The 1,153,433-nt window shown below is 36.0% G+C and overlaps 2 protein-coding genes and 2 pseudogenes across 7 annotated transcripts in view; 1 reads left to right on the top strand and 3 right to left on the bottom strand.

Moving 5' to 3' along the window:
• Positions 1-81,201, bottom strand: part of NAALADL2 (N-acetylated alpha-linked acidic dipeptidase like 2) — a 1,359,315-nt gene extending 1,278,114 nt beyond the window's left edge. The window contains exon 1 of the mRNA XM_080802354.1: positions 81,070-81,201. The gene's annotated coding sequence lies outside the window, so the exon portion shown is untranslated. The remainder of the gene's footprint in view (positions 1-81,069) is intronic.
• Positions 81,202-128,795: 47,594 nt separating this feature from the next.
• Positions 128,796-130,259, bottom strand: LOC308352228 (nucleosome assembly protein 1-like 1; annotated as a pseudogene). Its single transcript has 2 exons — positions 129,300-130,259; positions 128,796-129,099 (listed from the first exon to the last, which is right to left on the bottom strand). The product of its transcript is annotated as a nucleosome assembly protein 1-like 1 (transcript).
• Positions 130,260-238,293: 108,034 nt separating this feature from the next.
• On the bottom strand, positions 238,294-899,681 carry NLGN1 (neuroligin 1; the record flags this gene model as incomplete). Of its 4 annotated transcripts, none has more annotated exons than XM_080810649.1 (6): positions 238,294-239,116; positions 239,952-240,741; positions 244,170-244,382; positions 692,418-692,570; positions 898,686-898,745; positions 899,189-899,681. In XM_080810649.1, the coding sequence occupies 6 exons, from the start codon at positions 899,679-899,681 to the stop codon at positions 238,294-238,296; spliced, it is 2,532 nt and encodes an 843-aa protein (XP_080666775.1). The 4 variants fall into 4 exon arrangements, with proteins under 4 accessions (XP_080666775.1, XP_080666774.1, XP_080666776.1 ...); XM_080810648.1 differs by lacking the exon at positions 898,686-898,745 and adding an exon at positions 699,466-699,525; XM_080810650.1 differs by lacking the exon at positions 898,686-898,745.
• A 48,537-nt stretch (positions 899,682-948,218) lies between these two features.
• On the top strand, positions 948,219-948,700 carry LOC308343176 (large ribosomal subunit protein uL15-like; annotated as a pseudogene). Its single transcript has one exon. The product of its transcript is annotated as a large ribosomal subunit protein uL15-like (transcript).
• Positions 948,701-1,153,433: the final 204,733 nt, after the last annotated feature.

Here is a 1,153,433-nt window from a genome sequence, read left to right as displayed (position 1 = left end):
ATTGTACCTCAGTAAAAAAAAGAAACTGCATTAAAATATGGAAAGAATTAGAAAAAAATCACAGATATTTCAATGAAGATGTAAGGAAGGTAAGAAGAGAATGCCAGTTACTTAGTTTTCCAGATCTTGAACAACATTCCCTAAGAGCACATCATGGAATGCCTAAAACTCCTCAGAAGACAGTGATAAACATGCGTTATGACAACTGAGGCATTCCAAATCAATAGGGAAGGCTGGGCTATTCATGAAGTGGTATTATGTCAATAGCTTAGCTATTTGGGAATAAAATAAGCAAGACTCTTGTCTCAAATCATACTTAAGATCAAATTCCTTATGGATTAAACATTAAACATAAAAAAGTAACAGGAAAATTTTAAGTAATTAGTCATATAGCTTCATCTACGACAAGCTTTTGTAAGCATGGCTCTACAGACAGAAGATACTGGAGGAAATACAAATAAAATTAGAATTGACAATATAGAAAAAATTTTAAATAGTTGAGATAAGACTAATATCCTTTAAAAATATATTTATTATTAAACAGTCATAAGAAAAAGATTATACTAATGGGGGAAAAGGCAAGAAATGAACAAGAAATTCACAAAAAGTGCAATGGCTACTAATATTTAAAAATACACTCATCACTAATAAACATACAAAAACAATACTGAGATATCAAAGTTCACCTACCCAACTAAAGAATACCCTTGTAACAATGTAGTGCTACTGGAAGGACATACTTCCATTTTTCTAGAGAGCATTTTGCAGTAAGCATCGTATGTCTACATCGTCATCATTTCAGTTTTAAATCAGATCAATCTTTTTTATTTTTTAATTTAATTTTATTTGTGTGTGTGTGTTCCAAAATTCATTGTTTATGCACGACACCCAGTACTCCATGCAATACGTGCCCTCCTTAATACCCACCACCAGGCTCACACAATCCCCTCACCTCCCACCCCTCCAAACCCTCAGTTTGTTTCTCAGAGTCCACAGTCTCTCATGGTTTGTCTCTGATTTAACAAATCAGATTATTTCATAATCTAATATATATAAGAAGTTGTATTTATTTCAGAATTATTTATGTGGTAGAAAGCTATTCTAAATGTCTATCAATATCAGATGATACAAACACAATCTGAAGCCATCAAAAATAAAAAGATAACCAGTAATTATTGACATAGAAAGATACCCATGGTGAGGTGCTAGGTAAAATATGAGTATGGCTTCTTTGTGAGCTCATTTAAAACAAAAAAATATCTATCTTCTAGGACACACGTGTGGCTCAGTTGGTTAAGCGTCTGCCTTTGGCTCAGGTCCTTGCTCAGCAAGAAGCCTGCTTCTCCCTCTACCTGCCGCTCCCCCTGCTTGTGCGCTCTCTCTGTCTCACATACAAATAAATAAAATCTTTAAAAAAAAAACCCTATCTTCCTACTCATCTGTCTCTCTCCTTACCTACATATATACAGACGTACACACAGAGATATACAGGTCTGGAAAGTTACGCTAAAAATCAATAAAAGTTATCGGTGATTAGCAAAATTAAAGGAAAGCTTTCTTTTTTATATTTGTCTATCATATCTGAATTATTTATGTGTAAAAAAATAAGACTTTAAATCATTATTTATAATGTAACTTCAAATTTCAAAATGAGCAAGAAAAAGTAATGGAAATTTTCTGCAAATTTCTAGACATGTAAATCAATGTTTACACAAAATACAATCTACAGTAGGTTGTTTTTTTAAGCATTAGACTAAAAATCCTAGGAAAATATCTTGAGGATTACTTTGCCACATGAAATGCTACCTAAGGATCTACTAAATAGTGTCCTTCTGCTATCCTTACCCCTCGAGTTTTACATTGTGACTTTATATCTCCAATAAAAGATCTTACAGGCTTTAAGGTTTTCTTTGAAAATTATTTTCTACTAGGTCTTAAGAAAATAAAGTGGAACTGTGGTTTGCATCTTATTTGAGAAAGATAGATAACCTTGAGTCTTAAACCTTCTCTGGCATTTTCTTGGTCTTCACTAACCATGACCAAGGTAGAATGGTCTCATCTGCAAATTACTAAAAATAATCAGCTCTGGGAAGTGACCTTGGATGAAGCAATGTTAAATTGGCCAGGAAATTTTTTTGAGGCATCACTGTTATTAACTCGCAATTTTTTCATTTCAGTCTGCCACTGATGCTTGGCAGGTTATAATTTTTCATTTTCGCACTTGGATGAAACTCAGTGAAGTAGAGATTATGGAGATAGTAGTGGAGAATTTTTACAAAGGGATTTCCCCCCTCACTCCATAATATTAGGTTACAAAATGGATCTCAATTGGAGACAACTTATCAGCTGAAGATACGTAGACTGTTTGGATCACAGTAATGACCTATACTATATTTTAAAATTTTTTTAAGTGCTGCCTTCTGTATATAGAGTTGATGTTATGACCAATTTATATACTTGGAAACATTTCCTGAGTGGAGATGGTTTGGGCTGATTCTTCTTTGACAACTTCATGCCTTTATGAGACTGTTTGCTGGGATTAAAGAAAATGTTTATGAGAACAGAAAACACTTCTTTATACAGAGATGTCCAGTGACACAGGTTGGAAATAAACTTGTACTACCATTAATGAATTAAGAGCTAATCTTAGGTAGATGGCAACTATTTTTGGTGCATCCTTCCTCCTTCTTTACCTCCATAAAACCAATGCCAATAGTCTGATGATGACCACTTCTATCCATATTCTTTCTGAATCTCTTTTCAGCATGTTATTCACTAACCAGCTTATCATGGGCACTAAATAGGTAAGCTGTTATTCCCTCAAGTAAAAGAGGAAAGAAAATTCATTTTAAAAGTAAAGAATATTCTATATGGAATATAGCAAATCACAGAACAAATCTGAGTTTGGAAATATTCCTTAAATCAGAAGACAATGTTTAAATGGTTAGCTGGAATGGGGACTTAAGAGACAAGTCAACTCTAATCTGAAAAAAACTAAGAAATGCCTACTTGAATCACCAATTCCCTTAACTTATTTTGATTAGGTCATTAGTACCTAGTTGTATCTAGGGTAGTATCAAGCTGGAATACCAAACTAGGGCAACTATTTGCTAGGATAACCATTAAGTTCTTCTCTAAATTCTTTATGTTGTCATTAACATATTATTTAAAAGGAAAATTAAATTGCTCTTCTCCCCCAGAACATCTGAATTTGGGGTCTTGTAAAATCGTGTAATAAAATATTTTGTTCCCCTAAACAAAACTGAGTTATACACTATTTCACCATAGAACATTATAATTACCTCACAATATAATTTTGATATAAATGAGACTGTTTACTGATTTTTTTGGTCTAGCCACTGGCAAAACATGCAAACTGACTGAAGAGCTGCATAGCAAAGAGCTTCCTTTAACTGACTACAGTATCCTAGTGTTAAGTGTCTCAAGGTGATCCCAGGTCCTGGGATGGAGACCTGAACAGTCTCCCTCTCCCTCCACTGCCCCACTTGTGCTTGCTCTCACTCTCTAGTGCTATCTCTCAAATAAATAAGTAAAATCTTTAAAAAAAAAAAAAAAGGTAAAGTTTCTAATCTAAACTTTTTTAAGAAAGAGGACTGGTAAAATGATAATATCAAATATCTATCTTTATTAATCTGTGCAATATATAGTATAGGCTTTAGTTTTAAGAAACTTGATTAAGATAAAATAAGTTATTTTAATACAAATAATAAAGGCAAAATAACAAAGATGGTAAAATTATTTTAAATATAATGAATTAATTAATGAATTTTTAGATGTTTTAATAAACACATTTAATAAGGGGTACCTTAATAAATGTCCACCTCTTGATTTCATCTCAGGTCATGATCTCAGGGTCATGAAATCAAACCCTGCGTCAGGCTCTGTGCTGGGTGGAGAGACTGCTTAAGATTCTCTCTCCCCAGGCGCCTGGGTGGCTCAGTGGGTTGGAGCCTCTGCCTTCGGCTCAGGTCATGATTCCAGGGTCCTGGGATCGAGTCCCGTATCAGGCTCTCTGCTCAGCAGGGAGCCTGATCCCTCCTCTCTCTCTGCCTGCCTCTTTGCCTACTTGTGATCTCTGTCAAATAAATAAATAAATATTCTCTCTCCCCTTCTCCCTTGAGTCCTTCCCGCACCCCTCACACATGTCCATGCAAGTACACTCACGCGTGCTCTCTCAAAAAATTAAATAGATACATGTTTAAAAATGTTTAATAAAATGTTTTTCTGTTATAAATACTAATAGCGAAAAGACTATCAAATAGCAAATAATTGATAAGAAGAACATTGTTTTTTTCTACCAGCTACTGAAGTGGGAATAAAAAGGGGAAAAAAAAGAAAAGTAGGAGGAAATGGGAAAAGAGGAAGAGACTTCTCCTTTCCTTTCTTTATTTCTTTAAAGCTCTAGAGACATAAATAACAAGGTACCAAAGATTAAAAGTAGGTCTACTCTTGTCCTACCAGGCAGGCTACTCTTGTCCTACCAGGCAGGTGAAACAGTCTGGCTTGCTCCTCTATAAAAGCCAGTAACACTGAAAAAGAAAGCCCAGATTTGCTACGCATTAAGGTAACAGCTTTTGGTGCAGAAGTTACAGAGAAACCTATCTCTAAAATTTCCTATCTTTGAAAAATAACATCAAGATTCAGTATTTATATTTTGAAAATTGCTGATTTGACTCTTCCAAAGAAAATAACTGAAAATTGAAAGACAAAATAGCATACAATCATTCATCCCAGCAGTAAGTAATAGGAAACATAGATGGCATACACTTTATTAGAAGACCTACTACAAGAGGAGTACTTTATATTCTAATAATAAAAGGAAAATGCTGAGTCAAAACGTGGAAATCTTTTTATTCCTGTAAAATTATTAAATTTTTAAAGGCAATTCATTTTGTTGTTCTTGTATTACAAGACAATCCATAATGTTCATCAATTCAAGATAGTTTCGTTTGTTCAAAACTGCATTCTTTTTAAAATAGCATTTCTAGTATTAAGGGAAATAAGCATAAATCTTGGGGGTTTTTTGTTTTAAGTAGTCTAATTATTAAATTAAAATTCCAAAAAGGCATTTTTGAAGCAAAAGTAATTTGGAAAATTACATTTCTTATCAATAAGGTAAACGGAACCAAATCAAAAATTAATATTACCTATCCCTTAGGATAAATATTGGTTTTGGTAACTAATTTTTGTTTATTTTTATCATTGACTGAGGTAAGGGAAAGGAAAATATAAATAGTTAAGTTACGGTTAGATTTCCTTAAGAAAAACATATCAAGGACTATTCACAACATCTGAAAAGTCCTTATGTAGACAGAATACAGCAGACCTCCTTGGTACTGCTATAGTACGGAGGCACACCACCTGAGGGGTCAGAGTCAATGCCTCATGCCCTACATGTCCTCAGTGCCCTACAACTCTTATCGTCAATTTTCAGAAATCGGACGGATTAGGCGTGCTAAATACTTCCTTATTCCCTTGTACTCCACCTTTTTCTTTTTTTTAAGAAAAGCATCTAGGTGCTTTGTTTTATTCATGAGACTATGCCAGAAATCATTAGCAGAAATAAAGTTAGGAAATCTCACCCAAGGCCAAAGATTTCTCTGGACTTCAGTCTTCCCTCTTGAGTGTAGCTCTATCATGTAACCCTCACTTTATAATGCAGACAAGCTCAATGCTAAAATGACTATATTAATGGAAACTAAGTCACAGCACTCTGCCTCTGAATGTAACAATGGCAATGAAGATTTGTGAAATGGACAAGATTGCTTACATTTAAGTAGCACCAGAATTAAACAGCACAGAAAGAGGTGATAAAGCTCAAGAAATTTCCCTGTCACAGCTGCTTTGGCATTCATTTTCCCTTAATTTCCCTTGCTTTTTAATCGACCATACCACCCCTCATGCACTGTCAAAGTTTTCTGAACATATGAAAAATACCAAAATTATTTTTTATTTATACTAAGTCTGTTGAGTGCCTCAGACTTGTGTACAACACTTAGAAAAGCGTAACATGTCACTGAGACTTTGGAAAAATTGTTATTCTCCCCAATTAACAGGTTCCCTTATTCAAAACAATAAAATATACTATATATACATAGCAATAGCTAGTAATAGGCATGAAAATTATTTACTAATGAAAAATGGAGCTAAGAAAAAAGATTTGGGATATGACCAAATGACCATAAATAATGTATATCAAAAATGCTATTTAAGTTATCATAATACATTTACTAAATGTATACAACGGCATTTCAAGAAGAAGTACTTCAGGTAGTCAGGGTAGCAGGAGAAAATTTGAGCAGTTAAAAATAAAAAAGATTTTTGTCTTTGAACAAGTCACAAGTGAAGCTGTTGTTGCTGTATGAATTACACTTTAGGAATCACTAACTTGGGGATTCCTTATTGTTCAGCATAGATGAGGTGGACACTCATGCTGCAGAAGACCTGAGGCAGAAGAATATGTGAAAATAGAGATTTTAGAGATTTTATGCCAAAGGTACACGGCATAAATGAATCATGACCAAATGCAACCTAGCCTCTTTCCAGGTGTCACATGTGTGAGAAGACGGGTGTGGAAGGAGTCCTCGTGTTCATGAAACTTAGAAGCATAAGGACCTGAAGGAAGTAACCATAAAGACCTGGCCACTGATTTTGCTGTGGCTCTCATCCACTCAACTTAAGACCTGAGTAGAACAAAGAAGATCAGCCTCCCAGATCAAGAAGAAATTCAGCAGACTGCCTTCAGGTTTTATCTGCAGCATTAGCTCTCCTGGGCTTCAAGCCTGCTGGCCCAGATTGGGACTTGCCAAGCTCCATAATCACACCCACCCATCCTCAGTTGTCTGTCCTTAGCCACATTCCTTTATCTCTGCCTTTGACATGTGAGTGATTCTGCATGAATTTCTGAATATGAACATCTTTCAGAGATCCCTTGCCATAAACTGGAATTTAAAAAAAAAATCAGCAAGGGTGCCTAGGTGGCTCAGTTGGTTAAGTGTCTGACTCTTGATTTCAGCTCATGTCATGATCTCAGGGTTGTGAAATCAAGCCCTATACCGGGCTCCACACTGGGCACAGAGCCTGCTTGTCTCTCTCCCTCTCTTAAAAAAAAAAAAAAATGAGCAAAGGGAAAGGAGCAAAGTATAATTTATCCATATTTTGTTTAATTCCATTATGTTTTTGTTTTTTTTTTAAAAAGCTCTAATCAAATACCTGCTTGGTTCTTAGGCCAAAGCATAGTCTATAGCATGTTTTTTATCTTGGTTTGGCTATAACACATTTTTGGATAGGCCTATTTCTAGTAAGGAGACTGACTCAATAATCAAAAACCTCCAATGAACAAAAGCCCAGGACCAGAAGGTTTCACCGGTGAATGCCACCGAAGATTCAAAGAAGAATTAACACCTGTCCTTCTCAAACTCTTCCAAAACACTGGAGAGGAGAAAATGCTTCTAAACTCATTTTATAAGGCCAGCATTACCCTAATATCAAAACCAGACAAGGATACAAAAAAAAAGTAAGAAGGGAAGGGGAGATGAGAGGAGGGGCGGGATGGGAAAGAGGGGAGAGACCAGTATCTTTGATGAACGTAGATGCAAAAATCTTCAACAAAATATTAGCAGAACAAGTTCAACAATACATTAAAAGAATCATACACCATGATCAAGTGGCATTTTTGGATTTATTTGTCTCACCTACTGAGAACAACCCTACTGAGAACAACCATGGACATTTCTGCATAGCAACATTGCTGATTAAATAATACTTAACAGGGCAAAGTTAAAACAGATATTCACCAATGTAATCCCACCAACACTTTTGCTGAGTTGTGGGAAGAAACAAACCCCCATGGATCTGGATAAATAAAAAATTCATTTAAAAAGTAATTTTAGTTTCTTAAGTTACAGCTCTAAATATTTGTAAGACGTCTCAACTCTGAGCGTCTTATCTTCAGCAGCCTGAACATTTGATCATCTTCAGCCAGTCCATTCCCAGGGTCACAGCCTGGCCACCATCACCTGAAACAGCTTAAATTCCCAATGACGAGGGCTGATTACAGCCCTCGTCATTCCAAAAATCTCACTCCATTTCTCCTGATAATTTGATCTTGAAACTCGCTGAAGTTTCTGATGCTCTGACCATCTCTTACTTTCTTGCAGGTCATCACCCCCACTTGCACCCCCCAGCCCTGACATGTTCCTGTCAAAATTCCTTCTGATCTAATCTAGACTTTATGGTACATCATTTCAACAAAATTCTTGTCAGAATCCATCCCCTCTGCTCCAGCCCTGCTAACTGAAATCCTTTCTCAGAACTTTATTTGCCCCCTATGCTCATGTGCCCAGATTCCTAAAGATTAATGTAGAACATCATGCTAAAAATACACTGCCTCTCACCTGAGCTAAGCTCCCACGGCCACTGAGCTACCCTTTGATTAGGCTACCTTTTCTACTGCCTTTAGTGACTCTCCCTAATGTCCATTATACTCTCCAGGCATCATATCCTATCCCTAACCTCTTCTCTTTCAGCAGATAGTTCCTCACAGTTCTATCAGGGAGAATCTCTCTCACCCCCTGTTTCCCCGGAGATATATTTATCTATAATTGTGCCATCTTTTCCTCATGCCCTAAAGGAAAAAAACTTCTACCTTAGGCTGGTCCCCCATCTGTTCTTTAAATACCATTTGCTCTCAATCACTCAAGGTCTTTATATTCTCAATGATCTTTTCTTTCCTGCCTCATCAACTTCCTCTCAACTGGATCCTTCCTACAGCATCACACAAATATGTTCACATTTCTCCCATCGTCATAAAAATCCTACCTTTAACTTATGCTTACTTCTTCCCTTCCTAAGTACCCCTCCTATAAGAGTTGTTCATGCTTCCTGTCTCCACATTCCCTTTTGTATCCTGGGACCTTTTACAATTTGCTGCTCCTTCAACTACACTATTGAAATTACTCTTGCTAAGATCATTTAAATGACTTCTAAGTTTCTAAATTTAAAGTCCCGGTTTTCATTGTCTTACTTGCCCTCCTACAGTATTTAATGCTCCTGGTCAATCCCACCTCTTCAATGGCTCTCTCCTGGTTTTAGAATAACTTATTCTCTTTCTCCTCTTACCTCTCTAACCAGTTTTTCCCAGTCTGTTTCCTAGACTCTTCTACCTATACATATTCAAAAAAAAAAAAAAAATGTTTACAAACAAACTGACTGGTACCCTAGTGGAATTTCTGGGCTGAGCCACACATAGCAAGGCTCTGTCATGACAATATCATAAGGGTTGTGACTGCCAGCGCTCACAGGCCTTAGAGTTTTAACAGCCTATCCACCATAATAATGAAGTTTGGTGGCAATGTTACTTTAGACCAAGTCACATATGGTGCTATTAGCTGTCCTGAGAAAGAGAAAGGGGGCCTCACTGCTATGCCAGAGAACAACTAGATTTGGGAAAGTATATACTTTCATACACCTAAGGAAATAAGTATTCCCTCAATAGGTGAATGGCCTGTACTTTTCCTTCACTCATAAAGCATTGTGCACTTGGACCTGAAGCTGACAAACATTTCGATCAATGAGCAAGATGACTACAGAAATGCTTACTGGTTGCTTCCAGAAGCTGGAAGATCTGCTGTGTTTCGAGACTCCTTACCATCTACACAGCACATACATCCACCCAACCCCAGAGTTCCTGAGAAACCATAATGCCCGGAGCTGACATCTATTCTTTTGTTATCACTGTCCAGCAAATGGCTACCAAAGAAGTAGGTGCCTTACTCAGGGAAGCATCAGTATATGCTATACAATGTAGTGGCTTATAATCTTCATCCACCTCGTTCAGCAGCTGTCCTTACTGACTCTATCTTTGGGAAAAGACAAGATCAGCTGTTACTGCTAAGTGCAGAACTTTTGGTTGACTTTGACTGAATTTGGCTAATTTTCAACCAATTGTATTAAGGTAAGTTTTTGTCTTGGTTTCTACTTGTTTTTAAAGAGAATATTTTTTTAAAAAAATGCAGGACAGGTTTTTAGAAAACAATCTTATTAAAAACTCAAAAAAAGGAAGAAAAAAGAATTGCCAGACTATAAATTTGACATCAATTGTAAGTATTAAATTTTTATAACAAAAATAATAAATAATAATTTAGAACAACGCTCTTTCGGCATGATAAACTTGAAACTAATGCATATATACTTTGCAAATCAGACAGTGCTTCCGTTACAGATGTCTACTTTCAAGATGGCATGGAAAATGAATGGAGAGGAAAACACTGATCTTCAGCATGCATTAAAGTCTTCCACACTGCTCCAGAGGAGAAACAAGCAACCTTCTCTTAAGCTTTTCTAATGTTCTTCTTAAGCTGTTATATGAAACTAAACCAAATTAATTAAACTCAGCATGATCACAAAATATCTGTCCTATAAGAGTAACCTTTAATTTAAAAATGTAATAACTCCTTCAAAAAAGAAAAAGAAGTTAAAACTAAATTAAGTAAAAGAAATGAAAGAATACAGTAGAAATCAATGAAGCAGAAAATAACAGAATTCAACGAAATCATAAACTGATTCTTTGAAAAAATCAAGAAAAAAAAAGACTGGGGGAAAAAGAAGACCAAATTCACCACCAGGAATCAGAGACACAGCAAACTCCAAATGTTACAGTTATTAATTAAGAGAATATCATGAAAAACTTATGGCAATAAATTCTACAACTTAGATAAACCAGAAAAAAATAATTTCAAACTGTAAAAATTCACTCAAGAAATAGCCATTTAGGGGCCACTGGGTGGCTCAGTTGATTAAGCATTTGACTTTTGATTTTAGCTCAGGTCATGGTCTCAGGATTGTAAAATCGAGCCCCATGTCAGGCTCCACACTGAGCATGGAGCCTGCTTAAGATTCTCTCTCTCCCTCTGCCAACCCCCAACCCCATCTTGCCCTCCCTTAAAGAACAAGAAGAAATAGAAGGAGGAGGAAGAGGAGGGAGGGAGGGGGGAGGGGGAGGGGAAGGAGGAGGAAGGACGGAGGAGGTGAAGGAGGAGGAGGAGAAATAGCCATTTAAATTAACTTTTAGAGAAATTGAATTTGTAGCTAACACCTACCCACAAGTAAAAATCCAGATCCAGATGGCTTCATTAGAAAAGTCCCCTAAATACTTAAGGAAGAAATAATCTCAACACCAAACAAAACCTTACAGAAAAGTGAGGAGAAGGAATATTGCCCAGCTCATTCTATTTTTTTTTTAAAGATTTTATTTATTTATTTGACAGACAGAGATCACAGGTAGGCAGAGAGGCAGGCAGAGAGAGGGAGGGGGAAGCAGGCTCCCTACTGAGCAGAGAGCCCCATACGGGGCTTGATCTCAGGACCCTGAGATCATGACCTGAGCCAAAGGCAGAGGCTTAACCCACTGAGCCACCCAGGCGCCCTTTTCCCAGCTCATTCTATAAGGCTATCATTACTCTACTATTTTTATGCTGCAAGAAAAAGGTAACTGAGGCCAATATGCCTCAAGGTAAATAAATGCAAAAATTCAAAACAAAATTTAGGCCAACAGAATACAACAATATATGACGATCAAGTGGGGTTCATTCATTTATCCCAGAAATACACTGCTGGCTTAACATTTAAACAGTAATTAATATAATTCATAATATTTTAGACTGGAAAAAGAAACAGATGATCATTTCAATGGACACAAAAAAATCACATGACAAAATCCCTTATCCACTCATGCTAAAAATTCTTAGCACACTGGGAATAGAAGAGGACTGTTGGCATTTATCAAAAACATTTAACAGTATACTTAGTGGTGAAAGCATGAACATTTTCTTCCTAAGATCAGGAAAAGCATAAAGATGTTTGTCACCACTTATATACAACATTACTCTAGAGATTTTAGCAAGAGTAGGTGTGTGTGTGTGTGTGTGTGTGTGTGTGTGTGTGTAGTGTGTGGAGAGGGATGAGGAGTTTAAAATAAATAAAAGCCATCAGATTAGAAAGGAAGAATTAAAACTGCCTTTGCAAATAATCTTACAGGATATGAAAATCTATATAGATAATCCAATGAGATCTACAACAAAAAACTAGAAATAATGAGTTTATTAGCAATGTTATAAGATCCGAGACCAACATACAATATATAAAAATAAATTATATTTCTATAAACTAGCAATGAATCATCAGAAATACAAATTTACAAAATAATGCCTTAAAACACATAAAAATATGAAATATTTAGAAAATTAATGACAAAAAGTGTAAGACTTATGAAATAAAAACTTATAATATTGCATAAATTAAAGAAGATATCTGTAAACAGAGAGGCATACCTTTTTCATACGTCAGAAAACACAATTTGTGTTAAGATGTCAATTTTCCCCAAACTGATATAATTCAATATATCCCAAACAAGATTGTAGCCAGATTTTTGTATTAAATTGAAAGCTGATTCTAAAACTCATGTAGAAATGCAAAGGGCCTAGTTTAAGCAAAACAATTTTGAAAAAGAACAAAGTTGTAGGGCTGGCTCAGACAGAGATAGGCAAATAGATCAATGGAACAAAATAGATATTCCAAAAAGAGGCACACACATATATGGACAATTGATTTTTTATAAGGAAAAAAGATAATTCCGTTTTTAACAATTGGTGCCAGATTGTTGTGATGAGCACTGGGTGTTGTATGTAAGGGATAAATCGCTAAATTCTGAACATGAAACCAATTTATCATATACATTAACGAACTTGAATTTAAATAAAACCTTGAAATTAAAAAAAATTGATTCTGGAACAATTGAAAATCAATATACAAACAAACAAAAGACAGTTGATCCATGCTTTAATCCACATATAAAAATTACTCATAATGGATCATAGACCTAAATTCTAAAAAATTAAAACTTTTAAAATAATGCATAAAAGAAAACTTCTGTGAGCTTGGTGTAAACAAAGCCTTCTTAGTATGATACTGATAAAGCATAATCCATAAAAGAACAAAATGACAAATTATAATTTCATCAAAATTTAAAACTTCTATTAAAAAGACCCTGTTAAAAAGAATGAAAAGACAAGCCACAGACCAGGAAAATATATCTGCAAGTCACCTATATGATAAAAAATTTGTATCTAGAACATGTGATGAACTCTCACAGCTCAACAAAAAAAAACCTGAAAATTTGGCAAAAGATTAAGACAAGCACATCATTAATAAATATATATATGGACAGCAGTAAGCAAAAGATACTAAACATCATTAGTCATAAAAGAAATGCACATTAAAACCACAAAGATATGCCATTATATTTCTGTCAGAATGGGTAAAATGAAAAAAGCCTACCCACAGAAAGCGGGAGACCTGAAAATCTCATGTACTTCTGATTGAAATGTAAATGATACAACCACTTTGGAAAACAGTTTGGCAGTTTCTTAAAAAGTTATACATATACCCCCCATATAGTCCAGGCGTTCCATGCCTAGATATTCCCCAAAAGAAATCAAGGCATAAGTCCAGATATAATCTTGTATATGAATGTTCATAGCAGCTTTATTTATAAGAGCCAAAAATGGATCTCAAATGTTTATCAATAGGGAAGTAAATTGTAGCACATTCATATAATGGAATGTTCTTCGACAAAGAAGAAAATGAACTATTAATACACACAATACAAATGAATCCCTAAACTATGCTTAAAGAAGCAAAGATAGCACATACCATATGACCTATTTACATAAAATTATAGAAAATTAAAACCAATATATAATAACAGAAAGGAGATCAATGCTTTCCCAGAAAATGAAGGCAGGGGTAGGGGCAGGGGCAGGAAGGAGGTATTATAAACAAGCACAAGGAAACTTTTGGGCCTAATGGATATGTTCCCTGTAATGTAGTGATGATTCCACTGGTATATTTACATGTCAAAATGTTACAAACTTATATCAAGCATACTTAATATATATATACACCTTATTGTAAGTCAATTATGCCTCAATAAAGTTCTAAAAGATAAAAAAGAAAAAAGGCCTCTAAAATGTTAGTATTCAGTGATTTTTCACTTGAACCAACTAAACACATGTACATTGAAAATGTTCATTTTCGGGCACCTGGGAGGCTCAGTCTGCTAGATGGCCAACTCTTGATTTGGCTCAGGTCATGATCTTGGGGTCCTGGGACTGAGCCCCAAGTCAGGCTCTGCGCTAAACTGGGAGTCTGCTTGAGGATTTTTTCCACCCCTCCCCCTGCTCGCATACTCTCTCTCTTAAATAAATAAATCTTTTTTTAAAAATGTTCATTTTCATTCCAAAGATACTATTTGCCAAGCTCATCTTTCAGTTTTTGACATAAAAGACTCTAGCACTGAAAAATGTTAGAATCCAATAAATTGTCATTTATTTTAACTGAAGTCCTCTAGTTTTCATAATCATCACAAGCAATCAGCAAGGAATGGAACTATTATTTATTCATTCGAAAAATACTTATTGAGTGTTACAGTCTGTGCCAGGTACTAAGATAACAAGATAAATAAAAATGAGTCACCAACTTCAAGGACATCATGGTCTTGTGGGGAAGACAGGCATTTTTGAAGCTGACGTTCAAAAGATGTGGCAGGTACAATAATAAAGATATGCAGAGGTGTGTTCAAGGTATACTGTGACCAAGGAGGAGGCATACCTAATGAGTTGCGGGTAAGGAACAATGCAGGGTAAGGGAAGAACAGCTTTCCAAAGGAAGAAACTTCTAAACTACATGTAAATAGTAACATTAAGAAAACAAGATAGGGATGCCTCCGTGGCTCAGCTGGTTAAGCATCTGCCTCCAGCTCAGGTCATGATCCCAGGGTCCTGGAATGGAGACCCACAACAGGCTCCCTGTACAGTGGGGAGCCTGCTCCTCCCTCTCCCTGTGCCTGCAGCTCCTTTCGCTTGTGCTCTCGCTCTGTCAAATAAATGAAATCTTAAGAATTAAGAAAAATAAATAAACATGATAAAAATAAAATAAAATGATAATTCAGTTACAAAGAAAAATCTTCTCCTTTTAGGACCTACTGACAAACGTTCCAGGACTGGACAGACGTCAATATAAATATAAGGTGAATATATAGTAATGATATGCCCCTTCAAAAGTAAAGAGAAGGAATGATTCTGAAAGGTATTACCTGTGTGCATATCATCTACACTTCCAAAATATTAAAATACTTTGGCAAAATGATAAAATGTTAAGAAAAGATTCTAGAAAAGAATATGAAAGTATAGGTTTTTATAAATAGCTTTAATAAATAATTCACTTTTTTATTCATGAGAAAGTAACAGAATAGGTAAATAATGGGGCTAGGACAGAGAATGCATCTGTATGCTGGTCTCACTATTTTGATTACTTAGGATAATTAATTCATTAAAGAACATATTCAGTCTAAATTTTACTACCAATAGACTCATACTTAACTTTTTACAATTATTATAGCCCTTGAGGAGTTCCACAAGAATTGGAACTTTATGAAGGTAAAGAAGAATAGTAATGGAAGTATTCTAACACAATTTGGATTGCATGTAATTTAATTATTCTATTATTACGGTATCCATCAAAATAACAGAACTGTAGCTGATCTCATCAAGGTCAACCACAGGAATAAGCTGAGATGAAAACTAGAATTCAACACTGTTTTAACAGAGGACATTTAAAAGATTAATAATTCCAACCTTGAATATTGAAGAGATCCCATCTAAATATACAGATAGCCAAATAATCCTTTCCTTTATCCAATTTTAAGATGTACCTGTGTTGATATATATATATACATATATATAATATATATAATAAATATACACACATACATACATACACACACTTATACACACAAATGCACACACAATATAAGCTGGCATCAATGAATATGTACATGTGTTGGGGTATATGTTTATATATGTATATATTTATATTTATATATGTATATATAATATACATAATCAGCTGGCATCAATGAATACATACCTTTAACATGAAGAGAGAAATCTCTGTCCCATAATCAAAGCAAAGGAAAAATAAATCTTTACAGTTTGATGATCATGCAAATAGCCAAGAAATGAGTCAAATATCAACATCTAATGTCAATATGGAGAAAGCCAAATTGCTAATGGAAGTTACATTTTCTTCTTGGCATTTTTAGTGCTTCAAGAGTGTTCAATATTTTTATACTATATCAAATGAGAAAATTTCAGGTAGTAGAGACAGTAGGCATAGACACTAAGCTGAGAAACACTGAGAGATTATCTAATGAGGTTACGGAACAAATCAACACAGCTTGCCTGCTGACTATTCATTAGCCACCTTAAAAGAGCCAGAGGGGCCACCTCTTCCTGCCAACAGCTGCTGAACCAAAAGAAAGTATCACTGAAGTTCAAGAACACAAACATCATACAATCAGAAAATGTCAGAGCTGGAAAGGCCCGAAGAGGTCACACAGTAACTATGCTCACAAATCTGTAGACCGTGGTTACACTTCAGTGATTCTATGAACTTCTTGAAATTGTAAGCAGAGTTTTGTGCATATGTAGAGAAGAACCACTTATCATCTAGTTCAATCACTTCATTTAATGGATGGGGAAACAGTTCCATTGAAACTGAATCACAGCTCACAAGTACTAAATTGGAGACGGGATCTCTTGAGTCCCAGCTATTTGTTTTTGCTATCACACCAAGTTGTCTCTTATTAAGTATTAAAAAATCTTAACTGCAGCAGTAAAAGACAGACAGCTGCAATCCCTAATCCCAGATTTTCTAAAATATTCAATATCCCCTGTGTAACCACTCAATAAACTCCCCGTCAGTCCATTTATACTGCCCTTCCTGTCAAAGTGCCAAACTCAACCTGTGTGATATCTGCGTGCTGGCAGCCCTTGCAAGTGGATCGATATCTGACACCAGTAGCTCATGCCCTACTGGCATCTCAGAAACTGAACACAGTCTGCCAGAACACTCAAGAAAGAAATTAGAAGATACAAAAGCTTTTGAGAATGTAAGTATTTCAAGGACAAAGCTATGCAGTAACTTATACTGTCTTGTGTATACTTGATGCTCAGCAAATGTTTGTTGAACTGAACTGATGTATAGAACTATCTAACAAATGGCCACCCTGACCATTCCCAAACGAGGAAAAATTCATACTTAAGAATCGCCTCTCTTGTGAATATACTAAGGCTATTTTTTTAAGCTAGCTTTCCTTGAGAAACTCCATATATACTGATCAATCTTCCAGTTATTCCAAAACAGCTCTGAATTTAAAAGTAGATGTCAGGGTTTTACAAGTTCAATAAATTAATAAGACTTTCTCTCAGTGTTGCTGCCATATATATACAGATAGATAGACATATAGATATATAAACATAGATATAGATGTCATTTAACTATATAAGATATTTTGGCTAACTAATAAGAATCTCTCAAATTAATAACACTATTACATTAACTTTTAGCTGTTTTAAATGGTTTAACAGTAGTCTTTGGGGTCTAATAACATACTGCTGACTCAGGCAAGCTGCCACTGGAGTGAATGTGAGTTTGTACAAAGTAAATTCTCCATCTCAAATCTAAATAAAGTGTTTTCCCTGCAAAACCTGCTTCTTTCCCTATATTAACTATTGGGATTAGAAGCAAGATAATTTATCTAGTCCCCAATCCAGAAAGTTTACTAAACTTTCCTCTCCCTTACCTAAAACCATCTACTGAGTAAGGATACCCAAATATATCTCATAAACATCTCAAATTTACATTATCCTTATTCCTACTGTCATTACCTTCTTACAGGCCCTCATCAGTTTGAGCCAGAACTCACAGCTCTCCCTACCTTCCCATTCTAGTTTTTCCTTCACATGACATCAAAATTAGTTTTCTAAAAAGTAAATCTAATCATTTCTCACTCTTGCTTGAAACCTATTAGTGGCTTCCTACATTCAAGTAAACTCAGATTTTTACCTTAAAATATAAGGTTTTTGGTAATTAAAACTTGGTGTCCTTTCCATTCTCATGTGCAGCAACCCATTACATCTCCTACAGGCTCTTTTAAACCCCCTGCTTAGAGACCTTGTCAAGTTCTCCATATCAGCCTGCTTTTTTTTTTTTTTTAATTCTCTAAAATTTTAGCATATACTGTACCCATACTCCATAAAACACTCTCTCTGACACATTTTCCATTTGGAATAGAAGCTATTCCTCCTTCATGGCTTAGGCAAAAGCTGCAAAAAAAAAGCTTACTTGTCTCCCCTCCCCCAATTATTTGCTTTCCAATTAAGTACATTTTGTCCATATTTCTAGCAATACATTTAAAACAATATTTTATGAAACATACAGACTGAAGCTAAACATATTACCTGAATGTAACAAGAATGATTTAAAAATAAGTACCAAAAAGACATCTAGAATCCCCAAAATATGCACACTTCTAACCTCCCCATGGCTCAATGGAGGAATAACAGGGAAATTAGGAAACATGCTGCATTGAAAGATTATAAATACATGTTACACGAAATTCATGAAATGGTGTGACATCAGTGAAAATCAGAGTGAGAACATCTAAAAACTCTCTCTTACATAAAACCAACAAGAGAGCTGGCAAAATTGTTAGAATCAACTTTTTCAAAACTCAGAAAACCAAAGGTTGGCAGCATTCTGAGGAGTGTTTATTCAAGAAAAATAACTGATTTCAGTAAAAAATTCAGATTCCTTGTGGAATCTGAATTTTCCCTACTCCTTTCTCCCATTAGTTGAAAACTAAGAGCCCACATTTGTGGTGAATACCAGAAGACAGGCCACTTCTAAAAAAAGCAGCATGGGTCTGGAGCATCTTCAAACTCATTCCCAGGGCAATGCCATGATATGACCTATTTTGTGGTTCCTAGAAGACCCACTTCAAGCTTCTCTGTATTTGACCTAAATCAGATCTCACCCAGTGGGAAAAGCCTTTTTCCCAAAGGCATTTGTTGAAAACAATTACAAAAATTTTAACTTTACAGTTGTCTAAAGCCTCTCTCCTTGGCTTACAGATGGCTATCTTCTCTGCCTTGACATGGTCTTTCTTCTTTGTCCAAATTTATAAGGATGTCAGTCATATTGGATTAGGGCCCACTCTAATGACCGCCTTTTTAATCTAACCACCTCTGTGGAGATGCTATACCAAATAAGGACATGCTCTATGGTACTGGGGTTATACCTTCAACAGAATCTTTTTTTTTTTTTTTTTTTTTTTTTGCGGGGGCAGGGCACACACAATTCAGCCCATAACATCTATCTTCACACATAAAAAGTTGTGTTCCAGTTATGTTTTTCAGCCTTTTGTTTCTAAATAATGAGCCATATTTTTTCAGAGTAGTTTCTATTACCTTTAAAACATTTTATTAAGAAAAAATCCCTAAGGTGTCTAACTATGCTTTTGAAACTCAATTGTTACAGCAAAGTCGAAAGAACAAATGGACTGATTTTAGTCCTGGCTCAGCCATTAACCATTGAATTTGCCCTGTACTTAGTACTTAAATAATGCATACTTCAATTCTTCACCTGGGAAAGGAAGTGGTTGGATTCAATCCCTCTGCAACTCCACAAGCCCAAAGACTCTGATTCTACCTTGTCTTATTTTGCTGCAATTGGCGCTGTCAAAGGTGGCCTAGAAATAACACAAGAACATTTATTTAAATGAAGAGATTAATGTAAATTCAGATGAGTTTGGAAATGTTTGCACAGCTGAAAACCATGAACCTTCCAGACTTCTTAGACAAATTTCACCCATTCTCTGAAGACAGACTGCTTTTGGATTTGTGAATGCACATGAATGTTGCTTTCAGCACACAAAAATACCTACGGTAGGTATCCCTCATGCCCTTTGCTACTCCAAAATTATTTTCAGCAATGCTGAATATTCCAGCAGTCTTCATTTTCTTGAAAATTAGTTCTAGAAAATTAGAACTTACCAAAACAGGTTATAGGACTTATATGTTAATTTATGAAAATTGCCTTGGATACAGATTCTATGATAAAACTCAAAACATGTAATTGTTCATTTACTAAATGGTGTCCAGGTATTCTGAACTAGTAAATTTAAAAAAGTATACATCATTATATCTGTATTTTAAATACACCAAGTGACAACAGACTCAAGACAATTAAATGGTCTTTGGAGAAACATGCATTTGAAAAAGAGTTCTTTGGGCTGCCTAGGTGGCACAGTCAGTTAAGCACCTCACTCCTGGTTTCATCTCAGGTCCTGATCTCAGGGTGGTGAGATCAAGCTGATGGGCTCCATGCTCAGCATGGAGTCTGCCTGAGATCCTCTCTCCCTCTCCCCCATTCCCTGCATGTGTGCTCTCTCTCTCAAATGAATAAGCCTTTAAATATATTTATATATATGAATATATACTAATATGTATAAATATATTAATATATATTCATATATATAAAAAGAAAAAAGTACATTTCTTCTGATAAAAGTGCTTTTATAAATTTGATACAGAGTTTAATGATCAAAAGTTTTGGGAAAACATGATGAAAGACAATGACTCATATAAACATTCCCTTTGAGAAATAATCATAGAATATTATAACACAAGACTATAGGATGACTCATATAAATATTCCCTTTGAGAAATAATCATGGAATATTATAACACAAGACTATAGGATATGGTAGGACAATATGAAGGACAAAAAGAATCATTTAGAAGGGACGTCTATGTAAAATTACCAGCTGAGACTAATTCTTGAGGATATCGGCTATACATTAAACTGACATTAATTTATTTAAATATAGTATATATGTTGAAGAAAAACAAAAGAGGTGACATCAAAAAACAACTGTCAATATGCAACAGTTTACAATTATCATGATAAATTATTTAAAGAGTACCATCAATATGAAATATTTAAGAGTATAAAGTACACATTTGGGTTTTTTTTAAATAACTATGTTAATGAACAGCTTAAGTCTAAGAGTGTGCTTTAACTACTGGAAGCTTCTAAGATTTACAACTTTTGCTCAGACTGCTACTGTTGCATAGTCAAAAGGTACTGGAGAGCATACTAGAGCATGGGGCGGATGGCTATATAATCATGGACAACAGATACAAGATTCAATAATTGATATAATGGTGAAAAATGATACAGAGTTGAAAAAAAGAGCAACAGCAGTATTAACACAGGTTATGGTGATCAGAGGTTCATAATATGCTTTCTGAGAGTATACCAATCACACAAAATTGATAAAAATAATTCTTCCATTTAAGCAAAACCCCATTCTACAAGTAATTTCTTACAAGACAGTGTCTCAATGTTCTTATATGTTGATTCATTTTTTATGGCTAAGTGGTCCTAGAGAATGGTTTACTTATTCTGGCTGACAATAGCCCTGGAAAATATAAATATCTTATATACCTATAAGATACGTTTAAAGTACATAACTGTCCTTTTCCTTTCATAATGCAAAACCCATTTCAAATTTTAATTAAGTCTGGAGGTGGGAAAAAAAGATGAGAGGTTGAACTATTTTATAAGCATAAGTGTAAAATATGAAGAGATTAACTGGCCAGTTAATAAATAAACTGGCCAGCTTATTTTTACTAATAATGAAATAAAAACCCAGCTTCCACTTTACTCACTGAGAAACTCAAAAAAGGATTCTCAAAGGTGTTTTCTCTGAACAGAAAGGCTCTCCACCCATGGGATAGGAGCTAACATTCCCCCCTTACTTATTTACTTCATTCAATTATTTTCAATTTGTCTAAGCTTTCCTCCTCTATACTCTCCACATTATTGAAAATTATAGACCGCCCCTTTCCTCCAAACTTGAAACCAAGGATTCTTGACTTTTTTTTTAAGATCATCAAGATATAATTCACATAAAATAAAATTATCCACTTGAAGTATATGATTCAATGGATTTTAGGAAATTCACAGAATTATACAACAATCATAACAGTCATTTGAGAACATTCCCATCCTTCCCAAAAGAACTCATACTCCTTTTCTTCCCATTCTCCCCCACTCCCAGCCCTAGTAAACCAATAATCTGTTTTCTGTCTCTATAGAGAATTACCAATTCTGAACATTTCATATAAATGAAATCACACAGTATGTGTTCTTCTGTGACTGACTGGCTTCTTTGACTTACTATAACATTTTCAAGGTTCATCCATGTAGTAGAATAGATCATATACTTTATTCACTTTTTAATGCCAAATAGTATTACAATGTATACACAGGATTTTATTTACCCATTCATCAGCTGATAAACAAGTGGATTGTTTCTACTTTTAGGCTATTACAAATAATACTGCTATGAACATTCTTATACAAGTCTGTGTGCAGATGGACATGTTTTCATTTCTCTTAAATATACAGTTAGCATGTGAATTTCCAGGTCATATGGAAAGATAATATTGAATAACTGAAGGAAATGTCAAACTGTTTTCCAAAATAGCTGCACCCGTTTGTATTCCCCTCATCAACCTCTGAGGGTTCCAATTTCTCTACAACCTCAACACATTTTGTTTATCTGACTTTTTAATTAGTCATTCTAGTGGGTATAAAGTAGTATGTTACTTGATTTTGAATTGCATTTTCCTAATGTGTAATGATGTTGAACATCTTTTCATATGCTTACTGGCCACTTGTACATCTTTTCTGGTGAACTGTTTATTCAGACTTTTTGTCCATTTTTAGTTGTCTTTTTTAGTACTGAGTTATAGGAATTATTTATATATTCTAGATATAAGTCCCATTTTGAATATATAATTTGAAAACATATTCTCCCATAACATGGACCATTTTTTTTTTCAGTATTTTAATGGTATAATTGCTAGCCAAAAGTTTTAAATGTTGGGGCACCTGAATGGTCCAGTCAGGTAAGCAACTGCCTTTGGCTCAGGTAATGATCTCAGGGTCCTGGGATCAAGTCCCTTGTCAGCCTCCCAGCTCAACTGGGAGTCTGCTTCTCTCTCCCCAGTCCTGTTTCTCCCTCTCCCTCTGCCACTCCCCTGCATATGCTCTCTCTGTCAAATAAATAAATAAAATCTTTTATGATTTTATTTATTTGAGAGAGAGAGAGCATGAGAGGAGAGAGGTCAGCGGGAGAAGCAGACTCCCTGCCGAGCAGGGAGCCCGATGTGGGACTCGATCCCAGGACTCCAGGATCATGACCTGAGCCAAAGGCAGTCGCTTAACCAACTGAGCCACCCAGGCGCCCCAATAAATAAAATCTTTTAAAAAAATTCAAATGTTGATATAATCTATCTATTCTTTTTTGTTGTTTGTGCTTTCAGTGTCATATCTCAAAAAATACTGCAGATCTCAAAATTATGATTTTTATGTGTTTTTTCTAAGAGTTCTATAGTTTTAGCTCTTATATTTAGGTATCTAATCCATTTTAAATTAAGTTTTGTATATGGTATGAGGTAGGGCTATCCAAATCACCTGAAAATTTTTTTTAAAGATTTTATTTATTTATTTGACACAGAGAGAGAGAGAGAGAGAGAGATCACAAGTAGGCAGAGAGGCAGGCAGAGAGAGAGGAGGAAGCAGGCTCCCCGCTGAGCAGAGAACCCGATGTGGGGCTCGATCCCAGGACCCTGGGATCATGACCCGAGCTGAAGGCAGAGGCTTTAACCCAGTGAGCCACCCAGGTGCCCCTCACCTGAAATTTTTTAAGTAAATAATATGAGATTTAGCCAGTAACCATCAATGAAGTGGAGAAATGGCTGGTCAACATCTGGATGACAGATACAGTGTATCAATGAAACATTGACCCTATTTATATCAATATCAATAACAAAGGTGATAATGGACTAGGAGAGGAAAAAGCTGAAATCTCACAGGTAGACAATGATATCAAGTGTTTGTAAACCATAATAATGACCAAAGTCAAGTAAGTTAGCTATGGAAGGATTTTATATAATCAATCTAGTTTGAAGATGTATGAAAAGCAGCCTCAAAGGATGAGATGGAGTGTCTGTGAATGTCAATGACAGTTAAGTAAACAGAGAAACCAGCTGCCTACCCTGATTCAGAATAGGGTTTAGAGACAGTGCAGAATATGAATCAAGATACAAAGGTGGAAACCAAGTTATACAGACAAGGCAAAAGTGACAGAAGTTTGAGGACTGCCATGACACTGTAAAAAAAAAAAAAAAAAAAGTAGGCCAGAAATGTACTCCAGATACCCTAGATAAGAAATTGAGAATACTTGGGGTGCCTGGGTGGCTCAGTGGGTGGCTCAAAGTCTCTGCCTTTGGCTCAGATCATGGTCTCGGGGTCCCAGGACTGAACCCCACATTGGGCTCTCTGCTCAGGGAGCCTGCTTCCCCCTCTCTCTCTGCCTGCCTTTCTGCCTACTTGTGATCTCTCTCTCTCTGTGTCAAATAGATAAATAAAATCTTAAAAAAAAAAAAAAGAAAGAAATTGAGAATAGTTTCCACTTTTTGTTTAGAAAGAGGCTTTTCACACACTGCATCTTTATTAAGGAGTGACTTATGGATTTGTAAAGACTTAGCAGCACATCAGTGCCTATGGCAAAGTGTTTACTGAATCCTTCTATAACCTAGGCACTCTCTCAGTTGATTCACATGTATTCCCTTGCCTAATTTTCATGAGTACCATAACAGGTTAACCCTATTATATTCATATTACAGGTAACAAAATTGAGATTTTTAAAAAGTTAAATATCTAAGTCTCACAGCTATAAAATAGCAGTCTAGACTTAAAACCAAATCTAGCCGACTCCAAATTATTTGGTCTTGTGATTATACAAGTGAAGATAAAGAGAAACTGCATCAGGATCTAAAAGCTTAGTTCTTTACTTAAAGTAATATATAAGTGGTATGTGGCTTGAGTACTAAAGCTTAGAAGTTGACAGGGTTTCTAATCTTCATTGGCTATTAGTTTTACCACCAAACTAATTACCTGTATCAGAAACTTCCGAGCTCTGGGTGTCTGGGTGGCTCAGTCATTAAGCGTCTGCCTTTGGCCTCAGGTCATGATCCCAGGGTCCTATAATTGAGCCCCCCAATGGACTCCCTGCTCAGTGGGAAGCCTGTTTCTCCCTCTCCCTTTCCCCTTCCCACTCTCCCTGCTTGTGTTCCTGCTCTCGCTATCTCTCTCTCTCTGTGTCAAATAAATAAATATTTTTTTAAAAAAGAAACTTCTGAGGTTTCTTTGATTTCTTCTTCACCCAACATATCATTTCTACCTGACATCCATCTCATGTCCATTCTACTTTCACAGATATATTGCAGATCATCATCACTCCTAAGATTGATAATTATAGTATCCACCAAACTAATTTCCTATATGATGGCTCTCCTTACATAAATCCAGGTGATTCACTATTGCAAAACTGATTGTGAAATGCAGCTCTGATAATGGCGTATGTACACTCAAAACTATTCAATACTCTCTCCCCCGTGTCCATCAAATCAAATATAGCAAATCGACCTTCATATCCCAGGCCTCTACAATATAGCCATGTCTTCCCCATCCAGCCTAGACATCTTAGCTGCCTACAGCCAAACTGTATCATTTATTATCACTGAAAAATATTCCTTACTTCCAAAGTTAATGCATTTATTCATTCTTTCCTCTGGGCATGAAATGCCTCCTCCATGTCTGCCAACAGAAATCCATTCCACCTCAAATGCCACTTGTTGTACAAGAAACCAATCCCTGAAAACCAACTCCCTCAACATAATGATTGCTTCCTCTTTTAATTATATTTTTCTTGTATGGTTCATATGACTCTAAATTATTCTAACTTTGTGGATTTTCCTAATCTCCCTTTCTAGACTTCGACGAAAGAAAAGCCTATGTATTATTCTTCTCTGGATTCCACAAACGCTTAGATTATTTGAAATTATGGGCATTAAAGATAATTGTTAAACTATTATTAAAGTTGAAAAAATATAGTGATGTACTAATCAGAAATATCTTGGCTGCAAATGACAGGTGTTCCATCTAGCTGAGACCAAAGGGGGAACTGTTTTTGGTTCAGATGAACTATGGAAAATAAATGATGGAGCTGGCTTCCAAATGACACAGATACTGACAGGACTGTGTACTATGCCACTGTGTTTCTCCTTTGGGTTGGCTCTGTTCCCACCTCTTATAAACTGACCTTGCCTACCTTCTCAGAGACATGGGCACCAGCAGCTTCCTAGTTTCCATTCTCTAAGCTTCAGGGACAGAAAGAAAAGGAATATTCTACCACATTCACCCCTATCCCTGAAACTGTATTAAAAATGCCAGATAAGGGGCACCTAAGTGGCTCAGTCAGTTAAGCGTCTGCCTTAAGCTCAGGTTATGATCCCGGCATCCTGAGATCTAGCCCCATATCAGGCTCCCTGTTCAGCAGGGAGTCTGCTTCTACCTCCCCCTGGTCTTATGCTCTCTCTCTTTCTCCTTCTCAAATAAATATATACAATCTTTAAAAAAATTAATAAAATAAAATATACCAGAAAAAAAGTTCTCTTACTGGCCCAGCCTGAATCAGTGAATTAATGACTATGGCCAAAAGTTAAGCCTAAGAGGTATAAACTACTGTTCAGGCCTCATGGATAAAGTGAAGTATTCATTTGTGTGTACGTTTTTTGGAAAGCTGACTTTCTCAGAAAATGAGGGAAGATGTATTACATGGAAAAAATATTTGATGCCCACTTCATGTAAGCTATTTTTATATAAGCTAAAAGTTTCAGTGGTAATAAATGATGAACTGCTACAGATTTGAGTTTAAAAAAAAAAAAAAGAATGAAAGGAAAATGTTAGCTATCAGTCTATACACAACATTTTGGAACACTTAATGAAAAAGAAAAAGATATACATCGCATCATTTGCTTTCCCATTCCTCCTGTTATTGTTCTTTCTCCAACATTCTTATGAGGGCAGGTTCAGATTTTGGACATAGTTTTATAGTTAAGGCTGTGCACAACTGTTCATAAATATGGAAAAGGAAATGGCTGCTTAGCATAACTATTTGGGAATGTAGTATTCTGCAATGGCTAAACAATGTTACTAAAAGGTTTTTAGCCTTTCTTACATAGTTTATCATTTTCTTCCTTGCATGACATTTATCTTCTCTAATATTATTGTTGGAAATACCCATCATGTATCTCTCTGAGTATCATACACACAGAACATCAAGGATCACAGTCTCAAATGGCTATGATGGCCAGCAAAACAACATAAATGAGTAAGAAATACAGTGATCTAAGAAGTGCCTACTCAAAGTGGGCAGCTGCTATGCTGCTCCAGCCAACTGTTCCATTGAAAGAAGGCAAACTAGTGTGGTAAAATCATATGGTTATTTTTATTTAAAAATTCCAGAAAGTCAGTGTTAAATATGAAATCACCTGAACTTTAAATGTGAGCCACCAACTCAAATATTTTTTCAAGTGCTGTACAGGCCAAAGAGACCAAATCTGCAGATTGAATTTGACCTCCAATTCATATCCTATGTAGATATATTCAAAAGTTACTCACTGAATGAATGCTAATGTACAAAACTAATGATTTGCAAATCAAATCATAGTTTTCTATTAATTACATTCTAATTGTAGAGATTACTTTCTCTAGAAGAAAATGTTGGCCTTAGCCCATTAAAACACTATTTAAAATTTTAACATTTACTTTAGGAACTATTTTTCTTTTGTTAATGGGAAGTGTTAGGTAAATGTAACTCTAAAAATGATCTCTGAAGAAGTTAGTCAAATGGATAATCAATTCATTCTTATAGATGCTCTCTCATATAATATTAAAAGTTATCACACAGGCAGCATTTATTGTCATTCTTATTTATTCCTTATTACTTAAATGTTTAATCTGCTCAATTTAATCCCCCTTATGAAGGCATTTAAAACTACTAGCCATACTGAAACCTTTCTGAATTTCTACAGTCCTCATTTGTTGTTATTTAATCATATGTTTCCAGGCTTCAAGGAGCTCTGTAACTCATCAGTGGAAAAATGGAAAAAAGAATAATAAACTTGTTATTAGAGGAGATCCAGTTGGAATCAAACTTATTAGTTATTAGAGCCTGGGGAAAGGGAATAAATGGTCTGCCATGTACTACAGCAATAACTCTATAGCACTACTCAACTGAGTTAGGAACAAAACAGAAGGAAATCATGCATTTAGTTGTCCAGGTAACTGTCAACTGTCAATTTCTGTCAAAAAAAAGGAGATATGAGAATCAGAAGGGTAGTACTGATAGAAACAACTATGAATAGATGTTAGGAGAAAAGAAAGAGAATAAAAATGGATGACAAGATATGTGGGTAAAAGATACTTTATCATTTAATAATCTACTTAAAATATAATTGAGATCTAAAGCAAACAAGTAACGTAACATGGGTTCTATACAATATAGAAATAAGATCTATGAAAAAAAGCCCAAATGAGATGATGAGGGAAATAGAAATACATTTTATATTAAAAAATAAAAGGAAAGAAACCTCACCTTAAGCATTAAGAAGAAAAACAGAAGATATTAAAAACAAACAAATCATACTATAAAGATGAATAGTATAATGCCTGAAAAGTACACATCAGTTTATCAGCAGATTACATAAATTTAAAAAAAAAAAAACCAAAACTGGTGAATTTGAAAACAAAGTAATGCTAACTATGCAAAAGGAAACTGACAAGAAGAGAACCAAAAAGAGAAGACAAGTTAAGGAAAGGGAAGGGAAGGGGTGGGAAGCAAAGGAGAAAGAGAAAAGAAGAAGGTATTGTGGATAATATAATGTATATAAGTAAAATATATGACAACAACAGCATAAAGAATTGGAGGAGAAAAATAACAGAATACTGAAAAGTTCTTATACTACATATGCAGTGATATAATATCATTTGAAGGTAGACTCTGACAAGTTGAAAAAAGTATGCTATAAATTCTAAAGTAACTATAAAGATAAAAAAATGAAGAATTACAGTTGATGATAATAACCCAACAATTTAGATAGTATAAAATAATTTTTTAAGAAATACTCAATCCAAAAGAAAGATAAAGGAAAGAAGGATATCAAAATAAGGATGGAAAGAATAGGAAACAAACAGTAAGGTGATAAATTTAAACCCCTCCTCATATCAACAATTACACAATATCAAAACTATTTATAAACAAACAAACAAACAAAAGACAGTAGTACAATGTAATGGCATCGTTAAGTGAAATGGAAAAACCTCCCAAGAAGAGCAACTCCTAGAGCTCCTTCAAGAAAAATAGAAAACCCTGCAGAGACTTTTATCTATTAAAGGGATTATGTATTTAAAAAGCTTCTCACAAAGAAGATAAGATCAGGGGTCCTGGGTGGCTCAGTGGGTTAAAGCCTCTACCTTGGCTCTGGTCGTGGTCCCCAAGTCCTGGGATTCAGCCCCACGTCAGGCTCTCTGCTCAGCGGGGAGCCCGCTTCCTCTCTCTTTCTGTCTGCCTCTCTACCTACTTGTGATCTCTGTCTGTCAAATAAATAAATAAAATATTAAAAAAAAAACAAAGAAGATAAGATCAAAGATCTAAGTAAGTGGAAAGATATTTCATGTTCATGGATAGGAAGACTCAATGTTATCAACATGTTAGTTCTTCCCTACTTAATCTATAGACTCAACTTAATCCCAATCAAAATCCCAAAAAGTTATTTTGTGGATACCACCAAACTGATTCTAAAATTTATATGGAGAGGTAAAAGACCCAGAATAGCCAACACAATATTGAAGGACAGGAACAAAATTGGAGGAGTAAGATGGTATACTACCCAACTTCAAGGCTTACTATAAAGCTACAGTAGTTAACAACTGTGTGGTACTGGCAAAAGAATAGACAAATATATCAATGGAACAAAGTAGAGAACCCATAAATAGATGCAGACAAATAAAATCAACTCATCTTTGATAAAGATGAAAGGCAATACAATGGAGCAAAGAGAGTCTTTTCAACAACTTGTGCTGGAACAACTGGTCATCCACATGCCCCCCCCCCAAAAAAAAAAATTCTAGTCACAGACTTTAAACACTTCACACAAATTGAATGAAAATGGATCATAGATGTAACCCTAAAAGTAAAACTATTATATCTGTAGAAGAAAACAAAAGAAAGAAAATGCCCAGCCCTGACGGCTTAACTAGCAAATTCTACCACATATTTAAAGTAGAAATAAAATCAAAATCAATTATACACAAACCTATCTAAAAAGGTGAAAAAAGGGAATATATTCCAACAGAGTCTATGAGGCCAACATTACACTGATCTCAAAATCAGACAAAGCCTTACAATAAAACTATAGACCAATAGTCCTTAGGAGCACAGGTAAACAAAATTTTAGTGATTGTAATCATATTTAACAATTTTTAAATTAATATTTTATTTATATTTTAAATAAAACTACTTAATAAGTATTATTAAACTATAGTTTTAATTAACAATCATTTATTAAGTTAATATTATCATATTTAAAATATTAATATTTTTATTTATCCATGAGAATTCTAAACAAAATTTTAGAAATCCAACATCTTTTCTCCTTTCTAATAAAAATTTTCACAAACTAGTAATAGAAATTAATTTCTTCAATCTGATAAGGCATATCTACAAAATAATCTACATTTAACATCATATTTAACAGTACAAGTCTACATGAAAGTCTGAATGATCACCAACAAAAGAAGACTATCCACTCTCATCATTTCTATTCAACAAGTTCCAGCCACTGAAATAAGACAAGAAAAATAAATAAAAGACATTTAGATTAGATGACACAGTAACAATATCTTTGTTTACTAAAAACATGATCATCTATTTTGAAAAACTGCTAGAATCTATAAAAAAGCCACTAGCACCAAAAAATGAGTTTAGATTTCAGGATACAATTTAATATTTAAAAATATACTTTGTTTATATGCACTAGAAATAAATAACAGAAATTGAAATAAAACAGAATAGCATTTACAATCACATCAAAAATATAAATATTTAGGGAAAAATCTAATAAAATATGGGCAAGACCTGTACACTGAAAACTTTGTTTATTAAAGAAGACCTAACTATGTAAAGAGATAAAATTTGTTCATGGGTTAAAAGACTCAATAGCTTTAAGATATCAATTCTTATTCATGGGTCAAAAGACTCAACAGTGGAAAGATATCAGTTCTCCCCAATTAATGTGTATATTCAATATAATCCTAACCAAAATTCCAACAGGCTTTCTAATAGAAATTGAAAAACTGATTCTAAAATTCATGTGGAAACTCGGAGAACTCAGAATAGCCAAAACAATTTCAACAAAAACAATAAGGTTAAGTCACTCCTTCCTGATTTCCTATATTGTCAGAAAGCTACATTAAAATAGTATAGTATAGGCACAAAAATAAGCAAATCAATCAAATAGTTTAGATTATAAAAATAATATATGGACAAAATATTTTTGACAAATTTGCAAAAGTAATTGATTCAGTAAAGAATAGATTTTAAAGCATATGGTGCTACAAAATTTGTAAATTCATATGCAAAAAAAAAAAAAAGGTTCTAATCTATACTCTGTAACATATACAAAAATTTGCTCTAAGTATATCATATCCCTAAGCAAAAACTCTGGGACTAAAATCTTTGAAAAAGTGGAGGGGAGAGGAGAAAATCTCTGTGACCTTAGATTAGGTTAGATACAACACTAAAGCCAAAACTCAAAAAGAACAAAATAATAAACTGGGCATCATCAAAATTAGTATCTTCTATTATTCAAAAGACACAAAAATAAAAAGACAAACCACAGACTAGGAGAAAAAATTTCCAAATCATATATCTGACGAAGGACTCGTATACAGAACACATAAAGATTTCTAAAACTTTTTAATAAGAAACTCTTAAGCTATTTAATAAGAAAACACACAACCCAATAAATGTGGCAAAGATGTGAACAGACACTTCACCAAGGAAGATAGGTGGATGGAAAATAAGCAAATGAAGACATGCTAAATATGATTAGACATTAGAAAAATACACATTAAAATCACAATGACAGGGCACCTGGGTGGCTCAGTGGGTTAAAGCCTCTGCCTTCGGCTCAGGTCATGATCCCAGGATCCTGGGATCGAGCCCTGCATCGGGCTCTCTGCTCAGCAGGGAGCCTGCTTCCCCCTCTCTCTCTGTCTGCCTCTCTGCCTACTTGTGATCTCTGTCTGTCAAATAAATAAATTAAAAAAAAATCACAATGACACCACCACTATAAACCAGTTAGAATGATTAAAGTTTAAAAGACTAATCACAGGAATGCTGAAAAAGAAAACCAAACTGGTGGCATCACAATTCCGGACTTCAAGCTCTATTACAAAGCTGTAATTATCAAGACACTATGGTACTAGCACAAAAACAGACACATAAATCAATGGAAAAGAATAGAAAACCAAGAAACAGACCCTCAACTCTATGGTCAACTAATCTTCGACAAAGCAGGAAAGAATATCCAATGGAAAAAAGACAGTCTCTTCAACAAGTGGTGTTGGGAAAACTGGACAGCCACATGCCGAAGAATGAAACTGGACCATTTCCTTACACCATACACAAAAAATAGACTCAAAATGGATGAAAGTCCTAAATGTGGTATAGAAATCCTAGAGGAGAACACAGGCAGCAACCTTTTCCACCTCAGCCACAGCAACTTCTTGCTAGACACATCTCCAAAGGCAAGGGAAACAAAGGCAAAAATGAAACACTGAGACTTCATCAAGATTAAAAGCTTTTGCAAAGGAAACAGTCAGCAAAACCAAAAGACAACTGAGAGAATGGGAGAAGGTACTTGCAAATGCCTTATCAGATAAAGGGCTGGTATCCAAAATCTATCAAGAACTTACCAAACTCAACACCCAAAGAACAAATAACCCAATCAAGAAATGGGCAGAAGACATGAACAGAATTTCTTCACAGAAGACATCCAGGGTGTCTGGGTGGCTCAGTAGGTTACACCTCTGCATTCGGCTCAGGTCATAGTCTCAGAGCCCTGGGATCGAGGCCCACATCGGGCTCTCTGCTCAGCAGGGAGACTGCTTCCCCCCTCTCTCTGCCTGCCTCTCTGTCTACTTATGATCTCTCTCTCTCTCTCTGTCTCTCTCTGTCAAATAAATAAATAAAATCTTAAAAAAAAAAAAAAAAAGAAGACATCCAAATGGCCAACAGACACATGAAAAACTGTTCAAAATCACTCGGCATCAGTGAAATACAAATCAAAACCTCAATGAGATACCACTTCACACCATTCAGAATGGCTGGAATTCACAAGTCAGGAAACAACAGATGTTGGCAAGGATGTAGAGAAAGGAGAACCTGCTTAAACTATCAGTGGGAATGCAAGCAGGGGCAGCCACCCTGGAAAACGTATGGAGGTTCCTCAAAAAGTTGAAAATAGAGCTACTCTATGACCCAGCAATTGCACTACTGGGTATTTACTCTAAAGATACAAATGTAGTGACCTGAAGGGGCACATGCACCTGAATGTTTATGGCAGCAATGTCCACAATAGCCAAACTATGGAAAGAACCTAGATGTCCATCAACAGATGAATGGATAAAGACAACGTAGTATATACATACAATGATTATGCAATGATCAAAGAAAAGAAAGAAAGAAATCTTGCCATTTGCAAGGACATGGATGAACCTAGACGATATTATGCTAAGCAAAATAAATCAATCAGAGAAAGACAATTATCATGTGATCTCACTGATGTGAGGAATTTGAGAAACAAGAGGATCATAGGGGAAGAGAGGGAAAAATGAAACAAGACAAACCAGAGACGGAGACAAACCATAAGAGACTCAATCTCAGGAAACAAACTGAGGGTTGCTGGAGAGGAGGTGGGTGGGAGGGACGGGGTAGCTGGGTAACAGACATTGGGGAGGGTATGTGCTATGGTGAGCACTGTGAATTGCGTAAGACCGATGAATCACAGACCTGTACCCCTGAAAGAAATAACGTATTATATGTTAATAATAAAATAAAAATAAAAATAAATAAAAAATAAAGAGGGCATGTGATGTAATGAGCCCTGGGTGTTATATAAGACTGATGAATCACAGGCCTGTATCTCTGAAACCAATAATACATTATATGTTAATTAAATGAATTTAAATAAAAAAATTTTAAAGACGGAAAAAAACAAGAGATTAGTCTCTTGGTTTTTTTCCTGCTGGCAAGAATGTGGTGGGACTGGAACTCTCGCATACACTGCTATTTGGAATGTGAAATGGTCAATCACTTTGAAAACCAGTCTGGCAGGTTCTTAAAAAGTAAAGTAGAGGGGCGCCTGGGTGGCTCAGCGGGTTAAGCCACTGCCTTCAGCTCAGGTCATGATCTCAGGGTCCTGGGATCCAGCCCTGCATCGGGCTCTCTGCTCAGCGGGGAGCCTGCTTCCTTCTCTCTCTCTGCCTGCCTCTCTGCTTACTCGTGATCTCTGTCTCTCAAATAAATAAATAAATTCTTTAGAAAAAAAAAAAAAGTGAAGTATATACCTACAATAACATTCAGCCATTTTAATCCTAGGTATTTACCACCCCCCTCAAAAAAAATCATGTAACAATATAAAGATCTGTACACAAACATTCATAGAGTATTATTTAGGATAACAACAACAACAAAAAACTAGTAATAACTATAAGACCAAACATGAATGAAATTGTTACTGTTGTTGCAAATTACAACATGGATGAATTTCAAAAGAGTGCATACAATAAGATTCCATCTACATAAAACTATAGAAAATACAAACATATATATATATGTACATATATATATATATAGGGACAGAAGGCAGAGCAGTAGTCATTTGATGATGTGAAGAAAAGGGTCAAGAGAAGTGAGGGCGGGGGACTAATAAGAGGCATGGGGAAATGTCTGGAGAGGATGGGTATGTTTACTATCCTGATTGTTGTGATGTTTGACAATGTATAAACAAATCCAAACCTTTCAAAATACATTTTAAGTAGGTGTTGTATATTGTATATTATATGCAATTATATCTGAATAAACTCTTAAGAGAGATATGTCAATCCATGAACATGTGATAGAGAATTTTTGAAAGAGATTTCTCTCTTGATTACCTTAACCAAAAGTAAATGCCAAATCTAAAACAAAGCAACCACCTGCAATTCTCCAAGTCATCCATCCTTCACCAAATTCCCCAATGCAAACAGCAGAAAAACAACATTTAAAATGTTAAATAAGTCTGAACATCCCGAGACTCATGATAATGGATAAACTTTCTCATGAAATCTCTTCAATACTGAATAATAAAAATAAAACTAGTTCTCCATCTGAAATGATATGTTTCTGAAACATTCTTAAGTTTTTGATCATGTTGTCTTCCCAGCCAAGAATTCTTGCCAGACTGCTTCTACTCCATCCAAATGCCTTTCATTCCTTCATAACATACCCCATCACCTCTATTAAAGTGGTCTTTGATGAACATAATCTTTATTTCAGTGGGCGAACTACAGTCCTGCCAGCTACCTGTTTATATAAATAAAGTTTTACTAGAACACAGCCATACCCATCCATTTAGGTGTTGTCTATGTTTCTATGTGACACCAATACAGAGTTGAGTAATTATGACACAGTCTATTTGGTCCAAAAAACCACAAATTTACTATCTGGCCCTTTACAGATGAAATTGTCCAATCTCGGGAAATTATTAAAAAGGCAATTATTCCTTTTAATCCCTAAACTTCATATCTCTCTTAAGCATCATTCATTTTATTACTCATCTTTTAAACTTACATTTTACAATCCTTAAGGGCAAGGACCCAACTTTATAAGCACTACACAGCGCTTTATTCTTCGGTACTCGATAAACATCTATTTAATAAGATTAAGCACAATTTATGAATGCAAAAGAGTTCAATCAATAGCAAACACTAATTATGGTAAGCTCTATAATTGCTGAATAGTAAGAGTACACTGATTTCATCAAGTTGACTATGATACTACAATAACCTTTGCCTGCAGCTCAAGGATTATTAGTGCTAGAACAGACTTTAGAGGTCATTAGATCCAATATATTCATCTGTAGATAAAAATTGAGGGTCAGAGAGTTTAAGTGATTAGCAAAAGATAAAATAAATAGTATCAGAACAAATACTTAAAGTCATGCACGCTAGAAAGAACAGAACCAGATCAGTCAATGGGCAAGCTTCAAGACATATGCTAACTCCCACAAATTGTATACCATGCAAAATTATGTGTATGTACATGTGGACATCCTCTTGGGAAGAGTTTTATATTCTCACCATAATCAAAAAGGAGTTCATAATCCCAAAATGATTAAGGGGAAAAAAAAAAACTGTGTAAAGATACTATTGAAGAATCACTGATTGTACCATCTAGTAAGTAGCAAAGCCATGACTAATCCACAGGTCTAATTATCTGTGTTCTTCATTATGTCCAAGGCAGAAGTGTCAATACATATTCTGCCAATGGAAAGAACCACTGTGAACAGCCCTTCAAGCAATGCAGGCACCCCTCTTTATTTTCTCGTAAGGATCCTTTAGTGTATAAATATTTCTGCAGCACTAATCACACCAAGATTATGGAGGGAGAGGCGAGAGTGGTTAATGTGAAGGGAAAAATATGTGTATTTCCTATTTTAAGTAATATTCCAAGAAGGTTATGGGCTATGGGTGAAGAAAAATAATCAGATGTCAAATAATTTATTTTTGATACTTTCATTCTATTTTTTTAATCTACACATAAAAAATCTTCCAATAAAATGATACAATGAGATTGATAAGGAATTACAAGTACATATGTTACTGATCTCAAACTTGCCTGTGCACCTGAGCAGCAAGCCAATGTCTCAGACACAGGGTTTGAGGCAAAAGAGGCTCTGTCAGAAGGACAGCCCAATCAGAAGGCAGAGGACTGTTCCCAAAGCTGCCTTGCCCTGTTGAGCCTAAGGACAACTTACATATGTTTGGGGAATGAGGTGAATACAAGAGAAGTGATGGGTCTCTTCAAACCTTTTGGTGGGGGGAGACTTGAAACAATCTGGAGGTACACATTCTTCTGGACAATCATGCATCATTTGGGATGTCGTATGATTAGATATTTCAGATAATTTCACGCTAATGTTACCATTTGAGGTTTCTACAATTAGTAGGTAAACAGGGAGCAAGGGTGAAAAAGGTGAAGTTAATGACTGATCATACATGAGGTTAAGAGGTGCATAAAATATAACTAGGTAGGGAACAAAACATAATGTGGAACTAAGTTAATAATATAACTAATACAACTATAATTTTGCCTATGCTTGCAAAATCGGTACAGTAACCAAGTGTCCCACCTCAAATGCTCTTTGTGAATTAAAGCTTCTATTCTGAATAATGGGTGATTCCGTCAAGTAGTATAAATCCTAATGTGCACTGCCTCCAAACGGTAGCATTACTATTGCCAAACTTATCAGACCACACATAAAATGGAACAAGAAAACCTGTGAAAGACACACTACTTAAAAAAAAAAAAAAAATTAGGGGTGCCTGGCTGGTTCAGTGGGTTAAAGCCTCTGCCTTCAGCTCAAGTCATGATCTCAGGGTCCTGCGATCAAGCCCCGCATCAGGCTCTCTGCTCAGCAAGGAGCCTGCTTCCCTTCCTCTCTCTCTCTGCCTGCCTCTCTGCCTACTCGTGATCTCTGTCTGTCAAATAAATAAAATCTTTAAAAAAAAAGAAAAGAAAAAAAAATTTAAGTAAAGAAAAAAACCACTTAATTGAAAGTTCTAGTGAAAGGAAATTACCAGAATAAAAATTAGTTAAGAAGGCTGAAAACAGTATAAAAATTTAAAAATTTCACTTGTAGTACTCAAAATAAATAAATAAATAAGTAAATAAATAAATAAATAAATAAAATAAACTTAGGACTAATTTCAGTAAGAATGATCATAGGACCTTTATAGGAAAAACACTAAAATCTTATTAGAGGATATAAAGACATTTCCAAAAAGGAACAGTTATTTAATGCTTTTGAATAAGACTTCCTAGTATTAAAAAATTTGCTTCTCAACATTACTATGTATATTTTTAAAAAATCCAAATTAGAATCCCAATTTTTGTCCCTAAGTAGATAAAATTTTCTTAAATTTGTATTGTAGATGCCCAAAATTTGAAGGAAAAAAATGTGAGAAGGTACATGCATGTACATATCAAAATTTACTGAAAAAAGCCTCTATTATCAAATCATGGAACTAACATAAAAAGACAAAGAGCAGAAGATAATATAATTATTATCAGATAGGTAATCTCACTAACAGATAAGTAAGGAGAAAAGAGTACATAGCTTAATAAAAGGTACTGGCAAAACTAAATATATATACATACATATATATCTATATATATAGATATCTACATATATAAAACTAAATATATTGATATATATTTATTATTTATATATTTGGAATATATATAAATAATATATATAGTAGAGATATATATGGAAGAAAATATAATTAGATGATAATTTTATACCATATCTTTAAAAATTTAGGATTAAAAACTTAAATAGAAAAGAATAAAACAACAAAAATCCTGTTAAAAATATTGGGCACCTGGGTGGCTCAGTAGGTTAAAGCCTCTGCCTTTGGCTCAGGTCATGATCTCAGGGTCCTGGGATCGAGCCCTACGTCGGGCTCTCTGCTCAGCAGGGAACCTGCTTCCTTTCCTCTCTCTCTGCCTGCCTCTCTGCCTACTTGTGATCTCTGTCTGTCAAATGAATAAATAAAATCTTTAAAAAAAAATACAGCATATTGTATGCATAACATAGAGTTTTAGAAGACTTTCATAATCAAAAATGACTATATTATAAAATTATAAAATATAGGGACACCTGGGTGGTTCAGTTGGTTAAGCAGCTGCCTTCGGCTCAGGTCATGATCCAGCGTCCTGGGATCGAGTCCCACACTGGGCTCCTTGCTCGGCAGGGAGCCTGCTTCTACCTCTGCCTCCCACTCTGTCTTCCTGTGCTCGCTCTCTTGCTCTGTCTCTCTCTGACAAATAAATAAAATCTAAAAAAAAAATTATAAAATATATTCAACTATACAAAACTTTAAAACTTGTATATGGCAAAAGACATTATGAACAAAATCAGCAAATTATATATTTTGGAAAACCATTAAAGAGCACAATTAAACTCTATGGTATAAGAGTCCTTAAAACTTGATAAGGTAGATATAAACAACTCAACAGAAAAACAGGCAATCAAGTAGAAATTTACAAGAGGGAAAATTCAAATTTGGGGAAAAACATTAAACAGAAGCTCAAACTCAGAGATTTGTACATTAAAATAACAATGAGTTATCCCTTCATACCTATAAGACTGGCAAACACTTAAAAAGACAGATCACTGCTATTTTTAGCACAGGTGAGCCAAAAAGTGTATTCTCATACATTGCTGGGATAAATGGTATAAAAGATTATATGTAAGACAAAAATTGGCAATTTTGTAAAAAAAAGATATATCTGTGGTAAAAATACATGTATTAGTAAATACCCAAGAATGCTGCCACTGAATATCTTCTCAATTGATATCTAATACATATTTGTTAATATATTTTAATGAGGTTACAGATGAGTACTATATTTTTTGTGGAATTAGAGGGGAAAATGATACCCCAAATTACATCTGATTTCTAAAACTGACTCATTTTTTACCACAGTTTGAATAAATGATATGGTAGACATTATTTTTTCCATATCTACTATGGATAGTTCAATTAGTGATCTGCATAGACTCTAGGTATTTGTGTAACTTCACAGTACATAAGATAATACTGCTTTTCTAATGCTTAGATCCTCAGAAACACTGTTAGAGATTGTCACTAGGGGGAAGTCTTGTTTTCCAGAGTCTAAATTTAATTGCCATAAATCTTACAACTGCAGCGCATGTCTATATATAAAAATAAATCAGAAGACACAGCCCAAAACATGAGACCATATTTCCCCTTTTAAATTAGTCACAAGCTTCTGAAAACAAAACCAATCAATATTTGTAAAACAGATTGTTAAAAGCAATTTTAGGTTTTACATCATAAATAGATCACAAAATTGTCACAGGTAAAATGGAAAATAATAAATTATATTTTACTTTAAACAATCAATAATTGAAGTAAGTGGGCATTTTTCTTTTCAGCTAAATGTAGTATACACTCCTCGTTACACTCTTCCTGCATAGATTATAGCTAATGACTTTTCTCCATTAATCTATGAAACCCCTTTTCCTTCTTACCACCTTCACACTACAGTTGTTCCTTATCAGTTCCCATAGAGATACTCATGGATAACAGTGAAAGAGTAATACTTGTATACCTCCTTAGAACAATTATTCTCTTACTCTATGATGTTTATAAACCAAGAATGCTAAATCTCTTCTGCTCACTGAGTTTCCAGATTAATCCTTCCCCAGAGGAAATCTACGTGTGGATAATTTTTGCTCTAGGGCACTTGCAGACTGGTTCCTGATAATAAGAACTGAACAGCTAAACTACAGCATGCAAATCCCTGCTCTGGAAGCATGTTTTTAATGCTGTAACTGCTATTATTTCAAAAACAAATTAAACAAGGGAGTTCTGTAGAAAGCCAATTAACCAATTTAGGCAGCAACTTAATGCAAATCACTGCCCCTTACTTACACCCAACATGATGTTTTGTGATTCTAAGATGTCAATCTCTAAATGTACATCTACAGCAAGTGACTGTTGAAAAGTGACTCAAGGTGCCTATACAAGCATTCCAATAGGATGTGCATGTTAAGTATGAGTTTTGATTTTTTTCACTTCCCACCTCTGCCATGTGGTTTTATTCCTCCAGTGTTCTCTATTATAAACAAAACTGGAAAAATATGTAGGAAGAGCACAGAGCTATGAACCATCAGAATGAGATTCTAACCCAAGCTCTATATCGAGAAAACCATATTTGGTCCAAACACTGGATACATGACAGAATGGCCATAAGGAAGATTTCATAAATTCAAGACTTTATGCACATTTTGTAACAAAGTTACATGTGAGTAATTTTGCTCTTTCATTTTCATAGAACTTTAGTCCTGATTATAAGCCATTAGGGGTCAATTTCCACAAGAAGTATTTAGAGAGACCTACCTCAAAAAGACATCTGGTCCCTGAGGCTTCCATTCCTTCCTAGACTAATACTTCAGTAACACCTTCTCAGTAATTCCCATTTAAAAATATTTAAGCTAGGGGGGTGCGTGGGTGGCTCAGTGGGTTAAGCCTCTGCTTTCGGCTCAGGTCATGATCTCAGGGTCCTGGGATCGAGCCCCACATCGGGCTCTCTGCTCAGCAGGGAGCCTGCTTCCCCCCCTCTCTCTGCCTGCCTCTCTGCCTACTTGTGATCTCTCTCTCTGTCAAATAAATAAATAAAATCTTAAAAAAAAAAAAAAAAAAAGAAATGCTCTTAAAAAAAAAAAATTTAAGCTAGGGATGCCTGGGTGGCTCAGTGGGTTAAGCCACTGCCTTCGGCTTGGTTCATGATCTTAGGGTCCTGGGATCGAGTCCCATATCGGGTTCCTTGCTCAGCGGGGAGCCTGCTTCTCTCTCCGCCTCTGCCTGTCTCTCTGCCTACTTGTGCGCACACTCTCACTCTCTCTCTCTGACAAATAAAATCTTTAAAAAAAATAAAATAAAATAAAAATATTTAAGCTAGTTAATACAAAATTCAATTGGGTAAAATTCATGAAATCCCCTCAGTCAATACAAGTAATGGATTATACAAATTAACCAATTATTGGGGGACCTGGGTGGCTTAGCTGGTTAAGCAGCTGCCTTTGGCTCAGGTCATGATCCTGGAGTTCCGTGATCGAGTCCCACATCAGACTCCCTGCTCAGTAGGGAGTCTGCTTCTCCCCCTGATCTCTCTCCTCTCAATCTCTCTCTCTCATTCTCTCTCTCTCTCAAATAAATTAAAAAAAAAAAAAATCTTTTTAAAAAAGTTAACCGATTTTGAGCATTTATTTTAAATATATTTTTATTAAATATATATGTTAAATATATTATTCAAATATTTAATTATTAAAAACTAACCTTAGTATTTCTCTGACATGCAACAGAGTTTATTTCAAAATTTATATAGCGTACAAATATGTTTTAAGAATCATATTCATTTATGAGTACTTACATATGTAGGGGAAAAATATTTTTAAAGATTGTATTTATTTATTTGAAAGACACACTGCCACAGCGAGAGAGGGAACACAAAGAGGGGGAGTGGGAGAGGGAGAAGGAGGCTTCCTGCCCAGCAGAGAGCTGGACATGGGGCTTGATCCTAGGATCATGACCTGAGCTGAAGGCAGATGCTTAATGACTGAGTTACCCAGGCCCCCACAGGAAAAAATTTTTAAAGTGTAAAGTGAATGGACCACTTGAATAAACTTTGAGAAAAATTAGGATATTATAATCAAAACACTGGAGCAGTGATCAAATTAACTACAAGACAGAAACAACACCAAAGGAGAAAGAAGAAAACTAAAACTTGGAAGAGCAAAATACCACAGGTTAGTAAAAAATATCACATGAAAATAGGCCTTCATAGGAAAAATACATCATAACTGATCTCTATAAAGTTCTCGGATATTGTGCTCCTCTCCTGCTGCACACACTTCATTCTATCAGTAATAATTGTATCATGTCAAAAAGAAGACTGTTTCTCTATTTTTAGCCTTTGAATAACAATTAACAAATCACAAGGATAGATATTTGGCAAAACCTGCTTATACCTTAATAAACTCATATAGGGTCTTTGACAAGTAATGATGTTCTCACAAGGATTTGATTATTTCATTCATTATGTATTATATTTGGAAAGAATAATATATTTTAATTATGTTAAAAGTACAGAATCTGAATAAATAAAATGTATTAATATTTTGGTGTTCACTTGTAAGATATGCCAACACAGTGTAAGTGTTCCCCTCAAGAGAGAGAGATTTCTATTCTTTGGAACGCTGTCTATCTCTGGCACTGTTTCCTCTGCCCATCTCCTTGACTAAACTCCTTAATGACAGAGTCCCACTTTTTATTTTAATATCCCTGCACCTACCATAAGGTCCTATACCTTCCAGAAATTCATTAGCCATTTTTTTTATGGACAGGTGAGTGGCTGGGTTGATGGACTAGCCTTACCAACTGAAGAGAAGAAAGGGGGTAAAGAAGTGTTCTATCCCTAGGCTATGAATTCCTTGATAAAGAGCTCTTTATTATTCATATTTATCATTTAAGCAGTTAGTGCAGTATCTGACACATTAAATCTTCAAATAATGTTTGCAGAATGAATGAGTTTCTGATTTATGCTGAAATTTCATTGAGTATATGATTCTTACAACAGTTTGTATCATTAATTAGAAATTTAGTCAATCCTTTCATAAATTACTCTTTTATTCTAACTTTAGCATCTGTAACTAGTTTTCTATGAGACTAAAAGAAACTAATTTCACAAATATAGAAAGTATATTTATTTTTATGATCATCCTTTATATATCTTACTCATTCCAGAAATTAATATTTTCTCTAAATGTATTTTATATTTACTGTAACATCAGTATTGCCCACTTTGTTTTCTACAGTTTTTCTTTTAATAATTTTATGTAAAATGTTAATTTAATCAAACCAGTCCATCTTCTCCTTAATGTCATATTTCTTTGCTTTCAGATTTTGAAATTCCTTCCCCCCCAATATTTAATATTCAATTTTACTTCTAATTCATGAGAGGCTTTTTTTTTTTAATTTTACTACTATCCAGTTAGAATTTATTTTGCAATGAACTTTTAGGTGACAATCTAATCATTTCTCTAATCCCTATGAAAAAGTCCAAACCATGTATTAAATATTTCTCTCTTCATAAATTTGAGCTGTCTCTTTGATAATATATTTATACGTATAACCAATTCTTATTCTAAGAGCAATGTCTATATCAGATTGTGATAACTAACAGGGAGCAACTAGCACCTATGTAACACCCTGTGTGTGCATAAATGCTTTCCCTCTTTTTTTTTTTTTTTAAGATTTTATTTATTTATTTGTCAAAGAGAGATACAGGGAGAGAGGAACACAAGCAGGGGAAGTGGGAGAGGGAGAAGCACACTTCTCGCTGATCAGGAAGCCCAATGCAGGGCTCCATCCTGGACCCTGGGATCACAACCTGAGCTGGGATCATGACCTGAGCAAAGGCAGATGCTTAACAACTGAGCCACTCAGGCACCCACAAATAAATACTATTAACAAAATTCTCAGGTATTTTGCCACTCTGAGATCGAAATATAATAATAAAAATGCATATGTCGTTCTCCCACAGAGTACTAAAAGACCCTTTAAAGCAAAACACCCGTCTCACTCATTTTCAGATCCCACATGTTTAGCATAGTGCCTGACAAAGAGACTCAACAAGCATTTGCTGAAGTGAACCCAATTATGGCAAAACTAACAAAGAGTCTCATGAGAAGAAAGATGGTTTAAAACCAATGCAAGAAGATGGGAGATTTTTTCCAAGTAAACGGAAGAAATTAAGCAATAGCAAAATTTTATAAGAAACACAAAACTACAAAGTACAGATTTTACCAACTCACTATTCACACCAATTACTATGCAAATATTACTGATTTTCAAATAACTCCCTTTATAGGTTAGATTGTTGGTTCGCACTTTCTGTAATGACAAAAGTCATTCTGGCAAAACACACTTTAATTCTCATTCCTTATTAACTACTACATATTAATTCTTCAATCAAAAATCTCATTTCTAATACGACTTGAGAATGTTCCATTTATAAATGGAAACCTGTGACCCTAATTTTCAAAGTCTGAAACCTCATGACTACATTCAGTGTTTTTATAGGAATCTTAATTTCAACTTTGTTAATTAAAATTTGTGAATCAATGGCCTGAGGAAATTTTCACTAGAAATACGCTAAATTCAGTGAGGCATTATTTAGAGAACATATGTAATTTCCATTAAGCTGAGTTGTGAAAGGATGAGATACTATATTACACTAGCCTCAAAATATGAATTTATCAGAAAAAACATTCTTCAAATAACATCTAGTGGTGAATTCCAAAACAAACGGAAATATTTTATCTTTCTTAGTCCAAAGTTGTTATTATCATATCACTCCTCTCCACCCCATCCCACCCCACAAAAACTTCTGCCAACTTTTATATCATTCTCATGAGGTAAGGCAATCTCTTAATTATGAATCTAATGTATAATGACTCTTAAATATGTCTAGGCACATTATTACCTTTTCAGTAAAAACAACAGGTTGGCAAGTAAACAGAGTAATCATAAAAGGGAAAGGATCCAAGTCTCCCACTTTGAAACTGAATTCCACTGAAACAGAAAATAATTTCTTCCTAATTCCTAGGAAGAAATAAAGTTTCATTAAGATTAGAGGATTCATGGGCGCCTGGGTGGCTCAGTTGGTTGAGCGACTGCCTCCAGCTCAGGTCATGATCCTGGAGTCCTGGGACTGAGTCCCGCGTCGGGCTCCCAGCTCCATGGGAAGCCTGCATCTCCCTCTGACCTTCTCCCCTCTCATGCTCTCTCTCTCTCTTCCTCTCTCTCTCTCCCTCTCAAAAAATAATTAATAAGTTAATTAAAAAAAAAAGATTAGAGGACTCCTGTTATTAGCCACTGGAGGAAGAAACATGTGGTAGTGGCTGGCACACCGAAAAGTGAGTCTAGAGATGAATGATCCCCTGTAGTTTTGACTTAGTTAAGCAAAAAATGGTATTTTCTTGAGTCAAATCATCTCAGATTGCTAGAGAGGCTTTCAAAACATAATAAGCCTATTGCTTCTTGGCATTCTGGCTGAGATCACAAGTAGTAGCAACCCTCAATCACTAACCAGATCTACTGTTTCAAGCTGACAGGCATGGCAGAGTAGGGTGAAGAGTAGGAGATAGATAACTAACATTCATCAAGATAAATATTATTAGCCCCATCCCACATATTTGTAAATTTAGCTTTGAAATTTATAAGAAACACAGAGGAAAATCACAATGTTAACTGGAGGGGGTATCAGGGTTTGAACACAAGTTTCTCTGATTCCAAACATGATGCTCTTTCCACTGTACCACATTCACAAGATTCTGTCAGGAGAACTCTATAAAGTCCTAAATAGAAAGTTACAGGACATTGAAATCTAGGTATTTTCATCTCTCTGAAAGTAGTAATATTGGAAAATAAACACAAATATGGAAAAGGAATAGCTGCTTGTATAAATGGCTTTATAAGAGCAACATCTGGTTCTGAACAATATTTGGGATTCATTCCACTATGAGTTGCAACGTATGCCTAGTGGAATAGACCAAGAAAACATGGTTGGCAAAGAACAATAATTCTGTCCTCAAGTTTAATGAAATGATGAATACAACAAAGCACAGAAAGAGAGGTCCTGAAATTTTAAAACAGAGAAATATCATAAATGGAATTTTGTGATCCTTCCTTCTTCCCCTGATGCTTACTGATTCTCCCCTATACACACTCATAGATACACACACTCATCACACTCACACACACACACCCCCACACTGGTACCCTCTGAGGATAAGTCTTATATCCAGGGCCTTGATTCTCAAGCACCAGGAGCAATCCTATGTACTCAACTGCTCAATAAATACTTGCCAAATGAATGGAAACAAATGATAGAGAAAGTGAAACTATTTGATTCCTATTTAGTTCTATTAAGGAGAATGATCTTCACACTGGAAAAGGTATAATAAACATGGTTAACAGCTAACTGAAGGCTGATAAATGGAGAGACAGAGTACCTGGCTGTCTTAAATGAATGATTTTAACTCTTCAGTCCCAAATAAATTCTAATTCAAAATTTTCTCATAAAGTACAGATATGATCACTGAGTGTGCCAGAAAATTAAGACTATAAAATAAATTCTGATTCTCAAAGAGCATAGGATAGCAATTACACAGAATGGAGACTATTGTACAATCCTTAGCAAACTTTTAGAATACACATTTTAAAGATTTATTTATTTATTTATTTGAGAGAGCGAGCAGGGGAGAGAGGCAGAGGAAGACAGAATGAGAGAATCTCAAACAGACTCCCCATTGAGCAAGGAGCCTGATGAGGGGCTCAATCTCACAACCCTGAGATCATGACCTGGGCTAAAATTAAGAGTCAGATGCTTAACCGACTAAGCCACCCAGGAACCCCCAAAATAACATCTTTTAAAAATAATTATTTAATAGATGATTTGTGAGCTCTTATAAAATGAAGCACTTGATCAAGAGTTATCATGAGTTCATTAAGAGGTCATGCCAGATATAAATAATTTTCTATTAGGATTACTAACCTGGAAAATTAAAGACACGTTAAAGTTATTAACAGTGATATCAACACTCATTGAACTTAATTTTTTAATTCAGTATTATCTCATTTGACCCTTATAATAACCCTATGAGTAAAAACATTATTACCACCATTCTAAGAATGAGGAAACTGAGTCATAAACTGATAAAGCAAAGACCCAAAAACATGGAGTTAGTCGATTGTGGGCACAGGATTCAACCCTGGAATACTCTTCTACTAGGGGCTTTGTTCTTACAACCACTGTGTATGTTAGTTACCTCATATAAGATCTATAGGAAAAAAAAAAAAAAACTGATGCAGTCTCTCATGGAATTCTTGTGGAAATGAAAGAAAACAGTGGGCTGGACGATCTTTCAATTAGGTAGTTTCAAAGTTGGTTGAACATCTGCCAAAATGGATGGTGAGAAAGAATGAAATGAAAAAGAAAGAAAAGAAGGAAAGGGGGAAAAAAGGACAGTTTATCCACTGATAAACTTTTTTTTTCCAATGTGATCAATTCCAACAAATATCTTGTATATCTTGGTCCATTGCACAGATGCATATATAAAAGTACCTAATTAAAATATTTTTATGGAACAGTATTTAGTTTTTCTCTGTAAATGCTATATAATATTTTCCATTTTATATGATTCTATTTCTTTTTTCAAATGCTAATTGTAACTCACTAAATTGACTTCATAGCTGACTACTGGGTAGCATCCTAGAGTTTAAAAAACACTATTCTAGGGGCGCCTGGGTGGCTCAGTGGGTTAAGGACTCTGCCTTCAGCTCAGGTCATGATCCCAGAATCCTGGGATCGAGCCCCACATCGGGCTCTCTGCTCAGCAGGGAGCCTGATTTCCCCCCACCCCCTCTCTCTGCCTGCCTCTCTGCCTACTTGTGATCTGTCAAATAAATAAATAAAATCTTTAAAAAAAAACACTATTCTAGAAAATCCCTGCAAGGATAGCCAATTCTGTATTAATAGAGGCTATAATGAGTACAACTTGGAACTTTCTTCTTGCTTTTCTAAATTTTTAAAAGAATTTTTCTATGATGAACAAATGAGAATTATAAGAATAGTTTATATAAAAAATAAGAAGTATTGAAGAGACAGTAACTGTACAGGCAATAATTAATAGCAATTCATATGAAAAATATCTGGTATTCCAATGGACCTCAAACTCAAAATAAGACAACAATGTGCCCTAGGGTGCCAAAAGAACTAATAAACTCTTGGTCAGCATTAAAATAAACACATACACACATCTAAAACAAGGCATATCCTTTGTACATTGACATCCTATCTAGAAACTTATGTCCACTTCTGCAACATTTCCACTGAGGAATGTCCACAGGAGAAACAGGATAATAAAATCTGGAAATTATATAATAGTCAAATGAACAAAGGATCTTTAATGTCTCTTTTCAAATATCTGAAAGGCTTTTATTTAAATAATAGTCACAGAAAAGAGTTAAGATCCAATAAATGTAAGTCATGCAAGAGGTAAATCTGGGTAGATTTTAGCCTCACATAAAAAAGAATTCTAACACTATTTAGCAAGAGAATTCACTGTCTCAAATACGAACAGACACTCCTACAATAAGATGCTTTACAACAATCTGATCCCTTATTTCAAGAAATGAATTTGAATTTTTCAGTAACTTCAGATTAGTAATATCCAGTTCCCAGATCTCTGTCCTACCCCAGACAGATCTTTTCTCACTATAGCTAAATAAACAGAACTTGCTACCTTAGAAAGTTAATAGAGTCCTATCAATGGCAGTATTCAGACACATGAGGGATAACCAATTAGCAGAGATACTATAGAAGAGAACTGCTGCATCAGAGAGAGTTGAACTAGCCAATCAGTACTGTATTTTTCTAAAATGAACACTTCAATTTTTATCTTAATGAAGAAAAATCCCCTTCACTGTGTCAAAATAGATATGATTTCATTAGAATAAAATTAGGATTCCTAAGAGGGTGTTTATGGTGTAATTCTTAAAATTTATATATATCGGTTCTACCATACACAATTTTAATTCTGGAAGATATTTTATGTGCTTACAAACATATTTGAGTATGTATCATTTTATTCCTTTCTTTACACACAAGAGTCTTATCACACATACTGCTCTACACTGTTACACTGTGTTTTTTTTTTTCTTTCCATATAATAAATCTTGGGAGAGTTTTTCATTTCAGTAAGTAAGCTGCTTCAACATTTTATGTAGCTACATAGTATTCCATTTTATAAAAGTACATGTTTTTTTTAACTAGTCTCTAACTGACAAGGACTCAGAATACTTCCTATCTTTGCTGTTACAATGTTGTAACAAATAACCCTATAAATATATCATGCCACATGTGTAAAGTGTATCTGTAGAAACAGAACTGCTATATTAAAGGGGATATGTCTTAGGAATTTTCATAAATATTAACAAATAGCTCTCCAAAGGACTGATATTTTAGACTCCCACCAGCAATATATGAGGGTCCTTGAATTCTCTCAGCTTTGATGATGCAGCATATTCCAATGTTTTAATGTGAAAAGTTTTACATCTGAAGGTAGAACTACAAACCATAAAAAAAAAAAAAATGTTCTGATAGGTCTCACACTCCTTAAAACTAAGAGAATGGACAATATATGAAAAGCACCATTGGGAATTATGACTTCACCGAAGTGCTGTGGAAAAAAAAAAAAAAGAAGGAAATTATAACAGTAACATTAACATAAAGAAGCAGTATATTTAACGATGGACACCCAGATGTCCTGTGTATGAAACTGAATTTCCCTTAATAAAAACCCTCAAACCCAAATTATGCTAAGGTTGATACTGAAGGGAAAGTCCTTACATGAGGTCATTCAGGCCTTAAGCACATCTAAGATTTAATTTTCTCACTGGAAGACCTAATTATGCTTAACATAAAATGCTTCTAGGTCACTGTCGACACATTGCAAAAAACCAGAAATACTCTCTTTTTCCTTGATCTTTTCCTTAAAAGCATAAATGAAACAGGACTACCAACCAACAGGATACAATTTAAATGCATGGTGGCAACTTACAGTGGTCACTAAGTCCATTTTTCCTTTGCTTTATAGTAACAGAGTTTTAACTGAATGAGTGCCCCCCCACCCACCCAATGGAGAGACTGAACTTTCCAGCTTTCCAGTGTAGCCATGAGACAATTTGACATGGAATGTGAAAATTTTGGATTACTTTCTTAAAGGATATCGTTTGCCTTCTGCTCTTCTGCTTCAGCTCTTTCCCTCTTTTCTTTAACTAGAATACAGATACGGCAATGACCCAGATTTAACCTTGCAAACAAGAACAATGCCCTATAAGTCTGCAGAACAATAAAATGTAATGCATTGGTGACTGGTAACTTTGTGAAGCTAACCACGTTGACAAGCCTAGATTACCCTACCACCATCATGTGAAGGAGAAATAAGCTTCCATCTTACTTAAGCCAATGTGAACATTGGGTCAAAAGTAAATATTTGTTATAGTATCTTATCACTACAAATATACACATAGACACACACACAAACATGTGCCTATATACACTCTTAAGACTGGACTGTGAAGGTATTAAAGTAAAAACCTGAAGTAAAATTAAAAGGAAATAGTATGTTTTGTTTTTAGGAATCAGGTATAAGAATACAATTAAGAAATAAAAATACAGCAAAATTAAACAGTAATATCAGAGAACTGACCAAAACAGAAGACTGATGTCAGAAACACCTTTTCTATAATCAGAAAATTGATTAAAAAAAATTGCAAAAGCATTTTTGAAGAAAGAAAAATACATTATTGTTCATGATGTAGAAAATGTTGGGGTTCAGAGCCAATAGCGAAGAAAGTATTCTTGAGACATCCTGGGCACAAAAAGTTGGTTTTATTACACACAGGGATTGGACTAGTGGGCAGAAAGAGCTGCACTGGCATTGTAATTTTATATTGTATACATTATATACTTTCAATTTGGGAGGGGTTAGGGACACCACAAGCCTTCAGGGTGTTTTGGAAACAAGGCTTCCAGGAGCTTGAGAGGTCTATCTACTGTTAGGAAAAGGTCATTCATTACTGTTTAGTAAAAACTTATTCAAGAGACCCTTCAGATGTTTATCAGTGGGCCATATGCTTGCAGGATGATTGCTAACATTATATTGGGGGTGGGGGAAGGTGGGCAGAGATAAAATTTCCAAAAGAATTTTTAGATGTTGAAGTAGACTCACAGAATCCTAAGGAGTCAGGCGAAGACTGCCTTTTGCCCTTAGCAAAGTGTCAACACAGAGGCAGCTGAGCTCCCAGAGGAAGGTCACTCTGACTGTTTCAAGGACTTGTCAATGGGCTTTAGACAGTAAGGAAATTTAATTTTTCTCTTTTGCCTTTGTTTTCCACATCAGTTCAGACACCTTGTTGTTCTACTCAAAAGATTACTCCTCACAGCAGAAATGCATGTTAATTCAAATACAATTAACCAAGTGGATTTAGAAACATTTAAATTCATTGAAACTTTCAGTGGATTATATAACAAATGTGGTATCTCAGCTTGGTGAAAAATAAGACTTCATGAGAAAAGATACTGAAACGCATTCAGTAAACACTACTGAATATGTACTCTATACTAGATGACACAGTCCTGAATGTAGGGATCTCAAAGTAAATAAAACAAAGTTTCTGTTTTGGAAAAGATCACTAGAAATTTTCATTAATTACATTGATATATAAAGATAAAACTTCTTCAGTACAACTGTGTCAAAATTACTTTTCAATATCAATTACTTGAAGAGTTGTTTTTTTAAAAGTACACCTACACAGAGAATTATATACATATATACCCAATCTATAATACAAGGACCATTCAAAAAAAAGTCTTCATCGTGCATAAAATAAGTTTTAAAATAAAAAAAATTTTGAACTATAATGAAAATTTATATTACACATAATTTAAAATCATCAATAGCTTTTCATCATTTAAGCATTACTCCTGAAGTAAGATATCAAAGATTCAGAGGAGTCAAGATGGCGGAGAAGTAGCAGGCTGAGACGACATCAGGTAGCAGGAGATCAGCTAGATAGCTTATCGAACCATTGCAAACACCTACAAATCCAACAGGAGATCAAAGAGAAGAAGAACAGCAATTCTAGAAACAGAAAATCGACCACTTTCTGAAAGGTAGGACCGGTGGAGAAGTGAATCCATAGCAACGGGAAGATAGACCGCGCGGGGAGGGGCCGGCTGCCGGCAAGCGGCAGAGCAATGGAACACAAAATCAGGACTTTTAAAAGTCTGCTCCATGGAGGGACATCCCTCCAGAGGCTAAACCAGGGTGAAGCCCATGCGGGGACAGTGTGGCCCTAGGTCCCGCAGGGTCACATTAAGATCAGGGGGGTCTGAGTGTTGCAGAGCTCGCAGGTATTAGACTGGGGAAGCCAGATACAGAGGCAGAGCCGAGGAGTGAGCTCTCAGCTCGGGGTTACCTTGAACAGGTCACAGACTGGGTGAGCTCAGAGCACGCCCGGAGGCCAGGGAGACAGGAGTGACTGGGCTCTTTTCTCTGAGGGCGCATTGAGGAGTGGGGCCCCAAGCTCTCGGCTCCTCCGGGCCAGAGACTGGGAGGCCACCATTTTCGCTGCCGTCCTCCGGAAATCTACGGAAAGCGTTCAGGGGACAAAAGCTCCCGAAAGCGAACCCGAGCAGATTACTTAGCCCAGCCCCTGGTAAGGGCGGTGCAGCTCCGCATGGGGCAAAGACACTTGAGAATCACTACAACAGGCCCCTCCCCCAGAAGATCAACAAGAAATCCAGCCAAGACCAAGTTTAGCTAACACGGACAGCAGCAGAATTCCAGAGGAGGAGAAAGCAAAGCATGGAACCCATGGCTTTCTCCCCATGATTCTTTAGTCTTGTGGTTAATTAAATTTTTTTTAATTTAATTTCATTTTTTTCTTCTGCTAAATTTTTTTTAACTTATACCCTTTTCTTTTTTAACGTTTTTTAACTAGTTTATCTAATATACATATATTTTTCTTTTTTATATTTTTCTTTATTTGTTTTCTTTTTTTAATTTTTTTTTTCCTGAACTTCTTTTTATCCCCTTTCTCCCCCCCACGATTTGGGGTCTCTTCTGATTTGATTAAAGTGCATTTTCCTGGGGTCTTTGCCACCCTTTTAGTATTACATTTATTCCTTCATGTACTCTTATCTGGACAAAATGACAAGGCAGGAAAACTCACCACAAAAAAAAGAACAAGAGGCAATACCAAAGGCTAGGGACCTAATCAATACAGACATTGGTAATATGTCAGATCTAGAGTTCAAAATGACGATTCTCAAGGTGCTAGCTGGGCTTGAAAAACGCATGGAAGAGAACAGAGAAACCCTCTCTGGAGAGATAAAAGCCCTTTCTGGAGAAATAAAAGAACTAAAATCTAACAAAGTTGAAATCAAAGAAGCTATTAATGAGGTGCAATAAAAAATGGAGGCTATTACTGCTAGGATAAATAAGGCAGAAGAAAGAATTAGTGACATAGAAGACCAAATGACAGAGAATAAAGAAGCTGAGCAAAAGAGTGACAAACAGCTACTGGACCACGAGGGGAGAATTCGAGAGATAAGTGACACCATAAGATGAAACAATGTTAGAATAATTGGGATTCCAGAAGAAGAAGAAAGAGAGAGGGGAGCAGAAGGTATATTGGAGACAATTATTGGAGAGAATTTCCCTAATATGGCAAAGGGAACAAGCATCAAAATCCAGGAGGTGCACAGAACCCCCCTCAAAATCAACAAGAATAGGTCCAAACCCCATCACCTAATAGTAAAATTTACAAGTCTTAGCAACAAAGAGAAAATCCTGAAAGCAGCCCGGGAAAAGAAGTCTGTAACATACAATGGTAAAAATATTAGATTGGCAGCAGACTTATCCACAGAGACCTGGCAGGCCAGAAAGAACTGGCATGATATATTCAGAGCACTAAACAAGAAAAACATGCAGCCATGAATACTATATCAGCTAGGCTATCATTGAAAATAGAAGGAGAGATAAAAAGCTTCCAGGACAAACATAAACTGAAAGAATTTGCAAACACCAAACCAGCTCTACAGGAAATATTGAAAGGGGTCCTCTGCAAAGAGAGAGCCCAAAAGTAGTAGATCAGAAAGGAACAGAGACAATATACAGTAACAGTCACCTTTCAGGCAATACAGTGGCACTAAATTCATATCTCTCAATAGTTACCCTGAATGTTAATGGGCTAAATGCCCCAATCAAAAGACACAGGGTATCAGAATGGATAAAAAAACAAAACCCATCCATATGCTGCCTACAAGAAACTCATTTTAGACCCGAAGACACCTCCAGATTTAAAAAGTGAGGGGGGGTGGAAAACAATTTACCATGCTAATGGACAACAGAAGAAAGCTGGGGTGGCAATCCTTATATCAGATCAATTAGATTTTAAGCCAAAGACTATAATAAGAGATGAGGGAGGACACTATATCATACCCAAAGGGTCTGTCCAACAAGAAGATCTAAAAATTTAAAATATCTATGCCCCTAACATGGGAGCAGCCAACTATATAAACCAATTAATAACAAAATCAAAGAAACACATCAACAATAATACAATAATAGTAGGGGACTTTAACACTCCCCTCACTGAAATGGGCAGATCATCCAAGCAAAAGATCAACAAGGAAATAAAGGCCTTAAATGACACACTGGATCAGATGGACATCACAGATATATTCAGAACATTTCATTCCAAAGCAACAGAATACACATTCTTCTCTAGTGCACATGGAACATTCTCCAGAATAGATCACATCCTGGGTCACAAATCAGGTCTCAACTGGTATCAAAAGATTGGGATCATTCCCTGCATATTTTCAGACCACAATGCTCTGAAGCTAGAACTCAATCACAAGAGGAAATTTGGAAAGAACACAAATACATGGAGACTAAACAGCATCCTTCTAAAGAATGAATGGGTCAACCAGGAAATTAAAGAATTGAATAAATTCATGAAAACAAATGATAATGAAAACACAACAGTTCAAAATCTGTGGGACACAGCAAAGGCAGTCCTGAGAGGAAAACAGATAGCAGTACAAGCCTTTCTCAAGAAACAAGAAAGGTCTCAAATACACAACCTAACCGTACACTTAAAGGAGCTGGAGAGAGAACAACAAAGAAAGCCTAAACCCAGCAGGAGAAGAGAAATCATAAAGATCAGAGCAGAAATCAATGAAATAGAAACCAAAAAAAAAAAAAAAAAAAAAAAACAATAGAACAAATCAGCAAAACTAGGAGCTGGTTCATTGAAAGAATTAATAAGATTGATAAACCCCTGGCCAGACTTATCAAAAAGAAAAGAGAAAGGACCCAAATAAATAAAATCCTGAATGAAAGAGGAGAGATCACAACTAACACCAAAGAAATACAAACAATTATAAGAACATACTACAAGCAACTCTATGCCAACAAATTTAACAATCTGGAAGAAATGGATGCATTCCTAGAGACATATAAACTACCACAACTGGACCAGGAAGAAATAGAAAGCCTGAACAGACCCATAGCCAGTAAGGAGATTGAAACAGTCATCAAAAATCTCCAAACAAACAAAAGCCGAGGGCCAGACGGCTTCCCAGGAGAATTCTACCAAACATTTAAAGAAGAACTAATTCCTATTCTCCTGAAACTGTTCCAAAAAATACAAATGGAAGGAAAACTTCCAAACTCATTCTATGAGGCCAGCATCACCTTGATCCAAAAACCAGACAAGGATCCCACCAAAAAAGAGAATTACAGACCAATATCCTTAATGAACACAGATGCAAAAATTCTCACCAAAATACTAGCCAATAGGATTCAACAGTACATTAAAAGGATTATTCACCACAACCAAGTGGGATTTATTCCAGGGCTGCAAAGTTGGTTCAACATCCGCAAATCAATCAGTGTGATACAACACATTAATAAAAGAAAGAGTAAGAACCATATGATACTCTCAATAGATGCTGAAAAAGCATTTGACAAAGTACAGCATCCCTTCCTGATTAAAACTCTTTAAAGTGTAGGGATAGAGGACACATACCTCAATATTATCAAAGGCATCTATGAAAAACCCACCACAAATATCATTCTCAATGGAGAAAAACTGAAAGCTTTTCTGCTAAGGTCAGGAACACGGCAGGGATGTCCATTATCACCACTGCTGTTCAACATAGTACTAGAAGTCTTAGCCTCAGCAATCAGACAACAAAAAGAAATTAAAGGCAAAGAAGAAGTCAAAGTATCACTCTTCACATATGATATGATACTATATGTGGAAAACCCAAAAGACTCCACTCCAAAACTGCTAGAACTTGTACAGTAATTTAGTAAAGTGTCAGGATATAAAATCAATGCACAGAAATCAGTTGCATTTCTCTACACCAACAACAAGACAGAAGAAAGAGAAATTAAGGAGTCAATCCCATTTACAATTGCACCCAAAACTATAAGATACCTAGGAATAAACCTAACCAAAGAAGCCAAGAATCCATACTCAGAAAACTATAAAGTACTCATGAAAGAAACTGAGGAAGACACAAAGAAATGGAGTAATGTTCCATGCTCCTGGATTGGAAGAACAAATATTGTGAAAATATCTATGCTACCTAAAGCAATCTACACATTAAATGCAATCACCAAAATCCCACCCATTTTTTTCAAAGAAATGGAGCAAATAATCCTAAAATTTATATGGAACCAGAAAAGACCTCGAATAGCCAAAGGAATATTGAAAAAGAAAGCCAAAGTCGGTGGCATCACAATTCCAGACTTCAAGCTCTATTACAAAGCTATCATAATCAAGACAGTATGGTACTGGCACAAAAACAGACACATAGATCAATGGAACAGAATAGAGAGCCCAGAAATAGACCCTCAACTCTATGGTCAACTAATCTTCGACAAAGCAGGAAGGAATGTCCAATGGAAAAAAAGACAGCCTCTTCAACAAATGGTGCTGGGAAAATTGGACAGCCACATGCAGAAAAATGAAATTGGACTCTCTCCTTACACCACACATGAAAATAGACTCAAAATGGATGAAGGAGCTCAATGTGAGAAAGGAATCCATCAAAATCCTTGAGGAGAATGCAGGCAGCAACCTCTTTGACCTCAACCGCAGCAACTTCTTCCTAGGAACATTGCCAAAGGCAACAGAAGCAAGGGCAAAAATGAACTATTGGGATTTCATCAAGATCAAAAGCTTTTGCACAGCAAAGGAAACAGTTAACAAAACCAAAAGACAACTGACAGAATGGGAGAAGATATTTGCAAACGACATATCAGATAAAGGGCTAGTGTCCAAAATCTATAAAGAACTTAACAAACTCAACACCCAAAGAACAAATAATCCAATTAAGAAATGGGCAGAAAATATGAACAGACATTTCTGCAAAGAAGACATCCAGATGGCCAACCGACACATGAAAAAGTGCTCCACATCACTCGGCATCAGGGAAATACAAATCAAAACCACAATGAGATATCACCTCACACCAGTCAGAATGGCTAAAATTAACAAGTCAGGAAATGACAGATGCTGGCGAGGATGCAGAGAAAGGGGAACACTCCTCCACTGTTGGTGGGAATGCAAGCTGGTGCAACCACTCTGGAAAACAGCATGGAGGTTCCTCAAAAAGTTGAAAATAGAACTACCCTATGACCCAGCAATTGCACTACTGGCTATTTACCCTAAAGATACAAATGTAGTGATCCGAAGGGGCATGTGCACCCGAATGTTTATAGCAGCAATGTCTACAATAGCCAAACTATGGAAAGAACCCAGATGTCCATCAACAGATGAATGGATAAAGAAGATGTGGTATACACACAATGGAATACTATGCAGCCATCAAAAGAAATGAAATCTTGCCATTTGCAATGACGTGGATGGAACTAGAGGGTATCATGCTTAGTGAAATTAAGTCACTCGGAGAAAAACAACTATCATATGATCTCCCTGATATGAGGAAGTGGAGATGCAACATGGGGGGCTAGGGGGGTAGGAAAAGAATAAATGAAACAAGATGGGATCGGGAGGGAGACAAACCATAAGGGACTCTTAATCTCACAAAACAAACTGAGGGTTGTTGGGGAGAGGGGGGGAGGGAGAGGGGGGTGGGGTTATGGACATCGGGGAGGGTATGTGCTATGGTGAGTGCTGTGAAGTGTGTAAACCTGGCAATTCACAGACCTGTACCCCTGGGGATAAAAATACATTATATGTTTATAAAAAAATTTAAAAATTAAAAAAAAAATACCAAAGATTCTTAGTCCTTTTTATATAAACCAACTGCTCAGTAAAAACTGTAAAATGCTTAAAAGCAACAGCATGGTCACTAACTTCTTCCTTTCTAGTCTACCTTATTTATTCTAATTACTAGAGGAAGAAAAATATAGGCAAACACTTTGAAATTTAAAATTTTCATCTGAAAAATGAATCATAATGGGATATCTTAAAGAGTTATCTACTTAAAAATGACAAATGTTTAGTTCAATTAAAAGTAACATATATTGGGGCACCTGGGTGGCTCAGTGGGTTAAAGCCTCTGCCTTCGGCTCAGGTCATGGTCTCAGGGTCCTGGGATCGAGCCCCGCATCGGGCTCTCTGCTCAGCAGGGAACCTGCTTCCTCCTCTCTCTCTGCCTGCCTCTCTGTCTACTTGTGATCTCTGTCGGTCAAATAAATAATAAAATATTTAAAAAAAAAAAAAAAGTAACATATATTAATCTAATTTAACGTTCATTTGGAATTTGTCAAAATCAATCATTTCATTTGTTCTCACTTTAATGCATTAAAATCCTGGAGCAACTATTATTTTAGACAAATCTGTTACATGAAAACATAACTGCAACAATTTTATTCATTTTTATAAAAATTGGGAGCACCTGGTGCCTCAGTTGGTTAAACATCTTCCTTTGACTCAGGTCATGATCCTGGGGTCTTGGGATCGATCCCCACACTGGGCTCCTTATTCAGTAGAGAGCCTGCTTCTCCCTCTCCCTTTGCCTCCAGTGCCCCCTGCTTGTGCTCTCTCTCTCTCTCTCTGTCAAATAAATAAGTAAAATCTTTAATAAATAAATAAATAAAATTGTTTGAAGCTTACAAACTACCCTACCACTGTTGTATGAAGCAGAAATAAGCTTTTAAGACAATATAAATGGTTTATTGAATAAGATGGCATCCTCCCTCTTGAAAAGTGCCAGAAATTACAGTAAGTAAATATAAGAAACTAGGATAAAATTACACACAAAAAAATGAATCTAACAACCACCTTTAAAATGATTATTTTACAGCTCAACTTAAAAAGGTTTTCTACTATAAAACCTATTACTGTTTAACTTATTTCTTAAAATAAAAGACCTTATGCAGAATCATATTAGTTGGGGCACCTGGGTGGCTCAGTCGTTAAGCGTCTGCCTTCGGCTCAGGTCACGATCCCAGGGTCCTGGGATCGAGCCCCGCATCGGGCTCACAGCTCGGCAGGAAGCTTGCTTCTCTCTCTCCCACGCCCCTACTTGTGTTCCCTCTCTCGCTGCGTCTCTCTCTGTCAAATAAATAAATAAAATCTTAAAAAAAAAAAAAAAAGAATCATATTAGCTTATGTAACCACCCTTCAACCTGACTCCCAGTATTCTTGTCAAGCTTGACTATAAAGGTTCTTCTCATGTAGTTGGTATTTTTCATCTTTTTTTTTTTTTAATCCTTTTCTCTCAGTGTTAAGACACTCTTACTGTTTCCAGCAAATGGGAAGCTTTTTACATAGTAGGACAAAAGTATATACAGCAGAGATAGTTGAGAACCGTAAGCAGTCCTGCTGGTTCTTCCCCACAGGAGATAATGTGCAGTAATGCAGATTTTGCTTGACTCTCTGCAGGATCTCACAAAATTTGCAAATCCCTCCCAGCACACCCAGCAACAAAACTATATTTTCCTATCTCCTCTATACAATGGTTTGTTTTATGTAGCATTCTTTTAAAGGTGATTCACTGTGTGCAAGTTATCAGAGGCTGAGCAATTACTTTTACTTTTAAACTCTGCATGTTCCCATGCCTAATTAAAGCCCAGAGATATATAGACTTTTCCCAAGTATCTTTGTAATGATATGAGAGAACACTGACAATGAAGCAAATAGGATTACTGAATTGCCATTTTTTTAAAACTACACTGTACTAGCACCTCTAACATTATAAACCAATCGATCAGTTAAAAAGAAAACAAACAAACCCTTAATTTTGTAACACCCTTCCCTATTTTAACTCTGAAATATTAACTGGCTTATTTTAGCTAACTTCATTGCATGTTAACACTGGTTCTAAACAGGCCTTTTGCTTTTTCTTTCACTTCAAAAATATACTGTGGGGGGGTGGGGACGCCTGGGTGGCTCAATTGTTAAGCGTCTGCCTTCCGCTCAGGTCATGATCTCAGGGTCCTGGGATAGAGCCCCACATCGGGCTCCCTGCCGGGCGGGAAGCCTGCTTCTCCCTCTCCCACTCCTCCTGCTTGTGTTTTCTCTCTCTCGCTGTCTCTCTCTGTCAAATAAATAAATAAAATCTTAACACACACACACACACACACACACACACACAACACACACACAGTGGGTTGGGGTGCCTGGATGGCTCAGACAGTTAAGTGCCCAACTCTTCATTTCAGCTTGGGTCATGATTTCATGGTTGTGAGACTGAGCCCCACATCAGACTCCCACTGGGCATGTAGCCTGCTTAAGATTCTCTCTCTCCCTCTCCTTCTGCCCCACCTCCCCACCTCTCCCTCTCTAAAACAAACAAACAAACAAAGCAGCGAGGAAATTTTACTTCTGATTTCAATAGACTTGTGAAAAAAAGGTTATATATTCCGATTTGATTTCCATTTAGAAAGATAGTGGCTGCATCATTTTATCTAATTATTCATTAAAGCTGTCTTTGTGCTGAGTTCAGAAGGATTTTGCAACATACAAGGACAAATGCTCTAATAATAACCTATCCTTTGTGGAAATAAGGAATAAAATTCAAGAAGAAATATTTAAGGAGAAAATATCAGGGTTCTTTGTGTGCAAACTAATATTTTTCTCATGACTTCTAAGTAAAACAATGGTATTAAATAGAGTATTAAAAATCAGAGATATTTTTGCAATAAAAACCTGAGAAATAAGAAATCATATTTCATCCTGTGATAAACTCCTAAAATAATCTAAGTGAAATGCAATCATATAACATACAATTTATTATTATCATCTTAACTAAAATGATCTAAGTGAAATGCAATCATAAAACATATAATTTATTATTACCACCTTAAATTATTCTTTCAATGAGATGTGAAATTCATAGTATATAATGCCAGATGAGCTATTTATTCTTTAAAATAATCTAAACATAAATATAAGAATAATAAACTCACACACATACACATACACACACACACACATAAACACACATACAGAGTGCTGTGTCAAATAAAAATGCAGACCTTGGTTTTTATTACATTTTGTGACTATTTTCAGAAATAATGTCAACAATTAATTAAATTTAACTTCACAAGCTGATTTTTTAAATAAATTTGAATCAAGTTAAAGAAAAGGAATGTTGACAAAATTTCCCCAGAAACATACATTATTTTGACTAGAAATGTACTTTTGCATAGAGTGGTAGTATTTTTTTCCAATATGAATAAAAAGATCTTAAACCAGGGAAAAATTCACATAGCCTTATCAAGGAATCTAAAGACCAAGCATTTTGTTCAATAATCTCGTCCATAACACATCTTTTCCTACGAAATGACAAACTTTATTGAAAAGAATATAATTATTCAATTCAGATATGCCCCTTACAGCCAATAGAATGTTTATAATACAGTACTGACAAACTGTTGCTGCACTCCTGAGATCAATGAAAAGTAAATTATACATAAAAAATCAATACTTAATTCATGCAACCATCAGTATTAATATTGGTATAAAATACTTCATTTTATATACAACTAAGGTAAACATTTTATACTAGAAAAAAATTTAAACTGTACAGTAAATAAGTAATACTTCATTCCTTATATTCTATTTAACATCTTTGTATATATTCTCTCCAAGTATACTTATAGCTCTCAAGCTGCATAAGGACCTCCTGTTGAGGTTCATGGTATCTTCAAGAAAGGAGCCATATATACTTTACCTATGTACAATCATAATACATCAATCACAGCTTAACTGAAGTTATCATACCAGTAGCAGAAAACATGGAGTTTTTCAGATTACAAGGAACAGGGAGGAAAAAGCCCAGGAATTAGCTAGTATGTAATTGAAGGAATGAAAGGAGGAAAGGAAAATCTAATTCTAAGAAGAGTTTTATCAATTAAGTTACTCAATTGAGTAACCAAACTTGCATTAATTTAAAGATTTAAGGGGCGCCTGGGTGGCTCAGTGGTTTAAGCCGCTGCCTTCGGCTCAGGTCATGATCTCGGGGTCCTGGGATTGAGTCCTACATCAGGCTGTCTGCTCAGCAGGGAGCCTGCTTCCCTCTCTCACTCTCTCTGCCTGCCTCTCTGCCTACTTGTGATATCTCTCTCTCTGTCAAATAAATAAATAAAATCTAAAAAAAAAAAAATTAATATTTAGGGGCGCCTGGGTGGCTCAGTGGGTTAAGCCCTCTGCCTTCGGCTCGGATCATGATACCAGGGTCCTGGGATTGAGCCCCACATCGGGCTCTCTGCTCGGCGGTGAGCCTGCTTTCTCCTCTCTCTCTGCCTGCTTGTGATCTCTGTCTGTCAAATAAATAAATAAAATCTTTAAAAAAAAAAAAGATTTAATATTTATATAAAGAATGTAACTGTCCAACAACAGAGAAACAGATTTATTGTGTCCAAGCCAGATAATGCATCATGTAGTAATCAATAATTATGTTTACAATGTTTAAAATAATATCTAAAATGCTCTCTATATATAATATATATACTTCATATATTCTATATATATTGTAATATACTCTCCATATATAATATATATTATGTTGAAAAAGCAGGATGTTAAAATTTTTGGTCTGATCTCAAAAATGTAAAGAAAAAAACAAAAGAGAAAAAAAAATCAGAAGAAAAAAATGCCGAGATTTTAGGAGCATATCTTTGGGTAGTTACTAATAGGTGATTTTTTTTCTATTTCTTTATATATTTCCAGGCTTTCTGAATGTTCTGCAATGATTCTGTATTATTTTGATCAGAAAAAAAATTTATAAACATAAAATATTTTTCAAAGGAAATAATCTCTGAAAGTCAATTTGAAATTAATATAATAAATCAGAGTGACACTCTGTTTTTAAATAGTTTCATAGTTGACTCTTGAACATGAGGAAGTTAAGTGTACTGACCCTCACATGGTTGAAAATCTCAAAAATCTACATACAACTTTTAGTTCCCCAAAAACTTAACTACCAATAAGAAGCTTATACAATGAACAGTTGGTTAACACACACTTCGTATATTATACATATTATATACTGTATTCTTACAATAAAGTTAGCTAAAAAAAGAAAATGACATTAAGAAAATCGTTAAAATACATTTACCACACTGTACTATTAAAAAAAAAAAATCTATGCATAAGTGGACCCAGGCAGTTCAAACCCATGTTATTAGGGTCAACTGCACTTTGCTTTCAGAAAATTACACAATAAGTAAAGAAGTCTTAAATACATGATTGATCTTTCTATTCTTTTCTATTCAAACTTTAAGCAGGAATAAAAGTTAAATGTTTCCATTTTTCTCACACATGTTTTTATACACGAACATAAAAGCTAACCAAATATAAAATTGATCTTTGAATTCCTTCTATTCCTGATCCAAGAGGAAAACACATTTAGAGCTTATATGATATGAAGAAAAAAATCAGAAACAATTCTTAGTATGCTTCATTCCATATGTTGATTCCAGATGACATGACTTTCAATGTACCCTAGTATATCACCTTTTGGTTGGGGATTATTTATAGGTGATATCGGTAGAGGAGAAGGAGGATCATTTTGGTGTTCTTTGTGGGTTTTTTTTTTGCTTTTTCATTTTGCTTTAGCAGCATGCGCTTATGTCCTATAAAGTCAGAGCTCTGTAAAGCAGTTTGCATTTTTAATCTTAGTAATGTTGCCAGTGTTCCATTAACATGTTAAGGCAACTTTCCAAAAAATAATTTTTTCACATCACTTCATAATTACAGAGCACGTACAATATAACATGCAGGTGGGTTTTGAAAACATGAACAAAAGACAAAACTGCTGTCACTAGGAACTCTAATAGTACTTTGTAAAGCTTCACTTGAATCCCATTTCAAAGACTATCTAAGTGAAGAAACTATCTTTCAAGCTTGCGGTGGTACACTTTATTTGAAGATCCTAAAGTGCTTTAAAAATCAGCATTTTTAGTTCCCATTTTGAGGGTGAAACACTCAGTAATTCTATAATTAGGTTAAGATTATGGAATGAATCCAACACAGGCACCAAGGAATTCCAAATAAGCATGCTTTCAATTCACTGTCCACTACATGTTCTTCATATACAAACTTCATTTAACACTGACATTGAGAGCCAACTAAATAAATAGCCTTCATTTTCAATTTCCCCACCACCCCACTATCCTCAAATTTGACATACTGTTCATTTTAAAGATTTATTTATTGGAAAGAGAGGGAGACTGTGTGTGCCAGAGAAGGGAAGGAGGGGTAGAGGGAAAGGAAGAGAGAGAATCCCAAGCAGACTATCCACTGAGCATTGAGCCCAACTCAGGGCTCAATTTCCCAACCCAGAGATCACAACCTGAACTGAAACCAAAAGTCAGACCCTTGACCCACCAAGCCACCCAGGCACCCCGGTCATCTATTTTAAAATGCACTGGTCTCTCAGCTTCTTTCTCACCATAGGCATCCAGTCCCTCATATCATCCAGTTTCTACCCAGACCTCTTCTCCCCAAACAGCACTGCAGATTCTGGATGAGTGTCTCCCACACTTTTTGGGCTACATGGACTCAAAGTTTTTTTTAAAAACAAACAAACAAAAAAACCAAATAGAGCATTAGTATAGTTATCAACTTTTTATTTTGTCATCACTACATAATTCTTATTTTCTCATTTTGTCAAAGAATAGTGGGAATTCCCTAAAAAACTTGGGAACCATTCCTCTGGACCATCCCTCTTCCTTCCAAACCCTGCCCTACTCTATTGACCATTCCCTGAGGTTTCCCTCTGCCCTGGAAGAGTGCTGGCCTGCTACTCTGATCTCTAGAGCCCCAAAAAACATAAGAGAGACTTGAAAAAATATATTGCTAAATTAGGAAGGAATCCCGAGTGCCTCAGTAGCTCCAGAAGAATAATGCAGAATACTGACAGTACATATGAGTCCACCTGCCATCTTAATGAAAAAAACAGGAAGACCATTACTTATAACAAAGTCTTTTCTTTAACATCAATACATGGATAGCAGCAGAGACCTGTATTATGGGCCAGAACACCAAATTCTAGTCCCACCTTGGTCTCATTTGAGTCAAACCTTTGTGAGTCTGAGCAGGTCATTTAATGTGTCTTTATAAAATGAAAAGGGATAAACTAGATGATCACTTAAGGTAAATTATACTTTAAGAATATAATGTTCTCTAGAGAATAAAATATAAAAATACTGATTTTTATATCCCAACATTTGTATTTATAAGTTTTATATAATTACAACCTTCAAAGAAGAATGTAATGTGGCTTCAATGAAGAACACATAAAATAAGGCTGTTATATCAAAAAGCTGATGTTCTAAAAAATAATACATTTTTCAAGTTTGCCAACCTCATTTTTCACACTCACATGTTCAATATCAACAGAAGAAAAAAAGAGCAATCTGAAATCAGAATAAGCACAATAAACTTTTGAAAAAGTAAATCCTAAAAATATGTTATAAGGTACTACTATCAAATAATATCAGCATCAAATAAATCATCTCTCCAATCTATGCCATAAAATCAGTGTTTTAGATAAAACCATAGCTTTTTGAATTTTAAGAAAATAGCAAAACAAAACACTATTTTACCTTTTGGTAATTATTTTCTTACTCCTCCAATTACAACACAAGCTCTGTGAAGGGCAAATCAGAATATTCTGTTTTTCTCGGTCAAGAATAACTCTTAGTGTTTACTGAAGTTAACTGAACTGAATCCTAGGCCCAAATGGTCTGCACTTATCTATTATCACCATAAAAAACCCAGATTTCAGAGCCCCTGGGTGGCTCAGTTCTTAGGTGTCTGCCTTCGGCTCGAACCCTGCATTGGGCTCCCTGCTCCACAGGAGGCCTGCTTCTCTCTCTCCTGCTCCCCTTGTTTGTGTTACCTCTCTCACTGTGTCTCTGTCAAGTAAAGAAAATCTTTTAAAAAAGAAAAAAAAAAACATTTCCTAGATCTGTCCACAAACTATATTTCAGGCCATAATCCCAAAATTCATTTTTGGGGAAAAACATGGCCAAACTGATTTAGTCTTTCTGTACCTCTACTTTTCCCCATGCCTCCCTACTGTGTAATGTAACTTGGGGACAGTAAATATCCCCAAAGATGAACATGGGCCCAGTAGCTGGCATTCCTGAGACCTACATGTGACCCACTTATAATTTCAACTCCAACTCTATTATTGACCCTCATGCATTCCGTTCTGTTAGCTCTACCTTAAACATCTTTTATACTCTCAAGCTTCCTGATTCTTGCTCACAAAGTTATTCTTAACTACTTATTTCAAGTACCTCTGAGAACTACTTAGAAACAGACTTCCCCTGTATGACCCTAGGATTCATTATCTTTGTCGTTCTGCTCCACTTTCCCACCCACCTATCTATTCCACAGCCCCCCGCCCCCCGCCAACACACATGGTGTGCTATCCTCCTTCATAAGCTTGCAAATGGGCAAAACCTGGCGCTACTGGATATTCTCAGACACTTTTGGACAAGCTGTTTCTATCTATAAATCTATGTTTTCCTATTTTCTATCTATAATTTCCCTACCTATAAATCTATCTCCTTTCAGTACACCAAATTTGCTTAAGCAGCAAAAAGCAGTGGAATGACATAATAAAGTTATATTTTCACCCACCAACCCTATCAGTCTATTAGCCTAGGCATATTCTGTGTGGCTGACAAGGTTTGGTATAGAGTACACTTACGAGATTATAATCTACTTGTGGAAGTACATCTTCACATAGGGAGTGGGGTGGAATTTAGGAGTAGTTCTGGTTTGGCCTGCTATGTGTGTTACAGCACATTACAGAGCACTTAGCTTTTGTCATGAAGATAAAGTCATTTAAAAAGCTTAGCAAGTATGCTCTAGGAATGTAATGATAAACAAGTAAGGAGGCAAAGGTGAAAAGACACTGTCTCAACTCATGTGGCAAATAGAACATGATGATAAGAGGAAGATACACGAAAATTGTGCTAATAAAGCCAGCCATATATACAAGAGAACACAGGACCACAGTGGAGGGAGTGTGACCAGCTCTGGAGATGGGGTTGTAGCCATTTACAAAAAGATACTTTAACTGGCTACTGCTGGGTATGTAATTTATCTATCTTTTACAGAAAGGAAAAAAGCATTCCTGGCAGAGTATCCACAAAAAACACAAGTGGGCATGAAAGAGTGCCAACATATCCCCCAAGTATATTGGACACACTTCTCCCTTCACCATCTTCAGGCCAGAGTGCCCTGTTCTCCATACACACATGTAAGCATGGGGTGGGGGTGGAGGAATTATAATCAAAAACTATGTTTCAGATAAGGGACAGGGAATAAAGGTGGAATCTATAATGGAGGCCAGATTACAATGGGTCTTGTTCAGGGGGCTAAGTTTAGTTTCATTCAAAGGCAGTGAGATGTCAGAGACTTTTAAGCAGAGAAGTGACAGTATCAGAGAAGATATCAGACAACTATTGGTAGATGGTGACTTATAAAATCTCCCCAGTCTTTCATCCACAAGGAAACCCCCTCACTAACTTCAAAAAAGACTTTCCTTTGGGAAAGGAAAGCCCCTTCTTTGGGGCTTGGCAAGGAACACAGAAAACGTTTTCACCTACCCCATATCTGATCTCACCAGATAACCTTCCCCAAAACTGTTGGAGAATGAGAAAATGGAGAAAAGGGAAGGAAGAAAAAAAAAAAGAGAAATAACATTTATTAAGTACTAGGTACCAGGCAATGTACTAGGTGCTTCACATACATTATTATCAGATCTAACTTCAAAACAACCTTCTGAGTAGAAAAAATAATTCCCATTTTAAAGAAGCAAACATTATTATCAGATCTAACTTCAAAACAACCTTCTGAGTAGAAAAAATAATTCCCATTTTAAAGAAGCAAACCAAGTTGTCAGGTATCACAAAGTAGCAGAACACTGAGGTGGAAAATGGATTTAAACCCAGACTTGACTAACTCCAAAGATATTCATGTATGTAAGGATGAAGTAGTTTCCCCACATACCATCTTAATTTATTCTTACAATAATCTTTGTACAGTGGATGATTATTAGTATCATAATACTAAATAATGAAATTAATAAAGAAATTAAAATTCCAAAAGTTGGTCATTCATATCATAAATGAGTGAAGGAGGAAATGATGTAAGGAGAAATAAATAAAGAATTTAGATAAATAAAGAATTTATTTAACCTGGACCTAATATGTAAATAAAGAAATTAAAATTCCAAAAGTTGGTCATTCATATCATAAATGAGTCAAGGAGGAAACGACATAAGGCAGGTACCCTAGAAGGGTGCAGTAATTGCATAAAAAAGTAGCTACTGAAATATAGACACCAAACGACAAAGTCCTTCCTTAATCCTTCCACTAGACTTAGCATAGCACTGCATTAATAAACAATGTTTTATTGGTTTCAGTGTTTTGGGTTTTGCTTTTGATTTTTATTTTTAAGATGTATTAGAGCACGTGGGCACATACAAGCAGGGGGAGGGGCAGAGGGAGAGAATCTCAAGCAGGCTCCCCTCTGAGCCCAGAGCCAGACCTCAGGACCCTGATGTCATGACCTGAGCTGAAATCAAAGAGTCCCATGCTTAACCATCTGAGCTACCCAGGCACCCTGCTATTCCTGTTTTTATATCAAAGTGAAGGAATAGTGATACAGACAAAATATGTTGTAAAAAAATGAGTGATTTCTTTCCCACCACCCCCAAAAATATGTAAACCAAAAAGAAGACATGAGAAACAGCAATTCCTTAATCAGAAATGGAAACTAGTAAAATGGCAGTCCTTCTTTATCAAACATTAATTTATAGGTTTTATATCGACTTTGTCCTGAACACATTGTGATTTTTTTATCATAAAAATGCTTAGAGGAGTTCAAATTGGATAAATACTAAGAAAATGTCTACATTATAATACAAACACATCAAGCTTCTATTATGTAGTTTTCTGCTTGCTTTAGAATTGAGTTCAATGACATGAAAAATCACAAAATTAGATTTTTATATTTTATACTGAACAAATAAGAGAATAGCTGTTTTTTTATAGATATATACCAGGCAGCAATGAAGTAAAGAGCAACTTCAAGGGAAGAACTGGTAATTATGAATCACTTGAATCTCACCAATGTCACTATCTATAATATTGACAATAAAGTACGCCCTCAGTACTAGCAGAATCCACATCAACATTCCCAAATTAGGGTTGATACAGAAGTTAGAGACAGATGGCAACATACCATGTCATCCTTGGTAAATGCAGAAACAAAGCCACCTTTTCTTTCTATACATACACAGTATCAGTTTTTACTAACTTAAAAAAGTGTTCCACATTTAATAACCATTAAAATGTGTTTTTTTCATTCTAATCTTTAATTAGATTTGGGGGAAAATTACATCATTTCAACTGGTAGAAAAGAAGAAAATACATTTGACAAGATGAACATGCTCATTCTCTTCCTTGTCCTTTCTATGCCCCCAACTCAAAATTAATAAAGCAAGTGGGAAAAAAAAAAAGGTTTTAACCTTGGAAAATTGATAAGGAACATAATGAAGATGACAGTAACCTGGACCTAATATGTAAATATCACTGCAATAACAAAATTATGACATACATTCAGATAACAAGGCAAAAACTGAGAAAAGAGATAGGAATTCTTTGCCTTATTCTGATAACCTAAAAAGAATGGTTTATGATAGCATAAAATTTCAACAGTATCACCAAAACTCCGAAAAGACTTTAATTTAGTGCATTACAGCTGAAAACCAGACAGAAGATAGCTATTTTGAAAATTCAAAATAAATTTTCAAAAAAATAAAGCTAAAAATATCTTTAAAGCTATTAAAATAAGATATATGACAACTATACTTTAACAATATATTTACACTATTCATACGACAATATGTGACACTAAAATCCCAGATCATGATTTCCTGGAAATACTTCTAAGAAAATCTATCAAGAAGAATTTCTGAGGCCCTAGTAATAGAATAATTATCCTAATAGAATGTGGTTAAACAAATAAGTAAGCAACTTCATGTAGTTGTTGTAGACATTCGTACCTATAAAAAATCAAATGGGGCAGAATGTCATTTAAGAGTGTTTTTTGATAATGGTAAAAAGTTCTTTTCCTTCAACTCTGGTTCCACAGGAAAATAGAAGGCTGGTTAAGTTGGGTACTTAAGACTTTCAAAAAGGACCCCTCTTTTGATGTGTTTCCTCCTTTTCTGTTTTAAGTTTCACCTGTTCAATTCCAGAACACAAAAAAGGATTAGTCATAGAGACAGAAAGAGATCATAGTCCCTATCTTCAGGCATATGAATGTCTAATGTCTAACCTTCCAAAACACAAGTTTTGGAAAACAAAATTTAGATTAAGCCTTCAAAATCTTTCACAAATGACTCTATCTATATCTTTATTTATGACTATTTTAACTATTTAAAGCTCTCCTGAAGTATCTTTTTCTTACACGGCCCCGAAGTCAAAATAACCTAACATGTACATAAAAATACCTCAAAAATTAGAAAAAAGAAAGTGAATAACTCTTTAAGTTAAATATCTCTGAGTCTTTTAGTATCTCTTTTGCAGGATGCTCTAAGGGTGATCTTGTGGTAATGGAATACTTCTATACCTTGACTGTGGTGATAAACTGCATAAATCTACACTTAAGATAAAATGACACAATATCATTATAAAATGATAAAATTTTACACACGTGTTATACCAAAGTCTATTTCCTAGTTTTAATACTATACTATAGGGAAACCATAAAGAGAACACAGGACCTTTCTGTTCTATTTGTTCATGTTCCTATATACCTACAGTTCAAAATAAAAAGTGAAAAAAAAGGGAGGGAAGCCTATCAGAAATCATAATATCTCAATGCCAGGAACATGGGAAAAAATAGAAGAGTAAGAAAGAACATTATTTCGGGGCACCTGGGTGGCTCAGTGGGTTAAAGCCTCTGCCTTCAGCTCAGGTCATGATCTCAGGGTCCTGGGATCGAGCCCCACATCGGGTTCTCTGCTCAGCAGGGAGCCTGCTTCCCCCTCTCTCTGCCTGCCGCTCTGCCTACTTGTGATCTCTCTCTCTCTGTCAAATAAATAAATAAAATCTTTAAAAAAAAAAAAAAAAAAAAGAAAGAACATTATTTCCACAAATCTAAGATATCAGTGTGGGCAAATACCAGGAAAGCAAGTAAACCAAAGCAGGCAGACAATGGCAAATAATCTGAATATTTGATAGTATATAATAAGCTTAATGAGATTAAACATGATGTGAACATGACAACCAAACTATCTATCTGTATGTCAACCTATATCCTTTACTGAGGTCTGAAAATGTATTTGAGAGACCTATATAAGCAAGATTATTTCAATGTCTGAATTTTTTTAAAAGATCACGTATTTTACACTGATGTCATAGTCACATTCATTTGTTTTTAAACATTTAATTTGTCAGTTAATTTACTTAACCACTGTGATAATTAATAAAGGGTCACTCATTTAAAATGGAGTCAGGGAGCCCCGAAGGGATAGCGCTCATGCACAAACTTGCCATCAAAGATAACTTTACATTCCTGAGCAGAAAGTAGTTCACTTTACAACCCCAGCAAGAAGGAAGATTTCCTCTTTGCCCAGCAACAGCCTAGCCGATGATAAATTGCCACAATTCAGCCAATGAGAAACCACACTATCCTGAACTCTTTCTTCCAAAAGATTTTTGTTCAAAGCAGTCCCTCCCAACTGCCTCCATTTTTTCTATAAAATAACAGTTACTCTACCTATGTCCTCCAGACCTGCCTATGGTTTGCCATCGCTTATGTGTCCCAATTTGTAATTCCTCTGCTATTCCCAAATAAATTCATTTTGCTGGTAAAATAAGTGGCCATTTTATTTTATTTTTTATTAACATATAATGTATTATTTTCCCCAGGGGTACAGGTCTGTGAATCACCAAGCTTACACATTTCATAGCACTCACCACACCACCTATCCTCCCCAATGTCCATAACCCAGCCACCCTATCCCTAACCCTCCTACCCCCAAACAACCCTAAGTTTGTTTCATGAGATTAAGAGTCTCTTACGGTTTGTCTCCCTCCCGATCCCATCTTGTTTCATTTTTCCCCCTCTACCCCCAAGACCCCCTGCCCTACGTCTCAAATTCCTCATATAAGAGAGATTATATGATAATTGTCTTTCTCTGATTGACTTATTTTGCTTAGCATAATACCCTCTAGCTCCATTCATGTCATCGCAAATGACGGCCATTTTATTTTTAAGATTAACGCTTTTTCCCAAAAAAAAACTTTTTTAGTATATCTAACATTCATAGAAGATAAGCATATTTATCTGTAGCTTGAAACCCTCCAACACAACTCAGAGCATAACTGGAGAATCATCATTTTACTTTTCAGTTACAAGGTGGTGATTTACAAATCATTTTGTCTGGCCAATACTGAAACAGCCATTAGACATTTGTTGACTAAGTTATCTTCAGGAAAATTCTTAGAAGAGGAGTAACTGCTAGGGATCTATCATTTCAGCTACAAATTCCTAAAAACAGGCTTACCCTTGGAACCATGCACCCCTGTAAACAGAGCTTCGCCAAGGAAACATCATTCACACACTCTCATTTTAACAAGCAGTAAAGCCTTGAGGCATTTTTCACAAACATACATACATAAGGCTTCCTGCATAATTAGCTTAAAAATACCTAGATCTTATTTTTAAAGTTTTCTGGGAATGTAGCAAAATTAAATCTAGGAAAAGGGTCCAAGACTGTGAGCCTCCTTTAGTCATTCCCAATCAGATTCACATCACTTGAGAAGGCTGGATAAAGGAAGCTTTTATCACTTAAATGTAATTAAAAATCTCAAACTGACTTCTACAACCAGCTTTTCAAAAAAAAGTATTACAGTGCACCAGAAGGTTTGAACACACTCTAAGAGTTCTGAAGCCTAGTAGAAAATATGTTTCAGGTTTGGTTAAAAAAAAAAAAAAAAAAAACACCTGAATGGTCCCCTCTGGGAACTAAGCTGTAAGTGCTTCTTAAAACCAGGAGATGCCCAAAAAATTGTCAAATCATTGACTAATGGGTTAAATTGACAATTAAAACAAAACAAAGTAAGAAAAAAAAACCACAATTACTTGGAGAGTATGATTTGTTTAAAAGTGTTTCTACTTTGTTTTCTCATTTCTAAGTGTAAAAAGATAAACAAATTCAAAGTACATTTAAGAATGCACTATTTGGGGGACACCTGGGTGGCTCAGTGGGTTAAGCCTCTGCCTTCAGCTCAGGTCATGATCCCAGGGTCCTGGGATCAAGCCCCACATCGGCTCTCTGCTCAGCAGGGAGCCTGCTTCTCCCTCTCTCTCTGCCTGCCTCTGCTTATTTCCGCCTACTTGTGATTTCTCTGTCGATTAAATAAATCAAATAAATAAATAAAAATCTTAAAAAAAAAAAAAAAAAAGAATGCATTATTTGGGGGCACCTGGGTGGCTCAGAGGGTTGGGCCACTGCATTTGGCTCAGGTCATGATCTCAGGGTCCTGGGATTGAGCCCCACATCAGGCTCTCTGCTCAGCAAGGAGCCTGCTTCCCCCTCTCTCTCTGCCTGCCTCTCTGCCTACTCATGATCTCTCTCTCTCTGTGTCAAATAAATAAATAAAATCTTAAAAAAAAAAAAAAGAATGCATTACTTGAGGTTATATTTTATTACCAATGATAACTGGACTCAATGCACAAGAATAAAACAGCACGACTCATGCAGAGTTACAAATTTACCAATAAATGAGGCTGGAGCAATATAATAAATAAAGTCCTAAAACTGAAGAAGTTAATGAATACTTATATGCCAAGGTTGTAAAAAAGCAAAATGCCATCTCTAATATAGAAAATATTCATAGGTGGTATTACATACAATGAAAAAAGTCAAAAGTATAAAATTTTCATTATCTGTTTTTAAAGGATTCATCCTCTTCTAAAGTTTTTCATGACTAAACATCTAAAAATATCTGTAATACATCCTAAACAAACCATATTTTGGTAATTAATATTGACAGCATAAATTCCCATTATGATTAAAACTTTTTTTAAACACTGAAACCACACTTACAGACAAGTAGGGAAAATCATGCTGAGCTCAAAATACTAGGTTTCTATGCAAGACAAATTACCTTTCTTATCTGAACTGCTCAGATCAAAATGTCAAAACAATTAAATTACAATTTTGTCTGACATCAATATCCTATGCAACAGTGCAAAACAGACAAGCCTGATTTCAAGCACACCATTTGCTTTTAAATAGCAAACAAACTGAGCAATGAATCAAATTTTGCAAAAGAAAACATGAGACAATATGCCAGATCATAGAGGTCAAAGGATTCATCAAGACTCACTTTCTATGTAACTGTATGTTTTTGGCTCAGGGGAAAAAATTATCCATTCCTTCATATAAAAACAAAAACAGACAAACATAAGGACAGATATTTAACTGCCTACACACCAAATATGACTATAAATCACATATTTTTAAAAATCATATTGATTTTATAGCCATATGTAACTGCTTATATTTATGTGTATACATATCTATATATGTTTGTGTGTGTGTAGTAAGGAAAAAGGAGAACTAAAATTTTTATCTTAACAAACCTCATTCTTCCATGTTGCTATCATATTTCTTTGAATGTACCATGTAAAAAGTTATATAATCATATTTTTTGAGCTGTAAGAGGCACTAAAATGATCCTGAGCTACCTCTTCATTTTTCAGTTTAAAAAAAAAAAAAAAAAACAACTGAAGGTGAAAGAAGACATGGGCATAAAAGCTATCCAAGAACAGAATTGGGACTAGAATTCTTGGCCCCTTAACTTCTAATTTTTTGCACCAAACAATCATGTCATATACTAAAGGTATAAACTCCTAAAAACTGATATTATCAGAAGAAACAATAATAGATTCCTGTTGTTATATTTTATATTTACTTAATTTTTAAAGTAAAGTATTCTTTCAAAGATAAGGACTCATGAGAAAATGATGACAAACTAGAATTTTCTATCAAGGCATATTTAAGATTTCATACCTCTTCAACTGTAATATACATTGAGGATTAATCAGAATCTTACAGACTTTATACATATAATCACAGCATAGGACTTTAACTGCAAAGCATTGATTTATGAATTATTGTACTCTCATTGGCTAAAATTCTTTTCATATATATTTTTCCTATGTATCTAAAAAGAATGTAGAATTATAGTTAAGGATATGGATGCTGTAATATGACTGCCTGGTGCACTACTTATTACTATATATCCATGGGCAAGTTACTTACCCATTTGTGGCTTTCATTTTTGAAATATTACCTGATAGGGTTTTCTGAAAATTAAATGTGTTAGTACATACAAACCAAAACAACAATGTTAGCTCTTAGTAAATGCTCAAAAAATATTAGCTATTATTGCTAATTTTGGGTGCACTAATAGATTAACTAACACTTTGCAGCTAATCAATCACAGAGATCACATAGAATAGGGTTTGGCAAACATTTTGTAGAAGACCAGAGAATAAATATTTGAGCCTTCTCCAGCCATAGCATCTCTGTCTCAATGACTCAATGCTATGGTCTATGACAAAAGCAGACACAGATAATAAACTGATAGATGTAGTTCTGATCCAGAAAACCTGATTTACAGAAACAGGTGGCAAGCTGGGTTTGGCCTGAGGGCTACAGTTTGCAGCCCCTTGATATAGAATAACACCACACTCTACCAAGAAAATGAATAGATCAAACGAGTAACAGAAATTGGCCCAGCAATTGGCAGGTACAGAATTAGAACCAACTACCATGCAGTTCAACTATCTTTTTACCTATCCATATAGGAGAGGCTCTATAAAATCTTCATATTCTGACCTACAAACAGAAACAATCTCTGCATTTTCTACTCTCCCACAACATACAAGATCAACAGAGAACTGAGAGATTTTACAGGATGATGAATACACTGGGATTCATTATACTATTCTACTTTGGAGTTGTCTGATAATTTCCATAATAAAATTTTTTTAAAACATCTCAAGGCATTTACCAATTTTCTCAGAATATTTGTGTAACATTCTTTTGGTTTTGTTCTCTACTAGATATGGTAATTTAAAGGCAGGGCTTATGTCATTTGCATCTTGGTATCACCATCTATACTGCCAAGACCTCAGACAGAACCCTGTTTTATAATTAGAATCAATAAACAAATGATCCCTAAATAAATGACAGAAATTCATCTCGAACAGGTCCTATTTCCAATGTCAACAATTCTCTTCATCTTGTCAAACTGCTCAATATCCTTTAGTAATGTTGTCAAAAGGCTGTCTTTCCCTATACCCAATTTGTTGCCAATCCAGTCTCATTATATCATTTTCAAAATCCAACCTGAAATCTATTTCTAGCTAACGTCTCTTTCCAGATCTAATACGATCTATCCCTAAGTAGTTTTCACCACTCTCCATTAGATCACACTTGGTACTTAAAAATTAAGGCATCTGTTTGATATGATGATAATACCCTTAGAACTTTACTGTAGTTATCTGACAGCATTAGAGAAATTCGATGTTTTTACCTTGTTCATAACAGCCTTCCCAAATTTCATGATATGATTTTGCTTACCTTATTTCTTCCTTCACCTATAGCTCACTTTTATTCTATAATCTCAACTTTCTTTCCGAGACTCCTCCCAAGCAGAACCCAAGGCTGAAATTCCCTTTCTTCTTTCCTCAACAAACACTTACTTCTTTGCTTCAGGAAATTTTCAGAATCTCAAGGTATATGCTCACCAAATATATTCACTAACCAAATGAGAAGAAAAGATATTTCCCACAGATTTCTAATGTATCACAACTGTCTGTCACTTATCACAATGAGAAAAGTGAAGTGATCCAAAAAGAACATCCACACACATCCCCACCTGCATCTGTGTCCACTGTTTTCCTTCTCTCTTATCACTACCAATAAGCAGCCCATCCTAGTAATAGATAACCTCTCCTGTTGCATCCTCTCTAACATGAAAACAATCCCTCCTTCTCCTGCATCATTAACTTCCCAGGTCTACGGGCTCTTTGTCATTAGCATAACAGCATACCATTGTTTCACACATCTTTAAAACTCTCTATCATTTAGCCTTCCAACAAATCCTCCATTTCTCTATATTTTCCATATAAATCTTCAAAGGACATACCCCATTACCCTCTTCAATTTTCTCTTCTATTTTTCAAACATTCCAAACAAGCTTTCATCACCCATCACTGCATGGAAACTGCTATCAAATCATCAATGCTTTCCTTTGCTGAGTCAATTCTCAATCTTCATCTTTAGAACAGTGGGTGAGTCTCCTACTTCTTCAAATGCTTCCTTTATTTGGCTTCCAGGATCCTACACTCTCCAAGTCTTTTTATTACCAAGCATGCAGCTCATTTTTAGAATCCTTTGATTGTTCTCTCTCATCTCATAATGTAGGAGTGCCCCAAGGCTCAATCCTTGGTCTTCTTCAGTTTTCTAACCCTACACATTTTTTTTTTAAGAATTTATCCAATCTCTTCACTTTTAAAATCAGTTAATTTTTGAAAAATCCCAAATGTGTATCATTAGCCTGGCTTTCAGACTGCCTGCTTGACATCCCTACTTGGATATTTAAAATGCATCTAACCTTTAACATGTTCAAATCCAAATTCTTAATCCTTGCCGTATCTTTCTCCTGCTATCTTCCCATCTCAGTATAAGTTCTCCCAAGCTTCTTTTGCTTTCATACTCCATACGCAATCTGTTAGCAAATCCTGCGGATTGTACCATCAAAATACATCCAGAATCTGAACTTTCCACCATCTCCACTGTTACCATCCTGGTCTAACCTAACATCATCTATCACATGGATTATTATTAAAGCCTATCTGGCACCCCTGCTTCTACCCTTGCCTTCTTCCTTCAATCTGTTCTTAACATAGCAGCCAGAGTGAGGGTGTTAAATAGTTGTCAGTTCTGATGAAAACACTCCAAAGTCTTCTATATCACTTCAAGAAAAATCTAGAGTCATTACAATAGCTTACTAGACCAGTAATACAATCTAGCCTCTACTTCATTTAAGACCACATATCCTACATCCCTCCTTCCTCCACATTACTCCACCCACAGTGGCTTCTTGGCTGTTATCTGAACACACCCGTATATGCGGTCTATGCATTTTCTGTTCTGTGCACCTAGAAAGCTCTTGGCCCAATTATCACATGGCTGACTCCTTCACCTGCTCAAAGTTTACTGAAAGGTCACCTTCTCTGAAGGCCTTCCCTTAAAATCCTATTTTAAACCACTAAACACAAACACCACACACACCATTTCTCCATAGCACTTACTACATATTTTTCTATCTCTTCTATATATATATATATATATATGTATATATATATATATATACATATATATATATATATATATACTGTTTCCCTCCACTAGCCTGTATATTCCAAGAAGGCAGTGCTTTATTCCAGTGCCAAAAACAATGCTTGGCACCCATCAAGCATTTGATAAGTTTGGTGACTAAACAAATAAATATTAAGGTCTCTGTGAATCTGTTAGTGCTTTTATAATTAATAAATTTATCACTTCATTCTTGTTGGTCCTAAAATAAAAGTCTATAATATTCTTTGTATGGTACCAGGAATACATTGGATCACTCTTGTGAACTGAAGTTACTTTCATATTTCCCAGAAGTCCTGAGATCAGAAATTACTGCCAGTTATAGGGGAGAAAAAGCTCTGAGTAGTTTCAGGTGAAAGTACTGTTGAATGATATTCTCTTCCTATTAAGAACTGTTAGGAGAGTTTAAAGAAATGGGGCAAATACTATTCAAACATCAAAGCCCAGTTTAAAACCCAACCCTTTCCTTATTCTTCTTCCCCCCATACACCTAGAGCACTTTGTACTACTAGTGCAGTACTCATTATGGTCCCTTCTCCTGGATACAGAGTCTCCGTAGGACAAGAACTGAATTTCGTTTCTCTCTTAACCTGTCATGGTTAGTCACTATCCATGACTGGCATTCAAAGAACTGTTACTGGATTCTACTAAATGGAGTGAATACCACAGGAATCCATGACATAGCTGCTTATGTTTGTCAAGATGTAGTCCATCAACAAGCAATACCATTTATCTAGGTTCCTAAGGTCAGTTTTTAACCAACCCAAGTCTTCTATTCCGCATAGCTAAATGAAGTAGTAGGACATACATGTACAGGTCCAGGATCTATCACTCTGCTCCTGATACACAAGCACACAAGCAACAGGAAGGAAAGGGACGACAGAAAAGTAAACGATACTGTACGTGTACTTGTTACTCTAACAGTGAAGAACAAAAGAACACAGACACCAGAAGATGAGATACCAAATAAAGGAGGTAAAGGGGGTGGGGGGGGGGGATGTAAAGAACGTGTTAAACAAAGGGGTCAGGGGGCTAGAGGTGGGCGCTACGGAAGAATGAGACCACAGGGCAAATGTGTACTAAGGCAGACACTAAGAAGCCAGCGCAGACGCTAATCATAGGCTGCTCTTTCAACACTTCTCATAAACTTCCTTGAGAAAGCCATCCTGCGCGTCCTCTGTAGCGGCATTCCACACGCGGGGCGTCACTCTGGGCGAGCCATCCCCCAAACACCGGTCCGCAGCGCCGCTTGTCTTTACCTGCGTCCCGCTAGGGTGCCGCGTCCGGCAGCCCAGCTGGCGTGCGTGCATGTGTGAACGTGTCAGAAAAGGGCACTCGGGAGATCCTGGGCTCCGCTCTTAGGACAATCGGATTCGGGAGGTTGGCGGGGGACTCCAGGAGAGGATGGGGGCTCCTTCGGCCCGCGAGTGCCGGAGTTGAGTGGGGGCAGCCGGAGCCAGGTGCCCCGCGCACCGCCCCTCGAGGTTGCCCCCGCCCCGCCGCCGCCGGAGCGCCCCTCCGCCCGGGTCCCGACGCTGGGTTGGCGTCCCGGGACCCACGCAGGGGTGCGGCCACCGCCGCAGCCGCGCCAGTCTGGGCGAGAGGGAGGGCCGGACGGCTCAGCCCGGACCGCGCCGCCTCAGAGCGCCGAGCTCCTTTTGACAAAACTTTGAAAACAGAAGGACTCCGATTACCTGAGCGGCGCGGGCGCGGGCGCGGGCTCGTCTGCGGTACGGCTGCCGGGCGCGGGCCGGGTTTTCAGCAGCCGTAAAGCGGGAGGAGAGCGCGCGAGCCGCGGCGCGAGCCCTCGCCCCCGAGCGGCGGCCCCGGCGCCTCCGCCGCGAGCGTCAGCCGCTTGGCAAAGAGCGGGCTGGGCTGAGTCATAATAAAAGACACGTTTGCCGAGCTAAGTGGGATGAGGGGCCTCGAGGAGCCGTGTTAAATGGCAAGAGGCTCAAAAATAGGAAACGGATTTTTTTTAAGTGGCCTAAACTTAAAAACTTGTCTCATGGTGGGACAGATACGAGGTTTTTTTTTTTTTTTTTTAATTTGCACATAGTTGACAAATACTCTCTGTGTCTAATAAAACTTTTTAAAGATTTTTTTTTTTTTCTATGCGTGCATTACCTCTGGAGCCAATGGCTAGGTATAATGCTCAGCTTCAGTTTCAGTCATCGGACCTCATGCCAGTTACTTGGATTCCTTGCCTTTGTTTCTCATCTGTCGAACAGGATAATACAGGTGCCTTTCTCCGGAGAAAATGCTGGGAGGGTACTTGGCATAGTGCCTGCGCTAAACATTAATAATTACGATATTTTAAAAAAGTGGGGAAAAATACAGAGGAGCTTATAGATGAACAGCTTTACAAGGAAAATGTAAAAATAAAACAAGAACTTTTGCAAGTGGTGTAAATTAGACAAATGTTTCAATGGAGAAAAATAAATTGGAGCCTCTAAAAAATAAACTAAGCTAAGAGATGTAGCTGAGGTACAAAAACGGAAGAAAAAGAAAAAGAAAAACTGGGCGCAGTGACCAAAAATCTGAAGTTTCATGGGGGAAAGAAGGCAGAGTATGTTTACTTGCTGTTTAGAAAGTCATGACAAACTCCCTCTGCTGAGAGAGATTAAAAAAAAAATTTTTTTTTTAACAGATAAACAACTGTCTAAAAATGAGCCCCAAATGAGGATCCTTCACTCCAATGAATGAGAGTTGGCAGTTCTGCAAAATGAGGAAATTCTTCCTTGTGCTGCATCTTAGGGGGTTGAGTCATCAAACCCATAGCAAAACTTAGTGGGCTGGATTCCTGAAAGGCATGCCAGATGGATGTATTCTGCTTAGTTTTAATAACTGTATGATGTTCCCTCTGTCCTGTCAATTTTGGAAGAAAGGAATCTGAATAAAGATTTAAGAAGTGAACTTGAAAATAAAAGCCGAACTAGTTACTTAATACATGAGTATCCACCCACAACGAGCATGCAGTTAAAGATTACAAAGTAACCATTTCTTCTACCTCACTCTCCCTCCCCTTTGTTTCTGCTTTCACTGTATTTCTTTTTATCTACTTTTATTTTATCATTTTTATACAATGGAACTGCCTAGAGGAAACATGGTTTTAATTAATACCAAGGCATGGAAAGAATTTTTGCTAGGCCTCTCTAAGTAGGGTCAAACTTTTTGAAAGAAAGGTTTTTCAGTCGAAGTTTTAATGAGAACAAGGGTAAATTGGCAGATGTGAAAACAGAAGTTGTTCTAGATGAGCAGGAAAATAGACTAAAGAGAAAGAAAGAAAAAGAAATCAGAAACAGTTCTACTCCCTAATTACTATAAGCACCAAAGACTAGAGGAAGCTTTTTCTCCATCAGATAAAAAAAAAGGGGGGGGGGGGGGGTACTTTGCTTTACTGCCCAGCCTTTCAAATAGAAACAAAAGAAAGAAAAGAGAGAGAAGTTAAAAAACAAACAAACAAACAAACAACCTCTTATCAGATTCTTGAAATGATTTCTTAGGAGGTCTCCTGCAGGGTAAAAGATTTGGAGGTGCCTCTTTCAGGGAGAAACACCAGCAAAATATTAAAGGGGATTAATTTTTGTAGAATTGGGGAAAACCCTAAATAAGATAAAAATCCCACTCTCTTTCAGTTTTCCTAAGCCTTTAGGCTGAAGCAAACAGATTATCATTAAACCTTTATTAATGTAAAACAAAGAGATAGACTCTTAAATGATGTGAAGGTCATAAACAAAAAGAAGCAAAACAAAAAACAAGACCAAGGGCCAAAAAATAGAGAAAGATAGAAAGAGATTAGAAAGCTTTTCTAACGGGAACCTTTGAACTTTTGGCTGAAATATGAATGCTTGTGACTTGCTTTAGACAAATAGTAGATACAAACTGAAGCTGGGAACCAAAAAGATAGGTTCAGTTCAGGCAAGCTTATCTTGCCTGAAATGTTTGGGTCTGAGAGATAATTACATTTATTTTTCATAGAGACAAAAACTCACCACCTGATTATGTATGCCCATTAACAATACCTCAATCACCAGAATGTACTTGAATGCACTTTTTAGTAGAACTCTTGGCTCTTTGTGAACTAAACCTTGGCTCATGGGTTTTTGAGCATGAATTTATCCAAAGAAGAATTTTGACTAAAAGTGTTTGATTTTAAAATTCTTAAAACCATCATTAATTAATGTTAATAATGTAAAGCACAGAAAGATCTGCTTTTTAAGGTATTTTGTAGATAGAATATAACAATCATATCAATTGATAACATTACAAGTTCCTTTTACACAACTGAATTTAACCTTGCTGTGCTAATATGATTTTCATTTAAGATTTCACATAAGATTATATTGGAAAGGATTGTTTGGATTACAAAGACAATATTGTTCTTACTTAAAACTTCAGTGTAGTAAAGATTTCATGCCACATTCCAAACACTGTTTCGACATTACCTGTTGCTAAATCACTACAGAACAGAAGCAATAGTTAAATAGCCTCAACAAGTTTAATTTTGAAAACTAATTTCAGAAATGCTACTAAAGACCATATCAAAGCTGAAGTGATATTCTCCAACCAAAATTAAGCGTTAGCAGAGAACCTTGTATTACAAGATGGCTAGCTAATCCAGCTCAATAAGAGAGGAAGATCTTAAAAATACAGATCCTGGTCCTCCTCCAACAACAACAACATATAGGTACTTATGAAATCTATTGTAGATAGTTTAGAAGAGGTCTACTTAAAGTTATTCAAATCTTAGCACTCTGATCTTTTTCAGGCATTTGAGGTGGGTTGAAGAATGATTACTTATCGTTTTGGTTTTGGAAAATGTCACAAGTACAGATTCTCAGGTAAGTAAAATTTTCATTGGAAAAATAACCAATTGTAGGAAATAAGCATTCTCATACATTTCTTATTGGAGTTAAAATTATTACAACCCCCTACAGAGAATAATTTAATAACAAAATTAAAACAAAATTATATTCTCCTGGAACCCTCAAATTACTTTTGAGAATTGATTCTACAGAAATAATACATGTAAAACATTATAAGGTCCATCTGTGGGAGAGTAGTTAAATTTGCTATAGAACATTCATCCAATAGAATGTACTACATGCAACTGTAGTTGGTCAGGGAAGAAAAATAGAATGAACTTTTCTGTAAACAGTTTCGGGAAATACAAGATATATAAAGTGGGGAAAAAAACAAAATACAAAACAATGTGTAAAATAACTTTTGTCTATACAAAGAGGAGATATGTTTATGTTTATGCGTACATGCATGAATTCTTTAGGGGAATAGAAGAAACTAACAGCAATAGTTACTCTTGTAAATGGGTGGTCAGATGTATTGATTGGACTGAGGAACAGGTGCAAAGGAGACTTCATAGCATATTTTTTTGTTTGTTTTCCTTTGGAGGGCCATTTGAATATATTACCCGTTCAAAAATTAATTTGATTTTTATTAATTTTTAAAGTAATCTCTATACACAACATGGGGCTCAAACTCATGACCCCAAGATCGAGTCACATGCTTTTCTGACTGAGCCAGCCAAGCACCCCTGAAAATTAATTGTTACAAAAGAAAACAAATGCCAAATAGTACCCACTAGGTGCAAAAAGTTAAAGTTGGAAAACTTATTCTGAAGTTGAATAATCTCCTTGTCATAACTCCAAAAGTACTGAAGTTTACTATTAAGAATTCCTGCTGTCAATACAGGAAACAATGTGTGTTGGAGAGGATGTGGAGAAAGGGGAACCCTCTTACACTGTTGGTGGGAATGCAAGTTGGTGCAGCCACTTTGGAGAACAGTGTGGAGATTCCTTAAGAAATTAAAAATAGAGCTTCCCTATGACTGTGCAATTGCACTACTGGGTACTTACCCCAAAGATACAGATATAGTGAAAAAAAGGGCCATCTGTACCCCAAGATTCATAGCAGCAATGGCCACAGTCACCAAACTGTGGAAAAGAACCAAGATGCCCTTCAACGGATGAATGGATAAGGAAGATGTGGTCCATATACACTATGGAGTATTATGCCTCCATCAGAAAGGATGAATACCCAACTTTTGTATCAACATGGACAGGACTGGAAGAGATTATGCTGAGTGAAATAAGTCAAGCAGAGAGAGTCAATTATCATATGGTTTCACTTATTTGTGGAGCATAACAAATAACATGGAGGACATGGGGAGACGGAGAGGAGAAGGGAGTGGAGGGAAATTAGAAGGGGAGATGAACCATGAGAGACTATGGACTCTGAAAAACAAACTGAGGGTTTTGAAGGGGTGGGGGGTGGGAGGTTGGGGGAGCCAGGTGGTGGGTATTAAGGAGGGCATGTATTGCATGGAGCACTGGGTGTGGTGCATAAACAATGAATTCTGTTATGCTGAAAAGAAATAAAAAAATAAAATAGAATAAAATCTTAAAAAAAAAAAAAAGAATTCCTGCTATCCAAACTATGAATTCTGTCTATATCTGTTTTGACTATAAAGATCCACAGTATTTGAAAATAGCAGATAAACCGCCACACACACAGATGAAATTCATTAACATTTCTCTCTAAGGACTTTAAAGTCCCCAATAGTAGAGAAAGTGATACATAAGGTACAATGTATTTATGCCAATAAATTGTCCAGAATTTCTACAATTCACTATTCTTTTGCTGAAAATACTGTATAGTAGCAACTACTAATATTTTAATTCTATAACAACTTAAGATCTTTCTTATATAAATACCTTTGAATCACAGATTTTCTTTAACTGTTACCTGTATAAAGTTCCAGCTATTTCCAATGCCTTAGGGAAATTAATAGCCTCAATATGAGAAACTTAATGAAAATAAAGGAAAAAAAATAGAATCATTCTGCTTACAGAGTGTTTTGATTTTCTGCAGAAATTTGTGTAGAAAAAGTTACTTAGCCAAGAAAGTGGTATCCAGGAGGTGTTGACAATGTGTGTATGACTTCTTGAAAATTAAGCAGCATGACAGAAACTGCTAATCTCATTAATATCTGTGCACTCTGTACATTTCTCAGCCTCTCTCACAGTTATATTTGTCACATGACTGGGTTCTGACCAATGGAATGTGGACAAAAGTATGGCATGCTCTCTTCCCTTGTTGAGCTGAGTGGTTGGAGAAATTCTGGCAGAGGACTCTAAGAACTGTATCCCTTAGTATTGAGTCAGGAAAAATAAACCACATTATTCAAAGATAGGAGATTTAATATTAAGGCAATGATTGTACAGTGTGTAAACTGTGAAACCAAAGAAGCAGAAAGAAAACATTTAGGTAACTCAGAAAAAGTTGTAGGCAACTACTACCACCTGTAGGACTGGATGTTATAGAGAGTTTATAAAATGGCCTGTATAGGGCGCCTGGGTGGCTCAGTTGGTTGCACGACTGCCTTCGGCTCAGGTCATGATCCCGGATTTTCAGGATCAAGTCCCGCATCTGTCTCCCAGCTCCTTGGGGAGTCTGCTTCTCCCTCTGACCTTCTCCTCTCTCATGCTCTCTCTCACTCATTCTCTCTCAAATAAATGAGTAAAATCTTAAAAAAAAAAAAAATGGCCTGTATAACGTCCACTGCCTGGTATTCATGCCCTGTACAATAACTTCCCTTTGAAAATGGGCTAGACTTAGTGATATTTACAATGAACAGAATAAATAAAAAATAATGAAATGTCACTTCCAAGTTGAGGGTATAAAAACACTATGGTTTTGCTCTTGGCATGCTTTCATCCATTCTTTCTTGGATTACTCACCTGGGAAACGCCAGCTGCCAAGTCATGAGATGGTCTTTTGGAGAGAAATGTTCAGGTGACGAGGATACAAAATCTGTGAAACCATATAGGAGATCTTGGAAGTTGATTTCTCCTCCTCCCAGTCAAGCCTTCAGATGAGACCACAGTGCCTGCCAACAGTTTGAATGCAACCTCATGAAAGACTTTGATGCAGAGGCATCCAGTTATTTGTGTCCACATTGCTAGTCCTCAGAAACTGTGATATAGTAGGTGTTTGCTGTAAGGCACTAGTTTTGGGTGATTTGTAATGTAGTAATAATGACAAATATAGTAGGGAAACCAAAGGGAAAAGATGAGTTACCAAAACCTAGGAGCCCAGAGTGACCATATGTAATTTGGTTGTTAGTCCTCTGAGGGGGGAATATATTTATGGTCACTTCTTAAAGGTGGGATGAACTCCCTCCCAATTATAGGTAAGATAAAGAAGCTGGTGACACTCCACACAAGAGAATTTGAGAAAAAGTATATTACCAACACAAGGACTGCTGGGGAAAGAACGGCATGCACATGTAAGTCTGTGCTGACTTGAGTGAGGCAGATAGAATGGGTTGGGCATTTATACTGGCTCCCCTATTGGGACTGGGAAAAATTCCTGTGCATGAGATGGAGATTGGCAAGGTTTAAATTTCTCACTGGTGCCAAAGGAGGAGGCATACTAAGACCTTCTTTTTAGCTTGTTCAAATGTGGGACCAAATGGGAAAGTGAGGGCAAGGCTTAAAAAAAAAGTCAGAAATCAAATATCAAAAAATTAAATCAGACTTTATTACAACACATCTCCCAGCTACTGATTGTATCTGAGGAGCTCAGAGGAAGGATTTCAGGAGATGGTACTCTGACCTCTTAATAAGGTGTACACTGATACCCCTGAGAGAGCACAAGTCCAGCTTTGAGGGTGACAAAACATATTTGAAAAGGTGTCTGAATGGGGCACCTGGGTGGCTACCTTTGGCTCTGGTCATGATCCCAGGGTTCTGGGATTGAGCCCCACATCAGGCTCCCTGCTCAGAAGAGAGCCCACTTCTTCCTCTCCCTCTGTCTGTCACTCTGCCTACTTGTGTCCTCTCTCTCTCTCTCTCTCTCACTTTCTGTCAAATAAATAAATAAATAAATGGTGTCTGACTGCTGCTGTTCAAACCATGCTGACAGAAAGAAAGAAAGTCTCTTCTCTCCTTTTCCACTTTCCAAAGCCCCTTTGTGCCATCTACTAGCAGAAATGAATTGGTTTCTCAGACATATAACCTATCCTAGCCCCAGCATTACAGAAGACATTATAGAAGAGTGGATTTGGAGCAGAGTCAATAATATCAGAATACTCCTTACCTTTGTCATCTCAGCATCTGTGCACATCCTTCCTCACATTTTTTAACCTCTATAGCAGTAACTTCATGCTTCTGCATTTATTCCAATGAAAATACTCTAACCTTCTCCCACAAAAGAGAAAACACATGCAAGAATGTCAGTATCACCCTACTGATTTATTGGTGAGGTTAGTTCCTCTACTGGTCCAATTATAACCCTACCTTGTTTATCTATACCTAGCACAAAAGTAAAAGCACTAACCATCATTACCCGTCTTTATTTATTATAAGAACATAAGGAAGAAAGACGGAAAGTATTGTATGCAACAGTTATTACTAGAGTCATTGTTTCTGTAACTAATCAGAAGAAAGTTTGTAATTATAATTTCTTCCATTACCTGCTGCATGTTCTTCTGACCTGAGCCAGTATTTCTGCTCGTTATGGGTGTTAAGCTGATAGAGTGAATCCAATCCTTATTCCTGGAGAATCTAATGCCTCAGTTATTCTATCTTCATTGCATTTCTGTAGTTTTTCATTAATATTTACTATTAAAGATGTATGGGCTAAAAGGTTATCCAGAGAATCCACTTAGTTCCAAATATAGTCCTCTCTGTGCCCAGTGTATAGCAGCAGGCTAATTTCTTCTTGATAGTCAGGATCAATAAAATATTCTCCTCCTTTACAATTAATTTAGTGATATGAGAAGTTCAAAACGGCCAGATGGCGGTCTCAATTTACAATTCAATGGAACAGCGGTCATGTAACTTGATGGAAACATTCCTTAGTTCCTTGAAAACTGAGATCACTAAATCAGAAAAGTTACAAGTTTCAAAGATGGGAAGCAAACTTTTGCAAATGAATAATTAGGTGTAATAGTGAGAGGAGCAATTCATATTTCTCCCTCTTGATTCTTGGAGCCATAGATTCTGACCTTGGGAGAAACAGTATCATATGTGTTCAAAACATACACTCTATGCTGTAGGTGAATATCCCAGTCAAGGACATATATGGAAAGACCAGTGAATGCCATTCTGCCACACTTCTGTTGCCATAAAACAGTGATGTGTAAGATTTCAAGATGGTGAATTTAACTGTTCTGTAAGTCCATGAATAGTGCTTCCGGCCAAAGTATTGCTGGCAGGTAAATCAAGTCCATACCCAGAACAAATGTGCATTCCTATGAGGTCAAATCTCTGTCACCACCATGGAGCATCCACTAGATGAAAAAAGCCTGGATCCTTGACTTTCTTCTTAAAGGAGAGCCACTAACCCAGAATATCTGCTTTAGACTTTGTGTGTGAAAAATAAACTTTACTGCATTAAACCACTGAGATTTGGGTGTTGTTTGCCATCGCTTTTACTCTATTTTTACTATTTCAAACAGGAAATTTTCCTTCAACAAAAAATAAAAGAATTATGAATATCCATGAAAGAATTAAAGACCAAAACAGATATTACACCCAAAAACTATTCTTCTAAGATTAACACTACATTTCTATTTTTTATCTATGCATTGAGTTTTCTATCTTCATTCAGGATTGTATCCTATGTTTGAAATAATGAAGATAATATTTTTTAAATGTTTATTGCTCCTATTACTGTTTATTATCACTATTACTATTACTATTGATTTATTTTCTTTCAAAATATCAATATTTCAAGTATTTCAAAGAGTTTCTTTCTCTCTATCTAAAAGACATACTTCATTAAAAAATCAGAGGACTATACATGAAATCAAAATTTAATTATGCAGAAAATTAAAGTCAGGTTTTCTTTACCTCTATTTATCTTTTCCTCTTATGCACAGTGTAATTTGTTTCTTTCTTTATTATATTTCTGTTATTCCCAAATGACTTATTAACTAAAAGAATAATAACTATACCATTGCCAATTTTTTACCATATTACAAACCCATTAAAATGTGATCACATCTTGAAATTCCACTTTTTATTGATACAGGGCTAGACCATAAGGTGGAAAAAAGACTTGAGAATTTTTCTTTCCTGCTCTGTAAATACACCAAATGAACCAAAAAAAAAAAAAAAAAAAAAAGTGTTAAATGGCAAATGCAGCCAAGCTCTGTTTATTGGATGGATGATTTAGCATGAATAACTGTGAGTTAACTTGTAAACAACTTCCCTACCAAAGGGTATCTTAAATAACTATAACAAACAGTCATAAATATGATGTAGAGTCCTCTTTAATATAGAAATAAAATGATTCTCTAATGACTAAGGGGAAAAAAAGACTACGAGAATACAGATTGATTTCAATGACTTTTAAGTCTTATATAGACAGACAAAATAACCACCCAAATATTACATAACATTTTTCCTCCAACTTTCTTCATATAGAATATAAATTTTGATGTTTCCTTAATTCACCACTTTCATGTTTTGTTTTATTTTTCTCCCATGACACATATGATTTTATCTATTCATGTAACTTTCAATATCTTCCATCCTGGCATTCTAGTCTGTGCAATGGACATGTAAATTTTTCCCCCTGCCATATGCCCTGGCTTTTGGGGAAGTGGTTTTCTCCATCCATATGAAAATGATAGGACTACCTAGGAAAGGGCCTTGCCTCCATCACCAGAAGCAAATTCATGATCCAAAAGTACCAATTATAATTCTTAAGGGGGAGAAAGTTGTAAAGCTCCACAAGCTCTAAGCCTAGAGAAGCTGAGGACCAGCTTCCTCATTTCATGAAGAGTCTCTAAAGGAAAGCAAAGCTGAGACAGAAAGTGCTCTGATAACACTGCAGAAGCCTTGGGCTCTCTCCACACTCATACACCTCTCAGGTATGTGAGCCACATATATCCTATTTTCCCTTAGCTGGTTTCCAGTCCAATTTCTATCATTTACAAACAAGAGTCCAGAAATTAAAGCTTTCACTTGCCACCCTTTCACTGCTTATTTCCTCATGCCTTCTAACTTCTATTTTAGAATATTTAGAAATGCAATGGAGAAATGCAGGTTAAGATGGCAGGATAGTAGAAGGACCTTATGCTTCCCTCATCCTGCAAACACAGTTAGATAAATAACAAATCATTCTGAACACCCAGGAAATCGACCTGAGGACTAAGAAAACAAACTGAACAACTAGAGGGAGAAAGGAGGCCACATTGAGAAACATAGGAGATATGGAGATGTGATTTGAGGGAGAAAAGAATGACCAGTGCTATAGAGGGGAGAGAGCCCTGATCAGGGAGAGAGGAGAGAGAGAGAGAGAGAATAGAGCATAGGACATTGCATAAGAAAAACACTTCCCCAAAACTACTGATGGAGAAAACCAGAGGGGCTGATTTATTGCAAGTTTCCACAAGCAGTGGAGCTCAAAGACTAAAGTTTTAGAAGTCTGCGCCATTGTCCGGTGGAGCCTGGCAGGCATAGAGGTCCTCCTGTGGAGAAGGGGGACAGAAACCTGGGAGTGGGCAGCATGGTCTGAGGATCCCTTGGGTCGCACTGGGAGAGACAGTTCCCCTTCTTGGAGTGCATTTGGGAGAGGTGGTACTGCCTCTCCAGGGGCACAAGAGCCAATGGGCACCATTGATTCATTAGTATATCAGCAGAGACCCCTCCTGAGGGCAGATGACCCAGATGCTAGCTTTTTGCTGAGCTTTATCATAAACCCCAAACCCCTGTGCATTCTTACAACTGCCCTTCTGGGGCAAACTGGTACCAGTCACAGTGCTGCAAGACCCTCCACCAGAGGATCAGTGCAGGCCCATGCCCAACTGGTCCCATAAAATTTGGAGTTTTGAAACCCAGCCAGCATGCCTAAGATAAAACATAGGAGTATTGCACTTGGCAGGCAGGTAGATGGTTCAGACACAGAAAAGCTGAAGACAGGGATCTGAAGGATGCCTGGGACAAATGAGGGGAAATTGTTTGTTCTTCAGTGAGGGTTTCCTGAACAGCAGCATGCTCAAACTCCCCTCTCCCAGGAAGAAAGCAGGCTGATGTCATACCCCCTCCCGCTGCCACACATTAGCATGGATGGACTTCAACAAGCACCCAGTGCCCCATAGTGGAGGCTTGAGCCACTTACACCAAATCCTGCCCCACTGTGCTCTGTAGGTGCTTCTGAACTAGGACAAGTGTGCTTGAGAGTCACAGCAGAAACAGTCCACTACTGCAGAAGAAACTCCTTGCACATACCAAGTCTACTGACCATAGAGTGCTGCAAAACTTAAGCTGTAGGGGAAAAAAAGGACCTAGCCTCTTTTAACAAGCAGACCAAAATACACTTAGTTAAAACTCACCACACACTGGACAATGACCAAACACTCCCCACTATAAGCAAGGAGAAACTCTCCAGAGGACCAACCTGAGGAAAAAGTAGGCAAAACACAAGAGCAGAGTGCACAAAGCATACACCCAGAAACACTTCTTGAAGGACTGTGCCCTGAACAATAAAGGACCTCTTCATTATATTGCCATTTCTCTCAAAAGCAGGGAAACATAGCAGGCTTTACTAACACATAGAAGATAGAAACCTAGACAAAATGGCAAGATGGAAGAATTCACCCCAAAAGAAAGGGCAAGAAGTCATGGTCAGGGATCAAATCAAAACAGGTATAGGTAAAAATGCCTGAAATGGAATCTTTTTTAAAGATTTTATTTATTTATTTGACAGATAGAGATCACAAGTAGGCAGAGAGGCAGGCAGAGAGAGAGGAGGAAGCAGGCTCCCCGCTGAGCAGAGAGCCCAATGTGGGGCTCGATCCCAGAACCCTGGGACCATGACCTGAGCCGAAGGCAGAGGCTTTAACCCACTGAGCCACCCAGGTGCCCCCTGAAATGGAATTTAAAACAACAATCATAAGGATACTAGCTGGGCTTGAGAAAAGCATAGAAAACATCAAGGAGTTCCTTACCACAGAGATAAAAGACCTAAAACCAGTGAGACCAAAATAAAAAATGCTAAAACTGAGATACAAAACTGACTGGATGTAATGGCCACAAGAATTGAAAAAGCAGAGGAACAAATAAGTGATATGGAAGATAAAATTATGGAAAATAATGAAGCTTAAAGAAGAGGAAAAGAAAAATATTGGATCATGAATGTAGACTTAGGAAACTCAGTGACCCCATAAAGTGTAATAACATTCATATCATAGAAGTCCCAGAAGGAGAAGAGAGATGAAAGGGGACAGAAGGTTTATTGAAAATTATACATGAAAACTTTCCTAATCTGGGGAAGGAAATCCAAATCTAGGAGACACAGAGAAACCCCACCAAAATCAACAAAAACAGGTCAACACCAAAACATAGTGTAGTAAAATTTGCAAAATAGAGAGATAAGAATCCTGAAAACAAAAGGGAAAAGAAATTCCTAACCTGCAAAGGAAGACAAATTAAGTAGCAGCATATCTGTCCACAGAAACTTGCAGGGCTGAAAAGAGAGGCATGATATAATCAATGTGCTGAATGGGAAAAGTATGCATCCACTAATTCTTTATCCAGTAAGGCCATCATTCAGAATAGAAGGAGAGATAAAGAGTTACCCAGACAAACAATAGCTAAAGGAGTTTGTTACCACTAATCCAGCCCTGCAAGAAATTATGAAGGGACTCTTTGAGTAGGAAAGAAAGACCAAAAGCAACAAAGACTGAAAGAAACAGAGAAAATCTCCAGAAATACCACTTTACTGGTAACATAGTTGTACTAAATTCATATCTATCAATTACCACTCTGAATGAAAATGGACTAAATGCTCCAACCAAAAGAAATAGGGTATCAGAATGGAAAAACAAGACCCATCTATACGCTGTTTATAAGAGACTCATTTTAGACCTAAGGACACCTGAAATTGAAAGGGAGAGGGTGGAGAACCATTTATCATGCTAATGGACATCAAAGAGTAGCCATACTTTATTCAGACAAACTAGATTTTAAACCAGACTGTAACAAGAAATAGAGAAGGATACTATATCATAGTAAAGAGGTCTATCCAACAAGAAGATCTAAAATTTGTAAATATTTATGCCCCCGACTTGGGGCACCCAAATATATAAATCAATTAATAATAAACACAAAGAAATTCATCAATAACAATATAATAACAGTAGGGGACTTTAATACCCCAATTCAGCAATGGACAGATCATCTAAGCAACAAATCAACAAGGAAACAATGGCTTTAAATGACATACTGGATCAGATGGACTTAACAGATATGTTCAGAACATTTCACCTTAAAACACCAGAATACACATTCTTTTTGAGTGCACATGGAACATTCTCCAGAATAGATCACATACTGTGTCACAAATCAAACCTCAACAAGTACAAAAAGATTGAGATCCTACCAAGCATATTTTCAGACCACAGTGTTATGAAACACCTGAAGTCAACCACAAGAAAAAAGTTAGAAAGATGACTAATATATGGAGGTTGAAGAACATCCTACCAAAGAATGAATGGGTTAACCAGGAATTTAAAGAAGAAATAAAAAATACATGGAAGCAAATGAAATGAAAACAAAATAGTCCAAAACCTCTGGAATGCTGTAAAAGTGGTCATAAGAGGGAAGTATAGCAATACAAAGTTACATCAAGAAGCTAAAAAATTCTCAAATACACAACCTAATCTTACATCTAAAGGAGCTAGAAAAGCAATAGCAAAAAAAGCCTAAAGCCAGCTGAAGAAGGGAAATAATAAAGATTAGAACAGAAATAAGTGATTCAGAAACAATAACAACAACAACAAAACAGTAGAACAGATCAATGAAACTAGGACCTGGTTCTTTGAAAGAATTAATAAATTGATAAACACCTAGTCAGACTTATCAAAAGAAAAGCAAAGCACCCAAATAAATAAAATCATGAATGAAAGAGGAGAGATCACAATCAACAGTAAAGAAATATGAACAATTAAAAAGAAATATTATGAAAAATGATATACCAATAAATTGGGCAATCTGGAAGGAAGGGAAGAATTCCTAGAAACATATAAACTACCAAAACTGGCACAGGAAGAAATAGAAAATCAGAACAGCCCCATAATCTGTAAAGACTTTGAATCAATAATCAAAAATCTCCCAACAAATAAAGCCCAGCGTCAGATGGTTTCCTAGAGGAATTCTACCAGACATTTAAAGAAGAGTTAATACCTAGTCTTCTCAAACTGTCCTAAAAAATATAAATGGAAGGAAAACTTCCAAATTCATTCCATCAGGCCAGAATTGCCTTAACTGCAAAACCAGATAAAGACCCCATGAAAAAGGAGAACTACAGGCAAATATCCCTGATGAACATGGGTCCAAAATTCTCAACATGATACTTACAAATTGAATCCAACAGTATATTAAAAGAATTACTCACAAAATCAAGTAGGACTTATTTCTGGGCTGCAGGGGTGGTTCAATATTCACGAATCAATCAATATGATATACCACATTAATGATAAAATGGATAAGAACCGTAAGATCCTCTCAAAAGATGCAGAAAAAGCATTTGATAAAGTACAGCATTCATTTTTTATAAAAACCTTCAACAAAGTAGGAGTAGTAGGAACATACCTCAACATCATAAAGGCTGTATATGAAAAAACCACAGCTAATCATCTACAATGGGGAAAACAGAGCTTTTCTCCAAAGGTCAGGAACATGACAGGGATGTCCACTCTCACCACTGTTATTCAGCGTAGTACTAGAAGTCCTAGCCTCAGTAATCAGACAACAAAAAGAAATAAAAGGCATCCAAACTGGCAAAGAAAAAGTCAAACTTTTACTCTTCGTAGACAACATGATAATCTATGTAGAAAACCTGAAGAATCCACTAAAAATTTCTGAACTGACACACAAATTCAGCAGTCACAGGATACAAAAATCAACCCAGAGAAATCTGTTGCATTTCTATATCCCAACAATGAAGAGCTTATCAAACTCATACCCCCAAAATAATCCAGTTAAGAAATGGGCAGAAGACATGAATAGACATTTTTCCAAAGAAGACATCCAGATAGCTAACAGGCACATGAAAAATGCCCAACCTCACTCATTCATCAGGGAAATACAAATCAAAACCAGGATAATAAATCACCTGTCAGAATGGCTAAAATTAACAACTCAGGAAAAATATGTTGGTGAGGATGTGAAGAAAGGGGAACCCTCTTACACTGTTGCTGGGAATGCAAACTGATGCAGCCATTCTGGAAAACAGTATGGAGATTCCTCAAAAATTTAAAAATAGAACTACCCTATGACCCAGCAATTGCACTATTAGGTATTTACCCAAAAGATACAAAAATAAAGATTCAAAGGGCTGCATTCACCCCAATGTTTATAGCAGCATTATCAACAATAGCCAAATTATGGAAAGAGCCCAAATGTCCATTAACTGATGAATGGATATTGAAAAAGTGGCATATATATATATATATATATGTATATATATATATGATGGCATATTACTCAGCCACTGAAGAGTTCTTGCCATTTGCAATGACATGGATGGAGTTAGACTGTATTATGCTAAGCGAAATAAGTCTGCCAAAGACAAATACCATAAGATTTCACTCCTAAGTGGAATTTAAGAAACAAAATAGATAGGGTACCTGGGTGGCTCAGTGGGTTAAGCCTCTGTGTTCAGCTCGGGTCATGATCTCAGGGTCCTGGGATCGAGCCCCACATCGGGCTCCCTGCTCAGCAAGGAGCCTGCTTCCCCCTCTCTCTCAGTCTGCCACTCTGCCTACTTGTGATCTCTGTCTCTCTCTGTGTCAAATAAGTAAATAAAATTAAAAAAAAAAAAAGATGAACATTGGAGAATGGTTGGGGGTTGGTGAGAGGGAAGCAAAGCATAAGAAACTCTTAACTATAGAGAACAAATGAGGTTTGTTGCTGGGGTGGTGGGCAGGGAATGGGCTAAAATGGTGAAGGGTATCTCTCTTTTGTTAAGGAGAAAATTTGGGAAGTTGGGAAGATTTTCACGATGGTTACTCTTTCTCTTTCCCTGGCAATTTCAAGTAGGCGCTTTCTTGGATTTCTCCTGTGAAAGCCTCGCAGGGCTCCTAATGAAAACCCTGCAAGTGTGTGGGATCTTCCTATGACTATAATTTTTGGAAGCCTTTCACTCTCATGCTAGCGTGCACTAAGCCTCCAGCAATTTCTCAAAGATACTGTTGAAATGTTCTTACCAGCTTATGGACTACATTGACTTCTACTCCAGCAAAACAAATCTTTGCTAATTTATCTTTCTGGATGTATCTGACTACAATTTACATGGTGGAATGAAAGTAATGGTGGATGAAGTAATACGTGAAAAGTATTCTGAAGGTTTCCATACAGGGAATTCTATATATTATAGCTATTTTGTATCAATAGTATTAGTAGTATTGATATTATAGTAAGTTGAATTATGGTTCCTAGATATTCATTTTCACATCTTTGTAAGAAGACTGTATAGTCCTACAATTGCTACAATTATAGTTATGAGCTGTGGAGTGCCTCCATGGCATGGTATACATAGCTACCCCATTCATGCTATGCTTGATCATGTGACATGTGATATGTACCACATCCAAGCAGAAGCTTTGAGAACCATATGAAAACAGCATATTCTAAATAGGGACTCGGACTCACATCCGACTCACAATGATCCACAGCTGACATGAAATCCAAGTGACTAGTAAACCTCTGTTGTTTGATTTAAGCTATGGAAATTGAGGGATCATCTCTCACCCTAAGGCAAAGCTGAAAAATATGAATGTTCTGGAGTTCTAGAATGTATAGGGAAGGGTGAGGTAGAAATAGTGTAGAATAACATAGGGAGTAGAGAAACAGTGTAGAATACGAAGAGAAGAGCACCAAAGATCATGAATATGTAAGGAATGCAGAAAGATAATGAATACTGCAAAGGAGACAGAGAATGAAAGGGCTGAAACATAGAAGGACAATCAGAATGTACACCAAAACACTTTTCCTAGGAGCTGACTAGTCAGCCTCTTGTCACAATGACATAACCACCTCTGATTATTACAATAAGGGAAAGATTTGTTAGGAGGACTTTGGTGCATACAAAACTATTCAAAGTGATAGAGTCAGAGAAGGCCTCCCACCTCAAGGAAGCAGGAAGTTTTCACTGCTGCTTGGGTTGGAACTGTCCAGAATTGCTGCTAATAATCACAGCTATCTACATGTTTGCAGAAGCCTTTTCATTTACCCACTGATTTCACAGGAAGAATCATTGAATTTGCTTCTTTTCTGTATTCCAAATCTTGAGCAAATTCTCTTTATCAGAATGTAAATTACTTCAGAACTCTGGTGGAAAGGGAATTTGGGAAACACAAGTCCTGGAGTTTCTAGTTGCAGCACTAGAAGGAAAAGAATAAAAAGGAGAGGTGATGAATATTTGTTGACAAAATCTGAAAACAACAAAATAAAACAATTTCTAGCACAAAAACCAACGGATAACGGGACTTGAGAAAAAGAAAAGTGCCACTGTAGCCAAATAATCTGAAGAAATGAAATATGGCATGAAATGGAGGTGGCCATTAGAATTATGAACTTGGCAAGGAAGTAATTGAAATTTTTTCCGAAATAATTGTAATGAGAAGTTACACATAGAAATCTTATTTCAGGGGCGCCTGGGTGGCTCAGTGGGTTAAGCCGCTGCCTTCGGCTCAGGTCATGATCTCAGGGTCCTGGGATCGAGTCCCGCATCGGGCTCTCTGCTCAGCAGGGAGCCTGCTTCTCCCTCCACTTCTCTCTGCCTGCCTCTCTGCCTGCCTCTCTGCCTACTTGTGATCTCTCTCTGTCAAATAAATAAATGGAATCTTTAAAAAAAAAAAAAAAAAAAAGAAATCTTATTTCAGTGATTAAATTATACTTTTTTAAAAAACTCTGGATAAGGCAGAAAAAAGGAGGTGGCAAGTTCCAGGTAATGCAGATCAAGAAAAAATAATTTTAAGATGATAGAGACTCACTCATATTTCAGGCATAAAGGAAATAATAACCAAAGAAGGAAGAATTGAAGTTACCAGTGAGAGAGCAAAACTAATATAGCAAGTTTCAGAAGAAAATGTATGGGCATAGGAATCAGATCATAAGTAGTAAGTTAATGTGGAAGGGAAGGAGGGATGCCAACAACTTCTAAAGCTTAAGGGGAGGAGATAAAGGAAGGTATAATTATAGATAGCCTTAAAGCTAAGAAAAAGAGAGTTTAAGGAATTTATGCACAACAGATGTCTCTTTTCTCCATAAAAAGGAGGATATGGCTATATGCCTATCAAGTGAACAAAGTTGAAAAATGGGTAATTCACAGTGCCAGTGAGGTCATTTAAAAACTGGAATCTTAACACATTATTGGGAGAGGAATGTAAATAATATATTTTCCCAGTAATAATATGGCAATTTGGATCAAGATCCTTATATAACTTGGCCTCTTTGTCAATCTCAGCTCTTACCCTGAATCTACACTGAGGCCCATCTAGCAGTCTTCTTACAAAACCAAAAGAGTCAACAAACTAATTCTAAAAGCACTAACTTAAAAAAAAATGGGATGTACTGATGAAGACTGCATCACATTCACACTGAAAAAATTCTGCCAAATTTTCTGTCTTGGGAAAGGCCAAGGGAGTTCTTAGACTCATTGTTTAATGCCTCTTAGATTTATCACAAGTCTTGCAGATTTATAAATATAAAGGAAAGGAAAGTCACACAGTGTTGACTGCTACTTCTCCTTACCATGCTGGAGTCCTCCATTGTCTCAAATTCAAGAGACAGTATTTCATTCTCAGATGTCTAAGACAACATCTTCTCTCTGTATTAAGAAGTAGATTGTCCATCAGTTATGAGCTCTAGAACTTGATGGGAAGCACTACTTGTGGATGCAGATTGATTTGAGAATTTTTCCCTTATCATGGGACAAGTTCATAGCTCTGTTTCAAGGGCTGTGTGGGACAGAATTTTAAAACACAACAATCATAACACAGTGCTTACTCTGTCAGAAACTATCCCAACCACTTTACATGTGTTTAACTCAGGCATTTCTCAAAATAACCCATTGGAATATTTATTACTATGACATGCATTCTATAGATGAGGAAATTGCTCCACAGAAATGTTAAGTAACCTCCCTAAAACTGTACAGATAGGAAATGCTGGAGACTGACTTAAAAAGAAAATAAGAAAACTTTCATTATTGAAATTTGAAATAACATTAAAAAAAAAAACATAGTGAACCCCTACGCACCATTCACTTTACTTCAAGAATTGCAAAATTTCGACTGCTCTTGTTCTATTTATCCTTACCATTAGCCTCCCCCTTCCCTCCCCTCTGTCTCCCCTCTGTCTCCACCCCCTTCCCTTCCCTTTAGTTCCCTTCCCTTCCCTTCCCTTCTCTTCCCTTCCCTTCCTCTCCGTCCTTTATCTCCCTCCCTCTTTTTATCCCTCCTTCATCTTTTCCTTCCTTCTTTTTCTTTACTGGAGTGTTGTAAAGCCAATCTTAGATATCACTTATTTTCCCTATTGGACTTCCATACAGATAACTTCATTAGCTGGTGCACCCATCTTAGGTTCTGTCAGTGTTGGCTAATAACTTACAGCCTCTTCCCTTTACTGGAGAATTGCATTGACAAAATGGGAGTTAACCTTTCCAAGGAAATTGTGCCTCCCATCATCACGTACCCTCTCTGCCCATTCACCACACACACACCCAAGTAAGGGAAAAACCTTGGCTGACCCAACAACTGACTGGCACATGGGTTCAAAAAGTTCTCCAGAAGTACCTTGGGCATCAGATGGAAGCTAGTCTCCAGCTAAGACCACATTCTTACTTAGCTGTCTTTCACTGATCTAGACTCTTCCCTCATTCTCCTGTAGGTACTCTTCCTTTTTTTGAAAAATCACTTGAACATAAACCACTCTTCTAGGCTCTGCTTCTAATTGGAACTAAAATAGTTAATACCAGGAGTTGTGCTGGGAAACAGACTCTAAGTCTGGGATCTGGGGTTGGCTCACTCACAGATAGGTGGCAAAGAGGACCCGAAGATGGATGGGAGGTAGATTACTCTATAGCAATGTGATCGCTAACACTTTTACTTATGGTTAACCAGGAGGTTGGAAGGAGATGCATTAGCTGTTATTCTGTCTCAGGAATTTTAGAGGTATGGGATAAATGGCAGCTCTAGACACTGTGGAATTGGTTGCTATTGCTAAATACCATTGACATACTGAAAAAAGATAGATGTTGATGAATTGAAAAGGAAAGTGTCAAGATCAGATCTATTAATCAACAACTTAAAACTAATTGTGAGAATCAAGGGGCCTTCTTGAAAGCATATGAAGAAACCACTCATCTGCAGCTAGACACAGACAAAGCTGAAAATCAAGTATAAGACTTTATTTTTAAATCTTCAGAAAAGCTGAATTCACAATATATGAGTCTCCTATGCCCAGGTAAGGGTTTTGATAAAGAAGTGGAACTCTGATACTTGTGACAGGAATGTCTGGATAGATATGATTGAAAATTTTGAATGCTCAGATCCCTTGAAACCTCTCAGTTTGCTGAATTGGCCCATTATCTCTATTGGATGATAGAGACTCCCATTCCCAGCTTCAAATGAAGCAGAATGAGACTGGTACCTTCTACAACTACTTATCCTCAGCTGAGGATAATTGGTCAATGCTTAGCATAACCCAATTGGGGAAGTGCTGGACCTGCTCAGGTAGAAAGGAATTGTACACCGAAATAGTTGTGAGATGTGGCTAACATGTATGGACAAGTGTGGGGAGAATATGCCTGGATGTGGTTCCCAGGTTCCCAGGAATGATAAATGGTGTGGGAGTCAGGGGCCAGGAGGTGGGGGTGGGGTGATGGGTAGCAGAATATAAAACTGGGCAAGTGAGATTTTGTTCATATTAAGGGACATCCCCATGTTGCAGGATCTAATATTCTGGTAAGATTCCCTATGAAGGTTCTAGTTCCCTGATGGGATACCTTTTCCAAAGCTTGGAAAAATCAGTGTTCCAAAGAATCTGAAGTCTTAAGAAGTGGGCATGTTAGAGCATATCCACTATATAAAGCTAAAAATTATCTACCAGTTGACCATGTACCTCAGGAGGGCCTGGAAGACACTGTGCATCAAGTGGAAAAAAGAATGCATGCATGAAGGGTCACTGGCAATACTAAGTAGGAGACATGGGGCTTTCTAGTAGCAATGGGAAGGGATAGGTATTGGATAGCTATCAAAAGCAAAGTAGATGTAACTATTTTAATGAGCAGCAAAGTCAGAATATTATAATTTTAGCTAGTGGGTCTGATCTAAAGGACTTTATGAAAATGGTTCAGGAAACACGGTTCCTAAGGGCAATATTGATAGGCAACCAATATAAAGTTACAGCTTAATATATATAATCAATATATAAATATATAATCAAAGAGATCAAGAAAGAATGAGCAAAAGGCCAAGATTAGCTGATCTGACAGAAAGTGCTAATTTCATTTCCAGTTTTCAGACCCACAATTCACTTACCTAATAAGAGGCCTCTTCTGAGGAATAACTCAACAATATCACCACAAATGTATGCAGTCATAATTCTTCAATCATTATCCAAAGTGACCTATGGCTTTTTACTCACATAAACATACACCAGGAAAAGAGGAATGCCTATATGTTTTAGGGACTTGTGGCTTCAGGACCTGAATTTATGCTGGACCCTGAGCCCCATCCTGGCCCCCAATTAGAACAGAAGATCTGGTTAAGGTCCATCTTGTAGCTGATTCAAGAACCCAAATGGTGGTAATTCCCCTAATCCTAAAAATAAAATTAGATCAGTTGTACTCAACAATTTGAAGATCCCACACATTGGTTCACTGAACTTAAACAAAAAGCTATTGTAATAAATTCTCGTCATACCCTTGTTTAATTTACCAGGTTGCCTGCTGCAAAAACTGGATGGGTCATGGTGAATGGCAGTGAACCACTTCAAATTTAGTCTGGTGGTAGTCCTAATTGCATCTGCTGCACCCACTGTGGTATCTTCCTAGGGTGGATTAACAGAGCCTCTAGCACATGGAATGAGTTCTCTATTCCCATCAGGAAGAAGGGTCACATGCAATATGCATTCATTGAACGGACAACAGTATACATTGGTGGTCTTGCTTCAAGCCCATGCTAATTCACATGCCCCTGTCATGTATAGTCAAGCGGCCTGGATCTTGTGAACATATCACAAAACAAAACATCGGTACACTACATTTATGATGTCACAATGCTGGGGCATCTCTTCCAAAGTAAAGAGCAAGTTATTGCACCCCCTACCAACAAGAAATAAGTATAATGCATGGTAAATTCATTTGTATTTTAGAAGCAGTATATTCCTCACCTGCAATATTATCCCAAACCATTTATTGGATGACATGGAAGCCTACTAGCTTTGAAACACAGACTCAGAACAACAAATGTCCTTAGAGCATATTCTGGCTGTGGTATAAGTAGATCTACTTGGACCAGATAACCCCACATATCCAAGGGTATTAGAGTGATCTCTGGCAGAGAAAGATGCTCTGTGGAACCTCTGGTAAGTATGAAAAGCAGAGTCAACATGTAGACTCCTACATTCTGGATAATGGTCTTATTATCTTGATTGTCAGTCTATTTACTCTCAGTTCGAAATTCATACATCTGCCTGCTCTGTTAAAATAGAGCTGAGTCCTTTAAATAAGTCCTTTAAATGAGTCTTTTGTTTTGGAAGCTGGCACTGAAGCCTTGTCAGTTGAGGGCACTGAAGAGACACTGTAAAGACAAAAGGAGTACGCTCCCCATGTCCATCATCCCTGGTAGGCGGGCTCTCCGCAGTGCACGTAGTGTCCCAGGGCTCTAGCATCAGGTTCCTGCAACAGTTGCAGCTTCTCCGGTGCCTGCCTCCTTCAATGCACACTTTCTATCATCACCCAGCGGCCAGCATCTTCCCCCAGTATCCCTCTTTGGGGATTGAGAGCGGGGGCTTGTGGTAAATTGCCTCCAATCAGGAATTTTCCTATTCTGTGCTTTGAGTAATGAAGTCCTATGTCTTCACTGCAGAATCTGGTGTTTTTCTCCAGTGTCTACAAATTTGTGACAGGCTAATCTCTCAGCCTGCAAGGAAAGAATATTAAACCTTTCTCAGTTCTTGACGTAGGGCTGGGATCTCGTCTCTGGGGTGGAGTGGTGAGACTCCTCACTAGGTTCTTGATCTCAGTCCCAGGCTATACTGGATACTCCCTATATTTGCTATTATTATGTTCTGTTAAGTTTTCCTACTTCTTACTAACTAATTCCTCATTCTTCTAATCCTTATAGTTGATAATTCTTTGTATTAAACTGTTCCTGTTCCAATTATGCGGTCATTTCTCTCTTTTAATGAGACTAAATAGATACGCACTTTGCAAAAGAAAGCTATGCGATGCTTAAGAACATTTCCTGGCATACTACTGGACTCAGAACCTGAGCTTCTGACCCAAGGACATCAAACGACCGTGTAGTAAGAATGATCTATCTTGAGTCAGACCCATCAGGTCATAACATTGCGCAAGCCTGACAGCAATCTGTTGTAAGACGGAAGTGGTATATGGAGGTTTAGGCCCAAATTGGTCCAGAGAGCCCAAATAACCTGCAGACACAGATGGCTCAGCCCCCCATGCCAGCTGCAATGGTTGCATTAACAACTGTTTTTCAGCCTTGTGGGAGGGGTTCTCCATTGCCAGCTGTTGGAGGAAGAAAATTTAAACTTGATTCATGAATGGATTGTCTTTGTATATGGTTGCAAGTTGAAAATAAATTTTTTAAGACTATCCCCTACTCAGGCATGGCCCTGAAAGACAGTGGTAAAGGGATATCCTCTCAACAGGCAGAACCTTGGCAGTTCATCTGGTCATTCACTTTGTGTAGAGACAGAAGTGGTCCACGGTAAAGGTATACCTGGAACCTGAAGCAGTGGTGAGGGGTTCAGCTCTTTGGTCAGAAGTCTGGAGGGAACATGTTTGGAAGACTGGAGTCCAGGAGGTTGGGAGCCCGGGAATGAGGCATGTGTTTAGGCCTCTGAGAGGGGGTGTGCAGTATGGTCACCTCTGTACTGCATGCTGACCACTATCTCACCCTCTTTCATGCCATTTGTCATTAAAGCTACCATACTATGTGACACTTCAGAATTTCTCACATTGTTCACTGGACTGATTATATCAGTGGGGTATTAATTAACATGATTCTCCACACCCATGTTTTGCAGTAATCTGGCAACGGATCCAGACTTCATGAGATCAGCTTTGCTTTTCTCTTCTCCCTCTCTCTCTCGCTCTCTCTTTCATCAATATGAACCCACAGAGAGGTGACATGGTGTGTAATTCCTATTGCATCTCATCCAGACCATGATATAATTGTTCCACTTTTACTTAGGTTAAGACAGCTCGAATGTCGTCCATCCATTTAAAAAAGGCCCATAAATCTTAGAAAGCTATTCTTAAATAGGTTTGACATTTATTTTTTTTATAAGTTGCAAAATGATGGTGTTCCACTTCTAATATTCTCCTGGATATACTGGTTATTATTCTTCTGTAAAGAAGAACTTCCATCATTTTTTTTGGGGGGGGGGATATTCTTAAATAGAAAAGACAGAATAAATAAATGTTTGTTTTTTTTTTTAATAAAATTTTTTATTTATTTTCAGCATAACAGTATTCATTGTTTTTTCACCACACCCAGTGCTCCATGCAATCTGTGCCCTCCCTAATACCCACCACCTGGTTCCCCTACCCTCCCACCCCACCCCTTCAAAACCCTCAGGTTGTTTTTCAGAGTCCATAGTCTCTCATGGTTCACCTCCCCTTCCAATTTCCCTCAACTCCCTTCTCCTCTCCATCTACCCTTGTCCTCTATATTATTTGTTATGCTCCACCAATAAGTGAAACCATATGATACTTGACTTTCTCTGTTTGACTTATTTCACTCAGCATAATCTCTTCCAGTCCTGTCCATGTTGCTACAAAAGTTGGGTATTCGTCCTTTCTGATGGAGGCATAATACTCCATAGTGTATATGGACCACATCTTCCTTATCCATTCATCCGTTGAAGGGCATCTTGGTTCTTTCCACAGTTTGGCGACCGTGGCCATTGCTGCTATAAACATTGGGGTACAGATGGCCCTTCTTTTCACTACATCTGTATCTTTGGGGTAAATACCCAGCAGTGCAATTGCAGGGTCATAGGGAAGATCTATTTTTAATTTCCTGAGGAATCTCCACACTGTTCTCCAAAGTGGCTACACCAGTTTGCATTCCCACCAACAGTGTAAGAGGGTTCCCCTTTCTCCACATCCTCTCCAACACACGTTGTTTCCTGTCTTGCTAATTTTGGCCATTCTAACTGGTGTAAGGTGGTATCTCAATGTGGTTTTGATTTGAATCTCCCTGATGGCTAGTGATGATGAACATTTTTTCATGTGTCTGGTAGCCATTTGTATGTCTTCATTGGAGAAGTGTCTGTTCATATCTTCTGCCCATTTTTTAATATGATTATCTGTTTTGTGTGTGTTGAGTTTGAGGAGTTCTTTATAGATCCTGGATATCAACCTTTTATCTGTACTGTCATTTGCAAATATCTTCTCCCATTCCGTGGGTTGCCTCTTTGTTTTGATGACTGTTTCTTTTGCTATGCAGAAGCTTTTTATCTTGATGAAGTCCCAGAAGTTCATCTTTGCCTTTGTTTCCTTCGCCTTTGGAGACATATCTTGAAAGAAGTTGCTGTGGCTGATATCAAAGACGTTACTCCCTATGTTCTCCTCGAGGATTCTGATGGATTCCTGTCTCACGTTGAGGTCTTTTATCCATTTCGAGTTTATCTTTGTGTACGGTGTAAGAGAATGGTCAAGTTTCATTCTTCTACATATAGCTGTCCAGTTTTCCCAGCACCATTTATTGAAGAGACTGTCTTTTTTCCACTGGATATTTTTTCCTGTTTTGTCAAAGATTATTTGACCATAGAGTTGAGGGTCCATATCTGGGCTCTCTACTCTGTTCCACTGGTCCATGTGTCTGTTTTTATGCCAGTACCATGCTGTCTTGGTGATCACAGCTTTGTAGTAAAGCTTGAAATCAGGTAACGTGATGCCACCAGTTTTATTTTTGTTTTTCAACATTTCCTTAGCAATTCGGGGTCTCTTCTGATTCCATACAAATTTTAGTATTATTTGCTCCAGCTCTTTGAAAAATACTGGTGGAATTTTGATTGGAATGGCATTAAAAGTATAGATTGCTCTGGGCAGTATAGACATTTTAACGATGTTTATTCTTCCGATCCAAAAGCATGGAATGGTCTTCCATCTTTTTGTGTCTTCTTCAATTTCTTTTAGGAGTGTTCTGTAGTTCCTCGAGTACAGATCTTTAACCTCTTTGGTTAGGTTTATTCCGAGGTATCTTATGGTTTTTGGTGCTATAGTAAATGGAATCGATTCTCTAATTTGCCTTTCTGTATTTTCATTGTTAGTGTATAAGAAAGCCACTGATTTCTGGACATTGACTTTGTATCCTGCTACATTACTGAATTGCTGTATGAGTTCTAGTAGTTTGGGGGTGGAGTCTTTCGGGTTTTCCATATAAAGAATCATGTCATCTGCGAAGAGAGAGAGTTTGACTTCTTCCTTGCCAATTTGGATACCTTTTATTTCTCTTTGTTGTCTGATTGCTGTTGCTAGGACTTCTAATACTATGTTGAACAAGAGTGGTGAGAGTGGGCACCCTTGTCGTGTTCCTGATCTCAATGGGAAGGCTGCAAACTTTTTCCCATTGAGGATGATATTTGCTGTGGGTTTTTCATAGATAGATTTGATGAAGTTCAGGAATGTTCCCTCTATCCCTATACTTTGAAGCGTTTTAATCAGGAATGGATGCTGGATTTTGTCAAAAGCTTTTTCTGCATCAATGGAGAGGATCATGTGGTTCTTCTCTCTTCTCTTATTGATTTGTTCTATCACATTGATTGATTTGCGAATGTTGAACCATCCTTGTAACCCAGGGATGAATCCCACCTGGTCATGGTGGATAATCTTTTTAATGTGCTGTTGGATCCTGTTTGCTAGGATCTTGTTGAGAATCTTAGCATCCATATTCATCAGTGATATCGGTCTGAAATTCTCCCTTTTGGTAGGGTCTTTGCCTGGTTTGGGGATCAGGGTAATGCTGGCTTCATAAAAAGAGTCTGGAAGTTTTCCTTCTGCTTCAATTTTTTGAAACAGCTTCAGGAGAATAGGTATTATTTCTTCTTTGAAAGTTTGATAGAATTCCCCAGGGAATCCGTCAGGTCCTGGGCTCTTGTTTTTTGGGAGGTTTTTGATCACTGCTTCAATCTCGTTACTGGATATTGGTCTATTCAGTGTGTCAATTTCTTCCTGGTTCAATTTTGGGAGTTTATAGTTTTCCAGGAATGCATCCATTTCATCTAGGTTGCTTAGCTTATTGGCATATAACTGTTGATAATAGCTTCTGATGATTGTTTCTACTTCCTTGGTGTTAGTTGTGATCTCTCCCTTTTCATTCATAATTTTATTAATTTGGGCTTTCTCTCTTTTCTTTTGGATTAGTGTGGCCAATGGTTTATCGATCTTATTGATTCTTTCAAAAAACCAGCTTCTAGTTTCGTTGATACGTTCTACTGTATCTCTGGTTTCTACCTCGTTGATCTCTGCTCTAATCTTGATTATTTCCCTTCTTACGTGTGGAGTTGGTTTGATTTGTTGTTGATTCTCCAGTTCTTTAAGGTGTAGAGACAGCTGGTGTATTCTGGATTTTTCAATTTTTTTGAGGGAGGCTTGGATGGCTATGAATTTCCCCCTTAGGACCGCCTTTGCTGTATCCCATAGGTTTTGGAGTGAAGTGTCTTCGTTCTCATTGGTTTGCATAAATTGTTTAAGTTCTTCTTTGATCTCCTGGTTGATCCAAGCATTCTTAAGCAAGGTGGTCTTTAGCTTCCAGGTATTTGAGTTCCTTCTGAACTTTTCCTTGTGATTGAGCTCCAGTTTCAAAGCATTGTGATCTGAGAATATGCAGGGAATAATCTCAGTCTTTTGGTATCGGTTGAGCCCTGATTTGTGACCCAGTATGTGGTCTATTCTGGAGAAGGTTCCATGTGCACTTGAGAAGAATGAGTATTCTGTTGTTTTAGGGTGGAATGTTCTGTATATATCTATGAGGTCCATCTGGTCCAATGTGTCATTCAATGCTCTTATTTCTTTATTGATTTTCTGCTTCGATGATCTGTCTATTTCTGAGAGAGGCGTGTTAAGATCTCCTACTATTAATGTATTCATATCAATATGACTCTTTATCTTGATTAATAGTTTTCTTATGTAATTGGCTGATCCCATATTGGGGGCATAGATATTTACAATTGTTAGATCATCTTGGTGGATAGTCCCTTTAAGAATGATGTAGTGTCCTTCTGTATCTCTGACTACCGTCTTTAGTTTAAAATCTAATTTATCTGATATGAGAATCGCTACCCCGGCCTTCTTTTGAGGCCCATTGGTGTGAAAGATGCTTCTCCATCCCTTCACTTTCAGTCTGGGTGTATCTTTAGGTTCAAAATGGGTCTCTTGTAGACAACATATGGATGGGTCCTGTCGTTTTATCCAATCTGCAACCCTGTGTCGTTTTATGGGTGCATTTAGGCCATTCACATTGAGAGTGATTATTGAGAGATACGTTTTTATTGACATTGTGTTATCTTTGAAGTCTTTCTTTCTGTCGATTGTCTCTATATTTCTGTTCAATGCTATTCTTAGGATTTTTCCTCTTTTATAGAACCCCCCTTAATATTTCCTGCAGTGTCGGCTTGGTGGTTGCATAGTCTTTCAAGCCTTGCCGGTCTTGGAAACTCTTTATCTCTCCATCCATTTTGAATGTCAGTCTTGCTGGATAGAGTATTCTTGGCTGCATGTTCTTCTCATTTAGTGCCCTGAATATATCTTGCCAGCCCTTTCTGGCTTGCCAGGTCTCTGTGGACAGGTCTGACGTTATTCTGATGGGCTTTCCTCTGTAAGTAAGGAGCTTCTTTGTCCTAGCGGCTTTCAAGAGATTGTATCTACAATTATGATTCCTCAATTTTACTATGAGGTGCCTGGATGTTTTTTTTGAATTTATAATCTTGGGGGGGGACCTTTCTACTTCTAGTACATGAACACTTGTTCCATTCGCAAGATTGGGAAAATTTTCATGAAAAATTTGTTCCACTATATCTTCTAGACTTCTTTCTTTCTCCTCCCCTTCAGGGAGTCCAATAATTCTGACGTTGGAACGTTTCATGGCATCATTTATTTCCCTGATTCTGTTTTCGTGGCTTCTAAGCTGTTTGTTCCAGGCTTCCTCCTGATCCTTTCTCTCTATTTGTTTGTCCTCCAGATCACTAATTCTATCTTCTGTCTCAGTTACCCTAGCTTTTAGAGAATTTAGATTAGATTGGAACTCATTGAGAGCGTTGTGAACCTCATCCCTGGTGGCCTTCAGCTCTGCCCTAACATTATGAACCTCCTCTCTGGTCGCTTTCAATTCTGCCCTAATCAATTCCGTTTGGTCATCCATGGCTTTCTCCAACCTAGCTATTGCCTGGATAATTGTTAGCCTGAATTCTCTTTCTGACATATTGTCTATGTTGATAGCCGTTAGCTCTGTTGCAGAAGGCCCATCCTCTGTATTTTTCTTCTGTTGGGGATTCCTCCTCCTAGTCATTTTGGTGAGAGATGACTGGACAGATGTAGCTGGATGTATTGACCGTGGTGCAGTCAAGGTGCACCCTGGAACGCTTCTGAGCACTCAGGATTCCCCACCCAAATGAGAGAAAAAAGAAAAGAAAAAGAAAAAAGAGGGAGAGAGAGAGACAGGAAAAAAAGGGAAGATAAAAGAGAAGGTTCAGCCCAAATGGGCCCCAGGGTAAGATTTATGACGTATACAAACAAAAACAGACAAACAAAAAGACTGATAAAAGTATATGACGAGAGAAAAAAAATATATATATATATAAGCAAAAAAAAGGAGGAGCCTCGTCAAGAAGAACCCCAAGTATAAGATTTATATACTATCAGGACAAACATAAATACACAGAGACACTGGCAGAAGAAAAAGATGGGAGCATGGTTATAGATTCTCGGTGTGGGCGAGGAAGGTTATTTTGATTCTTCCTGGATGTATCTTGATATCTTTGTTAAAGGACTCAACTTTCCTAAGAAAAAGGGGGATTAAAAATTGGTTCACCTATAGGGGTAGCATTGCTTGGAGAAAGGGGGTTACCTTGAAGTTTAACTCTATATGAATATTAGAAAATAAAAATAAAAAAGGAATAAACTGGACTAAACTAAATTAAAAATTTTTTTAAAAATTAAGAAAATGGAAAAGCAAAAGAAAAACACATGTGTATGTATCAAAAAATTCAGGTTAGAAGTTTATCATGGAATTTGATGTACTGGACATCTCACTGTGATGGTAAATAGGTTAAAAAATTATCTATATAAAAAAAGAAAAAAAATGAACCAGAATAGTGGGAAAGAATTAAAAATAAAAGTTGTATCTATGAAGTAGTGGTGGTTGTTCTCTTGTAGTCTTTTTTTTTTTTTTTTCTTTCCTGATTTGTTTTCTGGGGGAGGGGGCTGCCACGTGGGTTTTCAGTCAATGATGTTCCCTGAGTTAAGTCCTCCCGACCCCCTCAAGGGGGTGGGCTCTGAGAAAAACAGTTTTTTCAGGTTTTTGTTCTCTGGAGGTTTTTATGCTTGTTCACTTCTTTTCTTTCGCCTTGACAGCTTTTGATGGTTTTTGGAGGTTTAGAGGAAAGAAAACTGTACCCCAACCTCCCTCTCAGAGAGAAGCCTCAGTCTGCTCTCCTGCAGGTGCTGCAGCCGCTGGGCCGCTGGCAGAGCAGGTTCTGAGTCGCGGTCCCTGGGGACGCAGGATCTCTTGCTTGTAAGCAAAACCAAGGCAGCTGTGGCTGTCTGGGCAGCTCCAGAGCGCCAGAGCGGTTCCAAGCAGCGATTGCACACTGAGATTTTCCCGCTGGCTGGGGCTAAGAGCGCCGGGCTTGCGCACACCTCTCCCAGGGGAGGGTTTGGGGCGCGGCGCCTCCAGCTCTATCGGCTCTATCGCTGCATGGGTCTATCGCCGCGTGGGTCCTAGAACACCAGGCTGGGCGTTCGTGCACCTCTCTCATGGGAGGGTGAGGCACGCGCCCATCTTCAGTAAGGTGCGCGTTCTGCCGTCTGGTGTGGCTCCCAGCCCCTCACGGGAGCCGGACTCCACCTGTTCTCGGGCGCATTGGCGGCTCCGGGACAAAGACCAGGTTTCTCCGCCGCACCGCCGCACTCTCTGGCTCAGCACCAGGGGAGGCTGCCCTGGGTCTGGGGACTTAAGCCCCTATCCCTAGCCTCCCCGATTCCCACAATTTCCCCACGCGATCGTTTGCTCTTTTGAGTGCTTTCAACAAGACTCCAAGTTAATGCTGGTCCCCAGATGCAGGGCACTCTCGTATTGGGGTATTATATTCCAATCGGTCGCCTCTGGTGGCTCCCTCCCCCTTTGGTTTATCTTCCGATATCAGTCCAACGTTCCCACTCCACTTTACCTGCCCACTGGCGTCTTCTGGCCCCCGTAGAGATCCAGACGTGTATAATTCTGATCTCAGGCTGATTTCATGGGTGATCGGAGTTCTTTGGTAGGTAATCAGCTCACTTTAGGGTACAGGTTGAAAAGGCGCCTCCTCCTACTCCCCGCCATCTTGTCTCCCCGCTGTTTTTTTCTTTTTTTGAATTCCTGTCTTAGCAACCATCAAAGCTGCCAATGAATTTCTTTTTTAATATAATTATGAAGTTAGGGATTTATATATATAAATAATACATATAATAATATATAAATATATATACATCAGAGACATTTTTTGATCTAGTGCAGCCATTATCATTTTATTGCTGGTTTTGTTCCATCTTTTGTAAATGGTGCTGGGAAATAAATATTTTTAAAAAAATAAATAGAGCATAAGTTTATTGTTTATTATACAAACATATTTAATTTTATATCTGTATCTCTTTTCTGCTGCTTTGAAAAGCCTTGTTTCTTAATTATATAAATATAATTACTCATTTGCTTTACTGTTATGTGTATATTATATACATAGGTTTTAAAATAGTAATTCCAGTATGCCAAATATCAAAATAATGATACCAACATACTAAAAAGAACACTGAAAACAATTTCAGTGTTTTTTTGTTTTGTTTTGTTTTGTTTGTTTGTTTTCCTTAGGATATATCTAGTAGTAATGCAGAGGCAAAATATTGTTTTAAAGTTATTTGGGGGTCACCTGGGTGACTCAGTCAGTTGAGTGTCTCCCTTTGGCTCAGGTCATGGTCTCGGGGTCCTGGGATTAAGCCCCGGGTCGTGCTCCCTCGTTGGTGGGGAGTCTGCTTCTTCTCCCTCTGCTTGCTGCTCCCCTTTTTCTCTCACTCTGACAAATAAATAAATAAAATCTTAAAAAAAATAATAAAATTATTTGGAATAATTCTTGTTCATAGTTATAGTATCTACCAGGTATACACTTAGGTTGATTTGTTTCAATTTGTTTTTGAATGTTGGGCATGGATTTTTCGGCCATCCTTTGATTTATTATTTTTTCAAAAAATATGTATGACATTTACATGATTCTGAATTTAAAACTAGCTTCTCTCCTAGGCAGTCTCTCTCCTGTTCTCTTTTTCTTTGTTTTGGTAAACTTTTAAATTTACTTTTGTCCTTTCCTTGTTTTGGATTTTGGGTTTGAACCCAAGTAATCTGGTTCTTCAGTCCCTGATTTTAAACAAAATACTAGATTGAAACTGCCCCATCAGAAATTATCGAATCCCTTTTTAATGGGGATGGGGGTGAGGAGTGGGTAGCCATGCAATTGAAAATTGCATATGTTTGCAGCTAGTTCTTAAAATGTAAAGTTAGGGAATATCATTCCAGGGCTCTCCATAAGTCCCACTCCCACCTGCACCTCCCAGTTCAAAACCACCAGGCAGCAGCTAAAAGCCTCTTTTATGGCTTTTTGTGTTCTAGAAGCTTACAGCCTTAACCCAGATACCTACTTTATAGATTCATACCATGCAAGCTTTGCAGATATTCTTTTGAAGTTTGCATTTACAAGCCTTTGTGTATCAGGCTCTGTAAATTTCCATGTGACCTGCCTGAACTTCTTGAAGACAGAGTGTGAACAAACATTACAAGCTTTTTGTGAAAGAGAATGTAGGCTCCATATAAAAAGATTTTTCCTAAATCCCATTATATCTCCTTTAACCATCCCTGTTCATTCTCACAAAGTTTCACTACTCTTGGTTACTCCCACATCTTTCTCTTCTACTTTTTCTTCACTCTTCCCCTGGTCTCCAAAACTCTGAGTTTCTCAAAAACTCCATTCAAGTTCACCAAGCACACTCAGCATAATAAAAGGCTGCTAGCTGGTGGAATAGCTTTAGACAACAAAAGCCTCAAAGGCAGGGTTGTTAGCCACTTTCTTTGTTCTTTATGAATGCCCCTAGGGAGTCCTCAGTTTATCCTGTTACCCTTCAAATTATTTCATGACCTTCATGACCTTTGGCATAGAAGCTCCTCTTCTGGGAATCAAGCCCAATGAAGTAATTCAAACGGATACAAAGATGTTCATTGCAAAAATTATATAATAATTAAAGTTTATTACTATTTAAGTTTCCAACAATAGGTGGATGATTAAATGACAGCACTTATTTATACTAGGCTATTAAAGATTTGTCATATTATACTATAAAGACAGACAACCTTAATAACATAAAAGCTCTTAAGATGTACTGTTAAATGATTAAGTATAAACAAAGTAATATCCATAATAATCTGAAGAAAATATGACAAACTATTAACAATGTTTAAAAAACATTAACAATGATAAACAGAATTAATTTCTGTATCTCCCAAATTTTCACAAATGGGGATATATTACTTTTTTTAATAATTCACAAACACAGATACACAGACTAACCACAAGAGTGTAAGCCTGTGAGCTGATTGCTCAAGCTTTTTATGTCTATAAGAGAAAAGATGGGGCTTATAGGGTGCTATAGTTTGAACATGTGAACTTCAAAGGAGGACAGTTTCCAGATGAAGTCGAACAAAGTCAAGATCTGGAAAACATAATGAGAGAATGCAACTGACATCTCCTGGCCTTGTGGTAGCTGGGATGTAAGAGAAAGCACAGCACACAATGGAGAAAGTGACACTGAAATTGAAGTTTTTAATGGAAAATGAAGGTAGCACTTCTTAAACTGCAGTCATCTGGGATTTTTGCCATTTCTTACTTTCTATATAAACTATTGTTTTTTCAGTATTTTTCTTTAAATCAACTTACCGTCTCCTTTTTTTTTTTTAATCAAAAGTCTTCCTTTAATTTTGACCTCAGTAATAACATGTGTGCAAAGAGGACTCTGATATATATTTTTTCTAATACAAAATAAAAAAGTATAATTACTATAATTGAAATATTTAAACAATAAACAGCCTGAAATCATCTTTGAGGCACTACTTTAGAGCAAGGAGATGAGGAGAACTTTCTTTCTCTGAATAGACTGAATATGTAGAAAAAAATAGTTGACAATGAAATAAGACTCCAGAGAGCAAAGTGAAAGGTTTTGGATGATAATCAACAAGAAGAAAGTGGGAAAGAGGTTGGGATGGGTAGTATAAATCTTCAGGTGAGAGAACAGAGTAATACACCAGAAGAATCTACATTCTGAATGGGTCTTGAGTATTAAGATGAGAAGCAAGAGTGACATTATCTGATCTATAAGCATTCACCTTTGGCTAAAATTTTAAAAAAAGATGGAGGGAGACATGGAAAGAAAGGAAAATTTGACCTCAAGCAATAGGACCAAATAGGGGTACCAACAGTGGACCAATGTAGTAGTGCAGGATACATTTATAAACAGGGAGTATGTTGGCCAACATAGGCAACACTAGGACCTGCAGAGTTGGTTGCCACACAGAGGGGTGACAAGCAGAGAAAGAGCTTATGAGCACTGAATCCAGAGTAACTTTGGGGGAGAAGACTTTTAGTTACCAAGAAAAGTGCCACTGCTCAGATGCAAGATGGTGAAGAAAAACCTGATCCTACACATGGGCAAAGTAAAAAAAAATATGTCCAGTCTCAGATATCTGGGTCTATTTAAATAATTATTGAAATGAATATTAACTTCATTACATCTGGGAATCAAATAGATATAGCAATGAAATAATTATGATAACAGATGCTTTATTAAACATTGGCAAGCACTATTCTGTTTTTTCTTTCATTTCACTGCATATGATTTTATTAATTTCCATGAGATTAGGGAATTCTTATGTTTTGTTTCCTGCCATATCTTCAATGCCTAAAAAAGGAACTGACACAGAATATAGGCTCAATAAGTAAACATTTCTTATATGACAGACTGATGGAATGAAGGAAGGAAGGAATGAGGGACAAGTATTTCAAGGACTTGTCTTGAGCCTTGGTGGGGCAGGGGGAAGGTGGAGTAAAACAGAGATATCAGAAATGAGAGGAAAGTATTCAAGATTCATAATGGGATGTATGAATCACAAAGATTCAGAATTCATGATAGAGAATCCTCAGGCAAATCTCTAATAACAGGGTTGATATTTTCCATATCTCCCAGGGATTTATTGGTGAGAAGAGGTAAAGGAGAAGCTTGATTTTTAGTTCAGTGAACATGTTCAGCTCTCTCCTTTCTGAGTGTCTTTTGACATGCTGTTCTCTCTGATTACAATGCTGTTCCTTTGCCCCACGTTATAAACATCATGAACTACTCCCTGACTTTCAGGTCTTTGATTGAGGGAAATTCCTTGACTACCACCATCATCATCTCTTCCTATACCCAGTCTGCTTCATACCACTATCACCATTTGAAATTGTAGACTTATTTGTTTATTGGGTTATCATCTCTCTCCCACTAGATTTAAGATCCTTAAGGCAGTTTCTCTCTTTTTTGTTCCTTTCATTTTTTAAAAAATTTAATTTAATTTTATTTTATTTTCAGTGTTCCAAAATTCATTGTTTATGCACCACACTCAGTGCTCCATGCAATACGTGCCCTCCATAATACCCACCACCAGGTTCACCCAACCCTCCACCCCTCTACCCTCCAAAACCCTCAGTTTGTTTCTCAGAGTCCACATGTCTCATGGTTTGTCTCTACAGTGCTTAGCAAGGTGCCAGGTGCTCTGCAGATGTTCCATAACTTTGTTGACGGTGGCAAAATGAGACACGATGAGTAGTTCTAGCTATTGCATTCACATGAGTTCATACTACATCTATCCATTTTTCTTAAATCAAGGGGAGAAAAGACTAGTTTTGCAATTTATTCTAATACACTATCATCAAAGTTAAGAAAATAGACAAGTTACACAAGGAAGAATAGGGTGACAGATGGGATTTGGGAAGTTCTTTGTGAAACTGCAGTTGAGCAGATATAAAAGGCAATGTTTTCCCCCACACAAAATATAATCATTGAGCTTTTATAGCTTTTGTAGGGACAGGGCCTAAGCTTAAAGAAAAATAAAGTAATAGTGAAATAGCTGAAAAGTTAATATAATTGTACAGAAAGAAATCTTTAAGAATTTTACTTTGTGTAAACTTGAGTATCTGGTAGAATGTCTAATGTAACAGTGTTTTCATATTTTTATACACATATACATTGGTATAATAATTATTACTCATTGATTTTTCCTTGATATTTTAAATGCAAAATGGGGATGAGGAGGCAGGTAGTAGATGAGGATAAAAGAAAAAAATTAAGCCACAGAGAGAAAATTTGCTAAGCTTTTGTGTTCTCAGCCTTTATAACTCTTAGAATACTTTGTACTCTTCACTTTTATGAACAAATACAAGTTGATTTTGTTCAACAAATCAACAGTTGATTATCTAGTGACAAGTAGATTTATCAGAGGCGGTATTAATGGGTCCTAAATGTCCTCATTTTTTCCCCTTAATTTATCAAATTCCTGATAATTATAACATACAAGATATTGCCCAAAATTCCCAACTGAGATTGTTAGAGAACAAGAGAGAAAATTTTCAACACATGGGTCATATTTAGAGAGAGGCTTCTTTTCATTTTGTGTTCTCTAGGGGGGAACAAAAGACTGAAGAGTAGCTGTAGTTCAGGTCACATCGGTAACAGCTCCCTATGATTCATATTGTACAATGGGAACTCTGTAGACATGACCCTGAAAGGGTAGAGAGGTAAAGCACTCTGAGTTTGTGTTCAGATGTCAAGGATAAATACCTCTGTCCTTTGCTGAACAATGTGAAATTTTCCTGGAAACTGTCATGCAAAAATTCTTAAAGTAAACCAGTTTTCCATTAGTTTAAATGGGAAATTTTGTGGTGTGTTCTATTTCATTCCAAGGTCACCAGAGAATGTTCATAAATAGGAAACACTTCAATTAAACAATAAAACAAGCCAATAGAAGTAATAATAAAACACTGAAAGTAAATATTAGTGTTTAAAATGTACCTATGGTTTATTTCAGCTGCTGATAAAGGGAGGGAAGAGTTGATAAAGGATGGTGAAGAGGAGAGTGAGAAGGAAGCGGTACAAGGGAATCATTCTTTGGCAAGTGTATTCTTTTTATTCCATTTTAAACTTTTTTTTTTTTTTTAGTCCTTCTGAGGCTTATGGTTATTTTATATAAAATCCACTTAAATTATAGCTCAAACAACTTTAGGACAAAATAGAGCCAAAATGTTGAGTGCTATAAAACATATAGTAATAGCCCACTTTCACAATAGAGTGAAAAAATCAAAGAAGATTCTACCTCTTCATTCCTTTTGAGTATATGCAGACATAGTGCACAATTCAAATTTGTTCATATGATATTCTTTCAATAGAAAATATTGTGATAAATAAGTTGGTGTGTCTTTGCCTGAAACCATAGCATCAAGATTATCCTTTCATGTAGAAAATTTATTTAAAATAGTTTTGGATTTTAAAAAAAAGGTGGTAATACTGAGAAAAAGTAGTTGTCTGAAAGCAGTATAAGTTTTCAAAAATCTTAATGATGGAAGTAGTTAACTGAATAGTCACCCTGTGTGGTTTAGGCTGTAGCTTCCTACTAAACTCCTTTCTGGATTCCCATCTGGAGATGAAAGAGAAAAATACTTTCTGAAGCCATTCCCAGGGCTACTGAAGCTCCTCTGCTCAGATTCTTTGCATCTGGAAATGGATGCTTATACTATGAGACATCCTTTCATCCTGGCAGTTAAACAGAAATTCTGCAAAGAAAAAAAAAAATCAACAAGCAAAAACAGAAACTGGATTTGAAAATGCCAAGGACATCTTATGCTCCCATTTAACAGTAGACTTTGCCACATTTGATGCTGACCTGTAATTTAGGTAGTCTCATTCTACCCACGTTTATTGTTTGTGTTAGATGTCTACGTGATGTTGATTTTCATAGTAAGAATTTCCCTAGACATAAACAGGACACTGGGAATTCACATTCCCAACGCTCTTTCATGGAAAAAAAAAATATTTCTGTGATTCTGCACAAGATACCTAACTTCTCAGTGTCTAAATTTCCTCATCTGTAAAATGAATATGATCATTTGTATTTCCCTCATAACAGGGATCAACTAAGGGAATACATCGAAGTTTTAGACCTGTGCCTTGAACTGATAATTATTGTCACACAACTACCACCATTAAGAACAATTTTATTTTACCTATTTATCCATGGCAAACTTGTCTCCTTTTCTTAGTAGTTGGATAGTTTAAATACCTAAGTTAGACTGAGTTGAGTCTCTATAAAAGCATGATTTTGGGTGGTAGGAAAGACACACAGCAAGAGATAAAAATGATTCGGATTATTGCAAATATTTCTTTAGGACACAGCTCAGGCACTGGACAGGCCAATATAATTAGGGGTACTGAAGAAACTAAGCTTTGTAATGAGAATTTATGAGTAAGAAAGTCTCTGCTAAGCCCTCTGGCCATCATTATGGAATATTTGTGAAACTAGAAGATAGCAGTGGTCAGCCAGGGAGCACTACTGGGCCTTCACCAAGCAGAAAGTGGTTGCTCTATAAATTATACCAATGGTTCTCAACTTATATCCAATGGGTGCTTTTTGAAATAAATATTTTGTTAATACTCTCTTTATCATACAAAAGTTAAATTTATAGTTAATATAACCTAGCTATACAATAATAAAAATCAATATATTTAATGTAATATAAAGGAGAAATGAAAGGAATTCACAAACTAGTATGTACTTCAATATGTAAATGTCCCATCACTTTAATTACTAGAATAGATAATAAAGTATACAGATATTTTCACCTGTGTGTATCAGTGTGAATGCTGTAACTACAAATATGGACTGATGAAACACGTTTTAATACCAAATCAAGGGTTATACCTAGTAATATCATTGTGAATTTCTGCAATGGTTAACACTCTTACCAAAGTCTTCCCTCAATGTAATTGCTTTGTTGGAAAATTCAGTGTTTGTTAAACTTGCAAGAAGTATATTTTTCAATATATAAAATGAAGTCTGGTTTCAGGTTAGATTGTTATAAAGAGATTTTCTATCTATGGAAACATTTGGTAGGATCTTATAGAGTTTAATGGAATGTGGGACATTTTGTTTTACAAAACATCTAACAGCCCTTTCCACTCAATGAATACCAGTATCATCTACTGATCAATGTTGCAAACAACACTAATTCTCCCCCTTCCCCACATATTTCCAAAACATCCCTTAGAGGGTAGTACTATCTTCATGGAAAACCACTAATTTTTTTTTTCTTTTTTTCTTATTATGTTCAATTAGCCAGCATATACTACATCATTAGGTTTCGGTGTAGTGTTCAACAATTCATTAGTTGCATATAATACCCAGTGTTCATCACCACACGTGCCCTCCTTAATACCCATCATCCTGTTACCCACTGATTTATATCCTGCAGATTTCAACGACAAATGTTGTTAGAAGAGTAGTAATCACAGACAAGAAATATTCTCAGAAAAAGAGATAGTGCCAAAATAACACAAGTACATTAAAGGGATTAAAGGAGCTCCATTTATCCTCACTGCCAAGAAGAAACAATAAGGAACTCCTTATTCCGTACCTAGATGTCATCTTGGAGTGGTTTCTGGAATAGCAATAGATATCTGAGAAACCAGGACTTTTTAGCTAAAGAAAATGAGGCCTAAGAATGTAGCTTAACTTACTACATAAGGCTAAAAATTCTTCTCTATTTCCTATTAGGTGAGAACTTTGAAGTTCCAGACAGCTTAGTTCTACCCAAGAAATAATTATCAGTAATGTGAAATGCCTTAGAGGATAACACAAAGGCTAATTACTCACAATATCAAGAATTCTTGTGAACATAGGGAGAACAATTTTCATGAAGTTATGTGTTGCCATAAGAGATATGCTTAGGAGATGCAGATACGAAGCCAAGAAAGCCTAGAAAAAGGGGAAAAAAGGTCTTTTCTCTTGTTAATCTTTTGTCAGTTTAAATAATTTGCAGCCCCTAATACTGAATGTAAAAGGGTAGAGAATAAGTATTTTTCTACTCTGACAGTAGGTATACTAGCTATAGGAAGCTAAGAAGCAAGAGGATTTTTTTGTTTGTTTGCTTGTTTTTGAAGATGGAAGAAATGTAAACAGGTGTACATGCTAAAGGAAAAGGGTCAATATAAAGGAAATTGTTGAGATAATGAAGAATGGAGCTGATTAATAAGGGTGCATTCCTTGGATACACAGCAGGATGAAATAGGAATCCATGGTAAAGGAATTTCTCTTGAATTACAGGAGGAAGCTGCCATGGGAGTAGAACCAAAGTGTTTAGGGATTTGAAATCAACTGAAAGGAAAAGCTTGGGAATTCTTAAGTTTTACCTAAAATATGTAATAATTAAATTTGAATTGTGTTCTGAATAGGTCTTCAGGGGGTTATAACTTATTAACTAGTTTCAATTAATTCTTTATACTTGAGTATTTTATTGCACTTTGAAATGAAGTTTAAAACATATAAATAAAATCATATGAATCATAAAATTGTAGCTCAAAAAATTATCACAAACTGAGTAAACCCCTATGACCACCATCCAAGTCAGGAGGCAGACTGTTACCAGCACCCCAGAAACTATCCCTTTTCCTTTTGCAGTCATAATTTTCCTCAAGGGTAACTGCTAATCTGACTTCTAAATCATAGATTAGTTTTGAATGTTTTTAAACTTAATAAAATATATAGACTCTTACAGTATAGACTTTTTTTTTATCTGACTCCTCCTGCTAAATGTATTTTTGAGATTTGTTGCGTGTGGTTGTAGTTTTTTATTCTCATGGCTGTATAGTATTCCATTGTGTGTGTGTGTGTGTGTGTGTGTGTGTGTGTGTACTCCCAGTGCATTTATCCATTCCACTCTTGATTGACATTTGGGTAGTTTCTTGTTTGAAATGTTAATAATGCCACTATGAACATTTGTGGTCTTATTTTTTGGTTTATACACTTACATATTTCTGTTGGTATATACTTAAGAATAGAAATCTAAAGTAAGTTGGGTATTTTTAACTGCCAAAATTTGTTGGTCCATTTTACTAGCATGGAGAAACAGTGACATCTGGTGCATGAAATAATGAATTTAGGTCTTAGTGTCTATTTGGAATTTTTAAAAGACTCTGTTCTTAAGGGTAGTATAAAGTCTTATAAGAATTCATATGTACTGTGAGCCTATAGTTCTTGTTTCTAATATTAAAATTAATCTAAAATATATTTACTTTGGGGGCACCTGGGTGGCTCAGTGGGTTGAGCCTCTGCCTTCGGCTCAGGTCATGGTCTCGGGGTCCTGGGATCGAGCCCCACATCGGGCTCTCTGCTCAGCGGGGAGCCTGCTTCCTCCTCTCTATGTCTGCCTCTCTGCCTACTTGTGATCTCTGTCTGTCAAATAAATAAATAAAATCTTTAAAAAATATATATTTACTTTGAGCACTTAAAGAATTTGAGAATAAATTCTTAAACTTTTTTAAAAAATCAGTAAAACAAAGTAATTAAAACTTCTAAATAGATTTTAGAAGAAATGTTATTTTGACATGTACTAATGACAGTATTTTTAAATGCAAATTACTTCCCTTAAAGTTGCCACACAGTGAAAGATTTTTATGGTTTGCAAAGTACAAAATTTCTTTTCTAATCTAAACCAGTGAAACCTGAAAAAAAAAATCACACAGATAATACGTTTATAAGGTATTAAGAAAGAAAACTAATCTATATATTGGAATTCTTTAAAATTCAAATAAGGGATCTCGCTCCCCTTTTTTTTTCTCTGCCGAAAAAGCTGTTTTTTTTTTAAAATTACATTATGTGATTAAGAAACATACACATGCATACCATTTTATTTTTAGTTTGTGATTTTGCTATCACACAAAATAGGTAGGGGGTTTGATATGTCATTTAAGGTATTATTTTGATTGATCTCTATAGTTCTAGAAGGATAGTACAGTTTTCTTTCTTGACACTGTAAAGCTCATGAGCAGTTTTATCACAGTGAAACCTAATGCTTTTCAACACTTATTCTACAAGTGTTTATCACAGCCTTTTATATGCTAAGCATATTAGCTATTGGAGTCCTGGATGAAGTTCTCTTTCTCCCTCTCCCTTTTGAAGTCCTTCCTTTTCTTCTTTTCTTCCTTCCCTCCTTCTTTCCCCTATCTCTTTCTAATATGAGAGAAACCTGAGTAAATTTAAATTCTGACAAAATTCTTGATCATTGGAGGTATAGAAGATAGAGGAGAGAGTTGGCATGATTAATGGAGCAGAGAAAGTACAAAGGCAGGATGGAGGTCATAAACTTTAGTTAGGAGAAAGAATCACTTTCTAATTGTGTCAGGGAAGAAGGAAAAAAAGAAACGGGAGTATAAAATAAAAATGGAGCGGCAGGAAGTGGAGAAAGATCTGGCTGCTGTTTTCTATGAGGTAATTTTTATTGAGCCTATGTTCTAAAAATAGCATTAGAAGAGGTATTTTGGTAGTTGAAGAAAGTGAAGAAAGGTTATGGTAGTAATTGTTGACAACTGGAGGAAGTGGATGTAATTAGAGGAAATATACAGGACTCCTTAGGAACTCTGAAGGTCCAGCTAAGGAAATCTTGAATTTGTAATGGTGTCAATAATCAGTAGTGTTCATGAAGGAAAACTTAGAGAGAAGGAGGATAGGTGAATTGAACTGGGTCGAGTGTTTTAAAGAAAATATACAATAGAAGACAAATGGGCCAAAGAGATGGAGTCTACAGGAGAATTATGGAAATACTTCATGGAGTTGATGCAGATCTGAAGATAAGGGGTGTTTTATGGATAGATTACAGATAGATTTTGATGGACAGAAAGAATGTTGATGATTCCTAAGTACTTAGAAATTAGATGAGGACAGAGTATTATGGTGATAATGAAGAAGGAAAGTTGAAAGGATGAGAGAGGTTAAGATTAGAAAAAATTGTGAATTTATGACTTTAAGAAGCATTTGCAATAATAAGTGAGTCAGGAGAGTATGGCAAATGTGAAGTGGGGATGGAAGTCATTGGAAGTAAGAAAGTTGATAAAATGAGAGACAAAGATATTAGATAGATGTTGATAGATAAACCAGAATAATTGCAGAACTTAAGAAAGCTTGAGCAATTTTACGAAGCCTTTATTAAGTGAGAGACAAAAAAAAATGAGGGAAAGTGATCAGGATGTTCGTAGGTTATATGTAGTAGATATACTAGTATTAAAATAACTGAAAGATTAATAATTTTCAATAGAAGAAAATTAACTAATTAATAAACCTATGAAATTAACAGAGATTTACAAAATTATTGTCAAGGTTGTAATGGAACAGATAATTTAAAAATATGAGTGCAAACTATTAAAAATATAGAAAATAATTTAGCAATATTTACTAAGTAGATATCAATAAGTTTTGACCAAGTACTTCCATTTCTGGGAAATTACTATAAACAAAGAGTGCAAAATCATTACAGTGTTATTTAAAATAAACAAAATTGAAAAACATCTGTGTATTTAACAAGGGAGAAAATGCTTTTCATATAATGTTAGTGGAAAAGTATCTTACAATGTTTTATACACAGTATGATCAAATTGTTTAAAACCAAAACCTGTGCATATGAAAAAAGATTGGAAGAAAATGTCCTAAGAAGAAAGAAAATGAATGCTTTATCCCTTCATTTAAAAACATTTTCTTCTGTGTTTTTCAAAATTTCCCTAGTGTTTTATTTATTTATACTGGACACATAAGACCATGTTCATTAATAGTAGAACTAACCACGAATGGCACCACCAACAAGAAAAATTCTAATGGGCTAAAAATAGAGAAAACTAAGATGAATGTAAAATACACAAATAAAATGAGGAAATAATTTAAATTTACATTCTAATGGCATTTAACGTAGAACTTGATAAGTTGATTCTCAAGTTATTTTTGAGGAGTAAATGAAACAGGAAAATGTATATTGTAAAGTTTAATTTGGTAAAGTCTATTTTAAAAATTTTAAATGTTTAGGCCTTTTGACACAGGAATTCTACTTCTGACTCTTTAACCTATAAAATTTTTAGAACAAGTGCAAATGATACATTTGTAAGTCTATTCATTGTAATATTCTTTTTTTTTTTTTTAAAGATTTTATTTATTTATTTGACAGAGAACACAAGTAGGCAGAGAGTCAGGCAGAGAGACAGAGGGAAGCAGGCTCCCTGCCGAGCAGAGAGCCCGATGTGGGGCTCGATACCAGGACCCTGGGACCATGACCGGAGCCAAAGGCAGAGGTCTCAACCCACTGAGCCACCCAGGCGCCACATTGTAATATTATTTCTAATAGCAAACTCCGATAGTTACTTAATTGTCTTTCTATGAAGAATAGTTAAATAAATTGTGCTACGTTTGTGTTATGGAATGCTAGCAGGCCCTAAAATAAATGAGATGTGATATGGGACATTGATGAAAAAAGATCTCTAAGACATATTATAGGTAAAAAACAAAACCATTAGAGTTCTGGATTCTATTAACAAAGGAATATCAGACCCATTCTCTTGCTGATAATAATTATAAATCTGGGGAAAACATTTAAAATGAGATTTTTCAAAGACAACCAAAATCATAGAATCTGGAGGGAGTTTGAACCTCGGAGAAGGGGACCCAAGTAGATTGACAAATATTTCTCTGTGAAACTTTTTGTTTTGAAAATTCTAGCTGCATTGGTCTCCATTCTGTCTCCTCAATTCATTAAGAATATTGTACCCTCTAGGGGTTTGCTTTCCCTGTGCCAAAATCTAGCAAGAACTTCCAGCCAGATAGCCAAAGCAACGATAGGACTCATTTGTTTTCCTTTTCTTAGGGGTCATAGTCCTGTACTACCAATTGCCCACTATCTGAAAATACTTGTTTTCCATAATTTTTCCATTTTCTAATTGACAGCAAGAGGTAATCTGGGCCATCATGGCTGTAAGTGGAAGTTTCACCTAGAATTTTAGATCCAGCAAAAATATCTTTTGAAAATGAAAGAAAAAAATCATATACTTTCAGAGAAGTGGAGGCTGAGAGAACCTGTTGCCAGCAGAATATGCCATTGTACAAGAGATGCTAAAGGGATGTCTTCAGGCCAAGACAATTGATACCCGAGGGGAATTCAGATATACAAGAAGCAGTAAGAAAGCTGGAAATATAATATACCTAGGTAAATATAAAATACTTTCTCTTATTCATTTTCTTAAATTCTTTAAGTCATAAACCACTTAAAAGTAAAAAACTACACTGTGAAGTTTATAACACATGTAGAAGTAAATATAAGACACAATATTGGAAAAGACAGGAGCAGTACATATTAAATTTTACCACTGTTTCTTACATAATCTTTGAAGTGACATAATAACTCAAGAAGACTTTGATCAATTAAGGATGAATATTGTAGCCTATAGAGGAAACATGACAGAAACCCAAAACCAAAATAAACAACAACAACAAAAAAGACCTTCCACAAAGCTATGTTAGCTAAATAGCTGATAGAAAAGATAATATGGTATATAAAAATTTTATTAACACAAAGACAGAAAGGAAGAACAAAGAAACAAGAGCAGATAGAGAGTAAATACCATGATGGAGACAGTCTCAGTTATATCAATAATTTGAATTCAGAGTTTATCAGACTGCATAAAAAAGAGAACCCAAATATTTGCTGGCAACAAGAAATCCACAGTACACACAAAAGACAGAATACAAAAGATGGAAAAGATACACCACACAAACACTTAACATACGAAAGCTGGTATGCTATATTAATACCAGACAACACTGACCTCAAGACAAGGAGCATCATCAGACATCAAAGGGTCATTTTATAATCATGAAAGAGTCAATTCATTGAGAAGAGACATAACAATCTTAAAGTGAATACACTTAATAATAATATTTTAAAATACAGCAAGCAAGGGGCACCTGGCTTGCTCAGTTGGTAGAGGATATCACTCTCGATCTAAGGGTTGTGAGTTCAAGCCCCACACTGAGTGTGGAGATTACTTAAAAATAAAGTCCTTAAAAATATATATATATACCAAGCAAAAATAGGTAGAATTAAAGGAAGAAACAGTTAAATCCCCAAAGTTGGAGAATTCAATACTTCTCTGAGTAATGATACAGTAAGTAGATCAAATATCATTATAGATCACCATGGAAGATTTGAATAAGGCTATCAATCAACTTGATGCAAGTTACATTTATAAAACACTATATCCAGAAACTACAGAATGTACTTTTCTCTAAAGAGCACATGGCACATACATTAAGATAAATCAAGTTGAGTCATAAAACAAATCTTAACAACTTTCAAAATCTTGAAATCATGTTCCCTGTCCACAACCAAATTAAATTTTAAAAAGTAGAACAATATGAACAGTATAATCCGATTTATGTTAAGCAATATTGATCACACAAATCAATATACTGTAAATCTACAAAATACGCATGTGCATGTATTAAAAACAAAACAAAACAAAACAAAACCCTGTCAGAATATAGATCAAAGACTACTTCTTAGGAGTATGAGAATGGAAAGGAATTTGAAGGGGAACATTGAATCTTTATTGATATGTATTTCTTAGATTACTTTCATTCATATGTCACTTGTGTATTTAGGTTTGATAAAATAAGTCTTATAAAGGATAAATATGTGTGAATAACAGGTCAAAGTTTTTTATTTATATTTGATATTTTTATTTAGGTTGCAAAAACAAAAACAAGCCAACAAACAATAACAACAAAAAACTTGAAATAGGCTTGTCAAATGATGTAAATTCATCCTTTCCAGGGAAGCCGAAGGCAGACCAGTGCAGGTTATCCTCAAGGCCACATACATCCTGCTTCACTGCTGCTTACATTCTGCTGGGTTTTGATCCTTCTTTGAGTCATGGTCTGGATCATTTTCCTCATCTCCTTCTTCCCCTTCCTCATCTGCTTCTTCACCTTCTTCATCATAATCATCATCATCATCTTTGATAGCTTCTCCAGTAAAGTATAAAACTGATCTTGGGATTATATGTGCATGTAAAGAGTGACCAATTTGGGGGCACCTGGGTGGCTCAGTGGGTTAAGCCTCTGCCTTTGGCTCGGGTCATGATCCCAGGGTCCTGGGATCCAGCCCCGCATCGGGCTCTCTGCTCAGCAGGGAGCCTCCTTCCCCCTTCTCTCTCTGCCTACTTGTGATCTTTGTCTCTCTAAAAAATAAAAAATTAAAAAAAATTAAAAAAAAAAGTGAAAAATTTCAAAGTCTGGAGCAAGGATAGGTTCAGCATCATCATCCAGATCTACACCCTCAGGAGCTCCAGGAGGGGCAAAAAAATTAAAGAGTCATTGAAAACTTTTGGTCACAGTATGAACTGTCCCACATCCCTTGTGTTTCTGTTTCTTCTTAATGGTTTTTAAAGTGATATTCTTTCCTTTTTTCCAATCTATCTGGCACCCTGTACAACCCATAATTTCTGGTCCATCAAAAGAAAAGGGATCAGAATCATCTGGTCTGATCTCATCCTATGTGTCCTGTCAACACTTCATTTGTGAAATATTCATTGGGTTCAAAGTGAAATTCTAAGACAAAACTCGGGCTGGCCAACATCTGAGAACTTCACTTTAATATCTTTCAAGTGCTTCAAAATAGGTTCATCATGTTCCTGAACCATATCACTGAGCAAGTCAACGCTCTTAAAAACAGTTAACTAGAATCCAGGAATGCCCTTGGGGTCTTCTTTTTCTTCATCCTTTTTCTCGTCTTCAATCTTGCCTTTTTCTTTCAGCTCCAAAATTTTATCCTCCTCATCTGGTTTCCAGTCACATTCTTCTTCCGTAGGTTCATAATTTGCATTAATGATCTCAAATCGCTTATCAAATAGAGGCTGATGGAGTACAGCATACTTTCTCTCACGATCATGAACCTCCTCATAGAATTTGGCTTCTGTCTGTGCACACTTAACTTGAAGATTTTTGAGAGCGTTCACTTGTCTTTTAACTACCTAGGCAAGCTTTCAATGTATCTTGTTGGTGTTTCTACCAGATCATCAAGTCTTTCTCGAAGGGCTGCAAGAATCTGAGGATTTTGCATCATCTGAACAGTCAGCTGACACGCTTTGATTTTTATTTCTTTGCCAGTTTGTTCTTCTTCTACTTCTTCAACATCATCCAAATCTGATCAAGTTCAGACTGTTCTTTGTTGTCAATGTCTGCCATGTTGTTAAGAACTCCAAATATTGGTGGCTAACACGGGGAGCCAGGCGGTCAGAGCTGGCAGGCAGTGACTCAGGGCGGCAGTGGGAGGCAGGTAAAGGTTTTGAAGTAGAAGTAGAAGAATAGTGATGAGGAACCTGCCCTACCACTATTAAAAGGTTTTGAATAGCTATGGTACTTGAGGTACAGTAACAGGAAGCAAAAAGGAGCTAAATGGAATAGAGTCCAGTAACAGAATTATTACATATGAGAATTTAGTAGATAATAAAGGTAGCATGTAAATTTGCTGGGCAAAGGATGTAATCTTTAATAAATGGTGTCAGAAAAATTGGCTAAATGCTAGGGGGAAAATTAGGCCCTGTTATAGCCATTAGTACTGTCCTTCACATACTTTAAGCTCTCTATTTTTGGGCACATTATAAGGCTGTATTTCATCACCATCTTTGAAGTTAGATGTGGCCTTGTGACTTGTTTTGACCAAAGAGAAGTAAACATAAGTAGCAGGTGTAATTTCCAGGTGGTAGTAATGTGTGTCTTTCCTAGGCAGTAGACATGCAATTCACCATTTCCTTTCCTGCTTTTGCAGTGATAACTGAAGTGCATCTTGAGATAACAGTCTTTAAGACCCACTCTCTGAGTGACATATGAGCAGAACTCCCCCTACTTGCCTGCCTTGGACAGGATGCAGGAGGGAAAAGTAAAGTTGTATTGTGTTAAGTCACTACATTTTTTGGTGAGTTTGCCACCACAACATAAACTGATTAATGTAAAAAATTATTATCTAGAATTTTGGAGATACTTTAATAAAACTCCCAAATTCCTTGCGTTGGCATGGAGGCCAGGAAGCAGGTGGGAAGAAAATTATTACTGGAGTTGGAATATTTCTTTGTGCTCTGCAGTAGCAAAACTTCTCATAAAACTGTTGCTCGCAAGGATGTGGATGACTAATTATATATCTAATGAACTTTTTGTCCTGGGGGAAAAGATTAGAAAACAGAATGATAGTAGCAAGCTTTGGTTGACATAACCTGAGTCTGGCAAGATCTTATGAGAAAGTACAGTTAGAAATTGCCACTTTGCAAGCAGAAATAAAGGAGACTATAATAGAATCTATGGATGCATAGATTTGTAGGGATGGAAGAGGGGATTGCTTCTCAATCTCAAATAGCTGAATATAAAAATGACAAATTCTTTGAACAACAAGAACAGCTTAAAACTCAACCTTGGTTATTTATAATTGCCCCAAACTGGAAATAAGTCAAATCCCTTCCAACTGTAGAATGGAGAACACACACAACTGGAGAATACACTGAGTGTATTGATTCAGTGGAATAAACTTAAGAGACACAGATGACTGATACGTGCTGCTATGTGGATGGACCTCAAATGTATTATGTTCAATGAAAGAAGTTAGGTTATATGACATATGTGTAAAGGCAAAACTATTGGAACAGAAAACAGATCAGTGGTTGCCCTTATCTGAGGGTGAGGGGAGGACACAGAGGATGTTGGAGGGTAATTGAACTTAATTTTTATTACGATGGTGGTTTCATGACCGTATACATTTGTCAAAACTCAAAGTCATACACTAAAGAAGGTACATTTAAACATGTTTGTAAGCCCAAGAGGAACCCTGCTTTAGTCATTAAAAAGCCCAGCAAGAGTAGGGGACATTTAAAGATGGAAGAAATTAGACTTGCCATGGAGGAAAGACACTTTGGAATAACCATTTATTGAATAGACATGATGTGCCAACTAGAGCCAATCTACTAAGCACACTTATATAGAGAAATATACTGTATCTCCAATCCTGACAGCATCCCGAGGAGAAATATTGTTATTACCATTTCAAGGAAACTGAGGATCCGAGATTAAATAACTTGCACAAGGTTGCTTAGCTAGTAAGGAATAGACCCAAGCAGAGCCCTCTGTTAAGCTCTAGCAGCTTCCTTTATAATGTAGAAAATAAAATGAGTGATGATAGAAATTTTCAGGGAGGAAAAAGGGAGGAAGCTGAGGAAATTACAATCTGGAAATGTTATTACAGCAACATTATAAAATGGGGCCATCTGTTGGCAGTGAGGGGATTAATGGGGATAAAGTAAAGTTGAAGCCTTGAGTATTACAGTGGGGAAAACTGAAGGAGGTTGTGATGATTTTGACATTGTTCCTTGTACTCTTTGTCCTTGTACCATAGGGATGAGATACCATCCCATTCTTAGTTACATTAGCAGAAGAAATCCTGCTGCAGGATGCTAGAGACCCACAATGGTATTCATTGAGTGCAGATTATCATAAGAATGTGCAACTTGAGAGCCTCTTATTTTGCAAAGACCAATTCTTATCCATTCCCCAAATCCCATTCATTTCTGTATTCTGTTTATAAAGAATATGTCATTGAAATTATATTGTATTCCTGAGGGTGGGAAAGGAACTTTGAAACATAAAAAAGAATCATAACTTATAGAGGACTGTCATACTAATCTCTGATGGATTGATTAACCTTGATTTCTCCCATATTCTTTAGGATCTCAAAAAAGAACTGGAAGACATAAAGTGTGAGATCCTAACTGCAAACCCACATCTATACCATTAATGAAACCTAGGCTAGTTTCAGAGAGATCCTTACAAGAAATTGTAAAGTTCATGTTAGTTTCCTTTTCTAAAGGTACATATCATGAAGTTCTGGGCATTTTCGTGCTGAATATGATGGATGACATTTAGTGTTGAAAGCATTAGGAAAACTTTCATAAAATAAAAGTAAATTGATTTAAATAGTGTTAAAATGGGAAAGAGTCTTAGAAATCATCTAGTTCAATATCTTCATTTTGCTTGTGGGTAAATTGTCTGGATTAATCAATTTTCTTTAAGCTCACAAGAATTTGTTAGCCAATCACAGAATACCTTTTTAAAAATTTTTGTTACATTTATATGTTCCTTTTCCAACCTCTTCTTATACTGTTCCCACAAGGTGATAGAACTCAGGATATAAATATTAAAAGACAAAATCATTCTGAACAGTAATGGATGAAGGTATTTTAAAATATTATTGCATGTGTAGAGGAGGTAAAATAAATTTCTCTCTACCCTTCTAGGTTCTTGGCTGAGGATTCTCCCTTCCCTCCCTTCCTCCCTGTCCCCCATTCCCCAAGCCCTAGCACTGTATAAAAAGATAAAGTAGCAGGAGAAAAACAAACAGAACTTTAATAACATGAACACCTACTGAATGCACAAGTGATCCCAGGAAAACTGAGTAACACCCTGAAATGGCCCACACCACCACCTTAAATACCATCTCCAACTAAAGACAAAAGAAAGATGTTGGGTTGGGAGGTGGGGAGTCCATTATTGGAGGTTACTAGGAAAAGCACAGTAAACAAGTTTAAGGTTGTTATGCAGATTGAAATTGTTGTCTTCCCCATGGCTAAGAGTTTCAGATTTGGTCATCCTTTTCTTCCTAGCTAGCACATAGAGGGAGACATTTTTAATAAACAGATATTTCCCTTATCACTGTAATGTCTCCTACAAAAGGTTAACTTCTACTAGGTTTTCAGAGCTTCTCCTGTGTTTGCAGTTTCTTAGAAATAATCAGCTCAAGATAATCCTTATGCCAAAGAGACTTCTTGAGTTGGTGGGGGGCAAATTCTGCCTTTCCTCATATGCGTTATATTTTTTGTCCACTTTTAAGGTGACATAATATAGTGAAAAGAATGTTGGCTTAACAGTCAGAAGACAGAGTTCTAATTCTGCTCACTCTCTTCAGGACTCAGTTTACTCATTTTATGTCCCAGATTACTCTAGAAAATAAAAATCCTACAGGTCTTTATATATATATATATATATATATATATATATATATATACACACACATACATACATACACACACACACACACATATACACATATATATGTGTGTGTGTGTGTGTGTATATATATATATAAATGAGATTTTAGATAGGTAAAAAGAAGCCCTTCTTATAAGTTGGGTGATTTAAAGAACTTAAAAATGATGGAATATCTGTCCTGGAATATGTTTATGAAGAAAACAAACAACCATCTGTCCTGAATGGTATTGAGATATTTGGAGAGAAATGGATAAACCTAAGAGTCTCTAGAGGTTTCTTCTAGATCCATAGTCTTATGATTATGTCCCCAGTGTAGTAGGTGAAATATAGCTTAACAAATGAATTCTCATCATTGTAGAGTTTATTATCTATAGGTTCATGAAATTTTACCACATTGCTACTGGTTCACACATGTGCCATAGCATCCCAGTGCTGGTATCAAGGCTGTAAATAGACGATCTTTCAACTTTTGTAAGAAAATAATTTAAGTAGAGCATCATTGAGTAGCTGAAGTTGAGTATTTACTGTATTAGACCTGGTGTATTGGTTAGAAGCAGAGTCCTAAAATCATATTTAAAAGTTTTCAAACAGAGACACCTTATCAAATGAAACACACACACACACACACACACACACCTTTAGAAGTAAAAGATTTTTCCTTTACACAGGAATGATAATGACAACACCACTGCTCTTTTATAGTCTCTCTGGGAGTTTTCCTCACCACAGCAGTTACAGAAGAATGAAAGCTTCGTGCCTTGGGAAGGCTGTGTTTTTATGTCTGGAGCGCTTCCATTAGGTCACCCTGTTAAAGGCACAGTTCTTTCCTAAGGGAGACCTTCCCTGCTTCATAGCAGCCGCATTTATTCTGCCTACAGCTGCTCTGTTCCCTTGTACTCCATGCAGACCAGCCTTATTAAAACAGGGTGGAAATGATTCTTCTGGAAAGTGCATCACTGTTGGCTTAACCAGCTATTATAAATATAAAAAAATATATAGCTTGAGTTTTGGAAAAAAAAAAAAAGAAAGAAAATATCTTACAAGTTGTATTGGGACATCTCCAAGAATGAAGAGGTATAAAAACAAAGTGAGACTACTCGATTTTGCATAGCATGTATTTTGGCTCTCTCTTTTATGGTACAAAGGAAAGGTATAAAAAGATGATGCCACACTTCCTAGATGATATGGAGGGGAAAACCCAATGTACAAACTTCATTCTCATTTACCTATATGGCCATTGATGTCAGGATCCCCCTCACCCCACTCCGCCAAATAAAGAGTGATTAGAGAATACGGTGATTCTGCACTCTTTTCAATTTTCAATTACCTACATTTTTCTTATTTTCGTTTTTAGTTCCTCAGGAGCCCACGGTATAAAATACCATCTTGACTTTCTTCAGTGGAATGTCAGAGGGAGTCTCCTTTAACAGAATGCTAGCTCTTTCTCCTTGAAGCTCCGTGATGTAATTTCATCTGATTTTCCCCTTCTTTCTGCTTAACATCTGGGCTCTTTATAAAAGGCTAGATCAGACTCACAAATATTAAACTTTAAAAATATGTATATATTCCTTACTATCATGAAAACAACTTCCTGGCTTAAAGAAATATAGTGGAGTCCTATTTTTTTTTTTTTAAGATTTCATTTATTTATTTGAGAGAGAGAGACACAGTGAGAGAGAGCATGAGAGGGGAGGTCAGAGGGAGAAGCAGACTCTCCATGGAGCTGGGAGCCTAATGGGGACTCGACTCCGGGGTTATGACCTGAGCCGAAGACAGTCGCTAAACCGACTGAGCCACCCAGGTGTCCTGAGTCCTTTTTATATATATATGAAGATGGCAACTTGAACATGTGCCCCAAATCCAAATCAGTAGGATAAATCTTTCCTGAGGCAAACAGCTGTTGAACCAATGGACTGGGGGCCTGCAGAGTATGAGCCAGGTCTTAGCTCTTCCAGAACTGAAGAAAAAGGAATGGAAGAACTTTTGACTCTTCTGGTTTTATGATGCGTGTGGAGACCAATGATGTAGAGAGGTATGAAATGCTAATCAAAATTATTTGAATTCTGGAGAGAGTTTGTTCTGTAGAGGCCCACAAATCCCCAGGAGGATTTCCCTGGGGGGAAAGATGAATATTCCTGGGAAAAACAGTTGGTGTCCTATATCCCGCAAGGAAGTCAAGCAGATGGTATGGGTCTTTGCTAACACTGAAGCCTGCAAAACACTGGCTTTTGCACAGAAGGGGGCTGTAAGAAGAAAAGTTTTCTTGTGATATTTCCATTTGGGACTGACAGACAGCTGGCTGGTATGTGCTAGTCTCTTGCTGTGTATACTGTGGTCCTTGAACCCCAGCAACAATGGCATCACCTGGTTGCTTAATAATAATGCAGAATCTCAGCCCCAACCCAGATCTACTGAATCAGAACAAGGATTTTAACATTCCCAGATGACCTATAGACACATTAAAGTTTGAGAAGTCTGCAGATTCAGAGACAACCATATCTCCCCTCACTTGTGGTATCATCACCACTAAGTTATATTAGCAACTATACCCACATCTAACTGAGAAAATTAAAACCCCACCAATTATGGTTCTTAGCTAAGTAGTGCTGGCGGGGGCAAGGCTGATGAGTACTTGAGGAGATATATAATGTGCTTTCTCTCTCTCTATCTCTCTCCATCTATCTCTATATACAAATATGAGAGAAACTTTATATTTGAACTAAAAAGTGAATAGATAATTTGAAAGAGAAAATGGTCACTGTTAAGACTCAAATGAGTGGTCTTGAAGATGAAGTGAAAAAAAGTCTCAAAACAAAATAAATCAAAACAAAAATTCAGGTTAAAAAATGTAAATAATGAGAAAATCATAAAAGATAAAAATCTAAGAATCCTAAAATTAAAATAATATGGGATCTATAAGAACAAAAAACAATAGATAAAGGAGAAATTGTGTAATTACACAAGCAGTAGAAGAAAATGTCCCATTCTGAAGCTAGATTGAAGGGGTTTAGCAAATTCCACACCAGTCTGAGGGGGAAAGAAAGATCAGGCAATTCATGCTAAAATTCATGGATCCTAAGAATAAGGAGAGCATTTTCCAAAGTATAGATGAAAAGAAAATAGTTGCTTACCAAAATTAAAAAAAATCAGATTGACATTAAACTCTTCACATCAGCAGGAAACTGGTGAAATTACCACCATAGATGTCTGAAAGTAGAGCACGCAATCCAGCCTAGAATGCTGGCTTGCCAACAGTACCCAAACCATCTCAGTAAAAAGTGGGGATTGGCTGGCTAGGGATGTGTTGTGGGAAGTAAAGGCATGCTAAGTTCTCATTTTACAGGATGGGAGGAAGAAGTAGTTGGGGAATATGGCATCTTTGTTGAGGGGAATAATTGGTATCCAGTTTTCATATTTTGGGGGAGATATATGATTATGGATGTCATTAAAAACTGACAGTAGTTGTTATATAACTATAGATAAATGAAATAAAACTTTAAATTAGGGGAAAAAACAAGAAAGAAAAAAACAGTAGCTTAAAAAACAAAAAAAAAATAAGTAGAAAGATGGGGAAAAAGAGAAAATAGGACTGTGGACTCTGAGAAACAAACTGAGGGTTTTGGAGGGGAGGGGGTGGGGGTTAGGTGAGCCGGTAATGGGTATTAAGGAGAGCACATATTGCATGGAGCACAGGGTATGGTGAATAAACAATGAATCTTGGAACATGAAAAAATAAAATTAAATTAAAAAGAAAAGAAAATAGGAAAGTAGACAGGAAACAAGGTAAGATGAAAGGAGTATATCAATTATATAAATTATTACTTAAATATAATGCATTTAATTTTCTCTTTTAAAGATAAAAATGACACTAAGAGATATAAGTTGCAGTTAAAAATCCCACAAAACTAGGTACATGTTGTTTATAAGCAACAATGATAAAAAAAAAGGTGAAATGTGATAAAGAAAAGGTTAGTTGAAGAGAAATCAGGCAAACAAACAAACAAACCCCACAACCCTAAAAACAAGCAAGAGGTATGATAATAATATCAATCTGGAACTTAAAAGGATAAAGAAAGGCATATTTTAGTGAATGATTGTACAGTATATCTCTGTATCAAATAATGTAGCAGCAAAATAAATGAAGTAAAATACTAAAAAATGTAATGAAGGCCCAACAAAAACAATTAGAGTGGACAACTTTTGATTTCTTAAAAATTTATTTATTTGAGAGAGAGAGCATGAAAAAGAGATAGCACAAGCAGGGGAAGGAGCAGAGGGAGAAGGAGTAGGAGACTCCTTGCTGAGCAGAGCAGGGGTCCTGATGTGGGGCTCAATCCCAGGACTCCGGGATCATGACCTGAGCTGAAGGCAGATGCTTAACTGAGCCACCCAGGTGCCCCACAGTGGAAAATTTTAATATATATTTTTTCAGAAGTTTAACTAAAAAGAAAATGCATGGCCATAGAAAAAGCAGATAAGCAACAAACTTGATTATAAATACATATATGCATATACACATATGTAAACTTTAGATCCTTTGTAAGAAAAAGTTTCATAAGTCCAAACAAATTGCAAAAACAAATCCCTCCTTGACCACAAAGGGAACTTGAACACACTTTTATGCATAGAGAGATTTTTACCACACATACTATAATTATAATCCAATAAAATTAGAAATAAATAATAAAAGTTTACCTTGAAGCCCTAATTGCTTAAAAATGAAGGAATATATCTTAAATAACTTTTAGCTCAAGGATAAAATAAAAGCTTAATTATAAACTATTCAAAAATAAATTAAAGCTTTCAAAACCTATAGAACACTGCAAAAATACTCAAGAGAATGTATTTAGACTTTAATGTTCCCATAATTAAAAATATTGATAAAAGAACTTAGAATCCATCTCAAGGCATTTTTAAAAACAGCCACAAAATCAAAAGAAAATAGGTGAAGGGAATGCTTAAAGCTAAAAGTTGAGCTAATGAAATGGAAAAAGAAACACCCCAATTATAAATAGGATAAATAAATCTAAAACCTGATTCTTAAAAGATTCCATAAAACAAGTAAATCCTTTAGAAGCTTGATTAATACATTCCTGATAGAATAGTTATTTTTTTTTATTTTAAAGATTAAATAATACAGGACACCTGGGTGGCTCAGTCAGTGTTTAACTGTCTGCTTTTATGTAAGTAAAACTGAGCCTTCAGCTCAGGTCATGATTCCAGGGTCTTGGGATTGAGCCCTGTATGAGACTCCCTGCTCAGTGGGGAGTCTGCTTCTTCTTCTCCCTCAGTCCCTCCCCTGATTGTATGTGCATGCTCTTTTTCTTAAATAAATAAATAAAATCTTTTAAAAAAAAGGATGAAATAATAGAAATTTGGAAGAAAAGTTTGAGGCCTATATGTATAACAGGCTTTGGAGAGAATTTTTTTGGCAAGATGGGAAACCCAAAGTATATTAAGGGAAAGATAGATATATTTAGCTACATATACATTAAGATATATTGCCCAGAAAAACATACCATCAACAAAGTTTATAGGCAAATTATAGATAATAAAACATATTTGAAACACACATGATAAATAAAAAGTTGTCTATTGCACGAAGAACTCATAAATTGGTAACAAGAAAACAAATACCCCTATAGAAAAGTCATAAGAATATTAAAATGTAATTCACAAAGGAGTACATTTAAGTAACAGTTAATCATTAAAAATGTGCTGAACATCCCTAGTTGTAAGGAAAATGCAAATTAAAAAACAATGAGCTATGTTACTTTATACCTGTCAGATGGTAAACTTTAAAAGTAGTGTTAACCTCAAATGTTAGTAAGCATGACAGGATAAAGCTATATACCTTGCTGATGAAAATGTAAAAAGGTATAATCTTTTTAAGAAGAAATATGGCAATAGATTTTAAATTTAAAAAATGTATATACATCTCTGATCTAGCAATCCTACTCTTTGAAATCTATTCTGTAGAACTAAAAGAAAGCATTAGTATGTAACACTGTATATATACATATATATATGCAAGTATATTACACATACTACTTAATGTTAACAACCAGAAGCAAGTAAATATCCCTTGATATAAGTATGTTTGAATATATTTTTAAAGAGAAAACCTCTTATTATGGAAAATTTGAACTTACATAAAAGCAGACAGTATAATAATATAATGAATCCCTACAAATTCATCAAATCATATTAAAAATTATCAACTTTTTTCCCCAATTTTATTTTATTTATCCCTTTACTTTTTTCTTCCTGGAATATGAAAACATACCCAATATTATATAATTTCACCCATAATTATTCCAAACGAGAATTCTTTTTAAAAAGTAACTATTACAACATCACTATATCTAGGAAAATTTATAGTAATTATTTAATATCTAATATCCACTTGGTGTTCAAATCTCCTCTTTGATTCAAAAAAGCTTTTTTACAATTGATTTATTTGAATCAGAATCCAAACAAGATCTACACATTGCATTTAGTTGGTGTATTTCTCAAAGTTCTTTTACTCTTCAAGGGTTCCCCTCCCTCTTGTTTCTTCATGCAATATATTTGTTGAAGAAACTTGGTTATGTCATAGCATTTTCTACATTCTTGACTTAGCTCTTTGTTTCCTTGTTTTATTTAACATACTGTTTGATTCTTCCCTTTTTAAAACCACTCAGTCTAATTAGATATTGAGGGTCTACAGGTTTTAGTTAAATTGTTTGGATAGAAATATGTCATAGATGGTGCTAAATACTTCCTTTGCATCACATTTGCAGGCATATAATATCTAGTTATCCCACTTTTCAATTTTAACATTGATTGATGCATTCAGTTAGTGTCTGATGCCCAACCTACTTTTTTTTTTTTTTAAGATTTTATTTATTTATTTGATAAACAGAGATTCCAACTAGTCAGAGAGGCAGGCAGGGAGAGAGAGGGGGAAGCAGACTCCCTGCTGAGCAGAGAGCCTAACGTGGGGCTCGATCCCAGGACCCTGGGATCATGACCTGAGCCGAAGGCAGAGGCTTTAACTCCCTGAGCCACCCAGGCGCCCCCCCAACCTACTCTTTATCAAAAGTATCAGCATCCCCTGATAATCATTGACTAGATCCATTATTTCATTAGAAGTTTTCTGATTGAATACATTTTGGTACATCTATGCCATGAAGTAAAATTTTGCAACTACTGCAAATAATAGTAGCTAAGGCTTTTATAAAATTTACTAATGTAGTGTTCTAAGTACTCTGTATATATTTATTATACCTAATAACAATCCAATGAATTAGATACTATAAATATCTCCATTTTACAGGCAAGAACTCAGCAATGGAATGATTTGCCTAAAGCCACAGCTACTAAGTGACTGGGTTGGGATTCAAGAGAATAAATGAGCTCTATACCTGTAGCAAAGAGAAAGATGCAAAAGAGTTGTACATAAGATGATGAACTTTTTGTAAAATAAACAAAGGTAAGCTAATGTACCTGCTTTTATGAGAAAGCTAAATATTACATTATGGTTACATGGTGGAGTAGAGATGTAGTACCAGGGATGCAGAGATAGAATGGGGAAGTAGAAGGGAAGAAGAGAGACAAGCAAAAAAAAAGCCCCACAAAGGTAGCTTTATGAAAAGTTGAAGATAAAACAACATATATGATGGTATATCTTTTATATAAAATGTTGTATGTATGTATACAAACATATACAACACTACATATACATATACATATGGGTTTATATTCATAAAGAAATGCAAAAATACACAGTTGCTAAATGACTAACAGCTCTACCTTAGGCTGGGCATTTTAGGTGATGCTTAATAATTTTTTATTTAGCCTTTTATATACTACTCAACTATTTTACAATGATCATGTATTTATATAACAACAAAAAACCAATAAATCTATTTTCACTGTGGAATAACATTTTAGGAGAGTTGGGAATGAATGTTACCTTTTAAGCTACTAATATATCAGTTATATAAAGCACAAATTCACACCCTTTGAAATTATAATTATTAAATACTTAAGATAATAAATAGTTAACACAGAATTTAGGTCAATAGTAAAACTTCACTAATTAATGTCATTTGTTAAGATTTATCCAAATTAGGGGTGCTTGGGTGGCTCAGTGGGTTAAACCTTTGCCTTTGGCTCGGGTCATGGTCTCGGGGTCCTGGGATCGAGCCCCACGTCGGGCTCTCTGCTTGGCAGGTAGCCTGCTTTCTCCTCTCTGTCTCTGCCTGCCTCTCTACATACTTGTGATCTCTATCTGTCAGGTGAATAAATAAAATCTTTAAAAAAAAAAGATTTATCCAAATTAATAAAAGCTCTGAATTATAGAGTGACAAAGAAAAGAAGTGTCATTTTATTAGCTCCAAACTATTTACAATAGAGATAGCATCAGTCCAAGTAGAACAGTCACATTTATCATTCACTAGAGTTTGCTAAAGGAGAATGAGACTTACCTTTATGCGTGTCTCTCAAAATGCACACTTTTGCATGTTACCTAAGACTTTATCAGCTGGACAAACTTTTTAGGAGATTCTTATGTTAATAAAAGTTTGAGAGTTACTGTTTTTTGTTGTTGTTTGCTTTTTACATTTTTTAAGATTGGTAGCACCTGTATTTTAATTGTTGTAGTCGTAGTAATCTATTCTGAAGAGAGATATGACTGGTTTGTATCATCAATTAAGAGATACTATACTTTTTTATTTGTAATTAGATTTTTCACATTGGTAGTCCAAAAGACTAAACATTCAGAGATAATGTTTCTGAGGGTCTGAAAAGGTTTCTTCAAATAGTAAGTACTTATGCAATACCGGGCGCTATTTAACCATGCTTAATGCATTTTTTTTTTTTTTTTTTCTGAGAGAGAGAGAGAGAAAAAAAAAACACAGGCACAACTGGGAGACGGGCAGACCTGCTGCTGAGGGAAAGAGAGAATCCCAAGCAGGCTCCAGGAGGAGAGCAGAGCCTTACGTGGGTCTCCATCTCTCAACCCCAGCTCATGACCTGAGTCTAAATCTAGAGTCGGTCACTTAACCAATTGAGCCACAGGTGCCCTTAACGCATTATCTCTTACAATGCACATGATGCAATGTTAAGATATTCTTTCCTCCACTTAACAGAGGAGAAAATGGAGCTTTATAGTGGTTAAGTAACTGTTAGAGGAGGTTATAGAGAGGATGTGAGTGATGTGACCACCAGTTGACCTGGGGGCTGAATCCTGGCAGGCAGTCGGAGGCTCCTCACAGCGCCTGTTCTTCGACTGCTGTTCCCACAGCCTGAGTGGTTTTCAAGGGTGCCACTTTGAGAGAGCAATGTGTTGCTGAAACCACCTGCATGGTATTGGTGACTGAACCCAGCTAAGGCCTTAGTAAACTAAGATTCTGGCTGGCAGGCACAGAGACTGACTCGACTTATGGCCACTCGAGACAAGCCTGTATCTAAGTTCCCTTGTTTTGCTTATGAAATCTGCCACCTACTAATCTGTAGTGGTGATCTCTTTGATCTCTTTCTTTGAGATCTTCCTGCCCTCTGTGCACTTACAGAGGCCAATTTCAAATTCGGGGGCCAATTTCAGATTTCATCCAGGGACTCCCAAAGTTTCAAATCAAGTTTCAAGGTAGAGAATGGCTCATACTTCTTCATCATTTGCCAGAAAAGGGACCTTAGATTCTACCTGTCTGTAGGAAAATGCTCCTGATGCACTGTGTCTAGGCCCTCACCTACACTGGGCAGTATTTTTAATGATTGTTTGAATCTTATAGATTGAAATGGTTGGCTTACTCTGGTTTGCATCTAATTTCTGTAATCTTGGTATTGTGTGTGTGTGGTGTGTGTGTGCATGAATGTGTGTGTGTGTGTGTGTGTGTGTGTGTGTGTGTTCCCCCTCTCCAGCTTGTTTCTGATTCTTGACTCCCTGCTCAAGGGAATTACCTGCTCCCTGATTCTTCCACTTAATCAGTCTTGCCTCCCCAAACTTTTTATTGAGTTGGTTACTAATTACATATTCTTGGAGCCAGTGATGGTAAGTCTTGTAGTTTGAAACTACTCGACTGGGGAGAAACTGTGCAATTCAGAACCTGGCAACCCTGGTTAGTGTGTGTAGTAGCAGTGTCCTATAAACTGGGATATTCGAACTGTGGACCCAGCACTGGTCATAGGTCTTAACAAAGCCAATAGTCTTATCAGAAACTTCCTTAGGTAAAAAGGCAGGAGGGGAGGCTTATGCTCTTTCTCCTCTGGATGAGTGTTATCTTCTTTTTTAAAGTAGTTTATGATTAGCAACCTCAAAGAACTTGGCCTTTGAATTACTTCATATGTTCACAAAAGCGGAGGGGTTACAACCATTGGCTCTGGAGCAAGACAAACCTTGGTTTGAATCTGGGTTCTAGCACGGACTAGCTGGATATTGAAAACCACTGTGCCTTTTTTCATCTGTAGAATGAAACCTCATTGTTCCTGCGTAACAAATTTCTTATAGGCTTAAAAAATAATGATGCCACAAGGATCTGAATAGCCAAAGCAATTCTGAAAAAAAAAAAAAAAAAGAAAAGCTGGAGGCATCACAATTCAGGACTTTAAGCTCTATTACAAAGCTGTACTCATCAAGATAGTACAGTATTGGCACAAAAACAGACACATAGATCAGTGGAACAGAATAGGAAAGCCAGAAATGGACCCACAACTCTATGGTCAACTGATCATTGACAAAGCAGGAAAAAATATCCAGTGGGGAAAAGACGTCTCTTCAACAAAGGGTGTTGGGAAAACTGGACAGCCACACACATAAACATGAAACTGGACCACTTTCTTATAACCACCCACAAAAATAAATCCAAAATGGATGAAAGACCTAAATGTGGACTTGAAACCATAAAAATCCTTGAGAAGAACACAGGTGGCAAACTCTCTGACTTCAGCCATAGCAATTTCTTATTAGATGCCTCACCAGAGGCAAGGGGAACAAAAGCAAAAATGAACTATTGGGACTTTATCAAGATAAAAAGCTTCTGCACAGCAAAGGAAACAATCAACAAAACTAAAAGGCAACTGATGGAATCGGAGAAGATATTTGCAAATGACATATCTGATAAAGGGTTAGTATCCAAATCTATAAAGAGCTTATCAAACTCCTCCCCCCAATAATCCAGTTAAGAAATGGGCAGAAGACATGAATAGACATTTTTCCAAAGAAGACATCTAGATAATTAATGGACATATGAAAAGATGCTCAACATCACTCATCATCAGGGAAATACAAATCAAAACCATGATAAGATACTACCTCACACCTGTCAAAATGGCTAAAATTAACAACACATGAAACAACAGATGTTGGTTAGGATGTGGAGGGAAATGGGTAGGGGATGGGTTAAACGGGCGATGGGTATTAAGGAGTACACTTGTTATGATGAGCACTGGGTTATATGTAAGTGATGCATCAGTACATTCTACTTCTGAAACCAATATTATACTAAGTGTTAACTTACTAAAAGTTAAATAAAAATTTGGGGAAAAAAACGAAATAACAATGCATGTATTGTATAAAGCAAAAATCCTAGAATATGTTTAGAACTCAGTTCATGACAGTTATTATTAAAATTAAGATTATTATTTCAGGCTTCTCACTGCCCCTGTCATATATAAGTAAGTCATTGTATTTTCTCATAATTTCAATAATCTTAACCATAAAAAATTTTTATGTCAGATGGCAGAATTTTTTTTTTTTGAGATGGCAGAGATTTTTATTTTCCTCTTCTGTTTTTAACCTATAGGGAGTCCCATGTGAAAAATGGAAATACTTCCAGATTTTCTTCTTGAGATAGGATGAGTTATAACTGAGAGAAGATGGACAAATATTAAAATACACACAAATTATTCATTTTGAAGAAAGATTCCTGGTAAGTACACAGAAAAAGAAGACCCAGGAAAAAATGGTTTCAATGCTTCAGTGACGTTCTCGTGAAGTCATTGTGAATATTAGTGCCTTTCCATGTTATATTAGACTTTTCATTTATAACTAGAAAGAATCATTTATTATTAATACTTTAAAATATTAGAAAAGTATTAGTAGTATTATTTATTAGTATATAATACTGTTAACATATGTTAACATGCATTTATTAATTATAGACATAATACCTGGTAGTGACAGGAGTTTTGAGAAGATAATATATAACTAAGAAAATAAATATCACTATATTCTAACCACCCAAAGATGATAGAATACATATTAATATTTTAAAATATTCATTTGTATGCCAGATACAAATGTATTTGGGAAACTATATGCTTAGCTTTTGAGAATAACTTAGACTCTTCATAATATATCTTGGTGAACTTTCTAAGTTAATACATATGGGTAAACTTTATTTTAGTAGCTACACAGCATTTCATCACATGGGTATAATTTATCTATTTCTGTGTTACAGAAAATTAAGACTGTTTTCACAGTTTTACATATTTTAAATAAGGCAAGAATGTAATATCGATGAGGGCAGATACTTTATCTATTCTGCAAGCCAGCTAAAAATAACACTTGAAGCTTACTTAGTAGGCAAAAAAGAATTTGTTTAATGAATGTTGAATGAGTAATGTCTTACTGAATATCTTTCTATAAAACTCAATCTGTATTTCTGTTTATTTCCTTAAATTATTTCCTGAAAGTAGAACTTTTGACCAAATAGTAGGGGGTTTGTATCCATTCCTCGCTATGCACTTCCCAGTCTCTATGACTTTTAAAACATTTATTTGGGAAAAAAAAAAAAAAGTAATGATTCACATGGTAAAAATGTACAGAACAAGGGGTGCCTGAATGGCCAGGACCCTGAGATCATGACCTGAGCTGAAGGCAGAGGCTTTAACCCACTGAGCCACCCAGGTGCCCTAAATATAACCATTTAAGATTCCTGTTCATACATGAAACTTTAAAAAGTTACATACAGAAAAGTATTATAAGAAAAGAGGTGGAAAATACCAAAAAACAGAAAGTAAGAGAATGAGAATTAAAAATTCAAGTATGAGTCCAGGAAGGGCAAGACCCTACTAACAGACACACTAGAAAGAGAAAACGTAGAACATATTAATGGGCTAACATAAACAAAGTTCCCAAATCTGAAGACCGTTATGATCCCTAGTACACTTTAAGGCTATTTGTTCCAGTAGTAAATAGCATTTCCTCCTTTAAAGTTTGTACTATATTCTGTTCATCCCTATGTCAGTGCGTAGGGTTGTATCTTAATAACCTGCCTAATAACACCCGAGAGTCCTTCCCCTTTCACTTTTTTTTCTCCCATTCCTGTGCCCTCTGAAAACTGTGTTTTCCATCTCCCAGTTTCAGCCACTCTTCACCTTAATTGGAGACTGATAAGCAGATTCAACTCAAGGGTGAGTTGAATTCGTTATTCTTCAGGATTTTGTCAACTGGAAGACATCTTCTCCCAATGCTACCCAAAAAAACATTTCAGAGACCTTACAATGGTTTTTTGCCCCATTCCAAGGATGTCTGCTTTGATCTACAGCCATAGTTTCTGATTATTTTATCTTCTTTACCTAACGGTTGCTATCCCTGGTTTCTAGAATATATATATACACTGAAGACCTAGCCGAAGCAGAAGTCAGGATTGACCAACAGAGCATACAATTTAACTGATGGTTCCCAAATTTATATCTCTGGCTTGAACTCTTTACTCAAACCCCAAACTCAAATATTTAGCTGCCAACTGTCTATTAGGTATCTTGAACTTCACAGGTTCAGAAATTGCAAACAAAATTGTAGACATCTCTTTATCCTTTGGTCTCTTTTTTTTTTTTTTTTAACCATTCTCTCTCTCTCTCTCTCTTTTTTTTTTTCCTTTACCATTCTCTTCCTGATTCATCACATTCCTGCCACACTGCCTTTTACTTATTTCTAGAAAACACCAATTTTGTGTCAAACTCAGGAGCTTTCCACATCTATTCTCTCTGTCCTGAAGACTCTTCCTTTAGACCTGTTTCCCTCTGGCTTTTTCACATATCATTCAGGTCTCTGCTATAATGTCATGTTCTCAGAGGACTCTTCCCTAAGTTAAATAAGGCAGCCCCTTCTTATTTTTCTCATTTTTCTCTATCCCACTATGATTCAATTTATTCATAGCACTTTCACTACTTGAATTTTTATCTTATTTGTTAACTGTCTGTCCCCCTCCATTATTTATATGCTCTGTTAGAGTAGGGACATGATATGTCTTCTTCACCATGTATCTCTAGGCAACAGGAAAATACAGTGTGGTGCATAGTAGCTGAACAGTAAGAATCATTTGTTTAGGTAAATGATTGAATGATACAATTTTTCAATAAGCCAAATATAACTTTTTTTTTAGTAGACTTATATTGCTATTTCTTGGTTTGAACATTAAAGGAAGTAGTTGGTTAGTTTAAAGGCCACATTGCACAGATAGTATGTATCTTTAATCTAAATTGAGGGTGATAAAATGTGGCACAGGGGATCTGAGACCTACAAAGGAAAAAAGCAGATTCATATCTTCTGTTTCACTCTCACTCTATGGCTTTTCCAATTATAGCTTTAGCCTCACTTTAGTCTGTCCTCTCTACAGATAAGATTTATTGAGATACCCAATTACAGAATTATCCCTTCTTTCTGACAGCATGCAATTCACAGAAATGCCCTACTTCCTTGGACCCTGTCCAAAATCACTCAACCAAAATCCAAATCCTTTAATAATTCCTTTCTGGCACCCTCTTACTGAGACACCCCAGGATTCCTCATGATGTGTGTTCTCTCTTCAGGCAACCAATAATAAACCCAACTTGTTCAATTATTTATGTTCTTGAGTCTTTGGCCAGAGGGCATTGTTACACCTGACAGCTTGTTACACCTGCTGGCAACTGGTAAAATCTCATCTATACCTAGGTAATTCCTTATAAAGGGAAATTCTAGGACTCCTTTTTGGGTTACTTGATGTAGTGGTAATACACTATACAACTAAGCAGAGACCTACAGCTGCTAAGATCTGCTGATGGAAATACTGTTCCCTCTTTCTTAAAAGACCACAATCCTGAGTCCAAAGACAGTGACAAACTATGTTAATATGAATCATCTGGAGATCTTGTTACAAAAAATGTCGGTCCGGTTGGGATCTGACATTTTGTTTTTGTAGCAAGGTCCAGAGTAATACTGAAGACTAAATGTTGAGTAGCAAGTTTTTAAAGAACCAGAGGCTATAGACTTGAGTTCCTATTCCCCATTTCCCTCAGTTAGGATGCTCAGATGACCAGATAGGTAAGATGTGAGTTGTGTCCTGAAATTATAGATTTCTCCTGAACTTCCTTCCTATTTTCGGCTAAGGGGTAGAAAAAGATGGAAGTCTTTGTGTTAAATTAGAAATATATATATATATATATATATATATATATATATATTTTCCAAATATTTAGGTACAACTGAGATCAAAAAGATTTTGAGATTGGTTTGTTACCTAAGTGTCTTTGTTTAGATTCCCCCAGCAGCAAACACTGAGACAAAGATTCGAGATCCAATGGGAAGGTAGTCCCAGGAAACATGAGGAAGGGAGTGGAGAAGTGAGGCAGGAAAGAGGAGGCCACCAGAGAGTAAATTATCAACCAAATTATAACTTTTGGCAACTGGAGCTTAATTTCATTGGGAAACTATGTGTAAAGCATACCTCAGAATTATCTCAAGAAAGGGATGAGTATTCTTTATTGGAAAATTTCTAAGGAAATTAATTCTTTATCACTTTTGTCCTGCCTGGGTAGCTGGCCTATTGTGCTACTCAGCCAGGAGGGGTGGGGGGAAGCAGCTCTCCAGTAAGGAGTTGTACTTATTGATAGTAAGCAGCCTTCAGCTTAGAGGTGAACACTGAGCAGATATATAGGTGAGACATGGACAACAACCATTCCCTGAGTTGGAGACTTTGCTAATACAAGGTGAGAAGTAATTCACCTCTTACCCTCAAGAAACATAGATGTTTCTGATGAAGGGAAGAACATGCCTGAAGCTAGTTCTTGTCACTAACAACCTTTTCCATGAAGGGTTGACAGCAGGGCCTCCTGAGAGACCTTGAGGCATCACTGAGATGGATGAAACCTTTCTCTGCTGATAAAAGCTCTCCTCTCTTTATCCTCATCAGCTGGAATTGCTATCAGGTGATACCCACTCTGCAAATCTAACAAGGTGAACTCTAGGTGTTCTTTCCAAGTAATCTATTGATCACTCTTAGCTCAGCTATTAACGGTATGATAATTCACACACTCAGTTTTTTCCAGACTCCTTTCTCACTACCAAAATTGGAGAGGCATATGGGCTATGATTCAGTAATGATCCTGTTAGCCAACAGTCCTTTAACATGATCCCTCAGGTAATTAATCTTTCACAAAGCAATCTTCCCAGATTGTTCCGGAAATGCCCTTGAGTCATTTAACATGATGGTGTGCTGCTCCCCTTGGGCATATCCCACAACTAGGCTTGCAGGGGCTGACTTCAATTTTTACCTTAACCTATCCTTATGCTCAGATACTGGATACCACAAAGTGCAGAAAGACTGGGCTCAGGTCTCAGGTGTTTCTAGGACCATGCTAAGGAGGAAGGAGCAAGGGATTGTTTTCTGGTCCACATGCAATTAAGGCATTGTACATTAGACATTTTAGTGTGGTTAAGTATCTCCTAGGACTTGGGGCTGGCCATGTGTTCTACAAGCTCTCTTATAGTTATCCCTCAACAGATCCTCTATTATCAAACTTGGTGAAGCAGGAAACATCACAGAGCTACTTATTACTTCTTTAATAGTCTCTTCAGGAAGAAGAGACTTTCTTACATTATACAGCTGGCTCATTCTGTTCCCTTTACTTGGGAAATTTGCCTAACCAATCTGCATCAGTTAAGACCCATTGCCGTGGGGCACCTGGGTGGCTCAGTGGGTTAAAGCCTCTGCCTTTGGCTCAGGTCATGATCCCAGGGTCGTGGGATCTAGCCCCCTGGGGCTTCAGGCTCTCTGCTCAGCAGGGAGCCTGCTTCCTCCTCTCTCTCTCTCTGCCTACTTGTGATCTCTGTCAAACGAATGGATAAAATCTTAAAAAAAAAAAAAAAAAGAAGAAGAAGCTCTAAAAAAAAAAAGACCCATTGCTGTGTCTTTAAGAACATCTATATTTCAATCATATCTTCCTTTATTCTTTGTAATATACACCAATTCATGTCCTTCTGTGACTTAAGATATTGAAACTTAAGATAGAACTAGTAGGAAAAATGTTAACAGACATTTAATGCAACCTATGCTTTCGTAGATGAGGCTACTGAAGCCCGGAAAAGTTGTGAGTAAGCAAACAGCCAACGACTAGTTAGTGGCTGTGCTAGGACCCGAATTCAGCATACCAGAGTTGCATCAAATGTTCTTTCCTCAAAAATAGAAACCCAGTAGGTTGTAAGCACCTGACTCTTTGTCAGCATATGACACTTTTCATATCCTGCCAGTTACTTATCATTATTTGCTTTGTTATCCTATATCACTGATGAGATTAAGAACTTTTTACAGGTGGAGGTTGTGTCTCACTCATCTCTGGATTTCCTTTATTATTAAGCACAGTGCTTTGTCCTGGGAAACAGCCAGTACTCACTAACTGCTTAACCAGTAAACAATGCATGAACAAATGAGTGAATGCTCTTTTGCTAACAGTTATAAGGCAATACAATTTAATTGGAAGAAGTAATGGGTGGTTTGGAATGCCAGTTGTTTTGCACCATGTTACTTAGACAGCTGGTTAATTCAAAAGTAATAGGAGTCAAACCAATGTTTTGTCAACACAGAGACAGAAATGGGCTCATTAACTGGATTGTTCACTTTCCAGTTTTTTGCTATTAGTTCATGTAGATAGAAATTCATAGTGTTTTGTCTTTTTCCTAGATAAAGCAATGTTTAAATGGGCAATCTTGACCAAGTAAATTAAAATCTCTCTGGGTTTTCTCTTTCTCCATCTGCTTAGTAGTATAGTCAACTCTGCCTGATCATTGCCTCATAAGGACATTGTCATGCTGACATTTTTATAAAAGAGGATTTTATAGAGAGAAAAAGAAGACCAAATGGCTTAGTTCTTATCTCTTCCCAAGGAAGATTTTGTAAATGACTACTTGAATTCATCAGTCCAGTTTTGTGTTAAAATTATGGCTATCTGTGAGCCATGAACTCCTTGGTTCATCATTATTTTCACATCCTCATTCTTTGGGTTGATTCACTAAGTAAAGTGATTACAAATAAAGACACTTGATGCATATTCTTGGGTTCTTTGATTTGTACGGTTTCTTGGACTATATCACACACACACAGAGAACGAGAAGGAAAGAGAGATTTGCTTTGAATATCTTTAAGCTCTCTGGTTATTGAATTTTATTTTATTTTTTGGACAGCAAAAAAAAAGGAAAAGTAAAAAAAACAATTATTGATTTAAACTGACACATAATCATTTCTTGTCCATTTTCTTTTCTTTTTTTTTTTTTTTTAAGATTTTATTTATTTATTTGACAGAGAGCCTGATGGGGGGCTTGATCCTAGGACCCTGAGATCATGACCTGAGCCAAAGGTGGAGGCTTAACCCACTGAGCCACCCAGGCGCCCTTCTTGTACATTTTCGAAAGGTTAAGTTTTAAGTTTGAATTCTAAAGGAGACCAACTTATGATCTAAAAACCTGACATATTGGGACACATGGGTGGCTCAGTTGGTTAAGTGTCTGCCTTCAGCTCATGTCATGATCTCAGGATTCTGGGATTGAGTCCCACATTCTCCCTCTCCCTCTACCTGCCACTCCCCCTGCTTGTGCTCTCTATCTGTGAAACAAATAAATACAATCTTAAAAAAAAAACCTGACATATTCATACTTGATGTACATTGGTCCTTTCTCTTCATGTCTTGTATCAAACCTGCTAAGTCTTTGTCTTCTTAAGGTTTCTCTGCCTCTATTTTCTCCCTCCTCCAAATTTGAGTATACATTCTTACCAAATCTTTCTTCAAAAAACACATTTTTGATCAGATCCTCCTCAAGCACCTTTAATCACTTACACAATTTGACTATAGCAGGAGTTGGAAAATAATGGCGTGAGGACATAATCCAACTTACTGCCTGTTTTCATAAATGGAAATTACTGTAACACAGACATGCTTATTCATTTACATATCACCTATGGCTGCTTTTCTGCTGTAGTAGCTAAGTACTCACCATAGAGATGGTATGCCCCACAAAGCCTAAAAAATCCATTATCTTGCCCCTTACAGAAAAAAAGTTAGCTGACCTCTGGACTACAGCTTAAAAGCTCTACAGTCTGGCATTTATGGCCTTTCATAAATAGTAGTTGGTACATAGCAGGTGATCAATAAAAGCATAATCTAGGTAAAAATTTACGCTAGAAATACACCCTGCACTATTAATTTCTAGCACAGTCTCTTAGGTCTAGCAATCTCCTGTCCTATTGGGAGACATTGTGCAGCAAATTGTCAGGATGTATGCACAACTTCTGCTGTCAGACATGCCCGGGTTCAAGTTGCAACTTGTGCATTTACTAGTTGCATGATTTGAGCAAGTTAGTCTTCTGACTCTTGGTTTTCTCATCTGGAAAATGATTTCACGGGGTTCTAAGAATAAAATGAAGTACATTTAAAGTCCCTAATACAGTGTCTGAGATATAATAGTTCATACTCAAGAAAGGCTATTATGTTTTTTCTTGTCTAGTTTAAAGATTAAGAATCAGTCAGCTTGGACTGCCATTACAAAGTACTCAGACTGGGTGGCTTCCATAACAGAAATTTATTTTCTCACAGTCCTGGAGGCTGGGAAGTATGAGCTCAAGGCGCTGGACAATTTAGTTTCTGGTGAAGGCTGTCTTCCTGGATTGTGGATGGCCACTTTCTCACTGTGACCTCATATAGTGGAGAGAGAGAGCAAGCTCCCTGGTGTCTCTTCTTATAAAGACACTAATTCTATGGAGTTGGGAGCTTACCCTTATGACTTCATTTAACCTAATTATCTCCTTGTAGGTCCTTTCTGCAAACACAGTCACATTGAGGTTAAGACGTTAATGTGTGAGGTTTTTTTTGCATGTTGGGGGGCACAATTCAATTTATAGTACATGGCATACAGAGGGTGGTTACTCCATGTATCCGTACTTGGTGGATTGGTCATTATATTTCTTCTTTAAGTGAGCATTTGGTTTTCAAATTTTAAAACTGTGTCATCTTATTGGCATAATGTTATTAAGCTGCAAAAATGTATTATAGGACTATGTATATAGTATGAGTACATTTTTGTTTATAAAAATACACAGGAAAGAGACTAATAGTAAATATGGCCAAGAAGTAACTGAAGTTATTGCTAAGTGGTAAAATAATGGACAATTAAAAAGGTTTATCTTTTTTATTTCCTGCTTTTTATATAATGAATGTAAATTGCATATATAAAAAATATGAATAGGCGATCATAAAACAAACTTAAAAACTACATTAAAAACCCCACATATTTTGACAGTGTCCATAACTTTTTAGTTATTTAGTTTAGTTTTTATTTAGGTAAAATTCTCATAACCTAAAGTTAACCATTTAAAAGTGTACAATTCAGTGGCATTTAGTACATTCAAATGCTGTGCAGCCATCACCTCTATCTAGTTCCTGTCCACAACTTTTAAAAACAACTTTATTGAGGTACAATTTGTATATCATAAAACTTCTTCATTTAAAATGCACCATTCAAGGAGTTCCTTATACTTATACAGTTATACAACCATTACCATCATCCAGTTTCAGAACATTTCCATCACCCCAATAAGATTCGTTGTGTCCATTTAGATTTTACTTCCACTCTCACTTCTAGTTCCAGGCAAATACTAATCCACTTTTTGTCTCCTTATATTTGCCTTTTCTGGACATTTCACATATATGGAATCATGTGATATGTTATCTTTTGTTTTTATCTTCTTCCATTTTGCATAATATTTTTGAGGTTCATCCATGTTCTCTCATGTGTCAGTATTTCTTTTTTTTTAATTTTTTTCTGAATAGATTTCATTGTGGGATAAACCACATTTTGTTAATCCATCCACTCATGGACACTTGAGTTGTTTCAACATTTTGCCTATTATGAATAATTCTGGTCTGAACATTCACATGTCGGTCTCTGGACATGTGATTTCATTTCCATTGGGTAAGATCTAAAAAGTGGAATTCCTAGTTTGTATGGTAAACTTAAATTTAACTTTTTATAAACTGCCACATTGTTTTCTTCATAACTTAGTTTTTCAATTATATAAACATTAACAACAGCTGTATCTTTAGTTCCATAAATTGTGTAGCCTGAGTACGTTTCTTATGACTTCTTCTGTTTCCTCATCTATAAAATGGAGATACAAGGGCACCTGGGTGGCTCAGTGGGTTAAGCCTCTGCCTTCAGCTCAGGTTATGATTTCAGGGTCTTGGGATCAAGTACCGAATCGAGCTCTCTGCTCAGCAGGAAGCCTGCTTCCCCTCTCTTTCTGCCTATCTCTCAGCCTACTTGTGATCGCTCTCATTCTGTCAAATAAATAAATAAAATCTTTTAAAAAAATGGAGATACAGGGCTCTGCGTGGGTTAAAGCCTCTGCCTTCGGCTTGGGTCATGATCCCAGGGTCCTGGGATCGAGCCCCACATCGGGCTCTCTGCTTGGTGGGGAGCCTGCTTCTCTCTCACTCTCTCTGCCTGCCTCTCTGCCTACTTGTGATCTCTGTCTGTCAAATAAATAAATAAAATTAAAAAAAAATGGAGATACAAATGGAACTTATATCATAGAGTTTTTGTAAGACAAAGTTAATGTACAAAACACTTAGAACTGTGCTTAATATGTGTGAGTCTTAATTAAGTGCTGGCTGTCATTTATAGACTATGTTCGGATATTGGGATTTCAAGTTGAATTTCTTACATAGACATAATATAAAGCCTTTGCAAAGAAGTAATTTTATTTTATTTTTATTTGAGATTTTATTTATTTATATTTTATATAAATATTTTATATATATTTTATTTATATATATTTTAAAAGATTTTATTTATTTATTTGACAGGCAGAGATCACAAGTAGGCAGAGAGGCAGGCAGAGAGAGTGAGAGAGAAGCAGGCTCCCCACCGAGCAGAGAGCCCGATGCGGGACTCGATCCCAGGACCCTGGGATCATGACCTGAGCTGAAGGCAGAGGCTTTACCCCACTGAGCCACCCAGGTGCCCCTCAAAGAAGTAATTTTAAAGACATAAAATAAATAATATAAATAATTAATTACTTTCTATGTGCTATAGTTTTTATCAGTAAAATAGACTTGAAAACTCTTCCTACATTTTGGGGATTTTTTTTTTTTTTTTGGCCAAATCTTTCCATTCCATAGCTCACTCCTTATTTAATGATCTTAATTTAGTTCTTCCCAAAGTATTCAACTTAGTATTTATGTAAATGAATCTTCATAGAGACATACTCTTATATCATATTCATACTTCATTTTTTTTGCAGTTATATGCCTCAACGGTTAGAGCTGTGTAGCTTACTAGACATGAAGGTTCATATGCTGTGAATATTAGTAAGTTTTACAAAGTGAATGAATATTCGTAATAAATCTGGTAACTGATTGACTAGAACTTGGTAAAGATCTTCTGCTTTCTATGGCAGTGTGTGTAGGAATTTCTACCAGTTGCAAAGTTAAAGAAGAGGAAATAGTAATACACGCTTGGTTCCACATCCTGCAAAACATGAAGCAGAACTTGGCATAGCCATTACGTAAGGTAGAATGCAGCAATATTTGCGGGTGATTTTTTAAAACATGGGGAAATATTATAACAAGATTAAAAAGTTGAATACAAATAAGTCTTGAGGAAACTGGCTTTAAGTAACAGAATTATGGGTTAATTTCCCTCCTGGATCTCTATACTTTTCTCCGTTAAAACATACAAAATGAATAGCTTTGATAAATGGATAAAAAGTAAATGGAACTTAAGGTTTCAGTCCCAACATTTAAAGAGCTTGGGAATTTGCCCTCTTATCCTTATTTGAAAAAGCTAAAGAAATCGAAAAGCAACCACTTTTCTTGAACCCATAACAGGGCAAGCTGCCACCTGGAAGCTCTGTAGAGATGGGTAAATCCAGACAGTCACAACCGAGGTCTGCTCATCTAAAGCAGAAGCAACTGGAGCCATAAACGGGTAGAAACACTAAAATGGGGGGCGCCTGGGTGACTCAGTGGGTTAAAGCCTCTGCCTTCAGCTCGGGTCATGGTCCCAGGGTCCTGGGATCGAGCCCCACATCGGCCTCTCTGCTCTGCAAGGAGCCTGCTACCTCCTCTCTCTCTCTGCCTGCCTGTCTGCCTACTCGTGATTTCTGTCTGTCAAATAAATAAATAAAATCTAAAAAAAAAAAAAAAAGAAACACTTAAATGGGAATGTTAATGAATTGCTGGAAGTTAAGTATAGACACATAAAACCTACACATGGATATTTATAGTAGCTTTATTCATAATCACCAAAACTAGAAAAAATAATAGATGATAAGAAAACAAGGATGAAGGGATAAAAAGTGGGTGGTACATCCATGTAATGGAATATTAGTCAGCCAGAAATAGAAGGACAGGAATCATCAAGCCACAAAAAAGACTGTAAGAGTGGGTTAGCATAAGAATGGCCATCTTGAAGGCCTGGAAGCCATTTTACTGAGCGTCCCTAACCAGCCCACAGGGCATACTGGACTTGAGATAAGAGAAACTAGCTAAAACCTAAAAAACACCTTACTCATATACCACCAGGGTGGTTAGGCGTTGGTCCCACTGGGACCAGATGTTAAAGAAAAACAAATAGTTAACTTGCAGAGATCACAATCCTGCAAGACTGGAGTCTCCTTTGGTTTGCAAATGTCCTGGTGATTTACAACAAAAAGGCTATCTTTTCAATGGCCCAATTTCCAAAGACAAGTGGCTCAGTTCCTCAAGACCTAGGGTCGCCCTCCCCACCATAAAACTGAAGGCGGCTGAGGCAGAAGGAAATGTAAATCAAGTTAAATTTCTTCTAAACCTAAATCTCACTTAACCGCCAGGGTGACGCCAGGGTGGCAAAAAGTTAAACAAAGTTAAACTGTCAAAGTGGGGAAAAAATTGCCTTGAAAATGCTATATAAACCCTTGGCTTTGAGTGCTCGGGGTCCTTGTCGAAACCCGCTGTGCCGGGCAGGTACTTGGACCCCAGCTAGCTGGAAATAAACCTCACTGTGTGACTTGCATTGTCGAGAGTGTTCTCTGTCTAATTGAGGGGTGGTCGACTCCGTACCCTAATAAGGCATGGGTGAATCTTTTTTTTTTTTTTTTTTTTTTTTTTTTTTTTAATTTTTTTTTAATTTATTTATTTGTTAGAGAGAGAGAGCAAGCACAGGCAGACAGAGTGGTAGGCAGAGGCAGAGGGAGAAGCAGGCTCCCCGCCGAGCAAGGAGCCCGATGTGGGACTCGATCCCAGGACGCTGGGATCATGACCTGAGCCGAAGGCAGCCGCTTAACCAACTGAGCCACCCAGGCGTCCCGGCATGGGTGAATCTTAACTGCATATTGCTCAGTTAAAGAAGTCCACGTGAAAAAGCTACATTCTGTAGGAATCTGATTAAATGCATTTGGAAAGAGTAAAACTGAAGTGACAGTAAAATATCAGTGGTTTTCTGGGGTTCAGTGGCAGAAGGAAAAAGGTGAATCACAGAGGATACATTTATGGTGGTGAAATTATTTGGCATAAAACTGTAATGGTAGATATATGACACAATGTACCTGTCAAACCCATACACAGAACTTTATAGCATAAAAAAGTGAAACTTAGTGTATATAAATTTAATTTTAAAAATTTTAGGAGGTTATAGTTTCCCAGGAAGGATTGCACACTGTGACAAGACTTTAACCATATTACAAACGTATGAAATAACCTCACTGAGGGGCGTGGGAGGGAAAGGCACCAACCTAAGTACTTTTGGAAATGAGTGGAGTCTGTATGACTAACAGCAAAAGGAAATGCACATAGCACTGTACTCTGATAAATTTTTTTCCCCAAAAGAGGATGGGTTGGTAACTCTGAAATTTCTGTATGTGTATACTGGAATTGAACAAATAAGTAAATGAACAGTGGGTAGAGGGAGCCAGATGTCTCACTATCAGAGTATGAATGTACAGATAAGCAAGTGATGGAAGCTAGAATGACCCACAGTAGTAACTGATTAGAGATATAAGTATAAACCTTATTTAGTTAAAAGAGATAGAGATGATTACACATAGAAATATGTGTGCATGTATAGATTCATATACACACATATAGTTCCTTGCTCTGTCAGCTGCGAGGACCTAGAAGAAATTACCTACTAAGTGCCCAGATCCTGTTTTTAATATCATTCTCCAGTAAAAGGATCCAGGGCTGCTTGGAGAAGTGGCTGATTCTAGTACCAGAGCTGGAAATATATGAGACAATCCTGGAAAATCCAGTAGTGACAAAACTTTTTTTTTAAAGGGTTTAAAAACAAAAATCAAAATCTACAATAATAAGGGTATGTCAGTGGAACACAGGAGCCCATTGAGAGAGCTCTCAAGGGTCAAAACCGAGAAAATTTGAGCATCAAAATAAGCAACGTAGTACTGGATTATAACCCACAGTATAAAATAAATATCCATAAGAATATACTGGTATAAATGTTAAAAAGATGAAGAATTTGGAAGGAAAGTATAGATAAAGCTACAGTAAAATTAGTACAAAAGTTTCCTACTATTCTCTCATGCGCTCTCATGCAGGTGGACTGTATATTTCTTCTGAGTTTCCTAGCAGTCAAAGCAGAGAATGAAGCAAGTTCTAAGACTTCTAGTATAAATAAGCATATATATAAAAAGCAAATTACTTGTTCAGGAGAACACCAGCTTCTCTTGCCCATGAGATTCAAGAGGATTTTCTTTCTTGGGTTTTCACAACATCCTTACGATAACTGAGGAATTTTAATAGTATCAGTATAGACAAGTTAATAGGAAATTTGTTTAATTAATTTCTTAAGGCACATGTATGATAATGTTTAAAGATATTGTAATCTATACCTCCATAACATCTAAAATCATCACTTTTCCTAAAAGAGGAGGTTTTAATTTATTTGAATTCTTGAAGTCATAGATGAGAGAAACAGGCAAAAATTAAAATAATTAAACATGACTTCAAATTTTATTTTTATGATTTTGACTTTTTCCTGATAATTAAGAAATTGACTTGTTAAAATACTTATTTCCAGTTTTAATCCTGGGTTTTATGTACCTGTATTTACGAAGTAAGACCCCCCCACACCCCGCTACTGACATTAATCCTTCCTTTTAATTTTATTACATCTATTGTGATCGCAAACCTCTGCCTAGCTCCTGTTACTGCCATTGCTTCATCTAAAAACCAGAATGGTTCCAGGTTTATTTAGGTTGTTTATGGATTGAAAGGCAGGTGTTTTCATCAACTCTGAACTTTTTTTTTAAGACTGGTTTGACTTTCTAATCTACTAGAGTTGCCAACAAAGCTGTGAGATTGCACTCGAAGTGGTCAGTTGGTGTCCTGCTGTGCTTGCTTCCCCAAGAAAAGCTAGGAGCCACTGGTGGGGTGACTTAGGCAACATTAGGTCTAAAGCAAAACAAAACGAACAAAAACAAACAAACAAGCAAAAAACAATCTATACTCATCCCCATTGAGGATTGAAACTGGGAGGCCTAATGTGTTCCCAGTGGGGAAGAAACACTGTAGACTCCTGGCTCTAGGCTCTGTGGGTTCTTATCATTTAACTAACTCATCATGGGGTATCCCACAGAGGCTCACCTGGCATTGTTTTGGAAGGAGACTACAAAGACAGATGTTTGTGATGGTACTCTGTATAATGGTTTCCATCATATGTCATATTTAAATTATGTTATATTTTAATAGTCATTCAAATATTATTTCTGTAAACAGCCGCTGCTTAATTTGCAACACTTTTATTACTTGTAACATTTTATCCAACATGGGAGTCTACATCTAAGTAAATGATTGGCAAGTTGACTGAGACTACTCTTCCTTGTGTTAAAAGACCAAGACCTATACACTCTTCACTGTGTAATTTAGCAGCTTATGATTTTAATTATTGTCTTTGATCCAATCATTTTGTCAGGTATCAAACTGCAGTAAAACCCAACATTATCCTCTTGGTATTTGTCAGTAGGATATTACTTAATTTAAGATAGTTTTAGCCATCTTTCAAAGCTTCAGCAGATACTTTAACTGAGAAATGAATTCTTCAAAGTATGTCCTTCCCTTCATCAAATCTCTGTTATGGTGTGTTTTATTTCCATGGGAATACATTTCTTCTAATATAATTGTGCTTTTTAAAGTGCATTATCACTCGGGGACATATTTTCTTATTTATTTCCTGGGAATCTGAAGAGAACAAGATAAAAATACCAGCTTAATCAGCAGAATACTTATATAAAACCTAATTATTTATATTTAAAGCAGATCCTTTTAAAATATTTATTGAGGTATAATCAGCAGTATGATAGACTAGCACACTAAATTGGTAAAGAGCATTCTACTTAGGTATGGACTAGGCAAAACAGAACATCGAATACAGAAGGGATCATTAAGGAACTAGAATGGAAGGAAAACAACAGTTGTATCACTTTGAATAGATAACTGGGGGAAAAAAAGTCTCCTGTATTGTGAGGACTTAACTTACATCACAACTGAATTGCAGATTTCATTCTCTCTTTCCACTTGAGCAAGTTTGCCTCCCCTCATTCTTACATCTTCTACATCTTCCTCTGTGCTAGTTACTTCTATAACTTTCCTAAATAATGTTAATTCAAAAAACAACTTCTTGTGAACCTTTCCCTTTTTTTTTTTTTTGAAGATTTTATTTATTTATTTGACAGACAGAGGTCACAGGTAGGCAGAGAGAGGCAGGCAGGGAGAGAGGAAGGGAAGCAGGCTCCCTGCCGAGCAGAGAGCCCGATGAGGGACTCGATTCCAGGACCCTGGGATCAAGACCTGAGCCGAAGGCAGAGGCTTTAACCCACTGAGTCACCAAGGCGCCCTCTTTCCCTTATTATTGCATTTGTAATTCTTTTTTCATTCACCTCTAGATGTGGTGAAGCTTTATTTATCTACTATGCATGTTCAAACCCTTTGCAATCTGCTGTTTGCAACTGTTTCTGATTCATTATTATTTTCATATTGTCAGATCTCTTTATTTTAAATTTTTTTTAAATAATCCTTTTTATGGAACACCTGGGTGGCTCAGTTGGTTAAGTGTCTCACTTTGGTTCAGGTCATGGTCTTAGGCTCCTGGGATTGAGCCCCATGTCAGGATCCCGGCCCAGTGGGGAACCTGCTTCTCCCTCTCCTCCCTGCTCCTGCTCTTTCTCGCTATCTCTGTCTGCCTCTCTCAAATAAATAAATAAAATCTTTAAAATAATCTCTTCATTTTTTTTTAAGTCTACTCTCGATGTGGGGCTCAAACTCACACCCCCAAGATCAAGAGTCGCATGTTCTACTGACTGAACCAGCCATGTGCCCTGTCAGCTTTGTTTAAATTATCTTTTGACATGAACTCTTATTATCTGTACATACCCATCCCCGCTGCCCACATGAAATATCTCCTCTTTCTTGGCTTCCTGGTTAATGCTCTATTTTTTTTTCCTTACTAAACTGTCTTTGTTTTGTTTTTATTCTTAATAATGACTCTTGATCTCTTCAGTGTGTTCTCTGTCGCCTGTTGGTTTACTCTCCCTAGCCTTCTCAATCTGTGCTCATACACAGTGATCCCATGAATTAGCAGGGCTGCAGCCCCCATTCATGGGCTGATGAATCCAAAATCTAAATGGATCAGACAAAGAAAAGTTGGATTATTTTGAGAAGAAAAAGTATACATTCTGAGTAATTAAAAGTGGAAAGGTAATTTTATATTATGAAAGAACATTCCACACATTCTATTACAAAGTAGGTTTACAAGCTCTAGCTATTAAAGAAAAATACATTAACTGAAGGCATTAAATTCAGAGGCTATACAAGATAATAGGATTACTAAAATTAAGAACAAAAAGTCCTCATGGTATTTGAGAACTCAAAGATGATGATGCTTCTTCTCTGGATAGAGCAGGAACTCTTGTCCTCTAACCTTCAGGTAGCTTATACTAAATAACAGGGAATGTCATGTTATAGAATTTTCTTACTAAGGTTACTTGTGGAGTAGAGAGAGGAACTAGCAAACCATAACACACAATAACGAACATTAGGATTTCTGAATATCTATAAAGTATGCTTTAACTACATCTCAGAATGGCAGAATGAGTTGAGTAGGCAGATGAGTTAAGATATTAAGGCAAAAATGTCAAGACTTCATTGCTGATTCACTGGGAGATAGATCAGCTACAGTGTTGAAAACAAAGCCTGAAAAAAAAACTTCTAAGTCAGAAGTGGGTTTTGTGGGGTAGCAGTAACCTGTGGGACATGCATTGCAGTATAAGGAAATAGTCAATGTTGCATGAGGGGAGGCATACAGAATATAGTAATTCATATTTAAAAAAAAATAAAGGAGGGGCACTTGGATGGCTCAGTCAGTTAAGCCTCTGTCTTCGGCTCAGGTCATGATTCCAGGGTCCTGGGATGGAGCCCTGCATCGGGCTCCTTGCTCAGCAGGGAGTCTGCTTCTCCCTCTCCCTCTGCCTGCTGCTCCTCCTTGTGCACTCGCATGCTCTCTTTCTCTCTCTCTTCCAAATAAATACATACAATATTAAAAAAAAAGAAAAAGAAAAAGGAGAACTTCATTGATTCAGTAAAGTCACAGCAAGGGTTTGCTAACAGACATAGTATTGGAATTCAGACTTCTGTCTTGTGAGCCATTGTAATTGTCAGCCTCTAAAAAATGAAGGGGGCTTAGAGAAATTTAAGGAAATTCTTTGTTTGAAAACCGCTTTAACAATGCTTTGCCCCAACCAAGTAAACATCAACATTTATTAAACAAAATGTCTTAATTCACAGGGAAAATGGTAAGTTATCAAAGGGTGCCTGATGACTATTTCATTGCTCCTTCTACTGTTCTGCTCCCTGGAGCCTGCCCAGCATTGTTGGTTGCAGGGACAATTTACTCCTTTCAAAGTTCTCTAAATTTAGAGAGAAAATTGTTCATTACATATAAATAAACAGCCTTACTGCGATTTCCAAAACATTGAAAATCTTGGAAAAGAACAGGAACAACAAAGTTTCTGCAGTGTCTTTGCTGTGTGGACCTCACCAGTTCAAGAGACTACTTTGTTTCTGTTTTATTTTTTCTTATTTCATTTTTAAAAAATATTTTTACTTATTTATTTGGGAGTGAGAGAGATCATAGTGGGGGTGGGGGTGGGTAGAGGGAGGAGCAGTCTCCCTGCCAAGCAGGGAGCCAGATGCAGGACTTGATCCCAGGACCCTGAGACCATGACCTGAGCTGAAGGCAGAAGCCCAACCGACCCAGGTGCCCTTGGCTTCTGTTTTAGATAACTCATAGCTCATAGCTTTTAATAAATCAAGTACATTTTTTTCTGTGACATTATCTTTTTGCAAACTTTTCTTTCTCATTTTGCTTGATGATTAGCAATTTAGAAACATTTACAAATGTTGCAAATGATCCAATTTAATTAAAAATATAATATAGATGAGAGGTATATAGTAAATGAGATTTTGTAATAAAGGAAGTCAATCTTTTTTTTTTTTTTTTCCATAAAGGAAGTCAATCTTCAAGTGAGAAAGGCCCACTTCATACCTTCATACACAGCCTCTGCATACATTCACTGCTATATCTGCTGCTCCCCCTTCCCAGCACAGGAAATCACGGCCTGGGTGCTGTACGCAGACTTAGAGCTTTAAGGGATAGGCTGTGTCGATTGGGTTCTGGTAGTTGCTTTTTATTTCATTTTGTTATATGACCTGAAATTCCTATAATTAGAATATTTGGACTAAAAAAATACTCCAATAAAATGGCAAACATTTCTGGGAATGGTAAACAGCTTTTAGGCATTGACATGTAAATAAGAATTCATTTATCAAGTTACTTTCTTCCTGAACTCAGTGGACCCTTAGCAGTATGAGTGTTTGGAGAAAGGAAAGCAAATCATTTGAAAATAGAACACTTGGGTTGTTGCAGACCAAACCTGCATGGACAACATTGTGGGACAGGAAACATACTAAAGATAGATGTGGTTAATTACAAGAATAGAGATTTTTTTTTTTTTAAAGCATCATCTATTTTCTGTGCACACACAGACAGACAGGCACACCACACACACACACACACACACACACACACACACACACACACACAGGCTGTTTTCGAGATCTCTGTTTTGCCAGGAAATAGAACTCAGGAAATGCCAAAAACCGTAAGGATTAGCTATACTGTGGTTTACGCAGCTTTTATGGACTGGCCTGGATAGAACATTTTTCTGAATTTCAAATTATAGATAAAAATAATAAGCATTTGTAATATATAATATACATATAATATACAAATATAATAAATGTGTACATATAAGTGGCTTATAAATTTTGGAATTAATAGTTAAATTTTGGCATAAATAAGAGGAGAGTCTCCTGGGTAATATTTAATATAATAAAATTGTTTTTAGAGTTTAGTACCCCATAAGAACTTCTCTCTGTTGAAGAACTAGGAAGTTTTCTTTAATTAGATAATAAGAATTTTGTCCCTCTTTTGTTCTGGTCGCTAATAAATTCAAATGCAAGGTCTAATCATATTACAAACCTGGCTCTTCCGTTGATTTATTCGCCACTCACTTTTTTTTGGTTGTTATTTTGATTTTCATTTTCTCACTAAGCAACCTGATTATAAGTGGCCTTCAGTCTTTTTCATTTTAATATGGTAACCAAGAAAAAAAGAAAAAGAAACAGAACTTTATTATGAACGCTATATTACATGTTATATAGGTATTACCTCACTAGTCCTCCCAACAGCCTGTGACCTAGGTCTTCTTATCCCATTTTTATAAATGAAGCTGTGTTCAAACAGATCTGGTGACAGGGCTGAGATTCAGAATTCTCTGTATACAACCACTTTATAGAAACAACAATATTCTGACAGGTCATAACCAGGGTACGGCTTGTTTTTTTCTTCCATGTTTGCATTTGAAAAATGTTTTTTTCTGTCTCCCCATTACTTGACTAGGGGATCACACAGCTTTTAAGTCACTTTCATCCTAAGGATACTCTCGATTTTTAGGTGTTCTCCAGTCAAATCCTTCCTAAAACCAAGCTCTAAACATCCACCTAATTCAGAACTTTTCCCCTGCCTCCCCTAAGGCCTGAGATGGGCACAAGAGATTGGAAGTGATAAAGTTGCCGTAGACTTTTCCATTCCTTCTCCCCGCTTTCTCTGTAGTTGGCTTCTCTAGAGTTTAGGTGTGGGGGTGGAGGACTGAGAAGAGGGGTCTGGAGAGGGATGGGGTAGAAGGAAAAAGCAATGTCTCTCTCACAGTAGGCTTTAGCAATTCATCCTCCCTTCCTGTGTTCTCTTTTGGTGGCAAACTTCCAAATGCTGGCTGACATAGGGGATTCACTTTCTGGCTGACTTCTTGAAACTTCACTTCCCCTACAGCAAGGCACATTTCCAGCTTCCTCCTGTGGGATGCCCTTTTGGCTGGGGTCCATCAATATGTTTTAAACCCAGCCTTCTGAGATATCCGTTTGGTATGAGGAAACTCAAAACAACTTGTTTCACAGAACAATATAAATGCAGTTTTCTTCCCACGGCTGCCCTCTCTACTTGCCTTGCCATTCAAGTCCATTTTACCATCTTCCCACCTTTAGCACTGCCTCGGGGAGAGGCAAGGGCCAGTCTCTATGTTTGTACAGACCCTAGGGAATATATATCAGGTTCTCCCAGTAGCCAGCTGGGGAGTGAGATTTCTAGTGTTCGCTTTGAGACACTCCTGATATTTATGCCGATTCTCTTATTCATTCTGACTAGTCTTGATGTGTGTGAAGGGGAATACTTCAACAAGGCTGATAACTCTTTACCTTGATTAACCTCTTTAATAAACTTCATTGATAGTGCTCTTATATATAGTTAGGAAGTAGAGGTCAAATGCTGCCCTGAGGTTGCTACCTTAAGTCGGTCCCTCATAGATAGATGTAGCTAACACCTTTCTTTAAAATATGAGGAGTTTTTCTTTTTTAACATTCCTTTGGCTATTCGAGGTCTTTTCTTGTTCCGTATAAATTTTGGGATTATTTTTTCCAGCTCTGTGAAAAATGATGGTAGTTTGATAGGGATTGCATTGAATGTATAGATCGCTCTAGGCAGCATAGACATGTTAGCAATATTTATTTTTCCAATCCATGAGCGTGGCACACTTTTCCATTTCTTTGTGTCTCCCTCAGTTTCTTTCCTGAGTGTTCTATAGTTTTCTGAGTACAGATCCTTTGCCTCTTTGGTTAGGTTTATTCCTAGGTATCTTATGGTTTGAGGTACAATTGTAAATGAGATGGACTCCTTAATTTCTCTTTCTTCTGTTTCATTATTAGTGTGTAGAAATGCAACTGGTTTCTGTGCATTGATTTTATATCCTGCCACTCTGCTGAACCCTTGTATGAGTTCTAGGAATTTTGGGGTGGTCTTTTATGTTTTCCACTTAGAGTATCATGTCATCTGCGAAGAGTGAGAGTTTGACTTCTTCTTTGCTGACTCAGATGCCTTTTATTTCTTTTTATTGTCTGATTGCTGAGGCTAGGACTTCTAGTACTATGTTGAATAGCAGTGGTGACAGTGGATATCCCTGTCATGTTGCTGACATGTGTTAAGTGGTTTTGTCCTATTGCCTCTGAATTTCAGCTGAAGCCCCAAGAAGGAGAATAATGTGTTTTTCTGCATTGAGAATGATATTCATTATGGGCTTTTCGTATATGGCTTTTATGATATTGAGCTATGTTCCCTCTATCCTTATATTGTGGAGAGTTTTAATCAGGAAAGGATGCTGTATTTTGTCAAATGCATTTTCTGCATCTATTGAAAACCAAAGCTGGCGACATCACAATTCCAGACTTCAAGCTCTATTACAAAGTTGTAATTATAAAGGTAGTATGTACTGGAACAAAAATAGACACATAGATCAATGAAACAGAATAGAGAACCCAGAAACAGACTCTCAACTCTATGGTCAACTAATATTCAACAAAGCAACAAAGAATATCTGATGGAAAAAAAGACAGCATCTTCAACAAATGGTGTTGGGAAAACTGGACAGCCACATGCAAAGGAATGAAACTGGACCATTTTCTTACACCATTCACACAAAAAAAACCCTGAAAATGGATGAAAGGCCTACATATGAGACAGGAATCCATCAAAATCCTAGAGGAGAACACAGGCAGCAACCTCTTCAACCTCAGCCGCAGCAACTTCTTCCTAGAAACATTGCAAAGGCAAGGGAAGCAAGGGCAAAAATGAACTATTGGAACGTCATCAAGATAAAAAGCTTTTGCACAACAAAGGAAACAGTCAACAAAACCAAAAGACAACCAACCGACTGGGAGAAGATATTTGGAAATGACATATCAGATAAAGGGCTAGTATCTTATCAAACTCAACACCCGAAGAACAAATAATCCAATCAAGAAATGGGCAGAAGACAGGAACAGATGTTTCTGCAAAGAAGACATCCAAATGGCCAGCAGACACATGACAAAGGGCTCCACATCACTCGGCATCAGGGAAATACAAATCAAAACCACAATGAGATACCACCTCACATCAGTCAGAATGGCTAAAATTAACAAGTCAGGAAATGACAGATGTTGGCAAAGATGTGGAGAAAGGGAACCCTCTTACACTGTTGGTGGGAATGCAAGCCGGTGCAGCCACTCTGGAAAATGGTATAGAAGTACCTTAAGACATTAAAAATAGAGCTACCATATGACCCAGCAATGATACTCCTGGGTATTTACCCCAAAGATACAGATGTAGTGAAAAGAAGGGGCACAGGTACTCCAATGTTTATAACAGCAAACTCCACAATAGCTAAACTATGGAAAAAGTCTAGTTGTCCATCAACAGATGAATAGATAATGAAGATGTGGTATGTATGTACAATGGAATATTGGTCAGCCATCAAAAAAATTATGCTAAGCAAAATAGATCAATCAGAGAAATACAATTATCATATGATCTCACTCATATATGGAATTTACAAAACAGAGGAGTATGGGGGAAGGGAGAAAAAAATAAAACAAGATGAAATCAGAGAGGGGGACAAACCAGAAAAGACTCTTAATCATAGGAAACAAACTGAGGGTTGTTGGAAGGGAGGGGGTGGGTGGATGGGGTAATTCGTTGACAGGCATTAAGGAGGGCACATGATATAATGAGCACTGAATGTTATATACAATTGATGAATCACTGAACTCTACCTCTGAAACTAATAATACACTATATGTGAATTAATTTAATTTAAATTAGATTAAATTTTAAAAAACATGAGGACTACCTGTCACCCATTATTCTCTTTCTTGGGGCTTCAGCTGAAATTCAGAGGCAATAGGACAAAAGCACTTAACACCCTGTTATATTATTTTTAGAGTTCCTAGTCCTTTCACTATAATATGCTATTTCCCAAAATTCACCTTACGTAGATCTACTCACATTCTTTAAATGTCCCCTTTTAATCTATAAGTTCAATATAACAATAAATATGTACATAATGAAAAGTAAACAGTCCTTATTTTGTGAAACTCTTTTCTATCTCTGTTGTCTTTTATGAACATGAGGTATGTGTTTTCTGCTGCAAATATAATATTGAATTGCGACTATAGATTGTCAGAATGTCAGTATTTGCTAAACTCAACAATATTTCTATGGAAACAGTTACAGGCAAGCATTAAGGAATTTACTACCTTATTCTGGTTTCTTTCCAACACAGCCACTAGTTGGCTGGTCAAGTGTTCTGCAAAGAACTGCTAATTGAAAAAAGATATAGATCTTGTTTTTGGCCTTAGTACTGCATAGCTGTATGAGCCTGGCAAATATGTTAACCTCTCTTCCACTCAGGGTTCCTATAATTAAAGACTCTTACTAAGGAATCTTTATAGCCACAAAAGGTTAACCATGCCCATAGTGTTTCCATGAACCATTTCAAGGAAGCACTGAAATCCTTCTAAATAAAGCTAGAGCCATTGAAGCTGCTGACTAGAAAATCACCCCTGACTGATAATATGTCTGGACAAGCCATTATCCAGGATGGGTTGCTTTGATTTCAGGAAAGTGAAGTGCTAATCTAAGCAGTTAGTTCTTCAGAGGTCCCAAAGACTAAAGAGGGCACATATCAACAAAACAAGCACACTGACAGAGCATGTTATTTCTGAAACTGACAATGTATAGAGTGTGTGTGTATCCACAAGTATATCGATAAGTAATATAAGTATCTTGTGGATACTTATGGATAAGTATAAGTATAATATAATATAATATAATATAAGTATCTTGTGGATACTTGTGGATAAGTATCCACAAGTGTATCGATAAGTAATATTCTTACAACACTTTCACAAGGAATAAACTAATCTTTATAAACAGGTATGTTTCAAAATATGAAGGTGTATCCTTCGGTTCCATGCCAACCCTGTGGCATGAGTTATTAGGACTTCCATGACCTGGCCTCTACTGATCCCTTTAGTCTTGACTCTTGGCCTTGCCCTGACTTGTATTCTGTCCTTTGGCCAGATTCAGCTTCTTGTTCTTGCTTGGAAACACCAGGATGTTTTAAGCCTCCGTAGTTTTTCACAGGTTGCTCCCATCGTCTATTGTTCCAGTTACCTATGGCTGTGTTATAAATTATGCCAATACTTAGTGGTGGTCCTGGGAGTTGGCAGGGCACAGCTAGGCGGTTGCTGCTTAGTGAGGTCTCTCGTGTAGGTGCCGTCAGACGGCTGGAACTGGAATTGTCTGAGACTTGCTAACTCACATGTCTTATTGCTGGGCTTGAAGGACTTGAACAGCTGGTATCTGGAATACCTGGATTCTTGAGACTCTCTCTATGTGGTTTCTTGAAATGTCTCTTCATCATGGAAGCTTCGGGGAGTCAGACTTACTTACTTACTTACTTACTTACGTGCTGGCTTGGGCCTTCAAAATACAGGTCTCAGTAGGTGGAGAGAGTCTGGTAATAGCTGTATCATCTTTTATATGAGCCTGGAAAGTCAGACACTATTACTTCTGCTGCATTCTGTTCATTAGAGCTGAGTTGCTGAGGACAGCTCATGTTCAAGAAAAGGAGAATTAGACTCCCATCTCTTGATGGAAGGAGTGTAAAAGAATGTAGACATGTTTTTAGACCACCAACAGATAAATATCTGTTATCTTTCAAGATGCCTCTTGACAGTCATCTTCACTATGAAGCCTTTGGACCATGACCGTGCCCACCTGACTCCTTTTCCTTTCTCAAATTGACCATGTGCTCCACTGTACCTCTACTCTTCCTTGTACCTGTTGTTATTACTACAGGTATGATAACTTTTCTTGTATCCATATTCATTTACGTTCACCTGGACTTTCTCTCTTTCTCTTTCTCTCTCTCTCTCTTTCTCTCTCTCTCTCTCTTTCTTCTTCTTCTTATTTATTGGCATTCCAGTTAGTTCACATACAGTGTAATATTAGTTTCAGGTATACAATATTGTGATTCAATGCTTCTATATTATCTGGCCTATTAAAATACACATTTCTTAAGGGCAGAAATTATTTCTATGAGCTCAATTATTTAGCCCAGAGCCTGAAAAAAAGGGGGGGGAGAGGATCCTTAATTGAATAACTAATGAATTGAATAAAAAATTGAATAAGAAATATGAGAATATATGTGATGCTTATAAATATAAATTTATTTATTCCAAAACAGATTTACTTTAAAAAAATAATATTAAACCATTTCTTCCAATGTTAAAAGCATTTGGTTTGGGGCATTATGAAAAATTACAATTGGCTTACTGTTTTGTCTACACTGAGTAACAGGTGACTGAAGATACTAAACTTAATTCTTCCTTGCTAGAATTATGGTCAGTGAAAGCAAGGTGTCATAACAGATTAAGAGCTCATGCTTTTAGTTGTGAGGCATTGAAAAAAATTAAAGTATAATGTAAAACACATTCATCTTCTTCTTCTCAGAACTTTAGTCTACGTTAATCTTGTAGATCCCCCTGTGCTGATTACTGTGAGAGCCATCAAAGATCCATAAAAGCCCAATACAATAATGGAAGAAGGAACTTTTCCAAGATGAATTTAAGATGTGATGGAATTGATAATGTAATGGTTAACTTCCTGGCAATTGTGTAATGAATGATAAGCAGAAATTAAGCAATGCACTTCTATTTGCTTTAGATTTATATGTTTGCCTTTTGGATTCATGCTGGCCATTGAAATTGACAGCATTAATCTTTGGCATCTTCATTTCATTTCCTATATAAAAGCGAGTTTAAAAAGATGTTGTGACTCTCACCCAAATTAGTGAAAGCAAGGTTATTTATATTTAATTTTCCCAAGAGCCATACTTTTTACGTCTTATGTATTTCTATATCAATATTAGCATTTTGTATGTTGAGAAATTTTAAAAATTGAATAGTTTACTGGCATGTTTTGGCAACTCAACATCTCTGCTGCCCGCAATTGCAATTGCATGGGGAATGGGTAATTATTCTTTAATAGTAGAAGAATAGTAGGGGTCACATTTGGCTCAGAGTCATGGGTAGCGTTTTCATTAAATATCACCCTGTAATCATTACTCACTGTACACTTTAGCAAGACAGCTGATGAGGAAGGACGATAGAACAGGGACATTGCCATCAAAACGCAGAGCACGCACAGGCTCAAGAGTATAATTTGGTTCGACTAGTACTTGGAGACACTTACTGTCACATTATGCCACCCTACAACTAAAAAGAGTTTAGGGAACAAAAACTGTTGTTTAGGGAAAATGTGTGGTTGTCTGATGGCACACATTTCAAACTCTGCTCAAATAAAAACTAAGGCAAGTGAGAGATTCCACTCATCTTATTGTGACTTCAGTGAAATTTAGGACACTGAATCCCACAATTTTATGATGTGTCCTCAGGTAGTATATGCAATAGTGTCCTTCAAGCAAGTCAGATAATACGAAGTGAGAGATATTGCACAATCATGTTTGATATCAATCAAAGCTTGAATATAGAGAGAGGTAAAAGAGGGCTTTTTTAATTGATTTCTCTGTGCCTTTAAATATAATATAAAGAAAATTTTACACTGATTCCTTCATTGTCATTTTATTCATTTTTAGTTTCCCCAGTTTAGAAATATCCAGGACTGTAATCATTCAGACTTCTTTTCAGATAATTTAATTCTAAATTCTTTGTGTATTTTGGTGCGTTTGTAACATGAAAAACAAAACCAGAAATCCCAACAATCCAGGCACACATGGTGTTCAGTGTCAGCACACATGGATGGTTTGAGATGATGTATCCCTTTCACAGTCTCTATTGGCCACGTTCCTTTCCTTAAGCTTTTCCCCTAAAACACACACTCCGATGAAACAGTGAGCACATATGTCCAATATATCTCTCAGATTAGTCTCTGAGCCTCTCATTCCAGCCAAATTACTTTTCCCAAGTCCTTTCTATATAGAAATTCTCAAGTTACTACTAGTTATATTTTCATTGGTACACCTAGTTCTCATAAAAACTTTCTACTTCTTCAAAGATACTTCCAGAGGATGAGAAAAATAATAAGCCTGGATATTTATTATTTGTAGTAGTCTATGATTTAAATTATTACAAAAGGATAAAGTCAGAATTCTGTGAGATCCCTAAGAGGTCTGGAATAAAAACTACTGAAAGAGAATAAAAGGATGGGTAAGGTCATTTGTATGCAATAATACTCACTAAAAGCAATTTTAGAGGGTTTTATAAACTTGGGGGGGGATATTTTCTCTTTTGCTCCTTTTTACTAATTTCTTGCTGTAGGTTCAGTTAGAGTGATCAGTGTTTGTGTAATGTTTCTGTCCATTGGTGGCTTTTTTTCATTCTAGATGGGAAAGAGGAATAGGAATCAAGGCAAAAGACTCATTTCAAAAGAGTGGTCTTGATTTGGAAAGTGAGAGACAACAAACACTGTGCCTGCCTTAGCTATGATTGCCTTATCTGTGATTGTCCATATACTTCTCTTGTTCCTACCTATTGTTTGTTTTTAATTTAATTTAATTTTTTTTAAAGATTATTTATTTATTTGTCAGAGAGAGAGGGAGAACACAAACAGGCAGAGTGGCAGGCTCTCCGTTGAACAAGGGACTTGATGTGGGACTCGATCCCAGGACCCTGGGATCATGACCTGAGCCGAAGGCAGAGGCTTAACCCACTGAGCCACCCAGGCGTCCCGTTTCTTTTTAATTTTACTTCTCCCTTTCAGATGATCTTAGTGGCCCTATATAATCTCTTTTATTTTCCTTTTATTTTTAAAGTTGTGAGATATCTTACATAATGCATAAAATGTACTGTTGCTTAAAATGTACTGTACACTCTATCACCATTCACACCCAGTGTTGAATCACATATAGCTCCATTCTTCAATAAATTTACAGTTTTAGTGGAAAAGTGGAAACAGTAAGTGACTAAATATAATAAAGTGTTATAGATACTCTTAAGGACCCATGCCTGAATATAAAGAATGGATGCCAAAAACAAGGTATGGTTAATTGTATTCATTGAGGAAGGAAAGGACAGGGATGGCTTTCTGGATAAAATTAGAGATGAGTCTTAATAGATCAATGGACAATTGCCAAGTGAACAATCAGGTAGTCCAGAATTCTAGGCAGAGAAGCTACAAACCACCGATGTGTGAAAAATCTTGGTGTATTTTGAAATCACAAGTGGGATTGTGGGACGTAGGGCAGGGAGAGGGCCTTAATATCTTAAATTTTTTTCTGGAATACCAATTCCAAAGTTTGAGTGGGACAAGCTGGAGACAGAGTGACCCAATAGAGGATATTTGGGTCATCCAGGGAAAGACTAAGGTAGAGATTAGGAACATGAAAACACTATGCAAATTTGAGGACTTTTAAAGAAGGATAATTAAAAGAAGTATAATTTTAAAGAAGTATAATTTCCAAGAACTGGGTGTAGAGAAAAATGAGAAGAGGACAAAAGAATCAGCCCCAGGTTTTTATTTTAAGTGGTACTATTTAGGTTGATGGTGGTACAATTAAGTAAGATAGAGAATTCAGTAAAATTGCTCAGTAATGCAAATTTGGATATAATGGAACTTATGACTGGTTCTAATTTTCCTCCCAGCCTTAGTTCTCAAATGGGGAAAGATGAGGGCAAAAAAATCAGGGGGTAGGAATGCAGAACAAGTGGTAATTGGGAAGTGAGTGGTATGCGCTTCTTTGAGACATTTTCAGTGTGTGGTCATCTATATTCCATACATGTTTCACTATCTTTACTTTTGTTCCTATTACAATTTTACAGCATGACTTTTTAATTAACCTTGCAATAATATGACCTTAAATTTTAGCTGACACAATTTTTGGACCCTACATTTGGCATTTTGGTGGGGGTTCTACTATATAGGAGGGGGATAGCACCAAATATGTCAAGATGAATTTTAATACTGAGTCTGTGATGCTTATCATGCATAAAAATGGAACCCATTAAATAGGTATATGAACACATATATTTCAATATCAAAACTTTAGTGGCTATCAGTATGTATTTGGTACTTGAAATCATTATCTATCTATCAAATGAGTGCAGAGTCATGGAAACTTAAAAAAAAAAATAGGGAGTTGTTTCTAGAAGAAAGAAATGACTAGAAATTTCCCCTGATTTTGATAATTAGCCAACAATCTGTGGTCTTGGTTAGACCCCTTCGGTAGAATTCTGGGGGTGGAGAACCGATTACAATGAGTTAGGAAATGAATGACGCTACCTAAGTGAGACCAAACATAGTCTTTCAAAATGTTTCAATGAGAAGGGGAGGATAGGATTTGTACTTATTCAAGTACATAGGGTCAGGTGGTTTTAAGATGGAAAAAATTTGAGCCTATTTGCGGTGCTAGTACATAGAGAAAGGTCTGAGCCTGGGGAAAGAGAGAAGATAGACCATAGGACAAATCTCTTAGATACTGACAAGAATTAGATCAAGTGCCAGGATAGCAATCTTGGCCTTGAAAAGGAGAAGAAACATCTTTTTCTCAAAGGTTAATAGAGAGGAAATTAGATAAATTTGTAGATCAGAAGGAATCTGAAGTAAAAAGTTAGACTTTGGCTGATGGCCTCTATTCTTTCAGAAGGGAAGGGTTAATGACAAACTGTCAAAAGTAGCTCTTGAATATAAGCTACCAAAGATTCAAGGCTGGTTGATGTGTGTCACTGAGAAAGCTACCAAAATGTACCAAAGTGCTTTGTTTTCTTAAGCATTGTTGTAAATACACCCTGTTGTCCTGATCAGTAGAAAGAAGTGATGAGAAAAGGCTTGCCATTAAAACAACACTGGGGAAGGGCTTCTGATTACAGCCTTGCCATACTTCCCGCTCCATTATGCTAGACAAGCCAATTTAACAGGTTTCTCATCCAAAAGCGAGACTTGACCTAAATGACCTCCAATTGTCCTTCCTAATACAAACCTAACTTTATTGGTTTTAATTTCCATAGAGGCAACTAAAAAGCCTGGAGAAATGTTCAAGCCACTGTATTTAACATGTGTGCCCATGCCAGACTGTGGACCCCTGGTAGTAGGAAACTTAAATTAGAGCTTCAGGTTTGGGGTAGAATTTTTAATTTATCTCAAACATATTTATGGCATTTCTACTTTGAGTCAAACACTATGCTAGGTATAGTATGAATAAAAAGATGTATTAGATGGGTTTGGGTCCTCAAGGGAGCTTACAAACTAGGAAAAGAATGGAATATATATCTTTCAAATGTTGAAACTATAAAATTGAAGACATGAAGAGACAATAAACATTCTAGGACTGAGCATAACAACAACATAGATAGTCTTTGTTCCCAGGCTGTTTGTTAATTGCCACAGACATTTGCTGTTAATTGGCCAGGACATTTTCCAGTTCAGTGCATGTGATATGCTGCTAGATCCCTCTTGTCTACTAAATCTGTTGCTGCCATAGCCTGGAGAGATTCTAAAAGTATCATAGAAGACTACAGAAATGTTACCTCCCTGCAGAGGGAATTGGTTTGGGCATGAACCCATGAGCCATTTAATGTCATTCAGCTTATGTCGTGTGTTATCCTTAAGCTAACTAAACTCTGCCATCAGAACCAGGGTTGCTGCTTGGGGGCCGAGGATTGGGGGTTTGAAGGGATAGTATTCTATTAAACTTGGCATTAACTCCTTCTCTGCATATCTGCAAGCCAAATGAATTTTCAACACTCCCTCTCTCTCCCTCCCTCCCTTCTTCTCTCTCTTCTTTTCTGCCTCTCTTTCTTGTTGGTTTGCTCATGTAGTTTATAAATTTTTATCCCAATTTTACTCAGCCCTGTGCTAGATGATATGGGTGAAAAGAGAAAACATACAGTTTCTTTTCTCATAGAACTCATAGTCAGGAGAATAATCTACAAATCCACAGTAAGAAGCTGCCCTGATAACTGTTGGGAGAGTATTGTGCAGTAAATACCAGAGAGGAGAGAGGGAAGGGGTAATGGTCAAAAAGACATTCTGAGATGCATCTTGAAGTAGAGCTGTGTGCAATAATTATGTGCATATGTATTTGCTTTCTTGGGAGAAGTTATTGCATCTGCAGAAATCCTGAGGCAAGATGCCACCTGTGGAAGAGTTTGATAGAACCCTGAGCTTTCTGTCCGTGCTCTAAACTGTAAATGAGAAATGGAACCTCAATCCTACTTCTGCCACTCACCTGCCAAACTAGAGTTTATCCCTCCTTCTCTCCTATCCTGTCATATCTTCTCTACTCTTCCGAACTGATGAGGGAGAAGAAAGCTAGCTAAGGAAAAAGCACAAGCTGACACCCTGCAAACTCCCCTCAACCCACTCGTGAGGAAGCTCCATGAAGCTCCCAACTATCTTAACAGTCAATGCCTTGCTAGAGGGAAAAGCAACCTTAATTTGACAAGGGCAAGGCCTCTGGTATCTTGTAGGTACTCTTTAGCATATGAAAGTTCTTTTGGAAACCTCCCATTTTCCTTACCTCCCTCAACCCCAAAGTATAATCAATTGCTCCTCACAACCCCACTGCAGCTCTTTCTGCCCACATGTACTGTCCCTGTGCTTTAATAAACTACCTTTTTGCACCAAAGACAACTCAAGAGTTTCCTCTTGGTCATCGGCTCTGGACCTCACTCCACCGAACCTGACCTATATTCCAAAACAACATCTAAATGACATTTCATCAAGAGACTGTTTCTACATACACTCATAGGTCACAGAACCTTGTCTCAATCTATTTGTACTGCTCAAAGGAAAAAGAAGAAAAGTAACTCTTTCTTTCTTTCTTTCTTTCTTTCTTTCTTTCTTTCTCTCTTGTGTTGAGTAAGCATCTATTTGCTGTCACCCACTTTTACTATTTAGGCTGCCAATGAAGACAGGATGATCATTAGAGGATGCACCAGTAATTTGGAGGGGCTATAAGGTACAAACAAGAGAAGAGTGGAAAGTATAAGATGGGAAAGGTAGACAGGGGACAGATCTTCATTGCCCGATGTGCCATTCTAAAGAGAATAGATCTTACGCTGAAGATGGTAAATGCCAGTGAATATTCAAGGAGGGGAAAGACAGTTTTAAAGAATATGATTAATCATATTCCGTAGAATGTAGCTAAGAATATGGCATTGCCCAGGGAGAGGCCTGGCTTTTGCCCTCAGCTTGAGAGTTAGTTATTCAAACTTGAGAGAATTATCTTACTTCAGGGTGGGGGATGACCAGACCACAGCTTAGGGTGGAGCCAGTCACAACTGATAATCTTAGGGCCGGGGGTGGGGGTGGGGGGTCCTTAGAGTTATGTCAAAGAGACTAATCATATGGAGTCATGAAGTATCAGTCATCTCCAAGGCTGAGATCCACTACATGGATGATCAATCAATCCTATGTAATGAAACTCCAATAAAAACTGTGAATTCTGATGCCTAAGTGAGCTTCCTAGGGTTGGAAATCTTCATGATTATTACCACATGTTGGTGCTGGGAGACAAATGCATCCTGACTCCATGGGGAGGGAACCAAGGAAGTTAACATCTGTAATTTTCCTGGTCTCTGCCCTATGCGTCTCCTCCTTTGTCTGATTTTAATCTCTATACTTTCCCTCTATTTAATTATAGCCATGAGTATAATAAATTTCAGTGAGTTTTATGAGTTGTTTTAGTGAAACCAAGGGTGGCTTTGGGAACCCCCTGAAACTTGTAATTGGTGTCAAAATTGAGGACAGTCTTGGGGACTGTGCCCTCTAACTTTAAAGTTGGCTGAAACTTCTTGCACATGGTAATTAAAAACAGGCTTTGGAGTCAGACCTGGATATAAATCCTAGCTTGGTTACTTTGCAGTCTCTCCAGAAGCTTTCTTTATGAGAAGCAGAGGACTTCAGTTCTTTGTGTCACCTCCCCTTGGCTTACCTTGGATTTAGCTGCAGCTGTGCTTAACAGTTCCACGTGAGCTCAGGCTCACCTTGCTCTGGTGATCATCCAGCTCAAACGTGTACTGTGTATCTTTTCTCTTTTTGTCCCTGGGCTGTCGGAGCCTCTCAATCAATGCAAAAATGGCCCAGGGTCAGTCCTCTAATAAGGGGGAAGTCATCTATAGTAAATGTTCCAAACTTTGTTATTAGGAGTGGCCATTCCTTGGAGGCATTCTGTTTGTTCCTCAGATAGTGCAGCTTGTGTTGTTTATAGCCGCCATCATGATAATGAACCTTCTATTGGCTTTTCCTTCCCATTCTCTCACCTCTGCTTTAGAAGCTAAACTAAGACACTATCATACTCTTTTTATGAAGCTTGAGATATTTACTTAAAAGGGTTTTAGTGATTAGTATATAAAGTCTGCTCTTAGAAGAGGACATAAATCAAGGCAGTAAGGACAAAAAGAAGGAGGTTCAATTTGAGGGATTTGGGGCATCAATCTGAGGGATTTTTTAAGACACTTGATGGGTATAACAGAGGAGACATGTGCTAAGGGATAGTGAGGAATCTGAGACGGCTCTCAGAATTCTGACTTTACCATTCTTTGAGAAAAGAAACTATGAGAGAGAGGCAGATAAATGGTGGGAAGTGCTGAAATTCATATTTGACACATGAAGCTTGATATTCTTGTGGGAAGACAAATGTAACTGTCCATTATGATCTCCTTTTGCACATCTAAAGCTAAAGAGGCAAGTGGTCTAAAGGGCAAATTACCGCTGATCGTAAGTAACCCTTGACATCATCAGAGAAATGTATATAGAATGGAGGTTACAAACCAGATCCCACAGGCCAGATATGTTAATGGCTTTTGTTTGGTCTGAATACTATTTCCCCACATATTGGTATTTTTGTTGTTGTTGTTGTTTGTTTTCATTTCTTTGGGATCATTTTCTAACTTATTTTATATAAAAATCCAACACCAAGCTTGCATTTCTGAATGACAACACTCAGATGAGTCTGAATAGCATGTCCCCTTTAGAATAGAACAAGTTCACTCCAATCAAACACAGGCCGCACCACCTGTTCCCCCTGTGGACCGAGGGTCAGTTGCTATTTATCATGAAGGTATTCATTAGTTTTCCTGATAACAGAACCATGTCACTCATTTTTGTTATATATTTGCTTCCTCGTAGGTATTTGTGATTGAAATCTGTACAGAATAAGGTAGTAGGGGATGAGGGAAACCCTGGGGAAGCATATTTTAAGGGGAGGTTGGAAGAAGATCTAAGAAAGAAGCCTGTGCTAGGTTAAACAGTGTCCCCTTGAAATTCATGTTTTCACCTGGAACTTGTGAATGTGATATAATCAAGATAAGAGGAGGTTATACCGGGTTAGAATAGACCCTAATTTGAGAACTACTGGTGTCTGTTTAAAAAGAGCGAACAAACACAGACACACACAAAACATGTGACAACAGAAGCAGAGGTTGGAGTGGTGCATCCACAAACCAAAGAACGCCAAGGATTGCCAGCAACTACTGGAAGCTAGAGAGAGGCAAGGAAACATTTTCTCTTAGAGTCTGCAGAGGAAACACCGCCCTGCTGACACCTTGATTTCAGACTTCGAACCTCTAGAACTGTAAGGAGATAAATTTCTTTTTTTTTTTTTAATTTCTTTTGTTTTAAGCCACCTATTTTGTGGTACTTTGTGAAGGTAGCCCTAGGAAACTAATAAGGATAAGATGAAGAAGAGAGGGGATCAATAGGAAAGTCTCTTCAAGAAAAAGAGTGTTATTATTATGATCAAATGCTGAAAAGTGGTCCAATAAAATAGAGACTGAGGTTGCTGGAAGGGACAAGCAGGAATTTAGTGCAAACCTTGGGCAGAGCCCTTTCAGATGAGTGCTGGGAGTGCAATCCAGATGGAAGTGAACAGAGGAAAGAAGATGAAATCAAGAGGTGGTGACACAGAGTAGATTCAAGAAGTTTCTCTAAGAAGGAGATGAGAATAAAAGACAATGGAGGCACATGGGATTCATGGTGTTCAGATAACTTTTTTCAAAGATAAAGACTGCCTTTCTGTGGTGACTAATTGCTGGGTGTCCCCACAAATGCTCTCAGTACACTTCTCTGCCTGTTCTTTCAGGAAGTTAGCGTGTATGAACTGCATCAATAGGCTCTCTTGGCCTCTACTTCTGATTAGGTTTGCACAATGGGTGGCAGCAGCAGAAGATGAAAGGTTGTCCAAAAGTGGGGTCAAGGTCTTTATTGTTCCACTTTCCTCTCTGTTGGGGTCATGGGTTAGCAGGACGAAGTTCTCCATAGCTTTTGTCTGGTGGTACATTTCTCCAGCAATCGTTCTCTTCCTGCCTTCTGGTAATTGTCCCCTCTTCTTTCTTCTTCAGGCCTATGGGTGGAAAATAGAAAGCATCACCTTCTTTTAATGGTTTCCTTTTACCCTTCACATTTTCTCATATGTAACCCTCAGTTAAATGTTTTTCAGTTACTCCATTTGAATGTATTACCTATTGGGAAGAAGCCCATGAAGAAGGCAACCCATAAGGATTGAGATCATGATTAGTATAGGGAGAGAAGTCCTAAGAAGTTGAGAAAACATGATTTTGGAGTTTCTTTCTGCTTACAATTGATCCTTCACACAGGCACCAGAATGATTCCTTTAATAACGTGAGTCAGATCATATAGATTCTCTGCTCCAAGCTCTCTGAGGATGTTCCATGTTACTGGGAAATGAATCTACAGCTTCTCTCATGGCATCCAGGCCAATATCACCCAGTCCTCAGTTAATTCCCTGATCTCATTTTCTTCTACTCTCCCTCTTTCTCTCTAAGCTGGCTTCCCTGCTCTTCCTGGAGCAAGACAGCATACATACTCCGCATGACCTTTGCATTTACTCTTCCCCCTGTCTAGAATGCTCCCTCACAGATACCAACGTGGCTTACCTCCTCACTTGATTCAAGCCACTGTCTGATATCACCTATCAGAGACAACTCTCTGTCACCTATCAGATGATGGCTTTCTCTAAAATAGTGATATCTATCTATCTATCTACCTGTCTATCTACCTATCTATCTCCAGATATCCCAGAGTCCAGATGATGATTTACATTGTTAAAAAAATCCCCAGACTCTCTTACCCCCAAAATGAATCTCATCTCGTTTTTATGCAAAATGGAAAGTTCAGGACATGTAAGGTGTTGTGGCCATGAAAATGCCTCACTTAGGTCTCTAACTAGGGAAGAATATAATTCATGTATGACCCCCCCCCACTGCTGCACTCTCAGATACATAACATTTATGACAGTGCCACATTCTGGGGGCTGCTCCAGGCCCTTGACTGAGTGCAGCAGGAATACTAAAGCAGGCTCAATCCTGAGCAATGGGAGATTTGCCTGATGGACAACTTTTGCTTGAGGACTCCCCATTGACATTATTATTAATGTGTTTAGAAATGCACCCTAACGTAAGCTTCTTCTACTTGACCTTCATTCTTCCCCTGTCTCTTTTACAGGAGTCAGACTTATATTGCAGTCTTTCAGCTCTTCCAAGTTCCTCTAGCCTCTTCCTCACTTTCTCTCACAGACATTCCCTCTTGTAAATATTTTCCACATTTACTTTCATCTTGTTGTCTGCTTCTTGAAGAACCTGGACAAACACACAAAGGAATCTTTTCCCCAAGGCCCATGACGTTGTCTCTTGCTCAGGTCTTTGCTTTTCTAGAAAACATTTTGATGACAAATCCTAAGGTGTTTAGAAATTCACTATCCAAATCAATGAGTTCCAAAGAGGAATTTCCTCCCATATTTTCAGTTAGTGCCATTATTTTATTTTCTGACCTTTCCTCACACTTCTCAAATTTCCCTCTTTCCCATTCTAGTTCTCCCCACTGACAGAGAAAGCAAACAACTCCACCGTAGTTTTAAGCCATGGACTGTGTCTTGCATGACTCATTTGAGGGAAATACAACACATCACCAACAGATGATGGTGAACTATGTACATAGAACCAAAGCTCCTTATTTAAAGTGTTCGTGTGTGTGTGTGTGTGTGTCTGTATGTTTGTTGGCATTCTAGAAGGCAGCAACAAAGAGCAGTTTGATTTAATGTGCTTGAAGTGTCAGGTTCTTGGCTCCACTCCATGCTCTGCTGAAAACAGCATATGACCCCTGACAATTCCTAATTTAGTTTTTCTTCCTTTCTCCTACATTCTGGGTTTCTTTCTCTTGTCCTCCTCAGGGGTCTCACTTTGAAATCCTTCCCTCCCTCTCACATACTGCATCTGCTGCCTCTCAAAGGGTCCTTCTCTAAATCCTATAAGCCTGCTTAATTGTCTCCCATCCTAACAAACAAACAGATAAACAAGCAAAACTCAAAAGACCATGCCTACACTACCCACCTCACAGGAACGTTATGGGTGGGCATAAGTTGGCTTGGCTATCAACTCTGTGAAAGCAGGATTATGTCTACTTTAATCTGTGTTGCAGCCCCTGACCCTTGCCTTCTACCTCGATCATGACAGGAAAAAAAGAAACAAATAAACAATTATTGAACAAATGAGTGAAATGGGATAATACATGTGCTTTTTGAAAAACAACACTTGTGCTTTGAAAGTGGTGTTCAATACAAATATAAAGGCTTATATGATAATTAACTTTTATCTTCTTTTTGAGCAGACTTTTACTGAACTATAAAACTTGTGCAGAAAAGCACACACATCATAGCAGAGTTCAATGGCTTTTCGAAATGTATTCATACTTGTATAGCCAGGACTCAGATCAAGGAAAAGAGTACTATTGGCACCCAGTACTTCAAAGTTCCCCTTATTGTTCTTTTTTCTTTAAAAAAAAAAAAAAGATTTAATTTATTTATTTGAAAGAGAGAGAAAGAGTGAGAGAGGGAGCACAAGCAGGGGGAGGAGCAAGGGGAGAGGCAGACCCCCTCCTGAGCAGGGAGCCTGATGTGGGGCCCTATCCCAGGACACTGAGATCATGACCTGCGTGGAAATCAAAAGTCAGACACTTAACTAACTGAGACACCGAGGCACCACTGTTCTTTTTTAATTACTGTAGACCTTTCACACACCAACCTGTCTTGGGCCTAGCTTCACTAACTCAACACTGTTTTGGAATTTCATCCATATTGTTTTCTGTGATTAACTCAGTCTCATGGCTTTGTAATATTCTGTTATAGGAATATACTCAAATCTATGTACCAGTTCTACTGTTGATAGATAATGGGGTTTTATCTCCAGTTTTTCACTACTGTGACTAGTGGTTCTCTGAACATTTTTGAACATGTCTTATGGTAGATTATATCCAGGTTTGTTAAGGCTACGTATTAAAATGCCTTAGGGGCACCTGGGTGGCTCAGTCAGCTAAGCATCTGTCTTAGCTCAGGTCATGATCCCGGGGTCCTGGGGTTGAACCCGCCATTGAACTCCCTGATCAGCAGGGAGCCTGCTTCTTACTCTGCCCCTCACCCCACTTGTGTTCTCTCTCACTCTGTCTCTCAAATAAATAAATAAAATCTTAATAAAATAGAATATAATGCCTCCTGTAAACACTCCTGAAATCCTAAAACATTTCATAAGGAATAGCAACTCACTCAATTCCACTCAAATAAGAAAGGTTTTATTGAAAAGTACACAAATTCCACAGAATTCAAAAAATGGGAAACTATCAAAAGCAGCCATATTAATTCATAAAGCACAGCACTCGGGTTTAAATAATTTGACATATTTTAATAGATCCAGAAGCATTATCTTACATAGAATATACATATAATGAAGTAGAAGGGCTTTCACTAAAATGTGTCAATTAAATATGTATATAGTGCATATAATATGTGCCACATAAATTTTATCTCCATGTACCTACATTATTAAAAGTTCTATTTTAATACAATTAAAATAACACAATTCCTCACAGGTGATGAATTTGTGCTATAATCTTTATTCTGATTTCCACAGCGATATCCTACCTACACCATTGGGTAAGTAATTACTGTTTTCTCTAGGTGCTTACTTAGGTGACCTCGTGCTTTGTTATTCAACCTTCACTGAAATGTGTCATGAAGTGCAAGACAGAACAGGACTATTATATTATTAGATAAGCATACCTGTCCCCTGGCTAGTTCAAAAGGACATTGTAAGAATTAATGAGATTATATCATTGAAGTACCTTTAAATACTGGAAAAATTCAAACTATGTAAATGGTTATGACTTTAAAATGGTCACCAAAGGTATATTTCAGGAGTGTGATTGTATTCCATTCAAAAATTATTAAGTCAATAAATTAGCTTTATAATGTCATTTTTACTAAATTCAAAGGGTAGAGTCTTGAATTAATTTAACTTTTGTGAAAGAGACCTTTTCTATAAGGCAGGATTCTTTTAGTTGCAACTCTGAAAACCCAGCCCAAAGGAGCTTAACTATTAAAGGGAATTGATTGGCTCAAGTAATTGAAAAGGCTGGGGGCGGTAGACCTTCAGGCATGGCTAGGTGGAGAGTTTCAAAGGATAGAATATACTGAAATGACTACTCTCTCTTCTCAGGTCTGCTTTCTCAGAGGTTATTATCATTGTTGGGCAGATTCTCCTCTGTTAAGAGCAAATTTGGTCAATAGAGGCTTCAGAGGTTTCTCAGCCTACATACAAACCCCAGGGGAAAAGGACAGCTTATCTTTCCCAACAGTTTTATGAAAATCCCCAGACAATATTGGCCCACAATGGCAATGAATTTCCCACTGTGGTCCATGAAATGCAGCCTCAGTTAGCCAGGACAGGTCACAGGTGTATCCTAGAATCAGAGGTTTCAAAATTGTCTGATCCAGACCAGAGGAGGAAGATGGGGATGGGCTGCCTGCCCAAAGGAGGAACTGGTGCTACCATAGGAGGACAAGGCTAAAGGCAAAACCAGCAAAGGACCAAGTATCCTTTATGCCAGTGTGTAACGTATAAGTCAGAAAGTCCAAAAAAGAGAAATGTTTCCGCTAAACCCAGTTTTGTTTTTAACATTTCTTGAAGATTGATGAAACATTCGACAGTTTTCATCTAAATGTTCCGCCATTGTGGGGCGCCTGGGTGGCTCAGTGGGTTAAGCCGCTGCCTTCGGCTCAGGTCATGATCTCAGGGTCCTGGGATCGAGTCCCGCATCGGGCTCTCTGCTCAGCAGGGAGCCTGCTTCCGCCTCTCTCTCTGCCTGCCTCTCTGCCTACTTGTGATCTCTCTCTGTCAAATAAATAAATAAAATCTTTAAAAAAAATAAAATAAAATAAATGTTCCGCCATTGTAATTACCTCCTGGGTTTAGCAAAACTACTTGCCAAAATCTTATTGACCAAAACTACTTGCCAAAATCTATGTTGCAGAGATTCACTGCTCCGTTTCTCCTCAGCAAAAGCACAACTGTACAGATGTTAGTCAGGATATCTGGGACCCTTAAGTGAATATTCAGTGACTACGTAAAGCAAACCAGATGACCCTGTCGTGTTTGCAGACATATTAGCTAGGGACTCTGCGAGGTTTGAGAGAGCAAGTGACAGGTTAAAACTCCAGGAGAGTTAAACTAGAAGATGAATTAACCTGATTTTATTTGTAGAAGAGACTCTCTACAAATAAATAATTAAAAAGGAATTTAGAGCCTCAAGGGGGAAAATTAAAGGTCTTATAGAATGGTAGAAAAATGTAACAAGGGCAAAGAAAGTCAAAGTACAACAGATGTACTTGTTGGTGGGTCAATTGAATTTTGCTGGCGGGGCAACCCCAGCAGGAGGGGTATTTTCACATACTTTAGCAGAGGCCACAGCAGGGGTAAGGAGTTCTAATCACTTTATTAGACTCACAAAGTCATTAAAGGAGGCATGGGCATGTGGGAACTATTTATGGAAATAGTCAATGAAATGCTCATTTGACCACAAGAAATAATGGAAAGTAGATGTTGCTTATGGACAAATTAAGAGAAAAAAATTGATTTATTTTGGCTGAATAGATGAAGTCATGAGCTTCTCTTTGGTGAGGAAAAGAATTGTTCTGAGAATGAGGCATGGTGCTGGCAGCTTTAGTGCCCAATCTTGGACCATCGACTCCAATTAAGCTCTTATGCCTCTTTGGTAAGAGCGATTAAAATATTAATTTACCTTACAATATTGGTTATAGTATGTAAACTTTTCAGAGTTCTTAAAAATCACTTCTGACGGGGAGAATTTCAAAATTTGGGGGATTCTGCTCTTCTCACAAGGATTTCTTAATAAAAAAATTTTTTTTTAACCTAGACACAGCAGATTTTGGTGATTCTATAAGCCTAACTCCAGTATGTAATATCTGCTGGTTCATAACCCCAATCTCACTCGTATGCATGGTTCAGGGAAGTAAAAGTGTGCATAAGAGTGGCTGTGTTCAGATCACACCTATTGTCACCAGCAAGGCCCCAAGACCTGACCTTTACTGCTCATCTGCTTATACCCATGACCTTAGTCCCACATTTTCTTTAAACTTTTCTTTCCAGTTTATCTCTTAACAAGAGACCCTACAGGCATAACATATTGTGATGGAACTGAAACTATCCTTCAAGCAGTAATAACTGCCCAGAGAAGAGCTCTGGTGACCCAGACTACCCAGGCCAGTTTGAGCTAAACCCCCAACTCCCATCTGCACACATGGGCCTGGAATGACTTCTGGAATGACTGACAATGACCTTTATCTCATTAAAATACTAAAATCTCTGCCCCAGGAGGAGCACAAGCCTCACTTACATAACATGCAATGTATGTATAGCGTGTTTCCTTAAGGCGCACGCTTGACCTCATACGTATTTCTAAATACAAGTCTGCAGGGCTGACAGATTGTGCAGACCTGGCCAAGATTAAGTCTCCAGACCTTTGTCAAGAAGGAGGAGGAGCTGCTTAAGCAACCGGAAGACCCAAAGTTGGAGCTGTCCCAGCTGTGCACCACCAAAGTGGCAGGTGGTGTGGCTTCCGCGCTCTCCAAAATCAAACTTGTTTGCCAATCTGTCACCTGTGTTCTCACCATCATCAACCAGACTCAGAAAGTGCACCGCAGGAAACTCTTCAAGGGTAAGAAGTTTAAGCCAAGAAGATCTGTGGTCCAAGAAGACACATGCCATGTGCTGCTGGCTGAACAAGCACAAGGAAAACTTGAAGACCAAGAAACAACAGCAGAAGGAGGGGCTATACTCGCCATTGAAGTACAAGGTGAAGGCCTGAGCACTGGCATCAAGAAAACACAAACTGAGGAAAAAAAAAAAAAAAGACTTCCTATCTCAACATTCATCCTAATCCTAAGTAAAAAGGACCCATTCACCCTTCCTTGGGGAGTCACAGCTTTGAAAGTTACCCCACCACCCATCTTATTTGCTGCAAATACAGTTAAAACTAGCAACAACTCAGCTGGTGTGGTTTCTCTCTGTGACTCATCAAGGAGTGAGCTCATGTTGGTTGGGTTATACTATCACCACAGGCCAGAATCACTTTTTGGGCTAAGTGAGTACATATCTGTGTATTAAAATATTAAAGTAATATTTTAATTCTGTTGCTGTGAAACAGATCACCATAAGTGTAGCAACTTAAAATAACACCCGTTTGTTAGACCACAGTTTTGTAGGTCAGAAATTCAAGGAGAAATGGTTGAATACTCCACTCAGGACCTTGCGAAGCTGAAACCAAATTCTTGGCCTGCTTTATTTTCATTTGGGGGTCGTGAGAGAAAATTTGTTTCCATGTTCACTGAGGTTGTTGACTAAATTGGGTGCCCTGTGTTATTAAGACGAAAGTCCTGTTTCTTTGTGGGCTGTCATCTGGGGGCTGCTGTCTACTCCTATCCTGAAGACTGCCAGCATACCTTGCCACATGGCCCATGGTTTATTTGCCAACCCAGCAATGGGGAATCTTGTTGAATTTCTGACTTCAGGAAGAGCCCAGTCCCTTTTAAGGAGTCACCAAATTTCACCTAGGATGAACCTTCTTTCTTAAAAGCAACTGTCCCATATAATAGAACCTTAATAATGGGAGTAAAATTCATCATATTCACAGTCCCAGGGGTTATGCAGGCTATATGCAGTGGATATCTCGGAAGGGATCATCTTAAAATTATGCCTAGCACAGGTAGGACAGTATCTCTCTTTCATTTAAATGTAGATAGTTGAGTCTACAATGGTCTACATTTCAAGCAAAGAAATCCTCACTCAGTGTTCAACCTGTTTCTACATTATCTATCACTGTCCTCCCTTCCCAATGACTGTGAAAATTGCCAGACTATGGCACAACATGAGGCAGTGGTTTCCAAACTTAAGGGCGATGAGTCTTCTGGGAAAAAATGTTAAATTTGTAGCTTGCTGGCTACCATTCCTAAGAAATTCTGGCTCAATAGCTCTCAGAGAGAGTTCAGGAAAATACAGGTTTTTTTTGTTTATTTATTATTATTATTATTATTTTTTTTTTTTTAGGAAAATGCAGTGATTCTTATGTATGCAATCAGAACACAGTTCAAGAAACACTATGGTTTCAAATCTGTGTAGTGATCCTTATAGTCTGGTATGGCGCCTATGCTGCTCATGGGCTGCTGTACAAAGCATTTTTTAAACTTGCAAACTGTAAGATTTCTGAAAATATTTGAGAACTAAATTTGAAGTCCACTTTATCTAGTTCTTGCAGATTATTTTAATGTAAAGCAACTTTGGATGTGAAACAAAGCAGTGAAAAAACTCCACAAACCATCAAATATCATTAGAGAAATTGCTTTAAAAAAAGTTTTAATGTTGTTTGAGTGTCATCATTAAAAATGTCATTTTTTAAAATCTGTGCTACAATTTTGTTAGGTTTATAGTACACATTCTTCATTGAGATGAAGCATCATGAATATTGACTGCATTTTGCTTTCATTCATACATAATAACGATCATGGAGCAAAACATGAGAAAACATAGTAGACTATGCACTCATGCTGAAATAGACATTGTATTTTTGGGATCATCAGTTAAAGTCTAAATACAGATTTAGAGTCTTGATTTATGAAGAGAAATGAGAAATGAAAAATGAAAAATAGCACCATCATAAGCAACACAGTCCAAAAACTGCTTTTCTTAGACAATTTTTTTAGAATTACTCTGAACAGAAGATTGTTTCATTTTTTTCTTAATTACAGTGACTTCAGTTTATTCATATTTTATTTTCACAGGTCTTTCATCCCATCATTAAATTAAACCCTGTTTGTCTCTGGAAAGTATTAAACACTTCAAAGAAGAAATTTGTGCATTTCGGCTAACAATTGCAATCAGGCATGCAGTAAATTTCCTTCATGATTTTGCCACTCTTTGAAAAACAATGTAGTAGATACAAATTTAAATACTCTCTTTAGGAGTTGTAATCTATATAAAATGTTCACCTTGTCTTACCTGGTGAAATGCAAATAAATCTTTTCAATTACCATTAGCAGCAATGATTGTGGTAATAAATGAACATAGATAACCAGCGTCACTTTTATTTACCCATTCACACAAACCAGTATAACAAATATTTATCACATTTTTGTGCCTGCTAATTCTACTATTAGATAAAAATCTTGGCTGTTTAAAACCAGAGTTCCATTTGACATGTAAATATTTTTTGATTTTATTACTGAATTTATTAATTTCAAAATATATGTGATGATAATATTTGAAGATTACCAAAGCAAGTGAATTCTAGAATATATTAATTCAGCTAGTCTGGTTGAAAATGTAGCATATATATCAATGTGTTTATTTATTTATTTTTTTTGGTACTGTCTTTTCATATAACTTTTTTCCAGGAAAATAATTTCCTTTCTCCCTTTCTTTCCTTCTTTCCTTTTCTTTCTTTCTTTCCTTTCCCTTCCTTCCTACCTTTCCTCCCTCCCTCCCTTCCTCCTTCCCTTCCTTCCTTCCTCACCCCTCTTTCTTTCTTTCATCATTATTATTTTAATTACATGTTCTAAAGCGATTCCTCAATGGATTGAAAGGCAGATTGTTTCCCTAAAGTTCAGATCTTCCTTCAATATCTCCCTTGACACATGTCCTTTCTTTTCTATTTCCTCCCTTCTTTTCCTTCTTTGTTTAAATTCCTGGGGTCTTGAATTTCACTAAGGTATTGTAAGATAAAGGAGGTACTTTATAAAATTTCCGTAATTTTCATTACCTTTCTCATCACCCTTTTCATCTGAAGACATGAAATATGAACTTCCTCCTATTCTATTGAGTAAAATCTAAGCTCTCATACATAAACACCCTCTGGTTTTTTTCTCTGTAACCCAAAGTATATTTATATAGCATTCTCTGCTTGCCTGACAGAAGGAATATATTAATGCATTACTGTATTAATGCTAATCCCTTTGACTCTGGTCCAGATTCCAAATGATAATGTCTTTTTTGAGAACTATTCTATCACCACCTGCTTTTGGATCTTCAGTCTAACCACTAACTTCTTCTCTTTAGCTTTGTAGGAGAGGAAAAATAATTCTCCCTCTACTTTTCTAGGGTTCTTGGCTGAGATACACCGTAAGAAGAACAGATTAACAATAGAAAGAAAATTAATTATGTATGTAACATAGGAAAGCCCCACAAGTATATGAGACTCAGAAGGCAGGTAGACAATTGGGGCTTATACACCATCCTAAGCTAAAGGAAGGCATGAGGGTCTGGGTCTTGAAGCCATGTGTGTAGGGGGGCGGGGTACAAGGAAGTAATTTTTGGGAAAGTGAGAAGAGGAAATGTTCCGTATACAAAGGTTGCTCTGCCATGCAGATAAGTCTTTCAGTCCAAAACAAAGAAACAAAAAAAGTGACCTTTGATAATAACTCCCTTCCTTGTACAGGCCCTATTTCTAATGTAAATTTCCTCTACAAAAGGGGAAGTTTTACTATTTTCAGAGCTTCTCTTGTGCATGCAGTTTCTCAAAATAGTTAGTTCCAGATAATCCTTATGCCAAAGAGGCATATTTTGGGTTGGCACAATCTGCTACCCTTCAGTTTATAATCACACTCAAACATCTCTTAATTCTCTCACAAAGAACCAAGATTACCTCAACCTGCTGACTATTCATCCTGCTACCAAGTTTCCTGAAAATGGTAATCCACATGAACTTTCCCCATTTCTAATCTTGAACTAACAACCTCTTGTATTCTGGCTTTTTTGCCTTAAACTCATGCTTTTCTTCTGAAACATTTCTCTTTTTGGTCTTTGTCTATTTGACCTCTACTCATTTTGAGACTGATGACCCCATCCATTTGGAAACTCTTTTATATAGATCAGTATCATTTTGATGATATTCTAGCATTTTTCTTTTCCTATTATTTTATATCCATCTCTATCACTATTCTAACTTAGTCGTCTTTGTTTACTTTTACAGTGTATATTTATAAATGTCAGTGTTACAGTTTCTGTTTCTAGATGTTGTCTCTTATTCTATTCTCTTTCTCTTGGTAATTTTGTATATGATAATAACTGGAAAATTACTTCCTCATCAGAGTTTTCTTGGCCTAATTTCTCTCTTGAATTTCAAAATCACCTTTTCAGTTGTTTTGTTGAATATTGCACAAGGATGTCCTGTCTGAATCAAAATTTCAACTTGTCCAGGATTGCCAACATCATTGTACTGGTCACTTTTTCAGAATGTTCTTGGCACTGGGAAAAATTCAACACACACTGATTAAGTTACTCCTTCTCAATCAATGGCCTTTCTATTTTATTTGTTACTTAGGTTTAAGCCCATTTTCTTGGAATTCTTCCTTTTCTCAACCATCAATACAAAGAGGGTTCTGTCAACTCAATCTTTGCAACATCTCTTGTTGTCAGTCCTCTTTCCTATTGTTTTTGTCTTCAATTGTTCTTTTGTGAGTCACAAGGAGGCAGGGAAGTTATATTACTTTGTTCACAATTTTAGCCTAGGCATCAAGAAGAATACTTGGTATATGATCCGTGCTCAATAAACACTTGTTGAATTTAATTGAGTCAAGGATTCTTTTTTTTTTTTTTTTTTTGCATGGATAATTATAATAGATTTGGACTCTCTGCATCCAGTCATTTCTCTAATCCACCCTACACATCACTAGTAATCCAAAACTACTACTCCTCTGTCTTAGTATAAAAATTCTCACTTCTCTGAAATATATTGCCCAATTTATTCTGCCTCAGAGCTATCACTGACGAAATTCCTGTTCAACATCCATCGGAGCTTTGGATCACAAAATACATTTTTCTTTTCCATTTCAAATTCTTCCATTACTGTGAATACTTTAGTATCTATGTGCATGATCCTTCTACATCAAAGATCACAATTTCTAGTTCACTGTATCAACTTTCCAGAAATTCTTTAGTATCTTTCAGTTTGTTGAAAGTATGCAGTCTAAGCCTTTGCTGAGGTATTTCTGTATCTTTTAGCTTGTTCAATGTATTTTTAAAAGTTTTCACCTAATATCAGAAAATAGCTTTGATAACTTAAATGAGCTTTTGTAATACTTTGGTTCCATGAAAATAAATAGAATACCCATAAGACTGTGTCTCTATCTTTCTGATGTGGAAAAGAGTGTGATGAGATCAAGAAGCTCATTTTTAATCAAATTACAAATTACTATCTTAGAATATTGAGAAGATAATATTCCATAAATGATATTGCCAGACATTGTAGAGGACTCTGTTCTTATGAATAGCTCTCCTGGGAAAAATAAATCATTTTCTGTGTCTGTTGCCAACCCATTTGTGTTACACTTTGATCAAATTAGTAAGACTTTATTTCTCATTTTACTCTTTGCATTATACCTAAATATAATATTATTGTAAAATATTGTATTTTGATTTTCTTTATAACTATGATACATATTGGTCTTACTAAATGCTCTATATCTGTTTTGAAATGGATATATATAAAATGGGTGCCATGATTTAGAGTCATGTTTGTGTTTATCTCTATTTCATTTCATTCTCATGGAACAGGATTCCTTTGACAATAAGCAGAGTATGTTCCTTGAACTCTCCATATTTCAACTATAATTTGCATGATTTTTGGTATCCCACAAGTTATAAAACAACCCAGAAATAATTTTCTTTTCACATTGAGTTATTTTCACTCATTATAATTGAATAGTTTAAGGTATCACCTTGCCATTACTTGCATTCTTTTGCAGAAAGTTTGGATTAAAAATGGTATCAGTGGATGCTTTGGAAATGGAGCTCATATAACATTAAAAGCCATTTCTTGTATTGCCACAGATACAATAGTATGCATGTTTTAACTCTGATTTGATAGATTAACTACTAAGGTGAGTTATTTAACAACTCTAGATAAGAAAAAATTAACAAATTAAAATTAAGAAAGACCACAAAAAGGATAAAAGTTTTAATAAGTTGGAAAACTTTAATTAAATGGATAGTTTCCTGACAAAGTATAAATTGCCAAATTTGAATCCAGAATAATTTAAAAAATATAATTGGTATAATATAAGGAAACGGATAATATTATAAAATAATTATTTCCTGCTTATCACTGGAGTAAGATAGTTTGTTAGCCAATTATTCAAAACTCCAAAAGACATATAATGCTTATACTACATAATATGTTACATAACATAACAAAAGGGAGAAAACTATCCAAGTTGATTTTATAAACTAGAAAACCTTGATAGTTTTGGGTTTGACAGAAAACAAAGCAAACTCTTGGCCAATATCATTTAGAAATATATATGTATAAATTATAAATAAAATACTGGCATGTCAAATTCAACTCTACATTAAAAAAAAATCATCTATCATGACCAAGTACAATTTATTCCGGTAAAGTATGGATGATTCAAGCTTAGGAAATCTATTAATATAATTCATCGCTTCAAACTGTCAAGGAAGAGAAGTCTTATGATCATCCCAATTGAGTCCAAATACGTTATTTGCTGAGAATATCTCTAAGAAAACTCAGAAAGAAAAATGCTTACTTAAAATCATAAACAATATCTACTTTGACCAATAGCTCATGTCACACTTAATGGTGAAACATTTAGAAGACTGCCTTTAGAAATCATGAACAAGATAAGGATGGCTTCTGGCTGTCATTTCTAAAGAAAATATAGCCAGGATTCTGGAGTCTTCTAATCTCTTCCAATCAGCAGTTGCTGATATAGTTGATACTGCCCATCCTAGTTTTACATGTGAAATATGACTGCCAAATGGACACCTTTTCTTGTATGCTATGGCTTCAATCATGCTATCGGGGAAGACCTGTGAATCTAAAGGATTAAACTTAGCCTGTTGTATGGTTTACTTTACCTACTACTGAGAAGGGAGTGAGAAGTCCCATCAGTCTCAATGGCATGAAACTGTTCACATTAGATAAGGAAGAGAAGAAAGATGTACAGAGGGCAGAGAAAGAAAGAGAATTTGAAATGATTGGCTCCTTTCAATTCATTTCTACTTATTTAACCTGTCAGTCAGTATAGTCTTTGTTTTGCTGTGCTAAATATATTAGAAGCTTAAATGATACATTTATTTCTCGTTCATGCTACATGTTTAATGAGAATTAATGTGGGGTATTGTTTCATGTAGTTACTTATAATTTATCTCCTTTAGAGATAGATCTTCTAAGTGTTAGGAAGTTTACTTGTGATAGTTTCTGAAGAAATGGCACCAAATGGCCCACACCAGGTGGAATTCAGACCTTGGAGCTTTCCTCTCCCCTGTTTAGTGATATGTGTGCTCCCCTAATTCACCTAATCACTAATTCTCTAATTTAGTATTCAGAATGGGAGACTCAGTGAGATAAGCAGCTAACTCTTGATTTTGGCTCAGGTCATGATCTCAGGGACCTGGGATGGATCCCTATGTCAGATTCTGTGCTCAGCAGGGACCCTGCTTCTCATCCTCTCCCTCTGCCCTTACCCCTGCTCCCACTTACTCTCTCTCTCTCTAAAATAAATAAATAAATCTTAAGGAAAAAAAAATGATGATTCTCAGATCGAAAGGGAACATAAATTTCAAGTAGGGTATGTTTTTTTTTTTTTTAATTTTTAAAACTTTTTTCCCCAACCCCTTTATATGTTGTTACATATCCTAAGAAGTATTTTCCTTTGTTTACCATTTGCTCATTTCCATACCCTCAAAACACTGTTGTAACAAGCCACCTTACCAATGGCAGTAGATACTATCTTTTGCATGTGTTGATATTGAAAAATTGTTTGATAATAACTGGCCTCGAAATTAAGAAATGTATTGGAATCTGTTACTCAACTTTTGAATGGGAAATACTATTATAAAGAGAAATACTGTGTAGATTAATAGCTGTTACAAGTCATTACTTTCATTCTGGGACTGATTGGGTTTTTGAAAGTTTGTGGGTGTGGTGCTAACATATTCTTATGTGATTGACTCTGGAAAACATAAGATTGATAACAGAGTCTTGGAGCTGAAGTCATATAATTTTGGAGATTGTGGAAGAGTATTATAGCTGTAGCTGCTGATTAAGAAGTCCAGACTCTAGCCAGTGACCCTCAGAGTAGGATTCAAAAGAAGAAAGCTAGGAATGTAGTGGTCATTTACGTACAGTTAGGTAATTAAAAAATATACACATTAGGTGATTTCACTAGTTTGAACATCAGATAGGGTTTGAAGCTTTAAATTTTATGGAATGAAGTGCCAGACAATTGTATATTGCTTTATCTGGATTGAAATGTTACCACTTTTGGGGGCATAGATAGAGTAGAGGGAAAACTATCTCTTTGGAGTCAGACTGCATGGATTCTAATCCCCTCGATTAGTGGATAAATTAACTAGAGGTAGTTACTTAACCTATGTGTTTTCTAATCTATAAAATGAGAATGGTACTAGCTTTTACTAAATAGGGTTATGGGAGGGTCAAATGGATTAATGTCTGCCAAAGTACTTGGCATAGTGCCTGACACATAGTAATTAATTAATGTTAACTATAAATAAGGTTCAAGTGTAGTTGGACAATGGAACAAATAACATTTTGAGGATTGGTAATAGTCTATGTGTGACTGCTAGACTTAGTGTATAAGCTGGGATAAGGTCATTTGAAATATTTCACTGACTTCTGAGTAATATCAAACAGCATTTATGAATGACTTTGGGGCTGGAAGGAAAAACTGGAAATAATTCTCATAAAAATGCAGACCATTTTCAGGAATAATCCTTAAGAGACAAAAACAACAGCCAGAGAAGACCATACACTTACAAAGACATTGGTTTAGCTCAAGGAAGAAAACATGTTTGGGAGTGTGGGTTACAAGATTTAACCTCTAAGAGGAATTGAAATACTTCCACCCCTACTGCCACTTTAGTTCTCAGGAAGGGTAATTTAAATGAGATACAAATAGGAAATGGAAACTTCAATCACATTATCTTAGGCCAATGGCTTGGGGCTTGATTTTCTGTAGGAGATATATTCATATCACAAGTAAAATTGAATCTACCTTGAATATTTTCTGAAACAGGTTGGGTAGGAAACAAACAGATAAATTTCTCAAATCTAGAAACAAATTAAGTGGATTCATTTGATCATTCTCTTACACCCCTCTTTGGGCCCTCTCTTAAATCTTTCTTACACTGTGTTCTTTGATTTCTTTCACTGACATTTGTGACATGTGATAGGATTGACCTGAGAGAACGTGAGAAATCATGCAAGAGCCTGGGGAAAGAGTAGTGAGGGTCACACTTGCCTGTCTTTGCTCTAAGCCTTGTGCATAAAGCATGGATGCTCATACCTGGTCCAGTTGTCTTCATCAGACACCTGATGAAGATTCAGATCCAAGCAACACCTGGAAGTAAAGGGCATGTGTAGCTTTGGGTATACATCTGTACTAACTGTGGAATTAGTTAATAATTTGTATGATATCTTTCTTTCACCTTACAAATACTCACGATTACTAGTATTTACATTGTTCTCAAATTTCTCCTGAATGTGTAGAGATGGTACAAATTGGCCCCTGAAAATCCATTTCTAATATCCCTCCAGTATAGACATTGGAGGGTAAATAGTGATGGCAGGACTAATGTGTAACTCAGTGATGTGTAGGCAACAGACCCATGGAGGACTTCCTTTCATAATGGAAAACAAAATGTCACAAGAGAAACTCCTTCACTCCTTCCCTTTTAATCCTTTCCCTGGGAAGAATGCAGAAGTACCACCTTGAATGGTCACGCCGTAAAGGCAACAAACCTAATAAAAGCAGGAAGAATGCACAGCAGCTAGGCAGGACTGCCTTCTTTTCCTTTTCTTTCGATGAACTTTTAGTTGAAGTATAACAGAGGTAGAACTCTTGTTATACATCATGAGTGTAGAAGTCACGAGTACAGCACACATTTGTGTGACCACTACTTGAATCAAGAAAGAGAATATTATTAACACCTCTCATGAGATTTACCTGTCATTAACTCTCTCCCCAAAAGGCAATCACTATTTTGGCATTTATCACCATGGAATAGTTTTTCCTGTTTTGAAACTTTACATAAATGAAATCACACAGTATATACTGGTTTTTGAAAAAAAAAATTAAATAGTGATGTGACTTTTCTAGACACACTGGGAATATATTTTAGCAGAAATAAACCTTGGGGTGCCTGGGTGGCTCAGTGGGTTAAAGCCTTTGCCTTCGGCTCAGGTCATGATCCCAGGGTCCTGGGATCAAGCCCCGCATCAGGCTCTCTGCTCAGCGGGGAGCCTGCTTCCCTTCCTCTCTCTCTGCCTGCCTCTCTGCCTACTTGTGATCTCTGTCTGTCAAATAAATAAATAAATAAAATCTTAAAAATAAAAAAGAAAGAAACATAAAATAAATAAGATATATGTTAGATGGTGATAATTATCATGGAGAAGAATTGTAGAGAGATAGAGAATGTTGCAGGGTTGAGAGGGCATGGAAAGATTATAATTTCAAATCAAGTGGTCAAGTGAGAAGGAGGCAAAGGCCTGGGGGCAGGCAGGGAAACCTAGCCTGGGTGTTTGCCAGACTCCTCTGTTAGAAACCACATTTCCATGCACACTTAAAAAAAAAGATTTTATTTGTTTATTTGATAGAGAGAGAGCATGAGCAGGGTGGGGGTGGGGGTAGTGGGAGGGTCAGAGGGAGAGGGAGAAGCAGACTTCCCACTGAGCTGGGAGATATGAGGGGGCAACCCCAGGATCCTGAGATCATGACCTGAGTCCAAGGCAGATGTTTAACCGACCAAGCCACCCAGGCGCCCCTTCATGAACACTTTTATGAACACATGATAGTACTGTGTTTTCTGTAGGTCATGGGAATACACAACAGTTTCCCCTTCTTGCTGAGAGTGTCTTCATTGGTCATTTGGACTTTTAATCTTCAAGAACAAGTGATAGAGTTCCATTTAATTAACACAAGGTGGAAAACAACAACAGCAACAACCCTAAAAGGTCAAAATTCACAACACGAAAAGGAATGGCAGAAAAGATTATTACAAATGGAATAGTGGCATGTAGCATTGAGCTCTTTGCCTTCTATCTGTACTTAAAGCTGACCACATGCTATGGATTGTTGAGTGTTTCTTCCCAGCCATAAATGGAGACACGCCTACTCCAACCCAGCCCCAATTTCACCTCCAATCCAGATTTATTCAATTCTTCCTTATTTCAATTTTTCCTTTACAGTGCTGTCAGAGGGTCCTTTCTAAACTCTCAATGTGATGCACTTCTCTCCTGAAACTTGTTCAAATGGAAAACTCATTATGACTTATAAGGCTGTGCAAGGTTAACCTGTACCTACTTTTCAAGTCTCCTATCTCACGCTTCTGCCACATCCCTGCCGTATTTTAGCTAGATGTCTTACCCCTTTGCCTTTCTGCACATTGTTCTATTTTCTTAGATGTCCTCTTCTTAGTCTCCCTCAGCCATGGAAGAGAATGGCGCTGCCACGGTGCTCTGGCAGCCTTGCACACCCCTACATAGCTTGTGCTGGCAAAGGCTTGAACCACAGTTGAGCTGAAGCTTAGAAAAATGCCTTGTGATCTTTCCAGGATGTGAGAGGGTGGGAGGTTTGTGAGGAGTTTCTATGAGGTCATCTCTCACTCACCTCCCTAGTTTCATCACCTTCCACGTACTGATGAGGTATGGGGCTTTCTGTCATGTCTCCTTCAGACTCTAGGTGCAGACCATAACACCATTTAGCAGCAGTCTGGGAGTGGATCCTTGGCAATGGGGTATCCCACAACTCCCATTGCAGCCCACAGCTTTCGTTTTCACGTCATCCTTTCTTGGTGTGTAGCACAGATTCAGGGAGTTGGCCCTTTCAGCCATTCTTCCTTTCACTGCCAATGCAAGTAATATCTTTGGCTCTAACAGTGGCTCATTATATCTTCACTGACTGGGTCTCTCGGCTCTCTTGGTGTTTTGAGCTCAACGGATAATTCCTGAGATTCCTTCAAGTCTCAACTCAGTCTTCTCATTCTGAGGGCTTTCCTGTCCAACAGGCTGCCTTAAATACCCTTTTCTCTCCACTCTTATTATATCCTGTACATACCTAGATTATAAAGAGATTGTAGATATAAACAGATTATGTTCTAATTGTCCTAACAGGTTTTAGGTGTACAGAAAAATATCCCAGAAGATACAGAGACTTTTTCAGAATACCTCTGCCCTCAATGTTCCTCATTATAAATATCTTGCATTAGTTTGGTACACTTGTTACAAGTAATGAGTAAAAATTGATACATTATTATTAACTAAAGTCCTTAGTTTACATTAGGATTCATTCTTTGTGTTGTATTTTCTAAGAGCTTTTACAAATGAATAACGTCAACTGTCCATCATTAGAGTATCATGCAAAATAGTTTGTCTGCCAGAAAAATCCCATGTTCCACCTACTTATCTCTCTCTTTGAATCCCTGGGAACCACTGATTTTTTACTGTTTGGTTTTGCCTTTTTAGGATGTTATATATTTGGCATCGCACAATATGTAGCCTCTTCAGACCGCCTTCTTCACTAAGCAATATACATGTAAGTCTCCTCTGTGTCTTTTATGGTTTGATCACTTCTTTCTAACTTCATCCTATTGTGGTTGGAGAAGATATTTTGTGTGATATATATTATCTTTTAAAAATCTCTTGACCTGGGGCGCCTGGGTGGCTCAGTGGGTTAAAGCCTCTGCCTTCAGCTCAGGTCATGATCTCAGGGTCCTGGGATCGAGTCCCGCATCAGTCTCTCTGCTCAGTAGGGAGCCTGCTTCCCCCCTCTCCCTGCCTGACTCTCTGCCTATTTGTGATCTCTCTCTCTGTCAAATAAATAAATAAAATCTTTAAAAAAAAAAAATCTCTTGACCTAATCCGTGGCCTAACATATGGTCTTTCTTGGAAAGAAGAATGTACATGTTCTTATTGAGAAGAGTGTTCCATATGTGGGCTAGATCCATTGGTTTCTTGCATTGTTTTAACTCCTCTGTTCTTTGCTTATCTTCTCTCTGGTTGTTCTATCTGTTATCGAGAGCAAGGGATTGAAGTCTCCAACTATTTTTGTAGAATTGTCTATTTCTTCTTTTAGTTCTGCCAGTTTTTGCTTCATAGATTTGATGGTCTGTCATGTTTATGATTGTTTTAACTTCTGGCTGTTTTGAACCTTTTACTTATTAAAATATATAACTTTATTTAATATATAATGTCCTTCTTTGTCTCTCAAAAATGCTTTTGATTTAAAGGCTATTTTGCCTGATATTAGCATAGGCACCTCTGCTCTCTTTCTGTTACTATTTGCATAGAGTATCTTTTTTCTCCTTTCCATTTTCAATCTATTTGCGTCTTTAGATCTAAAGAGAGTCTCTTGTAGGCAGCATGTAGTTGGATTGTGTGTTTTTATGCATTCTACCAATCTCTGTCTTTTCCATTTAACTCAAAGCAGAAAATATGATTGGAAGTGTTCCCATTCCTTCTGCACTTTAGTCCTCAGGAAGAGAAACCGAGATATGAGACAAATACTATATTAAATCTTCCAATTCGTGAACATAGAGCATCTTCCCCTTTGTGTCTTGCTTAATTTCTTTTGTCTGTGTTCTATCATTTTCAGTGTACGAGTCTTTCACTTCCTTAGTTAAGCTTACTCTCTAGTATTTTATTCTCTTTGGTGTTATTGGAAATGGGGTTGTTTTCCTAATATCCATTTCAGGTAGTTCATCATTAGTATATTAGAAATGCAATTGATTTTGTATCCTGTAACTTTACTCAATTTATTTTTTAGTTCTAACATTTCTTTAATAGAATCTTTAGAATTTTCTTTATATAAGATCATGCCATCTGCAAACAAAGATAATTTTGTTTCTTCCTTTTTGATTTAGATGATTTTTATTTATTTATTTATTTTTTCTTGCCTAATGCTCTGGCTAGAGCTTCCAGTACTATGCTGCATAAAAGTGGTAAGAAGGAGTATCCTTGCCTTATTCCCATTTTAGAGGAAAAGTTTTTAGTTTTTCTCCATTAAGTAGGGTGTTAACTGTGGGCTTTTTTGTGTAATGCCTTTGTTATATTGGGACACTTTCCATCAATTTCTAATCTTTTGAGAGTTTTTATTATGACTGGATATTGAATTTTGACACTTTTTCTCGATCTATGGAGATGACCATGTACTTTTTAACCATTATTCTGTTGTGGTGTAATTCATTAATTGATTTGCATATGTTGAACCATCCTTGAATCCCAGGGATAATTCATTTAACATACTGTTGAAATCAATTTGCTAATATTTTGTTGAGGGTTTTTGCATTTATACTCATCAAGGATATTGGCCAATAGTTTTCTTTTCTTGTAGTGTTCCTATCTGCCTTTGCTATTAGGATAATTCTGGCCTTATAAAATATGACTTTGAAAGTGTTTCCTCCTCTTCATGTTTTGGAAAATTTGACAAGGATAGGCATTAATCTTTCTTTGAATGTTTGGTAGAATTAACTAGTGTGGCAATCAGGTCCTAGAATTTTTTTTCTTGAGATGTTTTGATTACTGATTCAGTCTTCAAACTGTTATAGATCTATTCAGACTTTTTATGTCTTCATGATTCAGTCTTGGTATAGTGTATATTCTGGGGAATTTATTCATTTCTTCTAGATTATCTAACTTACTGACGTATACTTGTTTATAATGGTCTCTTAAGATCCTTTCTATTTTCGATGCATCAGTTGTAATGTCTTCTCTTTTATTTCTGACTTTGAGTCTTTTTTTTCCCTTAGTAAGTGTATTTGTCAATTTTATTTATCTTTTTGAAAAAAAATCAACTCGGTTTTATTGATTTGTTGTATTGTTTCCTATTCTCTATTTCATTTATTTGTGCTCTAATCTTTATTATTTCCTTCCTTTTGTTAACAGGGGCTTAATTTGTTCTTATTTATCTGGTTTCTTGAGGTATAAAGTTAGGTTCTTTATTTGAGATCTTTCATCTCTTTTTATGCAGGTGCTTACTGCTATAAAATTCTCACTCAATGCCACTTTTGCTGGGTTCCTTAAGTTTTAGTACATTGTATTTTCATTTTTACTTGTCTCAAGATATCTTCTAATTTCTTTTTTGATTTTTCTTAATCCATTGGTTGTTCAAGAATATGCTGTTTAATTTCCACATATTTGTGATGGGCCTTTAAATGAATGTTTTGGCATGTATATGTCTTTTATGATAATTGTTTTTACTTTGTATGCCTGTGAGACATTAAGCAATTCTTTTCTTCCCTGTACCCTTCTCAATTGTTATCCATGTCATATTTCATTCTAATAGTTGCTTACACAATTGTACACAGCATCCTGGGTTGTGACTACATTGAAAGTACCGTCTTATCTAGTCTTTAGAGTGCCTAGCTCAGTGTCCGATGGTTTATGGGCAGCAGTAAATGTTTCTTGGATCAGTGAACGAATTAATGGATTTAAATATTTGTGTGTCAGGCATATTTTAATATCCCCCAATCAATAAGAATATGTGCCAGACATAATTGTATGTTTTAAATGTTGAGTTCAAAAATCCATCACAATTTTAAGAAGCATGAGGTTTCGAAAGGAGAGAGTGACATCCATGTCTTAACCCCAGGAGGCACAACAAGGAATCCCACGTTTGAAGACATGAATAACAATTCATTACAAAAGTCAATTTCCTACCATATCCCTAGAGCAACTAACACAGAAATTGCCGGTTTTCAACCTATTTGCAACTGCTACATTTTATTTTTCTCTTCAAGGGCAATATGGATTTTAGTAATTTTAGTGTTCTAGAGAAGCATCACATTTTGAGCACAAGCCTCTGTTCTAATAAAGCAAGTAGCTGACCCTTTAATTCTCAGAATGTGATATTGTTGTTTTGGTGTTTCCCTTAGTGAAATAAAAGACTTTAGAAAATTTTTAGAAAAAGTTTAGGAGTAGACATCAGGCCAGAGGAAAAAAGAAAAGGAGAAAGTCTAGAAAATTGATACATATCAATCATTTACTTATACCATTCAGCCCATAGCAATCAAAGCATGTTTAAATTTGTAAAATCAATGTGTAATATTGTATTTTTATTTGATTCAAACAGATTTCAAAGACAATTTGCTTTCATATTAATTTTTAAGTGTTTGCACATTTCATCTAATATTTGTATGCTGAAATCATCTTAAATTTATTTATTCTGGTTTGTTGCCATAAAAGGCATTTGCTTATACCTGTTTATTTTTTGCCTTATATTTAAGTTTAACATATCTAATTGGGCAAAGCTTTATTCCTACTAATCACAAATAGAGATTCCCAACTATATCCAAGGAATTTAAATATGTGTAACACTGATATAATCGACACAGGCCTTTTTGATGACAAACCATACTGATAATTCTCTCTTGAACCTGACCAGAATAATAGCATATTTAATAATATAAGAGACATTCATGGGGAGAGAACAATGGTTTCATATAGTATCAAAATAATGGCTTTTTTTTTTCAGCTCCTTACAAAAATTTTGCCCTACTAGTTGCAAAATCCTTTCATGTGAGTCTTTTTTCACACATGTTATTTTGTCTTCAACTCTTATTATTATTTTCATCATAAGCGGTTCAGAGGGTCAGAGAAGTTAAGCAACTTCCCAGCATCACTCAGCTCAAGTGTATAGCAGAGGGGTTCATTGAACTCAGGTCACACCAGGGAGCATTTTACAGAAAACCTATTAGGAACTTATCTGTTGACCGTGTGTTTTATGAAGCTTCTCATTCAGCCATGAAAAGAAAAGCAAATGTATCCTATTTCCTGGAACAAACTAACCAATCCCTAACAATCAATTAACATATCCATGCATAACCAAAGTTTATTGCCAGCATTGAAGCAACTGGCACTTCAGTTTCCTTGAAGTCTTTTAAGGCTTGTAACAATAGTATTAAAATATTTCAAATGATAAAATACGGAGCCTACTTGCAGTAGAATTCTGTAATGGCATAAAATCAATTATTTCTTTTAGGACTCCTTGTTAATCACTTTCAAAGGGTCAGCTATTTATCACAATATCACTTCTGAAAGGTAGTTTTCAAAAAATATATATTTTAGAGTTCTCATATATGTTAGATTTTGTTCAGAATATAAATAGCTTAAATCCCTATTATCTGGAGCAGTAGTTCCCCACCATATACCACCAAGGGCCCTTTTCTGTAATTTGTCTCTACTGATGGTTCAGACAAATATTTTGTCTTCCAAGCAAACTGTTTACAACAGTTTACCATGGTCTCATTTTGGGAGAATAGGATTTTTCTCTAAGGACTTTAAAAATATTAAATTTATTTGAGATTTGTGTGGCCACGTTCTCAGTGCCTGGGTTGCAAGAATTCTAGGCTGTCTTGTGCCAGGATTCAACTCCTTGGTCAATCCACACCCACAGAGTGGGCAGCACCTCCATAAGGAGACTGGGTTGGTAACCATCCACTCCTTTCCTGGGCACACTCCCTACCCTAAAATCCCCACATTTTTCCTATTTCCTTGGGTGAATTGAATCCAGGCTCCAGATGGGTCTTATTTTTTAGTCCAGAAGTAGCTTTAAATGAAAAAGTGTTGAGAGTTAAAGAATTAAAAAAAAAAAAAAGGTCCTGAGCAAAGAATTGGGGAAAACAGAGAGAAGCTGACTCCATGAGAAGGATAGGATGTGGGAAGTTAGAGTCAGGAGGCTGTGGGAAGCTTGGAGGCAACTTGGGAACAGGGACCGAGTCAGATGCTTAGGAGATGTTGTTAAGGCGGTGAGTAGTAACTAAGTGGTAACTTGTGTCACTAAGCTTAGTCCAGCCCTATGCTAACACAACACATCTTCTCTTTGATTTTAGTAGCCTCCCACTGCAATTACAAATACAGCATTCTTTAGAACACAGTATTTTTCTCTCTCTCTCCTGCTTTCATCTTTTTAAATATCTTATTTGGTGTGATATTGGTGGAATAAGATTTCCCTGATAGTGTCTGGGTTCAAGTTTAAGAATGTTAACAGTTCTTATTCTATTGAACTGATATGGATATTGATTCTTAGAAAAGGTCAAAGCCCAGAATTAAATGAATTATGTGACTATTCAAATAAGATTTATTTGAAGTTATGATATGATATCAGTCCTACTTTTGGCCTCAAAAAACACATTTCTAGTTTTGTAGTCATGTATAAGTCACTTACACTATTTGAGCTTTAGTTTATGTTCTACTTTAGCCCAGACTGGGGAGTGCCTGGGAAGACTTCTAGAAGTCACATTATCCCATGTTTAGTGATAGAACACCAGATGGCCTTTGTAATTTGGTTAGAGAGCATGTAAAGACAGACTAGAGAAGATGGCTAGGAAATATAAGGTCCCAATATGAAAAATATAAAGCTGAAAAAAGATTTAGATTCTAATGGTACTCAAACCAAAAGATTTAGTCTGAAATATTAGCTGAAAGTAGGATCCTCTAGATTTCACCAGATGCCAGAAATGTTGCTTCCAGTACATCCTAACTGAAGAAATATAACAATGTACAAAAATGTGTGTGTATATGCATATATGCATTAATATAAATATATAATATATCTTTCTATATATTATTTTTAATGGGGAAATTCCTGTTGGAAATTCTGGTTTGGTTACTGTTCTAGACTAGTCAGAACCATGGTGAGCAAATCAGTTGTATAAATTATTGCCCCTTGAGTAACTGTTTCCTTTAAACATTTTTTTTAATTGTAAAATATACCATATATTAAAAAGGCCAAAAAACATAAATATATAGTTTCATGAATTATTGTAAATGCAAACACTTGTGTAGCACCTTTCAGTTCCAGAAAGAGAATGTTGTTAGTGCCCCTAAAACCCTCTGTGCACTCCTCAATTATAACTGTCTCCCTCTGAGAAGGAACCACCAATCCAGCTTCTATGGTAATCACGTCTTTGTTTTGCTTTATAATTTTAACACCACAGGCCACATTGCTAAACAAGAGAATTTAGTTTTGCTTGTTTACGAGGGCAATATATTTTATATTGTTTACGAGGGCAATATATTTTTAGCTAGAAATGATATAGCGTATGTGGAAGCCCAGTTCATCACCTCTCAGTACTGATCAAGTCAGTATGATCCAATGACAGTACAAGAGGCAAGCCATGTTCCCTCAAACCAACCTAGCTTTGCCTTTATTAATAGGAAGTTAATTGATATTCAAACAATATTTTCTTTCATTTAGGCTCTTTTTCTCTTGATTCCTCCTTTTAATCTCTCTGCTCCTTTAAAAATGTCACTGGATATAAATGTGAAAACATAGTTTCATAATGATGGGGTTTTTTTTGTTATGTTTTGTTTTTACATCTTGAGCTATTTCTACATTCATGACTGTAGACTGTTCCAACCTTGACTTTGATTAAGCTAATTAATTGCCATTTGTCTACACAATAGTGTAATTCAAAAAAGCTGCAGATATTGTTTAATTCAATCTTGCTGATGCGTAGAAAGATTGTTGAGCCATTTGAAAGAAAGTTGTGGCTTGGACAGGTCTTAGTACCATTCTGCCATCTCCCGTGTAGACCAGACTATTGATCTCATAAAACTTATGGATGTACTTCAAATTGTTTTACTTGTACAAACCAATCTAAGAAGAGTTTAGTACTTTAAAAAGCAGCTGCTGGGCATAGAGAGGCTAAGAGTTCAATGCCTCAGAGTATTTGGGGCTAGTAGAAAAAAATGAAGTTATTTTTCTTCAGATCAAAAAAGACTAAAGGGACAAAGACTCCAACACATTAATAAATGAGACATGACCCTTTCCACTGATCCCAGATATTAAAGTTGCTTTTCCAAAGTAAGAGTTTTATTTTTCAAGAGAGACAAGGTCATGTGGGAAAGAATAAGATCAGAAAATGAAAGGTGATGTCACAACAGAGTAGTTATAATTAATAAGTGCTACTGGAAACACTGTAAGAAATGTCAAGAAGGTAAAAAACATAATTTTAAATGACTATTATAACTTAGAATGTTGTTTTCAAAAGAAAAAATACTTTCAAATACAAATTGATGTGTACTTAATTGGATCAAGCTCAGTTACAACTAGATTAAATACCAGATGAACACTGAATGATTTCAGGGCACATAGAATTAATCTTTCTTAGTTCATCAGGTGAAAAAGATAAGTCACCCTATGGCCAATGTCTCTTCCTCATTTTGGGAATCATAGGTAACAAGTTTAAAGACCTTGTAGTATTGGAAATTAAAATATATGTATAAAAGTAGAATAATAATGGCTCCATATTTCTATCACCCACCTTCAAAATGAGCAACTCAGGATAGTTAATGCCTTACCTGGATACCATGTCCTTTCTTTTGAACTAGGTATCAGTACTTATCTCCAACTATATGGATGTTTATTGTTATTTTTATAGTTATCTTTGATGTTTTATGATTGTAAAATCCTTCCTCTCAAATAATTACTGCATTTTTTTCTCTTGCATAATAGGTCTCAAACCTTAGTACAGGTGAGAATCATTAGGAAAGCATCTAAGATAGAGCTCAAGAATGTGCATTTTAAACACACGTACTGAAAATTTTGAGGCTATTGATCTGTGGAGCCCATTCTAAAAGGCATGACTGTAGAAATTCATACTAGAGTTTCAAAGTATTTCAGTGAAGTTAAAAGGAAAATGTTTCATGTGAAGGCCACTTTTAAGGTTTTTTCCCCCCCTCTGTGTTCATTGTAAGTATTTAGAACTCATCAATGTAACACCATTTGCCATTTCCCTTCATGATGATTCTACATTCGTTCTTAGTTTAAATGATTTTTAAGTTTGATGTAAGTAAAACCTAGACATTATATTCTTATATAAATTAAGGTTTTATTACCTTTTTAAGGAGATGTTTGCTTTAGCAAGGCATTGTTTCTGTTCCTGTCTACATTTGCTATGGTAATTATTATTTAAGTTTATTAATTGTATAGCTGTAGTACTCTTTGGGAGGGAAAAGATAAATTTGGGTTTCTCAGAAAGAAGTAAACAGCAGCTAAATATAAAAAGGCATTCCTCTCTTTGGTTGAGGAAAATTTAGAAAATTATTCTTATGGTGGAGAAAGGCTAGGGTGCTCTAGTTCCACTTTTGACTCTGTTCAAGAAGAAAGAAGGAGAAAGATGAAAGATGAGTGGGGAGATTTAAAAATCAAGCTAACTTTTGGCCAAAATTCTTGGAGTAGAATGATCATCGTGAGGAAAAGCTAATGATGTCGTCTTCATAAGTTGTAAGGAGGGAGGGGTTCTCACTAGAGAGGTGAAAGCTTTTCCTGTTCAAGAAAGTCTAAACAGTACAATTGCAGGGTCATGAGGTAGCTCTATTTTTACTTTCTTAAGGAGTCTCCACACTGTTTTCCAAAGTGGCTGCACCAACTTGCATTCCCACCAACAGTGTAAGAGGGTTCCCCTTTCTGCACATCCTCTCCAACACTTGTTGTTTACTGTCTTGTTGATTTAGGCCATTCTAACTGGTGTAAGGTGGTATTTCAATGTGGTTTTGATTTGAATCTCCCTGATGACTAATGATGATGAACATTTTTTCATGTGTCTATTAACCATTTGTATGTTTTCTTTGGAGAAGTGTCTGTTCATATTTTCTGCCCGTTTTTTGATGTGACTGTGTTTTGTGTGTGTTGAGTTTGAGGAGTTCTTTATAGATCTTGGATATCAGCCCTTTGTCTGTAGTGTCAAGCAGAGAGAGCCAACTGTCATATGGTTTCACTTCCTTGTGGAGCATAAGGAATAACATGGAGAACATTGGGAGATGGAGAAGTGAGTTGGGGGAAATTGGAGGGGGAGACAAACCATGAGAGACTGTGGACTCTGAGAAACAAACTGAGGGTTTTGGAGGGGAGAGGGATGGGGGGTTAGGTGAGCCTGGTGGTGGGTATTATGGAGGGGACGTATTGCATGGAGCACTGGGTGTGGGGCATAAACAATGAATTTTGGGACACTGAAAATAAAATAAAACAAAACAAAATTTAAAAAAAAAAGAAGAAAGTCTAAACAGACATTGAAAAACACTCTCAGCAGGCCCCATTTTAAATGATTTGGATCTCTATTGACCACAAATGTAACTCTGACTGACTGAGATGTGTGGTTACCAAACATTCCAAAAGGAAAATGAAAACCGAAGATGAACTTTTCTGCCTGTAAAACACCCTTAAGGATTTGCTCTTATCTGGGCTGTCCATGCTGGGCTCCAAATGAAAAGCCTTCACATTGGAGACTTAAATTTTCAACTTACTTTCCTAAATATCCCAACTGCACATCCTACCTACTCTTGTCATCTCTGGTCTCAGACCAGATCCAGATAAGCCCTTGCTTCTTGCTTTTGTTAAGGCTGTATTTCGGACTCTTGGGATCATGATTCTGTTGGCCCCCTCCCTTGCCCTGATTGCTGAGTATGTAGAGGAAGGTTGGTTCAGGAGGTACCTGGACCTCTGCCCTATGAAGGAGAGCTCTGGGTTCCTATGCTAGCTCATATGCCACTTATCCTTTCCCAGATACAACAGAAATCAGATTTCTTTGTGGCATGATTTAGTCCTCTGATGGGGTGTTCCAAATTGTGGAAGGAGAAGGACTTTTACTCCTGGTCCTCTAGGAATAACAGGTTGTACCATTAGAGAGAGCACCATTTCTGGTTAACGCAGTAGTTTCTCATCTTGTATCATTCAGTGGGGGCTCTGGAGCCTCGGGATAAGCACATTTATGAACACTGGTATGGATAAGCCTGTGGAGAAAGATAAATAGAATTATTAAGATAGAGGTTTCTATCATCTTTAGTCCTTTCTGCTTAAGTGTGGATATGCAGGAAGACCCAAAGAGTGTCTCATACCATGCTAATGTAATTCTTACACAATTGCAGGTATATTTGAGATCCTCCTAGGTCATTGGTTGTACAAATCATTTAGAGGTTATTAGTAGATGTAAAAGGCAGATGTGGCACTGAAGATTGAAGGAAAACAATGGAAAAGGAAGTTATAACCTCTGTGGAAACTAATATTATGGGTAAATGAATGAAAGGAACCGTATTCAAATTCTATGGTGTCAAGGTAGTTGTGCTAGGAATGTGCTAGTAGGCAGGAGAGGAATACAGATCAAGGGATATGCTCCACTAGGCCATCAGTTTAATTTCTAAGTAGGGGATTTGTTAATATAGTCTGTGAGTTCCCTAAACAATGTTAACTAAAGCCAGGGACATCGGAGAAGAATACTCTAATTTTGAAGGGTGTGTGCCTAAGTATTTGTAGTGTCATAATATGTGCAACTTATATCCAAATAGTTTAGTCAAAAGAGAAGGAAGGAAGCAATGTGGCAAAATGTTAACAATTTTTGCCACAATTTTGGGGAATATCTATGAAAGGTGCCATTCTTTCAATGTTTCTATGGCTTTGAAAATTCTGAAAATAAAAATTGGAGAGTAAAAGAAATAATATAAATATATTTATAAATATGAAGGTAAACACTGCATAAAGGAATCAAAAGAGTTAAATTGATTATCTCTAGAGAGAATATCTGATAATAGTGGCTGGCTGTTATTTTTCTTTATATGACTTCTAGTACTTTTTAGTTTTTAAACCCTCTGAATATGTTACTTTGACAAAAACTAAACAATAACTTTAAAAGGAAAACAATCAAATAGGCAAACTGGGAGATCAGGTTGCTAGATTCTTCATGGAACTGGAAAACCCAATGATAAATTTGCTGGAAAGGTTTTATTTACATGTATAAGGGAAAAAAATGCATGACGTCAGTGAAGAATGCAATCACCCCAGACATATGAGGGAGTAATTCAGAGATTAAAAAAAAACAGAAGGAATCTGAGTGTCAGGAGAGGGGACAACATTCTCTATGGCCACTCAATTCAATCTTTCTTAAGAAGTAATACAAGATTATTTATGCATGAAAAATTACATGACTTTTGCCATTTCATAAATTAAATGAAATCAGTAGTTGTATTTTCCGACTTACTGTGTCTTTTTTTTTTAAGATTTTATTTAGTTATTTCACATAGAGAGAGCAGCAGCAGCAGCAGCAGCAGAGGGAGAGGGAGAGGCAAATTCCCTACTGAGCAAGGAACCCAATGTGGGTTCCAAGACCCTGGGATCATAGCCTGAGCTGAAGGCAAACACTAAGCCTACTGAGCCACCCAGATATCCCCTGATTTACTGTGTCCTAAAGGTTATTGTCTCTATATACCTTAGTTTCATGGATAGGCTGTAGATATCCTAAAAATCTAATATACTAACTACTGGTTCTTGTTCAAGAGACCAAAGACCATTATGGGAAGAGGAATGTGGGGAGATCCTTCACATTCTATTATTGTAATGGGGAAATTGCTACCTATTCTCATGTTTATGTTTGATTTTGTTGTTTGTTCAACAAAAATACAAGGTCCCCTGAGGGAGAGGGAATCCTGATGATACTTCTTTGGGTTCCAAAGGTTATATACATTTAAAGGGCTTCATCCTTGATTTCTAAAAAAACAAACAAACAAACAAAAATAAAAGCATAGTCTGGTGATAGCCAAAGCAGACACTGGACTTTTAAGTAGCTTGGGCAGTTGGTGGGTGATATGGCCAAGTGGTTGAAATGCTCTCTACATCTAAATCAATGGGAGTTACTATCAATTTCAACATGAAATTAGCCTTACATGACCAAGGTTTGGACTATTATGCTGTGGGATGTTTCTGAATCTTGGCACCAGCGAATATGGGCTGCAAGTCCTCTTTCTCTGCTCTGTTATTCTATTCTTGCCCTTGGTTGAGGTACGAGAATTGCATAGCTTTGTTTGTCATTGATATTGCCTCATGTCAAAGCTGGTAAATGTCCTTAGTGGCCATCTCATCCTAGATTGTCACAAGCTGCAATTTAGGGCTGAGCTGCCTTGGAGGCCATGTGATCCAAATGACTTTGCTTCAAGATGGGGGAGAGATCCTGACCCAAATGAGTCTTTGTGCAAAAGAGAAATAAATCTTTATTATGTTAGGCTACCACTGAGGCTGAGAATTTGATTTATCTTTATTACGACAGCTAGAAATGATTATCCTCACTAAATGCAGTATGATTGGGAGAAAGAACTGGAAGATCTTCAGGTCCACAGTGAACTACTGCGATGGCATTAGGGACTTCAGAGGCACTTGTGGGATGAGGGTTCTGAGTTTTAAAGTGAGAGAGTAGGTTCCACATCAGTGATTAGATCATGGTTCCTGGCTGACAGAATTAGGAGAGAGCTTTCAGCAGCTGCCACAAGTTAAGCTCTGCAGTAAATCTCAGTTGTTCAGAGATAAATTAGTCACTTAAGGTTACAGAGAGACTCATGAAAGATATTACTCCAGGATATTCTTGTATGTGGATCCCAGATGTCATCCTGAAGACCCCTGGAGAGAAGGGGTGTAAAATAACTGCCTGATTTCCAGTTCTAGGTGAAAAACAGATTAGGACAGCCATTCAGTGTTTGGTCTTACATCCATTTCCAGCCTTCTTTTGCTCTGCTTTGTATCACAAAGGTTTGACCCTGCTGGCTTCCATTTGGTTTGGCCAATGGAGAAAATTGGCAGGAAGTTGGAAGGCAGAGAAGTCAAGTAGCCAGAATTTTATTCCCTTGTACTCTGACTTGGGAGAGATTTACGGTACTGGCCATGCCTTTTTTTGTGGTACTAGCTTACCACTCAGTTTTTCCTCTGTGGTCTTATTTTCTATTGGCATCCCTGGCTCCTGGGTTCTAATAATTCCATATTCTTCTTTTTTTCTTTTTAAATCTCTGCAGCCCAAGGGGTGTTGATAGCTGCTATTGCTAACCTAAAGGTTCTTTTATCACCTCTTTTCATTTTGCATCTCTTCCAACATCTTTGTAACTGATCCCTAGACTTTAAGTATATATATACTTAAGTCCCCTTTGAACTACCAGTCAAAGGCTCTATTTTCTTGATTGACCCTGGCTGACTTGAGCTATGACCTTGCTGAGGTTCCAGGAGCCCGGGTTGGATGAAGTAATGCATGAAAATGGACATCTAGACACAGGGGTAAAGATAGAGGGTGTTGCCATGGGTTTGTGGAGAGATACGGAGAAGATTCTTGGCAGAATGGGTCATTGGGTGGGGGGAGAGCTATCTTTTATGGAGACCCCACATTTGAGCTGTCAGTGAGGGGTGTGCATATTCTGTATCTGCATATTTTGCATCATCCATGTTTTAGTCTCTCAGTTTTGACTAGGTGTACTTGGGAAATCCTTGGAGTATCTAATTTTTCTCCTACCAGCTCATTGGCAGGCCCCGAATCTGGGTTTCTCTTCTAATGAACTATACTCACTATCCCACCTGGTGTTTAGAGGAAGAAGTAGACCTCAGTAATAGAAAAGTTGTCTTTAGGTTAGTTAAGCTGGTTTTCTTAGATCAATTTCATTTTCCATCCAGATGGTCTGCCTTTTGCAGATGTTACAACCCATATGCAGATTCTCTCCCACTTGCTAGTAAAGGGATTGGACTATGCCAATGCTTAAAGACCTTGGACTCAGGTTTACAAATGCAATTACTGAAGTGAAAAATAGAGACTAAAAAATAATTAAACAATGAAATTGTCATTTTTTTTCTGAACAGCGAAGTATTATTTAAAAGTTGAATGTAATTAGCACTGCCTGTTGGGGTGCCTAGGTGGCTCAGTTGATTAAGCATCCAATTTTGGATTAAATGCTCAGGTCATGATCTCAGGGTTGTGGGATTGAGCCCCACATCAGGCTCTGAGCTCAGCGTGAAGTCTGCTTGTCCTTCTCTGTTTACTCCTTCCCCAACTTGCACTAACGTGCTCTCTCTCTCTCTCAACTAAATAAATAAAGTCTTAAAAACAAACTGCCTATTAATATAGCAAAGACTTATTTATCAACTTAATTATTGATCAAACATGAAAATACCCTATTGTTGGAACACAGCCTGGATCCTTGCCAATGTGACTGGGGTCGTGTCGAATCCTGTGAGAAAACTCCAGGAGATGGAGGGCAAGAGTCTTCCTGGGCCGATGCCCAGATTAAACATGGGAGGATCTCTGGAGTATTTTCATGTCCTTCTTTAGATAGATCTGATAAGTGTGGAGAATCCTTAACTTGCTCTTGTCATTTAAAGCTAAGAGACATTGTCATTTAAAGCTAAGAGAGAATCGTTGTTGTTCACTTATCTCACTTGATTGCCAGCCTGTAAAACACATCTCACATGTAGCCCACACCCTGGCATAAATCTATATCCTGTTTGTAACCGGATCTTATGGAAGGTATAAAAGAAGTGATTGTAAGAAATAAAGACATCTACTGATCATCAGTCAATAGTCCCCCCATCATTTCAGCTCTGGTCACCAGGATCCCCACCTCACAAAGGTGACACCCTCTGTTTTACCAATAGTTCTTAATATAGGCTTAACTAATGTTCATTTATTTTTCAAATCATTTAGTTATTGTTCCAGTATTATCCTTAAACAGTCACTTAGGAACTAGTTTAATTGGTTTCATTATATTTCTACTTAATTCTTCTAATACTATATATTATTTTTTCTTGAATTAAGTGCATGCATGTGTTTGTAAAGAACTAATGATGCCATAACAATATCCTTAAAATTCAGAATAAGTTCTCAGATTTTCTACCCTTAAGTTCACTATTCACACTGAAATATTAGAGAAAAGAAAAGAAAAAGGTGAACATATATGGTATGAACCTAAATTTGTTCTAAGCTTTTGGAGAGAAGGTATAAATAGCTACGGAGGAACATTAAAGACCAAACTGAGAAACACTCTATTTCATTGTAGCATGGTTCATTTCATGCGTTTTTAAACTTAACCAGGGTGCTACGTACTCATGATGGCAGAGATGTTCAGGATTGTTTGCACAATTCCACTCAGGCATACTGGGTCAGGCAAGGAAGCATGATTGAAATGACAAACAATTCAAGTTCTTTTCAATTCTTTCTTTTATCTAGTCGTCTCTAACCTGTCATTTAAGGCCAACTCAAGAAATAGATATTGAGCCATAAAACATTCCACTCATCTCAACACATACTTCCTGGTAGCTGCACTTCCTCTTCTTTCCTTATTAAGATTTGTACAAATTAAATTGGACAAAAGGAAATGTGGCATGCGTATAGTCAAGCTAGAAGTGTGTATAATGAAAAAAATTAACTCTCCCATAAACCACTATGTTCTAGTACAACGAGTCAGAAAACCCTTTACATAATTGGCTATTTATATGTTCTCATGGAAACTGATCAGAAGAAATAAAAGAAATGGGAAACTTAGAAGGGTTGGCATTCCTGTAATGTCATAAAAATGTTTGCTGGGAGGACTTTAGGAAATACAATGAAAAGCAATTTCTGAAATGTATGTGCTTTAGATCAGAGCGTCTCAAGTTTATAACATGTAAATGAATTACTTGGGGAATCTTGTGAAAATGCAGATTCTCATTCAGTAGGTCCCTGGGAGTTCTCCAGGTTTTCCTTCCCTAACAAGCACCCATGTGTGCTGATATCGCTGGTCCAAGGACCATTCTTTGAGCAGTAAAGCTTTAGATTATGTTGACCATTTCTGGGTTGCTGAAACACTGACATCCCCTAAATAATTACTAATATTTGCATTTTGAAAAAAAATGTATTTTCAGCAATAAACATGTCCAAACATGGTGGTATTGTCTGGATTAATGATGGTGGAGAGCCAAATAATGAGTCAAAAATGAACTTTTTGGGTGAGTTTGAGTCACAGTTAAAACAGCTTCAGAATCTTTTTTAATTTTTATGAAGACAGGTCTACACTGTTTCTCATGTCTGTAAGTCTTGAATTATTCATTTGAATGCTTCAGAGCAGCTTTCTATAAATCAAATGAAGAGAAATGAATTGGGAATTGTAATGGTGAGAAATTCAGAGCTCCTAACCGGATTTACCTGGGCACTCTCTCAGTTATCTTTCTCTTGTTCTGACCAAATCATTCCCAGTGATTTAACAGCACCTAAATTTAGCCCCAGGGACTCTTTCATTATAGTATGTGATTTTTAAGCTCTGTGATTTTAAAGCCTTGTCTGATGGATATTAGAGTCAATATTGAAATCTCAAAGTGCGGTGTGAGAGACCTTCCAGAGAAGGTTTGTCATGGTTCATCTAAATGTTTTTCTGCAACAATGTTGGATTAATATGGCTGTATCATAACAATGGTTAATTGTGATGAAAGTACTTGATCCAACTGGTTTTATAGGAACATCTTATTATTCTAATAATAAAACAATGTTGTCCCTTCTTCCCTTCAAGATGATTAGGCATATGTAAGGATAGAAATACTTTGTATGGATGAATTTAATTTATTTCTGTTGGTTTCCTATTGATAGATGGTTCCTGAATATTAGAGGCTAGAAATTTGACCAAAACCCTTAATACACTGTTTTAACGTGGTAAGAAATGAAGAACATTGCAAATTATATGTAAAGCTTTAAAAGTAGATTAAAATGATTGTCAATATAATACAAATGATTTATGATGATATAAAAACAGTTAGATTTTAATAATGCTTTGCCTCACAAGATTGCTATGAGGATCAAATAAGACATGTCTTCAGAAGTAATCTGTAAGTATAAATGGTATTTCTGTCTTAAGTCTCACTTCCTACCAATCTTTTTTACATAAGTTCTCCAGATTAATCTTCTTAAGACATCACTTTGATTATATCATTTCCCAGCTCAAATCCCTTCAATGCCCATCCCAACCTCCTTCTGACAAATTAGGTTTGGTTTTCCTTGGCATTTAAGAAATATTATGCTGCTTTTCTAGGCTTATCTCTAGCTATTTTCCTATTTTTCTTATATCCCCAGGCTGTTTGGTTAAATCACATGTCCTGAGTTCCTGGACCACATTTTCCAGTGTCTCCTGAACAGCTCCATCTAGTTATTCCATAGTGACCCTAATATCAAACATATCCAAAACTAACAATATAAACTTTCTCTATATATTTCTTATTGTCTACTAAGTTTCCTAAGCCAGGAAATGGGGGATTTTTATTTTTGTTTTGTTTTGTTTTGTTTTGTTTTGTTTTTTACCTATACCTCTCTCTTAAGCCCACCTTTAGTTAGTAATGGGGAATTTTTCCTTTACCTGCCTTTCTTCCTCAAGCCCACCATCAACTGCTACCAACATCCATTAATTCTCTGTTATTTTTTAGGCCAAATATCCTGTGGTTCTTTTTTTTTTTTTTTCTTTTTATTATTTATTTATGACAGAGAGAGAGAGATCACAAGAAGGCAGAAAGGCAGGCAGAGAGGGGTGGGGAGTCAGGCTTCCTGCTGAGCAGAGAGCCTGATGCAGGACTTGAGATCATGACCTGAGCAGAAAGCAGAGGCATAACCCACTGAGCCACCCAGGCGCCCCCCTGTGGTTCTTTTAATGAACAAATATTTATTAATCACTTGCCATGTGTTGCCTGTTGTATCAGTTTCATATTATTGCTGTAATACGTTTCAACATACCGTGGCTTTAAACAGTACCTTTATTATTTTATACTTCTGGATACTGGAAGTCTAAATAGATCTTACTAGGCTAAAATCAAGATGTAGGCAAAACCACGTTCCTTCTGGAGGCTCTGAGTGGGGAGGTGGGGGCTCCATTTTCTTGACTTTTCCAGTTTCTAGAGGCCACCTGAATTCCTTGATTTGTATCCTTCTTCTACCCTCAAAGCTATCAATTCCATTGCTCCAACTTGTCCTCTATTGTCTTATCTTCTCTTACTAACTCTCTTGCCGCTCTCTTTCATTTATAAAGACCCTTGTGATTACATTTAGGTCCCACCTGGAGAATCCTGGATAGTGTCTTCATTTTGAATTTCTCAACTTAGGCACATCTGTAAAGTCACCTTTGGCACATTAGGTAACATATGTATGGCTTCTGGGGATTAGGACTTGGCCACCTTTGAGAGAGTCATTATTCTGTGTAGCTATCTTCCTAAGCAGTGTGAACACAAAAGTCAGTATGATGATACAGTCCCTGCCTTCAAGAACATCAAAGACAAAGCAGTTAAACGAGTGGGCAGGTAAAATATACTATAATTGCTGTTATGGAATTATAATGAAAGCTATAGTAAACCCTTGGGGATCAGGAAAGACATTGGAAAGAAATGCTATCCAGGACGTGATTAAAATTCTATTTGAGACTCTTGTTACATTTTAGGAGGGAGAATAATGACCCTAAATGTTTGGTATTACATTTTAGGACACAATAAAATCAATCTGATTTACTTCTACAGTGGTGAGCAGATAGGCTTCATATAGATATTAGTTATACTCCAAAGTTATAAATATGGGTATTATATAAACATATTATATTCATATACATACTCTTTATGTATATGTCATATGCCATTCGACAGATAATACAAGCAATAAGACAAACAAGTATATGCAAGACACTTTTCCATGGGCAAAAGGGAATAACAAAATCAAGTACAAATTCTGCTTTCTGGAAACTCACACTTTAGAAAGGATATAAGACATGGACATAAATATTCACAAAAAGTTGAGGCAGAAAGAAATGACTATCATAAGAGAGATATATAGTATTGTGTGTATACAGGGCTGGAAGGAAATAGTTTGAGCTTAGGGAAAGCAAGAAAAACTTCACAAATGATCTCTGATTTGAGCTGGAGTGTCTAACGATGGGTAGTTGGGCTTTTGCCATGTTGGTGATGAGAGAAAACATAAAAAGGACACATACTGCACCACGCTCTTATATAGAGGAGAAAAAAGTTCCTGTTGGAGATCTTCTGGTTTGAAACATCAGTCAAAGATATGTGAATTCTAATTTAATTTCACTTCTACTGAACAGAATTATTTACGCACCTCTATTGCTCTCACCAGGTCTTTAGAAGGATTTCTGCTGCAGTCTGGTAGGGAAAATATATAGAAATAAATCACATACTTCCTTGTTAGAATGGGAAAGAGTAAGAAATTTAGAGGGGGGAAAGTATTATTACTGAATATTTTCTGGAGAAAACACAAGGAAGTTTGTAGCTTTGGGTAATTATTTCATAATAATTCATTCAGTATGTATTAAGAATGACTGCAAAACCCTATGATAGATGATATAGGGAATTCAAATATTTTAAGACGTGGTCCCTATTTTTAATCCATCTATTTTGGGAGAAAAAAACACATATTGAAATATTACAAAGCAATGTGTGATTCATACTACATAGGTAGAATATAGATCAGATCAATTTTAGTCATTCTGATTAAGGTAATGCTAATGCAGGAGAAAACACCTAAATCTGACCTGGAGGAATAAGCAGGCTTACAATAGACAAAGGCATGTACATAGGGCTGGAGGGATGGTAAATTGGTAGGGATGAAATTCAGACCAAAAAAACCAGCATGTGAAAAATCATGGAGGTAGAAAAATCAAGACTTTTTCAGGGACTGTACATTGCTATTTTTATCCCCAAACCAGAACTGAGCAGTAAGCACAGAGAACACAACTGCAAATAAGACAGTCCCTGACTTCAAGGAGTTTACAGCCTTAGGAAGGGAACAGAGAAGCAGACAATTACAGTAAAGAGTGATTTATGTTGTGGCAGAGATGAAACACAATCCAGTTTTCACCTAGCCTAGAAGTCATAAGGACCAGAGAGAGCTACCCAGAGGAGGTACCTTCTAAGCTAAGTCCAGAGGGATGATTTTGAGTTGGCCATGTAAAGAGAGGGAAGATGGGGGAGTCTGTGCAGAGAGACAAAAAGCAGAGAGGCCAAGAGCTCAAGGCATTTGAGGAAGAAGAAAGTTTCTTTATGGTGAGAGTCCAGGATTTACGGGAAGAGAATGAAGAAGTCTATTGATGTAAACAGCATCTGGGTCACACAGGATTTCAGAGACTAGGTAAGCAGCTATTTTAACATCCAGATCAGAATGGTTGAGGGTCAAAACTATGAAATGGCAATGAGGATTAATAAGAGAATACATATGTGATAGATAGGTAAGAACTATGTGAAAGAAGAATCCCTACAAACCTGGTTTATTATGGAGGGGTTTTACCACAAGGGGTCTCTATGAATGTATTGTTATAGAGAACTGATGAACAATTACTTAGGAATAAAGCCAAGGTGAGAAAGAAAAGGTGGTGTATCCAAAGAGAAAGGATAAAACAAGTAGAAAAATGAAGGTTGCAAATAGAAAAATAAAGGTTGAGAGAGGAACTTAGGAAACTCAGGGTTTGCAGTATGTTCTTTATAATAGAGGCAAGTATAGACAAATGTAGGTAGAAGGTAGCCTTTGCAATGAAGTCACCTTAGCTGGTAAATGCAACTTGATGAGTCTTTCTGCCTAATGTACAGAAGAGTGGTTCAATGATTTGGGCAAGATAGTTAAGGCTGAATCCTCATAAGAAAGAAACAATCTCATGAGTCTCAAATCACCTCTCTACTTTTCTGTTTTTTTTGGTCTACATAGCAAAGATAGGGTATCATATTTCCTAATAGGTGAGCATAGTTCCCTTCATGTCAAATGTATATAAAAGTACAGTTTGATATTTCTTGGTTTTGGGTGAAAAGGATTTTCTAATTTAGGAGAGGGAAAGGAAATGTAGTTTTAACACTGGATTTTTTTTTTCTTTTTTTCTACGATTTTATTTATTTGACAGAGGGTGAAAGAACACAAGCAGGGGAAGCACCAGCGGGAGAAGAAGCAGCAGGCTCCCTGCTGAGACATGGGGCTTGATCCCAGGACTCTGGGATTCTGTCCTGAGCCTAAGGCAGATGCTTAACTGACTGAGACACTCAGGCACCCTTAACACTGGAAAATTAATTTAACTGTGGAAAATCCAAGGAGAAATTGACAAGGTTAACTCTTACTGATGACTATTATCTTGATGATTGCTTCTTCCCTCTTAAGATTTTTCTATGTAAATAATGATTCCTTCAGCTTTAGCTCTGGTTATCAGAGCTCTCAATCTTTCTCCATGTTTCCCCATGTAGTTTTTATAGCCCCTGAAATAAATGTATCAGCTTATTATTCAAAGAATTTTTGGTAGAAAGAATAAAAAGATACGGTTCTCCCTCCTTAATACATGTGTTCACATCTGCTGGACAGAACAATTCTTTTTTCCTTCCCTTCCCGAAAACATTTTATTGGAAACTATGCACACGTTGCTAAGCTTTTTAATTTTGTCTCTACATTTGTGTAGACTTTGTGCAGAATGGCAACCTGATGTAGACATAAGATAGACGGATGTGAAGTGTATTTGGACCATCAACTAAAGGATTTCTCTATATACAATCTTGCTCACATGGTACTCAATTAACCTTTTATCACTTTTTAAAACATACGCAGTTTTATAGCATGAACTCATTCATCTTTGCTAAAAGCCTTCATGGAAATTTGAACAAAAGTAGTTTCTATTAAATTTTCTTCAGCTCTAATGTGCAGCCTTTTATTACCTCCTTTTAGATTCAGGTTCTTCTTCTTCTCCTTCTTTTTCTTCTTCTTCTTCTTCTTTTAATTTTTATTAATAGCTGTTCTTAGGCTCTTTAAGGTTTAGAGTGAAAAAGTATAGAAATAAGTCATGTAGCAAAGTGTGGGCCTTGAGCCTCAACCTAAGGGAAAAAGGAAATGATGGCCAGAGAATCCGAGGTACAATAGATGCCCTGGGCAATGGATGAGGAAATGAGGCAGAGTGAAATTAGATCTCTTTCAATAAGAGAGAAAAAGGACTCAGGAGACTGTCTACTATTGTTTTACAATAGAGTAGGGAAGAAACCTAAGACCACCAAGAAAATGCTTAAAAGATGCCAAGACAGCCACTGTTGTCTTTAAGATACTGTACTTGGTAGAAATCCCTGACAGGACTCTGGCGGCATTTACCACGCACTTGGTTTAGGTCTGTAAGTCTAGGGTCAGGTGTTGGTGTACTTTTGCTGTTGTTGCTCTTCCCTGACTCCAGTCTCCACCAAAACACTCTCCCATTATAGTTCTTTTCTTGTTGCTGATTTTCTGATTATGGGGCTCAGCCAACTTGCTACTTAAAGCTATTTTTACATTGAGTGGCAGTTAGAAAATAAGGTCATTAGATATGAATATATTTTATAACCCAAAGCCCCATGGAGCACACATGAGCAGACTGGGATCATAAACCGGAGGACTTCCCCTTCATTGGCTGGGTAATTTTAAATTTTTGGCAGTTTCCTATTTGGAAATAAGATGCCACAAACTAAGAGGGCAGGCAGGTTTCAGTCATAGGCTTGTAAGAAGACAGGCAGAGGTAGTAATACTCTGCTGGTGGTTTAGTTAACATCTCGCTCTTCTACAGTCTTGTAGACTTCAATGGCTGAAAAGAAAAAGTCCTTATCTTTACAATAAAATACATCCATTTTACTCAGGTCTGAAACGTGTTAAAATCCTGACTTATTCGGGACAAAATAAAGCTAACTTTCTTCTTACCTGTTATGACAACATAAATTTCAGATTTAACTATAAACAATGAGGCTGCTGATACAGAAGAAAATATGATTAGATTTAAGACTTTGGAATAGGGACCATCTTTCCAAGCAAGACACCAAATCCAGAAAACGTGAAAGAAACACTGATACATTTAAATGATAAAACGTAAGCATTTCTGCCCTGCACAAAATAACAAAAGATCCAAAGGAAAATTGAGCAAAATTATTTGCAACACACATGACAAAAAGTACTGATTTTATTTATCTATAGAGAGCTCTTATAATTCCATAAGAGATTAAAAAACAAATAGAAAAAATATACAAAGTAAAGGAAGACATTTAATATAAAAAGAAATACAATGGCTTATAAGCATAAGAAAAGATGCTTTACCTAAATTTAAAAATGCAAATTAATACAGTAATGACATTCCATTTATATTAAAATGGAAAGATAAAAAAGTGATAATTACAATTTTGACCAGAGTGTAGGGAAACAGGCACTCAAATACAATATTGGTGGGAGAGTAAATTTGTATAACATCTTGGAAAATAAATCAGGAAATAGTCAAGAAAAAGAGGAAACACCTTTTGTTACAACCTTTCTATTTGTAAGAATTACTCCTTAAACATACTTCCATTCATGTGCACAAATACATATTCAAGGATAACATTCCATTGTTCATAGTAATTTTTGGTTTTCCCCGATTAACAATGATCTTTTTGTTTGTGGCTTAGTTTTTTTCATCCGTCCCCAATTCAGCAAGAGTTGTAACACCCATACGAATCACATTTTTTTCACGTGATGGAACATGTCAGATACTCTGCCCCTTTCCATTTTGTTCTAGAGCCATGTCCACCTGGTCCCCAGCATTATACTCTGAAGCTGGACTGATTGTTCTCTGGCTGCCTGATCAGACATTCTGGGTGTTCCCCTGAATTCTTCTCCGGGATCCATGCCTCCTTGGACTAATAACATTGCACTCATATTTTATTTAGATATAAAAATTCTAGATAGATCATAATTTTCCCTAAAATATGTGAAGACCTTTATTCAAGACATCTATTCTCAGAGCTTTCAGGGCTGGTTTTGAGAACCCATTTTCTTCCTCTCTGGGAGATGTGGGAACTTTTCTTCTGATGTCCTGACATTTCGTGATGGTAGGCCTTGATAGGGTGCTTTTTACATCCATTCTAGTAGGCAGTTGGAAGGCCCTTCCAATTAATAAACTCATTATCTTTTAAGTCCAAACATTTTTATGGATTATCTCTTATATAACAATCCTCTTTATTTTATTGTAAAATATAACACTGGTACAGAAAAACCTTATGAATAAACGTTTGGTTTTTAAAACATCATCATAAGAGAAATACTCTGGAGAAAAAACACCCAGATTAAGAAATAGAACTTGGCAAATCATCCCAAAGTCTTCCATAGGCACCATCTCAATCACATCTTTCCTCTCCTATAAAAATAATCACCATCTTGGGGCGCCTGGGTGGCTCAGTGGGTTAAGCCTCTGCCTTCGGCTCAGGTCATGATCTCAGGGTCCTGGGATCGAGTCCCGTATCGGGCTCTCTGCTCAACAGGGAACCTGCTTCCTCCTCTCTCTCTCTCTGCCTGCCTCTCTGCCTACTTGTGATCTCTCTCTGTCAAATACATAAATAAAATCTTAAAAAAAAAAATCACCATCTTGTGGGCTTGTTACCCACCTTGCTTTTCTTTATAATTTTATCACCCAAAGGTATTTCCCTAGGCTATATTTTTTTAAAGTTTTTATAAGTTTCTTTAAATCTATAAGTTATTCCACCATATTTTTCTTTTAATTTATTTGTTGAAGAAACCAAGATATTTAATTGATAAAATTTCCTGTAGAATGAATTTTGTTGATTTCATCCCCAAGGTATATTTTAACATGCTCTTTTGTCCTATGTATTTCCTGATATTTGGACCTACAAACTTCATCACATACAGATTCATGTTGGGGTACAAGGCCTCTTCTGAGGTAGTGTTATATATTTCCATTCAGGAAGGATATATTAACTGGTTGTTTTTTATCATGATACAGCCATTGATGCTCAATAGTTAACATCTATTAATTCATTAGGAATAGGGTAAAATTCTAATAAAATGATTCCTTCTTTTATTAGTTGAAATAATTCTACGAGGAGTAAATTCCCTTTATCTACTATTTGACTATTTAGTTATATAGTTCATAGAGGAATAGTAGGATGAATTCTTCGGTGCTTACTTTTATTTTTCAGTTTTCAAAACAATGAGTTGAATTCCAGTTATCCTCAGTAAATGACAGAAGAATATTCTTTTTAACAATTATTAAGTTATTAATTTTAATTTGATTTCTTTCAATTACTGGACATTATCCTTAATGATGCTCAAACTGCCCCTTCTTCAGATAGTGAGCTCTGCAAGTTGACCTCTGAGTCTTTTTTATATATCCAAAGAAGTCTTTGACAAGATGTTCCAAGTTCATCTTGTAGAGTTTGTTCCTCATTTTTCTCTCTCTCTCTCTCTTTCTCTCACTCTGTTTGTGTGTGTGTGTGTGTGTGTGTGTGTGTTTGCACACAGGCATAGGGAATGCAATTTTAAGACCACAGTCTGAGCCCTGGAGGTGCTCTTTGTTACTGGCTTGGCTATTGTTTGCATAATATTTTTTAGTGTTTTATTCTGATACCTCCATTTTAAAATCCAAGCCATGGAGTTTTAACTTAACGTCTTCTATCTTGCATCAGAATATCCTTTCTTCCACATTAAAAATGCCGGTTCTCAAGACAGTGGAAATAACAGAATTAGCATATCATAATATCCCTCATCTTCTGTAATCCTTGTTACACAGGTAACAGTCTCAGAGTAGCAATAACACTATTACTAAAACCAGTATGACTGGAGGGAATTACAGTTTTTGCATACGATTTCCCTATTCTCCTCACATTTTTAAAATAGCTGTGCTGTGTCTACATTGTTTAAGCATATAGCCATTGTATAATGTACTGTCCACCTTACAACCCTCATTTAGTCATAGTACTTTGAGCAAATATGTTTTAAATGTCCATCACCAGTCTTTACATCAGTGTCACCTTTCTGCTAGTCTGAAGTCACTGTCTGCTAAATTTCTCTGGAAGTGTTCATAGGAACAGTATTACTTGAGTTCTTGAATGTTGCTAACAGTTTGTTGGGGCCTTTATATTTGTATTCTAAGTAAAGTTAATTTATGGCTGAATATTAAAAAATCATTGGCTCATATTCTCTTTTCTTAAGCATTTTGCACATGCTACTCAATTTTCTTCTGGCAGAAAGTATTGTTTTCAAAGAGGTCTGATGATAACCTAATTATATAATGAGAGTCTCTGTTATAAGAGACTTGGTTTTTTACCTGGATGTGAATGCCCAAATAATTTTTTCTTTGATGTTCAGTAAACTTCCTAGAATGTGTCTTAATGGTAGTCATATTAAATGTTTTCTCAGATACTGAAGGCACACTTTTGAAATGTAATTTTAAATCTTTTTCTATTACATTAAGAAAGTTTTCTTGAATTGTAGTTTTTATTGTATTCTCTTCGTCCCATTTTGGTTTTCTCCATATATACATATGTTGAGTCTTTTTTGTCTATCTTTTTATTAGTCATGTATTCTTGAATTCTTTTTCTTCTACTTTCTTTTTTCTTTTTTGACATTTTCTCTTCCTTACCTTCTATTTCACTTTAGATATTTTTTAAGTCTCTTAAGGCATTCTTTGGTCTTGTGTTCCTTTCAATTTAATCTTCGCTTTTGAAATCATTCTTTCTTTCATTTGCAATTCTTTAATTTTATTAAAGCATCTCTTAACTTTTCTAATTCTGATTTATGTTATTATTTATAGGTTATTTCCTATATTTCCTTAGTATCTTTTAGTTTATTTAATTTTTATCTTCTAAAAACATTTCAGAACTCCTTAGCTGTTATCTCATCTTCTATTCTTGTTCTGATAGACTTAGGTATTTTTTTCATCCCTTGTATATTTTTGTGAGGATTAGGGAGAGGAAAGAAACAAAGACATGTTTTCAATCCACAATATTTAATCAGCCTCATTTTTCTTATGGATTGTATTTTCTTACTGATTTGTAGAAATTTTCTATCCAACTCATGTTAATTTTTCATGGCTTACACATATTATAAATATTTACTTTTAGTATGTACTTGTCATTTAAAAAAACTTATTATTTAATTTATCGAGATTTTCATTTCAATTCTTATTCTTGCCTTTATGGTTTATGTGATTTTGTGTCTTGTTTAATAAATTCTTTCTTATTTCAAGGACATGGCAATATTTTCCTATGTGCTCTTCTAAAACATTTAAAATTTGCTTTTCAAGTTTATAGCTGTAATTTATGTAGGATTAATTTTTATGTGTAGTTTGACACAGAGAGCATTTTCCCCATGGAGATAACTGAAGAATTTATCCTTTCCTCTTGATTTGTAATGTTTAGTATACATTAAATTTCTCCTTTTTCATAGGCCTGTTTATGAGTTTACCTTTATTCTTCATTTATTTCTCTTTGAATTGATACTTCACAGTTTAAACTCTTGAAATATTATAGGTGAAGTAGTTGCTCCTTATTCTTTTGCTTCAAAATGATTTTGGCCATTCTTGCCCTTTACCCATCTAAAGTCTAAACAAAAACACACAAACATAGTCTGGGGCAATTTTGGTTAGGACAACTTTGGATTTATGGATAAATCTGAGACTTATTTTTATTTACTTCAATTTTCTCATACAGCAGACATAAAGTGTGCTTTCATGGAACATGTCCACATGAACTTCATAAAGAATATATATATGTAATGATGCCCAAATATATATGTAGACAGTACACATTTGCACATCTTATGGAATATTTGTAGAAATAGATATACAAATAAACAACTGTCAATGTCTTTGGGGAATGGAACTAAGAAATTGAGATCTAATGTGAGAAGGATGTTTACTTTTCACTGTAAAATATTTTATCGTATTTGGCTTTTTTTTAACCTTATGCATGTGTTACTTTTTCTTTTAAGTAATCCCATTTGATGACTGCACTTGACTGGCTTACATCAGTGTCTTAATTACGACAGGTGATTGATGTGAGAATTGGGGGAAATATCATAGTGGCAGAACCACATTCTTTTTCCATAATTTCTTTCATTTAATAAGCACCCATAACTCAGAAACCTCTAAATAGAAGGCCTAAAGTAATTATCCCAATTTTCTTACTTAGGATGACTAATACATCATTAAAATATTTCAAATGGAAGAAAACATATTCTTCAAATTTATCTGATAATGTCTCTTGTGCTATGTGTATAGACAAAATGAAGAATTAATCAGTTGCTTGTTAGTAATAAAAGAACAGAAACTTTCACTTTTCTATCATTGGTAGCTCAGAGACTCACATATAATAAAAGGCCCATAATAAGTGCATCTGAAAGTATTGATAAAATTCTGAAGGTGGTATGTAGTGATTTACTGTGGGGTATGATACAAATCTAGGATATAGTAAGTGCTCAGTAAATGTCAGCATTTTATTTTCTCAGTATTATACATACTATTTCCATTGTCCTTAGTCCCAAACTTTGTCCTCAACCTGATTCTGCATAGTTTCTTTTGTAAATTATCTGGGTGATGACAAAAAAGTATGTCTATCACTTTATCAGATTTCATTACTCTGGGATGGATAGAAAAATTTCATAGGCTGGAAAAATGTGATGAGTCTAATGAAGGTGGAATTTAATAGTGTCCAATATCCTGAAGATGAAATAACACTCAAATGATCAAGGGCAGGATGAAGGCATTAGTTTGCTTACCAGCAGTACGTGTAGTACGTGTAGAAATTTCAAGGAGTTTGAATAGGAAGTAGGTCTCAATCTGAATTACTGGTGTGCTATGGCCACCAAAGAAGACAACATTACCAAAGTCATATTAAAATAATACAGTTTTGGGATGCCTGGGTGGCTCAGTTGATTAAGCGGCTGCCTTCGGCTCAGGTCATGATCCCAGCGTCCTGGGATTGAGTCCCACATTGGGCTCCTTGCTCCGCAGGGAGCCTGCTTCTCCCTCTGCCACTCTGTCTGCCTGTGCTCACTCTCTCTCTCTCTCTCTCTCTCTCTGACAAATAAATAAATAAAATCTTTAAAACAAAAGAATACAGTTTCTACAATGAAGAAGTTGTTAGTAGTGTTCTACTAGGTAGGGATCAGCATATACCTGAAGCATTTATTATATACAGTCCTAGACATCACATATCTTAAGAAATATAGGCTTGAGAGACTATTAAAAAAAACAAACAAACAGTGATCTTAGTAGTGAGGACTGAGCTATTTTGTATTAAAAATGGGAATTTTTCTTTGAGAAGAAAATGACTCAGGGAAGATATGATAGTTATCTTCAAATATTTGAAAAGTCAGGAGATGGAGACTTTATGACTTTCAAAAGAAAAGATGGAACAACAGGTGGATATAAGGAAGAAATTCCAGATGATCTCAAAAGTAGCCACCTGTTGTAGAATCCCAGACCAGTGCTGTGCAGTAGTAAGTTTCACAGCCATATATTGGGACTGTGGTAGAGGATTAAGGAATCAGTTCAGTGGCTGGATCTGATGAAATTGAAGCTGGATATTTCATGTTTGATTTATTTTGGCATGGTACAGTGAGGCTTCAGATATGGCTATATCTATTACTGGAAAGGATTGCCACACACATGCGTTTTTGGTGGACTGGTCAATAGAATTGAACTAATATTGCTGTGAACTCAGCAAGTACTGTTTTAGGTTTACTATTTTGACACATATAAAATACATTTGAAATAAAGTATTGTGTAATGATTTGGTACACCGGATAAGACGGAAGGAAATCTGAATAGTTTAAGTCTTTAAGCCTATTCCAAGCGTGGCAGTAGTTGTATTTTATTGGTGTCTAATGTTCACCCCATTGGCTCATGGTGAACACGACTCATTGAACAAATGAATGACTAATTCTCCTCATTGCGCCAGTGATGTACGCTAGCTACTAACCTGCCTGAGGAACAGAGGGAGCCAATTCCTAAAAAGCACCACTTATTTAGATTACCTGGACACATTCCCCACAAATTCCACCTTCTTAGAGAAGAAGGCATAAAGAGCAATGGGAGAGGGCATGCAAAGAGAAGCTGCAGGAGGCAGTAGAAAGTTCTCCTTCGGTGCAGGTGAAGTCAACTCCAAGAATGAGGCTGAATATTTTCAGGGGAGAGAGAGAAATGCTTTAAGGGGATATTCAAGGAAACTTTCCAAATTGGGGCAATAGGAAGTACTTCAAATTATGGCACTTCATCGGAAAATGCTATTTTCATATAAACATTTATAGAATATATTTGGGACTGGTTTCTTTTTTGAACTCAGAAATAACATTCAGTAACCTATAAGGAAATGTAAAAATGTAGTTAAAAAAATGTAATCATGTAAAACAACATCAAACCCTATAAAACATCTAAGCCCTTTTGTGGAATGTGAAACTCTTTGAATGTTCTTTTAAACTGTTAATGTGGTACTGATGGCTGTGTGTGGCCACAGAGACCTGCAAAAACAATGACAGTTCTTTTATTTAGCAATTTGGGAATAGTGACCTTTAGGCTGTATTTTGGGAAATTCTATGATATCTTATTTGTTTAACCGTATTCTTACCTAGGGCTATGTACAGATGAGCAATGCCCATGGTTCATTTGGTCCTCCCTACTGAGCTCAGTATTGATTAAATAGAACAAGACTAGAAATCTATCACTCTAGATTTTATTTTTCTTTGTTTCCAGTGACACAATTTGAGCGAGGCCTGGATCAAGGATTAAATTCATTGTCTCATCCTAAATACTATTAATCTTATTCTCTAAGGACAATGGATTATGGGTTAAAGAGATTTATTTAAATCTCTGCTCTCTTTTTTTTATAAGCTGCCATACATCTCTATGAAAGAACTATTTGGAGGCAAAAAGTCACTGATTTAAAATTGAGACGTTTTTCTTCCTTTTTTTCCCTCTTTCACTTCCTCACTCCTTCCTTTTTTCTCCTCCCTCTTTCCTCTCTTTTATGACAAGCTGTGCAATGAGTGTGCCCGAGTTCCTGAAATTTACTCTCCAGATTCTTTCCCTGCATTCACCAGAGGTGAACAGACCAGAAACTGTCATTGTTTGCGTCAAATTGGAACTGTCAGCACATGTGTGGGCAATATATAGAAGTTGGAAAGGAACATTTGTCTTGGAAATGTTTTTGTGTGTCACACAGAGAAGAAATTATTTCTGAGTTTAAAAATAGTCAACACAACTTGGAAAACATGGTAATATTTATTCATGATAATAAACGTGTTTTAATGAAAGCCATGGATGTCCAAACACAAACTGAATCATGACACCCAATGGCCTTTTTTTTTTTTTTTTACAAAAACCATGACATATGTCCCATTAATTTGCTAAATGATATGAGTGCAGAAAAGATGAATCAAAAACACTAAAATTCTTTTAAACATACCCTCTAATAATAGACATCAACCCTAGACATGGCATTCAAAAATAGTCCCTTTACTTTAACTTTATCTGCTGAGTTTTTGCTACTAGACCTTTACAGATTTCTTTAAAGCTTTAATTGTTATCATTCATTTCAACACAAAACTGCTAGCACTTTGGCTTGACCTTCTACAGAAGATTAAACTCTATGACATTAGTACATACGCAGTAAGGTATACAAAGTCATTTGTAAATATGTGAGTCTGAAAGGGCCATCACAGACATCCAATAAACCACATATCAAATATATACCATGTGGTATATATAATGGTTGACTAGAAAAAATGATATACTTTCTAATTTATGTTTGTCCCTAACAACCTCAGACTCCTTTTAAATTAAACTTACCTATTTAGAAAAAAGTCAAAGTTTGTTAGAGATTTAAGTTGCTACCCTTAAATACTATTAAATCTGATGCCTAAATAATTATTTGTTGTTTTCAAAAAATTCACCTTACTCTTTTCTAGGAATAGTTTGGACCCATTTGCTGTCATACAAAAAATCAAGTTAAATGCAAGAAAAGACCTTTCTAAATAAAATTTTCTTACTGGAAATTTGTAACATGGTCATCCTATTGTATCTTTTCAATTGAATTATCAGGATCTGCAGATTTAAAAAAGACAATAAGGTTTATAAATAAAATCCCAGGAAGAAAGGCACTTATACCCTGCACACAGTTATTCTAGTCTGTATACACTGTAACCTTTATCAAATGGAATTGATTTCTGGCCTGTGTACAAATACATCAAAATGCCAGAATAAATTCAAATCAGAATGCTTTTGAAAGAGAATCAAGTTGGCTACCAAACGCTTCATATCGGTAGGATATTTCTTTAGAGGCTTCGGATGGAAATTTGAAGTGTATGTTATCATATCAAGTGCAGGAGAGGTATAAGGCTGTTGGAGAAATTCCCTCTGTTTATTGACTAAAAAGCCAAAACAATTGTCTTTAAGAGTAAAGCTTGACAAGATAATTAAATGAATGATAACAAAATCTCAGCAGGGAAATGCCCATTAGTTGAATTTATTTGGGAGCATGTTTTCACAAGTATAACCAAATTGTCTAATTTTCACTCACATTAAAAACTGATAGTCTATAACAACTAATTATTAGAAATGAAGTAAAAGGCCCGTACTTTGAACCAACAACACAGAAGGAAACAAACATCAAAGGATCGCCATGATATTCGACAGCTTCCTAAAACTTCCATTCATCATTTTGCCCTGTGAAAATCTTTCAGTGAAACTCGCCAAAGGAAAAAAATCCCAGTAATTTCTATGTAGTAGTGTTTTTAGAGCTGAAACAGGTTTGCCACATTCTTTGTGTTTTCATGATACTAATATGTGTGTCGGTATGGTATGTCAACAGGCAAAATAACTTGAGAAGAATATGTTACAGATATAACAATTGAGTTTTGGCATTTCTTTTCTGTAAGAAAATTAGTGTCTTGTTTTCCTCTTTCATATCACTTATGGTTAGTTATTTTTAAAAATTTGGTTGCTGTGCTCATGTTGTACATACAAAAAAATTTGAATTAAAGCATCATTATGGTCAACTTTTAAATTTGAAATGAGGGATGAAATAAATTATACTTTACTCAGATTTTCTTCTTTGAGCTGTGAGCATGATCTCTCCAAATTCAAATTGGATAGTTTTAATGCTTTAGCAAATGACTTTCCAATTTCCATAAAGCTAATGATGAGCCTTATGATACATCTGTAGTATTCAACCAGATTTTGTTCATAGTCAACATATTCAATAGAAATGTAAATCTACGAAATCTGTTACATTCATATTTCTAACCCCATACTCTACATACATACAACACCTGGTAATAATTTTATATAATAGCAAAACAATGAAATAATGTCCATTTTTGGCTTAATGTTTATATAAATTCTAAGCACCCTTGGCTATTTCCTCCTGAGGGAGGAAAATCTGAATTGCCAAAAATGCCAAAATATGCCAAAAATGTCATTTTAATTTTGTGACTTACTTTTTTCTAAAGAAAATTGTCTAAATAAATACATCTTAAAGATATTGGTTAAAATGTAACAATATTCAAAATATTTTTTGCATTTAAAAATTATGTTTCAGCTTTAAAAACACTTCTTAATGTTCTGTTTGTTGTGGGAAACCATTTTACACTCAGAAAACTAGCTGCTGTAATTATAAAACTAACAACTAACACTCATTCACAATGACTTTATCACAAATTGAAAATAGTAATAAAACCTAGAACTGCCTTTTATCTTCCACAAAGTTGATACTACATTAATTTAGAAAAAAGACTAGGACTATGTTTGTTTTCCTAAATCATTTCCCTAAATTAATATAACACAGATGTCAGTTATGGCATATATAGGTAGGTTGGTAGATTAATTTAGAGCAACAGGTATGCAGATAGATATAAATATGGCCATCATTAAGATAGAAGAGAATGCTTGAGTTTGCCAAGTGAAGTAATGCATATGAAAGATTTCACTCATATCTTATTTGTTGCCATTTCTGTTTCTTTTTATCTTTTAATTGGTGTAATAAAAGACAGTTTTGTGATTAGCAGTATTTCAGATGTTAAGCAATTCTTTTTCTTGGTTTACATTGGCAGTTCACAGTCTAAAAGCATAACCATATTAAGCAAAAACTGCATGTAGACCGCTCTGGGTTTTGAAGACTTTTTGCCTCAACAGAGATTTTTACTTGAAGTTATAGAGTACTATCTACATTTAATTGATAGTTAATAACTGGGAGGGGGAATTACAAGCAAAGAAATTTCTTGATACAGAAGTTTTTATCTTTTAGTGTCAGCTTAATGTCTTGCTCAGCATTTTTTAGTTCTCTTAGGAGGATAACTTTCTATCCATTACTTTATGATAGTTTAATCACCCTTATATTATGAACCTAGCAATTCTTGTTCCATGAAATATTGCACATTTATTTCCAATAGGCCTTTTCCTTGACGATGAAAATCAGAACCTGTGTTTCTAACTGAAAAGAATTGGCACATTTTATTTCTACAACACTTTCACATAAGAGGTATTTAAAAATACAAAGCTAATATTTTTCATGAGTTCCCGGGCTTATAAATTCATAATGTTAAAGTTTCATCGGTTTCATCTTAGATGAGACTTGCCTTTAAATACACGTGTGTTTTCTATAGAAGTTATCTATATGTCTTCAAAAACCCAACTGGTCTAGAAAAATGACTCTCTGAGACAGTCATGTTTCTTTTGTTATTAAAAAAAAAAAGACAAAACAGCAATAAACATTTTAGCTCTTTAATGAGCAAAGATCATGTCTCTTAGCATTGGACTAATAGTCATTATCCAGATTATCTTTATTTCACGCAATGACCAGTGACATGGCCAAGATGTACAAAGTTGTTTCCATCAAGTAGTATACAATTTTTTTTTGTATAATAAGCTTTCATTCTTGAAAAAGAGTAACTGAAAAGAAAGGTTTCTGTTACTGCAGTTAGTTTGTCAGAGAAAGTTCTTTGCATTATCTTACAAACTATCAAAATTGCTAGTCATCTGAAAAAATGTAAAAAAAAATCACATAACTTTAGTCTAATAGAAATATAGTACAGGTAAGAGAGAAAGTATTTATCAGGATGTGCTCTTTAAGTCCATCTCAATTTTTTTTAATATAAATGTACATCTGATTACATATACAAACATTTGGAAAGGTCTGTGATATACTGTTACTGGTAAACAACAGGGGGATGAAGAGTTTCCTGTGGTCTTAAAGTATTCATTTAAAATCACACATACGTGTAAGACTAAAATCCTCCAGGTGTTGACTCTCCTTCTAGGTTCTGTATCTATGTTGTACTCTACTGAGATTGGGTGAGTAAATTCCAGTGAATGAGCCTCAGTGAGAAAGATAAGTGATATGAGGAGGGATATAACTGTATATTGAATTCTTATTAGTAAACATTTTGTCATGCAACATGAGTAAATCAATTAACTGAGAACTGTAATCAGAGTGGTAATTTGGGGCATCCTCATATCATAGAAGACTGTTGCAAATAACTCTTTGGACACACTTCACCTTACCAAAAGGAACAAAATACAGAATAACAAAAACCACAGCAAATTATAGATCCTGTAACACATGTCCAATTAGGGTTGTATTTCTATAAATTATTTAGATTGGGATGAAAAGAACATTAAAAACACAGGAATTTCTTTTTTCCTGGGATTCGTATCAGCGAGTATTCACCACTATGCCTATAGTTTCTTCAAATACCTTTAATAACTAATTCCTCCTATTATCAAAACTACTGTGAATTATTTACTTCTAATTACTTTTGCCCCTTAAAATCTTCTTTAGGTTCTGCCAATTGATAGAGGAAGCTTCTATTAAAGACTCCAATGGGATGAGAAGAATTTTAATTACGGCTTAATCAGCAGCACAGCCACCAAGCATATAAATTATCATGCACATCGTGCTAAAAATATCCAGTTTCCTTTATCCCCACAACTTTATACTGACAGCACTTATGTGATAATGTTGTACCTGCCAGTCTTTAAACTTCTTTGTTTTACTGGCAAATTTCAGCATGAGCCTCCGCTAAGGCCATTAACAGCATTGGTGCTTTGTGTACTTATCCAAATATGTAAATATGGTCTACACAATAAAACGCCTCCAAATAAAAACTGGTGAAAATTATCTGACATTCCATTGGTGTGTCCCTTGTGCATATTCATGGTTGTTTTTTTATTTTTATGTTTTATATTTCAGACATAGTTCTTTCCTGTTTGGTGTTCCACATGCCTAATTCCATTATGTAACATAAATCTTCAAAAAATTAATTCTTGAATGTGAATGAAAAAGTATCATTCAGAACAATTGCTTCAAGCAATTGAAATTCATTTTTAAAGTTGATTTGTGTATATATGTACAATTTATTTTTTTTCAAAACCCCCAAAGTTCTTGATATGTATATTCACATAATATTCCTCCTTATTTAAATAGTAAGAGTCTTGTAGGTTGAAAGCCAAGGAATCTTCAGTAATCTTTTACTGCAATCCATCAAAAAAATAGAGTTTGTTTCTCTTATCTGGCTATACCCTGGTTGTTGAATGTGAATGGGGGTGGGGATGGGGATGGGGCAGAGTATTGTTCTGTCCTCCGGTAAATGTATTGAATGTGTGTAAGGGTTGAATCCCTGGTATAGTGTTGGGAATCATTGTAATGGTGTTGGGTGTCATTAAGGGAACATCATCAGGTGACCTCCTCATAGCTAGTGTGTAATCTGGGGGGCAGGCGGTCCGAAGAACCACCTCATGTGGATGGATGGACTCACATTCATGATCCAAATCAGTGTGCTTCATTTGGAGGGACATGATCTCCTCTTCTTGTGCGTGGGTCAGATCGTTGGTAGTAGTGCGCTGAGGGCTGCATCTCCTGTGAACATCATGTCTCCTCTTATCCTTTTTGTAGTACAGGGCTGCAAAGGCAAGGATGTTCAGAAACAGCAGTGATGCTCCAACCGCAATAGTGACGCTCAGCTCTGTGGAGTAGTCCCTTTGATCCACTGAAAATGGACTTGGTTGTTGTTTGGGATCGTCCTGCTTGGCAGTGGGAAATGCTGATGTGACAGGTACAGAATTCTTTCTCGTAGGTCTGAAAGTGATGTCGGTTGATGGCACTTTAGTTGTTGTCGAGGTATACTGAGAAATGTCATTGAGATTATGCAGATGAGGTACCAGCTCCAACCAGAGGTTCACCTTATTGGCTCTGTAATGTTCTTTAACTCTTGGTTTTAATCCAATATGGAGATAAAGTTGATCTTTCTGGGAATATCTGGTCCATGCTACTTCTTCGAAGCGGTTGGGTTTGGTATGGATGAATTTCGTGTCTTGAGGGACTGGTTGATTTGGGTCACTAGGAAAGAAAAAAGCACTATGAGAACAAAATTGTTTTATTCTTTTTCTTAGCCAAAAGAGTACTAGTTTAACATCGAATTGGAGAGGTAAATTAGCAGGTTAGCAAGGCCTTAGACTGTGTTTTAATAACAACTGGGTCAACTTAGAAACACAGATCCTGTTGCAGACAGCTTAGATGGATGATAATGTAATGAGAGTAAGCCTCACATTCTCATTCTCTTTGCCCATTTAAAGATGGGCTACTATCTACCCAAAGATATAAAAATTCATATACATATGCATTGTCTCCTAGGCAAACTAACAAGGACAGCATGGGATTGAGGTAAAGACTTGAGTTTTGGAATTGGCTTATGAGGTTTTAAGTCCTAATAGTGCAACATACAAGACATATGAATATCTATTTGAGGCTAGCCTCTTATCACCTCAGTCCCTTATTTGCAAAATTGATTAGCAATACTCGACCTGTCCATCTAACAAAGAAGGTAGAAGGATCAGAGGGCAAACAATACTATAAATTGGAAAGCACTATAAAATATTCATCACTACTAAATAATAATAACAAGTCTTGTGTAATAAAAAGCACAAAATAAGTTTAATTACTGAGTAATGCAACAGGTATCAAGGCTTTCTTAGTAAACTTCTAAAAAGTAAGAACTAATAAAACAATGATTTCTGAAATAGCACTATATAGAATTTTGAATAAAGAAACCTAATACTTTATTGACATAAATTTATTAAATGAAATCATTTGGACACAAAATGTGTATTATTTTTAAATGCTTACAAGGATATTTTTATTAAATTATAGAAAACTTTATTCCTTAGGTACATACCCAGTTTTGGCAAAATTTGTCCAGTATGTCATTACAACTGCGCTCAGCATCACATCATTTTTGGAGAAATTGCAAGGAAATAACTCTGTAGGTCCAATCATGGGGATTCCTAGTACGTAGGGAACCTCATCTCCATGAGCTGCATCAGCCCAAGCTGGAACTTGATCTGTTTGGCAATGATGGTAAAAGGCATAGAAATATGTAGGCGAACCAAAGTTTGAGTGAAGATCTGCTGTAGCTACAGCTGGTGCCACCCACTGATGGTCTGTAAACAAAGCCAATAATGTCTTCCTTCTGGTTTCAGGGTTATGACGGTCAGCCCAGTCAGTATACATGAATTTAATGGTTTCTCTTAAAACATCTTTGCCTTCAGGATATCCATATAAATTATCAACAAAATTGGAAACAGCAAAGTCAAAATCACTAGCTGATATACCATCATCACTGTCTACTATATTTTCAACAAATTTCAACCCTTCCCCTTGGTTAACTCCTAACATTATATCATAGTTGAGAAACTCTCCTTGCTCCATCAATATCTGAGGGTCATCTGGTATTACATCACCATCAATCACAGGTCCAAAGGCTATGTGGTATCGTGCTGGTTGAATATCTTGGTCAACAAGTTCTTTGTAAGGCTTCTTCTGTAGGCATTCCACTAACTCTACTGTATCTGAAACATTGCAACCAACTTTTGTGGCCAACATTCTAGCGTATTTTGCAGGTTGGAAACTAACAGCCCAGCTGGAAAGGGCTGTTCCACTTTGAGCTATGGCTCGTTGGAAAAGTCCTATGGGAAAAACAACAAAGAATTGGAGATGACTTTTGAATAACGTTGTGGCAAAACAGTAACATCTGATATTTTAGATGTGTATATAAAAACCCATATACAACTCAAGAAACAGGAAGATAGAGACATTTTTGCTTAAGAGAAGGTACATAAAGTCATCCCCAGGGTATAAGGAGTCAGAGAGGTAGACTAAGTCTTGTGCTGTGAGTGGCAACTGCTCTAGGGATCAAGAGGTCTAAATTGTTTGGTATCTCAGAGAGGCAATAAGCAAGGAGAGAGGGAGAATGTCTAAATATTAGTGGTAAGAAGTCCCAAATGTTTTTTTCAATCCACATGTAAACACTCATGTTATTATAAAAGTCAACCAGATGGGCTCTCTCCCCCTTAACTCCTCATTAGACTTTGTATTGTTTTTTGAGAATACTTCTTCCAACTTGGCTGTACACATCTTCCTTCAAAATGGCTCTGTATGTTTGTTTTATTCAGATTTATTTTAAAAAAGGATTGTTGGGAGCTTACACAACTACTGGGGCTGGGGATTTGCTAATACCCTGGGGATGGCCCTGAAGGCACACAAAACAGAATATCACTTTAGACATACTCTTTCCAGCTCTTCATGTCAGACATAGTATGCTGAATATTCATCTTTCGGAAGAAGATATAACATTTGAAGTGTTTTCACTAGGTTAAAGAAAAAACCATCAGCAGAAAGATTCAGTGGGGGGTGATTTAACTTTTTCCACTGTTGAATGTGCACTGCTATATTTTATCATAAAAGATGAAAAATACATGGTCCACTGCTTTTAACTTAATTGTATTTAAGAATTATAAATCATGGTCCCATATGCAGTTTGATAAGAGCTGCATGCCATTCAAATTTACAAATGTACTTTATCTACCCATTAAGGTATTTTCAAGTAAAATTCTTGTTTTAAAAACATAATTTATCTATTTTCTTTAAAAAATTATATTTATTATCAATTTCCAAATATAGCTTTGTAGTTCAGTTATTTAAACACATGCTCAATTATTCATATGTGTTAATGAGATAAGAATTCTTTTCACAAAGGTGCTAAAGCAGTGTCTGAACTAGAAGCAAAGTTTTAGATTTTTCTCCAAACATATATATTTATTCAAAATGTCTATAATATGCTCCTAGATAATTCTAAAAATATTCAAAAAGTCAAACAGTACCAATTTAAATTTGTTTTAGTTTCTGACATCTTTATGAACGTATTTTTAGTTTGCCAGAGCAAAGTATGCTAGAGTGAATGATATAAATATAGACAATTTCTAAAAATTACATAGGCTATGTGTTTGTTAACATTTGCTCAGAGAAATATTTTACTAATTCAAAACTTTTCAACTAAGGTAAACCTGGTGATTATTTCCCAATTTAGGGGCTCAATGATATTAACTAAATATACCAAAAAAATTTGGGAAAAATATACATCATATTAAATATAGTCTGAAATGTGCCATCTAGATAGTATTGGAAAAATCATATATTTTATCATTTGTGAAAATGCTTATTATGTATACATAATCCATGGTGGACTCCTGGTATAAACAGTGCTAAGCATTGCTGCAGCGTTGGGGTTTTATAGACTTTAAATCTATGTCTGCACCGGAGACAGAATTAGCCTGATGATTTTAAGATGTCTCCGGGCATCTCCTGGTAGAAAAACAAAATCAAGCAGCCTTTTTGTGGAGATAGGCTTAAGACTAAGCCAAATGTAAGTCCATTTCTCTGGCCCCACAAGGACAGTTTTCCTTGAAGAGTGTGATGGAATATTATATTTTCAAATGTTGGCATAGCCACTGGCCGCTGTTTACCAAATCATCAATTGATGAATAGCAGTGCTAGCCAATGAACTAATTAGCTTATCTCTTTATCAGTTGCTAGTTTTAGATTAGTTGACTGGCTTTGGTGCCCATTTTTGCTCTCTATCTAGAAAAACTTTTAGACTAAATAGGAAGAAATAACATTTGAGATCAAATGACCCTATGAAGTCTGAACAGATTGTCTAATGTTAACTATATAAAGACTGGCATTAGAACAGTCCTCAGCTAGAACAATCTAATCTCTTCAATGAAAAAAACCTAAACAACAAATTTTGTTATTTCAAAATAAGCCACTTAATTACAGACCAACATCTCTATACAATTGGAAATGTTCTCATATATTTCATTTTGTCATCTCAAATCAGAGCTCTACTAACATAAATGAGATGTTATATAAACTATATCTATAAATTAAGCCTATGATAATATATGATTCTCCAAATATATATACTCATTTAATGATAGGCTGTTCTTCGGAAATAACACATCAGTGTATCTTTGATACTGAAAACAAATATTCTATGTCTGATGCTCACATCATAAAACTCAGTCTTACAAATCACGATGCTTCATGAATTACACTTGACAGCATATACTTCCTTCATATATATAAAATGACAATAAAAAAGCAGAAAACACAAAATGGTCTATGTTAATGTGTATTCTTCATCTTCCTATCTGTTATGTATAATGGAGAGAAAGTATTTGCTTTTACAGATTTTTCCAACAAAACACTTCTGTTCTGGTGGATACTTCCAGTTAATAATGGGATTAGAATGAGTGACTTAAACTCATGGTAAAATGGGAATCCATTAAAAAACCAACGTGATGAGCCTTGGACAGGCACTTTGGAAAAAAGGTGTCAAGGCCAGAAAATGGAGACAAAAAAAAAAAAAATTTCATGGGTTTATGCAGCCTTAGTCCTCCATGCTGCTTTAAAGCCAAGCTTTGGGTGGGTGGGGGGTGGAATAAACACTTTTGAAGTTGAAAACAGAAAAAGCACAGATTCAAACCTAATTTTCCTTTTAAGGAAAAGCTCTACTAGTGACCTTGATGCTTTGACAATTTTGGATCATGCATGCAAAATAATCAAACATCCATTCTGTACTTAGATAACAAGTGAAAATCTTGTTTCCAGACAAGATTCCTTATCTTCTTCCTTATCTTCTTACCAGTAAAGGGTTTTATATCTATTGTTTTGAAAATAGATTATAAACAATCTTTGCATTTAAAAAGAACCTGTCTTTGATTTTTGATTACTGAATAAACAGAGATGACAACTGTGAACATCTTTGATTTTCCCCAAAATTACCCTTTGAGAGGAAAGAAAAGTAACTGTAATGCTAACTGTTCTGAAGTGTGCTTGAAAGGGCATCCTTACCAAGCTCCACGGGAGACAAAGAAAAGGGTTTGACAAAAATTGAAACATGCATAGAAAAGCTGAAGAAACAAAATTTTAAACAGTTATTGAGCTCAACCTAACACTCAGTTTGAACAGAGAGATATATACAGAGCATCACATACTACTGATGGTGGTGGCATGCAGACACCAAAATTGTCAAAATTTGCAACCTGCATAATACCTTTGGTTGAATTGCTCCAACGGTTACCTTCAGAATAATGGGATAAAGTCAGGAGATTGACACATGAACCCCCAGCGCCAGATCCAAAAACAGTGATTCTTAAGGGGTCACCACCAAAGAATCCAATGTTCTCACTAGTCCATCTTAAAGCCTGTATGAGATCAAGGAGTCCATAGTTTCCTTTTGCAGCCTGATCCCCTGTGCTCAAGAAACCTGAAAGATCAAAATGAAAAGATACCTTAGAACACCTTTGTGAGTTGACATGAATCAAATAGGCATTCAATTTAAATACAGTTGAAGCCTATGTTCATCAAGGTGAGTAGAGTCCAAGTTCTTTAGTAAAAACTTATTTCCCACCAGAACAAAAGAACATACTTTAGGAAGAAGAGTAGACACTGAAGTCTGAAAAATGACATTTACCTTCCCCAGGTTACCCAGGTAACAGGTAACAGGTAACAGGGGGCAGATAAAGAGAATAAAAACATTCTGAAAAACCTCATTCTACCATTCTACCAGCCAGATTACTTAGAGACATTTGGGATAGTACCATGAGGCATATGAGAATGTGCTTTTGCATAAAACACTGTCAGTCCACCAGTTGCTCATGGTCTAACATGGTTGGAATTTAAGGAATGTGTTGCAAAGTGGCAGGGTGTGAGGGTGAAGAGCAGGAGTATTTTTCTAACATTTGTGCTTAAAATTATATGCAACTCTTTGCATGTAGATGTGTATGTGCATTTTTATCAAAGATGGCCCATGCTTAAGAAAGAGTCACTGTGTTTGAGGTAATTTGGGGCCACATTTTGGAATACCTTAAATGCTAAACTAAGCGTATTGGTTTAATTAGAAAACAACATAGAATAATTAGAGATTTTTGAAAGATTCAGACTCATATATCTAGAATGTTTAAAGCTGTGCTTTACAGTAAATCTGAAAATCAGGAGGCATATATGCTGCATAAGAAAAAGAAAGGAAGTAGAGGAAAGGTTACAAGGATCTGATCTGACAGAGTGGCAAAGAGAAAAAAGGAAAAAAAATAAAATCCTTTAGAACTGAGTGAATTTCTTATACATAGAATTTGTTTTAGAGAGGAGTCAGAGATATTACTTTAATAATACTTTAAACATATTCATTCATTTAACTGACTTAATAGCTTTTATAATGTTCATTATAACTTATAAAACAAATATCTACTCTAATATGTTTCCACATTTGGTATAAATGCGAAAGTATAAAGTAATTCATAAAAGATTTCATTTTATTGACTATTCACATATTGTGTAGAAAATATTTAGAGATATACTACATATGAAGTGATTATATTCAGGGATATAATTTCCAATCCACCAAGTTTATAGAACTAATTTTTTTTTGAAGATTTTATTTATTTATTTGACAGAGTTCACAAGTAGTCAGAGAGGCAGGCAGAGAGAGGAGGATGCAGGCTCCCTGCCGAGCAGAGACCCCGATGCGGGGCTCGATCCCACGACCCTGGGATCACGATCTGAGCTGAAGGCAGAGGCTTTAACCCACTGAGCCACCCAGGCTCCCCAGAACTAATTTTTTTTTTTTTTAATTAGAGATATTCTCTTATTGCAGACCCATTGTAGAAACTCAATATAAAAAAAGTAAAAATTATTTTGTTCAGTTTGAAATATACTTTTATTTATTGAATAAAGTTATTTTATAACTAAACCAAGAAGTGAGTTATATTTGTGATAATAGTACCTACCAGCTGAATAAATCAATCTATACCCAAAATGAATATAGGGGCAAGAAATTCTTTAGAGGGCACCTGGGTGGCTCAGTTGGGTAAGCGACTGCCTTTGGCTCAAGTCATGATCCTGGAGTCCCGAGATCGAGTCCTACATTGGGCTCCCTGCTCAGCAGAGAGTCTGTTTCTCCCTCTGACCCTCCCTGCTCTCATGTTCTCTCTGTCTCATTCTCTCGCTCTCAAATAAATGAATAATATCTTAAAAAAAAAAAGAGAAATTCTTTAGGGTCATTGTAGGAAGCAACAGATGAAGATGAATCATGAATAATTTTGCAAAAAAAAATAAAATGAAGATGATTAGTCATTCTTTTCTACAAGACGAAAAATTCTATGAAACAAAACCACAATCTCTAGTCCAGTGTGTGTGTGTGTGTGTGTGTGTGTGTGTGTGTGACACTAGAAATAAATCATCCTTGAGACAGAGGTTAACTTTTAACACACAGTATCCAAATAAATACATCTTTCTGGTCATACTCATTGCTTTTATCTTTCTTTATTAATCTACATAACAATTTAAGGAAATCTTCGTGGTATCTTCTTACAAAGAAGCACTTTCAGGAGCAACTAGGGTGGCTTTGTCAGTTAAGCAGCTGATTTTTTTATTTTGGCTCAGGTCATGATCTCAGGGTTCTGAGAGCAAACCCCTTGTCAGGCTTCTCACTGAATGTGGAGTCTGCTTGAGATTCTCTCTCCCCCTCCTTTTCTGACCCTTCCCCTCTCCCTGTTCATGTTCCCATTCTCTTTCAGAGAAAAAAAGAAGCACTTTCAAACACTCAATAGTCATATAAATGAGAGCCTATTAAAATCCAAAACAAAAACATGGCAAAGTATTCTTTTAACTTTATTTGTTGTTAAGTGAATTTTGGTATAAGACAGAACCATTGGTTTAAATTCTTGGAGGGATCCATTATAAATGTTTTGATCTATAAACATAGACTGATAACATGAACCTTGAAAACAACATTATGGGAGAATTACCGTATGTTAGATAGAAAGGACTCTTGAAGGATAAAGGAGGTATAAGCGTGTGTGTGTGAGACAGAGAGAGAAGGAGAGAGAGAGATTGAATGTGAGAATGAGAGCACACTCCAGTTTATTATCTAGATTTCTTTTTTTTTTTTTAAGATTTTATTTATTTATTTGACAGACAGAGATCACAAGTAGGCAGAGAGGCAGGCGGGGGTGGGGTAGAAGGCTCCCCGCTGAGCAGAGAGCCCAATGCAGGGCTTGATCCCAGGACCCTGGGATCATGACCCAAGCGGAAGGCAGAGGCTTAACCCACTGAGCCTACCCAGGCGCCCCTATTATCTAGATTTCTATATCGTAAATACATTCAGATGAAATTTGATTTCTGAATATAGCTAATGCTACTCAGTGCAAACTCCAGGATTTGTATTTAATTCCTCTTGAAATAATATTGACTAATTCCAGTAATATTAAATGCATCTCTATATTCATACAAAATTGACTTATCAATAAAATAATCATAATTCAATATGTAGCATGTGGAGAACCATGGTCATAAGATGATTATCTCTACATTAACTAAAAAAATATCCCCTCTGTAATTCCAGTTTTAGTAGCATCATTTAAAACACTCTGGTAGGGTGGTCAAATAATTTTGTGTTTATATAACAAACTTGTAAAAGCATGTCAATTGCCTGAAAGGCAACATCCACTTTTTATATAATTTAAAGAAATTTTGTAGCATCTTCAAGAAAAAAAAAATTTGAACAAAATTAATTCAATTCAAAATTGCACTATTAAGTCATAGCATGAAAAACGGAGTAAATCATCAGGTAAAAGATTATGTCCTAAGTAGACTTGGAGTGTTCAAGTTACTTGTCAAACTTCATTTTTACCTTTCATTCCTGAATTTCCTTCACTATTGATTTTTATTTCATGTGTATGCCGTAGCTTATCTATCTATATCATCTATCTACCTCTCTAGCTATTACCTATCTATGTGTGTTCCAACTAAAAGCAAGTGATCATTAGCATGAGTACAGAGAGCCACTATGGGTTTTCGATTAGAAAAAAATCACAGGTATTTGCTGTCTTTATTAAGGTCAGCCAACCAATCAAATCTACCTTTTAAGACCCGAGAAAGTAATACTACATGCTTGTACGAATTCTTTGATTTCTGATGCTATATTCAAACAAAACTTTGTGGTTCAGCCAAGGGTGAAAAATGAATGTTGAGTAAATCACTGCCTCAAAAGACACAGTTTACTAATTACCCAAGGGATGTGCATTGGCTGCGTTCGTTATACTTTGCTCCCCAGTGAAGTGTCATTTAAAGTTCTCTTTAAACTTGACGTAGCAGCTGTGTCCTTAACAATAGAATTATTTCAGACCACTCTAGCTGGAACTTACATTGGACTGTCCAGCTGCAGTCCAGGCATGGCAGAACCGAATTTTACAAAGATCCTAAAGTGTTGCTTACCATCATGATTAGTTTGGAGACGATTTTTCCCTTAATATCACTTAAATCATTCCCTATGGTCATTCATTTATCTGCCTCTCCCAGCCTTCAGTTGTAAGCTCCTAGGATGTATGACTAATTGATGTCCTGACACAATGACACATTATTTTTGTAAGACAGAATAATAATGATTACATGATCTTCTCTTTTGGGGGGAGATAGCAACAGAATTTTCCAGAAAATAATATTCAACTGTCTAATTTACTTGACTCACGAGTATAACACCTTGAAAAAAATATTACTCTGGAACTCAAGGTAAACTTTCAAAATTCATAATTACAAGTATGCCAAGAATTATTTCAAGTGGCTCATGTATACACTACAATTCTCATCTGACTGTGTGTTCAAATAGAATTTATTTAATATCGTTCTTCCCACCTAAAAATTTGTCCACTAAAAAACATCTCCAAACATTGTTTTTCCTACATGGACTACTAGTTCTACTGATCTAATTAAATTTACTGAGCAGGTTTGGCATCAATGTGATGTTTACCTCATCTGGCAAGTAGGATTACTTTCAGGTGTTAGTGAGAAACCAAGCAACTGAACATGGGTCCACAAGCCCTTGGAATGGAAAAATCAGATCAGGCATACAATAAATGGGAAAGGGGAAAATAAATAAAAACAGATAATCACTGTAACCAGGTACTGGGTTGGGCTGCTGATGTCCACCAAATTCAGATGGGCAGACCTGAAGGAATATAAGAGAAGCTAAGTTAAGTTGTCCAGCGGCAACCCAGCAGCTGATGGGTTGACCCAATCTATATTCAGGTCTCTTATAGAATAACCACATAGGCAACATATTTAGAATGTAAAAACAAAAGGAAAGCAAGGTGCTTCTTGGTCGAAAAAAAGATTGAAACATATTCAAGGGGGAAACTGAGACTAGGAAAAATGCAGACTGTTTACATTCGAGATGACATCTAGATTATCAGAAATTGAAGATGTCAGTGACTCTACACTGTAGGTCTGCTTCCTTTTAAGGTGGAGGAGGGAAAATTTGAATGTCTATGCTTATAGTGTTTAATATCTGAAGGTGTTCATTTATATGTGTGTGTATGTGTATGTATATATAGAATAAAATATATATAAAATCAAAATATATAAACATATAGCTATATATTTGTGTGTGTGTGTGTGTGTGTGTGTATATATATATATATATATATTTTTTTTTTAAGAGTCCTCGGTATGTGTTCGCGCTATAAAGAAGTAGAAAAGAAATCTGTGTTTATCAATGCTGTTGCCTGGATACAGATGGATGTGGTTGGTCTTTGAGTCAAACTGATAAGAACTTCAAAACAGAGCCTGTAGTGAGCATCAAAGAGCCAGCCTTGCTGACCTGAGACTTTGAATGATAGTGAGAAATCCTCCTAGGGACCGGGGACTATAGATCAGAAAAATAACTCATTAAGGATTTTGCATCTCAAACATAAACAAACCAAAAAAGCCAACATGGGATCAATGTCTCAAATCCTCCCAACTAAAAATCCAATTGACAATCCCATGTGCTAACTCACTCTATCTTCTTAGCTGCCGAATCTTTGCTCTGTTTCTATTTCCTGCCTTACACTGACTTATTGTAGGTCTTCCTCTTTTCTTCTTAGACTCATGAAATCCTTCTAATTAGTCGCTCAACCTCCAAACTTCTAGCAAACAAGCCTACCTTCTATTCTGTCACCACAATCACTTTTGAAAGATATTGTGTTGTAAGGTGGACACTTATATCAAAATAACACCCCTATGTTAACATATATTGGACAGTTTCCCTTCATTTCCCTTTGAGTCAAGATTGTTTAAAATACAGTGGTTTAAAATTTCTCGAATTAGACAATCTAGAGTCTGTGTAGGGAAAAGGAATACACATAATATCATTTAATTACTAATCACCTCAAGCTAACTTCCTTGCTAATATGTTCTCTTGAGAGCTATTGTCTAATTCTTCTTAGAAACAACAAAGGATAAAGTCAAAATAATTTCCTTTTTGTATGTATTGTCTGGGGAAAAAACTTGCACCGAAATGGTTGATATCTTAATATCATGTAACTTGGCAGTATTTCCAAAATTTTATATTTTCACATATTTATCTATTGATAATCTATCTATCATCTATCTCTCTATTTATTTATTGTGAGATAATTTGCTTTTTAATGGCTCATTTCTGGGAAAAGTAAACTGAATTACTGGCCAAGTCTCCTGATTGCTGACAGCCGGACACCGGGAAGGTAAAGGTGACTGCTAACAGATGCCTGGAAAGAAGACACCTGTAGATGTCTCTATTTGTCAATCCCCAAATGTCCCATATTTTTGCCATCTCCAAGGTAAACAGGTGAGACTGATCCTTCTGTATCATAGCCAATGCTGACATTTGTGATTCCATCCCCCACAGATAGTAATGGAGGAAAAAGGCCCTGGTTTGCTTAGCTCTGAATTGTGCACACTATTCCAATTTCAAGAATGGCCCAGGATACCTAGGAAAAAATAACACCCAGCCCCAGATCCCACACCATTACCTCTATTCTTCCAACCTGAGGCTGTTAATGTACACAGCCCTTGGTCTACACGTCAAGAAATGTTTATGCAACGTTCCCTGAATTCGGCTGTTGTGTACTTCCTGTCTATTTGAATCTGGACAACAGACCTGGTATCAAAACTGATAAAATTCCTGCACTTTCTGAATAACTGCTCTCACAGAGAAATGAAAAAGGAGACTTCTCCCTTCTAAAAGAGCTACTGAGAGGAAAGAAATCACATTGTTAATTTGTCATTGTTCTGATTATGCAGGAATATGTCTAATGATTTAAAGAATAATTTGCTTCAAAGCATGACATTCATGGAGCCACAATGGCTATGTATAAGATCATCTTCAGCAACTATACAGTTCAGAACTACATAGCTTCAGGAGCAGTAAGGACTATAAAAATATCGCAAATATCTGTCTAATGCATATTTCAGTCTCTCTTATGTGCTCCTGTTTTAATGTGTGTATATGTATTTTGTAATTTATCATTTGTATTTATGATGTGCTCCTTTTCTTTATTTTCTCTGGACTCCACCTGCTCCCAAATGGCCATTCTGGACGTGTTTTCTGAATGAAAGCAGGCACTAACACATTACAATTCTTTTACGACACGGAGATCAACAATTAAACTTTCCGAATGAAAGAGGTCTATGTCTTTCTTTGATGACAGCAGTTAGGTAGGAATTTAAGACCCTCTCAGCAGCCGATCTGTTTGGAAAATGCTTTTGGGTAGTAGCAGACTTAAAGAGAGAAAATAGGGCTATACTGGGTAGGGCCCTCCCAAAGGAAGGAGAGGACACACTGACAAGCAAACTGGCCCACAATATTGGCCCAGATTATTGGCTTAAGGACACAAAGTTTGAGAGCCATTTGAGAGTCTCTCAATAGTGTTATGAAAAGAAAACCAAAGTTGGTAGGACAACTTGGTGTACAAGCAAGTTACTGTGTGAGCACTTCAGGTTCCTAACAGACAATATTAATAGTAGCATCTACCCTACAGAGTTATCATTATTAAAAGATAATGTCTTGGGACACCTGGGTGGTTCAGTCAGTTAAGCATCTGCCTTCGGGTCAGGTGATGATCTCAGGGTCTTGGGATCAAGTCCCGCATTGGACTCTCTGCTCAGCGGGGAGTCTGCTTCCCCTTCTGCTTGCTGCCCCTCCTGCTTGTGCTCTCTCTCTCTGACAAATAATAATAATAAAAAAAAAGATAATGTCTTCGTACACAGGAGGGCTTAATATATGTTAGGTTAAACTGCTTTGGTTTTAATCAACTGAATTTGACATTTTCCTTATCATCACTTATTTTGTGAAAAAAATTCTTCCATCTTTCTTGAAAAAATATGAATGCCAAAAGAATTTAAAAAAATTTCAATTACAAAGAAGTTAAATGTATACATATAGGCAATAAGGTCAAATTTACCACAGAGGTTTTAATTTTATTTTTATTTATTTTTATTTCATTAACTGTTTATTACAATTAAATTTTTTTTTATTTTTTTAACATTTATTTATTTGAGAGAGAGAGAACAGGGGAGGGGTCAGAGAGAGAGAAAGGGAGAGAGTCTTAAGCAGACCCCATGCTGAGCACATTGATCATCGGGCACAGAGCACCACATGGGACTCATCTCAAGACCCTGAGACCACAACCAACCTGAGCTGAAACCAAGAGTTGGATATCTGATTGTGCCACCCAGGAGCCCCTTATTTTTATTTGTTATTATTTTTTATTATTTTGAGAGAGACAGAGCGAGTTGGGGGAGAGGGACAAAGAGAAAGGGAGAGAGAGAATTTTAAGCAGGCTCCATGTCCAGTGTGGAGCCCAATTCGGGCCTAGACCTCACAACCGTAAGTCCTGAGCCAAAATCAAGTCCCAATTTTATTTTTTATTTTACTGAAGTATAATTGACATAAAATATGATATTAGTTTCAGGTGTACAATATAGTGATTCAACTTTCGTATACATTATAAAATGATCACTTCAGTAAATCTAGTTATCACTCATCACTATGTAAAGTTAATACAATATTATTGTCTATATTTCCCATGCTATACATTACACTCATGTATAACTTACTTATCTCATAACTGCAAGTTTGTACTTGATCCCCTTCACCCATTTTGTCCAACCAGTCTGTTCTCTGTCACAGAGGTTTTGAAATTGTTGAGCAGGCTATAGTTTGCAAGACAATTGAAAATATGTATGTTTCCCTCTAAACTTTAATCAGGTAGTGAGGATATTTGTTATGAAATAAACACATTTAGTGAATCCTATTAAGTGTAGAAAGCATATTTGTATTCATTGTACATAGTTCCTTAGAATTCAACTCAAACATTTAATTGGGTTGTATTGTAATGAGAATAGTTTTATAAGCCAAAATACTGTGACGATGATTAAATAGAAGACATTGTGTCTTGATTTGCTGATCATTCACTATTTTAGAATAGTTAGCAAAATTGCTTAAACATATTAGTAGTACATTTTTTAAGATGCAAAAAAAAAATAGCAGAAAAAAAGATGAGTGATATATGAATAATTTTGACTGCACAAAGCTGAGAACTGGGTGGGAAGAAGGGATGTTGGGATGTTGTGTTCCCAATCCCACACTAGCTGCCCCTGAGAATGACACAGTTTAAAAAAAAAAAAAAAGTGCAAGGGTGGGAGATAAAGTCTGGTTAATGAATAAACTTAACTAATTAACTTAAGACAACTAATTTCACATGAATATTGACAAAACAAGATTGTTTTATGTATTTTATTTCAATCATAGTAGGATTTTTTGAGAAGATAAATATTGTCTTAAGGTATGACTAGAAAAAATTGATAGTCATTAAATGCTACTTTCATTATATTCTTCTCTATTAAAAGCTAACCTGCCCGATTCAGTGATTTTAAAACTTTGTTTTTGAAAACTTTCAAAATTACCAAAACATTTCAAAAATAGTACAAATATTTACCAGGTACTTGTCACCCAGATTTCCCACATACTAACATCTTCCTTTCTTTTTCTCCCTTCCTTCTCACTCCCTTTCTTTCTCCATTCCTCCCTTCATCCTTCCCTCCCTCCCTTTCCTCCTTCCCATTCCCTTCCTTCCTCCGTCCCTCCCTTCCTTCCTACCTTCCTTCTCACTCTCTTCTTCCCTTCTTTCCTTCCTTCCTTCCTTCCTTCCTTCCTTCTTCTGGCTTTCACTCCCCTCCCCCCATCAAATCTGGAATCACATGTTGAATTTAGTTTCCTATTTAAACTCCTTAATTTTGAACAGTTCATTGGTCTTTCTTTGTTTTTCTTGACCTTGATATTTTTCAAAGAATACAATTCAGTTATTATGTAGTATGTCCCCCAATTAAGATTTGTCTGATGTTTCTTCATGATTGCATTTCCTCAGACTATGAATTTTTGACAGAAGGACCATAGAAGTAATGTGTTTATCTTAGTTCATCAAAACAACAGGCACACAATGTTGATTTGTCTCATGACCACTTGGTTAAGGTGGTAATTTTCCACATTTCCCCACTATTAAGTTACTATTTTTTCCCTTTGCAATTAAAAAATATAAGATAGGGAGATTATGTTGATTCTATATAAATATCCTGTTTCCTGTCACACGGTCATTGCTAATTCTGGCATCTGTTTATGATTCTTATCTTTTTTTTTTTTTTAAGATTTTATCTATTTATTTGACAGAGAGAGAGAGATCACAAGTAGGCAGGGAGGCAGGCAGAGAGAGGAGGAAGCAGGCTCTCCGCGGAGCAGAGAGCCCGATGCGGGGCTCGATCCCAGGACCCTGGGATCATGACCTGAGCCGAAGGCAGAGGCTTTAACCCACTGAGCCACCCAGGCGCCCCTGATTCTTATCTTAAACAAATATTAATTTCATCATTTATCTTATTATTAGTTGGAATTGGCGGTAAGAAAAAGATTTCCCTTCTCCCCAGTTTGTATTCATTCATTTATTCGTATCATCATAGACTCAGGATTTTAAAATTTTATTCTAGGGGTTATAATCTCTTCCTTTCATTTATTTTGATGCTTATATTGTCCCTTATTTGGCCAGTTGGGTTCTCTCCAAGCTGGCCTTTATGTCATCTTGACATGTCTCTATCATCTTTGAGCACATCCTTACTTCTCCTTGGCACAATAAAAATAGTATTTTTGCAAGAAACTCTTGCGGTCTTAGTCTTCCCTTTGGTTAAAATTTTTGAGTAGTCTTTTCATATGTAAATTAATTAATTTTTTCTTAGTAAATTATAAGATTAAATTTTAAAAGTAATTTAGTGAAAGTAAATTAAGATTATGACAATTACTAAAATTATGAAAAAATTTAGTAATTACAAAAAACAGAAATGGAAACTTATTCTTGAATTTTGGGGTATAGGGATATCTCATTTGTGAAAAAGGGTCATATAATGAGGTTAAAACCACTAATCTGGAACAACACTAAATAATGTCACCAACACCACATATGAAGTACCGACATACCACTGTACGACACAAACACACATCTACATACCAAGCAAAAATGATGGTGGTAACAAATCTATGATTCACCTTAGTTAAAAATATTTTAATGCCTCAAAGTATATAGATTATGGGAAGAGCATAGTAATATGAGATACCTATAGTGAAAATCTACAATATAAAGTAGCGAAAGCTACAATATAAAGAAAAGTACACCTAAACTACTTCCTAATAGACCTTTGATAATGAATGATAATCCAAATTTCTCACTCTCAAATTTTAAGTTACAAAGTTTGTTTGTTTTTTTTTTTTAAACCAACTTTTCCTAGGAAGTTTCAATTAGTGATTCTTAAAAGTTTGTGAACCTTACCTACATTAGAGCCATATGGTATACCTTTTAGAGCAGCTGCTAAGTATACATAAAGGCACTAGAATTGACCCAAGATATCCTGAGGCAAACCACTTCCGGAGACTGATGTGGTAGCACCAGCAGCTAGCCTCAGGTAATCTCATTTACTAATGCCAAGGAGATATGTCATAGGTCTTACTTAGATGTTAACAATAAATCCACCTAATATCGAAAATTGGAATAACTTTTTGGGTTGTACTTAAGCCTAAATAACACGGGGATAATGGCCCCTGCAATCCATTGGAAGTAGTGTCTGGAGACCCAAATCTATTGCTGTGTTAATGTGTGAAAGCTCACCAAGGAGAGTATCACTCATGTAACTTGGCCTTCAGTTGGAGAAATTTTTCAAAAAGCTTTCCTAGACCAGCAATTCCTACAGTAGCTAATATGGATCTCCAGCTCAGAGGGTCAGGGAATGCTATTGAATAGGGAAGGAAATATTGAAACAAGTAGAAGGTCAATTTAGAAGAAGCAGTGATCTGAATCTCCCCCAGGGTGCCCTCACATTAAGCTTGGATATGTAATTGAAAATAAATCTTTCATGTCTGGGTGACACGTCTGAGGTCCTGTTCTGGGTGCAGTTTTCACTAAGCATTATATTTTCCAGTTTGAAGTCACTGTCCTTTTCAGCTGATTTGACCTGCAATGCCACAGTAGGATGTTGGCTGCCAAGTGATTAGCTATTCAAGAAAAAAGTGAAACTAATCTCTGTATTAATATACATGAGGTGAAATGAGAAAGAATCTGAGACTCGAAGGCACGGAGACTGATGTTACAAGCTGTGCAGTGAGGCATACTCCCCCAGATCCAGTGCAGAATCAAACCCCACAGAGGAAGGGTGACATTTGGCAGAGGTGGTGCAAGAGACAGCTGCTGTGGGTTGAAGTGACAGCTTGATTTTCTAGCACTTTAATGGAAAGACTTAGTCCTTTTTCAGAATAAAAAGAGCATCCTGTCATTATGGCACTTAGTAAAAGGCATACAAGTGCAGAATTCAATTTTTTCCTTTACATTGAGGACTGGAGGGGTGCTATATTGAAGAGAAGGCATGATTTTTTTTTTTTTTTTAATTTGCTGATCTACAAAGCACTTCTCATCACTTTGTGCTTCCCGAGGAACGTGTATATAGACAATGACCCCCCTGTTAGAAATAACCCTTCTTTCTCTTAGGGAATCAAATAATCATGAAGACCAATTAATATCACAAATATGAACCTTTTAATGAAAAATGATTCATTAAATCCACATTCGGAGGGTACCTACTCTTTCCAGGCATTCTGCTAATTATTCAATATATAAGACTAATAAGATGTGTCCTCTGTTCTTCAGAAAGTTAGTTTTTGTTTGGATGTTTCTAGAACGTATTCTGTGGTCTTCCTGCAATCTCATCATGGAAAGAGTGTACGAAAAAGATTCCTTGAACTCTACCTGTTTAACCAGAGTCTTGGGGTGCAATATGCAAATTCCAAGGTGATTTTGATGCAACTAAAATTTGAAAACTCTGATGTCTTAAAGGTAAAAAATGCAGGAAATTCTGACCAAAAATATTAGGGCTGGAAGGAACTTCACTGAACTAGTGCAATCGCGTATTTTACAGATGAGAACACTGAAGATCAGAGAGAATATAAACTGCCTGGTGGCACACAGCTGGCTAGGACCCCAGTTTTCTGGTCGCTACGCCCAATGCTTCTAAAGTAAGAAATTGGTTTAAAAGAAATTGGCTCTCGTCAGCACCTGGGTGGCTCAGTTGGTTAAGCAACTGCCTTCGGCTCAGGTCATGGTCCCAGAGTCCTAGGATTGAGTTGCACATCAGGCTCCCCAGCTCCATGGGGAGTCTGCTTCTCCCTCTGACCTCCCCTCTCATGCTCTCTCTCACTCTGTCTCTCTCTTTCTCAAAATAAATAAATAAAAATCTTTAAAAAAAAAAAAAAGAAAGAAATTGGCTCTTTAGTCAAACGATTCATTGCATTGTATATATTCTTTTTTTTTTTTTTGTTTGGGTTTCTTTATTCAAGCGATTCATTACATTGTATATATTCTTTCTTGGTTTTTTTGTTTTGTTTTGTTTTGTTTTGTTTTGCTTTACTAATCAACTCTTCCCATATAATTTTGTGTTTCAGGACTATGATGACAAAAGTTTGGTATATGAAACTCTCTACTTTCTTGACCAGTCTTCTCCAGACTACCTTTCATCCACCCTTACCTGTCTAGACAAGCAAGAGTGTTTTCCCATGCAAAAATTAGATCTCCCACAACAAAAAATGATTATGTGAGGCCTATTCTGTACACCTTTATTAATTTCTCCTGTAGTTAAAACTGCTAATTTTTATTTACCAACAATCCTTATATTTCCAAAGGGAAAGGAAAAACTGGACTTTAAAATATGAGGCAATAAAATCTTTAATCCTACTTTTAAGGTTCTAACTACTTTGGGGAGGAAAAAAAAATCTTCTCTTATAAACTAATTCTATTATTCTCTTTGCTAGGAAATTCTTTTCAGAGCCAAAGTATCTATGTAGCTTAAGCCAGTTTCCTTTCTTCTGTGCTCAGAGAAGATGGAAAACATCTGGCAGGTTCTTCTGGCAGGATATTCAAGGAAAATCTTTACTCTTCAGGCAAAACAATCCAATTCCTTTTTGTCTACATTGTATGGAACTACTCTCCAGCTCTTATATAAATGGATAAATTGCATAATGGAGATGGATATTTGTTGATCGGAGCCAAGTTATAGTCATTTAATTTGTAATTTCTTTGAATAAAGTTAATTATAACAAAAGCAATGTTAATAAATTCTACAGAAAATAATTTGCTCTTTAGGTTTTTCATCTGTTATCCATGCCAAAAGAAATATGATTATGCAGCATACTAAGAATTCTTTTTTTCTTTTAGCTATCTAAGAGGAAACGCTGACTGGTAGACATCGGACCAGCTTTTATACCGGGTGCCACGGGGTTTCCATAAGGAACTTCGTGGTGAGAAAATCATCATGGCACAAGGGAGGCAGCCTGCAGGGGGCGACTTTTTCTAATTTACACAAAGGTAAAGAGTTATTAGAGTTACGCAAAGGTAGAGTTAGTGGTAGCCGGCCCAAAAGGTCCACAACAAGTTTCTGCCAGGTGTTCGGCACTGGATTTGCTTGTCAACAGGCTTAGCCTCTTCTAGACGTTGAGACCCACCATTCTCTTACAAAGAAAAAACACAAGTAATATATTGTATCCTACAAATTGGTCCAACATTAAACGGCCATCATTTGAAAAATTTTCATTTCTTAGTAACCATTTCCGTGACTATTTTGGAGTCACAAAATTGGCAGCTTTCTATTTTGTACATAGTTTTTTTGTTTTTGTTTTTAAATTGGAGTTGGTGCATAGTGCTATCATCTAAGATGAAAAATTCTACAAAAGCACACTTGGTAGGCTGACTCTAAGTTTGGTGATGGAGCAAAGCTTGATTTCCTACTAAGCTGAGCTAGTATAACAAGACAGTACTCAATGGAAAAAACAAAAAAAAAAAAAACAAAAAAACAAAAACCCCAAAATCCCTTTCTTTATTAAAACAGCATGTCAGATTCTGTCCAGAGAAACTTTGCTCCCAGAAACAAGTAAGGCTCCGAGGGTGGAAAGGGTGATGCATATTTGATTATCTATATATCCTAGGTCACAGCTGCTCCTTTCCCTGAGCTGGGCCATAGCTCTTAAATTATTTAAGATCAGAAGTAAGGAATGTTAACTTCTCAAACTCAGCTTGGAGGCCTAGGATGAAATCTGCTCCCCTAATATGCCCTCCTTTTCCTTCTCTTTCTTTCAGCCTCTCTGATTCAGCCAGGGTGGACTTTTTCATCCTTTCCCTTCCAGAGTCTCCCTTTAGGCTTTCAGTTACGCTTTCTACTTGTGTTTACTTTACCATTTTAAAGTTTCCCTGCATCAGATTCTCATTCCTCAAGCAATCATTTTTTTCTTTACAATCTTTTTCCGTGAATACAAATAAACCCCTTATTTCAAGCCAAACAATAAAAAAATAAAATTCAAATAAAAAACTACATGTGTACATGTATATAGTATTTCCAGAATATGGAATAATTGAATGATTTGAGTAATGCCTATTTCATTAATGAAACAATTATTAATAATAGTGATTAGTCCTATGTAATATGACTGGAATTTACTGAGAGCCTCACACTACACTAGGCACTTGGTTAAGCACTTGAAGTACCACATTTCATTTAACCCATATAATAACCCTAAATAGTAGATACGAGTCTGAGGTCATCTGGTGAGTTAATGACAGAGTAAGGCCTAAAGGCTTTGCTCTGAAAAAAATGTAGGCACTTAATATTTTGATAATGAAGTGTGTCTTTATTGTATGATTTTTTTTTTTTTTAGGCAAAATATTCATCTGCTGTAGCAACATAAAAGATAGACCTTTCCTAGGCTTTTAAGCATCTCTTTTCAGGACACTTAACATTTTCCCCCTTAACAGATCATCCAGCCTACATAACTTCCTTCTATTCCTTGATAATATAATCTTCTCCTTTCCATAGGTCACACACTGGAACAAATGTATGATCCATTTGTGACAATGAAACACAGCAGCCTCCTTCTTATAATACAAAGGCACAATCAGAGAAGAGAAAAATAACTAAGCAAAAAAAGGAAAGTGAGAGAAAACGACTCGTTTTAAACATAACTCAATAGAAAATTTGTCTTTCATCAAAAGTATTTCCAGGCTAATGACTTGTGGTTTCTTCAGTCTTCATTTAAGTAGAATAGGACTCACTTTTCATAAAGTAGGTAAGTGGATAAAGTACTCATTCAATTCTACATTAATTTTAAAGGGAATGTGAACAAGCTCCACTTGATCTGAGCACTCATCTCAAAGAAAGCGGGCTGTCAGAGTTCCTGGGGACAGAACTGTCTGGTTTTATTTCAAGAAAGGGCCATGTTCCCTGGTCATGAAACTTAAAGAGATGGGCATTGGCTCTTTGCCCTGAGTGCTCTGTTCTTCATAACTTCGGACCATATGGTTCTAAGGGGGCAGGGGCCGGGTGTCCTGATGATATTCAGAACATATAGTTTCGTTCAACGAAGATCAGTGGAAGCATATGACAGGCACAGTACTAGACACTGAGTTTGGAGAGGCATAGAACAATCATATTTTAATGAAAATGAAGGCAGAAATGCTGTTCTTACTTATTGCTATCCATAATGGAGCAGTGACATAATATAAAAGATGTGGGAAGAGCAGTATTACAATAGGTATTTTTTGGTAACATCTAGAGAATAGGACTTCGGGTGTGCATTTTCTTATTAAGAGTCAAGGCTGTAACATGAAGAGACAGACATGTGGGCCATAACGCAACTGTTCTATTTCCTTTAGGGTTTCTTACGACTCTTATCTGAAACGTTCAGTTGTATGTAGGGGCATTACAAGTCACGTGGACATGGAAGTAGGGGCAGAGGAGAAAGGGTGGGGAAAATAACAGTGCAGAAATAATATAAAGAACTCCAATATGAACATTGTACATTGAATTATAGAGCCTACTTTTAATTCTAACCTTCCACACTATGATCTGAGATACAATCTTTATATTAGAATTCTTTATGATATAATACAATAAGTGTCCCTAGTACACTTCCTAACAAATAGCAAGTACTTGCTGAATCGGTGATTATACATGTATTTATTGGGAATAATCTTTATAAGTAATTATGTGCATCACTCTTTTCCACATTAGACTATAAACATTTGGAGGAGATTGAGGGGAGAGGAAAAGAATTCATCTTTGTATCCCCTGCCGGTCTATAGCACACAGTAGGTCCTATTTTATAGAATGGCAGAATATATCACTGAATTTGGGTATCATTTCTCCTAACCTCAAATGGAGTCTTGGCTCTGCTATCCCCTCACTTGCTAATGATCTAGTTGAGCTCCACTTGCAAATCTGAAGGAGGAGCTAGAAGTCTGGCGCCGACCAGTTTGGAAGCTGAACTGATTGTGCGGTGATCCACATCACTCGCTAACACAGCCGATATGAATGAATGAGTCATGCCTGGTCTGCTTATTTCTTGTGTACAGACACAGGCTAAAAATATGTCCTGTGGATGATTTTTTTTTTCAAGAATCCATAATTTACATACATCACACATCTGCAGGTTTTCAGGCAGCTTTACAGACACTCTCGGCCCTTATTCAGATGAGGTTAGACGTGGGAGCAAAGCGGAGCAGTGGCCATTCCTGTGGAGCCTGAACGGGCTGGTCTTTCACAGCCGGGGAGGCTTCCCACGGAGATGGCTGTCGGTGACTTACTGAGATAGCGGTAATGGACCGTTGGCTTAGGCTCTCTATCTCATCTCAGAGCTGCGCTGCTTGATTGGTGAATGATGAATGCAAGTGGGTCTTGCTGACAGCTGTCTACTGCTGAGGGGCGATAGATAACTGTAAGTAAAGTTAAAGGATGGCAGAGGCTTCTCAGCTGCCCTGATAAAATCATTGAGATGGGAAGTCTGAGTAAGAGGTGGAGTCAGGAGATCGCCAGGACAAGAAAGACCCGTCACCAGGCGCTCCATACAGGTTTGGAGAGACAGACTCTTAACAGAGAAATGAAGCTTGGGTTTTTCTCTCAGACATTGAATATACCCTCTGACAGATAAGGAGAACTCACGTTAAGAAGAAGCTCGCTGAGTCGTGAGCCCCTTGAGGTCAAGGATTATTTTTACAGTTTTCAGGTGCTGTGTACTGTCAAGACAGGAGCATCACCTTCGACATTGATCTCTAATGCCAAAGAAACAATGACAACTCATACATTTTGTTGACATTATAAAGAGACATATGCAGGGGTGCCTGGGTGACTCAGTCCGTTAACTGTCTGTCTTCAGCTCAAGTCATGACCCCAGAGTTCCCAGGACTGAGCCCTGGCAGGCTCTTTGCTCAGCGGGGAGTCTGCTTCTCCCTCTGCCCCTCACTCCACTTGTGCTTTCTCTCACTCTCTCTCTCTCAAATAAATAAATCAATCAAAAAAGAGAGAGAGAGACATATGTGATCTTCCCTACTGCATGATTCACAATAAGTTAGAGAATGCTTAAGAAGGATCAGTGTTGAGATTTGGAAACACTCCAGTTAAATAGGCTCTTGTGTTATTGCTTCTTAAGAATTATTTTATTCTATATGTCCATCGGACACATAACATAACAAGGTTAAGAATCAATGGGCATTTAAGTTGGATTAGCTCAATTTACTAGTCACTTTCTTTCAACAGTACTCCCTTTGGTTCCTACCGATCCCATCCATCAGTGTGAACATCTGAGCCATTTTTATCCCCACTGCAAGGGACTTAACCACCCATTCGCTCATGAGTGTATTTTCTCTAGGGTCCAGAAAAGAGTCTTGTTAAAAACGAATATGGGGGGGCACCTGCGTGGCTCAGTGGGTTAACGCCTCTGCCTTCAGCTCAGGTCATGATCTCAGGGTCCTGGGATCGAGCCCCACATCGGGCTCTCTGTGCTGCGGGGAGCCTGCTTCCTCCTCTCTCTCCACCTGCCTCTCTGCCTACTTGTGATCTCTCTCTGTCAAATAAATAAATAAAATCTTTAAAAACAAAACAAAATAAAACAAAAAAACCGAATATAGGGTCATCTTAGTGAGATTTTTCTAAAGCATACTCTTGCTCACTTTTCCTGCAAAATTTTGTCTGTGTGTAGAAAGCTGGTTTTGCAAAGATCACCAGATGGATTTGAAGATAAGATCATATGTAGAGCAACCAACACACGGAAAGATCAATGACTTCATTTTCATTAAACTTAGGTAAAACAAATAAGCAAGAGTGTGGTGGGAATGTTGACATCTCTGCCTTTCTTTTAGATCTGCCTGCTTTCTTCTAGCCTCAACAGGTATCCAGTGCTATCCAGGGCCAGCACTATCATTCTCATTCCTAAAATATTTGTTTTGGGACTATGTAAATAATCCTACGCATGACTACTGAATGTGTAAGAGTCACTTAATGTATAGCCCTAGGGCTTGCCGCATAAGGGCACCAAATAAGTATACACTCCATTAAACTAAAAATTGGCACAATTTTGTCAAGGCTAGAGAATCAACTCCGATGTTAGTCTCCAAGTAATGCCAGTTAGGTTCTATATCAGGCATCATATTAGGTGACCATATCAGGTAAAATTTTCATGTAACAGGAGACTCTTGGAGACAACATTCAGATCTGGTTATTTGTTTAAGAATGTGAAAAGTAACTGGGTAGAGTTTTTAATCAAAAACATAAGTTGATCAATTTGTTCTTATAAAGAACTTATAACACTAATTTTAGAAAAACACCTGGAGGTATAATCCTTGATATCAATATCATTTACTAATAATGGGGAAAACTAGGGGTCAGTTTCATCATCCCTTGATAATTTTCATGGAGTTAATTGTATCTCTATCTCTTTAGTTACCATTGTGTTTGGAGACCAGATTTATTGCCTTCATGGTTTTTAATTCCAGGAAAAAATGAATAAACCAGGAATATTTTTCCAAGTGATACTGGTTAAGAGAAAACAGAAGAACATAGTTTTAAATCAGTCACCTATTAATATTCATCAGCTATTGGCAATATGCTCTTCCAGCAGTTTTTAGAATTGGTAGAGTGGAATGCCTAGTATCGAGTTCACTCATGTTGCCCTTCCCCACCATCTAGACAGAAAGCGTAACATGTTTTATATATTAAACAACAGCAGGTATGTAGGAGAATTAGTTTAAAAAATAATCGAGGTAGTTGCCTTTTGAATAAAAAAATCACAGAGACTGTAAATGCCACTTTGAAAAAAAAAAAAATGAGTACCATTAATCCACCCTTCCCAAATGGAACCTGGGGAGACAGAGCTACTGCTGGCTGCACATCTGTTACACAGAACAGCTGCATCAGAGGGTACAGATTAAAATAGAAATAGATTGTGTAGATGCTCTTTTGGCTCCAGAACATCCTTATAAAACACCTAGTCACACACAGTTTCCCTCTAATTTTCTAGCAACAATTTAAATAAATACAAGATGTCAGACAATAGTCCCAGTTCAGGGAAAAAAGGGCTTCAATTCCACCCAAGTTAATTGAGGCTAGAATCATTCCTGCAACATCTATGGCAATTTCACATTGGTGCACTTCAATTAAGGAATAATAAGAGTGCAAAGTAATTTATACTCATAGATTAGATGTCGTCTGTGAAAAATTACCGATTAACTCAAAGGCGGCCTCTGGAGTGCTCACCAAGCATTTTAATGGGTGTCTTTCTGTCACCTCTTGTCCTAATATCTGGTCAGAAACTAGCAACACTCGAAATTTGCCTTTTAAAAGACTCAATATACCAGTTTTACACATCTATGACTTCCCTGTTTCAAAATCCCTAAACCACAACTGTTTTGTGCTAATAATCAGTTTTAATCATCTCCTATGTTTTCTATTATTTTGCCTACACGTTTTTGTTTTATTTCAGTTCTTCTGGTTTTACTTAGCATTAAAGGACATTTTCTTCAGCAAAGTAAAAACAAAAAGACATTTTTTTGGATAACATTGTTATTCAAATGTTCTATATTGTATTTTCACCTCAATGAACATACATAACTAACTTTCAACAATGAGAAAATGTGGTGTTTGCAGTAAAGAGAAACCAGATTCTTAATTACTGTTTTCCTCACACTACAATTTTAAGTCTTAGTAGATGATGATCATCATGAAGAAAAAATTTTGTGCATAATATGTTAAGCTCTCCTCAAATTAAGCAGAAGGATTACCACTTGATTATCTGTTCTCAAATCAGTACGTTCTTAAGTGTCTGGAGACATGGCTAAGAAACAGTAAATTAAAGAAAAGAACTAAAAATACCTTTGTTGAAACCATCCCTTTCTATTCTCCAGTTATTATTTGAAGAAAAACAAACTGAAACATAAAGCAACTCACATTTATTTTATTAGGAAAGAAAATGGTCTACTTAGTAATTTCCTCTTAGAGACAAAAGAGTAAAATTAAACACAACTGAAGCAAGTTGACTTTTTCCCTTTCCCTGTGACGATGGAAGTGTCAAAGAACGTGGACCTAATAAAAAGTCAGAAAATCTGTGTTCTAAGGTGAGCTCTACCACTTACTCGTTGTGTGAGTTTTGGCTGAACATTTTGACTTCAGGGTTCTCTGAAGAAGGGGACAATACCTCAGTAGGTTGTTGTGAGGGTGAAATGTATTAGCATTTGCAGACCTTGTCGTAAAGGCAGTAGTTATTTTTGGAGGGTACATTTTCAAATAGTACCTCAGAATAATTTCTCAGTTTCTGAGATATATCTATCTGTTTCTCTCTGAACAAGATTCCATGGTCCTTTTTCTAAGAGAAAGGAATCACATATTTTGTAATTAGTGAGCACCTGCGATACCACCAACCTAATAGGACTTTTAGAGAACATATTAGGCAAGTTTAAAAAGAAGTTGGGATAGAAAAAGCATTACAGAGTTTGACTTTAAAGAGATTTTGAGAAAGAAAAGACCCAGGTAATTTAATATTAGGTGAAAATTTCTGCACTTACAGTCATTAAAATGTGGTTCTGTGTTTGGTTTAGAAGTCTTGCTTTGTGGCAGCAGCTTATTTATACTGCTGACACTATTTATTTAAACCTGTCATTGCCATAGTGACTAAGTCTCCAGCCTGCCCACCCATGAGCCTGAAAGCCATGTTAAGTTATTCTGCAAGCCCTGGATCTGGGAAGATAGACACATTTGAAAGGAGAAATTTAAATATGATCTCTGGATTTCTTGAAGCAGAGGGTTATCAAAGCGAGAGGCAAAATGCATCATTTTTTTTTTTTTTGAGAAATTAGGAATGTTTGTGAGTGAATATTTAAATACACCAGTGGCTTGGGCCTGTTTGGATAATTCCATTTAGCTTTGCAAGATTTGTGATGAAAAATGGAATGTGATTAAAACCCAAAATACACTCTCTCAACTTCCCCTGGAATAATAAAAAACACTTAGAGAGATAAAAAGCTTGAAATGACAATGAAGTCAAGGCTGGGAGTCATACTATAATAAGCATCTTGGAGGACTTGGAACTGATGGTGAAGTTGATCCAGCTGGATTCTATTTCTTTAACATCTATAGAACCCATGCAGTGTACCAAGCAATCTAAGCAACTTACAAATGTTGACTCATTCAAACCCGATTAATCCTATCAGGTCAGTATTATTGTGATTAACATCAGCTCACACAACTTGTTCAGTCGTAGAGCTTGGATTTGAACCCAGATACTCTGACTCCAAAGTCCTCTCAAAACCCCTCTATTCTGCCGCTGTGAGAAACTAGATGAAGGATTACTTTGGGGAACAGAGATGCTGTGCTGTGTTAGCACACACCCAAATCGGCAAGGATGTGTGCAGATAGGTTTATTGTTTTAATACCTGTCTCCCCTAAGGACACAAGATCCTTGTGGACAACGGCTATGCTGATTTTGTTCTCTTCTGTATGTTAAATACCAGGAAGGTGTTCAAAGAATTTTTTTCAGTGGATAAGTGTACGCCTGGACGATGGCTAGAAAATTTTTTCCAAGGATTCCTGGCTCAAAAGTCCAAAATCAACACCTGGTTGGGCATCTTTCTACTGCATGAGAACTGCTTTTTAAAATTTTAATTGTTTATTGTTTTCTTAATCATAAAATCAGTAAACAAAAGAAAATCTGAAAACTGAAAAGGAAAACAACAAAAATAAAAATATAAAATAGAGAAAAAGTAAATTAGTTCATACTAGAAAAACAATAACTTAAGTTATAAAATAAGAATCTTAAAAAGATACAGAGAGATATGGTCGAATTTCCTAGTAATTAAAATGATTAAAGGGGCCCCTGGGTGGCTCAGTCAGTAAAGCTCCCTACTCTTGGTTTCAGCTCAGGTCATGATGTCATGGGTGGTGAGATCGAGCCCTGCGTGGGGCTCAGTGCTTAGGGGAGAGTCTGCCTGAGATTCTCTTCCTTGTCCCTCCTCCCATTGTGCTTGTGCTCTCTCTATATACAAAATAAATAAATCTTAAAAAAAACTTTACAGTTATTAAAATCAAACTTTATTCACCTCAGCTTTTCCAGGAAGGAAACTGGAGGATTAAAAAAAATGTTTAGTCTTCAAAATGGCATGTGGCTCTCAAAACTAAGTTGTGTTGCTATTAGCGAGTATTAGACTAGGATAGCTCCTGTTATTTTAAGTGGTCACCAAATAAGTCAAGAGGCCATTTGAGTTGTCAAGTGGAAGACGTGGCACAAAAACACCTTTTGGAAATTGATGGGAGTGTGGAGGTAGAAGAGAAAGAGCTGAGGAAAAAGTTAGAACTCCGTTATCTCCCCAGGGTTGCAGAATTCCCTTGACAAGGCATAATCAATCTGGATTCCTGAGTTGGGACCAAACAAAGGTATGAAAAGAGCCATAAATCTTCATATAAATCCATATGTATATATGTGTGTGTGTGTGTGTGTGTGTGTGTGTATACCTTGTGCTTGAATCCTTAACTTTTGTTTCAAGATGAATGTAGGTGTGGCATATATTCTGAGCCTTTAAATATCTGAGAATATAAATTTTGCTGTGAATAATATCCTCAGGTCACAATGTTTTTGCCTGAAACTCTATGGATACTGACTGCTCTGTCATCTTCTGGAATGATGTTCCAGAGAGGGCTGGGGCTAGTGAATTTTTTTTTTCCTTTCTAGGTAGACTATTATGTGTTAGTTTAGTTGTTTTCTTTATGGATTTATTTTGGGGGGGGGAGCTGGAAAAATGAGATTGTGTATTTTTCATTCTTTGTAACTAAAAATGTTGTAAGATTTACCTAAATGTGGGTATCTTCTTTGGTTTGTTTTGTTTAAGTAAGTCATTGCTTATAATGAAAGCTCTTTCAGTTTGGATACTTGAGGCATTTTTTCAGCTCAAGAAAATTCTTCCATAATACATTTCATTATACTTCCATTCCAATTTTTATATCTTTCTTAAAAAACTCTTCTAAGGTTAGTTTTCCATATTTTTATTTTTTTTTAAAGATTTTATTTATTTATTTGTCAGAGAGAGAGAGAGAGCACAAGCAGGCAGAGTGACAGGCAGAGGCAGAGAGAGAAAGAGGCTCCCCACTGAGCAAGGAGCCTGATACGGGTCTTGATCCCAGGACTCTGGGATCATGACCTGAGCCCAAGGCAGCCACTTAACCGACTGAGCCACCCAGGCATCCCTATATTTTTAATATCTTACATATTATTTTTCCCTCATTTCAACACTCTTTTCCTTTGTTTTTCTATATCCTGAGTAAGGTTTTAAAGTATGACCTCCACATCAGTGAATTGACATCAATCATTTTGGATTTAAAATCTGCCATTATTATTTAATTCTCTTGATAGCCTTCCTTATCTCACCACCCATTTTTTAATATCATCCTGCAGTCTTCTATTTCAATCTGTGTTCTCCAAGTTGATTTATACCTCTGTTTCAAAGGTAATGTATTATATATTCTAAGAAAATGTCAAATTTCTAAAATTATACTCTGGTTTCTATATCATTTTCAGAAGTCTGTTTTTCTTTTTGTATGATGATAACTTCTCTTGCTCAACAATATTTTAAAATAGGAAATTATTTTCTTAATATTTTGATGTTTTCCTTTCTCCCCCCCCCCCCCCCGAACACGGTGTTTGGACCCGGAGTTTGTTAAATTATGTGTTTTGACTTTCCAACTGGCAAAATCCTCTTAGATCTAAGACTGGTTAACTGATTGATGTACACTCCCCTTAACCCTGTTTTTAGTCTACAATTTTATGAGCTCTCTTTCTGCTATGCTAAAATGCATAGAAAAGTATTAACTATTGCATTAGCTAGGATTTTTTTATAAAAGGGGAAAAATTAAAATGAATCAAGCAAAAAGGAGGAACATTACAATAAAAGGCATTTATTGGAATATATGATAAACTAAAAAGTTACTGGCATCAGGCGTGGATGAATCCAAGGGTTTAACCCCTAGCATCAGGACCCTCTCTTGCATAAATTCTAGATACAAGGGGCCAATAAAAGATAAGTACAGTACAAACATACTAAATGCAAAGATGTAAATACTTAGATTTAGGCAGCACACCATTCTGCCTTTTAGCTCTAAGTATGAAATAGGTATCTTACTAGCTCCCAGGTAGATAGTCAATGATCAGAGCCAAAATATTCTACTCACACTATTGAGTAGCATTTACACAGTCAGTGTAGATGGTATTTCATTTGAGGATAAGTAAAGAAAATTAAAGAGAAATTGAGAGAGAGAGAGAGAGAATTATCTGCATGACTGAGAATGAGTTTTTATCTCTAAAATTATTTACTACAGGGATTGGAAAACAAATATAGACAACACTATTTTGCATTCTCTGTAGGGTACAAAAATATATAGTTTATGAAATTGGATTGAAAGTCATAAGAATAAAATAAAGCCTGCATTGAAAATGGAATCTGTAAGGAGAAAGGAAAACTTAGGAAGCCTCTATAATAGATAATAAAAGGACAAAGATACAAAAACAAGGAAAGAGCAGAAATTAGATATTGAGAAAATGGCTTTGTAACCTTAGCATTATAGCTATACATTCCAGAAGAAGACAATCAGGGCAGTTACAAAGTATGCAATTAGGAGGTACAAATTACCAAAACAAAACAAAACAAAAAAAAACAAGTACAGGGATACTTGTACTTGATTTAAAAACAAAACAAAACAATACGACTGAGTGTTCCAATGGTCTAACATGGAAAGATACAAATATATGGACACCTAGTGAACAAAATTTTATATTCACAAGGATAACTAATACATCGTACTCAACTATACAGGTAAAAAAGCTGTCTATGAAGGAATAAAAGTCTGACTAGAAATTGACTCCTTTGAGACACAAAACATCTGGAGACAATAGAAAAGGTGCTACAGAGTTTTCAGGGCAGTATATCAACTTATGACTTAAAATTTTTATTCTAACATAAAAACAATGGAATGATAACTTCAGATAAGCTTGACTCAGCAAATAATGCCCATTTTGCAAATATTATTTAAGGATGCATTTCACCTGACTAGTGAATTAAAACTCAGAGTTTAAAAATAGGGAAATTGTATCTCTAAAGGACTAGGGTGAGGTAAAATTGTTAAGCACAATTAATATTCTAATAATTGTAGATTTGGGTAGGCAAATGAATAAAATATAACACATTACTGAAACAAAGCTGTATAAGCTATAAATAAAAATTAATGTAAGAGTTAGGTCTAAACACATATCTCGAGTGCCTACAACAATTTCTGCACATAGTAGGTGCTTAATAAAAATGGGTTGAATGAATTAATGAACTTATTACTCTCAGAGTTAGAAGCACAGTATGTATATGTATGCATTTACTTTTATAGATTTGAAAACAGTTGTACTCACCGGGAGTAAAAGTGAACTCATAGAGTCCATATAATAAAAATAAAGAAAATTAAGATAGCACCCAGAAATTACATCCAAGATAAAACAACGACAACAATAACAACAACAACAACAACAAAGCAACTAAAGTTAAAATGAGGAAGACCAAGAAGAGTAACAAAGATAATAAATACAAATGGGAAAAATTCTTCTTTTAAAAGATAAAGAGTTTCTGACTGGATAGGAAGCAAAATCAAATAAATACTGATTGCAAGCACACATTTAAAAAATGTAAAATTCAATGGATGAACAAGCTTTGCAAAGTGAATGCAAACCAAAAGCAATCACTGAGGGCAGTATTAAATTTGGACGGACTAAAAGTCAGGAAAGAAAATATTTAACAACTTGATTTTTTTTTCCTAAAGAGGGAAATGTTCAGATCAGAGTTATAACCTGCAATGAAAATAGTTGTCATGAATCTTTACATGACGAAGAGAATAACATTAAAATATGTAAAACAAGGCTCCTAGAAATACAATTTAAAGAAATTAATAATAGAAACATTGATAGAAGCACAATTATTTTAGAGACAGTTATGTAAATCTGGGCATTTGACATGTATATGGGCACAGAGTATTTGAATTACAAGACTTGAATTCCCTGTTGTTTAGATTACAGGTTGAATTAACATACCCTGTATGGAACCACGATCACCTTATAGAGATTACAAGTTCTTTTCAAGCACCTCTCTCATATTTACCAAAATTGATTATACAACAGGCTCAAACTTTTATAGATTTCAAAAAGCAGATTAAAAATATTCATTCAGGGCGCCTGGGTGGCTCAGTGGGTTAAGTCTCTGCCTTCGGCTCAGGTCATGATCTCAGGCTCCTGGAATCCAGCCCAGCATCGGTCTCTGCTCAGCAGGGAGCCTGCTTCTCCCTCTCTCTCTGCCTGCCTCTCTGCCTACTTGTGATCTCTCTCTCTCTTTCTCTGTCAAATAAATAAATAAAATTTTTAAAAAATATATGCATTCAGTTATTTATTACTACTTATTGAAGGCCAGTACTCGACTCTTGCGAACCAGCATTCTTCCAAGCATTGGAAATGCATTAGTGCACAACACAGACCACTCCCTGACTTTTTGGATTTTAAGTTTAGGTGGGGGAAAGACATGAATAAACAAGCCAAGAAATATATTGTATGTCAGATGGTGGAAAGTGGGTATAGAAATAAATAAAGGGGCACCTGGGTGGCTCTGGTCATGATCCAATCATAAGTTGGATGCTGGGATCCAGCCCTTCATTGGGCTCCCTGATCAGCGGGAAGCCTGCTTCTCCCTCTCCCACTCCCCCTGCTTGTGTTCCCTCTCTCGCTGTGTCTCTCTCTAATAAATAAGTTTTTTAAAAAAGAAAGAAAGGTAAGGGGAACTAGGGATGAAGATTTTGGAAGATTTTACTTTATTTCTTGCTTTTTTAGGGGTCATTTTTTTTTTCAAACTTATGGGGAATTTGAGCTATTCTTAGTTCTGCTCTTTAAGAAAATGCTATTCTGTTTAGAATTAAGCCTTTTATAATTTTACACAAGCTATCTGACCATAATATGAAAGTTAACAAATCCACACTTTTTTTTTTAAGATTTTATTTATTTATTTATTTGACAGACAGAGATCATAAGTAGGCAGAGAGGCAGGCAGGAGAGAGAGGAGGAAGCAGGCTCTCTGCTGAGCAGAGAGCCTGATGTGGGGCTTGATCCCAGGACCCTGGGATCATGACCTGAGCCGAAGGCAGAGGCTTTAATCCACTGAGCCACCCAGGCACCCCAACAAATCCACACTTTTAATATGCAAGAAGCAACCATAAATCCTATTTGTAGCCATAAAGAACTTAAATCAATAAAATATCAAGCCTATTAAGGAGGATTTTCCATTTTTAATTAAAACAAATTCCCTATTTCATTTTCTCTGGGTCTTTGGAATCTGACCTTACGATGCATTTGACCAGGATATTATAAAAGAAGAACTGGGTGACATGTACTTGAAAAGGTTTGTTAAACCACTGAGCTAGACTCATTATCTCGCACAGATATAGAGGAGTACTGGAGTGTGAATGAGTAACTGTAATAAGAAGTGTGTGCTCTCCGTTATTCACGTTTCCTCACACCAGAGTCACTGAAGCTAATTATAACCACTCCCAAGACTGAGGTCTTAGCTAAGAGGGAAAGTTCAAGGGAAGGGCAGTAGAAGGACTAAGAGTTACATACTTTGCATATTCCAAAGAGAGGAAAGGAGGTGACAGTTCTTATTCAATTCCTGTTTTCCTGGGCTAAATGTTCTCCTGAGTAGATTTCTAAATGTATTTGGTGATGATATCCTTAAAACTTCAGGACATACAAAATTTTGGTGTCAAGGTTGGGAAAATTTAGGTCTAATGCTTTACAGGTTGGTTTCATTTTATGTTTGTACTAAAATAAAACAAAACAACAAAACAAACAAAAGAACCAGCCATCATTAGAACAGTGAGAGCAATAATTTCTTCTTCTTTTTTTTTAAACAAAGCCCAAAAGGATAGGATATAAAAACATTCACCAAAGAGAAGTAATGTGAAGAGAAATTATTTTAAAATTCAAGATATAAGATAATTTTGGGAAGAGAAGATTTTTCTTATATATTTTTAAATTGAGGTTATAAACTGCACAATTTTATTTTACATTAATTTGGTGCTAAAAGCATAACTGAGTGATTTAGTGTGGAATGACTAAATTTCATATTCTTTTTATTCATATGGAACTTAAAGTAGGTTACTGAAAAGAACTATAGAAAATTAAAGTTTAAATGCCCACATAAAGAATTAAAGGAAAAAGAAACTATATGTCAGTATGTCATAGGCATAGGCATGTCATAGGCATAACCAAATGTAAGAAGTTAGCATACAATATTGAATGTAATAAACACTGACTTTGCATTATTACTAAAGAATTAAATGATGAGAGTGGTAATGGTGACCACTTCTCAGAGGTTTGGTATTCATTAAATACCATCTTCAGGGCAGCACTCTCTCTGTGGAAATCCCTCCAATTTGCAAATCATTCCTTTGGCTCCAGAGGACACTCATCTAAATATTCCACTATCATTATGCCATAAAATCAAGGAATGTGAGACTTCGTGGTTTTATAGAGGACTAATCCAGACAGAAAGGCAATGCCATTTCTCCATGTGGCCACCAGAAAGAACAGCCTTGCAAGATGAGAAGAGAGTCAGGTGCGGAGCATGTCAGCATCTGCCATGAAAGCAGCATCCTTGTTGGGCATTCTGGGGTGAAAGAAAGGCAAGAGAGCCCCAAATATTAGTAATCAGGAGTCCAGAGGCACCTGGACTGGGGAGAGTGCTACCGCGCAGAAAAACAGGGAATTACCAAAGGCAAGTCCACCTGTTTTTCTGTTCCTTCAATACCAGCCCTATTGGTGGCCTGTAATCTTCAACACTGAGGAACACTGGTTTGGAAAACCATGGAAAAGTCTGTTGTCTAGACTGCTTAAGCTCCCTCATTCCTACCATCAGCACTTGCTGCTTGTCATGAGCTAGTTCTCCATATCTTAGACTCTTAGGACCCTAATTTTCTCCACCTCGCCTTACGAATCATTCCTCAGCATGTGGATCTCCATATATAGGCAATAAATGGCAAACAGTTTCCTTGGAAGGGCTCTGACAAATACCAATCAAAAATGAAACTCCGTCTGACTAAGTATATGTCTTTGAGGACCTATTCCTAGGCACTCTGGGAATATAGAGACAAAGGAGGTCCAGTCTTTGTAGGTCAGTAAAGAGCATAGACATGTAATAAAATACAGTATGAAAAGTTTAACAACAGAAAAATCTAGAAAGCAGAGAAGTAGCACCAAACACACACACATACGCACACACACACACACACACACGCACACACACACAAACACACAAACCTAGGAAGACTTCCTGGAGGAAATGATATAGCTAGCTCTTATTTTTTTAAATTTTTTTTGATTTTTTTTATTTGAGAGAGAGTGCATGAGAGAAAGAGCACAAGCAGGGAGAGAGGCAGAGGGGGAGGGAGTAGCAGGCTCCCAGCGCTCAATCCCAGGACCCTGGGATCATGACCTAAGCTGAGGGCAGACACTTAACTGACTGAGCCACCCAGGTGCCCCAAGATAGCTAGCTCTTGTGGGGTAATAATAGTAAAAGCTGGCATTTATTGAGCAGTTTCTATATTGTTGGTGGAAGCCAGATTATGAAGGATCATACAAGCAATGCTGAAAGCTGATCTTCTAATCTTACATCAGAGTTCAAGGCGGGGCTTTCACACACAAGGGAAACAGGAGGTTGCATGAATCTTCCACAGTTTGACAGCAACATGGAAAGTATATCAGGGAAGTACAAGCCTAGAGGGAGAAAATTCTATTTTAAAGATTATTGGATTATTCTTAGTGAGGAGTGATGTCAACTAAACCTAAAGCCCTAAGAATAAGAAGGGAAAATACTAGATGGTTCTTTGCACATAACAAGAGTTGAGTCTGTTACTCTTTGAGGTTTATTTGTGTAATATCAGGGATTACACCTTCACCAAATCTGCACGTTTTCGAGAGTGAAAGGGGACATTATTAACAATTATATCTAGAAAGGTGGTGTAAATAAACCAAGAGTATTCCAGGTAAACTACTTATTTATTTATTTATTTATTTATTTATTTGACGGACAGAGATCACAAGTAGACAGAGAGGCAGGCAGAGAGAGAAGGGGGGAAGCAGGTTCCCCGCTGAGCAGGGAGCCTGATGTGGGGCTCGATCCCAGGACCCTGGGATCATGACCCGAGCTGAAGGCAGAGGCTTAACCCACTGAGTCACCCAGGCGCCCCTCCAGGTAGCCTTTTAAATTTAGTTTTAAGAAACTGGTGGTAGCCTCACAGAGAAGTCATTTGTAGGTAGAAAGGAGAAACATCTCATAATGTCCAAAGTGTCAACTTTTAAGAACTGCCCTGCTGAATCCTAACTCAACCTATTTTTTGGAAAACAGAGGGCAGATACGCAAAATTGTCCAGCCATGACTATCAAACATAAAACTACCCGGCATAGCGAGGCTTCCAGACTTACTGTGACAACGGACTTTCCACCGAGGTGATTTCTCAATGTCCTGCACCTTCCTGTGGCTCTAGTTTGCTCCCCCTTTGGACGTTTCCTGATCCTCTCAGTTCCTAGAGGGACAGAGCCAAAGGGGCAGGACAGTCCATCCACCTAGCTGTGCTGTGATTGGGCTGGCAGAGGCGTTCACAAGCTCTCCTTAGAGCTTGAGCCCTATAGACTTTAGCAATGGGTCAGACGTGCTTTTGGGTGTTACTGCCAGACAGCAGATTGAAACGAAAGCAGAGGGATAAATGTCTTTTCCTTGGAATTCATTAGAAAAGTTCCAGCCGTGTGGATTAGGGCTCAAATAAATTTTCATAAACCAACCATAGGCTAATATTTAAAGTGTTTTGCTATGTTTTATATCCTTTTTAAATTTCTGTGGTTTTAAAAGGCATTTAGTGACTAATAGCTGTGCATGCCATTGTTGAAGAATTAGAAAAAAGAAAAGGTAAAAAAGTGAAAATAATTATCACCCATAATTACTTCACCTGAATATCTACTGTTAAACAAGAGAATTCCTTATGTTTATGTATACAATGTGTACAACCTTCATGTGGCTTTTTCACTTAAAGTTGTATCAGAAATAATTCCCTATACCACGAAAGTCACTTCAAACAATAACATATAATAACAGGATACCACTTTGTCTTATAAATACACTATAATTTATGAATAATTTCTCTATATTAGGACATTTAGATGGATGCCAATATTTCACTAAAACAACTAATGCCGAGGTGAATGCTGCTGTGCGTACATCATTTTTTTCTCTATTCTGATTATCTTTAGGTTTTTAGGAGTAATGCAAGTACTGGGAGAACTCTACTCATATTTTAAGGTAGATATATACTGTGAAATTCCTTTCAAGAAAGTTTATATCACTCACACATGAATACTATTGAATGTTGGATCCATATCATTATATTACCCTTAGCACTAGGTATTATAAGTTTTGTAATCATCTCTGATAATTTCATGGGGGAAAATGGCAGCTCATTTTCTTTTAATTTGTATTTCTTTGATTTTTTTAAATGAGGCTGCAAATTTCCTCATGTTCACAAATACATTTAAGCTTCCTTGATTGAAATTTTCCCAGGAAGACACTTTTCTCAATTCTCAGTCATCTTTTGAAGTTGAACATAGTGTTTTTTCAATTTTATACTTACTTTCTAATGATAGGGTCTCATAAGGCACCTAGGAAGGTGCTGTGCACACAGTAGGTGTCCAGTACATATAAGGGTGAGAGCCTTATTTGCATTTCACTATATTGCCGTGAATGAACATGTAAGGGTTTCATTTGTAGGAAATTCCTCTAGAAAAATGTATCTCAAGATGATAGTGAAAAGGGAAAAAATGTCTTCATGAGAAGGAATTTAAGGAGTTTTCTGAACTTCCTTTAATTTATCAATTTGGGATGAGCGTGTTTCTTGTGAAATTAGTATCACACAAGAATTGGAGGCTCTCGTGTATTCTGTTCAGACAGGTATATGTAGGCAAATCTCCAAATGCAGACCAAGGAACGGTAATGGTAACAGGTTTATGTAAGCCACACCTAAGAAATCCTTTTAAAAGTGATATCGCATAATCACAATTAACAATAAAATAGAAATTAATATATTCTTTTGATTTCTTCTAATTGAACACTGCCTTAAATTAATTCACCAAAATTCCAATAATATTTTAAACAGCTTTAGCAAATCCTACAAATATGTATATCTGTTTGGGTTTTTTTCTTTCTAAAGCATTCATTAGCAGAGAACTTTTACTTAAGAAAAAGACCTGAAAGAAATATAGAATGTGGGACGCCTGGGTGGCTCAGTTGTTAAGCGGCTGCCTCTCACTCAGGTCAAGATCCCAGAGTCCTGCATTGGGCTCCCTGCTCAGCAGAAAGCCTGCTTCTCCCTCTCCCACATCCCCTGCTTGTGTTCCATCTCTCGCTGAGTCTCTCTGTCAAAAAGAAAAAAAAAAAAATCTTAAAAAAAAAAAAAAAAAGAGATATAGTATGCTTCAAATCAAGCCAGGAAAATAAACTTACCATTTGAATTTTATTAATTTTGGCATTACATGATCTGATTTTGTTGCATTTGTAAACAGAGCTTGAAGAAAAGGGCAAGGGAATAGGGTGTGTGTGTATTATGAGCCAGGCTTGATGGATATCTCAGTCTCATTTTTAAATGAGGAAGCTGAGACCCACATTTTAGAAAACTTGCACAAGATCTCACAGTTAATAAATGGCAGACTCAGAATTAAAACCTACTTCTGCCTGGCACCGAAGCCCATGTTCTTTCTAGTTCACTTTTTGTCTCTTGTTAGTCTTAGATTTAGTAGCTTATTTAATTTTCCTAATACTTCTATATGATGGGAACTATAATGACCTATTTTACTCTAGGGAAATTAAAACACAGAGAGGTAAAGAATTTGTTCAAGGTCACACAGCTAGTAAGCTGCAGAGCTAGGAAACAAATTCAGGTAGTCTGAGACTAGAGTTTGTACGCTGAATCCTAACACCGCCCTACCACTTGCCGTGCTAGGGGGATAGATGGAATCAATGAACTTCAGTGGAAATAGGACATTACAGCCTAATTTCTACTATGTGACACCATTCGGGAAATGATCAATGTCTGCTTTACAATCGATATAATGTAATAGTCTATTTACATGATGAATATTTGTACTATTTCTTGGTCCCCACAGAAACCTGATAGACTAGAAACACCATGTTATTATTTCGTCAATAGTTTTATACAAAAATGCTTATCTGGGGGCAGGCCATACTCAATAGAAGAGCTGTGAAAAGAAAGGGCATGTTTCGTGCTATAGTTTGAAATGAAATTTTTTTCACCTAATGTAGATAAAGAACAAATGGACTTTTATTTGCAGGAGCATATTATCACTGGAATTAAAATGCAACTATATAGTTACCCTGTGCTGAATAGCATCTATGCCACACTTATTTTCTAAAAGACATTTTAGAAATATCCCTTTTCCCCTTATATCCACAGTGAAGAAAAAATACTGGCGTTTCTAGTTCTGTTTCCTTGGCCCCTATCACATAGTAGTATCCTGCAAACGCATGCCTTTGGGGATTAAGGTAAATGATTTATGCTAATAGAACCATGATTAGACTCATAATTGAGCCAAATTCTGTTATGTGGAACCGCATGCCATTTGATTTGCAAAAGTTGTTCCATCTGACTTTACAGGAAGATACACTGATGATCTATCATTTTAATTTCTTTCATGAGCACTCACTGGAAAAAAGTAGCAAATGACGAGGTTGTTTATTTGTTAGAGTAGTGCTCCTCCAAAATCAAATGAACAAAGGTAATCTTAATTTCATGAATCAATTATCTTAATAAATATCTACATAATTAACTGAGGAATCCTCTTTGGAAAAGCCAATTGAGAAATGATTTCAATGTAAGGAAGTAGAAAGAGACAAACCGCAATAGTTCTAAGCTAATAATAGACTATTCCCCACCATCATATATGGTATAGAAACTTTCCTAAGTATACGTATAAATATACATCAAATATCACTTAAGCATTTATAATGTGCAAATTATGTCATGTTTGATTCTGTTATTTTGGGGTCATACAATGGCCAAATTTACAGGCAACTAGCCAAATTAAAATTTTAATACGCTTGATATATCTGAATAAGACTAATACATATTAGATTATGATGACATTAATTTCTTCCTCCATCTCTGTACTTGGAATATAATTCCACTTGGATTAATTTAATAATGCTATTTAATACATATTTTTGAAAGATTGTTGAAATCTGGGTCCCAATACAGACACATTTTCCACCAGACATCTATTAATCTTTAAGACATTTTCTTTGCCTTTTTAGGTCACAGTTTTCTCATCTGTGAAATAAATAGGTTGAACTAGATGAATTCTGTTCATCTAGAACAGAAGAATACTCAATGAATGTGACTGCACTGATAAATTATGAAATGATTAAAAGTAAAAATAAAACAATTATATTAAGTGGTAAGACTACTGTGTGCTTAGAAAAATCAAGAAGAGATTAAGGAATAGAAGAGAATTGTGTTTGAATGCCTGTTGTAACTCTGATGAGCTTTGTCACCTTCTATTAATTTTTTTTTAGCTTTTGATTCCTCATCTGTAAAATGGAGATGGTAGTAAAAAATTTAATTTTTTCCCCCCAGGAGGTAGGAAAAGTGAGTATTACCTCAGGTAGCTGTGTTTTAGTCTTACAATTTCACAAGAATTTGGTTAATATAATGAATCCATAGTTTTTAAAATTACCTAAGTGTTCAGTTAGCTACTTGTACAGGTAATAAACATTGATTTTTGTATTTCATGTGAAGTCTATGTGAACCTGGCAGGTAGTACAAGGATTGCTCATTCCCATTTAAAAATTTAAGAAAAGCCTTTGAAATTAATCCTCATTACTTTTAATGACTTGCCTATTTAAACCTTACTAAACCAGGCATAGGATTATTTTTAATATTCAAAAACACTAAAAATCAAGGATCCTATCTCTACTTGCTTTCATTTCTTGTATACCAGTAATAAATGATGAGGTCTTTAAGATATAACTTCATTAAACCACATGTGCTCCTTTGCAGCCGGGACAAATGGAAAAAGTCATCACCTCCAGAAGTGAATAATTCCCTGAACTGCCAATTTAGATAGAATGGCCGTAATCAGGCAGCCCAAGAAATAGGGGAAGTATTCACAAAAGAATATTTCAGCAAGTCACTTCTTCATTTTAGTGTTGTTTTAAATTTTAGTGGATGGTATATAGCCCTTTTTGATTGAGTAACAGACATACTGCACCTAGTTCTTATGTCATACAATACTTAAAAATTAGAGGAAGTAACAATAAAATTCAGTGCATCATGAGTCTAGTAAAAGTTAAGTTCAATAAAAACTAGCCTAAAAAGTGTCTTATACGTAGATTCTCTTTAATAGTGCCCCAATGTTACAGCAATATGGAAGTCTCCCACAAACTGTAATTAAAATTACCACTTCATTGTCATGCTAATTGAACTGGGATGGGGGGGGGGGAATGAAAACAAAACAAAACAAAACAAAAACAAAAAAAAACCAAAAAACAAAAAAGCCTCTAGAGAAAATCCCTCTTAAATCATGACCTGTTTAGTTCTTCATACTGAGTTCTTGCATTGTATGAGAGATGAATGGTCACAGATAACACCTAGATAACCTGAGGGGAGCAGCTAATGGTCCATCTCTTCTCTCTATGATGCAGTATGTGCCTTTAATTAGAAACCATATACTTTCTTGGCATCCACAGTTATTTCCTAGCTGTACTCATAAAGAACTTCCATGTTTTCTTCATAGCTGAGACAATTCCAACCATCTGGATCTTAATCATCTTTTTATCTTAATCATCTTCAAAAAGATGATCTTTAATCATCTTTTTGAACATATTTTGAACATATTTCGATGATCCAGGGGATAATTAAGTCTTGGCGGCCATTAGCGAGTTTTAATTTTGTTTCATATAGGAAACATGGCATTCAGTATAAAGGAGAAAACTATGTAGAAATTTGTGACCATGTCTGTACAAATTTTAATAAAAAAGATCCTTCTGCTCTTTTGCTATATTTCACATTGCTATTTCTGTTCTAGAAATCTTTTCCTTGACTTGTTTAATATGCTTTGCTACCCTAGAGCTTAATTGTAATGATACAAAACAAAAACAACCCCAACTACCCAAAAAAGTGAAGACACTTCATAGTCCTAATTATAAACCTTGTTTTTCTCTATCCCTATATTTCTGATTGGCAAGAATAATCTAATAGCACAGGGATAAACATATAGTACAAGATATGCTGTATCACTTTGGTTATCTGTGTTATAAGTTGGGTTGGGCCAGATGCTGGTTGTTGAATTTTCTCCTCCCCTTGCCTACCACACAAAATGAATGTCCATTAATCCTAAGGGTAGGGATCCCTGAAAAGGTTTACCGGGATCTGAAAATCGTTAAATTCCAGACATATTTTTTGTCTGTAGAAAAAGATCATATATTTTTTTTAAATATTTTATTTATTTATTTGACAGAGAGAGACACAGCGAGAGAGGGAACAGAAACAGGGGGAGTGAGAGAAGGAGAAGCAGATTTCCCGCTGAGCAGGGAGTCCGATGTGGGGCTTGATCCCAGGACCTTGGGAACATGACCTGAGCTGAAGGCAGACACTTAACCACTGAGCCACCCGGGTGCCCCAAAAGATCATATTTTTCATTAAAATTTCAAACAAGATCCCAAACTCTTGTTTTGGGATTATTTAAGAATATTATTTTATAACTAACACCTCAGGTTGCACAGATAGCTCTTCCTAACCCAGGTATGGAATTAATGAGATAAATAGGAAAGTTGTCTCTTTATGTGCTGGGAGAGAGGAAAAGGGCAGGAAGGAGAGTGGATAGACTGTATTGAACCCAAAATAAAAACATGGGCTATTACTCAGAAGGCTTGAATTTTCCTTTTGATTTAACCCATGAGAAGCTCTTCAAATTTATACTTATCAATCTTGATGTCAGATTCCTTGTCTCTAAACAGAGTGAGTTGGGTTACATTAGTGATGTTCAAAGCATGTTCCTTGATGTCCTAAGGGGACTGGAGAAATCTGGAAAAGTATTTCAGTGACCCTCCCAAGATGAAAGACCAGTGAAAAAAAGCTCGGTAAGGTTCACGCACTTCCTAAAGGGAAAGGTGGAGGTGGTAGATGCCAAGTGAGTATACAAATTTACATCTTCAAGGTAGCGACTGTAAGTTACGTTAAGTGGTTCCTTTGGATGCTCACATCATTCTTCTTTGGAGATGTTGAAACGGCTCAAACTTCTAGAAGAACATTTTATATATGGTATAGTAATTATTATTTACAATTCTATTTCCTCCACTGGATTGTCAGTAACTCAACAGAGGCCTTATTTCTTGCCCATCTCTGGAACCTGGGAAGTAGTTGTTATACGGAAGGAGAAAGATAAATGGAAGTTAAAGGAAAATAATGGGTGCAGCAGTATGGACGATGGATTGAATGTTCATGAAACAAATAAGAGACAATCAGAATGTCAGGACTGTCATGCACTGATTACACAGTGGGATGGAGAGATGGGATTAAACTTGAGAGATAGTCAAGAGATAGAATGCTTCTGATTTCATGGCCAACTTGGCAGGAAAGATGGGGGAGGAGGGTCCAAACTAACTTTCAAATTTCTTGTATCGAGTTCTCATCAACCAGCAGAGAAAATACAGAAGGAGGAGCAATTTGGGAGGTAATGATTTGTTACATTATGGTCATGTTTCTGGGGGCACCAAGTCATGTGGCCCTTTTGTGTCTTTGGGTACTCTTTGTGATTTAAGATGCCAAATTTGTTTATGTTTGTGGACGGTGGTTAACAAAGTTTGAAAAACATTTCTTAAAGAAGTACTCATGAGATACTCAGTTGACAACAAAGTACTTGTTCTCAACTTAGGACACATATTTAGAAGTCAGCAAAAGACATCTGGCTGTTCACAATAATTTGAGAGTTGCCAGTGGGCGGGTTAGTTGAAGGAAGATGAGTGGGTGACATTAAGTAAAGGAAAGAGAGAAGGAAGAAACCCTGGAGCATACCAACAGTAAGGGAAAGACAGAGGAAAAGGAGACAGGAAAAGAAACTAGAAAAGTGTCCTGCAAGCTAAGAGAGAAGACCGAGCTTGTTAGGAAGCTAATTGTGATACTTAGGATTTATGCCAAGAAAATGACATAGATTTGAATAAAGTTCCCTGTAGGAACTTAGCATGAAGTACCAAAATGACACTGGCCAGACTAACAATAAATATAAAAAGCAGAATAGGCACACTAACTTGGCACAAAGGGAGAGGAAGATAGATAAAGCACATATTTGGTTAGGACGGCAAGCGTCGGAGGAGATGTGGGAGGTGGTGCGAGGGATAAGAACAATGTGAGGTTGTCAGCTCTCCTCTGATCAATGTGAGAACCCTGTTAGCAGAAGGGAAAGTATTTTCAGTGATTTACTGAAAAGACATATAGAGCCCCTGAAGGAGTTCTGATCAGCTACTCTCTTCTCTGGTGGCACAAAACATGCAAGAATCTAGACAAGTAAATCAGATGAAATGTGAGAATTGATTTTGAAAATGTGAAAAAATTAGCGGCACACTTCAAAAAGTAAAGTACAAGCTTAGAATAGAAAAAGTATAAGGAATAAAAAGATGTGTTTTCAAATAAACACTTCCATTTATATCAATTCAATAACTCCATATGGTAAAATAGATACAAACAGCAGCTAGGATGGTCTAATCAACACCTGGGAAGAAATGGATGAAGGAAATGAGCCAGTGGTGTGCAAAGGGAGATTACATTTACATGTGTCTTGTGAACCTGAAAAATGGAAGAGAATTGCAAACTCAGAGAAAAGAAAACTTTGCTTGCCCAAACAGGAATCTTATTTGGCCAGATATATTGACTGAGCTGAATCTAATGATTTCTTGTGCCGATGCAAAATGGACCCCAAACCTGACCTAGGAACCTTTCATTCTAAAAATGATTAAGTGAGAGAGAACCACGTTGATCGTGAAATAGTAAGTTATTTGCTTTGCAAGCCACGTATTACCTCTGCTCACTGTATGAAATAATGTGTGCATTGATTTGGGCTGAGAAGAATGTTCTGCTTTATAAGTTTTCTAAACTTTAAATTAGATTAACTTTTGTCTACTGAATCTTTGCATAGAGGAAAAGAATGAACTCTTAGCCCTAGAAGTCTTTAGTTGAAGTAGTCACAAAATAAAGTATGAGAAAGAATTATACAATCTGCTTCTATTATAGCTATGTAAGAGGTTTAAAATAAAAAAAAAATGCTTGCTGCATAAGTTAACATACCATAAAATCAAGAAGACTGTGTCTGTGTATAATATGTATATGCAATAACCCATTAATGAAAGACTTAGGATTTAAATTATTTGAATACTCGTGTCTAGTCATCTCAAAATATTGAAATATCTAGGGCCATAAATTTAATTCTATTACTGAAGGGGGTTGAATAGAATCTCCTCAAAATTTATGTCCTCTTGGACCTCAGAATATGAGTTTACTTAGAAATATGATCTTTGCAGGTATAATTAGTTAAGATAAGGTCATACTGGATTAGGGTGGGCCTGAAATCCAATGATTAGTGTCTTTATAAAAGAGAGGGACATTCAGACATGAACATGCAGGGGAGAAGCTATGTGACTGATGGGGCCAGAGATTGGCATGATGTAGCTGTAAGCTAAGGAACATGAAAGATTGCTGGGAGCCACCAGAAGAGACAAAGAAGAACCTTAGCAGAGTGCATGGTCTTGCCAACAACTTGACTTTGGATTTCCAGCCTCCAGAACTTAGAGTAAATTTCTGTAGTTTAAGACCACCCAGTTTGTGGTAATTTATTATGGGGGCCCAAGGAAAGTAAAATACCCACTATTTTAGAAAACAAAGTGTTTAGGTATATTCACATAAGTACTGCTTACTCAGAAAGCTTCAATAAACTTCAAGAATTGTTCAAGACACCAAGAAGTTGAGTGACTTGCCTAAGGTCATTTGGTACATGCATCTTTGTTGTCATTGGAACCCAAGACCACCAGTTCTTGGAAGTCTTCGCAATAGTCACAGTCTCTTGCTGCCTCTGACTTTACAAGGATAATTCTATAGAAAAATGGCTCTTGTAAATTCTGCTGTCAGTCAGTAGGAGCGGGCAAAGTGCTCGTGCTGATGGCTTTTGTGATTAGAATGCAGGGCAAACAGCCCCACACTCTGGCTTATAAAACAAGCTAAAGTGTCGCCTGCTTCCTCACCTCATCATTTCTAAGAATGGTACTTATCTTTCAAGCCACAAAACAGTGCTGATGCCAAGGCCATAAAAAGTATTATAGGGTTCTGCCTGCCATCTTTTCAAGGTGGGCTGGCAAAGCAGAGGACCACAGATAGAGAAATGGAGTAATAAAGTTTAAATGGTAGGCAATAATATTAATCTGCAGTGCCGATTAAGAGATTGAACCAACTCCCTGCAGTTCTAATTGGGTTTTCCTGTGTTTCCTACAACCCTTAGGGCTCTACTCTGATAAATCCTATGTTTGCTTGCCATTTATTCCCCATGAATGACTCTACATAATGGACTTATCTGTAAAAACACACAAATGCCTGTATTGCCATAGACTATTCTGTGATTTTCTTCGTAGACTGTTGGCATGTGACTTTCCAAAGAGCAAGTAATTAATACACTGAGTTGCTGGGCTAATTGTTGTCTAGATATTTCATATGCATAATAAGATAGAAGGCTACAGCTCAGATACTGAGAAAGCAGAGTCGTATATATCATGATGTCCTAGAAAACTGTATTATGTTGACACTAGGAAAATAGATCCATACTTCATTGTGGATAATATCTGAGGTAATCAAATGTAAAATGAAAGAGGAATAAAACTTTATGTATACACATGTCAGGGATATTTCTCAAATCCGCAAAATCATTTTTACATGGTCGATTCACTATTATTTTTCTTTTAAGATTTTATTTATTTATTTGTCAGAGAGAGAGAGAGAGAGAGAGAACAAGCAGGAGGAGCAGCTGGCAGAGGGGGAAGCAGGCTCCCTGCCTGATGCGGAATTCGATCCCAGGACCTTGGGATCATGATCTGAGCTGAAGGCAAGATGGTGAACCGACTGTCACCCAGGTGTCCCGATTCACTATTATTTTGAAATAATGCTATCTTTGTCTGAATTTGTCTTCAAGTGTGTGTCTATGTAACCAAAGAATTACTTGTGTCAGAATATCCTCATCACTGCTCAGTTGTGATTCCAATAACAAACATTTAGCTCCAGTTATAGAACATGAATTATGTATTCGTAGGTCTAGATCAGAGAAGGAGAGTGTGTGAAGCAGGGTCTCAGTGTGGGCGTCTCTTTAGGAGATCTCCATACTGACTTACATCCAAAATTTTCATTGAGTAGGTCTGCTCAGTTTGTCTGATTTTATCATACGGCATGCTTTTAGTTTTGGTTTATTCGGATACCCTGAAACTACATACTTCTGGGGAGGTGTTCCCCAGAATCTCCACACAAATTCTCAAACTCAGTAAGTTGCCCAAATTTTCTGCTTCGGGCTCCGTGGACAACATCTGTGCTCTCCAGCTTGTGGTGTTTTGCCCATCAGACTCTGTGGACACCTTAGTCCTGTCAGTTACTGTCATCTCTCTGTCTGTTCTCTTCCTGCTACAGTGCCCATTCTGTCTTCTAACGTCTTCTTTACACTACCTTCCAGGTGACTCCTACTTGTCTGATCCCTGGCAGCTGACATTCTGACCTAAAGCTGCTATCTGGGAAAACTGAACTGCAGTCAGCAGTTATTTTCTGCTTATTTTCTGATGGTGTGTCTTGCTTTTATGCTGTTTCCCCTGAACCAAACTTCCCCTGACCCTCCCGGTTTTCACTTCCAGGTCCAACCTGTGATTTCTAACTATCCATAACAACAAATATTTACTAAAGCAGGTATCATTGTGCCAAGGCACTGGACTACTCGGGATTCGAAAGTGAACAGACCCTGTCCCCATTTTCAAGGAGACAATGGCCTGTTGAGGATAAATCTGTTTTGTTGTACTCCTACTAAGCAGTAGGAGGTTTACCCTTAAATCTCACAGCTGTGGGTTCTCTAGGCTTGGCAGACTTGTTGGTCTTCTGGGATGTTTTCTAAAATGTCAAAGATCTGTACTGCATTCTAGATTTTTAAAATCAGAATCTTCACGAATGGGGTCAAGGAATCTGTTGAAGCAAACAACACCTATGACTATGTGATTATGTAGCAGATCATCTGAGGGACCTACCTTGAGACTTATTTTCATAGCAACTCTATGGAGTGGGTTACATAATCCCCATTTTACAGATGAAGATACTGGAGAAGAGTGGAAAGTTATGTAGCTTTCCCAACCGAAGAGTGGAAGAGGCATGAACCAAACCCAATCTATATGGCTTAAAAACCACTGTCACTCCACTCTACTCCTTCACAGAGTCTCTTACCTGTGATTCCCCTTCCCGAGTGGCCTCCCAGACAATCTGTATACTAATAGTTGTAGCTGGTACTATTGACAGCTGTGATGGTTAATTTTAGATGTCAACTTGACTGGGCCATGGGATGCCCAGACATCTGGTCAAATACTATTTTGGAAGTGTCTGGGAAGGTATTTCTGGATGAGATTAATTTGAATCATACACTGAGTATAGCAGATTGCCCTCCACAGTGTGGGTTGGGCTTCATCCAATCAACTAAAGACCTGACTAGGATAAAAAAGCCAAGCAAGAAGGCTTGACTGTTGAGCTGGGAAGTTGGTCTCTCCTGGTCTGAAACATTTGTATTGGACTGAAACATTGATTCTTTTTGGATCTTGAACCTGCTGGCTTTTGGATGGTAACTACATGTCAGCTTTTCTGGGTCTCCAACTTGAAGCTTGCAGATTTGGGGGTTTCTCAGCCTCCGTAACTACATGAGCCTATATATATAGTAGTCATGTAGTTATGTATGTGTATATACATACATGCATATACTTACATATACATGTAATCTCTCCTATTATTTTTGTTTCTCTGGGGGACCCTCACTAATATAACAGCACTTCCCAGCATTTTAGAAAATAGAGAACCATTTTTTGGATATCTTGACAAGTTGCCTGAAATAAACTTGGACATTTCATACTTATTTTAAAGAGTATGAACTGAGTATGAACAAATATGGCAGAAAATGATCTAGGTCAGAATGAGTCACCAGCTGAACATAAACCAGGATAGTTCTGTCAGAACTAGAGCATCATCCCAGTCTTGACAAATGGCAATAACAGCCCAGAGGCAATCCTTGCACTTTAGGGAACTGATGAAATGCTTTCAAACAATAGAAAATGGGCTACTGTCAGCCAGATCCCTGAACAGAGTGGGAAACTTGGAGAATGCCAAGACCAAGAAACCACAATTACAATGAAGCCCAAGAGGGGAAAAAAAAGCTCGAGAAATGTAGGTTACTTATCTGATACAGACTCATCGTACAATGCCTCACTTACGCTGTTCTGAGACACTGCTCTTCGGAGTGGTCTTATTTTAAAGGGTCATGTTAGCCCCCAACCAAAAGTGTTCCAAAGATGAGGATGTCCTGTTTTGAAGGAGGTCCACAGCATGACCTTGGCTGTGATACTATCACAGAGTAAGGTTCTCAAGGACATAAGTGCTGTTTATTGAAAAAGCTACTCCCTTTTCTTTGCGGCAAGGCAAAGAAATGGAGGAAAGATTTTGGTTAAACTAAGAAAAATTTAGAAGACTTAGTGAAGTAACGCAACATTGTACTTAAACCATTTCTGATCATCTCCTTCCTATTCCTTAATCTCCCTCGAGGAAAGATGATGCAGCAATACTGCAAAAACCTATACTGGGAACATTTTTATTATCTGTCTTAAATCCTCCCTAATGCAATTTTACCTTATTACTCTTGGGAAGGTAAGGGGTGGTCAATGAATGGCATTAGTCATAGTTTTTCTTGGTAAGCTATATTCCCCTGGTGGCAGATTCTATTATCATGAATATTCTCATTTTAACCTTGCTTGATTATTTAAAGGGAACTTAAGTGGTATGGATTCAACTCGTCTAAAGCATTAATTTTTCCCAGGAAAAAATGGTGTAAGCCATAAAAGAGCTGTGAAAGGGCCAAAGACAATTTTCTGGGGAAATTATTCATTGACTTAATTTACTTTAAATTGCAAAACTCTGCTTCTAAAGTTCATTTATCTTCTGGCCCAGGCAAACTTATGAAGTAGGTCAAGTTTGTCTTCCTCAGCCTTCCTCACTCCTTTAGCTGGCATAATCTTTTGGTACCCCCCTTTCCCCCCCTTCCTTTGATGCCTCACATATTTATATATGTGGATTCTGGACTGCTGTCACTACACCTCCTTTGGGCCCGGCATCCTTCGCGCTGCTGTTCAACCCTCTCACCGTCCACCTTCACTTCATAAAAACTTATCTGTGCTGTTTATAATTTTTTAAGGGTTCTTCCTTCCTGCTACATGAGGTCTAACTAATCTGATAAACAACTTAATACGTTAGTGGAAATTGTTATGGTTTGAATTACGTCCCTCCAAAAGATATGTTGAAATCCTAACCCCATTGTTTTAGCATATGACCCTATTTGGAAGTAGGGTTTTTGCAGGTGTTACTAGTTAACATAAGGTCATCCTGGATTAGCATGGGCCCTAAATTCAATATGACTGAAATCCTCCTAAGAAGCAGGCACATGAAATGAAAACACCATGAGGTGTCAGAGGCGGGGCATGGAGGTATGTCGCCACAAGCTAAGGAATGCCCAAGGCTACCAGAGGCTGGAAAAGACATGTAAGTGTCCTCATCCAGAGGCCTTGGAAAGAACATGACCTTGCCAACACCTTGTGTTCAAACTTCTAACCTTTAGAACTGTGAGAGGGTGAATTTTTGTTGTTTTAAACAGCAGAGTTTATGGCAGCCCTAGGACACTAATACAGAGTCTAACTTGTTCAAATGCTATTTCTTAGTAACTTACATATGTCTGTTATAATAAGGCCTTCAGTAGACAATGACATAGCAGAAGCAATGCTACTAACCACCTGACAGGTCAATGGCAGAGGTATTTTGATATGGAAAGGGATGCGTGGCATCCACCAGTTACACGTGACAGATTCTGATTTCTGACCCAGCATCACAACCTAACATTTCAACTATCCTGTGGGACTTCATTTCCTAAATGTTGCAGATGCAGAGAGGGACACGGCAAGGGAGATAGTTCTCATTGGTAGAGAGTCTAAAGTATCAGGTACTTCAGTACATCTTTGCCCTCCTCCCGCAGGGGCTCCTCATACAGTTTCAGGAAGGGGCACTTACATCTACGCTGTTGTTCAAGGGCAACATAACTGGAAGGTGGGAGAACAGAGACTTTTTTCTTCCCTTCAATTCCCCAGCACCTCGCATAATGCACGGTACAAAGTATGTGCTCAAAACTACTTGAAAGAATGAATGAAATAATCTGTCCAGAAAGCCTGAACTTGCTTATCCTCGTGACAGGGGGTCACCATTTTTTGTGTTTTCATGGGTGCTCTGCTGGGGGACCCCATGATCCTTTGTTTATCTTTCTCACTGGTTCCATGAAGCTTTCTTAAAGATTTTATTTATTTATTTGACAGAGAGAGAGATCACAAGTAGACAGAGAGGCAGACAGAGAGAGAGGGAGAAGCAGGCTCCCTGCTGAGCAGAGAGCCTGATGGGGGCTCGATCCCAGGACCCTGGGATCATGACCTGAGCTGAAGGCAGAGACTTAACCCACCGAGCCACCCAGGCACCCCATCATGAAGCTTTTTTAAAAGAAAATCTTAGAACACAGATTTGCTGGTGACAGCATGTATAGAAGGAGGTATTAGGGAGGCAGTGGGAGAAGTCGGGATTCTGGCCTCAGCTCAGCTACTAACCAGACCCAAACCTGGACAGGACACAATTTAACAGGAATTATTAAAGAACACAGTAATGCAATTGAAAGTGGATTGGAAATCCAGTAAAATTGGATTTCTAATCTCTGTACTGCCAAAAACTCACCCCGTGGGGTTGTCATGAATCTCCTCTGGGTCAGATTTTTCTCCACGGAATATTAAGGAGATTAGACTATTTAAGAGGAAGCAAGCACAAAGCCATTTGGTTCTGTGGGGTGAGGGGGTTTGGAAGAGTGAAAGGAACGGAGGGAGGAAGGTTGTCACGCTGGGAGGCTGCAGTAGAAAAGATAAAAACACCATTTTATTTGGAGCCAGTGATGAGTGTAGAAATAGTTTTCTTTTACCGTCCTCAAGTATATTCATTGGCAACACACTGCCCTTCTGTTAGATTTCCATGGTCTTGTGTGACCTACATTGGCTGTGATGTTTTACTGACTGCTTCATTTGAATTAGCTGCTTTTTTTTTCCATGCCTCCAAATGCCATTGTGAATCACTGAAGCTCAAGACCATCTATCACAGTTACAAGGCATATAAAAGATGACAATCATCAGTCAAATATCATCACTCCGCCTGAAACAAAATTTTCTCAGTACAAAATAAATACTTTCCCTCCTGCTGGATTAGCTAAGATTTATACTCCTTATATGCAAATGACCCTCAAAGTTTCAGATGAAGGAAAGCATTCAGTGTCTTGGCTCAATCCTAGGCAGAAGATATGCTTTTACAAAATAGGTATCTCTGCTTTGAGGCTTATCCACAGCTTCTGGAAGTGTCACCTTTTTATTAGTGGGATAACACGTGGCACTCTGCGCACTTAAATATTTCTCCAAAAAGTTCTTAGCTGATGTCTTGAGCATACCATAAGCCTACATTAGATAATAGCTAAATCCAACCCTAATTTTGTTTCTTAGACCACTAAAGAGATGTTACATTAATAGGAAAATAGGAATTGCAATATATTATAAAATTATTCAATTTGGGGACTGGAAGACACCCAAGTTACGTTCACTGTTAAGTCAGTTGATGATTTTAGGTTCAAAGTTTTGATGGAAAGCTACTAATAAATAATACTTGGACCTGAAATTCAGAAGTCTTAACTTTGATTTGAGCTCTGTCAATGCCATCAGATTCTAATAGTTTAAATAATTAAGCATGACAGAAACAGCTCGTTGCTACTGAATATTCATTTTTCTCTTTTTCTGATTTTGTTCTCAGCATCAATGCATTCAACCAAAAAATTACATTTTCCAGGTAAGTTTTTGGACATTTAAGTGTAAGAGTTTGGGGCATTTTCTAAGAAGTTGCCATCTTGGACTATTAGATGACTTTCAAGGAACCCAGGGTAGGATTACAGAATCGTGGGTCCCTAGTAAACATAGATCCACCCTACTTATCAATCTGTGAACTTCTTTTACTTGAGAAACAATCACCTATCTTATAAGCCACTATTATTTTGTGTTTTCTAGACCATATAGATTTAAAACTAATTCTAACTGTATACTGTGTTATTGCTATACTTAAAACAAAAGCAGTAAGCTTTCTAAAAACTCAATAACTGGAAGTTTTGGAATTTGCCATCTTGGATTAGCAAAAGAGGCACCTAGGTTTATCTCAGAAGATAACACTATAATGTGTGGCCATAAATATGTTAAGTAGTTATTAATACTTTTAACAGGGACCACTGTGCTTGCATGGCAAAGAAAGCTAAGAATTCACTAAAAGCAGTCTGTTGTTATAAGATAATTTCACAGCAATTTATTAAGCATTTTAGAATAGCTAATGCAAACCCAAGTAAATAATCGCATAATTCAGAAATTCAATATATGGCAAATATAATGATTCTTAGGAAACAATGAAGATCATGGGAATGCTTAAATTCTGGGGACAGAACAGGCATTGCAAAATTTCATTTCCGGTAAACTGGATTCTGATTTGTGTCTGTAAAAACAAATCGCAAATATTCTAAAAGATACAAAACTATAGCTAACAAGCTAGAGTAACATAAAAAAAAAAAAACCTCCAAAGTAAGTCAAAATCCTCTAAGTAACATTATCATAAATGATTTATTGTTAAAGGGTTAAGATGTTTTAAATACATTAACTTTCTAATCCTTAAAAGAAAAAGTCCTTTAAGATAAATAATTGTAAATTAGCTTTGGTAAAATAGCACCACAAAGCTGATGCTTCATCCTTAAATTTAAATCTAAGGGAGAAAAATAATCAGTCTAATTATCTATCTATCTATCTATCTACCTACCTACCCACCTAAGAGACACAGACACCATGAATTGTCACCAGCAAATGCAATAGTTTTCAAAAGTAAATTGTAGCTTTGAAATTATGCATAACTTTTAATTCAATAGTCCCTTTAGAATTTTATTCTAAAATGTTAAAAAAGATGATCCAACATTTAGAAGTAAAACAGAATGAGTGTAGTTCTTTTCAGTGTCTTTGTTTTAACATGCACACCTGAGGATTAAAAAATTATCTAAAAGAATGCACCTAGAAGTTCAATGACAGAGTTGATACTGTGAATTGACATCTTAGCATTTAAATTTAAGAAATTTAAGAAAGAAACAGAGGACTGTTGTCATCACAGGCAAGGATGAAGAAAGGATTTAACAAATCATCAAAATAAAAGTAGCAGCAACTCAGTTAAAAACCTAGAATTACCACCCGCCTATATCACTAGGCTAAGACACACATTGTTCCCTGTTGGAAATATACTAATTACCATCACAAATGCAGAAAAAGAAAGAAGGGTCAGTATTCAGTTCTTTAAGGTCTGACGCTGATTTCCTTTGGGCCTTTGCTGATTGAATTGAGGTTCTAGGCATTGTGGTTATTTTCGTGGCTCTCATCATTGATAAATTATCATTGTTTTTTTTTCCCTATAATGTCATTATCTTGCAGTAATGGTACACCTTTGAAGGCAACATATGGATAGGCTGTCAAATTTATAAATGCAAGCTACTTAAGGCTGGCTCTATGCCAGCAATATTAGAGAGGGTTAGGGGACTTTCCATGAGGTTCTAGACTATCTGATCCCAGACTTAGCTCTCTGAAGTAATGGTGACTAGATATAAATCAGGTGTTTGAAATGGGGGTCATGTTAGCTGTACTAATGGTGAACCATCTACCTTGGCATACCATTTGTTTCCTCCTCTTGTGTGAATAAACTCACTGGTAAACTGTGGCAGCAAATCAGATGCCTCCCCCAACTCCCATTTCTGCTCTTTGCTTCCCAGGTTTGGTACAAATTTTGCTAAGAGAAATAAAGCTTAACCTAACTGCATTCAGCTGTGTCTCCCCATCTTCCACAGACTACTCTCCTTCTGAAATGAGAATACAAAGTCAGGCTGTTGCTTTCCTTTGGGTGGTCATGCAGGAAGCACAGAATTGGAAATGAATGATATTTTCATGATCTGGAAATAATGGGGAGTGGATGCCCTTTTTATATCACTCATTCATGTCCCCAAAAGGCATTCTTAAGAAGTCTCTGCTAAAATAAATTGATTTGCCTTTTGCTAAAGCTTTGTTTTATAGTGTGTCAAGGGGCTTGAAAAATATAGGCAGTATTCAAGAAAGAAAGGCAAACACATGCAGTGTTTGCATTATTTACCAATTAGAATTTGGCAAGCAGCTCTAGTTTGCATATATTTGAATTAAGAAAAAATCATTTGTACATCTCTAACAAGAATATTAATTCAACTTTCACTGAAGGCCTAGAATGTGCAAATTTCTATGCTTGGCACAATGAGAGGTTCCGAGAGGAGAAAGATCATGGTTTGGTGAGGCAGCAAGACATACAGAGAATTATTAATAGTTATGAAAAGTTACAGGCATATGTCTTTGGGAATGGTTATTCTTGAATGTCTTACTCAAAAGAATACAATGAGAAAAGGATCTTGGAATGGAAAATAGCCTTATAGTGGAAATTTCTCATAGCCTCTGGCATCCACGAATAGGAACCATATACATTTGGATTATAATAAAATCCATTCAGTTCACACACTTAGCTTGGCAGGAGAGTATGAATCCATTTCTTTATAATAGAAGAATATAATCATTTTATGTCTAATTGAGCTGAGAACAGAACTGCATTCTATCTGGATCTTTGTGTATTTGCTGGGAGGGTATGTATTGAGTGCTTACTACCTGTCAGGCCCTGAGCCTACAGCTGAAGAACCTGTTGTAGTATCACCTTATGTAGGGCTTGGGTAGAGCCCTTACACCAGGAGATACAACAGTGGGGTGCTCTGGCCAAGTATTTTGTCTTTATTCATTGTTAGCACCTTTTGTTCCCAGATCTTGCCATCTTCATCACACAACAGTGTGGAGTCCTCATGAACCCCCAGATCTCTCAAGGTTACACTAACCTACTAGGCCAGGTATTTATTATTTACTGTTCTTTCTGCTCTTTTCAGACCCCACCAAACCCTCAAAACATAAGTACCATTCAGTTTTAAAATCTCACTCTGGAAGAAGGGAAAAGAGAAAAAGCATTTTTAATATCCTTTTACTTTTCTCACAAAAGTAAACTGGCAGCCCTTGGGGCTGGGCAGGGTTTTCTTAGCCCTGGTTGAGTCTTTGATGTGTATGTGTTTCCATAAGGCAAGTGTGCAGGAGATCATACTTCACACTCCCAACCAGAAATAGGCTCTCTTGGATAAGCTAGGAGGCTTATGACAGTGCCAGTTGGGGATCTTTCCTTTCCTTTATTTTTTTCTTTTCTTTTCTTTCTTCCTTTCTTTCTTTCTTTCTTTCTTTCTTCTTTTTTTTTTTTTTTTTCTATTTCTTTTCCCCCAGACCCTGCGTTAAGTCTCTCTGGGTAAATACAGGTACATGTCTGCCTTCTGAAGCCTGTCATGTTCACAAGGATAGGAACATATGGTGCTGCCTGGGTTCTAAATCTCCTTTTCCATTCCACACAGGTCTTCAGATTGCCAGTTATGATGGAGAAGTCCACCAAGGAATTCACAGCAAAGAAGATCTTTACCTGCATTATTTACTAGGAGATGCAAGGAAAGCCTGAGAAACTCCATGAAGTTACTCCCACAGAGCACTGACAGGTTTCCAGAGCAGTCTGAAATGTGAGCAGTGAAGGGGATGAATCTACACACAGGGTACTTCTTCCTTATCAGGGGGTGGGGACCCAATGGACAGCAGTGATGAGATCTCTTGAGAAAATCAAAGGCTTGGGGGGAAACCTATGAGTCACAAGAAGTGGTGTGAGGTGAAAGAGGGGGTCTCTCCAGAAAGATGGAAAGTTGTTCTGGCTAAAAAATAATTTATGATTTTGCCAAGGACTGACGCTGCTTCTGTGGTGCCTGATAATGCCTCCTTGACCTACACCTGCCTTCTTGATGGTGGTAGCTGAAAGCTGATGTGATCTTTGAGCCACCATCTGATTTCTCTCCTCTTGCCATAGACAGAGAATTACAAAGAGATTACATGAAGAAATGAACATGATACCTCTTTAAGGTCTTCGGAAGTCCCTACTCAGGGGATGATCCGTGACTATTTATTTGATTTGAAATCAAATCATGTGTTCTCATTTTTTGGCTTGAAACAAACATGGTCATCATACCTGGAGGGTTTCAGTAGACTCATATGGACTTTAACAATTGAGATGTTTGCTCAGTTGCTCCATTTGTTTTTTGGGTCCTAGAATGACCAAAGGAACCACATGATTTTCATATCCCCTCCATCTATATTGATTAAAATATTTGATAAAAATAATCATGACTGGGGCACCTGGGTGGCTCAGTGGGTTAAAGCCCCTGCCTTCGGCTCAGGTCATGATCTCAGGGTCCTGAGATCAAGCCCCGCATCAGGTTCTCTGTTCAGCAGGGAGCCTGCTTCCTCCTCTCTCTCTGCCTGCCTCTCTGCCTACTTGCGATCTCTGTCTGTCAAGTAAATAAATAAAATCTTTAAAAAAAAAAAAATCATGACTGAAGTTTCTTGGGCACTAGGTATCAGGCACTGCACTGAGACATTTGCATGGAGTTACCTCAGGAATCCTCACAAGAACCTTCTAAGGTTGAACTTAGAAGTTCTGGGACACAGTCTTTAAAACTGTAGAATTTTTCTCTAGAATATATTGTGGAAACATTAAAATTAAAAGAGCACACATTTTCTAATCAGAATTTAAGTGCTACTGTATTTCTTAAAAATATATACAACTTACAGTCACTTATCTCAGTATTTTTTAAAATGCAAAATCACAGAAATCAGAGAGAAGGACATATCTTCTAATTTATATCTTTTGGTTGATTTAGTTATCATTTTGCTATTGTAAAACTTAACTTCCAATTGACTTTGTTAACACAATTTTAAAAGAAATGCAAAAGAACTGCACATACAAGGATACCATATAAGTGGAGACTAAAAGTTCTGAAGAATTGAGAACTTTAAAAATGACTGCCATAATAAGCATTGAAATATTATTTTCAGTAACAAAAATCCAGCTACTTTGACTTTTTAATGTTAAGTGAAGTTAAAATTTTCATTTGGTATTAAATCTGGAGAGTTGTAATTTGAAAGAAGTGCTGAAGTAATAGTGAGCAATGGAATTTAAACATCTCCCCTGTCTTTGTGAAAATTGAAATGCTATAATATTTAGTTTTAACCTCAGGCTAATTGTATTCTGAAAAGGGAATATGACAGAATCAATGTTAAATCTTCAAGTGCTTTGTTTTGAATATCTTAGTTTTCTAAAGAGGGAAATTTAGTGGATTCCTAAGGGTAAAATTACCACAATTATATTTTCATGTCACTTGAGATATTTGTTGAACATGTAAAAATGGCTTTTATTTGGAGTCATATTGAAATTAATAAAAGTGCCACAATAATTTGCTTACTACTTGTGTTAAGCACAGTTACATAAATTCCAGATCCAGAGTCTTTGCAGCCACACGATCACGTGATTAGTTTTCTGCGTTCCATTTCTGCCAACTCATTGCTGGCTATCACATTTAAATCCTTCCTTAATAAGCCACAGCAGGCTAAAATATGATATCTGGAGGTGGGTAATCCAGAAGGATTTACAGGTGGCGTCTTAAAAAAAAAAAACCTGTTTGAAGTTTAGTTAATATGCATTTTTATGTCTTTCCTGCCTACGGATCCAAAAGTTGAAAAGTTGTGGTAGATGACATACTAAGCTGTCTTAGAGATAAAGGAGGGTCCACATTAACAACCAAAGTCTTCATCTCTCAAGCTTTTCTGGGTATTAGTCACGGAAACACCACGATCTTCTATAATTTACCAGGCATGGATACAAAATCCGGCTAATCAGATTACATTTTTGCTTCTTCGTGAGTTTATACTGTCTCAGGACTTCCACCCTAAACTTCGTAATTGGGGGGGGGGGGGGAAGAAGAGGAAAAAACCCGTATGCTTAGTAGAGCAAATACCAGCAGAATCTGATGCACTCCACTGAGACCACATGGAATTCAGTTACCATTCATGTTAATGTTTCTCTTATGAACTAAGCCAGTGATTGATCAGCTGGAACATTCAATAAAGAGTTCTTTACATCAGCAGAAACACAATTAATCTATGCTTTTGCGTAATCAAATTTTAAGTCAAAAAAATTTTTTTTGCTATGCAAGGATATGTCTCCTTTTGGAAACACATCAAGTGTATTGTGGAATGTGAAAATACACTGATTCATTGTCCTTGAAGAACAACAAAACTACTCTGGCATTAGAGGTTATTAAAGATTTGAGCTAAAGATATGGTAATTTTATAAACTTTTTTTAAAAAAGCAGAACAAAACCCCTACTGCTGTGAAAAAATTAGAGTTTTAGAGAAATAACTCATATTTAATTAATAATTACTATCTGATTTAATTTTACTTATGTAGCTACCAGTCTGTTGTCTCTTATGTTTAATAGATATAAAAATGTATTCCTTTATAAAAATGAGTTCCTTTCCCTAAAAATGTTAATATTAATGCTTTGAGAAAAACATCTGTATAATCACTATTATTTTAAAATGCCTCTAAGGGGCGCCTGGGTGGCTCAGTGGGTTAAAGCCTCTGCCTTCAGCTAGGGTCATGATCCCAGGGTCCTGGGATCGAGCCCCACATCGGGCTCTCTGCTCAGCAGGGAGCCTGCTTCCCTTCCTCTCTCTCTGCCTGCCTCTCTGCCTACTTGTGATCTCTGTCTGTCAAATAAATAAATAAAAATCTTTAAAAAAATAAAATAAAATGCCTCTAATAGAAGTTCTATATTATCTGAATCAAATTATAATATCTATTTAGGAAATCTATTTTGTGTCTGTGTTGCTATGGAATTTTTTAAATAAACAATGACTGGATTAAGTCTCTAATAATAATAGAATAGCTACAACTCTATCATTTGATTGTAGAAATTCTGTAGAAATAGAGTTTAAAAAATCTGCCTCTTTTAAGATCCTGCTTCATTAACAACAAATGATAGTCTATATGGCATTTTATGTTTATAATGCTGGAGAAGAGGTGATGGGAGGGCACTTTCTGGTCTTTCATCCATTTCCTTCATACATCTGGGTACCCTGGATGTATCAGATCTACATCTGCCTTCTGCAGCTGAAGCAGCATGGTTGATGATGGAATAACTGTGCCCTGGGCAAGAGAAGAAAGTCCTGAGACAAAACACTACAGGAGAGCGTGTTTACGATGGCTTCCTTTTCTCCCAAGATCCATCAGCCTCCAGCTGTCCAAGAACAAATGTGCAACCAACTAATCTGTAGGGGTGAATGCCTACACCTCCCCCCCCCCTTCTGCCCACTCCAGGACCTTCCAACGAGAATTCTAGACATCTCTCAGTGAAAGAAATCCTTAGTAACAACTGCAATAGTAACCTTTACCAGACTGCACAGGGGCAGAAAATTCCTCCTCTTGCCTAGGTCACTGCAGCATGAGGAAGCTTCTACAAGTCAGGGATATGAGATGGTGGGTAGACATGGCCAAGAACTTCAATATCATAGGAAAAGAGATCTGAAGTGTATGCTTCAGTAAGAAAGCCCTTCATACAGACATATCTGTTCAGTGACACGTTCAAATCTGTCCCCCCAAGCCCCCATAAAACTTGTAAAGGAAGTGCTTCCCCTTTTATAAGAAATAAAATCCAGAACTTATAACAGAAGCTAAGGGCAATTTACTTGACTGACATGTTTCAGCACTCACTGAGGGCTATGAATCCTGCCCTCGACCACTCATGTGCAACTCATTGACTCCTGTGAGTGCTGACCTCTATTATTACTGCTGCAGATATTTATTCTTGAATAACAGATTTTTGGATGAGTCACACCCAAGTTCTCTTCTACTTCTTCCCCGCAGTAACACCAGAATTCTTCATTTGCATCTCTGTTGCCATGGAAAAATGAACATTTTGAAAAGCAGGCAGGATTATGAGTTTAAGGCAAACTCTAATAGTAGGGGACAGAGAGAATGTAGGTTGAAAACACACCACAGCTAATATTACAGAAAAATGCCAACTTCAGTAATGAGCAAAAGAAAACAGAATTCTGTTGAATCTCTGATAAATAATCTTTTAGATAAAATACTTTGTTTCAGAACTCTTTTTCAGGTTTTGTTTGTTTGTTTTTTAGTAGAAAAACATCCTCGTGCTTAGGAACAAAGTAAGCATGCTATTTTCACCACCTGGTGCACAGGCGGGCAGACACAAAGGCTATCGTGCACCGAACAGCAGGTAATTGGATTCCATCTACACTGCGAACCCGCTAGATCATTAGCCATCTTTTCATTTGGAAATAGAAATGGCTATTTAAGAGGAGCAGGAAACAAAAACGATATGCCAAACTCACTGTGTTTACTTTATTGGACAAGAGGGTTTGTATTTAGACCCAGGTCATCTTATCTCAAATTCTTCAGGTACTATGGGTATTGTGTAAAGAAGACATGTTTCAATGGGAAGAGATTTTTTAAGAAAGCAGAGAGACATCAAGAGATAGGGACATGTCAAGATAGTGAAATGAGAAGAAAGGACTGGATTGGCAGTATTAAGAAGAGAAAGGAAGAAATACAGAGAGAGAACCGGGAAGTAAAAGAAGCACCAGAGAGAGGGAGACAGAGAGAATGATCAAAGAATTAGAAGTAGGTAGAGAAAAATGATTGAAAAGAAATTTGGGGGGAAAAAAAAGTGAGCCTGGTGGGCATTAAGGAGGGCTCGTATTGCATGGAGCACTGGGTGTGATGCATAAACAATGAATCTTGGAACACTGAAAAAATAAAGTTTAAATTAAAAAAAAAAAAAAAGAGAGAACACAAAGAGAAAATTCCTGCCTTAAATAAGAAACTTCACCCAAAAGGTCTGGGAACATTTGGTAAAGTGGGAGAGACGCAGGTGCAGTGGCAAGTTACCATCATCCTAGACTCAGTATCTTGTCCATCTGAATGACGCTTCTATCCCTGACGCCCTCGCACCCACAGCCCAAGTTTTAGTTGGAAGCAGTTGGCAATCCTAGTGGGAGACTTTCCTGAATGAAAAACCTCTTTCAATGTTGTCCTCTCCTTTTACATGTAAGCTCTGAGAAGCCCTTGAGGATTTTCTGACATCTTGATCCTTACTTCTGCTTAGACCACATCCAATCAAATGTGTGGTTCCTGCATCGCCAGCCTGTAGTTTTCAACCCATCTACCCTTGGGTGAGCAGGCTGTCGGCGACCTGCCATCGCAGAGGGGAGGTGATGTGGCGCAGTGAAGAGAAGGCGGAACCGACAGGCAGGAGACGTGCCATCAATCTCAGCGGTGCCACTAACAAAAGGAGACTTTAGGAGAGGCAAGAACGAACCGGAGCCAATTTCTACCCTTGGAAAATACACACGTGTTGATTCTGAGGATGTTATTTCTCCAGGGTGAGAAGAAAGGGTTATCAGTGCTTCGTACCCCATGTGATCGGAATATGCCTGCCTGATGGCTAAGGAGAGTGAGTGGTGTGAAAAGGGCTAAGTGGTCTGTTTAGGATCGAGTAAGCTAAAGTTGCTCAATTTGACAGCTGAGAGGGAGACTGGAGTGAGGTTTTAGTCCCAGATAAAAGCCCATATAAAAGGAAAGGGTTGTTAATATTACTACCTTGTGACTTGTATTAGTTGAAATTAATCTTTCCTCAACATTTATAGGGCTTTCTCTGAAATCTATCCCATTGAAGCATTTAGCCCTTTCTACTATGTACACCAGTTGTTGATGTTCACACCCCATCTTGTCTGCTAGACTGTAAGGACTTTCAAGGCAGAATCTGTCTGGTTAATTTGAATGCCTTCCACAGCACCTAGATAGAATTTGGTGCTGCACATTAAGCATTCAGCTTATGTTTGGTATATAAATCATAGAAGCAGTGAAGGAGGTCTGTTTCTAGGACAGGATATATAAAGACTTCAGCTTTAAGTTTATCTCTTATTGCTAATTTTGAGGAAATTGAGTTGAGAACACAGTATTCAAGCCTCAGAAGTTGAATGACCAGTGTTTCAGTAATTATTAATAATAACTATGAATTGCTATTATGTGCTAGGATCTTTAAAGCAGTTACCTTTTTTCCTTGAATTAATATTCCAAGCTAGCTATTATTCTCTCCATTTTGCAGATGAGGAAACAGGGAAGTAAGCAATTTGCGCAAGGTGCCACAATGAGCAAAGGGCATAGACAGAGGGGCTGAATTCAAATGCAGGGCAGTTAGTTCATTAATATTGAACTCAAGGTCCCGCCTGCTGGTCAGACGAGTAATTACAAAAGTTCCTTTGTTAAATCTGGACTAGCCGGAGGGCTCTCCATGCCTAGATGACTACAAGAAGCCACTAGCAAGGACATAAATGCCAGACTAACTTGGCTATAACTGTGGGCTTGGGCTGTATTAAACTCCTATGGCATTTTCTCTCTTCTCTGCAAATAATACTACTCTGTAAATAACACTACTTCCTTCATGGCTTTTGAGTATATTTTTGTGTTAAGCTAAAATGAGATCCTTGAAAAACTCCTAGAACAGTGTGTAGGCACATGGTAGAGAGCTCCGTGAATGCCATCTGAATCTGAATTTCTGCAGGAGAAGTGAAACGGTGGGATTTGTGGGACGACAATGATAATGTGGAAATCTTTCCTCAATGTTTATAACACTTTCTCCAAAATCTGTCTTATTGAAGCATTTACCACTTTCCACTCTGTGTACCAATTATTGTTGTTCACACCTCAATATGTATGTATGGTTCAGAGCACATATTCAGCACTCCTCCATCTCCAGCTCTAACTGCAAGCCAAAACTCACCTAATGTCATACTCATTCATTGACACAGGTATCTGCCCAGCAAGAGGACACTCCTGAGAAGAGCTCTTCTACATTTTGAGCTCTATCACAACAGTCCTACCCTGACCAGACTTGCTTCTCTTTGTGAGTTAGTTCTGATCAACCAGAATTAGAAAATACTGTTTTTAAGAAAAGATCACCTTGACCACACATCCACCTTCACTTTCATACTATGACAGCTACTACTACTGAAAGTAGCTTACACTTGTGAACACTTAGAGTAAGTCACACATTGTCTTAAGCCCTTTCTGTCTTATTTCATTTAATCCTCAAGCAAACCTATGAGATACGCGCAATTCTTATCATCATTTTACAGATGAGGAATCTAAGGTTTATATCCCTTGTCACAGCATTACATACTTTCAGTGTAGCAAGGTTAAATTGACTCCCACAAAGCTGTTCCATAAAATCAGCATAACAGTATGCAATCCAGCATATGATCACATCGGAAGAGATTCCATGCACATTACCTTTGTCATTAAATAAACCCCAGGGGAAGGAAGTGTGGGCACAAGACAACTATGATTCAGTGAATGTCGCTTAATTACAATAAAGATAAAAATAATTAATGGATATATATAGTCAGTCTCACTATTAATAAAAAGTGCAATTAAAAGATCTCATATTTTTAAAATTCTCAAATGTGAAAATTTAGATAATAATTTTCAGTGTTGGTAATAGTGTTATGAAATGAACATTCTCGCATTCTGCCAGGAGGAGTAAAAATTATTGCTAGAGGAAAAATATATCAAGAGCTTTGTACATTTTCATATTCTTTGATTCAATGATTCCCCATCTAGGGATTTATCTCAAGGAAGTTAACCATACAAAATACTGATATGTAAAGATATGTATCATAATATATTTAATAATAACACAAAGTTACAGGTAGCAACTAAGAACACAGGCTCAAAAGAGCAACTGGGTTCAAATCCCAATCTATAGTCCCGCGCTCTTTGACCTTTGGGACGTTTATCTCCCTAAGCTTTAGTTTCTACTTCTATAAAATGGGACTGTATGTAAAGCCCTCCACAGAATGTCTGACACACAATATGTGCTTAACGTATGTTTGCCATTTTATTTTTATTTCTCTATTATCATTATTACCTTTTAACCTAAATGCATAGCAATGTGGTATGGTTGTATCATAGATAATCATCTATTTAATGAAATCATGTTTTCTAAAATTAATGATGTATAGAAGTGATAACAATCAACTAAGTGACAAATGTATAGCACAAAATTGTATAGTTCATAGATACATGTGTGCATGTATATCTATATGTAGAAAAAAAAAAAGGAAACATCAGAATGTTAATACTAGATAGTTCTAGGGACCATAGGGGACTTTTTGAGTATTTCCCAAATTTTCTACAGTAGATATGTGCTACTTTTATAATCAGAAAAAAATTGGGCTAAATATGATTTTTATAAGATTTATTTATTTTACACAGAGAGAGAGAGCATGCATGTGAGTGGGAGGAGGGGCAAATGGAGAGAGAGAAACAGAACCCCAAGTAGAAACAGAATCCCCCAATGGGTGGTGAGCCCAAAGGGCTCGATCCCATGACCCTGAGATCATGACCTGAGCTGAAACCAAGGGTCAGACACTTAGCTGACTCAACCACCAGGCACCCTGGACTAAATATGATTTTAAAGCAGTTTTTGCAACAGGCTGTTTTAAACCACACCCTCCCCAACAAGAACAACACACACACACACACACACACACACACACACTAAGATGATGGCAATTGTTTTGAAGGTTGCAATTATGGATATGTGTGGAATTTTGACTACACATATCTATTCCATATCCTAACAGCAAGCTCATTGTCTTTAGGAAAGGCATATTGTCCTCACTGAACACACTCTAACAGGATTGTGTTCCAGTCTCCTTCTTCTCTGAGCCAAGGAAGAGTCATGTTATCGAAGCCAGATTAATTGGGTCCTCCTTTATTAGAATTTCAATCCAGAACTTGAGTAGAGCTGCAAACGGATTGAAAATATTTGGAATTCATTCATCCTGGTATGATTCCCTTGACCACTCTGTTCCTGATGTAAACTGAGCATGTAATTCTGCTTTCCTTCCTCACCAAGATTACGTGGTCCTGCTGGTTTCCAAGCTTGGTCCTCTAGCCTTCCTGTGATTCCATGGCCTCCCACTATTGTTTCAATACATTTCCTTCTGCTTAGGGTAGCCTGAGTTTTCTTCTGGTGTTTGCAACCAGAGATCACTTCATTTGTATTTAATCTACAGTCTTGAAGAAATGGCTAAATTAAAAACTCATTAACTTATTAGTTCATAACACTAAGAAATTAGTTTCAAGACATACAAAGAATTTTGGCTTGTCATTAGAACACAACAAACACATTATGTTGTTGAAATTTTTCCTTGCCTTTTCAATTCTATTCATTAAAACTGGGTATCTTGGGGTGCCTTGGTGGCTCAGTGGGTTAAAGCCTCTGCCTTCGGCTCAGGTCATGATCCCAGGGTCCTGGGATCGAGCCCTGCATCAGGCTGTTGCTCAGCAGGGAGCCTGCTTCCTCCTCTCTCTACCTGCCTCTCTGCCTACTTGTAATCTCTGTCTGTGAAATAAATAAATAAAATCTTAAAAACAAAAACAAAAACAAAACAAAACTGGGTACCTAAAACTTTCCCACATTCTGTGGGCCTGGACCACCCAATATTTCAGATGAAAGTCACGGCTAAATAGGAGAGTGATTTTTTTTTTCCCTGCCATTCATGCATCCTTAGTAGCAAGAAATGTTACAAAAAACTGTTCTAAATAGACAGAACTAAATATTCATTAAAACCACAGCCTCTGGGACTTGACCACCTGGGATTAATTTCTACTTCTCCACTTGCAATCTGGATGACCTTGAGAAAGCCACTTAACCTTCAGTTTTCTTCATCTGTGAAATTGTAGTGACAGTTCCTTATACTTATCCTTATACTTATAGGGTTGTTGTAAAGACCAACAAAGTCAACATATTTAATGTACTTAGGGTAGAAGCCGTCATATGCAAAGTTTATGGACAAAGGGGCATAGAACTTTTTAAAGCAGGAACTTAGAAATAGCAAAGGCCTAGGTATGTGGAAATGCCTGTCAGTCTGGGGAATAGGGAACAGTTCCATGGGTAAGGGGAAGAGACTAGCAGGAAATGAATGAAGGAAAGCAGGTCATAACACATCCTTCTCATTGGCAAATAAAAAAACCAAGAATGTATTAATTGAGTTCTTTGTGGGAAGCCCGTTGGGGAACGTAGAAGACTATATAGCCTTCTCCAAGAGCTTATTGGCCAGTGACAAAGACAAGACAAGAACACACAGGAACTAAGCAACAATATCATGCCAGGAGCTACTTTGTCTGCATTATGCATGTGTCTTTCTGGGAGCCTAGTTCAGTGCCAAGCTCAGAGCAGACACTTAAAGAATGGACACAGAATACAATACATAAATATATTTGCTTTATTAACTTGTTGAGAACAACATTTCTGAGCCGTAACAATTGCACAGTGTCACTGATTTCTGTAAGAATTTAATCTTCTCTTAATTGTATCTTCAATAGGATATCAAACCAACTAGTAGAAAAGGCAATGTTACCTGAATTATTAGTCAACAAGTGGGCAAAACACCTCATGTACTTGATTGAATTCATTTTTCAGAAACTAAATTTAGTGTAAACAGGTTTTCTCTTTAAGATTTTGAATTTTTTAAGATAACATTCTCTAATCTGTTTCAAAAATCCTATTATAGCACATTTTATGTTTTGTTTTGTTTTTTCAAATAAAGCATTTTTTTTTCACCCTCTGACACTGTCAAAAACAAAACATATATGTCTGTTCTGGGTATCCTGCTATACGGTCAATGCACAATAGTGTTTTTGGGGTTTGGGCTCAATATAAATGAAGTATCAGTATTATTGGCTTTGAATAAGCCACAGTCATTTTTGTTAGTTCTAATAAACTTCTGTCAAAGAGCACGGACAAGAAATTCTAATGGAATTCACTTGCAGAATTGAGTATGAAACCCATTTAAAGTAAACTTTATAGATAAGCAAAATGCTCCAGCTCAGATTATTATATTTAACGATAGGCCTTTGAAAATGGAAAAAAAAAATCTGAAAGTATATGTTCAAGCCCTAGAGCGTGGGATATAGCCTTTAAGTAATCTTCATGATTCTACTTCCTGATGCTTTGTTGCAATTATAATTTTGCTAAGCAGACAACACCTGTCAGCACTCTTTTTTCATAGCTTGAACAAGGTGGCCTGTTCCAACAAGTATATGAACACTATCAAACGACAAGTGATTTGTAGTTTCATTTTTGGCAAGAGACACACTTTTCACATAATGACAGGTCATCGAGTTGCAAGCCAGCCTCACTCTTTGATCTCTGTCAAGAGCAAAATCGGAGAACAAAAATAGCTTTGCTCATTTGTCTTTTGCTTATTAGCTGTATGATTTGACTAAGAGCTTAAAAAGGAAGCATTGCTATAGCACTCCACTGTGTTCTAATAAACAGCCACACACTTTACTTTGATTACTTCATTTCATGTGTATAACAGAGCAGTGGTTGTGATGCCAAATGCTACTTTTTAACAGTAGGTGGAATTTTGATAGAGCAACTATATGTCAGGGAGATACTATATAGGTCTGCTTCTTTGCATAGGGAAACCTCCTTACAATAAACTTGTGGAGACCAGAAGAGGGATTTCTAATGAAGACTAGATCCATGGATGGGCCAAACAATCCTGGCAACTCTGGATTCCTTTCACAATGTAGGCCATATTTCCTATATGCCAAGGCTTCTGTTAAGTGGAAGAACAAATGTACATGTTGGGTACATGCAAGAAAATAAAAGATGCATATTTGTTACTTAAACATAAATATAAAATATGCAAATATAGTGATATATAAATAATATATATTTTATGAGTAATATATTAATTAGTATAGAGTTTTAAATGTATATATTCACACATATGCATATATGTTTATATAGATATTAACAGAAAAGGGAGAGAATACAATAAAATCTCAGATATCAGAAATTCCTGCCCCCATTCAAACCTATCTGCCTTTGGAAAGATAGATTTCTGGAAAATTAGTTGCTTTGGCTACATGAAGTGTCAAATATGACACTTCCTGATGACTGTGTGTAAACAGAGCCTGTTTTGACACAAGGGAAGGGATTCTGATGTGCGTGGATGACAATGAAGTGACGAATTCCTCAGATGGGAACTTACTTAGGTAATAGATACATACAGCTAACTAATAGATGTGTACACATGTGCAAATGGAGACTCATGTGTAACCAGAAGGAAATTTCTTAAGTGTGTATATATGCTTACGTGAATATCTTCATGGTTGGAATAAAATGATCTTGGTGAACATAATCTACATCAAACATGCCTGATGTTTTTATAATTAAAATATTTTATTGGTAATTTTAAGCTAATTTCATAGATATATCATAAAAAACAAATGCATTTCTCTGAGTACCTTAAAAAGTTACCTGTTTTCATTTTTTTCTAAAACTAAATTTTAACCATTTGATGACCTTTCCGAATGCTGTGAGTTTCACAATAAGGTGAGGGGCAGCTAATCAGCAGGTTCATTTTCTTTGCTTTTTAAATTGTGCAAAATTTTGGTAGGTGCTATTTCTGCACCGGAGATTTTCTTTCTTTTAAAAAAGTATGGAGAAAAATATTGCATTTGAAATCATAAACAAAAGGGTCTAAACTCTTTACTCGCCATGCTACTTAAATACAACTCAACACAGTAGGAAATGTGCCTTCAAAAGTCACTGTTAAAAACTGAGTTGTAGCACAGTGCTCAAGTGTTGTACCTTTCTACTCTTAACTCTCAAGTGGCATCATGTTCTCATTTATTGAATGCCCCTGATATTCAAGTCACCTCGCTGTAAATTGGCTTCCCTCCCAACCTAATAACTTGGAGACTTTTTTGTAAAACAATTGTAATATTAAAATTCAGACAAGTGACCCAAAAATGGCCCTAGAGGGCAGGCCTGCAATTTCCTGATTTGCACTTTCCTTATTCCCTCATTTGTTAAGTTTCGCGACATCAATTTTTATACTGTTGCTATTTTATCCTGGCCAAATGGTTGTTGAATTTTAATGAACTGTCTCCCTTTGACAAATGAGTTATTGTTTGATATATTACATTAGGGATATAGAGAATAAACTACTTATGGATACTAGATATTTGGATAAAATACATTTACATAATACTAGACTATTAGTGTAATGAGTTCTATTAGTTGTAAAAAAAAGACAATACACAGCAGATTTTGAAACATGCTGAAGAATGATGGACACATACATAATTTAAATCCCAGTACCTCAAATGAAATGGAAGTATTTTCACATTATATAACTTAATTTTTTCCCCCTTTCTTATGATGTAGAGAAAATTTTTCTTTCATGAAATAGATCTGAAGGATGGGGAAACTTCTTCTGATTATTGGCAATTACTCAAATCGGGTAGTAGTTCAATTCACTATTAATGAAATGAAATAGATGTTGAAGAGTAATTTAAAAGGTTGAAAACACTACAGCTATGTTCTCTTTCCCCTTTAATGCTTCCATCCCACTAGGGAAGAGTGCTATTTTTTTTTCTCTCATGTTAGGGTGTAGGGCTTGGATTAAAAATTTGGGGACACTGAAAAAAAAGAAAAAGAAAATTAAAGAAAAAAAGATTCAGGATTAAAAAAAGTACTCTTTGTTCTGTGTTTTCCATTCAGACTTAATTTCAAAATAATTTACCCAGACACTGTTACAGTAAAGGAAAATGTTTCAAGCAAACTCCCACATATTCAGAAGCTAAATGGTCCAAAGTTTCAAATACCCACACTTTAAAAATACTATTATATGCTAATTATGTGCATGATGATGAGGCACTTCAAGATTCTGAAGTACCTTTCTAATCATTGGACGAAGAGGAAATTATATTTGGTATGACTTTAATGTTAAGTATATGTACATTATTTTATTCTAGCTATAGTAAAAACTCACATAATCTAAATATAATAATTTTCTCCTAAACAGAATATTTAATTACCATTAGTATAAGGTGGTGATGAAGAACCCTGCTGACCCTTTGAAGTGAACTTGAGTGCATTCTCCATTCTATCACTGACTAGCTTTGTAAACATGGGAGACCAGCCCAGATTCTATAAGCCTCAGTTTTCTCATTTGGAAAATGGGATAGCCAAACCTACAACTTCCTATTTTTGTTCTGTGGATACGGAATATAATGGAGATCCAATACATAAGACATAGGATGAGTTTATAAATACTATTGTTGTTCTTCTTGTTATTTAGGACTGGGCAGTCAGTCCAGTGGTGTGATTAAGCATATGGAATTTGGGGGCAGACAGACTGTGCTCCAATCCTGGTCTTGCTATTTCCTCATTGCATGATCTTTGACATTCTTTTAAGATTTCTAATTCTGAGTTTCACCCACTGAAAGCTTAGGGGAGCTTGCATAGTTCCTATTTCATAGAATTGTTGTGACAATTAAGATGACACATGAAAAGTACTTACTGTATTGGCTGAAACATAGCACCTGCTCAATGAATTGTAGCTCATATTTTTGGCGTTCTTATTGTTACCATTTTTACTGTTATTGGCTACGATTTTATACCTTTTCCTTTCTCCAAACATTCTGGGCGAACAGATACTTATTTTATACAAATTCAAATATACCATAATTCATAAATATACAAAATACAAAACTAAAAGCCAGAAAAGATATCCAAAAGAACTTTAGAAAAGCATAAAGTATACAAATGTGACGATGTTACCACGGAATGTTCCTTTCATTATTAAGATCATTTAGCAGTTGTTAGTGTTGGCTTCAAAACCGTATTCTCTTTGATAAACGTCATTTGAGTGTACACATTATAGAACTCAGGTAGCTATCGAGAAAACATTTTACAGAATATACTAATTCAATTCTATGTTGACTGACTCATTCATTCAATAAATACGGAATGATCACCTACCATGCAGTCAGAGTTGCACTTAGTATGGTAACTGAAGCACAGCCCCAGGCATGTAACAACCAACTGTCCCAGCAAACCTGCAATTATTACTTCTCCCAATGAGAAAACCCTGGTGGAAGTTAGAGATAGGGAGTAATTCTCCTAGGAGCCCATCAGGTCAAGTGGGACTCAGAATAGTTGATATCATTCCTGACTTCGAAGAAACTCATCAGTTAGAGGCTCTGTCCTAAACTCTACGGCACTGGTTGGCCAATATACACCAGACTCTCATCGATCAGAAATGATAAATTGGAAGTGCTCGTCGACATGCTATGTCTGGAGAAGAAGCATCAGGCAAAACGTGTGCATTTGTTCTGATTTGTCTTTGATGACATTTTTCCTTGCATACTGTTAACTTCCTACCATAAGAAAGTAAAAGAGACTCCACACCACTCTCTTAAGGTCAGGACATAGTAAAAGAAAATAGTGGAAGAGCCAAAGTGGTTGAAATTAAGTGTAAAACTAAAGCAATGGGACTGTCCAGAACAACAGAGAGCGGACAGAGGGGAAAAAAGCAATTGTGATTTTGTTTCAGGAAGAAAATTTTTAAAGTAACATTTACAGACTTCTCAAGCTCAAGACATAAATGCATGTATAAAGTAGATGTTGCAGAATGTTTTATTGATCATAGTTACTTAGGGCCTTTGCAATAATGCTCTTTTCTTTCTAAACATCAACTCTGCTAGTTTTATTAAAATTGTTTTCTGTTTCATCATTCATTTGACGATACACATTTATTGAGTGCTTAATATGTTCTAGACTTTATATTAGGAACTGGAGATACAGTAGAGATTTGAAATCCCTGTTCTCCAGGAGGTCACAGTCCACTGTGGGAAGACCTAGACACAATGAAGAGAGTACAATATAGGGGGATAAATGCAGTATGAAGCATAAACATAGAAATAATATAGAGCATCAGAATTTCAGCAGATTTTTTAGTTAGTTTTTGTTCTAGACCACCATTACCAGTATTTTCTCTCTCTCTCTCTCTCTCTCTCTCTTCTCTCTCTCTCTCTCTTTCGCTCCTTTCCTTCCTTCATTCCTAAGCTCCACACCCTGCATGGAGCCTGACAAGGGGCTTGAACTTGTGACCCTGAGATCAAGACCTGAGTCAAGATCAAGAGTCAGATGCTTAACTGACTGAGTCACCCACACCCCTTTACCTACCAATATTTTCTTAAATGTAAACTCGGTTCATGTCACATTACTTTTTACCCTTTTTCCTTTCAGTAACTATTTTTAAATGCCCTTAAAATTTGTAACTTTTCATGCAGTCTAACATTTATTTATATTCACTGCTTTGTCAAATACACAATGGGATCTGCTCAGTTTTGATAATTCATTTATTTAATAAAACTTTATTGAATATGGGCACTTGGGTGGCCCAGTTGCTTAAGCATTTGCATTCAGCTCAGGTCATGATCCCGGGGTCTTGGGATTGAGCCCTACATTGGGCTCCCAGCTCAGAGGGGAGTCTGCTTTTCCCTCTGTCCCTCACCCAGCTCAATCTCTCTCTCTCTCACTTGCTCTCTCAAATAAAAACATAAAACTAAAAAAAAATTTATTGAACACATACCACAGTTGAATATGCTGAGGCATATAGATGATAATACTTGATAATTCTTTCCCCCAAGAAGCTGGAACTGCACTGTCTGTTATGCAGTAGCCGCTAACTGCATATGGTGAGTTAAATTTTGATTTAAATCTACTGAAATTCCATAAAACAAAAAATTCAGCTCCTTTGAAATGTTGGCCACATTTCAAGTGCTCAGTAACCAGTGTGGCTAGAGGCTCCTGTGTTGGACATCGTAGATGTATTTTCATCATCACATAGAGTTTTATTGGACAGTGTGGGTTTAGAATATGTGTGCGGGGAGTGGTAGTGAAGTTGGTCATACAAGATATAATTATGGCCTATGAAAAGAATTGTTAATAGATGGACAGAGTATGATGGAAGTTTGAGGATCTGGAAAGGCTTCCCAGAGGCCATAATGTTTGGTAATGTTTGGGTCTCAAGGGATGGAATCGAGTGAGTTCAAAGAGGCTTGACACAGCACATTGGCACAGCACATGTTGAGAGAGTTGTACAGCAGGACCTGTGAATACAGTTGGCGGGTTGTACATGGCACAACTCAGGGGTCCCACTGGTATCTTCGTTGTACTTCAGGTGCCGTGCTGTGGACCACACTCATTCCTGCTTCTGGATCTGTGATGATGCCTTTTCCTGACTCTGGAGAACTTTACAGCTCCTGGTATCTCTTCACTCTCAACTTCATGCCTGGTTCCTCCTGACATTGTTTTAATCTTTCCACCCCCAACCCATAAGACCATGTCTGAACTGTAGAACTTCGCAACACTAAATCCCAAAAGCAATTTCTTTCTGAGCCACATGAGAGAGATTATATACCGGTTTCCACAGTTCCTCAGTGTTCCCACTTCTGACTACACTTTACTGCCCAAGAAAGTAGACAGAGCCCATGTCATGTCCTCTGTTTCTTCTCTTTTCCTCAGGGCATATAGGTAGATGATCTGATTGGTTTATATAGTAACTAATTATAAATCATTTTTATTCAACTTCAGTACATACAGAATTTACAACCTGGTAGGTGTGCTAAGATAGTGGGGATTAAAAAAAAGGTAAAAGTCAAAGATGATATAAAAAAGTTCTATAATAATTTAGAGGGGGGATTAAATTACATTCATTTAAAGAAGAAATTCTTTATAGAATTCTTCTATAGAAGAATGATGTGAAGTAATTCTGAGGGTAATCCTTATGTAATGTGACACTATTCTTTAGAATATGACCAACCAATCATCCATTCATGTTTCCTATGCATATTTATTTTGGTTTTAGTGGTTTTTGTTTGGGGTGAGATACAATGAATTTTTTTAAATTTTTAATTTATTTTTAATTTTTTTAAAGATTTTATTTATTTATTGGAGAGAGAGAGAGAGAGAGCATGAGCAGAGAGAGGGAGAATCAGACTCCCCACTGAGCAAGGAGCCTGATGTGGGGCCCCATCCCAGGACCCTGGGATCATGACCTGAGCCAAAGGCAGACCCTTAGCTGACTGAGCCACCCAGGCATGCCATGAATATTTTAAATCATTTTATTCATTTCCAAATTCCTTTTATTTACATAATGATGCAACATTTCTGAGTAACAATAATTCTTATAATATAATTAATTCAGGGTAAATGACAGGTAATCTTTTAAACTTTCCATCTGTTTGGCCGCTTATTACTTTGCCTAGCGTTTTCTGACTTTCATATTTTTATACTGAGCATTGGTCTAGAAAAGATGTTAAGATATCCTTCCTCTTTACAAATATGCCATTTATGTGGCTTTCTCATGAGTTGCTATGGGGCACGATTTATTTTCATTCAGGATCATCTTTGAATTGCTCCCTGACATTCAAGGTTGAGCTTTGCCTTCAACTAAAAAATAATAGCTCACATACGTTGCCCATATGCACAGACACGCCATCTGTAAATGGGAAGAACACACCTGCTCTCACCACGAGGCCTTTCATTTCAGTTCAGTCCAATATTGAAGACACAATTCACAGGACCAGGCAAATAATGAAGTAACTTGAAAAGAAGTAACACTCTTCTGTGTTTTCTGCTGATTTCTGGAGAGGGGCTAACGTTTGTTAAGATTTTTTAGGGCAGCGTAAATTATGAATGTGTGTGTGTGTACAGAGGAGCGATGACTTAACATGTGCATTATAAATGTTTCTCCATCCTTGTTGCAGTGTTTCTTAGCATTTTTCTCCTCTATTCTCCCTTTCTACTGCCTTTTCGCCCAACCTTTTCTTCCTCAGTAAGGAACTCATTCATTTTTTAAGCAATAGTTATTGAAACACCTTCTGTATTTTGAACATAACCTGATAGGAGGAAGATATAAAGAAAGATGAGATTCAGATCCTTCCAAATACAGGTTCATATGTAAATGGTGGCATCAGTGGAAATAAACAGATGTCACGTGCTATGGGACTAAAAAGAATACTGAAATGCCGAACTCTGCCAGGCCCAGTCAAGGCAGGCCTCAGGAAGAGGGAAGTTACCTTGAAGGTAAGGAAGTTACCTTGGCCTACTAGACAATGGGGACAGAGCTTACCAGGCAAAGGCAGCAGCCTGTGAAAAGCAGAGGTGGGAAAGCATGTGGTGAAGCCCACAGGAGTACAGGTTATGTGTGCTAGCAGCGGCTGCGGGGAGATGACAGACCTGGGCAGGGCATGTGTGGCAAGGGCCTTCAAGTCTGGCGTGTATAGAGCAGGTGTTGGAGGGACGCTAATGCGCTTTCTGCCCAGGAGTAGCCGAGTCAGATTCGTACTTTAGAAAGATCCTTCTGAGTGTCCTTTAGAGGATGGGCATTAAGGGGGTTAGAAAGGGGAGCAGCAGTGTGATTGTGCCAGGAAGTCTTTGGGGAGGAGATGAGGAAGTGAGTCAAGCCTTATAGGATGAGGAAGTGGATGTCCGTCTTCTCAGCTTACATTTTCCCCTCAACATGGGCAGATTTTCATTGTATCTCCTGCTGCCGCCCTGAAGCCTGCCCGCCCTTCAAATCTTCACTATGAAGTCACTCTAGGCACTTCATGAGTTTTAGTATCTTTGTATTCAAAAGATCGTTCATGGGCTGGCAGCACCTGCATCACTTAGGAACTTGTTAGAAATGCAAAATCTCAGGCTTCTGAATCGATATTTTAGTGAGATTCCTAGGGGATTTGTATGCTTGATGCATGTGAGAGGCATGTTCTCTGGTTCTCTATGGCCACACTGTAATTTTTTTGGTGGGGGGAGAGAGGGTGTAGAGTGGTAGTTTCTATGCTCTGTGTCTTTTGACTCCCCTAAAGCACATGATTGTGCATCTTGTAGGTGGGCAGCAGGTACTTCCTCGCTGATTTATTTTCAAAATAAAAGTGTTACTCTAAATGATTCAACCGTTTCAATTTAATAGACATTTATTGCAACTGGGAGACCAGTTAAGAGATTATTGCAATATTGTCTAGGTGACAAATGAAGTCCTGCATTAAGGCAATGATAGTAGAGATAAAAAAGAAGTGGCAATGGAAAAGAAATATTTAGGAGGAAAGATTGGTGGGTTTGATAATTACAGATATAAAAAGTGAAGGTGAGAGAAGTATAGGGTAAGTGGGTGGGGTAAGGACATCACCTACCGATTTTACTGGCCAACTGAAGATTGGATGTGATTCTAATTTTATTCAGACATTTTTTCCTACGGTTTTCTATTTTTGTCCTCAGTCAACAAATATTTACTGAGTTGGTGCCTTCTAATAGGGCAGGCTCTGTTCCACATGTCGTAGGTAAAAAGGCTCATCTGATCATGGAAGAGTAGAAAAACGAACTGGGACCTGGAAGGGAATGAAGAAGTGCTGGGATAAAGGGAAGAACAAAGGGCAACATGGCCTTGATGAGGAGTATTAACCTCAATTTGGGATGGATGTTTTCAGAAGATGCTTCTCAGAAGAAGGGACTCCCACAATCACCCCTCAATCCTAACAAATAGCCAGGTATAGATGCATATATTCAGCGGATAAAAAGAGAGGGAGGGGTGGACTTTCACGCACAAAGGAAACCATGGAGGGAAGGCTGGGGAGAGAGAGAACATGGTGGGTTTATTCAGTAAATTTATGTTGTTCCATGGGGTAGCAGTGTGCAGTGCCATCCGGAGGTTTGCTATATTGAAAAATATAGGTAAATAATGTTATAAAGCGTCACTGATCTGGTTATTGCAGATCAAAGTACACAATAATTTCTTGCAAACCATGTCTCACACAAGGAAAACACAGCAACTTAGTGTTATCCTTGTTCCTTGTCTGCAATGAAGTAAATCTAATTTACATGTTTACTCTGCACTCCAATCACTTCTTAGAATCCCGCTGATCTTTCAAAATCCATTTAAATATCTTTTTGTTTTGTTTTGTTTTTTAAAGAAGCTAACCTATATTCTTGCTCCCTTTTCTATAGTTCCAAAGTTTTTCACCCTCATTATTCACAGACTGCACTTTTCCTATCTTAAAATCTGAGGATTCTACCTGCTTATGATCTCTAGGAAGTAAAGAATATTATCTTATGCGTCTTTATAAATATCTCAGCTATTGACATCATGCTTGGTAGAGAGGAGGAACCCAAAGGGTGGATTTATTATCTCAAATTAACTGGATTTATAATTACTAGCCTAGGTAGGTAACTGGGGATAAAGGTGAGAGTTACCATCCTGTTAAGAATAAAATCAGGGGTGCCTGGGTGGCTCAGTGGTTTAAGCCGCTGCCTTCGGCTCAGGTCATGATCTCAGGGTCCTGGGATGGAGTCCCACATCGGGTTCTCTGCTCGGCAGGGAGCCTGCTTCCCTCTCACTGTCTCTGCTTGCCTCTCTGCCTACTTGTGGTCTCTCTCTGTCAAATAAATAAATAAAATCTTAAAAAAAAAAAAGAATAAAATCAAAAGTGAGCCTTTTCCCCAAATTTGCTTCAGACGTATAAACATTAGTGACTTAATACTGAGCTTTGATGGGGAGAACGGGAAGATTGACAACCTTTGACCTCTTGTGAAAATCATTTGTACTCTGTAAAATATTTCCATTTCTGCTTTTGCTATAATTGCATGACATTTCTCTATAACCAGCTCAAAAATAAATTTGCGCTTGTTAATTTTCTTTGTTAGCTAGATGCGATCATTCAGCTAGGTCCGTTTCACATTAAAATTGGACAACACACTGTGGCCTACAGGAAAGAAAGACGGAATGGTAAAGCTACAAACTCTCTCTCTGTCCCCGGCACTCTTTTTTGTGAGGGAAGGGTTGGTTGGCAGCAACACCCATGTCTTCGCTGTTTTACTCTTCTTTCCCTAATGTGTGCTAACAGGTACTCTCATTTTTGTACTGTGTTTAATTTTTCTCTAATCTCTAGCTCTTCTGTGACTCTTTCACCTCCATATTAAATCGAAGGAAGGGGCTGCGTTCTTTTCCTATAGAAATGGCAGCAGGGAGCATAAATAGTGTTTGACAGCTCTTTTATTTTATTTTATTAAAGAAAAATAGATGGTCTCACTGAATCAGCTTGGGATTATATTGCTATAATTCTGTCACTGTTTTGGAAGGAACGTCCCTCCCAGTCCAGGGGACCACAAATGATTAAGTAGGAGCACAGATCAAAAGCTGTCATTATGTAGGTTCTATGGAAGGTCACAAGTTAAAACAATGTATTAGAGAGTGACTTTGTGGACATTGCTCCTTAGAAATGGATTTCCAAATTAAAACTCTATTCTTAAACTACTGAAAGTCTGTGAGAAAACAGAGATCACCTTTGGACAGCAGTTTTAGGGTAATAACCTCCAGAAATATTCAATTTCTCTAAAGTTCAAATATACTCATTTGTCTAAAGCGGTGTATACCATTCTGGCTTTGCAAAGGAATACGAATTGTCCCCCTGCCTCTCCAGGGTGGACATGGTAGTCTTTAAAAATAAATGAAATAAAAGTTGTAAGCTAAAAATACATCTATTCCATACTAAACTTTCATCCTACCAACATCTAACATATAATATTAAGGTAGCATCATCTCAGTCAGAGACACTAAAAATATCCACTTGATATTTGACCCTGGCTATGTATGCATCAGAAACTGAACTCGGATGTTTTTCATTCATCTACTGCAACATTACAATATATTTCTTTCCTGCTGCACCTATCATTTTCTCACATATACACATTCAATTTTACCTATTTTTTCCTGCAAATTCTCATTCTTCTAAATATTCTTGCAGGTACACATAGACCTTGGAATCTCATTTTGCCTACATAATTAAAAAAATCCCACCAAGGTAGCCCTCTACTAACCAAGAACTCAATTTAATCCTACCTAGGCTTTAACTAATGTTTAAAATGCCTCTGTTGAGGCAAACAATTCATTTAAAAATAAATATGGTGTTTCTTTTGGCATAATCTTGTCCCAGCAATTGGATATTTGAGGACTCTAACGGGAACCTTTGGTTTATCACTCTGATTATCATAACCTCCACTGGCGTTAATAACCTACTGACTTAAAAAATAATCTGAAAAACAATGATGCGGTAGTTAAGATGAGTTTGAATTACATATTCTTTATATTCTTCCCAGATATATCACAGAATGATTTTATAACCTTGGGAAAGTCACTGAACCTCTCTATACTTCTATTCTCATCTCTTTAAAATAAAGATAATGACTTCACCTTATTACCTAGTTCAGTGATGAAGGTGTGAAGACTAATAACCATAAAAAGCACATCAGGCTTTCTGCAAGCCAGACTCAGTATATATATAAAGTATTTATGAAAGAGAGCACACAAAGAGCTTGTAAATGCAAAGATAAAGTTTTTATAAAGTGTCTTGGAAAAAGAAAATGCAGAGAGCGAATAAATCCTATCTCAATATTCATTTTTTGAGGTCCTCCCGTATCCAGCATGTCCCCGGCATTGTTAGTCAAAATGAAAGACCAGAGGGAATTTTTATGTCCTCGCCTTTAGCATTCAGCTATGGCTTCCCATTGCTCGGCAGTGAAATACTCATCTTCTACTTTAAGCACCAGATTTACTGCTCCTAATGGGAGATTTGCATTTGTTCTAAGATTACAAATAACAATTATGCCAAAGCAATTACTCTTAACCTCAATTTGTAGCTCTTGCTTGCAGCAGGGCACTTTCATCTGTTCCATTTATTTTCATTCTCATTTTGGCCTGGAGGTATTTCTAAATAAATCAATCACAGGAGATGTTGGAACAGGTCTATTGAATAACACCTAGGCTGACTACACACACAGTGTGGAGAATGGAGAAAATTATAACTATAATTCAAGCATACTTCAGGGGTCAGTTATCTGAATAAATCAAGGGAAAAAGCTTTTGCCCTAGATTAGCTAGATAGTTTGCTCTACTTTACACTTATTCTTGGGAGTACAGAGACGGCCTTTTATGTGGCAAACATAAAAACAGATAATGCACTCCTGTTTAGAAATAATTCATAAAGAAGTCACAGGGTCTGAGTGAGTTTCCTTTATCAACAACTATAATTGGTAGAAATCACTGATTATAACTATAATAGTTGTTCATCTTGATTGTGAACTCCCTATCGTGTCAGGCGCTCTTAAGCAGTTTACTGTTCGCCCCCCATTTTTCAGATGAGAACACTGAGGCAAAGGGAGATTAAATTCATAAAGCTAGTGAGTGGTGGAATGAACAGTCCATCCTGGGCCCGACTCTGGAGTCTTTGCTTTCGCGGCCTCACTCTTCTCTGCTCCCGTGGTGAGCCAGGTGCATCCCGGAGCAATACCGCTGTGTGGGCTGTGCGCACATCATGGTTAAAGACCGATTCCAGCAGGAAGGATAAATCAGTAGTTTATTAATTGTGAGTTTGCTTTTATGTCTATTCTCAAGACTACTTCTATTTCTTGAGAATATAGCACAACGAAAGGTCATGAGTAAATGATTATATTTTGACTGTAGGCAAGTATAATTGAATTTAAAAACCTTACATTTTTGTTTGTATTGAGACTTGATAATCAAGGAACAACCTTTTCTTTGCATCCAAATGATTATTCCTCCTAAAAATGAAAAGAACCCTGTTCATAAACTTCAGTAATGTTCTGCCTTGCTGAAGACACTGACTTTAATTAGTTATTTCCTCCTATTTATCATATATGTTATATATGTAAAACCAATAATGGAGGTTGTAAACAAAAGAATCAAACAGAATTAATCACCAATCATATGGTCATAACTTCTAATCGGAATACTAATTAGTGTTAAGTTTTTCAGTAAATATTAAAATTTTGCACTCTGCTTAATGATTTCCTAAAGTAGCTTTTTTTAAACAAAGAACTATAAAATATAGAGTTAATGTAGGAAACTTGCGAGAAAGGAAATGCGAAAAAGAAGGTGAAAAATCACAATAATACCCTCAGTTGGAGGAAAATAATGGGTTGGTTTATTTCCTTTTAAAAATTTTTAATGAATATTTTAATAAGGAATTGTTTGTTATGGAAGCAAAGTGTTCACACAGTCAGAAATTCTGAAATAGTTTCCAAATTTTTAGTGTCTTACATAGATAGGGACCCAATTAAATTATAACAGCATATTTTCTAAATTAACTCTATGTTCTAAATAGCATCATTTTAAGTTAAAGATTTATAGCTCGGCAGATTATAAAACATCTCTTAGTCTAGGCCTTGACCAGGTAACGATTTGATGTGTTCCATAAAATTTAGGACCTCAAAATTAGTAGCATGTCTGGATTAATTCTCAGAGTTATCAAAACTAAGGCAACTTTCAGCTGAGGCAAGTCACATAATATGAGGAACTCTCTTTTCTGTCCGAACATAATATGTCTAAATTATGGCCAAATTATATTAACTATAGTATATGAATGACTGTATGTTTGCATGTACACACTTGTATTTAGAAATAACATGCTTTTGATCTTTAGCTCTAATTGAAATGATCTTACTGGCCTCTGTTCTCTTTGGACAGCAATCTGTATCACAAAGTCATTCACCGTTTCTTCACTGTCCTACACTTGAACACACGGAACAATTTATAATCCTTCTCAAGAAAAAAAAAAAGTTCAGAGTACTAAGCTGTAATGGTTCTCTCCTTTCCAAGGAGGCAGACTACTCAGTAGAACAAACGAAACTTATATCTGATACCCGCAGAAAAGCTACTCACAGTAAATGCACATTTTTGTTGTTCTACACATTATGGGAGGAACTTTTAAAATGCCACTGGTGACTTATTTCATTTATATCTACACAAGCTAGAGGTAACAAAAGACAATAAACTTTTAAACATTTCTTGAAGATTTTTATTGTAAAAATCCTGAATGTTTGTGTAGGTAACAGAATGAGGGAGAATCTTAGGTGATTCTGCCTGTTTTTAATTGATAGAAATACTATAAATACTATATGCAGGCTAACTGAACATTAAAAAAGAAATATATTTAATAAGGCTCCACTGGAAACTCTGAGGTAAAAAGAGACTATTTTGTGCTAAAAAATATACAATTGCATGTTACCATTTCCCAACATGACTTGTAAACTACATAGTAAAATACATGATTCAACAAACCTGATATCAGAGCTGGAAATCTGACAGGGCAACAACTCGCGGATGTGTGGTAAGTACTAAAATCCTCCTGATAATGTATTCTTTGAACTGCCAGCGGATGTGGATTTAATATGGAAAACATTTGCTCAGTGGATGAAAGGAAAGAACAACTCTAATATTTTCACCATGGGTGGGAGAAGAGAAATAATCCCAAATGATGTCAGCAGCAATCCCACGGGGCAGGGGCGTGGCGGAGTTGAAGGCTCTGTGATCTCTCTAGCACATAGCCACAGGGCTTGGTGTGGCTGTTTACCAGGATTACCCCGGGGTAAATATTTACCCCTCTTCGAGTCTTGTTTTCCTCACCCTGAAAATGATGAACCATATCTGTGGAACCTCACAAATCTTTTAAAATAATTAAATACTGGGACGCTTGATAAATACTAAAGCTTTCTGCACATGCGAGGTGGAGGGGTTAATAGATGATACAGGGTTCTGGGAGTGAAAATTTAATAACTTTCCATGCAAAGTCCATGCCATTAAAGTAGGGAGTGGATATTTTAAAGATCAGGAGAACATCATAGGGGATAGTTAGGATGATAGAGAAGGCTTTGGGAAAAACTCTTGGGATCCAAAGATCCAAAGATCTGAGTTTAAATCCTATCTAAAGATTACATTGGAACTTGGGGCTTAGCAAGTGAGTTGGGGAAAAGGTTATTATATTAACCAGGATGATGAGTTTGGCAGAAAAATTAAAACTTGAAAGAATAAAAAGACTAAGTGACAGGTGAAACATGAGCTTTTCAAGGTCAAATCTCAGAACCAAAGGTGGGTCAATCAGTGACAAGTAGAGAGGCCTAGGACTGTTATTTAAGTTAACTGATGTAACTAAATGTTTCACAATCTGAGAGTAAAGTAATACCTAAAAATTCAAAGTCCCAAAGTATGATATGATTTGTGGTGCCAGTATTATGAGAGCTCCATGAAAATGCTTATGAACTCATTTTACACAATTTTATTAGTGGCCTCACAAGGAAATTAAAGACTTTAATATTTAATTTTTCAACATAAAAGATCTCTCTAAAGCACTGAATGAGTTATTAGAAAAGGGCGGAAATAAGTTTAAAAGCTCATATTCTAGATCAGGGTTCTCTTTGCCCATAGTGTAGGGTGCCCCTATTTGTTTTTGAAAAGCAAATCCTACCATTGAAAAATAAGACAGAGGGGGCATATTCAGGATAATAGATATAGCAGGTTTTATCCTCAAATTCATTTCTTTCATGATGCTTTTTAATTCAGTAGCAAAAAAGAACAGAGGCAAAATTAAAATACACATTAAGTCTTTCAAAGCCCATGTTTTCCGCACAACTTTCTAATCGTTACCAAGAGTGACACCTGATTTTAAATTGTTTTTCAGAGTCGTATAAGATATTCATTTAATTTATTTGCAAATATATTGACGTATTACTCTCAGAAACATGGCGTTGCTATACATTTCAAACTGAACTTTTTATTTTTTAAAAGAGAGAAGTACACTTAGAGGTTTAATCATGTATTTGTCTATTTTTTTAACAAACTTATTAAAACCCTAGTAAATGTCAAATACTGAGTAAATGGATAACAGGGTTCATGACTCGTCTTCCGTTTCACATTTTTCATGTATGTAAATATGTAAACAAATATGTAAATAGGTACATACAAGTTCAGAGATAATTCTGTCATCTAATAAGGGTACAAAACGTACCACGTAATTAATTAAACATTTGAGTTAATAGAGCAATAAGACTACATTACTGAAGAACGAAAATACACATATTTTAAAACTTACACTGGTACTATTTAAATCTTTTCTTTAATTCAGCTGATCTATCCAAAGTCCCTTTAGGACGTTGCCAAACACTGCGGTCACCGTTACGCACATTAACTGATATCATACTTCTAAAAATGAAAAGAAAATTCTATCTTGTGAACCAAGAAAATTTGGTGCCTGCTCTCTCATGTATATAATTCAATATACAGCTGAAAGGTATAGTGAGTTTTCCTACTCATCCATACCCTTTCAAACCTTTTTTCCTTTCATTAGGACTAAAACAATCTATGAAAGAGGTCTGTCTGAAGTACTTTCTTTCCTGTCAGCCCTTGGGCTGGTGATGTAATACAGTAATCCATCATGGAGCCTGGGAGCCCTGCTGATGGATTACAGCACTGGATCTTCCATGTGTCACCGTGCTCTGTAATACACCATTACTGGGGCACAAAAGCAGAGTAGCTTTGGAAGAACTAAAATTTCCAACTAAAGCTCTCTCTATATATATATACTTTCTCCATTGTATTTTGTTTAATCTTGTTTATTTATTTCACAGAGAGAGCACACAAGCAGGTGGAGTAGTGGGCGGAGGGAGAGGGAGAAGTAGGCTCCCCATTGAGCAGGGAGCCTGCCATGGGGCTCAATCCCAGGACCCTGGGATCATGACCTGAGCCGAAGGCAGAGGCTTAACCCACTGAGCCACCCAGGAGCCCCACTGTCTCTGTTTTAAGAGATGGTATCAAAGGTTGGAGGAGATGAGAAATGTTGATGGACTAATTGAATAAATTTTAAGGTGTCATAGAAGAAAAAACAAAACATTTTCTAAGTTCAGATCCAAATGGAAATTTACTTTGCCTATTTTAAAGAAATAGCACAAATTTGATTAAGAGATTGGGTTTAAAAATGTCCATTGGTAGTGAATGATGGTTTCGTAAAAGGAGAAAAACAGAAAAAAAAAAACTTTCTAACCTGCAGAAGGTTCATGTTTTCTTCCCAGTCCTACCTAGAAAATATTTTAGTCCACCAGCTAGAGATGCCCTGTAGTTACTGATAACCTTAATATGGATAGCAGTTATTAATGAGAATTCTCTTTGTAAAGTTTAATCTCATCTGCTCTCCACTTCAAGATGAAGTTTCATGGCTGGTAGCGCATGGCTGGTAACACGTGGCTGGTAACACATGGCTAGCAAATGGTGAATAAAAGATGTTAGTCTAAGTCTCTGGGCTTTAAATCCAGTTTGGCAGAGTACAAAGAAATAGATCTCTAAATATCTACCTCTTAGTGTCAATAAAAACTGAATTCCTATGCTTAATCCTGTGACAGAGAGAAAACACAGACTTAAAGTATCTTTTTTCTTTCCCTTCCCTCATCTTGATTTAATTATATGCCTCTTCCTTGAATTATAGGCTGTGATAATATCCTCGATGTGAAGTCATAGGGAGCTTGCATATTCATAAGATGGCAGAATAGCCAGACGGATGCTTTAGATTTGTCCTATTTCTTAGTGCAAATGCATAGTCAGTATCCATACCCATTCTCTCACTGAGGGCAATCTAATTATTTCTTTAGAAAAGGATAAACTAAAATTTACAAAAGCAAATAAAAAATCCTGAATAAATTCGAGAAATCAATTGTACAATATGGAATTGGATATAATTCAGTCGATAGAGTTGACCTTCAAAAGCGGAACAAAAAATAATAGTTTTATCGGTCACTTTTTCTTTTTTTGAAACTACAATAATTTTATAATCCCATTGACCAGGGAAGAGATACTGTTAGAAATATTTTCTAGCTTGGGTAAAAATGTGGTCTTGTCAACCTTCCTCCTATGGTAGTAAACTCAGTATCTTCACCCTGGCCCTCCCTTGTTCCTGACCCTTTGGGAGGTTCAGTTACTGAGACTAAAGGGGTCATCCTGTCAATCACTTTCTTTTTTTTTTTTTTTTAAAGATTTTATTTATTCATTTGACAGACAAAGATCACAAGTAGACAGAGAGGCAGGCAGAGAGAGAGGGGGAAGCAGGCTCCCCGCTGAGCAGAGAGCCCGATGTGGGGCTTGATCCCAGGACCCTGAGATCATGACCTGAGCCGAAGGCAGAGGCTTAACCCACTGAGCCACCCAGGCGCCCCCTGTCAATCACTTTCTTAATGAGTGAAAAACTGTGAGGCAACTGCTTTAGGGGAACGGCAACGGTTTTTAAGTCCCATCAAACCCAATCCATACCTGGATTACTTGGTGCGTCTCTGGATGTTTCCTTTCGACAAACTAAAGAACGATGTTAGAGTCTGGACACCATATCATGTTAGTAAGACACAGAAAAATTGACTAAAGTAGAGTCACTGGAAGGGGGACAAAAAGAACCTATGAAGAACACGAGCGTTCTTGTTTCTATTTGTGGGTGAGGGGAACAATGTAGTCTATATTGCTCAAAAAGTCATAGAACCAAGTTGTCCCTCAATTTAGACACTAAAATGTCTAGAGGAGGTTTGTCTGCTTTTTTATATGACTTCTGAGGGGCCAACTGATAAATTAAATGATGGAAGTTTCCTGTACTGGTTGGAGATTTGGACCAGCCATCTCAGGCCCTCCCAACCCCGGAATTCTTGATTTTGTGGGAGCAGATGGAAACTGGGGCTCACAATGATGAAAATCTTGAATCACACTGAAACAACTTTTTACACAAGCACATACAAGCACACATATTTATTGAATACATAGTAGGTACTCAATAAATATTTTTCCTTTGTTGATTCCTCCAGAAGTTTCAATGTAGATACTAAGTGTATGTGAAGTCCACATAAAATATTCTTTTCCTTCCTGAGTAAATACTGTGCTTTCTGACATGTGAAACTCTGACAGTGAGTTATGGTTTTCAGGTGAATTATTTTGGTTGTTATTGCGTTTCTAAGCTATGATCCATTGCCTGAAAATTATTCATATAGTTTTCCATCTCAGATTCAGAGTTGATTTCACAATGTTTTCCTCAACTGGGTAGAAAAAGGGAAAGATAAAGAAAACACAAATCTACATTATCAGGTTGTTTAAAAATGGGTCACTATTTTCTTCATGAAAATGGAAGTGGCTATAAATATAATACATAATACACACATACATTATATATATGCATGTATCAAAAGTGTTACAATTGATGTTTAGTTAACCCCTTAAGGACACAGTAGTTTTCAGTGTTGTCACGTTGGTTCCAGAATGGAATTTTATAGGTAAAATAAATAGAATAATAAATAGAATAAGTAGAGTATGATAAATACAATAAATAGAATATTTTCCTAACAACTGATTAAAAACCAGAGATGTTAAAGTTAAAATGTAACATGACAATAACATTCCACAGAGAACTTTATATACTTTACAAAGTACATTTAGAAATATTCTCATTTAATGGATAGATTATAAGAGAAATAGATTACAGTCAGCTGGAGTATTGGGGTAGGAAGGGACTGAGGTAAAATGCCTTGTTTCCAAGCAGTGTTTACAGGAGATAACCTGGAAATGTAGTATAGAAAGACTAAATGGGGGAGACATGATATGATGAGGCCCGGCCCAGGCAGGTAGTGGTAATGACAGGAACAAATGCAATTACAAAAGCAAAAATAATTAGACGCATTTGGCCAGGGGTAGGAGTAGGAATGAGGTGGCAGGGGACTGGGAGGAAAGTTGATTATCACTCTAAGAAACTGAATCTATGTAGCTAAGAATATGATATAACCATGGAGAGTAGTAGGAGAATAACAGAAGGAAAGATGGTTTTGAAGATTTTTCTGATATAAAAATAAAAATAGTAGCTCTTATACAATGCTTAGCACCAAACATTGTTCTAAAATGCCTTACACCAATTAACACATTTAATCTCCACAAAAACCTAACATGGTAGATATCCACATTGCTATGACGTCAATGAAGTTAGAAATGCAAAGATTGTTGTTCTAGAATTTTACATTGGCAGAAGAAAATAAGCCATTTTTAGTTCTTCAAGACACCGTTGTTAAAATGCATAGTATATTATACTAGTACGATTGAAAGTGATTTAGCATTGAAGTATTTGGAGGGTCAAGCCTGCAATTTAGGGAGGAGGTGGAAATAAGTATTTAGAGGGAAAGCCAAGAGTTTCCTGAAAGTTTCATGCTTTGCAGCCATCTCCTCCAAAATACTTCACAAAAGTATAAGAATGAATATGAAGAAATGAGATGTCAGCAACTGAAATAAAAATGCTCTTGTGGAAAGAAATATACAAAATAAAGATGTTTTTTAACCCCTGATTTTATTGTAAATAAGACATTTAGCAGTGTAGGATGCCAAATAATTTTAATAGCAGAAGGAGCCTTTAGATAACTGATTACTGTGGTTGAGTGTAAAAGAATTTCTTTTCTTTTTTGAGGGAGGGAAGGAGGGAAAATCTGGATAGGAGAAAGGGAAATCAGGACGTTTGGGTCTCCAACTTTCTCACAAGTGGCTCAGGAAAAAATTAAGAGAGAAAAAATGCAAATGTGGTAAAATATTAACATTTGAAAAATCTCAGTGAAGTTTTTTGTATAATTCTTATAACTCCTCTGTAAATTTGAAATTATTTTAAAATACAAGTTAAAAAAGAAAAAAAATGTAATGGTTACTGTTTGCAGAGCCGTGTGTTTGTGTGTGTGTGTGTGTGTGTCTATTTGAAGATTCTGGAGCTGGGTGAAAGGAAAAGATCCATGTTAAAAATAAGGGAACAAAATGAAGATGTGTTTTGCATGAAAAAGAAGATCCCATAAGAAATTGATTTCATCTGGCCCATTCCAAGTACTTATGAAATGATATTGCTGTGGTTGTAATGCTGCATCTAAGAATAAGATCAATCCCCCATGGAGGCTGTCAAGGCATCTTGTTAAATGCCTACTGAAGGTTAAGCATATGAATAGTAGTGGCTAGTGGATAATTGCCGAAAAGCTCATTGGAATTTCAAAGGATGGGGAGAACAGGTGATAACTGACTTTGATGACTATCCTACAAATAAACTGCAGAATCAGACCAGCAGCCTAACTTAATTAACACATCAACCCCATAGCCTAGGGAACTCATCTCTTGCTGCCTCCAAGTTTTTTCTCTTCTGTGTGATCTTCTCTTTGTAAATTTTCTTGTCTCTCCACCTCTTTTAGAAAATCTCATTCCTTCCTGGGCTTGCTTTTTCTTTTCCGTCTCCTGACTTTTCACTAGATCCTGCTTGTCTCTCTCTTATCCATTCCTGTCTTTATAATCAGAACAAACAGAACAGAAATTGAGTTGTTGCATTGGTGACTACAACGTGAGCCTTACTATTTTATATTTAGAGCTGAAGTTTTTAAAATGTTTCTTGTAATTAAACGGCTCCCAAATCGCTATTGCCTTGGATTTGGCCCTTTATTGATTTTTGTTGTTGTTGTTGCTTTTTAGTCGGTTGGTGGTTGAGTGACACTTAGTTTAAAAAAAATGGATCAAAAATTAAAAGCAGTACGTAGGGATAGATACCAAGAGTAAAAATCTCTCAAATATCTTATTTCACATTGCCTCAGAGCACCATGAGTTCAGAGAACTTGTGGATAAAGAGTAAGTCTTACTTCTGTGGTAGTGCCAGTCCCTAGGGAGCTAGTCAAGCTATTTTACAGCAGATACAGTGGTACCCAGTGCCTACTGAAGGCAGATCAGCCTGGCTATTCCTGAGTCAACCCAGGGGTTATTCAGTAAAGAATTCTTTACCCTGCAGGGAAAAAAAAAAAAAAATTACATCTTTCACATACATCGTGAAGACTTCAGAAGCAAGATTTTAGAAACGGAGACTAAAAAAAGATGAGGACACCCAGTATTTGTGAACATCTGTTACGATGGCCTGGATTAACACAGAGGTGATGGGAAAGGGCTGGAGAGTGAAGGAGGTTGGTTTAAGTGGTGTTCAGGAGCATAGATTCAGTGAGCCCGATGTCTGTACTAAGGAATCCTTGATAGTTTGGTTAACGGCTTTTTCATACTACAGTAATGTGTCCTGTCCTGGCTCTCCTCATCCCCCTTCCGCCTCCCCAGTCCCTTACCTTGCAAAACACATACCCACCCACATAAGAAAAATACTGTTCTATGTAAGTGTTCCTTAAACAATGATGTGCATACAAATCATCTGGGAGATTTTGCAAAAATGGCAAATTCTGACTCAGTAGATCTGGGACAGAGTCTGAGATTTTGCATTTGTAATAAGCATCTAAGAGTGTCTAGGGCTAACAGTGGGTAGACCACAATTTGAGTAGCAAGGCTCTATATCATAATGACTTTCTGGTTATTTTGTAGTTTATACTGTCTCTAATGTTTATATGATTATAAATGTTACCTCCTTCCCCCTCCTCAAATGTATAAACTATTTGGGATTTGGTTTCTACTTACATTTTATCAGCACATAATATACATTGTGAAAACAAATAAGGGAAACTTCATTAAAAATAGAGTTGGGAAGCCCTGAAGGGAGAGCCTCTCACATGCCATCACTCAGACCCGAATAGGAAAAAGCTTACTTTACATACCCTAGAAGGAGGAAGAAAGAATTTCTCCTTTAACAGTCCAGCCAATGAGAAACTGCCACACTTAGCCCATGAGCAGCCATCACCACCTTGAACTCTTTGAAACAACCCCTCCCAGATTCCTCCTTTCCTCCATAAAAGCAAGCCCCTCTCTCCTAACTTGCCTATGGTTCACGCTACTTTACTTGTTTTGAATTGCAATTCTCTGCTATTCGCAAATAAATTCAGTTTGCTGACAAATAGCTCGGTCTTTTTTTCTTTTCTTTTCTTTTTTTTAAGGTCAATAACCTAGAGTTCCAGATGCATAGTAGGCATTCAATGAACACATGCTCAAATAAGTTCCACTTTAAATTGTATCACTTTACACAATCTTTGAATAAAAATTTTCTTCTTTGCACAAGAGAAACTCCTGTGTGAAATTTTGTTGGGCCGTACCTTAAAGTAAGAGCGGAATAATCCTTGTTATTATTTGAGGAGAAAAAAAAACACTTAACCAAGTCAGTAAAGACAAAACACAGAGCTGTTCTTTGTCTAATCTTAATGCCATTCAGACATAGCATTTTATTCATCACAGATATTCTCTCCCACTTATAATCCTCCAGAAGCCCCACAATAGATGGTCTGGGGCCCTGGAAAATGTGCATTGTACTTAGGGCAATGGCAAAGAAGCTATTTTAATGAGCAGTATTATAATCTTAGATTGTTGATTAAGGCTAAAGAGCTGTGAGGAAAAATTATGTAGACATGAATAAGACTGTTGTAAGGGGAAGACAAGGAAAAAAAAAACCCAATGTGATCTAAAAAGATATCTAGTAACATTTATGACATTTCTTCAAAAACATTTATTTCTTCCCTGCTCCCATTCTGTTTTTAATCTCCTTTCAGAACTCTGTGTTTGCTTCCTCCCTGTGCTTGAAGAGATGGCTGGAAATCATGACTGCGGCAATCTATTTCCATGAAGTGGAGGGATTTGGGCTGGAAGTAAAGGTTCTCAGGATCACTTAGAGGTAAGAAACATTTACATTATCTAGTCCAAACACGGAAGTAGAAATATATATAAATGTGCAAGTAATATTTGTGCACGCACACACACACATATATGTATATCTATCTATATATAGATGCATGTCATGCAATTTTTTAAAAAGCTTGCTCTACTTTCACAATGACTATTTAACATTTATTGAGTATCACCCATTTGTCTCTTTTTATTTACTTTTTTGTGCGGGGGGGAGGGGGTTATATCGACTGTGGGGGAATTCAAACCATATATTTTTTAAAGTATGTCTGAGGAGCTCCTGGGTGGCTCAGTGGGTTAAAGCCTCTGCCTTCGGCTCGGTCATGATCTCAGGATCCTGGGATGAGCCCCGCATGGACTCTCTGCTCAGCGGGGATCCTGCTTCCCTCTCTTTCTCTGCCTGCCTCTCTCCCTACTTGTGATCTCTCTGCCAAATAAATAAATAAAATCTTGAAAAAAAAGTATATCTGAATTATCTAAATCTCTTAGTGATAGGAGAGAAATTTTTAAAGAACTTTCATTAATCATATTCAATAATATTACTTGTAATGCTTTTTAATAAGCAAAAGCATACATATTATACAAATATGTACTACACTATTTTTCTAAATATGCTAATGCACAACAATGTGAAAGAGAAAAGAAAAAGTGTTTTAAAATTACCAGTTATGCTCCTCATTGTGTTTATGTTATCAATTAAATAAACATCTTGTTAAGAAGCATCTTTGAATATAAGTGACCTAAAAATCATCTTCACAGCACTTTGGTCAAATTGACTTTGGAGTAAAACATCCATTTTCTCTCCAATGCATCTCCAGGTATACCTCTCGCCAAGTGTTTTTTAAGTTCCTGTGTTAATGTAATGTGAAATTAAAATACAGGGCATTTCCATTTCATTGAAAGAACATAGAGTTTAATTTTTAAAATCATATGTTTAAAATGAATGTTTGAACATAATAGTGAGATATTTCTATTTCCTCTCTCAAGTGGTATTCTAGTGTAGAAATAGAGTAGTAATACATAGTTTATAGTTCACTTGGTCAGCTAGCTTTGCAATTATTTTATTTTTGATGGTTTTGTTTTAAATTTAGGCATTAATTACTTGTGTATTTTGTAGGAAACTTAGACTTTGTTAATATTGATATCACACTTTTTCAAATTTGCTTATTGCAAACAGTATTTACTTCTTAAATATGAGGATTCCTTGAGTGAGATATACCGCCTCATGTTTTATATTTAGCCTGTCCAAATTAACATCATTCTTAAGACAATTACCTTTGATACATAGGTATCAAAACTATGCAATCCCTAACATAACTTTATAGGAAAACCTCAGTCTGTTGACAGAGGAGTAGTTATAAACAGTCATTGAATGAAAGGAGTTTCTAATTTTTAGTATATGTGCAGCTGAAGTAAGCACTGAAAGGGGTTTCTGAATATTCCATTCAAATTCGATCATCTTATTTTATTCAGAAAACTAGGAGCATTAAAAGAACAAAACAACAGAATAGGTCTAAAAGAAAACCCCAGGTGCTCTGGACTAGACTACATCATTTCTTCAAATTCAGTGTGATGGTATTTGGAGATAGCACCTTTGGGAGATTATTAAGTTGAGGTCATCAGGATAGGGCCCTCATAATGGGATTAATGTGTGTGTTTTTTTAAAGATTTTATTTATTTATTTGACAGACAGAGATGACAAGCAGGCAGGGAGAGGCAGGGGAAGCAGGCTCCCCGCTGAGCAGAGAGCCCAATGTGGGGCTTGATCCCAGGACCCTGGGATCATGATCTGAGCTGAAGGCAGAGGCTTTAACCCACTGAGCCACCCAGGCGCCCCTGGGATTAATGTTAAGGAGAGACACCAGACAGCTCTTTTCTTCCTCCCTCCCTCACTCCCTTTCCCTCTCCCTTCCCCATTCCCCACTCCAGCCACTTGTGGACAGATGAGAGGGTGGCCAGCTGCAAGCCAGTGAGAGAACCTCATCAGATAACTAAATTGGCTGTGAACTTGATCTTGGACTTCCCTGCCTCCAGAACTGTAAGAAATAAATGTCTATTGTTTAGCCCACCCAGTTTGTGATTATTTGGTTATGGCAGTCTGAGCTGACTAAGATATCAGGCCCCAGGGACGAATATATTTCTGGGAGCCCAAAGACCCTGATTGAAATATCTCCTAGACAGATTTCCTGGAGAAATGAACTGTTCTGGGAATAGTTGTTAAAAAGGTTTACTATGGCATTAAGGCAGCTGACTGGCTTAAAAGAAATTCCTAAAGTCATGGCCAGCAAACAATGAGTTTCAGCTGCCATAATGACATATAGACCCTAGCACAGGAAAAAAAAAAAAAGCAGAACATGATGTTTATTATTAAAGAAAAATAGCTTTTTTCACCAAAGTGTCTACCACTGCTCTCTATGCCTTGGCTGGTTAAAGCTGGTAAATTTTCTTCTTATGGTCAGTGCACCATGCTACTTAAAATAATCAACATGTGCCTGAAATTTGGCCTCCTGCCAGTTTACTTTATCATGGAAAGGTGTTTCAAAGTATTGTAGCTAGATTATAAATGAAGACAGAAACACTTGTAAGGGAAAAAAAATTAAAGGTATAATTTCCTGTACGGCTTATAAAAGGGATTTCTCTAAGATCTACCTTGCTCTCTGGAAACCCTGCAAGGTTTCTTTTACATTACCAAAAAAAAAAAAAAAAAAAAAAAAGTGAACACATACACACTCCAGTTCTTGCCATCCTTATTTCTTTATTTGTTTTGATACTTCCTTATATTCACTGTACGCTCTTGCTTATTTTCATTGCAATTTATGATATGTACAACTTCTATAATATAAAGCAACTCTAGCTAGGGAGACATTGCTTTTGTCTGAAAATGAGAACTAAATGGAAAAAAAAATCCATTACACCCTTAGTAGCTATGTTATTTGACATATCATTGAAACCTGAAAAACATACCAGTAAGATTTTCCTATATTGTTTAATGAAAAGTTTGCAAGCATATTTTCACTATATATTGTTCACAAATGCTTCGTTGTCCCCTGATAAATGGTCTGTAGCAAATCTCTAAAATCTTTTTTGAAGTACTACAGCTTAAAAGATTCATACCATCAAACACTGCACCTCAAAGGCTAATGTCTACTCTCCAAATTTCAAATACCATAGCCTAATAAAAATTTAAAGAGTCCGAGCTCCTCTCTAGGGAGCAGCTGTCAAGCTTCTCTTGAAAGAAAGAAACATAAACAGCCTCCACCTAGAGTACCAATGTCTTGTCTTTGAGAAAAGACATAGTAAGGGCAAGTTTTTTTAATAAAAAAAAATCGAAATTATGCTGTTTGATGTTAAAATGACAGACTTTTGATCTCTCAATAGCTGAGGAGCAAAAATGTTCCTAATATATCAGATGTATTTAGGAAGGGAAAATGAAAAAAAATTATATATATATATGTAATATATGTATATATATAACATATATATGTACACACACACAAACACATACACACAAACATATACAATACACACAAACAGATACACGCAAATATATTCTATTTTGGGGACATTACAGTTTCTTTTTAACTGCTTTCATCGTCCACTTTCTGCGCAAAGTTTGATTTATTGTGTTCATAGCTGTATTTCATTAAGTCATGGGTGCCCTGGAGACAAAACAAAGTTCATTTTAGTTCAGCAAGCATTTCCCATTTTGCTCTCCTCTCAACACATTTCATCAATTATCCTTCATTTACACTTTCTGCTTCAGTAAAATTCCTTGTAGTAATATTCCTTCATAAAAGCTTGATCTGAAAAACCCTGTGTAGAAAGGATCAAGCCACTTACTTTATGTCATCTATAGAACAATTTATTTGAGGATAGAAAGCCCTAGATTGGACTGGAAAGACTGCTACTTGCTTCCACAGAAATGCAATCTCATTTTTCCTTTATAGCATATTAAAGTTTTTTTTTATTAGCTTCCTAATAAAGAAATTTATTTAAAATCAGTTCATTATTGAAGATCTTTATAAAATGAAGCACAAACTATCTCTTTGGTAATCCATTATCTGTCCGAGATGCCTTCTGCTGACTCCTGCTTTGAGAAGAAAAAAATGCCCATCTTAAAAAAAAGGTACTTCTAGACTCCTTCTTGATTCTCTAATAACCTAATATAATTCGGTGAAAAGGGGTTACCTTCAAAATTTTCCATGGGCCATTAACCACCTAGGGATATGAATCACAGTTACATGTTATATTACACTGTGGTTCATACTTTCGTAAATGTCAAAGACAATAGAAAACACCTATAGAAAAAAGCCATAGGCAGCCATTTTGAATTGCCTGGCATTTGGAAAAATAATGACTGCTTTAAGGGAGAAAAATTCACTCAAATCATCCACAGTTATAAAACTTAGTAGTTAAATTATATTCATCCATGGTTTTTTACTCAAATTATTTTGATAATTTGATTATATCCAGACATTTCAAGCCATTATAATCTAGTACTGTTTTTAAAAAAGCTTTAAAGAGGGACCTGGGTGGCTCAGTCAGTTAAGCATCTGCCTTTGGCTCAGGTCATGATCCCACAGTCCTGGGATCCAGCCCGGCATCTGGCTCCCTGCTCAGCGGGGAGTGGGCTTCTCCTTCTCTCTCTCCCTCTGCTGTGATCCCTGCTCATGCTCTCTCTCTCACTCTCTTTCTTTCTCTCAAATAAATAAATAAATAAAATCTTTTTTAAAAAATTAAGAAATTTTAAAATGACATTTGGTAACTGAAATTTGGTAACTGAAATGCAACAATAAAAAATATAAGGCAATGTTTAAGTAAAATTTTAAAATCCCAGAGGTTCAAAATGTAGCTGATTTAAAAAAATATATAGTACAACATATTATGGCATTATGCTGTGATGACATGCCAACTTTAACTCAATTTAAATTTAATAGAAGCATAAGCATTTCCAAGATTTTTTTAAATCATAAGAAGTTAAGCATAAATATGAATGTGATGATTGAATTGTAAAGTTGACATTAAAGATCAAGAAAAAGAGGTAAGACCTCTAGCCAAATCGTATGCCATTTTCAGTACTATTTGCTGACTGGTACTACCTATATCTATACCTATGGGTATTTTAAATGTGTGTGGGAAAGGGAATATCACCATGTTTACTTTCCCATTTCTTTTTCAAATCTGAGGGAAATAGCAGTTAAAATTGTCCATGAAGTGTAACCTTGCTTACATTAAGTATACTCATCACACTGACCCTTGTTCTACAAAATGCACCTGTCACAAGTGTCAAAATTATACACTGTGGTAAGTTCAATGAAGGGCTGAGGAAGACTAATACATTAGTGACATATTAAGGTAAACCTCTTCAAGGAAGTGCCATTCAAATGAAGACTTGACGATGGGAAGGTCAGCTAACAGAAGAGAGCAGATGCCCATGTAGAGGACTGAAGCTTGTCTTTTAAGGCTGCTTGGAGGGAGATGAGAGACATGAGGTAAAGCTGGAAATGTAGGCGAGGGCTAGATCATACAGCACTTAGCAGAGACTGAAACAGAATTTGTGTTTCATTCTGAATGCTCTTGTAGTCTTAAAGGCAAAAGAATAAAATAATTTGATAAACTTTAAGAGATGATCATACAGGCTTATTCATGGATAATGGAGGGTGCTGGCATGTGATACACAGCAGAAGTAAATGGTTTAGGATATTACTTATATTCATTACCTGGATTTCTTAGTTGAATGTGAAATAAAAAACAGCTTTCCCGTAATATAGTAGAACTCCCTGGATGCAAGGAATACTGTGTGCAGGCCTAAATGGTATATCCCTTAAAGCTAATATAGTTGATAAGAAAAGTACCATTCATCTTTAAATTATTTTTCTTTATTGAAATTGAGAACATCCATTCTCTCCTTCTGGTGAAGAATCCTAAATATGTTATGATTCTGACGGTATATTTATACATATCGGCAGACAAGCAGGTAGACATGTACATTTTATATGTAAATTTTGCTATGTGAATAGTATGTGGTACACTTGGGACAAATATAGATGAAATGTTAACTTCTGCTTTCTTTAAACACTTCAGAGTTTTAGTTAATAATATTTATTTCCTACCATTGTATTTTGCAATTAAGAAAAACACAAAAATCATATTCTGGTTGGCTGCTTTTGCATGTGATTTGTGATTAAAGCCTTTTCACAATGTTTTGACATGAGAACTGATATACAGAGGAGTTCGGGGACTTGTATTCTCTCCCTCATAGCCATTTTCATTTCTATTCACATTATGAGGTCCAAAAAATTGCTAATAAGCGTTCATGAGATATTCTTCCTCAGCTGACTTTTAACTTGGAAATGGATTTTTGAAATAAATCTTTTGTTCCGTCCGTAACGTGGGAATCAGTTAAAAAGCTGAAGAGGAACTCCTGACAGTTCAAATACTTTAGGGATATCTGGATCTCACTTAATACACAAATGGTTCACACAACATATTTGGTCTAAATCAGTCAATCAGTTCTTAATGCCAAAACCTTTTTAGAACCAGGTTTCACAAAGGAAATCCATCAACATAACAATGATGTGAATAAATCTGTAGCATGCTGTGCTTGTTTTCTGAAGGCCATGTAAAGGTTTACAAAGAACAAATATGTTAGAGATTCATGGAAATGTAATCTGTCTGGGATAAGTTCTTATGAGAAATTTATTTGGGAACATAAATATGTTCTAACTTGGAGGCCTGAGAACAATTCAACTTTCCAGAGAAACGTAAACAAACACATCCTCTGACAGAGATGTCAGAGGAATTTTTTAAAGTGCAGTGCACGTGACTATCTTGTTTAATATGACAGCAATGATTTCAACCTGCAAAGGTTGTCAGGAGGTAATAAAGGTTGAAAGTAAAATTTTAAATTAGTAACAAGTATAGATTGATCGATCAACCAACAGATAGTAATCTTTCTATTTAATAACCTCCGTGTTTAATAAACACCTTTTTCCAAGTTATGACACAAAACAGCTTTTGAAAACCTTGACTAAATGAGAGTGAGGAAATTAACATCTTTTATATAACTCAGTGTTTCAAAATGAAGATTGTTTTCATTGTTTTCTATGTGTAAAGGCCATCACTTGTCAGTTTATGACACTGCAGCTCTGTTAGATATACACACTAAGTTAAGAAAGAAAGAGGGAATGATGTGAGCAACAGAGATGTTTCCAGACTTGGTGAAAAACATGTCTATGGACCAAGGAATTTGAGGGCAGAGAATACTTGCAATGGGGAAAATGCTACCAGAGGCAAAATAACTTGCCAGATCAAGTCCTGCTAGTTTCAGAGGACTATGTTAAGAGGCAAAACTGATGTGATAAGAGGGTAGCATACAACAGAATTAATTTTTTTTTAACAGAATTAATTTTTGTTCAGAATTTCTTTAGCAAGAACTTAATCACTGACTATTTAATCCTTTCTTATGCCATGGCATTCCCTGATGTTAGAACTTTCTAATCTCTTTCCATCTCTAAGATTTCAGCTCCAAACAGAGCTAGTGATCTGCCCTCTCTTCCTGGATATGCCATCACAACCTCGGTAGATCCTGGCCATATCCTTTAACTAGAGCTTCAGTAGCAATTATATAAGGGGACTTAGGAGTCACATAGTTTCGTATTATGCTCTGTTGTGTGACTTTCCTAGATCTGGCTTACCTGCAGCCCACACTCCCAACGTAACGTAACCCTGGGAACACAGGGTTGGCTCAGAACAGTGGTTCTTAACCAGGAGTGATTTTATCCTATAGGAGACAATTGACAAGATCTAGAAACATTTTCAGTTGTCACAACGGAGAGGCTCAGAAGTCAGGAATGTCATTAAACATCCTGAAATGTGCAAAAACAGCCCCCCACAACAAATAATTAAGTTGGCACAAGGTGTCAATAATACTGAGACTGAGAAGAAACTCTGCTCTAGGGGCATTCGTTTTGCAATCAATTTTGCCAAAACACATGACTCTCAGTATGAAAAAGAAGGAGGAGGAGAATTTATTTTTGTAGGTGTTAGTAGATATCTATGCTTAAAATATTAACAATACATGGCCTGATTTCTGTATTTTAGAGGAGTAACTAAGTTTCTATTAATGGATTGTCCATTCTACATATAACCCAAGTTACTAGCTGTGTTCCTTTTTTTACATTGTTAATTACATTATGACCATTTTCTTCCTCTTCAGTTATAGAGTATAAGAAGATGGGGGAAAATGCTTCTAAGTTTTCCTGGAAAAAGAGTATAGATTGTTCATCAATAAGGATTGAAAGCTAACCATGTATTGAATAGCCATGTCTTGAATTCATTTACAAGAAAAGACGAGGTTATAAGTCACATTTGACAGTATGCAACATCTGTGTAATTCAGCATGGTTTCCTTTTCCTGCCTAGCTGTTCAAACTCTCTTAAATATATTTATTACCCATCCGTAGTGGTCTGCTTATCCAGGTTCCTTGTAGTACCCAATTTTGTTTTCTTTAGTCTCTATTTCATTTACCACTATCACATATTGTTCTAGTTGTGACTTGTGTAAGTCAACTTCAAATAGTTTTTGAGACCTATGGGTTAAATTTTTTGAATTTTATTCAGTTTATCAAATATTTGTTCAGTGCCTATATCATTTTAAGAAAGCAATAAAAGGTTCGAAGGTCATAAAAAATCAGAACCTAAATGCCCTCACATTGAAGGATGCTTACAATTTGATAAGCAAATGAAGAGAAGCATGCTAATAACTATTAAACAAAGCAGAAAAGCTAGAGAGGAAGATAGGGACAGATTAAACATTCAAAACAAAGGAGCCACTCCTCTTTGGGAAGGAGGATGAATGAGGTTTCAGGGTAAAGTCAGCTACTGAAATGCAGACTCTTCACAGGTCAAGATGTCAGTGGAAGAAGATATTTCAAAGGAATAGGATGAGAGAACATGAAGATTTAAGAGAAAAATGGTTACATTTGGGTGACAATAACTGTAGACACTACTGGTGGATTTCTCAATGATTTTGGCTGGAGCATGACTGTGATCTTGTTCTGACCAATGGAATCTTGGGGGACATCTGGGGTGGGTTTAAGGTTACTCTGAAAGTTTACCTTGTTGTTAAATATAAAAGTGTAAGAGCTAGATGAGGAGGTCATGACTGCCGGATGAAGTCATACTTTTAGAGCTTTCTTGTTCCCTAGGTCCTTGGAAATAAAAGGATTCAAACTGATAATATGATCAGATGGGATCCGGTCATTAGTACATTTAGATGAAAAGTAGGGAATCTTGTCAGAAAGACATTATGTACTATTGTAACAGGTTTTGAATGGTATACTTTGGCGACTTGTACTTCATTTGGTAGATCTGTACAGGGTCTATAATAACAAAATAATATAACTGTGGAAATGTGTAATGCAAGTAATAAATGCTTTACTGATGTATTGTCTACCTCATACTAGGGTCAGGCACATAGTAGGTGCTGAGTAAACATTTGATGAATAAACGAAAGGATGAAACCACACAAATAGTTATTACAGAGTCTGCAGCTGTTCTCCATAGCTTATTATCTTTTACTCCTATTTAATAATCTTACTTGAATTATAACATGTAAAATTTCTTAGAATACAGGTATACTTGTAAATGGCATCTGTATCAGACAGATCTATATACTTCAGTGGGAGGACACCACTGAATACTAGTATCATCCATCATGCTGTTGGGTATTAATTCTGTTACTGAAAATGGATTCAAAGAAATATAGGCAAGAGAGTGGGAAGGAAAGGGAAGAAATGTAAATGCAGCTATAAGCTTGTGGCAATTTGGCATGCATTTCTATGTTAGCAAGGTGAAAAGAGTTGCTTATTTAGATTTATTTATTTATGCACCTGGAGAAGTACCTACCATTTGGGAATAATTAGTTATACCCTACTGCTTCCACAGGTAACGTATGGCTTCTGTAAGAATGTATTATCCAGGACATATTATGTCACTTTTGAATGTAATCTAAACTAGTGAAACTGAACAGGAAACCAACATATTTATAAGTGACACATTTTTATAAGTTCTTCTTTTTTTTTAATCAGAAAAAGGATGCAACATCTACAAGTGGGAAAACACCAATACTCCTTAATCAAATTGTAGAATAGCTGATGTTTGTCACTGACAAAAATTAAAAATTCATTGTTCAGTTTAGAAGCTGGAAACCCTGTTATATCACATTCTTCACTGAATGACACACATTCTCTTGTAGAAGTGTTCTGCTAAAAGCACACCAGAATGTTGGCAATTGGGGCATGCAAATTTGTTCTGCAACTAAGAACAAGAGGAGGATTTAGAAGCTATTTTAATTTATGTGATGGTACATTTATGTTTAAAGTACAATAATATTCATGTCATTATCATGTATTATTCATATGCAGTGTTTGAAGTAGAGGTCTTTCCAAATATATTAAGAAACTCTTATTCACAATAATCTAATTAATGCCCACACCTCCCTTCCTCTGGTTTCAGCAAGTGTGAATCTTTAGGCGGAATTATATCACAAGCTATAAACTGGCACCTCATGGGCCAGATCAAGCCAGCAATATGTTTTGCTCATGCAGTGTTTAATTTTTTAAAAAATTATTTGCCAGGATCTAAAAATAGAAAGCTATTCCACAAAATTCAGATTTTCAGCTCCTTTTGTAACAATTTGCTTGTGCTAGCTCAGGAGGCCTCTGGGTAGGGCCTCTGTCGTCTGATTTCATGACTTGTCTTCTCTCGGCCAACAGAGGGCGTCTCCAGACACCAGGAACGTATATGGATGCTATTCCTGATGTTCTTACACACAGCCCAGTTCATTTGGATTGTCTATGGCTTTAGCTGTAGTTTGGCATGAATAAAAAATACTGGTGACAACTAGAATACTGTTTCTGTAGCTGGGAATGAATGGTAATGCTGATCTCAACTATGGGGGTGGGAGTTCATTGGTTAGCGATATCCATAAGCTATCATGAAGAAACAAGGTTTCAGTTCTGTTTAAAAAGGTGTTTCTCACTCTTATTAAAAGGCAGTTTCTATGACATGAATTTTCTGTTCTCATAAACCGGTTTTATATAAACCCTACTAAGGAAAAGGGTGGTACTATACATTACAGATTACTTTGTTAAAGATCCAGATTGTAATTCAGATTCGCATCAGCTCTTTTATATAAAATTTTATTTGAATCATCCTTAAACATCCAAAAGTATTTGCTTTTGATTTAAAATTAAAATTACTAACGCTTTTGCTGATGTCTAACATTTATTGAGTAATTACAATTGGTTATAAAATTGTGCTGATTGCTTTACATGCATTATTTCACTTAATCTCACAAAAGCACATGAAGTATGTGCTATTATTATCCCAATTTTATAAGTAGAAATTAAATAACTTCCCTAAGGTCTCAAAGTAGTGAAATCAAGTCTTGAGGCCAGTTTTGTTTGATTTCAGAGTCATGTTCTTAACCGCTGCAGCAGCGTGAGAGAAAGATAGAAAAAATGAAGGAAGAAAAAAGGGGGGAAGAAAGGACAGAGCAGAGGACAGTAGAATAGAATAGATTAATAGAATTGGTTATATCTAGGTCATGCATATATTAATAGTAAATTTTGATTCTGAAACTTCCTATGCACTTATAAGGTTTGTGCATGTGTGAGTGTGTGTGTGCATTATGTGTGTGGACACTCTAGGATTGATGTCTTTTTCCTTGCTGTGAAATTTGATCAAAAAAGTTCAAAGCCACCGCACTATTGCCTACTGTCTTCTCCTATTAAAGCTTATAATATTTAATGAAATTAGATTCTTATTTCAGGTAGGTGTGAAGTTTAGATTTAAACATCTTTTTAGACACATTAAGTTCCTTTAGCATTACAGGGCAAAAACTTACTAAAATGTATTGTAACCTTACAAACTAAGAATAATGATCATACCTTAGACTTTTAGGGCACTAACTAGTCTTACAAAAAGGAGAACGTTACTGGAATAGAATCATTATGTTACAGAATGCAAGTAGCAATGTCGGAGATTTAGGACTGACGGCTCAAAAAAAAGTGCAATATAGGTTTTGTCAGTGTCTTTTTGTTTAACCATGTTGTTCTGCTGTTTTATTTTCAACACCTTATTTCTTCTGTGGCTCCAAGGTATGCTCATTAATCAGGTGACATTGCTTTATTTGGCTCTGTAGATGTTATTAATCAGTAATTAATTTCTGTTGTGAAAAGTTTGTTAACAAATACTGAACTCGGGATGCCTGGGGGGCTCGGTTGGTTGAGCATCTGCCTTTGGCTCTGGTCATGATCCCAGGGTCCTGAGATTGAGTCCCACGTCAGGCTCCCTGCTCAGCGGGAGTCTGCTTTTCTCTCTGCCTGCTTCTCCCTCTGCTTGTTCTCTCTCTTTGACAAATAAATAAATAAAACCTCTAAGAAAAAAAAAAAAATCCTGAACTCACTTCTGATGGAGAAAATAAACACCTTGGAGCCTGAGATAACTGACCAGAGTTTCATACGTAAGCTGTTTCTTTGGGATTGTGCCAAGGGGTGTGTTGTGCAGAGACACTTCAGACCTCAGTCATCTCTATTAGCACCTCACAGTCAACCCTGAATAAAGAAAAGTAAGTTTTAATCTAATATCAGTCTCTTCCACTGGCTGCTTCATGGCCAGGCTACACAATCATGGAGTCCATTTGGAACAGAGAGATTATGAGAGGGGACATCTTGAGGGAGATCGATTGCATCATATGTTGGAGGAATAATTATTGTAAAGTTATGGCCAAACACCAATCAGAGTGCCTCTGCTTTCTGTGGTTTTCTTCCCTTTGGTTTCATAACTTGAACCTATTTTATAAAACACAAACTTCTCAGCAGGTAATGGTGGCTACAGATTTCTCCCCTGCTCTGTGTAGTCTGTAGCAACTTGTAAATTACACATGTATGCAATATTTTATTATTTTATAAATTATGAATTACCCTACATCAATATATTACATAAATATGTGTTATACATTATATACTATATTGTTATACATTAATAGATCATCAGTATATATTATTGATTAAAATAAATGTATATATATTTGAAGTTTACCAACAATTTGGTGTAGGGTATAAAATCATGTGCTCCTCACCCTGATCACTACTTCAAATGCCCTATAGGACCCCCTCTGATCTGGCCCTTTGCTAACTGTTAGTCCTCTTGCTGTGTTTTGGCTTCTTGGCCCTTCGTTCGCTTCTTAGAACAGTAAGTTCACCCAGCATTAGGGTCTTCGCTTGTATTCTCTTTGTGTGGAATATTCTGCATCCAGAGAATCCCATTTCCAGTGTGCCTACGTACCACTACTTGAAAAAACAGAAAATGTATCTAGGAAATTTGAATACTAACATACCCTGTGGCTCAGAAATCCACATCTAGACACATTATCCATAAAGAAACACATATGTATCAGATTAAAAGTATCATTAAAAAATGATCAGTGCTATATTTGCTGTAATAGCAAACAAACAGAAAACAAACAACCCGGAACCAAACCAAATGCCAATAAAGAGCAGAATGGATAAATACTCTGTAATGAACTCACACACTGAAATTTAACACATAGCATTGAAAATAAATGAATGGGCACTGACATGGGTGAATATCAGAATAAAATGTAGACTCAAAAAAGCCAGCTACAATTTAAAAGAATAGCTCTGGTTTCATTTTTATAATATTTTACTTTTTTTCATTTTTATAATATTTAAATACAGAAAACAAAACAATATATTTTCAGGTACATATGTATGTGGTAAAATCATTAGGGAAACTAAACAAATGACAAGTATGAATTTTAAAGATTTTATTTATTTATTTGTCAGAGAGAGAGAGAGAGAGAGAGAGAGCACAGGCAGACAGAGTGTCAGAGGGAGAAGCAGGCTCCCTGCGGAGCAAGGAGCCCGATGTGGGACTCGATCCCAGGACGCTGGGATCATGACCTGAGCCGAAGGCAGCTGCTTAACCAACTGAGCCATCCAGGCATCCCAACAAGTATGAATTTTAAATGGTGCCAAATTCTGGAGTAAGAGTAAGGGAGAAGTTGAGATCAGAAGGGTACGTAGAGGTTTCAAATGTTTTATTTCTGAATCCAGATTTTAAGAACCCATGTGTTTTAGTTTTACATATGTGGTAAATACATGCACTAAATAATTTAAGAGTATTAAATAATGACATTTTATGTGTTTAATATTTTAAATTAAAACAATAGGACATCAGTGCTTTTATAGTCATCTTGTTTTATTTTCTTTTTTAAAGCTTTTTTTTTTTTTTAAGATTTCATTAATTTGAGAGAGAGCAGAAGCAGTGGGGAGAGGCAGAGGGAGAGGGAGAAGCAGACTCCCCACTAAGCAGGGAGTCCAATGTGGGGTTCTATCCTAGGACCCTGGGAACATGACCTGAGCTGAAGGCAGATGCTCAACCGACTGAGCCACCCAGGCAGCCCTGTTTTATTTTCTTATAACTTATCACTATCTGAAATTACTATACTCAGTTATTGACAACCTGCTTATTGTCTATCTCTCTCCCTTTCCCTAGCAGACTGCGGCCTTCACAAAAGCTGACAGTTGGTCTCTTTGGTTCAATGTTCAAGAGAGGAGAGTGCCTCATACTTGGTAGGCATTACATACACTTGTTTGTTATTTCCAGCAGATATGTTTTACAAATAAACTAAATGCAGAGTATTGGTTGAGGGGGGGCATTTTTAGGTATATATGTATCATGCTCTTCAAGGCCTCACATTTTCATTGGATTTGTTCAACATCACGTATCTTTAGTGAACCAAACCATTTTCTCTTATCAAACTGACTTTCCTGTACACGTACCCATTGCTCTTCCTTGTACAGCTGCCTTTCGACATGTGTGACTTTATTTTCTTCCCCAGATGCATTTGCATTTTGGCCTTTAACGAATCCTAATGTGACAAGATGAAAGATTAGGAAGTGCTTCAGCAACCCTCCTTTCATCTATCCCGTCACTGGGTAGGAAAATTACTTGTAAATTTCCTAGAGAACGTAATACTATTCCTGTTAACTGCCTGAAAAATAATTTACTTATATTAAAGGAATGTCTTTTTTTTGTTAATTTCTTAATGAAAAACAGTGTAGAAACTATTACTTAAATGGCATGGAAAAGCCTGAAGTACTTAATTACCAAAGAAAGACTGAAAAAAATGTTAAGCGAAGTGTAACAACAATTACAAAATGAGCTACAAAGCTATTAAACAACATTTAACGTATGTATCTTAAAATTTTGCCTTTACTCAAATGGTACTATTTGGTGGTGTACTTATTTTAGAAATAATAAATGATAATACTTTAATGTAGAAATTAAAAACAAGTTCTTAACATCGTTCTCAAGAATTGAGTCATTAGCTAATACAATTTTTTTCCCAATCACCAAGTTACAAAAAAATCACCAAACTTCCGGCTATACAATTTATGAGCACTTATGGAAAAAAATGTATTTATTTTTAATTGGGGTGGTATCTTCCTCCTTAGATCTTTCCTCAAAATTTAATCTCTGTAAAAAAGAAAAAAAAAACAGATTTTTTTTCTCTGTTTTCCTTCTTAAAAAAGAATAATCTACATGATAGAAAATGGAAGGAGATACTACTAGCCAAAAGCAATCATTAATTTTAATGTTCCAAAGAGGAAAAACATGACCTACAGTAATGAAATGTAATGGATAAGTCCAGGTTGCTAGACTATATTGCTTCAGCTTGAATACTATTTCCACCTGTGCACAAGTTATATAACCTTCAGAAAGTTACTTTCTCTTTGCCTTGTTTCCTTATCCATAAAATGGGGACAATAATAATAGTTCCTGTCTTAAAGGATTTTGATGGTTGAATGAAATAACGCATATAAAATATTTGCAACACCTCCAGCATATAGTATACATTTTACTACTACCTATGTAAAATATGAAACTTTAAGTGTAAAGATTAATTTTTTTAATGCTTAAGTTCTGTGTGAAAGAAATGATGGGTACCCTACAAAATATTTATTAAAGCTAACTCTAGTCAATGAGCAGTCTAAAATAAACTTGGAAAATGTGTTAGAAATAGTCAATTTAACATACAAATTCATCTTGCAAAAAACTACGGATCACTTTGATGTGTAAAGTCTTATAATAAATCTTGCTTGTCCAAAATCAAATCTCTTTAAAGTTGGATAAAACAAAATAATATATGACAAATCACCTTATAGATATAGTTAATATTTCTACAGAAGAAAAATATCTGGTCAATAGAAGAAGAAGACAAGCCACAGACTAGGAGAAAATATTTACAGAAGACATATCTGATAAAGGATGGTTATCCAAAGTATAAAAACGAACACTTAAAACCCAACAATTAGAGGGGTGCCTGGGTGGCTCAGTGGGTTAGGCCTCTGCCTTTCGCTTGGCTCCTGATTTCAGGGTCCTGGGATCGAGCCCCACATCGGGCTCTCTGCTCGGTGGGAAGCCTGCTTCCCTTCCTCTCTCTCTGCCTGCTTGTGATCTCTGTCTGTCAGGTAAACAAATAAAATCTTAAAAAAAAAACAAAACAAAAACACCCCAACAATTAGAAAAGAAACACCACAATTAAAAAACGGACAAAAGTCCTGAACAGCTACCTCATTAAAGAAGATCTGTAGATGACAAGAAAGCATATGAAAAGATCAGGAATTTGTGATTTACAACAATAATGAGATATCATTACACACTAATTAAATAGCCAAAATCTAAAACACTGACAACACCCCATGCTCGAAATGATGTGGATCAACATCACTCACTGCTGGATGATGCAAGATGGTAAGCCACTTTGGAGCTCAGTTTGACAGTTCCTTACAAAACTAAAGCACTCTTCTCATAAATTCATTAATTATGCTCCTTGATATTTACCAAAATCAACTGAAAACTTATGTCCACAAAAATACTTGCAGACATGGGGCACTTGAGTGGCTCAGTGGGTTAACGCCTCTGCCTTTGGCTCAGGTCATGATCCCAGGGTCCTGGGATCGAGCCCCACATCAGGCTCTCTGCTCAGCAGGGAGCGTGCTTCCCCCTCTCTCTGTCTCTGCTTGCCTCTGCCTACTTGTGATCTGTCTGTCAAATAAATGAATAAAAATATTAAAAAAAAAATACTTGCAGACAGGTATTTATAGCAGCATTGTTCATAATTGCTGAAACTTGGGAGCAACCAAGATGTCCTTCAGAGGTGAATGGACAAATAAACTGGGATAAATCCAGATTATGGAATATTATACAACGCTAAAAATAAATGATCTTTCAAGCCATGAAAATACATGGAAGGAACGTAAATGCATATTACTAAGTGAAAGAAGCCAATCTGAAAAAGCTATATATCTTTATGATTCTGAAGGGGAGTAGAATAGCCACCCCAAATACGCCACTTTGGCATATTAATTATTTTAAGCAAAAGTTATTTGGGAAACAGCTGGTGTTCTACTTCCTTTGTCTTCCCTGAAGTAGAAAATAAATCTCCCACGTGAAGGTATCTTTAATATACCAGGAGAGTAGCAGGCATCCTTATTGCCAGAGATCGGGAATTCAAGGCCGAGAAGGCTGAAGAGACAAACCTTGTTACTTCCTCACTAATGTACCACCATAAGCCCAAACTTCATTGTCTTGTCAGTTCTTCACAAAAGTATTGTTTCTTTGCCTAAAAGATATAAAAGCTGCCTACACTGGTCACTTTTTGGAGCCTCGTTTCTTTGAGGTTCCCATAGGTATGAAATTTATTTTTTTCTACTGTTAATTGATATTATGTCAATTTAATTATGACCAGCCAAAGAATCTAGAAGGGAAAAAAAGAAAAGCTTTCCACCCCTATAATTCCAGCCATGTGACCGTCTGAAAAAAACAAAATTATGGACACAGTAAAAACAGTGGTTGCCAGGGATTAGGGAGGCAGAGCACAGTGTAGTTTGGGGGCAATGAAATTATTGTGTAGGATGCTACAGGGGTAGACCCATGTCATCATATAGTTGACCAAACCCATAGAATGCATGACACCAAGAGTGACCTTTCATGTAAACTATGGACTTAGGGAATTAATGTATATTCCTCAGTTGTAGCAAATGCACCCCTCTGGAGCAGGATGTTGATAGTGGGGGGAGGTGCACATGAGTGGAGACAGGGGAACCTTCTGTACTTTCTGTTGAATTTTGTTATGAACCTAAAACCATTCTAAAACATGAAGTCTACTAATTTAAAAAAAAAAGCATCTCACATGTACATATTGACTAAGTAATATATGGTAATGTTAGTGGAATACAGAATCTAGTTGGTCTTACAAGAATTTGAAACTAGGCATCAAAAGTGTATTTGGCCTACATATTCTTTAGCATGGTTATAAAACAACTAGAGAATCAAATTCAAATAAATGAACAAAAATGTTTCAAATTTATTGCCTGGGACTAATTGGTAAGCTAGATAATTTATTTATTTATTTTTTTACCTTTAGCACCAAACAGCCTAACCTAAGGAAATAAACATTGATAATTGAAGCAATATACTCTTTATCTTATAAAAACATTTAGAATTACATACAGAATGAAATATGTCTCTTTTTTTAAAGATTTTATTTATTTATTTATTTATTTATTTATTTATTTATTTGACAGAGAGAGAGAGAGATCACAAGTAGGCAGAGAGAGAGGATGAAGCAGCCTCCCTGCTGAGCAGAGAGCCCAATGTGGGATATTATACCATTCATTTTAAATTACAACTTAGAGTTAAACCTTGAGAAGATAAAATCTTTTCTAGTAACTTGAATCTAATTAACAAGAGGCCCTAAATGCTTTGGACACTATAATGTACAAATAAAGCCCATTATTATCTTTCTAGAAACCAGGAGCTGGTATTGCCCCTTTCTCCCCAAGAAGACTAGAGGGAATAATTTAATTTTCAGTATTTAAGTTTCCCCACATGTAAAACAGCTGAAATAATTCAGAAGTATGTATATTTTTTACCCAGAGAAATGTCAAAATTAACATGTCTATACCCATTCATTATGCATCTTTACAGTGTTCTGGTAGCCCAGGGCATTAACTGACACATAGTATTTTTGGTGGAGCATAATAATAGTCCTTCCATGTAAGAGTTTCTAAAGTTGTTTCATATTCATGACCTCACTTGAGATTTCCAATGATCCAGCAAGGTTGCCAAAATAGATAGTATTCCTATAGAATAGATGAAACTGAGGTTCAGAGTTGATACTGCTTTTCCAAGTTCATATGGTTTTAAGTAAGACAGAGTCAAGATTAAGACCTAGACTCCTAAACCAATCCTCTGAACTACAAAATGATGTTTTCATTCTTAATGTTAAAGTGTAATGTTTAAGCAGCCTTGGGAAACTGTGTCGTTCATATTTATTTATAATTATTTTTGCTTTGCTTGCTGGTGTTTATCATTTTCTTTTAGATTACATAAAAGCATATTCCAGGAGATAGTATTCAAAGAAATATAATTTATAGCAGTGTTTTCCAAACTGTGTTCAATGGAACACATGTGTTCTGTGAAACTAAAGTTAGTAAGCATTCTAGAAAAATAAGATTCTATAGTTAAATTAGTTTGGGAAATCTAGCACATTAGCACCCTTTGAACAATGTACTAAGCCCTGCTGTAAAGCAACGTATTTAATTTTGTTACATGTCCTTTGTATACTTATACTATAACCTAAGTTGATTTCATCATTAGCTCCTTTTCTCATGGAATAAATTAATGTATAATCTACTTTGGAACAGTTTCTGAAATACTGCTTTAATAAAAATGGAATGAAAAATAAATTACTATAGTTTTTTCTTTAACTTTACTTTTTCTAGTTAAAGCCTTGACTCTTCTCTAGGGTTAATGATAAAATTTTCATCATTTTAAGCACTCAGAAGGCAGGGACTATATGCTACACATCCTCTTACCTCTTACTAATAAGAGCTGGACACAAAGTGGTAAGTTTTACATAAATACAATGACCAGACATTTATTGAGTTGCTATGAATAAAATGCTATCACATAAAGAGTAAAAATAAACTTATAACCAATTTGTAGTAGTTTTCCTAGTATTGAGTAAACAAATGAAAAAAAAAAAAAAGATTAGAGCTTTAGCCTTGAGATCTTTCTCCTCTTTTCAGATGAGACTACAAATGCATCCTATTCTGACAGGGAACAAAAGAATAGCCAACAATCACATTTCTCAGGTGAATTCCCAGGTTGAACAGGAGAAAACTGGTTCCACTGTTGACAAGGTAAACTAGAACTGCTCACACAGACACACACACACACACACACACACACGCACACACACACACTCACCTTTTAAGTAAGATAAATCCAAAGGATACATATAGGTCTGGGGGCAGTATACTGGTTGAAGAGTACTTTCATGGTAGAAGCCAGGGGATCTTCAAACACTGAGTATAATGTTCCTCAATCAACACAGAATATTACGACTAACCTCTAACCTTCATGAGGCAGAGACTGGATTTCCTTTACCACACAGTACCTGGAACTTGACTGAGAGCTAGCACAGGTAGACATTTGTGGACTGAATAAATGAGTGTACAATTGATCCTGCCCTTTCCAGTATAATTTAACCGTTTTTTCATTAGACCAGAGAGTGAATAGTATCTTCAGGTGAAAACTCCTACAGTCTTCTCACAGTTTGTTTGCACTGAATAAGTTTGCAAGTAGATACCCTCTCACTCAAAGTCGAAAAGCAGTGCCTTAATACACAATCTAATCCAATTTAATCCTCAGGAATTCAGTTGCACAGTAAGATAATTGCAGGGATAGATCATTGAAAGTCATGCTAGTGGTTAAGTCTGAGCCAGGGCCAAAATGGCCATTTGGTGCTACTGCAATTACAAATGATTGGCCCTATTTGGTAGTTTCTGGCTCTAGAGATAGTTAAGGATCCTAAAGAGCTCAGCCTAACACAGGACCCCAACTCCCTGCCCTGAAGTCTCATGCGGACCTGTCTGGACCAGACATATTTTCAAATGGAAGAGAGCTAGTTTATTCATAGTAAACTGAATTGTTTCCCCTGAACCTAATGAAAAATGTCAAGGAAACAGTATTTCTCCTCTGTCTTTAGTAGAACTCCTCCTCAGCTTCCTCTTAATCAGATGGTCTGTATGAGGTATGCTTTTCCTAAAACATTACATTTGGGTAATTTTCACTGCAGAACAATGTTGCTTTGTCCACCCAAAAGAGTGCAAAATTCTCCTTGGATTTTATCCAGCTTTGTGACCTCACAATTCGAAGACCAAATCTGATAATACCAGGACATGGAACTAGAGGGTATTATGCTGAGCGAAATAAGTCAATCAGAGAAAGACAATTATCATATGATCTCCCTGATATGAGGAAGTTGAGCGGCAACGTGGGGGGTATGGGGGGTAGGAAAGGAATAAATGAAACAAAATGGGATTGGGAGGGAGACAAACCGTAAGATACTCTTAATCTCACAAAACAAACTTAGGGTTGCGGGGGCGGGGTAGGGAGAGGGTGGTTGAGTTATGGACATTGGGGAAAGTATGTGCTATGGTGAGTGTTGGGAAGTGTGTAAACCTGGCGATTCACAGATCTGTACCCCTGGGGCTAATAATACATTATATGTTAATTAAAAAAAAACAAACAGGTTCATAAAGACAGGCTTCAGTATTCATTTCACTTGGTACCTTCCTATACTATCTAAAAAGTAGAGGTAACAAATGCCAATAATAAATAAAAGATAACATAACATAACATAGCACGCATGGCTATGTGCCTTTGTTTTCCTGTTCTGAAAATTAATGCGAACATCTTGCCAATACATCAGAAATGCTTTTGTAGCTTACAGACATCTGCTATATCCCATGAGTAGCAAAATGTTGAGTAACTGAAGACTATCCCAGTCTTGTACTTTTTGGAATTCTTTCAAGATTGAGCAAAGGTCAAAGCCATCTCTCCATGTGTGTGTATAGCTTTAAACCTATTGGAACAGAAACTAAGCTGTGCTCGGTGAGAAAACAGAAGGGTAGAATTTTAAAAGTTAAAAACAATGGTCTGTAAATGATAGTCTTTTTTCACTTTATTGAATTTTAATTTTCAATGATATACTAACAGTAGTTTATTTCTTTATTTCACCAGCTTTGATCTGGGTCTGAATCTTAGAAATGACTTTTTCAGAAGCTACTGTTTTAAAATAATCAAGAATGACTTAGTCAAGGTAGTTCATGTTCTATAGTTCTTTTGCTACATACTGAACAATAGATAAAGCTTAATTTTTATTCTAAATGGAGCTATCCTAGCCACTGACCACAGTGATGATTCCAGCATTGGCTGGAATCCTACAGGCTGTATTTTGAAACCCATTCTGTTCCAGAGAAGATCTGGAAGTGACAGAATATGCTTTTAAAGTCAACACTGTTAGAACTTTAAACCCATGTACCTAGAACTAGAGTGAATAATGAAATATAATTGGGTTATTAATAGACATCATTAAAACCCTCTGAGAGTTAGAAAAATATTTGCTTTAAACCAAATATTGTCTAGGCAACTACCACCGTTCTCCAACTCATTTAACACTGTTTACCTTGAAACACCTTACACACCTTCCTGTCATCTGCTTATCATTAGGATGTAACAGAAAACAATCCTACTGCATGTTCTAGCTAACTGCTCGCCATTTTATTTGTCAAAAAAATAATAATAATAGAAGTTTTACCTCATTCGCTCAGTATTTTCAGACATTTATTTAATAAATGATTTAAAATAAAGATTCTGAGAAATAAAATCTGTATGAAATTGCCTCAAAAATGGTTAACTTAGGAAATGAAATGTCTGATTAAGATGCATTAGAAATCTTAAGAAACAATAATGTTACATGTGGGATGATCAGAATGATAGCTATTATAATAAAGACATTAGGGAAATGGTTTTAATAATCTCAGAACTTTGGCAGAACGTTAAATTGCCTTTTTCTGTATCAGAAGTAGCTGCAATTGCTTCTAAAAAGAAAGAAGAGATAGCAGGCTCTTACAGGGAAGGTACCAGGCACTCCAGGGAAACCGCGGAAGGGCACAGCCCTGGATCTGTCTTGGCTACCCTTTGGAGAATTTGCCGGATATGTGGGAAGGCAGGATCAGAGAGACCCTGGCTTTTGCCTTCATCTGAGCACCCAGCTGTATCAGGACTGGTCAGGTAGCATTTCACTGTGTATGATAAATTGATACAGTGCTCGCTCCCCGTTGGCCTGAGTGTTTCCTCAGAATTGCTAGGGCCCACAGGACAGAGCGTGAAGTCATTTACTTAGAAGCTGCAGGCTCCTTTGGGGCCGTGTAGAAATATCAGGATAATCAGGCTTCTCTTACTATTTCACATGCCTCAGCCTCTTTATGTAATGTCATGTTGGGCACCCACCATAGGGCTGGTCTCTCAGCTTCCTAGTACAAGGACAGGAAGGGGACAGTATCTCCCATTCAGGTTCTCAAAGGAATATAGGCTTTTTATCCTCAAAGCCTTAAATGCAGATATAATTTAAATTATAAAGATTCCCTAAATGATTCGTTTAATCTTTTGGTTAAGCTAATTGCTTTATGCACGTGAAAGGATTGAACTGATAACCAGACATAGGGGTCATGCAGCCTTCCCATGTTTTTTAGCTTTACTCTTAGATCTTGTAAAAGTGCTATTGGTTTTGGGGCACTGGGTGGTTTAGTCAGTTATGCGTTTGACTTTGGCTTAGGTCATGATCTGAGGGGCCTGGAATTGAGCCCCGCTTGGGGCTCCCTACACAGCAGTGGGGAGTAAGGGCAGGTCTGCTCTAACCTCTCCCCCTGACCCTCCTCCTGCTCATGTGCTCTCTCAAATAAATAAATAAAACCTTAAAAAAAAAAAAAAAAAGCATTGTTGGTTTTGACCTCACCAATTCCTCATGTTCTATTCACTCCTTAATATTTTGCAGACTGGCTTTTTTCTAAAATGGTCTTTTTGATTCTCTTCTGAGTCTATTGACTGCTTAGTCTGTTACTCTCCAATTTCTGTCTTTTAACAACAACCGTTCCTTCTTGGTCTCATGATTATAATAAAATATAATTTGTCCTCTTTCTTCAAGACCAGAACTGAGGAGGAGGAAGGCCTTGACTAAGAATTTATTGTCTAAGACTTAAGACTAAGACTATTAATACTGGCTTCAAAGCTTTGTCCAGGTATAGGAAGAAACAAGAGAGTCACCTAGGTCTGTTTCCAGTTCTTAAAAAGTCTCAAATAAAAGGGGTGTGTGTGTGTGTAGATGCGCGTGCACGCACTCTCCTGGGGGGGGCTGGGTATGGTGAGGCAGAGATTTAAAATATCACTGTTTTGTGTGATAACGAGATAGATTCACTCCACTGTAAGAAAGATGGCCTTGCTAATTAAAAAGGCAGGCAGGGAAAGATTTTCTCTCTTGGGATTTGACAATCTGCCTCCAAAAAGTTACTGTTTATCTTTGGGAAGTACGTGAATTCGATCTCACAGTCAGAATGGTGATTAAGAATGTGTTCAGCTCACACTGGCGGGAAAAGTTTCAGGGGGACTAGACTGGGAGAGCTTGCTCACCAAAGACTATTTTGCCTAATTGGGAGTACCAAGGCTTCTTCCCCCATCCTCCATCTCCTTGATACCTGTAATTTTGTGATTTATGAGAAATACATATTTTGTCATTCAGATGGCCAAAATATATTTCTCATATGTATTTGGTCTTTGTCCAGGGCTCCTGGCTCACAGCTCCTAAAACACATGGAACTTCCTATTGTTGGGTCCCCCAATAATGGGTCCGTGGTCAAAGGAGCAAGAGTGATACAAAGCGAAGGTCAAGCAAAGCTTTATTTCGCACCAAGCATCAAGAATCAAACTGACCGTCAAACAGACCAGTCGGGGCCGCCCCTTACAGAGAGGGTGACCCCTCCCTGCCTCACAGACTAACTTTTATAGAGCAAAGGCCATGTGGTTGGGCCTGGCCACACACAGGTGGTGAATGAGATTGTAACACACAGAGAAAGCTGCACAGTCATGCTAGGTCACACACGGGTGGCCAATTGAATTACAATTCACCCCATAGTAGCTATTTGAACTAGCCTATCACCTTGGTCAGAATTGGCGCCCAAAAGGCGGGGCCCACACTCCTTGGTAGCTAGGGAGACAGTATGCGAGCTTTACTGATAGGATGTCTCTACCTGACCCGACTCATCCCTGCATTCGGGCTGTTATCTCCACTTGACCTGACCTACCCTTGTATTTGGGCTTTGTTACCTGGGACGGGTTTCCTGGACTTGCTTTAAGTAAGTTCCCCTGGGGTGGGGGAGCAGGGTCAATTTAAGTTTTACTGCATAAACAACAAAATGGCTGTTCAACCGAGGTGGGACCCTTCTGGCTAAATAGGCCCTTACACTATGATAAGAACAATAAAGTTTTCTTCTTTCTTTATTTTTAATTAATTCATTCACTTAATAAAGGTGCCTTCTATTGTGCTAATGATGTGAGTTTTGTAAATCTCTTGCATAACCTTAGAATAAGAGGCTGGTTGCTGGGAGAACCAATCATGTGATCAAAGGGTTAGAACTTTCAGTCCCATACCCTGACCTTTGATTAAGGGAAGAGGGGTTAGAGTCTCAGTAACCAAAGGCCAATGAGTTAATCAATCATGCCTATGTAATGAAGCCTCCACAAATACCTGAAAGGGCTGGGTTTGGAGAGCTTCCGGGTTGGTGAGCATGTGGTGATACAGGGGGATGGCTGTGCCTAGAGAGGGCATGGAAGCTCTGTGCCCTTATGATGACATACCTTGTCCTTGCATTCTTTCCATCTGGCTTTCCCTGAGTTACATCCTTTCATAATAAACTGGTGATCTAGTACATAAATGTTTCTCTGAGTTCTGTCAGCTCCTCTAGCAATAATCAAACCTGAGGAGGATTCCTGAGAACCTCTGATTTACAGCCAATCTGTCAGAGGCATAGAAACAGCCTGGGGTTGCCACTGGAGTCTGAAGTGGAGAGTGGGGAGGGCAGTCTTGTAGGACTGAACCCTTAACCTGTGGAATCTGATGCCTGCTGGTGTTGCATGTAGGAGAACATTCTCCTCCACTTTTGGGCCCAGGATCCCTAGAAGAACACTCTCCCCTCCCCATGTCTCCCATCAAAAGTCAAAATTGTGCTTGATTCAAAGGGCAAAAGCCTTCTAAAAATTGACTGGGAGGTGACCCAGGCATTAATTCACACTGAACTTCTCAGATTTGGGGACTTTTACTGTAGGGAAAAAGGGGATGGGTCCTAAAGGAGAGATTAAATGGATGGAGTTTCCTGAAAGGTCATTAGAAATTTAGATGTTAAAGGTTAGAAAGACATTTTCCAAGAAAGACTCGACTTGAAGTTCCTAAGGATATAGGATAGAATCTGGAATTTTTTATAACCTGGGAAGATTTTAACTTCTTGGCCACATATGACCCCTTCCTGCATATATTAATGTTACTGTTGGAGTAGGCAATTACTTGGCTTTAACAGAATGTCAGGAGTCCAGCAAGAGAAGAGTCATGGCGAGCTATTGGGAAAGTTAGAGACCTGTCCTGGCAGCACTCCAAAAGCAAAGTCACCAGAAGCCTGAACAAACCAGACAGGCCCCAGACAGAGAAAGCCAGAGACCTTGACCAAGTAAAGAAGAAAAGGCATGAAACCCTGCTTTCAAAGAAATTCCCTCCCCGAGTAATAAATATTCTCCCTTCTAGTTAACAACTATCAGTAAAAGATTGAGACCCAGACCCTGGGCACACAGCTCTCCCTTGAGCTCACTCACTCTTACACCTTGAGAGTGTACTCTCACTTTAATAAACTTTCCTACTTGTACCACTCTACTGTTGTGTCTGGTCTGTTCTTGAATTTTTCTTGCGAGGGGACCAAGAACCTTTGGTAACATCCTGGGGATGGGAGGGATGGAGGCCTCTGGCCCATGGATCTCCGCAGTCCACCTGAATTCTAACAAATATATAAGATCCTTGTTTTCATATGAAAATCAAGGAGTGGGATTGAACTGACATGAATAGAACAAGAACTGAATTAATTCACCACCAGGGGAGCAAAGTCTGAGTGGACCATGGCAATCTGTGGCACCCAGGAATTTACAACAACCTTGGGGAGGCCATGCACTTTCCACAAATGAGGGAGTAAAGATTGAGCCTTATTTATCTGTGGCCGAAGGACAAGTAATCCTAGCAGATTTTTGAATCCCAATGACTCTCTCAACCTCCATGACCTAAATTTAAGCAATCTCATCCACACCCCTGCCAGAGAGCACTGAGTCTTCTCCTGGGACATATGCAGTCATTTGTTAGATTGAATTTCCCAGTTGAGATCACTTAAAATAATCTCGTTACCAGATAAAGAACAGGATCATTTTGCTGACACCTGAGGCAGTGACTAAGTCTACTCCGAACACTATTAAGCCCACTGTGACTAGTAGAGTGCCTTGATCTCTGGGAAGTGCTTAGTAAATGTTTATTGATGATTAATCCAAAAGGTTCCAGAAGCTTTACAGGAGGTTATAAACAGACAGAAAAAAATCCATAAATCCCTCGAGACAGGGACAGCCTTACAAGAGTATTCAAACTGTTTTCTCTGAAGCAGTTTTAGAAGAAAAGAACCATGAAAGGAAAATTCTACATATTCTAACTTCATGATATGGGTTTGCGAATGGATTCAGAATGCCAAGTATTCATATAAAGGGCTTATCTTTTTTTTTGTTTGTTTGTTTCAACCTTCCCTTATCCCCCATTTTGTTTTGAAATTTTTCAAACAGGAAGTTGAAATAATAGTAAAATGAGTGCTCACATGTTTACCATGTAAATTCAACGATTATTAATATTTTGCTGTGTTTGCTTGCTCTCCCTCTTGCTCTCTTCTCTCTCGTTTTGAGAGGAACATGTCTTCCCCACAACTAAATCAGTATTCATCTTCTAAGAATAAGCGTATTTTCCTTTGTAGCCACGTCATGATCACACTTAAAAATTTAACCATTCTGCAATGTCATTCAACACTCAATTCACATTCAAATATCTTCGATTGTCCCCAAAATGTCTATGATAGCTATTTTTTTTTCAAACCAAGATCCAATAAATCTTCCCATTTTGCATTTGTTTGTTGTCTAGAGCAACCTCCCACTTTTTCCCCCTCATTACAATGACTTTTTGAAGAGACCAGGGCAATTGCTTTGTAGAATGGCCTAGAATCTGCTTTTCTTGTATTGTTTCTTCCTGATGTTAAGTAACCTGTTACTCTGTCCTCTGTATTACCCGTGAGAAGTGAAAGTTTTATCTAAAGGCTTGGTTAGATTTAAATGAAACAGTCTTGACAAGAATACTCTATAGGCAGTACTTTGTACCTTTGTACTTCCCATTCAGAAGGCACATAATACCAGCTCCTCCCACTGTTAATGAAGTTAAGTTTGATCTTCTGGTTAAGGTGGTTTCCACCAAATTTTTCCACAGTAAAGCTTAAGTTTTCCCTTTTGCAATTGACAAGTAATCTGTAGGGTAATATTTTGAAACCTTACAATTATTCTGTTAACCACCATAACTTTCACTTAATGGTTTCAGCATCCATTGGTAATCCACTAGTGAATCAATTGTTTCATTGGGGATTACTCAGCACTTTTTACTATTACCATAAACACAGTTAAGTGATATCCTAGAGGAAGTACAAGAGGAATTCAAACCATTAATAGAAATGTTTTAGTCTTGAACTCATTTGAGAGCCTCCAGATCAGCATAAAAATAAATAGATAGCAGATGGGATGTGTTGAGCACTTAGCAGAACATATTTGTTTCTATGCAAAGATACTTGAAAATTAGTTCAAAGATTTAAGAAAGTTTGAAGAGGATAACCTTCATTGTTTGTCACATACACTGTGGCCGTCTTCATCCATTGTTGGTTACTTATTTTATTTTATTTATTTATTTTTTTAAAGACTTTATTTATTTATTTGACAGACAGAGATCACAAGCAGGCAGAGAGGCAGGCAGAGATAGAGGAAGGGAAGCAGGCTCCCTGCTGAGCTCAATCCCAGGCCCCTGGGATCATGACCTGAGCCCAAGGCAGAGGCTTAACCCACTGAGCCACCCAGGCGCCCCTGGTTACTTATTTAAAAAAATCTGAAACAATTTGATAATAAGCATATTAGAATCACCTAACAAACAAGAAACAAAGGTGTGGGCGGCGGGGGGGGGGGGAACATGAACAGTAAATACCTTTGAAGTCTGAATAGTGAGATGGTAAAAGTAACTTAATTAGAAAGACCAACTGATATCTTCAAAAATGGAAAGAATTTCTTAATTTCTCTACTGCAGATCATTTCAACACTAACAACACGATCAGTATTTCAACATCTAGCACAGATCATTTCAACACTAAATCAAGTATTGAATGAATACAAAGGACTGGAAGATTCTTAAATCATTAAGAAGCACAACTCATCTGCAAACCTGAGTTTGTGAGTGAGAATCACCCAAGTGGCTTCATCAGCCTGACTTTACAAGCTTATTTTCCAGCACTATGATTTGAGACAGAAATACAAAGTTTTCCTTTATTATTTTTTACTGAGTATATATATTGATTATATCATTAGCAAAACATGCAAAATTATAAAAAAGAATAATAAAGATATCCCTTAATTACATCTTCCAGATATATTCTTTTCCAATTATTTTAGTGTACATCATCCAAGACTTTTTCTATTCATACATATTTTAAGAAATATACAATGATGTTGTTTCACTGTTTTTGTAATCTGCTTTTTCATCTAATATATATTATGGACATCTTTCTGTGTCAATAATACAGTTTCATACTATTATTGTAATGATGGAAATTATTACATTGTACAGATGTACTATAGTTTACTAAATAATAATTTGTTGAAAGTAACAGGGCATTACCATTTTTCATTGTTGTGAACAATGTAACAGTGATCATTCCTGTATTTCAATTTTTATATACTGTCATATGATTTTTCTCATATAAAAATTCTAGAAGTAGAATTGCTAAATCAGACAATACACATTAAGAACAACTACTTACAATACATATTAATTTATTTATTGCTACATATTTAGCTCTCTGCTTAATTTGTTTTGTCCAAACCTGACTATTTAATTTTATTTTGCCTAAATGTAGTTTTTAGAATATTTTCTTATCATAAATTGCTTTTTAGTTTCTATGATTATACCAGAAAGCTAGATGTGATTCACCATCAATTGTCTAGTTGTTTTGTAAATATCTTTAGCCTAGGGGCACCTGGGTGGCTCAGTGTGTTAAGCCTCTTCCTTTGGCCCAGGTCATGATCTCAGGGTCCTGGGATCGAGCCCCGCATCGGGGTCTCTGCTCAGCGGGGAGCCTGCTTCCCCCTCTCTCTCTGCCTGCCTCTCTGCCTACTTGTCATCTCTCTCAAATAAATAAATAAAATTTTAAAAAAAAAAATATCTTTAGCCTACTAATCTAAGACAAGTGGAGTTCTATAGATCTCCAGGCTGCCAGGTGGTTTATTGCAATGATAGCAAATCATTTTTACAAGAATTAATTGGCAAGCAGACACAAACATTGTATCTTGTAAGTTCAAGGGGAGCCCTTTCTCTATGTCCCAAGAAACTTTAGAAAAAACTGTGAATAAAAAAATCCTTTTTTTTTTTTACATTCTAGGCTTCTGTAGCAAAGGAAGGACCAGCCAATTTTTGCACTGTGTCAGGCAATAAAATACACCATATGAAATGGGAATGACATATGCTACATGGAAGTTCGGATCTGAAACACATTTTTGAAAGTTATTGAGCTGCTGGGCTTTTTGTATTCTAATACTTGTTTAGGAAAGGGCAGTGATGTCCTTATCGTTTTTCCAGGCAACGGTGAACTTTAAATACCTGTCATTTCACTATACAGATTTCTAACATCCTTCATCCTGACTGGTAAACTTTCTGGTGTGGTTTCATCAGTAATATTTGAAATGCTTACCTGGGGATATGGATTCCTGATTAAGGCCTTTCAGAGGCTAGGAACAGTTTACATTTTATTTAAACAGTCACACATATACATACATTACACGACTTAACCAGAATTTTGTGGGTTTTTTGTTTTTTTGTTTTTTTTTAGGTTCTATGCATTTATTTATTTATTTTTAAAGATCTATTTATGTATTTATTTATATTATGTTCAGCTAGCCAGCATATAGTACATCATTAGTTTTTGATGTAGTGTTCAACAATTCATTAGCTGTGTATAACACCCAGTGCTCATCACAACACTTGCCCTCCTTAAGCAGAGTTTCTAAAAAGCAAATTATCTTCAGGAAGCATAACAGGTGCTATTATTTATTATTACTTCTATTAATGTTATTATTATTGCCATTTTGCAGATGAGAGAATTGAAGCTCAGAGTTTAAGTAATTTGTTTCAAATCATACAACTAATATGGAAAAAAACTTTATGTCTGTGTAAATCAAAACAGCTCTGGGCTTTCATCATCCACAATAAAGAAGTAAAGACTGGGTTATGTAGCTTTCATGGCCAATAGAAGAAACTGCAGAACAAACAGGAAAATGTGTGAAAACATAGAAATCATTTTGGACAATGTAATAGACAATACACTTATTTTTAATAGTTTGAACAATGCAGAGATGTTCCCATGTCTGATTATTTCCTATATTAGCCTTGGAGAAAGGTCAGGGTATCGTGATACCTACAGGAGGAATTAAAATGAATGATGATGCTAAAGAGCTTCTTGGTGACCTGGCTTCATATAGAGATGGAGTTTGACAAATGAATGATTAATACATTCATTATACTATTTTTTCCTTCTTAGGAATAAGAATCACATGAAGATCTTTCTCAATATATGCCTGCCTCCCCATGACAATTGTTAAAATATTATTTCAGAAAGCATTTGGCAGGAACTGAATGCCAGACATTATAAAAACACAATTACTAGCAAGTAGTTTCAGAATAGCTATTCTCTGCTATTGACTGAGGGATAGTCCATACGCTCTAAACTTTCAGGGTAAAAATCAAATTGTTGAACTCAGTTTTATTGTCTTTTCTCATTTCTCTGCTCCTTATATCCCATTTGCCTGTCTCCATGAATGACCACAACTCTGCTAACATATCGTCCTATCCCTTTACCTTTGTTCTTGTTGGCTGCTCCATCTGGCACACTTTTGCCATGTTGTGTCCTACCCACCATTTCCCAGCTTTTTCTTTTATCTTTGTGTTTCATGCATACCACAGTACCTGATGTATCACAGGTTCTCCAGACTGTGGAATGAATAAAGGCATGAATGCATATATTCATTTTTCTTTATTATATTTGATGTGATCCTTTTGGATTCCCCAGGCTTTATACTGCCAAAAAAGGAACAGATTTTCATTTGGACACTGGAAAAGGCTGTAGGGGCACGTGATGGGTCTGCCACACAGAGATTTAACCTCAGAAAAGTGTCGTCTGCCCTTTCCCCTGATGTTCTATCTCCTTCCTGGTGTGCACTGCAGCTGCATTCTGCAAACTAGTAACGGACAGGCTCCAGTAGACACTGATGGTTACCAGACAAGTGTGGATTTGATGATTAACATAGTAAGATCAGTAGTAAATCTAGAGACATTATTTACTTGAAAATTACATGACTTTTTTTTTTCATTTTGAAAAATTTTTTATTTAAATTCAATTTAGTTTCATGGGTAGAATTTAGTGATTCGTCAGTTGCACATAGCCACTCTGGAAAAGACTATGAAAATTACACATGATTTCTGAGTGGCAAACGTGTTGGACCAGACATTGAAAAATTATACGTAGGACAATTTAACTTATATTTAGGTACCTTATTTTGGGAAGCACATTGGCTACTTTATTTTTTCATGCTTCTAAACAATTTAAATACAAATGTTTCTTTACATACATAGTGGTATAGACTGACATAGTTGCCAGTCCTAGGCTTAAAGATAAAGTTACACTATTTTATTGGCTAGGGTCCCCCACTTAGCCAGGGGCACAATTCATGTCTAGCCAGCATAAATTATAAATTCTTTTTTTTTTTTTTAAGATTTTATTCATTTGCCAGAGAGAGAGAGAGAGAGAGTACACACAAGCAGGCAGAGAGGCAGGCAGAGGCAGCGAGAGAAGCAGGCTCCCCGCTGAGCAAGGAACCCGATGCGGGACTCCATCCCAGGACCCTGGGATCATGACCTGAGCCAAAGGCAGCGGCTCAACCAACTGAGCCGCCCAGGTGTCCCTAGCCAGCATAAATTATAAAAATGTCAAAGTCCTCAAAGAACCTAAAGGACCATCTTAATCCAAGTGTCCTGTGCACCTTGATTGCTAAATTTACCTTTGTGAATTTAGGAAAATCCTCATTTCCTAAGAATATATGCATTTTCAGCTCCACTTAATACTTTTTATTAGTTAAATACAGTGGAATTAATGAATGTGTGCATTTGTGTGTGCATGTGTTTGTGTGTTGTGTACCTGGTAGGGGGAATAGGAGAAACAGGTGATGTGTTGAAACACATTTATTCATCCATTCCATACCAACTGTCTGGGATTCCTACCTCTTTAAACCAAAAAATTGATTGTTTGGGCCCCACTACTTCAAGTCTTGAAGGTACAGGATAGATAATTTCCCCAGCCTAAGACATCCACGACCACTTGAAGGCTTAATAAGGAGTGGAAAGTCATTCACTTTTACAGGATATTTGTCTGTTTGTATTAGGTGTCTCATCTCCAGATTTGACAGCAGGCTAACTATACATACTTGGACATGTTTGAATTGAAGATTGTTACCTATAATGTCTAGGTAATGACCTCAAACAGATGCAGCATTCTTTTGCTCTTCACAGGACAAGGACACACTCTGAAAATAAAGTTGTCTCTAATTTCTTTTGTTTCCTATTTCTATTTTGATTTCCTGAGCCTGCTGTATTTGGCAGGCAGACACATCTTCCAGATGAGGCCGCGAGGAAGGCAACAATCAGGACATGCTTTATGATGTTCTTTTCAGGTTGCTGGATGCAGCACCATATCTAACAAACCCAGCCTTCCTGAATGTCCAGGCAGGTGGCTCCTTTGTGAAGCCCACTGAAATAGCTCATCCCAAAATGGACAAGTTACAAGCTACCAACTGAGCAGGTAAAAGCTCTGCACTTTGAGTTCTCTGAGGTCAGTCAGTTTGACTAAATGTACAAAGACGAGAACTACACGGACTTTGGGGCTGCTTTTAAAATGGGTCAATAAATAATCACCATTCAATCAGAACAGCAGTGGAAAGACTGGGTGTATTCAACAGCAGTAAAATGGAGTTGAAAGCTACTTTCTCTCCATTTAACTGAGCTGTTGTAAGGATCAAGTGCAAATCCAAATAAAAACGTTTCAGAAAATGTTAAATGCATTTCCTCCCTATCCTACATATTATCTTTTCTCTTATTATTTTAGTATTATTTAGTATTATTTTAGCATTGCAGCTGGAGGGAAGCTAGAAGTAATATTTGAGTTATTGCCCTTTCTAAAATTATTAGAATTAAAAAACAAATATAGGATGGGTAGCAAATTACTGGCTCTCGGGTCAAGCTTGTGGATATATTTGGTCAGAAAAGACTTCATTTTAATGGAGTCATCACCAAAATTAAACATTCAGAATGCTTCCAACAAAAATGTTGGATTTCTCTTCTTTATTGAGAAATTGGGAGATTTGGAAGCATTGGTTTCTCTTTTAGCATTAATTCAGTCACTCATTCAACAATATTTATTGAGGTTCTACTATGTGCCAGGCACATTTCTAGGCATTAAGAAAAATGAGAGAACAAAATCTGGCAAAAATCAGCTAAAAATATCAGCGGATACTTCTGTATATAAGTACATTATTTTATCTGTTTTATCACTGCACCTGCCCCTGCCCACATTCTGAATACCAGGCCTCCCGTGTTCATCCACCTTAACTTCCTGATCCCTGTAAACATTCGTTTTTGTGATGCTTGCAATACACGCAGCTTACACAAACACACCTATTCTCTAGAAAGAGATATTTGATGGACCAAATTTATTCATTCCAAATAATAGTACGTGAAGGGTTAATTTAGGAAGAAAATTGCCATTATTAAACTCAACTCAAGCCTCTATGGAGCGGCTGCTACCCTCTCTGAGAGGGTAGTCTTGGACTTGAGCCTTGAAAGAAGTGGAATTTCCACAAGAGAATGTGTGTGTATGTTGGACGGGAGGAGGTGGGTTATAGGTAAGTGACATGTCTGGAGAAGGTGGCAGAACTGGACTGTTCAAAAGTGTTGATGAGACCAGCTTGGCAGAAGCATGGGACGAAGGAAGGAGTAGCACTATTTCATAACACGACACACAGTCAGAAGGTGCTACTGTCCCTCTGTGCACAGAATTAGCTATTACAGGTCAACAAATACTCCAGAAAATAACAGAAGGATAACATAGAATCAAGTGGTTTTAAAATATTATGTTCTTGTAATGCCTAAATAATAGAAAATGAGCACACATTTGGATTATGTGGTTGTTACTATACTTGTACAGCTTTAAAAAGAGGGAAACAGACGATTGAGAAGTTTTTAAATGTCTACAGTATTTAGTCCCACATAAATTCCCACATGCTTGGTTGGGCATGACCGAACCATTTAAATAAGATTTCTCACACAGTGCTCCAACATATTAAGCTTGATGAGTCATCATGATGAAAATATTTATTAAGCCCTGGCTTTAGTCTAGGAAATATTTTTGGCTTGTTCATGTGTCAAGCATAACCTCTGAAGTCATATAATTCCCATGACATTTTTGGAAAGGATGGTAAGATACACCGTATTGTTTATGCACAGAAACTATATATAACAATATTACAAATAGAGTTTAGAGCAGCAGTGAAGGAGTTAGAATGCCATGCTAGCACATGGCATTTTGTAGTTCAGGAGAGAAAACTTCTAATGTCTTCAGAGGCCAAGAAATCTCCTCTTCATCAACATCCAATTTATTTACTTTATTTTAGGAAGTACTGTGTAAATACCATGTGCCTGGTGCTAGATTAAGTACAATGGAAATGGCAGCTTAGAGAAATCACAGAACTTGTCCTTGAGGAGCTCATGATTTTCAGAGGCCTCGTTTTCCAATGTGGCATTTGCACAGGGTTAACGGAAAGCAGAGTATCTCATTTACTATTCTCTTCTCCATCCCAGAGTAAGGCAAGTTCTCCTTACCAGGAACTGATTGACTCCTAAATGATATTAGCAATTACGATGGGTACAATTAACTGATGAAGAATTTATTATCACTCAACAATATCTCAAGAATCAAATCTGATATTTATTTAAACTTATTCTACACAGGACAGTGGGCAGAAAGGGATACAAAGAAATCGTAAAAATCACATCCGTTCAACACTTGGCTCATCTGTACCTGTCACTCCACGAGACACTTCATGGACATTATAATTTTTAAACTCTGACCCAGGTCTGTCAGGTTGCAAAGTCTATTTTCTTTCCCCCCTACACTATGCTCTGGTGCTTGCCCTTAGCGAACTCATAAATCTAGTGGGAGAGGCAAGGCTACTGCATACATATAAAACAATAAAAAAATGAACAGACCCTGGTTCTGTGCCCTTGATTTTAATGCCCAAACAAACAAACAGCAACAACAGAAACAACGCAACTGGTTCAGTAAAGGGCTTGAGTGACAAAGAAGGAATACAGGGCTCCATCTCTCCATCATAGACCTGAGTTTGAACCTTAGATTTTCACCACCACTTTTTTTTTTTTAAGATTTATTTATTTATTTAACAAGCAGAGATCACAAGTAGGCAGAGAGGCAGCCAGAGAGAGAGCTGGGGAAGCAGGCTCCCCGCTGAGCAGAGAGCCTGATGCGGGGCTCGATCCCAGGACCCTGAGATCATGACCTGAGCCGAAGGCAGAGGCTTTAACCCACTGAGTCACCCAGGTGCCCTTCACCACCACTTCTTAATGTGTGCCCTTGAACACTGGGTCTGTTTCCTCATCCGCCCCGGGACAACACCACCACGGCACCCTGAGAATTTCAGTTAGATGTAAAACACTTTTGCATGCTGTCTGCCCCAAAACAAAACCCCTATGTTATTCATTTCAAAGGGCACTTTTTTTCCCTGCCTCACATTCTTGGACCGCAGTAGTTGTGGTCAAGGTAACAGGTGACAACTCTCTTGAAACAACCTCATTCCTTCTGGCCTAATATTCCAGGCTTGAAGTTTTTCTTCTATCTCTTTGGATACTCTGATTTTTTTCATGGCTCAGTGCTAGGCCTTTGTTTGTTTCGTTTATCATGGTATACTTTCTCTCTGTTCAATCTCATGTACAACCAACAGGGAACATAGGCATACATATTCCAACAACTCCGTAGGAGACATTTCAGACTTTGACCTCTCCGTTGAGTCTCAAACCGGATTATGCAACGGCCTGTTTAAAACCTCCACTGGACCTTCCACTTGACCAGTGTCCCAATGGGAATATGCCCACACCTTGAACTCCCTGTGTCACACTGACTCCCTGACTCAACCCTCTCGTCCTCTGCTTTCCTTTTGTTAGTAAATGGCACCACAAACCTCCTACGTGTTCAAGCCAGACAGCCCGGTGCCATCTTTTGGAGTCCTCATTTCCTTGTCCCCATATCAAACTGACTGTCAAGTTTCTCACAATATGCTTTAAATATACTTTAAATCAAAACTTCGACTTTTTATCCTCCCTCACTGCACTCTTGTGCAAGCCAACTTTGCCTCCAGACTGAACTATAGAATTTTATATACTTTTTCTTTTTTGATCCAAGTCATCCTACACATAGTCATTAAAAAGTTCTTTTAAAACCGAAAATCTACTCATATCATACCTCTACTTTAAACCCTTTAATGGATTTCCATTGCTTTTAAAATTAAGGCAAAAATCTTAATCCTTGCCTACAATGTAATCCACCACTTAAATATGTCTCCAGCTTCCTCTCATACCATTTATTCTCTGTCACCTTCAATAATCTTCAGCTAGACCATCCTTGAGAAATCCATATTTCTTCAAAAGCCCCATGTCCCTCCCTGGGTCAGGCTTTTTGTACCTACTGTCCCTTCTACATCTTTACCTGGTAAATTCCTAGTCAAACTGCAAATTTTAGTTTAAACTTTCTCAGAGAAAACTCCGGGAACCTCTAGACTAAGCTTGGTCTTTTTTTTTTTTTTTAAGATTTTATTTATTTATTTGTCAGAGAGAGAGGGAACAGAAGCAGAGGGAGTGAGAGAGGGAGAAGCAGGCCTCCCGCCGAGCAGAGAGCCCGAGGCCACCTGGCACCCTGGGATCATGACCTGAGTCGAAGGCAGACGCCCAATGATGATTTTGCCACCCAGGTGCCCCCCCCCTTTTTTTTTAATATGCTTTCACAGAACTCTATGTTTCTACTTCTTAGCACTTTGCATATTCATAATATATTCATAATATAGCATGTACTATATATGTATAATATATAATGTATAGTATATTTGTTTCTTTTCCATTTTCCCCTGAAGATTGCTCCATAGAACAGAAACTATGGTGGTTTTACTCACCAGTGCCAGTGTGTCCCCACCACCTAGTACCGTGCCTTATACAAAATAGATGGTTAGTAAATATTTGTTGATGGATCTTTTTTTTTAATGTTCAACAAATGGTAGCAAACAAAAGAAAACAGCCACTTGACTACAGTCTCAGCGCTGACTACTCACAGGCAGAAATCTTTGACCACCACCCTGACTACATGGGCCCTCAGCTCTCTATCTCCTATAATTCACTAGCAACAAATCTCACTGTTCTGTACCCAGGTGACCATTACTTTTTTTCTGATTTTTGTTACTGCTTTTCATTTCCAACCTACCTGCAAACAGTTCTTCTCTCTTTACTTGGGAATTTCCAGCTGTGAATCCTGATGAGTTGGTATGGTATATAAGAAATATATTTGGTCTTTGTCCATGGTTCATGGAACAGAGATCTCAAAATCTTGGGGATTTTCTGAGTGACAGGAGTGTCTTTTGTTATTTAGAAGGAGTTTCTTTGGAGCACATCTGAGTTTATGTTAATGAAATGACTTAGGATAGGGCTGATCACCAGAAAGTCCAGGTGTTTGGAAGGTAGAATTCTCAGCCCACCCACCAATCTCTGGGAAGGAATTTGGGGCAGAAAAAGCTGGAGATGAAGCTCGATAAAAGTACTGAACCATGGGATTTAATGAGCTTCTGGGCCATGGAAGTGCTGAGAATGGGGCACTCAGGATTCCTTAAACCTTGCCTTGTGTATCTCTTCCAGCTAGCTGTTCCTGAGCTGTATTCTTTTATAATAAATCACTAAATGTTTCCCTGGGTTCTGTGAGCCATTCTAGCAAACTATCAAACCTGGAGAGGGGATGGTGGGAATCTTGATTTATAGCTGGTTGGTCAGAAGTATTGATTGATGAGAAACTAGACTGGTGATTGTCACCTGCACTGGGAGCAGTCTTGTGGGACCTATCCCCTAACCAGTAGGATCTGATGCTCTCTCCAGGTAGAAGGTATAAGAATTGAGTTAAATTGTAGGACATCCAGTTGTTGTCAGCTGAGAATTTGAGAACTGCTTGGTGTTGGAAAATCCCTACAAATCTGTTATCAGAAATATTGAGAAAAGAGGAGAAAATTAGTTTTCCCTTACAGTTGGATTCAACACTGAAGAGCCTCATTTTAGGAGAATTTACCTTGAGTTAAGGTAAATTGTCTATGGTTCCATTTGCCCACTGCTTAAATGTGTAACTGGTAGCATTTAATATTCTCATCCTAGCTGTTTCCAAATTGTGCTAAAATATGAGTGGTTATTTGAATATAGTTGACCTTTAAACAACATGGGGGTTGGGGTACCAAAAGTCCACATAAAACTTTTGACTCTCCCCAAAACTTAATTTCTTTTTTTTTAAGATTCCATCTATTTATTTGAGAGAGAGAGGGTGAGCAAGAGAGAGCACAAGCCAGGGTGGGGGGAGGATGGAGAGAAAGAAACAGACTCCCCACTTTTGAGCAGAGAACCTGATGTAGGCCCGATCCCAGGACCCCGAGATCATGACCAGAGCAGAAGGCAGACACTTAACCAACTGAGCCACCAGACACCCTTCCAAAACTTAGTTTCTAATAGCCTATTGTTGACCAGAAGCCTTACTGAAAACATAAACAGTCGGTTAACATATTTTGTATGTTATCTGTGTTATATATTGTATTCTTACAATAACGTAAGCTAGAGAAAAGAAAATATTATTAAGAAAATCAAAAGGAAAAGAAAATATATTTACAGCACTTTACTGTGTTTCTAAAAATTTAAAAAAAAATCCCTGTGCAGTTCAAACCCTTATTGTTCAAGAGTCAACCATGTGTACTTACTATCTTAAAAAGCTTCCTCTTTATCTCTTTGGAAGGATGGGATATTTATTTATATGTGTGTTTATTTATCTATTTATTTATTTGTCTTTAAATAACATGGTGCTGAAACAAATTTTCTTTATACATCTCTGACTATGAAAGCTACCAGGGTACATAGGCATGACAGATCCAGCAATTTTAAAAGAGAGAGAGAGAGAGAGGGAGAGAAATCTCCTGTTATTTAAAAACCATAAAATAGGCAAGGCCAGGAATGATTTTTCCATGTGAAGGAAAAGCCACAGCAAGGGATCTTTGTTTTCAGAGATCTAGTTCTAGGTTTTGGCTGAAAAACAATGTCATTCTTATATCTGAAGGGCAAATTTGCCACACGATAATCACGGGATGTCGTAAATTGCATTCTTCCCTTCTCCCTGAAGAGGTTATTAAAGAACAAGAATTATTTTGAAAATGTCATCAGAGAGGTAGAAAAAAATAATCTTCCCCTCTAGGTAGAAGATAATAAAAGACTAAGGGATCCTGGTGGATTTTCAGCTAACAGAGGGTACAAGCCTTCTTTCAGTTAAAGCAAGAAAGAATGCAGCAAGGTTACATTTCCTTTGTATGACCCTGCTATTTTTACGTTATGGTTATTAAGCCTTCATGCTCAAGTTCTTACAGACATGCAAAAAGCCAGTTTTCAAAATGGGTTAAAACTTTAGTGAAAAATTTTGCTCTAAAGGAGGTTACCTCTTAAAAGAGGAAAAATAATTAGTTGCAGGTGGCATTAAATAACTTAAAATGTTTCTACAGAGATTGAAAATGGGCACTATCTCTGGGCTTGGGAAATACGTTTACTCACTTTACGTTTCATCTCTTTCCTTAATTCCATAGGCCATTTCAAGACAGCATGATCAAGAGCCATTCCAGAGGTGAAGTGATTTCAAAGAGGCTTAAGAGAAGTCTTTACTTATAAAAGATGGGAAAATCCTATGTAAAATAGGGTAAAAGAATAGATGGAGGAGAGTGTGGGTATAAATGAGAAGCCAGGAAGCCTGCTTGATTTAAAGAAGAAAATAACAAGTGCAAGAATAGCGAGTTTAGTTTCTCACTACATGCACGTGTAGGCTCAGCTCTACAAAGGAAAGAAATTAGAAACATATGTTCAGGTAGTATATTCTAGTTTATGATTTTGTCCCCATAAAATCCTATGTATCCGAAACGATGAGTGCTTTAATATATGGGTGTATAGTTCTCATTGTGTAAGATCCTGGAGGTGTAGGAGTTGTTTATATTTGATGAAAAATTCAGTGGTGAGAACTGGAGATTGAGCATCTAGAAATGGATTTATTCAGAACTAAATTTCATTTCCCTAGCTATGGAACAAAGCTTTTTTTTTTTTTTCCTTTTTTTCCTCCTCCTTCTTCTTTTACTGTGCTGAAAGTCTACCTTAGAACTAATTTCTAGGGCTACTTGAAGCTCAAGCCCTAATTGCTGTTTGCATGAATTTCATATACTTGCCAGCTTGTCTGGAATACAAATGTGGATCAATGTGGCAGTGTTGCCCTGTGCTCTCCACACAGCATTTTCACACAAAGCACAGGTCACCCTATTGGGTGGAAATGTGTCTGGTCAGTGATCTCAGAATAAAATGCTACTGTAGACAATAGCACTCTCAGGCACACTCATTCCACTTAGGACCTGTGGACAGAGTGGAGGCCAAGTAGAGTGGAAAAGGTCGAGTGGCTCTCAGACAGAACTCACTGCTTTTGTTCTTTCAAATGCTGTCACTAGTCTCTGCTCCAAAACAGCAGAAATAATGAGCAGAGGCGCTTGGCCTGAACCCTCGATGTTTTACCAACTGTAGGGCACATGCAAGGCTACCCAGTTGACTCTGAAGGTATCATTCAAATTGAACTTGAATTTCTGTGGCTCTGAGGTACTTCCTAGTGCTTAAGTTACAGGAATTTGAAAGCTTCAGACTATTTAGATTAGTGAAGTGAATAGCTAACACAACAAGGCCAGTTGCTAGGCAGATTCAGATAAACCGAAGGTCAAATAATGACTGCTGGGCCCTATTTTACCCAAAGCAGGCACCATAGTGGTATTAAGTGAAGTCTGGATTCAGAGGTCTGAATTCAGTAGGTCTGAATTCTAGTCTTTATTCTAGCATTCTTTAAATTGTGATGCCTTGGTCAATAAACTTGATATTTTGAGGCTTAAAACTCTACCTTTTGGGGGTTTACATTTCCTCTATCAATTCACCCAGCACTCTACCGGGGCGGGGCGGGGGGGGGGGGAGGAGATAGGGATAAAGAGATTTTTCTAAAACTGACACATGACCTTGTCATATCCTGCTTTAAAATCTCCAATTATTGGGGGACCTGGCTGGCTCAGTAGGTAAAGCTTCTGACTCTTGGTTTTTGTCATGGTATCATGAGATGTGCCCCACATTGGGCTCTGTGCTCAGCAAGAAGTTTGCTTGAAGATCCTCTCCCCTTCCCCTCCTCTCTCTCTTTCTCTCGTTCAAATAAATGCATCTTTTTAAAAAATAAATGTCCAATTATTATTCAATGCCACAAGGTAAAGTTTAAATTTTTAAAGAAGGTAAAGTGGGTCACTGGGAAATATTATCTAGAGAGTCAAATTTTTAAGTGATTCATTGAGATGATCAGATAGGTAGAACTAATAATGATAAGAGAGCATTTTTGGAACACTTGCTGTGTGCTTGATGTCCTGTTGCTTCATATCATCATTTCATTTAATCCTCACAATTTTTTTCAGGTTCATCTCTGTTCATTCTTCAAAACAAAACTAAAAATCACCACTCAAAATACTTGAGAAGAGTGCTCAGCTCCATCACAGTTAAAAGATTTATGTAATCGGCAGCCAGAGCATAATGGACCAGTCATCAGAAATGAATCCTTCTGGCATGGCTCAGACAGGGCCACGTGGCCTGAGACTGCCCTCTCTTACCCTGTCAGCCCCATTACAGTTCTCTATACGCTGCCACCCAGGGGCAGCGGCAGCCAGCCCAAGTCTGCAGAAGTGTACGGCATCCACAGATTACAAGACACCTTGGTTCCCCATAGTGCTTCTGATTTGACCATCCGGCACCTCCCTCCCCCATACCTCTAGTGATATTCCTAGCTCTATTATTTTGGAATCATTTGGAATCTAGTTTCCCAATGTTTGTTATTTTTAATGTTAATGGACATTTTGTGAAGTATGTAGGCATCTCGACCAGTGGTTTTCAAACTGTAACTACAGTATTTCAAGAGATAGAGCTATTATTTAAAAAAAAAAAAAGGTTTAGCATTCATATTAAGAAAAGCTGGATTAAACAGACATAAATAAGTTTCTTTATGACAGGAACTTCCTGACTTTTAATATAAGTCGGTGCTTCATGAATATCCAAGGAGAATGGGGGTAGTACTGCGTTATATGACAAAGGATTCTTTTTGGTTATGCACTTACTGAGATATGTTAGTACTCCACAGAGCACAGTTGGGGAAATTCTAATCTAGATAAATAAACCCTAGAATGATGAGTTCTTGGCAAATACTCCCAGAGCACTTTCAAAGTCAAAAAGAGCTTACTACCCCATGAGGGTTGGCTTCTAAGTAAGTCATCTAGTAATCTTGTAGTCACTCTAGGAGGAAATGCTTGTTCTGGAGCAGTTTTAGAGCCCCTAGCAAGAGTATGTGGCATAGAAAGAGGGCACTGATGTAAGTCCACAGAATAATCAGGTACATGACAAGACTTTCCAGAGCCACATGAAATTAGAATATTGTCTAATTTAATGGGTTTGTGCAACATTTTAAGATAAAGAGGATTTAAAAATAAATTATAGTAAATCCAAGCTATGTAGTACTATGAAGTGGTTAAATAGAGTGAAGAAGACTTATGTGTACTGCAGGGGAGATTGGCTATGGTGTATTATCAAGTGAGAAAGAAACAGACTGAAGAAAGCACATTTTATAATGAGCTTTAATGTTATGAAACACGTGCATTTAGAAATACATAGAAATGGGTCTGGAAATACACATACAAAACTACTCAAAGGTGTCTGCTGAAAAGGTGAACTCTGGGATGATGAGTTGTGGGTGAAGGAAGATGTTCAGTTTTACTCTAATAATCTTAGAATTATTTGAGGTTTCCATAACTGCCATGCATTACTTTTGTACTAATTTTAATTGAATCATACACATTCTAAGCATGAGGAACACAACATATTCCAGATATTTTCTTTTCCCATGTCCTCTGCCTTGGCTAGAGATGGAATATCAATTATTATTGTCTTTTAAAAGATTATAGAGAAGAATATTGAGAATGCATAGGGTTATTTACTGTAGATTCTGGAAAGCATCAGGCATTGCTCACATCCAACTATATACCCTTTACAAGCCAGGGGTGTGAGTGGGAAAATCCACGGCATTGTTTTCGGTATGTAACACAAAGCCCCCAGTACCTCACTTTGCATTCCACACATGTGTAACTTCTTTCCAGATCCTTCCAAATGCTTAGATTTCTTTTTTTTTTTCTTTTAGATCACATAGGCAGGCAAATGCTAGAAACATCCTTGTTTCTGCTCCCCAGCCCTCCCCCACGTACTTGTTGAACATCTAAGAATCCTTCAAGAATAACTTCAGAATTTTACTCTTTGGTGAAACGTTTCCTGACTTCGCTCCTTCTCCACTACAAGTGAATAAATGATGCTTTTAAAAACTTACACCTTAGAACTTAATTACAATGCACTGAAATTACTGCATAACTTTAACTCTAATCATATACACTTTAAATTACATCTTTATTTAGTTTTCAATTCCCAGAGCCTGCATACAGCAGGGTTCATAGTAAGTGTCCAATTAACTGTTCAGAAAATGGATGGCTTTAGTTGTGAAGCTAGGATGCTACGTGAAAGGTACTCTACTAAGCTCTCTGAGGGCTCTGAGGCCGAAAAAGGGATGGATGCTCCCTCTAGGAAAATTAATGAGATGCATACAAATAAGTATGATATGAAGCAGAAAGTGATTAGGGTCTGAGAGGAATTAAGAGAAAATGCTTGTTGTTCTCTCCCCCTGAAAAAAAAATTGCTGAACAGTGGTAAATGGTCATGGCTCAAACAATTTATGAATTTTAAAAATTAAACTAAATTAAAAGAAGGCAATTAGCAGTTTTAAAAGTAGATGAAAATCAGCAAAAAGAAAATAAGTATTAATGGCACGACCTTAATTATCAGAGAAAGAGAAATGAAAAAGAAAAAAAAAAGGAAAACACTCCTTGTGAAACAAATGTATTAATTCTCTGCATATAGGATTTCTTTGTTCTCTTTGAAGCCAGATTAGAATCAGTTCCTAAAAGAAACATTGAACTTGAGTATGTGTTGAGATTATATGTTAAATAAAGGGCATTTGTAATGTCTGATAAAATAAAATGATCTATGGAAATGAAGGTAATAGAGTTTCCTTCTAATCCTTGGTTAAATCAATCACATCTTTTGTAGGGGTTTCAGAGCTTCCAAGCTGGTGGGTAGCAGTACAATAGTATGTTGCAAAGAGATTGCAGGTATATTAGATCTTGACCTCCGGCAACCCTCAAGGCCATTCCTCACCAGACAGAAGCAGGCTGGCTCATTTGTCCTAGTGATTTTCCTTGTGTGCCATGATATAAAAAACTTGAGAAACATTGATCTACTGTCATTTGAAATCTTCGTTCTTTCACACGAACCAGCTTTTTGATAAATGCCTATTAGAGATGGTAATGTAATTGAGGGGAATGGTAGTACAACAAAATGGGATGTAAAGTTTAAAACTTAATGATCATTAAAAATTCAAAATTATCTATGTCCTTAAAGAAGTGACTTAACTTCTTTTATCCTTAGTTTGCTTGTCCATAAAATGTAGAAGACAGTATCTTCCAAGCCCGTTTTCATATGATTTTCACAAATATCAAATAAAATAATGGATGTGAAAGTGCTTTGAGAATTGTGTATTATTAAATTATAAGGCTGTCAATGCCAGCTTACAGTTTTCTCCTCTATGGAATAGAAATCACTTTACATACATCACTTTGTTAATTCTTTGAAGAAATGAGAAAACATTTTAAGTGAAAGTCATTCATGACTAAAATGAAATTCAACTGGATTATGGTTCATGTGCCTTCTATTTCAATTGCCATTATCTAAGAGTATTTGAATTCTACACTTGCACCAAGTTAATATTGAAATCCAAAATCAACATTTAGCTTCCTGGTATGTAAGACTATAGCTCCCAAATTCTATCTTTGCTCATGTAGTCCCAAAATATTACAAGTCTTAATTCATAGTGCACTATATAGAATTAGTTTCCATAAATGTAAGATGATAGCAATGTTGATGTTTTGATGATGATGGTGGTAATGATGGTGGAAATGATGGTGATGAGGATGGTGATGATAAAAATCTCTTTTGTCTAAACATTTTGTACAAAGCCCTTATATTATGTAGTACAGCATTTATAAAAGTGAGTATACAAGTTCCACAGAGGCTATTAAGTTTGGAAATTGAGGGGTTAATAACTTTCCTTTTATACTGGACGTCCTAGAGGTTTAATATTCCCCAGAGGTTTTCATTCTAAAATTTCAGAAGGTGGATGGCATATACAGAATTCTCTATGGGAATATTTCATTCCCTCACCCCAAAACATCAAGTGGAACATTAAGTATTTAGTGGAATATATTGTATGATGCTCTCGTCTAATGAATAGACACATAGAATCTTAGTGCTAGAGGTGACCATAGTCTCATGTCATTTAGTTCCACCTCTTCATTGAGAAGAAGGGGCTTTGAAGATCAGAGAACTTAAATGACATCTTCAGGGCTACATAGCAAATTGGTGGTAGAGGAGAAATTACAGTCGCAACTTCTAAATCTAGGGCTGTGTCTTTTTCATTACATCATTAAGGACGTAAGAATAGCCCCAGGCTTCCTTTATCTCTGCCCAGTCTTCAAGTTAATCCTGCCAACCTTTCCCTCATCACCCAGTCCTAGACTCTTACACCTTTCATTTCTTGGATCAGGGATTCAAAAGTAATCTCCATGACCTCCAGGCTCTTTGGCTTCCAGGACTTCTCCATGAATCATTTATCTTTATTTGGATTCTGTAATATGGTTTTATATATCTGTTTAACAGATGAGGAAAACAATATCCAGAGGGTAAGATTTGCTCAAGGTCAGGCAGCAGTGAGGGACATAAAGAGCCAGGGTTGGAGCCTAAACAATGTCTGATATCTAAACCTATTTTCCCAGGTACTTAATTTTTTACAAAATGATGGCTATCATTTATTGAGCTTAAATGTCAATCTTTGGGCTTAACTAAGTACTCTAGTTATCTCATTTAATCTTTTCATTGGCAAATGAGTACACTCTGGCCATTAAATTACTTTCCACAGGACCAGAACTAGCAAGCAGCCTTAAAGGATCTGAACCCAAATCCAACTTCAAGTACTACTCTACTCCAAACTCCACTGACTTTGATTTTCAATTTGCAGATAATAAGAACCCCAATCATAGGAGACAGTCCACAGTCTTGGGACCACTTTAAATATCAGTGTAGTTACTAGTCCTTTGCTAACCAGGCAGCATGGATGTTCTCAAACCCAAGTTCTGGTCCAAATTTTGCTTTTTATTTTTGGCTTTATAATCTTGAATGAATCACTCTGAACCTCAGTTTCCTTGCCTTGAGAAGATGAATAATGATGCTTACTTGTTTGTTTGAAAGAGAGAGAGAGAGAGAGCACAAGTGGGGAGAGTCTGCTCTTAAGCAGACTCCAGACTGAGAGCTGAGCCTGATGTGGAGCTGGATCTCACCATCCCGAGATTATGACCCAAGCTGAAAGCAAGAGTCAGATGCTTAACCAACTGAGCCATCCAGGCACACCCAGATGCTTACTATTTTGTAAGACATTTCTGAGACTAAGGAATCTGGAGAGCCAGAGATGATAGAGGGCTCATGAGACCCGAAGGGATGAGAGAGGAGACTTAAAGCTTTGCAAGGAACCTTCCAGCTGGGGTAAAGATGGGCCTTAGAGAGAGAAATGCATTTTCAGGATTCCTCTGTTGAGGTGGACAAAGACAACAGCCCCTTATAGATTACATGCAAGCGCATGGAAACTACAGAGCATAATAAAAATGTGACAAACGTAACTAGAAGCTAGGTGAGCAAAATCGTGTTTCCCAAATTTGTAATTTAAGAGGAGACAGATTTTGAAAGCAGGGAGTCATGGGTTTTTGTTTGATTTTGTTTTTGACAGACTAATTATTTGTGTGACTTGTTCTAGTTGAAACTGAAAGCCTCATTGAGTGAGGCATCAGATAAACTGGTATGAAGCATCCACTTTACAATATTCAGGGCACTCCTGGGAGTTTTGGAATTGTTTATATGCCATTTTAAAATGGAAGATTATGCAAAATGAGAGAAGAGATCATTTTTACAACTTCAGTCATATTACTAGGGGCTTTATGTTGATATTTGTAGATTGGTATTTTAATGAGTTACATAAAGTCTCCCCTTTAATGTTTATGACATATGGTTGTTACTGCAAGCTGTGTTTCTAGGAACATAGATGCCTAAATACTTCCCAGTACCCTTAAAGCCATGTGGGTAAAAACAGCCAGGAAACACAGCAGTTTGGATCACGTGGCATAAAAACCAAAGCCTGTGCATGCACAACACTGAAAAATTAAAACCAGTACCTCCATCTTTTAAATAAATATGATGCAGAAATACATTTCTGTTACATAAGAGTAGTTCCGTTTAACATATGTTGACTATTTCTAGCTAATATTTGTACCACTTAATCTAAAAATAGAGAAGGAGGGGGAGATAAAGCTGGAGAAGAAAGCTTCTGGCAAAATGAAAAATTATCTCTATTAGAGTGGCACCTACTACTGCTGGGTTATAGTTAAGTTCTGTCTGAGCTGATGCTATAAATCCTGACTTCCAGTGATTTATAGTATGACTGTAAAAGGGGCTGATATAGACCCTTCAAATTTTCAGCCTTTAAGATTTAAGTCGATTCATCCATGTTCAGCTACTGATATATAAACTTAATAGTGTGCTTATCAAAATATCAGAAATTGGGGCACCTGGGTGGCTCAGTGGGTTAAAGCTTCTGCCTTCAGCTCAGGTCATGATCCCAGGGTGCTGGGATCGGGCCCCGAATTGGGCTCTCTGCTCGACAGGGAGCCTGCTTCCCGCCCCCCTCTCTCTCTGCCTACTTGTGATTTCAGTCTGTCAAATAAATAAATAAAATCTTTTTAAAAAATTCAGAAATATTGGGGCGCCTGGGTGGCTCAATGGGTTAAAGCCTCTGCCTTTGGCTCAGGTCATGATCCCAGAGTCCTGGGATGGAGACCCACATCGGGCTCTCTGCTCAGCAGGGAGCCTGCTTCCTCCTCTCTCTCTGCCTGCCTCTCTGCCTACTTGTGATCTTCCTCTGTGTGTCAAATAAATAAATAAAATCTTTAAAAAAAATTCAGAAATATTTTAAGGATTATTATGTTATGTATCTATTAAATATTAAGCACATAAGATGTGTACAGGTCATCTTATTAAATCTATACAATAGGTCTATTGCATAACTGTCATTTGCATTCACATTTTAAATAATTAAATGGAGGCCCAGAGTAGTTTAGTGATTATTCCAAGGTTGCACAGCTAATAAATGCTAAAGTGAGGATAGAAATCAAGCTAGGTTGATTCTTAGATGCAGTTGTTTAACTATGTAGAAGTTAAGCTCATTAATTCTTATTACCAGATCTGAAACAGCACAGAGCATCTCCAGTTGCTGTCCTTATGACAGTAATTGTTACAAAGCCCTTGAGACAAAAAGGAATTTAAATTATTTTAGATAATTTAGGTAAGGGATACAAGAATGAAAAGAAAGTTGCACTACCACAAAGTTTTAAATCACCTCTTATTGACATTTTCCCCTAATATATACTAGCATAGAATGTATTTGAATTGAATAGTAAAGAATATGCCTCATGAAACTTTGTCTCATTTCGAAAATAAAGCTTATCTTCTTTTTTTTTTTTTTTTTTGCATTGCTTTTACTTTATCATCTTTTTTCAGAAACATTTGAAGCTCAAAATCACTGTACGGTATTGATTCTTTGAAGATCAATTTTTTTTTTAAAGATTTTTATTTATTTATTTGACAGACAGAGATCACAAGTAGGCAGAGAGGCAGGAAGAGAGAGAGGAAGGAGGAAGCAGGCTCCTCACTGAGCAGAGAGCCCGATGCGGGGCTCGATCCCAGGACCCTGGGATCATGACCTGAGCCGAAGGCAGAGGCTTTAACCCACTGAGCCACCCAGGCGCCCCTGAAGATCAATTTTTTGAAAGTATATGAAACTCATATCCTAATCTACTGGCATGTGAAAATGTGTCTTTTAGAGCTTATATCCTGTTGATAAGCAAATACTCTTAGGAACGATGCATCCAAGCGAGGACAAAATGTCAAAGCACTCACTCATGGTATAGAATATAAAAAGTAAACACCAAAAATCTTGTAAGAGTGGTGGGATTATTTCTTTTTTGACTATTCTCACCTTCCTTTCTTTACTAATGCTTCTATCCAATGATAACATTAATATTCCTTGAAAGGAACACTAATATTCCTTGAAAGGAATGCAGAAGATAACTCTGTGCATGTCAGTATATTTGTTTATGCACATATTCTATAGAAATCGGAGAAAGAGACAAACCATGAGACTGTAGACTCTGAGAAACAAACTGAGGGTTTTGGAGGGGTGTGTGTGGGGGGGTGGCGAGATTGGTGGTGGGTATTAAGGAGGGCACATATTGCATGGAGCACTGGGTGTGGTGCATAAGCAATGAATTTTGGAACACTGAAAAAAAATAAAATTAAATTTCAAAAAATCATACATACATCCATGCTTATGTTTGGCCATAAAAGTTTGTGATTTATATCAAGTTGTTTTGGGATCAATTAAAAGGCCAACACATTAATTCATTTGTTCACTGACTATTTATGGAGTGCTTACTATATGCTAGCCACTGTGCCATATTCAAGATGCACCAGGAACAGGCCCCAAATAAAGGAGAAATCATATTTGTATTAAAGTCTAACATATCTTAAAAATGTGATATTATTGGCTTATAAATAAGGACTTCTAAATCAATTTACTTTTGTCTTCTACTGTTTGAACTCATCATTTTAATAGAGAAGCAGGAGTAATGAGTGACATTTTAGGATGACTTTTCAATACAACCGAAGATATAAAGTACATTTTGCATCCAACCTGGACCGTTAATCTGTGTCGTGGATCTATTGAACGGTGAGCAGAACAGGGCGGTATTGGCAAATATCACTGAAATGGCACTGGGTCAAAAAAAAAAGAAATAGGAATTGCAGTGATCAGTTCAGAAAAATCATAATAATAATGCTGACTTCTCCCACATTTATTTTAACGATTCATAAAGAAGTTCGAACTCTGTTTTACAAATTAATTCTCATATTCATAACAGTCTTCTGAAGTATAAGGAAGTTGTTTTTTTTTTTACTTATAGATATGGTAATAGAGTAAAAGAAAGTATGAATTGATATCGATCTATCTATTTCAATATCCAGGTGACTTTATTTTTCAATTGGATGGCTTGTTTCTGTGAATTTCCTACATATGAGCTACCTATACATCAAAAGACTTAGTTGTTATACCTCATTTAGAAATCTTTCCAAGCCATTAGAGGTTTCCCTAATTCCTGATCTAGTATCAATGACTTATACATTAATTTGTCAATTGTTCAGATATTACTTTGTGACATTTCATGGGTCATTCTAGTAAACTGTTGTTTGTCTTACGTATCAACTTCTCACCTGTGTAATAACCATCTTGCTAGCTGGGTCCTTCTCTTAGAACAGGAGTTGAAAATTGGTGATTCTAGAACTGGGTTCACTGGTAAATCTAACAGTACATGTATTTGGTGTGATCTAATATATTTTTATTTAAGTTTACTATGCACAGAATTTGACCCTTGTTTCAGACATAGTTTCCTTATAAGTTCATGTGTGGCACTCATTTATTTAGTTCTCATTTAATTGGTTGTTTTTAATAATGTAGTACACTCAGGAACCCTCCCCTTAAATCATAAGACAGGACCTTAATAATAACCCGTATCCAATAATTCATTCTTTTCCTTCCTCCAACAAATACAATTACCATTCTGTATCCCCTGGGTTCATCATTCCATTGCTTTCCTTTTTCTGGAGTTTTATTGCATATGCATATATTTATGAAAGGTAGATTTTATAACTATTAACTTTACAAAAAGGTAAAAAGGCTAAATGAAATATTGGGGGATTCTTTTTTTTTTTTTTAAGATTTTGTTTATTTATTTGACAGAGAGATCACAAGTAGGCAGAGAGGCAGGCAGAGAGGGAGGGGGAAGCAGGCTTCCCACTGAGCAGGGAGGCTGACTCGGGGCTCGATCCCAGGACCCTGAGACTATGGCCTGAGCTGAAAGCAGAGGCTTAACCCACTGAGCCACCCAGGTGCCCCAGGGGATTCTGTTTTTCATTTAATATATTGCTAAGTTAATTTGTATTTTGCATATGCCTTTAATTCATTGGTTTTTGTCACAGTGGGTTTAAAAACACAGGAAATAACCGCCACCATTTAAAGACTGGGAGAAATCTAAATTTCTCTTAAAAATCCGAAGCTCTCTTAAGCAGTTGTGAGATCTGGAGATATTTGGTCCGCATTTGTACATGCGATAGATCAGAGATAAGAGGCAGCTACTGCTTTCCCTTGGGACTGTGCTTTTGAGGCCACACCATTGGCTGTATCCCACCACATGTCGATTTCACTACCTCACCTGGCATTCTATGGAATATAAGTTGGTATGTCCTTTCTTAGACTGGCTGACTAGAAATCAACAAAAGGAATACCTACTAGTTAAGAAAACCATAGAGTCTCAACTCTTTAAAATGACTTTTCCTTTAAAGAATTTTTAAAAAATAATCTGCTGTGGTTGATCCATGAGGACAGTAATTGCTGCTTCGTGCCAGGTGGTGCCCAAGGGTGTATAAGAAAGACTGACAACAAATACTTCTCAGCACTTGCCTTGGGTGTTTTTGAATGTGACCTTCAAAAAGCAGCAGTAACTATTTACCAAAAGCCAGAAAAGGATTGTTCTCTGGAATAATGTATTTCTTGTTTAGTGCTTTAAATTTGTTTAACCTATCTACATTTTACCCTGGGTCTCCCTGGGTTAAAAGAAAATGCTCTAAGGCTCTATGTTTATATAGTCAAAATATATTGAAAAATTGAGGCATTTATCCAGATAATTTAAGCAGAGAGTCATGATATCAGGAAAATAATTCTTTGGTCAAATGACATGTTTTGGCCGTCCACATTAAGCAAACATTTTTTTATCCCTTACAACTCTTCATTTGTTGATACACTGGATGTTTTTCTTTCCTATTTAAAATTATGTGTTTTTTCATTTTTATTTTTTTAAAGATTTTATTTATTTATTTGGGAGAGAGAGAGACAGCACAGTAGGCAGTGTGGCAGACAGAGGCGTAGGCAGAGGGAGAGGAGAAGCAGGCTCCCCACAGAGCAGAGAGCCCAAGGCAGGCCTTGATCCCAGGTTCAGGACCTGGGCCAAAGGCAGATGCTTAATAGGCCGAGCCACCCAGGCACACCTAAAATTATGTGTTTTTAAAAGTTTTTAAAAGTTTTTTGGCTCAGTCAGTTGAGCGTCTGCCTTCGGCTCAGGTCATGATCCCAGGGTCCCACATCAGGCTTCCTGGTCAGCAGGGAGCCTGCTTCTCCCTCTGCCTGCTCTGCCTGCTGCTCCCCCTGCTTGTGCTCTCTGTCTCTCTGACAAACAAACAAACAAATAAATAAATAAATAAAAGTTTTTACTTAAATTCCAGTTAGGTAACATATAATGTTATATTAGTTTCAGGTGTACAATTTAGTAATTCAGCACTTCCACACAATACCCAGTGCTCATCACAGCAAGTGCCCTCCTTAAACCCCATCACCCATTTTACCCATCCCCCACCCACCTCCCTTCTGTTAACCATCAGTTTGTTCTCTATCGTTGAGTCTCTTTCTTGTTTTCCCTCTCTCTCTTTCTCCCCCATGCTAGTTTTATTTCTTAAATTCCACTTATGAGTAAATCATATGGTATCTGTCTTTCTCTCACTGACTTACTTTGCTTAGCATAACACTCTCTAGTTCTGTCCAGGTCATTGCAAATGACAAGATTTCATTCTTTTTTTACTTCTGAGTATTATTCCATGGTGTATATATGCATATACATATATATCCACACATATGTATATTTATGTGTGTGTATATATATACAATGGAATATATATATGTATATATATACACACCATATCTTCTTTAACCATTCATCAGTATTCACGTATGGTTTTGTATATATATACCATGAAATACATATATGTGTATACACACATCGTACCTTCTTTATCCATTCATCAGTCGATGGGACAGTTGGGCTGTTCCCATAGTTTGGCTATCAAAGATAATGCTACTATAAACATTGGGGTGAATATATCCCTCTGAATTAGTGTTTTTATATTCTTTGGCTAAATACCTAGTAATGCAATTGCTGGATGATAGGATAGTTCTATTTTTAACTTTTTGAGGAAGATCCTTATGCTGGAAATTTCTTGAATATTCACTACATGCTAGGCATCATCTTAATACTAACTCTGTTTTGATAACATTCATTCAGTTTTACAAAGTACTTAAACCAAAAGGAAAAACACTTGAGAAGCTGATTAGTGAAGAACAAAATCATTTGTTTTCCAGTAGTTTCAGGTTTTTATGCTTTTTTCTTAGATTTTGGACTGAACAACAAAAGTAATATCTAACCTTATCTGAGAAAATAGAAGGAAATAAACATCCCTTTCAAAGCTAGAAAGAAATAAAATCAAGATACAGTAAAAATGCAAGCGACCAAACTGAATGTGGTGATTAGTTCATGTGGGAGATAGAGATGTGGAAAAGAAAGTACAAATCTACAGGGAAATGTAGCATGGTACTCGATGGAATAGAGAATTAAATAACTACAAATCTGGGAAATGTTCACTAAGGAGAAGCCACCCAAGTGAACATCTGTAGTTTCAGGCTTTAGCAAGTCTGGGGAAGTATGTACTGGCAGAATGTTCTAAAAATGACAAATCAAGTACATACCGCTCTGAAAACCAAAAAATGTAGAACACTCCACAGAACTCAATGAAGGCAGTGTTTTAGGTTTTTGTAGTTCTTTAGCATGTTTTTAATTCACAAAAAGGTCTTTGCATTTTCTCCCTGTTCAATCGACCAAGCAAGAAGTGGTTTAGGAACTCATGACAGCTTCTGATTTTACTTCAGACATAAACGTTACTGCATCAGCAGACATGAATCCACATTTAAATTTCAAAGGATTTGTTCCTAGAGAGAAACACCAAATGTAACCTGGGGAATGGATCTTTCGATGCTTAAAATATCTTCACATCTTTGCTTATCATAAATATTCTAATAAGGTACAACCCATTAATGGCTAATACTTTTTTCCACCCTGGATAAAAATTCAAAGAAACCAAAATAAAGAAGGATAAAAGAATATTTTTAATATGTTAGTTTCTTTATGGAGCCTTAAGGTCAGCAGGGAGAAAAATACCATCAAAGGAAAGAAGAGATAACTTTTTTTTGACAGTATAGAACAAATAAAATGTTTATGAATGTTAGGTGGCTTAATAAAATGTGCATGGTCAAAAAAGAGGATGGAGTCCTTCTGAATTAGCAACAGAGAATAAAAATTGAGAAGCAACTTCAAAAAAGCTATAATGGACATTTGGCAGCACACGACAGTGACTTTTCAAAGCTAGTCAAATCCAAACTAGAAAGTGATGCACAAGAAATTATGCACAGTCAACAAGAGGCTGCAAAAAGATGTGGGAGAAAATACTTTTGAAAGATTAAATAAGGGAGTTTAGTATTTTATTTTATTATTATTTTATAAAGATTTTATTTATTTATTTGATAGAGAGAGAGATCACAAGTAAGCAGAGAGGCAGGCAGAGAAAGGGCAGGGAGCAGGCTCCCTGCTGAGTAAAGAGCCTGATGCAGAGTTGGATCCCAGGACCCTGTGACCTAGCCAAAAGCAGAGGCTTAACCCTCTGAGCCACCCAGGTACCCCCGGGAGTTTATTATTTAAAAAAAAATTCCTCCAGAAGGATAAATCAGCCCCAAAGTAACATAATAATAGTTAAGATAATTAGGAGATACTTCTTTTAAGATTACATAATGCTATTATTCATTTTTCGTTTCTCCTTTTCCAAATCAACCAGTTATTTCTAAAAGCTTAGCAAAAGGAAAAAAAATCATGTGTACAAGCGTGTGCGTGCACACACACACACACACACACATATCTGGATGTATCTCAAGGGATTTAGTCTGAGTGAAAAATGCCAATCCCAGATCTCAGTTACTACATGATCCCTTTTATATAATGTTTTTGAAATGACAAAATTATAGACTAAGAACAGATTAGTGGTTGCCAAGGAGTAGGGAGAAAGGAGCAGGTAGAGCCAGAGGGAGGTGGGTGTGACTAGAAAGGAGCAACATGAGAGATCCTCGTGGTGATGGAATTGTTCTTTATCTTGACTGGATCAATAGCAATATCCTGGTTGTGATATTTTACTGTAGTTTCACAATATGTTATCACGGCAGGAAGCTGGGTAAAGGCAACAAGGGATCCCTCTGTATTATTTCTCACAACAGCATGTATATCTACAATTATCTGAAGTAAAATGTTTAATTAAAAATATGTCATTACAGACATCACATGGCTATTAATTTCTTTAAGTGAAATGCAGTAAAATAATTTTTAAAGGTTCGAACATCAGTTAAAATTGTTCTTCCATGACTCTAGTTCCAAGACTTTGGCTAAATGATTTAAACTTTTTGAACTTCATTTTACTCATCTGTAAAAAGAAGACTAATGTTTCTTATCAAGGATTGAATAAGATATTTGTGTGTATGTGCTTGTATGAGTGCATGTGTTGCGAATATATTGGTTTTTGTAAAAATTATTTTATTTGAGCATAGTTGACAACACACAATGTTTCAGTTATATAATATAATGATTTAACTTCTCTATACATTACCTTATGCTCATCACAAATCTATCACCATACAGCCCTATTACAATATCAATGGCTATATTCCCAATGCCATGCCTTTCATTCCAGTGACTTACTCATTTCATAACCGGAAGCCTGTATCTCCCACTACCCTTCATCCATTTTGTCCACACCTGACCCCCTTCCCTCTGGCAACTACCAGTTTGTTCTTTGTACTAATAGGTCTATACTGCTTTTTGATTGTTTATTCATTTGTTTTGTCTTTTAGATCCCATATATGAGTGAAATAATATGGTATTTGTCTTTCCCATTGCAGTATTATTTGTAATAGTCAAGATACAGAAGAAACCTATGTGTCCATCAACAGATGAATGAGATATTTTATGGGAAGTTCTCATTGGGCCAGGTACAATACAGATTCCCAATCAGTGGTAGTTATTACATTAATTTCAGGGATTCAAGCATCCTAGGCAAAGACTAATCCTCTACCTTCTTGAGCAGATTACCAATGTGACCCAGCCACATTTTGTGGCCAAGAGATATTGTATCCATTCACACAATGCTCCAAAATCAACATCACAAATGATAAACATTTCCACAGGTCCCTGGTGTCCTCTGTACTATTATTTTTTATTGGAAAAGTGGCAGGAACTCACTAGGTAAAAGTAAAAAAGGTGGGAATAACAGAAGTCAGAGAAAGTTATATAAACCCAAGGGAAAACAAAACAAAACAATCTCCTCAATATATTGAAGACACTTACCCAGAATGAAAATGATCTGATGTCACTTATTTAAGCGAACAGCAAAACCCTTTGATCCAAACAATCAAGCTAGAAGCTCAGTTTCAATTCCTCTCCCTTTGGCACCTTCCACATAGAGTCAAAACTTGAGTCTTACGAATTAGACTTTCTAAACTACTTTTTAGTCTCTCCTTTTCTTTAGCTCTACCCTTCTTTCCAAAATACAAGTATATGTTATTTTTTTTTACCCATATTTATGTCATAGCCTCCTCACCAAAATCTGTGAATCTGTATTCTTTTCCTTTCTTGCTGCTGGTTATAATCTGAGAATATGTATTATGCTAGTCATTATTTCCCACTCTTGCACAAGTCATAATTTAAAAATTCAGATCGAGTCATGTAATTTCCTGATCAGAAGAAATCTTTGGTAAATTCATATGGCTCCAGAATAATTTCTGAACTCCTCATCATGGCGCTTTGTACCCTGTATGATCTGAACCTAATTTCATGCCACCCATCTCAACACAATCTGTGATCCCGCCAAAAGAAACGATTACCTCTAACTCTGCTGACTCACACATCTTCACGAACGTGAATATGGCCCTACTTCTTCATCACTTACAAAAATCCTACTCATTTGCAGGATTATACTCCTCCTCCCTGAAGCCCCTTTTAATCTGAGTTAGAACAACAAAACCCTCAATTTTTTATGTGCCTTTATAGCTCATCAAATATATATTATTTCTTCTACTCTTATTTGGATTAAGCCTAATTTTCATATGTCTAATTTGCATTATATGTTATATTATGTATTGAATTTTTAAAAATAAATATAGAAAATACTCAAAGACATGATCTACGCCCACTAAGATTATCTTTGAATTTCCAGTATGTTCCATGGCATTAGATACATGTGGAACCTTCTGTTTTAAATGTTCAACAGATTTTTTTGAGTAAATGAATGAATGGACCGCACACATCTGTGTCCTTCTACAAATACACCCCAGTGCAATATATCTAATAAGTGCTCAGTAAAAGCTGAGTAAAATAGCTTTGAGTACAATATTATTATAATATTTCTAAAGTTCACATGCTAAATACAATTGAAGTATTGCTATAATACTTTTGGAAGTTCAAAAAGCCAAGCCACAGAACATGGATAGAAGGAAAAATAACCAAGCGACTGCAGCAGAAATAAGGAAATAAAGGCTAAAGAAAGATGATTTCTAATGCTTAAGAAGAAATGAGAAGCCATTGTGAAAGACTGAAATGGAGAATGGTAGTAAATATATAAGTGTAAACAAAAGATAAAGCGGAATATCATTACTCTAGGAGATGGAAGAAATAGCAGGCGTTTTATGTTTCTGCCTTTACTCAAAAGATAAACTAGGAAGTGTTACCAATAACCTACAGGTAGGAAAAGCAAAATAATAAATATCAGTGTGGTGTACGTAGAATTAGTTATCATGGAGATACGAAAAAAGAAAAAAGAAAGAAGTTATGTTCTGGTGATTTCCCCCTCAAAATCTTAGAATGTGTGTATAGAATTTAACAGGTAAGTGTACAGCTATGCCATATGGGACAAACCATATTCCAGAACATTGGAAGTAAGAGATTTAAGTGTGATTTTAATAGGTAATAATATTTTTTATGTTATGTACAGCAGTTCAACACACCACTAATACACTGCAAAATAAAAAAGGCCTATTTTTCTAAGGCTTATTTTCTTATAAAATGCAGGTGGGTTATATTATGTTACTATATTGTAATACCATATTTGATAATGGCCCATTCAACAGAACATTTAACTGCCAATTCCCATGATGTGTTTAAAATAAAATCTGCTCCAGTTCCGGATACTCAGATGAGAAGATTCTCTGGCTACTTGTGATGGTCTTTCCCAACAGTAAATTTTAATTTGAGGAAAAGGTGATATTTGGATAAGCAGGAATGAGTCTTTATCTGTAAAATTAATGACTTTGAAATGTTTTTGAAAGGATTTTTTTAAATGTTTATGGCAATTAATATTCTTTAGAATATTCTCTCTCTCCAGTCCAAAATTTTTGAGGAAATTGCTTTTTATCTCTAACCAGTTTTATGCTTAATCAAAACCTTTCTTAAAACATTTCAACAAATGTGACACACCAGGAACTTCTATGTAGAAAAATGAAATGTTACGCACTATGACTAACTTCTAATGCAAATAAACCACATGTCAAAACAGTGTTGAAGTTATAAGTACAACTGCAAGCTGCGAAAAAGATTTACAGTTCTTCCCAGTCCCCCGTTTATTTTATAGCTGCCATATGAGATTTTATTTCTGGATGAAAGCTGCATTGATAAAGAGGTTTAATTGTCTGTCAGGGTGCCTTATGGTGAAGTTGCTTCATTTACTTCAAGCCCGAATCTCATTACCAGTCCAATTCTCCAGGCTCCTCTTCATCTTAAGGCGGTGCTTAATTAGTGTAGCTGTGGCGATGAAGGCAAATACTGCGAATCTAATAGACTATTGATTTTCCATCCTTAAATAGATCAGGCACCATTCAATCATGATATTAGCTGTCCATTAGCTGGAATTCCCTACTCCGATGGGCTGTCAACATCATCAAGGCCATCGAATCAACCAATCAACAACCAGGAAGTTCTGGCAAGTAGGGACCTCTTTGAAAGCCATGCCTAAAAGGCTCATCTTTATTTTTTTCTTCAGAGGAGTTTCTATTCCTATCCTCATTTTTCTTATTTAGCATTTGAATAAGGCTTTCATTTCCTAACAACTATACTACTTGAAAAGAGGTGTTTGCTTTTGAAAGGTTGATTGTGTTATCTGCCGACAAGCCATAATTTTACTCAAAACTAATTCTACCCCTTTTCCACATCTGTAATATTTTGAAAATAATCTGACACTATAAACAGTTCGAACTTGTCAAAGCAAATAGATCCTTCTAATTTTAGCAAAAAGATCTTTATTAATTTCTACTGTAGTTTTAAGAGATGATTATCATATTAAAAAGCAAAGGGGGGAAATGAACATTTCACTGCCCCCACCACACACATACATGAACATTCAACAATTAAACCAAGAGGAAAAAGAGCCTGACTGTGATTTTTTAAATTTGTATATCAACACAGGAGAAATCATACTTAGCAACACCTCTGTCATCCAAAAGAACGGCAAGCACAAAGGCTTTCAGAGGGTAGAAACTCTGACCTTTTGTCTTCAAATTTAGAAACTCTTTGCTGTTGTTGTTGTTGTAAAGTTACATCTTATTTACTAAGATAGTCATTGTATAATGAAAATGTTGGTGGCCATACCCTCTGTCTGAAATACCATTTCTTCTCACACCTTTCCACATGTTAAAGTTTTATTCAAGTGCCATTTTCTCTGTGACTACTCCCTAATCGCATCAGTAGACATAAGTGCAATTTCTTCACTACTCACATTATCTTTTATTTATTAGGGCACTTCTGATATATACTACGGCTTAATGTGAAAGCACTTTTCTTCTCTTCAGGGCAGGTAATGTGCCTCCATTCATTCATTCATTCAGTGAGTCAGTCATTCTTTTAGTCATTCATCCATTTGATAAACATTTATTTTGAATCTGTAACATGGCAGCTATTGCGGTAGGCCTCAAAGAAAAATAGATAAAAGACAAACACAAGTCTGTCTTGAAGAAGTTCACATTCCTGTGAAAAAGGTTAACATAAGTTACGACATAGTGCTATTATTAAGTGGAAACCAAAAAAAAAGCTGATGTTCATTGACAGCCTACAATATTCCAGGCACTAAGCAATGTACTTTGTATATGTAACTAAATTTAAAATCACAAATTACTCTAAGTAAGCTATCATTCTTCCAATTTTATGGATAAGGAAATTAAGGCCAAAGAGAGCTAAATAAGTATCTATGTTCATAAGTTGATAGAAAGTGAAAGTGGGTGGCTTCAAAACAGTCATGCTCTTGGACTCTTACTAGCTGCACAAGGGGATCTGTAGAATTGTGATGGCCTTGTAACATACTACACAAATCAGAACAATGTACTGTCTTGTGAGGTAAAGGGGTTGTTACCCAAATGGAATGCTGAGAAAACAAACATAATTAAGAGTCCCTAGTAAAACAGGAAAGATGGGGGCCCCACACAGAAGGGGCACCTTTCTTACCCTTTAGAGGGATTTTAGAACACCTTTGACAGGAGATGACTTCTAAACTGAAATTGGGAGATTTTAGAGAAAGAATACAAAGTGACTTTTTTATATGAACCCATCTTACGTAACGGCCTGGTGGCTTGAAAGAGGATGGCCCACTGGGGGAACCAATTTTGGAATTCAACATGGCTAGAAGCCAGAATGTGAGACTCAAGAAATTGGATTATAAATCAAGTAGGTGTGGCCAGATCCTAACGAGCTTTGTATGTTACCCTTAAGAGTTGTGACTTCATTCAAAAGCTTTGGGAGGCAGAGACACTGCAGCACTCTCAATGAGAGACAAGATTAGCTATGCACTTTTGGAAGGTGATTTTAGCAGTGAGACAAAGATGAATAAAAGTATGTTAAATTCATGAAAACAATTATACATCATGGTGTACATAATATAATAACTACAATGAGAATAAACTCTTTTTAAATAAGAATTTGTTGATTCATGCAAAATGTGAAGCCACGTTGAAAGATTCCTAAATTGCATTCCCATGGCACGGTAAGACAGAGACAACCATAAATTTCATTGTGGATTTCTATTTTAGGACAAACCCTGGAAAACCAAGGAAGTTCTTCTTCCCATTTTTTGCTCACAAAGGAAGACAAATCCCACACTCAGTGCAAACCTTGAATAAATTAAATTATACCTTCTAGCCACAGAAATGTCTAAGAGTCAACATGGGTCATAGCAAAGGTTTAAGGCATATCTTTAAAGATGATGCATCTACCTTGACAGTTGCCCTGAGATGTTCCTGACTCAGCAAGAATGTCAGAACTGCTTCCCATCCTGTAAGTGAATATTGAGAAACACTGCATCTTTTGGAACAAAAATTCATTGCCTGAGATAATTAGCTCTACAGGTATTTTCAGAGCTTATTGGTTTTTGAGCTATAAGAGCTGCCTAACAATACATTTTCTTTTCACAATAGAGCCTATTTCATACTATCACATTCTTTTGAACCTTTTACTTCAGAGATCAATTAATTAAGCCTTCTTTCTTAAGTTTTCAACATATAGTACTAAATGGTTAAAATGATGGCACCTATAGTACAAGTCAGAATAATCAATGATATCTATCATTGAATAAGCTTTAATCATTTTCTTTTTAAAAAATATTTATTTCCTTATTTGACAGAGAGAGGGAGAGGTGAGGAGGGGAAGGGCAGATGGAAAGGGAGAGAGGAAACCCAAGCAGACACTGCTCTGAGTGTGAAGCCAGATGAGGGGCTCAATCTCATGAGCTGAGCTGAAACCAAGAGTTGGATCTTTAACCGACTGTGCCACCCAGGCACCCCAAGCTTTAATCATTTTCTGTAGCTGTTTACCCAGAAACAGAACTGCATTCTCTCTTGTAATTCCAGACTCCAGAGAGAGCCTTCAATAAGAACTAATGTCACCGCATATTTAAATGGAATCTGATGTTACATCCAATCAATGAATTCAGTGAAGTTGCAAAATATAAAGGTAACATTCAAAAATCAGTAGCTCTTCTGTACACTAACAACAAATTATCCGAAAGAGAAATAAAGGAAATTATCCCATTTACAACAACATTGAAACCAATAAAGTACTATGGAAAAAATTTAACCAAGGAAGTGAAAGATCTCTATATTAAAAAAATGTAAGACATGAATGAAAGAAATTGAAGAATTCACAGATAGGAAAATATTCAATGTTCATGGATTGGAAGAATTAAAATTGCTAATATGCTCATACTACCCAAAGCCATCTATAGATTCAATATAATTCCTATTAAGATTCCAAAGGCATTTTTTTTTTTTTACAGAAGTAGAAAAACAATATTAAAACTTTTATGGAACCACAAAAGACCACAAATAAATAAAGCAATCCTGAAGTCAAAGAAAACTAGGAGGTGAGGTAGGGGAGAAGGCATCATATTTCTGATGTCAAGCTATTTTATAAACCCAGAGTAATCAGAACAGTATAGAATTGGCATAAAAACAGACACACAAACCAATGGAACAGAATTGAGAGCCCCCAAATAAACCTCAGTCAACTAAGGGTCAACTAGCAGTAAACTAATATTTGGCATGGGAGCCAAGAACAGTCAATGAAGAAAAGACAGACAGAGGTGCCTTGGTTAAGTGTCCGAGTTTCAGCTCAGGTCATTGGTTTTAGCTCAGGTCATGACCTCATGGGTAGTGGGATCAAGCCCTGTGTCGGGTTCTGTGCTCAGCCGGGAGACTGCTCAAAGATTCTCTCCCTCTGCCCCTCCCCCCATTCACACACACACTCTCACTCTATCTAAAATAGATAAATAAATCTTTGACAAAGAAGAAGTAGATCGTCTCTTCAATAAATGGTGTTGGAAAAATTGGAGAGCCACATGTAAAGAATGAAAGTAAAGCCCTATCTTATATACCACTCCCAGAAATTAAATTGAAATGGGTTAGACTTAAAAGTAAAATTGAAAACCATAAAACTCCTAGAAGAAAACAAAGGGAAAATGCTCCTTTTGTCTTAGAAATGGTTTTTTCTTTGGTTATGACACCTAGAACATAAGCAATGGAATAAAAAATAAGTGGGGCTACATCAAACTAAAAAGTTTCTGCAAAACAACAGAAATCAGCAGCAGAATAAAAAGGCAACCTATGGAATAGGAGAAAATATTTGCAAACCATATATCTGATAAGAGATTAATAACCAAATAACCAATAAATTCAATAGCAATAAATAAATAAATAAATACCCCACTTGAAAATGGGCAAAGAACCTATTCAGGTTTCGAGATATTCAAATAGCCAACAGGTACATGAAAAAGTGCTCAACATCACTAATTATTAGGTGATTATGTAAATGCAAATCAAAACTACAAGGATACATCACCTCGAGCCTGTTAGGATGGCTATTTAAAAAAGACAAGAAATAACACTGTTGACAATGTGGAGGAAAGGGCTTCCTTGTGCCCTGTTGGTGGGATTGTAAAGTGGTAGTCACTAAGGAAAACATTATGGAAGTTCCTCAAAAGTTTAAAAGTAGAATTACCATAGGTTCCAACAATTGCACTTCTATATATGTATATACTTAGGCATATATAGGAAACAAAATTGCTGTATTGAAGAGATACATGCCCATATTCAGTGCAGCATTATTTAAAATCAACAAGACAGGCAAACAGCCTAAATGTCTATTGACAGATGAACGGATAAAGAAAAAGTGGGATATATACACAATGGACTATTACTCAGCCATAAAGAGGGAAGGAGCTTCTGCCATTTGTAACAATCTGGGTGGATCTTGAAGGCATTATGCTACATGAAAGTCAGACAGAGAAAGACAAATACTGTGTGACCTGATTTATATGAATGTAGAATCTAAAAAAAGAGAGAGAATAGAGAGACCAGATTTGTGATTACCAGAGGTGGGAAGGTGAGGAGGAATCGGGTGAACATGGTCAAAAGGTACACACTTCTGATAAATAAGTACTGGGGATGGAAATTAAAACATGATGACTATAGCTCACACTGCTGTAGGACAGATTTGAAAGTTCTTAAGAGAGTAAATCCTTGAAGTTCTCATCGTGAAGAAAACAACTTTTTTTTTGGTATCTAAATGAGATGATGGATGTTACCTAAACTTACTGTGTAATCACTTTTCAAAATACACGTAAGTCAAGTCATTATGTGTGCACCTTAAATTTATACAGTGCTTATTTTCAGTTATTTTTCAAATAAACTGAAAGAAAAAATCTGAATGAATCAATGAATGAATGAATGAAATCTGAGCCCATGGAAACTATAAGCATTATTTTTCAGGTGAAATCAGGGCAGTTAAAAAAGTGCACTACCAAATAAAAATGACCGCCCTCTCCCTCACATATATTGAAACCTGGAGATCATAAGCAAACTGAAACACCGCAAATTAGCATACGCTCTAGCATGGCCTATATCACGATCTGTTGTCTACAGCAGAAAATAGTATTTGCAATTTAAAAAATCTTGTAGGTATAAGTTATAAGTTATTTCAAACTGCATACATGCGGATTATCATATTCTCATCTCATGGCATATTTACGAGATTGGAGCCAGATGATTATCATCACCTACTTATAGATAAAGAAAGCTGTTCCAGTGGCAGACCTGGGATAAAATGTCTGCTTCGGTAACTCCTACTCTTTTCCCGTGGACATCACTTTTTGATTTATACGGTTGTTTTTAAGGACTGCTCTTGGTTTTAATAGAAATGTCCGGTTTTAATAAAGTAATTTATCTTTAATATGAGTAACTATCAGACTTTCACGGCAGGGAAACTGGCTTAGTTGATATCTTCATTTTGTGGCATTTTCATTCATTTAATGAGATCCTGTTTAAGTCAACAAAGCTAAAGTTTCTGATATATGCATAACTAGGCTCCTCTTAATGAATTTTCTAATGGCTTATATATTTTGGGAATTACTCTCTTTTTGGGTCTTTGTTGTAATACTCATCTGCTTTATATTCAGCTCTTTAAAGTGGATGTGATTCTATCTATTAATAGTTGAGTATGTCATACTCTGGCTACTCAGAGTATGACTGATTTACGGACCAGTAGCCTTTGTGGGATTTGGTTAGAAATGCAGAGACTCGGGCTTCACACTGGACTGACTAAATTGGAATCTAAATTTTAATAAGGTGCCCAGGTGATCTGGATGCACATGAAAGTCTGAGTTCTGTACTCACTTTAAATAGCGTATCACTGCTGAATAGGTCTACAGAAGGCAGAGACCACCAGACATCCAACACTTCTACATCTTCTTATTGCTTACCATACTTGAGAAAGCATTTGAGGTAGCAGGTTTCCTGACTTTGATAAAAATGTTCCCCACTGCTCCTTCTTTTACCCTCACCAAATAATCTGCTAGGTCGCTACAGAGGCAAATGGACACAGACAGATATATATTACATAAAGAAAATTTTTATCATGCACAGGACTACTTGAATTTTCTCATGTTATTGTAAAAACAGATTTTGCAGATTTGCAAAAACTGTGAATTACAAGAGATGTGAAATATAGATAATCAAACATACTAAGCACATAGCCATAAATGAAGGAAAAATGTTTGGGGAAGTTAATGAAACTCTCAATGGAAACAGGCCCAATCCTTGATAATCTCATTAAGAGCTTTACTGTAAGTAGCAACAAATTAGCCACATTATGAAGGGGATTTGTATTTAAATTTCCTTTTTGTATTTCCTGTGACTGTGTTTGCTTTGGTCCGACATTTATGGGGAACTGGTTTGATTTTATCAGATGAAGGTTAATACCACCTCAGTCATATGCTGCAGAGAAAGGACTTGGAGGAGAGACAGATAAAATGGCTAATCCAGACACATGCTTAGAGCTACATTCGTTAAACGGTGGGCAGTTACCGGTAACCGCACCACTCACCCACTGACTATGAATCACCACCTTATTAGGGGGAAGTGGTGTGGAGTGATAATGAGCGGGTGTCCTTGTGGCTAATCAGAGCTGCGCCACCCCTCTGACCACTTCCATCAGCACTCGATCTCTCCAAGAAACTCGGAGCTCTTTCAGGGGTTCTTTGTAATTGCTTTCTTTGTAAACTCAGAGCAAAGATCTTCTCCATTACATACTATGTTTTTATTCACAGCTGGGTACGCTGATTCCAAAACATGACATAATTGTGCCCTATACTCATATCAGTTGAAATAATTTGGGATTTAAGGATTGACTATTCAAAAGGTTGGGTGAGTGACTGGCAGAATTATCTGTTTTTAACAGAGACTTGATATAAATGACTCACATACTTTACATTAATATATAAAAACAATTCTTTGCAGATCCAAATCCAAACAATTTTAAAAGCTCCCTTTTGGGCCATGAATATTCCATCTGACAATCTATACTGTTCAAACCAATTGAACAACTGCCAAGTTTTCACCTTGGTGTTTGGTGTGTAGACCATCCAAAGTTATTCACATCCATTCACTGATTTTTGCCCTGAGGAATAAATATGAATGATTTCTAAAAGTGATTTGAGTTCTAAGCAGAGCTATACTTGAAATTCTGAATAGTTACAAAAATGAAATGATTAAGCCTTTGAAATTCCTTGCCATGAACGGAAATTTCCCATCTGCTTATTAAGAAAACATTCAGAAAATTGGATAATTATAATCATTTATATGTAGCTAGCATCTTTCTACAGCGGTGCTCATAGACCCACTGTCTCATTAACCCTCAAATCATTCCCAGAGGGCAGAAATGAAATCCCTTCAAATCTGTGGTGGCAAAAGTCATTGGTTCAAAAAATCACACACACACACACACACACACACACACACACACAATTTGTTCACTTCCTTAATTCACTCCAGGATATCCAGAAAGATGTTATTTGCATTTTAAGGTACCACCTATGAAAGTCTCAGAGTTTCTAAATACCACTGTCACTGAGGTTTCTATAAATGCAATTTCACTTTTAAAAAATTCTAACAAATATTCTCAATTAAGAAGAATGATCTTGAGAGTGCCCACCAAAATAATGTATTTCAATAAGTTCTCTCAAAAAACAATCACTCCTAACAAAAACCTAAATAACATAAAAAAGAGTAGCTGGTTTTCCATTGCTACAAGTTCTGTTATTCAAAAAAGGTACAAAATATTACTAGAAACCCTATCTCAGTCAAATGTTCATTCTTCATGATTTATTTGGAAGTTTCCACATTGATAATTTATCCACTTTCAAACTGACCTCCTATCTATTTTTGTAAAGTAGAGATACAGTCATCATCTTTTGCAATTGTCTTCCATGTCCCCTAATATTCCAGTTAGGATTACTCCTAAGTAAGTCTTAACGGGTAATTTTTAAATGCATGTGTTCTCTCTATGAATGAAAGAGATCCAGTTATGAAGCTATTTGTTCGTATTAACACCTATCTATTAATCATTATGTATTAGCCTATCAGATGAGTTGTCATCTGGAAATCTGGATTGTAAGAGAAAAAAAGTGAATCTGAATAAGTGAGTGTGATTGTAGGAGGTAGCCATGATAGGAGAACTGGCTTTCTTAGGAATGGTTCTTAGGCACAGACTGGGGGAACTATGCCATCTGTTTACCTGCTCTCCCATCAGTATCTGAAGGTAGAGTGTAATTTCAAGCAGATGCATACAAGACCGGTGCCACCCTGTTCCAAAAAATTTTATTGATGGGCTTATTTATCAAGACTGCTATTTGTGGGCACAGTTTGAGTTTATCCAATTATAAAACTAATGTTTCTATATTAATGTAAAATTGAGAGCCTCCAATGAACCAGGGATTGTGCTAAATGTTCAGGCTATAGTGACAATATGACAATGGTCTCTCTCTTCAAGTATTTGTTGTTCCCTGGAGATCCCCCAAACCCACTCATTTCATTCTATCTCTTTGGGAGTGGAGGTGATGAGAATGAATTCTGACCTCCCTCTAGAGTGTGTGTGATCAAGCTTTGCCATTCAGACCTTTAAATATTAATAGAAGTTTACCTGGGTAAAATTTCCAAAGAACCCTACATTGGGCATTTACAGATTAATAGAGCTAGATACACTGAACAACTTGAGAAAAACAGCATTTCCTAGTTGTATGATTTGGTCTTCTTTGGTCTTCCAAGTTGAAACTATCCTAATCTAAGGTCATTGTGAATGCACCGAACTCTGACATAACACATGTGATATTCTTTGTGATCCTTATGATGACAACTTGTATGCCTCCAAAGTTCTGGGTGATGGAAGTCTGATGCCAGATGCAGAGAACCACTTGATCTTCAACGCCCATGCCCTCCGAGGAAAATTTATGCGAATGAAGTCACTATGTGCCTCATTTTCTTCAAAACACTTGCCAAATTTCCCTCAGAACTTTCCTGAATTCAATAATGCTTGTGAAAATATTTATTTACTCCCTGATTTGCTGCTGCAAAAATAAGATAAGCAATATGCAGATAATTAACGCTCTATTAAATAGCATTTCCTAGATTATATTAAGTGTGTTTTAGGAAGTTTTACAATATTAAAGTATATGTTATATTATTTGTCCTTGATTAAATCAGCCCATGATGCACAGACCATTCAAGGGTCACCATGGGAGATGAGGGCAAAGACCAAGTTTATGGGGCTCCCAAATCTTTCCCATAAGTGTTTTAATCACAGTAGTTCCATTTTTATCTATTTTATATATTCGGGATCCATTAAAAATGTCATATGAAAACTATTGCTAAAAATATTTGAAAACTCACTCCTTGTATGTGGTGCTTATGGTACTGTCTGTAAAATATTACATATATGTAATATATAATACATATACCCATATGGGTCTTGCACAGAGAGTGACTCTCCTATCCTGTGCATACAGTCTGATTTAGCATACATCACTGCAACTGCTAGTGACTTTCCAAGAAGGTAATCTATAAGATGTGTGAGGACTGCCCTTAATTTGATTTTCATTGGCTACCTGTTTGTCACCAAAATTAGGTTTTTCTTCTTAAACTTAATCTAGCTCCATACCCATGTAAATTATTTCCCACATAGCACCTTTATAACTTTTACTTTTAAAACTTCCTCACCAGGTTCAAGATCTATTTGTCCATTTTTCAGACCCTGTCAAGTAAGTGATCCTTATACATTATCTTACATCTATCCTGATGACTGTGAAAAAACAATATTACAAGGGGATTGAAGCAGGAAAGTCTTGTCTAGTCATAAATACGCAAATGCCCCAAAGGGGTCCAGAACATTTAATACAATGGCTGTGCCCCTGATTAACTCTCTTTGCCCTTTCCCCAGGGCAGAGAGAAATAGTTGGGTTCTAGGCATCAATCTTTGATTAGACTCAGCCCTCTGACTCTTTCCACTCTGATTACTTTTCAGAAGGAGGGACTACTGCTAACCAATGCCCAAAGCCGCTGAGATTTTGTTATAGTCTTTGTGACGGTCTCCTTACCACGTTTCCCTTTATTAGCTGAAAAGATACACTTTTTTTTTTTTTTTTTTTTTGCATGGAGCCAAGGAATGTTGAACAGAAAAGCAATTCGTTTTCCCTATAAACACACAGAGAGAATATTTATAGATGTTTAATAGTGTATAACAAGGGAATCCTAAAGAATAAATAATAGATACTATTGTTTATGCCCTCAGGGCAGATTGCCTGAAAGAAAGGGAAGAATGAGGCTCTATAGAGTTTGTAATGATAATGTTTGAATGATTACCAAATTACAGCTAAATAATGAGACAAAGGATTTAAAGATCTTTTTTGTATTTTTTAAAGTAAATTTTCCAATGTGTCATAATTCTTAGAAATTATAACTTGGCTTTGCAAAGAAATGTGGAAACTACTGAATCTTAGGGTCAGTAAGTGAGCGCTCAGCAGGAATTGGCCATGTGTATGTCACCATATTAGGAACCATGATAACTAAGAGAATACCTGCCCTTAAGGTTTTTATAATTTAATAGGAGACATTAGCATGTAAATAAGAAGGGAGGAATAGGAGACATGGACATATGCCAGAAGTTAATGCAGATTTTCAGGTCAGAGACAAATAAACATGAATGAATGAATCTGAGAGATGAATGAATGAATGAATCTGAGAGATTTTCAGATGGGGAAACTTATTTGGATGTAAAAAGAAGATGAAGGACCTAAATATGATCCCCAAATTTACTCTTATTAGACTAGGGGGTGGATGGAGTCATTACAAGAGTCAGGCAGGACATGAGAATAAGCCGCTTTGGTGGAAAGAAAGAATGAGCTGAGGAGCTTACATCTTGTTGACCTGAAAGGTTAGCAAGAGTTCCACAAGATGTTCCGCAAGCCATTAACCATCCAATCCAATCATCTGAGATGGTGTCTCTGGACAAATGGAATTTTCACAAAGACACTTAAAATGACATTTTCCCTGCTCTTCATTAATGTATTCATTTAATCAATAGGTATTTATTGGGTGTCTTCTAGGAACCAGGAGCTCTTTTATGTACATGGAGAGTAACAAGAGACATGGTAACCTTTTCTCAGGGAGTTTACAGTCAACTGGAGAAGGCAAACAACAAATAAGTAGATAAACAAGTAGATACAAAATGAGATCAAATGAGATGTTAAAGAGAAAAGGGTAAAATAGAGGGTTGTGTTTTTGATTGGGTAGTTAGAGACACCCTTTCTGATGAGGTGACATCTATTCTGAGACCCAAAAGATAAGAAGGAGCTGGGTATTCAGAGATTACTTTAGGCATAAAGAACACACACACACACACAACACACACACACAACCTGAGGCCTACAAGAGCTTGTCAATTGTAGGAATGCAAGGACAATGTGGCGTGAGAGGAAGCTGATAGATCTGTTAAGTTTGCAATGACAGAGATCTCTAAATGGACATGTAAAGTATGTAACAAATAAGAAGCCAGTTTTGTCCAGTGACTGGAAAGAGGAGGGAAGTTTACTAAGAACAAAGGACTCCTTTGAAAATATAAACATTTTTCTGATTTGCATTTAACAGACATTACTCCTCCTACCATTTTGAAGCATCTCAGCTAAATGAAGCAGAGCAGGAGTCCATTGAAGAAAATGCAAGAGTAATCCTTCATTAGATAAGCAGATCTGTGCTTTGAGATGGGGGGATGGCATCCACATGAACTCTGTTGTGGTTAAGAATATGGAAGCCATGTATTTGGAGATACTACCCAAAGGGGGTGCATATTTTTAAGATCTGCCATTTTAAATGTGAACACAAAGTTTTGTTTGCTATTCATAACACAAAATAAAATTGGCAATAGTAATCTTTAGAGTGATATTATTGATGACCAGACACAGCACAACTTCACAATTTATAAAGAGCTCTCTACACATCCATTTTTTCTTAAAATAATCTAGGGAGGTAGCTGTTACTATAATAATAATAATAATAATAATAATAATAATTATTCCATCAAGCTGCAAGATGGCAACTTTGCCTGGTAGCTATAGAGCCCTAGAAGAAATAAGGAGTCCTTAAAATACAAATGCTTATACATATTAGATGGAAAACACTTACTTATGAAATTTGTACCATTTATATAAAGTATAAAATTTATATATACTTGTATACGAAGTTATATATAAATATACAATGTGTATTACAGTAACATTATATAAATATATATCATATAGATGGAACATTTTAAATTATGTTTCTACATTATGCTATTTTGGGAATATAATTAATAATTTGCTTTTTAGACAATCAAATGGTACCTCAATGATATATAAAATATCTAAAATGTTTTAAAAATATATAAAATCCTCCCATTACCCCTATTTCAGTATGGATTGCTATTTCTTTGAATCTAGTCTATACTATACAGAACACTAGGATATAGATTTTACTTTCTTGGATAATGTTTATATTTAGACATTTGTATAATAAATATAAATTCCTCAAGTTAATTTCAGGAGAAAGCACAATTTCCTTACTTAAGTTCCAAGACCATGATACTAAATTTAATTACATTATTCTCTTTAGAGATATGAGAACACGGAGAATAAAGATCATTAGCGAGAAAAAGAAATATATTTATGAAATACTTGAGAATGGGTATATGTCAGGGGTGAAAAGAAACAAAGAAGCTCAATCTTTGTAATAGTGGATATTAACTAAATTATTCTGATATTGGCTATAAGGATCATCTAAGTATTACCTGCAAACCAACTAGCAGAAAAAATTATATTTGAAGTGTTATGTAGTTATAAGGTCAAATTTGAAAAAGAGGCAATCACAATCAAACACACACCTTAAATAAATGTTTCCCATGGCTTCATTGATATCAAATTGGCTAATGTGCAGCATTATCTTATTTCTAGGCATTAGCATTAGTGATGAATTTGTGTGTGACTATTAAATCAGTCTGCTTTAGAGACAAACTACTGTTTTAATTTGTTTTCTTAACTACATCGAGATTGGTCTTTATTTATTTTCTCTATCCAATATCTCACATACAGCTGGGATATTCGCAGCTGCTAAGTTGGAAACTGTACCTCTAAAACACCCTCATCTTCTAACAGGCTATATGGGATCTCACTTATTAAAGAAAGCACTATTCTGAAAACACGTATCTTTATTGCTTGCACTTTTTAGTCATAACTGGATTTTGGCTTCTGGTTAAATTTATTTCAGATAGATATTTCAATTCTCCTTTTTCCTTCTCTTCTGCAAAATTACGTGTGCTGAAAATAAGGCTCTGTGTTGGCACAATTCCTTTCTGGTTAATACAAATAAATAGAAGACCGTATTCCTTTAGATCCCTGATGTGCCAGGCAAGGTTAAAGCTTCATTCTCATAAGAAAAGTAAGCTTTTTAAAGCCGTCCCAGAGTTTGATTTATTTTTACACTCACTCTTGTTAGGTATGGTCCCTGGGACTGGCTGGCTCCTGGGAATAACAATGAGCTATGGGGCTGCTCCCTTCTAGAATCCTGGTAGAGATCTCCTTCATCTTGATAACAACTTAGAGAATTTAAAGACTTGATGGATTAAAAATTGGGGGAAGGAAGATAGATGACAGATTTGAAGTTAGAATCCATGGGCCACATTTGAACTGGCAATTGTCCATAACTTTTGAATAACCATAAAGCTGAATGTTCATGTTCTCTTTAGGGACACCACCACTGGACTAACTGTTATCTTCATGAGATGACCAGAATTGCCATGTATTAAAGTGCTTATGTGGCAACAGACCTGACTCCAGGGACCCACTTTCCTCTCTGAAGTGAAAAAAAAAAAAAAAAAAATGAGAGAGAGAAGAGAGAGAGAAAAAAATGTGATAAATAATGTCACTTTCTGGTTTGTTTAAAAACTGTGAAACAGAGATCCACTTCTTGGTATCAGTTTCATTTAGTTTCTCTAAATTATCAAGTTGTAACTTACTTTGATAATAGTTCTTGATGGGAGGTAAACCCAGCTCTTAAAGTAACTATGGAAAAAAGAAACATATTGAGGTGCCGACATTCTCACATAAGCTCCCATAAAATTTTATCTTACAATTGCTAAAAAACCAACAAATCGTGTCTGTCATACCATGGTGCTGGTCCTCCATTTTTTGTGAATTTCTTTTCTCTCTCTTTCCTTCCATATTTGTGTATCTTCCTCTGCTGACCCTCTTGCTTCTGGTTTATCTCAGGTGTCTTTCTACAGACTAGAGCTTCCTTCTTTCATTTGCTAGTCCACTATTCTTACAAGCTCTAAGAAGTCACCTGTTTTTGATCTCTTCTCAGAACAACTCTACTTTATATCACATATTCACATGGCTACTGGGAACCTGAAGACTGCTTTGCACAAAACATATTAATTTTATTTCTCGTTTTTATTTATATCAATTCATTTTTATTTGTAGTTATAATTTAGATAAATTTGTTGGTCCTTTTATATGAGAGATTTATAAGCTCAGAGATAGGAATTGTTTTTCAACTAATGTGTTTCCTTAGTACAGTATTCTTAGATTCAATTAATTTGGGGGACTTGGCCATATTTGAAGAGGCTGATAATGGGAGTTATCAAATAATGGGATATTATCAAAGTCTGGAATCCAGAAAGAGGCAGATGAGTCATTAGTTAGTAATTAATGTATTATAATTATCTTTTTAAATATATTCATAAATTTAACTGAAATTAGATAAGCTTCATAAGGTTTTATAATACCCTAAATGCAAAAGAACCTCTCCCCAAACCCCCCCAGACCCACAAATGTTTTCCTTTTAGAAGCCCAAAGTTTAACACTTTCACAAATATGTTTCCCAGTTCCCACAGAGAAAAAAATAAATGATTCATCGAGCTATGTTAAAGAATGATATTTCTGGATTAAAAATGATAGTAACCACAGCATGAGCTCTTTGTCAATCTTAAAGAGGAAAACATGGTGAAAGATCAAAGAATAGTTTTACATCTAGCATGGTCCTTGGCTAGATATTATACAATGCTAGCTAAAGAAGGTATTTCTGAAATACGCAAAGTTTGAAGGCAAGCTTATTGTTAATGTGAGGTGTCCTTTAAGTAATTGGAAAGTATTTCCTATCACCAGGTGTAATTAAATATAAATCACCTAAATAAATTTAAAAAATTCATAGGAAATATATTCTGTAACTGTTAAATAAATATCAAAACCACATGAAGCACTGGTAACCAAAACAGAAAGCTACAAAAACCCATAGCTGTTTTAAAAGGTTTAACTAGATACGACCACAACTGAAGCCCCTGCATCATCCATTTGCCAGATTGATTAGGGATCACCACAAATTTTGTCTTGGCTTCACAACTCCAGGTTAATTTCCTTCAGGCGCCAGGTCAACCAAGATCAATCATTAGCTCTGTGCAGGTCAGAGCTGCCTGGAAAAGAGAAATTCTGTCTCACCACCCCAGCACTCTCCTTCCTCAGGGTACAACAGCTCATGGTTTAGCAATGTTCCAGCATTATTTACAATTGTGAAAATCAGGAGGGAAAAGCAAATCTTTTTGAAAGCTAAACATTATTCCTCTAACTTTAGAGTGAGTAAGAATCACCTGGATGGGACAGCCTAGGGCCTGAAATTGGCATTTCTAACTAGCTCCCTGATGATGTCTATGCTGTCAGTCTGAGGACCTCACGGTGTAGAAAGGAGCCAAAGATCTCTGAGGTTTCTGGAAGATTGCTAAGAAAATCTGAAAACAAACAAACAAACAAACAAAAAACCCCGCTCTCTTAAATCTCCTTGTGGGTCATGTACAAATATTGCCAGCCTCTTAGGGCTTTTGTCCTTATGTGGCCCTGTATTCAAACTGAATTCTACTGGTTTGGTGATAGAGAACTCCTTTTAGTTTGGTTCTCAAATGACCGACTCTCTGATTCTGTATGAATTGATCCAAGCGTTTTCTCCCCCCGAAATATCTTTGTGAGCCTTTCTAAAGCTATACACAATTCCTTTCTTAAGTTTTTTTTCTGTTTTCTATTTAAAATTCCAACACAAAACAATTTTCATTAAGTATACAGAACATTTTGTTGGTTCTGACACAGAAACCCAATGACTACACATAGGAATGCATGCTCTTACAACAGGCAGCCTGACTTCTCCTCACTTGTACATCTAGTGTATCTCACATGCATAGACTTGTTTTTCTTTATTCATCTCTTAAGAGATTAATGCATTGAGTAGAAATCTATGTTATGAGGCAAATGATGGCTGATTTTTAATGAAAAGCATATCTTTATCTACTGAACTGCTTTTCGGCTGATAAAGAGTTAACATAACAGGTTAAATAAGTCATGGTGAATCTAGATATAGTGAATGCACCACTACAAGAACCTGGGTCTACTACATATAATCTTCAAAGAAAAAAAAGTCTGTTTATACAGTCTGTACGGCAAATATTACATAGCATATTTTGCTTTCTGAATGCATTTGTGAATTTGCCATAGAAATTCTGGATGCCTATCAGTGAGAGAATTACTTCTTGAGCTTAATTGGATTAAATGGCTCTGTTGCACACTCCATGTGAATGCTCCAGAGCTTTCTTGAATGATTTATTGGTGGCCTCACCCTTTATAGTAAGAATAAAAGCGCTGCTAAAAGATCTTTTAGATTAATATGTATTAATTTCTTTTTTATTTTTTTAAAGTAGAGGTTCTTTTTACCCCAAGGACTCATAAACACAAAGGGTAAGAAATATTTTCAGGCACCTGGGAAACACTGTGTGCTTATAAAACTGTACGATTTTTTGAACTTATGAAAGTCTGAGTGCCAATTTTTTTAAGCCCTCTCTTATTTTTTGTTTATATTTTATTTGTTGATTTGAGAGAAAAAGAGCTAGAGAACGAGAGAGCACATGCTGGGGCAGACAGAGGGAGAGGGAGAAACAGACTCGCCTCCGAGCTGGGAGCCCACCACAGGGGTTCCAGGACCACGAGACCATGACCTGAGCTGAAGGCAGGTGCTTAACCACCTAAGCCACTCAGGCACCCCAGTCCTCTCTTATTTTTAAACAAGGCTTCTGTTTCTATGGACTCTAGATGACATGTCCTCCAACCTGAGGTAGAGGCCAAATTGCATGATATTCTGATCAAGTTCAAGTTGAAAGAAGTAAAGCAGTAATGAAAGGCAGGCTAGAAGAACCACATACTGAGAACAGCTAGATAAGTTTCCAGGAAAAATATTTTAAGCCAATGGTCCCCAAAACAGGTTATGTGTTTATTTATGGGACAAACTTCCACATCTTCCATTATTCTCTGAAGTGAATGAATGCTGATCATGCTCCAGTCCCTGGAACGATATGCATTTAAATTAAAAATCTAGAAAGTACAGTATACACTGAGGTGGGATCTATTGACTGTGTCAGTAATAGCCGTGTTTTCATTTTTCCTTTTGTAATAGAAGTCATCGTGTGTGTTCAGGATGGATTCTCGGTCTTTATTAATCTCAGCAGGGAGAGCATTCAGGATTTTAAAAGCTATTGATTTTTAAAAAAGAGATTGTAGTCCTATTCTGTGTTATCCATAACTTCTATTTCAGATCTGTCATAAAATGGGTACCCAGTGCAGAGGGTCTGGTGCTTGGTGGTGCATTTTAGGCACCCTCTTTAATAGGTCTTGAAAAATTTGGATAGTAGTTTAATTTTAGGACATTAAAAAATCTTGCTTTGATTAATGATGTTCCCCATCCCCCTCCCCTGTTTCTTCTTTTGACAATTTGATAAACAAGGTCCTGGATTGTGATAATAAAGTTTGCAAAATGTAATGTGCCTTTCATTTGCATGTTATCTCAAGGCCTCTAAGTAATCCATTTTGCCTTTTAGTCACCTTTTTACTTTCACTTGCCTCTGAATCTTACTGCCTTCTCTCCTGAAGTATCTGAACCTTTGTTAGCCCCTGGAATGAACTGCTTATTCTTCTTCAAATGAAAGTTTAACTTATGTTATTAATGTCAATATGAAATGAATCTTGAACAAAATGGGTGTCTTTTTCCATTACTCTATGATATTACTTTATTTTACATCGTGACATTATAGGGAAAAACACAAAATGTAATGAATGCTAAATATATATCATGCAGTAAAACCTATTAAAACTTTGCTTGCATTCATAATGATTTAAAAGTCTCTGCCCTGAGCAGCAAATGGTACCAGACTGCAGGAATACAAAAGCAAAGATGACAATAAAAAATCCTTCCTGAGATGGAAAATCCATTTGCCTTCTCTCCCTGTTACATAGCCTGAGATTAAGAGAATTCCACACATCACCACAATTCTCAACTCACAACTATTCAAATGAGAAAAGCATGGGGCAATGGATTCACAATCAATTATGAAGAGAATTATAAGAACATAGGCAAATAGGAATGTGCTAACATTAATTTTGCAGCGACTGTAGGTATAGCTGTGGCATAGAACTTCACATTATATTTAAAGGTCAGAATATATAGTCATTAAAAATCCCAGAGAATGAGTGTATGAAAAGCTCTAAAGCTCATATTTGGGTCTGGCTTTTGAGAATGGGAGAGTCAGGCATATTTGGTAGGTAAGTCACTAAAAACTTGGCAACAGCATACTTTTCTTTTTTTCTTTCATGCTATCTCTGTGGCTCAAGATAATAAAGGCATTTTATGCCTTTAGCAATTTATGTATGTATTGGCAGTTTAGTAATTTTATATTGAACTACCAGAGAAAGGTGATCAGCTTGTTTTTTGCTATTCTAGATATAAAACAAAATGGCCATGGGAGATGGGTGCTTCAAACAAACTCCTACCTGATTGTTAAAAACAAAGACAAAAACAATGGTTTGTTTATGAAAAGATAAGAGAATCCTTCAGAATAAATTTTATATCACATGGTGAGATTAATTACATTTTGGTTGCTAAAAGATATCCTGAATCTTATCTCTCAGGATATATAACCAGAAAAAAAAATTACAAAGTATGAGCTTAATTTCATAGAGATTCTGCCAAAATATTTGGATGTATAATAAGAAAAACTGGATTCCTATATTATAAGTTATCTCAGGTTATATTTTTCAAATATGTATTTCAAATAAGGTAATACTTTGAATTTTGAAAGGCTTTGAGACTTTTTTGGGAGCATAGAGGGAAAAAATCCATGAATTGTACCACAAAGGTACAGAGGGTATTAGATTTTCTGTTTTTAATTGGTAAGAAAAAAGTAAAACTTTCACTATTTGCAGATGACATGATGCTATATACAGAAAAAGACTCCATCAAAAAATTGATAGAATTGATAAACAAATTCAGTCAAGTTGCAGGATACAAAATCAATTTATAGAAATCTGTTGCATTTCTACACACCAATAATGAAGCAGCAGAAACAGAAATTAAGAAAACAATCCCATGGGGCACCTGAGTGGCTCAATGGGTTAAAGCCTCTGCCTTCGGCTCAGGTCATGATCCCAGGGTCCTGGGATCGAGCCCCACATCGGGCTCTCTGCTCAGCGGGAAGCCTGCTTCCCTTCCTCTCTCTATGCCTGCCTCTCTTCCTACTTGTGATCTCTGTCTGTCAAATAAATAAATAAAAATCTTAAAAAAAAAAAAAAGAAAACAATCCCATTTACAATTGCACCAAAAATAATAAGATACTGAGGAATAAACCTAACCAAAGAGGTGACAGACCTATACTCTGAAAACTATAATGCTTATGAAAGAAACTAAAGATGACATGAAGAAATGTGCCCATAGATTGGAACAACAAATATTGTTAAAATGTCTATACTACCCAAAGCAATCTACACATTTAATGCAATCCCTCAAAATACCAACAACATTTTTCACAGAACTAGAACAAACAATCCTAAAATTTGTGTGGAACCACAAAAGACCCTGGATAGCCAAAACAACCTTGAAAAAGAAGTACAAAGCTGGAGGCATCACAATTTCAGACTTCCAGCTGTACTACAAAACTATAGTAATCAAAGCAGTATGGTATTGGCACAAAAAAACAGACACATAGGGACGCCTGGGTGGCTCAGTTGGTTAAGCAGCTGCCTTCGGCTCAGGTCATGATCCCAGGGTTTTGGGATCGAGTCCCACATCGGGCTCCTTGCTCAGCGGGGAACCTGCTTCTCCCTCTGCCTCTGCCTGCCTTTCTGTCTGCCTGTGCTCACTCTCTGACAAATGAATAAATAAAATCTTAAACAACAACAACAACAACAACAACAAAACCCAGACACATAGATAAATGGAACAGAATAGAAAATTCAGAAAGAAATCTGCAATTATATGGTCAATTAATCTTCAACAAAGCAGGAAAGAATATCTGATGAAAAAAAGACAGTCTCTCCAATAAATGGTCTTGGGAAAACTGGATGGCAACATACAAAAGAAAATGAACCACTTTCTTACACTATAAATAAAATAAATTCAAAATAGATTAAAGACCTAAATGTGAGGCCTAAAGCCACAAAAATCCCAGAAAAGAGCACTGGTAGTAACTTCTCTGACATCAGCCATAGCAACATTTTTTTTCTAGCTAGGTCCCCTGAGACAAGAGAAACAAAAGCAAAAATAAAATCTTGGGGCTATATCAGAATAAAAAGCTTCTGCATAGGAAGAAAGTAAAGAAGGAAGCAATAGACAAACTAAAGGGAAAACTAAGAAATGGGAGAAAATATTTGCAAATGACATATCCAATAAAGAGTTAGTATCCAAAATATATAAAAAACTTAGAAAACTCAACACCCTAAAACCAAATAATCCAATTAAAAAAAAATGGGGGAAGACACGGACAGACATTTCTCCAAAGAAGACATCCAGATAGCCAACAGACACATGAAAGGATGCTCATCATCACTAATCATCAGAGAAATGCAAATCAAAACTATAATGAGATATCACCTCAATGTGTCAGAATGGCTAAAATTAAAAAAAAAAAAACAAACAAAAAAACAAAAAGTAATAGGTGTTGATGAGGATGTGAAGAAAGTGGAACCCTCTTGCACTGTTGGTGGGAAAGCTAACTGGAGCAGCCATTCTGGAAAAAAGTATGGAGGTTCCTCAGAAAGTTAAAAGTAGAACTATCCTGCAATCCAGCAATTGCACTACTGGGTATTTACCCAAAGAATACAAAAAACTTAACTCAAAGGAATACATGCACCCCTGTATTTACAGAGTACGGAAGCAACCCAAGTGCCCATCAATTGATGAACGAATGAATAAAGAAGATGTGGTATATATACACAATGGAATACTATTCAACCACAGAAAAAAGAATGCAATCTTACCATTTGCAATAACATGGATGGAGATAGAGTATCATATTAAGTGAAATTAATCAGTCAGAAAAGACAAGTACTATATAATTTCATTCAGATTTGAAATTGGAGACACAAAACAAATGCCAAAAGGGGGAAAAAGAGAGAGAGAGGCAAGTCAAGAAACAAACTCTTAATTACAGAGAATAAACTGATGGTTACCAGGGGGAATGGAAGAAAATAGGTGATGGGGGTTAAGGAGTGCATGTGTCATGATGAGCTCAGGATTATTAAAATAAAAACTTAATTTTTTTTCAGTTTTCCTTTCCAATTATTTTAAGTAAGTGTATGGCTTATATAGATGCTCATATAGAGTTATAAAATTTATATTGCTTTTTATCCTATTATGTTGAAGACTGTCATGAATATTTTTGCATTATATGCCTTTTTTTAAGAGTATATATTCAAATTATTAATAATTTATATCTCAAGATCAGGGGAAAAATTAAAAATCACTTGCTTAACAATCACATAGTAATTCAAAACTGTATACATACATATATATAAACATATACATATATGTGCTTCATCAAATATTTATGAAAGGAAAAATGATTGCAGTTGAGGTAGGAGATTGGTGAGATACTTGGTACATTTAGTTAGAAAGAAGTAACCCTCCATTATATGTATATTTTTGTACTAGTTGATTTTTAAAAATCATGACTATTAAGGGTTTTATCCAAAAACGTATTCATTTTGTTAAAAACAGTTGACAATTATTACTGTAATGGAAATTAGAAGAATGTTCTAGTCAAGATTTTTCTTGACTCTGGTAGGACCTCAAATAATGTATGTTAAAAATTACAGAATAAATAAACTCATTGTGAAAAACAGAATTTAGATTCAGATATATTTTAAAATCTATTTGTTGTTGACAAACAGGTATATTAGTTATTTCATTTTTCAATAAGTTGTTTAGCAATAGGTCAAAATTAAAATTTTACCAATTAGAAGTTTAATTGAAGGAATAAAAAATGTCTTCTCTCCTCTCTTCCTCAGACTAACTTTTCTTCCTACTCTGTAATTCTCTGCTATGGAGGACAAAATACAAAGAATCTTTCCTCAAAATTTTAAGAATTAGACACAATGCCCACTCTACAGGTAGAATGTGGGAGGTAACTTACAAGAAAAGAGCTACATGTTATGAAAATTATCCTGTGTGAGGTATTGAGTACCAGGGAAGAAGGAAATTTGAACAAGTTCCAATGAATAAGAGCAAAATCACTGGAAAGGCCTACATGTTGCTCAAGAAATGACTTGGATCAGATTCAATCTATGAGATACAACTTTATGAAAATACATGCATAAATGAGTTATAATAGAAAGAAAATTCGGTGAAGCAATTGAAAGCCTAAAAAATGCTATTTTTCTTAATTTGAATCACAAGTTTTTAATTGTTCTATTCTAAGAATTATATTCTCCCAACATTTTATTTGGAAAAATTTCAAATACACAGCACAGTCCAAAGAATATATAGCATTATATAAGCATTTATACAACAACTACACCTTACATTTCATTACACTTGCTTTATCACTTATGTATCTATCTACCCCTTCCTAAGGAGCAAATTTTAAGAAATAATTTTTATATATTTATAATGGTAACTTTCATGAAATTGAATTGCTCTTCATGACCAAAATATATGTTAAATATGATAGAGTTGTTTTTTCTTTCAAAGATTGTTTCTAACTTGGTGATGATTCTTTCAAGCCTTCTGTAAATGAGAAAACATAGATTTAGTTTTGACCAAAAAAAAAAAAAAAGATGAGTTATAATTCAGACTTCCCATTAAATTTTTTAAAAAGAGATATTTCACAATTTTTAAATATTTGGAGTTAACTTTAGCAAGATTTCAAGACTGAAACTCATCATTCCAGTATTAAAAACATGAATCATGTTTGAATTACAGAAGAATAGACTTTTATGGCATATAAAAGAGTGGAACAAAGATTATAGGAAGAATTTGGAGCATTAAATGTCAGGAACAGTATTTTCTCAGGGAAGTTATTAACAGGTTGACATCCCTACCCCTTTATTTAGGCCAGACAACCCTTTTCATGATTTTTTAACTTTTGAATACTCATAAACACAACTATAATAACTCCCTTATTTTGGTTATCTGGGTTCTTTTGTATTCTGAATTCTTAGAGAACAAAGAACATGAGAATATAATTTATATGTTCAATCACTGTTGATCTTCCCCCTCCTCTCATTTTTCAGTCTGTACCATCTTTCCAGAGAGTGGAAAGAAGCCTGCTAAATATATATATATATATATATATATATATATATATATATATATATATAACAAAACAAAATAAAATAAGTAAAACCTGGAGAAATAGCCTATGAGAAGATATGTAAATTTTCATTATAATCCACTCATTAATAAATCTTCTTCAAGAACTACTGTAAGTTAAATTAATTGACTATGGCTGTAACATAAGTGTCTGTACAACCTTAGAAAAACATGAGAAACTCGAAAGGAGAAAACATTAAAAAAAAAATACCAACAAACACTGTGGTTTGGAATTTCTGTATTAGTACTCAATTATCTGAAATTGTTAAGGAATCTGCTATTTCATGTAATTATTTCTTCCCACATCCCATCCCACACAGAGTATTAAATTTAAAAAATCTTCTAAAATGTGTGAAAAAAGTTCCTGCTTTATGAAATAGTGAATTCTAATTGCAACTTAATGATAACAAGTCAGCAGAAGTCAGCAGAAGCATCACTTTTTTTGTGTTCACTGTACTGCAAAATACAAAATTACATTTTTCTTTCAGGTGCTATTTGTCTCTTTACAGAATGAATGGTTCTTAGGCTTTTTGTTGTTATTTTGTTTTGTTTTGTTTCATAATGCACAGCTGATATCTCTCTGTCCTCACTATGTGGCTATTGGTTGCCTCTCCTCATTCCCATTGGAGAGCCTGTTACTAAGGGCCACCATCTTTTCATTGGCTCCTTATTTGCTCTGCTGGGGACTGTGACCAGAGTATTAGCACTGGGTGAAAATAGGAATAAATCTTCTCAAGGCTTGAGAGTTTTTAAAGAATGGATTACATTAGCATCAGTATATGAACTTTCTGACATCTATTTTTTTTCAATATTCAAAGACTTAACATGCATTTCTTTAACTATGTTCCAAATCATTAAGGATTTTAAGGAAGTGACCTCAAAATACAGGGTATAACTGAATAGTATAAATCAAATTCTGAATTTTAGTTATGGGATTTCAGAGAACATTGAATTTTAGGTTGGCCTCAATTTGTAATGTATTTTTAATTACAAGTTTCATAATAATAGCTAACACTGTTGACTATCAACTATGTACTAGGCACTATTTTAATTCCTCTATATGCAGCAGTACATCTGTTATTATAACAGACATAGGAGAGCTAAAACAACTTGCTGAAGAGAAATCACCATTTAAGCTCAATCCGGCTATGTTCATTAAGGAAAGCTATAAATAAATAGAAAAAAATTGTAAAACAAAATGACCAGAAATTCTGCCACATACATTAAAAACAAACAAACAAACAAACAAACAAAACAACTTAGTATTTTGCTATGCTTTCTTATTTTTAAAAAATTTCATAGCACTTTAAAACACAAAGCTAAAATCATATTTGGTATATATTGTACATCCTTTCAGGGGCACCTGGGTGGCTCAGTATGTTCAGCCTCTGTCTTCAGCTCAGGTCATGATCTCAGTGTCCTGGGATGGAGCCCCACATCGGGCTCTCTGCTCAGCAGGGAGCCTGCTTCCCTCCCCGCCCCACTTCTCTGCCTACTTGTGATCTCTGTCTGTCAAACAAATAAATAAAATCTTTAAAAAAAGTGTTTATGTATCCTTTCGTTCAACTTACTACTGTATCATAAACTCTTCCCCAATGTATTTTGTAGTCCTTTTGATCATTATTTTTTTTTTAAAGATTTATTTATTTATTTATTTGTCAGAGAGAGAGAGAGGAGCGAGAGTGAGCACAAGCAGACAGAGTGGCAGGCAGAGGGAGAAGCAGGCTCCCTGCCGAGCAAGGAGCCCGATGTGGGACTCGATCCCAGGACGCTGGGATCATGACCTGAGCCGAAGGCAGCTGCTTAACCAACTGAGCCACCCAGGCGTCCCTTGATCATTATTTTTAATGATGGAGTAACATGCCACCAACTGCTGACATAGTGGTCTAATTTTAAACCAAAAGTCATAGAAAAATAACTGCTACAGGTAGTGTGAACAGGGCTGAAAATATCTACCATCTTTCCTTAAACTGCCACTTTTTTTAAAAAAATTAATGTCTCACTGGCCCAATGATCTGATGTAAATAAGGTGTTAGGTAAAAGAATATATATATACATATATATATATATTTTTTTTAAGAATATATTTTTTAAAAGAGTGTTTGGATAGCTAAAAAGGGAGGGATGGGTAGTCATATCAAGAAAGTATTGGTAATATATGTATATATCTTGAGAAAATGTGTGGTTTGCCTCATCAGAAAATCTCCAACTTGAAGTTTTTATTAAAGTCTCTTAATACTTTCACTTTAAATAGAGAAAGAGGTACACAAGTTTAATATGAATAATGAAATCCATTTCTTAGACCCTCATTTTAATGCATATCACTAGTCAAGTAATAACAATAATACTGTAGCCATTGTACATTTTTCTATATCAGTCTTCCAGCCTTAATAGCTCATACTGGAACCCTCAATTGCTCTCTGGTATGAGCTAAACTGAGAAGTAAAGACATCTCTAAATTTGATTAAATAACTCAAGATAAGCACTTATAATTTAAGTGTCCCTCTTTCCCCAAGTCATAAATAAATATCATGCGTGCCTTTGTCCCTCCAATGCACACCAACATGGAGCAATGGCGACTTTTTCTCATCCAGTTTATAACTCATGGTTAAGTATGTAGCAGAAAGATGCAGCCTACCTACTGATGAAAATGATCTTCACACTCAGGAGCCCACCCAACACAGCAACCAGATTTCTGGCATTTGATCTCTATAGGAACTATAGACAAGAGTTAATTTATTCTGCCTGTTATGATGGAGCATCTATACATTTGGGATGTAGGCAGTGGTGATACAGTTGTTTGGACAGAGATTACGCCAACAGAGTGGAAAGAATCAGAGGTAATACATGGAGAGCATGCACAGTCTAAAGCCAAATGCACTAACATTGCAAGCTGGAAGAAAGAACGATGTATTTACATTTACACACACCCACATACGCCCATAGTTATACCATGGCATTTTGTTTCACTAAAGTAATATAATCTGCATTTTCAGAAACCCAGCCAATAGGGTGGCCCAGTCAATTAAGCGTCCAACTCTTGGTTTTGCCTCAGTCGTGATCTCAGGGTTGTGAGGTCAAGGCCTGAGTTGGGCTCTGTACTTAGCGTGGAATCTGCTTGAGATTCTCCCTCTGCCTCTGCCCCTCCACCCCTCAATAAACAAATAAACAAAATCTTAAAAAAAAATTCAGCTAATATTAGAAATAAACATTCCTTAGATTTGTAGGTGGGAAAAGGTTTTACAAGATGCTCCTGGAGTAGGAAGTTGGAAAGAGCGACTGAAATAAAGTTTCTCTTCAAATAACAAAACCAATATCACTTCTAATGTAGAACAGCAGTAAACAAATTGCCAGTCCTTTTCTTTTTCAGATACTACAATGCAAAACTGGGAAAGTAATTTCCATCCTTAAGATCAGCTTTTAAAAAAAGAACCAGAGTCCTGTTGCATAGATTGGAAGTGGCAATCAGGATTGAAGTTTGGTCTTTCTTCTGACCCCAGAAGGTAAGATCTTTCCATTAGGCTATTATTTTTTGTTTGTTTGAAATGTCATATGCATTCTTGTAAAGAGGAACACGTGTGTGTGTGTGTGTGTGTGTGTGTGTGTGTGTGTGTGTGTGTATATATATACATATACATATATATACGTGTGTATATATATGTATATATATACGTATATATATGTATATATACATATATATGTATATATATGTGTGTATATATATATATACACACATGTGTTCCTCTATATTTATTTCTATATTTATATAGAAATATATATAGATATATATTTCTATATAAAATAGAAAAACAAAATTAAGAAAACATAGAACTTCAGAAACCACATGGTCTAAATTTCTGCCCACAACCCTTCCAATTGACAAGTGATCATTATTAATACTGTTGAATTCCTCTCTTTCCTCATTGGGCAAATTGTGCTCATTCAGGACATCACAAAATAGGGTGTCCTCACACTTTTCTCCAAAAGTGATGAATCTAACACATGCTAGTCATCCGTTAGCAACATTACATGGTATGCAATTAGCAAAATGGCCTGTCTTACATATGTTGCTCTCCTTTGAAAACCTCACTAAATAGTAGCTCTTTTTCTAAAAATTCAAGGGAGTCATTATATTAGATTTTTAAAATATTGTATTGAAGAGGTTTTTAGCAATATTTTTCTCTGTACACAGTCTCTATATAGCATATGCAGCATACATATGTGTGTAAATCATATATAGCATGAATGTTTAACTGTTGGGTTTTGTTCCCCTGTTCCCTACCTTCAGTACATCAGCTTTAGGAAACAGCCTTATAATTCATTAGAGAGTAACCCCACATCTGTGAGATTTTTCTGGCTTTCATTCTCTCTAGAGACCAAATATTTGCTATTTCGAGCTATACAAAATATACCTTCCTTAAATGAATATTGTTAATAAAGAAACTGAGCAATGAAAATAAATGTCTAAATATTCCTTTGTCTTTGTGTTATGTGAATATTTTATGTTTGTGAATATGGTACGTGAATATTTTCTTAGCATTTGCAACTGTCTATATAATCAGTTTTACCTGCTACATTAGCATAACTGCTTCCCTTAAATAAGTTTCACTTAAAAACCAAGTTAGTGAACTTTTTTTTTCTCTCTTTTTTTAATAGATTTCACTGTTCTAGTACTGCACTAGATTCTTGTAAAGTTAGGATATCTAGGTTGATGCATTCCAATCTTTATGGAGTAACACTTTCTAAGTGTATAATGCCTCATTTCCTCCCACAATATATTCTACATAATCTCATTTTAAAAATGGGAAGAGATATTTTTTCTTGAAAAAAATCTATTTTTTTTCCTGTAATTTGTCACTTGATGTGCCCATGATAGTGCTGATTTAGCAGTGAAATAAGCCTACAAGATACATAAAGTAAGCTTTCTCCTGGAAATCATTGTAAAATATCATTGTTTGAACAAATTAGCTTTTATTAATAGCTGCAGCAAATTCTCTAGGCTAATTGTTTGTAAGCTGGCATACCTAGAGCTGCTTTGGATAGGAGAAATTTGCATTATTTGGGTACCACCGTCCATGACTTCTAAGGGTTACATCAATCTCATAGTCTCCACAGCTAAGTGATGGTGCTCTTTTTTTTTTTTTAAATTTAATTTAATTTTATTTTTTCAGTGTTCCGAGATTCATTGTTTATGCACCACACCCAGTGCTCCATGTGATACGTGCCTCCTTAATACCCACCACAAGGCTCTTTAAAAGCAACAGGGAACGCAGATAGAATACACTAGTCGTCTCCTGTATCCAAAATGTACAGCCATCTAGGCAGAGGAAGTGTTATTAAACAAGAAATCTTCTTGACTCACATGTTTGATTATTTTGGTTTCAAATATTCTGCGCCCTCTGCCAGCCTTCTCCCTGGTATTTTCTCAGTGGGTAAAGTAAATATCGTATGCTATGAAAGGTCTTTCTCATCAAAATAAAACTTAGTGGCTCTTCCTTATTGGATAAGATCAGAAGCTGCCTGCTATTAAGAGAGCTGTTAAAGGTTTATTAGCACAAAATTGAGATTCTTTCTTAGAACTATGAAAGAGAAATGGGCAGAACCATGTCCCAAAATGTGTTTTGCTGACAGAATAAATAATCACAAAGGCAGTTACATTATTTTTTGATTACTTGCTTTGATTACTTAAATATACGAAATATTTTAAATATGTTATTTCTATTCTTCTCCAAACTCTGCTAGATAGATACTATATTTGCATTTTACACATGCAGAAATAAGAGATTAGAAATTTTTAATTGACTATAATTATGATTATACCAGCTAATGAAAGCTAGGTGTGGGACTTGGACCTTGACTGTTGATCTCCTTGACTTTAGTGTGTTTGTTTCTTCCCTACTACAATATCTTTATTTTTGAATCTTCAGAAACTTCACCTTGCAAGAATTACATATGAACAGAAAATAAAAATAAAATCAAAGACTTTCATAGTTCTAATGTGGGACCTCAGCAAGACCCACTGAGATGCTGTTGAATGTAGTGATAAGTGCAAAAGAAATGCTAAGCTTGCTCACTAGTTCAGTGCTAGCCTCCCCTGCACTGACTTTGCAGTTTCAAAAGAGGAAGTTTGGTGGTGCCTGCAGCTTATATTATTTGGGGTACTTTCCTTAAAAAAAAATGAAAACCCTAATTTAGGTGCAAATAAATATCTATTTAGAATAGAAAAATAAGGAGCACCTGTTGGCTCAGTTGGAATAGCATGAGACACTTGATCTCCATGTCATGAGTTCGAGCCTCACCCTGGTTGTAGAGATTACTTAAATAAACAAACAAGCTAAAACACACACACACACACACACACACACACACACGAAGAAAACACAACAAATATTGAAATCTTAGGGATTTAATATTTTTGAGATGTCTGCCAGTAATACTTAGAAGCAAATGAGAACTCAACTGACCCTTTCAACCTAGAATGTCATATGCCTTTCAATAACTCCCAGTATTCACAGGGGCCTGTGCCAGTAAGAGGTCCTGAATATTCAGCTTCCTTAGTATCATATTAATTACTTTGAGCATGGACGACTTAACTGGACTTCAGTTATATTATAAGTCATTCCATTAATAAACTAGTGGGCTATCCACCTTAAATCCATGGCCACCAACTGTTTTAGAAACACATACACATGCATGCATGTGAGCATAAACAGAAATACACACACAAACACTCTCAAACTTTATGGTCCCAGAGGATGAAGGAACTAACCTTTACCTCTCCCTCGTGGCTTCAAGAACAGCTTCATAGAAGATAGGAAAATTTAAATGGATTTCAAAAGATGTATAAGAGTTTGTTAGGCAAAGAGAACTCAGCACAGCATTTCCAGTTGAGATGAGAGCTTTGGTTGAACACGGTGGAATATGTCTGGGTCTTCTCTGACCTACCTTGAATGATGATAATCTGGCGTAGATCTAGCCATTGTGAATTTTTCACTGATGTTTGAATAGAGTGATGAGAAGAAGGCTAAAGTTTTATATTTGTATGCCCACAGAGCAGCTAAAAGAATAAAAGAAGACTGAGTCTAAAGGTTAAAGATTAGATCTTAAATATGCTAAATATGTTCTAAAACTCAGAATAACATTTCCTATATCACTTCTAAAAACAATATTCATTTGAAAATAAACTATTCTTAAAATTATAAAGCATTTGTTTTAAAATTGCTAGTCAAATTTTGGATATAAGATATATGATAGACAATATAATGTATAATATGTTATAGGTAATATAAATTATAATTTAATTGAGTTAGCAATTACAAGCTAATTGAATGATACAGTGTGGGCAGAGATATGTAAAATAAAATGCTGTTGCTTAGTTTAATTACTATTTCAGATGCTGTTACACCCATAGTGATTCTTCATACAACGATGTAAAGTGTATATTCTTAGTATAAATTAGCTATTTCTATGCATGATTTGATGCTGATCAGGTTAATTAAAGCAAAGAAATTAAGATACTAATAGCTTATTTTCAGTTCCATGGAGGCTTTTATCTAACTGATATCCACAAGAATCAATAACCCACATATAGATTATTTCTATGTCCACTTTACTTTTAGTTTTAGCTCTAATGGTAAAAAAAAAAATTAATATCTTGAAGTTAACTGTATTTTTTTCCTAAGATATTCCTAAATGCATAAATGCTTACCAGGCGTAGTAGTAAAAACTCAAGGAAAAGTCATATTAATTTCCAGAAATGTCTACTCGATGTGGTTCCATTCTGCCCTCAACTAGAATGTGTAATTCCTTGACAAGTTACACTGCTAACATAAGTATCAGAAATAAATTTTGTGACATTTTCAATCATGTCTGGCATTTACTTAAAAGGACCACTTAATCAAAATTGTGTCTAATCTGGGGGCTCTGATTATCATTTAAATTGATTGGCTGTTTATCAATTGATTAAGGAACATAATTAGCCAATATTAGGGGTTTTAAATCATTGTATTCACGTAATAATTTATCTTGACAGTATGCACCCTTAAAACAAGTTATTGATTATATTTTAAATTTCCTAAGATTCTAGGACATGTAAATATATATCTTTAAATATTAATTTATATATATTTTATATATTATATACTTATATAATATTTATTTATTATATATTTTTAAATATTAATGAAAGTGTGTGCCTTTTTTTTAGGCAAGTTAAAAATTAAGTTAGACTACTGTAAAAATACCCTCTAAATGCCACTCAAATTTGGGATGAATATTCCCAAATATGGTAGAGTCTATATTTTTCTGTCAAATAGCTTTTATAGCCCATCCAAGATCTATTAGCTTCACTCCAAGAGACATGTTGGTAGCTAAACTTTACTCGAGTTCCATAGCACTAAAATTAGGAATGTACTTGGTTCTGGTGAAGTAATCTTGGGAAGTGATGGATGAGAAGTTTGTTCAGAATTAAGTGAACAACATAACTTTACACACTTGCAATAATATTAATGCATTATATAATCTTAAGATTGATTAAAAGCTCCTGGCTCAGGAGTAGATGGTCAAGGGCATGTAACTGTGCAAGGCTATGTCTTAGCCTGCTTAACTCTGGTGTTTTTTAGGCAGGGCTAAAAGGAATGGTTGCGTTTTCCGAAAGTGTGATGTGACCTTACTCACTGAGAATCATCTGCAATTGTTTCCACTAAAATACCTCATTGGGGAAGCCCAGGAGCTTACATCAGTGTTGCTGATTCTCTGCTGTCAACACTGACTCTGCTGACCTTACTTTCTACCGCTTAGAAAAAGTAAACTTTGTGTAATTTGCTAGAAGTTAAAGCATGAAGTTAAATCCATGTCTGACCCTAAATACTGACTTGCATTTTGTTCCATATTCTCAATGTTTTTGACAAGAAAATAAGAAATACCTCAGAAGATTTCATCTTTTAATTGGTTATAACTATGAGATACAGCTTTAAACTAAATATTTCCTTTTTCATGTCCATGTTTCTACTAAAATAGATACCACTTAATTAGTGTGAAAATTATAATCATGAACACCTAAACCATAGAAGCTTAATCATAAATATTAGTATGCCATCATCTTTGCTAATAGGAAATGGGCAATAATTGTGATTCCTAAGATCTGCTTAATTCTCTTTATTTTTCCAAGTATTTAAGCAAAGTTAGTCCTAAGCAGAAGCATCTGAGAATTGTCATTTACACTCTGAATCCTCCATTTGGAATCAAGTCCTATTTTGAGATGCTCCTTCTGCACCAGGCTCCAAACAAACTTTTGCTACAAACATTCCCAGAAGAATCCTGTTCCTGACCTTTTCCACTGCTTCCAATTTGACTGACACTTTTTTCTGCATATTGCATCCATCTCTGCTTCCTGCTAGTTTATGGAGTAAACCAACCTTTGCTTTTAAATTTGGTGGGAGCCAATAGTTTGACATTGCTTCAATCTAGGCAACATTCACATTTTAAGTCAGGATATTATGAATATTTTAAAAATACTGGTTCTTATTTTTTTCAAACTATAAAGGATTGCTTTATTCTTTCAGCCATAGATCTTATGTTTTGAAAGATTTTGACTAACACTTTCAGTATTTGTGGAAGGAAGTGATCAGAATGGGTACTGTGATGACAAGTCATATGATTCAGATAAGTGTGTCAGCTCCACCAGCCACATCCCAGAGGTTTAGGTGATATCACTAAAGTTAATCTGAGCTTCTCATTAGCATGAAATTAGGGTTGCTATACTTTCGACCAAATGTGAAGAAGTAAATTAAGGTTTTCATGAAGATTTCCAAAATATTGAAAATAATCTTTTAGGCTTCACTGCTACCTATACAGACTTCTGGAAGGAAGAGAACTGAAGCAGAGAATAAGTGTCTTAATCCAAAGGAGTGATTTCAAGGTCTAGAATTTTCTACTAGTGGAGGAAATGACTTTAGGTAAATCTAATCAGCTCTATGCTCAAAATACACGCTCTTAAACCTTCATCCTGACTGAATTTAGGTATTCTAAAGTGGCTTCCATATCTAAGAATTCTGAAATTCTATCTTTTAAAAGTTACTGAAGTATTTGCAACATAAACTCTTCATCTTAATGAAATAAAATACTAAAATATGTAAAAGTTGCATATAAGCTTTATAATTTATTAGAACATTATTTGGTATGAAAGAACTGTCCTCTATACTCTTAATATAACTTCATTTGCTTTTTTTATTTGAAAACAAGACAAAACAGAGAGTTGCTTTAAAATTTTTGTAGGTCCAGCTCTGACAGCCAATTTTTTTTAATATATTACATCTAAATTTTTTTTATTCATTTGTTATTCTCTTGATTCTCTATTCTCCTGAGAATCTCTCTTGAGATCCCACTATTCTCTTGAGAATTAAACAGTTGAGTTATTTATCTTATATTAATATTATATAAATGTAACTGAAAGAATTAATGAAGCCATTTGACTCGGATAAAGTTCCATAAAAGGAAGCAAGTTTCATTCAGTCACTTACTTTATTAAGAGAATGTAATACCCTTTAAATTGGGAGCAGCAATATATCCTAATGTCATCTTCAATTTAAGTCATTTATATTTCAAATACACTGCACCAGAATGAAAACTGAATAATACTAGTGATTCACTCATCTATTCCCGAATTACTCATATACCAGTAGCTTCCTCATAGCTACTCTGGTCATGAACTCATTTTGGACTCCGTGGTCAATTCCTTCTTTGGGGCTCCCACACCAATATTTGACCCTTTACTTTCTGCTAAAGCAGGCACACCAATACCCTTCCCTCACCCACAGTGTCTTCTTTATATGTTCCTGCAGCAGACTGCAAACACTGTGGGAAGCAATTAGACAGCATTCATGTTGGTGTTGCCCAATTTCAGCTCAGACACCACCATTGTAACACAGTCCTCTATTTTGCCACCAATGACCTTGATGTGTCCACTACGTTCATAGTTTTATTATTATAAGTTGTCAACTTATAACTCCTGCGTCTACATTTTCCAATCTTGGTTTGGATGTCCTAGTGTCATTCATCTATTATATAACCAGCTCAGAATAAACTCTTCGTCATCATGCCAAAGTTAGTTTTCCACTGACTTTCTCTGGTCTCTCTATAACAATACCATCTTTCAGTTTACCCAAGATCAAAACTTTCTTCTCCTTTGCTCCTTTCCCCAAGGACATAAAATCTCTCCTCAGGACTGGGAGTCCTCATATCATACTTTCTGGTTAAGTGATTTTAGATAAATCAATGATTCCCTGGCTCTCAAATTTCTTATCCGTAGAATGAAAAGAGCAAGCATCTACCACTCAGTGTAACAGTGAGGATTAAATACAATAATATGAAAGTATTTTTTCTTACCCTAAACTTACTTTCCAAAGATGCTATATTTGTCGATTTCTGCAGCCAAGCAGCATAATTGTTCTTACTTTCCTGTTAACAACCACACACCTCTTCTACCCTTTTATTCATCCAGACCTCTTCCACATGGAATGCTATCTAATCTCTGCCTATCAAAATCTTTCTTGAAGTCATTTCATTGCCAGCTCCTTTAAAAGGATTTCCTGATTCTATAACTACATTTAACCTGTATATAAGCTACTTAAAAGCAGAAAAAAGATTTCTATATCTTTGGAAATTCTCAGTATGGTTTCTCCAAGAAAGAATAACTGAATGAACTAAGAATATTTCTTACCTGCTTGCCAGACTTATATTTCCATATGCCCAACTGATACCTTCTTAGAAGGAATAGTCTATTCTTGTCTTAAATTTCATGCAACAAAACTAAATTTTCATCACCTCTGCCTTAATTGATTCTATTTCCCTACATACCTAAATCCTTTAATCTTCGATGAATATTTCTCTGCCTTTCAAGATAAAAAAAATCAGCTATCCTTAAGAAAAAAAATCAAATCAAATGATACAGTAACAGAAAACTGAAAGTTGCCTCGAACTTCTGTCATTCTCCCATCTGGTCACCGATAGATTAAAAAGTTTTCCTATTTAGACTTCCATTTTAAAAAAATAATTTCATATCTTAGCCATGTCCTTTACTCTTAATGAGTAAAACTTCATAGCAATTTATCAGTTTATATATTTAGCCATTCTTGACATTCTAATAAAAATAGTTTTAAATGAATGTTCTGATATTTAATGTACAAACTTCTATATTAAAATGTCAAGGATTGTGAGGTGTGTGTTATAAATTATCTGGCAAATAATAACCAACTACAAGGCACAGTTACAGTGCTTTGTCCTCAATTTAATAAAAAAAAAAATCTTAGGCAGACTATCTATCTAGGTTTTTTTTTAATTCAGCTTTTTACAGTCTTTTTTTCTTTGAGAGTTGCAGAAAAAGTCAGACTTCCACATTGCTTCTAACCACCTAGAAAGTCACTGTTCATATTGTAACAACAATTGTTCACATTGTAACAACAATTGTTCATATTGTAACAGTCAAGTTCATATTGTAACAACACCACAGTAATAACTAATATTTGCTTAGTGATCAATTACTATATGCCAAACTATAGTAAGTAATGTATGTTAGCTGTCTTATTTCGACTTCTTAATCACCCTGAAGGGCTATTTTATTGTGCTTTAATTTTATAGATGAGGATACTGAGATTCAGTGATGTTTAAGTCACTCAATACTGGTCATTTAAGTAGTGTTTTAGACCTAGAACTCAAAACCTGGTTTCAGCCTCCAAATCCTATGTTAATAACCACTCTATTATATAGCTTTTTCAGAAATAACAAGACTGAGGTTCAAACTATTTTCCTGTCACTTACCTGGCACACTAGGATGGTTTCTTTATGTTCTCCTGATCTCCATGCAAAAACTATCTGGACAGTTGCAGCATCAGTGAGCTCCCTACATAGTCTCCTCCATGTACTACTACCAACTCAACTGGCTGAATTTCTCTTTCAATCCAACCTTAAAGTATTCTCTTGCTTCAGAAAATGTGTGTTTAGATAGCAAAGGTTTTATTTTCACCATATATAGGAAGAAAATGTACACTACACATATGAGTAGATGCCTTAGGGACATCATAGCCTCCTTCCAAATTCTTCATGTGCTGTATTTATATAAACAGAAGTTTCATTAATTACTTTTTCAACATATCTCCCAGAGTGTTCCTTTCCTTCTCATTCCCATTATCACCACTGATCCAGTCACTATGATAGCCTTCTAACTTGTCTTCCTCATCTGTCAGTTACATTTCCAAGATACTACGCTGATCATATTACACCCAGGCTTACAACCTTCAGGACACACTTTCAGTGATTTAGCCTAGCATCCAAGACAACTAAGTTCTTCCCAAGTATTTAACCTTACTTCCCCATGAGGTTCTGCTATAGATGACATATTACTGATTCTATACTTTTTGCAAAACACTAAGCCCCATTCTTTCTACTTCTCCAAAGCTCATGCAAGTCTCCTGTCTTCCAATGTGACCTTATATGAAACTCCACATCCTCCTTGACACCATCCCACAGTTTAGCACAGAATTACACACATATGCATTCATACGTACAGCAATAATGCTTTTCTCCCCACCTACTCATTTTTCCCCATAGCTGGTATGTTATAGGTGTAAGTAAATGTCTAGTATCATACCATGCTATCTTCACACACCTTAATTTGGAATTTACTTGTTCAACAAAATGTTTTTAGTTTGACATTTCACATTAAAAATTAAAAATATGTTTTTACTCCATCTATTATCTTAGGTCTGTATCATGTTAAAAAGTTCAAATGAAGCATTAAAGTAAACTTGTGGCTTGGATCATTTCTATATCAAATATAACTTTTCAGGTACATCAACATTTTCTAAATCCATAAAATTTAAAAAAGAACTAAGAAAGCCTACAAGTAAAATGAGTGTAAGGTGAACATTCCTGATAAGCAAATAATGTTTTGCTAATTCTAAGTGCAAAACGGACTTAGGTTCAACTCAATCACACACATGGTTTAGAAAGGAGGGTATGCAGAGGTCAGATTATCTAGCACATTGGGCTCATAGTAGCTGCCTGGGACAGACAAAGCTTGCCAGTAGATGTCTATGTATTTCATACAATGTTTGCATTTCATACAACTTTTTTGCTGTGATACCTAACTTACCATCAAGATGGGGCCCTAGAGTACTTAGAGCAAGCAGACACTGTATAGTGAACTTAGAGGAGCTCTAAAAGTCATCCTACTTAGAAACACTTTTCCTCTCAGCTATTTTCACAGTGCCAGGAATGCCAATTTCCAGTACTTAAAGCAAGATCCCAGTTAAAATGCAAATGCACATACATTGCTAGAAGGAATGAGACAAAGGGGAAAAAAGTCTCAAACCTCACCTACTTCCCAGCTCTGCCTAGGGCCAGCCTGCTGAGAGGAAATCCAGTGGAGCTTCAAAGTAAAGAACTAGGGTGTGCTATTCAGGACTTTTGTGTCCTGATTCTCAAGATAATTTTCTGTACTTGAACATTCCACATTGACTTTCTTTAATATTTATGTCCTTTTGAGTTTTTCCCCAAATGCCCCAAACTATTTTCTTCAATTAAACAAATGCGATGATCCCATTTCTTAAGGGGTGTCTGAGTGTAGACACTGGGGGCGTCTATACCCTATAGCAACAGATGACTTAAACTCAGCAACAGAGCTGGTCTGCACAGATTTATAACAAATTTGAAATTTCTCTAGTAGAACATTGTGTGCTCATCAGTGTAGAGGAGACCTGAGAATAATTATTTTCATAGAAATCTACTTAGATTTGCCTTCGTCAGCCCAATTAAAGCTATATCTAATTCAGTAATGTTACAAAGAAGTAACAACGACTTTCTACGTAGACTTTTAAGTCACATTTTCTAAACAAAACCATTGTAAACTTCTAATATAACAGGAGAAAATCAATTCCAGATATTGAATTTACAATTATTGATCCACTATTTCTAAATACTTCGTAGAAGCAAAAGTTACTATAGTTCAGATTGCCTTGACAGTCAGTAACAATACACCCTCAAAATACATTTTAGTTTTACTAAATTCCCATTTGCATTATGATTAATTTAATGGGGTTTGGGAGGTAGAAAGGTAGATTTATCAAATTTATTTTATTCTCCCAGAAGCAGAAGAAAAAACATCAAGATTTGCCAACTCTGACAACTTTAAAGATAGCATCATTATTTACCTATTTTCCTTTGTGACTGTGTTGTTGTTTTTTCCCTTTATCTGAAGGAGTCACTTAAGGCAACTTCTTTCAGTGAAACAGAGAAATAGTTACAATATTTATTAAGCAAAGAACTCAGAAATACAGTGAATAAAAGGGCTTTAGATTAAGTGTGTCAAATACGTTTCTTTGTGTTATTATTTTTATGGCCAAGAGCATCACAATCTGAGAAAAACACATTAGTGTCAGTGAGAATATTTGAGAAATTTACTTCCTATCAAATCTCTCTTCTAACACCAGAACAGTCATTTGAACAGATTGCTGGTTCTGATCCTTTGTGTATAGGTCATAATTTCCCACATAAACAAATCATTCAGGTATGAAGTCCTGCCAAAACACACCTTGCTCCTAGCAAGGACCAATTTGAGTTTATCACCTAAAGAAAAAGTATGTCACAGAGACATGATTTTACCTTCAGATCATGTAATACATCTTTGCTGACAAGACTAGTTATTTCACTACATTAGAATTATCTATAACCTAAAAACGACCAAAATTATGAGATGCATATGTGTGTGTGTGTGTGTGTGTGTGTGTATCCACATACCCATTTAAAAGCTGTATTTAGATGAAATTGACATCAGAGTCAACAGCAAAAGCTAAATAAGAAACTTTTTAAAAAGTTTGGAATAAATTGGAATAAACTGACAGGTTACTTAACATATTTGCAATAAATTGACTGGAGGTCAAATACCCTATCTTGATATACTTTCATTTTTTTTTTCTTTTGAACCAGACAATTCTGGCATTAAAAACAAACAAACAAAAAACTGTCCATAACTTTTAAGTTACTTTCATTACTAGGTTATGTATTCTAATTGAGGGGAACAGAATTAAAAAATAAAGAACAAACTGTCTTTGCAAATTTCTATTAGGAAGTCTGTGAATACCTAGTCTAAGAATCATGTGTATAGTAGTGAAGCTAGCATTAAGTCTGTTTTAACAGTCCTTCGAAGATCTCATTATGCCTATTTAGTTATTCAAATTTGTCATTATGCTATCTTGTTATTCAAATTTGCTTTAAAAATACACTTTAAAGGCTGCTGGGTGGCTCAGTCATTAAGTGTCTGCCTTCAGCTCAGGTCATGGTCCCAGGGTCCTGGGATGGAGGCCCACATCGGGCTCCCTGATCCGCAGTAAGCCTGCTTCTCCCTCTCCCACTCCCCCTGCTTGTGTTCCCTCTCTCTCTGTGTGTCTGTCAAATAAACAAATTAATTAAAAAAATACTTTTAAAAACCCAATTTTAAACTTTTTTTTTAAATCTAAAGTATATCCTAGAAACAATTCTCGATCTTTATATTGGGATATTTCTCATTGTTTTCCATGGTTTCATAGTACCCCATTGTGCGAACGTGTAACAGTTCATGCATACTGTGTTTTCTAGCAGATTACCCATGCTGTCTCAGTTTGCTAATCTATTTGCAGAGTTAGACAAAGTAGTCTCTTGATTTTTAGTTTTTTTCTGCTTCAATATATAATACAATATACCTTACTTCTTTTATTTTTTATTATCCTTCTTTTCCTCAATCAAGACAGATAGTGGTTTAAATTTGTAGATGTTTCAAAATGCCAAACTCCCAATGTATTTATTATTTCTACTATTTTCCCTTTTCTACTTAATTAGCTTTAGTCTCTTTATTTTCCCCCAGTTTGATTTGTTGTTGTGTTTCTACTTTTCTGGGTTGAGAAATTAATTTATACCATTCTTTCATCTTTATTGGTACAAATATTTAAGGTTATGAATTTTCCTCTGTTCACTGCTTTATTTGTATCACATGAGTTTGAATACGTGGAATAATAGTATTAACTTTTGAAAATTCTGAAATTACAGTTTATATTCTCCTTTTCCCTCGAGTTGTTTAATAGATAATTCTTATATTTTCAGGTAGAACAAGCCTTTTTAAACTGGTTTCTGGTTTTGTTATGTATTGATAAGAAAATATGGATATTACTAAAACTTTAGGTAGCACACTAAAATTTTCTTTATAAAGCAATAAATGGTCAGTTTTTATTAATGTTCCAAGAGTACCTGAGAAAGTATATGTTCTGTTATCATGATGTAAATTTCACTATATCTATATAATAGTAGATAATCAGGTAGCTGATTATGTTATTTAGTTCTTTTATTTCTGTGTCATTTTGTCCTTAGAGAAAGAATGCCATATTAAGGTCTTATTTACCTTTGCCATGCCATTTTATTTATTTATTTTAAATTTTAATTTATTTGAGTATGGTTGACACACAATGTTACTTTAGTTTCTGGTGTACAACATAATGGTTCAGTTTCTCTATGTGTTATGTTATGCTCACCACAGGGTAGTTATCATCTGTCACCATAAATGCTATTACAATAACATCGACTCTTCCATATACTATCCCTTTTATTCCCATGACTTATTTATTCCCTAACTGGAAGCCTGCATTTCCCACTCGCCTTCACCCATTTCACCTAATCCCCATCCTGCCTTCCCACCCATAACCACCAGTTTGTTTTCTACTTACAGATCTGGTACTACTTTCTGTTTGTTTATTCATTTGTCTTTTTTTTTTTTTTTTTAAGATTCTATATGAGTGAGGTCATATGGTATTTGTCTTTCTCAGTCTGCTTATTTCACCTGACATAATATCCTCTAGGTCCATCCATGTTGCACATATCTGCCTTTCTATTTTAAATCTGCAGGACTGTAAATTAAAATGAAAGAGCTCTGCCCTTCTCAAGAATTGCATGCCTATCTCTTCCAGTCCTGTCCATGTTGGAAGGGGTGGGGTGGGAGGGTGGGGGAACCAGGTGGTGGGTATTAGGGAGGGCACAGATTGCATGGAGCACTGGGTGTGGTGAAAAAACATGAATACTGTTACGCTGAAAATAAATAAAAAATTTAATTAAAAAAAAAAAGAATTGCATGCCTATATGTTAAGGAATTTCATAGTATGATAAAACTTACCTGTCTCTTAACTCATCCTGAGACATCTCCCTGAAATTCATACTCTAATATTAAACTCCCTTGGCATGCCTTTTCAGACCATCTTACTGGTATATTTTTTTATTTCTGTTCCTTGGATCAACTTTCCTTGCCCAGAAAACCCATTTCCTCTACACCAGTTGCTTCTTCCTCTTCCTTCCTTCACTTCCTTAAGAAGTGAATTAGTCTCCCTGACTCCAAGTTGCCCGAAACATCATACGTAGTTTTATTTAAGCACTTACCATACTGGATTGTAATGTTTTATTTCCTCTATTCTTCTATCACCTCCTCTACTTAGCAGTAAGCTCTGTGAAAGCAAGAAGCAGGCCTTCTTTACTTTTACACCCGAAAAGTCTCATATAGCAGGTAGTACATAGGAGAGCTTCAATAAATATTTATATGGTGAATCAATTCATTCTAAAGCCCTGAGTGTTTTCTGAATGCCATACCCTTAACTTATCACACTTACTCCTCAGTCACCCTGATTTCCTCCATATAACAAAGAACCCTTTGGTAACTATTCTACTTGATACACATACAAGTATACATTTCTATTATATACACTATCATATTGGATTGTAATTATTTTCCTAGATATTTGCTGATTAACTAGATAAGAGACTCTACTTACAGAGAAAACTTTCTACAGCCTGGTTTACAATAATTGCTAAGAAATTGTTGGATGCATAAATGAATGAATGAGTGAGATAAATACTATTGCCAAGACAAAGATCTTAGATGCTCTTATCAGTATCCAATGTAATGTCATACTTAGGAGAAAACAAAATAAATGTAACATTTATTACTCATTGTTATCATATTTGAATGGTTGTCCAATTAGTAGCCAGCATGTTTTTAGTATGCTTATTTTAATAGAAAAGGCAGTTTTTAAAGTGATGAAAAATAGTATCTTAAACATAATTATGTTTTTGTCATGATAAAGGTAGTGATTTCACTGAAACTTACATTTCTGAGAAAAAAATAGAAAAATTATTTTCTTCTCTGAACTTTGAGACCATATGAATGAATGATACAAATGACATACAGAGATCATTCTGGTTTCAAAGACCTGTCCTATAACATTCCAGTTCATATGATTATTATTTTGCTTTCAAGGAATACTTTCAAGCCACTAAATCATACTGCTTTCTCAGTTGATATTTAATCAGTTAGAATTTTTAGGAAACAAAAATTTGAGTAACGTTGGGACGGTTATATGCGAACAACAATAAGAGGCACTCAAACTCTACTTGGACCAAGGAGATCATTTAACGGTATTGTTAAAGAAAGAAAAATCAATTTCTATATAAAATAGAATGCCACCTATTGAAAATAGAACTATATGAAGTTCTTCTATTTTTAATTATAGGCTTTAACACTTGATAAGTACGAAATAAGCTTTTGGATAAAATTATCAGTAATATCTCATTGTCCCACACTTCCAAACTTCCAAAGCTTCCTAAAAAGTCAATTTTCTTCTAAAAATTTGTATCACTTAATTTAGATCAATGGATCTGAATTAAGTTGAAACTCCTAATAATAGTGTTAATTTTATAAACATATCTTACTCTTTATTCTTCTCTGGAAAAAGCTTTTTTATCCCTCCCCCTTCACAAGTACTCCTAAAAGCTCATGTATAAATTAAAGAAACACATTGAACTAGTCTTGTGGAATATCTAGGCTTCCAATTATTTCCAAGTAAAATTCAGAGTTGACTTAAGTCAACAGATGGTTTGGGGCTTGTTTAAAGAAGAAATTATCTCACTCCATATGTACGCTTGTGAGATGTGCAATCAACTGCTGCACTTTTGCACATAATTTCTAGAATTCCATTTTAAGAAAATGCATCCAAGGAATATTCACTGGGGAACCAGTAACTTTAGAGTTTCCTCCACTTTTAGAGTAGCCAAGACCTTATTAGCTTACCTTGCTGGTCCTTAACTAAAGAAATTGGCTTGAAGCAGCTGCTATTTTGATGCTATTTTTATCTTAAATCTTTTTAATTAATTCTGTTGATAGCTATTTTAAACATTTTAATTAGCTATACTCATAATTCTGAACCACTGAAGCTAAAAACAATTCTGTATATCCTTTTAAGAATTAAAGTAATCCTTTATGCAACATTCTTCTGAGACAATTATTTCATATGGGTTGACAATACTTCTTACACTGGCAACCAGGAAGGCTGATATGCTTTATCCTTCTGGTTCGACTTTTCTTTTTGGCTGGCCCATCTACAGTGCATTTACCAATTCCACTGGCTTTCCTCTGAGTGTAATGACTTTCCTTGTACTCTGTTAAAAATATATCCCCACAAATCAAGAAGAAGCAGATTCAGACTAAGTGGCTGAGAAGATTTACATTCTATTGCTAACCCAGTTATTACTCTGCTGAAAACCCCATAGCATCAATATAATGAATCCCTCAAATTCTGCAGCAAGCACAATTTTTCTTCCCAACCTCATTGGCTCCCAACTTTCTGCTTGACCTTTTACAATCTGTGTGCAGCGGAACTTCATTACAACCTTTTAATGATGCACAAATGGCACCCAACACCAAGGTCACAGAAGATCCCAAGTGAAAACTTTTCAAACACCACTAGAATAGATATCGAGAACTTATTTAAGAGGCAAAATAACCTTATGGAGAAATCCTATCAGGATTCAGTATGTCTCCCATGGGCTTATAATGCAAAATATTGACAATGTGGTAAGTTGAATACCCTCAACAAACCTTTTTTAGAGGAAAAGAATCTGATTTCTCAAGCTATAAAAGGCTAAGGGATCCTAAATGGCTCCTTTGGTGTCCTATCTCAGTAGTGGAAGGATAATAGCTTTAGAATTCCAACCCAGACAGGTTTCATTATATAATTCACAACATTGATGTAAGCTCAAGAAGCCAACACTTTTATATATTTTTTCTTATCGGCTTGAGCCAGAAAAAAGCACCTCAAAATCCCATTGTAAAGTAAGTCAAGAATGTGAAAAGCACAAAATTGCAGCAGAGCTCTTCAAATGATTGATTGAAAGTGGAGGAATCTTGAAGGCTGAGGAGCAGCAAGTTGAATTCAGGACAGGATGGGATGTGGCAAGAAAGAAGAAGGGAGAATGTGATTCGGATCAATAATCTCCTTCAAGAAGAATGAACATTTGCCTGAGGAGGAAGAGCATAAAGGGAAAGAGTCCCAAGAAAAAGCTTAGTTCCTCTTGCTTTAAATCTTATTGCTCAAAGAGAGTGAAGGAGAACACATCATCTGGTTCTTCTTTTGGCAATTTTAAATTACTTGCAGGGTTGGTTCCCATTTTCTCTTTTTCCTATCCTACCTCTTCTTCTTCTTTCTCTATTTTTCACATCAATTCAAAAAGTCCAAGTTATACTACACATGACTGAGGTTGTGTGATCTACTAACATAGGAGACAAAGAGGCCTGTTCAGGGTTAATTAGAAAAGGGGAAACATTCCAGTTCATCGCACGCCCTACTTTCACCCCCCAATTCAAATTTTTATTATAGAGTATATACAGAGAACCATGTGAAGACACAAATGAAAAACAAGAGAGTCTCTGAATTGAAGACCTCCAGGCTAACATTGGTGGTACCATGATGACCATCCTCAATGCCTAAAAATGCCAAATAATTTCTATGGGTGCCTCTCCTCCAATTTGTACATTAACCAGCAGTTTTACAGAAGGCAAAGATGAGAGTTCAGAAGCCACAAAAACTGGTTCTAAACTCATGAACGCCTTCAGTGCTTAGATGCAGTGTGTACACTGAAATAAGAATGTGGGTTATGTTGCCATACACAGCCAGGTTCACACCTTCAGCTCAGGCACTCGTCAGCCATGTGAATTCAGCATAATTACTTCTCTGTGTCTCAGTTCCTTCCTGTCAATTTGTAATAGCATGTAGAGCTAATCCGTATAGAGCTTCTTGCACAGACCTTACTACTTAATGGATTCTCTTTAAATGGTAATGGTGGTCATCATAAAGCATATGACTTGATTCAAATACTGCAAGAAGTCATGGACATACATTTTCACCAAGAGTCCTAAGAAGTTAAAAAAAAAAAAAATGGCTACCAGCTTAAAGAGCAAGAATGGTTTTTGCAGAAAAGGCCATCTTATTTAAACACACTTTTTCATAGGGAGTAAAATTGGTTATAGAAACTGATACATTTTCTTTATCCAATCCAAAAACTTGAAGACTTAAGTTTCCTCCACATTCCCCACAAAACCTTTCTTTTATGGTAGTTTCCCTCTTTGCCATTTCTTCCCATCAGCACTGAAAATACTTTTATATGGAATTGTAACATACTATCTTTTCCATGCAAAGTTGCCTTTGAGGGCCATGAAAACTCATGGTTTTATTTTATAGTCTAAGTCAATCCTTAGTGATCCCTTTACTAGATTAACTAGCTAAACTAGCCTGAAAAGAAATACTAGATTGCACCATTTACCCTGTCAGGCTCTCTGCCATCGGCTTTGGGTCCTAAGCAGTATGATGGCTGGCAGCCTTGGCAGCGAGCACAGATGGAGAATAACTGAGGTACTCACTTAGCACCAGGCACATTGTGGCAGCTCAGAAATGCATGAAACAGCAATGGGAGACTGTTCACATTCGCTCTTCATACAGCTGTTGCACACATTTGTAAAGATATTTGTAGATGAGATTATTCACATTTCATCCTCAAGCCTGCAAGGCTAAATGTGAAAGACCTGGCATTTGCTTGAAGAGTTCTCGACATCTTGCCCAAGAAAATGCTGACCCTCTGGCAATAAAAGTTATCTACAGACAAGGGGATATCAACAAATTTATTCTTTATATATTCCTGCATAGAAATTTACTGCTTTAAAATCTTTTTTTTTTTTTTTAAGATTGTATTTATTTATTTGACACAGAGAGAGACCACAAGTAGGCAAAGAGGCAGGCAGAGAGAGAGGAGGAAGCAGGCTCCCTGCGGAGCAGAGAGCCACATGTGGGTCTTGATCCCAGGACCCTGAGATCATGACCTAAGCTGAAGGCAGAGGCTTAACCCACTGAGCCACCCAGGCGCCCCTACTGCTTTAAAATCTTAAGAAAATGGTAGTGATTCCTGTATGTCATACATTTTTTCACAATAACCATACAAAGTACATGCCTACTTCTGAACTATTTTTACATATTCTGGCAGAGGCAGGTCAGGTAAAATTAATCATAAGATATTTATTAAGATGTCTGTTAATATTTAAAATACATATGCAGGTGGATTTATAACACAAAATCCTTAAGTAGTTTTTGATTTGTTTTTCACCTCTTTACCTATGAATTCTTCAACAAATATGTGAATATCTCTTTCCTGTGTTTCAGGAAATTTGATGGGCCCTGGGAAATGGCAAGAAAGAGGCAGGATGATGTACATGAATCTCTCTATTAGTGCTGTAACATGGCATTCCTAATGCTCTTTTCCAAAATCTGTAAAAGTGAGATTCATCTGCAACGAGACGGGAAGTGTGTCCAATTCATGCACTTTTATCTAATTTAACTGAAACAGGTGCTCTTCAGTATAAGTGCTTTACTTTGCCATAAAATTTCATTACAGAAGGTGTCAAAATAGTGTACAAGTAATAGAGTTAAAGAAGTTAAATTTTCATAATTCTAAAAAGTCAACTGTGAAAATAAAAACTGCCTCTCTGGCTAATTCCCCATGCACAGACTGCTTATACATGAATGATAATACAAAAGGCTCTGAACTCATTCACTTGAAAAAGGAGGCATAAAAAGTACTGGTAAATATATTCTTACCTGCCTTGTTACCACTTGCCATCTGTATTGTTACTGCATTCTACAGTCACTTCACTGCAAATGTAAAGAAATCATCTTAGCTACAACTCTCTCTTCCCTCGAAATCATAATCAATGCCCTGGGATGACGCCAATCCAAATCTTTTACTCTTCCTTCCACATCTGACTTCACAAAGATTTCTCTTCTACATCTAACAGTATCTCCTTCCTATTGTAAAAGAAGTAGAAGGAGTTAGCAAATTAAAGGAAATGGTTGACCTTCCACAAGCAGAGCTGGTTTTGTAATTATACTCAGGGAGTTCGACAGCTTCAGTTTCCTTGCCTGAAGATGATTTCTTCTCTCTATTGGAAGGTTACCCGTTTGGACTGAGTTGTAGGAGGGATGCAGATGGAGAGTTGAGGGGGAAAAAAAGCGACCCCACCTGGCAAATCAGATAAGCAAAACCAACTCAGAAAAATCAATGGTTAATAGACGTAGCAGATGGCAGCCAGACTGCCCTCCCTGCCACCGACGTCCACACCAAGACCATGGCAGGATCAATGTTACTTTCAGCCAGAGCTGGCTTCTTCTTGTAATTAGAAGAATTAGAAGACTTTATGGAGGGGCATTCTTCAAATCCAGCTGCCAAGTGACTCATTTCTATCCCCTATGGCTTGGTGAAAGTTTTTTTTTTTTTTTTTTTTAAGATTTTATTTTATTTGACACAGAGAGAGAGAGATCACAAGTAGGCAGAGAGGCAGGCAGAGAGAGGAGGAAGCAGGCTCCCTGCTGAGCAGAGAGCCCGATGCGGGGCTTGATCCCAGGACCCTGGGATCATGACCCAAGCCGAAGGCAGAGGCTTTAACCCACTGAGCCACCCAGGTGCCCCTTGGTGAAAGTTTTTACGTGTATATACAATTATAGTTTTACCTTTCTCCCTGGCCACCCCGAGACCTGGGACTGGATTGCTAGCATGGGGTGCCCCAGAGTCCCCCGTGCCATTATTGAAGCTCATCAGCATGTCCACAGGTGCTAGCTTTTTTTTTTTTTTTTTTTTTCTGCTCAGCATTGCAGTACTAACACATGTCTGATTACCAGGAGGTTCCCTCTCCCCTACCAAAAACAGTGCCCTGACAGATCAACACCTCTACATTTTATTGTGATAAAAAATACCTAAGTTATGACTTAATTCTCTTCTCCACTAATTACAATCTAAGGGCAATTTAAAACCAATTAAATTCTTAGGCTTTCTTTCCCCAGTCTGCCATTCATAGACCCTAAATTACAAGAATATAAGAAGCTGTGGAACATCAGTCTACAGTCACAATACTTTCAGTAGAATTGTCATGAAATTACGGAAGGATAACGAAATGATTGGATGTAATTAGGCAGTAGGGAAATAGGACCCAACTCAAAATGTCAATCAGCACGTAATTAATCTTAAGGTAGAAAAATGGTGAAAAAATATATACATAGCTTAAAAGTCATTTTATAAAAACTGTATTCCCCAGGGGAATGAAAGCATCCAGAGATGAATTAGAAGCTCTTTATTATTAATTTGGTCAAGTTGATGTTTACCATAATAAGTGACAAGACTTCTCAATTTATTAAAACCACCTGAAAGGAGAATGGTTTCCTTAAGTCTGAAACATAGCATTTGAGCTTATTTCCAAGTGACATACAGAATTTTAATGTTTTATTAAATGGTTCATTACAGGAAAATAAAAACAGAAATGGCCATTTATCTTTGAGGAGTGACTATAAAAATCCCATTATATGTACTGGTCTTAGAGAACGTCTATGTGAGAGTTTTGAATTCTTCTTTGTGCTGGAAGTAAAACCTTCCCCAATGAAAGATTTAAGGTTTATTCATCTTTTAAGAAAATTAAAATAACCCTGAATTCATAGGAAAGAGAACCCGAATAGACTATTTGTTTAAATGACTTGTGACTCATAATAATTTTATATTACCTACAATTCAATAAAGAGAAAAAGTTATTCCTAGAAGGAAAAGATTAAAAAAGATCTGCTAGTTCAAGTTCAACTTTCTTCCCATCCATACGAACTGCCTTCAGAACCCCCAGAACCTAAGTATGAAAATGAGAGAAAGCAAACCTATTCTGATCTTAGTAAGAAAATACATTTCAAAGAGAATGAAGCATGAAAACACAGGCATGAGGAGTCACCCAATATACTTATCATATCGCTACAATACATCCAAATGTATTTCTGGATAAATGGGCTGTAAGATGTCACAGTCAGGGCTTGATGTCTGGGGATAGACCTGTGCTCAAATTCTCTTATGCAAATCACTTAATTCATTTGAGCTTTAGGTTCCTCATCTTTAAAAAGAAAGTAATCATATTTGCTTCATAGGGATGTGAGGATTAAATCGTAGAGGTGACACATATAAAGCCCTGAGCACAATACTTGGCATGTCATCTGCTCTCAACACACATTAGCACTTACTGAAAAACACAATTTATACATAGATTCTATTGAGGCAGATACAACTGGCTGTAACCTACTTCTTTTTTTTTTAATTTTTTATTTATTTGTTAGAGAGAGCGAGCGAGCACAGGCAGACAGAGTGGTAGGCAGAGGCAGAGGGAGAAGCAGGCTCCCTGCCGAGCAAGGAGCCCAATGTGGGACTCGATCCCAGGACGCTGGGAACATGACCTGAGCCGAAGGCAGCTGCTTAACCAACTGAGCCACTCAGGCGTCCCTGTAACCTACTTCTAAAAGTGGCAAACAAACCAAATTCAATGTCCAGTTTTACTGAATAAATGTACCTGACATTAAGAATGTTGTGAATTTATTGATAAGATTAAGGGGGAGAAAGTCAAGAATGAGGACGATTAATTATTGGTAACATTTATGGAATGCTTCCAGTGTGCCCAGTGTTTTACACATGTGAAATCATCTAATTCTCAGCACAAACCTTGAGACAATTTCCATCGCTGCTTGTCTGGCTACTCCACTAGCTGTTTGAGGATGGGGATTATGTTTTAGGAGCAGGACAGAACATAGTACGTGGCATTCCGTTGTTACTTAAGAGTTGTGAACTGAACACATGAATGAATCTTTCCAAAATGCCCCAAATCTTTAATGTTTTCACACATCCTACAAGTTAAGTCCAAATGTTTCCTTCTCCAGATTTCTCTCTAGCTCTATCTGCCAGAGGCCCACAATTCTAGCTGCACAAGTCACAGTTTCTTGATCAGACCATAAATTCATGATCATTGCTTCTTTTTCTTCCCTTGCCATTTCTGCAGCCTAAAATATGTTCCTCCTTCTGATGCCTACCACCTTCTTCTTCTCTCTAGGGCTAGTTCAAATACTGCTTCTTGAATGAAACTGTCTCTATTTCCTTCAACCAGAACTAACACTTCCCTATTCTGTGTTGCCAGAGCCATTTATATGCCCTTTGGTTCATTTGGTGTTCGTATATTCAGTTATTACATATTAAATGTCAATGACGACCACGAGGCATTTTCAGACTCTGGAGAGAAAAACAGGCCTTTAAGAAGATCATACTCGGAAAAGTGAACCTACTTGGTCAAATGCAAGTGATATATGCAGAGGATAAACATAGTAATGGGGCTTTGAATCATAGCCTTGGAAGGCTTTCTGGAAGAGGTAACTTGACATTCTGAGTTTTGACAGGCAAGTCAGGGATTAGTCAGGAGAAGTCAGGCTCATTCCAGGAAGGAGAAACCACAAGTGGAATGGCAGAGGGTGCCACACAGTTTGCAAATTGCAACTAATTTAAAAGAGTGTTGCTTAAAACTGTGATCCACCACCTCACTGGCAGACTGTTTGCAAGAAATAAATTCAGAGATTGGGAGTAAGTGTATAGCAACAGTTATGGGAAATTGACCCTGTTGTGACATGAACGCATCAGTGGACTCACTTGCCTTGAATATAGTGTAGATTAGTTCTTATATTGTCGAACTAGTGTAGTGAGTCATATATGGCATGAGCAGTGTCCTAGTCACGTGCAGTAGGACCACAGACGTCTCCACTTGGATTAGAAATAAAACAAACAAAAGCAACAGGTCCTAAAACCCAGTTTGAGAAGCACTGACTTAGAACATCTGACACATAGGAAGGTGGGATGGCAAGAAACCAAGAGAAAAGGGAAGGTCAGATCATCGACAGAACAAGTTTCTTGCAGAACTCGTTTAATCTGTCCCTTTGGGGTTGTAAACTCTTTGTCAATGACTGATTTTTATTTAGACATCTCTGTATTCCTCACAACTGTCCAGGTTTGTGCTGTCAAATGCTTTTTGAATAGAATTATCTGGGCATGTGTTACTCCACATAGTAAGAGTTTAGTTAGTCTCCATGCAGCATTTGAGGCTTTCCTGATGCATTAGTGCTATTATAAAAACACTGGTGTAGGTTTACCTGACCTGTCAATTTTCCATTTCATTCAGTAACTCAGACCTCCAAGCTAGGCACTGGGGAGAGGCCATGAAATTGACTGTCTCTACTGTCAAGTCATATTAGTGGACAAAGAGGAAGGAGTCATACCTGGAGTTCACAATGACGCCATACTTTGAACAAATTAGACCCTACAAGTTCCAAGGATCTTTTCAAGACTACTTAAATTTTAGAAAGCTGTTTGGATTTGTATTAAATATGAAAAAATATTTAAGGAGTTTGGCATAAATACGTTCCCTATATTGGATGTTTCACAATTTGCAATGATACAAAGGAAGGCAAAAATTTTAATCAATTTTAGGCAATGTTGTGAATTTTATTTTCTTTTTTTTTTAAGATTTTATTTATTTATTTGACAGAGAGAGAGAGAGAGAGAGATCACAAGTAGGCAGAGAGGCAGGTGGGGGGAGGGGGGAAGCAGGCTCCCTGCTGAGCAGAGAGCCGGATGCGGGGCTCGATCCCAGGACCCTGAGATCATGACCTGAGCCGAAGGCAGAGGCTTAACCCACTGAGCCACCCAGGCGCCCCTGTGAATTTTCTTTTCTAATAACTAGACACCTAAGGAGAAATCAGCAACATGAAACAAAGGAGGAATTAAAGAGTAAAGGTGGAGAAAGGAAGACAAGGGTTAGGGAATAGGAAAAGAGAATACAGATAGATGGCTCTAGGAGGAATAAAGAAGAAAAAGGAAGGGCCACAGCTAAAAGGGAAAAAATCCTTAAATGTTAGCACTTGGAGTTCAATGATCATTTAGCTTTACCTACTCCCTATTGTTCTGTTTCCATACATGATTCCATCAAAACATGACTTCAACAGTGTACAAAGGTTTACTTGGAATTGTTTCAAAGTAATATAAAACCAGGTAAAAAAAAGTACAATCAATTAAGATGTCAAAACCATATATAAATATGGAGCCAGTTTTATTTTATTTTTTTAAAGATTTTATTTATTTATTCATGAGAGACAGAGAGAGCAAGAGAGAGAGAGGGAGAGAAAAGGAAAAACAGGCTCCCCACTGAGCAGAGAGCCCAATGTGGGACTCAATTCCAGGACCCCAGGATCATGACCCAAGCTAAAGGCAGACACTTAACCATCTGAGCCAACCAGATGCCCTTGGAGCCATTTTTAAACAGCATGTTTATAGTTAATAAAATTGTGTTAAGACCACAAAAAGCATAAACTTTCAAAAAATATAATGAAACTCAACCACTCTCTTACACCAAACACAAAGATGAATTCGAAATGGATAAAGGATCTCAATGTGAGGCAGGAATCTATCAAAATCCTAGAGGAGAACATACGCAGTAACCTCTTCGACATCGGCCACAGCAAATTCTTTCGAGACATGTCTCCAAAGGCAAAGGAAACAACATGAAAATGAACTTTTGGAACTTCATCAAGATCAAAAGTTTCTGCACAGCAAAGGAAACAGTCAACAAAACAAAGAGGTAGCCCACAGAATAGGAGAAGATATTCGCAAATGACACTACAGACAAAGGGCTGATATCCAAGATCTATAAAGAACTCTTCAAACTCAACACACACACAACAGATAATCATGTCAAAAAATGGGCAGAAGACATGAACAGACACTTCTCCAAAGAAGACATACAAATGGCTATCAGACACATGAAGAAATGTTCATCATCATTAGCTATCAGGGAGATTCAAATCAAAACCACATTGAGATACCACCTTACACCAGTTAGAATGGCCAAAATCAACAGGACAGTAAACAACATGTGTTGGAGAGGATGTGGAGAAAGGTGAACCCTCTTACATTGTTGGTGGGAATGCAAGTTGGTGCAGCCACTTTGGAAAACAGTGTGGAGATTCCTTAAGAAATAAAAAATAGAGCTTCACTATGACCCTGCAATTGCACTACTGGGTATTTACCCCAAAGATACAGATGTAGTGAAAAGAAGGACCATCTGTACCCCAATGTTCATAGCAGCAATGGCCTCAGTCGCCAAACTGTGGAAAGAGCCAAGATGTTCTTCAACAGACGAACGGATAAAGAAGATATGGTCCATACATACAATGGAGTATCATGCCTCCATCAGAAAGGATGAATACCCAACTTTGTATCAACACGGATGGGACTGGAAGAGATTATGTTGAGTGAAGTAAGTCAAGCAGAGAGAGTCAATTATTATATGGTTTCACTTACTTGTGGAGCATAAGGAATAACACGGTGGACATTGGGAGATGGAGAGGAGAAGTGAGTTGGGGGAAATCAGATGGGGAGACAAACCATGAGAGACTGTGGACTCTGAGAAACAAACTGAGGGTTTTGGAGGGGAGATGGGCAGGGGGTTAGGTGAGCCTGATGGCGGGTATTAAGGAGGGCACATATTGCATGGAGCACTGGGTGTGGTGCATAAACAATAAATTCTGGAACACTGAAAAGAAATAAAATTTAAAAAGAAAAAGAAAAAGAAAAAATATATAACAATGATCATTTGTCTCTTGCCTCAGAGTTTATAAAATACCTCCATTTTCATCATCATATTTGGTTATCAAGGAATTTTACTCCTGTATTATTGATGAACACACTGAAATCCAGAGATATTGAGGAATTGGGTCCTAATTACATGATATTAAATCTTGAAGGCAAGAGATTCATCCAACTTTTTTAATGTCAGTTTCAGGGCACTTTCTTCAACACTCCACCATCCTGCTAAAAGATAATATTACTCTGACAGAATGCAATAAATCTAAAAAGTCCTATACATGTGCTTTGGGAATTGCACGAAGATAGGCATGGAGTATAAATAATCCCATTCCATAATGGTTCTCCACAGATAAGGTAGCAATTAGTAAGCTATAAAACATTACTGCCACATCTATTTTGTCAGAAGCGTTTTTGATAGAGTAAGCATTGCTGCCACTTGCATAAAGCATTTAGCAATGTAATATAATAATCTCTACTGATTAAGCCAAATTGGGGATCTTCTTAAAAGTCTGTTGATTGTGAATTTTGTTGTCAGATACACAGTACTAAAAATCTCACAGATCTCTCCCATCAATATCAGTGACACAGATGCTAAAACTCTACACCCTCTAATAGAAGCACCCAATTACCTCACCTTAGTCCTATTAAAGACTAATAAGATGAGAGTTTAAGTAAATGATACAGTAAAATATTAGCCTCAAGGCTCCCCATCACATAAATTTGGTTAGTTCCATTTGATTTTTATTGCCATATTAAAATATACCTGTATATCACCCTATTTAATGCATTGAAATATGTGCTATAAAAATATGGCTATTCAAAAAAATGTTTTCAAGCTGAAAAATGAGCAGGTCCCAGAGAACTTTGCTTCATGGCTTTTTAAAGTGTTGATGTTTATTTATTATAAATTATGCATTCTAAAAAATATCCCTTGCTTAATTAAAAGAAAAACTGATCAATGCTCTTGTTAACTCTTCAACAAAATTTCCAGAGAAAATAATATTCTTATTGGGAAAAAGGAAAATTAGAATATGTAGAACATGCTATCAAAATAACCCAGAATTACGTCAAAGTCTTACACATGTATTACAAATTAAATTAGTAATTTAATTACAAACTAACTGAGCAATTTTGTCCCTATGCAACACATGCCCTCCTTTGCCCCAGCTTGAAATGATACTTTCGTTTTACATTTCCCACCTGGAACATTCACAAACTGGTTCACAGAAAAAAAAGAAGCAGCAGCAGCAAGCCCAGTGATATCTCAATATGAGTGTGAGGCTGCAAGTAAAAGAAGAAATTAACATCTTACTGAAGAATTGCTTGGAGTTTGTGAGCCTTGAGCTATGTGTTAAAACAGATTATGCTACATGAAAAAATAATTTCTCCACAGAGAGGAAGAGGATCCTTATTAACACTGGAAAGGCAGAGGACCCAAGTGTCTAGAGCTATTACTGTCAAGCCCATAAATCTACATCTCTCTTCAATAGTACTGCATTGCATCTTTATTCAGACAAACAGAAAATTATATAGAGCCAAAGCATGTGAAACTCAACAGTCTGCCAGGTTTGTATTTTCCACTCTGGGTGGGTGGGATAAAAATTTTAGTGACAGAAAGCATAATTCCATAGTCTTTCTGAGGCTCTCACACAAGTTAATGTCACTTCCTCTCGAGGAACATCTCCTTTTATTAGTTTGATCCCATTAGTTCTCCCTATAGCCCCAAGTTCCGTAATAAGCCTCTTCCTTCAGTTTTTGTGACATGCCCTGGTTTGTAAGCTTTTCAGTCTCATTCATACCCTCCAATCCCTGAAGCATTCTCCAGGCATCCATGTAGAGTTGATTGCCATACATAAGGGTAAAAGAAAGTCAGAGCCATTCCAAATTGATTGTAAGAAATCTGCCTTGCAGCCAGTTAATTCTGCTACTGCAAAAGCCAATTCACACAAAGCAAATGGGAGCTCTCTTTGGTGTATGTGGTGGCTGACCAGCACACAAAGGAGAGAATGGAACGTCTCATCAGTGAAACCCCAGACTTGGCAACCCCTGAGAGGTGATATGCCAAATCTTCACTTAGTGTCTTTTAAATTGGGGCTATAAAATTGAATCCACTTGGGACTCTTCACAGATCAGCCCTATAACATTGTGAATGACACCTGGAATCAGAAACCAACTTTAGGTGAATCACTGTGACTCCCTGAATCCCACTTACTTTATCTGAGAAAACACCTTTGAAGAGTAGAACCTCTTGTTTCCTAATACCTGGAACCCCAAGTAGAGTTACAAAACATGTAAAAGTAGAGTTGGTGTGGTAGAATATGAAGGCAGGAACTAGAGGCCCTCCAACTTGGTTTCTTACTTCCTGCATTTGGCCATAAGGCAAGTCTAAGAAACATTAGACTGTCACAGAACTCTGAAGACTGTGGACTCGGTAATTTTACATGTCCACAAAATCCTAACCTCCTGTGAAATGCCCCTGTGGTTTCCAGGAATTGTACTGACAACATTCTTACAAGCATTGCTGGAGGCATCCCTTGACAATGCTTCACTGATTGTAGAATTCTAGTCAGCCAAACCTCTCCAGTATCTGACCTCTCAGCCCAGAGATCTCGTGTCTCTGGCTGAGTCCTCATGATCAACTGAGACAAATAGAAGTAACACTTCTAACCCTTAGAGCAATAAATAGCGCTAGTCCCCATTTTAACACTGTAGCTTCCCTCCTCTGATTCAAGAATTTTCTTCAATATTCATGAGTTGCCCTTAAAGATATTATGAGCTGAGGGAAGAAAAAGTTTTAAAGAAACTTTTGGTGAGGAAAACACCAAACACTGGATGCCTGCGTCGCTCAGTTGGTTCAGTTGGTTAAGCCTCTGCCTTCAGCTCAGGTCATGATCCCAGGGTCATGGGGTCAAGTCCCACATTGGGCTCCCTGCTCCTTGGGGAGACTGTTTCTCTCTCTCCCTCTACCTCTCCCTCTGTGTGTGGTCTCTCTCTCTCTCTCTCTCTAGCTCTTACTCTCTCTCAAATAGATAAATAAAATCTTAAAAAATAATAATAATAAAATTTTTTAAAAAAGGTAAAGACCAAACAGCTGGGGTGGTAAGGTTCCTGTAAAGGTGAGGGAAGGCTCTAGAGACCAACTTCATCTTTCAAACCAAAGCAGAGCCTCCTCTCTGCACTAAGCCACATTAGTTGTCAAACTGAGCCATAGCTTATTTAATGCAAAATGATGCACTGTTTTCTAATGGCTTATCATAGACTTCCAGGCTATGATAAATAGTAGGTCAATCTGACACATAATCATGCTAGGAAAAAGCAAAAAAAAAAAAGTTTCAAAATCCAATTTTTACTGAGTGGGAGTTGTTTCTTTTCATGTTCATCAATGTAGGTATGAGCCAAGTGTGATTTTTCTGGGCACTCCAAGAGCCTAACCCCTAATATCAATACCACAATAGCTTATAACAGTGCCCATCCTTTTGAATTCTAGTCGGTGACCTCTAGAGCTCTTGTGATTAGTCTTTAAAATACAATGCTATTCTATAATGCAGCTGAACATAGACGTACCAATCATTTTTGGTATAGAATTCAGAACGTACATCTATATGCAGAATTTTTCTGATTCCTTTTTATAAATACTACAAATGGCTTCAAATTTTTAAACACCTTGCTCCTTCTTAATATTGAACAGTGAACCTAAAATACTCACTTTTTCTCTTGAAATTAAAGTAACATAGCCCTTTCCTCATTCTTAACTCCTAAACACATTATCCTCTTCTATTTCCCTTTTACTCAGTATCCTTCTACCCCTGTCTTTAGCCATCCACATTAAGCATCATATTGATTATCTAGCTTCTTTTTCTCTCAATATTCTTAAACAGTTCTCTTGTGTTGGCCTGGCACATCCATCATTCTGTATCCTCTTTTATACATAATGAATAATCGTATTTACATACTGCCCAGTTCCAGCAAATTAAAGCAATTTAGATTACTTTGGGGAAACACGTATAATCGATTCTGACAGCATTTCTGAGACAGGTAGAAGCAAAACACCATAATCCATTTTTCCTAAGTAAGAAAGATGGCACTGGAGATAGGGAATTAGCCTTGGGTCACACTGTCATTTTCCAGTAGTTACAAACTGACATTCAATTGCTGGCCAAGTTTGTTAGTTCTCTCAGTCTTCTTCTTTCCATTCCCACTGCAACTCTCCTAGTTCAGGCCACCCCCACAACACCATAACTGGACTTCCTACTAAGACATCCCACCCCAGACTCTCCCTGCTTGAATTCTGTCCTCCCCCCCCCCCAACCTGTTATTGATAGATGTGTCTTCTTGAAGAACTTCTCTGATCACACCACTTACTGGCTCATAAACCTTCAATAGCTTCTTATTGTCCAGCAAATTAAATTGAACTTTTCTTACATCAGCATTTGAGGGTATCAACCTAAGTTTTTCAAATATAGCAACGACTGCTTTATATATATTCTAATACTCTACTTCACCAACACAGTTACTAGTTCTTCCCTGACCTGAAAGCCTCAAACTGTCCTACTTCCAAGTATTTGCCCACGCCTCTTCTGATACTCACAAACATTTGTATCCTTGTCTCTGATCTAATCCTGTCACTTTGTTCCTTGGGGATCATCTTGAATATTCTACTTCCATGAATTCCATCCTGGATCTGCTGGCTATATGTAACCTATCTTTTTCAAAGGTGCAGAAAATTGTACTTGTCTTTGGCATTTATGATAGTCTAACTTACATTCTGTTTTTTAACCACTTTTCATGGAATATAAATTTTTTTTCTAGGCATGTAAGATATTTTAAAGCAATAACTATTTGCTTTATATTTTACAAAACCTTCAGTGTTACTTAACATCTATAATTACTTATCTAATAAAAATTCTCTATGTATGTAACTTGAATTCATTAATTATACTTCATCATACTTAATGTATCTTATCCTCAGGTATTCTTTTTCATTACAATTCATAAAATCATCATTTATCATTGTATCCTCTTTAAATTCTTGAACTCTGTTTTTTTGTATCACTATTGTTGGCTCCTCTGTCATCTCTTAATTCTGGCATTCCTTATGGATTAGTACATCCATCCCATGGATTGGTTCTTGTTTCCTACTTACATATACACTCCAGGAGAAGTTCTTTTGCTCATAGTTGTACCTCGTGACACAAGACACTCACCTACAAGGTTATTTGTTTTTGTTTTTCTTTCAGCCCTGATGATTCTCTGTTGCCTTGTTTCTAAATGACTCCTTAAATTTTTTGCTAGGATGTCAACTTATATGTGACCAAACTGAGTACCATCTTCCTCCAAGATTCCTTTCCATCATTGACACAAATGACTTCACCTCTCTTTAGCACATGAGGCCAAAATGTCTTCTCTAAATCATCTAATCAATCTGATCTTGTCAATGTGCACATGGGAAAATAAAGCTTAGAAAGGACAAGGCACCGGTCCAAAATTACACAATACAACTGATCTGCAGTTCAAGTTAATATTAAACCAGCAGCTCATCTGAGAGGACGTCTTAAAACAATTCAATGAAATTTGTTGTGTTTATAACAATAATGTGTTGAGGATGTTGACTCTCTTCTACAATGTTGTCTTCTTGAAGACAGATAAAAATCATTTCTTTCCTTGCTGAGTTCTGAGAATAGATGGGTTGCTTCCTTTGTAATGTTTTAATTAGACTTTCTGTGACAAACTTGATCAGATCTTCCTATTGCCTTCTAGAAAGTTCATGTTCCAGTTTTTGCCCACATATAGCAAGTGTGTAATACCTCCGAGCCTCTACTTTGAACCCTAGTATCCCTTTTGGTTTCTTTTTTCCTCCCTCTCTCCATCCCTTCCTTCCTACCTTCCATCCTTCCTTTCAGGGGGAGACCAGGGAGGGGCTAAGGGAAAAGGAGAGAGAGAATCCTACGGAGGCTCCATGACCAGCACAGAGCCCCACAGGGGGCTCAATTTCACAACACCGAGATCATGACCTGAACCAAAATAAAGTCTGATGCTTGACTGATTGAGGCACCCAGGCACCCCACTCTTTTGGATTCAAACTACTTTTTCCCACCAAAATTTTCCCTTCACATACATTTCATCAATCATCTTTGTTTTAAGAAATACCTTGCAAATTTTATCTATTTTTGGACTATGTTGAATATTTTGGGTGAATAAAACATAATAAAAATATAAAATATACAAGTAAAATAGTGATAGAGATTGAACTAGATACAAGGTCTCTAGACTCGCAGTAGCACACCATGTCTTTTCTGGCGGTTCTTTATATTTTTTGATACATATTGCTGTGTACCTGTGTGTGTGTGTGTGTGTGTATTTAAGATTTATTCATTTTTGTATATCCTCCTATCAGCTTGTAAAATCCCCTAGGACAGAAATTGTCTTAAATTTATTTTTTGCAACTTTCTCAAGCAAATAAAATAGTATGTGCATATGGTAGCAACTCCATAAGTGGATTTGGATGAATCTCGATCTTGCTAAATCCTAACTTATATCTCAATTCTCAGTCAACATTTCACTTACATATAGAATTGTCTGTCTGGCCTTGGCTAAAACTGTAACCCTTTACTTGACAGAATAGATGTGTAATCTTAGGGTATACCGTAAAATAAATTTCTGTTAATAGAATCTTGTATTCTTGCTAACATGGGGGAAATGGAAAAATGTGCACTTCTTAAAAATATGCAAGGCATCCAGTGTTTAAAATTAGACAACATGATAATGTTTAAATGCACATTAAGATTCAGAATATTAGCAATATTGATTTGTGCTTAATATAGGCTAAATACTGAAAACATCTTAAGTAGAAAAATACAGAGACTTTACGATTCAATGACATCTATTTTTATTCTTTCTTTAATACTTCTTTCAATGTGAAGGTAAAAATATTTAAAGATTTAGAAATCCTACCTATTTATCATCAATAACTATCTTAATAATTATATTTTAAAATTCAAGCCTGATTTGTTTTTAGCTTTAAAACTTAAAAAAAAAAAAGTCCTTTAAGTATACTGTCCAAATTTCAGTTACTTACTATTAGCTCCTAATATAAAAATTGTTGAATGGATGAAAACCACACTAAATGAAATTAAGGAAGGAAAGCCCAATACCTTGTTTAGCAGTGGAATTCACCCCCTGCTACTTCACAGACTACAATTAATTGAACAATTTTGTTTGATCTTCACCTCAGTATTATAAAGTAGACAGCATGAGTGTAGGGATCACCTTATGAAGTAAGGTATGTCTATATTTCCTAAGATACAATACTTAGGAAACAGATACAAAGTTGCATTGAAATTGTTTTCTTTATTCCATGTAAGCACAGAAAAGCATGTTTGTTGCACTTGGTAATACCGGCTCAAACACAAAAACAGGAGGTAGATGGAGGCCAAGACCTGTCACACTGGAGCCACTGTTCCTATAAGATGATCAGCAAATCCCACAACTTCTGCAGAACCCCATTTCCCATGCACCGATGTGGAGCTACAGGATGCCTCAGCAAGCAAACAAAGGAAAACAATTAAAAAAAAACTTTTTGCTTCTATTAAAGCCAATAGTACCTGCTCTTACTAAAGACAAAATATGTTATTCCGCCAAAGTTCAATTTTCCATTATTAAAGTACAAAACTCTTGTATTAGAGTCCATTTGAAGAAATACTATTGTCATCTTCTTACATATAAGGCAATTTCAAGTCACTGCTAAATTATATTTAAGAAAATATAGTATAGAGCCTCAATTTTTCACATGCCTTTGCAAAACAGTAGGTACAGTTCTTACTAATGTGCTTGCAATAAATCCCACACATATTGAGAGAGCACCTTTTTCTTTAGGTCATTGTTGAAACACTGAGAGTATAATGTCCAAATATTCTCAAAACAAATAGACTTGCAATTTTTACCCTAGTAGTACTCTCCATCATGATGTCTTTTTTCAGACTTCCTGAAATGAAGAAAATCTGATCTGAAATCAGAACTCCTGTTAGAGAAATCATTTCAGAGGACTGAAAAGCCCACTTTGTTTCAATTGATAAGAAAAAAAGAATTTTAAAAGCTTAGCTTTCCGTACTTACTCTCTGCTACATAGTTTTTAATCACATTTGCAAGTAAATTTATTCAAACACTGTCAGTAAAATATAGGCTAAGACATAACAAAAGGATAAAAACAGAGGTCTTGAAAGACATTAAGATACCATTTAGAATAATGCTGGCCTGAATTATAGCTTTCTCAAGGTAGTGTGTAGGGTCAAATATGCCTGTTTCCTAAGTAGTAGAAACAATGCTGATGCTAAGTCACTTCCCACCAGGCATAATGTCCGATCTTCATTATGGGGCAATGGAACGCACTGGTTAGGAGAGCAGTTTAGAGATTCAAACAGACATGCAGTCAAGTTTTTTGGTTTTGTCATTTATGATCTGTGTGACCTTGGAAAATTTTACCACTCTGAGTTTATTTCTTTATTCCTAAGTGGGCATCACATAAATATTTATTTAACAGGCGATTTAAAAATTATATGAGTAATATATGCTAAAAAACTTGACCATTAATTTTTGGCTATATGTATTAGCATTATTTTTCATTAGCCACAATTTTGGGAGGAAAGGACCTAAATGACCTTTCTAGTCAAATGTGAATTTTAACTTTTGTTTCTTTGTTTTCTCGGCTTACTAGCTGTAAAATCTTGGGTAATTTGTTTAAAAGTCTCTAAGAAGAGAGGCTCCTGGTGGCTGTTGGTTGAGTGACTTCAGCTCAGGTCATGGTCTGGGGGGTCCTGGGAACAAGCCCCACGTCGGGCTCCCTGCTTGGAGGAGAGTCTGCTTCTACCTCTCCCTCTGTGCCTCCTCCTGCTCACACTCTCTCGTTCCCTCTCTCAAATTAAAAAAAAAAAAAAAATTTAATGAAGTATCTAAGAAGAACCAAAGATATACAGTAGAAAAAGAGAAGTCTCTTCAGCAAAAGGTAATGGAAAACTCAATACCCACATGGAAAAAAAATAAATTTCAACACCAGCCTGACACCACATATAAAATTAATTTGGATATTATCCCACTGTAAAATCTAAAAAAAACAAAGCCAAAGCTTTTAGAGAAAAATACAGGAGACTATCTGAATGACTTGGAGCTAGACAAAATTTTCGTAGAGCACAGAAAACAATAACTATAAAAGAAAATGTGATAAAATACATCAAAATTAAAGATGTTTGCTCATCAAAAGATGCCATTAAGAAAATAAATAGGTAAGTAACAGAATGGGAGAAAACGTCTACAAAACATGTATCTGATCAAGAACAGGTATCCTGGGGGCGCCTGGATGGCTCAGTGGGTTAAGCCTCTGCTTTCGGCTCAGGTCATGATCTCAGGGTCCTGGGATCGAGCCCCACATTGGGCTCTCTGCTGAGCAAGGAGCATGCTTCCCCCTCCCCCTCTGCCTGTCTCTCTGCCGACTTGTGATCTCTCTCTCTCTCTGTCAAATACATAAATAAAAAAATCTTGAAAAAAGGAACAGGTATCCTGGATATAAGCTATTCTACAATCTAATAATAAAAGTCCAATAACTAATTTTTTAGATGAGCAAAATATTCGAACAGAGCTTTAATAAGAAAAGATACAGGAGGGGCGCCTAGGTGGCTCAGTGGGTTAAAGCCTCTGCTTTCGGCTCAGGTCATGATCCCAGGGTTTTGGGATTGAGCCCCGCATTGGGTTCTCTGCTCAGCAGGGAGCCTGCTTCCTCCTCTCTCTCTCTGCCTGCCTCTCTGCCTACCTGTGATCTCTGTCTGTCAAATAAATAAATAAAATCTTTAAAAAAAAAAAAAGAAAGAAAAGATACAGGAAAGGCCAATAAGTACGTGAAAAAGTGCTCAAAATCATTAGTCACCAGGAAATTAAAATTAAAACCACAATGCAATACTACTACATATACCTACCAGAGAGACTAATATTAAAAAAAAAAAAACAAAAAAAAAACAAAAAAAAAACAAAAAAAAACCCAAAAAACTGACCATGCCAATTTTGGTAAGGATGTGGAACAATTCTAGCTCACATATATTGTTTATAGGAACTAGACATGGTACAGTCACTTTATAGAAATCTCTCACAGCCATTTCATTCCTAACTATTTACACAGGTAAGATAAGAATATGTATATCTATATAAAGATTTGTACAATAATGTCCATAGAAGCTTTACTCATGATGGCCTCAAACTGCAAATAGCATGGGTGTCCATTAACAGGAAAATGAGTGGCACCTGCTAGCTCAGTAGGTAGAGCACAAGACTAAATCTCAGGGTTGTGAGTTTAAGCCCCATGTTGGGCAGGGAGTCTACTTAAAAAAAAAAAAAAAAAAAAAAAACAGAAAAATTAGTAAATAGACTGTGATATAATGGGATAAAATACACTCTACAATAAAAAGGGGGAAATAGTAATAGATATATGAATATTTACTGGAAAATTCTTTCAACCTTATTGATGTTTCGATATTTTCATAAAAATTGTTGAAAAAATGAAAACTTTCTGATGTTCTTTCATCTTCTGGCAAAGGGTGAATTGTATTTACTACCTAAAGAATTTTTCAGAGATAAAATGAAACAATGACATCTTAGACATATATTTTGCAAATATTTCTTCTCACTCTGCGGATGCCTATTCATTTCCTCAATGGTGTACTTTCATGAGCAGAAGTTTTACAATTTGATGTAGTTTATCAGTTCTTCCTTTTATAGTGAATGAATGAGATGATCCGCACAATGTTGATGTCCAATAAGCGCTGGTTCTTTCATCCTTTATTTCACCCGTGTTCCCCTTCAGAGTCACAGGAAGCTCCTTTCAGAGGAGTCTAGAATCCACTCAGGTTCTCTAACCTTACTTTCAACTCCTCATCCCCCTGTACTGGTTGGCAGTCACTTGCCAGAGTTTCTTCTGAAGGGTATACTTGACATCACCTAGTGACACACTTCCTTTTCCGTTACTTCCCTCAGAACACACCGAGCTCATCAGTAGATCCATGTGGACGTGCAGCCAATTTTGGCCCCCACCCTCTAGTCTCTCCAAAGGGAGAGGGAGTAGACAAAAAGAAAGAGAACAGAAGAATGCAGCAGGTCAACTGAGAGTCTCCTGAATGGTTGGAAGTCAATGTCAAAAGCTATGGCAAGTCAAGGAGAATTAGGACAGAAGAAAATGCCTTTGAATTTTGAGAACTGTGAATAGGGACCTCAGAAAGATCATTTCCAGGAAAATGGTTGGAACATCAGAGGTTTGGCCTTATTTCTATTCTGGGCTTATCAGTAGCTCAAATTCAACAAACTTTCCAGCTACCACTGCTGCAACACGAAGGTCCTGTCTATTTTACTTTAGTTTCTCACATTCTTAAGCAGAAAATTGTTACCTCTCAATGTTCCTTATCTTCCTAAGCACAGGCAGTTACAAGCCTACAAAGGCCCAGTGAACACAAAGGATTCCAGGCATTCGGCACCCTCACTGCCAGGAACCCCAGCTGTGTTTGTTGGTCCTGGAAAGCACTCTATTGCTGTTTTCATTTTTCAGGTGTCTATATTTTGTCCTTTGCAAGGAGTAAGCTCCAATGCCTTCACCAACTTACTGAGGCTTATCTTTTTTACCTAATGCCTTTTAATGCTTCATCCTCAAGGGATAAAAAAAAGTCATTTGGAGCCAATGAAAAAACTTTGAAAACACAAATATTAACCTAAGGATCTTAGACAGTCCTTCCCATAATCACCTTTTTTGAGGTAAAAAAAAAATTATCTCAAGGATCTTTAGGTTAAAAACTATGAGGTAACTGGCACTGGAGGCCAGATGTCTCCTTCCTAAATGACCTGATTTAAGGGATCCTCTCTTGTTTTCTGGAGCTCAAGGAATCTCATATTATGTGCAACAACTTCAGCTGAAACTAGAGCTATCCAAGAGAATTATGTTTATACTCAATGAGCAATTTTTGATGTTCAAGACTATGATAGTTTGCATGGAGCCTATAAAAGAAAAATGCCACATGTCTTTTTCCTCAAGACTTAGGTACTTTAAACAATTAAAACCAACTTAAAATGCAAATTACTCAAGTACTATTGGGTAGTGTGTGTATGGACAGAAAAAGACAGAGGGGGCTGAAGTATATTTCCTTAGTTCTTCAAGCTTCCTAGAAAAGGAGAAGGAAGACCTCTGAGGATGTGTAGAGTTGGAGCATCTGGGTGGCTCTGTTGGTTAAGCATTCAACTTTAGGTTTCCACTGGAGTTGTGATTTCAGGGTTGTGGGATCAAGCCCTCCACAGAACCCCTCATTGAGCCCAACACTGAACCCCTCATTTAGCCCCTCACTGAACCCATCATTGAGCCCCTCATCAGGCTCCATGCTCAGCCTCTCTCCCCACTTGCATACTCTCTCTCTCTCTAAAATAAATCTCTAAAATAAATCTCGAAGAAGAAGAAGAAGAAGAAGAAGAAGAAGAAGAAGAAGAAGAAGAAGAAGAAGAAGAAGAAGAAGGAGGAGGAGGAGGAGGAGGAGGAGGACTTATGAAAGGTAACCTGAACACTCCAGAAAGAAATTTTAGAGATTTAGGATTACTCTAGACCCAGAACATATTTTTTTCCCAAAAACAAGTCTTTAACTCTTTGTAGTAGCTATTCTTAGTTTTTTGGGAGAAAGGGATTTCTTTATGTCATCCAATAATAGATTCACTAGGTATCCTTAGAGGAAATAGTCCATAAGATAAGGCACATGCAGGAAAGATCTGGTACTTGTAGAAGAAAAACAAAAGAAGTTTGGCATTAAACTTTATTATTATTATGCACTACATACATGATGCAAAGACCATCTGTAGGATAAGTTGTGGAAGTAGCTTATTGTGGAGAATCTTTTTCTGAAGTATTTCAAGTAGAGTCTATTTCCTACATCACAAGAAGGGCAAAGGGTATAATTTAATCCCTTTCTGCTAGGGTGAATAAGTTGAGAGCCAAGGGGGAGATGGAACAGCTTACACCTTAATGAGTTCACTTAGTACATGGAGTGGAAAAAACAACAACAACAACAAAAAACTGTCCACTAGCAACAGAATAATTAGACATTGCATAGAAAACAATCCAGTAGTGTAGCAAAGTTTCCATGACTTGCTCATGGAAGCCAAATGAGATTTACAGAGTTAAGACCTGATGAGAATTACATTGTCTAGATTCACACCAGCTACCACATTCTCTCTTTATTACCTTATTTTAGTTAATATTCTTCAGGAGGCTTCATGCCTCATAACATTCTTTGAATAAGAAACATAATTTTCCATATTTGTGAATGTATTTGTGCCATAAAATTCATTCAATATACTTTTATCATTATTGGAAGGATTAATATCAGGCGTCATCTCTGCCCTTACTTTTTGCATCAATAATTCCCTCCTTCAGTCTATTAAAACCACAGTCCTCATAACACCCTTCTTCAATAATATTTCATCACACTGTCAATTGTACTTTGTTATTGTCGAAATTACTACCCAATTAACATGCTCAAAACCACTCTCAGCCTTCATCTATTGCTATTAATTACTCTCTTCATATGTTTACCCCAGAGGAAACAAAAGATATAAGAAATGCAAAAAATAGCATTAGTGATATGTTTACCCTTAAAAAATTTATTGCCCTAGGGGTGCCTGTGTGGCTCAGTGGGTTAAAAAGCCTCTGCCTTCTGCTCAGGTCATGATCTCAGGGTCCTGGGATTGAGCCCCGCATTGGGTTCTCTGCTCAGCAGGGAGCCTGCTTCCCCCTCCTTCTTTCTCTGCCTGCCTCTCTGCCTACTTGTGAACTCTGTCTATCAAATAAATGAATGAAAATATTAAACAACAACAACAACAACAACAACAACAATTTATTGCCCTAAATTGAAACACTAAAATCAAGTTCATCCTTTTTTAGAAAATATTTTCTTTAGCTCTACTGTTTTTTTATATTTTTTATTATGTTACATTAGTCACCATACAGTAAATCAATCAAGTTCATCCTTAACTAACATCCTTACCTAATACCTACATAGTCACCCTTCCTATTTCCTCACCATGCTTATTAATACATAATATTCTGTGTGATGGCACTGTCTAAAAATACTTGTTCCATGAGCTCTATGTTATCGAGCCTTTGGCTCAGAGGAACAAACATTCCATTGCTTTTGCTTTCGTCAGCATGGTGATCTCTAACATCAAGAGGTAGTTTTCCCAAATTTAGTCACACTGGTGGAGGTCACCCCTCTTGACAGAAAGGGGGCACACTTGTTTCTGAATCGAGCGTGCAGGGAAAATATCACTAAGATTACTCAGTTTTGAAACAAACAGATGAAGGAACGAATGCCTATACAATGTGAATTACAGCTCAAAACCTCTTTCCATAAATACTCAGAATCGCCAGATAGCATTTGTTTCTGTCTTGCTCCCTAGTTTTTCTCCTAAGAATTCTTAGCTTCCTTACTTATAATTTGATTCAAACTTCCTCATGTTTAATCAGGGTTGGGCTTACCTATTAGTCTCTATTAGCATAAAAAGAACACATTGAAAGAGCCAGCTGAAAAGTGAGGGAGTAGGAGTCATGCAAAAGGGTGTATTCAGGAGCTTTGCTTTTTGCTTCTTGCCAGTGGTTTAGCCTACATCAAAATCACTTGCAGAACTTGTGAAATCACGATTTCTGGATCCCATCCCCAGGGTTTCTAATTCAGTAGGTCTGATGTGGGTCATGAGAAATGCATTTCTAACAAGTTCCCAGGTGATGCTGAGGCTGCCCAGACCACACCTTGAGGACCATTGATAAGCTCAACTTTCCCAGTGGTTAAGCTGACACCTCCATATTCCATGGGATCACCCCTCCATTATCCATCTCTCTACAGACTTCGTGCTCTCACAGTTTCTCCCACGTGTATCTTCAGATCCTGTTCATCTCCCTACCGGGCCCCCCAGTTTCACTCATTCTCAACCCAGGTGAAACAACATCTCCCCTGTGAAGCTTCCTCTATACTACTTTTCTTTGTCAGCCTCTAATAATTTGACCTATCTCTACCTCAGGACGCTTAAACATCTATCTTTCCCACTAGACCAAGCTTTTGAAGACAGGAACCTAGACTCCTTCACTTTGTATTCCCAGAAGAGAGCCTTGGACCTAGTTACAAAGCTAGTACTTATATATCCATAGCTACATATAATTTCATTGGCTGCCAGGGGAAAGGAACTCCATTTAAGTAAAGTTGCTTCATCCAGCTGGATGTTGTCAGTTAATTTTCAAAATGGTAGAAGGAAAGGAAAGTGAGGAGCTATGTTCACACCCTTCAAAGATGCACAGGGAGGAAATGGGGAAGCCAGGTTGGGGACTTGGTTTGTCTGACTCCAGAAACTACAGGTTTATATCCTGACTCCCCAGTATAGTTATTCCAGGATAGGAGAAGGACTAGAACTTTGTACTTGTGATCCCCAGTCTGTTGTCTTTCATCTATGCCTTGCTGCCCCACTCAGCTAACACTGTTGTTCTTTGAAGTTCATCCAAGGGGTCCAGTCAGTGTGACTCTGGGAAATAGAATTTTTGTCAGATTTTTCCTCTCAGCATTCTAAATCTCATTTGGCTTCTGTGAGCAACTCACTAAACTTCACTGTCCCACTTAATTGTTAGTTTGGGATGGAAACTGAACTCCTTTAGGCCTTGTCTAGTTCTTCTGCAATTAGTAAACATCTAGGGTATCCTCATGATTTGTTACAGAAAGTAATAAAATGTTTCTATAGGAGTCAGAGTTTGGCTTGAAGTAGTTCTGAAATTCACCGCCAGGGATACACTATTGTGTGTCAGATGATGTAACACAGAGGTGGTTACAACTCCAAATATGTAGCACCTCAGCCTGGTTGGACTCTCAGCTCTGCCACTTTGTAGCTGTGTGACATCCATATGTTCCTACTTCAGCATCTTGTGCCCTTGTCAATAAAACAGGGAAATAACAGTACCTGATTCATACAGTTGTCACAAGCATTAAATGAGTTCATACATGCAAAGTACTTAAAAGAGTACGTGGCATATAATAATCACAATATAAGAGTGTGTTAAATAAAACTAATATGTGCAAAAATCCCAAGCCAAGAAGAGTAGAGGAGGCCTGCAGCACTAATATCCAGGCTAAAATATTTGCTTATTTGTTTCATTTTGTTTTTGAAGTCTGATCTGGGTATTATTTGCTAAGATTCTACAGTTGATTGACAGTGTTTTTAAAATAATATTTGTAATATGGAATTAATGTTTTGGTTTCTTATATAAGTTAATGAATTGCTGAGTATACTTAATAAGGAGAAGACACCACCTCTCTCATTATTATAAAAGTATCCAAAACCATGCCATTTCCCACATTAGACCAAATAATACGCTGTCTGCTTTGTAATGGAAAGTATGAAAGACTGGGGACCCAAAAGGTCAGGTAGCCGTGAACGAGGTTAGTAGCCCGAAATACTGAAGTACAGGGCAGTGATAACAGATGTAGACTAGGCAGCATGTGAATTTCTCAAGCAGTTCCACCAGCCTCAGCATCAGCCCTTTCTATTATTAAGTAGAATTGCAGATCACTGGCAACGAGACCCTGGATTCCAGCCAGCCCAGCAACACTGAAGCCACACTCCTCCTAGCTCTGCTCTGCAGGGTGAGATGTTTGTGGATGATAAATGGTAGCAGGACACAAGGCAGGAGCTGCGTTAAGTCAAGCAAACTCAAACCTGGCAGGCAGATGAAATGTACTAAGCACATAGTAAACACAACATCAGGCCCCTGGGAAACAGTGGAAATTGCCACCAGAAAGGGTAGCCTATGAAGCAAGATGGTCACATATCACATGTGGCAACAGGCTGGTGTGAAAGGTTCAGCTGATCACTCATCTCCCTAGGTCTCTTGCCTACCTGCAAGCAGGGTGAGCAGGTTTCAATAAGCTCATGTGACAATAATCAATGTAATACGAGACTAACAAACATAATGGTGTGTTGAGTGCCAGTTTGCACTTCTCAAATGCTGATTTTCTGTTTGCTGTTTCAATATATTAATAGAAAGAAGTTGATGCAAAGCTATTTTTTGCATTTTTATTAATTCTCATACTCAAACATGGAGCAGATGCTATATACCAATTGGATTTTTATGAGGAATAAATGAGATAATTTAAGTGAAAAAAAATCTGTCAAGATGTTAGACTCAAAGCAGGTGCTTTATATGTAATATTCCTCTTACTCTTTGATAATTTCCTGCTTCCTTTTATTTTTTTTAAGGATTTTATTTATTTATTTGAGAGAGAGAGAAAGTGAGAGAGAGCATGGGAGGGGAGAAGGTCAGAGGGAGAAGCAGACTCCCTGCAGAGCCAGGAGCCCAACGTGGGACTGGATCCCAGGACTCCGAAATCACGACCTGAGCCCAAGGCAGTTGCTTAACCAATCAAGCCACCCAGGCGCCCCTGAAATTGCCTACTTCTGCAACTAACATCGCTACTCCAACATTCTTTTGATTATGGTTAGTGTGGCATGTTTTTCCCCATCCCATAACTTTTGAACTATCTAAGTCTTTGTATTTAAAGTAGGTTTCTCATAGACACATACATTAGAATCTTGTGTGTTTTTTTTTTTAATCCCCTCCCAGAACCTGTCTTTTAACTGGTCTGCTTAGATCATTAGCCACTGAAGTAATTATTTCTTAATGTTGGGTTAGTATCTATCTGCCTTTTCTGTTTGTTACATTTGTTCTTTGTATCTCTCTGCCCACCCCACCCCTCTTTATTTATGCCTCCTCTGATCTTGAAAAAGCATCTGAGCGCTTGTTTTAGACAAAATAACTCATGATTATGAGCCTTGAGACTGATGTACAGAACCACATTCCCTTATCCTCAATTTCATAATTCAAAAAGCTATAAAAATCAAGCTCTTAAAAACTCATTTTACACCAAAACTTGACCCAATCTGAACTTATTTGGGGCCAAAACTTGACTCAAACTGACATCACTATCCCATATAGTGTGAATATTCATGTTCTGCTAGAGAAAAAATAATGTAATTGTTCTTACATTAGTGCAGCCCAATCTCCTAAGTGGTATTTTTTTTTTAAGATTTTATTTATTTATTTGACAGACAGAGATCACAAGTAGGCAGAGAGGCAGGCAGAGAGAGAGGGGGAAGCAGGCTTCCCGCTGAGCAGAGAGCCCACTGTGGGGCTTGATCCCAGGACCCTGGGATCATGACCTGAGCCAAAGGCATAGGCTTTAACCCACTGAGCCACCCAGGTGCCCCTCCTTAGTGGTATTTTTTAGGTACCATATTTCTTCCAAAAGCCTGAAAAATCTGAAATATTGAAATACTTCTGGGTTCAAAGGGATTGTGGCCCTGTATAAGTATTTATAACCTTTCCCCCTCGGACCTTACCTGCTAGCTTTTTGCTCTGCCGATTAGGGTTATAAGTGGAGCTGAAGAGCTCAAAATGAGAAATAGAAGTAACTATACCAGGAAGAGAAAAAACTAAAACAAATCCAAAAGTTGGAGAAGAGAGTGTGAGAGAGAAAGGTTGGAGATGTTGAGAGAATACAGGAGATGAATTTTGGAGGGAGCAGATATCAGGATGAATAGCTGTTGGCCACACAACTGGGTAAATAACGTTTTTGGGAATTCCTTCTGGGAGTTATACTATGCAGAAACTTTAGGATAAGCTCAAGTTGCTTTAAAGGGTTAGTGAAAAGCAATTTCTGCTTTTAGGGTGTTTTTTTTCTTCCTCTTTTTAATGGACCTGTACCTAACTCAGACAAGTTTTATTTGCCTTACCCTTCTAAGCTATATTTTTCTTGAACACCTAGGACTCAATCAATCAATCTCTTGCACAGAATTGTTGCTTAATGAATGTCTTTAGATGATATTATAATAACCCTTATTGCATGAATGTAGTGTGGCATTATTTAGTATAAGAACAATACACAATACAGAAAGAGGGTAAGATTAGGGACTGAAAGTCTTGTAACTTAGCTCCAAGTTCTGCCTTTGCTATTAAAAAGCTGTATAATGAGGAGGACTTTGTTTGGTTATTGGATTTCAAATGCAGAGAACTGGGTTAATTATTGCTAAAAGTTCATAGCACATGTCATGACAACTATTATAATGCTATTTATTTATTTATTTATTCATTCATTCATTTATTCCCTCCTTTTTAGCCCTGACCATCTCTTTCATCCAACCTCCCCCACCTCATACTCTATTATGCTTGATGTATGACCTGAACTATGCTTGTAAAATATAGAATAATGTTGTATGTTCATCTATTCTTCATTTATATGGCAAGTGTTTGTGATGTAGTCTACATTTTATCTGAGGTTTTTTTTTTCTATTTCTTTTTTTAACTCATTATTTTTTAGGTGAACCATGTGGTTATATGAACATATAGGATATTAGGGGTTTTAAAAATTATCTCCTTGGGGTGCCTGGGTGGCTCAGTTACTTAAGCATCTGATGCTCAATTTTGGATCAGGTCATGATCTCAGGGTTTGTGAGATCAAGCCCCATGTCGGGCTCTGCGATGGGCATGGAGGCTGCTTAAGATTCTCTCCCAGGGTGCCTGGGTGTCTCAGTCCATTAAGCATCTGCCTTCAGCTCAGGTCATGATCTCAGGGTCTTGGAATCGAGCCCTGTGTTGGGCTCTGTGCTCAGTGGGGAGTTTGCTTGTCCCTCTGCTCCTCACCCCACTTGTGCTCTCCCTCTTTCTCTCTCAGATAAATAAAATCTTAAAAAAAAAAAAAAGATTCTCTTTCTTACTCTCTCTAAACGTATAACTATATTGGAAAAAAATGTTCAGTTTTTTTTACTGGTCTCAATTTCTAGTAAAGAGTTTGAAACTGGGACACCTGGAAGGCTCAGTCAGTTAAGCCACTGTGGTGGAGCCAAGTTCTGCTGTGTAACCAACATCGTACAACAGTCTTATAAATACTTCTCTCCAGAAAGGCTATTCAGGTTTACACTGCTATCAGCAGAGCCCAAATGAGCCCAGCTTCCCACATCCTTACCATTCTTGGTAGTTATTCACTTTTCCAGTTTTTGCCAATCTGATACAAAATGCCTTCTCATTGTTTTAATTTGTACTTTTTCCTAGTTTCTAGTGAATTTACACACCTTTTATTTGCTCATCCTTTTGGGCTTCTCTTTCTGCACTTTTCTTTTCTAAATACTTCACCCATTTTTCTCTTGGGGTCATTGGGATTGTTCTTGATTTGAAGGAGTTCCTAGTATATTCAAGATAACAATTCCCTTTATCAATTTTAGATGCTGAATATACCTACTGTCAACTTAACCTATCTTTATTTTAGCTTTGGGTATAACATCCTTCATTGACCAGAATATCTTAATCTTTTTCATATACTTTGTAGTCTTGGTTATGTTTTTGGAGTCATGTATAAGTTATACTTTTGTAACAGTAAATCAAAAGAGTATAAACTAGGCATTTAATAATTCTCAGTATCGGTGTCCTCATTTGGAAAATCTAAGTTTTGGCCACATGCTTGTTAATCAGTGTTTCAAAGTTAAATTTCTAGAAAAGTCTGCAGAATTTTATTATTAATCAGACCTGAGAATGTAGTTAAATGAAATAATATGGGTAAAGCATCTCTAACTCCTGGCCCACAGGAGGTAGCTGTTACCATTATTACTATTAGGAGAGGTATTACCGGCCAGAAAGAGCCAAAGGAAGAAGGAACAGTGTGGACTCATGAAAAATGATGGGCGTGATTTAGAGATGGCCATTTAGTTTGTATTTGTTTATCTTATGCAATGAAATGCTGATAAAATGAAATGTGCTTATTTTCTCTTTTAGGATTTCTAAGTGAAAGATGCCACAAAATCCAAATGGCATCACTACAGAGCCAAATACTTAATGACAGCTAGATTGACAGCACAGTGGTCATCTTATATCGTCAATAAGCAGATCAAAGGATTCAGGGAACCATTGGTGTTTTCAACTTGATTCGTGGTGACCCTTTGGCGGGCAATCTGACTTTTACTAGCCTTTTCGATGTGTGGTAGAAGACTTCAGATTATTCCATGGCTCTGAATGAAAACTTAAAATTTTATTTTATTTTATTTTTGTCAGAAATACCCTGGGGTGGCCAACAGAGGGCCAGATACAAATGACTGTCTTGTTTACAAAAAGAAAATTTTTCTCAGTGGGATATAGAAAAGTGTGACTCTGTGAGTTGTTATATATGCGCCATAAACTTCAAGTATCCCCAGTCCTCGCCTCTTTCTCATTCCTGAAAATATAATTAATTCTGCCCAACAGATAACCTATTTTCCTGAAAAGAGACATGGTACTCCTATAAAGCTCATTACCAGTATTACTCATTTAGCAGGCTAACATTTACTGTCAGGAATCATGGGATCTCTCTCTGTTCCCCCAGATATCTAACACTCCAATCCTCATACCAAGTAGGCAGTTAAAAAATATTTGCTGACTTATCGATGATCTATGCTCTCTACTGTGGCAGTTTAACTATGGTCAAGTTCACGTTATTGTTATAGGGATGCTAGGAACACCGAGGGAGTGATGAACTTCTGGATGGAGTGAACAAAGAAAACCCCCGGTGCCCTGTTTGGCTGTTTGCAGTAAAAACGAGTTTTCTCTTGTCTCTACATCAGTATCCACGTGTACACACCTGCGCCTTATGATGTTACAAGTGTGTTTTATTTCCCAAGTTTCTACCTGTGATGGGTGGTATACAAGGAGTGTGGGGAGATACCCTGAACCCCCACACTCCCAAGATGTTATTGATGGTTGGCTCTTCCCATTTTCCAGATCCGTCTGCCCTTCACATAAAATCCGCAGCTGCTGACTGCAGGGCCTGTCAGTGTCACCCACCCTGCCTCTTCATCACACAGTCAGCAGGACTTTTTTGCTCAATCAAACTTACCCTGATTCGGATTGTTCCATTGGAGTGGTCTGGCTGCTGCAGCTCCTATTTCCCAGCGATTAACATAGACATTACAGTGCTCCAACCACTTGAAGGCTGCAGCAACATAGTCATCCTGGACGGCAGCCACTTCGGGGAGATCTCAGACAGATGGCTGTTTGCAGAGGGCAGAGAATTTAACAGCAGTGCCTCTCCACACTGCGATGATGGATTTCCACCTCAAAGGAAGTAATGGGCATTAATCCCCTTGAGATTTCAGGATACTCATTCTCTGCCTTTCTACCCATATCCCATTCCTCAGCCTTGCAAACTGCAAGCAGATGCCAGCATTTTAGAGGCCTGAGAGGAGGGCGCTCCTATGATTACCGAAAAACACTATATATATCCTGGGAGAAGGAGCCTGTCTCCAGGCAGACCCCCAGCTCTGGCAGATACCAGGTGTGTGATCCTAGAATCATATAACTTGGCTGAACTCCTTGTTTTTTTTTTTCATCTGTAAAATGGAGATGATCAATTTAACTCACCAAGTTTTGCAGATGACTGAATGAGATGTTATGTGGATTGCACAGAGCAGATTCCTGGCACTCAGTAGATGTTCAGTAAATATGGGCTGCAACAGGGAGCCATGCTGGGACAATGGCATGTTGCCTCTTCTATGTCTTCTTTTTTTTATTTTCTTTTTCCTCCTTATTTATCAATGACTCCCTCTCCCAGTAATCTATGGGTGTAATTCTTCTATATCAAATAGAGCTTCCTTTTAGACATTTTTCCTTTTTAGGTGAAATTATAATATACTATAAACATAAAAAAGCACCTAAATCTTAAATTATATCTTGATGAACTTTCACAAAGTGAAAAAGCTGTGAAACCAACACCCAAATCTAAAAGAAACCGTTAGGAGCACCTCCAGAAGCCCATTTCTGCTCCCTTCCAGGTTCTACAACATTCTTAAAGAGGCAACCCACGGAATGGGAGAAGATATTTGCAAATGACAGTACAGACAAAAGGTTGATATCCAGGATCTATAAAGAACTCCTCAAACTCAACACACACACAACAGACAATCATATTAAAAAATGAGCAGAAGATATGAATTAGACACTTCTCCAATGAAGACATACAAATGGCTTTCAGACACATGAAAAAATGTTCATCATCACTAGCCATCAGGGAGATTCAAATTAAAACCACATTGAGATACCACCTTACACCAGTCAGAATGGCCAAAATTAGCAAGACAGGAAACAACGTGTGTTGGAGAGGATGTGGAGAAAGGGGAACCCTCTTACACTGTTGGTGGGAATGCAAGTTGGTGCAGCCACTTTGGAGAACAGTGTGGAGATTCCTCAAGAAATTAAAAATAGAGCTTCCCTATGACCCTGCAATTGCTCTACTGGGTATTTACCCCAAAGATACAGATGTAGTGAAAAGAAGGGCCATCTGTACCCCAATGTTTATAGCAGCAATGGCCACAGTCGCCAAACTGTGGAAAGAACCAAGATGCCCTTCAACGGATGAACGGATAAGGAAGATGTGGTCCATATACACTATGGAGTATTATGCCTCCATCAGAAAGGACGAATACCCAACTTTTGTAGCAACATGGACGGGACTGGAAGAGATTATGCTGAGTGAAATAAGTCAAGCAGAGAGAGTCAAGTATCATATGGTTTCACTTATTTGTGGAGCATAACAAATAATATGGAGGACAAGGGTAGATGGAGAGGAGAAGGGAGTTGAGGGAAATTGGAAGGGGAGGTGAACCATGAGAGACTATGGACTCTGAAAAACAACCTGAGGGTTTTGAAGGGGCGGGGGGTGGGAAGTTGGGGGAACCAGGTGGTGGGTATTAAGGAGGGCACAGATTGCATGGAGCACTGGATGTGGTGAAAAAACAATGAATACTGTTACGCTGAAAAGAAATTAAAAATTTAAAAAAAAAGTGCAATAGCAAGCGGGAGAATACTTAACAAATTCAAAAGATCTTGAGAAACTTTGTACCAGGGACAAGTAATATATTATATGTCAAATGAATGTTTTTCCAGAAGAAAATCTAGAGCCATAATTTCCCCAACCTGTGTCTACCTCTGCCTTACTACTCATGGTCACCAGTGTTTCAACAATTGACCTGAGGACTTCCACGCCAAAGAATTCTTTTCTGACTTTTCAGAGTCCATATTCTTGGCTGTTTTCATTTTTCTCCCTTTCTTCCTTCCTTCCTTCCTTTCTCTTCCTTTCTTTCTTTTCTTCTTTCTTTCTTCCTTTTTTTTCTAAAAAAATTTTATTTATTTATTTATTTGACAGAGAGAGAAAACCCAAGCAGGGAAAGCTGTAGGCAGAGGGAGAAGTAGGCTCCCAACTGAGCAGGTAGCCTGATGCAGGACACGATCCCATGACTCTGGGATCAGGACCTGAGCCAAAGGCAGCCAGTTAACTGACTGAGCCACCCAAGAGTCCCTCTTGCATGTTTTTAAAAGATAAATCTCTGGTGCCTGGGTGGCTCAGTCGGTTATGCGTCTGCCTTCTGCTCAAGTTATGATCCCAGGGTCCTGGGATCCAGTCCCGGCACCAGGCTCCTTGCTCAGTGGGGAGACTGCTTCTCCCTTTGCCTCACTCCACACTCATGCTTGTGAGCATGCTCTCTCTCAAAATAAATAAAATCTTTTAAAAATTAAATAAATAAAAAATATGACTCTCTCTTCCATCTTTCTACAAGCAATTCCATAAATGGCATCTTAGTAATGGGAAATTAATCCTTCAAGAGGCAATATAACTCACTGCTGGCCAAAAACGTTGGCTTAACGGCATTCGTTAGAGATGCATTGTGATGTGACACTGTTAAATATTTCAGAAAAAAATTGAAGAATCTCTAACAATCAGGATTAATTTTGAAAACAACTCTAAGATTTTTATGTGGTGTAATCTTGTTTTGGTGCAACCCTAGTAATTCAGTTCTACCTGTGGTATACTCAGTTAGAGCGACCGAAAAATTTAAATTTTAATTATTACTACAAGGCATACATAATGACCAGTCTGTTATCAAGTAAAGGTACATCAGAAAATAAGTTTGAATGTTCTAAAATTAGCATATCAATTGTTTGCATGTACATGCAGATTTAAAGTACTTCAAAAATTAGATATTACCTTAATAATCATGCTTACAGTATTGGTTTTTTTTTTCTGTAAAATGCATTTTCTACTTCATGAAGGAAAAGATACATAAATTCACAAAAAATTCCCTATTTGACTTAGTGCAAATTATATCCTATTCAAATCTGAATTAAGGAGGATTTATTATTTAACTGACCTTAAAAAAAGAGAAATATGAGAACTATGTGTCATTAGAAGGGAAGGCAGAAAAATGGAAGTAATTCCAGACTTATTTTAATCAAGGATTTCCAAGACATGATCTCAGACAAGTATATGAAAATAATGTGTCCAAATCATACAAGCCTTGAATCTCCTTGTTCCTGTATTTATAGCTTTTGAAAAATTGTATGTTCATGTGTCCTTCCCACCTTGCAATTCTGGAATCTTCTAGATTGTTTTACATCATTGTAACAAACATATGTTAAATTTCAACTCAGCCCCAGAGCAAAACGCTATATAAAGCAAAGTGAATAAACAAAGGGAGATGCTTTATTAGGGTTGAGGAGAGACATGACCTGCCCACCTGACTGCCAGGGAGTGCTTGACATTAAAGGAGACCTATTATTCTAAATGAAAATCAACCAAGCATTCATCAAGAAACCTCGAGAGAAAAGGGACCATTGGAAATTTGTCAAAGGTGGCAGAGATCTCTACCACCTATTAGCCATCTGCAGGACACCAAGCAATGGAGCCTATAGAAGTAAGAGGAAAGCAGCAGGGGAGCCTCCCTCAGATTTGTGCCCCCTAATCCAGACTGGGATTCTCACTCCCATATCTGCCTGCAGGCAGTGCTCCGAAAGAGAATATTCAAAGACCCATCACCACAAAGAGCTGGCAATTGCCCTTTCCAGAAACTCCTTCACCTGGACACTCTTCTTTGCAAGTGACTGAAACCCAACTCCAACTACTGTAGGCAAAAAGGGAACACATTATTTCGGGTAACTAAAATTAAGAGAAGAGCTGGACTCAGAGATCAGGAACCAGAAATGTGATGATGACTGATCTTAATCTTTTTCCTAATCTCTCTGTCAGTCTCTCATGCCCATTCTCTTTCTCTTCCTCTCCATCTCTCTCTCCCTGCTTTTCTCTGCATACAGATTTATTCTCTCAGATCTGCTTTATCCACAAGGCTAGAACCATCACGGTTGGCGGTTCCCAGGTATGCGTTTTCACCTGAATGCTGTGAAGAACTGTCTTCTCTTGGTTTCCATCACATTGCTTCCAAGATTATTATATTATATTTTGTAGAATAGCCAAGTTAAAATTAAAATACATATATATGTATTTATATATGTGTATTTTTAGAAGACCAAGAAAGAATTGCTATCGTATTGCTTTCTCCAGAAGAGAAAAAACAAAACTAAACTTTCTTCTACCAACACCATCATTTCATTAAACAAAGGGATGTTTTTAATTCAAAAAAGGGGAGAGTTTTGCAATCTCAAAATAAAGGACAGCATTTTAAAATTGAATACATTTAGCTTTATGAAAACTTTATTACAGTGCCTTTACTTTGTTTCCATTTGACCTATGAATGCATAATCACTGACCAGCATCAGTCCTTGTAAATCACTGCTCAGAGACACCAGGAGATAGAGACTACAGCTGCGGGGACCTGCAGTGTGCAGGTATTTCTCTCTCCACACAATCTTACTTTAAGTTTCTTGTCCTCACCCTGGCCCAGTCTTCTCAAGTCATTAGCTACCAGAGAACAGAGCCAAGAGAGGTTCATCAAAAGAAAGAAATCAAGGGGAAAAACAGGGGCAATGTTTGGGTAAAGAGATAAACTCAGTGATAAAATCAGTTATGGGAAAGGAATGAAGCTCGAAGGGGATCAGGATATGACACCCTAACATAGGCCATTTTCACAGTTTTATTTTGAACTGAAGGCAGTTGAGTTCCTGAATTCACTTGTCTGCCTAAAAGTAGAGCTTTCAAAAGAATCATATTGTCATAAATCCCTTGCCCTGAAGGTCATAGAAATGGCAGGTGCCGAGAGGCCTCTCTGACCTCCTCTTTGTCCCCTGAAGCAGGACAGAACACCCTCATGGGGTCCCTCCCTAAAGGTGCCCTCCCTAGACTCATAGGAAAGGAGCAGCTATTTCCAAAGTTGGAAGAAGTCCAGAGGAATCCGAAGGAACAAGCCCTGCTGTTATCCCCGGTGAATTGCCATTACCTTCTGCCCTCTCACGGTTTTCCATGACTTTCCACTCTTCATCAAATCTGGAAAAAAATGCTCAGGCTAACCAATTGTTCAGGTCTTAATTTCCTCATGAAGGCTCCGGTGTCACGTAAAACTTACATTAAATAAATGTGTATGCTTTTCTCCTGCTAATCTGTCTTTGTCAGTTTAATTTGCAGACCCAGCCTGGGACCATAAGAGGAAAATGTATTCCTCCCTACATGTGCTTCTTCTCTTTCTGGAGTATGTACTTTGAATCCTTTCTTGTCTTTGAATCTGTTGCACAATGTAAAAAAAAAAAAAAGACCACACCCTTAGATCTTGGCGTTTAGCCCTAATTAAAGGATACAAAATTACTTCTGAATTCCAAATATTCATGTAAGGATACATATGTTAATTTGCTGGTATTGTTTTCTAATTGCATTTTACCCATCCCTCTATATATTCATAAGCATAATGAGGTCTTTAAACTGAGTTTTTCTCCTCTGCTTAAAAGCATAACCCAAACTGCTATACTGAAATAGATTCAGTCATTCAACAACAAGCCAAGCTTTCAAATTAGCATTTGCATTAGTGAATGACTCAGATATAATATAAAATTAATCCTTTACAAATTTATACAGGCTTCCTCAAACTGTTACTGTAATAGATTTCCTATTGAAAGCACATTTAATTAATCTTTTAGGAAGAGCAGTCCAACAAGACCTAGACATCAATGTTTAAAGAATTAGGTAAAATTCCATTTCTAATGAGAAAAAAAATTAAAAAGTAAAAATAAAACAATACTAAAATTATTTACATATTTTCCAATCTTTAAAAAGAGCTAGTACAAATTCCCATCAATCACTTGGAGTCATTTTTGGCAGGAAAGAAAATTTGTCCTTCCAAGGCAATGCAGTTTTTGCTCAAACTTCAAGTTAAATTTTTTCTCTTTGACAAAAAAAAATCACATCATATTCATTTTACTTCCTCAAGCATTTATTATGGAGAGAATCAATTAACAGTAAAGTTAATTACAAACTATAAAATTGCTAATTGAGACAAATTACACATGATGGCTTTGCAATTTGGATAAATGACAGGTTCACATGGATGTGTGACCTACAAACTTATGTTATCCAAGATATTTGCCTTTTTAACAAAAATTTCAAAAAGACATGTGCATTAAAATACCAGAGGAACAGAAGTTACCATAACACAAGATATTACAGCAAAAAATTCAGTAAAGGGAATTCTCTAACCTAGAAGCTTTATTATTTCAAGGTTTAGGAGCAAGCCATTGAACACTGTTAAATTCTTCATATACAATCTAGTGACACACACACTGAGCGTTGAGTTATAGTGAGAATCAAGGTTTATTGTTCAAATGGTTTCTATCATGCTTGCTATTTACCAGTTTTTATTATGTTAGCCGTCAATCATTTGCTCTAGCACATAACTATGTAAACAGTTTAAATAAAATACTGAAAGACAATAAAGCCCTTTGGAGTTTTTTTCTTTTTTTTTTTTCAATAATTTTTTTAAAAAATTTATTTGAAAGAGAGTGTGTGCACACGGTGGGGGGAGGGACAAAAAGAGGGAGACAAGATGACTCCCCACTGAGTGAGAAGCCCAACCTAGGACTGGATCCCAGGACCCAGAGATCATGACCTGAGCGAAATCAAGAGTGGGACATTCAAATGACTAAAGCACCCAGGCACCCCTGGAGACTTTTTCTCTGTGAAAACTAACTGTTCCCATTCTCCCAGTATGAAGTAATACATATTCATGTTAGAAACCTAAATGAGTAAGAAGAAAAACAACACAACAATCACCGAAAATGTGACATTCATAGAGATTGGTACAGTTTGTAGTCATTTTAGAATGGAAGAGATTGGTGCCTTTCACTGTGAAGAGATTGGTGCCTTTCTGTCTACCTAGTATATTTGCATTTTTGGAAGTGTTTACTTGCAAAAGAATAGTATCATACTATATACATAATTTTGTAAACTAGTTGTATAACATAAAGATATATTGGTAACACATTTCCTTGCTTAAATTCAAAAAGATATTTTTTTACTACTGCTTATATATATGGTGTTATTGAATAAATGTTTTAATTAAGACTCCATTTTTATGACATTTGGAAGTTTTCTATTTTGAAACTATAAACAGCATGATGGCCATCATCCTTTTTTTTTGTTTTTTTAAAGATTTTATTTATTTATTTGACAGAGAGATCACAAGTAGGCAGAGAGGCAGGCAGAGAGAGTGGGGGGAAGCAGGCTCCCTGCTGAGCAGAGAGACAGATGCGGGGCTCGATCCCAGGACCCTGAGATCATGACCTGAGCCGAAGGCAGGGGCTTAACCCACTGAGCCACCCAGGTGCCCCATGGCCATCATCCTTTTAGCTAATCTTTGCTTATATTTAGGGCTATTTTTCAGTTTTTCTTTCTTACATTCCAAAATAAATTCATATGCACTTTTATTGGTTTGGTTCTATCTTTAAAAATTATGGTATTGAGGTTAATATACACATGTACCCACACACAGACACACAATCCATATTGCATAGGATCTAAACTATACTTTGGAATATTTGGCTACTTTAATTAAAGGTAGTTCTCAATTCTGTGCTTCCTAGTCTGAATATGAAGTTGCAAAGGAAAAGAAAAAGGGGGGAAACCAGTCAACATCACTTGACTATTTCATAGACTTAAATGGAGAACCCCGTGTATATCCTCTAAAGGCAATTTTATTTTTGTTTTAAGAATGTTTCTAGATGAGGGGCACCTGGGTGGCTCAGTGGATTAAAGCCTCTGCCTTCGGCTCGGGTCATGATCCCAGGATCCTGGGATTGAGCCCCGCATCGGGCTCTTTGCTCAGCAGGGAGCCTGCTTCTCCCTCTCTCTCTGTCTGCCTCTCTGCCTACTTGTGATCTCTGTCTGTCAAATAAATAAATAAAATCTTTAAAAAAAAAAAAAGAATGTTTCTAGATGAAGCTACGGACTCTCATGGCTTGAGACATCTTGTAGAACCTTCTAAACGAGTCCATTCTAAAATGACTACAAATCGTACCAATCTCTATGATTCTGCTAAAGAGACAACTCATATGAATGGTTCTCAACCAACTAGAAAACTCTGACAGTCTGTCAAAGAAATGATTTGATATACACATTCCGGAGATTAAATATCTGTATCTGCATCACGGATCTGATTTTGAATAAAATGCCCATGGAACAACCACTGTTTTCTGCTAAAGTCCTCGACAACACTGGAGAATAAACAGCTTTTCAAAAAATAAAATAAATAGCTCTAGACACAACATTAGCTGAAAAGAGGGTGGAAAAACAAGCTAAATAATGTAGTAACACTGAGCCCACGATCTATTCATCTATCCACAGAATTCGTCCTTCAAATAAGGAATACCTACAGTTTTCAAGGCCCTTAACAATACAGTAGCAGATGACAGGGTTCAGGACATGCAACTCCCAAATCTGGCAATTGGGCACACTGAATATTTTAAGATGGAGAAATTTGAGAAATGCCATGTACAGAAGGGATTTTCTGACTTTTCCATGAAATGGATCATAAAACCCTGACATGAGAAGTGCCCTCCCTGACCCAAAGAAAAGGAGCATTCTTATCTCCAACACACGAAGAGGAATCTGAACAAACAGGCCCTGCTCTTTTCTTCAGTTTACTACACTTAGCTTATACCCTTTTCATCTTATCACATTTTCGATGCTTTTCCATTCTTCATCAAAACTAGCATGAAAACACTCAGGTCAACAACATTTTTGGGTCTCCATTTCCTTAAGAAGGCTCCCATGTCATGTAAAACTTATATTAAATAAACATACATACTTTTTTGTGTTTGTCTTTCTTTTGTTAGAGGGTCCTGTGCCAGGAAGTTAGAAGGGTGGAATAAAATGGTATTTTTCCTCCCCCAGTAGAGCCTTGTAAGAGTTAGTTAATTGTTGATTAGATTTTGTTTCATGCATAGGTCTTCTTCCTCTAATGTTAGCATTCTGTTGTCAAGAGTTTCATCTTCGGTTCCCCAGATCCCGTCAAGCCATTTCCCAGTCCCTCATATTAAAATAAGTCATGCGCTAATATTGTCCTAGTTCCACCTCCTTTATCCTTCCCTTCTCTGCTCCCTTCCCAACACAGCTCAATGCCCCTGGCAAAATAAGACTCTAAGTGGTATTCTTCCCCAGTGGCACGGGAATTTCTACTGTTCTTTGTGAGGAGCTCATCTTGGCTGCTATGTGGCTTCAGGTATGTCCTCCTCTCTTGCTGAGCCCCAAAGTGGGGTATTCTTTATAGCTTTCAATGCCCAAACCAGCAACGCAATTATTGTATCCACAGAGAATGCTGCCATTTTTTTCTGGCATCTCCTTTTCTGTAGATGCCCAATAATGAGGGTGCTGGTGTCTATGCCAACATAACCAGCTCTAGTCATGGTTGCCAGCTCCAGTCTTGTACACTCAATGTCCCATGGTCATTTTCATGAGACAGCTCTTTCTGGGTCTTACTCTTTCATTACCGTGCTATGGTGAATAAGACATGACTCCATAGGGAACTGGTTGTAACAGTCTGAGTTGTGCTTGGACTTGTACCCTTGGACTCTTTCCCATGTATGTCTAAACTCTTTTACGTTAGAATAAGTTATAACCCAGAAGTTTCTCTGACTCTCCCTCTCTGGGTCCTCTGACAAACCTACATTTCTAAGTTTTCAACAATTTCTCAAACTTAAGATAAACGTAATTTAGGTTCAAACGGGGGCATCTGCTACTTATACAGTTGTGGGTCATTATTCAGAATTCTTGGGGACATATTACTGCAGCTTAATACTCTATTCTAATTCCTGGAAAGTCAGGGATGCTGCTGCTTTAAATAGCATTCCATCTCATGGTCACATCTGCTATTCCTTCAAGGCTGCTTTAGCCTTTCAAACATTATTCTCTCCAGTTTTCCACTATCTTGCTAGCCCTTTGATGATCATTCTTAGTCATCCTTTCTTCTTCCTCCTCCAAAATTTTCTGTTCTCTTTTATTTTCTTTATTCTAACTCTGCGTGTGCTTCCTTAGTGTTTTGTGAACAGGTGTCACTTACGTTGTGCTACTTACACACTAAAAACACTAGATGAAGACTCAAAGAACCTAAGTTCCAGTTCTTTTCATCTGTTATCTGGTGTAATGACCTTGGATAAGCTACATAACCTCTCCTGTCTTCTATTTTCTCACTTTTACAATGCGAGCTGTTGGATAGATAGAAACTAGGTCCCTTTAAGATCTATCTATAGTTATATTTGAGTTTATGATTAAATATTCAGATATTTTTTATATACCATATAATTCTATAAGAATATAATGTGTTATTTCTAAACTGACGGACATAAAATTAAAATAATGGCTTAACATATTTTCATCTTAAGAACTATAGGAATAAAGAGCAAACTTGTAATTTATGATAATAAAACTGTCCCACTGAGACACAGAATAAATAAGATTATGCTTTTGTCCCTGTGAAAAGTACTCAAATATGTGAGTTGGTGGAAATTTTCTTCAGCTATCCAGTTTGTTTGCCAGCCCTGTCTCAATTTACCATTTTCACTTTCACCCCTGCTCTGACAGACTTGGAAGTGAACTCCCTTCTACTACCCTTCCCTCAAGAATATTGATCACCATTTATTAAGCCTCTACTCAGGGTTAGGTACTGTGCCAAGGGCTTCACATGGTATCTCACTTGACTGCCATGACAAGCTTAAGCGGTAAATTAATACCTTCATTTTACAGATGAGCAAACAGAGGGTCTTGCTCTGGGGCATAATACTTGTGAACTAGGATTCAAAATCCTACCTTGTTTGTCTGGCTCCAAAAGCTGTATCTTTCATGACATTAAGAGATTAAGGAATGGGATACAGCATGATCTCTTCCTCTGGAAAATAATAATATAATGAGTGAAGGTAAAGAGTGAAATGCAATCATACGGGGATGCAATAATAAGTATTTAATATAAGTATGCACCAAGTTTATCAGGTGAGGGGTAGGTGATTATTTCTTCTTAAAGTATTATTATTTAAATAAGGCCTCGAACAATAAGTAGAATGTTGACAGATAGTAAAAAGGGAGAAATGATACAGATGGGTTCAAGGACAAGCAAATGCCAGATGCAATTTAAGCTCAAGCAAAATCTGGGGTAATCTGAAAGGTAGGTTGGGATGATACAGTAAAAAGTTTAGTATGTTAGTAAGTATGGGGTTTATTATGTGGGAAAAAATAATAAATCATATGTTTGCACATTTACATAGAACAATGTGGTTTGCCTATTTATTTATTTATTTATTTGAGAGAGAGAGAGTGCACAGGGCCCACAAGTAGGGGGAGGTGCAGAGGGGGAGAGAGAAGGAGGAAGCAGACTCCAGGTTAAATCCAGAGCCTGATGCAGCGCTCAATCTCAGGACCCTGAGATCATGACCTGAGCTGAAATCAAGAGTTTAATACTTAACCGACTGAGCCACTCAGGTGCCCCTGGTTTACCTATTCTAAGATATTTCCATGTTATTTTAATTTTTTTTTTATATTTCCCATGGGGCTTGGGTTGCTTTCAATTTTGAGAAGCAGTGTTAACTATCTTGTTAACTTTTCAATACTTTTAGGATCTTTGATAAAGTTTCATTTCAGTTAAAACATGTAGCTGTATCAACCATACCTTTAGAAAACACTAAACATTAGTTGAAGATGAGAATAGAAAAATAGATGCTTTCTCTGGCTTAAAGAATGTATTTGAAGCATCACACATTCTTGAATTCTGTCTTTTAGTGTGGAATTTTAAGTTATATCAAACTACCAACAATATTAAACAACTGCTAGATGACCTTATAGCTAATTACAAGTTCACAACATTGTACCGAATCTAATATTCTTAAAGATAAACTCACTCACTGATATAATTGCTATTGAATTAAAAATACTATTATCTTATCATTTTTAACAATGATTTCAGCCAATTTTGAGCATATTGGTCTTAAATTTATCTGTGTTGTTATTTTGAGGAAAAGAGGTATCTGTATATCATACAGCATTAGAAAATTTCAGATTCTTCATCATAAAATCTTGACAGTGCAAGGACTGCTGGAAGTAAAGAGTTTATTCAAGAACACTCAAAATCCCAACTACCTGTTATCATCGTCCCTCCCCCCCCATACCCTTAATCAAGAATTGGACTCATTCAATATGTACTGCTTTATGGAAAATCTGGAGGAGTTATTTGAAAGACTTCACCTGTCATGTGCATCACAATTTAAAGCTATTTTCATTTCTGAATTTAGTACCCTCTCACATTTTTGCAAAAAGCTGCTCTTTATATTTGAAGATGACTATTTTGATGCATTTATTCCCCAAGTATAAGTACCAATACCGCACCTGCTTTCCCTTCGCACTATCTGATTCACTTTCACTGATCTAATCTAAACTTTGTGCTCTATTGGGCAAAGTACCATTGAAGATTGAGCCACCCCAAAATATTCCACTTTGGCCTAGGGATTATTTTGAACTGAAAGCAATTGAGGAAAAGTAGATAAAAAAAAAATAGTTTTCTACCTCCTCCATTTGCCTGAAAATAGGATACATTCACATCTAAAAGCAGATGTCTTTCTTCCCTTTTCTACCAAGGACAAAATTCAGTCTCCAGAGAAAACTTTAGAGGAGATCCGCTTGGAGAAGGAACCAGAGGAATTTACATAACAAACTTTACTAATTAGCCTTTATCTCTGCCCTTTGAAGCAGAAAACTGCTTTTCTTTGTCCTGTCATTTCTTCACAGATTTACCTTTCTTTGTTAAAGTTGCTGTATAAAGTGGAACTCTAAGCCACTTAAAAGTTACTCATTTTTCACCTGGTATATCCCATGTATTCATGTATACTTGTTAATCAACTTGTTTATTTTTCTTTTGTTAATCTGTCTTTTATTACAAGGGTTTCAACTAGGAGCTCAGAAAGGTAATGGCAAATTGTTTCCTCCTCTACAATAGCATATCAAAAATCTTCAAGACTGAAGAAGAACCCTTGGTTAACTGTTAATTGTTATACCCAAATCTAGCATCTCTTCCACATCCCTTGAAAGTGGTACCAATAGGGGCGGCTGAGTGGCTCAGTCGTTGAGTGTCTGTCTTGGGCTCAGGTCATGATCCCAGGGTTCTGAGATCAAGCCTGGCATCGGGCTCCCTGCTCAATGGGAAGCCTGCTTCTCCCTCTCCCACTCCCCCTGCTTGTGTTCTCTTTCTCTCTCTCTCGCTGTCTCTCTCTTTCTCTGCCAAATAAATAAACAAAATCTTAAAAAGAAAAAAAAAAGGAAGTAATATCTATAATTTCAACCTCTTAATAAAAAGGTTATTAAACATTACAAAGATCTATAAAAGGGAGTAGACCATCTGTTGTTCTTATCTTAGGGCTGAGCTATGACCAAATTTTGAACCCCGTTTCTTTTAAACTAGGATGGTGAAGATAGAATTGCAAATCTTTGGGGTGCCTGGGTGGCTCAGTGGGTTAAAGCCTCTGCCTTTGGCTCTGGTCATGATCCCAGGGTCCTGGGGATCGAGCCCTATGTCGGGCTCTCTGCTCAACGGGGAGCCTGCTTCCCCCCACCCCTGCCTGCCTCTCTGCCTACCTGTGATCTCTGTCTGTCAAATAAATACATAAAATCTTTTAAAAAAATTGCAAATCTTTAAGTAGTTGACTTTGAAGCTAAGAAATTGAGGCAAGGACAGTGGGAAGAACTGGAGAACTCCTTTACTGGAGGAGACATGTAAATAGGATATGGACTGGACAAGAGACACGTGGTAGTATTTGTCAGGAATGTGTGATAAAGGATGTTCTGTTACATTCTGCTAATTGCTCTGACAGAAGCTGAGGATAAGGGCGTGCTTCCTTTGAGTAGGAAAAGTTATTTCCTCTGAAACCCATGAAATTTCCCAGACATTTATACTGAAAAGAGAGAGAGAGAGAGATTAAATTAAAGGATTGAAAATAACCACTAGAGAAATGGGCCTCATTGACAATGGAGTTGGGGTAAATTCTTTTCTGTCAACTGGGCAATAGGGTAATGCAGGCTTGGCATTCCCCGAGGCCGGGGTGTAGATAAGATAGAAAAGTGGTGAGGAGCACCTTGGGTGTACAGGGCTCTACCAAGCATCAGTTCAGCAGCACAAACTAACTGTCATAGTGACCTGAGGAGGGAGAGAGAGGAAGAAAATGTGAGCGAGCTCTCTGAGTTTATACCAGACGGCTCCTTGGGGGCTCAGAGAAGCACTGAATGAAGCTTGGAAGAGAAGCTTTTGTCTGACATCTATCAAAATTTGGCATTTAAAGGAAATGCCATCTCACTTTATAGTCATAGTCTGAAAAGGTCTGGAAATGATTAGAACCTACTCTAGACCATAAAATTGCAGTTTTTCTTACGTGACAAAATATAAGGTCCACAGGAGAAGAGATCTTTTTAGGTTTGTTCGCTGAAGTGATCTGTGCTTAGAGCGGTGTCTGGAACAATATAGGCTACAATGAATATTGCTGAATATATGTTATTTTATTTCACCTTTACAATAACTCTGAAAGGAGGTATTAGAATCCCAATTTTACTCGTGAGGACATAAGACCTGGAGAAGTTAACAGAACTGCCAAGGCCCTATGGTTTCAGAGAGAGAGAGAAGTCTAAACTTGAACCTGGGTCTCTTCATTGCACACAGCTACAGCCATTTCACTTCAATAGTTATGGATCCAAGAAACATAAACTAAAGCTTTGACAATAAATAGAAGTTTTAAACTGCAAAGTTAGTTTGCATTTTGTGTTTATAGTTACTGTTCTGAATTGAAACTCTGAACACAGACACTTTTTTTTTTTTTTCTCTTAGGGGTACCAAGGAAATTAAAATAAATGGGCCACATTCACTAATGTGAAATTGAAACCATTTTCCCTCTAGTCAGTTAAAAAATGAAGGCACACTATACAATACAGCAAAATAGGATGGCCAAAGGAGGGGAAAAGCCAACAAACACTAAAGCCAATTTATTACTCCAATAAATGTCAGGGTAGTAATTGTGTGGGACGTGGATTAATACTGAAAAGAATGGATTTGTGTCATTCTTGAAATATAAATATGAATGCTTTTACCACAGAGTTAATAAAAGTATGTTGTCTGCAGTGACGGGTAATTGATGTGAAACAGTTACCTTTACTTTATCTTGTAAATGACAGAAACAAAGCTTCCACTGAGGGGGCCATTCACACGTAAATTGTATTTAATGGTTTCCTGTTAATGTGTTCTATTTTTATAATGAAAGTCTAGCCAAATTTTAGGAGATGCTCTTAACTCCTTTATTGCTATCAAATTGAGCAGTAATTGAATCAGGCAAGAAATCTCTTTTTGACCTTGAAGGCTGAGATTCAGATTTTACCTACTTGTGCCATGATCAAACTTGAGAGAGACATGGTATTAATTTTTCTAGCCTTTTATATGTTTTTACACTAACCTAATGGCACTAGGTAAAATGCTTCTGGATGGAAAATACAATGAATCATCAACAAATGCATCCATTTGCATACAGAAGCAAGAAATTTTGAGGAATCCCAACTTTAATTCACAAATTCATTTCATTTAACATTTTACCTGTTTTTCATTTACGTTTTCATTTAACATTTTACCTGCTATGAAAGGTTTAACTAATAAGCAGTTCAAACGTTATGCAAAATCTGATAGAAGGATTGTGACTACATGTGTGAAGAAATGTGGGATGGGACAGATTATCTGTATGGGACAGATAATACTATGTGTAGATGTCTTAACATAATTATTCCTAAAGCATTTAAATGACATTTAATTCAATTGAAGCATTTTATGCTTTTGTATTATGTTGTAAATTTTTAAAAAATCAAATAATATTTTGAAAAACAAAGTCAGTATGTGGGTTGAACACGTTGAAAGGAACTCCCCTTTGTATAACTTTAGTGATATTCAGGAGAACAGGATTTACATACAATTGGCAAATTATAAGCTACATTAGACAGATCTATCCTCATTTTAAAAAAGCAAATAGCTAATTCCATTCATGCTCATTTGAACTTCAAAGACTGAATTGGCTTTAAGCATCACAGAATTTGTTTTCAAGGTATTATATTTTGATTACAAAAATTTTTATTTGAAGTCCTGTTTTTTTAGCCATCTTTAAAGCTGCCATTCCATATTTCCTATAATAACCATAAAAAAGTTGATTCAGTGGGGAAGTAGTTCCCCATTAACTTCCATAGAAGTGTTCAAATCCCTCTAAGGTCCCTTGTGATCCCAACTTCCTCTAACCCATTAAGTATCTTTATGCAGCATCACCCAGATCTGAGTCCTGTCCTGCCCACATGGTCACATTTCTCTGACCTTACAGGAGTTACAAATGCCCTCTGCCAATGGAACTCCTACTTATCTTCCATGCGCCGCCGAGCCGCTGCCGTCTTGAAGAACTCCCAGGCCTCCCTTATGTTGCCTGTTAGACTTAATCACTCTCACGTTCCTCTATTCTTTTATGGAACTCAGTTTACAAATACTACTTTTATTTAACCTATATATTTAGAAATTCCTGATTCTACTCATTACCAACTAGATAATAAGATTCCTCAAAAAGTAAACTATGTATACTTAGTGGTTAAGGGTTTGGGTTCAGAAGTCAGAGACCATGAGTCATGCTACAAATCCACCAATTTCTGACTGAGCAAGTATGGTAAAGTTATGTAACTTGCAACCTTTCTAACCTTTTTTTCTTTTCTAGTATGAAATTATAGCATGTATCTCTCAGGCTTTGTAAAAATTTAAAGAAATCATGCATCTTGTAATGCACATATCATGGTGATTGGCACATAATAAATACCAGTAGCTGTTAGATATTTTATTTTAAAGATTTTGTTTATCTATTTTAGAGAGGGAGACAGTGAGAGGGCGGGAGAGGGCAGAGAGAGAGCGAGCATCCCAGGCATATTCCACACAGACTGAGAAGCCTGACACGGGGCTTAATCCCATGACTCTGAGATCATGAGATCTGAGAGCCAAAACCAAGAGTCTGATGCTTACCCAACGGAGCCACACAAGTGCCTCTGATAGATATTCTAATTAATAATTATTTAGTATCTTTCATAGTTAAATGTAGTAACACAGGGCAGATGGTAAATACTCATGGATGAATAACTGAGTAAATTAATAAAATTAAGTCAATGAAGAAGAAAAGGCTTTAATTTAAAAAGGGGTTTTCAACTCTTCCTAAGAAACACTATCTGAACATCTAAAACTGTGAAAGGACCCTAAGTTTTATGAAGAAAATTTGTTTCCTCATTTGGTAGGTGATTATATGGAGAAGGTACATCCCTGCTCCCCTTGTCTGATATTAATCTGTATTTCTCCCTCACTCTGCAAAGCACCATTTGTACTATGGAGTGAAGATCAGCATTTTGCACACATTTGGAACATACTCTCCTCTCCTAATGATGAGCATGCCTGTATAAATAACCCAGAGTGCCTGCTTAAAGAGCCAAGAATGAATCACTTTTGCTGTGGGGTTAAGAAAAAAGGATAGATGAGGAGTAAACAGAAGAAAACAGAGGAAGGAAAAATGTTGGGGTAGGAAGCAATCAGAATTTGGGATTTTTCTCTACTTCTCCTGATTTTCACATTTTTAAAAAGATTTAATCTATTTATTTGAGAGAGAAAGCACCAGCAGGGGCAGGGCAGGGGAGATGGAGATTTAGGGGGGGAATGGGAGGGAAAAGCAGACTTTCTGCTGAGCAGGGAGCCTGTTGCAGGGCTCAATCCCAGGATCCTGAGATCATGAGATCATGACCTGAGAGGAAGGAAGACACTTAACTGACTGAGCCATCCAGTCCGTGTCCCTTCACGTTTTTTTTTTTTTTTTTAAAGATTTTATTTATTTATTTGACAGACAGAGGTCACAAGTAGGCAGAGAGGCAGGCAGAGAGAGAGGAGGAAGCAGGCTCCCTGCCGAGCAGAGAGCCCGATGTGGGGCTCGATGTGGGCTCCATGTGGGGCTTGATGTGGGGCTCGATCCCAGGACCCTGGGCTCAGCAGAGGCTTTAACCCGCTGAGCCACCCAGGCGCCCCTCCCTTCACGTTTTTAAAAGTAAGCTCTACGGGGCCCCTGGGTGGCTCAGTGGGTTAAAACCTCTGCCTTCGGCTCTGGTCATGATCCCAGGATCCTGGGATCGAGCCCCGCATCCGACTCTCTGCTCACCGGGGAGCCTGCTTTCCTCTCTCTCTGCCTGCCTCTCTGCCTACTTGTGACCTCTGTCTGTAAAATAAATAAATAAAATCTTAAAAAAAAAAAAAAAAAGTAAGCTCTACACCCACTGTGGGGCTTGAACTCATGACCCCAAGACCAAGAGTTGCATGTTCTATTGACTAAACCAGCCAGGTACCCCTCACATATTTTTTTTTAAAATTAAGTATTTGAAATTATTTTATATATAAATAATATATTATATTATATTATATACTATAAAAAAGTATTAAAAATTAAGCCTTACTGATAAAGGGCTTCTCTACAGGGGTAACAAAATTTCCAGACCACTGACATCAGGTTAGGCATGTGACATGCTTTGGCCAATGAGATGTGAGCAGTAGGGACATATGTCACATCCAAGCAAAAGCTTTAAAATGTATTGTGAGATCCTTTGATGATCTTTTCCTTCAACCTGACATTTGTCTGGCAAAAATGGAGAGGGTACTGCAACAGAGGCATAATGAAACCACAACTTTTATTGTTGCAAGAATGGAGATATGGGGGGTTATTACTATACCATAACCCAGCAAAAGCTGACTGATATAGAACTCTTCTGGGATTCAGTCTTAGGGCAATTAAATTCTCCTGCAAAACCCCCTAGCAAGTTCTTCTGCACTTGTAAAACACACACACACACACACACACACACACGCATACACACATCTCAAGATTAGCCAAGAGTAGTCCAGTAAAGGTCCTCACTATACTTTCTATTCATTCTGAAGAACTCAGTAGTTAACAACTGCTACACACCTATGCAGTATCATTTTGTTTGTGTATATTCATATGTTCACAAATATCTGTGGGTATGTGTGTGTACACATTGATTTTTATACACACACACACACACACACACACACACATAACTAACTGTATCTCCAGATATGTATTTTGATAAGACCTGAATCCTGCTTTCTAGGGCTTACAGTATTAATGGGATTTCACATATGAAACCCTGGGAACATGAGCAAGAAGCTATTTCATTACATCAAGCACTGCCTGGTCCACAGAGTTGGTATGGTAACTATAGAGGATGATGCATACAAATACATCTTGCTAGACGTGCTTTTTGTCAACAGGGAGACTGCTTCCTAGCTGGGGATATAAATATGTACATGATCAGCTATAACCTATCCCAAGATATAAAGTAACATATGCCATCAAGGAGTGTGAAACAAAGCACTCTGAGAAGTCAGACTCAGGGCAGATTTGGGAAATGTTCCACAAAGAAGTAGTTTTAGAAATTACTCATTGATGGGGAGAGAGTCATAGCATTTGAGGATCAGTAAATGGTATGATTAAAATCACAGAATGGGAAATAATAACTAGTTTTGGTTAAAGCATGGCCCTTTAGCTTGCTAGGGCTGCCATAACAAATACCACAGACTGAGTGGTTTAAACAATATTTTCTGATAGTTCTGGGGTCTAGAACTCCAAGAAGGTATTAACAGGTTTGGATCCTCCTAAAGCCTCTCTCCTGGTCTTGCCCATGGCCATCTTCTCACTTTGTCTTCATGTGATCTTTCTTCTGTGCAAATGTATCCATGGTGTCTCTTTGAGTGCCCTTTTCTTATAAGGTCACCAGTTCTATCAGATTGGGGCCCCATCCTAATGACTTCATCATAATTTAATGACCTCTTTGAAGGACCTAGCTCCAAATACACTCATATTCTCAGATACTGGGAGTTAGGGCTTCAACATATGAATTTTGGGAGGAATATAATTCAGTTCATAACAAGGTGAGTAGACCAAAAACAGTGGAGGCTGGTTGATAACTGGAAAGAACTGAAAATCTGTGATCAAGAGAAGGACACACAATTAGAACACATGATTTAGATAGATCATGTCTGTGGGTGAGATATGTAGGACCAGGAGAAATTGGACAGATGTTTTCAAATATAGGCAGCCAATGACCTGATTAAAGATAATGCTACTGGGGGTGGAAGAAAGGGCATACATATGGGAGGAAATGTGAGACAGAATAAATAATGAAAACAAAACTATAACTGATTTTGCTTTTGTGACCGGATGTCTATATACCAATGGCCACAAAAATTTTAGGATCTTGAAGTGGATAAAAATAGAAGATCTGAAAATAGAAATACAGTCTAGAGAAGTAGAAAGAGCTCCTGGAGCAAGCTACGAAGTTAGAGAAGGGAGATTTTACAATGTCAGTGGGGTCTTTAAAACTGGGTATCGGGCAAACAAGAGCAAGTTCTAAGAAAGGTCATTAGATTTGGTAAGTGGGAAAATATTGATAATCTTATCAGTCTAGAAGAGAGCAGGGTGGGTTATGGAGGAGATGAAGGAGACTGGCAAGAAAAGTTGATTGAACAGCACAGGGGAATATGAAAACAAGGTCTTACATATAGTTGAAAATATAATAAGTTAACTTTGTTAACTATTGGGTCACTTAATTTTTACAACACCTTACGGGGTAAAAACTACTATAATCTTCAGTATACAGATGGAGAAAATATGACATCTAGGTAAAATATCATATTTAATTTACATACCTAGTAAATTAAAGAGCTAGATCTGACCCTGGCATCTAATTCCATGATACACATATTTCACTGTTGTTTTGTTTCTCTCTATTAATTTGCTTGATGGCAAAAAGAAATTCATTTTGGGTGGCAAGTCAAGCATGAGTAATTTCATATGGGCAAGACTGAGCAAGGCACGTGTTTGTGTGTGTAAAGCTGGGAGTTGTGGACACTGAGATCAGCACAAATGCAGTAGAGGGTTTATGTGAGTGCTCATCAGAAGATATAAAACAGGAGCAAGTTGAAGGAATAGTTAAAGTTTATGTATTTGGAATTCACAATATGAGTCATTTCCTAAGTGAAAGCATCATAAATATTAAACCTCATTGGTACATTCATTCAACAAATATTTATTGAAACTCTAGTACATCCTAGGCACTTAAGGCTAGAATCTAAAGATATGATGGGAAGAAAAAATATAGAACCAGTCCCAGAACTTAAGGATTTTCCAGCTAGAAACACTTTTAGGGACCATCAGCAGTTTGATAAAGAATCTTGTTTGATATCGGAGGTCATAGATTATAATAAAACTACCTCCATCATTAATGGGACATACAATTCAAGGAAAGTCATTACACCTCTGATATCCCAGTTTGTCCATCAATGAAATAGAGTTCAAATTATAACAGACTTTTATGTCTTTGAATAAAAAGTACACTGGAGAGGTGAAGCAATATTAATAAATGAAGATAGCATACAATACTGTTTGATAATAAGAAATCTTCATTTTATTTTCATTAGGGAAATACTAATTATTGGATTTGACCCAGGCAGGCTTGTTATTTTAAATACATTCAATAATCTTTATAGGCTTTTATCATTTTCTCCAGAAGTAATAAAGCTATAATTTATAAAATAAGAAGTTAATTAAATAAAAAAAATCTTACACTAAAATGATGTTATGATTGAGATTTAACACGAACATAATTTAAGACATTGTTATGACTCCCGCAGTAACCGTACTTGCCCACATTTCACGCTCTCTCCGTGTAGCCTTTTACTCTGTTTGAACAATAGATGCTAATACTTGGACTGAGTTGCAGTCTGACCAAATATTTTAAAGTGTTTCTGCATTTTGAAATCTTGATGAGTATTATTCCATTTTAAAGGTAGAGTAGAAATATTGTTTTCCTATTGCTTATAAATTAGCATCTTTGCCTTCAGAAAATAACATACTGAATAGGAGAAGACAGCAATGATCACTCAGAACCTTCTTCCAAACTCATTTGATTTTAATATAGTTGTTATTTTTAGTAAATCAGAGACAAAGGAGATCTTGACTTTAGTAGAGCACCCCCTTAGATTTGAACATTTTGGTCAGTTAATTCAATAAGGCAATAAAAAATGTATAAAATTTATAGATGACACCAAACATGGAAGGATAACTGATATGAGAAATAACAGAATCAAGATTCAAGTTCATCTTGGCAAATACTAACAAGCTAATCCTAAACCCAAACTACTGGTAATATGGCAGTTATATTTTTGGAAAATCAACTGTAGAAGCCTAGCTTGGTAGAGAACTTTCTTAGCAAGGATTTATGGGAAAACATTTTGAGAGTTTTGATTAACTATAGTTCTAAACAAATGGTACTAACAACGTTAATACAGACATAATAATAACAAAGCTAACAGGAATCCTTCGGCCACACAAATTGAACTATAGGTTCCAGATCACAGAAAGTGAACCTGGCTTGTGGATCTGGTTCTTGATTCAATTCTGAGAAATGTATTTGAAGTGACACTGATAATCAAAACCTCATTTTATAGACACAGAGGAAGAAATTGCAGAACTGAATGTGAATTAGTTTAGGTCATTTTTAAGATCCATTCCAGCACTAAAATACTATGATTCCATGCAAAGTGTAAACTATTACAGAGCTTGCTTATAGCAAACAAATCCCATTAAATACAGTATATGTAATCATTGATTTTATACAAGTATTTCTAAAATCTGAGTCTCAATAAAATTATTTTCTTGATAAATTCCACTGTGAAACAATATCACCTCTTATCATCTTAACTCAGGGAAAGGCATCTAATCATTTAGGCTTTACAGATAAGAAAGACAGATATGTTTTTTTTCTTCAACAGTCTTATTTTCCATCCAGCTTCTTTTTAACAAACCCTATTTTTACACTGAAATTTACATAAAGAGATATGTTAGAGTTTAAAAATATTCTTTATGTATTTTTGTAAGAAAAAGTACCTATTAGATAAAATAATCTTGTAAAATTGTTTTCAGGCCAAGCTGGAATTGGAATATAAAATAAAGGGTTTTCAAAAACCATTTTATTTTAATATACGTCTACTCCATAATTCAAAGCAGTGCTTCTCAAATTTTAATGTGCATACAATACACTGCAGATCTGGAGAGAACCTCAAATTACGCATTTCTGGCAAGTTCCCAGGTGATATCGATGCTTCTGGTCCACAGACCTTTCATTGACTAGCAAGGATTTAAAGAACTGTGCTTTTCTAACATTACCAATTATTCTGAAATAATTCCTGCTAAACATATCATATAAAATTAAAGAAGTTATTCTCAAAAAGAAAAGAACGCTTGCAATTTTCTGTTCTTTGAAAGTCCTTAGCACTTCTGATACTGTTCTTCTAAATGTCACTATTTTTCCTTCGAAACATTAAGGTCTTCTTCCCACCTCCTTCCCTCAAAGATGAGGCCCTTCCTCTCCACAAGGGCTCACCAACTTGTCTCCATTCAGAGACTGTCATTACAGCCTCACTCCTCCTCACTTCCCTGCTACTTCTTGGGTTTTCTGCTATACTCTTCTTCACGGGCCTTGAAGGTTATTATGGACTGAAGGTTTGTGTCCTTCCCAAATCCATATATTGAAGTTTTCCCCCACATATGATGGTATTAGGAAGAGGGATCTTTGGGAGGTGACAAGTGAGATAAGCTAGTACCCTTGTGAGAGTTTTGAGAGAGCTTGCTTCTTCTGCTTGCTCTTCATTATACAAGTTTGCAACTGGAAGAGGGACTTCGCCTTGCTGACACCCTGATGATGGATGGACTTCCAGCCTCCAAAAAATATATTTCTGTTATTAATATACCACATAGCTTTTGGTATTTTGTTATAGCATCCTGAGCTAAGACACAGGTCTTCTATATACTTCTCCAATTTCCTTTTACTGAAGTATTGACATTTTGTGTTGAAAGGGATTATTCAAAAATCTTAATTCCAGGCACCTGGGTGGCTGAGTGGGTTAAAGCCTCTGCCTTCTGCTCAGGTCATGATCCCAGGGTCCTGGGATCGAGCCCCGCATCAGCTCTCTGCTCAGTGGGGAGCCTGCTTCCTTCTTTCTCTCTGTCTGCCTCTCTGCCTACTTGTGATCTCTGTCTGCCAAATAAATAAATAAAGTCTTTTAAAAAAAATCTTTATCCCAACTCACCTTAAAATCCTATAAAAACAAAGAAGTCACAAAACAACTTCTTGCTATGAATAGTCATGCGTCTAACCCAAACAGAGTCATGAGTGAGACAAGTTGGGGCAGTACCATGTCGCACACCTCCACTGCTCCTCTTTCCAGTAGGTGGTGTAGAATGCCTCACCAGGCAGAAAATTTAATGAGAAATTCTGTGGCTTTTAACACTTGTCTGCTTCTGGGCAACAAAAACTCACAGTTCAATTTCATACCTCCTTCTACCCATTAGTGGTCTCATCTAGGCCAGCAGTTCTCAACTTGCAATGCCATTGGAATCACTTGGGAAGCACTAAAAAATACTGATTCCTGGACCCCAACCTCACTCCCAGAGTTCCATTCCACTGGGAGGGGCCTGAGCATTGTATTTTAAAAGATATGTTTAGGTGCTTTTATAAACTTAACTTATCTCACTTTCATTCCAAACTCCCCCGTTTTTATTTCTAAGACATCTTTTTTACTCATGTTAAAGCATTTCTTCTTCGTTAAGGTTTTTTCGACCCCAGCGGTATGGGCATTTGGGATCAGAAAATTCTTTGTTGTGGAGCTATATTGTGGAGGGTCCCCTGAGAAGTAAAAAATAGAACCAATATGTGATCCAGCAATTCTACCCCTAGGTTTTTATCTGAAGAAAACAAAAACACTAATTCAAAAAGCTATGAGCACTCCTATGTTCACTGCAGCATTATTTATAATAACCAAGATGTGAAAATAATGTGTCCATTGATAGATGAATGGATAAATTGTGATGTATATATATATATATATATATAAAATATGTTATATGTAAAATGGAATATTATTTCATTATAAAGAATAAAAAAGAGTAAAATCTTGCCAACATGGTTGGACCTTGAAGGGACTAAGCTAAGTAAAATATGTCAGAGAAAGACAAATATCACAATGATCTCTCTTACTTGTGTAATTTAACACACACACACACACACACACACACACACACTCATAGATACAGAGTACAGATTGGTAGTTCCCAGAGGTGGGAGTAGAGGTGAGAGAAAGGCAATTTGTTTGTTTGTTTGTTTTAGTTTAAATACACTGAATAATAATGTATTAAAAAAGAAAATTAGAAGTGTTCCAAAATCAAGTACAGTATCTGCACTTACTAAGGATGCTGGTGGAAATTCGTACAATTTAGGGGGAAAAAAAGATAAATCTTTTTAAAACCTGGATTTTTAACTCATGACATAGCCAGTTCCAATCATTCTATCATAACCTTGAAAGATAAACCTGAAAATCTCAGCATGGCAGTTTGGATGCGCATTTTTTTTCCTAAGAATTTATTTATTTGACAGAGAGTGAGAGAAGGAGAGACAGCAGAAGGAGGGGGAGCAGCAGAGGGAGAAGGGGAAGCAGGCTCCCCGCTCAGCAGGGAACCGGATGCAGGACTCAATCCCAGGACCCTGAGATCACAACCTGAGCCAAAGGCAGAGGCTTAACCAACTGAGCCACCCAGGTGCCCTGGATGTGCGTTTTAATTTTGCCCCCAATCTGCTTTTCTAACTTTATCTTCCATGGAAGATACTGGATTTGTGTGCTTTACAAACACCTTTTGCTGGTGAATCATTGATATACTATATAATATATCAGTATACTGAAATCTTGCCTTTAAGACTGACAAAGTGTAATTGAATTATGTGTGTGGCATGGGGAGAGGGAGGGTGTGCATTAGGCTGAAGTACTGCATGGCACACAGTACAGATGCAGTCCTTGACCGGGCTCCCTGGATCGCCAGGGATTTGGAAGAGCCCAAGAGATCAATGGCCACCCCATTCTCCCCTACCCCCTCCCAGGGTAATTTAATCCTGGCCCACTACTGAACACATCTGACACATGTCTAGATTTGCACATGTTGCCACATTGCCCCTCTCAGGTCAGTTACATCTCTTTCCTTCTTCACTTCAAGCATTTAAATTTACTTGTTGTTTAAGCTTCACTAAGTTCATGATCTCTTCTCTATCCACTTCCACCCAATGAGATCTCTCTCCTTTGCATTCCTACCCTCATTGTGCAGCTCTCACGTAGGTTGCTTAACATATATTACCTTATATAAAACACATAGACAATTTCTTAACAAATATACTAGGATTGTCTTAACATTGATTTAACCAACTCCATGTACTAAGCAAGCTCTCTGTTACCTTTGTGAAACTTAATTGATAGCTCTCTAACACCTATAAGATCTGAGAGGTGGTAGGTTTTTTTCTGATTCACCCACTCACTTCTGCTTTCCCAAGTGGAGTTGTCCACATAGCAAAATTATTTCAGACATTATTTCTGCCAGTTGAAATGTTTAGGTATATAAATAAATTATTTCTCTTAACAATGAGAGTGAATACTAATACAAAGAATCGTTACTATGAAAACTAACTTAAATGCTTTAAAAAATTCAAGTCAGTTGCTGTGAATTAGGCGTGGCAGTACACAATTCAAAATAGGAAAAATTTAGAAGTAATTTTTGTCCTCATGTTGGTGAGCAAATTCCTTGAAAACTTACTCCTCTTTAAAGAAATGGAAGCTGAGAATTTGCTGTCGGGGTATTTATTATAGATGAGAAAGAATGAGAGGAATTCCCACCAATGGACCAGGACACAAATTCAAGTTGTTGGTCCTACATCAAAAGAATGTCACATTAATGTGTATTTACATGTTTAGGGATAAAATATTTAAGGTATTCATGCAATTCTTTATTATGATCCCCTGCTTTAATAGGCTTTTAAAGATCTAGCCATATCATTAAAGAAAACATCTGTTACTTCTTCACATTAATAACTCTAGAAAGCCATGCAATTACCACATTGTTTAAAGTAAGTTTTGCTTTTCTTTTGGAGACACCATTGTACTTTGAAATGTTTCACCTTGTGTACTTATTAGTGATATGTTTTCATTCTTCAAGGGTGGATTCAATTCTTTGGAATTAATTAAATGTCAATTGAAGCTACTTTTGTGAATAAAATAGTGATCATGCTGGGTAATACCAGCTTCAGGCAAAAATGAGGTATAACTAGAAAGGAAAATGATCTCTTTGTCTTATAAATTGGCTCAAAAGGCAAATGAAGAGGTAAACTCCCAAAATGTTACTAGGATTTTAAAATATAAAGTGGTAGTAGGCAAATTAAGGTATCCTTCAGCTATAACTCTTGAAAAGCTTTATATTAATTCTTTTAATTAGTAATTTAAAATTTTTTTTCAACTGTTAGAGTCTATAAAATTTCTATTATTTGTGCCATCTTACTCTTGGTAATGTTTTCCATTAATGTAGGATGTACAGCTGAAATTATATTTCTGGGTATTTACAACATAGATTCAGAGATATCAAAGGTGAGATCATCTCTTAGAATTTCTCTAATGTTATCTACAACCAAGTATTTCAAATGAGATTCACGTCCTAGAATTTTTTAAAACTTTGCCGGGTAGAAGTTGGGAAAAAAATGTCATCCAAAAGTTTCTTTAAAACTCTATGAAATCCCTTTTGGGGCAGATTGTTCTTGTGTTCTGGGAAAACTACCAACTAGACTTTCTATTATGAGAATATCAAGCAGCCACCCTCCTCCGAAATGGATATAACTAGTCAGTTGCATCTCTAAGGAGTTCAACTGTTCCATTAAGTAACAAAGGTTATTTTATGGAGCAAGCAGAGTTGCACTGCATCTCTGGAAATAATGACTCCTATAGAGACAGGTTGCTAAGTATGGAGAACACATTCTCTATGTCTGAAGACTGTTGCTGGCCATTGTAGAAGTAATCATGTTTCCTTTACTTGTGTGTAGAACCACTGATAGGAATTTACAGGCTCAAGATCAGCCACAGACTACTTGCAAGAGACCTTTCATAGACTTGTGTTATGAGTAATAATACTTTCAGATTCAGGTGATAACATTCAGAGCGCAGTTGGAGGGTGCATATAAATGAATGATGTTCCCTTTATCTTTGTCCAGAGCTCAGAATCAGACCAATGTCTCAGGGGTTGCCTGTACTGAGATCAGTAGGGCCATTGGTTTTCTCAAAGGGAATTGTGGTAGGACAGGCAGTGACTCCCTGATGAGAATAAAACAGTGTGGGTCGATTAAATCTTGAACCCATGTCAGAGTTCTGGGTACTCTGAGGTAATTGGACTATAAGTGGCTAATCCCTGGTGGGCAGGGGAGGGATGAAATTGTCATAATTTGGGCTTTAATAAAAGTGATATTTTTATTTCATACACATAGTCAAGTGAAGCCTGATTCTGAGACTACACTTGACTATTTCTTCTAAATGTAGTTTAGCCACCTGCTCAAGAGAAGTCAGAACATTATTATTTCTTCCACTGAAACACTCAAGGCACACAGGATTTTTTTCTAACGATGTAAGAAGGTGCCTTAAACTTAGATAAATAACATGTAAATGGGAAAGCTGCCTCTGAAGTGAGACTATTCCAAATGCAAAGAAACATGACAATGGAGTACCTGGCAAGTGAAACGTCAGTGGATGAGGTACAAGGGATATATGCTTTGGAGGCAGGCTGTCCTGAGTGGAAAGCCTTCATGCGCCTCTTACTGAAAAGGTAACCCAGGAAAAACTGTATCCTTCTTGTACTTCACTTTCCTCCTTCATAAAAATGAGTACAGCAAGAGCATCTGCCAGGATGTTTGGCAGATCCCCTCAACTAATCTCAAGCGTAGCTCAGTTTGTTGAGAAATTTGTACTGACCATATTATGTTGCCCACCAGGACATAGTTGTCGAAGTATAGTTTAAATGGGCAAGATCTTGGCTGAATCCTTACATAGTGGGAACAACACCGAACGAACCAACTGTGGATCCCGATTTTAGCTCTGGACCTCCTGCGGCTGTAGAGCCTGGCTCCACTACTTTGCTGCGCTGGGGTATAAAAGTCTCCTTCTTAAATTAGGTGGTTGAAGTTGATCAAGATGTTTTAAAAACAGATTTATTTTTTTTTCCTGTTGTTTTTTTTTTTAAGGTCCTTAATTTTCTCCCATCTGCAAAGTCCCTTTTGCCATACAAAATTAACATTCACAGGTTCCATAGACTAGGAAGAAGATAACTTTGGAGACCCATTATTCAAACTACCACGGGAACTAATGACATTACTTGACTTAACTGCAAAGGTATGGGTGGACAATGTAGCCCTCACTGGATAGCCACTTGGCAGAAGCACCCTTCACTATTTTTATTTGTTTGTTTATGCCATGGGGTAGTTATGCTATGAGGTAGCTGTGGCATAATGATTAAGAACACAATCTGGAAACTTAGACAAGTTAAACTCACCATGCCTCAGTTTCTTCAGCTGTCACTGATACCGTAAGGTACTGTTAAAGTCTAGAAACATGGATTAAAAGTCACTATAATAATACACGATTCTGGATGTTCCAACCAGCATAAAAATACTATGACTTTTGAAGCACTTCAAAGATGCAGAATCTTATCAATTAACAGGGATCTCCCATGTCTCCTCTGTTGGATCACTCACCTCTAGGTTGGCTATAGGATAGGTTGCTTCTCCTTTATAATTTTACACAAAAGTACCCCATAGTCCCATTCTAAGATAATTTAGTTCTGTTATTATTGATATCTCACCCATTTTTAAAAATGATTTAATACAGTCTATTATACATTTTTACGGCTAGGACCTGTCCTGTGAAACAGAAATTTCACAGTATAATTACCTTGCATATAAAATATATTCCATCCCAGAAAGATGGATATACCCTACTAATTGATTTCACCACTCACTAACATATCACAACCCAATCCAAATAGTGGTGAATCCAAATAGTGGTGAATCCAAAATGGATTTGGGGGCTATATTGTACCTTGTTAGGGTATTTTTCCCCCCTGAGGAAATTCCTTGAAGGAATTCTTGGGACCCCACTCCAGACTTACTGAATCAGAAATTCTGGTGTGAGGATGAACAATCTGTGTTTTAACAAACACTCCAGGTGATTCTGATGCACTAGAAAGTTTGAAAAGAACCAATTCAAGAAAATAACATTTCTTTGCTGTTGCATATGCAGTAAGGATCTCAAAATAGAAGTAGAAATAATTTAAGACACGGGGTATGGTAAGAAAGTACCCAGCCACAACCATTGAATAAAAGCAGGAACTAGAACTTTTCTATTTGACACCATTTGAGATTCTAAATGTTACTTTCAATTTAAAAAATGACAACAACACACACTAATGCTTAGACAGATACGTTACCCTCTTGGGAATTCAATATATTATTTGTTGGTATTTTGGAACTAATTAAAGTCTATTATGATTAAAAACAAAACACAAGGGGCGCCTGGGTGGCTCAGTGGTTTAAAGCCTCTGCCTTCGGCTCAGGTCATGATCCCAGGGTCCTGGGATCAAGCCCCGCATCGGGCTCTCTGCTTGGCAGGGAGCCTGCTTCCTCCTCTCTCTCTGCCTGCCTCTCTGCCTGCTTGTAATCTTTATCTGTCAAGTAAATAAATAAAATCTTAAAAAAAAAATACACAAAACAGTCTACCATTAATCAGGGTCATTTTGGAAGTCTAATCAATTCACAAACATCTTTTTCTTATTCCTCACTTCATTCATGGTAGAAAGTCCTCTGCAGCCATTTTGTAAAATGGGATGCCATCTAGGCACATTTGATTTGATTACGAGGAGCACCTGATCTGTTCCAGCTCAGATTCTCCCTTTAAGGAATTTGGGATTGGAATTCATAAAGATTTATTCATTCTGTCTTTATGCAGCTGGGTTTGAAACATATGAATTCAGGAGCTAAGGAGTAACAGGTTTTCTTCCATGTGCCTTTGAAAGAGAGAAGGTTGGTCTACAGAAAAAAATGGGGAAAGGCACAGAGAGAAGCAGAAGTTCCATCAGGCTCTAAGTCACTGGTTGCAATTCCTTCCTTGAGAACAATGGCATTCTGGCCTTTGGGTTTCACGGTTCCTGAACAATCTTCTAATAAAACCTCCTTTCAGCTCTGGTTAGTTTTTCTCATATGCAACCAAACATTGCAAACCATAGTCTGCTTGCTAGATAATTTTTAAGAAACCAGGAATAGGAAAGATAAATTCTTTGTTCCATGAAAATCCACAGAAGCAAACATGTAACGAATGGAAGATAGACATAAATATTAGAAACTTTTGGTTAAAGTCAATATTATTTTTTAAAGTATCTAATAGTATTTGAAAGTTTGGCGTCTAATTCTGTTAGCTTTTATCTCTCTCCTTCTGTTTCCTCTTTCGCAGGGATAAAGTTTCAGGCATTTCCTCTGGAAAGCTGTTGATGTTGGTCTAGCCTTCTGCTTTATATTATTACAATTATTTGACATTTGTGAAGAGCTCATGGTGTTCCAAAAACTGTTCAGAATTTTAAAAACAAAAATATCCGTCCCCTTTAGGCAAAGCACTTGTCCCTGATTATAACCTAAAGCCAAGAAATTAGATGCTGGTAGAGAGAAATAAAGGATTAATGTTGTCACTTAATTTTGCCCGTGTCTTTGTGAAACAAAATGTTTCACTGTAAAAGAGGCATGAATCACACGTGAGCTCAAAATTTTGTCATCAGATATAAGACAGAGACTAAATTTAATGGGTTTTAAAACACAGTTAATGCATTACTAATTAAACTATTTTTTTTTTATTTTTCTCAAGGTTAGATATAGAAATTTTCACAAAGAAGAATCTCTCACTAAGTAATATCTACCAATATATCAACTTATGTGTTTCACAAGTTATTTATTTGAGAGAGAGAGAGAGAGAGAGAGAGAGCATGTGTGCCAAGTGGGGGCAAGGAAGAGGAGGGAAGCACAGAGGGAGAAGCAGACTCCCCACTGAGCAGGGAGCCAGATGTGGGACTCAATCCCAGGATCCTGAACTCATGACCTGAGCCAAAGGAAGGCAGACAATTTACTGACTGAGCCACTCAGGCGTCCCAAGTGTTTTACAATTTTTTAAGTGAAATATGAAATCGCTCATTTTTTAGAATTTATTTTAACATTTATTTTCTTCTTATTCCATAGAAGTTAAACATGCAAAATCCTTTGCAGCAATTTATCTACATTGATTGAGACAATATATTTACCTACAATAATAGGAAACAAAAAATGTGTGTGTGTGTTTTTTTTTTTAAATTGATTTGGGGGCATGCGCGCGTGCACACACACACACACACACACATTTTACTATGAAATTACTGAATGCAAAAGCTGAGCTACTCTTAGTTGGTCCCTGAACTATATACATCTGTGGATACTGTGCTTTGAATAGACCAAAGTATTAAAAAAAAAATACCACCTGGGACCTGCAACTCCATCTACTGACCAAAAGTTACTATGGCATTCTTGGAACACACAAAGACACACACACACACACACACACACACACACACACTCTCTCTCTCTCTCTTTCACTTAACGTTTGACCTAACTACTGGTAGCTCTTTTCATTTCATGCTATGATAACTTGTGTCTGCTCTGTGCAAGGAGCATGAATTGTATGTCCAAATTTGATCTGACATTAGGCTGCAAACACAGTTAGCACAGAATGGACCCTTTAGGGCACACATGTTATATCCTTTACAAACCAAAAGTAGCAACATGAATAACTAAATGAGTGAGTTGCCTTGGCCACATACAAATGAATCCATGGAGCATTGGATTTTTAAGATGGTTTGCATGCTCCACAACAAAGTTTAGACATTTTAATGAGAATGTTGTATCACTAAATATAGGATCCAACCATGTAGAGACCATATATTGTGAGAGTGTTGAACATGTCCCAGGGACATCAAAATAATGAAAATGCCTATAAGGTGTCCCTCTTCTATTTATTTACATATTTTAACCAGAAACAGGAAGAATAATAAATGATAACAAAGAGCCATTTATCCCTAGGGATTGAACAGCCTCTCCTCCTGTTATACTATACAATCATTAATTTTAATTGCTTCCCATTTGTAACCCACATGGATAAAATTAAGATCCATTCCTATAGGTGAGAAAAATAGACTAAGATTGCTGTAAACAGAAATATCTTCCAGGCTATTTTTTTTTAACAAATAAGCACAAATATTGTTGAATTATTTGGCATAAGGGTCTAAGATAAATATTTGGGTTCGTACTATAAACAGAATTGTAGATTATATGTATGCCACTAATATATGCTTGTCTTTCTGCATCTACAAAAATGAAAGAATATATTAAAAACTAACATAATGTACTCTGAGAGTGTGTTAAAACTACTCATTTACTGTTCAGCATAAAAAAAGTCATCACAATACCTATTTTTGTATTAATCACCACATTTTTAAAAAATTTTTTTTAAAGATTTTATTTATTTATTTGACAGAGAGAGAGAGATCACAAGTAGGCGGAGAGGCAGGCAGAGAGATAGGAGGAAGCAGGCTCCCTGCTGAGCAGAGAGCCTGATGCGGGGCTCCATCCCAGGACCCTGGGATCATGACCTGAGCCGAAGGCAGAGGCTTTAACCCACTGAGCCACCCAGGCGCCCCAATTACCACATTTTAAAAAGTGAGCTATTTCACTTATGAAAATAATTCTTACATGGGACATGTGTGTTTGATTTTTCTGGCAATTAGACCATAAAGATGTGGCTTATTCTTGAATTACTTAAAAAAAAAAAAAGCCACCAGTGCATTTGTTGAATCAGAAATTTCTTAGTCATGAGGGGGTGCCCACAGTTTGGTACAGAGCAGACCAAAAAAAACTTTGTCCAATTCCTATCTCTATACCTCTGCCCTGAGGTCCTATGCACCACTTCAGGCATGAATCATGACTATCCAGCACAATGTTTGTCCATCTGGGCTCTGACCCATTATTGGGTCATAAACCATCTTAATGGGTCACCACCAGATTTTTAAAAAAATTAAGTAGGGAAATATAATTTAAAAGACTAGAGTTCATTGCACTAATAAAAGTGAATACAGTTTTGTGAAATTTATATATTTTGTGTATATATATGCATATGCATTATGTATAATATTTATCAGTAATACGTAAACATATACATATACATATGTATAAACCTATAATCTATAAACATACATGAATATACATACGTATATATATTGTGTGTGTGTGTGTCTGTGTTCTGGGAAATGATAAATTTATTTCATACTATAAGTTGTTAGCAAAAAGTAAAAAATGTTTGAAAGTCACTATTCAAGTGAGAGCAGCTGCTAATGCTGGGCAGGGAAAAGGAGACGGGCAGACCTTAGGACACTGTTTCTCAAAGTCTGGTTCTCAGACCACTTAAACCGGGATCAGCTGATCCTAACCTCCACTCAAAGCCTACTGATCAAATATCTCTGTGTTGAGCCTCTTTGTGCAAAAGTGGTTCTCCAAGTAATTCTTCTGTATCCTAATATTTTGGGTTTATTGTACCAGAGACTCTCTCCACACTGAGAAGGGCTGTCTTCACCCCTTTCAATATATATAAAAGAAGTTTTCTTTTTTTTCCTATGTCATACTTCCTTCTAGATCTGTGATGTCCAATATAGTAGCCACTAGCCACATATGGCTATTTAAATGTAAATTAATTACAATTTAATAAAAGTAAGAAATCATTTCCCTAGTGACAATAATCACATATCAAGTGCTCAAGACCCATGTGGCTAGTGGCTCCTTTATTGGACAGTGAAGATATAGAACACTGCTATTATGACAGAAAGTTCAACTGGACAGCCCTACTCTAGAGGTTTCCAATGAATTACAGAATTTGGTACAGTATGTTTTGACTTTGATACATTCATGCAAATCTAGGATACTGAATCACATACAAATCTAAAATGTATAGAAGCCACAGATAATATATTTTTATTGATTTTAAAAATTATTTTCTGTTGGATTATACCAATTATTCAGATTTTTTAACATTTCAAAAATCAACATTTGGGTGTGGGAGGGACATACAGGTAGGGCATAGAGGATTTTCAGGTCAGTGAAACTACTCCGAATAACACTATAATGGTAGACCCATGTTATTGTCCATTTGTCTAAATCCACAAATTTATAATGCCAAGACTAAACCCTATTATAAACTATAGACTTTGGATGATAATGATGTGCCAATGTACATTCATCAGCTGTAACAAATGTATCACTCTGGTGGAGTATGTAGATAATGGAGGAAGCTGTATTTGTGGGGAGCTGGGAGATCAAGGAAAAGCTTTGTACTTTCTGTTCAGTTTTGCTGTGAACCCAAAACTGTTCTTAAAAATCAAGTCTAGGGGAGACAAGATGGCGGGGAAGTAGGAGGAGGCGCCTTTTCAACCTGCACCCTAAAGTGAGCTGATTACCTACCAAAGAACTCCGATCACCCATGAAATCAGCCTGAGATCAGAATTATACACGTCTGGATCTCTACGGGGGCCAGAAGACACCAGTGGGCAGGTAAAGTGGAGTGGGAACGTCGGACTGATATTGGAAGATAAACAAAAGGGGGAGGGAGCCACCAGAGGTGACCGACTGGAAAATAATACCCCAATACGAGAGTGCCCGGCATCTGGGGACCAGCATTAACTTGGAGTCTTGTTGAAAGCACTCAAAAGAGCAAAGACTCACGCGGGGAAATTGTGGGAATCGGGGCGGATAGGGATAGGGGCTTAAGTCCCCAGACCCAGGGCAGCATCCCCTGGCGCTGAGCCGGAGAGTGCGGCGGAGAAACCTGGTCTTTGTCCCGGAGCCGCCAGTGCGCCCGAGAACGGGTGGAGTCCGGCTCCCGTGAGGGGCTGGGAGCCACGCCAGACGGCAGAACGCGCACCTTCCTGGAGATGCGCGCGTGCCTCAACCTCCCCTGAGAGAGGTGCACGAACGCCCAGCCTGGTGTTCTGGGACCCACGCGGTGATAGACCCACGCGGCGATAGAGCCGATAGAGCTGGAGGCGCCGCGCCCCAAACCATCCCCTGGGAGAGGTGCGCGCAAGCCCTGAGCGCTCAGCCCCAGCCAGCGGGAAAATCTCAGTGTGCGACCGCTGCTTGGAACGTCTCTGGCGGTCTGGAGCTGCCCAGACAGCCACAGCTGCCTTGGTTTTGCGTACAAGCAGGAGATCCTGCGTCCCCAGGGACCGTGACTCAGAATCTGCTCTGCCAGCGGCCCAGCGGCTGCAGCACCTGCAGGGGAGCAGACTGAGGCTTCTCTCTGAGAGGGAGGTTGGGGTGCAGTTTTCTTTCCTCTAAACCTCCAAAAACCATCAAAAGCTGTCAAGGCGAGAGAAAAGAAGTGAACAAACATAAAAACCTCCAGAGAACAAAAACCTGAAAAAAACGTTTTTCTCAGAGCCCACCCCCTTGAGGGGGTTGGGAGGACTTAACTCAGGGAACATCATTGACTGAAAACCCACGTGGCAGCCCCCTCCCCCAGAAAACAAATCAGGAAAAAAAAAAAAAAAGACTACAAGAGAACAACCACCACTACTTCATAGATACAACTTTTATTTTTAATTCTTTCCCACTATTCTGGTTCATTTTTTTTCTTTTTTTATATAGATAATTTTTTAACCTATTTACCATCACAGTGAGATGTCCAGTACATCAAATTCCACGATAAACTTCTAACCTGAATTTTTTGATACATACACATGTGTTTTTCTTTTGCTTTTCTATTTTCTTAATTTTTAAAAAAATTTTTAATTTAGTTTAGTCCAGTTTATTCCTTTTTTATATTTATTTTCTAATATTCATATAGAGTTAAACTTCAAGGTAACCCCCTTTCTCCAAGCAATGCTACCCCTATAGGTGAACCAATTTTTAATCCCCCTTTTTCTTAGGAAAGTTGAGTCCTTTAACAAAGATATCAAGATACATCCAGGAAGAATCAAAATAACCTTCCTCGCCCACACCGAGAATCTATAACCATGCTCCCATCTTTTTCTTCTGCCAGTGTCTCTGTGTATTTATGTTTGTCCGGATAGTATATAAATCTTATACTTGGGGTTCTTCTTGACGAGGCTCCTCCTTTTTTTTGCTTATATATATATATATATATTTTCTCTCGTCATATACTTTTATCAGTCTTTTTGTTTGTCTGTTTTTGTTTGTATACGTCATAAACCTTACCCTGGGGCCCATTTGGGCTGAACCTTCACTTTTATCTTCCCTTTTTTTCCTGTCTCTCTCTCTCCCTCTTTTTTCTTTTTCTTTTCTTTTTTCTCTCATTTGGGTGGGGAATCCTGAGTGCTCAGAAGCGTTCCAGGGTGCACCTTGACTGCACCACGGTCAATACATCCAGCTACATCTGTCCAGTCATCTCTCACCAAAATGACTAGGAGGAGGAATCCCCAACAGAAGAAAAATACAGAGGATGGGCCTTCTGCAACAGAGCTAACGGCTATCAACATAGACAATATGTCAGAAAGAGAATTCAGGCTAACAATTATCCAGGCAATAGCTAGGTTGGAGAAAGCCATGGATGACCAAACAGAATTGATTAGGGCAGAATTGAAAGCGACCAGAGAGGAGGTTCATAATGTTAGGGCAGAGCTGAAGGCCACCAGGGATGAGGTTCACAACGCTCTCAATGAGTTCCAATCTAATCTAAATTCTCTAAAAGCTAGGGTAACTGAGACAGAAGATAGAATTAGTGATCTGGAGGACAAACAAATAGAGAGAAAGGATCAGGAGGAAGCCTGGAACAAACAGCTTAGAAGCCACGAAAACAGAATCAGGGAAATAAATGATGCCATGAAACGTTCCAATGTCAGAATTATTGGAATCCCTGAAGGGGAGGAGAAAGAAAGAAGTCTAGAAGATATAGTGGAACAAGTTTTTCATGAAAATTTTCCCAATCTTGCGAATGGAACAAGTGTTCATGTACTAGAAGTAGAAAGGTCCCCCCCCAAGATTATAAATTCAAAAAAAACATCCAGGCACCTCATAGTAAAATTGAGGAATCATAATTGTAGATACAATCTCTTGAAAGCTGCTAGGACAAAGAACCTCCTTACATACAGAGGAAAGCCCATCAGAATAACGTCAGACCTGTCCACAGAGACCTGGCAAGCCAGAAAGGGCTGGCAAGATATATTCAGGGCACTAAATGAGAAGAACATGCAGCCAAGAATACTTTATCCAGCAAGACTGACATTCAAAATGGATGGAGAGATAAAGAGTTTCCAAGACCGGCAAGGCTTGAAAGACTATGCAACCACCAAGCCGACACTGCAGGAAATATTAAGGGGGGTTCTATAAAAGAGGAAAAATCCTAAGAATAGCATTGAACAGAAATATAGAGACAATCGACAGAAAGAAAGACTTCAAAGATAACACAATGTCAATAAAAACGTATCTCTCAATAATCACTCTCAATGTGAATGGCCTAAATGCACCCATAAAACGACACAGGGTTGCAGATTGGATAAAACGACAGGACCCATCCATATGTTGTCTACAAGAGACCCATTTTGAACCTAAAGATACACCCAGACTGAAAGTGAAGGGATGGAGAAGCATCTTTCACGCCAATGGGCCTCAAAAGAAGGCCGGGGTAGCGATTCTCATATCAGATAAATTAGATTTTAAACTAAAGACAGTAGTCAGGGATACAGAAGGACACTACATCATTCTTAAAGGGACTATCCACCAAGATGATCTAACAATTGTAAATATCTATGCCCCCAATATGGGAGCAGCCAATTACATAAGAAAACTATTAATCAAGATAAAGAGTCATATTGATATGAATACATTAATAGTAGGAGATCTTAACACGCCTCTCTCAGAAATAGACAGATCATCGAAGCAGAAAATCAATAAAGAAATAAGAGCATTGAATGACATATTGGACCAGATGGACCTCATAGATATATACAGAACATTCCACCCTAAAACAACAGAATACTCATTCTTCTCAAGTGCACATGGAACCTTCTCCAGAATAGACCACATACTGGGTCACAAATCAGGGCTCAACCGATACCAAAAGACTGAGATTATTCCCTGCATATTCTCAGATCACAATGCTTTGAAACTGGAGCTCAATCACAAGGAAAAGTTCAGAAGGAACTCAAATACCTGGAAGCTAAAGACCACCTTGCTTAAGAATGCTTGGATCAACCAGGAGATCAAAGAAGAACTTAAACAATTTATGGAAACCAATGAGAACGAAGACACTTCACTCCAAAACCTATGGGATACAGCAAAGGCGGTCCTAAGGGGGAAATTCATAGCCATCCAAGCCTCCCTCAAAAAAATTGAAAAATCCAGAATACACCAGCTGTCTCTACACCTTAAAGAACTGGAGAATCAACAACAAATCAAACCAACTCCACACATAAGAAGGGAAATAATCAAGATTAGAGCAGAGATCAACGAGGTAGAAACCAGAGATACAGTAGAACGTATCAACGAAACTAGAAGCTGGTTTTTTGAAAGAATCAATAAGATCGATAAACCATTGGCCACACTAATCCAAAAGAAAAGAGAGAAAGCCCAAATTAATAAAATTATGAATGAAAAGGGAGAGATCACAACTAACACCAAGGAAGTAGAAACAATCATCAGAAGCTATTATCAACAGTTATATGCCAATAAGCTAAGCAACCTAGATGAAATGGATGCATTCCTGGAAAACTATAAACTCCCAAAATTGAACCAGGAAGAAATTGACAACCTGAATAGACCGATATCTAGTAACGAGATTGAAGCAGTGATCAAAAACCTCCCAAAAAACAAGAGCCCAGGACCTGACAGATTCCCTGGGGAATTCTATCAAACTTTCAAAGAAGAAATAATACCTATTCTCCTGAAGCTGTTTCAAAAAATTGAAGCAGAAGGAAAACTTCCAGACTCTTTTTATGAAGCCAGCATCACCCTGATCCCCAAACCAGGCAAAGACCCTACCAAAAAGGAGAATTTCAGACCGATATCACTGATGAATATGGATGCTAAGATTCTCAACAAGATCCTAGCAAACAGGATCCAACAGCACATTAAAAAGATTATCCACCATGACCAGGTAGGATTCATCCCTGGGTTACAAGGATGGTTCAACATTCGCAAATCAATCAATGTGATAGAACAAATCAATAAGAGAAGAGAGAAGAACCACATGATCCTCTCCATTGATGCAGAAAAAGCTTTTGACAAAATCCAGCATCTGTTCCTGATTAAAACGCTTCAAAGTATAGGGATAGAGGGAACATTCCTGAACTTCATCAAATCTATCTATGAAAAACCCACAGCAAATATCATCCTCAATGGGAAAAAGCTTGCAGCCTTCCCATTGAGATCAGGAACACGACAAGGATGCCCACTCTCACCACTCTTGTTCAACATAGTATTAGAAGTCCTAGCAACAGCAATCAGACAACAAAGAGAAATAAAAGGTATCCAAATTGGCAAGGAAGAAGTCAAACTCTCTCTCTTCGCAGATGACATGATTCTTTATATGGAAAACCCGAAAGACTCCACCTCCAAACTACTAGAACTCATACAGCAATTCAGTAATGTAGCAGGATACAAAGTCAATGTCCAGAAATCAGTGGCTTTCTTATACACTAACAATGAAAATACAGAAAGGCAAATTAGAGAATCGATTCCATTTACTATAGCACCAAAAACCATAAGATACCTCGGAATAAACCTAACCAAAGAGGTTAAAGATCTGTACTCGAGGAACTACAGAACACTCCTAAAAGAAATTGAAGAAGACACAAAAAGATGGAAGACCATTCCATGCTTTTGGATCGGAAGAATAAACATCGTTAAAATGTCTATACTGCCCAGAGCAATCTATACTTTTAATGCCATTCCAATCAAAATTCCACCAGTATTTTTCAAAGAGCTGGAGCAAATAATACTAAAATTTGTATGGAATCAGAAGAGACCCCGACTTGCTAAGGAAATGTTGAAAAACAAAAATAAAACTGGTGGCATCACGTTACCTGATTTCAAGCTTTACTACAAAGCTGTGATCACCAAGACAGCATGGTACTGGCATAAAAACAGACACATGGACCAGTGGAACAGAGTAGAGAGCCCAGATATGGACCCTCAACTCTATGGTCAAATAATCTTTGACAAAACAGGAAAAAATATCCAGTGGAAAAAAGACAGTCTCTTCAATAAATGGTGCTGGGAAAACTGGACAGCTATATGTAGAAGAATGAAACTTGACCATTCTCTTACACCGTACACAAAGATAAACTCGAAATGGATAAAAGACCTCAACGTGAGACAGGAATCCATCAGAATCCTCGAAGAGAACATAGGGAGTAACCTCTTTGATATCAGCCATAGCAACTTCTTTCAAGATATGTCTCCAAAGGCGAAGGAAATAAAGGCAAAGATGAACTTCTGGGACTTCATCAAGATAAAAAGCTTCTGCACAGCAAAAGAAACAGTCATCAAAACAAAGAGGCAACCCACGGAATGGGAGAAGATATTTGCAAATGACAGTACAGATAAAAGGTTGATATCCAGGATCTATAAAGAACTCCTCAAACTCAACACACACAAAACAGATAATCATATCAAAAAATGGGCAGAAGATATGAACAGACACTTCTCCAATGAAGACATACAAATGGCTACCAGACACATGAAAAAATGTTCATCATCACTAGCCATCAGGGAGATTCAAATCAAAACCACATTGAGATACCACCTTACACCAGTTAGAATGGCCAAAATTAGCAAGACAGGAAACAACGTGTGTTGGAGAGGATGTGGAGAAAGGGGAACCCTCTTACACTGTTGGTGGGAATGCAAACTGGTGCAGCCACTTTGGAGAACAGTGTGGAGATTCCTCAGGAAATTAAAAATAGATCTTCCCTATGACCCTGCAATTGCACTGCTGGGTATTTACCCCAAAGATACAGATGTAGTGAAAAGAAGGGCCATCTGTACCCCAATGTTTATAGCAGCAATGGCCACGGTCGCCAAACTGTGGAAAGAACCAAGATGCCCTTCAACGGATGAATGGATAAGGAAGATGTGGTCCATATACACTATGGAGTATTATGCCTCCATCAGAAAGGACGAATACCCAACTTTTGTAGCAACATGGACAGGACTGGAAGAGATTATGTTGAGTGAAATAAGTCAAGCAGAGAAAGTCAAGTATCATATGGTTTCACTTATTGGTGGAGCATGACAAATAATATAGAGGACAAGGGTAGATGGAGAGGAGAAGGGAGTTGAGGGAAATTGGAAGGGGAGGTGAACCATGAGAGACTATGGACTCTGAAAAACAACCTGAGGGTTTTGAAGGGGCGGGGTGGGAGGGTGGGGGAATCAGGTGGTGGGTATTAGGGAGGGCACAGATTGCATGGAGCACTGGGTGTGGTGAAAAAACAATGAATACTGTTACGCTGAAAATAAATAAAAAATTAAAAAAAAAAAAAAAAAGAAGACAACACTTTGCTCCTTTAAAAAAAAAAGAAAAAGAAAAAGAAAAAAAAAATCAAGTCTATTAAAAAATGAATATATGCTTAGAAAAAATATTTTAATAATAAAACAGATTCAAAAAGCATTTCTTATATTCTATTATCATTTACCATTTTTCTTAGGAAAAAATAAAATTAATATATTTTATTAGGATAAAATATTTATGAATATTCATAACTATACACACACATTTCATATCAAACAGCTGTGAGTTGTTTACTAATTTTCCCTTTAAATTATAATGACATTATCTCAAGAAGGCACATACTGCTTGAACTGCTATTATAATCAACTTGCCAATAGAGTAAACAACTTTCCTGATACTAGCTGCATCAAACAGTATTCAAAATAGATTAAGACCCTCTGAAAAATAAAACTTTAAGGCAATGGAACATTGTAAACAAATTGTTATGCAAGTTGTAAAAATTTGCATGCTATTTGCAAAACTTTCAAACCAGTTGCAATCTTAAGTATGTTTGTATAACCAAAATGTATTTTTCTGTAAGTTACTGTTGACCTATCCCTTTTTAAATGTGTTCACTCATGATAGGGGAAGTAAAGAAAATAGTCTGCAGGTAAAGTCTAAATGAGAGAGAAAAGTAATATAAGCAGCACATGGAGAAACTTGTTAGGTTGCCTCTCACCCTAAAAACTGAGAAATAAAGAAGGTCACATTTTGCTAAAGGTATAAATATATAGTCACCCAATGGAGTTTGGTGTGGCAGTCATTGTTGTTGGTCTATTTTACAGACATTTTTACTTGCTTGTTAAAAGAACCCATCCCCCTCCCTCATCCTGGGTAATGTACTCAGCCACTGAAGAAGGATCATGATTATTCTAAACCAGTTATGCCACCCTTATTTTTCTATGCCAGTAATTTGTTTAGAGCTGAGACGGTGATCCCGGTCTGCCCAAAGAGAAATAAAATGTGAGGGAGAGCTTGGATGAGGTGCGGTGCGAGAATGGTTCTAAGACAACGCTCCAAGATGAGGCCTTGTCGCCCCCTCCTTCCCTTCTTGGTTTGTGTGATGTTCCATGAGGGCTAGTAGCTGTGAGGGTCAGGGGTGCAAAACCAAAATACTGAGCATGGAAGAAAGTAAAGGTGGGAGAAGGTCATTGATGACATAGTTGAACTGCTTGTTATACTTGCCCTGAGACTACAAATTCTCAGGCTTCTTTTTAAATGTCTTTAAAGTTTAAGCTAAAGTGAATGGAATTTTTGGTTACTTTTGGTTAAACACGTTCTAACCATTATAGTGGGTGAGATTAAAGGTATGCAAAGCAGTGTTAAAGTTACAGAAGACTCCTAAATTAGACTATAACTTGATTCAGTGCATCAATATAATTTTAAAAATATGTCAATCATAAAGGAGGCTGCTCAGATATGGAAATATAGAAAAAGAAACAGAGAAAAAAATAGACCCCAACTGCCTATTCAAGTACTGCCCATAGAAGAGAGAATTTTGGCAACAGACTTGAAGTATTATGATCCTGTTGTCAAAGTTATCTTTATAGTGGACAAGAGTTTTTAAGCTCTCTTAACTGAAGATCATTCCTTAAGAAAACCTGACTCAGATTGATTTGAGTACAGCATGTGACTTTCCATGCAGATTTGCCTAACAGTAAGGAACATGTAAGTCGTGCTGATGTTACAGGAGTTGGTGTGACTGTTCAGGTTCTCATTCTAGGATAGCACCTGCCTTATACCTTGGGCTCTGTGGGTCAAGTTAATGAGTAACAACCTGTAAGAGATGAGACAGAATGAAGTGAGCTGAACCGCAGTCTAGCGACTTCACCACATTAAGTTCACTTCATGAAGATTCTTGCCGATCCGCTGGCTGGTCTCTCCTGCCTTATCTTGTCTTCCACATTCTAGGTGAGAAAAATAAAAGTGTATAGGGCGATAGACATGGACCCAGAGAGAACATGGCTGAGAGATGATGAAGTAAGATGATAGGGATAGTGGGTATAAATGTCAGGAGGCTTATAAGATGCTTAGGAGAGAGCAATGATACTGAAAGACAAAAAAAAAAAAAAAAAAAAAAAGAGGTCTGCATTTAGTAAGGAAGTCAAAGTAGGGTTGATCGGTTCAACTGAAGACAGTAATAGATAAACATTATTTGGAATAAACATATTTTCAAAACAGAACTATTGGTATAGGGGATTCAGGAAGGTCGAGCAGGAAACAAAGAAGGTAGAGGTAAAAGGTTAATTTCTGCTTGGAAACTTGTGATTCCAGAAAGCATTATTAATAATTATTGGAACAAATATTAGTATTCCTTGGAAGTCATGATTGGTAGACTTGTGCTAAGAAAGTAAAATATTTCTATCTTGGTTTTTCCTGCTAAAGTCAAAGCAATCTGTGTTTTTTCCTTCATTTATCCTAGAATCAGTTGAAAATAGTGGCCATGAGAAGCCCTGGCAAAGACACAGCAGGTTATTATAAAGGATTGATGAAAACATGGTAGAAGAGAGAATAAAAGGCTCTGTATCTTACCTCATTATAGAGAATGAGCTTGCCCCTAACTCAGACAGAGCCTTTATTCCACACAAAGAACAAACATTTAAACTAGTGACTGCCATTTATTATAACTTTTCCAACAGAGAAAAGCCAACTGGATGACTTGAGTCTCAGACCCCTGACTGGAGCTACCAGACTAGACAGATTATACTTTACTTTATGGACTTGTTCCCGTCTACTCCAATGTTTGTGTCTCCAAATCTCTTACATATTTGGAAATGAAATAAGAAATGTATTCTTGAGCGTATGAAGCTACATTTCAGAAGGGGGCCTATTCAGTGGTTGGGTATCTTGTTACGTAAGTGGTAGAAAAAAGTGAGCTCTCCCAAAATGTAGCTGCTCCTCTTTATTGTTGCTCCTCTTCCATTACCTGAGTAGAAATTACTAGCTTTAATAAAATGGAAATACACTTTAAATTATTGGCATTGATAAGAAAAGGCATTTGGAACATTTGACAGTAAACCCATGGCTAATCGGCAATCTCAATTCTCAAAACAAGTGAGAATTAGGAAGTAAGACCTTCCTTTGCTGATAAAACCAAAAAGAATTATTAAATCCTTTACTAAGTCCAACTGAATCACAGTACGTCATAGTCTCAATACAGCAATACAATTATAAATAACTACAGGGCAGAGCTGGGTATGCACATTGCTCTTTGCACAATTTTAAGAGGATAAGGCACTGCATGACTGTTTTATTGGTGAACATAAAGGTAAAGGTGATGATGGTGGTACTGTAGATGAAATTACTCAGTAAGCTATATTAACAGGTATGGAAAGGAACTGTAAACACAGAAACAAAACATAGGAAAAGTCATGCAATTTGTACAGACTTTCGGATTCAAACCTTGATACTTTTCATATTATAATTATTTCCATATTTTTGTCAACTGCTTTATATTGAGATTGGTGCTAAATAGAAATTAAACAAGGGGGTTAAATTCTTTTTCCAACTGCAAAAACAAAAATGGTGATCTCATTTTCCCCTAGTAGCATTTTTACAGTTGTTTCCCTCAGATTTAGATGTCTTGATTCAATAACAGGGCCAAAGTGAATTTGAAGTAACAACTGAACTAATTAGTGACAAGAGCAATTTGACTCCTTCCTTTGTCACAAGTGCCATGTTAAAGCTCTGACCTCGCTGTGTTAGGCTGAAGAGGTAGGAGTTGCATTAGACCAATCCTCAAAGAACGTTGGCAGTGGTAGCAGTAATTTCAGGAAGATTCACTTCAATTTTCTGTATTACCTGCTTCTAACATCCACTTTCAAAAATCTAGGCAGTTTTGCCCAAAATGTTGTTTGTTCAACCTTACGGAGTTGTACAAAGTGGGTTTCAAAGTAATTTCATTGCCTTTTATCTTTCCAAATATTTGTCATTTCTTCCAATCTTTGCTTTTTTTGACTGAAACAAAATACACTAGAACAGTAAAGGAAGGCTTTACTGAAATGTCATTAAGGGATCTACTCCAAGACTTGAGCCATATCAGTAATTCTAGGGCACAAGTACTAAAGAAAGTGGTCTGAGGAAGATTGCTCACTGACCTGGACTCTAGGACCACTCAGACATTTGGAATTCTGGAGAGAGGAATTTATCTGTCATTTGGATAAATGTCTATGTAGGACCAAGAGACCTGATTCCAACATTTAGACCCTGTATTAGTTTGCTAGGGCAACTGAAGTACCACAGACTGAGTAGGCTAAAGAACAGAAATGATTGCTTCACATTTTTGGAGGCTGTAAGTCTGAAATCAAGGTGTTGGCAGGGTTGGTTCCTTCTGAGGGACTGTGAGGGCAGGATCTATTCCAGAACTCTCTTGGCTTGTAGATGGCCATCTTACTCCCGTATCTCTTCACATCACCTCCCCTCTGTGCATGTTTGCCTTGGTGTTCAAATTCTCCTTTTGATAAGAACACCAATTATATTAGATTAGGATTCCTCCTTACTCTGTAGGACTTCATCTTAACTTACCAACCTGACTTTCAACTAATTACATCTACGATGATCCTATTTCCAAATCAGGTCATATTCTGAGGTATTGGGGTTAGGAATTCAACATTTAATTTGGGATGACACAATTCAACCCATAAGGGACTCTTAACAGTTTCTTTTCAAAACCGCTTTATTCCCAAATGCACAACTTCAGGGCTACCTAAATTTTCTTGAGCACATTCATTCAAGTCATCCAAAATATGGCAATACTGTATAAATGATAGTCAAGGGAAACTTTTCAAATTCTTTGTTTTTCCAACACATAATTTCTACAGAAAAAAGACAAAAGTTAGTCCATTATCTGGCACAATAATGGGTCTCTGCCACCAGGATAAAGGTTTTTTTGTCCCGAACCTTTTAATTTTTGCATGGCTTTTGAGACTCCGGAAGGGCCAGGATGGAGTAGGAAGGGCTGCCTACACATAATCCAAAAGAAGGGGCTGATCTCATCCAGGATGGCTCCCAGCTTTGCAGATGTTGACAAGTGAGTTCAGCACAGAAAGCAGAAAGGTTCAAATTTCCATATTTCTTACTGCAGATGTGTAGACAGATGAAAATTGCTGAGTTTATAGAGTGGATGGCAAGCATGTTTGAAGTGTGATGCCAGACAATTCGGGACCACATAAGCCAGAAGATAGCTTTGGGATGATCTATTCCAGCATTTCTCACCCTGAATTTTGTGGAATTCATAGTTGTTGCAGAATAAAAGGAATGTTGTGATCAGATAAGTTTGATGAATGCTAAATAAATGTAAACAGGTTTATTTCCAGAGGGTTTTTTTAGTATTTTAAAATAGCAAATGTGTATTGTGTATCTCCAAGAGAGAGCTATATAGTAGTTGGAATTTCCTACATTTTTGAACTAACAAACTTTTGAAATTTCTTGCATTATTTTCAGTGAGTCAATAATTAGCTCACTAGCATTAGCATTCTGTAGAATCTAGTATGGGTTACTAATGTGGTCTCATTCCTTTGTTTTACATATGCAGAAATATAGACTCTGAGATAAAGTCCTAAGGAGAGGAGAAGTCCTAATAATCATTGGTTATTTGGCCAAATAAAGATACATAACAAATGATCAGAGCCAAGACCCAAAACCAAAGTCTTGACCCCCTGCCAGTGATTTTCCACACAGCCATAGGGCTTCTGCACATAACTGGGTATTCTTGAGGGTTTCAGATTTGATAAGCCTCTGAGAAGATTTGCTTGTCCAGAACTGGAGCCATCACATTGTTTTGTTTTTAATTAAGAAACAAATGCTAGTCCTTAGATATCCTCTAGCCCCATGATGCCAAATCTGAAGATCTGTGACAGTAACCTAGAGAGCTTGTCCAAAAATTCAGTCATTTATTTTACAAGAATTTATTTGAGCGCCTTCTGAAAACAGAGCAGTGAACAAAGCAGAGAAACATTCCTGTGCTAGTAGACTTTCAATTCTAGCAGAAAGGAATTTAATTTAATAATTAAATTTAAATAATAGCTCACAATTTAAAGATAAATTTAAAAATTATTCAGAAATAAGAAATAAAATTTGACACTGTTAAATACTTCAATATACACAAAGTATACTGATGAGTAGAAAATCTTGTGAGGGTAGGGGCTTTGAGTAGTCACTGAACTCTGCTCTATGGAGGTGACAGTCAAACTGACTGAATTGCAACCTGAAGGAGGAAAGGAAACACTCAGCGAAACTGGGAAATGAGAAACCCCGGCAGAAGAAGAGGCATGCATGGCTTCTAGTGGAGAGAGGCACGAGTCAGAGACTAAAAGAGGCTGGAGCATAAAGACCAAGGGGTAGGAAGAGAAATAGGCATTGAGATCAGTTTCCTGGGATCCAGCAAGGATTTCAGTTTGCTAAGTGTGAGACAGACTCAGGGATCTGCCTTTCAAACAAAGATCCAGGTGTTTCTGATTCAGGTGATCCATGAAAAGCACTTAACAAAATCTTGTACTAATCCTTTGGACATACACGACTCAAAACCAAAATGCAGAAGCATTTGCTGAGTAGAGAGGGACCATGGCTCTCCACTCATGGCCCATATATCTAGGGCAACTTAGGAAGAAATCAACTGACTTAAGGAAATTTAAAGGAAGGGCACTCTACAGTCAAGCTTGGTATAAAGTAACTTACTAGTTACTGCAGTACATGCCAATTGGCTATGCTTCCTGTCATACCCGTGTAAGACCAAGGACCTGTGCCCCCCCCCGACTTTGTGAAAATTCAAATTACGTCACCTCACTTTCCCAAAAGACCTACATGTGTACCTGTTTTAGCTAATCAAAAGATATCCAAAGAGGACTTACACTTTTTTTTTTTTTTGAGTGAGAGTGAGAGAGAGAAAGCATACATGTGGAAGCAGCAGAGGAAGAGGGAGAGAGAATGTCAGGTAGGCTTCAGCCCAGTGTGGAGCCCAACACAGGGTGCCATCTCATGATGCTGAGATCATGACCTGAGCTGAAATCAAGAGTCAGACACTTAACTGACTGAGCCACCCAGGCTCCCCAAAGAGGACCCACACTTTTATGGGAAAAAGACAAAATGTAAAAACAGTGTTTGGCATTTGTGTGGCAGCAAGCCATTACAGAGGAAGTATGCAGCAATAGTGATGCCTCCCAGCTCTTTCCCCAGGTACTACACTTAGCATCAAGCCACCATAGCTTTGAATCATGTCGATGAGCATCTGTGCTTTATCTCAATTTATTCTGCCCATCCATTAGCAAGATGTGTCTGGAAGTTATCAGAAAAGCCCAGGAGAGGTTGTTTTTGGGGTTTGGGAATGCCAAAAAATTTTTCCATATAAATTAATGGTAATTGCTTCTTTGCTTGATGCCATTTTAGCTTATGAAAGTTTTCATTGGAATGCTCTACTTTCAGATAGCAGGGGAAATCTGTAATGTTAGCTGCCCTTCAAATATGAAGGGGAAATAAAAGAAAATTGACAATACTTATGGAAAACATGCTATGATGCTTATCCAAAGATACTAAAGAAAAAAAAAAAAAAAAACAGAAGAAATCAATTACATATCCTTTTAAATTCAATTATTCTGTATTTGGTTTCTTTTTTTTTTCTTCAAAAAGAACAAGGGTAATAGAAACAAAAATGTTTTTTATAAGGAAAAAAGTAAAACCCCAATAGTCTCTCTATATTCTAACACTATCCAGTATTTTTAGATGACTGCCCACACATTACTCATCTGTCTAGTGACCAATACCTTTTTTAAGATGGGTGCCTGGGTATGGAATGCCATCCTGTTGCCATGCAACAAAGAAAAGTTTGGTGGTGTCAAGGGAATGTAATGCATGATCCAAAATTTGCAATATATATTTTAAAGTAACCTGCAATCAAAACTTAACTTCAAAAAGAGTCTGATATTTATGAGGTACTTAACTGTTATAGGTACATGTCAGCACTGTTGTCACTGAAACTCACAGCAGCACTAGAGATGAAAACTGGATCAACCTTAACAATATGACAGGTAGCAGTTTGACTCAGAAATTGATACAGGGTAGGTCTGGCTGTGACCATCCATCAATTCATTCACTATTATCATTCCTAAACTTTCTTATTCTCTAGAATGATCAATAGTCCTTCACCTGATAAAATTAACTGCCCTTACTCTAAATTTACTATCCATGACATTGCCCAGCTCCTTATCTGTGGGCTCACTCTTAGCTCTATGGACCAAGCACTTAAAGATACATAGTAGAGATAGAATAAGAGAGAGGCTACTGGATTTCTGTTTTTTTCTCCTAAACACATTTTCTTTCTTCTTCTTCTTCTTTTTTTTTTGCATTAGCAAAAACAAACAAACAAAAAACAACCATGGAATAATTATATAATTTTTCAATTTCTTGTTTTTTCTTTATTATTTTAGATGAGACTTCTTAGCACATTTCTCAGCACAATCATCTATTTTCTTTTAATCCTCAGAAATCCGAGCATCTTTTCTTGGCATTTACATTTATATCAAACCAAAGAATGGCATACATGAATGAATGGTTAGAATATAGCTAATGGTTAGAGAACTGAGCTCTAGTCCCAGTTATTTTACCTCATATTCATAGGACTATATAACATGTCCTTTATGTCTTGGAGTCTTAGTTTTCCCATCCATAAATTTAGGACACTAAATCTCTTCTCTATCCTTTATATGTTTGAGATAAAAATCAAAACAAAGACATTTTTTAATGTGAATGTGAGGGTGTTTCAAAAAATCATAAATGTGGTTCAAAAATATCAGCTATTAAAATCATTTTACTTAAAGCAAGAAAAAAAGCAGCATGGCATTTAGTTGATTTCTGTATTATGACATTCATATGTGTATAACTTTAGTCAAACAACATTTATTAATCAAAAAGAAGATGAATGCTTGTAAAATGCTTAGAGAATTATAAACTGCTATATAAATATGCATGTTATTGCTAGACTGTGATTATATGTAAACATATGCTTGCTACCATAATGAATACAAAGAGGTATTCAGTACAAATAGCAGATAATATTACATAGGTATGTTAATTCTATATTTAAAAAAGGATAAGCCTAAGAATGTTAAAACAAATAGCACATCAAACCATGATCTCATGTAGCAACATAAGAAACCGAAGACATTATTTAGCCAATGACAATGAACAGCAGATGTAATCCACTGAATGAAATGAGATTCTTGCTTTATTTTTTTAAGTGTTTTTTTTTTAAGATTCTATTTATTTATTTGACAGACAGAGATTACAAGCAGGCAGAGAGGCAGGCAGAGAGAGAGAGAGGAGGGAGGAAGCAGGCTTTCCGCTGAGCAGAGAGCCAGATGTGGGGCTCGATCCAGGACCCTGAGATCATGACCTGAGGTGAAGACAGAGGCTTAACCCACTGAGCCACACAGACACCCCAAGATCCTTGCTTTAATATAATATAGAAAGAGTTGGAGATATATGATATATCAGCAACACCTGTGAGCAATGACCTAAACTCTTTGCATTTGAGCTAAAACAACTTTATATGGAAATATATTTGGTCAGCATTCGGACTAAAGATTTTACCATTCCATATTTTCATTCTTGCCATGAAACCGTCCAAACACTATCAACTGAAATTCTTGCTGAATCTACAACAAAATGACCAAAGTAAAATAAAATAAAATAAAATAAATCAGTTATCCTAACTTGCTTGGTTGATAATCTAAATATTGAGTAGCCAAACTGTTGAACATAACACTGAAATGTTTTATATTTAATCCTTAACTGATATACTGTAGTCATTATCGCCCCCAAACGAGGAAACTCTGAGTGTAGTCATCAGTAGCACAATTAGAGATTCAGAGTTGGACTTCCAAACCAGTTTCATATGACGACAATCCCTAGGGTCTCAGTCCATCACATTTTCTGAAATACAGACTTATGTTGAGATGGGATCTAACTATTTAATTAAATATTTTATGTACAGTTGTACATAACAGACTTAACTGTATTACAATAATTGGGAAAGTGTGGACTGGAGAGAGTATGTGAATAAAATTACAAAGGATTTATTTCTCAAAAAAAAATAACTCAAATAAATTGATAAGAAATAATTTATATTCTTCAAAATATAAATGGAACATTAATAGTACACAAATATTTGAGAAATATTCACACTAATATGAAATACCTCCCACCTCTAGCCCAAGCAAATTAAAACAGAGGTGCCATTTCATATGTAATTAACAAAAAAATTATACTTGATGTTGGCAAAGATGAGAGGAGTCTGGAACAGTATGGAATTATACAACCATTTTTTTGAAAGTGTATCAACATCTGCATGAATGTCTTTATCTTTTGATCTGGTAATCTCACTCATAGATATATATTCTAGGGAAACAATCCAACAAGAATGTACTATATTCCCAAAGATGTTCATTAAGGTATAATGAGGAAAAAATAGAAATAAACTAAATGTCAAACAAAAGGGGAATAGCTGAGGAAATTATAATGCATCAAGCCAGCGGCATTTTGTGCAGTTATTAAAAATGATAAATATGAAGACTATATAGCAACATGGAATACTTTTATGATATAATGGAAAGTGAAATGAGACATAACATTTTATGATTAAATAATAGTAAATAAGAATTAAAGGCAAAAATAACATGAGGGGAACTTAAAAAGAAGAATGCATGTTTAAAGTAATGTTATTTTATTCAATGTAGTCTTTTATACATTATTTCTTATTTAATAGAAAATATTTTAAATTATTTATATGTTAATAATATGTTCATATTTGTATGTCAATGCTACAGAGTAATTTTTCAAATTCACTTTCCAAGTAATTAAAATTTGGCCACCACACCTCACTGTATTTGTATTGAGTAGGTGTGTTTGAAAGAGGGGCAACACTACTTCTAAATCTCTGTATCTTTAAGAAGGTCATGCCTCAACCCAGAAAATGGGATGGAAGTTAATTTATGCCACTGCTGCTACCTGAGAGCCAAAGATCAACTTCAGAGGGACAGATATAGTAATTATTAAGATGTCCAATAGGAAAACTCATTTCAACCCATTGAATACACTACTGAGTATTCTTATATTCAAAAATATTTGGTGTGGTTGAAGTGAGGAAAGAAAGGAATATTCTAGGGGCTCATAAGTTGGACTCATCTTGACAGATGCATAAGCAATCAATGAAAGGATATGCCAAAAGAAGTAGAATAGGGACACAAAATGTACCATGGTTATACAGCAGGATGATTGTCCCTCCAGTAATCGTGGGAAGATTTTCAGTCCCATGCTTATCTTGAAAAATTCTCCACCTTTTACGAGGCTTAGCACAAACTATGCTGCGATAGAACATTTTTTAGACATTGGTGCTCCATTACACTAACCACGGTTGTTTGTCTCACTGGAGTCTTCACTTCATTGGCAGTTCTCTTCATTTTACTCATGGTCATTTTATTTGATTCTTGGGAGTATTTGTGAGGTTGGCCACTTCTTTTCCTTGAAAATCTATTCCTTTGGCTTCAATGACACCATATTCTTTTGATGTTCCTTCTTCCTGACTGTTTCTTTTTGTTCTTATTTGATAGTTCTTCCATCTGCACCTAATCCTTCCATTCTGGAGTCTCTCAGTGCTAGGTGTTAGGCAATCTTCAGTTTCTTTATGTCTTTATGGGTAATTCCATGCACTTTCATGACTTAGCACTTTCTTTTAATTTTAACTGCCTATTTAACATCTACCTTGGATGTCTCACATATCTCTCAAACTCAACATGCCCATAACTAAACTAAAAATCTCCCTCCCAAACCATTTTTCCTATGTATTATTCATCTTAATAATGCCAGTATATGATCAGCTGTATACCTGAAATCTGGGATCCATCTGTAATATTCCTTTATCACTCATCCTTCCATCTAATCAATCAAAGATAAAGATAAAGTCAATATCACAGAAGGCAGAAGAAGAGATGTGGTTCTTGGTGGTATGGTCTGATCAGGGCTTGTATAAAGCCAGATCAGTACCAGACATTATAATTACCAGAGAATCAATAAATATCACTTATTTGTTATTTGACTTGTGACCTTTTATCCCTTGCTTAGTTTCTCATAAGCACTGATATTCTTGGTACTTTCTCTTCCCTTGGCTTCAAGATAGCTGTCACTTGGTTTTCCTCTTTCTTTTTCTTTTCTTTTCTTTCCTTCCTTCCTTCCTTCCTTCCTTCCTTCCTTCCTTCCTTCCTTTCTTTATTTTCTTCTTTCTTTTTGTTTCTTTCTTTTTTTTTTTTTTCCCCTCCATGCTTCTCCTTTCTAGTCTTCTGGCATGGTCATCCTCCTTCAAGCCACAAGATGTTGACATTCCACTAAGATTGCTGGTTAGCTGTCTCTCCTTTTTCACTTGATATTTTCTCCCTGTGTGATTTCATCCATGCTCACAGATTCAATTATCATCCAGTTACAACTGATTCATACAATTATATCTCTAGGTAATAATACTCTTCTGAGTTTTATATTTGTCTAACCAACTGCCTACTGTACATTGCCCTCTGGGTGTTTCAAAAGACATCTCAAACTCAACATGGCCAAAATTGATATGCATGGTTTTCCTTCCCCCACTTTCCCAGAGTCTCAACTTTGTCTATTGTTCCCAATCTCAGTAAATACCACCATTAGATTTCCAGGAGCACAAACCAGATCACTAAAGTCATCTTTGACACCTTCATAATATGAAAAAAATATTAATTCTTGCTTTGAAAATTCTGGTGGCTGCCTATTTCATTTAGAATTAAGAAACTCCTTAATATGTTGCATATGATCCTACCATGATCCAATCTCTATCCATTTGTCAAATCAGATAAATCTCCCTATCACTCTTTACACTCTGATTATACTACTAAACTGCTCTTTTGTTTATCCTTCACCCTCCCATCACTGAATCTTTGCACATGTACTACCCCCCTCCCCGGCATCTCGATTGGAAATCATCCTTCCCTTATTTGTCTAATTACCAACTGGTCATGCTTCAGATTTCAGCTCAAGTGTTATTTCCTCAGAGAAACCTTCTCTGATGTACTTTGCAATGGCATATAGCCCTGTCGTAGGTTCACATAGTTTGGATATTTTTCTATTTTAGTGTGCATCACAGATGTAAATGTGTGTGTGTGTGTGTGTGTGTGTGTGTGTGTGTGTATGTCCCCTCCACCCTTCTTGCCTCAAAAATCTGTAAAGGAGGGATTCTAACTGTATTTTCTCACTGTTATATCCATAGTACCTGGCATAGTGCCTGGCACATGGTAGATATGCAATATAAAATTTTTAAATGAAAGATTGCATGAAGAAACAAATGACTGAATTTCTTTGCTGTAGTGCTCAGAATATTGAGTTTAGAGTACTGTGTTTGAACCTGGATACAAATCAGTAAAATGACTCTCTCTCTCTCTCTATATATATATATATATATATATACTTAATAAATTAGCAAGTGGTTAAAAAAATCAAATTATCAAGAGGTTGAAAAGTATTTATTAGGAAAGATGAAAAGAACTGCCAATGTTTACTTGAGAAAATGACAGTTAAGAAACACAAAAGGTCATAGATTCCTTAAGGGCACATTTCGGGAAAGAATCATTGGCTTATAGAATCACACTCTAGTGTAGCCCAGAAAAACTACTGAGATTAAGAAAATTAGAGAAACTGTCTCATAATAAGGCACACATATCTATCATAGAGAAGCAGTAAAAGAATAACTACAGTTCATAGCTTTGCAAAGTAGAAAAAATACTGACTGAGAACCAGAAAAGTTATGTTCTAGTGCTAGCTCTACTATTTTCTTTCAATTTGAATGGCACGATCACTTAAATATGTTGACCATGACTTCTTCATCAGTATGTCTTCTGTAATTGTTCTGAAATTCTGACTCTGTTGTTCCAGAAGAGTTTTACATGAAATGAGATTACAAACTACTCAAAGGAAGGGACCACATCTTACTTATTGCTATACTTGCCGGGGTCTGCCATGGAATATTGTGGCTGCTGGACTGTACTGTTAACCCAGTTGAATTGTTTATTTTACAGCATACCCTTATGAATATCTTCAGACAATAAATCCCTTATAAAAATATAAGCAAAATTTTACGTGTAGGTTGGATGTACATTTTTCTGGGGGGAGAAGAGCAAAAGCTTTTATAATACAGTTAAATAAGAGAATAAAAACTCCAAATGTGGAATTATTGAATGTTTATGTTAGTTCCATATCTCCTGTTGCACTCAATGTATATTACTCAGTTGGGATCATCCTGATGTATCACCATCTACCCCACTTTAATAATATAATAATTTAATAATATAATATATATCATATATTATATTATAATATTATATATTATATTTAATAATATACCCACTATTAAATAGCCAGTTAATAAATATTTCTTATGGATTTACCAATAGTGTTCCAGGTGTTGGGGGTACAGCAGTGATAACCAGATACAGAAACAACTACGAATATTATTCTCAGGATACTTAGTTTCTAGTGGAGGGAAACAGTGAATAAGTATGCAAACATAAGAATAATCACTCATAATGACATGAAAACAAAATGTCACAAAAAAGAAGAGAAATCAATAATGCATTGACTGGGGTGGGAGGAAGTTGGCTGGGTGGTCAGGAAAGGGCTGAACATTCAGTTTCAGAGTAAAAAGGGCACTGAAATAGAAGTCATAAGATACTATCTCTAGATAATAGCCTCTATTAGCTGTGAAACCTTGAGTAAGTCAGGTATGCTGTCTGAATCTCCATTTTCTCATCTTTTCAAAGATATCCTATATGTATTTTTCATACTTCAAAGATCTATTATACTTTTAAGTTTTTGTATTAGGATATTCCCCTTCTCTGGAAATCAATAAACTTGCCATTCTGCAATCAATATTATCCCATGGTTTACATGGCATCAAACTGTCACCTTCTGATCAATAGCTCTTGTCATTTTCTCCCTTCCACAGCTTCTTTTCCCAACCAACTACTCTCTACTGACTGGAAAGGGAGGAGGCAGATAGAAGTGGAGGAGCAGAGAGGGAGAGATTTGAAGGAGACCCCGAGTTGAGCCCCATCCATCAAATATCCGTATGAACTCATTCCCCTACTCATCCTGAATCCCCAAATTGATGAAACAAAAACTAGACTATTTTTAGCCCAAGGCGTGCAGGAAGAAACAATGGCTGTATCTAAAGAAAGTTGAAGTTATAAACAGATTCGTCTTCAGAAGTGGGTACACTGTAATGCTGACACCACCCCAGTCCCAGCCCTGGATATGTATAAATCCCATTAACCAGGGTTCTTTCTTTTTCTAGAAGTCTAACCTTGGATCACACTATATTTTGAGCTTATTGAAACTAATCTTAAATATTCAGGGACGGGGGGGCCTGTGAGAAGAGCATTATTGGTTCTTGAATCAAAACAAGAGGGGGAAACCCTAATATTCATGATTTATGATGCATGGGTTTACTTCTAGTTTCACTCATCTAGGAAATAAGATGAGACTATAAAATCACACATATATACTTTCAGTTACAAAAAAAAAATACAGACAGGCCAACAAAACATAAAGTAGGGCCCACCCTACGGAGTACTGTGAAACAAAACATCCCTATCTTTACCAATACAGACTCTTCAAACTTTTAAGAATGAGGGAGCAATCCTTAGCTTTCTCTGAAGTCCCCACAAAATAATCACCTTTTTTTCTTATGCTATTTCTCATGGGCATATTAAATCTCTATTTTATTTTTTTTGTAACAGATTCGTACATAATTTTTTTACTATATTATGTTAGTCACCATATAGTACATCATTAGTTTTTGATGTACCATTCCATGATTCATTGTTTGTGTATAACACCCAGTGTTCCATTTCTTTTTAACTTTGCAAGTACTTTATCTGTACCTTTCTTAAAGAATTTTCTACTCCTCTTCACCATGAATCATAGATTTTTAAAAAACACATTTTAGTTCCGCACCAAACTCCAATTTTAAAGGTCAGGATTTGTGACTGTTTTACTTTTTCTCAACAGTGTTTTATTTAAAGCCTTGCATATAGTAAATGCTTACTAATTGTCAGATGAATGAATGAGTCAAAGTTTGAGGACTCATTTAAATAAAAGTACATGTGTTTTATAAAAAATATGAATTCAGTATGAAAAGTCTTCGATGTTTCTTAAGCAAAGCTGAAAAAAAAAAAACCCATGATAATTCTCTCTTTTAAAAATTCAGTGATCACCGTAGAATACCAAAACTTTTTTTCAGGAATGAAGTAAATCTTTTATCAAATACCCTCCTAAAACTCAACAAGTTTATCTTTCAGACTTTCTTAATCCTAATCGCACAATAAGACTTTTATTAACTCTAATTGCTTTTTGATCAGACTTTTGATTATTTACCCTGAGGCTACATTGTAGATTCTAGGTTGTTCTGCACAGTTGTAATTACCATATGTTTTCATTAATCTAATTCTGTTAGCTGGCTGTTTACTGAGTGGTCTTAGTGTCAATCAATTATCCTGCTAGCCCAAGCATCAAAACAATTAGAATGGGGTTTAGTTCTCAAGGTGTAGTCATTAGGGTATTTTATTACACATTTCCAGCCTATTAGAGGGTAACCAGAAAAAAGACAAATAGGAGATTTTTCAAATGCAGTTTTATCACTGTTACTAAGTACAGAACTACCAGGCACTCATCTATGTGGCTAACATTAAGATCAAAGGATATGGGTCTTGGGAAACATTATTAAACATTTGAAAAATGAAGCCATGTAGATCTAAGTAAATGGAAAAATAATCAGTGGGAATTGACATTTCCTTTCAAATACACTAGAAACCAGACTTTTCTAATCAACACAGAAATTGTCCTTCATCAGACCACTACATTTGATGGTCTCCTAGCAATATTTCTTCAAAGAAATACTTTAAGCATTTCAAAAAATACTTTAATTCCTCAAAAATTAGTTATCATATAGTTATCCAAAACCCTTACAGAGTTTGACTAATTCTATATGCATTGCTCAGGATGCATTCCTCCCACCTTTCCTTCCTCGATTTCTTTCATCAAGCCGTCCCTGAGCACATGTATCATGCTTCTAAGACATTGCACAAAAAGAAAAAGACAACACAGCTCTTGGGCTCAGAGTCTTGAGCAAGAGACCACAACACAGACTCCTGTGCTAGTAAGGGGGGCAAATGTCACAAAGCACAGAACACCAGACTAATCAGAACTACCAATTCTTACTGAGGTACTTTACTATTCTATTCTATTTTCCTGTTGTAATAGTAATAATTATTGACCTTTGTTGAGCAGTGCCAATATACCAGTTCTAAAGACTGTTCTAAAGACTTAGGTGCATTGAGTCATATAGACCTTCCAAGAATTCTATGAATTGGTAATTAGATATCCTGATTTTACAACAGAGGCACCAAGAGCTTGAATAATTTGCCAGAGGTATTCAATTAATAGGTGACAGTTCTGGGAGGTAAACATGGAGCTTGTGCTTTTAAACCACTCTTCCCCAGTGGCTCTCTGACTGGGGACACATACCTGTCCTTAGAGTATCTGATTCAGTAGGTCTCGCTGGGGCTTGAGAATCTGTATTTCTATCAAGTTCCCAAGACGTGCTGATGCTCCTAGTCCATAGGTCACACTTTAAGAACCACTGCTCTACCATATTTCAAACCCCTCAGTCTCTTCAAGCCTCCTGCCTGCCCCCCAGCTCCACAAACTCTTAATTCTCAGTAGGGAAGCTCACCACTTCCTAGAGAAAATGAGGCTCAGTAAGTCAAATTTCTCCCATTTCCACTTTTCCACTGCCCTCCTCCAATTCAGTCCTATCATTATCTTCTCTCATTATCTCCTTCTCTTCCACATTTGTGAAAGTTTGCTGTTCGAGGTCTATTTTTCTAAGTGTGGACTCTATCATTCACACTCCCTGAGGACCTTATTTAACCACATGTACCAGTATGTCAAATAAACATGACTTATGATAATTAAAACACAACTTTTTGTGTGTATTCTCTTGTCCCTTTACATTTATTCAGTGGATTCTCTCCCCTCCACTACTATCACTATAAAAACCCAAACAGTCCCATGACTTTTCTGGTCATGTATAGGTAGTAGGGAGAGCAGATCACTTTAAATAATAAATAGAATATCACTAGCTCGTAATCTATTCCTAAAAAAATAATAAAAAATCTGAAGTTTTATTCATCTAAAGCTTTTCCTAACTGCAGGCAGAAAGATCTCCTGCCATTAAGGAAAGGAAGAGGGTAGTCCGTGTTTCTTACTCTCTTGTCTCCCACTAGGAAAGGGAAGAGGCAACACTCTTAGTTGATTAATGCTGTTGTAAGATGCTTTATGCTCTCTAGCCCTGTTATATGTTGGAAGCTGATTTTTCTCTCTTCATGGGGAAATTTTTAGGTTCTTCAGAAGCTCCTCAGCTGAGCGCTTCCTACTTCAACTCTCATGATGTGGCCAATGAATTGCTCCTATTTTTGCTTCTGATTTTCTGGAAGTCCACTCCCTATAGACCTATCACATCACCACCCCACGGAGTTTATTTAAGCCAGAATCAAAATGAGAACATGCTAGTTCTCTGTTGTAGCCTGTATCTGGTTCAGAAGTAATCCTTATACATCTTTGGCCCTCAAAAATTCTTGGAAAGTACTTTCTTTCTAGATGAGAAGAGGGAGGTCTTAACTTTCTTGGCATGAAAGTTGAGTACCCGTCCTCTGTGCACCATGACTGGCAGACACCCATATCATGGCCCGAGGGAAGCCCAAGAAACCTAAATTGACATTTCTACAAAGAAGTCTGGTGCCTCATTTTAGAATTTTACATGTACTGTTTCTCAGTGCTTTGGGGGAATTTTTCACATAGAATTCTTTCACAAAATTATTCATCACTTTCTTGTGCACTTATTCTCCTTAACCAGCTCTTTCTCTGTATGATAACACACTCAAATTAAAACACAGTAAAACACATCTTTAACCTCCCCTCTCAGCATCATGCCTCTCTCTCTTTCCTTTTTCAGTCAAATCTCTGTACTCTTCCTCCATTTTTTCATGTTTCAATCACTTTCTAGCCTACTGAAATTTGATTTTAGTCCCTCTTCCTCTCTGAAAGTAGACAGTGACTGCCTACTTGCTCTTTTCTATGGATATATATATATATACATATATATATATGTATATATATATATATATATTTTAAAGATTTTATTTATTTATTAGTCAGAGAGAGAGAGAGAGAGAGCACAGGCAGAGGTAGAGGGTGAAGCAGGCTCCCTGCCAAGCAAGGAGCCCAATGTGGGACTCGATCCCAGGCTGCTGGGATCATGACCTGAGCCGAAGGCAGCTGCTCAACCAACTGAGCCACCCAGGCGTCCCTCTACGGATATATTTTTAAAAAGATTTCACTTATTTATTTGTCAGAGAGAAAACAGACATGAGCAAGGGGAGCAGCAGGCAGAGGGAGAAGCAGGCTCCCTGCTGAGCTCGGAACCCCATGTGGGATTGGATCCCAGGACACTAGGATCAAGACCTGTGCAGAAGGCAGCCGTTTAACCGACTGGGCCACCCAGGCATGCCTTTACGGATATTTTCCAGCCCTTATCAAAGCTAACTTCCTTTGACAATCCACATATAAGCAATTCCCTTCCTTGGAATCTTTCTTTGACTTTTGTGACTCCACATTCCCGTAGTTCCCTTTATGGTTTCCGCTCTCTTAATTCGAAGACTTCATTTCTTCCCCAATACCATTCCTCAAATATTAGAGCATGTATCCAGGTTTTCACCTTTGACATCTTTTTTGTCTATATTCTCTTCCTAGGCAATTTCACCATTCACCACACCATTGCCAATAACTCATAAACTGATTTCTGCTAGAATTTCACTTGCTATCTCAAATTTAACATGTCTAAAATGCTGAACTCCAAACCCACTCTTCTTCCTTTATTTTCAGTCAATTCTCCGGTAGTACAATTCCTCTCTTATCTCTTGCATGCACCTTTTAAAAAGGAGAAGTTGCAGGTAGCATCAGCAGCAAAAACTACCATGTATTATTCCACAGTAACTATGTATCAGGCAGGTAGTTTGTAGATAAGGGCACTTAGATTCAGAGGTTGAATAACGTGCCCAAAGCACAGAACTCTTAGTTGGCAAGGTCAAGATTTGAACCCAGATCTAGATGGGTCCTCTTAGTCACTATGCTGTGCTGTGTTCCTCTAATAGCTCTGGAATCTACCCCTTCTATAAAGCCTCAAGCTTTAATTCATGCCTTATAGCTTCCGATAAAATCCAACTTTCTTTCCATTAGAAGCAAAGCCCTTCATTATCTGGCTCTTTCATCCCTTCCTACTTAATCTCTTCCTACCTACATATTAAAACATCTGGACTGCAGCCACACTGAACGCTTGCATTTGGATTCAATTCTCATTAAAATGTCGTTCTTTCTATCTCAAATGCTCATCGCCTAACAGATGACTTTCTTCTGTTCTCACAAAGCACCCTGAACAGCTTCTCTTGTAGAACTTACCACAGAATATTGCATTTAATTTATCTTGCCCTCCACTAAACACAAATGAGTGCTCTGTTGGTCTTTAGCAAAAAGGACTGTGTCTACCTTATCAAAGGTGCTCAGTAGACTGGAGTATGTTATTTAGAGCCAATCTTAATTGCTCCTACTGTTTTAGGTATCAAAACTCTGTCAGAAATGAAACACAAGATATGTTTCTATTCTACTTAATACATTAAAATGACTATGTAGCTCTTGTAAAATATTATAGTGCTTTAATAAAATTGGCCATTAAAAGGTTTTATTTTATAATTAAAAATTTTTAGCACAAATATCTTCATCTGCTTCATGAAGCAAACTCTAAGATTTCTAATAAATTACTGGGCAATTACTTAGGATAAGTCAAAACTCCTTTTTGTAGCAATTTGTATTTTACCCATAGGCATCTGTCTGTACAAAAGTGGTGAGAACATAAATCAAGTTCCCAAATTTTGATAACAACTGTTAGTTCTCTACTGACATATCACGTTTAAAGGATATGATTGCTATTAAATCAACATCATAGAACACTGGTACTTTGGAGACTTGTCACTGAATCCAGCCCTGAACTGACTATAGCCTAACCCTAAAACATGTTCACGTAAATCAGGGATTTTTGAGACAGACTGCTCAAGGGACAGGGTAATTCTCGTTTTCAATTTGTTGTCTAGGTATTAATTTAGAATCTAAGCTACCAAAATTTTAGATAATACCAAATATATTTACCAATGGTATTTAATTCTTGGCTTCTACAAATGAATGATATAAGAACATTTGAAGAAATACTCCCTTCTTCTGCAAAATACATTTGCCAATTATGTCACTTACAAACCTCTTGTAAGGCTTCATATGATAAACTCCATATAAAATTTATTAGGAAATAATCTGTCTTCTAGATGAATTGGTATGTATCCTTTCCCAAATAATTAAAATCATATTGCACATTATAATATCCTTGTGTATGTGACTACAGGAAAACCAAAACTCCTTAAAATTTATTTTTGGTTCCATTTGTTTAGTCATATTTTGATGTTGATATCATCCTCAATTTTATTTTCTTTTAGACTAGTAGTAGGATAGAAAAATAAGTAAAATGAAAAGTGTATATCAACAAATTACAATAACAAGAATTTTTTTTATCTCCTTTTATATTTTAGTTTTATCCAGCTAACAATCTGATCATATCAAAAATTATTTCTAAGTAAATGTAGAGTATTAGAGAAAGTGAAGACATTAAAGTTCATACTGTAGTAATTTTTCAGAAAGCCTAGTATTCAATGAAGCATTCATCGAATATCTTCTGGACATAAAGGGATTTTTTGGTGTGTAGTTAACACAGTTTATTACAAGTGTCAGTAAGTATTGTGTCAAAGAAGTAAAAATTGTCACTGATTCATTTTTCAAAACTACTGAAATTGTCTATAGAACTATAACTGTTTGAGGAATACAGAAAGATACAGAAATAGAAATATGGGTATATCCTACATCTCATTGTTAAAAGAAATTAGACTGAACTATATTTGAAAGGCAAAAGTCCAATAACCATATAGCTTATGTAACAGGTGAAATGGAGATTCAGAATTCAGTCAGTATTTAAAAGATGCATTTGTGTAGTGGGAAGTGATGCCCTGGATAGTTCCTAAATAAGATTTCAGATATGGTGGTCATGACAAATGAATGTTGAAAGTTACATGACCTATTCTAACATTATGCAACTGAAAGTATCCAAGGTGTTTCAAAGATTATGGAATATTTCAAATGTAATTTTGCACTTTATTTATTTATTCATTTACATGAAACAAACACAAGTGTGAACCACTCAACGTTTAAGAGATGAGTAAGTGTTGAAACTCCAGCAACCTTCTTATCATCACTCTGGAGTTGTATGTTACTAGGGCATGTGTCAGCTACCAGCAAAGCTTGCAAGGCCCTGAGCCCTGGCTTCATTAGTGCATGAAACATGAACTTGAACATGTTCGAATCAACTGTGCTAGTTTGAGAATACATAAGCTTTGGGCTTAGGCTTTATGTGAAGTTTCTAAAAAAAAAAAAAAAAGTATTTAGAGAAATGGAAACAAGGATGAAATAAGGTGATATGTATTTACAGGCCTCTGTATTTTCTTCTCTGGTCCTGTGAAAGTAAGGGTTCATGTGGCTGGCAAGTTCACAGACAGGATAAGACAGAGGGAAATGGGAAGAAATGTTTTTCAGAAGGACTGAGAATAATAGTAGACCTTGAAAGCAAGATGTAAGGATTATGAAGAAGATGCTGAAGGAGACAAAAAGTCAGTAAATATTGCGAAGACACTGAACTCTGTACCAATATGAAAACTTCAACAGAGTTTATTGACAAATCTGGGGTGCCTGAAGAGAGAAAAAAGGCACCCAAGAGGATGCCAAAGCATAGACTGTGAGAAGAACTTTTTCAGTGGAAATGTTAGCTGTGTTCAGATCAATACAATAAAGACTGATCTATATTTAAACTATTTCAAAGAGCAAGCATGCCATTACCTATCTCTATAAAGTCACCTTATTGCAGTTCAGGCAAGAGTCCTAGAGCTTCCAGGGCAGTCACTAGAAGGAAGTCACACGGGGTCCCACTGCTGTGCGCCAGCATGGTCTGTTTGCTGCTATCACTGTCCAGCGGTCGGGAGTTATGCCACATCGCTTAAAGGCCTTTGAGAACTTCTTTTGCCTACTGTGCTTACAATTACTCCATTTCAGCTAGGCTATCAGCTGCTTCGCCACCCTGCTGTTATCCATCTTCCACACATGTCCGGCCCAGTGTATCTGAATTTCAGTGAGCTTGACTTCCATGCTGATGTCCCAGGATCCTGCTGTTGTTGACCTTGTCTTGCCATTAGATGTTAAGTATGACTTGTAGGCAAAGTTGATGAAACTATTCCAGGAACTGTACGATTTTTTTTTTTTTAAGATATTAGTCTTCAGTTCATATAGTGGAGAAATTTTGGCATTGCTATCAGTTAGTTAGTCCTAGGCTTTTCTCTTTGAATGAACTTAAATGTTTGGATCACATCATTCTGTATATCTTCTGTATATATTCTGTATATCTTGCAAAATGCACTCTAGGTCATCAAAGCCACTTTTAATTTGGGGGTTTACCAAGGTTTACAGCCAAGACTGCAGTAGTGACACTATTTTAAGGGACTGTTTCATCTATTTTATACAGTGTTCTTTTCAGTTTTTGTCTTTTAGATAAATCTCTCAGATTAAGCAAGCAAGTATTACAACTCATAAAGGTTGCTCATCACTAAGCCTGATGGGACACAGCAGATGGAGTCAGTGTAGGGACTGCATATATACTTAGCAACCACCTTGAATTCTTAAATTAGTATCAACCGGTTCCCATACTCTTTTTTTTTTTTTTTTTTGGACCAATACCAAGGCTTAATTACCTTATTTTAAGGGATTTTTAAACATAAAAACATCACAAGGGAATTAAAAATCTTGTTAAAGCCTTCACTGACAAATTAGATATGAGGCCTTAAGAAGGTAGAAGAATGAGGGCTGAAGGTCAAGATGATCTGAGTAAGGTAAAATGGTGTAGGAATGCAGATAATGGCCTTATATTTACCTAATGACTTTGCGTCACTTTGCTCTTTTGGGAGACCATTAATATAATATACTTTATTGAGAACTTAGTAGTAGACACCATGAAGAAACAGGGGAATAAGACTGTTTTTGACTTCCCAGAGCTTACAGTCTAAGAGCTAAGACACAATTAACTTGATGTCCTGTAAGTCCAAAGAACTGTGGGAGACCTTTGGCATGAATTCTCACTTCAGGCTAGATGATTTAGGGAATCCTTAAAAAGGGAGGTACAATTCAACTGAGCTTGAAAACTAGGTAAAATCTTGGTAGGAGAAAGATTTGTTGAGGAGAGTAGCATAAGCAGAAGTTTAAAAATAAGAAGGCTTAGGATCTTTTAGGAGAAGGAGAGTCATTGGTTACGGAGCCCAGGACCTGTAAAGGTGAAGGCATGGGAAATGACTAGAAAGGCGGGGCTGACTGATTTTTTGTTTGTTTGTTTTGTTTTGTTTTGTTTCTGGGGAGAGAGAGAGAGAGAGAGATCCCTTGTGCGCATACAAGTGCAGCAGGGTGGCAGATACAGAGGAAAAGAGAGAATCTTAAGCAGACTCTACACCCAGCACAGAGTCTATTGTGGGGCTGGATCTTAAAACCCTGAGGTTATGACCTGAGCCAAAATCAAAAGAGTCAGATGGTTAACCAACCGAGCCACCCTGGCGCCCCAGGGCTGACTTCTTGATGCCAGGCTTAGATGCAGGGACTTCATTTGGCAGGCTGTGGGAAGCCACTGAAGGTGTCAGTGTGATTCTTTATAAAGGTTCCCATATTCTTTTATGTAATGTAAAAAACAGGTAAAGCAAATAATTCCCATGCACTCTTACTTTATTATTTATATTATTTATATGTCCTTTGATAACATAACAATATCTGTTTCTGATACTAGCCCCTTTAAAATTGAACTTCTACTTCACAATAGTATTTCAAATCAAAACAAATACATATGTCTTGGCATCTTCAGATTAACCACATGCCATACACTTTTTTGATTTAAAAATAAATTTAAAAAAACATGCTATCACCTATAAGGTGAACATACTGAAGTGAACTTTGAAACGCAGAGCTTTGGACTTTTTACTTGATCAGGTAGTAAGTATGTGAAGGAGGGGTTTTAGGCAATAGGTCACTGGTACTATTGTCACTGAAAGGGACAAAAAAATAAATTCCAATGGAAATTATATTTATACCAAATATCGGTTGATGCCATCCAAAGTCAAAATCTTGCATTCTCATAAAGAAGATAAGGTAAATACTACCAAATTTACAAAACTGAAGCATTTGCAAGACTAAAAGACCAAGTAAAGACAGATAATTGTACTGATTTTTCCCTCCCCCAAACATCTACATACACATACACATGTTTATTATATAAAATATGTATACTTAGGGGTGCCTGGCTGGCTCAGTCAGTAGACCATGCAACTCTGATCTCATGGTCTTGAATTCAAGCCCCATGTTGGAAATAAAGCTTATTTAAAATAAATAAACAAATTTTAAAAATTTAAACATATTAATATTTTAAAACTCTAACTTAAGAAAATTTGAAAAATTTTTCCTAAGTGAAAAACACTCTGTCTTTGGGATGCTAATAGATGTTCCAGAAAATAAAAGAAAACAAACATATTGTGGTCAGACAACTTTGGAAAATGTGACTCAACAAAGCTAATAGGGGCTCTTTACTATAACACTGTTTAGGCCTTTAATTCTGCATTACATATTTTCACAATGGGATATGGGAGAGTATACTAAAATATGGCACCATTTAACCACACACTTACTCGTGCAGAGAATACTTATCAATAACTTAAGAAACACATTTGGAAAACAACAGCTGAAACTATAAACCAAGACGTCAGCATGCCACTCTTCAGGGTTGTTTTGTACAGCTTTTTATGATTATGTATGTTCTTACTCATGGGCATGCAGATCTCATATCTAAACAGTTACTACAAAGTCCAAAAATTTTCTCTAAATCTGATCTGTGTGACTGTCAATCCCATCCTTTTGAAAATGATTACTATAACTCAAACAACATTCTTACTTTTTAAAAAACCTTACCATAAAATTCCCCCCAAAATGATAATTATTTGGATTCAAGGATATATACATGTATGAGACAATCATAAAAAAATCAAACTGCCATATTTTTTACCATGCCTTTTAGAAAACGCATTTAGAAAGAACCATTATTAAAAGTTAAAAGTCAGCATTGTGGCTGATTCATGCATCTTTCACAAGTAGGGCAAATTTAGAAAGTAAGAGGAATATATTTCAAGCCTCTACCTCGTATCAGGTGAATTCAATACTGAAGATGCTGTCAAAACGTGCTTTGACATTCTACCATCCAACCAGAAGGTTTAGTCTTTGTTTCCTGGTACAATGGAGAGAGCATTGAACTCGAAATCAGAAGTGAATTCTGGTCTTGGCTCTGCCCCCACTAGCTCCCTGGCGCTAGGCAAGTTCCACCGGCTCCTGAATGTGCTCCAGTGCAACATGTCCAGGATGCAGGAGGTAACCTGGGGGTCCTCTCACCATTCTATGATTTCAGCATGGTAATGAGATGAACTGCAAGACTTAGTGTTGTCAATCACTATTCGGAATACATAAAACAATGCCAGCCTAATGCTCAAGTTTGGGCTGCTTCTAGCAAATATTTGTGCAAATTAGGGGAAAAAAAAAAGTCTATTCCTGGGACAGTAAATTGTGAAAGGTGTCCTTTCTGAGAAGACCAAATAGAAAAAGAAGCCACATTTGTTGGGACTATTAACAAAAAAAGTATTCTTTCTCCAGCTGACATGACTTGCCAAGCAAGGCTCAAGCTGGATTTCAGCAGCCGGTATCCCATCCACTCAGGGCCCTATGCAACCATCTGGGCTGCCCCTCTCAGGATATCCTGTTGACTCATCAAGTCCTCATTTTGGTATCATTTCTCCTTTCTCTGTCTTACTTTTCTCTTTCTTTCTCTCTCTCTCCAGATGAATGTGTCTAAATTTCTCTAGTAAAACTCTTCTCCTGAGTTCTAGCTACTGACCTCTTAGTCTGCTTGCTTCTCTGCATACGTGGGCTTCTATAAAGTTTTCATTTACTTCCTCACTAGTCACCAACCATTCACTCCCAAATGCACTAGAGCACTGGGTTGTCAAGCCTGCCTACCTCTACTCTGCTCACTTTTGAACTGATAGGTAAAACCCAATGGACACCTTTCAAACCTTACCTTCTTAAGCTGGATCCCAGAATTCAACATTATTGGCTATTTTCTATATCATAAAATCCCTCTTCTATTAGTTTTGGTGGTAGCACTTTGTCCTAATTCTCATATCATCTCTAATTTTTACTGCTTTTTAAATATTAATGTTCTCCAAATCCTATCTTTTGCCTTCTGTTCTTCTCAGTCTGTAAAACTCTTTAAAAATAACTTATCTGTACCCCAAACTTCAACTTCTACTACATACTTATGATTTCAAAGCGAAAATCCAGACCCCTTTCCTGAACTCCAAATCCCTACATTTAATTAATACATCTAACTAATTTCCTTTCTGGAAATCTCACGTTAAGTATAACATGTGTGAAATGGAATTGGTCATTTTTATTTTCTTCTGTGTTCTCCTTTACCTTTCCACACTAAGGTATACCTATATTACTAAAGCAATTTGTAAACCTACAAAAATTACTTGGAAGATCTTAACAGTTCTTTAATGAACCCCTTTTCCTAAGTACCCCTTTTACCCTACCACTTAACTCCCTGGCTCCCAACCCTGCATTAGTTAAAACTATGCTCTTTTCTCACCTCAGCTGCTTTAACTGTAGAATTGAAATGCTAACTCTCTCACACAGTTGTGGCATGAGTCAGATGAGATAATGCATTTAAAAGGCCTAGAACACAGCAGGAGTGCAATAAATGGTAGAATATTATTATTGCTGGAATTATTATTTTTATTACCAGTAGGATTATGAGGCTCCATAAATTGTAACTCGACCATAACTACCACTAACTTTATTTGCTATAGTAATAATAGTTTAGGGTTGAACTTGATCTGATTTACTAAATTAGCATTTTTCAACAGCTACATAGCAGTGAAAGGAAAGATTACAGACTAACTCAACATAAGAGATCCAAGCTTAATTTAGAATTGCAGACAGATATGGTATACTGAGCATCAACTTTCAAAATTTTAATTAGAAGGCACCCTTAGGCTATTCTATATCAGAAAGATAACTTTGTAGTTACTGAGTCAAATCCAAGGATGTGTTTGTTAGTTAATGAAACTAAAACATGCCTTGGTATTAACAGAAAATTTCCTAGTTGATTGCATAGTAAATTCTTTATCATTTTAGAACTTTAACCTCTGGGACTAAATTACGCACTTGAAATAACAAATGACTATTTGGGAAATATTTGACCCACACACTAGATTGTGTTCAAATTTGTTCAGGTAAAAGCAAACACAAAGCATTCAGGTGGAAAGCTTTGACTAAAATGTGACAGCTCCTGGTAGAGCTTTCACCAAGCATATACTTGGGGTGAGTAAGCTCAGCCTGAAAAGGATGATGTTTGATTTAACACATTGTATTGTAAAAGAGAAGGCAAAATTCTCTTTTCATTGGGCTTCCAATGTAAGATGGTACCCGATTAAGAAACTTACTGACACCTCCGTACAATGACCCCAGAAGGCCTCCAAAGACAGGGAAAACAAAACTCACCTAACATCCAAACTATGCCTGACACATCAATTGCCTGACTATGGGAGTAACTCCTGCTAACTTTTAATTGAGGTAAATTAAAGATGTATATATATGGATAGATAGATAGATAATTCTGAATATTTAATATTTGATATTATTAAATATTAATAATAATTATTATTGTTTTTCAGAATAATATGTGCATATTATTCTGAACTTTACCTTTTGTAAACCCAGTGTCTTGTGTTTGATTTTCAAAGTCCGACCTCATTTTTAAAACCTCTCTTCCCTGGAAAAACTGCTCCTGAACTCACTACAAATCTTCAAGGCTCTTCAAAACAGCTTATTGTTTTTCCATCTCCCTGTCACTTTCTACTCAGACCAACAGACAAACTGAGGGTTTTGGAGGGGAGGGGGGTGTGGGGTTGGGTTAGCCTGGTTGTGGGTATTAAGGAGGGCACGTATTGCATGGAGCACTGGGTGTGATGCATAATCAATGAATCTTGGAACACTGAAAAGAAATAAAATAAAATAAAATAAAATAAAATAAAATAAAATAAAAAGAAGCAAGAAACAGAAGAGATAGCTTAAGGAAGAGTTCCATGGGTGACAGAGTAGCTGGGGGTCACTTCTGGAGCTCAGAATAGCTGAGTAGATAGTAAAGTCAGCTCTTGTTAAGGTTTAAAGTAGAAGTGGTTGATGAAGATTCTTTAACTTAGGGTTAACTTGTGAAGTTATTTTCTTTCAAAGGAGAGGAAGAGTCATCATAAGCCTGAATCCTTGGACCCATCATTCAGTGTGAAGTCTAACCTTCCCCGGCAGCATACAGGGTGCCATCCTCATCTCTGCTGTACTTTGAGTCCTATGTCCTTATCATAGGGTTTTCTTTAGGTTCACAAAAATTACACCCACCCTATACTTAACATCTTTATCTAATGGTTTTCTCTCATCTTTAATAGTACACGAAAGTGAATTAGTCATATGTGAATATATTCTGACTATTACAAATGAGTAATCTACTTAGTAATATTTTAAAAAATAGTTTATATGTATAAACAATATTTTCATAGCACTCCTAAATTGCCCTGAGATGGAAGGGGAATCAAATTACAATATGTCGTGATTGGTAAAGTTGGGACTACATTAAAGGTTTCCCCAAACCCAAGATCTGCTACATATCTTCAGTGTATGGATAGCATACTGATTTTTTGAGGTTCCCCTTTAATTATTTCCATCAGATTATATTTCAATCTTCATACAGAGCCAATACATCTCCAAAAAAAAAGGGGGCAGGGAAGAAGTAATGGGGCAGAAGATTGGCTGGAAAAAGTACAGACTGATAGATTGATAGATTGATTCACTGATGGATTTTATATTCTAGTTCATAAAGCTAAATAATGTAAACTATATATATGAAACAGCAAAGAATCATCCAAATTCAATGTGAAGACAAGGAACACAATATGGTAAACTCAAGTGATATTTATTAAAGATAGACCAGACATGAGTATTTACAAAACCAATAATGTTATATTTACATAAATAAAGAGAAATCTTTATAACTTCAAGGGAAAAATGGACAGAAACATTAGAATAAAGGGAAAAAAATAACTTGCTTCACTATTTTAAGTCTGAACAGATAAGGATGCTAAGGAGTGAAAAAAATTAATACTTATATGTAATGTATTTCTCCTTGCATAGTTTATAATTAAAAGATATATCTTATGTCTTTGTTTTAAAACCTCATGCAAATGTATTTAATGATCATGTACAAGTACCAAAAAAACTCAATAAATCTCCATTAGTAGACAGCTCATAGGTCATATTCTCTAAAGCCCAACACTGTAAAAGTAAAAAGTAGTTACAAAATTGCAACCTTCCCCAAATCCCCTGAAATTAAAACAAACAAACAAAAAAACTCCATGAAGTCACTGTTGCAGCCAAAGAGAGATAAAAATTCCATTTAGATATTAGTAAAAAAATCACAGTGAGAATACTACATATTAAAAATTTGAGGCATGGTCAAAGGTTTAACCAGAAATTAAAATTTTATCTGCAAATGTTTTATCACTAAGCAAGAAAAACTAAAAATAAATGGACAAATCATTTCAATAAAAGAAAAAAAAAAAACAAGGAAACTAGGGAGAGACATGTGTTGCACTGAATAAGTTAATGAATTGTAAAGCCAAAAAAAAAAAAATCAGTGAAAATTACTTGACAAAAGTAATAAAATAGACAAATTTCTATAAATTATGTAATACTGAGAAAAAGAAGGGGAAAAAAAGAGAATAATTTGAAACAAAAAAAAGATCCATAGTCTGAGAAGTTTGAGCCTGTGATACACAAATCCATGTAATTCTAACATACAAATCTCAGTGAAATGATGATTTTCTAGATATAGGTGGTTAGTCAAAATCAACCAAAAACCACCAGCACAATAAGAAAGCCTTGGAATATTAATAATTATGGGAGAAACTAGACGAGTTGGCAAACATGTTGAACAAAATGGTTCAAAAGCAACTTCTTTCAAACTTTCAAGAAACCAATATTCTTCTGATGTATTAATTATGCAGGAGGATGGAAATTATGGAAGATTCTGAAAATTGTTTATGAATCCAGCATAATTCTGTTATAGAAACATTAAAAAAGAAAAATTTCCAGACTGTTATCACTTTTTTACATTAATGTAAATAGCCTAAATAAAATAACAGCAAACTGAATTTATTGTAAACTGGACCAAGTAGAGTTTATTTCAAGAGTGCAAATTTGTTGGGATTCAATATCCATGTGATTCCTCTTATCAGTAGATAAAGAAAAAATATATGATCATCTTGATAGGTAAAACAAAAGTTAGGTATAAAAAACATGTATCATGTATCAAGGTAAGCATGCTCAGTCTGGGCTTGTTTGGTGGCTCAAGCTTAGGGAGCTCAGATTCCTTCTCTTTTGTTACTCTGCCATCCCTAAGTGTTTCTGCTTCTGATTGGAAAAAAACATGATTCACTACCACACATATATCTAGGACCACAGAAGGGAGACCAAAAAAAGGTCTATGTATGTCCCATTAGAGGGAAATTATGATTATTGATTGTCTAGGAATCAGTAATAAATGTATTATTGATTGTCTAGGAATCTAAATAGTACAGCCTTTATTCTGGGCTAAAAATCAGGGGTTCTCCAAGAAGACAAGCATGGATATTAGGGAAACAGCAATATCTGTGTCAGATGCCATTTCTTTCACATGTCAGTATTTGATTTTAACCCACGAGCACAAAAGAACAATATTTCAAAAGTCCCCAAATATACTATACCTATCTAAAATATAATGAGCTTTGATATTTATATATGCATTATGATCTGTAGGGTTTGAGCATCTGTTTGGGGGAGAAAATTTTCATAATATTGCCTTTTTTGCCTTAATGTAGATAATGATTAATGAGTATTGGTTTAACCTAAACGACTTAGCCATACAAATAAATAACACATTTGTTTCTCTCAGAAAGACATACACTTTTAAAGCTAAGATATTTGAAATTTGTGTTACATAGTATTTAATTCTCATTAAAATAATTTTACCTTCCAAATGGTTATTTTTTGGTAATTATATTGCATTAATCACAGTTTATAGCTATATCTCTAATATTTTTTGTTATTGATAACCTTTCATACAGATGTCTAAAATCAGCATTTCATGATGCTTACCATATTTTCAACTCATTATAAAGTATATCGAGCTCTGTAGGAAATAGTGAATTCTCTGAAGAAAAGAAAGTCTGCCATATGCTCAAATCAGTGGGGAAAATGAATTTTGCCATCCCCACAGAAATCTTTAAGCTATTTACTATGCAAGAGTTTACTAATGTTCCTTAGGATTCAGGAGCAAGAGGATTATATTTAGTGTTATTTATCAATAAGATGTCTCAATATCATGTTTTATTTGGAATAAAACAAATACAACTGAATACTACACTGTAAGAGCATTTAGTGTGTTAGAAATATTCAGGAATATTCAAATATACAGTCAGGACCACCATGTAGGAATTAACGTTTCATGAAATACAGTTTAATTGAGAATATATAAAATATATTTTTGTACGATAGCAATAACTACAAGTACTATTTAATTTGTTTTAAATTACAACATTAATAACTTACACCTAGCTTATTACAAAAGAAGGAGGAGGAGGAAGATGAAGAAGGAGAAAAAGGAGATTATGACAACAATGAAGGACTTTTTTGGCCAATTTCAGACACTGTTATTTTCTTTCCTCAGTTCACAAGCTGGCATTATTTTGCTTCCTTTGGTTGTAGAATACTGTTAAGGAAAAAAACTGGGTTCTTGATTTGCCACTAATTTGCTGTTTAGCTTTAAATAAGTCTCTTTGCATCTCTGCTTAATCTTGTTTCTAAGAAGAAGGGCTTAGACAAACCACATAATGTAACAAAGCATTTAACCTCTGCCCCATCTAGTGACAGCTCTAATAAATCCTTATTTACCCAAAATGGGCAGTGGGCTGGATTCAATCTACTACATAAATACAGCACACAGTTTGCTGACCGTTGTTCTAGATCTTAAGTTGAATGGCTGGTTGACAGATGATCATTTTATTATGCTTAATAATTTTCAAGTATTCTTGCATATCAAATATTAGATAATGCATTTAAAAAATAAAAATATATCTTGGGATAACTGAAAAAATATGACTAAGATCTGTAGGTTAGATAATAGTATTCTAATAAAGTTAAAAAAGAACTCTGTCTCAACAAATTTGGGTAATTTTATTTTGTCATTAAGATCTCTATAAGCTCTACAAAAGCATTTTCTATGTAGTTTTATGTTAAAAAGGGAATTAACATCACTAGTAAAAATATAATATAAATTCTATTTTTTATTAACTGGCATTACATTAAATTTACTTTCATAGTAAGCCATATTTATTCTTGAGCATTCTGAATGGTCTTTAATTATATTAATAGTATTGATATATGTAACAGAAATGTATTCAAAATGAACTATTTGACTAAACATAAATTAAATGGTATCAAACATTTCCAAGGTTGTTTTTTCATCATTAGATCATATCTTGAGTTATAGAAGAAATAGGTTTAGAATAATTGCTAATACATTCATATGTTAGTAATATTCTTCTTCAACTATTTTTACCTGAAAGCTTAAGTCAAGCAATTATTCTCCAGTTTCCTGTTTATATTCCATATTCCAACCTATCAGTCAAACTGTGATTATGCCCAGACATGATGTCACACCTATCTATAGCATTATTTGATTGGCAAGGAAGCTGGTTATACATGAAACTGACATCATATCTCTGCATAATAAAGCATTCTTTTGACAGTGTATTTGCCATGGACTCTTTATGTAAAAACCAATTAGAAACTGTTGTTTTTATAGAATTTTCTCACTGCTATAATAATCTGTATTTTCTAAGGGAAGAAAAAAATGCGGCACTTCTTTTTAGACATATTACATACACTTTGAAGCACACTTGGAAAAGTTTGTTGAATGCCACACACAATTTTCTACTTTTTTTTTTTTTTTTTAAACTCTGGATAGGGCACAGTATTAATGCTCTATGACAAAGGTCAGCAAACTATGTCTCAGAGGCCATATTCAGCCCATTGACCATTTTTCTGTGGCCTATGAGTTAAGAATGGTTTTTATATTCTGAACGGTTGGACCAATTCAAAAGAAGAATTTTATTTCATGATGTGACAATTCTGTGAAAACGAAATCTCAGCATCCATGAATAAAGTTTTATTGGAACACAACCATATTCATTGTTAATGTTTTAGCTATGGCTCCTTTTGTGTTACAATGAAGAATCAAATAATTGCAGCCAAGATCATATGACTCATAAGGCCTACAATATTTACTATCTGGCCCTTTACTGTAAAAGTTTGCAAGTCTCTTCTCTATGGTTGGTTGATAGGGAATTTTCACAGATCCTGAAATTACTCAGTATTATTTCCAGATTCAATGAATAACTGTCATATTTGTAAGCTAGCCCACTATTCCTGTATTTGTGTGTATTTATGTATGTGGCTAGATATGGTAATCTGAATAAAATGATGGAAATACATTTAAAGGGAGAGTCCAGAAACAGAAGCCTTGGTTTCAGTTTGCCCTCTGCGTCTGAACCTTAGTTTAATACAGCTTAATATAAATGATAAATTATAAATAAGTTCTAGATAATTAGTTATTATTTCTCTTGTTGCTTCAGAAGTAGACTGTTCCTACTCAAAGAATATAAATATTTAGAGAAGGTGTATACAAAAGAAGAGATGAATCAAGGAGCAAGATTTGGCTTAGTTGGCAGATGTAGCAAAATGCTGATTCTGCTTTAACTTGACAGTTTATTGAGGAAGTTAAAAGTGGAATTCACCTTGTAAAGCAAATTTCCTGTAAATTTTAAATGCAGACTTCTAGTGACAATGGTTATACTCTCTGTACCTCAGTGATAATAGCAATAATAATATTTTATATTTATCTAAGATTGACAATTTAGGAAGATCTTAGTGGTGACTACTGGTATAGATAAGTAATAAAGAGTGTTACAGAATGCATTGATGTAGATACACCACGTACCATCTGTGGGTCAGACTTGATTCTTATTTCTTTCTTTCTTTTTTCATTGTGATCTATATCTATTTGCCATCCATCTGTATTTTTGAAATATTTTTAAAAATTTAATTCCAGTATAGTAGACATACATTGTTATATAAGTTTTGGGTGTAAAATATAGTGATTTGACAATTCCATACATTGCCCAGTGCTCACCACAAGTGCACTCCTTAATTCCAATCACCTATTTGATTTTTGGTTCTTAAGAATAAGAGTTTGTGGAAGATTAGTGAGGAGAGCAAAATTCAGCAACAAGCATATACATTTCTTTTATTCAATAAATTACAGCAGTATAATGATGATTATATTTTAAAATATACAAATGTTTCTGTAGCTATAAAATGTCTTTCTGATACCTCATTTATTGGGAGAAAGCCTACCAAGCCCGTTTCCTTTACCATTTGACTTTAGGGTATCTTTGGTGGCCATAACTGGGATGACCACATAATTTTTCTCCAACTGGGATACTTTTAATAGTAAAACAAGGAACCACTAATAACTGCATCAGAAAAACAGATTTGTAGCTATAAAATGTCTTTCTGATACCTCATTTATTGGGAGAAAGCCTACCAAGCCCGTTTCCTTTACCATTTGACTTTAGGGTATCTTTGGTGGCCATAACTGGGATGACCACATAATTTTTCTCCAACTGGGATACTTCTAATAGTAAAACAAGGAACCACTAATAACTGCATCAGAAAAATAGATATAAATTGAAACAGACCCAGGCAATCCAAAACTGTCCATCATTAATCAGGATATCAACCTAGTTTCATGCTTATTTTGGTAACAATTCTAAAAGTTAACAGAACTTGCTTCAGAGAATGACAGTGTCTTTCCTTTTTTTAATGAAACTCTTTCTGTAAAACAGTAAGTGCATTTTTTTGTTCACACAAAATTTATCTTGTGGTAAAATGACTTAAGTAATGATAATAAGATTTGGGTAAATATTAGGTAAGAGAACTTAGTACCATAACCTGATGTATGATCATGAATTGCTTTCTTTTCACAATTACATGATTAAATACAATTAATTGCCTTCTCATATTTTTCAAAGAAATAATTCTAAGCTACTCTGAATTCTAATAAATGCCAGAATAGATAATTAATCATTGAAAGATATGGAAGTTAAAAAGAAATTTTAAGAACCTTAAAAATAATTAAAATATTTGAAATGTACTTAAGATAAAAAAGTGAAGCGTAACTTATGGTTTTTCTGATGTGATAAACATATGTGCTCTCTGTCACCAAGTCCATGTGGTTATAAATATAGTATTTGCCTTCTAATAAGGATGATATGGAATATCTATGCCAGCCACTTGCTTTGTAGCTGATCACTGTACCTATTACAGTACAGAATACTGCATCAGACCTCTTTTGGTTCTAAGCAATATAAATCCAACTCAAACAGGTTTAAACAAAAATAAGGTCATTTATTAGCTGACTTAAAGGAAAATCAAGGGTAGCCCCAGATTAAGATCAGGTAGGATTCAGGAATCAAACCATGTCACAAAAATCCTTGCAGTTCTCCTCTTGTGGACAATCTGACTGCCAACAGCTCCAGGTTTACATTTTCCATCTCAGTGACTCAGTGGAAAAAGTCAGACCAAAGTCTGGGTCTTAAGAGGCTCACTGGCTCTGATAGGGACATGTGCCCATCTCTAAGCCTATTTTTGTGGGGTGGAATGGCTAAGTCCGGACCACATGCGCATCATGGGGTCTGTAGGAAGGAAGTTGCCATGCCTAAAATGTATGGAATGGGAAAGAAGTGCTTTTCCTAATGCACACCGATGCCCGTGCCAAAATAGTGTCATCAGGAAAAGAAAGGAAAATCGGGCCAGATACCATATCTGGTGTGATATTAGATGTCCACCACAGTATGCCTTTGTTTACAGACACATGCACGTTCTAATGCACTGTGCAGGAATTATCCTGTGGAAGAATTACATAACATGGTTTAACATTAAACTGTGGTGAAATTATGTGAATTTATAAAGACATACACTAAAATGTACAAAATTGCTAGGATATACCATATAGAATATAAAGGATGATACCTGCTCTAAAAAATGTTACATCTTGGGGCACCTGGTTGGCTCAGTCATTTAAACATCTGAATCTTGATTTGGGCTCAGGTCATGATCTCGGGGTGTGCAATCAAGCCCCCGGGGTTCCAGGCTGGGTGTAGAGGCGGCTTTGGATCTCTCTCTCTCTGCCCCCCTCTGCACCTCCCCCCACACCCCCTTCTCTCTCCCTCTCTTTAAAAAAAAAGGGGGGATTCTGGGTGGCTCAGTCGCTTTCGGCTAGGGTCATGATTCCAAGATCGTGGGATCCAGCCCTGTCTGAGGCTCCCTATTCAGCAGGGAGTCTGCTTCTCCCTTTCCTCCCTGCCCCTTGCTTTCTCTCTAGCTATCTCTGGTTCTGTCTCTCAAATAAACAAATAAATAAATAATCTTTAAAAAAATTTACTCTATTAGGAAGAGGAAGAGATAAGATCTGCTAGGTTGTGGCTTCAGTATTATTAATATAACTAATACTGCTAAAAATGCCAAGGAAAAGTCTTAGCTATAGTCTGATTTTAGCAGACAATATATATATAGATAAGACTAATTTGATTAAACTGAAAAACTACCACAAATTTTCCAAAGAAAATTTTCCAAATATTTATTTTTTCCAGTTAGATAGAAACACAGTTCCTTTTAAAATATAATTTTATAAATAATAACGTTTATTTTTTATTATTTAGGACCACTTAAGAATAAGTTTGAACATGAGTACATTTGTTTAAACTCTCCCTTGCATAAAATAGATATATTTAATAAAATTAAATTTACAACATACACTTAAGCATTCTAGTTCCAGATAATTTTTTAGCCATGAAAAAATATTTTATAGTTCTCAGTAATTATATTTTTATGTCAGAGAATGTTTACCTAAATATTTATAAATGAAGCCAAACAACTTGGCTACATAAAAGTCTTACCATTCATGGAGACAAATTTTCAAAGTATTTACCAATTTGTCCCATTTGTTCAATACAGTTTAAAAGTTTAGCATAAATTACTCTGTTAACTATTCTTTGGAGCATTTTACAGACAAGAGAGGGAAACAATAATTTTACCAAATTCCCTTAATTTTCTTAGCTACAAAAGGATATCAAGGCTCAATATAAAGTGGTCATATGGTCCTAACAGTTGTTTTAGCCACAGTAACGACATAACAACTATTTGTATCTTTCCATTGCTAACACTTAATAAGCACTCCACTGAAGCATTTTCCAGGTCTATAAACAGAAATCGCTCTAGAAGCAGATGGCTAAACATCCATCAAAATCAGAAGACAACATTTATTAGAAGCCACAAAAGTAATTGATCCAGAAATGCAAGACATAATGATTTCCTCCTGACACCTTCAAGTCTAGTAATACTCTAGCAAATCTACTGTAATAAATTCTTATAAATTCTGGTTTTATATAATTTTCATCTCAGGATTATTGCCATGTCATGCTTCACTTTCTGATATAATATTATACAGATATTCTTTAGTATTTTTTAAGCTGAATGTTTATAGGATGCCTTCATTTTTTAAGACTTGTTTTTACCATCTGAAGACTATTTCACAATTCATCATATTAAGTCTGAAAGTAGTAAAGACAAGGTTTCAAAAGCACAATTCAGATGCCTCTTTTACCTCAGAGTATATAAATTGACATTTATAGCATTGGCTATTAAGAAGATTTTTCTGAAAACATAAATAAGCAGAGTAGATCTTACAAAATGCCCCAAGTCGTATAGAAAGATAAATCTTCCTAATTATGTTTTATGTACAGTTTTACTCTTTCCTACCCTGTAGATTGAGAAGTCTTACATTTCTTAAATATATGATTTGTGCTAGGAAAGAAAAAAGGACTAAGGGCTGCATCATACTTAATTAAAGCACCCCCCTTTTGGTAGCCAATTATTAAAATAATTAAGAATACATTCAGAAAAAGTATTTATACCTTGAAGTTTTACAACTATAATAAAATATCTAAAGAATATGTATTCTTATTTAAAGGGAACTGTACATCTGGAGAGAATGTGCTAGGAGCTGTTTTCCCAAATGCCAATTTATACTGATTATCTAATTGTTTAGCTTTTTTTCTTTCTGAGTAAGTACCATTTTTTACATGAATTGACTAAAATTAAAAGAGTAAAGAGAGGTGTCTACACATAGGGCAAATCTTCCCTAGCATATAAAACTATGATTTAAAAAATTTAACAAACTGTGTCTTCCATTTTTTAAAAATGTTTTTTAAAACACATTAACTGTAATTTTTCCCAAATCCCTTTATTTTAGCAGGAATCTCTCTGGGTTGCCACTTCATTTCAATTTACTATAATCGACTAAAACTTCCAGACTCAGGATCACTTTAAGATAAAACTTTAGGAAGAATCAGGATGGAATCAGGGTGGATGCATTCATAAGAACAGGTACTGGGGTTTCAGAACAGTTTAAGACAAATATCATATAAATATTCATGCATCTGTCTGCACCCACCTTTGCCTCCTCTCATGTTACAACCACATAGCTGTCCATCAATCTTCCTACCTATGGAAGATGTTCTCTTTCTTTGTCCTCATCCTATTCCCTCCCACTTTTTCAGGGGCCATTCTTCTCTTAAAACTTATACTCTGTTCATTTACTCACCCATATACTCATGATAAGCAAACTGATTTCTCAAACTCAGATCTTTCTTCTGAGTTGCTGAGAAACATACTACTCCTCGTCTTCTCCACATGTATGTTCTGCAGATACCTCAAAGTCAAATCTTGACATATCAGCAGAACATATGTTGGATAATCTATCACTGTCCATGCAGGAATTATAAAATTAACAACTAACACTTAGTTTACTTATGTGCCTGTGTTATGTGCTTTATCCTCCTTATTTAATTTTCATGTCAGCCTCTCAGGTAAATATCCTTATTTTGTAGATGAAATAAGAATCTGAAGAATTCTCTTTTTAAAGGTATTATTTATTTTTCAGAGAGAGAGAGAGAGAGCACACAAGTAGGGGGAGCAGCAGGCAGTGGGAGAAGCAGGCTCCCCACTGAGCAAGGAGCCTGATGAGGGACTCAATCCCAGGACCCTGGGATCATGGCCCGAGCTGAAGGCAGCCACTTACCCTACTGAGCTACCCAGGCATCCTAAGAATTTGGAGAATTTAAGCAACATTCCCAGTGCCAACCAACTCTAAGTGGTGGACCTGAGGTTTGAAGATAGGTTTTCCTGAAACAAAATGTGTGCTCAGAGGCAACTTCTACGCTGCCTCCCCATTGTCTCACGGAGCCATATATGTTGATAACTTTAAAACACAGTCACCCATCTCAACTTAAAGACACACATCAGGCATTGAGAGGCAAATGAACATAGTTAAGTGTTTAAAATTTCAGTTGCTTGATTTCTTACCATAACATACTGCAATTGAGTAAACTGGTGAAATCATTGCTTTAACTATTCAGATAGGTTGCCTCCCCCATTCCAGTTCACTAGATATCTGCTTGATTCTTTTCATTTAATCCGTATATTCCAAATGTAGCAGTGAGTATGAACATTGAATATCACACTTGATATATTAACAATAATTATATTACTAACCTATTTTTAAGCATCCATTCTTTTCATAAATTTGTCTTATAGTAAGCTGACATAAATTTTAAATTGCCACTCACATTATTTAACGTCTATATTGGATATTGTAATGCAATTTTATGTGGGTAATTTGAAGACGTTTTCATAAAATTACTTTTCATTCATAATAGTCCATGTGCAGTACACACTGTGAAAAAAGCATAACAATTAAAAAAATTACAGCTATGAAGGTTTACTATGAGGGTTTACTATGTACCATGCTTTGCATTAAATGCTTTATATATACCTTCACAATATAGTAAAAGAGTTAACATACATAAAATACTAAGGACAGTGCCTGGCACATAGTAAGGGCTATACGGATGTTTCTAACATCATGACTGTTCTTACTATTATTCTATGTGGGAATATATGAATCTTAACAATATGTGAGATGGTTGCTACTGTTATCCACATTATTTAGATAAGTTAAGGCAATTGTCACAGGTCACACGACTTGGGTGCACCATTACAGAGGACCGGGACACCAGACTTTAGGGATTGCTGTTCCAAAGACAGCACTGAGCTGCTACCTAAGTCGAGTTTTCCTATCTAAACTGAAGTGAGCGTTAAACATGTGATAACCATTTTAGCTCACCAATGTAAATTTTAAAAAGGATCCATATTTCACCTGTCATAGTGGTAATGATTGAAGATAATGTGAGTCTCAGTGAGTAAAAGCCTGTGCGCAGGTTGAGTTTTTCATTCCCTGCCCGTGGAAGTGTGAGAATAGTTCGTCTTTCTGTAGGGCACTTTGTGATAGATATAAAAGATCCAATATGTATACAGCCATCAGTCCAGTAATTCCATGTCTAGGAATCTGCCCTAAAAGACATGATCCAGGAAATGCACAGAGGTAATTTAAACCTAGCAAAAATTGAGAACTAAACTAAATATCGGTTAATGGTGGATAGGTTAAGTAAATCATCCCAATGCCACGTGGAAGAGTGTGATAAAAATCATACTGTAAACAATACTTACTGACACGGGAAATGTTCATAACGTACTGTTAAATAAAAATACATGCTACAAAAATATTATATGAAATGCTACCTCTTCTGTGAAGAAAACAATAAATACCTCTATATAGATACACACGTAAATACATACACAACCCTGCAAGAGCCCTCACATAACTCAAAAAAGGAATGCACCAAAGTATTAAGTTGGTTATCTGCGTGGGAGATTAACAAGTTATTTTGATTTACTGACTATAATTTTTTGAATCGCTTACCTTTCTTTAGACCAAATGAATATTACTTCTATTATTATACAGAAAAAATGTTATTTTTAAAATCAAATGTTACAAAAGGAGAAACATGCAGCGGGCCTTTTCCTATTATGTGAAAGTGGGTCTGTGTGGAAAAGGCTGGTGACATCTCTAAGGAAAGGGACAGATGACACAGACACATAAATATGTACTCAGCATGGGCGTATGGCACCCGGCAAAAATCATATTGTATTTGACTCAAAGTTGTCATGCCAAGACTCACCCTGACAGCCCAGAGATGCTTCCCTTAAGAAGAACAGTCTACGTTCACAGGGAGACTGCAACTCGTCCTTGTCTTTTCCTTACAAATGCAACACGTAGAGTGGAAGACTGACAGTTTGTTAAAAGCTAATTAGGAAGAGAAGGAAAGAAGTAAGCCTTGCGCAACCAAGTGGGTACATTTTTCTCCCTCAATTATGCTGAAGACTAAACCTCTCATAAATGCAAGTGGGAAAAAAGTACATTTATATACTGAATGTATCATGTTAATACGTGTTAAGAGTCAAAATCCTGGATTCGGAAAAACAATGTATGTGTAAAATAAACAACTTTTCACTGGCATTGAAAATATGTGCATATTTCTTACAGGGGAAAATGGCATCCCAGCTCATTAAATTATGTCAAGAATCATAGCTAAAACTCAACACAGACTGTCACCGAGCATCACACAAATAATATGGCATGGGCTGGCAGCTGAATACTACAGACTGTGCAAATAATGACAAGGAAAGCCTTTATTCCCGAACCACTTAGTGCAGATTCCAGCCAGCTCTGTACACTCCAGAGGCACTAACATTATGCACAGGGAAATTAGGTTTACACCCACATCAAAAAATGTATTTGTTAGGATTGAGGTGTAGGAGGAAATGCTGCTAGCTGCACAGATGCAACCAATATCACCAGAGAGAGATTTCTGATCCCTGTTCCCACCACCCCCTCCAAGAGAGCAGAGATCTGATGGAAAATACCCATCTATTGCAGAATTTCCAAAAGACTACGGAAATCAAGCAGATGAGGCATAGATCAGAGTCCTTCTATCAGATCACGTTATTGACTTTCAAATCAGGTCAAATGAAGCCCAGATTGGATGAAAGCAATCCAATCAAATTTCCATTTAAATCCAGGTAAAGGGGGCTTAAGGATCAAAATTATTCAGAAAGTGGCCTCTGTCTCATTTTCACTTCACCATCAAAGTTTGTCAAATATAAAGTTACCCAGAGAACTCTCAGGCAGAGCAACTAAAAGCTTTGGTTAAACTCTTCTTTTTATTATATATTCACTTATACAAATAATGATTACTGAATAACAACTGTGGACAACAACTATGAATTTGGCATGGTCATTCCTTTCAGGAAGCTAACAATCTAGGAGGATAAACAATAATACAAAACAAATGGCTAAAATACAGTGCCTCAGGGCCCTTGAGTGGCTCAGTCGGTTAAGTGTCTACCTTCCGCTCAGGTCTTGATCTCAGGGTCTTGGGATTCAGGCCCATGTCAGGCTCCCTGCTCAGTGGGGAGCCTGCTTCTCTCTCTCCCTCCAACTCTCCTCCCAGGTCATGTTCTGTCTCTCTCAAATAAATAAAGAAAATATTCAAAATAAATAAATACAAATAAATAAAACAAATACAGTGTATCAAGCTGTCAAGCTAGAAAGCACTGGAAAGGAACAATGTACAATCAAATAGCAGGGGGATGATGGAGCAAGGCACAAGACTGCCTAGCAAGGGACTTTCACAACTTTCCAGCTAAATCTGAATTGATAATAGGAAAACTCAGTGGGATTCGACTGAGGGCATCCTCCTTTCCAGCTTGAATTGCATCTCACTCCCACCATAGCCTTGTCAGCAAACCCCACCCTTGACAGTGAACACCCTGGGTTTCGGAGAGGGACAGGTGACTGCTAACATGTCATCCCAGTCAACTTTTGCAGGACCAGAGAAGGCTGCCCCTCCCAGTTTCTCCGTGCAGTCCAACATCGAACATTAGGAGATGCTGCAGGGAAGGTCTCCATTGATTTCTCACTGCCTGTGTAAACAACACTTCAGATAAAAGTTCAATTTTTGTCCTTTTTTAATATGGTATTTTTCTTCCATATGCTCATTCACAATTCATTTTAATTGGGCTCAATTTGGAATTATCAAAACTAAAATATGAACATGCATGTTCTTACAAGGACTATTTCCTTCTAAGATGGGGATACAGTGTTTCCTTCCTGGGATATTCATTTAATTCTCCTTGCACAGAGACCCACACATTTCTGTAATATTAACTGGACCCTTGAAGTGAGGTTTTTAAATACGAAATGATAAAATGTTTCAGTTCCTTATTTCATATTTTGCTTTTTCTAATATTGGCTGGCATATTTATATATGTCTGTCAAAGAGTTGCTTATTATCTACGTTTCCTGTCACTTCTCTTGGAAAATATAAGCAAACATACTTATTACTAATAATGTTAGAAAGAGATTGATTTTCCTCTGTTTTACTACTTAGTGAATAATTCTTTAGCAGCTGCAAAACATTAAATGTTAAGTAGAAATACAACATTGATTTCTGAAGTGGTTCTGGAATAACAAAATGTCACAGCTTCACACTTGGAAAGCTTTGTTGGGCTCTTTAAATGCTGTTCTCACTTTTATAGGCAATAATAGTAGGAGATGTGAAAAAAAAAGATGGCAGGGAAGGAAATTTGCCTGTAAAATACAAAAGCACAAACCACACGCCCTAACCTCAAAAGTCGAATTCCTTCAAAAGCTTAAATAATTCATTCATTTTCAATTTCTTAGAGTTCCCTTACAAAGCAGAAGACACAAAATGTTCCCCAACTCAAGGAGAAGCAGATACTCTAAGTACCTAAGGAAGGAAGAACAGCTCCAATGTAATTGATTGGGATGGTTTTTCACTGAAGGTAATTTCTAGCCTCAGGTGTCCTCCCGAGTTGCCTTGTTTTTCTGGTCAGAGCAGAACCTAAAGAACTGTCTAGTTCTGAAATCCAAAGAAAGAATGTGTCACTCAGCAAGGATCACGTTGTAGTTACAAGAAGTAGAGAAATATATGAGGTCCCTTTAAAAGAGTAATAAGGAAGTGGTTCCAAAGGAAAAATGTTTAGGTATTGTATGTCTCTTATTACTGTCAGGGCTATCTACATGCTAAACTGTCAGTCCAAAAAGAGAATTAAGAGTAGAAAAAAATATTTAATCAATTAATATTTGAAAATTTAGTTTTACCACTAACTCCCAGATCTGTATCATTCCTGGTTGTCATGAATACAACTATTTTCGTGGGAGATTAAGTCAGTCATGCAAGGCAATATTAGAAGCCGTAATAAAGTACGGGGAACAAAGGGAAACAAGCACAACTCTGCTCTCATAGGCATGAGAGTTTCACATCTCTTTTGATCACCTTTGCTCTCGGTGGATGAAACATTTTCCTCCCTCCAAATTGGAAAAAATAAAATAAAAAAAGCTATGAAACTAAACCTTGAGCTATAAAGCTCATGAACACTTTCAGTAATTGTTGGTGCTATTCCAAGATTGGAATATGCTGGAAATACAATAAAATCTGAACTACATGATAATCACCTGAGCTAATCCGAGGTATCTCACGGTCTCCTTATAACGGCTACTGGGTAGTCGCCACTGAATAATACACTTCATATTTACCTTTTTTAATTTCTGCCTCAAACCAATACCATGAGAATGAGTTTCTCTTTCTGGTGTTACTTTAATGAGTAAATGAAGCAGATGTGACTGAACTTTACCCATCATAGCTCTTGGCTCTAAGAACAGTAGAACAGTCATTACAAGCTGCTAAAAATGCAGGTGAGATATATGTGTGTGTGTGTGTGTGTGTGTGTGTGTGTGTGTGTGTGTGATTTTATATATATAAATTATATAAATTATTATATATATATATTATAATAATTTCATAGGTATAGTTTAGTTTCCCACCCACCTCCTAATATTCTTGACCATAATGTTTCCCTGGAAAAATGGTCCAAACCCCAAAACACACTTAGTGGAAGAAGAAAGAGCAACAAAATTCTCCAAGTGTGGAAGACCAGGCAGATCTCTCTATCAGTGACAGTGTCTGAAACAATAAACCAGAGCCGCATAGCACCTGGGGGTGTTTGTTGTTCCTGAATAGGATGTAGGATGCTTTTATGATGGATAATACAGGTGTATTCGTGACAAAGTGTCAATTAGAAGGTGACAATGACATCTAATGAATAATGAAATGGTCAAATTGGGAGAGGCAAAGTCTAAATAATGCATCGAATGCATAGTCAACTTCTGAATAATCCAAAGAATACTGCAGAAGGAGAGTTAGTTCTAACTCCATCTTGTTTTCTCTTGAAACAAACTAAAGAAAAATTGTTTGAGAGCCAAGGACACACAAGTCCCTCGAGACTTTTTAAATCTATCTACCCAATCTATCTATCTACCTACCCATCTACCTACCTACCTACCTACCTAATCTCTATCCACCTGTCTAAAGAAGCCCTCAAAAGTCTTTGGATTTTGTTTATTTGAACATCTAGCATAATAATGCATTTTGATGTGCTTAATGTAGTGCATGAAGTGAGAGTCATATCCAGTCAACCTTTTAAGCCAATTGTTTTGTTTTAGGCTTCAAACCATGGGGAGGCGGGGGCCAACAGGATGATCTGAGCCGTCATTCAAAAACATTTAGAGATGGCTGATTCTAATTAAGCATATCAACTCTGATGCTTGACTTCAGTGAGACAAAGGGTGCCATCAATTTGATAAGACGCTGCTAAGCAGGGTTTAAAATTAATTCATAATTTCTTTTATGTTTGTCATGTGTTGTGAAAATGAACTGCCATTCAATTTTTCATAAGCCATGCATAAGCAGAAGATTTAATTTTAGGCAGTGTTCTGGAAGGCCTGGGTAGTTTGGGGAGCAAATTATGATTCCATACTGTGATCTTAGTATAATTGGAACAGCAAGCGAAACTTTTTGGCATGCGTATATTGACATTCGCTCTCAGAGCCTATACACATTTAAACAATTAGAGAACTTCCACTGCTTTCTCCCCGTAATTAAACCCTGAAAGCTCCTCCAAAGACCCTTTATCAAACTATACCAAGTGTAACATTTAAAACTTCAAAAACTTTCTGTAATTATGGAAAATGTGGTGAGAACTGTGAAGTCTCAGAAGCAGGGAAAGTAAACGGTGACCACTGATGCCATATAGTCAGTATTTATATTATACAAATACTGACTATATGGCATCAGTGGTCACCATTTACTTGATATCATTATGAATGTATAATAATAAGCAGCTGGCAAGCTTCAAGAACACCTGGTTGGTTAATAATACTCATAGAGATTCAATAATCTTAAACTGTTTATGAGAATTATATGACTATCAAGTGTCATCTGGGGAGAAATCGTGAGGCTACTTTATGAAATCAGGAAATAACAGGGTATTATTGGAAGTTCTCAAGGAATTTCAAATCAGATATTCTGTCTCCCTAGGCACAATTGTTCTCAGATGGGTCAGTTTTCTTCATCCTTATTGGTAGTTGGAGTGAACACTTCATTTTAAAAATTAATTTGTTCAGATAGGCTTTTCAAAATGGAGCATATCAAATCTACAGTTTTAAACTGCTAACAGTTTTAGGACAAAACTCAGGAAAGATAAACTCATGTTGATTGAGATAATGGGTTCCATTATTTCCTCTAAAGAACTAGGTATAATACATACAATAGACCAGAATCTATAAGATAAAACCATTGGAATTTATTCATAGCTTTGGGGGTTTTTTGGTGTTCCTAGACCAGTGCTTGAAACACAAGTTTCAATATATTTTAGTTGATTTCACACAACATGCTTTATGTTTAAGACCAAATAATCATTTTTTTTTTAAAGATTTTATTTATTTATTTGACAGACAGAGATCACAAGTATCCAGAGAGGCAGAGAGAGAGGGGGAAGCAGGCTCCCTGCTGAGCAGAGAGCCCTATGCGGGGCTCTATCCCAGGACCCTCGGATCATGACCTTAGTCGAAAGCAGAGGCTTTAACCCACTGAGCCACCCAGGCGCCCCCAAATAATCATTTTTGAATTGAAGATGCACTGAACCACTTTTAAAGCCCTAAGATAAATATCATCCAACTTCTTTTAGATGATAAAAAAATGACTCGATTGGATGCTTTAGACAGTAGCAAGGCAGAAAACAAGAACAAAAACCACCCGGTAATATTGCAAAGGCAACCAAAGGCCTGTGTCATGATTATCTGGGCAAAAATTCAAAGCATGAATTGAATTCTCCATTAAAAGAAATTTTCAAAAGTTTTTTTTTTCATTTTTAATATCATTATAGATAGACAAGAAAAGTGGATATGAAAGCAAAATGTTAAAAACATTTTTCCTGCCAGCTGGAAACCCTTATGTCTGTTTTGACAATCCTATCACACATATACAGACTGTCACAAAGGGAAAATCTTTCAGTTTCCTCTCAGGAAGATCATTATGAGCCTTTTTTATTGATTGCTTCCTGTGGTATGTATAATCCTCCTTGTGGTTTTGTGCTATCCAGGGAACCTGTTGTGTGTAAACAACCACAGGTGATTAGCGATCAATGAATGATTTTAACCTACAAGAGAAATGCAATAGGACATGGACCTTCATGTTAAGGGCTGTTTAGTTTTCATTCCCTACAGATTTAACTTGATTCTTTTCAGCGGAAGGGAGAAGAACATGGAAAATCAATGTTGCTGGTTGAGACCAACACAGTTGAGCTCTGCTCACCAGAACTGTTAGATAAACATTTCTAGCTAAAATTTTAAGCTTTATTGTGGACAGTAATTTTTGTCCTATGCGCATATTTGGCATTTTGGGGGTTGCTTTAACAAAATATTCTGGTAATAATTCACGTATATAAGCCCATTTTAAAACCCACAAAATGCTTCTCTACCTTAAAGAACAGTGAGGTAAGGCATAGAGAAGATCCATGGTCAAAGTCATTTAATTGTCAAGATTAAATAGATGGTAGTTAGATGAAGAACCCAATGACCATGCTGCAATTTTATAGTTTTTGTGGACACATGCTAGAATCTAAAACTCTTGGAACTTAAAGAAATCTTATAGATCACCTACTGCAGGAGTTTCCAATATGATCAACCACTGGACTTACCTGGACACTTTTCAAATATAAATATTTCTGGGGTTTTCTTCTAGATATATTCAATCAGAGACTGTGACGGCCTGGTAACCTGAATTTTAAAAATGCTCCTCAGACAGAGATATTAAGATGAAAAAGCAACACATAAAACAGTATGAACAATAAACCTATCTTAGCAAAAATAAAAAATATAAGTTTTTCCATGTGCTACACAAATACATAAATATGGTGCATATTTTGGAACACATACAAAAATTATTTACATTAATCCTTTCTTAGAGTAAGGTTTACAGTCTAGTGAGGGAAGGGATTTATCCTATTTATCTTAAAACCTTTTGGTTTGGCTTGAATTTCCCTTGTGCTCCCTATCACTTAAAAAAGGAAATTTAACTTTTAAAATTTGTTCCTTGGGCCACTGCATTGATGAGCTAGGTTTGGGAAACACTAATTCACTCATTTCACCCTGAAATACCCCTGACTCAGCTGGGAGGTAAAAGTTGCGTGGGGTATAGATCACCACCCCTAAGCTCTGCTTTTGTACCACATACATCTATCATAAATCATTGATGCTGTGAGCTCCTGAGAGGACACTTCTTAGCACCTGCCTTTCTAGGAGTTGTTCAGCCAGGATGCAGAATTTAAAAAGGTGAAGGGGGGCACCTGGGTGGCTCAGTGGGTTAAGCCTCTGCCTTCGGCTCAGGTTATGATCTCAGGGTCCTGGGATAGAGCCCTTATCGGGCTCTCTGCTCAGCAGGGAGCCTGGTTCCCTTCCTCTCTCTCTGCCTGCCTCTCTGCCAACTTGTGATCTCTGTCTATCAAATAAATAAATAAAATCTTAAAAAAAAAAAAAGAGAGAGAGAGAGAGAGAGAGGTAGAAGACTTGCCCAATCTAGAAAGTATTTTTTCTAGTCCTCCCGTCAAGCTACAGCACTGGAGAAACAAAGCTAATGATTAATTACTCATTTCATTCTATTTCTTATAAGCTGAAACAGTGTGCTGATAATTTCCTTCATTGTGCTTCCTTGATGTTTTACATGTAGTTGTAGTTTCAGCCGAAATGGCTAAGTTATACCACAGTAGCAAAGAACTCTAAAGTCTCAGTGGCTTAACACAATAAATAAGTATTTTTTGGTCATTATACATGTCCAATGCAGATCACCAGAAGGCCTGCTCATTCTAGTAACTTGGCCCCGGTGGCTGAGGTCCTATGAGGAACACATGCTTCAGTGCTCAGTCTGACATGGGAGGGCAGGGACTGTGGTCTCTGGCTCTTACATTTTCTCTTATGGGGAGACAATTTTGCTTATATTTAATCACTTAAAACTATTCATGTGGCCACACCTAACCTCATGGGCCTGGGGAGTGTAATTCTATTCTGAACTTGGAACCAGAATTCTTATGAACCTCACTTGGGACTACTCAATTATAACCAGAATCGTATGCTTTTTTTCCTTTCTTTTCTTTTTTTTTTTTCTGTTTGCCATGCTAGAAAGCCAGCTCCTTGAGGACAAGTATCTTCTTTTAATCATCATTGTATCCTAGTGTTTGACAATTAATAGGTGCTCAATAAATATTTGATAACTTAATGACTGATTTGTGTTTGTTTTCAGTGTTATTTACCTAATATTAACCCTAGAAGGGTTATTTTTTTAAATATATATACAGTTTTATTAGAAGGACTATTTTTAACATCAGAGCAACTGTATTATTGGATCACATCTATAAAAATTATATTTCAAATTTTGAAGTGTTAACAGAGCAGTTAGTAATAATTTTGTAAAATGTTAGCACTGACATATATGTTCTTAATTGACCAGAGTAACTGCTTCAAATTATTTAATGAAAGACATTTGCCCCTCTACCCTATCTTGGACTAAACACACTTTGACAATATCCCAACACTACAGAAATATAAATAAATACAGACAATATAAAATCGCTTATCAAGCATATAGTAACTTATAGTGGTTCATCTCTAGCAATTACTTATTAAGGGATATGGCATAGATAAGAGAAGTCACAGACTATATGCTTTCTCCTGTATACTAGCCCTATCTTTCTTTGCATTCTTATTCATTAAAAAAAAAACCCTCATAACTTTGGATGTTTAATCCTCAGTAGTAACAAACCACTTGCAATATAAAAATCTGATCAAGGTATACCTGCTGTTTGTAATATCATTATTGAGAACTTGTGGATTCTGATAAATCATGTCTCCCAATATAAGCCACTATTGAAGTAAACTCTATTGATTTTTGTCCTGTGAGCCAGAATCTTTGCCTCATTGTACATATCTCAATACCCCTCATTGGTGGGTGAATGATTTCATAAACTCAGTAGTCAGGAATTCAGTTTATAATTAAAAAACAAAAAAAAAGACACCTGAGTAGCTAATGTAGTCACAGTCCATTAACAGAAGATTATGTATTCATAACTAATAGCTTATGTCCTTACTTAGAGTCAATGTATCCTAAATTTGCTCCTATCTCTAACAATCTCAATGGTCTTGTGCTCATTCTATGGTCTGGGAGCTGCATTATGGAATCAGAGGAAGCAGATGGAAAAGGAATAAAGGAAGTTATTAGTTCCATAATCTGAATGCTTATCTTACAAGTTAATTCATAACACTTGCACTATGTTTCGATGCATGTCCCCGGGTTCACATGAGTTTGATTTTACATGATTTTACATGCTACTGCAATTAAGGGGAAAAAAAAACATTTTATTTTCTATTACATTTTAAACAATGAAATGTATTAATTCAAGACATCTAGTAAAACTAGAGTCACTTCAAAATCCTGTAATTTGCGAATATACTCACTGCCTAACATATGATGGTGAATGCTGAAGCAAGAGTACCAATGTTTAAATGAAAACCTGAGGCAAGAGTCTTTATTTCCAGGCTGCCATGCTGTAACCATTGTGATACTACAAAACAAGCCTTGTAAAAAATGACAGACTCAATGTACTAACTCATGAAAGCTTATGCAACTGTTGTTTTAAGATTCTTTCTTCAATCTTATGATACCCTTTCAACCGAGAATTTCAATTTAAAATTTGTGAAAATGCTGCAGTGAGCTACAATGACAATGTCCATGGGTTGCCATCTGCCATTATAATCCTGATCATCCACACACATTCAAAATAGTGTCACCATGCTTAGATGTAAGTACCCTTATAATGCCAGAATAAATGAGAGAAATAATTTTTATAGTGTTTATTAACCTGAAATCTCTAAACTCATGGTGTAGGGACCTGAAATAATGCAAATTAAACACACTGTCATAAACATGAAATGCACGGTACTTATCAGGAAGTGTAGGAGGTAGACACCTATATGGCCATGCTTAAGATGAAAAATGGTACTCTTAAGGAGAAAGCAAATGTAGAGAATGGATTTACAAACTACAAAAGCAGAATAAATGAATGAAACATATAAAAACAATACAAAATCCAGCCACTCACTCCTAGCCTATTTTGTGAGAGCGGTAATACATGATTCTAGATCTAGCTTTTGCCTTAAGATGTCAGAGAGCCCACCCAGCATTTGAGCAGACAAGGAGAAGGAGGATTAAAATGCATTTGCTATCTATTACAAAGCTGAAATATTATGTTTTTATCCTCAGAACTCGATTCACTTTTACATTTATACTTCACAACAACCTATGAAGTTGGTATAATTACCCCCATTCACTGTATTAATCAGATTAAATATCGTACACAAAGATTTGAATCAAAGTTCATATTCTTTTGATTATAACATATAGCCTGAGGAAAAGCAACTTTTTTCTTTAAAAAATGAGATTTCCAGAACCTTCCTTTCAACAGAGGCCTCTGTTTAGAAACTCTACTTGCAAGAAAATGTCCTTGTTTTAACTATTTAATCATCTTGATAGCTGAAGTTACCAACTTTACCAACTTTAATGAATACTAAATGAATATTAAAGTTTACCAACTTTAATGAATACTCCAGGCCTTGAGGGAGACCTTATAAAAGTAAATGAACAGGGGTTCACATTCTGGAGAAAAGGGAAACAGCTGTCTTTCACATTGGTAGTATTTTGAAAACTTAGATTAGGGTTTAGCAATTTTTTATTGTGTAAGTCCAAATACTAAACGTTGTTGGCTTTGAGAGCCACAGGGTCTCTTCAACTACTCAATGCTGCCTTTCTAACATGAGAGCAGCCATAAGCAATAATTAAATGAATAAATATTTCTGTGTCCCATTAGAAGTTAGTATGTAAACACTGAAACTTGAATTTCATATAATTTTTACATGTCTTAAAATATTCTTTTGATTTTTTTTCAACCATATAAAAATGTAAAAAGTGTTCTCAGTTTGAGGGCCATACAAAAGTAGGCAACCTCCTAGACTTGACTTATAGGGTGGCTTTTGTTGCTCCTTATCATGATGGTCCTACTCTTAAAAAAATAAATCTGCAGCAGAGACCACATTGCACACTTTATGTACCTGCTAATGGCAAGCGAAAATAATAAACATTTGAAAAAGGTAAGATAAAAAAGAGGAAACCATTCTTCTACAGGGTTAATAGTAATGTGGAAACCCAAAAATCTTTACTAAGTAAGTGACAATTTTGCACAACAGAATCAATGTCTAGAAGTTTTGGCAACTAGTTCAATGTTTTCCCTGAGGTATTACTCTTAAAAATATGCTTAAGAAATTTTAACTTGCTCAGAACAGAATTTGCTGAAGGCTTTACACTGTCTGGGGGAATTGATAAGTCTTTGGAGTCTAAAACTCTGCTTTAGAAAAAAACACAAATAAAAATCTGCATTAGTCATAACCTTCCCACAGGGTATAATTCAATATTTTCTTTTAGTCTAAAAATTCTAATAATTTTTTGTGTCCTCATTACTAAAAAAAACAAAAAACAACAACAAAAAACAAAAAACAAGAAACCAAAAAAAAAAAAAAAAAGAAAAACCATTGCTTTGAAGACTAAAAGCTGGTTTAAAAAGATTTAAACACATATTACAAACACCCAAAACAAAATCTCAAACAAACTAATTGCTCTATCCAAAATCTAGTTTCTGGTTTTAACAAGATTTTTTTTTTTGGTCTGAATCAATTTGATGAAAAGTGTGTGTGTGTGTTTCTGTGAATGTGCACACTTACACGTGGGCACACTATGTAAACTCCATATTCTCATAACAAATAGAACCTGCATCTTTGAACTTCCAGGGACTAGAACTTGGCTGACTTTGTGGAAGAGTGGCATTATCGGATTTTTCATTTCTCCTGGGTTCCAATAAAACTAGCATCTATTGACCTTTAGGGCAGGTACAAAAATCCATATTTTCATGCTGGACTGCATAAAGGAAAAGTTTTAGATTAGACTTTTACTATTGATTCTTGTCCCAAAATTTTAACTAAGAACTGTATCTCTCATTCACTAAGTAGCAGCTAAATCCCATCTCTGATGTTTCTTGGCTATCTGACTTTAGGCAAGTTTCTTGACTTTTTTAAGCCTTGGATCATTTAACTGTAAATTAGCTGATATGGGCAAGATCATGAAAGACTTTTGTGTTAGAGAATTAGTTCGGATTTGATGCCAAATGATGAGGCGTTGGGATTAAAGAGGAAAAAACTCCAGAGCTCTTAAAGGAAGGGACTTTAGGCCAGAGTTTAAGAGCAAGGGCTAGTCTGAAAAATTAGCTTTGCTTATGAATAAGGTCTAGGATAGACCACATAACCATTAAGCCTCACTTTTTCATCTGTATAGTGGAAATAACAATATACACCTCACAAGGTTGCTATGAGCAATGAAATCCTGAAAATAAAATTTACTTAGGAAAGGGACCGTCAATGAGCTTTTAACTAAGTGTTGACTCTTTTACTGGAAAACTTACCATAAGCACGCATAATCTCTTAACTCTTTAAAGAGCTATTCCTAAGTTTTTAAATCAACCTCATCAGATAATTAGATAGGACATGTTGGTGGCAAATTACATTTAGTAATTCCACCCGTTTAGCAGTTTAGTTCCTCCACCCTCCCTGAGATTTGATCTTTTCCTAAAAGTTAATTTTGTGATCAAGACTGACCCATTAAGAGGTTTTCTGGGGAAAAAAAAAAAATTGAGAATACTGATTAAAATCAAGAAAATTGTAACTTATTTATAGAGTGTGTTTTTCCAGGGTATAAAAGATAAGGGGAAAATCTTAATTACTGGGAATAAAGATAAAGTGTACCATGTGATCTCTGCTACAGAAAAGAGCTAAACAGCCCAATGAGAAGTGAATAGTTGCTCAAAGTAATTCTTGTCCTTCATTAAAAAAAAAAAAACCTTTTGAGTTTTATCATAATATTAATGCAACTTATAGTTAGCATGTCATCAATAAAAATATTTGCTTATAATTCAAATGCATATCTTTACCATTCACATAGCTATTAACTTTTTCTGGCAACCCCTTCATAAAACCACGAAGTAGAATGAGCAACTTCGGTATTCATTGTTTTATTTCTCTGCCACAGACTATAAAACAACTCAACCTTTTCCTTCATGATTCTCGTAAACTGTTAGATGTCGTTTAAAACTGTTCTTTATATACAGTTGCTTTACTTGTGTATATGTTTTTTCTCTAAGGATATTATAAGGCCTTGGAAAGCGGTCCACTGTTTTTTGCACCTTCCTTAATATTGAGAGCAGTGTTGTGCATTATTTAGCTGTTAAACATTTCTCCTTCAGCATATAAAATATTTGTTTATTCTATTGTTCTTAGCAATACATCCTTACTCGATTACAATATATACTTATAAAAAAGGACCATGATCTGACAAATATCTTAAGAGAAAGAAAATCTATCAGAAGCAAACTGAGCCTTTGAGATTTGGTGAAATATCTGAGATTAACATTTATGGATTGCAGTGAGAGTTTGCTTGATGTTATTCAGAACACAGAAATAACCTAGTCACTGCCTAATGGGATTTGTGTCTACATTAAGGGAAAGTAAATAATATATCACAAGAAAGCTCAGTTGATTTATCTGATAGTCATTATCATCTCATCATACGTTTCTGAAAGAGGAAATAGAAAAGGCCAGAAGGAGCAATAACTAATTATATTAAATCTGACTCCTCTTAAAGTGCTTGGGGTTCTCCTAAGCACCAGTAGGTCCGAATCACTTGTAATTTTGTGGCAAGTAAAATAAACTGTCTCAAATGCCTGATTTCTTTATTCATCATCCAAGATAGCTATTTTTCTAACCCTTCTTATCACTTCCTTTCCAATGCCCTCTCTCTAGAATCCCCATCTGTAGCCATCAAACTCTCTTAATGCACAGTTCCTTTTAACTTCTGGCCTTACCCAAAATGTGGTTTATTGTAAAGTGTTCTGCTAGCGAGGCTCATTTTTATCTGACTTTCAAGGCACGTCCCTTCTCTCCACAATGCAGCATCCCAATAAGCACTTTTCTGTGCCCCTTTCTCGTGCCATTTACTGAATTTCTAAGGACTTCACCATCTCATCTGTGGTCCTTTCTAGTCTAAGTTCTATAATTGCCCTGGATGACTCAATGTCCTTCTGAACATTTAAATGTGTTCCTTCTCATGTTTCTGACCATTGGTTTTTATGTGTTCCATTCAATCACTCAGTGACTTCCAAGATACCATTATTTTGCTCATACCTGGTACCTCTCCTACTGGTCCCTGGGCTCCCTGATCTTCCTTGTCACCTGTCCTTCTCAAGATTTTGTTGTTTGGGACTTTCTGTGATTCTCTGAGTGTCCTCCTAATATATCGCACCCTCACCCATCACACCAGCCACCTTGACACTCAAGTTAATTTTTCTTGCCTTTGTGTGGCTTATACCAAAAGAACCTTAACAGATACTCCCACACTTACACATAAGTTAAAGTTACAACACAGCAGCTCCCTGAGGCACCCAGTGCCCGGCATGAGTCACATTTACCTGACTCATCCTGCACGTACATCTGTCATTCCCTGGTCCTCAGCCAGTTACCCAGACAGACAGCCTTCAAGAGGGCTAAACTCATTCATTCTCTTTAGCCTGGAAGAAATGTGAGGAAACCATCATTCAAATCACAGTGAATGAAGAAAAAACATTTTAGGAATTCCACCCGTTTAGCAGTTTAGTTCCTCCACCCACTGCCCCCCACATCCCCAAAGAATCTGTTCGCACACATGAACTTCAGTCACTGTGGCTGATGTTACTATCTCAACGGTTTCCCTGAACAGTAATATTGCCACTGTTTTGTCTTCCTATTCTTCTCCCAGATTTAATTTGTAGAAAAATCTGATCACACTTTTTAAATAATATGCACTTTCCTTTTCTCTCACAGGTCGTCGAGTTGAGGATGAGTTCATTTTCTGATGGGATGTAACTCATTGCTCTCTAGTATACTGGAATTAATCAAAACATACCAACATATTTTTCCTATACATAGTTTAGTAATAAATAACAAAAAATGATATAGAAAGAGGAGTTATAGCCCAATTTGTTTCTTATGAATCAACTTTAAAAAAAATATTAAGGACTAACCTATTGCCACAACAACATAAATCAATTTGAAATATTACCACTTTTTGCCTGATAACAGTAGGAACAGAAAAACTCATCACAAATAACTGGAAAAATATAAGCAAGTAACTTATCTAGTATCGACCCTAGATACATACCCACATGCTTACCCAAACACAAACACACTAAAAAACAAAACAAAGCAAAAGAAAGCAAAACAAAATCTGCCTTCACGTAACAGAAATCAATTCTTCCATTTGCTCAAGTGAAGAAACTTGGAGTTATCCTGACCCTGTTTTTTGTTTTTCTTTTTTCTTCTTTTCCATTTCCTGTCACATCACTCATCCAAATTATGAACAGATTATTTTGGCAGAAATTTCAAAGACATCTAGAATCTTAGTACTTCTCACTATTTCAGTGTTACTACCCTTCTTCAATCTAACATCTTTTCCCACTTGAATTATTACAACAATTTCTTAACTGGCTACCTAACTCTTCCACAAAGAAGGCAGACTGATTCTGCTAAAATATGTCAGGTCTTGTCACATGTCCTTTCAAAACTCTCTCTTTCTTCTACTCATGCACAGTAAAAGGTAAAATTCTTCAGTGACCTAAAAATCCCAATGATATTTGGCCTCCTATTCTTTGATCCTATTTCTACCTGAATTTCTAAGGACTTCACCATCTAATCCCTTCTTTCACTTCTTTCTAATCCCTCAGGAGTGAGTGATGTTCCTCACACACCAGGAATATACTTCTGCCACAGGGCCTTTGCATTTGCTGTTTTCTCCGCCTAGAATGCTCTTTCCTAGGTATCCACAAGACTTGCTTACTCACTTACTTCAAAGTATGTCTTTAAATATTTCCATATGGAATTCTTCCATGGCCAGTCTATTTTGAAAATACTGTACCCAGCTCCCCTCCTCTACCTCTGCCACCCTCCATATTCCTTATTTCACTTCTATGCTCTATTTTCTTCCAACCCACTTCCCATCTATAACAAATTTAATCTGCTCTGTAGTTATTATGTTAGCATCTTGACATTCTTTAAATAAAACATTGGTTCTACACAGGTGGGATTATTTTATTTGTTTTGTTTGTTGTTTTGTCTTGAGCCTCCAGAATGATGCTTGGGATGTAATCGGCTCTCATTTAATATTTATTGATCAAGTATTTGGATTCATTTATTAATTCATCTTTTATAAGAGAATAGAGGCAATGAATGTAAAAATGTCAGTATAAATAAGCAATCACAGAGACTGGAACTACATTCCACAAGTATACTGAAATGAATACTGGGGAATTATAACTATGGATAGTTTCATGGTGCTTTATTGTTTATAAAACACCTCTGCAAATACACACTCTCCTTAACAAAAGCATGTGAGTGAGAAGCAGCATTATTTTCATTTTACAGGTAGGAAACAGCATCACAGAGCTCAGTGACTTACTATAGGCCACACAGATTTTAAGAAGCAGGCTACCTTGAGTGTTTGAACAGTGCTATTTCCAGGACACTACATGTCATTACCTCTTCTACAGGAACTCTCCAGACCCCCAGACCATCTCCCCAACTCATATGGTGATAGCATGTTTAAAAACACTGTTACTTTCTATATGAAGATTGGACAGCAGAGGCACCCAGATGGATATGACAATTGAATTAAATCACCATTTTCTTAATTCATAGTTTGGAGTACAAAAGGCATGGCCTAAACTTTATCCTCCTTTCTTAGATTATCTCATTCTATCCTGCTTCCTTAGCTGAGGTAGAACAGCTATTCACTGACTTGTATTACATTACCTTAAGTACTTAAATTTTATTTTCAATGAAACCCTGTTTAATGAATATTTATGAGTATGTCCCTGCAGTGTTCATTCAATGTGTAGACTTCCCTTCACAGCAGGCTGCAGTTTTACATTTTGCTTTTTATTGCTAAAATGGTAGCCATACAAATCGACGCCGGTTAAGAAATATGAAAATAACAGTTCCTCCTCTAACTGGAACATTTCCACCAGAGCCACCCAGTGCAGCTCTGATGGTGCTCGAAAATAATAAATAATAATAATTAGAATAATCAGCCCCAACCTGAAGTAATATGCAATTTACATTTTTGATAGATGACATTGAAGCATGAATCTCCCAGGAGGAGCAGAGTTTCCTATCGAAAACATTCATCATTTCTAAAAGCATCAAGTGCAGATGCTGGGATAGATAGTCTCTTCTCACCATGAAAGCACCTACTAGTTCTTCTGCCATCAGGTGTCATCTGGGGGAGTTCTAGGGAGGAATTAATTTGAAAGAGCTTATCAGATAGACATATACTTTGATAAGATTTGTTCCTCCCAGAAGAGGAAATTTTAAGTTGCTCTTTTTTTTTCTTGTCTTTTTGTAAATGACAGTGATCATCTATAAAATATTCCATTATAACTGCAGAATCAAAAGTCACATAATTCCCATCCACTCAGCAAAAGGTAGCTCCAATTAAAACTCTCAGTGGGTGGTCTGACATCTGATACTGTGTGGGCAAATCTGACAACCTGCCATATACTTTTGAATTCCTTTAAGGTGAACATACAACTTAGCTGGTAATTTGCAAGAAAGAATATGCAGGAGTGTAAAATAAATGACACCAACCATATGGTGCTCAGATTGTAAACCCCTGATGACAAGAAGATAGCTGATCATCTCGCAACTGTTACAAGTTTTTCTTCTATCTGAAGCCATTGTGAGCCACTGAATTATGCAAGGAGCATTTTGCTCCTCTCAAATCAGAGAAAAGTAAGAAGTTCATGGAACTTTTGTGCATGAAACATGGAGTAAGTGGAATGTATCTAATTTGCCAACTTGATATAAGACCTCTGGTTTCGGTATATAGAACTTGACTTTCACAAGAAAATCTACAAGTTCTTTAATACAAAATTCTATAGGAATAAGATTTATAATAATAATTGACCTCTTCTTTTAAAATCGTATTTCTCTCAAAAGTTACTATACATTATTTATTGTGAGTACCTCTAAATGCCACTCCACTGATGGGAGAGAGAGAGGAACAATAAAACAAAATAAATATGAAGTTGAAACTTAAGGCAAAAATCTTCTTATCATCTGTGAGATTTAATTCAATTCAAACAATGTTGAGTGCCTTTTATCTGTCATGCACTATGTGATATAACCCCTGCCCTTAGGTATTATAGATCTGATTACTCTAAGAAGTCTCTGAGGTAGACATTATCAAGATTATTTTAACAGATGAGATCACTGAGATTCAAAAAGTTCAAGTGGTTTGTCCATAATCACAGAGTGTAATACACCACTCAGCAGGGGTTCATAGCATTCTTCACAAGCCAAAATGGGAAGTTATCAATGTTTAACTAGCTTACTAAAACAGGCTACCTGGTGACCACAAAGAACAAAGGATCAGAAGGCTCTTTCCCAAGTGTGTGATTGATACTAGGCAAATTAATTAACCTCTCTGATTCAGTTTCCATGCATGAGAGAAAAAGAACATTATGCAATTCTTAAAGATTTATTTATTTATTTGAGAGAGTGGGGGGAGGGGCAGAGGGAGAGAATATTTCAAGCAGACTCTCCACTGAGCGTGGAGCCCAACATGGGGCTCCATCTCCCGACCCACGAAATCATGACTTGAGCCAAAACCAAGAGTCAAACACCCAACTAACTGAGTCACCCAGACACCCCTCCAATTCTTAAGGTTAACAGTAGGTAACTAAGGATGTCAAATCTGGTTTTATACTGAAGTTGTTTAGAATAACTTCTCCTTGGTCACAATAATAAAAATAAGGAATGGAAATCTATCTATACTTGGTATATTCTGGGAAATCTGTGTGTGACCTGAGATATTGGGGAATTTCAATGACTCAGGAAAGGGTTTATAGTTCCTATATATCAGGCATGTGCTGGACATAATAAGGTCTTCAGAGAAGTATGAAACTCTTGGTAGCCCCTCTTCCTATTACTCTAAAAGCATGGTACAGGGACACAAGGGGTAGGGCCCCACAGCCGATGTTCCCTGGCTCAGAATAAAGAAAGGCTTTGCTGTTCTTGGTGGCACACCAGAATGACTACATGTGAACATGCATGCCTCTATGTTTTTTTCATATTTACATGTGAGTCTTTACACGTGTGTGTCTATGTCTGATAGGTATGGACGGAGAGCGGGAGGTCAAGATCCCCTCAATGGTCCCGATCGTCTCCCCCAACTTGAAAAGAAGGCCATTCTTGAAAAATGTATAAACACTCATGGTTCCAAGGGAGGTATTTCGAACTCCATTTCCTCTCCTTTTCTTCTTCACTTTTCGCAGCTCAGGAACAGCCAGCGGTAGCACGTTGAATGGAGAGAGATGTACAGTAATAACTGACTGTGTCCCCAACACCCCTATGTTTCTGAGCTTGATTCAGGCTCAAAGACAGAGAAGGAAGAATTCAAATTTGTTGAGATATTTCAGCTGTGACAGTAGACTATATTAGACCTGAAATACTAAAAATGAGTAAATTCGTTAATTCACAGACTTAATTCCACAGAATGGAAAAGTTATGAGGAATTTTTTAATTATGGGGAGAACAAAATGAGTTGCCAGAGTTTATTAAAAGGGGAAGTGATAAGAAAGACTCAGTTGGCTTTTTCCTTATCCCAACCAAAATCAACCCAGGGACTAAAATAGTAATAGAGCTATAATGACATTTTGAAGGTGGTACTGGGTTGCCTTAGGGTTTGGTAACACTAGCGTAAGGCTTATATTAAAATCTGGACTGATAATGTATCCTGCACTGCTTCCACCCACCTCCCAAACACAGGTTCTTAAAATTTCTAGTATGCATGTGCTCCCTCACCTTATGGAGCACGTAGCCACATATACATATGGAATGTGAAAGAATATACAAGACACAACATAGGATGGGTACCAAAGATAGTACAGGTAATCAAAATTTCTTGAGATCAAAGAAATGAAATTTACTGTGTACGAATCTAGGAAGAGAACTATTTTAATGTGGATAGAATCTAGATGGGTGGTAGAGAATGATACGTGACTATATAAGACAGGGAGGTTTGTTTGAAGCAGATTGCTCTCAGAATTTAGTGGGAAATAAGATTGGGATCCGTCTGCAGGAAACCAACAAAACATCAGGTGATCTTTATTCAAAAGATCAGGTGATCTTTATTCTCTGAGAAGCTACAAATTGTTCTTTTGCTTTTAGCATTAGAAAGGGAAAATGATGAAATAAAGTAGTGTAATCTAGGGAAACTAGCTTTTTTCTTCACTGTATACTTAAGTTACAATTAGTAAAATTAAAATGTCTTTTCCAGAATGCAGAGATAACTCTTTTCTATACAGAGGAGGTATCTTTTATGACACAGTTCTTTGTTTCTTCATAGATAGCATGAAAACAAACAAAAAACCCTACACCATTTAAAGAATGAAATTATACTTTTATAAAAGTGGTTAGACTTGAAGATTTAGAGATATTTCATTGCACAGTCACTTGAAATTTTTCTTAATCTGGAATTAGATTATAGTAAGATCTTAGAGTTTTTAGTATAGCTTGATTCTAATGAAAATGACAGCACTAAAATAAGAATGAATGACAGCTAAAGAAGTTTTGAATGACACTTATAATTTTTGAAAAATTATGCATCCTAAGTGGAACTGGAGAAGTCAGAACAATGACATAGATGCTATTTTTAAAAAAGAAATACATTTTTAAAGGTACCATAATGTTCTATTTCTTAATCTGGGCACTCACTTATTATTATGCAAGCTATGAATATATATTGTCATCCTTTTATATCTGTGGTATATTTTAAAATAAAGATTTTGAAGATAGAAATATTTCAAATTTGTCTCTTTAGAATATATTTATAAATAGATTTTTGTCAACAGATCCATTTGGGGGTGGAAATCTAACATTATCTCCCTCTAGTGTGCAGATGGGCTTTGCTCTAGAAGCCAGCTCTCCTTATCTTTTGTTCTGCATCCACAAATGGGACTGTAAGTCCTCCAGTTTTCAGCTGCCAGCAAGTGGCATGGTGGTTCTGTGAGGCAGACAGCTCAAGAAAACATTTGGGTAATAATAGTTGCTCACTTGATACTTGGTCCAGGTAGATGCCTTTTTAATTATTCTGAATTGGTGAAATAAAAGCAACTGCTTCAGAAATTTCTCTCCTCATTCTCAGATGCATTGAGCTAGTTTGTCAATCATGGAGGTCCACTCTGAGTTTTATAAATGAACTATTTTTTTCTTCAAAATACTGTTAGTCCAAAACTCACATCAAAATACCAACATCCCCCAAAGAACCTCAAAGGCTTACTTTTATTATCCATGTACAGCTTTCTAAAATGTCACTTTTTAATTAAGTACTTAAAATGTATTATATTATTAACATTTACAAAAGGGAATTTGGTAGTACACTAAATAGTGTTGTAATTAATATCCCTGGCTTTCTCCTCCTCCCCCTACCACCCTCCCAAAAAACTTCCAAAGATCTGGCCCTTTGTGTGTTTCAACGTGTTGTGTGGTCTTATCTCTTTTTAATTTTTAGGAAGAATACCAAATTGTCAAAGAGAATTTCCACAAAGCAAAAACAAAAAATTAAAAATAGTTTTCTTTTGTCGCTGCTATTGTTTCAGAGAGGGACAGGCAGGAGGTGGCAGAGGGAGAGGGAGAGAATCTTAAGCAGGCTTCACATGGCGCAGAGCCCTACTTGGGGCTTGACAGCATGACCCTGAGACCATGACCTGAACTGAAATCAAGAGTCGGATGCTTAACCAACTGAGCCACTCAACTGCTACAAAAATAGGTTTTTAAAGAACATAACACTAAATATTTCTAAGGCAATTCTAGATAAGATTCCAGGTAAAATTTTATGAAATACATGGAGTAAATATTTCTTTTTCAAAATAGTCATGTCATATTTGAACCAGATGACTCCTTGGAAGTTTTCAAGTTTTCACCAGTTGTTCTTAAGCATTTTTTGCCCATATACCTTCCCAAAGAGTATTTTTAAAAGTATGTGCTCTCATACATTTAACATCTAAAACGTTTTCTCATAAATTTAACATTTGAAAATATGTAATTCCCAATACACCATATATATCGGCAGGTGAAAATAATTGTTTTCAACTTTTATTTGTACCCAGTTGATTATAAATATCACCGCATTAAGAAGCACCACCGTACATTACAAAGTAAAATACATCAACAAGCAAAGGTGACTTTTCTTGACCAGTTAAAATATTGTGCATTGTTCTTTTTTCTCTTTGAACTTTTATTTCCCCTCTCCCACAACACTGTATTTTGATGGAATAATTTTTTTTTTATTTGAAAGATCTATGTCGATCATCCTCTCATAAATTTCTGCTGAAAATATGTATACAAATAAAAACTTAAAAATTTCTGTGATCATGAGAATCTAAGTGTTTATATTTGTCTTCAAGATTTAGCATTATTTTTGATATATATTTGATCAAAACAAATAAATGTTTTGATAATTACTAAATATAAATACAAAGATGTGTTAGATATTCATTTATTTTTTTTTAAGATTTTATTTATTTATTTGACAGAGAGAGAGTCAACACAAGTAGGGGGAGTGAAAGGCAGAGGCAGGGAGCCCAATGTGGGGCTCGATCCCAGGATCCTGAGATCATGACCTGAGCTGAAGGCAGATGCCCAACGACTGAGCCACCCAGGTGCTCCTAGAAATTAATTTCTTAATGCGACAAATGACCTTTCTCAATTAGTTCTTGTGTTCATATCCGAATTTTCAACGGAATTCTTATCTATTTTTATTGTTATAGTAAGACAGTATTCAACATCAATTTAATCATTAGTTTTTATTTTTATATATGTCAATCCTGAGAAAACTAATTCACAAATATAAGAAAATGAGAATCTAAGGAGTTTTGTTATAAAATACCATTCAGTTCTTTGAACTCCTTCCAATTTATGTGCCAGAAATCACATTGTAATCTATAATAAAAAATTACTGTTAATGATCTCTCAGCTGACAACTCAATTAACATCACCTTCAAATTTATTGAAAAGAAAGAACTGGAAATTAATTGACTTACAAAAGAGTTTTTTTTATTCAGCCATCTTCTTTCTCAATGCAATTACTGATATCCTAAAATTTCTCTGTTGTGTGACAAGATTTTTGTTTTGTTTTGTTTTCATTCATTTATTGGATGCATACTAAAGATTTCATGAGCTAGTAGAGGGAGATTATATCATGTATCATTCAGAAAACTTTAAAAATATTTCCTCAAGATTGCTTCATCTTGGAAAATGTTTAACCTAACCCTGAGATTTTTAGGGATCGAGAGAAGGATGCCATCCTTTATGAAGTGCAGGTATAAAAGAAGAGAAGGAGCACAGTACAATACTTCTACAGCAAGCATATTCTCAGGCCAATCTATCTTAGGGTCATATATGACCATTCGGGATTCAGACGGATGTTGATTCCTTTAGAAGTGTTGATTCTGAAGCCTTTGGGAAATCTTGGACGTTCCAGAGGTTTGCCAGTTTAGTTTGAAGAATATAGTTACCAGCCAGCAAGACCCTCTGTGAAAGAGTTCAATCTCTACCACCTGTCCTCTCATCTGCCCTCTCTTACAGACCCTAGCAACCATGGCTGTGAATTGACTTTTTCCACCTCCAGCCTCCTTTTCCTCTTCATTTCTAAGTTTCATATGGTTAAATTTTTAAAGTATGGTGAAATAAGATTTGAAAATACTGGATTAGAACATCAATCTTGTCTTTTAGCTTTTTAGGTAAGGGCCTATTGAAAAAAGATAACAAAATGTATGTGACACCACAATAATGATGAAGATGATGACAGACAACAATTATGTAATGCTTATTATGTGCCAGTCATTGTAGCAAAGCTTTTCAAACATTAACTTATTTAAATCTATTCACTTTGTTAAAGTCTTCTGAGGTATGCACCATTACTCTTTCTATTTTACAGATAAGGGAACTGAGGAATGCAGAGGCTAGGTGACTTGCTCATAGTATGAAATCCCAGGCAGTCTGTCTGCTGTGACTATACACCTACCACTATCCCATAAGAAAAACATTTATTGGTCTTTGTAATTGATTGCCAGTGAAGATGCACAATATTAGAAAATAAGGCAAAATGTGGTTGTTTCCGGTAAAGAACTTTTAGCATCTTTTCTTTTTCTAATTACTTTACCCCAAATCTGCCATCTTCCCTCTTCCGAGAAAAAACTCTATAGCTCTTAAAGAGTACAAAATTAACGTAAATAAAACAGCTTGGAAAAATCAGACCAATTCCCACTTGGGATAACATTTTGAATAGTTCTATGAAAGTATAATAACTTTTATAAAACATAATGTTTAATGTCTTTGTCTATTTCCTAGGATAACTTCTCAGTTTTAGAATGTGAACAAATATGTTTGCATGCATGAAGAGAAAGGGCTCTATTTTTATCTTGAGTTTTATTTCTTAATAAAGTCAACATGATATATGAAAATCTGTTGAGAAATAATTAGCCATAGCAACTAAATTGTGAGTTGATTGGTTTTAAAATAAATGATGTAGTATTTGTAATATGTTTAATTTTCTTATCAATTTTAATTGGATTGCATTTTCAATTTTAATTATTCATGTGGGTATTATAGTTAGCTTAAATTTACAAAAAGAAAGTATTGTGCTTCCATATTTTTAAATGTTTAAAGAAATATATGCAGCTCCTTAAGATTTATACAGAAATTTTTATTTTGAAGGTATAATTAAATACTTAAAATATAATGAATATTATTGCTAAATTAATTGTGGTAAGAAATCTTCATAAATACTGTTAGCATTAGCAAAGATTATTTAACATAGCAACATTAGTTTTAATATATCCAAATCCTGGTTTCTTTTAATTATCTCACCACACCAAATAGCTCTGAAAAATCTGTAGAATATGATTTGTAAGATGTTTATTGGTTAGAACTTTTTTTCTTGTCCATTTGTCTCTTTTATTATATTGTTATGGGTTAATATCCATAAATAAGACCAGCCATAATTAAAATAATTATATAAAATCTATGCTACTGTGATAAAACTTATTATATGAAATTAAGTATGAATGAGCCCTTGGTACATAATACAAGGCTTTGTACTTTATTCATGTTTTGTCTTAGTAAATCATATTGTATTTTTACTAAATTAAATCCATAGTTTATCTTAAGAGGAAAACAATGTGAAATCAAAAGGGAAAAGATGTATAAAATCAAAATTTAAAATACACAAAAAATGGGATAATATACATATGCTCTTTATACAGTAGTTACTAGAATATATATTTACATCATTAAAAACATAAAACAACACTTTATGCTGGTAAAACAAAAGGGTTTCAAACCCAAATGCCTGCACTGGCCATGGAAGTAACTTAAGTATGAAGTGCATCAGGCACAGAGTATGGGGAATGGAACTTTCATGATCTGTCTGAAAGAACTAGCCATTTCTCAGCTACAAATAATTGTTCCCAGAGCTTCCCGTTAATGGGAGAGAGAAATATGGATTTTTTTTAAATGTAAAATTGCTTTTTAATATCAGCCACTGATTCCATTTCTTTTTAAAGGACCATGTTTGTTTACCTCCAAGATGGCTGCTATAAATTCTTTATATCCTATCTGTACATGACATCCCCTCATAGAGAGCCGGCACAAGTGACACAGTGGCAGACATATCTTTTAATAGAGCCAAGGCCCACTTCAGAAGCATGTGGATGGTACACTCACACAGGACCCTGTGCATCACAGGGTCTCATGTTTGGTTAATTGCTGTGCTCTCATCATCTTAAAATTTATAATGATGGTAGAATGTGGGGCTCACATTTTTATTTTGCACTGGGCTTCACAAATTACATAGCTCGACCTAAAGAAGACTTGGAACCTCTACTTACAGGCTCCTGTTAAGAAGTCCATGTGTTAAGTGTCCTTAACAGGGCACCGAGAGGGTGGCCTCACAGAGGATCACAGAGGCATCTGATCTGAGGCAAGAGCCATTTTAGGTATTAATCCCACTCAAGTGTTCAGAGAAGTAGAACCACAGAGACCATTTGACTAAAACCCATGAGACCCAGTGAGAACCACCCAGGTGAGCCCAAGTCAATCACAGAACCAAGAGACAGCTCAAAAATAAATTGTCGTGTAAGCCACTGCACTTTGAATTGGGTTGTTACGCAGGAATCAATAATCGGAACAGGCGCAATGTTGGGTGTGCAAACATTGTATCTGTGCGTCTCAAGTTTGTGACCTTTGATGTACTGTCCTGTAGCCCATCCATTGACCTCCAGGATTGATTGATTATCTAGAAATTTTTATCAAAAGATCATTTATCTGGGTGTCTTAAATTATTTCATTATCTTGATTCTATCGTTTAAAAGAAGATTTCTGAAAATAGATTGTATTTTTCTTTTCTTCATATTGAGCTTTTTTATCATTTGAACTGATGTTAGATAAAAATTAAAATGAAAATATGAATCAAATTATTGAAAAATGTTACTTAATATAATTTGCTGGCCACTTGATATACATTTGATTAGCCCATGTTGCCAATTCAATGTTTTTGTTTTTAATCTGAAGACAATGACTTGCGTTGAAATCATTGCCTTATTACTTAGTCATTCCAAATCTACCTCTCACAAACATATGTCTAACAAGCCATCAAATTCTCCTGTGTGCCCAATTCCCCCCTAAAATCTAGTTACTGTATTCTTCCAGGAGACAATCCCTCCAAACCTTTAGGCCATGCACTTTAAATCACTCATTTGAATATGCCATGCAAACAAATGATTAAATAATTCTCTTTGAATTTGTTTTAATAAACATACAACTGGAGGCATATTGCCTGAACTATATTTATATTTTTTCTTCTATCACGCTTGACAAATAACCTATGTTTGCTTGATCCTTCCATTTGAAGTCCAAAGAGAGTTTCTTAATGAAAATTGATCAAAATTATAAAAAACATAAATACTTAGTTCTTTATACAACTTGGTTTATATTCCAAGTCAGAAAGAAAATCCATTTCTACATTTTTCCCTAAAGATTTCTGGTTGTATTCACTTGGATCAATGTGGCTGTTTCCTTACAACATTATTCTGTAAGTGATAGATTTAGCAAATAATGAAGGAACACCTCTACCAAGACATTTTAAATAAGACTAGGAAGTGGGTCATACCACCCTAGTTACTAAGGCCCTGAACTTGGTCTTGCTGTAGCTGTTGGTATAATGCATTCAGAATGGCACAGGGTAAAATGTTCTGCTTAGGATAGAAAATGAGTGTCAAATAAGAATAAGTAATGTCCTTAAGGTTTGTTTCAGTCAATCAAGTGATTCAAAAAACCCTACTACAATTAGTAATGATCAATAGCACTTAATTCACCATGATGTCAATTTCTGATTCTTGTATTGTCAAAGTTTTTATATATAGAAGAAGTAACACCATGGTGAGAATACACACTACTTGTTAAGAGTCTTCAGGTTCTTTTCTCATTTCGACAGTCACTTACTATATGATTTGGGACAAATCATAAAATTCATACACACTTCAACTGCTTCCTTCAACAAGGATAATACAATCCTATTGGAAAAACACTTTGATAATCTCTTAATTGAACTGAAAATTTATAGCTATAAATTCAATTAAATTTGAATTGCTGAACAATAAACTATTTCCTAGAATAAAATAAATGAGATTTGATCACAATCAAAACAAAAGAAACTAAGTCTTTAGACTGATGAAAGAAAACCATTTTAAACATCTCCAAACGTATTCCCAGTATCAACTGAACTTGAACACAGTAAAAAAACAAATCACTACAAACAAAACAATAGATAACTAAAGTCAACTGCATTGTTTTCTACTGTATATACATTAAGCATCAAATTAAAATTAAATCTATTGGTATGAATTCTATACGAATTCCAAGTTGCTTTGGAGGATTTTTCAGGTTGAACTCATTTTAATTCTCAAAACTTGAAGGCATCTTAGTTGAAAAATGAGTCAACAATAGATCGTGAAATTGAAACACATATGTTGAAACTCAATTCATTTTTATATTATGTTCCTTGTGTTTATAACTGAATATTTGAAACTAAAAGCTTATAATTTTAAACATGTTTATACACTTGTCAACCAGTTATGAAGTGGTAGAACAATGATTTTTCAGACATTCCTCCCTCCTTCCATCTCTCTCTTATTCAAAACAAACTAATAATTTAAAATGTTGGGAGACCTGGAGTACTTAATTCTTCCTTTTCTCTATAATCTTTCCTCCTTCATTTAGGTTGCTTTTAAATGAATTTGTGAACAGTTTAAAACCTACAGCTTGGGCTTGAGATTGACAAATCTTTGAGAAAGTGAGATGAACTAATGATTCATATTTTGAGTTTGGGAGGGAGTTATAACAAATGAGAAGGCACATATATATTCTAACAAGTCTGAAGATGGCTGAGGCTGAAAGTAGCTGTTGGTTTGAAGATGACTGAGGCTGAAATCAATGAGCTGTTGGGTATTAACAGCAGAGCTGCTCCTTCAATAAGGAACAGTCTGCACCAGTTACATTGAATAGCCTTTTTACTAGACTGTGCCTTCTGGTCGTCTTGTATCAAAAAGATACATTTAGCCCAAATCTGAAAGGAACATAGTTGAAAACTCTAACTTAAACCAATCTTGTTCCTCATTATCATATGAGTATTCTCAGTGGTGAAGTAATATTTATATTTCTACTATCTTTCTAATACACTTGCTTTAGGAAGTAATATATCATTCAATTCAAAGGGTCATTCATTTGGCATTAAAAAAAAATATTAGTACACTAGGTTACTACATAGGTAGAGTAGGACATTGAAAACCATTAGTAATAATTCAATATTTTATGTTGTTTCCATTTCCCCTTAAAGTACTTGTATTTAGCCTCTTTTTTCAGATCACAAGATTAACACTGAAACTGCCAGAGTCTCTTTTCTCAATGTCTCATTCTCTACCCTGGGCAGTTTGCAATCTAGGGTCCCTCTACAAAACCTTAAAAAATTAATAGCATCTCAGTATATTTGTTTGATTAAATAAAGTTACAGTGCTCTTCAACATCCACATTAACATTTTTAATTCTGATTGACTATCTTCCAAGATTTATGCATATCTTAGTAAAAAGTATCAATTAGCTATTATGAAAGAAAAATTAGTCTTTTTAGCAAAACTATTCATATTTAATAGCTGTATATGTAATAGAACAATATTTTCTGTTTGCATGTTTTCCATGTTTAGTTTAGGAAAAGATAAAATCACAGGTGAATTAGAGAAGTGATCAGCCATGTAAAGCAAGATAGGAATCTCTAAAAATTTTATCTATATTTTAGGAATCTTCTTAAACCTTTCTAGTGAGTTACAGGCAGAGCATGATCTAGCTAAGAACGTAAATTTTTAAAATGGCTAGACTTGTTCTAAATTCCTGATTCTACCACTATTAGAGTGACTTTGGACAAATTGCCCTATAAATCCTGTTTCCTCTTCTATGAAATAGGGTAAAGCCAACTAACTAATAAAGTGGGTGTGGGTTAAATAATTTAATGAAATTATGTAAATTACCTTGCACAATTCTGTCATAGGGTGAAAATCCAATAAAATTTCTTCTGCTATATCCTTTTTGATTTATACTTGGAAAGGAAAATATGAACCTTAAACTTGAGTCTTTTTCATTTTATGCCCTTAATGACCTTAAGAAATAAATACCTTTCCTTTAAATTCACTGTGGTAGACAAAATAATGGCTCCCCTAAGATATCCACATCCTAATCCCCAGAATCTTGAATACATAGCCTTAACTGACAAAGGGGATCTTACAGATATGATTAAATTAAGGATTTTGAGATGGAGAGATTATCCTGGATTACGTGGATGGACAAAGTAAAAAAAATCACAGGGGTCCTTGTCAGGGAAAAGAGGAGGCAGGAAAATGGGTATCAGAAGAGATGTGATGAAGCAGGCAATGATCAGAGAGAGGAAATGCAATTTGAAGGTGCAGGACCACTGTTTTTGAAAATTGAGGAAGGGGTCACAAGCCAAGGAATGCCAACAGCCTCTATAACATGGAAAACGCAAGGAAATACATCCCCCACTAGAGTTTGCAGAAGGAGTGCAACCCTGCCAACACCTTGATATTTGCACTGCTGATTTCCAAACTGTAGGACAATAAACTGACATTGTTTTGAGTCTCTAAGTTTGTGGCGATTTGTTACATCAGCAATGGAAAACTGATATAATCAGTGAAAACTAGACTAAGTTAGAAGTTATTGCTCTATACATTTTAAAAATTGTGGCATCTAATGTTTTTAGAGATGTATAACAAGCTACAGGGAACTGTGATGTGTCTGATAAGTGGGCCATTTCATCTTGTAACACATCATGAAGCATTAAATAAGTAAAGTTAAGATCCTATATAAAATACATTTTAGAAGTTACAAATCCCACATTTTGATAGGTAATAATGTATCATTTGTATTAATAATTTAAAAAATTTACTATAATTGACCATTTACAATGTGCCAATAAAACAAGCATTTTACATAATTTCATTTAATTCTGGAACCAACCTTAGAAATAGGTATTCATACTGTAGTTTTATAGATAAGGGACTAAATTTGTGTTTAATTTGCAGAAGGACAAACAAAAAGAAAGGGAAAGGATTTGAATGATAGTCTGTTGATTTAAAATCCCCTGTCCATCACCAAAGATAACTGAGATAAAAGACCAAAAAAACAAAAAGAAAGACAAAACAAGAACAAGAGGTTGCTCAGTGAGAATTATAGAGTGCTTCCTTTCTGACTTCAAATAATAATATTTCAACCTGTCCTAGAGATGAGGTTTCTTGAACAAGGTGAAGGCCATCAGGTACGCCACCATTTCTGCCTTATGTTTGGTCTGAATATCATTTTAACAGGGAGCAACTGACCTAAATATCAGTAGAGAACTCAGGACTGGCATTGTAGGTGAGAGCTTAGAAAAATCTAGAGGTTAAAAAAGATATGTTTATTTTTTTAAAATTTTACATAAAACTGCTTTTGTATTTAATTAATGTTCTAGCTCTTGTTATTTCTTAAGAGGTGAAGTACCAATGTCTACATAAGAAATTGAAGTAACGTTAAAGTAGTATTAAATTAATATTGATTTTGTGCCTAGTCTTATGCCAATCACCATCATGTATCATATTTTATGTATTTTAATGTTCCCATTTTTACAAAAGAGGCACCTAAGCCTCAAAAAGTTTGTCCATAATTACACAGTTAATTTAATTCCAGGTGGGACAGACTCCAATAGTTATGACAAAGTTATCGATCCAGAAAAATATAAAATAATCCAAAAGACTATTCCCTCCTTAAAATCCTCCTTCATGATGAAATCCACGAACTTCTTCCTTATACAGTGAGGCAGTACCTGACTCTGCAAGTTAGATCTTTCATCTCTAAATTTGGCCCTAGTTTCTGTCATGTATATTCTCAAATTTCCTTTGGAGTGTATTTACTCAGATTTTTTTCTGGTACTATTTCTTAAGCAATGTGTATCTTCTTCCCTTTCTAAGTTATTCTTATTTAATTAAGTGGCATGCCAAACATCAGCTTATTCTGCCATTGTAGACTGAAGTTGGGAGGGGGGGACAGCACCCAAAATGTCACAAAACAAATCTGCTTTCCTGCTTTCTGCTTCCTTTGACAGTTTAGTCCAATACTGAAACCATCCATTTCATTTGCTCTTATCTTCAAAAAAATTATTCTGATTAAAGCATTTCAGATTTGTTCTCAGCATTCTCCAGGAGGCAATGAGGCCTCAACCTCATAAGACTAGGATATCCTTTGGGGATAAACTGAAACATTCATTCTATATTATAACCTGATCAAATTCAAGCACATTTATGAAAAGGTAGCTTCTTCTCCATTTTCCATATATTTTGTGTACTCCTCAATAAAATATGTATTTCTTTAGGCTTTACAATAAGGAAAAATGGCATTACAGGAGCTGTTCCACAGAAACTGCCATACAGAAAGTTACCAGTGGATTAACAGGTCATCATATCTAATGGCCTTCATGCAATGCTTTATTTATGTCACTATTATGACAAGTTTACAAAGGAATTTTACATGTGTCCAATTATTTTATACTAAATACAAAACCATTGACCCTTGAACAGCACAGGGCTTAAGGGTGCTGACCATTCCTCCCACAGTCAAAAATCCACATGCAGCTTTTGATTCCCTCAAAACTTAACCACTAATAGCCCATTGTTGACTGGAAGCCTTACCTATGTAATATAAACTGTAGCTTAACACCTATTTTTTATATTATATGTATTATATATTGAATTCTTATAATAAAGAGAGAAAAGAAAATGTCACTAAGGAAATCATAAGGAGAAGAAAATACATTTACAGTACTCTACTGTATTTATGAAAAAAAATTATGTATAAGTGGATCCACATAGCTCACACCTGTGTTGTTCAAGGGTCAACTGTAATTAGACTGCATTGTAATTACATGCCTCCCCTATGTACTTCTTCAAACTAGAGCTTATTATTTCTTTGTTCCCAAGGTCTCTTCACTTAACGGTGATCAACAGGTGAATGACTCATTGTTGGACAGAATATTTCTAGGATGCCACAGGTGCATTTTACCACCTGGCTTTGGAGTTCCATCATACAACAGACATAATATCTTCAATACAATGTTAATATCTTCCAAAGTATGGGATTTATAATCTTTTTAATGTATGTCATATGGGATCTTAACTGTACTTATTTACTGCTTTATGATGTGCCACAACATGAAATGACATAGCTGTCAGGTGTCATTACAGTTCTCAATAATTTGTTCATTAAAGTCAGCCACAGTGAGGTAGCTGAAAGGCAATTGGATGCATACCCCTCAATGTCTAATGATCAAAATAAATAATCTACAATAGGCGAATCACATTTACTTTTACTACGTGGTACGTGTTAACATAGCATTAGTTTATACAATGTGCTTATCTGATCTCACTCTTAACAGGCTCAGAAAAGTTAAAAACAGGATCGTAACATCCACGTTTTATACTCCGTTGCCTCTCCCACACAATCTTGACTCAGCCTCAAGTGATATTACAATCCAAAAAAGAAGTCAACAAAAAAATAAGAAAGATGGGAACAGGTTTCCAATATGAGCATTAATCTGGGGAAAATAAATCTACATGGACATCAGAAGTAAAATAAGACAAAAACACAAGCATTATGATTCTTGAAAAAATAAATAAATGAAAGGTTAGTTAAGGCCAGAATAAAGGAGCAGCAGACAACAAGTTGCATGAACTGTGGTTCCCCATTGCTATTTCTGACACATCTATTCCAATTCACACTAGTATCTGCATCGTTTAACAGACAAAATAGGCCTTCTTTACTTTATTACTTTAAATAGACTGTATTATCAATGGTGAAAATAATTCTAGAAGTTACCCTGTTAACTGTAAAATAAAGGATCATTAGCAGGAGAATACATACATTTTATTTTTTTTTTTCTTGAAAGCTCTTGGAAAATGTTGAAAGCTTAATTGGATATCACTCAAGAGCAATGAACTTTCTGTCTGCAGATGTAGACTTCAGTCTACAGATCTGTCAAAAGTAAACAATGTTTTTAATGTAAATTTGTTTAATCTTGATATCCATGCAGACAGCTACACTTGAAAATGAATAAATTAATTATGTCTTCCATAGGCAAAGTTGCTGGCTACTCAGGAGGTGTAGGTCATGATATCTGAGGGTTTTTTTCCAATAGGAAATCGATTTTCATTGATTTGTTCTCATACTCTTACAAAATACCCCTTGAGACCAGAAAAATGCATTTAAAACTGGCAGGTTGGGGTTAGGAGTACAATCTATAATCATGGAATGGAGTCAAGTTAGCCAGGTCCCAAGAAATTCATGCCTGTGATCTGGCCTGTTAATAAGCTTCCCAAACCAGCTAATCTAAAGGGCCAAAGTCAAATTGAAGGAGTAATGATTTTAAATGTTACAATTAATGCTATTAATAATTTCATCAATTAAAATGCACAAAGATTATATGTCACTCAAAATAAAAATTTCATGCCACATATAATACAGGCACATCATCTAATGAACATCATCATAAACAAGATACGGCATTCTTTTTACCTAAAACAAAGTCAAAACAAATCATCTTGAAATAGTTATTGATGTATAAAACAGTGATCTCTAGAGCTGACCTAGCATACAAGTGCCCAGGACCTGTATCAGGCAACTTGAATCGTTACTCCACTCAACCTGGTGAGCTTGCAGTTATCAACTTAGGTTTGCTTCAACCTCTCCCTGTCTCAATGACTCTACGCCTCCATGCTTTCATTTTCACATTTCAGTAACAACCACACATGCACGCACACTCACACACACACGCACAACTTCTTTACCCTGTACTTTGCCTTGGACCATGAACGTGTGCACCTTAATGGATAATACTATCTCTCTCTATAGGTAGATAGAGAGAGAGATCACTCTCTCTTTCTCTCCCCCATCTTCTCTCTGTATTTTCTTTTCCTTTTCTCTATTCTAGTTGCCTCCATTGTTGCCTCTGGGGATATATAAAGTTGCCCACAAATTAGGCAGAGCCTATAAGCGTCACTAGCTTCTGTTTTGCAAAAGCCTAAACATTTTGAAGAAGAGGCAAAGGGAATGGGAAAGGTTGAAGTGAGCAGAAGTTCCCTCGGACTTGAAAGTAATTTGCCCAAGGATTTGGGGAAGCGGAGAAGTCTGGGGCTAGCCTTGCAATCGGAATTTAGTTACATGTCAGAAAGCAATGATATCTCAGAAATGAATCTTTGGGTGAACTAGGGAGGCAAAGCCACAGCCCAAAGATATAGTCCATTTATTACCATAAAGAAGTACAAAGTTGCCAAATTTCAAGAGACCCTTTTGGCTTGTCATTGAGAATGCTGGTGGCAGCCACACTTGACTGAGGTCTAATACTGGGTTCTTGTTTTGATTATATCCTGTAAGTCCACTGGAGTGTAGTGTGTAGCTGGTCTAGGGAGAGGACCCTAACAATGAATGAGATGGAATTTTCACTAAAACCACCAGGAGAGGGTTTCAGTCTATAGTTTCAATCTTTCAAAATGTATATTCTTCTGTTTTAAAAGAGCAACAACAACAAATTAACTGACACTCCTCATGTAAATTAAGAATCACCTCATGGTTAAAGCAGAGCAGTCATGATCAGAATTCTGTAAAAAAAAAAAAAAAAAAAGCATCAAGCACTTTTCTTTGGCTATTACCGACTTCTTCTGCTTGACATACTTTTTGCATGAAGTGAAATGTGGCCTGTCCTTGCCAGAGTAGATAATAGTACCTGGACTCTGGCCAGTTTAGCTAGAATGTTGAGAGAGGAGAACGTGTCAGCATTCACTGTGAGACTTACCCAGCTGCCTCTGTCAATGCCTCCTTATCTGTCTTCCTCACTCCTTCCTGGGCTGTCAGCACTGAACCTGGCACTCAGTGAACTGCTCTACTGCTACTTAAAAAAGCTCAGCTAGAAAATCATGTGTCTCTTCATTCCTGTGATCATTAGTTTGAGGCTATAATGAACTTTTTAGTCCTATGGAAAACACGAGAACATGGACGTACAGCTGTTCTTCCCATATGCCAGGGTATCTAAGGTCTAAATCTGAAATTCGAAAGAAAATGCATTCCAAATGCAAACCACACCTTCTAAGCAACCTTGCAAATTGCTTTCACTCTTCCACTTCTCTTCTACTTATTCTGTCTCCTTGGTACATAAACTGGAATTCTTTCACACATGGATTCTTTCTTACAAATTCTTTTCTGTTTCTCACTTGAAGCAGCACTGCTCTGGGGACATAAAGGAAATGTTCAAAAGTGTTAGCAGAAGTACATTTTAGTGTCTCCCATAGCTTGGGTGAATGAGTTTTCCTAAGTAAAGGAAAAAGAGGGCCTTAAGGATGCCTCCTAGTTGCTGTAGATTCCGGAAGGGGCTCACCTCACAATTCCAACCTCTCTGTTCTTGGCTTTCGTTATCTTTTTTAATTGAAAAGATAGTAATGTGCCTTAAAGGAGGTGCTCTATATTAAAACAGGAATCACCGATGACCATACAACCTGTACCATTTTCATTTGGCAAATTACCTTCTTCATACACATACACTTTGTATAATGATAATGTATTATGCAGCCCATAATTCTACACCCCTGCTATTCGCAATACTATTCTGTTGATAGACCTAATTTAGGAATACAGAATTTACTAGCTTCTCTTTCTAACTGGGGCCTACGGATTGTTTCTGAGGTTTTGTTTAATAGATGCTGCCACACTGAGACGTAGCACATGCCGAGAGCTCTGATAGATACACGAGGCATAGACCAGACACTTAACACATATGATTTATAAGGCCCCCAATCACCGTTCAGGGTGGATACTCTCAAGTCTGTTTTACAAATGAAGGCACTTGAGTCTCTCCATACTTCCCCAAGGGCACTCAGTGAGCCTGTGGCAGAACCAGGATTTGAAATTCATATCTATCTGACTCCAAATCTCATTCTTTCTCCCGTAGGTCTAGAACTCTTCATTTAGTGGAATTTCCCCCAGATAAAATCCCAAGAGTGGAACTGTTGAATCAAAGAGTGTGACTATCTCTGTGGGCCTTGTTACTTACCCATCAATGAAAATAACAGTGACAAAGAGACAAGAAAAATTATGTGCACACCTATTGTCTACCTCTCCCAAAGATCTCATGCTCTTTCAGATCAGAGGGAAGCACTGTCAGGCTCTGTTTTTTTGTATCTGAGAAAATTATATGCAGGGAAATTTAGTTATTACTTCATGCAGCAGATTTCTTATGATTTTATGAAAAATACTGGAAAAGATGCTGTTCAAAATTTAGCACACTGTAAATAAAATATTACCATAGAAGATTTTAAATATTTGTTTGTAATTCTATTGGCATAGATGGAATTCTTAGTAAACAGGGAAACACATATTTAATCTGTGACTAAATAAGGAGCCTTTGTGTAACAAAAATTAGAGGGGTCCCTTTAACCAGAATAAAAATAAATGTCAAGGAGACAAAGGGATGCTTTCATGGTTTGAGATACACTATTATTATTATGCCTTTTCAACAAGTATCAATGCTCTCTCTTCCCTTTCACTGGGAACAGTGGAACCTTTGCTGAACTGACAGTCAGTTAGAGCCAGTCAACAGACACTGCTTTAGGTCACATGGCACCAAGAACTGTTGTTGCCATGGCAACTGCACTATGATAAATTAGCCTGTCGCCACTAAGTATTTGGTTTGCCTACATGCCCTAGAAGGTGCCGTTTTGATATTCTCCTTGACAGTTTTGAGCTAATCTCTGATTCAACCTTTTCAGCAGGCTTGCTAACATTTACATATATTGGGGGGGAGTAAGGGAAATTAATATTTTTCACTCATTAGATACATGTGTCACTGTTTTTGAATGATTATCATATTTAAGGAGTATTTTTGCATTCTTACAAAGTTTGATCATTGTTTCAGAAACCCTTCTACGCAAGGTTAATAGGGATTTATTTCACCTCTTAGATACTTATGTATTAGTGTCACTTAATAATTGAGATAAACTACCAGATTTAGCAAAACTAGAGGAAAAAAACGTTAGCTATAAAAGCACTGGAGCTTGTAATAGCTTAAATAATTATTTTTCAAAAATTAGCACATTTTTATTGTTTAGAGGATTACTTCCTTAATAAATTCTGTGTCGATATTATAACAGTTTCTTTTCTTTCAAGAGGTACAATTGAGTTTAGGAGGTGGCTTTTTTTTTTCTTTACTCTATTTCTTTACTTAAATTTAATACAATTCATTGATATTGGCATGTGAAATGTAACAAAACATACTGAGATTCCAAAGAAGGTATATGAAAACTTAATAGTAATTGACATTTAGCAACTATGTAAAACGCTTTCAGTTTACAAGGTGTTTTACATAAATTTTCTCTTTTCATCTTCAACACTCTCTCACATTGTTATCATACCCATTTTACACGTAATGGAGAACACTTGGAGAAGATAAGAACATTGCCAAAGTTATAATGAAATTAAAACGGCCCAAACTTAAAATCGAGTATCTGACTCCAAATATAGATTCTTTACGCTACATCCTTACCAAAATAATTGTGTCCCTTTTTTCTAAGCAAACGCTTAAGTAGTTAAATAATAGACACATTATCTGAAAGCATTATATTATTTATAAAAATTCAGTAATTTTAAAACTTTAAATCCTGTGAAATATATATATATATATATACACACACACACACACACACATATACATACATACTTAGGTTGTATGTAAAGCTGCATACCACATAGAGAACCTAGATAAAAGGATATTAAAGAACACAAGTGATTTAAGGAAAAATCTGCATTATTATTCCCATAATATTTCCTATATGAGATAAGAAAAGAAGAAAGAAAAAAGAAAATCTCTGTAGAGCAGAGTAGAACAGTAGCAAATTTCAAATGTTAAACTTGAATTAGTGGAGGTAGGGGATGAAGGCTGAGGTTCATATTGTTGTAGGAAAAGACTACATTTTCCCTCAGACGGCCATCAGGGTATGTCCATTCCCTGGTCCATCCTTTTCCAGGCATGTTTATTCCATGGATAAGCAACACACCCTGTATCATCCAAGGACCTGTTAGAACTGCAGAATCGGACACCACCCCTGCTCTATTGAATCAGAATCTGCATTTTAGCAGGATCCTGGATGATTCATGCACATTCCAATATTTCAGAAGTACTTCATCCACTGGAGCTTTACCAATAATCAGGAAGGAAAAGAAGAAAAATACAGAACATCAAAACCAGTGGTCTCAAGTGCCTGGATCAAGACTACAATGGCGTTTGGGATTAAGGCTAATACATCTCTCATCCACCCATTGACCTGATAGATGAGACAACAATATCATCCATTAGCAATAATTAGCATCTTCAAGGGAACTCATTGCTTGATAGTGGAGATGGAACAATTGAGTCTTGATGTGAGATAATAAAGTCTAGGATGTCAGGGACTATACCTGGCACAAAATGCGTGTCACACACATACAATCCCTTTTGAATTCAAGTTTGTTAAGGGAAAGTTCCAAAGCATGCAATACCTTGCTTGGGCAAGTCCTATGATAAAGGGCGATCTGCAGTGCAGGCCCTGGGAGCAATTTATTAACAGAAGTATCTGGAAGGGAACAGAAGACTAACAGCCTGTTAGCCCTGTTAACTAGTCAAACCCTGGGTTAAATTAAAGTTTGCAAAGCTTTTCTTTGTAGGAGTCAGATGCCAAAGTCTGGGCTTTTTTTTTTTTTTTTAAATATTTAATTTATTTATTTGACAAACAGGGATCACAAGTAGGCAGAGAGGCAAGCAGAGAGAGAAGAAGGGAAGCAGGCTCCCCGTTGAGCCGAGAGCCCAACGCGGGTCCCAGGACCCTGACGTCATGACCCCAGACGAAGGTAGAGGCCTTAGCCCACTGAGCCACCCCCAAAGTCTGGGCTTTTACTATATCTTAAGGAAGCCTCTTCTATTCCCCTCCATCAAATCTTTCTTGCCTTGAATCATTCCATAAGGATTTCCTGAGTTAGTAACTAGCTAATATAATTAAATGCGTATGCTAGTCATTTCCTGAAAATGAATAATATTAATCCTGGGAGACAATGTCTTAATCCAAATGTGTGCCAGTAATGGAAGAACGATCCATTTTCCTGTCCTACTGGTAGGAAGAGATACTCTGTGATGGTTGAAACAAATGGTGGTTCTTAAGGCACTGGGTTTAAGCTACTTGACTCTGGCCACTTGATGTTATTACATTTTAATCTTTAGATTAATTAATAAAGCTTAAAAAAATCTCTTTAGCTTGCCAATAGTTCCCATTAAAAATGTTTGTACAGACATTGAAATTATGTTCACAGAATTAAAAATGAAAGAAAAATAATTATTAAAAATTTTGCTATTCCTACAAACCAAATCCTTTCTATTTTTCTTTGTTTCCTTCTGGTCATTTATAAGCAATGCCTATTTTTTTTAATGTAATTTCAGTAACGACATCAATACCAATTGTCCCTGACTTTGCCAGAGCCACTAGAGTCACAGATAATCTGACGCCAGCAGGCTGCATTCGGCCTGGTTCCAGAGCCAGCTCTGCACTAGATGGGCTTCAAACCCAACATGGGCAGGTGGTGTTATATTGGTGGGTGGGTGGTGATGGGGACAGAAATTACTATCATCCATTAAATATTTAGGCTGCTTAAATTTTTATGCAGAATAAATAACTGTGAACTCTTCTCATGTAGCTTTCCCCTTATTTTGAATTAGTTCTGTAGTACAATTTACCATAAGTGAGATTATGAGGTTTGGAAATGCAAACGTTTTTTGAGTCCTTTAAATATTATGAAAATGACTTTCAAAAAGCCTGTTTTGCTCCAAGCCTCAGGGTAGGGAGTGGAGGTCGCCTTCGTAAGTCACAAAAACTGCCCACTGGGGTCTAATGGACAGCCCTGCACTGAGAACAACTATCAGAGTGTGATGTTTTCACTGTAAACCTGTCTGGGTATCAACATTTAATGCCCCCCTCCCGCCATTTAGTAGATATAAATATCCCCTTATTTCCTTATCTTAATAGCTTTAACTCACATATATTTATCAATATGTCCATAGCATGCTCCCTGTTTTCTCTTTTTGGCTCTCTAGGAGGTGGAAAGGTGGAAAATAATCGAAGCAACTGTTAAGTTACACCTTCTCTCAGAAACTTCTTTACTGTCGCTCTCAACTCTTTATATGGGATAAGAAGAGAGAAAACACTCAGCTTGAAGACAGAAATGTAGGGACGTGGGAAAGAAGAGTGCTTGTCCCTGGTGCTAAAGAAATCCTCTGTGGAATCTGGACGCCAAAAATACCGTAAATGTTCTCAACGACTGGAAGGGATGGTGCATATTTTAAATGGTGCCTCAAAGTCAGAGGGTATCCCCTGACATTATGTTTCAGTGTGAATAACAAGGACTTGCTGGGAACAAACAAACAAACAAAAAATCAAAAGAGCAACAACAACAACAAAACCTTTTCCACTCAAATATCCTCTCAGAAAGTGATGGGAGAAATGCTGGTGGTGGCATTTCTTTATAATGAAGCACAGCTCTGGGCTTCTGGGTTTTGAATCTTTCCTGCCTGCTGATCCTGACCAGGTGCGATAATAAGTAGATCATTCCTGCCACCAATTACACTTCTTTGGGTTTTAATGATAACTAGGCCCAGACAATGGGAAAGACCTTTAACTGTCCTAGGGAGGGAAAAAATGCCAAAAGCTATAGGAGAAAATAGTTTACAGTTTGCTTTTTATTTCAGGTTTTCAAAGACCTTTTCAAGCAATTATTAATTAATCAGAGAGAGCCTTCATACGGTGGACGTTCTTAATATTTCATAAAGAGAAGAGAAAGAAAGGAAAGAAGTACAGTGTGACAGAGGAAGCAGATCCAAAATAGCCCAGAAAACACAGTGGCTCAATATTCGGAATGATGGAAAATACAGCTATAATTTATCACAAACCTGTTCACAAAAAGTGATGGGTTGTCTAGACGGATGGCAGTGCAGTAATATTAGGGAACTTTTCAGGACAGTAGTGATATCTCTTTTATATCTCTAGGGACTATCACAAAGTAGGTTCACGATAAGTGTTATAAGGCATTGAGTCTTACTAAGTATTAACATCAGACATAAATTAGTTTATCTTCTGCTTGAAAGTAGAAATCAGACTTCAGTAGAGTAAGATACACATAGGTGAATTGGATAATGGAGTGAGTGGATGGTAAAAATCATAATAAAATGGACAGCAGTGTGAGCTTGTGCAAAGAGCATATGGTCTAAGGGCCAGACCAACTTGGATTCAAATTCTGACCGTACTATTAACCTAGCTGTGTGCTCTTAACCACATGACTCAAACTCTCTATGTCTAAGTGTCCTAATCCAGAACACAGTTGGGAATAATGAGAGGATAAATATTAGTTTTCTTTCCCCTTGAAATTAAAGAGACTCAACTGGTCAGGGTGCCTCTGTCTCCTCAACTGGAAAACAACAATAGTGAAATCAATGTCCCTAGCATCCCTTCTTACTTCAAGGGTTCTTTAACTCTACAATCTATTTACATAGCGGAGTTCAGTTTCCTCGGTATACCACAGGGATGCATTCCTTGTGATTAAATCTCAAGCACCACTCACAAACTGATGGAATAAATTTTTATTTTTGTTAGGGCAAGATTTCTCAGAACCCCGCAAATCCTACCATGTCGGTGACATCATTTTGCTGCAAGGCAAGGCTGTGCACTGGGGCTTCCTTGCAATCATAGAGGCAAATCTGCTAGAGAAAGTGCTGCTGGACCCATGTCTTTTGTTATTTTTACCAGACATTTCTGTGCTTGCTTGAAATGCCCCAAGTGATGTATTTCGTATCACATCCGTCGTCACTGGCAGACCTAGTACTATAACTCACAGCCAGCATTCAACAGGCCCATGTATACCCCTGTGAGGGCCACAGGAGAGGTATGTCTTCCTCTCTTCTTAAGATTTAGGATAGTGCTAGGCCAGGGATGGAAAATGTCAGGAACACATGCCATTATTGCCCTCCCTTGCCTGTGGAATACACATCCCTGATCGACCAGAGCTCGCTCTCACTCACTGAACCAGCGTGAAGCTTTGGAATTCTCCTTAACATAACTTAACGTTGCTCTATACGGGCAGTACACACTGGGGTTGGAAGTTAGCATGAAATCTTTGGATCTGCTTGCTTTAGAGTAGTTTTAACAATTGGGCTGAAGTTGCAAATTCAAACTGTACAAAATAGGAATGAAAAAATAACCAAGGAATTTGCAGTGCTCCTCATCCGTAAATAAAATCACAGAATTTGAAACTTGTAGGAATAGACCTCAGCAGATCTGAGACTAAGTCACAATAGAGATGGTCCATGGAGGAAAGAGAGCTTGGGCAAGTAAAAAGGGAGATTCTGGGATTGTTACCAATCACTTGCTGTGGACAGTAGCCAGAACTTGCCTTTATTGCGAGGAGGAGCCAAAGGGGTTCAAAACCCCATGAAGCTGGAAAGGAGAGCTTTTCCAAAGTTCTTACAGGATCATCATCTCAAGAAAATGGCTGAAGAAGTACTATCAGGGTCTTTATGGGGCCTAGAAAACCAGGGTAGCTTGGCCTTCTCACTGGGAACACACTGGTGTCTCCGGCTTTGGGCAGTCTGGGTTAGTAAGCTTATCCTTTACCTACAGCTCAGTCTTGTTCTGTGTCTGTTGGCATATTTCTGTCAAATGTTATCATGATCACTTTGTTGACTATCAAGCAGACCACAAATGCAAATATGTCTTTACATGGTCAGAGCTCATCCAAGACATTCCCTCCCAGAAGGAGAAGTGATCCAGAAGAAGAAACGACAAGGTTTGCCATCCACATCTAATCTACCTCCAGCTGCCATGTGGAAGAGGAGAAGCTTGGGTGGGCCCACATGTCACGCATTTGTGCTTGCCTACTTGAAAACGAAGTGAAAAAAAAAAAATGCTTTCCACCCACATATAAACAATAATGCATTTATGAGAAAACAAAGACAGAAAAAAAAATCAAGATGCTAAATAAAAAAGGTGAAAGTTAAACAGAGAGAAGCAGGTGAGAGATTCTTCTAATGTGGTAATAGGAATAGTTTTCTTATTTTCTTCAAGTTTCCAGGGTAAAACAATGCCTTATGTGTATTAGCCCAAGAATAAGTGTTCATTGGGCTGAAAATGAATAGAAGAAAGGGAGAGATAAGAAGAAAAGGAGACAGAAAAAAAATGAGGGGGAGATTTTTACAGCATACCTCTTTTACTTAAAAAGACCATGCAATAACTAATAATGGGTGGCTCCTGAAGGAACCCACAAGAATTTATATGCAGACTAAAAACCTCGGATAGTTTGACTTTCCAAAAAATAAAACTGGCAGCATAAAGTCACGTAAGTTGAATATATTACAAAGTTCTTAAAGTTCAAATTGTACTGTCATATAGAAGACCTTCAGTATTTCCTGGAAAAGCAAATTTCTACTTCAAAAGTAAACTTTGTAGCTACTTGAAAATGAAAAAAAAAAAAAAAGCCTTCTGAGTCTGCGCTGGGGGAAAGAAAAAAGACTACAAGTATTTTAAAGCCAACTTCTAGAGGGCACATCAGGATTTGAAAGGATGTAATAAAAGATCTCCTTACAGCTCCCTGAAATATATGACAGTATTTCAAGGAATTTGGCTGAGACTGACACTGACTCTCATTTGAGACTTTAAAATAGAAGACAAACTGTCCCAGCTTTCAGCAGCCGCTTCATTGTTTCAGAAGGTATATACCCACAGGTACAGGGTCCTTCCTATCTTCCCTTTCAGATCCTTTACCTCGACTATGGCTGCCTTGATGAAGCAGGCTTGGCCTCACCAATAGGTAATTCTCACTTTTTAATCACCTCTTCCCAATCTGCGCCTACCATCTGTCCCTTCTAGCAAGGAAATATGAAAATGAAGTCGTAGAGAGCTTTCCTTGTTAAAGAATTTAAAGAAACTTGTTTATATTTTATATAAATATTTATATGTATATTTTTTAAATAGTCAAAATATAAAGATTAAATCATCTTTATCATTAAGAAGTTTTTTAACATAAGAGCACACATTCCTAAGGTAAAATTCCTCATCCACCTAGGCCACAATTAACCTTGACTCCTCCAAGATGCCTGGGTGGCTCAGTCGGTTAAGCACCTGCTTTCAGCTTGGATAATGATCCCAGGGTCCTGAGATCGAGTCCCACATCGGGCTCCTTACTCGGCGGTTGGGGGCGGGGGGGAGGCTTGCTTCTCCCTCTGCCTGCCATTCCCCCTGCTTGTATGCTCTCCCCCAAAACAAAATCTTGACTCCTCCGATTCCTTCACACCTCTCATTCCATCAGTAGCCAAGCCAATTCTGGTCTGTTCTCTCTCCTAACCATCCTCTTCTCTCCATAGCAATCTGCTTTCCTTACATCAAATCACCAATCTCCCTGATTGTTGCAGATCTGATATGATAAGGCTATAGTCCTCCTAAAAGCCCACCAGTGGCACCCCCCAACACCCAGTCCCCAGGATAACTCCCTGATAGAACATGCAATGCCCTTCCTGACCTGGCCACTGTTTCCTTCACAAGCCCCTTCTCCATGCTAAACTTGTCTAGACCTTTACACAGGATGTTTACTCTGCATAGAATGTCCTGATCTACTAAAATGAAGTTACGGGACAAACCCTAGAGTTCTTACAGTATATCTATTATAGCACTAGCCACAGTATTTTATTTGGATTTATCTGTCTTACCCTATGAAAGGCCTTCCCTACAAGTACGGAGATTTATGTTCTGTTTCCCACACCAGAAGAGTGCCTGGCACACAGCAGTCACAAAACACACATTTGTTACACAGCTGCTCCTGATATCATCTCTAGACTCGATGTTGCGGGTTCACAGAATAATTATAACTGAATACAACTAAGATCATGTTCTCAGCTGACCTAGAAACAAGCTAGAAGGCACCATTCCATGCCTATTCGATGCTCACCTCAATGGAAACAAACAAAGCAAACACAAAGAGTAAAGTTAGCTAGTCTGTTAAAATATCTGATGATCAAATAGGAAAATATAGCTGCCAGAGGCTTGCCAGTTTAAACACTAGGTTGGGTAGCCACTGGTTATTGAAAGGTCATAGATAAGAATAAATATAATCTTAAAATTTTCTACCTTTTGAAAAGCAAGTCCAAATGCAAATAATTCCTAGGAATCAAGCTGACCTGTAAATTTGAAATGTCATATTTTTCTTTAGCCTCATACAAACTCTCTAAAAATCACATTTTTCATGCCAAGGGTCAACTACTTATTTCTATGTCAACCCTGAAATCCTCACCCATCAAAGAGAGAGGTGAAGATATGGGTAAGTCGTATGTCCATCCCTATGGGAAGGTTAACCCCACAGACAGAAGCTGAGATCCCTAAACCAACTGTCATGGGTCCTAAACAAGAGGAAGAGGAAAACTATGAGACTTGGAAAAACTTAAAGAAAAAGTCCCCAAGCTATAAGAAGTTGAAAGTATGGGATATGGCTGAATGGGAAGCATAGGAAGTTTTCTTTAAAAAGCATAAACACTGATTAGGAAAATCAGATAATCTTCAGTCAAGGGCTATCTGAGTAAGGAATCAAATTTCAGATGCCAAGCAAAGTGCAAACTTGCCATAATAAAATCTATTCCAGAAGATCTGATCATTAGTTTTTATTCTAGCTTGTCATTAAAATGACTTAAGTATAAAAGTTGTATTTTAGACAAGCAAAATACATCTGAAGTTTCAATATATACTGTGTAATGTTGTGAGACAAATGGCTCCATCTCTGACACAGCAACTGTAGTACGTCCTTCCCATTCGGCTCGGATTTCTTGAAGGACAGTGCAGTAACTCTCAAAGTAAATCAGTAAAATTCTATAGCATTTTCAGGCCTCGCCTACAAAAAGAAATTAAGCCCCCTGTGTAAATTTATATCATTTCCCAATAGAGTTTGCAAAATGAAACGCTCAATTCAAAATGTCTTGAGTGCCATGAAGAGCGCTACTCTTCCATACCTCAGTTTTGCAGAATAGAATTCTTTATTATTTTGTAGGGAATCTTAGAAATGAGGATCTCATTTACGTAAATTTTATATACAGAATATGTAAATCTTGAAGAAGCAAAATAAGAAATATTCTCCAGGGGGCAGCTAACCAATAGAATAAACTGTAAAACGAGACTGCAAACAGATTTAAATGTAATTTTACATTATTCAAATCTAATATGCAACAGCAAGAAATGTCACAGAAAGAAAACACATTCTTTTTAAAAATTCGCACAAACAACAACAGAAATATCATACTGGCTTCCAAATATTTTGTTTCCATTTCTATTTTGGTTATTGATTTCAGAAGGGAGTCTCTGTATTAACTGTTCTTCTCCCTCCCCCACTCCACATCACACTGCAAGCCACACAGAGTACATATACATCTTAAAGAGAGCCTTCACATGTGAATTCCTAATGCATTCTCAGTCACAGTGTCATGCTAAGCCCTGGAGAAGGGTTTCCTGGGAAGCAAGGAGAAGTAAATCTATATTCTAGATTCTGACAGGCCAAATGACATTAACTGACTATTTTTAAAGATTTTTTAAATTTTATTATTTATTTATTTGACAGACAGAGAGATCACAAGTAGGCAGAGAGGCAGGCAGAGCGAGAGGAAGGGAAGCAGGCTCCCTGTTGAGCAGAGAGCCCATGCGGAGCTCCATCCCAGGACCCTGAGATCATGACCTAAGCCGAAGGCAGAGGCTTAACCCAATGAGCCACCCAGGCTCCCCAATTGACTATTTTTAAATCAGATGTCAAAAGTCCTAAGAATTCCTAAGGTGCTTTTCTGGAACTCTGCACCACAGAATTGAAAAGCAGTTGCAAAAGATATGAATTTGGAGTCAGAAGACAGTCTTAAAACAGGGCTTATGTTAGTTATTGCTTTTGTGACCTTCAAATAGTCACTTCATAACTACCTACTTGTCTCTGCCACAATATGGGGGATATATCACATGCTCTTCTAACAGGATAAAATGCTAAGCAAATGATAATTAAACCTGAATTGTTTTACTGATATATTAGGATTACTTTCTTGGTCAAAATGAATGTTGCCCTGTCTCAGTGTCAATTCTATCCCCGATTCTTTGTACTTTGCATATCTGTCTTCCTTTGAAACTCTGAAGAACTCAAGACAGTTTGAGATTTGGATAGGTAATCCTAAGTAAATCTTGCCTCTTAAAAATGAGGAGTTAGATTGCCTCTCTTTCTGTTCCATAGTTATGAAAACCTACACAGAACAGAGATGGAGATAGAATCATTCAAAAACCATATTTAGTAATATAACGAAAGTAATAAAAAGGGATTCATGGGGAGAAGTTCATGATTTTTCAAAATCCATTTTTGTCTATATTTGGCTAGCCTTAATCTGGAGATAATTAGTTCTCTTCTTCTGGTTGGTTACCTGTATTTGCATATAAGCAGGACAAATGACATTGGGGTATATTCACGTCTACACTGTAGCAGATGCACTCAAAGCTATGGCCAGTCTATGAGAAGGCCCTGATGATTTAAATCATCCGAGGCTATTGGTATTAAAAAAATGAAGTAATGCCAAAAATTAAATTTATAAAACTTGGGTATGTTTTAAAAGTATATATTTGACAAATTAATGCTTATACAGAAAATAAATCACAATATAATTACAAGGTCTCTTCTTTATTATCTCTGCCTTGAGCATTATTTTTACTGACTTTTTAAAAATGCTTCTAAAAAGCTTTGCCCTTTTATCTTCTGTGCTGTGTTGAGGAGGGAACATGAGGAGAAGATCCACCAGCTGCTTAAGAGCCTCTGGCTGGAGACAATTGAGAGGAAATGGAAAATCTGACCACACGATCTGTTATGACCTCAGTGGACTGCATACACATCATTTTATTTCCTTGTTTATATTTCATAATTAACTTGCGTAGCTCTTTGATATCCTTAAGAAAATTGTTGATCTTGTTAATTTGACTCAAGTCAAAGGAATGGAAGCAAAGACCAAATAAAAAATAAGTGTAATTTAAATTTGCTTAAGCAAACTTCTGGTAAGGGACATTTGGTAAATATTTTAAGCTTTACTGGCCATATAATCTCTGTTGCAACTACTCGACTTTGCCATTATGGCCTGGAAGCAGTTATAAGGACACGTAAAAGAATGGGCATGGCAATGTTCCAGTGAGACTTTATGGAAAGTCAAATTTCATATAGTTTTCACATGTCACAAAATACTCTTCTTTTGATTTTTCTCATTTAAAAATGTAAAAAGTCATACTTCACTCAGGGGCCCTATAAATCACATGGTAAGCCAGGTTTGGCCAACCAGCCATAGTTTGTTAGACCCTGGTTTAACTTAGCCAGTCTAGTTGGACTAGGAATTGCTCAATAGTGGTCAAAGTTCACTTATGTTCCCAATTAAAGAGTTTCAGAAAAGAAATATATTTTAGGCTTATTCAAAATGTTTCTGCGAAAACATTAAATTATCCTACTGATTGATACACATTACTGTGAAATTTTTTTAACCAATCAGTTTGAAAACCTTCAATGTGCTCATATCAATTGCAAGAATCATAAATGCAGACTCTATTCTGACTTTTGTATCAAGTTCAGCAAAATTTTGTTATTTGAGACTATTCTTTAGATTACTTAAGCTTATGTACCCCCAAGCCTCTACAGCTTTCTGCTTCTGCAAAACTAATCAAAACCCACAGTTTGATGGAGATTGAAAGGAGGCACTGAAGGAAAAGTAGCAGGAACGGAATTGGCTGCTTGGCAATATTATTTTGTTAAAAATTTCAAAGATGCATATGTTTCATCATTCTCTATGCTTAATTATTTTAACAGTTACCTTTTCAAATAATTCTATCATTTTTGGAAACAACTGACTTCTCTGCTGATCAAACTTGATTTTTATTGCTGCAATCACTTTTAATGTTCTCTCAAAGCTCTATCTGAATGACCCACAGGACAATTTCATTTTTCCTTTAGGTTCAGTATGCTCAGTGTCCTTGGGTCTCTCTGATAGTGTATTGATTATGTGGCTGACAGTATGTTTATTACAGTGACTACTTGCAGTTGGTGCCTTCTGAAAGGACTACACAACCCTACTACTAAAAAAGGATTCACAGTTCAGAGTGACAGTTTTACAGCAGAAATAAGTCCCTAGTTAACTGCAAAACAAACAAAAGAAGCAACAACACAAACTGAACCAAATAACAAACAACAATGACACACATGACAACAACAACAACAAACACAAGGAACCAGAACAAGTGGCCAGTTCTGACACAGAGGCTAACTATGTTGTCAGAAGAGCTATATATATACCAGTATCAGTGGTATGCTGGTTAATGCTTAAAACCAGCTTTCTGGGGAGAAAAGCTGTAATTTATAGCCTTTGCTGATTTCCATTGTGTGAATACTCCCAACCGTGGCCCATTTTAAGCCACCAATGTGCCATCTCTGAATGCAGAACTGAAAAGATATGCATGCTATTGGCTCTTCTTATAAGCGAGTTTGGGCTAGCTTCAACACAGCACTGTCTGGTACTGTACTAAGAAATCTTAGTACTTTTTCTGCTCATGTCTAAAAGAGAAACTGCAAAGCAAAACTCCTTCTAATGTTGACTTAAGCAAAATGTAAAGTAACAATGTACAGTGAAATATAATGGTACAAAAATACAATAAAAAGAAAATCCTCCAACTGATTAAAATATGGCAAGATAGTGGACTTAAAACACATCTTCAAGATAACTTACAAATAAAGGTCTTGACAGTTTACATCTTTTAGTAAGATTTAAAGTTATTACATACAATGAGAGGGAAATTTAGCAGAGAAATGATCATTTATGAATGTAAGCAGAAGCTTATTTTTAAGATATAACCTTTTGTTAGATATTTTTCCTTTCTATGTTCACAGAAACTCAAGTATAATCTCAAAATGCATTTCTTTTATGAATGATTTAACTTCTTTTTTCTCCCAAATATTAACTTTTTATAGTTACCATGGCTTTTATGAATGCAAATCTGATTGATTGTAATGACTCACATAGTCTAAAGGGGGCAAGAACACCGTGCTATTCTATTAATATTGATTTGTGATATGAGTGGTAGATGTTCATGGCAAGGGGAGAAAAAAAAAATCTATGGCTTCCTTAAAGAACTGAGTCCTTAAAGCTTATCCAGTTCAGTGAGCAAGGCTTTCCTCTTTTAAGATAGCTATTGTTTATCTTGTCTTCTCTATTAGAGCAAGAATGCTTTACTTGTTTTACATTCAAAGGAGAGTATCAGGATGACATTATACCTAACTTAGACATAATGAGATAGAAATGTAAATTGCCACTGGATTTAAGGTGTGCTCTCCAAAAGTAAAATCTCTTATTAGGATGAGCCATGTCCGGTGGTGACTGAGACTATACTTGATAGTTAAACAACTTTTCCAATCTTAGATATTCATATTTAGATTCTAATTTCAAGGTTCTACAAAGCTGCAGTGGGCAACAGCCAGGGTGTTTGTTTAATGATAGATCCGTAGGAACTAAAGAAGGCAGCAGCAATGTGGAAAAGTACTCTTCAAGGGGAGATTCCAAATCTCACCACCTCAATTTAATGTGATGGTTATTTAGGAAGATAATGGGTGCTTGACGATTTTGTTACAAAGGCATCAAGGTGCTATTTAGGTGATGACCTTTATGAGGGTTTCCAGAAGGAAAAGTAATAGAACTGAATCTTGGGGGATCTTATTATGAGACAAAAAAATCAAGAAAGATGGTAAGGATTTTAAAATGTGTGAAAACTGGAAGAGGGAAAAAAATCATGGGGTCAGTGGAATACAGTTTCAAGAGGGAAGCAGCCAATTGCAGAAGAGAAGAAAGATAATTGCTCCTAGATGAAAGAACACTGATTCTGACAAAGAAGATCTCTGGGGATCCTGGAAACAGCATTTGCTAAGACTTCAGAGTACTTTATGTAAAGATTTGATGGGATGTAGTTAGCTGTAGGTTTGAGAATCAAGGCATTTTGGGAAGACCAATTGACAGACCAGTTCAAGGAAGAGGGGGGAAAAAAAGTGTGACAAGGAAGGAAGTATTTATTTGAGTGAAATGAGAATTGAGAGTAATGGTCTCTAGATGAGGGAGAAGATGAATTCCCACTAGGTGAGAAAAGGGGTTGGGAATGATGTTGGATCGGAAGGCTGGAATGAGAGATCTGGAGATTTCAGGGCTGGAGAGCACTTTATGAAGAAGAATGCCAATGTCCATTGGGTAATGGGAACTGAAATCAGAGACTGGAGTGGAAAGGAGAATAAAAAACTAGAGGTAATGTCAGAGAATTCCTAGTTGAGACATACCAACCTTGTTTCACAGGCCTATATCTTGTAAATCAAACTAACACATGCCAAATAAAGTCCTAAATACTAAGGAAGTAAAGTCCCTTCCTAGGGCATGAGAAACTCACTCAAGCACTCTCAAGACCTGGCAACAATAGAGATGCAAGTATCTCTCTCATTCTTTCAGATACCTCACAATAAGGTATTCGGAGGACTCAACTTACAAGAAATATGCTATTTCCCAGAACCAGGGAGACTTTTATTCTACATATCTCTCAGAAGGACCAGCCTGACAGCAGTTATTGGGTTCTACATAGAATGGGCAAAATAATGCCCCCCCCCAAAGTGGACCATGTCCAAATCCCAAGAACCTGTGAATATGTCACTGGCATGGCACAAGGGACTTTGCAGATGTAACATCCACATGGGCCCAATCCAATCATATTCGTTCTTTAAAAGACTGTGATCAGAGAGATACAAGAGGGGAACGTAAGCAGGAGCAATTCAAAATGAATGTCAGATGCCTCTATAAGCTAGGGCTGTCCCTCAGCTGCTGGCCAACTGAGAAACTGGACATCAACCCTACAACTTCAAGAAACTGAACTCTGTCAACAGCCTGAAAACATCAAGGAAACAGATTTCACCCCAGAGCCAGCAGTAAGGAATGCAATCCTGCTGATACCTAATTTTAGCCCAGTGAGACTTCTGTCAGACTTAAATTTAAGATAATAAATGTATATTATTTTGAGTTAGTAAATTTATGGTAATTTGTATGGCAACAATGGAAAGCTAATATACTATATAACTCTGATGTGTCTATGAGAGTGTATCTTTAATGAAAATCAGAGAAGAATGAGGATCTGCTTATATAATCTTCCAGGGGAATGAATGATTTGGAGACTCCTTCTCCCATCCCCAAAACTTGCCAGCTACCAAAGACTTTTCCATTCCTATAAACCCGAGTCTCTGGAAATGAATGAACTAACTAGCTTGGATGTCTTCGTGTTTCCTCTGGATCAACCACTATTCTCCATTGGCTCCCAAAGACTTCCACTCAGGTTTCTGCTAGATGGTGTGATAGATGTTGGCATCCAGGAGGATCAGACTAGCTATATAATTATTATTACTGTTGTTGTTGAAAGGTTATTATCACAGTAAGCTGTGATAGTGCTATAATGGAAGTCTATACCAAATATAGCATGTCATAAAAGAGAAACCAGCCAGTTTATTTTTATGGATTGGGAAAGGTAGGAAAGTAGAGGTGGAGGTGTTTCATGGGAATTCAGTGTCTAGTAGTTTGAAAGTTCGACAGAATGGCAGGACAGTTCAGGCGTACGTAAGGGTACAAGTATAGGCATCAAGAAGTGAAATGACTTTGGTTCCTTCTCATTCATATTTTGCATAAATGGGGAATCAAGGGTGTGAGTGGCAGGAGGCCAAAGATGGGGTTAGATAAATATCCAGGGTCCATATCATGCAAGACTTGCTATGACATAAAAAGGAGTTTGGGATTTATAAGCACTAGGCAAACTACCACAGAATTTTAAGCAGAGGAAAACAAAATTGCATTTATGCTTCTGATGCAGCATGAAGGACAAATAGAGGTTCAGGAACTATAGGATAAGGTTAAGTAAGAAATAAGGAAATAAAGACACAGGTTAGGAACGCATACAATAATGGTAATGCAAAAAATAATTAGAGCCTGAGGTAAAGTGATAGACATAAAGTGAAGATCTGAAAGTGCTTAGAATGTGCAGGATTTCGTGACTTTTCCTAAAGGATGGTTGAGGCAAAAGTCAAAGATCATTATTAATCATCATAGTCATCACCATAATTAATTTTTGCTGGGTCTTAACAGATGCCTGTCACTGTGTTAAGCCCTTCACTTAGATTATACTATGTGACCTGCACAATAACATGAAGGAAAAGGTGTGATTGTTACATCCGTTTTATCAGTGAAAAAAACCCTGAAATTTAAAATTTTTCAAAATCACACTTGTTAGCATCAGAGCCAAATTTTCAAACTCCAACAACTGACCTTAGAACCCATCTACTGCAAAAATTGTACACTCTTGGCCACTATGTCATTGCCTCCCAAGGCTCACACCCAAGTTACTGGTTTGGGTGACTGGGTAGATGGGGGTACCACTAATTTAAAAAGTCAAAAAAGAAAGATGAATAGCCAGAGTTTAGAAATATATTCAATATGGGACATGCTGGATTTGAAGTGCAAGAGACATCCAGGTGGAGGGCCAAGGGCTCTTAGATTTCTGGATCTGATTTCTCATGCTGGGGCCAAAAATTAACATAACTAGCAGGTATACAAGAAGCAGGAACCCAGGAAATACACAACCGTACTACAGATTAACCTCAGATATTAAAAAAAAAGAAAGCTGGGGCGCCTGGGTGGCTCAGTGGGTTAAGCCTCTGCCTTCGGCTCAGGTCACGATCTCAGGGTCCTGGGATCGAGTCCCACATCGGGCTCTTTTCTCAGCGGGGAGCCTGCTTCCTCCTCTCTCTCTCTCTGCCTGCCTCTCTGCCTACTTGTGATCTCTCTCTGTCAAATAAATAAATAAAATCTTTAAAAAAAAAAAAAAAAGAAAGAAAGTTTCCCCAAATCTCCAAGATAGTACAATATCACCACCTACCGTGATGGCTGTCAAGGGCAACCTACCTAGAGTCAGGTTAATACCTGACCATGGGGTTATGGTTGCAAATTTTAGGCACTCTTCACTTCCTCTTCCCCTGTCCTGCTGCGGTCACCTTCCTCTGCTGCCTCCTGTTTTCCTATCCTATAGTTCCTGAACCATAACTGGGATGTTACTGGATAAGGAGCTGAGCAGAACCCTTCAACCGCCCAGCCGCTGAAAATCACAGCAAATGTCCCAATTTGTAGTTCTAAAAAGGTTACTTTAAGATTATCTCTTACAGTCATTTCTTTTTTCATTTTTTTTCATTTCTTACGGTCACTTTTTGTTTGTTTTATCTTTTCCTGTTGCTGAGACTTATCAGTCTGCTGGGAAGTTATATACTTTTTGAAATTTTGTTTTCTCATCTATAAACTGGGGCAGCTAATGTTTATCCAAAAGTGCTATTCTGAAGGTGAAAAGAAAATGATGCACACCAAATATGCATAGGAAAATCTCAATAATGTTTTGTTCCTCCCACTTTCCATCTTACCAAACCACATTTAGAAAGGATACAACATATCTGTTAAAAAAAAAAAAAGCTGCATAAAATGAAAACAGAGAACAGAGATGAGGGAACTATTAGACGATATGACGTAGAGACTCATAAAGTAGTATGTTCTCACAGACCCAAACATAAAAAGGAAACTAATATGAAGATACAGAAAAATAAGAGAATTGCAGCATTTAAATATTGCCTTGATGTAAAATATACTTAAAAGTAAAAGTACTTTACTAGTAAAGTAAAAATGATTTCTCTCAAATATCCATTTGAAATAAAGCCATTTCATTTATGTGTTTAAGTAGAACAGTGATTCAGGTACCTGTTACTTCCCCATGAAGCCCATTTCAAAAACATAATTGCCCTGACCTTGGCCGTAGAACATACATTCTGCCATTTAGTGCACATTTCTACATATTCATTCATCAAGTATTTATTACTCACTGCAAGGTGTGAGGCCGTGTGCTAGAAGCAATTTTGTCTTTTCTATTTTCTATTACACACTGCAAGGTGTGAGGCAGTGTGCTAGAAGCAATTTTGTCTTTTCTGCATGATGGGCATTATTGTGACTTGATTAGGACAGAGCCGGAGGGTTTATTTAGGGATAGTATAATTAGATTTCATTTGAGCACTAGGTATTAGAAAGGTTCAACCTTTCTAATTTGAGTATGTTGGATTTGAGCAGTCCCCAGGATCCCTCTGTGGGGGCCGTTCACACCTACTGTCTTGGTAAGTTTTGAGATTGTGTCGGGGAGGTTGGAGAATGGCCCTGGACAATGGCCAGAAGTAAATCATCCCCATTGTTCAAGGTTTGTGGATATTTCAGTGAGGCAAAATTGGATTTGGACTTTTTAGAGGCAAAAATAAAGGTCAATCTAAGTATACAGGGGAGGAAGGATGTACTGGGCAAAGGGCAGAGCACACCTGAAAAAGAGAAACTATTTTAGGATTGGGCTTTGATCAAATGAAATACTCTAAAGGGATTTGAAAACCCTTTGCTCTATAAATATCTTAAATGATTTTTGGATTATTCAGGTAACTTGAAAATCCAACAATAAACCACATGAACTGAAGTTAAAGAGAATCTAGGGAGATATTGTTATTAGCCCACAATGCTCCCAGCTGGGGACTGAGAGATCAAGGTATGTATCTGCTCTTCTCCATTATTGAGGCCATTGCACCTGATCAATAGTTAAGAGAATGAGCAGTGTATAATATTACTATTGTGTCAAGAGAGTTCATAGTTCTTTTATGGCTTCACCTGTCAACCGTTCTGACATTTCTGTGTTGTGTGGAACAAGTGGTCTTGTGTCATCCTATGTCATCACGGAACTAAACATGCAAGGAGAAATAAATGGTTTGGTTGGAAAACAGCTACTTAGCAGTAAACAGTAAACAGAGGACAAGATATGTCTGCTAATCCCCACTACTCTCCTCTCCAGTCCATACATTATTCCCATCAAGATAAACACTCATTGATGAAGGATTCAATATTTAATTTCCTTCTAGTTTTTTCCCAAGATCATGTAATTGAACTCTCATTACAGGTGCAACCAATTCTTTTTCAATTTGTAGCTGAAAACTGCCATAGCACACAGATTCTGACCATATTTTAATGAAGCCTTTTATTAGCACAGTGGCTTCTATTGCCATGTGTGAAGGAGCTCTCCGATTTTCCATTAGAGGCCACGCTTTGGATGGGTTTATAACTTGGAAGTAAACCTTTTTGTCAGGTTAAAGTAGGGCAAAAAGGTTTTAGCCTTAAGAGTACTTTGTTATTTCATAATAATAAATCAATTTTCCTTCAAGATCAGAGTGCAATAACAATTTTCTTCCAATGCTATCTCCTTGTATTTCTCCAGGTTTATATAAATGACCACCTTTCACACATTTATATCTCCAAAAAGCATTTGCTGAGGGTCAGGAAAAGGGGTTCAAGAGTAAGGCAGGTGAACATTCTGTGCATGATGCTAATGCAATATCCATAAAGGCCAGTAGATTTTGTACTGAGAAGAATCTCTGTACCAAAGGCACACGAGCTGCATTTCTGATCTAGGCAAGCTTTTTCTCAAATGCATTCTGTTGATCCCCCAGGAATTAGACAAATGTGTGTGGGTGGTTCTGAACAAACCTCTCACCATTATCTGAAATATAACTGAGAGGGGAGGTCCTAGAAATAATGGTTAGTATTATGGTCCGAACACACAAAAGAGAGTCCCCTGTTAAATAATAATATCATTGCTTCTCTAAGGGAATTTCCTCTCCCAGTCCAGGTTAATACATGTCTAATCTTAAGTAGAATGGCTTTCCTCTACTGTACTCTACAGCAAAGTGGGGTAACTGAAAATGATGACTGGGTCTCCAGAAAATGCTACAGAGCCCCAATGAACTCATGTGATCTTATCTAATCAAACACACACATACACACACAAATGCATACACACGAACAGTAAGCCCTTTATTTCTGGAAAATCTCTAGTGATTTCTACAATTTGACACATTCTTTCTTGTGTCTATGAGTTTCAAGATTGTTTTTTTGCAAGTCATTCAGCATCATAATTGGTGATGGTGCTTGTCAAAGTATAAATCCATACACCGTATCTCTTTTGAAGGATGTGTATTTTATTGGATGCATCTGAATTAAACAGCTTTCTCAACCAGCACAACTAGTTCTTATTACCGCTGTTGGCAGCCAAACAACTATCATGGTTGTTGCCAGACCTTATGTTTGCTGTGTTCTTTTATTCCTTTTCATGTATCACTGTCTTTCAGTCTCAAACGTCCTAGCTACCTTCTTTAATATAAATTGGACGGGATTTTAAAACATCATTTAACAACAACAAAAAACCTTTTTACTTCTTGACAACCCAGAGAAATGGATTCTTCTAAAAGGAAACAGATTGCTTTAAAAACGACATGTCACAACTAAATGGTCATGCCACCGAACTTTATAATAAAAGGTATTAACCCCTTGGGATTCCTACACTGACCTCTATTTTGTTCTCTTTGTCACAGTCTTCAGCAAGGCAATGGCAGGTAGCTAGCTAGAGGCTATAGTTATGCAGAAAGAAAGGGCAGAGAAGCAAGATGGCTGCAAAGATGGGTAATCCACCTGTCAGCAATTCACAATCCTCCTCCCTCAAAAACGATCTTGTCGTGCTGCCTACAGGCAAAGCTCCTTCTGCTTATATGCAGCTCTGAAAATTATGCTTATTATTGCTATGATCTCAAAAAGGCAAATTATTATTATTATTCATTCCCATGGCCTACTTTCACACTGAACAATTATGACTTCAGATGAGAAATAACAGTTTCATATCAAAATGCTCATACATTTATGGAAATACATAGCTGTCATTCTGCATAAAATTAGAAGCCTTCAATTTTAGTTTCAGAATCATTCTGCATGCAAATAGTGAATACAAACAAAAAATTTCTATAGCTAGTCTGAAATGTAGTATTCTACCCTAACAACGGAAAGTTTCCAGCCAAAACAGTTAATTAACAACTAAATCATAATAAGCCTGTCTTTGTGCATGTCTTGTAAATGGTGAGCTGTCAATAGTCCTTTTGCAAATGACAAAAAGGGTAACAAAATGAGGACCTCTGAGCCTTGGTTTTAATTGGGACACTGCAGAGTTGAAATGCTCCAAAAAATCTTAATGCCCTCTTCAACACTTAAAAAAAAAAAAATCATGTGGGTATATAATTTACGGGTGGAAAAAACACACACTTCACAATAAACGTTCTCCAATCTATTATATTGGGTAGAAGTTCTGGGGAATCAAAAATTTGTATTAACAAATTATCATAATATAACATACATTCATTATGTATTCAAAAGAGTCACTTATATTGAAATGAGCATAATGTAAAAATAGGTTTAGTACTATTTAGTTTATCTCTGATGTTCAGAAGCACTTCAATATCTTATTTTGCTTTAGGATATCTATTATTAAATCAATTATTATTGGACTGGAAGGTTTAGATATGCTTATAATAGAGAGTCCTGGGAATAAAATGAGGTATTGTGACTCACGAAAATTTTATTCTTTGCCTTATGTACGTGGATCATATGCACCAACATGTCCTACCGTCACTTGCAACTATTTTGTGAAATATTTGTATTATTTTAAGAAACGGGATGCAGTTAGAATATCAGTTAAAAATCACTTAAAAAGTTGTGACTGAAGCTCATAAATTATTTCCTTGAAAATAACACACATTTTGGTGATGGTAGTGACACTTTTTTTTAAATGTTGTGTTTGTTGTTTTGAATCTTCTGAATAAAATTTTTACAAATACAAATTGATAATTTTAAAAACCGGTTATTAATATAACAATAAAGCTTGAAACGATAGCTTTCAGAGCTGGCTATTTTTAGAAAGCAAAAACTTTGTTTCACTAGTGTATTTAGAAAATGATTGTGTTTTAAAACTAACCATGGAACATTAGAATTAAAATTATCCTCAATAACAATATTATGTACTGGAAAGAGCATAGAACAGGAGACGAGAGATGGGTTTTCTGTCAGAACTCGGCCTCTAATTAGCCGTTGCCCTAAAGCAAGTCAAAGTTTTCAATTTTAGTGAGATGGAGAATGGGAATTGGAGGACAGTTTTCAAGAGTTTTTCCAGCTCTAAATATAAAATATTTATTTGATATTTTAGATAAAATTTATCAAATATTCTTTATCATAATCACTATGTTAAAAATGTTAAGTTCCTATTTCAACAAGACTTCATCTTTGCATCAAGTGTTTAGCTATAATGGTGCAAGATTTCAAAAGAAAAAATTATCTGATAACAGATGTCTGAGATCTGAATTCTGGACTATTTGGGATTCCAGAGCCATTATGATCCAAGAAACAAAACTGGAGGTCTGCCCTCTACCCAACTAAAGTTTCTTAAATGTGATCAACTCCTGAGAATAAGAGAGGTATATATCTCCACTCTGAATGATGTCTACAAGCTTTAAACACACACACACACACACACACACACATACACACACACACATTATTTAAATATTATAAAGAAATGCACTCTGTCCCAGAAGACATGAAAAAGTTATGCCTTAAAAAAATTAATGGCAATGGTGAATTTTTATTTACATGCTGGAAGCTGAAAATCTCAAGACTACCTCTGATATCAAGGAAATGTAGAAATATTTTGCCTCTGACAAACTGTAAAATCTAATAAAAAAACCCATACATTTTAAAGCCATTTTTTTTAACTCTCCTATATCTAGTCTATTTTACAGTATGATGGGAATCATAATGTGGTGTGGTTACAAAGACATGTGATGGTTTGATAGCTATTTTTATTGGTTTCAGTGGTCTACGGTCATGCACATATTACATGTCCCAAGGAGTGAGGAGGCTACTTTTTTCATAGAAATTTCCTGAATTGAAACAACAGGATGGAGGTCCCTGGATGGCTCAGTCAGTTAAATATCTGCCTTCGGCTCAGGTCATGATCCCAGGACCCTGGGATTGAGCCCCACAACAGTCTCCCTGCTAGTGGGGTGTCTACTGCTCCTTCTGCCTATTGCTCTGCCTGCTGCTCTGCCTGCTTGTGCTCTCTCTCTCTCTCTCTCTCTGTCAAATAAATAAATAAATAAAATCTTAAAAAAAAAAAAAAAGGAACCACCAGGGTGATATTCATATAACCAAGGTATTTCACCCATTTTTTTGGTTTTTACACTCATCCATATTTTAGATTTTATTGGTAAAACGCATTATTAAAATTATTTTTTATTTTACTTTTAAAATATTTTGCCTTATATACAGTTTAAGGGCTCAGTTTATAATTTAAGAACTATAGGAATTCTGAGAACCAGAGATGCTTGCACTTGGTCCCTGCTGAAAACATTTTGTCTTTATAAGAAAAGAAAAACAGTGATTAGCAAAATTGATGAAACAATTAAAAACGTAGAATACACATTAGGGTATTTCTAGTATTAAAGATGCACATTTTTTTCCTTCTTATACCTTAACATTTATTTTTGCATTTAAAAAGTAATATTCAGATAACAGCAACTTTGAGGAGTAGAGGAAGGAGAACAAAAATTACTCATGGTCCTTTCATAATGCATATCATCTTAGAACTTTGAAGCATTTACTTTCATTTTCTTTTCATAAGTGTCCTTCTTTTACACAGTTATTATCAGACCATTTTTATAGTTTTGTATGGTGATATTTCATATAACAGTATACAATAAACATATTGCCATGACATTATAGGATTCAAGTGACCATTGGGTGTAATGCCTGCATGAGAGTCTGTGTGGCTGTACCATAATTTACCTAAATATTTTCCTATTGATGAGCCTCCAGGTGGTGTAAAATACCTCCATCTCAAATAATATTGAAACAAACATCCCAATAGAGGTGTGTTGTTTTCATATTTTGGATTCTTTCTTATTAATACATTCTTCATCAAGGAAAGAGTAAAAAATAATGTTACTACGTAACTTCCAATTGCTTTCTAAAGAAACTTCCAATTATTTTCTAAAAAAATTTTTACCATTTGAAATACAACTGATAGTATAAAAGACTGTATCATTGTTTAATGATGGCTAATTTGGGGATTGGAAATAGATCTTTAATGTCATTTCAATTTACATTTCTTTAAATACAAGAAGGGTTAATTAGTTTTTTATAGATTTATTAATTTCATGTTTTGTAATGATCACTTCCTGTCTGCATCCATTTATCTACTGAGTGCTGATAATAGTTTCAGTATTTATGAATCCTTTAGCTAATAGATATTTGCATTTTTTAAATATTTGCTGAAAATGATGTCTCAAATAATTAAAATTTTTTCCTCCCTACAGTTTATTTCTTCCTTGTGTTTTCTGTTTTCTTATTTTCATGTTCAGCAGTTCAGAAATATTCAAGTGTTCAACTGAATATTTAGTGAATAAATTATAAATTGTATTTCCTATAGATATTTATCCCTTAACCATTTATTGAATGACCTTCCTTTTTATCAATGATTCACAATGCTATTTATTATATACTTAACATACAGTATATCAAATTCTTATATGTAACAGGATCTATTTCTAGACTAACTAATAACACTATGTTAAGTATTTTAGTTTTAGAATATGTCTTAAAATGTTCCCCTTGCCTTTAATATGATAGTGACAACAAATGACTTAGTCATTCTTTTTAGTTCCCTATCATGTACTATATCTAGCACAAGTACTTTGAGTTTCACTTACATAAAATACTTCAAATGAGTTGGACATAATGTATTTATGAAAAAAAACCAGAATATAGAGTATAAGTATTGTTCTAAATTATGTGTGGATATGATTACAAAAATTACATTAAATAATTTAATTGAGGACAGGGAAAAATGTATAACATGATTTCACAGTGAAACATTAATATTTGCTAGAATCCTCACAGAAGATCCTCAGAATCCACAAACATCATGACAATTTACCTGAATCTTGCTGTATTAGGAGATCATTGATTAATCTGATTTTAATTCATATAAGATAAAAATATGTACACAGACAGAGATAGAATCTAGGGTCCTATGCATATGCATATGTAGGAGACTTCCTTTTTTATTTTCTACGGGTATGTATGGGTGTAAAAACTTCAACTGATTCTCAAGTATGTAGGTCCTTATTAAATAACCTAAATCAGTACTTCACTGTTAAAATAGTGTTATTAGCAGATAGAACAGAAAGTGTTATATTTATTCTTCCTACATGAAGATCACTATGAACAGATGTAGGGCACGCCATAAACCTGAAACCATCTATATTCTACCATGCCTCATTACAAATAGTGCATAAGGATAAAACTTTAAGACTAGGACAGGTGGTTTGAACATGTCCAGAAATATGAAATTAAGCTTTAGGAAACAAAGTCATAAATGGAAGTTGATGTCTTTGAGTTTTCTGCCTTATTTTCAATTTTTTTTTAATTTTTTTATTTTAATAAACATATAATGTATTTTTATCCCCAGGGGTACAGGTCTGTGAATCGCTAGGTTTACACATTTCACAGCACTCATCATAGCCCATACCCTCCCCAATGTCCATTTCCCCCCACCACCCTCTCCCGTCCCCCCTGCCCCCCGCAACCCTCAGTCTGTTTCTTGAGATTGAGTCTTTTTTGGTTTTTCTCCCTCCCAATCCCATCTTTTCATTTTTTCTTTTCCTACCTCTCCCCAACCCCCCCCCGCCTTGCATCTCTACTTCCTCATATCAAAGAGATCATATGATAGTTGTCTTTCTCCTATTGACTTATTTCGCTAAGCATGATACCCTCTAGTTCCATCCACGTCGTCGCAAATGGCAAGATTTCATGTCTTTTGATGGCTGCATAGTATTCCATTGTGTATATATACCACTTCTTCTTTATCCATTCATCTGTTGATGGACATCTAGGCTCTTTCCACAGTTTGGCTATTGTGGACATTGCTGCTATAAACATTTGGGTGCACGTGCCCCTTCGGAGCACCATGTTTGTATCTTTAGGATATATACCCAGTAGTGCAATTGCTGGGTCATAGGGTAGCTCTATTTTCAGTTTTTTGAGGAACCTCCACACTGTTTTCCAGAGTGGTTGCACCAGCTTGCATTCCCACCAGCAGTGTAGGAGGGTTCCCCTCTCTTATTTTCAATTTTTTTAAAACTAAAAGTAGTTCTATCTCCTCCAGAGAATTCTTATCAAGTACAGAATAGAGAGTTCCTAGCAAAGCCAATGTAAATTTATTTTTTTTAATGTTGATTTAATTTATGAGAAAGAAAACCTCTTTGGATTATCAAGCACATTAATAGGTTTAAAAATGAGCAAGAAAAAAAAGGTATATCTACTTATAGGATATAGCCACGAAGTAATGAAATTTAAAGAAAACACAAAGAATTTATATGTCCAGTAATGGTCTGCCTACAAAATAATACTCTGACACTCAAAGCATTTTAAAATAGACTTGACAGATGGTCTCAAGAATCAGTTCACATGGAATTATGTTTTTGATCATGGCCAAACAGATCCTGTTGATGTCCCAAAAATGATAACTATAAGTTTGGGGAAATATGCAAAATGATTTGAAAACACTGGGGAGCAGCTGTGAAGAGGCATATTCTAGAGGAAGATGTAAATATCTTTGCAAGAATATAACAGAATCTAGAGTCTTCACACTATATTATTCATCATGGCCATGCATAATCCAAATTACATTAAAATAAATAAGCAGCATGATCCATACTCAATAAAGAGACAACTAATAAACACAAATCTAAAGTGACCCAGGTGTCGGAATGAGTAGACAAGGATTTTAAACAGCTATCGTAACTATGCTCAAGGATATAGGAAAACTATGGTCAGTATTAATGCAACAATATATACATCAGCTGAAAAACAGAAACTTGTAAAAAATGAACCCATAGAACTAGAAAATGCAATATCTGAAATAAAATTTCACTAGTCAACAGTAGATTGAAGATACCAGAAGACTCAGTGAATGTGAAGAAAGATCAACAGAAATTATCCAATCTAAAGAGTAAATAGAGAACATTTTGAGGAATGAGTTGACCTAGACTCTCCAACATTTCTGATGGGATTGTATATTACTACAACTTCTTTAGGCAATAATGTGACAAGTGGGCCATAAGATGTAAATGCTTATTAACTACTGACTCAGTAATACCATTTCCAAGAATTTACCCTAGACAATATAAGGTCCTTGGGGGCAAGAGATGACTTTTGTTGTTGTTGTTCTCTGTTATATCTCTAATACTTAGAACAGAGACTGACACATAGAAGGAAAAATAAATATCTTTGAATTAATGAATGAGAAAAAGGATGGATAAACTCACAAATGTATAAATAAAAAATGATACAAGAACATATAAACAAGGGTGTTCATAACAGTATTGTTTTTTACAAAAAATAAAACCAAATCCCCAAAGACAGATATTTGATTGTATGAAATCTGATATATTCATAGAATTAAATGTTCTTCATATCAAAAATGAGGCAGATGGGTATTTATAGCTAAGGAAAAATACCCATGATCTAGTGTTTAATGAAAAAGCAAGTTGCAAAACAGTGTATACATGTTATGATTTAATAGAGTGAGATATTAAAACATTTTCTTTATAATTTAATAGAACCTATAATAAGACAAAGACAGCTAGAGTCATTCTTACATGACTGCATCTTATTTTTTATTTCAAACTACCTCACTAAATAATTTTTAAAGAGCAAACACTTTCGCCAAGGACAAGCATTTGCTAATATTCAGGATATCCAAAAAGAAATGTTACAAATTCTGAATTAAAGTACCAAGATGTTTAAAGATGTTTAAACCTTGGTGTGGGGGGGGGGGGAAATCCTCTCTTTGCCTGGGTTCTCATCTTTAAAATAACGGCTATAAAATTAATTAATTAACTAATTAATTAATTAAAATAACAGCTATCAAGGTAACATTGTAAACATTATGAGTTAATATATGTAAGGCATTTAAAGCAATGCCTGACACATGTTGCTATTTGAGTGTTAGTCATTATCTTACAATTGCATATGTAAGTTTTGTTACCATAGCTTTTACTTTTTAACTTTTTACATTGATATAATTTAAGATTTAATAGAAGAGTTGCAAAAATGTACAATTACCATGTATCCTTCACCCAGTTTCCCTTATGTTAACATCTTACATGACCATAGACAATTTATGAAAAACTAAGAAATTAACCTGAGTGCCTAACATTCACTAAAGTGCAGAATTTATTCAAGTTTCTCCAATTCTTTTCACTAACATGTTTTTCCTATTCAAGGATCCATTCCAGAACCCTGCACTTCATTTACTTGTCATGTCTCCTTAGTCTCCTCCAATCCGTGATAGTTTCTCAGTCTTGTCTTTATGACCTTGAAACTTTTGAAGAGAAATGATCGGTTATTTCATATACAATCCCATAATCTGAGTCTATCTAATGTTTCCTTATTATTAGAGAGAATTCTTATATTATTGGAAAAGATATCAGAAAGGTGATGTGCCCTTCTCAGTGCATCACATTGGGGTACATCATAGTGATGTATATTACCTGTGAATTTAACCTTGATCATTTGGTTACTGTAGTGTCTACTAGGACTCTTCACTGCAATGTTATTTTTTCCTTTTGTAATTATACATTTGGGGAGGGAGATACTTTGAGAGTGCATATACCTGCTTTTGTTTAGATTTTTACTCACTTGTTTTGTCATCCATCAGTAGATCTTGAGTAAAGACATTATTACTTTGGTGTTCTAATGGGGATGTTCTATTTCTCTCATTCCTTCTACGCTTATTCACTGGAATTCTTCTTTAGGAACAGCTACCACGTCAGTCAACCCCATTTATATATTGGTCCACTTATGTTTTTGTGTCAGTATGGATTCATAGGTATTTACTTTAGTTTGGGAGTATAATCTAAAAATTTATTTGTTCATTTATTTTATGTATTTAGTTATGCTATTCATTTTGTTCCTTAACTTGGTCCAACTGTGGCCATTGGGAGCTCTTTTAGGTTAGTTACTAAGCCTTTTGGACACCCGCCCCCCCTTTTTTAGTACTTTTATTTTCTGGCAACACGAGATGCCCTAGGCTTATCTTATGTTTTCCTGTCCCAGCTCTGGACTTGTATAATAGCTTTTATTTTTATTTTTAAAATCTATTTTGAGAAGAGAGACTAGAAAGGGGCAGAGGCAGAGGGAGAGAGACAGCATCTCAAGCAGACTCCACAAGGACTGTGGAGCTCAGCTCAGGGCTTGATCTCACAATTTCGAAATCGTGACCCAAGCCAAAATCAAGAATCAGATGTTTAACTGACTGAGCCACCCAGGTGCCCAGGAATTGTATAATAGCTTTTAAATCACACTATTTTTAGCAATACTCCATGTTTCTTTCACAATATAAACCAACAGTATCCCTCTAAAAATCTCTAGTTATTGTTGAATTTAAGTCTCCTTGTTAATTATTTGATGCGTGCAAACTCCTGAACATTATTTTAATTAATTAGGATTAATTAATGCTTGCTAATTTTTTTAAAATAATATGAAACTCCCCAAATATTTTAAACTATGAGATATAAATATTTGAAGGTTGAGTTATGAGGAAGAAAGAGTATTTTGTAGAAGTGATTTAACCTGTTCTGATGCAATATGCTGTCAAAATTACCTACTTCTACAGCCATCATAACCTACTGTTCAAAAATTATACATCTTGTTTCCTCTAAGAACCCCTACCAACTTGACATTTCTTAATATGTTCCTACCTTCCAGGGGAATCGATTTGATTTTTCAGGTCTTTATCACTGTTACTATACTTAGAATGTGATCATATTCATCAATCGGTATCTTCGGTTTTAAAATTTTCTGATTTTTTGGAGAGACTTTTAAGGCATGTGGTAAGCTTTAAAAAGTCTTATCTACCATAGCCTGACATTCACAAGACTCTTTGTAACCATTGCCTAAGTTCTTACTGGGTAGTTAGAATTCATTTACAAACATATTGGAGGCTCTACTTGCTAATCATACGGCAATAAAAGTCTGTCATTAGATTGAAATTGAATTGAGATGCTGAACTCTCATTAGAATTTTACAGAGTCAGAAGTTTTCTTACACTTAGGGACTCTATCCTGTTTAATATCATAAAACCTATTGAAAGCATAATTATTAAAATATAAGCCATTACTAGGAATATATTTGGATTAGAGATCTAAAATTAAAATGCATTCTCATTTAAAAAACAGTGATGCATTTTTTTGTTTAAAATTGTTTTGAATAAATAAAAGATCTTGCTACATTAATTTTCATTTGCTAGTACAATGTTTGGAATGTTTATTTTTATTATCATATTACCACCTTGTATTTGCATTGCATTTCACAACTTATGATAAAAGGCTTTTGCATGTATTATTACATCTGATGCTTCAAACAAATCTTTTTAGAACACAAAACAAGTATTTTTATTATGTGCACTTTATAAATGAAAAGACTAAGGGTGAGAGAAATTCAGTGCACAGTTCAGAGTCAGGACTTGAATGTAGATCCTAAGAATTGAGACTCCAGGCAGATTCTGCCTAACAAGTGAGGTTAAGATGGAAGTAAGAGGGAGCTGAAAGCCACTGTTGCATATACAACAAACAATTTCTATGGGCTCATGAATTTCTTTGCTGCCTATCTTAGTCCCTTTGGGCTGCTATAACAAAATAGTGCAGACTGGGAGGCTTATAAAATGATAAATTTTTTTGCCACAGTTCTGGGGACTGGAAGTCCAAGCTCAGGATTGCTGCATGGTTGAGAGAGAGCCCTCTTTTAGGTAGCAGACTTCGTGTTGTTCTCTTACATGGTGGAAGGGGCTAGGGAGCCCTGAGGGATCTCTTTTATAAGAACACTAATCCCATTCATGAGAACTCTACCCTCATGATCTAATCACCGTCCAAAGTCCCCGTCTATTAATACCATCACCTTTGGCAGATTAGGCTTCCAATATGTGATTTTGAGGTGGTGGGGGATGACAACACAAACATTCAGACCAGAGTACTGCCCCACCAAAGCACACATCCCAGTAGTTGCCAAACACAAAGCACATATTTGGGTAGTTGCCAAACTCCTTCTGTGTTACTCTTTGCAATGGTCATGTCCTGAGTGTCAATGTCATGTCAAAGTCTGAGAGGGCATGAGGAGGCATGTGAAAAATTTCTTGCTTTGCTCTAGAAGTAACCAAGGGGGCATGGTGTATACCCTCAATACTACTGTGTCTTTGACAACCAAAAGCCTAATGACTTGCTAAAGTGATTAGACAGGAGTAGTTGTACTTAGTGTAGTGCACACACTCCCTAATTCTGAAGCCACTAATTTAAAAGGGCAACTTTCTTAGGAATCAGGTTTTTTTCATCTAAAATTATATTGCTCCCTCCTTTCCAACATGTTCCAGAAACATACCATTAATCACAAAGGGAAATTACCAAGAGAAATGGGACAAATCTGAAAATTCATTGTTCAAAAAGCACATCCTATTAGGTAGTCTCCAATCCTTGCCGTTTTAAGACAGCTGAGTCACTCATTCCTCTTTGTCTCTTCCTTTTAAGTTACAGCCCATAGGACATCCATAGTCCTGCAAAGGATCCTCTGCACAGAATCCCAGGACTCTTACATCCGTACATCTGAAAGTGGGTGGATTGGACCTAATGGTGGTAGTGTGACCGGGGGAAGTCCAGGAGCAGTGGACACATCCTGAAACCATGTCAACCTCAGCCACAGCTGGGACTATGACACTTGATGACCCTGGCAGAGCTGGCAGCCCCTGCGACACCCTACCTTCTCGCACAATGATGCCAGAGACCCCATGACCCTGGCAGTGCCCCCTCCCTGCAAACCCTGGTGGTACAAGCAGCAAGAACAGTGCTAACCCCTCTGGCATGGGGGTAGAGTGTGGAAAGTGCAGGCTCCCAAACACAGCCACCAGGCAGCTCCTGTTAGGAGAAACCAAAAACTTGTGCTATAGTGCCATCTGCTGGAAAATACAAGAAAGGCTTCTAATTGCCAACCTGTTGAAAGGCTAAAACCAAAGTAAGCAAAAACTTTACCTAAATAAGAAAGGTGTTTGCTACTTCAAATGCAGGGGCAGAGGCACATCTCATCAAACGTCATGAAAAATCATGGTGATACAGTATCACAAAAACAAATGACAATTCTCCAGCAACTAAACTCAGTCATGGAAGATTGGAATCTAAGCGAGAAAATTCAATATCACTGTTTTGAGGAAATTTGATGAGCTACAAGAAAACTCAGAAGGGCAGTTCAATGAACTGAGGAATAAAACTAATGAGGAGGCGTACTTTACCAAAGATATTGAAATTGTAAAAAAGAACCAAACAAAAATTCTGAAACTGAAGAACTCAATAAATGAAATGAATAAATTAGAAAGCACTGGAAACAGAGCAGATCAGATGGAAGAAAGAATACTAGGTCTATTAGACAGGAATTTGGAAGTGACTCAGGTGGAAGAGGAGAGAGAATTAAGATTTTTTTTAGACATGAAGAAACCCTAAGAGAGCTATCAGACTCCATTAGGAAAGCCAACATAAGAATTTAAAGGGTATACTGGAAGGAGGATAAAAGAAGGCAGGGGGAAGGAAGGGTTATTTAAAGAAATAGTAGTGGAGAACTTCTCAAATCTAGGGAAAGAACTAAATAAAATACAAGTTTCTGAAGCTAGAAGATCCTGTTGCTATTGCAATGCAAAAAGACCCTGTCCAAGACACATTATAATTAAGCTTTCAAAAGTCAATGATAAAGAAAGAATCTTAAAGGTGGCCAGGGTGGGGTGGTGGTGGAAGCAGTAATCTACAGTGGAATACCCATTAGACTATCAGCAGAGTTCTCAGTAAAAACTCTACAGGCCAGGCGTTTGGAATGATGTATTCAAAGTATTGAGATAAAACTTGCTAACAAAAAATGCTTTATGCAGCAAAGTTATCCTTCAGAGATGAAGGCAAAATAAAGGCTTTACCAGAGAAACAAAAGCTGAGGGAGTTTACCATGAGGTATGAGACATGCCTTACAAGAAGTGCTGAAAGGAGCTCTTGTCCCTGAAACAAACAAAAACCAAAACTACTGAAACTTTTGAGGAAGGCATTAAATAGACATTATCAGAAAACTATAACTCTATTTTAGAATAGGGTGCTAAACTTTGGAGCGTAAAGGTTAATGAAAAAAAGGGTTAAAATAACTACAGGTAATGCAAGTTGGTAACAAGCTCATAACATAAAAAGAGATAACTTATGACAATAAAAATATAAAAGGGGAGGAGGAAAACAATGGAACCTGTATAGGCAAAGGAAGGTAAGTTGCTATTGGCAGAAAAAGGACTATTTTATCTATGAGACATATTATGCAGATCTCATCATGGTAACCACAAAACAAAAATCTAGAACAAAGACAGGAAACATAAAAATAAGAAAATTAAGCAAATCCTCACACAAAAAGAACCACCCCACTTTGTAAAATCTATGATTCCAAACTGCAATCCAAGAAGCAGGATGTGTACCTGAGGAAAGAAAATACCATGTCTGAATCCAGGAAATAATATTTTTACTTATTTTTTTCATTTGGGTATAATTGACACACCATGTTTCACACATTAGTTTCAGGTGAACAACATAGTGATTCAACTTCTGTGTACATTATGCTATGTTCACCACCATTGTAGCTACCATCTGTCACCACATAACACTAATACAATGTTATTGAGTATATTCCCTATGCTGCGTCTTTCATTCCCGTGACTTACTCATTCCACAACTGGAAACCTGTATCTTCCGTTCTTATTACCCATTTTTGCCCATCCTTCCACCCCCTTCCTTCTGGTAATCATCAGTTTGTTCTCTGTTTATAGGTCTGTTATACCTCTGTATTTATAAATACTGCTTTTTGTTTGTTTGTTTATTCACTTTTTTTTTTTATATTTTACAACTGAGTGAAATAATATGGTATTTTTCTTTTCCAGTCTGACTTATTTCAGTTTGCACAACATCTGGGTCTATTCTTGTTACAAATGCAAGATCTCATCTTTTTTATGTCTGTGTAATATTCCTGTGTGTGTGTATGTATGTGTGTGTGTATACCACAACTTCCCTTATCCATTCATTTATCTAAGGACACTTAGGTTGCTTCCATGTCTTGGTTATTGTAAATCATGCTGCAATAAACATAGCAGTGTATATATCTTTTTGATTAACTGTTTTAGTTTTCTTTGGGTAGCTATTCAGTAATGAAATTATTGGGTCATATAGTATTTCTATTTTTAACTTTTGAGAAAAATGCCATACTATTTTCCACAGTGGTTGCACCAGTTTACATTCCTGTTAAGTGCATGGGAGTTCATTTTCATCCTCATTCTTACCAACATTTGTTTTCTTGTCTTTTTTATTTTAGATGTTCCGACAGGTGTGAGGTGATATCTCATCGTGGTTTTGATTTGCGTTTCCCTAATGATGAGTGATGCTGAGCATCTTTCCATTTTGCCCAGCCAGCATACCCCTGCACTGAGCATCTTGGCATACTCTGGCTTCTACTCAGGGGATTATAATTTTAAAAGATTGAACTTTTATAGATGACCATCCTAGTAACTTGAATGAAAGACAACTTCAGAAACATCTGCAAAATTTATGAATATCTTTTACTAAGGAAAAAAATTCCACAATGAAACAAAATAAGAATTTTAAATTATTTCTTATTCTCATTTCTTGTTCTTCTATGAATACAGAGCAAAAAAAAAAATCTAGAATTAAAAATAGCTCCATCTTTTAAATAGTTTCTAGGCAAAACTTTAAGTAGTTAAAAGTTAATTTTCATTATACTGATAGAAAAAAATGTTAAAGCATTCTTTAGACTAAAAGTACAATATATTAAGATTCATAACGCATGCATTCCTACATTTACCAAGTTATTACTGAGTTCCTTACTGACCTGGGATTTGGGGACACTTGGTGGTGGTATGGTGTGGGTGACATCATATTATCAGACTCTAAGAACTGGCTCACTTCTCCTTTCACTAACTTTTCCTAGATCCTCTCTGTCTCTCTGTGTAACAAAGAACAAAAGACAAAGCTGCAGCAGGGTGAAGGGAAGTTCCAGACGTTATTCAAATGAAAGCCCTTTGTGCAGAGATACAAACTACAGATACTTAGTGAGATTATGAGCTTTAAAACTCACTTCGAAATTTAACATTTAGAGAAGCCAAATAGAAACAGAACACTGAAACCCTTGAAGCAAGCTTCAGGGCCTCTGTGGGAAGGAAAAACAGTCATTCTGACAGCCCTGAAGCCACCGGGGCTCACCCCAAACACTGAAGATTCCTTCCAGGGAGGCCTCTGTTTAGCCTCAGGGAACTAAGGAGCTTCAAGAGGGCAAGAGCTCACCCACCCCCTCACACACCCCAGGTGAGAGACTTTCCTACAGTCAAAGTAACAGAAAAGTAAATTCCCTAAAAACAAAACAAAACCAAAAAACCCCACAATAACAACTTTGTTTCATTAAGACAACATTAGGCCGATCCAGGGAGCATTCAGGCATCTTCCCAGAGGCCCTGTCTGCCCGCAGAGATAAAGGGAAGATGGCAGAGGTAGTACAGGAGCCATTTGCAACTCCAGCTCTTTTACTTCCTTCTCATTCAACTACACTGCCATATAAATCACATTCGCTCAAATCACCAGTGCAGGCCCACACTGGAGACACATTAGAGACCTTCCATTGCCCGCAAGCTCAATTTAGAGCATTTTATTTAAACAGCTAGTCAGTCAGTCAGTCAAATCAAATTGTCCTCCTGCCCGTTTAGCGGGGATAAGGGGGATTGCCTTCGCTACCCCACCCCTTCTCAGTGCCTGAGAGGGAGGCAAGGGTGGATGCCCTTGTGCATGCAATCACCCTCTCCTGTCTCATTACCCAGCCACCCTTGCTGCTGCGAAGCCCCCCGTACCCTCTGGCGGCGCATCATCCAACCAGTCTTCATTTATTTCAATTACAGACCACAGGTGGCATGCAGTAACTTGTTTCTCATGAATTCTAGTTAACTGCCACAAGTGTTTGAAAATGAAAGTCCCTATAAATAATATTTATATGTCATTCGAATGTCACCAAAGTTTTAAAATATTTATATCCTAAACAGTGTCCTAAAAGTTCCTGGCTGAATCAAGACCATGACTGGGCATTTTACATATTACCTGAAGCAGACAGGCAGGCATGCACCTGTGGCCTCTGGACCATTCTTCTACAAGAGGAAGAGTGACAAAAGCAGTAACATACAGACTTCACCCAGTCAGAAGCTTATCTGGACATGCTATCGAGCCTGTGGCCCCGACATGGCCCTATGATATCTTTCCTGGGTTTCAGGTGTCACACATATGTTTAGCTGCCAGTAGGGCTCTACTATGTTTTGGAGAACTGAAAACAGTGATCTATCTCCAATCTGCTTTTTAATTGAGATTGTGCTATGTCAATTCAGGCAACATTTACTGAAATTCTCTTATGTGCCAGGTATTTTGCTAAATCCTAGGGAAACAAAGATCAAAAAGATCTTCCTGCTTCTGGTGGATCCTCAGTGTAAAATCCTCACTGAGTAAACACATAATTTCACATCCTTCTTTTTCACTGTGGGCTAATATAAGAAGCATGAAGACTGTTTCTGTCCCTTTTGAAAAAAGATATATTTTCAACTATATTCCAGGTTGACCTGTTCTTAAATTAAGAACAGGTCGTTTTTTTACAACAGAAAGCAAAACCAAAACCATTCCCATTTTGCTAGAACTATCAGAAACTCTGAGGTAAATTAAGTACTAAATTTTGTTATCTAAAACCAGCTTCTAAATCTTTGGTTTTTTAGTTCTTTTTAATTTCTCAAACTGCCTCAAACTAAGCAAGTATTCCCTCCTTCAACAAATAGTCACCAACTAGGTGAGATGTTTATATAATTTCTTTAAAAGCTCAAATTTAAAATAAGATAAAAATTAATGGCAAAGTATAAATATGCAACTTAGTAACAGGTCTGAAGAGACACGTGATAATGTGTATAATAATTTCTACAGTTATTTGACACAAAATAAGGATCTCTACTAAAACCTACGAGGACTTGCTCTGAACAGACTTTCTGATAATCTAGCATGCTTCACACACTGAAATGTATTTGTACTGGTCAGCATTTCCTCTCCTCCAGCCTCTGGATCTATTGCTGAACATCACAGCTAGCAATGAAGTCAGCCGTGTCTAGAATAAAAGACTTTCTTTCAAATGTGTGCTCAATTTATCTGAATCAGATGCCTCTGGCTGCTGGAATTCTCGATACGGACTGAAATTGTAATTTGTTCTCTGTTGAGCATCTGATGCAAACAGCAACAAAAACACCAGTCAAAAAGACAATGAATTAGAGTCTTGTTTGCAATATATACGTTATAAATTATAATAGAAATTATATATAATACGTAGTTCATATATTTGATTTAAAATAGAAAATAAGGTATCCTTTTAAATGTAGTTCTGGGTATGGATTTAAAGCAAACCTTCATTTTCCCTTATAACAAAAGATTGTGGGTTTCTCGTGTCCAGGGAATAAAACCAAACAACATTTCCATAGGCCATGAGTTAGCATACATATGAAATCCTAAAAATGATTATATCACAAAGTTAAGGATAGCTTATCATTTTTATTAAATTTATGGATTTTCTTTAGTAGCATTTTTATATGTAGAACTAGTTTTAAAGGCATATATTCATTTCTGTATTAAGAAAATAGCTCATTTTCATCATATATGAGCAATTACTAATTGAAAGGAATTACTTTTATTTCTTTCCAAATCTGGTTGCAATTTCAGTAGCAGTGCACAACGCTGCCATTTAAACTAGAAAGTTCATATTTAATGCTATTCACCATTTATCTTCCCTTAAAAACAACAATAATGGTGTGGCCAAGTGATATCTTAGGCAGTTGGAATTAACTTTTCTGATCTATTTCTGTGTAGAGTGACAACTTTTGCCTTTCAGTTCAACTGAGGGTGTTTCCAAGGTTTTCCTTTTATTTCTCTCTTTGTGAGCTCGCGCTCGCTCGCTCTCTCTCTCGCTCTCTCACTCCCACTTCTTCTCTCCCCCTCTCTCTTCATACTTTCCAAACATCTCACACAAATACTATGGGTTTAAGTCCAGCTAAGAACTAGTCTACCTCAAAATATGATCAGTGGAACTGCCTGCCTTAGGTCACCTGAGCTGCTTGTTAAAATGCAAAATTTGGATCCCAACCGAACTACTGCATCAGGTTTTTGGGGGTAGGACCCCAGTAAGTTCACATTTTCACCGGTGTTTGATATGCCAGGTAAAGTTTGACAGCCACAGCTCTAGACTTTCTTTATGTAAAGCTTCTAAGTAGTCACACCTGGCCTTATACATGGTTGAATCTCTCCTTTCACCATAACTGGAATCATTTTACTCTCATTCAAAGATGTGGAAACCACAACTACAAGGGACCCAAGGCCCAAATCCACTGTTACTCTCTAATAAATAAATTGTAATTGGTGTAACTTTACTCTGTGTTTTACGGTACTCTAATGACTTGAAAACAACAATCCGAGTAAACTCAATGATGTCATATACACCAGAATCTCTGGTAGCTAAAACAGCGTTTTTTGGCCTCTAAATCATGTTGATATAGATAGAGTCGTTGACTGAACATATATACACAAACAACGAAAATATTACTGACTTCAATATCTTCCCTTAACCTCCTGGTTACCCAGCTCCCATAGTTCTCCAGTCACCTTTTCCATTGCCCAGGCGCACCCACTTCCCTTACTTCTCCCTACCCTCAATCATCAGACCAACAGAGTTCTGTAAATGATGAAAAGTTCAGGACCCTCCAACTGCTGCACTTTTGCTAACCCTTTACCAATTATTGCTGTGAAAGAAACCACAGGTACGAATTGGATGGTATTTACAAATGCAATTGGGAAATATTAGAAAGCTACATTTTCAAAATGCACATGAGAAAGAGAAGATATGTGCTAAAACTGGACTATTTTTTTAATGATTTATTTATTCACTCTAGAGAAAGAAAGAGAGAGAGAGAGAGAGAGGGAGGGAGCGCATGCATGCAGGGAGAACGGCAGAGGAAAGGAACCTCCAAGCAGACTCCCCGCCAAGCACAGAGACTGATCTGATCCTGGGCTTGCTGGATCCCAAGACCCATGAGATCATGACCTGAGCCAAAACCAAGAGTCAGACGCTAAACCGACTGAGCCACCCAGATGCCCCAAGATCTGGATTACTGTCCATGTGAGGATCAAGGCTTTAGGACAGTAAGTAACTTTTTTGAACGGCAAAGCCACATAAGAACATTCTCTAGGGGTATAGCTGGTATAGTTAAAGCAAGTGTAACTCTCAATTCAAAACAAATGAATCGGTGGCTCACCTCATTTGGAAACACATACATACACATTTATGTATTCTGAGTAAGTGAATTTGAAACCTCTCAACCTACCATATGTCCCCATCACTCTGCCTTTCAGGTGATTTTTCTAGGAATCAAATGTGTCTACATTATTAAAATTTAAAAAGCAATTTAAGTATCCTACCAATCACCATCACATAATAATGATAAACCACCTTTGTTCACAATGTCTGATAATAGTAACTAATATTTTAATTTACTAACAAACCATGAGGTAAGAAAATATACCGACATGGAATGTTTCTTTAATAACTGATATAGTGTTTTTGTTAATTCCTGGAGAGTAGACTCATCATATTTATATTTGAAAAATAATTATTCATAAAGTAGGTTACCATAAAAATCAATTACCTAGAAATAAAGACAAACAAAAGTTAGAGACATCTTAGAAGTGACACATATTAACAGGGTCAGTAATCTTGTGTGAAGAATTTTAGATTAGCAAATACAGAAAAATGTACTTATTTTCATCTAATACAGCCTGTTTACTAGATGTATCCACTCAAGCTATCAGCCATGAATGCTTCTACTTTCTGGTTAAATACAGGGAATACATTTGTTGCTAGGTTAAAACTAAATTTAGAAGAGACACATGACTAACTGCTGTTCAGGAATCTGATAACATCTCCATAGATTTTAGTCAGGAGAGGGTTACATTTTAAATTTTACTTGACACTTTCTATATAAATCAGTTTTAAGAGGGCTTAATTGAACACAAAAAGACCATAAAGTGCTGCTCAGATCTTCCTAGTAGTGCAGACAGACTGTACTGTCAGAAGACGCTACTGTGCCTAAACTATCCATAAACATTCAAGAATTACAGCCTGAAATTTAGAATTACAAATGGTGTAATTTTCTAAGTTTCAGCTCTTCTCCATTTTTACCTTTCTTTCCCCATAAAGTTTTAAAAATGTTATACATCTTTCTGGGATAAGCTAAACCCTATGGTGTCTAAGTCCCGGAGGATGGCTATCTCTAGATGGGTGCTATGCAACTAACACTGCCACTTTATAAATCTCTACTGCCAACCTAGTAGATATCTTAAATCAGAAAACATGGCTTTATTGAAAAATGGGTCTCTTCACTGGCTATGTGTTACCACAGGTGCTATATCCTCTGTGAGATTCTTTTTCACCTACAACCAACAAGTCAATTGGGTATTGCTGAGGTTCCAAATTTGATACTGACTAAAACTCAGTTAAGAATATAAAATCAGGGCACCTGGGTGGCTCAGTGGGTTAAAGCCTCTGCCTTCAGCTCAGGTCATGATCCCAGAGTCCTGGGATCAAGTCCCACATCGGGTTCTCTGCTTAGCTGGGAGCCTGCTTCCTCCTCTCTCTCTCTCTGCCTGCCTCTCTGCCTACTTGTAATCTCTGTCTGTCAAATAAATAAATAAAACCTTTAAAAAAAAGAATATAAAATCAACTCTACGTAAAACAATTGCCAAAAATTCAATTTCTAATATAGTTTTACTCATAAAAGATGATAGTAAACATATGACCAATTCCTCAACAAAACATTATTATGCTCCCTCTCTTTCCCTCTCTCATTACTCATTCAACCATTCATATACTAAGCAACATACATTAGCTTATATCAGTTACATAATGTAGGAAAATAATCACTATTTATCTAACTACTGTCATTACTGTTTTCAGTTGTGTGCTCAACATCAGAAATTGGGGTACATGGCTGGCTCAGTCAGTAGAGCATGCAACTCTTGATCTCAGGGTCATGAGTTCAAGCCCCGTGTTGGGCATGGAGCCTACTTAAAAAGAGGAAGAAGAAGAAGGAGGAGGAGGAGGAGGAGGAGGAGGAGGAGGAGGAGAAGAAGGGGGAGGAGGAGGGGGAGGGAGGGTTGGGGGAGGAGGGGGGGAGGGGAAGAAGAAGAAGAGAAAGAAAGAAAGAAAAACGAAAAAGAAAAAAGAAATTGTCAAAGTAATGAGCTGCCTATTTACTTGCAGAACATTCCACAGAGATATTCTTGCAATCATCCTCTCAAACTAGAAAATTACCCTGAGGAAGGAAAAGATGTCAGGTCTAAGGAAAATAGCAGACATGGTCATAGGTGTCTGGTTCCTTTAGGGGGCTCTCTCACCTCTGTATGCTTAATGCTGTTAGACCAGTCAGCTGAAGAGGATTCCTGCTACATCTAACTTCTCAGACTCCAAACCTGCCTGGCTAACAGCATAGGACAGCTTTTACACACTTTTCTCATCAAAGTTGTGAAGTAAGTGTTTCACCTTCTAAGATTTTAGCGTTTGGTTCTTTGTCATATTTCTTCCAGTGTGAAATGTACGATCAACAAAGCCTTCTTCTATGTCATTCCCCGGGATGTATAAATAATGTCTAGTAACTACATTTGGGGTTATCCTTCCAAGAAGGATAGTTCAAAATATCAAAGCTCCATGTTTAAGATTCATGACAGTGTTTCTAGAGTCAAACTACCTGGATTTAAACCCCAACTTTTCTACTTTTCCACTTCTCAGGTGGGCTACCCTGATCACATTTCTTCACTTTTCTGTACCTCAGGTTTTATCTGTAAGCTTGCAAATATAACAGTACCTCTCTCATAAGGATGCATTCAGGTATAGTAATAACAATAAATATATAAAGCACTTAAAATGGTTCTTGGCAGGGTGCCTGGGTGGCTCAGTTTGTTAAGCATCTGCCTTTGACTCAGGTCATGATCCCAGGATCCTGGGATCGAGTCCTGCATCAGGCTCCCTGGTCAGCAGGGAGTTTACTTCTCTCTCTGCCCCTCCCTCCTGCTTGTGGCTCTTGCTTTCTCTCTCTCTCTCTCTTACACTATTTTAAATAAATAAATAAAATCTTTAAAAAAATTTAAAAACAGGGGTTCGTCTGTTTGAAAAAAAATGGTTCTGGCACATAATATGTCCAATAAATGTTGGCTATTCTGATGTATGCATAAGAACCAAGCAAGTGGTTAAGGTTGGGGCATTTTGGAGGTGAGGAAGTATCTCTCCTGAGGACCCTGAAACAATAATACATACCTAATCACATTAATACACCTGGATTTTAGGACCTTGGGGGATTAAACGGTGGAAGGTCAGTTCAAAATTGAGGAGACTTTTTTTTAAAAGCTAGACTATATTAAGTGACATCTTTATTTTAAATTAATAAAATAAATAAATATAACCTCAGTTGGGTTCATTCTTCACCTTCATTCCTCATATTTATCATATTCCTTATACTTATTATAAGGAATAAAAGTGAAGAATTAGTGCAATTGAGGTAATATTTATTTATTTTATTATTTATTTAAAATAAACTTAAAAAGGGATCCTGGGTGTCTCAGATGGGTAAGTGTCTGCCTTTGGCTCAGGTCATGATCTCCAGGTCCTGGGATAGAGCCCCATGTTAGGTTCCCAGCTCAGCAGGGAGTCTACTTTCTTCCTCTACCTCTGCCTCTCCCCCTGGTTGTGATGTCTCTCTCTCTCTCTCTCTCTCTCTCTCTCAAATGAATAAATAAAATATTAAAAAATAAAATAAAATAAAGATGTCACTTAATATGGAGTAGCACTTTATTCTGACAAATACCATACTAAACTCACAATCCTACTCTGGAATTGGTACCAGCTAATTATACCATTAAATTGACAGTCCTAATCAGAAATAATTTAAACAAAGTTTCATTAGTTAAACATCATCTATATATGCTTTCTGTTATACTTGCAACAGAAGCTGATAGGAAGATATCAAATGATATCAAGCCATGTAATCTTTTTTCTCCCAAAAGACAATTCAGACTGCCTGATTCTCCTTTTTCTCATCTCTCTCTTCCTCACATTCTCAAGTTCCTTTACAAATAACTCATCAGCAGTGGAACTGTTTACTTGAATTGCCCCTTTATGGGTTAAAGAGCTGTTATGTGCCACTGTTGAAAACATGGAGATGATTCCGGCCTTCGGCACTAACTAGAGATATTGAATTACACCTGCATTTCAGTTTTAGTTGTTTACATAAACAAAGCCTAAGTCTACTCAAATTTTTCATGGCATGATTACAAAAATAATGGCAAAATAATGATATATTTAAGATAACAGAAAAAATATTTTATTTTTGCACACTTGCCTATCCAAAACATTCATATTCTCTCATTCTCATTAAAAATAAAATATTTTTAATTATTTTTTTCAAGATGCCAAGTAGTCTGAAAATTCAGAAGTTAAATGATTCCTACAATGGTTTCCCCTTCATGTAATAGTTTTGGTAAAACTGCCTTATGATAAATAAAGATTTTGCTTAAGGGAAAGAAATTTGTCATCCATGATGTAAATAGATTAAAGACAATGGAAGATCACATTCTAATTAAAAAAGTGACAGTAAATGATAATCTACTAAGCAAATTGCCAATATTTGCATCTATTAGCTGTCACATCCACGAACTAGGACAAATTTATAATATGTTACTTATACCTCATTTCTAAAATGGAGACAAGAGGTTATTTTTCCTGTCATATTTAATGCTCGTGAAACTAAGGAGTATAATACCGTATTTCATGAACATGATACTAAATTCTTGCATTTAAACAAGCCATTCAGTGGTTTATTATTGGATTGACAACTTTACTTTTACCAAAGCAAATGGTTAAATTTTCCCTTTCTAATCATAATTTTTCCATTTGAGACAGATCATCACTCTTCCAATTTTCCTCTCACCACCATTATCCAAATATCAGAAGCAGCTATGGCAGGTTGTACTCTGGGTTTGAAGGGAGAATTATCTGCGTGTGTTGAATTAGACTGATCACTCTCCCTTCATTAATGTAAGAAAGATGAAGGCTCAGTGATAGCCGATGGCGTTCTGTTCTGCCCAAAGACTTCCAGACTTCATCTTCTAGGCTTTAGTAACACAGTCACTACCATTCTGTGAAGTGCCAGTCCTTCCAGTAATACAACTGATTTGCTTAAAGCTAAGACAGAACAGGGAAGTCTCTTTAGCATCTTGGATTTTACTTTTGCTTTCAGCTTGAGTCCAAACACCGAAGGGGAAATGGAAACTCATCTGAAGCCATAGCCATCAAATTAGCCCCTGTGCATATTTTTCCCTTTCCTCACTCTGGTCATGACTGAGGCTTATTGTCTATTAAAGATATTCAGAATGACTTCATTGACACAAGTTCTAGCACATTCACAATGAAATTAATTGAGGAAGTAAATGCCATTATAGACTCTCGTACTCAACAGGATTTTATTATAGATAGGGCTTAGAAAAAAGAAGCATTACTCTGCTTATTAGAATTCTGAAACCTAAAAGTAAACAAAGATTTGCCGTTGCTTTGCTGATATGAAAGATGATAACAAAGAAGCTTTAGGAAATGTATTATCCATTTTGGAGAAATCTGGATTAAATACGAACCACAAAGAAAGACAGGTATATGCCATTGAGAAAAATATAAAGGCACAAATGAGGATGTTTGGTTTTTAATCTTGAGCTGAAACAATCTGGTGTTAACTTTTTAAAAAAGCTTTTTAATTTAAAAAATGGAATATGTGTACAAATAGATAAGTTAAAATCTACAGACAGAAAAATAGTAGAAAATAATATTTTTCATCAAGCTTCACTCACTTGGCTATCTGATTTTTAATTTTAATTACTAAAAGCTATTAATTCTTATTGGGCTCATACAGACTAACAAAACGAACTTTCATCTATTGCATACCTACCATATGTCACATATTATATTAAGCACTCTGTTTACATTTATTAATTCATTCCAGAAATATTACAAGGTTTATATTATGGGTTCGGGGACTAACTTGGGCTAGTAGTTCTGGGTTTAAGGACTAACTTGGGCAGGGGTTAGAGCAGTGAGCAAGGCACAGAGAACTTCTGTACCCACAGACCTGAGAACCTAAACATTGGAGGCCCAGAGTAATTAGGTTATGTTGGATATCCTTCAACAGAGTTATCTAGGATTTCAATTATTTTTACTATTAAAATTCTATTATAAAATCAATGCATTGTAGTAGTGAAAAATTTATATAAACAATACTATGGAATACAAAATAAAACTCTACACAAAGAGTCACTGTTACTAGTTCAATGTATTCCTTTCTGGATATTTTCCATGCATTTATTAACACAAACATACACATCTTTACCATTTTTAAATGCTCAGAATACATAATACATACAATGATATGTATTATGTGTTTATTTTACTTATAAATACATTGTACTTCTCTTTCCTTATCAATACACACAGATGTAGCTAATTATTTATCTGGAAGTGTTTCCTTTATTGAATATAGGATATTAAATAAATTATTATAAGTCATGTCCATGATTAAATATTTTCAACCACATAGAAGGGTATAAAATTAAAGTTCAGTAACACACACACACACACACACACACACACACACACACTCCAGTCTCTCATCTCCACTATCCTAAAGTCTATATTTTCAATTGTTCTGTTGGCAATCATTTTAATTATTATTACTATTTGTTAAATATTATAATTATTATAGTTGTATAGTTAAATTATTATAGTTGTATATATACAACCTACACATACATATATGCCAATCACTTGACTTAGCAACTCCTAACAATATCTATTAACTTATCAGTATGAAAAATAAGGAATTTAGTAGGAGACTAAACACTATCTCTCCTCTCCTCTGCATCTCTCAACTCTAGATCTGTTATTCGTTTTATCATTATATATTTTTTTAATCTGTAGGGGTTGCCATAAGGACTTTAAGATTTTTGTACTTTCACTAATTTTTCTTGATTTACCCAAATAACATATCTATTGACTTTTATATTATGAAAGACAAGAGGAAATACTTTTCTTTCAAACTCTCATTCATTTTTTTATCATCCAATTTATGCTACTTTATAATTATTTTATATTGTTAAGGTTTAAAGTGTGTATTTTAAATTTTGAGATATGACGTTTTCAGTTAGCCCTTACAATAGACTATTTAACAAAACAAAACTAAAAACAGATCAATGGCATTAATGTATTAATCATATGCTATGATTGAACTATAGAGAAGGAAATATAAATCCACATTATCAAAACTTTGCCCACTCTAATTACTCTTTGGCTGTCCATTTATGTTCATTTTGACTTGTATAGGCAACTAACATGGATTTCTTTGACAGTCTTATAAGCTTCTATCCCATAAGGCTGTCCCTTGAATGTGCCCTCCCACTTAGGAATGTGTACATTTAAGTCATGTCAATGGGTAAGTCCTCCTTAATATTTTAATACAGAGCAGAGCACACAGGCAGACATTAAAGAAGATCCTTCTTTAAGGACAAGGTTATAATTAATTAAAATTATTTACATTTCATCTCCCTAGAGAGCAGATCTTTTTATAACAGAATAGAAGGTTGAGTGCAAATATCCCTGCCTTTTGGAATTTTTAGTAAATCAACCTGATCACATTGCTGGCAAAGGCAGTTTCTTTGCCCTTTTAAATGCATTTTTACTAATGTACTAATGACACTCACTTTCCCTCCTGCTATTGTATTTGTATCTATACCTTGATTCATTAATTTTAGAAAATATTTTTGAATTGAGAATGAAGTAATCTTTGTATAACTACAATGGGCCACAAAAGGAAATTTGAACAAATGCAAAATAATTGATAACCTGCAAACTGCAATTAGAAAAACTAATCAAATAGGAAATTTAAAAGTAATGAAGTATTCTCAGAAATTCAGATACTCAAAAAACACATCTAAATAGTGCATAGATCAAAGCAGATATCATAATAAATATTTCTAAATATCTAGAACTTAATAATGAATATTACCTATAAAAATATTTGGGATACACCTAACGGTTAATGTTACATAATAAATAAAATATTTAGTAATGGTAAATACCTAATAAGAGAGAGAAACTAAAACTAATAAATAAACGTTCTAATAAAAATTATAAAATACAACCAAATAAACCCAAAACAATAAAAAGAAACAAAAGATAAACATAAAATATAACTAATGATAAGGAAAACAAAGAATCAAAATGGTGAGAATTTATTACACCAAAAGTTGACTCTTTGAAAGATTTATAAAATAAGGAAATTTCTAGCAGAATTGATTAGGAAAATAAAGAAGAAGCACAAATTTTTAAAGATTAGCAATAAAAAGGAGTAAAAGTAACTATTGGTACAATTGAGATTTGGAAATATCATGAGAAAACCATGAACAACTAAATCTAAAATTTTGAATGAAATGAAAGTGTATTTGTTCCATACGACATCTTGAGCCAAATTTCAAATACGTAAAGTAGGAGACCAGATCTGTACATTATCTGGTTCAAATCTCTAAAAATACAGATGAAAAAAACAAAGACTAGAGAAGAAAATTCAAGTTTAAAAAATGTTGTTTTTTTTTTTTTTTTGAGACAGAGAGTACAGGTGGGATGGGGAGGAGCAGAAGCAGGAGAGGGAGGAGCTGAGGGAGAGGGAGAAGCAGACTTCCTGCTTAGCAGGACCAGGATCATAACCTGAGCCTAAGGCAGATGCTTAACCAACTGAGCCACCAGTAACCCTAAGAAATTTCCATTTTCAGTGGGGATAAAGCTGTTTTTTTTTTTTTTTAAGATTTTATTTATTTATTTGACAGACAGAGATCACAAGTAGGCAGAGAGGCAGGCAGAGAGAGAGAGGAGGAAGCAGGCTCCCTGCTGAGCAGAGAGCCCGATGAGGGGCTCGATCCCAGGACCCTGGGACCATGACCCAAGCCGAAGGCAGATGCTTTAACCCACTGAGCCACCCAGGCGCCCCGATAAAGCTCTTTTAATTAACTGATTTTATTTACTGTATCAGTGGATTAAAATATATTATCAAATGTCTCTTTTATTGTTACCTCCCTAGTTCACACCACATGACAGCATAGTTTCCTAAAGAGTAAAATATGAGCCTTTCATGATGACTCCTACCTGCAAGGAAGTCTGGAATACATGATTTCTACGTGCAATGAGGTCTGGACCAATAGATATTGGTACAAAGAAATTGACTAACAAACAAATCAACACAACTTTGCTAGGTCACAGTTATATATGCTTGGGAGACTAAAAAAATAAAGGAGGCCCCAAAGCAAACTTCTTAGAATACAAACAGGAAGACAGTGACTTTATTAGGATAGAGCTAGATTGTAAACTCTTTGGAGCTTGACATAGTTTTCACAGTGTTAGTTATTAGGAAGATGCCTAGAATATCTCATTATTTTACAGTCAAATTAGACAAAATATCAAATCCCTTGAATTGAGAAGATTTCCTTTCCTTTTTTTTTTATTCTTTCCCTGAAGTATTTCAGACTTCATTGCTGTGCAAAGCAAAGCAAAGCAACAACAAAAGAAAATTAAACCACACTGAAATAGAATATCAAATATATGTATTTTTAATAAGAAAAACAGCCTTAACATATACTATGATTTTCTCCAATCCAAAACCATAGAAGGCTTTACTGTAGATGAAAGTGGTACAGACATTTTCAAACTAAGACATGATCCATGATTTCAATTAACCACTGACATTACCAGTGTGGTTTCTGTGGTTGTGAAGACATGAATAAATGATTCGAAGATCATTTTTAGACCTAGAGTAAGTATTTTGCAGGGATGCTCTAGTAATGAAAAACCCAGAGCTACCTGTATGAACTATACATGCAATTTGGTCCTAATGATGAATAAAGAGTCTCATATAAAAATTTCATTTGGGCTCAGTACTTAAAGGTTTGAAACTGGCATTCCAAATGAATGAAATCAAATAATGTATGAGTTAGGAATTATCACGGGAACCATCTATGCCGACTCCTTTTGATATTAAAGTTATGTTTTTACAATGGGATAACCAGAGTTAGAAATCATGACCCATTTTAATCAACCACTCTGATAAATAAGAGAGTTCAGAAATTGGAAACCTATTCAAATGGAAGTGCTCCCTGAAATAAATCAAATCATAGCATTTTACCAAGGCCCTACAAAGGCTTGATTACTAGATTATAATTTTAAAACAGAAGGTAACTGTTTTTCCAGACCTTGAAGAAGGTATCTGAAATTAAACATTCCAGAACAGGAAATGACAAATCATTCTATCCTTCTGTTTTGTCTGGCATATGGATATAGGGAAAATATATGACTCCGGCCAAAGCAGAGAAATCTGACAGAGCTCATTTTTCTTCACTCATGCATCTTTTAAAACCCAGCACAATATTGTCCTCTGGGAATTCAAAATGGAAGAGAAGAGGTTGAAAATCTCTTTCCAGTCTCACTGTGCATGTGGAGATGATAACAAAGAGGTAATTGCAAAATGAGGTCATTGAAATAGCAAGATGTGAAAAAAAAATACATTTTTTTCACAGACGTGTTGTTTTTGCATGAAGATAATACTGAGCTTTAAATGGATTTTTTCATATTCTTTCTATTATTACCTCTAGGTCATTGTTGATTCAATTTTTTAAATGTGCTTGGGATAGGGAATAAAGGGATCTTGAAGATCTTTGATGGTAAAATAACAAAATAGTTAACATCCTGAAGTTACCTGGTATAGACCAATAAAAATAATCCATTTTGTAGGTCCAGTCTCTAAGTATTTTATCTCTTCTCTCCTTCCAAGGTGGCAATACAATTTCCTGTATTTTGTTGTTGTTGTTGTTGTTCTTATGGGTCACTTTTCAAAGCTTGTTAAATATTGTTATTGCCAGTTCCAAAAGTATTTATTTTGTATCCACTCTATAGGATGGGAAAGTGGGGGAGCTAGAAAATCAGTCAGGGCAGTCAGGAAAATTGGACGTTGACTTAGGTTTTGAAAAATAAATGATAAAATCTCAAAGACAGACATAGAAGGGAGTTTTAGGTTGAGAAGACTTTGTATAAATCATGAAACTAGGGGATGTTCAGACATCAAGTCCTCTCATCTTTTAGGATATTGGTCACAAATAGTGTGGGAGTGCCCAAATCCCAGGCATCAGCAGTCAGTGGGTTCAAATTTGACCAACAATAAAATTCTTGTCCAAATTATCATGGCTCTCAGTTTCCATTTGCTTGACTTAAGGACCCTCACCCAAGGCCACTTCAAAGACCTTGGTAGTTATTCTTACATGTTTCTAGAACATTTGCCAATAATTCTAACATGAAATCCTCTTGTGCTCAAGAGGGAGTCCTAAATAAGAACACAAGCTGTGTGACGAATCTTGTTTCTTCTTCTTCTCCTTCTCTTTCTTCTTCAACTAATGCCCTTGGAAATGCCGTAAGAACCTTTTCTAGATTCCCAACTCCCCGGTGTTCCGGGAGCCAAGGCCCTGTCAGGTTCTGTGTGGAAGAATGGTGACTCCACCCCCTGCAGTCTGTACTTCCCTGTGAACATGGGCCCTGAAGTTCATCTTACACTGAGTCTCACAAAGCCTATCATGAAATTTTATCTGTCTGCCTTTCAGGTGATATTTGGATTTCGTGTCATTTGCTTCACACTCTGGTCTTCGATCACTCCCTTGACCTCCATGTAGGAAACAACTCTCATTTTATTCAGACTCTCCTTGCAACAGGTACCATGCATATGGATTTATGCAAATAAACTCCAGGAAGGATCATCAGCCTCCTAGTTTTTGCAGAGCTGGTTCTGAATCCCAGCTTGAACCAAGCTGTCACACCTGCAATATATAATATCACTTCTGCTTTTGCTGGACAATAGATCCTGGCTACAAAGGGAGTTCTTGCCGGCAAACAGTTACTAAATATCGTTTGTGATCTATATATGGTCAGATAGGTTTTACCTGAGAGAGATCTGCCTTATATTCCCATTCTCGACTATATAACTTACATAAAGTTTTTAAACCTTTTGAAAGTGTGATTATGCTCAACTGCAAAATAGGAATAACTCCACCTATACCCCAGGTAGTTTCAAGGATTAAATGAGGTGACCTGGGCAAAGTGCAGGATACAGTACATAATATGTAGTAAAAGAGCTATAAATGCTACAAATTCCTTATTAGTAATGTTACTATAACCATTGCTGCAACAGCCTGAACATGTTGCAGCAACACTCCCTAGAGGCAAAGTCTCAGTAACATTCAGAAAGCAGCTTCTGTTTTCAATCCATACGAAAGCAAGAGGCTATACACTTGACAAAGTACCCCAAGAGGAATGCCTCAAGATCACCATACTGGACACAACTGAGTAACAGACAGAAATAACATCTTGACTTTTTTCTCTAATGGATAAATAAGACCTAGTAAAGAAGATTCAGGGAGAGGAAGGATTCTCAACAGTACCATTCTATTATTTTTAGTAATGTGTTGGGGGAACCTAGAGTTAAGTGGTTTCTTAAATGATAGTGATGTGGCACTGTATGGTCCCAATCTACAACCTGGCCACTGTTAATGATACAGATTAGAAAAGATCTGGCATATTTATTTATAGAGTTGAATTAAGATGTTGCCTTGCCTCTATTGGAGGCGACTGGCAATACTCAGAATTACTTAGGATTTCATGTTAAAAATAGTTATAGTATTGCTTGACATTCAAATTATACATGTTGAATAACAGAAGTGTATTAAAAGTGCTAGTGTTGGCAATTCTTTAAACAACCGTGGTCATCCTTTACTTTGCTTATGACATGTCTCTTGGTTTGTGACTCTTAGGAAAGATTCCAAAATGTCGCACGTCTTGGAAGACTACAAGAATACATTATGTTGCCATAGAGGCATCTAAAATTAATGTTTCAAATATGTAGGGCTTAGTGCATAAAACTCCTTTGCCAAGTACATATTCTCAACTTAAAAAAATCAAGAATATTTTGTTATTAGTTGGCTTCTGCTTAATTTACCAAAATGAACATTTATAAGACAATAGACCACAGTTATTTGTAAAAATTTAAAATATTTTTATGAGTATTTTAACATATTTTTATTTTATTTGGACCTACACACATGAATGAATATGTAAATGAATATGTAAACATCCTAAGAAAAGTAACTTGAGCACAGAAAATGTTTTCACATTAGCTGTATTGTAATTTTCCTTCAGAAGGGTTAGCTTTGGTCAGTAACTTGGCATCGTGTACAGATAAGACCAAATTTTAAAATGTAAGTTTTTAATATCACCACATCAACCATTAATAATAATGGTTTTTAAAATTCACCCACATTTTGACAAATACTGTTTGTTAAACCATCTAAAGTGACAAACTTGTTATTCCTTCCTTCAAATAGTGAAAAATGTGGTATATTGTATTAATACATAACAGGCAAGTAGTGATATACTTTGTTCTACCAAAAATAATTCTTCATGATTTTGAACAAAATATTTAGTCTCTCTTGTTCTGATTTTCGATCCTGTACTTAGGGTGTATATATATTTAAAAATAGCCCGTGGGGATCTGAGGGTTATTTTGTCTTTGCCGTTGTTGTTCTTGTTGACTTTTATAGCCACTGGCTGTAACTAAGAAGGTATCTTAATCTTGCTGAACCTCATCTTGGCAAAATTGTAATAATGTCTTTGTCTGTGTCTCCCTCTATTTTAAGGCTATATTTTGAGCCCCAGATCAGGTATCAGTTTCTCCATATCTTTTCCCCAGTGAATATAATATCACTTTCACTGGTACTCTACCCCTAAACTTCCATATTTTTTAATAATCAGTCAATAATTTTGAATTTACTGTGCAAATTCTTCTTTAGCTGTCACTAAGATAATAAAATAATGAATGTAGACATTGATTTTAAAAAAGTTAAGTGAAGTATTCATTATCTTATAGATAAGAAAAGTTAGCTCTGGTTATGATATGAGCGAGTATTACACAGAGAAAGTTAGAACAGATTCATACTCACATAACCCACCCTTCTTTCTTTACAATTTTTGTATGTGCTTCATAGGAAATGATCTTCCGGGGAAAAGCCAAAAAATAAAGCTTACAGTTGGCATTCTTGTACTGTTTTGCTTTTTATATATCGAAATGGAGGAGTGGTTATAGGATATTTAATTTAGGTAGCAAATATAATTTGATTACTTTAGTTAAAATGAGTTCCTAAGTAGCCATTGTTTTTAAAAGCTATACTAATGTATTTTGCAAAAGAAAGTGGGTATTTGAACAATGGGTGGAGAGGTTTATTTTTAACATATTAAATGTACACTTTAAAAGACTTAACAGCACGTGGTGTGATGAGCACTGGGTACTCATGTGATGAACACTGATAAACTACTGAACACTGCATATGAAACTAATGATGTACTATATGTTGATTAATTGAATTTAAACAAAAAAATAAAAACCTAACAAAATTCTGAAGTATAAAAGTGATAAAATGAGAATTTAGATATTTGAATGGTGGTTTACCTCCTTTATTTTTTCATTTACATTTCTTAAGTATTTGATCAGGGTGTTTATAATTAACATTTACAAAGAGATAGTGTTTTACATATTGAGTAAAAATATTTGGAGTGTGATGATATATTACATTATGTAATATATTAATTATATATTATTACATATTAGTTATATAAAACAAGATACATCACCATCAAAAGCACACACGTTTTTGGGTGCCTAGGTGGCTCAGTCAGTTAAACATCAAACTATTAATTTTGGCACAGGTCATGATCTCAGAGTTTTGAGACTGAGCCCTGAATGGGGCCCCCGGCTCAGCAGGGAGTCTGTTTCTCTCTCTTCCATGCCCTCTCCCTCCTCCCCACCCCCCACTCATGTGCACATGTGCACTCTCTCTCTCTCTCTCAAATAAATAAATAAATAAATATTTATAAATATTTTTCAAAAAATACACATTTTGATAACTACTTGTAAAATGATTATTTCAGTAATTTTAACTAAAATTAAAACAAAAGATACCATTTTTATTGCTGACCCTGAGTTCCTATCACACTATAAGATTGATGATTTTGATATTTAAAATTATGATATTTTTAAAGGCACTAAAAATCTGCAGAAACCATGAAGGTTATATAGTCTCTTTTTAAGTAAGCAGGTTTTTAAGATTATATTAGTATGTCAAAAGACGTATTAGTACAATGTCAAAGACAGTAAAAATGCACTTAATAAATACATACAAGAAGTGTGTCAGTCTAATTCCATCCATTTATGCAATTCAGCTATCATCATGCTACAATGTAAAAACACAATTTCCCTCATCTTAGACTTTTTGGACACTCTATTGTGTATTTATTATACTTATTTTTATATTGGATCTAATGCCAGATCTATTACTTTAAATACAAAAGTACATCCTCTGAAAAGGCAACTAGCTTTGGAAGAGGAAGTTATTAAGGCTATTATTTAAAAATGTAGTTACCACTGTACAAAAAATCAGGTCATACTACATTTCTTAAGTTTTCTGATGTGCTGAAACTATCTTATATGAAGTTCATACTTAATTTTTCTCTTTCGGCCCCAGAAGCATCAGCAATGGGAGTATAATGAGTATATGAAATAGATAAATATTTCTCCACTCTACAAAATAATTTGCTACCTGCCAACCTCATAAAGGTACCATTTGTTGCTATCCTGTCAATGATGGGACCACCATGCTGACAACCCATACCTAAAATCTGGGAAAAAGGCTAGAGCATTGGGTAATGAGATGGGTTATATGTGATTACGATAGTGTCTTAAAAATAGAATAGTGTGCAAAGTGAAGAAGACATGGGTATAAATGTGTAGGTCTGTGATCAGTGATCATATTGAAATAGCAATAATAGAGGCACAAATAAGCTCACTTGAGACTACTGGAAACATCTTTACCTTTATGCTTTATCTGCATCAGTGCAATGAGATTAAAAACATGACCTTTTTCAAAGTAAAATGATGTTGTTCTTATTTATGAAAATCCCTTAACAGATCTAGTCAGGTTGTTATTGATAATTCCAAGAATATAAAAGACTTAATAGGTTTAAGCAAGAACACTGAGCTCCACTGGAAAACAGAAAATACAGAGAAAGAAAAGGAAATTTCTTATTTGTTTTTACAAAACCAACATGTCACTGAATTAAAAACCACCTCACAAATGTATCTTAGAAAGAAATGATGCTATAGAACAATTTTACATGAATAGTGAGGCAAAAGCTGTAAATATATTAATAATAACTAGAATTAAACAAGATATTTAATGAATCGTGTAGGGCCTGCTTCTAGTCAACAAGCTTGAGCAATGGAAGCCTGTGTAAGGTAAAAGGGCTCACAGTGACCACCAGGCTGAATGCGAACAGGTCCATCAGGTGAGGGACCTCGATATATGACCAGCCCTAGCTTACCAACTACCTAGAACCAGGCTTGGGTACCAGAAAGGGAACAGTCCATCCACACCTGTACTCCTTACCTTCTTCTCTTAGCTACAGCTCCCTATCACTGCCTCCTAGCCATCTCTCCTTGGCTGTTCTGCCCACTGTTCCCCTGTAGTGTATTCAATAAGCTTCTATCTCCTTTGTTGTGCTGTGGAAGAATTCTTTCACTGTTAGTGTCACTGGCCTCCACTTGATTGGGTCACCCCACAAAGAGTATCATGACCAACAAAATTCGCCTCAGAAGTACAAGGTTAGTTAAGTATTAGAAATTTTCTATAATTCACCACGAGATGCAGACTCATTAGGAATTTGACGAAGCTTTAGAGTCAGTATCTTTTACTCTGAAGGGACCCTCCCACTGCCACTGTTCTTTTCCATTCTGAATAACTAGTTACTTTCAGGGCCTTTCAAAGTGTGTAAGTTTTAGACCCTACATAAACTGGAAATACTCTAACTTACTGTATTAAAGATAAAAAAAGGGGGAAAGTGCTAAATGATATCAAATTGTTTCTGACAAAATTTTAAGTTTATTTTTAATGACTGCACACATAGGAAATGGATAAGTGATTCTTTAACATTTTGACATGAGTAGGTTATTACGCTGACCAAAAGACTGAGTCTATCTTAATGGTAGAACTCTTGAAGGATTCCTGAAATTAGGCACAACATAAAGGTGATTCCTCTCTTGTTTAAATCCTAAGTAATACCCTCAGATACAAATCTTCAGCACATTCACAGATTTTTATTGAATATCTTCCATGTTACTGGTATTATTAATGAAGTGGATAATACTGTTAGTAAACAGACCTAAATCTGGTCTTGATGTATTTAGCAGAAGTAGAGAAAGAAAAGAGATAGCATTAGTAATACTTTCAAATTTGTCGGTTGTTTACATGGAAAATATAAATTATTAAAAAAGTTATTAGAAATTATAAGATTATTCTTTAACATGACTGGTTATAAATCACTTTAGAAAAGTAACCATTTGTAATACACAATTAAAAAAAAAACTCAAATATGCCTGTAACCAAAAGCCTGAAAGTCGAGGAATAAATATAACCACAAATTTATATGACCTAGATATACGTGTCTGCTGAAATAAACATCAAAGACTTGAAAATAGAAGAGACCTTATTCTTAGAGATGAATGACTTGACGTTCTAAAAATTGTTTATCTTCATTACTTAATGTTCACATTCACTACAGAATTAACGATAATCCTATTCTGAATTTTAGGAGGTTAGATTTGATGAAATGTTCTAAAACTTGTCAGAAAAAATAACATAGCTAGGAAAATGATGAGCTAAAATAATGGATATGTGTAAAGTGGTCTCAACCCATCAGATATGAAAGCATATTATAAAGCTAAACAAAAATACCATAGTATTAAATTTAAATTTAAAATTAAAAGATAAATAAATTTAAAATTTTAAAAGATTTATTAAAAGACTTATTAAAAGATTTTAAAAGACACATTTTTCAAAGATTTAAAATTTAAAAGATAAAGAGAACAGAAAAGAGAATCTAAAAACTAGAGACCCAAGAAAATACAAAAGGGACTCCAGGGATCTTTATACTCTTCATTATATTTTTTCCTGCATTATTTGAGTTTTCTACAGCAAGTATTACACTTGAATGAAAATGTTATATATGTACTTAAAGCAAATACATTAATATAGAGAAAACATTCAGCTCAGATAAACATAAATATAAATATATTTCATTTCATAAGTGTAACTATTACATTTGAACTCAAATACACTTGACAGTTTCAATGAATCACACTCCTGAAAGAACACATCTATTAAGTGGAGATTTTTCATCATCACAGGATCTGAGAACTCTATCCCAGTAGAGGAACATAGAAGTTATCTTGTTTAATTGTCATAATTTTATATATGAAGAAAGAGCTTCAAGTAGTCGAAATGAGTCACCTAAATCCACACTAGAGGCTAAAGCCGGAACAAAAATGATTTCTAAATCAGTGTTCTTTTCACTCTATCACAGTTTTGTCCCATGTTCCCACACTGTTGCATAGTGCTTGACTAAGTACAAGCAATTAGCAATGGCTCAAGCAGGATTTTAAGACAGCATGGAACTCATACCTAAATGACACTTTACTAATCCTAAAAAAGAAATTCACATTTTGCATACCACAGATTTGGTATTCATAAGATGGTACGAATTTTCAAACAAACTTCTAGTAATATGTGAATCCCACCTATGTCTGTAGGTTGTTCAAACACATTCAGATCACCGAATCACAGTCACTCTGCAGTCTCTTGCTTTGCCTAATTCATCTGACGATATTTCAGATGACTGTCATGCAGAGCGTTCTGGTGTCTTGAGAAGGCAACCAGGGTTTCTCAAACATTTTATCCCTTAATGTCTATAAACTTCAGTAGAGACTTACGAAAGTGACTCAACAATAGGAATTAAAATTAAGTGCTTCTCTAGCTGGTACCGCATATAAAGTCATTCAAATAAAATGGTTGTCTATCAAGTTGAAGGAAGAAAATCTTTAACACTTCTCTGAATCCCATCCCTCCCCCCACAAAATAACCTTTCATCATCTATGGAAATTATTGTAAAGCTCCTATAATATATTTTGAAAAACATCTATAATTCAAAGATAATTGATGATAAGCTGTATTTAAATCATTAGATATATCATACTTCTCTGTAGCGTTTTAGGTTATGGACTCTGCAACTAGTTTCTCATCTCATATGTAACTCTCTATTTCTCCACTGCCGCCATGCACACACCTTATGCCTAGAAAATGGCTTTTCAATTCTTTATGAGTTTTTCTTAAGAAGAAATCTATTGCAGGTAATATTAATTAACTTTAATATCAACAGATACTTTCTAATTTTATAATAACAACTAGAAAATAAAATAATCAATCTTATTAAAACCCAGGAGGAGGCAAAATAATCCCCATTAAGATTACATAAAATATCTATTAAAATAGAAGAAAACAGCTGAGAAAATCAAAGTACTTCAGATTAGAAGATGATTATTTATACTTCAATAAATACAGGTCAGTATTCTAAAAGGCTGACTAGTTATTTCAAATCTTCTCTTTCTTAGCAGTTCAGGGGAAAATGGCATTTTGGGGTGTGTGTGTGTGTGTGTGTGTGTTTAATGTTAAAAGCAATGGCAAAATAAGACATTTTAGCATTCACAAAGATGACATTTGCAGTGGGAAAAAAAACTTGTAAGACGAACGACTGGAAGATTTCTAAATATTAAAATTCCTTTGAAAACCAGTGTAAAGACCAGTGCAATTGGGAATCTGGTGAACCAACATAAAGCTTAATTATACTCCCCTCTCTAGGATACAACTTTGAGAGAATGATTTGACCTCTCTAAAGTTCTCTGTCCGTCAGAGATTATGACACTTACCTCATAGATGTGGATGAGGATTCAAGTTATTAATAGCTAATATTGATTTCATGCTTATTGTGTGCCAACCACTCTTCTAGGATTGTTAGCCTCATCGGTTTATTAAATTATCATAATTACATTAGATATAACAATGATCACTATTTTACAGAAAGGAAAGCGAGATTAAGTAACACACTCAAGGTCTCCCAGGTAGTAACTGGAGAATCTATAATCTGAATCTGGGTGATAATGAGTCAGGAAATCATGTTCTTCCATTAGCAAGATAGATGGCGTAGAGTAAATGTTCAGTACAGGAGAAACTAATATACATGTTTGTTACTAACTTCCTTCTTTGAACTGTGAGCTCATGGTGGGCAGAAAACTTTTGTTTATTGAATGAATGTCATTTATCTCTTTGACACTGTATTTGCCTAACCTGCTTCAAATCCTCACTAACTGTTCAAATTATACTAGTGAACAGTTCCGCATGTACGTTTTCCTCCTTTTATCTCCTTGGTTGAATGAAAATAAATCATTTGTAAGGAATTAATTGGTATAGCTACCTTTTTGTCATTTCTAAAAATGTGCCCATGCGGCCAAGGATGAATTTTAGAAAAATGTAAGAAAAGGTGAAAGTAGGATGAATTTCATAATATAAGAAAGATTTACCTTTTTCTCTACATACTTATAATACGATTTTATAATGAATATACTTTTGGGGGGCACCTAAAATAAGATAATAATATAGCTCTTAAAAAACTTCTCATTAGAATAAACCACTGTCTTTAAAGATATTTGTAATACAGCTGGTAGCAGTCATCGTGGGAAACATTTATTTGAAGAATTGAGGACTTGATCAAAACGTCTGTTTTCCCTTTATGTTTAATTTGCATTTGGTAAGTAATATAAAAACCTCACCATCTTTAAGATGTGAGAAAAAGGCACTGAGATATCTAAGTAATGTATGAACAGTCTTTCTAGAAAAAAAAAAAAAAGAGCAAAACAAAGCTATTCATCAGTTGTCATCTCAGAATGCAATCCCAAGATATCTTTAAACAACCTTCTCATTGCAGTATTTTTTTTAAGCAAGAACATATTTAACTGTCTTTTGCAAGTTCATCTTTTCAAACAATTGTTCTCTAAACATTTAATCAGATAAAGGAAGACATGTAAGAGAGGCACCTTTAATATATTTTTTAAGGCAACTACTGTGGAATTAAGCAGCATGGGCAATTTAACATTTTCCTTTCTTGTGTATATATAGAACAGTAGAAAAGAAAAAAATAATAACTGAAGGAAGGCTTTAAAAATTTCAAGTTACTAACACTTCAGGGACATATTTACTAGAGTGGTTTCTGATTCATTTAGACATAAGGATTGTGTTTATCCACTATACACATGGCTATTAAGAGAAAAGTTTCCATTTAATTTAGTAACACATAGAGGGCAGAGGAACATATTGGTGTGAGCTCAGTGATGCTAACACTTGGAGCGTGGAGTGTCAGATTGGTGTAGAACTGAGCACACTTAACTCATTTTACCCTAGAGCAAATGATTTAGTCTTCCCATGTCTCAATTTTCTCCTCGGTGAAGTAAAATAACAGTTTCTCCCCAGTAGGATGCTCTATGGTTCAGAACATTCGTGGAAATGGAAAAGGATGGCATACAGTGAAGTCAGATTCCCCATCTCTCCAGGTAAAAGTCCTGAATGTAGCATCAAGAGAATCAAGAAACTTGTAAGTTTGGTGCGACCTTCATGAATATTCATGACTTGGGTCTGTTGTATCCTCCTCCCATCTTCCCTGACCCCTGTCACCCCAGGTAATTCCCTATATCTGTGTTTAACTCCCACCCTAAATTACTTGGGAATGTGTCCCTCAGAAATGTCCCTGAAATACCAGGACCAGTTTACCTTATCTGAGAGCACCGAGCCCTGGGTCATCTATTATCTGCCAAGAGTGAACGAACCCCAGTAGGCCACAGAACCAGACCTAGTGGGAACAGGCTTTTCTGTTCAATGAGGCTTTACCTAGCAACACGGGACGGAGTTTTAAGTGGAGAATTTAGAAATTTGGAATTTAGAAAAGATGGCTTTTCTAAAACAGAAACAACTTTTAAAAAGAAACCAATCACTCCTTTTCATAGTATTCAACCTCTGGCTATCTCTCAGCTTTTGTGTTTCCTCTCACTGCTGCGGATCCATCTTCTTTGCTGTGATTCCTTCTAGGGCTATAGCTTTTCCAAAGTTTCTATTTTTGATAAACTTTGTTTCCAGTCTTTCTCCTTCAGCAGTTTCCCTTGCATCCAAGACTTCAGCTATGCTCTCTATGGGTGCCATCCACATGCATATCTTCTGCCAATAGCTCTTTCCTGAATTACAGACCAGTGTTGGTCTGTACTGCTCACCGCATATCTCCACCTCACTAACTCATTATAAACTTAAGTCAACGAACATGCTAATGACTGAACAAATTCTCATTCCCCCTAGAACAACCTTATCCTGTCCCACACAGTTGACAAATGCCAAGACAATCCTAATTTCATCTATTTCAGGTGTTAAATTCAAAACTTCCGAGGATGCCTTAACGGAAAAATATACTCCCATTCAAAACAAATGAAAATAATGATCCCCTTATAATATTAAAACAAGCAATTTTTATGGACTACTATGCAGTTATCACAATTGATAGGTATTTGATTTGGGAGATACAGATACAACTAATTTGGTAGAGTTTTCAAATATTTCCCAGAACTTTAGAATTGTGTATACACTCAAAAAAAAAAAAAGAAAAGAAAAAGAAAAAAAAAGGGGGCAGCAATAATTACAAACCTAGTAGCTTTTTTTATGCTCACAGTGTAAAATTGCATGGTTATAATCCTTAGAGTGGGATGACATCTATGATACTCACAGGAATGCTGGAAGAAATGAGGTTGTACCATTAAGTTGAAGTCAAGTTGTAAGAATATTAAACAACTGTGTGGGTTATATCAAAAAAAGTTTCATATTTGGCTCCTCCTTCCTCCATCTATTCTTGAGGTATCCTCTAATGTCTCACAAGCGACAAATCCCCTTCCTTTTCATGCTTACATTCTTAGAACAACCCTCCTTCCTTTGCAGAAACTGTGTATTCTCTTCATCATCTCCCACTATTATGTACCTAGTTATTATCTACCATTATTTTCTTAATAACAGTCCAGGCATATATTTTTGCTTCAAAAACTGTCACTAGATTTCCAATATCAATTTGTCTGTCAACTTAAGTATTAAGATACACCCTAAACAGGTTTTAATTTGTAAAACAACATGGTAATTTAGGTTGGAATCTCTGCTTCAGATTGTCTCTGGACTCAAATAGCCACATCCACCACTTACTAGCAATATGAATATTTCAAGTGACTTTTATTTTTCTGTGCCTCAGTTGCTTTTCAGTTAAGTAGGGAGGAAATAATAGCTATTAACTACAGCCATAATAACACATTTCTTGAAGTGATGCACTGGTTTTATCTGCCCATTTACATTTTCTCCTCCCTGATTGTCACTAATGTTTGGATGATTTAAACATTATCCACATGGCCTAAAATATTTGTTATGAGGGTAGATACCATGTTAAATGTTCTTCCTGGGGAAGAAAAAGAAAGAAAGAAAGAAAGAAAGAAAGCAAGCAAGCGTGCACACTAGTCTTAAAGCTTCTCAAAGGGTCTTCAGGGTCTCATCCTGGTGATGACTTGACCCAGATCATCACTGGGTGAAAATTCATTGTTTAAGAATATGACAATTTTATCTACATGTAAACATTCTAAATTAACTTGAAACTGGGAAAAAAAAAAACAAGTAACAAAATGACAGGGCAATGACCATTGTTTTTATATGATTTAAGCTTAACGAATTAAGAAAAGGTTGATGGATATTTTTTTTTCTATTTACATTAACCAAAGGTGAAATGACTTATTGGCTTGTATCCTAACCTGTTTAAAAAAAAAAAAATAGTAGTCATCTGATTCAAGAGGTTAAAGAAAGAATAATGTGAGGGTTTAATTTTCTCTTCAAAATGTGATTCTTGATAATATGAAATTAAATTAAGAAGAATGTTTTCCCGAACAAAAAATAACACATACACTCTAAGATCTTGAACTAGATGAATAAATGCATAAGAAAAAAATACAGTTCAATATCAGTAAGACTTTTCATGGGAAGCATCAGTCAAACCAGACTGCTTGCACATCACATCTTTATTCGCACACTCTCAGGATTCCAAACATAGAGACAATTTCACTCTATGAGTATAGAATCCATTGCCTCAGCAATCATAAGCCCCAATTTTTTTCTCTCTCTCTAAGCAATTCAGAAGTTCTTGGAAATATTCTGAAACTCTACCAACATCATTAGCCACTTAAAAAAAAAAATCACAAGTTCCATGGAAAAGCAGCAGTGAATGATTCATTCATTCAACAAATATTTCTTGAAAGGTTGTTGTATGACAGGAATTTAAGGCTGGGAATCCAGCACTGAATGGAGCAGACAAATCCCCTGTTCATATTAAACATATATTCTAGCAGAATGACTTTAAGCCTAGGGTTGGCAAAAGTTATTTATTGTATTAAACCAAGAACTTAATTGTTCAAGGGTATACAAAATTACTAAGCAAATTTTTACTTGATAAATGTGATAACCTAAATCAGTAACTGAATAAACCACTACATTCAGGGTAAAAGTTAACTTTCAAAATAAAGTATTTCATGAATTTGAAGTTGGTCAAACAAAATTTGATAAATGTAAATTATATAAAATATGATAAATGTAAATTATCCAAAATTTGGGGGTCATATCTATTTTATAAGACCACACACTTGGCTAAATCTGATGTTAAAACAGACAAAAAATAAAATTTTATTCTTACATAGTCTATGACTAAAATAAGTCTTTCAATTTCTTCTGGTGTAACTAGCAAGTTAATCAGATGGTATGTAATTTCAAATGTTTGCACTAAGCAAAATGCTCAGGTTAACCAGCACTGTATAAAGGGACAAGCCTTAACTTGGGAATCAAAAAATCTGGTTCTAGACTCAATTTTGCCATCACTCTCTATCATTTACCTCTGTAGCATTATTTCCAATTTTGTCAAATCTAAGTCAAAGCAGTAAAATTTTTTTCAGCCAAAACCAACTTAGTGTCCATTACAGATGAATGGGTAAAGAAAATGGGGCATATACAAGTAATGAAATATTATCTAGCCTTAAAAGAGAAAGAAATTCTTTTGCAACAACATGGATGAGCCTAGAGAACATTACGCCATGTGAAATGTCAATCACAAAAGGACGACTACTATATGATTTCACTTATTTGAGGTACCTTAAACAGTCAGTCACGAAAGCTGAGACTAGAATGGTGTTACTAGGGATGGGGGGAGAGGAGAATGGAGAGTTGTTTTTCAATTGGTATACAGTTTCAGTTATGTAAGATGAATTAGTTCTAGATATTTGTGGTACAGTATAGTGCCTACTGCATTTAAAAATTTTAGTAAGATGTTAGATCTCATATTAATTGTTCTTAACCACAAACAACAGCAACAATAAAAATGGGACACAATGGAACTTTTGGAGGTAGTGGATATGATTGATTGATAACCTTGACTGTGGTGATGGTTTTGCGGTTACATGCGTATGTCCAAACACATCAAACTGTATGTAATAAATATGCTCAGTTTCTAGTATATCAATTATACCTCAATAAAGCTGCTCAAAGATGTAAGTTGATTTAATGACTTTGAAAGTATATAAAAATTTCATGTCAGGAATACCTGTTGTCTCTCCATTCTCTTCCCATCTCCCTCTTCTCCATGGAAACTCACCATAGCCACACACATATATTTTAGTTTAGTTATTCTTTCATATTTTTCTGATTTGCCATAGTTAAAGAGAAAAAATGACTTAAATGTATACTAATGTATGCTGGGGAAATGCTCTGCAGTTGAGAGAAGTAATTAGCACTTCAATATATGGATACAAATGTAGAACATCTTATACAGTGGAATTTGAATTTGAATGTTCAGCATGTCACTGAGTTTGTTTTTCTGTGCTGAGCTCAGATAACCAGAGTCTACCTCAGGTGACAGCTATTCCTTTTGCTCAACATATTGTATATTAATGAATATCATTATGGAACAAAGGCTTTTCAGAGTCTTCAGATACTTTTATAATAGACATTCTTTTACAATTCATATTGCTTCAGAAAGAATGGAGAGTTGTTCACTGTCCTGAAGCAGATTTTCCTTTGTTCTATAATTTCTATGATGAGTACATTTAAATATGTATGTACATTTAAAACTTTTAAAAATTAGTAGAACTGTTACTCTAAACTCTTTGTATGGTTTTACTTAACTTTACATGCACTAAGAACTTAAAAACCTCCTTGTCTTCAGAAAATAAACTATAGTATGAAGTAGCAAGAAGGTGAATTAGACATGAAATGGAATACTCTTAATTTCCTATTTCTTATACTTTCATGTATAGTTTGGGGGAAAAGAAGAAAATTGTTTTCTCAACACACAACTTTTCAATTCTTTGGTCCATTCTGTAAATATGTAAAAAGGATTCAGAAGTTTCAAAGGAGATGCTAACATCTATTATGTAAATATATTTTACATGACTTTCATAATACGCATTATGGTGTTTTTCTGATATAAATATCATGTTACCCAGTAGATTGATATAGAGCCTTTAGATCAATCTAGCAAGTAATTATGTATTCAGGATCCCCTCCTTCATGTAAGCATTATCATTTTGTTGACAGCCTTAGAAAAAATCCAAATGAGAAATGTTCATTTTAACTTGAAGTTATATGAAATGCTATACTGTTCTAACTTTTGGTGCCACAGTCTAAATGCAGAAAAATTATGGTACAGGGATAGTGATAGGAATAGGAAAACTTTTCTTTCTCAGTAATGGAGGAGATGGAAATCAAATTTCAAGTCTAGAAAGTTCTTTCATAAATCATAATACTATGTTAAGGTCTAAAATTAACAAGGTCATTTGAATTTACATTTCCTGGAAGAAATTGCTAAAGAAAATTCCACAAAACCATAATTTCTTTCCCCAAGTTTATATTTTTCCATTAGTGAGAACATATTGTCAAGATATTACATACGTTTCTTTAAAATGTAAACTTACAGAGATGCCTGGGTAGCTCAGCTGGTTAAACATCTGCTTTCAGCTCAGATCATGATCCCTAGGATCCTGAGATCAAGCCCCATGTCAGGCTCTCTGCTCAATGGGAAGCCTGCTTCTCCCTCTTCCTCTGCCTACTGTTCCCCCAGCTTGTGCTTTCTCTCTCTCTCTCTTTGACATATAAATAAATAAAGTTTTTTTAAAAAAAAGTGAACTTATCAAATCCTCCACCTTGCATGTAGAGTAAGGTCTATAAATCAATAGACCATTATCATCACTGTTATCATTGGAATAATTATTACTACTATAGTATTCATTGTAGCAATAATACAAATAGCTTTATAGTAATATGGCACTGATCCCAAAGGATAATTAACTTCATAGTATGAGTAACAGTTTAAGATTCTAATATGTCTTATAATGTTACAAGACTTAACTCATTAATGAACTGTCACAATGTTAAGACTTGATCTAAAGTTGTAATAAAGTTAGGGCTATACTTCAAAACATTCTAATGTCTTTAATATCACCTATAATCATGGTGGTATAGATCTGTGTTACGGGTTTATTGTAATCTTTTAAGATTTATTTATTTTCTTGTGAAGTTATATTTTTATCCTGAGTGAGGATACCTGGTTTCAAGTTCCAGCTCTGGCAGATAATAACTATTAGTGGAGATATCCTTGCTAACATCACTGAATCTCAGACATCCCACATACAAAATAATTAATGCTTACCTTGCCAACTTTACTGAAATGTAGGATCAAATGAGATAAGAACTGTGAAAATAATCCATAATACCAAAGTTATAAGTAAATGTTATTCTTATAACTTCCTTAAGTCTATTGAGTTCTATTTATTTTTCTGTTCTAAGTTTCTCATATTCAAGATTCAACAAGAGACAACTTCTTTCACTCCCAGAAAAAAAAAATTCTTATGATTCATGACTTTAATTCAGTATTTAAAAACTTCAAGTTTTGGGGCACCTCGGTGGCTCAGTCTGTTAAGCGTCTACCTCTTGATTTCAGTTGAGGTTGTGATCCCACAGTTGTGTGGTTGAACACCACGTTCAACCACATCGGTTGGTTGGGCCCTGCCACTTAGCATGGAGTCTCCTTGAGATTTTCTCTCTCCCTCTCCCTTTGCCCTTCCCCATGCACATGTGCATTCTTGCTCTCTCAAAATAAATAAATAAAATCTTTAAAATAAATAAAATGAAATGAAAACTCAACTTTTATGTATCTGTTGCATCCAAATATTATTTTGCTTATTCTTGGGGACAGATGAGGGCATAGATGAAAGAGTGTATATGTGTGTGTGCGTGCATGTGTAAAACACTGAATATGTTATTTTCTATTTATATACTGCATACAATAACAGGGATTATTCAATATATATGTGTACAAAAATGAATAATCCGTTGACTTAGATCACTGACAATGAAATGTGTTCCCAAAGAAAATATTTGTAACTTAAATTCTGTTGCAAAATTAACTTACTGCTCCAGGAAAATTTTAGCAAGGAAAACTATCAATTACAAATTAAACAGATCTTTTACTGAGGAGCTATTCTTTTTGTCTATGTACAACCAATACTTATGATTTCTTCTGTGATACGATAATGAACCAATAACCACATATGAAAGTACAGGAAACATTCATAACAATGTTTTTTATGATAGAATATTTATAATGCTCAGAGTCAACTGAAAAATCACTACCAACTTCAAGATAAATTACAGTGGTACAAATAGACAAATATAGTAGGGGAAAACTCTTCTTATTAGTAAGAAATATTTCCTCCTGGGGTATATTAAGGGAGATTATATGTTATCAGAAAATTCAGGTAAGTATCCACTGGCAGAATAGGGCAGCCTACATATTTTGTCTACAGAGCAATGATTGACCTTTGTTCTGGTTTGCTTCTGGTATAATGGAGAACATAGTGATTTTCTCAAGTGAAATCCATAAGATTTCTTCTTTGTTACATCTTCTCATCAGTTTGAAGATACACTTTGCCTTTTTTTCCCCCTTATCAAGTGAGAGGGATTGAATAGAATTCAGTGTAGTAAGGGAGAGCATGACCTTGGAGTTCATGTAGACCTGGCTTTGATAATCAGCACTGCTTCCTACTTAACTGTGAATATGTGTAAGTTACTTCTCCAATGCTTAATTTCCTCACTTAAGTAAATACATGGCACAAGAATTAAATGAGATAAAATGCTTAAATCTTGTAACATGGTGTTTGGAAAAGACAAGTTCCTGTGGGTGATAATCATTGTTACAGAATGCAGAATTTTAGGTCATTTGGAAATGTGAAAATCCACTAAACAAATAAGCTCTATTTGAACAAATGGAAAACTACATCTGTTTTCTATAGAATAACTCAACATCATGAAAGGTGTTCTTTCTTAAGTGAATATTTAATGCAATCCCAATAAAAAGATAAAAATTTTAAATTAAATGTGTAGATTGCTTTAGGTAGAATATGTTTATTAAAATAAAAAAATTAAAAAAAAATTTTAAATTAGATGAGATGAGTCAAAAATTCATATAGAAAAATATTACATGGAGAAGGTCAGTTTTCTAAAAAAAAATAATAATAATAAAGTAATAATGGACAGGGACTAGCTATGCCCAACTTCAAAATATATAATAGAACTACAATAAATAACTTCAGTATGGCGTATGTATACACAGTTAATCTAAAAAACAGAGCAGAAAGTTCAGAATATGAATGTGTCTGTGAACATAATACAAGTTTGGAATATGAACAGTTTGCATTTTTAATTAAAGGGAAAAAGATAAAGTAATCAAAAATGACACTGGGTCTACCATTTGAGGAAAACATGATTTTTAGGGGAAAAGTTTGGTCTTTATTTTCCACATTCTAAAGCAAATCTTATTTCCCATATGCCAAAATAAATCCTAGAACAATTATGTTGATTGAAAAATAAACCATAAAAATTATGAAACTTTTAAGAAATTATTTATAAAAATACTATTTGAAAAATAATCTTAGACTGGTTCATAAAGATGAAATAGGGGTGCCTGGCTGGCTCAACTGGTTGAGCATCAGACTCTGGGTTTTGGTGCAGGTCCCGATCTTGGGGTCATAAGATCAATCCCCTTGCTGGGCTTCACACTCAGTTGGGGAGTCATCTTGAGATTCTCTCTCTCTGTCTTCCCCTACTCACATATGTATGCTCTCTCTCTCTCAAATAAATAAATAAATTTTTTTTTAAAAGGCCAAGTAATCTTGGTTTTTGAAGTAAGACATAGAACACTGAAAGCACAAAGGAAAAAAATGTAAATTTGACTATATAAAAAATTTTTTTAAGTCAAAGATTATGAATCCGGGTAAAAGGAAGTACTATGTTCAGAACTCTTTCTTTTTTTTTTTTTTTTAAGATTTTATTTATTTATTTGTCAGAGAGAGAGAGTACAGGCAGGCAGAGAGGCAGGCAGAGGCAGAGGGAGAAGCAGGCTCCCTGCAGAGCAAGGAACCCGATGTGGGACTCATCCCAGGACCCTGGGATCATGACCTGAGCCGAAGGCAGCCACTTAACCAACTGAGCCACCCAGGCATCCCCAGAACTCTTTTCTAATCTTTATTTATTTACCTTTACTATATACAAGAATTACTTTTAAAATAAAAACTAATTATAATAATATATTTTACTGTGGCTTAGAAGTTAACTCTCTTCATACTTGCCTAATTAACAAAATTTAATAACTCAAAAAAGTACTAGTTTTGATGACTAATGGTGATATTTTACATCTTGAGTAATCTTTCTGTTCTTTAAAAGGAGGTAAGTATTTCACACATGTCTTTTAGTTTTTAATGTTTATATAAGCTGTTCTAGCAAACTTTAGTCTCAAACTGAGGGATTTCTTTTTGTAGGGGTAAAGATACAAGAACTGGCATGACTAAAGAATAACAAATAATAGAAGATAATAATCCTATATTATGTGGTAAAGAACTGAGGAGGAATGATGTAGTGAAATACAGGGAAAAACAACAAATTGAATAGGCAATGTAAGGCAAGTTTTCCAGTTTTAGTAGAATGTTGTACATGTGTTGGAAGAAACACGAGAACTTTAGTGATTCAATGGTCAGAAGAAATCACTTTCATTTAAGAATAAAGTAGAACATAGAGCAAGCTCTACGAAGACTATTGATAATTAAAGATGAGTTGGCCATTCTAAAGTAAATAAGAAAAACAACAAAAAGAAAAGGGAATCTAAGTATTTCTGTTCAGATTGTGTATGTCTTACGGTTGAATTACAATAAATGATGTACGGCTGTGGCAGGCAGCAAGAACCTGTAGTAAGTCCCCCCAGATTCTAGATCAAGTGTTGTTAATTTAAAGATTTGACAAATTTGTAAATATATTTTTAACTGATATTGTGGGCTAGATAGCCATGCACCGCATGGCACTATCATGCAAAATGAAAATGCCCTATTGGCAAGGAAAACAACAGTTATGATACTTTGTACAAAGTATATATTATACTTTGCTTTATTTGAAAATTTATCTATTTATTCTATTTTGGGAAATGGCATCATCCAACAGTAATGCCACTAATGGTGTCTGAGCCACCAGCTCTATCAGCCTGCCTTTCTGGTTGTGTGTTCATAGTAGTTGTACATTCACAGTGGTTGTATATATAGGGGAAGACATACGAATTCTTCACTATATTTTGTAGCATGGTCCTGATGCAAAATTTGCACTTTGAAACACATATTTCTTTAAAAGTTATTTTCCTTTTATGTCTTTTATTTTATAGATAGAAAATGTGGTTGCTATATATATATTTTTTAAAAGGTATATGTAAGTAGGTAATACAATACTAAACATGATTTTTTTTTCTAGGACAGTTAAGGATAATTGCAAGCTTTAGCTTTTAAGGAGGATATTGGAATGGACCACGTTAGGAACTATAACTTTAGATCAAATCTGAAATATCTGTCTATTCCTAATGAAAGAAGGCTCATGGTCAAGTATATCCTTTATTGATGTTACTCTGCATCAGTCTCCTTGAAAGTTCTGAGATTCAATCCTATGTAGATACAAAAGTAAATAAAGATCTCAGGAATACAAGTAAACATGGACTAGTTATTCACATGGTCCTCCTAGAGTATTTGCTATACTTACCAACTTTTATAGCCAATACAGGCATATGACAGTTAATTCATCATTAGTATTATTTCTATATATAATGTAAATAATATACAAATAACACTAATAGGCTGCTTTGTGTTCTAGAAAACTACATTTTTTCCTAAATTGTAACAACCCAAATATCACAACAGAGATTTTTTTTTAAAGTTGTGTTTCATTTGTTACATGGATTAGATTTCTTCAATATTTTACAGCTATACGATGTCATCATATTTTAAAAAATAATAAAGCAACCATGTGTTCTAAATAGATGGATAATGCCAATCTATTTTGTTGGAAAGGACATAGAAATGAGATTCATATTATAAGAGCTATATATTTTCAAGAGGCTCATTTCATAAATAACTTGCCTGTTGTGCATTGCAATTGATGCTGTAGGCATATCAAGCACTAACCTATTGTTTATTATAGACCCATTTTGTCATTTTGATGGTACAGATTCAAGTATGGCAATCTTCTTTTCTCTCTCTGCTTCACTAGTTACATGACTTCCCTTGGCTAAAACCATACCAAAACATACACTTGAATGTCATAAGTTATGACAGCCTGGGAGCTGCATGGGAATCCTATTAACTGACCTATGAAATTAGGGAATTATAAATCTTGATGAGTACAGGTTGGGCTGTATGCATAGCTTACCATACTAAAAAGGTATCTTTTTAACATGTTCAGATTAAGTCCAAGTGAACATAATTTAAACACATGGAAATATATTGATAAATTGTTTAAAGCTAAAGACTTGATATCAGCTCCAGTAATTCTATAACCTGCTAAAACTCATCTGGAAAATATTATGACCACTCAGCAGGGCATCTCGGGAAGAATTAACTATTTTCTATATGTAAGAAGAAAACGTTACCATAGTTTTTAAAAACCATTAGATATATGATTTATGTTCTAGGCTAAACTTTAAACAAAAAGGGCTGAATATTAACTGTTAGGATAGAAGAATAAATGGAAATCTAAATGAAAAGGATTTGAGAAAACATATCAGTTAAACTCTACCCAGAAATTCAAACCCTGAAAGTCATGATTATTTAGATTATGGAAACCCAATACTTTTCCTAATTTTTCTCCCTCTAGTCCAAAGCTCTCCTCTCAACTCCAGACTCGTATCCCCAATTACCAAGTAGAAACCTCTATTTGATACCTAAGAGACATTTTAAACTTGATCTCCAAAACTGAGCTCCTGCTTTGCCACCACAAAATAAAATTGTTCTTTGAGCCATTTTCTTCTTCGCAGAACACGAGAAGTCCCTCTTGCAGTGGCTCAGGACAAAACCTGGGAACCATCATGACTCTTCTACTCAGCACTTGTCAGCTCTGCCTTAAAAACATGCAAATCTAGCCATTTCTCACAGCCTCAACACTTACCACTCTGGTCCAAACCACCACCGTATTTTGCCTGGATTATTACAGCAGCCTTCCACCTGGCCTCCTTGTTTACACTCTTGTTCCCCTCCAATCTGTTCACAACACAGAAGCCAAAGGATAACAGATGAAAAGTAATTCAGGTCATGACATTAATTCGAAAAACTCTTCAGTGCCTTCCCAAATTACTCAGGAAAGAAGAAGAAGAAGAAGAAGAAGAAGAAGAAGAAGAAGAAGAAGCCGCCGCCAAATCCTTCTAAAGATGGCTGTACCTCATCTGCCCTCAGCTACTCTCCAGGGCCCATCCCACTCATTTGCAGTCTCAGTCACTGTTTCTTGAACACTCGAGTCCCTCTCAGTTCATCTCCCCTACTTTTGCTTTTTCCTCTTCCTAAAATACTCTTCTCCCAAGTGTCTATTGGTATAGTCTCTCCATCAAATCTTTATTGAAAGCCTTCTCTGGCTACCCTATTAAAATTCGTTACTTTTTTCCCCAAGTTTCTCATCTACCTTCGATGATGTATTTTTCTCCTTATCACTTATTAGTATCTAATATACTCTATATTTCATTTATATTTTATTTTGTTTATTGCTTTTCTATCCTCACTAGGATATGAGGCACAACAGGGAAGAGAATTTTGCCTCTGATTTGCCTCTGTGTCCCCCAGATCTAACAGTATCTATCATGAAAGACTATCCTGTGACCTGGATGAACGTTGAAGAGCTTTTACTACTTGGGAAGCACCTGCCTTTGTTACACAGAAGTGAGGGTCTCTGTTTCTGGTCATATACTCTCAGCAGCACCCCTTTTTTAAAAACCTCATAAGCTTTTAAGGGGCCTCCAAAACTGTTTAAGTCCTGAAAAATGTGGCAATATTCACACAGAATAAAAATTCACGCAGAAAAAAAAGCCGCAATGTCAAAATTAATAAACTTTAAATAGGTGTCTACATGATATGACAGCAACTCAAATCATGCCACTGTACATATATATATATATAATGAAGCTCCAATTGTAGAAATGAAATAATTTTAGCAAACTCAAGATTATGAAAATTATAAAATATCCTTTAATTTTCTTTTCTTTAGGCAAGTGAAATGTTAATGTGTGAAATGCTACAATTTTGTTTGCCTTATGTTTTTGTGGGACACAGAAAGATAAGATGGGGGCCTTAAGGTGCTGTTTTTTTGCTGTCTATGCCTTCAAATTCTCAGCACAGTCAGATAATATCTTTACTATTCCATTCCTCTCAGTTTCATTCTAATAATAATGTGTGGTATACTGTTCCTTGCACATACTGACCCTCAACTCTTCTGGGCCAGCTGACTCATATTCCATTCTTTAAAATCCTGCTCATCCATCTTCTTTCCCAAACAGTTTTTCTAATTGACTCCCTGCCCAACTCTAAGAAAATAGAACAATTTGCTTATTTATATCTCCTCTCTAGAATCCTTACTTCCACTTACAATCCCAACATGATCAGGGTTTTGCCTCCATCACCACATTCATTCCCTACCATTTTACTCCTGATATATTATGCTCAGTGTCTCTGGTCAGCCTTCCACAGACTAATTAATTACAATTTAAGAAACTTGGTCCTTTCTGGTCTTCCCCCATAGAATGCTGTGTTGCTAGATATTAGAATGGCTGGTTCCTCAGGTCTCAGCATGAATGGCTCTATTTTAGGTCATTCTTTTCTGATTACTTAAAGTATTTTTTCTAGCTTCATTTCTAAGAAGCATAATCTTTTATTTTCCTCACAATAATTATTACTCATTGATGTAAATTTTTTCTGGTGTGTTTATTCCCTATATACTTCTTCCCATAGTCATTATAAACCATAGAATTTGTCCTGATCCCTATTTTAAGATTCAACATCTAATAGGTGATAAACAAATGCTTGTTGAATAAATGAGAGAATGTATTTATCAATATAATTTATAGGTGTACATACACTTTCCACAAATAAGCAAGCTTTTTTTTTAAAGATTTTATTTATTTATTTGACAGAGGGAGATCACAAGTAGGCAGAGAAGCAGGCAGAGAGAGAGAGGAGGAAGCAGGCTCCCCGCTGAGCAGAGAGCCCAATGAGGGGCTCGATCCCAGGACCCTGGGATCATGACCCAAGCCGAAAGCAGAGGCTTTAACCCACTGAGCCACCCAGGTGCCCCTAAGCAAGCTTCTTGAATGCAGAAAGCTAAGGCTTACTCCTCTTTATCCCCAGTGTCTACCTAGAATAAATTAATCATTTAGTAATAGTTTTTCAAAGGAATGAATCATTATTAAAACCTTTGCCAGAAGCCCTTATTTTCAAAACACTAAAAACTAGATTTTACAAAATATTCATATGGAACCTCGGAATAAACCTCTGAGAAATCAGACACATGAAGTTCAAATGTTGCTTTAAATGACTAAGGCACTGTGGCAGAAACAGTAATGACCCATAACAGTAATGACCATAACCCAAACTGCTACTTCCCCATATTTACCAGTCCTCTTGTAGTTAGGTGGAACCATACCACTTGTTCTGGCCAATGCCATCATTTACTTTGAGCTGAGGCAATGAAAAGATGGTGTGCAATTCTGTGACCTTCCTCTTCTTTGGGTAATGAGTAGGAAGATCGAGGCAGTCTGAGTTACAGAAATGTCACATGGAGGACAGCTGATAAGAGGGTTGTCTGTATCACTAGAAGAATTTTAGTGAGAAAGTAGAAATTTTGTCATATTAAACCACTAATATTTTGAATTTATTATTTCTGTGGCAGAATATAATTTATTCTAAGAGGCAAACATCCCTCTATTCATAACACACATGCACACAATATGTGCTTTCTGTTGTTAAAAAAAATACTACATTTATACTCTAACTTAAATTGCATGCATTTATCAGTTTTGTGCATTAATATGTCTCATGGGTTCAAGTATATGAGAGAACTAGGAGATAAGCAACTATCTTAAGTGAGGTGGGGTAATCTTGCCTATTTCCATCAGAGCTGTGACTCAAATGCACTATATTTTGCTTTACCACAGACCTATTTAAAAAGCCAAAATCACAGATTAAGATCAGGCTCTCTTAGCTACCTATAGAGAATACATTATAGTTGAAGATTAATAATCTTTCACCTGGAACACCTCAAGCCTTTTAGGATCTGATATAAAAGATCAAAAAGAGGAGTATGGAGATTTCAATTTTACCATTCTTTAGATCTAATCTCGCCGATATATTTCTCATTAGCAGAAGACAGCATACCAAGCACCATGTAAATAAAAATCACATTGAATAGAGATCATCATCCAACTAATTTGGCTGGGAATTTCCTGAGCTTTGGAGAACAGGATATAAACATCAATTACTTTTGACTAATAAAAGGCTTTATATTTTGGGGGAAAATAGAATAAAAGAGAAAATTTTAAGTATGGAATATATTTTACTGATATTAGCCACTACAAAAATAGCAAGGCTGAACAAATGATATAAAACCCACAATCAAGTTGAAATAGAAAAAAATGGCATATTTTTATGTTTTTTCCTACCACAAAATATGAAAAAAATCTTTCCTATCAGTCATTATCATCATGGCATTTAAAAATAAGTGGTCAGACTTTGAATTTAGTTTTAAAAAATAAATAAAAATTAATCATACTACAAACACTTTAAAGCATTCCTTAAAACTGTTTTTTGTTGTTGTTGTTGTTTTTTTTTTTTTGCTAAAAAGCTTTCTCAGTCCCTTTCAGCAGAGTATCATAGTCTGAAATGTAATAAAGCATACTTTGAATTCTTATGAAGTGAATGAAAATGAGGAATATTTTTAAAATAGAGATCTTAATTCCCCCACTCTTACATTTGTTCTTTAGTTGGCACAGTTTTCTGCGCTCTTCTCTTGGGCACAGTTTGAGGAGGTCTAAGTGGCTATTTGGGCCTACTTTAAGACTGCCAGATTGTTGGATGGAGTTTTTATATATTCACAAAGCTGAAAGAACCCATATAAAGTTTTGAATCTGCTTTAAGAATATCATGGTGTTTGAGGGGGTTCCAAGATTGAGGCATAGAAGATCCTGAACTCACCTCCTCCCACAGAAGCACCAAATCTACAGCTACATATGAATCATTTCCCTCTGAAAAAGATCTGAAAACTAGATGAACTACTCTCCATGACAAAGGATTAAAGGACTACTCTGAGAGGGGTATGAGAGACACAATCTCAGCAAAAAACCCTGTTGTTGGCACTGGGGCCCACATAGGGAAGAGTCTTACCAGTAGAGCTTCTCCAATGGGAACAAGGGGTTGATGCCCCATATTAGGCATTCTAACCCTTGGAATCTGTACTGGAGAGATGAACTTTGAAAAATGTCTGACTTAGAAAACTAGTGGGGTTGATATGCTATGGGCCCAAAGTGCTGTGGGAAACTGATTCCCCTTTTAAAGAGCTCACATATGGCCTGACTCACATGAGGATCCAGAGCAAAAGCATCAGTGTGAAAAGCCCCTAGACTGTACTGGATTTTTTGATTTGGGGGCATCTGCTGGGCAGGTAGGAGACAACTGGGGCTCTCTCCAGAGATGGAGGCACTGACTGTGTGCTCTTCACCTACCTGCTAGTACAGGCAGGTGCACTCAGACAAAGCACATCTATTGCCTTGCCAGGATAGGCAGAGGCAAGCAGTCATACTGTCCTGCCTCCTTCCTGAAGCAGGAGAACATGGGCAGTTGCAGTCATCCCCTGCTCCTGGGCTGGGATGGCTGAGCACAGATAGCCACGGTAGTCTCTTGCCCCCAAACTGGGTGAGCACATGCACACAGAAAGAACACTTGCAGCAACACTTGGAAGTTTGTGGGCCTGTGCAACCAAGGCATTTTCCTGTTGCCTTTCTGATGATGGTGAGCATGCCCTGCTCCCAGTGGCCTTGCTAAAGTCCACAGACATGCACAAACCACACACAGGATGCTCCATGTTCACCTGGCCCTGGTGGCAAAGAGGGTTGACATTCTGAGCTCCAAGGGACTACAACATTTTGAAAAAAGTCTTGGCAGTCCACACACCCAGGATACTGCACAGATAGCCAGAAACATGCTCCCAGTCTTCCTCTGAGAAAGGCTTGGTTACTTATGCTGGAGCTTCAGCCTGACAGACAGGGTTCAGGTTTCCCACACATCAAGATGCAAAGAGGTAGCTGTTTCACCTAACACATAGAAACAAACACAGAGTCAAGCAGAATGAAGAAACAGAGGAATATGTTCCAAATGACAGAATGAGACCAAACCTCAGAAAAAGATCTTTAATGATAAAGGTAAGTAATCAGCCTGATAAAGAATTCAAAGTAATGGTCCTAAACATGCTCACCAAACTTGGGAGAAGAATGGATAAACACAGTGAGAATTTCAGCAAAGAGAACACATATTTTTTTTTACAGTACCAAACACAAGTCACAGAAATAAAGAATATAATAATTACAATAAAAAATATACTAGAAGGGTTCAACAGCAGACTGGATGAAACAGAAGAACAAATCAGTAAACTGGAAAACAAAACACTAGAATTCACCCAAGGCAGTAAAAAGAAAAAAAGAATTTTAAACAAAACAAAACAGGGATGCCTGGGTGGCTCAGTGGGTTAAAGCCTCTGCCTTCAGCTCAGGTCATGATCCCAGGGTCCTGGGGTAGAGCCCTGCATCGGGCTTTCTGCTCAGCGGGAAGCCTGCTTCCCCGTCTCTGCCTGCCTCTGTGCCTACTTGTGATCTCTCTGTGTCAAATAAATAAATAAAATCTTAAAAAACAAACAAACAAACAAAAGCTAAAGATGACTTAACACACCAATAAAAAAACATCAAGCAAAAGAACATTCCCATTACAAGGCTCCCAGAAGAGAGACAAAAGGGCAGAAAACTTATTTAAAGAAATAATGGCTGGAAACTTCCCTAATACAGGGAAGGAAACAGACATTCAAGCCCAAAGCATTCTAAATATACTGTACCCAAACAGATTTACACCAAGACACATTATAATTAAAATGTCAAAACTTAAAAATAAAGAGAATCTTAAAAACAAGAGAAAGACAAATTGTTGCGTCCAAAGGAAGTCCCTAAGTGTATTGCCAAATTTTTCAGCAGAACCTTCAGAGGCCAGAATGGAGTGGCATGCCACATTCAAAGTCCTAAAAGGAAACATTTCTACCCAAGAATACTGTACTCTACAAATTGTTCAAATTGAAGAAGAGATAAAGAATTTTTCAGACAAGCCAAAGCTAAAGAAGTTCATCAACACTCAACTGGTCATGTAAAAAATGTTTAAATGGACTTCTTTAAGCTGAAAATAAATGGTACTAATTAACAACAAGAAAACACAAAAAATAAAAAGTCCCTGGAAAAGGTGAATATATAGTAAAGGTGGTGGAGAGGTCACTCTTAAATCTAGTATGAAGGTTAAAAGATAAAAGAAGTAAAATTTACTAAAACTATAAAATTAATTAAGGGATAATGCATAAAAAGAGGTAAACAATAACACCAAAAATATAAAATATGGGTTGGGGGGAGTAAAAATGTACAATTTTGAAATGTGTTCAAATTTAAGTTGCTATCCACTTAAAATAGATTGCTATATACATGGGATGCTATATGTGAACCTCAGAGTAACCACAAAGCAAAAATTTATAGTAAATACACAGAAGAAAGTAAGAAAGCAATCTAAACATAGCACTAAAGAAGGACATCATACCACAAAAGAAGAGAAAAAGAGAAAAAAGAAAAAGAGAGTAGCTATAAACTGATAGTAATACAGTAATACTAGGGGGTTTAATATTCCACTTACATCAATGGGTAGATCCTCAGGACAGAAAATCGGTAAGAAAACACTGACCTTAATTGACAAATTAGATTAGATGGACTTAATAGATACACATACAGGACATTTCACTCAAAAGCAGCAAAATACATATTCTTCTCAAGTGTACTTGGAACATTCTCCAGGATAGATTACATGTTAGGCCACAGAACAAGTCTTAATAAATTCAAGAAGACTGAAGTCATATCAAGCATCTTTTCTGAGCACAAAAGTATGAAATTAGAAATCAAATGAAAGGAAAAAACTGAAAAACTCACAGATATGAAGAAATCAAATAACATGCTACCCAACAACTATTGGTCACCGAAAAAATGAAAAGGTGAATTTAAAATAAGTAAAGACAAATGAAAACAGAAAAAAGACATGTTAAAATCTATGGGATACATCCAAAAGCAGTTCTAAGAAGGAAGTAGTTAGGCCTAACTCAAAGAGCAAGAAAATCTCAACCTAACTTTACACCTAAGGAAACTAGAAAAAGCAGAACAAATGAAGCCCAAAATTACTGAAAGGAAATAATAAAGATTAGAGTAGAAAGAAATGAAATGAGACTAAAAGGACAGTAGAAAAGGTCAATGAAACAAGAACTGGCTCTTTGAAAAAATAAACAAATTGACAAACATTTAGTTTGACTCACTAAGAAAAAAAGAGAGAATGCTCAAATATATAAAATCAGAAATAAAAGAGAAGTTACAACTGATACCAAGAAATACAAAGGATTATAAAAGACTGCTATGAGCAAATATATACCAACAAACTGGACAACCTAGAAGAAATGGATAAAGTTGTGGAAATATACCATGTTCCAACACTAAATCAGGAAGAAGTAAAGATCTAAATAAACCAATTACTAAAAAGAAAACTGAATCAGTAATCAAAAACTTTCCAACGAACCAAAGTCCAGGACCAGAGAGCTTCACTGGTAAGTTCTACTAAACATTCAAAACCGATTTAATACTTGTCCTTCCAAAATTCTTCCCAAAAAATTGAGGAAAAGGGAGTGCTCCCAAACTCATTTTATGAGGCCAGCATTACCCTGATACCCAAATCAGATGAATTCACACACAGAAAAGAAAATAACAGGTCAATATTCCTGATGATCAAAAATGCAAAAATCCTCGCAAAATTTTAGCAAACCAAATTCAACAATACATAAAAAGGAACATTCCAAGCTGCAAGATTAATCATGAATGATTTTAGCATTTGCAAATCAATTAACACATGAACCGCATTAACAAAATTAAAGATAAAAACCACATGATCATTTCAATAGATGCAGAAAAAAACATTCAATAAAATTCAACATCCACTTAAAATAAAAACTCTCAACAAAGGGGATAGAGAGAGAATGTACTTCAATATAATGGTCATATATGACAAGTCCACAGCTAATATCGTATTCAAAAATAAAAAGCTACAAGTTTTTCTTCTAAGATCAGAAACAAGACAGGAATGTCCCATATTATATATATTATTGGAAGTCCTAGACACAGCACTTAGGCAAGAAAAAGAAAGAAAATACATACAAATTGGAAAGCAAGAAGTAAAACTGTCACTATTTGCAGACTGCATGATAGTATACATAGAAAACCCTAAAGACTCCACCAAAAAGCTATTAAAACTGCTCGCTTCGGCAGCACATATACCAAAAAGCTATTAAAACTAATAAATGAATTCAGTAAAGTTGCAGGATACAAAATTAATTAATTAATATGAAAAATCTATTGTATATCTATATAATAACAATGAAACATCAGAAAGAGAAATCCAAAAAAAAAATTTCATTTACGATTGCATCAAAAAGAATAAAATACCTAGGAATAAATTTAACCAAGAAGGTTAAAAATATGTATACTAAAAAATATAAAGATATTGATGAAAGAAAACACAAATAAATGAAAAGATATTTCATGCTCATGGATTAGAAGAATTAATACTATTAAAAGACCTATTCTATCCAAAACGATCTGTAGATTCATTGCAACCTCTATCAAAATTCCAATGGCATCTTTCACAGAAGTAGAATGAATAATTCTAAAACTTGTATGGAACCACAAAAGACAGGGCACATCGAAAGCAATCTTAAGAACGAACAAAATTAGAGGTATCATGTTCCTGGATTTAAAACTATACTACAAAGTTATAATAATCAAAATAGTATGTTTTAGCATAAAAAGAGACACATAGATCAATGCAACATAATAGAGAACCCAAAAATAAACCCATGCATATATGGCCAAGTAATTTATGCAAGTGGAACCAAAAATATACAATGGGAAAAGGACAATCGCTTAAATAAATGGTGCTATTTGTGTATTGGTGGTGTAGTGGTAAACACAGCTGTCTTCTAATAAATGATTTGGGGAAAACTGAACAGCTACCTGCAAAAGAATAAAAATGAACCAATATCTTATACCTTATACAAAAATTATCTCAAAATGGATTAAAGACCTGAATTTAAGAAACCATAAAACTCCTAGAAGAAGACATAGACAGTAAGCTCCTTGACATTGGTCTTAGAAATGTCTTTTGGAACTGACTCCAAAGTTAAGGGCAGCAAATGCAAAAATAAACGAATGGAACAACATTAAACTGAAAAGCTTCTGGATGGCCAAGGAAACCATCAACAAATGAGGCAATCTATTGAATGGGAGAAGATATTTGCAAATCATATATCCAATAAGGGGTTAATCTCTAAAATATATAAAGAATGCATACAACTCAATAATAAAAAATCCCAAAGAATCTGATTACAAAATGGGCGGAGGATCTAAACAGACATTTTTCCAAAGAAGGCATACAAAAGTCCGACAGGTATGTGAAAAGCTGCACAACATCACTAATCATCAGGGAAATGAAAACAAAAAACATAATGGGATATCACCTTACACCGATGGATGGTCATTGTCAAAAAGACACAAATGTTAACTGCTGTTGAGAACATGTAGAAAAGGGAGCCCTCACGCACTGTTTGTGGGAATGTAAACTGGTGCAGCTATTACGAAAACAGTATGGAGTTTCCTCAAAAAATTAAAAATAAAATTACCGCATGATCCAACAATTCTACTCTTAGATATTTATCCAAAGAAAATAAAAACACTAAATTCAAAAAGATATATGTACTCCTATGTTTACTGGAGTATTATTTTCAAAGCCACAGTACAGAAACAACCGAAGTGTCCACTGATAGATGAACAACTAAAGAAGAATGATTACATATATGCAATGGAATACTACACAGCCGTAAAATGGAATGACATCTCACCATTTTCCACAACATGGGTGAGTTTTAGGAGTATTAATGCTAAGTGAAATAAGTCAGGCAGAGAAAGACAAATAGTGCATGATTTCACTTATATGTGGAATCTAAAAGCAAAACAAACCAACAAAACAAAATAAAACCCACGTTCATAGATAGAGCAAATTGATGATTACCACTGGGGAGAAAGACTGGGGAAGAGGAAATAGGTGGAGGAAATCAAGAAATACAAACTTCCATTTATCAAATAAATAAGTCATGGGGATGTAATACACAGCATGGGCAATATAGTCAATAATATGATGACAAATAATAACTAGACTTATTGAGGTGTTAATTCCATTGTTGTAAGGCATGTTGCAGATTACATGAGCCAACTTAGGTAAATGTATCATTTATGTTATCTAATTATAATAACACTCACAGTCACGGGGTGGGGGGGCAGTGGCTTCAAAAGATTTCTGCAAATAAGCCATAGATTGAAGATGTTACAGGTACCAATAAGTCACACAAAAAAAAGACAAAGCTGAAACTTTTTGTGTGTGAATGTGTTAAGAATGAGCTCAAAGCAAACTTCTAAGGTGGAAACTATGACAATTTAACCCTATCTGACAAGAATTTAGTCTTTAGAACTGTCAAGAAGATTGTTACTTGGTTTAAAATATATTATGATAACATTGAACTTCTCCTTAAATGTGTACTTTGGTGTCTTTCTAAATCATCTTCTTTTAGCTCTAACAGTCATTAAAACTAAATATTAAATGATCTTAGAAACAGTCTCCCAAATCTCTGGATAACAAAATGTAAAACTAATATTTTAAAAATAATAAGGCCTGTTTAAGCATATAGCTTTAAATTAAAAAGATGTGTTTAAAAAGATGAATGAGCACCCAAAACTAATGTAACATTATGTGTCAAATTTAGTTCAGTAAAATAATTTTGAAAAAGATGAATAAGATAACTCATTATTTTAAAGTGCTGTTTCATCTTCAAAATTTCCATCTTCTGTGTATTTTTATAATATATAACCCATTAATACCATGGTATATGGAATATAATTTATAGATATATTCATGAGGGTTCTTGTTTCAAAAATTCACTTAACAGGTGACTATAATAAAAAAAAAAAAAAAAAGCAAAGTAACTACAGTCTGGAGCTGTACTGTCCAGTAAGTAGCCACTCTCCACGTTAGACTATTGAGTACTTGAAATGTGACCTGTGTGGTGGAAGAACTGTATTTCTAATTTTATTTAATTTTAGTTGGTTTAAAATTTTAAGAGTAAAGCAGTCTCAAGCATTGTTTTCTGATACAACTGTATTATTTTTGCAGGACCACTTTGTTCTTTTGGAAATGTAGCATCTGAATTGAGATGTTCCATAAGTATAAAAGTATTTTAATGAGTGAAAAATGCATAGTGTTCCATTAATAATTTTATGTCAATTCCATCTAAAATTGATGACATTTTGGCTGAATGGAATATTAGGGTAAGTAAAATAATTTCTAAAAGTAATTTTGTCTTTCTTTTTACTTTTCTTTAATGTAGCCACTATAAAATTTAAAATTACATGTATGACTGCATTATATTTCTACTGGACACCTGGTCCAGAAGTAAAGTGAATAGGGAGGTTTCTAAAAGGAATAAAGATTAGGTCTGTAAGTTTTGTAAGATTCAAGAGTAGAATAATAGATCAATTTTTAAACTATAAAAGGTATACATATACACACAATTTTAACAAAAGGTGAAGATATTTTTTATTAGGTTTTATAGAGCTCACTGCAACCACTGACATATAGAGTTAACTCCCATGATATTACATTGTAATTACCCAATTTTAATTCTATTTCAGAAAAAAAAAAGATTATTTTGCTTCTATGTAAAAACTGGACCAAAAGCAAAGGACAGGAAAGAGAAAAGAAGAATATAACAAGTTGATCTTTTTAAGAGAGTGACAGAAAACAACAAATTTGGGTTCTTGATCATATGATTCCATTTTTTAAAAAGAAAATAGTAAAGTATCCTCTCCTCTTAAAAATAGCAGATGATCTGGGCCAGCCACAGAAAAGCTCTTTTTTATAAAAACCTACTGACTCAGTCTTTCCATACTTATCAGTTAACTAAGTAAAATAATTGGTAGTTTTCTCATACAAAACAAATATCCAATTAGAAAATTTACCAATAGAATACATACATAGCATAGCATGAAAATCCATCTCTCTACATGGCTTTATTTTCAAGCTCTCTTGCCCCCACCTGCTCTGAATCTGAAAGATCCCTTTTATTGGACTCCAGCAATAAGCAGAGAAGAGGTAACCCATGTAACCCATAGGGTAGGTGATTACAGGTAAATAAAACACACTTAAGTATGATGCATGACCAAACTTAAACAACAGGATTTTGGCTGCTTATTTTTAAGCATTTCATCATAGACTTCTATTTTTATAATTGTCCCCTAATATGAACTCCCACATGAGAAAATTCTTTTGAAAAATTAGTGCTTAGAATACCTCTGATTTCTCTGAAGAACTGTCATGTTTTACATCCTTTCTGATAATGAGAAATAAATAACTCTTGGCAGAGTTTCCAAATCAGAGTGCAAATCATCAACTCTAGAAATGTTTTGAGATTTTGTTTTTTGTCTTTGCCAGATCTTCTCTTTTCTCTAGACTTGATTCATTTTTATTGTAATTTTATTGCATATACTCTCATAACCTGTCACAAATAATTTCTGGAAAATGGAAGGGTAAAAACTTGTAAGTTTATTAAATATGCAGTTAATTACCTTTCTAAATATCACAACTATACAAATTATGACAAAATATTATTAAGAAAATATGTGGATAGTACTCATTTGCATGCAAAATAGTCTGGGACTAGGGAAAAATTACACATGCCTGATGTCCCTCTAAACATCTTCTAGAAAATAAACCCAAATATGAACTGTAGACTATAAACTGTCTGCTTTCGTAAATATTACAGATGAGCTTTAAAACAGAAGGGTCAAAAATACACTCTGAAAAACATATTTAAACAGATTCAACTGTGGTGTATTTCAAGGGAAAACACTATCTAGTTAAGCAATCTTTTAATTTATGTTAAAAGGGAAGAATGCATATTTCTTAAAGCTTATTTTCATTCAAAATCAAAAAACTTATTTCTAGCATAATTAAACGACAAAAAATCATTACATATTCTTTTCTGCCAGGAAAAAAAAATTGCTGCAAATTATAATGATATTAACACAATTTTTTTAAAATAACTTACTTCTGTTTGAATATGTTACATAGTCTCTTAAGAGAACTGAGTCTTCTAGAAAAGGTACTGCTTTGCAAAGCTCAAATGCAAGAAACTAGCAAATACCAGGACAGAAATTAATATATCTCTTGGATATGTCTTTCTCAGGAATATGTCTCAGCTCTTCAGAGAAGTTTCTAAATGGTGACTTTGTCCATACATAGATCAGTTGAGAAATATAACTTGTCTTGTATTTGGAAAATTTTTCTAAGAAAAATAAGTTAAATTTATAGTACTAATTTATATTTAAATTTAGTTAAATTTATAGTCCTAATAAAATGGGTGGGTATGTGAGTAATCAATAGCAAGTATAAGATCTCTCACCCCAACCTCTGTTTGTGGCAATAATTGAGCACCTGTAATTAAATTCAAAACAGGTAAAGTATCAAAAGGCAAAATTAAAGAAACTACAAAATTGCTTTTTCCTTGACTTTGCAAAAGAACAACTTTAAACTGAGTTTAAAAACAGATTTCACGGGGCACCTGGGTGGCTCAGTGGGTTAAAGCCTCTACCTTCAGCTCAGGTCATGATCCCAGAGTCCTGGGATCGAGCCCCGCATCGGGCTCCCTGCTTGCAGGAAGCCTGCCTCCCCTCTCTCTCTGCCTACCTCTCTGCCTGCTTGTGGTCTCTGTCTGTCAAATAAATAAATAAAATCTTAAAAAAAAAAACAGATTTCACAGCCTATTCCATACATAAAACCAAGTTATCCTTTCTTTAATATTGTATGTATTTTAATTCAGACTTGTCTTTCATCACTATATTCATGTTTTTCTAATGCTCATGAGCACCAACATATTCACTCATCATATGCTACACAGGAAACAGAATAATGCAAATCATCAAGGTATGATTAATTCAAAATTGCTACTCAGTTTAAAATAAATTACTGTTGTCATGCATTACAGCTCCAGTACCCAAGGCATCTCTCCAGAGGATCAAGGACTTTTTGTTCTACTGTTATTGGGGGCCAAGTATTACTACCATCAACAAGACCTTACCTCATCTATTGTGGGAGTAGACATGGGACTGGACATGTGGCCTGGCATGAGCATGGCTGGTACTCTTTATTACCCACATTCTCCACTATCAGTCACTCTTCATACCTACTCTGTATCCTAGGACATGCATATGCTAAGAATAGGACAAAGTGAATTAACTTGCGTGTTTATTGATGACTTTTGAATTAGGTATGCAGAGCACTGTGCCAGTCTTGAGGAAATTGGAAAACCAGATTTCTATTTATTTTGTTTTTATTTTCTAGTTTGGGTGGCAAGGCATCTACAATATTAAGCATTAATACACACAAAATAACAAGTGGAGTTGGTTTTATGCATGCAGAAGTGAAGGGTAGGCTGTGTAAGCTATGGAGGTAGACAGAAGAAATAGATGAATCCAGCTTGAGGTAATTTTGTAGAAGGTGGGGCAATAGCTGGGCTATGTAGATTAGGCAAGATGGGTATATTTTGCCACCAAGCAGTTGGAAATGATCCTGGTGGGCAGTGAGGAGGCTAGCCTGGCTTAATTGTAAGGGACTTTCCAGAAACTAATAGAAGATACAGTTTGCTAAGAAGAGAAGCAACATACTTCAGCAGACCTAAAATGGCAGGAAAATCTGGAATGGGTCCCAGAGTTGGTGAAAAATATTTAGAGATACAGAGCAGAGAAAAACTAAAGAAAGCTGGTGTTCTGTTACATTTTTAAGGTATTTTTAAGTAATTTGGCATGTAAGTTTCGGTCTGGAGGCTCAGGGGTTAGCCAGAAAACCTGGTAATCAAGGTGAGTGGTTAGTAGCAACAGGAATAAAAATAAGGAGACAAATATAAGGTATTTTTTTTTAAATGAACTGTGTCAATTAAAAATAGAAAGACAAAGGAAAAAGGAACAATATCCAAATATTTATGGAAGTAAATTATTCAAGGAAGAACTTTAGAAAGAGAAAGACATTATAGGGTGTCCTGGTAGATGAAACTGCAATATATTTTTTAAGGCAAAGTAGTGAAAGTGGATAGAATATCAAGGATCATGGCACTAGGTCATGGGAAGGTGGGGGCAGTACAGCTTTGATTTCGTATTGTGGGATCATCAGAGGGAGGAAAGGATCCTTTGAAAACAAATTAAGCTAAAAAGCAAAATGCAAGCTCTCATTTGGTTTGGAACACACTGGAAAAAATCTGACACTGGGAGAAGATACTTGTATCTCCATTAAAAAAAACATCAGTTACACTACTAACAGTTACACTACTAACATTGCATGGCTCTTTTAGGCAACATAGGGCAGGTGAGGGCGAAAACCTACAGTGGTCTCTGGAAAGTCCTACAGTTATATTCTCATTCGATAGATCCACTAGTGAAGGACTAGTCACTCCTCTGGGATCCTTTCACTGTGCATGTGTATTTTACAAACCAGTTTTGCTCATTAAATTCAAATAGAGAATTGTGCCTGGTTGTTTGTGGGTGGTCTGTTTGTTTGTTTGTATTTCTGCATTTCTATCACAGCTGCTTGTTTAAATGGCTTATTTGGCTTCTAATCTTGCATCTTTTAAAACTATTTCAAAATATTTTATCTGTTTTTTAATATTTAATTTTGTAAATGCATGGGGGAAAAAACAAAAAAACAAAAACCACAACTATGCTAGTGTGAGAGGTACAAAGAAACGTTTCCTGAGGTCTTCATTCTACATTTCACTTCCACAAATATTCTTTCTCTTAACACCCTGATCATTTTGGAAACGACTTATCGAAATCTGTACCAATAGTTTTGTTAATTTGTCTAATGTCAATACTCCTTATGTCAATATCTCTCCAGAGAAGAAGGATCAAGTCTGATTTTTGTTTTGTTTTGTCTTACACTATGAGCACAGACCACCCCCCCCCCAAACTAATGGGAACCTATAGTGGGCACTTATCAAATGCCTGTGAATTAATGAATGAATAAATGAAAGACTGAGTTAAGATGATGACTTTTGCTCTGAAAAGGAAACTGAATATCTTTTTGTTTATGGTTTGTTAGTTGCAGACTTTTGAGTGCTGGAAAATAGTTGTCCAATTCTGGATCCAGAAGAATGCCTTGACTAGGAATGAAGGAAATTTTTATTCCAAGTTCTGAGGTCTTATTCCAAATGACTGATCTTAATACCTCAAGAAAATCATAAACCACATACTCCCAGCTTCCTCCCAGAACTAATAAAAAACAAACAAAACTCCGTTTTAGACAACTAAGAGCTTAAATAAGGCCATATTAATAACATGGAAAGACAAATAAGAGACATCATAATACAGTAATTTATTGTGGTCTCTTATATTGGCCAGTCTCTGCAACAATACAGATCATATTGATTCACACTCCTTCAAAACAGGAATTCAAAAGAGCTCTCCATAATACTGGTTTGATTCATTCCATTATTAAGAGATGTAAGATAATTAGAAGCAAAGTAAGTCTTTTAAATAAGCAGTTGTGGTAAAAATGCAAAATGCTGGTTTGATTCATTCTATTATCATTCATTCCACTATTGGCAAAATTTCTACATTGCTTTTATATAAAAGACAGATTCCCACAGTCACCTTAGTCAGCCAAGGCTCAGCTGGTCCCTCAATCTTCTGTGCGCAAAGTATCTGCCTTATTCACCTCTACCAAGCATCTCACTTTAATAAGGCACAAGCCATGTTTTTTTGTATCCATAGCAGATTTTCAACTTTGATCAAAGTCTAGGCCTGCTCAACACACTTTCTGAAATGCAAATCTAATCATGTCACTTATCTGCTCAATGTTCTATCATTGTTTCTCATTGTTCTTAGAAGTCCTACATCTTTAATGAGATTCTGCATGGCCTGCTGCCTGTTTTCAACCTTATCTGACATTGCCTACCCCTTAGTCCAAGCATCCCAGCCAGGTTTGCTTAGCTCCTTTAACACAGCAAACTTCTCTCTTTCTCTGGCTTTTACCCAGATTTTCCTCTGTGCCTAAAACTCAGCCTCACGCTCCACTCAATGGCCACGTTGGATTAAAATCTACTGACTGGATTCACGTTAAATCCATTCAACAAATATTTTCTGAGCAAATCTCATGTGTCAGGTACTGTTTTAGGCTTTGGAGAGCCAGACAATAATAAATCAAACAATCCAAATATAAATAGGAAGTAATCAGGTATGATCAATGTAATGCAGAGAATTTTTTTTTTCAAAAGTACATGACTTGTGACATGGTGGCTCTTGTTAGATTGGTTGAACATGAATGGATGCTCTGAGAAAAGAAGTTCAAGCCAAGGTTAGAAGGGCAGGAATGAGTCCCAACACAGCTCTGGGGCAGGCAGAGGGAACGGCAAGTATAAAATATCTAAAAAGAGAATGAGTTTGGTGTGTATAAAGAACAAAAGATGGCTGGAACTGAGATGTAGAGCATTTTGAGATGAACTAAGATACAGGTACAAGAGGAACAGACAAAGAGATAAAGATACATGATACAGATTTATGAAAGGTTTTGTTAGATAGGTCAGGGAAGGAGTTTGAATTTTATTTTAAGTGACTAATGGAAAGCTAGTGGAGGGTGGTGAGCAGAAAAGTGAGTTGGTGTAATTTATACTGTAAAAAGATAATCTGATTTTGCCGTATAGAGAATGGATTATAGGTATGGAGCAAAAATGAAAGAGGAAAACTACAGAAGTTCAAGGAGACTCGGCTTAGTTTGGTAAAGGGGGAAATGGAAAGAAGGAGGCAGATCCAGGATGCATGTTGGAACAATTCAGAAAGAGAAGCTGAACTGGTTATCGAACATAGAGGAGAGACAAATCAGGAAAAATCTACAGTTTTTACTTGATCATCCAGAAGGATGGCAGTGCCAGTGCCATTAGTATAGCACTGTGTTGAAGAGAAGACTGCCTGGTTAGAAGCCTGGCTTCACCACTTAATGCCATCTGACCTGTATGACTGCAAATAAGTCACTTAACCTCTCTGCTCATGTGTTTCTGCACTTACAGAACTGGGAAAATAACAACTCTACCTCATAGGGTTATTGTGGAAATTTAATAATGCCAATAATATAGACTGCTTAAAACAGCTTTTGGAATACAACAAATCCTCAATGAGTGTGGCTACCATTATTATTGCTCTTGTTGCAGTTATTATAACAACCTAGATGTGGAAGATAATGAAATACACACCTGTGAAAATTAACATGTTTTAGCCACTAAAGTTGAAATATTCATTAGATAGCCCCATGGAGGTGTTGATAGGCAGAAGCATATAAATCTGGGGGCACCTGGGCAGCTCAATGGGTTAAGCATCTGCCTTTGGTTAGATATTGATCTCAGGGTCCTGGGATCCAGCCCCACATCAGGCTCCCTGCCGAGCAGGGAATCTGCTTCTCCCTATGTCCACCCCCCGCCCCCAGCTCATGTGGGCATTCTTTCTCTTTCTCTCGAATAAATAATAAAATCTTTTTTTTTAAAGAAGTATATAAGTCTGAAGTTTTGAGGAATAGGCAGTCCTGAAGATAGTTTTGGAAGTCACTTACAAAGAGATGGTATTTGGAGATTTAGAGCATTGCATGAAGTCCCCAGGGGAGACACTGAAGAGGAAATGGAAGGGAGCCAAAAATTCTGCTTAATGGCATTTCAACATTTAGAGATGGGGTAAGAGGAGAAGAAGGGAAGGACGGTGAGAAGGCACAGACGGTGAAGTAGGAAGTAATCCTGGGATGATGCCAAGAACAAGCATGTTAAGAAGGGACTAGTCAACTGTCTCCTACACTATGGAGTGATCAAGTAAGATAAGAACAGAGAAGTGACCAGTGGAATTAACAAACTGGAGGTCCTTGGGAATCTTGATAAAGGCTCTCTCAGTAGAATATAAGAAATCGAAACTTGAATGTCATTTCCTTTGAGAAACCTTTTCTGAGTGTCTGGAATAGGCTAGCACTTGTCATTTCTCTAGTACTTATCATCCAGGTAATTGTAAAGAAAGTTGACTTTGCATTAAATCATTATCTACGTAAAAGATATCATTTGTATAATTATTAATTTAATTTCTCTCTTCCCTAACGGCTAGTAATTTACTGGATGGCAGGGATCATGCCTATCATGTTTTTCACATTATCCTTAATAACTAGTAGAATGCCCGATACATAATATTGCTCAGTTTACATTGAATGAGTGAATAAATTAATGAATGACTACACGACTGTACCAAAAATACATTTTGAAAAAAAAAAAAAGAACTTCTTTTAATTAACACCTACATTAATTGACGTGCTTACTTTCAGTTTATTTCTAAGTTGGTGGCATAACTAAATAATTGCTTTTATTGCAAACCACCTGAAATCATTTGGGAGGAAGCAGATAAAATAGTGAAAAAATACTCTACTTTGCCCTGTAACATTATTTGTCTTAAGTTTCTTTATTCCAAAAGATAAATGATATCACTACTCCAGTAGCTCATTTTAGCAGTCAATCTAAAATCGATTACCATCCAGCCCTTATTAAAACCCAGTTGATATAAGATATTTGAGAAAATAAATCTATGGACCAAGTTAACTGTCCATTGCTCTCAGTTGGTTTTTAGCTTTATCCTATTGTAAGTGAAATCACCAAATATCTTCCTTGAATTACACTTAGTTAGGTCTTTTAAAATGACATTATAGAAATTATGGGCATTTATTATTATGTCCTTGGCTTTTATAGAGGGTTAATATAAGTAATCATATACTGAGAATATCTGCATTTCCTAATGACATCAAAACTATCACATGGTTTCATGTTGTTCATTGTTCCAAATAAAAACAAGCCATATGATAAATTTTGCTAAAGTATACTGAGAAAAAGCTGTGCATTTTTTTATTGATTCATATGTAACAATTATGAAATTCAATTCACTATGTTTTTTATCCTTCTTCTAGGAAATTGAGATATATATTTATATTCAATACCAATGCATGTTCATGGCTTAAGTTCCTGTATCTTTTCTCTATAGTATATGTATTCCTTTGTGCAATTTATTTATATGTGTGCTTTTGTCACAAATTATCTCCACTTTTTTGAAGCAGAAAGAGCATGAATAAATAAAGGGAAACTGAAAGAAAGTGCTACTCTCTTCCTTTCAGTTAATCCTAGAGATAAATTGCTTTTCATGATCTCATTCAAATAAAACCAATTCCATAAAGACATTTTGACTTGTCAAGGACAGCTTGCCTCCATTGTCTACCTCCTAGGAAAATATTTGGAATATCATATAAAATTAAGTATCTTACTATATACTACTCCCAAATATATGGTCACATTTAAAGATTTTTATTTGTCTGTTTTAGGACTTAGAGCCAAACAGAAATTAAAACCATACAAAAAAAAAATAGACACAGCAAATATCAAGAATAATGACAAAACATTGTGCCACTTCAGAAGTTAATATGCTTTTCTTTTTAAATTATAAGCATTACCTAGACTTTACAAATATCCTTGCTACTGAACTGCTCAGATTCAAATATGAAAAAAAAAAAGCTTCTTTTAAATGATTTAGCCCTATATGGCATTATAAAGTAAGCTAAAGTGTAATATAAGTAGATGAACTTCAACTTTTTTTTTTTCCCTAGAGAGGGGTGGTATAGCCACTAGATTATTAAGTACAACACTAGATTCCTAAAATTTGCCAAATCACATGGGCTAGAATTATGAACACATAATTGTCTTTAAAATATCCATATCAAGACAAAAGTAACATTAAATTTCCATCTGATAAAAGTCTTGTTTGCCTAAATTAGTTCTTAACAGTGGTATAAAACTTTTTCATTTTCTCTAAAAATAACTATTAACTTTATTCTAAACTTAAAGAGGCAGTTGAGACACATTTTTAATGCAAAATTAGTTCATGCATTTTTTTTTTCATTTTTGAGATTTGAAAACATAATGTTTGGGTAGTTTCTATCTTCAAAACTGTTAATTGCATAATATCCCATCCTAATGGTGAGCAATTTATTTCTTATTTCCTTCCACTTCTTGTCCATAAGCACATATATTTATCCCATTTGCAACCATAATATTCAACATTATTTCCCTCCTTTAAGGGCATATAATCAAAACATTTCTCCCTAAATTTCCATTATGATAGTTTTATTAACTATCATGTAATTTTAAAAATAATTTTAAATGTAATATAAAAATAATGTAATTTTAAAAACAATTCTGTTAATAATTATGTTTTAATGTATTTTTTAAAACTATGTAACAATATGCTAAATAACAGAGGATAGAGAGTTAAAACTGGCTGGGGAAAGAGAATGTATACAACCAGAAGTGAAAGAAAGTCTAAATGTTCGCTGGATGGATGAGCCTGAATGAGATACAGTTACAGAGACCGCTCAGACAAAACAGGGGAATTGAGATTAGCAGGCAGTGCCCTGTACCCCCTTTCCTTTTTTCAACCTTATTAGCAGCTTTCTTTATGGTCACTAATAGCATTTCCAATATTATAATAGGGGTAGTCTATGTCACCACTCTAAAGGAAATCACAAAAGGTCTCAGTTGACCAACTAACTCCCACCTGTTCCTAGGTTCATCAGAGCAATACTGTAATAGGAGATAATTTTTCTTCTATATCACTTCTACTTTGCGGTGAACAAAATTTTTTTTCAACATGAAATGCTTTAAACTGGAATCTTGCCTCTAGATAGCTGTATGAATTTTATTACTAAAACATTATCACATTTTTACTTATTGCTAAAACAAACAAACAAATAAAGCCTGTAATATTTCTCCTCTGGGATGGCAAATTCAAATTAACACTAATTACATTACCTGTTTCAGACATCTTGATTTTTTTTCTGTCAATCTTCAGAGAGCAACGGTCTTGTAATTAGACAAATTATACATTGAACCCCCAAATTCATATTCTTTACACCAAAGCATCCAAATCAAAACACAGCTCAGGATTTCCTCTGATGTGGGACCAAATCTTATTTTTGACTCTTTTCCAGCACTTGCCCAAATGAAAACTAAACAGCAATACTTTTGGATCCCATACCCAAGAAACCTTGGCTTACCTTGTTACTGTTAGACAAATTATTAACAGCAAGAACCCTATAGTCTTTATTGTTGTCAGATGAGCTGTTGTTCTGGTTGTGGTATACCACACACGCAAAGTGTGCTGAAACAAATGTTTCAGTAATTTATTTCTCATGAATTAATTCATTTAAATATATTTCACAAGGCCCAATACACATTTGAGGAACAAAGTGACCAGATACATACACCTCTTCCAGAACCAGTGTTCCAAGATGCACCTAAAAATGTTCACTAACAGAGTTTTGTACTTTATCATATTGAGAGGTCTAGAAAGGACACCTGGTCCTTAATGCTGGTTATCAGGATATGATATGTTTCAGAGCAACAAAGGAGCAAACTGTTAAGTTAAATCCTAAATTACAGTAGAGCAAAACAAATATTGAGCTATCACTGAGAAAATCATCCATCATCAACACCAACTCTGCTTGCCATTATACAGACCAAGCAATTGACTGATTTCTTCATTTTTTAGTTACTGAGTCTATTGTCCTGCAATTCAGTCATTCAAGGTGTGGTACTTAGGGATAGAATATGAACATAAATATAGGATTCAAATTGGATCGAAGTCAGGTCCTTGTCAGTTATACATAAAAAATGGGCTTTATTTTTAAGGTTTGTTTATTTATATTTATTAAAATTTATACACTTTATTAAAATAAATATAAGGTTTATATTTATTTTAAAAAGCTTTATTAATGTAACAGTTCATTTTATGGAATCTTACTTCATATGAGTACAACTACTAACAGAATGAGGCAACATAAAAACGTCTGGCTAAAAAGACATTTTTTGATAAAATAAATACATGATTAAGTGGATGGTCAAGTCCTTGAAAACACTGCTGTACAGAAAGTGACATTTAATTTTAAATTTTAAATTGGCAAACTAGTCACTGCTTCAGGATTTTTAACTCAAAAATTTCAGAAAAATATGAGAATAATAATAAAAGCCACTGAGCTATAAAGAATACTATAAATAAAATTAAATATATTAAAATATTGAAAATTCTCACATTAAAGTCTTACATAAAAACCAAATGACAACACTGATATTTAAAATTAAGAAGATGATTATGAACATCTCTTCATACAACTTTCCAATATACAGTTTTCATTGGTGGGAAAACATTCATACTTGTCCACTGAAATTGTAAGAACATCTGAAGCAATTCTGATCAGACACTATTTGGAACTAAAGTGTACTTGAAAAATGTTACAGAAATATTTTACACCTACATTTGCCATAGTATATCCACTATCCACCACATTCCAAATTTGAAATAACAAAGTAGAAACATATCAAGATTTCACTTTGTGTTGCTAAAATATCTTCTTCCCCAAGACATACAAACTTGATCGACAAAAGCTATTGCTTTTTTTTTTACTATTTTAAGATTGATGAAAATAGGCTTATAATTACATAGAAGTAACTAACACTGAAGAGGAAAAATAACTGCTCCTCAAATTCCAAAATATATGATATGAACAATTACTATAAAGGAAAACATAAATTCTTTTTTAAAAATCTTTCAGAGATTAAAAGTGTGAGGTGCCCTTTTGTTGCAAATAACAGCATAAATTATATGCCTTTAGAAAGTATATAGTATGTGATGAGATTCTGAAAACAATTAAGATTAAAAAGATGAAATCTTTTGTGATAAATGGTACTCTGTCAGCAAATACTCTTAACTAAAATACCATAATATAAGTGTCTTATTAAATGATAAAGTAATTTTAGTCCCGTAATTTTGGCAATACTATAAAAATAAAATTATACAAGTAGAATATCAAGTTTACCTTTTAACAATGGGTTATTACATAAGACAATATGCATATTTCAGAGTACTTGATATTTTACAAATAATATTTCCCTATAATTTTCTTCAAAACCAAGGATATACAATTTGATTTTGTTTTATATGTGTATACATTATTGACTTGAACTCTTTATCACCTCATAAAATCAACATGTTTTCCAAATCAAATAATTCAGTGTAAATACATTTAGACAAATATTTCTAATTATTACCTGACAAATCTTTTAAAAACCCAAACCTATACCACAATGACAGACAATGTTTCCCCAAAGCCAGTCCATATGCATATTCTCGAAGAGACTTATAAACTTGTTTTTAAACTCATGTCAAATTTCAGGCAATTTTATGGCATTATTAAAAAAAAAAAAAGTGGAAGGAAAAATTTGTCCAGGGACTAATTCTTCTTTAGAAAGGCCCTGGAATTGTTGCCTTTCATAGGGCTATCAAGTGAAACCAGGGAAAACATCACTCAACAATGAGAATAATTTCACTATCTTTTACCTTCAAATTTTAAAATCAACCTTACCTGTCTTCCATCAAGTAATTTATGAACACACTTACAGAATTTATTAAAAATATCAAAAATTTTGGTTCAAAGAAAGTCAACAAGCATAGAACAATGAGTGAAACAAAGCAAAGAAAACAAAACAAATCAAAACTACCACATACTTCATGGATTAATGGTGAAAAGAAAAGAAGAGATTTCTTACCAAGTACCCCAAGTCGATAGTTGACTGTGATGACGATCACATTGCCATAACTTGCCAAGACACTCCCATCATATAAATTTCCAGTACCTTCCATATATGAGCCACCATGGATATACACCATCACTGGTTTGGGACCCCCACTGTCCCGAATATCTGAAAAACAAATGGTTGGCAATTGTCCTTATCCTCAAAAAACACACATAATGAAGCAGAGAATACATTTTCCATTTTAGGGACAAAAGAGAATGATTTTAATATAGTTCTTCAAATTGCTGTTTTGTTAAAGTGTTTCTTCAGCAACTCATATTAAAAATATGAACAATAGGTGAAAAGAGCAATAAGTATTCACTGTTTTCTAGCTAAAAATTTTGTTTAACATTATAAACTGAATTACAAAACTTGGACAAATTGAAAATGGGTGTAAAGTTTAGTGCTTTTTGATTGATTTCTAAAGTGACTGTAGAACAAAAAGGATGAATGACAATGGGTCTTAGAACTATTTTTTTTTTCAATGTCATAGATCTCGTATGGAATTTATGAGCCATAGGCTAAGGACAATGTTATCACTGTTATTGTGAATAAAACACTCTGGTTCTCCATTTCTTATTTACCATAAAGACTTTATTGAATGCATCATAATTGTATTGAATAATTTATGCTCTAATTTGTGAACATAATTACGAAACCATGTTTTAGGTTCCAAAAGTTTCATTTCACTACTCAAGTACCAACTGGCAGATGAATGTTTAGGCAGTACAGTCTGCATTTTGTTGTTGTACGTGGGGTACTGTCACTTCAATGGTATTTATTTGTTAAGTCTGGGTTATCTGCTCACTCCACCAACCCTGCCCTCTGGAAGAAGAAAACAAACTAAATTATATTTTTCATCTCTTTGTATAACTCCTGTACTCTTCCTAGTCCCATTTTGGCTATATGATTTTGTCATGTAGACATAAAATAAAATACAGCTAAGACCAGGTATAAAGTACCCAACTTTAGGATGACATTAAAGTGACTTCTACAGCTCTGACTTTTAATCAACTGTGTTTGCTTTTCTAAGATACTTTCCCCAAATTTTGTAATTTTCAATAAGGATCTAGAAATAATACATAAGGGAACCATAAGATAATTTTAATTGGTATTAAAAATGCCCTGATTTCTAGAGAGGTAGGTACTTAACTTTATATTGGCATAGTTTTAACTATCTAATATTGAAATATTATATATGTATGTATATGGTTATGAATACATACATACACACATCAAACATTACTGTTCTATAATAGCCCATTATGTCTTTTACCCACAGTTGAAACTAAATTAGATTGAGTGCATTTTCTTCTTGTTAATGACAATATTAAAAAACACCATTTAAAAGTGTAGATTTGTTCCTTTGTTTTTGGCATTTTTTATCAAACTTAAATCTCCTACATCTTTGCAACTGAGGTTTCAGCTTTCAGAATGGACTAATATAATATAAACTCATTGAAAAATCCGGTTATTATTTAGATGCTCTTTACATTTCCTATGAAAAAGGTGACTAATATAAATGCCTCAACTTTTCTACTGCAATAATAGTGATTTCCTTAAATTAAAAATCCTTTTAGGATCAGAAATGGCAGCTCAACTCATTTGTCCAGATTTTCAAGTTAAGAAAACAGCTCACTGCAGAATTCAGAGACTTTTTTAAAAGCCTACTTTAAATTTAACTTAATACCAGTATATACATTTACCATAATCCCCTCCTTCCTCTCCAAGAGTGTACTTGAGAAGAGTGTCTTATTTTTAAGTGGTAAGAGGAGGATACTTTGACATCAAAACTATCCATTAGACACAACTACATTTAGAAGGAAAATTTAAATTTATTTTCTCCTTAAATCCTTAGGAGGGAAAATGGTATTCACTCATTTGTAAAGATGTGGGGGCTTGAGGAGATGTTAGGCTTACACAGAGAAAACAATCCTTTTGAAATTTTTAACTATCTTCCATTTTTAAATGTCTGTTTGCTACATACAGTTTTAGCTTATTTTTCTAGGATGGCTGGCACCGAAGAAGCAATAATAAATTATTAAACTGAAATCATTAACTGACTGTTCACAGCAGACACTGTACTCTGCTAATTGTATGCTTGTAGGTAGCACAGAGGGAGGCTGTTTCAGAATTCTTCTTTAATTAAAATTACATAGAATTACAAAGCACCAACTGTGAACTGTAATGAAATCTTGGTAGAACCATTCTGTTCACCTGGAAAACAATACAGGCACACATTGAGACAACTTGCCACATTTTATACCTAATAACAGAATGAAGTGGACATTGTCAAGAAACACTGAAAATATGACAATACATCCCATGAGCTATTTTGAGTGGTATCTCTTTATTTTTCTTTGAAAAATTAGACTTGAAAGCATTAAGAATAGTTTGAGCTGATTCTAATTTCCAATTTGTCTTTTCAAATTTCTCAAAGATTTCAACATTGTCTAAGAACTTAATATACCAAGCAGTTCTTTTCTGGAAAGTTATGTATGATTCTAGTCTTATGTTCTGAACAATATTTCTTTTTGCTTGAAGTAATCCTGAAGCTTGTGCTATATGGGGTAATTATCAAAATTTTAGGGGCACCTGGGTGGCTCAGTTGGTTAAGCAACTGCCTTCGGCTGGCTTAGGTCATGATCCCAGGGTCCTGGGATCCACTCAGCAGGAAGCCTGCTTCTCCCTCTCCTTCTGCCTGCTACTCTACCTGCTTCTTCTCTCTCTCTCTGTCAAATAAATACATAAAAATTTTTAAAAAGTCACATTCATGAAAATTACCAAATTTTGATACTAATTATCAAAATAAGTAAAATTCTTGCATATAACAATCTTTAAAATTGCTAATAAAGTTTGGAAAGATGTCATATTTCTATTACAGGATAATTGGAGTTCTATTTATGATAGTGTTTTCATCATAGGGGTCTATCCTAGACTTTATTTTCTTCATAGTATATAAATCTTTTGATGTAAATATAAATAGTAAATGGTTCAAATATAATAGTATAATAATAAACAGTGTAAATTATATCTATATTTACTTTTATTTAAAAAAACAGAATCTTCATAAATAATATATCAGATAGCCTACTATTGAATACCATCTGCTAATGTCATCATTTTAATAAAATTTTAAGGAATCATTATGTCTTTAGTGCAAATGTGTTAGATGTACTTTAGTAATTTATGATGAATTTATTAGAGCCAAGTCATCCCTCTAAATCTTGTCTCATATTTTTCTCTATAAATAAGGTAGATTTCACCTAATATTTCTGACTTTGCCTAAGCAGCTGCTACTGACTTTACTAAAATCAAAACCACTCTCAGAGACTAAAACACTAGTTCAGGTACAGTAAAAATACAAAAGTTCATGAAACATGTTTATATTCTCTGTTATGTGCATTTTTTAAAGCCTTGCCAAGCATCTAAGTCTCTGAAAAGAGTGGATGGTAAAGGAGGAAGTACTACACTGATGGTTATTTAGGGTAGGAGAGTATGTAGCTTTTCAGGTTAAAAAAGTCATAGACTTGGAATCTGAGTAGATAGCTCTATTTTAAATTTTAGTAACTATTTTATCTTCCTGATAAGCCAAAATTTTAAGGCAATGTAGGAAATGTCAAAAGATCTAGAGCAATTAATGGGGATTTATTTGTGCCTGACAACCAGGGTTTGGGAATCACAACTCCCTTTAATGGTCTTAATGAAAAATTATTAGTCACATAACTCCTTAAATATGCTTACTGGTTTCCTTTTCTTAAGAAAAAAAAACTCATTAAGTTTTTAATTGCCAATAATTGAGAGTTTTTGGCATTTAATAGTTTTTAAATTGTGGGGTATTGCCTCAATTAAATTTTTCTCTGATATATTTCAAGATGTTTTTGTGTCTCCCTTACTAATTCTACCAACCTCAGGCACCAACCTCATTCCAAACCAGCAAAAGAATATAGAAGTGCTGGCTAAATATAATTTTTAGTTAAAAATATATATAAAAATCTATAAGAGCAGTTTTAAAAGGCTATATTTAAAATATAAAATTGCATCTGAATATTGAAATATTAATATTAAGGTATTCTTAGCACATTTAAAAGAATTTTAAATATCTCTTAAATTCCCAAAATAAATTGGTAGAATCTACAGTGTTGCTTTGACCCATTTTTATCACTTCAGATTAGTCTTTTTGAAACTATGGAAATAGCCTATGAAATATGTAGTTTTTTGGTTATTATAAAACACAAATGTAAAGTGATAAAAATTGTGATTGGCCTAAAGATGGCAAAAGAATAACTAACGGTAAAGACACAGAGGAGAATTAGAAGTAATGAATAGTGCTCCACTAAGAAGCCTTGGGTTAGTTTAAGTGAATGAGGAGCACCTTCCGGTGAATATCCTTGGTAGCCTCTGAGTTCAATAGCTGAGAAATCAAGTAAAGATTTCAGTTATCAGTGAATAATGGAGAATAAGTAATTTGACTTCTGACTAAAGTAAAAAGTAATTTGTCAAGTAGTTTATATTTGTTGTTTTATGTCTAGTGATGGTGATTCATAATTTGGAACAAATCAAAAATGAAAATTGGCCTTGGTTTTTATTCACACTCATGTCTACAAAAATAATTGTAAAAGGAATTGAATAGAAGATGGTCAGACTTTTCTACAAAAGGTTTTTGGTTTTTTTTTATCCTGAAGAATAGTTGAATTTATCTTTCTTGTCTTTGCTGTCTTAACAAGCATCCAAAACAACAGCGCAGAGGAGAGGACTCAACTTGAACTGACTGCTCTTACATTCTATACTTTGGAGCATTTAAAAATATATATTGATTTGATAAGTCTTGTGACTGACGGGCTTAGTACTTAACCTGAATACCACCTGCCAATTTAAACAGGGGTTTTAGTACATTTTTAATGGCTACTTAAAAATGTTAAATGTGCTTTGAAAGAGGTCTGTAAAACAGATTCACGTTTATGGAGTTTAGCTCATTATGGTGGCTCAGAAGTATCTTTTGTAAACTTTTAAATGTCTTACTTGATGCTATTTATCAAAAGAGAAGAAGTGCATTAAATCAGCAAAGTATTTTTTAAATAGGAAAATTATGTATATTAACTTTGTGAGTTCTTTCAGAAAATTTAGAGTTTACAAAGCGACACACTAAGAAGTTCTTTATACTTAAGTATTATTTAAATAACAAATGTCTAGGAGCTAAGGATTTTCAAAGGGCTTAGCAAATCCCAAAGCCCCTAAGTGGAAGCAGTCTTCTTAAAGCTGTGAGAACATAGTCAACAAATGTCTCGAATGTTTGAAAACTTCTGATTTCCAACAATATTTTTAAAAAACACAATTTGCATTTTGATATTATAAGTTTATTTTTATCTATTTAGCATTCAAAATGATAACTCATGGACAGCTATAATGATTTATTTCAAATATTAATGACTGCTTTGTGTTTAATCTTTAATTCACTGTTGGGATTCATGGTAAACATTTTTTTTTTTAAAGATTTTATTTATTTATTTATTTGATAGAGAGAGAGATCACAAGTAGGCAGAGAGGCAGGCAGAGAGAGAGGGGGAAGCAGTCTCCACACTGAGCAAAGAGCTGGGTTCCGCTGGATCCCAGGACCCTGAGATCATGACCTGAACTGAAAGCAGAGGCTTAACCCATTGAGCCTCCCAGGCACCCTGGTAAATGTGCTTTTAATCAGAGATCATAAATTTCATTTAATCAAAATAATTCTTAAATGTTATAAAAATATTAAAACACAATATAATGTTTAAGCTTTCAATACTTCACCTCTATAATTCAATTTTCTACTGTGAAGTAGTTTATTAAATAAATATCTAAATGAAGGTAATTCAAGTTGTTTAGTAAGAACATATTCATTCATAGTTGTAAGTCATGTAACTAGCATTTCTGCTGAACTGCTTGTAGGTTATTTTATTTTGGAAAGCCATTCATACTGTATTATTGATATCGTTATGAGATTTAATTTCTAGGGCTCTGGGAGTTACTTTTAAACCTGGGATAACATTAGTCACTTCTCGAAGAATCATAACTAGGTTAGCATTAAAAAAAAAAAAAGTCCTAAGTAGACTGAAGGTGAACTGAAAACATCAATGGGCCCCTCTGGATACTCCACCTAACACCAGGTAAAGGTACACAATAGAATGAGAAGTGTCAAATCAATCTAGCAAGTACTTACATGTACAGAGTATATCAGAATTGTATGTCATAAGAAAGTTAGAAAGAGAAAACAATTTTGATATTAGGAAAGTAGTATATATTTTATTGCTTATAGTTGGCAATACCCAGAAAATCAGAACACTTCTGTAACCCAGGCTAGAAATTATGTGCTTTTGAAATGAAAGGATAGCCATCAAATCTGCCCAGAGTACTGAAGTAGATTGCACAGTGTTTACTACAGTTATCTAAATAGGTGGAATGCCTGTCTTATCTATACAATTGAATTTATTTATATAATATTTAAGCAAATCAATAGAAAACAGCATTTGTGTCATATAAATTATATTGCTCAAGAAACACTTTATATCAGCCTTTGGTTGTCCTTCATTTTATTGGGTATGGGGTTCTTTTTAAACAAACGTCAAAGGTAAAAATGAAACACATTTGATATTGGGTAAAATATTTACATAGATTAGAAAACATGCAAAATGGGTACAGAAAGACTACAGGGGGAGAGATTGTTAGTTCAAAGAATGTGGACAAATTTCAGTCAAAACATGGGATGGAACATATCAAAAGTCAGTTCAAGAAAACAACAAAAAAATGCCCCTCTTTCTAAAACATTTTAATGGTTGGCATCAAAATGTAAAACTTAACATTCATTTTTTTAAAAAAATTAAAAATGTATATTTATGTGTAACAACAAGCAAGAAGACAAAACACATCAAAAACGGGAATTAAAAACAACTCTTCAAAAAAAGACAAGAAGTAAAAAAATAGAAAGGGGTGGAAAAAGTGATTGAGGCCCTTGTCATGCAAATAGATTTGGTGGAAAAAAAAATACCTTCATCTTCAGCACCGTCATTATCACCTAAATCATCTGTCTGTTTCTTTGTAAGGGGACCTAGGATTGAGAACGGAGAAATGGAGGGAAAAAAAAAGACAATTCAAGAATAAACAAGACTGAGGGGAAAAAAATAAATGTAAATACTAAAATTCTCAAGGGTATTTCCAAAAAGAGTGGGGAAGTGGTTAAGTCAAAGTTGATTATCTATTTTGTTTAAGAAAAAAGAATCCCTCTCCCCAAAATATCTTATAGAAGATTTGGTTTGTGAATATATCCAGCATAAAAAATACATAATGGTTTGAAACTCAAGTCATAAGCAAAGGAAATGATTTTTTTTTTAAATATCCACTGCATAAAAAAAGTAAACAGTTTTAGCTGAAAGAACTTAATTTATTCAGTGTCTTTTCTAATTTGAATTGGTGACAACAATAAAGAAAGTAGGCCAAACTCATCTTTAATTTGGGACAATATAATAACATTAGGGAAAACAGAGATATGAACATTTTTAGGGTGTTTTCTTTTTTTCCTCCTAATTTTTTGTAAGAGCATTAACACTTGGATTTTACACCTTTTTATATCATACATTTTTCAAAACTGTGACTTTTTAAAATTACTTGTCATTAAATATTTCCCCATGTGTTTTAATTAAATATTAGCTGTGGATTTAAGACATTCACAACCTGCAAAAAAGTATGAACAGATAATCTCATCACTCTGTAGAGCAACGGTAGTATCAACAGAAGTCAGTGTTTGGTTATTAAGTTAGTTACAGAGTCAAGGCTTACATTTCATAAACAATTTAGTAATACAACAGAATTATGTCATCTTGCAATTTCACGTCCAGTATAGTTATTTATAAAGGAATCATTTTTAGGATAATAATTATATTAAAACACTGTGAATGTTTAATAAATGTTTTATTATACTTAACAATATTAATTTGCTAGAATAAAGAAGCACACCAAAGGGGAAGTCAAAGGCCATTTGCAAGTAATTTTAAGTGTCACATAGTTGACATATTCAGCACACAAAAAAAAGCAAGTGAAGCCCCACATTTCTTTTTGTTTCCACAACCATTTAATTTGTATGACATTTCATAGTCCTCATGCAAAAGCAATCATTACAAACACAGGACACTCAAGTTAAAAGACAGCCAAACACAGCAGTAAGCAAAGAATTTTGTCATGCATAAAATAACAGTCATAGAAAAAGGAAGGGGAAAAAAAGACTGAAAGTCATGTATTGATTTCGATAATATAAATAGAAAAGAAGCAGGCATTAACTGTAAGCACACTTCATAAGGAAGGATTGTTAAACATTTCAAGAAAGTCTTCTGAGTCTTTTCAACGATTACTGTGCATTATGTTTGTAATTCAAACTATACCTATTATCAGAACCCTCAAAGAATGGAAAACACCATCCCAGAAAATGGAAGGGGAAAAAAAGAGATATAATCCAGTTATGTTTCATCAGTGCAGAGAAACAGCCTTGAAAAATAGCACGAACTGGCAAAGATCAAAAGACTGGAATTGGAGAAATTAATGATGTTACTGAAACGACCCATTGACTACTCCTTGTAAGGTCATGGTTTCAAGGTCATTCCAAATATAGACAGAGGAGCTGTACACAATAAATTGAGTGATACACTTTTATAGTCACTCTTGTAAGCAATCATTCCATTAAGAGAAAACCTAGATGAAAACAAGTCTATGTTAATTGACACTCTGTTGCAAGTTCACAGAAATCTACATTTCTTTAACATGACCCTGCTTAGTGCAAAAAATACCCTCAATGTTTTTGGATGTCCATGCAACAATGTAGCTACATTTCTGAAAAATAGAGATAGTTTGTATTTAAATTAAAAAATTGCTGTATCAAAAACTATATTTGAAATATTTCCAGTTTGAAAACCACGCAAAATATTAGGCTTGGAAAGTTGTTTTCAAGCTTTTTATTTTTCTTTTAACTACCTTAAACAGTAAATGAACAGACCTCAACAAATATGATTTCTTGCATTTCTATTTTCAAGGATGCTGTGTAGAAATTATAGCTTGATTTACTAATAGACAACACAGATTAAGTGCAGTGGTCATTATTTTTTTTTTTTTTTTCATTAAAGCAGGCTCCCTGAAGAGCAGAGAGCCTGATGCGGGGCTCGATCCCAGAACCCTGAGATCATGACCTGAGCTGAAGACAGAGGATTAACCCACTGAGCCACCCAGGCGCCCCACAGTGGTCATTATTAATTGCCACCCAAACCACTATCTACTTTCCAATTTTAGATAAATTACTTAATTTGCTTAATTCTTGGCTCTATTAAGAAACTACCAATGTGAGTTCAAAAATTTTTTTTTGCGGAATCATCAGTTCACTAACATTTGGAGACACATGTAAAACCCATCACAATTAAATTAAGTGACTCTCATCACTTTGTTCAGGCCTCTTTTGAGCAATTCAGATGAAGTGTCTTTCTTTCCTGTGCTAGGATACCCGAGGCAACTCATGGGACTTCTTCAGGAAATCATTCAGGTTCTACAGTCACCTAGCCAGTAGTTTTACGTACTTTGCACACACACAGAATTGCTGGTTCTTGGGTGGTGCTGTTGGTTAAGTGACCGAGACCGGCTCTGGGTTTGGGCTCGGCCCTGCCCCAAGCCCTTTGCTCAGGCTAGAGTCTGCTTAAGACTCTCTCTCCCTCTCCATGCCCCTTCCCCCCTCAAATAAATAAATAACTCTTTAAAAAAGCAGAAGAAGAAGAAGAAGAAGAAGAAGAAGAAGAAGAAGAAGAAGAAGAGGAAGAAGAAGAAGAAGAAGAAGAAGAAGAAGAAGAAGAAGAAGAAGAAGAAGAAGAAGAAGAAGAAGAAGAATTATTGCTGGTTCTTGGGTTTGCACAAGATATGATAGCAAGAGAATTTTTATGAAAACATGATCTGCCACTTGTTTGCACATGGGACATAGTTCTCAGTTGCTATATGACTCTGGGTCTGCATAAATAAGGAAGCCATGGAAATGATACTGCATATACCATGAGATGACTTTTCCATGGATAGAATAGTTGAACCATATTTTTTGCTGCAGTCTTATCAGGAAACTGCATGCCTCTTAACAGAGGTGGGATAATGATCACATACATGCACTAGATGGAACATCTTTTACTATAGTAAATCTGAAAAGTTACAAACAGATATAGATATTCAGCATCATAAATAGATGGGGACATCATTATCCTGGAAAAAGGTTAAGTCAAATTCTCCCAACTAAAGAAGTACACTTACCGAATACTAAACAAAATCTGTTATTGTATGATATCAAATTGTTCCCAAAGTATGGGTTCCAGCAATATTTTCATAATTTCAGCATAACTGGGTTTTCTTAACATCAAGAATTGTTTACACATCTGATTTTTTGAAGGTTCCCTGGGAAGAAGAGGGCTGATAACAGTTTTTGGCCAAAATGGTTATAAAAAGAAAACAAAACCCCCAGATTTCCTTTATCTCATATGCTTAAAGGCACAAGAAACAAATATCTGAGAAGGTCCGGCATTGCAAATTGAAAAACCCAACATTGGTTTCTCTAAGGAAGCCTCAAACAGAGTAAACATATGCTTGTGGATTACAGAAACAGATCCCTACATGATCTCAAGATTCCTTATTCCCAGGATGGAAGAAAAATAGCCTGTTGATTTGAGCTTCCTTTTTTCTAAGATACCTAGGATATACAGCTCATTTTTAGTTTATTCTACACTGACATAATTTGATATAATAACAAATGTTAAAGTTTTTTTAACTGAAAGAAAATATAGTAAGAGGTGATTGTAATTAATTTTCTTACAAAAATTAGACAACAACATTTTAGAGACCATGTATTTCCTGTAAAGTGATCAACATTATTTCCCCAAAGGGTAAAATATTTATCCTTCAACAAAAATGTACAGCAATCATTAACAACATTCCAACCATAGCTTATGCTTCTTTTAAACTATAAACAGTGTATTTTCAGTACTAAACAGTTTAAATGGTATCTTAAAGCACCAAAATATAAAGCGACTGAGTCCTCTAAACCTGGAGAAGTGATTTATTTTACCTTGAAACTATAGGATCTGTCCTCCTTGAGGAATGCACACATAACTCTCATTAGAGTTAATAGGAAAGTGGACCTCCTGTCATTTTGAAAGGGAGTGAGAATAATTACTATATTTTATATCTCCTACAGGCAATAAATAGATTCAGTGGTGAACCAACAGGACTAGGAAGGTAAAGGGAATTCCTAACCATGAAGGTAAAGGGAGCTCCTAACCATGAACTTTGAACTCATTTAAATCCCAAGAGTTTCTATGCCATTAATATAAGCATAATTCAAAGTGTTGGCCTTTACAAAGGACTTATGATGCAGTCTTACATTTTAGGATCTGATCACAGTGCCTTTTATTTTTTAAAAAAGGAATAAAAATATCAGCATTTCTCTGTAGTTAACTGGAGAATAATTATGAGACCCTGAAATAATTACTATCCACCCATATTAATGCTGCTTTTTATCCTTCTCTTTGATGAAGGGCTAATATACTTTAGGTCTCAAATACATTAGAACTGATTATAAATTCCTTCATTATGTGTTCAATTCAGCAGAAATTATCTGTACTTTGTGTCATACATATCTGCAAAAGGCAAGCAGGTTGAGGGTATTATTAGCTTCTGACTTAGAAAGCTGGCCAGCCATGAGAAATGTGGCCTTCTTAAGAGAGCAAGTCTTTGAAAACTTTAGGATTATTTAGAGCTCTAGGCTGTTGTGAGTTCCATTGTGATTCATGGACAGCCCTAGCTAATGACCTTGTTCTATTCTTTCCCCACCAGACTTTGAGGTAAACTGACTTCATGGGATTCCTAGGGCTACTTCCACAGAATGGGAAAATACAAGTATGTTGCTACTTGTTCTGGGGCAATTGGATTTAAAAAGATTTAAATATTTTTAGGAATGTTCTTAGTCTGTATAAAACTAGAATCAAGGATGTAAAAATTTGATTATGTCTGCTTTGTATAGAAGACAATGCTGGAATTCAGTGTATTATAAATAAAAGTAGCAGATGTTACTCTATTTGATTTTTTCCAAATTGATAAACGTTAAAATACAATGACTTAAAGAAATCAGATATCATGACAGTTGGTGTCATTGCAAAGGTAGTAAATTTTACCTATTGAAATTTTGTGAGTTTTATAGAATTACAATACACAACTCTTGAGGATACAGAAATGAGTGAAAGCAACTGATTTGGGATAATACTCATTAATTTCATATGACTATACTTATTAACTAAAAGGTTATCACACTTATTAAACCATTGATTTTGTTAATATGTAAAGAAATCATAGCTGAGAATAATTTTCTTAGTAATTTTTCAATTAAAAGACAGCATTCTTGTGCAATGTCAATGAGAAAATAAAAATATAATGCAAACTGCTGTGATGAGATATTGGAAGCAAACTTTGGAAGAATTCATGGTTTTTAAAGAATCCATATCTGTGCAAATCTTGGTGGCACTACTATGCCATGCGTGATGTTTCAGTATCTTTTAGGAGAGCTGCCTATTTAGGCTAGTGGTTCAAATGTACATATGCTATAGAAAGGACCAGATTCCAAGGGTATAAAAGAAGCAGACAAGCTCTGTGTTTATTTTTGTGTTAGAAGAAAACACCTGCATGAAAAAAAACACACTCCCTCAGTTCTTCAGAGGCAGAGCATAGCTTAAAACATGACTTTTGAAAAAATAAAAATTAAAAAAAAACATGACTTTTGGGGAAAAGAAAATTTGATGTTAAGGTCAGGAAAAAAGGAAAGAGAAATCTTGGATCCAATACATTGAGAAGAGCTCATTCATATTTATAAGAAAAACAAGTTGCTTTTTCATAAAATTACCTTTATTACAACACTTTGAAGTCAAAAGCAATCCTGTCTAGAACAAAAGTGATAGGATCTGGGGAATTTTTTTTTAAAGTAGATTTAAAAGTAAGTAAAATAGGCTAACTCTTAATCTGAGCATCACCAAATTTGCACAAGCTCGTTATTTTCTTAACACTACATTTGTTTGATTTTTTAATAAATGCACATGCAGTATTTAATATCATGAAGAATGTCAGGATAATGCTCCCTTCTCATCTGGAACAATGTCCTATATGCTTAATCAATCCTGTAGTACTCTGTGAAGACATACTCTGAACTGACCTGGCATTCCAAACATTATCCAGAGATATACTTGGGTGAGGATACAAGTGCCATAAGATCCCAGAGCTCTCTCAGCAACACATGAGTCTGCGATGGCCTCAGTAGCCCAGACTCCTTGGTATGGTTGCCAGTATTTAGTCATCCAGCTTTTCCAAATACATGCTATGCTAGGTCACCAGCATACATGGTGAGCAACACAGGCAGGACTTCAGCCCTCATGAAAGTTAATTTTGTCAAAGAAAGAGACTTAAAGCAAATAATCACACACATAAGCATATACTTACAGACTGCGTTAAGAAAAAACAAGTCTTGGGGTTATGAAAGGTTATACAAGGCAGCCTAGCTGAACCCAAGGACTGAAAGACAGCTCAGTACTAAGCAAGCAACAAGGTTGGGGTTCTGAAGGTAGGGTGGAAAGAAGATTCTGGGCAGAAAGGCTCTAAAGTTAGAGGGAGCCTGGAGGTTGCTGAGGTTGGCAAAGGAGAACAGAGAGTAGTGGGAGATGAGGATGAGTACGCAGCTTCTCTAGCAGAGGAATTTTTGTCTTAACCCTGAAATCAATAGGAAGTCATTTAAAGGGTTAAGCACACACTGACAAATTGGGCCCTATCTAAATCTTAAAGAGAAAATCACAAAGAGGTGAGGTCACTCCAAATCGTAGGGCAGAGAATACTTCACACAGAGGTTTGCATTATGTTCTTATCAGATGAAAATAGTTCATGAGAAGAAATGAGATGATGGAAAAGGAGTCTGTAACTCTCCTCTACTTTCTGTTTGTAAATAAAATGAATATCATCAAGAAGAAAAATCTAAGACGCCAGCACATCTAAAAATTTTATGAGTATTTTAAAGTTTTCTATTAAACATGTATTTAAATTTAAATTTATTTTGTCTAAGATTTAACATGATGAGAATTAACATATCCTAACCACTCTTATATTCATACAAAGACAAATATTCTGTAAGTGACATCTACTTGGATATCTCACCCCTTCTCAGCATAATAGGGATGCCCAACAGGTCCACCTCAAAGCCAATTTTACACCCCAAAAAGGTTTTGCTTTCAGAGTTATAACTTCCCACTGCTTCTCCAATTTTATTCCTGTCATGCTTTCCCAGAACTCTCTATTATTGGCCTTGTCTGTGGCCATCACTATCACATGACTGAATTATTGCAGTAACCCCATAGTTGCTCCCACTGTCATCTAGACTCTAGACTATCTCCCAAGCCATTTTGTACACCATAGGTTTTTGAAGTTATAGATAATAATAGTGGCAAACCCAAAAAGAAAAAGATTTAATCACCATCAGCTAAAATGTACACACATTCAACTCCTTCTAAGACTAAAATTGCAAGCATTCCAAGGGAACAGGAACTCAAGAGCATATACAAAAAACTTGTACTGTGAATTTTAAAATAGCTATAACGAGACAGATGAAAACTAAATATAGCTTAACACTCATTTTGATGTTTTAGAAATTCATGAGCAAAAAAAAAGATTTTTTATTCAAAATGGAAACAAGTCATTTCAAATATTTTTTTTAAAAAATGCGGTTCAGATTAGTGTTCACTAAACATCACTTTCATTGTTTCACTACTTAAATAAAAATTTTTACTGTCTGCTTCTTTCTTATTATTTTAGACTAAATGTCCCAGATTGAACCATAAGACCCTCCTTATTCTTTCCAGATTTTATATCTCTTTCCATTGCTTTCCAAAATACATCTGCCAAACATTTAAAGAAAAACTGATACCAATTTCTCTTAAAGTTTTCCCCCAAATTGAAGAGCATGGAATGTTTCCAAACTCATTTTATGGGGTAGTATTACCTGATAACAAAGCCTAATGAGCACACTACAAGAAAAGAAAATCACAGGCCAATATCCCCAATGAACATAGATGCAAAAATATTCAACAACATATTAGCAAACCAGATTCATCAGTACATTAAAAAGATAATATATCATGATGAAGTGGGATATAAAGATGGTTCCACATTAACCAAATAATGTGACATATCGCATTAAAAAAATGAAGGCTGAAAATCATATGATCATCTTGATAGATGCTGAAAAAGCGTTTGATAAAACACTGTATCTTTTCATGATAAAAACTCTCAATAGACTGTATATAGAGGAAAGTATCTCAACATAATAAAGTCCATAAATAATAAGTCCATACTTAACGTCATATCCAATCATGAAATGCTGAAAGCTTTTCCTCCAAGATCAGGAACAAAACAAGGGTGCCCATTCTCACTATTTTTATTCAACATAGCAATAGAAGTCCCATTCAAAGCAATTAGGTAAGAAAAAAGAAATAAAATGTGTCCAAATTGGAAATGAAGAAGTAAAATTGCCTCTATTTGCAGGTGACACGATATTATATAGAGGAAGTCCTAAGGACTCCACGTAAATACTGTCAGAACTAATAAACAATTTCAGAAAAGTTGCAGGAGAAAAACATCAATATACAAAAATCAGTTGTGTTTTTATAAAAATGAAATATCAGAAAGAAAAATTAAGAGAGCAATCCCATTTACAATAATATCAAAAAGGGTTAAGATACTTAGTAATAAATTTAACCAAGAAGCAGAAGATCTGTGCAGCAATAAGATAGAAATGAAAGAAACTAAAGAGGATGTAAATAGATGGAAAGAGATATGGACATTTTGATGTCCATAAATTGAAAGAATTAATATTGTTAAAATGTCTGTATTACTCAAAGTGATCTACAGATGCAACACAATCCCTCTCAATATTCCAATGGTGCTTTCCACAGAAATAGAACCCACAATCCTAAAATTTGTATGAAACCACAAAAGACCCCAGTAGCCCAAGCAATCCTGAGAAAAGACAACAACGCTGGAAGCATCACACCTCCTCATTTTAGACTGTATTACAAAGCTATAGTAATCAAATCAGCATGGTATTGGTGTAAAAAGCAGACACATAGATCAACAGAACAGAATAGAGACCCCAGAAATAAACCTAAGTATGTGTGGTAATTACATTTCAACAAAGTATCCAAGAATATATAGTAGGGAAAGTATAGTCTCTTCAATAAATGCTGCTGAAAAAACTGGACAACCACAAACAAAAGAATGACACCAGACCCCTATTTTATGTGATACACAAAAATAATCTCAAAATATATTCAAGACTTGAATGTAGACATGAAGTCATAAAACTTCTAGAAGAACAAATAGTAAGTGAACTCCTTGACGTTGGCCTTGGCATTAAGTTTTTGGATTTAGGGGCACCTGGATGGCTCCGTAGGTTAAGCCTCTGCCTTTGGCTCAGGTCATGATCTCAGGGTCCTGGGATCAAGCCCCACATCGGGCTCTCTGCTCAGCGGGGAGCCTGCTTCCCCCTCTCTCTCTGCCTGCCTCTCTGCCTACTTGTGCTCTCCCTTTCTCTCTGTCAAATAAATAAATAAAAATAAAAATCTTTAAAAAAATTTTTTTTGGATTTGATACCAAAGGCAAAGGCAACAAAAGTAAAAATAAATAAGGGGACTACATTAAACTGAGAAACTTCTACACACTACAGAAACTCTCAACAAAATGAAAAGGCCATCTATGGAACTGGAGGAAACATTTGCAAACCATGTATCCAATAAGAGGTTAATATTTATTTAATTGACAGAGAGAGAGATCACAAGTAAGTAGAGAGGCACGCAGAGAGAGAGGGGGAAGCAGTCTCCCTGCTGAGCAGAGAGCCCGATGCGGGGCTCGATCCCAGGACCCTGAGACCATGACCCGAGCCGAAGGCAGAGGCTTCAACCCACTGAGCCACCCAGGCGCCCTCAATAAGAGGTTAATATATAAAATACACAAAAAATTCATACAACTCCATAGCAAAACTAAACAAAACTAAACAAAACCTTCCAAACAACCCAATTAAAAAAAAACTCAAAACCTAAATAGACATTTTTTTTTTTTTCTAAAGAAGACCTACATGTGACCAATAGGTATGAAAAGGTGCGCCACATCACTAATCATCAGGGAAGTGCAAATCAAAATTATAATGAGATACCATCTCACCTCTGTTAGAATGTCTGTTATCAAGAGGCAAGGAATAACAGATGCTGATGAGAACATGGAGTAAACGAAACCCGTGTACACCGTTGATAGGGACAAAAACTGGTGTGGAAAACGGTATGGAGGTTCCTCAAGAAGTTAAAAATTGAGCTACCATATGATAACGATCTAGCAATCCCACTTCTGACTATATATCCAAAGGCAATAAAATCATTATCTCAAAGAGATATCTTTACCCCCATGTTCACAGCAGCATTGTTCACAATAGCCAAGGTATAGAAACAACCTAAGTATCCATTGGCAAATAAATAGATAAAGAAAATGTGGTTTATATATACACAATGAAATATTATTCAGACTGAAAATTATTTCATCTTTAGGAACAGGATGGACCTGGAGGACATTATGTTAAGTGATCTAAGCTAGACAGAAAAAGACAAATACTGTATGGTATCACTTATATGTGGAATCTAAAAAAGTTAAAAATAAGAAAATGAAAGTCATATTCATAGAAATAGTAGAAAAGTGCCTTTCAGGGTCTGGGGAGTGGGTGAAACAGGAAGAGGTTTGGTGTGAAAGGGTAAAAATTTTCATTTATAAAATAAATATGGTCTGGGGCACCTGGGTGGCTCAGTGGGTTAAAGCCTCTGCCTTCAGCTCAGGTCATGATCCCAGGGTCCTGGGATCAAGCCCCGCATCGGGCTTTCTGCTCCGCAGGGAGCCTGCTTCCTCCTCTCTCTCTGCCTGCCTCTCTGTCTACTTGTGATCTCTGTCAAATAAATAAATAAAATATTTAAAAAAATAGATATGGTCTGAAATGCATAACATGGTTTCCATAGTTGATAACACTGTATTGTATAACTGAAATTTGCTACAGCTATAAAACTTATATGCTCTCATGAAGAAGAAGAAGAAGAAGAAGAAGAAGAAGAAGAAGAAGAAGAAGAAGAAGAAGAAGAAGAAAAGAAAAGAAAAGAAAGTACGTGAGGAGACAAAATTCAGAATATATCTTTTTCCATTATGAGTCTTCTCACTGTTACACAAAAATGACCTTATCCTCACATCTTGTGTTCTTTGTCTTATGGAGTTGATTTCTTAAAGTTCTAGTTACAATCAACTTGCCTCAGAGAGAAGAAAAAAAGGATGATAAGAATAGGGAATCTCCTCTAATATAACGTGTAAGTTTTTTTTTGCACGTTGGAAAAAAAGGAGTTCTATTATGTGTTTTGGCCTGCTATGAACCAGAGATAGTTCTATACTGCTCAACAAGACCTGACTGTGAAAATACCTTAATTCCTGGGTATTACTACATTTTATCTCCATAAGTGAGATAAATAAATTGAGCTAGTAATTTTTTAAGATACTATTTTCTAAGTGGGTCTCTCTGGGAAATAAGTCAGTAAAGACCAGACCTCTACTGTTAAAGTCCTAAAAGAGCTAGACTAACTGTGTGGGTTTCCCTAAAGTGACTTCTTGATGGATTCCAGTCTCAAACATATCTCTCCTTGCTAAATATCTCTTGTCCTCAGTGAAGCTGTTTCACTCTCTTTCCACCTTATGCATTCCATTCCACATGGACTGATTCTCTCTTAACCATGCAATCTCCTGTGCTTCCTCTTGCCTGATACAATAAATGATAAGCTTACATTGATATTATTAAAAAATACTTATGAATACAGTGACTATATGCCCAGATTCATAGGATGTTAGAACTGGGAAAGGACCTTACTGACTATCAAACTTGTCATTTCACATGTCCTCAAAAAAAAAAAAAAAAAAAAAGAACATTAACTGATTTTTGCCCAGTTTCCAAAGCTAGTTAAAAGCAGGGCACAGGTGGTGTCTGGGTGGCTCAGTGGATTAAAGCCTCCGCCTTCGGCTCAGGTCATGATCTCAGGGTCCTGGGATTGAGCCCCACATCAGGCTCTCTGCTCGGTGGGGAGCCTGCTTCCTCCTCTCTCTCTGCCTGCCTCTCTGCCTACTTGTGATCTCTGCCTGTCCAAAAAAAAAAAAAAAGCAGAGCTCAGTCTAGATCTCAGGTTTCCTATCACTCTGTCTTGTTTGCTCCTTTACAGTAAGTCACATGAAAATAAAAGACAAGAAGAGAAAGGGAAAAAAATTGAGTGTGGAGGTATCCCATGTAGCATAAATATCATTTAAATGAACCACAATCCAAAAGGCCCACCCTTATTATAACTATAAAGCCTTTAGTACTCCTCTAACCAACATTTATTTAGATGTCATTGAGGTTAAAATTGAAATAAAAAAAAAAAATACTGTCTTTTAAAAGGGAAAAAAACACAGAAAAACTTTAAAAACAAACCAAGAGTTGGAAGAACAAAGACCCTAGAGTCTAAACCAATTTAAGTAAAAACAATTAAGAGGAACAATTTCCCAGTAGTATATATTATTAAACTGAGTGATGTGTGAAATAATTAAAGTGTGAAAAAAATTAAGTAATCAACTTGACTTAAAAGAAAAACAATAGGGGCGTCTGGGTGGCTCAGTGGGTTAAAGCCTCTGCCTTCTGCTCAGGTCATGATCCCAGGGTCCTGGGATCGAGCCCCGCATCGGGCTCTCTGCTCATCAGGAAGCCTGCTTCCTCCTCTCTCTCTGCCTGCCTCTCTGCCTACTTGTGATCTCTGTCTGTCAAATAAATAAATAAAATCTTAAAAAAAAAAGAAAAAAAGAGATAAACAATAGCTAAGGGAATATATGGCCATATAGGCCAACAAAATAATGAAATGCTCTGTACCGGTTAAATGACTATCTTCCAGAAGCCCTGAAATCCCTTTACTCTGGCACATAAGATACTTTGGCTCTAACCATTCCTTAGGTCCCCTTACTGTACCATAATTAAGAAACCAAACGGTTAATGTTTGGCATAGCAGGGGCTCCCAGCACCTACCTAGAGTGCTATAGGTTGATACCCTCTCTAGGCTATTTTAGTATTTTAATATTCCATCCAGATTAATTTCAAAGACACTTCCAAACCTAGCAGTCTATGACTCTAAAAATGTATTTTGATGTATTTCCTTGAATATATATTAGTACTACTTGATATTGTGACTGTGTGCTAATTGGTTTGGAAACAGATCTCTCTCTCTCTCTCTCTCTCTCTCTCTAAGCAGCACATGTATAGTTGTATTAATCTTGGACATGTTTTTTAACTCCATAGAGTCAGGAACACAGTGCCACCCCATGCTCAATTTGGTTATAATAATAATTCAAAGTGCCTAGTAAAATGCTTAATATAGAGACGTACAATTAAATATTTGTTTGCCCTTCACATTTCTTTTATGCATTGCTTCAAATCAAATTTTAAAATGTCCGCACACACACCCCTCCACTCACACATATGCCTCCTAGTATAACGTGTGCTAAAGAAAAAGGACTTTAGAATTAGGTTGTTCCCACTCAGCTATCTACTAGTTATGTGATTTTTGTAACTTTCTAAACCTCTGTATTATTCAGTTTCTTTAAATGTAAAGTTGGACAATATCATATTGTCCATATAACAGGACTATATCATAAGGATTCAAGATCAAGGATATGAAATACCTAGTTCAGTGCCTGATCTATAAAGAGAATACAATAATAATAATGATAATTATCACTGAATTGTCTTAATGTGACATTAAATTGCTTTAATATGTACTAATGTCTAATGTATAGGTATGACAACTATTTTCACTGAACTTCTATATTTGACCTAGTCCCCTACTGCTTAATGTAGAAACATTCAATTAGAGTCTAATATTTTGTCATTCTCCCCAAATAATCTATCACCAGAGTGTTTTGGCAAAAAGGTAATTATGGTATTTCACAGTCACTTGGAGAAGTATTGATACAAATTAACCAGAATATTCCTCAGAAGGTAATAACATGTATGCTTTATGAAGTCTACTGAGCACCAAGCCTCCTAGAAGGCGTGTAGCAATAGCTGACTATATAAACGTTACTTTCCACCAATGATCTCCAGGAAGATTATGTTAAAGTACTTCTTCATCCAAGAATGGTTTTACAGCTAGTTATACATAACTCCATATTTTGACAATGACAATCTGGTAGAAAGAACTTTTCTGAATGAGTCATGAGTTGAGCATATAATGGATTTTCATATATTTTTAATTATAAGTCTAAGCCAAGGGATATGACACAGTGATTAAAATTATAGTTTTCTACCTGCCTCCTTAGTGCAGTAGGCAATGCGTCAGTCCCATAAAATTGTAGTTTCTAAAACTATGCTACCTGATTTCAAATCCTGTCTGTAGTTACTATAAGCTCTGTGATCTTAATTTCCCTGTCTTCATTTCCTCATTTGTAAAGTAAATATATTTAATAATTGCACCTCCTTATGCAGTGGCTGTAAGAATGAAATTAGTCAATATACCAAAAGGGTTACTTGATACAATGTGAATGGTCAAACCAAGTATTAGCTATTGTCATGAGATAGGTAGTGATTATATTCATTTAATAGTTTGGGAAAGAGAAATTAATGAACTTGTTCAAAAAACTTGATGTTACGTTAAGCACTCCATAAGGATTTTTTAATAAGATTTATTTATATATTTTTGAGAGAGAGTGTGTGTGCAAGTTGGGGAATGGCGCAGAGGGAGAGGGAGAGGGAGAGAGAAACCCAAGCAGACTCCATGCTGAGCTCAGAGCCGATGTGCAGTTCAATTTCATGACCCTGAGATCAGACCTGAGCTGAAACCAAGAGTCTTATGTTTAACTGACTGTGCCACACAGGTGCCCCAACTACTCCACAAAGATTATTTTACTACCTCCTCACAACTATTCAAAATCTCAGGATTATTATAATAACCATTTATGGATGGGTTGAGAGGGTAATCTGCGGCTTAAAAAAGACTATGAATTTGTCTTAGATAGAGGTACTTATTAGATAGAAGGCATTCTATCTAGGATGCCAGGATGTGAGACAAGTTCTGTATTATTCTGAAAGTCACACCATTAAGACTATTCTGTGCTTCCATGTGGTATCATAAAAATGTAAAAAAACCCCACCAAAACAAAAACCAACAACCCTTTCAGGGGATTAATAGAAAAGCAGTTAAAAATCTAAGAGTGTTTCAGTGATACACACACATACACACACACACACACACACACACACACAGAGCTATGTATAGTTGAGACTCTAATCACTTAGAGTAAACTTGCTTGCTAATTTATTACACGGCATTAGGTTCATTGAAATGATGGGGAAAAAAAGGAAGTGAAACAATTACAAATGTGGGGAAGTACAAAACAGGATATGCTAGGTAACTCTTCCATGGTATGAAGAAAGAGAGGCAAGGTTGTGTATCCAGAATTCGACAAATAAAATAAGATAAAATGACGTGTGAGTAATATGATCGCAGAAGGACCAAGTCTTACAAATGTCTTGTCCCTTCCAGAAGCACTGGGTACATAGGATCGAATTAACTCACGAGAGCAAGAAAGCGTAGAAAAAGGCAGGAAATGTGGTTTATTCAAACGGAAAACATCAAATTCAAGCCTCAGTTTGTTACTTAGTCCCAGGGATATGGAACCCAGGCTCAGTAGGGCCCAAATGGTGAAGCTGTGAGGCAGTTTCTCCCACAATAACAGGCTCTTTTCGGAGTGACAGCTGCCAAGTTCTCTGGCAAAAGAGCCCAAATTAGTAACTTGCCTAGCTTCTAGTCTGAGCACTGCCACTTACCTAGATGATAAGGTATATGACATTATTCAAGTCACTTCATATCTCTGAGCCTTCCTTTAGCTATAAAAAGGAAGACAATGTCTTCTAGCCACATCAGGAAATTGTTGTTAAATAATATGGTGTTTGTGAACACACTGCAAAAAGCTTTTCCTGTGTATTGTGAAAGCTTTATATTATTGGCATTAAATGAAGTGGAAATAGTGGGGACTGCTAATTGCAAAGATCATGACTAACTAAAGGACTGGCTGCATCATGTATTCAAAAGAAAAATATTTATATTATCTTAATGAACAAAGTCCATATGTACATATACATACACATATATTTTAATTAAAATCCTCCTGATCCCTATGTGCCTATCAAAAATACATTATCAAGAAAATATCAAGAATGTTACATTCTGACTCCACCATCCTCCCCATTGTCAAACTTTTGGAAAGTCACTTGACAACTCTGGCCTTCAATTTATCCATCTATAAATCGAGGACAGAAATAACACCAAGTGGGGTGCCTCGGTGGCTCATTCGGTTAGGCATCCTGCCCTTGCTCTCAGTGTCTTGAGTTCAGGCCCTGTGTTGGGCTCCATGCTCAGTGAGGAGGCATTATTTATTTATTTTTTTTACTTAAAAAAAAAAAGAAAAAAGCTCATAACATAGCAATGTTTATGAAATTAAAGGCTGTAATATATGTGTAGCTCTTAGAACTGTGTCTGGCATATTTTAAGGACACAATAAATATGAAAAATTATTAAGATACACTAAATTCAACATTTAGAAAACTACAATAATTGACATTAGACAAATTCAGAAGAAAAAATAGGTATTTTCTTGGTGTCTTTAAAAGAGTAAAGATTCTGAATGTAATCATATGTTTAATATTTAGTCATTATAGATCTAAAATTGATTACCCAGCTAATGAGAATTTTAAAAACACTTTCTTTTTTTGACAAAATATCAAGTCTGAATTTGTAGCATTAGGAAAAAAAAAAAAAGTGCAGGGCTCCTGGGTGGCTCAGTTGTTAAGCGTCTGCCTTCGGTTCAGGTCATGAACCCAGGGTCCTGGGACAGAGCCCCACATTGGGCTGCCTGCTCTGTGGGAAGCCTGCTTTCACTCTCCCACTCCCCCAGCTTGTGTTCCTGCTTTCTTTCTCTCTCTCTCTGTCAAATAAATAAATAAAATATATTTTTTAAAAAGTGCAGAAAAATTTAAAAGCAAAATGCCATAGCAGATCTTTACTTTCATTATAATATTACTCATTAAGGAGAGAGTTGACAGGTTTGGGACAAGTTAGCATTTCTAATAGGTTATCCATTTAAAACACCAAAAACTTTCATGGAAAGGCAAAAGGGATATTCTGGATGAAATTATACTTTTAAGTTATATCAGTACTAAAATATTTTTTCTAATTTTATGGTAATGGTAAAATATTATTTACTAACTTTGATGTTCTAGCTTTTATTTTCAGAATTGGCAGTACTGTTTAAATGTGGTTATATGCACCAGCACTGCAAGAAATCATTGCTTGAGGGTGATTTCACTCACAATGTGCATTTAAGATGCTCAGTTTAAGAACACCTGCAATAGGAAACATGGCCATGGAAAGCTTATGTTCTATCTTGTGCATGAATTGTGTTTTGGGAAACCCATGAGCAATATTAAGGTATTTGATCTTCAAAATATAAACATGCCATCTTAAAAGGGGCTTATCTTTCAAGTATTTAATGGTTGCTGGATTACAAGAATCAATATGGGATAAGAGGCTCCATGTTTTATTGATTTCTCCTTCCCTGCATTTTCGTTCTTCCTTTTAGCTATTAAAATGCCTCAAATCAAGCTACTTTCTGTAAGATAGTCCAGAATAATAATATTTATCAAAGATAACATATCCAATACTAATATTTTGCTATTGGCAGTCAAGATTGCCTTTGAAGAAAAAATATTTACTTATATAAATATGAAAACTTCTGCATTTAGTCTCTAGTATTTTTACAATGAAAGCACTTTTTAAAAATATATAGAACTCACTTCTGATTTTGTAAAATATTTCAGATTTAGATAAACAGCCAATTCTTGAATATCACAGAATTTTTATTTTAATATAGAAAGCTAGAGACAGCTGTATTAAAATTTAAAGCAATAAAAAATATGCAATTGACTTTAGGCAAGATATGTGTTTCAAAAATTTGCACATGAATCAATGTTTCTAAATCTGAAATACACTAAGAAAGGCTGCAATGTTGGCACCCTGTGGTGAATTATTTGGATAAATAAATCCCTCTTATAAGAGAATAATCACCCTAATATGTGTTTTCTAAGTTATCATTCCTAAATTTTTTTTCCTTTGAATATGAATGCATCTGTTTTTATTTAGTAGTAAACTCCACTCTTCTGGTTCATGTTAAGAAATAGTATCTAATGTTTTAATTGCTTATAATTAGAATTCATTTATCCTTTGTGATTCATCTAAAGATAACTTGTCACTGAGAATGAATGATTTTCAACATTACTTTGTTGAAATGGAGTAGAAATTTGCTTCTGCAGGGAGTTTAATTATTATAGACATTTGTTTTTAAGCAGAAGAGCAATAAGAAAACTCATAAGAGAACAGGTACATAAAAAGACTAAAATGGTTCAGCTATAAAAACAAAAGGAAAGAAATAAAACTGAATAGATAGAAATATTCAGGACAATTACACTGTACAAAATTCACAGGAGGAATACTTCTCCCTCATGACCCTCCCTTTGTATTTGAACATATCTTTCAGATTAATCCCTATAAGAAAATCAATAAAATTCAGTTCTTTAGACAGTGCTTCTCCAACATGAGTATACATAAAAAATACCCAGGGATCCTATTAAAAATAACAATTCCTACCTCCCCTTCCCTTTGAGATTGCTCAGGGTTCAGTCTAGAGTTCAACAATGAAATGATGAATGAGGTCTAGAACACACTTTGAAGAAAACTTGGGATCTAGACCCTTTTCCTATTTGGGGGATTTTGATTCTTTTCCTATTTCAACTCTCACTAGGGAGTAAAATGAAAAGCTCTAAATAAATAATTGAAATTGACAACACTGTGTACATGTTTAGTTATGACTTACATCAGCTAGAAATATTTGTGAGACTGACACAGTGCCTTCTCATTGAGAAGAAAATGCCTAGAAGAAACACAGTGATCTATTTCCAAATAAAGTTTCAGGGTGTCTGGGTGGCTCAGTTGTTAGGCATCTGCCTTCGGCTCAGGTCATGATCGCAGGGTCCTGGGATCAATCCCCATGTCAGGCTCCCCCCTCTGCAGAAAGTCTGCTTCTCCCTCTCCCACTTTCCCTGCTTGTGTTCCCTCTCTCACTGTCTCTCTCTCTCTCTCTCTCTGTCAAATAAATAAATAAAGTAAAAATAAAATCTTTGAAAAAAACAAAAACAAAGCTATAATTTGTGACAATACTTTAGATGATAGATTAGATGGATAGATAGATGGTAGATATAGCAGATAGATATATGTATATAAACACATGTATACCAACATATACATCATATATACAAACCCATGTATGACATATATATGTCATTGAAAATATTAAATGGCTCTATCCCTTTGCTTTAGTGTTCAGAAATCTAGTTAAGAAATAATCTCTATCTCAAAATACTGTACACTGTATTTGTTTAAAATGTATTTAATCCTGCCAATAGTTTAGATTCTTTGAGGTCCACATATTATCAAGAATATGCACCTTTCCAGCTCATATAATATTATACCAGGCCTTAGTAAAACTAAGTCTGGCCGGAAGAAATAGTTTTTAGACAAAGCAATGAACCCAACCTGAAGTAGTCAGAACATACTTCTAGGAAAATTAAGGAATATAATATAAGAAAGATGAAAAAATTATCAAGAAATATCTAAGGGGTATAAATGTCAAAGAGTGAGAGAAATATGCTCCCTAGAACATAACGAAATAAACAGCAGTATAAAAATGCAATAAGAACACAGCACAGTGATCTAAGGGTGGCGGCACCATCTGTGGCCTGGGCAAAGAGGAATTGTTGGCCCCCTGCCTACTGCTGGAGCCAGGGAAGTAAGGAAGCAGTGAGAACTAAAGTCGTAGCCTTTTTGTCTTCAAGCTCCGAGTGTCTCTCCTTGTTTCTGGGTGTGTGCATCTCTTTGTGTGCGGATGTCATGTCTACTGTTGTGTGTGTATTTCTTTGTGTATGAATGTGTGTGAATCTTCCTGTCTAGTTAAGCATATATTTCATTCTTGTGGAGCTACATCGTTCACTTTGTGTGTAAATGGCTCTGAATATATGCGATCCGCCCAATTATATCTTGCCGCTTATTTGCATACTTCGCTTTGCCTTGTATGTCTCTCTGACCAAGTGTGGGTTTTTTTCCTATCTGTTGTATATACGTCTCTGTGTCTCCATTTATGAGTCTCTCTTTTTCTGCTTCTGACTGTTTTTGACACCTGGTGTCCCAGTCTATCTATATTTTTGTGTATTTCTTTTTCTGTGCCTCCCTGATCATCATATCAGAGGCTTTATAGTGGGTGTCTCTGCATATCTGTTCTGTTGGCACGTGTTTTGTTTTTGCATGTATTCCTACATATCTCTCCCTGTCTCTTTCTTTTTGTGCCTCTGGGTATGGCATGTGTTTTTCTTGCTTGTTTGCTCCCATTTATCTGAGCATCACTAAGTGAGTGTTTCAGTGTGTCCACTTTTCTCTGTCTTTCTGTTGAGCATGCCTGTGGGAGACTAGGCAGATGAGAAGCTCCCATGATATATACCCTCTCTCAAACCCCGTCTGTCAGTGAAAAGACTCAAGGAAATTATCTAGTTTTTTATTGCCTCCAGACTGGGCTACTGCTAACATATTCCACAGGGAGATGTTAATACTCATCTTCCTTACCTTTCCTAATATATTCTGTTGACACTCAAGTTTTACACATCGAATATCTATTCCGTGACCTAATTGTCTCTAAGTCCTATTTCCTCAAGTAAAAATGATGATAAAACACCTTTTTTTGTAGGGATTTTGTGAAAATTACAGATGCAAAGTTCCTTGGACATTACCTAGCACATTGTTGGTGCTCCATAATTCTATTACTCTTATCAGGGCATATTTTTAAGCTAAAATTTTGTTGAAAAGTTAAAATCCTCTAAGGAAACCTGCTATATAATCAAACAGTTTAAGAGAGATTACTTCATGCAATGTTCCTACCTTTTAAAAATACGGCTAGAAGAACACTATACAATGGATCCTTTCTAGGAAATATTAGGACAGCTTTTTGGATGGAAAATACATTAGAACATATGTTTCCATGCTTTCAGTGGCCTGTGGCACTCATCTAGTAGCTCTAGACTATGTGCCGTCTTAGATCAATTAAATTATAGCTCAAAATGACAGCTAGAGAATAAGATAATCTATTGCCACCTCTTCATCTGTAGCAGGTAAGGACACTGAAGGCAGGGAGACTGAGTTTCAGCCACCCGTCCTAACTTATAGGAAACAGTAGCTATTGTGCTACAAAACTCCACACCCCACACCCTGCTTTTTCCAGTGTGTTTTGCCTTCGCTATGGACTTAAAAAACATTTTTTTTTCATTTAATCACATCTTTTGAATAGATAATTCACTCACAAAGTCAAACACTGAAATCAATAAATATGAAGGGATATCGAAAAGTCAGGGTCATCTCATCTACCTCTAGCTCCCCTGCTCCTGCCTCATCCCTGATCCTGCAGGTAAGCACTCTTTGATTTTGTGTGTGTCCTTTCCATATTCTCTATGCAAATGCAAGGAAATTATTTATATAGACACAGCAATTGCAAACTATATATGTATTTGAATTTCTTCTCTTTTTTACATAAAAGATAACATTCTAAATTCACTGTTTTGCCCTTCCTTTTTTTTCTTTTTACTTAACAGTATATCCGGGAGATCTTTCTATATCAGTATATGAAAAACTTCCTCATCTTTTTTTATAGCTGCACAGTGATTTCAGATTTTTTTTTAAGAATCTAATTAGTTGTGAACACTTAAATCAGAGGGGAAAAATAAAGCTTAGCAAAAAGATATAAGGCAATACCATACCGATTTTAATTCATGGGTGATGAGGGACAAACAACACAAAGAGAAGGGCCAAGGTGAACTTTGAGCACACAGTAAAAGCCGTCTGGCCACACCAGTTCCCTTTCTTCACTTCCCAAGGGCTGCCTGAGGCATGGAACAAATAGATAAAATATCTACACTTATTTTACTTTTTACTCCCAGGGGCAAAAATCCATAGAATACAAACATTCATAAAATAGGAGCTGTTAGGAGGATCTGAACATTTTGAAAATATGCACTGCTCAAAATGCCATTTTAAGTTGTTACCAAGACACACACACACACACACACACACACACACACACACACATAAACTCCGTTTTTTCTACAATAATTTTTATGGTTTTATAGTAAAACAAAGTATCTTGCTGAGAATTTTCTTTGCTACAATTCCATTACCCATTATCTTTACTAGAGTACAATGAATTTGCTTATCTATATTATTTCAGGGAATTAACATTTGAGCACCTATGAGCTTGTCAGGAATGTTGTGAGGTGTTGTATGTACATTAACCTGGTGAACTCTTTCAATATGCCATCTTCCTCAATTGTCCCATGGAAAAACAATTAGATCTATGTCTGATTTGCCTTAATCCTCCTTATCCACAATATGCAGTAGACAACAATATGCAAGGATAACTAAAAACTTCAGAAGCCTCGCTGACAGTAGAGTTGCTTTTGTGAGGTTCACAGTAAACAAAGGAGCAAGGAGAGGCAGATTCACCCACTCCATCTCTTGCCCGCTGCCCAGTGAGATCTCAAACTTCCCTTAGATCTCAGATCAAGTTAAGTCTGTAAAATTACCTTAAGTTCTTTGTCCATGACCAAGTCATGTAACATTGGTTTGAGCTGATAGTTTATTTTATGACTCTACTAAGAGCATGGGTGGTAAATCTACTTTACATTTCAAAAAGATTTCATTAAAAACAAGTACTTCAACAGATATTGCTTCACTGTATTCTAACCACTTTGTAAGTCAAGGACTGATGTTCCTGTTTTATAAATATATCCATCTTATAAATCCAATCATGGAAGCACTGGAAGATAATCTGTCTCATCTGAAGTCATATCACTAACTGCTGGTGGCAACTGCAACTCTATTGCTCATGTCTGACCTAATGCTTTTCATGGAAACCATTGTAATCTATCCTCAAATCCAGAAATGAATAATTGGCCTTGATAACAATTTAGTCATTAAGTCAGTACAAAAATGGAGATGATAAAAAAACAAAATGGCAACTAAAATGTCCATCAAGTTCATCCATCCATAGCACTGAACAAATTCAGTCTTGTGCATTTGTTAAAATGAATTAGATAGATCCATATGTTTGATATTAAAGTTATCTAAGACATAGAAGTAAGAAAAAGGGGAGATTTCATAATAACATGAAAAGCATCATCCCATTTATATAGAAAAAGGATTAAACATACAAATGCTTAAATATACAAAGAAATTTCCTGGAAGGATATCCAATAAATTGTTGTGAGTCATTTTCTCTAGAAAGTGAGTATAGTATGTCATATGGGGAAATAAGTTGGACTTTCACTTTTTCACTTACACTCTTAATGTTTGCACTTTTTAGTCATGAACATATATTATTTTTATTACTTGAAGTCTCATATGGTCAGAATTATTATTTTTTTTAAAGATTGTATTTATTTGACAGAGAGAGATCACAAGTAGGCAGAGAGGCAGGCAGAGAGAGAGGAAGGGAAGCAGGCTCCCTGCTGAGCAGAGAGACCCACGCGGGGCTCGATCCCAGGATCCTGAGATCATGTCATATGGTCAGAATTATTAACTTGCTATTAAACTTGGAACAAGTCAAGAAAACACTCTAGACATACCTTTAAATGTCTGCTTCTCTTAGATTACTCATTGGCCTTTGAAGCTTTGACTTTATTTTTGTCAAAATCTCTGTTGACTTTGAATAAATATTTAATCTCTCCAATTAATTATAAAGCTAGTGGGGAGCTTAAACTGCAGGGATAAATGCATTGGATTTTTACTTCATCAATAACATAGCCACTCAGAACGACATTCTGGTTGGATCAGCAAGACACATGCCATTGTCTCAGTTACCAGTGGACGTGAGACTGAAGGTGCAGATGGGCAACTCAAAAGTATATGTTTCATGAAACACTTTCTAAACCTTTAAAGTCTTCCAGTTATTTCCACTTTGCATAGAAATCATTTCAGCTGATAAAATATTGAGTCTGATTTGAGGTTCATACTTTAGACATAAGCATAACATTTTAACTCATTTGTGATCCCAACAGGCATATACACAGACATGTATGCATGTGTTTATGTATCCAGAGAGAAACATGTAAGACTAATCACTAAATATATGAACAAGTGACAGCAACAGCAATCACTGATCAATATATTCTTTAACTCATGTTATTATGTAGGGAAGTTAGAAGCATTGCAGCATGAATTAAGGACGAAGTGTCAACCTTAAGTTTAAATATGCACTTTTCAAATAACAACTGATATATTCCATGGACAGCTGCCTAGAAAGTGTATTGTTTTTTACACAAGCAATTTTGAAATTCTATTCATGTATTTTAATTCCCTGACTCGGAGATCTTGTAGGTAAGTGGGTAGCAATTTTTGGCAAAGATAAGAATTGATAGAAATGGAAAAATGGTTATAGGAAGTTATAAAATGAAGAGTCAATTTATGAACATTTTACATAATCTTGCAAAAAGTCATTGATGAGGGAAAATCAGTAAAATATTTTTCACTATTTTACTCCATATTCTGCTACTCATCTCTAAGGTCTATTAACTGGTGCATGGGACCTATACAGCTGAGAAGCCTTTTCAAAATCTCCTTAACAGATATGAAATCAGCTTAATTCTATAATTTTGGTAATATGCAGATTTATCCTATGCTCCATAATAGTTAGTTCAAACCACATTAATTATCCCTGTCATGCTGCTTTCAGTTGGTTTGATGCTTGTCTGATTTCTCCAATAGATTTTGAGCATTTGAAGGAGAGAGACCATGTCAAATTCATCTTTATAACCTGATGTCACTGCCCAGGTTTTGGCACATCTAGAATTCAGCAAATATTTCTTAAATAAATAAGGGGGGCCAAGGTAACCAATATTGTAAACATTCCAGTGATTCTCTTCCCTTTATGTATTGTTACAGGTACCATATACTATAATTTTCATTGATAATCAGAATGTTGATCCTGAGGATTTTCAGATATCTATATAAAGGTAAAAATAAAATCGAAACCAAATATTCTGTCTGTGTTCAATGCAGTGTACTTACAAAGACAGAAAAAAAATATTTTCTAGAGAGATTATTTTAAAAGTGTTAAAAGAAAATGAATTTTTGAATTAATATCTAATTAACCAGAAAATCCAAACTCAAAGTTTTCTAGCTTATCAAATTTTCATTGTTTCTACAGCCTAATTATTTATTTCCAAAGAACATTGATGTAGAATATAAGTATGATTACCTCTTATTTAAAGAACATTCTTATTTAAAATATTTGCTATTTTAATGAATAAAACATTAAATGTGATGTTAGCCCACTCATCTTAATTGGTTATTATATCAGAGATGTATTAGACATGCAAATTAAATTGCATAATTTTGCATTACTTTTACTCCATGAAAATAATTTTTACCACTGTAAATTATTAAACTATGTCATAATCTTTGATCATATAATTAATTACCCATATTATTCATTGTAATAGGTTACCCTAAATTCTATTTTTGTTCTTATTTTTAAAGAACATGAAGTGATTTAAGTTGCTTATTGAATAAATATCAACTGCCAGTTAAAATTGATTTTGCCATCCATTTTTGGAGCATTTACTTCATTGTTAAAAAAGGAAAGATAGAGACAAAATCCACTCAATAGTGTATATAATTTTTCCTGCAAGAAATATGGAAGTTAATTATTATCTATGTAGCACAACCTTAAGGTTGTAGAGGAACTAAAGGAAACAATTTTTAGTAGAGAATAATGGCAAAAATTCATGTTTAAGAGAATGATGGCAAAAATTCATTTTTAAGAGCAATATGCTATATTATTCATATATTCTTAAGGAAAAGATGGCAAATTTATTGGCTTCCCTCTGCCCTTATCCTCTGCCAGAAAGAGCCATCTGTAATAAGATAGAAATATTGGCACACACAAAAAATTCACTTCTGTTTCCTAAAACCATTGCCTAATAAAGTCTGCTGCATATTTTCCAAGGCTCTAGTCTTCTCCACTTTTCAACAGTGATAAGGATACTGAGGTACTTCCTTTGGGCAATGTATATTCTAATTTCAAACTAAATAAGAGATTCCTAAAACTAGAAAAGATAAAATGGACCCACATGAACAAGACACTCATATTTTTAAATATAATTGTGTAATCACAGGCCATTTAAAGATGTGGAAAATGGGTCAACTGGGTGGCTCAGTCCGTTAAGTGGCTGCCTTCGGCTCAGGTCATGATCCCGGGGTTCTGGGATGGAGCCCTGCATTGGGCTCCCCACTCAGCGAGGAGTATGCTTCTCCTTTTCCCTCTGCCTGCTGCTCTCCCTGCTTATGTTCTCTCTCTCTTTGTCAAATAAATAAATAAAATCCTAAAAAATTTCCTTTACAAGATTAGGGAGATCTGGGGGAAGAGCCACCAGGATGTGGAGGGGGAAAGAGTGATCATAAGTTCTATTTGTTACATCTTAATTTTGAGCCACCCAGAAGGCAAGCCAGTGGAAATAACAAGTAGGAGTTGAGAATCTGATAGTGTTCAGCAGGTAGATGGCACATAAAGGTTATGTTAGTAAATGAGATCAACCAAGGCAAGACTGTAGATATAGAAGTGAAAATGGCTCAGGACAGAGCCCTGATGAGTGCCAAACTTTTTAAGTTGAATGAGTGTGATATTGACTCCTTGATGACTATAATAGGGCATTTCAGTATTCCTGATAGTCCGTGAGTGTATATATATCGGCTTTTGGATTCTTCTTTGAACCCACTGGAACATCATTAATTAATTAAATAATATCCTGACATGTCTTTATTTAAAAAATAAAAAGAAGGTGGTAAATAAAAATAGACACTAAAGAAATTGTATACTATTTAAAAATACACTTTAGCAATCCTAGTCTCTATGTTAAAAATGGCCTTTTAGAGACTAGAGATGAACTTTAACACCTCAAATGAAAAGTGAATTTGATTAATGTTTCATAGGTTTATACTCCTTAGGAATGTACTATCACCACTGGTGTTGTTTTTTTAATGAAATGATTATTCTCGTTATCAATCACAAATGTGTTAGATTTTTCATATATGAAATAAATACTTGGGAAAGTTGTATGAATCCTCACAAACCAGCAATTTGGAAAAGAGTTTCGGAAAACGACTTCAAAGCAGTCATTTCAGTGTTCAGTAATAGAGTTTAACACTTACTTACAAATATTCACTCCAGAATCCATTAGATCACTACTTTGGATATTCAAAGTACAGTTGACCCTTGAACAACACAGGTTTGAACTGTGTGGGTCAATTTGTACATGGATTTTTTTATACAATATAGTACTATAAATGTATTTTCTCTTTCTTACGATTTTCTTAATAATGTTTTCTTTTCTCTAGTTTCTTTACTGTAAGAATATAGCACAAAACAAAGATATACAGATGGCCAATAGACACATGAAAAAATGCTCAATATCACTAATCACCAGGAAAGTGCAAATCAAAAACATAAGGAGATATCAATCAATCAGAATGGCTAGTATCAAAAAGATAAGAAATAGTAAGTGTTGGCAAGGATAGGAAGAAAAAGGAACACCTGTGCTCTGTTGGTTAGAATATTAACTGGTGTAGGGACGCCTGGGTGGCTCAGTTGGTTAAGCGGCTGCCTTCGGCTCAGGTCATGATCCCAGCGTCCTGGGATCGAGTCCCACATCGGGCTCCTTGCTCCACAGGGAGCCTGCTTCTCCCTCTGCCACTCTGTCTGCCTGTGCTCACTCTCTCTCTCTCTCTCTCTGACAAATAAATAAATAAAATATTTAAAAAAAAAAAAAAAAAAAAAAAAAAAAAAAAAAAAAAAAGAATATTAACTGGTGTAGCCACTAGGGAAAATAGTATGGAGGTCAAAAAACTAAAAGTAGAAATACTATATGATTCAGTAATTCCACTGCTAGGTATTTACCGAAGAAAACAAAAACACTAATTCAGAAAGATACATGCATTCCTATGTTTATTGCAACCTTATTTATAACAGCCAAGATATGGAACCAACTTAAGTGTTCATTGAGAGGTGATGGATAAAGAAGATGTGGGGGATATATATATATATATATATATATATATATATAGTGTGTGTGTGTGTGTGTGTTTGTGTATACACACTATATATAATGGACTATTACTCAGCCATAAAAAAGAATGAAATCTTGACATGTGTGACAATATGGATGTATCTGGAGGGTATTATGCTAAGGAAAAGAACCCAGACAAAGACAAATACCATAGGATTTCATTCATATGTGGAACCTTAAAAACAAAACAAAAATGAATAAGAAAACAACAATAACAACTACAGCAAAGACAGAAGCAAACTTATAAACATAGAGAACAAACTGGTGATTGCCAAAGGAAAGGGTTTGGGAGTTGGGCAAAATGGGTGAGGGGGATTAAGAGGCACAAACTTCCAATTATAAAATAAATCACAGGGATGAAAAGTAAAGTATAGGGAATGTACTCAATAATATTATAATATATATAATTGTTGAATCACTATGTTGTACTCCTGAAACTAACAATGCTATATGTCAACTATACTTCAATTAAAAATTAAAAAAGTAAAAGAATATAGTATATAATACATACACCATATAAAATATGTGTTAATTGTGTATTATCAGCAAGATTTCTGGTCAACAGAATGCTACTAGTAGTTAAGTTTGGGGGGAGTTAAAATTTATATAGGGATTTTTGACTGGGAGAGCCTGGTGCCCCTAAACTCAGCATTGTTGAAGGATTAACTGTATAGTCAGGGTTATGGTTGTGACAAAATACAATAAAGCTAACATTTATTATCTATTATGTTCTCAGCACTGGGGAAAGAGCATTGCATGGATGTCCTCATTTATGATACTCAATAACTCTGTGAGGCAGGTACTGTTACTATCCCCATTTCATGGGTAAGTAAACTGATACTTCTAAAAAGAATTAAGTAACTTGACCAAACCAATGAGTGGAGAACCTGGATTTACAGGTTTTATAGGATTTTTTTTTTTAATTTGAGTATAGTTGACCACAAAGTTATGTTAGTTTCAGATGTACAATTTAGTTATATGACAAGTTTATATGTTAGTTTTTATCACTATTATTGCCTTCTCAGTTATATAGATATTCTATTTTGACTAGGTTTTATTTTTTTTTAAGATTTTATTTATTTATTTGACAGACAGAGATCACAAGTAGGCAGAGAGGCAGGCAGAGAGAGAGGAGAAAGCAGGCTGTCCATGGAGCGGAGAGCCCGATGCGGGGCTCGATCCCAGGACCCTGGGATCATGACCCGAGCCGAAGGCAGAGGCTTTAACCCACTGAGCCACCCAGGCGCCCCTGGGTTTTATTTTTAAAATTTGAGTTCATTAGCAACTATCTGTGTGATCTAAACAGTCCACACAGTTTGCTGTATTGGATGACAAGATTAGGGCAGTAATAAAATGAGGATCATAAGTTTGGTTTGTGTTCAGTTGATGTTGCACTATGAAGGTCTGTTCCATTGCTACTGAAACCCATCTATCCAACTTTCCCAAAGAGTTATTTTTCAATGAATCATAAGAAAGGATCAGAGAAGTATCTGCATTGAGCTTGGCAAAAGCAGCCACTCTTGTTGGAGAATCATCAAGAGTCATCCATATTATTTTTGTATATAAAGGAAAATAAACATATAATAGCCATATCACTCATATTGCTTCCAGGGGAATCTTATATACCATCAGGGAATGATCATATACAAGGGAATTCTCTTTAATCATTTAATTGGCTTCCTTCTTTTACATTTAAAATACTGAAAATGTGATACTCAATGGCAATTGCTGAGAGATAGATAGATTCCCCACACACACTGCTTGAGTAATCACAGCTGTATTAGGTTGTCAACACTAGAATAGATTGAACCTTATCATCAATGTCAACTGATTATACTTAACAGTAAGGAAAGAAAATCTCTTCAAATAGGTAATATTGTTAAATATTAAAACTAAGAGAGGAATACAGTTGCAATTATAATTTAATTTAATTTTTTTTAAAGACTTTATTTATTAGAGAGAGAGAGAGCACACAAGCAAAGAGAGGGGCAGAGGGAGAAGCAGACTCCCCACCGAGTGGGGAACCTGACTCAGGGGTTAATCCCAGCACCCAGGATCATGACCTGAGCAGAAGAAAGACGCCTAACCGACTGAGCCCCCCAGGGGCCCCTGCAATTGTAATTTTGAAAAATCCATAATTCCTTTAATTTTTTTTTACCAAACTCCTCATATAACCCATATTAATTAAATTTCATTTATTATCATATTGTTTATATTTAGTTAAGGGGGTTTCCTAAAACCAGTTGATATAGTTTACAAATGGAATCAATAAGAACAATGGTAACAAAGTACAGAGAATCAGACATTGTGAAAGGAGATTGAAATACACTACACTGCAGATTTGCACAACTCCATGCAGTAGTCATGATCCCAACTTTATGATGGAAAATAAGTATCATGGAGGTTAGTACTTCACCCAAGGTCACAGAATGGCAGAGCTAGGATTCAAATCCAGGTCTGTTCAAATCCAAAGACCAAAGACTTAAGGGAGAGCAAAACATTCCCATTAAAAGATTAGAGAGCACACAAGAAGAAATATATATATTTTAATACTTATAATATAAGAATAACAAAGATTATAAAGATATAAAACAATCTAAATTATATAATCTGAATATAAAATCACATTTTAAAGATTTATGTATTTGTAATTTTATCATTTATTATAAATTCAATACAGATTTAGAAAACCTAGTAATTCTTGTAAATACTCAAAAATATAAGCATTTTCATTTATGTAAATTTTCACTGTGATGAAAAAAGATGGGAAATTTAGGTAATTAAAAAATATTTTATTGACTTAAGGTTGCATTAATTTGATGCACTGATAAAAGCTTAAACAACATTCTTAATAACTGAGGAAGACTCAGCTGTAAAGTCCCAAATCTGAAAATTTCTCAAAACTAGTAGTAAAAGATTTGAATGGGTTTAAATACTGTAGCAGTAAGGAAAATGTTAAATCAATATAAGATAAGCCATAGAGTATGTGTGTGTGTGTGTATGTGTGTGTGTTGGGAGGGTTATATTAGAGGAGTTTGAGGTCACAATAGTTGATTAAATAAAAGCTAGAGTCTCTCTCACTTCCTATATTTCAAGAAAACAATAGAATAAGACTACCCATGTGCTTAGACACATCAAGAAATCCTGGAAAGATGGAGAGCAGGTAAGATTGAATTGAACAAAGAAACCACTAACAAAATGTTCACAGAAAACCACTGCGGAAAGTGCATTCAACATTAAGCAAGGACCAGAAGTGGAGGGGAATCCTGAAAACCCACAGACTAGCTATTTGGGATAAGATAATTAAGAGCAGTTGGAGAATCCTAACAGACCAGAAACAGGAGTCACTGCCTCTTTAAAAAAAAATAATAATAATAAAAAAATAAAAGTTGAATAAGGAGTTTGTGTTGAAAAGATAGGATGACCTGGCAGCTGAAAGTATAAAGGAAGACTAGAGACTGACCAGGGGCAGAAAATTGCTTACTGATGCACCCTTTCTTCAGGATGCATTCTCTTCTCTGACCCACATTTCATATAAGTTCTCTCCATCTCTACTACTAACAGTTTTGTTTGAGCCACTAACATTTCTTGTTTTGTCTATCTTAATAGCCTTATAAATAGGGTGATCACACACCAAGGTTTGTTTGTAACAACTTCCGTTTATACCTTTAAGTCCCTCTCTTGTTCAAAACCCTCCAGTTTCTTCCAATCACTTAAAACATAAAAATCCAGGCTGTTCATCATGGTCCGCATGCACTGCTGTCTGAATGAAACTACCAGTCTCAGCCTTCCTTGCTGTTCTCTAGCTATACTGTCCTTCTTTCTCTTTCTTAGACATGCAGCATACCACAACCTCATGACTTTGCATGTGCTATTTCCCTGACCAAAATGCTCTCTTCTCTGTTCTTTGCATGACTAACTCCATTTTCTAATCCACTTTCAATGCCAGTTCTATAAAGAAGCCTTTTCTCCCCCCAACTCATCTAATTTCAAACCCTAGTCACTTTGTCACATTAACATGTTTTGTTTATTTCATAGTACTTATCAACTTCTGAAATCATCATATACATTTATATATGGAATTATGTATTTTATATTTACGACTCTCCAACTACAATGTGAAACAGGATACCTTCTAAAAGTTCATTATGTAATTTTAAAAATGTGAAAAAATAATTTTTACTTCATTATAATAAAAAGTATTCTTTCAAATTAAAAAAAAAAATCTCTACAGTACACAGTTTAAGGTGAGAATACTTTAGTCAAGAACTTTAACATCCACACAAGAAAAAATGGAAAAGAGCCAGTAATCTTTTAAATCTCTTCATTTCTCCCTTTAGATTACTGAAAAACACATTTGTGTGACTAACAAAAATGTACCATGGGTTTTGTTCCCTCTCTGGTCAATAGTAATGATCAGTACATTAATCAAAGGGAATTACAGAATTTTTTCAAATAAGGTTACACTTCTGGGTTTTGTTGTTGTTGTTGTTGTTGTTGTTGTTACATTCAAGACTGAAAGACTGCAAGTTAATTTTAGCATTAATGCTAAAATTAGAATACTTAGCAGTTTGAAGATGTGTATATAAATACATGTGTGTATATATGTATACATATATATTTAGAATTATATTTTGTTTCCACATCTTCTCAAAAGGAATCTATACTTACAAGACAGCATGTAAAAATTAAGTTTGCTTAACAAATAGCAAAATTTATTTAAATAAAAATCAGGTGGGAACACTGTAACCAACAAGTCTAACGTCATTATCACATTTTAACAATATTGAGTTCTTGAGTGTAAAGTCTTAGTAGTTTTTCAGATTCAATAAATATTTGAAAAAAATGTATGAATGAATGAATGAAGATCCAATTTTCTGTGTTTCCTAGCTTATTATTTTAAAAATACAATGTCACATACAAACCTTGTAAATTCAAATTCTCAAGGAGTATTATTTTTGCTCCACCAATTAAAAATGAGTGAATTTATCATTGTGTTCCAGTCAAAACAAACTACTTCCTCTACAGTTTTCTAGAATTATAATATTCTTCAGTGCTCAAATACTCTAAATACCACATCTGCTTTTCAGTTTATAGATTTGATTTTAAATGATGGCATACAATTGCAAAATTAAGATGAATCACAAAATTAATAAAGTTACTCATTTTCTTTTTAGTTTAGTTCAACAGACTTTTTTTTTAAAAAGACCCTACTATGTACAAAATTGTGCTAACCATTCCCCATATGCTTTCCTTGTATTTCCTTGTATTATTATGTATTTTGTATACATAATACATATTATGTATTAATATGTATTTCCTTGTATTACAGAAAGATAGACATGTAGAACTCAAGACAGACATGTAAAAATCAAAATGTTTGCAATAAGTGATCTAAAAGTGATGATAACATGGGACGCCTGGGTGGCTCAGTTGGTTAAGCGGCTATCTTCAGCTCGGGTCATGATCCCAGGGTCTTGGGATCGAGTCCCACGTCGGGCTCCTTGCTCAGCGGGGAGCCTGCTTCTCCCTCTGCCTCTGCCTGCCTCTCTGTCTGCCTGTGCTCACTCTCCCTGACAAATGAATAAATAAAATCTTTAAAAAAAATAAAAATAAAAATAAAAGTGATGATAACAAACCACTATGGCAAAGGAAAGAAATGGGAAATTAGATTTCTCTGTGCAGTCTCAGTGAAGGCTTCTTTGTAGAAGAGCATTTGAGTTGAAACTTGAAAAATTATAGATATTCAGAGGTGAAAAACCACTGCAAGTTGAGGATACAATTTAAGCAAAAGAATGAGCAAGGATTTTTACTTTATAAACTGAATGAACTCCAGGTTCAGTTGTAAAGGGCTATGGTATTGGCAGTATGTTCTCTGATTCATAAGCTATACTACATATAACAGGTTGAAGGGCTTTGCTATGAAGGTTGAAGGACTTTACATGGCAAAATGACTAAAATAGGAGACATTCTTTTTCATTTTGTTGAGTGCTACTAAATGTTCATTGCATCACAATCTCCTAAAAGCCTAATGTGGGAGGAACAGTGCATTCCCATCGCACACATAAGGAAATTGAGAGTTAGAAAGGTCAATTAATTTGTCTGAGCTTATACTTCTAGTCAGCAGTGGACCAGAACTGTGATTCAATTTTTTTCATTCCAAAGCTCATTCTCTTTATCATTACCCCATAATTTCTCTCAAAGGAATTAGTAATCCATGGGAACTAAACTAGAATTGTAGATATATTGTAGCAACTATTGACTTAATATTGTACCCCCAAATATTAACATATCAGGAGGTAGCAATGAAGTAATTAAAATATTTAAAAATCACTCTATAGGTTACAAAATTTAAAAACTATTAATTTTAGTAAGAGCAAAGGATACGAGTTAGGAATGCTCATTTATACCCTGTATTTTAGACCAACCATCAATTATCTATGGATGCAACTTCATGCAAATCAACTCACCCCTTTGGGGCCAAGTTCTGTAAATACTTTATTTGTATCATTACCTTATTACATGTCATTATTTCTAACAAGACTGAACTCCCTAAAGAGCAAGCTTACTCATTTTTGACCCAGCACCACACATTTTCCTGTCATGTTCAACCACGGAATGGATGATGGATAAATGAACAAATATTTCTTCATCTGTAAAGTAAGGAATTGCTCTAGTTCTCTTAAGGCTCCCACTAGCTTGAGAATTCCCTCTAAGAAGGTATACCATTTTCCAGAACCCCAGGAAGAGAATGTAGCTTCCAAATTTTGTTGTATCTTTGGAACACATAAAAACTAGAAAACTCCATTAACTGCCTTGATCTTTGAAAATTGTCAATTTTGTATGTGGAAAATATAAACAGCATGAATATTGGATATTTTTCTAGCGTCTCTCAGGGGAAATGTCACCTTTTTTTTAGATATCTCCAGTGGGGTGTGTGAAGGAAGAGTATAGCAATAGCTAAATGACTCTAAACTCTTCTTTTAGGTAGCTGAAATAAAAACCAATAAAATCTTCCTTTTTATTTACTCATTGGCATATGAATAAAGTTAAGTAGATGAACTCAACCTTATACTCTTCCATCTTTCAGTCTGTATCTTTTTTACCAGCCTAGAGCCAATCTCTAGTCATCCCCTTTATTATTTGTGCCAGACACTGGATAAATCACCACAAATAGAAGACTGTTGAGACACAGACCCATCTGTTAAAGAGCTAAGCACCTAGAGGGACAGACAGCTGTACACACTGCATGTATGGCTCCAGACACAGACATGTATTGTCATGGGAGCACATCACAAAAAGTTCAAAAGAGGTTCCTGAGCTGAATGTTGGGTTCTGTGGAGGAGTGCAAGGGGTAGGAAACACACAGCATACCATGTGTGTTTGGCAGAATGTTGGGAGGTGAAGTGTGGATCAGGAAGCACATGATTTGGAGTCACTTGAGCATATGCTACAACTCAAGCAATGGTGGAAGATGAGGAATGGGCCAGGTCATGGCTGCCCTTATAAACCATGTTAATTATGTTGGCCTTTCTCCTGGAAGAAAGAGTGAACCATTGAAAGATTTTTGGCAGAGGGGTTTTATGGTAAATTTGATACACTGGCAGTTGTGAAAAAGATAGACAGGGAGTGGGGAGGAGCTATTAGTGCCTCTAAAACTATGCCTCCTAATTTGGACTATCTGAGGGCTAAAGATTCTTAAAGTAATAGAATCCTATTTAGATCAACCAAATGTTAGTTTTGGTTTTGGGGTTGTTTTGCTTTTGTCTAAAATAATAATTTAGTATTTTTGATTGGCTATTATATATATATATATGTGTGTGTGTGTGTGTGTGTGTGTGTGTGTGTATGTGTATGTATAAAAGGAGGAAAATTGATTAAAACATAAATACAGTTTAATGGAATTTTTGTTTTGATATAAGGTTCTAGGAAGAGCTAATTAAAAGGTCACCTTGAAGAAATATTTGGCATGTAATATGTAAGGTATAAGCTGATGAATGACCATTCTAAGAGTTTGAGTATTTTTTAAGTGTATCCTTGAGATAAAAATCTTCTCAAGATCCTAAACAGCAAATCTGCACAAGATTATTTACTGGGATTGGGGGAGGGGGCTATTCACCTATGCATTAATAAACTTCTTAGTGCATTAATTGTCTCAGCAATTTTTCTCTCACGTTCTGTTGAACCATCTTGAGTAGCTGATGACTGATAAGTAAATTCATTCTCAATAAGAGAAGGAGAGCTTAGGGGTGCCTGGGTGGCTCAGCGGGTTAAAGCCTCTGCATTTGGCTCAGGTCATGATCCCAGAGTCCTGGGATCCAGCCCTGCTTCAGGCTCTCTGCTCAGCAGGGAACTTGCTTCCACCCCTCTCTCTGCCTGCCTCTCTGCCTACTTGTGATCTCTGTCAAAGAAATAAATAAAATCTTTTAAAAAAGAGAGAGAGAGAGAAGGAGAGCTTCACAGCAAGCATCTCTGCTCTTATACAGTATCAGTCAGATATTCTCTAAAAACTCAGTGAAGTATTGTTCGCTGAACAATAACTTTTTTTCTTTTGGTCAAACTCAGGTATTGGAAAATCAAATTATCATATATTGGCTACCTAATTTCCAGTTTCTAAAGGATAAATTAAATTTTCTAAGTATTTAATGAATACATATAAATTTGATAGAGAATCTGAGGTAGGAAAAAAAAATAGAAGTCAATGTAGCAACTTGTTTCTGAGATGCTGAAATTAACTGAGAAATTTAAATAAAATTAATTTTTAAATGTTCAAAGGAAACTGTTACAAATTACAATTTAAATTACAAAATTTAATTATGCAAAGGCATAAAGTAAAGTGATTATGGATGGAACTGCATCAACTGTGATGGTTGTTGAATTTTGACAAATGACTTGATTTTTCTAAACTAGTTTTCCGATCTTGAAACTATCACATAACTAGAGAAAACAAAGAAACATACTTAAAAACAAACAAACAAACAAACAAAAAACTTTAAAACATAAAATTAGAATATCAATGTGTGCCTTCCTCTTCCAAATTGAATTGGTGACTATTGTTTACTCTGGGTTCATTCTTACTTAGTAAACAATGTACTTACATGTTAAAACAAACTAATAGTTGGATAAAGTAAACCAAATAACACATTTATCATGGAGAGATGTTGAAGATTCAGTATTTAAAACTATCCAAATAAGGGATACCTGGGTGGTTCAGTGGGTTAAGCCTCTGCCTTTGGCTCAGGTCATGATCGCAGGGTCCTAGGATTGAACCCGGCTTCCCTGTCTCTCTCTGCCTGACTCTCTGCCTACTTGTGATCTCTCTCTCTCTCTCTGTCAAATAAATAAATAAAATCTTAAAAAAAAAAAAAACTGTCCAAATAATTCTTTGCATCTTATTTTTTCATTTATTTCCAGTAAAAATACCCATCCCCTTTGTAAATACCTTTGTACCCTCCAAGATTTTGGCCATCATTCCTTATATACAAGAAAATACTTTTTATTCCAAGTATAAGCCAACTATCAGTCAATGTTGTCCATTATTCATTTATTCACCAACATATGTTCAATGCCAATCTGTGTCAGGTATGTGCTACAGTCTCCTTATTGAAAGAAGCAAGCTATAAATATAATTTGGTCATCAAATGTAAGAAATCCCTTTAGGCTTATAGTATTGCTTTAAGTACCAAATTACATTTCTGGTTCACTGTCTATTAGAAGACACATATTCAACATTGAAGGAAAACACGCCAGCCCCTTCTTTTGTTTTTCCAGGTTACTAAGTTATTTCCACATGATAATTACACATTAAACATTTACAGCCACATATAGTTGAAGTTTTAAACTACCCTCTCAAGATAAACTATAATTACTATTTATCTTATCATTACTGATCTAGAGAATGGAGCACCGATGAAGGAGATGATTTTAGGGAGAGATGTAACAGATTAACTTTTAATCCAAAATCTTAAAATCATTATTTATTTAAATAAAAATTTGGTAATAATAATTTTTTAGTTAATTCACTAGTTACTGATACTGTTTACACAAGATGAGAATTATAAATAAGCCTTAGCTTATACCCTGCCTCGATTTATAAACTAATTTCTAATTTACACAAATGAAAATTACTTATTATTTTTGCATATGTAAAATATGTTACCCTTTGTTCCTTTCAATGTCCTTTGAGGCCAGTTCTTAACTTTATAAATTGTGAATTTTTAGCTTCAATGCTACCCTGACTCCTAGAATAATTCCATGCAGAGTCCTTGCCCTACTGTGTGACTTCACCTGTTTTTCTTTTGTTTCTACTACCATAAAACGAAGAAATAATAACACTGTAGGGTTATTTTTAGACTATACATAATGTATGTGAGATTACAAGCACACAACTAATGTGTGATCATTGTTCAATACTAGATGATAATACTGTTGCTATTGCTACTAGTACAATTACTAATATGGCTGCTAATAAAAATAGGAGGAAGGAAAATACAATGATTTAGAAAAATATAAGGGAAAGAAGAAAAGACAAACATAATGAAATTTTAAGTGTTTGTGTGTGTGTACGCATTTATATAACATGTATGTAGTGATTAGAAAGTAGAAGATTTTCTCCTCCTCCACGAAGTCTTTCTATGTCACTAAAGCCCTAAGCATGACCTATCCTCAAAGGAACTAAATGATGCAACACAAGGATGATGGAAATATATATCGGAATAAAATGTGCTGAAAAGAAATGGAAGCCATTCTACTTTTTTTTTTTTTTTTCTCATTGAAGTAGATAATAAAAATATGTGAAACAACTTCTCTTGGTATTCTTACTGCATGGTGTAAGTGCAGGGCTCTGCAAGGTATCAGTGGTCATTTCAAAAACCTAGTAATCTAAGGAAGCTGAACAAAGTTAAAGGTATAGACTGGACCAATGGAATTTATGGTTTGAAGAGTGCGTATAAAATTCTCTGGAGCATGATGCCATTCCTACCAAGTTGCTTGCTGACTCTTTTGGGTCCTAGAGAAAAGAGAGGGCAATAGGAAGAAAGATTCCAATTCTAGGAAGATAAGGACTTCAAGCTGCTTTTTCTTCTTCTGGTCTTACTGGGAAATTTTCTCTTGGTTTTTTGCCTGACATTTTACCATCTCTTTAGAGACATTATCACTGGTTTTCCTCAATTTGCTTAGGCCAGGATGCAGAAATAGCTCTTGTCTGTCCCGTCAATTGCCTTTATTATCAAATCAATAGAACTTTCCCTTCACATTATTTTAGATTCTAACAACACTTTGTTCTCTATATTGTTCTTCACTAAATTAAAGCTTTTCTGCTGCCCCAGATTTCTTGTTGGGTTTTGTTGTTGTTGTTGTTCTTTTTAATCCTCATGAACCAGAAGGAATCTCATCCCTAAATAAATAGCCTCCTCCATATAAATATATATGTACACACATATCGACATGTGCAATTTCTGGCACATGTCTTCACTTATCCATCTTGAAACCCTAATGGTGGACATAAGGATAATTTTCAACTGAATATGACAAAAAATTATTCAACAAGAAACATCACATTGCAATAGTGTTATAAGAATAATATAAATGACTGATGGGTTCATTGACATAAGGTAATAAAAATTATTTATTCCAGGAAAACTGGAGAACTCTATACTTCTGTTTTCTATTCTTATTCAGAAAATTGTGTTTTAGAATAGAGACATAGAAATCAATTCATTTAACTGGTGAATGACTGATGACTAAGTCATCTCAATAAAATTCTTACCCAATGTTTATCCAGATTATGCTAATTATGACTAGCGGTATTTGGTGTAGCCCAATCTACTATTGGCATATCTAATTATGGACGATTCCCTGAAAAATGAGCTAAAATATGCTTTTTATAGTCTTCCCACTTGATCCCTTGGGGCCACAGGAAAAATTATACCTATTCCACATTCCTTCAGATAAGTGAAGAGATGCTATTCCTCCCTGGTTCTGCCCTCATTTTGCTTAATCAGCAGTCCAATCTCATAGGAGGCAGTTCCTCACTCTTCTGATCATGTCCTATGAACAGAGAATAGTCTGTCCACTTCCCTCCGTAGTGACTGAAAAACCCAAGTTATTGGTGTATAGAAGTGCAACAGGTTTCTGTATATTGATTTTATACCCTGTGACTTTGCTAAATTCATGTATCAGTTCTAGCAATTTTTTTTGGTGGAGTCTTTTAGGTTTCCTATAGAGCATTATATCCTCTGTGAAGAGTAAACGTTTGACTTCTTCTTTGCTGATTTGGATACCTTTATTTCTCTATGCGTCTGATTGCTGAAGCTAGGACTGAAGTACTATGTTGAACAACAGTGGTGGGGGTGGACATCCCCATAGTGTTCCTGACCTCAGGGAAAAGCTCTCGGTTTTTTCCCATTGAGGATTATATTAGTTGTGGGTTTCTTGCAGATGGCCTTTATGATATTGAAATATATTCCTTTTATACTTACTTTCTTGAGGGTTTTTATCAAGAAAAGATGCTATATTTTCTCAAAAGTTTTTTCTGTGTCTATTGAGAAGATCATATGGTTTTTATCCTTTCTTTTATTAGTGTGGTGAATCACACTGATTGATTTATGGATATTAAAGAACCCCCACATCTTAGGAATAAAGCCTATTTGATCATGGTGAATAATCCTTTTAAGGTGGTGTTGGCTTTCATTAGCTGGTATCTTGTTGAAAATTTCTGTATCCATGTCCACAGGGATATTGGTCTCTAATTCTCCTTTGTAGTGGGGTTTTTGCCATGGTTTTGGTAATGCTGGCCTTCCAGAATGAATTTAGTTTTTTTTTTTTTTTCCATTTCTATATTTTGGAACAGCTTCAGAAGAATAAGTAATCTTTAAATGTTTGGTAGAATTCTCCTGGGAAGCCATCCGGCCCTGGACTCCTGTTTTTTGGGAGATTTGATTACTGATTCGAGTTCTTTGCTGATTATGGCTCTATTCAAATTTCTCTATCTCTTCCTATTTCAGTTTTGATAGTTCACATGTTTCTAGGAACTCATCCATTTTTTCCATATTGCCCCATTTGTTAGCATATACTTGCTCATAATATTCTCTTTGAATTGACTGTATTTCTGTGGTGTTGGTTGTGATCTCTCCCCTTTCATTTGTGATTTTATTATTTGAGTCCTTTCTCTTTTCTTTTTGATAAGTATGGCCAGGGTTTATGAATTTTGTTAATTCTTTCAAAGAACCAGCCCTTAGTTTCATTGATTGTTCTACTGTTTTTTGTTTTTGTTTTTGTTTTGTTTGTTTGTTTTTTTTGTAATTTGTATGTCATTATTTCTGCTCTAATCTTAATTATTTCCCTTCTTCTACTGGTTTTAGGCTTTATTTACTGTTCTTTTTCCAGATCCTTTAGGTGTAAGGTTAGGTTGTATATTTGAGACTTATCTTGCTTCTTAAGAAAGGCCTGTATTGCATATACCTCCCTCTTCTGACTGTCTTTGCTGCATCCCAAAGGTTTTGGACTGTCATTTTTTCATTTTCATTTGCTTTCATGGTTTTTTTTTTTTTTTTAATTTCTTCTTTAATTTCCTGGTTAACTCATTCCTTCTTTAGTAGGATATTCTTTAACCTCCATGTATTTGCAGTCTTTCCAAATTTTTCTTGTGGCTGACTTCAAGTTTCATAGTGTGTGGTCTGAAAATATGCATCTTATGATTTCAGTCTTTTTGTACTGGTTGAGGCCTGATTTGTGACTCAGTATGTGAACTATTCTGGAGAATGTTCCATATGTACTCAAAAAGAATGTTAATTCTGCTGTTTTAGTATGAAATGCTCTGAATATATCTGTTAAGTCTATCTGGTCCAGTGTTTCACTCAAAGCCATTGTTTTCTTATTGACCTTCTGCTTAGATGATCTGTCCATTGCTGTGAGTAGGGTGTTAAAGTTCCTTACTATTATTGTATTATTATATATTATATATTCCGCTGTTCCCAAGTTGGGAGCATAAATATTTACAATTGTTAGATCCTTTTGTTGGAGAGACCCCTTTATTATGATAGAATGCCTTTCTTCATCTCCTATTAGAGTCTTTGGTTTAAAATCTAGTTTGTCTGATATAAGTATGACTACCTCAGCTTTCTTTTGTTGTCCATTAGCATGATAGATAGTTCTCCACTCCCTCATTTTAATATGGAGGTGTCTTTGGGTCTAAAACGAGTCTCTTGGGGCACCTGGGTGGCTCAGTGGGTTAAAGCCTCTGCCTTCAGCTCAGGTCATGATCCCAGGATCCTGGGATCGAGCCCCACATCAGGCTCTCTGCTCAATGGGGAGCCTGCTTCCTCCTCTCTCTCTCTGCCTGCCTCTCTGCCTACTTGTGATCTGTCTGTCTAATAAATAAATAAATAAATCTTAAAAAATAAATAAAATAAAATGAGTCTCTTGTGGGGCAACTGGCTGGCTCAGTCTGGTAAACATCTGACTTTGGCTCAGGTCATGATCTCAGGATCCTAGGATCAAGCCCCATGTCAGGCTCTCTGTTCAGCGGGGAGTCTGCTTGTCTCTCTCCCTCTTATGCTGCCCCTCCCCCCACTCATATTCACTTGCTATCTCTCTCTCTCTCTCTCCCTCTCTCAAATGAATAAATAAAATATTTAAAATAAATAAATAAAATGAGTCTCTTGTAAGCAGCATATCAATGGGTCTTGTTTGTTTATTCATTCTGATACCCTGTGGCTTTTGATTGGAGCATCGAGTCCATTTACATTCAAAGTAAGTATTGAGAGATATGAATCTAGTGCCATTGTATTACCTGTAAAGTCCCTGTTCCTGTAGATTGCTTCTGGTTCTTTCTATCCTTGCTGATTTTTTTATCTTTCTTTCCCACTCAAAGTGTCCCCTTTAAAATTTCTTGCAGAGCTGGTTTAGTATTCATGAACTCCTTTAGTTTTTGCTTGTCTTGGAAACTCTTTATCCCTCCTTCTATTCTGAATGACAGCCTTGCTGAGTATGGTATTCTTGGCTGTATATTTCTTCCATTCAGTACATTGAATATACCATGTCCTGCCATATTTCCATGGTCAAATCTGCTGCTGACCTTGTGTATCTATCCTTGTAGGTGAAGGGTATTTTGTCCCTAGCTGCTTTCAGAATTTTCTCTTTATCTTTGTATTTTACAAGTTTCACTGTGACATATCACATATCACTATGATATGTCTTGGTGTTGACCTGTTTGTGTTGATTTTGAAGGGAATTCTCTGTTCCTCTTGGACTTAAATGCCTGTTTCCTTCCCCAGATTAGGGAAGATCTCAACTATAATGTTTTCAAATAGACCTTCTGCCCCCTTTTCCCACTTTTCTTCTTCTGGGACTCCTATGATACGGATTTTACTGTGCTTTGTGGAATTGCTGAGTTCCCTAAGTCTATATTCATGACTTAATAGTTTTCTTTCTGTCTTCTTTTCATCTTCATTATTTCCCATAATTTTATCTTCTATATCACCTATTAATTCCTCTGCTTCTTCTATCCAGTTGGTTGTGCATCTCAGTGATAGCATTTTTTTATTTTGGCCTGACTAGTTTTTAGATCTTTTATCTCTGCAGCCAGGGTTTCTCTGGTGTCTTCTATGCTTCTTTCAAGCCCAACCAGTATTCTTATAACTGTTGTTCTAAACTCTTTTTCAGATATTTTGCTTATACCTGCTTTGAACAAATCCCTGGCTGTGGTTTCTTCTTGATCTTTCTTTTGGAGAGAATTCTTCCATCTTGTCATTATGTCTAGGTTTCTGTATTTTTCATGTTATGAAAGTTGTTTTGTTTCCTGCTTCTCAGAGGAATACTGTATTAAGAAAGCATCCTACACTATCCAAGGCCTGGTGCTTCATGAAGTGTTTCTGTACATGCTGTGTGCACTCTGCTTTGTATTCTGGTTGCTCCTTCCCACAGGTCAGTCCTCAGCAGAGTTCCTCCTTGCTTCCAGTGGGGAGTGTTTGGACCTTTAACTAGGCATGCTTTGATTTGTTTGTTAAGATAAGCTTGATGTAAAAAAAAAAAAAAAAAAAAGCCTAATCCAAAAAATGAGAAAAGGAAACAAGCAAACCAACAAATGAACAAATGAACAAAAAACTATAAACCTGATTCCCAAGAAAAAAATAATTTAAAAAATTAAGAAATTTTAAAAATTAAAAATAATGTGGGAAAAAAAAAACCCCAACAGATAAAAGATGAAAAAAGACCTGATCCAATTTCCACCAGAACTGAAGCTGATGCTTTGGAGCATTCTGTGATTAGTAGCCTTGATGCATGAGGAGGGCCTGTGTTGGTCTTCTGAGGGAGAGGCTTTCTGCCCTGGTTCACAGTCAGACCTGCTGTTTTAAAGATGCCCCTGCTGGGCACAGGGGGCCCAGGTTTGGTGTAAGCAACTCCAGTCTCCACTGGAGGCACTGTGTTTCTCTCTGAAGTCCCATAGTGCTGGTAAACAAGAAGGTGGAAGATGGCATCACCAGCCCTCTTTTCCCCCTGGGAGGGGAACTTGTGGCCATCACTGTTCAGAAAGCCCTCACGGAAAAGCAATCTCCTCTCCTGTGTCACAGTCTTTCATCAGATCCCTGCCCTCAACCACTCTGTGCCTGCTGACAGCATGTCCAGCACCACAGGTCTTCTGTGTTTTATCTCTGGCCAGCAGCTGGGACTCAAAACAACAAATCTTAAAGGATCCTGCAATGCTGGGACCCTCTCCCCTCTTCTGAAAGAGAGCCTCCCAGCATGGCGCCCTACCCCAGGAAAGCAGTCCTATGCCTACATGAGTGCCTAGAGTCTATGAGAAGCACAGTGAAAAGCTACAACCTGGTTATCTGCCTTCCACTTGTGTCTCTGTTCCCTACTGTTGAACGGCCATTTGATGGCACCTGGAAGGACTTCTGTCCTTGAAGAGGCAATATACCCTCATCCCAATATACTCCAGGAACGGGAGTGTTCTCTCCCTGTGCCACCCAAGGGGATCCTCACACAACTGCACCTTGTGCAAACACTACCCTACCCTTTACATTGCCCTCTATCCTGCTTTCTCCCACTCTCCTTGAACTCTCTACAAAATGGGATCCCACCCCTTGGAGTCACTGTGGCTTTCTCTTCCCTGATTCACATCTTTGAACCTTATATCTGAGACGTTCTCTCCCTTCAACAGTGCAGATTGTTTTCTTAATCTTCAGATCAATTTCCTAGTTGTTCAGAATGATTTTATGTTCATCTAGCTGTGTTCCATGGATGAGGCAAACCCAGGGTCCCCCTATTACTCTGCCATCATAGCTCCCGTCCATGTTTTATATTTTCTTAAATGCAGTCTCTCAGACATTTGTTAGAATATTGGACAGAGTAAAGATATCTTATAAATATGTGGCTATAAATGATTATTTACTTAGAGGAAATCACGAGTGACTATGCCTAATGTGTGAAAGATAAAAGATAAATGAGAGTGAGTCTGCTTCTGTCTTTAACATCATTGATTCTGTGTTCCCACTTCTTTTTTTTTTTTTAATTTTTTATGTATTTGACAGAGAGAAAGAGAGAGAGAGAAAATGCACAAGCAGGGGAGGTTACAGGCAGAGTTGCAGGTCCCATGGAGCAGGGACCCTGGGATCATGACCTGAACCAAAGGCAGATGCTTAACCAACTGAGCCCCCGGGTGCCCCTGTGTTCCCACTTATGAATGTCTTTGTCTTCCTTTTACATATTCTTTTTTTCCCTCCTTTTCATCTTACTTTCTTCCATTTTTTGTGTTCCCTGTTCAATTTTTTTCTTCCTCATATCTCTGCCTTTTCTTGTATCTCTATGATACAAGAGAGGAGAGTTCACTGGGAAGTTCAGGAAGAACAGAGTTGAAGGCATGGGCCAGTTATATTACCTATTAACCAATATTAAATTATTTTAGTTATATCATGTGTGCAAATGAAATAAGGAATTTTATATATCAAAAAATGCTTCCTGAATCAAGAAAAAATTCATAATGCATGAGAAATAGAGTAAGGTAATCTAAAAAATACTAAATGCCTTATCAAACCAAAACTCTAATTATAAGAAAACCCCAAACCATTAATTTCTCTCTTGTTTTTTCTTAATTTTCCAATGCTATTCAAAAGGACATAGATATATATCTTTTTTCCCCCCTGCCCCTTGCATATTATCTGGCACATAGTAGATACATGAATAAATATTTGTTGAAGAAATAAATTCAATCAGATAAGAGAATATATATTTATACATTCTTAGTGGAGGCTGGAACATAAAAGGAAGGGGAGCTTCCCTTACATCATGTCCTGGAATAGCAGTCATTAAATAATCGACAATTAATTATCTCTTTATTAGCAGTATAAGAAGTATAGACAAATGTTCTCACCACATAAGTTTAACAGATTGGGGGGAAGATAAAGAAGTAAGTAAGTTCCCCAAACTTTGCCCATTTTCCCATTTACTTATTAACAGCTATAGCAGGGAACAGGCTGTGGTCCAGAGAAACATGAAACCACATGTCTCACTCCTGCCAAAGGTGTGTGTGTGTGTGTGTGTGTGTGTGTGTGTGTGTGTGTGTATGTGTGGTATCAGAGACATATTCTCCTATTATTTGGAGAAATTTGTGATAATTACTGAAATGGATACCTAGAGCATCATAAAACCAGTACAGAATTTCTGTTTCACAAATTTAACCCTTTCCTTTCTTCTACCTTTTATGTTTCTCGACATGCTCCAACCCCACCCCAAAGTTTATACTAATCTTTGCAGAATCAGAGTCAATGAACAAGCAGTCACTTTTCAATGTCTGTTACTCTCTTGTAGTGAGCTGAGCACTTAAAGAGATACATTAACTTTCAGGCCTCTTGGGTGCTATTCAGAGTAATGGTTTATAACAGTTAATAATGTATAACATAACTAGAGAATGCCTTAGGCAGGCTCATTGTGTAGTAAACATAATAAAACAGTTTCTTTTTAGTATCAATTGGAAGTACATTATTTCCCCCACCATTAAGACATAGTAAATGAAGAAAAAGATCACATCATTTGCATATTTTATATAGCTCTAGTATATTTTATCTCATTTATATTTTAATCACTCAAACCCTTTGTTGTTCACTTCTTTTTATGTATTATCATTTTTAAAAGGTACAAATATTTGTTTGCATCACTTTTATGTGCATCATCACTTTTATGATGGATACCATATTTAGCAACCCACGGCTATGGTAAACTGCTTTTCATTTTATTAAAAACAAGAAAAGTGCTTCATTATCAGGGAAGGCAAGTTAGACCCAGCATGTTTGCTTGTCAGAGAATATCATTCTCTGGGGTCTACTTTGACACTGACCTTCTGTTATTTCCCTTCTTGCCAAGGGAGTCACTTCTCTGCCTCTCCTCTAAGCTCAGGACCACCCAAGCCACCCTTGGCTTATTTCCTGTCCTGGAGAAATAAATAAAATAATCAGGATTGAATCAGAATAATGCCTTACTATTACTGATTAGTATTAAAATTACTAGCAGGCCATAGATTCCTGCCCCTACAGTCTCCTCTAATCCTTCAACTGCTTTCTGGTATTTTTTCTTTGCTCTGAACTCTGGGAACTAGATGTCACTATTGGCCCATTCCAAGGATTTAATTAAAGACTTTGATACTGGCCTAATCATTCTTGGCTCATTGTTATTAGGTTGGCATTCTGTCACTGATTTGTTCCTAGTAAAAATTCTCCATTATCTACCTCAGTTAAGAAGCTTAAATCAGGGGTGCCTGGGTGGCTCAGTGGGTTAAGCCTCTGCCTTCAGCTCAGGTCATAATCTCAGGGTCCTGGGATCGAGCCCCGCATTGGGCTCTCTGCTTGGCCCCCTCCCCTGTCTCTCTGCCTGCCTTTCTGCCTGCTTGTGATCTCTCTCTCTGTCAAATAAATAAATAAAATCTTGAAAAAAGAAGAAGAAGAAGCTTAAATCAGAGAAAAACAGTAAAGGGAATAAAAAGAGCATCTACCGGGGTGCCTGGGTGGCTCAGCGGGTTAAAGCCTCTGCCTTCGGCTCGGGTCATGATCCCAGAGTCCTGGGATCGAGCCCCACATCGGGTTCTCTGCTCCACAGGGAGCCTGCTTCCTCCTCTCTCTCTGCTTGCCTCTCTGCCTGCTTGTGATCTCTCTCTGTCAAATAAATAAATAAAATCAAAAAAAAAAAAAGAACACTATAAAAAAAAAAAAAAAGAGCATCTACCCAATGTATACAGCAATGACCAAAACCTTGTATGTTTGGCTAACTTTGGAGCTACCAGGCTAGACCAAATAATTCTAAAGGAAATAAAGGTCATTGAAGAAGTCTATTAAAAAAATTTAGGGCCCCATGATGTCAGAAATGTGATGATCTATTTAATAAGAAATCTCAGAAGGAGCTTCCCAAAATTAAATAACCATAGTTAGAAGGTGGAACTTTCCAATGGACTTGCTCATCAGAAACCTCCAATTTTTGCCCTAGTGCAACTACACTTTTGATTCACACTCGATTGTTGACCCTGGTTCCCTGATATCTTACCACTGCTCCCTGTCTGTCAGTGCCACTAAGTGCAGTTTATCTGATCAAACTTTCCTCTCGCAAACCTGCAGGGAGACAGCTTCTCTCACTCTTCAACAGAAGAGAAAATAATGTGTCACTCCAGTGGACTTTGAGTACCCTATCAGAACAAGTGCATCAGGTTTTAGTTTTATTTTGTTTTTTATACAAGGACTGCAACTCAGGGTTATCATTACATGCTAATTTGAGTATTAAAAATTATTGCACACTGGCTTATATTCAGTTTATATGCTGAATATAATAAAGAAAGAAAACATTATGTCAAAAGGGCAAGACTGAGTCAGCTTTCAGCATTTCTCAGGGTACTGCACAAAATGTTTGGAAATGAAGCAGAATTTCCCATTTTATTTTACCCAGAGGCTACGGCAAACATTTCTTCTACAAATTGTTATAGGCCCAGAGTTAAAGCTGCATGATTTTAGGTAGCTACAGGTAAACATCTGTTAATTGCCCTATTTTGCTGACTTGAATATCATGATTTGTGTAATGCCAACACATTAATGAGCTAGAAATTTTAGTTGCTATAATTGTCATTTGTTATTGTATTATAGGAAAATTGGCATCCCAAAAACTGTGATTAAGAAAAAAGTGAATAAACTACCTCTTAGATACTTTTATCTGGTTTGGTTTAACATTATCAAAGTTTTCTGGCTCTTGCAGACCGATGAACTCACTTATATCACTTATGGCTTTAATAAGTAGAAAAATATATTAAACAAAACTAAATTTAGGGATGCCTGGGTGGCTCAATTGGTTAAGCTGCTGCCTTCGGCTCAGGTCATGATCCCGGGGTCCTGAGATCGAGTCCCACATCGGGCTCCTTGCTTGGCGGGGAGCCTGCTTCTCTCCCTGCCTCTGCCTGCCTCCCTGCCTGCTTGTGTGTACTCTCTCTCTCTGGCAAATAAATAAATTATTAAAAAAAGAAGAAGAAGACAAATTCTTAAAAAAAAAAACCAACTAAATTTAAATGAACTGCCACTAAATGTTCATACAGTACAAAGTACTATGTATGAAGGGACAGTATGGATTTATGTATTAATGAATAAAACACTGAGAGATTACATAAATAAAATTTCTTTGTTTAACTCTGTTCACTGTAACAAGAACTTCTAAAGAAAAGCAAGAACAAAGACTTGCCACATCCTGACTATAATCATTGTCACTTTGAGATTCTAAAATTGTATGAAATGGCAGTCACCTTCGAAAACAGTATGGAGTGTCCTCAAAAAGTTAGAAATAGAACTACCCTTCAATCTAGTAATTGCACTACTGCATATATACCCTCAAAATACAAAAACACTAATTCAAAGGGATACATACACCTCTATGTTTATTGGAGCATTATTTACAACAGCCAAATTATAGAAGCAACCCATGTCCACTGATAGATGAATGGATAAAGAAGATATGAGATATATATGGACCTATATATATCTGTACAAAATATATAATGGAACATTATTAAGCCATAAAAAGGAATAAAATCTTGTGATTTGCAACAACGTGGATGGAGCTAGAGGGTATAATGCTAAGCAAAATAAGTCAGACAAAGACAAATACCATATGATTTCACTCATATGTGGGATTTAAGAAATGAAACAGATGAACAAAGTAAAAAATAGAGAGGGACAAACCAAGACACAAACTCTTAGCTATAAACTGATGGTCACCAGAAGGGAAGTTGGTGGGGTGATGAGTGAAATAGGTGAAGGGGATTAAGAGTACACTTATCATGGTGAGCACTGAGTAATGTATAGAATTGTTGAATCACTGTATTGTACACCTGGAACTAATATAACACTGTATGTTATCTATACTGGAATAAAAAAACTTAAATAAAACAAAAGATATCTGTCAAGCAAAAGTAAAATACATAGCCTAAATTTCTTAAATTTCTATCACATCTGCAGGGAAGATCCTAGAAGCCATTTCATGAAACCCAGAATAAAATTCTAACAACAAAATGAGTCTGGCCCTTGATCATTCTCTCTGGAGGCAGAGAAAAGGAACTCAGATAAACATGAACTAAGAGTGCTTTTCTTTAGAGCAGAAGAAACACTAACACTAAGTTATCACCCAAACAATAAATAAAATTGTGTGAAACTGTTATGGTTTTAAAAATTTCTGTTTAGTTATTAGTGCATTCATTCAATAGCTATGTCAGAAGTTCCTAAGTTGCCCAAAAAACTGAAGGGTGCAAAGGTAAGTCAGATGGGCAGTTTTCATTCAAGCATTAGAAGTGAAATCAAGGAGACATGTACACAAGGAACCATAATTTGAGGTAGGAAGTGGTAACTGCCTTAAGAGAAGTAAAAATAAAGTGCTGTGGGACCTCAGAGCAAGAAGACAGAACTTCCAACTTGTCAGAGAAAGGATTTTACAGGAATGTAAAATTTTAAAGCCACAGGCAGAGAAGCACATGTGGCTCAGAAATGGGCCACAGTATATGTACAATATAATGGATCATTGAGGAGGCATTTCAATTCATATGAAAAGAATGGTCTGGTTTAGTAAATGGGTATTACAACTGACTATCCATCAGAAAAAAATATACTGGATCCCAGTCACTCCCAGGTCCTGTTGATTAAAGGTGCAATTATAAGAAAATAAAAATCTTAGAAGACATTTAGGAGATTATATATACAACCTAGATATTTGAGAGTTTGCTAAAAACAAGACAAAAAGCCTAGAAGCTAGGAAACAAAAAATGAATATATTTGCTACATACGCATTTAAAATTTGTATATGGAAAACCATATCTTAAGAGGTTAATAAATAACAGATAAGGAAACAAATACTTGTAATGCAGATAATAAAAAAGTGTTATTATATTTAATATACTGAAAGATTTTAAAACTGATAACAAAAAGCTGATATCTTTTTGGGCCAAAGAATAAGAACAGACAATTTACAGAGCAAATCAAAATGACCAATAGATATGTGGAAGTATGATGAACCACTCAGAGAGTGAGAGAAATGCAGACGAAAGTAATCTTGAGATACAAAAATTTTCTTAAGCGGATGGCATATGGTCAAAGCGTGATAACATCTAACATCCTTCCCATGTAATAGAGTACTCTCACACATTGCTTAAAGAAATGTTGTCTCACGGAATTTTTGGAATCAATGTGAAAGCATGTGTTCGAATTCAAACACCTATACCAGTGATCTCACTCCCAAGAAGTAAAACCACTACTATATTCAAGAATGTTCATTGATGCACTGTGTTGGTAGCAAAACTAGAAAAGAAAAAGTGACTGCCTATAGTAAGAAAATGATTAAATAAATTGTGGTTTATCTTTGTTGTGAAATGTTATGAAGTTTTTTTTAAATGAGTCAAATCTCTATCAGGTGATGTGGATGGAGTTCTGTAATGAATTGTTAAATAAGAAAAAACAAGATACAGAGAAATATAGATGGAATATTGCTATTTTGTAAGTCAAACAAAGAGTTGAAACTCATGTGGGTGTGTGTGCATGTGCACATGCATGTGTGTGTAATTACATGAATTGAAAGAATACGGAAGAACGCAAAGTAGCAAGCCAACACCAAGGTCCTGGAGGTGGAAACGGGGAGGAAAATGTGGAAAGTAAAAGAAAAATAACACTTAATATGTATAGGCTGAACGTCTTACAAGTATCTAAGTGCAAAACTAAGAACTCATCAATAAAGGCATTAAAGCTAGGAAACCACCCCACATCAGTGGCGCTCCTAGTGTAATAGTCATGGGAGAGGACCTACAGTTGTATCCGAAGTAATCCCTCAAATTGCTGATTCAAAGTTACTGACCACTTTCCAAGGAAAGAGAAATTGAGGGCTAATATCAGAACATTTATTTAGTTAGCTATGTATAACTGGGTATAACCGTTTAGTTATCTTTTATTTTCAAGTAAAAATTGAGCTGAACTAGAAGAATCATTACAAATATAAATGGAAAAAGGGCTTTATGATGATCTACGTTTACTTTCATTTGAAGTATAAGGATATGTTACAAAGAACAGAAGGAGACATTTCTGGAAAGATTCATTTAGAGCTCAATTATGGGAAAGCCTGGCTGGCTACACGTCTTGGACTTCTCTTGCAGGCTGAAGTGCTGCGGGATGACACTAGCAGGAAAGTTACAAGATCAGACGGATGGGGGCTAGGGAGCAGAATCACAAAAGCATAATTTTAATTTCAAATAACATTTTATTTTTATTGACATAGGTTAGAAACTTTCAGCAGAAGATTTTTTTTTTTAATTTTCAAAGTACATAAAATTAGAGAACCTAATGTAATAAATTCCCATATATCCATTGTTTTAGTCTGCTTGGGCTGCTGTAACAAAATAGCATAGACTGAATGTCTCCAAGAAGTTTCTTTCTCATAGTTCTGCAGGCTAGGAAATCTAAGATCAATTGGCCAACTGATTCAGTTTCTGGTGAAGACTCTCTTCCTGGCTTGCAGAGCTGTCTTCTCGCTTTGCCCTCATATGGCCCTTTCTTGGTGCATGCAGGCATGTAAAGGACAGAGATCTTTCTCTTCCTCTTACAAAGCAACCAATTCTAAAGCCACCTTCACAACCTCATTTAATCTTAATCACCTCCTAAAATTCCTATCTCCAAATATAGTCTTGTTGGGGGTTAGGGGTTCAACATGTGAATTTGAAAGACATACAATTCAGTCCATAGCACCTGTCATTCAAGTTTGATAAGTATGAAAATTTTGCCACTCTTTTTTCATAAATCCTATTTAGTCTTTAATTATAAAGTATTTTAAAGGAAATCTCAGGCATCATATTATTTCATACCTATAAGCCTCAGTACGTAATTTCAAAATATATAGAGTTTTATTTACATAAGCACTTAGCCATTCCACACCTAATAAAACTGACAATAATTTCTCAGTATACTCTAACAACCAGAGCATTTTCAAATTACACTAATCATTTGTTTGTTGCTTTGACTAAACCAGAATATAAACGATGCTTGTACATTGTCATTTGTTGTTATATATCTTAAATTTCCTTTAATATAACTGTCTTCCCTCACCTTTTTTCCTATCATTAGCTCAGTTGAGAAACTGAATTATATTTCTTTCAGTAGAATGTCCTATATTCTACATGTATGCATTTTATTATAATGTCATTTAATTGGTCCCACAATCACCTGTATTTCTTCCAAATCATCAGTTAAGACTAAAGACTTCATTAGATCCAGGTAAAACTTTTTACTTTTTTTTCATGAGTGATTCTATATAGTTCATTTCCCAGCATATCAGGATGAATGTGTTACATAATGTCGGTTTGCCCTTCTTTTAATGAGTCTAAGATTGAAAAGTAGGTCAAGATGGTGACATCTGGTTCCCCATTAATCTTTCATCCAATGGTTTTAACTACTGAATATTCTACTTTAATCAGTGACTTCATTTGGTATTGCAAAAATGTTGATTTTTCCTAGTTATATCATCTTCTATAACTTATTTACAGAATTCTTTTGTGAAAAAGAACTTTTTCTCATAAACTCTTAAATGTTTAAGAAGGCTTGGTACTATCTTGGGCTAAGATTTGGACAACATCTTTGAATATTTTCCTGCACTATTTGTATTTGTGACAGAACTATCATTTATTTTCCTACAGACTTGTTCATTTATTCATCAAATAATTGTTGCATGCCTAATATATATTAAGTCCAGATATATCAGTGCACAGAGAGGGAAACATTCTTACACTAACAAAATTATTGATGGGACACAGATAATAAATGATATAAATAAGTAAATTTCAGAGTATTTTAGATGATGATACATTCTCTGGAGAAAAAACATGGCAGAGAAATGATAAAGTGTATTTGAGGAGAGGGGCATTGTAATTTCATATAGCATAATTAGAAAAAGCCTTATGACATGATTGTATTTTAGTGAAAACGAGAAAGTTAGTTGATCACATCACACAGATACTGGAGGAAGAGTATTCTTTTTAGAAATAACATCAAGGTTCACAAAGATCCTAACACTAGTGTATGCCTGCTTGGTTTGAGGACGAGCAAGGGGGCTAGTATGGCTGGAGTATAGTGAGAGTAAGCAGGTGATGCAGAGAAGTAACAGGAGTTAAACTGTGGAGGACCTTATAGACACTGTGTGGTTTTGGCTTTTATTCTGGAGGGGAACAGGGGCCATGGAGGGGTTTTAAGGAGAAGAATAATATGATTTAACTCACAGCTGAATATAATTACTGCGGCTTTTGAATTGAGAATAGGTATAGAGGAGCAAGGATAGGAAGGAAAGTAAAATCCAGGTGAGAGATGATGGTGTTTGGTTCAGGGTACATATGGTAAGAAGAGATTAAGTTTCAGATACACGTTGAAGGTATAGCCAACACAATTTACTGGCAGATAAGATATGGGATGTGAGAGGAAAATCAGTCAATGGTGACTGCCAGTTTTTTACCTGAGCCACTGGAAATTTGGAGTTGCTTTTAACTAAGATGAAGAAGACCAAGAGGCAAGTGTAGAAGGAAGAATAGTTTGGGCATGTTAAGTTTGGGTTGAATATTTAGATACTCACCTGAAGATGGAGGATAGGCAAAAAAATATTCAAATCTGAATTGAGGGACAGACCTAGAGCAGAATTTGCATTTGAGCATTATAAATTCATAGGCAATACTTAAAGTCAAAAGTCTAGATGAAATTAATAAGGGAGTAAGTATAACTCTAAAGAGAAGAAGTTTAAGGATTGAGCCCTGTAGTATGCACAGAAGCTGATGGAAATGATCTAAAAGAGGTTAGTGGGTGGTGCTAAAAAAGGGGTTGGGTGAGATTTTCTGGAACAATTCCCAAGAGCTGTCAAAGGCTATGGTGTCCTGTACACAAGTCCAGGATTTGGCATTTTCTTAGACTATAAGGGCAGAGATGGGGGTCAGTAGTAAGTAGAGGGAGGAGAATGGACATTCTCTTCTCATTGCTTCTGTTCTGTGACATAGGAAGCAAGGTGACCAGCTTAAAGTGAAGGCAAGAGAGGAACTACTGAAGATCTGAAGGGAGGAAAAGTCAACCAAAGAAGGAGGAAAGAAAGTGAACAGAGAAACTGTAATATAATGATGGGCAGCCTGGCAGCCCCTTGAAGTTGGCAGTATATTTAAAGTGGCACACCACTCAACACAGTTGGGACTGCTCCTGTCATGTTTAGCAGAATATGTAAGCTGTCTAAGCAGGTAGAAGAAGATATTAATGGGATGAAAAACAAGAGTTGATTGAATCAAAAACTGTATTGCTGGGTAGGATTGAGGAATATGTAATGTTTGGAGCATCGAGGGGATAAAAGTAGCTAGTGGTTGGAGAATTCAATGCTTGAAGGCAAGATCATCAAGGCATTGCAAGATGTAGGGTGTGCCTGTAGGAGTAAGTGACTGATAATAGGGTGGAGGGCAAAAAGAAAGGAGAAACATTCAGGAGGTCAACAGTTTACACATTAAAAATTAAGTATGTTTTCCATTTAAGAGAAGTTAAGTCAAGAATACAAATCTGTATTTTTAAGACACCAGGGAACATTTATTATTTTCTTCTCAGAAGTCTGGCAGGAAGGGTATTTCGTGTCATCATAATCCTGGGTATAGCTTACATTTATGAATGAAAATTTGACAATCAGAAAAATACAAATAGAATGTACATGGTCCCTAAGGCCTTTATCAGTGTGGTAAAGATTGTGATTCTGCTACTTCTCCCAGAACGCTTCTCTCCAGCTGTGCCAAACCATTCACATTAACACAGTTTTAACAGCATGGGCCTTGGAGTGAAAATACGATTCTGAGCGAAGCTCCATGATTTACCAGATGTATCAATTTGGTAAGTACTTAACCCTTTAATCCTTAGGCTCTTATCTACAGCATAGGGAGAGTAAACTTAACTTGGAGGATGGTTGTGGGACTCACACTAGATAAAATAGTTAAAGCTCTTCGCATAGTTCCTAGACTAGTGCTTAGTAGTTATTATTATATTTTATTCCCAAATCCCCTTAACTGTTCACACTTCCATTACTTTGCTCCTGGTGTTCTTTTAAGGATATGGTCTTCTTTGTCTATATACAACAGAACCGCTGATTTGCTTATCTACACTGTTGATGCCTTGGCTAAAGACTGTCTTATCTGCATCCGATCTTTGCACACCAGACCCTTCTCACAGAGGTAATTGAGTTTAGGCCTGTTTGAAAGAATCAAATGAATGGATGCGACATGCCTGCATTTAGGGAGATGTGATAGCTATGTTTACATGCTTTTACAAAAACATACAGCAAATAAAGATGGATTGAGGTAAAGCCACCTTGTTCAGGACTAAAAAATTGAGCAACATATGTTGCATTCAACTGACAAGTTATGACCACTGTGTTTATTTTTATGTATATGAGATAATCAATAAACATGTTATATGGTTGTATGATCCTCCTTGGCAAGGAACAAGTGAAAATGAAGAGTATTTAGTCCATTTGAAATTGAATCATGTCACTTATTTCCTTTTCAAAAAAAACGAATGATCTGTCCTTGCACTAACCATTATTATAACCTGTACAGTCCTTTCACAGGTATGCCTCTATTCTGGTCATCAAGGAATCATATTTTGAAATTCAAAACTATACTTTCATAGTGTGTAACAAGAATTCAGTTTCAAGGCACATATCTGTCACATGTTCAAACACCTGGCCTTTCAGTTGTTTTTTGCTAACATGTTCTTCTGGAACTAATATGCTCACTGTGATTTTTGCCCCAACTGCCATAATTGAAGTGCTTCTAAAGCACTATTCTTTCTCCAGGCAGCTGAGTTGTACTGAAATGTTCTAATGATCCCAGGGTCAAGTACATTACAAAGAACTATTTTGGCTTTGAATTTTCTTCCACATATCATAACTCTGTTGGAGTTCAGACCTCAATGTAAACTGCAGGAAGACCAGCATTTACATAAAAGGATTATGCACCATCTAAAGAATTAACTACAGGGAAGTTGATTTATCTGCCCTTCTATCAAAAGAAACCTCTACTAACTGCTATTTCTGCAGTGTATAACAATAATTAGCGTGCATAATGATTCCTTTGAGGCACAGAAGTGCATTCTGGATTCTCAATAGATATAAAATTATTTTGGTACAGATCTATTACTTGTACTATATTTTGTTCTAGTTCTTAGAAAATCAGCAAATCCCATTCAATCTGTAAGCTAATATTTTGTTAAGTTTTGTTTAGTACAAAAGATAATACTCCGGACTATGCCAAAGAAATTAGTTTTCCATCTTAGTTCAATAACCTTCAATTGGCAGAGGCAATGCAATCCCAGTGAAACACCCTCACCAGAAACCTTATTACCTGAGTTTAAGACAAATCTAGGAAGCATGAGGGTATTGTCTAAGGCATGAGCAAAGTGATGGTGTGGTGATAAAACAGCATTAAGAATGGAGCAAAATAAAGTCACAAGAACTGGATACCATGAAATAGACTACAGCAGGAAGTCCAAAATAACAAGCAAGGCTCCAAGAGGTAGAAGGAGACAACAGGTGTGCTTATGTGAAGAAGAGCGACGGATAAGGAAGATTACTTTGGTACAAGCCAAAGCCGGGCGAGGTAGGTTCCACATTCTGGAAGCCTCTGAGGGGGTGACAGAATCAATTCAGTTTAGTCTCCAGAGTTCCAGCTGGACAAAGTTCTGACCAGAGCAGAGGAAGACACAGGGCAGGAGACTGGGGACAAACTTCCTCAAGTTTCCTTAGTTTGGACACTTATCTTCAACTGAGCATGAATAGACAAAGGGTATACAAACATTTACCAAGAACATCGGCACTGTCCAGACATCTTTCTATAGCTTTTGAAGTTTTTAGTATAATATGTTTAACTTTTCACAAGCGGAGTTTTTCCCAGAAAATCAGATCCTGGAGGAACACTTCATACTGTTTTCAGTTAATATGCAGTGGTCATCACGCACGGTGACAGTCAGATTTAATGGGTTATAATAATCTTTTGTTGGAAGAGAAATGTTTTGAACATACATGTTACTATCAATTGATTTTTGGAGAAGAAACCTAAGTCAAGGGAATATTGTATTGCATGTGGAATGGGGATCACTGGCATTGTTTCAAACCAGAAAGCTGAGCTTTTATTTTGGAATTCAGGGGAGAGGGGGATGTGTCTTTTCTAGTTAATTAAATCATGAGTTATTTCTCTACATGAATTAAAATTTGCAGCAGTATGTCAAATTCTCAAGTCATGTAACCCAATATGAAATATATAAAGTTACATTGAGAAGGGATCCTTAGCGATCTTTCAGCCAGGACCATCTTTTTTTCCAGATGAGGCAACTAAACCTAGAAAGACAACTAATCCACCCAAAGCCAACAAGGCTCCTAATATCTGTTCAATAGTCTTTTGATTAAATTATTTGATCATAAAGAAAAATGACTTTGTAAATCTAGCAGGCTGTAAATCATTTTATTTTGCACTGTGATTTTATGCAAAGTGTGCTTTTTAAATTCTCACAAAAAGATGCTTAGATTAAAAAAGAGAGAGAGAGAGAGAGCAAACGAGAGAAACATTTTTCAAAGGCAAGCTGTACATTTAATTCAATTATAAGGTTCTCCACCTTATATTTTTACCTTCACTTTTTAATCTTTGATTAATTAGAAAAAATTAGGCATAAAATAAAATTCAGTCTACCTAATGTTATTCTTTCTCTACTATAGCATTTTTGGTTTCCTCAAGAAAGAAATCAAACAGAAGGACTGTAGATGAATAAAAGAAAAAGGAAAAAAAAGGAAAGAAAGTTTATGTCAAAGAGGGTGACCAGGAAAAGATGACCACAGATCCAATTAGATGACAAAACAGGGACTGCAGCCAGAAGGAATTAATCCATGTACCAGAACCTGCAACTGAATGATGCCCAGATATTTTATTCACTTATATCTGATGACATCAACCACACAGAAGATGCTACATAGATGCAAACAAAGCATAAGCATGCATTTAAGCAAATCTGTTTTTTTCATTCATAACAACTCAATCATGCCTTATGCACATCATGACTTCATATGTTTTGCAACCACAGGGCCACAAATAACCCGGATTCTATATATCTAGAGGCAGCAGGAAGGAGTAGCCACCTTATTATCTCAATTAGCATTTTTTGCACTTCAATCCAAACTTCTGCAAATAAATAAGTGATCTTACTGTAACAGTAGACTTGATCTATAAATGTAGTTTTCAGAGGTTACTTAGACACCAAACTCCCACTCTTCCAACTGTCTTACTGCCAAAATCCTCTCCTTTATAGAAACTTTGGAATTTCTCCTGACCCTTTCTTTATGAGAACTGTAGAAGTAGGTTAACTCACATGCATGAACAGTAACATTAGGAATGAGGATCTAGGACTTTGGGCTAATTTGTGGTAGACTTGAATTTGGAGTGTATGTGAAAATTCAGGTCCAATAAACCATTTAGCAATGTATTTATCATAGTAAGATGTAAGCTGTATTATATTGTGAAAAGATCCTTCTCTTTGCTTATTGCTGTAAGAATGTTACTTTCTTCCTTGCCTTTAAACAGAAGACAGTTGGACATAATTCCATATGTTTTAAGTACTGAGTATGGATCAGACACCATACTGGGCACTACCACACCATATGTGTGCATGCGTACATATGCACAAAGTCATTTCATCTCCTCCATCATTCCAGGTGATCAATTATCCTTATTTCATAGAAGGAATAAAATGCTCCTTTAGGTCAAACTTTTAGGAGTGAGGATCTGGGGATTAGACACAGGTCTGATTCCTAAGTTTATTATTTTCCAGGGGCCATGCCATTGCTTCAAATGATGATGTAAAGGCTATGAGCTATAGCATTGTATGAAAAATACTGAAGCATGTATATAAGGTAAAATTTTGACACTTTTCTAATGCTGTCTCTACTTTGCATGAATCTTTTATATTTATTTATGTATTTATTTATTTATCTCTCTAGTTATTTACTTATTTATACTCCATCTTGACCATAAAGGCTTTTTAGATAGTTCAGTTTAAATTGCCACATTTTTCTTTGTGTATGTGTAAAAAGTACTTGCTTCAGCTAATTCTCCACTGCTAAACACTCACAAGTAATAACCTAGAAATATGTAACACATATATACCCAAGTAAAATTCATTTTAAGAGTAATAGTTTTAACATATAATTATTTAATTAAGAGATGAGCATTGAATGCTAATAAAAATTATTTCAAATTAAATATTGGATGTAAACTGAATTTATTAGCTAGATATTTCACCTGTAACTTTTTTTTTTTAAGATTTTATTTATTTATTTGACAAAGATCACAAGCAGGCAGAGAGGCAGACAGAGAGAGAGAGGTGGAAGCAGGCTCCCTGCCGAGCAGAGAGCCCGACGTGGGGCTCGATCCCAGGACCCTGGGATCATGACCTGAGCTGAAGGCAGAGGCTTTAACCCACTGAGCCACCCAGGCGCCCCTCACCTGTAACTTTTAAAGTATTTCCAAAGACAGACAGCAGCTGATACCAATAATATGAATTCTAAGGGGGACAGTGTGTGTGTGTGTGTATAATATATATAATATTTATATAATATATTATATATAATATTTGTCTTTTGCATATATATCATTTATATGATTATATTATATATAATATAATATTTATCATTTATATGATATATTATATATATCATTTATATGATTATAATTATATATCATATATAATTATAATATACAATATATGACCATAATTATTATATCATATGATTATAATCATATAAATGATGTATGTTATATATCATATATAATATTTAGATACATTATGTTTTTAAATATATACATAAAATGTGCCCTAAATACTAAAAAGAAGTATACCAAATTAAAATGCATATGCACATTAAATATTTCTAAGCTATGTCTAAAGACTTTATTACTACATTAGTATTTTCAACAAGACAGATACTGATGTTAACTAGGGGCAATCTGAGCAACAGCAGAATCTGAATGCACAATGTGTCTTGAAAAAAAGTTTATACACTGAGTTTCTGAAACTATTTTCCATTTGGCTATATATTTAATGGACTATATATTTATATATAGCTTATAAATATATATATATATACACACACATATATATACATCTCTCTCTCTCTCTCTCTCTCTATATATATATATATATATAATGGCTATATATTTAATGACTTAGACTGATTATACCCAGAGAATAAGATTTGATATCTGAAAATCCGGATTAGAGTTCCTACTTCTATTAACTTCTGTCAGCATAACGTTCTGAGATTTATTTTCACATACTTCAGAGAATTATTGTGAAGATTCAGTAAGAAAACATATATAAAAACACTCAGTAAACTTCCAAAGGTAATTCAAATATCAGACAATATTGTTATTAGTAAATAATGGTAGTTTATCTAGCTATGATAGATTCATACAGAAAAAGTCTTTAACACACCTACACTGAATTTGGAGCCACCATCAGAATTACTTCTCAGAGCTTATGTCAATATCCCAGTGCTGTGTTGTAACTGTTTTTTTTTTTTATTTTTATTTATTTATTTATTTTTTTTTTATTTTTTATTTTTATTTATTTTTTTTTTTTGTGTTGTAACTGTTTTAAACATCTTTTCCACAGTTATCATGGCCACATTTACAGACAGGTAGATGTCCTCATAACTAAATACTCTGGATGGAAAGTAAAAAGCATAAAGCCATAGTCAAGTAATTTTCAATACTTAATGGTTGATCTTATGGGAGAAGGTATATATATATTTTTTACTTTACATCTAGGTGTTGTGATAATATGTAGACACATCCTGTCACCATGAAGCTAATTCCTCACATCTATCCTTTCCTTATTCTCCTTCTCTCATTTAGATATGGGGAGGAAAACAGTCAGTGTTTATAAATAAATGAAAAATTCAACCAGTTTCTTCTCACACACATTGAAGAATAATTCCGAGGGAAACTCCTCCTACCATTGCCTTTTCTTTCCAGAAGCTGTCACCAAAAGTCAAAGATTACTCTGCACATAATAGGTGGAAACCATTTCCTTCATTATTACTTCCACTTTCCCCATGTGACCAGATATAATGTTCTGCCTGTGAAAACAGGAAAGCCAGCAGCAAAAGTAAGTCTCAGAAATAAACTTTTTTCTCTCTTCTGCACTTGAAATTTCCTATTACTTGTTACCTTCAAGATGGAATGTTTTGTGATTCTTACGATAAACATAAAACAATGTTTACATCAGTAATGTACCAACAAATAATGTGCTTTGGGGTTCTTAAATATATGTTTTTAAGAGAAAGAAGATTTTGTTTTAGAGACTTCTTATCATACCCCAATGTTTGCACATATCATTAGAATATGCCCTAAATGAATAAGACTGTGAATTGCCTTGTAGCAAAGGGTATATTATTTGTTTTTGGATACTCAGCCTTATTCAGCAGGTAACAAGTAAATCTGTCAATGAATGATTAAGTGCACGAAGAAGCATCTCTTAAAGGATTTAGAAGGGGTTATGAGAAAGTATACCTTTGAAATTAGAATGGGACTCTCCCTTGCCAATCAAATAGAGCACTGACAAGTCCTCCTAAGAGATTCATTCATCTATTCAGACATTTGCCAAATAATTGTTGAAGGCCTACTATGTGCCACATTCCACTCTGTGTGCTAGGGGTGACATACTGAATAAAAAGATATGGTCTGTGTTTCATAGGGATTATTTATCTTCTACTAATGAAGACAGATCTTGAGTAATTACACAAATAACTATTATTACATCTGTGACTATAAAGGACACACTAAAATGTTTCATAAGAGCATAAATAACAAATCAGATTTAATATAGAGTAGACAGAAACAGTTTCCCTGAGGGGCACTTAGACTCAGACTTGAAAACAAGTCAGAAGGAGCTAGTGTAGAGGTTATAGCATGTGGAAGTACTAAGAGGAGCAGAGAGAGGGAACAAGTTTTCATGGCTAGAGCCCAGTGAGTGGAGAGAAGTATATTAAAATATGAGTCAGAATTGATAGGAAGGGAAGGGCTAGCTGTAGAAGAGCAGATAGATACTAGGTTAAGGATTTTAAACTTCATCTTGAGAATAATGAGAAAAAATTGAAGGATTTTTATAGAGTCCCCTTAACTTGAAACCAACTTTTAAACGAATGAGTATAAGTCTTCCATTCCTTCTGCTGGCTAGGAATCAGGAAAACAGGATGTCAGTCCTCAGGGAGCAAACCTTATAATTACTTTAACAACCCACTGTCTAGGACAATGCTTTGCTTAGAGAAGCCATTCAGTGGATACTAGTTAGTTTTGATTAAGTCCAGTGCCCTGGTTGCAAATCAGTTGTATAGCCTTGGATAAGTGATTGCAGTATTCTGAGTCTCAGTTTATTTATCTATGAAGTGAACATGTCTGATTTATAAGTGCTCTGAAATCTCTTTTAATCTAATAGTTCAGTATTGAAATAAGCCATTGGTAGAAGTAAATAAAAAAACAGAAATCTGGCTCTTTTATTTTTTTCCCTCTGGAGTAGCTGTGTCCTGGTAATAGGTAACTAAGCCACACTATAACTTCATCACATTGCATCCAGACATCTAACCTGATGCTTGGAGAGCCCCATAAATGCCTGCCAAGTGACCTTGGGCAAGCCACATGATGTCATCTATAAACAAGAGGTATGGACTTAATGATCTGTAAAATTCCTTTTTAGTTCTTAAATAATACAAATTATTTTCCTCTCTATTTTTATTCTGATGCAACTCAGGAAGTTCCAAGTTTGCTTGAATTTATGCCTGTTTAAAATAAATAAATATACAAATAAATAACAAACTCTTTCCCGTGAAAAAAATAACTTTAAACGTACTTATATAGAAAATAAGATCATTAATTTATTTAATTAAATTAGCCAATTACTAAACGTTGATCCAATTAAACATAAACTAGGTAGGATCTCCAAGGATTTACTACCTAAAGAAATGCTATTTGGCCACATATTTGGATGAGTACAGAAGATAAGGAAGGAAAAAAATGTTCTTTCAGTGCACAGAAAAAGCTGTTGTCTGCTTCCCATTTCCCTTTTCCCTTCATTCATACTGTAATAAGGTCATTAGTCAAAGGCAAGGCAACTCTAAGCACAGAAAACACGGTAAGTGCTAAATTATCAAGTCACTAAGTCCCATAGACATTTCACGGTAGATGAGGAGAACTGTCATTGTGTCTGCTCATATGCAGGGCTCATCTGCCCTGGTCAGGAATGGGCCATTAAGAATGCACACCACCGATCCAACTGCACCTCCCAGTTTCAATTTAGTGCAAGGCAAGACAAGTGGCCTGTTAACAGTGCTGGGAACATCTGGAGTTGGTAATGTGGGCAAAACGTGATTGATATGACTCTGCTGAAGGATAGAAAGATTTTTAATTGGTTGGATGGTAAATGCAATAGCAGATGGAGATCTATCAGTCTCATCCCATCAGAGCAATGAAGACAAAAGATTAATAACAGGCTCTTCAGTGCCACAACTGATCAGTGGTCTCCAGAAGTGACCAAAGGCAGGGACATACAAGAGAAAAGTAGAAAGAAAGACAAGGATGTGAGGCGCATGCACAGCAAAATTCAATGACTTACAAAATTAGGGTGGATTTGCAATTAAAAGAGTTTCCTATTTTATAATGGTGGTGGTAGTGATGATGATGATGATGATGATGATGATGACAGCTCTTCACTCCCCACTTTGCCTAGTTAATTCCTACTTGTATTTTAGATCTTAACTCAACTGTCACCTTCCCACAGAAGTCTTCCCAGCCTTTCATGACAGGCTCAAATTCTTCTGAAATACACGCTCACCTCTCCCTTCCTTCTGCAGAACCTGCTCCAGGGATAGAGTGTGCCTCTATTTGCATGACTATTCTTTGTTGTAGCTTCTATCCACCAGCTACATGCTCCCTGTGAGCAGACAGTCTATCTGCTTTGGCTTATCGTTGTTTCCATAAACCTGTGCATAGTGTCTGGGAGCTCAACAAATGTCTCTAAAGAAAAGGAAAAAAAGAGAAGCGAAGAAAACACGTTTGCACACCTACTGTGTAGCATCCATTGTCCTGATGGGTTCTGTATTTGTCATGACAACCATCCAAGGTGAGTCCTATTATTTCTATTTCATTGAATCTTGGAGAATGAAGTCAATGGCCTTAGGTTTCATAACTAAAGTTGGTGGAGCACAGATACAAACCTGATCAGTCAGGACCTAAATCCATGTATTCTCCACCACCCCTTCCTATATCATGCTGCCTCTTTATGTTAAAGATATGTATCTGAATTCCTAACTAGCTTAAGTTTTTTTAAAAAAAAATGGTGATGTTTCAGTATTCAGAAATCTGACACAGTTGACAGCCTCCTTTGACAGATTTTACTATATTAAACATCAAATTTATAACAAAGGAAACCTGACTGTTTTTCTCTGAACATCATATTCTGCAGGCAAAGAAATTGTATATGCTGGAGTTAACCTGAGGTGAGGCAGAGAACCTACCCAGAGAATCAGAGTCTATTCTTCTTCCTCATCGAATGGCCCAATCAGAGGCCAGTAGCTTACTGTCTCTTTTATTTCATCTCTACCATCCCAGCAAGGAAAAACATTTTTCCCTAAGACACAGAAAACGGGATGTTGGCAGTACTCTTTCAAAGCTGACCAAAAAAAAAAAAAAAAAAAAAGAAAGAAAGAAAGAAAAAGAAAAGGAAAGTCTAAAGAAAACAGAAGTCCTATTTTCTTCTCAAATTCTGCATGAAGAAAACAAAGATGTGAGCACTTGCCATGATATATTTGAAAATACAAAGTACTGACATGACGTATTATGAATAATAAGTAGTAGCTGTTCAAAGAAGGAAATATAACACGATAGAGTAAATGGTGCATTTGTCCCTTGAGCTGATGAGTACTAAGTCATTAGGAAATCATTCTTGTAGAGAACACAATTTAGACTACATTATAGGACAAGCTACTCAGGATTCTTTGTGTATCACCACTCCTTATTAGATATTTGTGTGATTTTAAATATTAAAGCTGTTATCAAATATTAATGATAAATTAAATTTAGACCGAACTCAACTGTTACCACATATTGCTGAAGTGTGAGTTTATTATGAGTCTTTGAGGGTCAACAGCTGAGAAATTCCATCTGGAGAAATGTCTCACTAATAGTTGTATACAAGTTTTGGTAGGCATCCTGTATTGAGGGAACCAAAGTTTGTCCTGTATTGATCCACAGTAGCAAAGCTGATGCTATTATAACGTAGGTCTAGCCAGGCAATTTCAATGGTGAAGTTTTGGGGGAAGATATATTTAATATAAATATGTTCAATAAGATTGATAAACCACTGGCCAAACTAATCCAAAAGAAAAGAGAAAGGACCCAAATTAATAAAATTGTGAATGAAAAGGGAGAGTTCATGACTAAAACCAAGGAAATAGAAACAATCATCAGAAATTATCAACAGTTATATGCCAATAAGTTAAGCAACCTAAACAAAATGGATGCATTCCTGGAAACCTATAAACTTGGAAAACTGAATCAGGAAGAAATTGACAACCTGAATAGACCAATATCTAGTAAGGAGATTGAAGCAGTGATCAAAAACCTCCCAAAAAACAAGAGTCCAGGACTTGATGGATTCCCTGGAGAATTCTACCAAACATTCAAAGAAGAAATAATACCTATTCTCCTGAAGCTGTTTCAAAAAATAGAAACAGAAGGAAAACTTCCAGACTCTTTATGAAGCCAGCATTACCCTAATCCCTAAACCAGGCAAAGACCCCACCAAACAGGAGAATTTCAGACCACTATCCCTGATGAATATGGATGCCAAGATTCTCAACAAGATCCTAGCTAATAGGATCCCACAGTACATTAAAAAAAGTATCCACCATGACAAGGTGGGATTTATCCATGGGATGCAAGGGCGGTTCAATATTCACAAATCAATCAATGTGATAGAACAGATCAGTAAGAGAAGAGAGAAGAACCACATGGTTCTCTCAATTGATGCAGAAAAGGCATTTAACAAGATACAGAGTTAACCCTGATTAAACGCTTCAAAGTACAGGGATAGAGGGAACATTCCTCAACTTCATAAAATCTATGAAAAACCCGCAGTAAATATCATCCTCAATGAGGAAAAGCTGACAGCCTTCCCTTTGAGATCAGGAACATGACAAGGATGTCCACTCTCGCCACTGAAGTCCTAGTAACAGTAATCAGACAACAAAAAGAAATAAAAGGTATTCAAATTGGCAAAGAACAGTCAAACTCTCTCTCTTTGCAGATGACATGATACTTTATATGGAAAACCCAAAAGACTCCACCCCCAAACTACTAGAACTCATACAGCAATTCAGTAATGTGGCAGGATACAAAAATCAATAGCTTTCTTATACGCTAACAATGAAAATATAGAAAGGGAAATGAGAGAATTGATTCCATTTACTACAGCACCAAGAACCATAAGATACATGGGAATAAACCTAACCAAAGCGGTAAAGGATCTGTACTTGAGGAACTACAGAACACTCATGAAAGAAATTGAAGAAGACACAAAAAGATGGAAGAGCATTCCATGCTCATGGATCTGAAGAATAAACATTGTTAAAATGTCTATGCTGCCTAGAGCAATCTATACATTCAATGCCATCCCAATCAAAATTCCACCAGCATTTTTCAAAGAGCTGGAACAAACAATCCTAAAATTTGTATGGAACCAGAAGAGACCCCGAATTGCTAAGGAAATGTTGAAAAAGAAAAACAAAATGCAGGGCATCACGTTGCCTGATTTCAAGCTTTACTACAAAGCTGTGATCACCAAGACAGCATGGTACTGGCACAAAAACAGACACATAGACCACTGGAACAGAGTACAGAGTCCAGATATGGACCCTCAACTCCATGGTCAAATAATCTTCGACAAAGCAGGAAAAAATATACAGTGGAAAAAAGACAGTCACTTCAATAAACGGTGCTGGGAAAATTGGACAGCTATGTGCAAAAGAATGAAACTTGACCATTCTCTTACACCATACACAAAGATAAACTCGAAATGGATAAAAGACCTCAACATGAGGCAAGAATCTATCAAAATCCTAGAGGACATACACAGTAACCTCTTCGACATCGGCCAGAGCAACTTCTTTCAAGACCTGTCCCCAAAGGCAAAGGAAACAAAAGTGAAAATGAACTTTTGGGACTTCATCAAGATCAAAAGTTTCTGCACAGCAAAGGAAACAGTCAACAAAACAATGAGGCAACCCACGGAATGGGAGAACATATTTGCAAATGACACTCCAGGCAAAGGGCTGACACCCGAGATCTATAAAGGACTCCTCAAACTCAACACACACAAAACAGATAATCATGTCAAAAAATGGGCAGAAGACATGAACAGACACTTCTGCAAAGAAGACATACAAATGGCTAACAGACACATGAAAAAATGTTCATCATCACTAGCCATCAGGGAGATTCAAATCAAAACCACATTGAGCTACCATCTTACACCAGTTAGAATGGCGAAAATTAACAAGATAGTAACAACAAGTGTTGGAGAGGATGTGGAGAAAGGGGAACCCTCTTACACTGTTGGTGGGAAAGCAAGTTGGTGAGGCACTTTGGAAAACAGTGTGGAGATTCCTTAAGAAATCAAAAATAGAGATACCTTATGACCCTGCAATTGCACTACTGGGTATTTAGCCCAGAGATACAGATGTAGTGAAAAGAAGGGCCATCTGCAACCCAGTGTTCATGGCAGCAGTGGCCACAGTTGCCAAACTGTGGAAAGAACCAAGATGCCCTTCAGCAGATGAATGGATAAAGAAGGTATGGTCCATATATGCAATGGAGTATTATGCCTCCATCAGAAAGGATGAATGCCCAACTTTTGTATTAACAGGGATGGGGCTGGAGGAAATTATGCTGAGTGAAATAAGTCAAGCAGGCAGAGTCAACTATCATATGGTTTCACTTACTTGTGGAGCATAAAGAATAACACGGAGGACACTGGGAGATGGAGAAGTGAGTTGAGGGAAATCGGAGGGGGAGACAAACCGTGAGAGACTGTGGACTCAGAAACAAACTGAAGGTTTTGGAGGGGAGGGAGGGGAGGGGTTGGGTGAGCCTTGTGGTAGATATTAAGGAGGGCACATATTGCATGGAGCACTGTGTGTGGTGCATAAACAATGAATTTTGGAACACTGAAAAAAAATATGTTCAAGTAATTTTATAGAAGTAATACAAACAATCCACCCCAAATCTAGAGGAATAACTTATTCAGAATAACATTAGGTATATTTTCTGCTTTTCTTATATTAGAGATGACCAATGGGACAGGTTTCTAAAACCTCAAATAAAATCAGGAAACCAGGTGCTACTTTCATGAGAACAGAATCACAACTTTTGCCTTCTATCAAAGGAATCTAGCACAAGTCAAAAATGAAGAAATGTATGCCTGAACTCAGGTAGAATTTGTTGCACCAATATGTCCTATAAAAAAGTTAGTTTCCTTATATGGTCAATTATGTTTTATGAAAGAGAACATAAGAGTTTAGAGCTATATCCGTAATATACCTAGTTAGGAGTCCTTAAAGAAATTTCTTAGTCTTTGTGACAGTTTCCTCATTTGTAAAAAGGGAATGCACTAGCTACCTAAAAAGATCACTGTAAAGATTAAATAAGATATTGCATATAAAATATATGTAGCATGTTGTAGCATATGTACAGCACATAGTAGAAGCTAGAAAATATTTCTCCCACTTTCTTGCATTGAGAAAAACAGTACATTAGAAAAGGCATTAATTGCATTTAATCACTTGGGATGTAGAAAAATTCTGTATTTACTACTTGGTATAATGATATTGGTCTAATATGAAAAGAGAATCTCAGTTCTTCTATCCCCCTCCGTCTTCCTTAGTGTCCCTGTTGATGATTGCTTGTCTTTAATTTCATTAAAACTGTCAGCATCCTTTAAAAGGAAAGTAGATATACTGTGCATCCCTAAGAAGAGGTAATATAGTTACCTTTGGAGAGAAGGAAGTAGAATGAAATCTGGAAAAAAGAGAAAGGAGGAAGAAATAAATATTACAGAGAGGATGAGAACATCATAGAATGAATTAAGACATCTCTGTGACCTGATTGATGTAAGACCAGCTCTGCTTGCTCACCAGAGGGCCTAGAGGGAGAGGGAATAAGGATGCTGGCTTCTATGAATGGAGCATGGATTAGAGACATGTAATATATGGATACACAGTTAACTTTCTCAGGGATACAATCTTTCTCTCTTTTCTCAGCCTTTGTATGCTGGGCTTTCTTAGCTTGATCATGACTATGTTTTCATGAGTTGGAAAGTTGTTATAAGAGACCACAGTAGGGCGCCGGGATGGCCCAGTTGGTTAAGCATCTGCCTTTGGCTCAGGTCATGATCTCAGGGACCTGGAATCTAGTCCTGCATCAGGGTCTACACTCAGTCGGGAGTCTGCTTCTCCCTCTCACTCCCCCCTCTGTGTGCACTCTCTCTCTCAGGTAAATAAATAAAATCTTAAAAAAAAAAAAAAACCCACAGTAAATAGAGTAGTGGCTAATGAGCTCATTTTAAAGACTATCATCCCCTTGGAATATTGTGTGTCCCTTTTTTCTGGCACACAGTAAAAACGTAAGAAATATTTGCTGGTCCAATAATATCTTCTCTATGAAAGCCCTGACTAGAGCTTATTGATACATTACTCAAGAAATAGTTATTGATTGCCTGCTATGTGCCAGACATTGTGTTGAGCACAAGAGAACACAGCTGGTGGCTGTTAATGAAAATCAAGTAGCAAGTGAATGGATTATTACTGCATTGATTCTTACAATGTTTAAGATGCAATACTTATGTACTTATTTTTTAGGCTCTAGTAGTTTATAAAACATTGATGAAGTCAATTTTCTGTGTATTTAACCATCCTTATAACTACATATCTAGATGCTGAGTTTTCATAAATCTACCAGCTTGCTTTTGGATGTTAATAGTTACAATGTGTGTTTTATAAGGTCAAAACTATTTTTCCGTAGGTGTTGAAAGTGTCACAGAATATAATAAAAATTATTCCTGATTTCATATCTCATCTACTCTTACTTGGTTCTTCTTGTCAGTGTTGGTCATTAGCCTTCACTGATTCCACCTTATGTACAGTTTTTCTAGTTTTTGAGCACAATTTATTCTTCCTTTTCTCCTTTAATTCCAAAACTGTTATTATCCAAGAATTAAAATATACAGATGCTTCCCCGCCTATGAACCATGGTATGAGGCAAAAGAAGCACATTTTCATTTTAGAACTCATTGCCTGTCACCATAACTTTATTTTCCATGTTCTCTATTTTGTAAACCTCACTTAATTTTCTTTTTCCTTCTATTCCTTTCTTTCTTTTTGTCTATAACTCATTTTCCTCTCTTTCCAATCATCGTTTCTTGGGAAAAGAGAACTGGGTGAAGGATCAGAGAGAAGCTGTGGCCAGAACACCAGTTTTATATCGGCAGGTCCCAACTTTATCAACAGAGCCCCGTTCGTTCTGTGCCACTTGCAAAAATAACCCGTTCTTTAGTGTTAAACTCACCTAAGAAGGTGATGAAGGTGGGAAGCCAATGTTAAAGAACAACGAAGTTATGCATTCTCAATTACTTCTACTATATGATTAAGCCAGTATAGTACAAAATCACTGAACTCCTTCCAACCACCTCGTTCAGTTGATGCCCAGCCATTTCAATTATCTGGCTTCCATGGCAGCCCCTAGGGGTAGCACTGTGTGTTAATTTACTTACCTTCATGTTTTATGTGTTTATCACAGTGAGTTGGACTCATCAGGAAAAATGAATTGTTTCTGAATCATAGTACTCTCTTATCAGACTACACAACCAAAAGCCAAAGCAGGGTTTTTTTTCCCTTTGTGGTTTTTTTTTTTAATTTTTTAAATGAACAAACTAAATTAGGGAATATATAGGACTACTTTATCCCCAATGTATTTTAAACTGTCCATTAGGAAAGAAGTCACTGTTATATCATCCCGTTCACTGTTCTTCTGACCATCAATCCGGAATGAAAGAATTCCACCTAGAATTCAGGAATTTCCACCACCATTATCAAGATAAACAATGTCTTGAAGTGTTTTCACTACCTTTGTTTTCTTAACAAATAGTTTGCTCACTAAGGCTTCTTGCTTGGAAGTCCAGAACCACCAGGTAGAGAGTCAGCCTTTTTTATAAAGTATAAAAATATTTTGACCAGACATTCATATTTTACCATTTTCCAAGTAGAGTCATTTTTTTTCCCCTCTGCCCTTGCTGTGATGTGACATTTAATTATGGATTCCCCAGAAACCTTTCCCTGAGGTCTTTTACATCAGAAGTACCTTTTCCGGGAGGATTCCAGTGGCGTTTTTCATCCTGACAGCAGCTCCCTATGGCTTAGCTTGCTATTAAATCCTGAATTAATATAAGCAAACTTCTTCTATTGACAAGATAAACAATGTTTCCCTTTGTTTTTCAGAAGATCTACTAGGCTGGTTGTCAGAGCCAGGACCTTTAGTAGGTAGCCTTTTGTGTAGGTTAAAACATTTACCCATACATGTGCTTTCCATCTAGCCACATTTTACAACCACTGCTAGTGCAGATCCTCAATCAAAAGAATGCAATGGTTCTGCATCACCTACCAAGTAAAGGCTAAACCCCTAGGAAATGGCATTTCTTAGCAAATACGTTTTAATTTTCTGAGATCAGATAGACAATAGATAAACAGATAGATATAAATTGATAAGATAAGTAGATGATAGTTCTAGATCTATAATTTTTTCCCCCTTACTTCACAATGGAAGCAGGGTCATTTTTCTGGGATACCAAGATTCAGATTCAAAATGGTTTTTTGTTTGTGTGTTTGTTTGTTTGTTTGTTTGCTTGTTTTCTGGCCATCACCAGATGGTTAGTACTGGCATGATTTTGGTATTTTGGGTATTTCTTTAGCCATGCCACTAATGTAAACATGTGCTAAAAATACCAAATACTTTAAATTTGTATCTCTTCATTTTTGCTGCTGATGCCGAACATGCAGAATAAAAATAAGGCAAGAGTGGATGCACGATCTGATTATATCTTTTAGCCTGGTTTTTGCACAGGGTTTGTATTGTAGAAGTAAAGATGCTCCAAAACAAAATACTAGCATGATATTCCAGGAATATTCACCGTAACCAGTAGGATTTATCCCAATAATTTGAGATTTGTTAAAAAAAAAAAAAAGAATTTGAATTTGGATTTGTTTTACATTCAATTGATGTAATACATCATACCAATCAAAGGATGAAAATCTCAATATATCCAGAAAAAGCATTTGAAAAAACCCTATACCTCTTCATGATGAAAACACTAAACAAACTAGGAATAGAAAGGAGCTTCCTCAACCTTACATAGGGCATCTACAAAATACCCAGAGTTAATGACATCATAATGACATCATTTTAATTGGCAGGTCCTGACTTTATCAACAGAGCCACAGTTCATCCTGTGCCACGTGCAAAGATAATCCACACTTTAACTGTTAAACTCACCTAAGAAGGTAATGAATATGGGAATCCAGTGTTAAAGAACAGAGAAGTTATATGTTCTCAATTACTTCTACTGCAAGCACTCAGTAGTACTTTTCCCATAAGATCAGGAACAAGACAAGCATGTCTGCTCATGACACTTCTATTCAACATTTGCCTGGAGGTTTTCACCATGACAATTAGAGAAGATAGTAAAATAAAATGTACCATATCAGAAAAAAAATTAAACTATATCTATTTGTAGATGATATATGTTGTTATGTAAAGTCCTAAGGAATCCACTTAAAAAAAAGAACTAGTAAATGAGTAAATTTTGCAATCTACAAGATCAACATAAAAAATAAATTGCATTTATTTTTACTAGCAGCAGTGAGTAATCAGAAAATGAATTAAGAAAATAATTCCTTTATAATACTAACAAGTCATCATAAAATATTTAGAAATAAATTTAACGAAACAGTGGTAAAACTTATACTCTGAAAACTAAAACAAACAAACCAAAACATTATTGAAAGAAATTAAAGAAGACCTAAATAAAATGAAAGACAACCCATGTTCATGGGTCAAAATACTTAATATTGTTTGGACAGTAATGATCTCCAAATTGATCTATAGATTCAATAGTTCCTACCAAAATTCCACCTGTTTTACAAAAATTGATGAGCAGGTCTTAAAATTCATACGGAAATTCAAGGGACCCAGAAAAGCCAAAATAATCTTGAAAAAGAACAAAGTTGGACTCACAATTCCCAGTTTCAAAACTTACTACACCAAGCAAGATTACGTGGTACTGGCTTAGGATTAAAATATAGATAAATGGAACAGAATTAAGAGTCCAGAAATAAACTGTCACATTTGCAATAACTGATTTTTGACAAGGAGTCCAAGTCAATTCAACAGAGAAAGAATACTTTCATCAGCAAATGATATTGGGCCAACTGGGTGTTCACATGTAAAGGAATGAAGCTGGACTCTTTCTTCATACCACATGCAAAATTAACTAAAAATGGGCCATAGTCCTAAATATAAGAGAAAATCTATAAAATTCTTAGAAAAAATTAGATGAGCAAATCTTTATGACTTTGGTTTGGCAAAGCCTTTTTAAGAATGACATCAAAAGTGCAAATGACACACAAAATATCAGTGAACTGGGTTTCAATAAAATTAAAACTTTTATGATGCAAATAATAGTATAAAGAAGATAAAAAGGCCACCCACAGAATGGGAGAAAAGTATCTCTTATAGAAAGGATGTATCTTATAAGGAACTTGTATCTAGAATATAGAAAGTTCTCTTACAACTCAATAACAAATATAACAAAAAAATTTATAAATGGGCAAAAGATCTAAATACATCTATTTCTAAAGAAGATATGCAAATGGCCAATAAGCAGTAAATATGATGTTGAACATCATTCACCATCAGGGAAATACAAATTGAAACCATGATGAAATACCACCTCACATCTACTAAGATGATTATAGTTGAAATACAGATAATAACAAAGGTTGGTGAGGATATAGAAAAGTTGGAACCCTTATAAACTGCTGATGAGAACGTAAAATAGTGCAACCACTTTGGAAAACAATTTGGTGGTATCTCAAAAGGTTAAATGTAACATTTTCATATGACTCAGCAATTCCACTTTTGGGTATATACCTAAAAGAAATGAAAGCATGTATTCTATGCAAACTCTTGTACATAAATATTCATGGCAACATTATTTATAATAGCCAAAATTAGAAGGACCCAAAAGTCCATCTACTAATAGATAAATCAAATATGGCATATCTATACAATGAAATATTATTTGGCAATAAAAAGGAATTAAGTACTGATGCATGCTATAATACTGATGAATCCTGAAAAATTGATAACTGAAAGAAGCCAACAGATTAAATATTGTATGGTTCCATTTATATGAAATGCCTAGAATAGGCAAATCTATAGACACAAATTCGATCAGTGATTGCCTGGGACTGGAGAGTTTGGAAGGAAATGGGTAGTGACTGTTAACGCATCTGGGGATTTTTGGGGGGATAATGAAAATGTTCTAAAGTTGACAGGGTGATAACTGCACAACTCTCTGAATATACTATAAACCACTGAATCATACATTTTAAAGCAGATGGTGTGGCATGTGAATTATATCTCAATAAAGCTATTACATTTTTTAAATATTCTATATCAGCAATCATGCTACAGTGCAGGAAATTATCTTTTGTTGACCAGTGTGTAAAGTCAGCTAACACAGATCCATACTACTCCTCCAAGCAAAAGAAATCTGAATTTCAAGTGGATTCACAGTAGATTTTGGTTTTTGTGCTTATCATAGGATCTGCTAATTCAAAATGGTTTGGTTTAGTAGTATGGCTATGATTTGAAAGATTCTTTGTAAAAATTAATAGCCATTTTATAGTAGGCAAAATGAAATTGTAAATCGGTCCTCTGATTTACTGCTAGACATTAAAATTTCAGATAAGTTTTAAAATGAACTATGTGCCAACATTGCTCATTATTAAACAGGAATGTTATATAAATGTTTATAGTGCTGATTTATCAATAATGGGTATTTCCAGCCAATACTAAGGTATATGTACGTGAAACATATACAGATGTATTTCTACTTTGAACTCACAATTATACTGTAGATGTATTAAGTTGATTTACAAAGTTATTTTATAGTTTAATAAATGGTTTACTAGCATCTTTAAATATTTCATAAGTACATGGGTTTCCAAGGGAAAACTCATTTTGGTAACCTACTGGTTTCTTTCTGACATTGCCATCTTCCCCAGGCTCCCAACCACCCCCTCCTTAAAAGGAGAAGTCTCCTGCAAAAGTGATAAAGGAAACATTTTGTTAAGAAATAAAAACAAAAGGGAGAAGGCTTAGTCACAAGTTATAACTATATTCTAGTCCCTTTCTTGGTTTTCATTTCCCCTCCATTCCTTTGATACTGGTTTTGCATACCTGTCTGTAAATACGTCCCCCGGATATCACCCTTCCCAGCACATTATATATAAAATATACATAATGAATTCATACTCTTTTTCTAAGCTCAGTGATCACATTTGTAGGGCTCTGTGGGGAAAGAGGGTGGGGTACAGGATAAATTTCCTCCTCCTTCAGCTACAGACATCAGTGAGCAACTTCATCTCCATGTATGAAAAGGCAGGGAAAAGAAGGAAGGGCAAAAAGAATCGAAGGTAGGTAGAAAGCATTCTTGTTTTTGTATGTAGTACTAAGTAGCCAATATAAAGCCTACAAGTAAATTAAGCTGAGTTTCTTTTCACTCTATTCCCACAATCCCTTTTTTTTTGTTCTGTTTTTATTTTAATTCCAGTTAGTCAACATTCAATGTTATATTAGTTTCAGGTGTACAATATAGTGATTCAATAGTGCTCATCACAAGCGCACTCCTTAATCCCCTTCACATACTCAACCCACCCTCCCACCCCTTCTCCTCTGGTAATCACCATCAGATTGTTCTCTGTAATTAAAAGTCTGTTTCTTGTTTTGACTCTCTCTCTCTCTCTCTTACTTTTTCCTTTGCTTTTTTGTTTTGTTTCTTACATTCGACTTATCTCTAACCTAGGGTGTCCACTACCTTCAATCCCTGCCTATCTCTCAAACATTAAGTCTTCCAATTTTTTCCGGGCTTCCATCTGCTTTATGTCTGCCTGAGAAAGAAGTTTTTTTCTTTTCTTTTCTTTTTTTAAAGATTTTATTTATCTATTTGAGGTGGGGGGAGAGCACAGAGGGAGAATGAAAGGGAGAAGCAGACTCCCCACTGAGCAGACTGTCTGATGTGGGACTCAATCCCAGCACCCTGGGATCATGACCTGAGGCGAAGGCAGACACTTAACTGACTGAGCCACCCAGGTGCCCGAGAAAGAAGTTTCTAAGACCTACTCCAAAGACCTAAATCTACCTGAGGGAAGTATGGGTATACAAAGATAAAATATATTTTTATAAAGTATGTGAATGACACACGACACAGGAAAGCATTTTTGAAATGCCACTTGTAACTGGAAAAATAATATTTCTATGTAAAATGTATTTTTAAAAAATCATGTGGACGTCACCATTCCCCTGTGCAATATGAGTCAGCTGTGGCCCTGAGAGCGACAAGTCTAACTGAATTGTCAATCTTTAATGTTATTTCAAGACCCTAGAGCAGAAAATTATTATACAGCCTCCTGTGAAAAAGGAATAACAAAAATAGCAAAAGCAAATTTCATCCCCAAAGGGACTCTGCTCCTCTCAAAACTTATCTCTATGCAGATTTGAGACAGGAGAGTTGGCCTGGTGAGCAAGGAATCAGCCAGCTGAAAACAAGCTTTCTATGCTGCAGAAGACTCAAAAGTTAAAGATAATTCATGAACTAGTAAGAAATTTTAGTCCTTCTTATAAACTGGTAAGAGGAATCGTTTTCTTAATCCTCTGAGTTTGATTTGCAGCGCTCTGGGACGTAAGATAGAATTGTTTCATCAGTATTTTACATTTCTTGTCTCAAGTTCTGCAATAAAATCAAGTGCCCAAAGATGGACTGGGAGAGGAGACATTTGTTTCACTAGCTCTGATGTGCAAGACCCATACATAGAAAGGACGTGAAAATAAGTTCCCATGTATAAAAACAGCAAAATATTCACTCCCTGGGTCCAAAATTATTTGGACTTTGGATTTCGTTATTATTTCTTTCAACAGCAGTTGGAATTTGAATAAATCATCCCTACATTTTGCATCTAATGTTTATTCATAATCACAAGAACATGGAAACTGGAATATTCACATGATACAAAAACCAGTGGATCGCACACAGGCAAACAAAATTCATTTCCTTTATCAGAGACCTAGCAGACCCCTATTTGCATAGCCTGATTTATAATTGACAAATAGTGTATTAAGTTTAATTCTTAGAGGGAAAAGAAAAATCTTTGCAGCAAAGGATGTGGTACTGTGCTAATCATAGAAAAAGATGAATGTACATAATCTAAGGAAAGGTTTATTATTTTATGCATTTTATCATTGCTGATACCAACTGGTCTAATGACTTTGAACCAGAGTTCAGAAATAATTGGTTAAAAATATTAACTCTTGCAGGGAAAATTCCTAATGAGCAAAAAATAAGAGAAAATGTGCTTTTTTGAGGGGAAAAGGTGATTTATTCAGATTGCTTCTTAAGATGAATTAACTATCCACACAACTGAATTATTATCTAGTATAATTCAGAATGGATGGAGAAACAGCACACTTATCACTTTAGGAATATGAGGTAGTTATCATCCTAAACTAAAGCATCAGAAATCTGGTGGTTCAAGTAAATTAGGACCTCAAAACTGTCAACACTACAAAACAAAATATTGTCCAACAAAAGCAACCAATAAAGGGATTCTCTAAAGTTAAGAAACACAGATATAATCGGCTCTCTGATTATTTCTGTGAAAATAATAGACATCTAGGACTTTTTAAAGATAATCTTAAAGATTAAATCTTTAAAGATTTAATATTTAATAATTAAGTATAATTAGTAGAGTATCCTTGGTAGGCTTATGGAAGGAATTAACGCTCCGTAACTGGCATTTAGGTGCTATGCTCGTTTACTGGAGTTAGTACCCCTAAATAGAAAATGTACAATCCATCAAAAAGCAATGGTTTTTGATTTCTTGTTGAATTTAGCTGAATGAACAACTCCTCTCTGGAGAATTTAGCACATAAATACCATCCCCCATACAGTGACAAATGTCAAACGACGTAATTTTGTTACCTTTCAGACCACACATATTTTGGGGACTTAAGAAAGTGAAATCACGGGGTGCCTGGGTGGCTCAGTGGGTTAAGTCTCTGCCTTCGGCTCAGGTCATGATCTCAGGGTCCTGGGAAGGAGCCCCACGTGGTCATGGTCAGGCTCTCTGCTCAGCAGGGAGCCTGCTTCCCCACCCCCCACCCGCCTTCCTCTCTACCTACGTGTGAACTCTGTCTGTCAAATAAATGAATAAAGTCTTAAAAAAAAAAAAAGAAAGAAACTGAAGTCACTATGACGAGCTCTGCATGCCAACAAACACAGGCAAAAAGTGAGAGCAGGCACAAAAGAGTGAACTTGAAAGGGAGAACCGTAAACATGCACCAAGCTTTCAAGGTGAAGTTAGGAACCTCCTGGAAACTCTCCCAAGTAGATAGTTTTTGCATGTGCAGGTAATATGACTGTATCTATAACTCCTTGTACACCTGACTATAGAAACAATCTATTGCCACTTCCACCACCCAGGTGCTCTGCTTCAGAGAAAACATATCATCCTTTCTCCCTGACCATACAGCTGCTGAAAGCCACTGTAGAACAGGAAACAGTGATTCTGAAAAAAGAGGAAGGGAGAAACTGAGAGAATGCAAAGGAGTTAAGCCAATCGATTCCAATGACAATTCAGAAGCCCTCAATAATATTTCCCCCTCTAAAATGTGATGCCCCTATGTAATATACAAAGACAAGAGCAACCATTCCTGAACGTTTTGCAGGACTTGAAAAAAAAAAAAAAGAGAGAGAGAGAGAGAGATCCTACTCTAAATGCACTTATAACTTAAGCACCACCTGCTGGTTTAGCACTGGATCTTCCCACTTACTCAACGACAATTCCAGTTTGGTTTGCTATCAAATCAGCCAAGAAGACAATTCAATTCTTCATAGGAATAAATAAGGCAAGACAACTACTGATCTTTTCTTTAAATCAGCCAACCGAAAGTTTTGCTAAGATTTAAAACTAGCTTTATATTTCCATCTCACATTTAAACTCAAAACAACTTTGGGTGAAACATTAAAAAGGCACTACTACAGCAATTGAAAGATAAGTTGTTAATATGAAAGATATAATAACATATACACATAATATTGACATTTATACCCGTTTCTGTGGTTCAGCATCAATACTCTCGTTAGTTACTAGGTTACAAACGTTGTCTTGCTAATGTTTATTTTTCTTGTAATAATGCTTTTATGATAATATATGAACCTTTCAACTTCTTAATAAAAATAAGCTGTGGTCTATTTTAACCACACAGACAAAATAAAAATCTAACAATAAAAGCCACTATTCAACGAAGAAGCTTATAGAAATGACTCCCTGTGACTTAGCTAGTTACCTTTTCCAGTATTTCAATAACAAAAAATTATATTATTGGAGAATGTGTCTTAGAATTAGGTCACTGAATCAATTTTGTATTTGTTTTAAAAACAGTCACTTTTAGCTCTCTTGCAGAAAATCAAACAAAACTGAAATAAAAATAACTGTTTTTAATTTAAGTACTCAAAAAATAGTCGTTTATGTCATTAATCAAAATGAACACTCGCCCACCCCCCCCCCCCAAAGTGCGGCTGTTACCTTCTTCTAATTTATTAAAAAGCAGCTATATGCAGCACTTCCAGGCATGGCCTCAAAGCCTAACTGGTAGCAGCATCTTAGGGCTACATTAACTGTGTATCCTAGGCAACCAAGTAATGGCTAAAGCACCACAGTGTTTGTTTAAAACGTGATGTGGAAAGCAATCAGAGGAGCTTCAATTCTGGGGAAATTCCTTTTCAATGTAAGCCTCACACTGTATTAGAGTGGTGTTATTTGCACCATTATAATTAAGATTGTGTCACCATATTCATTATTTTCAAGGGTTTGTAACCGAGCTGTAAAAAAATTAGTCATAGTAATTAAAAGACAGAAAACATCTAGTTATGCTAAGATGTCCTACTGGGGCATTTAGGGTCCTAGTGAAGGGGATTTAAGCAATTTAAATGACAGACAATATTTTATCTTAACTAGCTTAAAATACTATCCTAACCACTGATAAATTGGAGGTGTGCATAAGAATGAGCGTAAACAGTAATTTAGTCTGTACTTCTCTTGATAAAAACATACATTAGCTATTCTTAAACCATAATCGTTATTCTTTTATGATTCTTATTGAGTTAATTCCTCAGTGATTTTATCTTTTGACTAATCTGTTGGTAAAGAACAGTACGGTCATTTCAAAAATATACAATTTTTGTTTTTGAGTACTTCAAGATGTAAGAAACTAAATACATGTTATTTTGCATTTTTTACTTTAACATTGGTACACCTACATAAATTATAGGAGCCGGATTTTGTTCTTGATGTATTTTTTTAAACCTAGTTTTTAAAATTAGTTTTCTTAAGTAAAAAGGAAAAATGTTTCATCTGCTGTTTTTCAGACTGAAGAAAGAACTTGGTGTTTTTTTTATTCTTTTTTAACAGAAAAATAAGCTGTAATTTGAGGTTAAGGGAGAAAGGGTAACTAACCTTTATTAAGAGCCCACTGTAATACTCACACATGCTATACATTACATATTTATTTCGTTTAATCCTCTAAATAGGTCTGCAGTGGAGATCGTATTGTTCTCATCTCACAATGAGGAAACTCATAATCCTAATGGGACTCAGGAGCCAAACTTCATACATTTTTCACTATTTGCACATCTCTGAAGTAAAGATTTAAAAACTGAATATAGTCCATCTTATATTTAAATGATTTTTACAAAATGTTAGAAACGAAATTATAAAGTAACTTCATTTCTCTTTCCAGTTTCCGGAATTCATTGCTAGGTTTCACTACCATATTTAATTAACAAATGTATAATACTCAGCAAACTATAAACTCATCAAGAATGAAATGAAACTAAGAATTACAAAAACAAAATCCCTATTTCTTCTCAAAACTGTCTAGTAATAACATAATCTAAATTATGCATAAAATAGCACTGAATTCTACCAGGGGAAAACGGAAGTTGTCATCTGAAAGTCAACGTGGTAGATACTGGAATGAAAATAGTCACAGGTTATATGTTAAAATTACTCTGCGGAGCTGCTTCAAGAGACAGAACCCCTTACTTGCTGGCCAAGGATCTCTCAAGGCGCATATCATGGCTTCTATGAAGCCTTTTCCAAATTTATCCATGTTTCCTTTTTCCCTAAATTTCTATACTTAGAAAATATTGTTTGCTCAATTATTTTCAAAGCAAATTTATCCAAGATTTTATTTACTCCTGAAATCAAAATTTGATATTCTTACAAGTAAACTCTGAACATTTTTAGGTTTATATTTTTAAAAAGTCCTTTTAATAAGTCCAATATTTTGCTTTTATACTGGAATATTTCAGACAATAATGGAAAATTTTTTTAAAAAGTTTTCACCATATTTTTCATTTGCCTACCATTGGACAAAAAAGAAAGATATAAATTAGCCAATGTCCCCAATTCAAATGTAGAAGGCAAGTGAAAAAAATTAAGGCATTAGATAGGTACCGTCCACTAGAGTCAACACATGTGGCTTTCGAACACCTAAAATGCGGCTAGTCTGAATTGAGTTGTATTATACGTGTAAAGTAAGCACAGAATTTCACATAACACACACAGGTAAAATCTCATAATTTTTACATTACTTGTTGAAATGATAATATTTGGAAATACTGAGTTAAATAAAATATATTGTAACAATTTACTTCACCTATATTTCTTTATTTCTTTTCATGTGGTTGCTAAAAAGTTTTAAGTTACTTATGTGGCTGAAATTTGTAGCTAATATTCTATTTATTTGGGACAGCATTGTGTTAGACAAATCATGAGACATGACAGGTTGGGTCTGAAGTCACTGATATTATCTACAAGATATTTCCTAAAACATTTTTTTTTTTACTGTTTCCCTTACGCCCTATCATTTCTCATACATTGGTAAAATTATCCCTTAGGCATACACATACATAAGCATATTCACATATTTTACTTTCTTGTTCAATGTTGTATTTTCAACACCTAGAAGAGCATCTGGTCAATAGTAGGCATTCAATGAATAACTGTTGACTATATTTTAAACCAATGTGTTTGGGCAACACCGGATACCATTCAGAGTTAGAGGGCAAATGGAAGAGAATTTGCCTCCCAGCCCCACACAGAAATTCTAAGTCCCACCAATGAAATCTTTGAAACAAAGAGACTTGGAAATGAAACAAATGAAAAATGTGACTTTTGAAATATTTATAGTAATACAAAAATTGGCAATAAAAATTGTATATGATCAGATTACAGAACCGCCCTCTTATGAGTCCAACAATGTATACATCTGTAATGTGGGCAACCTAGAAATTTAAAATTGCATTCACCTTTAAAATTCACAAACATGGGGTGCCTGGGTGACTCAGTCAGTTAAGCAGCTGCCTTCAGCTCAGGTCATGATCTCAGCATCCTGGGATCAAGCCCCACATTGGGATTCCTGCTAAGCAGAGAGTCTGCTTCTCCCTCTTCCTCTGCCTGCTGCTCTCCCTACTTCTTCTCTCTATCTCTCTGTGAAATAAATAAATTTTAAAAATCTTTTAAAAATAAAAAACAAAATAAAATACACAAACATATCTATAAAAGGTATTTGTAAGGCTTTCTATTCAATGTTGTTAATATCTTCCTTCAAAAGACAAGAAGTTCACTTGCCAATGTGTACCTTCCATGAACAGCAGATTCTCCGAAGTGCAGATCTGCATTCCATCAGACATTATGATAAATTAAGAAGAATCATTAGAGAAGCTCAAATATTTTGCATATTGCTTCACTGTGATTTCAAGTTTGTGGGAGTGTGTGTATTTTAAACCACCCTCCCAACTTATGTCCCTGGGCAAAAAATTTGCAAGATTATAAAATTCTTCAGATCCCAAAGTCTGGAGAATCGGTAAAGTTGGAAACAGAATGAAGTTACTGTAATCCCCAAAGACCCAATGGCTGACAGGAAGCCCAAGAAATCTAAACAAAGAAATAAAATGTCTTAGCTGGGGCAGGAATCCTTGACCTACTGCTGAATCTGATTACTTAAGGAAAAAAATGTCTTTTGAGGCACCTGGGTGGCTCAGTCAGTTAAGTGGCAGACTCTTGATTTCAGCTCAGGTCAGGATCTCAGGGTTGTGGGATCAAGTCCCTAGTCTGGCTTCTCTCCTCCCTTTCCCTCTCCCTCTTCCCCCCCGCCACCCGTTTGAGAGCACTCTCTCTCTCTCTCTCAAATAAATAAAAATAAATAAATAAATGTTAAAAAATGCTTCAAATATATTTGCTAAGAGTTGCTCAGAACCTGAAGGAATGGAGGAGAGATACATTGTTTGGTGGGTCTGAGTCCAATAGTTATTTTAAGAATCATGGTTCCACTAGTTACTAGCAAGGTGTTCTTGGGTGAAAATCCTTCAAAGCCTCTCTTTGCTTATTTAAAAATAATACTATAATTGTGCCTCCAACACAGAGTTCTGTGAACTCATTTGAACAAAGCACTAAGAACTGTGTCTACAACAAATTACCACAGACTTGGTGCCTTGAAACGTGAGAATCTTATTCTGTCACAGTTTTGGAGGCTTGAATTCTGAAATCAAGATGCAGGCAGGGCCATGCTTCCCTGGTAGGGTCCAGAGAAGAATCATCCTTTGCATCTTCCTAGCTCCTGGTGGATCCCAGCAATACATGGTGTTCCTTAACTTATAGCTGCTTCATTCCAAACTCTTTGTCTTCACATGGGGTTCTTCCCTACATGTATATGTATTTCTGTGAAGCATCTCCTTGTCCTAAAAGGACACCAGTTAATGGATAAACAGACCACCTTAACCCAGCATAATTCATCTTAACTAATTACATCTACAAAGACCCTATTTTCAAGTAAGGTCGTATTTTCAGGTTCTGGGTGGACATGAATTTTGGAGGGGCACTATTCAACCACTACATATCTTTAACAAGTTCTAAAGCTCATGTGGCTTTAAGCAAAATAAGAGAAAAGTTTAAAAAAAAAAAAGGAATGTAAAAGAGATAGTCACCTCAGTTATGTATTGTCTTTCTGTACCTACATACAATGTCTACCTAGACCTGCAATGAGAAAAATATAATTTTTCCAGTTTTCACAATGTGTCTTTAAGTGAGCTTCTACTTAAGTTTTTGTCTGTTTTCTTTTTCTCAGGACTTAGATCCTAGCCACATCTTCGGCATTTTTCACTTACATCCTGGCACTAAGTCTAGTAATTTTTCTCCCCTACACATCTCTAACGTCTTTCTTTTTCACTTCTAGTTCTACCTAACTGTAGCACCAACATGAATTAAATCACCTTTAAAGCAACAACTGCTTCAACACATTTGAGTTGTAACACAAACCACTAGAGATTAATTTCTTAATTTTTTTCACATTTTTGCATGATCACTAAGTCACCAGTGGCTCTTTTTTTTTTAAGATTTATTTACTTATTTATTTGAGAGAGAGAGAGAGAGAGAATGAGCAGGAAGGACAGAGGGAGAGAACCTCGAGCAGACTCTGTGCTGAGTACAGGGCTCCATCTCAGGACCCTGAGATCGACCTGAGCGGAAACCAAGAGTTGGACACCTAACCTATTGTGCCACCCAGGCACTCTCCCCCATTTTTTATGGTAGAATCTAAGCTCCTCAGTCCAACTGGAGAGATTTTTATGATCTGAGCTGACTCACCTACCCAAATGTACTTCTTTTATAACTAAATAAGAAACCTCATCTTCAGGAAGCCTAGGTGCCCTCGTTCACTTCTTGCTTGGAAGAAGTAATTACAGAAATTCCCTCTCAGCAACATCAAAAAATACACAGAATAATTCTGCCTTCATCTCGAAAGGCACTTTACACTAATGTGCCACAGTAGGAAGGGTTTGTAAGTGTATGAGAAGATCTCGTCTGAATGGAGGATAAAGAGGTTGGATATTTATTCATTGTGGGCCGCACATATGCAAAGTGTTGTTGCACTTGTGGAGATAAAGAAGGGAAACTTTTGGGCAACAGCTAGGCTGTAGGTTAGAAATTAATTTTTACCAAAGTGAATTTCAGTTGAAAGAAGAATATTCATTTGGAAATACCCAGCAGATGGTGAAAGGCAAGTCTGGACTATGTCAATATGGTTTCTAGGTGATCAATTGAGATGCTAAAAGGAGGTAAAACTCTAGCTCTAGATGATTGGTGACAGGCATAAATAGAAGATATTGGCAAGACTCTATTATTTTAAAAGAGAAGCACTAGAAGATGTGTTTGATTAAAGTTTTTCTATTTTTTTAAAATTGCAAAATAGATGGGGCGCCTGGGTGGCTCAGTGGGTTGAAGCCTCTGCCTTCAGCTCAGGTCATGACCCCAGGTTCCTGGGATCCAGCCCCACGTCAGGCTCTCTGCTCAGCGGGGAGCCTGCTTCCTCCTCTCTCTCTCTCTGCCTGCCTCTTTGCCTACTTGTGATCTTTGTCAAATAAATAAATAAAATCTTTAAAATAAAATAATTGCAAAATAGATATTGGTCTGCAAAGAAACACGTTTTGCCACCATCCCATGCCCCCCAGAAAGTAAGCTTTGTATATAACTCTGTATATTATCCTAAATTATCTGGGAATGGTCATTTAAGTTTGTCACTTTGACTAACTGACATGGTGCTATGAAATACTTATGGTGCCTGGATTTGCTATGTCCTAATAAATCTGCTTTCCCCATGATTTTTCACTGCTTTCTCCTCCCAAATATGGATATGGGTCTTCTGGGAGTTGAGGAACCATCAAAATCAAGCAAATCCCCAATCTTGTTCTCAATGGAGAGATGCTGAGTAGAAAAGTTTAGAAATTTTATTTTTAATTTCTTTCTCTCTCCTCTTAAAAAAAAAAAATCCCTTGATAAACCACCCGAAAGTTTTCTGATTTTTTTTTTTATAAGGAAGTGGAAAGTGAATTGCTTCTGAAGCAAGGAACATAACTTTTATTATCCCTATTCCCTGTTACTGAATGTTATTAATTTTAAACTTTTGTTGCATTTTTCAGGTAATAAAAAAAAGCAATAAAGTAGTCCTTTAGTACAAACTGTGCAAAACTTGTGCTTTTCAAAATCAAACATGCTTTTATAAAGTAAGGTAAAACTATCTATGGCTCCCAAGATAAACAAAACTACTTATAAACCAAATGGAGAAAAATATGGTTTATTCATTCAATTAATACTTGAGACCTTGCTATAGACAAGGTTTAGAGCAAGGTGACAGGCTATAAACCATTCATAACATTGCCATAGCCTTCCTAATAGCCAATGAAAGTTCAGAGAACCAGAGTATAGCCATCATAATAAAGAACAATGTCAGATTAAAGTTTTTTATATTGTTATCACTTCATAGCTCAAAATCAAAATATAAATTATTTCATATAATATATTTTTTAAGATTTTATTTATTTATTTGACAGACAGAGATCACAAGTAGGCAGAGAGGCAGGCAGAGAGAGAGGGGGAAGCAGGCTCCCTGCTGAGCAGAGATCCCAATGCGGGGCTTTATCCCAGGACCCCGAGATCATGACCTGAGCTGAAGGCAAAGGCTTAACCCACTGAGCCACCCAGGTGCCCCTCATATAATATTCTTGAGAGAATAATATCCTGTGAGAAAAGATTCCGTAAAGACACTGCCATCACCATTTTATTTACTTGTTTGTTTGTTTGTTTGTTTTTGCCGTCATTTCATTTTAAAGATGGGAAAGCTGAGGTTCTTGTAAGGTTTTACAGGCGAGATACACAGGACACCAGGCGAGATAGGCGCAAGGCAAGGTTTATTAAAGGCGCCCTGGGGTTAGGTTCCGCGACTCAGGAGAGGAGAGTCCGGGAAGTCGCACCTGGGAGGGGGTCGAGTGGGTCTTTTATTTGGGTTAAGACAGGGCATAGGTTCACAGCCATATAAGGTAAGGTATTCGGTGATTGGAGGGTAGGGGGGAGTCCTGATGTTCCTGTTTCCTGCATAGGTATCGGTTTACTTATGGTGACGTGTCCTGGGCATATGTCCTTCTGGTGGGAGAGTCATGGGTAAAGGAAGAGGGCGGCCTGGAAGATGACAGCCCGGCGGGGCCATTTTTATTGTTCCTCCTGCATTCCCAGAGCCACTGACCCAACACTTCTGACAGATTAGTTACCTTCACATAATAAAAGTGAGAGGGCTAAGAATAGAGCTCGTGACTTTTTACCCCTGGTCTGTACTATTCTATTTCATAATCAAGATGAAGAACAGAAATTTCCCACTTTATCACAAGTTCCAAGCTATGAAGAAAGCTGGAGAAAGGCAGGAGGACACACCCTAAAATGTCCCCCAGTTGGTCAGGCCCTTTTATAGCCTTTTCCCCTTGAGAGTGATTATAACAAATGACTTCCTTCTAACCGGTAGAGTCTGACAAAAGTGATTTTACTCTCTTGATTAAGTTATGCTATAAAGCAATGGTGGCAGGTTTTCAGACTCATAATTACATAACGCTATATCTACGTTAGCTGACTGACGTTTGAGAGATTCCTCTGCTGTCCTTGAAGAAGTTAGAGGACACGCTCTGAATTGTCTAGGGAAAGGGTCACATGATAAGGAGCAGTAGGTGGCATCTAGAAATGAGAGTAATCCCCAGCCAACAGTCAGCAAGTCAGTGCGGACTTTTGTCCTACAACCTACAGGAAATGAATGCTGCCCACACCTGAGGAGCTCTGAATTCTATCTTTTCCTAGCCAAGCCTCTGATGAGAGCACAGCCATGGTTAACATCTAAAGTGTAGCCTAGTAGGATCCTAAAAGAGAATACTCAGCTAAACTGTACCCAGACTTCTCAGTCATCAAAACTGACATAATAAATGCATGTTGTTTTAAGCTGCTCAGTTTGTGGGGATTAGCAATGCATCAAATAAACACAGCACCTATTTCTTTTTCTGTATACTATAGCCTGAGCCCTCTAACTACAAAACTGATAAAAATAAGTCAAGGAATATTTGGGGGAGAAATCTACGCTTTCTAACTAACACGTTTTGCGCACTTAATTTTTTTAAAGCTAGGCATTGTTGAAATCTTTGTACATATGATACCAATTAGAGTTCTGAATGTTGGAGCATCCAAGGCTCAGTCCTGGGAACTCTTCTCTTCTTTATCCTCATTCACAGTCTAAGGCAGCATTTCTCAATCTGAGTAACATGCAGTAACTTTTGGGTTTTGAACAAAAATAGAAGCAGAAACAAAACAAAATTTATCATACATGGTAAGATAAAGTTACATGAAATAATACATCTTTGTCCAGTGTGAAGTTTGTGTATGCTTTTGATGTAAAATGTTGTTTTAAGCGTGGATAGTGGCCCAAAATACTGAGAAACACCATCTTAGGTGATGTCTGCCTAATGTATAGTATTGAACAGCCTCTGTACCAGGATGGAGTCATTTTATATCAATTTTTTATTTCTAGACTGTACCTCTTCTCTGAACTCCAGACTCATTTCCTGATTGCCTGATCAACAGTTCCACTTAAATGAATAATAGGAAATTCAAATATACCATATCCAAAATCAGACTCTTGACCTTCTCTGTCAGCACCAATCCATCCACCCACAGTTTTCCCCGTCTCAAGCCAAAAACATCAGGGCCACTTTGATTTCTTTTTTTTCTCCTACCCTACATAAAATTATCTGCAACTATGTCCATTCTATCTTCAAAATCTATTAGAACCTGACCATGTCATACCATATCTGAACTATGACTTTGAAACAAACCATCTGAATTATTGTTTTTAAAAATAAGTGCCCTGGCCACTCTCTGCTTCCATCGTGGCTCATTTCATTCAGTCTATCTTCAGGGGAGCAAGAGTGATTTCTGAATTAAATCGCTACCCCCTTTCTCAAACCCTTCTCTGAATTTCTATCTCATTTACACTACACATATAACTTACTATAATACACATTTATTTTTTATACATGAAGTTAAGAAGTGTCTTATATTTGCTATCAGCCAGGATGGCAGCATCACTGCTTATACATATACAAGCTTGGACAACTTCAGTTGACTTACAAGCATTGTTGAAACATCTTGAGTTTAATGTCTTCAAGATGTTTCCACTGTGATTTGACATTGAAATGAGAAGTTATTGTGTGTGCAAAGGGACAGTGACAGACTAGCATGGCCTATAAAAGAACTTTTGTCAAAATAAGATTAAATGAGCTCTTTAAATAAATACAAAATAAAAATTGCATTTGATTAGAAAGTCTTATGTTGCTTACATGGAAAGGTTTTTTACCCCCATAAGGTATGCATACAATAATGATAAAGCTAAAACTCAAGAGTGTCTTAAATTTGATGATATATGGTAAAAGCCAGACCTTATAATGTTCTAAAGGCCCTTATATGCTCTTACTCTCCTGATACTTTTCTGATTTTATCTCTGAAAATTCTCCCCTTTGCTCACACAGCTCTAGCTGCAATGACCCCTTTGCATTTCTTTGAATATGCCATGAATGCTTGTGTTAATAAGACCTTTGCTTCTGCTGTTCCTTCTGTCTGATATGTTCCCATTGCCTATACACCTCTAGGACTCATTTGTTCACTCTTTCCAGGTCTCTACTTAAATGCTACCTCATTAGAGAAGTTTTCCCTACATATCTTATTTAAACTATCTCTGTCTCTCTCAAATTAATTTTTCAATATTTTATACTTTTCTTGTTCTTTTATTTATTGGCTATCTTTCCTCCATTAAAAAGCATCATAGTTCCTGGCACACAGTAGGTGTGCTAAGAATTTGTTGAATGAATAAATGAGTAAGTAGATCTCCACAAAAATCTTATGATAGTTACTGAAATTATTACTGATAGTGATAATATTATCATTCCCCTTATGTTGATGAAGAAAGTGAGGTACAGAGAGGCTGAGTAATTAGGTCGAGGTCTTACAGGTAGTACATATTAGTGGCCTTGGGTTTGGTATGTCTACAGTGAACGTTTCTTATTATTGTCTCTCATGGCTTACTATTTGAGTGCAGGTCTGAGGCCATTTATGAAGATAAAGAAAGCAAAATTTGTACAGGACAATGGCTTTCACAAAGCTATCCCAGAGCTTGCTATTGAGATAGCAGTCTACCAAGCCAGTCTCAGGCACTATGGAGCAATTTTACAATCAATTCCGTTATTTTACTAATTCTTTAGGGATGCCATTGCTTAAGGTGTCTTTCCATTTTAGGGCATTTATAGTTTTGTAGCAGACTCTAGAAAAATGCGAAGGACTCCAAATCCCTAATAATTAAATACTTAACTCAGGGCCATTGGAAACCTTTTTTTGCAGAGCATACACTCATGATGTCCATCAAGTCACAGCAGCTTCCCACTCAGCTCCAATGCATGCCTGCTACTTTATCCTGGCCAAATGGGGACCACTTTTCCAATCTGCTCAGATGATTAAATGGCTATGCAGAGTGAAGAGCAAGCCATGCTTTAGTGACTGCTATATTGCAGAGATGATACAAAATTATTTTATAATTCCTCTAGCAGCAATAAACATATTTTATTGCTTTTAAAATTCTCTACTATCTTCAGGCCTTCTGTAATAATCTCTATAAATAATTACATCAAATTTATCCTGTGTGTTTTGCCTTAGAAAAGCCTATTGAGTTGTTGTAAAGATGAAATAAGATAATTCATAAATACACTAAGAACTGTACTTTGCACAGGGTAAGTACCCTGAACTTATTATTATTATTGGTGTTATTATTATTACAAATTATTAAATATTCGTATTTTACTTTAGAGTTTGGTGGCCAGAAGTGAAAAATTTGGAAGTAAAAAAATAAAGAAATAATTATGTACAACTGAAACTATAGTTTACTTGGAAAATATAAGCTGTGCTACGTAAGAATGCTCAAATAAACACACCTTTTAAGAATGAAAGGACAGACTCTTCACTCACATTGTCACTCTGCCTGAAAGGCTTTACCTGGCCTGGTCAACTGCCTCTTCTTTATTCTTCAAGACTATGATTAAATATCGTTGTTCAAGGCATCCTTCTCCGATCCCCAAGCCTGGATCAGACACCCTGATCTGCCTCTCACGTACTTCTCTTTACAACTGTACTTAGATATCATTAAAAATTAATTTCACAAGTAGTTATCTCCTCAGCATTAGCAAATGGTCCTTGAGAACAGGCATCAAGTCTTTGTTTATTCCTCTATCTCCAGATCTTAGCGATATGGCTGCTGTCTGGTAGGTATTCAATAATAATATTTGTTTAAGGAATAAAGTTAACTCTGTTACCCTTGGTTATAGGGAGACTCAAACCAAAATCCAAAACTCAATCTCAAACTCAAATCCAAATGTCTGGAGTACCCAAAATGTATTTGCATAAAAATATAAGTAATACATTTAGTTGTGTTGTGTTTTCTCCTTAGTGAAATTAGCTTCCTAATAATGTGTGGTATAATGCAAGTTTGGTTTTGTTTGTTTATTTGTTTCTTTGTTTCTGAAGCTGAAGCAAGATTCAAAAGACATCTGCCCTATGTTCTCATTTAAAATCTTTTGTCTTTCTTCAGCAAATAATTTGTGATACACTGAAAGCTGGTTCTGCTTTTTACGGAGGTGGACATCTGATAAATACACTAGAATTCTCTAGGGTTTCCTATTGGCTTAATTGTCCTTCCATGACATAGGGTCCCAAGGCCCCTTCATAATGCAAAAGAAGAAATAAGTGACTTTTGGGTCACCTGGATAAAGGGACATTGGAGCTTACCTTCAAACAAGTTATCACAGACACATTTCAACATGAAAAACATATTTCATCTGGATCTTCAATTTAGCATACATAGGTATGAGCTGAGAGTTTATTTTCAAATAAAGATTTCTGGGGGTGCCTGGGTGGCTGAGCACCTGACTCTTGATTTCAGCTCAGGTCATGATCTCAGGGTTGAAGGACTGGCTTCACATCAGGTCCCACATTAGGCCCCACGTTGGGCCATGTTGGCCATGTTGGGCTCCACAATCACTGGGGCGTCTTGAGGATTCACTTTCTCCCTCTCCCTCTGTCCTTCCCTCTGCTCACATTCACTCTCTCTAAAATAAATAAATAAATCTTTAAAAAACAAAATAAAAATTCCTGTTTCCTATTTTCAGAAATTCTGATTTAACAGGTCTGGACTATAACTCAGAAATAGGTATTTTTTAAAAGCACCCCAAAATCCAGAGAAAACTCTCTTCTAAACTATAGAAAGGATATATATATAAGATATCATATATGTGAATGCTTTGCTATTTTCACTGTTTCTCATTAACCTCTGTCCCCAGCATAAGTCTCAGTATTTTCTGAAGAGAGTTCAAACATCTCTCTTTGGGGTTATTAACAAGCCACTGAAAAAGTATCCTCTTTTAACTTTCCTATATCTTTCTGACAGGACTAGTAAAACCACCATCCAAGATGATGACTTGTCCCAGAAGGCTGGTTGAGATGTAAACTCTCCTGGAAGCATTTATATACTATAAGCCATTACTGAGATTTCTTCATTCTTTGACATGAATTAATTAGTGTGTAACTAAATGGTTCAGGAACCAAATACTAGGCAGATATTTTAAATTTCTAAAAAGTTGAGGTAAGAAGGAAGATACAGAAAGGAGTTTAGGTCAAACAAGAGACTAGAATATGTGTACTTACTAAGAGGACTAAGTCCAAGAAGAACTGAAAGAAAGAAAAGCCAGAGATGAAAAGAAAACTTTACAATTTCCAGATTACCTAGGACAAGCCTTATTATAATGAACTCATTCATCCATCTGCCCATCCATTTCTATTTATATCAACAAATACCTAACAAGCATACAAACTGGGCCTGGAATGGTGCTTTCCTCTGGGGCAAAAATGGTCAACAGGCTGGAAGACATGAACGGTTTCTGTTCTCATGAAGTTTCCATGCCAGCCTAGTCTACTCTAGGGGCAAAGAAAATAGCAATGATATGAAAAGTGGATCTCATTACATAAATTACCTTCAACTGTGGCTCAGCAATATAAGAAACTATTTAATTTTAATGGTTCAAGAAAAGGTTTTCACATTCAGTTCACCAACCTTAATACTCTCCCATTACTGTATGGTAACGGAAAGCTTCAGGTATTGTTATAAGCATAATTATAAGTTTTGATAATTAGTAAAAAATAATTGTATGATTGTTACATCTCACCATCTATTTTAGAAACAATTTGCATCAAATAGAGCCATCCACTGAATGGGATCACACAGGCAAGCAATGCATCTATTGACCTATTCAGGATATTCACTGACTTGAATCTAACACATGAGAGTCATATCTACATGCATTTTCCAGTCAAAGTTATAGATTTTTACAATTGAAAGGAAATTTCAGAAATTTATTTTATCTCTCTCTCTCTCTCTAAACTGGGACCCGTTTGTCGATTGTGAAATCATCGTAGTGATCTGTGACCAGCATTTCTTTTGAGTGGAATAGCATACCATAGAATAGAAAATAGAGTCATGGTCTGCACAAAGGATAAGATTCTGGGAAACATGTTTTCAGTGCTTAACATACACTATGTATACTGTGTCACCATGCAAAATGTGTTACTATGGATGAGTGCCTAAACAGTTTGGAAGTCACTGGTCAAGGCCTGTTGCATAGCAAGCTGGGACCAAAACCTTTAGTTTCTCTCCTGTCATGCATTCCCAACACTATCTGGATGGATATACTTTTTTTTTGTAAAAATGGAAATGTGTAACTATCAAGGCACTGTGCTTCCCTTAAGGGATCTAAACAGCCTTAAAAATATAAAATATTTAACTCTATTCTTCTTTTCATAAAACTTTCAATCATATTAAATTCTGGCAGATGATAAATAAACAACAATTTCAGAGCAGATTACATCAAATTCTATTAAAGACTAAAGTCCATGCTCGAAGTCCACTAACTCTAAGGGCTGCTAGAGCATCATCATATGGAATTGTCCAGCTGAAATTTCTTTTGTTAGATGCTTCCTTAATGAACTTCTCATGACAATACAGTGCAGGGATGGGTTTAGAAGTGGTTAAAAACCATCCGCTAAGGCTGGAGTCACTTAATAAAAAGTAACTTGTAATGGTTGCTGGAGGCGAAATCAAATACTAGAAATGCATTCAGGTGCTGGGATCAAAGGCACAGTTTCATTGATTAATGTGTCAGGATAAGTGGTCTGAGGTAGTCCCCCCCTTTCAGTGCATTCAGTGTGCTTCCGTTGCTATGATATCTTCATAAAGATACATAGCAATTATTCACCTTGGAAAAGTAGGCAATAAATGAGTATTGAAGGAGGAAAAAATCCTAATTAAAAGGCCAATTTATCAAATAATAATCTAAGCTACATTATACTTCACCCTGATTGCAGCGTTCTCTCTTGGACTTAAGGATACATTTGGCTCCCAGCAACATTAGAGCTCATTATAATCATCATTAAAATAACACTTTTCTCAAGCCAGCAGGAGTTGGGTGTCTTGCCGAAACTGTGCATTCAGCCCCTGGGAAGAAGGAGTATCAGGCAGTACATCAAGTGGTCCCTCAGGATAAACCTGAATGGGCTCTGATGAGCTCCAAAGGGGTGCGATCCCAAGGTCTTCTGGAGGCGAAGATCCTGCTGCCTCTTATTTCCTATACATTAGTAACACTTGGGCTGTTGTAAGAGGGAGATCAGAGTTTAAATAAGTCACTTTCTGACAAGTTATATATTGGTGCTTCAAACTGAAATGCAGACATTATGTATAGATGGTATAGATTACATACATGAACAAAAATTATCTTATTGATAAACACTTGTGTATTTAAGTAAAATGAATATATCTACATAATCATGACCCCCCTCCAACTAGAAAGTGAGAACTACTTTAGTCCAATTCAGAAATTATCAAGGTCTCTAAAGATTAATTCCTTTAAATCCCTCTTCTAAAACTTCAGTCATTGTGTCTGCCACCTCTTTTACACAGTCAGTTTTGACAGGAAACCAGTAAAAAGGCAAACTCACTCAAATTTGTTTTACAAAATAACTCAAAAATTTTATACTAGCGGTAGAATTGTTTTATATCACTGGCTATTGTAAACATGTTCAGTTATTAGGCACATTTAAAATCCTTCAAATAACATGCAACTCTGCTATTTTTTTTAAAGTTTTTTTAATTTTATTTTTTTGAGAGAGAGAGAGATCACAAGTAGGCAGAGAGGCAGGCAGAGAGAGGGGGGGAAGCAGGCTCCCTGCCGAGCAGGGAGCCCGATGTGGGGCTCGATTCCAGGACCTTGGGATCATAACCCGAGCTGAAGGCAGAGGCTTTAACCCACTGAGCCACCCAGGAGCCCCGACTCTGCTATTTTTATTTAAATGTTTGTTTTCAGAAGTTGAAAAACAATCAAAAAATAAAAAAGAAATATTTTGTTAAAAAAAAGTCTGAAACCCTGTTTTCCTAGTGTCATGATATAAAGAACACTGTGAACAGGATAAGGATTTTATTTTTTTTTTCATTTAAACATTCAACAGAAGCAGTGTGTGGAACAGTTTATATATTCTTGACTAATGAACTGTCTTTCTGCAAAAACGATGGATGCTACTTATTTAGGTAATTTAATTTTTCTTAGCAATGTAATATCAGACAGCAAAATAAGAACTTCTGTATACCGTCTGATGAGCAGAAAATAGAAAAGTGAAACCAAGTTTGTTTGTAATAGAAGGGATACAAAAACCTTTCTCACAAATAGTTCACCTAGTCCCTTTTGGCTGTTTTTATTCTGTAACAGTACAAAACAAAATTCTCAAACATTAAAGCTCTTTAATAAGCGAGATGAATCACACCAAGAAAATTATTCTGATATTACTTACTAGCTAAGTGTTCCCTTGCAAGCATTTCACTTTCTCTAAACTGCAGTTTCCTCATCTGGAGATCTCAGTATATACCTACACCGCACTGTAAGAATTAAGTGAACCAGTGAAAAACAAACAAAACCACTCAACATAGTGGTTAGCATATATTACACACCTTATCAATTATTATTAAGCACAGCCATAGGAATGTGTACTTCCTGATCTGTATTGAGTTCACTTTTCAAAGCTGCTTGAAAGCAGGAACCAAATAGCACACTGTGGTTCTTAATAAAAGTGACTCAGAAGTAAAATGACCTGCTTTGTGCCCTCACAGTTTTCTGTTGCTCACTCTCTGACTCACTTAGTGATCAGCTTGGTCTCAGTGCAACTCCAAAGCTGGAAAAAGTACTATCCCTCCTCTCAGAAAATATAAAGGGTTCAATATGTCGGATGGCATTTCAAAGAGCCTCATTGCCAGTCAGGTTCCATTCTCCATCCTTACCTCCTTGGGTAGCTGGGCTGGCATTTCATGGGGACTCAGCATCAACTTGGTTGGCCAATTCCAATAACGAGTATAAGCAACCACAATACTTAAGTGGGCACTCCTAAGAGCAGGTAGAGATAGGGATGACAGGGAGACCCACACCTGGCAAAAAAGCAAGTCCCCTCAGCCTCCTTTTTTTTTTCTTTTAAGCCTTTGGTTGACCTGACCTTAGAAATAGAAAAATAATGAGTCTTGCAGCCTTCACACATTAGCACAGGAAACACAGACATGCAGAAGTAGTAGCTTTAACATTTTGTGCTTCACTAGGGAACTTCTTTCTTTATGTTCCAACTTGGGAGATTACCTTTTGTGCCCCTGACCTGAAAAGCAAATACGCACTAATTTTTCTTCTATTGTAACCAGAAACAAACTAACAAGCCCACCATTGGGTTCTCGAACAGAAAACACCTAAATTGCAGTATCTATAAAATATGATCCTGAATCATTTAAATCCAAAAAGATGGCAAGAAGGAGCTCAACAAGGTACCCAACACAAAAATTAATGTTATTTGATTATTTTTATCTCATGAGTTTATATTTTTCCTATTTCTCCAATATGGCAATCTCAGGGCCTTCCGTGTAGCTAAATATTGAAAAATAAATGTGTATAATAAATGGGAATCTGAGTTCTAGAGTCTCACACTTGCAGCCAGATATTCAAATTTTGCCCATGCAAGTGTTTAGTTTCACTGACATAGTACTTTAAAATATTAGTTTTAACTTGAATGCACTTAAGAGGTGTATGTACTCCCAGGTCATGACAGGAACCATGAGTCTCGACTTGCCTAGGGACTACCCAATTTGTTCTTTCAGGGTAATTGATTGGTTCTTGTTATGCTTCTGAGTTTGCTAAGTCTGAACTATATGCCTCCAAAGTATGTATTACCTCCAAGGTGTCTAAGATATAAAGGAACCTTATTGTTAAAAGAGAGTTAACAAAATGTTTACATAGGCAATTAAAAATTTAATTATTAAAATTTCATTAACAAAAGCCTTGCTATTCGAGGCATGGCACTTGTGTGCTGTGGGCCATTCAATGGACGTTGTAGGCATAGACTTAGAGAGCACTCATAAACCAAATTCTAGAAAATTAAATTACCTTTAAGCAATATTACTCACTTTTAGTAGGCAACAATTGGAAATAATTCAGAAACATTGCATTTAAAACTTAGTTTAGATATTTGACTGCTGAAAAAATTAGACTGCGCTAGACATCACATAAGAAGGAAATTAATCCTGGAAAATCTATGCAGGGAGGTTTTTTTTTTGTTTGTTTGTTTTTTGAAAGTGAGTAGGAATACAGCTAATAGAGTATTAGATTAAATGTTAAACACGGCAGTAATGAGATTCCAGAATCTATAGTTGCAAAGAAGTCAAGAAGGGCAAGCTGGGTACCTTGTTGGTCCTTTTCTATTTTATGTATGGCTAATATTTTCCACTATATCTTTAGTATGTTCATTTCAACTTTCTTACATTGTCAGATTAGATATATATTCATTCATTAAAAATTTGAAAAACCCATAATTAGTTGTGTCTACCTAATGTCAAATTTAATTAAAGAGATGTCTATCACCAGTTTGGCATGGCATGAAAGCAAAATTAATGTTAGTGGACAAATATTTTAATTTTCAACATGTAAGTATTACATTAAGTATTTATACTTTTAAAGCCTATAGTTAAGACCATAGTTTAAAAACATTACAAAGGCACTAAAAATGCAAACACAGTTTTAAAAACATAGACACCACCCCAAAGGAAACCATTGTTAACAATTTGGTGCATACGCATCTATTATTTTTTCTTTTCTAGATATATGCATGTGTGTAATATACTAAATTGGTTATTGGTCCTGTTAGCAAATACCTAGACTCTCCTGACCAGTGCATATACTCATGACTATAGCTATGTCTGTTTTGATTATTTGATATGCTTTGTGTCTCTGGCATACAGAAACTAGATTTTTCAATATCTACGTGCCCTACAAATACGTTAAAAAAGAAACAATACCACAATACAACAGAAATTATGTTATTGAGAACCCTGTTCTTAAAACAAAATTAATATACTGAATTACTCATTGGTTTAAATATAAAGCCTTTTTTCCCTTAAGTGCACATAATCTAAAATCAGCATATTTGAGCTATTATCATCATCGAGATATTTGTGCCATTATCTAACTGACAACTCTAAAATATATTCATGTGTTTCACATATGATCATTACCACCCCTAGACCCAGGTAAGAGGGACCCTATACTGGGCCCTGTACTTTGTAAGACCTCACTATGGCTCCCTGCCATCCAGCACACCTCAGGGGACAAAGAGACTACTGAACCAAATAGATATGTCCATCTTCAGTGTCCAGTACCTTTTCTAGACTATTCTCCAGGTATTTAAGACTCTGATATTTCCTGCCCTAATGTCTCCTGAGCCCAGTACAAGGCCTGTGCAGGCCTCTTTTCTGTTCCATCCTCCTGAACGTAGAATACTCTACAAGTATGTATCTCCCTAGATCAAAAGGTTGGCCAAGATACAGACTTGTGGCTGGGAGTTGCAGGTTGAGGGGCTAAGAACTATGATTCCCTAGAAGTGAAGCACATAAATCTCTTGTACAGCTCTGAGTCTGCAGTGGAAAGGTAATGGATCAGGCAACAAGTGAGGGGCCTCCTCTTCTGCCAAGTTCTAATGTGGAAGTTCAGGAGTAGAATTCTAAAGTCGAAACTGGGATTCTAGATCATTATGAGCCTGGGTGGCTCAATTGGTTAAGCATCTGCCTTCAGCTCAGGTCATGATCCCAGGGTCCCAGGATGGAGCCCTGTCAGGCTCCCTGCTCAGCAGGGAGCCTACTTCTCCCTCTCCCTCTGTCTGCTGCTTCCCCTGCTTCTACACACACTGTCTCTCTCTCTGTCAAAATAAGTAAAATCTTAAAAAAAAAAAGAAAGAAAGAAAGAAAGAAAGTATATCTATCAAAATAGTCCAGGAGAACATATTTAACAGTTTCAAACTTATTCTACAATTTTTACATGTTTTCCCATATCCCGCAAAACTTTTAAGGGCAGGACTATATAATTAGTACTCTTAACATCAATGTAAAACTGTGATGATCAAAACATAATTTCTTCTGTAACTGCTAATATAAATTCCATCTGATGGTAAGGAGCTTTACCTGTCACTGTTAATTAAAACTGTGCTTTGTCACCTGTGATGATCCATTTATTACAATAAAAGTCATTACTTTTTGAACCAATAACGAATTGTGAAACATAATTGCAAGGGCTATTTTATTTCTAAGGGTAGGTAGCAAAATTGCCTTAATATTCAACAATGGTGAGGTAATTTTTAATGTTGCCATATCCCTATCTCACAGTTCATTGGGCTTAGTATTGGTAACAGGCATGCTATAATTTTTCAGTTTCTTAATTAGTTTTAGTCATTAATTTAACTGTTCTATCATACAGGAAAGAAAGCATAACCCTTTTTGCGAGTTGATTTTTCTTTCTGCATTTACTAAACAATTTCTGATCGATGCATATGTTTGTACATTTACATACAAAATTTTGTTATCTATTTACATTCTTAAGAATCACATCACTGGGCACACATCGGGAGAGGGGAACTTGGTCTTTTTTTTTTTTCTTTAAGATTTTATTTATTTATTTGACAGGCAGAGAGAGAGAGAGGTGGAAGTAGGCTCCCCGCTGAGCAGAGAGCCAGATTCGGGGCTCAGAGAGCCCGATCCGGGGCTCGATCCATGGACTTTGGGATCATGACCAGAGCCGAAGGCAGAGGCTCTTACCCACCGAACCACCCAGGTGCCCCGGAACTTGGTCTTCTTATTTATCTTCTACAGACATAAAAATTCACATCTTAGCTCTAATAATAATATTTATGTTTATATAAAAATGTACAAAACACTTGTCAAACTATTATATTGCTTATTCTTCATTACTACCTTGTGAACTATATTATTATCACCTTCATTTCACAGAATTAAACTGAGTTTCATAGAAGAAAAGGAACATCCCCAAAGTCACAAAGCCATTAAGTGGCAAATTCTCTGACTCTAAATCCATGTTCTTTACCAGAACACCATGCTTCACAAAAATCATACCTTTTATGGCAGAGAACAATGAAAATGTATAAGTACACAATACTGACTTCCTACCCTCCCTAAATCAATAAATATTGTCAGATCATAAGGTATCTCTGGAGGATACAAATGGGCAAGACATAGTTTCTCAAACCAGAAACCAGAAACTATTAACTACTAATGCTGAAGTGACGATGCATCTAAGTCAAATTAGAGAGAATGAGGTAAGTGTCCCAGAGATGTGCAAGGTATCACAGATGCTCTAAGGAGGGACATAAGATTTCTGAAAGGAGCAATCAAAGAAAAGCTATGGCCTAGTAGAGACAGTGGAATATGAGCTTAGCTTTCCAGAATGAATCAAGGTAAAGAGGGAGAAATCTATGTAAATTAAATGGCATCAACAAAGGCTTGTAATAGGAAGTAGGTATTTTTTGCCTATGTCTACATCTAGGTTTGTACCTATACCTATATCTCTGTCTCCATCTCCATCTATGACCTAGATGTAGACCTACACGTAAATATACATTACACATTCGTTAATACCTGTTAAATCCGATGGCTGAAAAGACAATTAACCCACTAATAACAAAGAGCAGCAGATTTAAAAAATAATCAGATACATTTTAGCCTATCAGAGTAACATAGGAAAAAAAGATAGTTAAAGGCAATGTGACTGAGGGACGTGGGAATCCAAATTTTAAAACACTGATGGTAGGAATGTAAAATGGTATTAGCTGCCTGAACATCTTTGAGCCAGCAAATCTAATTCCACGAACCTATGCTAAGGAGATAATTGAACAACTATACAAAGATGTATGAATAAGAACATTTATTAAGGTAGTGTTTATAATGGAGAAAAATTGAAAACAGTCCAAATCTTAAACACATGGAATTGTTTAAATTAATTACAGTACATCTATTTCTAAAAATGATAGATCTATATGTATTAACAAATCCTCATTATGTTAACTAAAGAGAACAAATGATGGAACAGTAAATACCGTTTGCCTGTATTTAAGTAGATAAAATAAACTACATATGCACAAAAATATGGGAAGGTCTGCATCAAATCATACACAATATTTATCTCTGAAAATAGGACTACCAGGAACTTTCAAATTCTATTTAATACTAATACTTCTTGAATATTTCCAAGGAGTATGCAAATTATTTCTAGTTTAATTATTTTAAGTCTAGTTACTATAAGTTATCATAATTCATAATACATAATTCTTCCCAAACCCTATTGCATAAAAGTGATAAATTACTCAAATAATTTCAACCTCATTTAGGTTTTTTTTCCTTGGTTATATTTGATCTAGAGACCACAAAACAGCACTACTACAACTGGTTTTCATAAAGCCTACATACCCTGAATACAAAAGAGGTTCTTTGTGGCCAAAATGTCCAGAACAGCTTGGGCAAGTTTAAAGGATCATGCTCTCGATGGAGACTACACTCATATAAGACAAAATAAAAACAGACTAGGTTTTCTCCATGACAGAATAATTATTCCACTCATTTTTATGACAAGAAAGTAATATTATTTTAAATAAAACTTTCTACTTGTTAAGTTTATTCTTAGGTTTTCTATCTTCTTCATCTCTTTTCCATAAAAAAATCTCTCAAATTACCTTTTAATAAAATTTTAATTAGCCAATTTCTTATACAACTGTAAACCCCTTTTAGGATTTCAAAAATTTTAGGCATTCTTCAAAGCAACAATACACATTTTTCCTTATCTGAAATCCATTACTCAAAATGGAATCTTCCAGGTAATATAAAGGCATTTTCCCTGTTTCTTCTTTTATCCAGGGAAAGAACAGAAAGAAAGAGAGAGAGAGAGAGAGAAAGGCGGGGGTGGTGAGAAGTAGGAAGGAAGGAAGGAAGGGGAAGGGGGGAGGAAGGAAGGAAGGAAGAAAAGAGGTTCAGGAAGAACACATCTTAGTACCACTGGTTGCTATGAAAATATTTTCATAATGACCTATATATCCAAAATGACACGCCCACCCAACTCCTCTCCAGTATATTTCACTGTGGATCCTAAAAATTCATATGACATTTTTCCAAACTTAGCTTTAGGTTTGCCACTAGATTCAGGTCACAAATTCTTCTAGCCTCTATTATTTCAGTAAAAAATAAATAAATAAATAAAATAAGGTCTCCAAAGGATATTAGTTGAAAAATAATATCGACTTGTACATGCATATGTCTAAGGTCGTCAGTGCCTTCTGGGGACTGATAATGTCTGACATCACAGATTTGAGAGAAGACGGCTTGTCAACTGGAATGGTAAAAAGCCTATGCAAAGCAATTTTTCAGTAAAGAAAACTGTCAAGATTGAAAGCACCTTGACTATTATTGATGATATGGTAGCAGGAGTAGAGTTGCCTGAGCAAATGGTATCTGGCTAACATGTTGAAGATACAGAGAGTAAAACACTGTTAAGTTCAAGTCCAATGGAACAGTATTCAAACAGTTCGCTGCCACTTGGTGAAAGAGTTTTGGAAAAATGAATACCTGTCCATCACTACTCTCTGACAGATAACTCCAAGGTAACGTGCACTTTATAGGGGCTTCCTAACATAGAAATGACAATGATTTTCATCATCATTAAATTGTTCACAGTAATCTGATTGAGTCCTCCTGCATCATGGGGAAGGTAAGCAGGCAAAGTGACCAAAATAACTCAGTGAAACTTTCACTCCAACACACATTTCTCTCCAAAAGAAAAAAAAAATTAATTTGTGAGATTTTAGATGCCACTTCTATCAGACCTCACCAGTGAGTCTCTGACTCATCATATAAACTGATCTCGCTCATAAACAAAATGATTGCTACAACTGTTATGAGCACTTTTGAAAAGTGTCTCTATTATTTACCTCACCAAGCAACAAATAATTCCCAACTGGCAATTGATAGCAAATAAATTATTCTGGTTGAACAAATCCATACACACTAAAAGACTACAGTTTGGCCAATTTCTGACCATTCTTTTAGACAATGGAATTACCATGTCACTTCAGAGAATGGATAAAGACTTTCTCGTTTACAATTGAGAACATAATTATTTTAGAGACAATGTCAGACATCAGGACCCACTGCCATGTGCCAGACTTACATAACATCTTCTTCTCCATAGCTTATACCTCCCAGACCAAGTTTCGCACTGGCTAACAATTACTCTGTGTACTCGCAAGTAACTGAAGATTCTGCATCTGCTACCGCAGGTAAAAAATAAAAAGCAGGCAATAACACAATATGTGTGTGATTTAAGGAACAGTTCTGCCACAGCCTCTAATTGCTCTCAGGATCTGAATTGGCAAAACCATAAGACATTCAACAAAAGGCTCTATGCAGGTAGGCCTATAAAACCTAATTATTTCTCACAAAGCAGGCCATTCCATTTAAAATAAAAGAAAGCTATGAGCAATAAAGACCATGCCAATAACAATTAGTCTTCTGCGCACATGATTAGACTCAGAAAGATAAGGAAGCCTCTAAATTTAATGACGAATCCCATATTTCTGGCGGGGTTCAATATTCTGTGCTAATTATCTTGAAAGACCTTGTGCTACTTAAAAGTACTGGGACTGCAAAGTACTACACCATCTCCATGGATTCACTGTTAACATTTAACTCATATTGAAATACACTTGGACGTATAAATTCAGGATTTTTTTTCGTTTCTTAAAACTATTTTTAGGAATGGTTTTAAGCTTTTGCCAACTGTAATATTTACTGATATGTATGTAATTTAGCATTTTATAGGACTTAAAAAAAACACCTTAGTAAGTTTGAGAACCCTATTTTAAAGAGGAATTAAAATGAATTTTTTAAAAAACCCAAACAGTAAATAAAGCCAGTGTAAAAAGGGAATTCAGAGCATGGAGTCCTATCTGCTGTTTACCAAACAGCTTTTTAAGAACTTATTTAAAATGAATGATGCAAAGGAAGACAGAATGGACCCATCAGAATTCAGGAAACAAACGTTAATGTAGAATTTATTTATTAAATAGAATTGCCATGCCTCTTCTAAGTAGAAAAGATTTGTACTTTCACATGGCTTTGTACTAATTTGGTTCTGTAAAGGGTACTTTCCTACTAGTATGCAAATGTAACTTCAGTTAATATAAATAGAAGTTATCTACACACCACAGCTGTGCAAAATACCAAAGTTGAAGTTATTGGTAGTGTTTAATGTATAAGTTATTATAAAAAAAAAAACTTAAGTAATGTAATGCCAAGAAAATTCTAGATTTATAAACCACAGAGAGGAAACACTATCTTTGCCATTAGAATGGGATGGTCAGGAAAGATTTCATTTTCTGCTGGACTGTATTTAATTTGTAAATGTTTATAATCTTTGTGAAATAAAAGAGAATCCTATTGGCATTCAAATAATATTGGTTGAAAGAAAACCATCTTCATTTTGTTTCTGAAATTGTGGAATAAGAAAACAAGTAAAAACAGTTTTAAAGCCACAGGGAAGCGGAGGAGTCTTCTTTTTCCCTAACTGCACAATAGTTAGTGTCTCCATAGAAACTGAAAGAATTGCAGTAAAGTGTCATCAACAAACCAGGGCTTCGAAACTATACACAAGTATGTTTCCATAGACATTGAAAAACACATGTATACGTCCTTCCCCCAAATTAAAGACAATTATTAAATCTCTGAAGAGCAAGAACAACAGCTCAAAATCATAGAGGTCTCTTAATGAAACTAAATTCTTTTTTGGTCATTATCTTATTGAAAGACCCTATAGATAATAAGGAAAATTCCTTGGACGTTGTGATTAAAGACTTCTTTGCAGAATCTTGTTCCTTGCTAGTTATTAATTAATTATAATTACACTGGTTTATTTTGCCTTCCTAACTAACAAGTACCAAGTACCATGGCTAGTCAGTCTGTGACTGTCTGCCTAGTCTGGAATTTAGTGAGACATATATAAATTCTTGTTCTGAAGTGACCCTTCTCTGGCTCTATCCCTTCATTGTCAGGCCCATTTTTACCCCTACTCCTTATCACAACATTTGAAAACACTTCGAGCTACCTTATGACCGTGCAATTGCACTACTGGGTATTTACCCCAAAGATACAGATGTAGTGAAAAGAAGGGCCATATGTACCCAATGTTCATAGCAGCAGTGGCCACAATCACCAAAGTGTGGAAAGAGCCAAGATGTCCGTCAACAGATGAATGGATAAAGAAGATATGGTCCATACATACAATGGAATATTATGCCTCCATCAGAAAGGATGAATACCCAACTTTTGTACCAACATGGACGGGACTGGAGGAGATTATGCTGAGCAAAATAAGTCAAGCAGAGAGAGTCAATTATCATATGGTTTCACTTACTTGTGGAACATAAGGAATAACATGGAGGACATTAGGAGATGGAAAGGAAAAGTGAGTTGGGAGAAATTGGAGGGGGAGACAAACCATGAGAGACTGTGGACTCTGAGAAACAAACTGAAGGTTTTGGAGGGGAGGGGGCTGGGGGGTTAAGTGAGACTGGTGGTGGGTATTAAGGAGGGCACATATTGCGTGGAGCACTGGGTGTGGTGTATAAACAATGAATCTTGGAACACTGAAAAAATGAAGTTTAAAAAAAAGAAAAGAAAAAAAAAGACAACACTTCTTAAATACTGACCTTTTGAATGCAAATATATTCATACCCTGAGAGGGAGGCAGTATGACAGAAATAACCAATCAGTGGTCTTGAGAGCCTTATGTAACCCCCAATTTAGTCTCATCTCTTGCTAACTAGCTACGTTACCTTAAGCAAGTCACTTATCTCCTCTGGCTGTAGTTACTCAAGGGCAATAGGCTTGTATCACTAATATTTATTCTAGATCTATTATTTGAAAAGGACGAAGGGTATGACTCAGGGTTGAGTCTGAATCACTGTATTCTAATTTGAGCTTCAGAATTCTATATTCTAAAGTTGAAACGTCATATTAACTATTGTGTATTAGTTTTCTGTTAACAAGTTACCACAAATTTTAGTGCTTTAAAATGCCAGAAATTTATTATCTGACAGTTCTAGAGGTCAGAAGTCTGAAATCAGTTTCCCTGGGGTAAATTAAGGTGTCAGCAGGACAGCATTCTTTCTGGATGCTTTGGGGAATCACTTCCTTGACCTTTAAACCTTCTGGAGGCTACCCCTTTTCCTGGCTCAAAGCACCACACTGCGTTCTCCCTCCTTCCTCACTCCTTCTCTGACTGGATCTCTCCTGACACTTGTGACTACATTCGTTCCACCCAGAAAAGCCAGCATAACCTCCTCACTTTAAGATACCTAACTTAGGGGCACCTGGGTAGCTCAGTGGGTTAAGCCTCTGCCTTCGGCTCAGGTCATGATCCCAGGGTCCTGGGATTGAGCCCGTCCTGGGATTGAGCCCCGCATCGGGCTCTCTGCTCAGCAGGGAGCCTGCTTCCTCCTCTCTCTCTGCCTACTTGTGATCTCTCTGTCAAATAAATAAAGTCTTTAAAAAAAAAAAGATACCTAACTTAATCATATCTGCAAGGTCCTTTTTGCCATAGGAAGTAACATATTTACAAATTCCCCTGATTAGCATGTGGGGCCATTATTCTGACTATAGCTTCAGAAAAACTTCAGATAAACTTTAATGGGATTTTCTGGCACCTCCGTGAGGTCTGGGTTTTAAGATTCCCATTAACCACTCCCAAACACACATATTAGCACTCTTCTCTGGCTTCTCAGTAATTGGCTTGTCTTGCTATACATCAGTCATAGCTTTTATAGAAAATCTTTTGCATGAAGAAAATAAATGTGACAGAAATCTTTAGAGACTGGATTGGATTCAGGTAATAGTTACACTTCAAAAACACAAATGAAGTTTTCTGCCTGAAGATGATTCATCAAAGAGGAGAAAATAGGCATTTCATTATGTACAGATGTTATGAAAACTCCATGAAAATATGACAGAAGTTCTGCACTCAACACAAGAAACTCATTATGAAAACATAAACCACTACTGTTCAGCTTTCTTCATACAGTCCTAATGATGGTGGAATTTGTTTCTACCTGTAGAGTACAAAGTACATCACAGTTATACAGAGGTCTGGGTATATCTTCCCACCTCAAGAAAGCCACTAAGAAGGATTCACATCTATAACAAGGCAGTTTTCTGTAAGATTTAATTAAAATGAACTAATCTGGCTCTTTTGATTGCTTTTAAAATTATCTTGTTTTTTTCCAAGAAACAGAACATTATAAAAAGTAAGGAAATATAGCACTTCCACAGTAGTGATTAACATGAGCGCATTTACAAGAACCTTTGTAGATACACAATTAACAATAGTATTTTAGTACATTTCCCAGGAGCCTGTGGTTTTTGGCAGTTGGGAATACATTTCATTTTGCTGATTTACTCAATTGCTCATATCTTACCCAGTTATTTCCCAAAAGATGAATAACTGGCTACGTGGAGTTACATCCTTCGGATAGAAAGAATGTAAATTTGCTCAGTTTGGTAGGTGAATTGGCTCTTTTTAGCCACAAAGGTCCATTTAATAAATTATTACTACTAAATGGTACCTCTGTGGCCAGCAAAGTGTTGTTTTGTTTCTTTTCTTTTCTTATCATCTAACCCTCCACTGGTAGTCAATTTTCTCCCCACCAGTGGGAGAAAAGAGTTCATTTTTGGGGAAATATTTACAGCATCTGTATTACCCAGTCTTCAAAAAATTGCCTGCTGTTACTCCTATAACCTTTCTACATTATTCTTTCCCCAAACATTAGGACATAAAATACTCTATCATATTATAATTCCCATTTTCACAAAGGAAAACCAGTAAGTCAAGGCCACAGAGGCTATGTTGTGACTCAGTACTGGAGACCAGAACTGAGATCTGTGACTTTAAACCTATTTCTGTTGCTTAGTTCACAGAGACAGGAAGTTTACATTTATACTCAGTGCAACAGCAAAATATTTCAAATAATCCATGAGAAAGCAGAACAGTTTTTACTTCTGCCCTGAAAAAATCAGGCCATCTGGCTGCCCTCATGACACATTTGAATAAGAATATCAGGTTGAAAATTTAGGTCAAAGCAAACCAAGAGAAAAGAGCTTGACAAGAGGAGGCTAATGTATTTAATGTCAGGTTGATTTTGGATTTGTCCTAAAATTTAGGAATGTACATTTCTAAACTGTACTGTTAATATTTAGTTTGGATTCTTTTATCTTATGTTCATACTTGGTAAATCAGCATGAAATTTGGGCTTTGAAATGAAAAAAAAGATAAAGTAGACAGAATACAGAATAAAATTAAGATAGAGGTGATACCTACTTTTTAAATCTCTCCTTTCTCGGAAAATGTTTATTCATACTTAGGGAAATAAAAAAACAGAATACATTATAACAATTAATAATCAAGCTATTGAAAATATCTATGTATGTACAACTCTATGATGCGCAAACTGCCATTAAGTTTTAAATCAGAGTCATACATATATCTGTTTTGAAGTAAGGCTTTGTAAGGTGTTTTTTGTTTTTGTTTTTTAATGAGGTATCCCATATTTTTAAGGCCATGTACTATTTGGGGAAGGGAAATGTATTTTAGTGTCCACACCATTATCAGTCTTGATTACAATTATGAATGAAAGTAGAAAGTAGAAGGTGCATATAAAAGCAAAAATATATTAAAGTTTGCAGTAGTGAGGTCATATGTGTTTTATAAATTATGTAATGCTATTAATCCAAATAAAAGAAAATTTAGATTAATTTTATATTAATCACCTTCAATTAATTATAAGAAGCATTGTGACAAGTGATATGATAAGTCATACTATTATTAAGCTAAGCACACATAGGACTGTGTAATTATAATATACATAATAATAGGACTAAGTACACATAGGACTAAAGTAATTCTATAATTCCAGTCAAAACATATATTTGTCAGCTTCACTGTATAATTAATTCATCTAAAATTGTTATTTAGAACTGGATTAATTTCCTCACTTTTATACAATAAAACAATGAATAGATGTTCCTAAGATTGTCTATTGCAAGGATTTCATCACTGTTATGGGTAGGACCAAATGGAATAGTAATCTAAGAAATGGTTTTGCCATGATTAAGAGGATGGAGGGTCCTAGATATTTATTGTTAAGAATTCAGTTTTCTAAGTGCACTATGTCCAAAAGTTTTCTCATTCCATCACTGGCATTCTCCTAACCTCAAGGTAACTAATACCAAGAGAGAACAAAATGAAGGCTTCTTCTTTTTTCTCTTTTTTTTTCTTTAAGGATTTTATTTATTTGTGAGAGAGAGAGCACACAAGCAGGGAGAGGAGCAGGCAGATGGAGAAGCATATAGAGATAGAAGGTGAGATAGAAGCAAGCTCCCCACTGAGCAAGGAGCCCAATGTGGGACTTGATCCCAGGACCCAGAGATCATGACCTGAGCTGAAGGCAGAGGCTTAACCGACCAAGCTACCCAGGAGTCCTAAGTGAGTTTTTGAAACTAATCCTTCATTCATTTGGGAAAGCTTGCCTTGTTTATGTGGGCAACAGAGTCAGAATTTCAGACTTTTTTAGGTAATATAGGAAAAAACTATCTAGCAAACATCTTGTTCTTTGAGAACACATATTTCTTTTGTATGTTCCACAGGACATGGTATAGAACAAGATATATACTAAGAACTGAATAAACATTGTACCCAATTGAATCTGAAATGCAACTATCATTTTAAGGTATCTTGCCATCAGTGGGTGAACCCTTACAAATCAAGAGGGAATATGGTTGTTTTCCCATTAGAAAGTTCATGAAACCATTAGGTAATCAGAATCTCTTTAATGGAGTGGTTTGGGAGGTCTCTTATTTCTCATCAGTGGAAGAATAGATATTTGGAAGAACACCTGAGCCCTGATTTTGTTTTCATTTGCATGTGGGGGGAAAAAAATCTTCCATTTAATATTTTAATATTGCAATGTGATGCCTTTTTTCTTGAATTTCCATATCTTGAAAAAACAACAAAAGCACCATTATCATCAAGCAGCATTTACTGATTTTCTAATAGTTGTAGAATAGAGGACAAGGCCCCGCAAGTCAGGGGTTATAGCTCAGTGGTAGAGCATTAGACTGCAAAGCTCCACAAGTCAGCAAACTTTGGCGACAAAGCCGATCAACAAAGCAATCATTTTTTTAAGGATATATGGACCTCATAAACTAAAACATGAGCAAGCAGAAAGAAATGAAGCATATAAATTTTTTTTTCTCACTTTTTAAGCCTTACCTTAATGCTTTTAGGCCACTGGTTACTCCTCAATGCACTAGAGCACACATTTACAAAATGGCCCCAGTAATTTGAAAAAATTAATATGTCACTAAAAAGTGAGTAATTAATCCTCTAATCACAGACAAGTTCCAACCTATAGGAGAGAATTGGCATAAAAGTTGGACTGAAAATCTTTTTCCCTCTCCCTAGCTCTCTAACAGACAATATAGACATTTGCATGTTGCTCTCTTAACCTTATTTAAAATCTTCATAAAGCAGACAAGAAAAGATAAAAAGGGCCGCTAATTCATTTACAATCACCTCTATCATCATTAACCTATACTGAAATACAGCATGCTAAATACATTGTAGGCGTTATTTAATTTTCAAAAAAAAGGTCTTATAAGGTAAGCACTCCACTTTCTTTTCGTATAAGGTAAATAGCTCCACTTTCTTTTTAAACAGATGTAGAAACAGAGGCTTAGAAAATTCAGTGCTTAAGGACACATAGAACAAAATACCGACCAAAAAAAATAAAAGACTTGAGCCCTGCTCTGGCCCACTTCAAAACTTTGGTCTATGTCATATTAACCCTGATAAGGTTTTTCTATGGATACCTATGAAATTTTACTGTAATTAAAATATGTACCTATAGGTTGGCAAATAGGAGACAACAAAAAATTGAAGAGAAACCTCTAAATTTCTCCATGACCAAAACTAGTAGGGTAATGATATTTTTTTAAATTATATGAGAAGAGTGGCATTGGCAATTGCAGCTAGATACAAACTTTGGCTTACTCTGTGGCTACAACGGACTGTCCATTCTCAAGAGAAACACTGTCTTCCTTCACAACCAGCCTGTTCTTATCTGGCAGAATGCTTTGACGAACTGTTCTATGTAGGCGTCCACTTCATAATGTCTGCAGAACTCCTTGTAGGTGAATAAAGACGGTAATGTAATCGTGGAAGTCAAAATACAGAGACAGGAAGAAATGAAGATCTAGAGAGAATGTTTAGGGGCGCCTGGGTGGCTCAGTCGGGTAAGGGTCTGACTCTTGATTTCGGCTCGGATCACAATCCCACTGTCGTGAGATGGAGCGCCTCTCTCCTCCCCTGTTGGGCTCCTTGCTGACCAGGGAAACTGCTTGGGATTCTTTCTTTACCTCTCTCCCACCACCACTCAAGTAAATAAATAAATAAATAAATAAATAAATAAATAAATAAATCTTTTAAAAAAGAGAGAGAGAGAATGTTTAAATTCTTGGTTGTGGTTCTTTCTGGTGACCAGTGGCTCCCGTACCATGCCACTGCTTTATTATCCAGTAGATTTCCATCTTTTGGTAAAGTCAGTTGGAACTTAATTTCTTTACATGTACCACAAAGAATTGCACATAAAAGGCTACCACACATTGAGTATTTCAATGTTTACGGGACACTGCACCAAACTTTCTGTAATGCTCACAGACATCCTATGATACAGGTATTATTCTCTGCATTTTACAGTAGAAAAACTGAATGAAAGAGAGAATAGTTTGTCCAAGGTTTTACTGCAAGAAGACAAAGTTGAATTAAGTTGAATTAAGCCTAATATGCTTCCCACAATAGTTGGTTGGAGAAAATCTGCTATCAAGTAGACTGGTAAACTAGTTACAGGTATCAGATATAAAAAACAAAACTTTTAAAGGTACCATACTGGCTCAAATAGCATTGGAAAATAACAGCATCAAAAGATTTGAATATGAGGCCCAGTTTTGCCACTAAAATTGTGTCAATAATCCAGAACAATAAATGGGTGGTAATAAAAGCCCGGGTATGAATGTATCCCTGTGGGAGGAACTGTTTTTGAGGAGGATTTTGTGGGTCAGTCAGGGAACCTAACCACCATTTCCTACATAAAACATGTTTTTTATTTCCAAGCTATTGACTAAGAAGTGAATGTTAGAACACAACTCCTTTGAAACTTGGGGACTGACCGTTCTAATAATGTTCAGTTTGATAGAACACTTAAAATTATAGAGTCATATTTTCAAAGTACTTCTAGGTACTGAAGGTAAATATTTTTTTCTTTTTCTCCTGAAACAAGTAAACTACTTTAAAGTGAATTCTTTATTGGCTACTTTATTCAGGCCATAAAATGTATGATTTTTTAAAAATGTGACTAATTTTAAAAAAATTAGGAGTCCTTCCTTGACTATAAAATTCAACATAGGTAGCTAATAGTCTCTGGAAAAGTCTGAAATAGCCAAGCTAAAAAAGTCTTACTACGATTATTTAAAAAGTGAGGAGATATACTCTGATCAGGAGCACTGCATAGTATGTTGTGGGCTCTAGATTAATAATCTTACTTTTCAATTTAAAATCAAGGCTGGAATCTATCAAGCAAATAGTATTTTTAATGATGTCCATGCAATGTCAGGTTTTCACTCTAGATACCAGAAACTATGCACAAAGAAAGTCTTATTTATCCAACCCATATACTCTGACAGAGGAACAGAAACTTATGCAATGTTGCTTCTTTGGTACCACAAAACAATTTAATACACAAAAGATGTCCTATTGAATTAATTCACACATCAATTTAGTTGAAGCCCTCAATGATAGCCATAAATGTGTCCCATATAACAAAACACACTGAGACTTTAAATGGGACCTTGTTGATACTGGTCACAAGCTTTCAGCACCTCACTTGGCTCCCAAGTGTCCAAACCATTTTCAGTTTGTTTAGCACCTCTAACATTATGCATTTTTATACATTATGTACTGTTTTATTTGGTGGTTCATCTTATCATATCTTTTTCCTGTCCTGCCCACAATGGATCCTTGACTTAAACACACTGAAGAATAAATATAACAGTCAACTGATCTGATTTCATTCAGAGCACAAAGAGAAAAGCCCCTGAGTTTCACAACAGCTGCAACCAGGAGCAACGACTGTGTATTCCCCACAAAAACCACTAATAGGGTGGGTCTATCTCATAGCACTTCATGTTGATCCTTTAGAATTCAGCTTCCTCTGGATTCTTCGCAGCTTTCCAAGGGCTGTTCTCTTCCCATTATTTTCCTGTATCTTCCTATTCTTGACAGTGTGTTGTCCTTAAAGCACGTTCTTTTAGACTTCCTCCACAAATTCCATCCTGTAGCATGGATTAAACTAATACCTCCATATTAACAGTTTTCTAATCATTTGCTCTGAATAGTCCAGAGACCCTAAACAAACTCAAGAAAAACCTTTTTGGAAATTTGCTTTCCCTTCTCATTCTCCCTAACCACCTTGTCCTGTTTTCTTTTTGTTCATAAATTTCCGTGCCATCTTCTCCCTGCAAACATTATCTGTGATTCTGTTATACAGCTAGCATTAGAGGGAAAACAGTATCTTTAATTCATGCTTCTAAATTCAGGGGAGTAGGGCTAATATGAGCTAAAGTTCTAGTAAAATATGACTATAACCAGGCTGTCAAAGTGATGCTGGGAGAGGGAAATTCTCTGCAATAAATAGATAATTCAATTAATAAATACATCAATACTTTAAGTAACTTTTTATATTGTATTTGAAGTTTTGGTCAAGTTTGAGCTTTTGGCTTAGAATCTCCATTAAATATTATTTGCTAATTACAGCCAGTATTTCTGGTGAACTCTTTGACATATACCAGTAGGCTTGGCCTAAAATTGGACCTGCAGACGTTTGCTTTTCTGGTCCAGCTGTAAAACGTAAGTTGGATTTGAATACTTGTGGGGGGGTCACTTACTCTTTATTTCCCCACACATTCCATTATTCTCCTTTGTGCTTTTACTCTGATGAGTTGTATATTCATGCTACCCAGCTGTCAATGAAGGAATTTACAATAATGGCAGATAGGTAAAGTTTATAACCTTACTGGAGATAATGGAGGTTCAAGAGGTAGTTAAATTCTACTATTTAGGTAGGTAAATTTTTCAGTAGGTAAGTTTTTTAGGTAGGTAAGTTTTATTTTAGTTCCTCCTTGAATTTCGTGATTAAAACGTATTCTCGGTCCTTAATAGGACTGACTATAGATGATCCGATGCTCATCGAAAATATTGTCTCTAATGGTACAAGGTCCTCAACATTTCATCTCATTCTGTTTCAAGATTTCAAATCACTATTATTTTTTCTATAAAATTACCTTAGAAAGCTTCCCTAGCCAGCTTCTCATAAATTTTGTGCTCATTCTCACTTACAGTGTATTCTCAAGGAAATCACGTAACAAAATTCTCTAGGCCACAAATTTGTACCACATGAAACAGCACGGATACTTGATTTGATTGAACTGTCCCACTGGTGGAGAAGATATTTGTGTAATCGGCTCTTTCTGAAATCAGGCACGTACTTTTGACTCCATACAGTCACTGTTAATGGGAAAGTGACCCCTCTTTATTTCTATCCATGTCCTTTCCAATACATTTAACCCTGTTCACAGAGACCATCTTCACAGATGTACTCTGAGGATTAGAGGTAATGCAGCTAAAGACTCCTGAGTATCTTGCAAAAAAAAAAAAAAAAAAGTTAGCTCTTAAGAATAAGTATTATCATTTTAGTTCATATTAAATTCAAGCAGTTCATCTTTGCCTTCAGGGCTCGGTAGCTTTCTCTGCACTTCCAAATCTCAGCTTTCAAACACATTTCTAAAATACTCAATATAAAAGTTAAACTAGAACATTACCAAGGATGTTTGACACCCACTGTAGATATTTGCTAAGTCCAATCTTACCTCTGTATTGCAGAGAAATGTGACTGAAAAAGTCCTATTTTGCCCCTACATAGTATCATATTTTCTTTTCTTTTTTTTAAATAAATGTTTATTTATTTATTTGACAGACAGAGATCACAAGGAGGCAGAGAGGCAGACAGAGAGAGAGGAGGAAACAGGCTACCTGCCGAGAAGACAGCCCGATGTGGGGCTTGATCCCAGGACGCTGGGATCATGACCTGAGCCGAAGGCACAGGCTTTAACCCACTGAGCCACCCAGGTGCCCCTGTATTTTCAAAGACATAACTGATCACTTGCTTTATTATATAGTAGTCATTTGGGGTTTGTAGAGATAATTGTAAGTTAATCATTATGCTACAAATGCAAGTGTATATCATTGCTTGGTTTAAAAAAATAATTGAGTAAAAATGAACTTCTTCCATGCGCTGAGAAGTGACAGTGACAAATAATGTTTCAAGCTTACTCCTTTTATACCTGAAAAGATAGTGACTACTCAAGAAAGTAATGTAATGACATCTACTAAGTTATTATCAGAACAATCTTCTTCTTTAAATACTAAAGGGCTTAACAAAATGTTAATTTTAAATGAGAATTTCCTATCTCTAGCAACTAAACATAAAGGGAATTATAATGATGCCAGAATTTGATAGAATACATAGTACACTGAATTTTATCCATATATTGAATGTTGTTCACTGATTATTGCAACCAGAAAAAATAAATATTCTACTAATTTCTGATATATTAAATCCACAGTATTTAAGTAAGATATTAATGTACACCTGAGAGCAATAAAATTAATTTTACATTCAGTTAAAAAATGATGTACTGTGGTTGACAAACTTGGCTTTCACATAACTAACGTCCTTCCGCAAATTAGAATTTAACCTATATCTAAGTTACTGTATAGAAGTCAATAACTTTGACAATAGTCAAAAATCTTCAATAGTGAAAACATTTCACCTAGAGGGAATATTTTGGGGGGCAGATGACTATCATTCAGAGACAAGTATGGTGAGTCTAGCATATGATCAAGCTAGATAACATCACTGAAGGTCAAAATGTGATACAAGCCATGAGTACTGATTTTATATTTGGTCTCAACACAAGCTCTGGAGAGGACTCTGAGGTCCCTTCTAATTTTTAAATTTTATTTATCTCTGAATTGATACTCTGGTCATAGGTTCTCTCACTTTAAGTTAAAGATACATATTAGACAGCCACAAACCTAGATCTATTCTAGCTGGAGTATACAAGATATATGGTCCTTAACTGCAGGTACCTTGTTTTTCATATATGGACACAAGAATCTCTGGACTACTGAGTAAGACCATAGAATAAGACCAAAAAAAAATACTTTAGAGTCAATTTATTATTAATTTACAATTAAGGAGAAAGAATTAAGGGAACTAATTTTGTAGTGAATGTAATAAATACAGAGAGTATGGGGAGAGAGAATGGAAAAAGAGAGAGAGAGAGATTTAGAAAGAGTGCTTTGACAAGAATCATCGGAAAACCTTCAGAGGTGGAAAGACCTTCACTAACCCTTGAGAAAAAAGTGAGCCAAAGAGAGGTTGAGAAGAAAGAAAAAGAAATCATCCAGATGGGAGAACAGCATGAGCAAAAGACAGGAATACTACCTAAGTGTGATTTTAAGTTCCCCTTCTCAGAAGCCTACGATGGTTCCCGATTATCCTTCGAATGTAATTAAAACTCCTAATTACAGGCTTCAACGCTTCCGTCTCCCACCCCCATTCCCTGAATTCTGCAGCTAATACTCATTATGCATATCAACTTAATATAGTCTACACAGAACTAGTGCTCACCCTTCTACAACTTCTGTAATTCCTACAGCTTCTCCTAAGGCACTTTCCCTAAGGTTACACAACCTGTTCAACCTATACTTCAAAAGTGGTTTAAAGTCTTGTCTTTCTGCCTTTGGCACTCTTCGCTACCCACACTTGACTCTGATATCCTCATATACAAAATTAGTCACATACCTATTTCTATGCTTCATTGTGTTTTTATTCTTGCATGCATTCAGTGTTGCTGTAAACAAGCAGAAACCATGTCCTTCATTAACTAGATTATGAGGTTCTTGAACCATTTATATACTAGGGATTTCTATGGAATCTAGAATCAGAATCCTGGGATTTTACCACATACTTCATGTATTCATTCACCAAATATTCACTGATAACTGTGAGCAAAGCACCATATACATATACAGTATACAGTATTTAGACTACAAGAAGGTTTCAATTCAGTGGAAAACTGAACTGTAACTCAGACAGTATGTGAAAAATGTCAAAGGAGGTGATTTCAAGAGCTGAGAGCTTATTTGTAGATGTGTTAATCAGAGTTGAATTCATAAATAAGTATGTGTCTGACCTGGAAAATATTATAATGCCTAGAAGTGATAGAAGATGATATTCTAGGAATAAGAAACAAAATGCTCAAAGGAATGGCACATGTAAGTAGGTCATGGTGCAGGTGGTAGTTGGAGCTGAGGCTCTGTGAATATTTTATAACATAACATTTCATAAAAGCCAGTCTGACTTGGACATATGCCAGAGGCATTATTTTATTTTATTATTATTTTTTAAGTATCACCTGTAAAGTGGGTCCACTTAGCAAAGATTCTAGAGTCATGCCTCCACTCATGACTCTCACAGTAATTAAGGATTACTCTTTGGAAACTTCCAAGTCTCAGTTTCTTCAATTATAATAAAAAGAATAGAGGCATCTGGGTGGCTCAGTTTGTTAAGTGTCCAACTCTTGATTTCGGCTCAGGTCATGATTTCAGGGTTGTGAGATGGAGCCCTGCATCAGACTCAATGATGGATGTAGAGCCTGCATAAGATTCCTCCTATCCCTCTGTCCCTCTCCTCATCTCCCACTCATTGTGCCTCTCCCTCTTTATATTTCAAAACACACACACACACACACACACACCCAGAATAGAACCATCCAATTTCTCAAACCCTCCAATATTTCCCATCTTAACATTCTGTTTACTTTTTTTTGTAACACAAATTCTAATTTATTTTATTTGTATTTCATTATCTTATATCCATTCTCCAAATAGAATAAGGGTAGGGGCCATATCTACCCTTTCCACCTCTGAATCCCAAATGTTTTGTTTCCTGAGGATGCATTTTGAAAATTATTAATATGCTTTTCTATTGTACATTTCTGAGAACAGAAAATTTTTCTTACAGTTCACCCAACATACCTAAATGGACAGGACAAGGTAGAATGAGAGGATTAGAATTTGTTACAGAAGGAATGCAAAAAGAAAAAGAAAGTCAAGATAAAGTTCAGCTTTTGGTATTGAAAATAGGATTCTGTAGTACATATGAGGCTCACAAGCCACACCATTATCTTGAGAGATAATTGTCAAAACTCCTTTGGCTCCTCCTTTATTATAACAAGAGGCAGACTTGGCAGGACCAACAGGAAGAGACTGTAGGACAAAATCCCACTCTCCTTTTTCTGCCTCAGAGACTATTGGGAAGAAGGAAAGGAAAGTGAAAGAGCCATTTCAGCAGATGTATGTCTTGAGTTTCCCAGATTTGTCCAAATATAGGGAGGGGCATCGAGTAAGTGGGAAAAAGCTTAAGAGTAGATTGGGCTTCTACTCTCCATCTAGCATTACTCTAGTTTCTATAGCTTTGGGAGGAAGCCACCTCATGGGCTACTCTATATTGTCCTATAACACATCTAAATCTCATACCCTTGGACAAAGATCTAATCAAGCAAAGAGAGGCTCGTCAGTTTGATTTTGTCTTCTTGCAAGCACAATGCCATATGGCCAAGATACTGAGCTGAGAACCAGTAAGCTTGCTATGTGGTCCACCATAGGAAAAGAAGAAGAGAGGACTCCGAAGCAAGAGATGGAAGTGAATCAGGGCATAAACCAGGGTCTAAATTTCTTGGAACCAAATAAGGCAAAGGCAACCATCGGTCAGAGCAGATCAAGGTCTATCACAGCAAAATATAAATTGTACTAGCTGCAGATGTCAGTCATAAATTATTGCTACACCCACATGGAAGTGCAGAGATGAAATGTGACAACAGAACAGTGACATGGAGACTCAACTTTCACCATGTCTTATATATAACACCTTCCCAAATATTCCCTGACATCACTTTAGAGAGATAAAAGACCTTAAGAAAAGTTCATTTCAGAAATTAGCAATAGGCCCATGAAATTCTCAAGACTAATTCTGAATGTTTACAACAGCCTGAACACGTAGTTAACTTCTAACCAGTAAAATAGTTTTCCTACACATCCAGTTAGTGTAAGAGTCAGACCATGGGACTTGCCTACACTATCTTTTATAAATAATGCCTGGCATATGTTTAGCGTTTGATGAACAGCTTTATTTTAATGACTGAAACAATTAAAGGACTGTCTAAATAGCTATGATTCTTTGATTCCTGTGTATTGCAAAGATTAAAAAGAAAATGTAAATGACCTTTTAGTCGCTCTCTACTGCCCAGCCATGCAGCATTCAGTGGAACACAAAGTCCTAAGAAAACAGTATTGTTTTGGGAGGCCCAAATCCAAAGCCTAATGAATCATTAACTTTGTCTCAGCTTACTTAAACTTACTACCCCAAGAGAGAAAATGAATTAAGAGGATCTCATTGCCTTCTCAGGAGCCATTAACAAATCCCTATGTCAGTATTTAAGGAAATCTCTATAAGAAAATTGCTAATATTCATCGTTGGCTTAGCAGTTCACAAAGCATGTCCACATAACAATATGTCATGTAGCATCATTTAATAGAAAAGGGCTTTGAAGAGTCAAGCCACATGACCAGCAGTGTCTCACTCAGATTTGGTTTAGGTCTACAACCCCAAAATACATACATTTCTATGTATAAACTGCAGAATGTCCAGAATATCAGGCATTTTAGATGCTAGCATGACTTACTATTACATCCCCTACCATTCTATTTTATTTTAGACCCTTCTTAAGGAATTAATGTTTCTTGAAATTTAATCAAGATTTTAAAACTTAGTACACTGGTATAGAGCAACAGTTCTCAGCTACAGTGGTTGTGTCCACTAGCCTGTGTTTTGTTTGTTTGTTTAATTCGGGAGGTTCTCTCATTGATTGTTGGGCACTACTTGCTAGATGTTCTGCATTCAAGAGCAATCCTGTAGAAGGAAGAATCATCTGACATCTCACACACCTTTCAAGTACCTTGCTCAACAGAGATAAGCAAGAAAACTGTGTACAGTTATCGAAGCCCTTTTTTACATATCAATAATGTAACTCTTTTTTACATATCAATAATGAAACATTTTATTTTTTCACAGTTTAACGTAAAAATGCATTCTCTTACAATACAATTATTTTATAATTGCAGGGAAGTGTGTATTTTATTTTTTAGAACATTATTAAGAGTTCAGTTAGCATACAGGAAAATCAGGTGACTGACAGCAGGGCTGCTTATGGTAGCTGGGAGAAGCATGGATAAAGCAACAGCATATCTTTGATTAGAAGTTTGCAGAAATTTACATAGTGATGAAAACAAAAAATTAACCATCCTTAGGAAATCACCAGGGAGCATAATTTGAATTTAAAAATTTTAAGAGTATAGTAATTCTGACTCAAAGAGCAGAGCAACTGAATAAAAATAAGGTTAAAAATCCCTTTTTGAAATGAAAAATGAGTCATTTTTACTCATTACATTGTTGCGGTTATTTTGTTTTGTTTTGTTCTGTTTTAGCCAAATACCTGGTGTTCCATTCCTCATCACAGTACAGTGTTAAGAGAACTCTGAAGTCAACAACTCAAGAATAAGTTAAAATTTCTTCAGCTTCACAGTTATCTCAGTATTGTTCCAGAGTTATGCTGTGAAAAATCAATTGTGTACTGTGACCAAAAGAACAAGTTCTGGTCCTGGGTTTTAAGTCAGTGTATTTCCTTATAAAATTTTTTAAAATTTGGTGATAACCTGCTAGTCATTAGCACCTTCATAAGTGAGAACGTTCAATGATTGCTGGAATCTGTTCTGCCTCATTTCCTCCTTCTTCCTTTTACCTTTTAGCTTGATACTACTTGATACTATAGTCTACTCCCCTTCTTTACACATACACCTCATGAGTTCAGGTTCTAATCCTCTTAACCAGGTATTAATTTGGTTTTAATCACATGATGATATCTGTGGCTGAGAAATGGGAAATACGGGGCACCTGGGTGGCTCAGTTGGTTGAGCATACAACTCTTAGTTTTGGCTCAGGTCATGGTCGCAGGGTCATAAAATCAACCCCCACAAAGTGCTCCACACTCAGCGGGGAGTCTGCTAGGGATTCTCTCTCCCTTTCCCTGTTCCCTCCCCTGACTCATGTACAATCTCTTTTTTTCTCACTCTAAAGATAAGTAAATCTTTAAAAAGAAAGAAATGGGAAATGCTCTGTCCATGCTCACATTAAGCTTTCTCATCACAGTTACGTTTTCGACACAGCATATGTAAAAACACCTATGATCACCTGATCCTGATACTTTCAGGTTGATTTACTGAATTTCCTGGATTTGGGTTCTTACCTGACACAGCCATCTTCCTGCTCTATCAACTTAGAGCTCATCATTTTGAATCATTGACTTCCAGCCTATTTCTGATTATTGGACCCTAATATCCTCTTTTCTTAAAATTTGACATCTGCCTGATAGCCTGTGTTCTATGCAGGGAGTGAGGGATAACAGTGATACCTATTAACTTAAGGTCTCAAAATGTTTGAGTAGGAATCTTGGGAGCATTTTTACCATAGTGTTTAGGACACTTTAAATTGTTGATGCATTTAAGACACATTTAGCACTTAGTTTTTTTAAGGTATTAGTAACCTCAACCCACATAGCTCATAAAACCTGGGAACATGTCTTAACTATACATAAAAAATGATTCAAATCTATTCTCTTCTTGTCCATGGGATTCTTAATGATTTTGTCTCATAATTAGTAACCACCAATAAGCTTCATTTTGTGTATATTATAATACTGGGAACAACTTATTTAAATTGATTTTCAACTGGAGCAACTACTAGGTATCCTGTAATTATTTTTATATAACACAAACCATACATTATTAAATGAGTTCCCATTATTAAAGAGAAAAGCCCTAGGATGGTCTAATAATAAGGGCTAACATCATGGAAAGAATCATCTGGCATCACACTGGGAAACAGTGGATTAAAATGGTGACAAAAATTAAGTTCTATCAGTATGAAATAATATATTATCCACAACGCAATAGGACTTTATTAGAAATAATAACTTCTGAATTATCAGATGTAGGGCAAGGATTATTTACCTTTAAAGGCTTTAGAATAACATTCCGTTGTTCATTTGATTACATTTTAGAATAGCTTAGTTATGATCCTAACTACTATGACCAGGAAAGTATTAAATTGTTATGAATAGATAATCAATTAAACTACATCCAACTCTCAAATTTCAAATATCTTCCCCAAGAGATACTTCATGTAAATCCTCTACATGTAACATTAAAACAAAGAAACAAACAATAACCTGATTCAGCAAATGTCATTTCCAATATGCTCTAAATGGGACATCACATGAGTGTAAGGACCTAATGGGACTTCAGCACATTAAAAAAAAAATGTTTTTTTGGGACATCACAACAATATTCTCCTTTGGTCTGGTTCTTCAAAGCCCAGATGTTTAGAAAGCTAACGACTTGCCTATAAGTAAATTAGGGCAATAAACATCTTTCACATCTTATCACCTAGGTATGCTTCTGATTTACACTATTGTGAAGACACGGAAAGTATACTATGTAACTTCTGACTTTTAACCTTCACATTTATCCTTGTCAAATGTGCTTCATCTATTCCCTGAGCTCAGAGTGAAAAGGAACTAGAGGGGCACCGATCTAGCCAAAACACATGTTGCTGGAAATTTGTACATGAATGAAATCTCTAAAAAACAAATTGTATCTTAATTGCACTAGGAAAAAAAAAAGTTCTGTTTAAAAAGACACTATTGTATCTTCAAAGCAAAGAATTCTTTTGAAAAGCTAATAATCACACCAAATTATTATCTGTTTTGGCAGGCTTGAATTTTAACACACTGAGTAAAATAAAGTATTCTTGTTATATAAAACTAAGTAATGATAATAATATCTTATATTTGCATATTGTGATTAAAAAATAAAAATCACCACCTTTGGAATCAGATGGATCTTGGTTAACTCAAACTCTATAAACAGTTACTAGCATGTATCCTTCGCTTCTGTTTCTTCATCTACAAAATGGTGACAAGAGGCATCTCTTAAGCCTGAAATGCTGATGACATTTGAAAACATTTGCAAAGTACAAAGCATAATACAAAACACACCCTTATCAACTTTATAGTTTATCCTGGGCCTTCGTATGTATTATTTTATTTGGTCTTATCAACCAAGTAAAGGGAATGACTATGTCTTAATTGTATGGATGGGATCTAAGGTTGAGTGAGCATAAATTACTCATTCACAATAAGTTGAATAACTGGTGGACATCTGGGTGTTTCAGTCGGTTAAGCAGCTGCCTTCGGCTCAGGTCATGATCCCAGTATCCTGGGATCGTGTCCCACATCGGACTCCCTGCACAGCAGGGAGCCTGCTTCTCCCTCTACCTCTGCCTGCCACTCTCCCTGCCTGCGTGCTCTCTCTCTGACAAGTAAATAAAAATAAAATATTAAAAAAAAATAAGTGAGTAACTGGAACTTAAGTAATTAAAATATTTCATGAAAATAGGGACTGAGAAAAAAAGGGCAGGGAAATATTATTTTGAATTACTACTTCTGGGTCATCAAACCCAGTATTTTCTCATTCTTTACCTTTTACAAGTCCCAGGAACAGTTACTCTCTTGTCACTGGGAGATTCCCCCCCGCCCCCCACCTGGAGTTAATTTCTCATCCTCAATTGTGACAGGCTGAGGGAAGCCTAGTGGGACCTGGAGAAATGTCAAATCATTTTCCCAGAAAGATAGGACCAGTACTCACTAAGCATGGTGTTTTCAAACACACAGTGCATGAAGCAGTATTAAAGTCATGGGGAGCAGAGGAGGGGAAGGGGAAGGAGGACTTGAAATTGTAGGGATGATCATTTCTTCCACTGAGGACACAAGGGGATAAAAATGAAAGAAAAGCAAATCAAATGAAATCTCTGTATTTTAAAAGGAGCAAAAAATAGCTACTTATACATCATTTATAAATACATGCCAGCTGCATATTAATACTAAATGGAAGGAAGCAACATTTAAATTTATTTTTGTAAAACTAACCACAAATATGCACGCTGTATACAGAATGCCCTGCAATGAAAAGCACAGCTTTAATCTCTGTCAACAGTTGCAAGAACAGCAACTTATACAGGATGACAATTTAATAAAAATCTTTAAATATTCTGTCATGGTGGAGCAAACTCCTTAAATTACAATAAGTTCGGTAGATTTTTTTCAACTAAAGAGATATCTAAATTTGATATGAACCTCAGGTTTTAACATCCATGTCTTACCGGTATATAATTCATTGACACTTCAGGCAGCAATTTAAAAGGCCTCATCTCTTAAATATGGAAAATCATGGCCTATGTACTAGTAGCTATCATTATTCTACAGGGGCAGAGATGATGTCATAAAGGGAAGCATTTAACGAAAAATTTCAAAATAATATTAGCAATAACAATAGGTATCATTTCTTGAATTCACTATATTAGCCACTGTACGAAGTGGTATATATACACACTCCCATCTAATTCTTTCAAAACCCTATGAAGTGGATATTATTAGTATTATCACTGTTTTGAAAATGAAGACAAGAGCAAAGGAAGTCTAAACAAATTGCCCACAGACATACCCTAGTAAATGGCATAGGTTCAAATCAGATCCAACAGACTTAACAGTCCATTTTCCTACTAAACAGGGCTTATACCATCTCTCAGTTACTAGTGAGTACATTTCACAATAGTTTTAGAAATAAGGAGGTTGACTGGAGTAGTTAAATGAATTTCCAAACATCATAGCAAGTACAATATTGAACCATCACTGAGCACTTATTACCACCGTAGTGAGGGCATTAAGTGCCTTAACATTCAACTTGACAATGTCCCTGTGAGGTAGGTTACTGTCAATATTTCCATTCTCAGTGTAGGAATCTGGTATAGAGAGCTTGAATAACTTGCTCTAATCATCCATCAAATAGGTAGTTACTAATAATCTGAGTCCATTGCCCAAGTACTTAATCAGACCATTCAAATGTTTCTTATTCAGGGAGTAACCCATAAAAATAGTTCCAGAAAGATCGTGCATATCTCCCCTGAGAAGAGGGAGTGCAGAGATGCAAACCTCAAGCACATCTGCGAGGGAGGGTTGTAGAGGCCAAGGACAGATTCATCATGCAGACTCCAGAGGACTGACTGTCACAAAAATACCTACTTACAATTACTGATAACAGCTTGAGCCACAGAAATATATTATTTAGAATGACAGCAAGGAAGCATCAGTGCAAATTCATCCTTGCTTTAGAAGAATGAGAACAGCTAAGAGTCAATTATTATCCATCAAAACATCAATCTTCTATTCCTCTTTCATATCCAAACACTGACCATAAAGTCATTTTGTTACCATGGCTTGGAGCAAAGATTCCATGTTTCTATTTCCTTACCATATTAAAAAAAATAGTGCTCAGCATATAAAACAACTTCTGCTTATCTCATCTCACAGAACAAAAATGTTGCATATAGTCTGAAGAGAGAGTAGTCTGAACATATACAAAGTTAACAGTCAATCCTGTCATCATGTATTTGATAGCCTAACAAATTTCAAATGAAAATATGTAACTTAAATCCCTACTAACAAACATTATTCTCTTGAAAAATATTGTTTTAACATGAAGCAAACAGGCAATCTTTAAGATGAATTGTTCTAGTTTTTGTTGTTGTTGTTGTTGTTTTAATGTAGCCTGAAGCAGAAAGAAAATCCGGCCCAGTTTCTCATGTCTCAATTCCCAATTCCAAGGCATCAAACTGCTTAAGCTGGAACCAGAAACGGTGCATTTGTTTTAGTTCTTGGTTCAGAACATTCTCTGACCTTACATTATATATATCAAATGTATATATAATATATATTTAATATATATTTCATACATATATTCAATATACATGATATATATATACATATTAGTCAGTTCAAAGAATGTTCTGATAAAAAATTTATATAATATATACATTTATATGCTATATATATTATTCAACCCCCAAAGTTACTTCGATTTCCTTACCCCAATGACAGAGTTCTGACTGGATTGAAAACCACCCCCCCCAACTTAAATTACTTGGCATTACACCTTTCAAATGTATGCTGGAATATTTTCATTGTCATAAAATGGTGTCATTGAGCAAACACAAGGATCATAACCTTGATTCATCCTGTCACTTGACATTCAGGGTATTAGAATTTAAAATGAATATAGTTGTTTAGAATTTTAAAAATTTGCCACCTACAATGTTCAGAGAACATTGGTCTACAAAACTGATGATTATATTTAAAAGGAATTCAACGATTACATTATTACCTTTCACATGTGCATTTACTTTTAGGATTTTCTAGAACTATGACAGTGATGATTTCTTTATACTAAAAGTATATTTCTGATCATCCCTAAAATAGCATCTTCTTTTTTAAATCAGTGCTGGATTACTTTAAGACAAATTATTTTATCAATAAGCAAAAATAAGTAAAATTTCTAAGAAACCTGCAGCATAATTCACATAAATTAGCACAAAACCCATAACCCTACTAAGGAAAACAAAACAAAACAAAAACAAAAAGCTTTTAAAATCTCATTTTCTGTACAGGATAAAGTCTTTCCATCCTCATCTTCTTTCATTCTAGCCTCAAAATATCTGCTATTCCAAAATGTTTCCCTCTGACTCCTTCCTCTTTTTCCCATGACCACAACTTAAACACCTTCCAAGTATAAGTCCAATATTTTCTTTTTTGTAGAACATTCCCTGAATTCTTCTTTTAATCATAATTAATTGTTCCCTGAGCATGTACTTTCCAAAGAAATTCTGTCATAGAACTTGCCATACTATTTAGGACATGGAGCAGGTTTCCATGTCTCAGTCATCCGTGGTCAGTGTCTTATCATGGTATTCATACAGTTGGTTTCTCATGGTGTAATGATTACAGACTCAGAGGTAGGGACTACATCAGGCATTCTCCTGGCCCCAGCTCCAACTGTAAGAATATAATAAATCCACTCTTGAAAAAGTCTTTCTTCCTTGGGGCCAACATATTTTATTATACTATTCTTTATTCCTTCCGCTAGTGGTTTCTTCTACTAATCTTCAGATCTTTCTGTTCTTATCCTTTTTTATCCCGGTGAATCACATTTTTTCTAACCAGAAACCTCAATAACCTCATTTGCTACTTCTCTTTCATCAACTCTAGATTGCTTCTAAAATCTAATTGTATATAATTTGCAACCAGGCTACATAACATAGCAGAAGGAAAATCTTCATACTGACAGGCTGGGTCAGTACCAACTGGTGGTTTTCAGAGCATACTCAAATTCAACAACATACTTAAACCAAACTTATTTAATTCCCAGCTACTCTTGCTCTACTAACTATATTCTCTCCCAGTTAATGGAACCACCCAGTTATTATAGGCTTTTCAACTTCAACATGTTATAGAGCAACACATTCTCCTATATATCTTAAAAATCTGCCCATCTTTTCAATTTGCACTGTCATTGTCTTAGTTGATGGGCCCCAATATTTCTCACCTAGATTAGGTCTAATGTCCCATAGCTAGTATTTCACCTTCAGGTTTTTCTGATCTTTTTTTTTTCCATGATGTTGCCAAAGTGATCATTTTGAAATTCATATCTGACCACATCACTATCCTAATAAAAAATTAACCTATGAGTGGCTTTCATTACCATGAGAATGAAGACTAAATCCCTTGGTTAGTGTACAAAATCTTTTAAAATCTAGCCTCAGCATCCCTTTCTAAATTTCATCTTCAGCTATGGCCTTCACTTCTACATCTACAGTCACTATAGTAATGGTAAACTATTAAAGTAGCCCTGAAACCTCCATGGAATCCATTTGGTTGATTTGGAATGATTCTGGTCTTTTTTCATCTGATGATTTCTACTACTTCTTAATTCATAGGTCAAGAATCACTTTCCTTGTGAAGTTTGCCCTAGTTCTTTCATGGCTTCATAATAACTAAGCAAAGGTAAGTTCCTCCTTCTTTGTATAACCAATGGCCTTTTCTCTTGCCTAGACCACTAGTTATTTTGTTAGTATTTCTTACATACCCCTCCTACCAGTTTATGAGTTTCTTAAGAGCAAGTAACCATGTCATTTTCATCTCAGTTTCCCCAGTACATAGAAAAAGTACTAAATAATAAATAGTAGGCATTTAGTATATGTTTGTTGGATGATACAACAGAATCTCTGAGAATGAACTGCTCTTGTCACATTAAAGGTCTATGGGCACTCAGGGTGACTAGATATATTATATTTCAATTCAGAAACTGTTTCAATAGCTGGTATCAGAATTGCTTCCACATATAGCAAGATATGGGACAAGCTGAGGGATACACATATACAATTCCACTCACAGAGCTGGACATAAATAAAAAATTGGACCAGAATCTGTATATAACTGAAAATTAAATTATATAACCCTAGGTCTTTTGGGGGGTAGTGGTGAAAATAGCCATTCGGTGTCACAGAATGAACAGGATTCTGTAGTCAGCCATCAAATGTAATCCCATCTCAAGTATTTGTGTATGACTTATTGTTTCCAAAGTTCAATTACTGTATCTACCAAATGTGGACATTAATGTACAATGAAAGGATGATTGTTTTAAAGATTATGTAAATGGTTAGCACATAGTGTCTGGTTGAGAGTAAAATTGTCCAGTTATGGTAGTTCTTTTTTTCCCCCATTGATGAAAATATTTATATATCCATAGCTTTATTTCTATCTATCTATATTAATTTTTAAAGAACATATGTTCAGAATGCATAAGCTTTACGTATCAGTTATATAGTTATCAAATCTGTTTGGTGGTCTGTGGGCAACAATATTTCTGCCTATTGGTGAAGAAACTGCTCCAGGTCAAAACAAAAAAATGTTGCTAAGGAGGTCAAAATTAACTTATGTTTTTAATTTAGAGGCCACTTGAAGACTTTAAATGGTAAATTTATTAATAAATTAAAGGAAATGAACATGGATCAATGAAAGCAGGCAAAAGAAACATGAGATGCATGGAGTTACATGCAAGTAAAACTTACATTTTATACATGTTTCTGGACTAGCCCAGATCTCAGAAAAATATTCCAGCATCTGGCTCCAGCAGATGAAGGATGGCACTACCTTTGGGTCTGGTGGAAGACTGCATCCTGTATAATCGGTTGATTTCCTATTCGTATAGCTAGAGTGAATCTTCATCTCCAAGTCATTCTTCTGGCCTGGATTACAGTCAGCCGCCTTTCACTCTACAGTTGTCTGAACATCTGTACTCCTGCTCTGGTCCCTCAACAAAGTACTTGTCTGACAGCTACAGAAATATTCTTTCTCTGATCTCAGAACTTTCAGTTCTGATTCTGTAGGCTTCCCCTCCCTTAGAAATTTAATATGCTCTGAACAGTTAGGCATGTCATATCACCTGACTTCTTCTCCCAATTCATTTTTAAATTATTTCAACAGACATTGATTAAGCATCACTATTTGCAAGGCATTATGCCAGACTTTGGGGCTTAGGGTAAAAAGAAGAGAGACACAAAGAAATGAAGATGTGTTCTACAATTCTAGCACTCAATGTCTAGTCAAGAAAGAAACAGGAAAACAAGTAATTATAGGAAAGCATAATAATGGCTTTGTTTGGAGTATGTTGAAATGTGTGGGGAAAGTTTGGGCATTCTTAACACTAAGGAGGGATATTTACTCACTATCTCAGTTTATACTGACTACTACATAAAATAAAACTCTTATTTTAATTAAGTGCATTTGCAATACGTAAATTTATATGAAAAATACATCAAAGGTACACACATAAAATCAGTCTTACATTTAACATGATACATTCACCTAGAAAAAAAAAGCACATAAAATGTTATATTAACTGGAAAAGATAGCATATGTAATCTCTATATTTTAGCATCTAGCGAGGGCTGAATGGCCACTATAAGGGTAGACTGGCTAAAATTCTTCACATGGGATTTGCACTGATTTGGAATACAGCAGGGCCCACTGCCAGGCCTTCTTGCTCATTCCAGTTTCCATCTGTACCCTGCTAATGTTCAGTCCTGTTGATCTGCCTGTTAGCCTGCTCAGATTCTACAATCTTTCAGAGGCATCACTATTTCAGCACTCTGGCTGTTTAAAAAGCAAGGAAGACCAGCAGGCCCCAAAGCTCGCTGAAAGTTTCTCTTTCCAGGTTCCCTTTCCTGTCCTTTTTAAAACTGAATTTCTTTTTTTAGGTAATTATGGATTCACATGCAATCAAAAGAAATACTGAGAAAGACCCCATTACTCCTTATCCAGTTTTCCCTAATGGTGACATCTTGCAAAACTATTGTATGATATCACAAGCAAGATATCAACATTCATGCAGTCCACTGACTTTATTCAGATTTCCCCAGGTTACTTGTATACTTCTGTGTATATGTGTATTGTATATGTATGTATGTGCGTACATGTTACTATGTGGGTGTTGTTTGTGTGTATGTGTGTGTATGTGTGGTTCTATGCACTTTCATCACATTTATAGTTTCATGTATCCTACACCAGTCAAAATTCTGAACAATTTCATCCCCAACATGATCCCTTATGTTGCTCTTTTATAACCACATTCACTTCCCTCTTGCCCCCTCCTACCTTCACTCCGTCTGTAACCCTTAGCAACCATTAATCTGTTCCCCATTTCTATAATTTTGTCATATTAACATTTGACATATTAAAATTTGTCAGTTTTATATAAAGGGAATCACAGAGTATGTAATCTTTTGGGATTGGCTTTTTTTCCCACTCAGCATAATTCTTTTGAGTTTCATCCAAGTTGTTGAGCGTATCAATAATTCATTACTTTTTATTTCTGAGTGGTATGCCATGGAACCATTGCTCTATCTTTTGGTACATTGCATAATGACATAATAGAAAAGATCATAGGCTTTTGCATCAGACAAGCTCGGGTTCAATCCCAAGCTGCATAATCTTAGACAAGTTCCTTAACCTTTTCCATGTACACACCAACCTCAAATGTCTTGGCAAACATTAAATTACATATTTACAAAATATCTAGCTTGGTTCCTGACATCAATAAATGGTAGTTAATAAAGTATTAGCAGCCACCAAGAATAAAAGAATTGGTTAAAACTCTTGGGTAAAGTGATACTCTTCCTACTTATTTTTTTTTTTTTACCCTTCCTACTTATAATCACTTTTTTCTTTTTTATGATGGTTTGATTTTCAAAGGAGTTCTTCTATGTAAGGGTTTCTTGGAGATTTATTTTATTGTTTATTTGTTCTAATAAATTACTCAGATTATTACCTGAAGCTCCTAAATGCATTAAAATGGTCAGTTCTGGAGACTGAGGTGGCTGGTCAATTGAGAGATGTATGTGCAATGAAAAGAGCCTGAGATTCTGGCATTTTGAAAATCAGCTAGTTAGAGGACCAAAAAAGGAAAAAAAAAATTAAAAAGCTTTTCTACTGACATTTATCCATGTTAGAATAAAAATATTTCATGAAGATCCACATGGACATCATTGCAATCATTTCTAAACCCTTAATCAACAGGATTTCTTCTCTTTTACTGCTCCTCTCTTCCCTTATACCAAATACAAAACCTCTCCTCCCAAATACAAAACTTTGTATTCTTAAAGACTAATAAACACATATATAAATAATCAATGTATTTTACAAATTAAAGGCATATATGTGCTAATCAAAATTTCTGGTTTTGACAACATGGCAAATTTTCTATTATGTTTTTCCTATCATAATTTTAATTTTTTTAAATAAAACAAGACATAAAGATACATACATGCACGCATACATATATAATTTTAAAATGAAAAGCTTCTAGTCAGTATGGAGAAGACAATGCTACCGTGCTGACTGAATGTAAGCAAAAACACAAAGAAATTTAGTTAGTCTAAATAATCTCATCATGCAAAAGCATGAAAAAAATAGTTTTTTTTGTAATAATAATGTAGATCTCAAGTCACTATTACTTTACAAACTCCTGGGAGCCAGAAAAATCCATCTTAGTCTGGATCATTTTCTCCAAGTTTATAAACCTGTGTCTCATCCCAACTGGCACTCTCTAATTCTTTTATAATGTCTTTATTTACCATAAGGTGGAAAAAAATAATTTTAGAAATGGTCTTTACACTAGAAATTTTAGAAGCTATTCTAATAATTAGTGGGCTTCCATCTTTAATATACTATCATCCTAACTTGTCAGTAGTGGTTTCTTATGCAGATACAGAGTTTCTGAAAGGATTGTCTTTTATTTCTTTAACAAATTTTCCTATAGCATTGAATAACATATTCAAAATTTACCACATTTTTTCCCTATAGGGTTTCCTCTTCAGCCCAAGATATGACAGTGATTAAGTGCACAGACTTTGTAGTTATCCAGACATTATTCAAAGTTTAGCTTCTTCAAGGCTTTGTTACCTTGGATAAGCTATTTAAACTTCTAAAGCCTCCATTTCCTCATCTGTATAACTGGGATAATAATGCCAATGCAAAATTCTTGGTATACAATAAGGGATCAATAAATATGCTTGGTAAGATAAATAGTAATTCATATGTGAAATATGTACATTTCAGACAAGACCATTCTACTATTGATTGCTTTTATATTTTTTTCATCTTTTACAGAGATCTGACAAAAGAAGCTTGTTATTTTGCATATACTTTTCATTTCCCTCTTATTACTCCAGAAAATGAAACAAAACTTCATCACCTTAGCTTAGATCTTTAAACACTAATGATTATTGACTGACTGTATGTAATCGAAAGATAACAAAATGGATATCATAGTCATTTACAGATTGCATTCTGATGCCTAACTAACTAGTTATGGGACATTAACAAGATGCTTATCCTCTCCAAGCCCCAGTGTCATCTTGTGTAAAATGAGATACTACTACTGAGCTTACAGGGTTGTTCTAAGAACTAAATGCAATAATGTAGGTAAGATACTTGGCACCATGCCTAATACTCCCTTCCTTTTCTGAAAAATTTGTATTTTCATATTACCACAAAAATTATAGTCTACAGGTATGCTACAATGACAGACCAGACCAGTATTTTAAAAAGAGTAAAATGGGCTATATTTTAATGGCTCTTCTCTTGACATATACCCTAATGCTTTGATATTAGCATTCAGAATAGTATCAGATTGTAGGCTTTTGTATCAGGCAAGCATGGGTTCAATTCCAAGCTACATAATCCTGGACAAGTTACTTAACCTTTTCCATAAGGATCTATAAGGATCTACCATAGCAAAGGGGAAGGACCTACCATAACAAAGGGGAAGACATAACCTTCCTCTAAGCGGATGATATGACACATTACTATATACTAAGAGTTGCATCAGGAGTTAACTAGTACTGGTACCTAATTATTGCCAAAGAAATGATTCAATATGAATCACTGACATCACTGTTTTTGAACACATTCTTTACAGTTTGACTGCTCATTACATGTTTTAGCAACTTATTTTGCTCAGTCACCTAGGGATACATTTCACAGCATCAAGAAAATGCCATTTTGATCACATACAGTTATTCTCTATTATGCTTGGAGAAAAAAAATGATCCAGATACTGTAAATCTTTGAAATCACACATAAAATTTCCTAAAATCTCCATTTAATCCTTAAACAAAAACTTAATCTGTCACAAACCAGCTCCCTTGTCATACCATAACAGTTCTTAAAAATATCACTCAGGTCATTCCAAATTCCTTTATTCGGTGATATCAATTGTTTATTGACAAGGCTAAAATGAGCAAAACCTACAGTGAGTCCCTACAGGTCTGTTTCCTTCTCAAATGTCCCCTGAATAATGAGTAATATATAACCATTTGTGCTGTTATATAGTGACAATGACCTCTACTTTTCAGCAAGGGTAATAAAACAACACAACTGAAAGAGGTATTCTACAAAAGGTGCTTAAACTTGAGGATAAAACTACAAAATACTTATAAATATGGTAATGAGGTAAATAGTAATAGATTTGATCGAAGTAACACAACTTAGGCTGAAATAATAAAGTGTCTTAGGTGGTAGGGAGAGGAGAGAAAGGGAAAGAGTATGTCTATCTTCTCAAATGTGTCAGGCCTCTCTTTGGCAATTTACATGTGTTCTCTCATTTAATCATTAGGTCAACTCTATCCAAAGGTATCACCAACATCTCATTGTACTATGAAGCACAGACGTTATCAGAGGTTTAATGACTTGTCCAAAGTCATGGAGAATTCAGCCAGGATTTAACCTGCACCCATGAAGGATTTCTACATCATCAGGTATCAGAACAGACGCTTCCGTAAATAGCAACCTTTTGCAGGTCACTTAAGCATTTGGGTCAGTCTTTCTTCACTACAATACCACTCTGTGCTATCCCACAGGTGTAGATGAATAACACTTGAACATTTCTTCTATTCTCTTTGGAAGAAAGGCAGCATATAAATCTCAAGTGTTAATCTGCTAAAACCTTAAAGACAAGGACAACTTCGTAACTACAAACAAATCATTCCTTTCTTGTTTGAACTTTGCTGAACTCTAAGTCCTTATCTGCATTCAAAGTATCATTTTCTGTACAATTCTCTAGTGGAGCACCAACCTCTAGGAGACCCATATTCCAGTCCCAGGTATTTTAAGCATTTGCTAGAGCTTGCCCTTGGATCAGATACTACAAATATCAGAGGCTCAGTTTCCTCACAGATCAAATGGGCTCTTCTACCTTGTTTGTCTGCATCATGGGGAGGAGCAAATGGGTAAAGTATATGTGACATGTGACATTTTTGGGAAATAGGGGCGCCTGGGTGGCTCAGTGGGTTAACCCCTGCCTTCAGCTCAGGTCATGATCTCAGGGTCCTGGGATCGAGTCCTGTACTGGGCTCTCTGCTCAGCAGGGATCCTGCCTCCCCCTCTCTCTCTGCCTGCCTCTCTGCCTACTTGTGATCTCTCTCTGTGTGTCAAATAAATAAATAAAACCTTTTTTTTAAAAAGCCGAATATAAAGTCACAGGAGAAATATTGTTACAAATCTCGTGAAGCATGGAGTCATTTCTTACTCAGGTCTTCTCTCTTCCAATGTGGTTATGTTAAGGGATATGATCCAATCCTGTATTATTTCATTAGAGGTTTTATGCTACTTCTTCCATTTGCTAAGAATTTTGTCAAGGAAACAAAACTATTACTTCTCAAACATATTAATAGCCGCATATATATCTAAGAATAAATGGTATAGGTGTGAAGTATGCACTAACAATACACTATTCCTCAGGCAATCCAAAAAGCCAAGGCAAACCATCTTATAAGAATAAAATTAAGGAATCTGCCATTATATCCTATAAAGCTGTTTGCTATCTATGTCATTCTTAGCCATTATAGTAAATATTGTAAATACTTATTTAAGTACTTTTAGAATACTGTGTTTTCTTTTTGTACATTGGGATTTACAGTACAATAGATGCTTAACTTTTGGCCTTTATTTTTATGCTTAGAACTTCTGACATTTTAAATCTCAGCATTTATGATTAACATCTTTGCTTTATGCCAAGAGCTAAAAACTTGGGCCCCTGCATATAGTAACACCTTTCAACAGTCACACACTCCAGCAGTTACTAATTTTCCAACCCAGTACCTGAAGATGACATTTTGATAAATATGCAAAGGACTTTCTGAACTATTTATTAGTTCAGTATATGAAAAAATACAGCTTCAGTAATGACATTTTGTTTCCAAAATGACTTCATACACTTTGCCCATTTTTTTTATTTTTAAATTGAGCTACTTATGGAATTTCTGAAAATATCACAAATAACTCATAATTAACAAATGGCATACTTCTACTTCTCATCTCATCACACTCAAAAGCACTGTATTTTTTGAGTCCAAAAGTATTTTTCCAGAAAGAAGAAACTGCCATGATACCTTATAATCCTCATGTAAATGAATGAGGTGCACATCACTTTTCATCTTTACTCTTAGTTAAAATGAGACCAAGAAAATGTAAACTTCTCTCTCTCAGCATCAAGAAATGGGCCAATAGTTAACATAAAAATGAAATGGATGCAGTAAAACAATCCAGTACTCTACCACTTTCCATGTCACATCTGAGATGTAGAATTAATAGTCACATCACAACACCAAGCACTTTCTAAGCTTTTTCTATATGCTCAGAATAATGATGGTAGTTTTCAATTGTATAGAAATCAAGATCTGAGTCAAAACTATCAGTTTTAATAAATCAGCTGATACTTTGGATTTATCTGCTTTTTTCCTTATTTATAGGAAAAATCAACCAAAAGACTATTTTGGAAAAAAAAATCATAATAAGAATAACATTTATTTTTAGCATGTCAAATTTCAGACATATATACACATGCATATTCCTCACATGGTTTTAATTATATTGAAAACAATATTTGTATTTTGTTTTGTTAAAACCTGACATGACTTAATTTTAAATTACCTGATCCAAGAACTACATGTATCAACAAAGAGAAGTTATAGATACCATCCCACATTTGCCCAATATTTGAATGGTGACATTTGTTTTTAGATAGCACCAATGAGCGGAGGCAATTGATTCTACTACAAAACTTACATTAGAACTGAAAAGTAGTTATGAATTCTTTTTTTTTATAATTTTTTCTTTTTTGACATTGGGGAGGGTATGTGCTATGATGAGTGCTGTGAAATGTGTAAACCTGGCGATTCACAGACCTGTACCCCTGGGGATAAAAATACATTATATGTTTATTAAAATAAAAATAAATAAATAAAATTTATGAATTCTTACTTTTAATCATTACCATCATCCTGTGGAAGACCTAGAAAGAACCATCTAATCCTGACGTCAGAAAGAACAATGTTATGAGTTGAAATGCATCTTCCCAAATTCATATGTTGAAGTCCTAACCCCCAGCATCTCAGAATGTGATGCTCTTTGGAAATAAGGTTGTTACAGATGCAATCAGTTAAGAGGAGGTCATACTAGAGTAGAATGGGCTCCTAATCCAATATGACTGTGTCATAAAAAGAAAGCCACGTGAACACACAGACATTGACACAGGGGGCATGCCATAAGAATATTGGAGTTTGGGGTGCCTGAGTGGCTCAGTGGGTTAAGCCTCTGCCTTTGGTTCAGGTCGTGATCTCAGGGTCCTGGGATCGAGCCCCACGTTGGGCTCTCTGCTCAGCGGAGAGCCTGCTTCCCCCTCCCTTCTCTCTCTGCCTGCCTCTCTGCCTACTTGTGATCTCTCTGTCAAATAAATAAAATCTTAAAAAAAAAAAATACTGGAGTTAGGCTGCCACGAACCAATGAATGATCACAACCTACATCCTTTCTTAGCACCTTCAGAGGGAGTGTTGCTGAGACCTTGCTGACACCTTGATTTCAGATTTCTAACCTCCAGAACTGTGAGAAAATAAATTTCTGGTAGTAATAACTAAGCCATCCTCTGTTACAACATCCCTAGGAAACTAATACAAACAATGTGTTAACATATTATGCCACATTGCCCTCTACACACTCAACAAATGTAACCCCTTCATAAGAAGTCTTACTGTCTCTTAAGTCCCTCAAGTCATTATGCAAATTGCTACCACACTGTTCCATCTTAAATTAGGAATGCAGTAATTCCAGGAACGTAAAGTGGTGTAGCCACAATAGAAAACAGTATGTGGATACCCCCCAAAATTAAAAATAGAACCACCATATGATCCAGTAATCCCAGTTCTTGGTTTGTATCCCAAAGAAATAAGAACAGGGTATGGAAAAGATATCTGTACTCTAATGTTCATTGCAGCATTATTCACAATAACCAAGATACAGGAAACAACCTAAGTGTCCATCAACAGACATATAAATGAAATGTGGTATATACAAACACAACAGAATATTACTCAGCCATGGGAAAGAGAAAATCCTGCCATTTGTGACAACATGGATGGACCTTAAAGGCATTATGGTAAATGAAGTAAGCCAGATGAAAAAGACAAGGACTGTATGGTCCCATTTATAAGTGGAATCTAAAAAAAAGTCAAACTCATAGAAATAAAGTAAAAAAATGGTTTCCAGGGGCTGGATGTGGGGAAAATAGGGAGAGGTTAGTAAAGGGTACAAATTTCTTTCTAAAAAACTGTAAAATGAGGGGCGCCTGGGTGGCTGGGTGGGTTAAGTCTCTGTCTTCGGCTCAGGTCACAATCTCAGGGTCCTGGCATCGACCCCCGCATCGGGCTCTCTGCTCAGCAGGGAGCCTGCTTCCCCGCTCTCTCTCTACCTGCTTCTCTGCCTACTTGTGATTTCCTGTCAAATAAATAAATAAAATCTTTAAAATAAAATAAAATAAAATAAAAACTGTAAAATGAAAAGGTCTAAGGATCTATGTATAACATGGTGACTACAGTTGATATACTGCATTTTAGAATAGAAGTTTTCTACCAGATTAGAACTTATGCTCTTATCAACCAACAAACAAAAAGCGTAAATATGTAAGGTAATGAAACAAGTGGTGAAATCATTTTTTTCAATTAAACTCAAAATGAAAATAAAGTATTACCCCATCCCAATTTTTCAAAGGTAATTACTTTGTTGCTTAAAATAACTGTAATGACTTCCTCATGTTGATAGGAAAAAATTAAACATGGCATGCAAATATAGCAGTGATAGCTGTGATATTTATGATGACCTACGAAGGGCTATGCATGGGGTTTACTCATATCTATTTTATCCTCATAGCACCCATCTGAACCAAGTATTAGTATCCAATATTAGAGATTAAAAAACAAGACACAAGACTTAGTGAGGAAGTGGACCACCTATGATCACACCAGTTAAGAAGGGTCAAGCCAGATTTTCACTCATGGTTATCCTCCTCCAGGGCACACATAGTTAGCCACCATGAGGAAACTACAAGAACTGAAAGTCCCCTCCAGATATGGTTCCTATATGTCTTGTACCTCAATACAGTTTCTTCGTCCTGCGTCATCCTTCCTACTATCCTACCTGCCGTCTCAAGCGCTCATTTTAAATTATATGCCTTTTAACTTAACTGTGTGTGCCTCTCCGCATCACTTCTACTCACACCTTATTTTTCTTTTTTCTTCTCCTGAAAGCCCAACCAAACTGAGAGCTATCTTCCAATATCTGAGATTTGGTAATTATCACATCTGAGAAGTCTAGTTAGTTTCTTCTTAAGGAAAATTTGAAGATCACTGCCTTTATTCTGAATTCATGATAACCTGGAAAGATGCCAATTATAGCATTTAGACAAGTATATTACTATTCACAAGCCTGTATCTTTCTTCTAGATTATAAACTTCATAAGGAAAGCACACTGTATCCCTAGTATCTAAAACAGATGATAAATACACATTTGTAGATTATATAAACGAATGAATGAGATATAACATTATTCTTAAGCTTTACCGAGGCATAACTAATAAATAAAATTATAAGATATTTAAAGTGTATAACTTGATCATTTGATGTACAACTATATTGTGAAAGGACTCCTGTCATCAAGTGAACACAGCTATCACCTCACCTATTTACCCTGTTTTGTTTTGTTTTTTCTTTTTGGTGAAAATATAACATATTATTAAGAAGTTTTCATTGTTCCAAGCTTTTGCTATTATAAACAATGCTACAACATTTGTCTTAAAATTTAAATCTTCTTTCTCTTTAATGGATCTTCTCTAATGTCAGAGAATAGAATATTCTCTAACCCAATCACAACTGCTCAACAAATATGTTAAATAAATGTTGAATCTTAAGCATATTACCTAGAATATATGGAATATTATTCTGCAGTTAAAATGAATGAACTAGACCTATATGTATCAACACTGATAAATTTGAAAGATATAATGATAATGTTGATGGATAAAAAGCAAGTAGAGAAAGTATATGTAGTCTTATATGTATGATATGGTTTAGATAAAAATTTGAAATACATTAATATTTTATAATATTTATGATCAAGTATATATGCATGTATGTAATTAAAAGTGCATGTGATTGATAAATGCCAACTTCTCAGAGAGGAATGGAGAGTACAGGGACAAGAGAAGGGAATTTACCCATATCTATTAGGTTTTATTTCTAAAAAAAATCAAAACAAAAAAAATGTGCAAAAATAAAAGATCTAAAGTTAATGTACCAAATGTCACCAATTTATTAAATCAGGTTAGGAATGCATACATACTTGTTTTACTGTTTTTTGAACATTTTACTTTTGAAATATCGACAATTATAAATAAAAAACAAATTATTTAAAAAGTGTAGCATCAAGTTAAAGGGAAAACAGAAAAATATCCACTGGGGAAATGCCATAGTAGTAATTGTTGCAGACAACATTCACTCGTGAATGCCAAAATTAGTGGGCAAAAAATGAGGAAAAATAGAATATTTGCATAATATTCTCCAAGATACATATTTTTTTAAAGATTTTATTTTTGTAAGTAATCTCTCCACTCAAATGGAGCTCAAACTTCCAACCCTGAGGACAAGAAACACATACTCAACCAAATGAGCCAGCCAGGTGCCCCAAAGATACTTATCAATTACGAAGGTAAATATAGTAACTTTACAGTAGAGAAACACAGCAAACACCACGTTACGCACATGTTCAAGGTGGATAACATCACAACTGGTAAGACCTAAGAAAATCACAGAACCCTTGGTGCTATGCACTGTGAGGGATGCAATGTGATTTCTCCAAAGTTATTGCCAAAAATGCATAACTTCATCCAAGTCATAGGAAAATACCAGACGAACTTAAATTGAGGAACAAACATTCTATGAAATAACTGGTAGTCTTCAAAAAGTATCAAAATCATGAAAGACAGGAAAAGACTGAGGAAGTGTCACAGATTAGAACATGCTAAAGAGAAAAAACTAAATGTAGGTTGGGAACCCATACAGGACCTTAGCACAGAAAAAAGAGAGAGATAATGGGTGAGATTGAATTAAGGTCTCCAGTTTATTTTTTTTATTTTTAATTTTTGTTAGAAATCTTTCTCTTTTTTTTTTTTAGATTTTTATTTATGTATTTGAGAGAGAGAGAGAGAGAACATGAGCAGGGGGAGGGACAGAGGGAAAAGGAGAAGCAGACTCTCCGCTGAGCAGGGAGCCCAATGTGGGGTTCAATCCCAGGACCCTGAGATCAAGACCAGAGCAGAAGGCAGATGCTTAACAGACCTAGCCATCCAAGCATCCCTACAGTTTAGATAATAGTATCATACCAGTGTAATTTTCTGGTTTCATTAAGTGCATTATAGTTATACTACACGTTAATGTTAAAGGCAGCTGGGTGAGGGTTGTTCGGGAAATGTATTATAAGCTTCAATTAATTATATTTCTAAATGTAAAAAAAAAAGAGTGCATACTTATTAATTCCATAAATTTACTCCAATGAAATAATCAGAAAAGCCCACAAAGGTAAATGTGTATGTGCATGCTTGTGTGTGTGTGTATGTGTATGTGTGTGTGTGTGTATGAGTATGCCATTATGGCAATGTTTAAAAAATTAACTTGGAAATAACCTAAATGTCCAACAAATAATTATGTTATATCCATAAAAGACTATATGCAGTCATGCAAATTATATTTCCTTTAGATTTATTGACATACATAGATGTTTGCAATCTATTGCTGTGTAAAAAAGCAGAATAAAATACATATAAAATACAATGTAATTAATGTTTTATGTGCATGTTCTTTCATTTTTGTATTTCTAGTCCAAAGAGTTTCTATTTTGAATATATGCAAAGGAACTGATCTTAAGCAATATACAATAAAATGTTAACATTTGTTTTTTATGTGAGTTAGGATAATGACCCTTCTGTTCATTAATGTGTATTTTCAATAGTTCTAATAGTGCAATTAAAAACTACATCATTTTTAAAATTCAAGATGTTTGGTGATAGATACAATAAAAAAACTACTATTATAAAGTTGTTCATCTTTATTATAATTTTAGTTATTAGTCATTCAAGTGCAGACTTTTTTTTTTTTTTTTTAATTTGTCACTGGAGCAGAGTGTTCATCCTCAGGATAGCAATGAATCTATGACACATCCAAAAAGAGCTGGGATCATTTTCAAAGAAAGTCTGCATTATCAAGAGAGTTCCTGTTAGGGAATGATTGATCTGTTAATCATAAATCTGTGCAAGAGAAAAGATCCTTAAACTCTGACATCCTCTAATTAGAACAGAACTGTATCGTTCCTAACTTAACACAATCTTCCTTCAAAAACAACAAACTGTTTTAACATGAATACACTAAGCATACTTTCAACTCTCTTCATAGTATAACTTCCAACTCTCACTAAATATAGTTCATTTAAAGTGATACACATTTTGGTCAGAGCTTATGATTTGGTCCAGAATTGCATCAGTGTATCCTATTAATAGGAAACTTAATTTTTAAAAAGAGGATTCTTAAGCTAATGTTTACCTATGTCAATAGAATATGACTGTCAGAGCAGGAAAAGACTTTTTTAACTACTGCAATGTTATAATTCTATTTATCAGGAACTCAAAGTCAAGAGACATTGAAGAAAAGATTTGGGGCTAGTGTTTCCAGTCTAAGTGTGATTTTTTTTTTCTTTTTGACTATATCACAGTTTGCATCCTCAATGACACACAACAGTATGCTAGTAAAGTATGAATTCACCCATTAACCACCTGCAGGGCTACAAAAATGAATAGTCAGTCTATGCCCTCCAGGTGCTCCTGGAGAAGAGGTCAGGCATGTAAACAAAACACTTGGGCAACACTCCATTATAATATCAGTGGGAACTAGAAACTAATACCGATTATGAATCTCAAAACGTGAATAGTTATAACTTCATATTATGAAAACAATTTACCAAAAGGATTTGGTCACTACTATTTTAAATCTCACTTACAGTTTATTTTTCCCTTTGCACATTAAGAAATGCACTCACCACATAGGGGAAATGTCAATGCTTTCCTTTTTATTTCCTTTGAAGTATGTATCTTTTTATTTTTCCCACATTGTTCTAGACAATACTATTTCTGAACACGTACTTAAAGGATTTTTTTTTTTTTTGGTAAGGTGACTCAAGTAGACAGAAGTTAAGTACTGTTTACATGTTGGTGTCTTCAGTCAATTATGTAAACCTTGTCGCATGAGTAGAAATATAACTACACATTAACTTAACATTGATCTTCAGAATATCTAAATGCTTTGACAGGTATGCCATACTACCATCTTTGTTTAACAAATGGAGGAAGATGTACTTGGTGAATGCTTTCCATCTTGGCATCTATTTAACAAATATTTGTAAGAACCAACCACCTGCCAGTCACTAATACTGAATATTTGATGAGCACTGAGATGTGCACGTTGTGGCTTCTGACATTGAAGCACACAGACAGCAGTGAAAATTTAAAGCAGTTTGGTAAGTGTTTAAATAGAAACATTATAAAAGAACAATAAATAATGCAAGCAGTGTTATTTAGAGAGAAGGGCATTAAACTTTAGAGGTCTTCACATTTGAACTCAAACTCAGACCTACTCACTAATTGAATGAGCTCAGTATCCTCATTCATGAGATATACACACACCATACAGTTCCACTCATCCTGCATGGTGGCTATGAGAGTCAATGAAAACACACGTGAAGGTGTGAGAAATGTGCTTTATCCACAGTGGATGCTCAATGACTGGAAACTTCCTTACCCTTTGCCTTAGGATCACAGGACAGGGAATTGCTAATTCTGTCTAGTGCTCATTTTTTAGACTTTTAATGGTTCCCTTACCCAAGCTGCTCATTTCTTTTTCATAAAAGTGATGATCCGGCCATACTTATTCTATATGAGTCTTTATGTACAATAAAACGATTCTGTATTTCTAAAAACTAGACAAATGATTCCATTTGAGTGTTCATTTCCAGAAGGAAGCATCTTAGTTATAAAGACAAGAGATGGAGGATATAATCTGTTCTAAATTAAAGAGGTGGTGAGCTTTCAGGGAATTAAAATTTTTCAAAAGTTCATTTTAGGTCTAACGGGGAGAGCAGCCCTTAAAAATATACTGTTAAGGATTTTAAGTATTTTGTTTTTGCAAAAAGATATGATTTTTATTATTCAGAAAATACCATTCTCTTAGGTAAGATATGTGCATAATTTAATAGGAATCCAGTCCAATTATTTCATTTTGTGAAGAAGTACATTTTTTAACAATTCATATTGTTTTGGCACAGAAATAAATTACAGTGCTGAAAAGGCCCAGAATAAATATAATGACAGCATGCCTCATGCTGTATACTCCTCCATCTTCCCAACAGTTTGCTAAAGGGGAAAAACACCTAAGAAACACTTGTTCAGTTCTTTCAAACAATGCACTCCTACTCATCAGGCAGGATTCCTCTGGGGAAAAGACTACTCATAATGGAAAAGAATAGTGCTGATTTACAGATTTTAAACGGATAATTTTCAACGAACTTAGCTTTCAGGAGTCTGTGCGATCACTGCTCTACACTTGAACATTTTCTGGTCACAGTTACTGACCCTTACCGGACATACTAGTGCAGAAAAGACAGCACATTTAGAAATGGAGCATGTCGAAATAGTTCCCAGTTCAACTGCCAATACATTTCTAGTCATCTTTCAACTGCAGCTTTTTTTCCAATTCATTTGTGGATGGTTTTAATATCCCTAGGAGCTTCTTTTGTTCGGCATAGTTCTTTAAGGTACCTTTCCAATGTACTTTATTTATTTATTTATTTTTGGCACCAGTTCCTATATATGCAAGTACTTTCTTTTTTACAGCATATGAAATTACTTTTTTCACATTTTTTTTAAATGGGGAAAAACTTTTTTACAAGTTGTTTTTGTCATATTTTCTTCTCTCGTTTCCATGAGCAACAGAGGCATATCTCAGTATTTCCCTTCCACCGTAAAACCTCGATAAGTCAAACAACTGGTGCAAGTTAAAACTGGTCCAGGAGAACCTGGGTGGTTCAGTTGGTTGAGCGGTTGAGCGTCTGCCTTCAGCTCAGGTCATGATCCGAGGGTCCTGGGTTCTAGACACCACCCTCCCCCATCAGGCTCCCTGCTCGGCTGGGAGTCTGCTTTACCCTGTCACTCTCCCTCGGTGCTTTCTCCCTCCCTCTCTTTCTCTCTCTCAAATAAATAGATAAAATCTTTGAAAAAAAAAATAAAAATTAAAAAAGTACTGTAGTACCCCCTTAGCCAGTTTCACTTTCCATGGTTTCAGTTGCCTGTGGTCAACCACCATCCAGAAGCAGATGACCCACTAAAGTAGCCTTGGACGGTCAATAGTAACTTAACGTTATGTCCTAGCTTAACGGTATGGCACTGTGACATCTCATCATGTAGGCATCTTACATCATCACAAGAGAAAGAAGGATGAGTACAGTACACTGAGATATTTGGAGAGAGACCACATTCATATAAGCTTTGTTACAGTATATTGTTATAATTGTCTGTTATTATTGTTGTTAATCTCATACTGTGTCTAATTTATAAATTAAACTATCATTAGGTATTTATGTGTAGGAAAAGACATAGTATATATAGGGTTCAGCATTTTCTTCAGTTTCAGTTTCATCCACTGCAGCTCTTAGAATGTATACCCTACAGATGGGGGGTAAGGAGACCTACCCTTTTCTGCCTTTTTTGATAACCAGATTTTGCCCCAATAGCTGTGATATCTGAAACAAGTGTTCCATGGATGTCAATTAACTTTAATGAGTGATTCATTGTACAGTGGAAACTATTTTGCATTCCCTCTAGATGCTTTCACTGTGTGGAAAAGATGAAGCTCCATTTAGCTTGGGGCTGACATAGTGAAACATAATTCACCTACCTCCATTGTTTTCAAGTCATGGAGGTTTCTACAGAATGGCAAGAATAACACTCATTTTACTAGAACATATGCCACATTTTCTCTTGCTATATATTTAGGACAGATGACCTACATAGACCAGCAGAATGCAAAAGGAGGAAACCTGCTGATCTATCAATTAAATACAAGAAGTAAGTAAATTCAGAACAAAAATATATGACTTTCAGGCATCATACTTGATCTGAAAGATTGATATTGAGGCAGCCTAGTGTCATAAGGGATTTTGACAAAATATAGGACCACACAAATATATCCTCTAGCTAAAAACAAACACAAGCATGCAAATGATGAAAGCAGTGAAGGAAAGACACCCAAAAAAGGCAGACAAACAAGCTCAGAAAGTCACAAATAAATAGCAACAGTACGCACATCAAGATTTGAAGCCAGCAATGCTCTAAAATGTGTGAATCAGGGATCAAAGCATCACGATGTCCCTTTTATATAATAAACCCAATATGTTAGCCGGCAAAGAAGACCCTGCGGTCCAAGGCTATTTTTTAAACTGCTGCTCTGGAAGGTTCTAAGAGCTAAATGATTCTGGTCATACTTACTTGCTTTTTAAATGGCTCCCACATGGTTAATATTTCTGACATACCCTTGTATACACCAGGTAGATGGTTATGTCATGCAGTGATTGTCATTTCAGCTCTCACAAAGAGTTGACACTTCAGCAGAAAGAGGAGTCAGCAAATAGAACAGACTTAGAAAGCTCCGCTTGCTTATTCGAAAAAAATATATACAGCACAAATGCATTTTCTTTCATCTGCTTTGGTTTTAACAGTTTATACATCATCATCAAATATAATATGAGAATACATGTATCTTAATGTGGTACTCTTCTGAACTCTATAAAGTTTTTCCATATTTGTGTTTTATTTTCACTGATTATTTTATTATTACTTTCCCTGCTTATTGCTCACAATGACCCTAACGGTAAGCCAAGATTTTTTGGTTAAAATATTAAAAAAAAAAAGCAATAAAAGCATTCATCAGCTTAATGACACAACCTCAGACTTCAAGTTCTAGTGTTACATTTCTCTACTGGAGCGAAAGAACTACGCTAATCATATGTCTGTCTTCATGGAAGCATCAAATAAGGCTACCTGGGATATTTATTCTCTTTGAATTGATTTCTAATTTTATAAAATAGTTCTACAAACATTTTGAGAATGGACCTCCATTCCCTGCATGTGTATACATCCCATAGGTGTAGTACCTGGAGAGCAGACTAGAGTGCACATTATAAACCACAAAGATATTATTGCCCAGTGGATTACTGGGGGCCTCCTCTTAAAGACCACTGTTTAATAGCACTAGAATCAACACCATGCCTTCATACACTGATAGAGGGCCCTGGGGAAGGTGGGGGGATGGGTAGCAAGATTAAAGCACAAGAAAGTCTTAGTTTAGCAGCACCCTTAGCTTTGAATCTAAGCGAAGTAGGAAGAGGATTTTGACTGACTTTCTTCTTCTTCACCCTGACTGATTTTCACGGGCTCTGCAAGAGTATACACGACTGAATGTAGACACATCAGAAGTCATCTGATGGAATGGGAGGGTTCCGCGCTATTTCCAAAAAGGTTAGAGTAGTAACAATATTTCAGCATAGAGATTAGACTAAGATTACCCTAGCACATTAAAAAAACAAAACAAAACAAAAAAACCCTTAGATTCTTGTAGGTCACTATCCTGGATTCCACCCTAAGAATGCAGAGTGCTTATTTCTCATCAAAACTTGTCTATCCCAAATGACTTCTCTTTCTATAAAGTAATTAATGTAATTACACCCAACAGAGAGTCAATGAAAGAGTATTTTAGGTCATTATAGCTTCCTAATCACACACCTGGTAGCAACAGACCTAAGGAAAAAGAGAAACAGTGGGGCTCTGCAAAGGCCAAGATCCTCCTAATTTCTAACAGTTGTACGATGTGGCATTTTGGACTTATGGTAAATATGTACAGTCACAGCATCTACTAATACGTACATTGTCACTGTATCCGCCAAGGTAATTTCACTTAGACATATAAGTTATACCACTTTTCTTTCCTTAATTATCTGTTTTATTGGTAGGGTTGATAAAATCTAATTTCTTTCAACCTCCTTTACTAGATTTCGATGAAAGTGTTTATTCACTTTCAAACTTAGGTTTATCACTCCTATAGTAGGCATACATCTGCTATCACATTTATCAGCTTTTACAGAAAAAAAAACACACATGAAGTCATAAGAAACTTTTGGGAAGAACATTGCCAACAAGGATCATCATCCAGGACTTTCCAAAATACGGACGTCCATTATTCATGGCTCCTTCTTTCAGAAAAGCTTTGGTGTTTTTATTTATTTACTTAATGTTACAGAGAGTGAAATAAATGGACCTGGGGCTTTGGATTGAGTGGGATAATTCTAATATTTTTAGCTGAAAGCAAAATATATGCACCATATTTTAAAGCACTCTAAGATAAGAGTGTGAAATCAGGTTTCCAACTAATGATTTTAAAGAGAAGGCATTTACACTTTAAAAGAATAAATTCAAAGCAAAAACCTTGGATTAGCAGTCCTCGGTACTCTCCAACACGCCAAAAATTCAGACCCTTTAAAAGAGGCAAAATCTTATAACAAAAGAAGAGAGAGCAGATAGTAGTACTATTTTGGAAGCTAAATGCAAACAAACAAACAAATAAACCAAACAAAACAAACAAACAAAACCAAGAAGTAAAGTACTAAGCTAAGAAAGTTTACTCCCAAACTGGCAGTAGGGAAGGTGAAAAACCAACCCAATTTGCACTACAGAACTCCAAATGTCCCAGGAACTGGCAACACAAGTAACTGGAAGGGTGGTGAGTCCAAGACTAAAAAGAGCAGGATTGTTTGAAAGTTCATTTAAGAAGCAGAAGGATCCCCAGATAACCTCATCTTCAGAATTTAAGGCTCTTACCTGAGATACGATAGTGAGTGGGATTCAGGAGCAAACACACCGTGAGATCCCAAAGCTCCCACACCATACAGCTTCCTTAAGTAGTTAGATTATTAAATCACATGTTTTCAGTAACAAAAACACTTTTTTGTATTTCATGGTTTTCAAATATTTTTACATTTATTATCTAATGTAATCATCACAATATCTGCAGTAGGCAAGACTAATGGTTTTCTACTTCTCCAAGAAAGTGATTTGCCATCATTGGTGCTCATAACAACACATTGAGAAGCTTAATTAAAACAACCTAGTCCCAAAGATTCTGATTGAGGAAGACAGAGATGAGGTCCTGAATAACTAACAAATACATAACACATTATTCAAGTGATTCAAGTACAGGCGATAAAGGGACCATCTTTTAATAAATGCTTTATTAAATATTTTAATTTTCACCAGAGCAGAAGGCAATACAACTGGACTACATTAGCCAAGTCTCACCAAAAACAAACAAAATGACCCCAAACCCCAAATAAACTAACACTTCTACTAAAAGACATTATTAAGGGTGTGCTGGGATATGAGGAACATCTCTGCAGCTTTTGCAAAAGTTCTTTAGAAGACATTTTTTCCTGGATAGGTAAAAATGATGCAAGAAATACTTTCCAGAAAGTAGGACAAGAAAAAGAAAATAGTTATCAGCTCTAATTAACTTGGAATAGTACCTCTATCAATCAGTGCTTCTTTTTATTTTGCCTACCAGAAAGTTCAGAACTAAATTTAATATAAATTACGAAGAATTAAGGCATATGTACTTTTCCACTGAGAACCCCTCCCTCACATACACTCATGTGAGTTTGAGCTATTTTTGTTTTAATTGTCTTACTATACATGAATTTTAAAAAGCTAGCTTAAAATCATTCAGGAAATAGGCAGGGTATAAATTATAAATAAATACACCTGAGAAATACAAAGTAAACATATTCATGCAGGAATAATTTCAACATGAAGAAAGGACAGAGAGCTAGAGATTTGCAGTGGTAGATTTTTTTCAAAACATAATTCTTTCAGGCACAGTTGGTAAGTACACCTGTCATATATGCTTCCAAAAATGTAGCTCAAAATGATAACATACTGAGAGAAAAACAAATCTTGGGAATACAAAATTCATTTGTTATAATCAGTTTTGCTTACACTCTCTCAAAATAGCCATCTGTACTAAGTGTGTACATAACAGAACAACTTGCTACAATACAAAAAGTTCATATATATATTTAGACCCTGGAACTTTCTAAGGGATTGAAAACTTTTCAAAAGCACCTATCATTTTTGCTACAGAGATGCTACACGTAAGGGAACAGGAGTTCACTTAAATGAATAGCACCTATTTTAAAAAACCCCATTACAATGTTGTCAGTCCTGTTTTTCTTTTCTTTCTTTCCCTAAAATAGTTAACTATCCACGCTCCTTCCGAGGTCCTCCCTGGCTTTTATTTAATTTAACAACTATTCGCTTGATACTTACTACATGCAGGTAATTTCCTCTGTGCTTTATAAATTTTAGCTCATTTAATCTTCACAGCAAACTAATGTAGGCAAAATTTCCCAAAATTACATAACTACTGTGGAAGAGCTGGTACTGGAACCCAAGCAATCTGGTTTCAGCATCTGTGACCACTACATACCCTGCTGATTCTAAAGCAATACTTTAATAGGAAAAACAAATAGTGCCATTAATTCTTCATACTCCTGTGTGAACTGGGATATCTGCCTATCTGTATTTGCCATTTCAAACAAAATGTCTGGAGAATCTTCTTGCAGATATTACACATCTATCTATAGATGATTATTTTAATTTGAAAAAAAGAAAAGAAAAAAGAAAAGAAAATGCTTCAGGATGTGTACATGGTTCCTCAATTGTGAGTTATTTCTTTGATTTAATAATAGCTTTTGGGGAAAGGAAAACACCATATCAAACATCTATGTCAATCACAAGAAGTATTCAACTTGAGAAACTTTTAAATGTTAAAAGAAAGCAACTTAGAACCAAAAAAAAAAGGTGGGGGTAATCATTTAATCTCTTCTTTTTATAGGTTTCACTTTCTATTTTGTTATAACAAGAACCTGCCCTACATATAACATTTTAACTGCCCTGAACACTTATTTAAAGTAGATAGGATAAAAGTAATAAACACATTGATTTCAACCCTTAGAAATTATTCTTTCTATTAAGACAATCATGTTATTCTATTCAGAATCAATGTTTTATAAGATGTCACTAGTACTGTTGATGTTTTTAAGGTAAAATATTTATTTAAATATACTACATCACAATCCTCCCAACAATTTTTTTCAATAAAATAAAGTAGGGAAACTAAAGTATAAAGAGTTTACAATGCCATGTTAGTTCAGGTGGGAAGCTAAAATATTATCGACCTAGATTTAACTCTCTGGAACATAACTGCTCTGGCAATCTACTGCCATGTAATAAACTACACCAAATTCTAGTGGTTTAAAACAGCAATGACCGGGGCGCCCGGGTAGTTCAGTGGATTAAAGTCTCTGCCTTTGGCTCAGGTCATGGTCCCAGGGTCCTGGGATCGAGCCCCACATGGGGCTCTCTGCTTAGCAGGGAGCCTGCTTCCCTTCCTCTCTCTGCCTGCCTCTCTGCCTATTTGTGATCTCTGTCAAATAAATAAATAAAATCTTTAAAAAAACACACACACAACAGCAATGACCTTCAGTAATTATTCATTTTCTTCAAAAATCTCCAATTTGATAGGGCTCAGGGGGGATGATTCATCTCTGCCCCACACAGCATGAGCTGCGGTAACTTCATTGGGCTATAGAATCCACTTGTAAGAAGACTCACTTTTATGGCTAGTTAGTTGCTAGTGACTGTTGATTCAGCCAGGTTGTTGGCCAGGACTTCTGATTCCTGTCCATGTGGCCACTCTATTGAGCTGCCTGGACTTCCTCAACAACATTCCTGAACAACATGGTGTCTGGGTCTCAAGAGGTCCCAAGGGACCTGTAAATTACCTATAAAGTATCTAAGCTTTCTCTGCCTTAGCCTTTAAGCCCCAGGTGTCACACTGTTACATTCTGTTAGACAAGCAAGTCACTATGGACAGCCCAGATTCAAGGAAAGAGGAATTAGACTCTATATCTTCATAAATGTTCAGCTATCTTTAATCAACCATATCAATATATAAATTGAACATGATACTTATGAAAATGTTGCTTTCATTTTCTTGAGCTAAACGAGTTGATGATAAAGTTCATATAAGAAAAAAAAAACAAGCAATAATAACTATGAAGTCCCTAGATAAGAATAATAATTGAGTACCAGTCCTACTGGGTATGAAAACTTACTCTACAACCTTACAGTTAAAACCATATGATGTTGCTCCAATGGAATAAAAGAAAAGATCTAAAATATACTCAAGAATATATGGAAATTTAGTGTATGGTAAAAATACTACCTTAAATCAATGGGAAAAAGATGCTTTAAACAAATTATGTTGAGACAAGTGGGTAGTCATTTTTTTTCTCCAATATTTTTATTTTATTTATTTGACAGACAGAGATCGCAAGTAGGCAGAGAGGCAGGCAGAGAGAGAGGAGGAAGCAGGCTCCCCACTGAGCAGAGAGAGAGCCCAATGTGGGGCTTGATCCCAGGATCCTGGGATCATGACCTGAGTTGAAGGCAGAGGCTTAACCCACTGAGCCACCCAGGTGCCCCAAGTGGGTAGTCATTTTTAAAGCAATCATATTAAAGGGTGCTCAATCTTACAATCGAAAAGTACAAATTTAACCTAAAATGTGATACCATTCCTAATCTGTCAAATTGGTAAAACTTCATAAGTTTGGCAACACACACAAAGGAAAGGCTGTAAGAAAATGGGTAGTCTACAGATTGCTGGTGGGAGTGTAAAGTATACAACCACATGGAGGGGAAATTGGTAATATTTTCCACAGAGAAAGCAATTCCACTTCTAGGAATTCATCCTGAAATAAACCTCCAAAACTAAAAACCAATATATGCAAAAGGTTATTCATTTTGTCATTATTTGCAAAGGCAAAATAAGGAAACCATCTAAATGTCATCTGTAGGAAACGGATTGGAGTGAAAAATGATGAAAGAAAAGTATATAGCTGAAAAAAAATGAAAAAGATGTCAAAGGACTGAATGTTACATGCAAGGTGTATTATTATTTTATTACCTTTTTTAAATTAACATATAATGTATTATTAGCCCCAGGGGTACAGGTCTGTGAATCGTCAGGCTTACATACTTCCCAGCACTCACCATAGCACATACCCTGCCCAATGTCCATAACCCAACTACCCTCTCCATACCCCACCTCTCCTGGACAACCCTCAGTTTGTTTTGTGAGATTAAGAGTCTCTTATGGTTTGTCTCGCTCCTGATCCCATCTTGTTTCATTTTTTCCTTCCCTACCCCCCAAATACCCCACTCTGCCTCTCAAATTCCTCATATCAGGGAGATCATATGATAATTGTCTTTCTCTGATTGACTTATTTCGCTCAGCATTACTACCCTCTAGTTCCATGTAAGGTGTATTACTAAGCAAAAAAGCAAACTGCAAGAGAGTATATAGATATTATACAATTTGCTACCTTTTGAGTAAGAAAGGAGAAATACAAATGAGACACATACGTGCACATACATATGCATTTGTTTCTTTTGCAAAAAGAAATTAAGAAAATGATTTTCTTTCTATGCAGGTGAAGGGAATTATTATGGAACAAAGATTTGAGTATGTTTTCATTTAGTTCTACCTTGTGGGCCATATAAATGTTTTACATATTTAAAAATTAAATTAAAGAGGTTGGAAAGACGCAAATCGTAAAATTCAATCCAAGCACAAACAAATGTACCATATCTATATATCAAATGTATAACATTACTGCACAAAGTAAAATAAATAATTTAAGTAAATTAAACACAGTTTTCTAATTGTACACTTTAGTGTATCTTAATGGGTATATATCATAAGGACCAAAAGGCCCTTTCACCTTAAGGTGAAATTGTGTTTTAATTTGAAAATTCACAGAGAGTGCTAATAAAGGTTTATAATTTCCATCATTGCATTCATTAATTCATTCAGCAAATATTTACCAACCAGCTTTTGCTTATCAGGCACCGGTGATATAGGATTAAACTTTTAACTTTTTTGGCTTTCTTTTGGTAATAGGGGCACAGATGCGATCCTAAATTCTCATTCTCTCTCTCTCTCTCTCTCTGTTGAAAACTAGATGAACTATTCTGATCTTGTAAAGAATCAGTTTTCACTATGAGAGAAGGAAAATACAAACACAGAATGTGGGAAGTTGAGAAAGAATGCTGGCATTGCATTTGAATTTGAGATAGTAATGTGAACTCGACATTGTTTTTGAACTGTTTTGTTTGGGTATAATTGGCATACAATAAACTGCATGTACTTGAAAACATACAGTTTGATCATTTGCATTCCATATTCATCACACCTCACAATTTTCTCATATTCCTTTATAATCCTTCTGTTTTATCTCTCCTTTTCAGTTCCCCTCCTTGCAACCACACACATTCTTTCTGTAATTACAGATTAGTTTGCATTTTCTAAAGTTTTATATAAGTGGAATTATCCATTACATACTCTGTTCAGTGAGAAGAGTCTGGCTTCTTCCATTTAGCGTAATTATTTTGAAACTCACTTATGTTGTTGCTTGTAACAATAGTTTCTTCTTTTTTATTACTGAGTGGCATATTCCATCTTAGGAATATTCCACAATTGTTTATCTGTTCATCTATTGATGGGTATTTGGGTTGTTTCAGGGTTTTGGCTAATACAAATAAAGCTCCAAGAACATGCACATACAAACCTTTTCATGAACACATTCTTTCTTTTCTCTGGGTTAATTACTTAGGAGTGGGATGATTGGCTCAAACAGGTGTTTGTCAACATTTTTAAGAATCTGCAAACTGTTTTCCAAGGACATTGTACCATTTTATATTCCTAGCAGCAATGTACAAAAGCTTTCATTCTTTCACACCTTCCACTGACTTGTCATGGTCAGTTTTTTTAACTTTCCATTCTAATACATGTATAGTGGCATCTCACTGTTGTAATTTGAATATCTCCAGTGAGTAATTATGTTGAGTATCTTCTCATGTGCTTACCCCTAAATCTTCTTAGGAGAAGTATTCAAATATTTTGACCAGCTTTTGTGTTTTGGTTTCTTATTATTCCAATTTCAGATTTTTGTTACATATTCTGGATATCATTCATTTACAGAGATATTATTTGCAAATATTTTCCCCCAATGTGTGGCATTTCTGTTCACTCTCTTAACAGTTGCGTCCTTTGGTGAATAGAAGTTGTAAATTTTAGTGAAATCCAACTTACCACTTTTTTTTTCTTTAAGTCAGGTAGTTTTAATTCAACTCTGTTCTTTTTTAAAGTTGTTTTTGGCTATTCTAGTTTCTTTTCATTTCCCTATAAATTTGAGAATCAGGTGTTAATTTCTATTTAAAAAAAAAATCCTGCTGGTATTTTTATTGGCATTACATTGAATCCATCTATTATTAGTGAGAGAACTGACATCTTAACAACAGTGACTCTTTTTTGACCAATGGTCAAGGGATATCTCCATTTATTTCAGTCTTTTTCACTGTCTCTCAGCAATATTTTTCAGTTTTTAGAATACATGTCCTAAATATCTTTTGGCAGATTTACCCCTAAGTGTTTTGATGTCAAACATGGGTAGAATTCCCCTATTTTTCTGGTTTCATGAAGCAGAAGCTGATGCAATGGATTTGAGACCTCTTTTATTTCCTAACATAGGAGTTTATTGTTATAAATGTTCCCCTATATTTGCTTTAGAGGCATTCCATAAATTCTGATATACTGCATTTGCATTCAGTTTAAAATACTTTCTAGTAGTCATTTTGATTTGCTATGACTCCTATGTTATTTATAAGAATATTAATTACTTTTAAATATTTTGGAATTTTCCAGAGTATTTCTTTTAGTGATTTCTAGTTTAATTCCATTAAAGTCAGTAAATATGCTTTGCATGACTTTATTTTAAAAATTCATTTAGGGGGTGCATGGTTGGCTCAGTCAGCTAAGCATCTGACTCTTGCTTTCTACTCAGGTCATGATCACGGGGTCCTGAGATGGAACCCCAAGTCAGGCTCCACGCTCAGCCTGGGGTCTGCTTGTCCCTCTCCCACTGCTCCTCCGCCCTCGCTCTCTCTCTCTCTCTCTCTCTCGTAAATAAATAAATAAACAATAAATAATTAAATTTTTTTAAAAATTAAAATTCACTGAGACTTGTTTTATAGCTCAAAATATGGTTTGCCTTGGTAAATGTCCTGCGTGCAGTTGAAAAGAATTTATTCTGCTCTAGGTTGGATGAAATGTTCTATATATGTCAATTATATTAAGCTGGTTGTTAGTATCATTCAGCTCTTCTATATTCTTACTGATTTTCCACCTACTGGTTTCATCAACTATTAAGAGAAGAGTATCATAACTGGTTTTTTTTTTTCCTTTGAGTATTGTAATTTCCAACTAAAATTTTGAGTTCGTTCTCCTTAGAATTTGATGGGTTTTGATTTATGTATTTCTGAAGAACTATTATTAGGGGTTTAAATGTTTAGGCTTGTTATATTTTCTTGATGAATTAGGCCCTTTGTATTTTGTTTTTATATAACCCAGGTAATATTCTTTGTTCTCAAATTGACATTGCTTATATAAATAACTGATACTAAAATAGCCATTCCAACTTTATTTTAACTAGTGTTACTATGACATATCTTTCCCCATCTTTTAAACTATTTATATTTTTATAGTAAAGTGTATTTCTTTAGGCACCAAAACTATTTGAATTTTGCTCTTTTTATCCAATCTGACAATCTCTGCCTTTTAAATGGAGATGTTTAAATTATCTCTAATGTGATCATTGTTATGGTTAAGTTTGACTCTATCTTACATATTCTCAGTTCATCGCATGTGTTCTGTATGTAGCCTCTTTTGCCTCCTTTTCGGCTTACCTTGCGATTAAGTGAAAGTTTTTATAATTCCATTTTATGTCGTCTGTTGGCATATTAGATAAAACTCTGTTTTGCTATTTTAGTCATTGATACAGAGTTTATAATATGCATCTTTAACCTACTGCAGTCCACTTTTGAGTAACATTATACAACTTTATGTACAGTATAAGAATCTTCTAAGAGTGTACCTTCATTTCTCTCTTCTTGGATTTAATGCTATCACTGTCATACATTTTATCTATATACATGTTATAAACGCTTCAAGTGTTTTGTTTAAATAGTCAATTACCTTTTCAAGACATTTAAATAATTTAAAAAATCATACATGTTACTCATGTGGTTTCTATTTCCGGTGCTCTTCACTTCTTTGTGTAGACTCATGTTCTTGTCCGGTATTATATTTCTTCTGCTCAAGGACTTCCTTTATCACTTCTTATAGTGCCTACTGATGATTAAATTCTTTAAGCTGTCATTATTTCACTCTAGTTTTTGAACTATATTTTCTTAGGTATAGAGAATTCTTGGTTGACAGTTTTTAAAAGGTACTTTGAAGTATTTTGCTCACTGTCTTCTTACTCGCATTTTTTCCAATGAAAATTCTGCTTGACATCACTGTCTTTTTCTTCTGTATGTCAAGGGTTTTTTTTTCCCTCTCAGATTCTTTTTTTATATTTTCTTATTATCATTGGTTTTGAGCAATTGATTATGATGCGCTTGGTGTCATTTTTTATATATTTCTTGTGACTGGGGCTCATTGAGCTTCTCAGATCTGCAGGTTTATATTTTTCATCACATTTGGAAAATTTTCAACAATTATTTCTTCGAATGTTTTTTTTTGTAACCCCTTCTCTCTTCTCTGCTTTAGAGACTCCAATTACATATATGGTAGGCCTCTTGAAGTTGTACCGCAGATCACTGATAACACAGTTCATTTTTCTAAATTCTTTCTGTGTTTCATTTTGAATAGGTTCTACTCTTATGTTTTTATTCTTGTGTCTTGTGTTCATGACTTTTCTTCTGCAGGGCTAACCTGCCATTATCTCTCAACGTATTTTTCATCTTACATACAGTAGTTTTCAGGTTTTAGAAGTTAGATTTGGGTCTTCTCTTATATCTTCTATGTCTCCATTTAACTTTGTTTAGACATCTAGAATACAGTTATAGTAACTGTTTTAATCCTTATCTGCCAATTCTAACATCTTGACTACCTACCTCTAGTTCAGTGTCAGTTGACTTATTTTCCTCATTCAAGGTCATGTTTTCCTTCTTTGCATGACTGGTAACCCTGGATTAGACACCAAACATTTTTAATTCTGCTTTGTTGTGTACTTAACATGTTTGTAGTCCTATTAGATATTCTTGAGCTTTGTCCCAGGCTTCTGTTAAGTTACCTGGAAATAGTTTGGTCCTTTGATGTCTTGCTTTAGGAAGTGTTAGGTAGGTACAGAGCAGTGCTTAATCTAGGGCTAATTATTTTCCACATCTACCCATATAAGACATTCCTATGTACTCTACATTCTCTGTGCCTCACAAATTATGAGTTTTACCGGTCTGGCTGGTAGCAACATGCGCTGACTCTAGTTCTGTGTGCACACTGTGTGCTGTTCACTTTAATACTTTTGGATAAATTTTCCTGCCCTCTGATAGCTTACTTACATGCATTCTCTAAACATTGTGCTGAAACCTGAGGGAGGCCTTGTGAAGATCTCAGCACTTCTCTATATGTGAAGTTCTCTCACCTCCGTGCCTTAGAGCTGCCTTGACCTCTTGTGCTTCACCTCTCCAACTCTGAAAGTTGGCTAGATTCTATCTGGGTTTTTCTTCCCTATTCTGTGGTCCAGAAAATCTCCCAAGCAGCAGTAAGTTGGGACAGTTACAGGACTCACTTTGCTTGTTTCCTGTTTCTCAGGGATTGCTCTCTCATTTTTATTGTCTGACATACATGGTCTTATAACCACTTGTTTCATATACTTTATCTTATTTTATTTTGTTTTGTTTTTTGCTTATTCCAGGCAGGAGGTAAATCCAGTCTTTGTTACTCATTTTGGTCAGAAGAGAGGAAACTTATGACATTAAAAAAAAAAAAAGCATTCCTAATAGTCCACTAAAAGCATCTAAATCAAAGGTTGTTTCGTTTGTTTGTGCTTTGTTTTCTTTTCCTGTAAAGGGTCAAATAGTATATATTTTAGACTTTGCAGTTCATATGGTCTCTCTTGCAACTACTCTACCATTGTTGTATGAAAATAGCAATAGATAACACGTAAACAATTGAGCATAGGTGTTCCAACAAAATGTTATTTTCTAAAACAGGAAGAAGACTGGATTTGGCTCATAGACCCTAGTTTACCCACTTCTGAGCTCGATCAGTGCCACCCCAGTATCTCAGTGGTGAGGTACAACAGGCAATGTCTAAATCAAGTCTCCCAATACATAGCATTTTCCCCCCAAATATACAGCGCTACCAGTAATAGTACACCCTGATATTACTTGCCTTCTGGTAAAGGTGAACATCACCTTGAAAATATTCTTCCTAAAATGTTTAAACTGATATAACTATGAAAAAATACTGAAACGAGTACTGATTGTGAGTTACTACAAAGAACACTTGGAGTGGACCAGAACGAACATACTGGCCAGGAAAAGATTAGATATTTTATTCTTTTTTTTTTTAAAAGATTTTATTTATTTATTTGACAGACAGAGATCACAAGTAGGCAGAGAGGCAGGCAGAGAGAGAGAGAGGGAAGCAGGCTCCCCGCTGAGCAGAGAGCCCCATGTGGGGCTCGATCCCAGGACCCTGAGATCATGACCCGAGCCGAAGGCAGAGGCTTTAAAACCCACTGAGCCACCCAGGCGCCCCTAGATATTTTATTCTTAATGTCCTGTCCCACTCACATTTAGAGTCAGAATGCAAATATAATGAATAAAATTCTAACTTGGTGAAGTATCTTATATCACAGATTAAAGCTCAGCAATAATACTTCCCCCATCCCTACAGCACTCATGATCCTTTCAGCGTTCCAGTTTGGTACACAAAACAGGCTAGGAATAATACAAAGGTGTAACAATTATTCATTTTAAAGTTTTGATTTTATTTTTCTATTTTTATAATTCTAAAAATTCATTCTATGAATTTTATTTAAAATATAAAATCTCATAATTCATTTTTATTAAAAAACAAAAATCTCATAATCTCATAATCTTATTTTATATGAAATAATTCCCCTCTGGTAATAGTAAATATGAGTATGGTAGAATCTAAAAGTACAGATGGTATCAAACCTGGAACTAAGTTTGGACTTTACCTTAAATTCTCAGTTCTTTGAGTTCTTAATATTATAAAATATATTTCTCCAATTTATGGACTATTTCCTTCAGTGTGTGGTAAGACTTTCCTGTATTACATGCATAGCTTCTATCGGTCCAGAAAGTAATTAATGTCTATAATTAGTACATGAAAATTAATACATGAAAAAAATTCCTTACTCCTAAGTGACTCTGGCTACTTCTCCCAGTGTTTTCACAGGAGAAATTACCACATAACCATGAAATTATAAGTGATTTTTTTAAAAATCAGTATTTCCATAAAGAAGATTTCATTCATGGAGCTTCTATCTCTGATAAAATAATTCATTACAAGGGGTTTCAGGTGAAATTCTCTCACATTTTCTCATTCAGCTGCTCATGAATTGTGCAGTAGATATCGTTGTCATTTTGCAAATGAGAAATAACAATACCAGAGGATTAAAAGACCTAACATCACATACTTAGTGGGTAATGGGAGAGAACTGTTAAAAACATAAAAGCAAAATATTTAGAAGAATATGATCTCAGGGTGCCTGGGTAGCTCAGTGGGTTAGGCCTCTGCCTTTGGCTCAAGTCATGATCCCAGGACCCTGGGATCGAGCCCCGCATCCGGCTCTCTGCTCAGCAGGGAGCCTGCTTCCTCCTCTCTCTCTGCCTGCCTCTCTGCCTACTTGTGATCTCTGTCGAATAAATAATTTTTTTAAAAAATCTTTAAAAAATAAAAATAAAAAAAGAATTTTATTTTAAAACTCCTTATATATATATATATTTTTTAATATATTCACAAACCTGCAACTCATCTTTTTAACTTTTTTTAAAGATTTATTCTTTATTTATTTTTGAGAGAGAGAGAGGCAGAGGGTGAGGGAGAGACAATCTCAAGCAGAACCCCCTCCCCGAGCACAGAGCCCAGCTTGGGGCTCTACCCCACAGCTCCAAGATCAGGCCCTGAGCTTAAATCAAGAGTTGGAGGTTTAACTGACTGAGCCACCCAGGTGCCCCTGTCCTTTTAATTTTATAATGATTTTTGTATTGCCTTTTTAAACTAAAGGATAAAATTAACATCTGTCTACTGAAGTTGACTGAACCATCAAACTCATTTTATACCCACTTCATTTCACAGCCACAATTACACTTTCTCAGCCTGCAACATCAAAACAGAGGCACAGCTAGGCTTTTTCAGCTTTATGGTTACATAAAAGAAATATTCTAACAACTGCATTTCCCCATTTATTCATTGGTTAAAGAAAAAAAGAGAGAGAACTGTACTGACAAACATGAAATGGCATAAAACCAGAGTTTTATCTTAGATTAAAAAAAAAAAAGTTGTATCTCAAGTTTTAGATCTCTGGAAGATAAGAGAAAGCAAACATCTCTGCTGAAATCTACAGATGTACCTACTAGCATATCTCTTCAACTTCAGTGAGTGGTTTACCATCAAAGTGTCACAACTTTCTATCTCCAAACATTGAAACGTAAAGAATGAAACAACATCTCTGGTTGTTTTTATCTTGGTCCACAGGGCTAAACCCAAAACAGACACGGAGAAGCAGAAGCACCCATTGACGTTTATATCCTATGCACACACTATGGTAACTAGGCACCGAAGAAAACACTTTCATGGTTCTACATAATAATACAGCATGATCTTCTCACCCATAACTCAGTTCTGCATTTTAAGACATCACAGAAACTTTCTGAGCTCAGCTACAGGAGAACAGACACCTGTGCTGTCTAGACATGCTTCATAATGTCATAGTATCTCAAAATCTTAACTTAATTATCTTAGCCTGTGAAAGCAGTAAGGATCATAAAAATCAAATTTTGATTCGATTGACAGCCTTAAGTAAATAAAATGTTACCAGACTAATTTTTTAAAATATTACTTTCACCATTTTATAGTAATAAAACAGACAAATATAAAAAATTACATATGAAAGAACAGTGGTAAAAATAATTTTCTAGGGGCGCCTGGGTGGCTCTATCAGTTGAGCACTGGACTCATTTTTTTTATTTTTTTGAGCACTGGACTCTTGATTTTGGGTTAGGTTGTGGTTTCTGGATTGTGGGACTGAGCCCGCCCCCCTTGTCAGGCTCCATGCCCTGCGGGGAGTCTGCTTTTCTCTCTTTCCCTCTCCATCTGCCCCTCAGCCCGCTTGCGTAGTCTCTCCCTCTAAAATAATAAATAAATAAATAAATAAATCTATAAATAATCTTTAAAAAACAATAACAATTTTCTATAGGATTTACACCAAGCGTGTGTCATTCAATTTGCATGTTATTCAAATGCCAATTATGGACTATTATGATCATTGTCTTTCTTCATAGCAAAACAAGTGAAAAAGGAGGAAACCAAAATTATCTTCAGTATTTTAAACTGTGCATTTCCTAAGATATTTTATTATAAACTGTTAGATACAGTTATGAATCATTCCATATATAATACGCTAAAACATCTTACTGGCCTTTTTAATTATTTTCCTTGACCTTCAGATTATGCAGATAGGTGAGTCCCTACGTAGCAAAGTCCTTCCCTGGGAATAGTGTTCCATACAACCCAGTGTCTGCTGTTCAGCCAAGATAATAATTTACTTATGAATTTATCATAAAGTTACCTCAATTATCTTATTCACTATTAGACTAATATAAAGAGACAAAAATTTTCCTAGAATTTATTGTATTTCTATTTGTATTTTAAATCATGAACTTAACAGCAGAGATTTTATTCATTTTTTTATACTGCTTTAGGCACAGCACTGTCAGGAGACACCCAAATGTTCTCTATTAACATTTTTTCTTTTTTTTTTAAGATTTTATTTATTTATTCGAGTGAGAGAAAGAGAGAGAGCATGAGAGGGGGAAGGTCAGAGGGAGAAGCAGACCCCCTGCTGAGCTGGGAGCCGATGCGGGACTCGATCCCAGGACTCCAGGATCATGACCTGAGCTGAAGGCAGTCACTCAACCAACTCAGCCACCCAGGCACTCGATTAACGTCTTTTTACTAGAAGTCATTTTCATCCTAATTCTTTATTTCAGATTTCTAATTTTGCTTACTATAATCTATGCTTATTAATGGCCTCAATAGTGTACAAATTCAAGAGAAATATGAGGGTCACTGTATTATGTAGAAGACAATGTCCATCCATTCTTAAAGTTATGTCAGATTAACATTAAATCCCCATAGAACTATTTTCCAGCTAGTCTTAAGAATGAACAAGAAGTTTACAATAATCACGTTCTGAAGTTTCAGACCATGAATCTAATTCTCTTGGCTTAAAAATTTTTAGTTATACCAAAGAACGTTCCAGTGTGAAGAGTTAAAACAAAACAAAAGGATAAACTAAGGATGAGGAATGAAGGGTGTTTTGGTTAATAAAACAATACAAACTGAAAGGAAGGAAGGAAAAGAGAGAGAGAAATGCCATGGATAAACTGTGACTGTCGGGAAGATACTTAATTTCTGATCCTCAGTTTTGCAATCTAGACAATGGTTATAATATCCTTGATAAGGGATTTATCACATCCTTTCAACTCCTGCATCTTGAGTCTTTTTCTCTGGGCATTTTTCCTCTTCCTTTTCTTTTCTCTTTCAGCCGTGCTGGAAGTGCCATAAGGAAATGACCCAATGCGAAGTTCTGTGCAGGAAAACGGCGGTGAAGTAGGAGGAATCACAGATACAATTTATATATGGAATTTTTCCTTTATACCAACTGATTATATTCAACTAAACAACAAGCTGATAAATTGTTAAGTTCTTTTCTTACTTTTTACTTAGTAGAAATATAGAAACTAAGGTAGGCAATTCACCAAATACCAAATTAAAATAACTTAGAAGCTGGGAATAAAATACTGTCACCCTTGGTATTTTTTGGCAGGGCCAGTAAGTAAACCACCAGCTCTTCTCTGCTTGGAATAGCACGTCAGGAGCCTGCCTAATGTTCTCGACCACTATCTTCTTCCATACCTACTTATTAACAGAATCAAGTGTAAAAGAATTCAATAGAAATGTGAGTCTTCCTTTATTAACATAAAATTCAGTCCTTTCAAAAACATTTTATCCAATTAACTTAACTCCCCACAGTCAAGGGACAGTCTCTAATAATTTGGGGGAAAATGAATGATATCTCAAGGTTTTCACTAATATAAAATGTGTCTTCTAATTAACAACAGTAAAGAGAGAAAGTTAAGATAAATAAAGGAAAATTATTTCCAAATATAGAAAGCCCCCAAAGAAAGAAAGAGAATTCAAATTTTAGTCAGTCCTTGAGTAGCCTGGGGAACATTCATTTTCAGAAAAGTATCTTCTGGAATCATTTTCTTCAGAAAAATCTTGTGTATTCCTACCAGAAATGCAGTTATGACACTAGTTATTTGTGATTGTTTTTCTCTTCTAACAAGGAGAAAAAAATGAAACCAAACTCTCAATTCAAAACTGGACAGCAGAAAAATAGTATTCCAAAAGTAAAGAGAAGGTTCTACTTCTATGCCATTATGCCTTATTTCATATTTACTAGAGAACTGGTGAGAATTGATACAGTAAACAGAGCTCCCTTGTCTTTATCTGCTGAAGCAGTATAACTCCAAAGATAATAACTCCCTATAAACTTAAATGACTTAGTATTTCTGAGCCATATAAACAAAATAAAATAGGGACAGCAATGACTGTCTCACAAGAGGATTGTAGAGAGTGGATGGTATGTGTATAAGAAGCAAATGGCAGGTGAGAACATACAATAACCTACAAACAACTTATTATTCACGGTATTATGTAACTTCGTTTTTTAGGCAAAATAAATGTTCGTGGACTCTGTAAAAGCAAAGCAGAATTTTACTATAAATAACTTTAACTTTTTACATGTGTTATATTTTAGAGATCCAATATTAAGTTAATCTATCCTTGTATCGCAGTAACATTCCTGGCAAAGCACTCCCTTCTTGTCTTCTCCATGTCTACTTAGATGTTCTATTGCCATCTCAAGGGCTCCCTCACAGACTGTGTCTCCTCCGTATCTCAGTGTCAGTCCCTCCTCTGCCCCATCCTGCTCTATGTTTCTTCATCTCAGGGAAGATCTCATTGAGATCATCACAGGGAAAAAATATATATATTATTACTGTACCTGTACACCTACTTTCTCAGTTCCAATTCTTCCTCGATGGGGATGATGGAACAATCTCCCTAAAGCATAGTTCCTGTTAACAATAGTAAATAAGCTGAATTATAAATGCACTAACTAAAATAATACTTAGCATGTATTTTAAAATATATTTTCAAGACAGGGATGATTAAATTAATCATGCTACATTCCTCCTCTTAAGTATGTATTAAAAATTAATTTAAAAAAGTAAAAAAAAAGTATACATTATTACTGTGGGAAAAAAAATCTATCATGTATTGTTAATTTTTAACAAAGCAAATTGCTGAATAACATCTCCTACATCACCCCATTTTGTAAAAGAATAAACTATATACTTATTCATATGATAGATACTAGAAATATGTATATAAAAGCATATTACAGGAGGCATAGTAGCATATGTGAATATATTTAGGATTATGAGTTTGTTCACAGTGATCATATCTGTGCGATGAGGTTAGGGACAATGGAAGAGGAAATTTTATTTACTCATTCATTTCTTTTATAAGAGATATCAGGGGCATTTTGTTTAACTTTACTTTTTGTTGTTTTTTAACCATATTTTTTAGGTATACTGTCAAAAATTATCAAGTAGATTAAAGAAGTCAACGGGACTTCTGACTTACTGTTTTATCCTGCACTATACTGTCTGCTTTTTTTAAGAAACAGAGAACATGTATTTCTTCGGTGATTTGAAAAATGTAAAAGCCTATGTTGTTTTTAATTAAAAACATGGATTTAGGCAAGGTTACCTTTATTGGCAGATAAAGCCTTGAGTAGATTGTCTTCATTCTAGCGGGGAATTATTTAGACAAGTTGTCATTTATCACACCATCTCAAAGTTCTATTAAAATGGGCAACAAAACAATGCCTTGCAGTGCTGTTGCAAGTATAAGCTAATATAAGTGGATTACACATAAGAGGTTTAACAAGCTATGGGGGATCCAAAAGGGTTATAAGAAAAAAAAAATCCAGCCCAATATATTCTCTATTCTTATAAATACTGTACTGTTAAATGAGAATTATAAGAATCAGAGAGTTTCTTTTTGTTGCTGGCCCTAGAAGTCTAATTTTCTTCATCTAAAAGACTTCACCAGAAATCCTCTCCTCAAAAAGTTGTTTCTAATAGCTCAGCAGACTAGCCTTCCTCTGAGGGTGGCAGTTCCCATGCCAGTCACTAGAGGTGTCTGCACAGAACCAACACTGGCATTTTGAATGATATGGTAAATGTTTGAATTATGTACCTCTGAGGTTCCCTCCATGTGTAAGCTTCTGAGCTACAAAGTTCCTCTTTTGGGACGCCTGGGTGGCTCAGTTGGTTAAGCCGCTGCCTTCGGCTCAGGTCATGATCCCAGGGTCCTGGGATCGAGTCCCACATCGGGCTCCTTGCTCAGCAGGGAGCCTGCTTCTCTCGCTGCCTCTGCCTGCCTCTCTGCCTACTTGTGTGTACTCGCTCTCTGACAAATAAATAAATAAAATCTTAAAAAAAAAAAAAAAAAAAAAAGTTCCTCTTTTAAGGAGCTTACAAAATCTCCCATTTCCTAACAGATTAATTATAAACATCCATCCTGTCAGTTAATGATAGGAAGGGCATATAAATATATATATATATATTTATATATTTATAATATATATATAAAATATATTTTATATATATATATATATATATATATATAGAGAGAGAGAGAGAGAGAGAGAGAGAAAGCCAAGAGCCCTAGGGAAGAGTACATTAACAATGCTAAAAGAAGGACAAGGTGACTGCAGTTCAGTTAGCAAAGGTGAATATGGAAACCAGATAAAACTAGAAAAGTTGGCAGAGGCCAAACCATGGAGGATATTTTACAAAGGAAATGAATAACACAGAAGGGTTTTTAACTGGACTCTACGAAAAGATGATCAAATAACCAGTCAGGTTATGTTAAGACGTCATGCTAAGATACCAGTTGTGGCTGTGGTATTAAGATTGAAAGGAGCCAGTGAGAGTGAGTTTATGTCAATCCTTGACTCACAGCCCTTCAGAGATTCTTCGTCTCAAACAGAATAAAAGCTGAAGTCCTTAAAGTATCCTACAAGGCTTTCTATGATCTGACTCCCCATTTCTCAGATTTTAGTTCCCTCAAATCTCTTTTACAAATATTTCATGATATCAAAAGTTAAAAGTACTTTTTGAAAGATTTTATTTATTTATTTATTTATTTATTTGGGTGGGAGGAGAGAAACAACATGAGAACAGAAAGGGTCAGAGGGAGAATCAGGTCCCCGCTGATTAAGGAGCCCAATGCGGGACTTGATCCCAGGACTCTGACTCTGACCCTGACCCAGGGATCTGACCTGAGCCAAAGGCAGTTGCTTAACCAACTGAGCCACCCCAGGTGCTCCAAAAGTCAAAAGTATTTTAAGAGCAAACTTTTGGCCACTGAAAAAATTTTCTTGAAGTAAATTAGACTCCTACTAATCTGAGAATCCTACAAAAGTAACCTCATTCCACCCTTCTTATAGAAGGTAACAATTACAAAAACCACCCCTCATGGCAAACCCTGTGTAGACATCTAAAATCCTGTCTGTTTTACCTGGTGAACCCACAATATTGGAGAAACACAAATGTCTGGGGCTGTTTTCCCTGGCTTTTAATCTCAAGAGAGAAAGACTGGACAGTGGGAGCCTAGTCAGCTATAAGAAAAGTCCCACCTCCTTAAAGCAGGGCATGCAAATATTCAAGCACCCAGCTTGTATACAAGGATCTAATCATTGGTTGACTCAATTCTCTGACCTTCACCTGCTCATGAAGCATAAAATGACAGACCTTAAAGTAAACCAAGGTCATTTTTTCCTGCTGCACTTAGTTTAATGGCAATTATTTGAGCTTGTATATATACCATATATATATAGTATATATAGACCATCAACAAAAGCATCTCCTAAGATAAAATAAGCTCATGATGACTTCAGACATTTTCCACAAGACTGGGATGTACCAAATTTTTGAAGAGGAAGCAAGATGACGCTCTTTGTTCTATTCCTTAAAATTTCATACCTAAACGTCCCAGACACTCTGGGGGAAAAAAATGAAGCAGAACAAATGTCTTCACAACCACCAGCTGGGAAGCCCCATGTTATAACAACTTGAGCATCTCTGAGGAGATAATAATGATGATGATCGATTGATTAGATTAGATTCAGCTTTATTTTGAAAATGGCCTTTGTTTTCTATCTTCTTAAATGTAATAGGCTTGCTCCCAAATTAAAGAAAATCAGGTAAGAGTGTGAGTAATTATACTTAGGGATTAGAGAATGTCATGGTCATTACTTACAAAAAAAAAAAACAAAAAAGATTACTGTTCACTGCTCATGATGCCAATAGGAGGAAACATTAGTTCTGCACCTTGGAAATCTTTCTCATACTTTGGAGAGAATATCAGTCATTTAAGCACTTCAGTGAAAATATTTTTCTCCTTGCCTGTGTAGATTTGGTAATACCTTCCAAAATAGCTTAGTTTCCCAATTACACTTTACTGGCTGTGCCTTTGTTCGCTTTCTCAGGCATGTCTCATAAGCAACCGAGAAACATAGTTTACTCTAAAGTCATGGATTTTTTTCTCTTTTCCTTTATCTGTGAAAAGAAAATCATTCTCAGATAACTCCTGCCTTCTTTAACCTTCAGCATTTTTTAAGTTCCAAATTTTTGGTATGCAGTATTTAAAAAAAAAAAACACCTTTTTATAAAGGTTAGAAAAAGAATTGATTGAATTTTCAAGCTTTTTTCAACTATAATTATACAAGTCTGATAAAGTCTGAAATAGACATTGATTTCTTCAATGTTTTAACACAGTCGAGCCTTTTTTTTTTTTTTTCAAGCACTGAAGGTATAGATGATTAAACCAGCAATATTAAGCAAGATGTGAAGGGGTTGGAGATAAGGGATTAGTTATGCATACATGATTCAAAGAGAGTTGTCTAATAGAAACTTGATATACAACTTGCTAGAAAGCCCTTTATCTAAGGATTCCCAAGTTTCAAACAACCTTTTACTGGATATTTTATAACCTATTGTTACGGGGCTCTTCCTTTGAACCTAAATTATTATTTTCTTTTTTTAATGATAACTAAAGCTAAGACTCTGAATAAAGAATATTTCTTTTTAATTTGAGAACTATTGCCGAATTAAAACATAATTGTCTATTGATCATTTTGCTATTCTGGAAGTCTAATTTTTAGGAACATAGCGATGGTGTTTGCCAATCTAATTAACATTGGATCAACCCCACTCTGGGAATATGGTCCAAGTACATGCACTAAGAAATAATTAGATCCTCCTGTTTATGACTCATTGAAGAAAAAAAAAAAGGCAACAAGATATTCTACGACTCAGGTATGTCCCTCACCATTATGATCAAATTAAGGAATAAAGAAAAAGAAAAAGACAATAGGACTCTTAATATTGCTTATACCGTAAAAATGGTTATTTGTATAATGCTACACAAAGTGCTTTGACCTCACTGAGTAAGCAATTAAAATATTACACTCAGCTTTTTAGGACAAAATCTTAAATTACAGCAGGCACCAAACAAGTTATTTTCTTGAAAAATGAAGATGTAGTTTAAAGTACCTCTAAGATGTTTCTTAGTTTTATTAGATAGAAACTATACAATGTTTTACGTATTGATTGTATATTTAAAACTTGAATTTTCCTTATGTGCGTATTTACATGGATTTCTTCATTTCTAACCAATCAAAAGACCAATGCATTGACCAGTGTAGCTTGGATGCTCAATGACTATTGTTATAAGGCAAACCTAAGGCATTTCCACATGAATTTCTGGCGTAAAAAAAAAATCAGTAATAATCAAAGAATGAGAGAGAGAGAGGTTACGTGTGTGTGTTTTCTTTTCCCCACCTGAGTGAGCTTACCTTAAGGTTAATGCTCAATGACATTCTCAGACCTATAAACAGGAACAGAAAACAGTCTCTGCTACCAAGAGAATGTTATGGAGCAAGGTCATCCCAGAGCTGAGGAGTCAAAACCTTTTCAGATGACCATGGGGCTCCAGAAAGCTTGCCCACCCGGGAAAGCCAAGCGCAGGTAAGTAAAAACTGGTTTTTACTGCCTGATTCGCCACACAAACGACAGAAAATGAGAACAATATCTGTCAGGAAGAGAAACAAGCGTTCACATGAAAGAGAAAAATACAGAAAAAACAGAGAGGTTCAATGGACAAATAGTAGAATCGAGTACATCAACAAAAACCTCACAGGAAGACGGCAGATTTCAACCAATGCATATAGATTTTCAGGAATGATTTCTTTTGCTGAAAAGAAAACAGGAAATTAGAAAGAAAAAGTCTTACATGGTTGAAATGTAGAGCCAGCTGTTTGAATAACTTAAAATATGAGTCCTTGTGAGAAAAACCTACACAAAATAAGTGAGATATATCTTCTTAAAGATTAGGAAAAACTCAAGCTGCTATTAAGAAAATCATGTGTGAGAGCACCTGGATGGCTTAGTGGGTTAAGCCTCTGCCTTCGGCTCAGGTCATGATCCCAGGGTCCTGGGATCGAGCCCCGCATCGGGGTCTCTGCGCAGCAAGGAGCCTGCTTCCCCCTCTCTCTCTGCCTACTTGTGATCTCTCTCTCTCTGTGTCAAATAAATAAATAAAATCTTTTTTAAAAAAAGAAAAGAAAATCATGAGTGAAATAATAATGACCTTAAAAGTAAGAAGTTTTGTACCAAGAGCTAGAATGAACTGTTTGCTACAAACAAACAAACAAACAAAATACCCAATACTAGGTAAGATGATGCAATATTCAAATAATAAATATTGTGGCTCTGAGGTTAATATGCTAGAAAATCACAAGCTGCAAATGCATCTATATAATGCGTTCAGCTTAAAACCATAGAAGATCAGCATAAAGAAAAAAGGGAAAGAATGCATAACTTTTGATGCCATCAGTTTACTCATGAGCCAGTCTTATGTAAATGTTTTTGTTTCCCAGTCAGTGACTTTCAAGAGGTCCCACTGGGATAGCTTTGCCATTTCTGGCGACATAGTTATTGAAAATGAAGAATAGATTATGAATCATAAGCGCAGTCTTCGAAAATGATTTGGAAAGTCAATAGTTATAATGGTCAGTTTAAAATCTCTAAAAACAAACTGTGTGACAAGCTTGAAGGCCCAGTCATAAAAAAAGAGCTAATAAAAATATTTCCAATTGATGAAGTCATTTGTCAGGGATCAATTCTAGAATAGCTGAGGGTATGCGGCCCACAGTGGTATATATCCTTGGGAGAAAATATGGTGAACATTACTTCCAGAAACAACAACAAAAAATGTTCTTAACTATATATGTCTCTGAAAAAAATATTAGCAAGAACACTTGCTATATATAAAATAGTCCTTGATGTAACAAATTTTTCTGAATGCCTTTTGTCTTAACTTTGAAAAACCAAGAATTTTCAGCAAAAAAAAATTCTGCAAAGAACTAGTTAAACTTTAGAGCGTTCAATTCTAAAAAAATTCCATGAAACTAAAAATAGTCATACTTGACACAGTGTATTTGAATAAGTTCCTTTCTTATAAAAAATTAGCTATTGCCTTTTAAATTCAAAAATCACCAAAATACAGATACTAGGTTTTTACTCATATTAGAAAATTCTGGTTATACCTTTCCTGTAGTGATACTAATATTCATCCTCTAGCTGCACTGCCATTTATGGTAGAACGAATCAAAGACAGCTGTTTAAAATCTAATTTATGTTAATAAAAATTAAATAATAAATAATAATAATAAATAATAAATTTATTAAATAATAAATAAATAGTTTCTTAATCATATTAGCTATGTCTTGAGTGTTTGATAGTCACATGTAGTTAGTGGCTACCATATCAGTCAGAACAGATATAAAATATGTCTATGGCTGCAGAAAGTTCTATTAGCACTAATCTACAGGCTATAAACAGATAAGACTTCATACATTTGAATGTATTGTTGATATAAATGCTAATATAAATTCAATTATCAAAGCTATATTTTTAGCTACAAGAAAAATTAAATCATGCTAAGTTTCAGATGTTTCTATCATCTTTTATATTATAAACAAGTTATAGCCCAACAGGTTTATTTTATTTTTTTCTTTAAAGATTTATTTACTGACAGAGAGAGAGAGAGAGAGAGAGAGATCACAAGTAGGCAGAGAGACAGGCAGAGAGAGAAGGGAAGCAGGCTCCCTGCTGAGCAGAGAGCCCGATGTGGGACTTGATCCCAGAACCCTGAGATCATGACCTGAGCCGAAGGCAGAGGCTTAACCCACTGAGCGACCCAGGCGCTCCCAACAGGTTTATTTTAATTTTGTACTGAGTTTTCAAACTAGTAACTGGTAGAAGTCATTTGATTATCCGTAACAAGAGTATTTTTCCCTAATCTACAGGATGACATTCTTTTACCCAAATCCTTTACCATTCTAGTTCATCTGTCCATTTTTCTATTAAAACAAAACAAAACAAAACAGGGAGTAGCACATTTAACAGCCGTATCCCCAGCCTCCTAATGACTAAGACTCTATCTGCTAAATGCTGTGTAAACATAATAGAGCAAATCTAGAAACAGTTGATGACTATCTAATTAGTATCAGGCAAATGGTAAGTGGGTAGAGTTAAGAATATTTGACTAACCCGGGGCGCCTGGGTAGCTCAGTGGGTTAAAGCCTCTGCCTTCAGCTCAGGTCGTGATCCCAGCATCCTGGGAGCGAGCCCCGCATCGGGTTCTCTGCTCAGCGGGGAGCCTGCTTCCTCCCCTCTATCTCTGCCTGCCTCTCTGCCTACTTGTGATCTCTGTCTGTCAAATAAATAAATAAAATCTTAAAAAAAAAAAAAAAGAATATTTGACTAACCCATTCTCTACATCTCCCTGACCAAATTGACATGGATAAAATGTCTGACAGTTACCATAGAGTTCAAGAAGATTTTCACGGGAATATACTGACCATTGTGTCCTCATAAGCCTTTTATAAAACTATATTGAAGCCCCCAGAAAAAAAAAATACAAAAGGACAGAGTGAATAGAATATAAAGGAGAATTATAAATCTTATCATCTTAGTTAAGAACAATCAGACAACTTGTGAGCTATAAATTAGTCTTGGAAACACTACCATTGGTTACTTAATAATCTCTATGTTCTGTTATAATCAATTAAACTAATTAGCTAACTGATTGCAATAGCTTCTGTTTGTTCTTACTGCATTTGGTAGCTGTGCTGCATTCATATTTTTTTAAAGTATTACACAGCACATCTAGCTGATTTAAATTATTCCCTATGAAATCTAGCTGATTTAAATTATTCCCTATAAATCAACATCACAGTTGATTTATCTAAATTGATATTCCAAGTCTTCTTAAATACAAAGAAGAATATGTATCCTTAATTCATTGTAAGACTTGGGAACAGGCATCCGCAAAAGGTTAGCTTATTATAAACGGGAAAATCAACAACAGTAGCATGACAAGAGAACATTAAAGATGGTATTTAAACAACAAATGAAACAAGCTCATGCTACCTTAAATCCATGCATGAACTAAAATCTCAACTCATCCTCCTCACTAGAATTCTTGGGGAGTCAGCAAAAGAGGCAGAAGAAAATGCAGATATTAACCCTTTCATCCATTGCAATTCCCTTTGTTCCTATGAAGAATCTGAAAATATGAAATCTTCAAATGACTCTAGAGGTCTATTCCTCATTTAAACCTCATTTTACCCAAGTGAAAACTGAGGCCCAAAGAGGTGTGATTTGCTCAAGGTCACACAGCAATGCAAGGACAGAACCAGAAAGGATACCAGGCATCCAGTGTTCTTTCCACAGCTGATAAGCAGGCAGGAAGCTGGAGGGTGGAGCACATTACTCCTTTCAACCTTATATACTGGTTCTTCCAGCATACTTTTTTTTTCTTCCCCTTAGGAAGAAAGGAAGGAAGGAAGGAAGGAAGGGAAGGAAAGCAAGCAAACTACTAATGCTCCTTATTGCCAAATTTTGATGGCTTTTAAATAGATATCGATGGGACTTCAGGAAAATTTAAATATTTATAACATTTTTTAAATTACTGATCTTCTTGTCAGATGACACAATTGTAAAAGCCTATTAACTATTTTTTTTCCAAGCACCATCCTCTTGCAACATCAATCTAACCAAAGTCAACGGCCCAATTAATCTTCCTAAAACAGTTTTAATCATGTCATTCTCTTATGCACAAACATCTGGTGGCTCCCCTTTGCTTACCAAATTAAATGTAAAATCCTAACACTGGCATTCAAAGTCCTTCACAAAAGTCCCAATCAATCTTTCCTTCCTGGTACTCATTACTTCTTTCCCAGCTTAACTCCAACCACGTGACAGTCACACCCTTGTTCTTCCCCTTGCCTTCCCCTTGCCTCCCTGTGCTGTTTTATCCCCTATCTATCCGCACAAGTCTGCATTCTGTCAGGTGACCTTAAATCCTCTCACTTTCTGCCTGTCCACTCTCTAAACTCATCAAAAACACATTCTTGATGAGATACCATCCCTCCCTCCTTTTAACCCTAACAGACTCTGCTTTTTTGCCTTTTTTGAAGATTATCTCACTCCTTTACATTTATATTACAGATGTAACCTGTCCTAACTTTCTCTCCCAAGCTTTCCTAAGCTCCCTGAGGACGCAGTCATTAGGCATCCCTGCTGACAACATTAACTCAGTATTGTTGACTTCCACACCGAAGCGAGCGTTTCAAGCACAGAAGATACAAGAAGCATTTAACATTCAGTGAGGTTAACCTTCACTGAGGTTTTATGTGGGAGTCACGTCAGAGGCAGGCCACCAACACGGACATGGCTAACAAGGTGGACTGTGAAGAATAAATGTCAGATGTTGCCATAGAATGGTGATGAGACAGGACGCTGGCATTTTCGGTTTCAGGAATAGTCAGAGTCTGGTTCTTCATTTAGCTTCGCTCCCCTGGGACTCAACCCTCCCTTGGGTACAGAATGCAGTTAGAGGCTCTTTTAACTCTTTCAGCATAATTAGTGCACTGAAGAAGTCATTTGTTCAATGATCTGGAAGGCAGCGTGCAGCTCCCCTAAGGCTTACATCTGTTATTGGGCAGGAAATACGGCAACTTGCTGTGTTTACTAATTGGGTCAGTTAGTAACTTTGTTCTCTTCTTTATTTTTCCGAAATTCCCTAAATCAGTCATTTTCCTATTTGAATCATAATATGAAAAGGGATCAGCATGATCACCCCAAGTTTTGTTTCCCTAAAATTTCAAAATGAGTTTGAGATTTTTACCTTGTTCCTGGGACTATTTCTCTCCTTGCAGCAGGTCAGCATCAAAAAACAATTTGCACCTTCTGTCATGCTCTGATCTTGCCAGATGTTCTTGCCACTCCTTTAGATAATTTTCTACTTGATGTCCCACATTCCGTATTCTCAGTCTTTCTCTGAGGTTTATGCAGTTTTAATGATCTAGGTGTATGAGTCCCAGGTAAAAGCCTCACCAGTCCCATCTGCACTTCTCACAGCAAGGTATATGGCTTCGCTGCTTTCAAGTTCTTGGGGTCCATTCCACTTCCATGCAAATAAACACAGCACTTGATGTGAACAGCTAAATAGCTGGAAAAACAGACTGAGTCTGTGCAATTGGCTTTATATACATTCTTCAATCCTGGCTTGTCAATGAGAATCATACTCACACAGTCTATGACAGTGGGTGGCCTTTCTCTGAGAATACTATTATGTACGCTATTCATTTTTCTTTTGGAAATCTAGAGCTATACACAGCTTAGAAATGACAGTAATAGAGAATGTTAGTGCAGAGAATGCATCATCTTTCTTCTCCTCTTTGGTAAGAAATGAATGTAGGATTTTTTCAGAGCATTTGTGTTTGTATATGTGTGTATTGATGAAATTATTATTTTATTTGAACACACTACAAAGGCATAAATAGCTTTTTTTAAACCTTCAAAGTGATAAGAAGAAATAAAAGAATGGTAAATTCATTCACACGATTGATTTTTGCTGAAATTTTCACGAGCTCATCTACCCCTCGAGTAGATCTGGAAATATGATTTATTAACAGTATCACCTTCCTCTGAACCATATAGTCTCCAATCTACCCTCAACTTTGTCGGTGCCTCCCTGCTCTCTGTCCACCCCTCTGTTTCTGCAATCAGTTTCCAGTTCTGCTAATTCTGCTTTGAAATGTCTCTCAAATCCATCATCTTTTATTTTCACTGTCAACCACTCTTCATATGAACTATAGGGTCATTACATCCTATCTAGTTTTCTTTCCTAAAATCTAATTAAGTTTTCTGCCCTTCCTATTCCTTGCCCACCATCCTCTGAAACCACATTTCTCATTATCAGAATCCCTTATGTGCATGTGTGTGCATGCACGCGCGCGCGCACACACACACACACACACAAATTATTAATGCATAACAGTTCATAGTAAAACCACACATCCTGGCATTCTAATATTTCACTACAACTGTCATGTTATCACAGTTCAGTATTTTCTGTGATCTGAGTAACAAGACACTTAACTGTCCCCAGACTTTGCTAACTGCTCTGCCTTTTCTTTGGCAGGACAAAAACCTTTATGCCTCTACCTGCTGAGAATCCACCAGTCCTTCAAAGCTGATCCAAAATATTACCTCTTTTAGGGAACTTTTCTGATTCACACTCAACGAGTTCCTGCATTTTTATTAAGATGTGTAACATCTCATCCCCCTAAGACCTCTCCAGTCTTTGAGTATACACATTTGATTATTCATAATTTGTCTTCATACTAGATGTTAAGTACTTAAGTTCAGGGGGTCTATGTCTGTGTCTGTGTGTGTTATAATACGCACAGACTGGATTTGTATTCCAGTATGTAGTACAAAGCATGCCACATGCTAAATGCTCTGAAAAGACATGTTGAATTCAATCAACATATATTTTCTGAGTTACCAGTGTTCTGAAAAATTATGTTCATTTGTCTAGTCATTAATACAAATCTACATAAATTATGCACCTGTCTGTTCCTTTAAGCAATTTACATTTCACTAGATGATTTTGCTTTCTTTCCAGCTGACAGTTTGTGATTTGCTGTCTATGCATGTCTTCCTTCTCATTTTCAAGCTTGCCCCAATCAAAGGTAGGTTACAGAGTTACGACTCTTTCCTCTCTTTGCCACACATCCGTGTCACCTGTCTCTCTCTTGTTCTGACATAATTATCTTTCCCTCAAGTTCTATTTTTAAAAGATGACTTAGTAAAATAAATACATATATGTGGCATTATTTTCAAAAGTTTATCTTAATCTGTCATATGAGAGATTAAAAATCTGTTCATTATTCCATCCTGTCCTAGTCCGTCTTCTCCTTCCCCTCCTTTTCTTTTTCTCCTTTGCCATGGACACCTTCCCTTTCTCAGACTTCATTTCTTTATCTAATTTATTCTCTATCTTTTCCTCCCTTCTTGAGTCCTGGTGAAGAAGCTATGTTGGAAAAGCCTGGTTAGGAGAAGTAAGGACAGTAAGTCAAGGAAGGCAGGCACTGGGCAGCGAGACCTCCTGGAGTCATCGTAGGCTTCAGGCCTTCCTCAGTCCTCCCAACAACCAGCCAATACCCCAATTCTATTGAGCTGCAAAAAAAAAAAACCTCTTTTCCTTCATTTCCTCCTTTCTATTTCCCAGCCGCTGCCTTTAGCAAGGCCCTTGGGGTCACTGACACACCACTGCAATAATCTTCTACTTGTCTCTGCTTTGATTTTTTATCCTTGGATTCTACCATTTATAATGTTGTTGGAGAGAATGTTCCTTCCGTAGTGCTCATCTGATTATGTCAAGTTTTTGCTTAAAAATTTTCACGACTTGCCATCACCGATATAAAACCTCTAAGCTCCTCAGACACAAGATCTGGGAGCTTCCCAGGGCTCCAGGCTCACTTTCCTGATCTCTACCGAGCCAAACCCGTCCCACCTCGTCCCAGTGCATTCTCTTCATCAGTGGAGAGCCCCCTCCCCATGCTTACAGTCCATTTCAAACAAGATTATTGTAACAAAACCTGCCTCACCAACTCCCTGCAAGATAAAACCGGAAATTCCCTCCTTTGCACAGCCTCTTATCATGCATTACAGTTGCCTCCTTCCCTCACAGCACCTCTGTCATTTGTTGTACTTAGTGGCTAAGGGCACAGTCAATTAAGTTGCTACTTGGTTTTAAATCCTGGCTCTGCCATTTTCTAGCTATGGAATGTATGATTTATATAATCTATCTGTGCCTCACATTTCTCAACAGCAAAATGGAGATGTTAATAGTAATGATTTCATAGGGCCTTTGTGGGAACTAAGTAAGCTACTATATAAAACCCTTAAAACAACGGCTGGTCCTTGGTAAGTATTGCATAATAGGTAGCTATTATAATAATTATTTTTATTTTCTTTTGCTTGCCCCTTATGATAAATACCACATCCAGTTGCTTTTCTCCTAGTGTCTAGAATAGTCTCTAGGACATACTAGATGCTTAATAACCGTTTTGTGAGAGAATGAACAAATGCATAAAAATAGGAATAAGAGAAAAACAGACATTTTGTTTCCCTAAGTTACAAAACATCTCTTTTTCATTGTTCCCCTTAAATGTGAAGGGGACTGCAAGAGTACAAACACAACTGTTCATAGTGTTTGAGTTGAAAGTTTTAATGGAACTTTCCAACATTCACAGAGGGTTTCTATTTTTCTATCTCTCAGAATTATACGAACATCAATGGGTATGCAGCATAGGGGAAATGCCAGCGAAAAGGAAGCCGAACTGGCGTGGAATCTGTGGGCCCCAGTGCCAAATGAAAATGTAGGATCTCTTGTTCAAAAAAATTTCTGAATGTCAAGATGGCGACAGTGGAACATTTAACCAAGCATGAAGCCATTCTCAGTACAGGGATCAGTATGGACTGCACAGATCGCCCTCCCATGAAGCCAGCCCTGCCAAGAGTCTAACACTCTCTTCTCCATCATCACTGCAATGTTTTTTGAGACAGATCTAGTCTATGTTACTGCTGGATTCATCTCTTGCCAACTGGATTTATCTCTTGAGAGATAATTCGTCTGTAATGCTCTTACTATCCCTCTCCAGCCTGAACTGTCCAGAATCTAGCCTCTACTATCCACTAGAAAAGCCAGTGTCTTCTCCATTTATCTCAGCAATCTAAGCTGCCCATTATCTGCCATGCTCAAAAAGCTCCTTCATTTATCCACCATTGATTGGGCACCAACCATGTTTCACAAGCTCTATATTACACATACAATATTACTATATTGTCTATATTACAATATATATTACACATACAATAACATCTATATTACACATGCAATAACATCTATATTACACATACAATAAAATCTCATCCTCTTGTTTGCCCCATTTTATAATGTGACTTCTGGTTTTCCTGGAAAATCCAGTAGTTGCTAATATCTAACAATAGAAGAACATAACAAAATGACCCTCTGGATACATGTACATGTTTATGGTGATTTGAACCAACTAAAGGCTAAATCATAAGCACAGAAGACCAGAGGAACTATTTCATGCTATATAGAAAATCCCTTAAACAAATCTAGTTAGACCTCTTCTTAGATCATCTAGTACTCACGTTCTGTGTGTTTCATAACCCCAAACGACATGCCTTAGCAGAAACAGTGGCAAGAAGTTCCATTACAGAGGTAGATGGCATAACAAGGACAAAAGAAAGTATAATAATTATAAAAGAAGATATATTTGTCACAGGAGGGAAATTGGGGTTAGGTAAGAGGAAAAGGAAATTAAATTAGAAGGTGGGAAGGGAAAATGAAGCTTCTGGCCTGGAAAAGGAAAATCATTCTCTGTGCTTCTATTACACAAATGCGTTGTTGGCGTCCTGTATTAAAATATAAATTCAGTGCAGAGGCAATAAGGCTGGCAGTAACGTGCACAGGCAGAGAGCCAAGAGCCTCGGCTGTTGGCAGCCACTCGGCCCTGAGGGCCCTTGCAACAGAGTCCAGGTTATATCTGTCAGACGCTGAGCCACTGAACATTGTTATTTCTTAGTTAAGGACTCTGATGTTGGCTTTGAAATTTTCTTCATTTGGGGAGCCATAAACAAATAGTGACTGCAGAGCAGAGAGGAAGAGAATATATTCTTACTTGCTATGTCTGGTGAGAAATGATAGCAGGTGTAGTATTACTCAAATAAATGCAGATGGTGGGAGATGAAGGCTCTCTCCAACAAAGTACATTGTTTCTTTAGGCTGTTTATGTTTTCAATGAATATTTATTGAATCCCTTGTGAGTACTGGGGATATAGCAGTGAAGAAGAGAAATGTTCTGGGGCAGACAGAGAGTAAATATGTAAGCACATAAATGAGTAAAATAATTTCATCTGGAGGTAAAAATGTAATAGAAGGAATAATCCTGGGTGAAGAAAGTTTACCTTAACAGAGTGCTCAACGAAGGGCTGACAAGGTGGCATTTTGCCAAGCCCTGAATTAGAAAACTTAGACAGGAGAAGAGGTAGACACTGTATATTCAAGTTAGAAGGAACAGAAAGTTCAAAGGTCCTGAGGTAGGATAGATTGGCATCCGAAAGGAGATTGGCAAGGCCAGAATGTAGAGAGCAAGGGAGAAATAGATGGAAGGAAACCGCAGACATGGGCAGGAGTCTTATGGAAGATCATGTAGGCCACAGTCAGGAGTCCTACATTTATTCTTTTTTTTTTCTTTTTTTTTTTTTTAAAGATTTTATTTATTTGCCAGAGAGAGAGAGAGAGAGAATGAGTACAAACAAGCAGGCAGAGAGGCAGGCAGAGGCAGCGAGAGAAGCAGGCTCCCCGCCGAGCAAGGAACCCGATGCGGGACTCAATCCCAGGACCCTGGGATCATGACCTGAGCCGAAGGCAGCGGCTTAACCAAGTGAGCCACCCAGGCACCCCTCCTACATTTATTCTAAAAGCAACAGGAATTCTTCTATGGATTAAGAAAGGAGCACTACGATTTGATTTCAGACATCAAAGAAAAAAAAAATCCCACTGGCACTGTATGTAGAATGAAATTCAGGAGCAGGAGTGGAAATAGGAACAGTTGGTATGAGGCTATTGCAGTAGTTCAAACAAGAAATGATGGAGGCTCCAGGTGAAGTTGAAGGAAGTGGAGAAGAAGGGGAAAAGCACACCAAGGTGGAAAGATAACGTCTGTAACATCCTGAGTACCAGGGGTAAGCAATGCCTACACATACCCCCCGAGAGGTCACCTTGTGGAGAGAGACAGTTGGCTCTTTGAAGCTCTTTGGGCTTCTGATTGAAGCCCAATCAGCTTCAAAATCATGTGAGGTGTTCACTTCAAGTATTCAAAAGCAACCTCTTCAGCCGCCTCAGTTAAGGAGAAAATAAAAATTTAAAAAAATGAGTTTTGGGGGAACCTGGGTGGCTCAGTGGGTTAAGCCTCTGCCTTCGGCTCAGGTCATGATCTCAGGGTCCTGGGATCTAACCTCTCTGCTCAGCTAGGAGACTGCTTTCCCCTCTCTCTTTGCCTGCCTCTCTGTTTACTTGTGATCTCTGTCTGTCAAATAAATAAATAAAAATCTTTATAAAAAAATGATTTTTGAACAAAGCCTATATACTTAAGTTGTTAGGGACAACTCATGCAGTTGTCCCTAACTCATTTTAAGCCTCTTCATTTTTCTTTCACAAACAAGTTTTTTTGTTTGTGTGTTTTTAAAATGTGGTTGTTCAGTCTTCCAACCCATGACAGTTTCAGCCACTTCAGAAATGAGCAGGTTTCCGGAGCCTGGCAATGTGAGAGCAGTAATAGGAGACAACTGATACCTTGGCAAAGAAGGAGACATACAGATACGCATACATACATACCCCCCCCCACACACACACATTTTATTTTACTATTTTTTGGTAAAGATTTTATTTATTTATTTGACAGACACAATGAGAGAGAGAGAGAGAGAGATAATGCACACAAGCAGGGGAACAGTAGGTAGAGCAAGAGAGAGAAGCAGGCTCCCCACGGAGCAGAGACTCTGGGATCAGGACCTGAGCAGAAGGCAGACACTTAACTGACTGAGCCACTCAGGTTCCCCCACACATACATTTTAAATAAGCACAGAAATCATTTAATCTGGAGCGACTCAGTAAAATGGTCCCCCACGCCACACATTGAAGGACTACAATATTTGTTCACATCAGGGACAATTGTCTATCATAAGACATCTCTAAGCCATAGACACCTCTCCTATGTATCCCCATCATGCTCCCTCCTTCCCTCCCTCGGGGCACTTACTACCTTGTTCTTTTTTGTTTCTGAATCTGTTACCCCCAAGAGTTAGGGAACCCTTTGAGGGCAGCTCTTTAATGCCCTTTTTATCTCTGTGTGTCTAGGGCCTACCACAGGGCCCTGTACTGAGGAGACACTCAACAGAAGTGTGGAAAGAACTACAGAGCAGCAGCTGTTCATTTACCTCCAGAAGAGGAGACAGCCTGTAGCCCCATAACTCAGCAGCTGCTCTATCAGTAGCCAAAGCATTCTCAAGCTTTCCAGAGATTTGTATAGGTACAGCACGGGCTTTTTTTTTTTTTTAACAGATGGATAGAAAGTTTTAAAGCATTGCTTCTTGGCAGAGCAACTAAGGTGGGCTCAGGCACAGGGCTGATATAATTATAGTTTTGGTTATGCCTGATGTGTTTTATTCTAATGTGCATATTTTGTGCTCCATACACATTTAAAGATTTAATTAAATGTTTTATTATACAGAACACAGTGCCAAATATCATCATCATTACCTTTTTTCTTCCCCCCACAGAAACAGCCATTTCCTCATTTTGTTCTGAGATTTTAATACAAACAAGGCTTACATTTACTTGGTAATACAGACATAGCCACCACAAAAGTGTCTGATTTCTTGTTCCCAGTGGGCTATCATTGCAAAGTAAGCTCCCTGCGGGCAAAAAATAAATATGTCCTGCCCAAATGAGTCTCCCGTAGTTCTGGACAAGGATGTTTGGCTTAGAGAAGGCTCAAAAGAGAGAGAGGGAACAGCCATGTAGGAAATTTTAGGCAGTGCCTTCTGGACATAGAACACAAACAAAGAGCAAAGAGCTCTTTGCTCCAAAGAGCAAAGCAACATTGGAACTAGTGAGAGAGAGAGAGAGAGAGAGAGAGAGAGATTGGAAGGGAAGAATGGGGAAAGAGAGAAAGAGAGAAAAGCATCATTCTGAATGTCAAAGATTCCATTTAATGGCAGTCTGAGGCCCCAGTAAACATTCTACAAGGTATTGTTTTTCTCTCCTGAAAACAGTCTGCTAAACCACACAAGTGGCCAAAGAAAGGTCTTCATAATACAAAGAGGGAAAAAAACCCCAAATCTCATCCTTGACCTTTCAGAGTGAGTTGGAATACAAAATAGTTTAAATGATCATTATAGAAAAAATTTCTATTCAGAATCCAGATTTATAGATATTCCAGTTTTCACTGAAATAGAGTTAATTCCCTAAATAAATGACTGTCAAACTCATTTTTTAAAACAAAGACATCTCTCCCCTCCTTATTTTTCTTTTTTCTAAAGGAAATCTTGGCACTCTAAGTGGATTTTCCCTATTTGTGTAAGGAATGAAATCCAAGCTGTCCTGGTGGTGTTGAGATGTGTGAGAGTCTGGGGGCTTGTGATGATGGGGACTTGGAAGCAGGTCAACAGAGGCACTGGTGGGCTACTTGACTGCTCTGCTCAGACACAGCTCAGAAACCTTATGATCTGCCTGGCCTGTAGATTATTGTGCCAAAGGGACACATCAGTTCCTCCTGATGAAAGCTTAGAGCTACAAACTGAGGCCAGACTTGCTCACTGCCTAGGAAGACGATCGATCAGTGGAGGAAGATGATGAATGGGAACTTAACAAGAAGGCAAAGCTAGCACTAGCTATAGGCATTCCTCTTTTCAGAGATCCCCTTCACAGGGACATATCTATTCCTGAGAGGCCCAGGAATCCAGATCAGAAGGAGCATATATGTTCTTAATAATTCTACCTAGGCCTCCCTCTTCCTTTCCTGGGAACAGCTCTATTTACAAATGCTTCTGATCTACTTGGCAGAGTTACGTTTGTCCTCGTGTCATACCCGCCTTGAATTCATTATCCCTCTATCCCCTTTCTTCCTCCTCCCACTCCTGCTCTGAGGAAGTTAGAGAGAAGATTCCAGAAGAGGAGCCCTGCAGTTTTGTGGAGAAACATAATAGGAACTCTTTTGTGAGAGAAAGAAAAGAGAGAGAAAGTGCTTTTGTATCATCCTCCTAAGACTAAGAGACACCAGGTGGCCATTTTCTTTTTTGGCTTAAATGCTCCAAAAGTCTTCACCTCAATGAAAAAAGATGAAAGAAAGAATGAACACTTCTTTGTTTTAGTCCTGAAATGAGGAGCGGAAAATTAAGACTGTTGATTTTATGATTCTCCAAATCATAATTATGGCTGCAATGACCCCAACTCCTTTTATTAAGATATCTTTTGCCATTGTTTAAAACTAATTCTTGCAACATTTTACATGCTTTAATGAAATTAAGGGCTATAATTAAATCGCTCTAATGCTATCATTATGTAGATACCAGATGAACAGAATTACAGCAAACAAAGGAATAGGTCTTAAATTAAAAATTATTTTAAAAAGATCTTTGCTTAATTGCTTTTATATGACAAATGAAACAGTCGTGAACATCAATGCTACTACAAGGTTAAATTGATGGAATCTTAATTTTTACTAAAACTATATTTACATATAAGCAACCGTCCAGATAAAATGTTTAAAATTCAGGGAAAGTTAAAAAATCTGAATCTTTTTGTCACAGAGTCAAACACTTGCATATTCAAAAATATCTAAACTAATGCATACCATCCTATCTTGATAGAAAAATACCTAAAAAACAAATTAAGGAAACTTTCCAGGAGAGCAGAAAGAATCTGTAGCTGTTGGAGGGCCTGATTATCACATTTGAGTTCTTTTTTTTTTTTTTTTTAAGATTTTATTTATTTGACAGAGAGAGATAGCCAGAGAGGGAACACAAGCAGGGGGAGTGGGAAAGGGAGAAGCAGACTTCCTGCAAAGCAGGGAGCCTGATGTGGGACTCAATACCAGGACTTTGGGATCATGACCTGAGCCAAAGGCAGAAGCTTAAGAACTGAGCCACCCAGGTGTCCCTCACATTTGAGTCCTCATTTGAAAAGGAGTCCCCCAGCACTCTTAACTAGCAGCCATGTGATCTTGGGTAGGTTATGTAACTTCAATAAGCAATAATTTTTCAATCTATGAAATGAGGATAATGATAATATCATTTTGAAATCTTTCTGGAGATTCAGTTTAAAAAAAATTGGAAGTGTGCTTAGAGATCCTCAAGAATTCATGTCCAAACAGAACCTCAGAATGTGACGTTATAGGAAAAATTGTGTTACTCCAAAATTCATATGTTGAAGTTCCAACCCTGAAAACCTCAGAATATGACCTTGTTTAAAAATAGTCTTTACAGGGGCACCTGGGTGGCTCAGTGGGTTAAAGCCTCTGCCTTCGGCTCAGGTCATGATCCCAGGGTCCTGGGATCGAGCCCCACATCGGGCTCTCTGCTCGGCGGGGAGCCTGCTTCCCCCTCTCCCTCTGTCTGCCTCTCTGTCTACTTGTGATCTCTGTCCGTCAAATAAATAAATTTTAAAAAAAAATAGTCTTTACAGATGTTATTAGTTAAGATGAGATCATTAGGGTGGACCCTACCCCACCTGATTTGTGTCCTTATAAAAAGGAGTAATTTGAAAACTCAATAACCAAAAACAACCAAACAATCCAACTTAAAAATGAGCAGAGGATCTGAATAGGTATTTTTCCAAAGAGATACAGATGGCTAACAAGTGCATGTAAAGATATTCAACATCACTCATCATCAGGAAAATGCAAATCAAAACCACAATGAGATATCACATCACATCTTCCAGAATGGTTAGTATCAAAAAGACAAGAAATGACAAGTATTATTGAGGATGTAGAGAAAAGGCAACCATCATGCACTGTTGGTGGGAATATAAATGGCACAGCCACTATGGAAAACAGTAAGAGGGTTCCTTAAAAAATTAAAAATACAACTATCATACAATCCAGTAAATCCTGTTTCTGAGTATTTATCTGAAGAAAATGAAAATTGGAAAAGGTTTATTCATTATATTCAATGCAGTATTATTTACAGTAGCCAAGAAATGGAAACAATCCAAATGTCCACTGATGGATAAACAAAGAAGATGTGACACAGAAATACACACACACACACACAAATAAACATACAGGAATACTATTCAGCCATGAAGAAGAATGAAATCTTGCCATTTGTGACAAATAGATGGATCCTAAGGGCATTATACTAAGTGAAATAAGTCCAAAAGAGAAAGACAAATATTGTATGATCTTACTTATGTGTAGAATTTAACAAACAAACAAAAAACAAGCATATGGATACAGAGAACTGATTGGTGGTTGCCAAAGGTGGGGGTGAGGGGTGGGCAAACGGGTGAAGGAGGTCAGAAGGTATAAATTTCCAGTCAAAAAATAAGTAAGCCATGAGGATGTAATAGCTGGTAACTACAGTTACTAATATATCTAACAGAATATATATATATATATATATTCTAACAGAATATATATATAATATATATATATTCTGTATATATGTATATATGTATAATATATATTATATATATTATATATATTTTTATATATATATTCTGTATATATATATATGTGTGTGTGTGTGTGTGTGTGTGTGTGTGTGTGTGTATACATATTCTTGAAAGTTGCTAAGAGTAAATTTAAAATTTCTCATCAGAAGAAAATAAATGTGTTACTATGTATGGTGATGATGTTAATTAGACTTGGTATGGTGATCAATTCACAATACATAAAAATATCAAATCATTATGCTATATATTTGAAACTAATATGGTGTTATATGTCAATTATATCTCAACTTAAAAAACAGATTTTAAAAGGGGGTAATTTAAACACAGACATACATACAGGGAGAATGTCATGTGCACAGACACAGGGAGAGGATAGCCATCTGTAAGCCTGAGGAGGGAAATCTACACCAGATACTTCTTCACAACTCTCAAAAGAAATCAACCCTGTAGACACCTTGATCTCAGACTTCTAGCCTCCAGAACCATAAACAAAAATCTTCCGTTGTTTAAGCCATGCAGTTTGTGATACTTTGTTACTGCAGCCCTAGCAAAATACAATGACCTTATTGGGAAATAGGGGCTTTGAAAATGTAATTAAGATAAGGTCATACTGCATTAAAATGGCCCATAAATGCCGTCATTGGTGTCCTATAAGAAAGCCATGTGAAGACACAGAGACACAGGAAGACACTCAGGGAAGAAAGTCATGTGATAGAAGAGGTAAAATAGGAGTGATGCATCTACAACCCAAGGCATGCCCAGAACTTTTGGCAACCACCAGAATCTCAGAGAGAGGCCAGGAGATTCTCCTTCAAAAGCTACAGAAATCATCCACCCTGTCAACTCCTTGACTCTGGACTTCTCAAATCCAGAACTGTGAGAGAATAAGTAATCTCTGTTATTGTAAACCACACAATTTGTTCAATCTGTTACAGCAGACCTAGGAAACTAATACAGGAAATGTTACATAAAGTACTCTGTCCTCTTATAAATGGCCATGAGAAAATTTACGATCAGAAATTATGCTTCCACATCTAGTCCAGAATTTAAGGTTATCAAATGTAGAATGAGTTTATATAATTGTTACTAGAGAATTTATATGCTGATGCTTTTTGAAATTGGTCATTTCCTAGGCTATTTTAGCATGTACCACTACAACAGGGAGGAAAAAGAGCACTCATAGGAGAAATATTAAAAGCCAAAAGATTATCAACAAAATCTGTAATGCTAAGTAATATAGAAGTAATTTAAAGCAACAGTTACATCATAATTATTAAGCTAGTAGCATGTCCTATATGTGAAAACAATACATTAAAAAATACATTATTTATTATACATTGGAGAGGAGAAGGAAAAGCAGTTTCTACAAAGGATTTATTTTGTGGTATAACTCTCTTTGCTGGTAACATAAGTCTTAAATGTTTTCAACTTCAACCCCAGTTTCTATAAGAAAAAGGTATTTATTCTCTGGAGAAATTGAGTTGGACAACTATAATGGTCTTTTAATCATCTGCTTCAGAGGACTCTCTCTGACTGTCAGTAAACAATGGAACAATTGATGCTATTCTTTTAAAACTTTACAACCCTTAGATCCACTTCATTTCAGAGTTCCAACTTAAACTGTTTAGCTTTTAGAAGACTTAACCACATCTGTCCAAGGTTACTAATTCAAATATGGAGTCAAATCTCTGGTGCAATTTGGTTTCCATTCATCCTCAAACCCCCAAATGAACTTGATATGGCAATCATTCCAGTATGCAGTGATTTTTGTCTACTAGCAAACTGGTAACCAATTTCATTTTCTTTTTGATCTGAAATCCCACATAAACAAGACTGCCGTTGTTGCTGTTGTATTGTTTTATTTTATTCCTCATTCAAAAATTACCTCAAAGGAAATATAAGCGGTCACCAACAAATTATGTATCTTTGGACAAGATACCTAACCTCTTTGGTCTTCCATGTCTGCATTTATAATATGGTAATAAAAATCTCATAAGATTGTTATATTAAATTAATAAGGCTAAATTCCAGAACAAATTTTTTAAGTTTTTTTTTTTTTTTACGTAATCTTTACACCCAACATGAAACTTGAACTCACAACCCTGAGATCAAGAGTCACATGTTCTACTGACTGAGCCAGCAAGGCACCCCATTCTAGAATAAATTAAGAGCTCACCAATGTTAATTCTATCTCCATTCCTCTTAATATTACACATCAAGCAAAATAAAAGCAATCAGATAAAAATAGAAACCCACTACCACTTCAACCCAAGGATTCCTACTCATGTACTCTTCTTAGCATTAATGTTAAATTATCTATTTATACTTTTTAAAAGATTTTATTTATTTATTTGAGAGAGAGAATGAGAGAGATCACAGAGGGAGAGGAAGAAGGAGACCTGCTGCTGATTGGAGATCCAAATGTGGGGCTTGATCCCAGGACCCTGAGATCACTACCTGAGCCCAAGGCAGACACTTAACCCACTGAGCCACCCAGGTGCCCCTATTTATGCTCTTTTTAATCCAAAACTTCCAACTGTGTACTAGATCCCATCTTTCTATAAAAATGTTATTCTGGCAGTCTACTGTCTTCTTTATTTTCCATTGCTCCCTTTCTACTACACAAACATGTTTTTATTTCTCTCATCTTAACCTACAGCAATAAAAGTAACCTCTGTTTTCCTTATGTGCCCATTTTTTCCTGATCTGTCTTACAGCAAGACTCCTTAAAATAGTTATTTATGCTCAGGAACTCCAAATATCCCACTTTCTCTTAGCCCACTCCAGTGGTCAGACTTACACACTCCACAAAAGTTTATTTGGTAAGAGTTGATTACTATGTCATCACTGTTTTGATGCATCTTCTTTACTAAGCTTCTAGGACAACAACAACAAAAAATCTTGGTTTCCCTCCCACTTCACACATAACACTTTTTCATTCTCCACTGTTTTCCTTCTCTTCTTCCAGCCCTCTTAATGGAAGGTCTCATGGGTTAGTCTTTGGTGTCTTTTTTCTTTTCTCTATTTTCATTCAGTTACTTTTATTCTCACTCAGCCTCATGACTTTACCTCAAATCTTTACCTTCTGTACCACAATGATTCCCAAATTTATACCTCCTATGCCTCTCTCCTGAACTTCAAACTAGTTCCTTGAGGTCTGAACTTGAACATCTATAAGTCACCTTAAATTTAACATGTCCAAAAGTATGCAACATCTTTCCACTGTACCTCCCCCTAAAACATTCTACATTCTCCTTTTTCATCTTACTTGATGGCAAATCTATTAATTTAAGTACTCAGATCAAAAATCTAGGAATATTCTCTGACTTATTTTCTTTCACAGCTCATAACAAATTAATAGAAAAAAATGTGACCTTCAGAAAACATTGAGACTCTACCACTTCCATTGTTATTACCCCAGACTGAGCCTAGACCAGGCTTATATGTTGTCTGGGCTAAAATAGCCTCTTATCTGCTTTCCCATTTTCCCCATACTCTTCTGCAATTTACTCCCAATACCTCAGCCAGTATGACTTTTTTCCCCTTTGCTGAACTTTTCATACCAATCACTTATTTATTCTATAACTAGACACCTGTACCTCCACTCCCCTTCGTTCATTTTTACCCATCCCCCCACCCCTCTCCCTTCTAGCAACTATCAATTCGTCATCTGTATTTATGGATCTGTTTCTGTTTTGTTTGTTTGTTTCTTTCTCTATTGTTTAGATTCCATACATAAATAAAATCATATAGCACTTGTCTTTCTCTAGCTGACTTATTTCACTAATACCCTCTAGGTCCATTCATGTTGCTCTAGCTGGCAAGATCTCATTATTTCTTATGGCTGAATAATATTATATATATTTCCCATATCTTCTTATCCATTCATCTGCCTATGGACACTTAGGTTGCTTCCATATCTTAGCTATTGCAAATAATGCTACAATAAACATAGGGGTTATATATCTTTTTGAATTAGTGTTTTTCTTTTCTTTGGGTAAATACCCAGTAGCAGAAGTACCTCATTGTACAGTAATTTTGTTAAATTTCTTTTGAGGAACCTCCATACTGTTTTCCACAGTGGCTGTGCCAATTTGCATCCCTACCAACAGTTCACAAGGTCTCCTTTTTCTCTACATCCTTGCCAACACTTGTCGTTTCTTATCTTTCTGATACTTGCCACTCTGACAGGTATAAGGTGATACCTCATTGTGGTTTTGATTTGCATTTCCCTGATGATCAATGATGTTGAGCATTTTTCAGTATGTCTGTTAGCCATCTGTATCTCTTCTTCAGAAAAATGTCTATTCAGGTCCTCTGCCATCTTTATATTGTATTATTTGGGAGGGGTTTTTTTGGTATTGAATTGCATAAGTTCTTTATGTATTTTGAATATTAACCCCTATCAGATATATCATTTGCAAATATCTTTCCCCTTTCAGTAGGTTACCTTTTCATTTTGTTCATGGTTTCCTTTGCTGTGGTGGCATGACCTCTTTAATAAAATGTCAGATCATTCTGAGTCTCACTGCCTCTCTCCCATTAGCCTTTCCAGGTATACTATAGTGCAAATTGTTCCTTAACTACACAACACAGACTCTCACCTTAATGCCTTTGCACTAGCTCTTTACTCTGCTCTTTCCCCAGATACCCACTTCATCTCCTTCAGGTCTTTGTTGGAATGAGGATTATGCTAAGTATATTATTTAAAATGACCTTTATCCTTCACACCAGCACCCTTGATTCACCACACTCTTGATTTCTCATCTTCTTACATCTTTTAACTTTAGCTATTGATTGTGTTTATTGTCTACAGTTTGTCTCCACACACTAGATGTAAGCTCCTGGATGTCAAGAACTTTTTTTTCCCCCACTGCTGTATCTCTGGGTCCTAGAGCAGTAATCTCATCAGCACAGAGTAAGGACTCAGTAAATATTTGTTAGATGAATAGATTAGTTAAAAATGTGTCAGCCAGAAGGAGGAGCCCTCTGGAATATAATCTCCTTTTAAACACATTGACAGCGAAGAGAGTATTGCTATGTATAATTAATTAGGGAAAAGTCAGCATCTATGTTCAACTAACAACCAAAGAGACCCTAAATCTGTGGAAAGGGCTTTTGAATGATATCTATATTATCTCAGGTAATGATGACTAAATAGAAAATGTAAAAGTAAAATATGCATATGAAAATCAGGAATAAAATACTCAAAGAGTAAAAAATTATGCAAGAGGCATCTATTAAAATTCCAATTTTCCATACATTAAAAATTGGGGTAAATGAGAAAAGTAGGTTAAGAGTTTCTCACACTGAAGAAATGAAAATCACTTCTGTATTCATCTCAGAAGAGCTATGCAAATAATAGTCAGAATGCTGGAGAAATGCAAAGCTGCACAACTCTAGGGTACCCATGAGCCAATCAATTTGTTTGTGGATTCTCTGGGTCCCTTGTTCCTCCTTCTCATGTTTACTGCCTAATATTTGACCACTCTTCTGTTTGTTGGCAACTCTCACAAGACAGCAAACTAGAGAAACAAAATGAAACATAAGCAAATTAAAGCTATTCCTGATAGTAGCCAAGAGAAATATGTTGGGATCTTGGTCTAGACAATAAGAAAATTATGTGTTGGATTTAAGAATGGTCACTAAAATGGGTACTAGCAAGTTTTCTGGAAATCAGTTACTATCATGGACTCGACCCAATTCAATTAAAGTGAGAATTAAATTCATCTAAAATAGAGTCAACAGGTAGAATAAAAAGAATTCATAATATATTTGAGAGGGGGGAAAAAAAGAAAGGGAGATCAGGAAAGTAGAGAGATGTGAGCCTCTGCTATAGAAATCTCTATTAGAGGTAATTTAACATAATGGAAATGCATCTAATATTAGCAAGAACTAGGAACAAACCTAACTACCACTTACTAGCAATAGAAATTGGGTCAGAACACTTAACCTCAGAACCTACTTCCTTATTTATAAAATATAGATAGTAATATCTTTTCTACATCCAAATTCCAGTTTCTGTCACGTGTCATCTGCCTGTTTGGCCCAGTGTTGACAGCCATCTCATTTTAAGCACTCATCTTTCAATTTTGAAAGGATAAAACCCTGAAGAAATATCTAGAGAGTAATTAACATATGGCTAAAACTATCATGGGAAATATAAAAAGATAGATTGAAAAGTGCAACTGGGACCTGTTTTAAATGAGAGGAAGCCTATTGATAAAAATGTTATTTTTTTTCAACTGCACAGGAAAAATATTATAAAAGCTCTATCTAAAAACTATAGCCTGGGTAGTGCAGTCAGTTAAGCGTCGGACTCCTGGTTTAGGCTCAGGTTGTGATCTCAGAGTCGTGATCTCAGGGTCATGAGACCGAGCTCTGCCTCTCGCTCCATTTCGGACCCCTTGACAGGCTCCGCACTAGGCGTGGAATGTGTTTGAGAGTCTCTCTCTCCCTCTCCCTCTGCCCCTTATACTCATGTTCTCTCTCTCTCAAACAAATAAATAAATATTTAAGAAAAAACTATAGCCAGGCATCTCTTGGGGAAGTAAAAGATTTTCTTCCTATTATACAGACTACAGCGGAGAAAATGCTTTGTTCTTTGTAAACTTATTTAAATTCAGTAAGTTCTATGGGAAAAAGGATATTTGTTTCATTCATTACTGACCTCCTTTGAAGAGTAAATGATTAAGGCAATTAAGAAATAGTTTTGGATTAATACAGTATACACAGATTATAGTATACTTGGCACAGGGGTGGGGGGAGGTCCATCTGCCTTGGAAGGTAACCATACACAGTTAAAAAGAAAGAGATAAATAATAGCAAGCAAAAATATCTTTAACACCTATAAAATGCAACACACCTATTCCTATCGTTCCTGAACCATCATTTATAAACTTCTAGAATTCTGTTGGAGAATTTATAATCCATATGCAATATATATTGGTATATGTGTAGATATGAAATGACTATTATTTTCTTGAACCAGAATAATGGGATTTCTTGGAATGACCAAAAGAGACTCTCCATGATAAAGAAGGAAAAAAGGTTAAAAGTTTGGGAAAAAAATTCTACTCCTCTGCTTAAAGTCAAGCTCTAAACTTTAGTTGTTAGTTTAAAAAAGGTTATTTATATAGAAAACCACATTTAAAATCTTTGTTACTTATACTTTGGGGTAACAGACAAACAGCTAATAAAAGAACAAACTTATTTAGTAATAATAAAATATATTAGATACCAATGCAAAATAATTTTTTAAACTGCTTAACATAAAAGCACAATTGATTTGGAGTAGAAACCACACACACTGAAGTGAGTATCTACAGATTTTATCCTCTGGCTAATTAGAAATCAGTTCAAAGTTTGCCAAAGTAAAAAGCACAACCTTACACACCTCTTTGCCAACTCTCTCATACAGCCGATGGAACCAACAATCCAAAGAACAATGAAAAAGAATTTTCTAATGAATCTATTTCTCCCTGAAGTTGTATGAGAGGAAAGGTCACTTTCTCACTTACTAGCTTACCTTTTCAGTATCCTTATCATTTTCTTGATTGTACATATTTTCATGTATTATGTTCTATTTATACAATCTTCAATAGCATCTTTATTTATGACTTTGTGAATCAACATCTTTGTGGTAGGAGGTGAAAGTCACTTAGCTAATTACACATGCTTGATAAGCTGCATAATAATAACCACTGCAGTATTGTACATTAGTTGAAGGCATGTAAATTACTGCAGTTATTCTCATTTGGGGAAAAACAAGAGACTTTGTTTTAGTTGTTTAAAAGACTTTGTGCTCTCTATATCCACCTTCTCAAGTATACTGCGTTTTAACCCAAATCGTGGCATCAGTAATACACTAAAAGTCAGATCTCACTCTACTAGTATGACCAAAGAAATAAAAATAAAAACAAAACAAAACAAAAAACTCAATTTAATGCAAATACTCTGATCGACATTGAGAATTTTGTTATATGAAGCTCTTCCATATAATGCAAGCCTCGCAAAACAGAATAGCTTAGACACTCCCTGCCCCACAAGGATGTTGTAATGAAATCTGACTTGGTCTAGCCAGCTTTAGAAGTGCGTAGAGAGATAGAATGCACACCACTAGAATATTAATATGACTTCTGTATGAAGATTGGAAATTCTACAAAGTTATGAATAAGGTCAAAATAACACTTGGATGATTTACTGCCCTAGAAAATCATATTCTCCTATGAGTGATTTACTGGATGTTATATAAAAATGGAGTGTGGACAAGCTACATTCAGATGCAAGCTTGCAGCTGTCAGTGTCTACATTTACTCAATCTGGCTAGAGGATGATTTGAAGGTTGATTTAATTGTAGCTTCTGAATCATGTTCTTCCCTATGTTTTAAATTGTTTAACATAAATACAAAAATGTTAAAGTAATTTTAAGACTGTAAATATTTAGTATAAAAATCTGCAAAACCTCATTCTTTTCTGGAAGAGTAACCGAAAATATACACTATCTGGAAAAAATACCATTACTTAATAATGGTAATTGCCCAACAGTCATGGCAAATTTACCCTGATATGAGAAAGTTCATAGGGCATTCAGAAGTAGTGAAGAATAAACAAGCAAAAAACTAGACTTGTGACTGAACTGATCAGTTTTAAGAGGAACAGAAATCTGTATCTGGAGAACAGGGTTCGGAGAAAAAGTCAACCAGTTGGCAAGGCAGCATCATTTGGACTCCTTGCATGCAATGTCATAGCCTAAATATCTTTTCCTCTAAACACAAACTCAGAGCAGAGATTCAATTCCTATCGATGCTACCAGCACCAGAACACAAGGCACCACCACTGAGCGTCATCAATATTATCTACTCAGCTACAGCTCTCCTTCACCATCTTTCTATTCCTTGACAGGCTTCATGAAATTCCAAGTATCACCTAACCATTTACTTTCCAACATCAGCAAATCATCCTTAGGGAGAGTATCTTCTTCCTCTGTAAGCTTTTTCCCCCATTTTTTATTTCCACTTTTATACATACCTCCTTTTCTACATATTTTCTTGCCGGGTTTTCTGGCACATTCCTTGGATATTCTTTTTACTGAAAAATGAATAGAAGACTAGAAAATAACATGGCGCTCCATCACAGACCGCCGGAACATGCAACACCACTATCTAACTTAATATGCTCCTGCATTTACTGAGTGCGAAAGATCCCCAGTTCGTTGAGCCTGCACATGCAATGGACACATGTTGATGCATCTTCTCAGAAGTCATTTGGTAGGAAATGGAAATTAGGAACCCATTTCTACCTAAATACACGTGCTGCGGAGGAAAGAAAATGAGTAGGCACAGGAAAAAAATAAGAACAGATACACCAACACACATAAACAAAAAGAGCAGCATGCAAGCATGTAAAGTATGTCTACATGCCAACAGGAAAAGCCATGCATGCTACCAGTACACATGAATTAATATTGTTAGAACTTAGAATAGAAAAGAAAATATAAATTTATCTCCCTGCTTTTCCTGCAGTAAACTCACCATCCTCAGTTGGAACGTATATGTTTAAATATAGGCAATCTTCACTCTGGTCTTGCACATATGATGAAACCACATCCAAGTTATTAGTAAACCACACAGGAAGCATGACTTCCGGCAATCTGCCATCGATGATATTCTGGGGGCACACAGGAGCAAACTGAGTCGCATTCCTGATATCTGACCAGGGGGATGGTGGTTCTGGAGGCTGAAAACGATGTTCCCCTGTGGGTGGGGCAGCATACGGAACCCCAAGAAATTGAATAACAGGCCCCAAAATTTCGTTATTGAGTTCTTTCTTAATCCCCCTTATCTTGCCAAAGTTGGTAGTCACCAGTGGGTCTGCATCATCCAATTTTTGGGAAAGCACATGGGCAGCCTGAAGTAAACATCCCAACACGCAGAGAGTCAATGAGGCACCCAATCGCCTGTGTACCGAGCATGCCATTACTGCTCTCCAAACATAATTTGGCCACATGCATCTGGGCAGTGCCATGGTCCCACATTAGCTGTGTAGTTGTCTGGTTACAGAGAGGCAAAGGTATTTGTATCCACTTGAGAAAGACCGTATAATGGTAGAATACACCTCCGACTTCTTCGAGGCGAGTTTGTCAAGAAAAGCTCAGGAAGCTCTTTATGCGGCCACTATCTCCCATTGATTTCACATGGACTGAAGTAGCATCTTCAATCATCACTAGTTATCAGACCATATCCTATTGACCATTCTGCTTTCCATAGTAGCAACGTGACAAGAGTGGCCATTGACTGTAGATTTCCCTCTTATAAATCAAATCTAGTTAGCGGCAGGTCTGCATCCTAAAGAAAATGAAAATAAATCATTAGAACGAACGAGCTAAAATAGACAGAGCAATAGCGAGACGTTTTACAAGCTACAGAAATACATAAGCGGTGGCTACAGTCAGGTAAGTTGAATGCTACCACAGGAAAATTATGGCTTGATGTGAGATGACAGGTGAAATAACTGATTATTAGATTATTGAGAAACTTGCCTGCTGACTTTATACATGTTTAAGTGGAAGCAGGCCTTGTCAAAATACATGGTTTCAAGAGCATTTCACAGTATACCATTTTTTTTTAAATACTGAAGGTTATATGTGAAATTGCCCCTTTATTGATAGTCTTCAATCATGTCAAGGAACCACAGAATTAATCAGCACACATACTAAATATTAGAATTACATAGCAGAAAATATTTTGAAAATCATTGGTAGGGAATTAGTGGAATGTAAACAAACTGTAAGAGTGGATATATACATATACATATTTAAAAACAAACCAACAAGGAGGTAGTCCCCGATCCTATGCGATCTAGAAGAAAACAAAGCTAATGCCAGAACAAGAAAACTAATCCCAGTTCAACGGTGATCATTTAAATACAACTACCCTCTAAGTCCAGCCTCCTTGCTGTTTCTCAAAAGTTTGCATCAAGTCATTGGCTATAGGTCCCTCACCTTAAATTAAGATTCAAAACTTTAAAAGATAAAATGGCTGTAGACAACATTTGAAAAAGAAACAGAAAATGTCATCATTTTTTTTGCAGACTAAAGGTTTCTTTTTCCACCATCCAGCTATAACGTTTTAGAAATCAGTATATTTGCAACATGAAAATTAATTTCTGCGTCAAAGACAACATATTTTAAGTCACAAATTTCATTTTCACTACCTGCTAGAGATCAAAGGAGCAATAAAAAATAGAATGCAGTAGTTTTACAAAATAATCATACCTAATCACAGCATCCTGCAATATTAACACTAATAGAACATCTAACACTGTTTACCCAGTTCAACTTAAAACACATCAGGATACAATGTAACACTCAGGGCAATGCAATTCATGGTGTACTCTTACTTCAACTCCAAGTTAGCATACAACTCGGCAAATTCATGTTTTCTTGTTCAAGAAATCTCTTAAAGTGCTTACTTTGAAAATACCAGTGTTGATTTGTATTACAGATGGTTCTATCCTGTCATATTATGAGAAGATTCCTGAAGAAGTGCTAGTCTGGCAGTGGGGCTGCCCTGACTCTGTGTTATTGGAAAGGAGATTGTACAAACTATATAGGGCAGCGGGAGATTTGGTTCAGGCCTGGTGTTCCCTTAGCTCTGAACAATCCATCACAGGAAGCAATAAGGAGATAAATGTCTTTCTTCAAGAATACTTCCATCTGTGTTAATTCATAAACCTTTGCTGTGAAAGCTCATTAACATACAAAAGACAGGCTTAGACCCATCCCATTCCTGTGCCAGAACTCCAGCAAGCATTGAGGATTTAGCTACACAAACCCATTTCTGTTAAGAGTAGACTACGCTTACTCTTGTGCAGAATCGTAGTGGGCCACAACATGATGGAGTCTTTCCCAGTCGCATTTAAGATTTAAAAAACACCATGTCAAATGGATAAAGAAGATGTGGTACATATACCCCATGGAACATTATTCATCCATCAGCAAGGATGAATACCCACCATTTGCATTGACATAGATGGAACCGGAGGGGATTACGCTAAGTGAAGTAAATCAAACAGAGAAAGACAATTATCATATGGTTTCTCTTGTATGTGGAACATAATCAGTAGCACGGAGGACCACGGGGGAAACCCAAAGGGGGAGAAATCAGAGAGGGAGATAACCACAAAAGACTATGGACACTGAGAAAGAATCTGGGGGTTTCAGAGGGTAGGAGAATGGGGGGAGGGGGTAACAGGGTGATGGGTATTGAGGAGGGCACATGCTGTGATGAGCACTGGGTGTTACACTTAACTAATGAATCACTGAACACTGCATCAAGGACGAATTATGTACTATATAGTGACTAACTGAACGTAATAAAAAATACATTAAAAAAAAACAAACAACAACAAAAAAGCACCATGTTGACGCCCAAAATAGAGTACCTGTGGTGGCACTTTAAAAATCTTCATCACCATTTTTCATTCAGCCCAATCTCCATGCACAGTGATTTCCAAAAGTTCCCTTTTTATACACTTGGTATCTTAGTAATAATAAAAAGTACTTGTCACTGAGGGTGACCCGGGGGAGGCAGGTAGGGAGAGGGTGGTGGGGTTATGGACATTGGGGAGGGTATGTGCTATGGTGAGTGCTGTGAAGTGTGCAAACCTGGCGATTCACAGACCTGTATCCCTGTGGCTAATAATACATTATATGTTTATTAAAAAAAAAAAGTACTTGTTTCATTATTAACAAAATAATGCTCCTTTTGTACTCACAAATCCCTAACCATGTTAAAAAGAAAGGGGTTCCTGTTTCCCACTGATGTGATACTTTCATGCAAGTTGTGAAAGATTAGAATTCTGCATGCCATGGTGAATTTTCCAAATTCCAATAATGTTTCACTTCTGGGCTTCACAAAAACATCCCATTTTACATGGGCTTACCTGTATGGAGAATTACAGTACTGACCCCAAAGATTTCTCAGAAGTTGTGTTATAATAATAACAGTTGTCCAAGTCTAATGTAAAAATATGGGTTGCTTAATGAAATTTTAAACATATATGTAAATAAGTCTATTATAAGTCTTCATACATATATGTGTCTGCATCTAAATATAAAGTCTCTCAAATTTGTTGGCAGGCTTATTTCCTATTTATCGGTGCTTTCTTACTGTATGCCAAACCCTTTGCTTTTATGCATTTACATCTCATTTACAATAACCCTATAACATGGGCTCAATAGTTATCCCCTTTTTACTCAGAGGAACTGAGACTTAAAGAGGTTAAACACCTGGCCCAAGGTCTCTCAGAGAATCAATAACAGATCCAGGAGCCCACTGGCATCTGATTTAAAAGCTGTCCTCTTGATCACTGCGCCTGATAACAGTCTCTCACTTCACAATTAACACTTTTAAAAAATTGATCCTAGTGCACTTAAAATTGAATTGCAAAAGTGTTTCATGTTCCTTTGAAAGGACAGAGTCTAGGTAAATACTCTGACAATTTCATAGAAACAGAAATTTAAATGGATTACCCTGTTCTTATTGGAAGTTTAGATTTAATTTTGTTACTTTTTTTACTTGATGTTTTTGACCTTTTTATTTTACATCAAATGCAGTGACTGGTTGTCTATATGTGTTTACACAGGATTATGCTAAAATAATCATGGGTGACAAAAAATTCCAACTTCATGATAGCCTAAATGTCCACTAACTGATATTGATAAATGAATTATGATGTATACACAAATCAGAACTCTATACATCAGTGGAAATAAAGGACCCAGACCTAAATATGTCAACTTAGATAAATCTCAAAAGTTTTAAAGAAAGCATGCTGCAGATCAAAGACAGTAAAATGTTATTTAAATAAAGCATAAAATATGCAAAACAAAGCTGTATATTATTCACAGATCTCATAAATATGTAGTAACAGAATATTTGTCATCCCTGGGTAAGGAGGAAAGTGTATGAAATTACTCCAGCAGTTAATTAATGTTATTAATTAATTAATTGGTAATTAATTGGCACTAAGATTGATAACCTGTGGTGAGGCCTTAAGAGAACACAATTAATTAACTACAGCAAGTTTTATAAATCTAAGATTTGACAGTGTTAGATGACACATACACACCCCTACACCTTTGTTATGCAATTCTCTATGTTTTTCCATATGTTTGAAATATTTTATAATAAATACATGAAAATAACACAATCAGAAAGCCTTATTCAGCAGGCCAGACAAGTAGATGAGTCTAATAAATCATACAGGAATAGCTCCATCGAACACTGCAGTTAGAAAAGATGCTAGCTCAAAAAATTTCTCCCTTTGGGTTGAAGCATATGTGGTACCACTGAGAAAAATAAAATACAAAATAAATAATATTTTAAAAGGCATATAGATGGTAGTATTTCACTTGCATTGATTCATCATAATAGCTGGAACTAGTTTTGTTCCTGAGAAACCCAGATCAAAGAGATGATGCTGAGAGAGTAGAGAAAACTTTCTGGAACATTAGATAATCACAGTGGGTGGCACAGTCATCCAGTTTTCTATTCACTCAACAAACATTTAATAGGTATCTACAACATATAAGCTATTGTGCTAAATATTATGAGAGTACAATTGAGTTTTTGCTCCTAAGTAGTTACAATATTTTAAAGGAATAAGCCACATTAAAAAAAAAAAAAAGTCTCTAATGCAGGCTGGAATGCGACATGTGTTCAACAAATGGATGATGAATGGGGAGGTGGGAACCAACAGGAAAGTTCTGACTTACAACTTTACATAGTCCATTACATGTCTTTTTATAAAATTATTACCTATTTATTTTCTATCTTGCTTATTTTAGTTTCTTTTGATTTGTTTTATTGTTGAACCCAGCTCCCCCAACCTCCACTACTGAATTTCTTATTCAAGGGCAAGGATTTCATGTTTGTTGTTGTTAAATAATGCTTCACAGCCATCATAAAATCTATTTGACAATCCTTATATAGTACAGGCAAACCACAGCTGACGCTGACTTACCACCAGCATAAGGTGGAGCTTGCCCAGGGCTATACAGCTGATTGTTGTTATTTACCATAGTTATGTTCTATAAAGTCATTGCAAACACCAAATTAGGGAACATGGATCCATTGCTCCTAGGTAAATAGCTATAAATTATTCACATAGTTATAAATTATAATCTCAGTTACAAATTAGTTATAAATTATTCACATAGTTGTAAGTTATAATCTTAAACCCTAAAAACAATTCATTGTAGTAGACTCGATTCTCTTTACTTTACAAAAGAGAAAACAAGGTTCAAAAGTGTTGAGTGACTTGTCTGAGGCCACTCCACTAACCGATGACAGATTTGGGATTCAGAGCCCCTCCAGCTGGCCCCAGAGCTGGACCTTCTTGCACTACACAGCATTCCTCCTACCATTTCTATTCTCTGTTCATCTCTATATGAGAGCTGAAACAAGGAGGCAGAATATCTCCCTGGATAGCCTTAGCTGGAAATGTGCTCGTAGGGCAACCCAGAGTTTTTGCTGCTCTGCTCATATCTGTGAATGACTGCAAAAGCAGTATGAGTACTAACTTTGGGGTTACAAATAAATTTTAGTGAATAGACGAATTTGAAAATACAGACCTAGGAATAATGAAGATGGTCTGTATTAAATAAAAGTAAATAATATTCTATTATCTACGGATCTAAGAGTCATTTTGAGGTCAGAATATATCATCAGCCTCCCACCAGCACTCAATAATAATCATTGGTTTTAGGAATTGATTTTCTAATAATAATTTAATAATTATTGCATTTAATAATAACTGGTTTCAGTGCCGTCTTCTCAATGGCCAAGGCTACCCATGTAGCTGGAATATGCTTGTGTGACTAGCTCACTATAAGAGAATCTGACCACCAGCAGATTTGGGATTCCTATACCAAGACGTTTCACATAAACAGTGGAGATGTTTAGACCTTGGAGACAAGGAGTATCCTGTGTGACCTAGCAGTGGGCAAACAAAGAAGCCTGAGTCTGAGACGTCCAGACCCCATTGGATGCATATTCTTCTCCTGTTGTTGTTCTTTTGTACTATGTGCCTGTAACAGAGCTGTCCAAGGAGTATAAGCTATTTGAGTCCCATGAGTCCTTTCAGTAACTGAACACTTAAAGTAACTGATGTGTAATTAATTCACATAGTAAGTACTTAAAAACAGAACGAATAAACAAATGAGTGCAATCACACAAAATACGATTAGACATTAAACAGGCCTACCTCTAGTTCGTAGATTAGGAAACAGATTTGAACAAACATCAGTGGTCATGGAAGAGATCCCAGGCAGAGGGTACATTCTAGAAACATTCTAGAAACATGGAAAGTATATGTAGTGGATATTGTAGTGCTCCATTTCCATGAGAATGGCTCACATTCCCATGACTGGTCCATACCAGTGGAAGGCTGGCGTTATTGCCTAATGCAGACCAGGGGCCACCCTGGCCCTGAAGCTCCTTAGGGAAAGGGGCAGAGGGAGAAGCTGACTGTGATTCCCTCACTCCCTCCCAGGTGATTTTCCCAGTGACATGCCCCAATAAATTTCCCACAGGTAAACCTCCATCTCAGAGTCTTTATGTTTTATTTTGTGTTTCCCCTGGAAAACCTGACCTACCACAGCAAGGAAAGAAGTAGTAATGCTTGAGGAGGGCATGGTTTAGTTGGCCAGCTCACAGAGTAAATGAGGTTCAGCCTTGAATGAGACGAGAAAGGCAGGTTACAGCCAAATCAAGCAAGCCCTTTATTAAAAGGCTAAAGAGTTTGGATTTTATTCACAGGATGATAAAAAGCCATTAAATATTCCTAGCAGGGGAAGAATATTATCAAATTTATTCACAAGAGAATTAATCTGGCAGGGCTGCAGAGCAGGGATCTCCAAAGCCCTGTGCTCATACCCTACCACAAGATGACCAGATGAGAGAAGGAAAGTAAACCGCTGAACTATGTATCATGATTTTTTTACGTAAAGCTAAAGAGAAAGAAGTGAAGCTGTGCTAATATGAATATATGATTTAAATACCAGTGTCTCCACATGGTTGTGTGATACGTACAGCCCTTGAGATGATCTTGGGAAGTCCTACAGCCCTATAACATGGTGGGTTTGCCAGCAGAGATGATTTTGTTGTTATTGTTTCTTTCCAACATACAGTGATATATTAGAGTTAACCTGACTGGTAGCATCACTGGATAAGTAGACTAACACATTTTTCATCATCCTGTAATTAAAGTAACCCTCACAAAAAGGAGTACTGAATTAAATTTTTCCTCACAAGATAAATATATGTAAAAGTAAGTACTAGTAATACAATCATAAGAACAAGAAACAAGCAGATACAAAACTTCTAATACAAACTCTTCAGCTACACGGCAAGACTCAAAACTATGGCTATCTAATCATATACAATAACAAAAATTTTCAAAACATCAAGAAACTAACCTGAAATACAGAGTTATATCCAGTTCATTAGCTGTGAACTGTGTTCTTGGAATCTCTACATCTTAAAATATTAATGAATGATGGAATGAAGGCATCAAGATTTAAAAGATACTAAAAATACTGATTTTATCTTTTTCATCTTTTAATGTATATTTCTGTGTGTGATTTGCAATCTGATGATAGAGATATTTATGTAGGAGTTGTATGTACGTATTTTATACTTTTTTGATTTGGTTATCATAAACATGGGATCGTATAATCACAAAAATGTGGGGACTGCTACCTCACTTTAATTAGTGAATTAAATGGTGAGAAAGAAACCACAAACAATTTTGTTGTCATGTTCAGTTTAAAATATAAGTGAATACACCAAACTGATTAACATTATAATCAACTATTCACCCAGCCCTGTCCAAACTATATTACATGTCTCACGTCATTTAGTCCCCACCACCAATTTATAAGCCGTGTCCTATTATTTGAGAAGAGAAAAATGAGGACTCAGGTGTTTAGATAACTTTCTAAAGCCCACAAAGATAGGAAAAGGGAGACCCTAGAAACAAGCTTAGTCCTGCCTAACTCCAAAGAACATGCCTGAACTTTTACAATACATGACATTTTGCTTTGTTCCCCAGTGAGACCAACTCAAGCCACATGCTCATTTTGAACATTTGAGGAAAGTGAAACACACAGGACACTAACAGGAAGAAAATAAAAAGGTTGTTGATCATCTTGCTGGGGTTAATTAATAAGCACAATTCAGAGCATCTCCAAGCACTGTGGTATTGAGACTTCCTCCAGCAAGATTCCATAATATAGGCCAAAGAGTAGATGAAATAAGTTAGATGAAATAAGTCAAGAATGTTAGAATTTCAAGGAGCAAAGTTTATGAGAAATGGCAGTTCTAGTGTTGAATAGATAAATTGTATTGAGGTAGAAAGGTAAGCAGTACCAGAAGGGTACAAGGAGAAAAAGTGCAAAATAGAACCAAGGGTTATGAAAGGTCTACTCTGAGATAGGAATATCAAAGTTCAAGACTTTGATCATGTAGAGGTTCAAGAGATTCCATGGCCCATGCTATACTCATACCACCAAGTAGCTACTGAGAACGAATGTGGTGACAAGTATATTCTGCCATGACCACCATTAATTAATAACTTGATTAATGGCTAACTCCAGTTGAGCATAGACTGAGGCCAGTGAGCTAACTGCATCATCTCATTTAAGTGTCTCTAAACACCACAAAGTAGAGATCATTACCATCTCCTTATAACAGATAATTAAGTGGAATCAGAAACACAAAGCCACTGAAACATTTTTCAATAAAACAAGATCACAGTTTTATGAATGCAGTGAGTTCTCACAGATAGAAGGAGATAAGGCTGAAGAATTAATAGACTAAAGATAAACCCTTCCCCCTTTTCAGTTTTTTCTCCAGAGCCTCCTTTTCAGAGAAAGGGTAGGTAGGCTTCAATAGTTTCCCAGAGTCACATCCCAATCTCCCCACCATGTGAAGAAAACGTAAGCAGTTGTATTTGTTTTCTTTCTCCTTAAGCTACTTCCACTCTAAATGAACCTCTACAATGATGTAAGAAAATAAGAGAGAATAGATTGCTAAGGAGAAAAGGCAAACTAAAATTTGACAGTCATAAAAGAAAAAAAATTTTACCAACAAAATATTTCAAAGATCAGCAGGAAAAAATCATGAGTTTGTTGCCAAGGTTACACCCAGTAACAGACTATCTTGGTGAAAAAACAAGACTAATGGAAGGCAGCACACAGCACTGGGAGCAGTAGCCAGTGAACTGAGCCCAACTTGTTCACCAAGACCTTCCTTCCTAGGAAGTGCTCACTTGGGCAGCATTTGCCTAGAGGAACCCTCGCTAGCATCCCCCAAAGCCTGGCTCAAATATCAGTACTTCCTTCTCAGATCCTTCCAGCCACAAAAATATTCCTTTCCCTCAGCTCTCAAAGCACCTGTTACCTTTCTTGTAACTGAATCTGCAGTAGTTTCTATCACAGTAATTTATAAGCATAGCCTCCTTCTTCATTCTCATACATTGTTTAGTGGCAGCCATTGGCAAGGCCCACATAAACAAAATAGGCATAGCGCTGACTCTCACGGAGACTACATTTCAATGGGGAAGACCCACTTGATGTAAATCAGTCATACAGATAACTATTTAGTCATAAATGTTTTGCGGAAAAGGATAATGCACGCTGCTCTGAGGTAAGATTTTTTTTTTTTTTAAGATTTATTCATTTATTTGAGAGAAAGAGTGTGGAAGTGCAGCAGAGGAAGAGGGAGGGAAAAGAATTGAGAGCATAGACACAAAGCACAGGGCTCTGAGCATAGAGCCAGACACAGGGCTGGATCTCATGACCCTGAGATCATGACCCAAGCCAAAACTAAGAGTCAGATGCTTAACTGACTGAAACACACAGGTACTCCTCTGAGGGGAGATTTAATGAATCTGGACTAAAGTGGGTATCTTCCTGAAAAAGAGATGGGTAAACTGGGTTCTGAAGGATGAGTAGGAGATAGCAGGGAAGACCAGGGCACAGACAGAGGCAAGATAAAGCCCAAATGCTGTGAAGCCTGGGCTTTTCAAGACAAAGAGATAAAAGTAGCTCGAGGGCAAGGTAGGGCATCAGGCTGGATAGGGGCTGAAAGTTCAAGAATTTCTAGGCTATTTTAAGAATGTAAGATCTAATCCCAAGCAGGATGAGAAGAATTATAATCACAATAATGACATAATTAGGTTGGCCTTAGTCTTTGAGAATAACCCATTCATTTATTATATTATTTTTCATCAATTAACCCTACCCTCAGATTTTATCCATCTGTGATGTCTGACCCTGTGAAGGCATTACTTTAATTGGAGTTACAGCAAGAGAGGGTAAAACAGAAGAGAAAGAAACAAACTAGAATACGATAAAAATTCCTTATTATGCAGGGGTGTACATGGATGGCCATATAGACGGTTGCTAATTCCATTACTGTTTGGCAAAAAAAAAGGGGGGGGGGATTCTGAGATGTCATAGCTCTTCTGACAACACAAAGAAAAAGAGATTAAAGTGACAGCATTTCCTCTGCATTCACATCTGAATATTTCTGCTATGGCCATCATTACAACTAACGGCTGAATATTGGAGAGTTTCCTGTTTTGTGGGGGGGTGGCTGAAATAAACCATCTAAGATTTAACTGTATAAAATAAGTTTTACTCTGCATTTGCTCTCAGAATCTCCATATATTAACTGTTAAATCTAAAATCTAACTTAATAGTCTTGACTTTCAAATGAATAAGGTGAAGGGGATGAGAGGGACAGAAATTCATAAGTTCATGAGACAGGATGTTAAAAAAAAAAGAGGTATAGGCAACAGCTTTAATGTATATGTAAAATACTGCAGGACATATTTTTAAAACCAATTGGTGACCCTTTGATCCCCCAGAAGAAAATGAATAATCACTCAAGAGCTCAGGAGAGACAGCAAGGTAGGGCTGATTATTTCCCTTGATATTAAATTGATGCTTTTGTCTAAAAGGGGCCACTCTTGAGTCACAAGTCATTGCTTCCAGAAGCAACTTAATTATGGCTGCCACTATCTTTACAGAGAAGACGGAACAACCTAAGAGCAGCGCTACATTCTCAATTCACTATTTAAGCTTATTTTCGTTTCTAGTGAGTTGCTGTGCCTGGGAAGAGTGGAGAACTGCCATTCCTGGTGCCCTGCTTAATTAAAGTCCTCTTTTAAAAATCCCTTGTTGCCAGAGAATAGCTACAACCTTGGCAGAGGCAGCACTAAGTTTCTCAGTATGGCCTTGTGCCAAGGTATGTCAATCTTGACCCCTTGGAGGATGATTAGCAGAGAGGGGGTAGTTAAACCTTTGTGCCCATTCAGCCCCAGGCTTCTGCTGGAATTGGCAAACACTACAGTGACTATTGTTTAAGGAGTAACTGTCTACTAGGAACTGGACTAAGACCACCAACTCCTTTCACATAAAGCCCCAAACAATGATAATGGCTTCCTGTCACTCCTGACCTGGCTTAGAGTTCAACCAGTACCTCAAAGGGGAAAGAATATTACACTTGCAATATTCTTCAGACATCCACATCTTTTATTTTCCCTTCATGTTGGGGTTAATGTAGAACACGAAATAAGCTGTAATAATTGGCTTGCTAAAACATAACACAGAGGCCCCTGGGGGTGAAGGAAGGAAGGTTTCGGAAGGGTGTGGGCCTTTGGAATGCCCAGACCTGGTAACCCCTCTGCCATTGGAATGCCCTGGGGAGTTGCCTTCGCAGCAGAGCTTTCTTAGCCCAAATAGCCACCCTGTGACCTAAGAGATGTAGCCTTGTCCCTTAGACTATATTTAGTAGAACACGCAGATTAGCATATTTTATCCTTCCCCTAAACAGATCCTCCCAGTTTCAGTATGACTCCTTATCACACATCACATCCTTGAGAAACAGTGATAAGAGTATGTGATTATCCTGAAGGTAAAAGTGGGAGCAAAGCGCAAAGGGTTTTCGGCTCTAAGCGTTGACCCCCTTCCTTCTCCTCTCTTCCACTGCAAGGTTTGGAGTGATCTTTCATCCGTCGGTACAGGGATTGCTGGCCATTCCCAGCACCCTCATATTACACTTCTATTACTACTAATAATAACAAAATTCAAAACAATGCTCTAATTACAGGGCATTAGTGTAACAGAACATCAATGAATAAATATTCACAAGAATTTAACACATACATGGAACATAAGTTGCTAACTAAGTTTACCATTTAAATAAAATCGAATAGGGAGTATGGGATTATAAAGTGTTAAAAAAATGAAAAAAGTGTTCTAATAATGATCAAAACAGCAAACTCATTGTAGTTTAGATCTTACTGTCTCTGTTCTAAGTGTTTGTAAGTGTTTGACTAATTTTTACTTTTACTCCCTTCAAAGTTCCCTGGCAATCACATTTTCTTCACGGCAGAAAATAACTCTACTGCACGTTTTAGTAAATTATAACCAGAAATAATCCTATTCCACTTGTAAGTCTTAATAAAATAATTTATCAAAATTTAAAAAAAGAAGTATGAAAATCACCACAAAGTTTCAATTATTATTTGTCTTTGATTAAAATTCAATATTTTAAATATATTCCTTTCTACCTTTGGAATTTTGCATATAACTTGAAAATGCCTGTCAATTCAAATAACAACTGACTGATGTTAAGAAAAAAAGAGCAAAAATGAAGAGACCGCGTATTAAGCAGGAGGTCACATAGTTAGTCATTAACATCCAAGGCTAGAACCTGTCTCTTTACTCACTTAATAAATATTTATTGGTCACCAGGAATGTGCCGGGTACCGCTTTGACACAGAGAGAGAGAGAGAGAGAGAGAGAGGGAGCACAAGCAGGCAGAGTGGCAGGCAGAGAGAAAGACAGAAGCAGACTCCCCACTGAGCAAGGAGCCGGATGCCGGATGCCGATGGATGCTGGGCTCTATCCAAGGACTCTGGGATCATGAGCGGAGCTGGAGGCAGCTGCTTAACCAACTGAGCCACCCAGGCATCCAACCAGGTACAGTTTTGAAACACAAAATAAAAACCCTTGCCATCATAGACTACTACTACTGTGTTATTTCACTGGGCAATATATTTTACCTTTGTATATTCAACAACTCCCCAGAAGTTATTACTGAAGATCATAGTTCTGAATAATGGGAACTTTTGGTATCAATACTCATAGTAATACATGCATTAGAATACTTGGCATAGCTAAAGAGGTAATGTAACTTGTGGCTGTTTTTTACCCATAAGAAAAAGGATAGATAACACCTGTCACTTGTGTGTAAAGTTTTGGACAGCTAAGTAATATAGATTCAAATTAAAAATGACAGATGCACTGACTTGAAACATAATGGCTACTGAAGTGAACCTTTATTCCTTGTAGTGCTATGGTTAACTATTAAATGGCTCAAGTACTATTTTTAGGTGTGAATATTGTGACAACTGTTGATCAATGTCATATGCCATAATCACGATTTTCTTGGTAAATTTTATTACAAGTGGAGTGGTTATCTTATGGAAAAAACTCATACTACTGACAATCCCAAGTTAGTTTTTATCGAATCAATATTAATTGATTTCATGGGTGGGACCTTCCTGATTTTCCAAGCACAGTAAGTATTCCATATGACGTAGGAAAGTATCCACCATAACTGTTTTTTTAAAAGGCAACAAGAATTCTCAATTTACTGTTAAATGTTATGATTAATCTCTTCTTTTCCTAAGACTCAACATTCACCATGTGTGTCAAGGAAGAAAAAAAGTACCATTATGTTTAAGTGATCCCAAACATCTGTATAAAACAATAAGTACATCAATTAGATGCTTGTCTCAAAAAAGGAAGTTGTTGAGGAACATATATAAAACCTTCATATAATTGCCTGACATCTTCGCTCTCTTCAGAATATAACTATGTTATTTAGATATAGACAAAATGTAAGAAAACCACACTCTAAGAAGAGAGTTGCCCAATATTCTACCTGCTTCCCAACCTCTGCCCTTTCTCTCCCCACTGGCACTACCAAATAAACAAATAACCAAACAAATAAATATGTCTACTAATTTTCTAAATTATGTCAAAAATTAAACGGAATTACAAGTGCAGTTAAGTTGATAGGGAAGCAGATTTCTTACTGAAGCACCACTTACAGCACCCCCACAAGGATGGTCTGGGCTTGGTCAGGTAGTGCTAACCGCCTGCAGATGTGCTGTTAGAGAAGACTACAGAAAAAGAAAAGGTTACTGTGTGGCCTGTCCCAAGGGTACTAGCATTGTGTAAGAGAAGTGTGATTGGATACATAGTTAAAACACTAAACTAAAATGATACAGAAACGAGAGAAAAGTGAAAAAGTACCTATCCTTCAATTTCAGGAGTCAAACCCAAGCTCATCAACTTCAAGGCAGGTCCTAAGATGTCAACTGCATTAAGTAGGTCTAGTCTTGGGCTGGAACTTCATTTCCTGTGATGCACCACTGTGGTTTTTGATTTTACATCTGTAGCAGTAACTTAACTTGCTTTTGTTCCAAAATGAATTTCATGCTCAACTTGTTTTTCTTAATTAAACTTCCTTTAGCAGTCCCTAATATGTGTATTATTAAAACTCATTAGTGCCATTCACGCTTGCCTGTCATTTTTTGGCTACACATTCATATATTGAAGTGTTCTGTTGCTATATATAGGAAGAAAATTAAATAATAAATATGGGGACTTGAACGTTTTATGAGTGTCAGGATGAGAGACTGCCTGCAAGGCCCATAAGGTTTCACACAAAAGAGGCATTACTGCTAAAGCTAACATGCTGACACATCTCTGATCTATAAAGTCTGCAGTAATGGCAGCAGTAAAGCGTTGTGCCATTGACTGGAATTTCTCTTACATGCAACGGAAATAGCACAGAAAAGATTATACCGACTGTTATAAAATGAATTCATATAAAATCCCCCCAAAGTTTAATGTCTAATAATTTCAAATGCCTGAAGTGATTTACTAGTTTTCTCTGACTTCAGTTATGCTTAGAGTTGGTAACCTTTCTCTCTCACACAGGTTTACTACCAAATAGGTGGGTTTAGCCATTTGGGGGGGGGGGCAGAATTTTAAAGCAAAAAGGACTCATACCCTTTTATACCAACATAGTAATACTCAACATCATTAATGTGATTCCATTAATAACAAAGTCAAAATAATCAAATATGTAACTGTTAAGGATCACTCTTCTTAGAAACAGTTGAGAATGTTGCTATCCCACAAGATTAACAGATTAGCTACCTCAAAATATTTTAAAATTATTAAATTTAAAATATTTAAATTATTAAATTTAAAATATTTAAATTATTAAATTTAAAATATTTAAATTATTAAATTTAAAATATTTTAAATTATCTTTAAAAGGTATTATTTTAAATTATCTTTAAAAGGTATTAAAAAGGAATTTAATTAAATTCCTTTTTTTAATTTTTTAATTAAATTCCTTTTAATTAAATTAAATTAAATAGGAATACCTTTAAAAGGTATTAAAAAGGAAAAGGACATTCTAGATTCACCATGAATGTTCACTATTTTATTTTTTTTAATTTTCTGGGCTTTGCAAATCTGAGATATTAAAAAATTAAAATTTTAAATTAACTGAAACTTCTGCTTTGTTTTTATATATCTCAAGAGAGCAAAAGAGATGGAAAATTTGCATTTTTGGATGCCATGTGTTAAATTTCAACAAATCATTAAAAACTATTGCCCTTTTCATTTTACTTTCAATTAACAGTGTGTAGCAATTTTTTTCCAAAAAAATCGATTAACGTAGAATAGCATGTAACTGTATTTAATCATTTCAAAATCATAGAAGGAAACTGTAGGAAATATCTGAACTCCTACTGCATGGTATTTCAGTTAGAACACATGGAAGGCTTCTGAGGGACAGGTGCAGCTGTCAAACTAAGCTCCAGTGAATGCAACTTCAGTTTTTCCATAGTCATAAGCTTTGGGGAATCCAATGCTATTTCTTGTCACATATGTCATGAACTGTTTTTGCAATTTTCTGGAGGGGGTCATTGAGAGCTTCCATCCCTTCATCCTAAACTACCACATTTTGTGTTATTCTGAATCAAAATTGGAAGAGCTGATCAAGACCACCATGTTCTTTTAATAATCGCGACCAAAAATATGTGTTTGGATAAGGTAGAGCAAAATGTCATTGATTTTCTAAGTGAACTCTCAGGTTGTTCAGTAGTCCTTAAAGTCATCTACTCTATTAGTAGAGAGCATTTCAATTACTGAGTACCTTGCTTTTATTTATTGGCTACAGTTTAAAAAATTTTTGTGGTATGTAATTCTACTTTTATTTCTATCATTATTGACCTTCCAAAGTGGATCTACTACCTACAAAGTTACTAAAGTTTTGTACAGGAACTGCTTATAGAAACCAAAGAATAAGACAAAGCCTTCCCTTTTCTCTTCAACTGATGAAAGAGAATAAAATGAAGGAGTAAAAAGTATTGATGATTCCTGACAGAGAAAGATACTGCTTATCCGTGACAGAGGCACTTGAAGCTGAGTCTTTTGCTTTAGCACTATGGCAAATGCCATGATCACCAATTCAATCGTTGTGAAATAAACAAAATAACTTTTTAAAAGAACCATCTTTCTCATGTTTCATATCTTCCATCTACTTACAGCAATGTTACATTCTCTACTAGCCCAGAAAAAAAAAAAAAAATCCAGCTCACTTCCCATTCACCTTCATTAATTATTTACTATCATCATTTAATGTGTTATTTACTAGCTGACTCTTTTTTGCTAATTTAAACTTTGAAAAAAAAGATGTTAACTATTGTTGGACTATGCAACCAAGATCAGTGGCTAGAATGTACCAATACACAAAACATCCATTCTTCTAGCTCACCCTGCACATGAATCACGTGACTTAGAGCTGCGTAAAAGAAAGGCAAATCTAGCCTCTCAGATATCTCCTTAAAACTAACAGTTGGGCTTACAAAAACTATTTTTTTTTTTTGCTATTTTTGTCACCTCTAAACAAGCTTACACAAAATCTGCAGAAATAGGAAATATTTAACTTCTCCACCACAGAATCCTTGGGAGACAAAGTTTTCTATTTTGCTATTTCATCTTAAAAAAAAAAAAAAAGGAATGTCATTGTGCTTGTTTCAGAACTTAGATTCAAGAAACACATATACACACAAAACCAGGAAGAAAGTTTGGCAAGGCTCCCCTTTTAATACCAGGATGTCATATGAATTTGGAATTCCTGAAATAAGTACTGGGATGATGAGTGCTTCAGATGACATTGAAGAGTTGCCTTTCATGAGTTCACACATAATGGAGAGGCTCGAATGCTAAAGCCATAAAAGTATCTACATTCATATCATAACCTGTAAACAGAAACCCCTGAAAAATACTTGAAGCTTTTTTTTTAAAGATAAAATTGTATAAAAAAATCATTATATTTTAGCAATTACCCATCTCCATCTTATCCTAATATATTTGGCTGTCTGAAGTTTTAAAATTTAACGAATTGGCCTTAAATAGGAAGAGCCTGCTAAAATTATAATGCTGAGGTGTCTGAAGGTATATAGGGGTGGGGGATAGTCATTAGTCTATTTAACGTATCTATATACATATTTTAAGTGAATCAGTTTTTCATATGTTATTGCTCAGAATAACCTATGTGTGTTCCAAAATTGGTTCAGAATAATATGCTTTTCTGGATTCCAAAGCAACTTCTAGTTTCCTAAGTCAATTAATATTACAGATTTGAGTGATTAATTTTAATTATATCTGCTGAAATCGATTTTCCTTCTGCAAATAATGATGAGCTTTTCTTGAGAGCTAAAAAAATAAGATAATAAAAAGGAAAAAAAAATTCCTTGTATTCGGCTGCAAGAAAATGTCTGGGAACGCGCGCGCACCGCTCAGTTGGAAAGAAAAGCCAGAGAGTGGCGAGGCAGCCAGGGTAGGGATGCATCAGAAATGCAGCGGCTGCCTGGCTCACTCGCCAGTCGGGGCCCTCGGCATAAAGGCTGTAACGCCTTGCTGGACTCTTCCAACTCCAGGAAAGTTATCTCGGACTGTATTATGCAAAGTCTTGCAAGTGAATTACAACACAACATGTGTGGCCCGTCACCCACTTCTGTGTCTATCCAATGCAGTGACCCTGTAACCCTTTAGCGTTCGGCTGAGAGGAGGAGGCGGGATATGGGAAGGGGGAGGGGGAGAGAACAAGATAACACGACAACAGCCAATTCCCCCTGCAAAATTCCCATAGAAGCCAAGATAGCCGCCGAAACCGCGGCCAAGGCAGTCGCGATTTCTACTTGGGTTCTCCCCTGCACAGGCAGGTTTTCCAAGGCACCCTGCTACCTCTCTTTAAAGTATCCCTAAGAGGAAAGCACTGGATCCAAGAGGGATCTCCCAGCGGAGAGGTTTTCGATGCAAAGTTGAGACATCGGAGGGTTGCTTGGCTTCCCCGCCAACGCCACAAAATAAGGTTTTTAAGCTCGATCTAGGTAGCTCCCCAGCGATCCACCCCGAGATGCGCGAGGTGGCTTTACATCCCCTTTTCTCTCCCCATTACACCGGCGCCGTGTCCGCAGCACCTACCGCGCAGCGGCACACAAACCCTGGCAGCCCCCTCCCAATAAAAGACCCCCAAACTTACCCTCAGTAAGATCAAGCCACAGAGGGGGCCCCCTCATCCTCCCCTAGTCCCCTTCCAATCATTCAAGGAGACAGTTCTACAACACTTCACCGTCAAATTCAAGCTGAATTGGTCAAAGTATTTATCAGCTTCTAGACGCTTTTTTCGAATCTTGAGCACTGGTAATTCTTGTTTCAGAATTCAAGATGCTTCCTTTTATTATTTATTTTTCTTCTTTAAGCAGCCGCAACCCCAGTTTTGCGGCCCCCCCCCTTTTTTTTATTCACCCACGGACACTTCCAAAACGTGTCGATTGATCCTTTTTTCTCTCCAGATGAAACCACGATCCAGAATTCTCGGGACCCAAAGCCACCTCCATGTAAATCCGACCATCAGGCAAGAAATACAAATGATCAAACAACGTTACTTCTTTCGGCTGCAATCAGATAATCCTGCTAATCCAATAGATTTATCTCGATTGGAAATTGACCTCAAAAATGAATCCCTGGCGCTGATGTCCAGTAAAGCGATTTCGTAGCCCTGTTCGGGTGATCGAAAGAACTGTGGCTTCTTTCTTTCTTCCTCTTTTTAAAAAATCTTTTTGGATTCAGGGTGCACTGCTCGCAAAAAATGCCGAGGACCCTGGTTTTCCCCTAATATAGGTTTCTACTCCAAATCGGTGCAGGATGAAAAATGGTACAAAGATACCCCTAGTGGCTTGAGGTGATATTGCAGGGAATCTTTTTTTTTTTTTTTTTTTTTTTTAAATCCCCTCTCCTCACCTATTTTCTCCCCTCTGCACTGTAGATAACTGGCTGCTATAGTAGTTAAGAAGACTGAACAGGGATTAACGTGAATAGTATATGACTACTTGAGAAGATAGTCTGATCTTTCTTCTTTGTTTTAAAGACCAAATCTCCTGTGCTTTGTCTCCCAGTATTCCAACTCTTTTTCAACAGTTTTCCCCAATGGCATTTAGTAGCTAAAATGCCAGTCTGGAGCAGCTACTGATTTCAAAGCAAATATATTTGTTCCCTGAATAACTATAGATACCCAAAGACACCCCAATCTACCTGAGACATGCTGCTTTCAGAAAAAAAAAATTAATATTTTGTTTTCTTTAAAGTTATACAATTACGAATACATATTTTTTATACAATCTTTTCTTATTTTAGACTTTTGATATTCATTCGACAGAGCCAATGATGGCTGCTATGAGCCTGTGGTCAAAAAGCAAGACTGAAGGGTCATTATATAGTTCTCAATGTTGCTTATCTGAACCCTTAGCAATTCAGTCATCTCAAGATTACTACTAGCATTTTTGACAGGTTTTAGAGAAAAAGCCAATGCAGTAAATTTCAAGATTCCATTTTGGTAAGCAATACTTCACAAACTTTACTCTACTTACCAAAGACCCAGGAATCTTTTTAAAAGGAGGATTCTGGTTTGGTAGGACAAGAGAAGGAATGAGATTCTGCATTTTTAACAAGCCCTCTGACCACATCCTGATTATCAAGGACTTAGTAAACTTGGGAAGTTGAATTCACTTTCATGAGTGCGTGCAATGGTTGCAAGGACTCCACTCTTAAACTAAGTAATTAAGCCTTCTTAGTGTATGAGCTATTAAGGAGTCAAGAAACCTTCCTTCTATTACTGGTTTTGTTATTAATTGACTATGTGACTTTTTGGCCCATGGCTAATTTATCTATTAAAATTGAAAAGTAAACCAAAATAAATGAACAAACATACCTGTTCCTAGATGGGAGACTCAATGCTATAAATTAATAATGTAATTATTATTAAAAGCCCACTATAATTTTTCATGGAACTTGAAAAGTTAATCTTAAAATGTGTTTGTGGGAACAAAGGGTCAAACTTGTCAATACAATTTTACATACAATATAATTAAGAATAAGGTATGGATAATTTTCATATTAACTATTGAGACTAAATAGAAAATGGCAGTAACTGAGGCAATGTAGCTTTGGGTCAGGGATAAAATTAGTCCAATGGAATAGAATAGAGGGCTCAGAAATATATCTCTGAATTTATGGTAACTTGATCAATAACAGGTGGCATGAGAGAGCAGTGAGGAAAAGTGAATTATTCAGGCAATAGAATAGGCATATGAAAAAGTTATAATTCATACCTAAATATGTATTTAAGGTAGGACAAAGCCTTAAAGATGCAGAGCAAAACTTAAAACCTTTTAGAGAGAAATAGCTTTGTGATTTGGGGTAGATGGGAATAGAAGGGTTTATTAAACATTAAGTCATAAAAAGTTAAGTCTATAAAGGAAAAAATGTTATTTTGATATATATTAAAATTAAAAATTTATGTTCTTCAGGGCCCCTGAGTGGCTCAGTGGGTTAAGCCTCTGCCTTCGGCTCAGGTCATGATCTCAGGGTCTTGGGATCAAGCCCCGCATTGGGCTCTCTGCTCAGCAGAGAGCCTGCTTCTCTCTCTCTCTCTCTCTCTCTCTCTGCCTGACTCTCTGCCTCCTTGTGATCTCTCTGTCAAATAAATAAATAAAATCTTTAAAAAAATAAAAATAAAAGTTTATGTGCATCAAAAAATCAAGGCATAGACTGACAGAAGATATTTGCTCTTCATGTAACCAAAGAAGGATTAGTATCCAAGTACATAAAGCTTTCTTACAAACCTATAAAAACAAAAGATTATGATAGGATAAAATGAACCAAGATGAATAGCAATTGGCAGAAAAGGATTCTCAATGGCCAATAAATATCTGAAAAAGATACCTTACTTATTAGAGAAATACAAGCTAAAATGATGAGACATCATATCATAGGTATGAAATTTGCAAAAATTTGTAAATCCAGCAATATGAAAGAATGATGAGAATATGAAGAGACCATGGAAAGCACATTAGAACAGTAACAGTTTAGAGATTGTTGAAGATCCTTATTTCCTAAAATTGAGTCTCTCTACTTCTGTGTATTTCTCTTCACACACACAGAAAAAAACCATTACAAAATTAGTTGTAAGAGAAAAGAGAAAAAAGAAAAAGGAGGAAAAAATATAAACACCTTTAGATAAATAAGTGGGCAAGCACTTTATAGAATAATCACATACTGTGACACAAGAAGCAGTAAAAAGAAAAATGAATGCACTATAGCTATTTGAGTTAGCATGGACATCTCAAATATGCAGTCTGGAGCAGAAACAATAAAAGCAGTTTGCAGAAGGATACCTGTGGCATGATACAATTTATGTATCAAGTTTTAAAATGTGCAAAAAATAATTACATATTTTTGAGCATATTTATATGTGGGAAAGGTATATAAACATCCATGATAATGATAAGCCTGAAATTCTGGGTAGAGGTTATCTTTGGGAAGAATGAAGGTTAATGACATTTGGAAGACATCTAGGAAACTTCAGCTGAATCTTCAATGCTTTATTTCTTAGACTGAATCTTGAGTACACAGATATTTATCGACATTTATAATATTACATACAAATTGTCTGTATGTCTGAACTATTTCATTAAAGTGAAATATTTAAACTAGATGAGCTCCATAAACCCTTTACAGCACTAGAAAATTTTCTAATTAGAATAAATATACGTAGAAGTGAAAAGAAATAGTATGGGACTTTGGAATTTCATAATGTGCTTTCTGTTTAAAAATCTGTAGTACTTTTTATTTCTAAGAAGTGGAAATGGATCAATACTTATTTGTTTCTACAACAGGTATGAAAATTTCCAGCTAGCAAGCAAAAAACACCACCGAAATGGAGAAAAATGTGGTTGAAATAGGGGGAAAATGTAGTTCTCAACAAGCTCCTTCGTGTACTTTCCTTTGATCTCACATGGAGTAACCACAACTCTGAAAATGTAAAACAGGCAATCAGTTGATCGTGTTCAGTTCTGATCGGTTACCTGGAAACCACCAAAGCCAGAATAGCCCTAAGTCAAACTACAACATAAAAGATAATATCTCCAGAATATTTAAAATACATATGTAATTTCAAGCAAGGAGGTTTTGTTGATATGAAATACAAGAACTGGAAATCAAATTTCAAAGTCATCAGACAATATTTTTCATAATTCATTCAAAACTGGAGAAGATATCAAATATAAGAAAGAAATTTTTAGGGCCCAATGTTAGAAGTAAAATGAGTTAGATTAGCAGTTAATATCACTCAACTCACTTCGAACTCAAGAAAGATTCCTAGACAAGTCATCAATCAATTTTCAGAACAGCATCCCTAGGCAATAGCCAAAGCAGCTTTGTAATATAGAAAGGGAGAGGGGACAACTTAATGCCCTTCAGTGACAGAATAAACAAGGGGGAAGAAGCAGATGTAATATCCAAAATTTGGAGAGGCTGACGTATTCTTTCAGCAACCACTTGTTGAATACCTCCTGCCTACTGGTCATAGGACAAAGAATTTCACAAGAGAGTTAACATTAAAACAAATAACCACCATAAACCCATAGTTAGTAATTGATAATTGATTTGTTCATTGTAAACGGTTAGTAGTTATTCTGAATTAATACTTAACCATCTATGCTGAAAATGAGATATAAGACACTAATATAATATTGAAAGTTCATTTTCAGTGTGTTTAAGTACAAACTGATACGATGGGATAAGGCAGTCAATGAAGGAAAAAGAGTAAAACAAGACGAGGATGAGGCATGGCAGAGGAAAGGAAGAAGACTGAGGATAAAAATATGAATCAAACTCATTTCTCTCCCTGGTGATTTACTTTACAGACAAGATAGAAACTTACTTAATCTTTGTATCCCTCAGAGTACAAATGATTAGTGAATGAATGCCTTAATGGATCAAAGTGTGAAGCTAGTCTGTACATGAAGAAAACAAATCTATTCTCTATATTGGAAAGGCTTGCTAATATCTCTTCAGAAAATGAAATGAAGAGAGGAGGAAAATAAAAAATTACTATGACTAACAATAATGGGAAATGAAAGGCCAAGACTGGCAAACTTGAGTGCCAGTTGGAATATGGGATTCCAATTTGATTCTGTCACTAAAATTTCAGCTCTGCTAAAACCTATGGTAGAATTACACGTCCTATTTTGGTTTCGGCACTTTACACAAACAAACAAACAAGTGATTAATTAACGCCAAATGGATCATGAAAAGAAATGGCATAGTTCTACTAAAAAAAAAAACCAGATAAGAAAGTATTTACTTATTGCTTTTAAGTACAACAACAGTCAGTATGAAAAGAGGGTTATGATTTTGGGGGGCAGGAGATAATTGATATAATGGCACATCTTTTGTGACCAGGTCAAATCAATTAAGTTCTGCCTGGTAGTAAACATTTTAAGATGTTATGAGAGATTGGTATTCTATGTCTAGGAAAAAAAAAGAAAACTTCAAAAATACTGTAAAACAGATTTTCTAAAACAAGTCTTGGGAAAATATATTCTTCTACCATCTTCACAACTCCCCTGATGTACCCTCATTTTAAGTGCTCAGGACTTGAATCTAAATGAATGGCAACTGGGAATTATGAAAGACATAAAAATAAAAAGTATTGCAACATCACAGGCCTAACTACTGCAAAGGTAGCTGTTTATAAGAGGTTCTCTCTACAGGGAAGAATCTGTTCAGACAATCCTGCTTAATTAGTAAAGACTACTTAAAACACTTGACTGATACTGAATATTTCAGGTATGTATTGGGAGAACACACCTGCTTGAATGCTAAATATACCAGATGCATCTTTATATTTCATGGTTTGAAGACCTGTAATGGAAACCAAGGAGGTAATGATCAAGACTAGATATTTTAGGATGAGACTGTCAACCAGAGAAATGGGGCTTTAAGAAGATTAGTCTGAGATTCCAAAACATATGTTCAAAGTTCAGGGTCCTAAGTCAGAAATAAATCTAGCTTTTTGAAACAAATTTAAATCATTATGAACTGATAAAAATTTCTAATTCTAATTTCTGATTCTTAATTATTAGCATAACAGTACTAAAGTTTAGAAATTTTTATCAGTTCATAATGATTTAAATTTGTTTCAAAATTTGTTTCAAAAAGCTAGATTTGAAGGAGCACTTTTTTTTACATCTATAATATAGATTTAATCGGTACAATTATTCTTTACTTAAAAATATGTAAATTTTCATCTTCAAAGATTTTGGCCGATAATAGCTTACTACATTATTATGTTACACAATATTTTATTTTAGAATGCAGATTTTTATATATTTGTGAAATTGAATAATATTTATACCAATCCTCTAATAACTTCATAGCAGATTCTCTATTTTAGCTGCTTTTGACTCCATTATACCAAGATTGATTTTAATCCATTGAAGTGTGTCCTAGAATTAGTCAAATTATATAAAATGATCTTAAGGATTTTGTTGGCACTGAATAAATACAACCAGAAAATCATCCTATTGTACAGCATCCATTAAAGTTTATCTTATATTAGTTTATCTGAGTCAATTTGTCCAGTGTTAGTAAAATTTACCATAAACTTTGACTTAATTATGGAAAAGTCACATGAAAATTAATAATCCGTAGTTCAATCTAGAAAAGAAAAAGTTTTGTTACATCCCAATCGCATTGCTATTTCACTGACTTCACATAACACGAGTTGGTACTATTCCTTCTCTGGATAGGATTTTATGTTAATTACACAATTAAAAATAAACAATAGCCTGAATTTTCACTTTTTTTCAATTAGTGATTTGATAAGCATCATCTACCTATCCCAAAATATTTGGCTTCATAATTTCCTAACATATTAAATAAAGGAGACCTTTAAATCACATCTTCAAAAGGAATGGATCTCTCTCTCTCTTTCAAACTTTCTCTCTCCCCGTGTGTACATGTGTCTGTATCTCTCTCTCTTTCCCTCCGACTCTCTCTCTAAGAATCTCTGAACACATAAATCCACCTCTTTAATTCTTTATCATTTATATCAAATCAGAAATTATGTCACAAATATTTCAAAAGGACTAATTTTCCTAAAATCACTTGTATTTGGTTTCAGAGCTTGTTTATTTTTATTGTACTTGAATAAAAATTATTCCTGCTGACATAGAAACAAAAAAATAGAATGAAGTAACCATATTATAATGATATATTAAAAAGAGAATGGTCAAACTATATTATACTCAATGCAAAAGAAATTGTTCAATCTTCCCAGCATCCATTCTGAAAATCATGACTCTCAGCCTAAGCACTGTGGCTTTTTCTCTAAAAATTTCCCAAACCTTCCTAGAATTAAGAAGATTATTCAGAGAAAGTAATGTTTAAAAAGTTCAAAGAAAGATTCATTATGTCACAAAGTTGATAGATTACCAGGGTAAATAGCTTACGTGTTAATAGAAAGTTGACCTATTAAATCAAGATCCAACAGTATAATTCTTGACTATCTGTAATGTATTAAACCTAATTCACAGTTCACATCCTCATCATGTACAAGTCTGATAAAGGATACAGAAAACATCTCATGGCTGAAATTCGTTTTACCAGGACTCAAACTAATCATTAAAGCAAGTAGAATCCATTTGAACTATGGCCCAAAGAATTATAGTTTTATAGTCCTTCTGTAGAGTCCCAGATATCCTTTTGCTAAACAGAAAAAGACCTAAGAAAGCAAGTGACTAAAGTCACCATGGCCATGCTGAGGTCAGTGGCACTACTAGATGAGAAACCATTGCACCATGCCACTTTAGACTTGCCTTTTTGTTTGTTTGGTTGGTTGGTTGTTGATATTAAAGTGTCACTGTTCTTAAAGTATTTGAGCATACCCAAATTTCTAAAATTCCAATTAACCAGCCAAGAAAGCACATTTAACATACTTAAAATACTGGGTGGCTCAGTGGATTAAGCCGCTGCCTTCGGCTTGGGTCGTGATCTCAGGGTCCTGGGATCGAGCCCCGCATCAGGCTCTCTGCTCAGTGGGGAGCCCGCTTCTCCCTCTCTCTCTGCCTGACTCTCTGCCTACTTGTGCTCTCTCTCTCTGTCAAATAAATAAAAAACAAAACAAAACAAAACAAAAAAACCTTTAACATACTTAAAATAATGAGCAGAATAATGGCGCTTCGAAGATGTTCACATCCTATCCCTGGAACCTATGGATACGTTACCTTATATGACACAAAGGACTTTGCAAATATGATGAAGTGAAAGATCTTGAAAGGGGCCCAAGGTGTCCTCTAAAAGAAAGGCAGGAGATTCAGAGTCAGAGAAATCGTTTTGATAACAGAAACAGAAATCAGAGGCAGATAAATGGAGAGAAGGGGATTTGAGGGTGTTACACTCCTGGCATAAAAGATGGAGGAAAAGGCCATAAGCCAGGGAACGCAGGCCACCTCTAGAAGCTGGAACGGCAACAAAGTGGATTCTCCTCTAAAGCTTCCAAAAGGAATGCAGCCATGCCATCTCACTTTAGACTTCTGACTTCCTAAACTTCAAGTTAACAAATTTGTATTGTCTTAAACCACTGAAGTTGTGGTAATTTGTTAGAGCAGCAATAGGAAGCTAATACATTTAATTAAAAATATTAAAAATATTTTATGGATAATCCATTCTGCCCAAGAGAAACATAATATGAGCTACATATGCAATTTTTCAATTTTATTTTTTATTAACATATAATGTATTATTTGCCCCAGGGGTACAGGTCTGTGAATCATCAGGCTTACATGTTTCACAGCACTCACCACAACACATACCCTCCCCAATGTCCATCACCCAGCCACCCCATCCCTCCTCCAAACCCCAGCAACCCTCAGTTTGTTTCATGAGATTAAGAGTCTCTCATGGTTTGTCTCCCTCCTGATCCCATCTTGTTTCATTTTTTCCCTCCCTATACCCCGTGAGCCCCAACCCTGCCTCTCAAATTCCTCATATCAGAGAGATCATATGATAAGTGTCTTTCTCTGATTGATTGCTTAGTATAATACCCTCTAGTTTCATCCACATTGTTGCAAATAGCAAGATTTCATTTTTGGATGCCTGCATAGTATTTCATTGTATGTATATACCACATCTTCTTTATCCATTCGTCTGTTGATGGACATCTGGACTCTTTCCATAGTTTGGCTATTGTGGACATTGCTGCTATACACATTCAGCTGCACATGTCCCTTCAGATCCCTACATTTGTATCTTTAGGGTTAATACCCAGTAGTATGATTGCTGGGTCATAGGGTAGCTCTATTTTCAACTTTTTGAGGAATCTCCATACTGTCTTCTAGAGTGGTTGCACCAGCCTGCATTCCCACCAATAGTGTAGGAGGGTTCCCTCTTCTTGGCATCCTCACCAACATCTGTCATTTTCTGACTAGTTAATTTTAGCCATTCTAACTGGTGTGAGGTGGTATCTCCCTGTGGTTTTGATTTGTATTTGCCTGATGTAGAGTGATGTTGAGCACTTTTCCGTGTGTCTGTTGGCCATTTGGAAGTCTTCTTTGCCGAAATGTCTGTTCATGTCTTCTGCCCAATTCTTGATTGGATTATTTGTTCTTTGGGTGTTAAATTTGATGAGTTCTTTATAGATTTTGGATACCAGCCCTTTATCTGATGCTGCATATGCAATTTTAGATTTTCTAGTATATAATTTAACAAAAGAAAAAGGTGAAATTAAATATACTAATATATTTTCTTTAGCCCAATATATAAAAATAAAATTGTTTTGCTATGTAATCACTATTGAAAATTATTAATAAAATATTCTCTATTTTTTATAAAAGACTTCTGAGTCAAAAGTATATAATGGATATCTAGGTGTCTAGAGCACATCTCAGTTTGGACTAAGTCCACTTCTAGAGCTCAATAGCCATATATGGCTAGTGATGACCATACTGGATAGCACAGCTTTAGACTGTAAGAAACAAATTAAAAAGAAAATTCATATATTTTTCTATAGATGATTCTAATATTCTCTTACCTATAATAATCTAGATTAAGAAACACAAAGGTATCTAAAAAAATCAGGATGGTTGTACAGCCAATTTTCTGAGATGTGTACTTAAAAAGAAAGATCAGAAAAGGAATAAAAACAAAAGAATAACATGAAAGAAGAATATATTTACCTAGTGATACTGAGTTGTCTGATGTTTGTGAAAAATGCTAAAGATAATAGAAAAAAATATCTCTGGCATTTTCAGAGCAAAAAGATAACCAAGTATAGGATAAGAATGACATTGCTTGGGGCCAACTATGTAATATGAACAAATGACCAAAAGAAAAGCAGAACTATTAAGCCCTGGCTTCCAATTTCTCCATAGAAAAGAATGATGTTTGAACTGGAAAAAAATATGATGGTGAGAAAATGATAAGAAAGCCTGAAGGTGATTTAAATTAGTTTTAAGATTCCAGGTCCAAATCAGTTACCTAATGGGATACTAAAAATACCTGAAGATGAGTTCTTAGAACTAGTATCTAATATCTTTGAGTCACCATGGAAAAGTACCATAAAAATTGTTAACTGTCCTGGTTTTCAAATAGAATTCCAGAAATTGATGTTTACTATTATTGACATTAATTGAAATTCTAGAACCCATGCTCACATGTGATCACTAAATACATGACAAGTAAGGATAAAATCTTTTTTATTAGTTACTGGAATGGCAGATCAAAAAATGCAGTTTTAACTGTTTATTTTGATTCCATGCAAGGCCCTTTATAAAAAAAAAAACACTCATAATTTTCTTCTGGACAAAATTGTGAAGTATAGGCTGGATGTAGTTGAGTAGATTCTTTGAAAGTTCAACAATCATTCTTGTGTACCACTCACTGAATGTTCTTTGATGTTTACTTCTCATCTTCCTTTTTGAGGGTTAAAATTTCTGAAAGAATTTGTTTTGTAATCAGGCCTTTCCATTAAACAAATTAGTCTAATGATGGGTATGAATGAGATGCTTTAGCAGAAGCCTGCCTTAGACCATGGACTTTTAAATAGATTACTTAAAGCCATTGACTATTTTTGGAATTGTGCTTTTCAATGATGCTTTCTCAAGTTATTTACAAATAAGGAGTTTGATACAAAGTACTTAAATAGCAAATTTTAAATTGAATGTTAATTTAATCAAATTTGACTCTAAATTTTCTTTTTTTTTTTTTTTTTTTTTTTTAAAGATTTTATTTATTTATTTGACAGACAGAGATCACAAGTAGACAGAGAGGCAGGCGGAGAGAGAGGGAAGCAGGCTCCCTGCCGAGCAGAGAGCCCGATGCGGGACTCGATCCCAGGACCCTGAGATCATGACCTGAGCCGAAGGCAGCGGCTTAACCCACCGAGCCACCCAGGCGCCCAGACTCTAAATTTTCTGTGTGTCCTCTATTGCAATATAGAAACCAAGGTCTCCTTATTTTCAATTTATTCACTAATATAAATATTTCTATTTAATTAATCAGCCATATTTTTATCAAAAGGTATTTCTTATTGGTGGTGCTTAATTGGATTGCAAAGAAATCTGGGTTGTAAATAGAGTAGTTTTAATAAAAGCTTCAAAATCAATCTAAATTTAAGATAAATCAATCAAAATACAACTCAATACCCAATCTTAATTTTGGCAGCATGCATTTCAAGTGAATTTTAACGATGTAATGGCAATGTTCTTTAATCTTTTTTGACTCCTAATCCTGGAAAAATTAGATAAACTTTCTCTATCCTCTCTCTCCCCAAATATACCAAGAAGTATACAGGAAGCAATATAACAAAATAATTATAATAATAATCATTGTAATAGAAAGAAAAAAGAATAAAATCTCAATATAGCTTGTCTTCCTCCTCTCATTCTCTCTTTCTTCTCCTTTATACCTCTTATTTTTAATAAACATATACTATATATAGTATAATTACATATTATATTAAATATATTAAATATTTTAATACACATATCATAAAATATACATGATATACAAATAAGGATATACATAGTCCCACGTGGTTATCACAAAGACTAATATTTTTACCTACTTCTTTGCTCCTGAGCACTCTTGAAGGAACGAAGATTTAACAACCATAACAAAAATAATGTCAACTTTAATTTGTTTGACATATCTACGCATCTTCTGTATTTGGTTCTTATTCTTATGTATGTATTTCAAATTTGAGCGGTACATATAATTTTTCCTACTTTTATGGAAAACAGAAACTTAATAACACAATGTGACCTGCTGTCACTAACAAGTGATTAAGCTAAAATTATATTCAAATTTAAATCCAAGATTCTTGGGGCACCTGGGTAGCTCAGTCCTTAAACATCTGTCTTCTGCTCAGGTCATTATCTCAGGGTCCTGGGATGGAGCCCCACATCGGGGTCCCTGTTTAGTGGGAAGCCTACTTCTCCCTTTCCCCCTCCTTGTGTTCCCTCTCTCACTATGTCTCTCTCTCTCTCTCTCTCTCAAATAAATAAATAAAATCTTTAAATCAATCAATCAATCAATCCAAGCTTTTTGTACTTCCTTTTCACTGTGACGGGAAGTAAGCTCAGAGCTGGTGAGTATGGACACTGAAGAAATGAAAGGACTCAGTACTCAGGAGTTCGTATAAAGGGAATGGTCAGTTGTAATGACTCCCAAAATGAGAAGGGGTTACCTTTGGGTAAAGGGATGCCCCATGCACTTCTCAAGAGGCAGGGATTAGGCCAGGATTAGGTTAGCTTCAATGTCCCTGCCTCACATAGGGCCAATGCTGCTGACTGTCCTGGAGAGCAGTAAAGGGTAAGGGTATCCCTTGCAGCAAGACACCATGGTGATTTCACCCATTGGGAAGACAGACCTATGTACTGCAGTGAGGCTCTACAAAAGGAAGGCACTGCCAAGCATTCAACTTTGGAGCGGTTAGCAAAACCTCTTGATATGACCAATCGGCTGAGAGAAAACACCCAGGCTGCCACAGCCAACACTCTGGTTTGCTAGCAGAAGAGTTGGTTTCCCTGATTATCTGGGAAAGGATGCTGCCTAGAAACCAAAGCCAAGACCAAACATTGAAAGATGTAGCTAGATGCACCAGAAAAGCATGGTCAGCATAGATTATGACAGCAGAGGAGCCAACTAAGGTTGGGGAGATAGATTATAGAGGACCGGGTAACAGCAAGATTCTTTACCCAAGAATTGCAACTACCACTGCACTTCTTGACATGGACCCATATAGGTTCATGTCTGCATGGTTGTGCCAGCCTCCTCACTGGCCTTCACTCCCCTTACCTAATTTTCTTTCAGTCTTTTCTTCACACAGACACCAAAATAATCTGTTTCTAAAATAAATCTAGTTGAAACACTTCTGTATTATTACCAGGATTAGTGGTTCTTGCCATATTTGCCCATTAGAATCACTTAAGGGGGAAGGTTAAAAATACCAGTACTTGCTTGGGCTGCCTCTCTGCTCCCTACAAACCAATTAAATCAGAATCTCTGAAACGAGTGCTGGGTCACCAAAGTTTTTAAAACACTCCCAAATGATTCTTATCTATAGCCCAAGTTAAGAACACTGACCTAGAGAGTACATTTTAGATGCCAAAGAATTGTAACAAAGCTTTCTTAAATGATATGTGTAGGATTTGCTTCAGACGGATCTGAATTCAATTCCTAAATATTTCACTTGCTCATGACACTTTATTCCCTCTGAATTTCTCTTTCTTCATCTACCATATGGAAATGGCTACAATATGTGTGAGAAGGCAGAATTATCTATTTCCTTCCATCTTTAGTCCTTCTCCTACTCTTTCTGTGTAGAGAAAGATCTTTAACACGTGTCTAAGTTTGCTATTGGGATTAACAGGAGAAAGGGCTACTGCTTTTGTAAATACTCTATTAAATAAACACCACTACCACCAACAGAAAACCAAACACCTAAACCTACTCTCCAGAACTCTGTGAGGAACATACAATGAACAACAGATACACAGTAGTTCAATTTTACACATGTTCAAAGAGTGAATTCGTAACTCAAGGAAACATCTTGGAATGTAGGGTAACTGTCACTTTCCAGTGAATTATATGATGTTCACTAATATTAATTTTTCTTTTAATAAAACTCATTCTGATACACCTTGAAATCTGTGGAGAAAACTGCCCAGTACAAAGATTTTTATCTCATATCTAGGTACAGGAACTTGAGCCAAGAAAAGTGTGACATAAGAAGAGTGACACTTCCATTAAATCACCAGATTCTTCATGCCAAGGGCATTTTGATGTAAGATTCTCATACACAGAAGCACCTTTCGGCATAGGTGATATTTTCCTTAAGTCTATCAATCATTTATAAAATACAGTTCACTAAGTACTTCAATAGGTCTAATTTTAATTTGACTATTAAAAGGAAAACTTCTTGAGACAAGAGAGCAGATAATATTTGTTCCTTTTTATGATTGAAGAAATTGGGGAAAACTGACTTCCCTATGGCTGCACAGTGCTTTGCCACATGCAGAAAAGCAAACCTTGGACTTCCAACCTGATGTTCCTTCTAATAGTATATATTGTTTTTTTTTTTTTCCTAAATTGGCAGAAAGACCTCAGATAGACTATTCTTGTAGCTATCAAAACAGTTGTGGAGGTTTAAGTTTTCAATAACAACAACAAAACATATGAAATTATAAGGAAATATTTCAGGTAAAAATGGAACTGATATAGTAGAATGGAAGGAGGCAGGGACCAAGAGCCATGCTCCTCCATTTCCACTGGCAACAATCCCTAGGAGGGCAACTTGCAGGGCCACTGCAAAACCACTTGCTTCTTTTATAGATAAGGAACAAAAGTCTCAGAAATCAAGTGATTTGGCCAAGCTCACAGCATTAGTGACTTCGTGTCTCCTGATTCCTAATCAAGTGCTCTTTCTCCTGTGTCATAATATGTTCTAGATCATGTGGGTGTAGATAGCCTTGTCTGCCACCTCTAAGTTTCTCACCTGCTTTCCTGTCCGGCCACTCTCCTGCCATACATTACTTTTCCAAATGTGCTAACCTCCGTGTATTTTTTTTTCAAATCTACCATGTCATTTTTGGGGTTTTTTTGTTTTGTTTTGTTTTGTTTTTAAGTAGACTCCCTGTCCAGTGTGGATCCCAATGTGGGGGTTGAACTCATGACCCTGAGATCAAGAGTCAGACACTTAATCAACTGAGCCATCTAGTTGCTTCTACCATGCCCTTTATTAACCATTAAACTTTTGCATATGTTTTTCCCTGTCTGGAAAGTTCTCTCTTTGAATGCCCTCTTTCCCAACCCATTCACCTTTTTAACTTTCACAGATCCATCAAATCTTACGTTAGTCAGCACTGACTCTAGAGATCCCTCCATAACGCTACCCACCAACCCCGCCCCTCACTATCACTCCACCCCACTCCTCAACTCTCCCACTCCCAAACTGAGTTAGGTAATACACTTAGTTAACCTATGCTTTTCTTTATCTCTTAACACACTTGTACTTTCACTAATTGCTCTTTGAAGGAGAGAGTCTTGACTTTTTCTACCTTTACTCACCAGTATTTTGAACCTATTCAGTGTCACAATAAACAAGAAATGCAAGAATGAATAAAGGCTATTTTCTGAGTAATTTCTTACAAAGAAGCATGAATGTGGTAAAGTGTGGTACACATTCCAGGGAAGCAAGCCTCACTTGAACTGGCTGCATATGCTATATCATGCTGCCAGAAAATAGGGCAGCCATGATCATCAGCATCTCCTAATTTGCAGCTCTAGAACTTTCTGTCACCATGACAGAAAAACCTTGCCAGATACCTATAATTAAACAATCTAATCCTTTATTCATAAATTTGAACAGAAAACCAGAAACAGCAAGCATTTGAGGAAAACCAATAGCATTAAAAAGGAATAATAGATAAATAGAAAAAAAAAAAAACCTGGTAAGGAAATATATTTAAGGAAACAAAAGAAAAAATATATATTTTAAAATTTAAACTGTTACTCTTAATGAGGCTCAAGGGACTGCTATTTTAAGAAAACAAACACAGGCTTCTCTAAAAACACATCTATAAGAAAAAAAGAGCTTTTATAGAATTTAAATATTGAAATGAAATTATGTAATAGAAGACCTGAGTAACCAAATGCACATGGGCTGCAGATTAATTTACAAACCGAAAGATGAAGTAAAAAAAATACCTCCTTTAAGAATTAATACATAATGAAGAAACACTTATATGCAGGTTCACAATTCCATGTTTTCCCTTGGTTAATTTTACTTATGTTGTTTTAAGGAAAATTAAGTATAATAATTTTATTAAATTATGTCTAATAAAATATTTTCAAGTTGTTCAAATGCTATCATAAAACTGAATGGATAATCCAGTACATTATTAGTGTAAAATATTCTTGGTTGGAGAATAATTTTACTGTACATTTTAGGAACCATAAGATTTCCATTGTATTTTTGCATTTTTCACCTTGGGCAAAAAAGTACTCAGAAAAGAAACACAGCGTTGAAGAAATAAGTCTTAGAAACTCCTTTTAGTTAAGAAGCTATATTTATTTTCCTAACTTGTTTTTTTAAACAATTTTTTGTTTAATAGTTTTGACTCTTCATGAAATATCTTAAATTGTTATTTGTAATAATTTAGCTTCAGGATTTTGATGCCCAATAGATTTCTTTGTTAAGAAGGAAAATATCTCCCTTTTCCTTTATTCGTGAGTGCTGGAGGTAAACCTAGAGCAGTGATTTAATTATGTCTTTTATGGATTAGCAATAACCCAAAAGAAGAAAGACCACATATGAAAAGATGCTCATTGCAATATAATTTATAATAACAAAATTAGGAGCAGACAAAACATACAGAATTAGTAAAATATTTAAGGAAAATGTGGTAATATACTTGATAAACATTATTAGGAGATTACGCAGAAACAGGAGAAAATTTTCAGGATACAATGTAAGTGAAGAAAACAGTATTCAAAATTAAATTTGTGCTCCTATTCAAATTACATAAAAATGCCAAAATTTGAATTTGAAGAATTTTGGAAAAGAACATAAAACTTTTTTGTTTTAGGGACGCCTGGGTGGCTCAGTTGGTTAAGTGGCTGCCTTCGGCTCAGGTCATGATCCCAGTGTCCTAGGATCGAGTCCCACATCAGGCTCCTTGCTCCGCAGGGAGCCTGCTTCTCCCTCTGCCTCTGCCTGCCACTCTGTCTGCCTGTGCTCACTCTTTCTCTCTCTCTCTCTGACAAATTAATAAATAAAATCTTTTAAAAAAACAAAAACAAAAAAAACTTTTTTGTTTTATTTGAGTAAGATTTCTTAGAGGGAAAAATAACAGAATTTTCCTTCTTTCCTATCAGTATCCCAAATTTACAGAGATTAAGAGTACCCCAAAAGAAAAGAAATTGATTCAGTTTTGAACTAGTAGTAAAATGTATATGTGGTTCATACACTCAACTCTGACATAAAATGGGGGTCTTGAAATTGCTGAATCTGCTTTCTCTAATTTATCTCATCTTACCCACGGTGACCATATTTAATGTAGAAATAGAAACTTACATATATACCAGTTTATAATGTTTTGCTTTGTTCTGTTTACTTAGTAGATCACCAGTTTATTATAAAAGTATATAACTCAGGAGCAGCCAGATGGAAGAGATGTATGGGGCAAGGTGTGGCAAAGGACCTCTCTATGTGTACCAGTCTCCCCCAAATCTTCAGGTACCCATCAATCCAGAAATTCTCCAAACCCCATATCCTTTTGGGTTTTATGGAGGTTTTATTGCATCTGCATGGCTGATTAAATTACTTTATAGTTTTTCAAAATACACACACACACACACACATACACACACACACATGCATTTATTCAATTCTCTTAACCATGAAGCACGGTTAAAGTAGATAAGGGAAATCAGTATTATAAAAGAAATAGATACTATAGGTATTATCATCTTTTTCAATAGATAAGGATAAATGGGTTAAATGAATTTAAGATTCCACTGGGGCAAAGAATGAAACCCATTTCCAACCCTTTCTTCTACATTTGCATCATCTCATGACACACTTAATAAAATCATTCATTATACATTTAACTTACAGAGGACAGTTTTTTGTTGGTGTTGGTGTTGTTTTTTGTTTTTTGTTTTTTGTTTTTCGGTGTTAAGAATGCAGGAAAATTTTGGTTCCTTCTGGCAGCCATCAGTTTGTTCTATTATAGGTCTAATTTGCTTTTTGTTTATTTATTCATTTGCTTTGTTTTTTAGATTCCACATATAAGTTAAATCATATGGTATTTATTTTTCTCTGATCTCTTATCACTTAGCATTATACCCTCTAGGTCCATCCATGTTGTCACAAATAGCCAGATCTCATCCTTTTTATGGCTGAGTAATAATCCATTATATATATATACATATCATCTTCTTTATCCATTCATCTATCAATGATAAGTTAGCCTGCTTTCATATCTTGGCTGTTGTAAATAATGCTGCAATAAATATGGAGCATTTTTAATGCTCCATTAAATTTAATTTCTCCATTAAATTAAATGCTCCATTTAATTTAAAAATTAAAAAATTTAATTTTTAATAATAATGCTCATTATTTCTTATCTTTTTTATTTTAGCCATTCTGACAGGTATAAGGTGATATCCCATTGTGGTTTTGATTTGCATTTCCCTGATGATCAGTAGTGCTGAGCACATTTTCATGTGTCTGTTGGTCATTTGTATGTCTTCTTGAGAAAATTTTAATCCTTTACATTTCATTTGTTCATAAAAACTTGAAGACACACCAGGCAGTCTACCAAGTCCCAGAGACGAAGAGATGCCTAAGATCCAGTCCAGCCTCAAAGGATTTGCACTTCAGGAAGGAAGACAGCCAAAAAATAAAGAGGTATGAGTCAATGTGTTAACTGCTGAGGCAGAGATATTGATAATACACAAATAAGGAAATGTTGACTCATTTGTGGGATGGGTAAAAAGGGTAAAAAGTTTGGGGTAAGTACTTGAGAAAGGACAAATCTGGCGGATGAGTAGCATTTAATAAGATATAGGGCAGAGGTGATAATATTTTAGAAAGTAAATTCTTTTTCCAAGGTTAAGGATTTCGTAGAACTTTATTAATGGATTTCACTAAAGAATCCAATTTTGCAAGGACTATTTAATTCCCAAATAATTTAGCCTTGATATCATACGGTTTGTTTAATTATACATGTTTTGGTGACCTGCTAATTCATATTATGAAGCAATCTGTCTGAATGCTATTGAAGCTGAAGTTAGGGAATGTCAGCAATGCCTAACAATTAAAAGCCTAGAGGAGAAGCTAGAATCTGTAGCTTCGATATCCATCCTGAAGTTATTTCTCACTGAAATCATGACTCATGAAACTTGTGTATCAGTTAACCCATTTACTAACCAGATATATTGATGGATATTTTCAGGGTCTCTTCAGATTAATTTGAAATAATAAAGTACTATTGTGTAATAACTGCCTGACATCAGCCACTGTTAGTGCCATTAATTATAGTCTTCTATCTCTCCATTATACCTCAACATTTATAGGCCCATTCTTTATATAATACCACTACTCTTAGCCCCTCTTCTTTCTCTATGAATACTTCTGTCTGCTTTGAGTTTGAGGAGGATCAACATAGTGAGGATTAAATCTCTATTCACAATTAATGGAAAAATCAATTTTATTCACTAAATTCTAATATGCTTAAAAGTTTTAATTGATACTGCTTTAATTCAATCAAAATAACTATTCTTCAATACATATATCTATAGTCCTAATAAAATTCTCACTGTAACATCTGCTTCATCTTCAAGTAAATCTGCTGAATTTGAAATTGTCAGGTCTATCAGAACACTTCTTTCTGTCAAAGCACCCAGGGGTAGTATAAATCAGTTTATCTTCATGTGGTAATACATATGACCAAGAAGAAGAGCCATATTCCAAGACCATGCTTCTGGAACTACTCCGTCTTCATCTGTAGTGACAGGTATCTTACAATTGCCTTCAATTTCCCTAGGACAAGTAATAAACCTACTCTCTGGGGAACTGCCTATGTTTCTTCTATCACTTTTGATACCTACTCTCCTCTAGGCCCCACAGAACTATTACAAGTAGGCACCAGCTTTCTGAATGCACTCTAGATTCAGCGAAGTAGAATGAGTGAGAACTCAGCAGTCCAGGTTTTGGGATTTAGGAGAGTGTGAAAAACATAATTTTGGTGTTCAGTTCCCAATGCCAGTCACTTTCAGAAAATCTCCCTCTTTCCATTTGCATGCTGCCCCAGTGCATGATACTTGCTCTCACCTTCACATCCACTTTGCCCTTCATCTGTAAGGCAGCCTATCTTACTCTAGTTAGTCTATTTGGGAGACCTGGAGGTAACTACTCTTATATTCTTTGTCTGGCCACGTGCCCTCTTCCTCATCCTCACAGACTCCATTTATCAGGACTGGTCTTACACTCCTCTGTTGCTTTTCAGCCTCACCTTGGTTATAACCTAGCTTGATATCCCCTCCAGCTCTGTCCTGAACGTGTCTCTCATCTTCTTCATACTGGGCTTCCCTCTCAGCAGGAGTTGGCCCCGTAATTCTTCCTGCTCAACAGTGACCCCAATATTTTTAGTCTGTAAGCTATATGAAAGCAGGAAATTTTGCCCATCACCATATTCTTAATTTCTAAAAAATAGAAGTAGCTATGCATATTAATTTGAGTGAAAGAATGGATTTTCTTCATAAATTCCTGTTAGCTTTCTGACCTCTTCATAAGAGATAATTCTTGTAAAACAAGACAGAAGGGTTAAAACAATAGTATATCATTCAAAAGAGGTTAGGCTAGACTACAATAACAACTTTAAAATCTCAGATTGTTTATAGCCATAGAGATTGATTTCTTGTGCATGCCCATGTCCAACATGATTCAGCAGAGATTCTGGTCTTCACAATCATTGAAGGGTTCAGGGACTGAGGGTGGGACCAACTTTTGATGCTGCTATCTCCTCATGAGTCCAGAATTCACATAGGAGAGGAGACACTGAGAATTGCACACTGGCTCTTAAATGTTCAAACAGCATATCTGTAAACTTCTTATATGGACAAAATAAGTTATATGTGACAATCAGTCTTCAAGAGGGCATGGAAGTGTAATCCACCCATGACCCTGGATAGAGAACTGAAAATCCTGATGAGAACTCATCATGTCTTACACAATTGGTAACAAAGTATGATACCTTAAATATTAATTTCTCAGTAAGATCAGCAAACTTCTACTTAATTTTTTTTTACTTAAACAAGGAGGATGGATAGAAATCTGCATTCTTCATTATTAATCCTATGTCCGTATATTTTCTCTTCACTCAGGTCTATAAAGAGCATAGAGATAAATACAGACACAACAGAAATCTATGCCTACAATAGGTAGAAGGTGCAATGAAAAAGCAAACTTTGGGGGTGGGGAGAAATACCTGGTGTGCCTGTATGTTTATGGAACAGGAAGGAGGCCAATGTGGTTGCAGAGGGTAGAGTTGGGGGAGCACAGGAGATGAGATCAGACAAGTAATAAGGGTAGATAGTAGAGTTTTGTTTGCTCTTATAAGGATTTTGTCTTTTATCCTGGGAGAGATGGAAACCCCTTGCAGGATATTTTATAAAAATTTAATGTACTGCTTTGTTGAAGTGGATGTAGAGGGGCAAAGGTAGAAACAGAAAGACCAGTGAGAAGCCTATTGCAGAAATCCAAATGGGAAATGCTGATGACTCTAATTAGGGTGACAATAATGGAAATGAGGAGAAGGGGATAGGATTCTTACAAATTTTGAAGGTAGATCCAAAAAGAATATATGAGGGTGTGAGAAAAAGAAGTGACCCAAGGATGTTTCTAAGGTCCATAACTTTGTTGCATAACATTATTACATTTTCAAAGATCTCAGTAAAATGTAAATCTCTTCAAGGGCAAACAAATTCAAGCAGATTGAAGAGAATCAGAAGTCCTAGCAATGCTAGGGATCCCTAATTAGATAAAGTTGTGGCTTTTCTTATCTTTTCAGTGACATAATTTTACTACTTAATGTTAATAAATGTCTCTTGATGGTAGATAAATTTAAGTCATTCCTGGGATTTTGGTGTACATTTACCTATACTTACTGAACTTCCCTTAGCTTTCCCTATAGAGATACTTATTTTTCTGAATTTCTCAAGCATTAGTTTTTCAGGTAAAGGTAGGGCATCTCTAAAAGACCCCATTGATGTTTTTCAACCAACAAGTGCATGCACATTATCAATAATCCCATACTATTTGTGATTTTGTATCTAACAGTAATTCACTCAGAGCAGGTGCATTGTGTTCCATTGTACAATGTTTGAGGACTGCAAAGCTTCAGGCTTGTGCTGTAACCAGTTCATGTCCTCAGATGACCCAGTTTGGAAACAGGCTTCTCTACCACTGCAACATTTCAGAATGATTGGAATGGCAGAATCCCCATCATCCCAGGGAGTGAAAGCTGTGGGGAGAATAGGCTTTGTGTGTGTGTGTGTGTGTGTGTGTGTGTGTGTGTGTGTGTGCAAGTTGTAAAGAGAAAAATTTTACTTAGCTTTGGATGTGTTAGGTAAAGTTTATTAAACATCTCAGTCAAGATGTCCAGAATGCAGTACTGATTCGTACTTTCTAATATGAATCAGGAATTTAAAAGAACTTCTTGGGAATTATGTAACTTTGAAAAACTATGGCATATAGATGTTGTTTTTAGCCATGAGACTAGATGAAATAACCACAAAAGTGAGTGTAAGCACATAGGATGAGATCCAAGAATGGAACCTCAGGACACTCCAATGTTAAAATGTCTAGATGAGGAGGAGTAAACCATCAAAGGAGACTAAGGGGTGACAACTGAGGGTCACTGCTGGGAAAATAAAGTAAGATGATGCCTAAATGCTCTTCATAAACAGTAAAGTGCTACATACATTTAAGTTCTTGTCATCTTTAGTGCTGAATTAAGCCCACTTATAGCATTCTCCACTGCTAAGACACACATGTATGCACACATGGACACACTCTGATCCCTGTTTACTTCTCTCTAGGATTACATCTAACTGTATCCCTCCACACTCCCTAGCATCTGGTCAAATGGCACTAGCTCTCATTCCATGACCATGCTTCTCTATGGCTCTCCTTTATTCTTCAGCTCACATTTCAGTCTGAAATGTCTTTATCCTTTTCACTCTTTAAAAAAACTCCAACTGTGCTAACCTCCCATGGTCCAACTTCTTCAATCCTTTTGCAACACCACTTAAAATACTGAACCATTAAAACATTGCTCTGCAATGTTTTATAGCCTTCAGCAGATTATACCTTGTACTATCCTTGTTAATGTACATGTTTCATCTCTCCTGCTGGCTGGTTAAATGTCTTACAGACAGATGTCTTAAATAATCTCTGTATTTCTCATGGCACCTAATTTAATGCTTAATTTGTCATACGGGCTCAATACATTTTTTTAATAATTCAATGAATCAGTTAATGAATAAAATAATAAATATATGTTTATTTTGAGCAATGTCTCGCTTGTTTTGCAGAGAAAAGTCTTCAACTAATATTTATCTTATAATACAGTACTTGGTCTCTAATTTCAATTGATTTTACATTATTGCCAAACATATTTAATGTCTGCTATTGTATTTTCTAAGTGGAAGTCTAGTCAAAAATGTAAGGTCTGCAGAAAAGCTAATACGGACCTACACCTGGTGGATACTTAAACAACGGGGAAAAAAAAAAAAGTCAATCTGCTGAATGCTTTAAAGTTACAGGAGTAAATAACCAGTTAGCCCTCCTTCTGTTTTTCCTTCTTTTCTTCTCCCAATGTCTTTCCCTCCGTCCCTCCTACCCCTTCTTCACCCCCCTTCCTCCTTCTTTTCCTCTCTTTCTTACTGTCACTCAATATCCTTGTTAAAATTCTATACTTAGATATTTAGAAGAAAAATCTTAATGCTCAGATTTACTCTAAAGCTGACCCAGACAAAGTAATGTTATCACTGAAGTCAAATAATAATATACTTAAGGTTTTTCATTAATGATCAAATGTATTCTCTTCATGAAAGAAAATATTTCATATATTATTTTAAAATCCAATAATATATATCTTTAGTTATATAATATATATGATTCATCTAGCATTTAGAACATAAAACATTTATTAAGCTAAAACCTTCTTTTAAATGTATACCTAAGTCTCTCTATATATCTTTATCTCTACTGATATCTGCAGGGAGAGAGTTTCATTTAAAATATTTACTCACTGATGGGTCTTCTACTTCTGAATACAATGTAGAAAAATCAAACACTTTCCCTACCACCAAATAATAAGGAAAAACAAGATAAATTAAAAATCATAATATTCTGTGTGGTTAAGCATGGTGGATGCTAAGAAACCTTGATAAAGCAAATTCCAGACAAGAACAAACACTGAATAAGGTAGCCATGAGCATAGCAGCCGCTATGCTTTGGGTTAAATACTTGTCTGGGCAGACACACAGTGGGTCTGCCACAGAGTTTTCAGAGATAAGGTCAAAATCAGCCATGCCTTAGACAACAGCATGGGCCTTGGGATCTGAAAGAGATCCAAATGCTAAAACACATTGTTTGGGCCATCAATTCTTCTCTCTTGAATTTTTCCAAAATGTACTTTTCCAAAAATGCAGCAGTAGATGAGAAATATCATGCAGTATTTCCACCACCTTAGATTCTGGGGCTTTGCTAGGGATAAATCCACAAATATACCCAACTATCTGAAAGTGCAAATTCTCTCCTCTGCCTGGAAGTTAAAGTGAGGGAATACTCTTTCAGCATCTTTGTGGGTGGAGCTGGCCTGGTAATGTCACTCATATCAATTCATTTTTTTAGCTCATCCTGATACCAAAACCTGACAGGGATATCACAAGAAAAAAAAATACTCACTAATAATCCTTCTGAACACCGATGCAAAAGTAGTTAACAAAATATTACCTAATGAATCTAGCTATACATAGAAAAGATTTAATTTGGAGGATTTATCCCAGTAATTAAAGGGAAGCTTAACATTTAAAAAAAATCATTCCATATAATTCATCAATTGATGGTTAATACTCATATAAAAATTACAATTGATGGAAAAATAATTTTATAGAATCCTATACCCATTTGTGATTTAAAAATATGTATCAGCAAAACAAAGTAACAGGGATTTTTCTTGATCTCATAAAGACTTGTACCTAGAATATACTAAGAAATCAACAGTATATAGATAAATAGCACATTAAAAAATGGTCAAATATTTTAACAGACCACTCACTAAAGAAGACACATGAAGAATGGCCAATTAGCACACATTAAAGTGTTCAACATCACTACTCATTAGAATAACACAAGCTAAAACCACAAGGAAATACAATTTAAAAGGGCTACAATTAAAAGGACTAAAAATATCAAATGTTGGCAAAGATGTAGAGCAACTAGAACTCTCATGCAATGCTTATAGGAATATAGAAATATTCAGCTATTATGAAAAACAATTTGGCAGTTTTTTATATTTACACATTTACCCTAAGAGCCAGAATTCCACTCCTACTTACACAAGAGAAATTAAAAATTCATAGCAGTTTTATTTATAGAAGCCAAAAACATAAAGCAAGTTTAATGTTCATTATCAAGAGAACAAATAAATAGCAGAATGCTATGCATTAGAATACTTCTCATCAACAAAAAGGAACACATTACTGATAAAGTCAACAACCCGGATAAATCTTTCAGACCCAAAGAAGTCAAACATATAATTTTTTTTTCTCTCTTTTTAAAAAATTTTTATTTTTTTTTAATTTCTTTTCAGTGTTCCAGAATTCATTGTTTATGCACCACACCCAGTGCTCCATGCAATATGTGTCCTCCTTAATACCCACCACCAGGCTCACCCAACTTCCCACCCCCCCCACCCCAAGCATATAATTTACATTGAAGTTATTTTAGTATTGCCTAACACTAATCCATACTAATCTGACCTAATCTATAAATCTGTAATCAGTACAGATTAGGATAATTATATACTAATAGATTAGTATAGATTATATTAATGATCCTAAAAGATTATATTAATCTTTACTGATCAGTATAGGTTACTAATCATGCTACTGCTTACTAATATTAATCTATGATCATTAAAGTGTGATTAGATTCAGAAGAGTAGTTTCCTGGGATGTGCAGGTGTTGAGACTGACTAGAATAAAAGCACAATAAAACTTTGGGAGGGGGATAATAGAAATATTCCACTAGGGGATGGCAGAAATATTCCATATGGAGTATTTTTCCCTCATGTGCTGGATTTTCCCTCAAAATCACCACCACACCCTGAAAACAACAGTGAGTTAACTTTCATTGTTGATTCAGTCCTAAACAAACCTACTTGAAAACATTTGGAGTCAGGAAAAATACTTTTAGATGGTTTTGTTTCTCTTCTAAAGTAATTTTAAATTATCTTTCATTTTTAGATTAGGAAACTAAATTTCTTAATTAATTATACTTTTTGAAGCTTTATAGATTATAATTCTCAGCATGCTTTTGGAAATAAAGTTGATTTAAGTGTTAAAAAATAGGTAAAAATTTATTTGCTGGTGTCACCATATGGCACGATCGAATCAACTGCTATAACAAAGATAGTAAAAAATAAATTTCCAAGACTCAAACAAGTTGAAGCTCTCCTGAGCCATCTTAATCAACTTTTCCCTGCTCTTTCTCCCTATTTCTTTCATGTACAAATTTCAACTATCTTATGCCCAAGGGGGAAATTTTGTCTCCTTTCCTATCTAAAAGTCAGTGCTGCCCTGCTTATCAGCCAGCAGAGGGCTCAATGAATGACTTCCCAAGTCCTTACAAAATAGCTAAGAGCACCTCTCCTTCTCTGTTTTGTTAAACATGTAATTTGCCTCTTAAACCTGCATAGGCAGTGTAGCTGATTATTCTTATTACTTGTTAAACTTAACCTCTACTTATGTTCATTCAAACATTCTCTTTTCACTTGTCATATATATCCAATTATTCACAGGCATTTTAGTACCCAAGAGGAAAAATCCTAGAATTTTAGAGTTGAAAGTCACCTCTAAGGTTATCTTTCATTTTTAAAACCTTTTACCTGAGAGGTTCCTCCAATAGTACTCCTGACCAGTAACTGCATAACCTCTTGCTTATGGAAAGGACATAAATAGGTATCATATGTGAGGGAATGTATTATACATATGCACAGTTCGATCGTCTGGCACCAAAATCTCTTTTGCTGTAAAATCTATTCATTGATCCCAGTAATAAAATCCATTCATTGATCCCAATAACCTACATGGAGTTAGCTCAGTTACTCATCTAGTGGACAGTCCTCCATATATTTATGGCCTCTTGTCAATTCTTTGGATTTTGTTACCAGCTTTGGAAAACAACATAATTTCTTTCCCCACATATCCATATGCAATTAGTTCTCCTTTTATTTAGATTTGTTTCTTAATATACTAATTAAATGTGATGATCCCCCACACTTTAGAAATTTTGAAATTGCGAGGCTAATCCTCCCAGTACTTATAATTTGGAGGTATAAGGAACTCCAAAGTTATGACTGGCTTTGTGACCTAACCCAATGCCTCTCAAACTTTAATGGGTATTGCATTACCTGAAATCTTATTAAAATGCAATATCTGATTCAGTAGTTCTGAGGCGGACCCTGAGAGTATGCATTTTTAACAAGCCTCCATGTTATTGGTCCACAGATCACATTTTGAGTAACAGGATCTAAACAGCATTTCTTACACAAGTTTCATTACATTTCAAAATATGCTTTTCTACACTACTGTATTTTATCTAAACACACAATTAAGGCAAAACATTAACAGTAGTGCACACACACACAATCATTATTTGGTGCATGGATGCTTTGAGTTATGAAAAAAATATTGTTTCAAATTATCTTGGGTTATTTAGAGGCAAATAATTGTTCAAAACCTATGTGGTAATTAAAAACACCATAACTTTTCTAATCCTCTACCTGTTAATTAAGTGTCTAATTTCCGTAGGCTGACTTTTTTTCCTCCCTACTGGCCAGCTCTCACTTTTACTATCAAAAAGCCTTCCCTCTATTTTCACAAAGGTAAAAATGAATTTATTCTCCAGGGTATTCGGCACAGATACTACAGAAATTTTGTCTTATGTTATGGACATGAATTTTCCATGATGAGTCTATTTCAATACGAAGTAAGTAATTTTTTCTCTTCTAAGAGAAGGATCATCCATTACTTAATAGTCATCCTCTTATGGCTGGCTTACAAATAGTATTCTCTGTCATTTTGGAAATATTTGTTTTACCTAGTTTTCTACTAATTCTAATAGGAATTATTATAAATTTTTTTAGATTTTATTTACTTATTTGAAAGAAAGAATGAGAGAGGGAGAGAGAGCATGAGAAAGGGGAGGGTCAGAGGGAGAAGCAGACTCCCTGCCGAGCAGGGAGCCCCATGTGGGACTCAGGGACTCCAGGATCATGACCTGAGCCAAAGGCAGTTGTTTAACCAACTGAGCCACCCAGGTGCCTCGAATTATTATAATTTTTAAATAATTTATTTATAATTTATATAATTAAGTAGTTATATAAGTTATATATAATATAATTATATATTATATAAATTATAATTTATATTATTAATTATATATTATATATTTATCGTATATTATTAATTATAATAGTACCTAAGAACTATATATAGAACTTTTATTAATTACAACAATAATAAAAGAGTTACTACTACCATTTATTGCTTATATCATGAAAAGTGCTATCACTGTTCATGCTTACAGAATTCTAAGTAAGTATAATTGAGATGTGAAATAGCTTGGTCAGAGGTCACCTGAGTAGTAAATGGTTAAGCTGTGGTTTGGAGCCAGATAACTTTGGTTCCATGATCACAATGCAACTCTGCCTGCCTTTGAAAGGCGTTTCATATTAATGCATAATAGCTTTTCTCTCGAAGAAAGTAATTATAGCCATCTTTAAAATTGGGAGATTCCATCAAACCAGACCCAAAGTACATGTAAAAGACAAAAGGATCTTATAAAATGTAGAGTATCCTCAGGGTATAAAAATAAGCCTTCTTTGGATCAGAGATCATAAAAAAGAATCTTTAAAACACAGTGCTTTTTAAGAAACACAGAACAACTACTCTAACCATTACTTTAAGCTATTCAAATCTCACATATTAACTAAGTGGCAAAGAGCACCCAACCTGTTTAATGAATCTGTAATACAGTCCTTAGCAGAACTAAGAGCTCCTAGGTTTAGTTTAAGTTAACATTGAACTGGCTTAGCTTTGTGTTTCTTTTTTCCCAAGGATTCCATGATCCTTAATTTTAATTCCTCCAACGTTTGCCATTTCTCTTGTAAATCTTTTGGTAAGAACCTGAAAATTACACTTTCTATCACTGGCCTTCCTTTATTCGGCTCATCTCTACAACTCCAGTCACTCCATCTGGAAGTCCTGTGCTATAAAAGTCATAGATGAGGGCAGGACAAATGTGGAGGTGATTAGAAAAACTAGAATGACCTTTTTCAGATTAAATGATAGTACAGTAAAGGAAGAAATCTGATTAGATCCAGAGAAATGCTTGAGATGAGAAAAGAGAAGATGCCACTATATGTAGGGAGAAAAAATTAAGACTGTCAGGGAATTAAAGTAAAAATGCATTCCTTACAGAATATAGCTATAAGTGACTAAACTATGGTGCATCTTTTAATGAGTCAGAACCTCTCAATGTCAAGATGTTTCATGACATATTGCAGTTTGCATTGTATTGTTCAAGTCACTGGTCTACCACTAAAGTCTGTTTTAGTAAAAGTAACTTCAGTAACTATTAGTGTAATGGTCTCAAAAAGACATATCAGAGCTCTTTCCTCTAGACTGCCAACATGCCATCCAGACTGAGGAAGATCCGGAAACTTCAGGGCCACGTGAGCCATGGCCACAGCACAGAGACAAGTGCTGGAACCACCCAGAAGACCTGGGTAATGTTTGTGGCATACATCACCACAGGATCAACTTTGACAAATAATACCCAAGTTAAACTTTGGAAAAGTTGCTATGAGGCATTACCACTTAAAGAGGAACCAGAGCTTCTGCCCAGTTGTCAACCTTGATAAACTGTAGACCTTGTTAGGAATAGACACGGGTAAATGCTTCCCAAAATAAGATTGGAGGGGCTCCTATGATTGATGTGATGGACTGGGCTACTAAAAATGTTTTGGGGAAGGGAAAGTTCCTGAAACAGCCTGTCATCATGAAGGCCAAATTCCTCAGTAGAAGAGCTGAGGAGAAGCCCAAGATTGGGGTCGTGATGGAGCTGTGCCCTGGTAGCATGAAGCCCGGTGGATGGAGCTTCGTTAAATGCTAACTAATGCTTTTCTAAAACAAAACAAAACAAAACACATTGCAGGTTACATATGTGATTTGTAGGCTTGTAAACAGAATTTGGCAAATACTTTCACCATTTTTTTCAGGAGTTTTAGAAATACACTTAAATACCAAGTGGCCATATGATAATTAGACTGCCTGCTAGGTTATTTGCAAATTTTGGGTGGTGAGTGTGAAGGGAAATGTAAGGTAAGTATCTAACATAATTCTTACTGATGAATTCATTTAAGTCCTTTTCTTTAGTTTACTCTCTTATTTTCTTGAGCTTCAATCCTCTGTGAAGACTGAGGAGGATATAATAACAACAGAAGATCCCTTCTTTGGCACCTGGACATGCATGTGTGCCTACATGTGCAGTTTATCCAAGCCTGGCACATATTGGATCCCATACCTTAACAAAGGCAGAAGAGAACATCATGGATGATTTTTGCTCCTCTGCATATATTTATTAAAAGCCAAAATTAGATCCACCTTCATTTTTCAAATATAATTTTCATTCACATTCCACTTGGAAAAAAAATCTTCACTTGGAAGACTGCTAAAGAAAAATTTACAACAAATTGCAATACTATACAGGAGAGACACCATGGATAAGTTCAACTGAGATATTAAAAGCCAAATCTTGACTGAGCCAACAATAGGATTTAGGACTCCTTTCTAGGTTTTGGAGTCTAACTCAAGTGACACAGATCCTCCTAATCTCCTCATCTCCTTCTGCATTTTGAATACCATCACCTGCCAGTGACCTGTGGAATTCATCATTGAAGTAGAAGATAAGGTTATGTCACCAATAATGGCTCACTGGGAAAGGTTAGCTTCTAGAAAAGACTATGTGACTGACTTCCATAATAGAGTGAAAAATGTTGGTAACTTGTAGCCAGAGGAAATACGAATATAATTTACAAAGGATTGGCTTTCCTCCAAATCCTAAGGGTTAACATTGTCAGCTGGCTAAATTTGGTTCGGAAATATGCACAGTCATCTTCCACCGATAATATAAGCATCATAAAGAACTGGTGCAAACAATTTTTATCACAAGCATTGCATGATTTACCATCCCTCCTGTAAATAACTTAATCTAATAAAAAAGAGGAAGCATTGTTTTCATTTGGGGAGAAAGTAAATTTTAGTATAAAATGAGAGGCAACTTTTTTTATTGACACAGGAATATGGACCAGTAAACAGAGAGAAAAAACCTGTATGGCTCACTGACACTATATTAAAATAGGTACACAAAGTGAAACATATTATATATCACTTTGCTTAACCAAAATTTAAAATGTTTTCTTTTGTCTTTTGCTAAGGAACATTTAGAGCTTGTAAATATGCTGGAATAATATTCTAGAAAGCAGTCTTTCATTTATTCAGGAAACAGATAAGCATAAGTAAAAGAAAAATCCTGATACTCCTTTTAAGCACATAATTTATCTGGATTTATTCTATGGTCATGTGAAAAAGGGATAGTTACAGACTATTTGGTACCACAATGATAGTGAACGTATTTTTAGTCTTCACTCATAAAATGTGGTTACCTTTAATCTAACAGAAATTCACAGTTAGTGGTTTAAAAAAAATCTCCAATGGATAATATGGTTTATCACAAATCTTTTTCTGAAATAAAAGCAACTGTGGTAGGAAGAACATAACATAGATATATATTCACAATTCTCAAGGAGTCACACTAGATCAGTGTTTTTCAAACTGCAATGTATGACCCATTAATTGGATATAAAATAAATCTAATGGGATGTGGCCAGGTATTTTTCAATGGTACACAGCAGAATAGAAAAGAATATAATATATTGGAGGGTGCTGCAGATAGTAGAGTAAGGATCATTTAATAAAATCTATTTCAGATCATTTACATTTACATACAAATCTATCTATATACATATATCTTCTTATGCATGCACACACATGTCAGTGTGTTGTTGTATACTGAATCCTAATATAAAATTATACATTTTTTTGTAGACCCTGGTCAAAAAAATTTGAAACTGCTTCAATAAATAATATGAAAGCCCTGTCTTTATCACCAAAATTAAATCATATTAATTAAAATCAAATTAATTAAAAATAAATCATATTAATTAAATCATATTAATTAAATCATATATTAAATTATCATATATTTATATGATATATGATTTAATATAATATGATATATGATTTAATATATATGATTAAATCATATATATGATATATATCATATATATGATTTAATCATATATATTAAATCATAACCTTTCTTCAGAGAATTGTCTTAAAATTAACTAATCACCATTATCTCTATAGGCAGATCATATTACATATCATATATGACTTATATAATCACTTCAGACCTGTCACTTGATCCAAATAGAAAAGTTTAGGTGCTGGTCTCATATAAACACTCTGGTTTTCAGGCACAGTTTTCAGTTTACTCTTATTTCCTCAACACTTCCTCTTTCACCTTTTTATTATATTAAGGCATGTAAAATTTGAAAGTCTAGCTCATGCAGGAAGCATTTAAGAACCATTTTATATTTATTGTTATATCCTGGCTTGACTTAGTCAAATGTGCACAAAGCTTCCTTTGATATATTGGTCAACCAGTTAATTTTAGAGAAGCAGGATAGATTTACAGCTCCCATTTCACAAGGTGATAAGCTATGGGGTCCAGAGAAACATTAGCAACAAGGTAGCTGCAGATGTTAAGTGAGGGGACAAAGGTGCTTCTGGTGGGCCTTACTTTGGAACAAGGTAAACAGAAACAATTTCAAAGAACTTTTGAGCTTTTGAGTGTTGGAGAAAACAGTGAAGGAGTAAGTTATTAAATTAAAGAATTACTATAGTGAGAGGAAATGATTGGTGGGCGGGAATGAAACATTATCACTACTCCTGGGGATAGAGCTTTTGGGAAAAAAATTAAAATGTGTTCAGGTTTTGTTTTTATAAGCCATTCAAAAGAGACATCTGGTCTCCTTACCAAGACTTCCGTTCCTGCCCTAACAGGAATCGTGCTCCTTCCCGCCGGCCTGGAATTGTAATCAGACCACCTTCATTTTATATAGACCCCAAGAGAGTACTAACAACTTTTGACTACTGATAGCCTGGGAAGAATTCAAACCACTAATCTATTGTCTGTAAGTACTTTATTCTCATACCAATGCCATAAACAATCTAATTCTGCAAAAGCTGACACATAATACCTAGTATGAAGAGAAGAACTTATGTTTAGTAGCAACCTGAGGAAAAATAAGTACATAAAATCAACAAGGAAGCATCAGTATGGTTCATTGGAGATCTGGGACTGCATATCTGGATATAATATTGGATAAATCGAGAAAATTGGGGCAATAATGGATCAAAAGTTATAACACAGCATTTTTGTGCATCACAGAGACCCTTCAGGGAAACCCCAGCTCAGCAGTGAGTTCATTTATCAAAGGGATAATGACCCAAAAACATTCTTTTGGAGACAGTGTGGAAACTATTTTCCTTTAAAAGAAAGGCACCTGTGGAACTAATTAGGATGAAGTACTTCTTTCAAAGTATGGGCTCTAATCCTGTTGAGTGAATAAAAGATTTACAAGACTATAGTTGAGAATGAGAGAGAACACAAATGACAGCTGATGGTGGGGTGGCTTCTGCTATGAAAAGAAGAAGATGGGGAGAGATTCGCACTGATATTCACTGAGATATTCACAAGAGAAATAATAACTGTACCCAAGGACAATTTTAATAATTCAAGTCACTCTGGCCCCAGATTCAACTACAAATGCCCCAATGTGGATAAACTCCCCTGAACGCATATCTTAATTATAGATTCAGGGAAAAGTTCTGAAAGATCGTTTCTCTGAGGAGTAAGTGAGGGGCTTACACAAAGAGGTTACATTTTTATTTTATACCTTTTAATTTTGTACCATTTGTTTTTTTTAAAGTATATTCATGTATTAATTTTAAAATATTATTTAAAAAGAAAGCATATTGGTCATGATATTAAGGAATGTAAGATGTTTAATTATTTTCTTTACTTAAGATGCAAAATAATTTTTCATTTGCAGATTTGTATGTATTGCTCAACTTTATGCGTGTAAGTAAAAGAATATGTAAAGGAATGATGCTGGACATTTGTTATCATTCCATTGTCAGTTGAACAATAATGTGGAGATTCGATAGCACAACCCAACTGCCAAGGCTTATCGTAGCCATGCATAACAGACAGGAAATATAATGGAATCATGCAACTATAGCCTGACAAGAATCAGGGACCTCAGCAATCTAGTGAAATCTAACTTATTTGCATTTTTCTTTTATTGGTACTTTTGTGAGAAAGCATCACATTTACTTTAAAATTATTCTATTTATCAACCTACCTTAACTATCTCTATTCTTCCCTGACAGGGCTTCAAAGAAAGCCAATTCTTTCATACTTTCTCAGTTATAAATCTTCTGGAATGTATTTTGTTTCTATCTCTGCCTGCATACTACCTCCAAGGCTTCTGTTCATCTTTGACAATAAAAACTTGGCAAAGCCATCAATGACCATCTTATAGCAAATCTAAAAGATAATGTATGCTGTATCATATATTGGCTTGTCAGTAGCACTTCACATTCTGGATGATGCCTGCCCTCCCTCCTGTATCTATATGTTTCCCCAGTTCTGTGACAGGGCTCCTTCCTGTTCTTTCTTCTAACTCTAGAGCCTTCTAGGTTTTCCCCTCTCTTCAAAGTTGGGATTCCTCAGTTTTCTCTTATGCACCCTTTTTCCCTTTCCACTTTACAGTTTCTTTCTGGGTTGTGTCATGAAGACTAGGGCTTTGTTTGCCACCTACATACTGAAAATTTCCAAGTCTATATATCTAGGTCAAATCTTTTTTTAAACCTAGTTTTCTAACTGCCTACCACATACCTCTATTTGGATGTTTCACAAGTACTTTAAACTCTATATATCTCAAACTAGCCTCAAGGGATTTCTTCAAAACCAGTCCTTTCTATGTATTCCTTTTTATCAGAGAACGGTACTGATAACCACTTCAATGCCCAAGAAAATGTGCTGCATCCTGAGTCCTTTTTCCTCATCCATTACATCCAATAAATTACTAGAATGTACAAATTTTATGACATCCACTTTTTTCTCTGTCCTCTTTGACACTTCCTTCTCTCTTACACAAATAAATGCATAGGCCTCTGTCTCCCTGCCCTTCTTTGCTGTTTCACAGCAGCCAGAGTAATAAACACGCATACACAAATCATGGTACTTTCCGACTTAAAATCAGGTAAGAGTTCCCTATTACTTTTCAGATAAAGACAACGTCTCTATTATGACTTAGCACATTATTGTGACTTATCAAACTCACATCCACGTCCACACTCACACCCAATTCAACACAATACCTCAGTCACTCAAAATTATTCTGTTACTCGGTTATACCTACCCATGCTTTGGAATTTTCCTACCCATGCTTTTGAATTTCCTACATGTCTTTTTTCTAAAACACACATGTTTTAACTCTCTTGCTTAGTTAATTTCTGTACCACATTTAGACTTCAGCTAAGACATTATTTAAAATGGGAGGACTTCTCTGACCATCAGCTCTTTGTTTACTGTCACTCATCTGTGTTCCCCCGTCAAGTAATATTTTGTTGCATTTATCACATTGATTTATAATTCTCTCTTTACTTGTCTCAAAGCTTCATGAGGGCAAGGATAGCACCTATTTCCTTTACCATTTTATTTCTAGCTTCTAGTATAGTGACTAGTAAGATTTTTGAGTTCAATAAACATTTTTAATTTCATATATAAATTAATGAATCATCATCATCATCAATCCTATCAATAATGTCTTATTCTCAGAAATCCAAGGTTCTTTGGCTACTCTTACAAGAATTTCACTTATGATATCTGACTTTGCTTAATCTGTTTTAGCCATGTTTCAGAATACAAAATAATAAAATGTTTGCTATCTTCTGATATACTTTTCACTGAAGGAACACATGTCAAAGTTATCAAAAATCTTCAAAACAATTATTCAAGAACTCGTTTTATGTTAATGGATATGCTCATAACTATACATCAGGAGTTCATGTACTGCTTTGAATAGGCAAAATACTGCTGGGAATGAATCATTTTCTTGAAGAAGCTCAAAGTTCTTTACTAAGTCGTGCCAGGGAAGCCCCACATCCAGTGACAGATTTCATTAGCAGTACATCCGTTTTTGCTATCTTTGTAGAACACTGTTAAGTGCTATGCTAATAAACAAAAGTAGAAAATCAGAACATATGTTGCAAAATTAGCTGGAAGCTACATAAGCAATGTTTTTTGTTTTTTTGTTTTTTTTGTTTTTCCTGGATGAAGAATTCTAGTTCAAAGACATAGTTTCTAACATTTTAGTGTGCAAGAAAAACAATCAATAATGGCTATTTCAAACAGAATTAAGAAATCAGACAGAATTAAGCTGGGTAATGCCTTCATCTAAGGTGGGGAAACCAGGGTAGCAAGAGAACTAGATAAAATGTTGTAAGTAAATACCAAGTTTTTCTTCAATACATTCTACTAGACCACCTACTGCAAAATAAGAGTTGAAGATAGGTCATCTGAACATGATGGAGAAAAGTTAGAGAAAATATTCAGAATTCTAGAGACATTTAAGACCAGCTATAATTATTTAGACAAAAAGATAGTTATTGGAATGGAAAGGACAATACTCATGGAGCATGTAATGTCAACTTAGAGTATTTGTTGTCGTTTGTATTAATGGTATCTTTAAATTAAAGGGCAAATGCATATAAATAACATTAGAGTTGAGGAATGAGAAATGAAACCAAAAAATATGGGGGACTGAATGGTGGTCTCTAAATAGAAGACCTGATATAACAAAACACCTAGTAGTTCATCACTTAGCCAAGGTAGAAAACAAAAACAAAACAAAACATAGCTCTTCTCTAAGGGAAATATTAAGAGAAAACTCAGTATTTGACATTTCCCATCCCCCAGTATAAGGGCTGGCTTACTACTGTTCACCATAAAGAGAAAACTGATGGTCAATTCTGTCCACATACACAGCGCTTCTAGGAAACATTTACTGACTTGATTTCTAAACATTAAAGGTAAGCAATGATTAATGGACATTTAAGGGAAACAAGCAATGTGGAAAAAAATAAAAGATCAAACTAAGCAAACAGAGAAGTGAACTCCAAAAGGGACAGAAAAAAAATTGAGAGATCAGAATAAGATTTTTAAGAATGCTTTCATTAGTATCTGGGAAGAAGATTTAGGAAGACATTGCATACATAGAAAAAGTAGTGGATTCAACAAAAAGGGCCAGTAAAGAAGAAGAAAGAATTCCTCAAAAAGGCAAAATTCCCAAAATAAAAATTCAAGAGAAGAAATCAAAGTCACATATAAGGACTATTCTAGAAAGGAAATATATATATATTTATTTATTTATTTATTTATTTATTTATTTATATATAATATATATATTATATATATAAAATATATATATTTTATATATATATTAAGGACTATTCTAGAAAGGAAATATATATATATATATTTCCTTTCTAGAATAGTCCTTAATGTGACTTCCATTATGTATTTTCTCTTATTTTCTCTTATTTCATCATTCATATACATATATATACATATATATGTATATATATGTATATCAAAAAGATGAAATAAGAGAAAATACATAATGGAAGGAAATATGTCAAAAATATGTCAAACAAGGAAGTCCATTTTTTGATCACCTAGAGTTGAATAATGAAAGAATAGGGGAAACGTTATCAAAGAAGTATCAGAAGAATTCCCGGGCTGAGTGATATGACCTTTCAATGGAAAGGGCCCATTGAAGTGCCCAGCAAAAAAAAGAAAGAAAGAAGGAAAAGGAAAAAGAGAAAAAAAGAAAAAATAATCTAGACATATCTTGGTATATCTTGGTAAAAATGAACAACATGAAGTTCAAGGATAAGATTACAAATTCTTTTTAAGAGAAAAAAATAGGTCACCAAAAAAGAAACAAGAATTAGACTGGATTATAGTAATAATAAAATTATGAAAAGAAAGAGAAGAAAACTTTCAAAACCTTCAAAGTAATGGACTATTAGTGAAAAATTTTTTAAACAGATTTCTATGTAAAATGAAACTATCAATTGTTTATGAAAGTAGAATAAAAACATTTTTAGAAATGCAAAGAATCAGGAAGTTTTCCATTCTTGCTTTCTTACCAAGAAATTAATCTGTTAATCTTTCCATCCACTTATGATTATTGATACCTTTGCAATTTCAAACTGCATTGGTAAATCTCCATTTCAAATGCCAGGAATCATAGACAATACTCACTGATTCCCTATTTTGCCAAATGAAAAATTATATTAATGCTCCCACCCTCTCCTCCTCCTTTCTTCTGCTCTACCCAAGCTTTGATAGCCTTAAATTTACTTCCATCTTTACACAGATTAGTTCCAAACGTTTAAACTTAATAAATATTATTACTATGATGCTGCTGCTGCAAATGTAGTTTGTTGCAACCTTGAGTCATATACTGGGATTATATTTCATCCCCTAGAAGTTCAATATTTCCGTAAGAAAAATAACTTTTGCGCCATTTAGAATGAATTCTCTTTAAATCCTCCATACCAAATTCCTTTACCATATTCTCAATTTTGTACAATTTGGAATCATTCTTTATATTTTATAGATTCCTCTTATTTCCCAGAGCCTTCTGTCCAAAACCTTTTGCTCTCCTATTGCACTTTAAGATAGAGTCTAACTATCATAGAGGAATGGCATATTACTGTGCTTCTAAGTTAAACCCATTCTTTCCTTGGTATCATGTATTCATCTCTCTTAGTATACAGTACATCTTCAGTTAACTTTCTCAGAGGCCAAGATAATAGAGGGGAGGGGTCTGAGCAGGAAACTGGGATAAAGTTGATGGTGTGAACGAACTACACTCTTCTTTCATAGCAGGAAGTTAATACATAATGTATAAGTAGATGTTTTATATTAAAAAAGAGATATCAACATATCATTTAAAAATAGGCGTCAGAAGATCTAAACACAGAAACAGAAATGGTTGTCACTTGAGGATAGAGCCTGGAAAGAGAGAGGACTTTGACAATCAACACTTGCTTTTCAACATAACTTGTAATTATTAGTGTTATTCACCAAATATTCTCAGTTCTCTGCCACCTGAGAACATGACAGGACTGCACTTCCTGATCCTGGTGAGACTGTATGGAACTATATTAGCAGTCATGGATAATGACTTGTGAATGAAAGTGGCATATGTCACTATTTCTAGGTAGAGACCATAAAAGCCAGTACACAATTCACCACCCTCTCTTTTTTCCCCCTATAACATTCATCAGGAACTTTGGTGGCTAATCATCAGCCTGAGTACAAGAAGGAGAATATATATTTCAGAGCTAGTCCCCAGACAACTTATGATATGCAGCATGGACTAAAAATAAGCCTTGGATATTATGGGCCACTGAAATTTTGGAATTATTGTCACTGCAGCAAAAGTTAACTAAAAAAATGCTATTTGATTTTTTTTTCACATGTGCATTATTTACTTTGGTAATAAGACATTTTAAAACAACAAAAGACATAGCAAGCTTCTAATTGGTCCTAAGTAATATAAATAACTTGTCTTTGTTAATGCCAAATATATAAAATCAATGAAATGATTTTAATTCTCTTCAACGAAGTTCTTCCTCTGAGCTTCAGAGCACAGAAAATTGAGTAATTATTTTCTCCATTCTCCTGAAGTGGTACATAAGTAGTATGAGTCTAGAGGCATAAGAGAGAAGCAATTCTTTACATATAACAGAAGTCTTAAGTCATCAGGGCTTAATTCCTTGTGCAGCCCCAGATGAGAAAACCTACTTGGACTATAGTCCCCATAAGGAGTATGATAATTCATGGAAAGACAACTAGCCATTTTTTTAACACTGTTATACCAGAATAAAGCATTAAACAACTAAAACCATAATGATTAAGTAAGAATTAATTTTTGCTAATGCTAAATTACATGAGGTGCTAGTTCTCAAACTTCAGTAGGTCTGGAGTGGAAACCATAAATTTGCATTTTAACAGAAACATGAAGATATTCTGAGATAGGTAATCTTTGGACACACTGAGAATATTGTCTTAATGTTTTACTATTTACACATCAGAGTCAAAAGATTGTTTACTAGTCCCCCACATATCAATGAGTGATTAACTCTCTGAGAAACACAGTAATAAAAATGGAAACTAAGAGGAAGTCAAAATCACACTTAAACTAGAATTAAATCCTCATTATCAGGAAGAATTAACCATCCCAAAAATTGACTGTGATTGAAACATAGCAGGAAATTGAGGGTTATGCCTAGTCATCTTTCAGAACTCAGTGATTGATAAGATGCCAGCTGGATCAATGACCATCTTCCCATTCCCACAGACATGTCCAGGAGAGGCAAATGGGATCAAGGAGAAAGGGATTCACCAAGGCAATCAAATTTTCTATGGCCACAACACCAACCTTTTTGGAGTGCCAAAAAGGGCACTCCAGGAAGCAACGTGGTTTCTATTCTCCCACCTCACTGTGGGCCATTGTCTGCTGCTGCATAGTCACAGTGTCTTGCTTTGTAAAAATTCTGAGACCTAGGCTCCTCTTTTCTTTTGCCACACGATTCTGGAAATCAGTTAATCAGTTTCAGATTATGACAGTTGACCTGATGACTGTGAATATATTCTCAGTTCTGTCAAAATTCATCTGTACATGCCCTTGGCTATATTGAAATCTCATGCTGTATTTTGAAATTTTTATAAAAAATGCCACAGCCATTTAACCTTCTGTTTTCCTAGTTATTTTGATAACAGAAAACCAAAGACTAGCAATGGTTGCTGGAGAAACAATACTGAAATGTGAGGAAGTATTAAAAAGCATGTAATTGTTATAGAAAATAGGTCTTGTCCATTATCACCAAAAATAAGTGAGTCCCATGCTTATGGTGGTGACTACCTAAATTGGCTTGACCATCTCATTCCAGTTTTGGCCTCTCATAACTTTGGTAGCCTAAATACAAACCTACCTACATATTTTCCCTTCATTTTATATCTCATTAAGACTCAAATGTCCTCCCCAGTCCTATCATTTGTAGCCTGATGTCCAAATGTGGTAGAGTACAAGATGGGGATGGGCATTTGGTGGAAAGACAGAATACATACTGTTTAATAAGTAAGTTTCATTGTGCTGCTCTGTCACAAAGCAAAACTTACCAAGTAGCTATGGAAAAAAGTAATGTTGAATGTAATACAGGATATTTTTCACTATACCAAAACATGCCTACGTATGATAAATCTTCCTTGAGTGAGTAGTCTTTTCTATATTAGCAACACTAAACTTTATACATGATTATATTTCTACTTTACTTTGTTGTAAAGAAGATCAGCATCAAATCTACAGTCTTTTCCCACTCCCTGCCCAGGGTCTTATGATTTGCATCCTTGTGAGCAAACCAGAACCCTGATAACTCTTTTTTCTACTCTCATTTTCCTTTACTCCAATCTTTTTCATCTATTCACTGTTATTTTGTTAAATTGTATGTATTTTTATGAGGTACCTCAAAACATAGGCAAGCTAAAAAAGTGTAGGTAATAGGTAGGCAATCCATGAGAAAAAGGGAGACAAAAGAGGAATGTTACCTATAATGTAGCCACGAGGAAATCTCAAGACAGTGGCACTGCAGCTTAGGAAGTAGATGCTGGCCAGCTGAAACACCCTCTCACCATGTCCTTGATTCGTCTTTTTTTTTTTTTCACTAAGATAATGGGAGACAGAGGTTTCTGTGGGTCTTAAGTTATGAATACTATGATACCTTCATTTTTTATGAGTAAGCTAAGAGTTGCCTACTTATAAAAGTATATTGGTGGTTAAGAAAATTTGAATTTACGTATTAATCAAATAAAAGCATGAATCATAGCATTATATTGGGTGTTGCAGGGGTGGAGAGTTCCAAAGGAGTGGGCAGGGTGAAGGCAGTATTCAGAATCTGTTTTAGACAGAGGCCAACTTGGATTTGAATCCCTCCTTTTGGTGTCACCTTGGGTATTTATTGTCTTAGCCTCAATTTCCCTTATCTATAAAAGAGGAATAACATAACATCGACCTTTTTGTGTCTTTTAGAGATTTAACTTGAGATGAAGGCATTAGAGAACTTTATACAGAATACGTTTTCTATTTACTTTTATTTGATTTTTATTTATGAGCGTTTCTTTCCTAAGAAACTCAAGATTTATAGAGCAATTAAGTCATGCACACAAGACTATAGTTGAAGGGTATATGTAACAAATACCTTGAAGGTGGCATATGCAAAGCGTTATGGGGTAAGGGGAACAGAGAGAAAAATGATCAAAGTCAGAGACCCAGATGTGGGGTCAGCTTAAAGAAAAGCCTCTAGTGATTTAAATGAAAGGCTACCTAATGTGTTCAAGAACACATAATAAAGCTACATCAAGACTCAGGTTGAAGAACAAATTGGAATAGACTGTAAAATTTCGAAGTAAAATGAAAATGCTATCAGGAAGAAACTATTAATGAGAACACTGCTTTTGCAAAGGAATCATTCTGTGAAAAGTAATATACCCTTTTTGTTGCCACAAATTAGGATATGAAGCTACATTATGGCTCTTCTCATAACAACTAGCATTTGCCGTAGAATTAATATGTTTCAGAAGCCTTTTAGATACATAACAATCAAATACGATAAGAATTATCCCCATTTTCCAGTGCAGAAGATGAGGTTTAATAAGCTTAAATATTTTGATTGAAGTCACTTAGCAAACGATGGCACAGAGATGTTTCCAGGCTACAAAGTCCATGTTCCAAAGTCTGTACCCCTCTCACTATCATCTTTTGCCTCTCTCCATAATTGCATCTTACAGGATCTTTTTTGGTGACCATGTCAAAAATGTGGTTTAATTGTTTATATTGAGAGTGGCCCCCTCACATAGGATTTTTCATTAATTCTCTGAAAAAGTCATAATGGGAATTTGAATAAATAAGAATACAGGCTTTATTTTCCCGAAGAATCAAGTGACATCAACACCAGCAGCTTTTTATATAAAGAGTGGTTGCCCCCACACTCATGGGGTAACAACAAACTCAGTATTTTCTGTTCTTCTAGTGATTACAGATCTTGACAGTGTGTGAATTGCTATGAAGTCTCTGCCACACAGGAACACAGCTCTGTAGCATTCTGAAAAATACAAAGTCCTCACGTTTGAGAAAAAAAAAAAAAACAGGAAGAAAGCAATACATAAACAAAGAAAAGAAGTGATAACTTCCCAATGTCTGTTTTCTAAATTTTTCAATACCTGTTTAGTCTGAACTATGACAGTTTTACATGGCTTTTCCAACAATGGTTACGCAATAATCAGAAACTGAAAATAATTCAGGCTACTTCTAAAGATTACCTAACAAATATCATTATGCTATAAAAAATAATGGTATAGTTGCCAAAAGCATTTCCAAATAGCCCAACTATAGAAAAACAGACACTGAGGCCATTTTGCAATTAAGAGACTATAAGCAATGGAGAAAAAACAATCAGGAAGAACTTTTCAAAAGGTTGTGTAGTATTCATTAGTGCCATTTGCCATGTTTTTGCTCTCTATCTTCTAGACACAATTTCTGATCCTACTGTTGCCATGTTGGACCATGTACTTATGTTGGTCAACGAGTCCAGAGTAGATGTATAAAATGTCACTTTCAAGTTAGAGCATTTCATGATTTGTCCAAGGCCCCCCGAGTTCTCTTTTTCTCTCCCTCACTGACTGGCTGACTTTGATAGTGGCTGCTCCATCAAGCTGAGTTTAAAAGTGAGGGGATACAGAATGTAAATTTCAGGCAATCTGCAATAGTCATGTAGCATGAGGGAGAATTAAACCTTTGTAGCTGTGAGTCACCAAGATTTTGTGGTTGTGACTATACTTTTTCCTAGCCCAGCACTGTTAAAGGGAAAAAAAAAAAAAAAAAGTGAGCCAAATAAGAAATTTTAAGTTTTCTACTAGCCACATTTAAAAATGCAAAAAGAAATAGGTGAAATTAATCACTAGCCACATTTCAAAGGCTCAATAACTACAAATGGCTACTGGCTACTATATTGGACAGAGAAGATTTTGCTAATTATGGTGATACAGACAATACATAGTATCTAATGAATCACTAAGGTTCCTCTAGAAACACACATATACAGCAGGACAAGTGGTTTAGAAATAAAAATTGTTCTGCTTCAAGATGACAATGGACTATCCTAGTGTATATATCCTCTAGGCAATGAGAAAATATAGAACAAAGAAAGCACAGAACATTAGGAATATAAATGTAGTCCCAATTATCCTTCTCTTTGCTAGTTCCTGAAAATAGAAGAGTAGAAGGCTCAGCTATACCTTGAAAAATCCACAGTTGGTCCTCAAGAGACCAAACGATATAAATGGTTTAAAAAAACTTTGAAAGGCATATCTGAAGATGACATCAAACATCTAACACTCATAGGTCCTGGGGCTGAGAAAAAAACATAAGCAATAAATAGAGTTTTACATATATCTAAAGTAACCAAGAGGGAAAGAAATACAAGAACAGAGTGAAATATTTGGGTTTTTAACAAGAAATAATTATTAGTGACATTTGGAAGTATAGCTTTGGTGAATTCACGAGTTAAAGGACCAAATTAAAGAAAATTCAAAAGAAATCTAGTGAAGAGAAAATTGAAGCAATGAATGAAGGGCAATAGTAATAGTATGAGTAGAAATGTACTTCTATAAAATAGAGTTCCATTTCAGCTGAAGAGCCCAGGGAAAGTTAATAAGAGAAAACAGCCATTTGTGGGTCTGTGCGAAGCTAATAATGAAATGCAGGATTTTACAAGGAGATGAGTGGCGTGAGGGCAAAAAAGAGCAAAGGACTTAGACAAGGATCAAATACCCTATCTGGAGGCTTAAAGGAATAAAATGTAAGGCAGAGCTTTAGATTGGCTGCCAATCAAAGATGAAATCTTTGATCTACTGAGAATTACATGTTTAAATAATTGGTTACCTTGACTTCGAATGAAAGAAAGCATGAGATTTACAGGTAGTTGTAAGTTTAGTGGGAATAAAGGAAATGAGAACTTGACTGACTAATAACACAATTTCTATAGAAATATGTATGTATTTTTTCACACAGGTAAAAATGAATAAAATTTTTAAGAAAAATAAAAACGAATAAAAATCAAGTTTATCATGTGAACTAGAAATAACATAGGAAGAAAACTTTTAAAAATCTGGGGCACCTGGGTGGCTCAGTGGGTTAAGCCTCTGCCTTCGGCTCAGGTCATGATCTCAGGGTTCTGGGATCGAGTCCCACATCGGGCTCTCTGCTCAGCAGGGAGCCTGTTTCCCCCTCTCTCTCTGCCTGCCTCTTTGCCTACTTGTGATCTCTGTCTGTCAAATAAATAAAATAAAATCTTTAAAATAAATAAATAAATAAATATCTAACTTTTTCTTAAAATTGAATACCAAAAAGGTCTGTGCTTTAAATATCTTAGAGTATAAGCAGTAATATGGAATTCTAGAAAGTTTTTGGAATACCCATCACAGTATCATGTTATTATACCTTTTACTATTTTTCTAAGTTTATACCAAACAAAAAATCTTAAAAAAAAATCAAGTTCTGCAAGCTGTACACCCTTATATATTCTCACTGATTTTCTTACAAATATCTTGACATTAAGGTGTTTGGAAAAATAACAATAGCAATAAAAATATGATGAAGGCAAAGTCAAATAATTATCTAGATTTATATATGTAAACATAAAACTTCTGGAATGTATGTGGGTTTCAAAAAATTATCACAATAGATTAACATATAATTTTTCTGCAACACAATAATATACATTAAAAGTGAACAGCAGTATAAGTCACAGAATACCAAAAACAACAGCAAGGATTTTGGAAGGAAAAAGAAAGATTCAAAGATTTAAAAGGTTCAAAGGTTCAAAGGTTCTAAAGGTTCAAAAAACCTAGAGAAGTGGAATGTCATATCCATGCCCAAGACAATCAAAAATACTTTAACAAATCTAATTTTTTAAAAAAGAGCATCAAGAAGTGAAAAGAATTTCAACTAAAACCAAAGAATATTTTAAATATAATTATACACTAAGCAAATGACAAAGGAAAAGTGATGAAGTGTAAAGAAATAGTCTATGAAGTAATTATTTAGACCCTATCTTCAGAATTAAAGCATAAGAGTAGGCATTTGCTTATCATCAAATCAGATTTATGAGTAGAAAGGTGAGAAATTAAGGAACCAGTAGATTAACACCTTAAGTGACAATTAAATCAACAATATTTTCTCTGCTGATAAAAGACCAACACCAACAGCTCTCAGTCAAAAGTGCTAAATTAAGTAAAGATGATAGAAATTCTTAATTCATTCAGATGGTTAATATCTGGAAGTAATCCAACTAAACTCACCTCTGGAAATTATCCTTATAAATAGCTTTTGTGTGTGAGAGTAATATCTACTATTCCCAGTCGAGAAGATTCCTCCCTTAGGGAAGCTTAGCCTCTTCTTCCATTCATCCCCACACCTTCTCTCTTCATTATCCAGGATGACAGCACATTGAACCCATCGGTATCCTTTATTTCTTCCTCTCCTGACCTGACATGGATGTGTAGAGCTGGCTTAGAATGAGAGGCAGGCTCCTGGCACCGAGGGAGTGAACACAGGTTTTGGGGGTCAAACAAGCCTGGGCTTAAATCATCCCAGATTCACCACTTACTAGCAATTTGCTTACCCTCTACAATGCACAAATTTCTCACTTTGCATAAATATCTACAATGCATAAATATCTCACAAATGAGGATAAAAATACCCACCTCAGAGTTAATGAAAGAATTAGAGCTAACAATGCAGGTAGAGAGCCTCGTACATCTTGACATGTAGAAAGTGTTCAACAAATTAATTTCATCGTGAAGATTTGAGTCCTAATCCTGCTCTGCCATTAGAAGCTCTGTGGCTCAATTCCTGAGGATATGGTATCTACCTCATAAGATTATTGTGAGCATTAAATAAGTTAAAATAAGTAAGGTGCTTAGAACAGTCACAAGCAAATAATAAATGCCACACAAGTATTATTATTTCTATTACTAGGCTCACAATTTCCAAGGGAGGTTCTGGAAATAACAAAGTCCTCATGCTTAGGACTTTGCATATAAAGCATAGAGGTCAAGTTTTCTATAAAAACAGATACAACTAGGATGATCAGAAAAGGGACCAAGAATTAATGACCTTAAACATTAGTGTAGAACAAGAGACCAGTCCATAAGTACATTACTGATTCTAGGCTTTACCACCTTTTCTGAGAGTCACATGTAGGTGTCCAATGCTTATAGGCACACCGTAGCCACAAGGAGAACTGTGCTCTTACAGATGCAATTTGTAGGGATGAAAGGTTAGTCCTCCAGGGAGATCTTAAATACTTCTCTATGTTGATCTCTGGCTTCCCATAAGTCCCACACTGGCACGGTCATACATAGGACTGTGATATCAGAAGTCATTGCTTCAAGTTTGTGGTGTTGTGCTTCATGGTTTTTTTCTCTCACTCTATTTCAGAACGAAGCAGGCATGGGTTCTAATCCTGGCTCTGTCATTTACCAACTTTGTGACCTAAACATATTCTATAGTGTATCTGATGCTTCACTTATAAAATACCTATTTCTCAGGGTCACTGTGAAGTTTGAATATATTATATATAGGAGTGTCTGGCATGCACTCAGCAAGTGGTTGTTAAACACTAGCTATACAGGCTCCTTATCTCATTTCTTTCTTCATCTCATACCATCAAAATGTGTTTATTCTCAATGCCTCTCTTTACGTAGCAGAGTATTTCTTACCGCTAAATATCCATGATGCCCTAAAACTCCTTAGGTTCTTGTACCTACTGACTTCTGCCATGCTTTTTTATATCCTGGTTGCTTCTAATACTCTCTCAATCCCCAGCTCTCAGTTTAGAGAAGGTGGCCCTCTCTATAAACCACGGTGGCCATCCATATAAGTGAAATGAGTCTTAAGTTTCCTTTTTACCTTTATACTCAATAATTCTAGTAAACTTAGTTCTATAAGAGCTTATGCTTTAAATTCAAGTTGGTATTTCTTTCTACGTCTGGGTTACCTGAATCCGTCTCTTTGTTTTGTTTCCTAGCAAACCACATCCAGCTGATGTTCCAGATATATTTCACATGAAGATTTCAACCTCTAACATGTCATCATGATGAGAATATCCCATGTGCCACCCTCTGCTTTGCATTTCTTTCCTTCCACTTCTCATGGAAAACTTAAACTTGCCCTTCCAAACTAGATTCTATGTCACCACCTGTGAACCTCCCCCGCCAACTCCCTCAAACATCCCAGGTTGTCTCCTGGCCCTGGAGTTGCTATCACTGTAAAAGAACTGATCACACTGTGTCATGATTTGTTGAATGTTTTTCTCACACTTGGCTATGTGTTAGTCTTTGAAGATAGGAATAATGTCTTACTCATTTTCCTAACTCCAACAGACACTACCTTGTTGTAGCATGAGCTTTTAAAATGCTTAGTAATTAAACAGATTATCATTCCCTGGGATGCCTGGGTAGCTCAGTCAGTTAAGCATCTGCCTTCGGCTCAGGTCCTGATCCCAGGATCCTGGGATGGAGTCCCAACTTGACTCTTTGCTCAGCAGGGAGCCTGCTTCTCCCTCTGCCTGCTGTTCCCCCTGCTTATGCTTGCTCTCTTGATCTCTCTCTCTGTGACAAATAAATAAATAAAATCTTTAAAAAAAAAGATTATTACTCCCTTACTTCAGTGAAATGACCAAATTTATTAATAATAAGGTCCCACATTTGTTTGTTCCCATCTCAACATAACTTTGTATCTATTCCTATCATAATAGTCTAAACACAAATGGAATTCAGCAGCATATCAGAAGACCAAGCAGGGCGGTACCTTGGTGGCTCAGTCCGTTAAGTATCTGCTTTTGGCTTTGGCCATGATCCCGATCAAGCGAGACCACATAAGGCTCCCTGCTCAGCAGGCAGTCTGCTTCTCCCTCTCCCTCTGCCCTTTCCCCCTGCTCATGCTCTCTCTTTGTCTCTCTCTCTCAAATAAATAAGTAGGGAGGTACTATGCAACACAATTAGATAAGGAAAAGAAATACAAATTGGAAGGAAGGTAGTGAATGTATCATTTGATATTGCTGTAATTATTTTGTCTGGAAACCCAAAAATAATTAATGACAGTGAAAAAATAATTGCAGAAATCAGTAACTTTCATACAGGCACCCCCCCCAAAAAAAAACAGTTATTTAGGAATAAATGATGAGAAACAGGCAAGTTCTATATAAGGGAAAAAATCTAAAACTTCTGAGGAAAAAAGAAAACTAAAAGAAAAGAAACTATATTCTTGTCAAGAAAGATAGTTCTTAATATTCCATAAATTAATCTATTTAATTAATATGCTTTAATAAAAATATTTGACAGAATTTATTAAAGTTCACAGACTTCTCTAAAGACCACATAGGATAATGAACAATCGTGACTAGCTAGCAAAAACTAAAGAGTAATGAAAAAGAACTATCTTTATTATAATTTCAAAATATAAGGCTATAATAATTCCCTTGTGAGGAAGTAGAAAGGAAGAGGAATCACATCAAATTGAATTGAAACCTTATAAATAAATCACAGATGAAAACTTAGCAAATGATCAGTGACATATGAAAAGAATGACATTTTTAAGTCAGTGAAGAAAATATGTACCATACAATGAATAGTACTGTAACAATCTGGGAAACTATCTGAAAAAAAAGTTGGATATGGTCACATATTTCATTACAAAACAAAGCTCCACTGAATTAAAAAATTAGATATAAAAATAAATAAATGACTCAAATAAAACAGAATTTTTAAAACATAATTTAGAATTAGGAATAACTTTCTAAATTATACAAAATTCAGAAGCAATAAAATAAAAACTGATAAATAGGACTATATAGAATTAAAAGATTCTCCAAAGGGAGGAAAAACTCCATGAACAAAGTTGAAAGGTTAAACATAAATGGGGGAGATATTTTCAACTCATATCACAGGCAATGCACCTACATATATGTATACCTTTGTGACATGTAACTATAAATATATATATATAACTATATAATAATTACAGTTACAGTTATAAATGCTTAAACAAAATTATATGTCATATACATAAATATTTATAAGAATATATAACTTTGATGTAAATCATCACGAGACCCATCCCACTAAAAGATATTGTGCAAAGTATATGGACTGTGTAACAAAAAAAAATTAAAATTAAAAATCAGCAATATATGGCTCTTGAACATAGAAAAGGACATTGTATCCCAGTCATATTAGCAGGGATTTAAATTAAAACTAAAATGAGACATTTTTAACTCATTAGTTTGGCAAAAATAAACTTGTCTGGCAACATATTGCATTAATGGCAGTGCCTATATAAAGGCAGTTGAAGATGCAGCTGGTGGGAGGGTAACTAGTACAGCTTCAAACAAAGGCAGTTCAAGATTAAAAATATACATACCCTTTGATCTAACATTTCTAATTTTAAGTATTATTTATTTGTCATGTGAACAAAATGATCCTTGTATAGAGTATACATTGTGGTGCTGTTTGTCATTACAGAAGTCTCTATCAGTGTGGAGCAGAGTAAATAAAATACAGCCCACCCATATAATGGAACTCCATGAAGGTTTAAAAAGAAAAATATAATGTTATATTATTAATGAGGACATGATAGATGACAGATAAAGATAATTGCAGGAGCAAAATAGAAAACAGAAAAGTGTGTATTATGCTTCTGACCCAAAGATTTATTTTTAAAATCACACACATATAAACATATATGTGTTTAGAAATATATAGAGTGTGTAGGGAAAGATAAAGAGAAAACTGATCACAGTGATTATCCCCAAGGTTGAGGAAAATGATGGCTGGGTGAGAGGAGACACAGAACATTAACTTTTCACTGTACATTCTACTGTACTTTTGAATTTGGCACCAGGTGTATATATTAGATCAAGAAGATAAACAAAAACATTTAAATATTTAAAGTAAGAGATATTCCTTCTTCCAAATTCGTTTCTTCCTACCTCTTTCCTAAGAAGCATTCTCCTGCTGCTCCTCTTCCTTCCCTTCCTTCCAAACATCTTCAAAGGTAGCCTCTCCTTTCTTTCTGTTTAAATACTATAAATCTTTGTGTAGAACTTCAAAAATGCAAATGATTCAATAAAATTTCCTGCAATTACTCATATTGCTTTCTGACTGCTGTTTCAGTTTTTATTTCTCCATTAAGAAAATGAAAAGGGCCATATCCATCCCAATGTTCATAGCAGCAATGTCCACAATAGCCAAACTGTGGAAAGAGCTGAGATCCCCTTCAACAGATGTGTTGATAAAGAAGATGTCCATATATGCAATGGAATATTACTCAGCCATCAGAAAGGATGAATACCCAACTTTTGCATTAACATAGATGAAACTGGAGGAGATAATGCGAAGTGAAATAAGTACAGAAAGTCAATTATCATATGGTTTCACTTATTTGTGGAACATAAGGAATAGCATGGAGGACATGAGGAGAAGGAAGGGAAAAACGAATGAGGCGGGGGGGGGGGGATTGGAGGGGGAGACAAACCATGAGAAACTACAGATTCCAAGAAACAAACTGAGAGTTTTAGAGGAGAGCAGAGTGGGGGGAAGGGTTAGCCCAGTGGGTATTAAGGAGGACACGTATTGCATGGAGCACTGGATGTTATACACAAGCAATAAATCGTGGAACACTGCATCAAAAACTAATGATGTACTGTATGGTGACTAAAAAAAATAACAAAAAAATAAAAAAGAAATTAAAATAAAAAAGAAAATGCTTTTAACCACCTATTCCATGCCAATCACTGTGTTAGAGTCAAGGGACACAATAATGAAAAAGGTCAAGGTCTGTCTTCTCATGGAGTTTGCAGTCTAGTGGAGGAGACAGCTAGTCAGACAACTAATGGAATCATGTGGTAAGTCTAATACTACAGAATATACGAGAGAGTGGACATAGGAGTTGTAGAAGGAGCCCCTCACACACACTTTGCATGTCCATAAAGTGATTTCCAGAGAAAGCAACATTTAAGCTACAAGAAAGATGACTAGGAGAGAACTGATAATAAGAATGAGGTCCATTCAAGGAAAACAACCTGTACATATACTGACAGGACAGAAAACCCATCGTCTTTTTTTAATGAAGATTAAAATGGTTGAAATTTCAACAAGGTCATATAAAGGTCACTTATTTGAAAGTAGAGAGACTGGAGAAACAAAGACCAATTAGGAGATAATGATGGCAGTCCCATTCAAATATGAAATATGATAATAACAAGGATTTGAAAAGATAGGGGTAATTGAACAGATTCAAAATATTTGAGGAGTTCAAATACAAAAAATTGGTGATTGAATGGATATTAGAAATGAAAAGGAAAAGGAGTTAAGAATTATTCCAAATTTCTCCACTAGAGCAACATGATATGGTGACTGATATCATGCAACAAAATTAGAAATACAGAAAAGAGACCAAAGTTATAAAGAAAATCTTTGAATTTAATATTCTACACATCGAGTTTAGGGTGTCTGAAAGATTTCCTGGTAGAGCTTTCCAGTAAGCACCCAAATATGGTGGTCTGTAGTTTATGGAGACTGACCTGAACTGAAAGTAGAGATGTGAAAATTTTAACTATAAAAACTGAAATCTAAACTGTGGAAGTGAATTGTGAACTGGGAAAGTGCACAAAGGGAGAAAAGAAGAGGATTGAAAGTAACGTCGTAAAGGGAATCACAGTTTATGGGGTAAGAGAGTATAAAATATCCAAAACAGATAAAAGTGGGCTGGGGGAGTTAGAGAATAAGGAGATTGCTCACAGAAGTCAAAGGAAGAGAAGATTTCAAAAAGAAGAAAGTAGGCTGTATGTGTCAAATACAGTTGAGGGAACAAATAAGGACTAAAAATTAACTCACTGGATTTAGGACAAGCAACTTCATCAGGGGGTCATGTGTGCAGAATTCACAATTGCAGTTGGTTGAGGAATAAGTAAGCATGGTGAGTCCAACTAAAGGCTTCATAGCTCTCCTATTCTAACCTCTGGATTCCCTCCTCATTACTTCATTTAAGCACTACAAACTCACACTGGAAGGGCAAGGACAATTGTAAGGGATAAAGAGGGGTCCTACATAATGATAAAGGGGTCAATACTTCAAAAAAACATACAATTCTTAATGTATATGTGCCTAACAACAGAGTGTAAGGATACATGAAAGGCAAAAACTGACAGAACTTCAAAAAGAAATAGAGAAATCCAGTATTATAGTTGGCGAGGTAACACCCCTCTATCAGAATGGACAGATTCAGCAGGTAGGTAATCTATAAGGATACAGTTGTACTCAACAGCACCATCATTCAATTGGATATAATTGATATATACAGACTGGTTCATCCAAAAATAATATATTACACATTTTTCTCAAGATCACATGGACCATTCTCCAAGAAAGAGCACATTATATGCCATAAAAGATACCTTAACGTATCTAAAAGAATAAAAATTATACAATGCCTGCTCTCATATCACAGTGGATATAAATTATAAATCAGTAACAGAGGGGCACCTGGGTGGCTCAGTAGGTTAAGCCTCTGCCTTTGGCTCAATACATAATCTCAGGGTCCTGGGATAGAGCCCTGCATTGGGCTCTCTGCTCAGCAGGGAGTCTGCTTCCCTACCCTCCCCACTGCCTGCCTCTCTATCTACTTGTGATCTCTGTCTGTCAAATAAATAAATAAATAAATAAATAAATAAATAAATATCTTTAAAAAAAAATCAGTAACAGAAAGATAGCTGGAAAACTTCCAAAATACTTAGAGATTAAGCAATACATTTCTAGATAGCACATGGGCCAAAACAAAAAATCTCAAGAGAAATTTTAAAATATTTTGAACTACATGAAAGTGAAGATATAGTTTATTAAAATTTATGGGACACCATGAAAGCAGAGTTTAGAAAAAATTTTATAGCATTGAATACATATATTCAAAAAGAAGAAATATCTAAAATCAATAATCTAGACTTCCTTCTAATAACTAAAAAGGAACAGCAACAACATAGAACAAATTAAATCCAAGTGAGCAAAAGAAAAGAAATAATAAAAGTTAAAGCCAAAAATCAAAGAAATTCTAAATAGGAAACCAATAGGGAAAATCAACAAAACCAAAAGCTTATTCTCTGAAAAGACAAAAAAAATGATAAGCCTCTAGATAGGATTACTAGAAAACAGTGATAACACTAAATGCTAAGGAAGAAGTGGAGCAACATGAATTCTCATTTACTGCTGGTGGGAATGCTAAATGGTACAGACACTTTGCAAGTCAATTCGCAGTCTCTTGTAAAACTAAACATATTCTTATTGTATGATTGTCACTCATATCCCCTAGTATTTACCCAAAGGAGCTGAAAACATGTCCACATAAAAACCTGTACATGGATGTTTATAGCAGCTTTATTCATACTTGTCAAAACTTGGAAACCACCAAGGTGTCCTTCAGTAGGTGAATGGAAAAATAAACTGTGGTACACCCAGACAATGAGAAATAAGCTATCAAGCCTTAAAAAGACATGGAAGAAACTTAAATGGATATTACTAAGTGAAAGAAGCCAATCTGAAAAGACCACATACTTATGATTCCAATTATATGACACTCTAGAAGAGGCAGAAGTATAAAGACAGTAATTAGTGGTTGCTAGTGATTGGGGTGTGGAGGGAGGGATGAATAGGGAGAGCACTGAGGGTTTAGAGAAATGAAACTGTTCTGCGTGACACTACAATGGTGGATAGATGCCATTATACATATGTTCAAACTGACATAATGAACACCAAGAGTGAACCCTACTGCAAACTATGGACTTTGGGTGATAATTATGTGTTAATGTAGGTTCACTGTTTATAACAAAAGTACCACTGTGGTGTGGGGTATCAGGAGTAGGTGAGGCTATGTATGTGTGGGGACAGAATACCAATAGTGGGAAAAGCTATGCATGCAAGGAAACAAAGGATATATGGGAACTCTCTGTACTTTGTGCTCAATTTTGCTATGAACCTAAACTGCTCTAAAAAATAAAGTTTACTCATTAATTTAAAAAAAAAAACAGCAAAACAGTTTATCCAATTGGAGATTTTGACACATTCTGTTAGTGGCAACATAGTAATTTACAGAAATGTTAGTTTTCTCTCTTCAATACACAATATACTTTGATAACAAATGTTTCCATAAATTTGTCAGGAACTAGTAAAATAATTATAAAACTACTGGTATTATCTTAACTTCAATAGAATTTTAAGCTTTCCCTTATTTCCAAAGCACATACAAAGTACATTTGTCTGTGCTACAATTGATTGCTAGATTTAAAATAATTTAATATGGGTAAAAACAGATGTTTAATTCTGTAAATTTATAATAATCTATCATATATCAACTAGTTACTATCATATAGTAACTAGTTTTATGCTTTGTCCTGGGTTCTTTCCACATTCATTTCCAGACAGGACCCACAGCATCTATCCTACATATGATTTGTGAGAAGAAAAACTCTCTGTGGTCTCTCCAGGGCCTTCTCATCTCCTGCCAGGCCAGTGAACAAGATGAGTTTCTTTTTATAATGACAAGGCACAGAGATAATTCATCAACTGGAGAGCACAAACAATCCTTTATTCAGCGGAATGACAAAAGGTTATTTAGCTTCTGGCATCTACTATACTTCTTGCAAGAACCAGGCCCAAGAGCCAATATGATAATTAATAAATTTCCAACATCTGGGCATTAAAACAATTTTTTATGAATGTTAAACAATGCCAATGCCAAATTAAAACTTCCCCTTCTTGTATTTATCTATCTGAACTCATCACTGTACAGACAAAATTTGCCTGTGTTCTGGCTATAAAATGGGGATCGTGATGACATAGTAGGAAGATATTACACAATTTGGGAAATCCATATTACTAAGTGTCATTTAATCATATGGACAGTGATGATATCACCCACTGAGCCTAATGGAGAGTAACCCTTGCCAAGAGAAGAGTATCAAGTTAAATGATAGGTGAGTGATATCAATCTTCACACTGAATAAATGAGCCAAATTTAAAGGAAGAATTGGACTCTCCATTTCTCTAATTGTCCTACAGCAACTGTTTATTTTCCTTTTTTAAAAAACTAGAAAAATAATTTTGATTACGTGGTTATTGCTTGCACAGACTGAGAAAGTCCACTTTCAAGACTTAAAGCCTTCATAAACTAAGAAGCACCAAATCTTACAGTCCAATTTAGGAGCTCATTCAGTTCAAACCTTTAACCCTACCTTAGATTTCCCAATAAAAACAGTGTATGATGATTACTTTGGTTGTATAAATTAAATAATACATGGTATCAGAATTTTTAAGGAGAAATAAATGTAGGCTAAAGTATTAATAACATTTTATGAGGCAGAATAAACTGTAAATCATAAATTCTGCATAGAATGTATTGCAATTTATGGAAGATTCAATAGATACAAATTGAAACAACATAACCTGGAATAAAAAGTGGCTGTTTTAATTGCATTAAAATAGATTTGCAGGGGCACCTGGACGGTTCAAAATAGATTTGCAGGGGCACCTGGATGGGTCAATCAGTTAAGCATCTCAGTCCTTGATTTTGGCTGGGGTCATGATCTCAGGGTCACGAGATCAAGTCGCAGGTGGGGCTCTGTGGTCCGCGGGGAGTCTGCTTGAGATTCTCTCTCTCCTTCTGCCCCTCCCCCTGCTTGCTCTCCCTCTCTTTCTCTCAAATAAGTAAATCTTAAATAAATAAATAAACAGATTTGCAAGAGGAGGAATTTGCTTGAATGCATGAGGCTTCCCTTCATTGTTTAATTAATGTGTTTATATATGAGAAATGCCCCATTCCCAACTGTGATTGGAATCCATCATTAAATCTTTACAAAGAAATTATATTTTTGGATGAAATTCATTAGAAAGTATTGATTTTGAAGATCAGTGAAAATAAACTTGTAATTGTCTGAGGGAATCAGAAAAATCAACAGTAAATGGTGTTTTCTGAACCCAGGTGATTAATGGATGATGCACAGGATTGCATGAATACCTTAGTATGGCAATAAAACATATGCATATAAATTATAATAAGAATGCGTATTTGGATGTGTCACTTTAAGCATGTTTTACTAATGGGGGTTCCTGACCACAAGAGCTTGGAGAGCAATGTTCTAGAGTGAAAAGGCTCAATAAGGGGTACTATCTATAAAAGTTCTGGGCTATATGATAAAAATCCACAGATGATGAGTTGGAAGAATAATTCATTCATTCATTCAATGAATTTAGATTGAACCATCTGACATTACTAGTGACTCTAGACAAACAGCAATTTACATGATTCAGTCTGATAGTTACCAAGTATCTTTTATATGCAAGAACCATGTATCTGTTGCAAGGAACAGAAAGGTAGTTCTACCACCAAAACAGCATATAGATCTATAAAATTTGTACAGAAACAAATATAGTATGCTAAACTCCCACAGTATGAAGACAGAATATTAAGGAATGGCTCTATTTTGGGGTTTTTTGTTACTTTTTTTCCCCTGGATTTAGCCATATGACTTACCATTTTGTGCAAATTTTCTAGTACTGATGACAAGTAATACTTTGCTCAGATCCAACAATTAAAAGAGGAGAATGGGAACACTTTTATTAAAGTTCCACAATCACAGAATGGCATGAGCTTTGGTAACTGAACTAATGGGTATGTGAGAGATTTAGAAAGATACTGTGAAACACAGCTTTATTAAAACCTCTTCCCTGCTTGACTTCTAAATATGTCCTAGTAAGCCCATAAAACACTCTGACCATCTTACAGAAAATTAAGCTCATAATAAAAATAAATGTCTTCACCTAAGCCATTCAAAATCTGTTGGATTTATTTCCCCCAAAAGTAAATAAATAAAAATTAAAACAAAAACTTCCAGATTCAGTTAATCAGTTTTGTCCAAAACAGCAAACAGTAGCAAGAAGGAGCAACTATGGAGCGTCTCCCTGTGTCTAGCAAATGTGAAACTTCATGTTTCTCTTGACTAGACAGATTGCCTAAGAGTTAAACACAGTCACTGGGATGAAAGCTGTATTTATTTGAAAAAAATTATCTAATTTTAATTCAAATGTTAGTGATTCCTAGAAGAACCCTGCAGATGAAGCCACTTCCCTATTCTCTGACCTGATCTTTTATTGCTTCCCAAAGAAAAGTACGTGTCATACAGAGCTTATGTGTGCCTTTCATCTATCACAATTTTTAGATTTAAAGTGTTTAATTTCTTTCCATTCATCATTCTTGAATACAAAAACCAGTTCTCTAATAATAATGCATATTATTCACAAGCTATTAGTGGAATGCTAGGTCCAATAACCAAAAATCCCACTTCTTTTTTAAGAATCTGCTAATGAAATCCAGAAATATTCCTCTCCACATCCAGTTTAAAACTGTCCCTCTGCATATTTGCTACAGCTCTCAATTCCTTTGCTCTATATGAATCAGTTGTCTATAGGTCTTTTTGCCTCAGTAGTTTAGGAGCTAATTCATATCTTATTCATTTCTGTCACTCCAATAGTATCTCACAAAGCCTTTTCCAGATTTGGCATGGGATAAATGCTTGTGAAATGAAACTGTGAGGCATTAAGAAATAAAGAGCTTACCAAAAATAATTGCAAAAAATCCCCACAACACAACAAAACAAACAAACAACAAAATCTATCCTTCCTGTAGAGGCATAAAATAAATGTTAGGAGCAAATGGTGAAAAACTAACACCATAATCATAATGGAGCAAACTAGAAGCTATTTAAGGCTGCTTTACATTTTGATCCCTTAAGTGAGGAATTTACCCTGCTACATTTCTCCCTATATAAATTCCCAATACAGCTGAATGTGATTCCTACCAAAACTATTCCTAGGACTAAAAACTCTATTCTGTGTACTGAAGCCTAACTTACTTGTGCTTATTTCCTTCACATCACGGGTCACTTGAACATTAAAGTCAAATATTTCTCACAATCCTTTTAAAGCCAATCTATTCCCCTAAGATTAACTTGTTGATGAAAAACACATCAGTACAATCAATTCATGAATTCAGAGAAAAAGAAAGTATATGATGGTATTTTTAAAATTCAAAAAAAATTCTACACGAACCTTATATTTTCAAATAAAGTAGAATTTCTAATGTTCACAAATTTACCTAAAATTTTTAGATAAATTTTTTGTTGGTTGGTGAAAAGAAAAATATGGAAAATTTGTTAACATAGAAACACTTTGTATAATTTAAATATATATTTTTTTAAAGATTTTATTTATTTGACAGAGATCACAAGTAGGCAGAAAGGCAGGCAGAGAGAGAGAGGAAGGGAAGCAGGCTCCCTGCTGAGCAGAGAGCCCGATGCAGGGCTCGATCCCAGGACCCTGAGATCATGACCTGAGCCAAAGGCAGAGGCTTAACCCACTGAGCCACCCAGGTGCCCCTAAATATATTTTTGATAGAAAAAACTTGACTAAAAGAAAAGCAAATCCATAAAGACAGGGTAATGGGAACAGTGAATTTTAAGTGGATACCAAATGGCAAATAGGATGAAAACGACTTTTAAAATCTTTCTTCTCAAAATATCTAAATGTTGAAACAACAAGATTTGCCAAACTTATTTTTGTAACAGCATGGTTTGGCTTGGCCAGAGCTGAAGGTTATATTAGAATTTTACTTCGTGCCTTGTTTGGAATTGGGGGCCAGAGAGGGAGGGGAATCTATTATAGAATATTTGATGAACCTCTTATCTGAAAATATTTTTAAATATGGAACTTTGGGAAAGAGATTTGAACCTACTTCAGAAGCAACATCTTTCTGATGGACTTGGGATTATGGAACTATGAAGTGCAAATGTCAGGAAGTCAGCAAGATTCTCAAGGAAAATTGTGAGAAAATGAGTGAGAAGATATCTGGTGGAGATGGGCTGGTTGAACTAGAGCCACAAGGTCAAAGTGCCAGAATGTGCAGTCCATCCAAGCATACAGTTTAAGTTGGGCTCAACCCCACCAGAACCTACACTGCCTCCTTCAACCCCATCCCATGGCTGTCTTCCCTAGAGAGAAGAGATTGAGATGACTGGAGAACCCTGTTTTGGGGGAACAAATGCAAGAGCTGTGGACTTTTCTCTTAGTGAGCTACTGAATAGCTCAGAGGACTGACCAATGTCCCATAGGCACAGAGTCACAGAGGAAAGCAGGAGCAGTGTGCCCCAGAGGAGAGGAACTGTAAGTTAAAGGAAACTCTACAGGAAAAATCATGCACCCCTGCCCAAGGCACTGTCCTCTGGCATGCCTAAAGATAGAAAGATGTCCTCTTAGCTGTGTGACCTGCAGACCTAGGTACATTTAAGATTACATAGGAAACCAGCACTGATTATATTTGTCTATTCATGGCAGTTCCCATTATCTCAAAAGAGACCAAACAGAAAAGCCTCTAAACAAACATAAAGTCATCCAAAAGACAACTAGGATCTGTGAGAAAAAAATAACCACATGCATCATAACATAAATCACTAATTCACTGACCAATTGTGCTACACTTGTCTATAAAATGATAGAACTGCTGATCATAGCACTAAAAATTATGAACCAAAATTACAGAGAGGAAGAAAAGGCCAAGGCATGGATAAGGAAGAAGCTACAAGGTACAAATACATTTTCAGTAGTAATATGTTAGCCACTAAAAACAGACAAAAGTACACTAGAATAGACCTTTCATACAGGAAAAAACACAAAGTATTCAGTTGTCTTGATGATAGACTTTTACAACACACTAATACCATCATTACCATTTATTAGGTATATGTACCTCTCAATGTGCATCTACTATTTCATTCAATTAATGAGGTAGTATTAACACCCTCTTTTTACAGTTGAGTAAACTGAGCTGTGGTTACATAAATTGCCCATGATTCCAAAACTACATACTGAACAGAAGAGCCAGAAATCAAGCCCAGCTCTCTTGCTTCAAGCCAATTGTCCTTTCCAATACCAACACTTGCTGTCATTATTAGTAATCTGAAAATGTCAGAGAAAGTGGATCATAATTAACAGAATGCAGTGTTTATGGTTATAATTATATCATTTTTAGAATGCAGATGTGTGTGTGTATGTGTGTGTGTATAAAAGCAAGGAAAGATATAATACATTTAGAAATAACTTCAGGGGCCTGGGTGGCTCAGTCAGTTAAGTGGCTACCTTTGGCTCAGTTCATGATCTTGGGGTCCCGGGATGGAGCTCCACTTCAACCTCTCTGCTCAATGGGTTGTCTGCTTGTCCCTCTCCTTCTCCCTCTGCCCTTCCCCTGGCTCATGTTCTCTCTTTCTCTCTTCCCACAAATAAATAAATAAAATCTTTAAAAAAATAAAAAAGAACTTCATCAATAAATATATGAAATAAAATTTCTATGTGTACAAAAATAATCAATAACTACTTATAAATTTCACTAAAACAAATGGTTAATTGCTCATTTATTTAAGGTCAATATATCATGGTGGAAATACTAAGTGGAACTATACTTTCAATGGCAATCCTCGAATTCAAATATATTATCTCTTATTGGATGGTTAGTAGCCATAAGAAATGGAAAATTCAGTTCAAACAACAACAAAATCTAATTTAAAAGAGAAGGGCAACTGTGCTCTCTCTCTCTTTTTTTTTTTTTTCATTTTAATTGGATGGATTTGATTGTCCTTTACCAGCCACAGAGAGGTTCCTCTACCAACTCCTCCACACTCAGTGTGATAAAATGATAAGGATGCTTCTTGCAATCTCCTTCTATTCAGAAGCATAGATTTGTGTGGCCCAGAATAGAGTGAGCCTGAAGTTAATTCTTTCTCGTCATCAGCAAACACGTATTTATTCCCTACAGTGGAAGTGAAAAATTTAATCCAAAAGAATTACCTCCCTGCAGAGAGGTGTGAAGTAGCAAGTGTTCAGGGACCCAGCTCTACTTCAAAACCTGTTCCAGCCTGAAACAAGTAGAGTTTGGGCACAAAGCAAAAGAGAGATGGAAAAGAACATTGCATATTAAGGTAAGGAACTTACCTACAAAAGAGTTCGAAAAAATAAGGTTTTACAACTGAATTTGAATGTAGGACCCTTGGCATTCTTTTTCATTTTGATCTTTCTTTTGAAGATTGGAGTCCCCTCCCTCAAGAGTTTTTCTAAATGAACACTAAACACAATGAATGACACAACCAAATAATAATAAAATGTAGGAGTGCTTTACCATTTATGTGATATGGAACGCTTGGCAATCTGATAAAACCTAAGGTCCTCTTCCCAGAATAATGTTTTAAAAATCACGTTAAATACACATAGCATTCCAAAGGAACCAATCCTACAGTCATCAATATTTTAAATTAATCAAATATATAATATGGCATTTCATGTGCATATTAGCTCATTAAGTAACAAAATACAGTAGCAGGTCAAAAACAAACTACCATAATTTCAAAATAGAGGTTACCTAAAATGATATTTTGAAATGTCTGTAACAACTAGAACATAAAACAAAAAGTTTTTAAATTCTGTAGTTAATTAAGTCACAGAGCTGTACTAGTACGTGTTATCTAAACTCATCACTAAAGGAAATGCTACTATTCAGCAGAGGACACTGAATTTGTCCAAAAACTTCTGGGAGTTTAAAAAAAAATCTGGAATAATATAATAACAAAGTAAGTTAAACCTAAAAGCTGCAGAAAATTTTATTCAACCTCATTTTAAAAATATCTAAAATATCTGGACACTGACAGGAAGAAACTTCCTAGATATAAAGTGGTAACTATCAGCTTTAATATGTTGACATCCAAGAATTCAAATTATTTTCTCTGAAAAGCATCCTTTCAAGAGGCACCTGTCTGGCTTAGTCCATAGTAATAATCTGGTCAGGGTTCAATGTTTATCAGGAACATCCTTTATTTAAGACAAAATGTTATCTTTTAAAAAACTATAGTCATTGATTTATTTATAAACATTTATTTAGTACCTATTATGTGCCAGTAGTTTTAGAAATACCTAGTGTCAGTTATCCTTTAAATCGCCACTATTCATTAGATCATTCATTAATTAAATATACATGAAAGTGCTTTCATGGCAAGGTACTATTTGAATGTTGTACAGCAAGAGCAATATAAATGCACTTTTTTAAATCCCATGCAGCAGGGGCACCTGGGTGGCTCAGTGGGTTAAGCCTCTGCTTTCAGCTCAGGTCATGATCTCTGTCAAATAAATAAAATCTTTTAAAAAAATCCCATGCAGCATATATTATAACAGGGGAGAAAGACTTCAAACAAGTAGTTATTTCAGCCATTATTTAGTGATTGTGCTAAATTCAAAAATAGAGAGGAATATACTGCCAATAAGACTTCAAAACAAGAGAATCCTGAATGGTCAGAGAAGGATCTGAGGAACTAACCTTTTTTTTTCAAGATTTTATTTATTTATTTGACAGATAGAGATTGCAAGGAGGCAGAGAGGCAGACAGAGAGAAGAGAGAGAGAGGAGGAAGCAGGCTCCCTGCTGAGCAGAGAGCCCGATGTGGGGCTCCATCCCAGCACCCTGGGATCATGACCCGAGCCAAAGGCAGAGGCTTTAACCCACTGAGCCACCCAGGTGCCCCAGGAACTAACATTTTCACTGAGCTTTGAAAAATACATAGTCATTCACTGGTAAACGGACATGAGATAGGGTTCAACGGGTACAGAGAATTATCGAGACTGATGGAACGGAATGTGATAAAGTCCTGAGATGGAAAGGTGCTTGGTATGGTAAAAGACACTTCAAAGGAGAACAGCACAACATTAAGCTAGAAAAGTGGTAGGGATTAAATCTGTAGGGCATCATGGGCTATATTAAATGTGAAATCATACTCCTAAGAATTGTGGGAAGCCAAAGCAGAGTTTTAAGTAAGGCAGCATCATGACAGATCTGTGTTCTTAAGAGTTCATTTTGGCTGCAATGTGGTGGCTAGATTAGATACAGATGCTCAGTGAGAATCTGCCAATGCAGAACCTGACCCAGGCAAAAGATCAGAGTGACGTGAATTCAGGTTATGGCAGTGCAAACTGGAAATAGGCAAATCCAAGGTAGATTCAGAAATTAAAAGTGGTAACTTGATAAAGGGGATAAAAAAGAGATAGATGACAGCATGATTCCCTGTTTTCTGACTCAAGCAATGGCTGAAAAGAGATACCATTTACTGAGACTCAGAACATAAGAGAAAGGTTGGATCTTAAAGGGAGGTGGGGCACACAGGAGGAAGATATACTTTGTTCAGCTATAGAGTTGGTAAACTTAAGACATCTATGAGACATCCAGCTGGAGATGTCAAGCAGGCTCGTGGATTTCTGAGCTTACTGCTTAGAATTGGGGCCCTACACACACACACACACACACACACACATATATATATTTTTTTCAGTCTTGAGGAACTCTGAAAATAAACAGCCACATTTTAGAAGACAAGCCTGCAGGGAATTCTAAAAAAAAAAAAAAAAAAAAAAAGTGAAAGTGATAGGAAGAAAAGATAAGGGAAAGAGGAAATGGCTAGTCAGGTCAAATGCTATTGAGAGATCAAGAATTAGGAGAAATGAAATAAATGAAAGATGATGTTTGGTGACATCAAGGTCTGATCAAATCTATTTTGGTCCGGAGTTGATATGAAGCCAGACTGGAGTGTTCTGAAGAGTGAATGGAAAAGGAGAAATGGAAACGGTGTTAACAAGTCTTTCATAACCTTGGGCTGTGAATGGTGGTAGACTAGGACAGAGAACAAATGTGAGGTCAAGAGACTTCAAGGGTCCTCATACCATCAGAACATTTGAACTGCAAGATATGCACTTTTCAAACTCTATTCTTCCCCTTTTTAAGCTACATTTTAAATTACTGATGCTGATGAAAAAATGAGTTTGAAATAAGTTTCATGCAAAGGAAATTAAAACACTTATTTCTGGAAAGGCTAAAACACTATGAGCTATCAGTTTAAGAATCTTGGAGTATATTCCACACATTTCTTCATGAATTCATCAAATGCTTTATACGCATGTTCTATATAATGTATAAATAAGCAAATATATGGATTTTGCTCAATAGCTGGAAATAATATTCCCTATAGTCTATAGATGAAAATTCCGAAGTGAGGTAAAAGGATGTGCCCATAGTGATTCAAAGAAACAGAAGAAAAGTTAGAAACTGCATTGGCCATTGACAGTTGTCAAGATCTTCTGGAAAGAGGAATTATTGGTAAATAAGTTGACTACATTTCTTATCATCAAGATTAATTGGCAGTTTATGACAGATATGTGCCATTGCAGACCTCCTAATTACCACATTTCCCATGTTACTATTTTACTATTTTGCTGCCAATAATTCAGGCATGTTTTTTTTCTCTCTTCAGTGAGCAAAGAAACAAAGTGTCTTCAATCAGGGATAATAAGTAATGGAGAAAAGAACTCCAGCCAGGGTTCCCTTCTAGACAGGCATTCAGAATTTCCCATGAAAGATATCACAAAGCAAAAACTACCAAGTATCAGATTTACAGTGCTGTTCCCGGCAGCACCTTTGGAAATGGTAGTAGTATTTCAGGATAATTAGAGACTGGTAAATCAACAAATTAATAAACTATCCCCAGGTGGCCTCGAAAAGATAACATGGTTCCCACAAAGTGACAAGCATTCCCAGGAAGAACAGCAGGCACTAGGAATGTCTGCTTCTATAACAACTTAGTAGGCCAAATTGATCAACAATCTTAAAAAATAAGTGAAAATAAATGGTTTAATTCAAAAAGTAAAATCTCTTACAAATTATTTCATATAAAACATATTTATAGAAATCTTTCTTATGGACAATTTTGCTTTACAAATTATCAGATGACAAGAATAAGCCTTTCCACATTATCTCATGCTGTTCGGTATTTGGCTTGAAGCCCAGAAGAGGGTCATGCCTTTATAATGATGAAAATGCAACTATTAAACAGCCAACGGGTTTAAAAAGTGCAGCTGAGCGATGAAAAAATGGAGTGCCTTCCCTGTTTGCACACAGTAGGCAGTCTGCAAATATTTGCAAATGGATTTGTTCTATTTGTTGCCATCGTGCTTCTTATATACTTGATAGGCTTCACCCAGGATTCTAAGTATCCAAATTATTATATATGGATCTTAATAGCTGTGAAGCCTCAAGTTTGCCATCTGATGTCTTTATGTGTCAATTTTCTCATTTGTAAGCTAGGGTTAATTATAGCCATTTATTATATTATATATGTATGTGTATACATATGCATACACACACATATCTTCTATTATTTGTGGGGGAAAAGGAGATACTTTACATAAGGCATCATAAGTTGTAAAAGGTCTATAAAATTATATAATTCATAAGTATATGAATTTGTATCATTTGTAATTCAGCTTTTGTTTATAAAGCACAACAGTCTCCAACACCTGGAAGTGCATTTTTAGCTTCTACTGCTAACCTGATCAAGGCTTCCTCTCAATGTTTTAACAAGAAACCCCTTTGTGAAGGTCTTATGGGAACTTATAAGTCTTGCCGGGGAACAGGGTGTCAATTAAAATTCAGTGATGTGTGCCATTTGCTATTTTTCTTCCCCAGTTGTTCTACACTTAGTATTTGTATGCTGCACCAAATTATCAATACCTCTCCTGCAGGTGATTGATTTCACAGAATAGAAAAAAAAAATCCCTACATACACTTTTTAGTGTAAAGAATATATTTAAATATTTGGCATAAAACACACACACACAAATGAATTTAAAACTTGTGCACATGGAAGAAAAAATCAGCTAGGGGGCGCCTGGGTGGCTCAGTGGGTTAAAGCCTCTGCTTTTGGCTCAGGTCATGATCCCAGGGTGCTGGGATGGAGCCCCGCATCGGGCTCTCTGCTCAACAGGGAGCCTGCTTCCTCCTCTCTCTGCCTGCCTCTCTGCCTGCTTGTGATCTTTGTCTGTCAAATAAATAAATAAAATCTTAAAAAAAAATCAGCTAGAAAAGTATGTAGTTCTCTTATAAAAAATTGAGAATCATGGCAACATTGGAGTAGTAGTTCATATTCTCTGGAAGCATTTATTAAATACACAGCTTGACATGGCACAAACCTCAAATCAACTTAATTTGTGTCATCTAAGAGTTCACACATGAATAAAGGTATCACATTTCATCGAAATTACTCCTTTAGACCTGGAGATTTATTTATATACTTTAGAGATTTGATATGTAAGATACTCTCTTCCCAAGTCTCTAGGAAAATTGCCAAGAACTAGACTTAAATGTTTATGGCCAAAAAAATTAATAATCACTTCAGAACACTGAAGAATAGAAATCCACTCTTGATAATAGATTTTGATTGCTGTCAAAATGAACTACTCACCACTTGAAATGTTTAAACTTGCAAAAATATTTGTGGAAAAAAACTACCACAACCTGAATTAAAATAGAAAGTCGTAAATGTCTAGTCACCTCAAAGTCTAGGTCATGACAGGTATTATTATATCAAGAATGAGTGACAGGATACAATGTTGGGATCTACCACTGAACTGCAAACTGTGGGTACTTAGGCACACGGCCTTATTACTTATAAGATAAGACCATACTGAGGTATATGAGTGCCCTGGGTAGGGTAATAACTTGGAACTCTTCCAACCAATATTCTTTAAATGATTGTTCAGCATTTATTTAATGAGCTAAGGAGAAACTAACTTTCTTTTGGTAAAAATTTTATACCTATATCTATTCTTCATATTATGAGGGTTTTTATTAACATGAACTGAACATAAAAATAAATTTCTAACATCTTTGTAATTATTTTCAATTTCACATGTTTTCCCCCATCTATTAAAACTGCACAAAATCTCTCATTAAAAATCACTAATAACAGTAGTAATATAAATGGAACACAGTAAACAGAACTGCTGCAGTATGGTGAAGAAGTTCTGTGTGAAAAGTGGACTTAAGATTTTGTTTTATTTATTTGTTTGCTTATTTTTAATATTTCTTAGGTTCTTACTATGTAATAATTACTGGAACCTGTGGAAGGATGAGTGTAGGCTGTCATGGGAGCTTGTAGCAAGGGGATTAAACCCAAGCTTGAGAGTTAGAGAAAGCCTCCCCATGAAGGTTTTTAAAGGAATGAGCCTACTCATTTCTGGGGGGGAGGGTTTAAGAAAACTGGCACACTACTCTGCAGGCTGGGAATTGTAAATTATTGCAAATTTGAAAAGAAGCAAGGTGTTAACCAGAGCCAATGCCTTATAAAAAGTGCCTAGCTTCTGACCAACAAAGGAGTTTTTATTATTAATATTACCAGATATATCATTATGCGCATAAACATATTTATTGCAGCATTGTTTATGTAGACTAATTTTTTAGACACTGCAAAATAAAACAAGTGCCACAATTAACGAAGGTCATTATTTTAAAGCAAACATTTAAAACAGTTTAGGCTATTTAGGCCTTGAATGCGGATTTTATTCTAATAGAAATGTTCATTTTGTGACTGAATTTTAATGGAATGCCAATTTACAAATTGTCAGAAGTTCTGATCAGTTCATATTTAAGATTTTTCCAGAGATGAGGAATAATTTGAAGAGTTTTTGTACTTTATAAATCATCTGTGACTATTTAACAAATTCACTGTGAATTAAAAATCATATTATGAAATAGGTACATACATATATATGTATAATTTTAATCCCAAGATTTTCATAAAAAGAAGTGTCCCAATTATCTTGTGAGTGGATTCTGCTGGTTTACCGAATATCTGTAGAGGTTTAGTATAGGATATAAAGCAGGCTTTCTGAAGAAACAATGACAATGTCAGAAAACACCCTTTGTCTAAAGAAAACGTATTCATGATGATTTGTGGGGAACAGTGCCCTCACAAGTCTGTATAACTTTCTCTCCCCGCCACTTTAGAAGAAATTGTTACTCTTTACTTAAAAAAAAATTAAAGAATAGAATAAGAAAAGCTGTAAAAAGCTGCTGGTAGAGTAACAGAAACCCCAAACCTCCAAAATCTCAGAGTTGGATTAAGAAGGGATTTAGTAATCAATAAAGATTAATAAGACCTCTAGTTAAAACAAGAAGTCATATTTCTTTAAACCTTATTCTAATTAAGTATATGTTCTGTTTAAACATGCATAATATTAATTAGCTATACCAAGCTAGTTTTAGATATTTTCATTAAGAAAAATCCTCTATTCATTCTCTCCCTCAGCCACATTTATAGTCATATTCCAAACTCACAACCAAAGCATGTCTGTCAGTTGTGATGAGCTAACACCAGAAAGAATAAATATTAATGTGCCCCTGATTGAAGAACCATATAGTCAGTCTCTCCACTGCTGATGAGTTCAATGTATCTCGGGTTTTTCCATGTTTGGATAAAAATACTTACTTCTTTAATAATCTAATCACCTACTTAGTTCTAATTTTCTGCAAAATAAAGAAAAATAGGAGAGAAAACATAGTGAAGACAAAAATGGAGGAGCAAAAGAAGAAGGTGGGGCTGAACCAACATCAAATTGTAACATGCAAAGACATTTAGAAGGAAAGATGGGTTGCATGTAAAACTGTCCTAAATCCTGCAGATGGTACAAAGAGAACGGATAAAAATTTTTTATCAGCTATCATCCAGAGACTAGGAAATGTTTGACCTTAGGATCGAAGAAAAGTTAATTGCATACTTTAGTTAAACAGCAGGCAAAATATTCTCCAGAATCTAAGAAAATGGTTTTTTTGTTTTGTTTCACTTGCTTTTTTTAACCAGGTACAGTATTTTTGAGGAGTTGTACCTAAAAGTAACTGTAATCTCAATTATTGCTTTATGTCAGAGATAGCTCTGCCAAAAATGAAGGAGTGGAATTGGGTTCAACAAGAACTCTGCTTACTCATAATATCATGTAATACTTTTGCAATTAAATTATTTTCTGATGGTATAAAATAGCAGTATAAGCAGACATAGAAACAATCGTCGACCCACCATTTGTCACCAGAGCCTCAGAAAGTAAGTTACAATTTTAAGTTCTATACCAAATATAAAGAAAGCAGGGTCTATGGCAAGGTTCAATTCTCACCGTTTCTGGCTGAGTAACTACAAAAGGAACTATGACTGAGTTTCACCAGGGATAAACATAATGAGAATATCCAGATAATGATTCTCCCCCTCAATCAGTTGCCAGTTGATAACCTGAGTATTAACTGAGAAAATACTTTTTACTCTGCATTAAAAAAGAAAACCATTTATCATTTCACAGTCTACGAATATCAAATTATTATACTGCTCATCTGAAAATAATATAATGTTATGTCAACTATACCTCAATAACAAAATTTTTTTAAAGAAAGAAAACTCTAAATAAAATCCATAGCAGTCACTTCCCACTATCATCATTTTTCACATATCTGTAACATCATTACCATCATTATCATTATTATATTGTTATGCAAAAATAACAATACTTCCCATTATGATATAAAACTCAAGAATCTACAACATAACATTTACAATGTCCAAGTTAAACCCCAAATAGCTCAACATATGTGAGACAAAGAAACACAACCCATTCTCAAAAAAAAAAAAAAAAAAATGAAGATCTATACTGAGAAGATTTTAAGATTGAAATTAACAGAATCTAATGCAGTTATTGTAACCATACACAATGAGATAAAAGAACTCTGATAAAAAGAAAAGAACTGTCAGAAAAAATAAACTATTGAGGATAAATAATTTAAAATATCTGAGATAAAACAGCTTATTGGATAGCAGAACATAGACAACAGGAAAAAGAGTAAATTTGGAGATAGAATAATAGAAGTTATACAATTTAAATAACAGAGAAAAAAATATTTAGAAAGTTAACAGAGAGCCTCAAGGATCTCATGGACAATAATATCTAAGGACCTAACATATATGGCATGGGAGTCTAGGAAGGACAGAAGGTAGAGAGAGGGGCAGAAATTATACTAGAATTAATGGCCAAATATTTCACAATTCAGTAAAGACACAAATTTACTCATTCAAAAGCTTGGCTTAGCAAACCACAAGCAGGATATATACAAATAAAACCATGTCAAGACATAATATTTTAAAAAATTGTTAAACACACACACACACACACACACACACACACACAGAACAAAAAGTCTCCAAAGTAGATAGAGGAAAAGGATATATTACATGCAGGGCAAAACAATTCAAATGACCACTGGATTCTCATCAGAAGCTATACTGGCCAGAAAACTGGAAAAAAAATCTTTAAAACATCTTTAAAAAAAGACTGTCAGCCCAGGAATACCCCTTGAAAATATCCTTCAAAGATAAAAGTGAACTAAGAAGAATTCACTGGCCAATCAACAGTAAAATCAATACTAAACAAAGTTCTCCATATTAGGGTAATTGGTACCAAAAGGAAATATGCATCTTCTGGAAAGAATGAAAAGCATTGACACTAAAAGTATCTAGATACATACAGAAGACATTTTTTCCTTGTATTTCTTTAAAACACATATAACTATTTAAGTAAACATTACATCATTACATTGTGGAGTTTGTAGTATATGTATATATGATATATATGACAACTAAACTAAACTAACTAAAGGGTGGGAGGGTAAGTGTAGATAGACCTATATGGATTCAAGTTATTTATGTCTTTTTGGTGAAATGACACAATATTAACTCTAAGCAGACTGATACATTAAGGAAGTAGATATTTGAATCCCCAGAGCCACAACAAGTTAAATAAAGATTTAACTAAAAAAAAAATCATTAAAGAAATTAAATTTAAAAATCTAAAAATATTTTTAATAATCTAGAAGGTCAGAAAGAGGGAAAAGAGGATTTAAAAAAAGTGAAGAAAAACAGAAATACAATAAAATAGTAAGGACAGATTCAACCATAATAATTATTACATCAAATAAAATGGACTAAACTCCCCAATTAAAAGGTAAAGTTTACCTAAATGTATAAAAGAGACCCAACCAAATGCTAGCCACAAACGATACACTTTAAATATAAAATAGAAGAATACAGGAAAATATACCATGCAAACAACAAGCATAATGGGGATTTTCTATACTATATCAGACAAATGGACTTCAACTCAAAAGAGTATTACTGGGGATACACTTACTGACGATAAATGAGTTACTTCATCAGGAACAAAGCACTCCTAAAGAAGTTGGGGCCTAATACGGAATCGTCAAAACTCATGAAACAAAAATGAACAGAATTAGAGGGGAATATGGTCATTTATACAACAATAGTTGAAAATTTTGATATATTTTTCTCAGATTCTGTGAAAAAACTAGGAAGAAATTAAGTAGGCTCATGGATGATCTGAACATTATTTGTCGTCTTATAGAGTCTATGAATACAAAATGTCTTAGTTTATAAGTTTAGCTTTATACTCAAAGAGATATGGAATGTTGTTTTTTTTAACAAATATATACTTAGCACCAATAATTTCCACTAATTTCAAAGCATCCTCTAAAAGTATTTTTTTAAGAAACTGATTTAAGAGACTACAATACACCTAACAAATTCCAGTAAAACATTTAATTTTTTCTAGATTGGTTAACATAATTCCTACATAACACAAGCCAATGTATTTAATGATGAGCCTTTTCAGGAACTCAAAAGTGACCTAAAATTCTATTTTACATTGATTATCAGTGTACATATACACATATATACTAGCATGCATGACAATTTAAATAATTATTTACCTTAATTATTAAATACTGAAGTTCAATTTAGACAATATGAAAAGATACATGCTCATAGGCTGAGTTTAATAGTAGATCTAATGTTAAAAGTAATAAAAAAGTGCATACCATAGTCACTGTCCATGACAAGATTTCTTTCTATTTTATGGCTGAATAATATTCTACTGTATACATAAGCCATATTTTCTTTACCCATAAAGCCACTGATGGACATTTAGGTTGATTCCATATCTTGGTCATTGTAAATAATGCTGCAATGAATATGAGATCACACATATCTTTTCAAGTTAGTTTCTGCTGTCTTCAGATAAATATCTAGAAGCAGAATTGCTGGATCATATGGTAGTTCTATTTTTAAGTTTTTGAGGAACCTCAGTACTGTTTTCCATAGTGGCTAACAGTTTACATACTCAAAGTGCACAAGGGTTCCCTTTTCTCCACAACCTCACCAACACTTGTTATTTCTGGTCTTTTTCATAATAGCAATTCTAAGAGATATGAGGTGACAGCTTATCGTGACTCAGATTTGCATTTCCCTCATCAGTGATGTTGAGCCTATTTTTGTGCACCCCTTGGCCATCTACATGTTTTCTTCAGACAAATTTCTATTCAGATATTCTGCTTATTTTGTAATAGGATTGGTTTTTGCTTGTTTTGTTTTGGTTTTGATATTGAGTTGTATGAGTGCTTTACGTATGTTGGATATTAGCCCCCTTGTGAGATATATAATTTGCAATTAACTTGTCCTATTCAATAGGTTCCTTTTCATTTGTTGATTTGCAGAAGCTTGGTGGTATAATGTAGTCCCACTTACTTGTTTTTGTTTTTATTTGTTTTGGGTGTCAAATTTAAAAAATCATTGTCACGGCCTAGATCAAGGAGCTTACCACCTATGTTTTCTCTTACGAGTTTCATTGTTTCAGATATTACATTCAACTCTTTAATCCATTTTGAGTTAATTTTTGTATATATTGTAAGATAGTGGTCCAGTTTCATTATTTTCCATTTGGGTCTCTAATTTTCCCAGCACTATTTATTGAAGAGACTGTCTTTTCCCCATTCTATATTCTTGGCTCCTTTGTCATAAATCAATTGACTATATATGTATTGGTTTATTTCTGGGCTCTCTATTCTCTTCCACTGATCTGTGTCTATTTTTATGCCAATACCATACTGTTTTAATTACTATAGCTTTGTAATATAGTTTGAAATCAGACAGCATGATTCCTCCAGTGCTATTCTTCTTTCTCAAGAACACTTTGGCTACTTAGGGTTTCTTGCGGGGGCGTTGGGGGGGATTGGTGGTGGTGGTTGGGTTCTTTTTGTTTTGTTTTGTTTTGTTTTGTTAATTTTGTTTATTTATTAGACAGAGAGAGAGCGCGTGAGCACAAGCAGGTGGAGTAGCAGGCAGAGGGAGAGGGAGAAGCAGGCTCCCTGCTGAGTAAGGAGCCTGACACAGGGCTCAATCCCAGGACCCTGGGAACATGAATTCAGCTGAAAGCAATTGCCTGACCAACTGAGCTACCCAGGTGCAATGGTGGTTGGGTTTGTTTGTTTGTTTGTTTGTTTTTGTTTTGTTTTGTTTTGTTGTGATTCCATACAAATTTCAAGACTATTTGCTTTAGTTCTTTGAAAAGAGCCACTGGAATTTTGATAGGAATTGCACTGAATCTGTAGATTGCTTTGGGTAGTATAGACATTTTAACATTGATTCTTCCAGTCCATGAACAGAGAATATCTTTCCATTTATTTGTGTCTTCTTCAATTCCTTTCATTAATGTTTTATAGTTTCTATATACAGGTCTTTCACTTCCTTGGTTAAATTTATTCCTAGGTATAGGAATGTTCTGATGCAATTGTAAATGAGATACTTTCTTAAGCTCTCTTTCTGATAGTCTGTTATTGATGTATAGAAATGAAACATACTTTGTGTTTTGATTTTATATCCTGCAACCTTACAGTTTTTAATGGAGTGTTTAGGATTTTCTATACACAACATCACGTCATCTATAAATAGTGACAGCTTTATTTCTTCCTTTCCAAATTTGGATGCTTTTTATTTATTTCTGTTGCCAATTGCTCATCGAGGACTTCCAATACTATGTTGAATAGAAGTGATGGGAGAGGGAATCCTTGTCTTATTGCTAATCTTAGAGTAAAGGCTTTCAGCTCTTCACTGTGTATGATATTAGCTGTGGGCTTATCATACACAGCCATTGTTATGCTGAAGAATGTTGCCTCAATGCCTCCTTTGTTGATGGTTTTTAATCATAAATGGATGTTGAATTTTGTCAAAATTTTTTTCTGCATCTATTGAAATGATCATATGGTTTTCATCCTTCATTTTGTTAATGTGGTACATCACACTGATTTGCAGATGTTGAATCATCCTTGCATCTCTGGAATAAATTCCACTTGATTATGGTCTATAAAGGAGCCTTTTAACATATTATTGAATTCAGTTTGTTAATATTCTGTTGGGGATTTCTGCCTCTACATTCATCAGAGATATTGTTGTATAATTTATTTGCTTGTGGCATCCTTGTCTGGTGTTGGTAAACCTGGCCTAAGAAATTAGTTTAGAAGAGATTTCTTCTCTTGTATTTTTTATAAAAGCTTTAGAAGGATTGGTATTAATTTTTCTTTGACTGTTTGGTTGAATTCACCAGTGCAGCCATCTGGTCCTATGCTTTTGTTTGTTGGGAGGTTTCTCATTACTGATTCAGTCTCCTTACTAGTAATTAGTCTGCTCAGGTTTTCTATTTCATCAAGATTCAGTCTTGGTAGGTTGTATGTTTTTAGGAATTTATCCACTTTCTTCTAGGTTGTCCAATTTGTTGAAGTGTAATTGTTCATGGTAGTCTTTTATAATCCTTTCTTTGTATTTCTGTGGAATCAGTTGTGAAATTTCCTTCCATTTTCTGATTTTGAGTCCTCTTTTTTCTTAGTGAGTCTAGCTAAAGATTTGTCAATTTTGTTTATCTTTTCAGACAACCAGATCTTTGTTTCATTGATCTTCTCTATCATCTTTTTAGTCTATTTCATTTGTTTTTGCTCTAATCTTTGTTCTCTTCTTCCTTCTACTAACTTTGGACTTCATTTGTTCTTCTTTTACTAGATCCTTGACGCATAAAGTTAACTTATTTATTTGAGACTTTTCTTTTTTTCTTGAGGTAGGAATTTATTGCTATTAGCTTTCTTCTTAAAATTGCTTTTACTGCATCCCACAAAGTTTGGTACATTATACTTCCATTTTCATTTGTCTGGAGGTATTTTTTTTTTAATTTCTCTTTAGATTTCTTCTTTGGCCCATTGGTTTTTCAGTAACATTTTGTTTAATCTCCACATTTTGTAAGTTTTCAGGTTTTCTTGGCATAATCAATTTTTAGTTTCGTATCACTGTGATGAAAAGATGTTTGATATGATTTCAATCTCCTTAAATTTTTATTAAGAGTTGTTGCCTAACATATGATCTATCCTGGACAATGTTCCACATGCACTTGAGAAAAATGTGTACATTGTTACTTTTGAATGGAATATTCTTTGTGTATTTGTTAGGTTCATCTAATTTAATATGCCATTTAAGGCCAATATTTCCTTATTGATTTTCTGTCTAGATGACCTATCTATCAACGCAAGTGGGGTATTAATCTCTTACTATTATTGTATTGCTGTCTTTTCTCTCTTTAGGTGTGTTAATATTTGCTTTATACATGTAGTTGCTTCTATGGTGAGTGCAAATGTTTCTGTATGTTATATCCTCTTGTTGAACTGACCCCTTTACTATTATGTAAAACCCATCTTTGCCTCTTATGATGTCTTTGTTTTAAAGTCTATTATGTCTATGATAAGCATAGTTACACCAGCTTTCTTTTGATGTCCATTTGCATGGACTATCTGTTTCTTTCTCTTCACTTTCAGCACCATGTGTGCCTTTGTATCTAAAGTAAGTCTCTTGTAGGCAGTATATAGATGGGTTTTGTTTTTGTAACCATTCAGCCACTCTACGTTTTTTGATTGGAGTATATAATCTGCTTATATTTAAGGTAATTACTGATAGGTATGTACTTATTGCCATTTTGTTAATTGTTTATGGACTGTTCCTATAGTTCCTCTCTGTTCTTTTCTTTTTCTCTTCCTTTGTGGTTTGATGACTATCTTTGGATTATAGTTAAAATCCTCTCTCTTTATTTTTTGTGTATTTACTATAGGTTTTTGCTTTGTGGTTACCATGAGGCTTAAATATAACAACTTCTATTTAGTTAACAGTCTATTTAAGTTAATAACTTAAGTTTGAGCTCATTTTGAAGTTCAAATTTTATTCTTCCCCCGCCATGTTTTATGTTTTTAGTGTCATATTTTACATCTTTTTCTTTTGCGTATTCCTTAACTAATGATTTTTATCTAGTTATTTTCACTAAGTTTGTCTTTTAACCTTTATATTACATTTATAAGTGATTAATCCACTACCTTTACTAGATATTTACCTTTTCAGTATAACTTATTCTTTCATATGTTTCCTTGTTACTAATTAGTACCTTTCCTTTTTAGCTTAAAAGAGACCCTTGAACATTTTTTGTAAGGCCACTTAGTGACAATGAACTCCTTTAGCTTTTGCTTGTCTAAAATATGCATTATCTCTTTCAATTCTAAATGATAACTTTGCTGGAAAGATTATTCCCGGTTGGAAGGTTCTTTCTTACTTTTCTTTCTTTCTTTCTTTAGCACTTTGTATATATTCTGCAACTCCCTTTTGGCCCACAAGTTTTCTACTGAATAATCTCCTGATAGTCTTACGGAGGTGGAGAGGGTTTCCTTGTATGTAACAAGTTTTTTGGTTTTTTGTTTTGTTTTGTTTTTTCCTTGCTGCTTTCAAGATTCTCCCATTATCTTTAACTTCTGGCATTTTAGTTATATGTCTTGATGTGGGTCTCTTTGGGTTCATCTTGTTTGAAATTCTCTGAATTTTCTAGGTCTGGATGTCTTTTTCCTTCCCCAGATTAGATAAGTTTTCAGTCATTATTTTTTCAAACAATATTTTTGCCCCTTTCTCACTTCTCCTTCTCCGTTCTCCTATATATAATGGGAATGTTAGTGTATTTGATTTTGTCCTATAAGCCCTTTAGCTATCCTCACATAGCTTCCTTCCTTTTTTCTTTTTGCTTGTCTGATTGGGTGTGTCCCACTGCCTTGACTTTGAGTGAACTGAACCTTCATCTAGTCTGTTGTTGAATCCCTCTAGATTATTCTTCAGTTTAGTCATTGTATTCTTCAGCTCTGTGACCTCTGTTTGGTACTTTCTTATATTGTCCATATCTTAGTTGAAGTTCTCACTGTGCTCACCTATTTTTCTCCCAAGTTCAGTGAGACTCTTTATGAACATTACTTTGAGCTCTTTATCAGATAGTTATCTTTGATTTATCAAGTTTTTTTATGAGGTTTTATCCATTTTTTCATTTAGAACATATTCCTCCATTTCTCCATTGAAATTTCTCCATTTCTCTAAGAAACTACTCTCATAGCTTCTTACAGAAGATCAAACAACCACCTCTCCCAATCTTGAAGAAGTGGCCTTATGTAGTAATTTAAACTTGTCTTCCAAACCTGTCCCAACTCTTTGTTGTCTCTCAAACTTCTGTGTTTATCCAAGCAGCCTATTATATTCTTAATGGCTTCCATTAGTTGAGGATGTGCCAAGACCTGTCAGTGTCCCTTAGGAGGAAATCTCAACACCAACATTCAGGTTGCTTGGAAGCCAGACCCTCGGGCAGTGGCTCATAATGCAAATATATACAGTCCTATGGGACTACAAGGATAAGTTCCTCTGGGCAGGTGATCTGGCTGTGTTCCCTGGATGAAAGTTGCAAAAATTGGGACTCGGTCTGCTGTCTGGGCAGTGCCCTAGGAGAGGTAGCTTGCCTAGAACTGTCTTTCTGATAGCCCCAGAAATTTAAACTCACTTCCCCACTGCTGGCCACCAGAGCCAGGTAATTAAGGGGCATCCCCTAGAAAACAGCTGCAAACACTGGAGCACCACATGTAAAAACCAAAGTACCAGCCATACATAAGGCTCCCCTCCAGGAGATGGTGGCAGAAATATGGCAGAGGGAGAGTGCAAAGACAATGCCTGCCCTCCAAGGTCTCTGAAAGGATTAAGGTCAGCCATTAGATGCATGTTTAATTAGAAGCCTGCCCCTCAGGCTTCAGCTATGATGATTAATTAATAGGTTTCATTCAGAGAAAGATAAGCTCCTGGCTCTGTTGCCTCTTGCTGTGCCCTGGGGATACTAGCTATTTAAAAACTCTTTCTCCATTGGTTATAGTCTTGTGGGACCCATAGACATAAGCATCACTGGCCTCCAAAACCAAACAATATAGACGTGTCCCCTGGAAGCAGCCACAAAAACTGTAGTGCCAAACAGAGGTATGAGCTCCTTTTTGGGCGACATCAATTATTACAGTCCCATGGACAAGGAACTCAAGCTCCCAGACGTCCAGAGCCAGACAGTCAAAAGGTATTCCCCTGGGTGGTAGTCACAAAGATCAGGGCACCAGACTAGGTATAAAAAATTCCTTCCAAGAGATACTGGTGCACCAGAGCACAGCAAAGGTAGAGCATGAAGATGGCACAATTCCATTTATGATAGCATCACTATATGAAATATAAAAAGATAAATTTAACAAAAGATGTGTAAGATCCATGCAAGACAACAAAACCCACAAACTAATGTTCACAGAAATTAAAGAAGTTCTAAATAAATGGAGCAATATGACATGTTCATGAATTAAAAGATATCTATCTTGCCAAATTATTCCATAGATTTAATATAATCCTTAATAGAATCCCTGCAGCCTTTTTTGCAGTAATTGAAAGCAGATTACAAAATGTATATCTATATACAAAGGACATGAACAGCCAAAACAATTGACAAGCTGCTTATAGAACTTATTAAAAAATGCAAACATCTAGAACAGTCCAAGTAATTGAGTAAAAGAACAATATGAGAGGCTTTACACCATCTGATTTTGAGAGCTCATATAATACTACAGTAATCAAGGCTATAGGATAATGGCATAAGAATTGACAAATAGATCAATGGAATAGAATAACAAGCCCAGAAATAAATTTCCACTTATTTAGTCATCTAATATTTGACACATATGCAGAAGTAACCAAATGAGGAAACCCTTTTCAGTAAATGGTGTTGCAATAACTACATTTCCATAAGGAAAAAAAAAATGACTTCAGACCCTATCTGATATCATGCATAAAAATAATTTAAACCATATATTTAAACATAAAATCTAAAATTAGAAGTTGTTAGGGAAATACACAGAATGTCTGTATAACTTGGGGGTAGTCAAAATTTCTAGGTAGGTCACAGGAAGGAAACCAAAAGAGAAAATAAAAGATATATTAGGCTTCATCAAATCAAAAAGTTCTACACATTTAAAAAAAAATACTAAGAAAATGAATAGGAAAGCAATAAACTGAGAAAAATATTTGTGAAACATATCTGACAAAAGACTAGTATGCAGGATAGATTACAAAACACTTATAATTCAATAATAAAAAGACAAACAACCAATAAAAAGATGGGCAAATGACCTGAAATAAAACAATTCTCTAAAGATACACAAATGGGGGCGCCTGGGTGGCTCAGTGGGTTAAGCCTCTGCCTTCGGCTCAGGTCATGATCTCAGGGTCCTGGGATCGAGCCCCGCATCGGGCTCTCTGCTCGGCGGGGAGCCTGCTTCCCCCTCTCTCTCTGCCTGCCTCTCTGCCTACTTGTGACCTCTCTCTGCCAAATAAATAAAATCCTTTAAAAAAAAAAAAAAAAAAAGATACACAAATGGCCAAGTAGCACATGAAAAACTGCTCAACATCATCAGTCAGAAAACATTAAAATTTAGAACTACAATTAATCAAATTAAATCCACTAAAGAATGACAAAAACTAAACTAAATAATAACAAAATACCAAACATACATACACACAACTATTAACAGTAAATACTGGCAAAGAGGCAAAGGAATTGAAAAAACAGGAATTAGATGAACAAGTTGAAAACACACATGAGGGGGGCGCCTTGGTGGCTCAGTGGGTTAAAGCCTCTGCCTTCAGCTCAGGTCATGATCCCAGGGTCCTGGGATTGAGCCCCGCATGGGCTCGGCGGGGAGCCTGCTTCCTCCTCTCTCTCTGCCTGCCTCTCTGCCTACTTGTGATCTCTATCTGCCAAGTAAATAAATAAAATCTTTAAAAAAAAAAAAGAAAGAAAGAAAAGAAAACACACACAAGCCACCAAACAGACAAGTCTGGATTTCATAGAACATTTTATAGATCAATCATTATGGCATAGGAGGACATCGTAACCATTGAACCTAGGAAGTTACTATATGCAAGTTTGTTATAGTTATCTTTCAACTTTTATAAATCTTTAGAACTTCCAAAAAATTAAAAAATAAGAATATTAACCCAAAGGAAATGCTGGGTTTTCATATATGTCAATTAATCATTCATTATTCATGTTTTAAATCTTTTTCTATGAGGCGCCTAGGTGGCTCAGTTGTTAAGCATCTGCCTTTGGCTCATGTCATAATCCTGGGGTCCTGGGATTGAGCCCCGCATCGGGCTCCCTGCTCGGGGGAAGCCTTCTCTCTCTCTCCCACTCCCCCTGCTTGTGTTCCCTCTTTCACTGTGTCTCTCTCTGTCAAATAAATAAATAAAATCTTTAAAAAAAAATGAATCTTTTTCTATGTGTATTTGTTTTATGGAGAGAGGTTGGATGTCTAAATTCTTGTGCTTCCCTGCATGCATTGTAGTTCCAGTTTTCCACTTACTAGTTGTGTGGACCTGCACAAGATAATTAACCTCATTATCCCTCAATTTCCTCATCTAAAATATGAGTAATAAGGGTACCATTTTCATGTAGTTGTTGTAAACATTGAAAGAGTTTATGCATGTAAGACACTTCTAACTTTGCCTGGCACAAGGTAAATATTTAAAAACATTAGCTTTTATAATATTATTACTACACATATATTAATTCATGTACATCACTTGCTCCATATATATTTGCAACAGAGAAGAATACACATTAAAGTTGTTGAGTAACTGATCTCCATTTTTATTAGCAGGTTCAACTGATTAACACAAATTGCAGTTTGTTATTAGATGCTGAAATTATGCCATTTTATATTCTTTGGACCAGGGAGCATGTAAAAATGAATCCCTTCACTACTTAGGCAAAATATGGCACATATCCAGAAGGCAGAGACTGTGGTTCATACCTCATAAACACGCCTGGGTTGAATTCTCAGACAAGTGACTCAACAGCTGGGTAACCTGGGGCATGATATTTAATGTTGCTGAACTTCAATTTCTTCATTTGTAAAATGAGGTTGATAATACCCATAGGCATATATTGGGGAATAAATGAAATTTACTATATGTAAAACTTTAGTACAGAGAATGTCATATGATACAGATTCAGTAAGTGGAATTCTTATTTTTAACTTGTAAATATTTATTTATGTATAATAATAAGATGCCTCAGGGACTACAGACAATGACCTGCAGCTAGAGGATAAGGCAGAAAGATCCATAAAGTTCCTTCTGTCAGGACCTGTAGAGAGATATTCATATTTGCTATGTTAGAATGTCAGTATTCCAAGTTCTAAGCCCAAAACAGAGGGTTGCATTAACACAATTAAATTTTCAGATATAGAAAATTGTATCTTCATTTTTACTAAGTTATTTTTATAAAACAAGCCAAAAGGCTGTGTAAGTAATTTCCAGAGAGAAATATGGAATGACTGAAAATAAATTCCTGAGAAATATGGAAGGATTATGCTTAGAACACTACAGTTTATATGAATATTATTTGAATATTTTATTACTGTATAGTTGATATCATCTTCTTAGTTAATTTATCTTCCACTCCAAAATTTTTAAATGAAGTATATTTATTTATCTTGAGAGGTGTGAGTATATTAAAAAAAAAAAAAAGTCTGTGTGTTTTACTAGCAACAAATTTGGAAAAACACCATTCTTGTTGTCTAGTTGCTTAGTGTGAAAAAAAAAAACAATTTATTCATGCAATCGTTTTCTTTAACAATTCAGTACAAATAATTTAGTGTTAAGTTAGTGTTTTCCTTTATTCTTTGAAGTTCTTCCAGACTTTTCTACTTTTCTATTGGCTCTCAGATACAGGGAATATTTGCAATAATTCCGATTGAATATGTTTTAAAAATCTTCCCTTTCCAATTATATTTCTTAATATGTAATTTTGACTAATTCAATACCATATTCTGATCTCTTTATAATTTAATAATTTTAGTAGAAACATGAACCAGATATATGCACTCTAATTTTAACCTTGCCTAGAAAACATCCAAATATACAGGAAATCTTATAGTAACAAATGCTACCATTTATAATTTTCATCATCTTTCTCCATTCAAATATGGCTTTAATGACTTATAAGAAGTATACATCTACTGAAACAAGTTAAAATTCTAAAACAACCTGAAACAATACATAAAATGGTGAAGTAGTAGTGATTAAAGTTAAACAGTATTCTAAGATTCTTAAATTATTAGAAAGAAAAGCATAGTTACTGCTTAATGTTGGGCACTTTTTTGGCAAGTAAGAATGTTAAAAATTTTAAGTATAATACTGAAAAATGAAATAGAAATGTAAAGTGTACAAAACAGAGTAAAGAAAATGTCACCAAACACAAAACAAGGAAGAAGAATGTAAAAGCAAAACAAACAAACAAAGCATACACATACAAACAAAAACAAAATAAAACAAAAACTTGTAATTATAAAGTACATAGGTAAAAAAAGAAGAAATTCAAATGGGTCAGTAACCATGATTAATATACATTAAAATAAATTCATCAATTCAGAGATATAAACTCTTATAATGAGTTAAAAATGACAGCTGTATGCTGTTTAAAAAAGAAACAACTAAAACATATAACAGAGAAAGTGTAAAAGAAAGGAATGAAAAAAGAAATTAGGCAAATATTTAAAAAAGAAAACTGGCCCAGTTAGATTGATTTCAGAGAAAGTACATTATATGGGAAAAATAAATATTAGAGGCAAAATGAGTAATTATATAATGATAGAAAAGAACAAGACACTAGAAAGGCAAAATAATATTTCACATTTTTGTTCCTAGTAGCATTGTTACAAAATACATTAAAAACATTGCAAGACTTACAAGGAGAAATCAACAAAAATGAAAACTGAATTTGCCAATTTTAACATAACTATCTCAATATTTGTCAGACAAAACAAAAACAGTATTAGAACATGGAGGGTTTAGAAATAACAAATAATTATATCTAATGGATAAGGACAAGACTCTAGCCAGAACAATTAGTGACTTCGTATTATTTCAAATCCACATAAAACATCTACAAAAATTGCCCACAAAGCAGCTCTTATCAAACACCAAAGGACTGATATTCCACAAACCACAGTGCAACAAAATAGAACAAAATAACAAAATCTTAATCCCCAGTTCCCCCTATCATGATTTGAAAATTTATAAATATATTTTTAAATAATTCATGGGTCAAAGAAGAAATCATAAAGGTAATTACCACATATATAGAGTTGAAATGATAAGAATGCTACATATATTTTGTTGGATACATCTACAGCCGTACTAAGAGGCATATTCATAAGCTTAAGTGCATATATCAGAAAAGAAGGTTAAAAATAAACTAAATTTCTAACTTATTATATTACAAATATTTTTAAGAAATAATATTAATTTAAAATTATGAAAGGAAGAAAATTCTATTTGAACAGAAATTAATGAAATATACAAATTAGTTAAAATAAATTAGACAAAAGTTGATTGTTAAAAAAGAAACTGAGAAAACAGAAACTCCAAAACTGAAAAGGGCACTTTTGCTCAGGTATAAATCTTCAGCAGGAAACAGCCAGCCATGAGTGTGGGAGGATAAAATAATGAAGAACAATTAGAATTGTATTTTTGCTTCTCTCCTACCACTGCCTAAAGCTAAACAATGCCTCTTCTCAGAGCTGCAGTGACTCAGAGCTCTAGTTCAGGTATCCAAGAAGTATAGCAGGGTAGTACAGAGTCCTTGTTTTTGGAGGGATAAAAAATAGAAGGGGAACTAATGAGATTTATGAAGTCTCCAGAACTTTTCTCCACAACTTTTGCTGCAAATCTCTAGACTGATAACTACAACCTAAGGCTCTTAGCATTTTTTGTGCAATGAACACCTTTGATAGTCTGGTGAAGCCTACAAATCTTTTTTTTTTTTTTTTAGGTTTTATTTAATTATTTTTTTTAAGATTTTTATATTTATTTATTTGACAAAGAGAGAGATTAACAAGTAGGCAGAGAGAGAGGGGGAAGCAGGCTCCCTGCTGAGCAGAGACCCTGATGTGGGGCTTGATCCCAGGACCCTGAGATCATGACCTGAGCCAAAGGCAGAGGCTTAATCCACTGAGCCACCCAGGTGCCCTGAAGCCTATAAATCTTATCTCAAAATCTCAAAAAATATAGTAAATAAAATATATAGCATTACAAAGGAAAGAAGTTAAACTGAAATTCAACCATCAAAATATTTTTAAAACTCTTGGGGCGCCTGGGTGGCTCAGTGGGTTAAGCCTCTGCCTTTGGCTCAGGTCATGATCTCAGGGTCCTGGGATCAAGCCCCACATCGGGATCTCTGCTGGGCAGGGAGCCTGCTTCTCCCTCTCTCTTTGCCTGCCTCTCTTCATACTTGTGATCTCTATCCATCAAATAAATAAATAAAATATTTAAAAAAATTTTTAAAACTCTTAATATAACACTATGTATGCATTAAAAAAAAAAAAAAAGCATCAGGGCACCTAGGTGTCTCAGTCATTAAGCATCTGCTTTGGCTCAGGTCACAATCCCAGGGTCCTGGGATTGAGACCTGCTTGGGGCTCCCTGCTTAGCAAGAAGCCTGTTTCTCCCTCTCCCATTCCCCCTGCTTGTGTTCCCTCTCTTGCTGTCTTTCTCTCTGCCAAATAAATAAATAAAATCTTTTTTAAATAAATAAATAAAGCCTCAAATATGATAGCTACTGGCTAGTAATTATTGTAATTCCAAAATAACAAGCAGAAATAATATTGGGGTTATCTCCAACTATAAATGGCATGAAAACTGTGATAGCTATCATTGAAAACATCTGTGATATATACTGCAATAATGTCTACATTCATTATTTAAAGAAATGCTAAAATTCAGTTAGATTACAATAAATCAAATGTGATTCCATTTCATATGTTCATGGGCTCCCTGAACTGATGAACTCCTAATGCTGCTTCTCCTCTGGGTAAAAGAGAGAAGCCTTGACCTAAGGATTTATTCTGTGGAACAAGATAGACCTTCTGTGAGTTTATGTTTTTTGGGTTTCAGTCTACTTCTTATGGTTCATGTACTCTCTCACTCCCTGGCTGACTGGGGCTAACTGGGGTTGTCATCTCAGCCATCCATGTAAGGAATGCCAGAGAGAGTAGACAATACTCCCCGGGGAATGGGAGGGAGGAAGAAAAGAGAGACTTTCCCAGACCACTCTATCTAAAACATCCTCCAAGAGAGACATTAAAATTCAATAGATCTCATTCAAAATGTCAAGGGATTTAACACATTTTTTTAATTGAAATCCCAATGTGATATTTTGAGAAAACAGAAAAATGTTTCTACAATTCACTTGTACAGGAAAGCCTATATACAAATACCTCAAAGAGTTTGGATAGTGTATTGAAGCTGCAGAGATGGGGGCAATGATGGCTAGGAATACAAAAGATTATTCAAACCAGAAGAGACAGGTAAATCCCTGGGCGGGGGAAATAACATATAATGAAATACTGCGTTGCATGAAAAGTTAGTAATTTCAAAAGTACTTTGGAACAAAATACAAGCTCTACCTCACACCTTATACAAAAGAAAAATTGGGGTGTGTTAAAGTTTAATTATAAAAATGAAAACATAAAACCACTAGACATGTACATAGATGAATATAGTCTAAGAGTAAGAAAGGCATTTCCGCATATGTCATCAGAGTTAAAAATAACACATAAATGTCCACTTGGTTTGAGTACAACAAGTGAAACATCATCTAACAGCATCAGAAAGACCAATGACAATTTGGAGAGGGAAGAAAGGGATCTGAAAAACAAAGTCACTATGTTTCAATTTATAGGAAAGAGATAAATAATAAAAGGACTCAGCAATTCATCCAAGAAGTAAAAATGACTAACAAATGTTGAAAAAGTGTTTCATCTTATTAATATCAAAGAAATGAAAATTAAAGTACCAATGAAATTTAATTTTGTCACTTATCAAAGTGCCAGAGATTTTTAAATTGAAATTTTTCATGCTAATTAGGGTGTGATGAGATGAGTACTTTCACACTCTGCTGGTGAGAATGTAAACCGGCATAATAATATTACTGGAGAGCAATTTGGGAGTGTCTTCCAAGAGCCTTAAAAATCATACATTCTAACTGAGCAATTCAACACCCAAGTAACTATCTTTATTTTTTTTTAATTTTATTTATTTATTTGACAGAGAGATAGAGATCACAAGTAGGCAGAGCAGCAGGCAGAGAGAGAGAGGGGAAAGCAGGCTCCCCGCCGAACAGAGAGCCTAATGTGGGGCTCGATCACAGGACCCTGAGATCATGACCTGAGCCGAAGGTAGAGGCTTAACCCACTGAGCCACCCAGGCTCCCCCATCAAGGAACTATCTTTAAAATGTTTTCAAAATACATAACAATCATCATTCCATTATTACATAAGTTAATAAAACACTGGATTTGTAAAATATCCAACGACAAAAGACTAATTTAATACATCATGATACACCCATATGAAAATGTTATATACAAAAACATACTTGATTAGAAAAGTATGTGGGGACATATAAATATATATGGTTCTCATCAAATGTTAAATGAAAGAAGAAAAACAAATTTTCTTTAAAAATTTGATTCAAATTTCATAAAATAAAAAAGTTGCTATCTTAATAAGAAGGCCAGAACAAAATAGAACAAATCGATAATAGCTGTTAGCTCTGCACAACAGTGTATGTGTAATATTTAGTTTCTTTTTTATCTTTTCCATGATGATTCATGTGACCTTATAGTCAGAAAAATAATAAATGTTGTTTTAAAATAGGAGTTATTCCACTGCAAATATTTCTTTAGTTGTTATGAATCATTACTGAAATCTTAACAGTTGTGGAAAAAGTGAAATTTTGTATATAAAACCTCTCTAACATAGCATATATAGAACATAATTATTGTGTCATCAGGAGCATGGATTCTGGAGCCAGAATGCCTTGGTTTAAAGGTCAGCTTTCCATGCCTCAATTTCTTTATCTGAAAAACCAGAATATTACTACTAGACTAATAATGATGACACTAGCAACTATCTCAAGGCATGTTTGTGAAGATTTAAGTGAGTTAATATGTGTGAAGTATTTAGAAACTGACACATAATAAATAAGATATAAGGGTTTGTGTACACCCAGACACATACGCACATGCACACACAAGCTTGTTGTGCTCATGAAACACTAATTACTTAATTACTCAATTGATCTTACTTTACTTCTCTTGTGAAGAACAAACGAACTAAACAGTTTGGAGTTTGGCTAAGGTCTAGGTAGTTTCAAAGACTCCACAGTTACTGAATTCAAGTAACATTTATTGAAGGAGCTTAGAGACCTAGATAAGTGATTGACTAATTAAGTGGAATAATTAAAAAGCAAGAACTATCACCTAGCTAAATTACCTAGAGATTTCCTATTGATAAATTAGAAAATTTACTACATTTACTACAAATTTAATCAGACTAAATCCCGTTGGTGTCCTTGATTGGGTAATTATGTAATGAGATAAGGAAAGGAACTGCTATAAATTTGTCTTAGTATCTACCCGGACCCCACCAGTAACATCTTGGACCTAGTCCTCTTCCTATATTCTACATCGGTTTATTCAAATCTGAGTGCTTATATGGAGAGCATCACCAACATAGCAGATTGATCTTTAATAAATTTCAAAACTGGAGAAGGGAAAGTGAACTTTGGTTTATTTTACATTTTCTGTTCAGTGGAAGTTAGATATTAATTTCAAATAGAAACCTATTCTTCATTTCTTTTCCAAGAAGCAAGTCATGCATTTGTCCTCTACATCGCTTTAATGTCATTCATCTGATTCTGCGTCTGCAAATCCATAAGGTAATACCTAGTTTGCAGCCAGCCTTGGGATTCACATGCTTTGCACATTTCAATTGTACAAAAGAAAAAAGAAAATAATAATGGGTCAGAGAAGAGAAGTTGCCTAAATTCATATAACAAAAAGTATGTGGCAGCATGAGGATATACTGGAATCCTCTGAAACAACTCTGGTATCTTTTCAACTATCTCACATAATAAACACCCTACAACTTGTCCCCCACTTTACATATCCAGGTTAGAGTCTTTTCTAGTTCTTTTCAGTTGCAAATTGAGTTGCAAATTTCCATCACTGCCCCCTACTTGACTCCAATCTGTCTCACTTTTATAGCTTCTCTTTCAACTTCACATATACAAAAAACAAAAAATGAAAATACAGATGATTGTTTATTCATTACCTCAATCTAAAGCCTCTTCTCAAATCATACCAAATCTTTTTCTTCACTGAGGACAGATTTTTCCCTGTTCCAGACTGTTCTGATGGTTCCTTCCGCATCCCAATCCCATCCCCTGTAGTCTTGACTGGGCTGTCAAACATGGTTCCCCACCTACACGTTGTCTGTGATCTGGAGCAAGCATATGGCCAGGAAAAGTCAAGCAGAGCACTTCTCTGGCTTGATATTCAAAAACTGGGAGTAGAAGAGTCTTTCCTGTGAGGTTACTCAAATGAGAGAAGTGGAATCTTAGATGTCTCAGTGACCACCAAACTATGATAAACCATAAGGAACCATGACTGTCACAGCTGCAATGACTTGACCCCTTGGATCTAGCTCTAGAGAAGCCAGTTCCAACTGAAATACATAAGTGTGACAAGTATGAGAGTCAATAAATTCCCTTTTTTTTGCTTGTGATATTTTGGGTTAAATTTTATTATATATAAATCACTTCCATCTCCTCCTTCTTCCCCCCTCCCACTTCCTTCCTCCATTATTTTCTTACTTCCTTCACCTTCACCCTTACCCAAGCCTAAACATATATTCACTGGTTCTGGATTGCATTCCTTCCATCTCCCAAGGAACTTTGCTACAAACAAATCATTCCATCATAGCCTTTATTTCCTTGTCTTCAAATGATGCATTTTTTCTAATGCATCCAAACACATACAATTCCATGACATACTCCTGTTCTATTTACTTCCTTCTCTTTCTACATTCCTTTACAAGTAAGTTTCTTGAAAGTATAGTCTGTACCTGTTTACTCCACTTCCTAAACTGGTTTCAACCCTGTTTACTCTGTTGAAATATATTTTGTTATTCAATCACAGGTCCCTTCAGGGGCCACCTTTCTATGCTTATCCCTTAAAATGTATCATTATTTAGTGTTTCATTAGTGGCCTCACTTCACTTTCCATGGCTTCACCTCCCACCTCCATGTAAATGACACCCATGTTCATGTTTCTAGTCCAGACCTCTCCTGAATTCTGAGCAATATGTCTAACTGGCTGCCAATGCTCATTCTACACAGAGGTTACACAGATACCTTCCCCTCAACAGATAAAAACATGAATTTGCCAAACTCTCTCCCAACCTGTTCTTTCTCTCTTCCTTATCTTACTACTATCCGTTCCCACAATGACCTTGAATCAGGTAACACCTTAGATTCCTCCTCCTTTCTCCAATTTATAATCAGTACTATGGATTCCATCTTCTACATGTAAATAAATACATTTTCTACCTCTTTTAGCACATTCAGCATTTTATTACTGGTCTATCTCTGGTAAAGCCCTATCCATTTACCCTCCACAGAGAATGACCCTTCCAAATACAACCTTAATTTTTCACCCCACTTCAATGATGGATAAGGCACGTATTTTTTACTTAGCCTACAGGCCCTTTCATCTTCTGGCCCTTCTTACTTCTTCAGGCTCATCTGCATTACCTATGCTATCCACTTATTACACAGTTCCCTAAATGCTGCATGCCTTTACGCCTTTATCAATCCTGTTTACTCTCCCTGGAACCCCCTTCCAGAGTCAAGCAGTCTCACAAAGACCCCAAAACCCCAAAATTATTTTAGAATAATTTTTCAAGTAGTTGAAAAATAGATTTGTAATTATATATGCAGTTATCTTGCCTAATAATTTTAACTCCTAAAAGCTGCAATATAAAGCTTATCCAAACCTTTCTTCCACATACAAATTAATAAGTTAAAAATAATTTTGTGTAGCTTATTATAAAATTCTGACTTTTTGCTAATACCTCCCTAGAAACCTATATTCAATTTTTAGTATTACTGCCATCTCTAGAGGACAAAGTCCCTGCTCAGGCTGTGCTCTGCTGGTCAAAGGGAGACATCAGCTTGCTTCTGAGTTGAATTATGTCTTCCGGCCACATGGGGTTTTTGTTCTCTTCTTGGCCTTCTCCTGAGGTAATTCTCCAGCTTATCTCACTCTACTCTCAAGTAATCAATATTTATGAGACACTGGAGGCAGAGAACTACAGTCATAAAATATCATAACACTATGTCGACTTCACTAATTTCTCAGAGAAGAAAATGACTCCCTTCCTGCTTTTCATCCCATTAGCTGGACTGAACGCCAATTCTTTTAAAGTACAATGCTTGTTTAGTTAATAAATGGACCCAATTAACTGATTTCTAACAACATTTAGCAGTTGGTTTATTTTAGAAACTGTTTCAGATACAAAGATTAAAGTATTTACCTCACTTTCAAAATTTTCTAATTTTGCTAAGGGTGATGTGCTTAGTCAAAAAAGAGGAAACATATATTTGAAAAATGACTAGTAATAACTTTTGTTCACTAAGTAAATAAATCATTCAGTATGTATGCTTCAAATATTTGTAAAATTCTCATCATATATCAGTCATTCTGTCAAGATCAGAGGAGTCAAGGGTGGACAAGATGTAGTACTTGCTCCCAAAAAGTTTTGTTCTAATACACAGTCAAATTTGTAAGCAAAAATTAGCATAGCATATGAGATGTTTTCTCTTGGCCAGCTCATTCTAATTTCCACATTTTGTTGAGATTTGGAAATAAAAACAATAATGAACAGCTCTACATATTTAAATAGCAGGTAAGTCAGTTTTGAAATCAGATGCTAATAAATACATGTATAAATAAATACATACATACATACACATACATACATGTAGAAATTATAGTTATTTCACATAAAGTATTTTATTAATTCATCAGAAAACAACAGAATAATTCATCTAAGAAAAAGTTTAAAGCATTAGGCATGTAACTTGTTACATATGTAAATAGCATTGACCACACTAACAAATTATTGCAATAACATTACATTTGCAAGCATATTCTATTTTTCATAAATTTTAGTAATTGTAGAGGTGACCATCTGACAGTTTATATTAATTAGTAAAAAACAAAGTGTCATTATTTTCTCTTATTTTTGGAAATAAATATTATTATTATTATATTATAAGAATATTATATATAATAATATATATTCTTAAAATATTAATAATAATAATATTAGCCAGAGTGTAACTCCATTTCAGTAAATTTGATTCTGCTTTTAAGATAATGTAAAAACTATTTTTTAAGATTACATATGGGATGCCTGGGTGGCTCAATCAGTTAAGCATCTGTCTTCAGCTCAAGTCATGATGCCGGGGTCCTAGGTTGGAGCCCCACATCAGCTGCCTGGTCAGTGGGGAGTCTGCTACTCCCTCATCCTCTGCTCCTTCCCCTGCTCATACTCTCTCATTCTTTCTTAAATAAATAAATAAAAATCTCAAATAAAGATTATATATAATATCAGAATATCAAAAACCATGTTAACTTGCTATGCATAACTTATGCCATTTCATAAGGACATATAATAAGTTATGTATATACATATATATAAATACACAATGAAGGAAAGCTGTAATATGTACATACAATCAGTATGTACATTTTAAACTATGGCAGAATAACTTCTAAAATATTATATTAAGCAAGTGATTCTCAAGTTTTTCTGTTCTATTTTTAAAAATAATCTTGAACATTACATTAAAGTTGTATATTTTTATGTGTGTGTGTGTATATATATCCATATATATATATATATATATCATCTATATCTACCCTTATATGGAAATATAAGGGTATATATCTATACCCTTATCTAATATCTAATAGATATCTAATCTATATCTATATAGATATAGATATATCTATATCTATATCTAATATCTAATAGATATCTAATCTATATCTATGAAAATAGATATAGATTTTGTTTGTTTGTTTGTTTGTTTTTTAAGAGAGAGAGAGAGCATGCATGGGGGGTGGGAAGTGGTCGAGGGATAGGCAGAGACAGAAAATCCCAAGCAGACTCCACGCCCAGCTCAGATCCCAGTGCTGGGCTAGATCTCTCAACTGTGAGATCATGACCTGAGCTGAAATCAAGAGTTGGACGCTTAATGACTGAGCCACTCAGGTACCCTAGATACACATATTTTCTTTTAATTAAATATAATTAATTGTTTTAGGATGATGCAGTATTCTACAGAATATGTGGCACTTCTCCAGTGTACGAATTGCAGAATAGTTTGTCGAGTAAAGTATTAATTCAGGTTTATTTTGTTTTCCTGTAAAATAAGGACAGTTATTTTATAAAGTACTAAAGATCCTACCTCAAGGCAAACTCAACTTCAAAATAAGAGGATGATCAAGGAGGAGAAGGGGGAGGTGATGAAGAAGAAAAATTACACACAGAACTAAACTTCACTGGAGACCTGGCCTAGGTTCATAACATTATTTTACTTCCAGTTTACTCTAGGTTTGAGTCTAACAGTGGCACTCTTTTTGCTGTTACTAGAAGAATTTTTATAAGGAAAGGGCAGCCCTGTGCCAAATTACCACAGAGACCAACATTCTTAATTTTCAGATGTAGGAAACCTGCCACCTCGTTAAAGGGAACACAGTGTTATTAGCCTGCTGGCATCCCTACAGCTGTGGAGCACACCACAGGCTTGTCCTCCTGACCAGTGAAAAGATGCTGAGAAGCTGACTTAAGAATATTTCTTTGGGGAGTGACTAGGGAATGCACACATTAAAAGAGACTAGGAATTATTGCCCAATGCAAAAAGAAATCCATTATTTTATTATGTAATAATTCTACTTACAGACAATTGAAAGTGGGGAACCTGAAGGAAAGAAGTGAGAGTTTTTTGGAAGAAACTATGTTGCATCACTATCCGAAAGGAATAGTACTCACTCTCAGATTCCTTAAGTGGTAATTATTTCACTAAAGTTTTAGGTGTATAATTTTTTCTTCCTGGAATTCAAGGTCCATGTTTGAAGGTCAAGGTAGAGAAAGCTGAGTATATTCTAAACATCTTTTCTGCAAATCAGCATTTATAGAATTTCAATGCTCACTTTCCACAGTGGAGAATTAATCTCTACTTTTAACCCAATGGCCAACATTCAAAATGAACAGAGAAAAAAACAGTTTCTCTGAAACTTTGCTTCGTTATTCTAGGAAGGCCAGGTACTCTTTCTGAAACAGTACTGATTTTCACTCTGAAGTAATTATCAATACAGCTTAAAAAAAAAAAAAAAAAGATTTATTTGAAAGAGAGGGAGAGCGCCTGCACGTGTGCCTGAACAGGGTAGGGGCAAAGGGAAAGAGAGACGGAGAGCCGACTCCAGGCTGGCCAGGGCGCACCCTGGGAGTAAATCTTCTGAACCTGAGATCTTGACCCGAGAGGAAGCCAAGGGCCAAGGACGTTCAACAGACTGAGCCATCCAGGTGCCCCAATACATCTTTTTTATATTTCTTTTACTTTGTAATGGCTTAAATTCTCAAACTTTAAGGACATTTAAATTTTTCATAGGAGATCTTAACATGAGAAAGGATAATAGACCTTTCATGGATTTCTGTTGTGTGTGCTTACTGACTCTTTGGCCTTCAAGGATTTTGATTTCTCATTACATGGAAAATGCTTCATACTACACACTTGAAAATCAGCTTTATATAGAGTTGGCAGACCTGCTTCCTCAGTATATCTGTCTTTTGTGATGTAAATACTAATCTCTGAGATACTGTATTTTGATGGAATTTATAATCCAACTCTGTTTAATTATGTATGATGAGTGATCCCTCAAGCCAAAAGGCTTCCAAGAGGATGGATAAAAACAACTTGTTATCTTATTTGGGTAAAAAACTCAGAGTTGAATAAAAATGCCTTAATATTATATAAACAATGGATTTTTTTTTAAAGTTGATGATTGTAAATGCTAAGAACAATACTTATAGGCACAATAATTAAATTCACCAATTACTTGTGTTCTTGTGACATTTTTTATGTGTTCACACTCCAGGTAAAAACTATTCCTTTATTAGTAATAATAAAAGAGAAAAATATTAATTTTTAGATAAAAATATTGAGTAGATTCTAATTTTAACAAGTCCAAGGGAGTTGACAATATTAATAAATTCCTTCTACCCAAGGCGCAATCCAAAATACTGGGAGTTCTTCAAGGCTAACTCGAATACAGTTTGCTAAATGAAGCTATTCTCCATTTTAACTATTTAATATAATTCCTAACTACAAATTTTACTCTTAAATGTCCTTTCTGGGCAAAGGACATCATTTCCTGTACAGCTCATATATAAATGTTCTATATAGGGCAAGATTTAAGGAGATAAACAATGAAACTATTCAAAAAAAATATTATAAATAAGGAAGAAATAATAGAAAGGATAGAGATTTTTTTTTCTTTTTAAGCAAAAAGAAGAAAAAGAAAGAGACATATTTTTAAGTTTGTAGTCAAATTTATGAGCTCTTACCACTGGGCACAGTGAGAAACCAAGGTTTTTCAAATTTTATCTTATACACTAATGTAACCAGCATCCTGTCTCTGTGCTTTAGGGACTGAGAATGCTATGTTGTTTCTTTGGATGTAATTATCTTTCCTTAAAAGAAAGATTGTATGTTCCCCAAGTCCCTAAATTCTATGATACCTCCACAGTTCCTCTAAATATTTTACTTAGGTGAGTTTTATAATAACCCAAAACACTTCTGCATTAATAACCAGATTGAATTTCTGGAAACCAGAATTCATTATCTTCTTTGTTGGAATGTCAACACTGCTAAAATCTGCAAACCTGCCTGCTTCAGCAAAGTTCAGGTTCATGATCTCTAAACAATCATAAACCTACCTATTTGGACAGGAATATCAGATATCATAGATGCAAGTTTAGAAACAATAAGTGTTTACTTTTAGCACTTGAGTTCTGAAAAGCAGGGTCAAAAACAATCTCATTGATGGCTCAGCAGAACAAAAATCAAATACACTGAAATTCTGCCTTCAGTGAACTTTAAATATGTTCTCTAAAGTCTATTGTTATGGGTTGATGATGTCACTCCAAAATCTGTATGTTAAAATCCTAACCCCCAAAATCTCAGAATGTGACCTTATTTGGAAATAGGGTTTTTGCAGATGTGATACGATGAAGTTAAGTCATAGTAGAGTAGATTGGGGCCCTAATCCAATATGATCTGTGCCCTCATGATCAGGGAAATCTTAGACACAGTCATGCGTATGGAGAGAATGCCATGTAAGCACAAAGGCAGAGAGATGGGTGACTCATCTACAAGCCAAGGAACACCAAAGATTGCCAGCTGACCACCAGAGGTTAGAAGAGAGGCGGAACAAATTCTTCTTTACAGCCCTCAGAAGGATTCAAGCCTGCTAACACCTTGATCCCAGTCTTCCAGCCTCCAAAACTGAGACAATAAATTGTTGCTTAAGCAACCTATTTTGTGGTATCTTGTTATGGCAGCCCTAGAAAACTAATATATCCATTATACATTTTGACCTTGGTAACTATCTGATTCTGAAGTGCAACTGACTTACTGTGAATTTTTATTCTAATGGATGTGATTCTTTGTGGTCTGCCTCCTTGACATTTATGCTACATTCACTGCACAAGAGTCATTTCCTGGAAATTGCCTTTATTTCCTTGGGGCTGACCTGAACCAACAGATGTATCCCAAAGTGCAGTCTTCCCTCAGTAAACTGCTCTAGGACAAGGACTTGTATTTCTTTTTCTGGAGACTAATTTATTCTTTCACTTGATTTTTTTTCCTAGAAAAAATTACAATTCTTATTTGCTCATTACAGATTACATAAGCAGTTATGAGCTAAAGACTCCTCCGTGCAGATCTCACCTTTGTTTTAGGTTGTGTTACCTTGAGATACATCTTGTAATCCACTCTAAGAAAAGCATTACCTATAGAATTAGCAGTATTTATTATTCAAGAGTAAACTGTACTGAAGGCTGAGCTAGAGATAAGAAGATGAATCAACAAGGGTTTTAACAATCAAGAAGTTCATACTTTGCCATGGGAGACTGATACATTAACAACTAATCAAAATATACTGAGATATGTCTACAAAAACTGTAGTTAACATGTTATAGAATGCTTACTGTTCCAGACTCTTAGAAGTGTTATCTCATTTAATCCTGTAACAGCTTCAGGAGGTGGATACTATTATTCTCACCGTACAGGTGAGCAGCAGAAAAAAGAAAGGAAATTGATAAAACTCACAAGGCTAAAAAGTGACAGAGCCAGGATTCAACCAGACAAATCCATGCTTTAGTCCTTATGCTGTAAGTGCTATCTGTATTAGTGAGTGGAGGAAAAGGTCAGGAAAGCCATAACAAAAATATTTAAGCTGAGTCACGGATAAATTTGACAAGGAGATAAAGAGATGATTATATCTGGAGGAAGAAATCCCCAGAAAAATGTTGCAAGACATGGCCAATCAGAAGCAGCTCAGTATAGGAGGAGCTGATGACAGATCAGGGAGTGGGGGCAGCAGACTAGGTGGGAGAGGAGATTAATGACAGAGTGTGGAACACTCTGAATGCCCTGCAAAGCAGTTTGTAATTACTCTTTAGAAGAAAGGAGTCTTCATTAGGTTTTGAGCATATGAGAGACACAGCCATATCTGAGCTCTAGATGCAGCCCTGGTGGCTTGTGAAAGAAGGCAAGTCAGTTCTCAGGTTGAATCTGTCCACACCACACAGGTGTCTGATGTTAATTCCAAAGTGGTTCAGAAAATAAATTATACCTATATACATACATACAATTATAAATAAAAATAAACATGTTTATAGTTAACATATAATTAACTTAATACACCTTACACCTTACACAAAAATAGACTGAAAATGGATGAAAGACCTAAATGTGATACAGGAATCCATCAAAATCCTAGAGAATACAGGTAGCAACCTCTTTGACCTCAGCAGCGGTAACTTCTTGCTAGGCAAGTCTCCAAAAGCAAGGGAAACAAAGGTAAAAATGAACTACTGGGACTTCATCAAGATTAAAAGCTTTTGCACAACAAAGGAAATAGTCAACAAAACCAAAAGATAACCAACAGAATGGGAGGATATTTGCAAATGACATATCAGATAAAAGGCTAGTACCAAAATCAATAAAGGACTTAGCAAACTCAACACCCAAAGAACAAATAATCTAATCAAGAAATGGGCAGAAGACAAGAAGACATTTCAGCAAAGAAGACATCCAAAAGGCCACCAGACACATGAAATAATGCTCAACATCATTAGGCATCAAGGAAATACAAATCAAAAACACAGTGAGATACTACCTCACACCAGTCAGAATGGCTAAAATTAACAAGTCGGGAAATGACAAGGATGTGCAAGTGCAAGGACGCAGAGAAAGGGGAACCCTCCTACACTGTTGGTGGGAATGCAAGCTAGTGCAGCCACTCTAGTAAATAGTATGGCAGTTCCTCAAAAAGTTGAAAACAGTCACCCTTTGACCCAGCAATTGCACTACTGGGTATTTACCCCAAAGATACAAATGTAGTTATTGAAGGAGCACCTGAACCCCAATGTTTATAGCAACAATGTCCACAATAGCCAAACTATGGAAAGACCCCAGATGTCCACTGACAGATGAATGGATAAAGAATATATATATATATATATATATATATACATATATTATATATATGGAACATTACATAGCCATCAAAAAATGAAATCTTGCCCTTGGAAACAATGTGGATGGAACTAGAGAGTATTATGCTAAGTGAAATAAGTCAATCAAAAAAAGACAATTATCATGTGATCTCATTGATATATGGAATTTAAGAAACAAAGCAGAGGGTCATAGGGGAAGAGAGGGAAAAAAAAATGAAACAAGATGAAACCAGAGAGGGAGACAAACCATAAGAGGCTCTTAATCATAGGAAACAAACTGAGAGTTGCTGGAGGAGAGGTGGGTAGAGAAATGGGGGTAACTGTGTGATGGACACTGGGGAGGGTATGTGTTGTAATGAGCACTAGGTATTACATAAGACTGATGAACCACAGACCTGTACCCCTGAAACAAACAAACAGTACATTATATGTTAACTAATTGAATTTGAATTTTTAAAAACTAATAAAAATAATTATATATATATACATATACATGTATGTATATATACATAAAAGAGGGAAGTAAGAGGGTAAATTTTTAACAATAGGTGAATTTGAATAAAGTGTCTGTAAGTGTCCTTTTGGCAACTTCTCTTAAATTTGAAATTACTTCCAAATAGAAAGTTTTACAAAGCACAGAATTCAGATTGGTAGATGCCAAAGTCTGGGGTAAGGAAGAGAAACAGGGAGAAATTGCTTAAATGCATAAAAGGTTTTTACTTTGGAGTAATGAAAATGTTTTGGAACTAGATAGAGGTGGTGGTTACATGACATTGTGAATGCACAAAATGCCACTAATTCCTTTGGAAAAAAAAAAAGGTGTTTTAGAGTATATATAACCACATTTTGAAGACTTAATTCTGCTTCACAAACATCCCCCAAGTACCAGCTCCAATCCACCTATCCTAGGAATATTCTCCTGAATCTTTAAAGGTTACAGGTACAAGTGCTATAAGCCTAGAAGAATTTTAAAACACCATAATTATTAATTGGCTAACTAAGTATATGATAGCCTATGTATTGGGACTACTTCCCCAGGAACCATTAGAGAAGAAGAGACAACCATCAGTGTAAGTGGACATAGGAAAACTACCTGACAATCCGGGAGGTACTGCTATGTTTCTCTTAGTCTACTCCTGATCAAAGGCCTAGTTGGAAATTGAAAAAGTTGTTCTCTTTGAAGGGATATTTTAGTAACTACTTTAAAGATGCATATCTATTGAAAGGTCAAGAATAAATTAATGTAATTTTGTGTAAAATATATCCAAACCAGTGGCAGCTAGAAAAATTAGATGATTACAAATTAAGACTTTACAAAAAGTATAAGTAGTCTATTATTTAATAAAATAGTATTACTTTAAGTTTGGATAACATTTTTAAAAATTTTTTATTAATTATTTTTATTAACATATAATGTATTATTTGCCCCAGGGGTACAGGTCTGTAAATCGTCAGGCTTACACACTTCACAACACTCACCATATCACATACCCTCCCCAATGTCCATATGGATAACATTTTTTATTTCTTATGAATACTTTATTTCACCTAAGCCTGATAACCCTGTGATGGAGACAGAACATTTTATTATATTATAAAAGATTTTCCAGGGGCACCTGGGTGGCTCAGTCAGCTGTAATTTCAGCTCAGGTCATGATCTCAGCTCAGGTCATGATCTCATGGTTCTGGAATGGAGCCTTGAATTGGGCTCCACACTCAGCAGGGAGTCTGCTTGAAATTCTCTCTCTCCTCCTTTGCCCATCCCATCTACCCCCACCATGTGCACACACACTCTCTCTCTCTCTGCCTAAAGTAAATAAATAAATCTTTAAAAAAAATACAAAAATACTAATTCAAAGGGATAGATACCCCCCAATGTTTATAGCAGCACTATCTGAAAAGCCAAATTATGGAGATAGCCAGCCCAGTGTCCAATGACTGATTAATGGATGAAGAAGAAATGGTATGTGTATTTGTGTGTATATATATACATATACACACACATATTTTATATATATATATGCATATATATATATATAATATACACACTAGAATATTACTTAGGAACAGAAAAGATTGAAATCTTGCCATTTGGAATGACCTGGATGAAGCTAGAGAGTACTATGCTAACTGAAATAAGTCAGTCAGAGAAAGACAAATACCACCTTATTTCACTCGTACACATAATTTAAGAAACAAAACAAATGAGCAAAAGGAACAGAGAGAGAGAGAGAGAAACCAAGAAACAGAAACTTAAGTATAAAGAGCAAACAAACTGATGGTTTCCAGATGGGAGGTGGGTGGGGGATGGGGGAAATAGGTGATGGGGTGTAAGGAGTGCATTTGCTGTGATAAGCACTGGGTTTTGAATGGAAGTTGGATCACTATATTGTACACCTGAAACTAATATTATGCTGCATGTTAACTAACTGGAATTTAAATAAAAACTTTAAAGAAATAGCAATTGACACGATAAATCATCCATTCACGTTAAAAAATTTCCTTTAGTAAAAAGAAAAAGAAATGTCATAGATATACACAGAGATATATGAAGTTATGCATTTAGCACAAACTATGATTATAAAAAAAATTGGAAAAACCTAAATGACTAACAGTATGCATATATTTAAAATAATTCCAATATATCTATTTGGGGAATATTATGCAGCCATTAAAAACTGTATGTTCCAAGAATAGTTAATGATGTGCAAAAATGTTCACAAATAAACTTATGTGACATATACCAGATACAAAATACTTCAGTTTTTCAAAAATATGAATGCAAATAAGAAGATGGAGAGGAAATAAACCAGCATGTTAATATTAATTACCTTTAGATGATAGGATTAGAATTTATTTCCTTCTTTACATGTCTCTATTTTAAAATGTTATATAACAATCATGCATTATTTTTGAACTCAAAATATGTTATAAAAATAAAGAAGGCAAGGAATTTTCTAGCCCAATTTTGAAAAGTTTCCACATCAACTTGTTTAAAATTAAAAAGTGCTGGTGTTTAGATCTGTAACTTCTATTTAACAAGAAAATTCAGTTATGTGAAATAGCTAATTCCCTGATGATGTTAGATAAGTGAGGTGTTATTACAGTATTTCTAAAAGTTGTCTACCATCTGTGAGTTTATTTTTTAATTTTCTGTGGCTTTTCACATCTAATTTAAAATTGTTTTCACATACAAAGATCTATGACTTATGGTGATTTTTTGATAGCTTACATTTCTCCAGTTTTTGGTTTTATCAAAACTATTCAACAATAAACTTCCTCCTCAAAAGTACTGAAAAACAGTCTCTCCATTTTACAGACAAATCAAGTAAAGGCATAAATATGTTAATATACCTAAAAACATAAATCAGGACATGCCAGGACCTGGAGATTGCAAGGTGTCACATTATACCTAGAAACCAAAGTGAATATTTACCCTTAGGAAGTCCTCAAACACACATCAGGGTTTTTTTATTTTTTCTCTTTTTTTTTTCCCCCAGTTTATTAGTACACCATGGCATATATGCAACAGTACGGTTCTTCTCATGGTGCTTACTTAGCTTAGGGCAAAGAGCTTGGTAAGTATTCAAAAAAGATGTCAGGCTTCACGGCATAGAGATTTTGGTTTACATTTTTCACTAGTGTATGCCAAGTACCTGGAACAGTGCCTGTATGCCATAGGTGCTCAATGAATATTCATGTGTTTACTACACAACCTGAAAATGAAAGTTTTTTCTCAAGTCATCCATGCATCACGCTAGCTTCATTTATCAGTCTTCTCTGGAACCTGTCGTCTTATTTTCATCTCTTCATTTATAATGTTTGGGTTTTTTTCCATTAGTTCCTGAAGCTATCATCTTATTTCTATTCTTGTGTGATCCTGACATAGGCTCTAGCTCCCAAACCAACAAGCCACAAGTCATCAATTACCTCATTTGCTCTCTTTATTCCACCTTCTCTGGAACATTCTATACTATACTGTTCTATACTGTTGGTGGAATATTGTTTTCTGAAACTTCTTTCTCAATAGACCTTGGAAGCGCTCACATATTCTAATTTCATGTTCTACCACATTTTATTTTCTGCCATTTTTTACTTCTTTTCTTCAGTCTAAAATAGGATTTGTACAAGATTTAGCAATCATCGTTTTAAGCTTATTCCTTTTGTGATTTCCATTCAAAAAAAAGTATGGCTTCATCTCTCACCTCTAGTTTAAAACATTTCCTTCTATAAATTCCATCTTGTTCTTTCCCTATGCTCAGTTAGAAATTTCTGCCTATTTGACACTTCCATTTGAAAATCTAGCTTGGGGCGCCTGGGTGGCTCTGTGGTTAGGCCTCTGCTTTCCGCTCAGGTCATGATGTAAGGGTCCTGGGATCGAGCCCCGCATCTGGCTCTCTGCTCACTGGGGAGCCTGCTTCCCCTGATCGCTCTGCCTGCCTCTCTGCCTGCTTGTGATCTCTCTCTGTGTGTCAAATAAATAAATAAAGTCTTTAAAAAAAAAAAAAAGAAAGAAAGAAAATCTAGCCTTTACACCAAAGTTGACTAAACCCAAATTTATTCCCCCCCCTTTTTTTTAAACAAATCCCTTTCCCCAGATTACTCCTGTGTTTTTGTATGCTAAGTTGGGCTGTTTCTGCTTTCTCTGCTTCCCGAGTAGATCTTACCTACCAAGATCTTTCCCAGCACGAAGTTTATACAAGGTTGCTACAAGATGAGTCAGTTGTCCTGCAGAGCTCCTTCCTCAAAGAAGTTCTCAGGAACAAATAAAATCAATTATTCATTTTTTTCCCTAAGCATTCTGTCTTCAACATTGGCTCAGCCTACAAAACCAGCATCCTCTGTGATGCTGTGTCAGTTTCCTGAGTTGCAGGACACAGCACCCTGCAAGCATGGCAGCAGGCCAGTTAATTGAACAAAGCTTCATTATGCACTGATAACTATGAAAATCTTAATTCCTCTGTGGAGAAATGACTAAGTATATTATCGGGAAATGGAATTATGAAATGTTTCCAGATCAAGTGAAGGATCTACTGGCAAATTAATATAGAATTAAGCTCCTAAAGCTTACCTTAAGTAGACGTTGAATGAATTGTGTTCATTCTTTGAAACCTATTGATTTGCAAAACCATATCTCACTGCCTACATGAGGCAATCCAGAACTGAAAATAATTCAGAAAAAAAATAATTCTAAAGATAAATAAATCATTTGAAGATTAACCTTTGCCATTAATGTCTCCTAAAATATGGGCTGTCCATATCTATTCAATAATCATTTTGTTCATTAACTCTTTGTGTACAGAATTGCAGCTGATAGTCCAGGAAGTAGTTTCAGAATAACATGCATTTATAAAAAATAGTGTTAAATAGTAAAAAAAATACTAGGAATTTGGAGTCAACCAGCAATCTGATTCTACTACTTAGTTTCTGGGAAAACTTGAGGGATTCTTTAATTTCTCTAAACCCCTGTTTCCACACCTGCAAAATTAGAATAAGAAAGGTTATTTACAACATTACCATGTGGATTATAAATAATGTATATAATGTGACTCTCTATAGTACTGTCAGTAAAGGATAATTGTTATTATACTTGAAGCTAGGAAGTAAAATCGGATATATAGTAACAAAATGTCCCTTACATCTTGATACCCAAAGAAATAGTTCTCAACTATTGGTCTCTGGACATTTTTAGACCCTGAAAAATTATTGAGTACAGGCATATCTCAGAAATATTGTGGATTTAATTCCAGATCATCACAATAAGCATCATAATAAAATGAGTCAAGCAAATTTTTTGGTTTTCCAAGGCATATAAAAGTTATATTATACTGTAGTCTATTAAGTATGTCATAGCACTATGTCTAAAAAAATGTACATGTCTTAATTTAAAAATATTTTATTGCTAAAAAATTATAACCATCATTTGAGCTTTCAGTGAATTATAATCTTTTTGCTGGTGGAGGGTCTTGCCTCATTGTTGATGGCTGCTGATTAATCAGGGTGATGGTTGCTGCAGGGTGGGGTGGCTGTGGTAATTTTTAAAAATAAGACAACAATGAAGTCTGCCACATTGATTGACTTATCCTTTCACAAAAAAGGTATCCATAGCATGTGAAGCTGTTTGATACCATTTTACCCACAGCTGAGCTTCTTCAGAATTAGAGTCACTGAAATCCTGTCACTGCTTTGTCAACTAAATTTACATAATATTCTAAATTCTTTGCTGTTATTTCAACAATCTTCACAGCATCTTCACCAGGAGTAGTTTCCTTCTCGAGATACCACTTTCTTTTCTCATCCATAAGAAGCAAGTACTCATCCATTAAGGTTTTATCATGAGACTGCAGCATTAAGTCACATCTCCAGGCTCCATTTCTAATTCTAGTTCTTTTGCTATTTATACCACATGTGCAGTTACTCCTTTCACTAAAGTCTTAAATCCTTCAAAATCATTCGTGAATGTTGGAATTAACTTCTTCCAAAGTCTGGAAGAACATTAATTCTGTTCATGTTGATATTTTGTCCTCTTCCCATGAGTCACAAATGTTTTTAATGGCATCTAGAATGGTGACTCTCTTCTAGAATATTTTCAATTTTTCCCCAGGTCCATCAGAGGAATCTCACTATCTATGGCAGCTATAACCTAACAAAATGTATTTCTTAAATAATAAGACTTGAAAGCCAAAACTACTCCTTTATTCATGAACTGCAGAAAGGATGTTGTGTTAGCAGTCCTGAAAGCAACATTAATCTAATTGTATATATCCATGAGAGCTCTTGGAAGATCATAGTTAATGAGCAATAGTATTTGGAAAGGAATCTTCTTTTTCCTAAGCAGTAAGTCTCAATGGTGGGCTTAAAATATTCTGTAAACCATGTTGCAAAGAAACGTGCTGTCATCCAGGCTACACTGTTCCATTTATAAAGCATAGGCAGAGTAGATTTGGCATAATTCTTGAGGGCCCCAGAATTTTCAAAATGTTAAATAAGCATTAGCTTCAACTTAAACCCACCAGCTGCATTAGCCCCTAACAAGTGACAGCCTGTCCCCTGAAGTGCGCATATACTTCTCTCTAGCTATGAAATGCCCAAACAGCCTCTTCTTCCAATAGAAGGTTGTTTCATCTACCCTGAAAATCTGTTGTTTAGAGTAGCCATCTTCATTTCTTATCTTAGCTAGATCTTCTGGATAACTTGCTGAAATTTCTACTCAGCACTTGTTCCTTCACCTTGAACTTTATGTGATGGAGAGGACTTCTTTCCTTCAATCTCATGAACCAACCTTTCCAAACTTTTCCTCTCCAGTTTCCTCACCTCTCCCAGCCTTCACAGATTAAAGATAGAGCCTCACTCTGGATTAGGCTTTGGTTTTAAGGGAATGTTAGAGCTAGCTTAACCTTCCATCCAGACCACTAAAACTTTCTCCAAATCGGCAGTAAGATATTTTGCTTCTTTATCATTCCCATAGTCACTGGAGTGACACTTTTAATTTCCTTCAATAACTTTTCATTTGCATTCACAGCTTGACTAACTGGTGCAAGGATCTAGATTTTAGCCTATCATAGTTTTCAACATGCCTTCCTTGCTAAGCTTGATCATTTCTAGCTTTGGGTTTGAAGTTAGAGACGGGTCACTCTTCCTTTAATGTGAACACTTCGAAATCATTGTAGAGTTATTAATTGGCCTAGTTTCAATATCGTTTTGTCTCAGGGTATAGAGAGGCCCACAGAGTGCGAGAGGGACAGGGGAACAGCCGGTTGGTGGAATAGTCACAACACACACATTTACTAAGTTCACTGTTTTATATGTTCCCCCAAACAAGTACAATATTAACATCAAAGATCACTCATCACAGTTTACCATAATAAATATAATTATGAAAAAGTATGAAATATTATGCGAATTATCAAAATATGATACATAGACATGAAGTAAACAAATGCTGTTGGAAAAATGGTGCAGATAAACTTGCTTGATGCAGCATTGCCAAAGCCTTTAATTTGAAAAAATGCAATATCCGCAAAATGCAATAAAGCAAAGTGCAATAAAATGAGGTATGCCTGTGCTCCAAAGAGTTTTTTCTTTATTTAGGATGTAGAGTGTATGAATATTTACCATAACAGAAACTAAATTTTTAAAAATGTGTAATATTTATGTGTTGCTTTATCTTTAAATTACAATAATGAATCCATTTCACATTAATATTAATAACATATTTTAGATAAAATAATATTTTTCAAAAACAAAAATATTCAGTGAGAAGAGTAGTATTGGTTTACACTTCTGTGTGTCTTTAATGCTGGGCTTAATGTAAGATAGCTGTATTACCCTATATGTCTCTGCATTTGATCTGCTGTGATATGCTGTTTTCCTTGATATATTAGGAAAAAAGCTGGCTATCCACAGCTATGTAATTGAAAGGATACCAGGAATTCTGAGGGATTCTCAGATCACATGTTGAAAACTGTTGCCTAAAGTTAACCAAGATACCTTCCCCAGGAAGTGATTCATAGGTCTGTTCAATGATGGAGAAGATGACAGTGACAGTAATAATAATAATAATAATAATAAATGAATACTAATCAGAGAAAAGCTACAAGAGCATATTCTGGGCAGTGGTAACATCTATGGTTAAGGTTAAAATTTGGAACTAAAGGTGCCCAATGTAAAATATCATAAGATTACATTAGCAGGAGTAATATTTGGACTGAACAAAACAGAGAAAAAATTAGAGATGAATTAGGGGTTTCAAGGGCAGAGGAAATGTGGAATATGAGAACTTCTGAATGTAAATGGAAAAAAGCGTACTTTGATTTATAGTTTGTAATGATTTGTTTTCAAATTATTTAGAACGAATAATGTTCTACTGAGATTTTTGAGAAAGATAATCCTTATTAGTGAAAACAGAGTTTTAATTATTCAGAATAATCGGTAATACCAATGTTTGGGGGTACATTTGGAGTAACATTTGACCTGGAAAAAATTCAAGCACTCTGTAGAAATCTTTAGCTCATAGTTTGGGAAAGACAAATTTCTTCACAGAGCTAGATTTAAGCAAAGAAACTGTCCCAGTGGGATTAGGGCAAGGAGGATAGTATGCCTTTCCTACATAAAACAATTGTGCATGACCAGAGTTATAAACAGTCTTAACAGAAAATGTGACAGATGAATGATGGATAGGTGGAGAAAGCTAAGAGTTGGATTTTGAATTTTGAACAGAATAGCTAGGTACCAAACTTATTGCTGGAGTTAAAATAAACCTCAGAAGAACAAAGACCTCTTGGAATTTCCTTGGAAATAAATACCAAGTTACCAACTCCTGACAGAAATATAAGGAATAAAGAAGAATAAATAAATGGCAATCATTTGAAGCAGAAAGAGGATACTAAAATGGTGAATAACAATCACTGCATACAAAATAATTTAAAACAGAAATACAATGATGGTAGAGACAGCAGTAGGAGGCTGTTGCCTTAATCTAGGAGTACAATAAATAAAGCTAAAGATTAAAGTCACTTTGGAGAAAGAATTAGAATTACCTGAGTTGGAGACTGAGTATGAGAAGACACAAAACCAGGGGAGGAAGAGGTAGAAGCCAGGAGGAGTGATTTAATGATCACATCTGGAGTGATTAGAAGTTGACGTTCTAATGAAATGAAAACCCAAGGAAATGCATGCAAAAAAATAATAATAATAATAATAATAACCTCAAATCCAAGGGTTAAACTTTAAAGAACTTTCAAAATAAATGAGCAAGAGCAATAAAGTTGTTGAGGAGGAAGTGGTTAAAACCTAAGGAAAAAACTAAGGAAGAAAGGAATAGTTTGGATGACAAAGGGCAAGAAAAGTACGAAATTAGAGTGTCATAGGTACCTTGTTTGTTTTCAATGAAATGCAAATACATATGGAGAATTTAATATATACTGGGTACTCTTTTAGGGACTTTACATCAGTGTTACTCAAAACAGAGCCAATGAACTACTGACATTCAGAGAATTATTGTCTTTTAGTCTGCAAAAAAACCATTATAAAAATGAGAGTAAGCTTTGAGGAATTTTTATAGAAATTTGACATTTAATTATAATTTTTATTTTTTATTTCATTTTCACTTACAGAAAATGGTCCTTCCAAAACTGGTACTTTAACATTGGTGGTCTGAGAAACACAACTTCACATGCTTTATCTAATTTATTTCTCATAGCTATACCATGGAGTATTATTATTATGCCCATTTTACAGAAGAATTGAGGCAACAATGAGGAAACTCATACAACGATGAACTATCAAGTGACAAGAAATTTAACCTACATAATTTTTAAAAATTTAAAAGAATCCGTGAAGAAAAGAAAGGAGCAGCAAGGGAAGAAGAGAGATTTTTCATGCAATATTACAGTATGCTTTCAAGATATAAAGAAAACATCACATGAGGAGAAAAGTTTTCTAGTTTCTTTTTAAGTGTGTGGCACATTGTTTGATGATATTTGTGGACTAAATCACAAATGTTTATAGAGCAATCCTAAAACCAACTTGAAAATTAGAAGAATGGTATTAATGTTGACTTGTGAGTGATTATTCTTTTCCTCAAATATGTACTGAAAAATTACTACATCTATGACATGGTGCTACACAGAAAGAGCAGGCATTGGGGTCAAGTGATATTCTGACTGGGTGAAAAGCTAACAACTTTTCTAAGTCTCAGTTTCCATATCTCTATAATGGTCATTCTTCCCCATTTGAGAATTAGATGATGTGGTCTATGTAAAACACAGCACAATGTCTGGGTAATGCAAGGGCTTCAGAAATGGAAACAGAAATAAATGACGTAGTAGGTACAAGTGCATTCAGGAGCCTTTATTTTCCCAAGTGGACAAGAAAACTATATGGTTGGCTAGAGTGTAAGATTCCCCAAGTGCCCACTAAAAGCTCTAACCGAATTTGGTACTTTACCATCCTTTTAATTCAAAATCAAGGATTTCAGCCATGCATAGACAGTTCAATCTGTTTGATTGATTTCCTTACATCAGAGCTCATATAGGTGTTAATTGCTTGGAGTTGACTGGGAGATGTATCTGACTTGCTTGTAATGGACCTCCCTGGCGCTCAATAATTTCCAGAGTAAACTCCTGTCTCTCCATACTGCTGTCTTTCTCTCTGATTCATCTTTGTGTGTGGGGATGCCGTAGCGATGTCTCTGGGGAAACTCCTAAGTCCCTGTCAAACCCAAACCCATCAGTAAGATGGTGACAGAATGGACAGAATTATGCTTTAGGTCTAGAAACAGAGAACTGCTAGACAGCTCTTTACATTGTGGGAATATCAAAGTCACCTGGAACCAGTGTTTATCCCCAAGAACTATTTATCCCTGAAACCTCTCTCTTATTGTCATGTAGACACCAAAAAATCTGACTACAACCAAATTAAAATTAACTTATCCTTCCATCTGGGCCAGGAAATCAGAAATTCTGCAATATAGACTACATCTAACTTTTGGCAAATAATATAAAAGCAAAAAAAAAAAAAAAAAAAAAAAACTTACATTCAATTGCTGACCCTGATAAGTACTTCTACCTCTACTGGTTCCCAGGAAATAATCAATAAATTGCACCTGGGGTTCTTGAGCTCTGAGGTAATATTTGGGTCACATCATCCAACATTTTAATATTTCAATCTTAACTAGTTGAACTGGTACAAGAGGAGGAGATGCCAATATTTGAAAGGAAAAAGATTAGAGAATACTTTCTTTGACTATTCCATATTTTTTTGTCATTTTTTAAAAGATTTTATTTATTTATGTGACAGACAGAGATCACAAGTGGTCAGAGAGGCAGGCAGAGAGAAAGGAAGGGAAGCAGGCTCCCCGCTGAGCAGAGAGCCCGATGCAGGGCTTGATCCCAGGACCCTGGGATCATGACCTGAGCTGAAGGCAGAGGCTTTAACCCACTGAACCACCCAGGCACCCCTTTTGTCATTTTTAAATGTGTCTGCTCTCCTAAACTAATTAAGCCCCCTTAATTTTCTGGAGGCCACATTGGTTGTCTTAGTTATGAAATATGTTGGATCCTTTAATTCAATATTGTTTGTTTCTTTCCTTTGGTCTGCTTCTGGCAATCTGAGGAATATTTCACAAATAACTAAGAATACCTATAATATACTCGTCCTAAGGGTAATTATATCACATAAAAATTCCTACAAGGTTTGTAGAACTATTCCAACTCTAATTTTTGTAATCAACACTTATTGCCACGGTGCCTAGACTACATTAGTAGTTTTCTAAATATGTGTTAATTAATGTTAATTAATAAATATTGATTTTTAAAATTACTGTTTAAGGTATGTATTTAAGAATTCTTACTGCAAAAAAATAATTGTGTTGCCAACTTTCATCCACATATGCTAGAAAAATAATTGCCTCTCATATAATATTTTTATTTTAATAAAACCTCAAAAATTTCCAATAACCTTGGATAATAGCTTTATAAATAAAATCCCTGATTATAATTTTTTTAAATAAAATTAAAATATGTATGTGACACCTTTACAAAGAGTGCTATTAGAATATTTAACTCCAAATTATTTAGGACTTGCTCTCACTCAAACCTATTATAAAGACTCTCTTGAAATGGGTCTGTATATGGCTTATCATTATAGCATAAAATTATCATAAATATAGTAATAGTAATAGTTTTATTTTTCTCCTTTAAGTGCAATCAGATAGTAATTTCTTCAAAATATTTCAGTTATGAGGAAAAAATGTGAGAAAAGAAAACTCTTCCACAATCTCCCATGATCTTATTCTAAATAAGAAATTAAATAATATCTCACTGATCTAGAAGCCACCTGTTAATCACTGCTTACCATAACAAACTCAAGAACCAGAAAATTAGCATGTAAGTTCTGATCAACCAAATAAATGTCATAGAGTTTGTGCATTAGTTACAAGAGAGTTGTTAATACTTCTTTCCAAGCTTATTTGCTATGACATTCATATACATATGTGTGAGTACACACACACCTGAGAGGACCTGGGGATCTGCTTAATCCCCAGCAAAGTGGAAACAAGGAAGAAGAACTGTGGGTGTGGTTAACTGAAAGATATGGAATTTGTTTATACACTCATTAAACAGCTATATAGTTAACAGAGTTATGCAATGAGCTGAACATTAAGAATAAAGTGGTGGGTATCGGGGCACCTGGGTGGCCCAGTCAGTTAAGCATCTGCCTTCAGCTCAGGACATGATCTCAGCCCTGCATCGGGCTCCCTGCTCAGTGGGGAGATTGCTTCTCTCCCTCCACTCCCAACCCCCTGCTCGTTCTCTCTCTCACTATCTCTCGCTCTCAAACAAATAAATAAAACCTTAAAAAAAAAAAAAAAGAATGAAGTGGTGAACAAAACAGACACTGCTGTAAGATCAAGTAGTGAAGAGACAGACATTCATTTGCAATCTAATAAATATACAAACTGATGAAAGGGAAAAAATAAAAGTACAGAAAACTATAATATTGAAAGGGGGGCAATATAGGGCAGATCAGTTGGAGCAAATTAGGAAGTAATTCCCTGATAAAGTGACTTTTGAACTAAAATTGGAAGATAGGCATACACTAGATAAAGGGATAGGAAAAATTCCAGGGGAAAAAAACAAATTGCATGTAGGAACGCTCTGAGGTAGGGATTCGGGTGGGAGGCAGAGTGCCTACTTCAAGAGTCCGAATGAAGATCTGTATGGCTGGAGGGCAGAAATCATGGAGTGATGTCTTTGGCAGAGTAGGAATGGCAGGGGATCTAGTCATGAAACATGCATAGGCTGGCAGGCTAAGATAGGGATCTGGGTTTATCCTAAGAACAATGGGACACTGAGAATTAGACAGTTAGGAAGGAATGCAGAGAGTGTGCCCCTGAGTCCAAAAGATGCTTTTTTCCAAAAAAGAAAGGAGGTCAAGTGAAGTGAGAGCTACAAATCACAATGGACCTGCTATCATTCATTGATGTGAGAGCTCTTTCAATGGAGGGATCTAGTGGAAGCAATACTGGAGTAGTGTGGCAGCCAGCATTCTGTTGCCTACCCAACAGTCACTGTCCTCTTTATTCTTATTGATAGAGCCTGTCTCCCACCACTCAAGCTGAAGATCCTAAAGCCCCGCTGTACCAGCCTCCTTTGCAGCTAGAGAATGTATTCTAGCATTGGCCAGTGGAACCTGGGTGCCCTCTGCTGGTGGCTCTCGAAAGGTTTTTCTCCTTTTAATGAAAGGTGAAACATTCCATGTCCTCCTGTGTGAGGACAGACCCTTAGAACTGCTGTAGCAACATGGACAGGACTGGAAGAGATTATGCTGAGTGAAATAAGTCAAACAGAGGGAGTCAAGTATCATATGATTTCACTTATTTGTGGAGCATAACAAATAATATAGAGGACAAGGGTAGATGGAGAGGAGAAGGGAGTTGAGGGAAATTGGAAGGGGAGGTGAACCATGAGAGACTATGGACTCTGAAAAACAACCTGAGGGCTTTGAAGGGGCGGGGGGGGGGGGGGAGGGGGGGTGGGGGTGGGGGAACCAGGTGGTGCGTATTGGGGAGGGCACAGATTGCATGGAGCACTGGGTGTGGTGAAAAAACAATGAATACTGTTATGCTGAAAATAAATAAAAAATTTAATTAAAAAAAAAAAAAAAAAGAACTGCTGTAGCTGCCTTGTACCCATCAGCGAAAGACCACACAGCCTCAACATCCCTGAATTGTTGAATTTTGTTGAATTAAACATGTAGTCTCTTCTTACATAGTAAAATAAATCTTCATTTTTAAGTCACTTGTAGCGGGGCATTTTGTAACTTGCTACCAAAAGAATCACAACTCAATTAAGTGGATTAAGAACTGCCTAAGTGATAAAGAACTGGAAACTGAGAGTCTGGACAGCTCTTGAAAATGACCACAATACTGAGGGATGGGGAAGTTGCTGAATCTGGAGTTCTGGAAGAGATGTGCAGTTTCTGGTTTGGTTTGGTTTTTGTTTTTAAGAGAGGAAAGATTTGAATATATTTAAATGATGACTGGAAGGATCCAATATAGTGCAGAAGATACATAATACAGAAAAAGAATTATCTTCAGGGTAAGCTTCCTGAGACTAAAAGCAGGAGGTGGTAAGTTCACCTCCACAGGACACATGCTATCACTCCATCTTTCTTGAAACACTTTCTTTTATATACATATATATTTACATGTCACAAGCGCTCCTGGTTTCCTTCCTGTCTTCCTACGTTTCTTCCTTCCCTTCCATCCTCAGCTTCGTCTCACTCTTCCATGCTAGTTATACCTGTGTTGGATCTGTCGACATTGAGGTAGACCTCAGGGCTCAAGCCTTAACCTTCTTTAACTATACTCTCCACGGTTTTAAATACCATTAACTTGCTGATGACATCTAATGTGTATTTGAGGCCTTAACTGGCCACTGACTGCTGGACTGTCTCTTTAATATGTCTACTTGTTTGCCTCCTAAACACCTCAGAACTCTAGATTCTGTAATTACCACCTATCACCCCCTCCAACTTCCCCACGCCCCCAACACACATATGCAAAACACATGTATTTCTTCTGCTTTGAGGTTTTAACTCTTGGAAATGCCAATCTCATACTCCTAGCTGCTTAAACCAAAGATCTGGAACCATCCTGACTACTCTTTTTTCATCACTTCTAACTCCTCCCATATGTAGTTAACCAGAAGGCCTTAGGGGCTTTACTTGCACACATCCGAATTCAGTCCACTTCTCTCCCCATGACCTCCACTCTAGTTTGAGCCACCGTGATCTCTCACCAAGTCTAAGGTGACAACTTTTCTGCTTCTACACTTGCATGCGCACAATTCAATCACCAGGTAGTATCCAAAGTTCTCTTTGATAAATACAGATCAGGTCAAACCACTTTCTCATTGAAAATCCTTAGGACCTTCTTTTACATATAAAGTAAAATTCAAACTCCTTAGCATGACCTATAAAGACCCAGATGACCTGGTCCTGCCTACCTCTCCAGTTGCATTTCTCCCTCCATATCCCTTATTTATTTTCTTTGAATTACACTCCTCCCTCTGTTATTGTGGACACGGCCTCTAAGAATACCAGCCACGAGAGTTATGTGCACAAAATCTTCACAATAACATGTACCAAACTTGCTTCAGGACATTGATGTTCCCTCTTTCTGGCACTATCCCCCCTGATCTCTGAATGACCTGCTGCAGGTCAAATATCTGATGATATCTGACGGCCTACTCAGATGATATCTGACGACCCCTCTCTTCCTTCCTTTGTGCCTTGGAAGGAAGACCCCCACTGACTACCCTACCTAGACTCCCTTCTCTCTGAATTCTGCTAGAGTGCCCTGATAATAAGCATTGCTGAAAGGTTGGAGTAGAGGAGGAGGGAGGTCAGGGTATTACCCATGCTCCCCCTCCCCAGGTTCTCCCTTGCCAAGCCACTCTTTAGACAGTGGCCAAGTTTCCCCACGACCACAGAACATGTTGGTGGGGGTAACACCACAGTAACAGTAACAGTAGCAGTAACACAGCTACTGCTCCTGCCCCCCAGGCTCTGGTAAATAACACCATTATTTTTATTTGTCTCTTCGGACTTAAAGGTAATAATTAATGGCTTCCCACTGTTGCCATCCCCTGCATGATTTGCCATCTCCTGCTGATTCCCTTGGCTAAGCCCGTACCTCAGAAAATGGCCCCTTCCTTAACACCCTCTTCAAATGAACCTTCTGAGTATGTTAAGTGATATTTGACAGATACAATCACTGAGCATTTCCTATAATGCAAGCACTATTCTAAACACATTGCATATATTTAATCTTCACATTAACCCCTTTAAAAAGGTCTTATTAAAGTTCCAACTTTACAAATGATGAAACTCAGAAATAGTTTCAGTAACTTGCTCAAGGTTATGTGGCTTATAAGTGGTAGAATCCAGATTTCGGCCTATGTTCTTAATCACCGCATTATATTGCATCCCAAAAGGTATCTTCCCTTTCCACCCTAGCAAATGCTGCCTTGTCCCACCCCAGCCACTGTGTCTCATATCCCCTGCTTTACTCTTCCAAGAACTTATTTTTTTAATTACCATTTATATTTAACTTGTGTATGAGTTTATTGTCTGTCTCTACTATAGGATGACAGACAGCTCCATGAGACCAAGAAACTAGCCTGTCTTGTTCCTATCTGTACACAACCTCTAGAACAAAGTTTGCCTACTGTAAGTATTCAACAAAGTATGACTTTCACTTTAAGGCAGCGATAAGAAAATTTAAATGTGAACACTGGCAAGAAAGTTGACCAAATTCCTATCTAATTTCTTTTCTTCTCTCTGTAAAGCAGAAGAGGAGTCATCTGCTCATATTAAGGGGGAGGTGAATAAATCAAATGTTTGCTGAAGGAAGAAAAGTTGAACTTCTCATTACACAGAGGGGGAGACCAGAGAAAGGCAGAAGAATCGCTAGATTGTGCTGAGGGCTCAGCTGTAGTTGGTCAGTGTGAATTTAAAGTGTTCCCAAACTTCCCCGTTTTCTGATTTCCTCCTACAGTGCTCAGCTGCCCTGGTGTAAGCATAAAGAAAATAAACCCTAGTGGAGTCAACCAAGAACAGGGAAGAAGGCTGCTGATCTATAAAAAGCACAATGCAAAGGTTTAGCCATATGAAGCCATTTAGTGTGGAAGAAAACTGTCTAACATACCTCAGCAGGTTCTAAAAGCATTAGTGTATTAGTGCAAAGGGTAACAACTGAGCTCAACACATGGGGAGGACAACAAGCTTAGAATTGGAGTGCGTTTAGCCAATTACTAGCTGTGTGATCATTGGCAAATGACCTAATCTCTCCAAGTCTCAGGTTTTGCTTCTATAATTTGAAACCTGTATGACTTCTTTGCAGAGTTCTTTCGCGTCTGGGAATTAAGCTTTAATTAACCTGGGAACGTCATACATATGTAACAGATAATTCTACCACAGTAACAGATAAAAGAAACGGTACTTATTGACAAATAATGATTCTTCATAGGAGCTTTTTATATATTTCCTTGGAGTTTGCATTTCTAAAGCAGCAGCATAAAATACCAAAAACTGGTTTTTATAATTTTAAAGAACCATAAAAGGTAATACATATGTATATGTATGAAAAATGAAGTAATTATCTCAGTATGATCCTGCAGCCTATCATTGTGAACATCTAGCCTTTGAAGTCAGGGAATATAAAGAATAAATTAAACTAAACTAAAAATAAAGATTAAACTAATATGAAAAGGGTATTTTCAAATTTGAACCTTTCTGATCATTATCCATTTTCATTAAGGCCACCAAATTGAAGAAAGCAAAAAAAAAAAGAACAGAATTTTTGGTCTTTGATTTTACTTTTACAAAATAATAAGAATCAGGGGCAGACAGATTTTAAAGAGCAAAATCTACACATCTGCACTTAAAGTAACAGTTGTAATATCCAGATCATAAATCAACTATGCAAAAGTTACCTTGTCAAGACTGGAAGAAAAGAATGGCAGAAGTAAAGGTGGAATAAATGTATACTGGACTTGCATGAAATTACATCAGTGGCTCATTTAATTCAAGCAGAAGCCTAAGTTTTATCTTCCATTTTATGGATATTAGAGCCTATCCATTTTGATGAGCAGAATTACCTGCTCTCCTTCTGCTATACTGACAGGTAGCCACAGAAATCTATCAATCGTTTTATCGAGGCATACAACACATATCAAATATGAAATGGGTTCTATAATAACCTTACAAAAGCAGACACTGAACTTTCTGAAAAGATGTTTTAAGTCAGACTTTTATAAACATGACTATAATTCTAAATTTCTACAATCTTAGTATTGTAATGTTGCCAAGACTTTTTTTTTTTTAAGATTTTATTTATTTATTTGACAGACAGAGATCACAAGTAGGCAGAGAGGCAGGAAGAGAGAGAGAGAGAGAAGCAGGCCCCCTACTGAGCAGAGAGCCTGATGCACGGCTCGATGCAGGGCTCAATGCAAGGCTCGATCCCAGGACCCCAGAATCATAACCTGAGCCAGGCAGAGGCTTTAACCCACTGAGCCACCCAGGCGCCCCATGCCAAGACTTTTAAAAAGGTGCCTGTGTGTGCTGTATTTTCAAACCGTATTTTTTGGAGATTCTTTCAACTTAAAAATCATAGAGATGTCACCAAAAATAAACTGGAACATAAATTATGAGCGAATAAATACCAGTGTCAATATAATCACATATAGCTTATTACCCAAGAAAATATGTTCACTGGTCCGTTAAGTGAGCTGTTATTTACCAGAGTGACATGCTGTCAATGAATAAGTATGAGAAGGTATAAATGAGCTATTTCAAAATTGTATTACTTGAAAAAATTTGATCCCTTCTAGTTCTTTATAGCATTATAATTTTTAATACTTAGTGGTTATGAGTTTAACTTGCATAATAGTCTTTCCACTGAGAAAATACAATGAAATTGTTCACTAGAAAAAATTTCTAACCTAACAGTAATGTTTACACTTTTTCCTCCTAAAGGCAATAAAAGTTCATAAATTGAGAAAAGTAAATACTGATGAAATTTGGAAATTAAATATCCAAAGTCCAAGTCTAAAAGTAAGCTTAAAAAATCTGCTGTAAACCAGCAAATATATAGTGGCTCTAAATAGTCAACCACGTGATCTATGGAGACTTGAGGCCAAATCTTATGGATACTGCAATTACAAATGTATGTTGTTTACTCTTTTCTCCCTTCTCATTAAAAGCTTTCCTAATTAGAAAGTAATGTTTAGAAAAATTTCAAAGAGGTGGAAATCATGATAAAGTTGTGTAACATAGTAATGGGAGTAAAGCACATTTTCAAAAAATAATAATTTAGTCACAAAAAGCTTCAATTTATCCCTTCATGAATACTATGTTATCAAAGGGAAAAGACTAAAATTTGGCATTCAATTTTAAATCTTTTGTTTTCACTTTAAAATATACAGCTAATTGCCTTCCGTAGAAAGATAAGTGATGCAAATTCTTTATTATACACTGACTTCAGACCACTCTATCATTTCTTCTAAACTCGTTATATAGACTTACAAAGTTATATTTTGTTAATACTGAAGGTTGCTGGCTTAATCAAAGATATATACGTGTGTGAGCATGCATGTGTGCACGCACGTGTGTGTCTTAGTGTTTCAACCAAGTCATACTATAATTAATCTTGCAGACTGTAAATTTTAAAAGATGTTATAAGTACTACTAGTAGCCAAATTGCCAAGTTATTAATATCCTTAGATTCAGGATCTCCTGGCTACACTATCTTCCATAGTGCTTATCATGAAATCTTGTAGAAATTTAACAGAATGAATCAAGCACCTTTCAAAAAGAATGCAATTTTGGGGATACGTAGGTGGCTCAGTCAGTTAAGCATCTGCCTTTAGCTCAGGTCATGATCCCAGGATTCTGGAATCCAGTCCTGCCTCAAGCTCCTTGCTCAGCAGGTAGCCTGCTTCTCCCTCTGCCTGTCACTCCCCCTGCTTTTGCTCTCTCTTTTTCTCTGACAAATGAATAAATAAAATCTTTAAAACAAAAAACAAGCAAACAAAAGGAATGTAAATTTTTGAAGTTTCAATATAATCATGAAAATAATATCTTATAGTTGTTTTGAACTTAATGTTAAGACTCATTAATTACTAAAAATATACAAGGAAACAAATGAAATTTAAACATTTTGACATAGACATCTGTACACAATCATTTATGTGATAACAAAGTAGAGTTATAAAAATTGTTCTATAGGAGTCTGTCCTCCCTTGGATTACACACTTTGAATGTTATGCCTTTTTAGTTGGATACAAGAAAAATGTAGTCTACTTTATTTAAAGGAGGGACTAAAGTTAACACTAGAATGAAAATAACTAGAAAGAATTAGATGGGATAGGATTAGTATTTCAAAGGGAAAAATAACCATTCAACAAACTTTAAATACAACTACAATAATTCAATATTCATTATATATTCAAAATCCCTTCTACTTCTTTATAGCATGACAATTTTCAATATTTAATGGTTTTAAAAGCAAGAGTAAATTGACAATGAACTCAACAAAAATCATTGCATGGGGGAAACCCAGCAACAGAATTAAGCTCCCAAATGTTATTGGCATTTTTCCAACCTACAAGGACACTTTCATTCTCCAAATTTAAGTTAATTACTGTTTACACATATTTTTACATAATTTGAATGCAACTGTCATGATTTTGAAATTAAAAAGGCTAAGATGCACCTTGACTTTCTGTAATAAAAATTTCTTTGAGGTTTATTTCAGAATACTAAGATCAATGCAGAAGGCATCCAGGAGTTCACATCATGGCCTGGCAATGTAACAGATTGAACATACACTTCATATACATTGTTTTGCAGGTGCATGAAGAATACTTCTAACAGTGTAAATAAACATCAGGTTCTCCAAATATGTGGAAACAGTACATTTTCCCTTGTGTTTACATCCTGGTACACATATTTCATGGGAAGAGAAGCCTAAAGCATTTACTCAAACTCAAGTTAATTCCTTTGTATAGTTTCCTTTGTACAGCTTCCTACATATTTCTCATTTAACTCCAGTAATTCCACAAGTTCACAACCATTTCTTAATACAATCTTAAAAGTCGATCAGTCAATCGTGAGCTTTATCAGGTTTGGAAATTCATTCTCCAGGCTTTCAACCAGTGTTTCCTAAACAGTTCTTCTTTAAGAGGAAACTAAAGAATGTGATGTGCACTATAGGTGGTGGGGAGAGGGGAGGATTCTCTCCATATACAATTAAACTTTGTTGCCTACCCATTAAACAGACTTCAAGAAGTTCCTACCTTTCTGGAGCTTCTCAGAGCCTGCAATATGTGTATGTGTAATGCTAATAACCAAGACGGGAATATGATATGCAACATTTCCCAAACATCTTTGATCAAGGAAACCTTAGAAAAATAAGTATAACTGAAAAACTGTTTCTGCTGAATTGTAAATTGGGAAATGCTAGAAAAATTTTCCAGGTAAGTCTATTTTTGAAGAACTTCTGAGAAGAGAATTCTAAAAATGTTTACATAAAAACTATGCCTTTTACTTTTCTTACTGACATATACTACTCACTGTTCCCTCTTCTTAGCATTCAAGGCAGAAAAAGGAACATTTAGTGCTCATTAACCCCCTAAAGTCAAGTGTACCTTCATCTTTTCTCTCTACTGAATAATTCTAATTCCTTTAAGCATTCTTCATTTTCAAACTCTTCGCTTTTAACGGTCCCTAAATAATTTAGTTTGTATATGACTTTTGTGTGTGTGCGTGCGTGTGTGTGTGTGTGTGTATGACTTTCTTAAAGATGGTAATCTTAAACTTTGAAAGTAAAACTACAAAAATAAATAGAATTTTTTTCTCAGTGATTCCTACTTAACTGAAAGCTCTCACGATCATGTTGATTTTATTTTTAAGTAAGAATTTTATATTACACACTGCTCAAGAAAGACTGCATACTGGATCTGTGATCCCAGGACAAGTGGTATAGCCCAGAATCTGGGGAAATTTTTCTCAAGAAAGTCAGCAGACCTCTCAATTGGTTCTTTCCTTCATTTCATTGTGTGTGTGTGTGTGTGTTTTAATGTTTAAGGTTTTTTTTTATTATTATTTTGTAACTTGACTGAAATCAATAGTGTCAGAGAAAAGGTGAGGGGAAAATAAGCAAATCAACACTGAAGAGCTGATAAGGAGGTAATTTAACCCGCCATTTCTTACTAGAATCCCAATGAACAAGTCATTGTCACAAATCAGAGCTGTAGGAGATAAACATGTAATTTGTGATAATTTTTATATAGTTTTAATAGGAAAGACAACATGTATAAGACTCAGTTTTTTTCATCACCTTATTTAAACTCTACTCCTAGTTTAACCAGGATATTGGATTTCTGTTATAGAAACTTCACTGCACAAAGCATTTATGAATTCAGGATATAAGATTTCCCCCATTGTCAAAGAGGGTTTTGGTTTGGAAATAGAGTCCAAAGGAAGAAAAAAATAAATAAATAAAACACCATTTAAAAGAAATTTATTTCGAAATGACCAAGTGATCAAAGGTATATTCCTATTTGCTCAAGAGAAAAGTATATTCATATGCATCTGCTATAATCCCCAAACCAATGAATCCTTGAGGACTAAGCTCCTCTATTTATATTTTTGGAATATACTTATAGTTCAAAATACCAAACTTCATCATGTGCGGGGACTAGATATTTGGGAGCTCAGTGTAAGGTCTGAAACAGAGAAGGAATTAAACTATTCACTTGTTAGTTGGTGGAAAATACAGAGTTGGTGGTAATAATGGCGGTAGTGGTTGAATAGGGAAGGCAGAGTCAAGGAAGGCAAAGACGGCAAACCAAGCAGCAGCAAAATGGCGGCACATGGGTGTGTGTGGTGGAGTTGGAGGAAGGTATGAAGGGTAAGGGTGCTGATGCGCAAAGTAAAGGGATTAGCAGAGGCCAAACCAAGACTGATAGTGGCAGGAACAGCACTGGAGGAGACAAAGATAGTAGCTCCTACGTGACACTTGGCATATTGTAGCCTGGGGGTAGAGTTTAAATGGCATCAAAAATGAGTAGCCAAACAAGGAAGTCAGTCTAATAAGCTAAATAAAGAGTCAAGTCAGAGTAGGAGAAGCCAGCTACAAGCTGAGAGCCAGAGAGCACAACTGGGATTAGAAACATCATATCCATCAAGGGTCCAGAGTAAGAGGAGTGCTGGATAAATCCCAACAAATGTTTTATTGCAACTTCCACTGTCTTTCACTTACATTCCTGAAAAAGCCTTATCTTCCCTCATCCCACCTTAAAAAGCTTCTGATTGGGGCACTTGGGTGGCTCAGTCAGTTAAGCACCCAGACTCCTGACTTTGGCTCAGGTCATGAATTCAGGGTCCTGAGATAGAGCTCCACACATGCTCTGCACTGGCATGGAGTCTGCTTAGAATTCTCTCTCTCCCTCTGCCTCTCCCCTCTCCCTCTCTTAAAAAAAAAAAAAAAAAAGCCTTCTGATCAGGGGAAGCAATGGGGTCCTCACAACAGGAGTGAAGGTAAAAGGGTAGCTATGGCCACAGTAAGCACAGTGGCGTTGGGGGTGATAGGTAATGCCAGCAGCTAAGCTGGTTGCAGTAACAGGAAAAGCAGGAGCTGAGAAAAATACCAGTACTTTCTAGACAGATCATATCTTAAGGATCTTCTTTAGGTTTCCCACCTTATTTCTATATCCAAGAACAGAATTTGACAATCAAATGTGTTATATAGTATGTCTTATTGCTATTACAAGCTACGTCAGTCATGCAGAAATCAGAAGCCAAACCAAGGAATTTTAATAAAGGACCACTTATAGAAGAAAGGACAGGGTGAAGGGAACCAAAAAGGAATGTTTCAGCACCTGGAGAATAGCAACTGAAAGTTATTTCTTGCCCTAGGGCAAGGGGGTGGGGGGAGTGTTACTGGAGTACAGGAGGAATGGACCCATGACCAGCTGAAGTGCCAGTCGTGGGAGGATGCAGTCACTACTAGAAACCATGGCACATGGTGGGAAAGAACAGTGGAAAAGCAACCCAAACCAAACTCTCTCTCTCCTGCTACCTCTCATTCCTGCAATTGACTTGCATGCACCGGATTTAAACAGGAAACTAGCTGTCAAGGCAGTCTGGGTAAATGCTCATAGAAGTCAAGGTCAGCCTCTCAGGGCACAGTACAAGGCAGAAAAAGGCAGAATGTGGATCTGGGTAGGGTGGGGTCACAAATAGATAATAACTAGTAGATACATTATAGCATTACTGGGACACAGAGTTAAACCATGCCTGGAAATGAATTCTCCTGGCCACAAATATAGAATGCTCTCCATCTGTCTTCCCTATAGCATGAAATCCTTGAATTATGAGAGACAGGTCATAAGTGGTAGGATGTTCAGAGTTATTAAAATTTATTCCTGAACTCCTATTGTGCCATGCATTATTTGCAAAGGAATGGGAGCAACTAATCATAGCAAAGAGAAAATGTGTAATGAATAGCAGTCTTTTGTTTGCTTCTAAATACTGCAAAATAATTTGAATATTGGGAAATATATCTAGATGTTTTCATTAGCATTTTGAATAGTAACAATGAAAAATTGTTTTGCTTTTAATGTTGGTCATTTAAAACTGATTTTTTTTCTCACCAAAGGCTATATAATTATAATTTCTTCCTTTTTTTTTTTTTTTTTTTTTTTTTTTTAGTAAGTGCTGGGTTCGCTTTGGACTTGATTAGTTGATTTAAAAAGGGAGTTTTAGGGGCACCTGGGTGGTTCAGTTGGTTGAGTGTCTGCCTCTTAGTTTTGGTACATGTCATGATTTCATGGCTAGTGGGATCCAGCTCCTCAATGGCCTCTATGCTTGGCCGGGAGTAGACTTGGGATTCCCTCCTTCTGCCCCTCCCCCCACTCACATGTGTGTGCACACGTGCTCTCTCTCATTCGCTCTTGCTCTCCCTCTCTCTAAAATAAACAAATCTTTTTAAAAATAATAAAAGTAAAAAGGAGTTTTAGACATGCTGAAAAGTAAGAACAAAAAGAAGAGTAAGAAAATATTCCTAGTAAGAGAGATCATGTGTTGTTTGACTTTGTCCTTATCTTTTAGTTTAGCAATTTTTGGGTAATAGTTATAAAAAGCAATACCAGTTTGGTACTGGTGTTTCTGTCTGACCCCAAAGCCCTTATTTTCTCCTCATAATATCTCTCCCTCATTTAAAATGTTAGCCTCCTTTCTTGAGTGAATGCATGGTATAGACTATACTACATTTTTCCCTAAAATGACTTTCTTTTATTGAACTGATACTAAAATATCACAAAATAATGTTTCAGTGAACATGAGGTTTTTATACATATCTATACTATTTTAAAAGAGGATCTAACTTTGTAACATAAAACACCATATATTTAAAGTGAAAATAACAGCTTAAAAGGCTAAAGAAATTTTTAAAAATAAAATCAACTTTTCTATGGCAGATGATGGGGATAGAAGGAAGAAGAATGTGAGAAATAGTGGCTTACACTCAAAACACAGTTAAAGGATTATGCCAGTTTGTGAAAACCATACCATATATTATATGGAGAAAACTTAAAATTATTTGACCAAAAAAAAAAAAAACCCCATAGAAGAAAAAGAGATAAGTCATGACTACGGAGGACAGTCAGGAAACAAAACTGTTTTCCGTGGGAGCCTTTGTTGTTACTTTTCTAACACTTCAATGGTTGAAAGGAAATCAAACTGGGAGAACTTACTGCCAGTCCAATGAGCCCTGGGGGATTTGTCATAAATTTGGAACCTGAGTGGCCTCAAGCTTCACAGTTCTGGTCCTCAGAAGTGACAGAAAGCAAAGGGACCAACAGAGAAAGTGGAGTATTAGTTATGCAGAATTGAACACCAACATATTTTAAATTGTTGGGCAAAACTTCAGGCCACCCTTTCAGTTTTACATTAGTCCAAATGACCAAATAATTTCCCTCAAAACATGTGCTATACTTAGGAGCTTACAAGGAACAACCACTATTTTGTAGCTATTTACAGGTAATTCTGAACTTACTCTTGCCTGGAAGAAAGCTTCTTAAACCCTGAAAATTGGGTAAACAACTAAAAGCAGTTAGCTCTGAAACTCCTTTTAGACTACTTTATGTGGTATTATTTTACTAAAAACCTAAGAAAGGATAGGAACATTCAAAGAACTCCGCTCTTGGTCCCAGAGAAATGATGAACATCAATAGACTCTTTGGAAGTAAATTAAATAAATGCAGTTTTCTGTGACCACAGGATGCTCTCTAGTCACTGAATTCTGGTGTCCTCGCTAGAAAAAAAAGATTTCTATTTGTCTCCATGTGGAACAAAAATGAACCAGTTGAAACACTGACTTATACATTGTCTCACTCTAAATCAATGTTTCTTAAATGAAGCCCATGGTTCTAGAACCACCTGGAGTGTTTGATTAACGTGCAATTCCCAGCCCCCATATACAAGTCATTCATATGCATGCTAAAATTTGAAAACCACTGCTACAAAGAGCTCATGTATTATTTCACAAGAAAGGATATAAGGATTAGAATCTATTTTGCTTTTGATAACATTAGGAGATTTTTAGGGAATGAATGGAAACTTAATGTAAGAACATATTGAATAATTCAAGTAGGCCTAAAATTGTTTAATATGAATCAACAATAATAAATTGTTTTATTCTCATAATTTCCCATCCTACCTGGTCACCATCTGGTTAAGGATTTTGGATTAGAGTCAATTTTAAAATTCTTTGTAATTGTATATTTTCTGCTTCTATAGCCTGAAAGGAAAAAAAAATCTAAGCTTAAAGTTCAATTAGCATGTTAGCTGATTCTTAAATATTTTTAAAAGGCCCTAATTCTTTTAAATTTCCTCAATCTCTATATTTTAAAATAACATATTAATCATAATACAAATCAGAAATATCTTAATATTGTGTGCCTGGGTGGCTCAGTGGGCTAAAGCCTCTGCCTTTGGCTCAGGTCATCATCCCAGGGTCCTGAGATTGAGCTCCGCATCAGGGTCTCTGCTCAGCGGGGAGCCTGCTTCCTCCTCTCTCTCTGCCTGCCTCTCTGTCTACTTATGATCTCTATCTGTCAAATAAATAAATAAAATCTTAAAAGAAATATCTTAATACTAAACAATTAATTTTACAGACCTTTTTTTTTTTTAAGATTTTATTTATGCATTTGACAGACAGAGATCACAAGTAGGCAGAGAGGCAGGCAGAGAGAGAGGAAGGGAAGCAGGCTCCCTGCTGAGCAGAGAGCCAGATGTGGGGCTCCATCCCAGCACCCTGAGATCATGACCTGAGCCGAAGGCAGAGGCTTTAACCCACTGAGCCACCCAGGCGCCCCTACAGACCTTTTTATTTAAATAACTTTTTTCTAAAAATATAAATTACACAAACTAAACCAAGAGCCTCCCAAATGCAAAGACTCTATCAATTAAATTATGCATACAGTAATATGGAAATTAATGTAATAGGAAAAGTTCGATTAAATACATAAGAGGGAGGAGCAAAATACTATAAAAAAAACTAAAAATTAGATGAAATAAAAAATAAACGTTCACAATATAAACAAAATAAGACAGCTAAGAATTGGACAAGAAAACTAACAACAAAGTATAAATTTTATTGAAGGACATAAAAGATCTCACTCTCTTCCCACCCCCTTATTTTCCTTTTTAAACAAGTAATGAGGTAAGCCAGAGTAAAAATAGCATCCTCATAGGGCAGGGCATGGATCCAAGAGAGCCAAGAGCAATGTGTCAGACATTGGCAGGGTAAGGAAGAGTTTAACAGGGAGACAACCCAGTGTGGGGAACCAGGAGATAAGTAAGGTGAAGAGGGTATCTACAGAGGGCCAAACCCAGACATGGGCTGTTGGGGCCCAAACTGGATGAGGAAGGTGTTCATGTGGGGGGAGCCAGTGAGGACTCAAGTGGCAGAAGGAGGACATTTATTCAGAGGAAGGAGTGGTGGCAGCAATGGGATATTGATCTCATGAAGGAGAACTGATCAAATGAGTAAATATCTTAAAAATGTTGGGAGTCATGTTCCTGATTAACAGATAAGAAATTTATAAATATGGAAAGGAAGAAAACCAAAATGAATTCTGTGCTGTTTGATTAGAATTTGAAGTATTAATGTAAATTCATTGCCTTAAATAGATAGGCAGAAAGATATAGAAATATTGATGTAAATTTGTGTAAATATGAGATGCCTGAGTGGCTCAGTCATTAAGGGTCTGCCTTTGGCTCAGGTCATGATCCCAAGACCCTGGGTTCGAGCCTGCCTGGGGCTCCCTGCTCAGTAGGAGAAGCCTGCTTCTCCCTCTCCCACTCCCCCCTGCTTGTCTTCCCTCTCTCCCTGTGTCTCTCTCTGTCAAATAATAAATAAAATCTTAAAAAAAAAATTTTGTGTAAATATGTATTCTCCAGCTCTGTCTATTGAGAAGCCTACAGGGAGTGACACTCCAGTAGTAACACCGAGCACCCAGATCCTGGCTTTTAAATATTATTTTCCTCTAAAACGAAACAGTCACTCCTTCAGTATGGTAATTACTTTTTAAATACAACACCAAAGGCACAATCTAGGAAAGAAAAAAAATTCATGAGCTGGACTTCATTAAAATTAAAAACTTCTGCTCTGCAGAACATTCACACTGTCAAGAGAATGAGAAGACGAGCTACAGATTGGGAGAAAGTATTTACAAAAAACATCTAGTAAAGGACTGTTATCCAAAATATATAAAATATATATATAAAAAACTCTTAAAAGTCAACAACAAGGAAACAAACAACCAGGTTAAAAAATGGGCCAATGACCTTAGAGACACCTCACCAAAGAAGATAGACTCATGGTAAATAAATACAGGAAAAGATATTCCACATCATAGATCATCAGAGAAATACAAATTAAAATGAGATACTACTACATACCTATTAGAATGGCCAAAACCAGAACACTGACAACACCAAATGTTGTTAAGGATGTGGAGCAACAGGAACTCTCATTCTTCACTAGTGAGAATGCAAAATGATACAACTACTTTGGAAGACAGTTTGACAGTTCCTTACAAAACTAAACATACTCCTACCATACAATCCAGCAACTATGCTCTGTGATATTGATCCAAAGAAATTAGAAACTTTAGATCTATGCAAAAACCTGCACACAAAAGTTTATGGCAGACTTGTTCATTCTTGCCAAAACTTGTAAGCTACCAAGATGCCCTTCAGTAGGAAAACAGATAAATAAACTATATTCAGACAATGGGATCATGCTCAGCACAAAAAAGAAATGAATTATCAAAACATGGAAAAATTTAAAATGCATACTACTAAATGAAAAAAGACATTCTGAAAATTCTATATATTGTATGATTTCAAACATATGACTTTATGGAAAAAGCAAAACTATGGAGACAGTAAAAAGATCACCAGTTGTCAGAACTTAGGAGGGAGGGAGCAATGAATAGGCAAAGCATAAAGGTTTTTTAAATCAGTAAAACTATTCTGTATGATACTACAATAGTGAGTATACACCATTACACATTTGTTAAAATGCGTAGAATGTACAACACCCATAGAACGTAAAATATGGACTTTGGAGAATAATGATTTTCAGCTTATATTCACTGATTTTAACAAATGTATCATTCTGGTGGAGGATGTTAATAATGTGGGAAGTTGGGTAGCTTGGGTGGCTCAGTCAGGTGAGCATATGACACTTGATTTCAGCTCAGGTCATGATTTCAGGTTTGTGAGATCCAGCCTCTGTGTAACTTCATGCTGGGTGGGGAGCCTGCTTAAGTCCATATAGACTATGGAGTATTATGCCTCCATCAGAAAGGATGAATACCCAACTTTTGTATCAACATGGACGGGACTGGAAGAGATTATGCTGAGTGAAATAAGTCAAGGAGAGAGAGTCAATTATCATACAGTTTCACTTACTTGTGGAGCATAAGGAATAACATGGAGGACATGTGGAGGTGGAGAGGAGAAGGGAGTTGGGGGAAACTGAAGGGGGAGATGAACCATGAGAGACTATGGACTCTGAAAAACAATCTGAGGGTTTTGAAGGGGCAGGGGGTGGGAAGGTGGGCGAGCCTGGTGGTGGGTGTTATGGAGGGCACGTATTGCATGGAGCACTGGGTGGGTGCATAAACAATGAATTCTGGAACACTGAAAAGAAATTTAAAAAAAATAAATAATAGGGGAGATACTGAATGTAAAATGGAAAAAAAAAAAAAAAGATTCCCTCTCCCTTTGGGCCTCCCTACTCTAAAATTAAAAAAAAAAAAAAAAAAAAAAAAAAAAAAAAAAAGTGGGAAGTTATCCACATGTGGGGCAAGGGTATATCAGAAATCTCTGTACCTTCCACTCAACTCTGCACAAAAACTACTCTTAAAATCAGTCTATTTTATATCAAAGAAATTCATGCAGGGACGCCTGGGTGGCTCAGTTGGTTAAGCAGCTGCCTTCGGCTCAGGTCATGATCCCAGCGTCCTGGGATCGAGTCCCACATCGGGCTCCTTGCTTGGCAGGGAGCCTGCTTCTCCCTCTGCATCTGCCTGTGCTCGCTCACTCTCTCTCCCTCTCTCTCTGACAAATAAATAAATAAAATCTAAAAAAAAAAAAAAAAAGAAATTCATGCAAAAAGAATTATTTACCGAAATGGAAAAAAAAAACTTACAGATATTGATTTAATCAGACTTGTCACCAAATATGCTGTGCAAATAAAAACATATATATATATATACATGAAATATTTTGTATATTACAGGTATCCCCCACTTTTCAAAAGTTCAGGTTATGTCAATTCACTGTTATGAAACACTTGTATTAGTACCTGTGTTCATTAATCAAAAAGAACCTGAAGAGGATTTTTGCTTTTATGAAAAATGCAAGTGAAAATAACATTCAGTGTTTGTTTTGCAGAGAGCCATTATAGAGAGAGCAGTACTGCCGCAGCGAGAGGGGCCCCCCCAAACTCCTTCCCCAGGAACTACACCCAGCATCAAGCCAAGATAAACTGTGTGAGAATCCAAGTGTTATCTCAAATTATTTTATGTATTCATCAGCAAGATTTATCCTAAGGTATCAGAAAAGCCTACGAGAAGTTATTTTTGGAGTCAGGGAACACTCAAAAAATTTTTCACTCAATTAATGGTACTGATCCTTCACTATATGCCTTTTCAGCTTACAAAAGTTTTCATAGGACTGTTCTACTTTTGGATAGCAGGGGAAACCTGTACACATATTCGCTAGATTTGATAAGAAAGCTAGTAGGACAAAACCAGGTATTAGCTTCCTACTTGCAGCAAACTGTTCTTTTCCTTAAAGGAACAGAATGAAGTATAAATAACCAAATTAGTAACAAATAATAATAATAATAATAATAATAAAGAATAAAAGGAAACAGCACTCCTTGGAAAAATGCTTGGTTCTAGGACTGCAGAAGTGAAAGTACAAAATCAACCTGGAACATTTACTGTGCCAGAAAGCAAGGAATTGCTCCAAGCATGATAGGGACATGTCAAAGGATCTCAAGATCTGCCCTGAAGGGCTCCCACTAGTCAAATATGGGAAACTAACCATGAAAAGGAAAAAAAAATGAGAGTAACATAACCATTAAATACAACTGAATATCATGAGTACATCCTGATGAAAAATAGTGAATTAATTACCTAATTAATTAATTAATTAAAAGTACGAAAAGGAAAAGAAAAGCTTTACAGGGAAGAAGACTGCTAAACATCACCTCAATCAAGCAGCACCTGTGAAGATGCAATGAGAAGAGTGTAGCCTCACTCTTGTGATATTCCTCCCAAAGATGCATGCTTTAAAGCTAAACATGAATATACACCAAACAAACCCAAAATAACTGTCTACCAAACAACTGCCCTCTAACTCTTAAAAGTACCAAGTTTATGAAGTCAAAGAAAGATTGAGAAACCTATTCCAGGTTGAACAAGGTTAAAGAGACATGGCAACTAAAAACATGATTCTAAACTGAATCCTTTTGTAATTTATAAAGGACATTATTGGAAAACTGACAAAAACTGAGAATCAGATAGAGTCATGTATCAGCCTTAATTTCCTGATTTTGATGGCTGTAGTGTGATTAGGAAAAAGAATATCTTTATTTTTAAAGTTTTGAAGAGGAGATGGGCAACTTACTTTCAGATGGCTTAGGAGAAAAACAGGCATTTGTATTCTGCTTGCAGCTTTTCATAAGTTTAAGATTGTTTCAAAATAAAAAGCCTTTGACAAAAACTGATTTGAAAAAATTGATAAACTGGGTTCTGTTCTGAAAACTCAACAGTACAAAGATTATTTAAAATATACTTGGTTAATAAAATTATAAAAATAGCATTTTTAACTTAACAAATATCCTACACTCCACCTGGAAGAATGAATGGACAAAATAGTAAGAAAATAATTGAAAAATAAGACTAATACACAGGCCTTGTACTGCTCAATATTATAAAGTGCTAGAATATATGATAAATGAAAACAATGTAACATTTTTCCAAATAAACAGATTAATGAAACTGAAGAAGTTCAGAAGATACAAGTACATGTAAGTATTTTGTACATAATAAAGAAAACATTTCAAATTAATATGGAAAGATAGGTTCTTCAATACTGTTATTTAGATACTTATCTCATACTTCACAACAAAATAAATTCCAGATGAAGTGAAAATTTAATTGTAAAAAGCTCAAAACATAAAGGTATTTAACAAAAATATAGAATAATAACTTGTAATTTGGCATAACAGAATCTAAGCCTGATGTCAAAGAAAAAAGCCATAAAGGAGATCTATATTCCCATAAACAAAATAAATAGACACTAGTTTAGAAAAATTAAGCAAGTCTCAAAAGCTGGAATTCATTTGGCAAATCAATATATTTTGAAAAATGTTTAAATCACTAATAATCAGTTCTGAAAATTTAGGCAATGAGAAAGAAGTTCACACCTACTGGATTAGCTAACATTAAAAAGAATATAACATCCAGTCTTGAAGAGGGCACACTGAACTTTTGTCAGAGGGATTATATATGGCCACCACCAGTAGGGAGGGCATATTAGGAATATATACTCAAAGGATTGAAAATTCGCATATCCCTCACCCCAAAAATTCCCCATCAAGAATTGCCCTACAGAAACAAACAACTGTGCAATGCATATAGCTGTTAAATTATGTCATTAAAACAATGAGCTAATAATTATGTCATCCAGTATTTGACATATAAATATGAGAAATAAATGTATGACTGTGCATTAACAGATCACATTTGTATTTAAAAGTGTGTGTGAGGGCACCTGGGTGGCTCAGCCGGTTGAGCTGCCCACTCTTGATTTCTGCTCAAGTCAGGATCTAAGGGACCTGGGATCTAGAACCAAGTTGGGATCCACACTCAGCAGTGAGTCGGCTTGAGATTCTATCTCCTTCTGCCCCTCTCCTCTGCTATTTCTCTCTCTAAAATAAATAAATAAATTGTGGGGAAAATCTAAGAATTCATAAGGAAGGAGAAAATTTACCAAAAAAAGTTTAATTAAAGAAGAAATGAAGCATCTAAAGAATGCAGTTACTTTTTTCATATTGTGCATTCTCTTCATATTTTGTATTATATCTGTTATGCAATTTCCATGCAGAAGCATTTAGTTACAAAAAAACTGTATAACTGATAGAGATCCAACATCATATCTTTAAAATTGCAAGTCATTGTTGCAAGCAAACTGTTATAAACGTTTACATTACTGTGTAGTGCATAAAATAAAACTAAGCAACCCAAAAGAATTAGCATTAGTATTTGATATATATTTTCTAAGACAGAATTTGCATCTACATAATGATAAAATATGAATTACTAACTTTATAGACTGATTATTTCCATAAAATTAGAAATGCTTATATGATTCAGATAATTAAGCAAAATAGGAAAACATTCTTTTTTAAATGCAAATAGATTATTTAGAGAATTGAGTTGAATATCATGTCAAGAAACTTTTTAAAAAAAATTTTTAAAGATTTTATTTTATTGGGGCACCTGGGTAGCTCAGTCAGTTAAGCCTCAGACTCCTGATTTTGGCTCAGGTCAAGATATTAGGGTCCTGAGATAAGCCCCACCTCAGGCTCTGCATTCAAGGCTCAGTACTGAGTCTGCTTGAAATTCTCTCCCTTCCCCCACTTTTTTTTTAAGATTTTACTTCTTTGTCAGAGAGAGAGAGAGAGAGTGCACATGCAGGGAGTGGCAGGCAGAGGGAGAAACAGGCTCCCTGCTGAGCCAGGAGCCGGATGTGAAACTTGATCCCAGGACCCCAGGATCACGACCTGAGCTGAAGGCAGAGATTTAACTGATTGAGCCACCCAGGAATCCCTCCCTCTCCTCTTTTTTTAAAGATTAATTTTTATTTGACAGAGAGAGTGAAAGAGACTGCCAGGAGAGGGGTAGAGGGAGAGGAAGAGAATCTCAAGCTGACTCAGTGCTGAGCCCTGAGCCTGGAGTCCAATTCAGGGCTGCACCTCATGACCCTGAGATCAGGACCTGAACCGAAATCAAGAGTCTAATGCTTAGCTGACTGAGCCACACAGATGACCCCATATCAAAAACTATTTAAAATAATTTTAACTAGTGAATTTTTACATGATTGTTGAATTCTATAGTCTTAAAATGGAAGAAGACCAATTTTTAAAAAATGCGTTAGAAAAAATATTTCTAATTTATTTTCTCTCTTGGACATTTTGGATATTTCAATTCAATAACATAAATGACTAACACCGTGTAATTTGTGTGGCCATGGGGAAATACCTTCTAACATGAAAGAATATATTCTCATTGAAGACCTAATACAAAAAGATCATTTTCGATCAACAAAAAATAACACAAAGTACTAATTCCAAATAATGGATCCCCAAGGTTACCAGTCTGTACTCACAAAAAGTCTTAATTTTACAATCATAAGAGCATATGTTGATAAGGACATGGGCATGGAATCAAAACAGACAGGTGAAATGTTACAGTTCAATCCATGGTAACAAAAGAATTTATTCTATAGAAATCCCAAGAACATATTTGTAGACTTCAAAATAAACACTTGACTCTTCTTGTATCTCCTCCCCCTTATTTCTGATCTTGATTCCTACATGCCCTGGTATGATATCCTAGTAAGCAATGAACACTTTGTTTTGCATATAAACTTTTGCATGGCTTTTCTTAGGCAAGGTCTCAAGATTATACCTGAGAGATATACCTGCTTTGTGATCAAAGGCAATACTTTCTTAACTGAACCAATCATTTAGAAATTTGGAAAACAGAAGAAATGTGAGTTAAGGAAGAGAATTCATGGAATGGAAGAAGGTGCTCCTTGGTGTACTGGTACTTTGGTCCTTCATTGCCATCTCGGAAGGCTGGATTATCATCAAAAGAGCAGAATGAAACCAGACCAGTGAAGTACCACATATTTTATATCCACTATCTCATTTATTCCTCCCATACTATGAGGAAAATATTTTTATGTCCACTTTATAGATGAAAAATGAGGCTTAGAGGGATAAGGAACTTGCCTAAGGTTCACAAAATTGCACATTTGAGGCATTTATCTTTGCTTACTATCTTGGTGATCTAATCCAGACTCAAGGCTTAAACACCACCTGTATGCCAACAACTCCCAACAACTCTCCAACTCCAGCATTAGCCACTTCCTTGATGCTCACAAAAAGCATGTTCTCAATCGTAGGAATTTGGCACTGACTGTTCCCCTCCACCTGAAGAGCTCTTCTCCCCAGCACACATATGGCTTATTCCTTTACCTCCTTTAAGTTTTTTTCAACTGTCACCTGTTAGTGAAGCTTACTCTGACCACCTGATTTTGAATTCGAAATGATACTTTTCCTCCCCAACATTCTCCACACCCCTTCTCTGCTTTATTATTTTCTCCATGGTCCTCACCATTTTTGAACATATTATAAAGATAAGTTCAAAAAACATATCAAAAAAATCTTCGTTCAAAAAACAAAAAAGATAAAGATAGTCTATCTCCCCTAAAGTAGGATGCCAGTTCCATGAGCACAAGGATTTTGGTCTGTTCACTGTTGTAGCCCAAAAGCCTAGAACTGAGATTAACAACATAAATATCTTGGACAAAATGGATAAATCAATCTAACTTTAGATTCTAATCAATTTTCACTATCAGTCTGATCTCACCACACTTCTCTTTCCTTCTTGTTTCTCACTAAGGAGAATTTTGCCCTGAGTTTAAATATCTCTGGATTGATTACCACAAATTCTATAAACATCTGATTATTCAACTGCAACGGAATCTTCATAAAAAAAATGCCATGTCTTAGTCAATCCAAATCATAATATGAAAATATGCTCACCCTTCACTGAATTTTTATCAGCCATTTTTTCCAGAGAATCCCATCTTGAGGTCTAAATTCTTTATCTTATATGAATCTTAGGGAATAAGAATATATGAGAAGAAGAACAAAATAAAAGTAAAATGGGGAAGTATGAAAAAAAATCTGGTGAAAAAAATAGTAGAGGGAAAAATAAATGCAAAGATAAACAGAAAAAGTATTTACAAAGGCTTATCAACAAAGATGTATGCCCACAACATGAAAATTAATGTTTTAAGATCCGGATCATGAAAAAAATGTACAGGGGAATAAGAATAAAAGATAAAGTGTAGAAGTCACATCACCTGAAATAAATAGTCTATCAAAATGCTGGTAAAGGGTGCCTGTGTGGCTCAATCAGTTACACGTCTGCTATCTGTGTTCTGCTTGGGTCGTGATCTCAGGGATCAAGCCCTGCATCCGGCTCTCTACTTAGTGGAGAGTCGGCTTCTCCCTCTCCCACTCCCTCTGTATTCTTTCTCTCTCCCTCTCTCGCTCTCTCGCAAATAAATAAAATCTTTTAAAAAAAAATACTGGTAAAATATATCACAAACTTTCTGGGAAAACGAGCCAATTATCTGCCCATGAAAAGCAGGATTAAGAATGAAAAGCTGGGAGCGACCGCGGGAAAATTCCAAAAAAGTCAAACAAAACAAAAAACCAGTACGGGGCAAAGCCAAATTTGCAAGCCACAGAACCCGGGCGGAGACGTCCTTTCTGCCACTGCCCAAACTGCTGAAGCAGCTCTGGCGCAGACCACCCGGTTTATTCCCTGGGTTTGGTGGTGGATATACTCTCGTGTCTTCTGAAAAGGGCTATTCTTAGAAAGAAACTGCCATTCTTTATTTTAAGTTATGTTAAAATACTAGCTGATGGAGGAGTCAAGATGGCGGAGAAGTAGCAGGCTGAGACGACATCGGGTAGCAGGAGATCAGCTAGATAGCTTATCTAACCATTGTGAACACCTATAAATCCAACGGGAAATCGAAGAGAAGAAGAGCAACAATCCCAGAAACAGAAAATCGATCACTTTCTGAAAGCTCTCGGCTCCTCCGGGCCGAGAGATTGGGAGGCCGCCATCTTCATTCCCGTCCTCCGGAACTCTACGGAAAGCGCTCAGGGAACAAAAGCTCCCGAAAGCGAACCCGAGCGGATTACTTAGCCTGGCCCCTGGCAAGGGCGGTGCAATTCCGCCTGCGGCAAAGACACTTGAGAATCACTACAACAGGCCCCTCCCCCAGAAGATCAACAAGAAACCATCCAAAACCAACTTCAGTCACCAAGAACAGCGGAATTCCACAGCAGGAGAAAGCAAATCCTACCTGGACAAAATGACAAGGCGGAAAAACTCACCTCAAAAAAAAGAACAAGAGGCCGTACCGAAGGCTGGAGACCTAATCAATACAGACATAGGTAGCATGACAGATCTAGAGTTCAGAATGACAATTCTCAAGGTTCTAGCCGGGCTCGAAAAAGGCATAGAAGATATTAGAGAAACCCTCTCCGGAGAGATAAAAGCCCTTTCTGGAGAAATAAAAGAACTAAAATCTAACCAAGTTGAAATCAAAAAAGCTATTCATGAGGTGCAATCAAAAATGGAAGCTCTCACTGCCAGGATAAATGAGGCAGAAGAAAGAATTAGTGACATAGAAGACCAAATGACAGAGAATAAAGAAGCTGAGCAAAAGAGAGACAAACAACTACTGGAACACGAGGAGAGGATTCGAGAGATAAGTGACACCATAAGACGACACAACATTAGAATAATTGGGATTCCAGAAGAAGAAGAAAGAGAGAGGGGAGCAGAAGGTATATTGGAGACAATTATTGGAGAGAATTTCCCTAATATGGCAAAGGGAACAAACATCAAAATCCAGGAGATGCTAAGAACGCCCCTCAAAATCAATAAAAATAGGTCCACACCTCGTCACCTGATAGTAAAATTTACAAGTCTTAGCGACAAAGAGAAAATCCTGAAAGCAGCCAGGGAAAAGAAGTCTGTAACATACAAGGGTAAAAACATTAGATTGGCAGCGGACCTATCCACAGAGACCTGGCAGGCCAGAAAGAACTGGCATGATATATTCAGAGCACTAAACGAGAAAAACATGCAGCCAAGAATACTATATCCGGCTAGGCTATCATTGAAAATAGAAGGAGAGATAAAGAGCTTCCAGGACAAACAAAAGCTGAAAGAATTTGCAAACACCAAACCAGCTCTACAGGAAATATTGAAAGGGGTCCTCTAAGCAAAGAGAGACCCTAAAAGTAGTAGATCAGAAAGAAACAGAAACAATATACAGTAACAATCATCTTACAGGCAATACAATGGCACTCAATTCATATCTCTCAATAGTTACCCTGAATGTTAATGGGCTAAATGCCCCAATCAAAAGACACAGGGTATCAGAATGGATAAAAAAACAAAACCCATCCATATGCTGCCTACAAGAAACTCATTTTAGACCCGAAGACACCTCCAGATTTAAAGTGAGGGGGTGGAAAACAATGTACCATGCTAATGGACATCAGAAGAAAGCTGGGGTGGCAATCCTTATATCAGATCAATTAGATTTTAAGCCAAAGACTATAATAAGAGATGAGGAAGGACACTATATCATACTCAAAGGGTCTGTCCAACAAGAAGATCTAACAATCTTAAATATCTATGCCCCTAACATGGGAGGAGCCAACTATATAAACCAATTAATAACAAAATCAAAGAAATACATCGACAGTAATACAATAATAGCAGGGGACTTTAACACTCCCCTCACTGAAATGGACAGATCATCTAAGCAAAAGATCAACAAGGAAATAAAGGCCTTAAATGACACACTGGACCAGATGGACATCACAGATCTATTCAGAACATTCCATCCCAAAGCAACAGAATATACATTCTTCTCTAGTGCACATGGAACATTCTCCAGAATAGACCACATCCTGGGTCATAAATCAGGTCTCAATCGGTACCAAAAGATCGAGATCATTCCCTGCATATTTTCAGACCACAATGCTCTGAAGCTCGAACTCAATCACAAGAGGAAATTTGGAAAGAACGCAAATACATGGAGACTAAACAGCATCCTTCTAAAAAATGAATGGGTCAACCAGGAAATTAAAGAAGAATTGAAAAAATTCATGGAAACAAATGATAATGAAAACACAACAGTTCAAAATCTGTGGGACACAACAAAGGCAGTCCTGAGAGGAAAATATATAGCAGTGCAAGCCTTTCTCAAGAAACAAGAAAGGTCTCAAATACACAACCTAACCTTACACCTAAAGGAGCTGGAGAGAGAACAACAAAGAAAGCCTAAACCCAGCAGGAGAAGAGAAATCATAAAGATCAGAGCAGAAATCAATGAAATAGAAACTAAAAAAACAATAGAACAAATCAACAAAACTAGGAGCTGGTTCTTTGAAAGAATTAATAAGATTGATAAGCCCCTGGCCAGACTTATCAAAAAGAAAAGAGAAAGGACGCAAATAAATAAAATCATGAATGAAAGAGGAGAGATCACAACCAACACCAAAGAAATACAAACAATTATAAGAACATACTACGAGCAACTCTATGGCAACAAATTTGACAACCTGGAAGAAATGGATACATTTCTAGAGATGTATAAACTACCACAACTGAACCAGGAAGAAATAGATAACCTGAACAGACCCATAACCAGTAAGGAGATTGAAACAGTCATCAAAAATCTCCAAACAAACAAAAGTCCAGGACCAGACGGCTTCCCAGGGGAATTCTACCAAACATTTAAAGAAGAATTAATTCCTATTCTCCTGAAACTGTTCCAAAAAATAGAAATGGAAGGAAAACTTCCAAACTCATTCTATGAGGCCAGCATCACCTTGATCCCAAAACCAGACAAGGATCCCACCAAAAAAGAGAATTACAGACCAATATCCTTGATGAACACAGATGCGAAAATTCTCACCAAAATACTGGCCAATAGGATCCAACAGTACATTAAAAGGATTATTCACCACGACCAAGTGGGATTTATTCCAGGGCTGCAAGGTTGGTTCAACATCCGCAAATCCATCAATGTGATACAATACATTAATAAAAGAAAGAGTAAGAACCATATGATACTCTCAATAGATGCTGAAAAAGCATTTGACAAAGTGCAGCATCCCTTCCTGATTAAAACTCTTCAAAGTGTAGGGATAGAAGGCACATACCTCAATATTATCAAAGCCATCTATGAAAAACCCACCGCAAATATCATTCTCAATGGAGAAAAACTGAAAGCTTTTCCGCTAAGGTCAGGAACACGGCAGGGATGTCCGTTATCACCACTGCTGTTCAACATAGTACTAGAAGTCCTAGCCTCAGCAATCAGACAACAAAAAGAAATTAAAGGCATCCAAATCGGCAAAGAAGAAGTCAAACTATCACTCTTTGCAGATGATATGATACTATATGTGGAAAACCCAAAAGGCTCCACTCCAAAACTGCTAGAACTTATACAGGAATTCAGTAAAGTGTCAGGATATAAAGTCAATGCACAGAAATCAGTCGCATTTCTTTACACTAACAACAAGACAGAAGAAAGAGAAATTGAGGAGTCAGTCCCATTTACAATCGTACCCAAAACCATAAGATACCTAGGAATAAATCTAACCAAAGAGGCAAAGAATCTATACTCAGAAAACTATAAAGTACTCATGAAAGAAATTGAGGAAGACACAAAGAAATGGAAAAATATTCCATGCTCATGGATTGGAAGAACAAATATTGTGAAAATGTCTATTTTACCTAAAGCAATCTACACATTTAATGCAATCCCTATCAAAATCCCATCCATTTTTTTTAAAGAAATAGAACAAATAATCCTAAAATTTATATGGAACCAGAAAAGACCTCGAATAGCCAAAGGAATATTGAAAAAGAAAGCCAAAGTCGGTGGTATCACAATTCCAGACTTCAAGCTCTATTACAAAGCTGTCATCATCAAGACAATATGGTACTGGCACAAAAACAGACATATAGACCAATGGAACAGAATAGAGAGCCCAGAAATAGACCCTCAACTCTATGGTCAACTAATCTTCGACAAAGCAGGAAAGAATATCCAATGGAAAAAAGACAGCCTCTTCAACAAATGGTGCTGGGAAAATTGGACAGCCACATGCAGAAAAATGAAATTGGATTATCTCCTTACACCACACACGAAAATAGACTCAAAGTGGATGAAGGACCTCAATGTGCGAAAGGAATCTATCAAAATCCTTGAGGAGAATGCAGGCAGCAACCTCTTTGACCTCCACCGCAGTAACTTCTTCCTAGGAACATCGCCAAAGGCAACAGAAGCAAGGGCAAAAATGAACTATTGGGATTTCATCAAGATCAAAAGCTTTTGCACAGCAAAGGAAACAGTTAACAAAACCAAAAGACAACTGACAGAATGGGAGAAGATATTTGCAAACGACATATCAGATAAAGGGCTCGTATCCAAAATCTATAAAGAGCTTATCAAACTCAATACCCAAAGAACAAATAATCCAGTCAAGAAATGGGCAGAGGACATGAACAGACATTTCTGCAAGGAAGACATCCAGATGGCCAACAGACACATGAAAAAATGCTCCACATCACTCGGCATCAGGGAAATACAAATCAAAACCACAATGAGATACCACCTCACACCAGTCAGAATGGCTAAAATTAACAAGTCAAGAAATGACAGATGCTGGCGAGGATGCGGAGAGAGGGGAACCCTCCTACACTGTTGGTGGGAATGCAAGCTGGTGCAACCACTCTGGAAAACAGTGTGGAGGTTCCTCAAAAAACTGAAAATAGAGCTACCCTACGACCCAGCAATTGCACTCCTGGGTATATATCCTAAAGATACAAACGTGGTGCTCCGAAGGGGCACGTGCACCCGAATGTTTATAGCAGCAATGTCCACAATAGCCAAACTGTGGAAAGCGCCTAGATGTCCATCAACAGATGAATGGATAAAGAAGATGTGGTATATATACACAATGGAATACTATGCAGCCATCAAAAGACATGAAATCTTGCCATTTGCGACGACGTGGATGGAACTAGAGGGTATCATGCTTAGCGAAATAAGTCAATCGGAGAAATATAACTATCATATGATCTCTTTGATATGAGGAAGTGGAGATGCAAGGTGGGGGGGTTTGGGAGGAGGTAGGAAAAGAAAAAATGAAAAGATGGGATTGGGAGGGAGACAAACCATAAAAGACTCAATCTCAAGAAACAGACTGAGGGTTGCGGGGGGGAAGGGGGATGGGAGAGGGTGGTGGGGAAATGGACATTGGGGAGGGTATGTGCTATGATGAGTGCTGTGAAATGTGTAAACCAGACGATTCACAGACCTGTACCCCTGGGGATAAAAATACATTATATGTTTATTAAAATAAAAAAATTAAAAAAAAAAAAAAAAAAAAAAAAAAGAATGAAAAGCTGTGGGAAGAAAGAAAAAGAAAGAAAGAAAGAGAAAGAAAGAAAGAATAGAATAGAATAGAAAGAAAAAGAAAGAAAGGAAGAAAGGAAGGCAATGAATCTTTATTGACCCCACCCTCTACCAACATATTGCATACTTAGCAATATATTGATGCTCAAAGAGGTTAGTTAAATGACTACTTTATGACATATTTTATGACATTTTATGGCCAGAAACAGAGACTGGCTTAGAAACCATTTCTATCTGATTCTAAAGCTCAACTCATGCAGTTCAAAAAGCAATACCCTTTCTCTGCCATAGGTCAAAGCAAAACATTTTGAAGCCAAATGCCAAAGACAACTGGAATAAAAACAAAAACAAAAACAAAACAAAAAAAAAAACCCACTATCCTACCATACTACATACAGATCTAGATAATGCCATGCTTTTACTTATCTTAATATCCCATTTCAGGACCCCAATAACTGGTAAACTCCTACTCTTCTTTAGAGACTGAATTCAGTGCCCCTCCCTGTCACATTATCACTTATCATCACCTGCACTTATCAAACACCACATTTACTACCCTGTCTATGCAAACCCACCAGCAGAGGTTGAAAACAGTCTTCCGGTGGCATGGCAACAAACCAGTGGGGGAGGCATCAGAGTGGTCCAACAGTCTTTCAAACATTTACCGAGAACCCACCAGGGCTAAGCTCTCAATCTGCTTGATACTTGGAATACAGAGCAAAAAACCACAAGTCCTCCTGTCTTAGTCTATTCAGGCTATTATAACAAAATACCACAGACTGGGTGGTTTAAAAACAACAGAAATTTCTCAGTCTGGAGGCTGGAAATCTGAAATCAGTGTGCCAGATTGATTCGGTGAGGGCCCTCTTCCTCGTCACAGACTTCTCCTTGTATCCTCACCCGGAAGAAGGTGCAAGGGAGTTCTCTGGGGACTCATAAAGTCACTACTCCCATTCCTGGGGGCTCCACATTCATGATCTAGTCATTTCCCAAAGACCCCATTTCTTAATACCATCACATTGGGCACTGGGATTTCAACATACAAATGTGGGGGTGGGGAGACACAAACATTTGGACCACAGTACCTCCCTTTCATGGAGTCTGGATAGAGTGACAGAAACAGATGACAATGGGCTGCAAAAGCTCAGAGTGACATTTGAGAGTGCAGCCTTGGGCATGGCACAGAGCTGGGAAGGAATCAAGGCCAATAAAATATCCAGTGCTAAGGCAGACGTGGTGACAGGAAAGTTTGAAGCGTGTATCATCACAAAGATGAAGAGTTAGCTTGAAGGGGTGCTGAGAGCAGGTAGTGGGACCTCAGTCTCTCAGGTAAGGCCCAGGGGCACATGCCCTTTCAAAGTATCTACTTACAAGGAACCCCGCAGATATCCATTTACCAAATGAGAACAGCAAAATAAGAATGCGGCCTCAGAAGCCAACCAAAAGTCAAGTTATCACTAACTTGTGGCATCCCCAAATTCCAGAGTTCTTTATGAACCTATTATGTGTCTTTGCACTGTCAGAAAGTAAGGTGGGATTTTACTATTAGCTACAGCTCTAGCTACTGCTCCACTTACATTAGCTTTGGGAAATAACTCCGGAGGCTGGGAATTAGGAGCGGTCAACAAAGATCAGGGTAAAAAATAAATTTTGCATTCATTACATGTCTAAGTATTTGCTTGTAAACCTGTCAGAGTCATGAGCAGCCATAAGAAAAAAAAAAATTAACTGGCAAACAATTAAAGGTATTCAAATTGTATCAATAATATTTACAATGGTCCTTGAAAGAAAATTATCTATGCTAATAATAAAGGAAAAAAGAGAAAGGATGGTCAAAATGTGGACAGGGCCAAGTAAATAATAGAAAAGAAAAAGACAAAAGAAAAATTTAAAGTAGATAATAGCAGAGAGTAGAAGTAGAAATACAAAGAGAAAAAAGAAACACTTCTTGCCCTTCTCTTCTGTAAAGCATCTGTGAACTATTGGATTTTGTTGCTTCACAGCATTAGTAAACATGGTTGGGGCCATAGCATGGGAAAGAGGTGTTCTCAGGACTCCTTCATTGTGGTCAAACAGATGTTCATTCACCCTCCTCATGGCCATGTGACACAAGAGATGAGGGCTGAAGGCTGCAGCAATCCACCAAACTAGATAGATAATAGATAGATCCCAACAATGCAATGCTAAATTCTGGGAAACCAAATCACCCAAGTGAAAAAATAATAATAATAATGCACTTCCTATACATCATTAGCTGTAAAATATACAGATTTCTCTTTCAATATTTCAAACCTAAATAAATTAGGTAAGTTTCTTAGATAAATTGATGTGAATGTGTTATAAAAATACAGTGCTTGGACTACCGGATTTCCTTCTGTGAAGTTCATGGGTTTACTATTTCTAAGATAAGTAAATTCAGTAGCATCAACCACAAAAATCACACCTAGTAATAGCTCATATTTATTTTACTTATGCACCCTTATGTGTCAGGTTCTGTACCAAGCACTGTATGTACATTCTCCTTTACTCTTCATTACTTTCCAATATATCCAAACGGAGAGCTATCCTTATCTTCCTTTATAAATAAGGAAACCGAGGCATAGAGAGGCTAAATAATTTGATGGTCAAGCTGGAACTCATATAATGGGCTCCACTTACTGAAAGACCTCTGCTCTGACTCCCTCCACTTCTTGATTCCTCTATAGGATGGTGCCTTCTGCTCTGCCATATTCAACAGCACCCTATTTTCATATAGAACTTAATAGTATATAAAATCCCTCTTCAGATTCCGACTCTAACTTATTTGATTCAACTACGCTATGGAACAGGCGAGTTTTTCTGTCTTTCCCATTTTATAGGTAAAAACACTGAGACTGACCCAGGTTAAGCAGCTTCCACCAATCGTCAACTGAACACATGGCAAAGTGAGAATTTATATGTACATCATTCAACTTCAAGTCCTGTGTACTATCCCCTACATCAAGTTCTTTTCCATCCTTCTTCTAGAAACAAGCAAGATTTGTCTTCATACTGCTAAATTACTTGTTGAGGACTGAAAAAACATAAGAATCAGAGAAAGAGATATAATGCCTGCCAGTGGCCTTAAATAATCACCCCTCCCACCCCTGCCATCTCCTTAGATTTAAATCGCAATCCCTGTATAATAGGGAGCTATAAATTTGCCTATTTTGCAGCTGACAAAAGAGGTTTCACTGAAAGCACTGCCTGAAGGTCCAGAATTTAACCATACACCATTGAGTTACTCTAATTATTTGGAGAACGTTAAATCTAAGTATTTGAAATCACCCTTTAATCGCAATTAGCTTGAAAAACAAATGTGGTTCTCAAGGTGCTCCAAATGTTCTGACTTTGCTTGATAAACATCGAATCCAAGACCAAGGAAAAGTTTTGTTCACTTTGCAGTTTCCCCCTTCAGTGTCCCTGCTCTTCTTCTGCACCTTATTTGAGATCTTATTTCAATTTCTTTTTTAGGGGTTCCAGGTGGACTTTTTGGTAGAGCTTTTTACATGCTGGTCTTAGGGCCTCTCCACTGCTCTGTCCCAGGATCCATTCCCATGGCAGACTGATTCTCATTGTTTATCTTTTCAGGTCCTACACCTTCAGCCTTCTCAACACCGTTCACTCCACCTCTTGTAGTCCTGCTTCAACTAATCTGACTTCAATGTGAGATGTTGCTCCCTAAATCTTCCTTCCTTGTTCCCCCTAAAGACACAAATGTTCAGGTCTTTTTCCCTTCAAGGATTTTACTCTTAATCACAATAGGAAAACAAAGAGGGGAAGAGAGAACTAATCATGGAGAAGTTACACAATACACAATGCTCTTCTAATTTCTTATCAGAAGGTTCTGATTTCCTTTGAGGTGGCAGACGAAGCCCCTGTGTGTCTTCTGCTACCCAAAATGTAGTGGTAATTCTGGGAAGATTACAAAGAAAGGGCCACTGACCCCTTAAATTCACTGGTGCCCTAGCTGCCTGGGGATTGCTCCTTCTCTGCTCCAATGGAAGTATACCCACTTAGTCATTCCTGGGCAGGGGACTGGACCTTCTACTTACCCTGTCCCCTGCCCTTCCCTAGCTTCTTCAGTACTACCAATAAGAGTACTCCTAAAGACTGAATATTTGTGGGTCCCCCACCCTAATTCATATGTTGAAACCTAATCCCTAATGTGATGATATTTGGAAGTGGAAAACTGTGAGGCGATTAGGTCAAGAGGGTGGAGCCCTCATGAATGAAATTAGTGCCTTTCTTCAAGAGACCACAGAGAGGTCTCTCCCTCTTTTTGCCATGTAAGGACACAGAAGAAGATGGCTGTCTACGAACCAGGAAGTAGGCTCTCCCCAGACACCGAATCTGCTAATACCTTGATTTTGGGCTTACAGCCTCCAGAAGTATGAGGGAAAAAATATGTTGTTTCGATTGCCCCTTCTGTGGTATTTTTGTTATAGCAGCCCAAATGAACTAAGACAAGTAGCATATACATCTCCTTTCTCACACTCAAATCAATCTTAGGCATTCCTCTCTGTTTTAAGCCAGTGATACAGCTACAATGTTGCTGCCAAACACAGCTTGGGGCCAACAGTATGAGAATAACCATTTCGGGTCCTACATGCCCCTCTCCTGTCTGAGCTTCCTGCTCGAATATGTCATATCCCAATGCAAACGAAGTATGGATATGCCACTGAGGCACTTGGGGGACACCCTCTATGTGCAAAGCTCATGTGGACGCCTGCATGTCTTTGATGGTGGCCTGTTACACCACTACCAACTACCACTACTGCCTCCTCCCTCATCTTCTTCCCTGAGAAAACAGTTATTTTTCTACCTTCTTGCCCATGGGGTGGGCAGATCAACTAATATCTTTTAAGTACAGGGCTCCCAATTGACCCACTGTCCCACACAGCACTTCTCTAGACATCTAGGGACCAGGGCTCCCTGAAAAAGTGCCAATCAATGTGTGCCAGACTCCTAGCAGTTGGCAAAATTCCTGTGGATCCTGTTCTCAGTAATGGTACCTCTTTCTGCACTGAGAAGTACTATTTTAAAAATCTAAAATAGATGCATGGATGGAGGAATAAACTGACAGAAAGAAAGATAAAACAACCAAAAAGTAAACAATATATGCTCCTTTGCCTCATGAGGCATATTTGTATACCTGAATTCCCATAGGCAGGACATTTGGTCAGTTACTCTGCATGCTCCTTACTCCCCTCCCACAACCACTTTTCTCACAAATAGATTAGATACAGGCAGTTTGTCAGGGGAGCAGTTTGGCTGGGTGGCAATGCAGGAAAAGAATGAAAGACAGTTATAAAGAAAGAAAGATAAATACTGCCAGAGTCAAGTGCAACTAATCTTCACTCTCATTTTCTCCTTTCCATCTGTAGCACAAACCACAAATAATCAAGTAGTTTCTGGAAGAGAATGACTGTTACATGGACAGGAACCTAAAAAAGCATTCTTTGCCGACATTATGCACTGCAGATTTTATTGTAATCAGGTCACTGAAGTGCCATTACATGAGCCAGTGGAGATCATTTTATTTTACAGAACATTCTTTCTTGTGATTGTGTATCATGAGTTTTACCTGATTCTATCAGAGCTAGGAGGCTGAGGAGTATTAAGAATAAAGCCCTTTTGCTTAAAGAACTATAGCAATATGGCCTTTCCAATGTTTTTATGATTTAAGATAGAACTAGTGAAGATAAAACAACTGAAGACCTAGAAACCTCCCTTCCAAAAACAGACAGTTGGAATCAATACATTTCCCTGAAATATTCTGTTGGAGTGGTAATTAGAAGAGTATCCCTAGGACTCTATGCATTTGACTGCTTCTTCATGAAAAAGGTCAGTGTGCTAACAAAGACATGTGCCTATTTTCTATAGGTGTTACTGATTTTCTCTTTCCTGCAAGGGGATCTAAAGACAAGCTTACCTCATGTCTCTACAGCAATGTTTTTTCTACTGCTTTGCACAAATACTAGTGCAATTATGTACGTGTGTCTATGCAAGTGTGTGTGTAACAGAGACAGAGAGAAGGGAAAGAGAGAATGTGTTTGAGCACTGGCACAGGCATCTAAAGAGTTTTATTCATTTTTATTTTTGGTAGCATCATTTACATTACAAAAACAATAAATTGGCATAAGTTTCAAACACACAAACTTGCTAATAGTATTCTGCAAAGGGACAATGACAGGATCAGAGAAAATACCTCTTGCTCCAAATACAATTTTACATTTTGAAATATGATTTTCTTTCTGGATTGCAGCCAGGCAATTACCATTCACAAATATTTCTAGTGGGAGAAATGAAGTGGTTGCTACTAGTCCCATAATTTGGAATTGTTGCTAACAGATTTTACATATCATCAACTTCCCTGCCATTCTTTTTTAGAAAACACAATAAAAATCTTAATATTTCTGCATTTCAACCCTTATTGTTAGCTTTGCGGATGCTTGGGACAAAGCTGTGTAAGTGGCTCCCTCTGGTGCTGCTACTAGTATTAGTTGTTTTGTTTTGTTTTGTTTTATTCACCATCATAGATGTAAAGCAGATTAGCTGGGAAAGGTAAGGAGAAGCCCTCGGAGCCTGCATTACTAGAAATGTCTCTTGGGATACAATTCCACTTGGAATAAAATTAGATGGAAGGTGACATCTTTCATGATACAAGAATAGATACAATATCTTCCTTGGCCTTTTTTCTTCATTTCATATATGCCAAAGGAAACTGGAAAAGGTAAAAGAAAAATCATATTCACTAAAACCCTGGCCAAAGTCCCTAAGAAACTACTTAAATAATGCTCTAAGAAACTACTTAAGTACTTCTAATGGACCTCTGAGTCCATCAGTTACCAGCCCCAAACTTCACTTTAACCTATGGCCTGCATAGCAGTGCTTAGAGCAAATGTGAAGTCATAAAACACGTGTTGCAAGAGGCAACCAAAGTCTCCAGAACAGCATTTCTGAATGGCCTTGGAGAAGAAGCAGGCAAAATCCCCTTCCATGGCTGGGACCCACAGTTGTCTCCAATGACCACTCTTTCCAGTATTTAGTCCTACCCGAAGACAAGCAGTGTTTGAAATCTAGGCTCCTGGGTCAGTCACCACAGTTAGAGCCACAGGGATTATTCAAGGGACTCTGCAGGCTCTCCCGTGTTGATCTTGTCCTCCTTTCTGCCCAGGAGGCAGCACATCCTCCCTGATCTATTTCTCTAAAACACAGCGTATCCCCTACCGCCAGCCAGAATGTTAATGCATTATCACTCTGTACACTGAGAAAACAAGTGACCATATGTAGCCTATGCCAGCGGAGCTGTAACTGTGAAGAACAATGGCTCTGAGTCAACAACAGAATTAAACTACTCCCTCTTATGAAGCTCTTCTGAATATTTTAAGTGTTGCCTTGAAAGTGTGGGATTATGTGCAAGCATAAACATTAGCTTAATGCAATTTTTTGGTTCGGAATATGCCAGCGTTTAAAAATCAGAATTGGAAGGCAGAATATAACTTTGGTATAAATTTAATTTTTTTCATGTGTGATTAAAACATGATTGAAGAGGCATACTTTATGTATAATTAAAGTTGCTTTGTAATTAAGAGATTTAAGCATGTATAGAAAATGATACAGCTTAGTTGGGAGATTTTACAAAGGCGCCTATTAAATACTCACTCCCTAGCAGGCCTATGACTCAAATGTTTTCAGATTCTAATGCTGATAGAGTCCTTGAATTTTTTTAAAGCTGCCAATTTCACCATTTCTAAATGCTTTATCCTTCCTTCCATTAGCCAAAACAGAAATGTAGAGCATTCTATACCTTAATTTCAAAGGCTAGGGGGAAAGAGGAGAGGGGAGAAAAACAAATATCCCCAGGATCTTTGAGACAAGGCTTGCCTTATCTTTGCCTTCTTCACTGTGCCTAGCACCACGTGGCATATAAAGAGTGTGGAATAAACTGTTATTATTGAGTGAGCAGAGAATGGGTTTGTGTACACGTGCAGAGGGTTATCATGGTAACAAGAACACTCTGAGACATTTTTTATGTGCCAAGGAAAGGTACTAAATACATTACTTCATTTAATCCCACAAAGCCCTACGAGGCTGGCATTATCAACCCTATTGGACAGATACATAAAAATCAAAGAAAACTTGAAGACTACACGGAATCACACATTTTAATGTTATCTTAGCAACAGGATCACCTTTTGGGCTAAAGAGTGAGGCAGAACAAATTTGTTTGTTTCAGTCTTGTTTCTCACAACACAGTTTCTCGACCCCCCCACCCTCTCCAGGGATTGTTTCTTGTCTTCCCTATGGAACTCTAAAGCATCCTTCTGGTAAGCAATTGGCATGAACCAAGGCTTCATCTCATTGGCAATGGTCCTGGTTTACACTAATATTCCTGGTCTTCCCCATCAATACCTTTCTGTTTTACATTTCATTCATTTTAGCTGAGCATTGCATGGGGAAGGGAAAAATGCAGACAAACATATTCATATAAATAAATATAAAATATATTATATATGTAAACATGTATATATATATATACACACACACATATATAACTGTTTTGCAAGCTTGAGTGTAGCAGATTTAAAGGATATTGCAAACTTAAAGATATCCTTTATACTGTCTGTATCTTCCTGATAGATGATTCTATGCCAGTGACTAGGCCTTCTTTCTGCCCTATAGTAGCATCACCTTACTCTCTTGTTCCTTTCAGGCTTGCACAGTAGAAAAAGGGCCCCATGAGACGTGGTCCTGGGAGGCCTCATGCTCCTCTGGAGTTCTAGAGAAGACAGATGGATGAGGGAATGACATTCTACACTGAATATTGGGACTATTCCCGGTGTATTTCTGACTAGCAGAGTCAAAATGCACTGATTCATGAGAAATTATGGCCATGTTTATAGAGTTCTATAGAAAACATGCTCGTGCTCTTCTGATTCACTCTCTGTTCTCCAGGTACTGGTTATTCCAGGCACCGATTCCCAAATGAGCTGCTGTTTTTATAAAAAATGAATTCAAGAGTTGGGAGGGACATGTTGATTTCATGTTCAATTTAGTAGAAACAGAGGAATATATCTAGCTTGAATTTGCACTTCTTAGGCCATAGAAATGTTAAAATTTTTAAAGTAATGATGAGGATGATCACTGGGTGTTAAAGGACAAGTTAGCATCAACTAGAGCCTCTATCCCTTAAGCAAATGGGCCATTTTGATTATAAATGTCCTGTAATCAACAGTTTTGAAAGGACTGACTAGAGCACTATAGTGGAGGGGAAAGATGTTTTGGATGGCAGAGCATTCCTAGTATGTTTTGGGGAAAGGCAACCCAGGTTAGAAAATAGTTTCTGGGCAGACTATGGAAAAAATAATCTCCTTGCTTAATGATAATCAATCAATGACCTCAAATTGATTTAGTATTAATCAGTTATATTAATAGACATATACTCAGAAAGTTAGTTTCCACTTCAAACCATTTAATTTGCTTTCTGATAAAACTGAGTTTCTTCTTATGTGAATAATATGAACCAATTTTTCTGAGAAACTGCTTATCTCAGGGTAAATATATAATTGACATTTCTGATTTGCAGAAGTCCTAAGCCAAACTACTAAGCACAGATAACGATGTATCTTTTCAATAAATACCTTTCTTTTCTATAATAGTACTTTTTAATGTAGATTGTCTTACTTATTTCTTTTACTTTTGAAAAATTCTTAAACGATCAGTTACCTCTGCTTCATGTCCTATTCTTAATTTTTATTGCTTTTCTTCAAGCAATGCTTTGCTCCCTTTTCTCCATGTGTTCATATCCTTATCTCTTTTTTACTAAACCTTTTTAAAATAAAACACCCTTCTTTATAGCTTCTGTCAATTATCTTCCTGTATATCTAAACTAATAATTCTATAATCACAGAAAAAATCATATATAATGCTGATATATATATCAATGTCCTGTGTGTAAATTTGGTGCATGAAGGCATTACATGAGGACTGGGATGTTTGGGTCCAAGTTCAATCATTGCATAAGCCTAGCAAGACATTTCTTATCCTGGCCTACTTTGTCACTTGCAAAGTGAGGAGGCTGCCCTATAGTTGTCTAAAAAAACATTTTGGCCCTTTCAACTTCTCAGATGGAAATACTATAGGATATTTTTTTATTTTTATTTATTTATTTTTTAAGATTTTGTTTATTTATTTGACAGAGATCACAAGTAGGCAGAGAGGCAGGCAGAGAGAGAGAGGAGGAAGCAGGCTTCCTGCTAATCAGAGAGCCCGATGCGGGGCTCCATCCCAGGACCCTGGGATCATGACCCGAGCCGAAGGCAGAGGCTTTTACCCACTTAGCCACCCAGGCATCCCTGGATATTTATTTAAACATTTTAAAAAGGAATTATTCCTTTTTACAAATTGTTTTACATATTATCTGGGGTCAAAAATTATTATTTTCCCCTTCAGTCATAAAATACTGATGGCAATGTGAATATAATCTCAAAACCCTATTTAATGATCTAAGATTCTAAACCATTAAACCATATTCTGTGTCTTAAATGCTAGTATCATGGATATTTTTCTTTTCTTTATTTTAAAGATTTATTTATTTATTTTAGAGAGGGATAGAAAATGGGTTGGGGGAGGGCCAGAGAGAGAGAATCTCAAACAGACTCCCCGCTGAGCAGGGAGTCTGAGGCAGAACTAGATCCCAGGACATGAAGGTCACGACCTGAGCTGAAACCAAGAGTTGGATGCTAAACCCACTGAGCCACCCAGGTGCCCTTGGATATTTTTCTAATAGACAAAGCAGCCTAAATAGAGGATTAAAATAATTTAATTAAATTCAATAAAAATATACTTACTTGCAACAATGCTATGCATTCTATACTTTAATTATATTAAAGAGGAGCTAGCTTAGAGAATTCTAGTCAAAAGAAAAGGTTTTCTTCATGCTCTAAAAACCTCACTTTTATGGCAAAATAGGTAGGTGAGAGGCAACGGTGTTTTCTTTGTGGTGACTATACTACAATGAGAGAAAGCAGAGTGGCATATCTCTGGAGAGCTTGTTATTCATCAGAAAGTAAGTACCCAGCTTTCCGGCCACTTAAGAGCAGTGGCAATTTTCAAATACAATACAGAGAAGAAACACTGTTGTCTGTGGAACTGCACAGTAAGAACTGTCAAGATATATCCACAAATAGTAGCATCTGACTGATGTAACCCAAGACTCCTCTTCCTTTTATTCATATTTTTTAATCAGTGGTATGTGGTTGAGTAATGATAAAACAAAAAAAGGAAACTTCATTCTTACCTGCCAATTTTCTCTTGCTTTTTACTGATGACTCTCTTTTTAAGCAGAACATTTATATATAGTGATAGTTAATTCCTTGCGTAAGTTTTCTTTGTTCCTGATGGAAAATGCATTTTCTCCTTGCCTCGTCCCACTTTTGCATTCTTGATTTGGCTTTAATTTATTCAGTAATCTTTCTCATCCAGTATATTTGAGAAGGGTCCTAAATCCTCACTGCTCTGTTGTACCCTCTGCACTGCTTACAGCTGTTTCAGAGAACAAATAAGATATGCAGGGGTAAACCCCCCAAAACTGTAAAAATCTTAAAGCTATGCAATAAATCTTAAAGTTACACAATATCTATTATATATATTAAACTTATAGTTTAAAATAACACCTATCATTATATGTTTATACAATACCAGCTTAAATATATAACAGTATTATGAACATTATTCATTACTGATTATCTTTACCCCAAACAGTTCTAAGAGCCAAAAGACATATTTAATTTCAATTAGTCTAACTGTACATTTTAAACATGGAACCTGAGGCCCAGAGAGATTAAATGAATTATAGGAAAGGACAGTTATTAGAAGAATTTGCTCAATAAACACAGGTCCCTGGATTCCTAGTCTTGAGCTTTTTCATGCTACCATTACCTATTTGGAAGACCAGCTATGTCTTATACGTTACAAACCGGGAGGCTAAATGGAGAATAAGAAAGGATAGAATTAGATTCTAATCATACTGTCTAAGAATTATGTAGCAATCTCTCATATCCAAATGCTTAGAGATTAATTAAATAGTTGGTTAATTAATAATCATTACTGCATTAGCTCGCTTAAAAAATGAGGACACATGTATCATTAAACTTGCCACATTTCATTGATTTTGACACTTTTTTTTTTAACCTTTAACATCTTTGAAATCAGGATGTATTTTATAATTCCTATAGCCAAGCAGTAGTGGAAGCATAGCTGCCATTGACTTTTGTATGTAAAAATTCGTTGTGTTCCTCTTGCCATAACCAGACAACCATGCTCCTGACATTTCTAGACAATTTAAGAAAGAAATATAAGATGGTCATCTGAAAATTCTCAATTGTCACCTTCTAGTAATATCAACAAAACACCAGCATCAAATCTTTCAGAAGGTATCAGTTGCTTGGAATGAAATGCTGAACACAATCATGGAGCACTCTGAAAAAATGACATATCACCAACACACAGAGACTACTGTCAGGAAAAACATGGATATTGATGGCTCTGAGTCAGAAAAAAAATGATTCAGAAGAGCGAGAATCTAAATAGAACAAGGTTTTTTGCATTCTTAAACCAATGTATTTATTACTATTACACTTTTTATATATGTACAAAATTGAGAAAGTATAAAAATATACATCTAGTTAAGTCTAGGTTGCTTTTCATAAAAGTATAAAATAAAAATTTGAAGTGGTAGGAAACAATTGTGTAATGATTTAATTGAGGTGTTTCTTCTTTCAAAGGTGTACATAAAATAAGGCTATGCCCTGTAGCCAGTTGTTCCTTACTTTTGATGAAACATGGTGTATTTGGTATATAATTAACCATTTTATTCCCTGAGAGAAGCTTTAGGAACTTGCAATATCTAGGGTCAATGCTGTGAACCAAAATTATTTCACAGTGGATGTTGAAGTCTGAGATACTGCCCAGGTCTAGAGGAGAAAAGGTCAGAGAGACAAAATGCTTACTTAGAAAACATGCTCTCCCGGTGGTCTTCAATTGATACAAGAGTGCCCACTAAAACGTGGGTCTACTTAACACCAAATTTCACTATGTTTTCACTTTCAAACATACCTTCTATTAAAACAAAAAGGAGAAGCATCTGTTTCTGACCCTAAACACAGATGGAGTTACTAATTATCATTTTAAGTTTGATTCAAATATCCGTTCCCCTCGAGGTGAGCAGCCCAGGTCAGTGGTGGGTGCTGTGTTGAAAGGGCTTCGGGCATGGAGCCCAAAAATAGAGCACTGGCAACAGAAAGATGAGAAGCTGGAAATGCATTATAAAATGCTCGTGGTTAACCAAGAAGATAGCCAATGTCCATCAGGAAGTTTGGTCTGAAACAAAGACAGATCAAATCCATTCTTTGCTAGCTCACGGTTGTTTTACATGGTGGCTTTGGTGTTAAAGCTTATCTACCCATTTATATTGGGGAGGAACTTATTGGGTAGGAAGGACATTATAAAAATTCTTAGGCTACAGAGGAGGAAAAAAGTTGAAAAACAATTTCTATCTGATCACAAAGTAAAATATGTGTAATGAATTCAGCTTAATTATACTTTTTCCACCTTCCCTGCCTTAGTTTACCATCAATCTGTGAACTACAATGTTTATCTCTATCAAAATGATTCAAACACTCCTGGTGTCTCCTTTTCCTAAAATACTATTGCACGTGTTAATGGGGGCATAATTCAGCAGCTTATTGCACACAATATTGCCTAATTTCTGAACATATATTCATTCAGGAACAAGACATTTATTGAGTGATGCAAGACAGCATTTGTTTGTACATGCATATATACTTATATATTCTTCCTCCCTCCAGAAACAATTTGAAGCACAAATTATTTATGATAAAAAACCCAAATACAATAAAATCTTAGAGCAAAGCTTAAGTTAAAAACATAAATTCAAATAATGAGGCAGGGTAAAAGGAGATGGTTAAGAACCCCTTTTCACTTGAACACAAAATTGGCTCTGTGCTTCCATGAAGTCAGACAAAAGAATGAAAATAAAGCTTTCCTTGTTTAAAAAAAAAAAAAAAGAATCATAATGTTCAATGAGAGAGACACTCACTGGCATGTGAACTGAAAACCCTCCCCTAGGCCCTCCAAGTAAACAGTTATCAAAAGCAGCAAGGTCATTTTAATTTGGGCATAACTAATACCAAGTCCTTCAAGAGTGTAACTGGCAAAAAGAGTTCAGTCATTTCTCACATTATTCCTGAATTATAAGATCATGTGACAAACACAAATAATCTATTCAGTAAAGAGGAAATGTTCCAGTTTAACTATGGTTATATTATATAATATAGGTATAAGTTGAGAAGGAAGGTTTTAGGATCTGGATATGTAATGTAGCATAATTTAGTGTTTGTAATTCTTCTACCCAGGGCCCATTCCTACATTTTCTGATTCTCCAGGTAGTATTTTTCTTTTAAATCTCTGGAACGTCATGAAAGAAATCATTCTGTATCAGAAACATGCAGCCTGACATGTGTATCCATAGATTCAAAGACTATTTAATGTGTGTGTATGTTTTCTAATATAGACCTTTCATTTTATAAGAAATTTAAGGAAGACAGAGCATGATGTGTATGGAACACCCTAATACATACCCTAGGTTACAGCTATTGCCTCCTTCCTCCCAATTAACAAAAGCTCTGATTTTAACTATGACTTTGCCATATCCATAGGGAAAGAAGACCTCTTCTCCAGCCCTAGGGGAAGGACCATGATTGATCAAATCAATTATGTAATGCATTATCTCTTTGCCAACGATTCATTTAGGAGTGGGATGTGTCACAGTTTTAGTCAATCAGGCATAAAAGGAAGTCTACCGAAACCTCCTAGAAAACTTTTTCTTCTCATTTCCGTAAGAAGACTGACACTCTTTGCTTTGAGTGGGACTATTTGGCTCTGTGGTAACCATATTGTTTATCTTCTTTCCAAGATAGAGAGCCAAGAGGTTGTCTTTGAGCCCTGACATCTTTGAACTGCTGAGTTAGCTAACCGTGGACCAACATACCTCTAGAATCTCTGTTTTATGAGAAATAAGTCACTACTGTTAAAGCCTTTAATTGAGTATTGTTACTTGAGGGCAAAAGTTTCTTAACAGACACCATATTTTATATTTCTATATTCTACATACATCTGAGCAAAAGTTGGCATTTGACAGAATCACAGAGAATGAATGACAAAGGTAAGAAGCAGGAAAAAAATACTATAATCAATCAGGCAAGATTACTGGCCATCACAGCAATGTTGATATATCTTTGTAAGATAGACTTCTTCTCTATAATGACATCCAGTAGTACTTCTTTACCACAGTGAGTAGTCTAATTCGTAAAGATTCATTTATTCATTTATTTATTTATTTTTTGTGAAGGCAGACTGCCACATGCAGTGCCTCATTTGGATGTGTCTGGAGTCTTGGAAACTTGACTACCCTATGTTCTCCTACAAATGGACCCTGAGAGCTTGTTTGGAGGTTCTAGCAGGGGAGCCAGCTACTCGTACACCCTTGACCAAAAAATGGTCCTCTCCTCTATTGGGGAAGGTCGTCCTCTTCGACCCAGTGCCCAGCTTTGAGAGGGAAACACATGGAGCGGTGAGGGAGGAAGGGAACACCCGCCTAGCCAGCCAGCTCAACCGAATCAACCCTGGTGATCAATGGGGTGATAGATGTCGCAGTAAGATCGCCCTCACATCCACTGTTAATTTATTTTAGCGAGAGTGCACACATAGGAGCAAGCAGGGGGAGGAGCAGAGGGAGAGGAAGAAAATCTCAAGCAGACTCCTTGCTGAGCACAGGGCCTGACACAGGGCTGGATCTCATAATCCTGAGATCATGACCTGAACCAAAATCAGGACAGATGCTTAGCCAACTGAGCCACCCGGGTGTCCCTTGAGCAATCTAATTTAAAGTTACTATGGTCCATGCTACCACATCTGTACAAGAAATCATTATTTTACCTAATGCCATCACTAATATGTGCTTTATAAATACAAACATTAGAAAGGAGTATTAAAACACTAGATGTGCATTTTTGTCTTCTTTGACAACACTTCTCACTATTGACCACTACCTAATTTATAAATAAGAATAGCGAATTTTATTACTTTCTTCAGTAGACTGAAGGAAATGAGGTGTCATTACACATACACACACACGCACACCCCTTAGGAAGAGCAGGATGCCTCCACTCTGCCCAGTTATTTTCCAACTAAAATATCACTAGAGGGAAAAAGCACAGTAGTATCCAAGTCATTTTGTTAAAATTTAGCATGTGAAAAATTATATCTACCCTCTTTTATGACTGTTTGCTTTCCTTTTTTTGCTTTTTCTTCTTTCTAAAATCTTTAGGTGAATTTTACATATTCATTTATTCTGTGACAGTGCTAAACACCTCTAGTTTCCAACTGCAAATCCACTTCCCCTTCTTTTTTCAGATTCTGATTTTCTCCAAGGTCGTGCTATGCCACACTAAAAATGTATTTTCCAACCTCTCATGTACCTAGAAGTAGCCATCTGACACAGTTCTGGCAGTAATATGAGAAGGGAAGTCTACAGGGAGAATGTCCACCTCACAAAAAAAGAAACAATGCTCAAGGAGAAGGCTTGTTTGGCCTTTTCCTCTCCTTTTTCTTTCTTGCTTCCTTTCTTTTTCTTTTTAAACAACCACACAGAGAGTCTTCTACCATTTATTAAGCAAAAAACCAAACAGATCCTCACTACCATTGGAAAAAGAAGAAGTAGGAAACAAGGAACTGTCTTTCTCTGACTTTGGACGAATCATTGCCAGTCCAAGAAGATTTTACTTCTGAGAGCATCTGGCAATGTCTGAAATATTCTTAGTTCTCATCATAACTGGATAGGTAAGGTGTGCTACTGGCATCTAGTGAGTAGAAGCCAGAGACACTACTAAACATACTAAAATGAACAAGATAATCCCCCCAAAAGACAAAGACTTACCTGGCCCAAATAACAACAGTGCCAGTTAAAAAATTCTGACCTATCTTTCTTTGGGCCTAAAAAGCAGACACAATGTCAGAAGCACAGAAAGATTTTATGACCATAACAAAAAAAGTACCAAGATGAAGAAAGAAGTCTAATTCTCTTCCTGAGTCTTTATTATGTGAGATAAATAAACCCTTGTCTGCTTAAACCACTGTTAGCCAGGTTTTCTGCTGCCTCACAGCCAACTGTATTTCTAAATAATATGTTTATCATTCATTTATAGTCTACTTTATGCTTATTCATATTCTGAATAAAGTGATAAATCGGGCATGGTATTTTATCTCTGGGAACTTACTATCTACAGAGGAAGCCAAGCATCAGGAAGTGTAAAAGGTGGGCTACTCCTGATGTAGAAATAATGTGTTGTGGGAGCTCGCAGTAAGGATACAGGAATGAAGCAGGATGGTGGAGGAAAGACCACTCTAAGGAGATAAAATGTTCTGTCCTACAGTTGGGGGGGAGGGCAGGGGGAAGCATAAAATGGCATGTAGTATTGGGGAAAACAACAAGTAAGAGTCTTGAGAATGGAATAAAGGGTAAAAGTGGGGAGGAGTTCTAGATGGAAGGTATTTTAATCTAAAAAGTAAGGGACAGTAAATTGTACAAAGAATTGAAAGCCATCTGCATCCAGGACATTACCATCCAAGCTGTATTAGTCATTGTTAACAGGAGATCAGCAAGACCTGTGTTTTAGGAAAAAAATTAGTTTGGTGAACTACACATGGGTGATTCCATTTAAAAACAATTCAAATATAACTGAGGAATCCTATCTTTCTATTTATAACCTAATAAGATGGAAACAGACATCAAACTTCACTTCAAAAATACTTTAAAATGTGACAAAAGTGTACTGTTGAACTGCTGCGTTTTCAAATCTTCCTGCTAATTCCAATTGTGTTTTGCTTATAGAAAGTACAAAGTAGTATTTGTTAGGTAATTCATAAAATAATTCCTTTGTGCAAAAATATAAAACGGGATTCTAGAAATAAACAACGGCTATGTTTTGCTAAAAACGTTCAAAATTATTTGTTTCAACACAGGGAAACCCAGGGAGGCATTTGTCAATCATACCTAAATCTGTATTAATATCACCCCACACAAAGCTGTCAAAAACATTAAAACTTATAAGGAAGAAAAATGTTTAACTCAGAGAGCTTAGATTTGCATCTGTACTCTCTAGTTATAGCTATTTAATTATCCTGTAAAAAAAAAAAATCCTAAGTAACTAATTTAAGGAAATTTGAAGGAAGATGTGGTCCCTGCATAACTATGAGGAAATAATAAAGTGGAAAAAAATATGAAAAGTTCAGAGTTGGAAGAGACTTTAGAAAAGTCAGGGAAGTCACCAGCCTTGCAAAGAGTCATCAAACCTTCAAGCACTCTACCTGCAGCAAACTGAGCTCTCTGCCTACCTTCTGTGAGTATATATTCCACTGTCAATTTCAAAACAATTCAGATATTTATATTTGAAAATGTTATACCTAGACATAAAAGAGAATTTTCACAAATAAAACCCCACCGTGGGAACAGAGATAAGATTGACAGAAAGTACTCTGGGGGTGAAGGGAGGGAGGCTGTGGAAAGAAGGGGGGCTAAACAAGGCTTTCCTTTGCCCCACGCTGCAGGAACTCTAGGACAGTCTGCTGAAAGATTGACTCCCTCAATTTCTGCTTATGTTAAGAGGATTGGAAAGACTAACTGTAGAATAGCAGGCTTACAGAAAACAGTTACTTATTTTAATCAAACCATGTAATCAGAAGGCCTGAGTAATGATTAACTTCCACTTTCTCTGTAAATCACTCAATCACTCAGCAGTGCAGGTAGCCTTAAATACATTCTCTGCCAAGGGCACAGTAAACTTAATGTTTTTGTACTTAACATTTAATATTTTAAATATTTGCCTGGCCCTTGCTTCTGAGCTCATTTAAAAAGCTGCTAGGTTGCAATGGCTGATTGAAACGCCGAGACATTTTAAAGCTTTTACACTCAAACACATGTACCCACACCTCTCCTTAGTAATATTTTTATATCTATGATCCTATTTATAATTAAGCACAATTAATTTTTCAGGAATGCATTATGACCCTGTAATTTTCATACACAGCATAAGAATCTATTTAAGCGAAAATAATCCACTGTAGTTGCAGTATAAAAAAAGAAAAATGAGAATATTAAGTACTATAAAAATGCAGAGTAAGAGATTCAGGGTTAGCTATCTGAATTCCTGTTTCCTAAATCCTACACGTATCGCCATGGTCCTGGAAATGAAAAGGAATAGTATAATACCTTTGGGGAGGCCAGCCGCTCGTAATTTAGAATAACCACAAATGAACCGAATGTTCGACACACAATTTCCTTCATCTCCACAACCCACTAATAACCTCCTCTGGAATAAATTATCTCCAACTCAAAATCTCAACCTAAATAATTTTAAATCCACTGCAAGTGGTTTTTTGTTTGTTTGTTTGTTTTTCATTTCTACTCACAAAGCATTGTGCTGGACAGTCAGGAGCCAGGGGAGAACGTTTTTAAATGTTGGGACTACCTTCTCTTCCTGGGGGAGTTTATTGCCCAATAACGCATAATCTATCAGCTGCCCGTCGCGGGGGATCTAGGGAGTGACATCTCCACTTGAAGCACGCAGGTCTGAAAACCACTTCTCAGGAAATGCGGGGAAGAGCAACTTTCTTATCCCTGTCAAACTAAGAGGCGGAACCAGCCCCTGGACTAGCCGGAGGCCTGGGGAGAGCAGGAGGCTGAAGGCAGCTCCTCTGCGCTCCGCCAGGGCTCCTGGCGAGGGTTTTCTTCTGGAGGCGGCATTGTTCCTCCTTCTGCTCAGCCTCCGTATTTCGCCAGCAAACCCTCCCCGCTCTTTCGTAATCTTTTCCTCATTTCTTTAGTACCTCTCTGCCGATTTCCCGGCTCTCGGTCTCTGTGGTCCCTGGGCACAGCTCTAGGCTGAAAAGCTGCAGTGACTGGGGCGCCGCTCTAAGGCGTTGGAGGCGACTGCACTGGTCCGCCCGAGCTCGGGAAGCGTGCGCGCCTCACATTCGCTTTCTCCCCTTTCTCCGCTCTCTCCGGCTCGGACGGGCTCTCCCGGCCTCTTCTCCCCCGACTACGGCTCGCTTTTCCTGCGGCGTCTCCTCACACCAGCTCCGCGCGGCGTCGGCCGCCGGGTCGTCGGCCGCCGGGTCGTCGGCGCACTGACACGACGCCCCCCGCCCGCCGGCCGGGACTCGGGATTGAAGGGTCAGGACGCCGCGGGGAGGCGGGGAGGAGGAGCGAGGAGAGCCGGGGCAGGTGGGGAGCGCGGGGGCCGGGGGTGGGGGGTGCGGGGGTGCGGGCAGAGGCGGGGGAGAGAGCCCAAGAAGAGAGAAGATGCATCTGCTCCGAAAGCGCCAATGAAGAGAGGACAGAGGGGGCAGGAGTGGAGAAGAGCAGAAAACACCCACCAGCAGGGGTGGGCAAAACGGCCAATTTACAAACTGCCAGGGCGAGAGATGGTGCGCGCGAGGGGAAGGAGGCTGAAGGGAAAAATAAGGGCAAGTTTCCACCTCTCCCCAAAGGTCGAGTCTGAAAACGCGTCCCCTGAACAGAGAGTTAAACAGGGACGAGTCATGGTGTCAAGGGTGGATCTAAAAAGGAATTCAATGTCGTGTAGTTTTTCCTGCACTAGACTCAGCTCCATCGCGTTCAACTCTGGTAAAGGACCCTCCAAGTAAAATGAATGGTCTTAATGCAAAAACGGAAGCTGAATTTCCTCCACCGCGGACTCCTCCTGAGGTATTGGTTTGTTTTTAAATGAAAACAAGCGTTTGGGAGGGTCCACGAACCCCAGTGCTAAAGATACCACCCAGTTTATTAAAGTTCATCATTTTTTAATTGCTTTTATTTTCGTCAGAGGATAGAGCTGAAGGGTGGGCACCATGAGATGCTTAAAACAGCTATGTAGGTAGCATTATTTTTCGAAAAGACAAAATGGGTTTCCTAAAACAGCTAAAGGGGGTCTGGGAAACTCGGTTACTCGGCTGGGAAAAAGAGAGAGACGGAAGCATTTAAACTCTACCAGACGATTAAACCTTTAGCACCCCACCCCACCCCCCCAACCCCTCAGAACTGGAAAGGGGTTAAGCGTACAGAAGAGTGAGCAGGGCAGGGTGGGGGGGGAAGGTGGGGAAAAGGAGGGAGAGGCCGGGAGTAGGAAGTTCTCGGCAGTCCCCAGGATTAAGACAAACGCCGGAGGTCGGCGGACGCAGGAAGCTCCCTTACCTTTCTCTCTAAGCCCCGTTTGCACCTGATCTGCAACCATAAATACTTCGTGATGCTTAGGGTGCAGCCAAACGATGGCCGAATGTTAAACAATCCTTCACGCTCCCTCCCCTTGTTAAAAAACAGGCTCAAAAGAATGTTAATACTGTTCTCGTTATCCATCGGCTCCGAAACATTCCGCTTTGTCGGGAAGAGAGATGAAAACCAAGCGCTTGGACACGCATTTATGTATTTACATATTATGCGGTCGGTATATAAACATATATACGTTTTCTGCATATAAATCCAAAAAGAAAAGCACCACAGATGCCTCTGAAGAGGGAGGGGACGGGGAAGAGAAAAACTTGGCAAGCCAAATACATCCAAAGATTTCTGATCAGGAGCCACCTGCTTCAGTATGCAGAATTCCCGAGAAGATTTAGAGGGAGAAGAAAAAAAAATTAATAAAATACCCCAAACACACACTTGCAACTGGAAGACGCCTAAGACGCGTGGAAATGGAGAGGATGAGAAGATCTCCTGAGGGTACAGATCCGCCAGCCAAGTGAGCAATCGCCTCCAAAAATCACAGGCGGGGAGGTGGCTGCAGATCGTCCCCTGCTCCGATCCCCGCCGCCGCCGCCGCCGCCGCCGCTGCTACCTGTAGACACGCGCACACACACGCACACACACGCGCACACACACAGCACAACCCTCTCTCCTCCCCCACCCCCCGCTTCTTGGCGTTGCCGGGTGCAGGAGTCTGAATTAAGCTGGACCCATCTTTCAGACCCCGTCCTGCCCCCTCAGAGCCAGGACTCCCTCCCCCGCCACCCCTTCCTCTCCTGGTTTATTGCTCAGCATCCCCTCCCCTGCGCGATCCCTCCCTCCCCCCGGGCTCAAGCCGCGATCGCAGTGGGGTGGGCTTTCAGGGGTGCGGGTCCGGAGGTGGCAAACGTGATGCCGGTGGTGGTCCCTCCCTTTACAAGTTCCGCCCTCCTTCTTTCCTCCTCCCCCAGCGACCGAGCCATCTCCGCCCGCTCGCGCCGAAGGCGGCAGGAGGGGTTAAGGGCTCGGGGCGTCACGTGGGACGTTCACCAAACCACTCAGAGGAGCGTGTGAGTGAACGGCCCGGCCGCCAAGCCGCGAGGCCGCGGCGCGACGAGTTTCTCTGTTCTCAGCGTCATTATGCTCGGCTTCCCGGCGTCTTCGTCTTGGTAACGGAGAGTGCGGAGTTAGAGGCGAGCCTGTAGCGTGCCTCTTTAGTTTTTGTTCCTTGGTAGAGCTGTTGCTACCAAACTCCCCCTTATTTTCTGTTTCCACCAGGCAGAGGCAGAGGAGGCTCCCGGCCGTGGCGTGTGTTGTAGCCCCGATTGTGGGATAGTGTGGATGAAATGCCATTGCCTTTGGTCTCGTGCTCCTGGCTGTTCCCGCATCGTCTGCCACTGGATAGGTGATTTTTTAAAAATTCATCATATCTCATCAATGTTGGCTTTTGTGACGGGTGTGACTTAGTATACCACTTCGTTTACACCAAACACCTCCGACCACCTACTCCATGTGAATTTGTAAAGGCTACTGAGTTGGGGAACAGGGCCCTGACAACAGAAACATTAAATTAATCGATGCCAACGTATAATAATACAAACAACAACAACAACAACAAAAAAAGCAGAAAATCCACCAGTGGGAAATCGCTGGAAGAAATCAGTGACGCTTGGTCTAGAAAAGTGGGTTTTTTTTTTTTTTCTTACTGTATAAGCGCTTGCCTTATATTTCTTAATCTCATGTATGTTTTAATCTGTAAAATTTAGGTAGAAGAAAGGAACGTTAAAATAATCAACACTTAGAATGCCGTTGCCCAGAAGTGTCGCTCATGAATTAATTAATAACACTTAATAAGAAACCTAAAATTCCAGCATATGTGATCAAATTTTTTTATAAAGTAATCTTCCCTATGACACATCATTTTTTCTTAGAAGGAATTTAGTACCACATTTTTCTGACAGTTTTAGAATTCAGTCCATCTTGACATTTTTTTTCTTTTTTTAAAGTGACCTTTAGGTGATGTGTTGACAAATAGTAGATTTCAATATTGCTCCTAGGAAAGTGAAATTTCATTCAACTAAAACATGTGTCTGGTTCTTGGTGAAAGATCTACCTTGCGCAAGTTTGTCTAAATCCTAAATCCTGTAGAAGTTCTCTGAAATTTCTAAAATTCACCGGAACTTTCTAAGAAAAATGAGAACTGAGGATCTATTTCAGTATCAGTAAAAGTGCCTAATTGAATCCTTCCAACTTTCATGAGACTGTACAGTTGGGGTAGCCTAGTACAGGGCATCATTATAAAAACTGCCGAATCAAACATTTTAAAAAGAATGGAAGATAATGTGATAAAACTGTTCATTGTAATTTACAGATACAAAGTTTTGTATACTTTCTGATATCCCAAGGCTGTGGGAATCACTTTCTAAATGCGTCACTTGAGGTTGCTATCAGAACCCTAAAGGTAATAATGACTGAATATTTTTTCATTTCTAATATTTGGTATTTATAGTATGAGATTAATTTTAAATAGGTTCTATTGTATTTTTTCATTGTTCTTTTCACATATACACCTTATCAGCTGAGCACTATTATCTCATTTTTATGAGTTAGTCTTACAAAAAAGCTAAGAATTTTTTAAAAATAGAATTGCCTTACAAATAGCATTTATCACGATCTGTAAATACAGGCAAATGAACCACACTCCTCTTGCCCATTTTTCCCACTTTCCTGATCAAACCTTCTGAGGGAAATAAACCCACTCTATACCATTTGATGTCCAAAACAATGAAAGCAAGAAGTTTTGTTTTTTATGTTTTTCTTTTTTTGTTGGTATGCAGTTAAGACCTGGGACTCTGATATCAAGCTGCCTGAGTTTGAATCCTGGATCTTCCCTGACTTTGTTATTGCCTGGTTCATGTTACTTAATCTCCCTAAACCTCAAATTCCACCTCTGCAAAATGGAGATAATAACAGTACCTACTCTGTAGGAATGTTGTGAGGATTATCCAAAATAATGCATGTAAAGTGCTTGGCACATGAGTAAGTTACTTTTCAGTGTTCTCTCTATTTTTGGTATCTATGTGATTTTTTCCTCTTTTGATTCAAACATCAGTATATGTAGTGATATTTGGGCTTAGCATTAGAAACTGATCATGAAATTTAGTTGCATTCATAGCATGGAAGTCATTAGTGATTACAGAGTAATTGCTAGACCCTCCCTGCCTTCTCTTTTTCTTATGGTCTTTTATCTGTGTTCTGTTAACTAATTTCAGTATAGGGGATCATATAAATGTCAATAACGAGCTAGAAAATAAAACATTAAACGCATGAATAGGGGATGAAGGCATCAATAGAACGGTAAGAAATTGAATTCAATTCACATTGCCAATCATGTGATCTTCTAGATTGTGACATTAACTGTGCTGGAGGTTGCTGCCTTAAACTGGCCAGATACTGTTTGGAATAAATACTGGAACTCTCTGTAAGGTCAAATACAAGTAAAAACTTTGTGGAATTAGCCCAAATGCATCTTCTCATTTGTAGACTGGGAAGGAGATTTTAATATAGCACATAACATACTAGCATTTTCTGAAAATATTGGCTCAAAAAGCCAATGTATTGAGTAGAAGTGGGGTAAAAGATCACTAGAGGAATAGTGAAATCAGCTTTATAAGTATATATTTATGACCTAATTGTTATGATGGTAAAATTTCCTTTCCAGAAATAAAAATGAAAATATTGGAAAAGGAAGTTGGGCTTGAAGGCATATATTATAGTGTATTTTCAGATACCTCAGTGCAATTGTATATAGACTCAGTTTGCTTTCAGTCCAGAAATTCATTCAGTGGGAAGATCTTTTCCCCCAGTAATTATATATATAAAGAAAATTAAATGGCATGTTCTCCTAAAATTAAAAAAAAAAAAAAAAGCAAAAGTATTACTCATTCTTTGGAAAATCCCAAAGACTCATAGCAGGAGATTAGCATCTTTTTCTTTTTCTTTCCCAAAAGACTTCAGAAGGGAAAGTATTAATAAAATATCATGCTTGGATGAAATTTTACTGCAACTTTCCTCCTAAACCATATTTATTTTACTTAAAATGGGTTTAAAATAAATAATATACTGTGAAAGATTTTATAGGGGCAGTGGAAGTTCATATTTCAGCTCCAAAAGAAATAAAAAGTAGAGCTGAATAATCTATCAATTTATGTCATTTGCCAAATATACCACTTGAATGCTTTCCTGGAAGTTTTTTGTTATAATCTAGACAAAAGATATAGATGTTACTAATACAGAAAAGACAGATCCTAACTTCTAGGAGTACCGGCATAGCCTGGTTGTATATAGTATCTATATGGCCACAATCCATCTGGTCTCTAACTCTGGTCTGTCCACAAAGCACCTCTCCTTCTGATGCAGTTTGTACAGCATGGTCAAATTCATCTTTTTTTAATCTAGCCTTTACCAAATCAAATTTTAAAATCCTTAATGAATCTTAATGAATCTGTAATTCCTATCATGTAATTCCTATCAAACTTCTTATCTCAAAATCCAAAGTTAACATATTCTCAATTCCACTCATCTTTTTTTTTTTTTTTTTTAAGATTTCATTTATTTATTTGACAGACAGAGATCACAAGCAGGCAGAGAGAGAGGAGAAAGCAGGCTCCCCGCCGAGCAGAGAGCCCAACACGGGGCTCGATCCCAGGACCCTGGGATCATGATCCGAGCCGAAGGCAGAGGCTTAACCCACTGAGCCACCCAGGCGCCCCAATTCCACTCATCTTTATTCAGCTTTCTCTCCCATCACTTCTCTACCTAATCTCTATTTTTCCCCTATAAGATATAACTCCCTGGTCTCCAATCTCAAATTTTCAACATTTCTTCTCTTGGGCTATCCAAATCACCCACACTACCTACTGAAAACTTTCAAAAATACTACCTCAAAGGTTCTCTCAGCCAGAAATTATTTTCCCTTACTCTAAATATAAGTAATGTGTACCTTCCATAATGCAATTGCACAGTCTATCTTGTGTCACCATTATTTCTAGATCTTTTGTTTGTCCTATCTTGTTTACAGGGTACCAGTCTCTCACTCCAGGACCTTTGCACATACCTCTGTCCTGGACTCTCTCTTCCTCCTGGTGGCTATATGACTTCTTCTTTCCTATAGATCTCTGTTCAGATGTCGCTTTCAAAAGATAACTTTGCTAACTATTATCAAAAATACCATTCTTCTCCTCATTCACTCTGTCTCCTTAACTTCTTATATTTGCTTTAGTGTACTTATTATAACCTAATTATACTTATTTGTTTGTTATTTGCTTCTTCACATCATGTAAATATCATGAAATCATAGACTTAGTCTCTTTTGTGTACTGTTCTGTGCCTGATGCATTATAGTGCTCTGTGCATAGTTAAACAAATGAATAAATGAATGAATGTGGTCAATTTGATTCACTGATAGCAATTTTGGAGGCATGATTTCGATCTCTAACTGCAGCCAACAATTGAACATAAAGATTTAAGAATTTGCTCAGATGTTCTTGAAAGACATTTCTTAAAAATATATGTCTTACTTAAAATACATTAAAGCTTTAATTATAGGACACAGGCCCCACTTTTTTGAGATAATGTTTAGAATGGGCATATATTAGCCCCAAATGTGTTCATAAAGCAGTGATACTCTACCATACTTCCAAAAATACGCTGTTCATTTAAGAGCCAATGGCACTTTATTATGTATGACTCAAATTCTGCACTTGCTCATTTCCCAGATTTTAACCATTTTAAACGCAGTATGTAGGTAATGTTCTTTTTCAAAGGTTCTAAAATTCTTTTTTGGTAACTGTTTAATCATTTGAAATTTATAAGAGCAGTTATGAAAACCTAAAATGACATTTATAATATACCATGTATTTAGTTCTTAAACAAGTCAAGATTGCTTTATATTATTGAGTAAATGAATTCTTACTCACCCATCCTTTGAGTGCCTCTCTCTACCTATTACCTTGTTATTGAAGGATTAAAAGAATTATAGACATGGTCCTTCTCCACCTGTGCAGTATCTGTGAGATAGGGTCATACCTAAACAATATGGTGACTTTCTGTACAATACAAAAAGGCTTTCTGGAGAAGGACTTTCCCAGCAGAGGAACAACATGTATAAAGGCATGAGATCACTTGAGTGCAAAATATATTATTAAAGGCAGGCATCTCTGTTTAGCTGGAGCATGGGAGGTCTATAGAGGAGTAGCAAGAAATGAGCTTGTGTATAAGCAGGGTCAGATAATGAGGGGATTTGTGTTTCAGGCGATGAAGTTTTGACCTGACCCTTAGGAAGGGCCAGCAGTGTTGTGTGATGACCTCTGCCATTTAGAAAAGTCTGTCTATAGCAGCATGGGTCGTGCTTTGAGAAGCAGAGGTAAAACCAAAGTCAGGGAAGTCAGTTACAAAATTATTGCAATAGTAAACAAAAGAGATGTGGGTGTCTCAAATATGGAGCAACAACAACAAAAAGAAATTAAGAGTTGTGCATTCATACAAGAAAAACTTAGAAACTGATTGGCTATGGAATGTTACAGAAAGTTTATTTTTTTTTTTTTTTTGCTGGAGCAACTAGGTAAGTGATACTGCCAATTATACCAACTTTATGAAATAGGGGTTTTTTTTCGTATACATACTTCAAGATGGAAAATCTAAAACTCAGTGTAAAATTACTAATTCAAGGTAAAACTGTTTGAACTTGAAACTATGGAACCAGAGGATTCCAAATCCAATTAACTTACCACCATTGCACACTATACTCTTGAACTTAGAAGGAATGAACAGGTATGAGAATATGACTTTCAAATATTCAAGTTTGTATTTAATATGAGTTCAGGAAAAAACTATTTGAGCTGGAGATTACTGGTAAATATCTGAAATTTAGGTATTCTGTAGTGTTAATTTAAAAATAAGTATGTTTGATGTCAAGAACTGTGTAAAACATCAATAAACAAACAGGGGAGAGGGAAAGAACATGAGAGGGAGAGAAAAGGAGAGAGAAAGAAACAATCCAAGATATAGCAAGAAAAACTCAATTGAGGATTGAATTTCTACTTGGGATCAATTTGACTAAATATGTGGAGGAAAGGATAAAGAACTAATAGCTTGAATAAATTCATCTTCTAAATAAACACTAGTTTTTTTGTTTCTTTTTTTTTTAACATGAAAGATTGGTTTTTGGAAATGGCTGAATAAGATCTAATTAGACTAGGCTTCTTGAAGACAACAACTATAAAGTCAAAGATTTTTTCGAACTCTGGACATAACACACACACACACACACACACAAAACTACAAAAAGGCATTTTAAAGCAAACAGAAGCATGCATATTCTTTTAGGTAATCCACACACAGAGAAGAGAAATTGTGCAAAGAGAGTTCTCATTTTTGCAGATATTAGCCTGGGGTCAGGAGGAGTCAGTGTGGTGGGAAAACCAGTGATTCCTTGCTTTGGGGAATCTGAAGACTGAATCCAGGGGAAGCTGAGAAAGAGGGAAAATCTCAGGGAAGATAAAATAGACATACAGAAGATGCTCAGATTCTGTCTGCTCACATCTTTGGTTGACCTTAAACCACATCTGTGTGCAACAGATTGATAGTAGCTCAAAGGACTTATTTGAATTAGTATTGGAGTCATTGACCAAATCAGATAGTTACTGCTAAAATAAAATAAATAATACTCTTTGGAAGAAAAACAATAGAATGCAGAGTTCCCATAACTTAATATTCATGACATTCAAGATGTAACCCAAAATTATCTGACATACAAAAATTCAGGAAAATAGAATGTGCTCTTAAGAAAAAAGAAAACCAGCTGAGACCTAACCCTAGGTTATTTATTTATTTATTTATTTATTTATTTTAAGATTTTATTTATTTATTTGACAGATAGAGATCACAAGTAGGCAGAGAGGCAGGCAGAGACAGAGAGGGGGGAAGCAGGCTCCCTGCTGAGCAGAGAGCCTGATGTGGGGCTCGATCCCAGGACCCTGAGATCATGACCTGAGCCGAAGGCAGAGGCTTAAACCACTGAGTTAACCAGGTGCCCCAACCCTAGATTATTTAAATGTTGGAGTGAGCCAACCAACATTTTAAAAATAGCCATTATAACTATCCTTTATGAAGTAAAAATATATACTTGCAGCAAATTTTAAAAATAGGAAATTTAAACAGAGAAATATATATATGATTAAAAGAATGAAAAGGACATTCTAGAATGAAAAATACTATGTATGAAAAAAAAATTGGGACACCTCATTGCCTCAGTTAAGTATCTGCCTTCACCTCAGGTTATGATTCCAGGGTCCTAGGATCAAGCCCCACATAGGGCTCCCTGTTCAGTGGAGAGCCTGCTTCACTTTCTCCCTCTGCTGCCCCCCTACTTGTGAGCTCTCTCCCTCTCTGTCAAATATATAAATAAAATCTTTTTTAAAAAATTCACTGGTTGAGCTTAACAGTGAAATGATGGAGATGACGAAAGAAAGAGTCAGGGAACTTGAAGATAGAACAATAGACATCATCCAGCGAAAAGAACAGAGAAATTTTAAAGAAAATAAACACTATAAAGCAATCTCAAAAGGAGAACAACAGTATGGAGCCAAAAAATATTTGAGTAATGAATAGTGGTTGGAATTTCATGTATTGCCAGTGGTATGCAAAATGGTGCACCCACTTTAGAAAAGAGTTCAGATCCTTAAATGATAAACATATACTTACTATAGGAACCAGCAATCCTACTCCTAAGCATTTACCACAAGAAATGAAGGCATAGGTCTACACAAAGATTTGTATGCAAATGTTCAAAGCAACATTATTTCATAATGGCCTCAAACTGGAAACACACTAAATGTTCATTGACTGTTGAATGAACAAAGTGTATTGCACCCATATTTTGAGATACTACACAGCAATAAAAAAACTACGGTATTAAAAAACACACTATAGGGGCACTTGGATGGCTCAGCTGGTAGAGTGGCCAACTCTTGATTTGGCTCAGGTCATAATCTCAGAGTCCTGGTATCGAGCCCTTAGTCTGTCTCTATGCTCCATGCGGAGTCTACTTGAGATTCTCTCTCTTCCTCCCCCACTGCCCTTCCCCCTAGAGCACACTTGCACACTCGAACTCTCACTTGCTATCTCTCAAATAAATCTTAAACACACACACACACACACTACAAAAATAAATCTCAAAAACATTATGCTAAGTGAAAGAAGTCCAACACAGAAGACTGCTTGCTTTATGATTTTACTGATAAGAAATTCTAGAAAATGATAGACCTGAAGAGGAAATGATATAGGTTAAGAGATCTTTCTGGGTCATCAGGTCAAACCTTCCATGGTAGCAATTGGAAAGGAAAAGTAAGGATACATTTGAAATAGTTCAAAGGAAGAAAGTAATTATTTGGGATATTATTCCCTAATAAAAGAAAAAAATAAAAATGCTGCACATGAATGTAAAAATAAGATATGAAAGCATGTACCCAGAATACTTTATCAGAATTTACTTGTTGAGACAGAGTGAGAAATTACACATTTTATTTTCCATACCATATAGCTACCCCACATTGAACAATTTATTTCTGCCAGTCTCCATTTCTTATCTTTCTTAATCCTCACAACTAAATTATGAGGTGGGTTTACTAACCTCATTTTATAGATAAGGAAACCGAAGCCCATGTTTAAGTCAATTGTTCAAGATCATACAACTAAAACACAGTAAAGCCAGATTCAAATTAGAGTCTGGCACAAAGCCCCCTGCCCTCCTCCCTTTTTTTGGGCCTTACACTCTATTGAGAGAATAAATTCTCAGTATTATCACACACTGTGATGAAATCAAGAAAAAAGCAGACTGAGAAAGGACCTTTGAATCTAGCAACATTTTTGCAGGAAGCAGTTTGAGTAGAGAAAAAGGGGAAGGGAAGACCTCTGGAGTTAAGAAGACTAGTCAGAGGGGCGCCTGGGTGGCTCAATGGGTTAAAGCCTCTGCCTTCGGCTCAGGTCATGATCCCAGGGTCCTGGGATTGAGCCCCGCATTGGCGGGGAGCCTGCTTCTCCCTCTCTCTCTGCCTACTCGTGATCTCTGTCTATGAAATAAATAAATAAAATCTTAAAAAAAAAAAAAAAAGAAGAAGACTAATCAGAGAATGGATAAATAGAAAGCGGATATAACTTCAATACCTAATACTTTTTTTTTTTAATACCTAATACTTTTATCAAGACTTTCAGTGTTCTTTCATCTCTATGGTAAAAACACTGACTACCTTTCAACATAATCCACTCTCTTTACAATGCAACTCAAGCCCAGTGAACTAAAACAAGCAAATTCCTGAAAAGCAAAAACATAATTTATTGGTTAACTGGTTTATGTAACTGAGAAGTTTATGAGTGTATTCAGAGGCTTAACTGAGGTCATTAAGTTTTTCTCTTACCTTATCTTCATTCTTTGGTTTGCCTCAGTTTTATTTTCAGGCAGCCCCTCTTCACTCTTGGGACAAGATACAACACCAGATATGCCCTTTCAACCTGGCATCTTCAGGGAAAATTACTTTGTTAACTCCGGAAAGAAATTTTATGAAGGGCTTCAAGTGGTTTTGCTTGGATGATTCATTCCTTTCTGTCACTGACAATGGAGCTAATTTGCTTTATCAAGCCCAGAACACATGATTTACCTCTGTACCAGGTAAGAGAGTCCACCAAGATTTACAAATACGGTAGAGGCTGATGTAGGAAGAACCTAGGATGGTTACCAGAAGAAGACAAGTGAAAAACCTTTCTGGGCAAACATACACTATAACGATAATGACAGTTTGCCACATGCTGCTTTCAGTTTTTCTCCTGTTAGGTCCTTTCCAGTTCCTTCTATCTAGCAAAAATGGATTAGATATTCCAAAACCACATTTCATGCTTCCCAATCTGAGTCTTTTGTTCAGTTTGTTTATGCTACTTTGAGTTCCTCCCCTAAACCTGCCTGATTAAATATAAATTCTAGACACTAATGCATTGCATATATTAGGTGCTTAATAAATGTTCATTGTAGGGAATCGTCTAAGTAATTCATTAGACATTCAGGAGACAAGAAGACACACAGGGCAGAGTCACTAACCTCAAAGAGCTTTTGATTAGAAGGTTGGAGAAAACACACATACAAATAACCACAGTATGAAACAAAACAATGCACTGAATACAAAGAACAAAGGTAATTCGAAAGGGAAAGGATGAAGCACATCTGAGAGAAGGGGGAAATAGAGTTCAGAAAAGACTGTGCTTAAAGGAAGGTATTTGAGTTGGCTCTTAAAAGTGATTGAAATGGAGTGCATATTTGTTTTGAATTGAATAGATGAACAAATGAATAGGCTGATGTAAATGAAGAGACAGATAAAGCGTGTAAATTTTAGATCATCTAAAAAAAGAAAGATTAAGCTTGAAATCTAAAGAGTAGTGAAGTCAAGAAATCTTTCCTTCCTTCTTCCTTTCTTTTCTCTTCTTTTCTTTCTGTCCTTCTCTTTCTTTCCTTCCTTCCCCCCACTCCTCCTTCCTTCCTTAATAAGGAATTGAACATGTTTGAAGAAGAGAAATATGAAGTGGAATATATTAAATTCATTAAGAAAAAAAATGGTTAGATGTAAGATTTTGGTCTAGAAAAGTCGAGAAGAATGAGATACAGAAAATAAGTAGAGTTTTAAAGACAAATCTTTTAAGAAAAAAATGATCTTAAAAAGACTAAGGAAACCAAAACAAGAGATTTTATAGGAAAATACCTTTCTTTAAGTGATGGGTTTAAATTTAAAGTGGCAAACATTAGTTCAGAGTGGATTTTCCTGTTTATAATGGATAACTGTGGTTTGTTTTAAATCTGTTCAATTGTAATTTATGGACTACATTAAAGTAACAAAATACTTCTTCATACAATATCTAGTGCCTATTTCTTGATAATCTACTTCAGCCAAAAGTTTAAAAGTGTTCTTCCAGTCATTTATATATAAATAGAGGTGTTAAGTGTCCCTTACAGTATTAGGAAATCAATATAAATATTTAATGTAAAGGAAAAAAGAGATGATTTAAGTATCTTAGGATTCAAGTTGAAGATAATTGCCCTCTCACATTTCTTTCTCATTTTCTCTGTTTCAGAGAAATAAAAGTACTATATTCGATACCTAAAATAATAATTACAATTTTTAAATTCATGAAGCAGATTGCAAGCCTGAAGTAGCAGGTTCATATTTATTCTAATGCTCTCACAATGGAAAATGCATTAGAAGAACGTGATATTTGTGATGTAATTATGAAAAGGAATCTTTTAGGTTTTACCTTACCATATACATATATGCTAGGATTTCTGTTTATTTATGTAACAGCCACTTCGAGCTACAACATTTGGATCGCTAGAAGGTGTTAGATATTTGCCCCTACAGATTTGGGGAGTTAATGTAAAGCCTAGGATTCCCTGATAGAAATTTTCTCTTATAAAGATTGCGTGTGTGGGGAGGAAACAGGTAAAATGTAACTCTGAAGCTGTTAGGCTTGATGACTAATGTGCACTGAAGGGTCATTTCATTACTCTGGGTCACACCTCATCTTTGCAGAGGCCAGTGGAATCTCTTCCCTCCTTCAGTTTGCTAAGAATTACAAATATGGCCCTCTCCATCTCTATACATTTCTAGTAAAATGCAGTGTACAGAGGAGGAGGGAATGTGGAAACAATGCACGCCCATGAATTAAGTTAAGCCTTTATTTCTCAACTCATCTTCTATTCAACACCTTCAAACACCCTGCCTGGTAGCCAGACTTGGTGATTTGCATACTTTGCACCTTACAGGTCTGACTTCCTTCTGTTTTCTCCTCCTGGAGCATTCCCTTACCGTGCACTTCCTTCCCTTGATCATTTCCCACCCAATACTCTCAAGACAAAACGTGTGAAGTTCAGCTCAAATAGTCCCTCTTCCATGAATCCTCCTCCCTTTTCCCCCATGATGAAAGTAACACTTTTCTTCTGAACTTCTCTGGCACTTATCTGTAATACCGTCATTGCAGGCATCACTAACTGATTCATAGTGATTATTATGAGTTTCTCATCTACCCTATTGGAAAAGTTATTTGCAAATTTTTTTCTTTCTAAAAAATTTGGTGCATGGGTTGTCTTGCACATATAAATACTTCATAAACATTTTTGAACACATAAATGCATGAAAATGAATAATAAGTAATATAACAAATATAGGAAAATAAATGTATTAGAACCAAGTTGATAGTAGTATATACTAGGGTAGTGGCAAGTGGAAATGGATGTCAGAGGAAAATTGTGAAAGCTATTCAGGAGATAGAATTGATAGCACATGGAGAAAAAGGTGAGGAAGAGGGAGAATTCAATATTACTTCCAGATTTCTTGCTTGAGGAAATGAGCAGCTGATTACACCATTAACTAAAATAGGGAATTCTGAAGAAACCCCAGTATTAGAGGAGGAAAATAATTCATCCTATTTGGACATAATCAAATTCTAAGTACCTGTGAAATCCAAGTAGAAAAAAAAAAAAACCCAACTAGGGATTGATTATGGATCTGAAGTCCAGGAGACAGTGTGGATATTTATTTTAGAATTGTCAGCACATGCATGGTGATCAAGCTGTACCAGTGACTGGGAGAGATCACTAGGGACAGTTTGTAAAAAGGAAAGAGAAGGGGCCCTAGAATAGGAGAACAACTGCATTTTAGAGTGCAGGTGAAAAAGGAATCTGGAGACTGGGTAGTGAGTGGTTGAGGGGCAGAGAGATGAGAAGCCTCAGATTGAGGAGAGGGATCAAAATGAGGACTGGACAGGGTCCAGTCAGGACATTTATTTCTTTAGTGGAAATGGTTACTGTGGAATAATCGGAGCAAAAACCAGACTAAAGTGTTTAATAGAAAGAGGAGAGAAAATGAAATAAATATGGAAAATTCATTCAAGATGTTTGACTCTAAAGAGGAGGATAGAGATAGATTTGTAGCTGAAGAGGGAAATTGGGTCAGAGGAGGGACTTTTGTTTTTTGGTTTTTACTTTTATCATTGGAGAGACTATTTTGAAATGTTGATGGAAAGAAGCTAGTAGAGATAGTCAGGTTTATGATAACAGAGATTAACATTGTTCTGAAGGAAGGCAGAGGGCCTGCAAAGTAAAACTAAGAGAAAGAATACCACCTTTCTAACTAAGAGATAAGTGCAGATACAGGTAAACTCGTAGATTTCCTGGGAAGTCAAAAGAGCTCCTGACTGATGGTTTTTATTTGTTCCGTGATGTAAGATTCAAAAACATCTATAAATTGTGTGTGTAAATGTATATTATAGAGCAGTACTGAAGGTTAGAAAGGACCAAGGACCAAAAAATTAATATTTTAAATAGCATAAATATTCTTATTTAATGGTCATTAAAACTAAGCACTAAACATAATATTATAAATAAGCATATTGTAATTCCGTGTGTGTGTGTATGAATGGACTTGACCATTTTATGAAATTAGGTTTGTAAGGCCAGCATGGAAAGAACCTAGTGTACAATGTTTGCAATCAAGATGGCAGAGATAAAGAAATTAAAGTACAGGGCAAAAAAATACAAGGATTCTGGTATTGTCTTCACATTGGTCCTATGAATTAAGTACTATTAACTACCACCTCTACATCTCTGAAAAGACTGAGGTACTGAGTTTAAAGAACTTGAAAAAGATTTGAAAAGTCATAAACTACCACAGAATTACTAATTGCTGGGGTTGGGATCTTTATTTATCTCTATTTGTAAATATATATTCATTACCTTTGTGGTAAAATCTCCTGCATTATTTACTATGTACCATTATCCAACTTGTATTGCTGGCCCAAGTATTTATTTATGTTGTTAACCATACACTATTTGCTATATACAATTATCCAAGTTGTGTTACTAAATTGAAATAAAATTGATCTTATCTCGATTTCTGGTCAAAATGGCACTATGGGTTCAATGTTTAAGTACTTCTCCCTGCATCAAATTTGTATTAATAACAAAATATATTTTTTAGTATATTAAACATGTATTTTTAAATGTTAAGAAATTGGCGTTTGAATCATAAAACAAATTGCCCTTCCAAGTATGACTGGGCCTCATCAAATCCAGTCAAAGCTTGAATAGAACAAAAAGACAGCGTAAGAGAGAATAACCCTTCTTTACCTGACTGTCACTGAGATGGGACACCAGACTTCTTCCTTCAGATTCTGACTTGGAGTGGAACTTATACTATCAGCCTTTCTACTTTTAGGCCTTCAAAGTCAGATTGAAATCATACCATTGGGTCTCACGGGGTCTTCAGCAAACCTTAGGAGTCCTCAACATCCATAATCCCATGAGCCAATTCCTTATAATAAATCCATAAACATACATATACACAGGGAGAGAAACAACTATTGTTTCTGTTTCCCTGGAGAACACTAATATAGTAGTAATACTCAAAGACATGATAAATATCTCCACAAGTTCAAAATAGAAGAGAAACACACAATGGTAGGAAGGGTTAAGGCCAAGGCCGCTGGCTTATTGGTCTGAAAGAACTCAGGAAGCCATGAGGAAGTCAACTGCAAACAAAAGGAACTAAAAGCATTACACATACAGCCAAGGACCAGAGCCATGTTGTGTTGTGACATTAGAGATTAGGACTGATGAAAAAGGTGACCCCTACCTACGTTTGCTTCTGTCATTAGGGTGAGAGGCAGCTGTGCCACCTGGATGTGGGTCAAGCCATTCCCTGGCTTGGAAATGAGATATGCAATATTGCTATATGTATAGGAAGAGCTCCATGTTAGAAAAATAAGATCTTGTTCTGGACTTAGGACCCAGGGATAAAGAGACCAATAAAATCACTTGAGAGAGGCAATGGTCTCAGACAGACAGACAGACATAGACACACATACACACACAGAGAAATCAACTACTCCCCAAAGGCTGCAAATTAGTATTCCAAAAAACAATTGAACTGTTATTGAAAAAATCGATTAACAAAAATTACAATCTAAGAAACAAATACACTCACAGTAAATTGAAAATAACACAGCAATCTAAAAATCGCTTTAACCTGAGTATATTTAATATTGTCAAGGAGATAGAGGAAGAAATAATGCCATAAAAATTAAAGAGAAGATATCAAAAACAATCAGGTATAAATGAAAAACAAAAACATATGAGAAGTAAGTAGCCCTGGAAGAAAACTGTACCTACTAAAAATAACTGAAAAATAAAAAATGCCAGACTGGGTAAATTCAGAGGCAGTATTGAAGACTTCACCTAAAATATAGAAGAGAAAAAGCAAGATAGCAAATATTAAATATTGAGAAAAGTGACAGAGCCTGGTGCTTCTGCCTAGGATGTGGAGATATGGAGAGTGTTGTTCCATCCCAAAAACAAGAAAATGCCTGGTAAACTGCAAAATCATAACTTGTCTTGAACCCATCAAACAGCTAAGTTCTCAGGGTAAAAAGCAGCATGAACTCTAAGGAAAGTCAGGTTTCTCCACACGGAGACAGGACTTGAACACGCTTTACCTGTGGTCAAGAGTGTGAGGAGATATAGAGGTGGATGCCTTCTCACACAAATGGGTGAGAAGAATTCAACCAAAATGTTCATAAATGGGGATGCCTGCGTGGCTCAGTCGGTTAAGCGTCTGTCTTCGGTTCAGGTCATGATCCCGGGGTTCTGGGATGGAGTCCCACACTGGTCTCCCTGCTCTGCAGGTAGCCTGCTTCTGCCTCTGCCTGCCACTCGCCCTACTTGTGCTCTCTCTCCTTTCTCTCTCTCTTTGACAAATAAATAAAATCTTTTAAAATGTTCAAAAATTGCTAAAGGCAATCTGTAAAGAATAAAATCTTTAAAAATATTCATAAATTGCTAAAGGCAACCTGTAAGAGAATCTGGGGGCCATAGACACAAGGGGAATTTGCACCCACTTACAAGTCTTTTCTTTCCAGACTTCCAACAGAGGCTAATGAGAAAGATCGCTGGCAGGGTTGGTGTCTGCAGAAAGCTTCCCTCAGTGGTGCAGGCCTGGGGGAAGGAAGAGGTCTTGCAGGAAAAGCTGGAAGCCCCACCTAGACCACAGATCCTACAGAACAAGAGCCATCAGTCACTGAAGGAAAGGCAGCAAACTATCACCCCCAGCGCACAACTGAGGAAGACCCACTGCAGCTGGAGATGGATGGGGGAAAAAAGCCCCTCTACACTGCAGATGAGGCCAGATATAAGTCTGACAGCATACTGGCATTTCTTCCCCTCTAATGTCATCTTGTAGATCTTTTGCTCTTTTTTAAAATAAAGATTCAATAATGCATAAAGCTGAATGACTTCCTGGGCAATGTAATTTAAGTTTAGCTATCAAGTAAAGGGCCATATCTTGCCAAGTGATGTTGTTCTTACTCTTTAGACAATCACCTTCTTCACAGTTGCTGTATAACCCCTTGGGCTTTTACTGTCATTATTTTTAAAAGTATCAATAATTTTAATGTCAATGGCACAATGACCATCTACCTCATTATCAGTCTGCATACTTATCTGAATTTATGTGTTCTGTGATGAATATGAAAATAAAATATTCCTCATTATTTCAAACATTTGCTAGATTGTTTTGAGAAAAGTATATTCTTGAACCATCAAAGCCTTCCTTAATCACTCTCTGAAGAAGATGTTGTACTACTGCTGATATGACACTGGGCCACACTTTTCTTCAGAATCTCCTTAAATCCAACTCTGAGTAGAGCTCCAGTCATAAGTGACTGCCTTCCCGTGTCTTCCTTCTGTTGAGAAGTGGTTGGGAATGTTTGCAGGTCTCTCCTGATGAAACTTTTATTTTAGCCTCATCACTCAAATGGATCATGATATACAAACTGATGGATTGTTTAGGGGTTAAATGAAATAATGAGGTAAGAATTCAGGATTGAATATTATCCTACAAGCACCCACAAAATATTGTATTTCAAGACCATTTTTATCTAACTTCAATGCCCTCAATAACTTGTTCATAGTATTGAGCAACAGGGATTACACTTGAAGATTAAGGAGCTCGAGAGCCATATATTTTCCTGGTGTTAGCCATAAGGAGAATTCACCATTAAAAAAAAACCCTGTAAACCCTAAACCAAACCACACCTAACCAAAACAGCAGAAGAATTCAGGAATATACTATCTGTATGCCGAATCTAATAGCCATACTTTTCTGAAATGGCAGCTTCAAAGACTACCATTTTTCAATATGTCCCTTACAACTTTTAACTTTGGTCACTGGACCAATGCAAGACACCATGGTAAACTACTTTGTCAGTCTCATTATCCATACACAACTCAGTGTTTTCTTCTTTCTGACTCTTTTTTTTTTCTCAAGTTGATTTTCTTTTCAATCCATCTTCAGAACTCTAGTTCTGTGGTAAGTATATTTATCTACATCATTTTCACTCATTGTTTCCTTAAACTTCCTTATACTAACAGGCATAGCTCCCCCTGAAGACCTGTCAGGTACTGCCAATTCATACTCACCTTAGTTCTGTTACCTCAGAGAGCAAAAGGCACTTTGGTAATCTCTTAGCTCACCATTGCTGCCTCTAGATTAGATATATTACTTTTTCTCTTGAGTGCAAAATCTTTCTTCATTTGATGTGTAATATTTGGTACCACTCTTTTTTCCTGCTGTCACCCAGTGACCTCCTGTTTATTTCTGTTTGTTGCACATTAAATAAAATGACTCATAATTTTCCTTTTCATCACCACCCTTGCCACCATCATAGAAAACTTCAACTTTCACGTGAACAGTCTCCAAGAGTCTTAAAAATACTTACCATAATTGAAAGTTCTACAACAATGATACTTTCTAACAATTACCAATAAGACTATGGAATTTTAAAAACAAAAATTGCATACAAAGAAAGGCAATTACTTTTTCCCTTTAAAGATATCCAAACAGTCTACTTTAGTCAGCTTGGTAAAACTGCTCCGCAGTTGGGCTGTACCTGAGTAAGGTGTAGCATGCTTCACAAGGAATAAGCTTTTTAAGGTAACCAACCATCTATATGGAAATATGTGAGGAAAAAAAAAAGATTAGTATAAGCTAACAGAACATGTGGATTTTAGAAAGAGCCATAAACAATGTTAAAAAAAAAAGCTATCAATGTATGGATGAAAATAAAAAACTACACACGATCACGTTGTGCAGGTGCACTCTTTTCCCAGGGATGGGGGTAAGGCAAATAGTTCTGTCTCAGGCCCTAGGGATTGTCTTCCTCCTCATCCAGTGCTGCCATCTGCTGACCTCTTCTGCATCTCACACTTTTTATGTCCCACATTAGATCCGAACCAAGGTTATTAATTTTAATAGCAAAAAATTCTTAAACTCCCTGGAGAGAGCTGCCTTACATTCACATTCTTTGGAGGCTTTATCAGTGGTATTTCTATAACCTGTAGCTACTCCATTGTCTGCACAATTCTGAGATTTAAGAAGATTTGCTCTCCTTCCAAAAGCTCTGAAAAATGCCAGCCTCAGCTTCTTATTGCCTGGGAATGGCCTTTCTGCTCTGCATGCTCTCTTCTCTGTGCCTTTTGACTCTCTCTGGGCCCCTTTGAACTGTGCTACGGCAGTAAAAAGCTAGCTTATTAAGCTTTCTGGCAGGAAGAGTGCAGTTTGGTCCATTTCTGTTCAACAGAATTTTATTGGAGCTTCCCATTTGAGTCCTACCTCACAAAGGTTCCTTCTCTGCACAGAAAACATGGAGTCCTGATTACTTGATTCCAACACCTGATACTGCTTCCAGCCTCCCTTACCTAGGTTGTACTGCTTAGCTATTTGTGCTTCCTGGAGACTGTAGGTAGAAATGACTTCTGTGGGAAGAAAAAAACATACCACGGTCTCAGAATCATACTTTTCTGGATGATTCAGATGAGCAAAATCTGACTTTCTAAGTTATGTGTCTGTCTGAATCACGAACATCTCCTATCAAAAATCACATGGGTTAGTAAACATGTGTTCTAAAATATATCTTACCCTTTTACTGAGTTTTGGCCAGATCCTCAAATTTGTTTATGGAGAACCATAATATGAAGTACAGTTGGGACCAGTGTATTTCAAAGTATGGTCTGGGTCCTGCCTCATGGTATCATTCCTGAGTCGCGCTCCACATCTGCCGGTCCCACATGCTGTAGAGTGTGGCCTGGGGATCTGCATTTCCAAGGTGCCAACTGGGAGCTTCTTAGGCATAAAGTTGAAAATCAGTGTGCATATGGAGGTTGCATTAGTAACTCTATGCTACCGTGCATGAATCTGCAGAGCTTTTAAAAAATACAAACGTCTGTCCTGGACCCCAGACCCACAGAGACTCAGAATCTTCACAACTAAAGCTTCCAAAAGCTTCTGACAGAGAGCTAAAGAAGGTTGGCATTGGGCAGATATACTTTTTACCGATTAAGAAGAACATCTGTCATTATTGAATACTTGCTAAGCAAAGTACATGTTACCATATCACTTAAGCCTCACCGTAACCCTGTGAGTTTGGTAGTACAGTTAAGCATTCACGACTGTTGCTGTTTTTCAACACATAGCTTAGAGATGCTGAAGAATTCATCCACTGAGGGAGCTGTAGGAATGGGATTGGAACCTCTTCTGTTTGACTCTAAGGACTGGCCTGTTCTTCACTATCATAGAAGGTCTTTCTTCCTGCTATCATTTTTTTTTTGTTTTTTGGTTTTAAGATTTTATTTACTTATTTATTTGCTGAGATCAGTTTTTTACAGTTACCATTTTAAACGTTCATACAGATTTTCTTTCTTTGGTTTGCTTTTCTCCTTTCTGATTCCAAAATTAGCACAATCTTTTTAATGTTTGGCTCTTCATTTTTTCTTTGTAGTTGTTGGTGTAGAATTAAATATCTGAGATATCTAACTTGTATGCTGCTTGTGCACAGAGCATTTTATGACACAGGGAGTTGTTTTTTTGGTTTTGTTTTGTTTTGTTTTAAGATTTTATTTATTTATTTATTTATTTGAGATAGCGTGAGAGAGAGTGCCAGCAACCAGCGGGGTGGGGGGGGGAGGTGGGGTTGGGGGGGAAAGGGAGAGGGAAAGGAAGCCCTTCATTGAGCAGGGAGCTTAACACAGGGCTCCATCCCAGGACCCTGGGATCATGACCTGAGCCAAAAGCAGATGCTTAACTGACTGAGCCACCCAGGTCCCCGGAGAGAGAGGGGGACTTAACTAAATTGTTTTATGGCTTAACTTATTGCCACAGTCTTCATCTGCAATGGAAATCTTTTATTACTTTTAGTCCAAAACATCAGGCAAGATACGTCATATGTGTGCTCCTTTAACAAACTCTTTAACTCTGTCTTACCTTAGCCTGTATTATTGTAATGATATAGTTACTGTTCTACCAGACCATGAACTTCTCAAGGAAGGAGGTGGTGTCTCTTATTTCCACATGCCCAAGGATGATAGACTGAAGGCCTTCGGAATCATGTATTGAGAAGCAAATAGTTCTGTGTACCACCTATACCACCATACTTCACCACGTGTATGTGTACACATGACTTAATTTTGCAAAGCCCTGACTCCTTTGTTTGTAATACAGGATAATAATGTCTATCTGTTGGACTTGTTCAAGAGAGGTAAGATGGAAAATAAACAAATGATAAGTAGCTATACATAACAAATAAGATAGCATAGTATGTTAGAAAGTGATGAGTACAATGGAAATGAAAACTATAGAGCATATAAGGGGTTCTCAGCTCTGACAAGAATGAGACTAACAGGATGGTCAGGTTAGGACTCAATAAGATAGTAATATTTGAATAAAGCTTGAAGGAGATGATAGAATTAGAAGGTGGATACCTGAGAGAGGAGTATTTTAAGCAGCCGGAATGGTCAGTGCAAAGATCCCAAGGCAGAAGTGTGCCTGGTTATGTTTTAGGAACAGCTGGAAGCCAGTGTGATTAGAACAGAATAAGAGAGAAGTCAGAAGATCAGTGCTTCTCAAACTTCAGTGTGCACAAGAATTGTCTGGAGAGATTTTGCTTTTCTAAAATGCCCCCAGGTAGTAAAGATGCTATAGACCCATGGACCATGCTTTGAATAGCAAGGATTTAGATGACTCTCACTTTGAAGTGTGAGAAGGTCATTTAATTACAGAAGTATAATATTATTGTGACATGGTATTAAGGACTCAGTTGAGGTTGTAGTCATGATTTTAACACAGTGTAGTTATGTGTTTTCTTCAACTACATTCAGCTACACAGAGATAGTCATGAAGCTGCCAAAGAGTTGGATTTAACTAGGATTGTAGTTTTGCCACTGATGAAGGGAGAGAATCCAGGGGAATCAAGCATGTAGTATAGTGATTATCAAGGAGGTAGTATAGTGATTAAATACAGGATTTAATATGGTTAATGATATAGTCTGGGGTGGCTGGTGGGAAATCAGACAGGCCTTGTGGCACTTCACAGTTAATAGGGCAATGGTCTTAAGCCATAGTTACTGAACATGTGATCTCACCCTTCATTGAGTCAATGGTTCGTGTGATAGGCGGTTTCAACAGTTTAATGGAGACATAGCACTTTCAAAGTAGCTTGCTTTGAAGTGTCAATGATGTGAAGAAGTCTGTAGTGTTGATGCGTAGTTGCTGCTAATGCACACATACACACACACACACACACACAGTAATATACTATACGGTTAGGAAATGGAAATTTGAGATTTAGGAAATATTTCATCATATTACCTTTTTTAATTTACCTCTGCTCATCACTGTTTCAGTATCTGCCATCCAAAACCTTCAGTCACTTTATTTATATGTAATCACAACTGCAGGTAAACTCATGGCTGACCTTTTAAAACTTATTTACCCACCATTGCAAGAACTTACTGCTGACCCAAAAGGAAACCCCAAGTGCTACTGAGTTATAAATGATTATACAAAACTCTTCTTTCCTTTACTCTAGATCTGTTTACTTGTCTTTCTCCTCGCTGTCTGGTTTCAATGCTGGTATCCATACCGGTTTTGACCTTGGCCTCTAATTCTTGGAGATGGACATTTTTCCTAATCTTCCACTCATTGTTAGCATCTAGAACTTTTTTACTTAAGATTTTCTGGGTTTGTTTGCCCTTCTGGTGTTATTACATTGTTTCCATTAGGATTCCCTGAATCAGCTACGGACCCCTCCTCTCCTCATTCTCATTTTCCTTAGCATCAGTAAGAGAAAAGATGCTACTAATTCCCATTGCTCTCTCCCTTCTTTCTTCTTTTCTCCCTTTTTATCTCATATTTCCTTTTACATAATATATGCTACCTTTTCTCTCTCTCTCTCTCACACACACACACAAATATCATTTTATCTAAACTTTAATCGTCCTTTTTTCCTGTTGAAGAACTAATCAATTACAAAATGGGGCTGTAACATTCAAGTCTTCATTTTATCCAGGCTTGTTCATTTGTTTATTTCAAGAGTATACAGGAAACAAGTCCCCATGATAAAAAGGAAATGGGCAGAGGTGATGCTGTGTGTGCATGTTTTCTCCAGTTGTCTTCAGAATTGGACCAAAGCCTGAGGTTTTAGGATGCCTGGTCTCCAGATAGCCAAGCTTTACTGTAATAAGCAAATTGTACATAGAGATGAACGCTAATAGCTACAACGGGAAATAACATTAACTCTGCAATTAAGACAAAAACTTTATATACACAAGGAAATGGAAGGGTTCTTTATGGAATCATAACTATTTTTACAACTGGATGGCACTGAGAGATTTTCAGATAAATCCTGAAATGAGAGAAATTAAATATCTTCTTATCAATATATGCTATCACTTCCAGCACTTGGAGGAATTTTACTATAAACCATGTAGGAATGATAGAGATGAGATACTCATTAATTCACATGTCTATTGATAAGGCTTAAAAACATTTACATCCACCTGTTTTGTCTCCACAATACTTGATTCACATGTTTATTATTCTGCTTCTTATTGAAGGCATATCTGGTCATACAAGAAATAAGACCCAGGGAAATAAGATTTCGCTGTGAAAGTTTAGACTACTTAAACAACATATAATTTGGGGAGACATGTCTCTTTTTAATAGTTAATTACAGTTTAATCAGTTTTAGTAACCTCCATAAAGAAAGCATTTTTTAAATCTGTTTCTTCCAAAGACTCTTTAAGCAACATAGAAGTTACAAACGAGAACTTTAGAAAAGAAAAAAAAAATACTGGGTCAAAATCCTGGTTCTTTTGGGGCACCTGAGTAGCGCAGTGGGTTAAACCTCTGCCTTCAGCTCAGGATGGTCTCAGGGTCCTGGGATTCAGCGCATCAGGCTCTCTGCTCAGCATGGAGCCTGCTTCCCCCGTCTCTCTGCCTACTTGTGATCTCTCTCTCTGTCAGATAAATAAATAAAATTGTAAAAAAAAAACTTTAAAAAATCTTTAAAAAAATAAAAAATAAATAATAATAAATTTTTTAAATCTTTGAAAAATCTTTAAAAAATCTTAAAAAAAAAAACCCTGGTTCTTTTGATTCTTGGCCATAAATTAAGAAAATTACTTAACTTTTTCTTTTTTTTTTTTTTAAGGTACTTAACTTTTTCTACATCTCATTATCCCTACCTGTAAAATGAGGATACTATTTCCTGCTTCATAAGGTTGTGTTGAGGATTCAATGAGTAAATATGTAACCCAGTGTAAGCTTTATATAAGTCTTTGGTATTATTCCTGTTAATTAGAGAGGTGAGTGTCTTGGAAAGGAAATATGAACATTCTGACCATGGCAAAAGAGTATCTTCAGTTATTTATTCGTTAGTGTCCAGAATTTACTATTTCCTTGTTTGAGAGGTTGATCATCTCTCCTGATTACACTGATATTGTTCAGTTTCTGGACCTACAAGGGTGACAAACACACTTTGGACTATAGTAAGTTGGTCCATACCTTCCAACTCTGTAAGACCATTTGCCCGCTGATCGTGTCCATACTAAAGCTCTTTCACTTAATACACATTTCTTATTCACTTGCCTGCCTTCCACATTAGATTCTGAATTCCCCAGGACAGGAAAGAAACTTATTTATGTAGGTGTTACCACTGGGCAGGAGTACTCTTTTTATATTTGAGCAGAATTTGAATGCTGTGCTGAAATAGAAACATCTTGCAGGCAGGGTTTATATCTTATTTATATTTGCAGTGCTAGTTTGTAGTGTAATGCCTAGTTCACTGTAGGCATTCAGTGGATGTTGATTGAACCTAACTAAGTAAATGTTGAGGTTCTTTTACGATAAATCTAGACAGTTTCCATGATGTAAGTATCACGGTCTCATAGTGCTCAGTTGATAAGGGTTCATTGGCACAATAGCTCACAGAAAGAAGCTAAGTTAATCTTTTTCTTTTTAAATAAAATGAAAACCATTATTCACAAATGTCCATTATCTCATTTTAAAAATATTAAAAAGATAGGGTACATGGGTGGCTCAGTCTGTTAAGCATCCAATTATTGATTTCAGCTCAGGTCATGTTCTCTCCTCCCACAGCCTCCTTCCTCCCTAAAAAAAAAAATAATAATAATAATAATAATTAAATTAAAATTGAAAAGCTAGAAATAAAATGTATTTTTATAACCATTTTTTAGAATAAAAAGTTTCTCACTTTCTTCTATAATAATAAAATGGCTTTTACATGTCAATGATTCCCTAAGAAAATGAAAATCAGGATTAATGAAATTATATTTTACAAACTGTAAGTGAATGTTGGAGCATCAACCAACCCAAAGCAAGCTCTCCTTGTTTCATGTTTTCTGTGCAAAAATGTATTTTTGTAGAGGCAGGAAGCAGAGGGAGAAGGAACAGTTCATTTTTTGAATTGAATGCTGTTCCACACTATAGCTTTTTTTTAAAAGACTTTTTTTATGAGAGAGAGAGCGTGCACATAAGTGTACATAGGGGAAGGGGCACAGGGAGAGATAGATTCTCAAGCAGACTCCCCACTGATCAAGGAGGCTGACTTCAGGCTCAATCTCAGGAACATGAGATCATGACCTGAGCCAAAACCATGAGTCAGACACCTAACTTAATGTGTCGCCCAGGCACCCCCACATGCCATAGATTTTACTCTGATTATTCCCAACCTCAAAATCTTCCAGCTCAAGTTCCATTTCATAATGCAAACTTTAGGAACATCATCAAGAGTACGAAACTTGTTCATCTTTCTTTACGTACCATCTGGTGAAAGACTGAAGTCATCTCTGGTCAAGAACTGAGCAGATCCAAGAATTTCAGTGAACACCAATTTCAATGTAAATTTCTGAGATGGACGTTTCGAATGACTAAATGACCATTCAAGAGTCATTCTCAAGAACAGATGGACTTCTTCCTCAAACTTTGACTAGGTTTTGAAAAGTCTGAAGAAAGCAAGACAAAACTTTAGTTTTTGCTTGCTGTATGCCCTTCACTGGACTGTGATGTCCAAATAATTCCTAAGACACGTGTAATTCAGACATATAATTGGGATGGATGTTATAGTTCATTCTCCTTTATTCTATAATGATGCTGAAGCAGTTTTCTTTGGTGAATAAAAAAGCACTAAAGACAGGAAAGACTAAAATAATTTAATACGTAAATTTACTTGATTTATATTCTCATATTCAATAACTTTATTCCAGACATTTGAAATAAAGAAAGAAGAGAAGAGAAAAAATTAGAGAGAACTAGAGTGATTATTTGGAGCCAATTATAACTGAAAAGAATGTTATTCATGTTTTGCAAATTGTTGCAAGCTTGGTTTTTCTTGAAAACTTTGCCACATAGTTTTGGGGCACATGTTGTCCCAAAGAAAAGATACTATTAAAGAGAATGATGGTTCTTCCAAGGATATCCACATCCACATCCCAGAACCCATTACCTTTCTTGGAAAAAAGACAATGTAGACGTGATTAAATTAAGAATCTTAAAATGGGGGTGCCTGGGTGGCTCAGTGGGTTAAAGCCTCTGCCTTCAGCTCAGGTCATGATCCCACCCTGGGATTAAGCCCCACATCGGGCTCTCTTCTCAGCAGGGAGCCTGTTTCCTCCTCTCTCTCTGCCTGCCTCTCTGCCTACTTGTAATCTCTGTCAAATAAATAAATTAAAAAAAAAAAAGGATCTTAAAACGGAGAGATTATTCTGGAGTGTCTAAATGGATCCAATGTAATTACAAGGGTCCTTATACAGAAAAGAGAAAGAAGAGTCAGTTAGAGAAGCAGATGTAACAACAGAAGCTGAAGTCAAAATGATGCAGCCATGAGACAAGGAATGCAGGCAACCTGTGAGAAGCTGGATAAAGAAATAACAGATTTCTCCCCTATAGCATTGAGAAAAAAAAAAAAAAAAAAAAACAAAACACAGCTCTTCTGACACCTTAATTTTAGACACAAAAGACCCATTTCAGAATTCTGACCTCCAGAAGTGCAAGATAATAAATTTGTGTTACTTTTAGCCACCAAATTTGTGGTAATTTGTTATAGCAGCAATAGGAAATTAATACAGATACTATAGTTAAAATTCAGTCTTTGGTGAAAATGTAAAACTAGGTGTCCGGGTCCTGAGAGGCCCCAAGAAGTCCAGACAAAATGCATGATATGATGGATCACACATGGCAATCCTACAATCAAAGTTTAAAAGGAACTAAAGGGGGTAGGTGCTAAGGACATACAGTCTCCTAGAAGAGGTCCAAGAAGCATATGTGAGAAAGAAAAGGGAATGTTTAACTCCAAAATTTGCCCAAGTTTATGACTCTTGGCAACAGTTATATATAAATTTTTCTGAGAAACAAGGGGAGAAAATGACTTTATCAGCTAGTGTCTTTAACTTTATGTCATATAGTCTAACCCACAAATATTCTGTGTCTAGCATTTGATTATTGTTAATCAATCTCCATCTGGGTTTGTCTTGAACAATGAATTCCCACTTTATCCTAAAGTTACCCCTTCCTGATTTGACACAAGTTCAAATGAGTACATAAATAGAGCAAAATTGTACAGTTGGGATTTAGCAGTTCAGAGAAAACAACACAAAAGGCCTTGAATTTTACTTTCAAAGAAATAAATATGAGTTAATATGCCCAGATTATAGGACATCAAACCTGGGCCTAAGTCCTTTGTTACTGACTCTTCAGATAGAAGCATGCTAAGTTACTTTTGCCTTTACCTATGTAAGATACAGTGATTAAAAGAATGTCTTTGAGTCAATCACCCCTGACCAACACCTTGCTTATCTGCCCTTCAAATTACTTATCTCTGTGCTTTAGTAAAGTGGTGATAATAAAAGTACCAACACGTTGTTGAAAGTTTTTAATGGAAAAAAATAGATTTAAGACACTTAGCAGTTTAAATTAAGCTCAGTTAAAAGAAGACAATAGTAGTATTTTTATTATTATTAACTATTTCATTCACATCAACAGGGCTACATCACTAACAATTATTCACCATATTCTAGAAATCAATTTACTAAACAAATGTGTACAGTAAATTTTTTCATATGAACTTTAAGTTACAAACTAAGTTTTCTGATACTAAACTCAGCCAGCTCTTTCTTGTCCTTAATCTAATTACATGTCCAAGGGCAAAACACAACAACAACAAAAGAATATTTAGAGTGTCTGAATGTTCTTTTTGGAAAATCATGAAGTATTTTTCTTTTTCGTTGTTGTTAAGTTCAAACACGTTTTCTTTCTATCCTTTCATTAGTTATTTGGTGATTGGTCAATATGAATCTTGTAAGGAATTCACTACATAGACTTGTTTCCTACGTAGTCTGCATTTTTTAATGGCCCATTTTTCATACTTTTATTCTAATGCTGTTTGCAGTGATAATATTTACAATTTGCTCTAATTTAACTGTTCCTTGATAAAAGACAGCATCTTATTTATCTTGAAATATCTTGTATGTATTAGGTGTTCCAAATGCTACATGATTAAGTAAATGAATGGGAATTACTAAAAAGTGACTTACTGTACTCTGAGCCCTATTTGCACCTAATTCCCTCAATGGTGAATCTATGATTTAAGAGCTCTGAACTAATCAGTAATAGATTTTGCATTTTCTATTACTTTCCCAGTAATGTCAAGGAAACTGACCAATGGCTCAGGGCTAGACTAACATACTGCTTATTGCAAATAATATATAGAAATTAACAGAGAATCAGAATTTCTGATTTTATTTTCCTTATTAGCTGACTATAGTTAAGACTACAGGCAATCGATATTTTAATTACTCCCACTTTAAAAAGTAAATTAATTGTTCTTTTTCAGAAAAGGGTCTATCTCATCCTTCTTCTGAGATAACTTGCCCTTTCACCCCCCACCAATTCTAATAGCCCAGAATTGACTGGGTTGCTGTCCATCATTTTGAAAGGTTATACTGTTGCTTAACAGAGACTAAACCATATCCTAAAACTGATAGATTTTCAATCGGCAACCCAGTGAACAAAGGACACATTTTCACAAATTGCATTGTAAAACTGTTGGGCTATAGTTTCCAGTGACATGACTTCTGTAAGTCAATTTATTCATATTACAAAGAAAATTAACAAAAAAACTATCATAATTTATTGTTCAATGCCTATAAAACACTTCATCATGAAAAGGCTATGTACATTAATTTATCTTTACAGGATTTTACAAAAGCCCTAGGGCCAAAAGTTTTCAAAATAGAATTATAGTTATCAATACGAGTTCTATTTTATTTAATCACCCTATCTGTAAATTGATGTTTTCAAGAACCAGCAAGCATGCGGCAAACTTGCTAAGTAGAGAGATTGGAAAGTGAAAACCTTTGCATAAGTATCTTCATTTTGATATAGACAAGAAAGACTATGGTTGCTAGGGGCAAAATACATAAAACTCTACGTGGTTGAATGCATAATAGACCTTAAGAATGCCAGCTATTTATATAGCAACTTTGAAAGCATATTAAAAGGCAACACAAGTAAAAAACTGTTTCCTCCTTTGACAACTACCTAGACCACACTTTTCTTGTAAAAACAGTAGAGGATATGCGGCCAACTAAAATGAAAGCTTTGTTTCTTCTCTTTTGCATATGGGTTCTCAATTGATGTATAAAATATTTTGGGAAACAAAGTATAAGAGAGTCAAAATTACCAGGTTGATTTTGCTCTCAAAAACAGTTTCCTTCCACTTTTTGTGTAGTCTGCCAAGCTCATCATACTTTTGGCAGAATTAAGACACCTCTTTTGAATCCGTTTCATGAAACCGGTTAATGCTACTAGCAGCCACTCTTACCTGGCAATACACATAAGAGGTTTTTATTATTGCTATTAATCAATGAGGTGAACTGACATTAGAATGTGTGTATAACAGACCTAGTGATTTTCTCCCTGTAATCAAAAGATTTTAAAGGTATTTGGAAGATGTTTAAGGAGGACCCTGATTTGTTAAAAGAGTCAAGGATTTGGAATCAAAATATCTTAATTGTTTCATGTAGATTTCAGAGGACAAGCTTTTTCCATAAAAGGACAGATAATAAATTATTTCTTTAGCTTCAAGTTCCATGTATGTCCCCTTTCTCCTCGCATTCTCTCTCTTCCTGTTCTCTCTTTTACTCTCTTTCTTGCTAAAATCTCAAATTTAAAAACTTGCTAAAATTTAAAAACTCCTTAGCTTGTGGGCTAGATGTAACCCACAGTTGTCATTTGCTGACACCTGAATTAATTCATTCAACAGGTGTTTTTAAAGAGATAAAGTCACCACCCTCATGAAACTAACTGAAACAGATGAATAAAAAAGTAGTTGCACGACTGTGTGGTACCATGATGTCGTATGGTCTGCCAGACCCAATCCACACTTGGAAAGTGAAGCAATTTGTGATAAAATGATTAGTAGAGGAGGTGGAGATTAGAAGTGAACAATTTCTAGGGAGAGAGAACAACCTGTATAAAGTTCCAAAACAAAGGGACAGAGTTGGTGCAATTGAGGAATTGTGTGATGGTACCTGCCCTAGAAAGGTGAAAACACTGGGAAGAGCCTTGGCGACAGAGCTTGCGAGGATTTATAAGCCATGTTGAGTTTAACCTGGCAAGCAATGGGAAGGCATTAAAGCAATTTAATAAGGAATATAAAGTGAGAAGATTTGGATTTTAAAAATACCCCTCGTAGCCAATGAGGTTTATCCGAGACGCGATTATTGCTAATTGAAAAATACCCCTTTGGTTGCAAAGTCAGTATTAAACTGGAGAAATTCAAAACAGGAGGGAGGTCACCACTTAGGAAATAGTGGCAGTAAGATATGGAAAAGTAGGTAAAGTTGAGTAACCAAATGTGGAAGGACTCAAGTTAAAATTCCACTTTTAAAGTTACTCATTCTTTTGGCATCTATAAAGCAGAACTAATGATATTTCCTACCTGTTGGTCTTAGAAGGTTTTTGTGAAACTCAACTGAAATGATGTTTATAAAATGACTTGACAACTCTCAAGTGCTGTCGTTTTCATTATTATGGTTATTAAAGTTAAAATTTTTACACACAATAACCTTGATTAAATTATACCTCGAATAACACTCAAGGAGGAATGGACATTTGCAAACCCTGTTTTATCTCTTCTCACCTAGATCCAGAGGCTCTGAATTTGCTCTAGCAAAGCCTCCTGGTGGTTTTGGGTCTATCATATGCTGATTCCAGATATCTAACCTCCCTGTAGCCTCCCTGAGGTTACTTTAGAACTGGAAAACAGGCAAATAACTGATCACCTAAAAATATGCCCCAGAATTGCTAAAGAGCACTGCCTTTGTTTAGATTAGAAAAGAAATAACATAGCTACTTAGTGTCACTCTCAAGGGTCTCCTAAGACTTCAGAGCAAAGAATGGAACTTCTTTGTCAGGGATAAGCAAAGATTATTTTTTTCCTTCAGAGAGATAAAGGAAAAGGAGTGCAGAAAGGAAATAGGGGACTGTGAGGAGAGGGACCTAGGAAGTAACTGCTATATGGGGAGGTAGCTGGGAGAGGAACCCACAGAACTACAGAAATTTCAATCTTACAGGTGTTGCCTGCATGAAAGGCAGAAACCATTCCACCCTTCCCCATTACTCAGCTTCTTCAAAACATCAGAAATGCCTTAGTCATGCCATATTTGTGGATATTTTGTGAGAAGCAGATGTTGTAGATAATTGTGGTTGTGGGTGGAAATAGGCAAGGGAGTTGCATGTTGTAAGAGAGTAGCATGTGGAAGTAGAAGATCCAGTAATAGAGGAAATCACGAGACTGTGAATCTCTTGCATATCTGAAGAGAGCTTGGGAGAGTTTTGGATTTAAGTCATGGAGTTGAATTGAGGTCTTAGAGTCAGTATGTAGAACTCCAAGGAGCAGAGTGCTTCTCAGCTGATGCTTTTGATTGCAGATTATCATGAATTATAAGGAAGCCTTGTTTCAGGTAACCAAGTCTACAAGTAAGAACATTTGAAACCACCTATTGCTGTGAAGCATTTAGAGATAACCAGTTATTAATACAACTGAATTATGGGACTGTATATTCTTCATACTTAGTAGTAGTAGTACAACCTATTAAATACCCAAATAAACTTTAAGTTTCTTGTGAGCCCATGCTTTGTTTTTGAAAATTATCTATTTTATCTCTTTCTTGATATATAAAGTGTAAAATATTAGAAATATATGGATTTCTTTCCATATGATCATTTGAAAACTATAAATATGAAGCAACATTTATATGACTTCTGGGAAAAGATATTAGTTTATTCACTGTATTGATGGAGCAATTAAATGAATAAAATATTAATAGGTAATATAACCTAGTGATGTTCTAAGATGTAGTAAACTTCATAGCTCTTTCTTGCACACTATAACTACAAACTATCTTTAGCATGTAGAAGATAGAGCACTGGATTAAATACCCACGGTTTAATGACTAAGTCTATGACTAGGTAGCTCTGAGAACTTTAATAAGTCAATTCACTTCTCTGAGTCTCTGTTTTCTCATTTGTAAGATGGATTGTTTAATATAATGATTTTTAAATATCACAATTCTAAAACGTTATTTCATTTGTGAATTGCAATAGAAAGACCAGGAATATGCTGTTTATACCATTGTTTTAGTGATGGTCAGAAATTTCTCTCAACATCATAAATTCATAGTTGTATAGATGGAATTACTTATTAACCCTTACAACTCTTAAGATCATAAAATAACAGAGTTGTAAGGGATCTCTGAGTGAATTCTGTTAAAACTCTACTTTAGTACAATATAAATAATATATTTCAAAATCATCTCAATTCTAGAACATTTCCCATGACAGAGAATTCATTAATGACATCTATGTGCCTATTTGTTGGCATCGGGTCTTATGACTGGTTTGAGACATTTATTTTGATGTCAGTTTAAGATGATAACTGTTAGAGACTTTACTGTAAAGATAATGAAAGGCCCCTCTCCTTCTCCTTGCTCCATGATTAGAGATCCAAAAAAGGGGGCTGTTTTCTCTTTTTTTCTCCAATTCATTATCTACCCTGTTATCTTTCTTTTATTTCTAATTTTCACACACACACACACACACACACACACGCAGATTCTTCTCAGCAAATAGATAGAAGAAATATTGTGCACCATTAAGTAGATCAATAAGGTCATATAACATTAACTAATATGGAAAGGGCTGGCTTCTATCCACCTGTACATAACAATGCCTAGTCAGTCAAAGCTAGATTCATGCTGTTTAATTTTTTTGTCACTTCTAATGCAGTAGTAGATAGAAAACAGGTATAAGCATTTTGGTTTTAAGGTGACAAGAATTCTTAAAACATCCTATGCATTTGTCTTAAGAAAGATTTGTAAATAGCATGCTCTTATCTTCACATAGATGGTACCATTTTGAATACCAAGCAACCCTTTTCTGAGTACAGATTTGCCACCTTTATTCCTGCAAATATTTCAATAACTACAACTAAATAAAAGGCTTGAAGCTCAATACTCTCTTTCCCTCTCTCTTTCACAAACAGAAATGTTGAAGGTGGATTCATCATTCAATATGAGAGAGGTGCCAAATGAGTGAAAGAACCAGTTACAGAGAAGAAACAGTAGAGTCTGGGCAAGTTGCCTAAAGGAACACTTAGGTTGACCTTCTTATTGGAATTGAAAATGTGAATTATTTTCTCTTCATTTTTTTCCCCTGGATTCTAACAATAAAGACAGTCTTTAGATTTGTGCTGTTTCTTGTTCTTTTATCAAGGCAGAAAAAGGCAACAAGAGAGAAGGCTTTTGAGTCAGAAAGCCCAGCACTTGAATCCAAGTACAACTACTCATTATATGATGCTTGTGAATATACTTAATCAGTTTAATTTCAGTTTTCTCATCAAGAAATTAGTTATGAAAATAATTCTCTTATAGATTATGAGAATTAAACAAGAAAATTAACTATAAATGTTATACCATGTGCCTTATACAAAGACATTTCTTAATAAAACATATCTATTATTGTTATTTGAATATATTGAGTACATATATTGAATATATATTGAGGAGTCACTAAATAAAAATAAGAGGCTAAGTTCTTAATGTTGACTTTATAAAGCTTCCCCTCTATTTTAAATAATATGAATGAACAAACACCCGAAATGACTATATATTCAAAATTATGTATTGAAATAAAAACATGTATAAATTGAGACACTTCTGTATTTTTAGAACTATGGAGTTGTAGGATGGTTGAGTTTATCCTATGTTACAAAATCTTTGGATTCTTAGAGTAGAGAATGAGACCAGTTTATTTATGAGAATAACTGGTTTTAAATGGCTAAGACAAAAATCACAAAGGTAATTCATGCTGGATATCCTCTATTTGCCTCTTCACATCTTTTTTCTGATCTTCTCCACCCTGGTCTATAACCCATTAGACCATCATTGTCTGTACTAACTGTTTCTTTTGTTCACTGACTTTGGCTTGAGATCAGTCAATAGGAAGTACCACCTGGAGATTAAAAAGCAGCAGAAAAAAAAAGATCATATAAAGAATTAAAAATTTGGAGGATTTACAAATCTTGATATTGATGCATTTTATAAAGCTACTGTAATCATGACATGTAGAATTGATATAGAGATAGATTAAAGATCAACATAATAGAGCCCAGAAAATATGTGTAAAATACACACACACATATGAATTTTGCCAATGTATGAAGTTATTTCAACTAGAAAAGAAGAGTTTTGTTTTTTGTCTGTTTGTTTTAACAAATGGTGCTTGAAAAATTGGAGATTTCTATGAAAAACAAAATGGGCCTCTATTTCACCCTTTAAAAGTTAATTTTAGATGGATTTTAGACCTAATGTAAAAGCTGGAATCGTAAAGATTCCATATTTATACAATACTTTTTGGCATATTTATACAATACTTTTTCCCAAATATTTTCTTGGCATGGTTATACAATACTTTTTCCCAAATATTTTCTAACTGCAAACAGTTTGATTGCAGTCTCAAAAGACAGTTTTGCAATTTTTTCTATAGGGAATATGCAAAGATAATTTAGACTTTCCTCTAATATGCTTGATAAAAAAATCTCAATTTTTGACTTTTAAGAAAATTTTTTTCAGCTTCACAAACTGTTATTGGTAATGTCAAAGTTTTAAGATTGCTTTTAAGTTTGGGGGAAAAAACCTCACTCAGTTTTATTTAAGACCTGTAAGATTTTAGAACATTTCAGATTTTCTTGTGTAACACCTAATCTTAATATTCTTTGAAATGATAGCATGCATTAACTATTTTGTTGTCAAAGTTCTCATTATCTCACATAATATAAGAATTTTGTGAAACAAGATGAAACCGGAGAGGGAGACAAACCATGAGAGACTCTTAATCTCAGGAAACAAACTGAGGGTTGCTGGAGGGAAGGAGGGTGGGAGGGATGCGGTAGCTGGGTAATGGACATTGGTGAGGGTATGTGCTATGGTGAGTGCTGTGAATTGTGTAAGCCTGATGATTCACAGATCTGTACCCCCGAAACAAATATTATATTTTGAATATATTATAGAAATGCACTTATGTTATATTTTGTAGAAATGCATAAAATGTATAACTTGATTTAGTATTTTGGTGAAAATGCATAAAACACATAATTTGTCACATGGAAGTACCAGTTGTTTGTAGTACTGCTTAAGGTTTGGGATCATAAATACAAGAATTCTTATATATTCTTTATTTTCCAGCTTTACTGAGGTATAGTTGGCAAAAACAATAGATATTTAAGATGTGCGATGATCTGATATATGTACACATTGTGAAATAATTATTGCAGTCAAGCTAACTAACATGACCATCGCTTCACATATTTACCTTCCTTTTTGGGAGTTAGGGAGAACACTTAGGATCTATGCTCTAGCATATTTTAAATATGTAATACAGTATTATTTACTCTAGTCACCATACTGAGGATCCCCAGAACATACTCATTTCATAACTGAAAGTTCTTTGACCAGTATTCAATTCCCCCATACCACCTCAAAGCCATTCTGAAAAGGAATTGAAAATTCTTGAAAGGGAATTGACTTTTTTCAATTCCATGCATAAGTGAGGTCATACAATATTTTTCTTTCTGTGATTAACTCATTTTACATAACGTACTATCCTCCAAGTCCAATCTGTGTGATTATAAATGGCAGAATTTCTTTCTTTTTTACAGCTGAAAAATATTCAATTGTGTGTGTATGTGTATCACATTTTCTTTATCTGTTCATCCATCAGTGGACTCTTAGTTGTTTTCAATATCTTGGCTATTGTGAATAATGCTACAGTGAACATAAGAGTACAGATATCTCTTAGAAATAGAAATTTTGTTTCCTTTAGATTCAAGCCCAAATGTGCGATTGGTAGTTCCATTTTTTTGAAGGACTTCTGCAATGTTTTCCATATGTTATATTTGCCATAACGCTATTAATCATATTTACCATATTTATATGGTAAATATAAATAACGCTATTAATCATATTTACCATAGTTTCCAATTTATTTCACACCCAGTTTTATTTTTATACATTGTACAAGGGTTCCCTTTTTCCAACATCCTTACCAACATTTGTCATCTCTCATCTTTTTGATAATGGACATCCTAACAGGTGTGAGGTGATATTTTTTTATTGCGATTTGAACTTTTTTTTGTTAAAGATTTTATTTGACAGACAAAAATCACAAGTAGGCAGAGAGGCAGCCAGAGAGAGAGTGGGGAAGCAGGTTCCCTGTGGAGCAGAGAGCCCAATGCAGGGCTCAATCCCAGGACACTGAGACCATGACCTGAGCTGAAGGCAGAGGCTTAAACCACTGAGCCACCCAGGCACCCCTGTGATTTGAACTTTTAAAAAATGTTCAAAGGACTTTAATTTTCATTTCACAAAAGATACAAAATGGTCGATAAACACACATAAAGGTGTTTACACCATTAATCTTTGGGAAAACACAAATTAAACTCCAATGAAACATCACTTTACACTTTGTAGGATAACTAACACCTAAAAAATGATAATACAAATCTTGACAAATTTGTGGAGCAATTGAATCTCTTATTCTTCAATGGTGTGAGTATAAAATGGTGCAACTGCTTTGAGAACTATTTCAAGTTTTCTCATGAAGTTGAACATAAATATAACCTATGATCCAGCAATTCTACTACTAAGTATTTACCTAAGATAAATGGACATATATGTTTATACAAAGACTTATATAAGAATATTGATAGCAGCTTCAGTGATAATAGCTAAAACAACCCAAATATCCATCAAGAGTTTAGTGGATAACAAATTATGATATATTCACAAAACAACACATTCCTCGGGAATAAATGTGAACAAAGTACTAATAATGTCAACAACAGGAATAAATCTCAAAAATATAATACTAGTGAAAGAATCCAGACAAAAAAAAGCACATGCTATTTGACTCTAATTTAATGAAAGCTAAGAACAAGCATAACTAACATACAGTTTTAGAATACTTCTTGATCATCTCTCAGTGATGTTAAAATGACTAGGAACGACATAAGGTTAGTTTCTGGGGTGAAATTATCTCTGTCTTTCCTGGAGTTATATTTAGTTACCCAAGTTTATACAATTATTAAAACTCATCAATCTGGGCATAATATTTTACATAAATCATGGCTCAAAAGTGACAACTTGTTTGAAGAGTTAGGTAAATTTGAGAAAAACAACATGGTGTGCAAATAAAGGAGACAGAAGAGACTTGAGAGCAGGAAACCATGGACAAGGTCTAACATTTGTGTTAAAGGGAAGAAAGACACATGGAGAAAGGAAGGAAAGAGAGAATGAGATAAACCATCCATATGATTAAAAGTGCCCACCAGATTAAAAAGAAAAACTGGAAAGACAGTGAGATCTTGTCATTATGTACAAAAAATTATAATTAGAAAAATAAAGTAAATGGTAAATAATGAATAGGATCTAACTAGCAGATTTAGAAATCTGAAACAAGGGTACTATGAGAAAGCTTATATAGTGTACAGAGAGGAATAATGAAGTAGCCACTTTCCTGACCAATTCTAGCTCCAAAGTTAACATTACTCTAGCTTTGAAATCTATGCTGAGGGAAGAATCCTTCAATTCTGACAGAGAGAAAGAGAGAGGGGGAATAATTTACCTTACTTTTAACATTTTTCATGTTGTGAATACTCAAATATATTTTTTAGTGTTTATAATTATTTTAAGAAAAAATATTTTGCCTTTTTCCTGCCAGTCCTCACCACAATAAGTCACTCTATGGTTATTTATGCTAGATTGGATATGTTAATTTATTCATTTGCATCATTTATGATACTCTTCCCAGAAAGAGGAAAGCATTTTTACATTTGATTAAACACACCTTGTATGATTTAATAGCAATCTTTAAACTTATTCCTCACTGGCTATTATTTTCTAGCAGTTTTGCTGCCCTTGACCTCTTATATGTAAAAAGAGCAAAAAAGATCTTCAGCAGCTGGTAAGGAGGACAGCTTTATATTATTGTCATAATGTGTGCATGGGACAATTGTCAGGTATTAAAAAATTTTTTTAAGATAAAAGATTTTTCTGCACTTAAACAGTATTCATTTTTTTAGTTTGGTTTTTCTTTTCATTATTTAGATTTCACCTTGCCTGTCACTGTATCTCTATAATGACTCAACAGAAGTCAAAACTATTCACAACATTTACACATATATACTCTTTGAACTACGTAACTCTTTGCATTAGCAATTATTTTTGCACTACTTGTGACATTTCTTGCATCACACCTTAAAATACTCTTTGATTCCTGTATTTATTTTTCCTGCCTAAAAAAAATTAGTTTCTTTTATCTGACATTCTCTTCAACAAATTCAGTATTAATAACAATCTGTCTTCTAATACCTTAACCCTACAGATCCTTAATCTCCTCAAAACCAATGACTATCTTTCCTAAGAGTTGCTTTTGTATGTACTTGGTCCTGTCTCCCTCAGGAAGATAAAAAACATTTTTTCTCTCTCTCCATTGCATCTTGTATAATACAATGGTAATCATCATACTAAGTTGCAATGAATTATGTTAGTTTTCACTGTTAAATATGCAACAACTAGAAATATTTAACTTACAAAAATGCATATTCTTTTTTAAAAATTTTTATTATTTTTTTAAATTTATTTTCAGTGTTCCAGAATTCATTGTTTATGTACCACACCCAGTGCTCCATGCAATACGTGCCCTCCATAATACCCACCACTGGGCTTACCCAACCCCGCACCCCTCTCACCTCCAAAACCCTCAGTTTGTTTCTCAGAGTCCATAGTCTCTCATGGTTCATCCCCCCTCCAACTTCACCCAACTCTCTTCTCCTCTCCATCTTCCCATGTCCTCCGTGTTATTTCTTATGCTCCACAAATAAGTGAAACCATAAGATAATTCACTCTCTCTGGTTGACTTATATCACTCAGCATAATCTCTTCCAGTCCCGTCCATGTTGATATAAAAGTTGGGTATTCATCCTTTCTGATGGAGGCATAATACTCCATAGTGTATATGGACCACATCTTCTTTATCCATTTGTCCACTGAAGGGCATCTTGGTTCTTTTCACAGTTTGGTGACCGGGGACATTGCTGGTATGAACATTGGGGTACAGATGGCCCTTCTTTTCACTACATCTGTATCTTTGGGGTAAATACCCACTAGTGCAATTGCAGGGTCATAGTGTAGCTCTATTTTTAATTTCTTAAGGAATATCCACACTGTTTTCCAAAGTGGCTGCACCAACTTGCATTCCCACCAACAGTGTAAGAGGGTTCCCCTTTCTGCACATCCTCTCCAACACTTGTTGTTTACTGTCTTGTTAATTTTGGCCATTCTAACTGGTGTAAGGTGGTATCTCAGTGTGTTTTTGATTTGAATCTCCCTGATGGCTAGTGATGATGAACATTTTTTCATGTGTCTGTTAGACACAAAAATGTGTATTCTTAAAACCATATAGACTTTTGTCCTTTAATCCATTTTCCCACCCTTTCTAAGTTTGTTTTTTGTATTCAGAGTTATAGTGCTTTTCATCTCCCTATTCTTCTCAGTCATACCATTTTATTACACTACCTCACCTATATACAGTATGGCTAAAAGGAAGGAGAAAATAAGATATGCAAAGTGCCACCTCGGGAATAGATCCCCACATAATAATATGATTGTGATGAGTTCATTATAGTTTAGGTAGTGGTCCACAGTGTTTTAGTTTGAAAAACTTATTTGTTTGGGTATTATAAATTAAGTGTACCCAAATTAAATCCACAGCTATGAGGAAACTTACATTACATCAATGACTATAACTGTTCTGGTATATAGAACAATTGGGCCCAGTTCCATGGGTGGGATAGACAGTCTGACATCCTATTCGTGGATCTTTTTATGCTGAAAATGCTATAAAGCAAGTTATCATTGATGCTGCTTCTAACAACAATAATAAAACAATCCCTAATCTTTATTTAGCATTTTTTATGATTTCTAGAAACTGTTTAAGCATTTAACATTTAATCCTCACAAACGATACAATAAGCATAATATTTTCTCTATTTTGTAGACAATAGAACTGAAGCACAGAAAGGTGCAATGTAGTGAAGGTGGAATTTAAACCCAGCATGTTTGGCTCTAAGTTCCTTGTTCATAATCACTATGTCAAATCATCTCTCAATTAAATACCTTATGAATTGGATTCAAAATGAGGGAAGGAGACATTGAGTATGAGAAATCCATTTTACCGATATAGGTTATGGCACACGCAGTTTGACTTTGTAGTTAGCACTTCCAGACTTGATATTTCTCGGCAGTGGTAACAATTGCTTTCCTAGAAAGGAAAGGAAATAGCATCATTTCATAGAAATGATGTTATACTGTGGTCGAAGAGTTGTTGCTAGATGCTCACTAGAGTCTGCTTCTCTAACCCTCTCAATTATATCAGTAACTACTTTTCCATAAACAAACCAGAATAGTGCCTGTTGCGCTCCTGGCCTCTAACCAATTTTATGGTTTGTTCCAGAAGTGGGAACAGCAATTGAAAGGAGTTGCAATAGTAAGAGATAGGATGGGTGTCTTGCCACAGAAATTTCTGTGGGACTGCTAGCAAAATTGAGATTAAGGGTTCTGCTTTCGTACCAAAAATTTTCCTATGTCAAAGTAGCCACCATAAGTTAAAAGAGGAATGGAGGACAAAAGAAGTGGGAACATTATACAAAACAATAATTTTCAAGACTACTGGCTATCAGATAATGAAAGACAATCCCTGACAAAGTTGGGGGTGGAGGGGATGAGGTGGGCTCTACAATTGCTGCAGCTCACTTTATGAAGATATTTCCAGGCTGTTACCTTGGGAAAAGGAACTGAGTCCCTGCCTTTGGATTCCTTTAACAAAGGAGATAAAGTTGAGAGTCTAGGAAGACATTAGACAGCTGCTGCTAGGGATGACTACCAGAGAGAACAGAGCAGCACAAATAGAGAATTCCAGAGATCATCAGAGGATACCCATCAAGTATTCATCTGAGTGTTAGTCAGAACATGAATGAGGAAACTCTGAGTGGCTGAGGAAGGAACAACCAAAAGATTAAAAAATAATAGAGCCAACAGTCACATAGGGCTGGAAATAGTGCTTGTTCCAACAGCTGGATTGGAAAACCTCATTACTCACAGGGTATTGTATGGAGTATTCAGAATAACCTTGCCTAAATAATAGAAAAATAGTTAGCTCAAGGCTGAGCACAGTTAGAGTCCTGCTTAACAAACCTCAAAAGGAAGACCCAAAAAGATCAAACTCTTTCTAAATAACTTAGTTGCTTCCCAGCAAAAAAAAGCAAAATATTTATCAATTAAAGAAGACACAATGAATGGAAAGATATTGCATGTTCATAGTCAGAATTAATATTGTTGAAATGTCTATACTACCCAAAGCCGTCTATAGAGTCAGTGGAATTCCCATCAAAAATCCAATGGCATTTTCACAAAAATATAAAAAACAATCCTAAAATTTGTACAGAACTACAAAAGACCCCAAATAGCCAAAGCAATCTCAAAAAAGAACAAAGCTAGAATCATCACACTTCCTGGTTTCAAACTCTATTAAAAGCTATTTTAACCTGGGCGCTTGGGTGGCTCAATGGGTTAAAGCCACTGCCTTCAGTTCAGGTCATGGTCCCAGCATTCTGGGATCAAGTCCCACGCCAGGCTCTCTACTCTGTGGGGAGCCTGCTTCCCCCTCTCTCTCTCTGCCTGTCTCTCTGCCTACTTGTGATCTCTGTCTGTCAAATAAATAAATAAAATCTTTAAAAAAAAATAAAATAAAATCTATTTTAACCAAAACAGTATGGTAGTAGCATAAAAGCAGACATATAAACCAATGGAACAGAATCAAAAGCCAAGAAATAAATCCACATATATATGTCAATTAATATTTGACAAGAAAACCAAGAATTCTCAATGGGGAAAGATAGTCTCTTCAATATTTTGTGCTGGGAAAATTGGATATTGAATGAAATTGGACACCTATCTTATACCATATACAAAAATTAACTTGAAATAGATGAAGGACTTAAATGTAAGACCTGAAACTATAAAATTCCTAGAACACATTCTAGGGAAAAAGCTTTTTGAGATATGTCTTGGCAATGACTTTTTGGACATGACTTCTAAAGCAAAAGCAACAAAAGCAAAAGTCAACAAGTAGAACTACATCAAACTATCAAACTAAAAACTCCTACACAGCAAAATAAACAATCAACAAAATGAAAGGCAATTTATGGAATGGGAGAAACTATTTGCAAGTCATATATCTGATAGGAGGTTGATATCTAAAACATATTAAATAACTCCTACAACTTAATAGCAAAACAAAAACAAAACAAAACAAAAACTAAAAATACCCAGTCCAATTCAAAAATGGGCAGAAGACTTGAATACACATTTTTTTCAAGACCTACAGAGCCAACAAATACATGAAAAGATGGTCAACATCCCTAATTCATCAGCTCAATATCTCTCATCAACCCTAATCATCACAACAGATTACCACTTTATTCCTGTTAGAATGGATATTATAAAAAAGACAAGAGATAATAAATACTTGTGAGGATGTGGAAAAAAAGAAATGCTGGTGGACTATTGATGGGAATGTAAGTTGGTACAGCCACTGTAGAAAACAGTATGAAAATGCCTCAAAAATTAAAAATAGAACTATCATATGATTCAGCAAACCCACCTCTAGGTGTATATCTGAAGGAAATAAAATCACTATCTTGGAAAGATAGCTACATTCCTTTATTCATTGCAGCACTAGACAGGAAAACTATCTATGTGTCCCACTGAAAGATGGCTAAAGAAAATGTGATATATATTACATGAATAGACTAGGAGGGCATTATGCTAGGTGAAAAAAGCCATACAGAAAAAGACAAATATTTCATGGTATTGCTTATACATGGAATCTAAAGGAAAAAAAAGTTGATTACAATAGAAATGAGGTAGAATGGTTTACTAGGGGTTGAGGGGTAGGGTAATTGGGAAGATATTGCTCAAATGGTACAAACTTTCAGTTATAAGATAAATAAGTTCTGAAAATCTAATGTGCGGCACAGTGACTATAGTTAATGATACTGTATTGTATATTTGAAAGTGGCTATAAGAATAGCTTTCATATTTTTACCATTCTACCAATAAAATGGTAATTATATGAGGTAAGGGATATGTTAACTTATTGCAATGTGACAAAAATTTCACAGTATATGCATACATGTATGAAATCATTACATTGTATACCTTGAATTTATATAGTGCTGTATGTCAATTAAATCTCAGTAATTGGGAAAAAAGAATATATAGTGTGATACAAAAATATCCAGGAACCAATATGGTAAACTTCACTATGTCTGACATCCTATTTAAAAAAATTCATTGTGTCCAGCATCCAATAAAAGATGATCAGCCAGGCAAAACAGCAGGAAAATATAACCCATGGTAAGTAAAAGAATTAGTCAAAACAAAACCACATCTAGCGGAGTTATAACAATGATCAAATCAGGATATTTAAGCAGTTATTATAGCTTTATTCCCTATGTTCAAGAACATATTGGAAAGATTGAACCTGTTAAGTAGAGACATGGAGGAGATAACAGAGATTAAATTGAACTTCTCAAAATGAAAACCACAATGCCTGAAGATAAAAATAAAGTATAGGATCAATGGCAGGTTAGACACTGCAGAAGAAAAATTAAGTGAACTTGAAGATGAAGTAATTGAAACTATCCAAAACAAAACAAAAAAAGAAAAGAGCATTTAAGAAATGAATGGAGCATTAGTGAATTGCAGAAGAACTCCAAACCACTTATTAAATGTATAAACGAAGTCCCTAAGGGAAGTTGGGGGAGAGGTACAAAATAAATATCTGAAGAAATGACCAAACTTTTTTCAATATTAATTTCAATTTTTAATAAAAATTAAAAACTCACAGATATAGGAATCTCAACAAATGGCAACACAAGCAATATGAAGAAAACTATACCAAAGTATATAAAAACCAAACTAGTGATAAAAAAAAAAAGAAATTATTTTACATTGTCAGAGAAAAATAACACACTACATATAAGGGAACATAGATAAGTAAGAAAGCAGATTTCTTGTTGGAAACAATGCAAGCGAGAAAACAAGGGAGAAATGTTTTTAAATTACTGAAATAAATATACTTTTAATCTATAATCAATGAAAATACCTTTCAAAAATGAAGGAATAGTAATAATTTTTTCAGATGTACAAAAACTAAAGTTCTCCACCACCAGGAGAATCATACTACAAGTACCAAGGGAAGTCTTCAGAAAAAAGGAAAATGATACTAGGTGGAAATCTGAATCTACACAAAGAAATGACAAGCACCTTTTGAAAGTGGCAACAATGTGTATATAAGTACTTCATAATTTTGTATAAATCTCTTTAAAATAAAATTGCTTTTTAAATTTTTTTTTAGGTAGGCTCCATACTCACCGTGAAGCCCAATGTGGGGCTTGAACTCATGACCCTGAGATTGAGACCTGACCTGAGATCAAGAATCGGACTCTTAACTGACTGAGCTACCCAGGTGCCCTGAAAACAAAATCATAATATAGTGAGTGGTTTATAATGTATGTACAACTAAAACACTTAGTAACAGGGTAAGGATTAAGAGGGAAGAAAGTGATACACTATTGTAAGATTTTACTTCTATATATTGAGTGGTTTGACAACATTTGAGGACACACTATGATTGGTTAAATCTACATATTGTAAATCTTAAAACAGCTACTAACATTAAAAAAAAAACAAAGAATTATAGGTAATAATTTAACAAAGGAGATAGAATCATAAGAGCATGCAATTAATCCATAATAGGACAGAAAATGAAAACGTGGGGGACAAAGAGCAGATGGCATAAACAGAAAACAAATAGCAAATGATAGATTAAAACCTAACAGCATCAATCAAAAATGTTTAAAGAAAGTGGTCTAAATATTTCAAATAAGAAAGAGAGATTATCAGATTGAATATAAAATAATTCACCACTAAAGTTTGCCAACAAGAAACACTCTTTAAATATAAGAAAAATAGGTTACAATTTAAAAGATGGATAAGAGATGCTCCATGCTAATATTAATTTAAAAAGGCCCAGAGTGGTTACATTACTATCAATTTAATATTTCAAAGCGAGAAATAGCGAGGGTAAATAAGGTCATTTCATGATAAAGAGTTACATTCTTTAAGAGGATTTAACAGTCCTGAATGCTTACACACTTAGTAACAGAGCTTCAAAGCACACAAGGCAAAAACTGATAGAACTGCAAAGAAAAATAAATCTGCAATTACAATGATACTTCAACAACCCTCTCACAATAATTAATAGATTAAAATGATTATACAGAAAATCAGTAAGAATAGAGATTTGAGCATTCTTATGAACCATTTGACCTATTTAACACTTATAGAAAATCCCACATAAATACAAAAGAATATGTTCTTTTCAAATGCAAATGAAAATTTTATAAAAATAAACCATATTCTGAGCAACAGAACAGGTATCAACATATATGAAGGACTCGAGTTATTTAAAGCGTGTTCTCTGACTGTCTGGAATGGCCAGCAATCCCTGTACCCAGAGTTGAAAGATTGCTACAAACTTCTCTGTTAAAGATTCGAGAAGGCAAGGCGGTCTCAGAAACAAAAACTCTTGCTCTCTTTTGCACCGGTTTTCAACCATCCTTCACGATAATCCCAAATCCTTATCACTGTTTCTCAAGCACTGAAATGTGCAACAAGGGGTCTTACTGAAACTGGGAGGATCTGTTTACCGGAAAGATATGCTAATCTCTGTGTTTTACTAAGCATAGCCTAAGGGACAAGGCATGCATCTCTTAGATCACAGGGCACCCATTTGGGCTAAGAAAGCTTTGGGAAGGGGATCCTGGGTGGCTCAGTGGGTTAAAGCCCCCTCCTTCAGCTGGGGTCCTGCTCTCTGGGATCCTGGGATCGAGCCCAAATCAGGCTCTTTGCTCAGCGGGGAGCCTGCTTCCCCTTTTCTCTCTCTGCCTATTTGTGATCTCTGTCTGTCAAATAAATAAATTAAAAAAAAAAAAAAAAAAGCTTTGGGAAGGCAACTCCCTCGGGCATTCCAACGACAGAGTGGTCCCGCAGGCCACAGGCCACAGGCCTCAGGCCTCAGGCCTCTGCATTCCAAAGGCCCATGCCTTTCTGAAATCTTCCTTCCCCTGTGTCCTCCCCCACCCCCATGTTACATTTTTAGCAAGCCAGGTATTATGGCTGATTTTAGCCTCTACATTAACCCCAACATCTGACCAAGATAAAACTATTTTCATAATAATTCTTAGGCACTATTTGCCCTTATTTTCATTCTCTGCCTGCCTCTCTGCCTACTTGTGATCCCTCTTTCTTTCTGTCAAATAAATAAATAAAATCTTAAAAAAAAAGAATAACTGTTTTGTATTAATCCACTGGTTAAAGATATTTTCAAAAATTTAAAATAATGCCTACCACTCTGCTCCCTAACATTTTTTTCAGAAATGTGGTTATTTTCATAAAATATATTAATTATATTGATGTGACTTGATTGTTGTTTTAAATTATTTAATATAAATTTCTAGAATTTCTCACCTTGTGAATGTTGTGAATGTTGATAGATAAAACTCATATAAAGAAAGATCCTCCTTGGAGGTTTCAGTAATTTTTAAGAGAGCAAAGGAATTCCAAGACCAAAAACTTTGATAACTGTTAGGTCCCCCAATAATGGGTCCGTGATTAAAGGAGCAAGACTGATACAAAGCGAAGGTCAAGCAAAGCTTTATTTTGCACCAAGCATCAAGAATCAAACCGAACATTCGGGGCTGCCCCTCTTACAGAAACGGCGACCTCTCTCTGCTTCACACACTAGCTTTTAAGGACAAAGGCCATGTGGTTGGGCCTGGCCACGCACAGGTAGCCAATGAAATTGTAACACACAGAGAAAGCTGCACAGTCATGTTAGGTCACACATAAGTGACCAATTGAATTACAATTTACCCTAGTAGATATTTGAACCAGCCTATCACCTTGGTCAGAATTGGCACCCAAAAGGGTTCCCAAAGGGCGGGGCCCATACTCCTTGGTAGCTGGGGAGACAGTATGCGTCCCCCCACTGATGGGATGTCTCCACCTGGCCTGACCCACCCTTGTATTTGGGTTTTGTTACCTGGGACTGGTTTCCGGGACTTGTTTTTAAGTAAGTCCCCTGGGAGGGAGGGGGGGCAGGGACAGTTTAAGTTTTAAACAACTAAGTTATTGTTTAACCGGATGGAAGTGCTCTAGCTAAATAGGTCCTTACAATAACCATTACGTCAAACCTAGTCATACATGTTCAATACCAAATTCATCCCCCCCCTTCCCAACAAACCAGTTCCTTCTTTTGTCATGTCTATTTTGTTAATGCTCAGTTCCCTAGGTCTCTAATACTTGAAACCTCAAAGCAGATATAATTTTGATTTCTTACACGCATTTTTTGGTCTCTCTGTTTCATCTTTGCATTTTTTTAGTTTACTTGATGTATCTACTAACTAGATTCTAAGTTCCCTGGGGAAGGAATTCATATATTAATCAACATTCTTATTTCCCTTAATACTGATCCCATACTCAAAAGCAAAATCTATTAGTGCAATGATTCATAACTGGCTGTTTGATAAAAATGACAGCAAACTGGTACTGACAATTTATTTAATATTGCAAACACAATGTTACTTGCATAACCTAGAACATTTATATTATTTGCTGAAATTGATTCATTATTTAATACAAAATTGAGTTTGTTCATGAGCCTCTGGCCATAATTAAATGCAACAATGTGATTTTAATTATCTTTGAATTAGCACCATGATAAAATACCAATATGTTAGGTAATGATAAAATATCAATATGTTAGCATATGAAAACCTCAAGTTTAGAGCTGCACAGAGGCTGCGCCAGGTGGGAGAAACTACAATACTGGCAGATAGTGTAGATCTTGCATTAAGCTTCTTGCACCTAAAATTATGTCCCTCATTAAAATAGCTATGAGTGATGAAAACTGGGAAAATCATTAACAAAGGCACCAGTGCCAAGCCCCGCTTTATTCAAAGTAGAAACATTTCCAACTGTATGAAAATGATCCTTGAGGAGGGTGGGTCATACTGTCAAGACAGGAAACTAGGGCAGAATTGTTGGACTCTGTGGCTGCTGACTGACACCCACTCTTAAGAGATAATGCACACTGTGGTGGTAGTTCTTCCCCCAGGAGTGCAGAAGCCAACAAATGAAGATATTTCAGAATGGAATGATATATGAAGACAAAGGTAAGAGGTACTGTGCTGGTGATGAAGAAGCAGTAGGACCTTGATGGTGAATTATCTACTGTGAGTGTGGCTGAATGACATGCAAGATTCCCTCATTAGTTTTGCCTTTAAGCAATATAATTTTATTGACATTCTGAAATGATTGTGTTACCTTGTAACACCACAGAAAGTTATATTTACCAGAAGACATTATCTGGACAGCTAACACAATGAGGGGATCACTATTCCCTAATCATCTAAACTGTTAGGTGAAACACCATTCCTTGAATTACAGTGCTTTTAATAATTAATGGCTTTTCTACTTTTGTTTCTAAACCCTTTGCAAATTTAAGATTAGACTTTAAACTCTGCAATTATCAACTATGCCTATACTTACAATCGATTGTGCTATTTTGACTACTTTTTTTTTTTAATCAAGCATATCAAGTTAACTTGGGCCAGGCGTCAATTTGCTTTTAGCTAGTTGATTCCAACAATGTGAACTTTGGAAATAGGTCAAAATTATGAAAATGCAAGAAGATTTTCCTTTTTTTAGTCTTTTACATTCAAACAGAAATAAAATAGATTAACTTTCTGGACTAGAAAAACTATCAGGAAGGAAAACACAAGTACTACTTTTATTTAAATTTAGTAATCTTTTGGAGATCTGTTAACTACCAGTTGTTTATATGTAGTATGGAAATGTTGCAGGTCATTGAGAAATGAACCAATCTTTGACTCTATCCGCAAACATTTATTGTCTAGTGTGTCCCAGGCACCAATAAAACATCACTACATAAAATATCCTTGTTACTTCAATATAATGGGGCAGAAGTTAATTCTGGTAAAAGTAAATGGTCAATATTCTAGAGCATAGCAAAAGCTTGGGCCCAACTGTATTCATTTGTTTCTATTACAAATAGAAATGTTATTAGCAGCAACATGACAGCATCCTTAAAAACAGATAGCTACTTTAGTACTCTTAAACAAGGGCTTAGATTAAAATGATTTCAGAATTTCTCGGTCGCTGAAGTATGGATAAATTATTATCAAAACAAGCAGTTAAATCAAATGTACTCAATTTCATTACAAGTATAGATAAGACAATGTACACTTTAGAGTTCATTTTAACCATTATTCCTTCTACCCTAGAGAGATGGAAATCGTTTTCTGGTATGGAGACTAAATCTTTGTCTCGGGCTACCCCTTCACTTCTTGGTCCCTGTTCTTGCTAACTAAATTGCACTTTTCTTTTTACAGCATTATTTGCAGCAAACTATGCTACCCCTCTGTGAGCAGCTTAATCTTTAGATAGAGAAGAATTTCTTGTGTATATTGTTTCTAATTAGATTTCTTTCTTTTTCATTTTTCTTCTTTTCTGCTTTCTGTACTATTAGACTGTTCTGCTCTTCTCTAAGTCCCCTAAACATTCTGTTCCTACTACTGTTCCTACTACTGTTGCTTCCTTTAAGCTCACTGCTTACCCATATTGTTGTTGTCATGTCTCTATGCATAGGCCCTAAAACTCCATTTGAGTTTTTCTCTCTATGGTTGTTTTAAACTGATTATTTGAAAGATAGAATGAGTTATTTATCTGCCACTTAGAAAATCCCATCATTCTGATTTGAAGAGAAGCTTCCAAGCTGTATCATCAGAAAGGTACTTACTTGGTACAAGGGAGAAAACATACTGTTTCTGCAACATGCCCATTAACCTTCATGATAAAGCATATGCCACTTATCAAGGCCTCCCTGAATCAAGAGACCTTACAAAATCATCACCTCTATAAATCCACTTTTAATTCCTACTTCCTGGGTAAATAAACATGGGATGGCAAAAGATTTTTGAGAAACACTGGATGATTTCTAAAGAAAGATCCTTTTCCTTTTAATTCTAACTCACCATGAATAGATGAATATAGTCCAAAAAGTTCTGAGCTTTTTTTTTTTTTTTTTTTTTTTTTTTGAGTATAGACTGGGCCAGCATTTCCTGGAATTGATCTTGATTGGAGGCATCTGGTTTATAATCTTAGCATCACAAAGAGGCTCTGAGACTCCAACTTGAGCTGGCAAATGAGTTTCAGTGAGTCGTGTCTGGAAAAGCCTCTCTTTTTAGGACAACAAATTCTAGAATTTCTTTTATAATTGAGTTGTCTTGTGAAAACTGGCACTGACATACTTCAGGGTTCCTTAAATTTCGAAATCCTAAGAACATGAGAGGTGATCTGATAACAATTTTTTGTTCATAGACTAAGGAAACTGATGAGAGTTACCATAAAATTCAGAAGTTTTCTACGATAATTAATGGATCTTGGGTCATCATGGTATTTGGTCTTATTAAAATACATTCTCATTAATCATTCTCATGAAATTGACAAGTAGTGTTTATTCCACGAAAAGTCTTTTCTGCTCATTGCACATATTTTTTCTTAATGTTCAAATGAGTCATCTTCATAGGCTTGATGTGCTTCAAACATTTGTAGGATATTTCTATTTGATCCATTACAGTTTTTTTTCCAGTTTTTTTTTTTTTCAAAAGTGTTCTACATAAAACTGATAAAAATGAAGTTGCCAAAATTAAAAAAAAAAAGGTGGGGGGGAGAGACTGGACCCCACTCACACTCATTCTCCTTTGATTTCCTCACCAACCCTGGAGGCACTTCAGCAGAACCCCCAACACCCTGCAAAGCTTGGATAGAAAGTCAGATTGTTAATCCAAAGCAATAAGTCTCTTCACACAGAGTCCTGCACACAACCTCAACTCTCAGCCTCTTGTAAAGATATCATGGTAGCCACAACAATTCATAACCTTAACATTGAGGGTTTAGTAAAAATGCGGGAACTTTTACATTTTTAGGAAGTATTTGTACTTGTTCTACATGCTTTCCCAGCATTTTTCAAATTTAATTTTTTATAATTTTTGCATCACGCAAGTTATACATATTAATGGAGAAAGATCAGAAATTAGAGTACAACAAAGACAGAAAGAAAAACAACAACTAATATTTGTAGAAAACCTTTAGATCTCGCCTGGCTCTATTTTAAGTGTCTTTACACATAATAATTCATTTAAATCTCTCAACAATTCTAGGAGGTTATTATTATTATTCCTAATTTATAGATGTGAGAACCAAAAAAGAGAGATGGTAAAAAACTTGCCCAGTGTTACAGAACTAAAAGAAAGAATGGCATCTGACTTTTTGTGTACATAGCCTCATACCATATTATTCTTTCCACTTGAAAACATTTTTCCAAACTCATGAAATGTACAACACCAAGAGTGAATCCTAATGTAAACTACTGAGTTTGGGTGATAATGATTTGTTCTTGTAAGTTATATTATATATATTATAATCAATTATAACAAGTGTACCACTCTGGTGGAAGAAGTTGATAATGGTGGAGATTATTCATGTATGGGGGTAAGGAATATATGAGAAATCTTCCAATTTAACTCAATTTTGATGTGAACATAAAATGGCTCTAAAAAAATAAAATCTAATTTTGTTAATTTTTTTTTAATTTTTATTTATTTATTTGAGAGACAGAGAGTAAGCATGAGTTGGGGGAGGGAAGGGAGAAAGAGAAGCAGACTCCCCGTGGAGCAGGGAGCCCAATGTGGGGCTCGATCCCAGCTGAAGGAATCATGGGATCATGACCCAAAGTGAAGACAAATGCCTAACTGATTGAGCCACCCAGGCATCCCTAAAATCTAATTTTAGAAATGTAACAAGATTTCTGCTTCCAACCATTGTGAAGTAGAATAATCTGTACTGAACTTCCTATTGGAAACAACCAGAAAACTGGACAAAATACATCAAACCCCTGTTTTCAGATATTGGAAAATATACAGTGTAAACTTATGATCCCTGAAAAAGAGGGAAATGAATAGAAGTGAGCTTGACGAGCACCATGGTTCTTCTGGAGGCACAATCAGGACTATAGCAGAATGAGGACAATCACAAGCAAGGCATGGTGATTTCATTGAGTGAAGAAAAAAGTACGTTAGGGAACTAGAAGTTGAAAGGCAAAATTCGAGATTAAAAAAACGTTAAAAAAGAAAAAAAGATCTTTAGGAATCTGCATAGTAGTCCCTTTGAGTCTATTGCTATAACTAATCTGTACCTGCATACACCAAAACTCCATGAAACTAGGCAAAAAATGACCTGTTAACTGCAGAATTCTAGAGCTCACATTGGGAAGGGAAACACTCAAATTGACTGAAGTGATCTGTCTGATAGTCCTTAGGGAAGTCAGTAGAGACCCCAGAAAGCCATACCTGAGTAGTAGAACTAAATTATTCCTAAACACTAGTCAGTATCTACCTTGTCAAATCTTAAAAACAGGCCTCAAAAGGATTAAACTGATCCATAATCATTAAATTGTCTTCCAGAAAAAATACAATAATCTTTAAGGAAAGACTGCAAAATCCAAGTACTCAACAACATAAAACCCGATATCCAGCAGCTAATCAAAGCTAATTAGAAAGGCCAAGAAGTAAGAAACTGTGACATGTAGGGGCACCTGGTAGGCTCAATTAAGTGTCCAGCTCTTGATTTCAGCTCAGGTCATGATCTTGGGGTTGAGAAATCCAGCCCCGTGTCAGACTCCATGCTAGGCATGGAGCCTGCTAAAGATTCTCTCTCTCCCTCTTCCTCCATCTTTCTCTCCCCCCACTCTTTTTCCCTCTCTTAAAACAAAAACAAAAACAAAAACAAACAAAAAAAAATAAGCAAAGCAAAACAATGTTGTGACACATAAATTCACAGAAACTAAGATTAGAAAGTAATTTTATCAACCTGATAATGAACATCTATCAAATTCTACAGCTAACATCTACTGCAGGTTGAAAAACTAAGTGCTTCCCTCAAGCTCAGGAATAAGAAAAGGATATTGGCTCTCACCACTTTATTTAACAAAGAATGAAAAGGCCTGTGTTTTGCAAGGGAAGAGATTAATTCATCTTTATTTATAGATGACAGGATCATTTATGTAGCAAATCCTAAAGAATCTTTTTGGTAAAAAAAAAAAAAAAAAAAACTCCAAATTACAAATGAGTTTAACAAAGTAGCAGGATAAAATGTCAATATACAAATCCAATTGTCCAATATTCTGCTGCAAAAAAAATTGGACTTGAGATTTACAACATGTCATTTTCATATCATAATGTTATACAAACCAATGAAATATTTAGGATTACATTTAACAAGATATGTGCAAGAGATTCCTGAGAGAAATTAAAGACCTAAATAAATGGTAAAATATAGTGCATTTCATGAATTAGAAGTGTCAATAATATTAATATGTCAATTCTCCCCAAATTTATCTATATATTCAAAGCAATGCCAACCAACTCCAACTATTATTTTGAAAAAATTAACAAGCTATTCCTAATATTTTAAAAAATACAAATTACCTAGAATGCCCCAAAATTTTTTGAAAAAGAAAAGAAAAAAAAATTCAAAATTGGTCAAAGAATTTGCATAGACATCTCTCCAAAGAAGATATACACATGGTAAACACGTGCAAAGGTGCCTGATATCACTGATCACTAGGGAAATGTGAACAAAAATGACAATCATATACTACTTCACACACATTACAATGGCTACTATCAAACTACAGAAAATAATAGGTATTGGTGAAGATATGGAGAAAATGGAATCTTGTTCACTGTTGGTGAAAATGTAAAAATGATACAGCCACGGTGGAAAATGATACAGAGTTTCCTCAAAAATACAAAATTACCATATGGAAAAGATGCTAAACATCACTTATCATCAGGGAAATGCAAATGAAAACTACAATGAGATGTTACCTCAACAACTGTCAGAATGGCTAAAATCCAAAAACACAAGCCCTGACAAGTGTTGACAAGGATGTGAAGAAAAAGGAACCCTCATGTACCGTTGGAGGGAATGCAAACTGGTGCAGCCACTGTGGGAAATAGCATGGACATTCCTCAAAAAATTAAAAATAGAACTACCCTACAATCCAGTAATCACACTACTGGGTATTTACCCCCCAAGTATAAAAACATTAATTCAAAGGAATACATACACCCCTATGTTTATAGCAACATTATTTATAATAGCCAAATTATGGAAGCAGCCCAAGTGTCCATCAATAGATGAATGAATAAAGAAGATGTGATACATATCTGTAGTGGAATATTATTCACTACAAAAAATGGATGAAATCTTGCCATTTGCAATAGCATGGATGGAGCTAGAGAGTATTACACTGAACAAAATAATTCAGTTACAGAAAAACAAATACCATATGATTTCACTCATATGTGGAATTTAAGAAACAAAACAAATGGGAAAAGGAAAAAGAGAGTGTATGTACGTTCATCGAGTATTTTGGAAATGTGGTTTGTAGTTTTCACCTTCTTTTCAGACCTAATTTCCTCAAATATTTTTCCTTCCTCACACCTTTCTTTCTTCTAGGATTTTAACTAAATGTATTTTGCACAATTCAGTGTTTCCCAAGCACATCACTGAGGTTCTGATAATTTCTTTTGTAGTCCTTATATTCTTCTGCTTCATTTTGAATTTACGCTGTTACATCTCCAAGTTTACTGTACCTTCTTCTGCAACATCTAATTTGCTCCCAATTACTTGCAATAAAATTGTCATCTTTACTATGTTGATCCTTCTAATTTATGAATAAATATATATTTCTCTACTTAGGTCTTTGATTACCTTAATCAAATTGTGTAATTTTCAACATATTTCTGGATATTTTGTTACCTATATACCTAAGTATATCATTTTGGGGCAGCTTTTGTAAATACTATTTTAAAAACTGGTTTCCTTTTGTTCAAAGCTAGGAAATATAATGGTTGTTTTTTTTTTTCATTAAAAAACAAACCTTGTATCTTGACCTTGTATCTTGTTACATTGGAAACTCATTATTTTCAAGAATAAATTGTTTTGTTTTCCCATGCTCGGGATTCTATATGTAGATAAGCCTGCAGTTGTGAATTGGGAGACTTACTTCTTTTCCAAGCCATATGTCATTTATTTTTCTTTTCTTATTGCATTGACTGAGATTTCTTGTACAATTCTAAATAGAAGTAGTGAGAGTATATATCCTTATCTTATTCTTTAAGGGGAGAACCATTAAGAGATCGTAAGGGAAGAGCATTCAGTGTTTCACCATTAAGTATTTTGTTAGCTTTAGCTTTTTTGGATATGCTTTTATGAAATTTATAAAGTGTATTTCCATTCCCAGTTTTCTAAAAGTTCAATCACGAAGAGGTGTTGAATTTTGTTAAATGATTTTTCTCCATCAATTGCTATTGTTTATTATTCATGTTCAGTGTTCTATGCATTGGTGTGCTACTATTATCTTGCTTACAGTTTTCTTTATTTGTTTTTGTTTATTATTTTTGAAAATAGTCAATGGGAACTTGCAGATATGTGTTGCAAAACCAAACTCTTGCAGCAATAAAAGGATAGAATGACAACTTGAGATCATGGCTAACCAGCACAGAGACAATACAAGGTCAAGTCAATTGTGGGTGGCTCTTGTTTTAAAGAACCAGTTATCAAAGCCAATGAAATAAAAAACAAAAATGGAAAACAACAAAAGAAAACTTAACCCAAATAATATTAATACGGTGAAAAATTTAGGAGAAACCACAAGAGATTGCTGAAACCTCATGATGCTTGCTTTTGGTCTAGAAATGCCCACTGGACCTGGCAATTCTTATGAATCTGACCTTTCTGTACCTCTTCATTTCTCTGAAACATGCTTGTTTTTTTAATCTCATGTCATTTCCTCAGGGTTCTGCTGTGTGTTAATGAGTTTTAATAAGATGGAAAAATCCATGCTATTGTGTTTGGGTAGCAAATGATTTACCCAGGAAATATAATGCCTTAACCTAATTAAAATGGTTGTCTCCACAAAGCCCTCAAGGGATTATGTTAATTGTAAGATTTTCAGACATTGTATCAGCTTCTTCAGGATCCATTTTTTATTGTGAGGGAATTTGTCATCCTTCAAGTTTTACTATCACTGGATGAAAGTTCAAGTTGTGCTTCCACTCTGCAGCCTAAACATCCACTTGATTTACAACATTTTTAAGAAAGTGAAGAAAAGTTTATCATACACAATGTAATTTAATTTTTTTAAAATTTGGGTCATAGGGACTATAAGAATGTGAGGACAAAATAGTTTAAAATAAAAGTCTTGAGTGGAGAGGCTTTTATTAAAACTTCATTTAATATTCATATTTTATTAAAACTGCCTTACACATGAAGACAAATTCCTTAATTTAGGAAATATCTTTTTATTTCTTTTGCATTTTTAAATTATTGATTAAAATATTTTGAATAGGTGACACACTTGCATGGTTCAAAATTAAAATGAGAACTACTATATTTTGAATCAATTATTCTAACCAATGGAAAAAGAGATTTTACCCAATAATCTAAAAGGCACATTAGGGAAAATAGAAACTTTTTACACATAGAAATACCCTGAATAACAAAAACAAAATTAACAAAATCTCTGTCTTAAATTTTTAACATCAAACGATATTAGACTGAGTAGCTAAAATTTTTTTGTCCATATTTTTTAGTACAAAAGTTTTGTAAAAAAAATTTTTTGTACAGATACCCAGCTGATATTTGCATAAAAATGCCCTAGGAAACAATAAAAAATTATTACTAAAATCTGAACTGTTCACAAAGAAAAAATCTCTGACAGATAGATATACTTGGGCTACTCCAGAAGAGAGTTCTGCCTTCCTTCATTGGCTAAAGATTTTCACCAGTTACTCATTGTGGAGGAATTAGACATTTCTATCTATATATTATTAACTAGCATACACATATATACGTATATACGTACGTTTATATACGTGTGTGTATATGTTTATTATATATGTACATATGTATGTTTATGTTACACACACACATGTATTTAAAGTTGGGGGGAAAATGACCTATTTGTTACAGATATTTGGACTTGTGGCTCTTACCTGACTATTACAAGCTTTCCAGTTAAACAGAACCTTTCCTAGAAGGTGCTCTATTAAGAGAAATTTCTTACCACATATTGCAAATCATAAGCTGTTACATTATTTGCAGCATGAGGTTAATGATTATAAAGTGCTGTAAAACACAAAGCATCTATCAATAGCGTATATTTTCATATGAAGAAGGCTGTAGAGATCATAGAATCATAAAACCTTAGAGCTGGAAAAAACCTAATAACAATAGCTAAAATCAAATAACACTAACTATATGACAGATGCTGTTCTATATACTTTAAATATATAGATTTATTTAATATATATACTTATTATATATATTTAATATATACTTCAAGATGGGTGCTATTATTATTCTTATTAATCAGAGATGGAAATTGGGACACAAAGTTTAAGTGAATTACCCAAGATCACGCAGCTTAACAGTTTGTGAGATGAAATTTGAAATTGGTTCCAGAATCTGTGTTCTTAACCACTACAAGTCTAAAGATCATTCCCAAGTAAATGAAGGTAGACAGTATTACAGTGAAGCTAAAAATATTGGGTTGGAATCCCATGCAAAATTTCTGACCAATGGAAGGAATTTGTCATCTGTATTTTTAGTTTTTTGATGATTGCAGTGTGACTGGACTTAAGAAAAAATTAATTGGGCTGTCCTTCTTGATTAGTCCAAGCAATTATGCACTTTTCTTTTTTCTCAGAACAAATAAAAACAAAAACAAAAATAAAAAACCCAACCTACAAAAGCCTATTAACTCAATATGGATAATAGGGCTCATTTTTTAATGGAAATATAAAGGTTTGAGCTTGCCACTCTTAATCCTCAATGAATGTTTAAAACTTAAGACTATTTTCACTTAATACAAAATGATTTTATTAGAAATAATTGAAGTAATTACTCCCAAATTGATCTATGCTTCCCACTGCTTGAGATTTCTAACTTTTTCTTTTGAGCTTTCAATGTTTCAAATGCAAAGTGCTTTGAGACTTTTGTAAAAAGATGCTTTTAAAAATACATACTGTCAAAGTGTTACCAGTTTCTGTAAAACTCAGTTACATCAGGCAGTGTACATATTAAAATGTTGAATGAATCATCTTAAATTCCCTATGTTGTTTGTAAGACCTACACCACAGTCATAAATGGTTTTAGAGAACAAGAGATTGTCACTAACTTTTAGTAAGATGGCCTTGGGCGAATAAGTGAATTAAATTGTCCTTTTATTTATTCTTAAACTAAAGAAAATCCCTCTCTCTCCCTCTTTCTCTCTCTCTTTCTCTTCTCTCTTCTGTTGAGAATCTCAGTATGCATAGTCTCTGGGGGACTAAGTGAGATTCAAATCTGAAAAAAGAAAAGAAAAGAAAAGAAAAGAAAAGAAAAGAAAAGAAAAGGGTCTAAACCCCTGCTACACAGTTGTTACCTAGAATTCTTGAAACATAAAACAAGAATTAGAAATTAGGGGCTCCTGGGTGGCTCAGTCGGTTAAGGGTCAGCCTTCTACTCAGGTCATGATCCTGGTGTCCTGGGATGGAGCCTCTGCATCAACCCCCTCTACTCCCCCCACCAAAAAAAAAAATTTCTGCTCAGCAGGGAGTCTCCTTCTTCTTCTGCCCTTCCCGCCCCATACTTCTGCTCTCTGTCTCTCTCTGAAATAAAGAAATAAAAATCTTTTTAAAAAAGAATTGGAAATTAGTTTCTGAAACTAGACAAATGGAAGAGCTTCTTTCTCAAAAAGATGATTTCTTCCAGTATTGCTTTGAAGTGCTTGGTAAATTTTAACCAGCCTCTTATTTTGAAAGTAAGAAGCTTTGCGATGTTCAAGGACAAAAACTGTGTTATTTTATAATTTACAATGTGTCTATAAACACGTAACCTTCTTATATTGGTCTATATGTATGAATCACAGGAGCTATATGTGGCAGAGTCTCCTACTTGCCCCCCTAAATACCCAGTAACTGAAGGCAATCTGCTACAAAACCACTTGAGAGGGGCTCTGTGCCACAGGAAACAGCTGGCGGCTGGGTGCTTCTGGCCACGGCACAACGCAGGAGCTGTAGGAGCTAGCCCACAAAGAAGCTCAGAGCTACAGGAGCAAGGTTCTGGAGAAGACCACACATACTTCAGTCACCCAGAACCAGCAAGGGAAACTGTTTTCCTCCTGTGATGTCTCCAGTACCATTGACTGACAGTTTCAGGGACAGCTGGCCAAACAAAAATATTTAAAGGGTCCATATACATTTCACAGAGCAGGCAACAGGAATGCATTTGGAGTGGAGAGCCAAGAAACTGTAACTTTCACATTTATCACTCTGTATTAGATATGTGAAAGTAAATAATCTACCTTTAATTTTAATTCACTGGACTATGACAAAACACAGCTACAAAGGGAAAAGTACAGACTACCAAGAAATATAAACTTTGAACTGGATACAGTAGCTTGATGAGTTTTGGGTCATTTTTCTTGGTACTGCTGTTCTGTACGTGGGTAAAACAATGTACATAGATATTCAAGTGCAGAAGGGATAGACGGTGGTAGTGATTGCCAGCCATCCCCCATATCCATCCTCCCTTTCTTCCAGAATACAGTGATTCTTAGCTGGGCACACAGCTGCCCAGAATGGAGTTTCTTTTCCAACCTCTGGAGCAGTCATGCCTTGTTAAGGCAGCTCATTTGTCAGACACAGTTCTGACAAAAGAGCTGAAGAAAGAAATAAATAACAGCTCTCAAGAACCCCCTTTTGGTGCAAAAACAATGAATACTGTTACGCTGAAAATTAAAATAAATAAATAAATAAATAAATAAACAACAACAACAACAAAAGAATCCCCTTTTAAGGAATAGTGCACATGATCTCTTTTCCCTCTTCTTTTTGGTTCCATACACCATCATTTTTCTTGGGTTGTAGGCTTCTTCATCTTGGACTAAAGAGCTAGGCTTTGTACGGAGGAGTATTAGGATAGGTGCCTTAGTCTGTGACACTTGTGGCATACGATGCTGGCCTTGGAGTATTTAACTTTTTTCGTGCATAGAGAAAGTTACATTTCTACAGTGCCTAAGCCACTGTTATTTGGGGGTTTTTGTTACCATAATTGGAATTTAAACATAATACATTCTGTCTTTAAATAATACCTACCACTCCTAATTATCTACAAACTATGCTGCTATAACTGATTTCTCACCATTGTTCACAATGCCTTTTTGATCAATTAAGTCATAAATTATAATCTTTATGGCAGGAAGTAGTTAACAAATTGAAAGGCAAATCAGAATCTATATATCAATGTCTATATCTGTATCATCTATCTATCTACCTAAGTGAAGCATATTACAACTCTAAATAAAGGATTTGGGGATTTGGAACTATTGTTGATCATCCAGGCCAAACATAATCTATTGTGACCACTGATGGTAGAAAGTTGGCTATAAAGTATATTTCTATATGAAGATCCAAACATTTCTTAGATGATAAATACTTTTGTAAAATTCATGCAATTGTGTTTGACTCATCTCCTTGTGGCAGAGATGGAGAAGTTAGTAGAAGAGATGTTAGACTGAATCAGTTTTTCTGATTCTCCTTTCCTGTCTCATTAACATGAGAACATTGCCATCTCAAAATAATACAAGCATAAAAACAGCTACAACAGAGATAGGTAAAAATTTCTTTAATGTTTCCTAAATTGATATAAATAGATAAAGAAGAGAGAAATGACTGTAGATGACCTCAAGCTTTGACAAGAATTGTTAAAAAATGCTAACAAGGACAGTTTTGAAACATGATATAGCTCATATTTCATCTTGGCTAAGCACCAAAATTCAATTCCTATGTGAAAAAGAAGAAAGAAGTGGAGAAAACATACAACCTGATTATTTCAAAAAGAAAATTCCAAAGATTAAAAATGGAAGAAAAATACCAGTCTATAAATATGGATAGTTAAAATGTTTGCATATTAATGGATGGTTACATAAAGGGGCAATAAAATGGAATTGAGAAAATCATGAAAGCTATGTTCATTAACCAGGGCCTAAATTTTTGTCATAATGTCTGTTATAGACTGAATTGTGTTCCCCCAACCCCAAAATTCATAGGTTGAAGCACTAACTTACAATGTGATTATATTTGGTGATAGGGCCTCTAAGGAGGTAATTAAGGTTAAATGAGGTCATAGGAGTGAAGCTCTATTTCAGCAGAATTATAAAAAGTCCTTACAAGAAGAGGACGAGATACCAAGAGTATCTGTGCAGGGAGAAAAGGCCATGTAAAGATACAGTGGGAAGGCAGAGAGGAAAATTCCAAATCCCTCCTCCAGAGAATCTAAACCTGCCAACACCTTGATCTGGGACTTTCTATATTGTGAGAAAATAAATTTTTCTTGTAAACCACCCAGCTTGTGGTATTTGTCATGGCAGCCTTAGGTGACTAATGTAATCTTACAATACGGTCAAGAAAACAATAATATTAATGGTCTCAAAGAGCACCTACTATGAGCATTGACCATAATTGTAGGTTTATTTAGGCTAATTCCGATCTTTAGGTCCTCAATATAGTTGAAGCTTTTTTTTATCTATGTCTGATGTCTCTTTGACTTTTCCCAAATCTCCCTTTCTATTAGTAATGTTCAAAAAATGTGTAGTTTTTTGCATTTTTTTGTGGCAGTTCCCAAGCCCTTGACTACAATCAACATGTTTATTAGCAATTATTATAAATATCCAGGAAAAGTATAAGCACTCGCATTAATACCACAAATGCCAGCATAAAGCCCTCTGTACCTCAGGTTTTTCATCTTGAGAATAGGATGATAGTAATAACACTTAATTCATCATATTTTTAGATAACTAATTTTGTGTATATTATCATATTTTATATATATACAACAATATTTAGCAATTAATACTATGTAAGTATGTGATATTATTACAGGCAAAATAGTAAAAGTGCCTTACTTTTTTCCTGTAATAACAACAAAATTCATGAATAAAACTTGAGAATTATGTATTTGTTTGCTTTATTACTTAAATATGAACTACCTTGGAACTACAGTAGAGTCAGACCTTGGGACTTAAACTCATTAAGTGAAATATCAGGTCCTGACACTATTTAAAAACCACTCTTCTGAGTCACTATAGTTGATTTTGTCTAAATTTAATGCAACTATGATATATTTGTACCTGTGTTGTCAAAACAAAGCAATATTTTATTCAAATGGTGAGTGCTGTCATTAGTTGTTATTAAGTGATTAAAATAAAATACATTAAAGTTAAAATACTAATAATGTTAAGATTATATTTAGTCTTTCGTTTTCCAAATGAATTTAAATGTCTTTTGAGTTGCCCAAAGTACTTATTTAGGACGGGAACCATCCTTATTTGTTAATTGAGTAAATCACTACTTTAAGAGAAAAATGTGTCAGTATAGCACATAATTGGGTATTTCAGAGATGCCTTTTAAGTGTATTACACACAGGGATTTAGATATGTGCTTTAAGATTGGTAATGGCACTCTTTATTACATGTGACTTTAAGGAAAGATATTACATGTTTGTGGCATATCATAGAAAAATCCTCTTGCATTTCTCTATTATTTCTACTTTTTAACTTTGTCTCTGTAAATACATGTTTTTTTCCAAGTCTTTTCTCAGATCTGGCCTTCCCACTAATGGCTAATATATCCTTTTTTTTTTTTTTTTTTTTTCCGCCAGCTGCTATTGATCCAGTGGGTCAGAGTAAATACATGATTTGGATTGTACTTTATGTTTAATGGCTCTGGTATTTCTGAGCCAATATAGTCATTGTTTCAGATAACTCTTGCTAAAATCACCTGACAAATCCTGGAAGGATCACGATCACCAAAAGTGATTCTTTTCACTTGATCATTCCACTTACTTTAAGAATATTAATTTTATTTTGGTTGTAGATATAAAGACCAACCAAATCAGCATACATAAATATGATATAATTATTCTTAGTTTGGGACATACAAAATTAACATTAGTTATAAATTGTAATTAGTTATAAAGAAAGACACACCAAAAAATGACATACTTTCATCCAGGTATGATACAGAATAAGAGAGAACTAGTACTAAAACTTCAAAAGTTACATTTTCTCCCATAATAGTCACTATTTTTAGAGCAGTCTTTATATGAGTCGTAGAGCAGAGAAAGTAAAAGAAATGAAGTTTCCTCAAAATTTGCACTTGATAGAAATGTCAAAGAAGCTGTAATTTTAGTCCAAACTAGGCATATATACCTAGCTAAAGGTACTCTTTCAAATGCATACTCTTTTTATTTGTATTTCAGTGACCTTATTTTAGCTTTTCTTTGAAATTTTCTAACCCACCACAGAGGATAAAAATTGAAAAACTACAAATGCAAAATGAATTATTTTTTCTGTCCCTCCAATCTTAAATCTGGGCACAATAACTTGTATATGAAAGTAGGAAAGATTACTTGATAGTCACAAATTGCCCGTTGAGTAGCAATTTCTGGCAAATTTTTGCTTGAGCACCTAACAAGTAGAGGATAAGAGCTGTGCCTTTGGAATTGGAAGTAATATGAAGGTTGACGCTTTTAGTAAACAGTAAGCACCATGCAGGGCAGGAATAAACAGGGTCACCAAAAGTCTAATCGCATTTTAGGCTACTGTAAGAGAACCAGCAAAATAACAATTCCTTTCTACTTTGTTTTAGACAGTTGTGATCAGGTACAGATGTCACACTTAACATAATATACGCCAATAGCAGGGACCAGAGGAGAGAGACAAAAGTAGTGAAAAAATCAAAACAATACGCAGTAGAAGGACCTATGGATTCCAGAAAGACATGGGGAAGGAAAGACTCAATAGATGCAGTGTAGGGGTCTGATGGCGGTCATGCAAACACTTGAAGAGAAGTGGCCACCCAATTATGTCAGAGAGAGATTTTGTTTAATAATAAGAACTTTCTAATAGATCAGACTCTCCAAAGAAAGAATAGACCACCTCAAAAGGTAATATGTTCCCATTCACTGAAGTATTGATTCAGGCCACACAGATACTTAACTGAAATGCTGTAGACTCAGTAATATAAGAGTAAATGAGCTATATAATGTTTAATGTTCCTTCCAAGCCTAAGAGGCCTTGATTCCAGGATGCTCAAATACAAAATTAGCTAAGAGAAAGTCAAAACTATTTGTTTTTATAATGAGGAGTGTGAGTATCCATGAAAAAGAATTCATTTAACACACAACTCCCAAAATTTCAATATCATAAATTTTGTAGGCAAATTTTCTCCAGAGTGAAAGAGGTCTAAAAGGTAGGTATAAATTTACCTGACTAAAAATGTCCTTGTTTTCCTAGCTGAGATTTATTTACAAAGGAACTCAAAGATTTAACGTTGAAATAAGAAAAAGTAAGAGCAAACAAACAAAATTTAATGTGGGCATGAGGTAGTATTTCCAAGAAATATAAAGATTTTTGTTTTCAGTGTGCAGGTCATGTACAAGAAGAAAAAGAAATGTATGGCTTTTTTTTTTTTTTTTTTTTTTTTGTAAGGGAAAGCCAAATGCTCATAGAAGAATGCTATGTTCTCATTCTTGTAAAACATCCTATATCTTATATGTGCCTACGATCTCATGAACTGCTTCAGTTCTCATAGTTCCCCTCCTCAAACTGCCTAGCCTCAGCAGATTTTCAAACACACCTCCTTCAGTATGTAGCTATTGTTAGCCCTGGTCTTCCTGAACTAAGGATGGATTTAATCTCTGAACTACAGTCTCTCAGACTACATGGTCTCTAACTTTCATTCACTATTCCTTTATGACAACACGTTTTAGATTCCAAAGAGATGGAAATTGTGACCCTTCTTATCTACATATTCCAGAAGGAGAATACAGTTGCTGCAATGCAATTTTAAAATAGTCCAAAAGAAGTAATTCAATAAAATTTTATTTCCAGTCTTCCTTTTCTTAGATGTCCACATTATACTGAAGAAAATCAATTTTGAATAATTTTGGTAGCTTTGTAAAAACTTCTTAGAAATTGTCCAAAAATTGTTCAAATTCACTGGACCCTAAGGGCCATCCTCATAGTGTTCATAAGATGCATACAAAAATCCCATTCCCTTGGGTAAGAGTAGAAGACATGCCTTAGAACACTTACTGAATATTAAGGTTTTTTTGGCTAAGAATTCATCCTTTTTCACATTTAACAATCATCAAACACCATTCCACTCAAGTGCTCAAATATGCCACTGGATCTATGAAGAGACTCAATTTTTGTTTTGTTGGATTAACACATGTAAATGGAAACCAGAAAAGCTTTAATACCAATATGTGCAGCTTAAGTAATTAACATTTAATCATATTCAAAATGGCCCAGAAATATGGAATCATTGAATCTTGCCCTTTCTGAGACTAAAGAGCTTACCATGTATAATCTGAGATCCAAGACAAGAGTCATTTCTATAGCATTCCTACCAAGGGTGGTCCCAGCTAAGGTTGAATAACTTTCTCCAATGTACCATGGATACATTTATTTGCCTACCTTAAGAGATATATTCTGAAGTATGCTCATACTGACACACTCATAGGGTGCAACTCTACTAACACCTGTAAATTTTGACAGAGAAAACAGCAAGCTTCTTTTATAGATGAGGGATCCTGTGAGTAATAGCTATCAACATTTCCAGGTTGAAATAATCTCTTTTATTGTTTCTGATGCATAACCCCACAGTTTCCATCAAACATTGGACAAAGAACTTGTGTATTTAAAAAGAAAATTTCTCTGAGGAAAAGTTTTCTGTGATCCATCAGGAGCAACTTATAGACATAGGTGTTTAGGAATGCTTCTTCAGCAGTATAGTTGGAATTAGGAATATTTCTTCAACAATATTAACAATTGACAAATCAACTGTGTCAGAAAATGCTTTCATAAAATAACAAAGACTGCTAAAACCATGGCTGAAACAAATGGAATTTAAGAGAATATAGTCAAAGAAAGAATTAGTGAACACAGAGTTCTTTATTATATTTGTATATTCATTAGATGCCCAGAAAGGAATGTCCTTGGAATACATTAAACTCCCTAAAGAAATACCTTCAGTTAATTACTTCTATATGATACACTTTTAACTTTAAGCAAGATGTAAGGATTTACCACTCAAAGTGTTTTTATTTATCTTCTTCAGGTAACATGTATAATTATCTAGTAAAATGCCAGCTACATAGTAATGCGTGGTAACAGTAAATAAAATGGAGAAGGATTGAACTACCATCATAGTGTTGGCTAGTAATTCATTCCAGGTCAACTAAATAACTAAGTCCTCCAAATTTTTATAGGACTTTCTTTCTGTCAGGCATTCACATCTTCTGCATACACAGTTAATCATTTATATTTAAATTCATAGCTCTCCCTCTTTCTATTTTACATTTTATACCATTTGTTTTAGCAAAGTATTCCAGCCTCCTATAATAATTTTAAATCATAATCCTGAATTACTGAATTTACTATACTTCTTAGTGTATAAGAAGTTCCCATCCTTTCATTCAGACATTGCTGACAATAGCGACTTGTGCAGGGCCAAGGACAAAATGCTTTGATACTCAATGGATACCTTTTCAAGGGCAAAGATTTGTTCTTTAGGGAGAATGACAGCACAATGATTTAATTCTATTCATGCTTAGAGGAAATGTGGCCATTCAGCATAATTTCTTAATTATGATAAAAGTGAAAATGTAAAAGAAATTATTTCAGACCAAAGTAAAGGCGTATAGAATGAAGATACTGTGTAATCTACTTTATATGTCCATGAGAGATTTGGATCTTTTATATTAATCACATTTGATTCTTTGAACATCTCACCTACATCATTTAAAGTCATAATTAGCACTAAATAGCAAGAGAGGATCACCAACTTGGAGGTCATGGAATGAAGCCAGAGTATTGACATTGGTGTCTACTAATATTATTTGCTTCATCAAACTCCACAAGTTTGATGGGTGCAAAGGATGGACATTCAGGCAGTAGTTGTATGATAAAATGAAGTAGAGTCAGTATGCAGCAGAAACATTTCAAACACACAGGCAGCCTGGAATACGGCAAGTACAAGTGAAATGGTACGTTTTGAGCAAAGTGGTGAGACTACAAGGGCAGAGAAAGAACGGCAATCTGCAAAGGTTTCTGCAAAGGACTGGTGACTTCAGTTATAAATCAATATGCAGCCTCAGTGTTAAGGAAGAAAGCCTTTCAAGTCATGGTCACAGACAGCAGCTGTCTGTGCTTATAGCTTTAACAAGAGGAAGAAATCGTGAAAATACAAGATTATCATTTCTACTTGTAATATTTGAAAATATGTAATTATGAGCATTATTAAAAACACAAAGAACAAAACAGAAGAGCATTTTTCTGTGTCTATGTTTGGTGGTGTCTAAAATACCTCATTCTTATATATCATCAATATGGGGTAGATCATGTAACATTTCAAATTATATTTCATATTGCATATGTTTTAATTATGAAAGGTAATGGGAAACTATCAGAAAGCAGCCACTCTTAATTAACACAGCAGAATCAATCCACAATGAGGTTCACATTTAACTCCATGTGCAGGAGGGACCAGTATTTAGTCAGGCAGCATGAAAAGGAGTCACCAGGTGGCATGGCGCTGTCAGGTCTGAGAGTGGAAGGTCTGAGTATCGGGATAAGAAGAGACTTAGACTGGGGAGCCTGGGTGGCTGGGTTGGCTAAGGATCTGACTCTTGATTTGTGCTCAAGTCATGATCTCGGGGTTGTAGGATGCAGCCCTGTGTTGGGCTGTAGACTGGTCATGGAGGCTCCTTCAGATTGTCTCTCTCCCAATCCCTCTGCCCCTCTCCACCAATGAAAGAAAAAAAAAAAAGAAAGAAAGAAAGAAAAAGAAAAGAAAAAACTTAGACTGGATCCCTGAACTGCCCCTCACTTTGGGCAGTCACTTAACCTCTCTGAGATTCAGTTTTCCTACATACACGATGAAGATAATAATACCTGAGATTCCTGTGAAAAGTACTGAGAAAATAAAATGTACACAAAGAGTAGTGGTAGCCATAATCATCATTTCCCTAGACATATTATACCTGTTGCATTTGTTTGGACAAGAAACATCACCAAGATAAAGATACAAGAATCATTTATGTGGGGTTACACAAAGTAGATTAGATAATTTCTTAATCTATAGGACTTTATTTTAGTCTGAAAGACTTGACCTCAAAGAATTTCATCTGAAACAATTGAGGGTTTGCCTGTAATTTCAGACTGAATCAGAAATGCAGTAAATAGACAGAACCCATGTAGATAGGACACCTTAGTGGTTGATTAAAAATCAAGGTACAGGGGCGCCTGGGTGGCTCAGTGGGTTAAAGCCTCTGCCTTTGGCTCAGGTCATGATCCCAGGGTCCTGGGATTGAGCCCCGCATCGGGCTCTCTGCTCAGCAGGGAGCCTGCTTCGCTTCCTCTCTCTCTGCCTGCCCCTCTGCCTACTTGTGATCTCTGTCTGTCAAATAAGTAAATAAAATCTTTAAAAAAAAAAAAATCAAGGTACAAGAACTCTGGAAAGTGTTTCAGTAGTATCTATTGTAGTACAGTTAAAGATATAATCTATGACTGAGCAATTTCACTCCTAGGTCTATAGTGAACAAATGCATATACATGTTCACCAAAAGATTTGTCATAGAATATTCATAACACGAGTATTCACAACAGCTGCAAACTGGAAGCAACACAAAAGATCATCAACAGTTGAGTAGTTAAATCATGATATATTTGCACAAAGGAAAACCATTTAACAGAAAGAATGAATGGCATACAGTTAGAAGTAATAATATGAATGACTCTCCCAAACTTAAGGTTAAGCAAAAGATGAACACAAAGAATATACACCATGTGACTCTAAAGTATAAAAACAAAAGAAACTAAAACATGTTGTTAGAAATCAGGATAGTGGTTATCCTTGGGAGGTAATGGTGGGAAGGGGGTGGGTAATGACAGGATGGAAGCAAGGGCAGGTTTATATGGGGCTGGTAATTTCCTGTTGTTTGATCTGTGTACTGTTACACAGATTTATGAAGTTTGAGAAAATTTATCAAGCTCTGTATTTAATATTCACTAAGAAATTAAGGTGGGCTAATAATCAGTGTTCGATTTTAGCATATTCTTTGTTCCTTTACCCCATAGTTTTCAGAAGACATAAGCATACCAGCAAGAGAGTTCCCAGAAATCTTTTGACCAGAACAAGTTTTAGTGTGTGTTACTCAGTTCCTGAATAAATGCCAGAAAACAC

This window comes from Martes martes (assembly GCF_963455335.1).
Source record: "Martes martes genome assembly, chromosome: 1".
NCBI classification, from domain to species: domain Eukaryota; kingdom Metazoa; phylum Chordata; class Mammalia; order Carnivora; family Mustelidae; genus Martes; species Martes martes.
Note: the sequence above shows the minus strand (reverse complement) of the source record. Positions and strands in the feature narration are given on the sequence as shown.